We start from the raw sequence: 908,948 nt of genomic DNA on the forward strand, positions 1-908,948 counted from the left end.
AGGGAGGCAGCAACCCTCTGGGTTTTGGTGAGGAGCACAAGTGCGCTGCTCCTCCTGTTGAACAAGTCACCGCCATGGCTTACCAAAAAAGGCTGGAGTTAGGAAAACTCCACAGCAAATGAAACTCCTATCTTTTGGGGTAAATATCCCAATTTCCTTACATTCTTCTTGAATCGCCTCCCAACCTCTTCTGAACAGCACAAGGAATAGATTTTCATACACAAACCTGCATTTTCTGTTCAGTGATGAATTGTACCCTTAGCACCCGAACTTCCTCATGCTTTGATCTCATGCTGCATCCATGAACCCTAACCCCATGCTGCTTCTCTGCCTCCTCTGAAGTCCTGGGAAGAGCTTTTTTACAGCAGAAACTCCTGTTTCAGCTGGCCAAGTGGTAACATTGGGCCTGATTGTCAGCCTTTCTGGGCTGTTGAGTTTTTTATGAAATTAGACATATTTGTCTTGATGTTTAGTAGAGAGCATGAAATTCAAATCTGTGTGTTTGGCATTCCGCAGGCCAGCACTTTAATATTCAATGACATAACTTCATTGTGGTTTTGACAACACTATATAGGAGTTGTGCTTACCATTGAAAATTAAAGCCACTGAAAGAGTTGACAACAGCAAAATTGTGAATGCTTCCAGGCTCCTGAAGTGATTGTTATTCCAGTTTGTCTAGAAGTGCTTATTGTGTTTGTAATACCGTCAGTTCCACTTAAGGGCTACTTGAAGTCAATGCAATACAGGTAAGTATTACAGAAATCTTTCTTTCCTCCTGAACATTTATATCTCTGTGGTTCATTTGCATTTTCATTTGCCCATATGTTTATTGATTAGCTTATTGCTTGAAGTCTTATCCAGGGTTAGTATTTATATCTGTCTATCCTATCTACCAAGATTCTTATCCAGTCCTTGTCTCCCTCATATTTTCGCGCCTGAGAATCACTCACAGGCTTTTATCTTCAGCTCTGAGGGAGGGAAGTGCTGCCTGTGTTCCAGAAATTGGAGATTTGTATGCAAGCCCACGAATTATGAAAACTCTCTATCCTAATTTCCTGTACGTGATGGTTACACAGACTGATCTTGCTATGGTTTCTGCAGTGAAAAGGGATTGTGTATTGAGCATCCAAACTCTGGTCTAAAACTAATAGCAGTTGAAAACATTATAAAAATCAACCTCCAAATCATAATAAATTCAAAGTAATGTGACTATAGAGCTACAAAATTGAAATGCATAAAAGTCAGGGAATTAAGAATTTTGCTTTTCCCAGTGACTTGAACATGCACATCAAAAAGCAAAATTGTTTGCTTAGATCTACTCTGCTGATCTCATTTCTTCATATTGTATCATGAAAGATCTCTACACTGATATGTACTATCAAGCTTAAATTTATTCTTAACCAATCTGAGGCATGTGAAACACCCCACCTTATCTCTATCATACCTTGCAGTTCAATGCAAAGCTTTCCCAACAGAGCTTGTTTCTCAAGAATGGCATTAAGTCATAACCCATGAGTCATACAGGGCCAAAACTTTTTAGAAATGAATCTGCAACTTGATTTTCGTATTTTCATCAAATCTTCCCCCTGCAGGCCTTGAGACCGTCAAGGGCAATGGTCAGATGGCACAGAGTAGGAGAGTTACCCAGATCCTTGTATTAGGAAAGGTGGAGCTTTCAACTGGCTTGGCAGCCCCAATGGCTTGTACACACTGAGACTCCTCATTCTGAATGTTAAAGGTCTCACTAACTTAATTTAAACACTAAAATTGCAGTGAAAATTTTTACTTCAGTTAATGTAATATGGTACTCTGCCTGACTTTGTTACAGTTATATAAACATTTAAACAGTGAAATAAAAGCAATATATAATGAATATTCACACTAATGAAGAAAAAAAGAGGATTAATTCCCACAAGATGGGTGAAACACATTGCAATAAATTGATATGAATGAAATTCTGCTTGCACTATCAGTGCCACAGGAAAGTAGGGACTTTCTGGCCACAAAGTGCAGCTACTACCTCAGAAAATTGCTTTCATTATATATTGAATTAAAAGAGAATTAGGTTTCCTTTCCTTATTCTCGTATTACAAACCTGGAAGATCCATTTCTGAACATCAATTAAAACCAACTATCTTTTAGGTTAGGAATTTTCTTTCCTTCTCCATCCCAGATTCATTCATTGCCAATTTGCCTTCAGATACTCTTGTGTCCTTTAACCTAGTAATTTCTTCTTCCTCTCTGGTGCTTATTTCCCCTTCCTCTCACTCGAGGCATTCCAGAAAGCAGCTCAATTTCTTACCACCCTCCAAAACAAAGTCATTCTTGGTTATACACCTATGCAAGTTTTCAGGTGGATTTCATTTCACTAGTGATTTAGTCTGTGTTAATCACTTAAGCAGTGATGATATCAATGGAAGGAACAGGGAAAGAGCAACAAAGGATTCAACTTAGGCTGACACCAATGTCCAAGATTGAACCTGTAGATCACTGCCTATGTCCCTCTACTGACTACTGGCAGAACTAGGCGAGACATCTTAGAGATGGCATTTAAATGTGAACAGGCTAGGAGATCTGAATCCAACGCTGAAAATATGCCCTGTTCCACCTGCAGAGCACAGATGATTGTACGTGCTTTTCCATGCATTGGCTTTATTTGGATAGTCTATATGAACAAAAATAGATAATGTGTAATAGAGGAAGACAGGACTCATTCTGCTGGGTCAGAACAAGAGTTAATGGGTTCAGCATCCTGTCTTCCATATCAAGAAGCTTGCTGCCTCAAAGAAAAATAAGCATCAACATAAGACAGGGGGAAAAAAAAAAAAAAAAGTCTGTTTCAGGTTACTGAATAACCTGCCCCCAAGAAAATATTCTTTCTTAAACCCTCAAAGATAGTAGTTGGCAAACACTTATAATAAGTCTTGATATCCATCCTATCTGAGTATGTGTCTCATCCTTTGAGTCATGACATCCTCTAGGAGAAACAGGCTATCCAGCCCTGTGGCCTTTATATTTCAATTTTTTGTTATTTCTAGTTCTTTTATTCCTTTTTCCTTAAGAAGCTGGTCTCTTGCTCCTTGCTTCAGATGATCTCCATGCCAAGTTTTTGCTTTCCCAAACATTGAATTATTTGTGCACAAGCAAAGCGTCTGAAATGGTCTTCAGGCATGAAAAGTACTTGCAATTCCCCAGCCGCAGATAACTCAAACCTAGAGATTTTAAAGAATTTTGTGAACAAAAAAAATTTGTATTCATCTTGGAGAGCGAGATGCATTTCAGCCTAGAGAAAACTTCCCCATCCCAAAAAGATTTTTAACCTGCTAAAGGTGCTAAGGCTACCCTGTAAGGGTCTTATTCAGAGCTTAGCCAGACAATACTCTCATGAAAGGCACTAGACTCAATGATCAAGCAAATGATCAAGTTCAGAGCAGCTGAACTCAAGGCTTACTCCTCATCAACGTCCCTCTGGAGACTTCAAAAAACTGGAGGCCTCAGAAATCTTGTGTTTTCAATCAACTTCTTTCAGGAAACATATTAACAGGAAGTGGACACTATTTCCCCTTGTTGATGTAAGAGTTATTCACATGGCTTTCAATTTCCTTTTCACTGTCAATCTTTTCCCAGCAATTCTATTGAATTATTTTAAATCATCCTGATAAAAGCCTATGAAATCTTGCTCCACAGTTGTGAAGAGAAGAGAAGGTTGAGGGGGATCTTGTATCAATGTCTTGTATCAATGTCTATAAATACTTTAGGAGGGATAGTAAAGAGGGCCCTGTGACAGGACAAGAAGCAACGGGTACAAATGGAAACACAGGAAATTCTATTTAAACACAAGAAGAAACTTTTTAACTGTGAGGGTGGTCAAGCACTGCAAAAGTTGCCCAGAGAGGTTGTAGAGTATCTGTCCTTGAAGATGATCAAATCCCAAATGGACATGGTCCTGAGCAACCTGCTCAAGGTGACCCTGCTCTGAGCTGGGGGTTTGACTAGAGGAACTCCAGAGGTGCCTTCCAATCTCACCTATTCTGTGACTTTATGATTCTTCCTGGCTTTGAATCCCTAACAGAAAAGAAGAGAGGAAATAGATTTCAGTCTGTTTTTCTTTCCTGGCATCATAATATTATTGCTCCAGAATGGTTAATTCTGGCCTTGGACATTCATCCCTGTGCCCATACTGTTCAGAAATATGGTGGCCCCCAGCTGTCAAATCCCAACTAGTCAACTTTTTCCTATGTGGTTGTGCTGACAGTTTTTCTTGATCAGAATCATAGTGTCAACACACCTTTCCTGATGGTTGTTCTGTTTTATTTTTTATTTTTTTTTTTAATTCTTCTTTCAATCAACTTTAGATCCCACTAATATTGTCAGGATTTCAGTCTTAGTACTTGTGTAGGGCATGACCCTATCTGTTTCCTTTAATCCTGTGAGTCATTCTCACAGCACTAATGATTACTTCTTGTTAGTTCACACAAGGTATGCAGGATTGGGCTCAATTCAAAACTCAGAAATAAATCCTGAATTGTTCAGGAAAGAGTCCTATGAATTAACAGAATGTATTTCATGAGTAAAGGCTGAATAAATGCTTAGTGAATATATGAGAAGTCTTCCAGGAATATCTGAGCAGTCTTACTGGTTTCAGACTGTTCTCACAGGAGCTACTTGTCATGAATTCTAGTCAGCAAGATTGCGTTTGTATTTCATGTTGGTATATGCATGGTGCTTATGGAAAAAAAAAGATCCCTCTTCTGACACCAATCTCCAAGGCTTTGGCTTCCTGTCCAAACACTGACATGTTGACAGATATAAAGCTCCCCATTTCTCAGGCAATATTGTTCTGATCATGATGGTTTTGAAGAAATTCCAGCTTTATCCCCAATCCATTTTATTTTTTATCATGGCGATCGCTTCCTAGTTTCCCTCAGATTACTTAGTAGCTCAGCATCAATAGACAGTGGTACTAAAGGGAATACACTTTAGTGCTTGTACAAAGACCATCCATCATGGAGAGATGGATTCGGGTATTTTTATAGGATTCTCCTCCATGGTTGGCTGAGTGCTGTTCTGCTGCTGTCTAACATGGGGGGATTATAGGTGTCTCACTGTTGTACCTGCTGCTTTCATATTGCAAAGCAGGAGGGTTATTAATAGTGATTTTTTTTTTTCAGCTGGAGCTTTTAAAGCTTGTAATACCAAGACATAGGCTTGAAAGTTATTAAATGAACTGCCAGTTCTGCAGCAGAGATGACAGTGTCTAGCTCTGGGCACTTGTTTTGCCTCAGTTTCTTCTTTTTTCCTGGGTAAGCAGACTTTATGTTGAATGCTTTTTCACCATAGTGCTCTCCTTTAGCAGACTGCTTTCTAGACATATGATTCTAAACAAAGCTAATCTTTCTTTAATTCCTTTTTTAACCTTTCCCCATCTTTTATTCTCTGACAATTTATACCCTTGGCATCAGGCTCTTCATCATCTTTCAGCTCACTCAGCCTTTATTGTAGATAACAGCTTTCTATGAGGGTCTTCACCCCTGAACCTCTTGCTTAGGATTATTATCTGGAGGTATTACTATATCCTAGAACTTCTTGTCCTTTATTTTCCTTTTTCCTCACATAAAGATCTCAGTCCCAGGTTTCACTGATGAACGTGGGAACAGAAAACTTCATTTTATTTATGCCATGATGGTCTCAGAACTATTTAGAAATGAGGTCTTGGGATGATAAAAGACAGTGCTAAGAAAATACCAGCTCACCCGTAGTTAAATTTAGGAATGCAAGAGAGAGAAAAGCACTGCAAGTCTGCAGTGCCCCTGCACACAATGCTGTGTGCAGTTCTACTTTTCTTCATCTCTTAAAGCAAGTAAAAGAACGGAAGATGATTTAGGAAAAAAAGGCAACAAGAAAGATCACAGATATAAAATAGCATCCATGCATGAAACTCCAAAGCCTAAAAAAAGAGATGACTGAGAGATGATAAGATAAGGGTCTATGAAAACATTGTTCACTGAATCTTTCAAAACATGAACTAAGGCATGAAATGAAACTGGCAGATGGGAATGTATAAATGGACAAAATGAAGTACTTCTTGGAACTCCTTGCCACAGGATGTTGTGTATGCTAAGTTTCCTATGGGTTTAAAAAAGAGATGGAATAAGACAAAAATCCATTGAGAGTTATTATGTCCAAAGATACTGCCTTTGGACCAGGAACAGCCTGAAACTATAAATCCTTGGGGAATATCCTGGAGAAATAGCACCACATGCTTATCCTCTTCTCATGAAACATTTCTCACCCTCTAGGTCTTCAGTGGAATTGCTCAGAAAAAAATGTTTAAAACTGATTTCCATGAGAAACCTTATTTCAATAGAAATATAGTGTGTGTGTGCATGTGTGCACGCACACGTACGTGTACGTGCATTTGAAATATTGTTAAAAATTTTCACTTGAAGTACGTTAGGAGAAACTTTGAGGATTATGTGTTCTGTTTGAACATCTGAATAGAATATTTAAATTTAATATTTCAAAATACAGTTGCATGAAGAAAATTACTTCATTTCATATGAAATACATAAATACCCACATAAACAATTATATATATATATACACACACATATAAAATTGGACAAAATGTTTTGATAGATTTGGAGCAACTGTGTTTATGGATGTTTGGGGGGGGGCGGCATTCCTAAATGGTTTTTCAGGTCCCATATTGATATCACGTGGCAGTGCTTCTACTCCATGACATTTTGTACAGTAAAGACTTCGCACTTGTTTCTGCATCAAAAAATATTATTACCATATAATCTTAGCAAGCAGAGATCATAAGGACCTCACATTATTAAAATATTACATTTCTCTCCCAGGGTAGGATTATTATCCACACTTACATTGTCTAGTGATTTTCTTCTATCTCTAGTTTTAAAAATCCAAGCAAATGGGTTTACTGAAAAAAATAGTAAGACATACAACTGCTCAAACTATTTTTATATAACTTTTTTCTGCTTGAAAATGCCATTTAAGCAAAACCAAAATGTTTCTGGAATGTGCTAGTTTTGATAAAATTCTCCATGGAAATTTTTCTAAACAGTTCCAGGTGGTAGTGATATCTGTGTTTACTCTCCTTCTGACATTTCCTTCTGCAAATATTCTCTTTTGCATGAAATTCCAGACTACGTTTTGTTCTAAATTAAAACTAAAAAGAAAAAAAAAAAGACTTGGAATCTTTCTGAAAATTCCACTTTCTGGCCAGCTCTATTACTTAAAGAAAAAAGGTTGTTTTAAGGCTTTATTTTTCCTTGATTATAAAGCATGGTAACAAGATGAACTGCTCAACTGGTACAAATATGGGTGGCACCTCCACTTGATACCCACGAAAAATCCTTTCCAGAAGGTTTCATTCATTTGCTTATCATTATGAACTCTGTGTGGAAGCCAAATCTTTTCTTATTCATATTTATATTTTTGTTTTTGTTCTTCCTAAGTGAATCTATTCCACCCTTGCCACTCACGTAATTTACCATGCGGTGGACCAAGTTCGCTGGGATTGTGGAGCTGTGCTGAGCTGGACCAGAGCCCCAGCTTAGAGGTTCAATGAGGTTCCCAGACAACAGTCCAGCAACTCTTTGACCTCTAAGCCTTGCATAGAAATGTTCCTATACTCAACAGAGATCAGGAAGAAAATCAGGGTGGCAGAGATTGTATGAGTACAGACTATAGACAGTGCTAGGAGAGGGGATACAGTCCTAGACTGAGACCACAGAGAGCCTGGCTCAATACTGACTGTGCTGTCAGAGGCGGATACCTCCAGATGAACAGAGACCAAGAAAGCCTGTAATGTGAGATGTCTCTTCCTCTACTCCTCTGTGAAGCTCTGTAAAGGAAATTAAATCTGTTTCCTTTCAGAAAACAAAACAACAACAAACAAAAGGGGTGCTAAGAGGAGAAGTTAAAGCTTAAACAAAGACATAGTTGCAGCTACAGAATCACAGGACACAGATCTAGGTGCACCCAAGGGAGGATGAGCAATGCAGTCTGGTGCTAACACTGTCTAATCTCTTCTTTAAAAACTCCAGAGCAGCAAAGTTTCACAACATTACGTCTCCATCACAATAAGTAATGACCTGACACTCACTGAATGATTGCATCCCCATTCCCTTTCCCTTCCAATCCTTCATGTGAGGTGGGGAAATGCTGTTAGCCTTGCTTTAGAGGGGGCACTGAAAAAATAAATGTCTTCGTCAACATCACACAGGAAGGCAGAGCAGAAAGCTGAAGCCATTTTGCCTAAGGCCCACCCTCTGATCCTCTTGTCCCTTCACAGCTTGCTTTGCCCCTGAAAGACTATTATTATTACATTTTCTTTTTCCCTGCTGTTATCAGTTGCTGCCACAAAAGGAAGCATTTCCCTGTTTTTCATCTGGGCATCCTCACCATGTTGCAGCGCGAGTGCCCAACACCACGGCCCAGAGGGACCCAGCAGAGCTGGAGCTCAGTGCTGTGATCAGTTGGGACTCACCAGCCACATACGACGGCATCAGGTCTCAGGCAACAGCCTCAGAATTAACTCCAATTCCTCTCCAACCTTCAGCTGAGGAATTCAGAGAAAGATGAAGTATCAGGGTAAGGGGAGGGGAAAGGTGAGGCATTTTGTCATTAACAATATAGCCTCACTTATCACTTACAACTGGAAGTGCAGATAGCAGTTATTAAAAGATGTGCCATTAGTACAAAAGCTCATTACCGCGCTGTAATCCTTGTAAGCATTTGTGACTGATACCAATGGAGTTGGCAGTGTGTAGAGGTTTTTCTTTTTCTTTTTTTTCCCCCTTTCTATTTTTTATTAAATATATCTGGGATTGAAAAAGGAACCAGAGATTTAGGGATTGAAATATGCTTAAAGAAAATCCTGGTTTCAGCCTAATTAAAAAGAGTGTTTATGTGTCTATAATGGGGCTGAACAGTCATGTGTGAATATTTTTTCCCATCCTCAAAGAAATGGGACTGAATTGCCCTTTCTAATAAGAGGTAACCTCACCTAGAATGGTGCTTCTCAGATTTTTTTTGCTTGTATCTGACTTAATTTTTCCAACCACTTTTGCCTTTTCCTTAGGTCCAGAGTCTTTTCTCTTCCTAACTGTTAATATGACACTTTCCCTTCACCCATTGCCCCATATTCTTTCTTCTCATCTGAAACAGAGATTTCTGGCTTAAAGAACAATTCCTAATATGAAATGGCACACTTTTCCAGACATTTGACAAACTTACCCTGGAAACTGCTATTCTACCATGTTGACCATTGAACCATTCCTCATTTGACCTATGGTTTATTTCCAGCCATGCCACTAACCTCTATTTTAACTGTTGGTAAATTATTTAATTTTTGTGTTTCAGTGCCTCAGGAAAGTCAGGATAACAACATTTGCTTGGTTTATGAAGTTCTCTAAGAAATATACAAGAAAAAAAGCTATAAAAAGCTAAGTAGTACTACTGGTAATAATAATAGCAATCATAATGGAGCTAAAATGAGCCTGTGTTCCAAATTATGATGCTTTTTTTTCCCCTTGAAAATATAATTACAGAAATGGAAGGAGAAATAATGACAGAAAGAAAGACAGGAAACCAGTATGGAATTGTGTGTTTCCTTCTCCTAACCCAGAAAAATAGATCTCCATAAGATTGGCTACTCAAAGTAATATTTTGTTCAGTCTGAGAGTATAGTTTGCAGTTAGGCTCAGTATTTAGACACCTTTAGGTGTTAAAAAATGAACAGAAACATTTTATATGCAAGTTTTGTCTGCACATAAGTCACTTAAAATAGAGATCTCTTGGTTTCAAGGATTCCTCTGCACTGCAGTTTAAGATCAATGGGTCAATTGAGTAAAATCACCTTGATTTGGGATGAATAAAAATGCTGGTCTTTTTTCCATTCTGAATGCACATATAGGACCAAGAAGAGAGAGACGGCATGTCTGATACCCAGCTGTTTGCTGCTGCTTGTTTCTCCTGGCTTCAGGAAAAAAAGACATTTTCTTAGTTATATATGAGTAAACTCCAAGGGAATATTTAATTCATGTCAGCATAATGGGTAGAAAAACTCTTTACAAGTTTGAATTTCAAACAAATAGTGAAGAGCGCAAGACTGCCAATACCTGACTGAAAGGCTGAAAGGCCACCATGGGTGAATTTTGGACACAGATATAAATCTCATTAAATGTATTGATGTATTAAATTTAATGTTTTGGCCAAAAAATATCCTTCAGGCTCAGCAAAAAAAGGAAACAAGCTGTTCTTTGCAGTATAACAGCTGGATTGTGTCAAAGCCCTGAAATTAGAGTACTTGACAGGTTAGGAATATGTAAAATGGAGGCTTCCCTGTAAGTAAAAAGAGTACCAAGAGTTGCAATCTATAGTGCTCTTGAAACAGAAATAAATAAGCCAAGCGGAGGTGAAAGCGAGCCCAAGGAAAGGCAGAGAGACAGTGCTTCTTGCACAAAGAGCTTCTCAGAGTGCTGGACATAGAGTTTTCAGTAAGGCAATTGGCTTTTATTTATGGCCGTATACTGCTTTAGGAAAGCCTGTGGGTATTTCATGTAAGAAATCTACCCCAAGAGTTTACCTGGTTGTGATCCCTGAGGTCTCAGCTCAGTCCTGAAAAGCACTGCAAGGCCCCAAAGGCTGTTTAATCCCAGAGGCAAGGTATGAGAGGTGAGATGCATATGCTCTGCATGGGCCCCTGTCTGGCAGTAATGAGAGATTCACTGTGGAGAAGGACCCACCATGGGGAAAAGACTCCAGTTCTCCAACGACATCAGCAGTGGTCATTGCTGAAGGAAAATAAATGGCTTCAAAAGAGACACCGTTGGGCAGGGATTCAAATACCCCTTGACAGAGAGCAAAGCCCAGGGGCAAGCCACTGTATGCTCCTTGTCTCCTAGCCTAGTAGGTATGCTCACAGATCCCCAAGAGCTGTCACGTAGCATCCTACCTTCCTTACACAGATGGCCCAGCAGCTCTTTCTGCCTTATCATCAGATCCTGCAGCTTACACTTCTAATAATTCTTATGAGAGTCCTTCTCTTTCCCTCCCCTCAGTCTTTCCCCTCCTCCCCTCATTCCTCTGAATGATTCATGTTGAAGTTAGAAGGATTAAACAATATGTTATCTCAAATGCTGGTAATAGCTTCAGGTTAAAACCATGCAGTCTGCAAGAGGCACCTTGTTGCTTAAGTTATGCAGAGACCAGAGGCTGCAGAGCAATAGAATTTTTTTGCAGACTTTTATCATGCCCACTCCTATAATGTATTATAAATCATTACGTTCCCACTCAGCATCCTGGAGCCACCAATATTCAACAGCATGCTTTTCTTTTCCTAAAAATAAATTAATATATATTAAAAAAAAAAAAAAATCACCGAGTGAATTTACTGCTCAGAAAAGTGAATGTCTGAGAAATGGTGTGAATGGATGTTCTGTGAATTCACACATACAACTCTGCAGTCACCTTACAGCCCTCCCGCCTGCTACAGCCTAACTTCCTTGCTATTTCTTGCTATTGGACTCTACATCATCCACCCCAGTACTGCTTTATTCTTTATTATTCTGTTCTTTTTCATCCTTTCCCTGCAGCCCTGTCAAAGCATTTGAACTCAAAGCCTAATCTGAAGCCCACTGAAGTTAATAGCAGTTTTTCCATTGACTTTACTGGACTTTTGATGGGGTCTTCAGTGCTGATTCCCCTAACTATTTTGTCAGCACCTCCTATAACCTGTTTGCTTATACTTAAAGCTCTTTATCTCCTAGGAGCTACAACAGCTTTCAGAGTGGTAATGAAGTCTGTTCCCCATTGCTGTTTCCAGTTCTCACTTTTTTTAGTTCTTGATGAATCTACAACTCATGGAATCTGGGCAACATCTATTTATGGTTTTATTATTAACACAAATGTTTGTGCAAAAAGCAAAAACTACATAGATTTCTATTTTTAAACAAGAAAAAAAGAGTTGTCTGGTTGGTTGGTTTTTAATTCATTCTCATAATAATTTGCAGACTACTGCCTGGCATTCCAATATCATAGAATCATAGAATCATAGAATCACAGAATGGTTTGGGTTGGAAGGGACCTTACAGATCATCTAGTTCCAACCCCCCTGCTGCGGGCAGGGACACCCTCCACTAGACCACGTTGCCCAAAGCTCCATCCAACCTGGCCTTGAACACGTCCAGGGATGGGGCATCCACAACCTCTCTGGGCAACCTGTTCCAGTGCCTCACCACCCTCACAGTAAAGAATTTCTTTCTAACATCTAGTCTAAATCTACCCTCTTTTAGCTTAAACACATTACCTCTGGGTAATGTCACTACACTCCCTGATAAACAGTCCCTCTCCAGCTTTCCTATAGGCCCTCTTTAGTTACTGGTAAGCCGCAATTAGATCTCCCTGGAGCCTTCTCTTCTCCAGGCTGAACAATCCCAACTCTCTCAGCAATTCTAAATTAATTTTGAGATTTTTGGATGGTTCAAATATGTTACACCAACTTTTCATCTTTTTTTTTTTTTCTCCATGCCTCTTCTGTCAGAATTGAAAAGAGAAATAATGGTAACACTGTCGTGGTTTAACCCCAGCCAGCAGCTAAGCATCATGCAGCTGCTTGCTTACCCCTTACCCTCCCCCCAGTGGATTTCCCATGAGGAAAATAATTCATAGACCTTAGATTCCTAGAAAAACTTCAAAACTCTTGGAAATCTCATGAGGTAATGTCCTTAAACTGCCTAAATTCAGTCCAGGTAAAGACAGTTGAACAAGTTTGGCTATAGATTGCTTAATAAACCCAAGCTGAGAGACATCTTAAGCACACACACAAAATCTTCTATGTTTTGAAAATCTGACTAGCGTTTGGTGGTACACTGTCTTAGTCCGTGACCAGTTTTTCTACCTGCTATGGTCAGAGATGTAAGACATTAATAGTGGACACATTGAAAGTGCTGTGCTAAGTATTAGGACAGAGCAAGAAATTGGAGGGTTTCTGTCCTAGATTCACTGGTGTGCGGGCTATCACAAAAGTCTTTTGACTGCAGGGCAGATTAGAAGAGCCTCAGAGCTAGCCCTGTTAATTCAGCACATGAAGGCTGTTTAATGAGCCCCACACAGTGGAAGAAGCAGCACTTCTTAACCGTTCCTTAGTGAAAATAAATTGTCACCAGTATCTGAGACAAGTGTCTGTATAGGCATAAACCTAGCTCTACCTGTCTTAAACTGCTTCAAGATTCTTTTACACAAGGTGGCTTTCCAGTCACCTTGCTATCTCCCAAGATCCAGTTACATTACTGGGTTTTATTATTTCTCTGTTACAACACAAAAGAGAAGAAGGACAGGAGGAGGCAAACAGCTCTAACCAAAAAATGTATTATAGTCTACTCCAGAGACTGATAAACTCTGGCTAATTTGAGGGTTATCATAGTTTTTAATTTTAGGTTATGCCCTTGGGACTACCTCATTCTGTTTAATCTTCTTTAGATGATTAACTAGTCTATCTTCCCCCAAACCTAACAGAGAAGGAGAGAAACCTCTGAACATGGTCCAAATCTGGGCTGGACTCTCAAATCTCACCATTATCTCTAAAGAAAACCTAGCACAATCTCACTCCTCACATGGGCACATCCTCAGACAAAGTGAATGGAACCCACCCACTGCATTGCAGTGCCTCCACTCCCCTTTTGTGAAGGGGAGCGCTCAGCTCCTGCCTAGTGTGCAGACACCCTGACAGGGTGTCGTGGTTTAGGCCCAGCCGGTAGCTGGGTGCCACGCGGCCGCTCACTCACCCCTCCCCCAGCGGGATGGGGAGGAGAAGTATAACAAAAGGCTTGGGTCGAGATAAGGAGAGATCACTCACTAATTACTGTCACGAGCAAAACAGACTGAATGTAGTGAGGAGATTCATCTAATTTATTACTAAGCAAAACAGAGTAGAGCAATGAGAAAATACAATCAAGTCTTAAAACACCTCCCCCCACCCCTCCCTTCTTCTCGGGCTCAACTTCACTCCCGGCTTCAACCTCCTCCCCACTCAGCGGCACAAGGGGGCAGGGAATGGGGGTTGCGGTCAGGTCAGCACATGGTGTCTCTGCCGCTTCTTCCTCCTCAGGGGGAGGACTCCTCTCAACACTCCCCTGCTCCAACATGGAGTCTCTCCCACAGGCTACAGTCCTTCACGAACTGCTCCAGCGTGGTCTCTCCCACAGGGTGCAGACCTTCAGGAGCAAACTGCTCCAGCGTGGGGTCTCCCCCACGGGGTCATAAGTCCTGCCAGCAAACCTGCCTGGGCGTGAGTTCCCCTCTTCACGGGTCTACCGGTCCGGCCTGGAACTTGCTCCAACATGGGCTTCCCACGGGCCACAGCCTCCTTCAGGTGCCTCCACCTGCTCCAGCGTGGGGTGCTCCACGGGCTGCAGGTGGAATCTCTACACCCCCTCATCCTTCCTCCATGGGCTGCAGGGGGACAGCCTGCTTCACCATGGTCTTCACCACGGGCTGCAGGGGGATCTCTGCTCTGGTGTCTGGAGCACCTCCTCCCCCTCCATCTGCACTGACCTTGGTGTCTGCAGAGTTTCTTACATCTTCTCACTCCTCTCTCCGGTTGCAAAAGCTTTTTTTCCAACTGTTTTGTTTTCCTTCTTAAATATGTTATCACAGAGGCGCTGATTGGCTTGGCCTAGGCCAGGGGCAGGTCCATCTTGGAGCCGGCTGGCATTGGCTCTATCAGACACAGGGGGAGCTTCTAGCAGCTTCTCACAGAACCCACCCCTGTAGACCCCCACCGCTACCAAAACCTTCCACACAAAACCCAACACACAGGGGTAGGAGGATTTGGTGTTTCTGTAACACGATTCTGCGATCCCCCTGTGGTTCTGCCTTCCCCCAATGTTTTCTATAGTGTTTTGATTTTTTAAAAGTGCTGTTGCATGCAATGCTGAGAATGGATTATTCCTTGTTATGAATTTATACAGCGCCCTAAGGGTCCCTTGATTTGTACTGTAGAGCATCTCATGAATAGATCTCAGTTGGGACCTGAGAGCTATGAACTGAGGCTGAGCAGTTCACTCTCTTCTAGATGAACTGTGAACAGGGGACTCCAGTGATATACGGAGAGAAGGGCTTACTGCTGAGGGGATGACTTGCAGGTCTCTTCTTAAGAGACCAGCCAAGAAAGTGTTCAAAAAATAATGTGCATTTCTAGCCTTTTCCTTTGAGCAAATAACACTCCCCCAAAATACACAATTCTCTGCAAACTAGCCTATAAAGTCAAGGAAACAGAGACCCACTGCAGCCAGCTCAAATGACAGTCAGCCATTCCCATTCCATACATACATGCTCACCAGCATATAACCAAGGATTATGGCTGAGTGGGTGCCCTCCGAGATCAGAGAGAGCCTGTGGCTGGGAAAATGATACAACAGTTGATGTCAGAGACATCATCCTAGTTATGGATTTTGTTACTTTAGGAAAGCTGGGACTTAGATTGACATACTGTAATCACCACTCCTAAGTGCAAAAAGCTTTGCTAATAAAAGAACCAGGTTAACCAGGACAGAAAAGGACACAAACAGATAGTGGGATTTAGAGGTTTTTTATTTGTTTGTTTTGGTTTTGACTGTTTGTTTATGTAATTTTTAATTATAGTAGAGGTTTCTGCCAGCACTTGGAGGGAGCTTATATTTCATCATACTGGTAGTCTGCATAGCTCGTGTCGGCCAAATTCCCTTCTTCTTCAGGAGGAAAGGAATTCACAAAGCAGGTTGGAGAAAGAGCAAGAAACTGAATTCAAGTCTCTGATATTTCAAATGCTACTGGCCTATGCAAATACCAATCCCACTATATGGAAAGATAAAGTCTCTCACATCCTCCCCTCTAAAAGGTGGCAGAAGGGTAACCCAGGGTTTCTACTTCTGAAAGGGTTTTCGATGAATGCTGGGGAGCTTAAAAAGGGGGAAGAAAAAAATCTTCTTGGTGGTACATTAGAATAAGAGTGTCAGGCCCATGTGTGGAATATATGCTGGCACAACTATTATCCTCACTAATGATGTTTCCATGAAAACATAAAGATCAAGGAAAGGAAAAGGAATAACAACAACATCTTTCATTGTGTTGCTGTGTGTCTGATAAAGTCATTAGGGAAAACAAGAAAATGGCTTTTTGATGCTGATGCTGCATAAACATGTTTTCTGAAGGAAAATGTTTTCACATTATCCTAAGAGGTGAAAAAGAGGAGAGATTAAACTCCCAGGCCTCCCACACTGAGGGGTGATTTCCCTTAGCTCCATCGACAGAGGGGTGAATGGCTTAGATAAATGATGATAGAGGTGGGTAAAGGGGTAAAATAATCCTCTCCATCTGGAGTATGCACAGAACAGGGAGGGGAATGACTCATGAAGGTCACAGAAAAGCGGAGTTTGTGAAAAGATCTACAGAGAATCTAGACAGCTGAGCTTTTCACCTGGAGTGATTACCTGAACAAGAAAGATTGTCTTATCATCGTGAGGCTGGTACATCAGAGAACTTTATTCAGTTCCTCAGACTCACACAAAGGTATTTGTAGTCTTCTACTGGGAAAGGCTGGGTTCTAACCCAGACTTTTGATTTTACATATGGACCCCATGCAGGCACGGACTGAAGCCAAGGTCTGCAGTTCCCAAGTTAGGGAACATCCAAGAATGTTTTGCGATCTCAAACCACACTCTCAGAAGATACACTGGCTGAACAGAAAAGATGCAGTCAGGACCAAATGTCCTGCAACCCATCCTTTCCATGCATGTCCCAAGTTCAGACCTTTTCTGTGAGTTTATATGCTTTAAGCTCAAGCTACAGACACAAACTAGTAGTGGGAAGACCAACTTTCCCAGTGATCAGTGTGCTAAAGGACACTACTGAGATAGCAGCGCTACATGAGACCAATATTTAATATTATGTACACTTCTTCTAGCTTTATATGCTGATCTTTTGTCATTCTGTGACAGAGACTAGTATTGTGGCCTCTGGAATGTGGACTAGATTTGCTGAATAGTTACTTTGTACAGTTTTTCTGAGCAGAGACTACTGTATGTACTACAAAAGGGGTATGTTGGCATAGCTCCATGAAATGAAGTCATCTCCTTGTTTTTACTCCATAGCTTGCATGTTTCATGCATTGCGGATGTATTAGTTGAGTCCTCTAACACTGAAGCTATGTCTTTTATATAGAATCATAGAATCATAGAATGGTTTGGGTTGGAAGGGACGTCAAAGATCATCTAGTTCCAACCCCCCTGCTGCGGGCAGGGACACCCTCCACTAGACCATGTTGCCCAAAGCCCCATCCAACCTGGCCTTGAACACTTCCAGGGATGGGGCATCCACAGCTTCTCTGGGCAACCTGTTCCAGTGCCTCACCACCCTCACAGTGAAGAATTTCTTTCTAATATCTAATCTAAACCTACCTTCTTTTTTACATACATAAATTAGATCATACTATATCATGAAACAGAGGTATCACTTCTCATTCTCTGTCCACTTTGCTTAGAGCTGCCTTGGAAAATCTTTCAACCTCACTAGGAATGATAGGACTTCACACTGAGAAAGCTGACAGATTTAAAAGGTTTGTTATTTATGGAAATTTATTACCAAACCTAGATTTTCAATAGCGATTAAAATGCACACACACCCTCCAAACCAAAACACAAAGAAAATGGATGAAAATTTACATTCATGTTTCAACAAGTTGGCCTAATTCCGCTCCACTAAATAACCCCAAGGACAAGGAAAAAACCCCACCTATCAAAGGATTGGTTGGCCAATTAAACTCAACAAGACACTTTTTGTTTGGCTGCAAGAATGAGATGTGGATGGGGTGAGATTGAAGGAACTCTTTTAGGGGATCCTAAAAGAGTTGATCTCATTAACTTTTCCACAGGGGATAGAAGTTTTCTGTGTTACGCTATGTGATGCCCACAGTCCATGCCAGAAGTAACCTCTTTGCCACCTGCAGCTCGCAGGCTCTTTAGGTCTTTGAAGGCACAAATTAGCTCTGTCACATTATAGGGGGCTCTAGGAACAACTTTTCTTTAAAGGCATTTTACCTTTTACTTTTTTTTTTTCCCAAGTTGAGCCTTACTTTCCTTTCTTTTCTTTTTATTCTTCATCTTTAACCCCTTTCCTTTGCCTCTTCTTTTTTTTTTTCTTTTTTTCTTCTTTTTTTTACCTTTTTTTTTTTTCTTCAACCTCATTTCGAAGGTCTGGCAGCTCAGATCTGTAATGGGTTTTCCTGCTTGACAGCTTTATAATTGGGACTGCAGAGTTCTGAAAGCATGCCAGATGTGTCGTCATCAAACAGCAAAGCCCTCATTAGAGCCCAGGTTGTAAAAGCATGTGTATGTTTTCAGAGGAACTTTCCCATTAATGGCTAGTAGGTGTCCAGGAGCAAAGATCATTGTCTCTTTTGTAGATGGCCTTTAAATAAAGGATTTTACCTAGTGAAGTGAAATATTTTCCTTTGTCTCACTCTGTTTTCCATTGTAATAGAGACTTCTCTGTAACATTTGGCTTCTGAAGTGCTGCTTGATATGACACAAAACCAGTCTCCAAATGCTAATTGTCCTTGGGTTGCATTATTTATGTAGAAGCAAAAGTGGGATGTTCCACTATTTTTTTTTTCTCATAAGTGTTTCTTTGATTCTTCAACATGATAGAGCAAGCTCTCCCTTCATACTGCACATGGCTTAGTTGTAACATTTATCCACACACAAAAGATGAATTTTCTTTTATTTTATTTTTAAAAAAGAGAGGGAGGGGTGCCTAATGGTGTCTTATGTGACAATACCTCAATTTGGATTCTGTGTCAAGCTCATTTCATATTTGCAAATCATTTAAAAATCTCTACATCTTAGTATGTGAAAGAGAAAAGAAGAACAGATATATTAGACTACCCTTTGGAGCTGTTTTGAGAATAAAAGTTTGTATGTAAGTTAAAGATCCTTGAATGAACAAATATATGATTAGGTACAAAGTAATTAAATTTTTCTGTGGAAGAACCGTAAGTCTGTAGTGGGAATGCAAGTGAAGTGATTAGCTATTTTGTAGTGGGGTTGCTTTTTTTTTTTTTTTCCTTTTAATATAATATAGAGATTTTTAAATATAGCTAGCAGTATGTCCTCTTCCAACCTATTTTCTTTCTTTTTTTTTTAGAAAGTACTTGTCAAAACTGCATGCTAGTGTGAAAATCTATCAATTCTAATAAAATTTCATTATGAAGAAATCTGAGAAGATTGCTCTGATGAGCTTGTAATGGAACAGAATGTTCAGATGTTTCCATTTCAGTACAATCTTTTTTGTATCATTTTAAAGCTGCCTATCGTGTATAAAATCAAACATGAGCATTGCAATGAATCATTTCACTTTCTTTGAAAAAGCAAGTTTCAAATAAAAATCAGTATTATTTTATTTCAGACTCTATTCCCGAGTAAATTTCACATTTGTTTTATTATTATTATCCACTTAAAAAGAGCAAAAACTATGGAAATAATGTAATTTCCTATGAAACAGAAAATATATTTGCAGCCAGGCTCTACTTTTAAAAGTAGATTGGTCAAAACGTGAGTGGGTAATTTTGTAGATACATGAACTGGGGTTCATGTCATCTGCTCTTAGACATGAATAGTTCTAAGAAAGTATCTAGACTATCTCTGTGATCCATGGACAAAAACACGTGCACCCAGAGGATTCTTCTCATGAGTCGTAGAAAGGGATGAAGTTCTAATGAGAGGAAGCTCACAATCCTGCTACCAGATATATATTGTTTCTTCAGCACAGGAATGCAAAGAAAGGATAAAAGCCAGAAAGATTTTGTTTTAATAAGGCTATAGGACAGGAAGAGTTCTGGGCATTTTATTTTTGTTCTTTTCTTATAATTCTTCTTAAAACTCAACAAGTTTTACATTACTTGTGTTCCTGAGTCTCCAGTGCTGTTGTTCTGGACCAGACCCCACACTTGGTGCTGTGTAACAGAAATCAGACCGCTGTTACTGTGACACTAAAAGTGTACAATGCCAGATGACAACTGCATGAATTGCCAGGGAACAGTGTCAAATTCAGAAACCTCAGCTAGATTTAGTTCTGCCATTTAGTACATATTAAATACAAATCATAGACAATGTCACTCCTATCCTCAGCCAACAGAGCAGGCAGAACAAGAAAAAGTCTGTGTACAAGAGGACATGTGTCATTCGCTCTTCCCACATCATCCTAATTCTGACCTGTTGTAATAATACAAAACTGCTCTGTAATGATTTTAGATTTACACAACAGCAAATAGGACCAGAAATTAGTCTATATTTGTTAATAGAAGCATATGTATGATTCATAACAGTGAAAGATACAGTCCATTGTTTTTGGTGTCATTGTCCTTTCTCCTCTCTTTTGTCCTTTCTCTCTCCTCTTTCTCTTCCTCAATCCTGTTGTGATTTGCATCATTATAATTACATGTTGTCTCCTGGCTACTAATAAGTCCAATAACCTGTCCAGCAATACAACAAGAATTATTAGCTGTAAAATGCTGCTCAATACAAGGAGAAACATACATTCTAAATTTGTGTGTTTGGGGTTTTTTTGTTTTGTTTTGTTTTAAAAAGCTAGTTTTTGAAGGCTTTCTTGGTAATGACACCTTTGCCTCATCCCCTGAGGAAATGAAAAAAAAAAGAAAAAAAAAAGAAAAAGAAGAAAACAAATGCCTACACAAAGGAAGAGTGAAAGTACAAAGAGGAAATCCAATACTGTGTATTAACTCACAAAGAGAAACAGTGAGTAAAGTGCCGGGCTTATCATTGACTGGAATGAAAAAAGATTACCCAACAAATCTATCCCTTCTGTTGATGCAGAGCTTTTCATAGACTTGCACCAGAAATTAATCTGGACCTGCAAAATTACTTGTATAAAAGAAACACTAACAGGAAAAACAACAAATCACTTCAGAATGGGATTATTTATTTATTTTATACCTACATAAATGCCAAGATTAAACTTCTTGCACCATATTTACTCTTGGCACTTATTGTAAGAAGTAGCACTTTTTACCTTTCTATTCTGTTGAGAAGTTCAGATTTTAATGATGGGAGAGGTGTCCAAAAAGCACCCCAATTTTTTTTTTTTTTTTTTGAAAGAAAAAAGGTCCTTTTAGCAAGTGTGAATTGTTTTGCAAATTTGGCCCACAGTGTATTAATGGATTGATCCACAGGTCTTTGGTTTATAACGTCAAAGTATGACAGATTTCCTAAAATGAATTGGTGAAAGCTGAATCCCAACTCCATCGAAAAAAATGGCAAATCTCCCAGTCATTTCAGATATTTCGCCCCAAGCACCTTAGAAGCTTACATCAGGACTCTGTGTGACAATATTTTGGCATAGTGGAATCCACCAAACTGAGTATACTTTCTCTCATACTGACATTTGGTGAATGCCTAGGTAAGCTAAACATATAGTGGCATTTTGTCAGAATACTCCTTAAGTCTCCAATGCTAACTGCAATTTGCAATGCAGAGATTTCTAGGATAAGAAGTGGCCTTTTTACGCTTTAGCCTTGATGTTTTTTTCTTTTATGAAGGGCTTTTTATGATCCTGTATAGATATTTAATCTCCAAATGTTCCTGCAGCAAGGAGTTCAACAACTCATCAAGCTTTTAGTCTTTACAATCAGAAGAATACCCTTCATTTGTTAGATTTGCATTTGCCTTTTACTGATGTGTTGGGTTTGCGTGGCAAAGTATTGGTAGCGGGGAGGGGGGGCTACAGGGGTGGCTTCCATGAGAAGCTGCTAGAAGCTGCCCCTGTGTCTGATAGAGCCAATGCCAGCCGGCTCCAAGATGGACCCGCCGCTGGCCAAGGCCAAGCCAATCAGTGCCTCTGTGATAACATATTTAAGAAGAAGAAAAAACACTTAGAGAGAGAGCTTTTGCAGCCGGAGAGAGGAGTGAGAAGATGTAAGAAACTCTGCAGACACCAAGGTCAGTGCAGAAGGAGGGGGAGGAGGTGCTCCAGGTGCCGGAGCAGAGATCCCCCTGCAGCCCGTGGTGAAGGCCATGGTGAAGCAGGCTGTCCCCCTGCAGCCCATGGAGGAAGGATGAGGGGGTGTAGAGATTCCACCTGCAGCCCATGGAGGACCCCACGCCGGAGCAGGTGGAGGCACCTGAAGGAGGCTGTGGCCCGTGGGAAGCCCATGCTGGAGCAAGTTCCTGGCAGGACCTGTGGACCCGTGGAGAGAGCAGCCCACGCCAGGGCAGGTTTGCTGGCAGGACTTGTGACCCCGTGGGGGACCCACGCTGGAGCAGTCTGTTCCTGAAGGTCTGCACCCCGTGGAAGAGACCATGCTGGAGCAGTTTGTGAAGGACTGTAGCCCATGGGAAGGACTCACGCTGGAGCAGTTCGTGAAGGACTGTCTCCCATGAGAAGGACACCATGTTGGAGCGGGGGAACGATTAAGAGGAGTCCTTCCCCTGAGGATGAAGAAGCGGCAGAGACACCGTGTGATGAACTGACCGTAACCCCCATTCCCCGTCCCCCTGTGCCGCTGACAGGGGGGAGGTTGAAGCCGGGAGTGAAGTCGAGCGTGGGAAGAAGGGAGGGGTGGGGGGAAGTGTTTTAAGATTTGGTTTTATTTCTCATTCCTCTACTCTGTTTTGCTTAGTAATAAATTAGATGAATTCCCTCTCTAAGTTCAGTCTGTTTTGCTCGTGACGACAATTAGTGAGTGATCTCTCCCTGTCCTTATCTCGACCCATAAGCTTTTTGTTACACTTTTTCTCCCCTGTTTAGTGAATGAGGGGAGTGATAGAGCGGCTCTGGTGGGCACCTGGACTCCAGCCAGGGTCAACCCACCACAACTGATTAAATTTGATGTCCTCTATTTTTCATCTCAAAAAAATGGTCAACAAATGTAATCTGTAGAGCATGAAGTCTGAAAATCTTCTTGCCGAACACCATGTCCTTTGAATCAGGCTCATAACAATTTCTGCTATAGTATCCCAGAAGAGGTCCAGCATTAATATACAAGAAAAAGATCAGTACTTGTCATTCGTTGTTTCTAAGACTGACTCTTCAGAGAGAGGTATACACTCTCTGAGGAACAGTACTATACTTAAACAAGTGCAGATTGCCTTAAAGGCAGATTGACTGCAGTGACTATGAGATGGTGAAGTTCAGGACCATGCGAGGAGGTAACAAAGCAAAGAGCAGGATCACAAGCCTTGACTTCAGGTCAGCAGACTTTGACCTGTTCAGGGACCTGCTTGGAGGAATCCCATGGATACAGCCCTGAAGAGAAGATGGATCCAGGAGAGCTGGTTGATTTTCAAAGACCACCTCCTCCAAGCACTAGAATACTCCATCACAACTAGCAGGAGATCAAGTAAAGGCAGGAGACCTTCATGGATGGACAAGAACCTTCTGACAAAACTCAGATATGAAAAGCAAGTGTACAAGAGGCTGATGCAGTGTCAGATGACCTGGGAGGAATACAGACACTGAGTGTGTAGTGATGATGTTAGGAAAGCCCACTTGGAGTTGACTCTGGCAAAAGATGTGAAAGACAACAAGATGACCTTTTTCATCAACAAAAGGAAAATTTATACAAAATTTTGGCCTGCTTCTGAATGGGGCAGAGGACTTGCAACATTGTAAAGGCTGAGGTACTAAATGTTTTATTTGCCTGGGTCTTTACTGGTGAGATTTAACATCAGGAATCCCATGGGGCTTGAGGAATCCCCAGGAGCTGTCGGAAATTCTGGTCAAGGAAGCTTTACTCTGGTGGAAGAGCATCAGGTTAGAGAACATTTTAATAGACTGGACATAAACAAGAACACGGGACCTGATGGGACGCACATACAAATGTTGAGGGTCCTGGTCAATGTAATTGTGAGACCACTCCCAAATGATCTTTGAAAGCTCATAGCAATTGAGGGGGTGGGGGAGGGTCCTGAGGAAGCAAACATCACTCCTGTCTTCAAGAAGGACAATCAGGAGGATTTGGGAAACTGTAGGCTGGTTAACGTTATGTCTATCCTTGGGGAGATGCTGGAGCAAATAATCACAGAAACTAAACATGTAAAGGGTAAAAGGTGATTGGGAGTAGTCAGTATGGAATTACAAAGGGGAAATAATGCCTCGCAAATCTAATAGCCTTCTATGATGAAAAGACTAACTTGGTGGAAAAGGAAAGAGCTGTGAACTTTGGTTCTCTTGACTGTAGCAAGGCTTATGACATCACTTCCCACTGACAAGCTGATGAAATATGGGCTGGTTAAATAGACAGTAAGGTGGTCTGAAAACCGCCTAACTGCTGTTCTTAAAGGGTTTGTGATGAGCACAGTCCATGGAGGCTAGTTACTGGTGGTGCATCCCAAGGGTCTATAATGAGGATCAATACTGTTTAAAATTTGTATTAAATAAGTGACTAATGGGGCAATGCACCCTGAGCAAGTTTGCATGTGATAGGCAATGGGCACAAATGGAAATACAAGAAATTCCATTTAAACATACAAATAAAACTCTTTAACTGTGAGGGTGATCAAACACTGAAATAAGTTGCACAGAGAGGTTGCATAGTTTCCTCCATGCATATACTCAAAATCCCTCTGGACATGGTTCTAAGAAACTTGCTATAGGTGACCCTTATTTGATCAGGGATTTGGACTGGGTAATCTCTAGAGATCCCTTCCAACCTCAGCTCTTTTGTGATTCAGTTAAATTTCCCAGTGACTAGGGGCTTGTACTACCAATTTGTTTTCTACCTATCTCAGACATAGGTTAAGGGGCTGGGCAGGGGATAAACAGACGACGTAATACGCTCTAGAGTGTTATTAATCCCCAGTTCATAAATGTTAATGACTTTCCTGCTCATGGATAATCCAGACAGAGAAAAGTGGTTCTGAGATTAGGAGATAAATCCTTACCTTCATGGCAAGCCCAAAGGACTCTGAAGCATTTGGGAAAATGACATGTTAGCATCAACACCAATTCTGCATCGGGATGCACCAGCACAGATTTATGTTCCTGAGAGGCATCCCATTTATCACATGATCTGTGCTGCAAGATCCCACTTTGCATAGGCTTTTCCACAAAAGTTCAAGCCATGTTAAGGTTGAGAATGTAAAGAGAAAAAATAATCAAGAGAGACTCTGTAAAGTAAAATGACAGATACCTCGTGTACTTGTTCTCTCACCACCCATTTCACATCCTTTCGCTTGTTACTTTTGCCAATGTGTACTATGCTCTTGCAGCCCCTCAGACAGCCCTTCATGTGGACCAGGACAGTTTGGAAGAAACCCAGGTTTTATAGTCTTGCCTGAGCAATCTGAGAAGCAAAACTGATAAAAGTTATTTCAGGAAAAGAGATGTATGTCTACTCGTATGTGAATGTACGTTTAAATAATAAATAAATAAAGGTAATTTTAACCAAGAAAAGTTAAAATTTCCCAATAGTTCATGTGGAAGGAGGGAGAGCAGGGGAGAGGTATATTGATGCACATTCAATCTGTACTTATTTATATGCGTGTACATATTTTTCTGTATATACATACAAATACATGCAGATACATGTAAATATGCACATGTATGCACATAGGGAGAGAAGAAATATGCCACGCAAACATTTCAAGGAGTTATAATTAATACCTATTCAGAGTACTACTTATGCAGTTTTGTGCATGTTTGAGCATTAGTGATAAGGTTTTTCAGTACTTTCATATTTTATCTTCTCACATCTCTGTTAAAAAGATGAATGTTTTGTTGGGACAAAGAAAGAAGGATAAAAAATTACCACAGTAAAAACACCTTAAATGCCTAGGCCCAAGAACTGGTAACACAGAACAGGCTTTGGTTTGCTGCATTGCAATTTTAGGGAAAGATGTTGTGATAGTAATAATATGGCGGGTCAAATTCTTGTGCAAACGGCCATGTCTTCAATATGTTTATCAATACTATGTTCATGCAATGTTCAGAGCTGTTTCTGCTTTTGGGCTGCCAGCTAATGCCAATATTTCCTTTTTTAGGTTATTTATACATGACCCTCAAGGGAAGCAAGGATGATGAGGAGTCAGGATCATATATGGATCTGGAGATGTTTCCTGTTTAACCAAACTGACTTAGCATCTGGACAGAAACTGAGGCTGCCCTCTGCAAAACGCCATGAGTAGGTGAGTTATAGGTTTCCAGATAGCCTTAGAAATAGCTTTTTCCAGTAAATGTTAATTCCCTAAATCTTTTGTCTTTGTTGTTTTAAGTAGGAAAAAAAATTGCCAAATATAAGATGAAAGGTTGGTCAAAAATAGAACTAAAAAGAGGATTGCTAACCGTAAAATATCCATGTCATTTTTTTTAATTTTAGAACACGTTTTGCACTATAGAAACATCACAGTCAAAATCCCTACTGTTTTGCATGTTATAATATTTATTCAAATTGATATATTGGCAATTAAAATTCTTGAAAGCAGCGTATCTGGAATGGCTCAATCCTGGAGACATTCCCAGTGCTTGTAGGAAACTGAAGTTCGTCTGAACCAGGTACTGCCGACACTAACAGTATCTTAACTGAATATCCCAATTATGAGTATTCTGGTTTGTCTGGAATGGAAGCTAAAATGTAAAGAAAATTCATAAAGGCCTCAAGAAAACATTATGTTGCTTGCAGGGCTCAGAACAATAAAAAAAGATATTTTATTCAAGTGTAGTAGGAGTAAAAGAAATCCTAAGAGTAGAATATTTCCTTTACTAAATGGTAATAGACAAAATGATAATAAGGATGCACAAAAAGAGACATTTTCTATGAAAAGTTAGCTTTCATATTTGAAAGAAGCAATGTGAAGCACTTGTATCAGATGAGGTCAATGAAATACTTTTCTAGCATTCTAGAAACATAACATTATTGTTCCATTATTTAAAAAAAAAAAAAAAAAAAGAAAAGGAAAAAGAAAAAAGAAAACAGATGTCAATTCTGGGTAAGACAATGGAAAATTTTACAAGACACTCAACAAATATAAAGTTAATTTGGGATAATATAATCAATACCAATAATAATAATTAAAAAAGGGGGTTATGGAAAACAGGTCCCATAAAGCAAACCTGCTTTTATATTTGGAGGTGCTTACAAGTTGCTTGGTAAAAGCAATTCTACTACCATACTATACGTTGTAGTATTCCTTATTTCAGCACATCATTTTGATTAAAAATATGTACCTCAGAGTATCAATAAAACACACACAGTTCTCTCTGCTAGCCTCAGAGCTGCTTAACTGACAGCTGTGAAAAAAGATTGTTACCAATACAGAATCACCGGTGAATACTAGAAGTTTAGAGAAGGCTTAATGCTCATCAACATTTTAAACAGGAAGCTGGAAGGAAATATAAAATCATTACTGATAAAATTTGCAGATGACACAATATTTATGTTTCCATTAGCTGGTAGAGGGATAAATATTAACAGTATCCAAGCAGCCATACAAAGATATCCAGGTTGCTTGGTAAAGCAGTCTCTGCCACCAAACTCTTGTATTTGGTCCTCTAAATGCAATTATATATATGGGAACAACATATGCACCCCAGACAAAGAATGAAGCGCAGGAAACTGAAGACTTTGAAAAGGATAAGTGTAATGATGGTTTTAAGGGTGGCACTGACAGAAGAGAAGCTTGTGTGATCCTGGGCTGCATAAATAGGAAAGCAGGTGGAAGGAGTGAAGAAAATATTTTATTTCAGCATTCAGTGTTCATAGGACTGATAGTAGAATATAATTGTGAGCATCTGCATGAATAAAAATAAGGAGTTTATTAAAAAAAATGAGCTGGGTGCAGAAAAGAGCCATGGAAATGATTTCAGGTCCAGAGAAAATGCTTCACAGAGAGAGACTTAAAGAGCTCAATCTGTTGAGCCTATTAAAATGAAGACTGAGAGGTGACTGCAGTACAGCGTATCAGTACCTTCACAGGGGAAGAACGCTGGGTATTAATGGGCTCTTTAATCTAGCGGGGAAAGGCACATCAAGAACTAATGGCTGGGAGCTGAAGCCAGACAAATTCAAATTAGAAATTAGGCACAACAGAGGAGATGATTAACCAGCGGCACAAACTACTGGGGGAAACGGTGTTTTCTCCATCGCTTGATATCTTCAAAATCAGAAAAGACTTTTTTTCAGATGTGTTTTGAATGAAGCTTTATTTCCTAAGGAAAAGGCATAGCTCAACACAGGTTTGTGCATGGTTGAGGTGATACAGGTGAGTGGGACATCTCTCTTGACATGCATTGAGATGACCAAAAGCTGAGTGAACATAGTTAGCACAGTGACGACTCTGAGCTAATGAATCTGGCCCCTTTATTACTGCTTCAGTCTCAATAGCCTCATTTTTGTGCTTTCCAGTTGGCACAAGGAAATGCAGCTTGTCTTTTTTTCTGTGAAGCACCCTACAGAAATACCCTTTCTTGTAAATGAGGAGATGTTTAATACCCCTAAGGAGATACAATATTAACATAACTTTGTCCTGGTACAGCATCAGAAATTTTGTTTCAGGGCTTACAGTTAACAGAGCTCAGCCTGTCAATTTTAAGAACAAATATTCTACTTAAATATATACGTATGTGGCATTAAGTAAGTAATTGAGTTCTAGATCTATTTCCTGAGGTTTTTTGTTTGCTTTGTTTTGAGCTTTTTTTTGTTGTTGGGGTTTGGGTTTTTTGGGGTTTTTTTTGTAATGAAATTCAGGGAAAAATAGGAGACAAAACATAAAGGAACTAGAAAATGAAAGTATTACAGGTGATTATTTCTTAAAATTCATCAAGGACCATAACAAACAGAGCTGCCTCCTTTATGAAAATCTTGACCAAATGAATAAAATGTTAGCTGTCTTGCTAGACTTTTGGATTTGTGAAATCCAGCATCCTAAATAAGAGGACTTTGGCCGTTTTCTCAACCAGTTATTCTATAGGAAAAATATATAGTCCCATGAACACATGTGACATGAGTCTTAATATGCTACTAGACACCTGCTACATTTCTCTTTACAAGCAGACACTTCACAGAAGCTGAGACATGTATTCAGCATACCAGCCTGGAAGCTATCAGAGATGGTGGTTACCTACAGAATATGTTAGATGCAAGGTTAACCAGGAGTTGAGGAGAACTTCAATTCAACATAAATGACATAGTGAACTCATCAGTTACAGCTGTTCATTGTCAATAAATGAACCACAGCTGCAGTCCCTTCTTTTAAAACTGGTGGTCTATACAGACTGCAGCTGCTGAGGTTTTGTATTTGCTGCAGTAATGTATCCTCCTTCCATTATTTCCAGGTGGTCGTTACCTTTTTTTTTCTCAAAATAATGATGGTTATGAGGGTATTTACCATGCAGAATAAGAACCATAGTCCATATATATCAAGCATTGTAAATCTATCTTTTGGAAAAGGTCCCTTATTCCAGAGATCCTGCAACTGGTAATGAAAAACAACAGGTTACTGCAACAAAGAAGGGAAATGTGTAGAAGGAACTAATGGGATTATTTTGATTAATGCAATCAAATTTGGGAAAGATTTGTTTGGCTTTTGTTTAATCTCTTTCAAAATTTATTGATTAGTAATATTTTTTTTTCCTTTAAGCACAGCCTCCTTCTTACTATCTAGATTTGATATTTTCAGAGTTGATCAGTATACTGCATCTTTGAGCAGATCTGGGTTTTTGTGTTTCTTTTTTTTTTTCCAAAAAAGAACAATTTAAAGAAGTAGAAATAAACAAATATGTACTTCAAGTTTACATGTACAATGTTTTCTTTGTACAGATTTAAAGAAGAAATGCACTCCCATTCAAAAAGTTGCTTAAAAGTTCATTCAGTGTATTTGTGATTTAGTCCAGCTGTTTAATTAATTTTTCAGAAGTGTTCACTGTTTATGGTTACTATTACAATGATGTAGTTTTTATTGCATTTCAGATTTGTGGACGAGGAAAGCGCAAATGAATCTGACCTCTTTTTTTTTCCCTCTCACTGCTTTAGAAGGGATTCTGTTTGCAGAATGGCCTTTTAAGATAAAAAAAATGCTTTTTCCCCACTTTTTTCCAGTGTTCATGGTAAACCATTTGAAACAATTGATGTCAAGGTTGTAAAGAAGTGGTAAACATCAGATCATGAGGGGAATATGATTACATCTGGAGTCCCTAGTTTGGTCTCAGTCTTGTCTGAGCTATACCGAGACCAAACACACAGTGCAATGGTGGTACCAAAGAGTTTACAGCTGAAGTGCAATTTGCTATTGTTAGACCTTATCCAAAGGCCAGCAATTTCTACAGGAACAAATCTTTATTGAAATCTTGATCCAAACCCTTTTATATAAGAATTTACAATTACAAGCTTTACTTTTATGAAGAGTCTTCATGCCATGTGGAGCCTCAGGAATATATTTTCAAAGGACTAAAGCTTAGACTGAAGAGGGGAAAAAAATTAAAGGATGGTAAATGTTATCAACATTTTTTTTATTTGATTTTGCTTAAATGTCAGGATTTTCAGTAGCACTGGAAAACACTTGAATCAGTTTCTCCTTGTTTCTAGCCTGTTTCACTTTATAAGCCCTCAGGGGGTAAATCTTCCAAGGACTAAGGCACACTCAATGCATTCCTGAAAAAGGAACGACTGGTTTAAGTCTGAGAACTGCCTGAGATTACCTGTACTGCACCAATCTGATGTAAAACCGTTTGAATTGCCCCAAAGAGAAGGTGATGAAACTACATACACTTCAGTAAAAATTTCCCTAGAATGCCCAATTATACGTTTTCCAATCAAATAAGATGAAGTTTTGTAATAGTATTACTATTATTTATTTATTTTATTTAATTTAACACATCAGTCACTGTATACAATGCAAGAGCATCAAAGAACAGTCTGCATAGGGGATTGTGGAAATTTTTTAATTTGATTTTAAAAAATATTAGAAAATATTAACAAAATTAATTACAATAATTTGGCATTTTATTTTACAAATATGAAGATTTTTGGGCAGTAGTGGATATTATAGCAAGTAGAACAGCTGCAAGGTGCAGCTTGGGCAGTTCAGGCTAGACAATGGGAAAATGCTGCCTACCGGGGATTGTGCAGACATGGAGCAAATCACCCAGGCAGTTGAAGGAGCCTCCATCCTTGGATGCTTTCAAGATCAGGTGGTTAAAGCTGTGCCTGACCTAATACAATGCTGATAACTGTTCTACTTTGAATAGGCAGCTGTACTAGAGACCTCAAAAGATGTCTCCCAATGAATATTTTTATGATTCTATCAGTAGCTAAATAATTGCAACATGTAATGGATCACTTCTTGTTTCAAACTAAATCTGTTAATCAAGACCCACTAAGTGATCTGAAACATTACATAAGAACACCATAATTTGTATATTAAAGACCCTAAACCCTTTCAATTCCGTACTTCATTTCTTATATTGGTTCATAGAAAGCATTACATTTTTTTCTGCAAAATTACTAAATAATCTGGATTTACAAGGAACTTGTAAGACTGGGGCGGGGGGGGCACCAAAAAAACCCCAAACCAAACCAATCACAGAATCATTTCGGTTGGAAAAAACCTATAAGATCATTGAATCCAACCATAAACCTAACACTGCCAAGTCCATCACTAAACCACGTCCCTAAGCACCACATCTATATATCTTTTAAATACTTCCAGGGATGGTGACTCAATCGCTTCCCTGGGCAGAAGGTTCCAATGATTGACAACCCTTTTGGTGAACAAATTTTTCCTAATATCCAATCTAAACCTCCTCTGGCACATCTCGAGGCCATTTCCTCTCATCCTATTACTTGTTACTTTACATGTGTTTGTTTAATTTTATTTTGGTTTTACAAAAAAAAAAAAAGTCTGAATAAAAATAAAGTTTTAGTGTCAATTTTATTATGATACCATATTTTGACATATTTGAGAATGAAACATTATGGCTTTCCATTTCCAAAGTATCATTTTCTGTAATTCCCTCTGAAGATTAATCCTCTCCTTCCTGCTGCGTCTTCAAATGAAAGAAAAAGTTTAACTTTTTTATTTGAATATTTTCTTCAGTCTTCAGTTTTCAGTTCTTTCATTTTGTGTATGTATATGTGAATGAAAATAAATGAAAATAATGAAAACAATTTCACACTGATACTTTTTCCTCCTTTCCAACTCTGTAGTTTTGTATTTCAACCTTCAAGTAAAAACCCAAATAAAGAATAATGGGTATTCTTACTCTTTTACCAATCAGTTACTGATTGCATTAATCAAAAAATAATACTTATTGACCTAGATTTCACAAAGACTAATTTCTTTACTAGACTGACTGGGAATGTGACCTTAAGGCATCTGTATCTAGAGAAAAGAAAGAAAAGAAAAGAAAAGAAAAGAAAAGAAAAGAAAAGAAAAGAAAAGAAAAGAAAAGAAAAGAAAAGAAAAGAAAAGAAAAGAAAAGAAAAGAAAAGAAAAGAAAAGAAAAGAAAAGAAAAGAAAAGAAAAGAAAAGAAAAGAAAAGAAAAGAAAAGAAAAGAAAAGAAAACTTTCCAGCACAATCTTTCAAAATTTATACATATAGAATGCTTAATAATATATAGTTATTTCTAATTTACATCAGTAAGACCCTCCTAAATACAGTGCTTTACTGTGATTTACACCACTGTTGCTGAGCTCTGAATCACAACCATGTCTATATTTATGGTTTACACAGTCCCTGTGGGTGCATGTAATTTTTACAGCTGAATAAAAATAGCAGATCCCTACATAAAGGACCTTATCATCATAGATCCTTAATTACAGCTATGTTAAAGTAACCTCCATGGTGGCCCATGAGCCATAGTAACAATAAATAAAAGGGACTGTAAAGTGAGTAGCTTCTTCCAAAGGGAAATGTCAACCTGCACATGGAAATGTCACCGGTGCAATAACATTTCCTGCTGCAGCACAGGGCACTGAGCAGGAACCGAGCAGAAAGAAGAGCTGGTGTCTTTGTGAAGGGTGTGCATGGTGAGAAGCTGTGAACAGACAGAGCAGTCTGTCCTCTGGGCAAAGGAGAAGCTGCCAGGTGGGTGATCAGAGCTACCCATGGAGGAAGTGGACTTCCAGAGCGATTGGAACTGCAGACCCTGGGCTTGACCGTTGGAATAAGGCTATTGTGCTGTTTTGACATTGATGCCCCTTTTAGGAGCTATTCATTTTAATTTAGACCCTGTACAGTCTTCTCTGGAAGCAGGAGAGCTTTTCTTTCCCCAGATGAGTTGCTGTTTCTGCAGCATTTGCCTCAGTGCTGCCAATCAAAAGAGAGTGGACTTACAAGAACTTCACATCCCTTTGTCTTCTGGTTTAGGTGGTCTCAGACGGTTTTGTCTGGTAGGATTAGAACACAGTGGCAGAAACCAGGTATCCTGCAGTGGAACACTTGTACAGAAAAAAAGGAGCAGGAAACCTCATTTTCCTGCAGGCAGTGAGTATATCTGCAGGTCTTTTTTTCTTCTTAAAACCCTGGTTGCATCTCCTATAAACTCTAAACCATGGTTTTGATTTTTGCACTGGATGCAGTTTGATTTTGCCCAGTCTCCATCCATATGGGCTGTATACACAACCCTTTGTTCCTGGGTTCGCAGTAGCAGGACACCTTGGGCCAGTCAGCTTCCCCTTTTTGTCTCTCATGCATCTGCCTCTTGGTACTTAGATCTCTAATGCCTTGTTATTGTTATTGCAAAAAGAGGTCATCTTGTTTCATTTATTGAAGCTGAAATATCTTGCCTAACACAGTGTCTGGCTTTAATGAATTTGGTGATTATCTCTGATCTGAGAGGAGCTGTAAGATCTCTTGGTGTAGTAATACCAATGTATAGACCACTCCAGCCTCAAAGAAAAAGAAAATCTGCCGGTTCTAAGCATTCATTAAACTTAGTACCTGCAAAAAGCAGTAACAAGGTAGGTGAAATTTAGGGATCCATCTATGACATGGACTGAACCATGCTCAGCTGCGACCCTAGGGATGTCTGTTAGTTTAGCTAATATGGAGGAGTAGGACTTACATAAGGATTTCCAGGCTGAAGAAATGAATCTGTATAGTGAAACTTCAACAGTATTGCATTATACACTACATGTAAATGACAAATAATGCACCCCAACCTCTGATCAACTGCATAAGTCATATTATTCCCTCTGCAGTTGGCTTTAGCAGCAAGTGTGAAGAGGTGTGCTGGGCCTTTCTTCCATTTCCCTCCACTAGCCAAACTGATTCAAAAGTGCACTGAGAATAAAAGATGGTGCTTAAGGGGAAATCAAAGGGGAAATCAAATCCACCAAATGCCTCTGGCCCTACCCCTCCAGTCTGTACCACATCATATTTCCAAAGGATCCCACACTATATCTGAGACTAACCTTTCAATGTTGCTCACAGATGATATCTGCTACCAATGTCCTTTACCAATTTTAACTGCCAGACTCCTATTCCAGAAAAAAGGGCTTCTTTTCCCCAGCAGAGGTGAAACTTTTTTATTTTTTTTCTTTGTCCTCCTCCCCCCACCTCCAGCTCCTTTGCATCTTTTCAATTTACAAAATGCTTTGGGATCATTCTGGGAGGAAAGCTCCATGCAGTATAACCACATTAGCTTGTAAAGCAAACACAGAAAAAAATGTCCTGTTGGTCATAAACAAGCTGTCTGCAAATTTGTCATATACAATCTATGCACTGGATCTTATTCAGGACTGCAAGATGTGGTGGTTTGTTTTATACTGATGGGCGCTGTTGCCGGGGATTCTATCCCAATATAGATGTTTGTAATACACATCATGTGTCAGTCTCTTCAGTCAGTTGTTGGTAATAGAGTTTGAAAGGCATATAGTGACTGTATAAATGCATATGGTATATCTGAGTATTTTGTTAGAAGGCTGATGGGTCCCGGCTGCTTAGGATGCTACATGGACTCCCATGCAAACTGCTTTTTTACCAACTGTGTCTCCTAAACTGGAAACAGAGACTAGCCATACTGGTCTCCCTTTATTGTCAGCTGAGAGAAATCTGGAGGGCAATTCATCTGACCTGGCTTTGACCTGTATCTTAGAATGGGATGAACTTCCCTCTGTATTTCTCTCCACTGACTATGAAAACAAGCCTCAGGTGATTAGCTTGACACTTAGAACTCAATTCAATTGCTTAAACAATTCTATTGCTTGTCTATTCTGGCTGTCTTTGATTCTATGTGGTATCTACCAGCCCTTTTTAGCTGTCTCAGATAATCTAGAACATCTCAAGTGGCACTAGATACTTGTGCAAGGGCAGCTGAAAGTCCTAGGACTCATCTAGGCTAAGCTCAGCGGCTGGGGGACTTTTTCAGTAGACCACAAACAGGCAATTAGTGTCACTTGAATTGTGATAGGGCATGACATCTGGCCTCCAGTGGCTGATGCAAAAAAGCAGTCATCTATCTAAAGTCCTGTGCTACATGGGACAGCTCTGTGTTGCTGTCTCCAAAATGCAAGGACACTTCAAGTGTTGTCAGACATCTATTTTCAGGCAACTGACTCAAGCCACTATATGTCTAAATTTAGGTGTTTACATATGAGCTAGGTGTCTAAGCTTAGAGAGCTATTGGTTGACCAGATATAGACATTTGCTTCATCTCTTTCTAAACCACTAATTGTATTGACTAGACCTCTACTCTCTATAAAGGGAACTTGGGCATTTATCTCACATGCGGACATCTAAAATTAGATGTCTCAGTCCCTGAGCCAAATCCACCAGTAACTTTTAGTTTCCTAATTATGATAAATTAACTGAAAACTACAGGACCTTTGTACCATTTTTAAGACTTCTTATGCTTTCATCTGCCCTTAGTTGGAAAGGGTAGATGACCATATTGCTTTCTTCAGCCCAGAACTTTGATAAATTGCAGGAATAATTAAAAAAATCAGGCACTGTTCCTGGGCTTCCTTGAAAAAATAGCAGTTTCATGTACCTGGAGATTTGTTTGGACATTCTGAAGGGTCAAGATATACCAAAACTTCAAAACGTGGATTGCTCTGTTTCCTTGTCAGTGGAAAGCTGACTAAGTGGTTAAGTAACAGAACGATTAAGAGATAGCTACAAAATAAGTAGCAATGGTGGCTCATTTATTACACCTGGCTATCAGTACTAGCCAGACCTGGCTGAGGATTTAGGCAACCTGACTAACAGATGTTCATGCCAACACTTAGAAATCCTGCTAAGCTTGAGCAAAGGCATCTGAATCAGATCTGCTTTGGCTGATCTGGCGTGGAGGGTGAGCAAATGTAATTTTCAGCTCTTTGTAGTTGCCTATGTGGACTTTATCTTGTTGAAAATGTTTTCTAACGTTTTTTTGTTGTTAGGTTGTGGGTTTGGGTGGGGGTTTTTTGGGGGGTGGGAGTTTGGGGGGTTTTTGGGGGTTGTTTTTGTTTGGTTGGTTTTTTGTGGGTGGGGTTTTTGTTTGCTTTTTTTTTTTTTTTTTTAAAGAAATACCAGGAGACTATTTGTTTTCTTATTAGATAAAGGAGATGATACAAAGGATTGATTACCACTACAGATAAGTCTAGTGAAGTTGAAAGACTGTAACCAGCACGAGTACTTAAAACGTGCAAGAAGCAGAACATACATGGGACAAGATGAGATGAAAATGGCAAAAAGTTTTCAAACGATTGTATAAGAACTGAAAACTCTCATTCTTGCCTAATTTCAGGTAAATTTTGTCGTCCCCCCCCATTAAAAAGTCCTCTGAAAAATTGGTGCTGTCAAAACCAAACAGTGTTTATCTATGTAAGTTGCTTATATTCTCAGAAGTATTGGATTTGATTTCTTCAATGTGTCACATATTTTCCATTTCAACAGCTATGGAAAGTAGTGTAAGTATGTCTGCTTCCATTTTACATCAAAGAAACTGAGACAGAGAGGGCCAAACCTAAAAGGTATTTAATCTCCTACTTCCTTTTGAAATCATCATATAGCAATATCTTTGGAGATGTAGCTATAAAGTTTAAAAGCAAGGCTCAGAGTACTCACTTTCACATCATAATGGCCAAAAATCAATTTCATTGATTCTATTGTGGTCGTTGAGCTGGGAGAGCTCCTGATTCTCATGTCAGAGGCTCTGTGGGAACTGTTCAAGAGTCACCTACCACCTGTAGACTTTTTTGAGGATATGCCTGCATTGTAAAAATGGCTTACCCCTTGCATTGGGACCTAGGCCCCCCATTCATCACACTGAGTATATGGTAATTTGGTCCTAGCTGGAGGGAAATGAAAGGTCTGTCTCCAAGATATCAAAAAAGTTATTCAGATTACAGTCCATTCACAGGCCTCATTCTTAAATGCAGAATGATGCTGAACCCTCTAGGTTTCATTGCAACTGACAAATTCCACAGCCAAATGTAGTGGGATGGTTCGTATGACTGGGGTATTGGAATGGAAGGATACAGGTTCTTTAGGAAGGACAGGCAGGAGAGACGAGGAGAGGCTGTCACCCTCTATGTCAATGACAAGCTGGAGTGCATGGAGCTCTGCCTGGGGATGGATGAGGAGCTGACTGAGAACTTATGGGTCAGGATTAAAGGGATGGCAGGGACAGGGGACACTACAGTGGGAGTCTGCTGCAGGCCACCGACCTATAGATAGATAGGAGCAGCCTCACATTCACAAGCCCTAGTCCTCATGGGGGACTTCAGCCACCCCGAGATCTGTAGGCGGAACAACACAGTCAGAAAGTGCCTGAAATATGTTGATGATAACTCTCTTCTCCAAGTGACAGAGGAGCCAATGAGGAGAGGTGCCATGTTGGACCTTGTTCTCGCCAACAAATAGGGGCTGGTGGGGACCATGAAGCTCAAGGGCAACCTTGGCTGCATTGACCATGAAATGGTGGAGTTCAAGATCTTCAGGGCAGCGAGGAGGGCACACAGCAAGCTCGCTACCCTGGACTTCAGGAGAGCAGGCTTTGGCCTCTTCAGGGGCCTCCTTGGTAGAGTACCATGGAACAAAGCCCTGGAAGGAACACGAGCCCAAGAAAGCTGGTTAGTATTCAAGGATTACTTTCTCCAGGCTCAGAAGCGATGCATCCCACCAAGGAGGAAGTCAGGCAAAAACTCCAGGAGGCCCCCATGGATGAACAAGGAGCTCCTGGACAAACTCAAACATAAAAAGAAAGCCCACAGAGGGTGAAAGCAAGGGCAGGTAACCTAGGAAGAATACAGAGAAACTGTCTGAGCAGTTTAGGGATTAGGTTAGGAAAGCTAAAGCCCTGATAGAATTAAATCTGGCGAGGGACATCAAGGGACATCAAGGGCAACAAGAAAATCTTCTGTAAGTACATCAGTGATAAAAGGAAGACTAGGGAAAATGTGGGCCATTTCCAGAATGATACAGGACACTTGGTTACCTGGGATATGGAGAAGGCTGAAGTACTCAATGACTTTTTTGTCTCAGTCTCCATCAGCAAGTGCTCTAGCCAGACTGTCCAAGTTGCATATGGCGGACTCTTCATCAGGGAGTGTAGTGATAGGACAAGGGGTAATGGCTTTAAACTAAATGAGGATGGATTTAGATTACATATAATGAAAAAATCTTTACTGTGAGGGTGGTGAGGCACTGAAACAGGTTACCCAGAGAAGCTGTGGATGCCCCATCCCTGGAGGTGTTCAAGGCCAGGTTGGATGGGGCTTTGGGCAGCGTGGTCTAGTGGAGGGTGTCCCTGCCCATGGCAGGGGGGTTGGAACGAGGTGATCTTTGACGTCCCTTCCAACCCAAACCATTCTATGATTCTATGATTCTATGAAGCCTCTCCAGAAAATACAAGCACAAAACAATCTGTAACAATTAGCGGAGGGCTTGGTTTTGTTGTTGGGTTTTTTTTGTTTGTTTGGTTGGTTTGTTTGGTTTTTTTTCCTTGATATGTACAATAACTACATTTCAAATTGTACCTTGAATAATGAAGTATTGAGAGGCATTTCATGTTTAGAAAGTGTTAGATGAAGTCTGTGTACATGATGGGGCTGACTGCACTCTAGTGCCTCAGGCCAAGCAGCTCATGATTGTCCTGTACTTTCTGAGTTCAGGCATCATGGAAATTTGCAGTGAGATTTGTGTTGCTCTATGCCTAGACAATCCCTTGAAAACAGCTTCCTGGAATTTAAGGTTTTAAGTTCATTCAAAGCCCCATTTGGACACTGAAATAAACACTCTGGACCACATCTCAAGTGCTTTGCTCAAGGTCATCTGAGAAGAGTTCAATGGAGCTTGGAAATGAGCCCAGATTTCTGCTTAACTCTAGCCATAGATCCATCCATTTTCATTCCATAGCAGCATAATAGGGATTTGGAAAACTATTCTAAAACCTTGAGAACTGAACAGATATCAAAATCCTTCTGTATGTGTTTGGAACCATCCCACAGATTTCAGTGGAGGAATATATTATTTCTTATAACGAATTGTTAAAAACCTATAGAAATCCCTCATTACTTGTTAAAGTAAGTACAGCTTTCTCATAAATATTGTAGAGATACACGCAGAGGGTTAAAAGCGACAGCTCAGTGGTCTGGAATTAAATCTGTTGCAGGTATATAATTTAGTGTGACGTTAATTGGGTAGTGGGGAAGCATAAATGAGGAACTCAATGCGTATACATTAGAATTTTTTGTTAAAGAAGGAACACTGCAAATGTTAACCTCAGCAACCCAAAATCAAAGAGAGCGGGAAGGAGGGGGAGGAAGGGAAAAAAAAAAACCAAAACCCACAACCTTCCACAACAACACACAAAACAGAGGACAACCAAACAATTGTGTATTATTTCTTCAGGAAGAAGTTTAAATTAGTTACCAGGGATTAAGATTTTCAGCTGAAGGAGATCATTTTAGCTCTGAAGTTGTAGGTTTACCGCTAAAGATCAGCTCGTCTTTATAACTGCCTATGTGCTCTCCTGATCCAGGGCAAGTAGAAGGCAACTGAACTTTACATGCATCAGCTGTGCTCTTCTCAGCAGCTGGGGAGGATGACTATAGGAAAACACATGCAGACCAGTTGGTACATATATGACATGAGCAACAGAATCCATGCAGCCAGATACTCCAGCCTACCATGACACTTCAAAAGAGCAAACAGTAACACAGCGTGTCACAAGTCACTCAATGTGTGACTTTAATGTCAGTGTGACCTTATTAACAAAAACTGCATGACATGCTGAAATACAGACTCATAGAATCATTTAGGTTGGAAAAGACCTTTAAGATCATCAAGTCCAACCATTAACCCAGCACTGCCAAGTCCATCACTAAACCATGTCCCTAAGCACCACATCTACGCGTCTTTCAAATGCTTCCAGGAATGGTGACTCAACCACTTCCCTGGGTAGCCTGTTCCAGTGCTTGACAACTCTTTCAGTGAAGAAATTTTTCCTAACTTCCAATCTAAACCTCCCCTGGCACAACTTGAGGTCATTTCCTCTTGTCCTATCACTTCTTACTTGGGAGAGGAGACCAACCCCCACCTGGCTACACCCTCCTTTCAGGTAGTTGTAGAGAGCAATCAGGTCTCCCCTCAGGCTCCTCTTCTCCAGGCTGAACACCCCCAGTTCCCTCAGCCACTCCTCATCAGACTTGTGCTCCAGACCCTTCACCACTTCATTGCCCTTCTCTGGACACTCTCCAGCACCTCAATGTCTGTCTTGTAGTGAGGGGCCCAAAACTGAACACAGAACGTGAGATGCGGCCTCACCAGTGCAAGGTACAGGGGGACAATCACTTCCCTGGTCCTGCTGGCCACACTATGTCTGATACAAGCCAGGATGCTGTTGGCCTTCTTGGCCACCTGGGCACCCTGCTGGCTCATATCCAGCCAGCTGTCAACCAGCACCCCCAGGTCCTTTTCTGTCGGGCAGCTTTCCAGCCACTCTTCCCCAAGCCTGTAGCGTTGCATGGGGTGGTTGTGAGCCAAGTGCAGGACCCAGCACTGAGCCTTGTTGAACCTCATAGTTGGCTTTGGCCCATCGATCCAGCCTGTCCAGGTGCTTCTGTAGAGCCTTCCTACCCTTAAGCAGATCAACGCTCCTGCCCAACTTGGTGTCAGCTTCAAACTTATCGAGGGTGCACTTGATCCCCTCAATCAGATCATTGATAAAGATTCTAAAGAGAACTGGCCCCAGTACTGAGCCCTGGGGAGCACCACTTGTCACCAGCCACCAATTGGATTTGACTCTGTTCATCACAACTCTTTGGGCCCAGCCATTCAGCCAGTGTTTTACCCAGCGAAGCATGCACCCCTCCAAGCCATAAGCCGCCGGTTTCTCTAGGAGAATGCTGTGGGAAATGGTGTCAAAGGCTTTACTAAAGTCCAGGTAGACAGCATCTACAACCTTTCCATCATCCACTAAGTGGGTCACCTGGTCGTAGAAGGAGATCAGGTTAATCAAGCAGGACCTGCCTTTCATGAACCCATGCTGACTGGGCTTGATCCCCTGGTTGTCCTGTATGTGCCATGTGATGACATGCAAGATGATCTGCTCCATAAACTTCCCTGGCGCTGAGGTCAAACTGACAGGTCTGTGGTTGCCTGGATCCTCCTTACAGCCCTTCCTGTGGATGGGCATCACATTGGCTAACCTCCAGTCAACTGGGACTTCCCCAGTTAGTCAGGACTGATGATAAATGATGGAAAGTGGCTTGGTGAGCACTTCCACCAGCTCCCTCAGTTCCCTTGGATGGATCCCATCTGTCCCCATAGACCTGTGTGTGTGTCTAAGTGGTGTAGCAGGTCACTAACCATTTCTTCTTGGACTACGGGGGCTTCATGCTGCTCCCCATCCCTGTCTTCCAGCTCAGGGGGCTGGGTACCTGAAGAACAACTGGTTTTACTATTAAAGACTGAGACACAGAAGGTATTAAGTACCTCAGGCTTTTCCTCAACCTTTGGCACTATGTTCCCCCCCCCCAGACACATTCAGTAAAGGATGGAGATTCTCCTTAGCCTGCCTTTTGTTTCTCATGTAGGTATAGAAACATTTTTTTATTGTCTTTTACAGCAGTAGCTTGATTAAGTTCTATTTGGACTTTGGCTTTTCTAATTTTCTCCCTACTCACTTGTAGTCCTCATGAGTGGCCTGCCCCTTGTGCCAAATGTTAAAAACTCTCCTCTTTTTCCTGAGTTCCAGCCAAAGCTCTCTGTTCAACCAGGCCAGTCTTATTCCCTGCTGGCTCATCATTTGGCATATGGGGAGGGCCTGCTCCTGGGCCTTTAACATTTGCTTCTTGAAGAATGCCCAGCATTCCTGGGCTCCTTTACCCCTCAGGACTGCCTCCCAAGGGACTCTGTCAACCAGGCTCCTAAACAGACCAAAGTCTGCCCTCCAGAAGTCCCAAGGTGGCAGTTCTGCTGACCCTCCTCCTTACTTCTCCAAGAATCAAAAACTCATTTCAAGATTGCTGTGTCCAGGGTGGTCTCCAACCATCACATCACCCACAAGTCCTTCTCTGTTCGCAAACAACAGGTGCAGCAGCTGCCTTCCCTAGTTGGCTTGCCCACCATCTGTGTCAGGAAGTTATCTTCCACACACTCCAGGAACCTCCTGGACTGTTTCTTCTCTGCTGTATTGTATTTCCAGCAGACAGCTGGTAAGTTGAAGTCCCCTGTGAGAACAAGGGGTAGTGGTTGTGAGATTTCTCCCAGCTGCCTATAGAATATTTTGTCTGCCTCTTCATCCTGGATGGGTGGTCTGTAACAGACTCCCACCATGATACCTGCCTTCTTGGCCTTCCCTCTAATTCTAACCCATAAACACTCAACCATTTTCAAGCTCTAGACAATCAAAACACTCCCTGACATGCAGGGCTACCCCACCACATCTCTTTCCATGCTTGTCCCTCCTGAAGAATTTATAGCCATCCATTGCAGCACTTCAGTTTTGTGGGTCATCCCACCATGTTTCGTGATGGCAACTGTATCATAGTTTTCCCACTGCATAATGGCGTCCAGCTCCTCTTGCCTGTTGCCCATGCTGTATGCATTGGTGTAGATGCCCTTCAGCTGGGCTATTGATATTGCCACATTTTTAGGGGGAGAAACCCTAATTCCTACATGACCATTCTCAGTCACTTCGATGTTTTTTAACACATCAGTACCCTTGTGTCTTGGCTGCTGCACAGATCTCCATCCCCAACCTCCACTGAGATGGCAGACTGAAGGACCTCTCTAGAGGACCATCCCTCAAATATTGACATGCTGCCCCCAGACTTGTCTCCAGCAAGCCTAGTTTTATCCCTTTCCCCCTTCAAATCTAGTCTAAAGTTCTTTCAACAAGCCCTGCTAACTCCTGTGTAAAGATCCTTTTTCCTCTTTGACACAGGTGTATCCCATCTGTTGCCAGCAAGCCTGGTGTTGTGCAGACCAACACATGATCAAAACCCCCAAATTTCTGCTGGTGATACCAGACTGCCAGCCATGTATTGACTTGCTGGTTGCTATTTCTCCCCTCATCATTCACTGCTACTGGAGGGATAGAGGAGAACGCTACTTGTGCTCATGACCCCTTAACCAGTCATCCCAAGGCCCTGAAGTCTCTTTTGATTGCCCTCCGACTTCTTGTTGCAACTTTATTGCTGCATACCTGAAAAATCAATAATGAATAATAATCTGAGGGCCGTACCAGAGCAGGAAGGTTTCTCTTCACATCTTTAACTGGGGCCCCAGAGAGGCAGCAGACTTCCTTAAGAAGTGGGTCCCGTCTGCATATTGGGCTTCCTGTTCCCTTCAGAAGTGAGTCTCCTATGACACTGACCCATCTTTTTTTTTTTTTTTTTATGAAAGCAATTTTGATGCAGGGCATAGGCCGACTTAACCTCAGCAACACCTCCAAGCTAGATGAACCATCGTCCTCGTTAATGTTTGGTTCCTCTTGCAAAGCCTCCTACCTGTTATGCCAGGGCACTTGCGAAGGTGGGGTAGTCACAGAGGAGATGCACCTACTGCTCCAAGCAGGAACTTGTCGCCATTGTCCCCTATACCCTAAGTCACCGTGTTCAGTCAGGCAGAGAGAGGAAAGGGAATCCTCCCTATCATGCATCCTGTCTGCCTGTTGGGCCTGTACGAGGGAAGGATTCCAGTAGCCTTTATCTCTCTCACACACCCTGACACTCCTCAATATACTCACCTCCTCTCAGAGCTCTGCCATTAAGCATCTGCTACAAATAAGCAGTGATATAGATTGTGAACACTCAAGGTTTTCATGCCATGTCAGGGGAACCCAGGCCCTCCTGTCCTCTCTTGATAGTATGCTGTATGTTATTCTTTGATGATGTTAGGTCAGGGTCCTTTTTTTTTTTTTCTTTTCCACACCCCTACTCCCATCAGGTGTCCCTTATAGCCTATGGATGCTAACCGAGCTACTCCATTCCATCCAGTCACAGGCTTTATGAGCGTCACCACAGACAGAAAACCTTTATTTCATATTTCTTCCTGTTTGTTGCAGTCTTCAAGCTTCCATAATTTTGTTTTCACTACCAATAAATTAGTTAAAATGCAAGTAACCATTTTTTGTTACAAGATCAATTTCTTTTTGTTTGTTTGTTACCCATAAGCTCTTTGTTCCAGCTGTTTCGGGGCTTAGAAATGCCTTCAATTGGTTATGCAAGGTCCATTGCCACAAATTCTGTGCTGCAAAAGACCTTTGGGAAATTCTGTGTGCACAGTGGAGCTTAGGATTCTGTACAAGATTGCATCACTGATTCATACTTGCTTTTATTTACCATTGAGTAAGCTCATGTGGCGATAATCAATTACTGAAGTTTAAGCATCAAGTGGTTAAGTGTTAGTATTTTGAACATGAGGCTGAATCCACTGGTGATCAACATCAGTAACAGAGCTGGCTATGCCGATTCACAGTCAATAAGAGTCCAGATACAACTTATACGACTCAGGGAGGTGTTGCATGTGCACCAGGAACATCTCTTATGATACTCAGCAATCAGCACTCTTTAATTTTCCCATTCTCTGTTTCACATTCACTGACTAACCAATATCGACTTGCAGTAAATATGTGATGCAAAGATAAGTGTTAGCAGACTGGGTGAGATCTTATGGGAATTGCAGTGTCAACAGGAACATAATAACTGGGGAGCACAGGCCACATGAGGACCATGAGCAACATATACTTCAGTCTCCTCTTGTCTCAGGAAACCTTGTTCTAGCCACTTACATCACAAGAATTAACAAAACATCCACTTCAAATGGAAAAAAAGTACAAAAGTACAAAAATCTTCCCAGTGTTGCACAACATCTGGCTAACTGAATCCCTGCACCACAAGAACCCACAAGCTACAAACTGTGGAATTTGCCACTGGAGAAGAGATTAAGAATATTGCCAATGCCATAGGTCTCTTCTGTCTTAATTATATGTTATTCCTGCCTCAGGATAGGGCTTGCTGTGCTGTTTCTGCTTCAGTCTCTCTCTCTTTCTCTCTTACTCTGTTTTTTGTTAGAGGTAGAATGCTCTGGTTTGAGTATTCAATTGGGTGTTCAGCCACTGACCCGGAAGATTTAGTTATTTCGCCTATCTGCGATGCTTCTGGGTTCTTTCTTGACTGTTATGTTTGGGGTAGGGTCTGCCTCATTTGTAAGAGCTAATGGTCTGGGACCTTGGTCTCTGCTAGGGATATTAAATGCTGCTACAGTACAGGCAGTGTGCTTGCAGTTAGGTGTGGGTAATCTTACACTGAAAAGTAGGGAAAAGAATTAATTCAATGCCCTACCATATTAATTTGCACGGTCTCTGTTTTGGAGATTAGTCTTAAATTATTTTGAACTGCAAATCTAACTGTACTTTAATTATGATTATGACATCTACTATGTGGCACACAGTTCAATCTATACAACCAGAGCCTATGGTAAATTACTATAATGGTGCTGTAGAGGATGCACCATAAGACAGAGCCTTGCCTTAATCTGTAGACAAAGGCATGCATGCACATGCACATTTTGACTTGCAACAACCTCCTAATAACACAGATTTATTCTCCTTTGGCTTTTTTTTTTGGCTTCCTTTCTCTAGATAGGGTAGCAAGGACTCAGTGACTCGCTGGAAGAAATCTGTAGAGTATGTTAATTTCTGTGGAACTTAGGCGGCCTCATAAGTCTTAGAGATTAATAAGAATCTGGGAAGTATCTATCTTCTGGTGATGCTTTCATTTGTGCAGTAATAAAGCTCGCCTTTCTTGTTTAATAAAAACAATGAGGAAACAAATGGGTGTGCAGGCATTGGAACTTTTGAGGAATTAATTCAAAAGCACGGAGGAAAGTTTTTTATCATGCTGTAAGCACCAGAAAGGTGAAAATTACTCTTCCCTAGAGCTCTTACCCTCTGTGTGCCTTATCTCTAAGTTACACCAAACTTAAGGCAAAATCCTAAGAAGGTGCTAAGTGTCTCTTGGAAAGTGCTGATCATTATCCTGAAAGGTGATGGGCACGTTTCACTGAGACCATCAGGAGCTTGGGAGAGTTCTGCATGATTCATTTTCTTCCCGTGACCATTGGAACTATTTCCTGGTTGAACATGATCTCTTCATCCAAAATGAAAGTTATGTGGAAATTTTCAACTTCAGTGACAATTTTGTAGGGTTTTTTTTCTTTTTTTTTGTTTTGTTTTGTTGTTTTTGTTTTTGTTTTGGAGAGATGGCAGTAATTTTCCCTGGCTGTTTCCTTTATCCTCCTTCCCCTTCCCCCTGCCCCCCTCCCCGCCCCGTGGGTTCTTGTCAATTTAACTTTCGGTGCACAGACAGGCAATTGACAAAAGGCTTGCAGCAGGCAGGGGGCCAGGGGCTGAGCACCCAGCTCCCGCCCGGCTCCCAGCCTCTCTACATCTCCAGCTGCCAGGGAGGCACAAGCCCAAGCTGCTTAGCATCCCCACATCTCCTGCAACTCTGGCTGCCAGAGAGCTGGAGCAGAGTGAGAACTTGTAAAAACAATTTTCTTACCCCATAAAAAAAGATCTTTGGAAGTTAGCACAGTTTAATTTAATTTAGGCATTAGGATTTAGAAAAAACTGTTTCAAAACTTCATTTTCCCTAGATATACATTATTGGACTTATAATATTAAAAATGCTTTTGATTACTCAATCTACAGAGAAGAGGAATGTGACACAGATCTTCATTCAATACTAGACTGTGTTTATACCTAGCCATCTATAGGGTCTGTTGTCAATATTCTTGTCTTCCAATAGGTGTGTTCCTATGTCTTGTCATAAGGACCGTACCCCTCTGACCACTGGGGATATGCACTAACAGACAGTCCTTTGTCTGTGGTCAAGAACTGCTCAAGTCTCTCTCTGGCCACCAAGCTCAGTTTCAGGATGAACACAGCTGCCTGCAGCGGCCATGTGCAGCACCAGCAATGAAGGGATAGTGCAGAAGGTACCTGCTGGGGGTCCTGAGCCTCTCTTGTATTGCTGCGATGGCATTTGGTGATCTCAGGAAATGCACCTAGTCTGGGGTTTCTACAGGGGGAATTTCTCTTAGACAATTCTGATCCATTTGAACTCTACTCCAAGCAGTCCATTATTTTCACCACCTACAACCCACATAGATGGGACTGTAATATACAGAAAGTTGTTGCTTTATTTGTGCATGACATCATTGCTGTTTTTCTGGTTCAAGGATGGACTGGGTGTCTGGGTTCTGCATACCTCAGTGGCCTCAGTGGTCACCTAAGATCCCTGTCCCTGAACTGAAATTTATTTAAGTGGCACTAAAAATTCATGTTTATCTTGCTGTGAGTAACACCTCAACAACCTAAGAAATACATTGATCGGGATATTATTCTTTCCTGCAGCAGCTTCATTCAGCCTTGCTTATATATCTGCAGAAGATCATCTGATGGCCAGAACTGTCCTGTGAGTTGCTGAGGTTTGTTCTCATTTCTTTGTTTCTGCAGCTGGATCCCATTCTACCTGCAGTGTTTATCCTCTTGTCATGGCACCTTTAAGGATGCTCCAGCTCAGTCTGGGTGGGGAACATGCAGAAGTTTTTACACTTGTAGGAACACAGTTACAATCAGGAAGTGCTGTCTTTGCTTCTGTTTTGGAGTTGATACTATGGCACAGGTCTGGGTCAGGGTATTATGTTTGTAAGCATATTATAGTGGATCTGTTTTGGCCCTGGCTTTAACCTTCACTTAATAAAAATGTTTTCTAGCCACAGGCTATGAGTTCTCATGACTAGTAAAGGTAGAGACCTTTGCAATGCAATAAAACAGGGAGGAAATATTGTGATAGATAGCACAGCTTCTGCTCTCCCCCTCCCATCTACTTGCACCCTGAAGTGAAACCTGTATTTTAAGAAATAAACACTATGGAACTTAAATCAGTTTTTCTTTAATCAAGGCGACTTTTTAAATATTCTTAAATAAAATACTACTTAAACCGGGTAATTTTACATGAAGTGGGAGAGAGATAGTGCAAGAACCTACAGTATATCAGACTGAATTAGTTTTTCATGCTACGAGATGTAAACAAATCTATTTAATTAGAACACCTTGTTCTTATTGCATCCAGAGTCATTTTTTATAAAGGCAGAAAGGGAGAAAAAAAAAAGTTTTGGCATCAAATTTCTGTAATATTACAAAAAAAAGATCTAAACTGTTTGTTTCCCTCACTAAAGCAGACTTTTTTTCCCTTTTTTTTTCTATTTTCTTTTTTTTTTTTTTCTCATTCTTATTGTTGTTTGAATTGGGGTGTGAAAGTCGAGGCCCTCACTGCAAAGATGATCCCTGGGCCAGGTACACGCACTCCTAGAGATCAGCTTTGATTTTAAACCCTTCCTTTCTACTTCATGAGTGGAGACAACATGTGTAGTCATGCAGGTGGATGTTGTCCCTGCAGTAACTTGTTCAGGTCATGCATACCGAGGCCAGAACTCCACCCCTGGGTTCTCTTGCCTACACCAAGGCCATGAGATCCCCATGCTTGCTTACCTCTGGTGCAATCTGTCAAGATTTCACCATTATCCCATTTGTGTAACCCAGAGACATTAATGAATTTCACCTCTTTGCTGCTGTTTTCTCTCCTTTATAAAGTAAAATGAAATCTGGAGCAGCGACAGGAGGAAAAAAGTGAGGCTGTGTGCTCAAGGGCTCTATTCAACCCCATAAACTCTTAGATCACCTTTTTCTTTCCTCTCTAGTAGCCGTGCAAGGACCTCACTTGGCTATACAGGCTTATTAGTCACAACAGAAAGGCAGCACAAGGTCCCAGAGTGACAAGCTGCCACCTAAATCTAGGTAATGTGCCGTGCTAAAATGCTGTACGTTGGCTTGCAGCAAGATCTGAGTTCCTTGCTAAGGTGATGTTTCTATTTCTTTCTGAATTCTGGACCTGAATTTACCACCTTTGTGGTCCACCCTTCCTGGTTTCACATTTTAAAATGTATAGTTTCCTGGACACACACATCCAACGCCTCAAATAAGCAGTAGAGGCACACAAACAGTATCTGGGGACATTACCCGTAATGCCAGACCTGCAGATCTGGTCACCACATGGAAAGGCTCAGGCCAACATTCAGGTAGGCTGAGGTATTAACTACCAATGTGGATGTCTTTCCTCTCCTCTGTACATAGTAACCAGCTCTGTCTTCCCAGACTACTGTTAAGAGAAAGATTCCTTAACCATGTGGTGGTGGAAAGGTCTTTTGATGGGATCTGGGAAAAAAAAGGGGAGAGATTCATTTCCTGAACCATAAGAGCTCCAAACCAGTGTTCATCTGGGAGTGTCCCTGAGCTGCATGAATGGCAGCTGTACGTATGAATTTGGGCTATTCCTGAGACAATTTCATGTTTTCTATGACAATCCAGCTGCCCAAATAAAGACCCCAGATGCTGCACATTGTGGCTCTGGTTGTGGTGGGCAGCATTAACGTTTTTCCAAAAGGAAAAAGATAATTTTGAATTCAGACAAAAATTCATGAGGTGGCATCTCACTTTGGTAAAGTGCAACCATACCAGACCAGTGAAATAACCATTTTGATTGGAACTGTCCAGGGCTACAGGAACTATCTTGTCATTTTAATCAGATCCCTCAGGTCCTTCTTGTGCCCTATATTTTCATACGAAGCATGCAATTTTTCCCACTCCGTCCCTCTCACATGAAGACCATCCAAACTTACCTACTACCAGAAGAGCCCGAAGAAAATAAGTGATCTGACCAAATGTCTGTATGTGGATGCGCAATGCAGTTGAGGAAGTCCTTCTTCATCCCATAATACAGTCCTGATTTTTTCCTAGTACACTAGACAGTCGTGCTACAGCCCGTGCCAGAAGTCTGTGGAAGTAAATTAAATAGCAGTTTAGTAATCAGGAGATTTGAATATTGTTCCTCTCTTGGCCAGAGACCTGCTGTGCCTCCTGGAAAAAAATCTCTTCTCTGCATTTCTATTTTCTCCTCCCACCTTTCCTTTGCCCTGCCTATTTATATGACCAGCTCTTCAAGGCAGTCTGTTTTGCTCCATACTGATCACCAATGGACCCCAGTCTCATCTGAGCTGTCTAGACACAATCATTGCTGAAATAATAATAATCATGCTGAAAGCAAAATGCCAATATTTTTGTACTGATATGACTCCTGTTTTGTATTCCTCTGGTTTTGTCCCCTACATTAGCGGTGCTCAGAGGCAAAACAAAAAGCTGATCATCTTACCACCATTAAATGTTATTAACGACTTTTAAACAATTGTCAGTGAACTTAAGTGCTTGTGTAAGTGAAGGATTAATAGCGCCGACCTAATAAATATCTCAGAAATGCTGGCACACCACTTACGGGCATACTGTCAGTGACGCCTGGCCTCAAAAGTCTCCATCTGGAGAAGCAGCCAAGCAGCACAGAATGACACTCTTGTCTGAGCCATCCTCCCCACTCCCGCCCAGGACCCACAGCTCACTTTGTCAGTCCTCCAGTCTACTGTCTCTGATGCAGCCTTCTCTCCTCCCCCATTCCTACCCCACTAATGTTTTCCCCCTTGGTTGCCTAATATGCCTCCCAAAATATGCTGTCCACATCCTGCCTAACACCTGCCCCTTTTTTCCCTGTCTCGTCCATCAGATACATTTTCCAGAGAACACAACCACAACACTGTTCTCGTGCATCAAGGACAGAAGAGACTTACAGGATTAGTATGATATGGTCAAACAGCACATCATGCTCAACTGCAGTCCTTGTAGAAATAGAAACCGGTGTGAGCTTATGGCAAAATCTGGGACCTGAACACCACACTATATTATTAAAGTGACCTAGAATAATAAGACAATTATGTCAGTAGAAAAGCAATGTCCTTGTATTGGGTTCTTCCAGTTTGTGTGCGCTTTCCAAGCTCTGGAAAGGTAAATAAGTGTTGTTACATCTATTTCACAGGACTCTACCGGTGAAACTTTGGCGTAGAAAGGTTGAGTTATTTTTTCCAGTTTCATAAAAAAGATGCTTATGGCAGAACAGAGACGTTAATTCAGATTTTTTGCATGTTGATCATGGTTCTTTATTTCCTCTCTCTCTCTTTGATTGCTAGTCTCAAAATTTTCATTTATTCCCAGGAGCTAAGATTTTTTGTGAGCTTAAAGCTCAGTTTTTACTGGTTGCGTGAGGAACATTGCTTAATCAGATGATTCTGAAAACAAATCCCTAGTGTTTTCTTCTGACTTATTGCCTTCCCCATGGTCTTACTGCTCTTCTGAGTATTTGCCTCAGAAAATACACTCATTTGCTCTTCTCTCATGTATCTCCAATACTTTCCCCATGCTGCCCCTTCTGCTTGGATCACATCCCTGAAACCCTTTTATTGTCCCTTAACTATCTACCCATACAGTGAACTCACTTCTGCCTTACCCCCAAGGAAGAAAATTTCCTTTCTTATAAGCACAGCAAGAAATAAAACCCGAATCTGAACAAAAACAATGGCCTTTTCCTACTGCGATGTGCAAAATACTTTCCCGAGGCTTGTATCAGCTCCCTCCATTTAAGTGAAGCTCATTTGCAGGCATTTGTCTATTCATAGTGGATGGGCAGTGAGCAGAGCCAGGGCTGCCTGTCACCAAGATGAATAGACAGATGGCAGGGACAAAATTGGCCACATTTGGTCCGAGCCAGGGGTGCCATTTTTAAGGTCAGGCCTTCATCTTGTAGTGGCCAGGAGGAGGCCTGTGATGATGATGATGATGATGACAGTGCATTTGGAATGATACTGCTATTTGTTTATCATGGCTTTTGCACAGGAGGTACCAATTTTACCAAACACAGGAGGAAAGCAATTGAGTTAGCCCTGCAGCAGCATCTGAGGATCTTCTTATCTGCATGGATGATTCTCTTTTTACCCACTGCACATCAGAGTTTAGATACTGAAACGAAAGCTGTTTTCTTTCCTGGGGAAACAATGAGTACTTCTTAGGCGTCACTGAATTTCTTTCCATCTCTTGTTGGAAAGAAGAACTATCTGTAACTTCATCAGAGATTTACCTGCAAGTTTGGGCCATGCATTAATCAGAATGTCTGGATCCTTCCCTGGTGCTTATCCCAGTGTAACAGATCTTTCACAGAAGCGGATTTATTTGAAGTTTGGCAAGCATCACTATCCTCAGGTGACTGGACTTAAGTTTTCCCTGGTTAAACTGCACACATCACAAAAATGGCCTCCTCCCTCTTCTTCCCCATTTGCAGCCCTGTGCAGACTGATGCTAGGCTACTATCACATTCTTAAAGTGGTGAAAGTTGATGCAGGTTCTCAATACACAAACATGATATATTGGTTTACCTTGAATTGAGACTCTGAGTATGAAAAAGTTCTAAACATCTCCAGCAAGTGCAAAGACCAGAATATAATTAGATTTCACTTTATCAACAACCCTAGAACAGGGCATCGGTGTTAAATGTATTTTCCTCATTAATTGGAGACTAAAACTTGACTTGAACTGGAAAAAAATATTTATTTACAAGTTGGAGATATGGTTTAAATAGGAAATTAAAAGCAGATAGCTGTACAATCTTATAAGAATAAGTAAGGAGGAAAGTTGATTAAAAAAAAAAAAAAAGAAAAACCATTTTTCTCACAGTTCTGTTTCACATATGACCTCTTCAGAATGTGATTAAGAAATAAAAACAAACAAACCCCCCTTCCTTCTGGTATATGTAATGTACTTCTACTCATAAATAAAGTCTAATTTGGATCAGTGCTATGTTAGCCCATTGGAAAATATAATTCTGTGTGCATGTGTGTTTGGGTTTGAATATCAGAAGTTAAGTTCAGCAATGTGATGTCAGGAAAAGGGTCCCTTTCCAGAATGGGAACTAAATCAAGTTGTGGTTCTGACATGACCATGGTGCTATGGAAGCATAGAATTTGAGACTGGAAAGAACAAAAAGGTTGTGTGACCTCTTATACTTTATACCACAGGGTAAAGAAGGGACAATAGAACATACTGCCTCTACGTCGTGGTCTGCATATCCATCCCAATGACTTGTTTGACTGGACAGGTACATATGGTCTCTCTGTCTGTCATGACCAAAAGAGGAACCAGGAACACCAGCCTGCCCAGATCATGCTTAACCTCTTACTATTCCAGGGCTCATTTCTGGAGTTCATGGGAAGCGGAATAAAAGGAAGAACACACTTGTGATGCCTTACAGATGATCTGGGATTCATTTCCTAACTCTTCTGCAGACACAAAGTGCAAACAGGAGAGTGGACTGAGTCTATCTCTGTGTCCTCCATGTGGAGCAGGGAAATGCAGTTCCTTTCTTACAGCACAATTTTATTCCCTTTGGCTGTGAGCTGCTTCTCATGAGGACTCCCTGTGCCATCCTGTGTTTATCCCAATGGGCGGATACCGATGGAAACCTAAAGTGACAGGGAGCAGGTGCCCCTGCTCCCTCTTTAACCATTTACTTCCTGAATCGTGAGATGTTGCATTTCCTTCCCTTCATCCTTCCTCTCCAGTGAACGGCTTCTCTCAGTGATTTCCAGAATGGTTCTTCCTACATTTTTGGGCTGTGTAGGGCATCACAACAGCTTCTCCAAGGCAGAATAAGACCCTCTGGCTGCGTGTTGCCATGACAATGGGAAGAACACCTCGAGGAGTCCATTGCCTCAGCTCCAGTTGCTAAGGAAAAGATGGTGTCACCAGTGAGGTCAGCCTCACCAGACGCCTGGTGGCACCCATCCCCATGTGCATCTTGGCTACCACCTCCTGGTGGGAAAATGTTTTTATACGAAGCATAAACCGCTTCCTGGGGAGAGCATTATTGTCTCATTGGACAGAGTCCAGTACTGGAGGAGGCTGCAGTTTATCAGCTCTGTCCTCACCACTCCACTCAAAGTGTCTGTGCTGTCAGGGGGATTGATGGAGTTGGGAAAGCCCCCAAAACCATATAACTTGACATTAAAGAGAGGCTGTGAAGCTCTTGCAACCAAGAGTACCTTTCAGGGAGACACGCAGAGAAAACTGTGCTGTCTCTTTGGTGGATGACTTTTATCGTGAAGCTGCACAAAGCCATTACTGAAGAAAGGCACAAATTTGCTGGAGCTTGGAGGGGGGAGGAAAGGGGAAAGAACCAACAACAATAAAAATAAAACACAAGCTGCTCTCTTTTCTCTTCAGAGGCTTTTGTAGAATCTTCTGAGGACTGGAGGCAGCTGCAGAGGTGTTGTGAGGAGGGGAGAGTCTACAGGACCCACCTGTAAATTGAACCAGAGTGAGCACTACAATGGACGGTCCTCCTGGGGCAGGAGTATACACATCCACTCTGATCAATTCACCTGGATATGTCTTCCAAGAGTCCCTATATTATAAAGCAGTTTATTCTGTGATGCTTAGGGCAGACAGCAAGGAGTGGGGACAGCTGGGATCTCACGACAGCTTAGCTAGTAAGCTGCAGCAGGGACTCCTGTCTGGCCTCTGAAATTGTAAGCAGAGCAAGAACCAGCTCTCACTGCAGAGATGAATGGAGTAGTGTGGACAGAGCTGTACTGGAAGTCCAGGTTGTTGCACGACGAGCTTGGTACTGCTGTGGCTGGCTTGCTAACCGTGTAAGTGCTTGCACCCTGCTCAGATGTATGTACACGGGACTGCTGCAACTACGGCGGGTGGATCTTGTGGCTTTGTACAGCACCCTGCACCGTGGGCAGCCTCACATGGAAACAGTATTGTGGTGCAGCGGTGTAAGTGAGTCAGGGGAACTGAAGGATTTTTCTTTTTTTTTAATCCGCTGCATAAATAAAATCAAGGAAAATATAATGTAATATAAATAAAAACAAATGGCTCAGTCAACTCATCTTTAATGCTTTGCAGCGTGACATCTATTTTGTCTAATGGAATACGACTTTCAAACACCAACTGGAAATTTAACCTTGGCCAAAAGTTATGATGTACATTACAATACACTTTTATTATGTTACACTGTATTGTTGTTGTTTTTTTAATCTATTGCTAAGCCCCTAACAGTATGTCTGTGTCGATGAAACCCATCTGTCAAAAGCACAGTAGGGACATTATTATGTAAATGTATCTGGGTCTTCCTTTTGTGGAATTGGGGGCGGGAATTTAATATACTGTCCTAATATTCCAGCCAGAGGGAAAAAATGTTTATGAAAAATCTTTTTTTTTTTTAAGTAAGAAAAAAAAAATCTAGCTGAATTTGGCTTTAAAAAAGTCAGATATTTCTCCTTGCCCTTCCCAGTAAGATCTTTTAGAGCTAACGATGGCTTTTAAAAAGTCAGATCTTTCTCCTCAACCTTCCCAGTAAGATCTTTTAGAACTAATGATACAGTTTCTAATAAAAAATAAAATAAAATACATGAGAGACTTCTTTAAGTGCACCAGGAGACAGATAGGTCATTAATATCATCACTGCTATCTTTTCTATATTACACTCATATTTCAATAACCTACATTTTGGAGTTATACTTTTTTTTTAACAGGTGCCATTTTGGATTATTTCTTTATTAGGGTGTGTTATAAAATATGCACAAAGGTATGTAGATTTTTGGGAGAGGCGTGGGTGAGGAGGAGATTATTTATTACAGTTCTTAAACATCAGCCAAAATCTATCCATCTAAATTGTCTTGCCTTCTTAGACACATTCTGCTATTATTTGTAAAATTAAGACATTTGTCCCTGTGCAGGAAAGGGACTAAAATTGAAATAGTGACTGTGTGAAATGAAGTATCTACATAGCCCTCCCCTGGGCAAACTCCCAACCTGAGGAACAGGCACCAGGAGGTTTGTCCCAATGTGATGCATGAAATGAAGTGTGTGTAGCTCTCTAAATCCAGATCACCAGCTGATTTCCTCCCCTAAATTCTAAGTCACCATCTGTTGAAATCACGAAGGCCTCCACTATCAGTCTCTCTGAGATGGGAAAGTGTTGCCATCTCCATCTCTGCAGATGGGGTGCTGAGGAGCAGAACAGCTGAGGGTGTGTTTGCACCAAAAAAAAAAATTAAGGTATATTCACAGCATAAGGAAAGGTACACACATGCTGGCTACATTTCCTTAGCACAGGTAATGGCAACAAGAAACATATGACAGTGGAAGGTTTAGCATGAACAACAAATATTTATGACCTCCTCACAATCAGGATCATCCTTGGGATCCTGAGTCTTTCCTCCTGTTTCAGTGAGGTTTGGTGAAAGCTCCTCCTGTTTGAGAATCCTTTCTAATTTATTTTCAAGGGAAACCATGCAAATGGCGTGGTTTGGTTGAGAGACCTTACCAAAGCACATAGATATCATTGTGGGTCAGTATATTTCTAAAGAAGTAACAGCCAGCACCGATAACGGGTCTGGGCATGTCTTATAGGACCTACAAGGAATCTAGATGTCTAATTCCAAAACTGCAACCAAAAAAGCAAGACTCCACAGTATTTTTCTTGTGTGAGCTGTTTCCTTGTTTGATGAACAAGTTTTTCAGGTATGTGAGAAAACCCCTTTTGTTTGGTGCATTCATATGGGCAGTGGGAAAAGCCATCTTTTCTTCATTCAGAGTGGATTCAAGACCTTAGAGAAAAGCACCCTTAAGGTGCAAGGCAAGCTCAGTCAAGGAAGCATCCACCTCTGGTCCCAGATGGGTCACTGCCCAAAAAGGAGTGTAATAGACACAGGTGATGTTAGCACCTATTGTTATTTGGCAGAAAAGGGAAAACATTTACCTTTGGAAACTCTTCTCGCAGTCCTGGAGATTTTGGAGGTCTTGGAAGGATCCAGTTTGCTAATATAAAAGGTCGCTGGATGCTTATATGCATTCCTAGACCTGTCCCAAAATGTCTGGGTCCTGGGGATACTAAACAGCTGAGTGTCTGTTTCACATCTAAGTCACGTTCAATAGACATCCTCAAAGCATTTGACAAATTCTCATGGTAGAGAAAGGCGTCTTTTATCCAGAAGTTCAGAAAAGAAAGTGTTCACACAGGAATATAGTGACTAACTTTTCAATCCTCTGTCTTTTTGAAGTGATCTGAAGCAATTTCTTTTCGTTCCCTGAAGCCTCCACTAGCACAGGGTAATTGGAGACAGATGGGATGCCTGGTGTCCATGGTGGAAATATTCTGTACCCCAGGGACTGAGAAAATCATTGAGAAAAATGGAAACCTTACCTTGTAGCCCCTGTCTCCATTTATTAAGTTATTGTGTGGGCAGGGATTTTATCTCAGTATTTGCATATTATGGTACACAGAAATGATGAAATCATTATATTTGGTTGGTTATGTTCAGGTCTCGGGTCTTGAGTGTAAGTTCAGCCTTTCTCTCATTTAAAATGGGTTACGGTGAAACAGCCTTCAGGTGAGTGACAACTTACTCCTCGTTTTCCCCATGTTGACAGTGCTTACTAGCCTGACTGTTTCTGACAGTGAACATCAAGGTTCCGCTTTAGACTGATGAGATCATAGAATCATAGAATGGTTTGGTTTGGAAGGGATCTTTAAAGATCATATATAGTCCACAAGATACCAGCCAGGTGTTTCCTATGAAACAGGCTTTCAAAGCGTTACCAGCCAGCCCTCTCTGCTGCATGCTTCTGCTGCATGTCATACTCTCTGAGACAAAGGAAGGTGAAGCATAGTGCTGAATTAGGATAAACATAGTGACTGGGCTTAACTGGGCAGTGTACAGTGGAGACAAACATAGTGACTTTTTCTCATCCATAGCTAAGTCTTGCTGCACTAAGCCAGTAACATATTCGACTTGGTCTGTACATCAGCAGAGCTAATTTTCATTAGCTGATTGAGCAGACTTACAGCATCCTCCAGCTTCTGTTGGTCCCAGCTCCCTGCTGAAGGAGGTGCACTGCGCACATGTCCCATCTCAGAAGGTTCAGCTCAGAGGGGAGCTGTCTCAAGAGAACGGAAGATAACCTGTGCTGTTCCTTGTGCAAGCTTCTCTCTCCTGCTTTCCACAGACACCTGCTTCTGCAGCTATTTCTTAATTTAAAGTTTAATCAAGATTTCTTTTAACATGTAAGCCCTTATGTGACATTAATATCTCTAAAGACTAAAATCCAGATCTATAGATATCTCCAAGTCTAAAAATTCTTACCCGTTGTTAGTCCACAAAGTTAAGTAACTATTAATTCTCCTTCAGAATCAGGTATTCAACCAGGCTGTAGAGATGCATTGTGTGAAGGAGGATGTGAAACGCTGTCACATGCCACTCATGGCCATGGACAAGACAGAGAAGATAAAGCATACTACTTAGTAGTGGGAAGACTCTGAACACTGTCTTGTGAATCTTTTAAAACTCCCCGCTAGTCGACTCAGACCCATTTGACAGGTGACAGTGAAAGAAATGGCAGAGATGGCAGGATCCTTTCACTACTACGGAAGCTGGTAAGAAAAATAGATTATATGCTGGCATTTGTGGTTTTGCTTTATTAAGGGTTTGGTTGTTTTGTTGTGGTTTTTTTTCCTGCAAAAATTTTACAACTTTTTAAAAATAAAGATTTGAAATATCTTGATTTAGAATGTCCCTTCGGTGCTTCATGGGAGTCATAGATTTCACAGGTTTTATGGAATGCTTCATATGTCTGTTTTCCTTCATCAACTGAATTGTATGGTTGAACTACATTTCCTATTATATTTTAGAGGTTCTGCAGGCTATGAGAGGAGATGCTAAGGTAAAAGACTCTTTGAACACAGCTAACTGTGATAGACATAGTCCAAGAGAAAGATTTCTGAATTAAGATATTTATGTTTGTTGATATAATAGCAGGGGAGGGGGGAGGAGTTATTCCAGAAAATTATTCTTGGTGAATGAAAATTCAATATTTTCTTTGGAAAGAAGATTGCTTTTATAAAATATTATATTACAATACTCCATTAATTGATAGGTGGTGGTGGTTGTTGTTGTTGTTATTATTATTATTACTATTATTTAGAAGTAGTAGTAGTAGTAATTGTATATTATTTTTTTAACCACTGCCATGTAGTAACTTTACTGCTACTCCTGCACTTCACATGGGAAATAAAATCTAAAGCCTTGCGTATGGAAACCATTAGAGACCCATGGGTGAAAAAAATTACCCTGGTGCCCAGCCGAACTTTTCACTGGGCTGTTTCTCCAGCGAAGTGCCAGGTAAGTGCTTCCCATCCACAGGTCATAGTGTGGTGCCGTCCTGTGGCACCCCGTGATGCTTCCCCAGTGGTGATCAGTGGGGAGGGATGGCAGAGGGGATACATCCTACAGAGTGTGAAGGTATCTGGGCTTCAAAGGGTGCCTCAAGCACTTTCATGTTTGCACATGGGAGAGAAAGGATCGTGCTCTCAGTCTGGGGATAGGGGCAGCTGCTCTGGGCTGGCAGCGGAGAGGTGGCAGATTGAGAGGTGGGTCGGTCCGCGGTGGAAGGAGTGCCTCTCCAGTGGTCCTGCCTTTCGGGCCTTTGAAGATTTTTCCGTACCCGAGTGAGCTGCAGCAGCCAGCCGCTGCTGAGTGCCCCGGCAGCCCCCTGTCACAGCAGATCCTGATGACAGCATCCACACATCTTTTTAAGCACTTCTGAGGCACTTAGGCCGTAAGGAGGTGGTACAGGGACAGCGCTAGAAGCAGAGATCAGCTTTCATAAGGTCAGCTGTGCTCCGTGATTGGCAGGGCAGCAGTTTCTGATCAATAACTGCAAGAGGTTATTGATTCAGCCACCAATCTGAACTCTTAATTACTGATATTAAATGTCAGAAACTTTCAGAGTTTAAGTCATATGACTGTAATCTCTAATTCCAGAAGCTCTGCAGTGGCAAGCTCTCATCAAACTTCATATGACGAGGGTTTGCTCTCAGCTCGGCTGCAGTACACCAGGAGTGATGTGGCTGGCTTTGGTCTATCTGCTCAGATTTGCTTGGGGGAGAGGGAGATTGCGGTCTGGCTCATTGTATCTTTCTTCTGCGTGTCACTCAAAACTAAAGAAGAATAAAAAAGAGCCCTCTTCTCCCATTAGCAGAAGCTGGATTTCTCCGTCCAGTGAAATCCCTGCTTTAAGTACCTCAGAGGACTGCTGAAGTTAGGAGCTGAATCTTTCCTTGATAGCTCCAGTATAAATATAACCACATATAAACAGACACACCCATCATGTGTGCATTTCAATAGACAGATATTACTCTTATGTATGTATTACGAACATTTGTGCAGAAAAGGAAAATATGTCACCACCATACTTTACATGGACAGACAGATACATGTTTGTTTGCATGAATTATATGCACACGAGCGTTCTGTCGACACTGCTGTAGGCTTCAGTAACTACTTAACTAAGTTACATTTCTGATGTTTAGTAAAGGTTAGAATCTCTTTCTTGATTATATAATTTCTTGCCCTCTAGGTCCAGTACTCTCAGAAACACTGAAAACTCGTGCCCATTTTCCATTCTCCATGTCACAGTTTTACCCATCTGTACCATGACTGCCTTGTCAGAAGGCAGAAAAACAAAAGTTTTTCACAGCTGTTGCCATTTCTAGTTGCCCTTCTGTTTCCTTTTCCTATTTACTACATCCTTTCTTAGCCTGGAGTGGAGAGGAGACAGAAATGTATGCAGGACTTAGAACATAGATGCACTTTATATTGGTAATGGCATAATGATGTTTTCTCTTTTATTTACATTTTTCACCTCTGCTGAGCAATATGCTGATCTTCTGTTGGTACTTTCTGCTGTGCTTCCCACATTGTTTTCGTGAGAGATGACAGCCTAGCACAGTGTCTGTATAGTTACGGGTTTTCTCCCCACTTTTCATTACTTTGCATTTATTGGCATTGAATTTGCTCCTGGTTGTCAGATTTAATTTTATTACCCTGATTGCCTCAATGCCATCAACAGATTTTGTCTCCACTGCAGCAGAAAGGATCCCTGTGGGACTCCCATGGTCACCTCCCTCCAACAAGAAAACTGACCATTTATTCCTGCTCTTCACATCAAACTCTTTAAGCAGTTATTAATCCAAGAAAAGTCTTTCTTATTTCTTTCTGCAGTACCCTAGTTCCTTTACAAGCCTTTGGTAAGGGACTTTTCAAAAATCCAAGTATGCTTTTATCCATCTGCTTGCTGACTCTTTAAAAGCACTCTAATAAATTTTGTAAGGAATAACTACCTCCTATAAAAGTTGTGTTGCCTCTTTCACATTGCATTATATCCATCTACTTGTCTGCCAGTTCTGTTCTTGATTACAGTTCCTTTCAATTTGCTTGATATTGTGTCACGCACGCTGGTTTGCAGTTCCCCATTTCTCAAACTGAAAAGAAACCTGTGATAGAAAGAGCTACTGTTTAGCAAGAACTAATAATCAAATTAAAGATGACCATGAAATACTCTTGATTGCTAATAATACTGTGAGGCTAGAAGGAGTTATTTCATGTCACTAAGTGCCATTTCATTTTATTTAAAAACTTGCAGGCTATTTATAATCTGAAGAAATTATAAAAGGTAGAAGCTAAATCTTAATATCTGGCTCTCTGGATGGTGAATCAGGGTTGATTCCCTCCATTTAGTCTCTTGAACTGGGTTCTTTGTCATGTCATAATTAAAGGCAAAAAAGAATAAATGGATGATTCTTTGCTATGATCATTTTATTCTCAGAAAAAAGGACCTAAATTAAAAGCAAAACATTACACAAATAGTGATTACTTCAGTCTCCTGCATATTTCCCTATAAAGGGTTTTTGAAAGATATTACACCTTGGAGAGTCAGCTGACTCTTGAGGGAACCAAGTACTCTATTATCAAAATTAGTAGCAGGCAAGTAATGCTGTATCACAGGTAATTAAAATAATTTATAGATGGGCAAAATTCATTAAAGGGTTGGTGAATCCTATTTGCTATATCATGGATAACCTAAGCAATTTATAAGTGGGCAAATGTGACTAATCTTAAATAAATCCTATGAAACCAAAGAAAGCCTTTAAGTCAGTTAATCAAAAGAAGCCAGTCAAGCAGTTGTCTTGAGACAGGCAAATCAATGAATATCAAGAACCTTAAATCTGTATTAAATCCCATTACTTATCTTTGTTTACCAAATTTTAGCCTCAGTGTCCTCTTCAGGAATATATATTCTAAAAAAGCTGGAGTTCAAGAGTAGAAGCTCTCAGCCATTTACATGACAATAACATTTCAATATGCTGCTAAAATTGTTCAAAGAGAATTTAAATTAAGTTCTGTGGCAAAGCTTCCCAGCTGCACATCACCTCTTCTAATGTCTTCTAATGTCATCTCCGTGATGTCATCACATGGTAGGAATAATGCTGAGTTATTGAATACTGCTGTTTTATGTTGAGTTGTATTGTCTTTTGTTGTCAGTTCTTCTTTTCAGGCCTATGGTTGCTACAGGCTCCCAGGAGTGAACTGGAAGACCTGTTGGCCATACTATAAAGCTGAGCAGAAGGAGAGCTGCCTCTTTTTTTTTTTTTTTTTTTTTCAGAGGATTTTATAACCTTCTCTCTTACTTTAGGCAAGGAAAAATGTGCATCTCTTTCAGGCTTGGCTGGATTCAAAACTAGCTCTTCTCATCCACTCTTTAACACCTCCATGGCCTTAGAAACGTAGCTAAGGACTGCAGTCAATTTAATTCATATGTAGTACGCTTCTAACTGGCTTTTGTGTGTATGTGTGTCTTGTAAGAATGACCCAGAGTTCCTTTCAAGGCAAGGTTTTAACTTCTTGCATTTACTCAGGCCATATAGTATCGCAAGGCATAATACGAGGTGAAATTCAGCTTCAAGTAAATTGCAGTGAACTTCCCCTTTATAAAAGAGCAAGGAAACTTCTCAGAAGAGTCTTTTTAAGAGTTGGTCTTTAAGAGGGCTTTCCAAATTGAATGATTAAGAAAAAATATTGCTGTTTTCCTTAGTAAAACCTGTGTATACAAGCTTTAGCTTTTCCATTTTTTTTTTTTCCTTCAATTGGTAAGAAAACATGTATCTATAAGATAAGTTGGAAGCAAGCAGGATGGTTCAACTTTTCTGCTGAGTTAATCAGAACAGGTCAGAGTTTGGTTAAAAAACACTAAGCCTAAATGAATAAGCATTTCTGAGAAGGAATGTTAAATTTTGTTCAGCAGTGCAACTTTGCAACACACTTCTGCTATGCCTCAACAGTGGGCATAACAAGCTCTCATCAGCCTGATCTTCAGTATCAATATACCTTAATTAGTAAATCCAGCGATAAAAAACAAATATGCCATTTTACTGGTCTTAATTTGATAATGTATACGTTATATAGCAGTACACAGTCTTACATTTCAAAGGTTTCCTGTTAATAAGCAGTCAAACTCCACAGTTACAGGGCATTTTTATCCCTGAAGCCAGACAAGGCTTCTGCAAGATCTGTAAGTAAAGACGATGTAATTAAACTTTACGTGTCGTTAAACTTGTATGCCTCCTGAAGCAATACACTGAACAAAGTCTCTCATTCCTCTATTTAAGAGAAAGAAATAAACCTTTGAAGGCTGTCAAAGACAAATAATGTCTATGTAAATGTAGGTGTTTAAGCTAGCTGGACACAATCTCCACTTCAGAAAGAACCCTGTAAAGATACCAAACTTTTCTTATTAACTTGCTGGAAGGTTCATTTCACTTGTCTTCAGCTGTGTAAATTTTACATCTCATTTGAACTGGTCAGCTAACATGTCCCCTTTGTCAGATAGTTAGTTGCAGAACATTGTGCTTTGGTTGACTTTGTTTTATATGCCGCATATCTTAAATGAGAAGCATCACAAGGGATGAAAACATCAGTATTCCTGTGCTTGCTACAGGAGGAGCCTAAGAGGCTAGTTTAGATTAGATTCCTTTCTGCTAGGTAGTAAAATGTGGTAAAATGAATCACACTTTTATTTTACGACAACTGCCTCAGTTATTGCTACAGGTTAGGCTCATATCCTGTGCAAACTAAAATCTAATATTTACAGATAGATATCTCAAAAGAATTTTACTATTTCATGGTTTCCAGGACATCAAAACAAAATGCATCTATAAGATTAAGAGAAAACACAAGTAGTACAGAAGTAATCATCTTCTCCTCTAGAGCCTTTTTGAGCCATAAATATATGTTTCTTCAAGTTCAAAAGCTTAGAGCACTTTTAGAAGAAAATGCGTTCAATAAGAAATCATCAGGAAGTTTTGATCTGATTTCAACAAGAAGTTTTTTTAGAGTGTGGAATGAGAGCTGTTTATGATATATTCTGTTAACATACCCCTACATTCCTCTTTGCTCTTTACATTTTTGAAAGTCAGGATTCTTTCTAAAGCATATTTTATAAAATCTGTTTTTGTGAGATTATGATAATGTCTATACCAGCTGGATGTCTAGTACAAGGAGTCTTGTTCTTTGAGGAGACATTCATGTTAGTTGCTTGATTCTTGACCAAATGGTTCCTAGCTTTACAACTGCATTGCATTTACAACTTTCCAATTACAGGCTCTTATAAAATACTCTGTACGAAGCACAAAATGTAATACTTACATCATTTCTAGTTTAAGCTCTAGTTTAACTCTACTAAAAAGATGTTAATGATTTTCTTATTGAAAGTGTTTTCTTCCATAAGTGCTGTAAAATATTCAATGTTTATAAATATATTGCCAAGTATAGCTGAAGACAGTGAAAGCTGAAGAATGTTATAATTATAAAAGCTGATTTTTAGGCTTCATATAATACTAGCTGTTCTATAGCCTGTGGTATTATCTCCTTTAATATGTACAGCCGATTCTTGGATGAAAGAAATAGGACTAGTGTGGACTATTTTTAATTAGCTTGAATATTTGAATAGCCTGAATATTTTAGTAAAATACACACCCAGATACTTTTAAACCTATTTTAAACATAGGAGATTTAAAACAATTACAAAGCTATCTTAAAATTTCCCAGCAAACTACTAACCACCCAGAGTAAATTCTGCTAAGAATATGTTCCAATGTTATGTATAGGTATTCAAAGACCAGCAGTGATTGCACTACCCCCCCCCCCCCCAGCATTCTGCTGTAGGCTTGTATATCTTGATGACCTTTAGTACTGATTTCAAATTCATTAGGCATAGCTGGGAAAACAAAAACACAAAGAGAGAAATGACTTGCCTAGTGAAAACCAGAGGCAAACCCAGATATTTCCTCAAGACTACCCCCATGTCTTGATGACAAAGATAGATTAAACTGTTTGCATGGGATCACAAAAGAAGTCCTTGGTGGTCATAGAAGTTACAGTGCAGGTCCACAGAACCACAGAAGTAGTGGTTCAACAATGCAGCTGTTGGTTTCCCCACTGCTGGGTAAGAAATTGGAAGAGTCCTTCTGGGTGGTGCAATAGCAACAAAACAGTATCTCCCAGAGTGTAGGATCTAGACTTTTTACTTATTTAAAAACCTATTAAAAGTCAAGAAAAAGTTACATTTTATGTTTCCTAACAGTTCAAAATTTTCATGCATTCCTCCTCTTGGATGGAATTAAACATATACTGAAAGTGATAGAGTACCTTGGAGATCTAAAGGTGATGATTTTGTTTCTGGGGAGAAAGAAGAAATCATGGTAGCTAGTGAGGAGGAAGAATACTAAAAATGTGTTTCTTTGTTTAAAAAAGACTGCTATTTCAAAAAATCAAATGTATTTTTTGATGTTGTTAGTGTCTGCCTCAAAGAAAGAGCCACCAGTGCATATGGAAACTTAAACAGATATGCCACCAATAATGATATTCGTAGAAATACCTTTTCCTCTTGTATATATGTACCCGATATTATCTGAAGCATCCGAAAATGTGTTTGTGTACAGCAGCACTATAATAGGATTTTGTGAATTGTTCTTATCTAAGCGTTATATATGCATCCAGAGGGAAAACTTTACTTTAACCAGGTACATTATCAGAAAATAACAATCTGGGGCATAAACATCCCAAGTGTGCACCTTTTTTATGATGTCAAACAGAGCAAACAATACACATATTTTCCCATTATTTTATGTTTGATTTTTTTCATTATTATTATTATGTTAAGCTGCCTGTGTTGGATTTCTAAATGGGCTATGACTGTTACGTTATGGCATCTGCTTATCCAAACAAGTCTCTCCTGATAATGTTGCCCAGCACTGCAGGCCAGGCAGTGGCAATGGGAGATGAAACAAAGGGTATGTGTCTGCTAGTGGCCGCAGGTTTCAACTCCTTCTAATTTACATGAATGAAATGGGCAATTCAGCACAGAAGAGTTTTTTCAAAAAGCTATTTCCAATGGGAGAGCATGAATACAATCCCCCAAACTGTCCAAAATTAAGATCAGAGAGAATACTGAAGACTCGAAAGGCAATGGTTCCTTCTGTTAAAATTCACACTCCTGTGAGAGCAACGCACTGGAAAAGAGGGGAAACAGGAATCAGCAATGTGAGCAAAAGTAACAGTCTCCATATTCTCACTATGTTCAGGAAACTTTATTATTTTTGCTCTAATTTCAACATGTCTCCACTACACTGTTACATGTTTATTCCCAGGTGTAGAAGACAAGTAGTTGAGACGAGCTGAGAAAGTTTTCATTGAAAGAAAGTTTGCAGGCCTGCAGCTGCAAAGGACAGAAAAATGGATCTAACTACTAAGATGAGTGAAAGACACATTTTTTTCAGAGAATGTATGGATAAGCACTTATCATTTTCTTGGTGACAATGTCTGTGTTTATTTCCATCTGATCTTGGATTAGAGGCAGACTGGTCAATATTTTACCTAAAGAACCCTTTAAAACAGTGATTTCTGTGAATTCCAGTAACCTGATGTTAGAATCTGCTTAATCCAGATGGTGACAGAAAAGAGACAGAGGTGTGGATGGTCAAAACTGGAAAGAAGAGCCTCAAGATCATGATAAACATTGCTTTTCATTTGACACTCTAGCTCCAAAAACATTATGCTTGTCTTGAACCACAACTGGCAGAACCCTGCTGCTGCATTTATTTTCATTAGTTGTAGGGGCAAGGTCCCCACTTTTCAAACTCAGGGTAGGTTGAACCCTTCTGCAACTCCAAGGGGTGAATTTGGTGTAAGAAATAAAATAAAGATAAGATTTTCCATGTTTGAGAAAACATCCTTTTTTTTCAGCTAGCTGAAGCAAGGAATACAGTAGAATAAGAAGAAACTGCACGTAACAGCTTCAAAAAGTACGTATTTCACTGCATGATAAGAGTGTTTATAGAAATTCGCTCTTTAGACTCATGAAAATTAACAAGCATCACTGGAAAATTCTGCAGTCCAGTCTTTTCTGAATTTGCAGAAAACCACAGAGCATAAAGGTTTTCTACCCAGACTGATTTTTTTTTTTTTTTTTTTAAACCAAAGAATACTTCTGCATATAACTACCACTAGGTTAAGTGGTTAAGTACATGGACATTTGTAGTGTAATGCTACCTGGGAAATTACTTAGGCAGTGCCATCAGCTATGACATAATAACTTTATAATAGCCTGATGTTCAAAGGTGTTGAGCTACCTTCACTTTCATTGAAGTTGATTTTCATTATGGCAATCAAAATCCTTTCAAAATCAGTCTTCAGCTGCAGTAAGAGCAGTGAAGATACAAGCAGTAGACTATTTGCAGAAGTAAGTATTGGTAAAACAACCATGATAATTTAAAATCTAGCTGATGAATTTAACAATTGTTTTCTCTATTTTTTTCACTTTGCTGTTGGGTTTTTTTGTTTGTTTGTTTCTTTGTTTTGGGTTTTGTTTTTGGTTTTGTGGTTTGGTGTTTGGGGTTTTTTTGGGTTTTTTTGTTGGTTTTTTTTTTTTTTTTTTCTGAAATACTCTAATAATAAAGAATCAATTCTTTAAGGCAACTTGTAGTTTCTTGTCCACGTCACTGTACAACCTCAGCTGCAGCTGGTGTTTCCTTCAGAGTCCACTTGGCACAGCAAGTTCCTGGTCGCAGCAGTTCCCATGCTAGGAAGCATCACTTGGGAGAAGATGCTGAATATTTCTCCTTTCTCTTTGCAGTGAAACCTTTGGGAAGCACCATGAAGCAGCTGCACATGGACTGTTGAGCAGTAATTTGCCACCTTTGCACAATAACATGGAGCACTGCACAAATGCAAGGGTAGCTGGGGCCTGATTCTTCAAGCCCCTGTGAATGTTCAGTCCTGAGGCTGAGGAAAAACATGAAGGTAATTTATTGCTTCTCATCACTTGCTTTTTCCTGAAGGGGAACTTTTGCTCCCACACGCTGGTTTTAGGTACCTATCACTTCTGCCTGTCCAAAAGAGGAGTTAAAACTTATCATGTGGTGCTATCGAGAAATGAAATTTGTTGCATCTGATGAGATGGACTGCAGTTGAACAGCTCTCGAAGCATGGTGATAATACCTGGCATGAATCATTAGCTCTGGAGAGTAGAACCACCTTGAGAGCTTCCACTGCATGTTAATAAGTCCTCTGGAGTCAGTAAAGTAGTTTGGCTACCACAGGTTTTGCTTCCACTACCCACATTCATGGCACAGTAGCATCAATGCCTCTGTCCATTGACTTCAGTAACGCTACTTTCCCAAGTAATTGTTATCCAAGCTGGATAAAATCTGCAGAATGTGATCAGTGGTTAGTGAAGCTACTAAGCACTTTGCAGTGGAGTTTTAATATAGCTAAGACAAATGATGTAACAAAGATATCTATTTATATTTTAAAGTGATAGTGTAAATAGTTAGAATTCCATTTAATGCATCGCAAAGTTAGGTAACATGGAAAACAACCTGATGACAGGCAGGCTTTCAAATCCATTAAGTGTGTTTGAATATTGCATCCTAAATGTCCATCTCTGTTATAGGATTTTATGTGAGACTATACATATATAAGACTTAAAAAACCCCAAATATACTGAATGAAAAGACAGTAATAAAATGGAAGCTTACTGAGTTTCTTCTTTGACTACTGTTTCTCCTTCCTTTTAATCTTTATTTGACACTTTATTAAAAGTCCAGAGTTCAGAATTTCAACCCCTGGTTAATCACCACTTAATCACTTGGCATACGTTAAATACACATCTCTGCTGCATTGGTTTTCCCCCTATAATACTCTCCTGATTAAGCATCAGGCATTACTGTTCATTAACATTGGCTAAATCGCTTCTTTGAGAGCTGTCCCAATAAGGCATCTATCTTAACTTTAACATGTCTCAGTTAAGAGAACAACAGTCCATAACAAAACCTGCTTTAAAAAGAAGCCATAGTAAACTTGTTTGGGGGACAATGATTACTCCACAGTCCAGATACTGAAAAGGCACTGTTTTATTTGTCATGAACAACAACACTTTTTGTTTTTAAGTTCCCAGATCCTTTAAAGTAAATCAACATCTTGTTTACTTGGTATCTCTGCTGCTGCTCTGTCTTTTCCCAATCATGTCTCTAATGCAGATGTGGTCAAACTACCTTCTAAAATAATGCCAGGCACAGATGCAAAAAAAAAAGGACATGGAAACATGGGCCATCCTTGAAACAGAAGTCACCCTAAATTGTTTTGTGAGCTCCAGAGCAAGCATAGGAATGGACCAAGGAATAGAATACCATGGGACAAAGCCCTGGAGGGAAGAGGAGCCCAGGAAAGCTGGTTAGTATTCAAGGATCACCTCCTCAAAGCTCAGGAGCGATGCATCCCAACAAAGAGGAAGTCAAGCAAAACCACCAAGAGGCCCCCATGGATGAATAAGGAGCTCCTGGGCAAAGTCAAACAAAAAAAGGAAGCCTACGGAGGGTGGAAGCAAGGGCAGGCAGCCTGGGAAGAATACAGAGAAACTGTCCGAGCAGCCAGGGAGCAGGTTAGGAAAGCTAAAGCCCTGAGAGAATTAAATCTGGCCAGGGATGTTAAGGACAACAAGAAAAGCTTCTATAGGTATGTCAGTGATAAAAGGAGGACGAGGGAAGATGTGGGTCCCCTCTGGAATGTAACAGGTGACCTCATTACTCAGAATATGGAGAAGGCTGAGGTACTCAACGACTTCTTTGCCTCAGTCTTCACTGGCACATCCTTGAGCCACACTGCCCAGGTCACAGAAGGCAGGGACTGGGAGAATGCAGAACCGCCCACTGTAGGAGAAGATCAGGTTCGAGAATATCTAAGGAACCTGAAGGTGCACAAGTCCATGGGACCTGATAAGTTGCATCCACGGGTCTTGAGGGAACTGGCGGATGAAGTGGCCAGGCCACTTGCCATCATATTTGAGAAGTCCTGGCAGTCCGGCGAAGTTCCCACCGACTGGAAGAGGGGGAACATAACCCCCATTTTTAAGAAGGGTAAAAAGGAAGACCCAGGGAACTACGGGCCAGTCAGTCTCACCTCCGTGCCTGGCAAGATTATGGAGCAGACCCTCCTGAAGACTATGCTCAGGCACATGGAAAATATGGAGGTGATTGGTAACAGGCAACACGGCTACACTAGGAGCAAATTGTGCCTGACAAACTTGGTGGCCTTCTATGATGGGGTTACAGCATCAGTGGATAAGGGAAGGGCAACTGGTATCATCTACCTGGACTTGTGCAAGGCATTTAACACTGTCCCACATGACATCCTTGTCTCTAAATTGGAGAGAGATGGATTTGATGTATGGACCACTTGGTGGATAAGGAATTGGCTGGATGGTCGCACTCGAAGAGTTGTGGTCAATGGCTCAATGTCCAAGTAGAGAACGGTGATGAGTGGTGTTCCTCAGGGGTCGGTACTGGGACTGGCACTGTTTAACATCTTTGTCAGCGACATGGACAGTGGGATCAGATGCACCCTCAGCAAGTTTGCCGATGACACCAAGCTGTGTGGTGTGGTCGACATGCTGGAGGGAAGGGATGCCATCCAGAGGGACCTTGACAGGCTGGAGAGGTGGGCCCATGCGAACCTCATGAAGTTCAACAAAGCCAAGTGCAAGGTCCTGCACGTGGGTGAGCGCAATCCCAAGCACGACTATAGTCTGGGTGAGGAATGGAATAAAAGCAGCCCTGAGGAGAAGGACTTGGGGGTATTGATTGATGAAAAGCTCAACATGAGCCAGCAGTGTGCGCTTGCAGCCCAGAAAGCCAGCCGTGTCCTGGGCTGCATCAAAAGAGGTGTGACCAGCAGGTCGAGGGAGGTGATCCTGCCGCTCTACTCCCCTCTTGTGAGACCCTACCTGGAATACTGCATCCAGCTCTGGGATCCCTAACATAAGAAGGACATTGAGCTTTTGAAGTGAGTCCAGAGTAGGGCCACAAAGCTGATCAGAGGTCTGGAGCACCTCTCCTATGAGGACAGGCTGAGAGAGTTGGGCTTGTTCAGCCTGGAGAAGACAAGGCTCTGAGAACGCCTTATAGCAGCCTTCCAGCACCTAAAGGGGCCTACAGGAAAGATGGAGAGAGACTGTTTACAAGGGCATGGAGTGATGGGACATGGGGTAATAGTTTTAAGCTGAAGGAGGGTCGATTTAGATTAGATGTTAGAAAGAAATTCTTCCCTGTGAGGGTGGTGAGGCACTGGAACAGGTTGCCCAGAGAGGTTGTGGATGCCCCTGGATCTGTGGAAGTGTTCAAGGCCAGGCTGGATGAGGCTTTGGGCAACGTGGTCTAGTGGAGGGTGTCCCTGCCCATGGCAGGGGGGTTGGAACTAGATGATCTTTGAGGTCCCTTCCAGCTCAAACCATTCTATGATTCTATGATTCTATAATGGAGCATGGATAACTCAGTGTCAAATCTTGTTCACAGCATCGCTACATGAATAAAAGGCTAAACTTTGAGGAGGTGCTTTGTACCATGATCCACCCAGTGAATGAGCTGGAGAAATTGAGAAGCTGTGCGAGACTGTGTGGTGTTTCAAAACCACACAATTACATCCTGGAGTAATTGTTCCGAGATATATATTTGGTGCTGACTGCAATTTATAGATGGATATAAAGAATCATGTTTTCCCACAGCACTGCAGAAGTAGTGCTGGAACCAGTTTTCCCTCCATCTAACTTTTATTGCCTTGTCTACACAGCACTTCCTCCTCCTGTGAATTACAGAACTAATCAGAGCAGCGATATGCAGGCAGGCATGTACGTAATCTTTGAGCCAAGTAGCATGCTTCACATAACGAGTGGTACAGCGACACCATGGAACCTGTCAACTGTGATCATCGCCTGGGCGCTGAGAGCAGCCTGAGAGTTTGGGATATTTTCTGTAAACACACACATCTTTATTTTTCCATGTGTTTTGCAAACCCGTATGGTAGAAGGCTTTTCACACTTTTAGCCTGCAGACTTATTGAGTGTGGAAGCAGAATTTATAAATAAGCCTTCTTCTCTTTTTTTCTTTTAATGCCATTTAAAACTCATTTTAGCAGAATTTATAAACAAGCTACATTTGTTCTTTTTATTGGCTCAAGAGGACAGCTGTCTATCAAGTGTTCCTATTTACACGAACTTCTGTGGTAAGCCATGCTTCGAGACCTTCTGTGGGTTATCAGTAGTTGTTATATAAATAACAGTGTATTGGATGAAATCTGCGATATTATTTCATGAGCATTTTCTTCCCCTGCAATGAAGTTCTCTTGTAGGCAGTGGTCCAGAACAACATTCATTCACCTCTAAAATGTCTCCAAAGTCCTCTTTGAAGGCCCTGTGTTAGATCCCGGCAGACAGTGCCCTAGGGTTGCACGGATCATGCTGGCAATCTGTAGAGGACTACATTTCAGCCATAATGAATTAAGTGATTTATTTCTTCAGAAAGCAGGAGACAGTTGACAGAAAAGCTAAGAAACACAGTGCCAAAGAGGGAGGTCTGTGCTGTCAAGAAGTGTCAAACTGACAGAGCTGGAGACCTAAACCTGCTGTTCCCCAACAGGGAAAAACAGATTTCAAACCACGTCACACACTAGAAGCACTGGCAGTGGAAGCATTCATGTATGTTAGCCATGATATAGAGGCACCAGATGTAGAGATGTGAGGAAATTTTAGCTGCCATCCCAGTTCCAGCCTCAACTTACAGAGGTCTTGAAATTAGTTCCCCAGAACTTTGTCCAAGATTGCACCATTTATTTCTGTAACACTCCACAACACTCATCCCCAGTGCACAATTAAAATAAAAGATTTTAGTTCCAAAGTAGTTGAAGATTCACCTTTCCTTTGCCCAATCATCCCCCAGTTACACAAATGAAGGAAAACTTTCAGCACATGTTTAACTCCATCTTTTAGAAGTAATAAATGCTCAAATTCTTATGGGCACAGTCCAAGTTAAGCATATGTTTAACCAATGTCCTGACTCAGTTGTTGCCCTGCATGTGGGGGCTCAATGAAAAATGAAAAAAAGAAATCCTGATTGTAATCCTGACTTTGGGCCAGGATTTTATTGCAATATTTATAAATAAAGATGTGATGGCATTTAATTATTTAAGAAACAAACTGGTTGTGGAAATTTCAGAGAGATGTAAGGTCCTTGGCCCACTTTTCTGTGACTAATATATAGTACAGAAAAAGAGAAGGGTGAAGGAATAGCCATTTTCTTTCATAACAGGAACATGCAATATTAAGGAAACTGAAAACTACATTTCAAAAATTGTTTCCATTTCAGAGTCCTTCTGCCTATGGAGAATCAATATGCCAGAAGAGCATAGCCTTAAACGTTAATATTACAGAATAACATAGGTTTTTGATGGATTGATGGGCACATTTTCTTAAGGCCAAGAAATAATGAATACAAACTTTTTTTCCTGATAGTCTATCTTTCCGCTTTCCCTGCACAGAGGATGTAGAGAATAATAGGATACCACTTGCCTGTATATAGAAACATCCATTATTAGGCACCAAGAGGTTTCACTAGGACACGTGTCCTTACCCCCACATATCCATTTGTAACAGCAAGGGGAAAACAGAATACAGGAAAATGCTGTTGTTCGCTCTGCTGCAGCCTCAGAAACCCAGTCAATCAAGAAAAGGTTGGCTAATGTGATGCTGGCTAATAATTCCCAGGGATTTTACTCTGCCCTAACTACACAGTCCCTAAGCATGCTGCGCTTAAAAGCAAATCCATGTACACCCTAATTTCAACATGCAGTTTTACATCATGTCACACTTGCTTTGCTTTCTGAATCAGCAATAACTAGCAAGTACTTCCCTAGTAATTCTGATCTTAGATATGGACTGAGTTTGAAAAATAATAATTTGTTTATTGTCCAGACATTCAGTGATTCTTTGCAGGGAGGCAGCATGGCCCCATTTTTCTGGGGCATCTCTAAATTTCTATGGCTCTAAGAGATGCTTCCAAGATCACCGGGTAAGTATTGAAGATTAATTTCAAATTGAGTATGTTTCACTGTGAGGTTCACCTTTTTATTCCCATACAGAGGGGTAATTCTGATTCCGCAAAGTCCCCCTTTTCCTTCCTGGTCTCTTTCCCACTTATCAATGACATATTTGGTACCTGGAGTCAAATCCCACTATCCTTTAGAGGGAGAAGACCCCACTGGACCCACGTGAAAAGTTTGCTTTAAGGTGGTTTTCCTATTCAAAAATATTTGTGCAGAGGATCTTGACTATGTTGAAAAACAGTTGTGGTCTATTTTGGATATGCAAAAGATGCAATGTTTGTACGCTTGATCATATCTACTTTCTACTCTGTCACACCACAGTTTATGCAGAACTTAGAGAAAAGATTGACCTTTCATTGAATTTCACATCGTCACAACTCACAGTTCAGCCTAATCAGATTTTTAAATGAAGAGTGGGGAAGGGTATTGTCAGTCTGGCTCAGTAGAAAAATAAGGAGACTCTGCCTCAACTCATCCAGCACCCTTAGTTTCACACAGCCACTCTGACAGAGTCAAAATCAGTGGAAGAAAAAAAATGTAAGAAAAAACCCTTCTAAAATCAAAGGTTAAAGTCAGTGTAAGAGTTCAGTTAGAAATCTAAATTGTATAAAGTCCAGAGCAACTTTGCCATCCCCTGAGATTCTTGGCAGCTTATCTAGCATCTCCCAGGACTCATGCTCACAAGTAAAGAGCAGAATATTATAATAGTTGATTGCATTTTATTATTATATTCTGAGTGCTGGCTGAGGGACTGCATTAGTCCAGCAGACAATGAAACCTGACTTATCCAAAACTTATAATTGTCTTGGATGGAGTTAAAGATATCACCACAAAACTGGTTATGTTACGCTACTGCTGAAAAGCCCCAGGCCTTTGGCAAACTCCAGTGCGCTGGCTTGTGCATACAGCAGAGAAGGAACGTACCCCTAAGTCCCAAAGAGCTTACAACTTAAAGCTTCCTTAAGGAGCCTACAAGCTAAAACTTAATGCTACAGTATTACATGTTGATTTGCAATAATATCAGTGTTTGCACATTGTAATATGACTTAGGGATATGTTATTGATTTTCTTTCCTAACCATCCAGTGATCAACATTTCTACTAAGGCTCCTCCATCTTCCATATGTTGTATGGCAAGTCATTGTGCCTCTACAGAACTGATCCTTTCTTATTTCTTTTTTAGGTTATTGCAGCCCCCAGACTGTGCCAGGTGCTTCCTAAAGAACAAAGCTTAGGAAATAGCTTTGAGATCTATATAAAAGCTCATTATCATTATAATTTTTTTCATTCTTCTTTATATTGAACTGTGTCTTTCAACTAGTGTAAATCAGTGAAGTTAGCAACTTACACCAAAGACTGGTTCTTTGTTAAACTTTTTCAAGCTTTCTTTTCTGCCTGTTTTGAGTGGAGGGGAATAGAGGTTCACTGGTTGATTGGTTAATGAAATTCTCCTCATTCTTTTTTTTTTTTTTTTTTTTTTCCTCTCAAGAAGAAACAGATGTCTTTGTAGCTAAAAATATAGTGTAACATACCTCTGGTCAAAGTCTTCTGAAACATATTTCTTCTTATTTATTTTTTCTGTACAACCATAAAGATCCCAAATACTTTACAGGAATCATAGTTGACTTACACCTGGAAAAAGGGAATAAAATTTAACTGGATGTCTTTGTAGGTCTTTCTATTTCTACTTATTTTGACTTTGAAGTTTGGAAACTCAAAACTAAAGTGTCTCCTACTTTCTATGAGCTCCTTCCTTTGGGTCCTTTGTTCCCAGATCTTTTAGCTAAATGATTATTTCTGTTCATGAAAGAATAATTTTCACTTTCAATCTGTCTTAGACAAAACAGTTTATTTATTGTTAGCAATTGCTCATTTTCAATTCTGCTCATCATCCATTTCTTGCACTCCATAAAACCATCACACACTAAAATGCAGGTAACAATCAAGGTGGAGTTTCTTATGACCTTGAAAATTATTTGAAAAGTAAATTATTACCTTTTTCTTTCTTACCAACAAACACATAGGGTTAGAGTACATCAATCAAAATGTTTTTCAGCCAAGTACATTCCCACTGTTAGCCAATTGCTTGGATGGAGTTAAAGCAGTAGAGAAATTTCTACCTTGGAAACCCCAGGATCTCATATATCCACACATATAGTTAGTTATTTATTTACTTATCACTATATTTCTAACAATCTTTGTATGCACATAAATTTCTTATGATAGGAAATCTGAATCTTATGTTTAAAGAAAAGGGCCAGAAATAATTTCAGCTAGCTTCTGCAACCAGGATTTACTCTATGACTTTTAATAAATTACCTTGATGGCTCAGTTACCCCATCTGTGAAATTTTGATTAATAATGACCCTTAATAATGTTTGTAGTTCAGAGCAGAGTGCTGAAAGTGAGGGCACAGTCCCGATCACTTGTACTTCAGTATGTAGCACTTACTCTTGAGAGTAATTTTATCAGCCTCAGTAGAATTACTCAGCTGAGAAGTTTACGTGATTAAGGATGACTTGTTTACTATTTGTTAAGCTTTCCAGTTCTTGAGGTTTAAGTTAGCATTTAAATGAAAATTGTTTTTTCTTTAGCAAAGTCTCATTTTAGACTGCTTCTTGCCCATCCAAATAATTAAGCACTGTCTATGAAGATGAAAGAGCTCTGAAAGTTTGATGTCATTTGGCTATGGTTTAGGTATTTTTTTTATTTAGAGGTGGGGTGATCAAGTACTTTTATATGTCATTTTTGCCAACAAGGGTTTACACCTTCAGGCAAAGACTCACGTTGACTGATGACATTCTCAGCTAAGGCAGACAGCAAAAGTCTTTCCAAAATCTAGCTCCTATAGAGTCAGATACATGCAATATGACTCATTCTTTATCGTAGTGGTGTGCAATAATGTTACAAGGGCTATGACATTGTCCCAAACAAAGGATGCATTCCAAATTAATTTCTCAGTGACTGCAAAACACCATTATGGTGAAAATTAAGAGCTCTGAGAAACATTCTTACAATCTCCTGGTTGTTTTCAGGACTTAAAATCTCTCTTTTCATACCAGCAACCCAAGATATTTTTCTTTAGTATCTGAACAATGACACACCTCAGAAATTGTGATACATGTTTTTGTTTTGAAAAATGCATGTTCAGCTACTTTATCAGAATACACAGCAGAAGAATTTTGATCCCACAGCTTCAGGACACTTCCTGTGGATGACTCTATAGGTAATTCAGAGAAAACTCTTGACTTACTAGTTGCACAAATCTGGTTTTCTCTACCTTCGCGTAGATACTGAAAGCTGTATTAGGTGCAATGCAGTGAGGACCCAAGTTATAAGTCTCTCCACTACTTTCCTTTGATAAGCCCGCAGTGCTTACTGTGCTCATAAAATTATCTAGACATTTCCTAATTATTATTTTGTAGTTCTTGATCCATTATTTCAGTGCAGTTTTCAGCTGGATATAGGAAGTGATAACTACCATGATCATTCTTTTTTCTTTTTTCTTTTAAAAAAATCAATATTATACTCATTTTCCTCCATTTCTGTTACCTCCCCAGATTTTCAATTACTTTTCCAAAGTATTTTTCTTGGGAAAAATTAAACCAATTACTGCTCATCTTGACAAGTAATGACACATGCCCTGTGAACTGGTGGTTCTTTTTGTTCTCTGAAAGCAGTCCGTCATGGAGCAACTGTGTTTATTTCTTCTTTTGATACTTCTTTCTCCAAGAAACAGGAAACTTAACTACCATGCCTTTTAATATACCAGAAAACTCTTCTTCTGCTGAGCTTTCGGTATGACTTTGTATCAGATTGTGCTTATTACTGTTAGGTTATACGACCAGATTTTTTTAATTCCACAAAAATTGTTTGCCTAAATTTTTTACCCAGCAAAGATCTTAAGCGCTTCCTTAAATCATGTAAGTACTAGAGCTAGTAATACTATCTCACAGACTTTGTATTATACACATACGTAAATGTTTTCTGAAGTTGAATTCGGAATCTTTGCCATGTTGCAATCAGTTAACCCAATGTATATCATTGTAAAATCACATAATAGGTCTTTTTCTTTTTTTCAGTATGATCTGTCTGGTCCATAGCTATGGGGTTACACTGAGCTCATGGGGGAAGGATCAGGCTCACAGTGAGTAGCGAGCGTCAGACACAGCCCCAGGATGGCAGGGCAGGACCTTGGGGCCAGGATGGGATGTCAGCCCATGGGCTAAGATGCTGTGGTATAAGAACTATTTGCACACTGAACGATAATGAACAAAAAAGAATTTCATGCCTGCAGAACAGGCAAAGTCACATCCTTTCCTTCAGTAATTTCAAACAAGTTGAGATATGAAAACAAACTGGTCTTTGGTTTGTTTTGGTTTTTTTTTCCAGTGAGGAAAAGAAAAATGTTTTTAGGTCTACCAGCCAAGTGAAAAATCAATTAGTTACACAGATCTGTCTATGTGTTAGGATTAGCTATCAAACAATGCATGCATTTAGGTAGTTATTTTTTCCTCATAACAGGACATACCATGGACTATAATATCATTGGATTGTTGTTTACACCTCTCCACTCAAGGTAGAATTTTTAGCACAATTCTTCAAGATGTAAAAAAAAAATAAATTAAAAAAAAAAAATAGAAGAGAAGAAAAAGGAGAAGCAAGTCCATCTACATTTAAAGAATATACATATAGCTTAAAAAAAAAAAAAAAGTGATTTGAAGATAATCCAACAAAATCCAGGACTCAAGAGTTCTTTTTACATGAAACCTCAAAGTGAAACTCCATTTGACCCCAGCATTTAGTGGAATTCTGTTTGGTCACTATCAAATTCAACTGCTCACATCTAAGTTGAACTGGATTATTTCTTTTTCCCTGACAAGAAGCTAATTAGAGGGTAAAGAATATCATATTGTCTCCAGACAGGGCTTGGCTAAGTATTATATATGATCTTTCTCTGTCCCTCTTTTTTCTAACAGTTACAAATCCCTTCTCAACTGCCTTTTTTTTTTTTTTTTTTCTAGGACACTTCTAAGCTGCAGTCTATTAAGCATTTTAGTGTCAATACATTCAAGTAAGCACTAAATAAGGAATTAGTCCTAGTTACACACGTGTTTGATAGGTGAAGAACTAATAACATGCAGCCAAAACATCAGCTGCTATGAAGTAGTCCAGCTCCTCTGAATCCAGCATCAGTTTCTGCTTGTAACAGAGAAGACCCCAATGCAAAATCTTCTCTCTTAGGAGGCATTCAAGAAAAGAAACTGGAGAAAAAAATGCATATTCAAGAGTACCCTAAGGAAGGACTCTTCACTTACAGGTAAACGATCAGATAAAAAAAATCTGCTACCACCTGAGCTGTTCATTATGGAAAAATAAGAACTGATGCACATGACAGTTGCCAAGGAAGACAGGGAAGCACAGCTTTTTATGATCATTGCCGTGGACTAGTTAATAATTATCAGAAAAGGTCAAGGCCTTAAATAGAAAGCGTATTTCAGGAAACTGTATGGAATACTGAGAATAAGAATAGCCCAGGATTGCTGAAATTAGAATTCAAGGGCCAAGGTTTCTAACATCTGAAATTTCACATGTGAATGGATGTTCAGGTGTTAGATGGTTTTCAAATTGCTCTAAATTTTCCAGTTTTTTATCTTGTGCACATAATCCTAAGAAGTTGCTTGCCTGAAACGCATAATTATTAATTACCAGGAATCCAATATATTACTAATTCATTTAATGCTGATGGACTGAGTTGTGTGATGGGTAAAGACAGTCAAGTAGCAGTGACTGGCAGGAATAAACCAGCTTCCCTGACCAGGGATAGGAAGGATTTTACTCAAGGAAGTGGCAGTGAAACTCATCCTAATAAATAACTGAGCTGAGTTGACTTAAGCACTTATAATACCAGTGTCTGTGATAAGCAATGGAAACATTAATATAAAATGCTTCACCATAAACGAATACAGTAGAGTTCAGAATGATATATTGCAGCACAGCCATCCCTAGCATGGCATGCTTTTAAAGTGATGTTTATAATCATTATTTTTTTGGTAACAACGGGGGGAAGGGGGGGGGGGCGGGGAGAAGAACAGAACAGCAGAAAATTGTTATCTGCTAAAGAGGAACTGAAATAGCAAAGTTTCCTGATAAGAACCTACATAAGGATTTAGCCACAGTGAGAGAACAACTGCGCTCGGATACAAATGCAGTAACTAAGAACGTGGTTGTAGCTTGTTCATTTCTAATTCTAGCTGTATGTTACAGTCAGATGGTGAAAGCAGTCATTTCATGAAATAACTGAAATTTTCAGACATTTCATGAAATGACCGGCATTATGGCTGTTCTATTACATTCTTTGACTGTTTCACTCCGTCATTAAGTTAAATGACTGGTGTTATTGTGTGAGTCACATTGGTATGATTTTTATCACTTACATTTAGGCATCTGAACTTAGATGTACAGGTCAGTTTAGTCTCACAGTCATTGAAGGAAAAGTGGCATGTCCAGATGGCAATCCATCTGATCTACCTTAGCTACCTGTTTTTGGATGAGATGAACCATCCTTTGCACATACCCATCTCTCTTTCCCTTAATTATAAAAGGAGCCTAAGGTGATAGGTTCTGAGAGATGCTTACCCATTGATTAATTCTTGTTACTCCTATTTACTGTGTTGCTTAGCACTATTGATGCTCACAACTGAAGTTATAAGTGTTTCTATTAATCCATACTCTTGGAGACAGTCACCTTCTACTCTCTGGGCTCTTTGCCACAGGATACCTAAATGCATTGGAGTCATTTGCTCCCTCCTTTTAGCTTACATTTCCCTTTTCCAGTGTGCTATGTGACCGACAGGGAAGAATTAGTATTATATTCATTTTTTTGTTTTGATCAGAACTAATAACTTGACACATTTTTCTTTACCCAGTCTGGGACATTTATTAAACCTCTCCACAGTCAGGGCTTTCCTAAAATCCCTAGACTTAAAAATTTGCCCCTGTTGTGACAGTCAAATTCTAGTGACAGATGAGCATGTTAAATGCCTTTACTGCCTTCAAGAAATTCTGTCTCATATTCCTAGTAAATGCAGCATTTGTTGGTCCTTCTCCTTCCAGGCCAGAAAAGACTAAGAGCCTGTCTTTATAACTGCCTCCCTGGGAAGTAAAAAGTTCTATCTTCAGACAGCCATGATAAAGTGGTATCATTCACAGGGAAGACAATATTAGTTGAAGTATGGATGTGGTGAATGTCCATGAAGCTATATGACAAGTTCACTCTTTCCTAACGAGAATCTGAGAGGTGCCAAGGGATTCTGCACATCAGATTAGGAAAGTCCAATACGGTTCTGATAGAACTCAGAGGCTGGAAACTACCTCTTGAAATAAGTTCCCTGGCTTTGAGTACATATGATAGCAGGGGAGGTGCAGTTATGGATTTTTCTGGGTCCTAGGAGGAAGGCAAAGCAGGCACCTGCAACACAAAGGAGAGCCTGTATCTCCAAAAGACTTACCATACACCCTGAAACTGTAAAAAAAACCAAACCAACAAACAAAAAAAAAAAAAAAAACAAACAAAAAAACCCCACCCTGTCCTCATCCCAGGGAAAAGCATCATCTGAATGGATAGGGTTGGAGTTCTGCATGGGGTCAAGGATCATCTGCCAGTCTTAATCTTTCAGTCTTTCCAGGCTGCAATATATGAGTAGAGTAAATATTAGTTCCTACTTCATCTGCATATAAAACCCAGAAGACATTAGAAGGCACTGACCTCCACATCTGCTCATACAACTGGGTGCTCTGAATTTCTTAGGAACAGGATTTTCAGTATGTACTCTTGTCTGTTCTTTTGGCTCTGAGATATTACACACAAGAACAGTTGAGAAGATAAGCAGGACTCAGTCGTTGAGATCTATTGCCCTTCCTGTATAAAACCTTTCTGCAGAGTTATACTCCAGAGGGCAGTGGAGAAGAGCTGTGATGACATAATGAGAGCCCAAATGAGACTATTAGGGCATTTCACAACTTCTAATAGAAACTCTGGACACTCAGACCTAGGAAATACTGGTCAATGAGTGGCAATGTTTCTCATTCACCTTACTTCACACTGTGTTTTTCCAGCTGCAGGTTTTTATCATGAATATGTGCAGATATCACAGTACATTTTTGAACTGCTGGAATATCTGTCCATGTCAACAAACATTATACAAGCAGTAGAACTTAGCAACCAAATAGTCTCACTGAACACACTGCCCCCTAGAAGGTACAGAAACAATTCAAAGTCACCTGACAGAAATCATATAATTCTGAGGTAAAACATAACCCCTTTGTGTTTTTTCGTGGTCCTGGTCACATAAAACCCCAGAGGTTCCCCCTTTCCATAGTCAAAGAAATGTAAAAAAGAAATTTCTTTCTGATTTGGGTCCTTTTTTCTGCCTTGAGAGATAAATGATTAGCTGAAAAATGCTTTACAGGCTGCATGGCTATGAAGCAGCAAAGAGACTTACCCTGAACTCCTGCAAAATTAGACATTGGAGAGAAGTTGAATTGCTGGAGAGGAAATAGGAATGTAGTCTCAGACTAGAAACACAAATTCTCTTCCTTGATTTGCTCCTAAGGAGGTGAGAAATGTTAGTTATCTGGGCTTGGTTTTATTGTTGGTTTTATTTTCAGATGTCATCCAGAGTTAATTTCAAAAAATATTTGCCTTCTAAGTCTTCTTTTTCACTTGATTTTTCTAGGATTTTTAAAGGCCAAAATACATTATTTACAAATCAGCTCATTTAAGGATTAAACTGTAGATTGCATATGTTATTTTTTATTTATTTAATGTAATATTTAAAATCTTCTTCCAACAGGTTTTTTTGTTGGTTTTGGTTTGGTTTGGTTTGGGTTTTTTTAATGAAAAGTTATCTCATTATTTATTTGTTCCTTCATGTTATGTATTTTATTATTGCTTTAATTCCTCTTCTCGTACGGACAGAACTTAACCATATGGGGTTTATGATTATTTTTATGGTTATTATGGTTTTCAGTAGAGCATCTACAATCAGACCTTCGTGTCACTACCTCTGAGGCTACATAATCTGGTTTCTGAACTGCAGCTTCCCACATTCAAGATCAGAGAATCACAGAGTAACCTCAGTTGTGAGGGAGCCCTGGAAGGTCAGCATGGCTCAAAGCTGGGCCAATTTAAAAGTTAGATCGTTTGGTTTAGGCCCTTGTTCAGCCAAGCTTTGAGTATCTCTAGGAAGGGAAATTTCACTTGCGGTCTGGGACCTTGCTTTAATGTTTGACCACCCTGACTGTGAGATTTTTTTCCCCTAATTTCTAATCAGAATTTCACTTCCTGTAACCTGTGTGCATTGCCTCTTGTCCTTTCTGTGTCTATCTCCAAGAGTCTTGCTACACTGTCTCTTTAACTACCTAATAAGTATTTAATGACATTTACTTATTCTGTTTTTCTTAAGACTGAATTAATTCAGTTTGCTCAGTTTCTCCTTGTATGTCTTATGCTCTGGGCACTCATACATCTTGGTAGCTCTCTGCTGGACAAGCCTGAGTTTTTCGATATCTTTCTCATACAGGGGAGATGCAGTACTCCCGATTTAGTTTCACTAGTGTTCCCTCAGCCTGCTGCTACTGGACTTGCTAATGTAGCCCGCTATGTGGTTAGCCATCATCTCCACAAGGGTGCATTTCTGACTCATGTTCAACTTAGTGTCTACCAGGGAGCCTCAAGACCTTTTCTGCAAAGCTGTCCTGCAGTGCCCCACTGGTGGGATAATGCAGAAGTGCCTCCACTTTCATTGTTAACAGTCACCAGGATCAGAAAGCTCTTGACCAGCACAAAACCACTCCAGTCTTGACAGCATTCAGTGTCCTCACACAACAAAGTCCAGATACACCTTGTAAATAGAAATGGCTACATCTTTTGCAGCCTAATGAGCAATGCACATCCACCGGATCAGGTTCCAAGACAAGGCAGTAGAAGTTGCTTTCCTTCAAGGTACAGCTGCCTCAGGATGAGATGACTTGAGGATGATAATATTCTTCATAAGAATATAAAGCTTTAATATTGAGCTTCACTCATAATGGGAGAGAGAGATTCAGTGAACTGGGATCAGAATGATTTACCTAAAAATAAACTGAAAGTGTGACAAAATAGTTGTACATTTCCAGATGGTAATGAAATGCAATTATATATTTGAACTGAACAGATGTATTGTATAGAAAATGTTTTAAAACTACTAGAAATTGTTCAAGTAGTAAGAGCACCTTAAGCCCCAGCATGTTTTGCCCAAGTGCTCAACAGCAACAGCACCAAAAACCTTAGCTATACTTGGATAACCTCAATGGCTGGAAAAATAAACATTCACTATCAGGTAGTTAAATTATGTTGGATAATAATTCCAAAGGCAGGATATATCCATTTTATGAATGTTGCTAACTTCCAGGTAACCCAGGAAATCCATGATAACACTCTCTGCAACTAAATTGAGGACCTTCAATACCTATTCAAAATCAAAATAAATCACTGGAAATCTTTGAAACATGAGATAAGGATCTCACATTCTTCTTATCAAAGCTTGAAACCTAAACAAGCTTTTAAGATAGGAGAGTAGATGGTCTAAGTTCCACCTAAAGTCAACAAGAGAGATCTGACCCTCTCCAGAGGGTGATCATTGTATCATATTAATTGCTGAATGATGGTCTCAATCTGTCCAGTAAGAGAGCAAGCATGGGTGACAGAGCCTCTAACTGAGACATGTCATTTGCATACAGTAATGTCAGATGGAGTAAAACTTTACCTTCTGTAGCTGGTAGAGAGGGGACTTACTGAGTATGTGCTATGATGGCATCTGGTCAGAAATAAGTTGATAAATTGTATGAAGTGAGGTTATAGGGTTCCACTGAAATTGAAAAGCTTTAGGAAATAAATTATATATTTAAGAAATAAATATCTAGGTGATCCTGATTTAGCAAGGGAGTTGGACTAAATGATCTCCAGAGGTTCCTTCCAACCCCTACCAATCTGTGATTCTATGATTCTGTAATAAGACTGATTTAATTTACTGTTCAATTTAAAGTAATATGTGAAGGATTCTGATGGTGTTATAAAGTTTCTTTTCAGTATTTTTGGAACAAAAACTTGACATTTGCATTGTAATATGATTTTTATGTTGGTATAACATTTTGTCTTTGATTCTAATGTATAAGCCAGTTTCTAATGGCTTGAATAAAGATTGAACTTCATTATTTTGCAAAAGGAAAGTATTTTGAGATGAAAAATTTTTGTTACATTTTATCCAGTCCAGGAAAAAGCCAAACTTTTTCATCTCAGAAATTGCTGATGAAATAGAATTTGCTTCCCCCCCCAACCACTTTTAGGTTAATATTATCCATTCATCGCACTATTTTTCATTCAGCATCTGATACTCATTTTCCGTTGAAATTTTCGTTGTTGTGATGGTTGATTAGTCATACCAATTACTGCTGTTCTTCTGGTTGTACTCCATTTGAAGGAATACGCACAGTAAACAAATGCATTATTACCTATTACAACATTTATTATGATTATTTATATGTGTAGGAAATATATGCAGATCATTATTCATATCTAGTTAGATGGTTCCAGAATCCTGAAATTTGCTATCTTTGATATCAGGCTACACCAGTTTCCTCATTTCAGGTATTAGAGATGGAAGGAAATAATGATTAAAAATCTTGCCCAAGGTTAGGGACAGAAAATGAGTTGGAGCAGGGACACAAGGTTTTCTGGCTCTAATTGTTTCTAAAGCAATGTGTTTCTTTGGATTGAAACTAAACAGAACTAAGAGTGATAGAAGGGAAAAAGTCCCAATGGTAGAAATTTGGCTTACTCCTGCAACCATGTCACCAAAATAGATTGTTTTCCAGATCACGAGAGTCAGTCCAGGCAATATTTGTCTGAAATCCAGAAAGCTTGAATACAGCACTAAATACAGAATAAGGCAATTCTTAGGGAAGTCCACAGGAGCTTTCCAGACAATTTTGGGGGGTTGGAGGGTTGGTGGTTTTACTTTCTATTCAATTAAGTTAAAATTGTTGAATCTGAGGGCAATGAAAGAGACTTGCCAATATTGAAGACGAGAGACAAAGACTGTGTAAACTGTAGCACTGTTTTTCAGGAAAACTTCTTGTATTTTCGTAATAGCCTGGGATCCATATTACCCCACTGAAAGCACAGAAGATTGATGTCATGCTGTTATATGTTAAACATTGCACTGAAATAAGGAGTATAAGCTCCCTCTGCACCTTGTGCCAAAAGGAGTTATAACTCTCAGAAAGTAAGACAGACAAGAGCCTCCAGTATGTAATCTAATCCATAAGGTTTAGGCTACTTTTTGGTCCTTTGGAAGTGCTTGTCCATCTCTCTCTTTCCCTCTCACTCTCCTCAGTCAAAGACTGGGTTTAACTTTTAATAGATTAAGTTAGGAGAAATGGATCCTGCTCTACAGTCTAGTTCTGGACCCCAAGGCTATAAACAGGTTAGTAATGGTGAAAGAAAAGAAGACTTGCAGCTGGGCAAAATCAGGTTTAGGGGTAACAAAGAGAGCAAAGACCAAATATCTAACATATGTAGAACACATTATGTATAGTAAACTGGGATGTAGCATGAAGCTGCAAACAAGGAAGAAAGAGCAAAGTGTATAAGGTTGTTAGAAAATACAAAAATAGTCCATGTCAATCCCTCCCAAAAAAAAAGGAGGAAGAAAGAAGAGTTCACATAAACATCACCCTTTTCCCATTGGAGAACTTGGGACACTGATGACCTCATCCAAATGTTCCTTTGCTTGAGGAAGAATGATTCTGTAGGATCCAGAGGGGCAGTAGGAGGGTGAGATAGTGCTCATAAAAGGGTTAGGTACTACTGTGTGTATAATGATAATAACTGCTTTGTTATATTCTGGAGATTTTTTTCTTGGCAGTAGTATTCTTTATTTTCTTTTTCTGTAATAAATAAATCTGGATTAATAATATTTGTCTAGTTATACTGTAAAGATTTCAATTATATTAATAATAAATTATTGACTTCACATATTTGCTACATTTCCCTTTAGCCCATAACAAGATTTTAAGCATAATGAAAGGCTTAAAGTTTTAACAGAAAAAACATTCCCATTTGACTAGCATTCACACAACAGCTTCAAGAAGCAGCTAGAACAACCAATAATATTTGCTTTGTCACATTTTTATTTCTTAGTGGAATTTACTGCTAGCTAGCAAGAAGAATTTCTGACGATAGCCAGTTTCTCTGGAAAATATGTTTTATTACTTTCAAAAAAACCCCACTTAAATGAAGGGAATTATAAAATCATTTTTACAGTAGTCTTTGGATAATAAATTTTCAAGTCTTAAATATCAGCAGATTCTTTTATCTGAGTTTATCTTGTTGAGATGGATCAGAATGCTGCAATCAATCACTCAGCTTAACAATAAAATGGCTTCATCATACATGTGTATTCTCTTCAAAATCAAGTTGTAACATTTGCACATAATAACTTATTGGGTTGCAAGGTTAGTCCAAGCCTGTGTTCAATATTATCTGACATTTTATTGGCTACTACACAAACTTTTGCCTAATACAGTCATTTTACTTAGAAAAGTTAATTGAAAGGTTGTCTGTAATACAGCTTTTTTTTTTTTTTTTTAATATAGGCAGAGTAAAGTAAAAAAAACTTGATACATGGGAGGAAGAGGGGAGACAGCAAAATATGAGAGAAAATTAAGGAGAAAAAAGAAGCGCTCATTCTAATGGGAAATGGAATTGGAAGAGGAAGTTTCATGAAGTGAATTAATTCCCTAAGGGAGCTTAGTCTGCATTGGGTGCCTGGATGAATACATCTTCCTAGGGAAAAGGTGTAAGTCACCCAGATATGTGACGGATGTTTATTAAGAATAAGGCTTGTTAAAGAAGTGCATAGCAGGAAATAGGCATCTTTTCTTTTTTCAGTGAATGAGGTCTTGATGTAGGCATTTAGACTATAGAAGGGAAGACAGGAAGTCTTGGGCTGGTAGAGGAAAACCTCAGCAGAGAAGAAAAAAGGGCCATCCTCAATTCATGAGTATATGGGCTTTGCCAGAGGGATACAAAAGCTATAGAGAGGTTCCAGGGAGGGGAAGGATCTAGTTTACATGTGGAACTTATATTGACCTGTTTCATTTCAAAGAAATGAGGCTTTCCAAAAAGTAAAATAAAAATCTTATTCTGCCTGGGGCTGCTTAAAAATCTAATTGATGTGTTGGCTGATGAACATGCAAGAGGAAACAATCTAAACAGAAAAATAATAACAACTAAACCCCATATTTCCTCATGTAGGTGTATTGTTTCTTTCTTTTTTTTCTTCCTATGTATTAGACGTCTATCGCTTTGTTGAAGAAACTTTTATAAAGCTTCATTTTTAGAAAGCTTTTTCTCACTATTCCCAGTTACACACCCAGCATAGACAGGAGCCACACTCCCTTCCCAGATCTGAAAAAAACTCCAAACAAACCACCATTGTCTGAATCTATTTCTTATTTGTCATTGATCGTATATGCTAATGCATGTATACACTAGTAAAATATTGTGAAAAACAAACTAAAGAAGGAATAAGCATGGAAAGTATTGTTAAAGTTTGCTCTCTGTACCTCAGGTGGCTCCTAAATTTATGTTTAGGCAGCTAACATAAAATAGCAATATTTTTTACTTTTTAAAAAAAAAAAACACCTAACCTGTAGAAGTGCTGTGTACTCATTATTGAGCATTGGAAACACCCCGAGGAATGTTATTCCCTCAGGACGTGATGATTCATAGAAATATAAATGTTTTATGATAGCTGGTGAATATTGAGAGAGTTGTGTTGGAATCTATAACTGGGTTCCATTAAAAATGTTGTATTCTCTTCAGTCAGTGCCTCTCTCCTTTTTCTCCATCAGTCAGCTATGGTGATTGCTGGGCTCCCACTGTGCCTGTCTACATGGAAGGAGAGATGAAAACTTGGAAGCTATTGGAGGTTCAGTTCCTAAACACATTGGCCCCTCCTCATCTCGCTACTCATCAAAGTGGCTTCCCATTTTAATGTGTAGGATAACAGAAACAGAAAACTTGTGGAACCTCTGTACAGTGACCCTCCCAAGAGCTTCCAGTATTCAAACCTTCAGGATGGCTCTTCTGGTGGGTTTCCTGAGGACCATGACATTTTTTCCTTTACATAAAGAGTTCGAAATGTGAGGTTCTCCTTCAGTTCATAACAAAGTCAGCTATTCTGAAATATCAAAGCCCTTTGTGAATTGGAATGACCTTTCCCTGGTTAGCTCCTGCCCTTTAGCAATGGGTGTTGCTGGTTGCTCGAAATTCACACACATGGCTACTTTTTGCAAAAAAGGCTATGAGAGGGCAAACTTTTTCCAAAAGGTCTTTAACTTAAAAAAGTCAACCCCAGGCATGAAAAAAAAGAGAACAAGTTCTGCAGGCTATTCACCTCTTGGCCTCTTTACTGAAATTGCCAACAAGAAGAGGAGCTGCAATGAGGACTATTCATTTATCTCTGAAAATAATGTTGAATATCTGTCACTGCTTTGGGAAATGATTGACCTGATAATGATAGGTTTTATATCAGCAGGTCCTTGAGTGCCATTCTCAGAGTCACTATATGGGGTTTGAAAATTGACTTCTTAATGGTGACAATCCTGTGGAACGGAAAGGAATTGCATTGCAGATGAATTTTCTAATGCAAGTGTATTGTCTTTCCTCTACTCAGACTGATGTCCATGTGCTACATATGTTGCCAAAAGCAAAACTTAAGGGAATTACAGTGCTACGACATTACATTGAGTCATATACCTTTCATGTCATGCAATAATTTACTCTTAAACTTTCTCTTATGATGGTGAATGCAGTTCCCACTGAAAAAAAACGTACTTACAGGGGCATTATATTTAAACTTATGACTATATAGCTTGGCCTTAAGAAAAAAAAAAAAAAAATCTTAATTTGCCTCTTGTTTTCAAGTTTCATTACAGTCAAAGTTTCTTTCCAGAGAAGCTTCTCACAAAGGTCAATAGAAATTATTGGAGATTAAGGATGGAATTTTCAAAAGTGATTACTGCTGGCCTAAGTCTGATCTCACTGGCTTCAATGAACTACCATTGACTTTAGTGTGAATAGAGCTAGTCAAATGTCAAGAGCTTTTTGGAAATCCAGTATGAGTGATGTGGTTATTTAGCTGACAGTGAGACAAGAAAAGAGTACAGGGCCCTCAAAGTGGGTTATTTCCCTCTCCTGTCCTCTTTCTTTTCTATGAAGTGTGGATAGCCATTTCTTGGAAACATAAATACAAACATACTGAAGAAATAAGGAAATATAAGAAGAGGTAAAAAAAACCAAAATAAATTAAATTGAATGTCCAGGAAAAAAGGGGTTAACGAGGACAAATATGGATAAAAGTAAACAAATACAAATCCAATGAGATATTGCCTTGGAAAATTGCTACCTAATTTATTTCCTCATTAACATTTTTGAAACTTAACTAGGCCCAATTTCATAGTAAACAAGAAAAATGAATTGCAGATCCCAACTCTGTTTATGTTCAATTTCTATGCCATGTTTTGTTCCCCTTGAATTAAAGAAAAAAATCTATCTTGTTTGTTCTTGAATTAATATTATAATCAATGCAACTTTCCATAGTGTTTGCAGTTTGTCACTATTATTTATTAGATACAGTATGATAACACCTAAAGAACAACCAAGAGAGGTATTCCATTATGATAGGCAAGACTGAGACACTACCCATTCCCAGTTTTGCCTATTTAAATAGTTCATTTCTGATGAGCAAAGCAGGCTATAGATTTAGGGGGCAGGGGAGAAGAATACAAATAACACAAGTTAAGAAATCAATGCCATGACTTGTAGACTTCAAACTATTACATTTTTGGGCAACTTTGAGGGACAGCTGCAGTTTTTGAGCAATTTTCTAAGGAAATTCAATGCTTATGATCACAAAACGTGTCAGATTTTCAATCTCCATTTCAGTAGTTTTTGAATCTATTAGCCAGTTTCTACCAATTTTGCCAGAGGGATAGAAGTAACAGAAAATACTAAGCTTATATGCATTTAAATAAACTGTTGGCCCAAATACAAGAAGGAGGCACTGCAAATGAAAACTTATTACCACCTCTCATTAAACACCAGGAAATCCACACCAGGGAAGACATAGAGCAGCAGCCTTTACCAGACCTACTCCTCTTGAAACAGCTTTAGTTGTCTAATGTATTTATTCAAAGATGGTAATTAAACAAATATAAACGTCTTCAGTCAATGACTTTATCACTTATCATATATTACATTGAGATTTAATAGAAATGAAAGTCAGACTAACCCATGGACAGATAGATACCTCCATCTCTGTAGGTCATAGGACCTCACTCCACTATCAGTGTGCAGATATAGGCACCTATAGGATGTTCCTAACATCTAGAATATGACACAGCAATCACACCCTCAGCATACTGCACTCTATTGACTGCACTGCCTGTCTAGATGAGTAATTCAGTTGGAGAAGCCCATATTGTAGGCACTAGAACTTCAGTGAAATAAATCCCACTTGCTTATTCTTTTTTGTCCTATAAGGCAGGGTTAGTATATGAGCTTAGAGTGACTGGTTATAATAATACATGGTGCTGTACAAAAGAAAAAAAAAAAAAAGGTATTATTTAGTTTTAGCAACTATATATTATGTTGGCAGTACGTGCAGTTGTCTTTGTATAGTGAGCGAGGTAGAGGAATGGCTGCACCTTTACGCAGCAGGATCTCCCTGTAAGAGACAACCAGCTCAGCAATCCAAACTGGAAAAGTCAGGCTTTGCTTTATATATATCCCAAATCTCTTTTGTTCCCGCATCAGCCATAAACATCTTTCATTTAGCTGGATACTTCATGTATGGACTATAGGATACAAACTGAAGTTTGTATAGTACAGATGATCCTACAGCAGTTGGACTTTTATGTTCTAGTTAGGAGAGCATGTAAATATGATCCTGTTCTTAAACAGGTGCTTGAGACTATTATGCTTACTTGTGTTGTGGCTTTATGTCACAATCCTGCATAGGTCAGTACATATGTGTCCACGTAAATTAGTAAATTACATTATATTGTCCAACTAAATCAGCTACATCAGCTCTTAATGCAGAAATTCAAGCACTTATCTAGTCTTTTCAGTATCAAATCTTTCAGCTCAGATTCACCCCAGCTATGCTGCAAAAAATTCTCAATAGGCGACTTTTTCTCTGATAGCGGAGGATGTTGTCTAGGATAACTGCACTGCTAGCATGGGTGCCTTTGTACCTAACGCATGACAGCATGACACTGTGCTAGAGAGAAGGCTGTGTGTTAAATTAGTGTAGACTTCTCTGTATGTTTAGTTTGTTTGTTTTACTCTAACATATATTCCCCTTCCCCCATAGCTAATCTTTTTCTCCTGTCACAGTATACTTTTTCTCCAATCAAATCCACTAGACCAAACTTAATATAAGCACTGCAAAAATAAGTTTCATTTTTAAAAAATCAAAATAGGTTCATAATCTTTTTGCTGAACTGTTGCACATTAAATGTAAAGTAATTCATTTCCATAACAATGACTTTTACTAAATATAAATGGAATTCTGTTCCAAAGATTTTAAAGCAAATGTGTTTGGGGGAAGTGGGGGGGTGATGTTGGCATAACACAAACATTTATTCTCCCAAGTATAGCAAGTCTTCTTACAAGCACTCATCCCTTATATGATTCACTTACACTGGCATTAGCCTGTCTAGAGACTGTCATCCAAATATGTTAAAGCACTGAAAAATATCAGGTAATGACTTATAATTGCTACTGCTGACTGGTTATGGATTTTGTATAATTAATTTTGTTCCTCCTCACCAACCTCACCTCTTTATTAGAACACTTTCTTTACATGCTTTCTTTCAGGCTAAGAATTCTGTAGAATAGATGTGGTACCATTTGATTTATTTTTACAGCATCTAACATAATGTGATTCTAAATATGTTTATATATAATCAGTGCTATATTCATGTTAATAACAAATAATAAAATCCTGTGAGATTATTATCCACTACTCAGGTAAAGAAACATTGAAATAAGTAAGTAGGCAACTACACTAGGATCATGTACAAATCAAGGCCAGAGACAACCTTCCAAATCAAAGTAGATTAAGATTCGTTTTCAAGGCATGACAGAAGTCTTTAAATGCACTATTAAGAGGTTAACATCATCCCACATATGCAGCCAAGGGTGGGTTTCATAGCAGTCCACTTCAGTTGTCTTAAAAGTTAGTAATTTTCCTTTAGAGCAAAGAGTGATACCCACCTCCCAAAGACAATTCCTCCCAGGTCTCTCTCCCTGCTGACAGCGGAGGGAACCAAGACAGCTCAGAAATTTCTGGGCATTTAGGGCTCATCTGAGTCACATGCATGGACAGCTGGCTATCCAAGGCATCCACGCTGGGCTCACAGATAGGATACAGGACTTCCTTCTGCCTTCTGTCCTTCGATATGAGCTTAGCGCTTAAGATCCTTTTCCAGGTATAGCCAATGTATTCTGGAGAACAATCAGGCTCTGCCTGAAGTAAGCACAGCATTTGACCAGAGGAATCCTTCTGTGGAGTCCCACAATCTTAGCAACTAGAGCTCAGGAAACCAGCTCGTGTGTAGACACTCACCCTGCAGATAACTAAAATTAGGTGAAATGAATCCCAAATTAATAATTTTTAAATAGCTATAGTTATATTAAGTGCAAATGAGCCACGAGCTGGAATCTGTAGTAATTTCTTATCAAAGATTCCAGAGTTGGACTGGAAGATGATGGCTGCTACAGTTCAGGAACAGGCTATAAGAGGAGACTGGGGACCTCACACAGGACTTAAAATGGAACAAGGAGACACTTACAATAGATGTCCTTCAAATCTATGTGAAGGAAGGTATTTGGAGAGTATAAAAACTTTATGCTAGCACCAGGATTACGCAAACAGGACTGGTTGGTATTTTGCATATTGTCGGCTTTTTTGAGAACTGTGTATCAGATTTCCACCCTTGAAAATGCTTTTACTAATTGTAGAAAGGAACTCTTTGTACTTAAAAATCAGATATGTTCCTTGCTCTAAAGAGCATAAGGCAGAGATCTGGATCAAGACATACTTAAAGAGATTATTTTTAAAGAAGACTGAGAAAGACTGTCAGGCTGACAGGCCTTTGCATGTGTTCCATCTGTATGGAACAAAGTATTGAGCAGCAAAAAATATAATACGCATACATGAGCAAAAAACCATATACATAATAAAAAGACATAATGAGGAACATTAGAAAGAGCCATGGTGCCATTCAGGATGTTAGTCTGATGCAGTCAAATGAAGAAGAGAGAAAGACAGCATTTGGATGTGCCTCACGGAAGAAAGATTTTGCTTTAAGCCAGTTGCCTGTCAGCAAAACTATTTTTTTTTCAATTAAATCTGGATTAAAAATGAGTAAACACTGTTCACAAGCAATTTAAAATGTTGGGGCTTTTTTGTTTTCTATTTTTTGCCCTTAAGCATAATTAAGGTAAAAATTTTGAGCGTACATTGGCAGGTAATAGGTTTCAGCAAATTAAAAAAAAAAAAAAAGACCACCAACAAACAAAACCATAGACATTTCTGAAAAAAAATGTGGAGGTAATTTTCATCCCAAAACATTTGTGGTTTTTTTTTTCCTTTTTTCCAAATAAAATTTGTCTTGAATTGCTAAGCACAAGAAATGATGACTACCTGTAAATGACCTACATTTGTGATTTCAACAGAAACTATGAGAACTCCTGACTTCCTCCTGTGTTGTTAACTCTAACCCTGAATACCTTGAAAAGGCACAACCACTTTCAACAAAGCCATAAAAGCTACAGATCTAGTTTTCTTACTTATGAAAATCACTGTGACACTTACTGACTTTAGTGGAATTATGATGATCAACATCAGCTGAAAATTTGGCTAAATTGAATCTACCATATATCTGCTTGGTAATCTAAAGATGTGAGTACCTTTCTGTACATGTAAAGTTAAATAGCTTTGTGCTAAAAAAGATAGCAAAAGGCTCTGAAACCTAGTCCAAACCTGGATAACTAAATATTTGAATGGCTACTCTACTGGACACATCTGCTCTTGCTGTTCAATGTAAACCAGTTGCCTGTAACTGCAAAACTAATGTCACACCTTGGGGTTACAGAGAAAATACACCTATAGGTGAGCTTCTACAGGTATGTTGAAGATGCAGATGGTAGGAAACTGCACTACACACAATAACTACTACACTTGGCCCCATGTACTGCTGTGACTGCTGCTATACATGTTGAAAAAAGGCAAATGAGAAATGAGATGAATTCATAAGAACAGATGTAGCCAAAAAAAGAGACATTTCACAAGTCTTAATTACAGTTAAAAATATTTCTATCATCCCCAAGTGAAGAATTTCTGCATCAGTAAGATATAATTTTAGTCATCTTATACCTACACTAACAGAACAGCAGTTCCTGACTATCTGAAGGTAGCAGAAGTCGTGTTTTCCTAATCCTGGGGTTGTTTTTTTCCCCCAACAAATACAGTTGAAATAATAACAAAGCAGCCTCATTCCACCCCTGCAACCCAGCAGCAAATATAAATCCATCAGGGTGACAATAGGATTAAATTGTGGGCACTGTTTGCTTGTTAGTCTTCTCCCTTAAATAACTTCCACGTGAGATGGGAAATTAATGTTGCAATAAGTTGGTTCCTGTTTTGGGCCCAACAATAGAGCCGGCAATCCTCTTACTGTGGAGCATTACTTTTGCCTGTATGTCAGCTGGCTAAACTGTTCAGTCACCTTTTGTCTCCAGAGGAATACAATGTGCTTGTTGATTTGCCAAGTCCCAAATCCTATATTTAATACAATACATTGATGTCATGTGAAAAAGAAAAAGTATGACTCTCCCTGAATACCATTAAGAAAATTCAAGGGGAGGAGGGAGAAATAGGCGCTGAAGCTAGAGATTTCCTCTTCCAAATTCCAGACAAAGACCCAAGCTATGTCTCTAGGAGGAAGGAGACATGAACAAAAGGTAATATATTAATTGCACCATCTCAGGAGTAGGTCTTAAGTTATCATGATTTGCCATTTATTTGCTGCTTGAGCTACATCAGCTCTGAAGGCCAGTGGAGAAAGAGGACAGGGCCAAGACCACATCTTTTCCTAACTAAACAGATATTCCTATACCTAAACCCAATTGTATTGGGTTTTACTCGTTCCTAGCTATTTCATAGAATCATAGAATGGTTTGGATTGAAAGGAATCTTAAAGGTCATCTTGTTCCACCCCCCTGCCATGGGCAGGGACACCCTCCACTAGACCACGTTGCCCAAAGGCCCATCCAACCTGACCTTGAACACTTCCAGGGATGGGGCATCCACAGCTTCTCTGGGCAACCTGTGCTAGTGCCTCACCACCCTCTGTTTAGTCCAAGCCTGAGTACATCCAACATATTTAAGTTCATGACTGAGGACTCTCTATCCTAAGTCTTCATGAAGCAAAAGGCCATACTGAGAGAGTAGTCTAGAGTCTTCACTGCGACTTGAGCAACCGTACTTTTGTTGGTCTTTGCCTGGCTGACCAAAACACAGTGGTACTTCTGGAGTTCATATGGGCTCTATGTGTCTACCAGATCTGATAGATGCATGGGTGGTAACTGAAGCTTGTGTTACTATAGCTTCACTTCTGCCAGTGTGACCACAGGAAACTGGAGTCAGATCTGAAGGTCCTCAATTGCTTTTTGGAGGTGTGTCTTTCTCTCCCTCTCTCTGTTGACAACAGAAGTCCACAATAACCGCATTCCTAGTTTAGGTGCCATAAATTGGGCAGAGTGTTTCCGAGCCAGAGTCACTGCCATTTAAAGCTGTTCAAAGTAATGTTGTCAGAACGCCCGCATGGTGATGAAAATGACATTTTTTAAAATGCCTAAAAATGTATTGTTTTCAAGCAAATTTCCTGTGATGAGGAAAACAAATGAAACACAATGATGATGACAAAGTGTTCTGCAGCAATACTTTCCACATGGGATACCTTTAAATTTTCAAGATAGCTTAAAAAATAATTGGTTTTGTGCATTAAAAAAGTCATATGTATTTTTACTCTGAAATGCTCTGAATTTATCACAGCAAAATATTTGGACTGACCTTCACCTCCCTCAATTTTTTTTTTTTCCCTCCAGGGAATTTCACTTTCCAGCAAGAGGTTTATTTGTTTGTTCTCAAGGTTTGTTTGTATTTTACAAATGGACAAAGAAAAATTACAGTTTTAAGCTTCCCTATCGCACAGGAAAATCAGTGTGTCCTCTCTCCCCAGGTCTATCACCATCTCACAGCTTTTCTGCAGGAAATTAATCTGGTGTCCTCAGTTTGGTTCCTATGGGGCAAAAGTAATGCTCAGAACTGACCCAGCATGCAACAAAGAGGAAAGATGGCACTTTCAGTTGTATAATTGTGAGGTTTAGCTGTATTCCAATAAACTCCTTGAAATCCCTGTACCCAGAATGGGGCTCCATGAGTATGTTGCTGCCCACAGAAGTTATAAAAATTCCTCTGAATTTACAGTCTAGATTCCAAAGACAAAAGAGCAGGGAAGGTGGGCAAGACAGGAGCAAGGGTATGAGAGAAAAAGATCACACTTCAGCTGGAAAACAGTGAGGTTTTATTGTGATTGCATGACCAGTAGAATTACAGATACTGCGTCCTCAGCTGAGGCCATCCCTTCAAGTTAGAGCTCATGGGACAGGACGGAATCTTGGGCTGTCACTGCCCCATGCTGGAGATAAATACATGAGTTCAATTACCTGGGCTGTCAATCTGCTGCATCTCATCAACATTAAATTTATTTTAAAGAGAGAGAAAAAAAATTTCATGTAATTTATTGCACAGAGGGGTTGAGGAATGCAAGTAGCATGAGTCTCTGCCCAAAGTGCAGGAGATAATTCCCAATGTGAATAAACAGAAGGTTTCTGGAGTGAAGGTGCATTCTCAAAGTGACTTTATAAAAGCTTTCTCCTTACTCCAGCCTTCTCCCCTGCGCAGCAGCCTCCTTGAGATCTCATGTATCATTGTTTTGTGCACACCGCTTTCCATGAGATGAGTTTAATAGCATTATAAAAGTCACATTGTGCACAAATTGGGAACTTCAGCGGCTCGGTAACTGCTCTGATGCATACACACTTGCAAAGTTTTCAAAGCAGAAATGTTGAAGGCACTTCAAGGCACAAAAACATCCTTGGGTAAATTACTTCCTATTAGTATGTCACATATATCTTATATATGACTCTGGTTTCATGAAGTGACAGCCGCGCTTGACAATAAAACTTTGCACTCTTTTTTATTTATATTTTTCCTGATTTTTTTTATTTCTTCCAAGTATATAATGTCTGATGCTAAACCACTCATCTTCCTGCTACCAGTGAGACCAGTGTTGCCTACTTTGCTTACCAATAAGCTTATTTCCACCATACACCTCTGCCTGAAATATTAAGCAATTCTAATCACTGCTGGTTCTCTCAGGCAGCAGAAGGAAGCAGGGATAGTTTTAAAAGGTGGGAAGGTTGTAAGTCCTGTGACCCATTTAACATTAAAGGGGAAGAACATGAAAGTAAAGCTAAGTATCTAAAAAGGAGATGTTTCCTTGTCTGTATAAATTCCACTTTAGATCACAGAATCTCACCCTTTTTCCAATATCATGAAGCTATACAGCAAGAACAAAAAATACCAAGCCTTCTCTCTCACCTATAAAAAGGAGAAGATAAGCATAGCCTCTCCCTGTATGAATTCCCCAAGTTGTCTACAACCTTCCCCATTTCCAGATAGTGACTCCAGGGTGAGTAATTTGGTTCTCAATTTTTTTAATGAAGAATCTGATCTTTTTTTTGTTGTGTTTTATGTTTCTGCATAATGGGACACTGAAATTGGAAAATCAGTTTCAGTTCAGGTTTACAATCTATTTCACTTTCTCATTTCCAATTACAATTTTGGAATATTTCGTTGTTTGCATTTAAGACATCATATGGAGATATTTAACACTTCAGATCTAGTAGGTTAAATGACACTTTTAATGTACTGTTAGGAAAGTTTAGAAATACATAAAAACTAAGAAAAGAAAAATCTGGTTTTTTCCAATTTTCTGCCCCACACCCCATTTATACATCACTTTGAAACAGAGAAATCACATCTCCTTAACAAGGTTTGATCATTTTGATAGCCCCTGTTTAATTTCCACTACAGTTTATTTCTCAAATTTTATGGCTCAGAGAAAGATGGATTAGATATAGCTAAATTACAGAAAATAGCAACTGTATCAAACCTCCATATTAATCCTGAATTAAATTTACAGTGTCCATATAACTGAGCTACAAACACTTTTACAACTATGGGAAAGGTTTTCTAAATGGATCTGTTTCCAGTTTAACATCTAAAAATGGTCACATCTGGGCAGAGGAGATTATGGGAGGGGAAGCTCAGTACTTAGCAATTTTTTTGAAAATGTAGCTGCAAAATCTTATCTTTCAGACTTTCAAAAAACCACTCAAATTTGAAACTAGGACTGAATATCATGATTATGTTTCACTTCCAAATGTACCTTTTCCATAAAACCCCCTTTCATTTGGACCCCACTCAAAACCTCATACTAATTCATATTAATTCTAAAAAGAATATTTCACCACCTTCAATACCATCATAAATGGAAATTGCAATGAGATTTATCTTAGGCACACAGTGCTCCATGTTTATCCTGAGTAAAGAATAAGTACAGTATATTACTTATATACACTTTATATTTTGACTGGACAGTTTTAATATTTTAAAATACAAAGAAAATTAAGAATCAACAGTTTTAATATTTTAAAATACCAGCAAAATTAAAGACCATTAGTACTTGTTAAAATAGAGTTCAATTTAGAATTAATGAGTTATAATGGTTTGTATTATCATCATCATCATCATCATCATCATCTTCGGGGGGGGGGAGGTAGACAGCCATTCAATCCTGACCTGTTGGAATTTTATTTTTTCAAGATTAGATGACATCATAAATCATATATAAACCAAATATCTGAAGCATAAATCTCCTGTTAGTGAGCAATATAACTTCCTTCATTTAAGCTTCAAAGATTTAATTGTGCCTTTTTTACCACAATTTTAGTTCTAATTTAGATAGTAGCTGCCTAAATAAATTTTTAATAAATTGTGGGAAAAAAGCTTGGTTTGAAGGAAGGTAGGAAGGCAGATGGGAAAAAAATAGACAAAGAGAGAAAGAGAGGAAGAGAGGAACAGAGAGAGAGAGGAAGAGAGGAAGAGAGAAAAAGAGAAAGAGAGAGAGGAAGAGAGGAAGAGAGGAAGAGAGAAAGAGAGAGAGAAGGAGAGAGAGAGAAAGAGAGAGAGAAAGAGAGAGAGAAAGAAAGAGAGAAACAGAGAAAGAGAAAGAGAGAAAGAAAGAGAAAGAGAGAAAGAGAGAAAGAGAGAGAGAGAGAAAGAGAGAGAGAAGGAGAGAGAGAGAAAGAGAGAGAGAAAGAGAGAGAAAGAAAGAGAGAGAGAGAGAGAAAGAGAAAGAAAGAGAGAAAGAGAGAAAGAGAAAGAGAGAAAGAAAGAGAAAGAGAGAAAGAGAGAAAGAGAGAAAGAGAGAAAGAGAGAAAGAGAGAGAGAAAGAGAAAGAGAGAAAGAGAGAAAGAGAGAGAAAGGAAAGAAAGGAAGAAAGGAAGAAAGGAAGGAAAGGAAGGAAGGAAGGAAGGAAGGAAGGAAGGAAGGAAGGAAAGGAAGGAAGGAAGGAAGGAAGGAAGGAAGGAAGGAAGGAAGGAAGGAAGGAAGGAAGGAAGAAAGGAAGAAAGAAAGGAAGGAAGGAAGAAAGGAAGAAAGAAAGGAAGGAAGGAAGGAAGGAAGGAGAGAAAGAAAGAGAGTAAGAGAGTAAGAAAGAGAGTAAGAGAGTAAGAGAGTAAGAAAGAGAGAGAGAGAGAGAAAGAGAGAAAGAAAGAAAGAAAGAGACAGAAAGACAGAAAGACAGAAAGACAGAAAGACAGAAAGACAGAAAGAAAGAAAGAAGGAAAGAAAGAGAAAGAGAAAGAGAGAAAGAGAGAAAGAGAGAGAGAGAGAAAGAGAGAGAGAAAGAAAGAAAGAAAGAAAGAAAGAAAGAAAGAAAGAAAGAAAGAAAGAAAGAAAGAAAGAAAGAAATAAAGAAAGAAAGAAAGAAAAAGAAAGAAAGAAAGAAAGAAAGAAAGAAAGAAAGAAAGAAAGAAAGAAAGAAAGAAAGAAAGAAAGAGAAAACCTACCTCAGAGGCAAGACTGAATCCAGAGCAATTGTAGCGGACTGGAAGGCTAAACCTCATCAGAGCAAGCTTTATTCCCGATGGGACTTGTATTGAAAGGGAATAATTGACTACAGAATAGAAAGAACCAATTCATATTCTTTGAAGTCAAATCAAATTCCTCATCCTCAAAACTTCCTTTCAGAGATTAAGGACCAAGTTTTCTTCTGCATATTACCCCTATATGAATGAGAGGAAAACCTGTCTACAGGCATTTGATTCTTAAATCAAGGAAGCAGAATCTTTCTATATGCATTGATTATTCTGCTCATCATTTCACTGTGGTAAACCTCTATGTGGCAATTCCTAATCTTTATTTTTCAGTGTATTTATACTTGTATTCCCCCAAAAACATTTTTGCTCATTCCAGTAGCACCTCAAGGAATGTGGCCACCAGGCTTAGTTATGTCTGGGTCTTTATTACTCTCTCTTCTGGTAAGAAAATTCTATTTTAACTGACCATCTTATATCAAGGCAGTGTGAGGTTTTTGTCAGAACAGCAGAAGGAATCCAGAAGTACACTTGACACCCAGAGTGGAAAGTGTTATGGTTTATACACTGGTTATTTGTTCTTACAGAAATTTGTTCCACAGTCATAGTTTGGTTTCTAAAAAAAAAAATACAATAAACACCTTGCAGTACGAGGTGTCTCTCTTCATTGAGTACTGTTCCTTCTTTCACAAGAAGAGAATTTTTTTCACTCAGGGTGCTCATTAGTCCCCAGTTTACCTTTCCAGAATTTATGAAGTAAGGTTCAAGACTCTGAACTTGACCTGATGTGTGTAAGAAGAGAGGATGGAACAGATTTCCTTCCAGCAGCAAAGGGATAGGTGGAGCGGCAGTACCAATCCTTCTCTATGAGTGTAGGCAGTAACTATCAAAAAGGAGTTTCTTATATATTCTTGAAACAAGGCAGGGTCTTACCCACTTTAACCTGGCACAATTTCCTGCACCGACTTCAACTGGGCATCCTGTGGTATGGGACATTGCTCTGCGCAAGCATGTCAAAATCTGGGCCAACACATCACAAGGAAAGAAAAGGGAGACAGCTGTCTTGAGTAAAGCCAGAACAACATTACCAAGCTCTGGTCTTTGGGAAATTCAGTCCTTTTCCTACTGTTTGTGTGGCCTTTGATGATACAGGCTCACCTTTGCAAAAGACATTTTGAGGCAGACACTTCAGATCGCTGTCCTTTAAATCCAGACATTACAACCAGCTGGAAGTCTGCAGTGACCTCTTCCATGGCAGAGCAGAATAAATCAGTGACAAAGTGCTAGAATCATTGCAACAGAAGAGATCCCTCCCTCCTGGAGCCTGTGAGTATTTTAAACTCTTTAGATGGAATTCTTGTTTCCTTACGTGGTCCTCTAAAAGTTAGACATCTAAGTCTAAGATAGCCATTTAGGATTCCTTAAGAGTCAACACAAAGAAACACACACCCCCAAAAGGGCAGTTCACCTCGTCCTAAAACAGTCTTTGGGAATGAGTCAGCAGTATTGCCCTCTGAATTACCCATATCTGTCCTTTGACTACAATGTATGGTTAAGGCACCTCGTACCTGTGAAATTTAGGCACTGAATTTATATATGAGAACTCCCACTTTCTTTATGGCATTCCAGTTTGCATTCCTGCAGAATTATGCATCAAAGCGAGGCAACGATGAAGGCCACGTATTTAAGTCTTACCTCTTAGAAGTATTTGGCTAGGTAACAAAATCACAATATGAGTTGAGGACTGATTTGAATGGAAAAAAGACTTATGTTGGTCACCTTAGTTATTATGGAAAAAATGTACCATAACCATAAAGCAATAATATCAATCTCACTTTTATGTTCACACACACACACACACACATACAAAGAAAAGGAAACAAGGTAAATTTGGTCTCGATTTACGTAGATGGATAATAAGACTTTCAATTATTGTTGCATTATTTGTTAGTATGTGGATGAAAGATTAGGTGACAATATGCAAAATATATTTTCTGCATATTATAATATTTAGTAATGTCATTTGATTTTTTATATGTTTCATTAAATTGTTTTGTGGCTTTATTATCTACCCAGATGCACAGCTCAGAAATACAATTATTCAGATTTAGAAGCAATAAAATTTGGCATGCATTTACTTGTATTCAGAATTCCTGCATGTTAAAGAGAAATTACTGCATTCTCCCCACATAGCTCTGTTCTCATGCCTTCACCGAACCATTCATTAGACGGAGCACATTATAGAAAATACACCATTTATGTTAAGGAACCTTCTGATAACAGATGTATTTGTACAAAGCAAATATTTCAATATATCATAGCCTTTTGATCATGACTATAATAGAAGCAAACCTATACACATTTTCTGTAATGCATATCTCTGTTATATGGTTATTGAAAAGGGGGAAAATGAGTGCTATAGAATATATGTTGTAAGAAAAGGTACCTGCAGACAGAGGTTGACAATCTTTTGAAAACATTATTGAATACAATACAAATTGTTCCATTTTATAATAAATGTTCTGAGGTTGCGTTTAAAGGCATGTCTCCTAGCTGAAGCACAGGGAGTTTTCCTATGGACAAGTTGTTCCAGCTTTGGTTTGCCTTTGCTATGTTTCATAAATCAAGCACTCAAATATACGACACAATGTCCCGAAGTCGTCCCCTGTCCCCTGTAGTTGTGAATGAGCCTGTTGCTGATGGATAGCAGGGCAGAGAGTAAGTCAGCGGTCATGTCCTAACAGGAGAGGTTTCAGCAATGGTGCCTGCTGTGGTCTGTGAGGCCACTCATAGGACCTTGGGTCCCTGTTTGGATCTCAAGCAATGACCTTGGGCAAAAGCACCCCACATTGTGTGGTATAGACCTGCTGGGTGGAACTGAGCCCTAAATACTTATGAATGCACAAGTAAATAGACTAAGGGGACGGCGTTATTGCTCCATGCTTTCCTTTCACTCCACCTTCCACAGGAACTGCAACATCACCTTTGAGTAAGTGCTTTCCTTCACGAATGCATTGCCCCTCACAACACCCCCACAACCTGACAGAGAGCATTAATGATCTCCCATTTGCTCCCCAGGAGTTAGGTCTTGGGATGCCTTACCACTGCCACAGTTCCTGACCATTAGCTCCATACTGGATCACTTTATGCTGCCTGTTCTCCGCTCACTCGCAGTGGTCAGCTCTGCTCTGAGGGGAAAAATCAACATTTTGCATGTTAGGGAGTCCCCAAAGGCACTCTCATGGGTTACGCTGAGGAGCCCCAGGTCTTCAGTCTTTCTCTTATGCTAGCAGGACTGTAACATGAGTGGTTTTACTGTAGGTGGATGCCTTGAAGTAACATCTCTCTTGGACTTAACTGTCTCTCATGTCACTTACTCATCGCATACATAGGCAAACTGTGCCTTGTAAGTGTATATAAGAGTAGAGACAAGGACAATCTGTGCAAGTGTAATTTAGACTTCAGGTAACCAAGGCACAACATGGCCATGCCCAAGAGACTATTACTATGGATGTGAGATGTCTACAGAGCATCAGCAACTGAGGATGCAGGAACTGTTCATTTTTTCTACTATTTCCTCCTAAAAGAAGAGGGGCCTGCAAACAACATAATTGATCTGAATTTTATACTTTGCAAAAGCTACAGAGCTGGTCTTTTTTTTATTTTTTTTTTCCTGTTGGAATTATTAAAATGTAGAATAGCAATTTTTTTCCTAAATGCGTAACTTCTACTTCAAGGTTTCTGATTAGGGTATAAGAGCTTTATTACATGAATGAAATCAGTATAATAATTTTATCTAAATTTACACACATAATACAGATCACTTTACTTCCTCTTTCTGCAGAGGTATGGAATTTTTATTCCTTTATCCTAATGGATAGAATTTCAGGCAATTATGTTGTTTATATTTCATAGGCCAAACTCTATTTATTTTTTTATGTTAATTTTGAATAACTCTATTGACTTCAACACAGTTACACTGGATTTACATTACTATAAATGGCAGTACATGTTGGTCCTTAAATGACTATGGGGATTTTGGATTACCCAATGGATATGGAAAACCACACTCAATAATTCTGCTAAAAATGCCTTTATTCCTGAGGCCATTTAATATTTATGCACTTGTTTCAAGCTTGTTTCTACAGAGTACAATGATTTATTATGAACCAACACTTGCACAATAAACTATAATAAACCAGCTATTTAGGTTTGCTCATGTTTACCACAGAATCAGTTCAAGGCATCTGAGAATCTTCCTTGTTTAAAATCAAATATGTCCAATACAATGGAGAAATCTGACTTGATATTACCCAGCAGCTTGCAGTGTTGCAGGACTGACAAGCTGCCCTGGGTTGACAGATGCCAGTGGATATTCTTTGCCCATCATATTTTCCCTCCTTAGAACCTCCCCTTTATCTTTTGAAACTGCAGAAGTCTTACCAACAGTGAAGAGGAAGTGATCTCTCTCTGTCTTTCTTGACACACAGCTGAGTTATTTTACTCAAGGGGGAACGTTCTGGGTGTTTCTAAATTGTAAGAGAAACAGATGCCTGTCATTTTAATAAGCTTTTCAGTTTCTACATTAAATTATTTTCATTATTAGTTGGAAAAACAAAACAAAACAAAACAAAACCACCCTGAATATCTCTCAACTTCTTCAAACCATGAATCACCTCTTTCAATGACTGCAGCTTTCATTGGTCAAGTACATTGTCTCAAGGGAGAAGAAGCCTTGCTCTTCACATATGCATCGACCCTCCATTTACGTCATGGAACATTGTCCCATTTACACCGGATAACTGAGTGAAGGTTGAATAAGACCCTTGATACAAGGACTAGAAAGTTTTAGATATCTTTTTGTTTTCTTTTTTTTCTTTTCTTTTAATGAAGACTCTGAACCTAAATTCTATAAATTCAGAAAAATACCATATTGATGCTTGACATTTAAAAGGAAGGCACAAAAAGGCAAGAGCTCCCAGATTCCATATTTGTTTTCCTACTGATGAATGCTGTCTTTCAGTAACCACAGATGCCTTTGATTTAATTTTTCACTATGTTTTATCCACCCTATTTTGTTCTCCATTAAGAAAAAAACGTTAATCATCACTCTATCAACAACAGAAAAAACTGGCTAAAATAAATAGAGGCCTTGATATATATCAGCTGGTGTTATTCTTGTTGCAAGTCTAAAGAATACCATTTCCACAAGTTTGCTCAGACTCATAACATCTCATGCACGGAGACACAGCTGGGGTTTTCAAAGCCACATCATGGCATAAGCCCTGTCACCGCCATGAGAAGAGAAACATGGCACGAATCACCAACACCTGCATCATGTATACTCACTTCCCTCCCTTTGATGGCAGTAACAACCAACAGGACTTGTGAGGGTCTTGTTTCCTTTTATTGATACATACCTGTGTGAACTACACTTTTTGGTTTTCACCATGTAAGGATTTACAACAATCAAGCAGGAAAAAAAAACAACTCCTTACTTCAAAATTTTCTGCTTTCCGTGAAATCACACAAGCAAAAGATTTATCATTTAGCAGAAATCCTTGATATATGGCAATTGTCATATCTCCAGGAAAGAGGGGAAACAAACAAACAAACAAACAGACAAACAAACAAACAAACAAACCCACTTATTATTGGGCTTAAAATTCAAGATTTTAAAGTCATCAAGAAAGTATGTGCAGCACAGAAGTAGGGGACTGAAACAACTTTGGAAATGCATGAAGGAAGAGAGAAGGTCTCAGGACACAGCTGAACTTCATGGCCACTACAGACCTCAGGAAACAGACCTTTTTGTTAAAGAAGAGGTAAAAGAAAAGCTGAGGGAATCTTATTGCCATGAGACTGCTCGAGTGAGTAAAAGGCCAAATGGTGATACTGGGTAGAATTAAATATTTCCTGTTTATAGGTGCTTCCAAACTGAGATGCAATAAGAAAATGTCTCCTACTATCCTTAAAGAGAAAAATAACAGAGGTCAGGGTCAATGATAAATATTTTCTGCTTGAGAAGTCAGAACTTTGGCGTGTGCCTCTACAAGAAATGGCATACATCTCTGCGCATTCAGGGTATGTTTTTGGAGGCATCATTCCCACACTCTGACATTTAGATTGGTTCCAACACCTGACCCAGACCACTACAAATAAGCCACACTGTGTACAACAGAGAGGTCTGCATAGCTGACAGTGGTAGCTCTGGGATGGGACATTAGAACAGCATTACTGAAGGCTTCGGGCAACCTCAAAGATTGTGAACACGAAAACAAATATATGATTTGATTAAACATGGTGTTTAAGTCAATCACATAAGTCATCACTAGTCATCCTGCAAAAGAAAGCGAAAATGCACAGATGAGCAATATAGAAAAGTAAGCACCAGTCTAACTATCCAAACCAGTGACAGGCAGAGATGCCCCCTGGATGCAAATCCCGGTAAAGAACTGCACACACAACACGTTCATTTAAAAGGGCCCAGCCAATAGGTGCTATTATAGTAAGTGTAAAATGCAGTTGCTCAGGCAGGGCACCACTAATGATCTTTTACTGTAGCATGGTGAATACCAAAGGTTAGCAGTACAGAGTTCATCGCACTGATGCACTTAAGTGGAGAATAAGGCTTTAGGCTTTGCATATAGATGTAGTAAATAACATGTATAAGAGGCAATTACTCTCCATCTTGACCATAAACTACATGCAACCATCTCGTGGCCTCCCACTACTGTGTTGAAAACACTTTTTTTTTTTTTTTTTATATGATGTGCAAGCTAAAACTAAACTTCACAGACAGATAAATCTTCAGTCTCTCTCTCTGGAACATCTGCTGGAAGTCCAAAGGAACACAGTGCAGAGCTTTTCTCTGAGCTTATTCTTTGAATTAGCACAAGAAATGCGTGACAAAATTCATATTCTACTTGCTAAATCAACAGCTCAGAAAGAGAACCCACAGATGTGAGAAGGAGCAACATAACATCCCAGTCCTCAGGGTGACCAAGGTGGCTGAGATGCCTGGTGATGAGTATGTAGGATAAGAGAAACTAGCCCAGACCACTTTCCATTTGTTCCAGTTCATGGCTGCACCCAGACATTGCAACTAATTCTGGGGATTTACTAGGGCTGGTTAAGAACTGAAAAATCTAAGAAAAAGCCTAAAAAAGGTATATATAAAGAAAATCTAGACAAATATAAATTGACATTTAAGAAATTTTCAAGACTTGCTATACATGCCAGAAATGTAAGCCCAGTCCAAGTCAAAAAAAATCCAATGTCAGTGACACCGGAAAAAAAAAAAAAAAAAAAAGGCTCTCTGGAGCAAAGCCGACATAGGTCTGATTATGCTGACAGGAAAAAAAATGTACTTGTTCTAGAATATTATTCTCACTTCCCTGAGAGCTTACTAGGAGACACTATGGCTAAACAGGTAATCAGGCATGCCAAATCTATTTTTGCTAAATATAGTACACCTGCCATCATAAAGTCTGACAGTGGGCTACAGTTTAGTAATTTACTGATGGGAATTAGTTGTCTCAAACAGTAAAGATGCCCCAAGCGTCCATCCTGTGGTTTAATGAAGCTGCCACCTTGGGAAGACTGAGCAGGAGACATTTGCAGATGAAGGGGACAGGGGCCGGAGGGGAAATAAAAGGGACATTTAGCCAAAGAAGCCATCACATGAGCACCAAGCAGCAAAGCAAGGTGAACCCAAAAAGGCAGCTCTCCCAGGGCAGCTGGATCAGGTATCTCACAGCAGAAACGGCACATGTTAAGCGAGTCAGTCCTGGACATGACGGAAGACTGGCAAAAATAGCACTACTGAACAAACACACTTTCTAACTCCTGATGAAAGTCCCAGTAGCACTGATATCTCAGGAGAAACTCAGTAACTTAAGTAACTAGAGAGGAATCAATTAATTTAAAATTGTTAATAAACTGAATATGATGGTTACAGATATTTGTGACTGCATGTCATGTGCGTAATTTTATAAAGTTATTCTTATTTTTTGTCTTGGATGGGAAAGCAGAATGAGTGTTGGGAACTGTGCCTTTCAATAGCATTCACAGGGATTGATTTATACCACCTTAGTCACTTAAAATTAGGGCCAGACTCTAAGCTAGTCAAACAAGATCCATTTCCGGTTAGTAGAGAGAAAGAGCCGCCTTCACAGGCTGCTTTGTCACACCTCAAGTTAGGAACCTGAGTCTGGGCAAAGCTTTTTCTCTCTCCCGAGGTCTCTGTCTCCCCACGAGCTATGCAGGGAACACAGATGGGAAGTCAGGCTTAGGTGTCTGACATTTAAAGTCAGGGGCATTGAATCCTGTCCTCACCTTCAAGGGTGATGCTCGACTAACAGTATCCATGGTAGAGGGCTGTTTTCAGTGACCTTAGGCCAGGCCTTCAATAAGAAAGCTTTTTATCACTTCACCAAGGACTCCTACATGCTACAGGAGTCCGCTCTATCACCCTTCTGTGACATTGGATCGATTTCCCTGAGAGTCTCTACTACAGTTAGTTTCAAGGTCCCAAGTTAATTTTCTCGCTGCTTTTATTTCTGCACCCCTTAGAGTCCTTCTTTGCAGCAAACCAAAGCCTAGAGAACAAAACCAGGGACAGGAGATCTGCATTTCCCTTGGGTTTCATCTGTTCCCTCATGCATGTGGCTATTGGCTACAACTCTGTGCATATAAGATCGGCTTGCTTTACATAGTGTCTACCTCAGCATTAACACTCAGATCGCAGCTTTCGCGTCCTCCGAAATGCTAACATCAGGGCACTTTCAAAAGGCGACCGGGTAGCTGCAGGGACTGGCGATTGTGGCCTTCATTTCTGCATCCCACTTCGAATCTAGTCCACGGTAGATAGCAAACAAGCATTGCTACCATCTGATGGTTGCTTGGGGAAGTGAGTTTAGATGCTGCAAATGTTCATCTCAGAAAAAACACCACTCCCGTTGCATCAAGAAGCACCACGCTGGCAGCTTTCTGGCTTGTAACAGAAAAGCTTCACAGACAGGTTTTATTTCTAGCTTCTCTCACATGACTCTAAGGAAAACAGGCAGCATATACGAGTAGAACTGAAAACTGGAGTCTTTTACATAATTGAATACTTGTATGAAGGACAGAGATGTATTTTTAACTTAGATATTTTTTCTGAGGGATTTTTTTAAAAAAAATTATATTAAAGAATTATTTTAATAACAAAGTTAAAAGGTCATTATTTTCGTAAAACATCTTAATTGGAAAAAAATAAAACAAACAAACCCCCCTTTTCTTTCTTTTCTTTTCTTTTTTTTTTTTTTATTTGCCTTCCTTTTCAGTGCATGGGTAGAACAGGATTTACTTTACAACTCCTCAGTGATTTGATTGCATGTCCTACGTAGTGAGAAACTGAGGCACTGAGACATTAGAGTTTAAAATCACAGGTACTGTGTGGAGATGGGCAGTACCTGACCTTTCAGTGCAGATCACTTCATGCTGTGGTTTTTGTGTTCAAAATTAATCTGTCACTAAAGACTCAGCATTTTCATCAATGAAAATAATTGCCCTCCTTGCATGTATTCTCTGCTCAAAATGATTTCTGTCCCCAGCATAGCATCCATCCTCAGACCCTTCTTGTCTTCTTGTGCCATACCTTTTTTTTTAATTAGATCCATCTTCCTATTTCCTTCAACTGTCCAGTCCATCTTCAGTTTCCCCCCTTTCCCTCCCATCAGTATCTAATTGCAGTTTCTTTTTTGTTTTTTCACTTTCTCCTCATCTCTTCTTCTTTTCTTAAAAATTCCTTGTCCACAGCTGCTTCCACCATGCTCAAGCCAAATCTTCTCTTTCCCACATTTGCACCAAGCAATTTTCTCATCTTCTCCAGAAACATGCACCTGAGGAGAGAAAAAATACCAGAGAAAGCACCGAAGAGACATTGCATTCAGGTACTGAAATGATGAAAGTATCTCAATTGGAGCTGAAATTGAATTTAGCAGTTGAAATTTAAGATATCTCTAAGACCATTGAGCTTCTGAATTTGAGTGGCCTGTACATCAGTCAAGTCCTGGTCACTGCAAGGGGCACATCTCCAAACTAAAGCCCATCATCTGAGTTCTTGAATCTTTACTGCAGTTCATGTGAGTTTTAGAGCTTAATTAACAAAATATTACCAGAAATTTGTAGGTAGGACAAGCGATGTATTTTTCTCTAGTCTTGTTCTCTAGAAAAGCTAATGGTTCAGGTTTTTGGGGGTTTTGTGTTGGTTGGTTGTTTCGTCGTGTTTTTTTTTTTTTTTTTCCTACAAAGACAAGCAAGCGCCCAAGATGTCAAAGCTGTAAGAAACTGGATTCAATGCCTTATAATGGGAAGTGTCATGAACCTTGGGAGGAAACAGAGAAACCAGGGCTGCTTATCTGGGAGGAAATTATCTACTTTTTAGAGGTGACAAGATTCCACAATATCTAATGAATCTATTATCTGGGACTATTATGTGCTTTAAAAAATGCCAAAATCTCCACTTAAGGAACATTTAAAGTCACAAATTGCCATCTTCTGCATAGTTTACAAACGGTATAGTTTAAAAATCCTACCTATTGAAAGCACTAAGACTTCCACATTGCCCACAAAATAGACAAATGTATGAGTAGTTATCAAGAAATGGACATCTAAAATGGTGTTATAATAAGAACCCAATTTTTAAAATTTATTTCTCATCCTGATTTTGATACCTAAATATACTCTTTACAAAATAAGAATTGTGTACAGTATAAATTCATCGTAAAATTTATATATATGTGAAATCTCCTTTAAAATATACTGGCATGTATTTTGTATACATATAATGATTTGTTCCTGGAACAAATGCATTTGTTTATGATTTAAACAGTAAAAGGGATAGTCACTGCAATGCATTCCTTTGCTTTTTTTCTATCTGGATCTTTGTGTATAATCTGAAAGGTGTCACTGCTTCACAGCTTGTTACGGAGTGGTTGTTCTTACTGTAATGGTACTTATGCATCTTATAATTTCTTTAGTACTGTTATGCAGTTTTAAATTCTTTTCTCCTTATGAGGTGAAGAAACCTTTTTTTCCATGTTCCAGAGACAGGAAATTTAGACAAGAGAAAACTTAATGACTTACCTGCAGTCATAGGGGTTGCACAGAAGCTAACTGAACAGGGTTTTCCGTGTAATCTGTCCATGGCAACATGGATAATAACTGTTCTCTGCTCCGTAAGTCCTAGAAATAAAGTGAAGTGTTTGCCCACTGGAAGGGCTCAACACTTTTCAGGGATGAAGCGATGTCCTCACTTACTGGGTGCCATAGTTTGGGGTCTTAGACTGCATTTATGCTGTGGAAAAGCTACAGTCACTGTGCTGAAACCTACAGTTATTACACACAGATCAAAGCACAGCTCCTGAAGTCCTCACATCTGCTAGTACTGGAGTTACAGAAAGAGCTTTCACTACAGATGTCATATGCTGTAGTGTCTTCTCTAAACCACAGTCAGATGGCAGAGGGTGACATACAAAGTTGTAGGCAATCAAGGCCAAAAATAAAATTGTTCCTATTTACATTGAGATATAAAACAGGAATTAACAAAAATATGATCCTAATGAGAAAAGAACAATCCTGAGTGTGGACCTAGAATGGAAGATCAAAATCAGGGCCATGGGCATAAATACTTTGCTACATGGTTAAGCTATACCTGTCCTATTTGTCTCCAAAAGAAAGACTGAAGGAATTGATGCAGTTTGTCTAGAAAAGAGAAGACTAGTGGGAGGCAAGGTAATGGTTCTTCAATTCAAGAGCTGACAAGAAAAGTGTGATGAATTATTCTTCAGAGTCACTGTAGATAGGAAAAGAAGGCATGGACTTAAATTACAGTGAAGAAGATTTAAATGGGACACCAGGAATATGTTCTCCTGATGGAGAATAGTTAAGCAGCTGAGTAAATTGTTTGGAAAGTGTGTAACATCTTGAATGCTGGAGGTTCTTTAAAATGCAGTGAACAACTATCAGGCTGCACAGGAACAAATCTGCTTTAGAAGGACAAAGGAATAGATTATTTCATGATTCTATGTTCACCGCAGTCTAACCCTGAGTTTACTCCCATGTGTTACTATCTAAAGTCAACTTTTTGATTCTTCTTAAACAGAAACTCTCCATAACATACAGAAGCACGAGATAAGTGTATTCCAGTAACCAGAAATGTTATGGCTCTTCATCAAACAGTAGCTAGTGGTTTGATGTTCTGGCTCTAAGCTATTGTTCTCCAAAGTAAGGAACAGGGGGGGAAAAAACAAAACAAAACAAAACAAAACAAAACAAAACAAAAAAATCCCAACAGCCAGTTACTAGTAAAATAATAATCTAATAAACTGAAGACCTACTTTGGAAAATATTAATAAAATTTCAAGACTAGGTTATTTGAGGCAAAAATAGAACCATTCTCTTCAATGATGTATAAGATTGCTTTAGAGAGACGGGGTAGAGCACACACACAGTGCTGTACTGAGTGAAAACGTAAGTAATTGTTGACATGTTGCATTTTAAAGAGTAGCGGCACCATTTGCCCTCCTGAATTTTGTATCAGTACTTCCATGAGCACTTCTGATCAGCACAGATGTGACTTTGGTGGGCATGGGAAAGGCATGACCTCAGTTCTTCCCTTGACCTAGAAATGTCAGGGTTAATCTGATCTTCCACTTAATATCTAGGTTGCCTGCCCTCCTTCCTGGGAGAACAGCTTTGAAGACAAACACGAAGCAACCGTGATCTAACCACTAAGCTTTCAATTCAAAACTCTCAGCTGCTGTCTTACCCTCTATTTGCCAAACTCATGAGTTTTTTATGAATGCAAGTCTTACTTTGATTTTTGCCTACTGCATCAAGCCCCTCAAATTAAGGGTTACTATTTCATGAGACTAAAATAGCCCCATAGGAAATAGGTCTCCAGTAGCACAGCACAATCAAAATGGCAACTCTCTTCCGCGTGCCCAATAGAAGAAATAGAGTTGCCTGTGTACATTACTGTAAGATGATTATGAACTACCAGGTAATAAAATTAGATGATGCTTCACGCTACCTAAAGCAGTTTAAAAAGTTTGGAGATTTTTATTTTAAACAAATGGTGTTAACTTTCACCTAAGTTGCTCCTTTATCATTTGAACAATAGCTTGGTATTATCCCAAGTGAGAACACAAGTGTTACTGGAAGTCAATAGCTTTGTGTTTTGAAAGCAATTGGAACGATCTGAATATTCGAACAACTAGTAATTAAATTTCCTCATTGTAGATGCACAGAGGAGACCTCTGAGATTTCTGAAACTCTTTGCTAAAGGGCCTTCAGCTTTTTGGAAGGACTTTAGGCCAGCCATAACTGTGTGGGAACATTTCTTCCATAGCTCTCAGCAACCTTAAAAGAAGCAATACAATCCCTGTTTCAAGTTTGGGATTGAAATAGGTCTTCTGTGAAATGTTTCCTCTGGTTTGAAAAGCAAGATGGGAAGAAAATAGTGTCTGCTGGTTCTACCCCCCAACATTTCACATGTTTCTTGTTGAGCCTATTTACTCTACGAATATCTATGATTTTCTAAGACTCAGAATAGGCCTGTTTCTAAATGGATGTTTGAAAGAATTGTTGGTGAGGAGTAGAAAGGAGAGGAACATCGGGGTATGTTTGGTTACTTTATATGAAAGTTAAGTCTCGGTGCCAGTTGGGACCCTGTGGCACTCAGAGTATCACATCTTTTCCCACTTTTCTTCAGCAGTCGGATAGCTGTGTTGTCCCTCCACCCTTCCTTATCTTTCCCTGAATTTTCTCACTTGCTCTACATGAGCCCTACAGGAGTATCCAGCACCCCAGATGGCTCAATAACTTTGGAAACCCTGTCTCATGCTCCCCCACAGCTCTCAGACATCTGTCTTTGGTCAGCAGTTCTCCACCATAAAGTTCCACCTTCTCTCATCTTCTACAACCTTGTAATTCATCAAATATTATTCATTCCTTTCACTGTTGTGGCAGACTTGAACCAAAAGAAGAACTTCACTGGGCTGTATGAACAGTGTAGGAGAGTTTCTGTTGCTGAAAAAGGTTATAGTCGACAAGAGACAAATAGTGAGAGAAACTCGGTAATTTTGATATATTTAACTGAGGTTGAGTGGGAACATCAAACTATTGCCTTCTGTTCACACAAGAAAGCTCTGATGTATTTAAAATACTCTAAGTCCCTGCCTAGTCTCTAAAATCACCTTCCATTTCATCAAGGTTTTGTATTATGCAAATTACATATATTTAGAAGACGCTCATATTTTAGAAGTTCCATTTCATTCCCAACCTTTAACTTTAAACAGATTTAAATTTGGGGTGGTTTTTTTTTCCACTTTCCAAAATGCTTTGCTTTGATTTCATGTTGTCAAAAAAAAAAAAAATCCATGATCACCTTTGCATAAAAATTGGTGTGTGCTCTTAATTTGGCTGTATTCTTTGTGCTTTGGCCACTAGAGGGTAGCACAAACAGCCTCCTGGAGAGAAGGTGCAAGTACCCCCAGGAAGCCTGTGGGGGCTAGATGAGGCACAGCAGAGCGGTGAAGCAGCAGTGTAGGTCTGTGAACAAAAGATCAAAGTTCACTCCTTGCCTCTGCTCAACTCAGCAGTGAAGCCACCTCTGAACTGGCTGGATCTAGGCATGGATTATCATGCCCATTAACCAAGCATAAGTGTGGTTTGGGGAGGCTAAGGAAGGGTACATATACATTTATATTAATGATTTGCAGCAGAAGTTGGTTTTGTTTAAATGATCAGCTGAGTATGTTTAACTCTTTGAGCAGCATACATGTGGACCAGCATGAGCGTGCACAGAACACAGATTCTGATGTTTACAGGAAGAGACTCTGGAAAAAAATCAAAGATGGTAGAATTAATCAGTGATATATTGGGGTGGGAGAACCAAACAACAAAAACCCCAACAAACCAACAAAACAAACTCAAATGAAAGAAGTAGGTGTAACAACAATGTGTCTCTGTAAATTCACATGTATAATAGCCTGGATCCTGTGAATAGTTTAGAAATCTTGTTCCCACCAATAACCCTTTGGCTTATAAGTCATAGAATCATAGAATCTTAGATTCATAGAATGGTTTGAGCTGGAAGGGACCTCAAAGATCATCTAGTTCCAACCCCCCTGCTACGGGCAAGGACACCCTCCACTAGACCACATTGCCCAAAGCCCCATCCAACCTGGCCTTGAACACTTCCAGGGATGGGGCATCCACAACCTCTCTGGGCAACCTGTTCCAGTGCCTCACCACTCTAACAGTAAAGAATTTCTTTCTAACATCTAAGCTAAATTAACCCTCCTTCAGCTTAAACCCATTACCCCTTGTCCTGTCACTACACTCCCTGACAAACAGTCCCTCTCCAGCTTTCCTGTAGGCCCCTTCAGGTACTGGAAGGCTGCAATTAGATCTCCCCGGAACCTTTTCTTCTCCAGGCTGAACAAGCCCAACTCTCTCAGCCTGTCCTCATGGGAGAGGTGCTCCAGCCCTCTGATCAGCTTCGTGGCCTCCGCTGGACTTGCTCCAACAGCTCAATGTCTCTCCTGTACTGGGGCACCCAGAGCTGGACGCAGTACTCCAGGTGGGGTCTCACAAGAGCGGAGTAGAGGGGCAGGATCACCTCCCTCGACCTGCTGGTCACACTGCTTTTGATGCAGCCCAGGACATGGTTGGCTTCCTGGGCTGCAAGCGCACACTGCTGGCTCATGTTGAGCTTCTCATCAATCAATACCCCCAAGTCCTTCTCCTCAGGGCTGCTTTCAATCCATTCTCTGCTCAGCCTGTAGCTGTGCTTGGGATTGCGCTGACCCACGTGCAGGACCTTGCACTTGGCCTTGCTGAACTTCACGTGGTTTACATGATCCCACCTCTCAAGCCTCAAGTCAAGGTCCTTTTGGATGGCATCCCTTCCCTCCAGCATGTCAACCGCACCACACAGCTTGGTGTTGTCGACAGACTTGCTGAGAGTGCACTTAATCCCACTCTCCATGTCACTGATGAAGATGCTAAACAGCACTGGTCCCAGTACTGACCCCTGAGGAATGCCACTCATCACTGTCTCCACTTGGACATTGAGTCATTAACCACAACTCTTTGAGTGCGACCATATAAAGTCATATAACTGCCACTTGACTTTGCCATGAGAAATTCATCACATTACAATCCAAGAGTTTCACTGGATGAAAGGTTTACTAGCCTACCCAAACCAGGCCTGAAGCATAACCCAAGACCAAGAAGAAAGACAGAAGATAGATGCTCTGTATATAGAGCAAATTTCATGTCCAGATGCTAAGAATAGGTCAGATCTGGTGTAATAATTTCCTACTTCCTAATGAAAATGAAAGGCAATAAACTGTAATATCTAAGCTAGGATTCTAGCTACCTTGACTGTCCAGAGCAGAAAAGAGGGTGGAGGCAAATTCAAAGAGGGTGAAAATGCAGCAGAGCTGTTGTGCACACTGGCCTTCAAGTAACATGTGAACTGTAACTGCTGTACAGAAGTACAGAAGGCAGCAGCAAAATGCTTAAGGAGTGATCCATTACAGAACAGGATGCAACAGCTGAGGAAGGCCTATTATAAAGCAATTTTCTTAAAGTCTCTACAGTAGGCCAAGGAACTGGAAAAAAAAAGATAAGAACGACAGACGGGAAAATTATATAACAGGTTGTAGATCATCAGTGATTTTTTTTCTTTCTTCTCAGCAGTAATGAATCTGGTAGTAAAATCAGCAGAAAAGCAGTGTACAGGTCCACTGATGGTAGGAATAAAACAGACCCAGGGGAAAACCTAAATGGACAATAATTGCAGGTTATTATATACAGTGCTACAGTACAGTGGAAAGCTAGTCAGCTATTAGCAAGGTTGGAAGGAATAATCAAGAGGACAGACAAGAAAGTTTATAATCTTTCACATACAGCAAAGCATAAGCAAGGCTCTGGGGCTGAGAGATGGAGAAAAATAGCCAATGATATGGAGAGGGAATGACATCATACAACAAGGTTTAATCTTCACTGATGAGGAAGGAATTTGTTGGAGTTTTTAAATATATATATTTTTAAGCCACTGTGGTATGCACAGCTGTAACTGAGCTGGAGTACTTAGATTGGATGCAGAGGTGTTCTAGGTTGATGGAGACAGCACCTCAGGACAGGAATTCAGCCCACCTTAGATCCGAATCACTGACTGGGGCTTTCTGTCATTCTTCATTGACTTGACAGGAAGCTTACAGCAACTAACCTATTAATTTAAATTTCTTAAGACCTGCAACCATCTGAGATGAGGGGGACGTTCAGAGACTAGAGCAATGAGGGCCATAGCTACACCCACAGGGAAACTAAGATGATGAATCCCACTCAGTCCTGGAAGTCCTGTGTCATATCTATCTGCCCCAAGCACATGTCTTAGGTGCTGCAGGGCATTTGAGAGATCACTAGATACCTGTGTTCAGACAGCTACATCCCATCCCTAGGTACATAGCTGCTACGGGTTGAACGGAAAACGATAAACAGTTCCTGAAGGTGACTCATATTTCCAGCAGGCTGAATCACCTTCTGCAGATGTCCATCCTTCTGCCTCAACTTTATATATCCTTGAATAACTAAACTTCTTCTTGGTTTCATCAGACAGGTGTCAGAGTTAACTAGGATAAGTCTGGACCCGAGTGCCTCCCAGTCCTCAATGTATTTATCCTACCAACATTCCTGTGAAGGAAAGAGATGCTATAATTCTTCACTGACATATGGGCAACAGAAACAGTCACGCAGAAAGTTTGTGCTTGAGGAGGAAATTTACTTTCCATCTCCTAGATTGTAGCTGTTGGATTGTCCCCTCTCATGTTGTTAGAATTGGTTGCCTCCTCAACAGCCAAAGGTTTGAAAACAATATTACTCTTAATTTGATTCTGTTGCATTCATTTAGTTTAACACTGTAGTTTATTTGTACCTTTTTTTTAATGTCTCTTTCTCAAGTCTCTTGTTATTCCTCTGCGGATTTTGTTTCAGTTAAGACGCTAGGGGGAAGAAAGAAAAAAAAAAAAAAAAAGAGAGACATAGAGCCCAACTTTTCTGCTGATTATTTCAACTCTCACTACACAGCAGATGACTGAGAAATCCTAAAGATGAGTCAGAGGGTGGAATAGGAAGTATGGAGAGATTGTCTTAAATTAATGGAGGCATGGAAAAAATATCTGGAAAAAAAAAAAATTACATTTTTACATGAGTTGTTTTTAAATGTTTTCTCAGTGAAAGCATCAGTATATTTTACTTTGGAAGAGAAAAAATAGATTAGAAAATGTATTTTTCTTTTGATGACTTTGAGCCAAAATTGAAGAAAGAATTCAATCATTAAAATGTAATGCAGGAGAAATTTACGTTATAAAGTATCACGACTCAGTTTTAATTATGGCATTGCCAGTAACACAACCTTAGAATATTGTTTAGTTGGAGACCTGCAAGGGAAACCCGAGTGACTCCCGAGTGACTCAGGAAATGGGAATGAGTCAGTAAAGACCCTTTTCCTTTTCCACTTCATGCCGGTTACCAGGCAGGGCTCTGCTGAGGTCACAAAGTACGTTGTGATCCTTCAGATGCCTTCCTTCAAACAAGATACCAAATCCAGTCCTGTGTACTGACAGTTCTTGAAGAACCCACAGCCTGTCCTACCAGAAGTCTGAACAGAATAATCACATTGGCAGTCTGTGTATTGATGCTGTATTATCAGTGAAGGAGAAATTTTCCCTTCACTTCCAGATCTAAAACCTTGCCTGGTTGCTAGCTGTTGTTAAACAGGCACCGTTCTCAACAATCTCTTAGGACCACAATATTACGTCTCATCTGAGAAAGGCATGTCTAACGTTGCACTGCCATCTAACACATTTCTGGGCTATTGATTCAACACAGAGAGCTGCTGAGGAGATTTTCCAAAGAGACTGGCATGTTAAAGGTGGTGTTTTGCATACAAAATTCAAACATTTCAAGATGTTCCTTTTAGATTATCAGAAGAAATAGTTTAATGCAAAATTTTAGTCCAGCTCAGATATACATAACAGTGGATGAGGGTGGATGAGAAATATTATATTATTCATGGTAAATAGGGATACAGCATGTAGTTTGCCAAAATGCTTTCTGCCAAGAGAGTGTTTTTCATCAGTGAATACCTGGAAGAGTCTGGGAGAGGCTGGGAAGTAAGCAAGTATAGAAATACACTTCTGCCGCTTGTGGGAGGAGTGGATTTTGTTGGCTATGTAGTGTGATGTTATGGAGCAAAGTCTCGGAGATCTTACTCCCAGGTGATTGCTTATTGCATGGTTTGGGTGGAATCATTTAGCCTGCCTGGCTTCTGAGGAGAATCACTAACCTGAGCTATTTTGTATGGATGTTTTCAAAGTCTTCTTTCAGAACTGCCTTGTCACACACTTTCAGTTTTTGAATTATCCACTCCAAAGAGGACAGAAGCACCTTTGCCTTTGCCGGCTCCTGGATTCAAAGGAGTTTTTCTTGGGTGGGGCTGGTAAAATAAGTTGATAAAAAGACTAGATATCTAGATTAGGGCAAACAGGATATAGTCGATAATGACAGTGAGTGAGAAGGCTGGCAACTGGGCATGAATAACAGGATTTACTGGGGAAGTAAAATATGAGTTGAAATTATTTTTGGCTACCAAACAAGCTAAAACAAAAGAAGGGACACCAAACTAGGCCTTCAGACAATAGAACTCCTGTGCCCAAGGTTACAGAAGAGAGGAGAAAGAGAAGAAGGGATCATTGTAAACAGACTTAAGAAAACAGAAGAAAAAAATAAAAAAGAATAAAAAATCATACAAAAACAACCTACATCTCAGCAGGGGAGCAGGAAGATGAGATGAAATGATTAATGCCGGTGGAGCAAATCCTTTTGCTTGGGTTTGAGGCCAGGCTGTGGGAAAGAGGTAAATATCGCACTGCTTACACTTGAACTGGCCATGCTTCATTATCTGCATTTTTTCTTGACCATGGTTATGCTGAAAGTAAGGGACATGTATGAGAATACTATTCATGTATTCATTTAAAGGAAACCCAAAGAATAAAATCTAGCTTTCTTCTTTGGCTTTGCACAAGCGGTTCTTCTTGCGGGTTACCTGAGTCCACTGGTTCTGGAGCAAGAACAGCTCATGTTAACTTCCTTACCACAGAGAGAAGGTGGCAGGATGCAACATGTTTTTTGTATGTGTTTGTTGTTTTGTAGGTTGAGAAAGAAGAAGTTCATTTTCTTATAGACTGTTTTACAGAGATAAGTATTGCTTGTTTCTTCTTCCAGAAGTGCAATACATTATGGTGGTACTGTTTTTGTAATGAGGATGATTTGATCAAAGATTCATAGAATGGTTTGAGCTGGAAGGGATCTTAAAGACCATCTAGTTCTAACCCCCCTGCTGTGGGCAGGGACACCCTCCACTAGACCACGTTGCCCAAAGCCCCATCCAACCTGGCCTTGAACGCTTCCAGGGATGGGGCATCCACAACCTCTCTGGGCAACCTGTTCCAGTGCCTCACAACCCTCACAGTAAAGAATTTCTTTCTAACATCTAATCTAAATCTACCTTCCTTCAGCTTAAACCCATTCCCTCTTGTCCTGTCACTACACTCCCTGATAAACAGTCCCTCTCCAGCTTTCCTGTAGGCCCCTTCAGGTACTGGAAGGCTGCAATTAGATCTCCCCGGAACCTTTTCTTCTCCAGGCTGAACAAGCCCAACTCTCTCAGCCTGTCCTCATGGGAGAGGTGCTCCAGCCCTCTGATCAGCTTCGTGGCCTCCACTGGACTTGCTCCAACAGCTCAATGTCTCTCCTGTACTGGGGCACCCAGAGCTGGACGCAGTACTCCAGGTGGGGTCTCACAAGAGCGGAGTAGAGGGGCAGGATCACCTCCCTCGACCTGCTGGTCACACTGCTTTTGATGCAGCCCAGGACATGGTTGGCTTCCTGGGCTGCAAGTGCACACTGCTGGCTCATGTTGAGCTTCTCATCAATCAATACCCCCAAGTCCTTCTCCTCAGGGCTGCTTTCAATCTGTTCTCTGCTCAGCCTGTAGCTGTGCTTGGGATTGCGCTGACCCACGTGCAGGACCTTGCACTTGGCCTTGCTGAACTTCATGTGGTTTACATGATCCCACCTCTCAAGCCTCAAGTCAAGGTCCTTTTGGATGGCATCCCTTCCCTCCAGCATGTCAACCGCACCACACAGCTTGGTGTTGTCGGCAAACTTGTTGAGGGCACACTCAATCCCTCTGTCCATGTTGCCAATGAGGATGTTGAAGAGTGCCCTGAGGAATGCCACTCATCACTGTCTCCACTTGGACATTGAGCCATTGACCACAACTCTTTGAGTGCGACCATATAAAGCCAATTCCTTATCCACCAAATGGTCCATCCATCAAATCCATGTCTCTCCAATTTAAAGACAAGGATGTCATGCAGAACAGTGTCAAATGCTTTGCACAAGTTTTGCATTTGGATTTTGGTAGTTGGTTTGTGCATTGTTTTGGTTTTTGTGGTTTTTGGGTTTTGGTTTGTTTTTTTTTTTTTTTTTTTTCAGCTGCATCTATCAGTCTAATATAACTTCCTCTGGTTCTAATGTCATATGGAAGACCACAAAACTGGAATCCAAAATGAGCCATGACATCCAGTGGGAAGTTTTTCATAAATGGGGGTGGGGTGCATAGGATCAGAGTCTGGAGACAATCAATGATTTTCCATAGGCAAGTATTTGGCCTTGAAAAAGACAATAGTTTTCTGTTAAGCTTCCTTGAAAGACTGTGTGTGGGAGCAAGGTAAGGGGGAAGTAATGCTATTCCCATTTTAGAGCTCATGAAACACAAATCAAAGTGGCCCATAACCACGACAGTTATCAGAACCAAGGAGTCAGTCCAAATCGTCAGACTGTAGGTGTGAGACAACAGGCTGCATTGCCTTGTCCTTTTACTGAGACTGTTTCTCTGGCATCTCTCACCAGTGCTAAATGTATAAGGAGAAGGATAATAAAGAGCCTAAGTGCAGGGAAATAATGAAGAGTTGTGAGGTTTTATTCAGTTGTAACAATCTCACAAGTTTATTAATAGAAGGTAGCTATGTATAAATATATAATTTTAGCTGGATATGGGCAGCATCTCTTTAATTATCTGAAGAAAGAGGGTACTCATTATGCAGATAGTACAGGAACATCATTCAGCAGAAAAGCAATAGAAAATTTCAGGCAAAGAAAGGCCTGAACTGATATTTTTCCCCCCCTGTCTCTTGCTTTTTGTTATGAGTCATTTCTACAGAGTGTCTCTGTGTGTGTATGTGTAAGTGTGTGCATATTTTTACATGTAAAAACATAATATCTGGATGACATATAAAATCATGTGTGTGCTTCCTCAGTAACTCTGAAGGCAGGCAGGAACTGTAAATTCTGAAAAAAAGAAGTGAAATTAATGCAGAGCTGACCCAGCTCAGTGTGCAGTGACTGAGGGTAGAATAGAATTTGGTTTCACAAATTGAACTTCCTTTCATAGCCAATGTGTCCCAAAGTGCTTTACATACAGTACAATGAGAGTGATGCCGGGAGTGGAGGCAAACACAGCAGTCATTGTAGGCACAAAAATAGCTCGCATGTAGCCTTCTATATTAGAATCTGTTTCAGCAGGAGAATGTTGGCCTTGGGAACGTTATTAACTCTATATTCATCTGTTTCCTTGTTGCCATGGGATGCTGAATTTCCCCCTGGACAGCTTCTGAGAAGACGGTTTCAACAGCATCATATCTTCCATCCTCTTTAAAAAACTCTGCTATTATGCCCAAGCCTTCATTTTGCATATCACATTTCTGACTCTATTGGTCTTTTCTTTCTTTTCCTCCATCTTGGAGCTTGGCTGATTGATTATGTACTGGATTCCAGACTGTTCTTCAATCAGAAAACTGGATAAGGGCCAACAACAGCATTACATTCAGCCCTTTGCATTCATTGTATCTACAAGCATTGAGTCGTATTGCAGAAGAGTGTTTAATTGTTGCTAAGATTCCCAGACACCTCAGTCTATCATTATGCAAATTATCTCCCAGGAAATTATTGTGTCCAGGGAAACTGCTGTGTGTCATATGGTATTTACACATCACAGTGACCTTCCTCTGTGCACTCATGGACCGCTTATGTACTTAGGACTGATGCTTTCCCACCTAGTTTTAGAAGTTCACTTGAGTTACTGACTAGTTGTGAGTCTTGCCATGTTACACTCTGTGTTTGTTGAATAGACAAAAGCATCTCCACCAACTAATTTTGACTGGTCAGGAATGAAAATGTGCTGGAGGTTGATCTCCTGTTTTCTGGGGTCTTGTATAAACTAAAATCTACATTCATCAATAGTAAAAACACAGAATGACTCTTCATTACTGAGTCCATTACTTAGTAAAAATGGGAAACTGGAGGTCAGCGTAGATACAGGATGTCCCTACTGAAAGTAGTGTTAGACTCAGGAATGAAACTCAGTTTTTATCATTCACATCCCTCCCTTCCAGCACAATGCAAATGTGGGGAACCTTGGAAATTCTACTCTGTGCTTTAGAGTTCAGATTAGGCCAACATATATAAAGACTGTGTCCAAACTGACCGGCAAATACTTTTTGTTTTGTTTTGTTTTGTTTTTGTTAAATCAGCATTGTTCTAATCTCATGACTGCCCACATCAGAGGGATCTGAAAAAAGCACACAATAGTCCCCATCCAGACTGCATGTCTCACTTTTCTTACCATGGAAACAATGGCACAGGAGCCGTGATACAGACCTGAATCTCATCCTGATATGAGCTCAGGGACACAGAAACACTGTTGGGTATGCAAACCGTTCTGTACTTAGTTAAGTTTGGGAACCAGTATTATTCAGCGTGACCCCAACTCACATGTAAATCCATTGATAGCTGAGTGTCTTTCAGTTTACACAAGCTTAAATACAAGAGGAATATGACCCTACTAATGTTACAATAGAAATTAATTCTGTTGAAAGCTGTATGTGGCAGAAATATCCCAGAATATTAAGGTCAATATTAGGGTGCATGTTGAGATTGTTCAGCTGATGAATTGGTTTATCAGAAGGCACATTGCCCTCCCAAGCTCACTTGACATTATTGAGTTCTGATTTTCAAACCTTCAATATGCTCTATGGCAAATATAGCAAAATCAATGAGATATGATAACTGGAGATGATTTGGTGTATAATCTGCTGCTGACCAAGATGAATGCTTTGAAAAAAGGGAAAAGGGATATGACAGCTGACAGAGTTCTTTAAAAATGTATACTTATATATTTGAAGTGGATATTTGAGAGGAAATAATAAAGAATTCCTTGCAACTTTCAGTGCTTAGGAACACTTGAGATGAATCTTAGTTTTTTGAAACTGAGGTGCGTGCTGTGGGGTATGGTGGATGGTAGCTTTGAGTCTTATGTGCTTAGGCTGAGGTTTCCCTTTCACACAGTTCTTATTTTCATAAAAAATAGAATAGAGGGATTGAATAACAGAAAGGTTTCTTATTGAATTGTTTGTTATGACAGAGAAGATCCTTACCCAATATAGACAAAGATATTTTATACCAATCATTGAGATAGAATTCACATTTGCTTGAAAGAGCTCTTGCTTTCAGATATAAAAACTGAGGTTTTCTGGGATGGGCTGTGAAACCTGATCTAGGTTTTCTGTAAAGAAAAAAAGGAGAGGCAAAGATAGAAGGAAATGATGGCCTTTGGACAGGAGCACTTGCTCCTTTGGGAAACAATTTCCCTGCAGACTAGAGTCATCAAAAATTGTACCTATGTCTTCAGTTAAGCACAAACTCCTACGTATTCTGAAACCCAGATGAGTCCGCTTTCTGTAAAGGAAACTCACAAGTCACCAGCAAGGCTCTTGCCTTAATCTGACCTCTTGAGATGACTGTGGAAGAGAACCAAGCTTTCAGGCTCTTACAGCTTGTTTGGACCATGTGTTGGTAGGACAAGCTTCCTCAGGCATGAGGCTTACAGGCCATATGGAGTTACAGAAGTTCAACTGATTCACCTGTGTGGATGGAAGAAAAGATCACGAAGAGGTAGATAAGTCTTTGCTAAAAATGTTCCATTTCATAACAACTGAACCCCAAAGATACTGAATATGTTGTGTGAGGCTGTAATCTCCTTACATAATCTTTTTCAGCCATGTAAAATCTTTAAGTTAGCTGATTTCCCCATGGCCTGACCCTGGTTCTTCAAGGGAGCAGAACTGTCTCTCAGGTGCACTGCTAAGGAAGCCTCTCTCCCCATTGATTTCATAGACAATAGTAATAACACACATGGCTGCCATTTGCTATGCATTTCTCTTTCTGACAAAAGAATGATATAGCCTCACATTCATGTCCCACTCTGTGGGGTCTTGGTTCTGTTCAAGTTGCATTGCAAGGAAAGAAACACCATGCACCCCTTTGATTAGTCAGTTGGACATTTCCTGAAGTTAAAACCAATAAGAATAATAATATTTCCTTTCCTCTGCACAGACTGTGAAGAAGACCAGGCCTTTTCTCTTCAAAATCAATTGCCCCTGGAAAGCAAGGTCTGTTTCTGTCAATCTGGAACTTAGCAGGTCTCTCCTAAGTCTCTTCTTAGTGCCTCTCTGGCTGTGCACCAGCAGAAGCACAGCATGAGCCAACACATTGAAACAGAACTACAGGACAAGATCTCTCCCATTTTGACTCTGAGTCTTCAACTGATCCTTCTTTGGATACCAGTATTTCATTCCATTTCTTCCATGTGCTTGAAATGACTTGTTGCTTATACTAATGGGAGATCTGCCAGTCAATCCAAGAGGGAGGAAGTTTAAACTCATATTTAAATTTGGCCCATGATTTCACACAAAAAAGCTAACTTTCAACTGTATGTGCAAATAATGCTGGCATATCTTAAGTTTCGATGTTAAAATTTGTGTGTAAATGCATATACGAATGTCTCTGTTCATCTTATATACTTTTTTTTGGTGTGGATAAATTCACAAAGGTCATGACATGTTTAGACTCATCACATTATTTCCTGTCACAACATGATAGCTGATAGTGATAGAAGGTTTCCATGAGGAGCCACTGTTGATGGACCTGGAACATTTTGTCAGTCTCCTAGATGAATTTGAAGACTGTGGCAGTTTGGCAAGATGCAGACACCTCTTATTCAGTTATGGACTCTGGAAGAGACTACACCTTTTTCGCCATTTCTCCCCATGCTTGACCTCTTTGACTTTATACTTTTATTCCTCCAAGCTGTTGCACCTAATTTCCTTAAGTGCCTGTCCAGAGCTTCCTCAGAAAGGCCTCAGTTTCCTTACCTACACAGTTCTTGTCCGATAACCTCTAGATTTATTATCTCAACCCATTTCCCACCTAGACTTCTGGTTCTTTCAGGAAACTGTAGCTCTTTTGCTTTTTCCTGCTTTCCCTGTGATTTAGTTTTCTCTGCATTCCCTCCCAATTTCTCTCTCTCCCCCTTTTCCAGTCCCTCTTTTAACCACCTCTAAGCATTTTTCTCATCTGCTGCCTCCTAGAGATCTGGCACTTCTGCTTTCTGAATTCAAATCTACCATGTCCTCTTCAGCTAAAGGTCTGGAGGGATGAACAGCCCTCAATAACACCTATCTTTCAGCATCAGCTACAGAGGTAACTGGGGCTCCTAAATTAAATGGATACATGCAGAAAGCACAAAGGATGAAAAATTGTCTGTTCTAATTTCAGTCCCAGCACAACCCACCAGCTGGAAATACAGGAAAAGACCTCTTCACCCTCCTATTGCAGTCAACGGAACAAATGGAGTCTGAATCTTTGTATTATGCTGTCACTTGTACTATAACTATTACTTTAAGATCACTGGGAGGTGCATGCAATGCACAGTTTTCCTGAGATGCTGGAAGGGTGTCTGAAATGAAAACAGCTCCCAGGTGGAAATGTAATTTTGAAGTGACCAAGACCCTACACTTACCTAGAGAATACACACTTGTGTGCACACACAGCAGCCAGATGATCTCTTATACTCTTTCGACAAGCTTATTAATGTTGGATTGGCTAAACAGTTAGAACCATCAGTAGTCTCTCCCTTTGCTGTTGAAGACCTGTACAATTTGTATATCCTTGCTTATTTCCTTTACAGCCTCCATCTGCATGTCTGGCCTTTAGAAGGCAGCCAACAGTATAAGTGATTTACTATCCTGGGGAGAAACAGACAAAAATAATAAGAAATAGAAGTTTAAAATGCATAAGACTGGACCTGAAGAAAATTGACCATTAAGGAAACTGAACATACTTGCAACACCAGTAACAAATAATGCAGGTAGAGATACCATCTGTCGGACAGCAAAGAACTGATGGATTTGTAGATATACAGACAGATAGAGAGATACTGAAATAAGCAGAGAGACAGACAGACAGAGAGAGGTAATGCAAAATAAGAGAAGAAAAAATTCTTTAAAGATGCTATGAAATTCTAACAGAAAGCTGATGAGGCATGTTTTTTGCGCATTTGGCTGTAGAGCACCCTCCTCTGTCTACAATTTTTGCATACATATGTATGTGTGGATGCACACATACATATGTGCACACACATCCCCCCACACATATGCTGTCAACACTTGGTCATCTGCCATGCATCTGCATTAGAATGAGGTACATGAAATCAGCAGCATTGATGCTGGACCCTGACTAGCATTCCCTCTGGCTACTTGGAGAATAAATAGCAGCAAGAACGGGGTTTGTAAAACAAGTATTCATTCATGCAAACAAATCCAATACTGAGACTGTGCCTACAACATACATCGTTCAAAGTGAGACTGGGCATAGCTTCAGAAGTAAAACATGCCACGGGATATCAGAGTGCTCTGAATCTGAGCACTGACTTTGTCATCGTTTCCCCTGAGGCTGTAAACCTCCACCTGAAAAGTGACCACCGACTTGGGATGCTAACGTCACACACATAATCTCCACGCTCGGTTCTCTCTAACGTTCAGCAAGCAGCTGGGTGCCCAAATATTAATTAGTTGCTTAAAGTCCTTTTCGGATTGAGGCTTCATTCTCAAGAATATGCACTGACTGTGACTACAGTTGTGGGAGGACAAGACTCCCAAAAAGATGGCTTAAAATCCATCTTTAACCTAAATTCAGTTAAATTCCCCTAATCCCAAACTAGAGAGACTGGAGAGACAAAAAAAAAAAAAAAAAGAATTACTTTTTTTCGTCACAGCTCTTTGCCTCATGTTCATCACCTTAATTAATAAATATAATTGTGAACACATATATGCACACACATATAAGCAAGCATGCATGCACATGCACACACACACAAACACGCACACAAGCCCTAATTAAAAGGAAATTATTCTGGTTGCAAAGACAAGCACTTAAATATTAAGCACCCCCAGAATTGAGGTTACGTGCACAACCTGAATTTTCCTTTGTTTTACAGATGCATTCTAATTCAGCCTTTAATTACATGATCACTCACAGAGTAGATGGCATGTGCAGTGCCGTTTGTTGACTGCAGAGGACTGAAGGATTCTGCCTCCCATTTCAAACACACAGGAGAGTGGGTTTTGCAGGGCAAATATTCTCCTCCAGGCACAACCTCTTATTCTTTTAACTCATCCCTCTCTCAGATCCATCCCTTTTTGCTCTGTATTTTCCCTTCCAGTTCCAGTCCTGTATCCAGTTTCACTTTTTGGGTCTCTCTCAATCTGTCTCTTTTTCCTGCCTTAGCTTTCCAGTGCCCTGTCCCTGAGTTTGCCAACCCCATGATCTCTCAGATCCACTACATTTTCCATAGTTTATTTTCCAATGTTTTCTTACATTCCTTATATGAATCCCTCCCTTTTCCCTATTATTCTACCACAGAGAGGTCCCCATTAGATTTATCTCCCCTTCCATTTCTCAGTATTTTCCCAGATTCCTCCTACTGAGAAGCAGACTGTTGCATCTCAACACAACCTTTCCTCCCCAGCTCTCCATGGCTAACTGGGTCAATGTAAATAAATACCTGGAGAATTCTTTAACCCTAGGTCCAAATGGCATGACACCACAAACTTATATGGCTAAAATCTCTTTTCCCAAAAAACACACTATCATTGTCTCTAGTCCCTATTAGAAACACCCTGTGGGTCTGTGATGACTTCCAAACTGCACCTAGAAGGTGCCTAGGAGGGTGATACAGGCCAAACCCATGCCAAAGACTGTGCTAAGATGAAGGCAATTAATACATTTCTTAACCCTATGCTCTGGACCTCGTTCATTTGATAGTACAGATACCACCCTTGAGTCTGAACCACAGTCTGTTCCCCATTCATGTCCCTTCTCAACCCATCCCAGTGTGCTCCAACCTCCTTTGTCTTTCCAGCTCTTCTGAGTTCCCCCCCAGGTGTTTCTTTTCAGTTTCTGCTCTAGCTTCACTGTTGGATCTCCATATCAGTCCCCAAAAGCTCAAAGACAGACTCCCTGTTTTTGTCTCAGGTATTCAGACTCCAATTTTTTTCCAGTCTGTCCCAGGCCAGCACTGCAACAGCAATAACTCTCGTCTCTGCTGGAGCATACCTGGTGAGAGCCGAGTCACTGGGGAATCTGGTTTTGGAAATCTGCATCTCTAGTGAGTATGTGAGAACTGCCATTTTCCCAAGGCTTTTAATTGGTCACTTTGGGGCAGATTTTCCCCGAGGTAGCAAAAAGACTTCAGAAAGAGCTTCACCTCCTGTCAGCTCTTAGTATCATGCTGTAAAGCATGGGGACAGAAGAGCTTTACAAAGCATCTCATTTGACTCAGTTCAAACCAGCCCAATTCTCCTCTGGGTCATTCTCAGGGACAGACAAATAGCTCAGGCTGAAATTTTCCAGAAATAATTAAAGAATTTGAACTGAACACGAACACCCAACTTAGAGAATTTCAGCCAAAACAGTTTAGCAAAGCTGAAGAGGATTTGTAATTGGTGGTGTTACCAGATCCTATTAAACTGAAATCTCCCTTCCTCACAGGGGCGCTGTGAGCATTAATTTGTTAATGATAGCACAATGATTTGATGATGAAAAGGACCATATTAACATGAAGCATTATTGTCCCTACAATACAAGCTTGCCTACTTTCATTACTCATTACTTATAGGGACATACATATTATGGAAAAGGGATGGTGAGATAATAAACTTGATATTCTTTTCAAAGGACTAATACAAAATGTTTACAGAGTTCACAGCATGGGTAATAGGAATATTCTGGAGAGCTCTGTTTAAATAGCAGAATCCATTGGGTGGAGTGTAATGATGTGTATGTATGTGTCTGCACAAATCCTGTGTCTAAATATACATGCGAACAGATGCAAACACACTCTCTTCTATTTTTCTGTCCTCTATTAACCCCCAGTTTCTATGCTGCCTTCACTTTACCACCTGAAACTCACCAGTGTGACTTTAATAACAAAAGGTCTCCATAAACAAAGCTCCCTTTTATTACTATGGTACCTTTTGTTGCCTACATTGACTACAATCCTGTACTAAGCTCCTTTGGATGCAAATAGTTTTTCATTTCTCTCCTCAATCAACCTTCTTGATTCTAACTAAGGCAAAGAAAAAAAAAAAGAAAGAAAAAAAAAAACAAACCAAAAAACCCCCACACTGATTCATGCATTAATTCAGGGACCAATCTTGCAAATGTTCACATGAGTAATCCTTACTCAGATGAATAATCCCTCTGACCACAGCAGACTGATTAACAATAACGCAGATTAAGGTTTTCAGGATCGGGCCCACCCCCTGATGCCTGGGTTCTCACCCGAAGTTTAGTGGATAATAGTCCCTCTCCTTTTGTTAGATGTGTTAGAAGCTCATGTGCAGCTCTCAATTATTTTATTTGATTACCTAACTAATAGGCCCTGATCCTGTCAGCGCTCCCTAGAAAGCCTAACAAGCTGAAATAAACAATCCCTGCTGAGTTAGAAGACTTGGCAGGATTGGGCCCTTCAATAGTAGCTGAGAGCTGTATCTTTGAACTGTGATCAGAACGTGTATTTTTGTTATTAACGGTCTCATGTTTTATTTGGAAAATCTCAGTGAAATGACCTAGCAGAGAATCTAGGAATATATGGGCTGATTTAGCTACCTAGGTCTAAAGAAGGATAAATTACTATCTAAAAGCAAAATTCACACATACAGTTTATTTATTTGGAACAAACCTTGCCTGCAATTTACTGTATATCATTCAATGAATGATGTCTCTGCATGCTATGGGTCTAGGGTTTTGAAGTTCAGCAGAAGAATCCCCCTCCAGCAACCTTTCGGCTTGCTCGAACCTTCTTTACTTGCTCGTTTCCTGGAGAATGAAGATATTCAGGACTGCTGTACCACTACGCACCCCTTCCCTGCACCAAACAGTGTTCATTAAAAACTTGCTGCTAGCAAGGGCCTGATCCAGCCCTCCTGGAAGTCATTGGAAAGCTGTCTATTGACGTCATGGGGACGAGGAGCATACTAATGCATGCAAGTACCTTTACTAATGCGGGCAGTCCTGTTAACAACACCGAAGTTGTTCACAGGATTAACAGCAATCAATCAAGCCCTTTGAAAGGCAAATTAAAAACCAAAGCTTGGTGCTGCAAACCCTTTCTCACACGAGGTCTGTGTATACCTGTGGCTGGTCCCTGTGCTTGTCTCTGCTCCTGACCTAGCAATGTCAGTGCATTTTTCTAGCTGTGCTGATTTGGGGTAGTATTTCTTCTGAGGAGGTAAGAACTGCTGGTTATCTACCCTGAAATAACTAGTGTTTGTGGTCCCAAAAAAGACACTAACCAGAGTGAGGACCGGGAGCAAATGGGGCTGTAAAAGGGCTTGGAAGGGGGGTGCTTTTTTACTGAAGTAGACACTAGAGAGAAAAAAAAAAGGTGGAAAAATTTAAAGTGTTTTAATTTGGTTCCAAGCAGATAAATAATTTTTACTCTCTGGGAGAAACTGGAGCCTGTTACAAAAGACCTTATTCTTATAAAATTCCCATGGCCTCCCCTGCTTATGGATTGCTGAACTGGACCCACTGTGATTACACTGGGAACATTTCTCACTTGGGAACTGTTCGGCAAAGGCTGGTTTATAGATAACAATTTCACTCCTCCTTTGCCTGTATCTGTTTAAAATCCCGTACAGCCCCTTGTACATGTGTAAAGGTGCTTGTGGGGTATAGCTTATTTCCACCCGCAGCAGCAGCTGTGTTCATCTCAGAGCCCTGGTAGCAATATTTGTGTCCATATTATTTCATCCTGCCACCCCTCACAGCTGTGCCTGTGCACCAGGGGGCTGTACTTGAACAGCGTCCATTTCTAAATGACTATACTTACGGCTCTGTGAAAATGGGGTGTGGACCAGCTCAAAGTTTTAAAAAATATATATTGCTATAAAAGGGACACCCTTGCTGAACAGCAAAACAACTCTTTTCACTGCCCTGTTCTTTTAATTTGCTTTCATTTGGGATAAGCCGTGACTGCAGGCAGAGCGGCCCGCTCACGGACAAGGTGTTAACAGAGCTATCCCTGGGATGGATCAGTGCCGGATGCTGTTTCACTTTTCACTACAGTGGATATTCCTTCTTTAAAAAAGGTTTAACAAGTCTTCTTTCAGTGAGCCTTCCTAGCTCTACCATGAGTGCAGTTTTAAGGTTCAGAAAGAGTGGATATTAAGATTTTTAATGTCCTGGTTCAGGGTAGGGGGTGCCAGAAGATTTTGTTTCATGCGAGTTTTGTAGTTGTCATTCTTTTATCACAGTCCAAGGCACAAGGCAGGATTTGAAAGCAGGTGAGTCACAGGGCTGGGAATTTGGAAGAGGGGCTGTCTGAGGGTTTCACCCTTCCCGCAGCTCCTCGACTATCACATCTCCGTGTCTTTAGCCTTTAAACGTTGTAAGTGCGTGCCCGGGAAAGGAAGACAGACAGATTCCCCCCTTAGACCCCAATAAATAGGATGCCTGGTCAGGCAGCAGACAATGCGCGGTGCCTGCCACCAGCCCGGCATTAGGCGTCTGACAGCAGCTGCCTCCCCATTAGCGGCGGAAAGATATTTAAAGAGCCGTAAAAGGCAGCGAGGGCTGCCGGGGGCTCTGCTCGGGTGTCGCCCCCAGGTGTGGGTCCCGGGTAAAGGAAAAGGGGCGGGGGGGATCCGGCGGCGGGGCGGCTCCGCGGAGCCGGGCCCGTCCCCGCCCCACCGCCTGCCGCGCTCCCCCCCCACGGGGGCCGTCGGTCGCCCAGGGGAGGGGCGCAGTCCTGCCGCACTCCCCTCCCGCCCCGGACCCCCCCCCCCCGCCCCGAATCGGGCCCCTCCGCGCTAGTCTCCTGGCAGGGGCGCTCGTTTAAGGCACGGGAGGACTCGCAGTCACAGGAGTAGTTGTAATAGCTGAGCCACCTGCATTGGGCTGATTTTTTTCTTTTATTATTTTTATTTTTTAAGAGGGAGGGGGGCAGGACACTGCCTCGCTGCTCTATTATTAAAGCAAAACCCAAATAAAGTGAACACTGTTACAAAGGTGTTGTGGTTTTGTTCCTTTTTTGTTTGTTTGTTTTTTAAAACAGAAATAAAAATAAATTCCGCTCAATAAAACATGCACGATCGCTGCAAATTTAAACTAATAACCTCCCTTCTCCACGGCTGCCCCTTCCCTTTACAGTCACATGTGTTACCGACTCCCTGCCCGGCGCTCCCGGGGGACGGGCGGCCGGGGGGGTCCCGCTCCCAGCCCGCCCCCCGGGGCCACCGCCTCCGCCGCGGGGAGCAGCCGGCGGCGTCGGGAACAATGTCTGGGAGCCCCCGCGGTGCCTGGGGGCGGCCCGGGCCAGGCAGGAGGGCCGGCGGGAGGGCTGCGAGCACCCCCGGGGTAGGGGAGATAACCGGGCGCCGTGTGGCTGCAGCCTGACCGGGCGTGTGTGGGGGGGGTTCTGGCCAGGTAACTCGCTGGCTGCTCCCAGCTCGCCTGCTGGTGTTTCGCCGAGCTTCATCCCCGCACAGCTTGCACGGGAACCGGGGGAAAGGGAAAAAAAAGAAAAAAAGAAAAAAAAAAAAGAAAAGAAAAGAAAAGAAAAAAGAAAAATTGCTCTGAGCACACGCAGAGCCTTGTTTTGTTACTGTCCGGATTACTGTTTTTATTATTTGGGGGACAAGGGGGAGTTGTGTCCTTAATCCGAGCCTCCCTGCCCTCCCCACCCCCAGATGCTATGAAAGGAGAGCTGATTTCATTTCCACCATACAGTACACTTTGTCTACAGAGCATTGTTCGGACAAGCAACTCCCGATCCCTGATGACTACAAAATACGATTTATGTTTCCATCAGAGAGAGACAGAATATCCTGATGGCTTGAAAGTCGGGCAAGAAAATCTTATCTAATCAATCCTTTCCAATACACACACACACACACACACGCACACACACACCACACGCAGCTAGTATAGGAGATAACGCCCGCACCGATTGTACGTAAAATAAATATCGGCAGCATGAAAATTAACAATAGTCATCCCGGTATATTTCGTCTCCCTCCAAAGAGCTACAATAACACAATTTGCACCTTTTCTAGCTTGTTGTCATCATCACCAGCATAATTTTAAAGAGAGCTTAAAGAGCATGCATTTTTTTTTTAGATGCAACAAGAACAGATATAGTAGAGAGCTTGTAATATCACAACCACAACAACAACAGCAAAAGCAACCTCTGAGCCCGAGGATTCGTCCGTATCTGAACTGCTTTTATTATCAATTGCGAAATCATAATAAGAGTAAATAATAAATAAGAGATATCATCATAATAGCAAGAAGTCAGAACACCTTGGGTTTGGGGTTTTTTTCCCTCTCAAATAAAAAGGCAGATTTCCCGATGATCACTAAAATTATAACGACAGCGATTGATCGGAGGGCTTGCAAAGGAAAAGGAAAAAAAAATCATCATCATTGGTCCTAAAAACGCAACCGTTCCCCTTTGCTCACTTGGCACAATAGAAATTGACTGTCTCTCAAAGAGCCATGCGCCTAGTGCTATTTATAGCCAGGGGCTGTGTTGGAAGATACCATTAAGCTTCTCCCGGGCAGGCAGACAGGGGGGTGGTTGGATGGGAGGAGGGGGTTTAGCCAGAGTAGAGGCAAAAGCAATCCCCCACCCCCAGCCTCCCTTCCCCGCACACACACACATCCACACACTCACACCCCACCCCCTAGTCTGGCTGGGAATTTGAACCGCTCCAGCCTGTTTAAACGGAAAGGACACAGATCTTCAATGTAAAAAAAAAATCAGATCAGACCCAGAGAGAGAGAGAGAGACGGAGAGGGAGGAGTGTGTGTGAGAGAGAGAGAGAGTGTGTGTGTGAAAGAGGGAGAGGGAGCGAGAGAGCAAGAGAGGGAGAGAGAGAGAGAGGGAGAGAGGGAGGGAGAGAGGAAAGAAGAGGGGGAAAAAAAGGAAAGAAGATTTTCTCTATGTATATAAAGATGGCCACGTTAGCAAACGGACAACCAGACAATACCAGCCTGAGTAGCAATCACAGCAACCCCAGCACCAACGGGCATATGAACGGATTAAACCATAGTCCCGGAAACCCATCCACCATCCCAATGAAGGACCACGATGCCATTAAGCTCTTTATTGGGCAGATCCCCCGTAACCTGGACGAGAAAGACCTCAAACCGCTCTTCGAGGAGTTCGGGAAGATCTATGAACTGACGGTGCTGAAGGACAGGTTCACTGGCATGCACAAAGGTGAGTTACCTCCTGAACTTTCCCGGGAGAGATCGGGAGAGGAAGGCAGGCTCCCGCTCCTTCTCTAGGTCTCTCTTTCTCTCTTTCCTTTCGATTTCATTTCATTTTATTTCATTTTTGGTTGGCCCGGGGGCGGAGGCGGCAGGCTGGGGGGGCAGGGAAAGAAATAATAGACCCTCCTGGAAAGAGAAGAGAGTAAAGGCAGGGAAGGGAGTCAGCTCCGTTTAGGTTTATTTATTAGTATTTTTATTTCTTTCCCCGCTTTTTTGGGGGTGAGAAGCAGCCACTTGGGAAAGCCGGGGCGTGCAGGCGAGCGCCGGAGCGGGCGGCCGGGCTGGCAGGCAGCTGTCCGCACGCTGTGGTGCTGAACAGAGGGACAGCGGCTCTTTATTTATCTTTGGGAACCGCACATTTTCCACCCAGGGGTGTGTGTGTCCGTGTGTCTGTCCGTGTGCTTGCGCGGAGCTGGGAAGCCCTCATTTTACAACTGTTCTGTATCCGGCACCGGCACCTTTTCTTTTCTCTTTCTTTCTTTCTTTCTTTCTTTCTTTCTTTCTTTTTTTTTAATTATTATTTTCTTTTTACTGCTGTTACAATTATTATTTGCAGTCCACTCCAAACACCGAGGTGGAGAAGAGTGAATTTCTCCAGGGGGATTATTTCATTTTGGTTTTGTTCAGCGTGGGAACAAGGATATAAACAACAATAAAAAAACCTATCTATCTCAAGCGGGGCGGGTAGGGGGTGTACAAAATCACGACATGTGTGTGTGTTGGAGAGGCTGAGCCAGGAGACATGGGTTGCAGTTTAGTTCCAGAGGGGAGAAGTCTCCAAGCAGGCGTATTCTAAGTACTACTTTAATGTGCCCAAAGTCCATCCTGGGAACTTTTTAGGTTTTCTTTAAAGGCAGTGGAGACGTACTCTCCAAGCGATGTCTCGCTCGCTCCATCTCTGCCCGCTCCTTTCCCTCCTTAGCTTAGGCTCTCCGGAGGTGCATTTCAGATTAGATGATGTTACGTTTTGGGAGTGGGGGAGGGTGTGTGTAGTGGGGGAGAGATGCTCAGATCCTCGGGTAAGAAAGTAGGACTCACAGGGAGGAAGTTGAAGATAATTTACATGGTAGCCCTGCTTAGGAGCAGGAGAGACCCAGGAGCAAAACAAGCCACTTTATTAACTCAGGTTCTGTATATGTGTGTGTGTGTGTGTTTATTTCACTAGATATGTAGTTATTAAAAAAAAAAATAAGAAAAAAGACAAAAAGCAAAAAGAAAAAGAAAAAGATCAGAAGTGATTGGGGTGTGACTCTGGATTTAGTGCAGAAGGAGAAATGGGTTTGCAGGGGACTACGCGGGGAGTGGAAGTTGCATCTGTTACAGGAGAGATTCAGTAGCAGTGTCTACTCCAGCCGGGCGGACTCCTGGCAGGGAGAGTCACTGGTAATGGCATTACTGGCTTCCCAGCTTTCCAGATGCCTTGACGAGTTGTAAATCTTAAACTTAACGGCATGTTCAGGAGGCATCTCTTCCCCCTTCCCACTCACTGCCCTCCTCTCTTTCACCCTCAGGAAATGCGAATGAAAATATATCCTGACAGTGCAAAGTACCAGTTTCACACAGGCTAGAGAAAATGTTCAGACTCGGGGACCGGGGACTCAGTCCAAGTTATAGGGTATTTCTTCCTTCCTTTCTTGCTGGTCGCTCCGAACACCCTTCTCATATTTACAATGATCAGTGTAGCCCTTTCGAACCTTGCTTTCTTTTCAGACTAGCTTCCTAGAAGCCACATCAAGATCTGATGGGCATCATTTAAGCATGATATCCGTACTACAATAATTATTAATAATAACAATAAAAATAATAGTAAGAAACACAGGGGAAGAAAGGTCCTGGGAGCTTTTGTCTAATAGATGAGGCATAGTGAGAGTAGCCACTGAGCTCGCGTGTGCGCGCATGTGTTTGCAAAAATTATCTAAGGTTTCCATAAAATAAAAATAACAACAGTAAAAGCTACACTGAAGAGAATCAATCAACATAGTATAGAGGAAACCTTTGAGCTAACACCTCGATAAAGGATTTTTGTGGTGGAGGGAGGTAATTTTGATTTGTTGATGAGATTTTATTCTTTTGTTATGTTCTATCTTAAACCTGTAATTAATCAATCTATATGCTAACTTTAGTTTCTGTTTCATAGATGTGAATTATTCTTCTTTCAGTTCAGTTTTGCTTTTACTGTATGCCTGTATTCACAGAGACCAACTCAGGAACAGGGGGAGGGATGGGGAGAGAGAGAGAGAGAGGGATCATTTATCTTGCTTGGATGTGTTTAACACATATTCCTGAATTAAGCAAGATACTAACTTCATTTCCCTTCATTTCGTTTCTGTTCTAAAGCTGCAACCTAGGAAAAAAGCCAGGTGGGAAATCTTGTCACCTCATCAAACCAAATTGCATGAGTTCATCTTGAAAGAAACAGTCATTTTTAACCTCCTAGAAGTTTTGGACTTTGGAAGGAAAAAATATTATGATGATTGTTTTTTCGCAGGCTAGGGTTTGAGTGAAGCTTCAATAGACACTGAGTTACAAGCGTTTCAGAGATCGGTTTTATTTAGTACATCTGAGAAGAGTTTGAACTCCTTTGTAGCGATGCCGCTGATTTATTAGCTAATCCTGATAAAAATGTGCCTCTGGCTACCTGGAAAAAAATTACTTTCTTGCCAGTAGTGATTAATTACTATTAAGTCAAAAAGCATGATGGGGCTTTGAAGGATGAGGATGGTGTTTGGCTTATTTTTATTATTTTATTTAATTTTATTTAATTTTTTATCTTTTTTTTTTTTTTTTTTTTTGCTTTTCCCTTCTCTAAATGCAGTCATGTGAAACATAGTATTCACTCAGATCTCCTCCTGCTTTGCTTTGCAGGCATAGATGAAGAATTGCATAAAGATAGTCCAAGTTGGCTCTCTGGGGTAGGATGGCAATATGAAACCCCAATATGCTTTCCATAAGTGATGCATAATGCTTATACATTAATTGATCCATCATTCTCAGTTGATTTTATTCCTAATCCAGGGGACAAGGCTGTGGAAGTAGTACACCCTGAAGGGTTAATAGCAGGTTGTAGTTTATTTAAGTGTATGGAGAGCAAACCTTGGGTGTGGAAGGGGAGAAGGTGGGTTTGTGTTGGGAGGAGGGAAGAGAGAAGAATTAACTTAAAGTAAAAATGTAGCAGGCAGAGTAATTTAAGGTGTAAATCCATTGAAACGAGAGTGCAGGTTGTGCATTCTTAAAAATATTATGGAGAGATCCTATTGTGGTGCTCCTGCATAGCAGGAGGAAATTGAAAATTAAGAACCTGAAGATAAAGTACATGACTATGTCCCCCTCCCCAGAAAAAAACCTGTTACCAAAGGAGAGTGAAGTCCCAGGTTCTCCCACCAGCAGCCCTGGCTGATACCAGGCCAGATACCAGGGAAGAGGCAGGGGAGCAAGATTCTCTTGCAGACACGCAAAGAGAGAAAAGGGTACGGGGGAAGCAGCATGTGAGGGAAGGTGGGAAAGGCTTGCCAGATCCCTGAGAAAACAAGCTTTCATGGCACGAGCGTAGCTGCTGCATCTTTCCCCCATCCTCGCTTCTCTCCACATGGGGCAGGAACAGACTCCTGCTGTGGTACTTTGCTCTAGGGTGGGGAAGAGGCTGTGTGCTGAGATCTGCGGGTAGAAATCTACCAGGGCTGAGCTGACCCACCCACACACTCACACACATACACACACGCACACACACACACACGAACACACATACACACACGGAGTTAACTAATCACACCTGAACAATTTAGCAAGCCATTCATTCATAACTTCCCCCCTTCTTAGCTAGCAGTGGAGTATGCTTAAAGGCTGAGTTACTGGGAGACATAAAGGTTAGTGCTCTCAGGACAGCCATATTATAATGCATTATCTTTGAAGTCATTTAAGGCCAATTTAAGTGGTATTTAGTATAATATTTATGAATTAATGTAATCTAAATATAGGACTGTCCCCATAGGTTTAAACAGCCTTTTCTATCAAAGCTTGCTTGTACCCAACGCCTGGAATGTGTTTTAATTTAAAACACACAGGTCTCCATAATATTCTATTTAGGAAGTCAAAAGAAATCAGCATTCCACACTTAACTGAGATTTACTGAAACACACGCGGGTGAGTGCACTTAAAGAGTGGAGATAGTGTTCAGTGGGAAAGCAAGTCTTCCATAGACCTGAGAGCTATAACATTCTTTCAACCCTTATTTAGGGGGGAGGAAAGCACAAAACCCCTGAAACCTCCTTGAAATCCACTATTGCAGTCCCGTGCTTAGGATGGTGTACCTACCTGACCCGAACCTCACTCGATAAGCATTCAGCTCAGCTAGAAAAATGCAGTATGAAAAGCACAGTTTAGTTCTTTTGCTGTTTTACCTTCTCAAAAGTATAAATAATTTTGAAATTTAAGACACCTCGGGGGTAAGTAAACACGGCTTCCATTCATTGTGTTCTGTTTTGTTTGATTACAAAGGTAGATGACAGAAAAATTAAAACCTTCTTAAGTCCAAGGATGTTTATAAAGGTTTTGGATATCTCAGAAATTCAGAGGTGCAATGAAAATGAGCATTCAATTAAGAAGATATATTTGTATATATGTATAAATGTATAGATTTGTGTGTGTGTATACATAAAGAAAAAAAAGAGACGTATACACATTCATGCATATAGCCTTTGGGAAATGGAAATTTAGTTGAAAAGAAGCACAACGCAATACAGGTGCTGAATAAACTCCTCCATAATTGAAACATAAGGCTTGCCTGGCTGAAAGCAACACATACAGCATTTAGTATGGTAGTAAACCAAACAAGTTTTAGGGAGGTAAACGCACAAATAAACTGGAATAAAACAGAGGAGGCTTTATGCCTTAGGTCTAAAGAACAAGCCCTTAAAACAATCAAAATGCATTTGGATAGCTTCATGGTAGAAAGAGGAAAAATGCAACCCCCTGTACATTACCATCTCCCGTACATATGAGCATGCATGTGTATTTGATAATGTCAAACAGATAGCCCAGAATCCTTCATAAATTAGACAACTATATGTTAACTCTTTTTTCAGGGTTCTGGACATGGATTCGTGTTTCTAAAAGCAGCTGCAGCCAGTTATGATGCTGTTGTTACGGTTGTGTCAGCATTTCCAATACAAACTCCAATTTTCTGGGATCTCTCGCTTGGCTGTTAAGTTTTGCACTGAAAGCTGTTCTTCAGCTAGCCCCACTACCATGTCAACTAATCTTCCTTACAGAAATGGATTTGTTTTAAAGTTACATAATGTGGAGGAAAGAAAGAAATTAAAGTTCGCGTTTCCAGAGCTTTTGTTTCTTCTCTTACCTTTCTCCAGGTTAGACGTATATTTCCTACACATTTATAGATTAGGATTGGTTTTGTCCCTCGATATCTACATATACTGGTTCCTTTGGGCATTTTAGGGAAGGAAAAAAAGGTATTTCTTTTTTTCTTAAGAAAAAAAAATAAAATAAAATAGCAATGGCAACAACCAAATTTCATAGTATTTACTTGGCCAAAACAAGGTTTTAATTAAAGGGTGAATCAGGAACTTACTAATTTCCGAAGTATAACAACAGAAACAGGGGACAGTTTTATTTTGTTTTATTCTATTTTTTTTTTTTCCTGTATTCAGCCAGAAGAGATCGTGAATGTCAGCACTGAAGTAGGGGGAAAAATTGAGGATCCTTGTCACCTTGGATGAAAAGAGTGGTTCATCTGGTCCCGTATCCTGCATCGGCCAGTGGCCAGTGCCACAGACAAGGCTTTCTTTAGCAGAGGATTCAAATTGCATAGTATAATAAAAGCCAGGCAGCTGATGGAATAGTCTTTTGAAGGAAGTTGTCAGAGAGTATCTGGAAATTTTACCTGGGTAAAGAGTGAATGAGATTGCAGAAAGTGTCTTGTGCTCAATCGAAAAGTGGATTGTACCTGTCAAAGAGGGCGGGCAGAGGACTGTCTGTGCACGGTGGTAAGAGCAAGGGGCAGAAGGGGCTGGATGACCGAGGAGGGCCTCCCCTAGCCTTAAAAGCTGGAAATACGCAGCCACATTTTTCAGAAAGACGTCAGGGTGTTTTTTATCATGCATACCCTGTGCGCATGCATACCATCCGCACTGACCCGACAGACCATAACGACACTAAAGGAGCTGTTACCGTCCCTCCCGTCAATCAAGTGTGAACCGAGGCGGGTTTATGCGACAGGCAGTAATGGTTCCAAGGGAGAAAAAGTGGGGGAGACGATCTAGGCTGTGGGCTGGTTACCTGCATTTAAAAGAGAGAAAAAACATCAGATGCCCAAAAACTTGCGTAGGTGTTGGGTGTAGCCTTACAATAATATTCCATAACAGCAGGAGTCTGCAGAGCTCAGAATGACCTGTCCACCAAGCACTGTCTGGTTTCTGCCCCGTAAGAGTTTGCGCTAAGCAGGTGAGGTGTTGCGTGAGCTAAGCTGAATCCCAGCCTTTGCAAACAGGCTGGTGTTTCATTAATCCCAGCATCATCATTACTTAGGGAGTGAAGGCGTGTTGCCTGCTTGCTGCGTAGCAGACACTGAGATTTTTCCATCACTTTGGTGGGTTCACTTTTGGAAATCCTGGTGCAGGTTTGTACTTACTCGGTGTTTCACATTCCCTTTAAAATTCCGAATTGTGGATTTACATAGCAAACCACAATACTTGCAGTTAATGCTACTGGCTTCTAGGATCGCTGGCTTGTCCCTTAACTTAGCCTTCCTTCTGTAAGTGAAACTTAAACTAAAACAAAGCTGAGGAACTGACAGAAGTCAGACCCTCGCCACATTTCTCACTCACTTAACTGCTCCACCGATGCCCGCATGACTGTCGCTGGGGTTTGTCATGGCGGACTGACCCTTATGTATTAAAATCTGCAGTGGAAAAAGGGAAAAAAATATAACCATGGTGAGTTAAAGTTATGGCTTTTTTTCCACTGTCACTTCACTGACAGAGCTGGGGTATATATTACAGGGGCCTCTCTCTCCATAACTCCTCAAGATACATTGTCGCATTTCGGGGATCGCAGGATCTATTGAATCACTTTGTCTGTGCTGCATCACTTGGTGTGGGCTGGAGTCAGGATGTCACCACAGATATTGCATTTGTTTGCTTTTGTCACCGTGAGCCACAGCCTGAATGCACACACAGGTGAATGCAGCTTTTAATGTGCATTCATTATATCCAACTGACATCCCCTTGAAGGAAGAGAAAGCTTATTATTGTCGCTCCTTAAAATAAAGATGGATGAGAGCTCTAAACCTCTCAAATAAAGTGCCTGACCATACGTAGTAACTAAAAATAAATCATATACGGCCATCTATTCCATGTAAATGAATAGCAAGACATATAGATATAGACATTGTGTTAAGTTTGTCAAGCAGAAGCAGCCAAAAATATTGATCAAGGCAAGGGGGAAAAATTGATAATGAACTGGACTCCAAGAGGACTTTAATTGACAGTGACTTCTGTGAACCAGCTTTGGACAGTATATATAAACTGGCCACGATGTAACTTTATTGCAATGCACTCTCCTTTAATTAATTGTCACCTTTGTTAAGACTGGCTACAGATCAAAGGTTTAAAGATACTTAACAGGTTGTTAGTAACAAACCCTTCAGATGCATTAGAAATATCCGACAGCTCAGCCAATGAGGCATGCAGATTTCGATCTACCTCACCCTTATCTGTTTATTTCTCCCTCCATTGTTGAACATGGACAATCATTGTTTAACATTAACTGTTTCATAGATGGCTTTGTTGGCAACCTTGATGTCTCCAGGGATATATAGTTGCCGGTAAGAGGGGTCTTCACTGTTATGTGTCTCAAAGTATTTTGCCTCCGGAAAGTTGCTTACGGCTTGATAAACCAAGGTGCAGTGCAGACACAGTTTGTAACACAGGTTATTCTTTCCCATTTACATGGTTGAGGTCTGTAATTTCCTTATTTAAATCTGGAAAACATAAAAAGACACAGTTTGCATGAAAGGTGCAGCCGAGAATGAACTTTTATGTGAAAGGTGCACATGCAGAGAGATAGAAGTGTGCCTGCCATGTTTACATATCACACACACATGCAACCATTTATTTTATGTGCATATCAATGAAAACATGCTTTCAGTACAGATAGGTTGATATATGTCTCTAAATAATTCCTTTCTAAAAGACAGTACAGAGATCATGCTCTTGCGTGAAAGTGGCAGGTGACTTAACAGGCTATTCCTGGAATTATATGCAGTGTTTAATATGATACATAGCTGTTTGTTCATTATACTAATTTAACGATACAGTCACACTTAATTAATCCATCTCTGGTTTATTTGTTCATCGTGCCTGAGTCTCCAAAATATTTTAGAGGCAGCCCGGCTGACTTTCCAGTGCACTGGGGCAGATAACTCTGGACATGAAGCTTCTTCAAACAGAATAAAAATGGAGCTTTGCAGACAGAGTTGGTCTGATGAGGTCTGACTACATATTTGGCGTTTCTACCTCAAATGCCTGTGCATATAATACACAGAGACGATGTATGCACGCATGCATTGAAAGGGCAGACTTACATTTGCACATAGTTCCTCTCCTTTTCAGTCCCTAAGGATAGATTCGCATCACATAATACGCATCACTCACTGCAAACGCACACAAATATCTTTGTCGGATTCGGTAGCTTTTTGCAGGTAGATGTATAAAACAGCATCAGCCTAATAATATCCCTATAAAACAGTGCTTCCTTCCTAGGATCCAGAGGGATGAAGGTTGTCAGAAGATCAAAAGATATATCACAGTGTGCTTGTAGAAATCCCCTGATTATGTTTCCTCTCTATAATGCTCTAATTCACTATTTGATCAATTGTAAAAGGGCCAATGCTTTAGGAGGGGAAAAAAAAAGTATTAGGTTACTAGACGCTTGAGGGTGAGTGAAAATCACACCTAAAATTATATGTAGCAATACAGTAATGAGCTTATCAATACTTCTTTAAGGAATCTGACAGCCCTATAGGAGAGATTCAGTTCTGTGAGCAAAGGTCACAATACAGATATTGCTTATTAAGACTATCGATAGCCTGGTTGGCCAATCTAACCAGAGACTGTATAATGTACCTGCTGTTAACAGGCAGGGAGGAGAACTATGGAGAATTTACAGAATTGCCCACATGTAATATTAATAATATTGATTGATTCTAATAATATAATAAGGTAAAGATGCACTTCTTTGAAATGGTGCATAGGGAGGTGGGGGGGGAGAGGGAGATACCTTTGTGGAGTAGATTGAACTGGCTTGCACCTCTTTGAAAGCTCACCCAGAGAAAACTCAGTTTTCTTGCCTCTTACAGGCAGGGCTTTGTTTCTTGCCCGTTATTTCACCCGACCCAGACAAAAATGAGATACCTCTTTCTCTAGCATCAGGTCTTTGCCGGGCAGCGGCAGAGAAGCCAGGGACCTGAGAAACTCAGAGCAGCCACAACCATTTTGGTCAACCAGTTCAGCCCCCGTCAGAACAAGATTAATCCCAGAGAGTTCTTTTTCAACACAGTAATGCAATGAAAGTGCTTGATTTATTTTATTTTTTCACACCTTTAGCAACATTTAAGAAATGGGAGAAAAAGAGGATGGAAGTAACGTATATGCTATGATATGCATATATAATTGACAGGGAAGGACTTTGCAGAGCAGCTACAGACCTTCTCCAAAGCCTGCTGAATTGTTCAGGAAAACTCTACCTTGCCTGCAGCAGTGTTTGGATTGGGCCCTAAGTTACGGGCAGTTCTGCAAGATGCCGCTTGTTGAGGCAGGAACAACCGATAAAATGCAACGTGACTGCCTTAAGGTTGTTACTCATCTAAATCCAGATACAGACCTGCTTGCTTCTGAATTTCTTAACTACTCTTCAGCAAAAGGTTGCCTTACCTAGGTATGGTAGTTCACTCCTTTTGCTACACCGTGCAGCTTGAAGTGTCTCGCTCCAGTTTCCGTATGGTAGTTTCAAGATGGTTTGCATTTCATTATGCCTTTTTTCAGTGTACAGGGCAAGTGTTTTTCTTTTGTGAGCATTTAATTGCTTTTAAAAGCGATTTATTTGATCGTATTCCATCTTCAATAATACGTGGATGAGAATGCAATTTTTCACCCTCTTTTATAAAGATATATTGTTATTCAGTTATGCTATTCTGCGAGTTTTGTTCTGTTTTGTGCATTCGGAGGGAGTCTGGTGATTTTTTCCTTTGTTTTCCTCTCTCGTATCTTTTTTTTTTTTTTTTTTTTGGACAGTGGATTTTTTTTTTCTTTTAAGAAAAAGAAATCTCATTGAAGATACTGACAATAAATGAGAAAAGTAGGAGTGGAAGTGAGGAACGGGCAAGACAACCAACAAAAATCCTTTGGCAAAGTCTTTAAAAGCATATCATTGCTGCATGTTTATTTGCAAGAGTCTGGATACAGCCAATTTTGATTAAAAAAAAAAAATAGAGTAGCTTCCAAATGATTTAACTCCAAGTTTAGTCACTGACAGAGAAGGGAAAAAAAAAAAAAAGGCAAGCCGACCCACAGAAACACTAGAATGAAACACACAAAAATCTTGCAGGTGATAAGGGTGATGAGAGTGCTAATAGGTTTTGCATTCTACTAGTGGGTTAGTAAAAGTTAACATCAAATTAAACAAACAAATAAACAAACCATAAAAGCAAGCATCGCCGTTCCTTCTGGATTATTTGCTAGTGGCTAATACATCTCAGAGCTCCCCCCGCCCCCCCGCCCCCCAAATTGCCGCCGGTGCCTGCGGCTTCATTCAAAGGAAGGGCATTATCTGGTGAGTAAGGGCGGGTGGTGAGGACGCCTGGGTTCTAATCACAGCGTGGATAATTACTCACCAACACTCTCTGATGGAGTCACTTAAGCTCGGTGCCTTCAGGCCTGATCTGAAACCTGTTGAATCAATGGAAAGATTCCCATTGGCTCCAGCGAGCTATTGATCTTTCATTTCCCCATCTGCAATATTAGGCCAGTTGCACTTTTTTATATTATTATTTTATTTTATTAATTTTATTATCTTAATTTATTTTTTTTTGTAAGGAGGACTGAATCGCATAAATTTGACATTTTTTTCTCAGTAAAGGCTGTGGTGCGTCTCTAATGACAAATGTGTTACATCAGAGACCCTTTCAGTGCAGATCAAGAAAAAATGCTTTCAAAAAACACACAGTGGGGAGGTGGAAAATTAGCTTTGCTCGTTTCACTTGTAAATATCTGTTTGTCCCTGCTTTGCCAAGAAAGGGTCAATGGCAATTTTGCCAGTTTTCTTTGTGTAAGTAGGATTCAGCTTTTGTAATTTCTCTGTCTACAGGAATATCATTCACTGATTCAGGATCTTGATTTTTTTTTTTTTTTCTTCTTTTAGTGAATCACATATATACTCTTCATTGTTATGGCAACTGAGGGAGATGCAAAGCTCAAGGATTTGATGAAGGGCTGCATCCCACCTTTCTTCTCTCAGGGCCTGATCCAAACCTATTGTTTGCAATACGATTTGGACCAAGCCAAAGTTATCTGCCTTCACCAGGTCAGTAAAAAGAGCAAGTTCCCTCAAGACAAGTGTACTCCTGCCCTTAGTACGGGCAGATGGAATTGGCAGTCGTCATCCATTTGCTGAGGACTGACCCAACACTCTCTGAAGTCAATAGTTAGACTCTGACCCAGCCTCACAAACAACAGACAGACACTGTATGAATCTTTAAGCAGCGATGTGAATGTCCCTGACTTTGGTAGAACAAGGTAGTCCGGAGAGGAGTTTTCACAGCTGCTACTCAGGAAGTAGCTTATTGTGGGGAATAAACAAGATTCCCATGACCTCAAGTATCCAGCCACAAAGAAATTATTTTAGAAAACTTTTCACTTAGAAAGAGGGGTTTAGGTGGTCTCCTACAGTGAAGATCTGATGAGCAAATGAATCAGGCTCCCCATTTTACTTATTTTATTATTTCAGTTGCAGTTTAGTTAGTTCATCAATAGCAATGTATGTAGGTTTGGTTTTTTGTTTGTTTGTTTCCATCCTATCATTGCTTATGTCTTTCATGAAATAAATGGAGAAGCTGGAGTGTGCAGATGTGTACGTGTGTGTGTAGAGTCGATTATCTAACCCCTAGTCGATTTGAAATCATCACAGTACACTCAAGTCAATGATATTCTGTCAAAGGTGGAGAGGAAGCGTGCGTGCAGTGTGAGTGTGCAAACGTGATGCTGTTTGATTGCCTGAAATCCAACTAAGTCGCAGTTTCAAAAGCCCGGGGGCAGCAGGGAAAGTATTTGTTTGTTTAATTATTTATATATTTACTCAGCTTTACTGACAGTGTTTGCAGATGGGGAAAAAAAAATTGAAGAAGGAATGTTGGGTTCTTGTTTGGAGGGGAACGTGTGTTGTATTAGCCTCAATCTGTTCTCCCATATAACGGCTGCTTTGTGCTGTTAAATGATCATTTGTTACTGACCGGCTCACTGAAAAAGGCCAGAGACATGCTGGTAGAATTAGATTTTACGAGTTTATTTATAAAAGGAGTTGCACAATAGGTGTGTCATTCCCCTGCCTTCTCCCCTACACCGATCCAGAGACAGGACTTCTGGCAGTGGCTTCTTAATCCAAAAAGAAATAGCCGAGCCACCAGCAAGCCCAGTGACCCTGCTCCGTGCTCCCCGGCAAAAAGACATCAGTCCAACAGCCGGGCTAGCGGCTCACTCCCCAGGTTCAGTTCTTCATCCCTGGCCCCTGCATCTGCTTTCTAAGTGCCACATCTGGGTTCTTGCTGTCTGGGTTTGCATCCAAGACCAGCCCTCATCCTCCCATCCCACGCTTCCTCCCCTGGTTGCAGGGGCAAGCGTGGGTGCGTGGACCACAATCTCAGACCTGTCCCCAGGGTCAGGTCCCATCCCCAGGTGCTGCTGCAGGCTCACTGCCCATTCTACACAACGTCCTTCTCAGCCTACCTGTGCTCATGAGCTATTTATTTTCCAGAACCAACCTCTGCTACTGCAGACCTGTTTCCCCGTCTCTCGCCATCGCTGTTCACACTCCTCTTCCCTCGGTTCAGCTCTGCACCGACATTTTGCCCTTGTGCTGTCGCTGGCTGTCACCCCTGTAGTGAGCACTTCACCGGTTCATGTCGCAAGTCACCACTCTGATTCTTTCAGACCACATTAACTATCTCTCCTCTCCTTTCTCATCTTTCCCTGAACAGGGTTTGGGAAAAGGAAGCCATACTGACCAAGTATTTTCAAAAAGAATAAAACCCATAGGTAGCAGCAGAAAGACCCACAACCACAAAGTGTACACACACACAGGTACACAAACTTACATAGTTCTGTACGTAAACGACTGAAAGAGTAGACAGAGAAGGTGTGTTTATTTTCTTTTCTTTTGAGGTTCAAAGCTCAATGTCCTCTTTCAACAATTAAAAAAAAAAACAAACCACCAAACAGTGCTGTAAGTCTATAATTTCACCAAGGCAATCGCACCTTTTTTTTTTCCTTAACTTTTCTTGTTTCATTAAATCAGCAGCAGATTTCTCACACCTGAACAAAAATCCTGCATACATTTTCCTTTGAATTCTTAAAATCGTGATCTTATTCTTAACTATTCCTGGCAGCCCCTTCTGGGACTACAGTTCAGCTTCTTGCAAAAATATTTTTCCCTGCTGTTTTGAAACATAACTGCCCCTCAGATCCAGGACCCTTCTCTACCAGCCCCAAATTAAAGTAAAAAAACCAAAATGAGCCTTTGATGTAGTGCTGCCTCAGAGTCTTATTCATTCAGAGGTAGGTAGGAAGGGATTAGGACCCTATTTCTAGCCCAGCCCCCTTACTAACCTTCAGTGTCCTGACAGATCCTGTTCCTAGACCTCTCTCTTCCTCAGTTTGCTATGTGTAAAGAGGAATTTATGATATCCAGCTTTGCAAAGAGCTTCATGTGTATTTAAGGTATAAGTCGTGCTGTAGCTTTAGCGGTGATGGTCTAAGGTTATAAATGAGACAATGTTTGTAAGGAGAGGTAATATCTTTTATTAGTCCAGCTGATATAGCTGGGAAAAAAACGATAGACTTCCTTGTGTGCCTGAAAGCTTGTCTATTTTTTTCCAACTATATCAGTTGGTCTAATAAAAGATATTACCTCTCCCGGCAAGCCTTGTCTCATTTGACGTGTAAAGCATGTAGGCTGATTATTTAGGCCTGGTTTTTGTCTGTGTTGAGGGATTAGACATTTCCTCACCTAGGTGGCCAGGGAAAAAACAGCCCAGGTTGGTGTCCCCTTCTCTCACCTTCTGTGATCAGCAGCAGTGGCCATCTCACAGGCGTTAAGAGGTGTGGAGAAACTCTGACAGCCCCTATTTTCTGATGCTGGAGATGTCCTTTCTTTTTTTGCTGTTCTGCTCCCGTACGATGTTCTGCTCCCACATGCCCTCTCCTCACCCCTGTGACTGTGATTTATTTATAAAATTGCTGCGTGTCTGTGTGTGTGCGCGTGTGTGTGGACAACCACACAAACATCCCCAAGCTGCCCAGCAATCTGATGAGCATTTTCTAACGTATTTAGCAAGTAATAATGCAAACCATAGGCGAAAAGTACAACGAAAAGAACAGGTAAAATAAAATACTTAGGCCAGGGAAGAGTTTGGAAGTAAGGGATTTTTCCCTCAGTTACAAATAAATTGCAGCCCCTGCCATGTCTGGGAGAAGGATTTGGGGTGGGTTTTTTTGTTTGTTTGATTTCATAAAACACATCTGAAAATACCGAGTAACTGAAAAGAATCCAGACGCAGGTAGCAGGTTTTCAGATGCGGCAAAATCCTACTCGTATGCATAAGGCAGCCGTAGTCAGAGGACAGCTATTACTTATGCTTGGCTTTACTACCAGAGAAAGCATCGGATCATCTATTCAGATCAGGATAGTCAGCTATGCCAAAGGTCTAATCAAATATTAAACATGGTCAGTAAACTTAAACCAACGTTGGATGTGCAGGAGTTCTGCTGCTTTGCAAGCAAGCACTCTAAGAGGAGAAAGTTTTCCTCCATCTCTCTCGGATTGTGGCTGGAAGAATGCTTTTGTCAGACAGGTACCCGCACTGGTGTGTGTCAGGGTAAATACACGTGCATGTGGGGTTTGCGTGTCTGTCTCTTACCCTATCAAGTAGAGACCGAGTTGTTTTTTTCCTGCAAGTTCACATCTTTCTCGCTCAGATCATTTCCCATACGCTTCTAATCGTTCACCCCATACGCTTTTCTGTGTCCATCTGTCCCTCTCCAAACACAATTCTTTCTCTCTCACGCTCCTTCTCATCATCTGTTCAACAGAGTTCGAAAGGTGAGTGCATGCAGATGTATGTGTCTGTGTATTTGTAAACCCATGCAGGTAGATACGCATATCTGACTGCTTATTGATAAACAATACACGTACAAAGCCACATCTACCTCCTTCCTACATACATTTGGGCTGTATTTACACCCTCCAGCCCTTATTTATTCTGACCAGGGGCACTCTGAGGTAGAACATTTTGCAGAGAGTTATGGTTTACGATGTTACCTCTCCCTTCTATTATTCATTCTCTCTGATTTTTATCTAATCTCTCTTTGATTGTCCTGGTGCAGCTTAAGAGACAAAGTGAATTTTTATTACATCATCAATATAATCTCCAGCTAATCAGCATCTGTGTACATTACCATGCCCCCTTTGGCTTTTCATCTGTGTCCATAAATAATAAGAATAATAATCAGGGCCGGTTTTGTGTGCGTGCGTGCGTTTGTGTGTGTGTGTGTTGGTATCAGGCGGAGACTCACAGCTGCACTTTTTCATTTCAGCCAGCTTGTTTTAGCAACATTGGACCCAGTTTTCTGCAGATTGTCTTGACTATAGCCCAGATTAATTTCCTGGTGCCTAACGCTTAAATCATGGAAACAATTAAAGTGGACGCATCCATACACATCTTCTCGCAGTGACTGAACTTTGCTGGTAACTTGTACACACATTTCCATGGAGTTACAGGCAACACACCCAGTGCCAGTGGAGTGTGGAGCAGTTAACATATACCTCTATAGAGATGTTTAACCTCTACATTTTTAGTGCATACTTGCTACTCTTTCTTGGGTAGGAGGATAGTACATCACATGTCTTTGAACAGGAAGCTCGGAGACCAGGTTTTTGGCTTTTGATTGCTGATATTTTTCCACAGCTCGCTGTGTAGCACTTAGCCTGCCACTCAGGTCCACAAATTTTGCAGAGTTGAGCTCCTATACATTTTTTCCTCCTCCCTTTCCAGGTCTGGAAGAACAATGACAATAATACTTCCCTATAAAGCAAGACTTGTGCCGTACTTTGAAATTCTCATCCTCTCTACTGATGTCTTGTGCATTTTAAACAGATCGCTCTGCTTTCTCTTTAAAATACCCTGATCTGGCAAAGCAAGGCAATGGCAGTGCCTCTCTGCTAAGCAGGCAGATTTCAGATTGGCTTTCCAGTGGCTTAGGGTGAGGCTCGCATCCGATATGCAAACTATAACGCTCGCGTCCCGTCCTGCAGTGCCAGGATTAGCCCTTTCCGAGTCGCACAAGACTGATCACAAACACCGTGCCAGAGTTCAATCAGATATGACAAAGTCTTCAATAAAAAACGCACATACGTTCGCGGACAAATTTTAGACCGATGTACTAAACAGCAGTGAACCCCTTGGGAAACGACCTGTATCTCTTCCAGATGAAATGTAGTTATGGTATAGAGCCGTCCATCCAGAAAAGTGTGTGCTTAATTCATATTGTGGAAAGCCTCCCAGAAAGCAATAGGTTCTTAAAGTTGAGCAGGTGCTTAAATGCTTTACTGGATCCATGGAAATCTGCAGTTCAGATGAAATAATTAAGCGTAGGGGTGTTACAGAAGCCAAGTGAAAAGCATAATTCTGTGACTCAGAAATAACACTCCTTCATAGCTGTGGCAGAACACCGAAATCATGAAAGAAACACCGTGTACCTTGAACACCTTGCAGCGTCGATTGGGCTCAGACCCTTCCTATATATCAAAATATTTCCTTTCTGATCTTTTTTTATGGACAGATTCTGATTAGATTTGGCCTGGGAATGGGATTTGCTCTGAGCAAAGAGAAACACAGAATATTTTCAGTTATCATCTTCAATTTTCTTTTTTTTATACCAAAACCTTTTCCCTGGCCCCTCCAGCTCCGCTCCCTGTTTCGACAAACCAGATCATTTATCAGATGGGAAAAAAGGAAGGGGGGGAATGAGAATATTTTTGGTTTCTTCTGTTTTGCATGATATAATCCTCCTCTCTGCTTAGCACATCCGTAAATAGGAGCTCCAATCTGAAATTGGTCACAGTTTATCGCACTCAGGACTAGACCAGATTGGGTCCTGAGCCTCTGTCAACCATGTAATAAAGAGACCAGAGTTTTACACTTCACAAAGATAAAGTTGACACTTTGTGTAACATCTCTTGATTTTCCTGGATCCATTATTGTTTTGCATTTTAATTTTGGAAGTTTATTTGTATGTGTATTGCTAGATCTCTCTTTATCGTTTCATTATTTATTTATGCCCTCTCGCCCATCCTTACACCCCTTCTTGCCCAGCTTGCCCAAACCCCACGGCTAAATCCCCTGGGCATGTATGAAACCAACATCTTTCCCAGATAAAAATCTACCTTGAAGGATGAAAAGCATCCCCCGTTTGTAACTGGAAGGCATGAAAAAGAACACATCACTTATCTGAATTTGCTGTTCATCCAAGCACTGTTTATGGAGATTTACAGTACCTTGGCTGTGCAAAGAGCTCTATTGCATGGTGACTGCTGGAGGATTTTAGGTGGCAGTATTAGCTGTGGTATTAAAAATGCATCGGAAGGCATGGGGTGGGAGATTAGTTGGATAGAAAGACCCATGAATGAAGGGTTAATTACATTCAAAGAGGCCATCGTATGGAGCAGAAGAGGCAATAGGTTTCTTTTCTTCAAAATTTACTAAATAGCTGGAAACACGGTTTAATGAATTTTAATGGGATCTTTCTGAATCCTATGCATATTGCATCTGCTGACTGTAGGAAGTCAAAGTATTGTTGAAAGGGAGGGTATTGCCCTACTTTAGGTTTCACAGTTCAGTATTTAAAAAAATATTCTGCAACAAGCACTTTATTCAATATATATTTTTCTCCTTATTTAATTCCCCCCCCACCTCCTTGCAAGCGGAAAAGACTTTCAGTATCTGTGAGCCCTCAATACCATAGATTATTCTACTGTTATATAACACGTGCTTTACATTTATTGAGCCATCTTGTGCCGTCAAGATAAAGGAAGCCTTAGTATTTTTCCCTGCTTAGGAGCCATCTATGAAGACATGGTGATGAATTCTGCTCTCAGTTATACCCATGTAAATCTAGAGAACTGACTCCTGTGAATTTCTTCCAGGATTATTGCTATATAAATGAGACCAGGATTTGGCCCAGCCTGGTGGGAGGAAGAAAGGAGAGCAAGAGTTAGAGTTCTCTTTTTTCTTTGCAGTGTGCATGGGCTGGGATGGGATTGTACGCCGCACAACTCATTTCCTTGAGGGGTCCAGCGGGGGCAGCAGAAAAGCCAATCTGTTTGACTCTGTTGCAACATAAACAAGTTATTAGCACTTTCAAGAGAGCGGGTCATTTAGCAGCACATCAGAAATCTTGACGGTAACATCTTCGTCATGCTGATTTACAGTGAGCCAGCATCATCTTCCACCTCAAAATCAAGGGGAAACTGAGGCAGGGCATACAGTGAGCCTGTCTCAGAGCAGCTATGTCTGGCTCCTGCCTGTATTTCTACATCTATCTTCACTGTGCTGAGGTTGCCCATTGCCTTGGTAACTTAAATTTTTTCTGTCACTCTTTCTCAAAATGCCAGGCACCCTCCCAGACACCTGACAGTATAAGGGTGTCCTACTTTTCATTAACCTGGGGCCCAGTTCTCCTTCGGGGTGCAGAGAGAGTTGCTGAGACCTTCTCAAAAGAAGCTTTAAGGTTCCCCTGAAGCCAGCAGGAACTGACAGGGATTAACACAGCAGGACTATGTTCAGGTCTGTTGAAAGAGGAAAACGGCACTGTTTTAGCTGCAGTAGCATCATTAAGATGACCAAACTTCTCTATTAGAGGCATTACGATGTCTGTATAGAAATGATTACACTAACATGTAAATACACACATGCACACACTAATAGCAGAAGGAAAGTAAAATCTTGCTGGCATCAGGCATTTTTACACCAGTACGGCTGTGCGTACCCTCTGTGGTCTACTGGGATAATGTTTTCTCTAACGAGGTGGTGTGACACTGGCTCAGGGCTGCGGACCCAGAGGGTACCCCAGTGCAGGAGCCAGAGTTTCCTAAGAGCAGAGACAACCGCAGATCTGGATCTGGAGTGAGACTTTCCAGACAGAATAGCAGAAGGACTTTGCACCTGGACTTTTGCAAAGAAGGAAGCCAAGTATTTAAATGCACTTCTGCAGGACACTCACCGGTATGGAGTTTTTGTTGCTTTTCCCTCTTGTCTCCGTATCCCTCCCTCATGTGTTTCAGATCTTTCTCTCCTTACAAGCAATGTGATGCCTGCTTGAATGGCACAGATAAGTTAGCCATGCAGCTCGGAGCACCAGCCCTAAACCACCTAGCCTCCCTTTGATCTGAAATCAAAACAAAAGACGTCGGCATCAAAACGATCCTTTGCCAGGTAACAGTTACTTTGTGCGCGTTGCCTTAATTCAGCTGCAAGGAGCTCTCATCTCTTTGTATCGTGCCCACATCTGCGCTCGTCTTAATACTTTATCAATGTGCTAGCAGGCTGCTTCTATCGTGGATACAGCTGTGCAGAAGCTGTTAAACAGTACTTCAGGTGACAGCAAATTGTTATTTCTTTACCCTCCCCTCCAATTCTTCCCTCTTCCCCTCCCTCCCCAAGCCCAGACACTGAAGCCCTTATTTTTATGTCAAATTATACAACCCAAATGCGTTTTCCTTTTTTTCCTTTTTTTTTTCCTTTTTTTTCTTTTTTTTTTTTTTTCCTGATGGGAGCCGTTCTCTCTCTAAGAGGTGGAAAAAGAGAAGCACAAAAATCCTTCCAAGGAGCTGCAGACAAAATGAATTTCACGAGCAAGTGGCCTGTCTTGGTGGCTCATTCCCTCTCAGTTTCAGGTGAGCTTCTGGGAGTTGCCCAGAAAAGCCACCCACCTCGCCCAGGTCCTGCCACAAGGACAGTCTTTGATTCGCAAGCCCTATCTGTACTTTTAACACACCATTAGGGTGTTGTTGAGAGCTGGAAGTTAAGAGAGATGGCTTTTTTTTTCCTAGCTCAGCTGTTGGTTTACTCTGTAGACGCTGAGCAAGTAATTTCTAGAGAAAAATTAAAACTGGCTGTCACTTTTTTTAGTGCCTACTTGTTTTGTATGCTTGTTGTGTACATGCTTTGGGGAGGAGGGTCCCTACTGCAATAACCGTTTCAAGCTGGACACTGTAAATTCAGGATTAATTTAAAAAAAAAAGATTTTTAACTTGTCTGAATTATGTTTTGGATCCTTGCTCTACAAAACTGGATAAATAAAACTTCCCCATGAAGAACTTTGAGATCTTCCAGAAAGTTAACAAACTGACATTCACTTGAAGTATCAGGGATCAGACCTTGTTGGACTTGCACATACTGTGTTAACAGATATTTCCTAACAGGCAGAGCTTTGCCAGACTCTTGCTCAAGGGAATCCAGCCTATTTTGGTGAATAATAATCAAGCCACCCAATTTTTTTCTCCTTTTTTCCTCTTCTCCACAGAGGGATAGTTACTGAAACACCAGTACCTAAGAACAAACTTTACTCCTCATATGTCTCCTTCAGCACTGACCCTCTCCTAATAAATCAGCTCGGATTTGATATAGGCAGGACCAAGGTCAGCCTAGCTTGACTCTCGCTGTCTCTTCAACACACCAGATACAATGCTGCCACGTTGTGGCTCGTTCCTATCTGTTCTGCTGCGCACGCTCGCCCGGCTCTCGGATCTTGCAGGAGAGCAGCCTGGCTTTCTCTCCAGGGAGGGCTCATGGCACTCCAACTCACAGGCTGTGCCGTCAGGGATGCCACCCAGCCCCACTTGCCTCCGCAATGGGCAGACATCAGAAAAGTCCCCTTTGCCAGTGGCCATAAATTACAAGCGCCTTGCACACTTCCGTAGTTTGTCTTGCGTGGCTGCTGGTGCTTCATACAAAGACGCTCCGAGTTGGAAGGGAGGATGTAGGAATACCAAACTTCATTCCTCTGATAAACACCACCTGCTTTATGTTTTACCCCCCTCTCCAGATCCTTATAGAGGTGTCTGAGCCTTTTGGTGCAAGGAAAATATACTCATGGAAATGCAGGCAGGATCAGGCTGCTCTTTTCCTAAACATCCCTTCTCTTTATTGGATGTCAAGTTCTTGATTGTCTTTATTTTTTTCTCCCATTGCTTTTTTCTTTATTTCCTTACATCCTTTGGGGAAAAGAAAAAACACACACACAAACACACACACACAAAACTACAGCAGGGCAGGAAATTAAACTTTTTCACAAAGATGCTTCGGTAAGATACCAGCTTTTCACTCATTTATTTTGCACTGATTATTTTTTATAGGGGAGAAAGGAAGGAGTGAGAACGAAGGATGTGACAGAGACGGCTGCTGAGTAGAGGAAAGAAAGTCCTTTAATTTATTTGAAGATCTCTGTCACTGGTTGTTGTTTTTTCCCCATACACATGAGAAAACCAGAAGAGCTTTAAACCCATCAGCAACACTCACATGAATTAAACGCCAGGTGGAACTGCTCCCATTTTCCTGGATACGATAAGGATAATGGCTTCCTCCTGGCATGATTCAACCTATTTTGTCCTGGTTAGGCAAGTCCTAGGTGTACTGCAACACTAGGCATTCGACGGCTCCTTTTAATTCAGGAAATGAATTAGTTGCTTTATACTGAAAAGTTGTTTCAGAGTAAGGCCATAACATCCCCTCGAAAACCTCTTGCTCTTTTAAGATGACATGAACCACTTCAGCCAGGAAGCACTGGATGTCTCTGGTTCCCCGTTCATCCCCTGTGCTCCCCAGACGGCATGGTTTGCCTCTCTGCAGTGAATCTTCAGAGAGGATCTGGCCCCTGTGGATACTGAAACCCAAACAGCAGGAGAGCAGTGCTGCAAGTTTAGGAACTTACACTTTAAAACAATGCATGAGTATCAAGGTTAGTCACTATTTCTGGGGAAAATGTACCCCAGAGAAGAAGAATCCAGTGCTTGTCCACGGAAGCTTCTTACCCTTCCTGGAAGGAGGCTTAGATTTTGAGGTTGGATTTTCATGTTCAACTGTGATAACACACAGCTATGCCGAAGCCCCTGTAAACCCTAGCTGACAGGTGCAGGCAGGGAATTTCCCCACATGCAACGTGCAGTGTGGGATAGCATGAAGGAATGAGAATGGAGAAAATTCTCCGTCCTTTCTCTATCTCTCCCTGGTGGCTATTCGCAGAGGATACATCTGCAGTCCTCGTGCTGTGCAAACGCTGCCAGACACCTGATGGTGTATCTGGTAGAAGGTTTAAACAGTTTCTTATTCTGAGAGACTCCACAACCCTGAAAAGTTTTTATGTTCCTATTGGCATAAAATTACATGAAAGACCACACATTGCCCACTTTTACTGGGGAAGAGGGACAATCTTAGAGTGAAGAACGCTGTTATTAGAAGAGCAAACCTAGCGAGGAGCAGGAAGAGGTGGCAGAAAAGTGGCTTAGTAACCAGAGGAGTGGAACTGGGACATCCATCCCCACAGACCTGGTTAAAGTCAGGGTACTTGTAACTCTGGCTGAAACAAGGGGACTGTGGGTCTGTTCCAGGGTAACATTTACTGGGATGTTTTGCTGTTTCAAGACCTAAGTGCTAATTTATGTATCAGGGTGTGTGTGTGGGGGGGGAGCAAATTTCTGTGACTCAGTTTCCTGAACTGCAAATTAAGAAAGTTAATAACCTCATGTCTGGAATGATAGGATGCAAATCCTAATTCACACTTGTAAAATATTTGAGATGTTTTAAGGAAGGGTTGCTAGAAGGGCTGAATAATTTAACAGGCCACAGGAGATCAAGGCACAGCAAAAGACATGGGGTTTGCTAATAATTTTTAAAGCACGAGAGAATGTTCAAAAAGATACTGTAATATTAAAGTTCTTAGATTATTTTCTTGCAGTTTTTGGGTTTGTGGTGGGTGGCGGTTTTTGTGGATTTGGTTTTGGTTTGGTTGGTTGGTTGGTTGATTTTGGGGGTTTTTTTTGGGGGGGTGGTAATTATGATCACATTTGTATTATATTTTTCCAGCAACAGCTGAGATCAGGACCTTACTGTGCTAGATGCTGCACAGGCATGTACAGACCTACCATATACCACATGGACACAAACAAGCACACATCGGTAGGAGAAAAGAAGTACAAGATCATTATCTAATAGGTTTGGTTCCTACCCTGAATTGCACGGAGATTAAGACTCAGATCCTTAAAGGCACTTACAGCCCAATTCCCATTGAAATCAATGGGTGTTAGATACCTAAATAGCTTTATGGATCTGAACATAAGTGACTTATCCAAGGGCAGAGTAGCAATCTACAGCTGGGCTGGGAACTAAACACAGATTATACAAGTCCCAGTCTGATTTCTTAATCACAAAATCATCTTTCCTCTCCATATTTTGTGCAATAAATCCCTGGCATTCACATCACAACATGGATACATAATGCCCATCCCATAAAATCACTGGAAACCTGCAGTGACAAAAATGGTTTTCCTCAAACTAAGTCCAGCTACAGACACACCAGTACACTTTGTCTGCACTTATGGTTGGCTTCTGCTCTCCCTTACACCATGGAAACTGCTATGGCCTTCAGAGTTCCCTCTCTAGGTTTACATCCAGGTGACAAGACAGCAGAATCCAACCCCAGCACTACAAGTTCAAACATTTTTCACCCGGCTCTAGGGAGGGGACGGATTAGACAAACTGAACTTTCTGAAAAGATCAATATGGAACATCTCTTTCAATTACTCTCCAAGGTACTAAGCCTGTGAAGTCGGTTATGGTGCATTTATAAATCTTTCCAGGAGGGGCTGTCTGACATCCTCTTCTTCCACCTTTACTCCTTGCAAGCAATCCCTTATTGCCTGGGACAGTCTGGCAGGGCAGAGTTACTCGCAGCAACTGGCAGGGAAGGATCAGGCCCGAGTCTCTCAGTATCAGGACAGATGGGGAGCTCTTTGATCTCCCTTCCCCAGACACTAACATTCACATAGTCAGAGATGCAGCTACAGAACAACAGGAAGGGCCGGATCCAAACCTTGTGAAAGCCACTGCAAAGTCACCAGATCCAGAAGATATTTCAGAAGCTGAACATGTATGTTATACACCCCAAAATGATCACAGCCCCAACAGATAACTAGTTTCGATGCAGTTATATAGGGGGATGGGGTGGGAGAGCCCTTATGCTGATATAGCTTCTGCGATTCATGGAGCGGATTTAAAGCCTACCCAAAAAATTATGTTGAAGATGTTAAGTTCAGTCATCTCCTACAAGCCTGCTGGATCCTCTGTGATACTGCAGGGTTGAAGCAAGGATTTAGAGCATGCAGGGAGAGTTTTCTAGAGGAGCATGAGTCACTATACCACAGCTATGGTTTTCTGTGCATTTACCTGCCAGGACGATAGGAAATCTTCCTTTTAAAAGAGCATCAGGGCCGCTTGAGTTGTAATCTGTGCCCCTAACTCTCTCCCTCCAAACACCCCTGCTTAAGATCAGGCTGTCTAAAGTTTTATTTTGTTTTCTCTGTTGGTGTCTGGTTAGGACCTTCTCTAGAGCTGTCAGCTGAAAGGCAGTGACAGGCTCGGGCAGCAAAGGCTGTGAGCGTTTAATACATATAAGATATTTAGACATTGCTTCAACAAGGCAGCAGGATTAATGCATGTTAATTCCTGTTTTCCAAATCCTACTGCAGACCAGGCCTAAAGACACCACTGCTGGGGGGACTGGCTCCATTTCTGCAAGGCTGTTTCTTTCCCATAGGGTATGGTGAGCCAGCTTTTGGGGTGCACCCCAATACCCAGGATGCACACATGGCTTCTCTTAGGGTGAAAGAAAATCCACACGATGGTGTAAGGAAAACAAAACAGAGGCAGGGCAGTTCAGCCTCCTCTCTGCTTTTAATGCACCCTCCTGCTTCGCACAGCGTGGTTGCATCCTGTGGTTGCCTCAGCTCTGGGCTACAGCTGTCCCCTGTGTCACCTCTGATGGGGCTGGGAGCCCCCCTGTGCTGGGTGATGCACAGATGGGGGACAAAAAGACACCTCCTGCCTCAAGGCGCTGGGATGCCAAGCAGGGGACGAGAGACAGCAGATGGATACCAGCAGACGGGGGAAGTGTGAGGAGACACTGAGATGTTATTCGGCAACATGGCTGGCAGCCATCTCAGTGGCCCAACTGCTCCAGGTGCCCAGGCAAGAGCCAGAGGTGAGGAGGGGCTCGGTGGCAGCTGGGGGGGGATGGCTTTCGGTCTTAGCTAATTAACCAGTAAAGGTAACAGCCACCCTGGGATGTCTTCCAGCAGGTTCCTTGCCCTTCCAGCTCTTCTTTACCCCAACATGAGAAAGGGCAGGAGTGGGGGGATGTCCTTGGGTCTTGGCCACTCCAACAGGAGCACTGAGGAGATCCCTGACCTAGGAGGGTCTGCTTTACCTGCGTATCCTCACACAGCGGACACCCCTGCAGCCCTTTGCCCTTGCTTTTAAAGAATCAGGAGTTGCAGATGTTCAAGAGGATGGGGCGGGGAAGAATGGGGAGCGGGCAGTGCATGGGAAAGGCTGCAAATACAGCTGGGGAAAGCATTTTCCTCCATTTCTTTGCTTCAAGATGACCAAAGCCTCAGCAGGTAGAAGGGTGAAGCTCCCAATTTTTCACCCACTGAGGATAGCCAGACGGGACATTTAGGCATGGATATGATGTCCTTTCCCCACGAAGCCTGGAAGCTGTGGCAGCCCAGAAGACCTCCTCACTGCCGCCGGGTGGAAATAAGGCTGCGGGGCGGCAGTGGGGAAGGCACTTCAGGAGCAGCTGCTGATTACAGCACGTAAAACTGTCCATAACCTGATCCTAACTGCAGAACCAGGCTGCAGTGAGGTTGAAAAAGATCTGGCATCCCTGGTGACAGCATTCGGTGTAACTGCCAGCCTTATTTTAACCCAATTGGTGCTGTTAATAAGGGGATGTATAGGCACTGTGGAATATTTGCATGCAGTGACTGTGTAAGGATTGAATCTTTCGGAGTGAAATTCCAAGTGTGAGACAGCCTTGGTATATGTTATGAAGAATTAATATTTATAGACGGTCTTAGCTGGGAATTTCTATACGGAGGTATATTTGCATTTTTGGGAAAGAAGTTTTTAAGAACTTTTTTTTTTCTCTTTCTCACTAAGTAGAAATAACTTGTTGGTATACAGCATATAATATGAAAGGGTGATTACTGTCACATTTACAGATATTTGAGCAAAGTGCACATAATAGATGTATTTTTACATCGTAGTGGTTACATTATCTAGAAAAAAAAGACACACACATGACTACATTAAAGATTTAGGGCTCTATCCTGCACCATTTAAGTCAATGTGAGTTTGTCACTGATTTTAATGGAAGCCAGATAGGGGCTTATATGCCAATGTAATGCGTCTGCTAAGGAATAAATATCGACACAAATGGGTCAATATATTGGTGTCTTTTAAGTGCTAAAACTGTACTTTATGATACTTAGTGCAATTTTTTGCATGTTCATTGTAACTGCAGTGCAGCCATCCTGCTGCTAAAGAACAGGACATGGAGGGTATCAGTATTCATTATGTAGTAGTGACACCTTCAGGTCGCTACCAAAACCGGTCCCCTCTGTGCAAGGTGCTGCACATGCATGGGTGGAGAAAGAAATCTTTAGTGAGAGATTTGATGATTTGACCAAGGAGACAAGGCACATCAGTGACAGAGGTGGCAGTGAAAACCAGGGACTGAAGCTCCAGCGAAATCAGAACTACAGACCTGCAAACAGTTAATGAAGTCTGGCTTGGGAGGCTTGGGATATTTTTTACCAGTGGGGGAAGAAAAAAAGAAAAAAAGAAGTCGTTTAGGTTAAGCTCAAAAATTAATTTATTTTCTAAGTTTTTTTTTAAAAAAACAAACAAACAACAACAAAAAAACCCCCCAAAACTCAAAAAAAAACCCTCAAGGTATTTTGCTTTTGAGCACTTTCACGTTGGGGCATCTTGTATCTATACTTTTCTTAAGAAATAATAACAAAATCAAGCCCTGTTTATTTAAGAAAATACATTATTCCCACAGATAAACTTTTTATTTTTTTAGATAATCAAAGAAAATATTTTGACTTTATCCTTTTTATGTCCTGCTTGAAACAACTTGCCAAATTTCCTCCAAATCTGCGAACAGCTTTCCTTCCTGCTAAGCTATTTTTCCTCTACAAATATCAGCTGACAAAAAAATCATGCAAGTCTAGTCATCAAGCTAATGGTCTGCTCTCAGTCTCTCCAAACTAAGCAAAAAGTAGAAAAAATAGAAAATAAATTAGGAAAGAGTCAACGAGGCCAGAACAAAAGCAAAAAGGATTTCTTCTTCTCTTAAAGCGACAGCCTGGAGTACAGGCATATTACTCCAAGATGCACAAGAACCACTAGAAACAGCCACCTCCATATGAACAGAGAGAGTGCTGTACTCTGCCTCCATCTAATACGTGAGATTTATAAGTGCTTCAGCTCCCCAGAGGCACTCAGGCATATTGCTATATATAGGACTGTTCCCAGATTACAGAATGCCTTCCCTTGACTGTAGCATTATCAGACCACAGAGATTTTTTTCTTAGTTTATTTAAAAAAAACAAAACAAAACAAAACAAAAAAAAAACCCCAACCCCGATCAACAGCTCACTCCAAGCCATACCCTTTTGTTTGCTCCGCCACCAGTGTTAATCATTGCATGGAAATGGGTTCAATGTCCAGTTCAAAAGCAATCCTAGGCAAATATAGATAAATAGCTCCTCCTGGGAAGCGACAATATTTGTGCAACACATAACGCAGACAACAGATTTGTTTTCTGAACGAGTTAGCTGGAAAATCAGTTAGGGCCCTGCCTTGCATTGAGCTGTGCCTCCAGTGGGGCTGGGCAGCAGCGGGGGCTGCAGATGCTGAGCTTGCAGCTGGTGGAGGTCCCCGTGGGTGGACGGCATTACCCACGGCTTGGGGTATGCTGCTTGTGTCTTGTCCACACCAGATCCAAGGAGGACATGAGTCTGTCCCAGCTCCCGCTCAGGCTGTTTAGCTCAGGAAGTCGTCGTTTGAATCCGAAGCACTCACGGGGACAGCAACAATTGCCCCTGCAGGAACAGTGAAGAGAAAAACTGGGCATGGTCTGCTATCACTCCCAGTTAGCATGTGGTTTTATACCTTTGGGGAAGGCAAGGACAGACCCTGCAAGGGTGCTGAGTCCCCTCTGTGCAGAGCTGGTTTCCCTTTCCCATTGACCTGTAGGGAAATTAGGCTCTTTGCCCTCTAGCACGCTTAGACCAGTGACCGATTGTACATGCCTCTGCTTCTACCATCACTGTCCCCTCCTCCATTTCTTACATTTTTTTCATGCTTTCCTTCCCTGTCATTATTTTTGTCCAACAGCTATTTGTTCAGTAATCTCCCCCAAGAGATTAGCACACTAATAGGCAGTCAACAAAACAAGAAAGAAAGAAAGACACAGTACTTAAAGGATGAATACTTGGGAGAGAGCATCAGTCTTTTGATGTCCTGATTCCAGTCGGGTTTATTTGCTATATATATGTCTATAATAACTATACATCTTCGTACAGCTGTCTTACCGCTCAAACGGAGATTTCCGACTGCTTTGCAAGCCTTATACCTCTCCTTTGCTTGCAGGGAGGAGGAAAGCAGCAGCACTCCCAGTACCCAAAGGGGTACCCCGGGGCACAGAGCGACCCAGGTATTTTGGGCAGTAGGATGGCTTAGCTGCAGAGTCAGTCCACCTATTACACATGTTTTCCCGCTCTCTACGACAGCAGCCCCCATCCTGAAAATGTCTCCACACCTTCCACTTTAACCCCATGGTTGTTCTCATTCAAGGCAACAGGAGTCCGTGTCTCCTGATGGTTGGATAAATAGCACGGTGCAGAACTGGGGCCCCATCTCCGAACACAGATGCTGTATTTCGCTCAGTCATGGATGGCTAAAAGAATATCATCTGATCTTTAGTGACCCTACTGCGCTGAGTGGATAACAGCCAGGCATTTAATACACACGTAGAAAAAGGCAGGGGAATTCAAGGGGGGGAAAGATGGCTGTAACTGCGTCACATTTTGCAGTGTGGTCTGGCAATGGCTGCAAGTACGCTTTTTGAAGAAAGTTTGGGTTTGCTGGCATACTTCTTCTTTGGTGGCTGCTTTTGCTTTGTTTTTCCTCAGACAAATTATTCTTTTAAACTGGCAGTGAAGACTTACTTAGGACTGCATTAGGGGCTGTTGAAAACACCCTTTTTTTTCTTCCCTGGAAATTGATACCACACACTTGGGCGATTTTATTTTTTTTAACAGATTGGTAGGCATTCTTTTCATTTCCCCCTTGTGATTTTATACAGAACACTTTTTCAGGCAGATCTTTTCGCACCCCTCCAAAGCAGTCAATGAAACCATTCGCGTGCATACAATTAAACACAAAGGGGAGGAAAAAAAAAAAAAAGAAAAAAGAAAAAGCTACAACAGCTTAATAATTTCATCTGAAAAATCCTCCAGATATTGTTAATATTCTGAAGTAACAAATCCTTTTGAAAAGAATTTCAAAAAGTCATGCATGCCTCTAACATTCTTTTTAAATACCCATAAATTTAGGAACATACAGAAGCTAATAATTTTGAAATTATAATAAGATCATACATTCTGCCCCCAGTTCAGCCCTGATCCTGCACAGTTGAAACTGGTAGGAGCTTTATTATTTACTTTGTGGAGCATATGATGAAGTACTTAATGGGGTACAGCTTCACTCAAATCAAATGAATTGCATGGGTGTAGCAGAATTTTCCCCCACATTTTTGATAATTTGTACCACAAAAAAATACCTAGCAGACTCCAATATCCAGAATTCATAGAGGGACAACAGGGGGAATCTGTACTTGGGGACTGAAAATGCAGGAGTGTGGATCAGTAGGAGCAAACCTCAAATCTTTACAGTAATATAGACGTCTTAGGTATCCAATACCCTAGGACTCCTCCCAAAAGATCAGGGAAGCATAGTAATACCCTGTGATTCCCAGTGTACACAGAAGAGGGAGTTGCTATTCGAGTTTGGAAGGCCATGAAGTTGCCACTTTTGATTTCAAGGAAAACAAGAAATTGGAGTTTAAAGGTTAATAGAGCTTTACTCCCAGCTCTGATGCATTTATAAAAATGGAAGAGATCATCCAAATTCTAATGTTGGATTAAAAATCTTGAGACAAAGACATTCAATCATTTTATCTCAAAACAGTACATTATGAGATTTCTAATTGTTGTTTTGCAATATTTCAATCTTTAAGATTCATATTTTCTCAGTTAACACACAGGCCAGAAAATGCACCTAAAAAAAAAAGGGGGGGGGGGGGTTGAAATTCTCATACATTCTCACACATTCTGGAGCTGGTTGTGAGGAAGCACAGCAAAGCACACCAGGCTTGCAGAAACTGGAAGAGATAGCAATACCAAAAAAAGAATGACAAATTGGTTCTTTGCATATGCACATGGTGCATTTAGTTATTTTGAGGTTCAGGTCTCAAAATTATCCTTTAAATTTTGCTTTACTTGCTATTCATTCCCATTCACCTTCTCCTGGAGTCCAGTGAACACAGGTACCAGCTTTGGAAACAAAACTTACATCTTTGAGGGTTGCTTAGAAGAGCTTTTAAACATTAAAGATGAAAAGATAAGAAATAAAGGAAAAGGAAGGAAAAAAATGTTCTTAAGAATATAAGCATAGCCATACTGATTCAGAGGTGCGGAGTACACAATGCCACTCTGCACCCAGCAGTGGCCATGAGCAGATGCCTGGAGAACAGTAAGAACAGGGCAAGTATATACAATACCTCCCCCAAACATTCTTCCAGCATCTCACCATTTTCAGCCCAAGGGATTTCCAAAGCCTGATGTGGTTCATTATATTTTATTACATGAAGAAACAAGCAATTTCATCATTGTGGTGATCCGATCCCCAATTCCTGAAAACTTAGTATCATAATCACACTGCATCTTCCATCTAAGTCCTTACATCTGGCCAACAGAGAGGAGAAAAGTTATTCAAAGGGCACAATAAAGCCTTGAGCAGAGTCTTTTGGAAGCACCCAAAAGGAAACACCAGTCCAGAGACCTAGCTGGAGCATGCAAGGTTTGAATATGTCTTTTAGGACTGGCTGTAAGGATATATATCCCTAGTATAAGAAAAAGAACTATCGCATAATTCTTTGGAGAAAAGGTACATCTGGAACCAGATCAAATGCCTGCAATAAAAGCTGAATCCATGTAAAATTCACCCCCGTTTAACATTTCACTCTAAGCTTCAGGCTCAGCTAGATTAGATTTAAAGCCCATCCAACCTTTCAGATGAGTCTGGAGTTTGAGAGAAACAGGGAGGACTTTTCCTTTTGCAACGTTATCTTGTGGATGAAACACTGGTGAGTCTTTCACTTGGAAACAGCTATCAGTGCTCAAAACAAAACATGAGTAAGTGTGACTGGAGAGAGAGGAAAAAGATTTCTTTTGTTCATATTTTTATCATGCCTGTACAACATTTCCAAATGAAAGGTTGGGGTACTAAAAGTAGTGACCAAATTTGCCAGCATTCTGTAACAAGATCTTTACACCATCCAGCATCCTACAAGGAAAGATTAATTTCTATCATTACCTTCCACAAATTGCTTGTTTAAAAGTTTAATTCCCACTTTGTGCCTGTGAACAATGCAATAATGTCCTCTTGCTATTTGTGTTTTCTGGCCCAGGCCAAAATCGAAGGCAGCAGTATGAAATTAAGAAGGGCTTTGGATTTCTATTCAAACCACTCTGTATTCCAAACCCAAGCCCCTGCCTCCCCTCATCCCAGGTAGACATTTGCATCCTTTAAATGATCTTGTTTATTCTATGTGTCGGAATATAGTTATCTGAATATTAATTATGGTTTTAGTGAAGTTCATCGGTTGAGTGCAGGAATTGAGAATTCTTCCTTCAGTCGCAGCCACCTGCTTAGATTTCTGTGTTTATCTGCTTCACTGAGTTTAAATCAGTTTCTGTAAGTGAAAGTCTGTTGCTTTGAGCAGATGTTAGTGCTCAGAAATAGTGTACAGTCTGCCATTAGCATATGTAGCATAATGCTAATAAATAGAGGCATGTACCACCCTTGAAGGTGATTCTGATTTAGATGGAAAATCTCCCCCCCATCCTGCCAGCCCCTTTCCTTAGGGAAGCCTCTGGCGTATACAGCTGTTATAAGTGAGGGATCTTCCTCCCACCCCCGGCAAGACCTTAGCAAATGGTCCATTCTGTTTATGCTACATTTGGATGATTAATGATATTGTATATTGTAACTAAATTGTACTGCTATTATCATCAGGTCACTGCTGACAACTAGATATATCATCTCTGGGGTTCATATACAGATAACAATTTTAACTATGTGGATAAGCAAAGGCTTGATGGTGTGCTAATGCTAATGTAAATATTACCGCATATTGGAAGTTGGTAATGCACCGTATGCGGGGACTGCATTACACAACAGCAGCCATCGGGTAGCTGAAGCTGGTGTGATTATTGCAACAGTGGTTTTCTACTTTATTCTCCTTGTTAATTTTTTTCCTCTCCCTAAGGACTTCGAATAATCCGTCTGTAAAATATGACAACCATTTAGGCTCAAAGGGACCCAGCAACTTTCAAGCAAAACTGTAATCAAACTGATTTAGGATGTCTTGGGTGTTGGGTGGAGGAAATTCGGGTTGCCTCCATGCCCTCCTGACTCCCTGCTCAATGTGGTGCTCAGAGCTCCAGGACTGAAGTATTGTCACTGGATGAAAAGTTGTTGTTAGAGTATGGACAGCTTAGCCAAGAGCGGGAAAACTGGAAATATGAGAAAGCCAGATTGTGAAAGTGTGTCCATGTTTTGTCTAGAGACCAGACTAGCACTCCTAATCCTGACAGCTGCAGGTAACCATTTGAGAGAGATCATATTGAGTCAAGATAAAAAATTTGAGAACGGACTTATTGCAGAAATGCAACATTACAGTTCCTGGCTAAAGTTGAGAGTATATCGAAAAGGTTTGCGGGAGCAAGAATTCAAACTGAGCAAAGGCTCTGCCCCTTTTACTGTTCATCCATCAATAACTGGCACATGTCATGTTAGGGCTCAGACTAGAAATTAATTATTCTCGCTAATATTGAGGAACCTTATTGCACTAACCCTTATCTTCATAAATCCCGATATATACCAGGAGCAAAGAACGCAGAAGTCATTGCAATAATACCAGCAGAAAACTGGAGCATGATAAGAATCAGCTTTACAGGCCTTGCATTTCCATAAGTCTAATTCCCATTTCATAGGGAGGAAAACATAGCAATCTGCACTCAAAAAGAGAAGAGAATAGCTGGATCAGAGCCCCCAGCTGATTTATACTCACAATTTCCTTCTGAGATAGCAGCAGCGGATGTGAAAAGCAAAGTCTACCAATAATTCTGTTCTCCCACCAGTGTGCAAATGGGAAGATTTTCCTAAAACCAAGACTAGAGTCAGATTTCATTGGACAGTGGTTATTTTTAAGTGGTTTGAACTCCCCAATTCCATTATTTCAGGTGGGTGATATTTCCCATTTTTGACAGAGGAAGGCATTAAAAAAAGGAGAAAGTTTTTGCACAGAAATAAAGGTACAAGCCTGAGTTCCCATCTCAGTACTTATGGCAGACCTTGTCCATTGATTAGATGATATTTTTGAAAAAAACCCAAAACAAAACAAGAAACGATAAAAAATGCAAGGCAATGATAGTTCGTCTTTTTAGAGAGCTGAGTTCATGCTGCAGGAACAGATCTCTTGGTAGATTTTTACAGATACCCAGAACCTGGGGGGGAACAAAACAAAAACAAACAAACAAAAACCCAACAACAACCAAAAAAAAAAACCCCAAAACCCACAATCCCCAAAAACCCACCAAAAACCAAAGCAGATTCTGAAGTACCCAGAACTGCGCTATATGAACAGAGAGGTAGTGACAAATCCCTTGTGATATTAGCTCCCTCCTAATCATCATGGACCAGTGCATCATTTCACTCAATAGCCTGCACCTCCTTGGCAAGGGATTCATCTTCAAGACAGTGTTTGGGTCCCTGAGCAGGAGCACCCAATATCTGCAGGCCTCAGAGCAAAAAAGCACACCTCTGCTGTAAAATCAGACCATCCAACAATTTAAGAGACATAAAATAGGGACTGAGCTGTGTCAATTCATTTTTATTCCACTGATGTTCCCTAGCCTACTGTTTGCAATTATTGATCTACAACTAAGGGAGAAGGCCAGAAACAGGAAAGAATAAAGGTAAGCCCAAAAAGTGCTGCTGTTCTAGAGCAACATAAAACACAACTTGAAGCTGGAGGGCAGAGGAGGGACAAGGAGGCAGAGCAGCAAGAGAAAAGGAGAATAGAGAAAGGGAGAGAGAATTAGAGACAGAGCAAACAAGATTAAGTTTCATCTGACTTATTGGATGTACACTCAGAAAGCAAAAGGAAGGGAGAGGAAGGGCAAAGGGAGAGAACATGAACTGCAGCAAGTTCTGTCCTCAGGCTCCATGCAACGGTTTTGTCAGAGACTCTCTGAGGCTGGTGCCACTTCGTATGATGTGCAGCTTTAATGAAAGAAGGAGGGGGGCAGGAGCAAAGGGAAAAAGAAAAAGTGGCTGAGACTCTCTGTCTCTTCCTTGGTCTCCCTTTGCAGAGACCTATTGGTCATAACTCTTGCAGGGCAAATAACAAGCGTTCCCCATCCAAATGTAAGCACATTGGCACTTAATCCTATTTTATAAAGGTTATAGTTTTACATAAATCACTCGCTCTAAATGCACTTTAGTCATCCTCCTTGTGTTAAGTTTCCCTTTAAGCCTAACTAGGCAAGGAGGATTTCTCCCACTGGCCCTCTGGACATGACGCCACCAAGATTGAACTATGCTCTCCATCTTTAATATCCCTGGAGGGATTCGTCTATAATGATGTCAGGGGCTAAGCATATTCCCTTGCCAGAGAGGGGGAATTAAATCCGTCCTACCCCTGTCTCACTCAGGTCCAGCAGAGCTAAAAACAAGTTGTTCAGAGAGCACAGAAAACTGGTGATGCTTCACTTTTGATGTCTCGCTCTCCATGCAGATTCCCTAATGTCTACTAAAGGGTGAGCTTAGTAGCCTTTTCTTCAGTGATTTCACTATCAGTCATCCCGTTAATGAAGTTTATAATAGTCTCTGAGACCTCTCCTCTCTATCATATTGTGCTGAATTTGCCCAGTGAGTTTCAGGGTTACACAGGAAGGACAGACTGACAGACAGAACAACCCCTATGTAGGTGGACAACATAGGTGCTCAAAAAACCACATTTCCTTAAGAAATTAGCTTAAAAGGTACCCATTATCATAATTGGTGCAAGGCATCTTTTGTCTGTTTTCACACAGATGTATGTCTGATGAGGAAGCTATGTTCCAGCTCCTGCACATTTTCGTAACGAGTTCAGTGTTTGTTTCCTAGCAGGGTATGCAAGGTATTGAATTATCAAGCAATCAAGGAACTTCATGAGCTTGGACCAAGTTAGATACAATGATTTTAGGAACTTCGGAGCAAAGGCACGCTACTCCAGCTGCTGCCTTTGCTTTTTCAGAGTCCACCAGGACAAACTGCCCTGCCACAGACACTGGAGCTTCATGTAGTAACGTGGAGTCAGAATTTAAAACAATAGTCATGAGAAGGTGAAGGAAATTAGAGCAGGGCTTGTGTTACACAGGGGGTAATAGTGAAACATTCACACACTCAGGAGGAGAATGCAGGCCATAGGGTGTTTTTCTGTTTCCGAAGATGAAATCCATGCCAGTCTTTCCTAGCTCACATACCACCTCATCTGGCCACCAGCCCAGCCATGCCCAGAAACGCCCAAGTTAAGAATGACACCATGGCTTACTGTGTTTGGAGGTACTTGAAACAGAATGAGTTGATGCCCTGTGAGAGCACATAACAGACTATAATGTAGACAATCCCTACCGATGCTTAGTCTGACCGCCAAAGGGGATTAAGTTGAGCCTTAAGGATGCAGTATGGACAGCCAGGGGCCTGGCAGAAAGCAGGGCTGGCTGCACTGACTTGTCACTGGAGTCAACCAAGAGCATCAAACCGACTCCTTTCTTATTCCTTGGTGGTCTTGGTATGAAATGCCTCACTAAGAGCATTCCTTCAACACATGCTATCTAAGACAGCTAAATGAGCTGGGAAACATAGAAAACCTGAAAGTTTTTTTGACCAATAGAACTTGAGTTCTTTCAGCTAATATGATTGAGCCATCCCTGTGGTCTCTCTCTCTAGGGTATCTTTAATTTAAATGTCTCTTCTCTACCCAGACACTCATTTTCATAAAATTTCTTCCAGTTTAGTCACTCGGATTTTTGACCTAGTCAAGTTATCTGAGATTGAATAATAGGTTCAGAAATCATTGGAGTGGAGAAGTGGACAGTCAGAGACAGTGACATCACCATCACATAGGCCTTGTCTTCTGAAAACTAGGCTAAAAATACACCCTCCTTCCATGGAGAGAAGGTAAGCAAGTAACACCAGCTGGTGGGCAGGTTGCCCCTCTCAAGCTGTCTTAATCCCACCCCACAGAACAGTTTCAGTCGTCTGCAAGGTTACATAGTACCCTGAATTTCCTGTGAGCAATCCAGAAATCTTTTCAAGTTTCACACTAGCACAGAGTTAATCTAGTCTTTGGGTTTAAGATATGATGAGTGAGGTCTGGGTCTAAAGGAGTGCCTCTGCCTAGCATTGGAAGAGAAGCTGATATGTAAACAGGAGCAGGTTTTTTGGTCTTTCTGGCCTTACAGCAGGCAGGAAACAGTATGTGACTTCCAGTCAACCAATGCAAAACCAAGAGTCTTTGAACTAAATTCCCAATGCTTGATTCAGGACACTGCTGATTTCGGTGGAGCATCATCTGTTTACAATGTTGCTTAACTCTTCACACCAACTCTGATTCTAGCTCCAAACTCCAGATGATCATAGAATCATAGAATCACAGAATGGTTTGGGTTGGAAGGGACCTCAAAGACCATCTAGTTCCAACCCCCTGCCATGGGCAGAGAGACCCTCCACTACACTGATTTGAAGAGACTTCCAACATCACCAACTCATACCACATCTTAAAGGAGAGCTAAGAGCAAATAGGAGATTGAAAGCTTGAACTCCTCTGTAGAGAGCAATCGCACACCTATGCAATCCTTAAGCCCTCTACGTCAGCCTCAGCTTAAATAGCTATATAAGCCTGAGCAGAGAGGAATGAATTTCACCCACAAGCAAGCATGAAGGAAAATTCTACTTGCCAGTCAGTGACAATTCATGCATTAGCAAATTCACGGGAAGTTCAAAGCTCCCTGGTTCTGTCACCAGCTTTGCACAGCTGGGAGAAACTCCATTTCCTTGCAATAGTAATGACATTCTACTACAAGAGTAAGAATAAATTTGTTTTCTATCAGACAACCAATAGAAATAATTCATAAGTTTGCCTTATGCAATATGGTTGTGTTTGGAAAGCTCAGCTGCAATCAGTGCCCCACAGTGCAAGGTGCTGTTCATACTTTATCAAAAATGCAAGCCAAAAGAAACAGAAGAGAGGAAGTCATACACTTAAGGCCATGCAGCAACTCAGCAGCCAAGGGAAAAAATGAACTTAAGTTTTTTGACCACCAGCCCAGCGCTCCTTATGGTGCACCATGAACTGTGCCATCAGTGAGGTCAGCAAGAGTTTTATATACTTATACACTTTCCATCATCATGCAAGAGCACCTCACAACCTATATTCTTATCTTGCCCCTAGAAAGTAAAAAGTGCTTCTATTCCCAGTTACATAAGAGGAATTGAGATATAGGAAAAAGCTGGAGCTACAGCCACAAATAAATAAATAAAAATGTCTAGACCATAATTTGTGGTGCTTATGTCCCAACCTCAAATGCCCTGCTCAGTTTCTACTCAACCCCAAAAGTACCTATTCCATCAGCATAAATACTCCTCTAACAAATCCATATTTTGGAACAGGACCCAGATCTGAGGTCTCCTCTGAGTCGCATAAATGCCCTTACCAGAGCATCATTCTCTCAAACTCTCTCTGGTCCAGAATTAAGATACAAGAGGCAGCAAAACATCTTTATCCTCTCCTAATGCAGCATCCAAAGCACCATCTTGATTCTTTCTGGTGCACACCGTTTGCTTTGGGAACAGTAGTAGCTGTCACATCAAATCATTGTCACGTACTTGGTGGAGTACTTACTCACCTGTATCGGTCCAGAGAGCCATCTCCAGCACCAGCATCCCCCAGCTATGCTTAGCACACCCAAGTCAGCTGCCTGTTCTCCTCTGTGCCTGACATCCCCAGTCAAAACCACTATCTCTCCACATACATACATGAGACAAATGTTCACCTGAAACATTTAGGGCATTCAGGTTTTTGAGGATTTTCTGTTAAAATCTCCTTGGCACTAAAAACCAGGCTAGGTCATGGAAACACAAAGCTTGTAGTTTCTCTAACAGTTGACAGAAAAAACATTGCTTCTTTGCAGAGAAAAACAGGCTGAGGTCAAGGACAGAGAATCAAGGTGCTGTTTTCTAAAACATTGATTTGAACTCGCCTTACACTTAAAGCAAACAAGAAAGACAATAAATCCTCAGAAGGAATCAGCAAAAAAACACACCCATCATCTTAAAACTTATGGAGGTTTACAGTAAATCTAAACTGCTTACTTTAAGGTCCTCCTGCTGAACCAGCCTAGGAGGACTTTTTCCTCAAGGGGATGCCAGAGTCACTGAGGTTAGTTTATCCCCCTCATGCAAACATCTCTGGAAAGCATTACAGCTGGAAGGTTGGCTTAGATTTGAGACAGACACATGCGCTGGACTGCTCATGCAAGAGACCCCACACAGTTATAGTGACATGTCACACCTGCTCCACCTTTGCATGTACAAGTCCCAGACTGCATCTGAGCCACACAGAGCCACTCACATGTTCTGCTACCCTGCTTGGCGGTGCAGCCACAGCTCAGAGCCACAAGGCAGAGCAGTACATATGCTGCTTGGAAAAGGAAGCAACAAAAACACAACATCATCAGTGAAAAGCAAGAGATTCTTCAACACTACAGAAAGGTGAGTGACAAGAAAGTCTTCTCCCTTCCCTCTGTGCCAAAACAGCATTGGTACTCTTTATTGCCACCACAGCATTCCCAAGAACAGGGAATATCAATTTTATGCAATCACAGAATAAACACTAGGTTTAGAAGACATCATCTACCTGCTGTCAACAGGCATTTCATGTCCATGCTCCTTAACACTAAACACCTGCACAGGCCTCTCCCATCAGATATGTCCACCAAGACAGATGTACTTAATATTTAAAGTCAACTTTTTTTTTTTTTTTTTTAATCTCCTGGTAACCTCTTCTCACTTCTGGGAAGGTATCAGCCAGGTAATCATTGTTTTTGCTACCCAAGCACTTTCTACTGTTTCCCCTAAAAACCACCAATTTATTTCTTGAAAATTGCTCTTCTCCCTATCAGGATAACCTGAAGAAGAGACAGTACAGGGTTAGGAAAAGGGAGTTTCTTGCACATAGTCAGGAGAGGGAATATACCTGTTTTGCTCAGAAATGAAGGTGGACCTTGCCAGTCTCCTTTGCAAAGCTCTGTTCCTGTCCCTGATGTAGTTCCACCTGGGGGCAGGAGCTGTTGCAAGATCAGACCTGGTTTCCACTCACTGCATTTGCCACACAGGTTCCCAGCTGGTGTAAATTAGCATGGCTTCACCAAAGTCAATAAAGCTACAGAGATGCCCTACAGCTGGGGGGTTGGTTGCAAGGTCATTTTCTTTTTCCTGGGCTTTTCTAAATGAATAGATGATCTATGCACAATAAGAATGATGTAGTGTTGTATCTATAAAGTTATATAGATGGTAGATGTACCATGGAGAGATATATATATATGCACCTGACTCTAGTTTTGGATTTAGCTCTCAGTCACTAAGAAGTGTACTTTCTATTTCTTTGTTTATGAATGTAAGTTTTTATTTTAAAAGTGCTATCTGGAATGTAGTATTCTAACTTCTTTCTTTCAGGAAGAATAGGAGCTTCCCTTGGAAAGTTAGAGTTATCAGGTACTAATTCTTTTAATTGCTACAGAATGCATAAGCTTTGAAATTCATTTTCAACAGAAACAAGCAAGGTGTCAGAAAACTTAGTGAGTGGAAAACATATTTCCTGTTTTACTGGCAGTACTGTTTAAACAGCCTGGTTCCTAGAGTAGCCCCTATCTGCTTACAACCATTTAACTCTATGTAAGGTGTTAGCAAAAGTTTTAGAAAACCATACCAAATAAGCTACTGCAGTAAGCCTGAATTATAAGCTTAATGGACTTGCTTGTTCTTTGAGTCTTTTTTAGCTTTGTCACTACTGAAGTATCTATTTGTATTTCATTGAAAAAAGTATATTTTTTTTTAGCAAAGCCCAATTAAGAGAAAAAAAAACCCCTCAAACCTTTCCCCTTCATGTATTTTATTAAAAATAATAGCAATCATAGCAAATGCCTACTGACAACACTTAAAACCATCTTTCCAATACTTATTAATTGTTTATATTTCATTTCTCCTAAAGACACTTAGAAAAACAATTTGCTCAAGAGGCAGGAGCACACAAGTTCAGGACATCCCCAGAAGCATCACAAAATAGCATCTAAACAAGCCCCAATGTCTTTTTTTTTTTTACCTTTTCTTTACCCCCAATCTGTATCTTGTTAAAGTTTCTCTTCAATGAGAGCACATTCTAGTCTGTTTTTTGGGGGCATGACCCTTTAAAATGAGGGTCAGAAGTACAGCAGAAGCCCTAAAGGGTCCATTTTGCGGTAGGCAGTAGACTGCTAAATCTCTTTGTTCCAGATGGTGAGTATCCTTTATTCTTGTTTGTGAGCTTTGAGTCGGATTGTGTGTTCTCAAAGCTAGTTATGACTTTTTTTTTTTCCTTCTTTAAAGCTTAGAAGTCCTGTTTTTCTTTCCTAGCTGAATTTTTTTTTTCCTGAAAATTGTTCCAACCCACCTCCCTAACAAATCGTCTCTGAACAGACTTCAAACATGGAGGTTTTTTGTTTTCTGAAAGCTATAGATAGACCTGTTCTTGCACAGTCACTTGAAAGTAATTCTCATTAATACAATATGTTAAATCCTGATCTTGAGAAGACTTTGATGTATGGGCTTAAGGAGCTCTTCAGGATGGGATCTACCCATTAAGAAGGGCTTGCTTGGGACAATGAGCTTGTGTATTAAGGCCTAGAGCTGTTAGTTTAAACACAAGTAATAAGATGAGGTTATTCCCGAATGTAAGTCTATTTATAGGACCACACTTCTAGGCTTATGCTTTTACCTATGCAACTGTTTTACTCCTAAATCCCTATACCCCATTCCTGCACAGTGCTGGGGCACTGTTTTATCCCTCTAGGATGTTAATAAGCCTCACTGGCAAGGAACAGAGCATTAGTCTTTGATGGGTAGGTAGATTAAATATGCACGCATAATAGTAAATATTTATTTAGGTACCTGAGCTATTCTGATTAATGGCTGCATTTTTCTTTTAAACGATTTGAGTACTTTTTAATGGCAATTAATTAGTATTTATGGCATGATTATTTAATTTATTTCACTCTTCTGCTGCTAGTACTGTCAGAGAAGCTGGAAACTCCAGGTTTTTACAGTTTTTTCAGGTTGGTAAATATTAGAGTTTGCTTCTGTCTTCCATGTGCCTGGGGATGCACAAACCAGCATGTCTCTGCTCTATTTCCTGGCACTTATTTACCAGCAGCAGAACTACCATCCAGGGAAATAGGACTCTGATCCTGCAAGCACTTCATGAAGGTTTTTTAACTTTAAGTACACAAATAAACTTGTTGTGGTCAGCAGTGGCATAAGGTTTACATGCATAAGTTTCCAGAATTGGGACCTCTAGGTCTCTCCAGTGACCTGCTTAGCTTGCAGTAATAACAGGGCAGCTCTCAATGGGCTGTGCATAGAGATACCTAATGCCATAATCTGGCTTTGTAGGCCCTATGTAAATAGTGGCAACACAATTTATTTTTTTATGCCAATTGTTGAAGTGCAGGAAAAATAAACAGGAATTTCATGAAAAAGGAAACAAAAAACCCCTCCATATCAGAGGTGGTAGGTGGATCCACTGCAGAAACTATGAGCAAAGAGAACATAGCAATATGTATCTCCTTTCTTTGGCCTGAAAGTTCAGCTGTGATGACTGCAGGCATCCATCTCTTGGTCCTGTCATCATTTTGCAGGGACCTTGTCTTGACTGTTGAGCCTGGAAAGAATCTCCAGTGCTGTCATCCTCACAAAAACCTACAGAGTTCAAAAACCATTATCATTTCTACTTTGGGTGAGGATCTGGAAGTCAGATGGGATTTGCTGTTGCTCACATAAGCAGTTTGAGTTCTCCCTCAGCTGGAGGCATGCTGTGGCAGTTCAATTTCTCTTTTTTTTTTTTTTTTTTGGTGGGGGGGGGCATGTAGGTTTAAATGAGACCAATACAGTAGGAAGTCAAAACTTTGGAGGCCCCAGTCCTATTCTAGATTTGGCTGAGAGAGTTTCAGAGATGTAGGGCTCCTGAGCTGATCTGATTACAGATACTGCTAGCAGCCATGAAAACTTTGCCTCCCTACAAACAGTAAGGAGGGGCTCAACACCGTGTGCCTGGATCGGGCAGAGTTGGAGGCTATCAGCCAGGAACAAGTTGATGGGAGACGTCCTAATGAAGGAGCGGGTGAGACAATTAGTGCCAAGGGATAAATCTTACACAGACAGATCTCTTATTCTCTCATCCCTGACACCCCCCTCCCTCAACAGCCCCGAGTCAAAGCAAAGCAAACAGATGGGGAAAAATACGATTAGTTGCAGAGCCACCAGAAATCCAAACAATATTCCATCACGGGTTCTAGGCCGGCACACTAATTTATCAAGTGCACGGTGCTATTGGAAGTGGCCCGGTGTGCTAACTCGGCAATAGATCATGATAAAAAATGTAAGTGATCCGTTATCGCCAGGTTAATGCGCTTTACTATGCAATTCTGCCAGCTCGACAGAAACATCATTACATAATGATAATGATGCTCCGCAAACAGAAGCCAGAGGAGGGAACAAGACCTCAGGCTCCAGGATACTGCAGAAATTCCTGGGTAAAAAGGGCTAGGTTTTCAATTCATTTAAAAATAAAAATAGGAAACTGAAGCGAGTCAAGTCTCAAAAAGCAAAGATGTTAAGGAATCATTAGTTCAAAGTAATGAATGCTTTTTTTTCCAGTTCATCTGCCTGATTAGGAGTGTTGATAACCATGAAATTCACCAGATACTTGCTATTGTTTCATTTCTCAAGAGCTGACAGGGCTGTTCAGATCTGGATGCACTTTGCTGATAATGTGGATGAATCAAAAAACGTCTTCCTGCCTGGCACATGGGCTCCTGCAAGCTTGGAAGAGAGACTGATGTCGGTAGGCAGGAGGAAGGGAGAGGAAACGCAAACTGTATGCAGCACTGGGGACATGGATGCAGGGTGAGCACATCAGCGTGCACAAGTGCAAGAGGCAGAGTCGGGCAGGGCGTTGGACACTGAGATGGTGACGCAAATGGGGAGAGAAGCAAAAATAGAGTATGGGAGCGTGGTACTGATGGAGCCTGTGTGAGCTGAGGGTGAGGGAGTACGCACAGGCAGTGCCCTGCGTAAGAAAAAACGCTTCTCTGCGGAGTCCCCGCGAGTGAGGAGGAATACGTGCATGATGGCAAACAAACACACTGCCTGCTCTGAGGGACTGCGCAGGCATGGTGTAGCACAGGACGTAGGTGATGTTCACGTGAGAGGTGGCACAACCATAGTGCCCAGGGACAGGAGCGTGAACAATTGTTGCATGAGCAGAGACCAAGAGCAAAGTTCTCCGGCTTCTGCCTTCTCCTTCATTAGGCCCTGGGTGCAGGATAGAGACCCTGGTCTCTCATAAGCTGCATTGCTTTACCGCCGTCTTGCTTTGCATCTTCTGGGTGTGACATGTTTGTCTCCGGCACTGTGGAAAGCTCTTGCAGTTGGTATGTTCGCCTGGGTATTTTTAGCAGGTGCTTTGCATTATAAATCCTGCTGGCTTTAACATTGCTGGGTAGACTTGGTATAATTTACCTTTGGTTTAACAAGAAATAGGAGCTGACTCAGGGATTAAGGCGTGTCAAGTCAACACAAATAAAAAATAAAGCAGGGGAGGATTAGTCTGAGATGAATGCAACACAAGAGCTGAGTTTTAATTGTGAGAATGGTGCAGGGGAAGAGGAAATAAAGCTTCCTTTATTTGCCCCCTCCTTTTCTGAAGACACAGCCTGTCTTGGGGTCAGCATCGGCAATGTGTTCTGTTGATACGTGTCTCTGTAGTTTGTGGAGATTGCAGCCCTTCCTGCACAGCTCACTTTATTTATAGTTCATGTTTTGGAGTTGCATCTCTTAGCTGCTTTGGTTCCTAGATGGCAGGCAAGGTGGCAGCCCTCAACCACATCTCATGGTGTGCAGCTGCTGTGTGGTACGGCTGCGAGCAGAGGCTGGCTGCTGACAGGATAAATTGGGAGATGCCTTATTTGACACAGATTTCCTTCTCTGGCAGCAGGATTTCCCTTACAAGCTCCAAAAACTTAGCCATACTGGGAAGTGGAGTTTCTGAAGGACTAAAACTCCCCATGCAAGACTGTCATGGGAGGGAGGGTGCTGTTGAGTAAACCTAGATGCTTTTTAAATATAGGTTCCTGTGACTTAGTGAAAGGCGAGTAGTGGTAGCTGCAAGTCAAGAGTGACATGGCAGCACTGAAAAATCTATGGAAAAAGGGGCTGGTCTTCCTAATTCAATCCCTACTTCTTTTGGGGGGGGAATAAAAGACCCTGTAGATTTCAACACCTGAACAAACTATAAATCTTCTGTCTTCCCTGAGGATGAAGGGGATTATTCTGTTTAAACTGTTGGGGTTCATGCTTTTGCTATAAAGTAAAGGCACAGTGTTTAATCTTTCACTGAGTGTAGGGTAAGCTACCTTGCATTATTATCTCCTGTTCAGCACAACTGTCCAGAATCAAATAAGGACTCTGTGGTGAAGCCCCTATCGCACACTTCAGGCTTTCATGTTGCCCTGTTTGTATCCCACATTTTATGGCCAGTGTCAGGCTTTGGCCAGAAGATAACAGAAGTAAAGATGGCTCAGTGTTTTTTGATCTTTTTGTTCCTGTTCTACCTGTGCCCTGCCCTTGTCAGGAATAAACATTTATAACAGACCTTGAAACAATAAATTGCATAGCCTTGGGTTGGTTTCCTATGAATTATTGTCCTCATTGAAAATCTTTTTATATTTCCTTTCAATTCTTTTTCTACTGACAAGAAGATGTAAGGACTAATTTAGAAGGAGATAATGAGAGCAATTGTATGTGCACATGGACATGTATACATTCTCTCTCAAGGTAGTGTAAAAGTTGTGATTAGTTGTTTAGATTAGTTATGCTTCAAATTCCCAATCAAAATTAGATGTTTGTTGTGCTAGTCACAGCAATTTCACATAACAAAACACTGTTCCTGCCACTGTTGTCTGGCAGCAGCCTCTGATAAGGAATATGGAGGTAGGAAAGGGCTGAGGGCTGCAAAATGCATTAAAGTCAGCACAGGACAGTTGGGTTGGATCTCTTCACTGCAAGTGTTATGTTGCAGCCCAGGAGTGGCATTGCCTCACATCCACATGCAGAGTCCTAGCAAGCCACAGGGTGGAAATGAAGAAAGATCGTATTTAAGTACTTCTGAACTTCTGTGAATACAGAGGCATGAGATGCTGTGTACCAGGTTACATGATGGAGTGGGTATCTGTGGGGATTGTGTGACTATTGGGCATGAGCAGACAGAGTACTTCTCTGAAATATTGCTTCCATCAGGCCTGGCTTCTATCTTCCCTATGCCGTGTATCTCAGTGGGGTGGCACAGCACAGGTCTGAGGTGCCCTGACAGGGTTAAGGACAGCTGGCAGCCTGTCTATTAACTCATTTAATTCCTCTCCTGGGTAAACCCAACCGTACCGTATTGAACCATCTCCTCTGGTAATATATGTGAGCCTAAGGGAAAGTGTTGCTAAGATGCTTTCAGAGACTATGTTTGTTTTAAAATTAATTTGCTGCAAGAAGAGCAAAGAAAGAGTGGAAACACTTGAAATTTTTTTTTTTTTCCCCACCATGGTGTCATGAAGAGGAGACAGGAGGAGGGGTGAAGCTGGTGCCAATGGAATATGAAGCCCCTATTGTTGTGCTTGAAGACTAAACCAATGAAAATCTCAGTCATACAAAATGCTTTATATCTGATCTTTCACTGTAAATGTCATATAAAGAAAGGATCTCTCTGATATTTCAAGGAGCAGCAAAGTCTGTGATGACATGATGGTATCAAGATTTGCATATTTATTATAGATAAGCTGTCAAAATGTATGTTGTCAATTTCACCTTATACTCGGAATTTAATGATGCACATAAAGGACAGAAAATCTTTAATATTAATATTAATATGATTTTAGATTATAAGACTTCATTGTGGATATCAATCACCTAACCCTTAAGGACATGTCACTCAAGTTGACATAGTTTATAGAAAATTAATGTAATCCATTCTGTATGATCTATTGCAGGATCGGGGGGCTCGGGAGGTGGTACGTGGGGCAGGCAGGGGGGGTAGCCATTATTAGTTTGCAATAGTTAGATGTGTTAAATTTCTGGAGTAGATTAACTCTCCCTGACCTGGGTCTCGCTTGCTGTCTTTCACATAACTGCTAAGGCGTTGTGCAACCTCTAACCTGAACGAAAGCTTGCAGCTTTGCTGATGGCCCTGTGTTGTGTCAGTGTTTGCATAAGCAGATTGTACTCTATCAACAAGATGTACTCTTGGAGAAATATTTTTCTTTCACTTAATAGCTACTTAATTTCTACTTAATAGCTTTAAAGGGGATGGATGTTACAGGTTCCAAGTGTCTAAAGGGGAAGAGAACACAGGAAAGTAGTTTCAAAGTATAAGTAACTCCTGTGATTGATGTGGCTGGAGGTAGCAGCAAGGATGGGAGCTGGAAAAAAGAGTGCTGAAGCAATCAAGTTTCTTAAACTTGATTGTTGCTCTATTACGGAAAAATCACCCTGATTTTTGGAGAAAAGCTGTAAAAAACAGTTATAGGCCTTGTCTTTTTTTCATATCTTCCTCCTCATGTTAAAAAAAGCTCATTCATTCAAAGCCATACCAAATCAACCTTCTTACCCCTCCTTTGCATGGGCAGAAGTTGTTAGATAGTATTCAGAGAGGATGATCAAGGTTTAGATCTCTTACTAGTATGTGGGGTATTTGCTGCAGTCCATTACCTACTGCCACTGACACTAGCAGCTCCAGTAGAGTTCACATTCAGGACCCTTAGGAAAAGAAAATAGCTTGGACCAGGCTATGACAACTAAATCTATTTTCCTTAGAACAGGGAGACTGAACAAGATCATTGCAAGCTCTCCCTTGCAGCTCTTCTATTACTAGAATAATTTATTTGTGGGCGAACAGATCTAGGACCAGTTTCAAGCTCTGTCACAGATGGGGTAGAAGTTAAATACCCTAACAATGCTGTTCCTCCTTGCGTGCAGCTCTGTCATACTGCCCTTTCTTTGCAACCTTTATGTTTAGACTGCAATGGTGCCGGGACACGGCTATCTTTCATTGCAAGTATACATAACACCTAGGTGTAGTGACTTGATCTTATTTTAACTTGCTAGTGATTGTGAAGCATGTCTGATCATCTCCCTGACCTTCACCTCCCCTCATATCAGTTCACTGGGAGGAGAAATGATGATTAAACCATGTCTTGTTTTAGAGTTGCCGGGTCTGTTTTTCTGTGGGCCAAGAAGAAGCCGTCCCACATTAGAAACGATCTTTTGTTTGGATCCCTGTTTTGAATTAAGTAGCTGATGCTAACTTGGTTTGGAACTTCAGGAAGAAAAATACCTACCACCCACCTTTTGCATTACCTTGTAATATGTGAGTTCTCTGAGGGACACCTACATTTGTAGAGGGCATCTGGGCTCTGACACCATGGTGGGATGGGGGAGAAGGAAATAGAAACTACCACGCTAATATTCCCACTAGCGGAGAATCGTAATGTGAAAGTTCAAGCATGAAATGAAGATGCGATGAATCTCTTTCCTTTTTCCACTTCATAATACCTGCAGCAGACAGGTAGGGGAGCTCTTATATATAGCACGTGAAAGTACCAGGAAACCCTGGCAATGAGGACTGGATCGATGTAGTTAGTTACTGCTGGAATTTATACCCATACATGCTCCTCTTATCTGTGAAAAAGACAGTATGCACAGGATCAGTAAAAAACAAACAAAAAAAAGGGCAGGTGGGAATGAGGAGGGAGACAAGGATGGCCAGAAAGAACTGTAGCATCAGTGCTTTAAAAACACCTACCTGTCATCACGGCTTTTAATGGAGCTGAATTTCCATAGATCTTGTGTTAGCGGCTTGGTTTCTGTCAGATATTGGGGTGGGGATGGAGGGATTGCATTTTGTTTGTATAAATTAGTTGATGGATGAACACCCTGAGCATGTTTCCTTCTTTTAAATAGTACCAGAGCTTCACCAGTACAACTTTCTCTGCACGTTGGAAAAATGCTGAATAGGGAGATCTTTCTCAACATGTTCATGCCTCTAGAGCAACTGTGAAAGCAATAAATTCCAAATTCTGTCCTATTTTGACTGCTGTTTACCTCTTTTTTTTTTTTTTTTCTTTTTTCTTTTTCTCCCTTCCCCCTCCCTACCTCTTTTCTCCTGCTTGCGTATTTAGGACACTTACTCATCTGTGTAACTGTCTCATCTATTTCCTGTAGGCCTCCTGCATAGTAGTATAAGCAATGAAATAGCCTAATCAGCCAAACACGTGTGCTCTTCCTTGCCTCGTGCATTTTCTCCTAGTTGTATCTGTTTATCTCCTTGTCTCCAATATCTGCTTTTATCTATTAGTATGTCTTCTTTCCCATGTTTTATCCGTTAATACCTCTTGTTCAGCTGAGGATAAACTCAGTAATAATTGCACTATAAAATGAAGAGTACACTACATGTCTCTTATTGCTCAGGGGTCTGTTAATTGGAATTTATAAAGTTCAATAAACAGTAATCCAATAAGACCTAAACTCTTATTCATTTATCTTAGAGGTAATATCCAGGCTGCCAGCAGCAAGCTGGAAGTGGCTGAGCCACAAGCCTCGGTCGCACATGCAGAACGGATTTGTCTGTTTACGTCTCTGTAGTAGGTATCTGCAACTGTGAGTCTCCCAGCAACCATGTCACCTTACTAGAGCCTGATGGTGTGAGATGTTTTTCCCTGTTTGGGAGGCTTTGAAGGAACATGGTAATAAGCAACTCATGCAAAGCAGAAGATAGTATTGTTTTCCCTCGTGTCTTGGCCTAGCTAGCAGATCTATGCAGAGGTAGTCAGTTCTGGGAGAGCAGGCTTTTTCCCTTTTTTCAGTTGGACACTGCTAACTTAGAGCTAATTTAAAATACTGGGTGTTTGTTCCCCCTCTGAATTCTGCCTTTTGAACGTTAGCCATCTACTAGGGGTACCTGGTCTCTTCCTTCACTCCAGCCTAAAGCGCTCTTTATGAGTCACACTGGGCATCACTGGCTGATTTTCAACTCAGGCAATGTTTCAGTAGAGGGTGAGGACATCGAGCAGCTCTGTGATATTTTTTCAATACTGTGCTGTGAACTCTGTATGTACACATACTAAGTCTTCTGCAGTCCACTGCGGTTGCAGCCAGTACTGGAGTCCAGAAGACACCGATCAGGTACTGGACCTAAAGCTGACTGGGAAAGCAATGCAGATACGGGGCGAGATAGCGTCATGTTTCAAGACCTCTTGTTGACTAGCATGGGGCAAATTGAATAGCCCTGCGTTTTGGTAGCAAACAATTAAGTGTTCTGTAATACAATCCCTGCGGATGTTGTACCAAATATATCTCGGCGATAATGCAACTTAAATAACAATGTATTGACTGCACAGGCTAAACAGATAACATGATACCTGATTATTGAATCAGTGTATTAGTTTGGGAGCAAAAAGCGGTAGGACCTAAAAGTGTTTTACATGGGACACTGGGAATTGTAGGTAGCACACAGGAGGAATACAGCTGGCTAGCTAAAAGCCTTTTGAAGAGTGGTACAACCATGTGTTTGCTGCTAGCTGAAAGATACAGTGTGGAAAAATGATTTGTCAAAAATCTTTTCTTGAAAGTCTTCTGTGTGGGTGTTTTTTTTAACTCTGTAATAATTTTAGGCCTTTAAACTCAGTTTATAAAGCTAAATATATTGCTTAGAAAACCTGTTTGAAAACAACATTTCAATAGCTCAAAAGTGTTTCCCATGAAGCCCCACAGAAACTTTTCCAGCATACAGCAGTATCTTTGCTCCTCATAAATAGTTGCTGTAGATCTGATAGCAGATGCCTGGACTGGCAATTACACAGCTGAGCTGAGGACCAGGAGTCTCACTGTTTACTAACTCTTCTGCAACTTGAAGTAAGACACCCTTGTCTGACACAAGTCAGCCACTCACTAGCAAAATGAGACTAATGCTGATTTCTTCTCTTATCATAGAATCATAGAATGGTTTGGATTGAAAGGAATCTTAAAGGTCATCTTGTTCCACCCCCCTGCCGCGGGCAGGGACACCCTCCACTAGACCACATTGCCCAAAGCCCCATCCAACCTGGCCTTGAACACTTCCAGGGATGGGGCATCCACAGCTTCTCTGGGCAACCTGTGCCAGTGCCTCAACAGCCTCATGGTGAAGAATTTTTTCTTTATATCAAATCTAAATCTACCCTCCTTCAGTTTAAACCCATTACCCCTTGTCCTGTCACTACACTCCCTGATAAACAGTCCCTCTCCAGCTTTCCTGTAGGCCCATTCAGGTACTGGTAAGCCGCAATTAGATCTCCCCGGAGCCTTCTCTTCTCCAGGCTGAACAACCCCAACTCTCTCAGCCTGTCCTCATAGGAGAGGTGCTCCAGCCCTCTGATCAGCTTTGTGGCCTCCTCTGGACTTGCTCCAACAGCTCCATGTCTCTCCTGTACTGGGGTCCCCAGAGCTGGATGCAGTACTCCAGGTGGGGTCTCACAAGAGCAGAGTAGAGGGACAGGATCACCTCCCTCGACCTGCTGGTCACACCTCTTTTGATGCAGCCCAGGACAAGGTTGGCTTTCTGGGCTGCAAGCGCACACTGCTGGCTCACGTTGAGCTTTTCATCAACCAACACCCCCAAGTCCTTCTCCTCAGGGCTGCTCTCAATCCATTCTCTGCCCAGCCTGTAGCTGTGCTTGGGATTTTGCTGACCCATGTGCAGGACTTTGCACTTGACCTTGAACTTCATGAGGTTCACACAAGCCCATCTCCAGCCTGTCAAGGTCCCTCTGGATGGCATCCCTTCCCTCCAGCATGTCGACCGCACCACACAGCTTGGTGTCATCAGCAAACTTGCTGAGGATGCACTCGATACACACTGTCCATGTCACCGACAAAGATGTTAAACAGTGCCGGTCCCAGTACCGACCCCTGAGGAACACCACCCATCACCGTTCTCCACTTGGACATTGAATCATTGACCACAACTCTTCGAGTGCGACCATCCAGCCAATTCCTTACCCACCGAGTGGCCCATCTATTAAATCCATTTCTCTCCAATTTAGAGACAAAGATGTAATGCTGGACAGTGTCCAGTACTTGGCACAAGTCCAGGTAGAGGACATCAGTTTCTCTTCCCTTATCCACCAATGCTGTAACCCCATCATAGAAGGCCACCAGATTTGTCAGGCATGATTTGCCCTTAGTGAAGCCGTGTTGCCTGTCACCAATCACCTCCTTATTTTCCATGTGCCTTAGCATAGTTTCCAGGAGGATCTGCTCCATAATCTTGCCAGGCACGGAGGTGAGACTGACTGGCCTGTAGTTCCCTGGGTCTTCCTTTTTCCCTTCTTAAAAATGGGGGTTATGTTCCCCCTTTTCCAGTCAGAGGGAACTTCAATGGACTGCCAGGACTTCTCAAATATGATGGAGAGTGGCTTGGCCACTACATCTGTCAGCTCCCTCAGGACCTGCAGATGCATCTCATCAGGTCCCATGGACTTGTGCACCTTCAGGTTCCTGAGATGGTCTCAAACCTGATCTTCTCCTACATCGGGTGGTTCTGCATTCTCCCAGCCCTTGCATTTGCCTTCTGCAACTTGGATGGTGTGGCTAGAGTACTTGCTGGTGAAGACTGAGGCAAAAACATCATTGAGTACCTCAGCCTTCTCCATACCCCAGGTAACCAGGTCTCCTGTTTCCTTCCAGAGAGGGCCCACATTTTCCCTAGTCTTCCTTTTATCACTGACATGCCTATAGAAGCTTTTCTTGTTGCCTTTGATGTCCCTGGCCAGATTTATTTCTATCAGGGCTTTAGCTTTCCTAACCTGATCCCTGGATGCTTGGACAATTTCTCTGTATTCCTCCCAGGCTACCTGCCCTTGCTTCCACCCTCTGTAGGCTTTCTTCTTGTGTTTGAGTTTGCCCAGGAGCTCCTTGTTCATCCATGGGGGTCTCCTGGAGTTTTTGTTTGACTTCCTCTTTGTTGGGATGCATCGCTCCTGAGCTTGGAGGAGGTGATCCTTGAATACTAACCAGCTTTCCTGGGCTCCTCTTCCTTCCAGGGCTTTGTCGCATGGTACTCTACCAAGCAGGTCCCTGAAGAGGCCAAAGCCTGCTCTCCTGGAGTCCAGGGTAGTGAGCTTGCTGTGTGCCCTCCTTGCTGCCCTGAGGATCTTGAACTCCACCATTTCATGGTCAATGCAGCCAAGGCTGCCCTTGAGCTTCAGATTCCCCACCATCCCTTCTCCCAGATGAGAACAAAGTCTAGCATGGCACCTCTCTTCATGGGCTCCTCTGCCACTTGGAGAAGGAAGTTATCATCAACACATTGCAGGAACCTCCTGGATTGCTTATGCCCTGCTGTGTTGTCCCTCCAGCAGATGTTGTGGTAGTTGAAGTCCTCCATGAAGACCAGGGCTTGTTGAACATGAGGCTGCTCCGATCTGTCTATAGAGGGCCTCATTCGCTCTCTCTTCCTGGTCAGTGGCCTGTAGCAGACCCCCACTATAGTGTCCCCTGTCCCTGCTCTCACTTTAATCCTGACTCATAAGCTCTTGGTTGGCTCCTCATCCATCCCCAGGCAGAGCTCCATGCATTCCAACTGGTCATTGACATAGAGGGCAACACCCTCTCCTCGTCTTTCCTGCCTGTCCTTCCCAAAGAGCCTGTATCCTTCCACTAGAAGTGCCCATAGCGCTTCTGCATTATTGGGTTACTTGGATGTTCAAAAAGTAGTTTGATCTGGGTTCTCTGGCATATCTACCTCTGCTTCCAGAGGATGGAGTTTCCCTGGATGTTTTTACTGATGCCTATGTGTATCTTGCAATGTTATAAGAGCACTCTCCTATGATTTTGAAGCATTGATGTTATGGCAAGTGTTCCTACATCATTGCCTATGCACTGATGAACTCTTTGCAGCATGATGGGGTTCTCAGAAGTTCCCCAACTCAAAGTGACTAAGAAAATGTTTACATAACTCCACTCAAGGGTTTTTTTAGTCTAAAGTTGCTATCTTGGGGTCAGCAAGTCTTTGAGATGCAGATAGCAGAGATTAAAAGGCTATACTAGGGAGAGAGCATACATATTTGTCCTGTTCTTGTGCTTTTTCACTTAACAGCCATTACTGACCACTGCCAGAGACAGGATACTGGGATATATGGACATTGGGCCTGACCCAGCAGGCTGTGGTTATAAACAGCCCTCCTGAGACCCCTCTCTCTGCATTCACGGGCTGCATAAATAACTTTGGGCCATCACACTCTGTTCTGAGAGCTTCAGCCATGTATCTGAAGTGAGGTGAGAGGAATCTCTCTCTCTGGGTCTATCGTAGTCAAGAGAAAACTAAAACCACAATGGTGAATGGCAAATGCTCTCCAAAACCCAGAAGTGATGTTGGGCAAGGCAATATATTTGGTACTTTTTCTTTGCCCCTTTTTGGTAATGATAAAGCATTTACTGAAGAGAACTGGATTTTTATAAACCCTTAGTTCATCAGTGTGGCAACTGCAGCAATACATTAGATCCTTTCATATTTCAGTGTTGTAACAGCTTAATATTAGGTGTTAGAACAACATATGTCCCTGATTTAAGAGTATTCACTTTTTTTAGGGTTGTGGAAAAAATGCAGGGTCTGTGTTGAGGAGAGAAAAGGGACCTTGATTTTAGCAGCTTTAGTGCAGAAATGGACACAAATCCTACCCTTGATTCAAAGCTTCAAAGGTGTAAAGTGAAGGCTTGTTATGACCTGTTCTGTCAAATGAAGCACGGTAGTTGTTCAGAGGTAATATCCTCATATATTATCATGCTTAAAAACAGGCAATGTCATAAACTTTTAGAAGCACCTAACATACTACAGAAGCTGTGCAGGCTGGTAAAGTCACTAGTTAACCTCTCTAAATCATGTAAAGCTGCCAGTGCTATATTCTTTTCTGATGTTTTCAAGGTGACCTGCAATTCTCACTACAAACTGGATTTTTAATGTTTGGGGTTTTTTTAAGAAGGGAAATGCATCTGCACTGGGGTGGTGCATAACAGCTTTTTAACCATGTTGGGGCAGTGTTCCTTAGCTAGTAGCTAAGGACATGGGGCCTGACCAGAATAAAGTACTGAAGAATTTGTTGTTGACCATCATGACAATATTGACGTCTTTTTTCAGTAATCTGGGCAGGGGTCCTTGTTTCTACATTCCTTCGTAACTATGAAGCATTGGTTCAACCTGAACACAGGTAGGTCCGTGGTATCTTCATGCAGACTTTTCACAGCCACAACAACAGGTTGAACGCTGGTCTCATGGGGAGGGCAATAGGATCTGAAACGCCAGGGGCAATGCTTGGCCCTCTGTGGGCTTCACTTCTTTTCTCGAAGATAGTACTTCCAGGAATAGAGGTTGAGATTTCTGTAACTTATTTTTAAATAGGTGTATAAAGTTAGACTTTTAAGGCTATATATAGGCACCTAAGTGTGTGGCCTAGCTTTCAGAGGTAGCAAATACACAGCAGATCCCACTGAAATCAATGGGGGCATCTCTGTGCTCAGCAGTTCTGAAAAGTCATGCCAGTGTTTTAGCGGGAGCATTGATTTCTAGTTCCCATAATGTGTCATGGTAAGCTATACCAAGGCGAGGGCTGTGTGGAGCTCAGTGTTTTGAATAGGAGCTTCTCTCCTGCTTGTTTTACTCTGAGCACATTGTGGTTCGCACCAATCCATCCCTCAAACCTACTTCCCTCCCTCCCTGCAGTACTGCTTCACTGGCCATGTCAAAGGTTCACTTTGTTCCTGTAGAAGTCTTTTACAGCCTGGTTAATGTCACTTAGTGTTTGGCCACAGTGTTTGTTTTGAATCAGATTAATTAGGTTTTCCATGACTGGTGTTTTAAGAGCTTCTTGATACATGTGTTCTGAATATTGTCTCTGGATGTGTTTTGTGGACAGTCTTTAGAAATGTTTGTGCTGTGGTGGTGTTTGCTGCTAATTGCTGTGATTTGTTGAGGCATAGGACAGCTGACTGATTTCACTGTGAGCTAGGGCAGGCAGGAAAATAGTAAATTTTATTCCGAGGGTGGGGGGACGGGGTGTGGGGGAAGTAGGAAACAAATGCATTGCACATTCTAATGAGTTTTTCTTGTTTTGTAACAAATAATTATTTTGAAAGGCAACTAAACAAAATGAACTTTTTGAAAACCAAACAAAAATCATGTCATGGTTTAGAAATAATAAAGGAACTTAACAAAGAAACATAGCTGTTCTTTGCAGCTATGTTAAGGGTGAAGGGTGCCTTTACAGGGAACTTGGAATGTTTAAATGGGGGTCTCCAATATTTGACAATGCTATTGTCTTCCAAAATCCCTTAAAAAAAATCGTATTGACAATTCATTTTTACTAAGTACAACATCATTTCTAAACACCCTAATGACTTGGTACATAGTAAACATAGTTTTAGAAGTACATAAAAATGTAGATCATGGCAGCCCTGTTGCTCTCTGCTAAACTTAAATGAATCTGTAAGAAGTTGCCTATTCCTTCTCCTACTGAGAATGCCTTCCCTTAAAGATCCTACATGTATTTAGTGATGACTTTTCCTTGCACTGATCAGACTGTCAAAACTGTGCCTGAAGCTGAGGTTTATCTCAAAAAATATGTTTATTTCCATCAGTGAGAGGGATCTCGTTCTCTGACATGTTTTCTCTCAATGGATCATATTCTCCTTAATATCTGAAAGCTGATGGTTTCTGACTGAAGGTTTGGGATATAATCTGGATTATAGTGCAGAGAAATTGGCGGGAAAAGTGCTATTTATGGAGCACTGAGATAAAGAGTGAGGCTTTCTTCCAAATACTGAGGAAAGCAAACCTTGTATGTTCCAGCTGCTGATAGTCATAGAGATTATGTTCATAATATAAAAGATACAGACATGGAATTGGATATCCAAAGAGTCCAGAATTTCAATTTGGCAGATTGCTATATATTAGTAGCTTTATAATTTGGTCATATTGTTGTCTGCTTGATGTATGTAAATTTGATAACGTACATCTTTCTCACTCTCTGCTAGCTCAGGGCTGCTGCCAGTGTGGTCAGGGTGATATACTGCAATGAAGTTCTGGGATAGATGTTATTGTGGAGTAGGTGCTTTTTTTTAGCCTGTCAGCAATTCTTGGGGTTCCTGGTCTTGGCATCTTGCCTAGGCACTGTCTTTTTGACTGCTGAAGTACCAACTTTGTTCAGAGATGTGTTCATACACCAGCCATTGTCTGGAGAGTGTTTTGTCTGAATTGTGTTGCATAAGTGCTGCTCAATTTTGAGCAAGCCTAAACTGTTTCATGGATGTCCCCTCTCACCCATAGGTGAGAAGGCCTTTCTCTTTCCTTTGGTAGCAAGAACAGAAGATGCTTAATGGTTAGGGACTTTCACACCAGCTAATACATGTCAAGAGAAGGAATGGAAAACAGGAATACTGTCCTTTACTTGAATGTGCTTTTTGCCATATTATAAAAGTTACACTAGCTTACAAATTTACCACTTTCAACAAAAATGTAACTGCTCTTCCTCCTCTTCTACACGCTCCCTCTAGTGTTATCAGGTATGTATGGCATATACTGTCCACTGCTCAGGTAAGGCTTGTTACACTGGAACAAGCAGTAAATGTCACCGGTGCTTTGTGGGGGTTTGTCTCTGGAAGAAATTCCAATGGTAGGATTTGCAAGTGTGCTGGGAATATGGTGCCAGCCTCCTTTCCTTTGCCTTTGCTGCACACCTGCATGAAACTCACCCTACCCATACCCAGATAATCTGCAACTCAAATCTCTTTTGTGTATCTGGAACAAATTGTGCTGGCCGTTTGCCATGCAGTGAAATCACACAGTTTTTCATTACACTCTCAGAAGCCTTAATTAGTGAATAAGGCAGCTGTATGCTCTCAAAAATACATCTATCAGTACAAACTGCTGCCTGATGGTCCAAAATAAAACATGCCAAAATTTCTTTCATGTTTTCCATTCTCTTAGCTCATGGGCAGGTAATTGGGGGGAGGGGGAGCACTGAGGGTTTTGTTACCTTTGTGATTTATGTTCATTACCAATAAAGAAGAAAAGACAAAATACAACTTTAAATTGTCTGTCTGATTAGAATGATCTGTCTCTATGAAATTATATTCCTTTCTCTCTCCTCTAGTTATTCACCTGGTGCCTTGTAACTCCTGTTTTGATGGGTCTTGTCAGTTTAGAGGGAAAGTTTTCCAATCTTCACTCAATAGTTCCACAGTGCTGTGTGTCAGCAGAGTGGAAAAAGAATGCTGGTATCGAGATATCTCTAAAGAGAATGGGGCTCTAGGGTGGCCCTCACCTGTCTTAGACAATTGACCAGAATGTACTGTTATTATAAAAAGGGACAAGTTTTGTTGGTTTTTTGTTTTTTTTTTTTAAGTGCTGGTATGTGTCTCTTCAAATGGCTCTTGGGCTTTTTTTGTGGAAAAAAATTGCCCTGGGGCGGGGATGGGACAAGAGACACTGTTTCTTTGCCGGGAACTTTTACTGGGATTTTTCCTTCTTTTTTACAGCAACTTTAGAAATGAGCATGTGGAGGTTTTTTTACTACTTCAGAGGGCAAAATAGCTCCTCTCCCTCAATTCCAAAGTATTCATAATAGAAAATTTCTGCCAGCTTTGAATCTGAGCTGCTGAAACATCAGTGGGGTTTTATCCTCCCAAATTCTTGGTGGGATAAGGAAGTGCAATGCTTGTTTTACAGACAGGGGAAATAAAACTCACTTGTTACCTAGGAAGCTCGTAGTAAAGATGAGAATTGAACCCTCATCTTCCACATCAGCTGGCAGTATGGCGTTGATCTTCTCATGCAGTGTTTGTCTGGCACGACTTCAAGGAGGGGGTTGGTTTAAGATGGCATCAAGGGGATGTAAATTTACATCAATTCCTCTCATCTCCCTTTGCCAGGAAACTACCAAATGATGCGAACTCACAGAAAGTGACAGAAAGTGTCCTATGAAGACAGGCTGAGACAGTTGGGGTTGTTCAGCCTGGAGAAGAGAAGGGTCTGGGGAGGCCTTATAGCAGCCTTCCAGTACCTGAGGGGGCCTACAGGAAAGCTGGAGAGGGACTGTTTATCAGGGAGTGTAGTGACAGGACAAGGGGTAATGGGTTTAAGCTGAAGGAGGGTTGATTTAGATTTGATATAAAGAAAACATTCTTCACCATGAGGGTGGTGAGGTACTGGAACAGGTTGCCCAGAGAAGCTGTGGATGCCCCATCCCTGGAAGTGTTCAAGACCAGGTTGGATGGGGCTTTGGGCAACGTGGTCTAGTGGAGGGTGTCTCTGCCCGCAGCAGGGGGTTGGAACTAGATGATCTTTGAGGTCCCCTCCAATCCAAACCATTCTGTGATTCTATGATTCTATGAAAGCCCAAGGGAGAAGTCTATTGGTAGAAATATTGGTAGAAATATTTAGAAGTTTTATGTAAAGTACAGTAGGGTGGGGAGACATCAGTCATATCATGAGCATTTTGTCTTGTTTGTACTGCTTTCTACAGCAGAGGCTGAAACAACTTGCTTGAGAGAGAAGGGGAGAATGTTATTTCTTTGGGAGGCATGGGGTGATGTGTGGTGGAATGATGGAGTCTGACCTTTCTGCCTGTCTGCATCTAACATGCACTTGTTCAGTGTCTTTCCTTCTCCCCTATACACCCTCAGAAGATCCATGTACCTCTGCTTCCTTGCTCATCCAGATCACTTCTGATCCATCGTCAACGAAGTTCTAGTACAAATCTTGGCCTCCTGTGAAGTCTCAATGTAAGATTCAAGGGTGAGGCAGAGATCATCTGGACACTGTCTGGGTCGTCTGGAGAAGACTCAAGGTTCAGCCTGTGAGTCTTGCTAGCCTGAGCTGGTGCTATGTCTCTTAGCTAGTCTATACCTCAGATTTCCTATTCCTTTTTGGGGACCTGTACTTGGAAAAATGTTCATAGAGTGCTAATAACAAAAGAAGATTCAGTCTTTTTTCTTTCCTTCCACCCTAATCAAGTGTACATTTCTAGCAACTCTCAGTTGCAAATCCTGAGAAATCTAATGTTCTTTTGTAGTACAGTGTGGGCAGAAAGACATCAAGTATCTTCAGGTGAACAAAACATCCCAGACAAGACTAGACCTTGACTTTCCCCACCCCCATCCCATTTCTCATCTTTCTGCTTTCTAGCCAGTACTGTGAGGTTTGAGCTGCGGTTATATGATATGAACAAAGAGCTTTGGTAGTCAACAGGGCTGATAAATAGAGGACACTGCTAATTGTAATGTTCTTGCTATTGAATTGAATATGAAATTTAATTCAGCTCATCTGAACTTCTCAATGTGAAAGAAATACAGCCTTCTGCTCTGGTTTTCTGTCCCTTGGCAGACTGGTAGCAACTCTCAGGTGTTATGTTCCTGTTCAGAGGTCTTCAGTGGTGCTGGGAGGAGATATGCAATTAGGCTTTTCAGACTTCTATTTTGTCTACAAATTTGATCTCATGCCTGAATAAGCAGCAACGTATAAAATCAGGGTTATTCATGATGGCAGTAATACTATTAACTGCTGCCTTAATAGCCTATGAGAAATGAGTAGGAGTATGTATCTTACTATTTATGGTGAGCAGAGGAACACCATGAAGAAGCCTTTGGCAGCTCCAGTGGTATCTGGTTTGTGTTGTCCATGGTGTGTTCAGCTGATGTCAAAATGCACTTTGGCTGGGGTAAGAGCTGAAAGAAATATGTTGCCTTGCATGACGGAGGGTGTGGGTGGATGAGTTGGACAGAGGACTGACCCTGAGGGAGGTGGATTGCGTACACAGCTTTGCCTCTCTTGGTTGACTCTGGGTAAGTCACTTAGCATTCCTCAAAGCCTCATCTTCTTATTGGCAAATGGAGTAAAAACACTGACCTCCTTAAGTGCTTTGAGATTTATCCATGAAAAACCCTTTCTAAGAGCACGGAAAGATTAACGTGATAGGTAGAGAGCTGTGGCTTCCTGTACCCCTTTTCGGGATAAATAGGATGTCATTCTCTCAGGTTGTCAATCCAGTAGCTGTCACTTGTCAGAAGCACTAAATTCAGATGCAAAATGTATAATTGTAGAAAAAAATTAAATGTACCAGGGTCAAAAGAAGGGGGTGGTGAGAAAATGAGAGAAGTTGTTTATGTGGAGAGGGAAGGGGGGTATGTGTAGGGGGTAAGTGTTTGGTGAACTTCATAGACCACTCCTTCCCTATTTCTGAGGGCTGGAATTGCTTTGTATGAAGATTTCAACTGCTAACTCCAAGCAAAAAGCATTAGCTACAAGAGAAGCAAAAACATACATTATGGAGCAGCACTTTCTGTAATTTTTTTGGAGGCACACATTTGTAAACACATTTAAAATTAGAGTTCAGCATCAGAACAATGAGTACTAGCTCTTCATATTCTCTGCTCTCAGAGATTTTGATGTTTTTTCCCTTCTCCGGATCATAATATAAGTGTATGTGTATATAATTTATTTATATTTTTAAAAGGAACCTTCTATATTTCCATCTGTTCCAATTAAACTGAATGGAACAGCTTTTGTAAGTAAATGGAGGGAGGGGAGGAAGAGAAAGGAGTAAAGAGGAGAAAATGACTTAAAACACAAACCTTGAATGGAAGAGGAAGAAACTTTTGTTGCTTAGCACCGAGATGAAAAATATTATCTTCTCTGTACTAAAATCAGGAAGCAAAATTCTTGTTCCTCCCCATCTGCCATCCTTTCTCCTTCAAAGCACTTCCAGCCATTAGCAAGGAATTTGGGTTAAGAGATTCAAGTCCACAGTGTCACATAAGACCTGACCATAGCATTGCTTCTGTGGCAGACAGCATTTTCCTAAGTGGAGAATGTCTTTGGAGTTAGAGGAGACCCACATCACCTCTCCATGTTTTGAGTGAGCTGATACAGACCAAAGAGAGGAAGATCTTGGTCATCTTGGACAAGATGACCTCCAGACGTCCCTTCCAACCTCAGTCATTCTGTGATTCTGTGAAGATGGTCGTCAGTGAGTGCACTTCTTTGGTTTTGACATGATTAAGTTTTGCTTCCTGTCTTGGCGACTTGCTGAATCCCCTGTGCCCTGTGGAAATTCCTGACCAGAAACTAATTTTATGGTGAAACATCTCAAAATCAGTTAGTCCAGTTGGCTTGTTAAGTGATCATGAGAGCAGGCAAACAGTACTCTGAAAGGAAGTCTGTTTTTTCTATCTTTTTCTTCTGTGTGGTTTTTTGTTGTTTGGGGTTTTTTTTGGTTTTTTGTTTTTTTTTTTTTTTTTCTTCTCTAAATAGAATGCTTTTGAGTAGTTCTTATTAAAAACTTGCACTTCTTTGTCTTCAGGCTTTTTGACTGCTTTGTATCTCCACTTGCAGGTGACCTGAGGTTTCTAGAGCTGGTAGCATCTTCTCTGCATTTGTCCCCCTTTATCCTTTGTTTGAAGGCCTCAGCAGAAAGCTGAGCAATGAGCAGGGGTGGACACTGCTCTCATCCTATTTTTCTCCTAGAGTCCTGCCTTGCAGTGTGGTACTCTGAAGGTGCACCCACACTAGATCCACCATTCAGCCAAGGGAGAAGCCCATCTGGGCTGTCCAAGCCCTTATCACTCCAGGAAAGTGACCTGGGCCTCCTTAATGGCTAGAGTATGTAGGTGGGAACCTCTGTGCTTTTTAGGTCTGTAACCCACTCCTTCCTTTTCCCCTCCTCTTCCCATGTCAGTGTTTTGTTGCCATGGAGACAGTAATTACTCCAGGAGGTTTCTAGACTCTGCTGAAGCTCCCATCAGTCTCGCCTCCCACCTGGGGAGCTTCTGACATTGAGTTAAAGGTCAAGTCCTCATGTAAATGTTTTCCTTTCCGAAATGAAATATTTTACCTATTTTGGGTGACTGTGGTGGCAGCACAGAAAACAATTTGTCAAATCACTTACAAAGCCAGAGCTGGGACACTTAAATTCTATTCCCTTCAGGTATGTGGGAGTAGGGGTGGAAATGAACAGACTCGTAAGTCATATTTTAGTCCAAGTTGAACACTTGCTTTCCCCGCACCAAACATTGCACGTGTGCTTTGTCGTTGCCTTCCACCCCCCTTCCTCCAGCTTCTCAGAGCTTCTTGTTCTCATTAATTTGTTGTTTGCTCTCCTGCCTACATGTAAAAGCTGGGATGAAATAATTTTTATTGATGTTAGTCATAGGCTGACACAGCCTTAGAAAAGACCCCCTGTGTCACTGAGTCTGCCCCCCTGCTATTGCAGGCAACAATGTCATTTAATTCCTTTCATAAACTACCTATTAAGAGCCAGAACAATCTTTTTTAAAGTTATTGTGAAGAAGGAGGGGGAGGGAAAAAAAAGCCTCTCAACCCCTGGTGTTTCTTATACAGAGTGTAAAGAAAAGGAGATGTGTTGTTAGATCATTTAGAATAAGAAGATGGAATATGTGGCTCTCTTAGTTTCCTTTCCTCAATTAAGCCATGCAGTCACCTACTTGGAGGTGTTATCCGTGTGTGTCAGGCTAGGTAGGATCAAATAAAGAACATCTGGTGCTGAAATACCATGCTTTCTCAAAAGAAGGCCAGTGTATAGTCTACGATGGTGCACTGAGATTCACGTGACCAAGTGCTGCTTCTGGCTTTGTCCTGGACTCTTCCCAAGTAACCCCACACAAATCATTTTCTTGTCAAGGTCTACACTGTCAGACTATCCATGCTGCAGATTACCTGCAGCTTTTCAGGGAGAGAAAGGCAGAAAGAAGTGAGTTTGTGATGACTCCTTTGGAAGGAAAAGCTCTGCTGAACAGTCCTCCATCCAAGCTGCTCTGCTGCCTGCGCTCCGCACCGCTGGCAGGAGTGACACTGAGGTCGACTGCGCTCTCGTCAGAGGCAGACTGGAAAGCAGCAAGTGTAATTTATGAAGGCTTGGCATGCAGTTAAGTGTAAAGTGATGGAAAGTGTGGTGGATCACTGCACTGGTGCACTTGACTTGTGCATCAGGCACATATCTATGCAAGTTCACATCTAGTTCAAAGCCAGTCCTGAAAGCATAAAAAATGGCAGCACTCCCGGCTACAGCATTGTCAGTGTCAGATGGTGCCATGGGGTTTTGCTCTTGATACCTTTCAGAGCTTCTCAGCAAAGCACACAACTGTAATTAGTTGACAAGCTGGCTGGGAGGAAACTCTGGGCTTTTATAATACTCTTGCCTTTCACTGGCACCTTTGATCTTGAAATGCTTTACAAAACTGTGCGTACACACAGAGGAAACCTTTAGCCTTGGCCCTGACATTCAGCCACTGCTGGGGTGGTGTGCTGGAGGTGGGTAAACAAGCAGCAGTGCTGCCCAGCAGCTGCAGCGGGTGCTGGAGAAAAAAGCAGCAATGCATTGAAGTGGTAGAGGAGTTCTGGGTAGGCAACTCAGGTGAGTTTGAGTAGCATGCCTGAGTGAATGCCTTTCACTCGGAAAAATTGGAAGGGGCTTTCAAAGTATGTTAGTACGTTGTTTCTAAACCAGTATGTTGAACTAGGAAGCTTACAACCAAGAGAGGTAGTTCTCGAGGATCAAGTGTACTTGGCTAGCTTCTTTGAGACAAGCGACTCAAAGAACAGAGGGCTTTTTTTACAGCTAAACCTCAGGATACAGTGTAAGCTCAGCCAGTGGGGTTGAGCTGCAGGAGAAAACAACAGCCTGCAAGCAGATCTGGGCTGGGCTGTATAGACAGTCAGCCAATTTAGCATTGGCATTAAAAGGCATAGGATGGGACCCCTAAAAAGGTAGCTCTTTAAGTTGATGTTTTTGTGAGACTAGTGCCCCCATTGCTGCCTCTTTTAGAATAAGGCCAAACTGTGTTTTATAGGATTTGGTGGTTGTGTGTGTTGTGTTTTTTTAAATTTTGTTTGGTTGCATCTCACCTCTCTAAACAGAGCCTGCTCATGGGGAATGTTTACCCTGGAACATAGCAGCTTCCAGAATGGTTGTGATCATTTCAGACCCCTTTCCACATGTGCAAATATACATCTTGTATTCGTTGTGGGTAAAAATAGACATGGTACAAAACAATGTTAAAGAGAGTGCAAATGTGTGTCTGGAAGTCAAAACGTGATCTGGTCTACAGATGACCGGCTGTCAAGAAGAGCTTATATTGCCAGAGGTCAGGGTTTGCTGGTCCAGTCAAGCAGGCTTCATGCTTAGCAGTCAGGGACACACTATCTGTCCTCAGGCTTCTGACTTTCTTCCTGATTTTTGAAGATCTTTGAGGTAGGACATAGATGCAGTAGTTACGGATTCACTTCCTCACAACCTCAGCCTCTTGTGTGGTCTTCAGTGAGCTTTCCAATTAACACCATAACTCAGTTTCCCCATTTAGCAAGTTAAGATAACCTCTTGTCTTGCCAGCATGCTCTCAGGAAAGAAAAAGGACCTTAAGTATGAGGAAAAAAAAAATGTTTCCATTGGCTTGTATTGCTGATGGAGAGCACCCTTTAACTCAGTTGAGTAGGCATGCATTTTGAAGCAGAAAGATGCGTTTAATCCCTGAAAGTTGAGCCACAGCATTAAAGGCCAGAGCAGAGGTGCTGCGGAATAATGCCACTTATTGGCACACGGATCTAACACTCTGGGGAGGTGGGCACTGAGATAGATTGTGACTTGCCTGGATCCAGAGGAGGTAATCAGCAGCACTGCTGGGTTGGAGATTTTTGGTTTCCCAAAGCTGCACTCTGAAACCTTGGTCTCTCCCTAAACACAGTGTAAAGTCATTGGACTGGACACAATATTAAACTCGGCTGCTTCACAAACCGTGATCTTCTCTGTGGTGTGGAGCCACAGTGCACCACAGCAGCAGGCTGCTGTGTAGTAAATTCATTGTGTATTGTGCAAGGGACCATTAGTTAGCTTATTATTAATACATGTGTGGGCTTTAATATACCGGTACTGTATCTGTCAGCATCTCTACCAGGTTTGCTTTTGTCCTTTGTGTTTTCCCCAAACAAGCTTATACAATTAGTTTCTTCTTGTTTCCTAAATTATTTTTGCTGCTCCTAATTATTTCACACTCCATATAAAAGAATTATTGGGGTGGGTAATGGGAGGCAAGGGATCACCTCACCATTGCACTGCAGGCAGTGTGACGTTAAGGCAATTTGGATTTGTTTTTGTACTTGTTTATATTTGGTTGGCTGCTTAAGAAATACGAGATATTTGGGATCTGATTTTGGAGGTCAGGGTGTGGGTTTTTCAGTAGAAAACTAGAGTCCTACCAGGTTCCTATTGGTCTTTATGCTCAAGGAGGACATTTGTTGAGATAAGCTTAGACTAAATCGTTGACAATTCATTCAGAGATTAAGGTTATTGCCTGAGAATGTGGAGTTATTGGTTATTTCCCTAATTTCTATTCCTGTGGAGACCATCTTACTCTCTTCCCATCTTTAGATATGTGTAAGTAGCATCTCCAAACTTCCATGGCTATTTTCATCATGGACAGCAGAAAAGACAGGCTTCTGTTGAAAATCGTCTTCTCAGCCTCATGCAGACAGTGGAGAAGAAATGTGTGAGGAAGGTGTGGGTAGGATGAAGTTTACAGCTGGGCAGTTAAAACACATCTATGTTCCTGATTGCTGAGAAGACAGTCAGCCCCTCAAGTACTGGTTGGCAGAGCTTGTATGGGCCAAATATGTCTTATTTCTCAGATTCTGATGCACCCATCAGCTATTCTGGTTAGGATTAGGTGTGCAGATCAGCGATGGAGAGTGTCTGGAGAGCTTGTGTACAGAGTGCACTGCTGAACCTGAGAGAGTACCTCTTGGTACATCTAGGGCAAGATCCATCCCCCTCACCAAGCATACCTGTACTTGAAAATTTCTACCAGAACTGGCATAGCAGCTGCACTGTCCAAAGCTCTAGGGTAAACAAGGCCTCTAGTATATTCATTGCCAAGTCATGCTTGGATTGCGGTGGTTAAATGCTCAAACACCATCTGCTTATATACTCTTACTGCCTTCCACAGAGCAGCACCCTTGCTAACGTTTGCTTTCTGGTAGAGATAAAGCAATGAAGTGCAGCATGTTTGTCTGTTCTTCCCAGGTTGAACTGGATCAAATACATTAATTTCTTTTCCAACAGCCATTGGCATGACAAAAATCCCTGCTTAAAATTTGAGAGGTAGTTCTTCCCACAATGGACCTTCCCTTCCAGTGATCACATCCTGTCTTTCTGTCTACTTTTTGCAGCAAGACCTTTGAAAAAATCTAGTTACTGGAAGGTGGGTTCTGAATTGGGGTTCATAAAGAATTGGGGATGAAACTAAACAGAGGAAAACCTATGATGAACATTATAGAGGTCAGGGAGAACTTACTAATTAAATCTGATAAATGTATTTCTCTTAGGAAAAAAAGCATGGCAAGATTTTTTTGTGGTGGGTGTGGAGGTCTTGAAAAAGGGGGCTGTAGTTTACCTGGCTACTCATACCACAATTGAGGGTTGTGGAGGACAGTTCCCCACTAGCAGGGGGGTGGTTTGTGCTGGCTGGCAGGGCCCTTCCTTAGCAAATAAACTCTTGTGTCCCCAATGTGAATGAGCCATTGCGGCAGGGGAAGGGAATACCACAGGAAAAACAAGGACATAAGCAGCCAAAATCTCTCTAAATAGAATATTTTTCAGTTTTCCATGAGGCACTGGTGGGTTTTTAAGCTCTTCCAAGGTTTGAACAAATGAAGACTGAGTGTAAAGTGTAGATATATTTATATTTGTTCCATCTCTTTTGGGTAAGTTGAGGGGCTAGAGGAAGACTCATCAATTCAATGCATGTTCCATTAGAAACTTCTTGGGATTAGATCAGGTTAATGAAAGGAATAAATAGGGCTTTGACATGTTGTTTGGTTTTACAGGACTGTATTGTTTTATGATGTTTTATGAGAAGTACTTATACTACTCTTCAGGCAAGAGATTATTGTGCCTTTTATAAAAACTAAAAGAAAACTCACTTCTCTTTCTTTTTCTTTCTGTTGCTAAGTAGACACTACGTTTGTTTGCAGTCATTGTTTCCCAGTAGAAATGCTATGGGAGCACTGCCTAGAAAGAAGTGGCTTCAGAGCACAGATTTCAGAAACAAAAGTGGTGGTGAGGTGGGAGGTACCTAAATCATGAATACCCAACAAAGTCTTGGAGTAGGTAAGTTGTCTTGGAGAGATGATGAATGAGCAGAGTCCCAGAGGAATACACCCAATCCCCAAAAAAGCCCCCTCAGGCCCCATTCTGATATATTGCTCTGATAATACTTTCTGCTTCTTTAGAACTCTAGTATCTCAACAAACAATTGAAAACATTATTCTAGCACCAAACCTCTGGCCTTGCAGAGAACATCTGTAGTGTTCAATTTGAATAGGTTAAGCTTAAGCACTGAAAGGTTGTAATGTCCACTTTCAGAGCCGGTCCTTTAGTCTTTCAGTATCCTGGTTAAAATGGGACAGTTGATCTTTTGATTTGTTTTAAGGGTTTGGAGATCGTCATCCCAAATCAACAGGGAGTACTTGTTAAGCTGCTTTGCCTCTGACATCATACTGTTCTTTTAGGATTTTAATCTCTTCTGTTAGGCTTTTAAATGAAAACACAGTAAAAGTGTAAAACTGCATCCTAAGCTCCATCCTCTCTTGCTACTTTACTCTCCTGCTCAGCTGCTACATCCCAGTTTTCATACACAGTGACATCAGTATTTTAGATAGTGTCATTTCCACTTGTAATATCCTCTCCCTTCCCCCATAATGACAGTCCCTAAGCATTTGGTTTAACTTGCTAATCCTTCCAGCACTATGGAGATGCACAGGAGTTACTACTCCCTTGCAGATGGAAGGAAACAAAGCAATGTGCTCAGTACGACACACAGCTCGGGGGATGCAGAGAATTGAACAGGGTCCTCTCATAACCTCAGCTTTATCTGAGGCTCGAGGTTGTTCCTGCAGACTGTCACTGTTTTTTTTGATCTGGACAAATGTCTGTTAGGCCTGTGTGACCCACTTATGCTTGTAACCTAATGAAGCTTTGAGTACAGACCTTTCCTCAGAGGCAAAAGGCCAATGCACTCGCCCATGAAGTCTCTTCTTATTCTCCCATTCACCTTTAATATTTTGTTGTTAATGGATCATGCTAAAAAGGATTAGCCATTTCAATTTACATTCTGCTGCTTTCTGCATTTAACATTCTCACTGTAAGTGATGAATTATTGACTATTTAAATGTGACTACAAACAGCCTGAAAGAGAAGGTCTGCTTTGCCATTTGCAATACTGAACTCGTACAGCATAGGTCAAGGTTTTCCTTTCTCATTTTAGTTACCCATTGATGGGCTGCCTTCCCAGCTTTCACCCACTGTCCCAGTACCCCGGGCTGGTGTACTGTCTGGTGTTTAACGGCCCAAAAAGAGGCCCCAGGGTTAAATATTGTTAAGCATGTGAAATTTAACCTATATTATTGATATTGGGTTCAAACCAAAGTGTCTGCAAAGTGGCTTAAAAGGAAGAGTTCATTATAGAATAAAGCACATTGGCAGAAGACCAGGTCCACATGCACTTAAAATTGCTCTTGATTCCTCCTTCATATTTAAAAATACATAGTTATGGAATATGCCACTGTTCAGAAACTAAGATCTGTCCTTTGAAAATAAGTCAGAAGGGATCTAGGTGCAAGACGGGGTACCATTATTTAGGACTTGACACACTGTTTTCTGAGCAGCTGTAGCAGCGCATTGGGGCTCAGAAACAGCTGTTTCTCTGGGGCTGGAGTAGTGTTGTAGTGACACAGGCGGTACCCATGAAAGCAATGGTGAGCGCACAGGCTTCAGGCAACGGTTTCTATAGACTGTAGAGAGCTCCTGTATTTCCCCTGGAGAAGTGAAGGAGTCATCCTTACTTTGCTGTCTGCAAATCTCCTGTATGAGACACAAGAAGTCAACTCTCCACGGCCACCTCGAGGTTAGAGGTAAATCATGCAATTCCAAGGCAGAAACCAGGACACTTGTTTCTGCTTGTGTGTTGGATTTTTTTGGGGTGGGCAGGGAATTGGGAGACCTGGATTTGGTTTCCAGGTTACCAGATCTGGGGAACAGTAAAACTTCCTCTTAACTGTCCATTTCTTACCAGTAGATGATAATGTTGGAGGAGCTGGGCAACCTCCCCTTTCTGTGGATACGTACTGTCTCTAACATGTGATAATCAGTTTTTATAACTTTGATGTGGGTAACTTTTATAGCATGTTTCTTCAGCTGGAGATGGGGAGCAAAGAGGGACAATCTTTCAAGCAATCAAAGTGAGAAAGCTTTAAACTCTCTTCTATTAAGCCACTTGAAATTAAATTTTTGCCTTCCCCAGTTCTGCTGCCGTAATTGTCCTCTAGGCTCTGCACCATGGGAGACCGCCCATATCTGGAAAGCAGCCACCGAGAGGAAGTCCCAACTCAGGCAGGCAAAAAACTGAAACATTTTTATAAAATAAACTGCAAAAGCCCCAAGATAACAGTAAGAGGCAGGCATGTGTTGGTGGTGTAGGCAAGCTTTTACCCTCCAATGTATTCAGCCATTTAAAAATAAAACAACTTTCCCAGAGCAAATCCCCATGTCGCATTATGGCACTTGTGCATCTGCTGCTTTTGGAAGATCTGTGTAAAGGGTTGCAGGAGCACAGAGAGAAGGCACACGTCAGTATGTCAAATAAACTTGTTTTTTGACTTCTTCATGGCCTCAGAAAAGGAGTAGTGCATAAATGCATGCTTCAGTTTTTAGACTGGTTTTATAAGACCTCTTCCAAGTTAATTGGGCAGGCTGGGGATGTCAGAATAAAGGGAGGGAAGGAGGAAGAAGATACTCATATTGGTCAGAGGAACATGACCGTTGTATTGGGTGAACTCTTTAAGCACTCACCCTTGTATGTTCTCATCCTCACACATGTACCTCAGAAACAAAAACCCCTGGTTAGATAAGAAGGTGGCTGGTGGACTGCTGTGGACACGACCATACCCATCAGAGGTTGAGTATGACCTGACAGTTAGCACTGAGCATGGGACTTTTGGGTCCTCTATATATCTGTGATATTTATGCCCTGATGCTTCGTTTAACTTCGGAGAGTTTTTCAAATTTTTTTTTTTTTTTTTTTTTTTACTACAAGGCACTACGCAAGTGCTAAGCATTAATGGTTTTGCACAATATTACATATCTGTGTTTCTGCATGCATTCATATGCCTGGAGTGTCGTGCATATAAATTCACATGTACACCAAATTACACAGTACTGTTAATAATAATCATGCAGATTCATGCAGGGTCTTTGTCTAAGGAAATCAAAACACTTAAAGATGCTCTCACACACATAGAAACCTGACATAGAAAGTTAGAAAAGTGTTGGCAGATTTGAAATAACTGGATTCCATCTCTGGCAAGGTTTATTTTAAATTAAAGAAATTATCTCCAGAGAAAGCTAATAATGTTTCTTGGAAGCCAGTGCAATCAGGTGTTCTAAATACAACAAAACGTAGGGAAGGATTTGAGAAAGTGTGCTTTTGTCTCTGGATTTTTTTAAATTTTTTAACTTATCACTTGATGTACTAATGCACCATCTGAAATCAGCAGGCCCATTGTAGTAGCTACTATACAAAATTCATTTTAAAATAGCTTTGTAAATAGAAGAGACAAAGAAAGCCTGGTCAGATACATTGCTCAAAATGTAAAGTGTTGTGTGAGTGCTTATTGTCATAGATTAGTGCCAGAAACTGCTTTTGCTGCTGCATGTTTGTGTTTAGTCCCAACTGTAACAAGCAATAGTTAAAAATGAAGGTGAGAATTATCTACATGGATATACTTTTTTTTTTTTTTTTTTTTTGGTGGAAGAGGAAGTGGATCTGCTGGAGGAGGGAGATCATTACTTTCAAGAAACATGCTGGCAGAAATGACTCAGTTCTGAAAATTTCCCTTTATTGCTTGTTTTTGAAAAATCTAAGCTCTTTTGGTAACGGGGAACTTATTTTAAGAATTTTTACAGTTGTGAGAAAGGAAAAATGACAGACCTTCAAATCGTTTCAGGCCTTTCAGACTATGAAGCGTGATTTTTTAGCATATGGCTACAGGAAGAGGGTCTGGATGTGCTCTGGAAAATAATTTTCTACAAGCGATTGCCAACTCTGCAGAAGGACTTCCTGAACAGAGACTTAAAAGATGCCTCTGATTCCACTCAGTGTGTTCTCTTTAATGGAAATGTCTAACTTGCCGCAGTAAACCTTGAAGTCCCCATGAAAAATTCATGGAGGAGAGAAAGAAAGCCTAAGGACTTGTGTAGTGCTGGAGGAAGAGACTGGCACTGAGGCAAGGTGACATGAGAAGTCCTGCGGTTCTGCCAGGTGGTGCCCTGGAAATAGCGAGGAGTCCAACTCCCATCATGCTCTCAAGCACTGCTGCGTTGGGAGCGAAGTATTGCAGATGAGCCCAACCAGGCCTTGTAATTTAACTGCCTTCCCTTTCTTTCAGCCTTGCTTTCTGTCCTGAGGAAGTCTAACAATGAGTAGACTATTGATGTGAATAGTTTCTTCTCATTTTGGAAGGGAGACGGACAAAAGTAGTTCTTAGCTTCTAACCACAGACAATCCCTGTTCCCCTAAAGAAAGTTGTCTTCCCTCTCTTCTGGGCAAAATCTCGTTTCTGGGTGGGCATTCAGTTGAATTTACTCCTGATGGAGGTGAATGAGAGAGAGACCTTTCTATTGGAGGATAAGACAGGTGGTAGTTGAATTTACCTGTTCTTTTTCTTATGCAGAGTGACTATATCTTCCTCTTTTTCTTAGAGACAGAGTCTTGAAAACAAAGTAATGATGCTGCAAGGCCTACTGGGTAATGATATGCAAACGGCAACAAGGCAATAAAATTGCTGGAGTAGCAATTTGAGCAGTATGACCCTTATGTTAAGGAATTTGCCTTTAAAACTCACCTAAAGAGAATAAATCTAATTGTCAGAGGAGGAGTGGAGTGAGTTTTGAAAATAAGTTTAAAATAAATAAAATATTTGCCTTCCATCTTCATTTATTGGCAGTTGTGGGGGCTATGTAGGGCTTGCTTAGCAATAACACAGTTAGTGTGGACACTGGCATCCAGAAGCAGAAGGAGACAGGTTTTGTTTGTAGTGTTCTGGCATGTGAGAAGTTAAGAATATCCCTGAGGTCCAGTGATTGACATCATCAAATGCACTTGCTGTTCCTAAGCTCTTGTCTGTCTCAGGCCTGTTTGACAGCAGAGCCAAAGGTCAGAGAGAAATTAATCTGCTGTAAATGAAACTAAATGGATTGCAGGGTGCTGTTTGTGACAAGAGTAAGTGGTGGAATACTTCAGCATGCAAAGGGCTGCAATTTAGACCTTGCCAGTGGACTGGGTCATTCATCTTTCCCATGTAAAATGAGATGAACCTAATCCTTCCAACAAAATAAGGATAACAAGCAAAAAGGGTGTTTTTAGCAATTTAACCCTGGGGGCAGCTACTATCTAAATAACTAACTATTAATGTGCCTCTCCTGCCCCCTACCAAAATGAAGAATAATAATGCTCATATGAAAAAAAAAAGAGAAAAAAAAAAAAAGAAGGAAAGTTAATTGTTGTCTTTCTAGATATCTCAGTTCTAACTGACCCCCTGGTAATCTGTTCTTAATTCTTCAAAAAGATTGATGCTTGAGTGGCAATAATAGCTGAGGGGTGGTGAGTGTCAGTGCTGGGTGACAGAAAATTCAGGTGCTGTTCCCTGATGGGTGACTTTGGGTGAGGCATCCTGTTTCTCTCATGGCATTACAGGAGCTGGTGCAGCCATCCCTGAACTCTTTGGCCATGTTCTGAGATCACATACTGGTTGATTCAATCCTTCTGGAGTCCCAAATGCTTCTTATTCATCATCTCCCTCTTCAGCATTTTATTTCATCCTCTGAAAGACGATTGAGACACACATAGATATAGGAAAAAGCTTTGTGTTCAGCCTATCTGAATGCAGTACCAGGTATCCATATGCCTCTTAACATGAAGAAAGCACTGATTCTGGTTGGGATTTCTAGGTATTAGAAAGTATAAATAAGATCCTCTTTCAATGAAGTGAAATAAATGGGTGTACTTGTAGGGGAGCTAGCTTTCTATTGAGAAACATATAATGATCCCAGCTTCTGTGGCAGCTGAGCCAAAATGTGTGTGTATATAAATGAATGTATATCTCAGTGCTTAGATACTTGTGTGATGGATGCTCCGGGAGAAGGTAAACTAGCCAGAAGGGTATGAATAAATGTCTTGCCGGTGCCTATCAATAGGCAGCGACTGCTGCTGACATGCTGTGTCTCAGTGGGCAAACTGTAAGGGCTTTAAGTAAAAACAATTATTGAATGTATGATGTCTAAGTCTATTAGTTGTATACTATTATTGACTGACGTTAGATTAAAAAGCATGTCCTTATTACTCTCTCCTGTCATTAACTTGCCAGGAAAGGTCAGTCAAGAAGTATATTATTACTAAATTGTAGACTCACACATTTGTAGCTGCAGCAGGAATAAAGCCATGGAGGAGTAGAGCCAAACTTTGGGCAGGCCCAGAGCCTAGTTTTGTTCTCAGTCCCCACACTTTGTAACAAGGCCAACTGCTCCCCATCCAGATCTGCTGTCGCTTTGTCTATATTCTGTGCTGGAAGCAAGAGGATTTATCTTACTGTAGCTTTTTCTCAAATGCCTCAGGGTACCTCTGCACTGTGTAAGGAAGCTGGATCTAAGCCTGCATTCGAGTCCCAACCTGCTGGCCATCAATGCAAGGCATATGCAAGCCCATGGTGTGCTTGATCTAAGGGACAGAGGGAAAAGAGAGGGAATAAAGGCTTTGTGCTCAAAGTGCGTATTTACCTGTGTCATGGAGGGGACCGGTCTGCTGTGTCTGGCCTGTCTCCTTCAGTTATTTAATGCTTCCTGCAGCCATGCTGGTTGATCAACACCAAACAGTGGAGAAGATGCTGCCAAATCCTTCCTGAAAGAGCCTGACATCTGCTGCTGCAAAGCAGATGGGATCTGTAATCAACCTGTCCTAAAGAAAATCTCTGTCTGTGGACATCAGGAGTCAAAGCCCCAAGCAAGAACATGGAAGGGTAGAGAGTGGGCAGGGAAGGAATTGGCCATGAACTCTTTTGCTGACCCAGACATCAGAAAGGCAAAACCATAGTTTCCGTGACAGGGGATCCTTGTATCTTCACTGACTTCAGTGGGAAATGCCTAAATTTAAGAACTCCTTTCACAGAAACAGTATTGAACTACATAGAATGTCACTGTGCAATGACTTAAGTATTTTGGAAGTCTTTACTGTTTCATGTAATTGGCATAAAATCATAAGATTGGGGATGGGTTGGACTCCACTTATTCCTTTGCCAGAGCTTTCTTGGAATGGTCTTTCAGCTGCTCTAAACACTAAGATTTTAGAGATGAAAATGGGAATTATTGTGGACTTGCAGATGCAAAAGTAGGTTACTGACAGAAACAGAAAAACAATTCACACTAAAATGAAGCTTTGTTTAAAGTTTTTTGGTCCCTCTGTCTCCTGCCTTGGACAAAAAAAGATTCATCAGTCTTTTGATTCAGAACAAAGTTTCTTATAAACTTCAAATCTGGGACTTTTCTTTCAGGACTAATGTAATTGTTTTGGCCTTGCACCTTCTTCCGCATCTTTCCCCACTCCCAAATGACCTTCTTTGACCCTTGCATGTCTAAGGAAATTGAGTCACAAATGGCTTGTGTTCACAAAATCCGTGGAATAAAGCCCAAACTTTAAAGATGCAGCTTGGCAGCTTTTAAAAAGGCATAAGTAAAGGAATAAAACATTGGGTGAAGTTTCTAGAGTCATTTGAGAAAGTGATTCCTAAGTGAGTTAGGAGAATTTAAAGAAGATTCTGACATTCATTGTTCGTCTCTTAAAGATACAGAGTGATAAGCCATTACACATACATTTAAGCATCTTTGTAAGTGTGCTTCAGAATATATGTTATTCTGTTCCTGCAAGAAAGGGGGGGAGGGGGGGGCGGGGGGAGGTGGTGTCTGATTTCAGAACAGGCTCATCTTTAAAGTAAATCTCAGGAGTATTGTGTGGCAGAAGTAAGAGGGAGCTAGGAAGATACTTTGATATTGCAGTGGGAGGGAAGGAAGGAGCTGTTTGCCCTTCATGAAGGGGTTTAAATGTTCAAGAACCATTTAGGTATTGGGAAGTATCAACCCTGTTCCACAGGACAAAGTCAGAAAGACTTGGTTGATCTGCTAAATGAGGGCTGGTCAAGCATCCTGAAAGTGAGCTGGAGGAGAGGTTTTACGGAGGAACCCATTACTCTTTCTTAATGTGTAAAACCGAACAGGGGAGACAAGGTGAGAAGATATTGGTGTCTGCCACTAGATCATTCTGTCTGCCTTACATCCTTCCTACTGTCTGTGTTTCTCTCCAACACATCTGTATTTCTTTTGGTCTCAAACAACTTCGGAAAAGTTAAGTTTTTGAAGCTACTTTTAAGGATTTTTATCTCTTTTAAATATCCTATCTCTAGTCTGCTGTGTTTCAGAAGTGTCGCACCAAATCCTGAAGCGAAGAGCAAGAACACCAAGCTCTGCATTATGCAGGTGCCCAGGAGAGCAGTAGGCAGGCTGGTTGCTATAACAGCTTGTAGCTGTAGAACATCTTCCATTCCAGAAAAGATCCCAAATCTCTTTATGGACTAAGTTGAGAGAAGGTAAAATGCACTATGGACAAGTTGGGAAAAGCTGAAAGAGGCAAAATACTGGTTTTAACTTGGTATCTAGGATAAACAGCCCTGACCTACTAAACACTCTGTATGCTTAGATGGGAAAGATAGTCAGAGTTTTTCTGCTTTTTTAAAATGTTCTTTCAACATCTGTGAAGTAAGGATAGGAATTTCTCCCTTTTCTGTAGCACTGGTTCAGAAGAGGAATCAAAATTGCAAAAAACCCCTTGCAACATGACTAGAAAATCCTATGGTTTAGGAAGTCTAATCACCAGCTAGTGCAGTTCTATATGGAGGACCGTTATGTTATGTGAAGGCTGAGATGAGAACTGACACCCTGGACTGTACCTGTGCAGCCTGGCTTCCTTCTGGTAATAATAGAAATGGGGAGGCCCGTCCCTATAGCTTTAATAGCCACAATTGCAGTGATCTAATTCAGGAAACATTTAAGTGTTGGAGTGGTCAGGCAAAATCCCCCTGTGAATTGTTTGATGAATCTAAGACACCCTTAGGATCTCTCGAGTCCAGAGGTACTTGCTCTATATTCTTATCAGAAGATAATTTCCCTTGCAGTGTGAGACTGCTTTGCGTATCAAAACTGATCTTTTCTGGGAACTTTATTGGTTATCTTAAGGAAAAAATAATGGTTAATATCAAGACTACTGTTGAGGTAATCCTGGGACAGATTTAACTTTGCAGAAATACAGCATAAGGTTTTTTATTGAAAAAAGGAGGAATGTTTATATTCTAAATCTCCTTCACCTGCCACCTTAATGCTCAATTGGATTCAGACTGAGGCAATGTATATTGCATTATGATTCCAAAATATAGGGGGGGGGGGGGGGTATTATTTCTGAAGGTTTCTAGGAATGGATCAGACAAAAAATGTTAAATGGTTTACATATGCCATGAGTTTTGGTAGCTGGTTGGATGAGCTGACCTCCCAAGCTCCATTTCATAGTAATTGGTGTGAATTGACAGTTCTGTTATTCACCTACTACTGCTATGCAGCCAAGAGTGCTGCTCTCAATTTGTAGAGTTGAACAGAAAATATGGTTTGCATGACTAATATGCTTATCTCGATATGCTATCTCTTGCAACAAAAATTACAAATATACGGACTGATTTTTATTAAATATCAAAATGGTTTTCTGCTTATATGATTATTTTCTTGAAATAATGGAGCAGTTTACCCAAGTTTCCAATAGAAATACTTCCCCCTCTTCCCCCACTTTAATTGCAAAGACAAATTTCTAAGCCTCTCGTTTCACACCTTCTGTAAAACTTTCAAGGGGCTTTCCTCACACACCCCTCCTTTCTTCTTGTATTTTCAGCCTAGTAGGAAATGTTTCCTTTCAATATAAGTTGAAACCTATGCTTTTTGGAAAACAGAAGCCAGTCCTGTTTCAGAATAGTCTCTGTGATGCTTGTTAAACCACTGCACTGCAGCTGAAAATTTAAGTTGACAGGATGAAGCCTGGAACACAGGACTGGGGGGAAATCCTGGATCATCAGGATCTGTTCTCTAGTATTGCAGACAAGCATATCGCATAATCCCTTCCATAAGTTTATCGAGACTCATCTTTAAACTAATTAGGTCGTTTGCTCTCACTATCCTTGTTGGAAAGCAGTTCCAGAGCATCACTCCTCTGATGGTTAGAAACCTTTTCTAATTCCCAAATCAAATTTATTCATGGTCAATTTATACTTATTTGTCCTTGTGCAACATTGTCCTTTATTTAAAATGCTTCTTCTTTTCTCCTTGATACTTACTATGGTGATGTAGCTAGCAATGCTATCTGTGCTGAGCTTTTTTTCCATTTTGCTAGACAGACAGAGCGAACTCTTATTTCTTGCATAAAACACCAACTTGGTAATATCTCTCTGTCTTGAGATTTTGTATTCCACCTCTTGCAACACAGATGTGGGGAATGGTACCTCCTGTTCATGCCGAGGCCTCACAACAGCCTTGTTAATGGCAATAGTACTCGTCTCCCTTATCTTGAACGTTCCTCTTGGCACAGGCTTTGGTTTAACTGCTGTATGCAATATTAGAGCAACACACTGAGATGAAGCCACTGTCCTTTCTTTTTTGCACTTGAAGGAAAGAATGTTATGAGATCTTAAATGACTAGTTTGAAATAGTGACACTCCTAGATGTGCATTTCAATGTCGTGTCACTGGATGACCACTGACTTGCTACATTTCCAGGCAGTCTCTGACCTTGCAAAGACCTACATGGATCTTGAATGCTGACCAAAACCAGAAGAAAGAGTAGCTGCAAGTTGCTCTTGCTTGTCCTCTCATTCACAAAGTACCACAGTGCAAAACCATGTGTGAGGGAAAAGACGTGGCATGTAGTCCTTCCTGGTGTGGGATGTAAACTGCGAGTAAAGCCTTTACAAGTGGAGTTCTTCTGCGGACACAAAGTTTCATGAGTTCTGTGGGAACTGTAGCCAAAGAGGTGGTGATATGGCTGCAGGGCATTCACTCAAGAACTGTGAAAGTCTTAGACATGGTAATACAGAGCAGATGAGAGACTTTGTGGATACCTGGCTGTATTCCATGGAGGGCAAAGACAAGAGGTAGAGTAACGCAGTCATTATCTACAAAGATCTGCCCCCAGTCCAGTGCATCAGTGGGCTGTCACTGAAGAATGCTTTTCAGTTGGACAGACCTGAGCATGAATTGTCAAATGTCATGTTATCACATTGCCATGTTACATCATAATATAGGGATATCAAAGCAATATATTGATATTGCATGAGCTATAGATGCTAAATTTTGTCCCTTTAGCTGTTAAATTTAGTAAGACACTAAAAACTGAAGCAAGCATCTGCAAATCATGTCCTTATCATCTTTATGTATGGAATTCTGACAGGATGCATCCTTGATAATGCATCTGTTAAATCTCTTTGAAGAGAGAGGAAAGGGAAAAAAACCCTACTGCATGAGTGGAGTCTGAGTGGTGTGAAGAAGTGTTATGTGTATGTCAGGGGCTGGGAGGAAGAGGTGGGTGTTTCAGAGACATCCAGTATTGAGGTTGTTTAGTAATAGCTTGGACAAGAGATTTCTGCTTTTCACTCTTTTGCTCTTTCCAAAGGTAAGGAATCCTGCCTTCTTAGCTATAGCATAACATTAGCGAGGTGAGTATTGGTCTCTTCTCCCAAGTAACAAGCAATAGGACAAGAGGAAATGGCCTCAGGTTGTGCCAGGGGAGGTTTAGATTGGATGTTAGGGAAAATGTCTTCACCAAAAGGGTTGTCAAACGCTGGAACAGGCTGCCCAGGGAAGTGGTGCAGTCACCATCCCTGGAGGTATTTAAAAGACGTGTAGATGTGGTGCTTAGGGACATGGTTTAGTGGTGGGCTTGACAGTGCTGGGTTAACGGTCACACTCGATGATCTTAAAGTTCTTTTCCAACCGAAACAATTCTATGGTTCCGCATATACCGATAAACCTAACTTGTTACAATTAAATCGTATGGTGATCATATCACATGTTTCAATTCAGGTGAATTACTTCAGTTATACTGGAGAAAGTGGCTCCATGCATTTATTTTGATGAAGGTGCTGATCTGCTAGGATCTGTACAAGTACATAACAAAGACAGTCCAGTGACAGAAGCTAGAGTATAGAGAATGGAAAAATAGCGTGTAATCATACAATTGGCAACTCCTATGAAGCACACATAACTTAATGTAGTTTTACTATAGGGGAAATTTAAATTCTAATGTTTCCTGACTTCTGATTTACATTTAAAAACAAAACAAAACAAAACAAAACAAACCCACAAACACAAACAAAACACAAAACAAGTCAGAAAATCCTGTATTTTCACTCAAAAATGTAAGGACCATGCAGAGATTTTATAGCCTTTGAGGGGGGGATATATATATAGAAAATCTTTTTTTTTTTTTTTTTCCCCTGGGGTTGGGGGGAATATTATTTAGTATTCCTGTGGATATTTTCTTATTATCATGCATAAGGTATTATCATGAGAAATTTGGTTTATCAGCAGAGGTAGAACTAGAGAAGAAATCCTGTGATAAATTAGTTCCATATTGAGCAATGTTGATTTACTGGAACCAAAATATTTAACAAATACTTCAACTCAAAGCTTCTGCCAGCTGATCTACTTGGATCTTGAAAGGTTCCCTGGCTGTCTGTAAATGAGTTGGTAAGATGCTGGGAGCTCTGTGGGTCACATCTCTAAAGCTGTAACCTCTTAATTCACCTTTTAGACTGCTCATGAAATCAGATTATATGTGGTCCTGGAAGCAGTCTTTTACGGTGCATGTTTTTAAGACTGCAGCTTGCTAGGCAGGGGTCTACTATCTTTCCTGGAAAATTTATTCACTATAAATCATAAAAAAACCCCAACCCACAAAACAAACAAAGAAACCCCCTTAAATCTGTTTGCAGGGAAAACAACAACTGAAATGTTAAAATGCAATAAATGGCTATGGAAAATGAGAGATTCAGTTTCATCAAGTGATTACTGTATACACAGAGATCGCATTTGGCCCAGAAGTCCCTGAGCCACAAGGCTGGAGACTGAGAAGAATACCCAGAGGAGGCATTATGCACATCCTCTCCTTATACTCTTGTCAGGGCATCTGCTTCTGGCCACCGTTGGAGACAGGATATTGTACAAGATGGACTTTGTCTGACCTAGTACCATCATCCTTATATAATGGTCTAATCCACTCCTTTTGAAGACAACAGTATTTGTTGTTTGTTTTTTTTTTAAACTCATTAAACTCTACTCTCCTACTTTCTGACATCAGCAGGGATTCTCTAGTGAGTTTCAGCCTCCCAGAGATGCTCAGCAGCTGGCTCACTATTTTTAGCTTTCCTGATGGAAAAAATAATAAAGTGAAACCACATCATTAATGTGTGTTTCCAGGCATCCACTAGCCAGTGATTCATAGACTGGTAACAGGGAAAGTTTTGGTAGGCCAATGTATTCAGGAGGGATCACAGAAAGTTTCTTTATCCATCTTTTAATGTCTTGGGCAAAATGGCTTCCACCAGTGTCTTCTGAGGAGACCGCTCTGCAGTCTGAATACTTTCCCAGTGGGAACTGTTTTCAGGTACTGTATTGGTACAGACATTGTGTTCATTATTGGTTTAGAGCTTCTCCCATCTATATTAAATCAGTGGAGAAATAAATATCAAGCAAGATGTCATATTAAACCTTTTTTTAAAAAAAAACTACTAGAAATATAATTGCTTTTTTTATAATTGACTCAATTTTTTTCCCTGAAATTGATCTTTATAAAATAAAAAAAAATACACCACTCAGAAAGACTTGGTGGGTGGCTGGCTGCTCAGCTCTTTCCAACTGTTTAAAAGCTGTATGCAATTGCCCAGCTCACCATGGATGGATTGCATTTTAATACAACTTTCCATCCCAGTCAGTTGACATTCTGATTTGTTTTCACCAGGAAAGGTTATTGAAACTGATTTCTCAAAAGACTGGACTTTATCTTGGGTTAGACAATGTGTTAAACTGTTGGATAGAATGGTAAAAGTTAGAAATTGTGAGAAGGGGGGACGTGGAGTCCCTCTGAATGCATTTGCACTTGGATCAATATTAACTTTTGTTTATCGTTTCAAGTGACTTGAGTAATAAAAGTTCCATGAAGGACTGATTTGCTCTAATGGCTGTGAGAGACAGTTAGTAATGTTTACTTTTACCTTCTGTAGGGTCATAAAGTTCCATCTTATAACTTGCAATTGTCCTAAATCACATAAGAATCTGTGGTCATGATTCTGTTCTGCAAGCATTTCTCTCTCCTTATGACTCACAGTAGAACAGGGAGACAAAAAGCTTACAGAAATGTCATACGGAACAGTGACATGAAAGATATTGGAAAATTGCTGAGTTAAAAGTTTGTGCTGAGGGACCCTCTATGTTGATTTAATTCTTCTTTCTGCCTTTTCCCTCCCTGTCTTTTCTATGCCCCCGCCTTCAACACATACGTACATAGACACCCCTCAAATATGTTTAAGGGATTATTCCAGTATTGTCTCTGAGCTTGTAGGCTCTGGAAAACCTTCAGCTATGTGGTCACTCATTACGCTCGTGCATGTAAATGTAAATAAAAAAAAAATTAAATATATTCTTGACTAGCAGATCAGTTAGATACAAAAGCCACCTTGTGGGCTGAGCGGGGGGCAGCAAACACTGGTATTCCCAACAGTTGGGAAGCATTCCTGATGCTCAGCCTAAATGTTCTGTTGTTGAATTTTGTGTTGTTATTCCTGGTTATTATTCTCTGGTATCACCCTGAACAACCTTTCTCCATACTTTGTGTTTACACCTTCAAGGCTTGTAGCTGGTTATCATCTATCCCCCTGAGTCATCATTTACTTAAGTTATACATATTTAGTTCTCTTAATCTTCCCTTATAAGTCAGTCCTCCAAACCCATTAAGAATTTCTATTACTTATCTCTGAATTCCATCTTTTTTTTCCTTTTTTTTTTTTTTCCTTCCACGTGTTTCTGAACACTTCCAGGCAATGATAGCTGACAGGGTCATTTTAGATGTGGATTTTCTATTGACACCAAAGGAAGGAAGTGTCTTTGATCTGGAAGTGACATACACACTATTGTATGTGATATTGTCCACTATCATTTGAAAGTGTCTTGACATTACTGCCTTTCAGCTTCATATGTCCTATTGAACATTCAGACATTTGCGTCTGTGGCTATTCTCTACCCGTATTTTAAGAGCTGAATCATGCAAGGTGCTGGGCATGGCTAATCCTCCCCAGCAAGGATTCAGGTGACTGGGCAAATTATTAAGGGGCTCAGCACGCCCTAGGACCTGTTGTGATTTATTCTCTATTCCTCTTCATGTGTGAAATCTTTGTTCCTGCGCTGTTTAAGATCAGATCTTCTACTTTGCTAGATAGCTCTTCCATCTTGATGCAACTGACATTTATCATGGACATTCCTCCTGCAAGTCCTCAGTGCTTCGGGGGATACACAGTGCATCCAATCTAATATCAATTCAATTGTCAAAGCAAAAATTTCTGCTAGAAGCTGTATCAAATGTTTAACTGAAACAATCTACTATATACTCATTGTTCACTAATTTTTAAGTTGACCAACAAAAAAAAAAAAAAAAAAGGTGATCAAATATCTCTCCAGTAGTGATTACTACACACTTTACCTTGTGTTCTCTGTTCATCAAGAAATTGTACTTCCTTCACTGCACACTGACAAGAACCTTTTTAAACCCAGTGCACTGAAGCATTGTAAATTACACAGATCTTGCTGTAATTAATTTCACTGTTTTTTGGGTTGTTTTTTTTTTTCACCTCAAAGATTACATCCTTATACCTTTTGTAAAAATTGGAAGTTTTAGACTTAAATTCACATGCTGTTTGTTTTTAACTTCTTACCCAGGAAATTGGTCCCACAATAGTGGATGGGAAAATGCACCTGTATGCAAGTGACAATAGTGTTTCTGGTTTACTTGTTTGAGAGAATCTACTTAGGACATAATGTATTTGTGAGTCTATACAGGAATTTGTCCATGTTTAAGAAAAGCAGACTGGTAGGTGTTTGTAGCCCTGGGTAGAGTCTTGGGAGGTTTTGGTTCAAGGCTGACCTTTACTACAAACTATTTGTGTGGCTTTGGACAGGCAGTTAAATCTTTTTCCAGCCTTTGCATGCCTTGCCTTGTTCCTAAATAATTTATATTCAAGCCAGGCCCTTAAAACATGCTTGTATAATGCAACGGTAGCTCAACTTAGAGTTTTTTGCCAGACAAGCAGTGGAGGCCCATGTTCTTGGCACCTACCTCTCTTCCTTTGTGCTATAACAGATAGGACCTTTGAGAAGCCTTTGCCATCTTTCTCATGCCATATTCCCAGAACACCTCATTTCACCTTGCTTTCTGCTCATGCACACAGAGTATGTGTCTTGTGGTTCTCAACCCTAAGTAGATAAAGGTCTGTTAATTAAGAAGATTACTTCATCTCTGGCCGCTTGCAGAAGAACTGGATCCTACTTCATGCTATTCCACTGCCTATAGTTAATGAACAAGTCAAATTGAGAAAGAAGGGTAAGGAGAAAGAAATAGGAGATAAGAGACAATACTTGTTTGCTCCTAACGTCACTTAGAGGATAGAAGAAACTATTCAAAGTCAAAACATATGGAAAACAGCATCTGGTTATGGGAGCCTGGATGTTAATTGTTCTGACAGCTGAAATTTGTCTCCAGAAATCTCATGAAGCCAGCTGGTATTGTAGAGTTTTCTCTGGCTCATATTGTGACTCTTACAAGTTTCTGGAGACTTCCAGTCTCAGGATGATCATCTTGCAGGAGCAGCTGCTGCTTAAAGATTTTCATTTCTATATCAGCTGGAATCAGGAAATACATTCTTTGTGGGTTTGGATTTGATTTGTAATATAAAAGTCCTAAGGTGGCTTCAGATGCACTTACCTGAATTTAAACTTAACAAAACCCAATGGAACTTAGCAAAGAGAATCTAATGTAGTCTTGTTTACAATTCTTGCATGCAATGTGAGGAGAAAAACTTGATCATAAGTCACAGAAAGGTATTGAGGTTGATTTTGAGAGGTGTCTTAAAGGTTCCACTCTGAACTTCTTGAATTGAAAAAATGTGGGCTAGCAAACTAGGTAAGAACAATAACTCTGGAGAAGATAATTACAATAGTCTGGTTCTGAATGGGCTAGAAGCTGACTAATAATAGCTCTTTCCAACATTTATTTGAGTGCCTTTTGCTTTCAACTTTGAGCTGGAAAAGTCAGAAGTCTCTATTGACACATGTGCCCTGTCTCAGAGAAGAAAGAATATGAGGCTGTTTGGAGTGCATACAAGTTTGCCTTTAGAACAAGCTACTTGCATGTTCCTGAGACAAAGCATAAATAACTAATCATTTAATGGTGCTATCAACAAGATGTTCACTGCATGGCCCTGGCATTTTTTTAATGGTGAAAAAAACAACTTTTCTTATGTTTTAAAATACAAATATATTTTCTGCACGCAGAGTTGATGTTATTTTTCCAGGAAATGTCTGTTCCTCACCCTGGTTAAAGATAATGAGCAGTACAAAAACCCCCAAAACAACCTTATGTGGATGCAGAAAGGCAAGGTTTGGAAGAAGTTTTATGTGGCAGAACAGTCTAATTTGTTTAGAGATGGCTTTGCTTTAGGTTTATTTTGATAAGATTCAAGGCATTCAAAGTGAATGTAGTTTAACAATAGCATAACCTCTGAATACTAATTGAGAATTCTTGAAGAAGTGTCTCCAAAAGAAGTGGATCCAAAAATCAAAATAAAATGTAGAGAAGGACAAGTTACTGAAACAGCTAAGTATTTTAGAGAATCCACTGAGTTATTCATATGCTGCTAACAATAGAAAGAACTCCAAAGGCAGGACCCAGAACAGCAGGTACAGAGTCTAATTAATGCACACACTCTAAGGAGTTTTAACCCATAACTGAATGCAAGCAGTAGTGTTTCAACAGCAGGATTGTTTCTAGTTATATTCCTGACTTTCACTAGTAAATCACAAGGCAAGAAAACCACCTTCTATGTTTCCTTTACTTATAACCACACTGGAAACAAGAAATCTTGAAAAAGTCATTATTATTATTATTATTATTATATATATAATGGATAACAGAAATATGTTGGACTTTTCTTTGAAGTAATACGTAGGATGAAGTGAGCCAAGCTGAGAGGTGATCAGGATTTTAACTTGAACTTGATGTTTCCTTACTGAGTAGAAGCTGGAACCCGCTATTCTCATCCTCACTTGAGTCATCCCTAGAGTCTGGCCATGACTTTCTCATAAGTGACTGATTTCTGAAATACTGGGATCAGTGTTGCTTGGTCCAGAAAACCACTTGATCAAGCATTTCACTTTAAAGTCAGCTTTTTATACTTTAAAATCAAAAGTATGCCCTAATTGTTTGATGGATAGGGCCTGAGGGCATGCATCTCTCCTTACAACATGGAGTCCACAGTTATTAGGCCACAAATAAGAATCTAAAGTGAGGCTGGTCTATTTAAAAATAAGTTTTCTACTGTAATTCAAAGCATCAAATATTTGCAGGCTCTATTAGGCATATCAGCAATCTCTTTGGTAGACAACCACCTTAACCAGTAATCTATATTCTTATTTCTCTAATGGGGAGTCTATTCATTGGCAGTTTGCTGTGTGTATGGAAATTAGACACACGATCTGGGAAATAAAATGTTCTGCATGGATAGACTTGCAGAAACTTGAGCAGTGAATTTTGAGTTGACTTGGTCTCAGATGATCAAAAGTATCTCAGAAGTTTCAGGATGAAATTTAAAGCTAAAATGTTGCAGTTATGGGAAAACAGGACCCAGTATACGCTATGTCAAATCAATGGTTCATTCTGTACCTTATCTTAAGTGTACCAGTCAGCAAAGGATGGTTCAAAGCAACTTGCAAGGAACTTTCAAGACCCCAGGAGAAACTTATCTTTGTGTGAATCGAAGCCAGAAACTGTTCCCTCATCCTGGGGAAAAAAGTTTGAGAGATCAAAAGCTTTCCAGTTCTGCAGTGGGATGGAGGCAAGGTAGCTGTGGAGTTACTGAAGAAGAAATAGAGATGCACCCTCAGGGGTCTGCCAGTGACAATGCACTCTGCTCTGATGTGTAGACGCCCTGGGCTCGAGACTCTGTTTGCCTGGTTCAGATTACAGTCTGGACTACTGGCTGTCCTGGAATAAGTTTCGCTTGCTGTAGGCTTTGATCAGAAATTGTATGATGGGGCTGAAAAACACTTCTTGGTGAAATATTTCATTGAAATTTCCTATGAGAAATTTAGGTTTTTTAAAGCAAGTGTTTTGTTTAAAAACGTACTTGTTATGAAAAATCAAGATGAAACCATTGTCTGTGTTTTGTTGAAATGCTTACATACACTAACAATTACTCAAGTCTCTCTGCTGTCTTCCTGGGCACTGCTAAATGTAATTAAGCACTGCTTAGTCTGAGGAAGGACTCTGATTTGGATTGTGCATATCCATGTCTCATTTTGAAATACCATAAATGCATTTTAAGTGAGGTAATATTCTGTAAATATGGTTAACTTCTGTGTTTCCAGATTTGGACTCTTAATTTGTTTTTTAATACTGGTTCATGGATATAGATGAGTGTGCCTTATGTATGCTTTTACATACAGACCCCTATCAAGTTATCTATAGTAGGAAAATGACAGCATTATAACAGTTAATGGAAAATAACATGAGAGGAAAAAGAAAATTAGCATTCCACACAGCAGGGCATTTCGGATGTTAATCTGCCTTGCAATATAATTGACAGGGAAGCTGATATCTGGGAAGATTTTTATTCCTATCTTTTTCTCTAAGCAGTTAGTGTTCAGTAGTTGTGCAGCAGGGGAGATGGAGAAAAAGAAAGTTCTAGCCAAGTGAATGTTCTTTACCAGCAAAGATGTTAACTTTCGTCAGAAGGTAGTTAATCACTGAGAGAGAAACAGATGAAGAAATTGGATAAAACATTTCCAGTTCCAAAAGTCTTTATTGATTGTGTCCCCCTCAAGAAAATTCAGCTCAATCTCTGAAACCCTCAAGTGATTAAACCTTGGGCAGTCCGCTGTAGACAGAGCAAATGAGAATTGTTTCAAAACCAGACATGTAGAGCTAGGATAGTTAAAGTGAAAAAGATTTCTTTTTCACTTTGAAATCCTAGCCGGGAGACGTAATCTGAGATGTTGATTTTAAGGCAAAAGTTTTCTTAAGTGTTACAATCTTTCTCTGTGTAACAAATCCCTGAATCTTGAAGCAAGGAACTGTTTTATTTTCAGAGGAAGAGCTCTCTTAAACACAAACCTAGAGCTCTGAATATGGGGGTCACCTCTCTAGTCGACCACAGACAACTTGTATACCTTGCTCTAAAAGTTTTAAAGGTAGTTAGGGCACAGAGACTGAATGACATGCTCAGACTTGTGACCAGTTAAGAGTTCTTATTTCCTAGAGATGCAGTTTGAGAGTTCTTATTTCCTTTTTGCTCTTAAAGCAGCTCCTCTACAAGACTTTAGCTATTAAGTTGGAGTGTGACTGCTACTAGCATGTGGACTGAGGTATGCAAAAGTATTACTCTCCTGCATTTTCTGTATACAGCATGAAGGTCTTGGATAGTTTACAGAATCTCAGAATGGTAGGGGTTGGAAGGGACCTCTGGAGATCATCTAGTCCAACTCCCCTGCTAAAGCAGGATCACCTAGAGCAGGTTGCACAGGATCATGTCCAGGAGGGTTTGAATCTCTCCAGAGAAGGAGACTCCACAGCCATTCTGGGCAGCCTGTTCCCCAGTACTCAGTCACCCTCAGAGTGAAGAAGTTTTTCCTCACGTTCAGATGGAACGTCCTGTGTTCTAGTTTGTGCCCATTTCCCCTCGTCCTGTCACTGGGCACCATTGAATTGCAGTTTACTTTGTTGAACTCCATAGTGTGCTGCTGGAGCAAAGCCCTTGGCTTCTCTGTCTGGGGGTTTGGGAAGTTAGGTACATTAAAGGTGGTAGGGGAAAAGGTTCTACAGTAGTAGACACTATGAATTGATTTCCTTGTTCTTTCTTAACAGTCAACAGAAGGGTATGTTGTTCACCAGTTGATGCGCTGTACAGGAGTCTAACATAAAACAACGTGGGAAGGCCAATTTAGGAAAACTCACTGTTAAAGTCCATGAATATTATTGCAACTAAAAGCATGAAGCTAATTGACTTAAAGAATTAAAAACAGCAAAAAACTGACAGCTTTGTGATAGTTTTAACTTTTCTTGGGCAATGATTCTGATTTTAGTTACACTTAGAAGTATCAGAAGGGTTGTAGTTTCAGAAATTATCACTTGTCAGCTGAGCTATGATAACTGGTTGAGTGCATACTCTACAATCACAAATGTCTGAAAATCAAAAACTAGCTTAGTCCACTGGAGCCAACCTTCTCAAAACTTAGAGTTAGTGTAGCTGTTCTGGATTATCACCAATTTAGTTGAGGTCAGTGTCTAAATTAAGGATTCTTCTGAGAGAGGCAATAGATTATGGGTCAAATCATGAACCTAATTTTATGTTGGTGTAATTGCATAGTTTTGCTGAGTTACATGCAAGCTCTCCCTGTGACTGGATTTACACTCTTGAGTTCAGAATATGCTTTAGATCTTGGCTTTCACCCAAGAGTGTTAAAGAAGCTAACAAACTTTTTAAATTTCCCTCATAATGCCAAAGAGTAAACATAGACCCAGAAAGATTAAGGACCCCTTTCACAAAGCCTGTTGAAGTGTATAAGCATTTTTTCATTGGATTTAGATGGGACCTTTAATGCCTTGTTTGGACAGACAGCAAATACCTGGAAATGATCATGGTTATAGTCTAACTTTTAGACAATGCCTCTGGATCTAGATGTATAGAAAAGCTAAAGGCATACTTTGAGTGAGGTTATGTAGTTCTAATAAAATCATAAGATGTCACCAAAACACGACACAAAGAAAGGGTCATAAGTTACTAAGTCTGCCAGAATGAAACAAGAAAAGAGGGGAAAAAACCCCTTAATTACAGCTACCAATAGATCTCCAGCATGCATCATCTTCATCTCCCACCATATATAACAGGGATTAATTAAGGTAAAGATAATGCATATACTTGTGGTAACTGGGGGGTTAGTGGTGGCAGGTGGAATCTGATGCTGTGAACATGCAATCTTGAAGCTAAAAGCCTGCACCTGAGATGGTTGTGCATAGTTCTTACACCCCATGTAGAGGATAGGCCTCTCCAGAGGTTAATTCCTCTTCTGTATGCTAGGTCAGATGAATGTCTTGTTGTTGATGGTAGACCCTAAGATAACTAATTTTAAGTAGCTACATTTGGGTTAGGTCACCGGTGCTTTTTAGCTGGTCAGAACTACTTATCTGGTTTAAAGTGACTGATTCCCTGAAGTGATAAGCACTGAGATATCAAGTGAAAAGACTCTGTTTTCACTTGTCCCAGGATGAACTGAGTACTGGTGGGGTGAAATAGTTCTTCGTTTCCAGAATTATTCTGTTGAGCTCAGAATGTGTCCCCTGATTGTTTTGCCTCCCAGGCTTGTGCAAAATCTTCAGGAGACTTACTGTGGGGTTGAAGTTGCCGTAAGTGTGATCATTATCCATCTGCATTCCATGCAATTATTATTTACGTTATTGAATTCCCTGGAGGTAAAATTAAAACAGAGCTTTTATTTATTTTTTTTCTTTTCCCCCATCTCAAGCTCTTGTTTTTCTTTCCCCCTTCTCTTTAACAATCTCATTTCCCAGGAGGCCACTTGATACATCCTCATGTTTCCAAGAGACTGCAGTTCAATAAGTTGAGAGTTAATTGCCAGCTGGGAGTTTCCAGATGTTTATGCACTAGCCCAAAGAGCTGTCCACTGGTAGAAACTGAACAGCTGGAAAGATACAATCCAAACAAAGTATCTTTTAGCTGATTGACATACGTCTGGAAAACTTGGCATGTTTCAGAAAAATGGAATTGAAATTAGGAACAGCTATGAGAAAGTCCTTCATTATCAATAATTAGTCAATTAGATTTTTTTTATTAAAATTCAGATATAATTCTCAAGCAGTGTACTCAGTCATTATCACCCATACAAGCTGATCACAGAAATAATGCATAACTTCACTCTATCTTTCCTTAATGAATATTTCTGAATATATCTCTTATACTGTTGAACATAGGCTGTTGCAGGGGGCTGGATGGTGCAAATGATTTGTAATGGAATATGAAGTCAGATTCACATCCAGCCCAAACAGCTGATGCCAAGTGGGCTGTTAAGTTGAGCTACTTAAGAGTTTACTATCAAAATAGTGGGGTTTTTTTCAGTGAAATAAGTGGTTCTGTACATAATCAAAAGTTTCAGTGGGGAAAATTGATTGTTCTAAAATTGTTTTCCAACTGGGAAATCAAAATTTAAAAAAGTAACTTTTTTCACCAGTTTGACTTTTTTCTGACCCAATATAGCTGCTTCATAGGACACTATTTCAAGACTCAATTTTTTAGGATGTTTTATCCTGTAGTGTTAACCTGAGTGTTCAGTGCTCTGTTCTTTAAGCAATCTTCTCCAGGAAGGAAGAATTCTTTGGAGGGGTCGTATGGATGTGCACTGAAACAGGTAGCCTAGGAAAAGTAACACTTGAAAGAGGTGCTACAGTTGTAATTACATTAAGGATCACAATATAAAGCATAGATCAAGTATTTTGATATAAAGCATAGATCAAGTATTTTGATGTTGCAGTGGCAGGGGAGGGGGACGACATGACAAAAAATTTTATTGCCTTTCGTCCTAATGCAGAAGGAGCTGAAATAAGGAAACTCTTGCAGGATGGAATAACAAATATGTATTGTTTTATCACAAGCCTCTACTACTCTAGCTGATGGCTGATGCTGGGTTTGTGCTTTGTAGGACAATCTTGTGATAAGTAAAGGGAAGACAAATATTCCCATGAACTGGCTCATGTTTGAGGCCTATTATGAACATTAAGCTCTACGTTATTCCAGCTGGCCATTGCAGGGATGGAACTTCTTACTGTCTCTAAACAGTCAGGATGTACTTAAAGTAAATGAAGTATTCTTTTTCCTAAATAAATTACATTTTGCCTAACAAGAGTAGGATAGAGTGTAATTTATGTACATGACATATTTTTAAGGAGCAAGGGAAAAATAAATACCTCCACAAAACATTTTTTTGTCCCTGAAAAACATGTTTTTCCTTCGCCTGACTATATGAGAGATTAGATTTCTTCTTTTTTCATTTCAAATCTTTCTTGTTTGGGAAATCAGTGATGTTTGCATGCTTTCTACTAAATACTGTTTGTGGGAGTTTGGTACTTCTACTACTTTCACAGACATGTTTGGAGAGGACTTAATGGAGATTTACCCCTGATGAGAACTTGCCCCCACACACACTTTATGTGGATCTTGGAAAGAAACTTTGCTCCTTCAGAGACTAGTCATCTTCTGTCTACTCAGTCTGAATTATAGTCATGATATAGTAGGAGTTGCAGGACATTGTTACCCTGAACTGTCATCATGGCCATCACAATGAGGAGAAAAATATAGCTATCATTATGGGAGCTTTACACTGCATAGTTTATCTCTATAACAGTGCACTATGATGTGCCTAATTAGACTGTATCAGCTGCTCCACGTCTGCTACTAAAGGGAGACTGTCTTATTGTGTCTAGTCAACAGAGAGCTCTCAGCCTGTGATTTAGCACTGAAATTAAATTTAAGCATAGTTTCCCATTTGATTATCAAGCTATGGGTGACTTTTAAGGATCTTTTTCAATCCATTACTTCTACTAGCTGTAAACTCTCTGCCACAGTTCCTTCCTTTTCTCTGGTAGATGCAGACTAACTGAAAATTCATCCATTTAAAGCTAGAGGGGAAAAAACCAAATAATTCCAATTACAGCATGCAAACTTTTTCTGTTGTTCAGTCTCCTTCCTTGATTGTCAACTTCTGTTTCTGAGTTTCAATTATTGAGACATAATAAATGTGATTGTTTGAATGAACTGAAAGGAACAAGACCTTTAGGAAACAATACAGGGGAAAAAATAGGGGAAAAAAATAGGGATTTTTCCATGCCAAATTGGAACATTCATTCAGCTTGTAGCTTCATTGTGAGAAGAGTTGGGTGACTTCCACAAGGCAATCTTTAAGAAAATATATATATAACTTTATAGAAAAAAAAAATCTCCTGAGTCTCTCGTGCATACTAATCTATTAAAAACATTGTAAAGAAGAAAAGAACAAGTGTGTATTTCTTCAGTAATGCTGTCTAAGGAACCAACTTGGATAAAACAGTGAACATTGTGTGGACAAAAAAAGTCAGAGTGGTGATCAGAGCTGAAAAAATGTTCATAGTCTACTGTTTACTCACCTATTGCATACTTTTTTTTATATGCATGGGAGGAAGGTGGATGGGTCAAGATGAGGTTATAGGAGACATTTGTTTCTTTGACAGTCTCTATGTACTTGGTCTGGTCTTGGAAGATGCCCATAGTTTGATGGACATGCTGCCTGAACCTTGAAAGATATGATACCTCCATTTCAAGGAGCTGGCGAGGTTGCAGACATTCTGTAGTAACTTCAGAGAAAATGTCCTCTGCATAACAAGCACTTCTTTTGCTGCAGGAACTGGCAGGTTTTCAGTATACTGCAGTAAGAAGGAATAGTCTGATCACATCAGACACGCACACAACTGGTGTAAGACTTTGCAACGTTGACCAGTTTTACCAGAAGACAAGCATGGAGGTGGGGAGAGAAGGCAGAGGAAGGTTTTTGCTCTGCCCTACCATGAAAGGGCTTTAACCTCTGTAGTTAAGACAACTTTTTGGAAGAATCAAAGACATGATTCATTGGAGCATCTCTGAAGTTCTAATGATCTGTAAAACAACATGGATGTTTTGGATTGATTGTTTGGTCTTTACTGTGATTGTCTTTGTATCCATGGCTGGAAGCCAATGAGGCCTTGCAGCAGCAAGTGCAGGGTGATGGCTTTCCGGTGTGATGCAAACAGGGAGACTACTTGTGGATGCAAGTCAGGCTAAACAATAGGCATAGCCCTCTGCAGTAGGAAGTCCCAAGTCCTTGTATGCCCTTTACTTGAAGCGCTTGGTACAAAAGAAGGGCATGAGACCTTCAGCATAATATGGCAGGAAGGGGCTTGTTCCCAGTGCTGCTGGTAGAGCAGGAGTGGGATCTCATGCCCCACCTTTCCACCATGTGGGTTCTTTGAGGTCCCTAATTCCATACAACCCTCTGTATCTGACATTTAAACATGTATTCAAACAAAAATAAGGGTTCATACCCACACTGTTGCTCACTTTTCATCAAGGTTTAGGGGAAGTGATAGCGTCATTTCTTGACTCTACTACTAATCTACTAAGGAGAGATTTTTATGATTGATTTACTGGAAATGGGGTGATGATGGGAAAATGGTTTGCTGTATGTCTCAATTTTAAACAGATCCCCTCTGAAGCACTGCTCTTACTGAGGTTTTGCCTTTTGTTTACAGGCTGTGCCTTCCTAACATACTGCGAAAGGGAGTCTGCTCTTAAGGCCCAGAGTGCACTGCATGAGCAGAAGACACTGCCAGGGGTGAGTCCAGATTGATAACTCTCTCTTTTTTTTTTTTTTTTTTTTTTTAATGGAAAATGGGTTACATATGGAGTTCTCATCTTGGGTTTCGAAGCATAATGTCTCCAGTTTCTTGGTTGATTCACTACTTGCATTGTGCTAATAAAACCAAGATACCACCAACCCACTCAAATGGTTTCCATGCACAAAACAAAAAGCTTTTTGCCCTTATTGGGAGTGAGGAAAACAGTAATTAACTGGTTATGGGCTGGATTCTACCAGCCTTACTCAGGTGAGGAAAGGCTTTAAGATTCTAACCACTACAATGAAATATTAGAAGTGCTCACCAGGTGCTACCTCTTAATATTTTTTTTCTCTGAAGCAAGGTGTGGCAGCAAGAAATCAAGAAACAGATCACATTATTGAGTTATCACAGAATGAAAATATATTCCTGATGACAAAGTGGTTTGACTCAGTTACTTTAGTATTCAAGCAGCTGTAGCAGATTGGAAAGGCGGTGAGACAAGGAGAAAAGAGAGAGAGGAGAGACGAACACAACATAATGAGGAAAATTATTCACATGAGCAAGATCTAAGGTTCAGACAACACAAGCAGAACTAAAAATAGAATCAGTATTATGTGGGGAAGACCTGCCCTGCTGGGATAGGTTTCCAGTTTAGCAGTAACCAGGAGGAGGATGAGAGAGAGACTATTTAGATTCAGCCGGGGTACATGGATTGGAAACAGCTGAGTGCAGTACTCCTGTGGCTAGAATTGGGCTAGTTTCACAATGACACCAAAGTCAGTGATCAAGTAATTAAGAGCAGGATCCTGAGGGTTCCAGGTTGCATATAAACTGAGAGGAAAATCATCCAAAAGTCTGCCTTTATTAGCTGGCGTTAAATGACTGAGTCCTGCGTACCCATAACCTACCTTTCCACAAAACCTAAGACACATCAGTTTCTCTATGCTGCTGAAGAAAGTGTTGACTCTACTCTGCTTGTTTCCATCACCCTGGGTCTATTTACCTATCCCTATGCTACCTTGCCAATATGGAGATGCCCACGCACTTGCTCATCTACATCTATCTTTGCTTTAAAGGCCATACCTTATGTAAATATATACATACTTCATTCCCTAAAAATACATTTCTGTCAGCTGACAACTCCCTCTGAATTATTTTTTTTTTTCCTAGAAACTTGTTAGCCATGGATTGAAAATAACTTGAGTCTTTTGGGGGGTTAGTTTTTCTTTTTTTCTTTTTTCTTTTTTCACTTTTCTTTTTTCTTTTTTCACTTTTTTCTTTTTTCCTTTTTTCTTCTTTCTTTTTTTTTCTTTTTTCCTTTTTCTTTTTTTTCTTCTTTTTTTCCCCACCTTTTTTCTTTTTTTCCTCTTTTTGGAGGTTAAAATCTCATCCTGAAGTTGTATGATGGGAATATCTTCAAGAAGACAGTGGGTCAGTAAGATTGAGGGCTCAGAGTTGGGGAGGGAGGGCAAGTGATGATGTAGGATTTTTTTTTTTTTAAATAACTTCTTTATACATCCACAGTTCTGAATTTTACTCTGCATTTTAGAGATTTCAAATCATGAAACTCTTAAAGTCAAAACTGTTGTGTTGGACAGTGGCAAAATTCAACCAGCTTTTGTATTAAGATCAAGACTTCCTTCAGAGGTTATACTGACTGATTCTAGACTACAGGCAAAACATTTCTTCTTTGGTTTATGTCATTTCTATCATATATAGACCATACTGACCATGATGACTTTACAAAGCTTTTTTATTTTGTTTTACACTTTGAGGTGACACATCAGGATCTGATTGAATTGGGAATTGGGAATCCTCTGTCTAAAATAACAAACAGGTTTTTGAGAGTTCTGAGCACTGACTTATCCCATCCCTTTCATTTCCAGTACTGTTTGTCTCAGCATAAAGGTTTACTTTCCACCAGCAAACCCTCTGCATACAGCTTTCTGCCAAGTTTCTGAACTCATCTTCTGAATGATGTCACTGTAGTTTATTTAAGGAAACCAGCCTTGTCTCTTGATAAACTATCATGCTTGGATACTGTTTCATGGTTTCTGTGTGAGTAGCAGAGAATTATTTATGACTTACCTGGCTGTTCTTGATAACATGCACCAACAATATCAAGCATAGTTCATCACCATAAAATAAAAAGCACTCGTAAGGTCAGGGGTCTAAGTCCTCATTCACATGAGTTCACAAATGACACATATATAACAATGTCTCTTGACCCTCTACTGTCTGTGACAAAAACAGCACTACTGAGGAGGTACCAAAATAATTAACAAGCCTGATATACGAAAAAAGAAAATAGTACTACAATGAGCCTTTGCATCAAGACACTTTTTTCCCAGTAAATTGTGCATTTGCCTGCTCTTGCCTTATTGCTGTTTGTGTTCTTTGTGTTATAACACAGAATTGAGTCATTTTTAATAATATGCACATGAATGCTAATGTATGGAAATGTTGAGGCATGAGGAGTTTGTGTCCAGCTTCAGATGCCTTGCCTCTTAGCTATGTATCACTTTGTTTTTAGTGGAGTGGTTACATGCACATATTTTACAGTAATTACTTTCTGGATGTGCTTTGTAAGATGACAGAAATATGTTTCACATATTTCTATGTTATATGTGGGACATAAAGTCATCTTGTGGTATAATCAAAAGACTTCCAAGCAGGTATGTGTTGATTAATAAAGTCTTTACGGCACTTTGTTTTTGGGCGGGTAGGAATCATGATAGCTATTTTGAAGCAACTAGAACGGAAAGTAAAACATAAAATTATCAGTTGAATCCTCTTCATCTAAATCAATTAGGCTGTTTTGGACAGTTTGTAATTGTCTTGCCTAAAACAGGAGGTTGACATAGCAGGGTGTTCACATGTGTGTAAAGAGCACTTTGTCGGACAATTCAAATTCTAGCGTTTACTTGTGATTGTTTATTTTACATATAATAGAGTAGCTGGATGATGAAGTATATTAGTTCTTTAATAATTTATAGAAATGCTTTGATGTTGCAGTAATTACATTAAAGGTCACATATCAAAGGTAATTTGGTTGAGCAGCTGTGATGGTTTCTCAGAAGCAATCAATATTGCTGTCCGTGGTGCTGATTTCACCAAGGGGACTGCCAGATTAAAGGAGGCTTATTACCAGCCAGACAGACACGGGGGAAATCAAGAACAGATTGGAGAGATGCACTATTCTCTTTCCCCACCTATAATTAACACTGTTCACCATAATCTGCACTAATCCTTCAGAGTGGGAAACCACTTTTTTTTTTTTTTCCTTCCCTCCTCCAACATTATAAAAAGCAAATTGGGCAAGGAAGAGTAATTTGGGGGGAGCAAGAGACAGAAAGTAGAGAAAGTAAAAGTTGTTTCACCCTTGGGATTTTTGATGCTGATGTATCTCTCAATAATAATGAAATATCAAAAACACAGCCCATGGTCTTGGGGAAAGTGATCTAGACAATGACAATGCAGGGGATGTGAGAATTATCTGCCTGCAGATTTGGTATAATATTATCTATTTGCCCCACAAAGCTCCACAGGAAATGAAATCAGGGAAATATAATTTTGTTTTAAGTGTTGTCATTTTGATTACAAATTATAGTGAAGCCAACTTTTTCTCCCCTTTCTTTTTCCCTTCTGAAGTGAATGGCAGAGGATAATGCTGAGAAATGTAATTACGCTATCAAGATCTACTTTTATTTATAGCACAAATAAACTGAGCTCATGTATGATAAGCACAGCAGCATTTTTTTTCTCTAGTTCTTTGTGGCTCTCTCAGGCAATGGCAGTGAATAGTCTATGTATACTTGGTTGGAGGCACTGCCTCTTTGCATAATGTTAAAACCTCCCTGTAAGACTTGCAAAGAATAACTATGAAATTAAGTAGCTAAGAAATTGTTAACCTCAGCAATCTGCAGGGATTATTCAGGCTGGGAAATAGACTGGGTTTTCTTGCTGTATCTATTCCTCTTGAAAGGGAGAGTGGCACTACTGGTATGCTAAATTTCTCAGTCCATAACATAATTAGTTTTCTTCCTAACTGTTCTGATATCCTTTGTCTTTTCTGTCATCTAGAAAAAATACATTCTGCTTTATTCATCATATGCAAAAATATGCATATTTAACATTAGGAGACAGGTGAGCTCATAAAACTCATATTTAACACAGTTTTAAACAAACAAAAACCAAGCCTCTCTAATGAAACAAAAGTTGTGCTTAGTTTAAAAAAAAAAAAAAAAAGTTTTTTAATGTTATTGGTCTTATCTGGCCCAAATTCTTATGTGTATGTTAGGAAAGACACCTAAGCGGGAGGTGTAGCGGGGGGGAGGGTGTCTTGCAAAATCTAGCCCTTCTTGAATCCATGTAACAAGGCTTAAATGAGACATAAGTGTCATGTGGACTTCAGAAGCTCTGCACATATAGCATGGATTTCACTGTTCAGGCAGACCTTGCTGTAATTTTACAGTCTTATTGTCTTTTCTTAATGTTTCAATGCTTTTTCCAAAAGCTTGTTAGAAAACCATTAAACCACATATCACCCTGCACACTCTGTTATGCCAAAAATGGTATTATATTCCCACACCTTCCCATTTCAAAAGTTTTCTCTACCAATGTAAATTGCAATTTGGTCAGCAGTGGCAGGTTGGATGGGTTCCATTGATTAAAGTAGCCTGCTGAACACACAGCCTGCTCACCATGCCCTTTAGATTTTGAAAGAAAACACATTTAATTGTTCCCTTGGGAGAAACATGTCTGTTTTCTGAAGTTAAAAATGAAGATGAAAAGGAATAAAAACAGATTTGAGGTAACAGACTTGCAAAAAACAGTCCTGTAGAAATTCTCCAGTGCTTTAAGATCTTTGGGTGTCAATGTCATGGTTAAAAGGATTTTTTAATTATTTTTTTTTTTACCCCTTGTTTCTTCCTTCTGACTGACCAGCCAGTAAAAGGACTTTTGGATCTTGCTTTGGTGAAAGGAAGGAAGAAAAGAGGGAAAGGAAACCATATGCACTTTCCATTTGCTAAAAACCCCTGTAGTTTGACTGTGCTGTTCTGTTCACCAGATGAGATGAAACACCTGGGTCCTATCTGCTTGGTAAACATTAAAGTTCCATTTCACTAGTTAAAGATTGGCTTCTGTATCCCTACACAGCAGCCTCTAGAATACAAAGTAAACTCTCTCTCTGCCACCCAGTCCAAAGAGCTTTGGAGGAAAAGGATACAGCGCAAACATTCTGACAGAACCAGTGTGTTGGATGCATGCTGTTATCTCGGCTGAGACCGGTGTATTCATCACATTTGTGGTGGCTAACCAAGCTTGGCTTGATATGCAAAATGGGAACAAGGCTTCTCAGTTGTGTTTGAGATTTGGTGGCAATTGAAAAATGGTGTGCAAAAAATAAATTATAAAGGTAGCCATGTCTTGTCTTTCTAATTTGACACCTTTTGGCTCTCAAAGGACAATTTCCAAGTTACTCAACAAAAGCTTTTGCTGGACCTTCATTTGCTTTATGTGTTATTCAATGACAACTTTTCTCTCTGATGTGTCTGCCATAGGAGGATCAATCTAATTTTATGTACAACTGTAAAGATGAATGATAAGTAGAAAGGATTCAGGCAAGTACAAGCTGAATAAATTATAAAGGGCAAATGATGACAGGACTGGGGGTCCCAAGAGACAGTGATATGATAACAGAAACTAAAGACGAATTTATGATGGATGTAGTTAGCATGTACTGAGGCTGTTAATTCTTCAGGGTAGTTTTACAACTTCTTGTGATTGGAGCAATCAAAGTATTTCATTTTAAAGAGATGCTGTATATTTTCACTTGTCTCTTCTGCATATTTGTATGTATGGCCTCATTTATATGCATAGCAGTAAACTCCCATAGGCTAGTCAAGCTTACCTCCCATCAAAGGGCCCCTATTCTCCAAACCATAATGCCACTGTTTATGCATAAATAAATAGATAATGTGTAACAATTTGAGGGCAAACCTGGATCTCAAAAAAAAAAAAAAAAATTCCATTTTCATAGAACATAGCAATCAAATCTTCTCAGATCCTGCAAGTAGCTCAGCACTTTCAGCTACCTTCAAAGCCAAGCCTAGGGATTGAGTTAGCTCACAGATCCCTGATGAAAAATTACATATAACAAGTTTCAGGTAGGTCAAATTTTGACTTAAGCTACTTTAAGAGCAGCTGATGCAGCATCATAAAGTTAGAAGCAAATCTGATCTCAGAACAGTTCTTGATTGCATTTCATTCATACTCTTATTTCTATCTCTTGTTCCTCATTATTAAGGATATTTGCATGAAAATGATCTTTTTTTCCTTCCTCTGAAGGGTTGTCTCTTGTCTGTGAGTAATGCTTACTCTGGCCTACATCTGTGAATGCCATGGGTTTGATTCTGACTTCGTTTACACAAGTGTAAATCAGCAGTGATCAGATCGAGGTCAGGGGATTTATATGGCGCAGGAAAGAGCAGACTCAGCTATATTTGTCACTGCTGAAATGATGTCATCCTGAACAGTACCACAGCTCTAAATGAGGAAACATATTTCTACCAAGAATCTTTGCATCCAAATATCTGATCTCACAAAATGCTGAGCATCCCTGACACCTGCTGGGTCGTTCAGTAGTTCCCATGGGCTTTTTACTAGAGAGAGGTACCAGCTCCAGACTGTAGGAATTAATGATTGGTGTCTTGGTGTTTCAACAGTGTCAGCCACTAGATACTAATGAACCCTAAACACTGGGGTTTCCAGTTGCGTCACCCCAGTGATTCAAGAGATGATGGGATACACCCAGGAATAATTTCCAAGCAGTAAACCTCCACTTCTCATCCTGTGTTCTCAGTCACAGAGAGAGAGAGGAAGAGAAGAACAGGCACCCTTTAACGGTCAATTTACTTTTCATCTCTTCAATCATATGGATGGTATTGTGTGACACTACCTAGTCCAGGGGGTCACTGTTCATAGGCTAACCTTTCCATAAACACCCACTTCCCGTATTTGCACTATATAGTAAAGGAGAAGCATGTGCAGATTTTTATCTGTAATGCAAGGCCAATGTAAGCTTTCAATAAAGCACTTAGATGAAGGTGCTGTATAATTATGTGATTTGGACTTTCACCTGTGGCAATATGCCCACCTATACTATAGGTTTACTGGTGGCAGCTGTAGTACTCAGAGCTTACATGGCTGTAAGCGCTCTGCCCTATTTCTTCATGCAGTGTATACATGTCTTTAGATAGTGAGACAAATTTTTTTTTTTTTTTTTTTAAAGTACAAAGGTTGAAGACCATACACAAGAGTGATGGATCAAGAATGTATTTCCACCACCAAAATTATTGTAATTGAAACCCATAGAGGTGTGTCTAGTCTAGTTTAATTTAAATAGCAGGTATAATAGCAATGAAAACACAAAAATCACAGACTTGAATGCTGTATAGCAACTGCATTCCATGACTGTAATTCCTAGGGGTTGACTGTACAGTAAGGACTTGAATCTTGCCTGAAACATTATTTCTGTCAGTGCTACTTATGCTATGTAGGTTAGAAACATCTACACATGCTGAAAACAGACTTTCAGTTGCAGTGTAGACAGACTGCAAGCCTTATCATGTGAAATCCAGCCACTGACTGATCTTTTAGAAAGTTGTGTATCCTGCATTACATAGTCTAAAAGCATGATTCATGCATTAAGTTTAAAACTGTGCCTAAAGTTAAGAACACCTTTTAAAGAACTAGCTGAGCTGGAATGCTTTGGGGAGTGGCAAAACCTGTCCCATCTCTCCACTTATGCATAACTTTTGATAGGACTTGACATGATGTAACCCATTTAGCTTCTGTGCTTCACTTCTGCTGCACTCTTACTTTGGCAGGGAGAAAGTGATGGGGAATGACTGACCATGAGATTGCACTATCAGTTCAGGCAAGTAGATATCTGAAGTGACTTTGCTCTGTTGAGTAGCTGCAGTGAGAGACTTACAGTGGCACTACATGTACGAGTTGCTGCACTTGGCAGGTTCCCAGCAATGTCAAATCTCTCTGATTAGTTTCTGTAAGTACAAGGACAAAATTAAGCCTAACCTATTTTTCAAAGAAGAAATGTGCATTTCCCATTTTTCTCTTTAATGGGAACTTCTTATATCTTATTTCCCATACTTTTTCCCCTCTCCCCTTCCCAGCATGTCAACTCTTTAAAAAAATCATCTTTTAAAAATACAATTCCTTTTAAAAACATGTATCTTCCAAATTTCTTTGAGTTCTGTATCATATTTTTGACCTTCATATGCATACATTTTCAGCACCAAATGAATCCTATGGTGCTAGAATGAAGCTGTTCTCTTCCTTTCCCCTTAGGTATGGTAAACTACAATCCTGAAAGCCTCTGCTACTTTCTAGTACATATTTTCTTTGGCATGTTGAAAAAAAATGACTGTTTTGATCACTGGCTTTGTAGGCAGGTTTTGGCAGAGCAGGTCTTGTCCAGCTATAACTAATCCATTCCAAGCTCAGGTTGCTCCTTCAAACAGATGGAGTGAATTTATTTTTCTCTTGTTCTGTGAATGGCTCAGTCATTTCTATGCTACTATAGTGACTTTGCATGGTAAATATGTAACTTATAAGACATGCTGGCCTAAGTTTCTGATTTCATTTATAGCTTTCATCAATGGAATAACATTTTGTTTCCAGGGTGGTAACACTGGAATCAGATTTTCTGGGTCTTTTTATTTATGGCTGACTTACTCTCAGAATCTTCCCTGGTAAAAATCTGAGATGTTGCTTCTGTCTTTTGCATCACTTTGTGGTATCCTTTCTCAATAAAGTCACACTAGTGCCTCATGTCTGGCTGAACAGCATTTTCTCCTTCTTTTCTGTTCTGTCCCATCACACTCTGCATGTCTGTCCTTGCCATCTCTTATCTCCTTTTTAGATTTGCTGGAAACATTACCCAGTGTTCCCATAACGCCTGCCTGGTGAAATGAGAATACAGCTGCTGAGGAGGAACACCGTGCTTCCCAACTACTTCTGCCTGGGAGATCACATACTTTTTTCCAAAGAAAGGGAGAGACTTAGGTTACTAATCCTTTTCACATTATGTGATGCTACACCTATGTAGATAGCAGAGTTGGCTTGTTGTAAATCTGATGTTTCTTGAAATTATGACGCTAAGTGTATGTGAGCTTTTCAGTGTACATTCATGTTTCCCAAGAGAAACAAGGAGGGGGTTGTTCATGTGGTGTTCTCTTGCCTGTTCTTCGTTAGAGCAACTGGGGAGTGACCAGGGATTGATTTCTGTGCCCGTGCTTATCCTGCGGGGGGGAAGGGCGGGGGGGGAGATGGTGGGGGGGATGTGGGTGAGCCTGGCAGGCTTACTGTTTTGGTGGTAGCAGACTGCTGCTCCCAGCTTGTTATTTTTTCTACCACTGCACCTTCACTTTGCTTGGTATTACATAAATTTGCACCTGGGAGGGGAGAAGCTAAAGCACTCCTGGAGAAGCCGGACACAACATGTTGCTAGCAGCCAACAAGCAGACTGCTGCTGAGGGGATCCTTAGAAAATGTGTATATTTGTGGGCTCAGTAGGGCTCTTCGAAACTATAGTACAGGCTCTACAAATGCGGATACTCTACAAAGAGTAAGATAGAGATGTGACACCCTTCAAAGACAGTGTCTCATGTTCCAGTGGAGGTCCCGAATTTATCTATATCGCTATGTGTTTCTCTTTTATTTTTATTCTATTAAGTCTTAAACCTTTTCTATCAGCACTCTGAACCCAAGCTGCCATAGCACAGTGGTAATGCCTCTAAAGTGAGCCTGTCCAAACTAATTTCATTGTCCTTGTTGAGTGAAGTGCAACAATTAAGCAGACAGCACAAATGGGTCCAGATAAATTGGGTATTTACAATTATTTCAGTTTGGATAATCTAATGTGATGTTCATCGTGCAGCTAAGAAGTATGCTTCCCAGAGAGGGGGGCTCTAATTCTGTACTCTTGTCTGCTGGGTGTAAATTCAGAGTAACTCCATAGACTCTTGCAGTGTTTAAGCTTCTTTACATCAGTGCAGCTCAAGTGAGAATCTTATCCTCTTTCTTTAGATGCCCTGTAAAGCTGCCTCCCTTCAGCTGTGGTTGCACTTTAGAGACACAGCCAGGGGAGCTGGAAGGTCATTTCTTGGGGTTTTTTTGTTGGGGTTTTTTTTTTTTTTTTTTCTGGGCCAGGGTTGTGTTGTTGAACTCATTCACTGTGGGGAATCCAGCTTTCTTTGAGCGCCTCTTTGCTCTCCAACACTGAAACTCTGACTGACAATTCGAGTTACTCTCCAGATCTGGCATTGCTGCTGACTGTCTGGATAGCATTGCAATCAGATCCCCTCATTATCCATGCCTCTCTTTCTTGGTATTAGCACCTTGGGGCTGTATTCTGGCTTTCCACCAATTTCAGATGAAAACTCATAGCAATCCCAGTAGAAAGGCAGGGGATTTATACCAGCAGATTGACAGTAAATGCAGATCACTGCTGCTTTCAGCTTCATTTCTTTGCAGGATACATTGCTTCTCCTTTGCTCCTCCTTGTCCCCCCCTGCTCAAGCAACACACTGTGTTGCTGGGCAATCTTCACCAACTTAATCACATTTGGACCCAGTGTTTTTCCTGCAGACCCTGGAGTGTGCAGTGCTTAGGCCTTGGTTATTAGTTTACACAATAAATGAAGCCCATTAGAAGAGGATAATCAGGGCTCGGAGAAGACCACCTCACTTGTTATCTGAGGAGGTTATGTTAAGCCTCTGTAGTTATTAATCATACTTTCCCATGCAGATAGCTGAAGATTAAGAGTCACATTTATCCTCTTTGCTCCTCATTCTTTCGCACCGATGTGCAAATGCTCTTTATAATCATTGTTATTATGGTTATTCATAGCCCTTCCAGTCAGCCAGGACTGCTCCTGAGATGTTGCTTGAAGTCTTGCACCTATCTGTGGTGTCTTGATGATACAGATCAGAGCCACTGGAGGTCTCTCCATTTATATCTTGGAAAACATCCTTGAGAGTCCTAGAAAGTCTCTGCTAGCTGTTATTGAATTCCAGTATCTTGTCCAGAGGCCAAGAGAGTTCTTAACAGACACCGACTCTATTATAAGAGCCAAGTTTAACAGCAACTCTCTTGATTTCACTTGCTTTGCCCTTTAATACCAGCTCTAACCTTGAACTTAGACTAAGATGATACGCTACTCTGTGGCTTTTTGTAATCTAGCCCAATGTCCTTTTAATCAAAGTGCATGACCATTTTTTCTTTACTTCATTTTTCAAGCACTTAAATCAACTGGGATAAAATCAGATCTATACCAGGTGGAGTCAACAGTGTTTGGAAGCATTTATTCTTGAGTAAATTATAATTTAAAAATATTTTCCCTAGAAATATTTCTGGTTTATATCATTCTTTTTCTGGTAGCCTGTGCATGCACGCACACACACACACACATGAAACCACTCCCCAGAAAACTTTCATCAAAACCGAGGTGCTTGGAAAGGCAGTTGGAGTCTTTTCTCCCCAGAAAGACTTCAGTCATGGAGCATTTGGCTCAATAAAGTTGCGGTTAAAGCAACGATTAGCAACTAGTTTTATTCAGCATATAGTGACTACACAATCATCCAGTTGCAGATTGTGTTGATGTACAACTTTCTTCTGCTTGCACACCCATTCCTTTTCTTTGTATCCACTGTCAGCCTTATAGAAGTTGCACTCCAATTTTCTTCTTGTTCTGCTTAAAGAAAACCGCTTTTCTGTAAGTGGGTTTAGCTTCTGAAGCAGGGGCCAGGTCAGTGATATACAGAAATCCTAAACCTGTAAGCCCATAGCATCTATCATGCAAACTTAAATCACCAGTTCTTCCAGCTGCTAAAACCTGGATTCACTCTTTTGAACCTGGAGTGTGAGTTATCACATGTGTTAGTTTGTTCATCTTAAAATTACTTTTTAGCCTGTGAGGAAAGGCACATTTACAGAATGAACAGTTCTTATCATTTTTCCTTTGACTGAAGCAAGTAAAACTCCTAACCCTGACTTCTCCTTAAGCTTGTCTACGTGTGAGTCTCTTTCCTTCACACTTGCAATGATAACACTAATATGCAATGCTTATGCTTCCCAAATGCTGTAGTTAGATACTGATTCTGCACATCCAGAGGAAATCAGCATTGCTGTCTTGACTCTGAGATCTACTGGTCTCTGTCACTTCATGATCTGGCTCCTCCTTTTTTTTTTTTTTTTTGTTTGGTTTTTTTTTGGTCCTAATCTAGACAGTGTGCTTGATAATGCATAAGATTCTTGTTAAGGTCTTATGTTTGATTTTTTTTTTCTTTTTTAATGAAAGTATTTTCTCTAGAAAATGTCAATTCAAGACCTTTCCATTTGAGGGATCATGGTGGTTTGGGTCATGAGTTTATCTGACACTGATTTTCTGGATCTGTTAGAAAATTTTTGTTCAAGTGGAAGGACCATCAAAGCAGAAATCAACCCAGACAAGCAGGCATGATATTTGCTTGACATATGGAGCTTTCCTGGTACAAACCCCTGCCTTTTCTAATTCAAAGTAAGTGAACAGACACTGGCTCTCCACAGCCCACTCCAATTAAGTTTCCTAGTCACCTGATTCTTGGCTATCTGAAGACAAATTTTGCACGTGCGCTTCCTTTATTTTCTCCTTCCTTCTATTTTTACAGAGATTACTAACTAATTTACCTTAAATCTAAGAATTTTTTTGAGTGGATGAAGATTTTTGAAGATCATTGAGGCACAATACCAGACCTGGCTGATTTTAGGAAGTGTCTTGACATGCTGTAATGAGAGGGGACTAGGCATACAGACTCAGAGTTTACTGTAGCTGACCTCAGATTTCATTAAGATGTTGACAGCTCCTCAGTTGTCTATCTCAAAACTGGTCTCCTTTGTCTTCCTTTAGGTGGGAAAGTGAGGCTGTGAGAAAGTGTAGAGAGAGAATCCCTATGATAAAGTGTGGTTTTGAGGACTGAAATAGAACCAGGATTTAAGAAATTTAGATTCAATACTTGCCTATGCGACAGAAGTCAATGAACCCACCTTTGCCTTGATATCCTACCTACAAAATGGAGCTAATTAACCTTCCCTCACTGTTACGCCTTTGATTAACAGACATTTAGAGTTCTCCAGAGTAGGATTTTTCTTTTCATATGCATCTGTGTTTGTGTACAGTGCTTAGCAGTGACAGCTCCTGCTTTTGACTACAGTGTCCTAGACGTTCCTGTGATGCTGACAAAGGATGATAACTGTTGGGAGGGAAAAGCTTTCTTCCAATATAAGGTGATGGCTCAGGATGATTCTTGCCTTTCAGAAAAGGGCTGTCTTTCCTCTTTCTCATGATTGACCTGAAAGTAAATAAGGGAAGAGTGACATTCTTACTATTGCCTTTTTTTTTTTTTTTTTTTTTTAAGAAAGGAGAATTTCTCTTAGACTCATGCTGTACTTGTCCATACTGTATTTGACATCTGTAATAAAATTTGGGTAAGATATACTTTTCAATAAAAAGAAGCATCCTAGAAACAGCCTCATGCATGTATTAGGGTCATGTCAAGAATAATAGAGACTATTGTCACTGCACTGAACCTCTGCATTGTATTAAGTATTCCTCACTTCTCTCTTCTCTGCTTCTTTCCAAGACACAATAAAAGATGCCCGTCATGTTCCACCACATCTCAGCAAAGGACACAGAAAAGGAAACTGGTTAGCAGGGAGCAAGGATCCTAAAAGTTACTCTAGCATCAATGAGCAGAGGGAAAAGCTGGAACATTTGAATTGTCTTGCTTGATCATATGTGTCCTCTCCTCCTATCTGGGTGAGAATTGCAGGACAGAAGGAGGTCTTTTGTCAAGGGGAATTTTAGGTTTTTTCCTGCTATTACTTCATGGGGAGGTTGCATGTTAGGTTTTTGTGAATGAACAGCATCCTGGGGAGACACGAGGGAGTGTCACACTGGCATATGAAAGAGATGGTCCTAGGTAATTTCTTTCAGTGTTGTCTGCTCAAAGCCTCCTATGTTGCTTACAGGTGCACAAACTTTAGGCACCTGTCTGTATGCAGAATAGATCCTATATGTACTGTCTTAGAAATGAGATTCCCTGCCATAGCTGTACATTGTCCACCCATACCAGAAAAGTTCATGTGCTACGACATGACCTGTGCCCACCTCTGATTTGTTCACATCTAGGGATGGCTCTTGGCCTTGATTGCCTCATACATCTTGCCCTACCAGTTCTAGATCAGCACCCACAGAAGTGCGGTGGCCCAGGAGTCCTGATCTGCCTTTTATGTATCACTATCTGTTTCTAGTCCTCAACAACTGCTTTCAGCACTGAGCCTCAGTCAAGCCTCATTCACTTCTGGTGAGACAACTGGAAACAAGGAGGAGAGACCACTGAATTTCATTTTACTCATGTCTCACAAAAAGCTTTGAAGTCAGGACATGTAGGTAATAAAATTATTTGCTTCAAATTCCGTGCCCAGAGCTCATCTGAGATGCTTTCACTGAATCTTTTCTGTTTCTGAATGGTATTTTCTGGGGTAGATGGTGAAATCTACCTCCCTCCAGAGGTGTGACACTTGCTCTCCTCTGTCCAAAGCCCAGTTTCACTTGAGCAATGCATAAAGAATTCAGTGTCATCTGCTTGGCGCTGCACACCTGCACTTCCCTTTCCTTCTCTCCTCTCCCTTCTTTTTCCAAAGCCTAGTGACATCCTTTGCTATATTTGAGGTGCTAGCATAGATCAAAGTCCTCCCAGGATCAAACAACGTGCTGCATGCAATCCTTACGGTTACAAACAAGGTCTTCCACTGACAGAAACACATTTCTGTGCTGCATTTTCAGCAGCCTATCAGACTTGCTTCATTCAAGGGTAGCTTTTGATTTCACAAGGAAACTTTCTTCTGCCCTTCCCCCCCCTCCACCCCCCCCCAATTCTTCAGAAGGAGGGGGAGGAGAAAAAAGCTCATTTTTGCTGAAAGAAAAGGGGAACAGCTTTCTTGAAACTTTGGAGAGAGATTTAATATACTCATGCTGCACATTTTGTTTGTTGTGTAAAGCAGAAGATAGAGAACTGTAATAGAGAATAAATGTATCTAGTGTAAAAAGCAAGAAAGAGAAGACTGAGAAACTTGCCTGAGTGTTTGTTACATCATTCTGATGGCTTTTTTTTTAATATCTTGTGGTAAGATTCTTGCTGTTTAAATAGGCCTTCAATATAACCTTTTTTTGTGTGAAGCAATAGGTGGGCCCAGGATACGTTTTGAAAGTTAAATAAATGGTTTTCAGTACAGGATATGAATTACTATGAGCAACTATTTCCTATGAGTCTTTTCTACGTACAGTTTCAAGCCAACCTTCAAAGAAGATGCACTGAAAATATAAGTATTAATGTACAGTTTTCTGACTAGCTTGGATCTTTTGTATTCTATCTCTTGGGGCTTATGAAAAGCTTTTTGAAAATTTAAGTGACATAGACACTGAAAATTGAATGCAAATAATAATTTTGCAAATCCCATTAGTAGAAGTTCACATTATTTTCCAGTACTCTGAAAACACTATTTTCTGCACAACTTGGGGTTTTGTTGTATTTTATTTTTTTGGAACATTTCATAAAAATCCTTTTTAAATTAATTTCATAAGACAATTCTGCTTAGACCTTGGAAGGAAAAAAAAAAAAAAACCACAACACTTTTTCTTTACCACTTCCTATGCAGTCATGAAAATGCAAAAGTAAGGAATGTAAACAATAAGTAATAACCCTCTCTACATTAATGCAAGAAAAATCCATATTTTTGCTAGGGAAAATAATTGCTGATTAATATTTCTGAACAAATAATCCTCATACCCCATAATTTGCAGACCATTATTAAAAATCAATCAATAAAAAGCTCTTTTTAATAATTAAGTTCAGGGATGTTACTGTTTACTCATAGTGTTACTGGGTTTGGTACTGTTCTGGTTCATCCTGATACATAGTGATGGAAAGAAGCACTTACTTATAAGTGGCATACAGATGAAACATATTGCTTTCAAGAAGAAAATTAGAAATCCTCCCTTGATGCCCACTTCATCAGGGTCTGTTTATTTGTCAGAAGAGTCTCAGTTTCATTCCTAGATGATGTTTCTTCTCTAATTTTGAGCATCCACTCTTCTTAGGGTACAAGTAGTTGGCACACAGGTCCTCAGAAGATAAGAAAAAATGCAGATGATATACTCTGAAAAACTGTTTCTCAGGAAGTAAAAGACACGAACCCATTTCAGTCTATGATTACTTGTCATGGAATCACACACTTGCTGGCTTGCCTCAATGGCCTCTCTTCTAGAGTGCATGCAGGGTAAATAACTGTTAATTTCCCTGCTGCATAAAGTGTATTTTCTATCTTGTCTGAAGTGAGGAGGTGCTAGTCCCCCTCTGAAGAGTTGTTTTGTTTATTGGTTTGGATGAGACATTCAGGAGACAAAGTTCTCTAATCAGCACATACTCAAAGTGAGAGGGCAGTGTGCCTTTCTCTCGCACACTTAAGTCCTTCAAATTCTTTTCTCATGCGCCTTGCAAAGTAAACTATGCTAGGGTCTAAGTTTCTTTCACAAGAAAAATCCCCGCTGGTCATTACAAATAGCTGATGTGGTAACTCAGATGTGCAGCAGCACAGGATAAAACTTTTTAAAATAATTATGAATTCATATTCTTGACTGCAAGTCCAAATTTCCACAAGGCATGAAATGGTTGCACAAAACAAACAGTAGTGTGTACATATGCACTTTAAGATGAGGAAACGTGTGTAATACTTTGGAGGCGTAGAGGGATGTGGTGTGAACTCCAATACGTTTATCTAAATTTTAACAAACTTTCAAATCCATTCAATGGATGACTATCCATCTCTGGGTCATAATCTCACCTTCTTGCCTACCCACAAATAAATACATTCAACAGGAAATCTAGGAAAACAGTTTTATGGGAAATCTGAAAGCTGTTATGGTTAAATGGAGTTAAAATTTTACTTTTTTGAAAGAAATTCATCCATACTTTTTCAGATTCTCTATGAAAATGAGCATTATAGAAATCTTCAAAAGTACACTGAAGCAATTTCATGTAAACAGCTTTATTTAAATTAAAATACTGCTTGTAATTCTGATTAAGATTTAGATTTATGAAAACTAAGGAAAAGAATGATTTAAAAGTGGTTTAAAAGAAAAGGAGGACCCTCACTAAACTGGAATACATCAAGAAGTGCTGAAACATCTTTCAGTGGGGAACAGGAAGACTAACAGGAAGAGATTAGTAAAATCCTGTTATATTAAGCTCTCTAGATGATGACCCAGACTGTGTGGACCAGCTTAGCATAGTCCTCAAAGAGCTGGCACAGGAAGCACTGACAACTTTTACTGACAACTTTCCACCACGTACTTATTCATCACCACAGGCAAATATTTCCACCGGTCAGACCTAAAACTGTTCTGCACAACTGAGGTTGCTGAGGCATCTGTCTCACTAGCTGCCAATTTCTTTGCTGAAGCTCAGGACGCTGGTCTGGGTGAATTGTTTCATAATGCTTGGCAATCGTCCCTCGGCATTCGCCGCAGGTTTCGGGTGATTCAGGGCTGAGATCACTCTGCTTGGTCTGGTAGTGAAACCAGCCTTGGGTACGGCTGTAATGATGTGAGGGACCACTTCTCTCTGGGGTAGGCGGGGAGCTCCATGAACATGTTGGAGCCTGTGGCATCTATAACAGAAAGACGATACATCCAGTAGCATACGGCCTGTGTGTACACATAGTATATCTGCTCGCTGCTGACTCACTGATGCCTCCACCACCAACACTCACATGTCTAGGAGAGGTTGCCTCTCCATGTGGTAAAGTCCCACTGGTGTCTGTTTGATGTCATCTTGGGAGTCCACAGGATTAAGCAGTTGTGTGGAAAAACTAAAGGCTTTCTGAAATTGGAATTAAAGCACAGTTTTACTTTTCCAGAGGGAAGACAATGAGGAGGCTCCTCAGGCTTTGTCTGTGGCTGGTTTTGATATCTCTCTGTGGATTATTCAATTACAAATGACTCACTTCTGTGCAGAGAACCCAACTTAGTACTGGGGGGGAGGGATGAAATAGATTGGATTTTCTGGCAATAGGTGGGTAGATTTTTCTTAAATATATATTCAGTGGCTGTTTTGTTCTGCTCCCATTGGAACCAGTGAAAAAACTTCATCTGGATTCCCTGGAAGTAGATCTAAGCCAATGCCATGATAAACCCCTTTTTTGTGTGAGCTATCCATAGTGTCCATTGTCAATACATGTGGGATGAAATAGTACAGGGCTTAGTGGGCTTTTCCAAGTCTCACTAATGACAGAGCTCTTTTATTTCCAAGGAAGCTGTTTTTCTTATACTGGGAAGCTAGTGGGAGTTGTGCAGTGAGTAGGTGAATACAATTCTCAGAAGCTGGCTTAGTGGTGGCAGACACGCAAGTTAGTTAAACTGCAAAATGCAGTCATGTGATTTGACTTTCAGATTAAGCTAAAGTGGGTGTGATATTCTTGCACTGCAGTGTTTTTGTGTGAGCTCACTCATCTCAGTGTCTTTATCCAACTATTACCCTTCCCTCTCTCAGAACCTCTCTCCCTGGGATTTAGTACTTTAACTCTAGGCTAGCTGGTTTGGCTGTCAAAGGCCAGAGAGAGTGCAAAGTAAATTATAGGCATACTTATAGATACCAAGGCCGTCCTACAGTTTCCTGGGTGTACTCAGCATCAGCTTTTTCCCGTGGTTTGCTGACTCTTTTGTGATGTAGAGAGCCCTGATGTGTGATCCTACAGTTGTCCTCTGTTGGACTTGAGTGGAAAGGGTGAATGAGATTATTGCGATCTCACCTGAATGTTCCCAAACTGCCTTTGTGCACAATCAGCTGGGTGGTTGAAGCTATTTGACTTTCTGATCTGTACAAACCTGATTAATCTGAACCTGAAAGCAAGAACCGTGCTTCCCTGTATTGTAGGGAGATGCACAGGTGACTGTGGCATTGCTGCCATAAACTGGGTATGGCTTTGTAGTTTAGTTGCTCACCTGTAGCTAGGCTGGATGGATGCTGCTCACCTCAGGTACTGCAGACATCTGGGTAGGCTTTTATTATTCCTTACATCTGCAGAGCAGGTATTAACACTTTGAACTCCTGTTCTCACACCTAATAATCCACCTTGACAGATGACAGTGTTTCTTTTGTCAATGCTTGCCTGTATTTCCCAGGTGGCCTTCTGCGGGAAGGGGAAAGCGGGGACCAATGTGGACGTAGTATCCATTTCAAGCACCTGTACGCAGGCTGCTGTATGCTATCTGGAAATGAAAGATTCAGGCCAGACTTTCAGGCAAGCACTCTATGGGAGATGGAAATAAAACACTGGGACTTCAGCGTTTCTCGCCTGGCAACTTAAAACTCCGACCGTTCCTGTTCTGCAGTAAATAGAAGCAGTAAAGCCATCCACTAATTTAGTTCCCAGTAATCCTGGAAGGAAATAAAACCCCATCCTGGGATGTGAGGTTTTGAATTTGTTCCTAGGTTAACTATTAAAAATATAAATGATATTGGGCAAATCACTTTGCATCTCTTAGCCTTGTGTTTCCACCTGTAAAAGGAAGGCAAAGCTCTTAAACGCTTTTGTAAAGCAGCATAGAAAGATCGAGTATTTATTCCCAGATCCACTGCCCTCCCCCCCAGCACACACACAGAGGAAAAATCATGTGTTTTTTCTTAGCTATTTCACTATTATCAGATGCTGGCAAGAATTGTTAAAACACCATTTTCCCACCTCTTGGCTTTTAAAAACTGTAAGCTCTTAAAATAAATTTGAAAAACACCAACCAAGCAAAAACCTGAATTTATCATCACCTGGTAGGTCTGGATAGGGCTATTCATGAGAACAATCCAAAGGCCTTCACCTTGACTCCCCAACATAGTTTGATGTGATTTTAATCTGATTATTAGACTCTCGGTACATCTTGCAAGCTTGTAAAAGATACGCTGCTGGCAGAAACATTTTCGTTACTGGGGAAACTTTTTGTTGTTGTTGATGTATGTGTTGCCTGCCATAAATACTCATCTGAGAGGCAAAGGTCATTTGGTAGCTGCTTAGCAGCTTTACCTTCTGAAATGAAACTTGAGTGTGTTGGATCTCCAGGAGAAAGCATGGGGTGTAAAATAAATGAGGGAAGATCTCTTCCTTAGCATTGCAGCAGTCAGATTATTTTCTGGCTTTTTTTTTTTTTTAATCTTGGTGTTGTGTTTTGTTGTTTTTCACTTTGTTGTTTTTTTTTTGTTTTGTTTTGTTTTGTTTTGTTTTGTTTTGTTTTGTTTTACCCCTCTTAATATTCAAGTTCCAATAAGAGGTACAGAAGGGATAGCCTTGGTAACTAAGACCCCTGTGTTTATTTACAGGGCTGCATAATACAGCCTGTGGCATTAAGGGATGCACTCCCAATGCCATGACCTTCTCCTGTGCCAACCCAGGGGATTTATCTGCAGAGCAGCACATGCAAATTTGGGCTTGTGTGCTAGGCTAACCAGAACAATTTGGTAACCAAGGGCAGTGGGTAATCAAGCCTTGACTTAGGAATTTCATTATGTGTACAGAAACAAGCATGAAGATCAAACTGAGATTCTGGCATATGCTTGATGTGCAACCTAAATGCACCCTAAACAAACAAAAAAAAAAATCAGTTCATCCCCTGTGATCTGTTCAGTTTTCAGACTATTCCTGTGAATTCTACTTATGTAGGTACCAATTTCTGCTAGGGTTTGTATTATCTTTGCAAATCTCAGTGGCCCATGTGACGTGGTAAGTCAGATTAGGTGATATAGCAGCAAATGCTCACTCTAAACTTCTTTGCTGGGTTTTTAAAATTATTATTATTTTATTTGGGGCACCAGCTTATTTCTTTGTAGATCTCTTAACTAGCCTCATTATAGGATCATCTTGTTTCTGAATCTTCCACAAATTTATTTTGGAGTCAATATTGAGGCAAAAAAGTTGCCGCTGTTGTAGCCAACAGACCTGTTTTGTCCTTGGTGCTTGAATGGCATTCACTTCAACTGTGTATTCATACGTGTGTATATATACACACACCCCCAAACAAATAAACAACAACAGCAACAAAACCCAGAAGAACCGTAAATCTGTCATTTAGAGCAGCTTTTCACAAGACATTTTTGAGAAGTTAGCACTTTTGGTCATGAAAACAGGTGCCATCAGCAGCAGTGACAGAACTGCCAGAGTAATAGCAGCTCCTGGCTGCAGGACGAACCAGTGACCACCTTCCAGCAGTGAGCAGCAAGCTGTCGGTGACATGTGATTGTAGGAGCTACCTGTGTGCAGGATCAGTAGTGTGGTCCAGTTCACTGCTAAAATTGTGACTATTTCCTTTTCTGTTTAAAACATAAGGTGCTGCCAAATCTTGCAAGCAGTGATGATGGAAAAGTAAGCAAACAAAACTTTTTCTTCTCCTTGAAAGCACTGAAATGTTTTCTGAATAATATTGCTTTCAGCATATTTCTTATTGTGATACTATCTCAGATCCAGGACAGTATTTTGACCAAGATGTTCTGTTTATCCTGTTTTGATGACATCTGGGATTAAAAACCAATAAGTAAACCTGCTCTGAAACTGCTAGAAAACTCTCTTCTCTAAAACCACATCTAAGTACTGGATATATGCAGTGATATTTATTCTTTTAAAATGTTGGTCTCTTCAGAGGAGACAAATCCACTTCAAAGCCTTGAAATGTTTGTTAAATGGAGTGGTGTTTTCTGGCCAGCCCTGGTGATGGGTGGTCACATAGGTATCTCTAGCAGACTGACACTGGTAGGTAATTGTAGGTGCAGCTTGTCTGTTGCACACTTAAGCTGCTGACCACAAGGAAAACTGCGTGTAAGTGACCTACTATGACCCAAGCTGGCAGACTGATGCTGATGGACAATTGTTGTCACCCAGCTGCTAGAGCAACTCTCAATCTGGATTTTTTTTCTCTGTAGCATAACTAATGAGCTGTGCCTAGCTTTCTAATTGTGTAAGGAAGTTTACCCCAATTGCAATTATTACTTTTCAAAAAGAAAGTGGATGCCTGGGTCATAAAGTGGCGTTTTGTGGCCTTGGGTATGATTCATTTGCCCTAACTTCAGCCTAATGAAGGTTAAATGTCTGGCTTTCTTCTACAGCCATTGGAGAGCAGTAGTTGAATATAGCCAGTCATCTCACCTATTCTTTTCCGTTGAATAGACACTGACCCAAGACCAATGGCTTAGGCTGCCTGAGTGATGTTAGGTGAAACTGCTCTGAACGTGACTTGTTAACTAAATCTGATCCTCTGGTCCTGTGCAAACCAGTAGCCAGTTCTCCAAAATGAAGCTAGTCAGAAAGTGGGTTTTCATCCTATTAACCCACATGCTTAGATTTAGCATTATGTCGCTTGTATAAGCTCTTCACTGTCTTTATTAAACTATTTATCTGAGGCAACTTCATATTTTCTTTTAGGATAAACTGGAGATAATGCAATGTGCTTGTTTTAATTTGCAAGGTTAACTGATCTAATTATCTGTGTGTGTTTATTTAAATCCTTTTGAGCACTAGGCGATTGCAGGTGGCTGCTTTGTATTCCACCAACAGGAAATCTCTTAAAATGAGATGATATAGCTCAGTGGGTCTTCTTGTATAAAGGATTTTCTAATAATGTATGAATTTATTAAAGACAAAGATAAATAGAGGGTTTATTTACATTAAACAAATTCACAAGGAACTATTTTTTCCTTAAACTGAGAAGGCCAAATGACATCTACTTTTACTATGTTAAAGGATTATCCATATTCTACACAGATGTTAAACATCAGCATGTTGGGTCAGAGCTTTTGACAGACATTTCCATTCTTGTGTCAGGCAAATTTTTTAGTGTTTGTGAGTCAATATTTTAGCAAAGCCTCTGAATTGTGAAAACGTGGAGGCTTCAGTGGTGCAAGAAGCAGCATTACAGTACTAAACTTCTGCTTCCAGCTGAATGAGTGCAACCTTTGTGCTATTCTATTGCTATATGTGTAGCAATTTGAAGAAAAGAAACATGTACTCCTATAGATGTCTAGATAACATTTAAGCCAAATTGAAAGGGGGATAATTTTTTCTCCTCCATTCCTTACTCACATAACGATGACAATATCCTCATCTAGCTTTTACCATGGTCTAATGAAACCACAAGGCTGAAGAGACTCCTACAATAGTTGACCTAGACATTCCACTTACAAAAGCTGTTTTACTATCTGGTATTCACACCAGGTGGTTGCAAAACAGAATATGATACAGAGATCCAGCTATCTAGCTGATGGACTTAAGCTGCATGGAGTGCTATATGGGGAGAAGGGGGGCTTGTTAGCTCAGGTGCTGTGTGAATGTGGCCAGACTGCCTCCAGATCAGAGCGGGCTCACATCCACGCTTCTGCCCCGGGAGCCCTTGATCTTTCAGCTCTGGGATTATCTTGAACAGAGCTAGCTTGTGCCTGTCTGCTCCTGACATTGCAGAGTAACCCAGGTGCCCAGATTTTGAAGGGCCAGTAAATTTCTTTTGTTTGTGTTGCAGAAGGCTTTCTCCTACTAAATGTATACTGACTCTTAATACTCACCATATTAATGAATCACCATGTTCCTCGTATCAGCTCACAAAGCAACCAGCTAAACAGACCAAGACTCATTTGCTCTGTTTCCTGAGCAAGCGTTAGCTCAGTGGCCCAGCACATCCATCTTATCTTTTTGGAGCTTTGTTCACTTTAGCAGAGCCGATATCTTGCTTCACTTAAGCACCTGCCAGTGATAAACAGAAGAGAGACAGGTGCTAATCTCCCTGGGTCTGCCACTCCCCAGGGAAAGAGCCGATTTGATCATAGAGATGAATTGCTGATGGATCACTCTATTGATGCCACATCTCACTGTAAAGGGAATTGGCAGAAGCCCTTCCCCAGTTTGGGATGTTTTTAAAGCTTGGCTGGCTGGGGCACTGCAGAATGTGCTGCAGTGAACAGTCATGTTTTGGCTAGCTTGTGAAACAGCACCGGTTTCAGAGTTGTGTATATGGAAGGGCTTACTTTTGCTGATCCTGCTTACGCTCCAGCTGATCTTTTATAGGCTGTCAAAACACAGAGCCAAACTCTGAGGTCTTTCCTTGGATTATATGTGGTCTTTACTTGAGCAGAGCCTGCACTAAGTGAGCAAAATCTAAATAAGGCTGTCAAGGCTTTGACCTAGAGTATTTACTCACACAAGTCCCGGTGAGAATTGCAGACTTAATACTACGTTGCAAATGTAAGCGTTTCAGCACATTCTCCTGTGCTCTGACAAAGTTAATTGTCTAATCTTGACACCAAGTGCCCTGTACTTTTTTAAGAGGTTTATGCATGAGACTAATTATCTGCTGTTAATTTGGTTGCTAGCAGCTTTCTGCTTTTAACATCCATTGGATTCAGGATACAGGGTGGCATTTTCATGTAACTAGTGCAAGGGCTGTGAACTGGATGCTAAAAGACAAAGACAGCAAATACCAGTGGAATACTCTGAAAGAGGAAGAAAGTGTTGATTCCCTCAACCCTTGTCCTGGTGACCAGAAATACGAGGATGCATGATCCACAAGTGCACTGCATAGAGAAATTTTGCCAGCGTGTAGATGTTCTCTTCATGTAGATAGAGTAGAAGTGAAGATTATGATTTCTGGTAGCAATGTGCAAGAAGAGAGTATCTGGGTGTGAGGGAGGTGTAGGTTGGGACAGGCTAGTCCCATCAGCATACTGGAAATTTCAGTTGTGTCTAATGCATTAGAGACACCTTTAAAATTACTGATATCTTGGCATTTAAGGTTTGAAATGAGGCAGACTTGTGAGCTACCTAAATTCTTGAGTATGTACTAGTCTATCATAGGTAAGGCGCTTCAAAATCTGAGCAAAGCCCTTGCACAGCGTCTGGAGATGCTCAGCTGTATCATTCCCCCTCCCAGTTTTCATCATATCTTCCAGTGCCTGCAACTGGAAGGGAGGAAAGGGGCTTTGCACAGACTGTGCTTTTGTTCTCCCACTAGAAAGTGCAGCGGAAAGCTGGTCAACTTTGTACCAGAGGACTTTTACTGCACTGTTTCCCCAAAGTAGCAGTTTCTCAATGATACAATGAACAGATGACTGGACCCTTACCTAAATTTCCTAAATTAAGAAAAAGGGGGGGAGATATGGACACAAACTATGGTGGGAACCAGGTTAATATGAAAGCAATTTGTACATGTTTGGGGGTTGGGATTGTCAGAGGTCCTACTGTGTTAAGATCATGTTTATCATGTCATTCCTATCTTATGTCAAAGATTTTAAGATGACATTGAACTAATAGGATGCTTTGCAAGCAGAGGAAGGTGGCTGTCCAGATGCTTTTATTTCAAAAGTGTTTAAGTAGATCAGAGCATCTGTAATTATTTTTGATTAGTAGCCGCACAAATATACATTAGCATTTTGCTAGGACAGTCTCTGATTTGTAGTTTGAGAACTGGCAGACCATGGGCTGTCCTATCTCATAACACCAATGGGATTTTTAATTCTGAGTTTGGGAATGACGAACCCTGATCTTGGATTTCCCGCTGAAATTCCCTGGGACTCAAAGTCCAACTTTGAAACCAGCATTAATCTCAGCGTGATGTGGTTCTGAGGCAGTGGGTCTTTGTTATCAACCTCAGACCTTCAGAGAGCAGGCCAAGACCTTTCTGACACCCAAAGCAACCAAAAGAAAGTAGAGTCCTCTGCAAAGAAAAGTATAAAACAAATTTCTTAGGAGCTCCTCTGATACTATACGCTTGATCGTTAAGAGGATCTGTGACTGTGGAGTCTCTGAAATGACTGCTCTTTATATGGCAATTTCCCAGCTGGCATAGAAATCAGGCTGTCAACAGACCTGTTTTGATTAGAAGAAAAAAAAAAAAAAAAAAAAAAGAAAGAAATCCAGGTGCCATTAGTAAGGTATTAGGATCCCAGATTTTTATTAAAATCCAGGGTCTGACGTGAAGATTTTTCTTCCTCCTCTGAGACACTGTGGTGTCTGAAGTCTGACGAGTTATCACCAAGCACCTGTGAGCTCTTCAGAGGCTGTAGGTGCAGCTTTACCTGAGCAGGGAGGTAAAATAGATGCATGTGTTGATGGATGCATAGCCAGTGAGGTTTTTCAAAGGAGCAGGTGCTGCATGAAGTTGGAAAGCCACAAAATGAGAAGGCTTGGTTTCTGAAGATGGCTCTGCTGGGCAGGCAAGAAGAGTGAGCGTGGGGGTGGCTGGTACCCCATGCTGCGAGGAAGAACATAGAGGAGCCTCCGATGAGGACAGGGGAGTAAGTGAGCCTGCTTGAGCCAAGCGGGAGACAGCAGGAGGAGGAAAGTTCGCTGCCTGCTTAATTGCAGGGGGTGCCACAGTCCCACTGTGTACACAAAACCCTGTCAATAGCACTGAGGCGCCAGCGTGTTAATTAATGATTTACTTACACTGACCCTTGACCCTGAGGCAAATAAAGGGGATTTGTTTTGCTTCTATTAACTCCTCGGCTTGCTGAGCAGAGGCCCTGTAGTCCCCAGGATCACGTGGCCACACACGAGCTACGCGTGTCCTTTATTGTCTGAGGGTCCAGCTTGTGACTGAGGGGAATTGAATCTCTCCCATTGGCTTCTGCTCCATCTCCTCATCCCTTTTCCCCTGGAGCGGCGACTCCACATGTTTGGCGGGAATTGCTCCTGGGTTACACCACAAGAAGGGCGTCAGGCTTGTTCATAAGTTATGATTGCAGGGCAGATGGTTCCCTTGCTCCACAATTGCATATCCCTATGGGCTCCCATCAGTTCATGTGTCTCCCTGCCTGTTTGATCTGTGTGAGATCAAAATCTGGCTCTTTGTTTCCATGCGCCCCTGGTCGTCTCTTGAATCTCTTCTGCGTACTGAATCCAAACTGCCCAGTACTATCCCAAAAAGTAAGCCTGAATGGATACGTGTGCCTGCTGTTCTGGTCCTTGCTTTGAAATGGTCCCAGTGAGCATAAAGACTGGGCTGCAGAGTGTGAGGAGGATGGGGGATGGAACAGGATCACCAAGGTTCCTCCCCAGGCACCTTTTGGAGGTAGAGATTCCTAGGTCTAAGCCTAAACGCTGGAAGAGCAGGAAAATGACAGGATAAGCAACTTCTCACGGGGTTCAGCATGAGAACAGGGGGCTCTGGGCTTCCTTTTCCCCATGTTTAGCCTACAAGCGCACGCTGGTGCAGCAGTGTGGATGGTGGTAAGGGAGATGTGTACAGCAGTGTCCGCGGAGAGCCGGATGTCATTTCCTAGCAGTAGAAATGGAGATAGAAATCCTGATATATCCTCAGGGACACCTGCTGTAATTATCACACCCGGTTTGACCAAATGGTTTCCAGCAGAGGCTGGAGTCCGACCTGTGACTGGTGTCAAAGCCAGCTCTCAGCCGTAGCAATGTCTTCCTGCATGACCACGACCAAGCCTCAAGCTCACACCGAGATTCAGTTCTCCAGCTCCCATGCAATAGAAAATGAAGATCTAAGTAAGCATTGGGAAAGCAAGAGGTGCAGCACTGACCTCTTGTTCCCCTGGGTAGTAGTAGGATAAATACATTACAGAATGTAAAGAGCTTGATACTATGGAAATAGGAACTCTATAAGTTACTTAGTTCACACACATGCAACTCCCAGAGGGCGTAACTAGGGTTGTTCTGGTTTTTTAGTATTATTGCTTCAGGCATTACACCTGAAAATGCCAGATGTACTTAAATCAAGTGTGGTAGTGTCACTGCATAGTAATAGTGTTTTATCAGGGGGATGGACTGGTCTGCTTTCTCTCTCAAGAGTGTTTGGAAGAGTATGATGCAGAGTGGATTGGAAGGCAGATGGGTTCCTCTCTACTGGAGGATTACATTTTTATTAAAGTAGCTGGTTGTTGCTTCACTGGAGGGCCAGTGGCGGCTGCTGTGATCAATAGAACCGTGCTTTTTATGTAAGATTTACTCTTGCTCGTCCCAGTTTTGCCGAGAATGTTCAGCTTGCAATCGATAACGAGCCGTGATGACAAAGTAGCTTGTTTCAATTGGATTTGATATCATTAAAAATGTTAAAAAAACCCATTGTCTCTTCTATCTTTTTATAGAGAAAAGCTTTTTGATGAGAAAATTTGGTGCTACCCTAGCAACCCAGCAGGGTGAGAACGACCGTCTGTCTCCCTCCTGCCAATGCTGGTCTAGGGTTAGCATGACTGACTTCAGCACCTAGTAGCACTGTGTCTAGGCTGGTCACCAGGCTGGGACGTGGGTGTAATTTCCCAGGACCTGGTACATCCCAAGCACTGACCTGTGCAGCAGCCTCCCTGTATTGCTCAAATTTCCCTCCCAGAAGAAAACAGCATTTTATTTTCAAAGGAAAAATATTTCTGGAGGGGAGGGGAAAAAAAAACAAAACAAAACAAAACAAAAATCTCTCCTTGATTTCAGATGTTCTTCCTCTGTCTACACAGATTTTGTAATTTAAAATTATTTCCTCTAAGTTTTAAAACATGAAAAAATACTTTATACTTTGAAAGAGGAGCCTGATGGCGAGGAGACAGGATTCCTGATGGTGGGCTGGGATGTGATACCAGGCAGCTGCCAAGGTAAGCTTACATGATACACACTGCTCTTACCTCTGGAATTTGGCTCCTTTTGGCCTTTGCTCTTAAGAGTCTGATTTGTAATTAGAAGAATGGCATCATGATAACTTTAAGCTGTGGAGGGTAACTGCTGCCATATATCTCACTATTTTCCATTTTCTGGTGCCTGAAATGGGTGATTATCTTTCATTCTGATTTGAAGCAACCCTGATGCAGGGGCTAACTTGCTTCAACTTTTGGAGACTGGCCAGCCATTCTGATGCTGACTAGAGCACAATTGCGTTTACTGGGCTTGTCTTGTGCATTTCAGCTTGTTTAATTTCATAATAAGTTCCTTTCTTGGGCGAGGGGGTGAAATGACTTCTTGCTATTCCAGGAAGCAGTATCATTCCCAGCCCGTTGTGGTTCAGGTCAGAGTGACACAGCGTGGCGGGATCCCGGCAGTAACTTTCAGCATCAAAATAAATGACTGCAGAATTTAATTTAACTGGGAAGTGTTCCGAGTTGTAGATTTGACTTTTCCTCTCCAATCTGCAGAATTGTTTCTGCATTTACAGCGCCTGATATATACCAGGGAGTCCTTAGAAATTAGCTTACAACAGTCTCTTTTTTTTTTTTCTTCTGTGCATTGTCCCACATGCTGCTTTAAAAACATCCTTGCACCCAGAATTTGTTTTCATCAGCAGAAACAGACATTTTAACATCACAGACAGGCAGAAAGAGACATGTGTGCTTGCAGGAGTGTCTGGCACTGCCTCCTAGGTGAATCCATTGGGTTAAGTATCTTCTCAAAGCAAGTGGTCTCTCCTCCAAGAGCTTCCCAATGAGGGTCTGCAAAAGCAGAATAAGATGAAGGGGGACAGGATGAACTACCCAAAGGTGCAAACGATCACGCTACCTGCAGTCGGTACGGGAGCAGCATGTTCTTCGGATGGTCTTAGGGGTGGATGGAGCTGAAGTCTGACAAACGAGCTCGGAGACCCTGCACCACGCGTGGAGAAGGGGGTAAGGCAGGATGAAGCAACTGTAGGCCAAGCTGACAGACGGACTTTGTGCCGGTTGCTAGGCAAAGGCAACTCATGCCTGAGCCAGCAATCCCCAGCCTCTCCTGAGGAGCACGAGGGCTGGAGATGAAGGTTGCTGCTATTCCAGTGTCAAGGAGCAACACTTTCTTTTGTTAAGAGCATGGTCCCGCTTTATTTGTTTCCCCTCCAGCTGCTGTGCATCGATGGCAAGGTTAACTCCACCATGCGTGGAGAAAATTCCTCGCCGTGCCCTGTTTCACATCTTTTGTTTTCTTCTGTTATAATTTCATAACCTCAGCAGCAAACTTCTCCCCCTCCTCCCTCCTTATTCCACCTCTCTCCTCCTCCCCTTACTCTGGTGGTTTATGAGTTTTGTGCTCTGTGGCCTATTAAGGTTCAGTTCCCAGCCAGTAAAAATGAGGAATTGGTTCCTGCCACTCCACGCAAGGAGTTTTAATGCACTCGGTCGCCTGGAAGCCTAAACGCAATAGTTTTGTATCGGTGATAGTTGTGTAACATAAAGCCTTAATAAAGGTTTATAAGGGAAGGGATATGAAATGGAGCATACGGAGTTCAGCTCCGTGTGCAGCTCTGTTGGGGAGTTAAAGAAGGGAGAATCTGTTTCCAGAGGAGCCTGGGGAGCTGCGATGTGCAGGAGCACCCACTGCTGTGGCACCCCATCCCAGCTGTATCGCAAAAAACCTCCTTATCCTCTGGACCCTGCACAAGGGAACTGCAAAGCACTGGCCCGAAGAGCGACAGTTGTGCTAGTCAGGTGGGTTTCCAGGGAGGATGCCTGTGTGTCTCTTCCTGAAGCTGGAGAACAGTCCTCTTCTGTTCATGTCTCCAGAGTACCCGGGGCAGCACTTCCCTCTGTGGGTTCTTCCCCGACCTGTCTGTGCAGGGAAGGTGCCTATGTGTAGAGTCAGCAGCTAGAGAGGCACCATCTCAAGGACTCCCTTGTGCTGAAAAGTTGGCTTTTGCTTCCACTTCATCTTTTGCTTGACCTTTCAGCTGTGATCCTTGAAAAGCCGCTTCCTGTCACCTCCTTTTTGCTGTCTTATGTCTTTGGGTTGTAAGCTCTTAAAGCTGCTGTCTACCTCTGTGCAGCACCTAGCACAATCTTTCTTCAGAGGTCAGTGAGGCATTTAACACACGTATCTAATAGTCTTGCGGGACTTAGATGGGAAATACAGACCCAGCCCCATACCTACTCCTTGTCCTTTCTCCTGCTTCAGGGATGGTGGCACATGCAGTTATAACTGGCCTGCCTCTATCAGCTGATACCGTACAACCTTTTTATGAGTTTTTCCATCAAAAGTCTTGAAAGTAGGTGCATGGGAATGCATATAATCGGGTTTGAGGGGTGACCTTTAGCTTCCTTATGGTATGCATACCTGAAGGGACTTTTTGTGGTTTTGTTCTTCAGTAAAGTACCAAATCTTTTCCTCTTGGTTTTACTGAAATGCCTCATAAACATGAGCTTTTAAAGGGATAGAGATGACAGGTTTGTTTTTGACATATAGGGGGTTTGTTCCCCCTCCCCCGATTGTTAAACAAATGGAAACAAAGCCATGAGAATGTATTTCCTTCTCAGTCAGACTTCTCTTCTTAATATTTTAAAGTTTAGTTTTCCAGAAGATTTCAGGGCGGGGGGCCTGCGGGGAGGAAGGCACAAAGATTTATTTTTACTGTTTTTTTTGTTTTCTATCTTTTGACCTCTAGACCCAGTCTCTGTCCCAATCAACCCCAAATTCAAATCTTGGTACGGTTTCAGTTTTTCTGAAAAGGAAGAGACACAGGTAGCTTACTTGAAAGACAGACAGAAAAGTATTGATGATTTTGGAAAATGTTTATTGTCTGATCCTAGGTTTGGTTTCTTTTTTCCTAAATATTGTTTTTGCAAACACTTCACAACTTCAGAAATTTAAATTCAGATCTAATTACAACGGCTTTTATTGTGAAATTTTAATATACACATTTTCAGGCTTAGACTGCGAAACCAATAACATTTAAATATATGTATGGTGATTTTATTGTATTTTTTTTTTTTAGCAGGGTGGGTGAAATAAATATCTGAAAACTGTTCATAAGGAATCTTCACTATCTCCAGTCTAGTTCTTAATATTGCAAGAAAAATGCAGGAAGAGTTTAACAAAGAAAGACAGTGAACTGTCTTAAGTGATTAGAAATGGTGCTTCTGCAAGGTGTGAATTCCCCCTAAATGTATTAAAGGATATTAACCATAAAGCCTAAAAATGATGAATGAATATTGCAATGAACTTTTTCATTGCTGATCAGGTTAATAGATGGGGTGAAGAGGAAGGCTAGTATGAGGCCTTCTAAAGGTCCTCAGGAGTTATTGCAGAGGACAAAAAGTAGAGAGATGAAATAGAGAAAATAGATATGGATAATAACTGTGCTTCAGAACAGGTGCAGTTTTCTCTGTGCTACAGAGGTGACAGAGTAATAGCAAGTGATAACTAAATCGGTGTTTCAGTAATTGCAAAGTCTTGGTCCATGTGTTAGCATCCTGCTGCTGTCCTTGGATTATCTGATAAGAGGACGAAGTAGCCTTAAATGAGTATGCTTGTCTAATGATCAAACCCACGAAAAGAACCTGGGGTTTTTGTGAATGTTGGTAGGCTGCCTCATGTGCTGTCCACCTGCAACCCGCACAGGACAGTTTTACCTCATCTAATTTCATCTCCAGAGCTGTATTAAAATATGCCACTTGTCTTACTATGCATCTCGATATTGAGGTCAATATCCAAAAAGATTTCAACTGTGCTTTGATCAGTTTTCTCTGATGGACGTGTTTCTTTGGCTTACCAGAAACAATGCCTCCAGGGACACCATACCATAGATTGGGATGTATCTTCGTAAAAAGGATGGTGACTTAAATACCGTGCCCAAGTTCACTTCCATTCCTTCAGCAAACTTCCTGTTTGACCTTGAGTAAATTACTTAAGGTTACGTTCAGGAGAGTATTTTAGATGCATAGTTCATACTGAAATCAATACGGATCAATTGTAGATATGAGCTCTAGTTCCCTCTGCTTCATTTCCGTGTATGTAAAATTGTGAGAATAGCAACCTCTCCATCACAGAGCAGGAGGACAAAATACATTAAATACTGAAAGGAGCTCAAATGCCATGGTGATGGGAAGGCACATAAGTACCAAGTTGCAAATGGTTCAGACACAAATGACAGCAGAAAGAACAACTTCAGCATTGGAAGTAAGTCATCAGGGTATCTGCAAAGGGGAAAAAAAAAAAAAGTGCTTGAAAGAATCCCCTGAACAAATTAAATCTTCAGGCCTAAAGACAAAGGGAGAGAGAATTAATTTTTCTACAGATATGAAATGTTCAGAATCAGATAAGTCTTGTCATTAGAAAAGGCACTAAGCAGCAAACGTCTGGATAATACCACCAGCTCCGAGCTTCTCTTGGAACCTCTAAATACATTAAATCCATAAAACTAAATGAAAGCAGCTGCAGTTTTATAGAAATAAAAGGCTCTCATATTAAAAAGCTGAGAGCTTATGAAATGAAAGAAAAAATAATAATAAAATTAAAGGGGGGGAGGGAGGAGGAGAGAGAGGAGAGGAAGTTAGAAACATAGGTTCCTAGGAAAGGATGATGCAAAAAGCTCTTAGTTAATATGTGAGAAGCCTTCAGAGACAAAACAACACACGTTCAGTGCTCAGTAAAAAAGAATAATAATATTTTCTCAAAATATTTTTGGTTTTAAAGAGAGGTTTTAATGTAAAATTTTCATCTTATAATAAGACCTTTTACACCATTGTGCCCTCTGAAATTTTAGGGGAAGCCCAGAGGGATTATCCCTTTTCTCATTTCTGCTTCAGTTTTCTGAAATGAAAATTTCAACTTTCCACTTCGAAACACTATTCTTTGCTTTTTTTAAGTTACAGAAAAAGATAATTATTTTTGTCCCTCTTTTACTTAAATGCATCAATGCATAGAAATAGTCAAGTATCTTTTGTGAGAAATTTTGCTGTTTCTTCTCTTTGTGGGAAATGGTAACAAGGTTTCTGTCCAGCAGTAATTCCTCGTGTCTTATGCATCCTTGAGGTTCTGAGAAGAGAATGAAACTGGAGGTGGGGGAATAGCACATACAAAAATAACATTCATTTGTATGCAAATTTGCTTTCATTAGGATTTTCAGTTCTTCTTTCTTAGATGTATTATAGTGGTGTTTGGAGGCCTGCTGTACAAACACATGAATTCTGCATTGCTTACATCCTTTTGTGCAAGAGCGAAGTAAGGCTGTTGAGCCACATCTGCATGATTTAAGCAGAGCTGCCACTGACATGCCCGCTTGTTGTACGTTTGTTGGCTTTTGCAGAGCTGTTAGAGGAGATTCGTCTTGCCCAATCTCTAATGTCTGAAAGTCAACTGTCTATGCCTGAATGGGCTGTCCTGGGCCCATTTTATAACCAGGAAAGGGACAGACACCTTCAGAGACATGTTCCCCTGTTCCTGTTGGTCTGCATTGCCTATTAAAGAAGTCTAGGTTGACTAACTCAAACCTGAAGTCACTTTATCTTTAGAAGCTGAAGTTCAGATCATTGATTCCCACTCTGTGCTTCCTGAATGTGTTGAAACCACCCTCACCAGCTGGACGCTTAACGCTGAAGTAGAGCACCATGGTGCTGCTTTTTTGCCAGCTATTTGGGAAAATGTTCACGTGAGCCAGACGAATTAAAACAGTCTTGATGTGTGGTGCTTAGATATGTGATAGTTTCTCCTGTTTGGTTTGTTGGTTTTTTTTTAATTTTTAAGACATTAGAATGAAGCGGGGGGAGGGGAGGAAGCTTGTTGAACATCTGATTCATAGGAATAAATACTTTTCCAATCATTTGAAGGGAAAACAATTAATTGATTCTCGCAGAAGGAAAGGTAAGAGTTTTGCTTTGCCACTTCCTTTCCAGGTCTCTGCTCCAATCAAAGGCAGAATTTGTTCAGAAGTGCTGTGAGACATCAATGAATGCATCTTAAAGCAGCTGCCCTTAAGCAGAGAGTATGGACCTGTAGTTAGAACAGACCTAAGTCACTTTCCTGGCTGTGTCATTGGTTTGGTACAAGATGATGGGTGAAACAGGTAACACCCTTCTCCCATCAGTCTCCTTACCTAGCAATAAAAGCTCAGATATTACCACTGATGACTTCATGTACCATACTTAATGACATTAATGATGCCTTATATATATGTTAAAAAATAATGATGATAATGCTTTGAGAACTTAGGCGGGATGCTAGTTCTCGGCAAAACAAAGTATTTCAAGCGCCAACATCCTTTAAATTCCTGTACCATTTTACTCTTGCCTTGTTCTGATGTGTCAGGCCTGTGCAGCAATACTGTTTCCCAGTCCTTTTGCCTCGGCAGGAAGACACAAGGGCCAGGGAAAGTTTTGTGATTTATTCTAATTTTCCTTAGAACCTCTCTCTTGGTGTGCTGAAACTCCAAGAGGGCAAACTTTCCCATCCAGGAAGGCAAAGCTTGTCAGATGTTACCATGACAACCTGAGTGTAATTAAGGCCCGCTTCAGCTGCTAACAGCTGTGTGCATTTTATCTGTCTTGAAGATTTTATATATACATAGATAAATATATATCTATATGCAAGCATACTGTGAGGATATCTGTGTCTATCTAGCCGCACAAAAACCCATACCTAAATTGCTGCCCTTATGTATGTCCATATTAATTGAGTTCAATATGGCATTTTGCAAAGCCCTTGCTGTTCTGAAGGATGCTGAAGCACCGGAGCTTCTCTACTGCCTTTCCTTTCACAACCACCCGTTCTAATGAAGTGTGGAAAAAAACATCCATAGTCAGAAACGATTTCCAGCATCTTTTCAGGTTACTGTTAGAGACTGTAATTTTCCTTCCTATTAAGGAGGAAATAGGAGCTGTTTCCAAGTGTTAAATGTCTCTTGCAAATGCATCAAGTTCTGAAATAAGCAACTTAGCCTTTAGGTAACTCTTCCTGTCATCCTGCACACAGCCGTCCTCGCGCACACATACTGCTCCTGGACTCAGAATAGTAAGTGTGTACTGTGGGGGGTCTTGACACAGTGCTCCTTGGAGTGTCACCTCTTCAGGCTGGATGTGGGCCTTCTGCATCTCGGAGCAAAGTCAGTGCTGCTCTGCCCCATAAAGAGCCAGGGTCCTTGGTGCGGTGGAGAGGAGCGCTCATAAGGTGGTGCAGATAGCTCACTGGAGAGGGAATGGGAGCTGGGTGAATGGATGGTCAGACCACTGAAATATGAGTGCCAGTCTGTGGTTGATGTCCTTTGGTAGTCAACAGGGACAGGACTCTCCTGACAGTTATTCAGAGTGGGTATTTTCACTGTCAGCTTTGAAATCACTGATGAGCTAACTGGTTTTCTCTGCCTGTGCAAGAAGTTGCATTGGGTCTACTTGGATGGTGTGAAGACTTTTCATTGTATGTGTGTCGGTTACAGAATTATCACTTAATAAATAAAGCTTTGGTTTAGTTGGTTGTGCTGAAAGTAAACGTTTGCTGCAAGTTTCACTCTTAAGGAATGTGAGTTTTTTTGACATACCACACGTAACTTGTCTGAAGCTGTGAATATACCAGACTCCCACACAAGTTTAGCTACACATTATTTCTAGCAAAGGAGCCTGTAGTAATGCAGTGAAGCATGGAAAACATCATCATTAATATGGTTCTTATCTGATTTCTGTATAAAGTGCCACAGATGACACTTGTTTTGGAGGGAACCAATGCTCAAGGGCTCAAGCCTCCCATTTGTGGAAAAAGAAGAATGATGAGGAGGAAAAAAGGAAGAACAGCTCTTGGGAAAGACGATTCACAAAGTAAATGCAGTGTAACGAAGGTGAGGAAGTTATTCAAAAGACACTAAGCTGTGGACATGTCTTAGAAAAGCTAGACTTTTTTTTTAATGGCCTCTAGGTTTGCACCTGCCATAAACCATACAAACGTGGATGTCCAGACACTGCTTGGCTGGCCTTTTGGGGTTTTTTTTATTTGAAATTATAATAATCTGTGCTGGTGAAAACAGCTGTGTTCTCCTGCTCTTTCACTTTGCATGTGTAAAATTATAGGTGCCAAGGGACCCTGGGAAATTTCTGTTTTGGGAGCATTGCGATCTGCATTTTTGGGAATGCAAAATTTCCCTTGAGTAAGTGAATGGGGTAAGCTTTTTGCTGAGGGACAGGGTAGATGGAGGCTCCAGGCGGAGAAACCAGCATTATGTGATTATGTCCTTAAGGTCCATGTCTAATGTCAGGTTCTCAGAGGTCAGATAACTCTCTGCAGCTCTGTTTCTGACTGCTTGGCTGCTGAAAGGCATTACTTTGCCTGAAATTCATTATTTCAATCCTGAGCTCTCTACTGGTCTCCTTGGTCATAGTGTTCCTGTTTCCACTATAAGTAGCTCTTTCTATAGAAAGGTATTTTGAAGTGATGATAAGACTGCATAGAATAAGTTCGGGACTTTGATTGAAAGATGCTTAATAGTCTACTGAGAATGCGTTTCATGTGTGTGTGTACATGTGCATATGCCCGCGGGCATACGTAACTTCGTATGTGTTCAGGGTTGTATACAATACTGCGTGCATCCTGGGTGCAGGTATCCTACACTGAGCACTGATAGGAGTCTAGCTAAAGCTACAAGGTAAATTTGAGAATAGCATGCCACGACTTAGCCTGACTCCAGAGAAACTAATACCACCCAAATGCCATGCTGTACCTTTAGCAGTTTTCTGAAGGATTCCTTGGAGAAAAATATGTTCAGCACTTTGTGGTATTTATGTGAGGGAAGTACTGCTCAGGGAGACGGGTGAGATGAAGGTTTTGAAAAAAATAAATGGAATTTCCTGGAGTCATTTAAGAAAAAAAAAAAAAAAAGCAGAATAGTGGGAAGATTGGGGTGACTGGGAATGGGAAATCTTTGGAGAGGGTGTAGCTCGCTCTTAAGGGGGTTTATTTAGTTTGTGTTTTAAAGAGCCCTGTGAGTGATCAAAACATATCCCCTGCCCTCACCACCACCAGCTCCCAAAAAACCCAAAAAATTGCAAAAAAATTATTATGAAAACTCCATTCATTTTGTTGAAATAATTCTAAACTCAAGATATCAAAGAATAATTGTTAGGTCTAGCTTTTACATGTGACTAGCCCCAATTCTTAATTTCAAATTGGCATATGCTTTATCAGACTGGAAAATCCACTCTCAGTTGAAGCCAAAGAAATAATAAAATGGTAATTGGGATGATATGATACCAAGATTAGCTTCCCACATAGCTGCAATGCCTTGAGTCGTTTACTTGGGACTGTGATATACCCAGTTATATCCAAGTTTATTTTGTCTTGATATATATATATGATGCACTTAAATCCCTCACTGATGTTTTTTATCTCTGGGTAGCCATTTTGTGAACTGTAAAGTGAATACCATCAGAGGAAAACATCAGCACTGCTACTTTTTGTGAGAAATTTTTGGTTTTGTGTTGCCCTTCTCCTACCCCATGAGAGATCACACCATCAGGAAGGGATTTCACTGGCAGTGTGTGTGGGGAAATGGAGGAAGGTGAGGATGGGATGTGCAAGGGATAGGGAGGTCAAATATTTACAGAACTAGGTCACATTTTCTAAGCTCAACTTCTGGATAGCAATCACAAAGAAAAAACTCATTCCTTCAGAAACTGGGATGTGCCCTGAATAAGGAGGAGTTCATAAGAAAATGAAAAACATGCTCATCAAACAGTCACGGGATCTACTTGGGACTGGGAGATTCAGCAGTTTAAATGTGCCTTTGGACTGTAAATAGAGCCAAAACTCTATCTCCCCGTCAAACAGACTCCAGTCCTTTTTAACATAAGATTGGCTTTAATTAAGAAACCATATTATCATTTATCGTGGCACTCTAATCCCTAACCATACACCTCTTTAGCCTTTCTTATCCGCTAACTTTACTTAGCCTATCTTAACTGATATAAATCTACATCTACATATCAAACACATTCACGAACGTCTGTCAAAAAAAAAAAAAAAAGCAAACACCCCTACCCTGCTCAAGTGCAGGCTTAAGCTAGCAGCCCTGTGTCTGTGCTTTTAATGCTCAGCCTTACTTCTGCTGCTGCAGGCATAGCTCACCAAAGGTGCCTCTGTCCCACAATAAGGGACAGTCTCACTGCCAGTCTTGCACACTAGCTCATAAATCTCTTCTTCCAGTGTGTAGGTGTTTGGTGTCACGGTGCTTTACGCATCTCCTCAGTTGCTGCTGAAGCTGCCTGAGGTCTGCCGTGATGGATCAGGGTTTTGATGTTGGTTTGCCTGTCTGTACACTTTGCTAATTAGAATAACAAAACTGGTAGCAAATCTTCAGGCATCAGCCATGCATTGCATCAATTAAAAACATCAAAAACAAAGTCTCTCCTGGTTCCTCTCCTTTCCACTTGATCTCTTACTCCATGGGATGGTGTAACTGTTTCCCTAAGTCCTTCTCCTAATTACTGTGTTCCTTCTTTCCTCTGTGAGCTTTCTTGCAGCCCCAGTTCTCTCCTGACATTTTATTTGCTTGCCCTTTCCTTCACTGCTAGGGGACACCGCTACTCTAATAGGGGAAAACAAGCATTTGCTGAGCTTACATACTCTGACAGAAATGTAAGCATATGATTTTTAATTAAATTTGTCTTCTTTTTAAATTTGATGCTGACTTTTTAAATTTTCTTTAAAGTACCATTTTTTGCCACATTTGTTCCAAAAGACAGATAAGTATTTTTATCTTAGTTACATGTGGGGTAATTGAGACATACAGTTTGAGTTAGATGAGTTCATATGTTCTCTTGGATAAACCCTAAGCCACTGAGTAAGTAAGCTTACGTCTTAGGTCATTGACAAAACATGATTGTATGGAATTTGGATAAAAAACCCTGAATATGGATTTTGACAGAACTTGGATTCAGTTCTGAGCTGTGTGCATCTAAACTCACTTCTCATGTCTAACTGATGCAGAAATATAAAATACTTGGAGGAAGACAGAAGCACTGCCCTAAATTTCTTCTTAGGCAGTTTAGTATGTGCAAAACAGAAAGCAGAGGGAGACATCTCATTCTAAAGATAATTCTGTGTGCAGAGTCTGAAAAATGAGATCATGATATAAAGAGGCTACTTCCATACTGATGTAATTTCCTTATGCCCTTCTAATACGATTGTTTATTTTGCTTAGATTAATGCAAAAATAAAAAGAGTCCACTGAATATTTCAGATGATCCATAATACGCACCATGGGTATTTCGGTCTTGTCCAGCTTGAATTATATTGTGACACACAGTGGGGTAAAAAAAAAAAAAAAAAAAAAAAAAACCACAACAAAAAATAAAATCAACAAACCCTCACTGGGATTCAATACCCAGTGTGCAGGCATGAATATAATCCCCCACAAACTCCGATATGTGATGACTCAAAATTCAGACCATCAATATTTTGTCTTTTTCCTCATCATTTAATCTCTCTTTTGTTTTTATTTTGTGCATGAGTTTATGCTCTTGCCACTGCAAAGTGGGATGGAAAATCTCATGATAGAGGCCTTTGCCTCCCCATCATCATCTCCTTTTTGCTGACTCAGGCAGTTCAGAGAAACATCTCAAACACGGGGATGTTGCTGAACCTGAACTCTCAGCCTCTTGTGCCTCCCTTTTCAGTCTCCTTGCTCTGCTTTCACAATGTTTGTTTGCTTGGCATCACCTTAAAACCTACCTTCAGTGGGATTTCTTTTTTAAATCTTCCTGTCCAATGATACTGATGCACCTATTTTCCTTTCCTTCTTCCTCTCCCTGCCTTTATTTGTGAATACTCTGAGCTGCTGTTGGCGGAGTGACTCGTACCAGGGCAAACTGCATTTAATTCAAGTCACTCCTTACACCTACAGAGCTGCCTTCCCGCTGTTCAGCATATGTTATGCATCCCCTCTCCGTGCCTGGTCCGTCCGCCTTGGCAATTTAATTCAAGTTGCGCGGCGTCATGCTTAGAGTCTCCAGTTTAGTCTCAAGAGTCAGCCAAGATGGCTGCTGTCATATTCACTTAAACATCCCATGTAGATGAGCCCTTCCTATGACAGAAGGGATTTGGTGGGTCAAAACCAGCACAGACCAGGAGACGCAGCATTTCCTATTTCTAACTGAGCTATCCTGACATTTCTGACCGGGCTTCACGTGCTGCAAAGCACCGACTGCAACATGTGCTTTCGTGATGTGTGTCTCTTTATAACGAATTATTTCTCTTAAAAGAAGTTGTGGGATTTAGAAGTTGCATTCAGCCCAAAGTAGAGTTCCATCCTGAAAATTTTTGGAGAATGCATCATTCAAAATATCTGGAAGTAAAGCAAAAGCCCCAAAAGGTTGCAGGCCCTATAAACAAAGTACTAGGAACCAGAAAAGGTAACATTTGTGCAGTCTTAGTGCATTTGACAATATGTGGCCGGATGCCTGTTTGTGCACTCCTTTGGTTAAATCCACCCAAACTTCCTGTCTAGTAGGAGGAGAAAAGAAGGGGAAAAAAATAATAAAAATAAAAAAGAAGATAGAGGATGAAGGTGGATGGGGAACAGGGGGAAAGAAAGAAAAAGAAAAATCAATCGAAGCTGAGTGAGATTTTGTTTGCCAAGTTTCCAGCTGCTGCTCAGAGTGAATTTTTATGGCCAAGTTATAAACCTTTGAAAATAGGAGTTTCTAATGGAAATGCTGCCAGACCCTTTATATGGTGACATTAACACTGGCCGCTCTGCGATTGTCCTTGCCTGCTTTTATTTATTTATTTTCCTCTCTTTGTCCTGAAGGTCCTATCATACTTACTGTGATCCTGGTGAGGACGCAAAGTGAGTGAGGTCAAAATCCCTTAGAAATAAGCCCTTTCTAAGCCCTTTTGAAGCAGATTGGGGGAGGGTGGTTTGACTGTGGGGGTACAGAAATGCTGAAAGTTAATGTACCCTCCCACCCCCAAGCCTCTTCTGATACAAAACTGTGTTAAAGCTCTCAATATATATTGCTTTAACTTTTTTCTTTTTTTTTTTTTTTTTCCTAACCCTGGTAGCTAAATGTCTTGTGAATGGTGTTCCTCTTTGCAGCCAATTAATGAAGTAATTTTTTAAGCTAATAAGAAAAGTTAGCTTGAGAGGAGGAAACAGAAAAAGTGGTTTGCACACTGAGTTTTCCTTTTGGTATTTTGTGTGTAATTCAAATATTCAAGTCTCTTTCTCAGCTGAAATGAAAGTGGTCTTGTAGGGGAAAAACGATCTTTCCTGCTTGTTTATTGAGACACCTGAATACATTCCTACAGGCTTTGGATTTACATGGGAATATTAAATTTCTTTGTGCCTGAAAGGCCTTAAAATGAGTCTCAAGCTGTATTACTGAAGGAGGCAGTCACCCCTGGGTGGCTAAAATCGGAGTGGTCAGGAATATGACCTTGCCCATATTTGCTGCCACAAATTTTTTGTGTGCAGGTTGGGACACGGAGAATCCAGTCACCTGCGGACAACACAGTCAGCTCTGTGTGGAGCCAGCAAAGGGGTTAACAGCACTGGGGCACTTGGGGACTCTGCAAAAGATGTGAAACTCCCCCACAGGAAAGGGAGGAAGGGTTATGCAAAAAGGAAATGGGAGAGTCAGTCCTGGCCCTCTCATTACCTCTTTCTGCCCCTGTGACTTGCTGGACAAAAAGAAAAGTTTCTGCATTACCTGAGATTTAACCTGGTCTTATCATTCTGTGCTGGTTTTGGCTGAGATGGAGTTAATTTTCATCATAGTAGCCAGTGCAGGGCTATGTTTTGGATTTGTGCTGACAACAGTGCTGATAACACAGAGATGTTCTCGTTCCTGCTGAGCAGTGCTCACACAGAGCCAAGGCCTTTTCTGCTCCTCACCCCACCCCACCAGCGAGGAGGCTGGGGGTGCACAAGGAGTTGGGAGGGGACACAGCTGGGACAGCTGACCCCAACTGACCAAAGGGATATTCCATAGCATATGATGCTCAGTCTACCAAGCTGGGGGACGAAGAAGGAAGGGGGGAATGTTCAGAGTGATGGTGTTTGTCTCCCCAAGTCACCGTTACGTGTGACAGAGCCCTGCTTTCCTGGGGATGGCTGAACACCTGCCTGCCCATGGGAAGTGGTGAATGAATTCCTTGTCTTGCCTTGCTTGTGTGCGTGACTTTTGCTTTACCTGTCAAACTGTCTTTATCTCAACCCACGAGTTTTCTCATTTCTACCCTTCCGATTCTCCTCCCCATCCCAGTGCAGGGTGAGTGAGTGCGCAGCTGTGTGGGGCTTCATTGCTGGCTGGCACAAAACCATGACACATTCCTGGAGAAGTTAAGCACAAAAGAGATCTTTAATCAAAGAGGAGAAAAAGCATCTCTATTCTTACCTTTTGAATCCTGATAGTCAGTTTTTCTGGGTCTTGCTGATTACACCTTTCCATCAGCAAGCTGCTGTATACACCAGTGCATTAGAGGCTATGAAGAACTGGTATGTCACATTTGTGAGGAGAGGTTTCTTACAAACTTCAGGTGTTATGCAACTTAATATTAAGCATGCAAAGGCATCTCTCTGCTGTGGTGGATGGGACCTAGGCTGGTCCCAGAGTGAGAGACACAAAAGTATCTGGTTGAAGGATGAGGACATGTAACATCTTTAAGCATCCTCGCTGAGAAATGTTATGACACTTTCTCCCAAGAGATGACGGATACTTCTCTCTAGGGGAAAGAGAGACAGCATGTTTGCCTGGTGGGGTGACCCTTCAAACTCAGCGTGTCTGAACTTCAGGGGTTGTGCCCTGTCTGGAGCTGTACGCACCTGTGGAGCATTCGGCCACCACTGGATTTAACAGATCTCAGTCATGCCTCCCTGCACTCCCCAGAAGGTGGAAATCAAATACATGCCGCATGCTTCAGTGCTTCTCAAACACATGTTTAGCATCTTAACTTTATTTCTTGGTTTCCATTTTGATGGTACACAAAGGGTTTGATGTTTTCATTGTTATACACAGTAGCTTAATTCTTTTCCTTGTAGCCTCTGGGCTGTTGCACCACTGTTACCAGATCCCTCACAGGAACAGCAGGGCAGAAATATTCTTTATTATGTGCTTCAATTTAACTTTTTTTTTTTCTCCTCTCTCTCCACTCCCCCCACAGTTTCATTTGCTTCTCTGGTTTTAATTAGCCTTGCTTTTCCAATTAGCATCCTGGTCTTCTGCAGTGAGGCCAAAGGAGGGAACCAGAAAGGCATGGCAAGAACCCCCTTTTCTGAGAAAGACTCGTGGCTGAGGCTTGGAGACTGATTTTTCCCAAAGTGGAGCTGCACTGACTGATTCTTAATAAAAGGAGAATTTGGGGCCCAGAGGCACTGTGGGTTTGTAACGGGCATTGTTCCTTGAAAATATTAAGCTTGGTAGGAAGTACGTTCCCCCTTGGCCTCTCCAAGTCTCAGGTAGTAATATGGAAACTATCATCACGTTTGGACCCCTTGCAACCTGTCCCTAGGTGGTAGTGCTTTATCAATAGCACTGAGCAAGCAAAAAGAAGAAAGGGGGAAGGGAAAAAAAAAAGAAAAAAAAAAATAAAATCAAAACCTTTTGGCTTGTCCCCCAGCACAATCACCTTGACATTTTCAATAAAATAATAATTTGGAGTGAACAAATTCCTTAATTGGGACTTAAATATTTTTTCAGGTATTTGCTAAAAGCATCAGACTGCTGTTTAGTGTGTCATCTAACGTGACATCTTAATCCCCTCTTGTCCGGCACTGGTTTTGGTTGAAGGGAATCTGAATTCATCTCCCTGGTGGCCCCTCTCTTGCACATTTCCAGGAAATGGTGGGGCACAGGCGTTGCTGCAGTGTGGCCCCCTTGCTCAGCAGGCTTCCCAAACAACTGGTTCTATTGGTCCCGGACCTTCCATAATGCATTGTCCCTTCCTTCCATAATGGGCCACAGCAGGTCACGGGGAGGGGAAAGGGGCCTGGATCAGGCTTGTTCCCTGGAGTGCAGAGGAGGGAAAGACAGGGAGTGTGACTTCCAGCAAGTGATCCTCTGTCCAGCTTTGCTTTCTCTGTCCAGCGTACACTCCCTGGTTGTAGCAGTACAGCTTTCTCTGGAAGAAGGAGAACTGGGGGCAGATCTGCAGTCACAAAGTCTTTGATCCTAGTGCAACTTAGCAGGAATCAAAGCAGCTGGTGGTTGCTTCTCAGAAAAGAATTGCAGGCAGAAATTTTATATGTGCGTGTTTGTATTCAGACTGGGTGTGTTTTGTGTGTGTGCGCTAATTCTAGATCAATACCATCTTGAAAAAGTATCCCTTTCTAGAAAATATTTTTGGTCTCATACAACCAATATATCTACTCATTGGCACAACCAAAGTGGTGAAAAATAGTTTTGATCAGGATAGAAAATCTACCTAAACAAGAACAAATTAACATTGTAGAGAATATTCTTCCACTGGTGTTCTTGGGCTATCTAAACTGTCAGAGCTTTAATTCTTTCTCTCTGTCCTTCTCCCTGTCTCTGCTCATTTTGCTAGCTGTGATCATGCATCCTTAATTCCATTCAGATTTCTTTCCTCTGAGAAGATGAGACATTAAATAGCTTTGCTGGAAATAAAAAAAAAAAAAAAAAAAAAAAAGTAGCCAATAGGTAAAGTACCTGGAGATTTAACACTTTACTGAAGAAATTAATAATTACAACAATATGAATCTCATTGCTTTGCCCAGCCCACCAAGAAATTAACAAGTCTTTTCCCCTGTAGAGAGAAAAATCTTATTTTGATCTGTCAGGAATATACTTTTGTTGCTCTTGCAATATCAGTTTCAATGCAGGGGGAGGGGGGAAAGATTCTACTTAATGTAATGGATTTTGTATCTAAATCTTTGATCACATCATTCTCTGCTGGGATTTTTTTTTTTTTTCCTTTTTGTTACTTCTAACAGTTTATTTTTCCCTCTTCCCACTAGGATGGCATAGGTCTAGTCATACTTCCAGACCAGCTCTGCGTTAGACCCTGGATTTAGCTCTGGAAGCGTTATTATTAATAGTGATGTTTCTCAGTAAACTTGCCTCCCAAGGTTGCTCTAGCCAAGATTGTTTAGAAAACTCCACTGGGATACTTGTAAGGGACACCTTGGGTCTAATGTACTAGCGTTTAATGGACAAATCTATTTAGGTCCCTCTGTTAATATAAAACTGTTTTGTTAGTTGTGAAGCAGGCACAAAGCACTACTAACAACAGCTGTGAAACAGAGCTAATTTGGGCATCAGTGGCCACCTGAATACTGGAAATTCAGGGCACTCTTAAAGCTTCTCTGTTCTTGATGAGCAAAATTGAATTGATGTACATTTCATTATTAAAACAGAAATGCCAGCTTCCCAAGAAATTTCTTTTTTGCTTCTTTGAAAGCAAAAATTACATTTTGCTTGAGAGAAGAGCACAATTTGACAGCTAGAGAGAAGTATATTCCCTGCTTTTCCATTACTTGTTTGAGAAGGCTGATCCCAGGCTGGTCTTGTAATTCAAAAGGATTTGGAGCCTGTGCTAATGTGATAATAGCAATATTGGTGCTATTAATTTTGTGTTTCACTCTGCCTTGTCTCGCCTTGTCCTGGTTGTAGGACTGTGCAGACTTGGTCCTGCTCTGTGGGGAGAAAGAGATGTCAGTGAGATGCTCTCCCCAGCTCATGGTGGTACTCGTTTTCCCTAGCAAAGTGCTGCAGTGAGCAGAACTGCAACAGAAGTGGGAGCCAATGGAGATTTCTGAGTTGAGAGATGAATTTTGTACCTTCAGTGCTGCAGGTCCCAAAGTGGGATGAAATTGTCTCAGAGCACAGCCAGGTCCCCAGCTTACCTCGGTGTGACAGAGAGAATGGGAGTTACAGAGAGCAGGGAGGAAAAGAAGAGAGAGAACCCCCCAGCCCATGGCACAGCCACTTCCTTCCCATTCCCAGTCTCCTGACTTTGTTTCCATCTATCCTACTCCTTTTAAAATCACATTTCTCACAACAGGTCACAAAGGTGGTCTTTGTGTCTACATTGTTCTTCTCACTTTGAACAGTGTAACAGTTCCAGATTTCCTACTTGCAGGACTAAAACCTCAAATTCTGTATTTGGTTCTGGCTCAGGATCTGGCCCAAGAGTTTGTTTCTGTTCACTATGGGAGAGGAAGTAATCACCCTATTTGGAGAGAAAGTGGGGGAAAAAAAAAATAGGGACTTTTTCTGAAGTTTCTAAAAAAAAAACTTTTAGGAGGGTAGCAAATTTCAGAAGGTTTAGTATTTTTCTCTGGGATAACTGTGTGTGGGAATGTTTTTTGGGTAACAGGGAGCTAGAGACTATTAGGTTGTTGATGGTACATAGGTGTTGGATGGCAATAGAGCAAGAAACAACAAAAAAGAAACAAGCAAAAAGTCAGTTGACCAGTGCTTCTCCTGTTTCTGCACTGCTGTGCTTTTAAATGATGTATTGCTTTGGGGTTTCTTTCTGGGGTCTGTGGTGGATAATACCTATTGGTTGCACGCTGCCCCGGTAACACGTGCGTGTCAGTGAAGCTCGCTCTCATCATGACCCTGTGAATATCACTTTCAGTGGCACGGATCCGTCCTGTTGCTTTTGCCTCTGCAGTGCCATGTAGGCTCTCCTGTAACTGACAGGTGCATTTCTCCAGGGACCTATTTGTCAACCTGGAATTCCCTTTCCTCTGCTTTAGCAAAATCTGTCGACGCAATTAGCATGGGGACTGCTGATTCACCAAGTGGGAAACAAGAGGAGATTGTCTATTTGCTAATGTCAGACATCAGTTCAAGGTAATTGCTGACCCTTGGTCAGGTCTCAGGAAAAGAAGCTAAGTGATACCTTGGCCAGTTTACTTTGACTGAAGAAGCAAAAAATAATTATAAACTATATAGAGGTTTAAAAAAAAATAATATGGAAAATCCTCCCACCTAGGGACAATTGGTAGCAAGGAACGTCCAGTGTATTATCTCCTTGAAAGTATCTTCATCCATCTTTGTGACTTTTCGCTTAAAACACTAACCTAATCCTAACCTAATCCCTTTCAATTTTCAAGGAGAATTGGAAGAGGATATATATATAAAAAAACCAAACCAAACCAAAACAAAACAAAACAAAACCCACCAAAAAACACCCCTCCACCAAAATAACAGAAAGCTTTAATGCTAACAGATGGGTAAAAAGTAAGTATAAATTACACTGCCAAAAGACTCTACTGATGGCAAGCTGATATTTCCCTGACAAAATAATATGAAAGGTGTTTCATTTATGGGACAAATTAATTGTTGGCAGCATGAAAAATGTATACAGTATCCACCAACCCTTTCCTCTGTTGGATTTGATATCACATATTGCTAATGAACAAAAGTGTTGTGGGCTTTTAACAGTGGCTAATACTAAGCTTTTACTGAGCTGATTACATTTTTCATGATGTCTGCTCTTTACATAAACTGGATGAGACTGGATATAGTCTAAAGTCTGAGCCAGAAGATGACTGAAGTATCTCTTTAAAACCTTCTGACTTTTGTGGATACATTAAATTGTTTCCTAACATAGGGTCCTAATAAGTTGTTGGTGCAAATGCCTGGTGAGCAGCTGCCAGCCTGATCCAAACCTTGCCGAGGTTAGCAGGAACCTTTCTATTACCACCAGTGGGTTTGGAACCAGATCCCACTTTTGTTCCTCCCCAACATGTTTCTGGAAGATCTGATCAGCTCACTTCATGGTTTGATGACAATCTCCCAGAGAAAAATCTATTTGGCCCCAGTAGGTTTTACTTCTTAAACTTTTTGAAATGTTGGTAGTCTTGTGAGTTGTATTTTGCCTTCTGCTTCCACTCTTGTCTCCCTGGATACCTGGCACCTACAAACAGTTACAGCGGAGACTTCAAACAACTGTGAATGGCTCACAAAAGTAAGTTGCCTGGGATTTTCCTTCCCCACCTGAAACCCACACAAAGGGGCTAGTGACAAAGATCTCAGAGTGAGTTTCCAACTGAGGACAGTGTTCCTCTCTTAGAGAATATTACTCCCATCTCTTTTTTTGTGTCTCTGGTCACCCATGTATACTCCCGTCTTGTTGCCTTCCTATGCTACCCACGAATGTGCAGCTCCTAATGGAACATTGGTCATGGCGCTCTCAGAGCAGAATCTCACACCATAGCAGGTGGTAATACAAAAGGTCTTGGGTAGAAATACAGTAGCAGAATTTGAGATAAATGAATCCTTGTCTGCTACAGTTCCCTCCTAAATTTCCTTACTAAGCATCCTGACGAAATGAGTCTCCATTTCTGGTCTGATGATAGAAACAGATGACCTTTTAATAGTTCCAGTGGTGGGAATGCTGTTCCCTTGCCTTCCAATAAGAAGTTTAGAAACCGACAGGTAATTAGCAGGAGCAGCTGTTCATATGAATACGCCTATGTCCAGGTTTCCCCTCTTTAACTGTTATGCTCTGTGGAAACAGGGAAAAACAATATATTGGTGCAAGGGCAACTTAATTTCATGTTCTTTTTCCTCTCCCCCATCATTTACAGTAGTCCCTATTCCAATGATATTTCTATAGTGGCCCTACCATTTAAAGCCAAAACCTGCAAAAGAATGAGACCTTTGACATTTGTGTCAATGGGTGCAGAATTTGCCCTTTTGTTGTACTATATAGCACTTAAATGTTTTTTGATCTATTACTTGAAATCTAGAATTATAAAATTTTAGTTTGCAATGGTGTTTTAGTTCAGAAAGTGCAACTAAACAGGTTAAAACAATCTGTTGCATATACAGCTCCAAAAAAAACAAAGGTGAAAACAATCCTTTAAGAGTTTTTTGGGGGATTTTCTGCTTTGGTGTCTTCTATGTCGACGTTTTGTGAGGCGGGTGGAAAAGGAAAGAAATACACTAGAGGCTTCAGTGTAAATTAAGACGTGCTTTCCAAATCATTAAGGGGAACTGTTAATATTCACAGACACTTCCAGGGGTCAATTCAGCCTACCTAGGATCTGAATTGCCATCTGGCTATGCCAATCTCTCTTCATTCGATATATAGAGAACTTAGGGACTAGGCTTCTAATACTAAGGTGCTGTTTCCAATTCTACATTAATATTCTACTCAGATGTAGAAGATTGTACTTCCATTAGAATCATCTAATTCAGAGGGTGTTTTTTTAACATGTACTGTTGCCTTGTCAAAATGAGTTCTGATGATGATGTAGTAATTCAGATTGTAAAGTTATGAGTCAATAATTGCTGCAGGCCCCAGTGAGGGTCTGGACCCTACAGGGTTTATTGTCTCACAAGTGTGCAGAGGTGTCCTTTGCCTTTGGGAACTTTCCAGTCTAGGGAAAGAGCAGAGGGAGATGGCAGAGAAGTGGGATAAAGGAAGGCTTGTTCACAAGTAGCAATCAGTGCAGCTGTGGAGAGAACCAGTGATTCAGTCTTGTGTCTTTGACTGCTGATTCACTCCAGCTGAGGTGTCAAGTTAGGATCTAATCCCCTTCAGTTCACTCTGCAGTCAATGAAATCTCTTGAAGCGTTTCTGAAGGACAGGTTACTTAAGAGTCTGGAGTTAATGAGATAAATTGAACAGTTGGTGCCCCTCTAAGTTGCTGTCAGTTTTGCCCATTGAAATCTCCATCATGTATTTGATGTGCCCACATGACAGATCCTAAGCAATGGTCATGATGACTTTAGTCTCTCCAATACCAATTAGCCAATTTAATATAAATGTGTTAGGAGTACGGGTTGTATTTTAGGTTAGATATACTATTTCTCTAGCTAGGTGAAATGCTCCATGCAGAGCCCCATCAATAGCTCTGGAAACTCTATTCAATGTTGCTAATTGAATCCTCTGTATTTTCTAAATTGAGGGAGAAATGCTGGAGCTGAGGAAGAGGCTGGAGCACCTCTTTTACCTATTCACCCTGCAGTACTTCTGCAGCTGCACACTGTTGTTTTTCCAAGTAATTTCCAGAAACCCAGACAAATGAGATTACCTGAGCACTACAGTGGCCTCTCTGAAGAGACAGTGTGATTAAATGTGTTGATTAGAAATTTGCTGCTCACCTCTGATAGCAGTTGCATGGACACACACACACACACATTAAAAAAAAAAAAAAAAAGGCATAGAAAGGTGAAAAAAGCTACCTTTTAAGTAGAACTGTAAGTACCTTTCTGTCAAGTGTTTACAAGGATATAGCGTAACTAACAAGTAAAGCAATGAGTTAATGTTGTCTAGAGAAGTTATTTGACGTCAAAAAAACCCCCAGTGTATTAATTTACATGTTCTGTGTCTATTTTGTGCCTGGGCATTGTGGTGGCCACTGCTTACTGCGCTGCTGGCTACAGATGCTTAGGTACATGAGCCGTCCTAGCCCTGAGCAAATATTTGACCTTCATCTGTTCTGCCACACCTAGCAATATGGTCATTCTGGCAAAGTGTAAAGTAGCTTAGTTTTGCCTCAAAGAGGAATGTATTTTTTACACTAGAGTGAATATTTAGGGTTTAGTATTGTCTTGTGCAGGAACATGGCTTAGGTGTGACAGAGAACTGAGATGAAGAACTAAAGGTTCCTGCAGCATCTGCAGAACACAATAATTAGATGGCCAACACAGAAGGGCTACTATCTTTGCAGCATATAAGAGACAGTGAAATAAGAAGACTGGCCAGTGTGTTTAAAGCTTTTACCTTTCCTCTTATGATGCACAATACTTTGTGTGTTTTCCAGAATTTGCAAAATCTAGAAACAGATACATATTTTCAAAGGCCTCATTGGTAAAAATTGAAAGTATTTGTATTGTTTACATGTTGTGCTTGTGGCTCTGCAAGCACTCAGGAAGAGATAATGTCTGCTCTGAAGGCTTTTCTCTTTTTCTTTTTCTTTTTCTTTTTCTTTTTCTTTTTCTTTTTCTTTTTCTTTTTCTTTTTCTTTTTCTTTTTCTTTTTCTTTTTCTTTTTTCTTTTTTCTTTTTTCTTTTTCTTTCTTCTTTTTCTTCTTCTTTCTTCTTTTTCTTCTTTTTCTTCTTCTTTTTCTTCTTCTTTTTCTTCTTTTTTTCTTTTTCTTCTTCTTTTTCTTCTTTTTTTCTTTTTCTTCTTCTTTTTCTTCTTTTTCTTCTTTTTCTTCTTTTTCTTCTTCTTTTTCTTCTTCTTCTTCTTCTTCTTCTTCTTCTTCTTCTTCTTCTTTCTCTTCTCCTTCTTCTCCTTCTTCTTTTTTATACAAAATCTACAGCAGCATGGGAACGGAAATGTTTTATACATAATGTGCTCTTCTGGAATTGTCTCATTGTTTTTCCTTGTTTATCTTCTCCTGGTTTTGTGTCTTGGATTCAAATTGTAAACTGTTCAGCAATTGGGAGTGTATTTGCATAATGGGGTTCCAGAATGAGACAGAGGGCTGGAGAAACTAACATATGAGGAACAATAAATTTCCTCATGTTATTTACAGAAAACTTGTGATAAAACCAAGATTTTTGAACCTTATTTTCCCATGTCCTAGTGATTTAAGGACAGAGTTGAACATTTTTGTTAAATCTTAAGATCAAAAAGAAGTATGTGGAGGCTTAACTAATTTGGGTCAAATTTGTGGTCAAGATGTGAAATGTGATAAAAGGCTGAACTCAGAGTTTGATAAAATGATTGTTTTCTCCCTTTTTAAAAAGTTAAGTTTATAATTTTCTTTTCAGAAAGGTTCTTTTTTGATTTTTTTAAAAGGGTTAAAAATGAAAAGATAACCTGAAAACAAGTAAGTAAGTACTTTAGCTTTCCGGCTGAATCAAACTGAGTAATTTTGTTTCAACAGAAGGGTCTAAAATAATCTTTTTTTTTTTTTTTTTTTTTTTTATTGTCAGCTGCTCTTCTTCCCACACTGGGAGATGTCAGCCTGGTACTAGGGTGTCCATCTTGCAGAATATCATACGTTTTTGGCACTAGGTGGCCTCTGTCTCAATAGAAACTTTGCTGTCACTCTTACCTGTGACAAAAAAGTCTTCTCTAGATCAGCAGCTCAGACCATGAGCTTTTGAACAAGACCAGACTCAGCTTGGTCCCTGGGGCCAGTGAATAATTAAGCAAACAGGAGATGTCACAAAATGAGACAAAACACAACTTTCAAGGCAGCTGTCATTTTAGTTACACTGTACAGGAAAACCATGTTTTACTTGAAGAGTTTTACTGAGAGAAGACAGGTATAGATAATTTTTATTTTTCCATGTGCTGTGTTAGAAACAGTGGGTTTGCTTCCAATTTTGTGTGAAACACCTATTAGCTCAATCCTTCCCCAATGTGTGCCTACCAAAACTGGAAATTAAGCTGCCCTCCGCAAGCTAAACCCCGTTTGGTGTGGCAGGTCCGTACATAGCACTTTGAACTCACTGTGTATGGCCAGAGGCTCTTCTGTCTTGAAAGGACTTGGAGTCCCATCTTAGGCATACAGTCTTTTTCATCCTAGGCAGGACTCAGACCTCCTTGCTTCAGTGATGCCTTGACTTTTCCCGTTGCTCCGTGTCTGCACTCCTGATTCTGTTTCCTAGTGTTTCGCAATCAAGGGCAGGAATAGCCGTGTTTACCTGTAATATCGCCAGTGGTTGCAAGCAAGACTCAAGAGCTACAAAAGTGTTTAGAAAGTATGCCAGACCTAGAAAAATCAATGTGTACCATAACGAAAGACATAGACAAATACACAAGAGAAGGTACAGGAGAGAGAAGACTTCAGTGTCAGGATTCGGGAGCTGGGAATGCATGCAGTTTAACCAATCAACCAGTATAACCAGATTTTTTGTTTAAACTTGTAATCCATCTTTCCTGCCCATGGTTTTAATCTATTTGTTTTCTCTATTGTTTATTTTTTTAAATCAAGTGAATAAAATGAGACCCAATATTATTAGTACTAAGTAGGTCAAGAAGCTACATCTTTGAAATCACCAGAATACTTTTTAATTCTTTCTTAAGCCTGGATTTCTAACACTACAAGTTCTAAACTTTTGTATTGTAGCATTATTTTCCATTCTTGCCTTTTTTTCAAACTTTTGAACTGAGTAGCCAAGTTTCAATCTCTCTTTTTTTTTTTTTTTTTTTTGGAATAAGCCCTCTCAAATGTATTAAGTTCCTACAAATTTAATGAAAATAGGACTGTGAATAGAGGAGGGAAAGCCTGATTCCTACTGAGTGAAAAGCCCCAGTTAAGCTTAAGTATAGTATTTTGATACCAAAGAATCCAAACTGGGAGGAAGACTGGGAAAATTAACTTTCATTAGTTCCACCATTTGTCCACCTACTTGTAGAATTCCTAGCAATCTGTTCCTTCAGAGAGGTTATATTATTTAAATAAACAATAAATTAAAAAAAAAAAAAAGAATGCCAAGAAGAGAGATGAGTAAAAGAACTGTATATTGATTATAGACAGAATCTCACACTTTTCACCTGGATGACCAGCTTGGCCTAACAGACATCACAAAGCGGTTTTAAACCAGGACTTTATGTAAGCATTTCTACCAGGGTAAGTCCCTGCACCTCTCCTTAAAACTCTCTGGGGCTCCATGAGACGGAGAACAGGGAGGAGCAATTTACCAGTACAGAAAAATACTACTAGAGCTTCATATGAAGTGCTTTCCTCCTTTTTAAACAAATGGGGACTGTGTTGCTGACTTGGGAGTGGCTGCAAGAGTGTCTCCCACTGGAGCTGACGCTGCAGTGGAGTGTGGCAGCTGTGAGACCAGCACCCAGTAATTTTGCACACAGGTGTAGGACAGGGAACCAGGAGCCCACCCAAAGCCGTGGGTGGGGGAAGTTGTGGAGATGCAATGCACCTACCCATAAAGGGGACAAACTTGTATATACAACATGAACAGAGTCCAGTGAGGTCCCATGCACCCCATGTGCCCTTCTCAAGCAATCCCCATTGGAAAAAAAAAAAAAAAAATAGCCATTCTGTTGGAGTTTCTTAGCCCAAATCTTCACAGATAGCCGATCTGCTGATCCAACCTGAGAACAAGATACCCTTCACTGCTGCTGCAGCAGGGCTGCCAGGATATAGCTGCTTTCAACTAAGCCATCTATCCAATCCTTACTGGTAAATTGGAGCGTGGATCACATTTTTTCAGGCTAATGATGATATAAGGGAGTACGATCCATGGGTTGCCACTGCAGCAGCTCCAGGCAAGCACAGCCTCTGCTATTCAAACAAGAGGGAGGAGGAAAGCTTCCAAAGCTCACCTAGTCTTTGCCCTTCACAAGTGATCTGTCTCCTCCGGTGGCCCCATATGTAATATCAGAGCCAGGTACTGCTGCCACTGAGACTTGGTAAACCTGCTGTAGCACGGCTCAGCTTTCATTTCGTTACTTGGGACTCTCACTGGTATAACAAAAGGTGGGAAACTGTCTCTCATTAGTCTGGATGTCTCTGTCCCTCAGCCCTCTGTCCAAGCAATGTAGCATCAGCCTGTCTGGACAGGTGGTGCAGGATTTTATGACTGGTTGAGAGAGAGAGTACATCATGGATTTGAGTCCCTCTTGTGCTGAAGAGGATAAGAGTTTTGCCCTTAATTTCATGAAGAGAAGAATCAGGGCCCTGGCTGATAGAAAATCAGCCTTTTAAACAAAAAAGAGTAAAAAGTGAAGATGGATTTCTTTTATCAATGTTCTTACAACTTGGAGGAAAAGTATTTGTCTGAATTATGGAACTGAAAGTCACCTTTTCAAAGAGTTCTCGAAAGAGAATTGTGCTTTCCTTCCAAAAGATCATTGTTGAAAGTTAAGAAATCCCCAATAAACATTAAAATTTATTTACTAAGTTATAGGTGTTAATGTGAAGCATAAAATGAATATTTAATATACGAGAGCCCTTGCTTAATATATGTGCAATTGATTCTTCTTTATTATTCTTGTCATACTGATCATTGTTTGTTTCTCACTGAAATGTGTTTCTGATTATTAGTTCTAAACAGACACTTTTTCTGCAATTAGCATCATTGGACATCTCATTACAGGCAATCAAAGATTTTGATCTTAAATACATTTTGATAATTAATTTGATGTTTTATTGAGTGTTATTGGCAATGTGATAGATGCAGGAGACAAATTTTGCATTGTATGACACCAGGGAAAACTTGGACTAAATGACATAGTACAAAGAATATTTACCATTCAGAAAAAAACAGCTATCTTTAGAGGAAAAGTCTCTCTAACTAAAGGTTTTTCTGTAATGTGCAATTTAGGATTGACATGCCATCTAATCTATAACAGTGGATTACACCACCTTCCTTACTGCTGCATTCAAATATTGAACCTAGTTTGAAATATTGATTCAGCTGCCTTCAGTCACTAGAATTATGGCAGTTTATACCAGCTATCTGGTTAGTAATATCTCCATAAAGTGATACATTTAAAAAATACACACTTAAAAATAGTACTTTAATTTTTGCTTGCTGCTTAAAAAGACCATCATAGTTGTCATTAAATGAAAATAAAGTGCTCTAGTTCTGAAGGACAATATTTATAATTTTTTCCACTGCAGTAGATTGGGTCAGATGTAGAGTCCTTGTGCAGCTGATATTCTTGTTACAACAAGCATTGTGGACATCATTTTATTCTGATTTTTAAACAATTTTGCTCAAGGAAGCTTTGCATAATTGGACCTATATCCCATCACTGTGCCAGTTCAGATCTCGGCTCTCACATCCAAGGGGCTGATCTGTTTAAAAGCTCCTGTGTGTCAAAGCAGAGGAGAGAAATAGAACCATTAGGAATTATTCATACAGTGACAATGAGATTTCAAGGCAAAAAAAAATCTTATCTTAATTTTTGCATTGTGAGGTGGAGGCCAAGCTGACCTTCCCACCAACCGACTTGCTGCCTGCTCATGTCTTGTTTCTGCTGTAGTTCTTCTGGCATCATGTCTTGCTTCAAGCTTCGCTCTGTCCCACCCCAGAGAAGATAACCCGGAGGATATTCCATTGCTGAAGGGAAAATCTCCTGGGGGTGACACTATGCTAATACCAAATAAATAACAAAATCAAACCCAAACTTGTTAGTGGGTAGGTCACCCAGCCAACCCTTTTAAGATGACTTCTCAATGCTAGGGGGGAAAGAATATGAATCAACAGGCAGGACAGAGACCTTGCTGCTGCTGAATGACTCATCCTGGGAGTGAATTGTCTTCATTAGCATAGTGTCACCCATTTATTTTCCTCTGTGGAGGGAAAGGGCTCCAGTTTCCTCTCTTCTTCACATGACCTTCTTCAAAGTTATTGTAGAAAACCTTTTGGAGATCCAGCACCAGCTCTGTTGCTTGGCTGCTTTTTTCTTTTTTCTTTCCTTTTTTTTTTTTCCTTCTTCTTTTAAGGTGACAATAAATGTTATTTGAAAGCAAAAGCTTTTTAGGCTGCATACTCTATTTTATTTAGCTTCCTATATCAGGACTACATTATGACATTCTAATCAGGTTCCCACATCACACCCATCACTGCTGAATCCAAGTGATTTTTATTTATTGGGTTTTTTTTTTTTCCCTTCTCTCTTGTGCCCTCCTTTATAAGAAGGACGTAGGGGCTATCTGGGAAATGAAATGACTCACTCGGCAAGAAATCCATTTGTATCGTACAGGAAGGGCAAAACAGATTTGCTCAGTTCCTTGCAGAACGTGAGGGCAAACCTTCTTGGTGGCTTTCCACTGTCTGCTCCTGTGTTTCTAGCCTGGGAAACAAATAATCTCAGAAATTGCCTTTTCTAACTCTCTTTGGGTGTTTTCTCTCATGCCTGCTTCTAGGAGGTTACTTCCTAGTGAGGGAGCAGAGGGAAAGGGAGGAAGGCAAGGGAGAGATTATAGAAGAGTATAATGTAGCCTTGGACAGAACCTGGTGAGGTTATCCAGTCCATCCTTCCTATGCCAAAGAGGGATCAACTGTTCGTTTCTGACTAAAGAATTTGAACAGGAGGTTTTGTTGAATTCTTTGGAGCTGAATTCCTGGCCTGAATATTATCTAATCCCGACAAGTGAGATTAAAATTGATAGTTCTAAAGCTGAGAAATACATATGTGAGGAATGAAGCTTTTAGCTGTATTGATCAAACTACCAGTTTTATATGAGAATTAGTTGGTATTTAATCTATCTAGAGGTATATATCAAAATTACAACCTAAGGTTTGTAATACTTACAAAAAATTGGGAGGAGAGGCTTGGGGAGAAATAAATCAATGGGATAAACTGTAATTAGCTTTTTTTCTGATAGATTACAGTTCCTTTCCCGAATGAGAACTCTGTACACTCACTATATATATTTAAATTGCATTAACTATCCTAAGAGCTGTAAAATACCTGGAGCATGGGAGATGTCTAATATAATAAAGTAAATAGTAAGTAACAATATATAACTAGAAGCTAGTGTTGAATTTTTATGGGTCGGGTTGTTTATAGGTTTATAACAGTGGCACTTGGTTGGAGCATGCACTGAGCAATACCTAACTAACAATCAAGGAAAGTACTCTGTCAGAAGATTTGTATGAGTCCTTTTATAAACTCTATATATTAAGCATGTACTAATATGGTAGTCTGCTCATGGAATTATAGGTAAAAAAAAAAGAAAAGAAAAAAGTTTTGTCAAAATATAAATATATTTTGTGTTTGTTTTAATAGCTTTCATCACTACATTATACCAAGATTTGAGAGAATTGCTTCAATTAAAAAAAAAAATTAAACATTCCAGAAACTTTGAATTTTAATTTTTCATTAATATTCTGCAGAACATGCAAGTTCTCACAGCTTAACTTTGTTGTAACAGAATCTGTGGTTTGCTGGCAACAGAAGTTGTGGCCAAAGAGAACACACACGACTGGAGAATCAGGTTTTGAAGAAACTTCTTGGCATTAATCAAGCTGAGTCTTTTAGGATTTTTTCACACACCTTCTAACATTCATTTTCATACACTACTAACATTCTCAAGGCTGTGCTGAAGACACAGGATAGTTCAGTAAAACTGGTCGATAGCAATCACCTACAGTATACGCTGCACCATGCTTGGTAGTTTTATGGCTGGTGGTAGAATTACTAGGTTGTTCCTCCTCTTCATTGCCTTATTTGACTTCAGATCCTGAAATCCTTGTTCCCCAGTTCAAAGTGACTCTGCCAGAGTACTTATATGTGACTTGGTCTCACACCTGGACCTATCTGAGGTGCATTTAGTAACATCTCTTTAAATCCTGGTACAGTCATAAAACCTTCCAAGAAGACTGCAGTTAGCTCATCACCGTCTAATGGATGTCTTATCCTGCCCCTGAAGCAAAGAAAGTGCACATACTGTTCTAAAATACACCTTGGCTTTTCTGTGCTTCTAGACATCAAACATTAACACCAAACATTTGCAATTAGACTGCCTATTGTAGAAACTCAGGAGCTTTTTGAATATAGAGCAGCAAATTTCTCTGAGATGATGGTAGGCATTATCCTCCATAGGTGAGATCCTATTTTCAGTGATGTGCTAATTTAATTCTGTTTTACAGCTGCTATGTAGAAAGAAATTATGATAGGTTTCAGTGGAACTCTGGGCATTTGGCTTTTGGTCTGCACCACGTTAAAGTTTTCTTTTCCGCCATTACTGACTTCTTTTCTTATAATGATGCAACTAACAGGAGTCTTTAGCTAATTTAGGGATCTGTCTTGCATGTTTGTTATGAGTCTCAATCAAGCCATCAAGTCTGCTTCAACTGTAGAGAAAACCTGGAACTATTTAGGAGGTAATGAAAATAAGCAGCTTTGTGACCACAAAGGAGGAGGGAAGGGGTGGATGGCAGACAAGAATAGGCAGAAGGAAATTTACGTCTTTATATTTTCTTTGTGGTCCAATGGACAGAACTTTAATTTCACAAAGTCAACTCTCTTGAATTCCCTGGCTACAGTAGACATCCTGCCTGACTTTAGAAGTTACTTATATCTCTATGCCTCAGATCCCCTTCCTTACTTGCTTTTAGGTAGCACATTGCTGATAATAAGATACTCATCATTAATGTCATGGTGATGGAAATAGAGAGGAGTTGAACAGAGGATCTGAGGGTGGTGACCTACCTCAGGGCCATATGCCAAGCCCTGGCCAGTACAGAAATGGAATCCAAGTCCTGTGAGGGTTGGTGTCTTCCTAGAGAGCCTTTCTGCTTGCAGGTTGGCAGGAGAAAGGGGCCATATCAATTTTCATGCTTCTGAAACTTGCTTCAGGATTGGCTAGCATATATACATATACTCACCTCCACAAACAAATTAATTTTAAATATATCTTGTCATTTTTATCACTTCGGTCTTGACCCAGCAGTGGGTGAAGGCATTGACTAAAATATTGGATAAAGAGTGCTGGACCAGAATTTCTGATCTGAAAACTGACTTTGGTCTTGGAGGCTAATCCTGTTTGGTGCTGAGTGTGCTCATGTCCGCACCAACTTCACCAGAATCTAAGCAAGCTGTGTACCTTGAAGGATCAGTCTCCTCTAGTTCATATTTTAGCCTTTGGCAATGCATTAATTAAATGAGGATAATGCCTACTTTCCCCTTGAGGATAGTACAAAACTTGATGTAGAGAGATATTTTGAGCCCTTCTAATGAAAGATGCTACACAGAGTAAATGCCAAGTGTTATACTCCTCTTGAGAATCAAAAGGTCACCCATTGAAGACCAGGCTAAATTCCCTTTGATTTTGATGGAAAGATAGGGAGGAGCCCAGAAAGACAATCCCAAGGGCATGGACTGATCCTTCTGGCCTAGGAAATGTTGGGCTCGTGTAAACTTTGATACTTTCTGGAATCAGATAATTCACTTTTTCATTAGTTTCATCATCATTAATTAGCCTATCCTGAAGAGAAGTGGTACGTCAGTTGGATAAGGGGTGAGGAAGCCACATGGAACAGGCGAGGAGGAATTAATTAGGTATGCTGCTGGCAATATGCTGCTACCCTCTGTGGAAACCACAATGCTTAGAGCTATGGAACGATCAGGCAATGAAAAATAAAATAAAATAAAAGGCTTTAGATTTACGATTCCCGCTCTTATGTGTTCTTGCCGTTGTTCATACAGATTAGGAGTTAAGTTCGAACATTCCCTGTGGAAACTAGGGCTTGCTGACTTAGAACAAACAACATTAGAAATACAGGTTAGGCAAACCCAGAAATATTCAGGTTCAACTTAAGTTTCAGCTGAAGCTGGGCTGAAGTGTTATGTTTAATTTTTTACTCTGGTGCAGCAATATTTGTAGGATAAACAGAAACTGTGTTATCTGTATCAGTCAGTGTTTTTCAATGCTATACCGGGTGAGAAATTTAAACTAGTCATAAGACTTTGAATATTTTTATAATCCCTCTTCCTTGCCTGTTTCTGTTTCTACTTTATTCCAAGATCTTTCCTTTTTACTGTCTCCTTTTGGTGTTGACCATCTCCAGGTTAGTTCACGATCACCCACTGGACAGTATTAACACTGAGAAACCCAGGTGTACCAGACTGACAAATTCCTTCTTGAACATTCACTTGATGTAGATGATAAAATTGGTATCTTGGTAGGCAACACTGAGACAGTGTACAGAAGTCAAGAATCAGGGCATCGCCATACAAATTAGACTTTATATAAACACAGAATGTTACAGTAGAAATTGTATGAGTTACCTTAGTCAGATGAGGGAAGATGGAATCATTAGATATAAGGATAGAGTTAAGAATTAGAAAAAAATGAGAACGACAGAGAAAAGGACTGTTGGCTTCTGTAGCATAGAAGTCAGGCAGATGAGCTTCTAAGGAACTGGTTAACTTCTGAGTTTGGACAGTTTACAGCTGCCACTGGGAACAGTTTCAATATATAGAAAAAGAGCTGCAGAAGGCGATCATGATGTGGAACTGGGAAGCAAAGATCTAAGCACAAGTGTGTTGTTTAGGGTTGTTGTGCTGTCTCAGTCCGTAGAGGCTGTGAAGATGATATTAGACAAGCATCTGTGAACAATGATTGGAAGTTGATCTTTCTTTTTGGGTCAGCTGATCTTTTGGAGTTCCTCTCCGCTTTGTTTTCTAGCTTTAGAAACAGCAACACTGATTTGAGATCTGAACTTTGACGAAAAGAAGAGGGAGAAGGAAATCTTCCATACCTACTAACAGCATTATGCTTTTTGAGCTGGGCTGGAATGAAAGTCCACACCTAAAATCCTGCAACAGCTGTCAAACTTGACTTTTAGCCTAGGTACAGAGTTCAAATCTGTTTCTTGTCTGAGGCTGAGATCGTCCCCAGGGCTGTTTGATTTTGTTCTGTTTGATCCTGACAACCTCTTCCACATTTTCCATAAATCCAGAAGGCAGAAGAAAAGATTGTAATGAAAGTGAGTCCCATGTTCCAGAAAGCCAAAGGGGCACAAGAGACCATAAATTGTAAACCCACTCTCTGGTTGTCCCACTGCTTAAGTGGTGGCTCCTTTCCCCTTCTCTCTTGCACTTGTTCTGACCATAAATTTTGGGCCAGTCCCAGCCTGTGTTGATACCAAGTCAGCAGGAGCCAATTTCTTTGTCTCCACATCAGGCAAAACATTCACTGGTGTCATTAAACAGGGAGCCTCTTTCTACAGCTTTGCTCCTCTGGAAAGAGCCTTCTGATTTCTGCTTTGGGGAATGCATTAATGATGCCGATAGGGAACTCACTTGCAGGTTGTTTCTGGCAGCTTATCAGCATTTTACTCTATCAAAGGGTTTCTGGCTGTCTCTTAGAGCCCAGACAGCATTGCTGCTTTAATTCCTGGGCCTGGTTTTCATCTAGTTTCATACTACTTCTACCCTGGTGTGTCTCCACTTACCTGCAGAGTCTTTCCTCTGATTCGCACTGGTGTAGCAGATTGTAGTTAACTCAGGGGTCCAGAATTCACTCTTTCCCACCCATCCTCTGTCTTTCAGTCATAATGGCCAGATGCTGCTCTTAGTTTCATCAACACCAGTCTGAAATAACTCTGTTCATGTGCACCTGTCGAATATACTTGGGGAGAAGCCACATTGGAGCCTGTCTGTGTGAAGGGTCTGAAACGTCACCATTGAGCAGGTCTGGTTGGAAAGGCTCACACATTAATTTTCAGATGTATTCTGTTTTCAGTTTCACCACCTCAGCTGCAAAACCTTTTCTCCAGGGTCCTGGTTTAAAAGTTTCTACTACAAAGAAGTTAAAAGAGTAATTTTGTGCATATGTGCACCAGGTTTTGGGTGAGAATTTTGGTAACAGGAACATCACTTTAAACCAATTCCTCTTTTGTACAAGACTTCTAATCCCTATCCTACCTGACACAATACAGCCAAACTTTTTCTTCTAGCACATGTTTTTTGGTGTAAGGAACTCCATCCCTAGCACTTACTTGCTCAGACACTGATTTAGAAGTTGCGAGACCTGGCACATAAACCCACCTTCAAAATGCTGTCACCTGAATCAGATTATTGGAAGTCTGTGCCTCAGTTTCTCCTGTTATAAAAGGGAAATAGTTACCATTTTCCTATGTAAAATACATTGAGGATTAGGCAAATTACATAAAACAAACAAACAAAAAACCCCTGAAACCCAAATGCTCTTAATAAGAACTTATTCTGTGCATTGCTTCAAATTCTCAGACGCTGAAGTAATAGGTGTATTTTTTGGTTGTGTGTGCTAAGTAAGTAAGTAGTAAGAACATTTATGAAAAAGATGAGCAGGCTTAAGGTGACTTTACTTTAAAGGCTGTGGTAAGCATAAGGGGTGGCTTGAATTGAATGACAGACCTGTAAGTATGTTTATTTGTAGAAGTAAATGTAAAACATCTGTTGGGCCCGTGTATTTAATCCTCCTGGGAGCAGCTTTGAAGCTATATCCCTCTGTGTCTACATATTTCTTTTTTCCAGGTTGGTGACTAAAGATGAAAAGAAATCAAAATATGCCTAAAACAATCTCACATGCCGATCAGACTGTGGTGTTTCAGGCTTGTACAGATTGTAAGACTTATTTATGGTTTATGTTGTCACCAGTGATCTCCAATAAAAACCCTGGCCTTTTATCGTACATTTGGTTCTTGTTATATCCTTGGTAATTAGACAGCAGATTCAGGTATTGAACACACATTCCTTCACTAGCTATCTAAAATTAAAGGTAATCATAAAGACATTACGGAACACATCGAGATTTCCTTTATTACGACATTAATGTGACATTATGCATCGCACCCCATTTGATTAGCATATGGTGCCTCAGAGCAAATCAGTTAACACTGATGCATCTATTAAAGTGTCCAAGCAATATTCTGCATCTCCTAAGTGATGCACGATAAATATTCTGCTGTGCGGCTGCCCTTACCCAGCTTCCTTTAGTCTGACACAGCTGTAAATCTCTTGTGATGAGCTGGGTGTGTTGCTGATGCAACACCATGATGCCATCACAGGGGTTGGAGGTCCTTTGCCAGAAAGAGGGGACAGAAACTTGGGGGCAGATTCAAAGCCTGTGTTTCCTAGCTAAGCTCTACTGGTTTTCAGAGGAAGGTTCTTTTAAACTGTGTTACGAAGTGATGAAAGCCTTAGCCTCCCACTGCTGTTAAATTGCCTGATTCTGCTGCATCCCATAACCATGTAAGTATAGTTCTCTCATGAAGTTAGCGATGTAGCTCGGTAGCACCATACAAGTGAACCAGTTCCTAACCATTCTTCACATCTTTTGTTAGGGAAAGATGGAAGACTTAGAAGTGCACATTTTGTCCTGACCTTTGTTGCAGGCTATACAGGTTGGAATAAATATATTCATTTTATGTTTTAATAAACTTGAGTTTGGCTTTGTGGCTCAGTGGTCAGGTTTCCATCTGAGATTTGGACTCACTGTTTCTCCTGTGCTTGGAGTAGAATTACTATTGCCTAATTCATTTTTAATTATGCCTTTATTTAGAATTTATTTGTGTTTTGCAATTCAGAATGTCTATTATTAATTCTGTGCAACATTGGAGACCTATGCAGGAAGTACTACATAAAATTCAATTTCCTTTAAAAATGTACATTATTGTGGTGATAAAAGAAGCAAGAAGACTAATCTTTTTTGTAGAGTTCAACACACTTAAAGATATTGAAGAATCAGAATAAAGGCTAGGGGGGTTTTGTGTTGGCTTTTGTTTGTTTGTTTTCCAGAAATTCAACCACAATTCTCAGCAAATTCTGGTAGATTGTGTCCACATAACACTACTGTGAGATTAAAACAAAAATAAATATATTAGCCCTGTTTCCAGGATGGGAAAACTGCATCACAGGATAAGTTATATGACATAATAGAATAAGAGTTATAGCCTGGATATTAAATACATAGTCTTGTTTGCCCTGGATAAGATCTCTGTACATCTCTTTTTAGAGATTATCTTTTACTGAGCAACTCCTATTGTTCACATGGATAGTATGCCTTCAAGATTTCAACATCTTGTCACTTACTCTATAAAGTGAAAGCTAAGCACTTAAAACATTTGCTCTTTTACTGTATGGGTTGGGCACTTTGTGAACCTAAAGGACCATTTATAAGTGTGGCACATCCTATTTCTTCACGAGAACAAACAAAAATCTCTTGTGCTCTTTAACTTTTCCAAACTTCTCACTGCACTTTCTTTACTTGATGATTCCTAGGGGGAAGGTTTCCTGAGGAGTCAGCAAAACTATTCATTAGGTAGTCTATGGAGAGACATCACCCAAATAGGAGAGTGTTAGTTCTGTGTGACCACTGGGCTACTCTGTTCTGAGTTGACAACTGCCCATCTTCCTCAAAATCAGGTTGTACAGATTGATTGATTGATTCATTGATTTTTAAGCAATAATAACCCTTCCTGCAGTGTTAACATGAATTTTTATTTATTTATTTATTTTTTTAAATGAAATCCCTATTGGCAAGCAAGAAGGGTTATCTGGGAAAAGTCCAGTAAGCTGTGAATGCTGCAAATACTAGAGATACCTGTGAGTGTGGAGGCCAAAACCAGATGGGGAAGAAAGAGAAAGGTGAGAGTGGAGAACAGAGGAAGAAAAAGTAGGTACTTCAGTTTGATGAGAAAGATCTCTTGATGTCCCTGCAGTTCTGCCTTCCACTGGTGTCTTTCATCTGTGAAGCTCCAAGTTGTGCCTCTCGTGCACTCCTTGAATTGCAGGCATGTACCAAAGTGCTTAGAGCAGGGAAAGTCTCGGTATGTGGCACATGCTGTACACGCATTTTTCTTAAATCCAGTCTAAAATGAACGTATTCAGACATATATACAGGCAGCACATTCTCAGGCTTATCAAACTCCTTGTTGTTTTACAACACAAAGCTTTTGTGCAGCTTGAAGAAAGATGGAGAAAAGAAAATATCTTTTTTTATAGAAAGCTGTAAACTGCAAAGTATTTATTCAAGAGAGCTGTTCCCAAGAGCTATTCCAGTTGCTTTTAGAGCTCTATCTTTTTATTTGCGTGGAAACATTTTAATATTTGTCCCCTTCTTTTTATTTTTAAATATAATGCAAGTGATCTGTAGACAGTTTGAACTCTCTGCTTACATTTTCCCTAATTGAAAGGGTTGCAGGAAGATGGGATAAAATTTAGAGGCATGGGTAATGGTTTTGATAAACACACTTCAAGAACTGCTGCTACAGGAATGTTATATGCTACAGCTGAGATTTTCACAGCTAGTAAAATTTCAGCTCAAATGTTTCCGCTTGCTTTGCCCAATATGAAATTCATCAAAATGGGGTGACATCTTAATTTAAAAACAAGAAAAAAAAATGATTGTCAGAAGTGGGTACAAGATAGGGTGAGTTATTTCCTGCCCCACACACTCTCCCGTAACATCTTTAATGTGAGACCAGGTGTGGAATCTCAGTTACCTACTCCTCTCCCCTCCTGGTGCTGTTACCACATCACAGCCCTTGGTAAAGCTGTGTATTAATTCACTTGGGCTCTTAAAGAATTTTATTCCTCTGCAGGTTGCAAACCTTCAGGTCTAAAACTGTTTGCAACCCATTTGCACCTATTAGGTTTTTTTCAGATGGTACTATGCATGACCAGCCCCGTGAACAGCAGCACCTACCTGCTTTACTCTTTAAACAGCCAGACTCTCTTCTGATGAGTCTATTTAATGTTTGTGTGTAACTACTCCAGCTACAGAGGTTTTGCTGCCATCAAGATTGCAAAATGCACACTAAGGGTGGGGAATAATGCTCTAATGGTGGGGAATAGTAGCCAAGACTTTAGCTGCAGGGTGGTTTATTATACAGGATGAGAGCTTGGACCTCTGATTCTTTGCTCTGGCACTGATTTCTCTGAAACTATAAGCAATTTGTTTTACCTCTGAATCCTTCTTCCTCTGAATCACAGTGCTTACCTGCTTTGAGGTTTAATCAAGGAAGCTGTATGAGTGCCAGATATTGTATAAAAGCAAGAGGCAATTATTAAAAGCGGGCTTTGACTTTTTAAAGGTAGGATAACAGATGTTGGGTAATAAATCTCATTAATGATGATAAGGAAATTATCTTATTTTTTAACTCAGACAGTATGTTTTTCCTAACTTTGTTACTGTTTAATAGTTATTCTGGTTCCATTGTTTGTTTTCCAAAAGTGCTGGAAACAATTAGATGATACAATGGGCTACTGTTTTTTCCCTAGGGTGTCCCACCATTTTAATATCTGTGTTTATGTTTAGAAATTATTGAAACATATTGTTTTGATATGGTTTTAAGTGAAATGTTTGGCTTTCAAGTTCTAAACATTGAGATTTAAAATCTGCTAAGTGAATGAAACTGCAGGGGTTTTAACACAATTTTACATTTTTAAATGTATATGAGAGATTTCACTGACCTGGCATTTTTGCTATTATAGGTGTGTGTGCATGGCTACCGACATACAAACTATTGACTTAATAGATTCTGATTTCTCTCTCTCAATTTGGGATGGGGAAAAAATGTCTCCCATTCGCTCATGATGGGAAATCTGCTTCCTGTCCACTTATATCAACAGCTCTGAACACAGAGCTGCAAATCCAGTCTGAACTTGATTGCTGTCAGAAGTGTTTCTGCAGTTAAGAAGCTGTGGTGTAGCACTCAGTTCCACATGAGGAGAATCAGATGTGCTTTAGGATTTACTTTGCTCTGCTGTTGAATGCAGCTCAATTCTGCAAGCTCAAAACGATGATACATTTAAAGTTAGCTGCTGCATTTTACTCACCTGCTGTTCTTGGATGAAATCTGTCTTGCAACAAGTAAAGTCACAGAAAATAATGATCTAAGTTTGGGCCATTATTTGTCTTGGGATGATGGATAAAGTATTCACACTGAGGGTTTCACAAAAGCAGAGAACAAAACTGTTGGTTGAGTAGGATGAACCAAAAGTCTAAAAAACTCTACCTCAGTTTCCCTTTCCTACACAATTATAAGCATTTCATTGAAATGCCTTTATGACATGCTTGAAAGAAAGAAGACAGCTCTGTACAAAAGGGAAATATCCTTACTAAGGCTCATAAGAAATACTCATCATGAGAAATACTAAAAGTCCAGTGAAACGGAGGTTTGAGAGCATCTTTTTTTTTGCAAAACCAGTGTTGCCATTTCTTGCAGAGGGAAAACTGTGATAAATATACATGCAGGTGCTGTACTCGTGTAGTCCTGGGCTTGCTGGAGATGCTGACCCACCCAGATATGGGCACATCTATCTATCAGGCAGCTCCTCTCTGAGAAACGTCCTGTGCTGATTCCCTGACTCATATTGTAAAGAGAGAGAGAGACCAGCCTCGTGCTTAGGATTTTATGATGGAGCGTAAATCAGGTCTGCCTGTACTTGACCAAGGTTGAAACCCACAGTGCTGCATGGTAATTAGATTTTTAAAAGATTTTTTTTTCCTCTGGTTTATTTATATAGCAGTAATTACCTCCAGCACACAGTCGGAGTGACTGCTTGTCTTTCATGACCATACTTTTACCCTTTCATTTGACTGTCCTGTGCTTCTGTGGCTAATATAGAGCTTCATTCATTATCCCCGAGCCCCTTCCCCTGCCAGCCCTTGCGCAGTGGCACAGCGGGGAGCACAAGGTTATTCTGTGGCAGCTTAAGTGGGAGTGGACGTGAAGAGCTGAGCAGGAGACATACCCCTCAGCACTGAGCCAGCAAGATTGCTCCTACACCTTCCTCAGACTCATGGCATACGTGGGGAGGAAGATGGCTTGCCTGGGGACTTTGAGATAGTATTTCCTCTTCTTACTGAGGTTTTCATTTTCTGGTGATTCTTCTAGCCCTGGCTCTTTCTGGGGTAACTTAGCAGTTGTGCAGAAATGCTCCTCAATAAACATTTCATTTCCTAGCACTCTTTATCTCTCTCTTTGCCTCTCATCTCCTTCTATCTCTTCCCAGCTTCCCTTCCCATGCAATAGCTTTTGAAGTTGTTGCTGGGTTTGAAAAGAATTTGACATTTGCTTAATTGGTTTAAAAGATGTTTGGCTCCTACATATTTCATCTTGGTGTGAGAAAAGGACCACCAGTTAGCTTTCTGCAGAAAACCCAAGATCCCACTTGGCCTCATTGTTTCAGACATGTAGGAAAGCAAGTGTTTACATTGTCCAACTCCTGGAGCTTTGGTCACTGCTTTATCTTTGATAGACAGTGAGAAAACAAAATATTAAATACTCAGGTACCAGAAATAGGGATTTGTTAGTTAGTTGTACCTTGAGGCCATCACGCAAAGACCAACCGTGCATTTGGGCCATGGACAGTCCAAGCTGTGCTGCACGCACCAGTGAGAACCATGCACTGGTCAGAGTGGTTAGCGGCCAATGGAAATGAGGCCAGGTTTTGGGCCTAGAAGTTTGAGTGTGAATAGTTAGCGAGTTTTGTTCAGATGAAGTTGTGGCAGCAATGAAGAGAAGCCCAAGATCTTTGCCACGTTGTCCTTCAGCCTCACATAGATGTTGAGGAGTTGGAAGAGAGAACTGGGTGTGGTGGCCAGAGGCTTTGTATTAAGTCATCCTTCACATTACTCCTATTTGTCCGCAGGCAGCTTTACAAGGTGTTGAGGGTGTTTTGATCATATTCTTTCCTTTAGCTCTACCAGTAATTTTTGTATGTGCCATAGACACCTATCCACCTTTATTTCCAGACCTCTAAGGATCTCAGTCTCAGGGCTATATTTTCACTACATTACCTGACCTGAAGCAAGAGTGTGGGAATAAGAGCTCTCTGAGTGGGGAAGTGAGGCAGAGAGACTAGGGCTGCAGGATTCACCTCCTTGAGCTCTAACTCCCTAAAAGCTGGAATGTTATCTAGTCTAAGTTAGTCATCTAGACTGCTCTGTTGTCTATGGGGAGAAACAGTTGGAGTACAGTCCACCTTATCCAGAAGTGGGGCAAAACATCTCTTGAGGTTGCTGTCTGTTTCTATTAACTTCTGAAAACAGCTAGATGACTGCCTTAGAGCAGAGCCTAACTTCTAGCTGGCTGCAGCTAAGGAAAGTGATTCCCGAGTGAGTCAGTCTGCCTGGGGTCATACAAGGATCTTAAACCCGGAGTCACTCCGCTAGACCAGTGTTTGAGGTGGGAAGAACTTAAGTGGATGCCTGCTGCAGCTCTCTGTGGCCATGCTCAGCAGAACAGGCTGCAGAGGGACACTGTCTACTGTCTGGAGCTCTGGGTGTTCCCAGTTATTATTGCTCAATGTACAACAGCCTGCTGCTGGACCAGCAGAAGCATGGGGTTTCCAGGAGTTGTCTTTATAGGGGATGTCAGAAGGCTTTGAAGTAAAGCAGCTGTGAAAGGGAACATTTTCAGTACCCAGACACGGGAGAAGGAGCATGCTTAGCCACAAGAGGTAGTGACACTGGCTACATCAGGCCAGTGCAGCCAGCCAAACGAATGCAACTCCCATTACAATGTGAAGAAAAATAGGTTTTAAAAGCATCGCCAGCCTCCCCAAAAGCAAACAAAGTTGGTGAGTCAATAAATGATGGAGTTCATAAAGCGCCATTTACTTCCCCCTCCGTCTGCAGCAGTAAAATCAGATCAGAGTGTCAGTAGATGTCTAGGCTCACAAAGGTCTTGATTTCTTTTTGAAACCCATGGGTGACAGTCACTTCTGTTCCCCAGGTTATCAAGAAAGAGTTGATATGACTGTCAGAGGCACAGTGCACCTGATGTAAGCAGCGGTTCTGTTTCCACCTCACAATCATAGATGTAGTTGCTAATGTTTAAATTCAACTCATTTCTAATGATTACAATAACATTGAGCTGGCGTTCTCTTTTTATGGAAAGTGCTGGTTATATTCATTATTTACAGAGTTTCCTACAGGATCTTAAGTGAACAGGATCTGTCTGTAGAGATTACACAAGTCCCAGCTTCTGCTGGAGAAGACCAATGAGAAGGAGGAAAGATACTGGTGTTCTACATCTAGGGGTAGGAGGCAGAGAAAGCACTGCCACAGGGTGTTGGTGTCAGCATCTAGACCTGTAATCTTCAAACATACTGCCCAGCTGCTGACAAATCTTGATGTCACTGGTTTGACCCATGAGCTTGGCTGCTTCAAAAGCATCGCAGTGACCCACCTGGACCTTTCGAGGCTTGTGGCTGTTGTGTCTCTGCTGGCTGAGTTACAGGACTGGGAGCTCAGGAGGAACCAGGTCTAGTTCCTTCTCCATCTTACTCATACCTCTTTCTTTCACCACCTTGCTGTGGGCCTGACCACCACACTGCATGTGCAAGGTATGTAAGAGATCAATTTGGGTATGAATAGTGATATATAACTTCTAATCATGATGTCGCTGTCAGGTTTTCTGAGGAGCAGACGCATGGCGCTCAGCACACCGCAGAACTGTGCCAGTACTACCTTCTGATAGTGATTACAGGCTGTGCTGGGGGTTTTATTGTTTTGTTTTGTTTTGCTTTGTTTTGTTTTCTTTTTCAAGGTGGTAAATGTATGTGCAATTTGAGTTCCCAGTGTTATTTTTTTACCCTCTGTAAGACAGTGCTTCACATTACCATTCATTTGCAAAAAGCCATTTTTAACAACTGCAGGTCAGGAGTCTGTTTTTCCTTCCCAGCTTCAGCCCACAGGGATTTTCATGATAACATTTTGTTTCAGAGCTGCGTGCTCTATGGAGAAATGTGATTCAACAGCTGCCCTTCCTGAACTGTGTCCTTAAAGTAGAAGCAAACCTTTTATAAAGCCAGGAGTGGAGGGGAATGGATTTGAATGTATACGGATGGGTTTATGTGTACATATAGGTGTCACACATACGAACAACATTTTGCTCTGTTTCCTCAGCCAGTTTCTGATTTCCAAGTACCGTACAAATCTTGGTCTCTGGTCGTTTTTTTCCGCAGAACCAAGGTGTAAGCAGCGAGGGGAAACAATGACACTTCGGCAGCTGGAAACATTGAGGGTCAGGGTGTGGGTGAGCAGGGGGTGAAGCACATCCAATTCTGCATGAGACTGGAGGTCATTTCACATTCCCACACCCCAGTGGACTTCTGTCTGTTTAATGCCAGGGTCCCTGCCCTGGCAAGGCTAAGCCGGTGTGAAGGGACTGAGGATGGAAAGCAGGTGGCTCCTAGATACACGGAGGTACTGCCCGAGTCATGCAACATGGGCTGTTATTCAGCCAGTTTTCTTTGTCTCTTTGCTCTCTCAGTCCAAATGTGTGCTGTCCCTCTTCTGTTTGATTTTCATAGTGGGTTTTTTTTTTGCTAGCCTCCTCCTTTCCATAGATTTTCCTTGTATGTGTTTTGTTTTTTTTTTTTTTTTTAAAAAAAGCTAATTTGTTTCCTGTGCATCCTCCATTTGCCCCCCTAGGGAGGAGTTGGACCTATTCCCTCTTCACCCACATACTGCACTTCCCCTCATCGTTCGGTGTGTGAGTACGTTTTAGGGTTCTTTTTAATTATCATTACCGTCCTGAAACGACCTACACACAAAAGCTGCTTTGCATTCCTGAAGGCTGGCGTGCAGTAATGCCTGGTCGGCTCATCTCAGGCTGGGTGGGAGCTCCATGGCTGATCACAGCTCGGCTCCTCGCCTCCCTCGCTGCCCTGCACCCACCTGCCTGCATCCCGTCCCAGGGAGCCCTCACAGAGCCGCCTTCCCCTGTGCCCCCCACAGCTGATTGAAAACCTCGCTCCATGGATTAAGACAGAAAGATTCTAAGTGAATTAAATTGCTCGGTCTCAGCTCTTTCTTTTGACAAGAGATTCGAGAGGACAAAAACATCTGTAGGTTTGGGGTTTTTTTTTTTTTCATGTGGTTCAGCATAATCGGGGCATCTTGCTCTGAACAAAAGAGGTGTGAGGCTGAAGGGAAATTGCAGGGTTGGTTGTTGAACCCAGTCCTCCACCCTCCCCTCTCTGCTCCCCACCAAGTGCAAGAGGCTGAGGAGATACTCCAATAGTAGAAATGGCATGGACCTGTGTGGGACTCTTTTTTCCTGCACCTTGGCCTGAATGTACAGAGGGGACAGAGCTGCCCTGGCCCCACGTGTGTATTCCCTGTCCCTACTGTCACTTGCATTAAAGACGGATGATTTTCACATCATTCCTGCCCTGGCAATGTTAATCTGATGTGGCTTTCACAGCTTTAGTTGCAAATCCAATCGTGTGATGGATGGGAATGTTTACCCACCCCAAATTTCAACTTTCCTGCCTTCCCCGCCTCCTAGCTAGTGTCAGCCAAGTCAGCAAGATCTCTGTCTATAAAATATACCGAGCAAGCTGCAACTTTGCAGTCTTACTGAGATTTATGAGCAGGCTTAAATGATAGAGGATATTTTTTTTCTCATTTTTGTCCTTTTAGGCTTTTATAAACAAATGTTTTCCATGAGTAGCTTTGTTTTCCTGAGGTCCATGTCAAGCCAGCTCAGCTGATGCAGAGACCTTGCCTGTCTTTCACAGTCACTTTAATTATAATGAAAATTGTGGAAAACTGAGAGGTGAATTTCAGTTTCTGAAGCATGGAATAAAACTCTTGCAAACGACTTTCAAGACTTTTATCTCCTTTTCTTTGTCAAAAAGAGAGAGAAATGGAATTTTGGAGAATATTGAGGCAAGCGTGGGGAGACCAAGTATGAGACAAAACTTTGACAAAAAATTGACAAAACGAGGACCCAGATCTTGATCAGTTTTGGCTGGAATAGGAGTGTAGAAGGTTGAGCATTATTTCTTTTACCATTGACTTCCTCATGTGACTGTAGCAAACTCTTTCTCTGAGCGAAGCAGGCAGTGCAATGTGTATTTGTGTTTCATGTGAATGTTAATCTGCGTACCATCTTGTGTTTCTGCAGGATATGTGGGGCAGAAGTCATTGGTTGTGACTGCATGAGAAAATTAATGCCACACAAAGTAATTAATCAAGGCCCTTTTTAACCTCTCTTGGTAGACAGAATGGATTATATTGTCATGACTGGTCCCTTTCTCCAACAACTACAGTGACTTGGTGGCATCCTCTCTATGCTACCTAACCGTTAACCATAAACCATTTGCTTTTCAATACGTTAGTATCCCTGTTATAATCTCTGTCTGTTCCCCTCTCTGACTTTCCTTGAAAGGACAATGTCAAGATAAAAATCAAATATTTACTCTTGCACATGTAGACAAATCCTTTCTGTGTTACTTATAATGCTTTAGATTATGAAATCGGACATGATTTCAATCCTCTAATTGACCTGTCATCATTTAGGCTATTTACTTTAGTTCTTGTGGTGCTCCCAGCTTGGACGGTGAGGTTGGAAAGAGGATGGGAGTCGAGAGACTTCGTTCATAACTTAGATGTCTTTAGTAGAAACCATTGATAGTACTGAAAGGAACAACCTGACACCATCAGGTACCAGCTGTGAGTAAGCATGATGTTGAATCACCTCCTTAAAAATGTTATCTTGTTTCTCTAGTCTCTCATTAAAGAACTACAAAGCATAATTCGAGAAATTTTTTCATTTAAGTACTATCCTTGCAAACCTGGCTGGTAAGGTTTTGTATTGACCCTTGATGTGCATTGTACTGTGAGAGAAATGCTGCTTGGTAGTAAGGATGTGAGTCACGTGCCCTGAAAGCTTCATTTGTCGTAGCAGTAAAGTTAATTGGAGGATCTCTGTTGATTTCAAAGTTATCTTTCTAGGATTATACTGATCTATGTTACCAGGTAATTCTGCTAATTCAAATGATGCCATGATGTTACTAATCAGCAACTGCGTCCCTCTATGACAGATATTGGAAGGCCTTCCATTTTCAGCCATCATTTCTGGAGGATGGCCTTATGTTGATGTGCTTCAAAGGTGTGATATGGAAACTACCATTTTTCTACCTTCTGAAAACCAGGTTCCAGAAAACATACCCAAGTCCCTTTGAGAGATCTTGGCTTAAGCTTTAAGACCAAATCATTTTTACTTATCTTGAAACTTATTTACTCCTGCTGAAACTTTTGGGGAAGAGACTGAGAAGGGCAGAGTAAAGACAAAAATAAAACTCTTCATCCTTTCCAAAGGATTGGGAGGTGAAAGCCACTTTCCTATCAAACAAAACCAGCAAGTTCCAGCAGGCATGTTGGTATGGGGCCCAGTATGCTTGGTGACTATGCACATCATTTATAGCACTAGCTGCAGATTGCACTGTTGAATGATGAGCATGCACTCAAGCCTTCTGGGACATCCAAGAAGAAGACTCTTGGGATGCTGCAACCTTTTCCTTTCCTTAGGGCTGGATATTGCTACTTGTTATAACTGACAGGTGGCTACATTTGCATTGCTCATACATATGACAGTCATTGCTTTGTTCAACACTAAGGACTGGCTGATTGCCACCCTGTGCTGACAGAGTCTGATCTGGAAGACCAGTAATGCAGCTAGGGGTGCACCTCACCTGCATCACGCAGAGATGAGCTGCTTACAGCTTGCTCCAGTGGACTATAGGAGAAATTCAGAGAACAACTAATCCTGGCCTGGAGCTACATAGCTTGCATTCTTCTGTCACCTTATACATAGACTTTAAGCACAGCTTAGAGCTTAATCACAATATATTTCATTGACAGTAGTTACTGTTAACATGATTGGTTTTACCTTCTGCCTAATGACCATTGATAGGTAGGCTGTGCTTTGAACATGACAAGGAGGAAGTAATGACTATCATTTCAGTTGCTTGTAATAGATATTGTGAAGATTTTAGTATGTTCCCTTTTCTTTCCAGTGGTTTTTTTCAAAGGTAATGGCGTGACAAAATTCAGATGTGACCGTCACTGCCCATGGCAGTAAATCAGTGATGGAGCCTTGATTACAATCCAGCTCTTCAAATTTCTTCCCTGGTTCTCTAACTATCTGGCAGACAGAGGTGTATCAGCTGCAAGTGTGAGATTGGATGGTGTGGGTATTACTTGTATTTTTGCTTCTGCCTTGGTTGATGACCTTGATTGAGTCCATAAGCTCATCTGTTCCTGTACCTCACCATTGGAGAATAAAACCTGCCATCTGCATGATTTGTTGCAGCATGCTTTATATCTTGGTCACCAAAACCCTCAAACCATTTAGAAATCTTGCTTTGCAACTTCAGTGGTGGGAACCTAAGAAGCTTTTGAGGGAAGATGTCTTCATTTGACTGATCTGTTTAAGCAGTTTCTTTCACAGATCAAGTCTTACCCAACCAGTTTCTGAGACTGCCTCCTTGGCCATTTGGGCACAAACTTGGTATGTCAAAAAAGGAGCTTTGCAGGGGAGAGACTCACAATTAAAAGGAAAACAAGTAGCTTTTGTCAAATGGATTTCTCAAATGGAAATCATCAGTTTGTTTCACTATGGAAGTGCAGAGAGGATAAAGATAAGGAGGATGATTGAAGGGGAGAGAAAATAGTTAAAAATTGCAATCAGTATATAACGGGCACGGCCAGCTGAAGAGTTAAGTGACAGAGCCTTATTCACTCATATGAATTAATAATTGATTCAGTAACAAATCACTAATGTTGCAGTAGTCATGGTGAATAAGATAATAAATGTGTCCTGTCCAGGGAATGCAATGTTGTTAGAATTCAGCTGAAATTATTCATAAATGTGCTACTTTTCCTCATCTCCAACTACTGCTAGTTTAGCTTTTCTTTTTAATCTTCCTAAGCTGTCACATTAGATGGTGGAGCTAGTCACATTCTATATACAGTGGAATATTAAGGGGAACTGTGGAGACATTATGTCAAATTTCAATAGATAATAGACACAAATTGAGAAACAAAGTACTTCCATCTCTTTTTGCACTCCTCGTCTAGTTTAATAAATAAATAAATAAACTAGAAGCCCAAAGGCTATTTAATAGCATTCACATGTGACCCCTGCAGATTTTCTGCCCCTTCCCTCTCTTTCTGCTTGCACATGAGGTCTCAGAGTTGGGTGGGATAAAGAAGGAGCTCCATGGACTTCTGTAGCCTTTTGTTAAGATATGCTGGCTCCGGTCTGAAGGGGCTCCGAGGTATCTGGTGTCTGGCCAGCAGAGAGGACTCACAGGCCCTACATGCCAGTCTGAAAGGCCATCTTATGTCCTTATGTATGTAAACCACACTTCACCAGCACACCTGGGTGATGTGGGAGAGCAAGTGAGGGCTTTTGGTGGTACCTGGGACATCAGGAAAAAGGTGTTAGGGATGGAGAATCACTCAGTGAGCCATACAGAAGAAGGTGAGGCAGATGGAGCAGGCCTGTAGAAAATAAAAAATTCTTCAGAGTGTCATAACTTAGATGATGTGAACAACAAAATTCCTCTAGCTTATCAGGGAAAGTGACACTAGGAACTAACACCTGTGACAGGAAAACAGACAAAAATGATAAGTAAGGTATGCTTTTCTGGTAATCAGTGAGCATAATTAAACTTTGTCATAACTTCAAATTGGTGAATTTTTCATTGCTTGAACTTTTCAAATAAACATTTGGATGCTTTCCTAGAAAAGATGCTTTAGCCAACAGCAAGGTGTTCAGTGAGTGAGTGGAAATGGTCGTGTGTGATGTCAAGGAGGTGAGATGGAGAAATCTGGCCTTAAACTCTTTGAACACAGTCTTTGAATACATCTGGAAAATGACAACAGTACGAAACAAAAAACATCTGTCAGAATGAAAAATGCTGCGGAAATTATCAAAGTAGTCAAAGACTGCAAAGAAGGAAGATAGGAAGGGCAGTGCAGAACTGCGGGCTGATGGAAAGCAGTCTAGAAGAAAGGATAGGAGGATAATTTGCAGGACAACAGAGGGATAAGCTGTAGACCATAGGGGATCTCATGTTAAAATGAGGAAAACCTGAGGAATTCACAGGCCTACAATGTTTGGAGCTTAGTTTGAATTTCAGTGGACATCTTTAAACAGGAAAGTAGGTCAGGACGTCTTCGTTCTTGGTACACAGACAAGCATGTCCCTCTAAGCCAGACAGATGACTGGGGCTGAGCTATGGACCAGAGATATCACCAAAGGACTGCTCAGTACTCTAGGAATACTGTGCTGAGAAAGTGAAGGCAGCACAGGAGAAACAACTGGGCTCTTTTGAAACTGATTTAATTTCTCCCTTGTTAGACAGGCACATTTTGCTCATCTGTAACAATTCCATCCAAAGATCTCAAAACTTGTTGCAAATTTGTCTTCCCATGTTCCCCCCCAAAATGAATAGTCTTGACTTTCACCTCCTGTTGAGATGTAGTTTGCCCTAGGAGACTCTTGCTACTGTGCAGCATCACAGCGACCCATCTCCATCTGGAGACGCAGCAGCCAGCACGGGTTTATCAGCGCAGCGTGTGATTTCACAAGCTGGATGCCAGCCAAGATGACGTTGTCAGATTGCTTGCTTTCAAAAAACACTGCCATGGGGTCCAGAATGATCACACAATAGGAGGACCTCCCATCTTCTCCTCCCCTTCCCCAGCTCCCTGGGTGCTAGCAGAGAACACTGAAGCCCAGCAGAATGAGCATCACTTCTCCTGTAATCACAGAGCAAAAGACATGCTGTCTCTGCCTCCCCCCCAGGTTACCTAACCAGCGTGGTGGAAGGAGTGAGGGAGCTGTACATGCCTCTCTGACTGGGAATGACATCAGAGCGAGGCGTAGGGGGCTGGGGTTGGTGCCACATGGCAAGTCACATGCAGCATGACTATCTTCACGTCCTCCTCCAAAAGGCTCTGTGTTTACTCACGCTCTGCAGCACGCTACTTCTCTGTACAAGTAAAACACATCTCGCTGGGATGCCTGGGGACCAGGGTTCACACGTGTGAGTGCATGTGCCTGTGGATGAGTATGCATGTATGTATACGTACAGGCTGCGTTAGACAATGTACTTCTCTCTCCCTCATTTTAGTGTCAGATTATGGACAAGCTCTGCTGCTGAGGCTATGAGGTCCCTTTAAGTGAAGCCTGAGCTCTTTTCCATGCAGCAAGAGGGACAAATAAAGTGAGAATGGAGCTGGAGGGAAGTGGAGAGGACCAGAGCCCTTGGCTGGCTATTCACCCTATTCACTCATCCTCCCTCCACTTCTATGTTCCCTCTTTCTCCTGCCACCCAGCCCTCCCCCTTCCTCCATACACATACACTCCTTTTATTCTCAGTAAGTTATTAAAAATGTAGACATCACTGGCTCCCAGGGTCAATATGTTGTTTTTAAATTTAAACATGAATTTCCATTTCATTGAGCCTTCAGGCCTAATGAGATGTGCTTTGACAGGAGCAGCTAGCTGGAAAAGGCATGATTGAGGGGCGAGCCAATAATATTAACTCACAGCAGAGTGTGCACACACAGCGTTGGAGCCACGAGCCTTGATTCGCTACTATCCGGGGCTCCAGCTACAGCAGGCAAAGATTTCTGCTGCAGGCCCTGCAGTGAAATGTCAAATGCATTTAACCATCTGTGAGCTCTGCTTGCTCGGGCTGGCCCAAGTTGGACAGCCTGAATGGAGTTTCTTTCAGCTGGGATGACAGACGGGGCCAGGAGGACTCTGGAAGTTGGGCTTGTCAGTTTAGAGGGCATCAGCTGAAACGAAGGGAAGAGCATAAAGCTGTGGAGAAGGTACTGTGATGGGACTTGGAAGACGTTACCTTCCACTGACTTACTGCGTGACCTAGGCAGATTGTTTCACTTTTCAAGGAGGATCAGGAAGGGGTGTTTGCATAGCCTCATGTTGGAGATCCCTCATTTCCCTGTATGGTCAGAGGAGAGCAAAGTTGTCCTAGGGAAAAGCTTTCAGCGCACAAACTTGGTGATGCCTCCTGCAGAGAACATCATTTTCCAACTGAGTTTGTATAAAGTGTGTGTGGGAGTATTTGTCTGGATAGCATACTGGGAAGAGCCAGTAACCCCAACTGCTTGTCCACAGGGAAGACCTACTCCTTATCGATTATAAGATGGCCCATCTCACCAGCACATTCTGAGTGCTGACAAAGAACCACAGGATCCTCAGCCTGGGTGTGGCACCAGAAAATTTTGTCACTGGAAATGACATTTTCCCATATTTCTAAAAGAAGGCTCATTTGAGACTATGCATTTCAGACAGTACCCCTTGCCCCCCAAAAACCTGTGTTCTGCTACATACTCCTAAGCTGACCATAGATCAGCTGTGGCAGAGCAACAAGTCATGCTTGAGAAAATGGTGAGCAATGTGAGGTAAGTCTGATTTTTCCCGCTTCCTACCAGAAAAAGCATCAACTGGAAAGAGGGAGAAGACAACCTCAAAAAGGAAGCACAGAGTTATTTGTAAGTTGCATCCAAATAAGGATTATTAAAAATGTTCTATCAATCAGAGCTGTGCTTGGGAGTAAGTAGGTATTTGAACTAGCTAGGTTTTTATGAAAAGCCCTTTTTTTACCCCGAAAATAGTGATTTAGCATTGATAAATTAAAAGGGGAAAGAGGAGAAGAAAATAAAGTTTTGGCCAAAAAATTATTTTGATTTTCATCGAAAAAATGATGTTTCCCAGAGACTAAATCCCATTAAAATGATTTTTTTTTTTTCAATCTTTCTTTTTCTTTGTCCAAGTATATAAGAAAATCTATTTCCCAACCAGACCTAATCTAGACCCCTGGTGACTAAAAATCACTCAGAAGGTCTCAGGTGTGATTTGTAGGGCTTTCTGGGTTTTGTTGATCCAAAATTAAAATCAAGATGAGTCTTTTTTTGTGATAGTTTATTGGGTTTGCTCCTGCTGAAATCCACAACGGCAGATGCTGATCTCTGTGTGCGTGTTTATAAAATACAAAGAAGAAATGCAGCATGATATTAAATGAAAAGTAAATCAGAGTGATAATTAATAATAAAGGCTGCTGAATATTCTGAATCTTTGAAAAGGGTTGCTTTTTTCCCCCCTGGATCCAGTGAGCACTCACTCGTATGAATAACATCACACGCATGAGTAATCCCTTTGAACTCAATGAAACCCAAGTTAAGTATGTGCAGGAGGCCCATGCAGGATTGGGACCAGGAGCTTCAGCACTGAGTTACAGGAAGCTGCAGTATGATGTTTGTACTGTTGCTTAATTGTAAAGTAGGTGTAAATATTAAGTCTTCCCAGTTCCAGTCTGTCTGGACCTGGCTGGAAGAGATGCCCTCTTGGTGCCTAAACCCTTCCAGATTCATGCCTTACTGGCCTTTAAAACGTGATATTTAGCTTTCAGAAAGCAAATAACAACCATTGTACACTTTTTTACACCTTTCTCCTGAGATTCTTCCAAAGCACTTTTGACAACATTAACTGTTGACACCTGACAACTCCTCTGTTGAGGACAGGCTTTCAGATTTGCCATTTCTCCTTCTCCCCCATCTCTGATTCTGTATATATTTTTCACCTGCATGATGATATTTGGACCTTCCATGAAGCTTCACCTGCTAGAAATGTGATTATATAAGAAGCTGAGTTTCCATTTCATATCTTTTCTAGAAATAAATTTGTAACCCGTACAGTCTTAAAGTTAAGGAAAAATATAATTTATAAAAGTCTTATTTTATAAATTATGAATTTATAATTTTTTGAGAGAAGCAGTTCAGTATGTCTTAATGTTTGTTTTTGAGAGTACTGGGTGCTCAATTCTCATTTTATAGACAACTGGGTAGATAAAGGCAAAGTCTAATTTAGAGTATTGTGCCCAATATCACATAAATCATCGATGTTAGAAACAAGAATAAGAAAACAGGAGTACCAAATCCCTTGCTTTATGTCCTGGCTGACACTTGTAGTAGGAGAGACACAAACCGCAGCAGCAGAGAGGGTGTGAGGATTTGCTGCCTTAACATATAGAACATTTTCCATAAGCTGAGTTTCATGAGTCAGCATTTCTGAGGGCAATAACTTACAGTAATAAACAGGGAAAGAACACCAAGTTTGTGTGGGTAAATTTGGTTCTAAAGTGAGTGATGTACTTCGTGGTAATCAGGTACAGTTGTGATTTGAGTCCTTTAAATCCTGTGAAATATGTTCCCTGTTGGATGATTCCAGCTTTTTTTCCCCCTATCTTTTATTTTCAGGTTGTGGTGTGTTTTTTTTTCTTTCACCCACCCCTTTCCTCTATCTTTAGCTGTCTTTAAGGACAGGTACCTCAGTGGGGTATTTTGCATTACCACTACAGAAAAAAGAGGATAGGGAGTGCAGCGTGGAGAGGAAGAATACGAATTTCCTCATTCACTATTGATTTTTGTGAGTTGCAGAGGGAAGATGCTGTGGCCTCTACTTGGAGGCTGTAGGTGGGGAAGAGGGGGAAAATGATAAAGCAGATTCAGGAACAGCAGTTCCATGTAAATTTTTTCCCATCTCTGTGTCTTTCTGCTCAGTGGAGTCTTGGAGAGGATTCAGGCTTTTCATGTTCACAGAGAATTGGAAGCTTAGATCTCTGACCTTTTTAAAATCCATTTTGAGTCCCATCTTTCAGAGATTTAAACAAAAGATTTTGACCTAAAGGGCCATTGTTTTACACTTTCTGATAGAGGGGATAAGAAAGACTGAGAGGAAGGAGGGCAGAAACAGAGATTGTCTGAAATGGCACCTGCTGATTCTGGTGGTAATTTTGCAAGTGGGAGAGGGAGAGAGAGACCTGTGAAGGATGCAAGCTTCTGCTTTAAATGTGTAGCAGGAAATGAGGCAAGAAGATTTGGGGTACAAACAGAACCACTGTTGGGATAATACTGCTTTCCTTACTGTAGTCAAGCTCAGTGTTAGAGGAAAAGCATCCTCCTGATTCATCATTGCCACTATAATCAACTGCTTTTATTGATTTCATACTTAGACCCTGAAGAAATTGTCTTAAATAGCAGAACCTCAGAGAAGGACAAGTCATGTCATCTTACCATTGGGCATGGTGGGAGCTGAGACCACTCCATATCTTAGCTTGAAATCTTTGTTCTTTACAGTGATTATTTTTTTGTCTTGCAGACCTTTCAACTTGAACATTAGTAGTAACTATGAAAAAGATCTTTCCCCCACCACCACCCCACCCCCCACCCCCCTCCAAAGCCTTCTTTACTTTCCTTCTATCTCATTTTTCTTTCAAATATGTCTGTTTCTGTTTGGAGCAGACTTTGTGTTGCTTTTTGGCAAACAGACAGAATTAAATTCTTCACACCCCTTCTTTTCCCTACTGACCCACCCAAATATCGACCCACTCAAAGAATTAAAAATGGAAATACACTGATAGGGAATCCTCCGTAGCTGGGAACATTGGAAGGGGATGTGTCCTTTCCCTGCCCACTCTAGACGGACCTTCGTGATAAGGAAATATGCTATCGCTGGAGTTTCATCTCTTCTCTTCCTCCTCAGTAGGAAACATCAGTGGGTGTAGAGAGAGGAGACATCTGACACACCAGACGCATAAGGGGGAGGAAGGATTTGCTCCTTAGCGAGGCCGTGTGTGAGGAGCTCACCCCAGACTGCAGAAAAGGCTATAGTTCTGCTGTCTTGCTCTCGCCTGCCCAACTGCAGTAGCACATGCGAGTGCATTCAGTAAACACTCAGACTGGCTCCAGTTGGAGTGGTCTGGTGGGAAGAATGGAGTGAGGCAAACCTTCATTTTGCTTGGATTTAAGCAATGTTTTTGGTCTTTTTTCCAAAGAAAACAGCTTATTCACTCACACAGTCCACCCACATGTTTGTTCACCTGCTTCCGTACTATCCCTGTTTCTGTCTATGCTCCCCAGTAGTATATTTGAACCTATCAATTGGTTTCAACCACATTTAAAAAAACCCTGTATGTTTTTATGATAATTGCCATTCCACTAGTTGCACAAAAATTGGCAAAGAAATGGGATAGAAATGCATTTCCCTGCTGAGGCGATGGTGGGCAAAGTTCAGCCAGGGTAGCAGCTGTCCAATCTGCACCCACGTACCAGCCAATGCAACTGGCATGCACAGTACCTTGCGATAGCTACAGAGCTCACAGTCTTTTGAACACAGCGGAACTTATGGACGAGGCTGGATTACTGAGATGGGAGAGCATGGGAGGCCTAAGATACAAATCTCTAGCAAGCCAAGCTTCATTAGTTTGGCTTCCTACTTTGAGAAAGCAATTATTATTTCCAGAGCTTTCACAGTATATGGAGGATGTGCCACTTAGCTTAGAAAAATGCCATGTCCCTGAAAAATACCAGTATCATTGAAAGACCCAGGATACGTTACAGTCAGTCCTGAGAGCGTTGAGGCAAACAGAGGAAAAGTTAGCTAGGCTCCAGCAAAGCAGCAACTTTGGGATAGTTTGGAATAGAGACATTAAGATCTAAATATGAGGCAGAAGTTGCTCTATTGAAAAGAGGAAATCTTCCCCAAGCAATCAAAATGTGGAACCAGTTGTTGCAGGACATTGTGAAGATCAAAAAGTATTCCTAGAGTGGGAAGTTTAAATTAATAAATAAATGAATGAATGAAAGAATAAATAAATAAATAAATAAATAAAAGAACTCGGCAAATACATACTAGGTAAATTTCCAGAGAAGGAGCCTATGGTGACTCTCAGATACAATTACCCACATAACCTATTTCTGAGAAATTTCCATAATTGCCAATATCCAGAGGATAAGAGGCTCTGGCTAGGAGGGATTGACTTGTGCTCTTTCTTATCCTTCATCCATAAACATCTCCTGATTACTGTCTGAAATAGGTGCTGGGCTTGAGGAATCATTATTTGGGTCTAGCACTGCTGTTTCTGTTCTGAGTGCTACTAAGGCAAGGAGTGAAGCTTGAACCAGGATTCATTGGGAAGGAGCCATGGACAGATTGACAAAGCTGCTGTGGGATGAGAAACTGATAATTGTAGCAGATTCACGATGACCTTTATAAACGGGCATTGGAACCTTGAATTCAAGGGACAAGCCATTAACCCTTCTGCAGAGATTAAAAATAATGTCACAGAGCATTTTGAAGTATGCAAAAATTTTCCTCCTGGTGACATACTTTCCTTTGGGTCTGATCTGAAAAGCTGTGCATTCTCCCAGGGGCTAAGTTTCAAATAATAAAGAAGCGTGCAGGGAAAGAAGCTACTTTCACACTTCATAAAAGCAGGACAACTTTCCACCAGGGAGCCAGCAAGCAGGGTCCCTGCAGGACCTGCGAAGGTGTGTTTAAAACACAAGCGAGGCAGGTTAAGAGAAAACTACAGTGATTAGGTCCAAGGGGCCAAGTGTTCCCTGTGTATAATAATCTTATTATTGCAACAGTGACATCAGCAGAGAGTCACTGATTTATTCTGTCTGTGGTTCCACCCAGCCTTTTCTTTGTGAAACAAAAAAAGCTTGGTAGTAAAGTATTCTCACATCATAAAATATTTCAGTACTGCAATGCTATCTGAAAATCTCAAAGTATTTGGAAAATATGGAGTATTTTGCTTAAGAAAGGCAAAATATCCAACTTCATGAGAACAGCAGCAGATTTCCTTAGGGTTTGATGTGAATTATAGTCTTCAACGTACTGAGGCTGCTAAAATTTTGGGGAGAGAGCAGAAATGGTTACTTCCCTAGTTTGCGAGTGGGGAAACTAAGGCAAGGAATTTTTAAAGGACCTCGTGGAAGAGCTCTATGGTGAACTTCTGAGCTTGCCTTTGGGAAAGGAAAAAAAAAAAAAGGGCAAAAAAGTTTTTTTCTGTGTTTAGAGTCTCCTCTATCAGTGTTGTGTCTAAATACAAGAACTCAATGGGAGTGACTTACCACTTGCTGCACCCAGTGATGAGGAACTACCAAGTAACTGATCAGTGGTATCCTGAGAGGCTTTGCATTACTCAGAGGAAAAGTTCTGCCCATTGTGTCGCCTTTGTGCAGGACAGTGGTCACAACTACCTATAACTTTGAACTGATGCCTCCCTTGAAATCCAATGTTCCTAGCCCACAGCTTTTCCATGTACTGCTTATAGTCAGGATGACTTGTGTTCCTATGGTACAGCACATTCCATCCCACTGTTCAGAGCACAGTGCTGGTGTGAAAAGTGCAGATTTTGCCTGGACAAGATGAAGGAAGGACGGTAAACCCTCTACCGGACAGCAAGACCTAATATGAACAGTTTTTCCTTCTTTCCAGGATAGGTAGATATACCTGCTATGAGGGTTTGTGTCGGTCAGATGTCTGATAAGAAGAATGGAGGCTGGCTCACCTCTGTTGCTCTCCTGAGCAACAACTTCTGCTTGACTGCAATGGACCTAGCGTTCTCTCTAGTTTCAGCATTCAGGGCACTAAAATGCACTCTGCCCGTGTAGGCGGGAGCAAGAGAGATGATTTTCCCCATTAAGGTTCTGGAATCTGGATAACTGCTCTACCCTGGGGTGGCCCATCAGTCAGTAGGATATCTTTTCTTCCACAGCTGCCCATGGAGGTGGTGGGGCAAAAGGAGAGAACAGTAGAGAGTAAGCCTCTTCCAGCTCCCTGTCCTTTCCGTGCTTTCCCCAGACACCAGCCGAGGCACCTCGCTGTAGCTGCTGGGACATGTGCAGAGGGACAGTGAGGGGTCAAGGCACAGAGGGGGCTGCCAAGAGCTCCCCAGCGCATGTCAAAGGACCCATGTCTTTTCCTGCCCCAGTCTTAGCTTCAAACACAGCTTGTCCAGGGCCAGTGGGACGTTCCAGCAAGGCTGTGGTGCTGGGGCAGAAGGGATTTTGACAACAGTACTTTTTCTGGGGTGAAAGTGGAAAACAAGCTGGTAGTGTGAGACACTGGAGTTTGAAACAGGAGCTTATCATGAACACAAAATGAAAGCAGATGACAGTTACTTTTATCTATTTGTCTTCATTTCAGTGGATTCCCCCTTCACCAACTCCCACCCTCCTCCCATCTCTTTCTTTTGGGTGAATAGCAGTTTCTGAACAATCTGTTAGTAGTTGCCAGCTCAGCTCCTTTGCTTTTGAGCCATATTTATCACTTGTTTCCTGATTTCTTACAGAAGAGTTCTGCTGCCTTTGGGTTTTACAGAGGGGTCTCTCTTTCCTGCAAGAAAAGGAAGAAGAAACACAGGGAAGCTGTTTGCTCAATATCTGGAAAAGGAACGACCTTCCCCTCACCTTGTTGCTCTCACTGACCTTTTCCCAGCTCTCACTCAAACTGAACTATTTTTTTTCTGTCTGCCCATCCCTTCTTGCTCTATATATCAGCTTTACATCACAGATAATCATTATTGAGAAAATCCTAGTACAGTGCACTAGTTGGAAGGGATCTTGAAAAGGTGTCTGTTCAGCTGCAAGGCAGGACCAGACGTATCTAATTGATGGATAATTAGAATCCAGCAGTCTATGAGTGAATCCATCAGAAGATTTGGATTTCCAAACTGCTGCTGATGATGTTGAGTTATCCTTAAGAAGGACTGGCTTCAGCTACCACAGCTGCCACCTCAGGAATGCCTTGCCCAGACCCACAGTCTCTCTGGCTCAGGCTAATAGATGCTAACCCAATTGCTCTGGGTTTTATTTCCAAATCAGACCACATATTTGTTTTTGACAGTTGACCGGGCAGTGCCCATTAGTGGAGCGAGCCTTGGGACTCGAGAGAGGACAGTGCACAGTGAGCTGTGGTAGTATGGAGGCTTTTATCCACCCCAACACAAATACTGGAGCAGCGGTTCCCAAAGAACAGTTTTTGGAACTGCAGCTAAGGAGGGCAGCAGTGGAAATGTGTGGGAACTTCTCATCTAAAGAGTAGCATAAACTCTAGGCGTAAGCCCACAGTGACACCCTGGGAGGAAGCAGAAACATGCAGACCCCAAAAAGGACCTGGCCATCCCTATCAGTAGGAAATTTAACCTAGCTGCAGAAATAAAACCTCTCCTTGTGTTGTGGCATGTGTTTCTGAATGCATCCGAACCCCTCTAAGCGCCCCATTCAGACCGAGGAGGAAGAGAGAGAGGCAGTGAAACACCAGTCTCTCATTTTCCTTTCAGCCAACCCTCTCTAATATATGTGATTTACCTCCCAAAATTTCTATGGAGGGAAGATCTGGCTTTTTCGGTGCAGAAAAGCTGAATCCCAAAGATGATAAATGGCCTAATATTATCACACAGTGACTGAGAGATGAAAAGAACCCAGGTGTCCTGACTTACCCCAACTTTTCATGCTTTTTACCCTATTCTCCTCATTTTTGCAAAGTGGTTGTGCACTAAAGCGCATGGGAACTGCTACGCTTTATACTCACTGAATCCAGCTTTTAAATTTGGGCCTGGATGGTAGACCTTCCTCTTGAGTCCCTGCAATTTACAGTCCCTCCTCTCCACATTTAACTGTGTTTGTAAATAAATGGTATATCTTTTGGTGGAAAAATAAAAGTGCAAAGGATCTGTTACAGGACAGATTTGTAAACTAAATCTTTCTTCTGCAAGAAAGGGATAGAGGGGAGGAGTCCTTTGGTGTTTTATTTCCTGCACAATTAAAAAGCTCTCATACTGCTGTAAATAAAACTCCAGTAGCCATAGTCAGCTGCCATCATGTGGAAATCACTGATTTTCAGGCTGACCAAAACCGTCCTTTTGCACACCTCTGCCATTTATTGGCACTAAGCTGAAACAGAGTTTGAGTGTGTGTGGGGTGGCAGCTGGCTGTTTGCTCTGTGCCTTGCCGGTACAGCTCCCAGCACAGAGATTTTCTGATTCAAATAGAATACTTTGAGGACGTAGCAATGGTAAAAGGATATAATTATGTGTTGGGTGGTAGGTCATTACTGTGCTGACTGCATTTGTTCTTTAAGCAGCCGGAGAGAAGCCAGTATATCCCAACGGCTAAGAAAGGATTTGCATGCCTGGCTGGAGATCTCAGTGCTTTATCTGCTCTAGTGAACCAAGCCTCCGACTCCCTAAAATGCAGAGAAATGCAGTCACTCAGGACCTTTTCCTTTGTCACTGAGTTGCATGGTCCTGGACCATAAGGGAATTTAAGGGGAGAAGAGAGGAACGGATCCTAGATCCAGTTATTCCCTAAGATGGCATGCTCATTAGTTCCTGTTGCTAACACTAGATCACCTTTTTTGATTGAGTCAGATATTGATGAAAATATTATGTTCTTAGTTACATTAATATTTTCAGATTTCAAATATAAACATAGAAAACACTTTTTTTACAGCCACTTTTTTTTGTGGCTGAAAACAGAAGAAAAGTAATGTGAGGGGAAAAAAAAAATATTCATGACTGGTATGAGGCTAGCATATCTTTATTTTCACATGAAGTTTCAGAGTGCCATTTCCTGTCAGCTGAATATCATGATGAAGAAACTAGCCTCCAGGATATCTGTCCCATGGGCTATGGAGGGATCCTTGCACGATGTCAGTAGCAAGTTTGTGACACATATAGCAGAAAGTGGCTCGTCCCATTTTTTCCATTTTGGTATCTTCTCACCAGTAAGATGTGGGCAAATCAGAGGGAGTTCAGACAAGAGCCACAAAAATGATGAAGGGCCTGTGGAGAGTTGACTTATGAGGAGAGATTAAAAGAACCAAATATGTGAAGCTTGGCTAAGGGATGACTGAGGGAAGGGGGAGGAAGGGAAGGTGATATTTATCTCCATATATTTGCAAGGATGTAAATTCCAAGGCAGGAGATGAACTGCTTATGATGGTACAAAGGGAGATTTACTAGAAGTTGTAGTAGGAAATTAAGCAAAGGAAATCTTCAGCTGAATGTCAGGAGAATTTTGTTAAAGGTAAGATAACGATGATAAATATTTATATAGCATTTTGATAGTGAGAAGGGGCAAATGGTGGCAAGCTGACTCCTGCATCCAATGCTTCTAGGCAATAGGGAAGGGTTGCTTTCTACCCTATCTTGCTATTTGAGAAAAAGTTTAGTGCAGAGAAGGGAAACTTCTCCCCCCAATATTTGAAGCAGTGATGGATAAAAATCCTTGTCTGAGCATAACTGGCTTTGGTACTGTAGCAGGAGCTTGGCTAGACCTTGACCATGTTGGCTGATCAAGTGCTGCATATTGAATGCACCCTCAGCAAGTTTGCCAATGACACCAAACTGTGTGGTGTGGTTGACATGCTGGAGGGAAGGGATGCCATCCAAAGGGACCTTGACTTGAGGCTCGAGAGGTGGGCCCGTGCGAACTGCATGAAGTTCTGCAAGGCCAAGTGCAAGGTCCTGCACATGGGTCGGCGCAATCCCAAGCACAACTACAGGCTGAGCAGAGAATGGATTGAGAGCAGCCCTGAGGAGAAGGTCTAGGGGATGTTGGGAGACAAGAAGCTCAATATGACCCTGCAATGTAAGCTTTGAACCCAGAAAGCCAACCATATCCTGGGCTGCATCAAAAGAGGTGTGACCAGCAGGTCGAGGGAGGGGATTCTCACCCTCTACTCCGCTCTCATGAGATCCCACCTGGAGTACTGCGTCCAGCTCTGGGGTCCCCAGTGCAAGACAGACATTGACCTGTTGAAGCGAGTACGGAGGAGGCCACAAAAATGATCAGAGAGATGGAACACCTCTCCTATGAGGACAGGCTGAGACAGCTGGGATTGTTCAGCCTGGAGAAGAGGAGGATCCAGGGAGACCTTATTGCGGCCTTCCAGTACCTAAAGGGGCTACAGGAAAGCTGGAGAGAGACTGTTTACAAGGGCATGGAGTAATAGGACAAGGGGTAATGGCTTTAAACTGAAGGCGGGTAGATTTAGATTGGATATTAGGAAGAAGTTTGTCAGCATGAGGGTGGTGAGGCACTGGAACAGGTTGCCCAGAGAAGCTGTGGATGTCCCCTCCCTGGCAGTGTTCAAGGCCAGGCTGGATGGAACTTTGGGCAACCTGGTCTAGTGGAGGGTGTCCCTGCCCATGGCAGGGGTTTGGAACTAGATGATCTTTGAGGTTCCTTTCAACCCAAACCATTCTATGATTCTATGATTCTATGATAAATTGGTTGTTGGTCATATATTGCTGACATTTCTAAAGACAAACAGATTGGTAGAACTTTTTCCTAGGCAGTTCAAGCATAGGATGTGGCTGTCTTCTCATCTCATGGGTTTATACTCAGCATAACATCGGAAAACTTGCCATTTAATTGGTGAATTAATTGAAGCCAGCATCTCTGCTTTCCATCCTGGGATCAATTCCCTACATAACTCTGTATTAGTGGTCACTGAACTTAACAGGAATTTTCCAACACCAACCCAAGGAAAGACATCTTCTTAATAGGGTGGTGGAAAGCCTGTAGTTGAGGACCTGGGGTCCTGAGGCGAGAATGCCATTATTCTGGTGAGAATATCAGAAGTGCTTTGCAAGGGGCAATCTCATACAAGTCTGCCAGGAGTATGTAGGACAGGAAGCACTGGTGTTTTCTGTCTCTCATATCAATTACAGTCACCCTCATGTGATGCCCACCAAAGCCACACTGGAGTCTTTCACTTGACTTTGTCAAGTAATGGGGACTGCCAAAAGTCTCCTAATCTTTATGCACTCTGCCAGAGAAATATTTCACACGACTCAAGAGGAAAGCAGGGTGGGTTTCTCTTTATCTTTTTATCTTTTTTTTTTTTTTTTTTTTTAATGCAGTGTTCAGTGTCTGGGACAGAAAAAAAAAGTATTGTCAGATGTGTAAATGCAAATTTAATGAGCGCTTAAAAAACCCCCTTCAAATCAATGCAAAAATATTCCACCGTGGAGTCATTTTGATTAAAAAAAAAAAAGAGGGGGGGAGGAGGAGGTTGCCTGAAATAAGCAAAATTTCAAGCTAATGGGAATCTCATTCATTATTTAATCCACTCCTTATCTGAAATGTACAAAAAATGGAATCTAATATGGCGTATGTATGTTGTTGTCTTAGCAAAAAGACAGGGGCAAAGGCCTGCAATTTCACTTAATATATTAAATCCTACTGCAGGCTTTGAGCCAGATTAATAACTCTAGCGAGCTAGAAAATCCCAATATATATTTTTTCTAGCTCCATGCATGATGCGGCTTGATTCATAAGCAGCTCTACCGCTGGGCTTTATTAAATACAAATAAAATATCTCTTCTATTGCAAGAGCCCACAAGGTGACAGAAAGAGGAGAAGCTACTGTCCTTGCTAGTTAAAATGTATTTTCTTTGGCTTCCTCCTCCTCACCTCAGCCCCCAAGTCCCAGGTCCCTAGAATATTTATACAGACATAACCCTGTGCGTAGAAACCAGGGGGATAGATTGAAAGGAAAGAATTTGTTACTGATCACTGGGGCATGTTTGTGAAAAAGACCCTGCAGTACTCCTACCCTCAAGTGGACACGACTCAATTTTATGCCCGCTCAGGAGAAGAGTTTCAGCAGCCCAGCATGCTCCCTTACAGTCTGGGACAGCTGGTTTGTGGCTGATTTAAGTGTGCTACCAAACAACTCGCTGGCAGCTCCTCCACAAAACCTGGGCTGGTGCTTTGTTTGCCAGGCAGCATGTTCGAACCCCAGGCTTGGAAAGCAAGAATAGTGTCAGGGAACTCAAAATCACCAGGCTGGTTTAAAAATCATGAGATTGAAACTGGAAAGTACAGGAGAGAGACTCAGTATATTTTTAAGGTTCCTTTACAAGCCTTTCCTTGTACACATGGTGACAGTAAAACAAAGGATTTAGGAGAAAAAAGAAATTCAAAATTACACTGGCAGCATAGGTTCTGCCTAAAAATTGCAGCGCTAGTTTGGGAAACCAACCCTGTTTTGGACAACACTGAAACAAGTGCTGTGCATCTAGCTAAGGATGTGCTTAAACGCTGTCCTGAAGAGGGATTTGCTCATGCGGTTACCACCTTTCCCTAAGTCTGGGCCTCTGTGTGCACAATATTCAAGGCCAAGGTCTTGGGGTGCATAAAGCAGTGAGTGGACAGGGCTTCCCAGACAGTCAAATTAAATCCTGTTGCAACCTATTGCTTCAGTATCTTCCAATGCCATAAAAAAACATGATTATGCCTTAACAGTGGTAAATCCCTGCATGGGACACCAGTAAAGATTTGGGAACACCAAACTTTTTCATGGAGGTAGATCTGCTGACATAGATACACTACAAATATGTAGGAGAGGGTGGCCGCTCTGGAGAGGTGAGGATCAAAGTAGGCAAGTGAAATAATGGAGAAAAGTATTATCTGTTCTGTGGTGGGCAAAGAGAGCTAACCTGATGAAGAGCAGGGGAGAGGATACGAGTTAAAGCACTTTGGGGGAAGATGGTGCCCTCTTAAGGTCTAATTCAATCCATCACTTGATCTTTCTAAAGCAAACAGAAGAACTGTATTTTATTTAATTTATTCCTCTGGAGAAAATGGAGGTTTAAGTGTACTGGAACAGGATAAAATAACCTCCCGAATGCAATTTCCCAACTTAAAAAAAAAAAACAACAAAAACAACCCCCCCAAAAAAACCCAAAAAACCCCAAAAAACCCAAAACCCAAAACACCATGAATGACCAAAGAGGGTTGTTTTGTTTTAATTAAAGGAAGAAGGAAAATGGGGACTTAAGTTAGTGCTGCAGGTTACCAGATATTTGGCAGTGAAATAAGAAAGTAGTGGGCTTTATTGCTGCTAGGTTGTTGGGCTTTTTTTGCGGGGGGAGAAATATGTGCAGATATTTTTAAATAGACATTAGTAACTTGATGGATTTTTCCACTCACTCCTGGCGCAGACCCAAGAATTCCAGTCCCGACTGCGCTGAGCTGATGGAAGCAGCATCCAAAGGGAACAAGGATGAGGACATGGCGCAGAAGGAGGGACGGTTTTCCGTCTGTGTCTGCAAGGCGTGTGTCGTGCTTCTGGTTGTGGGCTGCCCGTGAAACTGCTCTGGTGTCACTGCAGCATCTCTGCTCTGCGGTGAGCGACAAGTGAGGAGTGGATAACCTGAAGGGCTTTAAGGCTGACATGGGATACTCCAGTTCTACTCCATAGTTAGGCCAGTCCTTGGGAGTGTTGGTGGTGGTGATTTATTATAGCGTGCATTGCCATGAGAGGGGGAGGTACTATTTGAAGGTAAAGTACTTAGTGCTTACCACATGCAAAATGAAAAGATGGTCCTTGACCCAAACTGCTCAGAGATGTAAACGCCTGAGAGAGGACACAGCAAACAGATGGAGGGGGAGCAAGGTAATATAGAGCAGATTATGATTTGGTTGGGAAGTTGCAGTGATAGCACACTAGCTGCCTCGTGGGTGTTGAGTGGTTTGGAAGTGTCACTGCAAAGGTGAGTTTCAAGGAGGGATGGCGAGGTGGACTCTGTATTAGATGCCTCTGATATTGGCAGGACTTTCACATCCGTGGTACACAAAGGTCTCTGGACAGTAGAAACAGCTGACATAGCTTTGGGGTTAAGCCAACACTATCATGCTGTTAGGATGTTTATCTGAACCAACCATCGCAAAAGGCTTTCCCATGCCTACCTCAATATTAAGGACTCAGAGGCTTTTGAGGACAGAAGGCATCATTTCTCCTGACCTTCTGGATATAATAGAGGCCATGGGATTACAGTGATTCCTGCACCAGATCCCCATCACTTGGGCTGAATTGCATACAGCAGCTCTCTCAGAAAGGCATGCAAGCCTAATAAAGAGCCTTCAAGGGAGCTGGTGTCCAACTTTTACAGGGCCTGTGTACGTGGTTGCACAGCATGTGAAATATAGTAAGTATATATTCTTGCATTGTTTTTTGATTGTTAAACAGGTATAAGGGCCTTTCTGAAAAGCTCAGGGTTTTTGAGCACAATCATGTGTACTGCAGAGGCAGCAACTGAAGGCTAATTTGAAAAATTCACGCTGGACACTGGGCTGAGATGTGCCCTTTAAATGATGGTCAGTGACCCGGGAAGAATTTCCTGAGTACAGGAGGACCTCGGCGGAATTGTTTCATGTCTGCAAGTGTGTGGCTAAGCAGTTTAAATGGAAATAGGCTTTCCTTTGGCTTGCATTTAAAGTGCTTACCCTGTGCTTCAAACACTCATGATTTTACACAAACTTAAGTTCAGCAGAAGCATTTCCGAACTTTAAAAACAAAAAGTCAGTAAAATTCCAAATCCTTACTTTAATGTATGTTTTTGTCCCCTTTGTGCCCAAATACCACGTTACCTCTTTCTCTTACATTTCCCTTCTATAGTCCATTACATTCAAAGGGTCCACAGATGTTAAAGTTGACTGGGAATATGCACAATGAGATTTTAGCTAAAGTAATAGGATTCAGGAGCTGGGTTTTGTCTGTGCCACACAGTTGCTTTAGGAGCCTTGAGTGGTACATGAGAGTTAGAGAGAGAGGTGGTATTTGGTTTCACAAAGTCATTAGCTATCTTTTCTAGCTGTATGCTACACTCTAAATGGAACTAGAAAATAATAACTAAATTATAGGAAAGTTTAAATTATCCCCGGAAATTAAGGAATTAACTGAGTCTGATGTTTTTCTCAATATTCTTCTAAACTGCCCCCATCCATTATAACCTCTTTTTTCTGTTGAGATCATGTCTGTCTAGCTTGTAAGCTCTGAATATACAGTCCACAACCACACTATTTCAGGCACTGCTAAGAAATTGTGCTAGGACTAGGACAGAAAATTGATTAGTCCGTTTTCTCTGTTCCAACTTAAGAGAAGAGTGAAGCAGTAAATAGCGTTAATGCTGAAAAGCGAATTAGATTTCTAACACTGTTTCTGCTTTAATAGTTTTTACCATTTGCTAATAGCCCAGATAATAGCAGCTGCCCTTCAATAACATGTGTTGTTTTGTTTGTATCTTTCTTCTGACAGCATCTTTTTAAAACAACATGTTACAGCTCATTCATGAAATAGTTATCAATTCTGTGCTTGTTTGTTTCTTCAGGCAAGCTAAGTACATCCTTGTTAACACTGGCTGTCAGGCATTATGTACCTGCAGGCTGTGCTTAGCTCCCTCCTTTTAAGGGTGTCTCAGTCAATTAAAATCGCAGATACAAATTTCAGGTGCTTTGGAATGGGGCTTTCAAATCCAAATGCTGATTTCACACTTTATTGGAAATCAGAGCTGCACGGGACCACCGGTGATGGCTGCTCTTTCCATGCACTGGCTGAGCTGTAGACAGGAGCAGGAGTGTCCCTTGAACGCAGAGGATGCTGAGCCAGAACCAAGTCTGAGCTCTACAAGCAGGATTATTTTGGTATCACCTTTTCCAAAGCTGCTATCTTATTCATCTCACAGATTCCTCCTTAAGTGTACTTTTACCCTCCACGCTGTTCTTGTCAATTCTGGTTTTCTTATCTCCTCGTTGCTGTATGTGAACACTTTCCAACAGTGTCCTAACCAGCTGGGCTATTATGTCACCTGTAGTTAATTTTCTTTATCATCATCTCCCCAGCAGTGTGAATGGGGTAGTGTTTTGATAGGGTTTCTTTTGTTTCGGCCTTTGCAATCCATGTGCTGTTCTGTGTGAGCATTGGAGGCAGGAGCTTAAATTGGCAACAAGAAATTGGTGTGTCCAGAATGCTCCTTTGTTCCTGTGTTTGTTCAGAAATACCATATTTGTCTCGAAAATTACGGTTCCCAGTTAACTTATCCATATGGAGAAAAAGTCTGTTGAGTTTTCAGAGCTTGTCAAATGCAGACTGTAAGGTACAGCATTAGGTCTCCTCCACATGCATGGTCCATGCCTTTGAGGTGTTTCCCATGTGTCCTTTGATGATTAAGTGACAACCTGTGATTTGGGATTGCCTAGCAAATTCCTTTACTTTCACTGTACCAGTCTTCCCAGCCCACCCCATCAGTCTTTTTTACTCAAACATTCAATGCCTAAATTATTAGCAAACTAGGGCAGAGATCATTTACTTTGGGGTGTCTATCCAGTACTTTTCTGAAGTATTTAATCTCAGATTGGTGACTGTAAAGCTACAGTAATTTTTAATTGCAATTACTGAGCGGTGACAGTTAAATGGTATGTAAAAGAGCCTTTTAGCTACATACTGAGTTTTATCCTAGTTTATTACTGACATTTCATTCAAAAAATAATTCTCATAAAGTTTTACTTTTGTAGATATAGTCAGCTAGACCAGAAATGTTTGCAGAGGAGTGCTACTCAGTTGTTTCTGATATGGTATCCTTGACAAAAGACATGTTTAATGATAATATGTTCTTTCAATGTATTTGGGTAGTTCAAAGACCTATGAACGCTTTTTTTAACTGTTCTAATTCATTTAAGATATGTGAATGTAACTTGGCATTGTTACTTATTTGGATCTCAGAATATCTATTTACCTTTTTTGCTAAATGAAATATCCTAGTTTGAATTTGTATCTTTAAAAAAGAAACTGATTAAATTGACATGGAATAATTATTTGCTAAGTGTGTCCTCAAATCCATTTGAATAACCAAATTCCTTGTTCTGCAACCGTGTGCAAAGCCTGTATCTAATCCCTGGGTGACAGAACTCACAATTATCTAGGTAGAAAAGATCCCTTGCCACACATCCCTGGGAAGCACTCCTCTCCCCTTCACTGTAAGGACAGTTGTGATTGTTCAGCATTTTGTAAGACTGGCTTACGCTCCCAGTGCACACAATTCTCATTTAACAGATGCTTTGACTTGCTGGTACTTTTACCCTTTTCAGGTCTGCATCTCTTCCTTTGATTGAAACTTTTCTGAGTTGGGAAGCAGGCTGCTGCAGCAGGGATGCCTGCTTCCCCCATCCCCAGGCAAGCCATCCCTTCCATGTTCTGCAGGGAAGTGAATAGAGCTTGGCAAGGATATGAGCATGGGAAAAACTTGCTGAAGTGCAAGTGGGATGTTTGATAAATTACTAGCGAGAGTATTATTTGTTCTACTGTGATTGTGATTAGTCCAGACATCACCCTGTTTTTTTTCCTGAGGTTATTTCCTTGAGATTAAGCAAAGCATAATAGTGTGATGGAGTTGAAGTTTATAGGGAAAGAGGTTAGAACATTCATTAAACTTTTCTGTATTTATCTCACTCTTCTTGCAAGACAATTTCTTTTAAAGCCAAAGCCAGATACTTGAATGAAAAATGACCCCTCTCCTTAGCTCTCCTATCCACCACATCTCACGAAAATTGACCTCTCCATTAGATCAACAGATCAGTGGAGCATAACCCAGGTTTAATGGCCGTCAAAGAGAAAACCAATTTAGTTTCAGCTGCTTTGACAGGAGTGCATCTGCAGGACTTTGAGCAGTCTGATCAGATGATTTTTTTTTCTGGTTGTTGTGCCAAGTGTTTGCTAAACTTCAAGTAATGATCTTTCACAACTGTCCCTTTACCACTGGTTCTTTGTGCTAAAAAGAAATTACTGGGTGTTTCACAGGAGGTGCTGTCAAAGCCTGGACTTATGTGTATGCATGAGGACTATCATACACTTTTGTGGTACAGATAAGGGATCTATCCTTTCTTCAACCTGCTGAAAGTCTTGCATTTCTTTTCAAGTGTCAAAGAGGCATCACTGAGCTGAAACAGAACAATTTTCTCAAACTATTGTCTTCAGGATATACAATTCCTTTCCATCACAGAGTGAGTTCTAGAGTTAAATAAGATATTTCCCATGCAGTAATTTTTTTCAGCTACCTCCATGTGCTCCTGCTTCTCTCTGAAATTGATCTTTGCTAAAGGGATCCAGTCTTGACTACTGCAGGAGGTGCAGTAGTATATTAGGGAGGTTGGTTGGTTGGTTTCTTTTTTGGTAGAATAGAGTTAAATACTTAGATGTGGATCCACAAAGAAGGTTTGGGAACCTCCAGACTAGTATAATATGGATATATCAAGCTGATAAGGATTGCATTTTCCTGTGAGGTTTTGATCAGCATTCCTCATGAGTAATCTGAATATATCCTAACCTAGATCTCCATGCCAGTGTAAGGTTTCAGTACAAAGTACTGGTTAATTCACATTGGTCTCAATTCACAGGAGCTCCTGGTTGGTTGTTTGGTTGTTTTTTTCTCTTTCTTTCCCTCTACTGCTGCACCTCTTTCAAATGTCCAGATGTAGTCTGCAAGGTCTGTTGTTATAATTCATTTGGGACCTAGCATAAATATTCCCCATTCTTGTTCCAGGGATATTTGTGTCTCTCCAGACTCTGAACTAGTGGAACTCATTGCTGTACGAGTACAGGCAATGACAATAATTTGTATAGACTTTAAACACAGAAAAGAAGAAAAGAATGCATAGAGAAACTAGTAAATAAAAGAAGGAAACATTTTAAGACAGAGTAATGCAAAGCTTTCAAATGCATGACTTAAACCAACCTTTTAATGATTAGGGGTTAGGAGAAGAGTTTCCATGGGAACATATTATCTCATCAGTCTCTACTTCAGTGTTCCTTGTGTCCTCAATTGAAACAGCTGGAACTAGCTAAATTATGCCATTTCATTTGTTTTTCATTGTATGAAACTTTTTTCTGTGTTTCAACTGCAACACCAAAAAGTCTGTCTCTTTTTCTCTCCTCCTCCTTCTTTCTTGGCCCAATGAATGTTTAATTATTTATACAAGTGGAATATATCCAAGAGAGGAGAGGGAGAGAAAGAGGGAGGGAGTAAAATGGAGAGAAATTGTTTTAGCTTTGCTGGTGTGGAGTTCATTCCAGTCTTGAAATAAATATCAGCCTTTTTGTACTTGATTATTTACCAGTTAGAAAAAGAAAAAAAGAAAAAAAAAAAGAACAAAAAAAAAGAAAAAAAAAAGAAAAATCATGAACCTCTGATAAATAATTCAGGCTCCTCCATCTGTGAAAATGTTGGATTTGGCCTAATTTTCCTTATAAACAAAGACCATCATCTGCTCCAGAAAATAAAATCCGCAGAATTTAGGTTCTGAAGGGGCATTTTTTCTCTGCCAAGATCTGATATATTTTTCCCCACACGCATGCAATTAAAAAGCCAAAACAGGAAATTATAACAGAAAATCAGGCAAGCTACCTTTCATCCCTGTTTCTGGTAAAATGTCAGCCACCTACGGCTATGTTGTTGAAACACAGGTTGACAAGAAAGGAGTTGTTGAGCTTTGCCAAGTTCTGCTATTCAGTGCCTAAATCCCTTTGGCAGAAAATGGTAGGTACTTGATACTGATACCCAAGAAGGAGACTCCATTATCAGAGGTTGTGATGGAGCTTGAAGACAGACGAGGAGTAACTCCACTTCAGTCTGTATCCTGTGTTGCACAGAATGGACATCTGTTTCAAATTTGGCAATTCCAGCCGTCACTGGGGATTTTGTCTTGAGAACCATAGAGAGGTGCCTGGGTGCAAGTACATGTTATTATTTGCAGGTCACCTGAAATTAATTACTTCATAGAGACTAGCAGCAGCCCTGAGTAGTATATGGGACAGAGATTTCAGGTGGTAAAGGGCTAGGGATTAGGATGGCCTCAGGTGAAATAAGACCTCATCATCTGTCAGTTTATGACCATGAAATGGCTAAAGTCTCATTTTCTGTCTACGTCTGAAGAAGTGGGAGCATAATGGCATGCAGTTGACTTCTCAAGGTTTTAAGAGATTTATATCATAGAATCATAGAATGATTTGGGCTGGAAAGGACCTTAAAGATCATCTAGTTCCAAACCCCTGCCATGGGCAGGGACACCCTCCACTAGACCACGTTGCCCAAAGACCCATCCAGCCTGGCCTTGAACACTGCCAGGGATGGGGCATCCACAGCTTCTCTGGGCAACCTGTTCCAGTGCCTCACCACCCTCATGCTGACAAACTTCTTCCTAATATCTAATTTAATCTACCCGCCTTCAGTTTAAAGCCATTACCCCTTGTCCTATTACTCCATGCCCTTGTAAACAGTCTCTCTCCAGCTTTCCTGTAGCCCCTTTAGGTACTGGAAGGCCGCAATAAGGTCTCCCTGGATCCTCCTCTTCTCCAGGCTGAACAATCCCAGCTGTCTCAGCCTGTCCTCATAGGAGAGGTGTTCCATCTCTCTGATCATTTTTGTGGCCTCCTCCGTACTCGCTTCAACAGGTCAATGTCTGTCTTGCACTGGGGACCCCAGAGCTGGACGCAGTACTCCAGGTGGGATCTCATGAGAGCGGAGTAGAGGGTGAGAATCCCCTCCCTCGACCTGCTGGTCACACCTCTTTTGATGCAGCCCAGGATATGGTTGGCTTTCTGGGTTCAAAGCTTACATTGCAGGGTCATATTGAGCTTCTTGTCTCCCAACATCCCCTAGACCTTCTCCTCAGGGCTGCTCTCAATCCATTCTCTGCTCAGCCTGTAGTTGTGCTTGGGATTGCCCTGACCCATGTGCAGGACCTTGCACTTGGCCTTGCAGAACTTCATGCAGTTCGCACGGGCCCACCTCTCGAGCCTCAAGTCAAGGTCCCTTTGGATGGCATCCCTTCCCTCCAGCATGTCAACCACACCACACAGTTTGGTGTCATTGGCAAACTTGCTGAGGGTGCACTTAATCCCACTGTCCATGCTCCTGACGAAGATGTTAAACAGTGCCAGTCCCAGTACCAACCGCTGAGGAATACGACTCGTCACTGGTCTCCATTTTAGCTGTTGACCACAACTCTTCGAGTGCGACTATCCAGCTAATTCCTTATCCACCAAGTGGTCCATCCATCAAATCCATGCCTTTCCAATTTAGAGGCAAAGATGTCATGTAAGACAGTGTCAAATGTTTTGCACAAGTTCAGATAGATGATGTCGGTTACCTGTCCCTTACCCACCAACACTGTAACCCTGTCATAGAAGGCCCCAGATTTGTCAGGTACAACTTTTCCTTAGTGAAGCCATGTTGGCCATCACCAATCACCTCCTTATTTTCCATGTGCCAAACTTGATCCAAAAAGCAGCAAAATACAGCAAGAAGAAATGATTGAGGGAACTCTGAGAGACCTTGAGTAGAAGATGTAGTGCAATGCTGGTAAGCACATCAGACCCACAGCAGATGCTTCTTTGCATTTGGCTTGTTTCTTTGATTTCACAGAGATTCAGGGGAAAAATGAAGCCAAATTTGATCACATTTTGTTTGGCAATTATTGTATTCATGTACGCGTGAAATTTCTGATGGGAATGTCTGAGAGAGAGTTTGTGACTAAATTATCATAATTTCTCTCCTAAAACTCTAAAAAAATTAATGAAGGTTGGTGCAAAAACTTGTTTTCATGCAACTCTAAAATTAGATTAGTCCTGTGGAAATTTTCTGAAAGTGAGGTCCTTCTCAAAAACAAACCAAAAATCTCATGAGAGCAGAGTGGCAGTTTTCCTTCAGTAGTTACAGTGGTGAACTCAGCTTTGCAACATCAGAATCAAATCCAGCTATCTAGCTCTGTCAGACAGGTGAGATATCTATCCAGCTGTCACACATACACATGTTTCTATTCAACAGTAAACACAAAATATGTAGAGAAAGAATTCATCATAAAGTGTTTAGGACAAAAAACCCCAAACAAACAAAAACCAATACCAAAGCAACAGGACTTAGTGTTTCTCTTCTGGATTCAAACCCAAGAAATAGCCACATTGTAAAATGAAATAGATGTGGACTCTTGGAATATATCCAGCTTGCTGAACACTGTGCACAAGACTGTACTGAGCTATGACATTACTTTGGAGAAAAAAAAATAAAAATAGAAAAAAATAAAATCCATGTTACCATTTCTGGTATGCTTTTGATGCCTTTATGAAGTGGCCTTTCCGGTACAGCGTGAACACAAGCTGTGATGTCCAAAGGCCAGGAAGTGTTTCCAAGGCTGCTGTGGTTAGATGGAGTAAAATGGTTGTAACTGAGCACCTGGGTGCTGGAAGGCATGCAGGTGTCGTGAGGCTCACCCAGAGCAGCAACGTCAGGACTGAGGTGGATGTAGTGAAACCAAGAAGTGGAGATAGGGAAGGACAAGCAGCATTTTTTCGTTGAGTTCAGCCAGGCCTGCAGTTCCGACAGCTCTCCCTAGCTGCAGGTTAGCCTCTGCACTCCCATCCTGCTCCGTAGAGGTGCAATGAGCACAGTCTGGAGCTGTTGTACCATGATAGGAAAGTGTTTGTATCGTGTGGGTTAGAGCAACAAGCCTGACTGAATTCCCCAAAGGGAACTGTGCTTTCTGAGGCTTTCAACATTCTGTTTGGAAGATTTTTACATTTTTTTTTTCTTTCCTTCCAATGTTCCTCACAATCTGAACACCATTTTAAAGAGCATTGCACAGACTGCAGAGAAAAGAGGAGAGGCTTTCCTTGGGGTGCCCCTTCCACCAGAGCAGAGCAGCTGCCATGCTCATTTCTTCGATGGGGCGAGAGGAGCGGATGGAGACCTGCCTTTCCCCTTCCCTCACCGAGTCAGACCCAGTCTTGCAGGGAAGAAAGAAAGAAAATGAAACTCGCTTTTCGGATCAGGGGAGCGAGATGGGAATAACTCCTCTTCGCAGTTATTTCCAGCCCGAGATTAGCTAATTTATGAGCGATGACGCTCTGTTAGGCATTGGGGAATCAGGCTGTCCAGCCCTGCGCTGCCAGCAAATCAGCCCTTGCACAAGGTTCAACCTATTTTTATTTCATCAGCAGCCAAATCCTGGGGAACAGCTCTGTGTGTGCATATATATGTATGTGCAAGATAGTTAGGAAAGCCCTGTCTTTGACCTCCCTACTTTCAGCAGAAGGTTGTTGTCTTAAATAGCACATCCAGCTCGCAATTCCCTTTGATCCTCTGAAACTTCAGCTCAGCCACCTGATATAATTTTCATCCCCCTCTCCAACTCCTTGATATCCCTCCTCCCCATCCGCCTCCCCCCCCCAAACATTCGAAGACATTATAGCAGGAACTAATTTTGTCTGGACTACTATTAGATCATGAGATCAGGGCAACATAGAGGTCGTAAAATGTTTCATTCTCTCTGAATGGCCATCGTGCCCCTATCAGGTACCATAACGTTAGGTTTGCTTATTGTGCAGATTGCTTGAGTTGCAAATTGCACATTATCCAGCTTAAACACCTGGCATTTACATTCATTATAACCCTGACACCCCCCCTTTATGGCCTCCCGCGAGGGCCTTCCAATTGGTCAGAAGCGCAAATGAATGTTTTATGATTATGATGAATAATGTGAGGGGCTGTGGAGGGGGAAAAAAAAAAAAAGAGAGAAAGGAAAAAAACAAGAAAGAGATGGAGACAGAGGGAGGACTTTATAGAATGATTTGACATTGCAAAGCTTTTTGCTGGAGGATTGCAGTGATCTCTGTGGCTCAGTGTAGCTGAATGGAGCTAAACTGGGAAAAATAGCTTTCAGGAAGGGATAAAGATGTGTCCTGGTTGAAGGGGAGGGTGCTGGCGTCCAGGCACTGAACGCAGAGCTGGAGAGAGGGTTTAGGTTCCTGGTGGTGTTTCTTGTCTCTTGGTGATTTCAGGCCAACAGCTGCACATATTTCCATGCCTCGGTTTCCCCATGAGAACACATGAGAAGTGGATTCAGCCCCCGCTACTCCTCTTCTTCCCTCCACAGTTCAGGGCCTTTGCACTGAAACAGTCTCTCCCCCAGCCCTTCCAGACCTCGTGCTTTCCCAGAGATAAGGGACTTGGAGACCTGGTGGTAGCTTGAGGTAGAGCTCAATGCACATCCAGATCAAGACCTATTCTTTCAGTGTTTTCCTGCCTGGTTTGCTGGCATGGAGTAGGGTCATAGCTTTGAATTAGGAAGCTCCAAACTAAATGTATGAAGCCATTTACTGCACTACTTCTTGGGTCTTTGGCTTTTTATTGGCTCCTTCGTTTCTGCTGTCAGTGGCTGCTGGGCCAACTCTATCTCAAGAAGTCACGCTGTATGTTGAACCTGGGTGTAATATTTTCTATTTTATTTCTCAGCCAAGACCCAGTTCCACTACCCTAATGCTGTTATGCTTCAAGACTGTTTTTCAAGGGACAACAGAAGGTGGACAGAGTTTATCTCTTGCCTCTCAGACCATCTTCAAAGCTGAGGATCCCTGACTATTATTTTGTTTTCAGGGAAGCTGTAGTTATTTTGCTATTGGCTTCAGCAGAGCCAGAACTTCAGGGCTTATTTCATAGGCTGTGGTCAAACAGAAAACTTGAATAGAACAGGATCTCTCTTGTGAATCCTTCATGGCCTAACAAGAGCCTGAAAATTGCCTCTGGCTTTGCTAGTGCCACGTCTCCCCTCAGGAGGCATGCAGAGATCATTCCAGGATGCTCCAAGCAGTTGGTGAGGAAAAAAAGAAAAAAAAAAAAAAAGTCTAAATGAGACTCCGTGTCTCCAGAGATTGTTTCCGTGGCTTAAATGATTTTAATTAATAAATAAATAAATGAGATTGAAAGTTGCCTGGGAGAGAGGCTCAGTTTCTGAGATATTTTTAACCCCCCACTCCTCCCTCCCCTGATTTTGTTTTGCTTTATCTCTGAGCGGTATCTGCTGGTTGCTGGGTGCTGTTGTCCACATCTTGGTCTGGACTAATGAGACTTTACTGTGATGGAAAGCTGCTGGTGAGGGCAGAGATGGATTTGGTTGTTGTGTTCAGGACTTGTGTGCATCATGGCGTACCATCTGGGCAAAGGAATGTGATATTAAAAGCCAGCTTTGTTATACCATCACAATTTAGAAATAGTCAAGTAACATACTGATAATGACAGTTGTTAAACACAGTCTTGCGGGCTGCGCAAAACCGAGCTGGTCAAATGGCAAACTGCTCTGTGTTGCTTTCTCTCACTTCATCTGCTATGGTTCACTTATTTACGATGCGCACTGACCTCAGGGAAGCCACATTCCCACAATGCTGGGACCTACCTAAATCCATAAAGAAAAAGCAAGTCAGTATTAGAAGACCCAAGCAGAAATATACACCAGACAGGAATATATGCCAAAGACTAGCATGACATTCAGTATGGATAGAACAGACATTGCTGAGGAGTCTTCTGCCTGAGTTCTTTAAAGCAACATAGCAGAGACCAACACTTAGGAGGACAATGGGACAGATGTGGTCTATTGTCCCATACAAAGGACACGTATTTGTCAGTAGTCTTGTCATCTATTGGTATGTAACCTAGGATCTCCCTGCCTAAAAGCATAAATCTTGCTTGATTGCAGTGGAGGATTTATCTCATTAACAGAACCAGAAATGGATTTTTCTAAGATCATATTCAATTCAACCCTATAGAAACTTCCATCCAAGTTTCCTCTCTCATATAGCTGTAGACAGTATGGATATGTGTTATACAAAAGATAGCTATTTAAGTAAAAAAGATTACTCTGTATGAGGAGGGGACCTTGTGTGTTCATCAGTGACTTGAAAATTATACTTGTATAATTGAATCTTGCTAGAGCTGCTTGACTGAGCCAATAGTCTGTTTCTACCTCCAGATAATGCTCAGCTTTGGGGGTTACAAACCACGTGCTACAATCCACATATGGGGTAAGTACAGAATAAACTGGGTTTCCTCTCAACTTTGTTCTTATGCTGTTGACTTATGCCTAGAAGCATTAGGATAATTTCCCCAGCATTTCTTATCCAAGACAGTACAACTGTGGATGTTCTCATTATGCATATAAATGTCTAATCCTATTTGGAATTACAGTAAAGTCTTGGCTTTCGTGGAACTTTGTGGCAATTTGTTGCACAGGGTAATTATGCAGTGTAGCTAAAAAATAAATAAAAGTTTTTTGTCTGTTTCAAATGCGTTCTCCCTTTCAGTTTACTGAGACTCTTCCTCAAACTGGTAATATATGCATATATATTTTATGCAGAAATTTCACAGAAAGCCTGCTGATCAGGGTAATGGTTTCTTGGAACAAGGACTGTTCTTTCTGATCTCAGGACTTTATTTCTGGGCACCTGTTTTTACAAATTTTGAGCATATGTGTTTGCCTGAGTATTGCTACCACATGAAAAAAATAGATTTAGGTACACATTCAGTTTATGTAACATGATTCTGGAGTCGCAGCTTGTGATTAGACCAAAAAAAGGATTTGAAAGAATACGCAAAAAGGGATGATGCTGGGCAGTGTATCTGGGAACACAATGGATCTTCCATCAGCAGGCGATCTTCACATGAAAATTGGATTGGTTTTTAAGATGTGCTGTATACTAAACAAAATAGAAGGATCTGATGCAGAAACTGCTGTGTGAGATTCTGTGAAAATGTTTTGTAGACGAGGTCAGACTAATAATCACAGTGTCTCCTTGTATTCCTAGAGTCTGTGAATCTAGAAGAAATGGTAAAATATTTTTTGTTACTGTTGTTAATTAATTTTGTTAGACCAGTTTTATGTTTATCTCTTCTTCCAAGTTGGTGGGTTGTTTTGTCCCAATTGTTATGGCTTAGAAATTTATTGGTTGGTTTGTTTGGGTCATATAACTGTATTTTAAATAAAAGTGTTGCAGAAGTTGTTCAGAATAAATTCCCTTTGAACTGAGTAGGATGTTATCAAATTTTAAGCGTTCTATAGAAAATGAGTCAATAAACCTGATGCCATAAAATAGAAAGTAAGATCTTTTCAGGGGGAGTTTTCACTATTCTTATAAAACATGAGAAACTGGGTGTGAATCTCTCTTGAATTTTACTATGTGGTTCAAAATATTTAGAGATGGCTGATAGTTTCCTGTTAAATTCCAACGGGCTGAGAAATGAGACAAGGATGGGGCCAGTGGAAGGAAGTGGAGGTCTATTGCCTTTAGTGATTTATGCTAGCTGATGTTTTGGCCTAGAGTCTTTAATTATAATTCAAATTTTCAATTTCCTCTTAATTGTTTTATAGAATCATTAACTTCAGAGTACCTCTTGCATGGCTAAGTATGGGGCAGTCCTCTGACTCAAATTCTCTTTTTTAAAGTTTGCTGTTCCTTAGTTATATTTTTCCCCTACTTTATCCAATTTCCCCTTGATATCTGCAAGGGGCTAACATTGTGTGCATCTACAGGAACAGCACAAAATAGCCACTCATAAAATGATTTTCAAACATGAGAAACAGAGCATTCAATTTCCCTGTCCACAATTGCATCCTTAAGTTGGCATTGATAAATCTGCTCTTTATTTGGTGTCACAAAATCAAAGTCCGGAAAGATTTCCCAGTGCTGCTGGATCTCTCCCTTTCCATCTGCATAGTGACCAGATCCCTTCCAGCTGTGAGCCACAAAAGGGCTGTGCCACAGATGCTGGGGACTAGTGCACTGCTGGTGGTGTAAAACAGATCAAGTTGGTGGAGCCATGCCACTTTATGCCAGTTGAGGGTTACAGAATCACAGAATCGCAGAATCCCAGAACAGTAGGGGTTGGAAGGGACCTCTAGAGATCATCTAGTCCAACCCCCTGCTAAAGCAGGATCACCTAGAGCAGGCTGCACAGGATCATGTCCAGGAGGGTTTTGAATCTCTCCAGAGAAGGAGATGCCACAGCCTCTCTGGGCAGCCTGTTCCAGTGCTCTGTCACCCTCAGAGTGAAGAAGTTTTTCCTCATGTTCAGATGGAACGTCCTGTGTTCCACTTTGTGCCCATTGCCCCTTGTCCTGTCACTGGGCACCACTGAGAAGAGTCTGGCCCCATCCTCTTGACACCCACCCTCTAGGTATTTATAAGCGTTTATCAGATCCCCTCTCAGTCTTCTCTTCTCCAGGCTAAACAGCCCCAGGTCTCTCAGCCTTTCCTCATACAGGAGATGCTCCAGTCCCCTCATCACCTCTGTACCCCTCCACTGGACTCTCTCCAGTAGTTCCCTGTCTGTGTTGAACTGGGGAGCCCAGAGCTGGACACAGCACTCCAGATGTGGCCTCACCAGGGCAGAGTAGAGGGGGAGGAGAACCTCCCTTGACCTTCTGGCCATGCTCTTCTTAATGCCCCCCAGGATGTCATTGGCTTTCTTGCCCACACAGGCACATTGCGGGCTCATGGATAACTTGGCGTCTACCAGGACTTCCAGGTCCTTCTCAACAGTGCTGTGTCCCAATAGGTCAACCCCTAACCTGTACTGGGTCAGCAGGAAATAGTGGGACTTGCACTTTGGATAGGCTCAGCTCTTTTCTTCCAGAATTTCTTGGCATCCTCTTATTTCCTTCTCTCTTCCAAAAAAAAAGAAATCTCAAACTACCAGAGTGATGGTCCGTCTCACCCCGTCCTCCTCCTCCTTTCCCAACTAGATCATGCTGTGAGTCTGCAAAAGTTTAGCAATAATTAGTGCTGACCTCTAGCTGCTCACTGCTTGCTAGGAATCCGGGTTGTCAGCTCCACCTGTCAGAGGGCTGCGAGGAAATGAAGCATTCGGAGGCACAGAGACGTGGGAAGGAGGAGGAGAGATGTCCCCGCGCTACAAAGCACATTGCTATTAAAGTGTCAGTTTTTTGGTTTACTGTTGCAGTTTGTGTGAAGAGTTTATGGATCAGCAGATAACAGTAATTATCACAGAGACTTTTCTGCTAAAGTCTAATCTAACCTTTTATAGTTTTGTACCACAGGTCTTCCTTCTCCTCCCCACCCCCCCTTATTTTTTAAGAGCTTATTGGGTGATTTTATTATTTTATTTTTATTTTTTATGAGCACTAAATCATCAAAGTTGACATCAGACACCTTCACACAAAACATAGGATGCATAGATTAATTGAATGAAGGGGTGGATGGTAGGGTTTTATTAATAATAATAATCCAGAGAGTTTATTGTAGCAAAACCCAGGAACAGATTAACTGTATTAAAGGGAAAGGGAGGGGGGGAATGAGGGAAAAGTCAAAAAACTCAGAAATGTTAGCCAAGGTGAGATGTTGTCCTCAAATTTAAAGCACTTGAAAATTTATTGAATCACATTCAGGCCTTGCAAATACTGGTCCCAATCCAGAGTCGTTCTGTCAAAGGCAATGCCTTTACTCTCCATTGGGGAACAGAATGGGAGGGCTTATCCAGAAAGTGGTAGAGTGAAAAAAATTTTAAAAAACCCAACAAAATCATCACCATCACTGCTAGAAAGGATTGAAAAAGTGCCATAAGGCAACTTTTTAACAGTTTTTGGTTTTGTTTTCTGTTTGGTTGTGGTTTGGTTTTTTTTTTTTTTAAACAGGAGAGTGTTTGGGATGGAAATGTTGTGAACCTTGTTGAGGTGTCTTTTGTTTTTCTTTTGTTGAAATACAATTTTTCAATGAAAATGTTCAAAATGCTTATAAAACATGGTGTGTCATTTCAACAGAGAGACAAAGCCTTTCATTATTTTTATTGCTGCTGCCACAGAGTTTGCTGTGCAAGCATTATAAAGAGGTCCTGATGGGGTTAAACTCTCACTTTATAATACTTTTTTTTCCCCCTCTCTCTCCCCCCTCCCACTCCTCCAGTAGAAAAAAAAAAAAGGAAAGGAGAAGTAGCTCTAGAAACTAATAATGTAAGAGAGCATGGGTGCATTTTTCTTCCCCTGCCCCTTGTGTTTTCCTTGTAAACATTTTAGAACTGTCATCATGGGATTTTATTTTCTTTGTTCACAATTTCATAATACGGTAAAAATCATCTCAGGAAGGAGTATTTATTTCTGTTTGTTTTAAATATATGTATATTTTTTTGACAACTTCTTGATTCACAATTTTAATGTGGTGGTTTGCAGAGAACATGCCAATAACCAGAGCCCCAATACATCTAGGATGAGCTGGGAACTGCTCTAAGGAGCTTTTAAATTCAATGGGGAAGGCTGGAAAAGCTTTTTTTCCAGGTGGAAAGTTGAGGCACAATTAGTGAAACATCTGATCAAGTGTCAATGCTTGCAGCAGGGATGGCACTGCCCGTCCTAAAGATGGTCAATGCACAGCATGGTTGTAACTATCTGAAGCTCTTCAGATGTCAGTGCAAACCACAGCCCAGCTCTGCCAATTCTTTGGGACCCCTGAGTCTCTGGACTTTTGGAAAACCATCTCACTCATTTTCATTTCTGATCACATTTCTAAACAGGCAGTTGATGGCCCTAAGGAGGAATGGGGTAGGAATTTGAGTAGTATCTTTTGCATGTAGGGTTTTAAGCTCTTCTAGTCATGTGTAAGTTTTATTGCTGTGACGCTGCCAACGTAGCCTACCTGGGGCTGGAGGCAATTGCTTGCTGTTTCAGTGGGGAAAAGGAAATATAACCCAATGTGAGCTACACAGTTATCATCCCCCTGTAAGAAGCTGTAGTTAATATACAGAGGGAACTAAGAGCACAAGGGAGCTTGGTGTAAAAGTAAAGAAGTATTTGTTAGCTAACGCTTTCCACATGCAACAGAAAGAAATAAATCTCAGCCATCCCCATCCACCAGCACAAATACTGGGAGTGAGCTTGGTTAGAAGAGAAACTAAAGCCAAACCAAAGTGTTATTAAGACATCTGTGCATCTAATGAAAAGTTACTAGGCAGGAGAGAGGCACAAATCATTATGAATCAATTTAACCTCAGCCAAAAATATGCAGTGTAATTCATACCAGAGTTTGAGTTAAACATGAGCATTTTAAACATAGCGGAGTGTCAGGGCTGTCTCCTGACTGGGCTAGCCTTTAAGGAGTTACAGTATTTCATCTGCCAGCCCGAGAAGCGTTCAAAGCAGAGGATCCATGCAGTCTCTAGCTCTATATATTCAGATTTACCATGGATGACTGAGGCAGTGGTGAGATACATAATTATTTTTTTTGTCTTCTCCTGAATCTGTATTTCTGCTAGTGATGGAGGACATGGTTGGGTGAGCTCCTGTCTCTGATGTGCCATGTGTTTGAATCACAGCTCACTTAATTTAGGGTTTTACTATTCTAAATCAAGTTCCAAGAGCTTTTCTCTCTATATAATATATATATATATATATATGCCAAAACTCCCATGAGGTTTGGATTGTTTTGCGGTTAAGGTACCAACATGAGATTTGGGAGATCTGGTCCCACTTTGCATTTGTGCTTGGTTCTTGTTTATGAAATGAGGGGATGTTTCACCACAGACATATTTTGATGTTAAAAAACTAAAAAGCAAGATTTTCTTGGACACGGAAAGTTCATACAGTCAATTCAGGCAGCTTCTCTATTTTATGTTTTGTCTTGTCTCCATGCTGGGCAAGTAGGATTTCAGGTCTCCACAGCTATAGAGGTACAAAGTACCATCTGAAGTGGAATTGCCTGCAGGGACATCAAGAAACATTCATGAAAGAAAAAATGTGGTTAAGCAATACTGAGACAAACTATAGCCTCTAGAAAACCACATGGGGAAAACCATTTCTTTATTTTTGAAGAAATATAATGGCATTGGACAGCAGTCACTTTTCAGGGTATAAAACATGGCAGGGGGACGCAGTGAGTGTTATTGTTCCTGCCTGAGCAGCAGTGTGGGTAAATACAGCCTTGGTGCAGAAACCCACCGCTGGTGCAATCCACCTGCCATGCCCTGCTCTGCACCTAACTGATGGAAAATGTTCTCAACGTGCAGAAGCAGGCCTGCTTCCTGGGCTCAGCACAGACATGAACTCACCTTGGAGGAATATTAGATACCTAAGTGTAGTATCTTCCTGGATGTCAGGCATATCACTTCTTTACTTGCTTTTACCCTGTCATCCACAAAGTTCTAGTTCAGCAAAAATGAAAAAACAAAAAACAAAAAACAAAACAAAACAAAAAAACCCAACCAAAACCCAGAGACAGCAAAAATTCCCTCAAACTTTAGCCTTCCTCCTTAAAGTATATGAGTCCAGCCCTCTTCAGCCTAAAATGACAGAGGAAGGGCACAGACAGTGAACATGAAATGTAACAGTTCACTTAGCAGGAGAGCAGACTCCTGGTGTTCGAGGTCTTTGAGAAGCCTGTGTCAAATGGCAGATGTGGCACTGGTGATCAGGCTTTGCTCTTGCTGGATTTAGCACAGTTAGAGGATTCGGACTGTTCTAGTCAACTGTGAAAACAAAGTTTTGATTTTTTTGTTTGTTTGTTTCATTGTTTTGTTCTGAATCTGAGAGAGAGAGGAAAATAAAATGTCCATCTTCCATATACACCAAAGGCCAGTTTTATTTATGTCATAATAGGAAATATTTTTCATCTTGCAGAACAAAATAAAAAAAGGTTTTCTCCTCTTCCCCAAACACTTAAAATTACTTCTCTCTTCCCTTCTCTGAGTGCCTCAAATTTGACATTGTTTTTATAATCTCTGTCCCCTTTCTTTGTCCCTCAGCGATATTCACTAGTGTTTATCTAAGGCCTTCCTCACTCACCTGAATATATGTTTTAAAGATTGAATTTCTTCCCCAGAAGTAGCCCTATTTTATTTTCTCCAAAAAACTGGAAGGAAATTGTTTCCAAGAGGGTATATGGCAGTTTGGATTGCAAAGGCTACCGGCATCTTCTTTCCCGAGCTCCACACTATGTAGCCGGCGATGCTGTTATTGCTACTGGTCTTTTCATTTCTGAAATTAACCATGTAACCAAAGGCAGCAGCTCATTTCATGGCTTTGCGGGAAAATGAAGGAGCCAGGGACGGATATACAGGCCTTTTTACTTTGGCTGCAAATTGATTTCAGCTCTTGCTGTGGAGTTTGCAGCTGGCCTTTGGCATCTGGAATAGCATTTGCTGAGGAGTATCCAGCACAAATTAAGGCCTGTAAAAACTTTGCTTTGGACACTCTCTTGGTAGGAATGAATTTTACTCCCAGAGAGTGCAAAGGAAGGGAGGGAGGTTCACTTTTCAGACCTCTTGGCACTTCCTCCAGAGCCCCTTGCAAGCATCTGAGCTCTGTGCGTAGTCCTTTGGGGGTATGTACTTTTAGCCTCCTTTTAGAACTGGGGAAGACAAAGCTGCCTAGAGGTGGTATCAGAGAGATGGCATAAATGCTTTTATTCATGGTTTGACACTCACAGGGCACCTAAAGCCCTTATGTTTGATGATTTCAGACCTCAGAAGACCCATGGAGGTGTCTGAGTTTAAGAACTCTGTTTTGTAATGTTTTGTCCTAAGAGATTTGACAAAAGTGGTGTTGCCATGTTGGTGATGGAAGCAGAGACAAAACCTAGGACCCTGGTTCTCCAGATGCCTCCCTTAAACATCAGTCACATCCCTTTCTTCTCCTATAGCACAATAGAGTATGGCAGCCTTCAGGGCTATTGAAAAGTGCAGGGATTTCTGCTGACTTTGGCTAAGAGGAATTACATCTTGGGAAATCCAGGAGATTAAGTAGGTCTTTTTTTTTCCCATTTTAAAGATCATCATATCTGCCAACATCAAAGAAATTAAAAAATCACTATTTTTTCCAAGGAAAGTGATTTCTTTGAATATGGAGGTGGGATGGTAGAAAATGAATGGGGGGGGGGAAACAACAACAACAACAAAAAAACCCCAAACAAACAAACAAAAAAACCCCAAAACCCAACAACAGACCAAACAAAAAACCTGAAAGCCTTTGCTCCAGAAATATTTTTAAATAGGAAAATCCATGACCAAAAGATCTACATCAGCTCTGTTTCCCACTGCTCTCGGGAATCCATGAAGTGAGCTCAGCTAGGTAAAGTTAAAGGCAGGGACATGTCAGCCTTATAGCATGCTTCTCCCCTCTCTTCGCCAATATTCTTCTCTTGCAAAAGCAGAAAGCCATGCAGCACCTTTCTGGGGAGGAGGGAATATCGTTTTCTATATGTAAACATAATGGTTCAGGAACCTCCCTCTGCAGTGGCACTTATTAGCTGGAAGCCCCTTTAAATACCAGTGCCTCTGCGGAGCATTCCGTCTGCAAGCAGCAGACAAAACAGCTAACTCTTTGCTTTGTATTCACAGGCGCCCCATTTAACACCCTCCTTTGCACCTCCAGCAGGGAAAGCACTGAGGAATAGTTACCTTCACCCTGCTTTTTCTGCCATTGCTCACACACGCATCATCCCTCCTAAATCTGGCATGAACCATAACTTACAGTATCCAAAAGCTCATAGTGTTCTCCAAGACTGGTCATCTCTGATCCTAGAGCAAATTCATTCTGGCATTGTTGCCTCATAAGGGTGCGGATTTGATGCTTCCCACCTGACTACACCTTACAGGTTTTATCTGAGGTCACCCTTCTGCCACCATCTCCACTAGTTCCCCCTGCAAGTTTCCACTGAGAAACAGAGAATTCTTGCTGTTAGTGTTATTTACTGTTGAGGCCAATAGGCTGGTTAATTAACTTCTGGCTGCAGGTACCCTATTTCAGTTTGAAGATCACTGGAAAATACTTTAGAATCTGGGAAAGTCCTGGAAAAGAACAGGACTGTTCCAGATTGATTAGATAAACAAAGATCTTTGAATCTTTTTCTGTCAACGCTAAAATTTTCTGAGCACAAATTTCATTCAACAAAATAAAAAAGAGGAAAATTGTTTGATTCTTTCAAAAGTGTCTTTTGCAACAATAGTACACTGAGGGAAAAGGCTTTTCCGTCTCTCCACACCTCTTGATTAGTTCGGATTATCAATACATCCTGATTATCTACATGGAATTGCTTCAAGAATTATCAGAGGTGACATTAAATTGATTAATCTAGTAAAGCTTTTCTTGCAATTAGATTCATCTCTTTTCCAATTACCTAAGCACTTGCCCACTCTTTTCTGTGGTGGAAGAGGAATCACTGAGATGTTCTCATGTGCTGGGGGTACTTTTTCCCCCTTTGCAGAGGAGTTTATTTCAGAAATAGAAAATCAAAATTCAGTGCTGTGTCTCCAGCAGTGAGAGGTCACTACTTCCAGACCTTTCAATTAGAGAGGCAGAGAGTTGAAAAAAAGTACCAACTCGGAGTCAAAGTTGTGGAACACAGTCAAAGTTATCTTTTGACAAATCTGATTAAGTTACCTTGGTACAGCTAGTCCTTTTCTTATCTTGGGTGAGTTTACTATGCAGTTTGAAGACAGTTTTTGCGGTGAAATTTCCCTGTGGTCTTTTTGGTAATTTCCTCTTGGAAAATGGACAAGGCTCTGGCCTTTCCGGAGCACTGTTTGTAAGAGGGTCACTGCTGCTTCGTACGAGAGAGGGTCTGTGTTTGAATCACTAGTATATGATGCAGGAGATTTCTACCTGCTCCCAGGACAGGAGAGTGATTCCATGCGAATCACCTTTTTCTGACTCTGCTGTGCCGTCTATAAAATATGGATAAACAATTTTTCCAATGTTTGCATGCTTTAATGTAGTCCCTCTTGACTGTAAGTTCTTTGACTTCAGAGGAGCTGTACTAACTCACACCAACAGAAAGTCTGCCTTGGATATGTTATTGACTCTGTGGGTGAAGAACATGCTAAGTTTCCTGAAGTTAGAGACGAGGGTGACTAGTTGGCTTGGTGGGAGCAGACTTCTCGTGAGATGCCCATTTCTAAAGAAGAAGAGCAAGCTGTTTGGCCACAACCCCATGCTTTGTGTCTCGTGTATAAACCAGGACCTGATAGAGGGAGATGCTTATCAGCTGCAGTGAAAGAAGAGGAAGAGCAGTGGAAGCAGTAGGAGGGAATCTTCACAACAGCTTTAAAAGAAACATGTTTGAAATATAATGAAAGGTCTCATCGGGCTGCAAAAAAAAAAAAAAAAAAAAGAGAGAGAGGGAAAGAAAACAGCAACCAACCCTGGCTGTTGTATTGTCTTGTTAACAGTGTGTCACTGAATTTAGCAGAAGGAAGCTTCTCCCACACATCTCCCCTCACACAAACGCAACTGTCACAACCTCCTGAGCTCTGAAGCACAGCTTTGATCCTGTGCAGCTCTGCCCCAGTTCTGCAAGGAACATGAAGGAGAGGAAAGGGGAATTACCTAGCAGATTTTCTGGGGGAACGAAGGACACTGTTGCCAAGGCAGGGTTAATTGCCATGACAGCACTTCCCCAGCATCATTCCTTTCTCTGTAAGAAGGCCTCCCCCCTCCTCCTGTCCTCCTCCCCTCACTGCATGTGTTGTGTTAATCTAATTTGTTCAGCTCAGTGGCTAAACAAATAACTGCAAACCCAGTGCTTATTCAGATGCATGGCAAAAGGGGGCAGCTCTCCGAAATGATATTTACTTGGTTATCTGATGATACACAAGTTGTGTAAGAAAGGACAAGGTCTGGGAAGAGAGCAGACAGAGAGCAAGGTGAGATAAAAGAGAAGTGACTCCCTAAGTGCTGACTGATTTTTGACTGTGTCCTGCTGCAGTTGGGCAGATTGGACTGAGCGAAGCTGGTCGTTGGAGCGTGATGTGGAAAGGCTGTAGAGGAAATCTACTTCCAAGGATTTCCACCAAAGTCCCAGCAGTGACTGGCAAAATTGCTACAGAAAAGGAGAAAGGTTTCCCAGGACCATTGGGTCCCAGAACAATATCTTATAACAAAATATGCTCCAGGCGAGACTTGGGCTTCTGAGCAACTTTGTGAGATATCTGACCCAATGAGGTGTTTGGCCTTTTCAGTTTATTTCCTGACTTAGTAACTCCACTTGTGCACATGAATCCTGTTCTCCTCTTTTTATGTGATTTTTGAGTACTGAGAAATCCTCAGGGATACTCAGTCTTTCACAGCTAGGTCATTTGTTTGGCCTAAAATTTGACAAGTGCCAATGAAAGGAAAAGATAATTTCTTCCCATAAAGGGTTCTTTCCTTTGATTTCCAGAGAACATACTCTCTTAGACTTAGCTCAGAAAATCAGAAGTAAGCTGTTGGAGCCCAGCCTACACATGGTCCAAACAGTCTGTGGCCATCAGCCTTCACCTAAAGTGTTAATGTCACCTTTTGAATAGAGCAGATTCCTCCCGGGAAGTGAGGCAGAGAGCACACGGGGGAAGTGCTGGGCATGGAATGGGGCACCTGCATGCAAAAGTCAAATTACTGACATCCTTGAGCATCTGTTGCCAGTGTGGAGTGTGCAGGTAGCTCCTCATCCCTCACAGTCACTTCTTTGTGTTTATTTGATACAAAGATTTTCCTAACGAGCATGAGTTTCCTCATAGATTCAATAGCATCAGTTCTATTTCCAACCAGACAGACCAGCCATAATTGCAACCAATTCATCCTCAGCGTTCAAGTAAGTCTCCCAGTATGTTTGTGCTCCCTGGATGCAGTGTAACCTGAGGGCACAAAACCCTGTGAGTGATCTACTCTAGAACCTCAGCCTCCCCGACCGGCATTTTCTGTACTTCTGTTCTTCCTGCTAGCACCGCGTGGCTGTTATGCTCAGGATAGGCACCCACTGGGGTCCCAGCAGGTGTTACAGCACAGCGTTACTATATTACTCGCAATAAGTAGCAGATCACTGCTTCGAAATGCTAAATAAGCTTTGTTTCCCTTAGCTTCACTGAACAGAAGGAACACCTATCAGCTCAGGACTGTTCAGATCTGTAAGCAAGGACTTTCTTAATTTTATGTTAATGTGAAGTCTCCAGTTAAAAATGGTGGCTTGCTAGAAACACTGCACATGCAAGTAAGATTCAATGCCTCTCCAAGGACTAGCGTGTCCACACAGTTGCACCAGTCTTACATTTTAACAACAAGATCATCCATTCTGTGTCATTTTTAAGGGAAATTAATAAGCTGCAAAGCTTTGGCCTTGGATTGGTTGGGTTTTTTAAGTGTTTGTGGGGTTTTTTTTTTCCTGCCAGAACTGCAGCTGTGCTCTCTGAGACCTTGCTTTTTTCTGGAGCTGGGTCTCTAGCTAGGGGGAAGAACCCTGAGATGGTACTTCAGCAGTCCTCCTTTCTTCCTTTCAGCTCTGTTTCACATCGTGTTTTCATTCTCTCCTCTTCCAGTGTTTCTCCAATGACAACAGATTTTGGGAACGTATAAAAACTTCCTCTCCAAACCTCCTGCTCCCCTTCCTCCTTTGCAGCATTGGATTCTGCCATCTCTGTCTTCCTACAGAGAGTGATGACCAAAACATAAACACGCTAATCTCATAGCCCCAGGCCATTTTTCTTACTGTCGCTAAAGAACACAGCCCCACTGGCTGTGCCCTGAAGCTCTTATAGCAAGGAACTGAATTCTGATGCTCTCTTTCCCTCTCTTGCCCTTTTTTTTTTCCTGCTTTATTTTATAATTATATTTATTTGAAATTGAATTTTAAAGGTTCAGTCCCTAAAGGCAGTGAGATGTAATTTCTGGTGGATATTAAAACTGTATAAAACTGCTCATATATCCCCCCATGAAGAACAGCTGGTACTCAGAATGGAGGAGAGAGAAAGAGACTGACTCCAACCTTCTTGCCAGCTATGCAAAAAACCCAATAATAGTAAATAAAAAGTTATTCTTTTCCCTTGAAAAAATAAAGCTGAAGTTACATGAAGCATAAATATTTGCTGTGTAGATTATAAACAGGTATTCAACCTTATAATTTAAAGTAGTGCCATTTACTTCAGTGTCATGACACTGCCTTGTGCTGGTAAAAGGTCTGGCATGGAACAGCTCAAGCTTCTGTCATTGGAGTGTCCAGGCTAAGGGATAGCCATGAAAATTGGTTCTTACTGTATTTTGCACATACGTGGAATCAAAGACCACATTTCTATCCAAGGTTCAGATTCTGATGCCTGTATTTTTAGTGCATCTTCTTTCTCAAAGAAGTACCAAAACAAAATAATGCAGATAAAACTGTATTGTGTTAACCTGCATGGATGTGGCAGTAAGGCCACAGAGGTGTGGCATAGAGCCACAGGGACACAATAAACAAGAACATAAAAGACTGGGTACTAATTGCAGCTGGAGAACTGGGGGACAGATCGATCAGTGGTGGTATTCATTTGATCTACCTTTAGGTCCATACAGTGTAGGCTGCCACTTCTGAGCTCCTTTCATAGTTAATGGAGATGTAGGAGAAACAGAAGGTGCATTTTAGGGCATGACTCACATTGGCCTTGAGCAGATGCCTATGTTTTGCTGGATGAATTGAACTCTAGACTGGTGGGGCTCTTGGTCCCATCCATAAGGGCTGTCGAAGAGAGCCATGGATGAGACCTGCACAGACTGTACACTCTCATTGCTGACAGTTAATTACATTGACTAATACAATCAGTGACCTGTTCAGTGTTTCAGTGGCAGAGACAAGAAAGGAGATCAGATCTCCTGAATTTGAGTCTTGTGTTTATCCTTCACCCACTTCAACAATGGGGACAGTATTTTTTTGGGTTTGGAGCAGTGGATATAGCATTTATCCTATACAGATGCATAGCTGTCGTGGTTTAATCCCCTCCAGCCAGCAGCTAAACCCCATGCAGCCACTCACTCACTCCCCCTGCATTGGGATGGAGGAGAAAAGTGGAAGAGTATAAGTGAGAAAACTCATGCGTTGAGATAAAGACAGTTTAACAGGTAAAGCAAAAGTCACACACACAAGCAAAGCAAAACAAGGAATTCATTCACCACTTCCCATGGGCAGGCAGGTGTTCAGCCATCCCCAGGAAAGCAGGGCTCCATCACGTGTAATGGTGACTTGGGAAGACAAACACCATCACTCTGAATGTCCTTCTTTTCCTTTTTCTTCCCCCAGCTTTATAAGCTGATCATGACGTCATATGGCACGGAATATCCCTTTGGTCAGTTGGGGTCAGCTGTCCCAGCTGTGTCCCCTCCCAACTCCTTGTGCACCCCCAGCCTCCTCGCTGGTGGGGTGGGGTGAGGAGCAGAAAAGGCCTTGGCTCTGTGTAAGCACTGCTCAGCAGGAACGAGAACATCTCTGTGTTCTCAGCACTGTTTTCAGCACAAATCCAAAACATAAACTCTTAATAGCTGCTATGAAGAAAATTAACTCTATCCCAGCCAAAATCAGCACAATAGCTTTAGCTTTTTTCCCCATTTCTATTGCTTTCCACCTAAATTAATGAGGTTTAATTTGCAGGCAGGCACTGAGAAAGCAACAGAAAAACAACAGTGGCCTCTGCAGCCAGGTACCCCATCAGTCTAAGGGCTGAAACATCTCCACTGGCCCTACTGGGCCAGGGGGCCATGGACGTGACTTGGAAAGGATGAATTCCTAGGGGACTGTGCAGAGGGCTACTCATCTGATCTATAATTCATTAGGTAGAATTTGTAAATAACTGAGTGAAAAATATACTTTCTTTTCTTGTAATCATTTCAACTAATCTGCTGATCCAAAGAACAGACAGCTTGCCAGGGAATGTTATCTTACACTTCTCATGTGCAGGAGGAAGAGGTCAGGCTTCTTTTTCAAGTCTCACCTCCCAGACTTTGCATGGATTTTGGTTCAGGAGGTATTGCCTGAGCCAGTCATTTGTCTCCAACCACAGACCTGATCTCTTTGACAAACTGCTCCCAAATCACTGTCCTGAGCATCATGCACCTTTCTGTATAACTCAGCTCTTAACTTTTGTATAGAGCCCTGTAGAAACATCATATTTGACCCAATTCAACTGTGGGTGAGGTATTAACAGATGGAAAATTCAAATATGATGAAGGAAGAATCTGCTTAGTGTAGTAGATGAGGGTGTACTCTGCTGCCTATCCACTCTATGGCCATAACCACATCTCTTAGCTCTGCTGTTTCACCTTTCCCTTGACTCATCTATTTCAGCTATATGTTCTTGCACAGCGCAACTCAGCTACCACTACTGGCATGATACTGAAAACACAATCTGCCCCATATTATCGAGAAATAGTATGAGTCCCTTCCTCCTCCAGAAATGTATGCATTTCCTGCTTAAAATGTCAATATTCTGAAGAAACCCATCTGTTTTCAGACCAATCTTGTAGGATTTCATTACTGTAGGACAAAAGAGGGGAGAAAAAAGGAACCATTTGACTCTCCAGCCAACAAGCTCTAGAAGGAAGGTATGGATGGGGATTTTGTAGCTCAGTGATGAAGATAACTGCTAAGCTTTTGGTCATGAAGGTGATAGTCTCACCTTAGACCACAGGAGAGCAATAGGATCTTCTGGGGCAGATGTCTTTTCTGACATTTACGTGGTCACTTTTTCCCACAAAAGCTCTGTAACATAGTACGACCCATTTTTTGGCATGTCAGTGCTTGTGGCCCACCAGTGTTACTTCTTGCCCTCCCTTATAAGGAGTGAGATGATTTACATTTATGTGTGTGTTAGTGCCTGAATTTGAGGCACTCTAACCTGATATGGCCATAAACAGCAGTATGTGACATCCTTCGCCCCTTCCAAGTCTCCTGGGAGAGCTGGTTTCCTCCTTCATCACTGAGGTCAGACTGGGAGATGCAAGGCCATGTGAAATCTCATCTCTCATCCTCTCCTACCAAACAGTAAGGCTGAACAGAACATAATGTACTTCTGTTTAAATATCTGCATGTATTTCTATACACATGAACAAGCGTATAGATGAGGCACAGTTTGCGCTTTGGATTCTGGTCTCCTGACCCTTTTTTCCATTTAATTGACCTATAAACACATAATATTATTTAATTAGAAATACACAGGGAGAAGACCATTTTCAGCATCAACAAGAATACTAACAATATCAACTTGCTTCTTTATTGCCTTTGTTTTCTTGGAATAGTTAAACTGTAAATTAAGTCTGATTTAGCTTTTTCTGAGAAATCTTGCCACAATGCAGATCCCGCAGTGACCTAAGCAGCTCACATTGGTTTGAACTCTGCAGACCTCGGTAGAAAATGTTTAATTACCTTTATTTTGCCAAAAGCTGATCTGTTTATCCTGCAGTTCTTGGGGGTCTCTTGGACTCCCTCTGGTGGCCAATCTACCATAACGTGAAAGGAAGGGAAAAAAGAAGTTTACTTGGTGCATTACATCTGGGTGCTGTTTGTGCTGCCGCTGTGGTTTACATTAATCTCTCTTACTATTTCCTAGGGTTGTGTCATCCTCTCTCAGCCTAGTGCCTTTCAGTTGAAACTCAGTAAGGGCGTGATCAGCTCAAGGTATTTTAATGCCTGGTTAGTGGAAATATCAAACTTAATCCTCAATTCCCCATGACATTAAAAAATAAAGAAATAAATGTCAACGTGCACACAAACACCCAGATGTTTGCATCAGTGCCTGGGGAAATCAGCTGGGTAGTAAAGCTCCAAGGTGGGACTCCAGGTTAGCCCTGCACTACGCAATGTCTCACTCATTGCCATTGTGCACAGCAAGATGCTCTTGTGGCTCTAAGGTTTAAACCCCAAATGGAGAGTGTTATCCAGATATTCAGAGAAACTGGGAATTCTTCTTGAATAAGGATACACACAAACGCATTTGTTTTCTTGTTTTCTTGTTTTTATTTTATTTTGCTGAAAGAAACTTTCTGCATGATAATGAAAAACACTATGGGTTATTTGCAGCACAGCTGTTTTTCTTTGTTTGATATTTTTCCTTCCTAGTTTTTAAGTCAGCTTTTTTTTTTTTCCCATTTGTTTCCTTGGTTCGTTGTTTTTGTGATTTTTTTTTTCTTCTGGCTGGTTTCACACAAAACTGGATGCAGTTTTCTGTCAAAGCCATCCTGTGTTGTGTGGCTGAGCTCAGATGCTGGAGAACCTGGCTTGAACCTGGACTCCAAGCCAGTGTATTCAGAGAAAGATTAAAATATTCTGGTGATAACTTCTTTTCTTCAGATCTATGAATGCCAGTTCGGTCTCATCCATGATAGGAGCCTTTACACATCTCAGAAACTAGGATAAGTTTTCCTGGCACAGACACAGATGCAACAGTAAAACTGTTAGCAGTACAGGGACAGCCAAAGACTCCTTCCATGAGCACGGCGAGCTCTCAGGCTGGCTGGAGTAGCTTCATCTGCATCACGGTAAGGATCAGGGATCTTCCACTGGTAGCCTCATCCACAGAAGTCTGCAGCACAAATCAAGCCTTTTCCACTTGCAGTATATGGGTTCCCCCCACTCTAGCTGAGTTTTGGGTATGGGATTTATTTAAATATCTAAAAGATAGATGTTTAAATCTGAGCTGATTATTTCCATCCCTTCTGTGGACCCAGAGGGGTCCACTGCTCATATTTAGGAAAAAAAAAAAAAGTAACTTTTCCTTTTTGGTTCAGGATCAAGTGGAAAGTGTAAAATACATTTTTCACAAAATCTGCTCTATATTGACAGAATTTGGCATTACATGATCCATACTTGCTTGACAGTATGAGCTGGTAATATAGCACGTGTTCCTGCATCACAGTGTGGAGAAAGGGACCTGCTGGGAATGTAGCTTCCTTGATGGTCCATTTGGCAAGTCTGTGACAACATCTTAAGTGCTGAGGAAGGATAGAAACTTGATACAAAGGACCGTCATACCCCACAGGGGACCCTACAGGGGACTTGGGTCTAGGCCCCAGAGTAACTCACCCAGTAACCGACACTTGCAGCACCTTAAATCAGCGCTATAAAAGAGGTCAGACTAGGCAGCTAATTGTATGTATATTTCCTTAAAAAAAATGTTTAGAGGTGTGGCTTTTGCACATTGACATCTGTATACAAGTCCATCTGACAAGCAATCTGTAACACATTTTGTTACATTAGTGCAAAAATGGCTTGGTTTTTTTTCTTTTTTTTTTTTTCTTTTCCAAAAGCCATAAGCTTTTCCATAAGCACTCTGCAAGTGAAGTTCACATCTATTTTAAGTGATCCTTTTTGAGATCAAGGCTGCACAAAGAACTTCCTGGAACGTATTGGGAGATATGGCAATGGCTCAACAGAACTTGCAGTCCAGGGGCTGCAGCTTTGTTGCGTTGTTACAGGAAATGCAGTTTTCCTCTATTAGCAGAGTTCCTGAAATAGGTCTCCATTCATGTTCTTTGGCCTCACTTCGTGGAAGTCAGGGCTGTTGCACTAATTCATACCATCTAATGATCCAGTCTACTGTCTGTGCTGAAGATGGCTCCTTATAGGCCTGATCCAAAGCTCCTGAAGATGGAGGGAGCCTCTCTATTGGCTTCAGTGGTCTTTGAATCAGGCCCTCGTTAAGGTGCAGCTCGTGATAATCAAAGCTGGAAATACCCAGCCAGGATCAGCTCTCACTATGTGAGCAGGAGCTTGGGCAAGATGAGAGGTTGGGATGAGGGTTGAGGTTTGTGCCCTCGATTACTATCACTGATGATCTGGTGTCCCTTTCTGCTATCACAGCAAACTCTACAACAGAGTGTCTCCTCTTGGAGGGAATAACCTCCTCCAGGTCAAGGAAAAAATGCTGCAGGGAGGGCGGAGAGGCTAGCCTCACGTTCATAATCTCTAGACAGAGAAATGCATTTCTGTTTAACACGGAGTGAACAATTAAAGCGTTGGAGTCAGCTGGAAATGCTGCTTGCAGCGGTTCCTGGTCGCTGGCCAGTCGGAGGATTACTAATAGCCGTGCTGTTTACCACGCGCAAGGCTCCCTCCCTCGCAGAGGGAGGGCTGAGGAGGGCCAGGGAACAGACCCAGCTCCCCATACCAAAGATCTGCATAACAATCGTCCAGATATATGGAAATGCCAAAATTGCACATGCAGATGCGATCCCTGGGAGCAGGCCTGGGGAGCAGAGGAAGCCGTACAGAGCAGCCACCCTCTCCGCCCCACTGTCTGCTACACAGCAGACCTTGTCTGGTGAATTTTAAAGCATCTGTTGCCTTCGGAGAGTGGGACGTGAGGGGATTATTTTTCCCCATTTTCATTTGCTTTTTGGTTTCTCTTGAAGGCTCTGAAAAAGGTTTGCCTTGATACTCACTGTCGAGGCGTTCCCAGCGGATTTCCCCATGGCACGTGGCAGCATGTGAGGTGACTTTACATACCTCCCTATTAGCACAATGCAGGGCATCTCTTTGGTGGCTGGGGCTCTATCAGGGATAAGGACCCCAGTCTTTTCCTGCATAGTTGTCAGAATAAAAGATGAAGGGCGAAATACCTTTATTTGCAGAGGCATTGGGTGACGCTTGGCCTATTCTGCTGAGTGAGGGATACAGAGGACACTTATTCAATTTGGGAATTACTGACTTAAATTCTGCTATCAGGGGGTCAAAATAATAATCAAAATGGTACGTTCTGGCTTGAAACACAATACCCAGGACCCATAGCTTGTAGACATTAGAGATATAAGATCACAGCATACTATCTATGCAAGACTATTAAGATCAATCTTTATCAGATTTCTTTGTGCAGTTTTGCATCCTTACTCCAACTGAGGTTGAAATGATCCCAGTATCCCTTCTCTGTTCAGTCACCAAAAGGCTTACATCTTCCCCAGTCTGGTCAGATCTCACTGGAAATACTTGTCAGTCTTTTAACAGATGTGACTTAATTACAAATCTTTAAGAAACCCCGCCTAAAGTGAGATGGCCATGGCCTTAAGCTATCTTGCACGCATCTCATTGTACCTCCTATTATAGAGAGAATTGCAAGGGTTTTTAGATACATTTAGGATGAGCATCGGTACTGATTCAGGCATGCAATTAATGTGGGATACTTAGAGGTATTTAATCGCATCTTTGGAGAACTGTTTATGTGTATCCCATATACTCCCAGCCAAAGCAGGATTCACCAGCTCCTGCCAACCTTCTTGTCCCTCTGAGACTTGTTTGTGTGCCAAGAGCTGCAAGCCACCCAGCACCTCAAATAGTTCAGATGAATGGAAACTACAGGTGTGATTCAACCACTGGAGATGGAAGAGTCAGGATCTTTCCAGGGATCCCTGTACATCGGTAAATTAGGGGCACAGGCTTGAGCACTGACAAGTAGGGTCTGTCCTTACTACTTTGTTGTTAGCACACTCCCTGGAGTGTTTTGGGCCCATGTTATTTAGCACTGCCACAGTCCCCAGATACAGTCAAGGGAATACCAGACTGTTTCAGGCAAGTGGGACTCAGCCCACCCAGTTTTGGGGAGAAAGTAGAGAATTTAACTACACATGTGCAGGGCTTTCATGCCAGGCCATGCCCTGGTTTAGTTTATTAGCTTAGGTATATGATAGCGCAGAAAAGTAGGTTTGAATGGTTTCTGCTTGCTCATTTCTTCCTAAAGCCAGGAATTCAGATTGCAAAGAGGTACAGGTGGGGGCACAGCCTCGTGGTCAGGAGCATGAAGTCACAGAACGTGGCCCTTGACTTGCATGTGGGCTGTGTCACCTCGAGGGGTGCGGAGAAAGCGCATCTCAAGGCAGACAGTTTTTCACCATTGTTAAAGCCCATTTGAGGGGATCTGAGGAAGAAATTGTCCTGTAACATACCGTGCAAAGGCAGTGGGAAGCTGGAGACCTCCTGAGTGCCTCTGCACAGAGGAGGGCAAAGGAGGGGCTTATGAGGAGCTTGGATTTCCGCTCCTGATGCATGTCTCCGTAACTCGGTTCCTGTCCCCTGTGCAACTCTGTCCCTCTATACATGGAGGCAGAAGCCTGTTTATCCACTGTGTGCCCTTCTCTCCCTCTTTCTGGGGCAAACATATGTGCATTTTCATGCTCTGCTTTCCTGCATCCTCCTCACAGCCCCTGCCCTCTCTCACACCCACACACTATAAAAATCTGCCTCAGATCCAGTTAGTAAAAGGTGACTTTTTCCTGCCATCTGGGTGTTTCATGGCACAGATTCTCTTGGCCTGCCTACACACACTCGCGGGTGTGTTACGCCCTCCTCTTTCCCCTTCCTCCTTCTCTCCCCCTCCCACGAGCTGGCAGCAAAAACAAAAGGGAAATCTTCAAAACCACAATGTCAGCTGCCTGTGTCAGTGTGGGTTGAGAGGACGGATCACAGCGCACACATCTCCCAGTAGGCAAAGGGGACTGTATTTCAATAAATTTACATACTACAGAAGACTGTGTAAGAGATTGCTTTGGGGAGCTCTCTGCCAAGTTGCTTTGCGGACGCCGAGCCCTTGACTTGCTCGGGAAGGGTTTGATGCCACCTGCTCTAAAACTCTTATGTACTCCATATCCTTTTCATTTCAATACTGATGTCCGTCGTTTGCTTTGCAGCATGGTTTTGTTTTCTCCCAGTTTGCACGACAGGCTGTTGATTAATAGATCTGGAAAGGTTGGCTGTGGGCTTGGTCTCAGGGAAGAGCAATGCTAGCTTTTCTCCGTGTAGCTCCTGTACACACCTTGCTCCTGACCTGCTTGGGTCTCACTTATAAACTGTGACCTGTCTTGAGTGGATCACTGAACTTCTCTGCCTTTCTTTAATCTTTTGCTTCTCTTCTGATTAATTCTAGTGGAAATATTCTAAGTTAGGAAAACAATCTCTGAAAAATATGAGGTTTCACTGAAAACAACATTTATGTGTTCATTTCACTTTTCTTGAACATTATGTATAATTTTTTCCTATGGAAAGATAATTTTGAAACACTTTTTGCAACTGGCTGTTCAGTACAGATTACATCTTTTTGTTCAGAAGAGATGTAGAAATTTTTCTCAGACATATCTGCATTTAAACATGTCTGAATTGCGTATTTCCACAAGACATTAGTTGTTGTTGGTTTGGTTTGGGGTTTTTTGGGGGGTTGGGGTTTTTTGGGGGTTTTTTTGCTTCAGGAGAAGGGGCAGCTGTAGAAAGAAGCTGTGTTCTTTGTATCCTAGTACCCCTCATGAAAGGTTGCTTCCACTAGGAACTTAGCTGAGCCTAAATCCCAGCCCAGAGCAGTGCAAAGCATAGGGTCTGCCTTCCAGATGGATGCTGCTATGGCTTACTGGGGGGGTCGGTGTGGTTCCCAGAGCTATTGCAGTTAACACCTCTAGGTAGCTCAGAAAAGACCGTGACTACGCAGTCTGCTGAAGTGTAAGTCACCTCTAGCCATAAGATAGTCCTTCTCAGGGTTGCTATGATCTCAGGCTGATGTCATGGAAAAACCATCCTGCCATACTTTTCAAGCAGATGAGATGTTTTTCACCTAGTGACTGTCTTGGAATTTAGAGCTGGGAGAAGAAGGTCAGTTTGAGGAACATAAGGAGAGAGGAGCTAGTCAACATTTCATACTCCCGCTGTTGACATGAAAGAAGTGGCTTCAAACTCCCTCTTATTCATGAGCTTTCTGTGTGACAAGTCAATTAGCCTCCCCATGGCTCCGTTCCCAGTCTATACAATGAGGATATAGCACACACAGCAGAGTGGTGAAGCAAAAGTGAACTAATGCTGGTGTCTCATGCCATGGGAAAGGGGATGGATGCCTTGCTAAGAGCAGGTAAGACAGGGGTGAGTGGCAAAGAACCATGTGAAATCCACCTCCAAACAGAAGTAAAGACCTGCAGCTTTGACATTTACGTGGCTCTGGAAGTGCATTGTGTGCCCAATCCATGGGAGGGCAAGGCCTGGAGCAGGAGGCTCTGAACCGGGTCATTTTAACACTTCCTGACTGATGAACATTCATTTAATGCAGAGAGGGAACAGCTGAGCAGCCGCATTCAGAGAGAAACACTGTAATCTATTACGGGGCTTGGGCCACCATTGATCAATATGGCAAAGTCAATAATAGCTTTTGATTCCAGCATATTAGGCTGACTGTCAGATTCATGTTTATTGGAAGTTTTTACAAATAAGTCAGGCATATGACTTGAAGGAAAGAGAATATGAGTCAAAACTCCAGGTGGAGGGCTGATTTTTTTTCTCAGGGTTGTGTTTAAACAACTGCACAGCTTTTTAAGGAGAGAAAACCCACACACACCTTTCCAGAATATACATATACATATATAGAATGAAATGCAAAAAAATCCATTAAATTTGGGGTTTTTTCAGTTAAGTAGAATGAGGATTATCTGAGGGTCAAACTTGTAAGGACCAAAGCCTCATAATATATCTAATTTCTTTTTCCCCTGAAACTTCCATATCTGTAAATCAGCCAATTCCATTAGTATCTCAAACTTCTTGAAAAGAAAGAGATACAAACCCAAAATACTGTAGGCATTCCACATAACATCAAAGAAATCTTGTCACTTTGACATGAATTTATTTTAAATTTCCAGAAAACATGAGGATTGTTATATAAATAATAATCCAACTAAAAGACTAAAATATGTTTTAAAAAAAGAAATTTGGAATCCTTTTTTAGATCCATCATATAAGTTCCTATCTCTTAGTTTTAAAACAGTGAAGTTAGAATATTTGGACTGAAAAAAAATATTGTTAAAATACTAAATATATAAATACTTCAGTTATTACAGATATTATACTGTCAGGGGAAAGTGGAAGTACCAAGATAAAAATACAGAACTACTTGAATGTAATCTCCTCTATCTTTTTTTAATCAAGCATGTCCCAAAATACTTCCTGAGAGTTAAGTGACACCAGTACAGAGCCAGTGAATTAAAGAGAAAGGGGAATTAAAAGGTATAAGGTAAGCAAAGAAAAAAGCTACAATGGAAACTAATTGGAGTAGACAAGAAAAAAGGGAGGGTTTTCCTGATGTCAGGAAATATAGAATATAGAAACAAGGTCTGAACATAGCAATGGCAAGATTGTTTTGGAAACACGCAAAAAGTCTGTCGTAGATGAAACTAGAGTGATAAGAGGGAGCAGAGGCAAGTGAGATTTGTACAATTGTGGAGAAATGTGCACAGCAGCATTTGGATTTTTAGTTCTTATTTTTTAATAATCGGTGGAGCTCAGCAAAATTAAATCTCTCCATTAGAAGAGAAAGGCTCTTGAATGAACAAAGAGGTGAGCAGACCTGTTGGAGGACTGGTGAGGCTGTGCATCAAAGTTTAGCCTCAAAGGAATATGTAAGAAGAGTTACTTGTGTCCTTATCTGAGTCTCCTCTGAGATGTTAGTGCATCCAATGCATTTTAAAATTTGATGGATTTCTGTGGGCCTTATCTACTTTGTTCTGCTGGCGCTTTGCCCTTCTGCTTTCCTTTGATCACTGCTTAGGATCAGTTTTGTGTAACGCTAGTAGGGCAGAGAGCATTGGCTGCCTTGCTAGTCGATGACCCAGCGAGAGTGGTACAAGGACAATTACATGGACAAAAGTTTTTCAGGAGCTGCTGCATGAACAGGTTTATCATAATTTATGAACTTTCAGAGAGCCTCAAAATCTTCCCGTTCCAGTACCGTATCCAGCCTTTCAGCATGTAAGCCATTAGGTTCACACATTTTGGTATGATCTGATGTGCGTGGAGCTTGAATGGTATCCCAGAGAACAATGACATGCTCTCTCTCTATGACGAAGGTGGTTTTAGACAAGAATTTAAGCCTGTTTGGGAGTAATATTATCAAGCTGTCCACCCTTCATTCATTCTTATGACAGAGAATGTTTTTCACCAGTACACATCAGCAGGCTTGACTTTACTGATGAATTTTGTAACTTTTTGTATGCAAACCTTCTGAAAGCTTCAGAAACAAAAACCTGGGAAGTTTCTAAACTGCTGATTGCAGACACGGGAGCACAGCCAGGGGAAAGATCATTCTGTAATTGCCATGTTTTTTATCCACTTTCCCCAAACATCTGTTACAGGTCATTGTCAGAAACAAGTTATTTTGTTACAGACTTTTAGTCTGACCCAGGATGACAGTTTTTACGTTCTGATTAATAGCATTAATCCAACATCACCCATACAATGCCTATAAATCCTCTCACCTGTTCTTCAGCTCTTACCTACCAGAACTCCAAGTGCAGGGATACTACAAAGAAATTCTCCTTTCATTTGCAGGGAGTATCTTCAAATCCAACCCAGTCTACCAGGTTTATCATTCATTCTCCTTTAAGCCTAGCCCTGTCTGTTGCCATTCCTGGTCTCTGATCCAGAGAGTTTTGCTGAAAGAATAGCAGGTTGAAACCTAGAGTGAGGACCAAGATGGTTGCTGTTCCATCAACAGAGGAGTACAGAGAGGCTTGCATAGCATCGCAGCACACAGTGTTTTCATTCCCATGTTGTCATCATAGCACTGTTTGGCAGAGGATAATTTTTTTTTTTTTAAAGAAAACAGAGAAATATGTTATTTTTTAGCCTGCCAAACACATCTACCGAAGACAGGAAAGAGAACACATTTGTAACCTTACAATGTTTACGAGGGTACAACACGTATTTTCATACTGGAATAAAAGTTAAGTTTGCATCCAAGGCTTAATGCTGAATCTCTGTCAGGATGTTTTGAAGCACGTGTCTTGTGGGCATAAAACTGTATTCTGTAACATTGGTGAGGCAAAGTGGTTTAGTGCATTTTTGTCTCTTGTGACTCAAACAAAATTGTTCTCTACAATTGATGTATAAGCATGAACTTGAAGCCAAATCCTTCCTGTGTTAGTCTTTCAAAATGATTAACAGGAATAGCCTAGGTGTCACACTGTGCTGCAAACACAAGATCTGGGCTTCTCTTGTTGGTTTTACTTGCAATTCTTTTCTATCTAATATTTTAGTACAAAGAAGGAATATGAAGGTTTTGATGGTTTTCTTCATTATGTTGGTAAGTTTGATTGGTATATGTTCATATGCCTTTTCTTCTTTTCTGCAAATTCTATAACCATCTACATGCTGAATGGCTTTTTCAGGGCATTTTTTGTGTATTTACCATGACCAAATCTCTGCTTAAGGTCCCCAACTACTAGTCTACAGGCAAGAATGAGAGAGAGAGAGTCCTTCTTTGTGGTAACTAACCCTCTATATAATAAGCCCCTTGCAAATTCTCCTTGCATACTTACCGACACCCCTGCAGTTACTTAAATGGGCATTATTGGTCACTGGGTCCCAAGGTCATCCAACAGAATGGGGTTGTTAAAAATAGGAATGAGGGTTCAAGGCATAGGGTCAAGAGAGATTAATTGAAAAATCTTCTGCAGGCGTGACATCATCTGTGGAATGGCAGTGCCCAGACACCTCCAGCTGCTGTTGGGTTCTTTGCGAATGTAAATGAGTGGCTTCCTTTGTGGCAGTGGGGTGGTTTCCAGGCTGGGTTGTTGATTTTCTTTATGTTCTGTTCCTTTTATTATTTTTTTTTTTCCTCTCTAGTTCATCTTCTTAAGAAATCTTTCTCTCAGTATCTGTTAGTCTTCCTTTCTGCCTTGTTCCCAGCTGTAACCTTTGAACTTGTTGGACAGTTTCAATTAAATGTAAAGTTCTGACCAGCTTTGTGAAACCAGGCTCCTGAGTATAGGAAATGGTGTTTCTTTTACTACCCCACTTTGTGAAAGGGATGCTTTAGTCGACCGTGGAGAATGCCCACCGTCACTCACACTTGAAATAAGATTTCACAAGCAGTCAAAGTGCATTGCTTCCCTTGCAGACAGAATTACTCATATTTGGATGTGGGAGGGTGTTGCTTTTCTTTATCCTATGGAAGAAATTAGAAGTTGTTGCCTGAAAGGGTCTGTAAATCTAATCCTTATTTCTTCAGAGCTCATCTTATTCCTATTCTAACCCTCAGAGCTCTAGCAGATCATGACAAAAACTGGGCTCTCAGGGGAGTCTCCATAGGTCAGTATGGATCCCACAGTTGAGAACTAACCACACGTCCAGTTGTGGAAAGTCTAGATGCTTTGAGGAGGATGTCTTCTGCAGGGGGTGACAACTTGGGATTCATTGATAAATGCGTATGATGAATACGCATCTGACCTAATTGCCTAGACTCTATACACAGTCAGTGAGAGAAATAGGCAATTCCAGAGAGTGATTCTCCTGACATCTACATTTGAATTAAATGGATCGTGTTCTAGAATTGACTACTTCTCGTGGGTTGTGAAGGTGACCTAGATGACTATCTCAGATGTAAAAGCCAATACTGTAGATGACTAAATATGTAGAATCTGCTCCCAGTGTTTTGATGAAGATATGCCAGTACTGGATTGCTTCTGGTTACTTATGCTTTAGAAGAGCCTGACATCATGGACTCACATGTCAGGAGAGCCCCCCTTCCCAAAGTTCTCTTTGTCTGAAGAAACAAGATAAGCAAAAGAGCATGCCCTTTCAAAAAATGTGGCTTAAGTTATGCACCTTGCCCAGTGTGACTTTGAAACTTTGGTACAGAATTGGTAATAAGACCAAAGTGTGCTGAATCTTATTCCAGTACCTTACCCTTACAATTAGCTGTTTTCTATAGTTCAGAGCACGTTATTTTAGGAGTTTGAAGTCAGAATCATTTGAATTTGAGGTTGCTCACAGAGCTGGACAGATTTTAGACCATGATGGCTTTAGGAGGTGCTGAATTTGTTCCCTCCTTTAATCAGAAGAGAGGTTTACCAGGGCAAAAGTCATACTGCAAATGCCAATTCCTATCTAATTAGGGTATGGTGCTGAATCTGCCAGTCACAACTTTTATCAGTCACCTCCTCCTGCTCCGATCTGCTGTGGAGGATCATTCTGTCTCTCTTTCTTCTTAAAAGGAAAAAATATTATTAGGCTTTGAGGGCCTAAAACTGTTGCTGCCTGCACATCGCTAAAAATAATATAAATCAGTGCCGAGGGACCACTTGTGTTTTGGCTGCATGAGGGAGTTTAACAGCAAAAGAAAAAGGGGAAAACTCATCAGTACATAGATCTCAAAAACTAGGATGCTGTGTCTGCAGCCTCTCAGAAAGTTCAGAAACCCATTAAAAACTTTATTTTTTTATTTTCTTTCACTTTTTCTCTCTGGTAAATTATTCTGCCTTAACACAGTTCCCATTCACACTTTTCACCAGGCTTGTTATATAGCATTAAGGACCATCTCATTCTGACTGCTCCTCTAGAAATAGGTATGAGGCAATTGTAAGAACAGAGTTACAGGATTTTAATTCTTCTTTGAACTCTGATTTCACACTCATATCTTACAATCTTAGGTATGGCGGGCAGTGGCACACCAGCCAGCAATAGGTGTGTGAGGGATAAGTTGTGGTTATCAACACATAAAGAGGAATACCAGAGAGGCATGTTGAGGAGTGGGGGAGAGGCAGCAGGAAGTCAGCCAGCATCACCAGGACATGAAGAGTTAAGCACAGGTCCATTAATTTCAAACTTCACCTCTTCAACCTTCTGTATTTTATCCATAGCTTATGTGGCCATTGAAATTCACCTGGAAGAGCTGAAAGGCTCTTCCAGGCACCTTCTTTACAGAATCATTTGTAAACACACATTTAAAAATTTCACGCTATTAATGACTCCTTTGATGAGCTGCTTGCTAGGGCAGCAGAGGATATTTAATGAATTAGAAATATCCCTCTATCCAACTCCATCCTCATCCTCCAATTACTGGCTTTCAGGATCAAATCTGACCCATGATCAGGGTCTATCAGAGCCAACTGTTGAACCAAGTTCTCCACTGCTGCCATACCAACTGAATCCAAGGAATGAATATGTTTAGCATGTACACATTCATCTACCCATTAAAGCACAGAAGACGCTCTCTCACATGCAAGCTGGAGATGCAGAAACAGTGATACTGAAAAGCTAAACAACCCCTGAAGGTCAGATAGCCAAAAAATGGAAGGAGCAAGAACAATACTCAGGTTGTTACAACTCCCTCCCTGTGTCTTACCTACAAGACAGACTTATGACTTGATTTAGAGAGCAAAGCTACTCGCAGAGCTTCTTAGAGTTGTCTTAACCACACTTCTTGAATATCTTTTCTCATGGCTCCTTGAATATCCCCCCTTCGTCCTTTTTTTATTCAAACGCACAGACCGTAAATCTGTTTAAGTAACATGATAATGACCAACAGAATGGTTATGATGTCACTAAAATGAGCTATATATAACCAACCTAGTGTATTAGTGGGAGCAGACAAGACAAGGAGATGGGAGAAAAGAGAGGGAAGAAAAGTGCTTGGAGTTAAATACAGATGTTTATTAGCTACCTGCTCAGAGGCACTACTTGAAAGATAGCTGATATGTTCCCTCACAGTTCTGCTGCCCCTTCACCTTCTGTTGTTGATGTATTAGAAGTTTAATTTTGATAGCAGAAGTATTCCCCCCCCCCTCCTTTTTGGTTTACACTAGAGACCTACACTGTCTGATCTGTTTCACTGACATAGCACAATGGAGATGCTGCTAAGAGATATTAAAGTCAGGTATTATCAGCTCAGTAGTGTAATATTATTTCCATCTCATCCTCAATAGATTGTCCGTGTAGTGACATGCTGCCAAAGTGAAATGAATAAATGAACCTGGAGAGATTCATTGCACACTGAGCACAGGAAATGAAATAAATAAAGGGGAGAGAGATCCAATGTCAGGTAGGAACAGGGACATGGGATTTGGAAGGGTTGCCTTCTCTCTTCTGCTGGAAATTGACCTAGTGATGGCATGGGGTTGGGTTTGTGTCTGGAGAGCACAGGGCAGGAGTTGAAATTTTTCTCATATGGTGGAAGTGGTCCTGTTATGTGGGTGAATTAATGAGAGAAAAGTAATAGCTCTGCTCCGGGTGAAAACCATAACTTGAAAGATCCTAATTTGGTTCAAGGTAAACAAAACCATACCAAACCCTAGCCTCAACCCTCCAAGTACTGCAGGATTGTACCAAATACTAAATCACCAACATTTAAAAGATGGGATATCATTGAAAGTACTAAGCTGATATCTGGCACATAAAGGTAATTTTATGCTACAGCTTTTCTTCATTCCTTGAACAATTCTAACAACCCGTTTTTCCCTTTTCCCTCATTTTGCCATCTGCCAATTTGAGTTAAAACCCAATTCCTTCCCTGATGAGACTGTGAAATTTATTAACGTTTGCCAGACTCTTCCCAACATTATAGGGGACTACTCTCTTATATACATGGGCAGGGTCTGACTGTGTGGTGGGATCAGACCCCCAGAGAGGGGCAGTTGTTGGTGAGGCACAGTCTAATCAGCTCAGCTGAGGAGTGGCCGTGATGATTTTGTTATCTCAATCTGCTCACTGGACAAATAGTATCGTACTGCCATGGAGATCCCTAAGCAGCTCTAATTTAATCTAAAATTATAAATCTGGCTTCAAGGGGAAGGAGGAATGTATGATCACAGTCTGTGTCTGGCCTTCAACTTTCAAACTCTGCGCTGATTTCGGATAAATTAAGCAATGGGGGTAAAAATGCTCAAATACATTCTGTTCTAACATGAATTTTGGAAACAGATAGAATGGTGGGGAAAAGACACTATCACTGCTTTCATTGAAGGAACAGGTAATTGATGTTGTCCTTTATTAGGCATCAGAGAATCTAATCATGAGCAAGACATTTGCAAATAGGCCTCATCAATTTCACAAAGTCTGAAATTACTTGTCCCTGTTTAGGAACTAGGTTAAAATATTGAGGAAGGAGCTTCCAGCTCTGTCTGTCATATCAGTAAACAGAAGTACACCACAGAAAATTAACAGTATTAACAGTCAACCTTTCGGTAATGACCAGCACTGTAGACAACTGATTTTATGGGCCTCTAGGCAGCACCACAAGACCAGCTTCGCATATGTACTTGATTATGCATTGTGATGGATTTAGGCTGAAGACTCACTTCAAAGCAGTTCCAACCTGTCCTCTGCCTGCCCACCTCTTCATCAGGCTCAGTACAACTCCCACAGCCCATTAGCAAGAGTTGTCCCTGGTTCAGATTGCTGCATTCAGCCAGGATCAATGCAAGCCAGTCCCATTTCCTTCTTGTTTTCACAGTCCAGTCTGTGCACCTGCTGTCCTCAGTTGGAAAAACTCATCTATCTGCAGATCCTAGACTTGCTGCCTCAAGTGAAACCTGGCAGCAGTAACCCATTAAAGATGCATCTGCACCCAGAGAGGTGCCAACTGGTGCTTCATGCCTTGCCTACAGGTCTTGAACTCCATCAGCCAGGCAGGGAAACCAGCAGAGAAAGGATCCACTTATCAAGTCTTCATGAGCTGCTCTACAAGTTTCAAACAAGAAAGCCTTGCTCTTGTAACCCATCCAAAACAAAGTAAACAAACCACAAAGTGTTCAACTCCACATACACATTTGTGTCCTGGGTTCCATTGAGATAATTCAGGTTCATATTTTTATTTTGTCACAGATGTGGAACCAGTGAATATCTCAGACTGCTCCCCAGGTCCCACGAGAAACTGGTCTCTATTTCGTTTTCATTTGATTGTTAGAGGTGAAGGAGATACAGAAGGAAAGCTGCCTGTGCTTCACAGCATGAATATGATGGTCCTGGGTTGCAGACATCTGAGCATCTTATAGAAGCAGTTAGACATAAAATTTTCTTTTCTCTTATAGTGACCTCCTACAGTCACTTTCAAATGAAGTGTGTTTAGAGAGTAAAATAAGACTTTTAAACAGGAGTCTGCAGATAGCTAGAGGATCAATTAACAGTCCCATATATGTGGTTATTCTTCTCCAGGTCAGCTAATCCTCTATTCCTACAGCAGTTCAGGGTTGTTTCTTAGACCCTAATTTTGACCGCAAAGAAAGAATTCTACCCAATGAAACATTTTTGAGGATTCAACATGTTTTAGCTATCATTTAGAATAATGCTAAGATCTCTCATATTTACTGGCCACAAGGGTGGGGGGATAAATCCACCCACATGAGAGAGATTGAATGCAGCCCAGTGGCTTACTGCATTTGTCTAGGTGATAGGAAAGCCTCTTACCTGCTCTTTTCTTTGTTCTTTGAAGAAGGATTTGAATTTGTGCCTTCAGTCTTCCTAAATGAGTCCCCCAATGACAGAGATTTCATGCCTGCACCCTCTTTTCCTGCAAATGTTTCATTATTTATACGAGATGAAACTCTTCCAGCTGTAAGGACTGACAGGTTAAGGTACATTGGATGTTAAAGCCTGAGGCAAAAGTTCCTGTTTTGTCTGCTATTGAGGCTTGAACCCAGGTATCTCGTGTAAGTACCTTAACAGTTTATCTATTCAAGGTCTCTCTGACTGCCATCCATTTATTCCGGAATGAATAAAAGCAAACTAGACATGAGACACCAAATACAAAAATCCCCAGGGATTTAGAAACAAAACAATACCTGACTGATTTTAGACATTTGTGTTTTTCTTCTCTACGTTATTGAGGGGGGTGGAAGGAGGAGATGTTTGCTTTTTAATCAATCCTATTGACCATGACAGAAAATTAAAACTGCTGCTGAATTCTGTAACAGAGTTTAAAATACATGCACACATCTTGCTTTATAGAATATACAGACTTTAATAATTTAGATTCTAGAATTGTTTTTTATTTGTGTTAGACTTTTCAAACTCTGAATGGACTTTTTCTTAAATCAAATGGTTGAAACTCTGTTAAATTTTATAGATATTTTCCATAAGGTTAAAGGACAGATTTCAGGGGCTTAAACTTCTCAAGTCTATGGAGATTTACCAATGGGAGCTATTTTTGCGCTACTAGAGCTTGTCCTAGAATGAGAAGGACTAGTATAAGACTCTGTGACTTTGTGCGTTTTTGTTGCCTGCTGCATTATTGATGCAGGGATGGGGAATAGTAAGAAAGAAGTGGGGAGTTAAATAGGGAAGTATCAATTGGTCCTGGTCTCTTACAGCCTGTCTTTCTGTCTAGGACTTTCAGCATCAGTCACATTCTTTCAAAGAGTTTCAGAGCTTTTTCAAGGACACCCTACCACTAGATAATTAAAAAAAAAAAAAAAATACTACCACTATTCAGCACTTTTAGTAGACATCTGGAGTCACAGTACTTCTAGGAAGTCATTGGATAAATTGAATTATGTTTCGTCTTGCAGACGAAGCAAATACATATTTTCATGCTGACAAAACCAGTTACAATTGGTGATCTGCTGGTGCCCAGAGAAGTGCCTCTTTCTCCAGAGCGAGAACTCTTCTAGGGCTTGGGAACCTCAGAGGAGGTCGTGATTGCAAATACTTTGTCCTTGATCCCAGTAAGGTGAGATGTCGAGATTGGGACAAATTGAGGATCATTACTTGGGGCCACGCTGTACAGAAACAGGAGAGATTCCTACTTTTCACAAGGCCTGAAGAATTCAAATTCAGTGCAACTCTGCAAGAGAACACCAGAGAAACAAAATAATAATTTAAAACAAAATAAAACCGAAAAAACCAGAACCCTCTCAAAAATCATTTTTCCAAAAAGACTTTGTTTGACAAGGTGAGTTGGACGTTAGTAGGCTGGATGAGTGTGGTTTGAAGAAGAGTCTGCTGCCAGTTGTTGATCATCTGATGGAGTTGATGGGAACATTGGCTGAGCCTCTGCCCTCATTGTGTTCATTAGCATTCACACCATTCACTGGCCACCCCCTTGCACCAAAGACATTTTCTGAGCTTGCTAATTTTCATGAAAGCAAGTGGGGTCACTTTCCACCTTTTTTCCTCATCTCGACAAGGCTCGTCCCCTAGAGAGCTGAGAAGAAAGGCGCTTTCTTGTTGTCATCTGTGCAATTATCAGCTTTGAACACGATGGCAATTTGTTGTTGTTGTTGATTTCCTTTGTTATGCAAATGTACCAGCTCATTCTCTGAGTGCTTTTTTCCCACACACAGCATAAAAAGGAATATTACACATTTAATTTCATGTTATCATTTGTTTCCCTCTGAGATTTCCTCCAGCCATTTTTTGGTCTTCTTCAGGCTAGTGGGAGCTAAGCAGTGGCATTTTGAATTCTGACTTTGTCACTTCTATTTACTTTTTATCATAAAGGGGTATTGTCAATAGGTCTTATGTGGCTCCTATAAAACCCATTTAGGAATTTAAATCTCTACTAAAACACAGAATTTATGCTTCCTTTTATGATTTATGAGTCCAGAAGCCTAAATTCTGCTTTTAATACTCTAGCCATTTATATTCAAAGCAATCAGCTTATGTGCTGCACGAGCCTTAAAGTTGTTAGTGCACAACTAAAGAGAATAAAAGCAGGAGGATGTAGGCTGAGGCCTAAGCCAGGAAGTTCAGAACAGAATTCAAATGAAGACTTCTCCAGGGCTTTAAGATACCGTATCTCTCTGGCTCTTGTTATGGTCCACCTCCTGTATGCATCCTACATTTCATCCTTTGGGAAGAAAAGCAATATTTGAAATCAAGAAGAAGGAATTTCTTTTTTTGATCGCATAATCAAACCTCAACTGGTTCACTCACAAGTCTAAATCACTCAGGAAGTCAAACACTTCTCTGACTGAATTATTCAAAACTTACCAGTCTGTACAGCTGAGTTGGAAACTGCTCAAAACCAGACTTGTTTATGATTTCTGTCCTTATCCATAAAAATTTCAGCCAAATTTAATGGTTGAAACATCTATTTTTAAATTTCTTTCTTTTTTTTTAATGAAAATGAACAATAACACTGGTAAGACTTGTCTGTAATAATGTTTAGAATAAATGAAGGAGACTGATGAGTACTTAGGTGTTTCCTGGTTTTTTGATTCATTGCATTTCTTTCCTCCGATTTTTGAGAAAGAGTAAGCGGAACAGGAAAAGACTCTTACCTCGTCTGGCCAATTACTGGTAATTTGTACCTATCAATAACTGCAGATTCATATCTCTTGATTTACATATTTGGAAGGCTATTTGTTGGATGTCAGTTTAATTTGTCTTCCTTTTGATCTCACCGGAATAAATCTTAAAGTCTTCAGATAAATGAATGACTCTGGAGTCACACTATCATAACAAAAATTAGACTGTGCATAAGACATGCATAAAATAACTCATACCCCTAAAAGGTTAAAGTATTAACCCAATTTTTTCCCTCAACCTGACATCTTTTGCTGTGATGCTATCATCACTGCATGCAGAGGCAATCTCACAGATTGTACATCAAAAACGGGACCCAGAAGTTATCTATTTATTACAGAATACTTTTTGCTGACAAACTCTATTGCAAATGATTTTATGCCTGGTGGGTTTTAAAGGAGTTCTCACAGATCATTATTGAGGTTCTGAGGAATGAATATGAGAGAGGATGCATCAGAACGTGGCCAGTTTTAAAATATCTTCTACTATAAGTATTAGTACTGTCTATTGATGAGCATTGTAATGTGTATAGCAAGCTTTGTCCTCGCTATAGATTTAGCAACATGTTGTGCTGCAGTTGAAATAGGTTTCTTGGTGCCACCGTGGTGTATTCAGCTGGCACACATAATAGTCTGGTTTGTCTCCTAATCTTAAATATGTAGAGTAGAACTATGCAGCAAGCTAGCTCTGTAAGTTCCCCCTAAGCTCTCTGTATTTCAGGCCCTTCTGAGAAACTATTCAAAAACTACACATGCAACTATCATGTGGGCAGTCAGGTACCCTTGTGCTATTTACTGCTAATTGCACCATCCTATTTGTGTTTTATTCTTAGGAGTGAGCAACAAAGTCTATAGGGAAATGAATGTATTATTTCATTCACAGTCTTTAATGCCTTTGTTTGAAGTGGGGGGGTTTTGACTATCTGCTTGGGAAGAGATGATAGAATTCAGAGGTTTACCTGTATCTTTCCATACAAAATGGCCAGTGCTCTAAATGCGGACCACAAGGAGCTTTGAGGTACTCTCATTCCTTGGGCATAGTAATGGTGCATCAACCAGGTGAAAAGTTTGTACTTCTGGAGAGACAAATGCAAGGCACGTGGGAGCACAGTGACAGTCAAAATCCTTGAGGGGAGCTCACAATTAAGTTGTCTCCTAAGAAGAGGGTAATGGGGAGCCCAGCTAAGGTTTGGCTAACACAAGCTCAGAGCAGTTTTTGTTTTCAGTGAATTGCAAGACTGCAGCTGTGGACAAGCTTCTACCTGAGGGACAGGTGTCTTGGACCACTCAATGTTTCATTAGCAGTAACAGATGGCAGAGTCTGATCCCTTTCTGGATTTAAAAGGGAAGCAGAGTTACTACATACACCCAAATGGGATGAATGTGTAATTCTGTTGTCTGCTGAATGTCTTTCACTGGGATCATGCCAAGGATGACTTTCACCCAAGTGCAAAGCTTGAAAAGATCCTAACTTACTGTGATCATAGCTCCACAGACCTAAGCCATGCCCTTCCCCACACCTGCAATGGAACAAGGATGGGGCTCACTATTTTCAGGACTTAGGAAGGAGTAGATGAGGTCAGGATTTTACCCATTCCTCATTCCCAGTCATGTGCTGGTTCCCAAAAATAGGTCATAGCTGCTCCCCTATTTTTAGAAAGAGGATTTTTCTAACACCACAACCAGGACTTCCCTGGTGAATCCCTGCTTTGGATCTATACAGTCACTCTTCCAATTATGAGTGCTATGATAAAACGCCTTCACAAAGGACAAACTATTTCCATAGCATCAGTCAGTATCATTTAGACTCCAGTGCCCTTGCTGACTAGGTTTATAAAAATGACAGCTACAGGTCATCCCAAACTCTTGGATCAGAAGAAGCAGCTGCCTCTGAGAAGGGCCATTTTTTTCTTATATTATGTTCAGAGTGATAAACAAAACCTCTTTTGAAATATTCATGCCACTGGCCCACCTGGGGTATAAAAGAACCAGAAGATAAATAATGAGCTAATGTTTCACAGAATATATCCTCAGTCGGAAGCCAGTATGGATCATACTGATTTCTTACAAAGTCCCAGAAAAATGACTGCCTTAAACTTCCTCCTGCCATGGATAACAAGGTGTTTGCAGGAGCAGAGGATTTGGCTCAGTGTCCCAGGAGATAGTTGGTAGACCTTTGACCCTGGAAATATCAGATTTTAATGAGATATACCTGTGAAATATGTTCCAAATAGACCTTAGTTAGCTCTCACACAGCTTTAAGCTGGACAAATGAAGTCATCTCTAGGATGGGTCATGCAGTTGCATTAGCATGGTACTGAGTTTGGCCTTGTATTCCCTAATTTTCAGTAAAGCTATTTAGTTTGGAGGAAATGCCTGATCAAACATTGCTACATGGCTTTTGATTCAGAACTGGCGTGTAGGTCTTGCCTTAGAATATAGGCATAGAAAACATGTCTGCATCAAAGTAGCATAGATATAAGAAAATAAGAAATGCCCATTGAATCAGACCAGTTGTTCACCTATCCCAGTGTCCAGTCTGCAGCAGAAGCAGTAAGAGATGCTATTCAGGGAAAACATGCAAAATCAGCCACTTTCTGCAGACTATTCCTTTTGAACTCCCATTCCTCAGCCTATTGGTCTCCATTTTACAGACACATTGTCCATGAATGTCTAGTCCCTTTATAATATACCAGCTGATATTGTCTTTCCACACAATGTCCCATGGTAACAGGTTCCAGAGGTTCACCACTTACTATATAGAGAAGCTTTTTCTTTTGTCTTTTGAAACCAACCTACTGCTACTTTCGTCATTCAATTACTTCCTTTATTACATGATGTGTTGAACATTTGCCCATTCAGTTCATCCAGTGCTTTCACCTTTTGTATATCCCAGTGATATCTCACTTTGGATTCCTGAATTGTCCCAATCTTTCAATTTCCCCTCAGGAGGCAGCTGCCCCATTACCTTGATCATTATATTTTCCCTTCATTGTACCTTCCCTAACTTCAGTACGTCTACCTTGAGGTGTGGAAGACAGAAAAGCACACAGTGCTCAAGATGTGGGTCCACCACACCTTTTAGGGAGAGGGAAAATGATGTATCCTGTCTCATTATCAACACCTTCATGATGTTACCCAGTATCTCATTGGCTTTTTCAGCTACCACTGCACATTGAGCCACAAATTTCAGACACCTGCCAGACAAAGTTTCTTACCTGAACTGTAACTGCCAGTTTTGTGTTCAGCATTATGAACCATCAGTGATGGTTTAGGTAATTTTTTTTTTTCTTAATTACATTAGCTTAGGTTTATGCACATTGGAGTTCATTTGCCAACCGTTTGTACAGTTTTATGAGATCTGTCTTCAATTCCTTGACAACAGAAAAACATTTTGACTGTCTATAAGTGATTATTATATCTACAAAGTCAGATATTCCTCTGCTTATTTCTTCTCCAGGTCATGGACAAAGACATTGAACAGAATTGCTTCCAGGACCAACTCCTATTGATTTTCTCTTGAAAAATCTCTTCTCTTGAAACTTGTTTGCCTTTTACCTAAGTGTTTACTGTCACCCTGCTAGAACTGCAGCAGGTTACTGAGGTAGGACTTCCCTTTGCAGGACCCATGCTGACTATTTCCCAACAGAAAATAAAATTCATGTAGTCTATGATTTTACTGTTTATTATAGACTCTGTCATCTTACCAGGGATGGAAGTGAGACTCACCAGTGTGTAGTTCCCCAGATTCTCTCTAGAGTCCTATACAATCTGAGTGAGGTCAATCTTTGATTACAAGTTATAGTCTGTCAGTATTGGTTTTGATGGCTGGGTTAGGAATCTCCTCCCATGGACTTTCTTGCACACTTAGCAGCAGAAGTAGAGAGAGAAATGTGCTTACATTTGGAGAAAACTGACATTTCACTTTTCCCCAATTTTTTTGAATGAGTGAAATAATATACTAGCAGTGATTTTATCACTAAAATAGAGTGAAAAAACCATAGCTTTATGCTATGTAAAAGGCATAGGGAGGACACCACAAAAAATGTGCAAAAAGTCCCCTCTCTTGCTACAATAGAATATCATGCAGGAATTTACTCCCGGGTCTTTTTTTGCTTTGTAGAATAAGTGTGTCATTCCTTATTCTGTTTCTGCTTTAGAAATAGCATATCTAGGACTTTCAGATTCTTAACACAAAAACCATCTCTGTAATAAGCAGATGTGAAATATGAATGAGTCTTTTCAATTGATTTCTACTACAGGGATGAAGAGTTAGGACAGTCCAGCAAGACTGAGATGTACCAGTCCCTTGCTAAGTATCTCATTTTGCTAATTCAAATGTCTCTGTAGTCAGGGTTGTTTGAACAGAATCAAATTTACTTGTAATGAGCCATATAGTGATTCTCTTGTCTTTTTTTTTCCTTTCTTTTCCTCTTGTCTTCACATTAATTTCTGCAAAAAAGCACATCTGATTTTGTAATGAGCTAAGCAACTGTTTCTCAATTACACCAAATTTTACTGTTCCTCAGCTGAAGTTTAAAGGCATGGCAACTTCAATACTATCAAAGATTCTCCTCACAATAAAATTTTCAGTAATTCTTCACCAGTTTCATAAAACTTTCAGTACCAAATTTTTCAAGGAATACTTGAGTATGGAATTCTTTCTACCAAATTCTTACAGTTGTTTCTAGAACATCATAGGTCTATGGTGATGAAATCCAGATTGCACACAATGGTAAGCTGCTGATTTCTGCATACATGTAAGTTCTGTTTTATAAGTTTGCTTTCTGATACGTCTTTGTTAACTTATGCCTTGGAAAGTGTGAATGTATCTTTGGGCTTAACTAGGTCAATAGTAGAATATGGGAGGTCCAAGGAGAGGAATTCTGAAATAGGAACTACTTTATTTCCAAATGTTAAAGAAAAAAAAAAAGTTACATTTGTTCTTTCTTTTGGTTTTCCTATAGCCTATGTCCTTTCTAAAGCAGCTGGTTTGGATCTCTCCTTTTCTTAGCCCCTCTCTTCTGTCCATCACTCAGTATGTGTCTTTTCCAGCCAGCTCATTCCAGTTTCTAAATCTCTCTCTGTCCTGCACTCAACCCCCTGCTGTGATATTTCCATATGTATGAAGGACACAACTTTATTCCTATGGTTTCTCTCTTTCTTGTGCTTTTTGAGAATCTGGACTGGGAACTTTTTTCCTTGCTGAGGGACAAAGAAGCCTTTAAAGCACCGTGAGATGTTTATATATGAGCCAACACTTTTGTGCTCAAATACTCAAGAAATCTCTGTGTGAAGGAAGATGGGAGGAAATCCCATATGGTCACACACCAGAAAGAGAATGTCATCATATGTGAAAAGATCTCAACATGTCCTTGATTCATGGCAAGGTCAGTAGAGAAAACTGATATTATCTAGCTAGATTTCTGTGCATGAGAGGCTATAGAGATTGAGTTCCTGGTTCCTGCAGCAGGTGGGTAATCCACATGGAGCAGTTTGTGTATTTAGGAACTGTTTCATCATTGTACTGATGACCATCAATGGTAACAGTCACATACGACTTTCTCCTCCGCTCTCCAGAAGGTATCTCTATCCTGAGTAAAACGAATTTTCTTCTCGAAGCCAAAGTGTGAGATGTGTTACTTACAGACAGGGTTGTCTTGCACCTTTGAATTTCCTGTTTAAGCTGGAAGGAAACGTTGCCAGCAACCCTGGCACCTTATGCTTGTAATTTTTCATAGCCACCCACCTTCAAACCTTACACTTTCCTTCCCTTCTGCTTTTCCTAATATTAAACCTCTTTTTGCTGTGATAAAAAGAAGAGGTATTAAGAACCAGGAATTCCCATTATTGCTAGCAGTATGTGGACCTGTTCTCTGACATTCAAGATCAAGCTGGTATGCTCTGGCCTCCAGCATCTTCCCAAACACCACCAGCCATTCATCATCTGTCCTGTGGCAGAAGCACTGGCATGAATCTCCACAGCTGGCCGAATGTGGTGCCGTATTCAGTTATGCGGGGTCTTAAACTGGTTTTCAGCACATCTCTGTGAATCATGGGTAGCTGGAGAATCAAAAGTTTCTGTTGGAAACAGGAAGGCCAAGAAAGCTGAGTTTCACATCATTTTTGTTTATTTATTGGAGGACTAAATTCAGAAAAGACCCAAGTTCTCTAAATTACAACCTGAGACATGTTTGGAAATAGTTTACCTCCCTCATGGCCTCTTCCCTTACTGGAACTAGAGGGGACTTGGTGACCATCATCAGTACCTTTTTTCCTTCTAGGCGGAAATTAAAATCCTGTGAAGCTGCCAAAGTGGGAGACATTTGTCAGTGGAAATACAGTATAAGAATACACCATTTTGCTGTTCATGGACACATAGCCCCACTTAGCTGTCATAGGACTAACCAGTGCAATGAGGTAAAATTTGTATCTCTCAGTATAAGATGAATAATGAGAGAGCATATTCTTGTGAGTTCTTTATACTAGGAGTTAGGTATGACCTGTCAGAGCTCAGATGGTACTTCCACTACATCTGAGTTCACCTGGCTTTTCAGTGCTGAGATACTTTCTAGAATATGACAGGAACCTTAACCATCACAGCCTGGCTTCAGAGCTTCCCCGTGGATGCCTGTCAACTCCCTCTATGGCCACACAGGCTCTATTTAAGACCTTTGCAGTCATGACAGTGTTGATGACCCTTTTGACCTTTCTTAAGTTATTTGTTCTTCCTTTCAGAGTTCCTTTTTTTCCAGTTTTGCTGGAGTGGTTGCTCTTTTGGTTTAATTATATTCATGTTGTGAAGTGCATCAATTGCCTAGAGATGGGTCCTTTTGAGAACAATACAAGAACAAGAGTTTGCAACAAATCCTTCATTGTAGAAATAGGCACAAAATTCCAAACTTTTCCCAGAGGAACTGTCAATGTGACAACTTTCACTTCCCCCACAACTCCTGAAGAAGGTGTCTTCTTGATGCAGTTGATGGCTAGAGGAGCCGTGAACTTTGTGTGCATTTATTCTGCCAAACACATGGCAGAGAGACAGTCCTTAGAGCAGAAAAGACAGTGTGGTTTATAAACAGTGCCACAAGGGAGGTGATTGGGAAGTGACTTTCTTAAGTTCCTATGTGACTTGTCAAAATATGAGAGAAGAAATGAGATGCAATTGTGACTGAGCCTTGACTAACATATGAGAAGATGGTAGCACCTCCCAGCATTTTTAATTGTTTGGATTTTTCCAGCTGGGATGGACACACAGTTAGGACAAAGTTTCTGAGATTTTCAGCATTTTAAACTCTTTATCAAGATCAAAGCAATCTGAAAGCAGTGAATTCCCTTGGTGGTCTGGTGCTTGGATACAAAGAATAGTCAGGAGAGGCAAAGTTGATCCCCAAAAATAACATATAATGAAAGACAAGAGGAGAGGTTGGGAAGTCAGCACTAGTAAAGAGGCCCCAGTGCAGAGTGTGAAAGTGCTTGTTGTGAGTATGAAGTGAAGGTCTTTGCTGATGTTCTTTAGTTTAAGACTTCTTTTTTCAACTAACTCTAGATCTTCCTAGTCTGCTCCTCTATTTACTGCTTGAAATTTCTCATGGGAAACTACTTCCTTGGTTGCGGTGATGCTATACCAGCATACCTGGGTGAGAAAGGATGGAAGGACAGGAATAGCGAAGGCAGTCATTTCTATCTTCTTTCCTTCCTCACCTCTATATTCCTGTATTTGTTATGCTGGGGCTTGTATAGGACAGCCTTTTAAAAGTCAAAAGGACTGCCCATTTACAGCAGTGCAAACACAATGAATGTTCACTCCCACACATGCAGTTTTTCTAGGAGTTCAGGTTTTCTCTTCAGCTATTAACTTTTCAAGAGAAATGCAGAACTATATAGAAAGCACCTTCAAGGGGGACGTGTCACTGAGTCTCAGACTTCTCTGCCTCATATCATACTCCTGTGCAAAGCAGAGGGTAAATAATAAAAGGATAATGATGATAAACTTGGATTGGGATGAATGAGATGAGGAGTGGAACTGAAACTTCTGTTAATTTGAGGAAAAATTGCAAGGCCTCACCTAGAAAAGTTCCTATTTACTTCACTGATTACAGCAGATACCTCCCTACATTTGAATCTTAGATCTTCTGAGCAGACCAGACACCTTTCCAGCCTTAAAACAATCTTCTTCATGTAGCAAAAAATTGTATCGCAACTTAAAGCATTCGCATGCACCCTGAGAGTGGCCCAATGTTTTCTGACAGCTGACAAACTAAAAAGAACGAGGCTGTCAAATGCAAAGAATGGGTCCACTCCTTCTGGCCGCTGTCCCTCTGGTCTATTCAATTAGGATTGATCAAGCTGTGTCAAAGGTCCCTCCTCTGTTTCAGTGGTCACCGAGAGCTTTCATGATGACTAATGATAGGCTATCCTCAAAAAGAAAGAGGGAAGAAATAGAAAGGATAATACAAGGGTTTCTTTTTCCTTTCTTTCTTCTATCCTTATGTTCCAATTAGGCACATTAACTTTATGACCTACTAAATGAAATTCATTTAATTGTCATTGTTCAATGATACATCAGCCCCCTCTGCCTTCCAACATCTGCCCCTCCAACAAAAAAACACCACTTACTCGAGCAAAAAAGATTTAATTGTGTTTTGGGAAAAAAAAAGAAAAGAAAAGAAAAGAAAAGAAAAGAAAAGAAAAGAAAAAAGAAAAGAAAAGAAAAGAAAAGAAAAGAAAAGAAAAGAAAAGAAAAGAAAAGAAAAGAAAAGAAAAGAAAAGAAAAGAAAAGAAAAGAAAAGAAAAGAAAAGAAAAGAAAAGAAAAGAAAAGAAAAGAAAAGAAAAGAAAAGAAAAGAAAGAGAAAAGAAAAGAGAAAAGAAAAGAAAAGAAAAGAAAAGAAAAGAAAAGAAAAGAAAAGAAAAGAAAAGAAAAGAAAAGAAAAAAAGAAAAGAAAAGAAAAGAAAAGAAAAGAAAAGAAAAGAAAAGAAAAGAAAAGAAAAGAAAAGAAAAGAAAAGAAAAGAAAAGAAAAGAAAAGAAAAGAAAAGAAAAGAAAAGAAAAGAAAAAGAAAAGAAAAGAAAAGAAAAGAAAAGAAAGAAAAGAAAAGAAAAGAAAAGAAAAGAAAAGAAAAGAAAAGAAAAGAAAAGAAAAGAAAAGAAAAGAAAAGAAAAGAAAAGAAAAGAAAAGAAAAGAAAAGAAAAGAAAAGAAAAGAAAAGAAAAGAAAAGAAAAGAAAAGAAAAGAAAAGAAAAGAAAAGAAAAGAAAAGAAAAGAAAAGAAAAGAAAAGAAAAGAAAAGAAAAGAAAAGAAAAGAAAAGAAAAGAAAAGAAAAGAAAAGAAAAGAAAAGAAAAGAAAAGAAAAGAAAAGAAAAGAAAAGAAAAGAAAAGAAAAGAAAAGAAAAGAAAAGAAAAGAAAAAGACTAGATGGAGGAGAAATGTTTTTCTTCTTCTGGAAAATATCTAAACTATTTTAATTCAAATACGGATAGTAAAGGAAAACTGGGTAGCAATGCTGATAGGAAACATATACATTTCTTGGTTATCATCTTGCATAAATTTAAAAACTGCTGGACTGCTCCATCTCTGGCACTAGAACTGAGCTAGTAGTAGTAGATGACCAAATAATTTTCTAGCAGTTCCCAGACCTGTTCAGATCTATCTTAAAGACAATATTTCTGCCTTGTTTGGCTGTTTAATACTAGTGTTCAGGTATCATTTACACTTGAAGATATATGCCATAATTTTCTTTGGGAGTATAAGTCAAGTTTTTGGAATATGGCAGCCATTTCCAGATTTTTGTCAATTGTCAGTCCTAAAGTTGGGTGTCAGTTGTGACAGGTATTTCACAGATGTTAAATTAGACCAGCACCAGAAAGACAGAATGATCTGTGCCAAACAGTTTAGATAAGGTAATAGGATGACACCATGAGCAGAATATAAATTTATGAAGATTATTATTATTATTTCAATAGCAATATAAAAATTGTATCTATCTCATTATCCTAGAAACTAGGCAAGGGCTGCCAAAGGCTTCAAGCAAACATCAGTTACATGCAGAATTTAGGCCTCTCTCTAGTTATAAATCCTTTATTTATTTTTAAGGGTTAATTTTCTCCTAAGGCCAAAATATATGAAAGAAAGGAATGGGGAGATCTTGAGAGATTTAAAAGCAAATAAAGCCTGTGAGCCAGAATCTGTTAAAGTAACACAGGTTCAGGGATTTTCCTTTCAAGATCACACAGGACTTCCTGATTTTCCCAACCCCAACTCCTATGTAAAATAGATTCTTGGCAATTTATGCTTGGTTTTAAGAATGAATTATTAGCCTGGGCATCTGAGTGAGTTTCAGTCAAAACATGCCTGAAGTTAATCAGGAATGAGTGTTGCTGCTCCGAGGATGCCTGAGCCAGTGTTTGCATCCTGCCACTTAGATCATTCCTTAGGACTGGATAAACCAGTGAATTTCTTAGTACGGTCATGTTTAAAAGGTAGTGACAGAAATTTTGTGAAATTCAAATGTTTCATTTCACAGAGGGTTATGACACTTGGTGTTAGGATTTTGTCCCTTCTCTGACCTGAAAGAAGCATCATTTATTTGTTCCCAGAAAGTTTTATCTGATTTACCAGTCCTTTAGTAATAATTAATAGCATTCCAAAAGGTGAATGACTTCCCATCTTCCAGTGAAACTCACTGGCAACTCCCTCTCTGCCTTTCCTTGGAGCCATTAAAAATATGCTTCTAGGTGCAAAAAATCCACTAATATTGGAAACATAAATGAAATTAAAATAATGAGGTTGTGTAGTATTCTGATTCTGTAGCAGTACAACACTGCATTTATTCTGAGGCTTTGTACTGAAGGATGCTAAAGTATGATGCAAACGCTACAGCTTTGGTCCTCATAGCCTTGAAGCATGAACTATTATAATTGTTCAGCCCATGAGAAACTGAGGCAGACACACACTGAATTAATCCAAGTTCATAGACAGTCAGGAGCAGTCCTGACAATTTTGATAATCAAAGACTACAGGGATCATTTGCAGACAGGTCCTAGGAAGGTGAGGGTGGAGAGACAGCCACCTAATTACTTACACAGATTATCACTTAAATCACTTATTATAGTTGTTACTAGGCCCCTAGAAGTCATAAGAACCATCATCAGTGAGAAGATGTTATTACTGTGCATAACCAGAGTAAAGACCCTGTCTCACAGAGCTTGCAGTCTAAATCACTGGCTCCTGATGTTGAAATGTAGCTCACTGGCATTAAAATGAAGTTACAGAATCCGAGCTAATGACATTTTTCTGCCATTATTAACATTGACTCCTCAAGGAAACAGAACTGCCAGCCCCACCGGCAGGAGCTGAGGAGGTGGTGTTGCAAGGCAAGCAGGTTTTGGGAGCAGAGAGAAGTCAGGGAGTAAGGGAAAGGAGGAGGAGGAGAAGACAGTGTCAGGGAGGTCCAACTTAGAAAGAAAAAAGTGGGGAACAACATGTCCAAATGCAAAAACAGATGAGGAGTGGGAGGGAAAGCAGAAACAGAGGGGAAGGAGTTGAGCACAATTACATGATCACAAACAATATTTTTGCCACTGAAGAAGTCACTACCACACTGTTGAGACACAGCAGCCAGCCAGTCATGCTATTATTGCACAGCAGTCACCAAGTAAAAGACCTGAGCTGAAGGCACGTGCACAACCCAGTGAGGACTTGATACATAACACACCGATTTGTTAGCTCATGACCATGTGGCCAGGCCTCAGAAGGAAGAAAATACCAAGTAATAAAAGACTTTTCAATCTAAGGGAGCAAACGCTGCAAGAAACAAAGATCAGAAGTTAAATATAGACAAATGGACTTTTTTTAAAGCAGTGAGTATGACTGGCTATGGAAAAACAAGTCGTGTATTTTCTATTAGTTTCTACAAAAAGAGTAGAGGGCTCTTTTGGAAGTTAAATTTCAACTTAAAAAAGTCATTGTACTTAATAAATATCTAATGGGAAAATTCAGTGCCCTGGGCAATGTAGAGGGTCAGACAAAAGCAGTGATGAACTGTTGGCATTGACGCTATATCTGGCACTGTTTGAGACCTGGGCTGACACCAACTGGTCTGCACTGCCATGTTGTAAGTAAATTTGGCAAGAGGCACCTGAAAGATTTGCAGTAACAGCTGACGGATCTAGAGGTCTTCAGAATTTCTGAATGAATGCACTTACTTTCTGGAAACATAACTATGGTGTTTTTGTCAGGGTTCTTTTGTAAGGGTGTGGGAAAAGCAGCAGGCCTTAATGACAGTCCAACATCTTGTAGACCAGATATCCAAACTGAATTCATTTGCAATGATAGTGGAGACATCCCATCTGAAGGTTGAAGTTAAATGTATGTGTCTCTTGCATGACTGTCTAGAAAGATTCATTACTGGCTACAGCCAGTGTTGTGGGGTAACTGCAGGGTTCACCTTCCCTAAATAAATAAATAAAGAGCACTTACTAGCTTTTGTGGCAGCTAAGACTTTTTGGCTAGGCTTAGCTTTCCATTTCTGTGTGTCATGGAATTGCACTCTGAATAACGTCAAATGCCTCTAAAATATACATCAGAAAACTGCAGATCTGTTAAGATTTCTAATCTTTACTGGTGAGAATCAACTTTTCATCGCACACAGAGAAACCAATTCCCATCTCCTCTCCCTCTAGAAATTAGACTGTACAGTGGAAAGGCTCCAAGTCTCTGCTGTTTAATGGCAAATTGGCTTGGGGCACCGGCAGTACTAGTTCTAAAATCATTAAGTGAGCTGCCACCAATACATCTTTCACAGTCAAGCTGTAGATAAATGGATGGTGAAACTGTCAGAGATGGGATTCACAGTTACCAATGAGTCCTACCCTCATCTTCTTATTTTTTTTGAAAATAATATTATTTCCTTCAAGTACCACGTATATTTTCCAGGTGTAGAGCAAAGGGCTGTGATGGAAGAAAACAGAGAATAATTTTCCTCTCTAAAACAATCAACTTCTCTCCCTACTTTCCCTTCTCCAACACCAAACTCCATTAGGAGTTTGCATTGATGGGGAGGAGTAAGATTTGTAAAAGCTTCTGGGATGAGCAGGAAGGAGATCTGAAAGGAAGAAAAATGATGTGTGTTTTTGTTGAGGGGAGGGCAGGATGGCAGAGACATTTGTGGCACCAGCAATATTGATCCTGAGGCAAAGGTACCCCTCAGAATTCCCAGGTTACAAATGAATGTGTCTTTCCCCATACTCATACTCCATTAATCGAAATAAGCTCTCTCCTTGAATCACAGGCTTGCTTCTGCTGCAGGTCAGTAAAAAACATTGACAGAGGGTTGGAATAAAACCCTTCCAAGGGAGGTGTGTCATGCACTCACCTCTCTGCAGCTGCTGTGAATCACAGTCCGAGTGAGAAACAAGAGCAGATTTTGTGAATGGTGGCACATGAACTGATGAATCTCCATTTCTGTGATGGCATGGTTTGACAGTAATAGCTCTTAGAGGGTTCTCATGCAAATTGTGAGCTTGACGTTGTGCAAATCACATGAAAAGGTATCTCCTGCCTGAAGATGTTGTTTCCTACAAGACAGTGGAATGAAAAAGAGACATTTGGGCAAAGCATTGGTGTAGGTGCTTTTCTGTTTCGATATGGGAACTAACCTAGGTTTTCTCCTTAACTAAAGAGGCCAAGATGATAATTTTAGGATAGAATGAGTGTCCATGGAGGTACAGATCTCTCTTTATTGATTACACTGTTGTCTTAAATGACTATCTTAGAGGCTAGGCTTGAAATCAGGATAGCTTAGACGAGACACTCTTCCCTGTCTTCTCTGAATCTTGTAAGAGAAAAAAACCTGCTCAGTTTGCTTCCCCCCAGGGAGTTTCATAGCAAGAGAGTCATTGGTGATTATATGTGAAAAATAACTGTACCTATCGCATTTTGTTACTCAATGAGGGAATTTCATAGCCAAACATATGGGTGAAATTGCCACTATGCATGAGTCACATGCCTAGAAGATAAATATCTGAGACTGTCAACAGAGTGGTCATTTCATGTCCTTACAGATATTAACTCCCACCATAGTTAAAGTCATTGCCTGTATAGAAATGCTGTTTATTGGCAGGAAGTATGTGGAAAGTCTGAGTCATTGTACAGACTCTTGACATATGTAGGGTCCATGAGGGATGGCAGAGAGACATGATGCACCTCCAACACATTTTTTATACCATGCATTGCATATCACAGGTTCTCAGCACCATCCAGAAGTCTTTGATGGTGATTTGTGACTTGTTTGAAAGAGTTTCGTATTGACTGCAGCAAAAGATTTTTCACCCTTCTCTAAATTCTGATACATTTCTGATCTAAGATGTTTCAAAGAGGTATCCAGCTTTTCAGGAGTATGTCATGAAACTGTTACGTGGATTTTTGCACAATCTTTTTTTATAAGCCCTTGGGGTATTTAATATTTACTCCATGTGGTTCCATTTTGTTTTATTTTATTGTAACTGTTGGACTCAATGATCTTAACGGTCTTTTCCAACCTAAATGATTCTATCATTCTACGATTTTATTTTAATACTGCCCTTATGTTTAATTGCAAAAGATGTTGTTAGAGTCCAGATTCACCCCTTACTTCTTTCATCAACTCTACCTATGTCAGGGAAACAAGTGACTTTTCTTTTATAAGAAGATAAAATTATGATGGATTAAATATAAGGAATAAATGAATTAGTGTCATAACAGCCATGTAAATTTCAATTAGAAAAAAAATATTTCCATTGTAATAAAGTTCTGGCCATAAATTTCAGAAATCATACATTTTTGTAGCCTTATATTTCTTTGCTCATGGAATATCTGTCACTGAGACCCTGAGTATAACTGTAGAAATGACTAGTCTCTGTTCATAGAAGAACAAAGGGAGGCAAAAAACCTGTCCCATAAATGGGATACCATTTTTAGCAATCAAGTTAAAAGGTAAATGATACCTTGCTTCCCAAGCATCTGACTATTAAGTCAAGGTGGTTAGTTTGCTATGACAAAGAACAAAGCATGATTTTATAGGTCTGTCCTACCTGCAGTGCATCCATGTCATCCTAACTAGATTGAAGCATTTTCTCCCATAATCCAAAAAGGGGCAAGAGTCTAGAGATTAACAAATTTTGAAGGTACCAGCTAGTGTAAGATCTGCACTTGTTCAGATCATTGCTTAAAATGTAATGAAGCAGTGGGTACTGGTTTCTGCTGAAGGTTATCATTTCCACATACTACACTTTTGAGCAAGGTCCCCATTTTTACCTAGCTTTATCTGTCTGTGAAATAAAAAGGGGAATGAGGTTTTCTGATGGCAACGTGGTGTTCTACACATAATCTGAAGTCCAGGAGAGATTGGTGCAGGAGTGAACTAAGCTGCAGTGAACCAGAGTTCTGTTCAAAACTTTTGCAAGTGTGTATGTGCACATACATGTGTATTTTGAGACCAGATAGTCCCATTGGTTAATTAGAGTGTCAGCTCATCATGGAAAATTAATTGTAAAGATGGCTGACCTGAGTGGCAAGAAAAAGGAATAAAACATTTTCACTCTGTTAGTGTTTCTCTTTCTTGTACATACTAAAGTGCATTTACAAACAGGAGAACAGCTTACATTTCTTCAGGCAGCAGCCAAGTCCATAGCTGTTGGAACAGGCTGGTGTATTTCACAAAATTTCTCAACAGCATTATTCCCCTTGTCTTTCATGTTCCTTTCTCAAATTCTTTCATTGTAAAAAAAAAAAATATATATATATATTTGCACATTTGTGAAGTTTCAGTCCTGTTTCATCATCTGCGATAGCAATTATTTATAGAGTGTTGTCACTTTCAGCTGGCAGACATGGAACTGATACTCTGGGTAGTACTGAGAGGACCTGGAAGGACTGTGCCCCCTTTTTCTCACACAGTTGCCACTGTACGAGCACACTGTACAGCCCTGGCATTGCTAGGAATAAGTGTCACTAGTACCTCTTATTAGTGTTTATTATCATAACTGCTCATTGTATTGCCCATTATGTTAATGAATTAGAACAACAGACCTAAATGTTTGTTGTTGTATAAAGCTCATTAGTCTCTGAGAGGAACTCAATGCAACATGAAGGTTGAGAAGCTGGGTTGCAGGAATATTACCAATTAAGTCCTATATGAACATGCAATTAGGTAGGATGACATGCTTGATTTACGTTGCTTTATGGCTAAGCTGGATAAACAGCGTATCGCTGAAGACTAGCAACCTGCTCCCCCTTTGCTCATCCCCACCCTGCTGGAACCTATTCTAATGTTCCCAGTGGGAGCGCAGCACACAAGAACGGCTGGGCAAGGTTATTGGTGCCATCCTGACGCAAATTTAACTCTCCGCTGAGCTAAAAGGATAGGGCCAGCATGTGTTCATCTTATGGCACTTGTTAGTTTAGTTTGCTTATCCCTTTCTTACTGATTTTTGGTCTTCATGGGACATCTTTTTTCTGTACCTCATGCAAGTGTACAGTGATGGTCAGTTTACAAAAGGCTTTACGTCATGCTTCTTCAAATAGAGAATTGGACTTAATTTAGATTTATCCATCAGTACTTTTTATCTCTGAGAACACATGCAATTATTTCATTCTATTATACTGCAGATAATACAGCATACACTATTGTACATCAGCATGCATCATTAGTTGTGATTGTTGTGGAACATCACTCTTCCTTAACTTTTTTTTTTTTTCCCTAAATACGTGTTTACATCATTACATACATTTATCACAACTGAGGGGAGATGCAATTGAAAGGCACTTTCAGAAGTTGTCACCTGCAGCTTCTCAGCCATAAATTGCTACCTCCCAACTGAGACTTGGTAACTGATCATATGAGCACTCCTAATTGTTTCAGAGCAAGGTGAAACTTCAATAATGAATTAAAATATGGAATCAGCAACCATTAAATAGCGACATGTTGACTTTTTTCTTTTTTTTTTTTTTTCTCAGTGTAAGGCATTTTATTTCCAAAATTAGAGGTTACGTGTACGGGGAGAAACCCAACGGGAGTCAGGAGATTGCCACTGAAAGACACACGGAGCTGATCAGCAGTATCCTGCTTCTGTGTGAGGCACCTGTCTCTCACAAATGTGTCTTTCAAAAAGCCACATCTCCCCACTCTTCTGGCTTACTCCATGCCATCTTTGGCACCTGCACAATCAGTTGTTGACCTCTGTTTTCAATGACGCTGGCTTGGCACTGAAATAAAGCAGAAGAGATGGTGAAGTACAACTGAGAGACCATTTAAGATGCTGTCTCTTCCTGCCTGAAATGCTGCACACGTAAAGCTTAAATAGCACGGCTATACAGAGGACTTGAGTTTGCAGCACTTTTTTCTAGCTGATCTAAGCAAATAAGGTCTACAATTGCTACATACTGGGGTGGTTTTGTATGGCTATCTAGTGCCTCAGAAATCAGGTTTGCTCTTGGCATTGTATTGACCAAAACAATACAAACATGTCATAAGGTAGCTTTGGATATGAGAACACGTGACTACACACTTTTTGCCCCTACCTGTTCCTATGTACCCAGTAGTAATGCACCATTTGTTCTTTCAGCTGCATGGTGGGCTTTTCCATCCTATCTTTTTGTTAAAGTTAGGATAGAGGAGTCAAAGTCCTGTCCTGTTCTAAATTGTTGATGATTACAGTTCTCTCATAGTCTTTTCCCCTGTTCAGCACAGAGAAACGTGCAGCTTCCCCCATTGTATTGTTTTAAAGTGCAAAGTTTTGACATTTCTGCTGAAAAAATACATTAAATAGCAACAACAAACTTGGATTCATAAAGGAAGAAAAGAGTCTACTTTAGAAACAAAGGTAGCAATCAGCTTGTAAATGGAGTGAATACTTAAAAAGAAACCTGAGAGGCACAATATGTCAATTTTGAATGGAAGGGAGAAGTGAGTGTTAAGGGGAACTCAGAGGTATGTTTCATTTGGGGGGGGGAGGAGGGGAACAAAAAAACACACACACAAAAACAAACAAACAAACAAACAAAAAACAAATAAACAAAAACAAAACCCCCAAAAACCCCCAAATAAACCTAACACCCTAAAGACAGAAGAGGGGGAAGGGCAGGGGAGCAGGCCTGCAGGTGGAGTAAAGAGATGAAAAGGAGAAAATGACAGGTAGCCCTGATGTGATGGCCTGTTTAGAGAGTCCTTTCCAGCATCTTTCATGGCACCAGCCTGGAGGCAGGGAAGGAGGGCCACACAGGAGCCAGCTGTACAGACTTCACCTGCATTTGACACCAAGAGTATTGCTGGAGGAATTCCTAAAGAAGATTTTGTTACTGTCCCACCTTTTGCTTTCCCAGATATCCTACCTGAGCATGTGCTTGTTGATGAAAGGTTTGGGATCATCAGGTTTTGGAGACTGGTGTTCTCACCAGGCTGGATTTCTCCAGCCAACCTCATTCATGACATCTCAGCCCCATCCTGAAGAACCTATCTTTAACATTATGATTATTAATTGTCCTCTCCCACGGTCCTCATGTAGCTGTAACAAGACTGCAAAGTGATGTGAATTGTTAGTACTCCAGGTAGGTCACCTCAGCATTCCTCTAGGCTCTGTTGGTCACTTTAAGCTGAATTCAAACAAGTAATATATGATTGTAAGTTTCCTAACAAGTGTGAACTACTCCAAGATCCCCTGCACTTTTCCTCCATTTTACAAAGAAGTTTTCTAATGCAAGAAGACAGCAATAGAGACGGTGTTCTCTGATACTTCTTGGAAAGGATGTGATGAAAGGTGAGAGGGAGGGTTATTAGTGGGGATGAAGAAAGACCTCTTTTTTCTTATTTATTTTATTTTCCATCTCCACTGAGGCTCTGCTGGAAGGATTGTTCCAATCTGACTCTGTAGATGCTAGATCAGCTGTCCTATTCCATCTGCCTGCACTGTTTTCCCTTGATTGAATGGACTGAGGGTGAGAAACCTCTAATGTGGGCTGATGAAAGTGGAGCTGGCACTCCACAGCAATGGGATAAAGCCAGCAGGTCTGATTTTTGAAACTTGTCTGAGAACATCATTCCCCTTTGTCTCATTTTTAACCATCAGTTTCAAAGATGGGGAAAAGGCAAAAAGGAAGGGGTAAAGATGCTTAAAGGCTAATTCTGCAATAGTGATCTTCACAAGTATTCACAAGCTTGTGATCTTCACAAGCCAGTCATTTACTCTCTTAGGCAGGTTTAAAAATCAAAATTTGTCTTCTATACTGTTGCGTGCAAGTAAAGAAAGAGGAAATTATTGTCCTCCACCTCTGGTGCTTCTGAAAGACACATCATGGCTCTGTAAAGGGATGGGTATTTACCTGTTCCAGCTCATCTGGGTTTGGGATCAGCATATCTGTCGTGCATCTTTGATTTCAGACATCATTCATGGGAGCTTGCTGTGAAATGTTGTGAACCTGGCTTTTGTCAGCTGTAAATTTTTGTCATCTTTTCTTTGAGGTTGTCAGTTGCTTGACGCTTTTGCAAAGTTTAGGTCTTACTTTTTTGTCATGCTAAAGATCCTAAATCAATAGCTGATGCACAAGGATGTCCCTGTTGAGGGACCTGTCCCCAGTTTTCTAGCACAAGGGCTCTAAGGAAGGTATGAGTAAAACCAATTTGGACTGGAGTCAAGCTATTTGCAAAGTCTGGTTAATTATCATGGGAAGGAGGAGCAAGGTAATCATTGCCATGTGCTTCCTAGCAAATTTGATGTGAAAGAGGAGTGAATGAACAGGAGTGTCAAGACAGTCCTGAATATTAAAACTGATGCTGCAGCCTTTGAACTCTAGGAGTTCCTATTTACTGTAGATCAGGATCGTTTGAGCTAAAGATGGATCCCAGATGGACTTGTGGCTTAGATTCAACCCACCTAGCTTTAAACAATCACCTGAGAAACTTATACTGGTTGTCTAATAACCATAGTCTGCTAAAGATGGGAGGGAGTAATTTCCAGAGGGAATACAACCACTTAATATTTGAATTGCTTATTTTTTTCTCCACTGACTACAGTGAGAGCTTAGTATGGCTGAACTCCAAGCTTTAGTATCTTAGTTAAATACCTGAAGTTACATGGAAGGATCTGGGCCACTGTGTCCAATTAAATCACTCTTGAACCTAGATGGATTTTACCCTGATTTGTAATTCAGAACCAAGACCATTTCCAAATCACAAATCTGTATGAACTGCATGGCAAAGCACAGGGTGTTATTTCTGAGCTGAGCTGAACAGCAGGATCTTCTGTGATATCTACCAGTGAGGTGAGAATACCTTTTAGTCACGGGACAAATACACTGGTGGTGAAGTAGAACAGCTTAGAAAGGAAAGGTCGTCTTCTTCAAAACCAAACTAACGGTGAACAAACTCACTGCCTTAATGCATACCGATTAAAAGGAAATCAGGATGGGTAATTAACTCCTCTCTCAAGTGTTTGTACAATTCACTTTCCCTCTGCTACATTTCCTGAACACTCCTGGTGCTAAGCTCTGAAGATGTTGAATAATGACTTAGACCACTGAGTTAAAAGTTTATTTTCTTAAAAGATCTATTATCCCATTCAATCCATTTCACACACTGCCCTGCACCAAGCAGTACAATAAAATGAACTATAACCATAAATCCATGGGTGTTTTGAGGTACCCCATTCATAGTTTCTCAGACTAACGATATGAGTCAGCCTGCAGCACCAGGGGAGATGTTAAATTTATGTTGTTAAATTTTCAGTCTTACCTCTATGGCTTCTCTGAATCCTCTATTCTCTATATAATACAGCCTGCTAATCTGTTTTCTGTTTATTTTTCAAACATGGGCCTTCTGCCTCCTACACCATTCAGCATACCACCCACCTCCCCTCCCCCCTCTGACTTTCCCAAAGCAAACAGCGCATTCAGATCGAACCAGATTGACAGGTGTGTGACAGATGGATGGACAGAAAACTGGATCGGTCCAAACTCCTTGGCACTTGAAAAATTGACAACACAACCAAAGCAGCGTAACAGGGAGAGATAGATTGGCAAATGGAATAAATGGTCCCCAGAAAGTTTGCGATTAATCTTTGCCCTGTCAAGTAATGGCCTGATAATGCAGGAATTTAATGGGAATGACTTCTGCTAGTTCAGAGGCATCCATTAGTGTGGAGTAAAGCAGGAGATGGTAATAGGCATTGTTCCTTTTCTTAGCCTTTGCAAATGAGAGGAGACTATTAAAGTTGTGCCATCTGCGCCCCAGCTCCATCCTCCCAAATGACAAGTTCACACCTTTCTACTCTTCTGTTCATAACACTCATGAGTTTGCAGCTCCCCTCCCAGAAATATGCAGTTTTGTTTGATCCGTTACACACTTCACTCTGACATGAACTCCAAGCTACCTAATGAAGTTGGCACTGGAAGAGAAAGATTGTGTTAACTAAAAGGCGTACACCTTTCAGAAAGTGATGTGCTCTCACACCTGCCATGAAAAAGTAGGTTTTCCTATCTTTGCGCATCATTTAGCTCTGTCTCAGTTTCCCTGTGCATAGTAAGGCTCTTCTCCAGCAACAGGGTACGGTGGAGGATTCTGCTAGCAAGCCCAGAAGGAACACTTTGGGGCAGAACAAATGCTGGTGTCATCTCAGGTATAAATTGTGGCTTGCATGCTATGGGTGTTGGTTAGTAGCATGCTAGCTTAAGAGCAGGTCTGATTTGGGTGAGTTCACCGGTAGTGAACTATCCTAGTATTCCATTTTTAAAAACAATTAGTTGCAGGTGACTGGGGACATAATATAAGAATAGGCAATGATTTTTCCTCTAAAATTAATGCTGTAAGGACTTCCTGCTCTGAAGTCATTGTGCTCAGTAGATACCGACAGACTTGTATATTTGTTTAGCCTGTCTTTCTGAAGTTTGTTTCTTTTGTTGATTGCATCAGCATCTCCTGCAACAAGTGATTTACTTCTGTACCACTTGAGGGGAGGAAAAAAAAAAAAAAAAGGCCTTACTTTCAACATGCTCCTCTGCTCACTTCATTAGCTTCAAGTATTCAGAGCAGGTGGTGGCACTTTTGTCTCCAGCCCTCCAATTCCAGCCAGGGGCTCATTGCACAAGATGTCAAGGGGGGAGGAAAAGGAGCTGTTGGGCAAAGCAGCCCAAGGAAAGAGCAGGCAGATGTGTTGCATCGGTGGGATGGTGTTTACTCTCCAAGCAGCCTGGTACAGACTGAGCTACCCCAGGCCTAACTGACGTGAATAACTGAGTCACCTTCAGGTTGGCAAGGAGGGGACTGACTGGGGAGTGGAAAGGGGAGCCCAAGTGCTCAGTCACATCAGTGCAGCTGCAGCACTGGGGGAGGGAGGATGCAGGGGGGTGGAAGAAGCTCATTATGACTGATAAATAGAGGGCTCCCTTTGTCAGCAGTGTCATTGTATTCACCTTTTTTTACAGTCCCCTCTTTCCAGCTGTGTAATTAATTAATGGATTGGAAGTGTTTAGTTTCCAGTGATCTACAGGTTGACCTTGCACCTTCCCCTGCCTGTCTGGGATTGTTGTCAGTGTGTCCAGCTTTCACCAAAGGCAGCATCTCCCTCTCTAACTGTCTCTGCATTAGCCCCCATGATAGCAAAGGTGGATCCTGTACTTTTCATAGTGCTAGGTTAAAGCAAGCACCATCTCTTCTTTTTTTCCTAGCATTTTTACACTGACTTTGCACTAGGACAGGTGTTGGCACAAGGTACAGGTCCACATAAACGTGGGCCCAGTATGGGTCAAAGGCTAGAATTAAGGTCACAGCCATTTTATCTCACAGGAGGAAGGATGATCATATCATCAGATTACAGACTGCTTAAAATTGTGCATATATTCCAAACTAGCTGTTCTGGTTCTTCTGCAGGCAATCATAGAAAGGTGCACTCGCTCTCACACCCACTGCAGGTAACTGTCTCAGAATAGGATAAATCTCCAGGAGACATGTCTCTCCTTATTTAAGGTAGAAGGAGTGTGAACACATAGGTTAAAGTAGGTATTTCATGTTCAGGGTAACTAAAAGAATAAGATGTGTTTCATCCTTATTAACTCTCCTTTGCACTTATAAATGAGATGAGTAGATCCATTTTTCTTTGTCTCATTTATATCTTTATGCATATGTGTAGAAAAAAGGCAGATAATGTTGCATCAGTTAACCAGAAAATTACAATTGGTTATAGGGACTGAAGAAACTGTACCAATAAGGACTTTATGGCTTGAGCCCATAACAGAACTCTTTCTTTTTGCAGCGTGATAATAAAACATCATTAGCTTTACAATCAACATCATGAGTGAAAGTCTGAGTAAGGACACTTGGTGACCTGGCTGGTAAATCTGCCTGACAATTTTGCAAAACAGACTTAGGCTATTGATCAAGTTGGCTGGAAATGATCCTTTCACCTCAGGGTTGCTGGACTCCATTTGACTTAGGGCAGTCAGGAGCAAAAGTGGCTGTTATCAAATGATAAGAGCAAGTTGAAGGTCTCAACCTAGTCTCTAGAGAAAGAAGTCCAGGGTATGGAGATCTCAATCAATTTAAGTTATACTAAGGATAGCTGACTAGGTTCACATCACAAAACCACTCTTCTCTTGGGTTTAGGGCTGAATATCTAAGAATACAATTTTTTTGTCTCCCTTTCTGACATAAGATCAGAAGGAAAAATTCTGAAAGACCGTTTGAGAATCAGCCATATCTTGCTTCAATGTTTCAGAGTCCTTGTAAAAAGCTTTTTTAACTAAACGTTCCCCAGCCCTGTCAGTCTAAAGCATGTCCCTGCCTTAATAAAGTATAGAACCCAATTCAAGTCTCTATTCCCTAGCCTCACTTTCTCCAAGAAGAAATACACCTTACATAGGAGCAGAATTTATCTAAGCAAGTTGTGGGAATGTGACCATAGTTACAAGGTTAGCCACTTTATTACTCTAGTGTTCAGCTCTCATGATTACTTCCAGTTTTGTTTCTTATTTAGTTACCTAAGCAAAAGCCCAACTTTTTTGTAAGAAGATCTTTGCTGGCTCGGACCAAAAATCCATCTCGTCCAGCAGTCTCTTCTCCAAAAGTGGCTGTAAGTGGATGCTCAGATAAAGGTATAAGACAAAGGCAAAAACATTTTTGTAGATCCTGGCAGCACTCTTTCAGCAAATTCAGGCTCAGGCATTTCCTGAGGTGAGCTCTTTGCACTTAGGAGCACTGGGTAGACTTTTCTCTTGAATCCCCGAATAGCTTTTGGACTTAAACAGATCTTTTGTACTTGTATCTGGAAGCAAGGTATTTGATATACCCTTTCATCGTCTTGAACCCACTACATGCTAATTTCACATGATAGTCCCTGATTTCCATGCTTGAAGGACATCAACCAGTCACTCACTGATCATCTGCCCCACATCATTCAGTTTCTTCATGCTACTGAGCGTTTTATATACCTCTGTTACCTTCTGCCTCAGTTATGTCTCTTCCAGGCTGAAGAGGGGATTGTTCTGCTATAAACAGATTTTAAAAGGAAAGATAATTTTTTTAAGGAACCTCTCCTCTTCCTTCTTTCTTTCTTTCTTTCTTTCTTTCTTTCTTTCTTTCTTTCTTTCTTTCTCTCTCTCTCTCTCTCTCTTTCTCTCTTTCTCTCTTTCTCTCTTTCTCTCTTTCTCTCTTTCTTTCTCTCTTTCTCTCTTTCTCTCTCTCTTTCTCTCTCTCTTTCTCTCTTTCTCTTTCTCTCTTTCTCTCTCTCCTTCTCTCTCTCTTTCTTTCTTTCCCTCTTTCCCTCTTTCTTTCCCTCTTTCCCTCTTTCCCTCTTTCCCTCTTTCCCTCTTTCCCTCTTTCTTTCTCTCTTTCCCTCTCTCTTTCCCTCTTTCCCTCTCTCTTTCCCTCTTTCCCTCTTTCTCTCTTTCTCTCTTTCTCTCTTTCTTTTCCTCCCTCCCTCTTCCTTACACAACCCCCCCCACACACACATACACATCTGTGAGCTACAGTCTGTAGGGAAATTTGGCCCAGGAGGCAACCAGGCCAGAGAAAACACAGATCAGTCCACAAGAGAAAACAATCAGATCTCCAAAGCCAGTTTCTGAGACCAATTTCATTATGGTGCTGCCGCCTTTGCAGCCTGCAATTATGGTGCAATTATGGGATTTGGGGGGAAAGCATCTGGCAGTGGTTTCTCTCATACCCGCTCCATTCTCTCTCTCTGCCCTGTCCTCTGCATCTGAGTTAGATGCTGTTTGAATTTCTCCACTTCAAATGTGCATCAGCATTTCAAATGAAACTTTGGACCACCGCCATGGCAGCCTTGTAAAAGGATATAGCACGAGATTCCTCTGTCTCCTCTCCTCCGTTGGAGAGCAAAGGCAAACCAGAAGAGGGATATTAATGTGCAAATTAGCGCAACCTGACTGGCTCCAGATTGCTACTTAGAATTTGCATATTAATAAATGTTTTTGTGACAGCATTTAGCAGATCAAGAAGGGCAGAGATTAAAAAAAGTCAACAAGATTTTTAAGCTTTTCCCTTATATTTCCTTCTCCTCACACTCCCAGCCTCCCGTATATGTCTAGTTTTCCTTATACCATATCCATATGTGCTTAGGTTGCATATCTATAGGTCAATGCATGTAAATCTGCCCAGCTCTTGACAGATGTGAGATTTGCGGAACTGCCCTGCGTGAAGATAGACAAACAGTTCTGTGCTGGTAGGAGTGCAGACAGCTTTGCTTGTGTGTATATTTGAATGAGTGTGTTTTATACACACACACATGAACACAGAGTTAGAAAGATAGATAGATGTAGGAACTGGACAGTCTCCCTCCCCCACCACCCCCTTTCAAATCTTTTTCCAACAGGCACTTTTATCCCATTCAGCTGAATAAATTGGGACTCTTGAAACTGTGATCTTGACAGATGTGAGCTTTTTTTCCGAGCTGCATTGGAAAAAGATAGATAGTGAAAACCTCCAGGGCATTTGGGCTTAGTGGAGCCAGTGAAAAGGGTTATTTCCAAGAGTGCTGAATAATGCATCCCTCTGAATTCCTTAGTTCTCTCTTTCTGTCCTCCTTTCTGTCTTTCTCTCTCTCTTCCTTTAAATGCTTTGAGGATGAAATGCTGAATGCCCTCCCAGAGTTCTTCCACCACCGCAGGAAAGTTGCGATCAAAATCTTCCCAAGCAATGAGCTTTCAAAGGGTCTCATCCAAGTAGTCTGGTGGTCAGAAACAGAGGGGGGAGAAAAGGAACAGATACAGAAACAGAGCAACTTATACATAACCGGTGCATTAAAGATATATTCCCCATCACAGTTAATTACTTGTCACATCAGTCTTAAGCAAAGAAACTGGCTGGTAGCCAGACTATTTTATTTCAGAAATCCCTGTGTCAAGAATGTATGTTCAAAGAGACTCTCACCCCTATTAGATTTGTCTTCCTGGCTTACTTTTGTGTATGTATGATTGAAAAAAACAACTGCAAAACAAGAAGCAACTTGAAATTATCTTATTGTCAACTCTTTCCTTTGTTGTCCTCAATTTCCTTTATACATTCCCAGTAAGAGCTTGAATTTCCTGTTGGATGGCCAAAGCAGAATTACAGTTTAGAGTGGGGGGAAACCAGCTTTCACTCTTAGTTGAATCAAAATGTACAATTTTTGTATGAAACAAAGAAAAAAATGTAGTGTCTTTCAGGGGAAGCCTGAAGTCCTTTGTTCTTGCATTGCTTCATATGGGGCAGATGATGGAAAGTTATGTAATTATTGGGTTTTTTTCTAAATGCCCCATTTTTGCTTCCCATTTCAAAGGTTGGGTTTTTTAAACAAAGGCATTTTGAAAAGAAAAGCCCAATTTCTAAACACAAAGATTTTGTTTTGGTTTTGTTTTTCCTTCAGCATTTCCACCATGAAACACTTTGTCTCTGACTGTGCTGAAATACAGTGTTTTGACATTTTCCTATGTGGATGTAGGGGTAAGTGTCTTGCCTGCAACCACAGAGGGAATTAAAACCACATCTCTTGAGACTTCGGTTAGCCCTTAACCACTGGACCATCTTTCCTCCTAGCAACCTTTAGGAGTTTTTGAGCAAAAGTGAACCCATGAACAACAACATGGAGAGGGACATGTCCTTTTATCAGACTCCCATGAGCAGAGAGGACCCCAAGTGAGTTGCAGAGGGGAAGGCAGCTACCCCCTGTGCCGGAGTTGGCACTGTCTGTCTTTTCACTGTGCCTCTGCTGAAAAAACAAAGATTTAAGAGAAGCAAAACAGTGGCACACACACCCTTGGGCCACACATCAGTGAGTTTGCTGGCGAGAGCAAAGCCGCCGTGTCTACGCAATGTTTGTGTCAGGATTATCTGACTCCCAGTCAAGGCGCAAACAAACCTGAGGTCTTCTGTCAATAGCAGAGAGTGAGCTGAGAATCTCAATGTCTTCTGAAAGAAAGTTTGGGAGCTCTTCCAAAAAAATGGAAAGGGGAAAAGGAAGCTGGGTTACTACACCAACAGGTAGAAAGTTACTGGGACAGACAGAAGTGAGGACAATGTGAGACTATCTCCTGATGTATATTTTCTATTGTTTTATTTGGCTTGGGTTTTAACGTCAAGTAAAGTAGCCTTCAGAGCTTCCCTCAGGAATCTACTGCATTCCCTCACTGCCATGAGTCTTTCTCTAGGTATTCAGCCTGCATTTTTCCCTTTTTTAATGCCACCTCATTTCTCCTTGCAGTAATCAATCACTGGCGTAAATTGTTTCAGAGCACCTTGGTTCTAGGTCCCTTTCTGAGCACATTTGTGTGGCTGGGCTCTGCCATCCCAGTGCTCCTCTTCTCCAGTCCAAAATTGCTCTCCACTTATCTGAGAGATAGTTACATGTTGTTTCCATGTCCCCAGCCCCTGAGTGATGAGGAAATTGGACACCACATGTCCATACTAAGCCTGTGACAGAACTGCAGGTTCAGATGTCCTAATGCCAGCCCTGATCTCACTGATGCTGAAGGCCATTTATTTGAACCAAAAATAATTCCCTTATCAACCTTGCCACCTCATCCCTTCCTTATTCCCTATCTCTTGCTTCACTGCAGTTTCTACCTCCCTTGATCCTTCTCCTCTTTCTAGAGTATCCTGGAGTGTTGTTCCAGCAAGCCACAAAAAAACATTTATCATAAAATCTTCAGAGCAAAGTCTTTGCTCTCAGCACATGCTTCTCCCTCAGGTGCAGGGGTAGAACAGAGAGGACACAAAATAATTTTTGAGAGACATCAGTTATGTCACCTTATTTATGGTTGGAAGACACTTAAGTGCTGGTGACAAAAATAACTTATCTTTGTGCAGTAGAAGGAATGGAACTCAGTTTCCAGTGTTATTCAATCTCCCTCCTTTCTCTCATCACATCCTTTTTGTGGATTCTCCAAAGTCTAATATAAAGAGGTGAACATACTTCAGCTCTCTCTCAAAAGAGGTTTACAAAGCTTTCCTTCACTCAGCTGTCTAGTCTTATAAGTGTCTATGGAAAGTAATGTCTTTTTTTGTCTCGGAGAATTTTCTTTCTCTCACTCTGTCAAATTTGGTTAAAAATGCCCAGTTTTCTCATTGACAGAGAAAGAATGGGACAAGGAGATAGGTAATAAACATAGCATGGCTCTGTAAGCCCTATTTCCTTAGGAAAACTTGGTAGAATAGGATGTTCAGGATTCATTGCGGTCCTGTGGTGGGCTTGTTCACTGTGTCTGCGGATCTTGTGTGTGCAGGGTAGAGGTTGCCCTTGGAAGTGATCGTGGTGGTTGTGTGTCCTGGACAGGTTCATTCTGTCTGGATGTGTTGAGGGCAACAGCACAAAGCATTGTAGCCTGTGTCTTCAGGCCCATTTTTAAAGTCATAGCATTCTGTTGTCCTGTCTAGAGTAAGGTCTTGCTGAGGAATAGCATTGCACTCATTTTATTCCTTTGCTATCATATAGTGCATTAATATAGCAGGCGGGAGACCAGTCAGGGCCATCTATAAAAGGAACAGTTGTATAATCTTTGCATTCCCACTTTTTCAAACACACTTTCACCTCTTTTTGTCTCCTTCCATCCCCAGTCAGCCTCTCTTTCTCGCCTCTTTCTGGTGTTCATCAATAAATATTCAATTAATGTTTTCCTATGATAAAGATCTATGGGTGTCAGATAAGAACATCTTCACAGGATGAATGGTGCTGCTAAGTCTTGCGGCTAATTCTATGCAGACGCAGAAAGTCTGCTTGAAGTGACTTTACAAAATGGAGTGCTCAAGCATCCCTGTTTTATTTTTTAATGCAGATGAGAATTTAAAAGCCTGTGTTTTCTACAATTAATTTTATGTACTATTCTTTTCAATTATTTATGTTCCCTGAATGATAAATGGCCGGGTGGAGAGGAAAAGGAGGCTGAAGGTAGTGTGAATCTGAAGAAAGAATCCTTTTTCCTCATTAGTTATTTATTTATTTTAGACTAGAATATAAGCTGAGCTGATAATTAAGAGAATGTGGGCCCTAGATCAACTGGTGGTAGGCGATCAGTTTATCACCTAGCAAGGCTCAGAGGAGAAAGACAATAATAGAGGATGGAGGTTGAGTCTTAATTCTGCCATGGATTTATTTAATGTACTTTGGCAAATCCCTTAACTTCCCTACTTGCAAATAGGAGGATGTAGCTGCTTTTTGCAAAATAGCGGTGCAAGTAAGCACAAATTCTGTACCTGATGTAAAAGCAAAACTTTATTGGATTCAGCTAAACTTTTCTCACATTTATCAATGTTGATTCAGGCCCAGGTGAAAAACGCATTCATTAGAGTCACGTTCATCCAAAGGCAGAAAAGTAACCCATTTTTTAGGGTTGGAGGCAGGACAGAACTGTATTTTATGCCTTTGTGCAACTTCTTGGGGCAGCACTTAAGCAGAAATACGAATGTGCTGAGGAGAACAGCCTTCCTCAATAAAGCAATGCCTGTTTGAATCAGTGGGCATTTGAAACCTCTGGAGAGAGAGCCTGACCCTCTCTGGTTTCCAGTCCATTTCCGAGGGTTTTGGAAAAGCAACAGGATGGCATTTGGGGCCTTTGAGAAATTGATTCTAAAGATGTAAGGGGATTATTTTAGAGCAAAAGGGAGGAGACCCCATTAAAATAGCACTGAAATGGAAAGGAAGCTGAACAAATGGAGATGTGTTAGGCTGAGCATTGTTTGAAGTGAAACATTTTCCTTGAGATATTGATTGTTCTTTATACCGTACTTAACCTAAATCAGATCCTTAAAAACAAACAAAATCAACCCCTCAAATAATAAAAAATATATAAAGGGCTATTTTCAGACTGAGAATAACAGCCAGGATTTTCCTTCCACACATTCTAGTTCCCCAAAATAGTAGTGCTTGCTTGTAAGAGAGACATCTTGGCAGTAATGGATATTATTTTCTCTCAAGTTCATTTATAAGGTTAAAATCAGTAAGTTTGTGAGTTTTGGACGGTTGGGGTTTTTTTCCTACTTTCTAAATTTGTTTTAGCACAAAAGAGATGTGTTGGAAAGAAAATAATGGAGGTAAAAATTACTTGTTGGAAAGGTTTAGGGATTAAGCCACTTGAAAAATTACCAACTTTCAGAGACAAATGCATACCCATTTTAGAAATTTCAAACACATGCATAAAAATATTTTTAAACACAGTCATCCCATTGTACTTTCGTGATCTTCAAGGAAGCAGGGCAGAGGGGTGGGAGGGTGGTGGATCAGAGATCTTCTCTTACTGGAGAAAAATAAGGTAATCAATATGGTCATTTTTACAGAGATTAGAGTTTATTAAACTCACAATTAGAAAAATCAGTCATCAGTTGAGAACTATACTGTAAATATCAACCAGCTAGTCCTTTCCAGGGTGTAGCCACAAAAGCTATTTCTAAAGGGACATCTGGAGCAATCCCTTCCACTCCTCCAGAGGTGCAGGGCCTCAACCATGATGTTCAGAGCTGACTGAAATTATGGCATATGATATATCAGAACAGTTCCTTCAGGAAAAAGAGATGGGAGAGACTAACAAAAACAAACAAACCAAACCAAGCCAAAACAAAACAAAAAAGTGATCCATCAGACTCAAAGAATAAATGTCTTTGTCATAGAGGCTGTTAGATTAGTTCAGCTTCCATAATCTATTTAATTATTGTGTTTAATGGGACAGCCATTAAGCAAACCAGTTACTTTCTGTAAACACAATGAGAAGGATCTGCATTGTTTGCACCAGCATGCCACCTTCTAACCAAAATCATGTACCTATCTCAGTGACATGCCTCTCTTTGCAGAAGAGATGTTGCTATAAGGTGGACGATGGGAATGATTCCATCACTAATGTCTATTCCATAACTGTGCTCCATTATCAATGGGAGATAACAGCTGAAAAGAAACCAGTCTTTGCCCCATTTTTCCCTCTTTTTGAGCCTACTGGCACCACTGTCAGTGAAAAGTGTGAGTTTTGTGTTGAGGAACACTTGGAAGGTTGGGATCAAGCTGAAACTGTAGGTTCATTTTTATAATGGCAAAACAGATGTGTTAACAAATTGCTGTTTTCCTGCTTGTCTCTGTGGCTGAAGAGGGACCTGTTCCACTGAACCACCCAAAGAGCTCACGCTGTTTGGAGGTGCTGTCACTTTCTAGTGAAATAATAATTTGGCAGGGTAAAATATTACCAAAAGGGAACTGGGAAATGTAACCAACTTCTGAATCAAGACCCAAATCCATAAAGCTCCTTTGAAACACTTTTTGTTCAGAATTGCTTTTTCAATAAATATTTTAATCTTTAAGGAAAGGAAGACTTTAGATCTCAACAGAACCTGGGCCTGACCTAAATCCCAGTACACCACTCAAATGACTTAAGAATTTTGGCACTTGTGTTTTGCCTCTCTCCATGTTCTTTCTCCTTGTTTGTGTTCTTTTTCCTTTCCTTTCCTTTCCTTTCCTTTCCTTTCCTTTCCTTTCCTTTCCTTTCCTTTCCTTTCTGTTCTTTTCCTTTCTTCTCTTCTCCTTCTCTTCTCCTTCTCTTCTCCTTCTCTTTTCTCTTCTTTTCTCTTCTTTTCTCTTCTTTTCTCTTCTTTTCTCTTCTTTTTAGAATTGGAAGGGATGAGAAAATATTCAATGCCTAGAAAGAGTTTTGACCCAGAGGTTGTTAGATGATTGGATAATTAGAATAGCAAAGCAGTATCCAAAATACAGCACAAGCAGGTGTGAAAATATGTGGGTGATAAGCCTCTAATTTTATTCTCTTCATCTTTCCACATGAGGTTGTGAGTTTACAGCTTGCATGGATACTAACTAGATGTCTGTTGTATGAGGATGAGAGATGCTGGAAAAACAAAAGACTGTCTTCAAAAAATAATTCCTTAAATTCCCCTTAGCTACCAGTTACAGCAAGAAACCAGCCATTAGAGCTCCTAATGAGGGTGGCAAAAATTGGAGAAAATGAGCTTTCTGAAAGGATGCCCCATGCCCCAAAGTAGTTTGAAACATGCTGGAAGGCAACAACTTTCCAGAAATCTCTCTCTTGTTTTTTCCACGCGTGATTTGTTCATCCTTAATTCACCACTTAGGAGGCAGGAAGCCATGAGGCAGAAGAAACACTACAACACAAGTCTGCTATTTCCTGCTGAGTAGCAACAGGCTGTGGAGTGGACATACAGCTTTTCTGGATGTGGCAAAAGGTTTCTTTCAGCCCCTAATTTGCAGTGTCAGAGTAACCCATTATCAAGACGATTAAATTTAAAGAGACTGCAGTAAATGCTAGCATACAGAAGACATCAAGCATCATTAAAATGTAATTGGAAGCAAAGCTTAATGAGGTAAAAGGAAAAAAAATACCCAGAATCCTTTTGGGCTTTCGCTCCCCCCCACCCCCCCTTACTTGCTTTGCCTGAGCCAGCAACTACTATATTGAAAATTATAATTTGCAAGCTGCATTATTATTTGGTGTTCCTTGCAGCAGCTAAAAAGACATGATGCTTTAGCATAGCTTTGCAATGAGTGCATAAAGATATATTTGCTGTAATTTTAGACTAAAGGCAGGAATGCTTTTGCTTTCTCAAGGTCTAAAGTTTCTGGTAGGAGTAAAGCTAATCTGGGTTTGTTCATCCAGAGCAGACAATGAGGTCCAAATGGAAACCTGTGTCTACAGCTTTGTGCTGATCAGTAGACAGCAGTGGGCTTTGAAGCAGCAATGTCCTGGATTCCCTCTCTCCTGAAGACAGCAAGGACAATGAAGCAGGGAAGAACAAAAAAGGAGAAAGGCTGAGAGGAGAGCAGCAGCCATTGTGCCTAACAAGCCAGGATGAAACCGCAATGCCTCTGGTAGGGATGTGGATAGTAAATGTAATGTTTGTATAGGAGGTAATAGCTCAATAAGGCAGTGGGCTGGCTTCCCAGGTCCTTAAAGGCTACCTGCTACAAAGCATCTGCGGTTCAGCTGGTACCATTGTGATATGCGCTGGTAGAGCCCCCTGGAGAGGGAGCTGCTCTGTTCATCTCTGTCTTGCGGTGAGGTTGAGGCCAAGCCTGGATTTTGCAAAGGCTGAGCTGGTCTGGGTCCAGCTGCCTTTTACTTGTTTTTTTCTTTTTTTTTTTTTTTTTTCCCCTCCTCCCCGAGTCATCAAGTCAACACATCTTTTCTGGAGGAGAAAATGGACCACTTCAGTTCATTACATATCATCATATCAAGCCACCCTGGGCTTGAGTTACTGTTTCCTCCCCTTGCACACAGCTGCAGCATTTCTGGAAGCATCATCATTCCAACTCAAGTCCCACATGGAGTACGCAAGCAACACAAATATTTTCCCAAGCCATCTGATTCACTTAAGGTGCCAGGACCTGGCCCTTAAACTAACCAAATATATTCGCCTCAGTCAGATCCATGATTGATTTTTGTTTTGGTTTTGTCCTGTACAATCAAATGTCTCCAACGGTGACTCCAGATGCAAATTCTGTACCTTTGCTAGAGGACAGAAAAACTTGACCCCTGGAGAAGGCTGTCCGAGCTACAAATATTGCTCCAAACCTGCAATGCAGGTTGCAGTTCAGCCCTACCTAACTCCATTCACTTTCCATAGTTTTAGTGACAAAAATCACAATTTAAATAACACAGTGATTTTAGAAGGGATTTCCCCCTTATCTCTCCTCTGATGTGGACCTTGGCCTACCGCGTTGGAAACCTCCATTCTGATCCCAGTTCTGGTGGGATTTTGATAGTCAGTCTTGTGTATCAGTTTTGAATAAAGCTTTCCAAAACAAGAAAGTGACCTCAGAGCTTCAGAGTGATTTCCAAGCAGTGTCTCAACCAGAGGGAAACTCTGAGGTACAAATGCCTGAGCTCATTTGGAGCCAGGAGATAAGTCCACACAGCAGCAAACCCAGCTGTCCTGTCCCCTCATCCAGAATTGATGTTTGCTGCAGACTCCACTGTGCTCTGCCCAACAATGAAAAGAACTGGGCTTTGAAAGCTCCTAGTATCTGAGCCTTCTCTGAAAATGATGCCCTTCAACTTTTGTCTTTGCTTTTATTACTGTTCCTATTCTCTGTCATGTCTGTTTTAATTTAAGTCCTCTAGGGGCAGGCACTCTTCCTTATTAGGAGCTTGTACAAAGTATAAAACAGCAGGGCTCTGATCTTGTGCATCTAGGATCAAGCAAACAACCTGAAGAAAAGAATTTTGTCAAAACACGTCAACAGAAGCTTGACTGAGTAGCATAGCACCACTCACTGTAAAGGTAGTGTGCCTGATATATGAGATTATAGATGAATCTTTGGTAGTTTTTGTCAAGTAGGTTCCTCTTGTTTCCCTGGTTTCTTCCATTTATTTTTAATTGCAGACACAGTGTTAATTTAACTCAATATGGGGAAGGATTAGTAGAGTATAACCTGCAACAACTGGACAGGTACAGCACTCTTCTTTAGCTGGGCTGCAGTTAAAGGGAGGCCAAGAATTTGAATAAGCTTCAAATTTAATTTTCCTTTCACCTTTGTAGTTGTTCTCATTGGCAAACTATGCTACACTGTCTAAAAATGTAAATCTTCAGGTCTCCAGCTGCTCAAACAAGACCTTTCACTGACACAGAGTTGTCTTTAGATTGAGAAAAATGTAAAGTTGCAGGCTGCTGGCCATTGAATTTTTCATTTTCCTGGGTTTACCAGATTTGCCTTAAAATATAGAACTACAGGAAAAAAAAGTAAAAAAATCTACATTGCTACATGGTTGTGTTGTAACAGTGAATATAATTTTTCTTGTCTCCCAAAAGCTTTTGAGTAAGATCTCCAAACTTTTCTTCAGTGAACATAGGTGAAATGTCATTGCCCTTTTTAGACCCAACATATCCATGACAGACTGAGTCAAGTTTTCTGTTATCTGACCCTTCTGTGACAATATCATCTAAATAATTACTGGAGGGTGGAGGGACGGCAGAGCAATCTGTTTTATGGCACAGTGGAGAACAAAAGGCAACAACTTGAATTTTCACTGTGTTTCAGCCACACCCTTTGCCAAGGTTGAGATTATGATGCCAACGTTTAAACAGTTTGTAGTTTGGATTATTTGGTTTTGGACAACATTAAAAAGTAAAAGAGGAAGAGTTGAGTTCTTTACTGCTTCTTCATTGCCTGCACAGGTCTCTCTGGTTTTAAAAGGGTTTTAAGGAAAATATTGTGTGCTACAGTCTTCAGAATGAATGTGCTTTTGATGTGTATCACTGAAGATTTTTATACAAATGAGATCCAAAGTATCCCTACAGATAATACAGCAAAGTTCTGTGTCTTGATGTGCTGATTATTTTTACACATCATGCTTAGCTTTGTAAGGCAATCTTCACTCTACTACACTTCTTGCTAAAAATAGGAATATCGCGTACTAGAAAACTGTAGCTAATGTATACTTTTTTTTCCTATCAAAAATGTTTGGCCTTTTAAAGGGGAAAATTGGGAGGGTTGAAGCTGGGGTTTTGTTGTCTTTTGAGAGACATCTGAGACATTTTGGAAGATTTCAACTTCTTGTTTCATGTTAATTTTAAAAACTTTCATCAGAAAAAGGAACAGAGTGAAAAAGAAAACATACCTTTGTGACCAACCTGTGTGGCAGGGAAATGAGCACTAAATTTAACTATGTAGATATCAATTGTAATAGGTTTCCATGTGGTACTGCAACACATAGATGCCTCAAACACAGATGCTGGCAGTTTTGGATGGAGTCTGAAAAATGATTTGGTTTCATATTGTAACATTTTACAATTTTATAGGGTGAAACTCCAGATTTCAATTTCAATCACTGTGTATCCGTGGGAATTCTTGGAGGGTGAAACCATTTTACTCCTGGAATTCAGAAACAGAGGTTTTGCTGCAGTTTGAAAGCACTTTGGGATAGCCTGGGATTTTCATTTTACCAGCTTAGTTTTTTATAGAGATTAACTATTGTACACTCATGATTTTGCAGTGGCAACAACTCAGATATAGATAAAATCTCAGCCCCTAACAGTGGCCTATCAAAATTGAAGTTGTATAGTAACACCTGGGGCTCTGTGTCGACCCTCTGGAAATGTTTAGGAGAAAGATCAGAGGTGAAGGAGAGGAACCGGGATATCAGTTAAGCATCACTCTCCTCTTCCCTTCCCCGGCCACCCCCCTTCCCCCCCCCAAAAAAAAAAAAAAAAAAAAAAAGATAAAAGCTCTGTATACACATTATCATAGAAATAGGTTGCCCTGCAGCTGCTCCACTCCAGATATATTAACAGCTCTGGGATTCAAGAAACCATTGGACAAGCATAAGCTTAAAGCCAGCAGAGTGACCGCAATGGACTTTTTCATTAACAACAGGATCACAGAGGAAGGATTTACTCAGGCGGAACAATTAAAAAGCATGGGGCTGCAATAAAACGGAATGAGACTTCAACTCTGTCTCTGTCTTTAGAAGGACTCTTTCTCCCTTTCTGTCTCTCTCTTTTTTGCTCCTTCTCTCTTTTGTGGTGTTGTGCTAATCCAGGGCTCCCAAGAGACTAGCATTACATCTTCCCTTGAATTAGCATTCCCATTCCCCAGGGAGGGCTGCTGTGGTGATGACTAAGGGAAGGGGTGATAAATGTTAACAGAAACACTTTTGCAGAGTGCTGATTTTTCTGTTTGTAAAGCATGCACCTGCACAAAAGATGCCGAGTGAGAGAAAATAGCTCCATCTCAATGGGAGACAAGCGCACCCGGAGACACACACTTACTTAACATACATTACAGGGATGCCCTGTAGTAGTGTCACACTGGGAGTTGTATGGCAGAGCAGGAAGAGGGAGAGGGGAGGAGCCGTGCAGGGTAGATAGGATGTTTGATTAGGGGTTAAGGGTATAGATCATGTTTTGGAGCACTGGGACACAGCTCCATTACCACATTTTTTTCACGACCTTGTGCATCTCTCACTTCCTTGCTTTGTGCCTCAGTTTGCCAGCATCAGTGTGATTCATCAAGTGGGGATAGGCAGCTGAGGCAAAAGGGAGTTTGAGTCTCTGAATATCAGTCACACTCCAATGGTATATTCATGTTTACAGAGCAGTTCAGCTCATTTCTGAATCCCCAGATTGTTACACGTTGGATTTAAGGAGATGTAGGGTGCCCATAGGTGATAAATTGGAAACTGGAGTGCTGCCAGTGCTGTGGGTTCTATATATGGAGATTAATACGAGCAAACTAGAGCCATCCGAATCTCCACGGGATGTTCCTGCCCCACACTGTGAACTCTAACACAGAAATGTATCCAGACATATGTATCCCCATCACACAACTTGAGTAAGGAAGGCAAGGAGAGTGAGATGTTGGCCTCACACTGAGGTGTGCTCATCTCCAGAGAACTACTTTGCTGCAGGGACTGTTACTTTTTTAATAAATACAGGAGATTCTGCTTTGGTATTGGAATAAAAATGATAAATATGAGCAATGCATCCACATTTGATGAATTGCAGGGCTAAATGTTCTCATGCATATGTCTGAACCACTTCCTGAGTCACCCATTCTTGGCAACATCAGCTTTCGGACTCTCTATTATTCATGGCCATACTGTATTTGCAGCATTTTTAGCTGAATGAACAAAGTAAAGCCATGGACATTTTCTGGGAGAAAGGTCAGTGCACTCCCCATATTGTAAATTCAGAAAAGAGTAACAAACATTTTCATGCCAATGATGGACGTGCAGAAACTTGGGAGAGGTCTACTTTGCTTATGATTATAACTGTGCTAAGGATTTGATCTACAGATATTACATTACAAGAGTGTACCAGGATGCCACAAACTTTGGATTAGTTTGACAGCCTGTGACTGATTTTTTTATGATACTACTGAATTTTGGTCTTTTCCTGGATTTACTATTGTAAACCAAAATATTATGTATTGGGAAAATATTGATTTTTTTTTTTCTATGTATGAGTCATTCTCAGAAAGAACAAACCATGGAAGAAAACAACGGATTTACCAATTAAAATATTGCAAAAGTAGAAAAAAATGAAAAGGCTAGATCTTCCTTTCTTTAGTAGGATGTCCTCTGGCTTTCCTTCTTCACCGCACTCAGGCAGGGTTGGAGAGGGCAGGTATGACCTGGTTCTGGTCTCCTTTCATGAGGCAGAGACTCAGCTCCTCAACATCATTGTACATGCCTGGAGAAGGAAGGAAAATATTTTTTAATCGCTCCCATCTCCTCAGGCAGTCGGACAGGCTGATCCTTCACCAGTGATGGACGTGGAGTAACAAGGAGAGGATAGGACAACAAAGAGCCAATATCCTGCTACCTAATAGGACAAGCTCATCGCTCAGTTTGGGCTGTAGAATCACAGAATCACAGAATGGTTTGAGTTGGAAGGGACCTCAAAGATCATCTAGTTCCAAACCCCTGCCATGGGCAGGGACACCCTGCACTAGACCACGTTGCCCAAAGCCCCATCCAACCTGGCCTTGAACACTTCCAGGGATGGGGCATCCACAACCTCTCTGGACAACCTGTTCCAGTGCCTCACCACCCTCACAGTAAAGAATTTCTTCCTAATATCTAATCTAATCTACCCCCTTTTAGTTTAAACCCATTACCCCTTGTCGTGTCACTACACTTCCCAGTAAAGAGTACAGTCCAAAGTTATGGCTGGTGTTCTGACTCTTCTTTAAGTGAAAAGTTGGGGTGAAAGAATGTATTCATTGCAATGTTCCAGCCAGCAAATTTGCTTTAGGATCCTTAACAGCTATACATAGCACATTTCTTCAGAGGTTCTTGGACAACTTTGCATATGCAGGTGTTTGAAAGGATATGTCTGAGAATCAGACAGTCCTTTGGCTTTCAAAGTGTCCTGAAAAAGGAAGTCAGGGTGCCAGTCTCGGGGCTTCAAGCTGTAGATCATGCTGTTGTGAGATGCTGGAAAAGTCATCTAAACACCCTGCTCTGAAGGAGTTTCAACCCTTGACAAATAGCAAGCACTCAGAGCCAGCAAAGCCACTGACTTCATCCAGAGAGGGGAGGGGAAGAGAGGCAAAGGCAATGTTTAATTAGGAAGCTAATTTCATGACATCATGCCTCCTGGCCTTTATTCCATTAATGAAGCTGAAAGTAGGCCACAAACTGCAGGGATTTATTCTTCCCTGTTGGGACCATGTTATATCTGTCTGTCTGCTTGCATGGAAAACGCAACATCATTCCCAGTTGCTAACTTATTCCATAAACATTCACCATCTACTCTGCTTTTGCTGTAGCCTCATTTACACTGCATGCCTAATGCCCTGTATAAATTGCCTGTCTCTGCATACTAATGTGGTCATCTTTTTATTATATTTTTTTTTTAAAGTAATGGGCATAGAAAGAGTAGGTACAGCCACCTCTGAGGATTCACCTGGGGGCTAAACTCAGAGTATAAGGGCTGAACCCCAAGGTACCAAAAGCTACTGAAATAGAAATGGTGAGATGGGAGAGCAAAGAATTAATGTTGGTTCTACCTGTACTGTGGGACGAATACTGAGGTCCTGATAACTCAGTCCTTATGTGGATGGAGAGGAGGGAGGAGAGGACCCTGAAAATCAGCTGGACCTGTGCTCAGAAGAGTGCGGATTGAAACGCCTTGAGACCTGGCCCTTGCTCTGACTCAGGGCTCCTGGTGTTTTATGATAAGGAATCTGTAGCGGTGCCTGTCTCCCCCTCTCCCCAGCGTCTGCTGCTCCCCACAGACAAGGCGGCAGAGCAGAAGGCACGTCTGCTCCATGCTGCTACAGCTCACAGCCCGGGGTCCTAACGCAACATGCAACAGATGCCAGCTCTGGTTCCTGCCGGAGCCGTCCTCTGCCGAGACGCTGGGAAAGGAGGCGGCTCCGGTTCTTCTGCCGTCGCTATTGAGGCACTTAGCTGAGTTAGAGGGGAGTGATGTCTGAACTTAGCTCCACATAAATCACCAGAGCTCCTAAGTCAGGACAGCAAAGGACGTGTTTTGATGGTATAAGTAAATAGCTCCAATGGCAGGCTGCCACAAAAGGGGCAGTGTCGTCTCCTGCCCTTAGCTGCGTGTTCGTGCTCTCCCTGCTGCACCAGCGTAGCGCTCATCGGGCTTGAGGTGAACCAGCTCGTGCAGCTGGTCTGGCCAGGCCTGGGTTAGGACCCATGTGGAGTGAGACAAGCACCAGTGCCGTGCTGAGAAAAGGGTAGGAAAAGAGATTTTAACTCCTGCTGCCAGCAGAAGCCGTCCTGTGCATGTGGAGTGGCAGCTGAAGTCCCCTATCCCTTTCCCAGACTGCACAGAAATCAAAGTGAGGGCTGGGAAAGTGAGTGAATTGGGATGTGAATCTGGCTTCTTAGCACTGAAAATCATGAGTTGTAACTTAAAAATACAGTCCTCTTAGGTATGCACCCATCCTCTGAGTCTGAACAGTATCAGCACACATTACATCGAGCCACTCCAAAGGCCTGCTCAGCAATCAGCTGGGTATATTCATAGATGTTAAAGCCCTGAGGACTACTGCGATAATCTGCTTTGACCTACATAACATGGGCTGGAGAAATTCACCCAGTAATTCCTGGAGTGAAAGGAATTGTTCTTCCCAGAGTAATTCCATTCAAAGTAGGACTGAGTTGATTGTGAGTGTGTGTTTGTGTACGCTCGTGTTCAGCTATGCATTATGTTGTGGCTCCTTTTAATTCTTTCTCCATCTCCCATTAGTGGCCTTTTCCCTTCTTCTGAATGCTTAAGCCCTTGAGGATTTAACAGTATTCAGAGAACACAAAATTCAAATCTGTGAGCATGACAACTTGAAATATCACCGCAAAAATGTATTTTGTTCACCCTGGAAGACATAACCATAATGGCATGTCATACTCTGACCAACCACAGTGAAAAGCTGTGGTTCAAATTTCAGATCTGCACCTTCAAAACTGCCTGAATAAACATCACTGTTGTTTGGCGCTTGTCTGCTTAGAAACACTAGCTAACACTGGCAAAGTCAGCCCTGATGCTCCCTGGCGTGGGTTCCCTTTATGCAATGAAAAGGTACAGTCCCAGCTAGCTTCTGAACACAGTGCAATCAGTTTTTGTCATGAGGTTCCTTTGTGGTTGGCATCTATGTATGCAAAGCAAGGCACTTTTCTCCATCAGTCCTACTCTGACTGTGGGATCAGCTGTCCCATGTCTGCACGCAGGATGCAATCCAGCAGCCCCAGGTTTGGGAAACCTCTGTGTCTTCTGAGCCGGCAGGCACCAAGGGTATGTATTTAGGCTGTGATGAAAAATGTATCAGTTTGTTCAGGCTCTGACCACAGAGATTGTGTGAGGGATGTTTACAAATTGTACTCGGTGTTCATGTGGAGAAGGCTCCCTCCTTTGCAGGGATGTATCTTGTTTTGAGAGATGATGAGCTAGATGGGGCTATCACTTGCTGCAGGCCACAGATAAAACCCCAATGGGATGGAAACCTCTAGGTAGAAGGATTAGCTCCTCAGTGCCACGGCATCTCCTTGCATTGTCTATTTTGGGGGAAAGTCCCTTTCCTCTTTAATCTGTAGCATAGGACCCTGTTGTTCTTTCTTTCACAAGGTCTAAGCTGCCTTTTGGTTTATGCTTACAAACAGTCCTTCATGTAGATAGTGCCCTGCCACTTCCTGGACTGAGTATATCCACAGGACAGTGCTGTTGCTTTTCCCTTGTCCCTTGACTTTCTCTGCCAGATGGACATGTCTGACGAACACCTGAGGCAGCAACTAAAGTCCCAGAGCAGGAAAGATGATGTGGTGTTGTGTAGGGTTTCCAGTGAACGCTCTTGAACTGAAGAATGCTTTTTATGTGGTCCCTACCTCACACCAGCCCTGAGTAGGAGGTCCTTCCTCTTGTGTGACCCCAGGGATGCCCTCTGCCCATGACCTGGTGCAGAATTCAAATGGAAACATGCATGAATCTCTATCCACTCTCCTTATAGACCTTCATCGCACAGTACATCCCCAACACCGAGTGTCTGCCCCCTTCCCATCCCTGCCTGACTCCAAGCTCTGCAGCAGCCTCCTCCTGCCCGCTCCCATCTTTGGGCGAGAGCTGTGAGAACCAGGAATCCAGCACGGGCTCTTCTGCTCAGCAATGCAGAGTGTTACGATGGGGTCAACCAGCCTGGCCCTTGTGTGTTGTTTTATAAATACATCCTCCAGTCACCGGGTCAACCGCATAAAGACTTCTTTCTGAAATATGGGAGCCTGACAAGTGCTTAGCAGACGGCCCGACATCCTGAATCCGGTCTCTGTGAGATTCTCCTCTCAGCAGCGCCGGCACACGCTGTTCTGATGGTGCAGTGCCAAGTGACTTCTGGGTCAGTGCTGATCTTTGGAAATAAGTCACAGTGGGGGATTGATGACAGAGTTCTTCTGACCTGAGGGAAATCGGTGGGAGGAAGGCACCAGACGTGGATTTGGTCTGCAAGGCGAGGGGGGGGGTGGGGGTGGGTGGAGAAGAAAGGGGAAGGGGAAGTAGGGGAAGATGGAAGACAGGCGACTTGAATATTAAATCCTCTTGAGCCAGGGCGCACGGTGAGGCAGCCGAGCCTTTAGCTCTTCCTCACAGGCTGTTTTCCAGGGAAGGAAAACAGCTTTAATCTGCTAGAAGAATCCCAATTTGTGTTTGAAAGCATATGTTTGCACTGGGAATCCAGCAAACGGCACTGCAGTGCTTAACTAGTAGGTCAATGCTGTGGACTGGGAATTCAGCTCCGCCTTCAGTGTGGAGAGTTTATCTACACAGATTTATGCTGTCGTGGCAGTAACGAGGAGCAGCATTTGCACGGAGAAGGCCTGGAGGACACTGGCTCTCCATGAGGCTTACCCAGACCTGCACCTCGCTCTGAGAGCTGACGGGGTTTGCAGCAACCGCTCTGCCTTTTGCTGCTTTTACTGGTGAACTGCTCTTGCCCAAAACAAGGGACTTCCCACCTCCCTGGCCTGAGGACACTGGCTAGATTCAGCTCTAACATTAAAGAGCTGTTGGTTGAACAGGTGAAAGGGAAGCAGCCCAATGGCAATATTAGCAGCTGTACCCTCAGGCAGGACCTTACACTCCCTCTTCCCAAAACTACTGAGGGTATGTAAATTAAAGTCTCAGGGGTCTTTTTTGTTATGACAGATCTGGATCTTGCACAGTTTGTTGCTGAAGACCCGTGGTGTCCTCAGGAGGGAAAAGGACACAACGGCTTCTGGAATGGGACCCTGTGTGTGTGTGCTATAGGTAAACAAATGTTGTAATCATGGTGCACAGAGCAAATTCATCCTTCATCTCCCCTGCCCCTCATGTGATCTCTGAAGAATTGCCTTCTTTCTTACAAACCAAAGCAATTCTTTACCCCAGTTTCTCATTTGGATCAGAATAGCTCTACAAACAATTTCTCCAAATGGAGAAATGAGAAACGGAAGAGTTTATTTTAAGGTGTGAATTATGTTAGGCCAACCAACGACACAACCCCCATGCTGACCTTATTGTTTATTTTCAATTAGGCTCATTTTGGTTTAGTCACTTAGGGTCAGCATCATTTATGGTGATAAGCAAATGTTTGCATAGGCTATTTTTAACAAGCAGGCAAAAACTAGTTTAAAAAAGCAAACAAACAAACAAACAACAAAAAACCCGAAACAACAAGGAATATGAATTATATCATTGTATCTTTACTCTTGAAAGAAAAAGCTGAAATTATGCTTCCCCCACATCCTATGTGAGAGCACAGTACAGCACCACATGCAGAAGCACTGTGAAGCAGTAACTCTTTATTACTCCTCTACTCTCCAAATTATCCCTAACTTTGTCCCATAATACCATCCTTCATATTTAAAAGTGTGGGTATGGGAACAGATTCTCAGTATTTCCATAAAAATTGTATAGACAGGTACAATCTGCTGCAGGCAAGACAAGGAACAGGTTGTTCTCTCATTCTTTATCTGATTTGCCCAGCTACTTCTCTGCATAAGTTGAGACAAGGCAGGATTTTCCTTCACCTCTCATAACATAGAGCAAGCGTGCATCAGCTAAAGAAGAGTTTGTGGCCATCTCCAGCTTTTCTTTTCTTGAACACTCCCTGAGTGTGTTCTGGGGAAGACCTCTGGAGGAAACATCATCCTCTGGCAGCAGAGAGATTTGCACTGTTGCTTGGTCGCTTCAGCATAGGCGGAAAGCAGAACATCAGAGATGGAGTAAGATGTTATGTCTGAAATATAAAGTGATGCTACTGCATCTCTCTTGGCAAGACCTCTCTGCAGAGGTCAGGGCAGTTGTGTTACTTTGAAATACTTGGAAGCCAAAATCGTAGCTTAGGCTTCAAGTAACCGATGAGTTCACCTCTAGCATACTAAATCTCCTTAACTGCATGGTGGGTTTTAAGGAGTGCAGTCCAAGTCCCATGATATCAAGGGAATACATTAGTTGACAGCTAGGGAGAGAGGATTAATCCCAAGGCTTGAAGGCCTAGTGGTGTCTACTCCCAAACTTATTAATCAGACTTGGAGTCACTTGTGTTTGGCATTAAAAGGTGCACGGAGACCTAATCGGCTTCTTCTCGCTCCATCCTATAATGGGAGAACAAGGAGTGATTTGGTGAAATTAATGGCTGGTAAATTTAGAATAAATAAAAAGAACCACTATGCCATGTGCCAGTCCCCTGTGGGATTTACAGCCACAGGAGGTCATCGAGACAAATACTGTGGCTGTATTATTAAAACAGGCTAGATAATTTTATTACCATTAATAACGTTTACAGTTATGTAAGCTGAGATAATGAGGCTAATCAAATCTCATGCTTCAGGGCGTAAACTGATTGCCTGCAGGGGTCAGGAAGAAGTTTCTTTTTCCCCACATGCAGCAGTGCACAATTGGCTAAGTGCTGTGCGCAGGGGGGTTGCCTTTGCTGGGACATTGGCGCATCAGCTACCCCTGGAGTGGGTGACTAAGCCCAGCGTGATGGCCGTCTCCCGATCTATGCCTTGCTGCCGTCTCCTCTTCCTCCATGTGCTCTTGCTGCCTTGGCTGCAGACATCGTCTCTCTCACTCCTTCCCTGAGCATCCTCTGTGTCCTCACCCTGTGCCCCAGGTTCCTGCCACTGCCTCCACCTCCTTCTTTCCAGGATATCTGCACTTTCCCACCTCCTGCATCACTCACACCGTGCACCCAAGCTCCTCTTCTGAGCCCTGCAAACTACTAAACAGTGGCTGGGAGCCCAGGCTAATAAGCCTGGCTGAATTTGTCTGAGTCTGTCCAAAGCCGACCCTTCATGTAGCAAGAAAATGTGTTTGTGTGGGGTCTGGGGTTCATGGCACAGGTTGTGAACCCATGATATTTCCTGCAGTTTCTTTGCAGCTTTATCTTAATGACTTAGTGCATTCCCTGGTAACATTCAGAATCCTCTGCTGAAAAGCTTTTTGTAAGCAACTTCACAAAAGTGAGGGCATATTTACTGAATGTCCAGCAAACAATGTTTCTTGGTGCATAGAGGACTGAGGAGACAAGAGAGGTGATGAGTAGACAAGGAACTGCTTTTGGATGTCTCTTCTGGGGAACAGGTGAAAATAATGGTCGTGTTGTTATTTTGGGCAAGATGGGGAAAGGAGAAGCAAGGAAGAAAGTGGCATCTAAGTCACATGCAGCATTTTGGATGCGCAGTGATTACTCATGTAGATATCAGGGATGGCGTCTGACAGGCAGATCAACGGGCTTTGGGCTTGCAGAACTGCAAGTAGATAAGATCAAACTCCAGGTGAAGAGGTTTGAGGTCTTCACAGTTCTGTTATCAATTTTGCCAAAGCAGCTCGGTGCCTAATAGCCCCAGGGACAGCTCTTCCTCCCCTGTTGCATGCAGAGAGGGGTGTGATGGACTCGAGGGATGGGACTGGCTGTGGCCAGGGCTGCCCCTGCGGCACAATGGTCCAAAGTCTTCAGCTGCCCAATACCACGAGTAGTTATCAGGCCCATCTTCTCACAAATTCAGTGGCAGTCACTTGATCCTCTGATATCTACTTTAAATGTATAAACAGGCAAGATGAGAGTTTGAAAGACTGCTAGGAAAGGACTTTTATAAAGTATATTTTCTCCTGTTGCCTGAGTTGAGATAACTCCAGGGCATACACAGAGCTGTGAGCAGAGCTGATGCACACTCGCTCTCCTCAGCCAGAACCACAATGATATGTTTTTTCTTCCTTAAACATCCTTCCCAGTTAACTCAATTTGGCGGGGAAAACACCCAATGCTAAATCCCTCACTCAGATTTTCCCCCTAAAAGTGCACGAGAGATGATAGTGAAAAGCACGTTTTCCTCCTCAGCACACCCCCCTCGCCTCCCGGATTCGTATGCACCTCAAACAAATTGGGAAGCTGCCAGGCTTTGTCGAACCCTGTCCTTGACGTAGCAGAACAACCTGTCGTGTGCACTTTGAAAGGGTCTCTAATATAGGCACAACATGGGGGTGACCTCGTCACTGAGAAAGTCTCTTACTGAACTGCTATTTATTAATGTAGACAGACGCAGAATGCACCTTCCAATACCCCTTTCTAGCTGAATGCACTGAAAATTACTAGTTCTTTATGTAACTCCGTTGGGGGCCACTGAGATTTCAGTTTTGCAATTAGCTGCTGTAATATATATGAATAAAAATATATTATGGAGATAGATTTTTTTTCCCTCCTCCTCTTTAATTAATCCTTTTTCCCTTAGATTTCTCTTGCTCACTTGCCTCCACCGCTTCCATAGCACATTGCCCTCGTGTCTGGGCTCACCTGAATTGTGCACCTCCCTGGAGTGGTACTGCCAGTTCCCAAAAATGTGAACTCCCAGAATCATTCGCTGGGACTGAAGATGTGAGACACCTTCTTCTGAAAGTGGGTGATGGTCCTAGGTATTATTATCACTCACCTGATAGCATGCTTTTCTTCTTCCTGTCTATCCTTGGGATAGAGACTGTTCTGACAACTGGTATAACTTGGAGGATTTTGTGGAAGATCACCCTGTGAGAAACAGCTATTTCATTTTGTATCTAAAGTTTTCCAATGAACAGAGATGTGAGGTTTAATTTTGATGCAGTGGGGCTTATTCTTAAATATTGTAAAACTAAGTTTGGTTGGAAGAGGCTTTGTTTTAAGTTTATGGTCCCCTTTCACACGTAAAATGGTGGATATGGGATTTTGTACAGTAAAAATCAGGCTGAAAAGCAGCAGGGCTTGCTTTAGAATTAGGAACTGAGAGCGAGCTGGAGGGGAAGGTTATCCTCTCTTAATAAAAAAGAAAAAAAGTTGCTTCCTACAGCCAGGGTAGACTAGAGACTTACCACAAGCAACAGTAGGGTGTAATTGCCCCACTGCAACCCCTAGGTAGGCAGGCTAACCTTCTCTTCACAACAATGGTGTTTAGCCCAATTTTAAGCTCCACTGGTGCAAATACTCTAGAGACTGCACTGTTACAGCTATCCTGGTGGCTGCTGAACAGAAAACCTTCCTCCCCCCGGTCCTCCCCACGACAGAAAATAGTCTTCACTTCCAACCATAGCGAAGGCTCTTTTTCTCACTTCTTTTGAGAAGTTCACTGGAAGATTAAGTACCTTCTTCTGCTCCTGCCCTCCCCTCTTTATATTTTAATCGCTCTGGATGGCCCAACCTTTCCCTCTTAAAGCTGTGCTCGATGGTAATATAAAACCCAGACGAAAGCACAGAAGCACCGAAGACAGCAGCCAAGTTAGAATTTAGGTTGCGTCCTCTGAGCTCTTTCTCAGAATACTGCAGGCTTAATTTGTTGTTTGAGCATCTCCCATATTTATAATAATACCCTCTATTAAACAACATGCCGTTAGCCATAATTTCCTGTGTGATTTACATATTTTTTATTTTTATTTTTATATATATACAGAGGGTGATTTTGTCTCTCAGAATCTACCGCTCTCAGACGGTTATGGTTGTTGCATTATTATTTTTTTACATCCTTTACCAAGTGATTAGAGACAGATTGTGATTTTTTTCATTGCTACTTTTTTTAATAGGGTGGCCTGGCTAAAGATGGGTAGAGTGAAAATGGGTGCAATGCAGTAAACCTGGAATCGACACAAGGAACCCAGAAGGTCTGCTAGGTTCTTACCTCATTAAGAACTCCATATCTGCTCACTGACTAACCTTGCAAATGAGTTCACGCTCAGTAAAGGAAATTGATTACTTTCCATTGCAATTAACATCTGGTCCTGGGTCAGATCATTAGGATAATTTGTTATAGAAAAAACCAAAGAAGCTAGCTACAGGGTAATAAAGTTTCTTCTGGACCCAATTAAAGATGCATTCTCTGGTTATTTTGCAGGACATCAGCCATCTCTTGGGGGTATTACCAGGGAGAAGGAAGCATACAGAGTGGACAATAGGTGGTGGAATGCCATCTATGAGAAAGAGATGTCAGGGGAATCATTTACTCCTGCCTCTAGGAAATGCACATTCTTAGCTCCCATTTGCAGTCCGAGTTTCAGAAATGATGTATGACATCTATTTGGCAAGGAATGCAGGGCTGAAGGGTTAGCAGGGACTGTGAATCTCTAGGGATTCTGTAAAGAGAAGGCTATGTTCCAATTTCGGACAGGTTCGCAGATTAAAAAAAAAAAATTAAAAATCTCTCTTTGAATTTCACATCCCTGTTTACTCTGAGACTCATAAAGGTGTTAGGTTTCAATGGCAGAACTTTCCCAATTTGAGATGAAACTTTGAATCGTGCCCAGGAACTAATAAATGTTTTGCTTGGATCTGAGACCAACTTTTCTTATCAAACTCAGAAGGCTCTAAAAATACAGGACAAAAATTTCAGCCCCATGTGTGGATTTGGGTGGGGGAACAAAAACAAAAACCAAAAAAAAAACCCCTCACCACCTAAGAAACCTAGTTTCCATTCATTTTCTTGCAACAACAGGTTTGCATGACTCTAGGGAAAACATTTTAGGAACTGTGCTGTAGTTAGAAATAGAAACAATGCTGTTCATATTCCTAGCAGCAAATGCTTTTGTAACAGATCCGTTGGTGCCTATGACTTCGTGGTGTTTCTTACACTTCTTTCTGCGGCCACTTAGAATTTCATAGTGACAGGGAAGCTTGAAAAATAGGTCTTCCTGTGGCACAGACACTACCCCCTACCACTGAGTGCAAGGATAATCTTCATTAGTAGAGGAATGCCTAAGTGATGTTATTCTAATTATATATCCAAAACTGGGCAGTGGTACATCAGAGCTGGCAGGAATTGTTTCTTCCCATTGAAGATGACATTTTGATATTGCTTTTTATATAATATTGTTTGTTCCAGTTGTGATGGAAAGTAAAATTGGGAAAAATGTGGCAAATAAAGATTTTGGACAATCAGATTAGATCAGGTCAATCTATTTTAAGATCATGGTTTTAAACTGTTTAGTTTGCTTTTTATCTTACTATGTTTATTAGTCATTTAGGTACTGCAGTTTCAAAGCAAAAAGTAATTTTCTAGTGGTGTTTACCCAATACTTCCTGTCTTGAAACTATTGAATCATGATTATTTTGAAATTGTAAAAGTGTGGGGGTTTTATTATTTTGTTGTTGGTTTGATTTTTTCCCTTCCAGTTTTCTCTGCACAGATAGGCAGATTTTCTTTTTTAGCAGAATTTTCTTGCAAATATTTTCAGTTCTTTCTGAGCAACAAAACCCCAAAAAAGTGGTGGGAGGAAAAATCATATCATCAGTCTAATAATTACCTAATGAGAGAATTTAATGTTGAAGCATAATACTCTGTTATATGCCAGTCTTTATATTTACTTAGTTATCATAAGAAATAAGCAAACGCTCAACCATAAAATAACCAATCTTCAACTTCTTCCTGAAAATTTGAGCCAGATGTCGCTGATGGTTGCAATAGTTTGGGTTGATCTCATTGCAGCACAGGATATGAGAGAGCAGAGCCCAGCTGAGTGCTTAGGTAGGACTGAAGTGATGCATAGACTTCATGATGGCTCTATGCAGGAGATGTAAACATTGGACTCCAGTGGTTTCGAAGCATCTTGCTGATAATTCATATGGCTACAGATCTACAAACCTGCTGGTTCTCATGCACCTTTGCCACAGCTATCCATGTTAATGGGAATGGGAAATGAAGCATATATTTTTCTAGTAATGGATAAACATCAGGTGGTCCAGGGAGTTTGAATTCTTATTAGAGAAGACTACTTGTGAAAAGCCCTTCCAACTCTCGAGAAGTTTAGATCTGGATTCACCAAACTCTTTACTGCTGGTACCTGTTTTTCTGATGGGATGGATCTCAGATTATAAAGCCTCTGAAAGCTGGAAGAGGCTTGCATTTTTAAAATCTGGCTCTGGGACTCAATATTGCAGTCTGACATCAGCTACTATCGTGATTGCCTTATATTTCATATACTGTGCTAAGATCAGCCTAAGCCTGTGGTCATTCATAATGAAAGCTCAGTCTCACAATGGTGAAATACTCTGACAGACGTAGTTTTCAAGCACATCAGAAGTCCAATCTATTCCTTTAAAGAAAGTGTGTCATTGGGGCAGATGGTAGCCAGACTATCTAGACTGGGATTCATCTGAGCAAACATAGACCACCATATAGAGATATAAACACTTATATCTCTAAACAACCTCTGTGGTCCATGAAGAAGAGTTAGCACCTGCAAGATGATTCTCATACTAAAGCAGACATCTAAAGTGTGGCACCCTTCCCATCCTGAAAGGTGCCTGTTTTCCTCTATTGCCTCTAAAGGAAGTCTAATGCCACCAGCACGGCAGAAAAAGTTTAGATATGGTAAAAGGGTCAAGTTGAATGCTATCCAAAGGGGAGATCTGCCTAGAATATGTATGCCTTCACCTGAACAAGCGACCCAAGGTTGCTTTCCAAGTCAGGGGGCAGGTAGACAGGACAGTTACTGAAGCTTAGGCCACAGCTCATCTCACCCCAAAGTGGACACTTGCATTTCATCATGTGAATAGACTGAAGAGATTTCCGTGCATTACAGGAGGAGCCTAGACATCTACCTTCCAGCTACCTAAACTTAAGCAACAGGAATCCTACCCAAGATAATTAAAAAGCTTGGCTAATTTTAGTGGAAAGTGAGCTAGGTTGCATTTAAATCACGCACTGGAAGGAGGGGAGTGTGAAGTTTCTCTTTCAGTGGGATTTGAACATGGGTGGGCTAGGGAGGCTTGTAAATGAGCTTAGAACATTTTTATCACTATCTTGGTAATTCCTCAATAAATAAAATTAATGAGTTCCACAGCCCCATTGAAGAGGATTCAGACAATTCTCCTATCTCTAGAACCACTCGAGGAGTCTTGCTCCTCATCTGCTTTCTGATGATATTTTCTTTTAAAGAAAGGTCCATTTAATATGTTCTTCCCCAAAAAGTATTTGCAATTAATTCTTATCAAGGGCAACAGCTGATTTGTAAGATTACTTCTAAATTGGTAATTAATTAACCTATTACCAAAGGAGGGAGGGGTGCCCTGATTGTCAAGAGGTTAGAGCTGATAAGTGATGAATGGTTGGGTTATATCAGGACCTTGGCTCCCCTCTCTGATCAGTTTGGATGTTACCTAACCATGCATTATATTTGAACATGAATCACAGCTCCTCAGTCTTTATATTTCCTAAGCCAAAGCCTGACACACAGAACTATGGGTAGATCTCATTTATTATTGCTTAATTAAAGGCTCAATGCACAAAGAGACGCCTCTCGCTTCGCTTTAGCTAGCCAGCAAGACTGTAATTGTACTGACGTCGAGGCCAGCTTTCTAAGTAGTTATTGGAAGTCGCAGTGAGGAAGATCTGAGCTATTCTGTAGGGGATTCTACACAACAAAAGTTACATTCATAATTTTTAATTAAGAAATTACTTTTTTTTTTTTTCCATTGGGCTGCACCATTGATTCCTTCTTATTCCTCACATGTTTCCAAAGTGGAGCAGTACATGTAGCAAGGAACAGTTAGTTATTTTTTTCTTGGTTTTATTTTTTCTGATTACAGAAAAATATATTTAAAAACATTTGGATTAACCCAAATGATGTCTCTTAGCCCTGCTGCCACAACAGCTATATATTTCTTTAGCACAATAAAATAAATATTTCAGTTTACCTGTGACATATCCTTTCAATTTTCAGATCTAAATATTTTTAGTTACTGTGTTAGAGAGCTGTTCATAATAAAAAATTTCAAAATGGCAGGTTTATGTGACTCAACCATAACACATCTGCAAAAAACATTCCAATTCTTCTGTTTCATTGTCTGCCTTTTTAGTTGAAATCATTTTTCCCAGGTGAAGTAGGTTCAAAGGAGTATTGGTGTATTTAGGCCTCCCGTTGCTCTCTGAAAGAAATTCCACGGGTTTGCAAGGTGACAGACAAGGTGTAAGGATGAAAACAATCAAACTGCATTTTTTTGGCAGAACCTTTCTGCTGTAAGATGGTGTAAGAGCAGGTAATACATAACCCATCCTTAGGTGAGTGTGCCAGAGCTGAGAGTTGGAAGCGAAAAAAAATTATTTTTTGCTTAACAAACTGAACCTGGAAATGTTGTGAGAGAGAGAGAGAGAGAAAATAAAATATGGAAAACCCAGATGGCATTTTATACAGAGTCACTTTCCTGACTGTGAGTGTATTTTAAGGAATTGTCCTGCACTCTGGGATGTCACGAATCCAGCTTGATATAGTGCTGCACTGCTTGGTTGCTGTCTGAAAACTTGCATCCTTGGCTTTTGTTTGTTTGTGGCTTGGGGTTTGGCTTTGTTTTTCCACCATAAAGAAATAGGAGCATTTTGTGTGCGGGACGGGAAGAGTGCAGGCAGAAAGCGTCCTCTCCTTGCTTCCCTGACTCTGCTACGCTCCCCAATAAGCGAGATATCTCCGTAATGTGCTAATAATGAGAGGCCAATTATGCCCGAGGAAGGAGGGCAAGGGATAGGGGTCTGATGAATAGTAAGCAAGACTGACATACACGGAAATTGAGCCGAAAGCTGCCTTCAGCTTTAGAAGTTATTCGCTAGCGCTGCCAAGTGTGGCCAGCCGTCCCCGTGCGAGGCATCGCACAGCAGTGCCGTGGGAGGCAGGCTCTGCTCAGCCAGGCAGACCAAGCGGGGAGGAAAGGTGCTTGTTCCCTGCCAGCACAAGTGCAGAGCAGCATCACGATCCCAGAGGCTTCTGACATTCCCCTGCTGTCTGTCCCTGATGGCTGTGTTTTGGTTTAGAAGATACCGCGGGCAAACTTACTGCCTGGGGTGCAAGCCTGTCCACAACTCAGGAAACTGCTGGGAAAAAAAGGTGGAGATTTCCCATGTCCTTGAGCTTATCAGGTTTTTATTCTGCTCCCTTTCACTAGCTAAAAACAATCCTCTAACCCACCAAAGCCTTTTCCTCAGATTTAAAATTGTAGAAATGTTCTTCTTTCTGTGTGGCGGTGTGGACATATATGAGTGGATGAATATGGATATACAGTTACAGCTCCATACATCTGTACATAAAATATGTATAAATATATTGAGAGATAACAACTTTCAGTTTCATGATTTCTTTTTTGCTACCCAAGGACAAGACGTTAAGAAGAGTGTGTACTTAAAAATAAATAAATTGATGTAGTGCTTGAAAGAAAAGGTGGAAGCTGTCTGTTAGACACTGCAGTGCTTAGTCTTAAGCTGAGACATGAAACAGGAGACCTAGTGAATGCCTAATAAAAGTAGTAATAATAATAATAGAAGGGAAATTAATTAACTGCATGGAAATGAAAGGTTGCCTGCTATATTTAAATATTATGACAGCTGTATCCACAGCATTGCAGAGGTCTCCCCAAGACGCAGAAGTATCTCTGGAGAGGTGAGTCCCTGCACTGTTTCTCGGTGTGCAAATGGTCCTAGCCTTGCACAGCCCTGTGCTAATTTGCAAATCCTAGAGGATATGCTCCAAATTTTTACCACCCCCTCTACTATCCAAACAGGGCCTGTGGCTCTGTGTGCTTGCTGTTGAACCAAGTGCCATAAAACAACCCAACAGCAGCTGTGTTGGCAGATTTTAAAGGCATGCTTCTTGGGATAGTGCACTGGAAGTGTGAGCACATCTTTTATTTTTTTCTTTATTTCTTTTAAAAATTCACCTATCTTATTTCCCCCCACAGAATGCACAAGGATTTTTATTATTATTATTTATCAAGTTAGTAATGAGTGGAAGACTAAGCCTTATTAGCACTCCCACATTTAAGAAACTACTGTGCATCCCCAAAGTAATTAACCACATATCTTGTAACTCTGTGCTTTCAAAGCACTACCAGAGATAACCGGTGTATCTTGGAGGTAGCAGCAGCTGGTGGTATGAAACCAGAGCTTGGATCTCTGCATCTTTGATCAAATCCAGTGGCAAACAGGTATGCCAAACTTGTAACACAAGCTCAGCCTACAATAACAAACTACCTTGTGTACGGACATGGCAGAAGGGTTTGTCTGCCCTGGGAAGGCAGGGGAAGCTGGACTGGGAGTTAGAGGGAATGCTGGTGTGTTCAAAAATTTACAGTTATTTTCTGAATTGCTTTTTATGTGAGTCAGCAGAGGCCAGTGGGCCACAGGTGAAAATGTACTGCCCAGCTTACTCTGGAAAGACTTCCCTGTGTAGACAAACCCTAAGGAAAAGCTGTTTTCAGTTTCTGATAACATCTCTGCAATATCAAACCACTGCACTTCTTCCTTTAACTAAAACTTAGCAAAGCTAACTGCATAAGCGAGTGCCCTAAATAACTGCATAATGACAAAAGATTAGTTGCCTATATACAAGTGAAGTTTCAATTAAAAAAGCATTTCTGTTCGACGGGGTTTTTTTAAGTTGCCACACATTCAAAAACCACCTGAAAATCCTGTTGGCTTTTCCAAAAGCAACCTAGTGTCATGCAGGAGGACAGAGCCTTTGGTTTCCAGGTGTGACTGCCCAGGGTTCCCCAGCAGTACACAACACACTGACCTAGTACCTTGCTTTAGTTTTAGTCAAAATATTAAGCTTTTAGCAAATGTGGTGTGCTTAAACTGTGTCTGTGGTCACCATCATGCTGTCTCTTTCATTTTCTGAAACATGGGATAACTAACTTTATGATAGTGATGTTGAGTAGCCATTAATTCTCATTTCTTTCAGCTATTCCTCAACTCCAGCTTATGAGTTCTTCAATAAAAATCTCCCAAAGTTACCTTGGCGACTCATACGTTTGCCAAGCTGACAGATTTATGACAGTTACATATATAAATATTTATATGCTGCGGCAATGCAATTTTTAAAGGCAGATATACACACTCTCACAGAGACTTTCAAACAAGGCAGAACGCACTCACACAATGTGACATAACCATATACAAGTCAGCGTGTATCAATACGTGCCTGAATACACGGATACGCACACTAATGATCATACAGGCTTTCTGACAAGCAGGTAGCCTTCATACTCACAGGCAGCACTCAAAGACTTTTCAGCAAGTCAGGACATGTTAACATATGTGTAGCTGTAGTACACATCCATGTGTTCTTCAGACAGCAGAATAAAACCTCCTACCCGCTGCACATTGGTGGACAAGGCTGCATGGGAGCACACCTCCCACAGGAACAGGCACGGTGCTTTACACATGCAGTTTATATACTTAAATTAGACTTTGACATGCAGTCATGTTCATTATTTTACAAGAAAGTTGGATATAGGACATCAAAGAATGTCCTACTCAATAAACCCAAACTCAGCTGTATATACATGACCATACACATACACAGCTGTATATCTTGTAATGATTATAGAAGAATTATCATTCGAAATAATAATCTTTATTTTTTCGCTGTCATATGCTCATGTACACATGCTACTCCCTTCTCTTTAGACCTGACTGAACCTCTTTGTGTTGCATTGCCCTAAGCTGGTGACCACAGCAAATTCTTAGCCTATAAATTCTGGTGATGAGTTCAGCTGTTTTATTGTCTGGCAGAATAGATGGAGATGATACAAAGTCCAAAGGAAAAAAAGAGGAGGGGGCTCAATACAGGGGAGTCATTTATATGTAAACGACACAGCAATTTATAGGAGAAGCCAGGGATCTTTTATTTTTGTAAGGCTGAGGGCTTGCGTAATCAGCATCCCATTAACCCAAAACATAATCTGAAGGTACCATTTTACTAGCTCCATCTTTCCTTTCTTTGTCTGAAAGTCTAAATATAAAAATCACTTTCCCCCCCTCCTTCTCTTGCTTTAAAAATAGAACTGAGATGAAGTCTTCCTCCTCCTCTGCTTTTGATGGGGAAATCTCAGTGGCTGTTTAGATTTTGCTTATACATTAATAAAACATTACAGGGAAGTAGTAGGAGAGAGACCAAAAATCTTTCCTGTGACAACAAAATGCCTTTCCGTTCTGCTGTTTCCCCTTGAATTTGCTGCTGCTACTTCTAATATCCAAAACTTTGGCTTAGTGTGGAATGTGCAACAAAGGGAGAGGTCAGATATGTGCATATATCTATATATATATATAGGGCATGTGTTGTGTCTCCCAGTTCCTTCCATGCACTATGGGTGAGGTGATGTGACAAAGGATTCAGGAGAGCCTGTCCTTGTATCACGTCTCATCTTGCCACATCTGTCATGTCTAGGTAGCTGTGGACAATAGAGCGTCAAAAGTTGGCAGGTTCCTAATTCAAATCCCAGCCCTGGAGATTTTTCCCTGTGTTTATGGCAGACTCGAGACTTTGAGCAATATCTGTCAGGGTGGGCTCTGATTTTGTGTGCTTTGAAGTGGGATGCTTGAGGTGAGGGGAACAGAACATGTTCAATAGAACATACACCTGCATGTATCTTTCCAGATATTACAGCACTTCCAAATGTCATGGGCAAAACTATTGTCACCAGATAATAACAACTTTTTTAATATTTTTAGTTTGCTTTTTCTTTTTTTTTTTTTTTTTTAGCATGCAGGCTTTCATGTATGCAAAGTCAAGTCCTCACTCTCAGTCTTTTGAAGGTCTGAGGTTCATTCATCAGCCTTCAAACATGTTTCCCAGTTTGGCAGCCACAGCTTTCCTTAGGATCTGGTCCAAAACCCTTTAATCCCAAGGAAGAGCTTCAACAGACATGGTCTGCATACTGTGTCCAGACATCTAAGTAAGCTCTCCAGTTTTCCTTCTTTATCTGTATAACATTAGGAAGTATAACACTGTATCTATTCTTTCATTTTCTCCCTCTCTCTTTTATTTAAGGGATACCATATCCATCACTTGTCTTTTCCATCGCTGCAGTATCATACAGCATGTGTGTGTGTATGTATATATATATATTGTGTGTGTATATATATATGAATGCATATATATGGTCACAGATTTAAAGTTCAGCTGCTAACTTTTCCTTACTTCATGGCAAAGAATAGTTTTAAAAGTTTAATCCTACTTCATATTAAATACGAAGCATCAATAAGGCTGCAAGCCTTACCAGAGTGTTCAAATCTAGGAACAGGGCCATGTTTGAGTGTTTTGTTGGAAGTTATCTTTAGGAATGTTCCCATCTTAAATCACTTTCTAGGAATTAAAAATGATCAGGTACTGCAAGTGCCCATTGTGCTTTTGAGGTTTGGAAATTAAGGAAGTACAATAAATTTGCTGAATGGGGTCTACTGTTTCTTGTCTTATTTTCTTCAGGGTAGTGAATCTTAAAATATACTGCCATGTTTGCTGAATCTGTTTGTGTGTGTGCGCGCGTGTATAGCCATTTTGAAGTACGAACAGAAGTACAGAGAATCCTTTAGGAATTTACTGTAAGTCAGTAATGGATTTTGCTTGTTTTCAGGCCTGGTTTTAAAACGTCTTGTAAAAAAATAATATCCCCAATGCATATTGCACAGGAATTAATGTGGAACTAGAGCAAAATTACTCTGCCTCTTATGCATTAAAAAATCCCAGTGACACTAGGTTCAAAACATTGCAAAAATGTGTTTCTCCCTCCTTCCCTCTCTCTAATATTTTAGCAGCTCAGTATAATTCTTCATTATTGTGTTGTTTGATATATAGGAAAGGGGACCTTGAACATAGAGCAAGTGCTTCTAGTATAGCTGTAAGATATGTGATCTGCAAAGCATAATATTACGTAAGTCTGATAAAGCAGAATGTTTTTAAGCTATTAGCCAAAGCAGGTTTTGTAACGACAGGGATTTAACTCAGTGGTGTACCACGAGTTTATACTGGTTTAGCACCATCACCCATATAAGGAAAAGCTGTAGATAAACCTCATCTTTGTAGCTAGACAAGATTTTTACCTTTAAAGGCTTTAAATTTTCCCCTTTTGTCATGGCACAGTTGCATTAAGAAAATACGCATTCCGCACTTACAGAAAACACATTTATCAAAGAATTGAAACTATATAAAAACCATCTTTAAATTATATAAATATTATAAATGTTAAGGAAGGAACCCTAATCTAAGCTGGCACTGCTTCAATTTGAGCCTGAATGAGATGAACCCCTTCCATTCTAAATGCCTCTGTGATTTTGCAACGCTGAACAATGAATTATACTATTTTAAGGACTTCACTGAATTCAGAGATGAGTCCACTGCTTCTGAACACAGCCTAAGCTTGCAGTGACCTGCCAGGATAGATCCAGTTGAAGATCCAGGGTTTTGGATATGATTTTTTGGAAAATCCTTCCATTAACTGGATTTTGTTGCTGGATTTGGTCTCAGGACATCTAGACTTTATCCTTCCTTGGTTACTGATTTACAATGAGACCTCACGGAAGATGCACCCTTTTCTCTGCTTTACTTCCTCCATCCATAGAAAAGGGCTTACCTGAGCCGGGCTTTGAGGTGAACTGAGGAAAAGCGTAGTCTATTATTGTACAAAGTCTAGTACGTACCACTCAAGGTTTACTTTTACTACAATGGGACACTGTGAAGACTTGTCAAAATAGGGTTTTTGTCACCAACAAGACCCATAGAAGAGAATCCCCCTTCCACATCCATTGATCTGTTTTCTTCATACAGACATCATTCATTTCCTAGAAATAATGTAACTCAGTTACGCAAACACAGCAGCCACTTTATGACTCTGTGGGAGATAGTATTTAGAGTAGGAGGATGACTAGAGGAAATCAGATTAAGTTAAGTGAGGAAAAATTTAGACTGAACGTCAGGAGAAATGTTTATCCCATGTTAATGTTTGATAGGCTGTGATTGCAATTTCATAATCCAAGGGAAGTAGGGGGGGTTCCTGGTGTCTTTGAACAGCAAACACAGAAAATATGTTTTTGTTTCTCTTTACTGGACTTCCAAGTATATTGAGATCTGGTCTGGCTTGAATTACATAGTCTAATTAAAACAGACCCTGATTTAATGGGCTAGATACACAGAACATTTAGGTACACAAATGCTGGTGTAAGCTTTGCATGCAGTTGCATTAATTTGCATGCCCAGTTACAAGAGTTCTGCGTAAAAATTGGTTAATTGCACCAATTGAATCGCTGATTGGGCATAATACCCTGCACAATAGCCTGATTTGCATACGCATTGATGCAGACTCGCATGTATAGTTATGTGTGCAACGGTGCTCATATTTTGTATATATAAGAGTGCATGTAAATTGCTTGAAAATCTGTCCCGGTAGATCTCTTCCATCTCTGCTTTAGATCATTCTGTTTGCTAAGTAATAGATCATCCCACTCTGATACTAAAATGCGTCAGCTTGGAGAGTGAATATCAATTAAACGAGTAAATAAAATGCTGCCAAAGGTGTATTTTTGTCTTTTACCTAAAAAACTCCTTTTTTGTAGCTATCATAACTAAAATTCTGGATTGTTTTAGGGCCTTTTTCTTGCTGTGAAAGGCAGCTTGTTCTTTCAGTAATTTTCTTATTTATTAGCCCCTTTTCACCCAGATTTGTTTGTTAAACTATAAGCCTGATTGAATTCCATATAAGGCACACCCATGCTATTCCCACTAAATTCCATAGGATATGGGTTTAATTGAGGTCAAGACCTTATAGTATTGGGAGCTATCGAACTGATGATATACACCTCAAGACTAGGATCTGGTTTGAGGCGGCTATATTGTCCAGTAAGCAAGTTCCAAACTGCAGGCTCCAAAGGAAGTCAATATTATTTTTCTTGAAGCAGCAAAATGAAATCAGTTTATCTTTGCTTTGATTTTTTTTTTTTTTACATGGGGCAACTGAGTCACAAAATGCAAAGGCCACATAGAATACTATTAACTAAACCAGATCTCCTCCTGGTGAACTAGATCTTGGTTCACTAGTGAGTCTCTTAGCTCTCCTTGCCCTCTCCTGTCTCCAAACAACAGACAAGTGGTCTGCTTGATCTCTTCTAGAATTTCAGCACTTTGCTGGGAGTATAAAGCAATGTGCCCTCCTGTGGCTTTCTGTTCTTGTGTCTCATTCTTTGGCAAAGTAAAACATGGCGTTCAATAAAAAGGTATGAGAACAGTTATCCAAAACTTTTTACTTAACACAGTAGGTGTACAGGATGATCTAAGAGAGTATATTGGAGTGTTCACCCATTCATTCTTCTTTTGTAATTAGGATTACAGGGCTTTGGAAGAATCTTGAGGAAAACAGAGTTGAAGCTTTTGGACAAGGGATTCCAAAAGGTGTGGCTTTAGTCTGAGCACACAAATTGAAAGCCCTGGTTCTTGTTTTTTTCCCTATTCCCATGTTGAGAAGAGAAACCATAGAGAAGGAGGAGTATAGGATAAAAGCTATATATCTTTGTGTGTCCAGCTGCTTGGGAGTAGGCTGGAGCATGCCTGGACAAGTCTAGAGAAACATCCTGTTGCTTGTAACTTGGGTTCTGCTTCCCATACCTCCATCAGGAGCTGCATGAAGAAGAGTTGCATGGCCACGCTACATTCCTCCTCCTATCAGGGGGCTGAGGGATGTCTCCAGCAGGGATTTCCACCCATTATAAAGTAATTTCAGGCTGCCAGAGTGGATCGATAGGATCAGCAGGAGTTGAACCCAATGGACTTACTGCAGTAAAACGAGACTGCAGTCCTCACAAGTAGCATGATCTCATTGAAGGGCCCCAATGCTTTTAGAAGAGAAACATTAATCTACACTTTGAAATACAAAACGCTTTGCAGAACAGCTTCCAAGCAATGAGTGTCCCAGAATAGCTAAAAATTGTCACACTTCAAGTGAATGAAATATCAGCTCCCTCAAGATGGGGGCAGTGAGAAAATGGAGCATCATTAACAGATTAAGTATAAATTGAGTCTCAGGACCTCCAGGTGCAGTCCCATTATTGTAGGGAAAAACACAAATTCCCGTGCAATTTGAAGGGAATCCATGAGGCAGAAAGTAAGAGAAACTCTACTGTTCAGAGAACAAGAGCCAAAGTAAGAAAAGCTCCTTGACTGGTAGAGAAAGCCAGTTAATGTTTGGTAAATAGACAAATGATAAAGAAGAGGGAGTAAACTGGGGCCCAGACCTTGGCACATACTTGAAGCAAGCAAAGCTCTTTAAATGGAAAACTGAGATCCAGGGACTGTGGGGAAAGAGCATCTGGGTAAGCACTGGTAACACCGAAAAAGGAAAGGAGATGCCACCATTTTCTTTTCATTGGAGTTGATGTTTCTAAGGCAGGAAACACAGTTTCCCACTAGAGTTTGTTATGCTCCCTGTCATGAAAAACAAATCTACTCCAGCACTGGCCCTCTGTCCTATAAAAAGTCAACTCCTGCCATCCAAGCACATGTCTTTGAATAATGAATCCTGAGAGCAGACGAGAAAGAAATCATAGCAAAGCCTGCTTGGCTTTCCCAGATGCCTGGCTGCCAAGTTCAGATTTAGTCAAGAGTTTTGAGAAGCTCAGGTAAAGAAATAAGAAGTGGAAAGCTTCATTATTATTGCTTATTGTGGCTGGAGGTACAGAGAACCAGTCAGCTAGCAGCAGCGAATTGACAGCTTTTCAAATCCTCTCAAAAAAACTGAAGGTGCTTTGCAGGATTTTTTTGTTCATTCCAGTGTTGTCCTCTCTGTTTCTCTGTGTGTTTTGCTATTTCTACTTTGGCTGGTGCTGTAGTAATAGGAACTGTTATTCTTGAAGGCCAAACTTTCAAATAATAGCAAAGTAGTGGAAAGAATATTTCCATCAAGAAAACAGGGAAGAAGGAAATACCTTCATCTCCCAAGATAATGCCATACATGACAAATGCATCTCTTGATCACATTTAAGTGTTTGATTCATGTAAAATTAGAAAGGCATGATAATGAGCAGGATTCCTTTTTGAAGTCAAGACAGTTGACATCATCTTGGTGGTCATTTCTCAGGGAGGCAATTCTGGGCTTATTAATAATGAAACTGAGAACTAGGAGGGAGGGTGCTTTGGTATTTTTGTGGTTTCTTTTTCATTTCTTAGGAGAAACAGCCTAAGTCACCTGGAGTATGGAGGACTCTGGCATCTAGAAACACTGACATCCTTTGAAATAACCCTAGAATTCCTATCTACTCAAAGAAACTCTTGTCTCAGTCATGTGCTGTAATCACCAGGAAAATTTCCTTTCAGCCTATAACACTCTTGAATTTCAGGTGATCAGGCAGGAGGTTATAACCATGTCCCTGCTATGATCCAGGAGTTTCCAATTAGCCTTTACCCCCTGCCAGCAGCAGCAGTGGTATATACCACTAAAAGTTTGGGTACCTCTTGTAGACTATTCAATGCTTTTGGGTCCTTTCTGAGACAGTATTGTGGCAATAGTAGGATGTGAGCATCTGAGACACCAGACAGCCCATGGGATTTCGGTCTGTGCTCTGCATGGCTGCAGGAAGGTTTGAGGTCAGTGTAGGACAGCTCAGCTTGGCACAAGTGGTGTCCAGGTGAGATTTACATTAAGAGAGATGACTGTATACAGTATGAGAGATAGCAGTATATAGTATGCTGTTTAAAGACATGAAAAGTAAATGGGTAGATGTATTCATTCACTGAAAAGAGGACTCAAATATAGTTTGCTTGGAACTTGGACATCTGTTCTCACCTTGCTTTGCTCAAGGAATGTATGTCATATCAACTGTAGTTCAACAAATATAAAATACTATCCAATGTATGGTTTAAAGGATGTTCTTGCATAGGACCATATACCTTAGACTCAATTTCCCCATCAATATATAGAGACCTGAGCAGCAGCAGTCCAGTGGTTAAATTTACAAAGCTTTCTCTCTGGAAGTTTTCAGTGGCACTCAGCAGACCCCCACTGGTAAAGCAGGAAATTCAGGGGTATATTTAGAAATAACTCAATAATTTCAATGTCTAAGTTGAGTGAATGAGATTCCACACCATTCTAATAAGTTTACAGAAGACCACTCCAGAGCTTCTTTAGAGAACTAGGAAGAAATTGCAGGACTCCTTGGTCCCATGCTCTACTTCTTCCCCTGTATTAAAGATCTATAATCTTTCCCTACTAAAGAAAAAATATAACCTGGGGTGAGATCCATCTGTCCTAACCTTGAAGGCCAAAAGACAGACATCTATGTCAGGACTAGTTATGCTAGAGTCCCTTTACGGTCAGTGGAGAGAAATAGTCCTGTCCCAAGAATGATTCATCACATCCTGAGATACACATCTTAGATAATTCAACTGCGGTTTCCAGGGCTTGCTTGTTCCTTTCCATTGACTACAAATAAAAAGCCCTCACAGTCTTTCTAAGTACAGGTGAGATTCTCATTATCTTGCACCTGCCTGAGAAGAGCCAAAACTTGCCCCCTTCAGATACTGTATCTCTATAGTCATTTTAGTCTTCTCCACCAACCACCCATACAAAATAGTACTAGCATTTATAATTGGGAAGAGCATTTCAGTGAGTTAACCTATATATAAGCTGAATCTTATTTAAAAAAAATGTTTCACCCACTAACACAGCACTTCTGAGGAGTCTGAGCAGCAGATGTCCTTAGATGGAAGTTCACACTGGACGTTTAGGTGAGACTAATTCTAATTTGTGTGTGTGTGTGTGTGTGTGCACATGTGACAGCACATATGACACTGTAGTGTGTATGGGAAGAATAGGTGAACTTTACCATTTCATCCAAGCATTGTATGCTACAGTAAATATCAGAGATAATGATATTGACTTTAAGGTATTGCAGCTTCAAATGTCAGTTCTACTCTATCTAACACTCTGTTGGATCTGATTTACATCTTGTCCTCCCACTTCAAAAGCTGCAAAAGGAGGATGTTGGCAAGAGGTACTCAACACAGATACACTTTGTCTCTGTTTTCTGCCTCCTCTTTTGACAATTTTTGTGTTGCAGACTTTTGGCCAGAGCTGTTCAGCTCTTGTCCTGTGCTTTAATTCTGATTGTAAATAAATGTTCTTCATACTCAGGGGTAAATCAAATGGATGAAATACCAGCAGCCTTGAAAGGGAGTTCTCTTGCCAAACGTGCTGCAGCTGAATCAAAAGGTCAAGGAAGTATTAGTGTCAGTTTCAACAGAAATGAAACCAGCTCCAAAAACCAAAGAGCTCATAAGAATAACATTTAAACAGCACTTCCTAGCCCTTTACAGATATTAGCTAGGTAATCCTCCTTGTACCCTGATGATATAAGGAGAAGTATGATGGTGGTATTGATACTGAAGGCCAGCGCTAACATGCACTTTGCAACCAAATCTGCATCCTGTAATTGAATTGAAATCCTGTATTTCAGAGCCTTAGAAATTGCAAAATATAGACTTAAAACTCAAAGTGGGTGGGAAACAGATTTTTCATCCAGGAAGACCTTTGCTTCTTTCTGAATCTGTGTAAGAGAAGTTTAGGAACTGCTAATTTGCAGGATGGGGACAGCACAGAAAGAGCTAAACTACTTGATTCAGACCAGATATTTTGATTTCATACTTCTAAAATGCTGCATTTTCTTTTCAGGTCTATGGTTTTATTTTATCTTTTAGAGGACTGTTGGAGTATATCATTCACCACACAGGCTAAAATAAAGGTTACTAAGGAGGCCAATTCAATGTGGATCACTTTTCCTAATACCCCAGAAGGAAACAGTACCAGAGGACTCCCTCAGTTATGGTTTTAAGATTACTAGATGGATTTGGTCACTTCAGTGTAAATCCTTTTCTTTCAGCTTTTTCTTCTAACACTCTTACCCTTCCACTATATGGTAAAGCTTATCCGTTATCTCTTAGCTATTCTTTGTGTGTACAGGCAGAGGAAATTAACTAGATAACTCTGTGATTTTCAGAACAGGAAGAATGACCTTAACTGGTGGAGGTAGAGATGTCTCCTCTGTATCTCAAGGATGAAGGTGCTGAAAAATTATGTTTTTCTTAAAGGGTGATTAACAGGACAAGAAATAAATACACAAACTTGAAGGGGAAAGATGCCAATGACGGAAAGAATTATTTGAGATGGTCCATGGGGATATAACTAAGAGTAATGGGATACAATTAAGCAAAGAAAAACTCACAATAAATATCAGAAATAAAACACTTACTGGCAGTGAAGTATATCAAGCCAGGGTCTCCCAAAGGAAAGAGTGGAAAATACATTGCTGAGGACACTCAGAGGCACATTGGGCAAAACAGAGGAACATATGCAGGAAGGAATATTCAGACACTGGCAAGGGAAATGGCTGGATGACCTACAAAAAACAGGTCTTTTTCTGTTTCTTGCTTCTGGTCCTGGCAATTACCATCCTATAAATCTAACTTCTCTCCCCATTAAAATAATGGAATGTAAAGACGGAGAAAATATCATGAAACTTCTAGAGGACAATGGGATCGTGAGCCGTGAGCAAGATGGGGTTGAGAATTATTAACATCAGAGTGTAAAGGGAAAAGCAGAGGGAAGGTTGTGTGATAAGATTTTAGTAATAAGTTTGATACAGTGCATCTGAAAATCTTGAACCCAAAAGGTCATTTAGATGCCTAAGATACTGCCACTTCCTTGTTAGGAATGTCTGTGAAGGAAGGTGATGAAAAACAGCAGAGTTTCTAATGATGGAGACTGGTCTGAAGGTATATTGCGGTGCCTTTTCCCTTGTGGTGTCTTCATTCCTAATGCAGAAAAGAACCAGCATGATAATGATGTTTTTGACTAACAAGAAGTTAATCTTAGTCCTAAATGCCTGTCATGGCAGAGAAATGTTTCCAAGGCATGTACCCAGATTTGCAGCATCATTTGCTTGAAGGAATGTTGTTTCAAAATTGTTCATTTTCAGGCTTCTCACACTTTCTATTATTCTAGACGGTGCTAGTCATAGCTGGTGGTAATACAGTACTGTAATTTAGAGGAACTTATTTTTTCATATTATTGTTACAGTGTCTTCTTTTTTTTATTAGAAAAAAAGAAGCACAAAAAGGTCATTTCACTTGAATATACTGAGGTTGATATAGCTGGAAACACACAGTCTGACTTTCAGGGCCTTAAAGGACCTTCAAGATCCCCTTGTATCACCGCAACGGTGCTCACTGGTCAGTGTGTAAATGAGGAAGTTGGGATGGGATTTCTCGAACTGATCTTTATAAATCTAAATGGCTGAAACTTCTACCCAGCCTAGCTGTCCAGGCTGGTCAGATTTGGAGATTTTTCAGTTTCTCTCCTTTGACTATAAAGTAAAACTAGAAGACTAGTTCAAATGTAGATATAAATGAATGAAGATAGGTGAGTTAATTCTGAGTCTTGTAACCAAGTCCTGTGCAACAGCTACCAGCTCTTGTAGTGCTTCCAGAACGGTATCTGCAACCTCCAAAGAATGCCTTTAGATGCTCATTATTGCCATATAATATTTTATTTCAAAGCACCTGTATTTCTAAACATATCCTTTATCACACCATATCATTGTATTTTCCCATAGCTTCCTACAAGCAGAAGTCCTGTTTTTCAGGTGAACTCCTGTGAGGAGATCCTATGATTAGAGGAGGTTCTTGTAGTTAATTCTTAGATTCTTAATCTGGCCATTCCCCATCTTCTCCCACCTTCATGGCCCAGAGTTATTATGCTGTCTGATAGATGACTAGATCAGCCCAAGCCAGCAACCACAAGTGTAACCTTGTGAGGGCCCTACTGTGAAGATCCTTCATCTTTCCAAAGAAGATGGTTGTTCAGATGAGGAACTCTTTAGAGAAGGACATGGTTTTCCCACATACTTAGTGTTTTGACCATTGGATTCTCATCATTGCTGAGACCTGGAGGTATCTAGTGCCCAAAGGGTAGCTGAAGCATCACCGAGGAGCAACGCTGCCTTCCTACTCTTCTGTCATGACGCCTGCTCCTAATTCCAGACAGAGCATGCAGAGCAATGCAGGTTCTGCTGGCCCAAGTGCAGGCGGAAGCTGGGACCGTGTTTTAATCTGAGCAGGCATGCCTTCCTTTATTGTGTCGCACTCCGATACTAGCCATTTCCTGGCCTTGGTGGTCTCTGCTGGATTCAATCTGAAAGGTCAGCTGGAGAGGGGAGGCCAGGCGGCCACAGAGACCCGGCGTGTCGGAACACTATGTTTAATTACATACAAATTTACTGCAGCATGTCAGGAGGGAGGCAGGGAGCTTGTCCCATGGAAAGGTCAGGCATTGTGTGGTGGCTTTACCTAAATTACACTAGGAGGAAAGGAAGTGAGACCCTGACCTTGTATAATGAATATACAGCCAGACCCCAGCAGGCACAGTGCATTCATGTGTTCGGTTCATCTTAACTTTAACTCTTTCTCTTGCTTCTCTAGACAAAGCATAAGTAATTTTTTTTTTTTTTTTCCACACTTACTGAAATGTCCTAGGTTTTTTGGGGGGGGAGGGTTGCCTAGTATCACAAGAAGTGATAATATTTGAGGCTACAAGACATTACATAGATTAGGATGCTCAAAAAAAAAAAAAAAAAAAAAGGCAGTTTTTGTCCACACAAAGGAATCTCTCTATGTGTACAAAATGGGCATCTGAAAGAAGTCAGGAGGCCAAGTCCAGAGAACTTAAACAATCAGGATGCAGAATTTCTTCTTTCAGGGTAATTTGATGGGTTTTGTCTCTCTTTGATTTTTATATTCTCCAACCTTATTATCTGAAGAGCTCCCATAACAGTTTTCTTGATTCTTTTCTTGGTATAATAGTCTGAACAAGGAATGAATTTTCTTTTTTTATTATTATTTATGCATTATTGTAGCCTGGTTTTGTTTTGTTTGTTTGTTTGCTACTGCTGAAGGGGAAGGTGGAATGAGGGTGGGAGGACAGTTGTTTTGACTGTTGCAATTGATCTGTATTTCAGTAGCAACCAATGGTCACCACCCAGATCAAGATCCCATTGTGCCAAGTGCTGTCCATGTGCTCATTCAAGTATAGTCCCCCTTGCAAAATCTGTCGAATTGCAAGTAAAACTAAACAGGAGTAAGATAGGTAATAAAAGCAGAAGCTGGGAGATATTAAATTGGTTTCCCAAGATTACAGCTAATTACTGACAAACTGGATGGGAACTTAGTTCTCTGATTTCCAGTCTAGTTCTGAGTCTAGTCATAGTCTTGACAAAGACTTATTCAAAGACATGATAATGATGTGAACACCTATCTGGGGAAGGTGTCAATTTGAAATTCTTGAAGGTAACTCACAGTGGTTAGGATGCAGATTACATTAATAGCTTGACATGACTTAACCGCTACTGTAACTAACCAAATCTGATGGAGCCTATAGATTTCCTTTTCCTTGGAATGGAAAATCATAGACTGATCTCATTTTATTCAAAGCAGTTGTTCTACTACTGCCTTAAACAATGAGTTTTATATTATTGTTTGGCAGCTTGGGCTCCTGGGATATTCTTTTAGTTTCCTTAAATAAGTAATGAAAAAAAGATAGCACTAGTGACACTAGTGCCATATTTCTGTATCCTACCATCATACTGGTATTTACTCTGCAGAAAAAGTAAGTGACTTGTCACTTATAAATGCAAGTATTCAGAACCAGTAAGGAATTTATTTCTGTGTGTTTGAACTTACTTATTCCATGAACAAATGCAAAGATAACTCATTTCATCAATCTCTTTCCTGATTAACTATAAGAATTTAGGTAACTCCATAAAGAGAAGTGATGGCATAAGAAGGGAAAATTACACAAGGAGGTCAGAATGAATTACACAGTGAGGAAAAATAAAACAAATAGTAATAAATAAATAAATAAATTCCAATAATTGGGGACTATATATCCACAGAAAACACCATCACATACGCCAAGAATTGTCAAAGCTGAGACTCAAAGCTTTTTGGTTGCTTTGAAATAATAGCAAATTAAGTAGTATATTTTTGGGGAACAGTACTACATTAGCTGAAGGTTGGACTACGTGACTTCTTAAGGTGGATCTGTTTCTTTTTCCTGAGATTACTTCTGACTCAATTTTGTTTAGTGTTATGGAGTTTTAGCATTCTGCCCTGCAGATTTTAAGAGACCTGGGAGATTGTCAGCAACACAGTTCAATGCAATTGCACGCCAATTCAGTAAGATAAAGTACATTTTCCAGTGCAATCACAAAGAGGGCATGTGCCTATGGTGATCGCATAAGAATGAGCCAGCCATGTGTGTTATAGGATTGTGAAATGGACGCTACAGTTATCGAAACATGTAGAGGTCAAGACTACAGTTCAGAGGCCTCTTTGTTGAGAACTCTATATTTATATAATGGACAGATAATTCCAGCACTATAACATTTTTTAATGTCCAGATTCATTGCACCTAACTAAGAAGTCTTGACACTCTTGGAGTTGATTCAGACCCTGGACTGAATAGCAACTTGAAGAGGCCTAACTCTCACCCTTTTCTCTCCATTTTCTGTAAAGTCAAATAGTGGAGACTTGTCCTCTTTAATTAAGTGGGGCAAAACCAGTCAAAACCCTTCACTCTTCAAATACGGCCTATCTCAAACAATTGTGTCATTGATTAACCTGAGCATCTCGACATCACTAAATGTTCTGGTGGGTCACAGAAATGCTATTCATCTATTTTATCAGTGTGTGGGAGGCAAATGAAACCAATGAGGCTGATCCACAAAGGCTCAGGCAGCACTAAGTATCTGGATCCATGAGTTCTGCACCTACGTAGCCATACACCAACAATGTATGTTCCAGCAGAGCAGATGTGACGCTCTAGTCTAACCACAGGAAAGGGTAGAAGTTTGTTTCATTGATCTAAGAAGAGATCAAGGTAAATTCCTTCCCGCTGTTCCTGTGAATAGTTAGTGTGGAGTTCGCTTCAGCTAACTTGGCAGTCTGTGTGTCTGAGTTAGTTATATGGAAGACCTTGTCAACAGAGTGAAATAAGTCATTTTGAGTGACATGCATATGGACACTTTCATTTAAGAGATCCATGTGTCCTCCCTCATCTACCACTGCATGCACTGTACCCCAGAAACACTTTTTCTCTCCTGAATACAGAGTTTAACTTAACCTCCTTTTTATAGGGCATCTGCAAAACTTTTGGTATCTCAGTGATTGCCCTGATCACTCACAGCCCTTCTCAGTCCCTTCCAATCTCACTTCTCTCAGCAAGGAAATCATGAGAAGTAATATGTGTATCTTTTTACCTAGCTCAGGTCACAAGTTTGAGTTAGTGGCAATCTGAATCCCTCTCCCCCTGCAAGGCTGGCTGGGGAATATGACTGTCCTGTACCTGTGCAGTGGTGGTGAGAACTGCTTGAGAGGGATGTGAGCCCTAGCCCCAGCTTGCAACAGCCAGGGGTAAATACAGCAAAGCCCTCTAGTTCTTACTGGGGACTGACACATTCGGAAACAAAAAGCAGGAAGAGATCACAGGTTCCTTACACTATTTAAAAGTAACACTCTGAAGGTTAAAACCAAATAAAACCAAAAAAAACCCCAAACCTATCAAAGAATGTAAAGCACAGAAACAACAAAACCAAACATGTGCACAGACATGCACACAAAATGTTCCTCCAGCACAGAGTCAAAGCTGAATTTAATATTGAGAACTTTTTCTTTTCCTTTTAAACTGAAATCTCCAATAATTGCCTAGTGTTCGTAGGAATGTAAATTACTCTTTTTGGTCTCTATGTGGGGAGCAAAGAGATGAATGGGAGTCTAAATTGGTTTTGCTTCCTGTTCCCTGTAGTGGATGCAGGATTAGTCCACTGTGCCTCTTTGCCCTTCCATTTCCTTGAAGACATGCGGAAACCTTCATTTTGCCAGGAGTTACTTACTCATTAAAATGAATCAAACAAGCCAGATTGTAGCAGGCATTTGAAAACCTGCTATCTGTCAAGAATTTTAAATTTAAAATTAACATTGAGTCCTCCTTTAAGACAAAAACCTTGACCTTAAGTTGCGTAGTGATTGGCAAGCACTCCCCATCCCCTGACTCGATTAACATTTAAATGCCATTTTGTGTGAATATGAGTGGCGCCTTTGGAACAAACAAATTACTAATGTCTTCCTGCAGGAATGGAGCATCAGAAGTGCCTTATTAATTTGATGTCTAATTGAAAATTCCTTCCTTATTCCGGAGAGGTCTATGGGGCCTAGGGAAAGTAGCCAAGGGGTACCTCTTGGACACTACAGGTGATATCCCCGTTAGCCTATTCTTCCTTTAATTGTGTTTCTGGGCATAGTCGGCTGTGGGAGACAGGAACACAAGGGAGAACTTGTCTTAGATAAGGAAACGTATACGTTTTATGTTTGATTCTTCTGGGAATGAGCAATAAGGAACAATTTATGACTATTAAGCTTTACGGCTTGTAGTACAGTACACAACTGCCGTACCAGTGAGTAAACAGAGCTATTGAGAAATTCAGGTCTTTCATGTAAATTAACAGAAGAGGTCAAAGCTGGAAGCAGAACTCAGAAGTTCTAACTGAGCAGTTGAGTTGTTGATGGTTTAGGAGATGAACACTTCACAGCCCTAACCACTATCCATACCACATGTTCAGCTCATCCTAGTGTTTTCTGGACATCACACATCTCTTTGCAGCTCATGCAGGTTATAACCTATATGTCCACCCTGTTGGCGAGTACACATTAGAGGTCCTCCCACTCTGCATGACCCACAGAGAAGAGTTTCACACTGGATTAGGATCCAAAGTTTGCAGATTAGCCTATCAGTGCTTTGCGTTTCAACAAGATATCTGAGGGCCTGTGCACTTGGCAGGGGAGAGGATAGAAGGGAATGCTTCATCAGCCAGCACATTTATCTGCCAGCACTAATTGTGCAAATGGGGAGAAATTTGTAAGATGCAAAGGTGCTGCTCAGAGAACAGCAGAATTTGCTGCTATATCGAATAAATAAATATGCATATGCAAATTACAAATGGGCTGCTTTTTTTTTTTTTCCTAGGATAATGCCCGTCATCTCCTTCAAATTATGTCAATTTGACATTGTAAATTTGCAAGGTACACACAGGAATCCTGATACACCAAAACTGGCACTCATTCTGTTTGGAGTGTTTTTCCCCCTATCTCATTAACTCTGTCAGTTAATTGTTGTTCAGCCACTTTACCATATTCTATATTTAAATTTTGAATAAGAAAAGATGAGATTTTATTTAATTACTCCCTTGTCCCACCTTTTCTTACTAGAACTCCCATTACACTCTGTCTATACAGATATGCTACACATCATCTGTAGCTGCAGAGATTTTTGGGTATATACATTTGAGTTAATCAGCATGGGCTTCTGTTATGGTCAGCAGAGAGAAGTGCACCCTGTTATGATGTGATTCCTCTCATCCTAATGTTGAAATCTAAAATCAGTCAAATGAATTGTGTCCCAAAAGCACACATTTCTCTTTGCTGATTATAGAGAAAATCAAAAGTGACTAGCTTAGATGGAGTCATCCATGTTCAATGACCACATCTGTCTGGATAAACTTAAACTCACTCTGGCCTACTGGAGGAGAAATGTCCTAGAGGCACCAAATCCAAACTATTATCTCCTACTCCTCAGCAGGTCTCCTTAACTCATTGCAGCACTGTGATATCCATGGCGTTAAAGGTTTCTGTGTGCTTAGAAGTTAGTGAACGTGCGCTTGCATCTGCACATGAAAAATCATGTAGACTTGTCCTAGGTACTTCTCTGTCTTCACCTTTACCACAAGGGGTTGGAGATGTTTTGGTTTAGTGTGTGCTCCTCTTGGAAAGATATAAATCAGACTGTGTGTTGACAGGGTGATTGTCATTTCAGTGTTCAAGCCCCCCGCCCCTTTACCAAGTCAAGGATGCTTGTTCCAAAGAATATTAAATCTCCAGCTATCCTCTTCATACCTTTAAGTAGTAGTGTGATGAAAAGCTCCTCCTGACCTGAGGGTTATGCAAAAGACTTAGGGCAAACATGTTCTTATGATATTTCTAGCTCAGTCAGACCGAAACATTTATTTTTGTATAAAGTAAACATCCCAACTTTACAAGTGTTCAGTCTTTCAAGCTGTCTCAGATTTTCACGCATGTTAAAAAAAAAAGATAAAAATGTATGAACTGTAACGTGTGTAGTGTGTTGATCTGTGTCCAACTGGACCATGTAATGTTAAAGTGCAGGAAGAGTTCACCTGCCTGACTTCAGCATATGACTCTTATTTGCAAGTGCTGAAGAAAATACTAGTATCTGAGCACTTTGGGGGTTGACCTGTCAGCAGTTCTACTGTTTTCTTGAAATCCTGGGTTTGGTTTTCTCGCACAGAGGTGATAAATCAGTGTACAGAGTGCAGGTGACCTGGTCAAAGGTGTGTGGTTAATGCAGTTAATCACCTGTTCTGCTCTTCATCATGTGGTTGTGTAATTTATAAGATCACTGCTGTAAATCTGTTGACAAACATGCATGCCATTGGTGCTAAAGACCCACTAAGTGTGGGTAACAGAAACCTAAAAAAGTGTTCCTATAAAGTTGGCTTTTTATAGGCTAGGTATACATTATATAGCTTATCATGCTAAGAGATGTTGACTTAACCTTTTAAGTAAAATATAAACATAAAGGGATTCCTTTGTCTCTAAGCAGGATAATCTGGAATAAAGGAGGACTTGTGTAGAGAGGATCACCATGAGTAAATGTCCAATAACATGGCTGTGGACAGCCACATTCCGGAGATAACAGCAATCTCAGCTTTCCTGAACAGAGAACTAGGAGGACAGATTAGATGATGTAGGATGAGATTTTGCCAATTGTTTTCTCTTATGTATTTCCTCGTGATCTGTCTGATTGAGTATTCAAGATTCCAAATAAAAGGGCTTTATTTCCCATGTTGGTTACAACCTAATATACTTTTCATTCAAGAAAATTCTTCTTGGTATTCATCTATGTCTTTCATTTTTCTTTCTATATTTGTGTGTAACTCTATCAGCAGATGTTCTGTTCAAAAGCAATGGCATTTTGGAACCTGGGGCGGCATTTTCCTCTTGCAGCACTGTCAGCCAGTAGTAAAAAGCTCTTGAACAGATCACTGGCTTCCTTTAAGATTTTATCTTTCATCAGTTTCCAAAGGAAACTGAGAGTAGGCCAGAAGTCTGAATGGGAAACATCTTTATAGACTTGGATGCTGTGACTTCATCTGTCTGTGGAATAGCCCATTTTGAAGGATTGCCAGTATATGGGGAACAGCACAGGAAAATACAAAGTAAATCAGAAAACAGCACAGACTGTTCTTCCATTCTCTTTTCAAGAAAAAAGTATTTTTCCTACACAAAAAAAATTTATAATGATATTAAGGATTCCTTTTTTAAAAAAAAAGGAGAAAGAATGATCTCAATATTATCTTCTTTAAAATTGAAGTTTCAAAAAAAAAAAATTAAGTGATATTTAGCTTTATTTTTTATGAAACTTCTTGCACAAAGAGAAACCTGATGGGAAGAAAGAATCCTAAACTTTTAGGAAAATAAGGATGCTCCTCTGTTTCTGAAGGTTTACTTCAAAATAAATAAACTTAATGCAGTTTCTATCACATCTATTAGCATTCTGATGCTGGTTGTTCTTAGAAACAGCACAAATTGTTTAGGTTTTCATCAAAACCGAAAATAAAAGAAAGTAGTGGTGTGCACTATGAAGTAGAAGGCAGAAGTCTGGGTTTGCACATATCTGCAGGGGGAAGACGCAGAAAGATCAGGGAGGGGTTTTAAAATGGGTTTGCTTTTATTCAATCACTTGCCCAGCATCTCTCCTAGTGCTTCAGAAAGCTTTCAATAAAAAACAAATAAAATGCATAACAAAATATGGACTCACAACAAAAATTCAAATGACCATCCCAGTACAAACCCATAAATAAAAGATTCAGCTAGTGAGACACCCACAAAATACATTTTCAAAAGGCTTTTAAACTGATTAAGGAAGTTGACTTCATGTATATTGATAGTGGAGAGTACATTTTCCTACAAAGAGCAGGCAGGCAAGGAATGGTATACCAAGGGTAACCCAGACTGCAGTTTTGTGAGGCTATAAAACCAGCCCTTCTAACAGGTTGTTCTTAGAAGTAGACTGTCATTAAATCTTAAAGAAAGATTTAGGTATGTGTTCTTTTTCTTCCTTCCTCCTCTATCTATTTTAATTCCAAAAAGTTTTACAATCCTCAGTGTAATAGCTCATCTATCTGCAAAATAAAATAGAATTTATTTTGTAAGCCATGCACGTGTGAACCTGGAATTCCTCTGACTTTGTGTCTGATGATTAGATTTTAAGATGTCTAAAAAGGGGCATGCAGTGGCTGAATCTTTGTTTGTGGCCAAGACGTTCATGATGACTCTTGCTATTGTGGATTCACTGGTGCCTAATAAAAGTGACCTACTAACATAACCTTTCCCCTTGTGTTTTGTTGTTTGAGGGTTTGGGGTTTTTTTTCCTGTCCTACTGTACATTCAGCTGAACTATGCAATCATGTAATCAGGAAAGATTGTAGACTAACACAAACACAATTTGATCACACCAGCTTCATTTCTTTAGAAAACCAAACTTTACTTACTAAAAAAGGACTCTAGCACTCATTTCAAACTACAGTTGTGTCCAAGAACCGAAGATTTTATTCTGTCTTGGCTTTAAATCTGTCACATGTTTTAGGGAAGATTGATTAGACATTTTAAAATCCTTTAAAATGAAAATGTTGCATTTTTAATGAAGAATAAGAATAGCATTAGAGTATTTCTTGACACTGTTATCAAAAACTGTCGCAATACCAGCAAACATAATATATTCATATCACTAGTACAAATGTATTACTTGTATACAGAGGTGGGGAGGGATTAGGTAAGTTGTTGGTCTCTGACTTTATCCCCCTTGTTAAATTCTTGCTCCCATCCTGTCTGACCTTGCTGTGGCAACAAGTGTAGGCTCCATACTACTGAAAATGATATGTTTGGCAATCTCATGGCTATAGCATAAGGTGGGGTTGGTTCTCTTTCCTTGTTTTTCATGGGTCCAGCATGCAGGATGGATATAGGAATGCAGTGAAGGTTGCTGACTATACAGACACTACATCTCAAGCATCTCCTGAACTGAAAATGACTGGAGTTAAGGAGAGTATTCAGGGTAAATATAATCTTTGTTACCTGCATTTGCCCTAAGCATCAACTGTTGGAGAGGACTGATGAGAGGAACTTTAGCTGAATGGACCTATTCTCTGATCTGGTAAAGCTGGTCTTATTCCTTAGAAATGTATAATAACATTTTGTATTATGAGTCTCCTGTGATAGGAGAGTGGCATCCATCACCATAGGAAATGAGCTGAAGGGGTACATCAGGATACTTCATGCCAAACACACACATGCAGTAGAGTTGCATGCAGTGGGTATGTCCAGGACTGTTGAATGCCCCGAAATAAATGGCCAAAATCTTCTAATCTAATGTGTCTACAATAATGTGATAGAAACAGATGTATGCTGGAGATGTGATAGCCCTTCAAAAACTCTTATCTAGATCATCATTTACTTACTGGCTTTTGCTTATTCGACGGGAGAGTATGGGTTTGTGTTGTGATGTAGCAAGGTCCAGTTCTTATCCCACCGTACTGTAGCACACAACACACTTGCACCCCAAAGCACTCAGAATATGAAATTAGACAGGCACAGAATGGAGAATTTAAGCACAGGAAGATTAAGTGACTTGCCCACAAGCATCCCAGGAGTCTGTAGCAGAGCCATGGACTAAGCCCTGCTTTCTAGCCCTACCACTTGCTTCAGTCCATCACTTGCTTAGTTTTCATGTTTTTATCTGGCCCTTCTTTCCCTGAGGGCAGAGAAATTTCCCAAGTCACTGGATCACTTTGTCAAGGGAGATAGATAACTTTCCAGTTCCTCCTTCTCCCCACCCTCTTCCCCCATTAGCCAATCCAATTATAGAAAATCAAATATCTTGCTAGAGCCGGCCAAATTCAATTACACAGGCACTTCTGGGTAAATTTTGGCAGTGAATAGTTTGCTGGCTTTACCCAGGCTTTTCTCTTTAATAAAATGCTCCCAGTTAGTCAATACATCTTGTTATAAAACAAAACAAAAAAAAAACAAACCCAAAACATATATACATGCAAGCATAGATAAGCAGAGATGTATTCTTCAGACACTTTCTGGGTATAGATTTTTCAGCTGTCTCCCAGGACCTCTATACCACTTTGGATTTGGACTGCTAAATCTTGTCCACCTCCTGATGACGGGATGGCAGGATGGGAAATCCTACCTTTCAAAGTTGGGACTCAGTGGGAAAACACTAAGATTGCATCTGCTCAAAATATGTTCCCATTTCACCTGGAAAAATATAACATTTCATGTACAAGTACATTTTAAAAATAAGGTATTTCATCTGAAAGCTGCATTTTTTTATTAAAGAATGTCGAAGCAACACCTGGTGGGAGTTGAATGACTCATATTCTCGTTTACCTCTGTAGGCTCAACTCTGTCTTTCGGTTGCATTTCTTGTCTCCTCTGCTTTAAAAGGAGCAGTTCAGCACCAGGCATGAAGTCTGTCTTGAGATCACTACCCACAGAGGAGAAAGGAGACCTCTGGCCATTGCTCATTAGCTCATGGGGCCACATGGGAACAGACTTTTATCACAATATTTGGGCTGTTCTGTAAAACTCTGGGGTGCAAAACAATATTTTCCTTAGGGGGCAAATTGTTGTTTATAAGGTTTTATAGATAGATAAATTAATGGCTGGACAAGTTAAAGGACATACTACAATAATAAAGAGAACCAACCAAAAATGTAGTACCTCATGCAATTGCTTTAGAGATCCCTGCCCCAGTAATCAAACCTCCACACACATTTCACAGATTTTGGGAAATGCAAACAGGCAATATTGGCCAAACTAGCAAAAGATATTGCCAAAAAGATGATTTGGTGTGTCTTTGAACCTTTTTGAAGCTTAATGCAGAAAAATACTACCAGTATCCCCTCTCCCTGAGCCCTGTGGTTGTATTCGTGACCTTACACAACTCACTCAGTAAAATGAGACACTGGGCTGGCATTTGAAATGAGGCAGAGGTGGTATCTCTCTTACTGTCTTGGACAATACTTCTTCTTCTCCCTCTCAGTAAAATCTTGTATTATTCAAATGGGGTGTGAAGACAGTGGCCCAGCCAAGAAACATGCACTTAAGATGTCTAAAATACAGGATGCTAACCATGTCCCCTGGATCATTTCCAAGCTGGTTTAGGTACTAGACTTGTTTCATAAAGGAAATGTGAAAAATGAAAATATATGGAAGGGCATTTTTCAGGCTGCTTTAATGATTACAGCCAGATAACACAAAATCAGTCATTTCTGATTTCAGTGACTGAAGTCATTCTTCTCCCTTGTTTCTTCAAGGCTGGGCAGAGCTGCTGCAAGCTTTAACATAGGTTTCTCAGTCCTGCCCAAACAAAAGCTGCAATTCAGGTTTTTTAAATAAATGTTGTTCCTAGTCTATGATACCAAAATTTTGACAGTTTAGGAGGAGGAAGGTAAGGGTGAGAATGGGATTAGACTTCTGTTAGGTGGCAAAAATACCCAGATTTACAATGGTGAGGATTTAAAAAAAAAAAAAAAATCCCAGAGCTTCAGAGTGGATAAAAGCTTTCTTGCTTCAGTGCTTAAACCAGCTTCTAATTAATGGGGTTTAGGAAGACATTGTCCTTATGAGTATGTTATCCCCATAGCTGCCCACTGAAGGGTGCCCTGCCTGTTGCAGAGGAGCAGATAGTATTGACCACTGTCTGAGACAGGCTATTGAACTAAGACTGACTGTTGATCAGGTCCACTATGTCTGTGCTTTATTAATCTAATCTCATTTCATCTAGTATAATCCTAATGCATTTTTCTTGTGTGCCTCAAAAACTCCCAGGTATATACATAAAATCTTTTTTAATAAACTCTTCAATCCCATTTGAAAGTGGCCTTCTGGTTTGAGACACCCTCCCACTTTATCAATCCAGCTATGAAATCTTCAGCCCAAACAGTGATGTCATCTGTTATAGGCATCACATTCCTATTGCGAAAAGTTGGCTGTCCAATATAGGGATCAATTACAAACACTTCAATTTGGGAGGAAACCCTTCAATGGAGTGGGGGCCAAAAGGGGGTGGTTTGTCCAGGAAAGGTGCAGCGTGACACACAAGCATGTTTAAATGTTATAAAGTCAAGATGAGCCATCTGTGACGAGCTGTTTGAGGACACTGCAGACTGTAGATAAGCGATCATTCCTTGGACACAAGATATAGAGGAGAGTCTGTGACTCGTACAGCCGGGTATAAATCATGCCATGATTTTTTTTTTCTTTTTCCCCACCAGTCAAACAGTCAGTGTTTTAAAGAAGACTTTGTCATATTTAATAGTGCTGTCAACCTTGCAGTTTTGCTGGCCTGTTAATAAGAAATTCCAAAATGACACTATTAACCACTCTTCTCCCAGAGCTGAGCAAAGCCAGCTAGTTCGGACCCTTACCTGAGCTGGGATGAAAACCTTCATGGTGCAAAAATGACAGGCTAAAGTCACCCCCAGGGTAACTGCAAGAGAATTGGGAAGCCACTTTACCACCTACCTTGACAGCAGCACTTACAGGGGAGTGAATTTTAACCCTTGTGAGCTGATATGGATGTTGAGGCAAACACAGGTTGAAGTCCTTCTCAAAGTAAATAATTTATATTCTATATATTGCTGCTTTTTTTTTTTTTTTTCCTCTGGGTGCCATCACTGTGTGAAGAAACACAGAGTCGGCAGGAAATATCCTCTCAAAACAGAGCAAGAAAAGCCTTGAGGAACTTGATAGATAAAATTGTACATATTTTTCCCCACTCTGCTGAGAGGTTTACTCTGCAATAAAAGGTATGGCAGGAGCTCAGACAGACAAGTCCAAACTAATGTCATGTTCCTGCCAGAGCAACTAAGTGATCTACATAGTCAGAATCTACTTCCCATTTTGTGAGAAATTACTGCCCTAATAGATAACTTAGCTTTAATATTTTCTTTTAAGAAGCTATAGCAATGAGCTGGTGGATGTTTGCCCTGTGCATGCAGTTTCTACTGGGTTTGCACATGCACTTTCACCCTGTTCACTGCACCACTTTGCAACAGAGAAATAAGGAAAAATAAAAAATACGTCTCTGTCCAGATGGTCCAAAAAACAACTCACAGCTGGTTGGAGTCAAATGGGTTTGGGGTTGCTTTTTTTGTTAAACCATTCATTCTCAAACATAGATTCTTCTCCTTCAAACTCTTCTTCTTGACACAGGTGATTCAATTCGATGTAGGCGGGGGGAAAAGTGTCTCTTGAGAGATAAGGATGTTTTGGGAGTCACAAGTACCTACACAACTGATTTCAACTTCCATGGGGTCCTCCCAGTTATCGGCTTTATTTTTTATTCATCACGGTGTTGACCTGGTTAATTGTGCATTGAAAACAGCACCCTTTGCACCATTAACATTGGGCTCATCTGTTCTATCAACAGAGGAACATAGCTCAAATGGATGTAAAACGCCTTTCAGCAGGAAACTTGCCATGTGAAATCTGGTTCCAAAATAGATTGTCCTTCCCATAGTTTGAAGAATAAAGGAGTGAAAGAGATAAGAATGGTTTCCCCTTTGCGAAAACATAGAGCGGCTCACAATATCAATAATAGGTACATGAAAAGAAAGAGTGAAATTTTGCTACTCTTCGGATAATTCAACAAATGTTTGATCCAGCATTCACTGAAGTCAGCAGGATTCTTTCCATTCCCTCCCTTGTCCAATTGCAGCACCATTAGCCACATTACTTCTAACTGTTGGGCATCTACATCTAGTATTGCCCTCTCAATTGCAGCAAATAAAAATAGAAAATTAGAGAACTGAGCTTTCCACATCAGCACCTGAGGTAGGGGACTGAGTGAAATTTCCACCTCACTTACCCAATTACCTTCATGCCCAGATGCACAAGGTTTTGAGCACCTTTCCTTCAGTTCGGGAACTATTATTTGCTGCATAGCATTTGCCAGATGATGTTGTGAATGGTAGCCCTTCACAGGCAAGATGCACTGCATGTTGTTCCTAAATCTGTAACCTTTGCATTTTCTGTCTTTTTGCTGCTTCGCATTTGCAACATTAACATTGCATTAACATAGGGATGGGGTGTTTAATATGGGTATGCGGTCGTTTGCAAATCAGTTTGCAAAGCACTTTGGGATCCTTCTGGATGAAAGGTACTATATAAATGTCAGTCATTATTACTATCATTATTATCATTATTATCATTATAAGTTCACAAGGAGATAAACAGCTGCATTAGAATAACACTGGGGTTAGATTTTTTCAAAGCCACAATGGAGATCTGAGCTGCATATGAGTGCCATGAATACACAGCTAGTGGCAATCCTAATGGATTACTCAGCATGGAGAGCTTTGGCCTCGTGCAAAGGAAGGGTAATTTCAGAACTACAACTCCAGCCCTTAAACCAGCATATTTAAGTACTGCCAGATAATTTCAGCATCTTCTTTTCCTACTGTGAAGGATGATTCATATCAGGGCATGTAGTGGGGAATGCTGGGGGAAGTGATGGGAGGAAGATTTGTGGAAGCCCTGGGAGGCTGCAGCTGCATCAGAATTTGCAGCAGGTTTTGACTCTGTTGCATGGCATGCATATTCCAGGATAGTACTGGAGATGCTCACCTTCTCCATAATTCTGTGCAAATTCATAACAGGGCAAAACCTTTCATCTGGGTAGGAGAGAAAAGGAAATTCAAGAAGGAGTGTCTCTGGCATTTTGAGAGATGGAGTGTGTGTCAGAATAGACAATCATTTGCTCGCCCCACAGAAAGAGGTTATATACATTACCATTACACATTACCAATCTTATGTGTTAGAGCCTCCTGTCCTCACCACTGTTGTACAAGGGGTTACTGCATTTCTCATCTGTACCAACACTATCGCTTGTTTAGATGAACTTTAAATCAAATCCATTGCTAGTGACATTCCTATTTAGGAATGGGTGTTCTGGAGGTGTGGTTTTTTTGTTGTGTTTTTTTGTTTTGGGGTTTTTTTAATACTTATTGTTTTGCCAGTGGATCATTTTGCAAGCAGTTAAGTTGAAACCTGTTCTCAGGGCTCTGTGATAGAAGGATATCTGTTGTGGATCCATGCCCCAAGTTATGTATAGAAATATAGCCCTGAATTGTGAGTACCTCTATAAATGGCACAGGTTTTGCTTTTAATATTGCAATTTCATGTCGCAGTCTTTCTTTCTCTTGGCAAGGCTAAAAGCCAAGTGTTTGGCCCAAATGAGACACGACATTTTAAAACATAATTATAAAGTAATTGACTGAAACCAGAAGTTATTGTTAGGAGGATGCATGGCTGAAGTGGACATGACTGTAAAACTTACCTATGTACCTGGATATACATGGGTCTAGGGCTCATTTTATGACATAACAGTCTGTAATGATATACCAGAACTGAATTTGATATATCAGAACTTGGTTTTGACAACAGTAACAGAAACAGCTACTGTCCTTGCCATATGTGTATAGCATTCATGCACCTACTTCCAAACAAAATTAACCCTCGATCTGGATTTTAAAACGCCTAATTCTAGTCTACTCTCTTAAGAAACAGGATTTATGCAATCAACCTCTTTGTGTTCCTGTCCATCTGTTCCTCCTCCTCAGGAACCGTGGAACCGCTGAAATTTGACTGATCTGTGACATATTTGGGGTCTCCAGTTAGGTCCTGGATTTTGAAGTCAGTGGAGCTAAACCCGTGTAAAATTTGGCCCTTCTGAGTGACTTGGCTTGCTTCTTAATTTAAAGGAGAGACAGATCATGTTATATTCCTCATGTTAATGGAAAGGCAGCTGCTAGCAAGATTCTGCTGCTTTGCTGGGCACGAGCATCCCAGACTACGTTCCTTATAGCCTACTCTAAAGAAAGATAATTTGGGGTGAGTGGTGCCCATGGCAGTAGCGACATTGAAGTAAATCAAGGATAAACTGAGGTCATACACCCATCTCCTCAGTTTACCAGGAAATTCCTGCTCTTTTCACTAAATCAGGAAAGACCAAGACCCACATGGATGCCATACAGTCAAAAGAAGGGGAAGGAATAAAGTAACTTTTATTCTTGTTATTTTTTGTGATAATCCACCTGTCTATACTCTCTTGTCTTAGTATTAGGGTGAAAGCCACGTGAGACACGAATTCTCTTTTCTTCATTTTCTTTACACTGCTGATTATAAAGGGGTTTGGTTCATGTCTGGAGCAATATGTGTTCTTTTGATACAAATAATTTAGTTGTTTTTTTTTTTCTTTTTAACTAGGCTCAATTAACCCTCTGTCCCTTAGTTTTCCAATCTGTAAGATAGAGCTAATAAATATCTCCCACTTACAGAACTGCTATTCAAAATTAGTATTTGTACCACTACTTTGCAAAGAGAAAAGCTCTTTGCAAGTGCAAAGCAATTATTGAAGATACATTTACAGATGTATGATGATAGACAACTCTACACGAAAATCCAGCTGCAAATCCTAAACACAACTATGTAGCAATAGCATACTTCTTTAGTAAGATTTATGGATTAAGGGACGAAAAGAGATTTGGATTTGGAATGGATAAAGCCCCTCCAAGGTTCCTGTTGGCCATGTATTTCCAATATAATCCCACTATCATTACTGCATTTTCATGTTCAGCTTGAAAAACAACATTTGTTTTCCCATCTCTTCAAAGATTCCTGGACTGCAAAGTCATTGATTACAATTCAGATGTTGATTGAGGAACTGGAGGATGTGTGTGGGTTTTTTGCAGTGGAATTTTTTGCTGGGGAGAAGAAGTGGCAAAGGATGTTTTTGACAAATAGTTGCCAATTTAATGCTGCTACGTACACTGTTCCTACTGTCCCCTGCAGGGGCTTCCTTTTACAGTCCCACAATGTGTTGGTTTCCAGAGGCTATGCCTCTGATTATCTCAAAGTTGACAGCATTTCAAACAGTCAGCAACCCTGTATTAAACTAAACTGTGGTGATTGGCTGAAAAAAGACAGCCTGAAGGCCTCCTGATCCAGAAAGCCACTTACACGTATGACATCTTCCCCATACCCTCACTTCTTCAGATCCACTCAATACCAGTTTCTACCATGATAGTGCCCTCGGGAAATCAAACAATTAATAATGGCTGAGAAAAATGCGAAGTTAATTGATACTTGTTTTATTATTCAATGAAAACTCTAGTTGCCCATGATAGATACGCAATAGCATTTCTCTTCCTGTGTCTTCCCTTTTGACACTGCAAAATCTTTGGTTCAGAAAAAGTGATTCTCATATGTATTTGGTACGTCTCTGGTCTAAAATAACACTTCTGTTCAGAAAACAAAAGCTTTCCCCCTAACACGTAATTCTTTTTTTGCTTCATATTTTAAACATGCCTGGTAGAAAACAAAATTGATCTGAAGATCTTAAGATTTAGAAAGTTGACTCACAGTTGAAATAAACTGTACTGTAATTTTAGACTTAGTTTGTGTAGTGTGATATTTTATGGTGTCTTTACCTCCTAAACTAAAATGCCCTCTGCCATCGGGATATTTTTCTTCTAATAGGTAATAATAAAGGGCAACAGACTTTTCCTAACCTTCTTTTGTAGAAGCTACATAGGTAGAATCTCTAAATCCATTCCTGAAATAAGGATTTCAAGTCCCAAACTAATTTTTTTTTAACTCTTCTAGATCCATCATATTTTATCATATTCATTTTGGAAACTGGGCAGTAGGAAAAAGTACGTTTTTGAAGTAACACCTTCAGTAAAACCATAGGGATAAATCACATTTGTTGCTTTTTCCTCATTAAGCCTTCACTTCTGCAACTCACAATCCTGTTGGTCCAGGGAATCACAGAGGAAATTTGCCTACTGGAAGTACAATTTGAATTCTTTGGGTGTGTTGCTGCTGTTGTATTCTGGATATATAGTCTTGCTTTCTTTCTGTTATACTTGTAAGACTGCACTTGAGGAAGGGAGGAAAGGACCTTCAGGAAGAAAGGAGCATTTGAAGGAGCAGAACGTGGAGACAGGATGTTCCAAGCATAACAGGGACATAAAAAGGAATGAAACATCATTTTGGACAAGCAGAAAGGGGGAGAGAAGACAAAAATGTTGAGTCGTTGGCAAGCACTAAATCAAGGAAGGGGGCCTTGAAGTCAAGGGCAATGCCTTCCATTATATCAATACAATTAATGGCATCCTTATGTTCAGTTATTTGCATTAACAGCAAAGTTAATGCCGGCAGAGATCAATGCTGAGATTAGTGATGTCCAAATCAACATGCTTTTAAGCAAATTATTTCCACTGTCTGGGTCCCTCCCCTAGTTAGTAGCATGAATCTTTGGTGGTGTCTGCAGCTCCATCAGCAGATGCCTCTTAAGGGCTGCTGTCTCTTAAATATAGTCATCCTAACATTAGTAACACTTGCACAGTAAGCAGGAATATCAGGTCAATAGATCCACTCACTGTGTGCGTCCTGTACATCAGCAATGACGGCCAGAAACAACATCTTCCTTTTGCATTAGTTATTAATATTACTATTATGATTGAGAATATTTTCATTTCCTTTTCTCTTCTTTTTTCTGTCACACAATCTGATCTGCTTATTCCTTCTACCAAAATGACACTGCTGTCTTGGAGCATCAAACCTAAATAAATAAATCACTCAAAATCCCATGAGCCACCCCTATCATGTGGCAAAGGCAAAGATATCAGGCAGTTGTGGTCAGTAGTAGCTCCATAATATGATGACAACATGCTTCAGATGGCAACGTGCTTCCTGCCAACAGGAGGCCTGGGACCTTAAGACCTTCAGAAGTAACTTTGAAAACATGCTTTTGGTGGGAAGCTGGTGAGAATAAAGCTAAATTTGTTTGTCTCAAACTTCTTAAGGAAAATATCCTTGACAGCAGTGACCCAAAGTGTTCTGCATCCAGCCCACAGTGAAAATTATTACTTAGCCCTGTGTACCTGGCTGGGTATTGATCTACATTCAGCTACTCCTATATATTCTTCTGTGACTTTGAGCCCTCTTATAGAATCTAGAAATTCTCAGATTTGCTTCTGCTCCTACAGACATTTGGACTTGACAGACATTGAGTGCCTTTTGGCATTTCAAACATGTGCAGCCACCAGCGATGGTGTTTTCTGCAGCTCCATGGAGACCACAACCAGATTCCTCGATGAAGCTGCTGGCAACTCTGGGCTGGAAAGATGTTGGCAAGAGCTGATCAAAGTAATTTTGACAACATTTTTCTACTGAAAAATCATGTTTGCAAAAAAATGCATCATTTTTCAGAAAGAAATCATCAGGCAAGTCTCTTGGATTCAGGCTTGAATTTCTTTTGAAAACTAGTGACAGTGGGAGAGAGAGAACTCTGGAATATCAGGCTTTCAAGAAAGTATCCAAACAATTTCCTTTTTGCTGATCAATCGGTTATTGTCTAGCATTTCCTTTTCCCTTTTTTAATTATTACAATAAATCTGTATACTTTGTGAACAGAATTTTCAGTTTACTAACAACCTTCAAGTTAGAAAATTGGAGAGGATTCTTTAAAAAAATACCTTCTTAAATACCGTTCTGTTGGAAGACATGAAAACAAATTAATCTGAAGCGCACATCATTGGCAAGATAGTTTTGCTGGAAATAATAGAATAAAGTTTCAGTGATAAAGCAAAGATACCAAACAAATGTCCAGAGCCCTGGGCTAGCATACAAATGGGGCAGCAGTGATATCAGTACACTTTCTGATGGCTGGATAGGCAGGTGGACCATGACGTGTAATTTTCTTGGGCATCAGGTAGCACTGGTTAAGCATTTCACAATGAAATCTCTGTATTTAATTAAATACTGTGGCTTTGGCATCTTGAGGAACTGTATAACCCACTTGGATTCCAGTTTCTCTAATTTCTAGAGACCCTGTCACCTGCCTCAAAACACAGCAACCTTTTCCTCACTACAGATGATATTTCATGATGCCAAGACTTAGTGTGAGATAAGCAGACTGCTTTCTTGCAACCCTTTTCTTTCCTAATAGCCCCCCAATCCTTGCCAGACTATTAAGGAAAGCCAGAGGAAGGTGAAGAGAAAGTCTTTGGGTTCTGGTTTAATTCAGAGCACCTGCTGTCTTCCTGGGTGCCAGAATTGTATAGCCTTGTTGAGAGCCAGGATGTAATAGCCTTGTGTCTGATAAATAGCAGCACTAAACGTGCTACAGCAAAGGTTTTCTGTGCTATAATAATTGTAGGTGCTGACTTGGTGCAATATATCTTTGCCAACACGTAGTGATAGAATAAATAGCTGTTTTTAACTATAGGATCAGGACAAGCTAATGCAGTGATTGAGGGAAAGTATCCAGCTAAATGTAGTCTGTCTTTGATGTGCCGTCCTTCCAGCCCAGTTCTACCTGTGCTGGGGCAATGAATGATGGACTCTAGAGACGTTAGCATCCAGTTCTCCTCCTGCACCCTGATGGGGCAGGTTTGTCACAGGGGTGCCTTGTCAGAGCTGTATCTGCCCCCATGATGGCTCCTGGCAAAGAGGAGGAGGCAGAGAGGAGGCTGAGAAACCAAACATTCCGGAGAGCTTTTGGAGGGGAAAAAATCAAGGTCGTGAGTTCACAGTCTTTGCAATCTGGTCAGTCTTTGTTGGCCAAGAGAAAATTAATGTGCATCCAGACCAGCACTTGGCAGGATTTCTTTCCCATAGAAGAGTGCCAGAATGGTTGGTCACCATGTTGACAGTCCTGCAGGGGACAGGATTGAAAGGGGTCTGGTATCTAAGCTAATGTCAACCATTTTTTTCCTGCCCACATCTTGGATGTTTTATCTTGCTCAGGCAGTTGTAGGATATTTCACACAGTCATTTTCTTCCCTACTGTATTTTTTTCTGGAAATAAAATCAGTACAACCCCAGAAAAGAGCTCACATTGATAACATGCTTCAAGGGACAGCCATCAGGAAAAAATCAGGCATTGCAAAGTGGTGTCAGGAAAGAGGATCCCATTTGGAGCATCTTCCTGGGATATAAGAGAGAAAGGTTTTTCTTCTTGGGCTCTGGAGTTTTACATAACTCAGTTTCTTACAAAAGTCTTAGGTACATTAAGAGTAACTCCAGCAAGGGACCTTTGGATCATGGGAAGCATACAAGAGCAGAGTCCTTTCTTCAGCTTGACTGCTGCTGCAGCTAGGTAGAGTGAAAAGGGACCCAAGGACGGTAAAGTCTTTTGCTCCCAGCCACGTTGCCAGCCAGGTGCTGACCCAGGATGAGGGTTCCCTCCCACCACCCCCAAAATCATATTGCGTTTCGTCTGCCCTGCTTTGCAGACTATTTTTCCTTCCACCTCTCTCTTTTCTATGTCTTTGTCGGCTCTTGCTGCTTGTACTGAGAGTACACTTTGCATAATTTATCTCTTTCCTAATGAGGAGATAAAGGCCTGACTGCAGCTAATGGCACCGAATTAGCTCACCTGCAGTCTGAGCACTGGCTCTCATTTACCAAATCTGCACGGAGTGCGTGGGAGCTCCTGCCAGCCTTTGAGGTACACACATTGGAGATGTGGCTGGGTGGTCAGGAGAGTATTCAGATGTGAGTACAGGGAGGGAAGAGTCTTCACTTGGCTAAGAGTGAATTTAAGTTGATTCCTTTACTACAGTGAATGCCATACTCTTCTGATTCTGCCTCAGGTGGAGTTAAAAACAAGCTACCCTCCTCCAGGACTAGTAGAGCTAGGGAGAAAAGGTCTGCTTGAACAGCAGATCTGGTAATCACTGTGCATGTGCCCTTTTCATGCACACAAGCAGTGTGTTTCAGGCAGGCTAAGTCAACCAGTACTTTGCTAGAGCTTTAATTGATTTTAGTGGCTTGTAAATGTGTTTATCATGTGGCTAGGAAAAAGAGGTAACCCCTGAGGAGAGGTGGGGTTTTGGAATTTTCATGAGAAAACAATAAAAACAACCCCCCAAAAAAACACAAAACAAAACCTGAAATGCAACCGAATCCTTCCAAGAGAGCTTCCTCTGTAAAGTATCAAAGCATATGGATGATCCTAGGAACATTTTAAAAGGTAGGAAATTACTCTGTGTCAGACTTTGGCACTGTCACTTTACCCAAGATGTCAAACTTTTCATGAGTTTGATTAAAAGAGTACAGGAATTGCAGGAATTTGCAGGATATTTAAAATGTGGCTGTTAATACTCAGATGTGCATTCTATCCTTGCATACTGTCTGTGGGGTGAGGGATCTCAAATGAGATAAAGTTTCATGTTCATCCCGTGCACATCGGTCCAAAGTAAATTCAGTGGTATTCTGGTAGGGCTTTTTATGTAAGAACATATGTACTGTCCGCTGGAGTCAGATTAAAGATTCGCAGACTAGTGTCCTACCTAACTAGCAAATGGCACATACTCAGGGAAAAGGCATCAAAAAGAAAGTGCAGCCTGTCAGTGATGGCCCTGATTCATGTAACATCTGTATTTCGGACAGTGCTGTCGCACCTGGAAAAGGTTCTTATCATCACACACAAAAATTAGGCATGTTGGCTAGGCTTGCACCACAGGCAAGGGAGAGGAAATGACATCTCAAGAAGATAGGAGCTATCTTACCCTAAGATATGTAACTATTCCAGGCAAAAAGCATATCATACTTTAATTCAAACTTCTTCATAACTGCTTTCTGAGCTAAGTGCTTTACATATTCAAAGACTATTTTCATATCCGTACTCATTATTTTCTTCTGCGCTCTAAGCAGGCACAATTCTTTTGACTGTTTCTCATGGCTGGTGTTTTCTCAGCCTCTAACCCTCCCTCCTCTGAATTCATTGATGAATCCTCATATTTCTTTGAGTACAGTACCCAAACCTCAGTTCAGCTGAGGCTTTTTCAGTGCAAAAGGACTGCAAAATCTGTTGTCCACTTTTTGTCTCCCATAGCCAAGTTTTAGCCACGTGAGTTAAGAGACATGGTGAACAGCATTAATGCACTGCCCTGTGCTTAGAGACTGTGTCAGCACCACTAGAGGATATTAAATATTTCATTGTTTGTTCCTGTGGCTTTCTCATCATACTGTACGATTTCAGCATGTTCTGTAGCTTATCAGAGCTTGCTTTAGATAATAAAGACTGGCTAATGCAAGGCAGAAAACCTCTTGGATTATTCCAGTGGTCTTAGATTTTTTTGAATCTTTTAATGTATTTGTTTGCCTTTCTGACCCACAGATGTGTGTCCACATGTAGATGATGCATGTTAATGTACACACCTACCTGTACATTTATCCTTATAATAATCATTACAGATGTTTATGTGATTACATTTACACAGAAATCCATGTGTGTCTGGGTATATGAAAAACATCTGTTGAGATAACGCTTGGCAGCATCCAATTGTTTTCCACTCCAAGGATGAGGGGCTGGGTTTGGCCCAAGCTGCTTCTGTCACAGGAGGGAAGGAGTGGAGCTAGGCACAGAGCCCTGAAGAATCTGATCTTTCTCTCTACCTTTGGAGTCAGCAGACAGAGAGTGGTGGCTGCAGGATGAGTGTAACATGCCCCAACACACCCAGCACCTCGCTAGATGAGAGCAGGCAACCTGAGGGGCAGAGCCACTTCGCTGCCCCTAGCAAAGTGCTGCTCTGGGCAAGTGACAAGGCTTGTGGCTACAGACATCCCTACATATACCTGTGAGTGTTTAGACATGAATTTCACCACATCATATCAGTGAGAACAATCCTCCAGGACAAACATGGCCAGGAGAGCAGCAGTCCCAAAAGTAGTCTAAATAGCAGGAAAATGGCCAGAGCCTGCTGCATACCAGCCATATGCTGAAAGCCTCTCTAGCCCGTGATGAGATTCATGAATCCCTGGGCTTCATTTACTTCCATGCCCCCTGTTCATATTCATGAGTTCAATGGCTTTCAGCATAGGTCTAGTTCTCCCTCTTCTGTTCTCCTTTCCAAGGCTAGCTGGAAATCATACTGGAAATCAGCAACTGGGCACTTTCTCTCTGAATTTCACATGCTGATGCAGTTCTGTGTTAGCCAAAAATAGCAACAAAAACAACAACAACAACAAAAGAAAAAAATTAATGCAAATCACTTGCCACTGATTCTTTTCCAAAGCAGTAGCATTTACTCCATGGTGTAGTGCAGCTGGCTGCTGGTCCCCTGTGGAGATCTCTGACTAAGGTACCATTTAGAAACAATTTGGCTGATCCATCGTATATATTTTTGGCAGATCTTTTCCCTCATTTCTTCTTTACTAAGAAATTATGACAGATGAGCCTCAGATACAGAGATCTGCTGCCGGTAATCATCTCTTAGAGGATTACTTGAAGCCTAGACCACCTGTAGATGTCCTATTCATCCTTTGGATGTCCCAGTCTCAGACAAGCTGTGGCAGTCCTATCTGTAAACTGAGCTCCTCCTCTGCGCTTCTGCAATATGGGTAAAATCCAGGCTCTGTTGAAATCAGTGGTAAATCTCTGGCAACACTTTATACCCAATGTCAAACTCTGCCCATCCACAGAACAATTCTCAAATTATCCAGATCTACATGACACAATTTGTTCATCCATTCATCTGATCTTTCTTCCCATCAAACTTGAGACGCTGTGTTTCTAAGTGGGGTCAATATTAGGTTTCCCTACAGTCGATGCATAGAAAGGGTGCTCCAGGTTGCAATTCAGTCCTTTGACAATTTGATTTATTCTCAAGAGGTGCCATTATTTTTTTCCAAGGGAACCTGATACAACTAACTTATATGTTTTGCTTAATGAAAACTGGGATTGAATTCCAATCCTCAGGGAAACACAAGGCTGTGTCCAACAGTCTCCCTTTCTTCTCCAGCTAGCCATTGCTGTACTGTCTCTATCTACCTTCATAGTACTAAGGTGCAAAAACTGCTTATCTGAAGTTGTGAACATGTGTTGCTGAGTTAGGAGCTGATGCTCTTCCCATTTGAGGAGCTTTCCTTGTTCTGATTTCACTTTCAGGCTTGTGGGTTCACTGTGGGTCTCAGCTGCAATCTGATTTATTTTTTTTAGGCTCTTGATCATGCTCACAAGTGTTTCAATTCCACTCTGGTTCATAATTCATACGTGAGGAAGTGTCATTCTGCCTTAAGTAGTTCAGCACATTTTTGAGAGGGAAGAAGAGTTTTGCAGTTAGGCCCCTGAACTGAGTTTCAAGAAATCCAGCTCCAGTTCCTATCTTTTCCTTAGAAAAGATAGCTGTTATGACCTTCAGGAAGTCACTTACTTTCAGTGCTAGAGTTCTTGTAACTTTTCATCCTTTCCTATCCATCATCTCTGCTTACACTATGAAGTCTTCAGGCAGCTTAAGCTTCCTGGTAGCACTAAAATGCAAATTATAATCAGGTCATCTATGTTATCCAATATTGCATTTAAACAAAAACATCTACAGGTTTTCAGCTGCTTTTCAACCACTGTTATCTTCACCACTTCAGGCTAAAATGAGAAATCTTACTTACACACACAACTTTTAGATGTCTGGAAGTCAGATCCTGAGGCTAATCTGGTCATCTAGAACTTTTCTATAGTCAATAGAGAAAGAGGACTATTGCAAAAGAAAGTTTGTCTTCTATATCCTTGAGCTATGCCTAAGAACAAAAGAAATATGTCTTTGGAGGTTTGTGCTTCTCTTTATTTGATTATGGAAGGAGCTGGAATGATTAAGTCAAAGTAAATGCAATACTGTTAAAGTTAGAATTGACTGAGATTAAATTAATCATATGCTAAATACATATACTTTTTACTGTGTATATTGTGTATACATTTACTTTTTATGTAATGTCCTGGATAAGCATGATACTGTTGCTCTTTTGCTGATTCAGGAGGATGTATTTTTCTTATTGATCATCTTCACTTTCCCATACATGCACAGCACAGCAGTGTTGGAAGCATCATTTTTTAAACAAGACTCTCTGAACAGGTGTTGTCATAACAGACCCTAAGATACCACGTGCAGCAGTAAAGATGTCATGTAAGGGTGGAACTACCTGTGATTGTGCATTCATGAAACATTTCTTCTCATCCTGAGCCTACCATACATTTCAGGTGTGGTGAGAGCCCCAAATGCCTTTGTGCTAACTTTCCTATTAAATGAAAACAGCCCACCTGTACGTGTCTGTTTCGCCCTCTGAGATATTTTTGTTGATGTGTTTGAAACTTTAAGATTACATTGATCTTTCTGAAGGTTGAGAAATTAGCACTGCTGTACCAAAGTCAATCTAAGGATATCTGCTATTTTTGCTTCATTTCACACATCATGTGGTGATTCTTGAAGGTGTAGTCTATGAAATATAGTGACATGATTATGAAGAGATTGCAGAATATGTTTTAGACAATGATTCATTAAGAATAAGCTTGAATAGCCTTCCATGATAGAAAGTGAAATCAATTATTTCTAAGATTTTTATTTAAAATAATTATATTTTAAAGGTGGCTACATATATATATGTGCATATACACACACAGCATTTTATACACAGTTCTTTAAATGAACTCAGAAAGAACAAGAAAGGTATTGGCCAAACCCCACTGACATTAAAGAGAAGCCATCTTACTTGAAACCTACCTCCCTCGATGAGAATGAACTCAAATTTGCCAATTTAACATTTTGCTGTTCTGTTTTCTTTCTTTTTTTCTCACATGTGCTCTTTCTCTCTCATATTCTAGTTAAAAACAGTACAATCTTACAAGATTTACAATGATGGGTTTTTTTCTTCTTCTGTTAACTTATTGGCTGGCTATAAACTTGTGATAAATTCGAGACATAAAATGTGCCAAAGTCTACAAACCTGTGGATCACCACATGGGACAAATAAAAAGCAGAGCTGCTATTTATCTGTCCTTGGAAATAATTAGTAACTGCAGCTCATGGCTCCCTTGTACTCCGGATAGTGAGGCGCAATCAGAAGCCAGTTACATTTCAGGGTGTCTATTTAGGTCTCACTTATTATTTATTTCTTTCTTAAAAGCTTCTCTTTGCTCCAAATTGTAGATTAAAGTGATTCAGATGTTACCTGGATCCTCCCAAGTTGCAGGTAGCTAATATGGGAAGGGTTAACTGCATACCCATAAAACATACAGAACAGCAGAGAAAATGTGCATCTTTACCAGCTCAGCTGGAGTTGAACCTGCCTTGCAGTGGGGGAAACTGACCTTTGGAGTTCCCTTCCAGCCCTGTTCTCTCTGATTTCCTTCAGGGAAAAGGAAGCTATCCAAAGCAATTTAGGGTGGGGTCTCTGGAGAATGCAGTATACTTTCTGCAAAGGGCAAAGCAAAGAAGAACTCATTCTGCTAAAGTTATTCAATGCTATCCCCTGCCAACATTTACTTAATTATCTTTCTGTTCTATAATGGCAATTGAGTTATGGCTTTTTCCTGGAACTTCTATATCCCTCCCTAGTGAATGTGTTTGTGTGTGTGCGTTTTAAAGAAGAACAAATTGAGTCCAATCAGTTCTACTTTGCTCAAGGCAGAATTTATGATGGCCTTATTGGAAAAAGAAGCCATGAGGCAGGACAGGACAGTTCTGCTGCTATATTTTAGCTGTTAAATATGCATCATAAACTGAAGATTCTTCTCTCCATACTCTTCAAAAACCTGTCTCAGTAATATTGTTGCCACTTGTCAGGATCATGCGCTGCCTAAATGTTTTGTTTCTCTGTAGTTGCTCAGCTTTTTCAGATTACCTTATTACTTATGGATTGCATTCAGCCGGACCTCAGGTGCACAGATCTGATGTTTCAACCCCATCCCCTGACTGCAGAGATGGTTCGATGGCCCTCTAAAAGGAAGGGTGATCCCCTGCACAGCATGTATGCCTGGTGAACTGAAGGCATAATTTACTCTGCTATCTTTTGTTACTTTGGAGAAGATGGGAATCTTCTCAGCTAATTTTAGCTCTGTGAAAAGGAAAGTATTCAGTCTAAGCTGCTATTCTTAGCTCTCTCCACAGTCAATAGGGAAAGACAGGCACCTTTGCAAGGCAATGGATGCCACATCTTGCAGCACAGGATGATTCACTGCATGGGGCACCTGACTCCCTGTTGATGATACAGCAAGTGGCGATGCCTGGAGTGAACTTGATGTCCAATTTTGGATGGTTAAATTTAAGTGAGATGGATTTATCTCTCAGCTTCAGTTATTTACCTGGCAAATAAGAATAAGCTGACGTCTGCAGAGGTGTTTCAAGGATGGGTACACTCAAAGTTGTTGCTCAGTTGCTATTTCAAGAGGGCCATCGTAGATGCTGAGGAATCATACCTTTTTTACCTCCAAGAGCTTTTCCCAAGGGCTCCTAGTTAGTACAAGTTGCCATCAAAGTCAGTTTACTCCTCATTTTCATAACCCACACTGATATAATTACAGAAACACTGCTCCTGCATCAGCCCCAGGAAGGCCATCAGCCATCAGCTGAATGTACGAGTAACAGCATAGGAGAGCAAAAATTATAGGGTCTTTCTTTGCAAGATTTTTGACACATCGTGTGATCAGGAAAGAAACTACCATTTAAAGAAACACTCGACAACCTTCCCTCCAGCTCCCTAGTAGTGAATAGTTCCCAGCTCCAAGCAAGAAGAGATGGGACAGAGTGTGACTGAGTGGAGGCCCAAGGTGCCTTTGCACTAATCCTCATGTCCTAGGGTTATTTGACTTTAGTTTTATTTAGTGTCAACTTTTACTTCTATAAGGAGAAAGAAGAAAAAGAAAAAGGAAAAGGAAAAGGAAAAGAAAAAGAAAAAGAAAAAGAAAAAGAAAGAGAAAAAGAAAAAGAAAAAGAAAAAGAAAAAGAAAAAGAAAAAGAAAAAGAAAAAGAAAAAGAAAAAGAAAAAGAAAAAGAAAAAGAAAAAGAAAAAGAAAAAGAAAAAGAAAAAGAAAAAGAAAAAGAAAAAGAAAAAGAAAAAAGAAAAAGAAGAGGAAAAGAAAAAGAAAAAGAAAAAGAAAAAAGAAAAAGAAAAAGAAAAAGAAAAAGAAAAAGAAAAAGAAAAAGAAAAAGCAAAAGAAAAAGAAAAAGAAAAAGCAAAAGAAAAAGAAAAAGAAAGAAAAAGAACAAGAAAAAGAAAAAGAAACAGGACAAAGAAGAGGAAAAGAAAAAGGAAAAGAAAAAGAAAAAGAAAAAGAAAAAATAAAAAGAAGAGGAAAATAAAAAGGAAAAGAAAAGAAAAAAGAAGAAAAGAAGAAAAGAAGAAAAGAAAAGAAAAGAAAAGAAAAGAAAAGAAAAGAAAAGAAAAGAAAAGAAAAGAAAAGAAAAGAAAAGAAAAGAAAAGAAAAGAAAAGAAAAGAACAGAAAAGAAAAGAAAAGAAAAGAAAAGAAAAGAAAAGAAAAGAAAAGAAAAGAAAAGAAAAGAAAAGAAAAGAAAAAAGAAAAGAAAAGAAAAGAAAAAGGAGCTGATGAATTTTGCTCTTCCTATGGAATGAAATGCCAGCACTTGTTGAGTTGCATCTTCATCACTGCCTTGGGGGTATTTGATTTCATGAATCTGATTAAATTATTCTGCTCTCAGTATTTCTTTAATATTACTTTATAAAATATACTTCTCGTGGCTTCAGTAGTGAAAGAACTTCCTGTACTTTCTTTAAAGCGTGCACGGTCCCTCCTGGGGCTGGGGGAAAGAGCCCTTATTAAAGAGTTCAGTGATAAAAGCTTTTTCCTCTAGGAGAATTACTTTGAAACAACTGAAACCCACACACATTTTTCAATAATGATTACAGAGGCACCCATACTAATGCCTTTCAGTGTAAGGTATGGCCATCTCTGATTTCATTGGCAGAAAACCTCTATCTGCAGAAATTTCAGAACACTGTCATCTGATCAGAGATACTATCTGATGGCAGATGGTAATAAGCCCATTTTCCCCCACAGTGGTGAATATACGGAATTTGCTCCGTGGTAAAAAGTTGTGGTTTTATATAATGGGGGTTTCTGAGGCCCTAACCTTAGGTAGGGTGAAGCACTGCGTAAACATTCAGGGTGGAACTGTCCTTGTGGCAAGGACTGCACAGATCTCATGAGCAGCGTGAAAATCAAAGTAGACAGAAAGAAGCGGAGAGGAGGTTAAGTAAGGCCATGCCAAAGGTGAGTGGCAGAGCTGAGGGAGACAGTCCAGAGGAGGCCACGAAGCTGATCAGAGGGCTGGAGCACCTCTCCTATGAGAACAGGCTGAGAGAGTTGGGGTTGTCCAGCCTGGAGAAGAGAAGGCTCCGGGGAGATCTAATTGCGTCTTTCCAGTACCTGAAGGGGCCTACAGGAAAGCTGGAGAGGGACTGTTTATCAGGGAGTGTAGTGATAGGACAAGGGGGAATGGGTTTAAGCTGAAGGAGGGTCGGTTTAGATGAGATGTTAGAAAGAAATTCTTCACTGTGAGAGGGTGGTGAGGCACTGGAACAGGTTGCCCAGAGAAGCTGTGGATGCCCCATCCCTGGAAGTGTTCAAGGCCAGGTTGGATGAGGCTTTGGGCAACCTGGTCTAGTGGAGGGTGTCCCTGCCCATGGCAGGGGGGGTTGGAACTAGATGGTCTTTAAGGTCCCTTCCAAATCAAACCATTCTATGATTCTATGATTCCACGAAAAAAACCCCTCATCCCCCCACTCCTTGCCCAATAGTGCTGCACTGCCACTTGTCAAGGGTCCTGTGTTAATAGGAAATTAGCTGCCCTGCTGCTGTACCGTGCCCCTTGGTCTGCTATCAGCTCTGGCCACGGGGGCTTATGACACTGGATTTTCAAAATCACATAAGATTTTTAGGAGTATAAATGCCAAGGCAAGACTTTGAACCTGACCCTGAAAGGCCCAGCCATTTTTTTGCTGTGCATTACCCACAGAGCACATAAAGCATGAGCAAAGGTACTATATACCAGGTCAATATTCCGAAAGGCATATGCAGACTGTAGGGAAAAGTCAAAAAGGCAGACTCTAAAGCTCTGAGGCTCTTTACTCCTCAGTTTGATCACATGTTCTTAGAAATTTCTGTCCATTATATTGCTTGGAGTTATGCAGGGTGATGTGCAAAGAAACTTGGCCTCATCCTCTACCTGGTTCCTTATGAGGAAATTGTCCATTGTGTTGCAGCTGAGTTGCATTGCTTCTCTGAGAGTAACACACAATGTATAGAAACGTATATAATAATTGTTAGGGGCAATTCAGCCTTCTACTGCTGGTTTGCAAGATAAATGACATTAATCAACAGGATGCCTACAGAACTTTTGGTGAGTCATTTGTTATGCTAATTGAGCCACTTAAAGTAAACTGTCAATGAATAGAGATTTTTGACAGCTGAGATGAGACGTGGGGCTAATTAGTCAGCTGCCATAAAAACCACTGCCCGATTTTAATAATGTAATATTTAAGAGAGAAGATAATGTTAATCATCTGACCAGACCTTTCTCCCAGAGGATATAGTAGCAAAAGGCATAGCCCATCATGAAAATCAAGTTTCTCTAGGAAGAAAGCAAAACAAATGGCTGGCTGCACAGAGATGACAACCTTTGCAAGAGAGTTGATGTGTCCCATAGGTTACAGCAAACTTTTTAATTAATACACAAAAGCCCAACTTTTTCTCTAAATTACCTGTGTCCTTTTAGATCAATCCCCTTGTTTTCACTCAAAGTATTTTGCATTCATGCTAGCAGCAATGAGATCATTGGGTCTGACTGTAAGACTTAGTCCTAACCTACAAATCAAATGGATTGATTGGATACACACGCAGAGTGTCTAGAAGGCACGAGCAGCATTTTGGCAAGCCCTTTGGAGCAGGGTTGATGAAGGTGTAATGGTACAAAGTTATGACTGACATCACAGCAGAAACTTCAGGATGTTACGCCTCTCTCTTCATAATAGTTTAAAGAGCTTGTAATTACTTCCATTGTTTCATGGTGCTGCCACTTTCATTCTCGAAATTGTGCCAGCCAGGGAGAGTGAGCTTGGTCTTGGGACTGTCCAACATAGCAAAAAAAGATGTTTGGAGTGGAAGCCTTTTGGTCTTAGAGCGTATCAGGAGCTTCCTAAGTCTAACAGACTTAGAAATACTTTAAAAGAAATTACTGTTCCTCCTGTATTCAGCTGATGTATAAGTGACTAATACTGATTCCACTAAGGACATGCTGAAGCTTCTGTTGTCTTAAACAACAGGAATGGGGCTTACAGCTGCTAGTGCATTCCACCCCAAGGTGGCTGCGATTCTGTGGCAGACGAGCAATGACTACAGTACTATAGCAAGTGTCGGTAGCAATCACCAGTTATTAACTTCCCTCTGAAATTTTCACTTTTATGCTTGCCGAAAACTTCCTCAAAACAATTTCTCTTTTATTGCAAATTTCCATTCTTAATGTCAGCCAAAAGGATTGTGTGAAATCAGACCTGCCTCATTTGCTCAGTACAAGCTTTGGAAGGAAAATTAATTGAACAAACCAGCCACGCTTCTTAAAGTTTGCCATCCAAATTTTGCTCAAAACAATAGGATGAAATAAGGTCAGATTCTTGAATATGGTAACAAAAAGCATTTTCCTTGCTATTGGTGCTAATTTCTATCAACAGCAAATGTGATCCAGAAAACTTTAACTTTTAACCTTTTTTTTCCTTGGGTTTTTTTCTTTTTTTTTTTTTTTTTGGAACTTACTAGACTTAACTAAGCTCATTTGGAAGCAGATTGATTTTTGTAATTTAAAATTTTCAAGCTTTTAAAGGTAGCAGCGTGGTACACATACCTGAAGTTAATACTTATCACTAACGTAGGGAAAAATGTTCAAAGCAGCCTTTCAAGGTGCTAAAAAACAAGAAAGGTGTCAGTTAATATATCGCTCAAAAATGTCAGCACTACTGGTCAATGGCCACATATTTTTATCTGTCTTTTTCTTAGTCTATAAGTGTATATGCACCTACATCTCTACCATGATAATACCTATATTTTCATGAGCCATAACAATATCAAAAACTTCAAACATTTATTTCTGTGGGTGACTTTTACCTTTCTTTTTTCTGTCACTCTGACATCCCCCTTTGACACATTCACACACAAAGTCATGCGCATGCATGCTATTCGATAGACTTTGAATAAAATCTCTACAATGAACTGCATTTCCAGGACCACCAGAAACATCAACACCCATTCTTAGCATCTATCCAGGTTAACCTGAAAGTCTGTTACATGAATGTCACAAATGTCACAAATCAGGAGCTGGTATTGTCACAAGCCCAAAGTGCTGAGACATTTTTTGCTGCTGCTTATAGAAGGAGCTAGGGTGACACAGACTTCACCATGAGGGAAAGCCAAGCATGGTAAGGACAGAAACAGAAGCAGGCTTTCCCTTTGGTAAAAGTCTGTCTCAGTGAGCCTGGATCTGGCTTGTTCCACACCAAGTAGCAAAGGGATATCTCCATCGGCAAGCTAGCTCAAGGCAGACCAGTCTTGTTCCTGGGGCTGGGCTGGAAAACTCTCTTGCATGACTTGTAAACATTACTGATAGTTGGGGTGAGAGGAAGGATTCAGAAAGGCTGACCTAACCTGGTCCCATCAAATTCCTTCCATCAACCATGGAGAAAGCTCGGCTTTCTCCAAGGCAATTCAGCCTAAGCAAGCATGAAGCACACGTGCCATCACCCAAAACTCCAGATCTGCTTAATCTGGCTCTTTTCTTCCTCTCTGTTTTCTGTTGTCCTGCCACTTAGTAACTTGCCCTGTCTGGAGCAGCATCTGTGTTGGAGTGGGTGCTGTCCTGTAAATTGAAGGGTTAGTGAGGGCTAGGAAAGGTGAAGTGGACATGGCAAGTCTTTAGATTGAGTTAAACTGAATGATCTGTGAGGCAAGGAAAACCAAAAAAGTGATAGTTTCAGAAGCACTGAAGCCTCTGCCTCAAGTTGTAAGAAGCTAGCAAGCCTATTTCCCCTGTGTCCAAGCTAAAGAGATGAGAAACCACCGTTCGATGTGGCTCAGACCGACACTCAGACATAGGCTCAAAATCTGTCCTGGGTCCAGCCAGTTTGACAAGTATGTCCTATGCTGGGGCTCGCTCAGAGCTCAGACATGGGCCTTGATTGCTTAGGACAGGTTTCTTGCCCAGAACCCAGGTGATTTCTCAAGGACCTTTCAAATCCAATTTTACGTGATTCTATGCAGAAGATTTATGTCAGTCAGTGGTCAGTGATTCTCGTATGTTCCCTTTTAATAAACAGAAGATACAAATCTTTCAAGGCCTCCTCTGGCCATTTGTCTCTGGTTTTAGGAACATATATTTTCAGCTTTTGACATCTGCATTGTGCTTTTCCAAATGATACCTATTGGAAGAACAAAGATGAAATATTTCTGGTTTAAGCTCTCCTTAAAGACATGCTTCCTTTATGCTACAGCAACTTCATGCAATATTGGCTTTTGAGCAATTTGTTGTTTTAACGAGAGACCAAATTTTGCACTTGTTCTTTTCTATCTAAAGAAAAGAAAAAACACACATTTTTGGTGCAGAATTTTGATTCAGAAATCTACTAATTTCTGTTAAAAAAATGACCGTTTTGGCTGATCTTTATTCAAAACTGCAAACCGTAACTCTCGTCTACAATTTCAGTTTTCTTACTTTTCCACTAATTCAGAGCAACTTTGAAAGACATTCCTGAATAGAGAGTGCTAGGAGATAGGAAACCTAGGGCAGAAGGCAGGGATGTTCATGTGTGGAGTAGGAAATGAGATTTTCTTCACCTTTACCAAGTACAAGGATTTTAAATCCAGAGGTTGGCATTTGTATGTGTTGGGAGGATCCTGCCTAAGAATATTCTTCTAGAAAACTTCAAATACTTCTTTAACTGGACCCCAGACTGATAATGCATGCATCAGAAGTGAGCCTATGCCTTGAATTCTGGGTGGGGTTGAAATCTAAACTCACATTTTGCCACTATCCTTAATCTACATAATGACCTAAACTCTCCCAAATTTGCTGAGAAAAAAAAAAAAAAAGGGTGTGAAGAAAAGATCCAACTTTACAGCCTTGACCTATTTCTAATCCTGTTCTGATTGCTAGTTACTGGGCTCCCTTCCAAACATACTGTTTACTTTAGGGCTGATTTTTCTCCATCCAGATTAACATTCCAGTGAGTTTCTTTCATTCCTTTAGACTGTAACCCCAAATGGGCCATGGTATTTTATTCAGAATATAGTAGCTGGATAATGATGCTCTCAGCAACCAACAGAAACCAGGCAGTTTGTATATGAGGAGCTCGTATGCACACAGAAACACGCAGGAGCTCATGCATACTATTCTGCACATTACCGCCTATACACACATACAGATAAACGTGCTCCATGAACATGCTCGTGGCTACCTCTATGCTATGCACATATGCACTAAACAATTACACTCACCTAAGAGCCTGTCATAAGGCAACAGAAATGCCAGCTGCCTTTGAAGTTTCCTGAAGAGCAGGAAAATGAGTCAACAGTGCTGGCCAACATCACATCATTAATCATCTATTAGCTGAGGTTGTGTGCTCCTGTCACCTGTCACTTTGTAACGCATGCAAATCACTCCAAGAGTAACATTTTCAGCCTGACATTTCCAGGGACAGAGCTGGGATCAACCTGCTCTTTGTATTCAAGATGAAAAGGAAGTAAAGAAACAAGTGGTGAGATTGTTGGAAGGAGACAGGGAAGACTAAAGAAATTAGAAAAGTAATGAAAAATTGGTCAGGAGAGTAAGTTAAATTTGTGAGGGTTTTTTCCTATTACCAGGAAATATTCAGTTTAAAATCATATCTCTGCTCTATCGTTCTTAAAGAGAGGGAACTGTAGAGATGATGCTGTTTTCCTGCTAAACTCTCTAGAAAGGGAGAATACTGTCTATATTTCATTTTTTTTTTATTTGGAATTTACAAATTATAAATCACATCCACCTTTAGCAATCTGCATCTGAACAGGTTACTGTAAGTTCCCATTATGGTCAATGGATGGAAATGAGAGATATATATATATATTTATACAATCCTCTGATCTCTGGTTTAGATATGTAGCTTAGGAGGAAATGAATGGCTGAAGAACATGGAATTGTCTGATTCTCTCTTTTGATTAACAAGGGGCTTGAGGGTGACTAGCTCAGATGCACACAGCTACTGTAGGTATATATGTTTAGTGACTTAAATCACACTCCTATTAATTTTTAACTCAGTTTGTATTCTGATGATTCAGAAGAGACAGAAAGTGTGATACCAAACTAATTTCCTCTATTATTGTTGTCATGACTATTGAAAGGCTAGGCTGATATAAACTCCTCATAGCCTAGATCTGGCCAGCCTAAAAATGCAAGTCTTTAATATCTTTATTATGCATTGTGTTCATTAACCAGGCACCTTTCAGTAAATTAGTGTTGCATGGCCAGCTTCTACAAGAAGACCCAACTCTTCTACTTACAAGCCTTCCCTGCCATAGTGACAGCTCAGCTTAAACTCTATTTGGGTAGGTTATATCTGACTGAATATCAGTACTAGAGAGATCTCCATTCGAGTTAATCCACATTTGGCTGTGAAGAGAAAAAGATGACTTCAGGGTTAAATGTATCTCACTGTTAAATAAATACCTTGAATAAATCAGATGGAGATGTCCAGTAGTTCAGGTGGAGGTGTTCACAATTGTATCTTTTCAGATAGGTAAGAGGTTCCCATCCCTCATATCTGTCTTTCATAAGATATTCATCTTAGATATCTGTCCAAACCCCTCCTTCATTGTCATCTTTCCTTTTCACTGTTTTCACTTCTCTTCCCTTTGGCCCACTTTGGCAAAATATGTCTGCCCTTTTCTGTGTTCATCATTACATAGATGAACATTGGTTCGGTGTGAGCAAAGGACACTGACTGAAAAGAGGAGGGGTGATGGGCTTCTCTCCCGTGGCTCCCCTCTGGCAGGGATGGTAGTGCTCTGTGCCACACCACATCTCATCACCCCAGGAAGGCAGCCACAAATTAATCTTGCTCATACTGGAGGGGAGGCAGTATTGGGAAACCAGAATATGCCATCAGCAGCCATCACCAAGATTCAGTTCCCTCTCTCTGTCTTCAGGGGAAGCTGAGTATAGAAATTTTCTTTCCCATTTCGAGGCTGAATTTCCTTTCTTTTCTCTACTGAGATAAATCAGCTTTATTCTTTAATTCCTTTGCTATTAGAGGATGTGAAAAGGACTGTATTTCTGCAGGGATCAGCAGGGAGACGTCCCCTCTGTGGAGTCTAAACTAGGGTGCAGCACTCCAGGAACAGAGGGCAATATCCTCAGGCAGCCCACAGGATATGTATTTGCAGGAGATTTTGAGGCTTATTTCTTTGGATAGATAAACTGCAGATCATGAAGGCAATTAATCATGGACTCATGGATGAGTACATCTGGAAGGAACCTCACGAGGTCATCTTGTCCATCCCCCAGCACAGAGGCAGGATAAATGTACACAGACCATCCCTGACAGATGTGTGTCTGCTTGTCTCTGCTTCCACTCTGGATGCTCTCACACCATTATCCATCCAGTGAGGAAGCTGAGTTGAAGTTATGAGGAGAAGCAGAAAATATCACTTTTTAAGCCTGAAGATTTCCCCTTTACTGCCTCTTGGGGCCTGCATCCAGTTTTTGGCAAGTGAAAGATCTGATCCTCACTGTAAAATCTTATGAAAGGAATGCGGTGTGAGCAATTTGTTCATTTTGTAGCCCAGGTTCTGCTCTGAGATGTAAGACCTTTTTTATTGCTTGTTCAGTAGTAAAGCTCAGAATTAAATCTTATCTGGATGTATGCATATGTAAAAAATGAGAGAAAAAAGAGGAGGAGGAAAAATTAAGTAAAAGAAGAGTGAAGAGAAAAAACAGAGAAGGGACAGAGAGGAAGATAAAATGCATAAGATGAAGGGGAAAAGGCAGAGAGAGGCAGGGACTGACTTGAAAGGAGGAATGGAGAAACAGGAGGAACAGAAGGAAGACATACAGGCTGAAGTGAGAACGTGAAGAGCTGCTGTTTAAGCCAGCCATTTGTAACAAAGAGATCAGAAAGACTTTTTGTTGTTGTTGTCCTTAAGTGACTTCTCCCACTGGCTAACATCTCATTTTATGGCAGGTAAATAAGCCTGTCTAATTGGTCCCTTGTTCAAGAATGGGAATATCGAGCTGAGCCTGCTCCTTCTGAAGTGGGATCTTGTCCAATTTATGGTTTTAGCAGATGTGATCTCTTCAGGGTTCCACTGTAATGATAAATTGAAACATTTGAATACTGCATTCCCAGGTCTGGACATCCAGCTTTGTGAGTGGGGAGAGAGGATCTGATCAAGTTTCCTTCTGAAATGACAAATTGTGATTTCCAGAAACATGATTTAGTCCCACTTGCAAGCCTAACATTGTGGAGGTCTAGAGTGGGTTGGGCAAAGAAGGATGTACCAAGGTCACTTGAGTCTGAAGGGCTCAAGTCTGGGAGTCAAGATCTCCTTCAAGAATGAAAGTCTGGAAGTGCACCTTGAGTCAGAAGCACTTTAAATTAAGGTGACACTTACAAACACTTTATTAATAATTAATAAGTGATTAATGAAAATTACTTTTTAGCTGATAAATTGCTCGAAGACACATTAGAGCATGTTTCACGAAAGACATGGATAAATATTTTTATGCATTCCCGTTTATAAATGCTTAGTAATGGGCTCTCAACTTTCAGGTACTTCAGCATCATTTATCCCCATCATCCTGGTGGCATGCTATAGAGACATCTTATAATCATTTATTTTCAGAATTTGTTCCTATTAATCATGTATTAATTATTATTAAGAAAACATTTGTGCACATTCCTCTTAATCTGAATTCTTGCTTGACTGGTTTTCCTAGCAGTGTGGAGGAGCACCCAGCTTACGCAGCTCAAGATGTCACTCCAGAGCCAGGCAGGTGGCATTCTGGCTGGTGCAAAATGATCCTTCACTGGACTACCTCAGTTTACTATAGCTGAGGACTGAGCCTAGCCTGCTCTGTCCTTGCTGAATTTTGTCCTATGGAGCAGAGGGAGGATTTACAAGGATGCGTGTGCACTGTTACCAGTACTAGGTAGCACTGCCATTTCTATCATATCTGGGCATTACGGGATGGGAACTCATTGCTGTAATCTGCCCTCCTCTGAAACAGACCAGTGGGGTTTTCTCCTATCTGGTAGGTGGCAAATCAAGGCACAGATGTACAGAAGTCCGGATCTTTGAAATTTTTTAGGGACCTATGGAAATTAATGAACTTGCAGCTGAAAATGCCTAATGACTTGCCTGCAGCTCAGTCCCATGCTGGTTCTTTACCCACTGGGTCTTTCTGCTGCAAGGTCAGGCTTCATCTGTCAATGAAGAGTATATAGAGACAGGGAGAAGATGGGCTGTGTAGATCCTTTACACTGGGCTTTAGCTGAATCTATTCCTCCATAAAAGTCAGAACAGCATGAAGGCTATTGTTATTTATATTAGCCTGAAGGACTGACAAGACATAGGGAAGCCTAAGGAAGTCATGAGGATCGCTTCAAAACTGGCCCTAAATCATAGAACGAATTTCTGGAGCCAGACTGATTTTTTTTGACTGACCGGCAATAGAGCAGTAGACATGACTTCCTGACTGGTGATTTTCAGATCAGTTTAGGCCAGCGGTTTCTAAGCCTAAGCTCAGACTGTTGCCATTAAAACTCCTTAGCATTAGTCTGAGCAATGGGAGGTTAAAGGAGTAACCTGTTAAGACCAAGTACTGGCGACAACACTTGCTTGATACTTTGGTCTTCTGATCAGCAAAGGACTGGATGATCTCTGCTCTGTGCTTTATAAACAAGATGTATCACGGATAACAGCTGTCTCAGCCTAGAAATTACTTCAAATAAAGATCTCAATTTATTCACTACATCTTTAATGTTGAGAGAGGACAATAATCCAAAACACGTCCACTTCCCTGGGAAAGTTTTTCAAAAACTTGCATTCCTTGGAGAGTGAAAAAGTAACAGAGCCTATTTCCCTACAGCATTTCATCTTGTGATTACTTTCTCTCATATCTATCAAGCTGCAAATGAAACCTCCTGTGCCAATTGGTTCAAAGTTATTGAGGGGAGAGGAAAAGAGAGAGAGATATGTAAATAGACATTAAGATGCAGAATAATCACAAAATCCCTCATTTATTTAGGAAACCAAATGAAAAATAATCTGAAAATTGAGTCAAAGTTTCCTATATCTGCCCCTGGATCCTATACAGAGCTCTGTGACAACAGACCGTTGTGCAGGACACAATAGCCCTGTGACTCCCGAATTGAATTTGTTCTGCCTGTTCATGGCCAGTTTGCGCTCAATTTTTATGCCTGTTGCAGCACACACATTAACCAGAAGCATTTCTCACAGACAATGATTTCTCCATGAGCAGCTGTGGAATATGCACAGTGCAGTGACTTGCTGAATTCATAATTATGAATGCTCCTACTGGAAACACACAACTGCAAAAGTTATGCTCTTCCAGGCAGAGAACAGAAACAATTTATCTGCCTGCCTAGGTGCTTGTACTCCCTGTGTCAGACTGCAGAGTGCCTCTCGATCATTATTTGACTTACTGCCTCAAAAACTTTGGAAATGCAGGGAAATACTAACTCAGTGGCCTAGATGTGGGGAATTAGAGACAGGACAAGCAACCTGGCTGAGCTGGGAGTTGAACTAAGGTCTAAAATCAAGTATCCATCCTTCCAGCTAAACTCCTTGTCTGACCAAAACTATCCACTACAACTGGGTATTGACGAATGGCTGCAATCCAGCTGTAGTGCAAGGAACGTCTAACACATGGACTTTCGTGAATAGCTCTTAAAAAATTAGTCAGTAGCTACTTAAAAATAATTTGTCAAGAGTATATGTATCAGACAAAAAAATAAATCTCAAAATGCAGCTCCATCCTTTTCTCAACCCCACAGTTGTGACTGATTTTTAAAATGATACTAGCGTTATAGGACATGGTGTTGCCTAGATAGGAGCAGAAAAAATCTAAGAAAAAAGAAAAGTGGATTCTGTTCCCATCTTTTCTTCCATTGGGCGTGCTGCATTACTTGGGTTATTAATTTTCCCTCTGCCTACCTGTAAAATTAAGGCAATTTGGGGAAATTTGCTGAAAACTACTTCCCACAGAAGGTGTGCAAGGCCTATGTGTTGTTAATCACACCCATCTGGAGCTGTTATGAAAGGATAAGGAAAGGGCGGGCGTGCAAAAATAAAGAAATGCACATGGTGCATACATGTGGGGAGCTTGGAAGGCACATGAGACTGGAGTTTGTCTCAGTGCAGGAACTGCAAGGAGCAAGTGTAGATCATGAGACCAGAGCTGGATTTTTAGAGGTCTCTTACTCTCACACAGCTGAGTCAGACCAGGGCTGCTGACACCATGGTCCCTCCGGTAAAGCAGCCATCGCATGTTCCCTCTCCGGGCAAACGCTGCAAGCTCCTGGTCTGAACAGATCTCTTCCCTCCTGCCTTATCAGGGCTGATGTGTGCTCCTGTCCAACATCAGCTGAATACCAGATGCTGGAAAACCCTTGCATTCTTTATAAGATGCTCCAGGGGTAGCTAGCAGTATGTCATGTCTCTGCAGGTATTATGAGAAAAGAACCAGAGACACAGGTGATTACAAATAGATTCAGAGATATAACTTTCCATCCATTTCCATCAGCCCTGGCCCTCTTTAATATTTAGCTATTTCTCAATAAACTAAAATGACAGCAGAGTCTCTCTGCTGAGTCTTTAAAATATGTGTGTACATTATATACAGTTCACTCCTTATTTCTTTCCCTCCTTATATCATTAAACTGGTGTTGTGTCTACTGCTCTGTAAATGTGTAAATGGCAGCTTCTCTTACCGATAGTGGAAAAGTTTGAATAGTGTGGTTTTGCTCCAGATGAAGGAAGGGAGAGGGAAGAGGAGGACTGTCTGCATGTCTACTGGGTGATGAATGCGTGGTTGGGGGTGTTAAAGCAGAAATTATTTCCTCAGAGTCTTGGAGGTATGTTCCTTGACAGACTCCTACACCCATGAAAATGCTTATGTGTTTAAATTCTTCTTTAGGACCTTAATCTTCCTTCCTTATATTGGGCATAAAATATCTAAATATGAGTTAGGTACCTTGATGCCTTTGCAGAGCACTCAAGTTTCTCCATTCCCAGTGCGTTAATTTTTATACATGGAGTCTTATCATGGGTCAGGGGTGCAGAAGTGCCTGAGGAGCACACAAATGTACAGAGGGATGTGTGATTGTTCTGCTAAGGCACGTCACAAGAGCAATAGCCTGTGCACAGCATTGTATCTGGGCAATATGCCTATCACAGGAGCTCCTCCAAGCAAGGAGTCAGGCTAGGAGGCACACCACTTTGTAGTGGTTCTGTGGCACATCACGCAGACACAGACACACACCCCAGGATCCACAGTAGGTCAGTCTACCACAGAGCACATGGGCACACCGAGCAGAAAAGGGTTTGTGGCACTTCTTCTGTGCAACAGGAGAGGACCCATTGCAAGTGATATGGATGAGTTACTTGGGTAGTGATTGAGAATAGATTTGTCTACCCGTTGGGAGAATGGGTATGGCTCTACTTCATAAAGACTGCAGGACCCTCCTAAATCAAGGGGATATTGCCTGTATACCTGGAATCCAGTAATTCCATATGTGTAGATATGTATATCTAATGGAGAGAAAACAGCATACAGATAAAAGCGTCCCAAATAATTAAATCCACAATGAGGTATCAGTCAATATGGAAAACCATACCTGTTCAGCCTCCTTGGAAGAGACATACCCAAGACCCATCTGTTCAATGATCTGAAAAAGACTGCTTAGAAGAAGCATTTAAGAAACAAATGTAGCATGGAGTGACGCTTGCCTGCATTAATCCACTCCAAGACTCTGACAGTCACTAAACCTTCCAAAACCTTTCCTGTCTAAGGTGTCCCAAAATGCAATACGCTTCTTGTGAGATCATCAAGAAACACTGCTTACATATTTTAAGCTTTGTAGCACTTATTTTTTATCTTTTGAGCATGGACTAAAGCTTGCATTTAAAATTGGACCTGAAGTAGGCTTGATTTGTCCATACAAGTATACACTCAGGGTCATGACAGGGCTTCTCTGCTTCTACTAAAAGCCTGTGGTGGGCAAAGAAAGTGAAGTGCATTCAGGTGGTAGAGACAGGCTTTGCAGAGGAGGGTGCTTTAAAAAGAAGATGGAAGAAGTCAGTCTGTCCTGGGGCCAAATTCTGAGGCCAGAGGGACTCTTGCTTCATCTGCACTCCAATGGTGCATTTCTGCTTTCAGGAGTTTTTCCTAATATTCCACCTTTACCTGTTGATTATGGTAGCTCTGGTTATAATTAAACTCTCCCTTTAACAAGATACCAAATCCAGCCTGCAGGAAGTGTTCATCAAGGATTTCCATCTGTGTCAGGGGACATTTCCATTCACTTTGACTCCTGCCTCACCCCATCCCCTCTGGACAAGAGGTGTCTTTCAGTAGACTTCAGTATATTCCAGGGAGACTTCATATGGCTAGATGTACGTTTAGCCTCATGGCAGCTGGCAACCATGAAGATTAAAGGGGCTTGGGTGGTTTCAGGGACTGGTATTGAGGCAGAAGCCTGACGTTGGCCAGAGAAGAGCCGCATGCAAGGTGATCTCAAGGTTTAACCCTTTCACATGCTCAGTCATGAAGTGCTTGCAAATCCTTTCAGACTAAGCAGTCTCTGGCACTGCTTTTCCAAAATCTATTTTTTTTCTGCTACGGGCAAAGCTGAGGGACAGCCTTACTGACAGTATTTATCTAGGCATGGACTGTCTTGTTGCAGTTGAGAAGGTGTCCAGGGATGCTGAGGGAGTGCAAATAAGATGACTATTAGCCCCTCCCCATGGAGGCCAAATATGCTCATCCTTGTGTTAGTCTTCTCCATCATGTATTTGGCAGTAATGATCCCAAAGGCTTGCATTCAAAACACCTGATCCTCAGCTGGGGACAAAAAACAAACAACATAATAACTCCACTGACTTCAACAGAGCTGTGCCATTTTACGCCAAACAAGCATCTACATTAAGGTATCTTGGGGTAGCTTAATCACAAACTCTAATTCTGTCTGAGTGGTTCACTGGCCTAAGAGAGGCTGAATGTCATTGTTTTCATAGTCAGGATATTTACCTGTTTCCAAGGATAAGCTGTGCTGTTTGTATCAGGACAAATGCATCACTCTGTGGTGGTGTCATCCATCGTAAGAGACGTGGGTCTTACGGCTTTGACCAGGGTGGGTTAGACAGTAGGCTATGTGTTAGTGTCCCAGGCTATACGATGGGAGTTATACTCAATGCCCAGATGGCCTATACGTGCATGCCCCTGTTCCTGTGTGTGTGGAGGCTTTCTCTCTGGAAAGGGAGTGTTCCTCATACCCGGTGGAGAGGAGCAGTAATAAGGAGAGAGAGAAACAAAGGTCCATGTAAGTAAATTGGGCTTCTAACTCCACTGCCAAATGGCTATAGGACAGGTGTAATCTGCCTCTCTTTCTCTAGAAATCTGTGATTCTTTGCTCTTGTGTCATTGCCCTTAAAAGCACTTTTTCACTGTTTTAATAAATTTCTTAAGGTTTTCTTGGATCTATTTATACTTTTGACCCCCACAAGACTCTGCGGCAAAGAGTTCTTCCAGTAAAATATATGTTGCATAAATAAACAAACAAGAATTCCTATGTTGATTTCAAATTTATTCCCAGATAGGGTTTTTTGGGGTTTTTTTTAATGCAATAAAAGAGTGTTAACTGTCCATTTAAAAATCCCTTTAACATTTCATTCGTGTTTTTCATATACATCAATTTGATTTTCACTCAATAGAGTACTGTCTCCTTTCAGCTGGGGTATCTAGACCATTTCATCTTCCCCATCCTATGGAAACTATTCTTTCCTTCTGATCTTTACAGTCATCCTTTTCTCTGCCCTTTCTAGTTCTACTTTATTCTTTCTCCAGCTTTCTGGTGAATTCCAAGCACCATCATAGGAGGCAGAGCCAAACTCATTTAAGGATAGGAACTTTGGAATATAATTTTGTTGCCTTTTTAATTCTGTTAAAGGACTCTGTGCTCATAGTTCACCTTCTAGAAGGAGCAAAAAAAATAACAAAAAGATTTGGGGTGGGTGGGGTTTTTTTGTTGTTGTTTTTAATTAATTATTAAAAGACGGGGGAAAAAGAAGGAAAAAAACCAACAACACCCAAAAAACCTAAGCCCAACCTCTGCCTTGGATGGATGGGTGTTTTCACTGTCAGGCTAAAGCTGAATGCACAGCTCCAGGGCATCACTCCAATATTTCAGTTCTTCAGCTAGGTGATACTTCTCAAGTGTTTGCACAAGAGATGCATCACGGAGTGGGGAAAGGAGGGGTGGAGAGGGACGAGTCTGTCAGCAAGAGGCCCCATGCTAATCTTCTCCTTCAAGACGGGGCCCTTTTGGAAACCTGTTTTAATATTCATGGTCTTTAGGTAAATAGTCTCTGAGTCAGGCTGTCAGTTTCTGCAAATGTGGCTGTCTTGCTGAAGCTACTGCACATTTATCAGTGAGTAAACAGTGACAGGAGTAGGGGGATTAGAGAATTAAATTAGTGTGTAACCACTCTCCTTCTCAAGTTTTTGGCATTGCCTCGTGTGTGTTTTGTTCCAAGAAGTTTTTTGTGGTGTTTTTTTTTTTTTAAATCTCTCTCTTTTCCTCTCTTTCTTGCTCTCACACACATCCATGTCACATACTTATTTGAAATCTCTGAGATTTTCCTCATTTTCATTTTTTTTTAAATTGTGGTAGGTTTAAATTTAATTTCCTATTGAAATGAGATCTTTACGATAGCAATGAAGCAGGCTGTAGGAAAGGATCAAGAGATGCTTCCTGACACTGACCAGCTCTGCTCTTTCCTTCCTGGTCCTTTGAAGTTTCTCTGGCTGGGTTTCCCAATTGAACAGCTCTGTTCCAGTGAGAAGAGCTGGCACTTCCCATCTGCACCAGTCTTATTTTTTCCTCCTTTCTTTCCCTTCCCTCCCCACTCCCCACAGGGCATGACATAGACTCTGCCACCTGCCTTGCACTCATCAGGTTATAAGCCAAATATGCAAGTGCCTTGGCAGCACCATGTTCTTGACGTCCTTTGTTGCCATCCCTTGACACCGACACACAGACACGCGGTGGTCACCCCTTCCCCCAACCCATCTGTGAAAGGAGGAGACGATTTACTCTCTTCTGGCAGCCGAAGCCAGACCAATTGCAGAGGATGCCAATAAGGCCTTGGAGACGCTAAGCAGGTCATGTCCAGTGAATTTCCCACTGGCCATTGCAGGGGTGTTGGTCCTGGTGTGGGTGCTGGGAGCTCCTGGGAGCACTCCTGCTGTTTAAACAGCAAGAACCTCATTAATCAGTGTCTTAAGGCACGGTGAACAATTTGGGGTGTCAGCATCTCAGGTAGTGCTTACATCGGTCCCACAACGTGTGCCCCTGTTTCGTAACACAAACAGAGCACATGTTGAGCATCCTTTTCGTTTGCTGTATCAAAGCCAGTCGATTGGGAGCACCACGGACATGGCACAAACTTCCAGGCTCCTTTCCTAGCTCAGAGCAGAAAAATAGTGGGAAGGAAGGAGAAAAGCAACCACTTCCCCGTGTAGCTCCTTGCCTTGTGTTAGGCTGATATCCACTGGCATGTACACTGCTACAGATGGGACAACACTATCTTGTTGTGTATCCAACCTACAGAGTTCGACTTGTGTTTGCGTCTGCTAGGTTCTGCCGGGTTTGCTGAGGTGGGTGGTGGGGAGTCAGCGCTGTAACTCTTCGGATTTATTATTAACACCCAGCCAACATCGATGCAGGCTCCTCTTACAAACCTCATAGTAAGCTTTGTCAGGCAAAGATTTCTTTACAAAGCAGAAACTCTTCCCCGTTCTTTGGCAGCTCTTACTTCGAATTTGGGGACTGCCCATGCTAGGACCATTCTTGCATGCCCGTCATTTGGGTTAAACCCTGTAAAAACCACAGCATATGGTAGTTTGTGTATGATCTGTCCTTTAGCTGTAATAGCTGGCCTGGTTTATGTTCTGTTGGAGGGCTGGGGTGGCAGACGGGGCAGTTAAATTTGCTGCTGATGGGCAGAGGAGAGAGGCTGCTGCAGGTTTCCATGGGGCCCTTGAAGGCCTTTACAAGGGGTAGGACAGGGTGAACTTCTCCATCTTCCCCCACTTACTCTATAAATGTCAGCCTTTTAAAATTACTGGTGGACATTTCCTCAGGGAAAGGGCATAGATGGAATAAGGAGAACACAGGGCAAGTAAATAGGGTTGCTTTGGCATTTCCATCCCTGTGAACACCTACCAAAGTGTTAAGGGCTGTGTAACAATCCTCTGAACTAGACAGAAATCCCATTTTGGCAAATTTGCTATTGACCATGTGGAAAATCCCTGTGACATTTCCTACACCCCCTCTCCATCTCCATCAATCTCCTGCAGGGCAGGTCATCGGTGAGGGGGAGGAAAAGATGGTCCCACAAATGGCCTGAGTTCAGACGGTCTGTAGGAGTGAGATGACTCTCATTTCCAGATGTCAGTGGAAGAAATAAAATAAAGTAAAATAAAATAAGATAAACTGGAAGTCACCCATGAAGCTGTCTCCCTCCGTACTCTCGCTTGCACACACATTACCCTGATAATGACATCCACCCTTGGGGGCTGTACCATTTGGAAATTCCACAGTAGATGGAGAATGCAGCTGCTGCCCCCAAGCAAGTGCCCAGGCCAAACAAATGGACCTGCTGCCATGGTGTAAAGGCCTCTGAGCCGTGCGTGTGCTCCCTGCCCAGGATACGCTCCTCCTCGTGACACATGGCACATCTCGCTAAGAGCAAACACGCAGAGATGCCATCCAGCTGGGATGGGAACAAGAGCAGATGCTCCTATTAAAAAGGCTGTAAGACTCAGTGCCCCTGTGTCCTGTTCAAAGGGAAAGTCCAAAGTGGCTTGTACAAACAGAGGCTCTTCTTCTGTCACCTCCTCCTCCCTGGGGTTGAGTGTAATCATCAGCCATCCCCAAAGACATTTCTGCTTAGTTTCATGCTGTGTGGGACATCGTATATTGTCATGGGTCTTGTCTATGTGTTTGTAATGGTTGAAGCTGCTGCCAGGATTTCCCATGCTAATTGCTTTTTTTTTTTTTTTTTAATTTGGTTGTTGAATATCTGAAAATGTCCTAGCTGGGGATGGGCAGGATTTTTTAAATGTGGGGGTTTTCCTGCTTTTACAGGTCAGTCCTGGGTGAAAATCTGAACCTCAGCTATGGGCTAAAACACAGAACAAGAACTTTCCATTGGTATCAGAAGGAAATCCTTTATTTCTTGGCACAGGAAAGTATCTCTCCACAGGTGTGTTGGGAGAGAGAATTGAGATCAGGTGCATGGGGTGTCATCCCAGAAGATGTCTGCATTTCTGACATGGTCCCGTGGGCTTCCTAGAGAGGGACTGTGTCGACAAGACAGTGCGGTTTTTTTCCCTATCCACTCCCATAACGGCCCTAGGGAGGAATTACAGACTCCCAAGGCTCCAGATCTCCCAAGTGAGTATGGTCACAGCAAGTCTGTTTTTCTCTTGTTAATGACCAGCCTTGATACACTGGGAAGGAATGAGGTTGGGAGGATGCGCTGTCAGCTAGCACACACCTGATCAGGATTGAACTGTGCCCTCACAAAAGGATGAAGGTGCAGACAGCAGTCCTCCCTGTGAAATTCTTATCTTTTTTCAGGTGAGGGTGAAGGAGGAAGGTAGAGGAGGAGAGAGACAGGGCACCACTTCCCATCCTGCCTATGGCATTAGTTGTTCCACCCCCCTGCTTTTGGAGCAAGCAGCAAAGGGAAATTAAGAGCAAGGTTCTTCTTTGCAAATCCATATTTTTCTTGGACTTGGGAGGTGACAAAATCCCGTCTTCCTCTCCTCTCAAAAACTTCCTCAGTGCTCATAGTTATCTGGAGGTTAACCACAGCCCAGATAGTCAGCCACTGAAACAAAACCAGAACAAAAAAGCCTGTATTGCTGCAACCTGAAAAATAGCCTGGGACGGTGCTGTAGCCCAGGGATGGCTCTTAATGTGATGCTCTTGAGAGAAAACAGACCTCTGGCATAACCAGCAATATGATTAAGGGGTTTCTTTGTTTCCAGTAATGCAATATTCCAGCCTAACACATGCAGGATTAATCAGCCTCTTCCTGTAGACTGGGAGTGGGACATGTGTGAGAAGTTACAGCCCTCATTTAAACCAAACTGCAGAGGATTTTGTGCGTTTTTTGCTCGTTCTTCTCATCTGCTAAATGCCACTTTGGTGTTTATATCAGTCGTAACAGCATCACATAATGTTTTCTGAGCCCAACTGACCCTTATTTAGAGATCAGGAGGTAATGAAGGCACAGTGGAATGATATCGATGCAGCTGCTGAAAAATTTCAGCACTGGATTGCAATTTGCTGGAGTGGGGGCCCTAGAGAGGGGATAACAGTGAATTAACCCTTTCTTTCTCCTCCTCATCCCAGCCAGCCTCCCGTCCCTGGCACTCAGAGTGAGCTGCTAAGAAGCTTGTTTGCGATATTGCAAAAACACTGTAAGAGGTGCCTTGACTTTTGTCTTGTCGCTGTTTTGCCATGTGGATCCAAGGCCAGTTTGCAGGTGATGCACCTGGCGCCTGGGCTGAACCTGCTGGGTGCACTGGGCAAGCTCGACTTGCCTTTACGCCTCACTTAACTTCTCAGGATATTTGAGAGAGCAAAATGACCACCCTTGCAAAGCAACGACTCCAGCTACTCAGGCTGATTGGATTAGCAGGAGCGATTGGATTAGCTGCTAATGAGTAGTTGTCACTTGAGCTGTTGCATACCTCGCTGCATTACTAAACCAACATCAACTGCCCTCTTGCACACCTTCCCCTGCTTAAGCCGCATTTACACCCTAAAGCACAGTTCAGCCAAAGCTAGTGATTTTCAGGGTGCAGGTGGGATGAATGTGGGTGCAAAACTCTGTGAAATTTCAGGGAGGGTGCAGACAACCAAACAGGACCACAGGCTGAATGAAAGCCTTAGTAAGAAAAGGTAAAGCAGAGCATGCCATTGCATATTGCTGTGTATTGGACATTAATATGTTAGGAAGGAAACAATGTAATACACAGGAACTAGCACATTTCCTGGAGTTCTGGGGTTTGGGGAATCCTTTGGATTTTTTTATTGGATTTCTCAAAAGCTACATGAGCTGCCTAACCTCATCTTTCCTGTAATTCAGCTCATTCTGACGGTGATTCAATTGGAAGAAAAAAAAAATATACCACCAACAAAAAAAACCCCTTTTCCTCTGGCTAAAGGGGGAAATCAGCAGGTTGTATGTGTGGATTGTCAGAAGCCAGGCGCATGTGCTCACACACACCCTCATCTTTGCATAACATACAAACACCTAAATCTGATAATTAGTATGACAGATAAGATTAGGGGGAACTGTTAGGTAGATACAGTGGGTAGCTTTTTTTCTTCTGTAACATTTTTTCTCTTTCCACGGCTTTTTTTTTTTTTAACAGTTTCAATATACTTTTCACTCTGCCTCATTTTTCACAGTGCTAGTTTTTACTTTTACCTCATTCCCCCCACACACACTCTGCTCTTTTGTTCACTGCCTCTCTTAATCAGAAAATGAACTCAGTATCTTTAGAGATTGAACTGAAATGTTCAAACCCATGATGTTTTAGTGGCTTTGAAATTAAGCAAAAAAGTAATTGCCTCCACCTCCCCAGCTCATGAGCAGGTCTGCTAGATTTTGTAGTACAACACGCCCAAAAGCTCTTTTCCCAGTATTGTTTTGAGTCAGTATTTATTAGGAAAAAAGGTTGCTTTTGTTTTATTGTTTCTGCGCTGGCTCCACCCATAGAACTGAAATTCCACTATCCTCTCCTTTTCCTCATGGCAAAAGTGGTACATAGAAATCTCTTGGATTTGTAGGTGTCCAGACGCCAAGTGATCAGGAGAAATACTCAGATAAGCAAAGGGAGAGAGATTCAGTCAGCTTCCAGAAAAAAATCCTGTCCTCTCATCTCCTTTCTGAAATGGAGGACTACAGCTACAGCAAAGCATCTCCCAAGGCAAACAGGTGGCCAATGTGTTGGCTGGACCAAAAAGGAGCGTAGGAAGTGTTGCAAGCCTGCTTATAATTATTTCCTTGCTCTTTCCTGCTTAGTCTGTTCCACTTGTGCATGGTTAGTTTTCCAGTCCTCCCTCTACCTGCTCAGCCTTGCATATTTATTTGGAACTAAGATGCAGAGCGTGATAACGCAATCCTACTTACAAACATGCAACCCCTAGAAAGTGTGGGAACTACTCCGTGGGGACCTGGGTGCTCAGGTTCTTTGTCATCCTGCGCCACTAATCTCTCCCACTACTTGCTAAACTAAAGGAACAAAGTCACATTTCAGTCATCTCTTTTCCTTATCAGATTCATGCACAAATTCCAGGTTTGCATGATTGCTGTGTTGAGGAAGAAACCTTTGGTGCAAACTGATAAGGGTTTGGCCCATATTGAGGGGAGCAAGGGAGGCAAGATAAGGTCAGGAGGGGCAACTGAGCATAAACACCACAGTTACTGTTTCTGAAGCACTATTTGCCCAGATTAATACAATTTGTGAAATGACAATCCCTGAGGTGGTTTTGTCCCTGCAAACGTTTGCTTTTCGGATTAAGCCTAATTTGATTTTATTTTCTATTTCCTTCCCTGAGAGCCCTGTGCCCGTCTCCAAGTCCTGCTGACGGACACGGGGACTCTTTGTGCTGCTTCCTCCTCACTGAGGTGGAACAGGGAGAATTGCATTTCTTTGCTTTTCCTCTTGCTGTCCTGGAAGAGAAGAGCAGATAGAGGGGGCTGGGGACAGGTCTTTTCTCACACAGATAGCAGCAGCCTTTACTGTCCTTTCTAGGTTGTGGGAATTTGAAGAAAAGACCGTTATACCTATTGATTCTCTTTTTTTCCTGTATACATATACACTACATATATGTATTTAAATGAAGCACCTCTGTGAAAGATAACTATATAAATACTTTTTAATCTCAGTCTGATAAAGTGAGACGTGGGAATTTGCTCTTACAAAGCAGCAGCCCAAATGAGTTCTTTGAAACTGTAAAAATATTCCTATGCATATCACTGTCCTTGTAAGATCTCTCTTCACTTCTCCCTTCCCTGTACAAATTTCCAGCCTAGACATAGGGAATCTTGTGAAATGAGATGTATGCCTCCCATCCATCCCTATGCATTTTCTTCTGCTTCATCTTTTGGGTGTCCCAAGTCTGACACACCATTTAAGACCAGTCCTTATCCCATTATTCCTATTTTATTCCCCTGGCTAGCTAGATGCATCGTAGCTCAAGTGTCTTTCCATCAGGCTACCTTGCTTTCAGGCTGGAAGCCCTACAGTAGCAGACAGGCAGAGAATCACAGAGGGTGATGGGGAAAGAAAAGGGGTGTTGCAACCCTAGCAAGGCTGTGCTGCTTGGTACGAATCAGAGGGAAGAGATATGTAATAATAATTCTGATCCTTCCCCGAGTAGATCTTTTCCCTCTAGAAAGGACTTCAGGGACACTCATTCCTCTCGCCTTGGCTTTACCCACGCCTGCAGGCTGCTGCCACTTACTTCCCTGCAGCCAGCACTGTTTCTCGGAGCTGTGTCAGGGACAGCATCGTGCTGCTGTGCCAGCGGGGCTGCCTTCCCCAAACCGGCCGGGGCACAGGGCTTGGAGCCAGGGAGGAGAGAGCTGGGCAGTGATTTCTGCCCCATTAACTCCCCCCTCCCTGCAGCGAGGGTTTACGTAAGAGGGGATGGTGTGTGCCCGCACAGGGCACAGGATGGGGAGGACATCTGGATAGCTCTGCCTCTCCAGCGGTATTGTTTTGAACAATGTAACCAGGTAAATGCCTTGATAGACTAGACCACATCGCCAAGATAGCATTACTAATTTGATTATGTCGCTCTGACATTATTAACCCACTCAACCATCCTTTGGATGCTTCGCTGCATCCTGAACTTGTGCTACTTTTCCTTCCCAATGACAGGCTAAGGGTTCTTTCTCCCTAATCTATTGTTCTACACAACTACTGCTTTACACAATAATTTCTCATAATACTCAGCTTTCCTAACAGCTAGCTAGCTCTCTGGCTTTTTCTTTTATATTTCTGCCTGTCTGCCTCATTCTGGCTTTCTCTACCTGTCTAATCATACTATCTTCTGTAATAATTGCATAAAACATTTCTTTCTTATTATTGTAACCATATGCATAGTGTATGTTCTTGAAGAATAGTCCAACCTCTCCTTAACTCATTTTTTAAAAAATAAATCTTTGAATGTATTTTACATGAAATCAGCAGTGGCTAAAAGGCAAATGCATTAACTTTACCACTCAAAGGTATGCTCTCTAATCTCTAAGCTGTGGAGATATACACCTGTCACTCCCCTTTCTTCTGCTCCATATATTCTTTCTGTCTTTTCTCACCAATTTCACAGTGTTAGGAGATAGACGGTGCAACTCTCCCTTCTCTTATAATGTAGCTTATAGCCTGGTGGAAAGGAACTTTTCCCAAGAGTAGGGTCTGAGACCCTTTGAGCCAAGAAAGCGACTCAGAAAAACATCTCCCATCCAAGGGTGATCATCTCATCCTCGTAATGGCTAAGCTGTTTCAGCCTGAAGCAGCCTGAAGCAGATGATACCCTACCAGGAAGGTCTTCCCATGTCATTTGTAGCAAAGAGCCACTAAAGAGAAGTCTTTCCAGCAGCCTGAATCTGCAGTCTCAGTAATTGTGTTGTGCCTACGTCTGCTTTCTCTTTGGGTGTAAGCTGTTTTGTGCCCTGGTGCAGTTTTTGAAAGCCATGGTGTACACACAGAAGTAAGCGTCACTCGAGATAGTGAGACTCAAATGCATTTTTAAGTCTGTGCTAAATCAGGACCTCAGAGTGTTCCTGGGAGGGGATTTCTTCTCTAAGGCATTGTGCAGAGCTGTCTCTTCGTATCACATGAATAACCGTGATATTGGGCTCTTAGTGTTAGAGATGCCTTCCTCTTTTAGTTATGCTGAGGAATCATTTTACTGGGATCTCAGCTTTTGCTCTGTTTCTCTACTTCACATCTATGCTTTGCAGCAGCAATAGCAATACTGTAGCAACAGCTGTAGTATCCCAGGGGCTGGGATTCCACATACAGACATGGATCCTCCTGCATTTGGGTGTGGGGGGGGTTGCAGACTAAATGAATCACTCCATCTGCAGTAGTTCCCTATAGCTTTTTGCATTGCAGCTTGGTCTTCTTGTGTCCTGCTAGGTTTTCCCTGTTTTTGAGTATTTCTCTTCTCTTGCCCATCCCGTGTTGACTCTCTAGTGCCCTCATGCTGATGGCATGAGATCTCAGGGCTGTTCCCTTCACAGGTCCCCCTGCTCAACCTCAGCCACTTGTTCTCATGATCCACTTCAGAAACCCATCTCATGGAATCTGGTGCTGCTTTGCTGCGTCTGGTTGGAGTTGGTCAGGAGTTTGAAGGCAGGCGGAGGGGAAGGGGAGAGAGCAGGGCACGCTTGCACACAGAGCAGATGGGCAGATCATGCTGCTTTTCTGTATGGGCTCCCGCTTAAAAGGCTAACCTCACCCTGAAGTGTTTACAGCTTTCCTGTAAGGGCAAAACTGTGTTCCTGCTTCCGTGTAACAGCTTACTGCCATTGAAAGCTGGCAGAGGCTGGGTCCTCTCTGGGGACACATGCTGTGTCCTCTCCATGGCATTATCTCTGCTGCTCATCTGGGCAAAATCAGCTCACTGAATTGATGGAAATTAACATAGATTGGGGGGAGGGGGAAGATGGAATAGCTTTTTACAGGACAAACAAGTTGAACCATCTCTGTGTCTTACAAACATCAAATTTGGTGTAAGGGGAGGGTGGCAGGACCTCATGGCCAAGGAGAGTGTGGTAAGGAACGGGGACTGGGCTTGCCTGGTGGCAGCAGGGAGCTGTTACAGAGGCTGAGCCCCTGTGCACAGCTGCACTCTAAAACAGAGGGATTCAGGTATGAGAAGGAAAGAAAAGCCGCGAAAAATAGCACCTCAGTACACAGAGAGCCTCACCCTTGAACTTTTTTCTGCCTGTAAGCTTTTGGGAGCTTTGTATTTAAGAAAACACAGCATTGACATGATCACCGACTGAAGCACAATGCAAATATGAGACGATGACTAATATGAAAATGAAGCCGGACAAAGCATTGAGAAAGTAATCCAAGAGGGAATAATCTCGCATAAATTCCTTGGAGCCCCAATGCGGCAACTTATTAGCACTTTCATAGCTGGAAAGAAAAAAAAAAGACAAGAAAAGGAAAAAAAATCAAAGATTCCCTTAGCCAATTTGACTAAGAAATATTTTAATAATAGTAACAATTATAAACATAGTGGTAGAGGTAATAAAAATAACAATACTAAGATGACTTCTAATATAAAGGGAAATAGTTTCTTTTCACGCTCCTTCAAACAGCACCACATATAAACCAGCAACATTTGTACCTTTGCATCTCTTTGTTCAATAGCAGCCACCAAGAAAAGTGCCTGCCCTTGCTGACCATAAGAAAGAGAAAAGAGACGCTGGAGAGATCTGGTGATCCCAGCCTTTTTTTCGAATTGCTGATTTCTGAAGCATGTTCAGCCTGAGCTCTGCCCTGTTTGCAGGATGCTCTGACAAATCAGCCCTAATGCATTCTGCATTCCTTGGCCTGGCCCGTAACAATGCACGATGTGAAATAAAGGAGACTTTATAATATTTACAAAAATGAATGAGTCTGTGCCAGGTATCGGTGAGCAGCTCGGTTGTTTCTGCAAGTGCTGCCTTCTCTGCTGAGCTGCAGGGAAAGTCAGCAATGGGGTTGGATTTTTTTCACCCTGATTTTTCCCCCTCAATGCTGACAAGTGCTACAGGGTCAGGCTGGATGTGACTGGTTCCCCCTCCCCACTCTCGCTCCTGCAGCGGGCTGTGACTGTCCAAAACCAGCTGTAAGTACCGCCCACAATGTTCATGCACATGTAAATCACACGCCCCACAAAAACATGAAACATGGGAGTGCTGCTGCATGCACCATGCTTGCTGCACCGCAGAGCCCAGCCAGCAGGGCTGTGGCCAGGATGGCCACGTAGGCACCGTTCTCCATAATAATTCACACCCCACCACAGCACACACTCCTGCTTTGTGCCATGCAGCTCGCAAACCACGAGAGATACCTGTGCCCTCGCAACACACTTTGATATCTATGTAGCTTGCCATGGCACAACAAAAATAATACATACAACACCTACAACCATTTCCCTAGACAACTTTCCACTGAAAATGTTTGCTGTTTCAGACAGGCAGCCACAGTAGAGACATACCACCATACCATGTGCACATGTACTTCACCACGTAACCTTGAGACGTTCATGTAATCTATGTGTGTGCACACCATTCACACAGCATGCACAAGTGTGCACATCCTACATGCTCCTTCGCTTACCATTTCCTTTGGTCCTTCAGGTCCCATGCTAATCCACAACATGCCTGCACATACTTACATCTGCAGCACATACTGTGGTCAAACAGGCACTTTATATCATCTCTACACCCTCAAGGGACAACAGAATGATGTACCACCCCAAACCAACCCAAGCACAAGCACATACACCTATGAATAAGGAAAGAAAAAAAAAAAAAGCAAACAAAAAAAACGGTGCATGAAGAGGAAAATAACACCAACAAAGGCTAGATGAAGAGGCATGTGCTCTCCTCCGCTTCCTGAAGGGCTTTCATCTGAAATCTTGGAAATGTTAATAAGAGTTAACCAGGTGAGACCGTCAACAGAAGGGACAGTGGCTGTGTTGGAAGCTGCTCTGAAACACCTGTCCCCTCTTACAGCGAGCGCTGTTCGGCTGCTCGTAATTCCTCCTCCACCGGAGAGGGGAAAAGCAGATTCCAGCACAGATTTTCCGTTTAATTGCTCTATAATGCCATCTTGTGGCTTTTTCACTCATGAAGTCGGTTGCTTGTTACACTAATCCCCAAATGAGGTGATTACCCTGAAAAGACAGAGATGGAGAGGGAAAGAGGGAAAGGGAAAAGGAAGAGGAGCAAGTTATGAGCATCTACCCCTGTGTCAGGGGCCAGGATGGCTGTGGGTGGTGTTTTTCTCCACACACAGTAACTTAAATTGTGAAGGGACCCAAGTAATGCCCAAAACCCACCTGCATCCGGATAACCTCAGCAGACTTCTCTGAAACAGTTTTCAGATCACTTGGAGTACGAGGTGATATGTTAAAATAGCTATTATTATTATTATTATTATTATTATTATTATTATTATTATTTAGCAGAAGATCAAGCTCAGATAACTCAGTTCATTAGTGAGATGGGATTATAGAGAGATCCTGTTTCTGAAGAAGAAATGGAAACAGTGGCATTTGATTTTGTCTCATACATGACAGGACCAGTGCTATTGTAGGGATTTCAAAACAGGCAGCAGTTGGAGAGCAACCATGCTCAGAGCATGCTGGCTGCCATTGCAAGATGAAAGAGTTGAGGGGGAGCCTGCAGGAGATCTGAAACTCTGGACAAACCAGACAGCTCACACAGATTTCTTTGTTAATGCTAGATATGCAGAGAAGTGAGGAAAAACATATGAGTAAGGAAACAAACATGGCAAGAAATCACATCAGTCCAGTCACTGGCTTCAGGATCTGTTCACCCGAGTGATGAGGCCAAACTCTGAACTAGAGCACTCAGCTATAGGTGTCCCAGGCAGGTTTATGTCAGGGGTCTGCTACGTGTGATTGTGGTGTGTTTTGTGAATCAAGGTAAAGGAACCTCAGAATTACATTTCTCATCCTCTTTCAAAAAGTTGCCCCTCACTTCCAAAATAAAAGCAAGAGCCATAGTCCATTGCTGTCAGATTCAACACAAGGACACCAAGAGGGGAATACACTTGCCAGATCTGAGATGCTTCCTTACCCTAAAAAAATCCCACTAGTGTGAGAAGTGTGATTTAATCCTGCTAACTCCTAGCAAAAGCAGGAAGGCAGGACTTCAACCTGAATTGGACAAGGTACCAATACCTTTGGGATGATGTGTGCTGGCTGCCCTTTATGGCTCAGTTAACTTGTGCGTGTACTGGGATGCGCTGCTGGGATCCACCACTGTCTTCACCACTGATCCAACCTGTACCAAAGGCACACAGGGGTATTTTGTAAAAACAGTCACTGTGCTTTTGCTAAAGAGAGGTACCCAGAACACAAAATCTTCTCCACCTTTCCTCTCCAACGCCTACCACTATTTCCCGCTAGTTTTGGCAGGTGAAACCTCACGTAAGCAATGTTTTTTTATGAGAATTGAGACAGCAATGGCAGCAGAAATAACCATGTGGAAAGTTACCTTTATTCAAGGGGAAAGGAGTCTTGAAAGGTGGCATTTGAGACAAATCTGAGGAAAAGAGTATTAGAAGAAACCTCACTCCTGTATAAGTCTCCATTTCTTCTTTATTTAAATCAACACCTTGATTCATCTCTGTTAATTACAGGAATATTGGATGAAAATAGATTAATTAAAGAGAGAAGAGAAACCCTTTACACCTAAAATTCAAATTAACAGGGAAGACACAGTTCCTCACTATCCCAACATAAACCAGTAAGAGCTGCATTAGTTTCAAAGGAAAGTATCTGGATTTTTATAGCAGTGGTTGTGAGCAGTTTCCATGAATGTATTTTTTTATTAACTGATTGTTGCAAGAATTGTCCCATTTGACGTGCAGTGGACTCCTTGCATCATCTCATTCAGTCATATCCATATTTGTCAGATAACTTTCATACAAGTGTCCTGTTGCACCTAAAAACAGTTAGGGTTTTGTTATTGATTATTTTTTTTATTTATATATTTTTTAATTCATCTCACATAACTTTAACCATCTGCAGTGTAAATATCTCTGTCTCAGATAGTTACCTTGGGCTTTTACAGTGAGGGAAGAAAAATAGGTGTTTCTAGACTGTGATTCATCTGGTCTATTTTGGATGCCTTGTGAGTGAGATGATTCATAAGCAATGCTTAATTGTCTCCATTGGGTAGAAGAGGCCTGGCTCAGTCATAGGCATCTGGTTTGTTCAGATCACTCCCATTCTTTGTTCTGTTTTGGAAGACTTTTCCACATCTCCATCTCTTCTTTGTTCCTAGCCTAAATTTAATCATGGCCAGTCTGCACTCATTAGTTTAAATTGAGACACTCTCACTCATTTTGGGCAACCAAGGAGCTCCATCCAGGCTACAGTCAGCCTGTGTCAGCTTCAAGACAGGCAGGTCGAGAGAGAAAACAAGTGCCTGGGAGAGGCAATGGCAAAGGATAGGGGAGTTTCCCTGTGTGCTACACATCAATATGACGTGATGCAATACTTTATCGCCCAGGTTAGGTGCTTTGCTGTAAAAAGACCATGAGGTGGAGGAGATCATCCACTGTGTCTAAATAGGAAAAAAATATGATGATCCTCATACTGAAGCATTAACCTCAGGACACGGGTTTTTTTGAAACAGTTCTGTTGTCTTGTTGGGTGCAAACCTGGCTTTCCCTAGCAAACTACCTGTGAATTACCTATGAACCAGGCAAAAAGCCTGTTTACCACCTGTGCCTAAACATGTGGCATGGAGTTTGGCACCTCTCCAGTGAGAACAAACATCAAGGACAAAATCATTTATAGGGTAGCTCTAGTCAGACCTGTCTTGCTCTCTTGTTTGCACCTGAGAGATTATACGGTGTTGAAACCAAACACAGGCTGGGAAGTAATAGGCCTTGTTATCAGCAGCAGCAGCAAAAGAAAGGATTTTGTTGTTGTTGTTGTTGGGTTGGGGTTTTTTAAAATGTATTTCTCGTGTAGATCTTACTATGGGATTTATTGGGAAACTGCTCAATCCTTCAAATTAAATGCAAGATAAACCAAAACACTGTTCAAACACAATAAAATAAAATACCATCCATGAAATAGTCCAAATCTAGTTTAGTATTTCTTTTCATTCAAAACCAGGCCTAGCATCACAGACCAGCAGACTGAAGCTGTCTAGTACAGCCACAGTAACTGTAAATGCTCCATTGCACTAGGTTATAAATGCTCCTTTACAAGGTGGAAGATGGGGTTGTTCTCTGTGCTTTATCTAATCCTCGTGTGTGTGCCTGCCAGCAGCAATACGGGTTGTTAGTATATGTGAGAGTGACTTTGTCCGCTTAGGTACCTTGTCTGCAAGGTCCTCAGAATGGTGATCAAACTCCTGCCTTTGCTACTGCAGAGTTATCAAGCAAGGCAAAAATGATGCCTTTATTTTTGGTCAATTTGTGGAGGCAGAGGAGGGAGAACTGTGCAGAAACCCTTTTTGGGACATGAAGCTTCTGGACACTTGGCTCCAGGCTCTTCTTGACTGCCTTGCGGTGGTCGTTCATGGTATCTGCAGGTGCATAGCTTTGTGGCCTGAAGCCTAAGTGCTGCTTGCCTTTATGGCTGCTTCAGTTTGCACATCTACGGCATCAGCTGTCATGCAGTTCCCCGACTGCATTGTCCACCTTGCTGATCTCCTGTGCGGTCAATCCTTTCACTGAAAGGACTCCTGCATTGTAAATTGTGCATTACTGCACTTAAATTTCACATTTCAGTTGTGGTTGCTCCTTCCCTGCAATGAGCATGGTGAAAAAGGAGGCACTTCACAGGTGAAAGGACACACATAAAGCCTTTGCTGATTTTTTAAACTGTAGGATAGAAAGGGATAGAGGAAAATGTATCACTTAGCCCTGCCCTATGTGTTGGCATCCTGACACATTCTCAGAGTTTTGGACTTGGTACTAGGAATATAGCTTCAAAGTGGAGGTCTAATTTGGTTAGTCGGCACCACCAGGAAGTAGTTAGCCTTGAGGAATGATGGAGGACAGCACAGATTCCTGATGGGTCTGGCTGCAGCAGCAAGGTATCAGGTAGGTTTTTATTGTAGGGTGATGGTAGGACTGCCAGATAGTCTGACTGAGTCAGACTGATCCCAGTTTGATTCATCCAGGTGAGCAAGTAAAATGGTTAAGCCAATTTTAAGAGCATATCACCAGGCACACTTAGCCCAGGACACACTGTCTGTGCCAACTCAGCCTTGCAGCAGGGATATGGTGGGGCTGCTGGCTTTCCTGGATGACTCACGTCCTCAGAGAGAGCACCTCTTTGGGGGCTGGTACGAATAATAAAGACATGGACCCTGCAAAGGCAGCATGCTGAAGGTGTTTTCCTTGTTTGAGACTGCTCTGGAAGTGCAGGATGTTCCCTTCATACCCTGAAGACCACTGACTGCTTCACCCCCTCCTTCTTCCCCCTTGAATTTGTTCTCCCCACTTACTGCATTTAGCATCCCGTGAAGTAGGCACTCCAGTACTGCCAATGAAATAAACTGCCTGCCACCTGCCTACCTATCTGCAGGTCCATTTTTTTTCCCTTCTCACTGCACTGCTGTAAATATGTTGGCCAGAATCAGAGCTGGCCCCTACCATCTGCATGAGGTTGTATTTCAGCGTTGCCCAGGCTTGTTGCAGCGAGGGCTTCTGGCTTAGGGCTGAGATGAACAATAACTGAGCTCCAGAGGAACAAATGTGAATCAGGATATCAGATATTCCTCTGCTTTTCTGGAAACTGGGGTATGAAAAAAAAAAGTTTGCAGGAAGTAGCTGGCTTAACTGGACAGTATTAGTAAAGCAGCAGCTAAATGGCTAAATCAAAGAGACCAGGACCCGTTCTGTGGACCCAAGGGCAAGCAGCACAGAACAAAGCTCATCCATGTGGCTAAACTCTCTGCCTCCCAAAACAGAGCAGCCTCATCCAGACTTTATCTGGAACCATTCCCAGTCTGAGCTATCCCCCACATCAAAGCATTGTGTGGGAGAGCGCTAGCTGGCATCAACTAGAATCATGCCAAAGATCCTACTAACAACAAAACTGGTTGGGTGCTCTTTGTGCATTGCCTAAACCCTGGTCCAGACCTATTTAGTCTCCTGCCAGAGCTGTGGCATCAGATACTAGATACCTCGAGAGAGGCTTTGTCTGAGAGCCAACATCACCAGCTTTGCTTCTGTTCTACTGAGAGTAAAGTCCATACTCCTCAAATGTCTGTGCAGACCCAGAATGCACCAACAAAAATCTTGTGAGACTAACTTTTCCCTTTAACTCATTAGATTGTTTTGAAATGTGTGTGTGGGTTCAGAGCAAAGGGCTATTTGGGTAAAGTTTGAACTTGTCCAGGACTGAGAGGCAAAGTCTGCTGGGAGATGTGACTCCACACCTCTCTGGAGTTTAAAACCATGGGGTCTACTCTGTCCTTTTCAGGTTAATTTAGTCCAGCAGCTTGCTATACTAAGTCAGCTTTTGTCTGTGAGATCATGCCTCCTATTAGAGAACAACAAGAAATATCTTTGGCAAGCCATGTTGGAATTACTTTTTCTCCACCTTTATTTCATATTCCAGCACAGTGATTAAATTAATTTTCCTATGATAGACACCTCTTTGCTTCTTCTGTGCAGTATACCTATTCCATTGTGCAGCATTATTATTTGCCGGCTCAGATCACACTGGGGATGCTTATGTAAGCCACACAAATACAGCACAACTCAGTTGTCTCTTTGTAAGCAGCTGGACCAGTAAGAAGTAAGGTACAGCTACATGCAACTCATCTAATCTCAGATATAAGCTGATATATCTAAGCAAGTCACGCAGACTCCCTTTAGAGCTAGTGGGGGATTCATCTGACTTACTTAGATGTCCACCATAAGATAAGACAAATTGCAGGCTAGGACTGCATGTTTGCCTCCATTGACTCTAAAGGGAGTCTGGGGTTGCTCTCTCTGAGGGAGTTGTCTGTGTCACAGGTACCTTCTTTTATTCAGATGAATCCCACTGTCACAGTGTAAGATAATGAGATCCAATTTTACAGCTCAAGATGAACCAAGTATCTGAAACTATTCTTCCTCTGCATGAACAAATGGTGGCAGATGCTAAGCAGCTTCCTCAGCAAGTTTCACCTAGCAGGTCAAACCATGAGAAAAATAGAGTAGGAATCAAGGTGTGCTTTTTTCCATGGGAGTATCTGTGTGCGTAGATAATTTCCCTAACCAGAGCTCCTTCAGAACTCCTGTGTTGCTCTGAGCCAGCCTGATTTCCAAGGGCTGCCTGCTGCTGGAGCAGACATCTTTGCCTGTGTTCCCCCATGGGGGGGACACTCATTCGGTAGAGTAACAAGCAAAGAAACCACTCAAGCAGTTATGGTCTGGTGAATGTGAGGAGCAGAGCAGAGAGCGACTTAGGTGCTTAGAAGCTACACAGGGAGCATGGGATTTTTAAGCCATGCTCTAAGTCAGGGATGGAGCACCAGTGGGGGATACAGGGTTCTACAGCGCTACCCCTGTAAGATGCCACCATGACATGGTGAACTGCCTGCCTTTATAGTGGCTGATGAGGAAGTAATGGATTCGGCCTCCCTCAGCTGCGGTACCAAAGGTCACCATGTCCAGAGTCTGAATTCTGCTGAGCATGGGACACTGTCCTTCAGGCCTGATTACACAGACTGAATTCCCCTCAGACAAAAACTAGAAGATGGCCTGCTTTGCAGTAGCTTCAGAAAAATGAGAATAACCTTAGACCAGTAAGACACCACCTGAGAGAGAGACCATAGTATGGATACTAATATTGGGTTAGGCTTAGCTCAGTTTCATCCTAGTCCATTGTGGGGACAGATGAGATTTTGCAGGAATATTGCATTAGTCTGTCCAAGGCCTTTCTGAGATGAGATGCCAAGGAATGCTCTTTTAAGAAGGCAGGGGCGAAACCTGAAATACATAGCCATGGATCTGCATGCTTGTGTGGCACTCGTGCTTCCCTGCAGGGCCAGCTTTGCTCCTTCCCAGAGATGCACACGGCTAGCAGCAGGCTTGCTAGTACTTTACTGTGTGCTTTATATAATTTTTCTCCTTACTTGCTTTTCCCCAAATTCTTCTAGTTCTTCTTTCCTTTATTTTTATCTTCTTTTTTTCTCCTTTTTTCCCCTGTTCCTTCTCTCCCTTTTCTCCTCCTGGTTGATTCTCCCTCTCCATTCCTTCATTCATTCTTTCCTCTCTTCTATCATTTATTTGTTTAGAGCAAATTTTCAAATCTATAAACCCATTACAGCAAAGAGACTGTGTTGAGGCAGCCTCTGAGCCTGCAGATGTGGTGGGTCCTGGATTCCAATAACAGAACTTATTTGGAAAAAAACATTATCTATAATGTGGAAATGGTTTGGCTTGAGGGTAAAATTTATCATCATTACCCTAATATCATCTCAAGCCTCAGCTCTGGCAGCAGCTAAAGAAAACACCAAGGCTTAATTCAGTCAGTGCAAGGAAAGAGAGACAGAGGATGGAAAATATGATTTATGATGGAAATCAATGCAATCATAATACTTTATGCTTGTAAAATTGGGCTGTTCCAACAGTGCGCACGGATTGCATAGGCAGCTTTCCACCAAAAAAATCATGGCAAGATAGAATGCAGCAGTATGATGGTGCAGCTGGCACAAAGGAACCATATTCATCGTTTGGGGTGTGAATGGGAGCAAGTTTTGTTTTGCTGGGGTTTTGTTTTCCTTCCTTCTCCAGGGATCAGGCAACATCACTTACCCAAGATCTGTCTCCATAAGACAATAGAAAGATGCTGTCGTGCAGCTCCTGGAGGGTGGAGGAAGGGGGGAAGGGAAGGGAAAAACGACAATCTGGAATACGAAGGGAGCGCTGACTAGTTCTCCAAGTAAATGGCAAGATCCTGGCAGGAGCAGTATCCCCAGTGTAAAAGTGAAAGCAACAACGTGACTCATTCCTCTGCAGTGCGGAGTACCTCTCACAGACCAACTGAAGTATATTTACAAAAATTTGAATCAGGCTATTCACCTCAGCGAAAGACAGGCAAAAGTGATAAGGCCTGGGAGGATTGTTTCTAATGCAGAAAACTAAAAAGCTTCTGAACTTTCAACTTTGACCAAATCCTTACTCTTTTCATCCAATAAATAAAATAGAAATTGCAGAGATCATGAACAAACTGCTGATGTAAAGTTGAGTTAGTTCATCTGTAGTGTAAAGAACATGCCTCGTCAAAATGCTATATGCAATTTCTCTGAGTAATGCTTGAAGGATGTTTTGCACTTTGGTTGTATGGGTGGGAATATACCCTTGCAGCATTGCCTCTCTCTGGAGAAGCAGGACAGCTTAGCATCCCCAGCAGCCAGGATGAGGAAATAAAGTTATTTTTAGGGAATGCAAAGAAAACCACTTCTTTAGTCATATCATTCAATCAAAGGTGAAGTACTTGATATCCAGGATTTGCAATTCAATGTAAGCTATGTCCAAAAGATGGTCAAAAGTGAGCATTTGCAATATTCTTTTTTTAATGGAAAGTATCTTTCCAAACAAACCTACCTTTAGTAAGATGCTTTTGAAATTCTTTTGATATTTCTTGATTTCTGAAGAAAGCTGTGTGCCTAAAGCTGGAAAAAATATTTTTTTGTGGATTCCTCCTTAAAAATAATCAAATTTTCCAGGTATAAACTTCCAATTTCTCCCCTCTTCCTCTCCCTCGTCTCATGAAGAGTAGATGCATACAGTGATTTAGATCTATAGCCCATGCAGATTACGAACCTGCAACATGACAGATTTTGACCCTGGTAGTCCTGGTCTGGAGAATTGTATCTCACGATGCCAATGTCCCTCAAGATGTGAGCAGAAAAGTGAGCTCTTTCTTCCTCTTAGCCCAGCTACCCTGTTTCAAAGAAGATGCTGTTGAGGGCTGACACAGAGAAATATGTTGTAATGTGCAATTCTAAGTACCACACATACAGAAAGAGGGGGCACATTGGAGCACACCCCTCACTAGACACCATGGTACAAACCCTTAGGAAGCCAGGCTTCATTGTCTTCCCAGCTCACAGAAAGTTTTTTCTGTAAATGCTGTGCCTGGCTGGACAAGCAGAGTCTCCCTGTCCCTTTCCAGCTCTGAGTACTTCCACAAGGGTTACGTGGTGCCCACCAATAATTGCTACCTAGAACCAGCCAAGATGAAATGTCGCTTTTGGATGACTCTGTTCCTGAACTTTGATCAGGCAAGCTGAAGTGTAGCTGTTGTCACAGAAATACTCAGCTGCAGGCAGGTTTGCGTTCTTAGAAAGACCATTGCAATAAAAAGTGAGCGGTGCACAAAAGTAATACAGTGCATCTTCCACTGCCAGGGCCAGACCTAGGCTTACCAAGGACTTTGCTTTGTGCTGGCAGGGACATCCCTATTTGTAATTTTAAATGCTTAAAGCTTCCAAGCACTGAACCCTTGGAGAAGGGAGCCTTTACTCTTCTTCGTCTCATCCCAGTGGTACCTACAGGGACATTGACAGATGAGGCTCTGGGGTGCCAGGGAACTTGTGTTCCTCTCTGAGCTGAGGTTTTCAAATGAAACCAATAGGAGGGTGGTTTATGGCAGACATTCTGTCTTACTCTTTTGGACACCATGTTATATCCTGTCAGGATCTGGTTGTCGTTTTCCTCACCTCCTACCCTACAGTTTGCTAGCTAGTCCTCCTCTATGTCCCCTCCCCTGCATCCACATCTTTCCACCACTACCCCACACGTACACACACCCCCAGTACATACACCTGTTTCCCAGAGACCGGGTTTGTGAAGCAGGGTGTTGCCTGATAGACTAATTTCCCTGATGGGTTAACAAATGGCTCTACCACCTCCTGTAATTCTATCACATTGTCCCCATACTCTTTCTTGCTTCTGGAAAAGTTTGACAGCGGTAGCAAGGGACTGGGGAGCAAAAGGTCCACTGAATGAAACTGAATTAAAAGCCTTGGCCACCTGCAGTGTCAGTGTTGGACAGCCATCTGTCCCTCATTTGAAAGTGCCCTTACTGTCTGCCATACATAATGTTGCTTGTCCCAGGCAAATGTGAGGACGCTGCATGGACCAGGTTGATGTACAGGGCCTTGCTTTGCAAACCTGTCCTTTAGTTGAAAAACAGAGGGAAAGATACTCCGTGGTTTATCTTCCAGTACATTACTGAGATCAGAAGAGTTACACTTTATATTAACTCCTTTTGCTGTCTAGGACCGTTACCACAATATAAACCTTCTTCTTTAACGCACACCATTCCCTATCTGCACACTGCCTAAGGTACGCAAATATCCAGACCAGATATGACAGTACTCCCTCTTCACACATGCATGTCGTCTCCACAAATATGTATATATATACATAAGCATATAAAATTACTTAAAATATGCTAGACTGATACATATGCATACCCTCACACATGCACACATATCCTTCACACGCATAAGTGATGAAATTTTTCATGAGACCAATGTGCTGGTAACAAAAAAGAACAAGAAAAAGCATGTTTGAAGCTAAATTTCTAAGCATACTAACCACCCAAGAGTAGAAGAAACAGGTCTTTTAGGACCTGATAGGTCAGAAAATTTCCTCCACTAACAATGAAATATCAGCTTAGCAAGACAAAATCTTCAAGGGCTTGTAAAGGAAGCACAAAGGGATTACATTTAGGTTCTCTAATACCTTCCTTGTTTAAAAAAAATCTGATTATTCATCTCCTCCCAGACTTATTTTTTCTGTATGATAGTTTTGAGTCAAATTGGCAGAAGAACCACAGTTTTTGTGTAGGTGACACAGAAAAGCAGATTCTCTTTGCTGTGTGCTTGAGAACTGTCTTCTGCTACTCAAACCAATGATGTTTCTTGGTCTATGACAATATTGAAACCAAAAGATATCAAAAGCTAGGAGAAATGGTTGTAATCGACCCAGCTGGAAATACTGTAGGGCCTGTACTGGAAACTGGAAAATTCATTGAGTCAAACCACATTCTTTCTTGGTAAATAACTGTCCACATCATATCACCATCACCATATTCAGCCATCAGTCTTGTTTACTTATAAGCACAATGGTTAAGACTGAATGTTCAGGGAAGCTTTTTGTATTTACATCCTTGGAGGTTAGTGTTCAGTTACGCTAGAAAGGGGAGAAACATGAAGATCTCATTGGTCAATAGAAGACCACAGATGTTGTCAGTCTAACACCTTTCTCTACTAAAGTCATGAAAATGGAGCTGATTGGAGTGGTTAATATTTCATTTTATATCACCATATGGCTTTAAACTTCAGTTTTTAAAATTATTTTGCAGCAGCTCAGGAACGGTTATCAGTAAAACCAGAGATAAGGTGCCTCTTGCTACCACAACTGCTCTTGCAGGGACCTCTTGGAAAGGAAGCAGCGGCGGCAACATGGCTGAGCAAAGTGGGGAGTGACAATGTTTGGAGGAGATTTTCTCAGGAGGGGGTGTTTGTTTTTTTGTTGGTATAGACAGGAAGCTTAAGATGTTATCTGCAGGCTACATTCTGTGCCATTTTAAACACAGTGCTCTTAATAAATACAGACAGCAAATCAGGACAAGAACAGACGCAAGTTGTTTCAGGCGACTTCTGTCAAGTGAACAGTAATGCGCCAGGATTAGTGGCAATCCTCTCCATATTGCAGAGAGCAAGTTGCCTGCAGATTAAGTGCTCCAGGCATTGCAGTGGGTTTATCAAGGGGTCCTTGATATTCTGGAGCAGATGTGCAGGCTGCAACATTATCAGTAGCTTTTCAATTCAGCCATCTCCTGCTGAAAATTGGGTGGCAGCAGTGGTGAGAGTGGGAGGCAGTTGATTTTAATTCCAGAAGCATCCTAAGGAATCCACAGCTTAGTGGTTCCCAGACTGCTCCCTTTACCCCTGTGATGTTACTAACGCAACTGGACTTGCTCTTAATAACCAAAATGTTAATAGCACAGTATTGGCAGGGCAACAGTTTAAGCCAGTGAACCATTAACTTCCATTCCATCGGGTGCAATCAAAGTCAAAGTTCAGTGGGGCTCAAAAAGGCAATGGCAACTATCTGCAGTGTCAACATCCTCCCTTATACTGAGTGTTCCTTGAAAATGCTACCTCAGAGGAGAACCCTTTCCAGCACCATTTTGTTAAATGAGTGCTAACATCTTAAGGTACGCTATTCTTCTCTCCATCCTGGGAAAGGGAACAGGTGCGTTACTGGGCGTGTGTTGGCTCTTTATATGTAAAGGAGAAACGTCTTACGTATTCCCAAATAAGCATCTCTCTGTACTGGCAATGCTGAAGTGCTACCAGACCCATCCTTCCTTTATTTTCAGCAGCTTTATGCCATCCCACTAGCTTAAGACTGTCTAAAAGCTAGGATCAACAAATATTATTGAGTTACCAAGTTCAGGAAACCCTCATAACAAAGCCAGCTGTACTTTTTTTCTAATAGCACCATCAAGGCTGATTGCCAGAAGAACCTATCTGGTCACTGGTATCTGGTTTGAATTACTTTGCACATTAGCACTGAGAGCTGATTCGGTCCCTGGGCACCTCAAAGATTCCTTTCAGGCACAGATTGGATTGCTTGCTAGATCCTTGTCCATAACTGAGCATCTAAATTTGTATTTCCAATTCAATTTAAAGGAAACATCCTGAGCAAAGTCTGTCCCTGTAAGACCTGTAGACTGAGAAATACTGAAAAGCCAGGAAATTAAGTTAAAAGCAGCATCTCACCTTCCATGGAAGCCGTTTCTAAAAGAACTGTTACTACTTCTTCTGGGATTTAGCTGTGCAGCACTTCTTGCTAAGACTTTTAAAAGAGGTAATTAACAAAATACATATTACAGTCTCTTCGAAGCTGCATGGTGGGGTCTCGCTCTGATAACTTTGGCTGTGGAGATGCTCTCTTGCCCCACCTACGTCTTGAGCTCAGGAAACATAAGTAGGAGGAAGCCAGTTTGGAAGTCCTCCCTAAGTGAACTTGTAGGACAGCAAGAGGACTCATATGGACTTGTAAGTTTTTCCCCTGCTCATTCTGAATTTATACCTTACAGGAACTTTTCTTTATTTGTTTATCCCATTTTTGGCCTCGTTAGCTTTCCAGCAAAAATGCTGCATTACACATGATTCTGAAACAGTCTCTATTCTCCATGCAGTTTTTATGTGGTATATAATATAGCTTAATCAGACACATACCGAAAGAGGCATACACAAACAGAGTGAGAGACAGCAGGCACACCCGAGACTGAAGTGCATCCTGTTCATAAAGGGAGATATAGTGCTGATGGCATTTCACACTGAGGTATCCAGGGACCATCACATGGCTTGATAAGACCAAGGAAGCTCAATAGACTTTCCAAACCTAATTAGTACTTAATGATCTGGAGAGACACGGATGTCCATCACCTCTGCTTCAGCCCCTCTGTTCTTCCTCAAATTCTTAATTAACCTTTAAAGAGATGATGTGCTGATGAGTTTCCTAGGATATTGCATTGATTTTTTTCACACACACACACACACACACACACACACACACACATATACACGCTTGTGCACACGCTCACCCACACCACACACTCCAGCACACATATTAAAGAAACTCTGGTACAAATTCTCAGCTCCAATGCACTCCACACAAGGGCTGTGCTGATCAATGTTTATTAATGAAGCACTGCCTCGAAAATTGTTAATTGATGGCAACGTACAGAACGTTGCCTGGAATTTAACCTTATTCATCATTTAAGTATGTTGGAAACTAGAACGTGGTGTTAATTAATAGCATAAGAACAAAGTTGGATCGTTCTGCTGTGGATTTGAAAAACAAAATCATATGCGTAAAGAGAGGGAAAAAAAAGCTGTGATTAAATATAAAACCAGAGCAAAAAAGTGAGAGAAAATGGAGCCAAAGCCAGTGTCATATTCAAGATGACTCACTTTGTGCTGATAATGAAATAAAAATTTTCTCGTGCACTTATGTAATATTTTACTGTTGTGTCATATTTAATCAACTCTGAGTTTTAACAAGCTAAGTAGAAGGTGGGGGGAAGCTGCTACCAATGGAGTGAAAACAGATTAATAAATTTTGAAAAGTTAATAGCCAAGTTTTCAGATTAAAAGAAAAAAAAAAAGAAATCAATGTTGGTAGCTGAATTCACGGTGGGGAAATGACAAATGGAGAATGCCTTACTTAAAGTTCACTTAATAACAATCTAAATATGTGGTGATAATATAGTATGCAATGCTAACAGCTGCACTCTTCCAGGCTTGTCTAGATGTTTTCAATGGCTGTTTGTTCTCCAACTCATATGCTTGATTAACGGAAACCTATCATCTACCCAGAGATTCATTTGACTGACTTATTACCGGGGGTCATGCACTGCGGTTTGAGTGCATGCAGCCCCTTAGTGACATTGACTGCTGCAGGACTGTTGCCCTTGCTCAGCAGGGGCACTTGAACCGCTTGACTTGGGTCTCAACTCTCTTGAGTGTGAGAGCCATGGTGCTGTGCCCTTACAGACTTAAAGTTTCTGTCTGTGATCACACAAAAAATCTACCTAGAGCAGGGACTGAAGCTGTGCATCTCATTGGACCTGCCTTCTTGTGCAATTTCTGTGTTTACACCAATGTGGGGTCTTATCCCTAAATAGATATTTCAGTGACTCCTAGGTTTGAAAATGCTGAGGATGGTGTGAACATGCAATGTGCTCCCCACTCCAGAAATCCTGTCATCTAAAGAGACATGATGGTCTGGGAAAACAGAAGAAATGAAAGAAAAAGATTTATTTTTATTTAAAAAACAAACAAACAAACAAAACCAACAACAACCACCAAACAACCATACCAAGGGAGAATCAGAGGCAGAATTACTGCCAGGTTTTCCTGAATTTCAGTGAAATGCTCTTCAGGGGTTAGTGCAGTCTTCTCCTTTCAGTGTAAAAGAAAAAAACATGCCATTTTGAAACAAGGAAAAATTCAATCCATTTTCTCTATTTCAAAAGCCCTTTTCTCCCTTATTTTCACAGAAAGTATTCTGGATGTTGACCAAATTTCTGACTTATTCAGATCCCCGTAAAACTTAGTTTTCAGTTGACTTTTCTGTTTACTGGGAACATCTCCCTTAATTTGTGTTTGGGAGGATAAGGCATGAAATGTTAAAACATGGAGCCACCCAGAGGTTGACTAACCTATCTTCAGGCCCCGAGGCAGGATTAGTTCTGCCTGTGTCATTCCTTGAGCCTGTAACCCTTGAGTCACTCAGCCATTGTTGTGATGGGGCTGGATAAACACATAAAGCCCAGAGGAGAATGAGGAATGGACAGCGTGGAAGGTACAGCACAAGAGACGATGATTCAGAGCATAGCATCAGGGACCGCAGAGGATGTCAGTGACTACCAGATGCCATGAGAAGGCAGAGATACTGTGCCTAGATCTCTGAAGACGAGAAGGGCCTGTCATTGCATGTGCAATTTGAATTAAGATCAGACTTCCTCTGATGCAATTAGTGACTGCTCATGCGCAGCACACCCGAATGGTTGGCTGTGGGAAGGTATCCAAAGGGCACAGAAAGTTTCTGAGGTATCTGGACTATGTCAGCAGCAGGATGGTGTTTTGCAGAAAGCACAAGAGAAAATTTCCTGTTCTGTACTTCATGATCTCTAGCTGAGGTCTGGTTTTCCTGATATCCCTCTGCTGTGCAGTTTCCCTGTGAAAGCTGATTCATGCTTTATCCCCTCTTCTTCCATCACATGCTTGGGTGAGAAAGGGGGGTGTAAAGGAACCCCCACTAATCATGAAAGGTGACATGTAAATCAAGTCATATAAGAGCAAATAACCGAGCTCTCAGTCAGGAAAGGTCTGGTGTGGGTTGCAAGAATGCTCTCTTTTAGTGGCTATTAAGTGAACCATTTATTATTTCAAAGTCATGTCACTTAATTGTTCTTCTGAGAGCAAAAAGCAAACAAATGTCCAAGAGACTGAGCTTCTTTCATTTCCCATCTTATAGGAAACCCTGACTACAGAACCTGGCAGCATCTGGGCAAGCAGAGGAGAGATATTTTCTCCATCTCTCTCAATTACCTTTCTTCTACTTCTTATTGAGAAGAAAGTTGGTTTTGTTTTGTTTTGTTTTGTTTTGTTTTTCCCAGGACTGTGAAAATTTGTTTAGATGAGCAACAAAAGGGAAAATATATTGCCTAAATCTGGGACAATGTGACTAATTAAAAAGAACAATGGTCTTATATTTAGGAAGACAGCTCAGTGGCAGACCAGAGCAGCTTTTAGGTCTGGAAAATCAAATAAATAAACAAACAAACAAATAAATATATAAAATAAAAGGAAAGAAACCCACCTTCCCACTGTCCAAAAGCTTAGGGTTATTAGAGTCAGGGGTGGCCATCTAGATCACCAAAGGCAACCCAAAGCTGGCAGCTTAGTGACTGTGTTCTTAGCAATGCTTACATCCAGCCATGAACATTAGAATCTGTTTAACTGAGCAAAATAAACATGTTAATCATGATCCCAGGGATTAGCTTGTAGTCTGCTTGAAAATCGCTGCAGCAGTTTTGGCCACCAGAGTTACTCTTTATCAGAGCTGGTTTCACGCAGAGATTAGGCATCAGCAGGGCTCTCCGAAGTGTACCCAGCATACTCCCAAGGGCTTTTGGGGTCAGTGGTGAAGTACCTTGCAAACAAGCTCCTGGCATGGGTCTCTCAACAAGGCCCATCCTGATCTAGAAGAGAGAGTGTTAAATTGCAGATCACTGTCCTTGGTTCAATTCCTTTCTTCATCCAGTTGAGTGATATGACTGTGAACGGGTCTGTTGTATTCCCCATGCTTCTCCTTCTCCCACCTGTTGTCTATGTAGGCTATAGACTCAAATGTCTGGAGACATTCACATACTAGTTTGAGTAGCTCACTTGTTGCTAGCAGATACTTGTTGGGCAATGGGGCTTATTCCACAGATTTCAGTTAGGTTTGACAGAAGACTGTCATGCACATAAGACATTCACTTCATCCTTCCTGTTCCTTGGTGTCTTCCTCCAGAGACTAAACTTCTGCGTGCCTATTAGCAAACAGCCTGAGCATCCCATTGTGCTACTTGAATGACACCCCGTAAAAAAAAAAAAAAACACACCACCACCACCACCACCACCACCAACAACAACAACCAAAAAAAAAAAACCCCAACTCACCCAAACCTGACTGGGAAATCTGTCTCTTTATGGAACTTTTCTCAGTCCTTCTGCCTTGGTATGTAATGTGTTGATTTCATGCCTTTTCTCATGCCCTTTCCATGCCTGCTTCCCTCTTTCTCCCTCCCGCCTTCTCCCCCCGCCCCCTCCCCGCCCCCCCCCCCAATCCCTACAGGTATAAATAATGAAAAAAAACATGTAGCTAACCATGCTGTGTCAGTCCCTGCTGTGCCAATTTCCCGTCTGCTGCCTCCCTGCCCCATGCTGCAGGTTGAACACACACTCCTGTCATGCTGAGTTGAATAGGTTGTATGCCTGTGTTTGAAATTAAGCATGTGTTGAAGCCTGCTGCTGAATCTGGGACCTAGGTTGTGACGTTGATGGTGTACAGGCAATTGCCCCTTTACAAGTGGGGACCAGAATCCATTTCACAGTGCAAATGCTGAGTATTAATAAGACTAATAGACACAGGTGTGAAAGTCATTGAAATAGCAATGTCAAGAGCTGGCTAGTGACAGTGTGGAAAGGGGTCTCTGCTTGATCTTCCTATGACCAAGCTAAAGGCTGCTGACTTGTATGAGCCCAAAATGCATGTTGATTGAATTCCCCATCTTTATCCTGGGGCTCCTTTGGAAATGGAGTATTTGGTGAAATGAAATAAAGCAGTCATTACAAATGCTAGTCATTAACAGTGTGAACCTTCATATTCACCTGCCAAGGCATCGGTAGCGACTCAGCAATGTCATTCCCTGAGCACTGACTGTTGAGTTTTAATGACATTGTTCTATTAGCGCCGTTCAAATCAACCATTTGAGAGCTGTCTGGCTGCTGTAGTCAAAATAATAATAATAATTTGACCTTGACATCCCCTTCTATTTCTTTCTCCTAGTCCTCTTTGGAGGCAATTGTTAATAACGTATATATCCTGTATATACTCTGTCACTCTTTCTCCTGCCGTTCTTGTAGGATCAAAGTAACTTTCCTAGGTGTACAAACTCCTTTATACTGACTAGTAACTTTACTCAGCACCCAAATACTACTGTTATTATGGGTGCTTTGTAAATGTTTACATGATGGTGTGGCTCTACACCTGTGAGCATTGGGCCATCCTGTGTGTTACCTCCTTCATGCTTTATTACCTTGACTATATATGCCTTTGGTAGCATGCAACTAATAACACTTAAAAACTGTCTGCTCACCCATCTACATGCTTGTAATCCAGTCTTCTAGTTGTCAAATGTGCAGACCTTCAGAAATGTCAGGATTAGTCCAATAGCACTCTGTAGCTTCGCTATTAACAGAATAGGTCTAGTTTTCCCCTTTCCATCCCTAATTCATGGTTAATGAAAGGCAAATGGACAACTTTTTAGATGTCAAAAGACAAGGTCATGCAAGTCTGTTATGGCAGACGTCCCTGAAAAGTTACCATTTTCATTTTGGTTGACCATCATCTTGACAGTTAATAGTTGTGTCAAAGTTTTGAAAACAGAATGAAGATTTGAGTGGACTGATCCTCAAGTCCAAAAAGATGGGTTTATATCTAGAGGCCAGTTCTATCATCAGTCTTCCAGTCTACTGCAACTGGAAATTAATTTCAAGCAAGGAAAGAGCTTATTTCCACATTATCTCTTAACAAGGGTTTAAATACTACATCAGTAGCAACACAGAAATTACATCTGTGATAAAAATATAAAAAATTCTATTTAAGACTGACTTGAAAATGCTGTCTTTCATTGTAAAAAGTGTCAACAAAAACAATTACATGAGGTCCTTAAAATTGTCCACAGAATATTTTGACTCTATGGACAAATAATAAGTGAATGAGTAAATAAATATTTATCTTTGAAAAGGCCACCGTGCTGTGAATAGCAATTTTGGTAATTCATGCTTACATCTTCTTCAAAAAAACCATAATCTTAAATTAGACTACATGGGTATGGTATGTATAATAGTCTCTAGTCTTAGTGGAAAAAGATAGCTCATCATGGGAACTTTTGTCTACAAAGTATCCTGAGAGGTTTGGTATGTCTGGGGAAGCCATCTCACAGCAGAGAATGATGTCAGCATAGGAAATTAAAACACACTTCCTCTGGCAGCATCTCCAGACTGAAATCCTTGGGGTGTTTAGGATTTGAAGGGGAAGAAGAAAAAAAATAAAAATTCTCTACAGACACCACATTTGTTTCATGAAAAAAAACCCCATAGAGCTCAAACCTTAAATTTCTCTGAAAATACTGCTTGATTTCACACTAAGTGGTGATTAAGACCCAAGAGGACAAGCTTCCTCCAGAGTGCAGCCACCCACCCCTCCCCCAGATTTCTTTAGCCAAAGAAGTGCTATGAGCAATAAAATTGTCCCCACCTTGTGGAAGAGTCTCAATGAGATCCTCAGGATCTTTCTGTTTGTCTCCAAATCATATCCAGGAGCTGTATCATACAGTTTCTTCCCCAGCCATACTCCTAAGAACTGTCAGGGACACCACAGGGAAAATGAGCATTTTGTACAACTTCTGCTGATGTCCAACATTCACACATGGCATCCCCTTGTCACCGAAAAGGTGATGTATTTTTTCAATCATTACCAACTTGGATTTAATTCTGGGCAGTGCCCCTAAGGGGAGAAAAAAAATCAACCCAACAAAAAACTCTATGCCTCTCCTATCACTGTCGCTTTAGTTATCCTGTCCCCTACTGCAGCAAGAGACCTGCCACTAGCAAATTCCCAAACCACTCATTTGTTTCCAGGGCTGTGCTGTGAAGCCTCATTGTTCAAACATAACAAATCCAGCAACTTCATGAGTTGAGCTATTGCGGAGTTTTCCCTGTGACTGCAAATGGGAAAGGTTTGTACAAATGAAAGGCCAGATCTCTGCTATCGCAAGTAAAAGAGTCTGGGTGAAATATCTACTGAGGAATATATTTTATGTGTTTTCTTTAACTGTCCATCCAAAAAGTGCTGAGTGATAGTCGGGTGCTGTTAGGAAGCACTGATAACAGCCTCACATTTATAAAGTACCGTCCGTCCAGATGGACCCCCAAAGTACTTTATAAACTTTACTAACTGGTTGCTCCAGCTCCACACATCACCTTATATCTATCCATCTGTTTACAGCTATAGCCATATAGAGAGCATTTCTCTCACCACTAAAGGGTGGCTATTTCAGATTTGGGATGTAACAGATGTTTAAGAGCTCACATCAATGTGGAGCAACAACTTCATGGCTTAGCCCTGCTTTTCTTCCATATCTCTGTTTACTTCGGCATGAATTAAAACTAGGGAGCATCGAATTAAGCTGTTAAGGAGCCAGGTCAAAAAAAGACAAGGAGATGATTTTCATGTAGCAGAACAGAGTTAGGCATCTTATTGCCACCAGCTGCTGTAGATGTTAGAAGTTTACATAGATATATGGGGAAGTTCACAAGTTCCTGGAAAATCTTGGTTGCACACCCAACTCTGCAATGGAGATTTGCAACAGCTCTGAGGAGCTTACTTTCAGCAGACCTAGTCCCCCTCACGTCACAGCTGGATTTTGCGTGTCTGTAGAAGTTTTCCTATTGCAATGTCCACACAGAGGACCTAGCAGAAGGGCGTCATGGTTGGGCAGTGGCACACAACTGTACATCAGGGGATGTTGGTTCAGTAATCTCTCACTGGGTTTTTACAAGGCTAATTTGCCCAGTTTTTAATGCTTCTTTACTACCTGTACTGCTGTAATGTCCTGAGTTGAAGCTACCGTCGAACTGGCACAGAATCAGGAGATGGCAGCTGGGCCAACAAGTTTGCTGTTAAAACACCTAACCAGGGACTAGTGAAGATAAAGAAATGCCGAAGGGAGAAGGAGGTGGTGAGGAAATTTTTTAAGCAAGAAGCACATGTGTCACTTTATGCAGTCATTTGGCAGTTTGGTTCACATTTGGTTTAGGTTTAGATCAAAATTAGATTATGTTAAGTTCCGGTTTGTATTTCACTGTAGGAGGCATTTAGATTAGACAACCCCTGGTCTCCTGAAATATACTCAAAGATCTACCATGATTGTGCATGGTCAGACTATGATTGTTTTTTTTTCTTTTTTTTGTCCAGAGGATATGGCCAGACAGCAATCTATATTTGTGTGAAATTATGATCCATTCAGCACCCTGTAAAAAATCTAAACTAAAAGATTAATTGTTAGCCATGATTACCATATTATTTATTATTATTGTGAGATGTTGAGACTATGTTTGGAACAGATGGGAATCCAATTAGCTTAGTTCTGCCTTTGTCCGTTGGATGAGACATTAATTTCAGGGCCACTCTCCACCTTGTCTGCATAGCTACAAGAAAAGAAATATGCTCATGGAACTTCATGTTTTTGAGATGGTTTGTCACATATATTTTGTTTTCTCATGAAAGGACACTACTGGCTGCTAAGCAACAGAGTATCTGTGTTTACGTGTACATTTATCTATATATATGCACATATATATACATACGCAGGCACACTGAGTATTTATTCAAGGACAAGAGTCCTCATCAGACTGGCTTTCAACTGAGAGTAATTCTATTAATTAGGGCTGCAGTTACCGTCCCCCTTCAGCTTCCCCCACCTTACCCCTCCTCTTTCTTCTGTTGCAGCTATTACTATTTTTAATTAACGTGCCAAAATGTTCGCTCCTAACTGTAACAAGAAAAGAGAAAGACAAAAGGGCAGAAGCGAGGAGAGGAGCTCTGGCAAGAAAGACAATTTGTTTGGCTAACCCTTCTAGAAAAAGGCGGACTTGTCAATGATTTCTCTTCAGGATGGTGTCCCATAACCAGGGGAGGGAGCAGAAATGCTTTTTAATGGGGCTTTTCTCCCAGCCAGGAATAATCATGCCTACAGAGAAGTCTTAGAGCAGCCTTCTGCTTGGAGGCAGTTCTGTTGCACATCTCAGTGGTATTTCTTTTTTTTCCTTTTTAATGTCTCCTCTTTTTTTTTTTCTTTTCTTTCTCTTTTTTTTTTTTTTTTAAGTGTTATGAATTCTTAGACTAGGAATTATCTCTCAATCTATCTATATTTTTTTGTACTGTATTGATCATTAGGTAATTTATCCACCACAAATCTCTATCCCTGTATTTTAAATGTTACCCACAATGTTGGATGTAATCCTCACACTTGAAAACTGAGGTCCAGACCCCAAAGTTAATAGATATAAATATGCAGGGTTCAAGACTGCCTCTCTGTTCTTCATCTTTGAAGCAGTTTAAAATGATTACTTGAGTACCTGTGAAGAGGGAAGGTGATTAAGATGTTCGTTCTAGGGAAACTGGGGTATAAAAGACAATACTGGGGCTGAGATTCACACACAGGAGCAGCACTGGCAAAAGTGTTGATTGAAATTGTGCATGTGTGGGTATGAAAACTGGCTTTTCAGCCAAAGTAAACACTATGAAATGCATGTCTTTGTTGCTGTTTTATTTAACTTGAAGTTGTCTGGGTGTTGATGAAATACCAGAGGAGGGGAGTTCAGGAAAGAAAATCAGCTTTCAGCTAAAAGAATAATGGCTTTGCATTTTCAAATATTTTCGTTCTTTATGGATAATAATAATTTAAATGTTTGCCAGAAACTGGAAAAAAATAATTTTCAAGTTTTAGGTTTTTGTTGAATCCTTCTCCTCCTCAGCATCCTCCCTGGCCCTTCCCAAAATCTGTGTGAGAAATTAAAAGCACCAGAAACTCGTGTGTTATGAGCCCCGTCCTTTCTGGCTCTGAGAAGATATGAGTTTTTAAAGCCTCCAGCTGGCATCTGCCAGCTTTTCAAGACAAGCTGTGGAGCTCGAGCCCACGGCTCCAGAGGTCCCTGTTTCAAACCAAGTGGCTTTGTCAAGAGGGTGGTGACTACTTTTGCACACACACAAACTGGCAGTTTTCTGAACCACTCTGTGCAGAAATCCTTGACTCCCATTCACATGCGTCAGGCAGTGTCTCTCATTTCAAATGACATTGGCTTATTTGACTTTCAAATGAGAAAACTAAGTATCGTGAACAGATGAAGAGATAATCAAAACATCTTTGTCCAGGTTTTTGGAAACGGGTTTTGAAAATTGAAACTCCTGAGCCGTTCTGCCTGTTCTCACAATATTTTTATCATTAAAAAACAACAACAACAACATTTGTGAATCTGTTGCCTAAATCTCTTGCATTTGGAGGCACGTGAATTGGCCTGACTGACCTTAATAATAATTAAATATAACTTAATTTTCTATCTACCAGTGTTTGTAGAAAAGCTTAAACAACTTTTACTTTCAAATGAAGAAAAATTCAAAATCTGAACATTTTCTAAGCCAAGCCTGAGAGCTGATAAAAGTATTGCAGAAGCACCCTTGCTTTGATAGCACTGGCATAAAATCAAAAGTAAAATAAAAAGGGCAAAACATATGATAGTGAAAGACATTTGTGGATCAGCAAGTTTGATCCCTTGCTGCTGCACGAACTTGACAAGGTCCATCTTGAGCTTGTTCTTTTACCTTGCTCCCCGACTTTTCCTGATGGGCTACTGGTCCAGGACTTCACACCGTTGATGGGACATAATTGTTTTCCTAATCTCCAGGCTAAATATATTCATAGCTGGTCAGTGCAGTTCCTTATCCCAAAGAGTTTATATTAATGACTGGCTAATTGTTAATTCACTCTTTGTAATTATTCTTAACTATAAGTTGCATTTTCTCTTGTTTTTTGCATATTTGGATTGTTATTTGTGCATATTCACTTCTCAGGCTCTGTTGGTGAGTTGTGATTGATCAGCAAAATCATATGGTGTTGTTTCGTATTCCTGACTGAATAAGCAGACACATATATGTGTGAAAATGGAGCACTCAGCTTCATTTAATATTTGTATATATGTCTTGGAAATTCATTGCTATACAACGCAAGTGTTTGAATGTTCATAGAAAGTGCACAAAATAGGTAAAGAAAAAATTATAAGCAATTTGCTCCTGTCCTTTGAAGAGGGAATTTACCTTTTCCCATATCTTTTACTGTCTTGAACAATTGAGTGGTACATGATTACACAGTATCTTTGCTACCTCCTAGAAATGGCTGCATTTCACCAGAGTCATGCAGGAATTTCTGCATGAATGCAGTGTACTGTAAAGTACAATTTTGGGATGCGGCTGTGGGTGTAGTTTGGTTGTGTCTGGATAGGTATTTTTTAAATGGACACTAGGGAAGAGAATATAGAATGGTTCATAGAATGGTTTGGGCACGGTACAGCAGCAGGGCAGCTAATTTCCTATCAACACAGGACCCTTGACAAGTGGCAGTGCAGCACTATTGGGCAAGGAGTGGGGGGATGAGGGGTTTTTTTTGTGGAATCATAGAATCATAGAATGGTTTGATTTGGAAGGGACCTTAAAGACCATCTAGTTCCAACCCCCCTGCTACGGGCAGGGACACCCTCCACTAGACCAAAAGCCCCATCCAACCTGGCCTTGAACACTTCCAGGGATGGGGCATCCACAACCTCTCTGGGCAACCTGTTCCAGTGCCTCACCACCCTCACAGTAAAGAATTTCTTTCTAACATCTCATCTAAACCGACCCTCCTTCAGCTTAAACCCATTCCCCCTTGTCCTGTCACTACACTCCCTGATAAACAGTCCCTCTCCAGCTTTCCTGTAGGCCCCTTCAGGTACTGGAAAGCCACAATTAGATCTCCCCGGAGCCTTCTCTTCTCCAGGCTGAACAATCCCAACTCTCTCAGCCTGTCCTCATGGGAGAGGTGCTCCAGCCCTCTGATCAGCTTCGTGGCCTCCTCTGGACTCCCTCCAACAATATCTCCCCAACAATATCCCCAAGATAATGGTATTTCATAAGGATGGGTGGATGCTGTCAAGATGAGAGCGCCTTACAGCATTTCTTAAGGGCTTTCAGGGACTTTGCCAGGTAATTCCAGAACTTCAGGGCTTGTTTGCTTATGGTTTTGGTTTAATTATCTGAAGTGAAGGGACATCTTTACTTTATATTTGAACAGCGACTCGTCACCTGCCCTCTCTCACCTCAGCTAACAGCATTATCTCCTCAGGTCAAGTGAGAAAGGCCAGTGCTCTTGCTGCTGTAGGTGACAGGTTCAAACCCTTATAATCATCCATGACAGCACTTGTTATACTTCTTTTTTATGAGACTTTTTCAACCTCTCACTTCCAGCTCCTTTATACCGCAGATCTTTGGTTTCCACTCTTCATCACTTCCAGATTTTACATCACTTCCCTCGTCCTCCATCAGCATTGCATTTAAATTTGTTTCTCTGCCTTGGACAGTTTTCCCTAAGTATGTAACTCACATGTTCACGGTCAGACTTTTGAATCCATGGTGTTAATCTGGATTTGAAGTAAAGCCAGAAGCATGTGACAGTCTAATGCAAGCACACAGAGATATCTCCTGCTTGGACTCTTTTTCTCCAGTCTGGGAGCTGGAGAAACACACACAAACACAAATACGCACCCATACAGTTCAATAGGTATCTCCAGCACTATCAAAATTAACAAGAAGCCACCTTAATCCTGCTCCCTCATCACAAATCCCTCTTCTTTCCTGTGGCTTGGCAGTTACTGTCCTCTTATCTTAGAGGGGAAGTAAATAAAGGAAAAAGAAAAAGAGACATCCTCTTGCATAAGCTGCACACCAACATTCTTGTTACTGATATGTGGCTTAAAGTGCTGTCCGGCAATGAAAAAGTCACAGCGATAATAAGATAACCTCTGGCTTTGGCAATTCCTGGCAAATTATTGTGCACCTCTGGCTGGGCACAGCTTCTCTCGCTTCTTGCTTAGACTGGGGCATGCTGAAACCCTGGATCACAGGGTAAGGTACCCCAGGGTAATCCTTTTCCCTCACTAGTAGTGTTTTACAAATTAATACTGGGCCTTCTGCCCCAGTTTCTCTCCTGCCATCACCTCTGCTTTGACTGGGGTTTGCCGTGCAAGGAGCGGAAGGAGGCATAAGCAAGAATAGTCATAAACTTTGAGACTGGACATTTTCTAGCCAGAAAAGGGAGGCTATCATCAGGAGCTGCCCTGGCTGGCAGACAGGTCTACTTGCTGGTACCTGATCTGAGCTCCTGGGTGGAAGCACATTGAGGAGGACAGCAGTGCAGAACAGACCAGTGATACTGGAGGGGAGGAGAGCAGTGGAGAGGTGGCAGGCTTTGGTGGAGGCAGGCTTTCCTTCGTTTGCATACACTCACATACTCATTACTGTTCCGACTCTACATCAGTAGAGTGCTTGTACACTCAACTGTGTTTGGTCTCTTTGAGCAAACCCAAACCCTTGTTCCTGTGGGGTGGATTGGGAAGAGATAAGGACAAGTGAGCAGCAGCCCAAAGCACCAGGAGATATGTATGGTGAATCACAACACTCAGCATGCATCCACCTATGCTGGAGCCTTGCTTTTATCACACAGAAGTGCAGCCACTGCTTCTGTGTTCTGTCCCAAGCCACCTAGATCTTGAGAAAAACTCTGATGTCATTTGATAAAGTAATATATATTAGCTCTTCCCTGATTGGGGTGACAGGGCTGGTCTTCTTGGGGATGAATGATCCAACCTTAGAAGTGTGAATTGAGTTAAGTCTGCCACTTTGCAGTGGGTGATGAGGTTTTGTTGCCTGTGCCACCACTTTGTTGTTTTTCTCAGGAGGTAGTTTGTTGCATTATTGTTGTTCCTGATGCTGTTTTAATCTTTCATGGGAGATTATATAAAACAGCCTCTCCATGAACCAGAACACATCTCTGGGGAATATGATGACAGCATCCATATCTTAAAAAGCCATAAAGTAAAGACGCACTGTAGAAAGTAGTCGTTCCCAGTAATAAGTGCACTATGACATCCAGGAAAGATACCCTATTGTGACAAGCTTGCATGCTAGTGCAAATCTGAAGAAAAGTACATTTAAAATCACAGATTTTGCCATGCTTGTTATTTTAAAGTATTTTCCTTCCCTAAATTACTTCTGCAGTGAGAACAAAGCTACTTAACCCTTGGCAGAATATAGCCAGTTCCTGATGCTGCCCAGCTGTGAATCTTAAAGTGATTTCTCTTGAAGTCTCCATCACAAAGAAGCTCCCCTAAAATAGCAGCCCCCCTGCATTTTGCAGGATTCGTACCTTGGTGTATTCCAGCCCATGTGGACCGTGACCTTGACGGGTTAACAAGCTGTTAGGGGTTTCTTCCTCCCTGATCTCATGCAGAGATTACTTTCTGGACTATATATAGTAGATGGGAGGACTGACAACAGGCTGCTTTCAGGTCTGGCAGGAGCTGAGGCAGGAAGGGAGGCTAACCAGAGCTCTGTGGCTGCTCAGTCACACAGGGACAGAAGCAATCTCCAACTGTGCATTTGCAAAGCGTGTTACACCACGGGGCAGGACACTCATTAGAAATTTGTACCTGGAGCAAAGAGTGCTGAGGACCATCCTGCTGCATCATCCATACTGTAGCCCAGGAGCTGGAGTGGAAAAGAGTTTCCTTCCTCTGCTCCTCCACTAATCGGGTAGGAGAATTCAGGCCACTGAGCTGTAACTACCTTGGGCAACACTGAGAGAGCTGAAACGTCACCTACATCCCTGCAGCTAGTTAGTAAAAGAACAAGAGACTCCCAAGTGTGATTGAGAGTGCCTAAGCAAGGTGACGTACAAGGTCCTGTTTAGAGCCAGTGAAGGGAAAGCCCCGGGCACAGTACAGGTCAGCCTTGCCAAATACGGCCCCATGTGCCTCAGTTTCCCCACTCTGATCAGTGGGCAAGTGATACCAGCAGCCACTGCCCTCAGTTAGGTTTTTATTAATGAACTCCAGGACCATTAAGTCAATAGATCCTGGAGAAGTGTCACTATTACAACCATCCACAGCAAAGGAAAGCACATTCCCAAGCAGGGAGAGTGTGGAAAGCCTAATGAACATTGAGCAGAGCACTTGGTCCGCACTCGCTTTGTCACTGCTGGGCAGCCTTGCCCTGACAGAGCTCCTGTCCAACCAGGGACGTACATCCATTCATCATTAGTCCTAATGCAAGCTTGGGAGTTTTAAAGCCAGGGCTAAATCAGACCATCTTAATTTGCAGGCTTAATGCATTGCATATTATCCATATCCTTCCTATGGGATTTATCTTGATTAAGTGCTAATTTGTAACTGGTGGTATACCCAGTGAAGTGACTGATGAGAAGGGTGCCTGGGCAGAGTCTGTGTTTTGGCAGCGGTGCAGACTGGGAATGGGAAAGTACTGTTCCCACTGCAGACACGCAGACAGGCAACACATTTTATGCACATCCCCATCAGCCTAATAGGTGAACTATCCAGAAAGGTTTAGCTTGTGTTATTCTTCAGCTGTGACAGAAGTCATAGGTCTGCTGTGAGAGAGAGGACCAGACTTATAAAGGCTTTTTGGCCATACTTAAAAAGTCTACCCCTGGGCTATTGTAAAACCCTGTGTGTGCAGTAAAGCACAGGTCAAAAAAGGTGTAGCTGCTTCAGTTAACCAAATGTAGGCAGCTGTTTACACATCCCAGCTCGCACATCTTCAGTTGTGTATTGAATCCCTCCTGCACGTGCCCTTGGCTGAGCTGCCTGCCCCATCCCCTGCAGTGACACCAGCCCAGACCCTCCCTCCGTCCTGCTGCTTCCACTCTGTGACCACCAAGAACCAGATGGGGTAAATGTTGAGTGGATGGGACTATTTTGGACATGATCACAACCTCAATTTGACCACAAAAAGGCTGGGAGAACCTATCAGCAATATCAAAAAGCCTCTTTGAGAGGGGCAGGGCTTTTCCAAGGTGCTAGGAAGTTGTATTTCAGAATATTTTCACTCCACTGACCTTCACTTAGGAATGAGAAACAAACCTTTCACCTCCACCAGACACACCAAATCTTGGATCAATCTACATCGGCATGTAGATTTTACAGGGTTTGAGAAGCGACCTTTACGCAGAAATGGGTTCTCAACTTTTGCTATCACAGCATTTCACTAAAATAAAAGCCTTTATTTCAGCTGCTGCTTTGGTATCTGAAACTGTGTCTGGTTCTGTAACCACCTGTCCCCCACAATTCATAAAAGCACACTGAATATATGCATTAAACAAGTTTTACACCCAGAAACACACACACACAGAAGTCAGGTCAAGCTATTTCATAGTTCTATTTTACAGAAGGGTAAAATAAAACTTTACTCAACTTTCTCTGGCATGGTAATAGTAAACCCAAGGAAGGCATCCTGAAGTCTTAATTTCTGTCTTATGCTGTACAGAGGTGTTCTGCATTAGTAGCATTTCTCCTTTTGGCTGTTTTTCCTGCCACTGAAAATAGTGGACAGTTTCTCAGCTGATGGGTACTGCTTCCTTTTACTTGGGTAGCTAATGACAGCAGTTGAGGAGGAACGGGGGTGTTGGGTAGAAGGAAGTTAATTAATTTCAGGGGTTTTAATCTCTTCTTTTGTACCAAACCATAAAACAAAAATTCTTCGGGAGCCAGAACATGTACCTCCAGTAATCGAAAGAGAGGCAAGGATCTGACTAATAGATATTACGTTCCATTATATGGTCTTGAAGTCAATAAACATTAGGTTACCTTCATGCAGTGAAAAAAGACCAGATTTATTAAAAAATCTTATCTGGAGGGTTTGCATTTCAATAGGATGTGAATTTGCATATTTTAACAATAACCTCCCATCATTCTGTCTGATCTGTGCTCAGTTGGCCATACAGATCACTTTATCTTGAATAGATTATCACCGGTTTAATAAACCCTTCATAATATGCAGGTATAACAATGGTACTTCATTGGATAAAGGAGGTATTAAAGTTCTTTTTCTGGAAATAGGGGTGGCCCAGCTAGTGATTAACTTTATACCTCTGTACATCCCTGTGCTGAATACGCGATTGAAGGAGAGTATTCCCATTATTCACATTCAAAACGGACCAGCTCTTCAGAGCTCCTGTTAACTCCTCATTGCCCATGGCAGCTGTGCAGATGTGGGAGTCAACAAAGCCCAGGCTACCAAGAATGTTATCTCCAGCAGTGACCACTAGCTGAGACGTCAGGAAAAGGTGACACTTTTCCTCCAAGCAGAGTCCAGCTCCACGTACAGTGTGATCAGTGCCAAGTTGTTTCACAGACGAGGCACCTTTTCAGTGCTAGATGGAAGTAGGGTCAACGCACTGCTCAGTAAAGAGCCAAAAAGGCTTCTAGGCAGATAGCTTAGATACCCCGTTTTCAATGAAAAAGCAGAATTATTCTTCCTTGTCTCCTGTCCCAGGCTTTGACTTAACCTCTGCTTTCATTTTCCACACAGAAGCTGATTTTCCACTGGTTGCCCTTTACAAGAGCTGAGTCCATCCCACAATTCTTGCGTCCTGTCTTGCCCTCTCAAAATGTTTGGTTGGGAGAAGCACGCTGAGACCCTCTGCAGGAGCAGAATGATTCGCTGCCAAATCACAGGGCTGGCTTTTGCCTCCTGCAGCCTCCACGGGGACAGACTATTATTTACACATGCCTGCTGTTTGAGGCTTCTGACCACTTTTCTCATAAGACACAGGGCACAGCATTAGTGCCAGTGCACTAGCAACAGGGGCAAATATAATTTTCATGTTGTCCTGCAATTTTTGATTTCTTCATTTTTGTTCCTTTATTGATATTTGCACCCTGACTTGAAAACAAAAATTATACTCTTCTTCTCTTGGGTACCCAGTACAGAGCAGGCAGCTGTGAGCATTAACTGTCCACACACAAAGCTTAGACCACCCGCAGGCTATTGTGGCATTAAGCCCAAGCTTGTAGACCTTAATGAGAGATAATATTTGCTTAGGACCAGCTCTGTGGTCACGCAGCCCTGGGATCTGGACTGCCTCACATCTGACCAGCTGGGAGCACAAGAATAATGAATTTTGAGGCTGAGTGTGCATGCATGTGTGAGAAAGAGAGAGGTTGTCACACACAAGTTCCCCCAAGATACTCCTGAGAGCAACTAGAACTTTTCACACTCTCTCCCTCCTCAGTTTTCTTTTTCTCTGCTCAAGCTGTGTTCGTGCTTGCTTTTGCAAAGCTCCCATCATGAGCTTTTTGCTTCTCGAGAGCCGACATGCCGGTGTGCTGCCTGACAGTGGGAGCACAGCAAGGCTAGTGAATAATTGAAAGTTATTGACCTATAATAACCTGGCATTATTGACCATAAATGATTTAGTTAAAGCACACACACACACACGCACACACCATCTCACGTGAAGGAGCTGAATTTTTAATTCCCTTTGTCCAACACTTGCTCAGTGGAACTTGTCGCAGGGGGGAGAGGGGCATTTTGGCCCGGCATGAAATTAATGTCGATCGAAACAACATTTCTGATGATGCTCTAGTAAGATTCTTGCAGGGAATAATCACAGTACCTGGAGCCAAAAGCAAATTGTCCTGAGTCTTTACTCAAAGCCCCGTGAGGGCATAAACCTTTCCTGAACTTCAGCAAAGTTCACAGATTTTAAGGCTGAGGAGGACAATTTTCATCAAGCAGCCATAAGGTAGGCTAGAGACTAATGAATACCAGGACCAATAACTTGTCATTGAACCAGAGCACATTTAGGGAGAAGGAAAAACATCCAGTTTTTATGTCAGACTTCCCGCTCCTATTATTTTTTTTTGTTTCTGCTGAGCCAGCTCTTCCTCTCTGAAGTGGAAGCACTGACATCAGCTCCTTTGGAGCCACAAAATGCTGGTTGCCCTGCCAGAAAGCCTGATCAGAGCTCATGCCTGGCCTCAGGTCCCCATCATCTGGTTGGATCTGCAGGGTCAGGCATACCCATCTACGATGAAAGCCCAACAGCTTCCCGTGTCTGAATGCAGCCCTGTAGAAGTGCAGATGTCTGGGCTGGTGAGCTTGGCTGGGTCAGATAGAGATGTGAGCGATTAACTGTTTAATTGAGCCAGATTTCTGAATGAGATATAATCCCAGCCACTAGCACAACAGCCATATGCCCTCCTAAGCTGGCTGTGTTTGTGTCAGGATCTGAATTTTGTGGCTGGCCCCTGTTATGGAAAGTTTCTGCCCAGCTTTTGACAGATGAAACTTTGCAGCTTGGACCTGTTGTTGATTATCTATCAGTGCTCAACAAACATCTGTAAAAGCTTCTCATTAGCTTTCTGGGTGCTGCTCTTTACACACATAATAGTCTTGCTAGCTGTGCCTGGTTTACTTTGTTCTTCAGAGTCAGGTGGACGAAGGAAAGGATCGCTTTGGTTTCAGATTTGCCTGACTTGGAGATCTTGAGAGATGATGCAAGAACAAAATTTTAACTCTTAGTGGTGCTGACCCATGGTACAGAAGCAGCTATGAATTGGCATTTACAGCACAGAAAAGTGTCAAGATGGAGGGATTCATTCCCTTGCTTTTCCAAATTCAGGGAAGATTTTTCCTACTGAGTCCAGCAGGCAGTGAAAGCTCCTGGAGCTGCTCCCGCAGTCCAAAGTCACTGCAGACAGGCAATCACTGGAGTCAAAGGTGCGATCCAGTCTGTGTACTGAAATAACTACTTTTGAGTACATTTTAAGTACTTAATGAAGCAAGCTTCCCGGAGTAAATCCTTAATTTCTCCATCTAGGAAATTGGGTCTGCATAATTTAATTGTCTAAATTTAGGCAGCCAAGAGCTCCCTCTGGAGGTCTCCAAGCAGCCCATTTCTCTGCATGGGCAAGGCCAGGCACTTACTTCAGAAAGACAATTTCGTGAGATATCTGTGATTTTAGTACAAGCTATGTCTTTTTGTTAAGCAAACAGGATTCTTCCAAAAATTTCCAATTTTCCTTCTAGTATTAGAGTTAAGCTAGGGGGCAAGGCCAGCTGGAAAGAAACAACTGAGTTTCTCTGTAAAGTAAGGTACGGGGCATGATAAGCTAGGATATAGCCTCCTTGTCTCTAAACAATCACTGGGAGCAGCGGGAGAAGCGCAGTGTCTCATCTGTATGTGCACACCATCGCTTAATTGTGCATACTCCTGAGACCAGCCCAAAATATCTGACTACAGCGGTACATGACACCGATGTCCAAGATGGCTTCCAGCTCTGTCCTTCCTTCCTCACTGTATAATTGACTATTATACTGGCATTATCTGTGCCTTGATACCTTGGATTTATGGAGCTTCCAACAAATATAAATTCCCCTTTGCACACACCCCATTTAATCAAAACCTTGCTGGTTTAAGCAGTCTGTTTTATTAAATTACTAATCTATGAAGCCATTAACTCAATTAGAAGCAGCGGTTCTGTAGTCTTGAACAACCAAGGGGTAATATTGCAACGGTATACGTTATGCAGAGTATGGCACGTTATAATAACACTGAGAGCTTATATAGCATTTTAGAACTTTACAATTTCATAGGAATAATATCTAATTAATCCTCACAATGGGCCCTGAAGGTAAAGATTACTGTCTAACCCCTTTTTCCATGGAGGAAACTAGGTGGGGAAGAAGATGATAGGTAATAGACTTTGAAAAAGAGTTCAAGGCCGTATCTTTCCACACTCTGCATTCACATTAAGTAGACTTCAGACTTTTCAAACTGCTCCTTTCCTTCTGAGAAAATCAACACTGAGTGACCTTTATCTCCCTTTCTTGTCTCCATATTGACATGTGTAATGGGCTGAGTTTATTTTAAAACATCTATTCCCTATTGGGGGGTGCGGGAGACAGGAAGGCAGACCCCAAATGGACACAGAAATCTTACAGGAGTAGGTTACACCCATTACAGATAAGCACCTTTGGTAACTGCCTTTAGTGCTTGCTGTGGTTGTCTTGTGCTTCTGGGTGCTTTCAGGAGTCAAACAGGCATGGTTTCAAAAGTCAGCGCCAATTCATGACCATCATTTCCCACAACTGTGTTAACCCAAGAAATTTTACTTTTCACTGTCTGGGTAGGAACACCCACAAGTTCACCTGTGTCACCTCAGCTATGTGATCTGACAGCAAATAACGAGGGTGGTCACCGGAGCTCATCTAACTCAGCCTGGGTACCTGTGATCTTTCATGCAGAGACTGCAAAGACAAAAGGGTTCTGATGGGAAAAGTTGTATATAGGGCACAAGAATTACATTTAGAAGTATTATGGCAACAAAGTAAATGGCAAAGACCTTACTGGAGTGCAATATCTAACGCTAAAAACAGACCTGTTGATCTCAAATAATTGTTACCATGAGATATTTTGTTTCCTTGCTAAGTAAACTAGACAGTGCCAGGTCCATCGCACAGAAGTAACAATGAGTTGCTGATAATAAAAGCAGATCCTAAATGTGAGGATTTTGTCTAAAGATTTTTGCATGTACCTTTTTGTTCCATAAAATTCAGTAAAAGAATTTTTATTTTCTTTAGTTTTCAGCAGAAAAAGGGTTTTTTTGGGGGGAGAGCTTTATATATTTTTACTAGGTTTTGAAAAGTAAATAATGTAGAAGTACAGACTATGAATAGGAACAGAAACTGGACTTCATTTGAATCTGAAAAAGAAAGTGACAGATTTAGGATTAGTATCTGCTTTAGGCAAAGTATAGAGAGGAAAGAAAAAGCTTAAAACAGTGAAAAGAAAATAATGTTTCTAATAATTAACATTGCCTACTGTAAAAATGCATCATCATAAATTGTCTCAAGAAATCACATATGATATGATAATATAAATAACAGATTTTATTTTCACCTATTAATTTTCCTCGAGCTGTATTTTGAACACTTAGGCATCTTGAGAAAAAGAATTTTCTTTTAGTCTGGAATTAAAATTCTTGTTAAAAAGTTGCTTGGGTCCAGAAGCTGAGGATTTAAGGAAAGCACCGTATGTCAGGAGACTGATGGTAAAGTCCCAAAAGCTAGAAACACTGGCAGCGCTTGTAAGCAGGGCTGGATCAGGGTTACCTTTAAATAGAGAGAGGTTTGCACTATACCCTAATTCAAAGAATTAATGAGTAGTTTATTTAAAGTAGATGATCTAAGAAAGAAACCCCATGATTGTTCTCAGTGGTCATGGCTCCAATTTATCTCATTTCATATTTACACCATGTAGCACCCAATTCACACTGCAGAGAGAGAAAGTACAATCTGGCCCAAATTTTCAAATATGCTCAGCACCCAATAGACCAAAATCTTTTAATTATCTGTCTGTGTATTTGAGAACATCCTGCGTTTGAAACAGAAGGTTCCTTAAGTACTGTGATTTCTTGCTCAGTTTCCCTCTCTGTGGTGGTTTTTTTTTTTTTTTTTTTTTTACTCTCAGCATCACATCTTGAGAATATTTCTCTGCTGTGATTTTGGAAGCCTTGCTCTCCTCTGCACTGGTTCAAACATGTCAATGCTGCTTAGGCTTGCTACCTATCCACACAGAAGAATCAGACCCTGGGAGTTCAGACACATATTGTAAAAAGGTTAATGGCTAATACCGCGAGAAAGTTTATAGCTGAACTTCTAGTGGCTCTGATCAACGCTCCGTCTTTAATCAAATGCCACAGCACAAGAAGGGGAAGGAGGAAAATGCAGTTGGATGAGTAGTCTCTTCTCGATGAGGCCTCTCTGGCCTTTTCCAACTTTATCCATGCTGAACATGCTATGCAAGCAAGCGAGGGGATGAAGCTCACAAGAAAGTGAAAAGCAAATGGGGGTGAGGAGGAGGGGAGTAAATAACTTGGAGCTATCGGCTGTGATGCCAGAGGTGGCATGCTGCTTCCGGCCACTAACAGATGTGGACAGGTGAACCTTTACACCAAATCAATCATCATATTTATTCTAATTGTATCGTAATAGTCCCCCAGGAGCTCAGTTCAAATGAGCTTGACATTATTAAAATTTTAATGCCCAGTTTTCATAGCTGAATGAATATTTAAAGGGTATGTCCCAGGCTTAAGTTATGATGATGAAGAAATTAATGGAATGTCTTGTTTAATGCTTTGGTACATGTTGATGCAAAAAAAAAAAAAAAAAAAAAGTGGTTGTTCAGGGCGGAAAAGAAAGAAAGGCAATGTTTAGGCATAATTAGAGGAGGAAAGAATCAGCGATGCATTAGTATCAGACATCATTCTTGTTGGATAGCTCTCAGTGGAGAGGAAATATTTATCATTTGGGAGGGGGGAAACCGGGGTGTGGTCAGGGACCAGAAGAGAAGCAGTTCCGCATGAATAACAGATCAGAAACGAATCCCTGGGTGTCTCCAACTACATCCCTACATGGCGGAATGAGATTGCTAGCCTTTGCTGGCTGTAACAGACACAGAAAATCACCTTTGTTACCCAACCAGGGTGTTTGTTTATTGTAAGTACCCAGATCAACTTTGAAGGATGGCATAATTAATCAGCGATACTCATCAGTCTGGTAATTATGTTATAGATAATTGTCAAAACATAGGACCAGATGATACCAGTTATACATAGATGGGGGTGAGGGTTGCTCCTTTTGCATTGCAGAGCCTGATTCTGTATGGGCGGAAACCAGCACATGGAATTGCATTGTCTCTGAGGATCTGGAATCTGGAAAGATTGAGGGTTTTTTTTTTTTTTAGTTTTTTAATCCTTCCATGCTTTCGTCAATTCAGGAAATGTTTGGGAAGCTAAGGATTTTTGTTTTCTCGTCTTTTTGAAGGCAATACTAATATTTGTAAGGTTCTTGCTTGTGTTTATTCATTTGGTGTTAGGAATAGAGGACTAACTTGGGCAGCTGGATGCTTAAAATCTACCCTGATATGCATTTCCTAGCTGTGAAAGAGGACTGAAGAAAAAGTTAATGCTCTAAGCCCTTTCACAGAAGATTTTCTTTAAAGGGGCACTGTCAAGATTAAGATAATCTTATTCTTTCTCTGAGTCTTTCCTTGTTTGTTTGGTGTTTTTTTAAAAACTCCTTTTTGTTATTTTCCTTTTGCCAGCTCCTCCAGGAACTGCAGCCCTGATCCAGTGCACAGCTAAGGGGTTTATCTTTAGGCAAGGTTTTCACACATCTAATATGAGGTGTGATTTCAAATGAGTTTAGACAAACCAGTGGAGAAGCTGACATGGCTGCTGGGTTTTTTCTGCTCAAAAAGGTTATCTTAAAATAATTAGATTATATTTGTTCATTAATAAAACTGAAGGAGAGCACAACCATACCCCCTGTATAATGATAAGGATATGCCTTGAGAAGGAAGCCCCTGTGCTTCAGAAATGCCACAGCGTCCTACTTGGAATAGGTTTAGGTCTGGTCCTCCTGGGGTGCAGGACTGAGGTAATGGACTGCTATCTGTTATACTGCAGCAAGCTTACCCACAGATGACCTTAACTCTTGGGAGAAGGGAAATTAGAGTGGGAGGAAGAGAGTGAACACATGTCACCCTTGAAATCAGGACCAGTGTTGGGGGAAAATTACTTTCTGGCTCAGAGTGGATCTAGTACGGTGCTAAGGAAAACCCTGCTTGCAACCTTAACCCTGTGATAGTCTCTTCCAGTTTCTGGGGAGGCTATGCTTTAATTCAGGCCCTGAGGCTACCTGCACATTTATATCAGTGAGAGAGCCTTTATTTCATGATTCTGGCAGTGGGTGAAAGCAGCTAGTTAATTTACACTGCTTACTCAGTTGTTTGTTAAATGGCAGTGCTGTGGAAAGCATTTCTCCATGGGCAAAAGGGCTGGCTGTGGTTCTTATCTTTGTGGCCAGGCATACAAAGCCACAAGCACAGAAGGTCTAATCTTCTTGGATGGATGGTGGCCAAGCTACTTTTGCACTCAAAGCACTGAAGTCAATGGGAGCTTGGCCTTGCCTAAAGTCTGCAGAGTCAAGCCAAGCAACCATTAGTGGCAAAGGCGGCATTTGGGTCTTGCTTCAGCAGAAGAGATAAAGCCTAGAGAATGAAGAGCACTGCAGGCAAGCGCCAACAGCCAGAGGTCATGGGCTCAGGATAAGGAAAAGATGAGAACAGATGTTCATCTCTAAGTGAGGGGGCAGGGGTTATGTCTATAATGCCTTGAGTAATACATCTGTCTCTCTTGCCTGCTTGCCTGCCCTGCTCACGTCCATGCTGCAGAGGCCTCTGGCCTCTCTGCAGTGTGCCAACACGCACAAAACCATGGCATGCCCCATATGCAGAGAACACCCTACCTTTCCCCTTATCTGCACTTGCTCACCATGGCAGCTCCTGAGCGTACTCCAAACCATGCCTCTGCCTGGGTGGGCACCAGCTGCAGGCAGGGCTGGGCAACCTCAGAGCAGACCAACACAGAGAGATCTGTAAGACCACTCAGATACAAGGGCCGAGAGCAAGCTTTCAACTAGGCCGTGCAGGCACAGATAAACTTACAACCGTAAATATTGCAAAAGTGATATAGGACCCTTGGCACATACTCGGATCACTCATTTAAGTTCTATGTTGCCACCTAGATACAGTAATTCATTAGCCATGATGAGTAGTTTAAGGCTATTTTGGTTGTATCTGTAAAGACTACCTTCATATGTGTGGATTATGCCACCGCTCTGCCCTGAAAGGGTTTGGGATCACAGTATCTAGGCTAAAAGAGAATATGGTTATTTTCTACTAAATGCATGCAGAGTCGGATAGTCGAAAATGCCAGGGATAGAGAAGAATTATTTTAGGTAAAAGGTGGTTTGGGCACATTTTAAAATTGGATGTAAATTATCTTGAAATAAACTCAAGTGGGAAATTAGAAGAGAGGTGAGATTGTGGAAAATCTTATCTCTAGTGATATTAGGGAAGAAGGGAGGAAAGGACAGCAAAAGACTTACTTAGTTTTATATTAGAGTTTGATGTGTTTATGAACAGAGTTTCACATTGTGATTGCTCATGGTAGCAGCAGGGAACTAGATTTAATGAGCAGGGTGTCCATTCCAAACTTATACCTCTGCTACCAGGATACACAGACAAATAGACCCTTCTATATAGCTTAGCATCACCAGTGGGCCAATCCTTGGATTCTTTACATACTTGAGTATACTCACTAAATATCCAGAGACTTCTCACATATGCAAATGGTCTGGGACTGCAGACACATTCCTCAAGCTAAAGTCAGCATCCACCAGGCCCCCTTCTTATCCAGGAAAGAAAAATGCACAAGCTGGGCAAGATCCATGAGTGCAGATAAATATGCATTTGGATGACCAGGGCACCAGGACCTTAGGACACCCTCTGTGTGTGGTGGCACAGTCTAGCAGGTGAAAGTAGACCTACTGAACATCATTTTGACTGTGTGACTGCCCAAAGCTTTAAGGGGATCTCCTGCTGTCTCTTTCACATGCAGATTTGCATATGAAAGAGTACTTATAAGATAGAAATACTAAAAAAAAAAAAAAAAAATAGTGCTATCTCTCTTGTTTTGGAAAATAAGGCTTTGTTGTTCCAAGCATCTTGTGTTTTGTTCCTCTTACTGTCCTCAAACCTGCCAGGATTGAGTTCCCCCTTTACCCCTCCCTACTTCATTTAAAACCAGAGTTGAGCACTACATGCTCAGCTTCCCCAAGTACAAACCAAAGGATTTGTTGTATTGGAAAGGTTTTATTTTGTTATTAACGAGATCAGCAGTTTTTTCAGACTCAAGCCCAAACTGTTCTGCAGGGAGAAAGTTTTGTATTTGAAGGCTTCTGCACATAAGCCTGAACCGAAGCCCCCTCCAGGTTCATCTATATACACAAGACAAGTGGAAAGATGAATCGATAGTTAGACAGATGGATTATAATGTGTTTTATATGATATATAGAAAATACTCTCAGAGTGCAGGGATGGCCGGTAGCAATCATTCTCAGGGGTAGGCACCGGAGCATTGACTGATTTGTAAAGGTCAGACCCTTCAAGATTTTTTTTTTTTTCATATTTCATACATTCCCATTTCAGGTCTTCTCATCTATTTGTGTACATGTCTATGACACACATATCATCAGGCAGGGAAGAGGGTGGTAAGAAGGAATTGAGTCCACTGCCCAGATAAGGTTTGGGACAGAGTCATTTCAGATGCAATGCATTACTGGTGAGTGCTTCCCACAAGGCAAGCCAATGTGATTTTTTTTTCACCAAACTTTCAATAACATTTCCTCTCCCTACTCTTTCATTAATCCAACATTGTATCAGTTTGCACTGCCCACTCAAAAGTATGCTTAATGTGTAATCACACAGCAATTCATGCAACCACAGCAGTTACCTCTTTTCCCATGGGGGCAGTTTTTGCTCCATGCCGTACAGCTGTAATACACAAATGTAGAAGGCTGGTTGTGTCACTAACCTATGTTAAAGCAGCTTTCTTGATTCTGTAACATTCACAGAATTTTCTTCTGAGCTGAGGACCTGGGCCCTGACTTTTTTTTTTTGTTCAGAGAGAAGAGATTGCTTTGGATTCATTCTTATGGCTATCTAGTTTAGATCACTGTAATTCAATTATGTCACTCAGAATCAGATACAGAGTGATTTACTTGAACTTTGCAATTACACACACAATTCAATTGCAGGTGATTTTCTTGGCCTTTCCAACTTTGACACTAATATACTTTGCATTTCCTTAGGGCCTTCAATCACAGTAGATTTTGCTCAATGCTTTAAAAGTTATGACCCACTCCTACAAACACATTTCTGCCAGTACCTTTAATCACATAAACAGCTGTGTTGACTTCAGAGAAATTACTCTTGTGTAGATGGCAGACCCCCAAAAAGTTGGCAGAAGTGGTAAAATGAAATTTCTCCTAGTGTTTTGAGGGGAGATTTAGAACGGAAAAACCTTTCCCACTGAAGAAATGAGGAGTAACCATATTTTCTGGAAATTTCAGGGCAGTTATTAAACTATTCATACCTCCAGTTAACATCTGAGGTATGTCATGATATCACCAAGAACTGCATGGCACCTTTAGGAAGCAAGTTGTTCTGGCATGTGATTTTCTTCCATGATGCTAGCCAGGTTCTACAGAGATACTGCAGTGCCCGATAAGCATTTGCTAAGACCTACTAGCAGACATTAGCATCCTATCCTTTGTGATTAGGTCACAGCAGTGTTTCATCATGGATTTAGAGGCATGATGCCTGAACAATGCCAAACACAACAGAACATGACCAAGCAAGAAGAGTTTGTTATTTGCCATTATGTCTGTACACATAATTCAGGCATAGAAATGACTGGGCAATTGTTTGTTTGTTTGTTTGTTTGTTTGTTTGTTTGTTTGTTTAACACCACTATTTAGACACATTTTTTTCATCAACCACCTTCATGGTACATTAAGGTACCTTTATTTTCAGTGTATAGAAGAGAAAGCTGAGAAAGAGGCAGATGAGAAAGCTGAGAAAGAGATAGATGTAATGATATGTCCAAATCCATCCAGAAGGCCAGTGTAGAGCTGGAAAACAGGCCTTGTCAGAGGTTAACACCCCTATTTTCTACAGTGTACCTGACTGGCTCGTTGGGAACTTCAGGAAACATGGACAATAGAATACCTTTCCTCACCATTTTTGATACAAAGCCTTAGCAAACTCCGCAGTCTGTTCTCGGAGTGTATTCAAATTTCTTAAGCCTTCTAAGGAGAGGTGGAAAGAATATCATAAGATAATCATTGTGGCCATCTTCCATGGTCTTATAGATCATACAAGTTCTGGAATCACTGTCTGTCTCCTGAAGTGACTTACTCCTTAAGCACAGCCAGCTGATTATGTCCATCACAACTCTCTTCTGCCTTGGACATGATTTTCCTAACCGTTAGTGGCATTTGAGCGATCTTCAGTAGTCTCCTCCTCTTCTCACTTTTCCTTCCTGTCTCAGACCACATTTGAAGCTATTCAGGATGTCCTGATCCTTTTTAATTTTTTTCCCTTTCTTCTTTTTATCTCTGCATTTATCCATTCTCAAGCCTGTTAGAGCCTTAGTCCTGGATAGAAACACCAGGTATATTAATGACTAATGAAAAAGTGAGTGAGTCAGGAAAGGAAAGGGTAGTGGAACAGGGAGAGGAAGAAAGATGGAGACAGTGAGAAATCCGCCATCTCTGCTTCCTACTCTTCTTTCCTAGGTGATCCTTCTACCTGCTCTAAATTAATATCAAAGCCAGAGGGAGCAGAAAAAGGTTGGTGGGGGAGAAAACGACAACCTTAGGAAAAAAAAATCATGATGCAGAAAAGCGTCTGTCCCCTGTCTAATTCCTGCAGTGGCCTGTAGCTGATGGTGCTGAGAAAAATACAACAGCAAGCTCTGACATTTCATTTCTGTGGAGAATTGAAAAAGGGCTTGCTGTAATTCATCGCTTCTTGTAACTCAAACCCTTTTTGACAGGAGTACCTGCGCTGTCTTTTAACAGTGGCACCACGGTGGCTGTAATTGGACATGAAAAATGATGTCGTGTTTCTACTTGCAGGGAGGATTGGGGTGGGGGTAGGTGGGGCAAGTGGCAAGTTGGTCTGAGAAGATGACATATGGCATTATTTGAATGGGTTGGTTTTAGGCAACAGGAAGGAAAAGCCAAAATGAAGGGTTTAAAGTGTAACAAGTACGAGCATCTTGTCCAAGGTGTGCAAAGGTGATAGTAATGGTGGTTTTCAGCAGAGAGAAATGTGCAAAGGATTAAAGGAAAATGAGAAGCATGATGCACTTGAAGTTCTAACTCCTCCATCAACTCAAGTGCTTTTGGCATTTGTGTAAAAAGGACGTGCAACCTCTCTTCCTGAAATGGGGTCAATTCACAGCCATAGTGGTACCCAGTGCCCATTGTTCCCACTACAGACAGGGAATCTGAGACACAGGCTTTGCCTGAGGCCACACTGGGAACACAGTTGTGAATAAAACTCTGGTTTGCCATCTGCTTGCCACCCTTTTGAAAACTGGGTCTGTCATGTAGTGAGGCACTGGAACAGGTTGCCCAGAGAGGTTGTGGATGCCCCATCCCTGGACGTGTTCAAGGCCAGGTTGGATGAGGCTTTGGGCAATGTGGTCTAGTGGAGGGTGTCCCTGCCCATGGCAGGGGTTTGGAACTAGATGATCTTTGAGGTCCCTTCCAACCCAAACCATTCTATGGTTCTATGATTCTATATATAAACAGAAACCCAAATTAAATATTTTGGCTCTTGCCTAAATCCCATTGTGCCTCAGTGATACTCAGCACACCTCTGTTATGACATTTCTGTTGAGTGAGGCACTTAAAGTAAATTTGTGGCCAAATTGGACTCTGAATCATGAATGTGGATAAACATATTTTGCTTATTTCTAATGGGTTTATGACTATTAGACTTTCTGTTACCATAATGTCAGGAATCTTCACAGTTTATACAGAGAATAAAAATTTTTAGTCAGGTCCTAAAGGATAGGAAGGAGGCTGAAGAGCAGGTAAACTGTTTCTGAGTTAACTGATGGGAAAAGAGCATACTTCTTTCACTGTGGCAGCCCACGGGGGTAAGATAAAATAAGGAACCATGATCATATTTCAAAGGAGAGCACAAAGAACATCCATGGGCAGAGGAAAGAAGGACCATTACAATGGACAGGAGTGTAGCACATCCTAGAGGAGAGCCTAACAGAGTTCATCCAGTCCATCTATCAGTTCAGATATTGGATCAACCTACCTATGTCTTCTCCTATGTTGCCCAATCTCTTTCGAAGACCTCTAGTGATAGGGATCAATAAAACCTCAGAGCCACATCTGTTGTTCCTATGATCCCATGTGGATACCCATGGAATTAATCAGATTTGCTGACTGGACAATCTTCTTTCTCCCATCACACTCTCAGCGTCCAACAAGACAGGACAGATATTAAAGATATATGTATCAATATTTCCCCCAGTTACTATTCAGAAGACTGCAGTTTGGAGTATAAACTTCAGTTTCTTTACGTTAAACTCATGACAATTCCCAGCTGAAGAATAAGCAGAGAGCTTGAACTTCTGAATTCCCTTCTCCCCATGAAGGCATTTCCCCAGACTGGGGAAGGTACATCTTTCTGCCATATTATTTCCCCATTTAGCCCTTTTCTGCTCCCCATGCCAGACCCTTGTTCCCAGAGTGCCTGTGTAAAAAGAAAAAAAAGTTCCATAGATGGAGAGAGGAAACTTAATTATTTTCCTCTCAGTGTTTCTCCCTATAATTGGTGTCTTTCATGTCAAGATGATCTCAATTTGTATTATGGGCTCCGTGCAGGCAGCACTTTCTCTTTGGTCTATAAAGAAATTGTCAAGTGTATAAATCATAGTGTACATTAAATTACACTAGCCTTTTACTTATTAATTTCCCTGGTTTTTTCATCCTCTGTTGGATGCTCATTCCCTCCCTGTTTTTTTCCCTTTCTTGGGGATAGCCTTCTTTTTCTCAAGCCCTAATCTCAAAAAAAAAAAAAAAAAAAAAAAAAGTAGTCTCCTCTCATTTTTGCTGAAGGATCTGACGATCTCTGCCTTTTGCAAACTGCCCACATCCAGCTCAACAACAAGAGGTCTGTCTGTCTAGTTTTCCTAAAGGCTGGACACAAAGCTTACTCAAGTTCAGTGGGGTTTTTCATGGCCTTTATCCGGCTTCAGATCAGTACCTACATTGTTAGATTTATGGAATGTTCTGCATTGCAAGGCTGTGTCCATTTTGGACTCCAGACATTGCCTCTCAGGGCTGTAGACAACACACCTCCTATAAATTCCTGGCTACTGTGACTATTTCTTTTACTGACTGCCTGGGATGCGGGTTCTGGCTGTCTTGGAGTGAGCACCAGAGACTTCTGACCACCCTCCTCTGACCATAGGAGTTAGATTAGCCACATTAGGAACCCATAAGGTATAGCGTGAGTGCAGCTGCTAAAAGTTCACATCTCCCAAGTCAGACGTTGGTTCGTGGATGGTGTCAACACCAACCTGCTGTAAATACAAACCAATCACAGTGATTGAGCAGCTGGGGGAAGTTAAATACAGTATTTGGGTAGTTTGGCGTCTTTATCCTGTGTATGAGAACTTCGATGGGTTCATCTCACCTAACTCTAACTGCATAGACTACCTTTATGATCAGTGGAGAGGAACAGGCACTGCAGAAGACCATTTATCCTTTTCACCTCAGACATCAATCTTAACAGCGGCTTAAAATCACACTTTTAAGACATGTGGAGTTACATGACGTAAATTACCCTCCTCACTTGTGTGATGTGAGATCTTTAAGTGCCTGTAGCATCTAGCTGCTCACATGTGGTTACAGGACCCCAGTGGCAGAATGTCCACCGTGCTGCTGCTAAGTATATCACCTCCAGCCCTGCTAATATCTTGTGATAGGTGTGTGAGTGACAGGTCTTTACAGTTGCAGAAGAAGGGGCTGATACAAGGTTTACCCAGTACCAGATTCCTTGTTGGTTTTAGCACTTCAGCTGTCTGGAGTTCATTGGATGATACAGGCATAGAGGAGAGCAGAAATTGCTCAGCAGGGTCTGGAACCATTGATCCTTCTCTTCCTGAGTGTAAGTCTAACTGTAGTCAGTTTATGGCTAAGTATATTTTCCTCCTGAGACAACAATGCAGCAGGATCTGCTAGGCTCTCCATCATCTTAACCTACTTGTCAGCCAGCTTGATAACTTTTTATTACTAAATATGTGTGCAAAGCAATTAGAATAAATCTAAATGATTATGAACTACTTTCAACAAAAAAAAAAAAAAGAAAAAGAAAAAAGGGAATTAGGAAAAAAGAAAAAAGAAAACTAACAGCCTTGCTGCCCAACTGTGATTAGCCACAAACAAGGAAGGGACAGTATCACCTGAAGGCACCCTGTGACACTCATCAGCTGATTTGTGGTCTGACTTTACGGGGAAGCAATATGTTGGGAGATTCCCATTGCCTTCTGACTTCCTGCTCCCTGTGAAGCCTGTTTGAACTTGCACTTTCTGTGGTTGCCAAATCTAAAGTACAATTTCATTCCTCTCTGGGGTGGTCCACATAGAAGAATATTTGCAAAAGTCCATCTGCATAGTGTATGGATTGCTTTAAGTGATGTGGAGGAAGAGGCAGGGAAGGGTTTTCAGATTAAAATCTCATCTGGTTCTGATCCAATCTGCATCTCCAGCTATTAACAGGAGGGGTATATCCTCACCCTTGTTCATCAGACACCCACACCATGTTAGGCACTACCAGCAAAGATGATTGTGGACATCTGCTGCCCTCTCTCCTGGCACTTGGCAGCTCTGGGGATAACGATGGTCCCCAATGCTTTTGTTGAGAGACAGAGCGATAAGCTGGAGAACAGAAATCCTATTCACAGCACGATGGCAAGGGTTTTATACTTGCTTATGTTCTGATGTGAGAAAGGAAAGAGATATTTGAAAAAGTGACAGAAAGAGATGTTTTGACTCATATCCTACCCTTTTCTCCCAAAACAAAATCTCAATAGCTAGCACTCCTGCACCATGTGGACAAACCAGATCCAAATCCCATTCTCCAAGTACGAAATGGAGTCTGCTATGTTACAGATGACTATCCTACTGAGCTAACAGTGGAGGTGGAATTCACTTTTCCATTTTCTTTTCATCAATCTTGCCAATCTCAAGAAATATTTGCAATTAAAGTTTCACTGATCCCGATGTTCTGACAAAGCATTTCTGCTCTGACACAGTAGTGTTTTCAGAGGAAACTATTAGAAATTTTAAAAGTTATGTTTAAAATTTCATGACCTGTGTGAAATGAGTCAGATCCCTCTCCCAGTGTGATTCAACAGAGCCCCTGTCAAGTAAATGGGGTGACACTGATTTACCTCAGATCAAGAAGCAGCCTGTAGTCTGTGGTTAATTCTTTGCTTACTAATTGCTTTTTTTCCCCCTCATGGAGTAAAATCTAGTGCTAACTATGATACATGGTAAAAAAAACCAAAACAAACCTCTGTATATGAATGTTTGATTCCACCATTAATTATGTGTCTCTCTTTGCTCTTTCTTACAGATGAACAGGCCAATCCAGGTGAAACCAGCGGACAGCGAAAGCCGAGGAGGTAGTTGACTGCATTGCTTTCAGCCACAGTGCTAAGTATAATTGTTGTCTCTGGCTTCTCTCAGGCAATGTGCTGATCAATTAGTAACGTAATCACTGCCAAAGAAATTCCCTCTGCAGCAAAGATTCTCTTTATTAAATCTCCTTTACTTCGTCTCGCTTTCCTCATATTCAATTATTATTTGATTTTAAAAGGCAGGCAGGTGCCAGAGATTGCCTGGGAAACAAATAACTGCCTCGTTAAGAAGTGAAGCATCAGGCGCTGACTTAACAAAGTTTAACAGTGGTGATGGCAATGTAGGTTTTTCAGACCTATGTTGGGCTGAGCTGCAGAGGTGTTTAATTTGGTTAGGAAAAAGCAGACATTTTATGGTTTCTCTGACCATGTTGTTTCTGCTTGGACTGAAGCAGCTCTACTTTTGGGAAAAGCAAATTCTGAGGTAGCAGAGTTTTCTGCACCTGTATCAGCTTATCTGGATAAACCTGTTGTGGAAACTGAAGACTTGTTTCAGTCCCAGGGAGTTATTCAGGATTTGCACAGGTGTAGCTGAAATCAGGAGCTGGTCTTTTGCTTTTCCACCCTGCACAGTGGATTTAGAAGGCTTTGCTAAGTGACTGTTCAATAGATCACCAGTGATAAGGTGTTTCCTGTAAAGGGTTTTCTACGAGAACTGATGTGGTGATACCTCTCCGTACTCCTCTAATAGGGGCCTGTTTGTCAGATCAAACACAGAGCGCTCTGAGAAAGTGTGAGATGGTCCGTTACGCTGGATAAGTTACCAGTCTGCTTTTTTTTTCTTATATCTGTACATTTATATATATACATGCATATATATATAATGACATGGTGCTTCCTTCCTCTCTATCCCTATATCTTTGGGAAAAAATAGATAGGCTTTTGCCCGTGTATGCAGTAAAAACACTAGTATCATAAATGTGGGAGTAGATTTTGTCATTTAGTAATGACGTGGCCCTTAGAAGTGTGAAAACTCTTTAATTTCCCCCAATAGACATAAACTCTTCCTCATTTATGGGGCTACTACCTTTGTGCTGGCATTAGTGGCAATCTCCAGCAACAACTACTTAAAAGGAGTGAAGTGCCTCACAGACAAAAGGCACTGAAATTGTGTTCCTTTTTTCAGTTGAAAGCTTTGGATTCCAGAGGCTTTGACTGTGTCAGTGTGAGGCTGAAACTCTCCAGTGACTCAAGTCATTGGAAGACTTTGTACGTAGCTTGTACTTAAAGGGCTGGTGTGGTAAAACCGGCAGGTTGACAGAAGCTCTGTAAGGAAGGGCTGTGGTGCTGTGTAATTGCAGAGCAGGAGAAGAGCTGAATGCTGGAAAAACTCCAGAAAGCTCAGGGATAAATATTGCACTTTTAGAGTCCCTGTAAAGTAAATTCGAGGGAATTTGGCCAGCACTGGGCAGAAAGTATTTGATGGGCTCTGCCAAGGCAAGTTCTGCTATTAAGGACCACGGCACATTTCTAACCTGCAACAAAGGCATGTCACATCATACAGCATTGTCCGGTGTTTTTTAACAGAACCAGGTCAATTTACCCCTTTTCCTTTCCCATCTGACGATTTGGCTCTGTATCTCAGTAGGAGTGGGTAAGCCATGGGCAGTTGTCAACGCCAGTCTCCTAGGGGAAAAGGAAAAGGCTCAGCTGCCTGGGCAAATGAGGGGACATTATGCACATTCCAGTGGAGCTCGTGCTGACAGCAAGAGTGAAGGGAGGGCCTTTTGTCTATTTAATTAGACATACCAAAAAATAATAATTAGGCTGGCCAATTTGCTTAGTGCGCCTACAGGGTATGTAGCTCCCAATCACTCTTTTTTTTTTTTTTTTCTCCTAATGCAAATCACTAATAGAGAACACATGCCTGGCTTTCTGGGAAGGGTTTTCAAACTCTTTTTGCTAAAAGCAGCTGCTTTCAGGAGGGGTGATTTGAACTGCAAAGGGCTCCGTTAGTGGTTTGATTCCACATTATCCGTCACACCAGTGGTTCCCTCCCCATTGTATTTTAGATAATTATCTCCCAAACACACACAAACCTCATCTTTTCTCACTTGCTCCACTCCCATATTGCTCCTATCGGTGGTGATCATAATGCAGGGGCCAAGCGGGTGCACTCATCATTGGCGTGAAAGACACGTTGTCCTAATTCCCCACTGACAAGCTGCTCCTGGGCTGATGATGTTTTAGGACGGCATGACTCAAGGGCAACTATGGGAGAAAAGAACAATTGGCACCCAAGGGAGGCATTGTATGAAAACTTACATTCTTCACAAGCCCACCGGTTAAAGCAGGCACAGCAAACAGAATGCTAAAAAGGAGGCCGTGTATCTTAGGTGCACATCAAAAGACTTCATTAGGGCTGCGAGATAAAGGTCAACTTCAACAACAAAGAAACTTAAGTTGTAGCTTATTATACCCTGTCCATGTATCAGGATGGGACGTGAGGGAAGAAGGGGGCTTGGAAGGTGAAGCCGCTCTTCTGCACAGCAGAAGGCCTCAGTCTGCCCAAAGCCCACACTCTGAATATACCTCTGTCATATGGCTTATGGGGAATTTTGGTGCCAGGACAAGGTATTAAGGAAAGAATGTAGTGCTCTTTGAAACTATAGCTTCCAAGGAGGCTTTTACTGGAAATAGTGAGCAGTATTCTTGAGGAAGTGCGATTGTGTTCCATATAGGGAAAAATATCTGCATTTTGCTAAAACATGAATCCTTGACTTTTCCAGTAAGTTCTCCTACAACCCAAAGCTGGTAGGAGTCCAAAATTTACTCTCCCCCCCGCAACCAGATTCTGCTCAGCACGTTTTGCTGTTCTGGAATCTGGATTTTGTTGATCTTTAACCCTTCCTGTGTCTTGATTCTCACTTGAACCAAAAGTGGGTATGTTAGCATTTACTGTGCGTGAGCAGGAATGTAGACTATCAGACTATCTAGGTTTGGGAAAGAATTCAGAATGTTGCTTGGCACAAATTACATTCAACCCAACAAAATGGAAATGTTGAGCGCCCCTTATTAGTTTTGCTGGTTTTATTATTTTGTTTGTTAATCCCCATATTGGACTAGGAGTAAGACAAAGAATGCAATCCTTTTCAATAAAAACTGGCATTATTTACATTTGCCTAATCTCACAGGAACTAGAAATGAATGTATTCTCAGTACATTTCTCTTGGGAAACAGTCTAAATAAATGGGAAAATTTTGCATCTTGCTCTCCTGCTTGTTTGTGCATGTATGCATAGTCAAGCTGCAAAATGTTACATAGGGGTATGCCTTCTATGAAACACTTCATGAAGCTTCAAATACCTGATCACATCAGAGTCCTTTGACATTTTATAGAGACTTTAGCAGTGATGGAATTGATAGAATGTGATAAAAAGCAGCACTTCTGTATTTCATTCTGAAAAATCAGAGTGTAACTCCAGCTCTGTTAAGGATATCTTAAAAACTTTCATTGGTTTTTGTGTTGTCCAAATTTGAGCTTGACTATACAGAAACTAGTCTACCATAGATAAGGTGATCCAATATATTTTTAGGAATGTAAGCTATAACTCCACATTAAATTCTGAACATGACAAATCCCAGTTAAACTCATAGAATTTTCTATTATTTTCATCTTGTTGCTGATGATTTTTCTTGGTGTCTTGTCTCATATTCAGCTCTAAAAATAATCTGTAGATATGAGTGACAAAGTTTTGCAAACTTAGGGAAAGATATCAAGTTTGTTTTGTGGTTTGGGGCAAAAGTTTGGAGACATTTCTTATTTTATCCACAATATCTCTACCTCTCACTAGACAACTCTTGCTGCAGCTGGCAGGGTTAACCTATGATAAACGCAGCCCTGAGGTCCCACTAGGTTGTAGTGGGAGCAACATTTGTTAAAAAGGAAAGGACTCTCCTGCTACTCTAGTTGCACTCCGTTAGTGATGTTTAGATGCGTCATTGCTCCCGTGTTCCTCTCAAAGGACAGAGGAAGGTCCATAAAGAAAGACATGCAAAGATGCGCACAAAGTGCTACCCAGGCCCGGTGTTAATATCTCTACTGAGAAACACTTCACAGCGGCTTCTGTGTCCTCTTGCATTTTACGGAAGAGATACAGAAGGTTTCTCGACTAAAGAAAATAAAAAGGCACAATCCAAAGTGGTTTAGAGTTGAAAGGCTGCAATGTCCTGCAGAGACGGTGTTGAGAGATTTACAGAAGAGTCTGCAGTTCATCATATTGCAGTGTTTTCTGCATGCAAGACTTCACAAATCTACTAAAGCTTCTGTCTGTTTTTGTGCTTTCAAGCAAATTTGTTTGTGTATGTTTGGGGGAGGAATGTGCAGTGTGTCTTTTTTTTTGTCTGCTGTTTGGTGGACGTGATAGCAGCAGCTGGAAGGTTTGGACTCCATATTTCAACTGACTTGCATCATTTCTCTACCCGTTACTCAAAGTGCAGGCTCTGAAATTATCTGCTTGGTTATGGTTTATTCCAGCTTCAGAGCAAAATGTCCAAGCACTCATTTACAGTAAACAGCAAAATAGTGGTGCCTTGCTCATACTCTATGATCTGTTTCTTTTTATTCTGATCCATCAGCTCAGCAATGATGATGGGGCCAGAATGGCATTTCCACGCTTTCTAAGCCCTATTTTCCTTTGGGACAAAAGTCTGGATCTGTTTCTTATTTCATTCAGGCCATTTCTAACTTTAGCTAGCTCTCTGCTGCAGCTGGCAGGGTTTATCTGTAGCGAACACAGCCCAAGGTCCCAGTAACTATTTGGCATTTAGCTCTTTTTCCATTTAACAAATCAGAATTCTGTGGCTTGTGCTGATGGCCAAAACCTCTCAGGAAGCTTCCCGTCCAGGTACTAGCCAGATCCAGGCCTGTTTAGGTGCCAAAGTCAAGCAAGACTGGTTGCCTTCAGCTTGATTTGGCTTCACACTGGTATACAATGTCACACGGATTTACTTCTTTCTTGGAAGTATTTTGCAAAGAATAGGTTTGGTTGCTCAGACCTTAAGACTGGAAAGATTTGAAGAAGAAAGTTGAAGATAAGTAAGGAGGTGGAAATCTTGACAGAGCTCAGCATCTCCAGTCCTGCACTACTGGAGGTTAGGCTGTGTGCAAGATGTCCTGAAGTCTGGGACTATGCACACACCAGTGTTGTACCTTTGTAATTCTCATCTCTTCCTCATCTCTGAGCCATATGTTGTTGTTTGGCACATCAAAGTCTGTGGAAGCCACTTTACCAGCAATTCCCTATCTTGTATCTTTTGTGGGCTTCTTTAAAAGACTTTGCACTGCAGAAGCTGGTGAGCAGGCTGAAGCACCTGTTTCCAGGTGGTGATCCATAGAACCTACCTTTACATGGCATGCCACAGCTTTTTCTTCAACTGTTGATCTCTTCTTTTATGGTCCACACACACATTCAGCAGGAGCTGGCAGATGGCACTGGCAAACACCCCAGGGAGACAGATAATGCTCTCCCTTCTCACAGTTGGGGGGAAAGATCCAAGCTTATTTCTCCATGAACACATCCCCATTAACTCTTTCAGCATCGCCATGAGCCCAGAATGACTCACCTTAATCTTTTATAGCTCAAGTAGAGAAAGGTACAGACAGGGACTTGCAAAGGTTACATATCACACGTGTGCCCACCTTTACTGCAACCATTGCACTTGCAAGGCTAAGACTACTAGTTGGACAGTAACAGCTCCTGTCTTCTCTCTGGGCTCAAGACCTCTGGACAAATCATTTACGGTACCTTGGGCCTGAAATTCTGCTTTCTTTTCCTCAGTGCCCACAACAGTTTAAACAACATCTCTCTCCCTCTTTATCTTCCCTTGCAGTTTGAAAGGAGATTTCCAACGCCATGCCAAATCCTCCTCCTAAGTCTCATACATCTCGTCCTCGTGATATTTGTCCCAAATGTGATTAATCAGCTGTTTTTTGCTTTTCTTGCAGGAGGAATTAAAAAAAAAAAAAAAGACAACAAAAAATATCCCCACATCCAAATCTAAATATCTTTTCTCTATTAATTACACATCTAATATTAAACAGCACACTGGTGCTGAGTTGCACTATCTCTGTGTGAAGGGTAAAGAGAAGGAATGACTGTTTAAAAATAATCTCATATTCTGTTCAAAAATCCACTGGGAGAGGAGATGAGCTCATGAGTCAAAGGAAAAAAAAAAAAGAAAAATAACATAACCAAAATATCTTGATATTAAACTGGGAGGCAGCTTTCTTGCCTCAGAGGCTGGGGAAGTGTCAGGACCAACAGAAAACCTTGGTGTCATTGATAGAGTGGGATCCTGAGGAATGGCTGTCGAAGATGCTCTGGTATCGAGAGGGAGAGTTGTCAGTGCCTTGAAGTGCATTCGCCTCTCTGTCTATCTAGCCAAGGGGTGGGAAGGAGGTATAGGACCACAGAGGCCACCTTGGATATCCCCCAGTCTTGAGCATTGGTCTAGCCCCTTCTGGCCTATATATCCTGGTTTTCTCCCCACGTGAACAGGGATGCATTGAGTCCAGGGCAGAATCAAGAAACTCACACAGATTTGGACCTTCTGCCTTTGTCTCAGTTCAGGTGAAGCCACAGTCTTGGAAAGGCAGAGCCAAGCTCTAGACACCATTGTGTGTGATGGAGCCTTCGACAGCAATGCTGAAAGACACTGTGTTCAAAGGGAACCTGTCAATTGGATTTTATTCCAGGTGTGAATATTTGTTAAAATCTGTGGTGTTTCCCTATAGCCCTAGGATGAACCTGATCTAGAAAGAGCATTTTAGTACTCATGGACATCTGTTTCCAGCTGTGTCTTGTGGGACTGATTACACTCAATGGGAAATCAAAATTTCCTGGTTTGTTGTGGAAATCTAGGATTGCATGACTCTACTTACAGTTAACACCCTGCTGTCCTCACAGGGCTGTATATTCAAGCAAAGGGAACATACCAGCATGCAAATGGATTAGTTAATTCAAAGTGGCCCTGAATGACCCCATTCATGCTCTCTACTGTCTGGTAAAACTTAATTCTGGGGGAGAAAAAAGGCTCCAGCAGATCCTCGTGTGTAGTGTTTTATATTCGATGACACTGCTGAAGGCTCATGTGTTCCATTCCACACTCACCTGCTGAAAGAATATAAGGGACATCAAAGTTTTGTTCACGTCTGCCCTTTCCGTCGTGATTGAAATCGATGGAAGAGTGCCCATCAATAGGAACTGGAAAAGATCCACAGGACATTGTGTTCTAGCACATGTCCTAAGGACAACCGTTTAAAATCAAGTATTAAGGGAATAAAAGGGGAAAAAAACCAAAACTGTATTGCACATTTTTCATAAAGCATCTGTAACCTAATAGTTTACTGACAAGAAGGAGAAGAGTCTAGAGCAGAGCCTGGAGAGAGGCTGGAGATCTCATCACCTTGAGGTTTTGATATCGTTTTTTTTCTCTGATACCACACGACTTTTGATCAATTATGTAACTTCGATTCCCTTCTCCTTCTCACCCTTCCTGCATTGCCTGCTTAGGTTTTGATATGATTTTATTTGTTCATTTCTTGCAGTCAGTGCCTTTAGCATTCATGCATGTCGGATCGTCAGTGTCATAGGGTTAAGACACCAGTAAAAGCCTGTAGCTCTGCCCAAAATGGTGTGTACAGGACCAAAACTCAAGTATGGTGGATGATCAAGGGCCCTCACACTGCAGAGAAATATTTGGAGGTTTTTCAACAACAGGGCAAAAATTAAAGAAGTGGTGGGAGGAGGAGAGTGGAGCAAATAAAAAAATGTAATCTTTTAAAAAATTCTGCCTTTATAAATACAGCTAAACCTCCTAGGTGAACTCAGGGACACATTACAATCCTAGTATCTTTTTTTAATGTAAAGGTTGCTTGTCAATGGGGTTTTATACAGCATTAATAATACATTTATAGATACGCTCCACAATTAATTGCAAAGCATTTATGGCACTGAACAGTTAGAATGCATTATGATAATCACTCCTTGTGCATTGACTTTATTGTAAAGGTTTTGCTGATCATTATAATTGGCTTGTTATTACACAGGGATATAATAACACCTCTCTGTATAGTAGTTTATAGCACATCAATAGCAAATGCGTTCCCTTTATTGGAAGCAATGTGCATTTTATTAGAATATAGCTGAATAAGTGCAATCCATGTAGACAAATGAAGTTTCTAATGAACTGTCTCACAAAAGAGTCGAAATATCAAGCCATTTATTATGTATTTTTCTATTGATAAACTTGTAGTTATGGTTACACAGGCATTTCTTTAAAAAATGGACGACATGTTCTGCTGTTCTTTCGGAGAAGCATTTGAGGCCAAGGGAACGTATAGGCCATTTTTCTGCCTGATGTTGAATAAACTAAGGGTGACTGATGGTCACACCTTAGAGATTTCATTTGCTTGTTGAGATTTTCCAAGCTTCTTGCTTGTGCATTTGGTCTGACATTCACAAAGGATCAAAATATTCTTACAGTCTAAGCCCAGCTGCTGGAGTGGTGATGCACCAACATCCCCTATACAGTCAGCAATGAGTTAGGTATGAGGCATTTGGTGTTGTCCTTGCTCCTGTTGTGTGGGTTCTTTTTCTGTATTTTACTAAGTGATACCTTCATGAAAATGCACAAGTAATCCCTGGGCAAGACCTGTAATATATAATATCCAGTCTCTCTGCCTATGTTAAAATGCTGTTATTGCTGATTGCTGTACCAGGAAGGCAGAGGTCTTAGAAGAGGTTTGGTGCAAAATGTGATGTAAGGAGGAATGACAGAAGAATTAGTACAAAAGAAACTGAGCCATGTGGCAGAAAACTCACTGGTTGAAGGTCACCTAGAATTGGGATAAAAAGAAGCATGTTTTATAGTTAACAACAAAAAAAGTACTATAAGGTATCCAAAGTTATTCCCCTTTCTGCCATCATTACTGTAGGTCTGAATTTCAGTTCTTTCTGGCAACTTACAGTGGCGTGCATCTGACAAACACATGTAATTAATGTGTATTTGTTTATTCATTTAACCCCAACTGTAATCAATGTCAATCAAGTACCTAAACACTTTTAAAACCCTGGATCTAGATAAGTTTGTTGTTTGCAGATCTGGTACAGTTCTTACAGTTATACTGCTGCCTCAAGTATTGCTAGCGTATAAACTCGGTCCAGGGTCCAGCAAATAACGTTGTGTGCCTGTTTCTTCATGACTGTCGCTTGCTTATTGCATGCTTGTACAGACCTTTGACTCCCAGAGTAATCCAGGGTCTTTCTGGAAAGTGAATTTTAGATTGATGTAGGAGCTAGGAAATGTCTGGACTCTAGTCAGTACCCCCAGCTGTTGGCACGCAGAGGTTACAATTGAGCAATTTTAAGTAAGACTGGTTCAACTCTGCAGACTGAACTTTCTCTTCTCTGAGTGGGAATTTCAGTGAAAAGCGTTTTGCCCCTTGCCTGCTGAGATCCTAGATTATAGTATCACAGCTTTCAAGAAGTTTTGAGACTCAGGAGATACTGGAGGTCAAGAAAACTTTTCTCCGTGGCATACACAGCATTTTCCAATTGCTATATATAGTTTGCTGTATGTACATGAAATCAGTTTGCGAGGTAGAAAATCCCTATGTAAATAATTTAGTTCTCTGAGTAAACTGTATCTAGTGCTTTTACCCAGAAACTGGGCCTCTTAGGAACCTTGGACTTAGGGACAGAAGAAATTTTAAATAGGGCTTCTGTGTCACTGTCCTTAAAATGTTATTTCAGGCAGGATTCACTTTGCCTAGCTTTAGCGCCTAAGTATTAAGCATATAGTCTAAGTTAGTAATCTAGGCTCTTCCTATGGACAGTGGAGGGAAAGAGGTGCTTTCAAATTGTGATTCACCCCATACTAAAACAGATGGGATAGATGGTGCTCGGAAGTTTCCCTTCTCTCTTTCCACTGAATCTGGAATGAACCTATGGCAAATAACTCAGATTTAGATATCTCACTTTTAGACACCTGAAGAGAGGTAAGATGAATCACAACTTTCACCTTTGCTTACCACAGTTTTCCATCTGTATCATATGAATGATGATAATTTACTTTTCTCAAACCCTAGTTAAGATGTATGAATAAAAATTGCTATAAAACCCCTATGGATTGTAGGAGATGCTGGGGTTTCATCCTAAAAAGGGAAGACATCTTTCTCCATTAATGTGTTTGTTTCATAATGTCAGGGGAAGAATAGAAGGGGTTGCATCCCAATCAGCCTCAGCAATAGAAATAATCTGATCAATTTTAATTCCTCTTAAAAGTCAATTTCCATTTTTGTATTTGGGTTTGCTACCATTCCCATTCTCATGGCAGAAAGTGAACTCAAAAAAAAAAAAAAAAAAGCTTCAAATTAAAAGCAGTGCATAACATCAGTGTCTTTAAAATGTGTTTTCATAATTAAGAAAAATATTTTTATCTTTGAAACCAGCTTGTTTTGGAATCTGTGATGGAAAATGAATATGGCCCCTTGTAATATCATTTGTAGAGAGGTAATTTTCAAGGCAGCTCTGCACTGAAACATTTTCCCCCAGGGAGGACAAACAGTTGGCTTCAATTAGTGAGGGACTGTTTCCTTTCTTTTCAATTTTAAGGGCAGTCTTGCAGCCAGATCCTGCACAGAGGAAGAGAAAGCTCTACACAGGGCAATAGACTGCAGCTTGGAAGACTGAGGCTTAACTTCTTGCCTTGCCACAGATTTTCTCTTTGACCTTGATGAGGTTACTTAGGGTCAGGCTATTATTCTCACTCCATTTCTATCTGGTGGCTATTATTATCTTTGACTGTCTGAATATATACATAAAATTAGCTGAACATCTTGCTCTGATTCCAGTTTCTTTCTATAAAACAGCATTGGTACTGCAAGGATACATAGAATCATAGAATCATTTTGGTTGGAAAAAAACTTTAAGATCACCAAGTCCAACCGTTAACCTAGCACTGCCAAGCCCACCACTAAACTATGTCCCTAAGCACCACATCTACACATCTTTTAAATACCTCCAGGGATGGTGACTCAACCACTTCCCTGGGCAGCCTGTTCCAGTGATTGACAACCCTTTCAGTGAAGAAATTTTTCCCAATACCCAATCTAAACCTCCCCTGACACAACTTGAAGCCATTTCCTCTTGTCCTATCACTTGTTCCTTGGGAGAAGAGACTGACACCTACCTCACTACAACCTCCTTTCAGGTAGCTGTACATCTTTAAAGATTATTAGGTGCTCAGGTTCTCTAATCATTAGTTCCAAAGAAGTAACTTGGTTAGATAAATAGAGGTGTTCAAAAGTGTCAAATGTGTTTCACTGCTCAAATCTCATATAAAGTCAATGGGCCTTGGGTGTCAAAATATTCCCTTTGAAAATCTCCCCAAATAATAATGTTCTTCCAAATAGCTGGAGCCAACTTTGTGGGGCTGATTGATTCCTCTCACTTTTACCGTGGAGTCAAATTAGACTCCTTCCTGCAGATGCTGCCTGCTCATGCTTGTGGGAACTGCAGTGAGATGTAGAATCCTAGAATGGTTTGGGTTGGTTAGGACCTCAAAGATCATCTAGTCCCAACCCCCCCTGCCATGGGCAGGGACACCCTCCACTAGACCACGTTGCCCAAAGCCCCATCCAACCTGGCCTCAAACACTTCCACATCTACAACTTCTCTGGACAACCTGTTCCAGTGTCACACCAGACTCACAGTATGTCCCATGCCAGGGCAGGTTTGTTTCATAACACAAGTTGAGATTGCCCAATGAACAGGACCAGAAGAGTGTTAAAAATAAGGGATAAGTAACTCAAATGTATTAGGACTGGCTTTAGTGGAGGGATGCTTTCTTGTAGTATCAAACCTAGTATGCAACAATTCATAGCTAGTAAAATACTTCCTGCCCATGAACTGCCATATGAATGGTAATTAATTCCCCCAAATCTTTACTTTATCCATCTCTTGAGTCACTGATGAATGGCCAGATGCATTGATTATAAACCACAAAATAACGACACTTCCAAGCAGCCATCCAATTAACATGAAATTATGTTGCCACAATGTAAGGTACATTGGATGAGTTGCTTTGTTGGATTTTTTTTTTTTTTTTCCAAAATGACTATGACTATTATTACTATGAATAGTTAATGAAGAAGTGATATGGGAGAATGGGCCAGAACCTCAGGCAAGGGGGAATGAAGATAGTATGAATTTAATGACTTTAGAGATTGGACTGAACTAAAGCAGCCTCTCCACTCCCTAGATCAGAAATCTAATTATTTACTATCTATCTTGCAGCAGTGCCTAGGAGACCAGTTATGAACCATGACACCAGGTTCATTGCACAATACAGAACAGACAGAGGCCCTCTTTTCTTTAAGAGCTTACTCTCTAAAGGTAATACCAGATACAGTGTCTGGATGCAGATCTGTCATATAGCATCTTCCCAGATGTGAGAAAAAAGGATAGTGCTGGGTTGCACAGCTGGGAGTGAAACTAATACATCAGGACAGGGGCTGAGGAGTTAGGGTCTACCTGGGGAAAGAAAGCTTTAAGCACAGCCTTCAAGCAAAGCTCCTTTTGGGGACACATCCTTTGAGACAAAGCAAGCGACTTACTGAATAACATATGCAATACCTTAAGCTAGTAGCATGGCCTCCTTCTTGATAAGGACCTTCCTCCTGCACACTCATACCAAACGGTCCTGGTTGGTGTATTTGGTCCCAGTTATCACCAAGCAGCTGTTTTTGCTAGTGCAAAAAGAAACGGAGGTTCAGCAGATGCCTGAGGGACACACCGTGCGGACAGGGGGCCTGTTGTGCCGTGGTGCCACTTGCGATTGGGGAGGCAGGTCCGTGGGTACTGTGGGAGAAACAAGGGTGCAGGAGGAAACTGGGATGTAGTGGTCCTTGAATACCAACTGCCTCTTTACAGGGAACTCTTGAAAGGGACCAGAGCCACCTAGAACAAAACACGGGTCAAACATCATGTCTCACAACAGAAATTCAAATCCTGATGCGAGTATATTCTCCAGTGTTTGCAATGAGCTGAATTTATCCCTCTGCCTCCTTGATCTCAGTGTGTGATCCAGCACACTTCCCTGGCATTACAGGCAATGTGGTTTTTATTAGAGCCTGTAATGTTCCCTTATTGAAGTCTGGACTTTGAGAGGAAAGGCCAAAACTCTGGAGCACTAGCCATTCTTCTGGTGCTTCTGGCTAGATTAAAGGGAAATGAATAGGGTTTAGATCTAGAAGGAATCGTTAGATCTCATTTAACCTCTTGCATATACTGACTGTAAAATTTCACCCAGACATTCTATGCTGAGACTTCTGACTTGCATTTGACTGAAGAATAAAGAAATTTAGCCAGAGAATGACTCTTTTGAGGCTTCAGCACAACTTTGATATCAAACAGGTTGGAATTGCAGAGATGAACTTTCTGAAAAGCTTTTAATCATTTTGAAAATCAGTTCAATTAGTAAGGATACACTTTTGCAGCCAATTATGTGTTACAACTAGAGATAGTAGGATATATTTTCCAGTCAAAATAATTTGGATGGAAACTTCCTTTTTTGACCTAAATACACATGCCCCCTCCCCCTTGCCTCCCACACACAAAAACCATGAGGGGCAATTTTTTCCTGGGGCATAGTTTTCCAGGTTTTTCTGAAGAGACCCTAGAAAAGGCTCAGCAGGGTGATAATCCTGAAGCTGAACAGGTGGAAATCTTCATTGTGTCTATGGACACAATGGAGTTCATTCAGAGCACTGAGACAGAAGCTTCCTGGAAAGTGGATATTCACATGCAAAGGAAGTAATTTGCATGAGTCTTTCTATATGGTCCCAGATGTGCAGTGCTGTCATTTCCCCCATACCACATTTCCATTCCAACACATATGTTTCTTCTCCTTGAATTTCTAGCTTTCTAGTCTCACCTTGTGCCAAACAGGTGAGATATTTCCAGTGCTTTTCAGAAAGTTATGCTGTCCCCATCTCAACAGGAATGTCTCACCTGCCTTAGCCAGTGCCCAGAGAAATGAGTCTTATTGCATGTCGACAGACATTGTAGAGTTACAGAATTTCCATGGGCAAATAATCAGGGAAAAAACCCTCCATTTTGCAGACGTTAGTAACATGCTGACCTTTAACAACATCGCAAGCCTTCACTCTCTCTTAAAAGTATTATGTCCGTCCTTAGGGGAAAAAACTTGTAGCTAAGGATTGAAATCAGCAGTGGATCATAATGCTAGCTGTGCTATTCAATTGCCCTTCTGTATTTAGGATCCATTTATTTCTAGCTATTTTTTTTCTGTCTTGAATCTAAAAAAAGAAGTGACCAGCCTGGCAGTGACATGTGATTAATAGATTGCACCTTTAGGAAAGAGTTAGCAGAAGGAGATTAGCATTGCAGCCTATTATTTATTAATTAAATGCAGACACCCTATTTATACCAATGCTGATGACATTAGTTCATGTCCATGCTTTGGGACTGCATTATCCATCCGGTCTCCTAGCATAGTAATGATTGTTATTAAGACGGTGGATGTTGCTGGGCTCCTTCTGTCACTTGCTTCCGTTATGAGCAGAAAAGGACAGCCCAGAAGTTAAAGGGCCAGCCTGAACTTTTTTTTTCAAGTGTCTGCTCTGTCACTGACAGCCTGGGTTACCTTGGCTGTATCTCTTTGCTTCTTTGGGACATCACTGCTTGCTTTGGAGCAAGGGAGATCTCCCTGTTGCTCAGGATGTAGTAAAGATGAAGTTTGCAAGGCTGTATGCTGTGTGAGACCTTTTCCATTGCTTATAGGTGCAAGGATTACATTAATGAGCATATATATGTAGCTGCTGCTGCTATTTCAATTAGCAGAATGGGAAAAAGCTATCACAAATGTTGTCATTTAGCAGTACCAGGGTAGAATATTATACTTCACATGACTCTTGCTTTGATAAGCTGGTTGTCCTGCCTGCAAAATGTTCAAAGGAAAGTCCTGAGGCCAATCTGACCCTGAGGTTTCTATTATTCCTAGTAGCTGTTTTCAAGATCCTGACATTGCATGCGGGAAAATCAGCAAATAGATTGCAGGACTCTGATCCCACCTCACAGTGCCTTAGGGAAAAAACATGGGCTGATCCACCAGACATGAAGCTTGGGACAAGTTTGGGACTGTCCCCTCCTGCACCCTTGAAAAAGAGAAATACATATTGGTCCAGAACATGAATCTGCTGGTTTTATATCAAGGAGTAGTTCTTCACCAGCTCCAAGCAGATCATAAACAAATACATGGCCCTTGATTGAACCTACTGTGATCACATGAGCCAGCAGAGCTCATAGATCACATACATTTTGCCTTCAGAGTAAAGATGGAAAACCAGGGAAATCCTCACATTCATCAGCTGACATCCTTGAAAAATTGCAGCTTGGGTATCCACAACACAAATGCTCAATTACCCCTGCAGAAGCATGTCATATATGCTTAGATTTGGTAGGGCTTCTTGACAAGGTGTAATGTGCACTCCTTCTGTGATTGTGTCTGGCCTTTTTCCCACCCATTAAAGGACAGGTAAAATGCATAAGCTAGTCTCTTAACAACATATTTTCCATCTAAGCAACTGCTTTCACTGTCAGCAGGACTTTCTGCAGCCAGGGCAGGCAGTCTGGTCCTGAATGTGGGTAAGGTTTTCTGTCCGTGAAAACTTCTAAGTCTACAGAGGTACAGAGATGAGGTCTGAAACCAATGTGTACTCACAAAACTACTGAGGATTTGGTCCAAAGCCTACTCAGACTCCAAGGCCTCCATGGAAGGCTTCCTCAGGAACATTCCAAGTACCTAAGCCTTAAACATCCTCTTACTATCAAGTTGGTGTTTGCTTATTTGGATTTTCTTCAGCAATCACATTGTCTCTCTGAAAGTGGAACATTGTAACAGCCAACAATTAAAAGCAAATATTGAAGAGTCTTTCAGCATTATCTGCACCATGATGCAATCTGAACACATGCAAAAGACATTCAAAAGATGAATGAAGAGAGTGAATGGGCTGATTTATCCTGGACTGTTTCTCACGGTGTGAAGTCTGCCTTTCACAGCCTGATGAAGTGCAGAGACAGTTAGTGGATTTGATACCAAGAAGGGCACACATTTGTTTCCCCTCCTGCAAATTTATTTAGCACTGAGATGTGAGCATTGGAAAAATTACAGCCAAAAAAGCAACCACTGAAATGCAAACTATAGTTTATTTTGGCAAGTTGGTGTTAAAAAGAATAGGTTGAGGGTTGCAGAAACTGGCATCGAAATTTTGCAGAAGGGTTTCTCCCTGTCTGTGTATGCTTCTGACTGCTGGGGTTTGGTTTTTTTTTTCTTTTCCTTTTTCTTTATCTGCCCTTCAGTTCTCGTAGCTTTCCACAGTTAGACATTGCTTCCTCCAGCCATACCTCACATACTACGCAGTTGTGAACACATCCATTCCTGACTATAGAAAAGAACAGAGTGAGGTGCAAAATGGAACTGCAGTTCCTTCCTGTCCCCATTGCTGTACCAGCAATGTAAAGCTCCTCACCTTTACCCGCAGAGTGAGGAAGGGCAGAAAGACAACTTTAAAATGGATGCTGCTCTGCTGGGTGGTGTAGCCCTTCTGCAGCTGTGCCAGTGGCTCTCAAAATGTCTTTCAGACGAAATCAGCCTCTTTGCCTTGCTCAGTGTATAGGCAAGGAAACTGAGGAACAATGAGTCATTGTGCTTTGGGAGTAGCACCTCATTACACAGCTTGGAGCAGAAGTCATGTCTTCTAAATCCTATTCAACACCTTACTTAAATTTGGCTGCCTTCTCTATTCATTTTGTCTTCTTTCCCCACCTCAGCTTCACATGGCTTTTCTCCAGGCTTTTGGAATTGCGTTAGAAAGTGAATGAGAGGGCATAAGGATGCATATGAGGGGAGTTTGGAGGGGAGCCCCCTCTGGGCCCAGCCTGTCTGGACCTTAACACCCACCCATGTGCATCTTCCCTGTGGATGGGGAACACCTCGTTGCTGACATTTCAGGAAAAAATGGAAAAGATGGTGCTGGCACAATGGAGAGGAGTAGCCCCATTCCTGACCTCCCTGCATTGTATGTGCTGTAGAAATCCATCATCACTAGCTTGTCAGTTATATTATCTCCTGCGTGCAGCTGTGCAAACATGCAGTAAAACACGTAAAAATGTCTGGTCACAAACCAGCTCTGTCCAAATAAAATCCCCCAAACAGACAGTGGGTTGGGATATTGTCCTTTTAAAACTCCTTTGAAGGTTTGATTTTTCCCTCTTTTTATATAAATCTGTTCTACCTACACTACCCAAATGCCAGGAAATCTTAGAACAGTAAATACCCCTGCAGCACAAACAAAATCATGCTTCAGAGAAATTGTTTGGCTTCTCCAAGCCACGGCTTTGCCCTTTAAAATGAAGGGCATGCTTCTGAAAAGCTCTCCTTCTCTTCCAGACCTTTGCTTTCAGCAGCACACTTGCAATTGTACCACCTTCACCAGTGATGGTATCATAGCTTCTCAAGATCAGCAAGGACACTTAGCCCAGAGAGGCTTTAAAGTGATGTCTTCAAAATCCAGAAGGTGCTTTGCCATTGAATTGTCATTAAAGCAACATCTTAAGAAGGCAACAGGAGGCAATTTGCTCTAAGTTATCCCATCTATTGACTTGGACCAATAAAAACCCTGCTCCTTCTTTCCAAAGGAAATCAAACTTGTACAATCAAGCTGTTGGTAAGTGTGTGCCTGGGCCCATCTATCAGTCAATCTGTCAAGGGCTCCTCCTTTGAGCTTTGAACCCACTGAGTAATTTAACCTATCGTTGATGGGGTGGAAGAGGTCCCAAAGCTATTGTGCTCCTATAAATTTCATGAAAATAGGCAGCCAGGCAGAGCAGAGAGTTCTCATTAGTGCTCATAAGCCCATCTTATTAGACATCAATGAACTCATGGGGGTAAGGACATTGGAAGAGGGTTTACACATTTGGCTGCCCATGAAGCAACTTGTTTCAGTGTGTGCACTCTGATACCCTGTCAAGAGGCCTCCTGTAGTAACAGCTTCTTGGTTTTAACAGGATGTCAGACAGATTTCTTAGCTCCTTTCTGCTGATTTCAACAGTGCTTCACACAGCAGAAAAGTCAGCCTGCTTGTTGCATTTCCCTTCTCTCCCCAGCCAAAGCCACCGGGGAGAGTTCCTGTGCATTGTTTAACAACTAACACAACATCAGAGGTGGCTGGTTTTCAGAGAAGAGTACCTGAAGGTAAGAGGGAAAACAGCACAGGCTTCCAAAATGATTCTGATATATCAGCATAAAAAGTACTGTTCAAACATAAGCTGGTATCTGCTATTCAATCACATCTTCAGGTCGTCTAGACGGACTTCAGGGTTAAGAAAGGTATATGAACAAACCTTATTTTCTTTTTCACATGGTTCATCCTGTAGCAGTTCTTCCAAACCCTTTTGCATTAGTAGTGTTGAATTTTGTCTGTTTGTCACATGGAATAAACACAAATCTGGGCTGTTATTCAAAACATCTCTGTTCATCACGTGCAGGAAATCACACTCTGAAGTAGACCTCCAAAGCCCCAGATGTATGGCAGTATATCCAGCTGCTGGAGGGACGGTGCTTCAGCTTTAGTTCTGAAATCGCTGTGCTTTCTGGATGGAAGTAAAATCTCTGGGCATTACCCAAGTGTACCTCAGGACATAGTTATGCAGATGGAGGTGTTCACAGTATACGGCGTAACGTACTGCAGGCAACCTATAAGTGAAACTCTCTAGCAAAGATTTTTGATGTAGCGTTGATATACCATGGCTACAAAGTGCAAGGAATCAGTGGAATTAAAAACTTTTATTTTTGTAACTTTAATTGCAAGGATAGCATTGAATGACAATTGGAATATATCCCTAGCTGGTACTAGTCATATGGGAACCTGTATTTCAAAGAAAGGCTACTTGAAATCAACATCGTGCCAGAGTTACTGCTTTTCATGAGCATCAGAAAATGCTCCCTCCCCTTACTTCTTTAGATCAAGATTTTTTTATTTGTTCTCATTGTAACATTCTGGGTAAAAGAAAAGTCAGTTTAATTCCTCTTTTCAAAGAAAATAACACTAATTGAATCTGTGGATTTCAAATAACTAGGTAGTATGTGGGCTATATGTGCACATGCATTGTTCAGGTCCTATGTCTTTTTAGAGGTGTTAAAGTCAGTGGCAATTTTACAGAAAAAAATATTGGTTTTATTTTCAATTTGTCAAAGTATATTTTTTTTAGAAGTCATACCTATAGTCTTTTTACTGGAAGTAGGAATGTCTTATTTTCTTTCCCACCTTTTTTATTTCTTTTTTTTTTTTCTTTCCTTTCTTCCTTCCTTTCTTCTGCCTGCCTGACTCTCTCTTAGGTAATATCACCATAATTTCTAGAAGCTATAACAAGCAGGTGAAAGAATAGGACCAGGTTTTCTTCTTTTTAAACGGTGGTGACTAAGCAGCAACTCCACAAAAGTTCTTAAAAGTCACTTTGATTTACTATGGGGTACATTAGAGCAGGCTTTGGTATACATTATCCTGCCAGAGAAGTTGTTTGTATGTATGGAAGGCGAACAGGATAAAACCACAAAACCAGCTGGTTTCTGTCCCTTCTCAATGAATGGAAAAAGGTAACGGAAGAAGAGAGGAGACAGGGGGAGGGAGAGTCAACTTCATCAGATGTCAGGAAGGCCATTTTTGGCGGCAAGGATTCTGCAGAGTGCTCTTGCACACCATGGACCACCCTCTTTATAGTTGGGTGTGAGAAGAGTGATGGACCAGACAGGAGCAGGCAGCTTGTCATCAGGAGGTGTTTTGCTGAAGGTAGGCCACTTTCCATGGCCATCACTCACCCCAACCCTCAGAACTAGATTAGTTGGTCCAAATAATCTCATTTTCTTCACTTGAAACTTCAAGCTAGGAATTAGGTGAGGAATGTCTGTCTCAAATATCTCTAGTGCTGCCTGACTGTGTGAAGAAACAAGTCAGGAGGACAGAGGTTTGCAGAGTTATTTCTAGTTACCTAAACCTTATGATTATCCCTTTTAGCTTAGCCTCACTGGTGGGAGAATGACCTCAGAGCAATATCCCAGCCAAGCAGAACTGGACTATAGCCTTTGTCATCTAGCAGCACAGCCGACACAAGGGAAAATCACCTTTGCACTCAGCTGATGTTAAAACAGTAATACTGCTTGTCCTGTTCTTTGGTATCCTGCAAGGATAATGTCCACCAACCCCTGTGAGATGTTCTGTGGTAAAGGGACAGAACCATAAAGGCACCTGAGTCTATACACGAGATGAAATCTCTATGTCATCCAGTACTTGGCAGAGCTCTCTGAAATAACAGGGGAAAAAATCACCAGGGGCTTGGAAGGGTTTTGCAGAGCCTCTTTACACATTTCATGAAAGTCCCTCTTCCCGGTTCCCAATCTTAGAGTGAGCCTTTGAACACACTGCTGAGCTGCAAAACAAGGGGCAATACTCCAGTGACCAGATTCCCTCAGGCCATGCTTAGGTATACCTGTTCTGATGACGGCTTGAGCATACCATTTTTTCATAAGAATATGTATTTCCCAAGACTAATTGACCCTTACAGTAATTGAGACTAGATTTTTACAGGTCAGACTTTAACTCAAACTGTGCATGGTCTTAGTCTCCAAGAAATATTATTCAGATTGCTTGAACAACTCCTCATAGTTATTATTTTTCTCTCCTGGCAGTAGCCCTGCAGAAGTACTTTGTTCTTTAACTTGAGTGGTGGAAGTCCTGGCTTGCAGTCCCAGAGCCTCTGTACTCCTCCATGCTCATCTGTAGCAGGCATCTTTGCACTTGAAGGTTATGCCCATCTCTGGGTCTCTTACTTTGTTAAGGACGAAATTCAGCTGGGACCTGGAAGCAATTCTTCTTCTCACTCAGCTTTTCTTTGGTTTGCTCAGACTCACTAGTAAGATCTGGAACCAGTGAGCACTTTCAGTCTGGGATGGGCAACATTTCTTGATTTGGATAGCTCATTTGCTTTTTATCTTCTGGAAATGTAAGGCATGAGTTAAACAGACACAGAAATTTCTGGAGTGATCTATCCTTGTGACAATCTTTATTTCCTTATTTTTGAATGTAAAAAGCATAGTTCCCTCCCCCAAATAGTGCAATTTCTATAATTCACTAAAAAAAGATTCCATCCGTGGGCTGAAGATTTTTCCCACTTGCCAGAATCAGGCTTCAACATTTAATATTCTTTTTTCTTTTTTTTTTTTTTTTCATGAACAAGGATGGAAAACACACCTGAAGACCTCATCTGACACCCAGAACAGTTCATGTTAACACCACTGCGGATATCAGTTAGCCCTGTATCAAGCCTGAAAAGTTTTACAAAATGTCTGGGTGCACACATGCCTGTTGGAGTTGAAGGGATACTCCTGAGCAATTTTGATCTTGTTATTGATAAAATGCAGTAAATTTTTTTTACTGAAGTGGAACCCTCTCAACTGTCAGAGAAGTTGTTAGTAAAGAGGTTGCTAAGGATTAATGTCTATGTGTGTGTGTGAGTGTGTATCAAGGTGAATAATAATAACCACTTTAGTCAGCTGCTCTTTTCAGTTCTTTTCTTTATGTCAGCTGTTCTGTAGGTTTTAATATTTTTTTCCCTTCAGGGGATATTTAAGTATGAGACACTGTTAGCTAAAAAGAAGGAAAACAGATGCAGAAACAAATATAACTTGAAAATGGCATTCATTCCCAGTGGGTTGTGATGCCTGGAATTTACCTAGCTTTTCTGTGTGTCTTCAATTATTATTATTTTGTAAAATTTAAACAGGGGCATTTACTCCAAGAAAAAAATAATAACAAAGATGATCCTCTGATTCAGCTGTTCACAGGAAATATCTTAATCCTCATTTCCTGCAAGGAGGAAATAAGGGTCTGAGAGCCACTGAGTTTGGATGATCTGGATCAACGTATTGAGTCATTTCTCCTTCCATTCTCATCTGCTCCTTTCCCTTCTTCCCTCCTCACACGCTCAACTACTGCAATCCATCAAAAAAAAAAAACCCACATTGAAAGTGTGACTCTGGGTTTTGAGCCACACTCGGCTCTGAACCCAGCTTCATCTTGCTGAGGGAACATCATCAGGACTGTGTATTTCCATCCTCTGCAGATTTGTGCCCCCAAGACCAATTTATTTTTGTTTTAAACAAAACAACTACAAGCGAACTGTTTTCCAACAATGTGCGTTCCAGTTTTGTCTCTGTGGTTCACCAAAAGTTGCATCCCAGATCTGGAAGTGTTGACTGGACACCAAACATACCCCGCAGGCAAAATAGAGACTGCTGGTCAGTATATGATTGCTGGCCAGAGGGGTAACATATGCCCAAAGGAGCAGTCTGGTGAACACTCTACAAGGGGAATGCTTCAGTTTCACCTCTTCCCCAAATAAATTTTATTCTTTCGTGTATGGGAGCTAATCAGTTCGAGAGACATTAGTCCACGAACAGCTTTCTGAAGGAATCTTCATTCTAAGAGGTGTTTAAAAATTGGCTGGACAATGAACTGCATGAGTATAGGGATTCATTTCACTCTGTCCAAGGAGAGGAGTGAGTGTGTGGGATAGATGAGCTAATATGTCTTTTCTGTTGCTAATTGCTGTAATTCTGAGAAAGAAAATGGGATGAGACCACTTCAGCAGGAGAGCCGGGAGACCCCCGGACCGGAGGGGTTAACACTTGTCATTCTTAATCATACAGCTAGGGTCTTGTGACAAGAGGACTGCACAGGGTACGAACTCAGACAGCTCACGCAGCTCCTTTTTCCCCACTGGCACCGTCTCTTTATGACTTATTGTGTTAATTAGCTCGCCTGCTCCGTTCCATGGTGGAGCTAAATGCGCAGTGATTGTCACTGAAGGAAGAAAGAGGGGACTTTGTGCCCAGCTCCAGGAACTTTGCTGTTCTGCAGCAGAGTGGCTTTCAAGGAGGCAGCTTTCTACTCATCCCCAGGGGAGCATGGCTGGCAAACAGGAGGGTCCCCCCTCTTCCATCCGGCTTTCTGAGACTATCCCTGGGGCTTGCTGGGCTCCACTGAAATCTGGGGAGCGGCAGACCAGTCTGGGAACTTGTCCCTGCAACCACCTGGGCTCTGGTTCCCCAGAGATACTGTCATGAGCTTCAAACTGATGTGCTACAGGCCTGGAGGGTAGGGATCGTTTCTTTATTTAGCTTTAAAATAAAGCTAATTTCATGAAAATCAGTGTTTCCTCATTATTTTTTTTTCCCTGCTTTTCCAAAAAAAAGCATCTCAGATTCAACCAAACTGAGTCGTGTCCTAAGGAGAGAGGATGTGTCAGTCTAGTATAGGAATAAGTGTGGCTCAGGGGAAGGAGTGTCCCAGCCAGAGGATTGAAGGTTGTTATACAAATTAATGCGGTAATTACAGTATGATCTGGAGAAAGCAACTGTGACTGTGTCCCTGTTCTGCTAAGTACTGTACACACTTTATTAAAAGAGAAGTCGGGGCATGGCTATAATCTCAGCAGATAATTCAGAGAATAGGGTCCATTATTACTGTGTTATAGATAAGGAGCCAAGTCCCAGAGACATTTTAAAGGTGCAATGGTCACCATCACCTCCGTTTGGACATACTGTGTGCAAGAGTTAATTGAAATGTTTGACAGAGGAAAGGGATATCTGAAAATGCTCTTGATCAAAGCCATAGAATTTTAAAAATGCAAATTTTTTTGAAATGCCTTTTCTTTTTAAAAAAAATTCTAATAATCAATGAAAAGTCAAAGGGGAAAAAAAAAAAACCAAAACTCTATCTTCTTCATTTCTGCTTTGTTTCAGAGAGGAGGCATTTTATCTTGACTTTCAGGAGAGAGTGAGAATGGATAGGAAGGATTATTTCTAAAGACAAACACAAATCACAATGAAAAAATAATCAGGGCTAAGAAAATATCAAAAAAGATTCATTATTTTTTGTTAATGAGCTATATGTGTTGGTCAGATCCAAACATGCCCCTCTAAAACATCTGCCTAAAAGTAACTGGCAGAAGGTCACAGAAAGAGGCTTTGGCAGAGTAGTCTTGTTTAAGTTCTGTTTTAATAAAGGAAGTAATGTTAATAAGATATCAGACGAGCAGCCATAAAAAAGTATAAGAAGGGAAACAAAAAGTGTAGGTATGTGAGGAAGGGGAGGATCAAAATTTCCGCCCGTTCCAAAACAACCCTATCACAAGCAAAAAGGACGTTAGGCAGAGGTTATTAAAAAATAATCCATTGTTCAATAATGGTAAACATTTCACACCTCACATGGCAGAAGCAATAAATCCCATTGATTCCTCCTAGGCAATTTACAATTAAACACTGATTTGCAAATAAATAAATAAATAAATAAATAAAGGCAGAATTCATTGTGGCACCTTACGCCGCCAAATCAAAGCAATTGGAGTGGAATTGAGAATAATTACCAGATGTGTTGCTTTGTGCTCAAAACGGCATCCGTTATTTACAACTACCAATGATGCTCCTTATTTATTCCTCCTGCTGGTCTAATGACTATTGCCATTCAGCGTTCTTTTATTTAATCATCAACATCTAAAAAAAGAAGTATCTTTTTTCTCTTTTTTTTTTTTTTTTTTCCTTTCTCCTTTTGGCAGCAGCAGGGAGGGAGAAGTTTCCTAAGCCCCAACAATACCAAATTGCTCCAGAGGAATGCATCATTTTTTCAGCCTGGCCTGCAATGTAATTATGAGCATTGCCTTCAATTTATTGGCCTTTTACAGATGTGCAGTCCAAATGGATGCTACTTTAACTCCTACAGTAATGAATATTTGTTTTCTCCTTGCCTATTTCACTTCTTTTCTGTGGAGGATATTTCTGGATGGTAATTGACTGGTGGTCATAAGCATTAGGAGAGTTTGAAGGTCCCCAGGGGAACCCAGCTCAGTCATAAAGTTGCAGTACATATAGCCATGCACACAGAGAAAGAATAGTGTTTATAGGTGAAGATACTCCAGGGACGAGGAGTTTATTTTTTTATTTTTTTTTGTAAATTCTTCTGTTTGTATCAATCCCATACGCAGACAGGGTGCTCTCCAGGCTTCTTCTAGTTAAGGACAAAGGGAAAAAAATCCTCAAGAAATGAAGAAATGAGAAGGTAGATAATAGCAGGTGTTTATATAATCTGGCCTGAATTGGCCATTTCATGGGTGTTCCCACACCTTTTACTAGGATGTATTTACATAGACTTCTCTGTTGATGTAGAGAAGGAATTCTGAAGGAATATGTGAAGCTGTGCTGAACTGTCCCAACCACAGGCTGTCCTGTAAAATGTCCCTCTTCTATTGTCATCTCTGCATTTCTAGAAGTAAAACTATGGGGACACTTCCCTCCCACCCCACGGTTTACTGATTGAACATTATTTCTTCATGTATAGTTTTTCCTCTCTTTTTGACTATTCAGAATGGACTCTAGTTATTATATAGGGGTTGGCACATTTGCTGACCCTTATACACATTTAGATCAAATCACATCTGAAATGAAAGTGTGGAGCAGAGACAGTAAGGGAGCTTTTATCATTGTTGGTCATCTCGAGGGAGCTCACCAGGAGAAGCGAGTTCAGGCAAGTCTGACTCGACAGGGAGAGCGAATGGATACATGGTACAAAGGGACACAAGGAAAACCTTTTGTCCTTCATTTCAGGTGGAATCTGTTAGGTTCTCCTCACTCCATCCACCTCTGGGATCAGACGCTGCACTTCCACTGTAATGCAGTTATTACCACAATACACCTGCAAAGGCTTGCACCCACTACTGCAGTAAAAGGGTTACCATAGTATAGGGTAAACTGGAAGCCAGACAATACTGGGGAAAGAAACCAATGGTAGAAATTAGTAGAAATTAATGGTATGTCTACCACTTCCAGTTTTCTGCCAGAAACACCAAAAGTGGAAAGAGCATGAAAGGCATTTTGTAGGTACTAGGGATTACAAGGCATCACAGAAGGACCACAGAGAAGCACACACTTGAGCAACACTGATACATCCCCGTTAGTGCCCAAATTCTGCATGATGGGTTCACTGAAGAGCTAAGGGTGCAGACCATAAGATCTGTGCCCTTTCATGGTCTACTATACATGTAAAAGGTGATGGAAGCAGGGCAGCTGTTGTCTGAGAAATGTTCAGCAAATTTCAGCATACACACACACAAATTCCTGAATGGCTCGAAATTCTCTGACAGTTGGGTAGTCTCAGTGAAGACAGACATCACTGCTCCTTGTTCTATGCCTTTAATCTTCTGTTTTGCTCATTCTGCTCTTTAATCATCAGGCGACTCATGACAGTAATTGTGGATGTCCCTGGATATCTCAGTAATAAATGTATCCTGAACAAACATGCCTGTCAGACTCTATTTAGCCTAAAGCATCAAGTTTATGACCTCATGAAAGAGAAGCTTTCTTAAGTTCTCTAAACAACTCTCGAAGTTAATCTCTACTTGTTATAAACATTAACTGGTTTTTCGCTATTTTCCTCAAGAATTCAGGATAAGACCCTGAAAATTAGGTAGGTGCCAAACTTTCTAGGTTTACATAGGATTTTGGACCCCAAACACCTGTGGGTCCAGGTCTTAATGTCTGGACTATTCCATTCTGCCTCTACAAATCCTCCTTTTGGGCAGAGCAATTGCAGCAGAAAAAATATCGCAGGATATTGTTAATAAAAGTATACTTCTCTCCCAAAGATTGCTGCAGTGGCATGGAGGACAAGCTCTATTTCTCTATTCAGCTTTGAGCACGTACATTTGCTGTGAAAGTTTCCTGGAGTAAAGAAGTGGAGTGGGAGAGGGGTTTCGTTCATTGTTAATTATTTGTGCTTCTGGTCTAGTGACCCAAACTATATTTAGTTCCCCATCAAAACCAAAACCTGAAAATTAAATGGACTGGAATGGAAAGGTGGTCTCTGTGTCACTCTCTGGATTCTGTTTCACAAGATGCAATCTTCCTCGATTTCCAAAACCAATTTTCTCCCATCATCTTATGAAAGTAGAGGTCATCCTGTGAAATGTGATATCTCACCAGTTTTTATAAAGGAGTGTGCCCTTCCCCATGAAAGGAGGGTTCATTAAATCATGCAGCTGATCAGATTGCTGGAGCCTTGATTGGCTGACAGCCAGAGTGAAGAAATCCATGGGGAAGAGGCACATGGCACCATCCAAACAGGCTGGACCTGAACTGGGTATTTTAATCACACTATTATAGGGAGGAAAGGGTAATCTCAGAGAAGAGCAGTATGGGAGCTTTATTGACTTTTAAGGTCAACAGAAGATGGGAAATAAACAGCCAGCCACATCTGAGTTCCAAATTCCACAGTTTAGCATTTATTCCCAGGCACCACTTTGCTGCTAATCAGAGTTCAAAAATAATTCATGACCCACCTCTGCCCTTGTTGCATGCCCTCTCTCCACAGCGTCCTTATAGAAGTTGGCAGACTGCTGTTTGTAGCCAGTACCAAAAGGCAGCTACTTCTGGAGTAGGTCACAGCAATGATGCGAAACGTTTGCTGCAGGACAGAAAACCTAGTAAGTTCTGAGAGCATGTCCATGGTCTGAGACAAACTTCAGGCAAAATGATGCCTTGGACTAGCAGACGAGACAAAAAACCCTGTGTCTACTAGGTAGAACATGAAGAAGTGTGGAGGAACAAGTGCAATTAGGAAGGTATAGCTTATGTTCAAGCTGGACATCAGCTGTTTTTAAAGACTTGGAGCGGGTGTTGTCTTGAGTTATGGGGTTCATTTGTTCCTCTAACTCCATGCAGAATGTAAATGGACAGGATTTAGGCAATACCCGATTTTCCTTTGAAAGGTGGCCAAACTCTTCTGACAGTCATGCTTTAAAGGATCACAAGGCTCCAGGTTCTGCAAACATAGACAGCAATTTACTGGGGACAGGCAAGTAAACTGGTGCAGCGCAAGCACAAACTACTTCAGATGCAGCAGACTCCCTGGGAGGGCTATAACCTTCCTTACCTAGCTGGGACTTTCTGATGAGCCTTACACTGCAGATCTTACAACAAGAAATGGCTAGATTAGTTTATACCTCCCTTAACATTAATGCACGTGTCTACCCCAGGCCTTACAGGAAGAATGTGGTTGCAGAATTGAAGCTAACATATCTCCAGTGGCAAAGATCTCCACCACAAGGTGACAAAAGCTCACTTTCGTATTTTATCTCAAAGTTGGTGAGAGGGATCTGAAGGACCAGGTCTTACGGACCACATCTGGTAAAACCTTGCAGGCAGAGCCCTTGTTTTTTTGTATTTGGGGAAGTCAGCACTTGTGTCTGTCTGACATCTAGTTAGGTGGATGTACGCTTGGACAACAGTCCTTCCATATAAAGTGGCAGCAAAATGCAGAGACATAGCTGGTGACTCAAAGAGTAGTCAGATTTGAATCAAAAGCAAAGAGTCTACCTGGTTTGGATTTGAAAGGCATAGATAACCTGCATCTAGGAAAGGATAAGGAGAGCATAAGAAAGTGTCCTGTCAAAAATGTCATCACAGCTGCCCAGGGCTTTGAGGCAAAATATGCTGGGGACTTTACATCAGGCAAGAAGAGGAGAGTTGACAGGGTATCCTCGATTCAGACACCTGTTCCTCAGGCTTGAGGGTTTTGCATAGTTCAGATGAGCAACCTCACTTTTGGCTTTTGATCTGAGTCAAATCTTTTGATCTGAACGAATTCCCCTCTGGCCAGGCTGGCCTGCCCACTTTTCCTTTCCAGACTGTTGTTAGAAACAGCCCCAGGCTGTTGTTAGAAACAGTCCCAGGCTGAGTGAGCTTGCAGGTCCCTTCCAGCTTCCACTACCAGGAGTGGAGAGGGGGATAGCCCCCTTAACCTAACCAGTCTGGGGGGGCATGCTTTACTGGTGTTTGGAGATAGAGAAGTGCTTGTCATCTCAGCCACATTAAACCTCTCAGGAGAAAAACAGTCTTTCCTGGGGAACTGTCTCTCTCTTCAGTGATTCCTAGATGAGCTGACCACCTTAAACTGACCCCAAAAGAGAGTAGCAAAAGTTTCCACTGATGGTGGTTTCACATCAGATAAATGTCTACTGCTGCAACGCAGTGGGTAAGTCCCCTGGCTGAAGGGGTGCTCTGGTTCTGAAGGGTCCAACCCCAACACTATGTTTTGTAGGGAAGCTAGTACATACACTTTTACTGCTTTGGGGTTTTACCATTGCTAGAAGACACTTCCCTTTGATGCCTTGGGAAAAGTGGTTGTGCAGGTCCTCTGAAAATCAAACCTTTCATTCAGAAACTTAAAATTTGAAAATATATATGGTTTTATCAACTAAAATCTATAACCAACCAATGCATTATTTTACATCCATCCTGCTTTACAAGTGGGAAACTGAGGCACAGAAAGGCATAGGACTTGGCCTAAGATATCCAGCCATAGCAGGACTGAAAAATAACACTATCAGAATTGACAAAGGTTTTCTTCTCATGTTGCTGCAAGGCACCAAGCTCTGTCAAGGAGGGGATAAATGATTTACCTCTTCCCAAAGGCAGCACTGAGTGATATTGCGTGCTTGCTCTTGCTTTCTCAGCTGCTCCCAGGATCAGAGGTATCAGTCAACAGCAACAGGGTGACCAGAAAGTTGTGGTAGAAGCCCAGAAGAGTCTGAATTTGCAGAGGGAAGGGCACACTTGGCCTCCTTCACAAGAGTATTTTATGACTTCCCAATTACTCCCTGTTATCTGGTAAAACCTATTTCTGCCAAATGGTCCCATTCAACTAAGCAAGCTGAGAATTGTAAATTCAGTGCATGAGTAGCTGACCCTTCATAAGCGGGAATCAGTACACCTCTACCCTAGAGTGAGGCATTCAAAAGCCGTGTGCATTGCTCACCAGCTGTTGTTTGAGCAGTTTTTCAGCTCTTTGGAGACTATTGATATTGATTCTGGAAAACAAGAGTTAATCTAGAGAGACAGACAAACACCCAAATAAAGTGCATTTGAGTTTAAAGAAAAAAGTTAGCATCATGCCATTGAACTATTGACAAGGCTGTCACAAATATCATCTTGTCTCAGTGTAAATAAACAAGCTTAGTGCTGTTATTTTAGAATAAAAGGCCGGAATAGGTTTTGTATTGACTTTCTAATACCCACTCAAGAGTTGGAAGAAGAAAATTAAAGATAATAAAGTAAAAGTGCAAACCATAAAAGCGGAGACAGCCAGTGCATAGTAAACTGTGAATCTGAGTCCTCTTCAGTGCAGGAAACCAATTGTGTAACTCAGTAAAGGTCAGCAGCAAAGATAAGAAGTTGAGGTTGTTAGTGACTCCCCTTCTATATTTGGAAGGATGACAGCTGCAGGATGATACGATCTTGGTCTGCAGTGATTCAAAGGCTGGTGCTCATGTCCTACCCTTTCTGCATGCACTTGAGAGCTGGGTGGTGTTTCTTGGCCCTGTCACGTTTGTTTGAAGTTGACCTGTTCCTGGGTAGCTTATCCAATCCACTGGGCAACGGTGGTAATGTAAATTGGTAATCCCATCTTAACTCTGTTCGGTGACAGGGACATTTATAACTCCCTGCAATCGATTCAGGTGTGATCCCAAGCTCTCTGCATTTGCCTTTCTTACAAAAAACATACACTGATGCTACAGAAACTACTTGGTGGCTTTTCTGGTGCTCGTCCCTTTGTGTCTTGGGCAAATTCAGCCCTTACTTTGGGTGGTTTCCTAGGCTAATCCCATCATCTTTACCAGTTTCTTCTTAGAGCTCCTTTCCCTGGGATCTTTCCAAGCCTTTCTGATACTTTTGTGCACTTTCTCACTTCCTTTTGTCATATTAAGTGGAAGAGGATAGAAGGATTAAAGATGGGAAAGGACTGGCAAGGGAAATCTGTTTCCCTTGGACCAGCAGCCCCCTCAGCAAGGACAACTGGTTTATCCTTTGTCCCTTCTCAGCATGCTTTGCACAAACTATGAATGAGGTGTTAGATCTGCAAGCACAAGATGTATCCCTTAAGGACAGCAAATTATGGAGCCCACACATCCCATTTGGCAAGTAATGTGCTGCTAAATGAGCTGAGGTGCTTATAGAGTGGGTGCCTTCAGATGCATGTGCTGGTTCAGAACCTCTTGTAAAAAAAATAACAACATGTATGTGCTCTGGAGTAAACCTTGAACAGATGCAGATAAGAGAAAAAAATGCCTCATATGAAAAGACTGAGGGAGATTTTGAGGTCTGTGGAAAAACATGGACAGAGATGAGGCGCTAAAGGAAGGTTTCAAGCTGAGAGAGAGCACGTTGCTAGTGAAGTTAAAGAAAAGGAAGGGATGCTAGTTGGAGGGGAAAAAAGACTGCATGAGGGACTGACAAGATGATGAGGGTTTGGGGCATGGGGTCCAAAGATGGAGCAGGGGAGAGAATCAGTGGAAGATTTGTTCTGACCCCTTACGACCAGCAGATGTGGAAGACATTAGCTGGAATCAAACAGCACTAGTGACTGTAGACTCCTGCTGAAGGGCGTAAAAGCCATCTCTGCCTGAATATGCCCTCATCCACATGACCAAGGGATGAACAAGGATTTCCCTGGACATGACAGGTATGCATGAATTTGAATCAAAGCAAAGCACGCTCTAGATCTGAAGTATTTCAGACCTCAGGTTCTGCCTTGTTCAGCTCCATGAGTTTTCGATGATGTTGCCTCATAACATCCAGCATGCCAAACTCATACAATTAGAGGGTGTAATGGCCCATGAGTTGTTGGATACATGCAAAGTGTTCATGCAATCATTTAATTTTAATCAGATTGGTTACCGTGTCCAAATAATGTCATACGTTTGTTTGACATTCCTTTGCAAATGTCTTTCAGGTGGAGAGTCAAATGTGAGGCAAGCAGAGAGGAGTTATTTATTTTGTTTTCTATTTTAAGGGAGAAATTTTGGATTAAAAAATCAGAAATTCCAGATCTATGCAGAAGTTGCAACTCCTTATATAGAGAAGACATGGAGCTGCAATTGTATGGATAATTTCTGGACTCGTGTTGAGTGTGCAAAGCAAAGGGCTGGTACAAACAAAATGACTGCACTTCCAACAGTTGCACTTCTTTAGTGGAGGTCTGAAGACCAGAAGTTACCTTTGCCACTTCTGCCTGGCCTCACGCACAGTGCAGAATTTCAGTTAGTGACTCTTGCATCTGTCCCACAGCCTCTGGCTCAGCCAGAGAGATCCAATTGCCTTGAAATGTCTCAAAGCAATGGAGAGGTTGCCGCATCCCTAGTCTCAACAGTTAAATACCCTCACTGGTTAATTATGCTCACTAATTCCCTTCAGTTACAACAAGAAGGCTATGGGGTTTTTTTCCTACTGAATTTAGTTTCTCTGAGCCTCGGTTTTACCTTTGTTAAAATGGAAGTAATAAACAAAGAGCCAGATCGTCTACTGATGTAAATTAACACTACTGAGCACAAAAACTCCTTTCTGACCTGCTTCCAAACAGCCTTTGCACAGTGAATTTAATTTCCTTCCTGGGCTTTCCAACTCCTGCTTATATCTATTTGATTTGGGGTTATGTTCCTTTGAAAACCCTTCCTATGTTCCTCCATACTTTTGGTGGACAGGATACAGAAGTCCTGAACATGACATTGCCTGTGAAATGATGTAAGCCCACCATCTCTGTAGCGTTGTTCTTACAATCATGTATCATATCAATAAAAGATTACCCAAGTGCAGGAATGAAAAAATAAAAATGAAGGAGAAAAGGATTGGGAATCATTCACAGCAGGTCATTTTGGTTGGGCTGCAATCAACATGCCAGGCTTGATAAGACAGGTATTTGAGAGAGTATTGATCTCAGATCTTTTTTCTTTTTAATTTCATTTTTGTATTTATTTATACTTAACGCTTAATAAGCTCCTCACATCTTGCTTGCTGGTTACATGCAGCCTCTGGCCTATGTATTTGCTGCTCCTTGAAAGCTGTGTAAAATTTCTGCAGCTACTGGGTCAACCTTGATTTTCACACGGCAGGTAAGGGCTCAGCTCTTCTAAGTTCCTCATCCTCCCTCTCTCCAGTTTGTTTTGGCTTGATTAAGTAAATCCTGGTGTTCATAAGATCAGTGTAATTAATTCCCTCACTGCATTGTAATTCTGAAATATTTTTGCAATGGAAACATGCCCTGGCACTACTACTCTGGCAATTTGGGGGGGAGGGGGGTGGGGGCGGGGAGCTCAGCATGGCCATTTGCTTTCTGGTAGCAACTCCGGGTGCCCTCTGCGAGTGGTTTGAGAGTCTCAGGTGACCTATTTATACCTAATAACATGAGGTAGTTATTGATCCGTGGATTTTGCCAGGCCATACAGAAAAGATAAGAGGGGAAACAAAGGCATAGAGGTGAAAATGACTTTTCCAAGGTCATATAGCTGACCGTGTCAGAGCCTGTGAGACCCCAGCTCTCTCAGTCTCTCTCTAGTGAGTTATCCCCTGCACCAGAAAACCTCTCCAGGGTGATTTAGAAGGGTGTGATTTTAACCAAGCTCAAGGCCCAGTGGTCTAATGAATCTTCTCCCAACAACTGGCATGCACATAATTCATCTCGTTCTTAAGGCTTTTGTGACTAATACAAGAGCTGTTCACCCTAACCTGCCTGTATGATTCATCTGTGTTTTGTACAGCCTTTGTTACTCAAACTGTAACTCTCAAGTGCAAGGGGTAAAAACAAAATTAGAGTGATATCTGACAGCAGATGGAGATTTAATAATATGAAGAGTAAAGGTTGTACCGGGATCACGTTCCAAGCTGTGCCACTGTTTAAGATGGTGAGACTTGGACTAAAAATAGCAAAACAATTGCAATGAGAACTCAAACCTGAACCTTTTTGCTGGGTTTGTATCCAGGGCCAGTCTCTGTTAGGGTGGTATTCTGCTAAGATAGGAGGCAAATGGATCATCTACACAGAGTTAAACTTCCTTTCATTTTCAGATTTGGTGTCTGTTCACAATAATGAGCTACAGGTGAGCTGGGAACCACGTAGTCCAAAGGAAAGACTCTCTTAGAGCTGTACCTCCTTCTCTACCTGACTTCTGGTTTGGCATCACATCCAATCCTCTAATGCATTCAGTTTCCCAGTCACCTTCTTTCCTCAGTCAAATAAATCTCCACTTTCTATGTTTACTTAATCAGCCTGATAGGATGATTAAAAGTTAAAATATATAGCAAGTTCTGCTTAAATGTTTTGTGGGTTTTTTTTTTTTTACTTTTTTCATTTATAGCCTGCTTCATAAGGTGTTGGCTTAAGAGAATGTAATAGCTCCTGCTTGAAACTGAGTGCTTCCTTTCACTAAGGAGATGCCCATGAATGCTATTTCTTTTTTTCATTGTTTTTACTATTAACTAAAGAAGGTCTGTTTGGTTTTGAATCAGCTGCTTCACTCTAGAGGAGAGTCAAACTCTGATCTGGCTGCATGCTAAAGGATGTAGGAAAACAGAATTTAAACACTCGGTGACTTTTTTATTATTATTAAGTACAAAGCTGTCTGTTCCAAATACCAGCATTGAGCTCAGCTTTGCTATCCTCCAACAGCTGCCCTGTAATGACTCCATGACTAGTAGTTAGCAGGAGGAATTTTATTTAGAACTCATGTTTTGATAAGATTTAAGACTATTAAAAAAACCCCAAATTCCCAAATGACAAGCACTGCTAAGTAGGTGGTTAACCGATTACAAAGCACAGATCTAAAGCAATACACATTTTCAGAGAAACAGCACAACGTAAGCCCTTGGGGGACAGGCTCGAGTAAAAGAAAATGGGGTTTGCAAATTCATTGAAATTAGGTGAAGCATTCGAGAGCCATCACCATTTAAAGAAATTGATGAGCCCCTGTCTGTATGTGCAAGGCCATAGCATTAATCATTCACACAGACAGGAATGGACTATAGTTTTCAAACAGGATTTGCTGAGGGGTGTTGGGTGGTTTGGAAGATCAGTTGTTACAGCTGGTGTTGCATGTAGTTAGGTGAAGGTATGTGTATACAGCTCTTGCAGCTCTCCTTACAACTAATTACTACAATGCATCCATCTCATCCCATAGGCAGTCCTGTTTTCAGCTGACACTGACCAGCTCTTGAGACTCCAGTCAGCTCATCTGGCTTCTTCCTGAGCCAGTTAAGATGTCAGTCTGAATCCAAACTATCCAGAGCAAGTCACGTCCCTCTCTTCCCTGCGCATGCCTCAGTTTCCTGATCTATGCAAAGTACAAGAGATATGTATAGATCTGTCTTGTAGACTTGTCACAAGAGAGAGAAGAAAAGAAACGTTTGCAAGATGAAATGAATGAAAAATCCCATTGGATTTCACTTACTATTGGATTTGGGGAAAGACCAGACTAGTTGCTATTTTTGTAGCTTTCAACTCCGGCATGCATTTCTTGGCTCCTTTCTCTCCCACCATTAAGGTCTGATCCTGCCACCTTTTACTGGCAGGAGTAAACACTACCCTTGGAAACTGAGTCATTGATTGCCATGTAAAAACCCCACATTACAAAGGGTATTGGGAGTGAATAAAGATTTCAGGCTCAGATTTACAAAGGCTGCTGTTGATATGGCTCACTGAGTGGTGTCTGTTCCCATTCCTCAACCCTTGGCTGCCCTGGCGTGCAGATCTGCATGCTCAGGACTGGTGTCCTTCAGATAAGCCGTTCACCGGAGCTCCCTTGTCCTGCCCCTCTCTAGTGGCTGCTGTCCAAAAAGAGCTTAAAAAGATCCCAGTGTAACTTTCCCAGAAGAGATGTTACCTCAATGTCTTTGCCAATGTTTCCCTCTCCCTGTGACACAAAGCCCGTGTGTGAGCTGAGTGCATGATGATTTCCAGGGTTTAACTATGCAGGGCCAGATTGTGTCCTTGGTTTATGGGCTCTGCAGAGATAATCCTCCTCACTGCCACCGCTGTCATCAAACAGCACTCCATGCAGTGTCTGGGTGGTGATGCATGGGATGAAGCTCACTCCCAAAGCCAGGCTTCTCTGACACTCATTTGCAGATCCTCTGCACTGAGTCTGCATTAAGACATTGCCTGATCCCAAAGTCCAGACTCCTTCCTGTCCACCAAAAAAAAAAAAAAAATGGCATGCTAGGGGTAATTGATAACTCAGCGTTGGCCTACATCCTCACCTCTGTGGCTGCTGTTGTGTGGCACTTACTCCATCCCACGCTTCTCACTCATCCAGCTCTTCCTCAGCATGGACTAGGTCTGCAGCAGAAAGCAAAGATATGGGAGATTCCGTGCTCGAGTCTCTCCTTCACCATACAACATTGGTATAGCCTGTCAGTACTGGAGGTAGGCTATTGAATTTGCAGGTCTATAGGCCTGCTTTGGTGTAGCAGCTCTTTAGTAGTGGCGAAAGGCAGGAGGGCATCTTAGAGACAGTCACCAATTCCCCTCTTCCACAAATCATAAGACCCTCTCCCCCCTCCTCCTCCCTCAGTCAAGGGGGACATTGTCTGTCTCCACAACCTCAGCAGCTGGCTGTTCATTCACAGCCTAACTGCTCCACTCTCTGCCTTATTGCTATTCAGATTCTTTTCCCCATACCATCAGGCACTAATCCAGCAAAAGTTGTCGGCTGGTTAGCAGAATCATCTGGGAAAAGTTGGGAGACCCTTAACAGACTTCCCCTTTCCATTGCCAGCCCCCTGCTACTAGTTCAGATAGTCCCTGAAGTGCTGGGGGCTTATTTTAGTTTCCTTTCTCTTTGTCCGTTTCCTGGTTTTGTGTTGGTTTTTTGGTTTGTTTGTTGTTTGTCTTTTTTTTTTTCTCCTGGACCCAGCTGGATCTCTGCAAATTCGATCTCCAAAATGGAAGCTTGGCTGAGCTGGAAGCTGCCAGCACCGATGGTTAGTAGCTGGCTGCAGCCACTTGCCAGGCAAGGGGGAAGATGAGTCCCTAGACATTGAGGCAGCATGAAAAGTGACTACATCTAAATACTTGAGCACATGATTTCTTTCCCATTACTTTGATTCAAATCTCCCTTAATCCTCAGCTGCATTAATGCAGTTAGAAGGCTATGAGTGCCGCATGTGGATGCCACTGGATTTGATTCCTTCACACAATTGGTTGGTAAATAATTTAGTACCAGTTTTGCCTGGAACGGGACCTGAAAATAGCCAGACTGCTTATAGCTTCCCGCGTTTTTCCCCCTCATAAGCACCAGGGGGTTATTTGTGCAAGCACAACCTGGCAGAGACTCCCATTTTATATGTCACAGCTTCCTCCTGTCCCTGCTCATCAGAATTTCTCTTAATTTATTTTCTAGAAGAGAGGGGAGGGTAGGGGTGGGGTCAGGCCAGAGAGCTGGAGCTACAGACAAGAAAGCACCTGAAGACTCCTGACTCAGAGGCTGCCAACAGTAAGAATTTGCCCCACATTCTGCCACCAAACCCAGATTTTCCTTTACATCTGGTGCTTTTGAAATAGTGGTATATTCATTTATTTGATATACCTGCACTTCTTAAACTCAGTCTGAAGTAGACAAGGCAAAGGCAAACAAAATAGAAATAACAAGGAAGGAATTTCCAAGTTTAGGAAAAAGTCCTGGATGAGCAAGGAAAAAAGAATTCCACTTAAATGGCCAGGACTGTCTGGGGTGGACCAAATTCCAAGTGTTGTGATTTTTCTTTGGACACTGCCATAATAGTATTCCTAATAGTGTCCCTCATCCCTTTAATTTCTTGTCACAAAGCTTTCTCTTCTCACCTGCCACTGGCCATGGTGCACCACACTGACTGCTGTTTGCCACCCTACCACTTCATGCCAGACACCACCCTCCTCATCCACGCAGGACTGAGTCTCACCCACCAGAGATGTGCTGTGGAGCAGGTTATGAATTGCTCCTGCTTCTGCTGAGGTTCCACCTGATCTGAACCATGGGACATTTTCCCTCTCTGAACCCTATGAAATGCTTATAAAGACAGGAGATGACCTCATAGGTGTTTTTGTGAGACTCACTTGACTAATATCTATGAAAGCAGTGTAGGGGACAGAAGAAAGCACGGAGAAAATTTGCTGTTGAATGTTCTTCTAAAGAGAGGTTTTGGTTCAAACAAGTTGCACACAGAAGCTGATGGGTGCAATATTTCAGTTTGGGGTATTCATATTAGGCTAGATGAAAGTTGCCCAGATTCTTGATTTTCTGGTGACTGTTAAAGTAAATATTGTTGGGACCTCTCTCAATCACTAAGGCCAACCAACATGGAGCACCTTGTGTTATCAAAGTCTCTTAGCTTCTAAAACAGGGTGTTCATTTCCATACCAGACATTGAGGATGGTCTTTAGCTTATCTTAATTCCCTAACCATCCAGGGGATTGTTTAGGAGACTACTAGGTAGTATAGACAAAAATAGACCCCATGGACCACTGTTACAGTATAGGAATATGAATTACAAAGCTTCAGTGGCAGGGATAATTTCTGGTCACTATTTAATATACTGCAATAGTGTAGGACCACTCTTATCCAGAGTCAGGTATTCAGGGTGCCAGACCAATGCATTCATGTTTGCACAGCCCCCAACTTGACCTGGTACATCACACAGGAGCAGGCATGGGGCCATGCTCCCCTCCTCAGATGCAACCCATGCTAGCACATTGCATTTTATTCGGTCTGCCAGCCAGTCTGCCTGCCCAGCTGCAAATAAACCTGACTGTTAGCCAGACCCCAGGACCAGGCTGTCCATCCAGATGTTTTTTGGAATCTCTTTGAACTTCATAACGGCTTGCAAGCCCCCATCTCCTCACCCCAGCCCCCATGCATGGCTTTCCAAATACCTATTGTAGGACTCTGCATGGGCATATGAAGTTAGCAGGGCTTCGTCTGCGAGGTGTCATTTATTAATATGAGGATTTAATTATACAGCACAGCCACAGAAAAATGAAAGCTGCTTATGCCTGCACCACCCCAATGCTTTTCACTTGCTTTTATCTGCTCTGCCTCTCTGCTTTGCCCCTTTCTTGCTTGAAATTTCTTCCGCCCAAGCGATCTGAGATGTTTTGCGGGCACGCTGCAGGAGAGATCCCCAAGCTCAGTGAGGTACAATAACCATTTCATAGAAGGGAACACTGAGGCACGAAGAAATTAAGGTCAGAAAGTTCATCCTCAGGTGCTTAAATGCAGCAACCTTCTTCAGCATTTAGGAACCAGAGGAGTGACCTGCTTGTTGGAGATGGTACCGCTGTGTGTTTGCAGATCCCATTGGCTCTTGCACGAGCAATGGTTGCTTAGCAACTTTGTGACGAAGGCCAACTATTTTGATGTGTGAATAAGGATTCAGGCATTTAATTTCAGGGACCCACGTTTGAAAACACTGGTGTAGGGGAGCAAATGAAGGTTGCATACAGAGACGGTGACTGAGTGGTAGGGGCAGAACCAAGTTTGCTCCTCAACATCCATGCAAACCAGAGGCACCCGCTCGCTCCCTCTCTAGAGAAGTTTTGGACCTTTGGTGTTAGCAAACACCCTTTCTGTCCTGGCATGGCTAAAGCTGGTTCCTGGGAACACAGTATTTGTGGAAACAGGTCAGGTGCTTTCAAAAGTGAGTATTTGAAATGGCTGTCCACCCAAAGTGCTTGCAGTCAAAACTGTTTTCTCTACCAATGTCTTTGGTGACATGGGCAGCAGAGAGGTCATTGGGCTGGTGGTGGGGCACTGAGCTGCTCTTTAGGAGTCTCCGGCCTGACTCCCAGACCCTTCTTGAGGGGTCTGCTTTTGCCAAGTCTGCAGAATGGGGATAGCGATGCTTCAACCGCCTTTGCCAAGAGCTTTGAAAGGCTTGTTTCACTCCTACAAATGCTACGCAAGATCTAAATAGCAGTGTTATTTCTAGCGTGTTATCCTGATAGCGTGAGAGGCATAAACAAGATCCGCATTTGCTGATGGTGACTCACTGTGAGCCTTTGAGGGCTGTGTGGAAGGGCTTGCTCTGATTTTTTTGCTGCTCTGAGATAGATTATTGATTCTCTTTATCTGGTGTTCGTCTTACAAACCCAAGGTGATGAGCATCCTGTTAGTTTCAAGAGCACTGGTGCTATTTTTCTGCTGCTTCAAGGGACACAGAATATGATCCAAGTACCCTCAAATGAGCAAAAAACAGGTCAACCTGTTCATATCAATTAAATTGCAAACTCCAGGGGAAGGCTAAAAAGTAAGATTGGATAACAAAAGCAGACCTTGTCCAATGAGAGGGTCGGGAATTTTCCACTAAATTGTATTTTGCTTGGCTTAGATGGCTTCTTTTGTTGCTAAGTTTATTAGGAAATGCCAGATCATTGAAAACAGTGTCTTGCACCTGGAAAAAAAAAAAAAATCCAGAGAGAAATTTCAGAAAATTGTTAAATGTGGTATTTTGACATTGCTGCCAAGAAAAAAAAAATCTGATCTTTCCAGTTACAAAAGAATTTGTTATTTTAGAAATGTAAGCTTATTCTTAGGTAATTAATGTAAGAAAATATTTGGAATCTACCAGATCTATATATATACAGCTATCAAGGTAGAAAAATAAAGATTTGGCTTTAACACAATAGGGATTTCACCATTCTTCTCAATCCATAGCAGGAAAAGGTCTCTCAAGCAGCAGCTGCAAACATCAACATTCTTTTCTTTGTAGCAAATCCTCCAGCCAAAAAATGGTAGACGTGAAATTTACCACACCTCTTTACAAAAAAGTCTGGCTCAGCTCTCCCCCTCACCCCACCTTCTGCCTGTCTTGAAAGCCATAAATATGAAGAGGCCAGCTGAAGTTAACTGCAAAATACTCACTTGCAAACAGGTGTAACAAAAGAGCGAGTCTGAAATGAGCGCTCTGCAGAAGGGGGTGGGGGAGTTGGGAAGATAGTAAAGGGAAAAAAATACCCACATGATTGAAGGCCTTATAAATGTAAATGGTTTGGCAGAAAGGGTTTAGCAGCCCTGGGTAGAAGATTGCACTTGGTGTTCCAAGGCCCTTATTTTCAAAATCGCAGCACTGGAACCCTTTCGAAACTGGTCCTTGTGTTTGCTTTTCAATCAGTGAATATCAGGTTGTCTTTTTTTTTTTTTTTTTTTTTTATCTCTGCACTCGGATGTGCCAGGCTTAAATAAAACCTCAGAGAGGGAGAATGTGAGCTGTGCTCCGGACCTTTGGAAGAGCTCATCCCCACTGCCTTTATCGCTATTTATTTATGAATATCCCCTGCTGACCCCCCTTCCTCACCAAGCCCCATCTCTTGTTTTCCCGCAGCAAATCCTACCTTCCTTTTGGATTTTTTTTATTATTTTTTTTCCTCTATATTTATCTGTATATTTTACACCCAGTAAGTCAATCAGTTTCAAATTATTGGTCCCTGAGACAGATGTTTGGTGAGTCATTCAGATGCGCGAAGTTCTTCAGACAGTTTGCTCTTCCACCTCCTGTTCATTTAAAGCATCTTTTGAGGCTGATTTTTCCTTTTCAAAATGTCTTTAACTGCCGAACGTTTGCTCCCACCGGGCAGTCTAATGATGTTGGACACAATATGTGTGAACATCTCTTTAGAGGCCATCTCCCCTAGGCTACATTCTTGCCTATAAAATCATTGTTTATTTAGTCCTTAGGCCTAGGAACCATCTGCAGTCCCCATGGCTCCTGTTGTTTTTAAAGTCCTATTAAGTTTCTGCACTTCTCCTCAGAGCATTATTTTATTTCTAAACAACCACAGACAACTTCCTGTCAACGCGGCTTCTGCCAGGCAAATTAGAGATGACAGTTTCATTCTTCTGACTATGGCGAGCTCTCATCTGATGTTATTTAATGTGAAAAACAACTGTTATATAGAGAGTGATTTAAAAACAATGAGGAGAAAAATAATAATAATAATAATAATAATAATAATAATAATAATAATAATAATATAAAAAGAGAAGATGGGAGACGGTGGCCCAGAGACTCTGGGTTATGGTGCTCACACAGTGTTTGCCAGTCAAGAAAACATAAGGGATTGGAAAGCTCTATATAATGGTCATAACAAAAGAGAATCAATGAGTGTTGACTTGATGTCATTTTCAATCTTTCTTTTCCTGGCAGGAACTGAAAACATTTTTGTTTGGTTTGGTAGGGTTTATTTTTGTTTTCCTTCCTCTCTGTCTTTCCCCGCCTTCCATTCCCCCGCTTTGCTGAGTAAGCACTCAGAGCCGGGGAGAGTGGCTGAACTCTGTCCCCTGACGGAGAGCCCCTCCTGCTCAGCTGTTCTTGGCCACAGCACCCAGGAGCTGTGAGCTGCCATCGGGAACACCAAAATCGACCCTTAGTTGACCAGCATCTCAAAATGTTCTCAGCATCAAAAGGCACCTCCCCCTTGCAAAGCACTCTGTCTAGGACTTTGTCCCTGTGTCTTAGTTGAGGTGCCTCAGTTAAGCAGCTCTGGGTAGAAAAAGGTGAAGTTGCTGAGCCAATGTTAGTGCCAGGAGAGGGATATCTGAGCAGCTACCTCTGCTCTAGACCCAGACTTCCTCTTGCTCTGCAGGCAAGTGAACTAGTGCAACTCATGCCCACATACCTACAAATACTCTTCTCCCTAAAACCAGTTGGCATCATCCATTCTTCCTACTGGTGAACGCTCCTGGCTTGCGGTACCCCCCCAAATCATGCCCAGATATCACCTGTGAGAGTGCTAGCTATCCAGGGCTAGCACCGTGCTAGTCTGTACACTAGTAACAAAACACTAGGGATGACCAGAGCATAACACCTGAGCCCAAGCTCCCTCCTTGGACAATGAGACAAAGATGGCGTTTTGACCTCCTCCACTTTCTATAACTACCCCTAGGAACAATAAGCTGATGGCTATGGCTTCATGCTGACTGCTGCTGATAAAAGTGTAATCAGGGAGAAAGTGAAAAATCAGTATGAAAAAGGTAACCTGTGTGACCCCTGTGAACCAGCCAACATCTCACAGCATCAGTTTTGCCACCTGCAGATCAGCTGTGATAGTTGGGTAGGGAAGCTGTGTTTGGTGGCATTCATAAGACATGCAGGGAAAGGACTGTAAATAGGACTGTAAATGGAAGTGGTTAGAAGGGGCTGATGTGTTTTAGGAGGAAACCACACTGCAGTAATGCTATGGCTCTGCAGTCGAGCACTCAGATGTGAGGAAAGGAGGTTAATGTTGCTTCTGTAATCTTAACTCTGCCTTCTTCTGAATGTGCATCATAATAAGGCTGTCAACTAAACCCTCACTTGGTGGAAGTCTGTGTAACTCCATTGAAGTTTAAAAAAGTGTGAAATTATATTGCATTATATTAGCAAAGAAACACACTACTGAGAAAAGAGGCTGACATCAATGGAGCTATGCTGATTGACACCAGATGAATAGCTGCCTTTTACAGCAATCACAGGTTGTTTTTTCAGATAGTATGATATCACTTCAGGTGAGTGTTTCTGCAACCTTAGCTGTAACATTGCCATATTTCCACAACCTGTTTGTCTCCTTAAATGTTCACACTATTTTTGCTCAGTCGGAGCAGTCCATGCTCTCCTTATCAACTTAGATGGTTTATCTTCTCACTATGGCTTGTATTCTGATCACCTGGGCTCCTACCATCCAGTCTGAATTTGCTTTCGAAACAGCAGGGTAGCCTTACTGAGGTACAATTCAGGGGGATATGGCAATTCCATTACTATGAAGCTCATTTAGCTGCACACTTGGGTGGTCTATAAACTCCAGTAAATTTTCACTGTTTATGCTGCGGCTGTGAATAATCTCTTGAGTGCTGTTCTTTTCCAGACATTTTTTCATCTCACCCTCAACACTAGTGTAGTAGAGTGCCTTCCAGTCATGCATTAAGTGATATGACCAGTTTCTCTCCAGTGCAGTCTCTTCTGTCATTTTCTTCTCAGGGGGGCAAATTTAGGTACATGATCACTTTGGTTTTGTTGGTTTTGTTTTTGAAGTCTGTCTCAATGTCTACACTTGAGGTGGGCAGTAGAGAAGGCAAGCCGAGGAAGCATCCTTAGTTCCAGATGGCTGCAGTCTGTGATGGCCACAGTTTTTGTGGGAGCCGCTTCTACAGAGACCTTCAGAAACCTTTGACTGTGCCACAAGCCTTCGGTGTTTCAGAGCTGACACTGTCATTCAGAACCTCTTACTCCAGCGGGAAGTTTTTGTATGGCTCCAGATGAATATGCAGGATATTTAGAGAGGCCAAATCCATACCAGCTGAGGAATTCAATAATGGGGCTCTTCTCCAGCGTTCCTTAGAAGCATTGGGGACTTCTGGCCCAAGGGGAGAAGCTCAGAAAAAGTTAGTCATTCCACAAGAAGAGATAGTGGAGAGGAGCGGAATTGCAGAACTGACTCTCTGTCTCCACTCCTTGTTCCTCCATCTTAAAGGTGCAGGAACCCTCACAGACACAGAGTGGGCTCAGTTACATTGGTTTCTCTCCCTGAGGTGTACTCACATTCAGTCCTTCTCTCTGCAACAGGCTCATCAAATGACCCTGGCACCCTTAGGGTAGGCTTCAGCTGGTTTAGATTAGATATCGTGCAAGTTTATTTGTAACTGAGCTAGTCACCTATGGCTCTCTTTAGAGTTAGCAGAGAGGAGAAGGTAATTCCAGGTGGCAGTTCATCTTCTCCTAAAAAAACAGACAGGGCAATTGAGTTCTGGAGCAGCCTGTTTCACTCCACAGAGCCGTGGGACTCCAGCCGTGACTTGGTGACGAAGGGCTGAATCTGAGCCATGGCCTCTCTTGTGGGACCTACAACATGGAGAACAGATCAGAGAGTCCTACTTCACACTGGGTTAAGGAGGAAAAACCCTTTAGAGAGAGAAGGGGTGCATTCCCATCCTGGGAAGGAGCTGTGGAGGGGATGAATTAGTGTGTCAGTATCCAAGAGAGATGGGATATGTTGTGAGGATGGGGTGGGAATGCTGTTAGTCGCGTGGATCTGTTCTGCTGCACAGCCAAATGATGGGTGCATCCTCAAACAAGCTTCTCCAGATATCAGTGATGTCTCCACATATGACATCCAGTTGTTGCCTTTATACAGGGGAGGAGGGAGGAGGAAAGCAGAGGAGAAATGGGGAGGGAAGAAAATTAGTTTGAGCCATTACAATTGAACCCAGACAGTATTTGGATGTGACTGCAATTAAAATGGAAGGTCTTTCAGATGCAGGAAAGAAATCCTGGCTCACAGAGTCCGTGGAGAATGCAGTATTCAGTAACCACCGAGGCAGGCATACATTATAAATACATCTGTAACTACTGGGATAGGTGTGAAAATGTAATTAACTGGAAACCTACTGAGTTTAAATGGACTTTTAGTTGTTTCAGGTTTTTTTTTCTCCTCCTTTAGCCCTCCCCCTCCCAATCTTAAGTTAAGTTTAGACTTGTGGGTCCTCTAACTCCCACTGGCACAGTGTAATTTAGCAAAGGTTGTTCCAGCCGAATTTGAAATTAATAATTTCAAATAGGCAAATCAATGATATTTAAAAGCTCCCTCCTGTGTGTTTGTACAATCTGCACAGGTATAAAAGCTAATCACATCTTGCTGGGGAAGAACATTTGTTATCGGTTTTAAGTAGAGCTTGGCAGTTTGTGGGGATCAAACACCATGTTTCTTTCCAAAGTGTGCATATGCCTCTGTAATTTAATATTTCTCATTAACTTAGTGGTGGGGAAAGGTGTCAGTGCCAACAGGGAGGAGCCAGCCAGCCTCCTGAGAGACCACCCATTTTTTATCACTGTGAGATTTGCAGATAGAAGAAAGGGGGCCTAGAGGGGATCCTGCAGGATCAGAAACAGGCAGTTAAAAATAAGTTTTCTGAGGATATTTCTTGGTTGGACAGTGAAGGGCTAGGTTTGGGTCACCCAGCAGCCATCCAGGAGGACGCCAAAACACAGTCTTCCTTCAAATATCCCTGTAAATGCCGTGTTAGAGCAGCTCCAGCAGTCCTTGTTGTCCTTTGTTGTGATCATAGCACTTGGAAATATCATGTACCTCATGAAAAAGCATCAGAAAAATTGTGGACTCTACATTTTTCATAAGTGCGTTTCTTTCTAACGTCATTAATTTATTTTTAGCATTCACCTGGAACTAAGATATTGTAAAACCACTACCCACATTTGTTCTGCTTTGAATGGTATTACTATCTGCAAATACTGTCCCCTTTCTAAGTCCTTGAAGATCTTCAGCTGCAATAATTTCTTGCAGCAAGGAGTTCCATAGGTCAACTCTGCAGGAGGCAAAATATATTCTATTTCTATGCCAACTCCTATGTATAATTTATTTTCTGGATTAGTATTTTGCCTGTGCTTCTACATGAAAAATCTCATTCAGCCCAGTGCTGTCTCATATGGAGAAGAAAAGCCAGCTGGCTGTGCTGAAATACTCTTTCAAAAAGTTCCAAGAAGGAGGAAGACTCTCACATTTGTATTCTCCTTGCAACATCTCTTAATAATTTAATTCCCATTAGAAGTGCCTGTGTTGGGGGGGGGGGGGGAAGATTTATAGAGAGATTTCACTCCAGGTTGGGTTTTTGTCTTTCTGTGTTTTCTTGGCATTTATCATGCATGTTTTAATTTGGATCTGAGTCTTGCTACCATCTGGTCATTATTGCAAAGAAATATTCATTTTCTCTGAGTGACATGGGCTTCATTCATCATGGAACTAGCTGATTGCCCCTCAGTTTTTTTTCCCATTACTTGGAATGAAGTCTGAAGATACTTAGCACCAGACATAGCAGCAGTCAATAAAGTTTGCGAAGTTAGTGGCAGCTGGTAACTGGGAACAGGAAAAATTAATAGACAGTTTTTAGGCCCTGATCCTTCCACTCTTTTCCACATCATGCATGGGAAGTGCAGCATATGAGGCCAAGGCAGCATTGCAAAGGATGGGAAGTGGGCTAACAAATCCATTCCCTTTCTACTGTCCAGCTGTGAAGTGCTGTCACTGCTAGAGTGAAACTTAGAGTTTTTTGCTCTCGCCTAAACACAGAGAAGACAAAAGGGAGACAATTTGCCCCAGAGGAATGTTGCAAGAGCTATTCTCTGTTTCTGCCACCAAGGGAACAGACCTCCAAGCGAGACAGCTGCAGAAGCAGTGGGAATTCTTCATGAAGAGGTCTCAAAAGCTGTACTTCAAACTTTGGGGGAAAACCAGAAACAATTACTTTTAGTCTCCTACCATGCAAGAGCCTTCCCTGGATGCCTGTCATCATGGACAGTGGGCACAGGGCAGTGAGGAGCAGAGGGACTCTTTAACCAGCCTTAGGATTATTCAGCGTGTGCAGTGACCCACAGCTACATCTGCACACCCTTTGCAAATAAATTGCCTGTGACTGCTCTTTCCCTTCCCTGGTACTTCCCATATCCTATTGTGTAGTTCCCTGGTCTAATCCATCTTTGGTTCCCTTTGTTTGCAAACAACCCTTTGTATCCCTTACTGCAAAGGGGAAGCCTTCGTGTGTGAGTGGCGGGGGTGTGGGGGTCAGGAGGGTGTCACTCGGGCTCTGCACGCTGTGATAGCCGGGTGTCAGTCAGAGGCTTGGACTAGACAGTCTGAAGGACTGATACCCCCGAGCACCATCTTTTATGTACCTCTCCAAATGGGGTATAGCTAAAAAAGGCTGGCCAGGGGCAGATGGCAACTTGGGATCAGTCAGGAACAGAGACAGATGGCAATGTGCGACTGGTTGGAAGATAAGTTATTGCATGCAATTAGCTCAAAATGGATGGGAATTGTAAAATGGGACTGGTTGGAAATGTAAGTCAGTACAGTCATTTGTAAAGTGCTGAAAATTAGACCACCATCCTAGCTCCCTTGGCAGTCTTGAACCTACCTACCTTTCCAAGCAGTGCAGAGCTACACAGATCCGTAGAAAGCAAAATGACCTCCCAGGGATAAGATTTGGCCAACATGATCTCACTATGACCACTAGACCTGGTCTTAGAGGTTGGCTTCTTTTTGAAGAGAACAGGACCACTGGTAGCAAGCGTTGGAGTTCGGTGTTCATCAATAGTTGTCACTGTGCCCAAGGAAATGTTTAACAGTTTTTTGGACACACAGCATATTCTGTTGCACCATGTCTAGGATGGTTTCAAATGGAGCAGCCAACAACTGGAGAAGATGATAGAACAGGTTGCTTCAATTTGGAGCATCTGTGCGGTGAGATTTTGGGGTTATGAATACCCAGTCTTCCTCCAGCCTAGCAAGGCAGAGAGAGAGAGAGAGAAAAGAGAACATCTGTGAACTTGCTGGAGGGTAAAACTAAGCCCCGTATTGGGAAGAGCAGCCTCAAAACATTGAAGTGACTGAAGGAATTTGTTCTGGATCAAGACTAATTTCTACTCTTCCTAATAGGTGTCTTGTTTGGAGACTTTGGTCCTGCTCAAAGTGATTCAAAGTTGGTCAGGTCCCATCACTCCTAGTGAAACCAGTCATGATATATTCTGACACAAGCAGGAGACTAAACAGAGTATTTATTTATTTATTTGACTTCGAATAAGAAGAGCAACAGAATCATCCAGTGGTAAGGGTGCATGGGTAGGAGAGAACCAGGGGTGAATGAGAGGCAATAAAAATAGAAGGCAGTCCAGATGTTGACTGCACACTAAAATACTGCCTTTCCCCTCTACTGATAGCACCGAATGTTATTTTGTTTCTTTGGAATTCATTTTCTGAAAGTGTCTGCATGAAGAACATCTGCTCCCTCAAATCCAGAGCTACAATTTGAATAAATTATCAATATCTGGCAGCAGCCTGTTATTAATGGCTGGAGTTTTATAAGATTCTCCAGTATTATAATAGCAAAGCTAGCGGCTGGCGTTCCTCCCAGAGAGACTCGTATTTGTCCCATTTTAGTCTGTTTTCTTTCTTTTTTCTTTTCTTCTTTTCTCTTTTCTTTTCTCTTTTCTTTTTTCTTTTCTTTTCTTTTCTTTTCTTTTCTTTTCTTTTCTTTTCTTTTCTTTTCTTTTCTTTTCTTTTCTTTTCTTTTCTTTTCTTTTCTTTTCTTTTCTTTTCTTTTCCTTTCTTTTCCTTTCTTTTCCTTTCTTTTCCTTTCTTTTCCTTTCTTTTCCTTTCTTTTCCTTTCTTTTCCTTTCCTTTCTTTTCCTTTCCTTTCCTTTCCTTTCTTTTCCTTTCTTTTCCTTTCCTTTCTTTTCCTTTCCTTTCTTTTCCTTTCCTTTCTTTTCTTTTCTTTTCTTTTCTTTTCTTTTCTTTTCTTTTCTTTTCTTTTCTTTTCTTTTCTTTTCTTTTCTTTTCTTTTCTTTTCTTTTCTTTTCTTTTCTTTTCTTTTCTTTTCTTTTCTTTTCTTTTCTTTTCTTTTCTTTTCTTTTCTTTTCTTTTCTTTTTTCTTTTCTTTTCTTTTCTTTTCTTTTCTTTTCTTTTCTTTTCTTTTCTTTTCTTTTCTTTTCTTTTCTTTTCTTTTGTTTTTCTCTCTGAATCTGACAGTCATCCGTTGATTTTTATCATGGCTCTTGGCTAAAAAAAAAAAAGAGAAAAGCCATTAGTATCCTATAAATCAAAAAGAAAAATGACATCCTCAAACATAAAAGACTCCCCTGAGTGTTTTGCTATTATTACCTGTACAAGATTGCACATGTGGCATCAGAAACATCTTCTTCCATCAGGAATCATCAGGTAGTAAGATTTCTCACTTCTATGCAAGAAACAAGTTTTATTAACTTCCTCTTCAGCATATACCCTGGTAATTAATGATGCAGTGCACCTTTGAGGTGTCCTAATGTAGGCCGTTTATCAAAAACTGCAACTGCGTAGAAAGAGGACTATGTTCTTTCAATATGATAAATCCAAGCGTGCGCTGGGATGTTCTACATCTCGCTTTTAAGTACAGCCGCTCCCTTTAATTGCAGGGTTTGACTTTCATTGCAAGTTCTGACAAATCACCTCCTGGCAGAGAGCCCCTCCCATGCATGTGCGAATGGCCACGCACCAAGAAAAAAGCTAATTGCTTCCCACATTCAGCAGAGCACATGCCTAAACACGCGGGAAGATCATGCAGCCTAATTTTTGGTGCCACACTAGGGATCCTGTGATAAAAATCGTTTCTCTCTGAGCTTTCTACATCGATGGGGAAGAAGGAGAAAGCAGCAGAGTGCCTGCATGGGCTTTCTTCCCGGTGATGTCCCCTCACACTAGCTTCTACTGGTTTGCTCTGTTTATTCCCCAGAGCTTGGCACTGGCAGATGCCTGTTATGATCTCTAGAGCAGGGTCAGGACCTGTGCCACTGAAGTCATCATTGCATGTCAGGGCTTTTGGCAGGATCAAAACAGTTCTCCCAAGCTTTTTGCAGAGAGAGTGGAGGTATCTGTATTTCGTCCATAGATATGACCAGACCGTTGATAAAAGGGTGAAAAAGCAGACTTCAAGGTGCTTTGGATTGGGTCTTGAGGCAAAAGTTCCATCATCCCATAGGGAAAAAAAATATAGAAGAAAATAATATAATCATGTCAGCAAATATAGTTGCTGAGCAAGGAGTCTTCAGCCAAGTCCTCAGGGTGCCCTCTGTCACTGCTGTGATTTGCTTAGAAATTCTGGTGCTGATCTAAACGTGAGGAAAGGCAGATTTCACGGGACACTTCCTCGCATGTGGATTCTGCCAAAAGACCTGGACCAAGCAGCACCCTCTGTCCACAGGCTCCCGCTGAAGGCAGAGGATGGCTCTGAATGGATACGTAGGTCCTATAGGTGAGGAGACACTTATGAGACAGGCATCTCATCCCCAGTGCCCTCCAAGTACCCAGAGGGCCAAGGAGTCACCAGGACGCAGGGACAGCCCTGGAGAGGGGAGTCACTAGGACAGGCTCTGCACAGCATCCCTCTCCGCACAGGTACACGGAGCTTTGGGGCGAGTATTGAGGAACCGCATGCCAACATTCTCAAAGCAAATACTCCTTTAGCACATATCCATGCACAATGTCCTAAGGCAGCCCTGTCCTTAGGACAGGTCAGCAGTTTTTCTCCCAAAAGCGGTCCCATCTGGGTAGCCTGATTGCTCTACAAACAGTGTCAGTCCTGAATGCATGAGCTCCTGTGCTGCCTCAGTGAAAAGCTCCATCTCATGCAGGGATGGTGAAGATGAATTAGTTAATTATGTAAAGTGCTTTGGAGATGAAAAGTGACATCTGAGTGCCAAGTATTACTATTAATAACAAAACATATACCACCTACCAGGTATTATTTCTTCTTTTTTCCCCCTAAATAACATAGTTCTGAAGTTCAGGTAACACCAGCACAAGTCAGTAGGAAAGCATGAGACTTCCAGCAAAGAAGACGCATTTTAATCTAAGCAATCCAAAATTTCAGAGGATCCCATTTTCTCCATATCTGCCTGTATTTTACCTCCTCTATACCACAGTGTCCTGATACCTATATCAAATCGTAATAGGTTGCAGGTCTTGCATAAAAATCCCCCCTTCCTTCTTCTGGTCTTTTGTGTAAACACCTGAAGCATCTCTGCTCAAAGTCAGAAAAGACATCTTTGTAAGGTTAACAATATGCTTGATTCCTCTTCAGCAAATCACTTATGTACATACTAAAATTAAAGCACACGCTTTAGAGAAACCTGGGTGCCAAATTCTCAATGGAGCCCTAGTTTTACTGAAAGCTAGTGGGGATGGGAAGGAGAGGGAGAGGAGAAATTTTCTCCAAAAATTCAAGCTCACATGAAATGCTGGATTGTGGCATATGAAATGAGAGGACAAGGCTGCAAAATAGGAAATTTTGTACTGTACTGAGCAGGGTATAATCTACATTCAGACCCATGTTGATATTTAAACCCATTTGGTATGTTCTTGCTGGGTCACTTCAAAGCTGGACCTCAGTGGCAAAAGCAGCTGGTCCTTACTGATTTTGGTCTACTATAATATTTCGACAGAAAGACTCCAAAAGTGGTTTGTGAGACAACAGATATGTTACAAACTCTGCTGTACCAATGTATCTTATTAAAAAAGGGTGCAGATAATCCAGTCATATATGACAATCAAGGTCACCATTAATTAAACAACTCCAAACAATACCATGTATTTCTGGAAGGAGGGAGGAGTTTACTCTGTATGCTCCATACAACAAACCAAATGTAATATATTTTGAGAATGAAGCAATTTGTTGAATACACATCTTTGTCCTATTCTTTTCCCTGTCCCCCCCTTCCTCTCTTTCCTTGCACAAAATTTGAAGGCATTCATGTAAAATGGCTCTTAGGAATATCACACACATTTTTATTTATGGTAAATTTATTATAATAAGGATGTTCTCTGTCATTGTCTGAGAGATTTATTTATTGTATCACACTTTTGAAACTGCTGATATTGATTGTTTCAAGAGGTTGCCTTAAAGGAAGAGGGGGAGAAAAACAACAACAAAAAAAGCCTCACAAATGAAAAGAATTGGCCATGTTGCTATCAATTATTTCATAATGAGATATGAGGGGAGAATTTTAAACATTATCTCTAGCATTACAGTTGAACAAACAATATATTTACTGGAAATTATACTGCAATGATGAATGGCTTGTTTTAAAATAGAGAGTTCTCTAATGGGGGCCTTTCTGAACAGCAGTGACACACAGTCCAACTCACAATTATTATTGCATTTTAATCGAAACTGAATTCCTTATTTCTGCCAGAAAGTGAGAAGAGTGAATCCCATTTACAAATATCTCTATCTTGATGATCCCCAAACAATAACAAATTCGGAGCTGTCCAGAAATATTCTAGTGGTAATGCCATTTGCTAGTAATTCATTCTTTTCCTCCTGCTAAAACCCCTCTTTCGCTTTCCTTCTTGGTGTCCAGGTACATTTTCAATTGCAAGGATTCAATAAAAAGGAATGTAACATTAGCTTTTCCCACCACCACTAAACCCGTGCGCCTTCCCCCCACACGCACCTCATCTTATGTAGAATAGGGAATTGGATATTAGTCACTGCAGTTTCTAGCTATGACAGACAGTAATTTACCATTTTATTGTGATTCAGTGCCTTGGACAGAGGCACACATTGCCTGTCATGCTGTGTTCATCACCGACTGTAGAGACAAGCGTTGCTTGTCAAATAGTAGAGCCCTTATAATGAGGACACCTAGGTGTAACATAAAAGATTCACAGGCAAAAGGACTTCTTGTGGAGGGCTTAAAACCTCTAAAGCAGTGTGAGCTAGTTAGATAATACACAAACTTTAGAAGTGACACAGACAGATATTTCCCCCTTACATCTATTAGGCACCAAAAATGTTATCAACAGAACAATATGTAAACCTTTGTGCAAAGTAAGCAGAGCAATTTATTTGCGTTATCTCACTGCCCCATAGAAGGGATGAAGGAGAAAGGGGGAAGGGGGAAGGATTTGGGGAGGGTGTATGACACACACGCCAAAACCCAACAACCTAAAACAGGTGTGTGCAAGGGAAAGCAAAAAACCTTCTACCTTTCAGCGAAGCTGTTGGATGGTCACTAATGAGATTTCCAATGATTTTCATTTGTCTTCATTTCTAGTGAGCTTGACTCTGCGTGGCATTTTTTCATAAAGGGAAAGGTAAGGTGGGCCAGCAGGTTACAGCACGCACGTCATGCCATAAGCAGCTGTCAAGGGGCAGAAAACTGACACTTGAGATTGGATTAATCCTCCATCAAACCTAATTGGAAATAATGGACTGGATCCTTAGCTGGGGTAAATGGACACAAAACCAGAGTTTTCAGTGAGGCTGTCCCCTTTTCCCTCCATCGAGGAGCTGCCCGACCCACGCTTTGGTGATGTTGTAGCCTGCGTGTCATTGCCCATGTGCCTCCCAGGGTTGGAGCTGGTCATCTGAAGATGCATCGCTTTGGGGTGTCAGCATCCTCTTCATCAGTTAGGAGAGGGTCTGGACAAAACACAAGGGAAGGTTTGCAGAGCATGCAGGCAATACCTTAGCTCACCTGCCAGGTGCTGTTCAGGCCCAGTGCTTTTGCTCGAGGAAGCAGGCAGCTCTGCCAATAGGAAGGAGCTGAGAACCCGCAAGGTGCCTGAGAAGGTGAGTGTAAAGCCAGAGCAATGCTTGGCTTCAGGCACTCAGTGCAACCTCTGAAGTGCAGCATGTGCTTGACAGGCTGGGGCTCTCTGGGTACAGATCCCTCCCTCCCACCCCAGCCTAAGTGGGCTTTGTCAGTGTGCAACGCGTCCTTTGTATACTTCCAAGGGTGAGCAGACTCATATGTGCATAAGCGGTCCCTGTGTGCAGACCGTACACTTGCCTGTGGGGGAGAAGACAGGGGAGAGGAACATGAACCATCTTTTTGAGCTGGGATTTCCCTAGGGTAGCCCACAAATGGAAACCATGGGAGTAAACGTATGCCAGATTTTCACCGGCCAAAGGGACAACAGCATCCTTCCTCAGCACTCCTTCCCCAGGATGCCCCAAACCTGGGCAGGGACACACTGTGGCAGTGGAGACTTCCTGCGGGAGATGGGATTTTCCTACCCTCTCCTCCAGGTCTTCTGCCCTCCCTTTCCTGGGGGTAGGAAGATGGAAGGAACAAAGCTGGATGCAAATGCTGCTGGATGAAAGTTGTACCACGTGCTTTTATACTTTCTTATTTGCACAATAATGTGAGCATCCACAAGTTCATCTGTGCATTGTAATATGCACATTTTCAGTCTTAGATGCTGTGTTACAGAAATCTGCCTCCACACACAGTTCAGCGTCTCATTTGCAGGCAAGGTTAGGTTTTCCTTTAAGGATAGTTAGAAACACAACCAATTTTAGGTACTAATACAAATTTAGGAAAGTGCATGTTCTAATAGAGGTAGTTTAAATGTATTTAGAGGCTGAGGAGTACTTGAACTTTTATATTGCCAGTATCAGATATACATTTGAATATTAGTGAAGCTAAACTGATTGAATTACTTTAGGGAAGGGTGAGACACAAATGCAACATTTTAGTTAGTCTTATTACATTTTCATTTACCTTAAGGGAAATAGTAACTGCTTGAAAACTGGATATTAAAAAAGCCCAGGTAAATTTTTGCAACATTTTTTTTTATCACTACATGCATATGTTACATGCTGACATTCATTTGCTAATGCTCTTTCCCATCTTTTGTCCCACCTCTCCTAAAAAATAAAACAATATGTGAAATTGAAAAATGGTGCTCACTGAGGGGTTTAAAGACATTTGAAATTTGGAATATATTTTAAAGGTCAATTTCAGCAGTAATTATGTTATAATGGTGAAGCTTTTAGAGAACGTGAAACACAAGATTAATATGTTGCCAGATAGAAAGTGGCAGAAGACTCTATCTTTTGCGTGTGTGTATGTGTGCGTGCGTGCGTGTGAGTACATGTGCGCACACACACATTGCATATGTTGAAGCTTACAGGCTCCAGCAACATATCAGAACAGCTTTCACAAATAGAAGGAACACTGACACACTTTGTACCTGTATTAAACTTCCACTGATATCCAGGACACTTGCACAGAACACAGGCTCATACTTGGAAAGTCCTGGAAAGGGATTCCTTATTACAAATTTGCTGTTCCAGTTAATGGCAACAACAGTAGCACCAGTTGATCCTCACTGGAACTGAAAGTCCAGTGTGCAGGGTGGTGTACGGTCAGAGAATAAAACCCATAAAACTTCTCATGCATATTTACTTAGTCAAGACAAAGTGAGCCTTTTCATGCATTTTGAGCGGAACTAGAGATGAGATTAGGTCAAATGAAATATTCCATTTTATAAGGGGTCTGTGTAAAAACCAAAGGTACTTAATTCTTTCTTTAATTCTTAGATGGGTCCTTTAACCACAGGATCTATGTAACTTTAAATTTTGTCAGATGAGTTATTGGCTCATTGTGCACTCCTTGTTGCCTGATAATTCAATGTGCCTCAATTTACTCAATCAAAAAAAGAAAACCTCAAATCATGACAATGTCAAAAAATATGAGTTTTGAGCTCTTCTAGAGTAAGTTGTGTAAGATGTTTCAGATTCTTTGGAAATCACTGTATAAGGCATGTTGAGAACTTACTCAAAGTAACCAACAAACTTTTTTCTTCCAAAAAATGCCCTGTTGGAGACAATCCTACCACTCCATGAATGGCATTATTCTGAAAACTCAGTCTAGGCTTTTCATGGGGGCCTGGTACGGATAGGCACTTTCATCACATCAGAGTTTCTCAATCCTCTGGCTTCTTTTTGGAAATCCAAGCCTGACAGCACATTTCTAAGACAGAAACAGCCACAGGGATGGATCAGAGCCTGAACACAGAGGGGAGTGTTGATACTATGTAGCTGTAGCTGTCTGAAGAAAATCCTGCAAAATCTGGAGGCCCCTGTGTGTTTCTATTCATTATATAGGGGTGGGATTCATCTCCTTTATTTTTAGCATTTAGAAGTCAGAGGAAGTAGTCTGAGATGATTTTATTTTAGGGTCAGTAGAGAAAAATGGGCAGGGAAAGAGAGTGGATCACCCAGCCGATCGTAGGCAGGTATCCAGGTTGTTGTTTCTCTCCTCTGACTACACAGGGAGGCTAAGCAACAAGCTCAGGGTAGGCATCTAACTCTTAGACACTTAATCCTAAAATGAATCTCATCTGTATGCTACTCACTCCAGATGCTCCCATTTGCATTTAAGTTAGATGCCTAAAGACTCCAAGAAGATGGCAAGTTCCCCTCTGCCCAGCGAAGGAGTGAATATGAAGGCAGACCCCCCCATAGCACAGGCTGTGATTGCTCCAGAACCTGCAAGGCACCTGGCCACTGCAGCAAGGCAAAGTAAAACTATAAACCAAACCATGATGTAATACTGAGAGAACTAGTCATTTCCCAAAGCACATCATAAATAGTATATTTATAACATTAATTAAATGTCTGCAACTAAAATTATTTATAATAGAGATGTGAGAACTCAATAGACTATTAGTGAAGTCAGCTTATTTTATTCCAGAAGCACTGAACAAAGACTTATCACACTGTATATGAAAGTCTTAAAGAGCTGCTGGCTTAGGAAAGTTTCTTTCCAAAATGTCTACATAACACTAATGAATATGTTACAGAGTACAGCTTATGAGACAAAACCTGGTTTGTCTTGACTCCTCTCTGGTATATTTCCCATATAAACAAGAAGAAAAATATTTATTTGTATCCTAATGAAATAATAACATACAATGTTAGACATCTGGAAAACTTACATCCTAGTATCTTTTGGGATTGGGTTTCTCAACAGAGCGTAAAGCAAAGAGCAACTGCAGAACTGAAGGCCAACAAGTTGCTGTCCTTATGGGCAACACTGCCTACATCTCTACCTGTAAATAAAACAGTCCAGGACGTTGGCATGAGCCCTGCCCTACAGTTTCCCACACTACTGAACTGGTAGCACATCCCTCGGCAGTTCTGGCCTGTGTCCAAACTGCTCACCAGTCCCTACATGAGAGCATACGTGATGCCAAGGACCATTCCTAAAGGTAGTGTGAATGAATTTCTACCAAATTTGTCTTTTTCCACCTTACTCTGTTCTCCACTGTGTTTCCAGCAGGCTTTGCATGCTCACAGGTGCTGATACATCCTTACGCCACACCTCATGGCGTTAGCACATCCCCTCATTTTCAGGCTTTGAAAACCCTGGTCTGTTACATGGGGCTTCTCTCCCATTAGTCTGAGTAGAGTCCACAAAAAATAACAGACCTGTCTACTGTGAGTATGCTCAGACTATGTCAGTTTGCCTTGGTTCTAGAGAACAGTCCCTAACCCTCTTATATTTAGCCATGCAGATGTACCCAGTGCCTCTGCTGGCTTTAGGAGGGAAGGGCTATTTTCCAGCAGCAGAAAATCATGATCTTTGAGTATGAGGAAGCTTTTCTGTTCCTTCTCCAACTGTGATCAAGAGGAGGCTCAAGATCTGGATACCCAGAGCTGGTTTTCTTTTCATACAGCAACCATTTACTCACAGGCCACTCAGCTGGCCCAGCCAACAAATGACCGGGGAGAGAAAGAGGTGGTAAGAGCAGTTACTACTACCTGTTGCTTTTGTGATTTAGATCCCATTTTAAGAGGCTATGAACACTCACCAGCCAGCCAAAATTAATAACATAGGAGGTTACCGCCAAACTCCATTGTTATTATGTTTAATTTTGATTTTCTGTTCCTTTTCTTTTACCCTCCTTTTCGAGATTTCTTTGAGATGACCATGCCCACCCTTTGTTGCGTCTTTGTCCTCAAGGTCATGCATCATGAAGATTTCTTTTCACCCAATAGATTGAAGGGTAAATAAATCAGGAGAAATCAAGTCCCTTCTTTCCCCATGAGTAAGCAATTTGCCCCCTGCAACTTCTCCTGGTCCTCTTAGTAGCTGTTGTCCTTTTAATAAACATCATAGCAAGGCAGTGTCTCTTTATCATCTCCCTTCAGATTTCAAGACTCGGTGTTGTGCATTAAAGGTTTGGAGCCACAGGGTGTGCCAAAAGCTGGGTCATATGTTTTGCTATGATGTTCCTACTATTTCAGCTTTGTCTATAATGGGCAAATGGTAAATCATCTTCCTGAGAGTTAATGGAGCATTTCTTCAGCAGGAGGAGTAAGTGAAAAAGTTTCAAAAGAGTGGCTTCTTATCTCAGTCAGCCAAAATTCTCCTTTACCATCACCTGCCTGGGAGTCTTCATTTTCCTTTCTTTATTCTTCAAGTTATTTTTTTCCTTAGTTTTCATTCACTTTATAAGCTTTTCTGTAATTCTGTTGCTTCAGTTTCAGATCCACACCCCTTTTCAACTCTCCAATTATATTATTTTGATCTTTAACATTAAAACCAGGGTACCTGTCTAGCGTCTTTTCTGTGAAGGTTTCTGAGCTCTTTGCAGACAGTAATTAACGGAACCTGACAACAATCCTGGAAGTTTAGGTTAGAGGAGGTACAGAGTGCCTCAATGGTCACATACTTAATTAGTGGCAGAGCTCGAAAGAGAGCCCAGGAGTCCTGACTCCTCATACCTTGATTTGACCATCTGGTGTGGTCTCACACAAAGCACAGGAAAATATGGATCAGGCTATCCCTTTCCCCATCCTTCCTCATCTTATTGTAATTATCCATTCATATTTAATCTACTTTATCAATGCTAGATACCCCATCATTCTTTTCTCGTTAATGCTCTGTGATACCCTGATTACTCTGTAATACTCTGTCGTCTGGTCCTACCCTTTCCCTTGTGATATACACCCCTGCCTGCTGTAATGTGATGGAAAACAGAAGTGGGTTATTAATGATTCTTAAAGGCTCAACTTCATCTACCCCAACCAGTGGGTCCAGCCAAGTAACTCAATACTTTTTCTTTCCCCTATTTGAAGTTATTCATCAGCAGGGACATCTTTGCCTGGGAGGTGGCTTGTTGAGCATTGCAAGACTCCTTGCTTGTGGTGAGGTTTACAAGCACATCTGAGCTGATTTTCCCTCCAACACGTGACCAAATTAGAATGTCCCCAAGTCACTGCTAAACACACTCATTTCTCAGACATCCTGACAATTTTAAATTTATCTCTGACTTCAGGTAAGGACAATACTTTATGACAGGGAACATGTACATCCCTTCCCCATCTACCCTAAGTACTTGTGTGGCTCTTGATGTGATGCTTTCTAGATTAAGCTCTTGTACCCTCTTTTGTGTGCTTGGGATGGACTGGGGGCCAGATGGAGGGATGGGGAGATGGAGCTGCAGTGATGGGAAGAGCATAGGGCTGTGGGCTCAGAACATTTGCTCATGTTCTTCACATCTTCACAAAGACACATTTCAAATTACTTTGCCCACAGTTGTAAAGGATGCTGTGGCAGAGCTCATGACTGTTTCCCTGCTACTGCTTCACAAGGTGTCTCCTTACTGGTGGGGCCAACCTTCACCAGCCACATGCAGGTATCTTGACACAGGTGGGGGCAACCAACCCTCGAGATAAGCTTGTCTCAGCTTCTGCACTGTTTCTAGTGTTCATCATCCCTCCCCATGCTGCCATCTCCCTGACTAATTAATAAATGAGTCATCTTCTCCTGTGGCCTCAAAATGCATTCAAACTGTCAGTGGGACTTTTATTTATTTATTTTGTTGTGGTTAAAGGCCTACTCTCCTAAACAATGAAAGGATAAATAAAATCAACTCAGACAAGGTTATTTCACATTCCTAATTTCCAACACCTTTTTTTTTTTTTGCTAAAGCCCCATGATGCTTGTTCGTGTTCTCCCCCCTTCCCTCTCCCACCCGCTAACAAAAAACAAAATACATTTTCGAATCAAGATAAAGCCATCAAAGAACTAACTAAACATGATTAGAAAGGACCTCTCCTTAATGGGAAAAAAATCATGATTTAGACCTGGCTGCTTTCCAAATATCCCTGTGCAATCAACCAAAGAAACACATTTTAGAAAACAGAATTGTAAAAGTAACTTTGAAGAATCGGTTGCCATGGAAACAGATCTGTAAATACTTAACTGCAAACATTAAGTGACACAGTGATATTCCAGAGCGCAGGATGCCTTAAAAGGATGGCAAATTTCACCCAGCTCTTTAAATAATCAACTTGGCTGTGCTTTGATTTTTCTTCTTTTTTTTTCCCCTCTTTCCTTTCTTTTTGTCTCACTATTCAGTGCAATTGCATCCCTGTTCTCAGGCATGTGTGATAATAGAAATGCCAGAACTATTTTATAAAAGAGAATCCTGATCTTTTATAACATAGAGGCAGAGAGGGAGAAGGGGGCACCAAATACAGAGTCAGAGCAACCTGTGGAGTCTCAAAATATAGCCCAGAGTCATTCTGTTTCCCTGTAACTGCAGGGTCAGAAGAAAGCATGATTGATTGTGGCTTTTCACTGCAAGAAAAAACTGCAAACGACCAGCAATTTCTTGTCATCTGCCAGGGAAGAATCAGATGCAAGGAAATAAAAGGGTTATGGGTAATTTTAATTTAAACAAGTGGGTGCATTTATGTTGTGCCCTAGCCTTAAATCTTTGCCCTCAGTTAACTCACTCCTGGGTTCCCCAATACATTTCAGGACCCACTCCTATTGCCTTCAGTGGAGTAAGAGTGCCCTTCTCTCTTGGGGAGTTGGGGCCCTCTTCTTTCTTGTCATGGAGCATCCATGCCCCACGGGCTTATCCAGTTCAGTCAAGAGTGTGACTTCTTCTGAAAGCCTCAGGTGTTTGAGGGGCAAAACCTCTCTCCCCATGCTAAGATCAGAAAAGTCAACAGCACTGGTGTTTCCTCCTGGGAGAACAGTGAGGGGTGGCTGCTGGCTGCAGGCAATGATTACGGGAACACTTTTGCAAGCCTGCTTTTCCGCGATTATGAATGTGTTGAATTTTCAGATGTACTTCAAAAGTTCTACGTGTTCTCCCTGGCCTAAAGGGAGGTGAGACGGTTCATCAGTACCGTAGTGTGAAGGGTGACTTAAGGGATGGCCGTGACCCAGTGCGTGAGAACACAGTGGACTGTGGTTAAATACCTTGTCCCATCAGATGCCTCTTAATAGCCTTGCTCATCTGTTTGAAGTTTTGGCAATATAGGTTTTACTGCAGTTTTGAACATAACACAGGCAGAAGCTGACTGCAGGTTAATTTAACTTGTAGAAATCTTTTGGGCAAGGTGATTCCTCTTGGCTTCTGACAGATTATGTTCAGAGCCTATGAGCATCCCCATACTGCTAAAATAGCATATGGCTTTTCCAGAGTAAGGGGCTAGGAGAGAAAAGAGGATTTTTTTCCCACTACAACCCTGCTGTCGGCAAGTACTTGGATTTGAACCAGAGATCCTCACTGCTGAGCAACAGCCTGTGAGTATCTGCAAACACGAGTTTAGCTGTCGCTTTAGGAGGACCTTTAATAACCCACTTGTTTTCATCATTCTGGTTGGGTTTGAGGTTTTCTCTTCCCTGTGGGCTGGCTATGTTATCCTACTGAAAGCTGAGCAGTATTATCCTTTAAGCTGATTTTTCTGCCCAGCTTAGGAAAAGAAGGGATGGGGAGAGGAAGGGAAAAAAACATAGAGGCCAAGGATGCAAGAAAAAAACAGGAGTGGACAAAGAAATGCAGTTTGAAAGGAGCCCTGATATCTCGAGTCATCACCTTTTACTTACACATTATATTTGCTGGAAGTCTGTACAGCTGTAAGAGATTCATTTCTCCTCTGTCTAGTCTTGGGGGTTACTGAAATGAACAGCAAAACACAGATAGGGGGATAAACCTAGATATAGATAAGTTATCAATCAATTTATATATATTTATATATATATATATTTTTTTTTTAAAGAGGTGTCTTTATCTCAGATAGCTGAAAAGTTCCCACCTGGATCTCTCCTCTGCCCAGCCTGCCTATCTCTGTCTCTTTCGTACATGCCATCTGTCTGGGAACCTCTGAGAGAAACCTGTGTGATCTTTGCGGAAGGAAAGCAAGGAAAAGCACATTTTCCTTTGCCTTCCTTCACTCCCTCCTGCCCCCTCCTCTGGGTCCATGCTTCAAGGAGATGTGTGCGTGGCAGGCAGAGCCCAGCACAGGGCAGGGAGAGGAGAGGTGGCTCTCATTTGCAAAATCCACGGTGTTTTCATCCTTGGCATGGTGGTGATGGGGTGGGGAAGAGGAAGGGGGTATGGCATGTCACTTCACTTTATCACTGCCTGGGCTCTCGCCTTGTCATTCGGCACTTGCCATGAATCTAAAGAGAGTTTGGCCTTAATAACTTCACACAAGTACTGCATTGCCAGTGACTTTAGAGACGGGTGACAGCAAGCAAGGAATTATAATGAATTGCTGCAAATGCCTTCTTCACACAAATTACAGTTATTTTCCTCTGAGCCTGCATGCCTTCCAACATCAGGATTTTGGTTCAGAAGATAGGGTTTGGTGTTTATGTGTCTAGGGAGAAAGACACACATTTTACCATCACACTTGGACCCCTTTACCCCTTTCTTTCCCCACGGCCTCCCTGGGGTTTTTTTGTTTGTTTATTTCGGATTTTTTTTTTTCTCATATGCGGTCAGAACCATGATTTTCCTACTGAAAGCAATACACTGCTCACAAGCCATCCCGCACTTTGACAGGGAGTGGAAGGAAGTTTGGCCCTTGCTGTAGTTGCAGCAATTTAATTTGGGGTTAACATCTTCCTCTGTCAGCATGGCTATCCAGACTGGGCTGTGAAGGTCCCCTTCTCCACTGAGGACCATGCCACGTGGCTGTTTAGCCATCCTGAAGGTGTGCTCTGATGAAGGTGCTCTCGAACATCATGCCTGCCTTCATCAGGGCAGCTGTTTTGGTCTCAATAGAGTGGGCAGCTCTTCCTGCAGGCATAGCGTGGCTGCTCAGCACCCAGAATGCCCGTGAGTGGGGCCCCAGGACAGAGGTTCAGGTCCGACTGTCACAGTTGCCTGTAGGTAGAATTAGCCTAGTCAGTCTGTGTTGCATTTGGATTCTGATTATTGCAAGAAAGAGGGTAAAGGCCTCCCAAATACAGCATGAGTTCCTTTAAACAGGTGCTCATGGACAGTACATGGCGAGTATATGGCTCATGGCCATTTCTCATTTCACCATTATAGCCTTTGTTTTCTTTAACAGATATTTTGAGAGGCAGGTAAGCTAAGTAGTCATTTGCATTTCTAAGAAGGAATTGGCCAAAGTCTCCACAGATAGGTAAACTGTGCTAAAATCTCCTCAGTGCTAACACATAGCCAAACTCTCCATCTTAAGGTTCATCCTGGATCACAAGAGATCTCTTTACTAGGGTTCAGGGCATAGCTATCCTTGGGTTGAGGGCAGGAGAATGCATTGCTGTGTCTCTCCCCATGCTGAACAGAAAACTGGAGGTGTCACTGCCTAGATGTCTTTTTCTCGGTGCATAGGTTCAGGCAATTTCAGTGGTGGTCTGCAGAGAGCAGAGGATACATGCCACACAAAATTGAGAATTACCTTCAGTGAGGTGTGGAAGGAGAACTGTTAGGCATTCACTTTGTGCACTTCTGCAAAGATCACTTCCGTTCTTGCTGAGCATCTTCCAAAAGCACTGGAGTAAATGAGATTTATTTTGACTGCCCTGGTTTTTGTTGCAATTTGGGAACACAAGTTAATTTCTCCATGTCAGTCAGAAGTATAACTCTAAGTGCATGCTAACCTCATCAACTTTAGGTATTTAAATAAATCACTAAAGAGTTTTGATTGAGACCACAGGTCAGCTGAGATTTTGGACAGTTCAAGCAGCTCCTACCTGATTCACTCTGCCCCAGTGTAATCATCCATACAATGAGGCCTTGCTTCAACTCTTCAATTCCTAGATTGGTTTTAAAAGACATTATTTGTGTTACTGCCCGTGTTACTTGTTTAGTTAACAGCTGTCAAATGTCAGGATCAACTAAGCCATGATAATGCATGATATTTAAATTATACATGGGGTTATTCTTAAGTGGTTAAAAAAAAAAAAAAAAAAAAGTGTCTGTCATTCAAGCCCATGTTATCCCGGAGGTGTACGCCTGCTGCTGCTGGGTCTCAGGTGCATTCAGGACAGGCATTTGATCTCCTCCTGCTTTCATTCCTCCTCATGGAAATGGTTTCGTCGTTGTGAGGGCTGTGGTGAGACCAGATAAAGTCCAGTTACAAAATGCCCTGAGAAACAGGGGACTGAAAAGGAATATTATTAAATAATGAACTATTTCAGTATAGGCACTGCAAGCTGCATTCTTGCAGTTGCTGTAGTCTGGTGTGTCTTTGAATCACCACCAACTTGGTTACTGGCAGGGAGAATCTGTTGCTGTTGCCGGCTCTGCGGTGTCAATGCAGTTAAAGGGACACTGCCAACATGCACTACCTCCTCAGGAACAAAATGTGAATTACAAGTAGTTTCAGGTGCTATGTTTGCCCTTGAGTATCCCTTGCTGATTTCTGTTGTCTCACAAACATGTTTTGAAATGCCTTTTCTTCCCTTGCTGCAATGTGAAAGCAGCAAGGGAACACGACTGACTGTCAGTCACCAAATGAGTGGTGCAAAGTCCACCGCTGGTAGAAGGGTGACAGTTTCGCTTCGGCAGTCTCCTGTAGGAAAGTGCACGGCGATGGTATTCTGCATTATGCACCTTGTCAACAAATTTATCAATTAAGTTTTGAGGCAAGGAAGTCGTCCTCAGGCAGTATCAGTACCTGCTCTTACAGATCTTTCCCGCACATCCACTGCTGGCCTTCGTCAGAGATGGGATGTGCTAGCATGCATCCGCGGTCTGTCCTTGTGCAGCCATTCGCAGGTTATGAAGTATGGCATCTTTATTTCTTTACAGTTATATCAAAGGCTGAGCCAGGTACTTTAGTGTTCTGATCACAATTGGACAGGGCAGTGTTAGCAGTTAAGAAAATCTATATTTAACTTGGAGGTGACTAAACATTACTGGTGCTGTCTCACAGGTATATGATATTGTAGTTACTTTTTTTTTGTGGTTCTGAAATCAGGAATGAACCTCAATTTTCATCTGCAATAGGCTTGTACTATTGGTATCAAACTGGATTGAAGTGTGGTCACATGCTCTAAAGTTATTGAGATACCCATGCTTACAAGTTACCATATACCTTTTGGGCTTCTCATGGGGGATTTTGGATGCAGGGGTGGCAGAGCTGTAGCAGGTTGGCTGTCAGAGGGCAACTGATCTTGTATGGCACCAAATTCTCTAATACAGGAGTTATGCACTAAGCATTGCGGTGTTAATTTATCTGTATCAGGTGTGAGCACACAATCAAATTAATATCAGTGAGCTAGCTAGCATTGCTACAAACCTCAAGTTTTAAGATTTTTTGTAGGAGAATAGAAAATAGATTTTCTACAACTGGGCATTAATCCTAGATTCCATCTGAACCTTAGGTTCAATCTGAAAATTTTTGAAACACAGTTAAAGCATCAAAAACATGAAAGACACTTGAACCATCAGTATATAAGATCAGCACTTTGTTTCATGTGCCAAAACACTTTAGTAATCCTTTAGCTGGTGCCATATGCCTGATTTACTGTACCATTTAACCAGGGGCTTACTTAAACTAGTTAAACCAAACACTATTATTCCTTTAAGAGGGCAACTGATTCCACCTTGTTTTAAAACTTTCTAAATGAACTAAGAAGAAGTAGAAATGTCCTCACAGTCTTCTGCCTTGGTCTAACAAAATGAACCTAAATAGGAAAGCTGACTTAAGCAATTACAGTTTTGTCAACATTTGGGTTTGTCCTGAATTGGAATGAAAAGACGGAATATAAAACCCTGTGTTGGCACAAGGAGTTCCAGAAATGCTGAAACTTTTTAGTCTGACATCTTTGATTGAAGAAGAACATTTAGACTTTTCTCAAATTGAAATTCAATTTCCAGGCGGCCAGACCTGAGCTGTCGCAGTGCCTCAGGCAAATGCTGTGGATGGGGGGCACCATGGGATTTGTAGCCTGGCAGGGGAGCCCAGCCCTGTGAAGGATGGGGACGTGAGACAGCTAAACTATTGCTCTCACAAGAAATGGCTCTCAGCACTGTTATTTGAATTGTGGGAAGATTCCACCTACATTAGAAGTCCTTCAATTATCTTTTTTCAAAAAATAGAAAATCATCCTCATTTAAAGGAGAAAATGATCTGTGGGTTTAGCAGAGAAAAGGAGACATTTGACCTAAAACACATCCATGAAAGGTAGAATTAATTGTTTTGTGCTTAATTTTGAAGAAAATGAAGAAAAGAGAAAAAAAAAAGAAAAAAGAGGGAAAAAAGAAAAAAGAGAAACAAACAAACAAACACAAAAAACCCACACCTGTTTGCTGTATTTGATGTGGTGTTTGTGTTTTCAATCAGTTCGACCAGTGCTCTTCCATGAAGCATCTTGTCTACTAGATTTTGAGACAGTAATGGCTGGGAACACAGCTTATTTTCTGTTGCATAATTTATGATGATGTGTTATTACTAATTAAATACAATAATAACAATGAATGAAGTCCTCAGGCTTGAGCAAACTCAGTGATTTGAGCAATTCAGGTTGCTTCATTTAGACTCCCCATGTAAGTCTTTGTCTTCAACAGAAAAAAAAAATACCCTGATGTTTCACAGATTTTTTTTTCCAAAGTGTTTAGAGTTTCATCTCACCAGTAAGGTGGGCAGGAGTAGTCCAGAAAAGGGAAATGATGAATAATCTTTACAAAGTGAGGAGCTTCACAGTTGTAGATGTACATCATAGACAATTACAGGCCCTGAATGCATTAGTTTGGGGCAGGGGAAGGAGCTATATTTCATGTCTGTGAGGTTCTGGAATCTAGCAAACAAGCAGTAATTGGAAGTGGATTACACCAGCTGCCTAGCTAAAAGCCTGTCTTCTTTATAGGGGACCCTTTCTTTATGTCTTCTTTTAATTCTTTCTCTATTTCTTTTTCATTTGCTATTCCCAAGACTAGGCAGAAGTGGTAAAAAAAAGTAGCTCCACATCTGCTGCCATGGTGACATTGAGATGTGCATTGGCCTCTTCTAGCTTCTCCATGCTGGCTTAGCCAAGATTTTAACATCAAGGAGCCAGATCGGTAGTGATAGTGGTACTAGCAGTGGTGGTAAATATGGAAAGAAGGAAGAAAAAGGAGTAAACATGTAATTTGGTGAATTCAACCTCATTCCTCTAGTCCCTCAGAGTGAGGGGTAAAAAAAGACTTTGTAAAGGAATTTTAAGAAAATGGGAAAGGCAAGAAGGGAAAAGGCTGGGTGCGTCAGAAAACATTTTTAGGATGTGTGGAAACATGCATTTGCAAAAGAAAGAGAGGCATATTCTGTGGTGCCATGTGGATTTTCAAGAGAGACAGATGCATATGAGCAGCTTGCCCTCCATCTTCTCTTCCCACTGTTTTGCTGAAGCCCCATCATCAGTGAGGGATGGGGAAAGATGAGCCTGGTTTTGGGACCACAGAGCAGGGATGCTCCGTCCTAGATGGAAATCAGGCAGAGGGAATGCTTGGTCAGCCTTGCTTTGAATGAGAAAGAAAGAAGCAAGGAGGCTGGGAGAGAGGAGGAGAGAGACTCTTGAATGCTTTGTTAATTTAAAAGTGCAGTAGCAGAGCAGATCCTGTACTTGATGTCACTGATATAAATTTCAGGCCTTTCCTTCTCAGAGAGCAACAGGGAAGGAAACAAGAAAGGCAGAGGTGACGTTTAACCTTTCCGTCCCTAAAGAGCAGAGGGAAAGGGCTGTCAGATGCAAGGAGGTCAAAGGAGCTCTGACCGTTACCACCCACCACTGGGAGAAAGGCTCATCCCTGCTTGTGTTTTGAACAAGACAAAGAGATCATGATGGAAAGAAAACCTATTACATATCTTGCTATAATGGATTTTAAACCTTTACCAGCAACGGCAATAACTTCCTGTTGGTATCAAGGTATCGCCAGCTAAAGATAAAAGAATCGCTCAGCTGACAGTGCATGGGGTCAGGAAATGATTCTCCTCCTCTCTGTCTAGCTTTGCATAACTGACCCACTGAATTATGGGGGTGAAATGGGGACATCACCATCTTCCAAGGCAGCAAGCACCATCTGGGCAGAAGACAAGGACCAACACTGTACAGCTCGGTACAGCAAATTCTGTTGTCTCTTTTAATACCCACAATATTTCAGCTGCAGAGACATCAACCAAAACCCAAAAAACACTAATGTAGACAAGTCTACTGTTCTTTGCCAGCCTTTATCTCATCCTTGGCTAAGCTAAATTCTGATCAATAGTGTAAATCCAGACTTTCGATGTTGAAAATGCTTGCTGACAAATTGAAAAAATTAACTCAATTGGATAAGTTTTCTTTCTAGCCACCTTTACACGCTGAAATGCTATGAAACATATGTAACATGACCCATCTCTGATTGTCCTCCCTCTCCCCTCTTAGTTTCTAAAGATAGTTCAACTAAGTTCAGTATATCACTGGATAGTTGTGGTTGGAAGTGATGTCTGGATATCTAGTTCAGCACCAGGAGCGGTTGGAGCAATTTTTGATGTATAAGGTGGACTACTAGAACTAAGGACATGGGAGCCAGCTACACTTTGCTGGTTTTCCCTGTGGTTAGTAAAGAGTAGGTTTTCTTGTCACATATCCCACACTTGGTTTAGAAAAGAAAAATGCTGCCTGCACTAAAACAAAATTTCTGCCTTCCTATTCCTGTTAAATGTGGGATTCTAAAACGCAGTGGCAGACAGTGGAATGATGGCTTCGGATACTGAAGTACATGTTTTCAAGCAAAGGGTAGGAGGTTTGGTGATAAAGATTAGGTGTGGAATGTGGGTTAGTCACCTCTGGTTAATTTTGCTTTGCTTAAGCCAGGTATTGACTGAGTTACAAGAAGACGCACATCTTGGCAGTTAGCCAAACTTGGTCCCAAGATGATGACCCAACTTTCCAAAACCTTTCCTACTTTTAGAAATGCAATTAGGTCCTTCACCTGAAGTAACTATTTTCACAACCATGTCTTCTGTACTTGTATGACCTTTCACAAGTGCACGTGTGGGGCACAAAGACAGCCTGGGCTCCCTTTGTCTTCCCTGGCAATCGAGGGAGGAGGGTAACCTCTGGACTTCCTCATCCTAAACTTTTGTCTTTGACCCCCTTGGGATCCTGGAAACCCCTGAAATAAGTTCTGTGTTCCACCATCAGTATTTTTTTCACTGGGTATGTGAATTCCCTATTATACAACTGACAAGGGGAAAAGACACAAATCTTGGCATTTTACAAGAAAAAGCTCCAAAGCCTTTCACGGTTTCACAACTGTGCCAACCTGCAGATGTTCAAAAGAGATGAATAAGACCCGCCTGAAAATCATAACACTCATCAGCTCAAAATTCATTACTTTTTTTCTTTTTCAGTGGTTAAATTTGTGGCTTCTTTTCACTTCTTTTGTGGTTTTCAAGTCTTCAGGGCTCAGGAATTGGTTCACATTTTCAATGTTTTTTTCTTCACAGCAGTTCATGCCTGGAAAGATATTTGTTTTTTAACTGAAAGCTGTGATTTGCACACATAACAGCAGAACTCTGGAAGGAGTCATGGATCAACACAAAATATCCTGACACTCAAAGCAATTGCTGGAGTTCGTAATATGGATTCATTACTGCTGTTTTAGTGGCTTCTTAGAAGCCAGTAAGTATGTTTTTAAGGATGTTAGAAATTCAAACAGGGGAAAAAATCTTGATAAAAAAGCCAGTAGCAAATAACTGGTCTACTATGACAAAGATGGTTCTTAAATTGTTTAAGGATTTGTGTGAAATTATTTTTCATGAGATATGTGCTAGCGATCTCTTTGGTGATTGTATCCCTGAGGAGGATATGTACATCCTCTAAAGCGTTCCTGGAGATATTCACTGTGAATTCATGCAAGAATTCACAAAGTTTAGCATCAATTTTCTTTAGCTCTAAGGAACCTCTCAGATGTATTTCACTTGCATTGTAAGCGCAAAAGGCAGTGGCCACTCAATGAACCTGCAGGGTGGGGAGTTGGATTTTTTTTTTTTTCCCCACTGCTAAAGAGAAGGGCTTCCTCATGTAAAATGGCCAAATATCAGCTGAAGAAGAAAAGACAAAGCCTAAGGGACATACTGCAAAGAGACCTCTGAGAGGACCCAGTGGCTTAAGAAAGACCCTTTGAATGATCAATTCCCTGATGTTGTTCATTGATTTTCTCCTGGTTTTCCCTTATCTTTTCTTTCCTGTTGATATCTCTTTAATTGATTCCTGATTACAGATTACACCAGTTACAAACTGTTATTTGTCAAACAATGGAGCCAGGCTTCTCTCTGTGGCTTGGGGAAACACATGCAGCTCTTGATAATTTCAGGAGGTTCAAACTGAACAAGCTGTAGAGAACGTAAGATGATCTGGTGGTAATTGGTAAAGAAGGAGTCTGTACAGGCTCTTCAAGCAACTACCTTGTTTACACTCCCCAGCCTTTATACTGCTAGGAAATGGTGTATCCTGCAAGAATTACAATGCAGTAGAATCTGCAACTGAGTTCAAAATGTGCTTCTTGGACTCATTATCAACTCCAGCTCTGTTTGCAATGCTTAGCATATAAATTATTTAAATTAAACTAACTACATAAATTATTCAAGTCCCCCCCCCCACCCCCCCTTATCTTTAACAGACACTGCAGAAAGTTCTGTGCTAGTGGTGTTACACTTCACTGCCAATCAGATAGGAGTGCTAAAGGTATCTATCTCACAACATTGCCAGTGTCCAAATGACCATGAGACTCTTAGGAAGCAGCTACCAAAAGCTGAATGATAGTGACACTGGAACAGATCACCAATGATGGGCTGCATTCTGCTCACCAGAGTAAATAAAGAAGGGGTTACAAAGGGAATTAGAGAAGGGATGATTGTTCTGGAATTGGTACAAGCTAATCCTGTTAAATGCTTTCTGGTTTGCCTTTGGATGCACCCAGGGCTTGTTGTTCCTGCTATATGGTCAACAGCCACACTGTGAGCCAGCGTAGTGCAGGGCCAAGGGACTCTCCCCTTATGAGGCATCATCCTGACCTGGGTCCCTTATTCCCTGGCGAAGTACTTACAAGGATGAACAGGACTGTGGTCTTGATCTCTACTGTCTTCTCCTTTCCTGTCATCTGCTGTGTCAGCTTCATAGTCAAAGTCCACGGTGGCTAGAATGAAGCTCTGACTTGAAGGCTTGTGCAAGCAGATGTTGCTTTTGGGCCTCAGCCAGACGTCTGGTTTAGGTGCCTGGAGTAGGTGGGTATGGCTCCTGACTCCAAGAGGGCGATAAACTAGAGAGCCTGCTTTAGAGTGAGGGCTGTCAAAGGCTGGTTCCTAGGCAGCCACCTCACAGAGGTAGCAAGGAAGTGTAATTATAATAGGAAACCTGAACAGAGCCTGAAGTTTCAGTGGAACTTGTCTGACTTATTCTTTATACACAGATCTTTTCTTTCATGTTTTATTTTTGCTATTCTCTTAATTTCACATTTCAAACATGATTTAAGAAAGCAGCCTCCACCAGGTCTCCTGATTTTGCTCTAATTGATTTGTAAATCTGCGAGGACATGGTTGAGTTAGATTTCTGATTATGCCCAGACATTGTGATACATCACAGCTGTGGGATTTTTGGGGCCATATTTCAGCTGTAGGGAAACAAATAAACTCTTTTATCGTCACAGTCCCTATGGGCCATCCATGTGATGGTTCGATACTGATCTAAACAATACAAGTCAAAATGCGAGGTATTGATGGCTACCTGTTTAGTCTTGAGTTAGTGTAGCTATCAAGGACTGATACCAATCCAGGGTGCAAGGGAGTAAGATAGAGAAATATATGATGAATATATTAACTCATTTGAAGAATATATGGATGGCCATGGCATGATCCTTGTTGAAGGGAGTGGGAAGTACAGATCTTATAGCAGGATGACATGATGTTAAGCAATACCTCCTGAGACATGTTGTGAAGTATCAGAGCAGCATCCCCTTCATTGTGTGGCTTGAAGCATCCTACAGACCAGACGGCAGTACAATGGGGGAAAGGATGTGGCCTGTTTTGCCACTTCAGGGAATTTGAACCTGCTAGAAAGGCAAGCCCAAGGCTCAAATGACTTGAGTGTGATGGAGGGATCAGACTGCCACCTTTGTGATTTCAGTGAGTCTCATGATACATGGTGTTTACCAACTACCTGCAGCCTTTACAAGCATTTGTGCATGTAACAGCCTGATTTTCTTTCATTTAAAAAGAGTAGAAGATTACATCTTGATAAAGAATTGTGGAGAACGGCTGGCAAACCTGAACCTGTAAAGCACAGAAGAGCAGAAAGAAAACAAAATTACCCAAACTAATCCTTAAAAAACAAAGCGGAATGAAAATAATTTTAATCCATTCTCATGATTCAGGGCAAACAGGGAGAACAGACTTTCCTATCTCATTTTTCAGCGGTTTGGGGTTGCTGAAATACAAGCGGGTGAGAGATATGTCATATTCATTAAAGATGGATGTGGCATGCTTCTTTCTTTTTAGGCCACCAAGAGATGACATTCTGTGTGTGGTGATAACTAAGAGGATAAGACGGTGTTTCTATTGGTTTCATGCTTGCCTGTATTGGACTAGATAGACGTAATCACCCTGGAGATACTGTATTTACTTCTCCTTCCTTATTTACTTTGTTTCTTTTATTTCACTTTAGGGGACTAGGCTGGAATTGACATTTCTTTCTCTTCAGCAGCCGCCTCCTCTCTCAATGCCGGGTCTCTGGGCACTGAGTTAAGCCAGACAGTGGAATGGACCTGCTGTAAATAGTCTTGATAAATTGGGTAGATAACACAGTGTGGCCTGGTTTACCCCAGTGCACAGAGTAATAAAAAGGAGCTTCTGCCTCTGAAAGGTCATCGTATCGACAAGGGGAACGATTGTGGGAATGGCAGTTGTGAGACGCTTGTCGCTAAAGCCACTTTTCTACAGGAGAAGCTGAAGGGATTATGCCTACCAGGCCTTTTCCTCCCTGCCCTCACCCCTGAGGTCATCTGATTTAATGGTGCTGAGCATGACCACAGAGCTGAGGATCCCTGGTGCAAAACATGTCTGAGCAGCAAGGCTCCCAAAAACTCTCCTGAAGTAACTAAGCCCAAAATGGCCAACTACATGGGAGATTTTCCATCTTGGCCAAATGGGGTAGACCCCAGAGGACTACCTCAATGGTCCTTAAATGCTTCATCACCTGTGTAGCCAGGAGGCCTTAGTGAGAGGGATGGGGTGGGGCTCCCAATAAGCCACAATTCTCCCTAAGAGTTCAGTGGTTTCATGTGGTAATTCAAAAATGATCCCTTTTATTCTGTTTATTCTGAGTGTAACAGCCAACAGACAATCCACCCAACAGACATCACAGAAACATCATTGTGGAGGTGCCAGATCACTTGTGGGTCACGAATGTTGAGAAGAACTTGTGTCACGTGCATCCATCACGCAACAGGCACAACAGAGGTCAGCCAAAGGAATAGTTCCAATGGATAATTAGGAGTCTCAGACCACATTGAGAAAACCTACACCCAAAAAGCTGGTCCTGAGAAACCATGTCTTCCCCTTTGAGCAGTCAGAGCAAATGTTGTGTATTCAAAAGCACTAAATCAGAGATGATAGAACAGAGAGCACAGTGAGGTTGACATGTGTCCACAAATAACAGTAAATGAAATAATCTCTGAGGCCTCATCTCAACTTGCAGTCCTCTTCAGGGCACAACATTTTTAAACAGCTTTCCAGTTAACACACCTAATATGAGGACTGGAAACTCAAGTCTAATAATGTCTCATCGAAAACCAAGGCATCCAGCCTACAAACTGAATGCAATCGCCCATGCCAATTGGCACCAGGATGTGATATGATTATATAATAACTGCCATTCTGAGTCATATCAAAGGTTCATGTAGACCAACAGCCTTCCCTGACGTTGGCCAGTAGAGCATGCTTAGGAAAAGCTATCAGAACAAAGTGCCTGTACAATGATTTTTGCCCCAGCTGCTCTTCCAGCCTCCAGCACTCCAGAGCTTATGGGATTCCTAAACCAAACTTGTACATAAAGTACTTTGTACATCAATGGGAAAGTATCCCTAAAGTGAAGACATTGCTATTTGGTGGGGAAAAACTTTTGTTCTCCCCAAAAAGCTAAACAAGGATGGTGAAGTATTGATTCTGTCATTTTATTTCAAGAGTGATGTCCATGGTGTATTAGGAAAGGGAGCATTTCTACAGTAGAGTTTCTTAGCCCTGTAATGTATTGTACTGCCCTAATATTACACCAGAGATGGTTTTCGGAATGGGGGTAGCAATGGATTTTGCCATTTTCTCTGTCTTTTGACTGTTTACTTGGCTACAATATTGGCTTAATAGTAGATTCCTGCAGCACTTAGGGCATGCTCCCAGCTAAATGTTGAACTCTCTGCTGAGTTTTTTATAAATGAGAATAAGGTTCTGGGGACATTCCTATTTTGCATTGAGAACTGGTACATACAGAAGACTGGAGTTTGATGGAGCATCAATTTATGTAATTTACTACCATTCCAAATGCAAAGTGACATGGATTTGGAAACTTCAGCTAGATGGGGAACTGTAGGGAAAAGGTCAGGTTTGGCCAGAGTGGGAAATGGTAATGCCTTGGGAAGATGACAGCAAACTGGCTCAGGAGATGTCTAAGTAAGACCCAAATGATGCCCTTTGAAGAGGTGATCTACTGATCTAATACCCCTATTCCTGGATAGTGGTGTCATGAAGCCCAAAATGGCAATCCTTGCTTTGGCCACACAGCAGAGTCTTCCAGGGAGCCAAGGCCAGCTCATTAGATGGCAAGAGTTGCACTCCTTGCAAGAAGCTGGTCCCCATCCAGTTCTGACAGTCTCAGCCAGCCTGTGCCATCTGGCTGGGATAGCTCCTGAAACACACAGCAAAGCCTCTCTCAGAGCCCCAGCCGCATGGAGGGCATATTTCAGAGGGCTGGAAACAGTGGTGACGGTAAAGTGTAGTAGCTTCTGACTCCAGTGGCTACTTCATCACAAATGTTGCTGAGGTCAGTTGTGATTCCCTGGCACTTCTGGAAGGCAAAAAATGATTCAGTAATCACAAAAATAAGAGCAGAAGCAGAAAACTAGAATTGGTAACCACCCCCTAGTGATTAATGTTCTCCCCTTCCCCTGCCCCTGAATGCAAAACACTCCTCCATATCAGCAGGATGACCTGGACCTGAGTTCCTCTGTAGTGAAGTTAGTTCGATTCAGTCTTGCAGAAGGCTCTGGGCTCTGACTGACGATGGGAAGTGGGATAATAAGTCCCTCAGCAGCTCACCCTCACCTTAGCTTCATCCACTGGGCAGGTATGGGCTAATGCATTCGGCTCCTATTGCTAAGCAAGTTGGGGTTATAAACATGATTTTCATAATTAGGTTTTAACATACGTAGAAACCACCCAGCAGCGATAATAGCTTTGTACCAGAAGAGCCTTAAGACAGGAGAGAACAGCTTCTCTGAAGTGTTAAGAATCCCAGCACATTTATCTTAATAAGTTTTATTGCAGCCTGCCAGTTTAAACCTAATGACTAATTTATTGTATAAAATACCAGCAATATATTTTTTGATTTTGCTAATTAATTATCTCAAACAAAGGTGATATTTATAAAACTGTCCAGAAATGGTATGTGCATTAAAATTGCCTTGCAGCAGGAGATGAAATTATTACTAATATGGGATCAAATTATTACTGTATTGACTTAGTTACTTTATTACCTCATAATGGATTTCTTCATTATTTTCCCCGGGATTGTAGCATTCATGATTGCATTAAAGTCTGTTAATCTATGCAAATATCATTAGGAGCTACTAATAACCACGGCAACTTTCTTCAATTTCAAGGAATGTGGTAAGTACTCTCAACACATTGTTATGTTCTGTTAGTGTGATGGGATTAACTCAGCCCCTGTGTCCTTGGACAGTGGGTGGGCAGCAGATCCCTTTGAGCCTTTTCTTCCTTAAGGACGGATGAGGTGGAAGGTGGGATGAGGGGCACTGTTCTCAGCTCCACCACTCTAACCCTGCCTGATGTCAACCGAGTTGCCAGTTAGTTTGCAAAAGGCCCATGTCATATACCTTGCTTTTTTTTTTTCCAGTACTGCTATTTATTCTCAAAAACAATAGCCCACACATGGGCACATGTGTTTTCAGACTACAGTGGGAACCGTGTATTTTCTAAAGATCAGGTGATGGGGCGGTGGCTTTTCTACATGCAGGACAAGGCAGAAGCAAATGGGGTAGGTCAATTTTCTACACTGGGCACAGCTTTTAAGTATCCCATGTGTGGTCTAATGCCTTCACACTGATGTTTCAGAGGCGCTCAATGAACCATTTTCAAGAGGGATGAGTTTGCTGCAGAGCTGTGGGTGTGTGTGTCTGTGCTTGTATTGACCACTTAAAAAAAAAATGCAGACAAATATTAAGCCTTGAATGTTTCCCTTTCCAGCAGCACTAAAAACTGAAAGATGCATGCATAAGTAGAATAGGTAAGGGGAGTTAGGTACGTAGTTATAAGTACACATCTGTTGAATTGTATAACTATTTATCTCTATTACCGATTAGTCCAATTTCACATTTCCCATGCTTAGATAATGAGGTTACAGACACCTTTGTAGTGAGGCACACAAAATTAAGTAAAAGAAAATCAGGTTAAATTGGATTGCTGAGTGACAAGGACAGAATTTCACCACCTTACCCATATCTGTCTATCTGTCTGTCTAAATGATCTAGATCCACAGCTTATGTGCAAGCAAGACAATCCCAACAGCAACTTTCCAGCAATGATTCCTAACTAATCAGTGCTATATTATTCCTGCAATATTAGGGCTTACATCGCACTCTCCTGTCATTTCTGAATGGCACCTGAAGCCTCCTCTTCAAATTGACCTTAGACTGAAATCAGTTTAGGTCCAATTATAAGAGCTACTGAACTCTGGATGCCCTTGTTTTGCTCCATCAGCATGTGCACCACAGCTGAGAGGAAGACAGGCTTTGAAAATGTTAAATGCTTCAGTTTTTGACACAAAAGGTGCATTCTGAACTATAAACAAGCAAAACAGGTTTGAGATGGTGGTGAGCAATCCCACAGCCCCAGGGGTTCCTAGAAACCCTGTCTTCTCCCTTAAACAGCAACAAGAGTCTCCTTCCCAAAATCTCTGTGGTTTTGTTTTGGTTTTGGTTTTGTTGTGTTTTGTTATGTGGGTTTGTTTTTTTTTTTAAAAAAAAAAAAAAACACAAAAAAGAGAAAACCCCAAAGCTGCTGTGGTGTCAGAGCAAACCGGTGCTGCACCAGTCATTTGCACCTCTGTAAACGGATTAATAAAATGTGATTGTTCGGAGTTCGGCTGTCAATCTGCATTTGGCTCAGAGGGGATAATTTTAACTCAAATGTGTTAAAAAGTAATTCCATAGATGGAAGCAGTCTTGGACCCCATGAAACTTTGGGCTTTTGTGCTGATGAACTGACCTTGTTTTGTTAAATAAAAGAGTCCGCAAATGGTGTTCAGGAAGAGAAAAAGCAGGGTGAATCCAGAAAAAAACCACGTTAACTCTTGTGTATTCTTTCCTTTTTTTTTTTTTTTTAAAGATGAGTGGCTATCCTTCATGGAGAGAGGAAAAAATAAAGGGGGAAGCAAGCCCAGGAGAAATGCCGGCAGTAAATTAGATGGATTGGTTGAAGCTGTTAGGCATTAATTGCATTTCAGGATCACCTGGGCCCCCTCTCCACCAGGCAGCAGAGTCCCTGTCTGCTGGGCACTATACAAGCGCTGAACAAAGGATGGTAACAAAGCAGCATTAACAGTTGTATCAAGGGTCTCTCCAGCTAGTTTCCTTTCCCAGCCCATTGCAGGATACAAACTCATTAATTCTCTGAGTTTAGACAGGTTCTGTCAGTCAAGACTCTTCACAAAACCACTGAGCAAACCTCCCAACTTGAACTGGTTGGGGGTTCTGAGACTAGAAACAAAGGGGCTTTGTTTGCCTGTTTTTTCACTGGACAAGGGTCTTAATCCAGCAAAAAACTTAGGTCAGCCCTGCTAAGGGGTTACAGTAGATTCAGACGTGAGGAGCCAGATGTGGTAGAGGGAGTAAATATCTACCAATTGCTACCTGAAGCATTAATTTGGGAGGGCGTGGGTCCCACCAGAGAGTAGTTTGGCTCTCCTTTGCTCTACATCCCTTCTGTGCTGGGCAGAGAGTGCAGTGACTTAACGCGAAATGGGATATAACATCATCCGGCTTGGACGGATGGAAAAGATGGAGGCAGGGCTTTCTCATTATTTAAAGTGGGCTTATTTGGAGTGGCTGACGTTGGTTTTGAATAGCTTGATACCAGCTAAGAAAAGGCTTGCTTGGGTTTCTAGCTCTCAGTCTAACTGGATGACTTTAATGTAATTTGGAACTTAGAAAAAGTCTGTATTCTAGTGATGATCCCAATGCTGTCAGCTTGAGCCCATCTCAGACAGCAGTGGGGAGACATAATTATCCGGTGTAAATCAGAGCAGTTCCATTGACAGTGCTGATTTACACCGACTGAGGACCTGGCTTAGCTGTGTTACGGCAGTGATCTGCACTGTCTAACCTCCCTGAATCTCTTGCATGGATTGTACACATCAGTTAACTTCAGGCAAGACTTTCTCACAGTGCGTGAATGCTAATTGAGCTTCTGTGCTGCAGCTTATATTAAAATTAATATATAATTCAAAAAAAATAGAGATAATTGAACTGACCCAAAATATAACCCCTTTCCTTATTTCTTAAGCACTTGAGTTTTAGCACAAATCTCTTTTACTGCAGGGGCTTATGTTGTGCCATCAGCAAATGCAAAGAGCAATTAAACATTTAACATGATCACAAGGAGAAGAGAAAAGCTGCTGTTTAAATGCATCAAGAAAAAAAAAAACAAAAAACAAAAAACAAACCAGGAAAACAGCCCATTGGCTCTAATGTAAGGCTAATGTAAGAAAAATTTGCACTACAGTCAGTTCAATTCAACAGCTTTCTTTATTGGGAATCTAGTATATTATTTTTAAAAGCAAAATACCTACTTTGCTGAGCTCCTTAGAAGGAATTTCAAACAATCCTGATGCCACAGAGATGCCAGGTAGATGCAAATGCTTTCTAGAGAGTAAGCATTATGATTTTTGCCTTCTCTTTGTTGTCCTTAGTTGGGAGGGTTACCTGGAGCTTGGAGAATATCTGCTTCTGGAAAGAACTGCACTGCATTTCCTCAAAAGGAAAGAAGAAACAACAAACTTCAAAACTCAGCATCCCTACTGACATTCTTCATTTTTCTGTTCTACACATTTTCTTATTCTGCTAAAAGCACGTAATCCAACCTATGAGTCATCTCAGTTAGCGTTGCTGCCTATATTCAAGGTATTAATAAGAGGAATTAGTCCTGTTTGTCAGTCTGTCTGTGAATGAGAGACGTGGGATTAAGTCGCTAGATGATATTTGTTTTCCGTAGCTTATAGAGAATGTTTATTCAGTTGCCATAAGGACATCAGGGTCATGCAGCCCAGTATGCAGCTTGAACAGACAACTACGTTATACAGTCCCATTCATGGGGGTGTTGAGTCCTTATCATAAAACAAAGATCCTGTTTTGACATTATGGTTGTCCTAGGAGCCTGCATTAAAAATGTCCTCGAAGTCTGTTCAACCAGTACAAAGGCATGGATAGCAACAGAAGCTTAAAGAGGCTTCACTCCCTGATAAGGGATGGATGGGGACAACAGGATTGACTCTTTCCTCCAGGACTGATGTCAAAATCACAGTCTTAACAAAGATACAGAGGAATTTGGGGGGCCTTCATTTAATAGGATTTTTCAGATCTTTTTCAAGCGACCCTACCATTTCCAATTTAAGCTTTTATCAGGACAGTCTTTTCAGTTCTGGTGGGAGGTATAGGAAGCAGACGATTGCCAGAGAATCAGATAAACAGGTAGTCAGATAGTTTGTCCACATTGTGGGGTATTGGGGTACAAGCTGCTGTGATGATGTATTTGGTAGTGTCAGACACAAGTGAGCTCTGCAAGGAGGTGCTGGTCGCCAGGGAGGCTGCCAGATTCCCAGAGAAGGTGCTCCCCAGGATGTGAAACAGCGGGAGAGCAAGGATCCAGACTCAATTCCCTACATTTCAGGAGGGCATCTGAGTGCAGGAAAAAGGACTCTGTTTCCCACTGCCCTGAGTTTCTTGAGGGTTTAGAGTTCAGAGTGCTTCACATTTTAATGGCAAAAAGCTTGAAAAGTTTTTAGGTTGAATTTAGAGAAAGTGGGAAAACTGCTCAAATATCAACCACTTTCTACCTGCAAAACCATTTTCTCTTCAGCTCTTGAAGTAACACCTAGACTCAGGCATGCCTGTGACACAGAGAGGCTCTCTATTTGCCATCTCAATTTTTTCTTGTATTGCACTATCAGACACAAAGCAACATTTTCTCTAGTAGATTGTGCCACTAATACAATAAGGGTCTAATATATTAATGAATAAGGATCTGTAATATGCTAATATTTCCACATCACATTAATATTCTATTAGACTAATGCATTATTATGCTAATAAGTCTATTAAAAATGCAAAATATAATTATACGTTCTGTATGGCTCCACTGTTGAAATTTGATTCCTGCCCTAGACACATTTGTGTGTGTATTTCTAGAAATTATATTACCTGCTGTGAAAAGTTAACTTGATCTCTACACCTGATGTATTTCATCATACACACCAAGCAGCCCAGCCAGGATTTCCATATCTCCAATACCATCACCACGTGAAACACATTAAGTGTTTTAGCAGACCTGCATTTCAGCTGTGGGAGACACAGGCTTACAGCTAAGCTTTACGCACACCTTTCTCTCTTGCTTTACAGCCTGGTATTTACCTTTCCTTTTGCAGAGCAGCTGGTTGAGAGAGGGCCCTCCTCTAGGTGAGCATGTTGGGCAAGAAAGGTCTCATACACCTAAATCCCGGCAAGTCGATCCCCTAATGAAGAGTGGATCTGAGACCTGTTGAGGGTTGGGTTTTAAGAGATCTCTTTCCCTGTAGTGCTTCATTTTGGCAAGTGTAGTCAGTTCCCTACTCAGTGTGCTGTTTGTACAGTTTATTCTTTAATGTCTAATTTCCCCTGACACCATACAGGCATAGCTGGCTGTGACTTCACCCAGAAACAGTCCCTGATGCTGGGACACTGCGATGCCTACATCCCCCCACGGACCCATGCCTGGGTATCCTCCTGCTCCTCTGTCACTGCTGAGAGAGAATTTGCAGAGTGCCTCCCACTCTCCATAATGTATCCACAGTCCTCTGCACTCCTGAATAATGGCATTTGGAGGAGAGGTCTCCTGCAGCTCTTTCTACCACAGCTAAATGTTCACTTGATTGCTTTTAGATGGGCCAATTAAGAATGAAAGGGGAAAGTGAACAGCATGGTTTTGTTTTGTTTTAAAAATGTCACGTTTGCCAAGTTTATTAAGCGGGAGCTTAGAATGAATATTGAATTTTCAAAGACTGGCTCTGATAGTTTGGGAAAAGAAAGTGCAAGGACATGTCCTTCCCTTGTCCCCATCAGGGTAACTTGCTGCCCTGTATCAATGTCTGCATCTCGTGGTACCTGTCATTTAACGAATGTTACAAGGGGCATCTTAAATGAGAGGACAGGGGGTTTGTTTGTCTGAAGCTCTATTCACTTCCTTATTGCCACTGGAAAGAGGCAGGAAATTGCATGGAGAAAGATTCCGACTAAAAGCACTCCTTTTTAATGGTGAGAAAAGAGAAAATGTAGAACTGGATATCTAGGGAGGCTGAGGCTCTCCATCACTAGTGGTAGATTAAAAATGACAGAAATGCAAATGTCAGTAATAGTACAGTCGAAGCTGGTCCTGCATTGTGCTAGATGAGTTAGCTTCTCCAGGCTCCTGTCAACTCTTTGCTATGGTTCTCACCCTTCTTTCATAGGCAACAGACCCAAGATTTCGTGAAGAGTTTCTTAACCTCATAGCCCCTCAGGGTTTGTTTGGTATCTAAAGAGAAAAGGGTTTGGGATGGCATGAAATTGCCCTTAAAGGAAGTGAAGAAGAGGAGGAACAATTTACAAGTGCTTTGTAAGACTGAGGTGTGTGCTCAATTCCACAGGATTTAAGGCTGCCATAACCTTCTACATGTTTCATGCAACTGCCTTGTATTGCATGACCTTGTGTGTGAATAACCTTGTTCTGTGGTGGCTGTTCTTCCTTTGCAGTAAAGAACTTGCTATCACTGTCAGCAAAGGCATTTCCATTTTAGGGGAAGGGGAAGAAATCCAAATCTGGAGAAGTGAAAATCCAACCATTTAAGCATAGTTTTCTATGGGTATTCATTCTGATATATATGCATGAGTCATATTTTACATATGTGACTCCTCAACATGTAGCAGACTACATGGTGAATGAGTTTGGGACTCAATTACACAAGATTTGAAATAATTTCATTTTTATTGTATCATCTAACTCATCTTAATTCCAAATTTCACTGTTTTCAAAACAGCATTGGAATGATTATTTACTCAGTGAAGATACAGAAAGAATGGAATTCCCAAGTTTGATCTAGAGTACAGGAAGCTCATATTCAAACATTTATACTGTCCATATTTTCCAATGCTGCCAGTGTTCCAATGGCCCCATAGCAAATTTAGATTATGTCATTGTCTTTATTACTATTATTATTATTTTAATGCACAGCCTATGCACCAACATCTCCTGTGGATTCTCCAAGATGAACATCTGGTGGCTTCAAGCTTCTTCATCAACTTGAGGTTCAGTGGAGCTACACTGATTTACATCAGCTGAGAATTTAGCCCAAAGTCCCTACTGAAAGTGACAGAAAGCTTTTTGCTGGGCTGTCTCTCCCTTGGAAAGATAACGCTTTTCACAGCAAAGCTGTTATTTGCTATGTTCCCTTATGTAACAGCGCTGTTAGCAAAGTAGAGAGACCAGAAAAGATGAGGATGCTAATACACATGGAAAAGTTCAGGGTGCTGAAGTGAGCAACCTCTTCCCAGCATGATGTTGTGCTGTTATTGGACAAATCTACACAAATAATGCGGTTTTAGAGAAATACATTCTTCCATTTCTGCAGGTATCTTCAATCTCAATTTGTATGGAATGAAGGTTTAAATGTAAATTATCATTCCTTTTAAGAGCCTTTTGACTCTCCCAGTGTTAATCTGCCTAACAAAAATCTCCCTGTCCTGCCACCCACCCATATTTCTGTTTCAATACTTATCTCAAGAATTCCTTTTTCTTCTGTAATCACAATCAGGCTAGGAGTTAGTCAAATTGATTTTCTTCCTGTTAAAGTGCCATGTTGTAAATTTCATACCTTTCCTTGACCTCTAGTTGTTCCATCCACAAACTAGCATTTTGACTTTTCCAGTATTTCGGAAAATAACTCCACTGGCATGTTCATGACTGGAAACCTAGAGCTCATCTCACTCTTGGAGATTAAGGCACATGAAATCTAAACTGTAATTGTGCTTCATATCCCCAGCGATCGAAGGAACTCCTGTCTAGACAGTTCAATGGAAGCAGTGGCTCCCCTTTTTCTAATTTGCAATGATGTGCCACTTCTGCACTGCCACTACCCTGTGAAATATCTTGACCCTCCTGCTACCTTAGGACCTCTGATGACATTCTGGGTATTCTCTCATGCTGTCTTGTCACAAGATGTGAGCACAGATGTACAAAAGTACCCTTCTGTGCTTCAGATATAACCATAGATCTATTGGATTAGTTCACAGCTGTTTCAGTGCTGGTATTTGTTGAACCATCACCACCTTCAAGAAGTATGTGGGCTAAAGAGCAAGAAAAGCCTTTGCAGGGTGGGTGTGTGTGGGGTGGGGTGTGGGGTGGGTGTGTTCCACACCTCTGTCTTAAAGCCCAGCCCAGATATTTCTGTGCAAGCCCCTGAAGTGAGAGTTTCTGCAGGAATCCAGAGCTGTAGCTCACTATCAATCTGTGAGTGGTTTTGTCCTCTTGAGCTTGCTTCACACCAGGATTAATAAGCAAAGATTGGCCTGTGAAGCTTACATGGACTGCAATTCCCTCTCCTTATAAAGCTCTTCCTTTTGACAGAGAAGCATTTTTTTCCCCTCTAACTTTCTCAGTTTTTCTCTCTCTAGGTCTAACTTTTCTGCAGTCTGAATGCAGGCATGTGTAAAAAATCAGGGTGAGAGGATTTGCTCTCTAGGCAAAGAAAACACCGGAGGTTAATTAAAAACAAAAGGAAGCATAACAAACAACCCCCACTCTCTCATCCTCTCTACCCACATGGACCCTTCAAACCCAGGGGTTCAGGCAGGAGTAGAGTTAGCCAGGACCAGGATGGAGGCAAAGAGCCCTTGAGGAGAAAAAGGGTTTGTAATCTTTGAACGAAAGAAAGGCGGGGGGAGACCATCCCATCAGTGTAATCCCAGTGGCAATTTCATCTAGGCCTGTTGTTTCTTAATGAGTTTTTATCCATCTTTAATTTGACGGGTCTTCTTTCCCAAATGAGGGCTAAGATGGCAGGGGGGAGGGGAAACAGAATAGTAGGGCAGAGAGCCAGCCCTCTGGCAATATTTCTTTTTTTTCTTTCTTTCTTTCTCCCTTAACTGATTGCTAAAAATCTCTTTCTTGCACTTTTCTCCATCCTTTTACTATTAGGCTTTTGTTTCAAAATACATGCTCTACATGAACATAGGGAAATAATAACAGCTGCATCAAGCCAGGCTATCTAGCCCTGTACCATCTATCCACAGGAGCCAACAGCAGTTAGGAGTGTAAGAATGAGAAAGACATACAGCCTACTTTTCATGTGATGTAGGTTCAGAATTTCCTTGCAGTTAGTTTCCCAGGGCAGATTTTTCACCTAGGAATTTCTCTAGTTATTATTTTGTACCCATGTAATTTTTTAGCATTTGCAATTCCCTACAGCAGGGAGTTCCAGGGATCAATTACACTTTGGGTGAACAGTGTTTTCCACGTGTTCATTAGTATGCCCACATGCTGTCAGCCATTTAATTAATTTAGAAGTGTCTACAGTTAGTAGGCAATAAGCAATCATAGATGTATTTTGAGCATGGGCAGGTGAATTAGTAACTATTTTTATGTCACATTGTCACTTTCTCTTCTTTCATCTTTTTTTTTTTCCTGTTTGTTGCTCAGACATGGAAGTAGCAGATGAAAATCAGAAGGAACTATTTAGCAAAAGTCTCCAAATACCAAATGAAATTAAGTAAGCAGATTACAAACATTTGATATGATGCCCAAAGTCATATTCTGTCTAACCCAGGGAGCAAGCAACTTCAAACCACTTGTTTAAATAAAAAGATTAGAAGAAAAAAGAAAAAAAAATTCCTTTTTTTTTCTTTTGTTAAATTTCTGGGAGCTAGGAAGCTCAGCAAGAACAGAAAGCTATCTTCTTGTTCTGGCTTACATCTCTTGGATCACATCTAACCAGTTATATCAAGACATAATAGTATTTAAAGGGAAAAGTCACAGAGCTGTTAGGCTGAGGAACAGGTCCATCAGGGGCAGCATGAGCTTGGGGGATATCCAGTCTTAGTGGCATGGTATATCTGTGCTTAGACATGATTTACTCCTTATGATAAAGAATGGGTGCATCTCTCTACCAAGTGTTCATCACATTTAATTCTAGGCCAAGCTGAAGAGTAGCTGGCCATTTGGTTGCTGGGGCTTCACACCTCTCCTCCGCTCCCTCTTTCAACCGTACACATGCCTCCCATTAGAGGAATAAACTTTGAATGAAATATTTTGCACATCTCTACCACTGCATTACATCCCCCTGGCCATGTCTTGACAGGCTGCATCAGTCAATAACAATGCAGTATTAAAGGGTAATGACACAGCCATGCAGAGTAATGAGAGAAAGCAATTTCTCTCACTATTTAGCCATTTACCAATCGATTGAATTCAAAACCATCAACTCAAAAACACAGGGAGTGGGCTAAGTCCAAAAGGAGCCACACATGTCCCTGTAATGTGGTGGTTCTGCTCAGCTGGCTGACAAAAAATGTCTAAGCAAACACATGGAGTTAAATTCTGCTCAGGGTATGAAGACAGAGCAGAGCAAAGGAAACAGACATGGACTTATACAGTAACAAAATTATGAGTAAGGAGATGGAAGAAGGTAAGAGAGTACTGTTTGGGTCTATACAGTTGAGGTATGCGTGTTGTTTCAGCAGAGTAATTAGTATAAGTACATCTATTTCTATAGACTGTCTCAAGAGTGCAACTCCACTTTGCAATCCTTCCTCTGAGAATCTCTACAGGCTCAGAAAACATCTGTGCTTCTCATGAGCTGCCCCCAGAGAAGATTAGGATGGACAAACTTCACTTATTATCAGGCAGAAAGTGAAACCCAGATAAATCCTTAGATTAAGCAGCAGAATGAGAACAGGAGCCTACCTGTATTCCTTCCTTGTGAAACAGAGGAAGGGCTTAGATCCTCCACAAGCAAAGCCTGAAGACCAGATGTGGCCAGGAAAATGACATTTACAAAAAGTGGGAGACAGATTTTATCCATTCTTTTTAAAATTGGGAATGGGGGTGAAATGTCCAAATTGCTGCTCAAAAGCAGGGGCACAAAGTTGGTGAGGACTTCTCAAGCTGAGAAGCAGAGAGGCTCCTAGCAGTGGGGTTGATATTTTGGCTTCTATTAAGCAACTTCAGGCTGATGTGACATGATTCTTCTGAACCTTCATTGCTTCTTATTTCCAATGGAGGTATCGATACTCCCCCCTCTAAAAAGCAATGATGATGTCCTTTTCTAAAACAGCTCCTAGGATCTTGCAATCTTGCAAAGATATTTATAAAATGGACCCTGAAAAAGGTATATAGACCTTGGAGCAGCCTATCACAAAGGTGGCAAACTCTGTATCTGGCTGATTATCACATGGTGAGGTGTTTAGCTTTACTAAACCACAGACATCCTGCACGAGCCACATCCATTTTCTTTTCTTAGAGCTGTTTATAGGTGTAATCCTACAACTGCAAAGTGTAAATCCTGCACAAGCCATAGCAATTATTGCAGCTGGTGGGCTCTGGGAGGTTTTGTAGCCTCTCAGCTCTGCTTCAGCTGCTGAAAACCTGGAGGGGAGGGAAAGGAAGGAAAGGGGGGAGAGCTGGCCTCTAGCAAAAATCTTGATCCAACAGACCAAAGATTTTCCCAGTATTTGGTGCCTCATGAAGGGGAAGGATGCACTGGCTTTCTCCAAAACCACTGTCTTCTCATGATGTCCTCCTATAATGGGTGTCTGTAGGGGAATGAGGTGTGCTGAGATCCAGCAGCCAAAGCTGGTGTAACAGCCCAGGGTGCAGTTAAAAGCTGGCTACGGCTTTTAACTCCAGCCGTCCTAGCTCACAAGCAGGTCCACCTGGCACGCAGCAGCATGTTTGCCTGCAGCTCGGCAGCTACAGGGCAAGGGTGGGACCAGCCTGTGCCTACCCATGCAGCCCTAAATACTTTGGTAAACTGTCTAAGAGCTCACATGAGGAGTTTGCCCGGGGAGATTGACCAGTCTGTCAGATACAGGAGGCCGCATTCAAGGGTCAAATGGTCCTTTCAGATCTGAGAGTTCAAACCTCAGTAAAACCCCAAACTATCACATGTATGTTGAAAAATATTTTATTTCCATTTTTCCTTTTTTCTTTTTTCCTTTTTTTTCTTTTTTTCCTTTTTTCTCCACTGAGGCCAATTAATGATGGAAGAGACTGGCAATCTGTCCTTTCATTTTGGGGTTTGGGACTTGCTCATAGAGTGTCCCTCCTGATTGCACCAGGGCACCTCTGCTGCTCTCTCCAGCTTCTTTGGTGGAGCTTCCAAAGGAAGACACAGGATGTGAGTAGAGGGAGGGCATATTTTAGCTGGCGGAGTGTGATGATTTCTTCAAGTGATGCAAATAAAGAACGCAGAAGCAGTTTTCTGCCAGCATTGCTGCATGCGGGGCATGGTTTTGCCCGTGGAGTGGTGCCAGCTCAGAGAGGAGGGGACATGAGTGCATCCCTGCAGTCTCCTTAGCTAAACGGGCTGCTCATGCCTTGGGATGCATCTGTGCAGCACCTAACCCAATGGGGCTTCTAACTGCGACCGTAATAGAAATAACATATAGTAATAAAGTAAATAGATAGTAAAACTGTCTTCTATAATGTTATTCTGCAGGCTAAATGAGATGCCAAAAATGAACAAACAGCCTCCAAGTGATATTAAAATGTCTTTCACTTTTAATAATTTAAGGGACATACTAGTGAGAAAGATAAGGAAAGTTTAAAATATATTATTTTTCAGCCTGATGGCCTCTTCCTCAGACTCTCTCCTGTCTGATCCACTGAGGACTCATTGATATATCCTAGGCTGAAGCAGAGCATTTTAATAAGTTATTGGGCCCAAAGTTGTCCTCTTTATTTTATTTTATTTAGTAAGTTTGCCTTTAGAAAAACTGGTTTGGTTTGGGGGCTTTTGCTTCTGTAAATAAATTTCCTCCCTCCCTCCCTCCTTCCTTCCTTTCTTCATCCCTCCCTCTCATCCCTTCCTGCGATCTCTTTCCTCCCCCCTCTCCCTCCCCCCGCTCCCTCCCTCCTTCCATCTCTCTTTCTCCCTCTCTTTCTTTCTTTCTCTCATTCTTTTTCCTGGTTCGAAAAGCCCTAGACTGTCTCCTTGAGTGTTAAGGACAAACTGGCAATAATTTATGTTATAGCATGATATGAAAAAAATTACATTACACTATAAATTATAATATGAAGGGTGAAATGCCAGGAAGGATGCCAAATGCCGGTAGAAGTCCCATTAGACAACAGAGTTCTATTGCCTACCGCTCCCCACAGAAATCTTAGAAGGTTTGCATGAAACTGTTTGCTGTGAAGGGGCAGACGCTGGGCAGGGGGGAAGAGGGGGGAGAAGAAATATAATATAACAGATAAAATGTATAATCAGTCAACTGGAGATAGGAAATGTTTACTAATGCCTAAAAAGAAAGGTGACTTCTGTATAGAGCTATAGCAATTTCAAATTTGGCCACCTGGGATATTGTAATGCTGCCTCAAGCTGCAACAGGGGCTGCGGGGAGGAGGATGAGTTGTGTGCATGTTGTGCTGTTATTTGAGGGGCTCTTGGATTTTATCCTCCCAGAGAGGGCCCTGTGGGAGTCACAGAGCTTCTCAGGATTTCAGGTAGCCTTTCTGATTGCTGTAGACCCAGGGGGTTGTTGAGGGGCTCTCTGAAGCCATGCCATGCTCTGGTGGTTCTTTTCTGGGAACAGGACTAATCAGAGATGGAAATTAAGAAGGACTCTCAGAGTAAGATGGCACCAAAGGACAGATGGGAGTCTGGATCCCATCTCTGACCTTGTGGTGTGGACTGCTGTTGATGAAGTCAGATGGCTGGAGAGGCACAGGAGAAGGGTCGTTTCATATTTGCTGCCCCTCACTTCTCTAAACAGCCACCACTAGCCAGCACCTGAGAAGATCCCAGGAGCTCTTGGGCCATGAGGCAGACCTGTGCAGTCATCCTCATCTACCAGTGGAGGGTCTCATACATTTGTGTTATCTTTCCCCTGACTGTTATTTAGTTCAGGCTGTCTAAATTCTTCACATGTGGTCCCTTCTGCCTGATCTCAGTCTATGAGTCCACCTATTCCTTAGACACAATGACACCAAAAATAGAAGTTGGACAAATAGACTATTTTGTGCAATAGGCTATAGACTGTCAATACAGAGAGGGTCAATTTACCCTGGGGTGGAATGGCTGGTGAAGCTGCTGTTTCATTCCTATCTCATATCTGGTGAAATAACTGTTTGAATCCAAAATTATGACCCAAATTTTTTAACATTGCAATGTTAAAAAGAGAAGCTAGAGTCCGTTTTGGACATCAAGAAATGGAATGGTATGAGTTCCTTGTAAGAAAGAGAGTATTTTTATGATGGGCCAAGAATGCGATTATGTTTGTTTTCCTTTAAAAGATAAAAGAAATAAAAGACAGAAAAACAGATTATTATTTTACTTTAAAAAAAAAAAAAAAGAAAACCCAAAACCATACCCAACATCCCAATCAATGAGGAGAAAAGCAGCTTTGAGTGCCTTATTGAACTGACCTACAGAAAAAGCCTCAGAGCTTCAAGCCCAAACAAGTCCCTGATAAGATGTGAAATGCAATGGAAAAATCATTTAGAGAGAACAACAGAGAAGCTGATTTTGCTCTAGTTTTACAGGTTGGTTCAATAAAGGTTCCTGAACTCTCTTTTCTGTGTAATTCTAAAGAAGGGTCATTTAATTAATATATTTATCTGGAGGAAGAAAAAAGAAGAGCAAGGGGAGATGAAAACAAACTTAAAACAAAGATTGTATTTCACATTGAGTGTTGCAGGTCTTAGTTGAGTCTGTCTAGCACATCAGCCCTATGGGTACCCACAACCCTTCCTTCTACAGAGCTACTCTATTAGCTTCAGCCTTTAATTTCGTGTATAAATTCTCACAAAAATGATGGAATCCAGAGAGGAAAAACACATTCAAGCACATTTCTTACTCATGTTTTCCTTCTTTAGCTCTTTGTGATTCATATACTGCATTTTCAACCAGCCCTCTTGGTTTTATGAGAAGTTGAAAGACAGCGCAAACATTTTATTATCTCGCTGCCAGCTTCCAGAAGAGTATCTGGCAGTGTTCAGGATACCCCCTGCTGTGGGACTTGCGGATGTAAAACTGTGGGGCTCGGTCCTCAGCTCTGCAACATCATTCATCCTCAGCCCCTGTTCCTGTCTTTGCTGCACATCCCCCCCGGGCACGGCACAGCTGTGCAAACCTCAGCGCATCGCAGCCGCCCAGAGTCCGGGGCATCTCCACAGCCTCCGGTGGAGGGACCTCAGGCCGAAGCTGTCTCTCCATCTCTTGACAGGGCGATTTCTCATGCAGGCAGGACTGCTAAGGGGACATGCATGAAAACAGTTCATCTGCCCCTAAGTTTGGGCAGGGGAGACTATGCCCGTCTCTCAGTGCCCAGCCTGGGACACTGAGTGGGTGAGTTTGGCGATAAAGACCTGGTGTCTCTGCAAGACTCTGCTTAACCTGGGCACCAAAGCCTTTTCACACCATGGTAGGTCTAGTCCTGCCTCAAAGAGACAAAAGCTTTCTGCAGCCCCAAGTAACCTGTGCAGTACCCTGTGAGCTATTACACTACACTTAATCTTAGCCAAAAGGCCAAGAAGCTATCTAGACCGCTGTTTAGGAACTGCAGTGATAACCATAATATTAAGGTTTTGTGGGCAAGAATAGGGTAAAACCAGTGGGGGCCCTCTGGTGCTGTTCCCCATTTTAAAACCGTGCTGGTGAAGGCAGCAGTTCGTCTGGAGCTGGGCCTGGCATGTTTGCGCGTGTGTTATAAATGGAGTTATTGGTGCCATCTGCATTCCTGCATCTTTTCCATGTTATTTTTGTATCACTGGAGAGCATTTCCCTCCCCTTCCTAACAACACGTTTATAAAAAGGGTGTTCTGCGTAGAGGGAGGAGAAGGGTTAACAGAAAAACTTTTCAAAGTGAGAGGGAGAGCTAAGCCTTCATGCTCTTGGGGAAATTGAATTTTGGAGAAGTGGGGGGAAAAGGCTTTCTTCCCCTGCCCTGCCACAATGCGGTCTGTCACAAAAAAAGGGAAAGATTTTTTTTTTTCATGTTCTTCCAAATATCACTTCTGCTTGTCACAATATTTATAAAAACCCTCCTGCTATCTCAAGCTGCACAGCCTTTGGCTCAGGTTCCTGCTTATGCAAAACAGGGTCATAAACATGTCACTGTGTATTTGATAAATCCATCTTCCTCTTGTCATTGTCACCAAGAAGCTGAGATGACGGGAGATTACTCCGTCAAATCGCCGTGGAAACGCCTGCAGAGTTTATGAATTTTCATAGGATGTAAGTCCTCTTTAATGGGAAGTGGGGCCCAGTGAAAGCTTACTATTTTTAAGGAAAAGCACATGCATCTGTGTGTCTACATCTGTGTGTGGGACTATACTGTACGGCCGAATCTTTACCTACCATACATTAGGAGTTACACCAATGCATCCCAGTTTACAGCATAGCTGTGAGTTTGTGCCCATTTCCTTGTATCTATTTCTCTCTCTTTGACCCCAATTCACATTTATATTAAGGCTCCCTTAAGCCATAGTCAATGTGTAAAAGGGATGTTAAATAAGTGCAAATGCCATTAGAGTGTATTTACTGATCTAACACATTTCCTATGAGCATTTTCATTACCATGTTTTGAAATGCTTGTCTCGGCACCCCCCTCCTCCTTTTTGTGCAATCTAGTGAAGATACTAACCCATCTTCAGTGAGAATTGCCTCTATGTCAGGGTTCAAAGGCCAGCTGGCTTTCTCTTTCTGTAGCAAAGCTTAAAAGCAAACAAGTTTCACAGTTTTTGAAATAGGAAAACTGTCCTTTTCTCGCTCCTCACTAGAGTAAAAATTGGCTGAAGGGATTATGCTCAAACTTTAGCAAAATAGGAGAAAACAGACAAATATGGATGTTGACTTTCAGATATGAAACTCAGTTGTGCCAGGTGCTGAACACTGCTGAGAAACTGAGAGGTGCTTTGGTGTGTCAGCATGATGCCCAGTGCAGCACCGAGCTCCTCTCGGGAGGATGTCAGTGCATTGTGGTGTATGGCCAGCTCATGGAGACAAACCAGAGCAGATCTGGCCTCTGCTTTGCCGGACAAGGAGATGTCAGCTAAAATACCGTAGGGAAATCACTGGCGTGTTGGTGGGAAGAGACCTCCAAAGGTGTCTGGTCCAGCCTCTCCTTCAAAGCAGGGCTGTCACCCACACATGGTCAGGTTAGCAGTGCCTTGGTCTAGCTGTATCTCAAGAGCTCATGGATGGCAATTACAGAGTTCCTGAGTGTCTCACAGAAATACAGCAAAGTCAGGTACCTGACATTTCCTCCTGCCTCCTTGGCAAGATGGAGATGGGGAGAGTGTCTATTGCCAGGGCCCAGGGGATCTCAAGCCTTAGGGTCATGCAGTGCAGCCATGCCCAAAGCACCACGCAGGGTAGGCGCAGGCTGAAGCACTGCCTGCAGTGCAGGGGTGCAGCCTGCATGAACACACCCGAGCTATCCCTCCACCACCTCGCACAGGTACTGCTGGCAGCTGAGCCCTGCAGCAGCAATGAGCTCAGGACAGACTAACGGCTGTTCAGTGGGGGTTTTTTGGCAACTTTTCACTGCCATCCATGCTGCTGCAATTGTACAGCTTTCACCTGAGCTGGGGAGCTCAGAGCCAGCTCTGCTATGTAGACTCATCTTTTGGAATTTAGCTTTTATTTATGGTGTGTGGTAATGCGTCCTATGACCCCAGAGCCTTCTCTTCACATTAAAGTTGTTTTCCCTTCACTTTCCAGCACGTTCAAGTAGTGCAACCTCCTGCTGGGGCAAGAGTACAAAAGGCTTTTAAGCCAGTTCCTCTGCGTTACACTGCTATTACTGAAGTGCTAACAAAATCAGAACCCTCCCCAAATAGCCGTGTAAGTACAAAACTGCAAAAAGGGGAGGACATAGCTCTTTCTTAGCATCCCAGGGCTTAAAGGGAGCTAACCATACACCTTTGACCCTCATTGCAGCGGTTACTGCAGTATGTACAGCATGTACTCGGCTGCACATGTTGCAGCATCCCTTCCCTGGTATTTTAAGATAGTGCCGTGCATTTCAGCAGTCCTCAAAGTGTTTTTGAGATTGTGCACACTGAACTGCATTAACAAGCCATTAGGAAGTGGAGCAAGACTAAGAGGAAAAAGAGAACTCTGGCAAGCCATTACCTAATATCACAATTCCATATATTTCCTAGAAGCTGCTGACAGCCTTATATTTTTCATTTGGGGTTAGGGCATACGGCAAAAGGAAGTCTAATAAAAGCAGGAATGTATTCTTGATTTGGTACTTTAAAAAAATCTGCTTTGCAGTGAAGGCTGGCATCCTATCTCTTTGTTTTGCAAGCAAACAGCAGCTTATCCTTCTCAAACTGAGTGTTCTTATTTTTGGAGGATGGAAGTAATTTTCTGAGTTTACAAGAGAAATCTATTCATTAGCTTATAAGTTAAAATTAATTAAAATTTTAATTCTTTAAGAAATATAACATCTGTGCTCACATTCTCTTCATCCAAATGATGTGAATAACAGAATAGCTCAGACTTCAAACTTTTTGTGTAGTTGCAGTTAATTGAATTCTTATGCTTGGGGTACTCTTGAAGAAATTAGGAAGTAATTAGATTATGCTATTAACAATTGTATCTAATTGATCTGATGGTACAGCCAACAAACAGGCCGGGGTCAACAGCTTATTCAGCTCTTAAGCTTGATGTGATCTCAGAGAATGCAATGGACCTTTTCCCTTCCTCTGTCGTGAACTGGCTTGCTGGAGTTCTGATGGCTGTACTGGGGGTTACGTCACTTTCTTTGGGCCAAATCTACCTTCTGCCATACAAAGTCCACCACTGTGTGCCAGGTTGGGCATCTGTCCTTGGGAGACTTTGTACAGCCTCGCACCTCTGTTAGGCAGCACTGCGGCAGCTTCTCACCTCTCCCCGCAGCAGGGTGTCCACAGCCCCTTCGGGTGGCTCTGAACCAGGTCTAAACCAAGTGGGCAACTCTCAATGCACAAACCAACTCTATGAGTGGAAAGACCTGTCCCAGACCTTTGCCCGCCACTAACCCACATCACCCAGTCACTAAAAAGGCAGTCAAAAACCAAAGGCTAAATTCGGGGATACGGTTTATCTGCTCGTGTGGCTGTAGCTCTGAGCAGCAGTTACAAATCCGGTTTAACAGGCCAGCGCTCTGACTCTTTGCATTGATCCAGCACACCAGTGGATTTGTTCTTAAAGAATGAAGTCAAAACTCCCTTTGGCTTTGCCAGGGTCTGGCTTTCACCCTGCAGAGCTACAAATCAATAGAAGCATTGGAAGGCAGAACTCACTGTAAATGCCTCTGAAGGGGGAGGTATGGAAAATGCAATTATCCAGAGAAGGAAATAACAAGACAAGCTTTCCCCCCCCCCCCCCCCCCCCCCCCCCCCGGTGGAGAGTAGTATCCCAGGCATAGACAAGAAAAAGCATTTGAAGCATTTGGAGCATTTTATAATTCTTCCAAACTGAAGTACTAAGAATGCAGAAATTTTCTTACAGACAGAATTACAAAGATGCAGATGTGTGACACCTTAGTATTTTTCAGTCTGTTCAGCAATGCCATCATTAGGAAAAATACATATCTGTAAAAGCTGTCATAATGTGGGATTAGAAGAACATGACTCAGTTACTTGGTGGAGTCATTGATCATCAGTGTTAGTAATGTTAGTAGTGTGTATGGCACAATAGTTCTCTTCAGGTGCCTTAAAAATGAATTGCTATTAGGATTTTAATGGAACTCCTTTAAGAATATTAACATTCAGTTTCTGATATATATTCTTAACCTTTAACATAATTTTAATAGGGAGCTTGGTTTCTTCAATGCAGTTCTATTTTGCCTTTGTACTGCACATTGCAGTGAGCTGCTTTGATGCTGTTGTTCTTCATCCAGAGGTAGCTCCACTTTGGTCCCTCTGGAAAAGGAAAGAGGATGGGACGTGGTTTTCTGTACATACATAGCTCAGTTCCTGTGTTTAAATGCAGCTACCTCTGGGGTTAAACATGACAGCTTTTTAACAACTTTCAGTAGTGAAGGATAGCTCCAGCAAGTCAAACTGATTGAGGGCTATCTGACAAGGGGAAGGGGGAGGCAAACACCATGAATTATAGATGGCAATCTGTCTATTTTACCATCACATATCCACAGTTGGAGCAGATTCATTCCTCTTGCACCTCCCATTGTGCAGTTGTCCCCATCGTACATTCATTTCCATTGTTTCTCCTTCCATGTATTGTACGGTCAGACCCTGTCTGAACTGTACAGTCAGGTTCTGTTTGCAGGAGATCCATCCATGGGCTCAGCTGTTTCACAAACAGATCTAATAGCTGTAGTGTGCTCAGATGAGCATGATGGGTAATAGCAGAGCAGATTGAACTATATTGTCCCAGGAGTTCATATATTTTTATACACTCATAGGGTACACATCATCTTGCTATGACAATGAGGCTAAGTCAAGCATCTCGGGAATGCAATAAAGCAGATTACAATACCGTTCTTTCACTCATTTTCAGTACACTTCCCCTCCCACTTTCTTTTAACGACGTTGATCAATGCCAGGCTACTTTACACCCAATTCCCAAATGGTGGCTTGCTCTACGTTCTCCCCCCACCACCCCCTCCACGCAGACATTTAGCTCTTATCCCTCCTGAAACAGGCTTCCATGGAGATAAAACTAGGAATTTGTTAAATATCAAAGAAAGTTAAGGACATGAATTTCAGCAGAAAATCTTCAGCAATTTAGGCTTAAAAATGGCAAGGTTAATCATTTTTTTCCCTCCCCAAGCCATGTCACATTATTAAGTGAAATAAAGCTGACAAAGGATGTCATATTCAAATAGCCAGCTTTCTCATTTACTGCATTATTATTACCATACACCTTTCTCATGCAGCCATGCTAGGCAATTAAGAGCCCAATGCTCCCCTCAGACACAGATGAGGGGCTCCCCAGCTTCTCAATATAAGCTATGGATGTTCATCCAGAGAGTGAAGACGTGACCCCAGATGGGTGAATCACAAACTTAGCCAAAAGCAGGATGAGAGAACTTGTGTCCTCTCTCCAGTCTGTGCCTGCTTGATCAAGTGACAGCTGCATTCGTCCTTGTCATCTGATGCTTTGTGCAGCTTGTCCGCTTCCAGTTTGCGCACAGTAATACTCAGTTCTCATGGGCATCAAGCAGGTAAATTGGCCCATGCTTTTGTTTGCTGGTTCCCACTATAGTATTCCCGATCCCAAACATTTAAACCCGGGAGTCAAGCTTTTCAGAACCACAAAAGCTGCCCAAAATCTTGAGGTGTTTTTTTAACAGACACATATGACATTCTATGAGTTTGCATCATGTCTTGCCCTATCTTTTCATTTTTTTAATTCTTCCAAGAGCTGAGGAATGGGGGGAGAGGGAGGTCCAGTGATTACGATGCTTTGAAACATACTGTAAAAATAAGTGTATGATGCTCACTTCATTACAGGACTGCAGGTGCTAGTTTTAAAAAAATTCAGTAAAAGTGATAAAATTTATGACAAGGTAAAACTTACTACTGCAAACGACACACTGTACAATGGCAAAGTCAATGAAAAGCTGAAATCCTTTGTTCACAAAGGGTACAGCCTCTCCAGGACTACAGACCTGCAAGAGCAGGATAGACAAACTTTTGTCCAGAACAACAAAGATATAGCTGATCCCATCTTCTCACAAGAAAAATGAGCTCTTTCTAGGTGCCTTCTAGCCCAACAGTTGTGACAGTCTGTGCACTCAATTCCACTTTGCATTCAGATAGTCTTTCCTACCTTGAAAGATCCCACTGAGTGCAGCAAACCATATATAAGGAAACACATCTTCCCAACACTGACATCCGCCCGTCCCGAGGTAGCCACAAGCATCTATCTTAATGACCCGCAACACCACCAGACAACAAATATCACAGAAAGCCTGAGATGATGGGCTGGTGTAAAATGAGCCGGAGCAGGCTCTGTATAGATTTACACCAGTGGAAAGTCGGGACCAGGGACAGAAAATCGTTACTACGTGCGATGGAAAGTAAATGTGTACCTTGGAAGGCCAAATACTGGATTGGAATTGGAGATTAATTGTAACATAGATGGAGCTTTAGAAAATGTATCGTAACGTACAATCATCCTTAATGATATTGACTCCTCTCACAAGGGTGCTGTGAAGCTTTGTGCGGTTGTATCAGTGAGGCATTCAGAGATGCTCTGCAAGCAGGGGCCATAGAGTGCAACTCAGAAAGGACACTGCCTTCATCTTAACGTCCCTAGTAATAAAGAAAAAGAGAGAAAAAGATAAATCTGGGAATGATGAACAAATAGGCTAGTGATTTCCTCTCTTTCTTTTCTACCCTTTCTCTACTCTACCACTCATCTTTTCTGGACCCAACAGGGCAAACGCAGAAGTATCAATTCCCCTGTTGCATCTGTCTTTTCCTCCCTTTATTAAAAGGAGGTGGTTGCGTTCAGGGTAAAACATATGTAAAATAGACACCAGCTAGGAATTAAACCATATCCAGATTCAGGAGGACTCAGGGTCGAAGCTGAACCTGAACTTAACAAATATACTACTGAGAAGGACACCACATTGCCAAAATCTTAGACATCAGGCTCCAGACAGAAACTTCCCAACATCATGATGACAATCAGATGAGTTTAACATTTTTTGTGAGATTTTTACCTGATATGGGGCACATGGACACAAATCAATAGGCCATTGCTCCTTTGCCCTTCTCTGATTCAGGCCACATATTTTTAACACTCACAATGGATTTGGAGGGCTTCTTTATCCCAGCCACCAGGGTGAGTCACATATAAATGCAAATACTTTTCAGTCTCATTTCAGTCTCCTTCCCCTCCTTTTAGTCAACACTCCCTACATGTTGGAGGCAATAAGAGATGCATCGGATTAGCAACTAGAGATTAGCAATAAGAGATACATGTGAGTTCTGGAAAAAAAGATCTTGATTAATTTAGTGGTAAATTCAGTGTATGTTCAAGAAGACCTGCATTTCCTAATCCCTTGTGCCTCACTCAGCTAAGCCAGTCCTGAATCCCAGCCCCTGGTCAGAGCTGCCTTCATCACACTCTACACACCAGATTTATGATCCCAGTTCTTTACCTCACCAGCTTCCCTGTAATCAGGCTGAGTCTATCTTACTGACACAGAGGTATTTAGACTTCTTGTATCTATTGGTCATGGATTTCCATGTGGTCTGATGTGCCTAAGATGGATGTGCTAGCTGCACTGCTTCTATACTGTCCTGTGATTGTTAATGTTTCACTTCCAACACAGAAGGAATGGTTATGCTTATTTTTCTCTTTTTTTTCTTGTAAGACCATCTGACTTTGTTTGCTAAATCAAATGTGACAGGCAGGGATTGCATCATGGTTTTACAACCACTCGTTTACTCACTCACTGTACTGCTGAACATTTAGTTAGGCTAGAGCACAGGCAGCACTGAATATATCTAAGTCCCACAGTTCATCTAAGCAAAGAACCTGGCTCTTTTCAAATCCATTTCGAGGCATCCAGTAAGAAATTACATAGTGCATGTTGGCTGGGTTTTGGGAAGGGAGGAAGATAGAGGAAAGAAATAAGAAAATGAACTGTAAGATACAGAAGAGTCACAGTGAGCTGTTAGCAGGACTGAGGCAGATACTGTTATCTTTAAACTTTCATGTCTCTCTGTCCTGTTATCATTACCACATGATGCAATCTTAAAACATATATCTACAGTAGTAAATTAAACCAGCCAAGGCTCATCTTCTGACCCAAGGAACAAGTGACACAGTACAGCTTTTATCCACCTACCCAAAATCTCTTCCACCCAGAACAGAGTGAGTGAATCTAAATTTCTTCCTGGAAAGGATGCATGGCCCATAACAATCTGTATGGCCACAGCACAGTGACTGGGTCCACATCTTGACTTGGTTTAGCTGATAGACATATACAAAGCCACAGTGTCCCCATTTTTGTCCCCATGTTTGTCCCCATTTTACTCATTCAGCTCTGGGGCCCCCAACATAAGAAGGACATTGACCTGTTAAGTGAGTCCAGAGGAGCTTCACGAAGGTGAAGAGAGCCAGAGAGGGCTGGAGCGCCTCTCCTATGAGGACAGGCTGAGTTGAAGTTGTTTAGCCTGGAGAAGAGAAGGATCCAGGGAGACCTTATAGCAGCCTTCCAGTACCTAAAGGGGCTACAGGAAAGCTGCAGAGGGACTGTTTAAAAGGGCATGGAGTGACAGGACAAGGGGGAATGGGTTTAAGCTGAAGGAGGGTCGATTTAGATGAGATGTTAGAAAGAAATTCTTTACTGTGAGAGTGGTGAGGCCCTGGCACAGGTTGCCCAGAGAAGCTGTGGATGCCCCATCCCTGGAAGTGTTCAAGGCCAGGTTGGATGGGTCTTTGGGCAACCTGGTCTAGTGGAGGGTGTCCCTGCCCATGGCAGGGGGGTTGGAACTAGAAGATCTTTAAGGTCCTTCCCAAATCAAACCATTCCATGATTTCAAAATTTGGCGAAGGTGGAAAACCCATCCAACTACCTGTGAACTCCCCTGGAACTTATACTCCAGTATCTAGTTATAAATTCAAGAAAAACCCAAACTTCATAAGAAGACGGTTCCAAGAGGATGAGATTGTCATGGAAGGAAAGGATTCATGTTGTGTTTGAATCCTGATTATTAAAATTAGAGCAGAGCCTAAGTTGTATCCAGGTAGAGATTTGAAGTCCCTACATATGGGTATCCTGGGCTTTATGTTTTTTCCTGTAATAAAGAACTGAGAACGGAATGGGACTGCAGCACAGAAATATGCATATCCAGTGAAGATCAGAGATGTTTGAGCCTGAAAAATGGCTCCAGATTCATCTCTTGTTGAAATCACCCTGTATAAAAAACCACTGTATGTGAATATCAGGCTACGTCTCGCCCCTGGGCAGCGGAGTGTTAGAAAAAGGGCAGATACCCGCAAATCTGTCAATGGGCAGAAAAGAATGAATGGTAGTGAGGGGCTGTGGTAACTGTAAGTTCAGAACAAGCAAAAACATTATTATGGTAAAAGCAATTCAGGCAACAGAGTGAAGTGCATGGGAATTGGGGAACCTCTTGTCAGCGGTGCTGCTCAAGGCTGGACAAGACTCTACTTTATCAGCAGGGGCTGGTGATGTCAACGTAAATCCTGCCACTGCAGAGAAGTGAGGTGCTCTGCTACCGCCTAGCCCTGCAAACCCCAAACTTTGCCTAAGTCCCTCCTAGGTGCCAGATCTTTGCATCTTTGTGAAGCTGTCCATTTCCAAAAAAGTGCAGAATTTACTACAGGGAGAAAAAAATGGAGCCCGAGTGCCATTAATAGGATCTATGGCAGCATTCTGTAATACATCAGTCCTACTTATAACATAATAGCCATATAACTCATACAAGACTCTAGCTCATGTGAGGCATGGAGGTCTACATTACACTGGGGAGGAATAAGCAACACAGTCACATATCCTGTAGCTGGGTAGGATTGCAACACAAGCAGCAAGCTTTCCAGGCCTTAAATGCTGGAGGAAAGGACAAGGCATAGGAACAGTTCAATCTCTAATTTTTATGAAAGCTAAAGCATTTTCTTTGCAGGAGTACTGCAGCAATTCTCTGCAAACCTTTATGTGTATGTGTGTGTGATCAGCAATAATTGCTAGTTGCCTTAGCAGTGAAAGCAAGGAATGGATCGGTGATGGGAATTAAATTTGCCTGTTTTCTTCTCTCAAGAGGTGATGCCATGAGTGAATGGAGAGGTGAAATAAGACACATTTTCAGATGTGGTAAATTGCTACAGCTCGGCTGAAGTTAAGGGAGCTCTGTTCCTTTATACCAGCTGAGGTTATATTAAAGAATAAAAATATGATGAAAACTTTATTGTTACAGACCAGGTTTCTTTAAGGAAGTAGAGAGCTCCGAACTTGCAGTATGACAGCTTTTTTCCAGCCCTCAATTCACGTGGTTAGGCATAGCAGGGTGACCAACTTCAGATCAGCCACAAAACACATACAGTCTGAATCCAGTCCTTGATTTCTTTTTCTTTAAGACCTGAATTCAAAGCTTTGGGCTTCCACTACAGCAGGTGATGAACATTACAAGTAGCTACAAGTGAACCTTTAAAGGCTTGAGCCTTTCAGAGAAAGCAACCTTTGCTGAGGAGACTCAGTATCAGACCTCAATAATTCATGCATTTTAAGCCCAGAAGAGACTGATGTGACAATCTAAGCTAGCCTGTTACATAAAATAGGTCTTCAGACTTCTCAGATTTATTTCCAATTTCAAGCCCAAGAGCTATTGTCAAAGTAAAATATATATTTTAGAAAAACATCTGATCCCATTTTAAGGTAGCTAGTGACAGGTTATCTTCTACAGTCCTTGGTAAAAACTTCTAATAGTTAATTACTCTTAAAAAGGGGCACCTTATTTCCTCTTTGCATGTCAGGCTTTGTCTTCTAGGATTTGGTTCTTTCTACATCTCCATCTGCTAAAATGAAGAGCTCTGTATTCTCACATTTCTGTTCCACAGAAAGTGATTAAATCAACTCTTAATTTTCTCTTTGAGGATCTAACTGATGCCTTTACTCTCTCGTGATAAAACTGGCCTATGACAGATGTATGTAAAACTGAGTGTCCCAGGGAAAATGAACAGAGAATAGCTGTTCACTGCTTCTCCCAGAGTAACAACTGGGGGCCATCGAACAAAAATGTCAGGCAGCACACATAAAATGGACCCAGGGAAGTTCATTTTTAATGGGGCCCAGTCAGGTCGTGGAACTCCTTTCTGCCGAATATAGAAATAGGCCCAAAAAAGTAATTAGATGTGTTGTCCTTGCACTGTTTTCTCTCATTTACCCAAATATCTGTTCCTGCAAGTCCCATGGCAGTGTCGCATGTCTCTCCATTTATCTGTAGGTTTAGATGTTTTGTGGGTCAGGTCCAAGCTTCAAATTGGGAAATGCTTCAATAACAGATAATGAAGAAGAGTATGTGTCTTTAACAGGATTAGTTCTAGTATTTGCCAAATATTCAAAGTAGCACAAATAGCAATGTGGAGGCTCCTTTCCATGCTCAAAATTTCATGGCTCAGGTCCAACCCCCAAGAACTGAGTAAAGGCTACAGCTTCAGTGGGAAGTTTGAGGTCCTGAGTAGGAGGTGAGAATTATGTGCTTTCATGGACACGAGCTGCAGAGCCTATCCAAAAACATAGTGCTCATGGATTGTCTTCTGCAGCATGGGGCTTCCCCTGAGTATCGTCACTGGCAGCCTGGATCTGTGCATGTGAAAGCAGGTGTGAATACCTCTGCATTGCAGCTGGCCAGAGTGAATATGCGCAAAAGGAGAAGAATTAGTCTTGTAGTTCTCCATCTCCAGCATGGGTCACAGGAAGGGTGGTTTAGAGCAATAGAGGTTAAAAACTAGAAAGCCTGCCCTGGAATTAAGCCATTAGGTCTGGATGGACATGAAGAAGAAGAGGGGGGCTGTGGATAATTGCACCCATAGGGCAATTAGAGTTACAAGGAGCAGTGGAGCTCCTCTTCAGTCCCAAGAGTGTGATTAATTGGCAATAACAACTCCCCTGGAGTTGTCTTATTGCTATTATGAAGCCAAGTCTTTATTTTTTATTTTATTATTTTTTATTTATAAATGAAATATTTAAGTGCATTACTTTGATCGCCAGGATCTGCTAGTTAGTGCTGGCTTCAGCCACAAGGTGCCAAGATTAAAGATTCATCAAAAGCAAAGGATTAACCCACCCTGCTGGAATGCCAAGTAGCTGTTCAGGGAGGGGATGCTGCACTAAAGGCTTGAGCAAGTCCCTCTTTGCTTAGCTTGTTCTCTAGGGCTGTGGATTTGGTGTCTCCCCCTTCATTCCACCACTGCTTAGCTCATTTACCTTCTGTACCTGTAACTTGCCTAGGAGGAAGAGGCCGAGACCAACATTAAAAAATACAAATACTCTGCAAGCATGGGGTGTTCTCCTCTTAAAGAGAGATGATTGCAAAGATGACAAATTCAATGTCTAGGGTTGGGGATGTAACCTCCTCTGTCTCATTGTGTTTTATGGGGAATAGGCTCAGATGCCACTTCATGCACAGATCACACAGGCCAGGTTTCCAAAGGGAGTTAGGCTCCTAATGAGGAGCATAGATGTCTGGTGTTTTTTTCAAAAGCAGCCAAAAAGGAGAAAGCAGAAACCTCATCATCCCTCTTTAGGCAAGATCACCATACATCCACATTTTCCCTTAGATATCTCCTTTGTTTCTCTGTGTGGAAATAGAATTTGAGGCTGCTGGAAATTTGTCTGAGATTTCTGCGTACTTGGTAGTATGGACAAGTTCAGTTATATGGTCACACCAATTGCCTTTGTGTGGATCAACACTGAGGTTAATGCTCAAGCTCCATGGTTGTCCAGAAATCCATGACAGGGGAACGGTCATCTCTTCAGCAGTCTAAATTTCTTTGAAACCCTTCTTCCTAACTTAGGACTGATGGTTTACAGAATACACATTCACATGCCAAGATTTACAAAAGTGGTCAGTAGCTTTTTAGTCCTTCTTTTTATTCTCAGACATATTAAAGTGGCATCAGTGTTAGGCAAGTATGTTCTGTGGGTTTTGGAAGTCCAAAAACATCCCCAGAGTCTTAAACTGCAAATCTGAAATTGTTCTGCCTCCTTTAAATCTCCACCTGCTAAGTCCTTGCAAACACTAAATTCTTTCAACAACTTCCCCTGCCCCGAAAGGGACAGCGGGAAAGCTGAGCTGTGTAGGCATCCACTCCCTTGCAATAGCCCACAGGGCTCTGCAAACCAGTTAGCTCACTGTTCAGCTTAATGGGATCTGTCAAGAGATGGAACAAATGGGGCAGGAGAAGAGCTCGCTTGGACGTACACAAGTTCATTCCAATAAGTTCTGTTTGTCTGACTACTGCCTGCCTGTCCCCCCGCACTGCTGGGGCTCATTCCAGAAGGACAAAAACATCTACTCCTTGCTTCTGACATGACAGTTCTTTTCCTTTTTTCTGTTCTTTTTTCTCCTTTTCTTTTCTTTTCTTTTCTTTTCTTTTCTTTTCTTTTCTTTTCTTTTCTTTTCTTTTCTTTTCTTTTCTTTTCTTTTCTTTTCTTTTCTTTTCTTTTCTTTTCTTTTCTTTTCTTTTCTTTTCTTTTCTTTTCTTTTCTTTTCTTTTCTTTTCTTTTCTTTTCTTTTCTTTTCTTTTTTCTTTTCTTTTCTTTTCTTTTCTTTTCTTTTCTTTTCTTTTCTTTTCTTTTCTTTTCTTTTCTTTTCTTTTCTTTTCTTTTCTTTTCTTTTCTTTTCTTTTCTTTTCTTTTCTTTTCTTTTCTTTTTTTTCTTTTCTTTTCTTTTCTTTTCTTTTCTTTTCTTTTCTTTTCTTTTTCCCTTCCCTTCCCTTCCCTTCCCTTCCCTTCCCTTCCCTTCCCTTCCCTTCCCTTCCCTTCCCCTTTCCCTTTCCCTTCCCTTTCCCTTCCCTTTCCCTTCTCTTCTCTTCTCTTCTCTTCTCTTCTCTTCTCTTCTCTTCTCTTCTCTTCTCTTCTCTTCTCTTCTCTTCTCTTCTCTTCTCCTCTCCTCTCCTCTCCTCTCCTCTCCTCTCCTCTCCTCTCCTCTCCTCTCTTCTCCTCTCTTCTCCTCTCTTCTCCTCTCTTCTCCTCTCTTCTCTTCCTCTTTGTTGCTGCCAAAATAAAATAACAGGCAGCAGGTTGGGAGGACTTGAAATTTTGCTGACATCTGGTTATATAAGTTTTCCTTCTCCTCTGTCTTCTATGATGTAGCTAAGGAGCCCAACAATCTGCCTTCCCTGCCAGATACCAGAATGCAATTGGAAATACTATTGTTTTCTTTAGGCAGATGGTGATTCTCATCCTTTGATCCTTTCACTAAACTCATTAGAAAACCTGGCCTCAGATCAAACCTTAAAAACAAGAAAAAATCAGGGAGAAATAAATACCACAGTGATGAAGGTAGTATGTAAGATGTTGGGTAGAAGAGAGTAGAAGTACCTATTTTTTCTCTGCTTTGTAGCAGGGATTTTTAGTCTCTGAGGTGTGCAATTTTTTCTAACACTAATCAGATCTCACTGGTCTTTGTACACACACACACACACAGAGGTAGACATATATATGTGTATATATGTGTGTGTGTGTGTTCGTGTGTGTAAAAATAATCAAAGGCATCTCCACTTACTTCAGCCCATGCATGGAGTATCAGAGCCTGGTATGGGACTTGCTATACTGTTCTCCTCTGGCACAGTTTGCTGTATGTTGATAAGGGCTCCACAGTATTTCTCATTTTGAAAATAAAGGGTATTGTGGTTTGGGCCATAAGAAGTAGGATGAATCGCAGCAAAGTGATGGCTGACATGGCCTCTGTCCTTATCAACCTGAGTCCAACTCCTCTACACCTGGTAATGTAAAGTGAGCACAAACAGTGTGCCCAGCCGTGAATTATCAGCATAGCCCAATGCCCCTCCCTTGTGTAGAGGCAGATTTATTGTGTTGTGCAGGGAAAGGTCCCAGGTGTGTGTTTGAGACAGGAGGATGGAGAGAGGGGGAAGTCAAGTAGCACACTGCTGCTCTCCATTTTGTCTGCTGGAACAAACCCAAGGATCCACCTATAAAATAGGACCACTGCAAGGTGGCAGCAATGAACAACAGTCTTCCTCTAGTGTTCAAATTGAAGTGGCATGAGGGGCCACAGATATGTCCAAGCAGGAGGTGTTGGAACACAGCCCACTTTGAACAGACCCCATTGGCACAAAGCTGAAGTGCATTTGTGTGACTTAAAATATTTGAGATATGTGAGAGCGGTGGTTTCCACACCCTCTCTTTTCTGCTGGGGTAGGGGGAGAAATGTGGAGGAATATCCTCAGATCCTCTAAGAACAAACGAAACCATCCCTCCAGAGGCAGTCAGTGGCTACCTGTACATCACTCCATCTCTCAGGCTGAATTAGGAGGTGCTGGATACCCCCAGATCCCATTGGGGGGGCACAAGTGTGTCACTCATCCCAAAGGCCAACCTAGTGGGGTTTTCTCTGTAGCACAGGGCTGAAGTCAAATACTGTGACTGGACTTTTTTTTTAATGGATTGTATAATTTTATGACTGTCAAGATGAACAAATAATTTGCAATGAATAATTTATCCAACAGATTTTGATTCTTTTGCAGCTTACTGAATATCCATGAGCAGACCTCGATTTCAGCTGGCTTATTTATTGTTTGAATTTATTTGACGTGTTCCCCCCTTCTTTTTTTTTAAACACTATCAACTGATCAGAGACAGCTCCTGAAAAAGTTTGATAGTCTGCAGTTGAAATTAGTTGTATCAGCCATGAATCAGGGAGTGGACAGTCCAATGCGTAGGAATTTCACTTGAGCAATTTGGAATTAATTCTCAGACCTTTTACAGATTTCCAGTGTGACCTTGGTCAAGGAAGTTGGGCACAATGTCACCACTAGAAAGCTGTCCCTAAGTGACTAATCCAGTCTGAGGTAGGGAAGAACACAAGAATGACAAGGATGGGGCAGCACAAACATCTGCTTTGCCTGGTATCCTGTCTTTGATTATGCCAAAAAACATATGCCTAAGAAAAAATATAATATCAGGGCAAGCAGGCAGTAATTCTTCCCTAAAATATTCCTCCCATCTCCCATGATTTGTAGTTCAAAAGATCTCTGAGCCAAAGGTGGTGTTTTTCTATTTGGTAGCCCTTGATGTATTTTTATTTCACATTAGGGGCATGAACCTAAGGCTGGGGAGGACATTGGCCTCTGGTGTAAATTCTGTGTTTTATTCTATCACAGACTACGTGGGTTACCTTGACCTAGTCAATTAAGATGAGATCTGTTTACCTGACCTAACATTATCTATTTAAAAGACAGAGCTCAGTGTAAGCTAGCTGGCTAGCTAAAGATGGGGAGGTGTTCAGCTGCTGTGGTTAGGGGACCACCAAGAACTCGTGAGCCAGATGAGACTGATGACTACCTAGGAGCATCAGGGTATAGACAGAGCTCCGCTTGTTACAGCAGGGAGGGTGCTCCCCTCCTCCAGAGATTTTGATTATCCTCATGTCAGGGGTACACAACAAGTAAGTGGAACAAACAAACAAGGTGAGATAACAAACTGAACAGCACTGAGAGGGAACACTGAATCCAGGATTATGTCTGGCTTTACCCATGAGAGGCAACAGTGTTTTGAAGGCACCAAAGCAAAAGGTGGATTTTAATTCAGGTTATTTCCATACGCAGGCTCTCTGCCGAGATGAAGGAGGTATTTTAATCCCCTGGGAGCAGAGTTATCAAATTGGCTGGATGGCTCCCTCTGTCACAAACAGCATATTTTATGCAATGTACCCACACTCTGATCTGTTATGGTAAATCAGCTTTTCCTTCTCTTATGTTGTGTGCAGTTTTGCATAGTTGGGTGGAGGAAAGGAGAGAGGAATGACCCAGGTGGACACAGATGTAAAATGCTTTCTCTTCCAAAAGAGGGGGAGAACTGCTTGTGAACAGGTGGGATTGAATAACGCTTGATGTTAGATGTCTACACTGGCTGTAATGTTAGCCCTGAGAGCTCAAGACCAGGAAATCACCCTCTGTGCAGATAATGAGCCTGCAAGAATGGCTTAAGGTGTGTCGAGTATATTCAGCTTGCACTGCACAAGACCTCGCATGCCCAGGGATACCTGGAGGGTTAGTGTGCTACCAGGCAGGCCCAGACAAACTCTCCACAGGCAGGCAGTCTGCAGGAGGTGTAGTATGCCATGTTTCCTGCTGCTCCAGATGGTGCCCTTTCAGAGTAATGTAGATGTAGCCACTGAGGTCCTGCCGAGAGACAGCCCTCTCCTGCTGGGCATCTGCACATAAGATCGGCAGTGCTTTCCAAAGAGCTTGCGTGCTGGCCAGGCTGTCCTCGCTCCAGTCAGGAGGGATTGTTATCAGCCTGGGAGCAGGATCAGGCCAGCACGAGGTGCTTTTGGGAAAGAAAATGGCCCTAGAGATCTCAAAGCATGAGATCCTCTCCTTCAGAGATCTCTTTTCACAAAGTCACTCCTCCCTTTCTGCAGAAGGAGGAGGGAAATAGCAGATTGTATTGTTGTCTTGGGCAGAAGGGTTGGGGGGTGGTGGTTGAGGAGTAAATGCAGGGGTGGAAATACCAGCCATTGCTCTTTCTGTCCTTTGATAGAAAGGGAAACCATCTGCGCCAGAGTCGCAGCTAGAGATCTCGAGCCTGAGGTCATTTTCAGACTCACTGCAGGCTGAGATGAGATCAGAGATGCCAAACTCACTGCATTTTCTGCTCTCTTCCCTCATCTTTCTGGACCCCCGTTTAGTTTTCATTTAAGATCTCAACAGGCTAGAAGAACTCAAGTGTGCTCCGCACTTCCCTCTACACCCTTCTTCTCCCTAGACCACATAAGATCTCCCTTGTTATCCTTCCTCTTATGTTTTTCTATCTGTAATCAGTACTGCTAAGCTCAGTGACCCAATCATCCCTCCACTACGAGAAGGACTTTTTTCTTCCAGGTTGGTGTATTTGTCTTGGAGGTTGTCTTGATTTCGGTGAAAGTGTTTGTGGCCTGAATCTATCAGCTACTCAATGTTGCTCAAATTACTTTCAAAAAGTAATTTGTTGCTGATTCCCACATCCAAAAACTTATTGTCAATCTCGTGTTCTTGGTGACTGTCTCAGTAAAAGATAGTCACGTATCCAAAATTAGAACCCGGCTGTTGCAAACTCTGGGGAAATAAACTTGAGGTGTAAATGAAAAAGAGGTTTTTAGAGACAAATATAGTCTGTTTCCAGTGTTCTCATTGATGACTTGGTAGAAAGCAGTCTCCAAACTTTCTGGCCCAGCAGCACTTCTAAGCCAATTATGCACTTCAGTTGACATCCTGTGGTTTTCTCCCCACTGCTCTCAGATATAAAGACATGGTCCAATTTGCTCATGAGCAATGTCCAGGAGTCAGCAGATACCAGGGGATCTGACACAGGGATGATCATAGGTATGCCAATAACAGGGCTTGGGGGCATTTTCTGCCAATCCACTTGGGGCGAGGTTCATCGACCCTGATTTAGGTGTCTTAAAAGCCAGATGTCTAATCTGGTTAGTCATGCCAGGCTTTCCTTATAATCAATACAGAAGAACAGGGACCTCCAGAGGTTGTTTCATTGCAGCCAAAGATAAGTGTATAAGAAAAGCCAGATGAATTGCCCTCAGGAGGTATTTAATTGCCCTCAGGAGGTGTTTATAGATATAAAAAAAAAAAAAAAAATTGAAAAAACCACACAAAAAAAACCAATAAAAGAACTCTAGGATGAACAGCTTAGACATCTAGCTTTTAAACATCCTCAGTTGGAGAAGATGGATCCGATACTTCATTGGAAAAGCTAATGGTCAAAACCAAAGCAGTTCAAGGCAAAATGTTGCTTTCAACACATCTCCCAGTGCAAGAGACACCACGTGGAAATGATGCAAATGTCTTGTTTCAGTATTAAAAAATACATATATTTATATTCGAATTGGCTTTAGTTGTTGAAGAAAGCATAGGCTATTGCACTAGAAATGTACTAGAAATGTGTGAAATTCAAGCAAAGCTACAGGGAAGAAAGGGTTACTGTAAAAATGATAATGTAAAAAGTTAAAATCATAGCATTCTAGTATCCGCATAATTATGGAGGTGGAAAGTCTCAGTAAGCCTAAAATGAGAAAGTTCTTTCTTGTTCTTCAGTTTTGTTCTTAGAGGAGCAGTTTAGCAAAAATATTACATCTTTGACCCCAATTCAGAAAAGGGAAAAATTTTTGAAATTTCTAGAATTTACCCCATTCCTAATTTTCCTGGTTGTCTTTGAAAGTTACTGATATTCACGCAGGGTAGCAGACTCACTGCCTTATAGAACATTTCTGGATAGATAGCTTAGGTGGGCATTACAGATAGAGGATGAGTATTACACTTTCCATTCATGATACAAGTTTTCAATTAAATCAAGGACTTTTTGACAGCACAAAATTAAGGAGTTTTTTTTGAAAATCATACTTATATTCTGGAGAAAGGGAAAAGTCTCTTCAACAACATTTAGGGACTTTGCTGGAAAAACTTGCTAATTGAAAGGCTGGGCTTCAACTGAAAAAAACATGAGTGAAAATGGCAAAAACATGTACATGGAGTCTGAGCTGAGGGAATTGCAACAGCGAACTGTAGAGCTGAAGAAACATTGACCCAAGGTCCATCACTTACACTTAGCTTGTGATGCATGGCATGCTGGAGATATTTAAATTTATCACAAGAGCCTATATGGAGCAGGGGCAGAAATGACTTCCCTTCTTCTTTCATATTAAAACCCAACAGGTCATTATTGCTCCTGTTGACACCAGTGCTGGGAGGAGGCAGAATGAAAACCCCACTCAGAGGGCACTGCTCAGCTCTCTCTGCCACACCCAAAGTCCATGTCTGTCTGTCCTCCCAGCGATCATCCTCCTCGTCATTTAAAAATCACAAGTATTAAAGTGTACCCGTGGCATTTAGACTGCCGTATCTGTCCATCGCAAGGAGTCAGGGACCATTGATAGTACTGATTGCCTTAATATCTCTGATAGTGCAGAGCAGAGCTGTGAGCCGGTACCAACAATACGGATGGTTCTCATTTACAGACAAGCAGTTAAATTTGCAGGGTGAAAAGTGTATCGGGTGAAAAGCAGAGCAGACTTCTACATTAAGTAATTGTCCAGTTTGTTGTCAGCTATGCCCACTCTTTGGCAGATGAAGGAGGTGCTGAGATTGATGGAGGTCCCCGTTAGCAGCTGCACACCTGCAGCTCCCGTAAACGTCAGTGCACCTTGCAGAAAACAACCACAGGATTGGGCCCTCCAGGAGGGATATCAACGGATCTCCTTGCCCCAGATTTTAAGATACTGAATATAGACAGAATATGCAATGGGTTTTTTGGCCTGATCAAATATACTGACCCAAACTTACTGTTGCTATTTTCATTTGCTGTAGGCTTCTTACCCAGAAGAAGCCCCACTCCCTGCAGCCCTAGGTCTGTGGTTGGACATTGCTGCTGCCAGCCTATGTTCAACAGGCAAGCAAGGAGGTATAACATTTGGGTTGGAACTAAAGTAACTTTGAGGCTAAATAGGATTTATGTCAGCCAAATTAAAGAGTTGCAGCAAACTGTGCCACCCCTTGACCCCTTACAAACACTTCTATAGCAAAAACTGCCCTTGGTTTTCTTCTTACTGATCAGAAAAGGTGATACCTTTCTCAGACAGCGCAGTTTTGTCAGCCTCACAAGAAAACCACTCTTCCTCTGAATTGTGCTTTACTTGCACACCTAAGGAAACATGCTATTTATGTTTCAAAAAAGGTGGAAGTATGTACATATATGTACCTTGCGCAGTGTCTTCTCCCCTGTATAGGAAGAAGCATAAGATTGGCCTTGTTCCAAATCATGTTGAACACGCCACCTGGAAGGAACAGAGACATCTGGAAAATCATTCCACAATCTCTGAGGAAATTACAGGAGAAATACCGGATGATTGGAAGAACAACCCTTTGTGGGATTCTTACTTTATCAGCCAATTTCACTTAGATTTTTTTTTCCTAAGTAGCATATGTTCAGAACTTTAATAAGAAATCTTTGGGTTCTAGGGGTTTATTTATTTGTTTATTTAATTTTTCTCGTAAATGAAAAAAGTTTTAGAAATATCACAGGTGGCAGGGCAGGGGGTGGGCAAAAGAAGAGGAAAGAAATATCCAATAATTCAGACGTTACGGTGCAATGGTGGGAAGGATTGCTCCCTCACCTGGTGCGTGGAGGAGATTCACTGAGCCCACAACAAGGCTCAACGTGCCTGGACTGCAGCAGATATTGCTGCAGAAAGAAGATTCCTCTGTCAGTGCTTCCCAAAGTCCTCCTGTAGACAAGCAGGGTTGTTTCAAAAAGCAAGCAAACATACCTCTGGTAGGAATGAAGGTGTGGGTAAAGATGAGTCCCTGTGTGCCCATGCAGAGCATTGACTGCAGTGTCCTCTGGATATGGGGGAATGAGGGGAAAAGAGCATCACTACATGAACTGTACTTCTAGTTTCTGTGTGCAGTGCCTCTGATGCAGAGCTGCTCTATCCTCTTCTGCTGTGTTGCAGTTCTTATACTTTGGGCTATAACCCCAGCATTGGACTTCTGTACTCCTGCTGGCTCAATTTCCCCTCTAAATCACCTTCTAAAACTTAAAAAGTGTCATGAAATACACAAGGACAGCACAGGAGGAAACCCCAGGCTATGTCAGCCCAAACTGCTGTCTCCTATCACTAGATTTGATAGCAGAGCAGGAAGCAAGAAGGGACAAATCCAGATCCTCCCCACCCCCAGCTTCATCTGAATGCACTTGCCATGAAGTGTTTCATTTTTTTTTGTAATTAGAGGTGTGCAGGAGTGTGGAGGATGGAGGATGACAAGAGATAGATCCCAGTTCGTAAACATCTTGAGCATTTGGAAGCTTTTAAGCAGCTGCTATGCTGGCAAAGTATTTCTGAACCAGCCACCTGCATGTTTTCTGTTTTTATTAAACTAAGCTCCAAAGATGAGAAGATACAGGTGGAAGCTTTGAGCTCCATCTTTTTCCCCACCTCCCCTTGTGTTTTTTAATCCTAATCTGTATCAACAAACATGAGTCGCTTCTTTAACACATGCAGAAATTACATTGAGGCCCATTGAGGACAGACGACGAGCTTTGATTCCATAATCAATCGCTAAGAAATTCATTAGCGCTGGCACAGATCCTTCATACGGGAGGAGCTCTCCCAGTGGACCTGCCTGCATCAGAAGAGCTCGTGAGCAGCCGTTCTCTTCCGTGACGCTGGGCTCATTCCTGTGCTGGGGAATAGCCCCTTCCCCGCCTTCATCTCAAGGAAGGAAAGCTCAGGAGCTTGAAGACTGAAAACTTGTCTTCACTACTGACTGCCCTTCACAGCCCCTCTCTCTTGCTGTCTTTCAGCTCAAACATGAACAGATATCCTGACTGCTCTGGGGTCATTAGAGACCTGTAAAACAAGTATAAGGATGATGGTCAGGAATAAGTGCCCTTACAAAGTTTTCAAAAAGAAGAACCTGCTTTTCTCTATTTGTGTTTAGAGCCAAAAGAAATCACCAAATTTGCAGTGTGTGGTAAGCACCCATGAGTTTCCAGGGATTTCTTTGAAAGTAGATGGGGATGCAGCACTGTTAAAAATCAGGGACAAACCTTTCAGAAATACTTCTGATTTAAATATATGCACCCTAGGTTCATCTGTAAGGTTTATGTTACTTATTTTGTTTGCAATCCCCCTTTGGTTATGTGGATTTTATACTAAAGAGAAACCGAACAAACCAAAAACAGAGAGAGTGAGCGCAGATCCCACCAAACCTCACTCGATACTTATCTACTTAAATCACTTAAGCACTTCATCCTAAATATCTCTAATGGAATTAGGTACACCCTCTGTTAAAAATATTGGTAAAGATAGATGTGTTATCCCTCCTCAGCCGCTTAGTTAAATATAGGGAATTGCACGGTATTTACCTTAAATGCCCCCTGACAATAACGGTTAACTCTACTCTTCCCATTGCGGTCGTGGGGTGAATAGCAGAGGAAACGTTAGCTGGGGTCATGGAGACATCTGTGGAAGCCAAGCCACATAAAAATGTATGAAATTCACAAGGATCTCCACCTGAGAGGCCTTACTTTTAGATTTCATTCTGCACTTAACAGTAATACTTACAATTTAGCAGACTTCCTGCATTATGTTTATTCAGCTCACCTCAAGATTTACCTGAATAGTCTGGTATCTGCTGATGCTGTTTCTCATAGACTCACGCTGATGTTCTGGTTTGTGTCTGGCATGAAGTTCGTGTTATACCTCCATATCCGGGGCAGGACTCACCCTCTGGAGTGAGGAGTCTAGATCTTTCCATTGGTAACAGAGAGAGCTTGTGTGGTTCAATTTTCCTTTACTCCAAGTTTTCAGATATTTGGTGCCAGGTGAAATGAGTTGCAGAGACTGTCACCTAAAGAGTCTGGAGATTCTTTTAAAGCCCAATGAGGATGAGGGAAAGATTCTATTAACTATATCAGACTTTGATCTAAGCCCTCAGCAAATTCAAACTTCAGTTTCCTTCTCCAAGTTGTCCACCACTCTCACAAACACCTCCTCAAACCTGAACCATGTTCATGGCACAGCAAAGCAACCAGGTGCCATACCCACCCCGTGTTTTCAGGGGACACATTTGTACCAGCCGCAAGCACAGACACCTACTCCAAGAGAAGGCAGGATCCCTTGGTTTGGGACTCTGCTCACTGGCGTGCTCATGTGCTCCTTGTAGACTCTGAAACCTAGAAGAGCACTGTGTAGATTGGGACAAACGCCCGTCTCTGTGTGTCATATAGCTGCCCACACACAGCCTCCGTGAGGAGATTCTGCTGTGCAGAGCTAGGGAATGACGGCACAGCAGTAGGATTAAGTCCTTTGGACAATGAAAAAGCACTCGGAATCTTTGTCCTCTGTCAGGAAAGCCAAGAGAAGCAAGAGAAAGGGTGGTAGCTGAACAGCTCCTCCAAAGGACAGGTGTTCTCCGTGCACAGGGACTCCCCCAGTGCCTTAGGTGTGAGCCCATTTAAGATAATCCTGGCCACTGAGGTACATACTCCTTTTGACAAAGCTCTTTTCTTGCCTTTCTCTTAGTTGACCTTGTCGTTCAGTTCCTTATGAAGTAACGTGAAAGCATCTGTTGTCTCTTTCATTTAATTTGTAAATACACTCCCGAAGGGCTGGCGGAGCACATGCAAGCCTGAGAGGCTACCCTGGTGTCAGTCATCACTACCAAAAGCAGGAATGCAGCCTCCTGTCCTCTGGGAGACACCCTCCATCCTCACAGGAGCATGCCCACTGTATGTGTGCCAGAAAGACATTTGAAAAGGGGCCTGGGAGATTTCTCCACGTACCTGGTGTGCAGACGTGGCCGAGGGGCAGTGGGGAGCTGTGCGCATGCCTCAGATACCCCTTGCATAGCTGGACACAATGGTTAAAACGGATCTCTACTGTGCTCAAAGGCATTACGTCAGAGATGTATTTGGCCCAACAAGTCTTTATGTTTTCTATAAAGCACGGTCATATCTGTGGTTTAGACAGTCAGTAAGCAAAAAAAACCCTACCCATCTGTTCTTATTAGACTGCATGCTAAAGATTGCTGCATGCGGAGGGAGGAGAGAAGACAAAATTTGAGTGTACAAAAGCCCTTGCTTAGGTGTATTAGCTAAAGCAAGGAGGGTCTTTGCATTCTCTTGGCTGTATTATTACTGAGATAGTCCTTGGACTGCAGTTCAGTCATTTACTGAGTCCTTGAGACAGCAAACTTGTCACCAGCTTATGTGGTCGTTCTGCCCCACAAAAGACTGTTAAAGGCCTCAAGGTTTCACCCGTGATTGTTATGATTACTATAAATTATCTTTTTATTGCACATTGAAATCCTCAGACACCCAGCACCTAGAAAATCATGTTTCTTTCAGCAGCAGGTGCAGGCTTTCAGTTCCTGAACTGTCTCTTACGGCTGCGGAGACAGCTGAGACAGCCATCCAGAGATGCGGGAAGGAGCGTACCTGATTCCCCAGCTCCTCTGCTCTCTCACTGTCTTCACGCCTGACAGAAACAAGTCTTTCCTCTGCCTGGCAGAACACAGACTTCGTGGGTGACGTGGCTTGTTCTGCTGGGTGCAACCCCCACCAGAAATCCAGAGGCAGCATCTTTCCTGCAAGCACTGAACTGACCAAAAACAGGGCCAGAAGTCTGGTTTCCCAGTCTTAGCTGACAAGTGGGTAACACTAATTAGCAAACGCTTGGAAAATGTGCCTCTTTCTTTGGAAGTGGAGGAAATATTAAATCTGTATAGACTCTGTCAGTTAGCTCTTGATCATTTTTCCTGGCTATAATTACATTAAATTGAGAGTATGTAGTGCTGATGGGGCATTTTAAAAGAACCACGTTCATCCCCTATGTGACAATGTTGTAACATGTTTCATGTCATCTTGATGTGTTTGGTCAGCTCTGGGATTAATCTTCATTCCGCAGTCCTAGCACTGCCTTCTCCTCCCAGTCGTACACAGGGGGAAACTGAGATGCAGAAGCATGGGGCAGCTTGCCCGAGCTGAGCCAGCAGGAAGGTGGCAGATTCTGTTTTAAAAGTCAGGATTCCAAATCCCTCAACTCTGTCAAGCAGTTTGGTCCCCCCAGCTCTCGCTTTGCGGTGTTCATTTTAGTCTCTCTCCACAGACAACCTGCCTGCCAGTCCCACCAAAGCCAGAAGCCCAATGTGGGTAGGAGGAAACTCTCACAGGCAGCAGCATATTCGCTGCCCCCTCCATCCTTGCACCCACCAAACATACTGTAATAAATGCATGGAGACAGTTAACACCTTCATAGACAGGCCTCCATACCAAGAGGGATTTCATCCTTGCCTGCAGCTCTAGATTGGGCTGATGATTGGCAAAGGCACGTAAATCCGTACCCTTGGTTTAAAAAGATGGGACAATTATGTGGAAAGCAAGAAACGCCCACAGCCCTCCCAGGTACGAATGTTCAGGCTGTTTCCAGCCCTTTCAAGTGGTTTTGCCTCCAGCAATTTGCACTTTCCTGCCTCCCAGCCCTTCCCCACATTCGCGTTCCTGCCCCCAACTCCGTCTTGCCAAGTCCTTCCACCGCTGTTATTATTTGTGAAGCGTGAGGAGAGTTATGACAAGGGAGGGATGTCATTAAACCACGCCGGGAGGAGATGTCAGCCGCCATGCAAACATCTTCCTGACACTCCACTTTCAAACGATTTCAGAAACTGCACTCAGATGATTTCAGGTTGGGTAGGCCTGTCAACTCGGATGGACGCCACGCGTTGCTTTGGTGCCGGAGACAGCTCCGGAATGTCTCAGCCGGCTGTTGCGCACATGCGTACGCAGCCCCGTCCCCACACACACAACTGCACATCATTATTTTTATGCCACTCCAAGACAGATATCCTTGAATGCCGTTGGAAGCGTCAAACTTTCACTGCAAGTGAAAGCTTTAACATTTAGAGGGTTCTTGTGTAATGCAAATGATCCGGAAAGGTAGGAAGGCATCCCAAATGCCACTCAATGCATTTATAAAAAGATAAGGTGACTGTGTCCTACCCTGCCATATCACTTCATTACTGAGTGTCAGCGGACAGCCTGGCAGCTCGATTGGTTGATGAAATCACATGACCTAAGTGTTATCTTGCAAAAACACATGAAATTACTAAGCTTGAACAGCAAAGAAGTATAAATATCCCCACAGTTTATTCTCATCAGCCAATCAAAAACTATGTATCTTTATTTCCTTTTATTTTTTCCTCCCAGTGAGGAAAAAAAAGAATTTCCCCATCTAATTTATAATTCAAGATATTTTGCTATCTAATATATTTATATTATTTTCTTCAATATCTAATTGAAGTGCTTTGTTTATGCATTATTCATTTGATCTTTGTTTTCTGTCCTCATTGTTAACTTCCAATGCAATTTTAATAGGCTCATGGTCAGAGATCAGGGTGGCAGACACTTTGATGCTGTGTTAATTCACTGACGAAAGGGCAGGAGGAAAGCGTGGGTAAGGAAGCCTTTAAAGCCAGTTTCTGATCCCGATACGTGCCGTCCCACGTTTGTATGTGCCTAATTTTTACAGGGGCAGACTTTCTGGTTTTGCTGTGGTAGCCAGTTAGGTGCTTGGGTGTCATGCTAACAGCAAGCAAGAAGAAAAATGCAACTGCCTGAGCTTCTGCAGATGTGGGACATTAGCCAGTGCCTGCTGAGGTCTGTGGAAAAAACACACTCTGCTGCTCTTTGTCCTTTCAACATCTCTGCTGAACGGCTCGCACAAGTAAACAGAGGCGAAGGTGATGGATGTGGCATGTAAGACAGGAAAATGGGTTGGTTTTCAAAATTTTCTAGTATGTGGAGCAGCACTGCACAACCAGGAGTGTATACTAGGCTTGAGTAACACACTACTCCATAGGCTGTGACTCAGCCGCTAGACAACACAGTCTGCTGTGTGCCTAACCAGTCCTTTAACTAAAGGCAATGGGGTCTCAACTGGGTCTCCAACTCTTGAATGTCTCATAGGCATGAATTTTGTTATGCAGTCACTCATGGACTCACTGTTAAGCTGTCTTCCATAAGCAAAAATCCAGAACTTGTCTTTTAGCGGAAATACTGCAGCCCCACCCAGCTGAGATATGAAAGATGCAGGTTCAGTGCTCATTCCAGCCAAAAGCTTACTTTCAGTTTTATTCTTTTCTTCCCAGCTGATCTCAACAAAGACATTCTGCAGTAGCCAAAGAGTTAATAACAGTGTAGGAACTATAATTCAGCCTAGGAAAATCATTTATGGATATTCTTGGCATTTCTGGATATCAGCACAGCTGTAGCTCTGTCTTACCAATGAACAAATATTCTTGGCCAAGACACCAGCTCACACAGCCCATTAAAGGCAGCTTATGTAGGAAGGAGTGCACGCAGCAAGCAATACTAACTTGAGTTTACAACTGCTGCCCACTGAAAGTTGGCATGGACAGGTAGTGGAAGTATTAAGTGATAAAAGGCATAAAGCATTGAAAGTGACAGGCAGCAGATGTAAATAGAGGTAATTTTGTGCAATAACCCACTAAATTCCATTTTAATGAACTTAGCTCTCCAGTCTCCATGAGACAAGACATTGCTAGACAAGAGAGAGTGAGAGGGAGGTCCAAAAATAGTGTCATGAAGACAGAGGCTGCTAAGAAGTTGCAGCAGCAATCCCGCAGAGTGCACACTCATATAAGTAAACCCACCAGCCAGTTTCAGTTTGCACCAGTGACAGGAACGGCAGTAACACCAAGGATGCTTATGGAAGAATCTGTACTCACAGGATGATGAAAGAAAAGACATGAGGAGTAAATTATGCATTGCACATTCTAACAAGAAACCTGGCAGTGGATGGTGGAAATAAGGGAGATTTGTAGGAGCAGTGTTTGTCTGGTACCAGTGCGCCTTTGCGTTCCTTCTTTCCTTTGTTTTCCATGTTTATTCCCCTTGAATTAACTCATGAAGGAGAAACAGATGCTGTCAGGATTTAAAACATTTTCAGTAGCTTGAAACTAGTGCTTGAATGGAGGATGTCAGCATTTCCTCTGAATTGTACAAATCAGTGGCATTGTAACAGGACTATTGTTTATAGATGACGCTTTTTTATTAGCGATTCTTCAGGTCAGTTGCTTTAAAATATTTTTCAGAAAAATCTGGAACCAGTTTTAGGAATTCTCTCTGCCTAATGATACAACATTTTCAAAAGTTGGAAATAAGATATTTCAGGTGTTCTGGAGCTTCTCACTGAAATAAAGCTCTATATTTTCTGGAGCACAAATTCCTGACTTTAATTCCCTTTTCCTCATGTTTGACTGACAGCCATTGACACACAGTTGTGAATGAAGATTCACTGTCTATCTGAACGCAATGGCCTCAGATTTTCCCCTAGATGAAAATGCAAATGATCAGAAATCTATAAAACTAAGAATGGAAAAGTGTAGAAGTGGTATCTTCATTATTCTTCTGGTTCTTTTTTCTCATCAAAGATGTGTCAGATATTCCTATGTAGTTGCTGTTTCAGACTCAGCATTCTCATCCTGAGTGTTTGAAATTATGTCACTTTAGTCTTTGCATGTGGTTAGAAGAGATAACCATGAAATCTCTTTCAGAAACTATTTTTGTACAAAATACATCAAATGCACACAAAATATTCTCATATAAGCTATTGCTAGCTACTTCAAAACCATGTTGGCAAGTCTGGTTCTGAACACACGAAGGAAGCACAGTATAGCTGACGGGCTTACCATGGGGAAAAAAAAGGAAAGAAAATGAAAACATCAATGAAAATATTACCGTTCTCTGTGGAAAATGTAATTTTTACTCAACTCCCCTTATCTTCTATCTGTTGTAAAATCAACTGCTTTAATAAAGGCACGTCCTTCCAAAACCTAGACAGCACTGGAAATTTAACTTTCTATTTCAAAAAAGTTTTGATGGGAAATTTTCAACCTGCCCTGAAACAGCAAGTGTGTTGCAACAGCTGTCTTAGTCAAGCCCCTGTTTGTGCTGGGTTGTTCTTAAATGTTCTTAATGCTATTAGTAGGAATCCAAAACAGTCAATGCTTGACATGTAGAAATCATCAGAGACTTCATATGTGAACAGAAAAGGGATTGTCTCCCTTTCCCCATGGATCTGGCCCTTTCGAAGGGTTCGAAAGGATTTGACTGCATGGCAGGGAACTATCTTTCTAGCATGAGAGACGGAGTAAAATGGGGAATAAAAAGAGAAAGAAAAGGAAAAGAAAATTCCACTTGATTAGCTTCTTAGCATCAGTTGGATGTGACAACTCTTTGAATATGGATGAAGCCTACAAGAGGAATCATCTGCCAGCAGTTGTTGTTACCAAGGAAGTAAGTGATGCTGGAGGTCGGAGGGCACCTGTCTCGCCAGCTAATGAAACAATTGTGGGAGACAGAGCTTTTCTATCTGATTAATATAAGGGCTGTAATTCCTGCCCTTCCCATCCCCACACCTTCTCTGCTGTCTCTTTTAAAATTATACCAAGGCTATTGTTATTGTAAGTGGGATGTGAAAGAGACTGTCCTAGGAAGAGCTTTGCCACTCATAAGTGATATTTTGGCCAATAACTTGTGCCAATCTCATCCTCCCACACAGATTCTGGAAGGGAAAAGCAACTCTTTGCTTTATTCTCTGCCAGATTTTTTTTTTTTTTCCAATCATGCTGGGAGCTGAAAGTCACCCTTGATTTTCAAGGGGGAGAAATGCAGTGGTTGGAATGGGCTGATTAAGTGGGAACATATATATGGGGGTGGGAGAGTTAGAAGAAGTAACTCAGGAATGCTTTATCCTTAAAGGCAACAAAGACATTTTAGGATATAAATATTGTTATAGTGCCTCTGATCAGCGAAAAAGGTAATCCAGCACTCCTTCTCAAGCAGTGGCCATCAGTAGATATTTAGCAAAACCATATAAAAAGCAGGGAAAATGTAGTGAATGTTCTGAGGTATGTCTTCTCTGTTTAGGGAGTTTTTAATATTGATAGTGCATCCATACAACAGGGAAAGTTTGAGTACCCAGCTAATACATATCAATGTAGGCAAGAACTACATCCATAGCACTGTAGGTGCATTTCCTGTACATAAGGACAAATAGTTGCATGCTCACACTTACAGTGCTAAACTGACAACTGTGTTGTCACAAAAAAAGGTGCCATACCCATGCTGCAGACTGAGGACAGCTCCTGGCCTGTGCTATCTCCTGAACCGTACCTAGATGAGGTTCAGAAGAGAGGCCAACACTATTCTAACAACAGATTTTTTACAATCATAAGACATTGTCTCAGCCCATTTGCTGGCCCAATTTACAGCAGAGGTAACATAAATAATCATTTAGGTAGTCCTCTTAGTTGCCCAGAGGACTCCATCCTCATCCCCACAAAATCCACGCAGGCACAAGCAGACCTTCAGGCAGCACCATGGACACAGGCCAAGAACTGGCAATTTGAGGGTAAAGTCTCTGAAAGTCTGACTCAAAAGCAGATTTAGGCATGTAGCATTGTGCACCATCCAGTACAAGGTAAACACTGCCACGGGAAGGCAGAACACAAATGGACCTAGGACTCATAGGGATCAGTCCATGTTTTCCAAAGTAAGTGTGGTGGGTTGACCCTGGCTGGGGGCCAGGTGCCCACCAGAGCCGCTCTCTCACTCCCCTCATTCACTAAACAGGGGAGAAAAGGCATAACGAAATGCTTGTGGGTCGAGATAAGGATGGGGAGAGATCACTCACTAATTATCGTCACGAGCAAAACAGACCGAACTTAGAGAGGGAATTCATCTGATTTATTACTAGGATAAACAGAGTAGAAGAATGAGAAATGAAATCAACTCTTAAAACACTTCCCCCCACCCCTCCCATCTTCCCGGGCTCGACTTCACTCCCGGCTTCAACCTTCCCCACTCAGCGGCACAGGGGGACGGGGAATGGGGGTTACGGTCAGTTCATCTCACGGTGTTTCTGCCGCTTCTTCATCCTCAGGGGGAGGACTCCTCTCATCGTTCCCCTGCTCCAGCATGGAGTCCCTCTCACGGGGTGCAGACCTTCAGGAGCAAAATGCTCCAGCGTGGGGTCCCCCACAGGGTCACAAGTCCTGCCAGCAAACCTGCCCTGGCATGGGCTCCCCTCTTCACGGGTCCACCGGTCCGGCCAGGAACTTGCTCCAGCATGGGCTTCCCACGGGCCGCAGCCTCCTTCAGGTGCCTCCACCTGCTCCGGCGTGGGGTCCTCCATGGGCTGCAGGTGGAATCTCTACACCCCCTCATCCTTCCTCCATGGGCTGCAGGGGGACAGCCTGCTTCACCATGGTCTTCACCACGGGCTGCAGGGGGATCTCCGCTCCGGCGCCTGGAGCACCTCCTCCCCCTCCATCTGCACTGACCTTAGTGCCTGCAGAGTTTCTTACATCTTCTCACTCCTCTCTGCGGCTGCAAAAGCTCTCTCTCTAAGTGTTTTTCTTCTTCTTAAATATGTTATCACAGAGGCGCTGATTGGCTTGGCCTTGGCCAGCGGCGGGTCCATCTTGGAGCCGGCTGGCATTGGCTCTATCAGACACAGGGGCAGCTTCTAGCAGCTTCTCACAGAAGCCACCCCTGTAGTCCCCCCGCTACCAAAACCTTGCCATGCAAACCCAACACAGTAAGGTACAAACAAGAGCCTTCTGGTCCCCAGGCAGAAGGTCCATCTGGGTACCTTGATAGTAGTCACTCATTGGCTCAGGCTTTCTCTCAGCTGCAAATCCTTTACAGGAGCTCATCTTTTCATGGTGTAAATCAATAAGCTTCAGTACAGCTCTGGTGTTTTTCAAGAGCAGATGACTTGGCCCATGTATTTCACAGACAGACCAAAGATTTTGCTTGACCTCTCTGTAGTAGTGCTGGCTTGATCCTCTTATTTATTTACCTGATAAATGCCAGTCAGTGAATTTAAGATGTCAGAGAGTCTGAATCTACACGCAGGTCTTCCATAGCAGGATCAAGTTTCACAGAGTTTAATTAATGCTGAGGATAAGACAATTTCCCCTCCACTGACAGAGGAAGAGAGAGAGGGAGTCTGGAACTTCTCCATTGTTGAGCTATCACTCAAAAACTTTGTTACACCATCAATCGATACCATGCAATCGAGAAAAGATGCATATAGCAAGGCAGCTACTCCCATGATAACACCCAAACATGGATAGTTATAAGAGACTGCAGTGAAAGATCCATCTATCCCAAGGTGCTGTGAATAAAGTGTCCTTCTTCAGCTCCATCTGAAAGGTACAGAGAGATGCTTAAAAACCCTTTACCCTAGCCCAGGTCCACCAGAAAGATGTCACTGCTGTTCTACTGAGGCTGGATATAATTTAATCTCCAGGTATAACATTTTATTGGCTCACACTTTTTAAGATATTGTAGCAGAATTTATTAACAGAATTTACACTCCGCTGGTGTGAAAGTCTGTACTTGCCACCTGATAAAGGCAAAAGCTTGAACAAGGTTACCGATTGCATTTTTAAGTGGATTTTCTCTTTTTCACATATATATATGTATATAAATAATTTACCTCTTTTGAATGTGTGTGCTTATGTAAGTGTGGGTGGTGGGGGAAGGGGAGCTGTTTATATCTTACTTCTAATCTTTCTGTGCATTTTAAGATCTTGATAATATTAAGAAAAAGAAGAAGGGTTCAGTAGAAAACGGAAACATCTAATAGTGTTTCCTCTAGAGAGTGAATGTTTGCACCTGCAAATAACAAATTGTGCACTATTGTGCACATTTGGTGCCTCAGCCCGTAAGCATTCAATCCGAAATTAGAAGCATTTATTTCCATGTGCTGTTGCACAGCTAGCTTTAGGGAAACCATAGCCCTGTTAGGTTCTGCATAATCCTGTTAGTGTCCTGGACAGCTTTAAAGAAGGAACTCACTTTTAAACTAGTTGGGCAGGTTTAATATTCCCTAAATTTACCCACATCTAAGGCATCTAATTAAAATGTAGATCCTTCCATGTGAGCAAGTCAGTCAAGACTTGCAATATAGAACATGGAGAGAAATGTGCTTTTTTATAGGAAGTGTGATCTGATTGAAAGTAGATGTCTATCTTAGGATGAGAGTTGTGCCCTCGACTTTGTATTCCAGATCCCTGTTGACAACAAAAGAAAGCTGAAGGTGATTATCTCAGATGGAGGCATGTCTTGCTGTAAACACGAAAGTTTCTCCAAATGGATCCCACCCTTTCAAAATCTGCAGATTCTCAAAGTCAATATTAATTTTCTTTGTAGATGTAATGGAAGATGATATTCCAGATTACAAGTGAGGAAGGATTTTGGTCAAATATTTTATTCATTGGAGAAAGAAAAAAAAAAAAGGTATTTAAGCATTGAATGGAAATATATGCATGTTACTATCAAATAATAAGATACCATGATCAATTCACTTGAGTGAAAATGTGGAAATTCTATTTTGCTGATGAAGCATTTTTTAAACAAAGCCTTTTCTTTTCCTTTTTCTCAATTTCCTTTATTAATCTGCTTGCTTTTAATGAAAAGGGGACAAAACATAACAAAATGAAAAAAAGAGTTCCATTTTGGGTCAGGAGAGTCACTCTTGCAAACTGGAAAATATTTTTTTAAAATTATTTTGTTGATGTACATTTTGGCCAGGGAAGTAAAGAGTTAGGTATTCAGGCACATCTGTCACTCCATGTGTACAGCTGCCAGCACCTACCCACAGACATGGGGAAGAGCTGCATGCCCAGGGCAGCCTTTAGGATCAGTGAAGGTCACAGGTGTGTAGAGACTGGGACATCAGGCTCAAACAGATAGATGGATGCTACATGGATACCTATAAGATGAAAAGAAAAAGCACTCCCTGGGCAGGTTTAACTATCAGTTTCCTTCCACATGCACGTGTATAGTTTGCCAGAGCAGATGGGACCAGCGATCCATCCAGTCAGGTACCGTGCCTCCAGCAGTGGTCTGTGCTTGGTGTGCAGAGGTGTGTGAAGCCCTCCCTCTCGGCAGCACCTGGCCCATGGCTCGGTGAGGGTCAGAAAGGACAATTTTCTCCTGAGGCCCTGCAGCACTGACCTTATGTCCTATTGACACATATAAAAATAAATACTCCGGCCAAATCTTGGGTTTATGCAGGTCACCTTTGCGCCTGGAGAGTCAAGAGAGCCCCTTAGGTTATGTCTAGGCATAACCCATGAATGCAGGCAGGGAGTCCCATAGGCAAAAGGCATCTGTGGAGACTGAAATACAACCCTCAGGAAGGACCTGCAGCAGAGAACAGCCCAGGACCAGAACATGTCCCTCCATCATGGCCTGATCATAGCTCATAGCAAGAGCTCTTGAAATGGAGGATGAACCTATCCTTGATTTAGATTCTTTGAGGCTTCATCTCTTGCTTTAGATTTTGTGGTGATTAAAACAGCAAGGTACTGCCAGTTGTTTTCAGTGAATAAATGCCCTCCTCTATGCACCTGCCTGAATCTTGAGCAAAAGACCAGAGACCCTTGTAGATATCATGCAGGGCACCAGTGAGAGAGAGGAGATGGACCATGTGTTTGGTCTTGCCTGGCCTCAAAAAGTTCAGTGTTAGGTACAACTGTGGCACGCTTGGAGCAAACATGTTTATCTTGGACATTCGTTATGAAAGCCTTGTTGGGAACCCTTTGATCTTATGTCTAATGGGAGCCATTGAGGGAGGGTTTGAAGCACATACGGAAGAAACTGGAGATTTAAATCTGCCAGGTGAATGCTTTAGAGTTAGCTTTCTTGATCATTTTATCAGAGTCCTAAATTGGCATTTCCTTCAGGGGAAGGGGGAAAAAAAAAGAGGCATTTAAGAAAAAGGAAAGAAAAGCCAGTCATTCAGCAGTCCAGCTCCAGATGTCCATAACTTTCAAATGAAGGCATTTCCACAGAACACATTTTATTCCCAAAGACACTCTTCAGCTTGAGCAGAGGGGATTTGCATCTGTAAAAAGGACGGAGAGAAGGAGACAGAAAGGCTTAGCCTTCGAATCCATCGCCAGAGCAGGAGGAAGGGAAAGCCGAAGGAAGGGGGTGTTTGACCCTCACCCGGGTAGCAAAGAGACTGGACACAAAACAAAAGCATTTTCCTCCGACAGTCCCACCTCCCTCCAGTTCCCCCAAGTCTAGCGTGGAAATCAGAACTACAGTCTCCGGTTGTCAGGGGCTAATAAATAAATAAATAAAGGCCCAGATTAGATAACAACAGCCACAACAACTACAAAACATGTAGCAGCATCAGGGGCAGGAAGGATCAGCATTTGCTTTAATTAAAAAATCTGCCTCCATTGATTTTTTTTTAAAGGAACACATTTGTAGGGAGATGAAGAAAATGTTTCCTCCCCACATCATCTTAGTTCAATGAATGGTGCATGTCCGCTGTTAGCTACAAATAAGCCTTTGATCACTTTATTGCTGTGTGTAAAACTAAAATAATTTTGCTGTGTATTTTCCTTTTTTTTTTTTTCCTTTAAATTGGGAGTGTTAGGAGGGGAGTGGCAATAGACAGATCTACTAGGGAAACATCCGAATGAGGGTGGGGGAGAGACCAGGGAGAGAAGAAATGAGAATAAATACACAGTACTGCAGCTGGTGAGGAGGGATCAGACTGCCAGCACCCTGTGGCTGAAACAACCAAGTGTACCAACCCCAGCTAAGAAAACCCAAAACACCATATCTACTGCTCCCAGCCGCCTACACTCCTCTCCAAACTTTTATAACAATTAGAAGCATGTTGGTGTATTAATATTGCAGGAAAGCATGTGTTTGAGCTCAGGTTCAGCTGGAGTGCTTCATCGTGCTCATGCTCACAGGAGGACTGGGGGATGAGGAAGGTGGTGTGGAAATCGCGGGTCCCTGAGGAGGAGGGACAGGGAGGACATTTTCCTTGCATGAGCTGCCACCACAAAGCCAAACACAGAGAGATGGAGGTGGGCGGCAGAGAGCTGCCCTCCTGCCCAGAGCAAGAGCCTAGGTAGATTCAGTGCAGGTCCCACCTCTACTTCCAACTTGCTCAGTATTTGTATGGAAATCACTTGTGTTTCCTGCTGTAAAACGAGCTTAACACCACTTTGACTGCCTCACAGGGCCTCCTCAGGGTAAGGAGATTAAAGGTTTGGAAGCCTGTGGGCAGCACGGCAGTGGTGACCAGAGGCCAGCACGGCACAGCCTGGGCTTGGGGGACATGGAGCTTATTGCAGCCACGTGGGGCTGGGTCCTGCTGCCTCCAAAGTGGCCACCTCTCACGGCAGCGTGAGAAGTGCTTTGCAGGTGGTGGCACTGAAGCAAAGTAGTCTTGTTGCCTAGCCAAGGAAGGGATTTTAATGCAAACTGCATCCACCTCCCTCCTCCCACCCCAGCAACAGCAGCTGGCTTGGCACACTGGGGCTGTCTCTACTTCTCTGTGCAAAATCCTTCCCCATCCTCCTTGATAGCATCAGTGATCCATCCCAGGGCTGGGACTGCTCCCTTACCTTGAGGGAAGGGCAGAAAAAATCAGTTTGTCCTACAGTGATGAGGAGTCAGAAGGTGGCCTGGGAAGGCATGGGGGGCAATAGGGAGGTGGGAGAGTCCCAAGAGGGACATCTCTGCTGGGGACTGTGTTATGGTGCAAGCTACTCCAAGATCCCCGGGAGTAGATGTCTTGTGCCTCTTTGGCTGTGGGTGTTTTTTGAACAACCTCTGAGAGATAATGCTGTTTTCCACGGACATACATCATCATGACTGTCAGTCCACAACTTCCCATGTGCATGGGAGGTGCACAGAGTAAGTCCTGGTGTGCCAACAAACAATTGTAGCTTCCTAACTCAAAACATCCACCAACACCACGCTTAATCTGTGCATCTCATAGCACAGATTTTCCTAGTGGTTCCTGCCCAGGAAAAGAGCAGGGAGGCTTTTCTTTACCCAGGGACACCAGAGCATGGGACACACAACACAGGGCCAGAGCACCAGAGCTTGCTCCTAAGTGGCCTCATCTCCACTGGCTCCGCATCTCCCATTCATAGACAGCAAGGACAGCAAGAGAGGGTGCATGTGGGTGCATGTGTACCCACTATATTAATACATATGTATGTGTATTTTTACATATCAGTTCTATAGGGCTCAGCAACATCAAAAGGAACCTGGATAATCAGAGCAGAAGATATAAAAGATCAAACAGAATATCTTTTAAACAGATCTGAGAAGCTTAATTTTCATCCAATGTTACTGCAGGAGCTTTTCCTTCTTTTTTTTTTTCCTCTCTCTGTTTTTTTTCCCACTTCCATGAGTTTCTTTGATCTGTTTTGATGTCTTTTTCAGCTCCTCTTTCAAAAAAATTCTTTTAAAACCTTTTTTTTTTCTTGCTTTTCCTTTCCCCCAAAGTCATGAAGGCTTCTAAGAGTAAGAAACTAGCTACATGCAGCATCTCCCCACACACTTTCCTCCCCACAATGCACATGCACTACACAGTCCCCGTTCTGCTCAGAAACCTCTGACTCCAGGGCAGAGGGATGAAATTAAAACTGCACTGAGTGAAATGTTATTTCCTTCATGTCAAGGGTTTTCAACTCGGTCACTTTTGAGTCCTGTTCAGGGTTTGAATTGGACTACATTTGTGGAAAAAGCTGTTCCCTCAGTTGTATGTCTAGCAAAAGGCCAACTTCACAGAGAGAAACCCGGCAGGCTTCATTTCAGACCTGTGCTATCAGTTCTCATTGACAAGGATGTGAGCATAGGGTCAGGTCACCTGGGTTTTTCCTTTGATTTCCTTAAGGCCTGGACAAAGTTACTTAACTTCCCAGCCTAACTGCTGAAGAACTTACTAACTTCTGCAGATCTGCTATGCCTATAGGCAACAAGGAAAAATTAAATTTCATCCATGGATAAAGGTTACTGGAGAGGAAATGCTCTTTTTTACAGCTCCATGGCACATTTTCTGCTCTGGTTGGGGCACCCCAGAAGTACCCCCTGGTTTGAGGTCCAGGGTCCCTCTTATCTCACATGCCCCCAACACCCTGCAGTACCAAGCTCCCACACACGCCATCATCCTGTGCCATGCTCAGATGTACAGCTTCAACCTTGACACCCCAGCTTCACCTTCTAGCATTTCCCTACGTGTCCCCCAACAACATGTGGGGGAGTTGTCACTCCCCCCATACTCCCGACAGCCTTCCCAATCCTGGCTGCCTTTCCCATTACTGCTTTTGCTCCCCTCGCTGTAGCAGACACGCTTGTAAAAAGCCCTTCTCCGGTGAAGGGAGCGCTCACCAGCACTTCAGAGCAGTCTCTCCGCAGCAGGCACCAAGCACAGGCAAGAGCTAAAGAATATCATTTGAGTGAAGCCAGGTTGAATTCATGTGGCAGGGCACTGTAGGGGATGGCCGTCTGCTGGGGACAGGGCAGATAAAGCCAAAACCCTTTTACACTGGCCCATAGCAGGCTGCAAGCAAAGTCTCCTGGATGCCAAGGCTCGTGCTTCCTGCATTAAGGCTCTCCCTCCCTCAGCAGAGTGCCAGAGCAGTAGGAGTGCTGGTCCTGTGCTTCTAATTAATATGATTTCAGTCTCCCAGAGTGTCCTCAGAGCCCAGATAAAATGTGGAAAGTGTAAATACTGTACACAGACACACAGACTTACCAGACTGCCTCGTCTTTCAAGCAGAGTTAGTCTTTCTTGCAGCAAGCAGATGAGCTCAGAGGAACTGGAAAAGAAGACTGAGCTATTATAGCACGAGTTTTGTGTGAAACCAAAACTGCCCTGCAGATTGGAAATCTATTTTCAGTCATTCCAGTTCCTTCCAAAATACTAATAATAATAATTGAAATTCTGAGGCTTTTCAAGTAATTTTTATCCACCAGCCTCCTCTGAAGTACAGAGCCAGCTCATGCCTGTCAGGCCAGCTGGGCTGAGCTCAATCTGAGACACGGGGTGCCAGAAATTTAATCCTGAATTTCCCAAATCTAATCGAAACGGCACAAGCCGTGATTAATAATTCACTACTTTATTACTGATACGATGCCTCGGACTATCACAGCATCTGAATAATTGATTTGCCAAGAGGGGCGACATGTCCTTTCCTAAAGCAGAGAAAGTTTGACCGAAGAGTTGCTGTATAAAGCTGGCTAAATGCTTTTAAATAGTTTGAGTCTAGATCTCTGACATTCACTTGGTATCTAAGGACAAGCTGAGAAGAGGCAGCCAAGGAAGTTTTATACCATCCTCTACGGTACAGGTCATACGTCTAGGAACATGGTCAAAGAGATAGTGTATAAAGCACTGCTTTATGCATGGGGAAAAAAAGATGAGAAAAGACTAGAAGAGAAGGAAATGAAGTTACCGGAAGGAAAAAAATCTTACCTTTACACCTATGCATAGCAGGAATATTAAGTACCTTTAGACTTGATTGATCAGGTCTATCTCCCCTTCCTTCCACCCTGATCCCTGCTTTAACTCACTCTGGCTCAGATCTGCTGAATCTAATGGATGGTAAATGCCAGTAGAAGAGCTGAGCACAACTTGGTTTAACACAGCCAGACTTTGTATTTTCTCAGCCTGGAAAGTTGACAAAAATCTGGGTGACAGTCCTACTGTGCCTTAGGATTAAAGGCAAATTTGGGCTAGAAATGGTGTTTCAAAACTCTCCAGAACTGACAGCCCCAAATCTGAGCCTTGAGAAACCCTAGACATAAACAGTCAGTATTTCAGCTTGAACAGTGAGCATCTGCCATCAAAACCAGACTTCAGTTTGACTGGTTTCCCCATTTGTAAAACAGAGATATTGAGAGCTGGTGCACTGACTTTTCACCCATTCCTCTGGATGGAGAAGACCTCAGAGTACTTTAAACCACTGCTATCATCTCAATTGATGTGGGATGATGACAAAACCATGGAGGCAGATTTCTGAAGCATCACAGGGACCCTGGTGAGGGCCTCATCAGGGCACACCATGGCCCTGTGTTTAGAAAAGGAGGATTTTAACTGTTTATCCCCTGCCAAATATGCAAGGTGATAGCTCTACTGGGAACCAGTACCACCTCCATGCAGTTTTACTGAAATTTTCTGAGCAAAATGGCAGCCTCCGGCACTTTCAGGGAGCAAAACACAACAATATAAAGCATTTTAACTGCTAGCTGAAAAAGCACTCCTCTGCCTTTCTTCTCAGTTTATTTTAACATGGAAGTTTGTACCTATAAAGCAAGTCACCTACTGAGCTAGTAGTGAAGGGGTTAACATAATTGGGGCTGTTTTCTCCCCCTCTCCACTTTGCTTTTGGTAGTTAAATCGAAAGCAAGTGGTACTGCCTTATTACTATCATTGTGCTGAGATATTGCATTAAAGGAGTTTAAGGTTTCAAATTGAATGTCAAATATAATATCACAGTGGAAACTTGAAGTGCGCAGCTGAGCTGCTCAGCTCCAGAGGGTTAACGCTGCCAGCCTATCTGCCCAATAACACTCCGAGCAAGTCATCTCCATTTCAGCCCACTGAGCTCTCTTCAGACGCTCACCAGGACTTGCAGGCAGGAGAAGGGGGCCCTGATGGATGTCAAGCAGCTGCAGGTGGAGGGAAGAGAGTTCGGTGTAACGAATTGATTGCTGAGGAATTGATTGGAGTTCTGTATCGCCTCAGCTGTAGCAGCCGATCATAACTAATCAACCCTTTGTCACTTCAAACTGGAGCAGAGTCATGCGTGGACCAGGGACAGAGAGAATGTCTTTCATTTTCCTTGGTAGAAAAGTTCCTTGTTGGAAAAGAACTGTGGCTGTCGCCTTACTATTTTTCTACCTCAGTGTTCAGAAGCTGGATTATTTAAGTTTGGAGACATTTTCTAGGGGCATAGAACCCAATATTGTCAATGCCTACCCCCCAGTTCTTCTTTTTTTTTTTTTCCTTTCTTGGTCTGCAGGGAACATTAATGCCAATAGATGATGGAAAAAGTGCATAGTACCACATAGAGGCTTAATACAGCATACACGTTTTTATCCTCTTGTAAATGTGAACTAAAGTGTACAAAAGTAAATCACTGAGAAAAGCAGGTTAGGCCTATTCAAAGTTTGGAGGAATCTATATGTAGCTCAGAGAACAAAAACCTGTTGAAACTAATTTTCGTTCAGTGCAACGAGTTGTCACAGTGAAGAGTTTCTGGTGTAAATTCTTTATTCTGGTACCTTTTCTTGAGTGGTTGGAGGATTTCCATTGTCGTTCATTGTCTCCAGCCTCACCGACATCAGTGCAGTTGTCTCCTCCTTTTACCAAAACTAGAGTTGTTTAGAAAACTCACCTGACACAGCAAAACTGCCCTTCAAGTGCTGTGATAATCCTAGGCTTAGCCTATGCTTTTAGTCTGCTGAAATCATTTGAAAGTGCCCTAAAAATGTTGTTCATAATCTCTGGGTATGATCAATTTGAGGATCAAGCAAACTCTCTTCTCACCTCCTTCTCTCCCTTCTTTTCTCACAAATCCTCCCTGAATATAGCCCACATAGGATTAAAAGGTGCCTCTCCTTCTCCATTCCCTGAAGGACTGTGTCCTGGTCTGTCAATCAGTCTCAGGCTGCCATCTCAGACTGCCCAGAGGGACTGGACTACCATGGAGTGTCAGGAGGAGCTACCTTGTCCTAGCTGAGACAACTAACACAGGACATACCCCACAAAGCACATCCATCCACCATACAATTCTGGTGTATGAAAATTGCATAAGTGCCTGCTGTGCCTGGCCACTAATTTGCAGACAGGACAGGGGAGACTTCATTTCTCCAAATTCACTGTTCAGCAAAGAAGTTGCACATGTCCCTAAAACCATCTCTGCTCAACAGAGAACTTTAACGCATGCTCGACATAAAGCATATGCAACTTCACACTCAACTTTAAGTTATGCTTCAAGTGACCCATGTGTCTCAGTGCTTTGCTTAAGAGGAATGGACCAAGTCAAACTCCCCCTGGGACAAAAAACACTGTTAATTGCTAAAGCGTACTTCTGCACTTGGCATCATCATTTGATTGTAGAAAGATCTATAACAAGCAATAATAAAGTCCACTCATCACATGAATTGTGGTATACACAGTTAACCAATTGCAAATTAAAAGAAAATGTTATTAATCCAAAATTCTGAAAGAGATATACCATACTCAGAGCAGGTGGGAGTATAGATATAGCTATAGCACAAGTCTACTGAGAGTGAGAGGAACTCATGTAGGAAAGTCTTGGATCAATTCCACAAGTCTGTTACCATTTTTTCCTTTTACTATTCCGTGTCCTTGGAGTACAATGAAGAAAGATGGTAACTTTAGTTGATGCTGTGTCTTTGTGTTTGTTTACTGTGTTGCACATTATATTGTAAAAGATTAAAAACAAAAGAAACCTAAAAACCTGCAGGGTTAAGTTAGAATTTTATAGCCCTGTTGGGAAATAGCATGGCAGGAGCAGCAGGCTCATCCTACAGATGCATTATATTTTGTGACAAACTCTGGTGCGTGCAGAACATCCATCAATCATCGAGATAATTTTCCATCTCATCAATTATGCAAATTAAACCACAAAAACTATGTTCAAATAACGCTAAGGGCCTGACATAAACCCAGGAAAGCGAGGCAACTTGGAGCGAAGGTTGAAATCCTACCCTCCCTTCACCCTGCCATGCACTGGCTTTTCAGGAGACATGCTGCGCATGACTGCCATGGCAAAGCAGTCTTTTTGTTCCTGCCAGCAGCTCAAGTATCAGCAAGCCATGGTACGGCTGCTAACAGGAGCCTGAGGGACAGAGCTAGGGATGTCTTTGACTGATATTCAACGTCCACTCTTTCCAGTCCAGTTGAAGCCAGGACCTACCTCACATGTTTGTGAGGGTGCACCATGTCCTTTAGCACCATGGCACTAAATACTCTGATGCAGATGGACAGAGTAAGCTATGACCCACTCACTGGGTGTGTGGGGTCAGAGAGTGGGAGGAGAAGCCTCAGATCTCAGTGGCTGAATTTATCACCCAGGTAAGCCCCACTACAATAAAACTCTTCCTGGTATGGTGTTCCCCCACCTCTCATATGACTTACTCCAACTTTTCTTCTTTTCCTCTACCATTACATGACTAAATGAATGGAGTCACATCTGGGGAGAGGAAATTAATCCATTTTGAAGCAGTGGTGCAGGTCTCTCACAGGTGGCAGCCATTGCCCATGTGAAGATATTGTCATTCTTCTAGCAATTCTTCTGCAAAGGCAGAACAGCATAGTGGGAGTTAAATATCTCAGAGCTCAAAGCTCAAAGTGACACGAATGACAGTGGATAAGACGTTTGTTAGCTTTTCAGGGCTTTGGAGCAATCTTGCAATCAAAGCTGCTGTCTTCTTACTGATGTCATGTTGTCACCATGAGGCCTAGAGAAACTACAAACACCAATGCGGAGAGTGTAAAGTAACTGCTAAGTCATGGAATAAGGAAGGCTCCCCAGTATTCTGGTTATTGAAAAATAACAATAATAACCTCATAGTAAGGCTGCATCTTCCTCGATTCATTTACCTCAAGATCATGATGGTGATTCATTTGACCGAATATGTGTGTCTGCAATGTCTGCACCTGTATGTAAGCAAATCTCTCTTGGCTGCCTCTGTAGTCAACCGTGAGTTAGGCAATGTGGTTAGTGGAGTTTGATCAATATTCAGTTCATCCCAAAATAGATTCCACCATTTGGGCACCAGAATTGTATTCAAAATAACAGTGACTGTATTGATGAGATCTCAGTTTCCTATCAGGGCATCTGGACACTTGGCTCAAACATTGACACCTACGTTGTAAAATCTACTGGTAGGTGGGGTCCATTTCATGATTGCCCCACATCCGAAGCATCTAGCACTCTCAGAGTTATTTCAATCTACAGAGACAGCAAGTCAGTGAATATAGGAGTCATGTGGTTGTGCAGCATTCTGCTCTAGGAAATTTGAAATTTCTTCCAGTTTCCAGAGAACTTACCAGTTTTCATCAATAGCAGAATGATACCATCTCAGTGAGTGCATAGAACAGTTTCACTGCAACAGTAATCCAAAGAAAATGTAAAGAGAACGGGATGTTACCCAGTCAGAAAGAAGATTTGCAGACAGAAGGAAAAAACAGTGTACTTTTCTTGCCAAAGGACAAGGTGGTTTTTAATTCCATATGCAAGCATCATAAGACAAAAATCCCATTAAAAAAAAAATCTATCTATCCATCTATTTCTCTATCTGTCTATCTATCTATAAATGCACCAGAAAGTTTGGGAAAAAATATAGACATTCAGAAAAATTGCTTTTATCAGTATACACACAACACAAAACTGATTTTCCCCTCCAAATCATTACTAGTGAAGATGTTTTGTTGTTTTTTAACTTCTCCCCCTCTAGTTCTGATCACAAATGCATTGCTTGTACTCCCTGTTGGTCAAACTCCACATTTGGTATGCGACCACCAGCTCTTAAATGTAAGTGAAGAACTATAGTCCACTGATTTGTGTCAGTGAATCTGTATTTGGGAGATAATTGTTCACTGGGTTTATTTATTACAGTCACTCTCACAGGATCTGCATCACAGTATGGTCACAGCATGTCTCTGGAAATAAAGCAAAATGAATTGTATAAATAAATCGGGTACATTAACTCAACATGAGCTTTGCAAGCAGCAATATAGTCAATAGAACATACTAGTGAAAGTGACAGGACATTATATATTCAATGACACATGCTAACGAAGGTAACAAGAAGCATTTATTCCATAAAGCATACAAATGTCATGTAGAGACAGAGGAAGTTTGAGTCACATCCAACTAAAATGGCTTATTTCTGGCTGGTGAACTGCACTTGACAGATGTCCTCATATACAGCAGCACCTTGCAATGATCTTTGTACACAGCCCAACTCATCTCTCATTAGCAAGACATTTTATTACCAGTCTGTGGAACCATCCTCTCAGCATTGCTGATTTCTGTCTGCCCAGCAGAAATACTGTCTTAGCCAAGAGCTTCCTGTAGGTGACTGTCTAGCCAGAGAGGGAACTTGGCACTCAGTAAAACCCACCAACTCAGGAGGCACCTGAGGCACTTGCAGTCACGTTTCCTGAATGTTACTCACTGCTCTCTTTTCTGAGAAGGTAACTCTACAGCTTGTAGGAGAAGAATTTTTCTTATCTATTCTTCACCTTTTATGCCTCCTTCTCCTCCTCGTCACCACAGGGAAACCTCCTAGTGACAATGACATCTCTTTCTCCTTGTGGAGAATATCCACTGAGAGTGAGATCTTCTGGGCTGAGTGGAGAGCATGGGAACAGTGAGGGGAAGATATTAGACTTCTTCTCCTCTTGCTGGGAAACAGTCCCTCTCCTACTCTGTACAGTTATGTAAGGACTTACCACAGGAAGAAGGGGAACTTCTCAGGTGTTTGTCTGCCAGGTAGAAGTGAACATTACCTCTGCAATGACTTGTGACTATGTTCAAAAATACAGGCAGTTCCATATTGCATCTTGCCTTTAATCTGAGTATTTTGACCTTTAGTCCATTGCTGGTCTGTCATACTTCACACTGTGTTGGTATCTGGGTAAACTCGGTCATGCCATTTGACTTGGCTTTTCAGCTCAATCTCTTTGAGACAACCATCTTCAAGACAACTTGCCAGAGTATCTCTTGCATTGGATAAATATCTTCCGTTTCTCTTCTCCAGCTCCACAGTGTATGATGCAAAGTCCATCAAAATTAATGGGCATTGTCCCACAGACCCATCCTAGACATAGATGATGCCTCACTTGCATAAAATCTTGACCTGTCTTCTTAACCCACAGCCTGGACTCCAACATTAGCACAAGCTGGTTGGAAGTGTCCTTATCAGGACACTGCAGCAAGCAGAACAGATCTCCTTGTGAAATGAGTTTGAAGAGGTTCAGGCAAGGGAAGAGTTAAGTGAGGTCCACAACTTAGAGAACATCATGCACTGATGCTTGTTCCTGTCTCAGGAAAGAGATTAATATCTAAATGGTCATGGAGAAAGATGACATTCATTTCTTCATAGTCATGTTCTTACATGCCAAGAACAGAACACCTCTCTGACTTCTCTCCTTGATCCCTGCCTCTAGTTTATGTTCCTGCACTAAGCCTAACACTGTGGCATATTGAGGTAGTTCTCTGTCTCTACAGGACTTATTCAAAGAACTTAGTCCTGGAAGAGCTGCCAGTGACCACAATAGCACCCCCACATGCACCAGTAAGTTAAATAAGAAAAGTGCTGATTTGTGCATTGATTTTGCCAGAGTGCTGGAGGGACAGTGTGATTTAGCTAGTAGACCATAAAAGGTACTTTACAATTTTTTCATTCTCTTTCTTCATACTCAGCTTGTTTCTCTCAGTCACAGGTTTTAATTAGACAAAAACTTTGTTTTGGCTGTTTTTAGGCCATGAAAATCTTGCAGAAGTAGAACAGAAGTGATTATGGACTCAGTGAATGAATGGGTGGTTGTACAAAAAGGAAATATGTTTGTGCATGCACATGTGTATTAATGTAGTGGACATAACTGAGATGGAAATAAAAGTATCAGAAACATCCTGCTGCAGCTCCAACCTAATAGGAAAAACCATAATTTTATGTCATTGAGAAAACATACAAATTATATACAGCATGGTTTAATAGCACTAATCTCCCTTCTCTTTTCTTATACCTATTACTGTCTTTAAGAAATGGTTTACCTTTGAACTTTTTTCTCTTCAGGATCCACAAAGTGATGAACAGAGACGTGAGTTCAGTGATTACATTTCCATTGTTACTTAACGTAAACCCTAGAATTAAGCCCAGGGAAATCTGTATCCCATCAATTATCAAATGGCTCAGGCAATTTTTAGATAGATTACCATGACTGCGCTAGAGGCAGTTCAGTTCATTCTGGTCAAAACATTCTGAAATCCACACATTCAAAGCTCCCAAAATCAAAGGCAGTTCCTAACCCTTCTATTACAACTTGTCTTCATCCTGTTCGCTCCCATGTCCCTGCTACCCTTGCTCCTCAGGTCAGCACACTCCCCATTCAGCATCACCATTATCTCCATCCCTCCTCCATCACCCACTCACTCCAGCTAAGACCAGAGGCACACCATGAAGGGAGAAGGTTGATTCCTGTTTCTGTGTTCTCTGAATTAAATGATACCAAAAGCACAACACATCCCTTTAGCTAATGAAAACCCTCCCAGAGCCACTACAGTTGACCAAATGGCCCTGTGATTTATGTTCATTAACATCATGAACATTACAGTGAAATTTTTCATGCTGGCACTGTCTTCTTCAAGCAATAAAAAGTGAATGACTTCCACCAAAAACTCTTTTGTCACAGCAACAGGAAAGCCATTTTCTGAAAATGTGGTTACTCTGCCTCATCTTGGAGCAGAAGTCAATGGGTGCAGCTCTCTAGATTTATAAACATTTCTTAGAATTAATTTATCTGTGAAGTCTAACATCATCCATGTAGTTGTACCTGTCAGATACAAATGATTCAGCTATGCAAGATGAAATCCCAATATATCGATATGATCTACTGTGGAAAAAGGTTATTTTTCTTTCCCTTTTTTCCTATATTAGACAACTAAGTCTCCATCCAGAAACAAGCAAATAAAAGAAACCACACAATATACCAAATAGCGTTCAAATGCAATGTTTAATAGTAACCTAACCAATGGGATGAGAAATTCTTGATGAAAGCACTGCTGGTTTACAGCATCTCAGCTCTGCATGTTTTTCCAGACACCCATACATTTATTTCTTTCTGCCACGTTTTTGGGTTTGGTTTTGGTTTTCTTTTGTTTTTTCTCTCCAGAGATTATTGTCCTGGTGACATTTATATCTCTTTGGTCCAAACCAAGGTAAGTTCATCCGGGGGTTCTGTTCCTTTGTCATGCTTTTTTTTTTTTTTTTCTTTTGTGCAGCACAGCTGTGGTTACTGGAGGATTATAACAGATATGCCTTGATCTTACAGGGCTTTTTTATCAATTTCCAGCACCAAAGTTAAGATCTCATATTCCGATTTGTAGGAGGTAATCTTCAGAAATGAAATTTGTTGAACCTTCATTTTGTATCGCTCTTATGTCAGATGCAAGAAGGAGATGAAGCACCTTGTTTCCATGTCTGTAAGAGTCTAAGATTAGAAGGAAAACATAATGCTCATATTTCATTTTCATGTGGTCCACCCTTTGAGGTCAGTTTGTCTTCTGTCATTCCAGAAACACATCAGCTGTGAACCATGGAGCAATGATATGGTTTTGAAAATGCTGCCTTCAGATTTTAACATCTCCATAGTAAATATGTGGCATACGCAGAATAAAGGTCCAGTTATGTGTAGTTGTGATATTACTTAGTATGAAGAAGACCATCCTCTTTTGGGGGCCAAAAAACCAAAGTGTAACTGAACAGACAAGAAAGGCATAGCAAAAATATTGAAGGAGAGGTACTTACCACTTCAAGCAGTGAAGACATGATAACTTTGTATGAATGTGAGGGCGTAAATTGAAGCTGTGGTATTCTTGTGAGGTCCAAACTAATTGCAATTAGGAGAAGGCTGAAAATGGAGAAAACCTCAGAGAGAGTATGAGAATGATGAGATTGTTTTGATGGTGGAAGTGTGGTCCTTCCAGTGAAGTGGCAGAGGCTCTTCTGATTATGTTGTCTAATTTGAAATTGAATTGGACAAAGTAGCTAATTTTCAGTAACAACAAGCTGTGCTGAAATTTGAGGTGAGTTAAATTATTCTAATGGGCTTTGGGAACAGAGAGAGGGAAGAGTCTACTGTGATGATCAAAGAGTTTTAGTTTGGGCATCACTGTGCAACAAATTGTTCATTAAAACAGTAATAACTTCTGTCTAAAGATTCTACTTAAACATTTCTAAGCACCAACAAGTAAAAGTCCTGTTAGCAGCACTAGCCTACCTCTGTCCTTTGCATTTTACACCATGACCACCTGCAATGGAGGGTGAACTCTGATCTCAATAGCTACATTATCCATCTCAAAATCAGCCCTTACTGCTCACTCTCAGTATTTACACAATCATACCCTGTCTGAGGAAAGTCTGATGCCATCACCAGCCCGTCACTTACTGTGTAAATAATTAGGAAAGTGAGGGAAAAACACATGGTTAATGGAGTTGAAGCTATGATAATAAGTCAATTGCCTTGCACTTTTTTTTTTTTTAAGATCAAAAAGTACTTTACAAACATTCAACTATTAAAGTCTGCACAGGCTTTGATAACATGTGTTCCCAGGATTTGCATTCTGTACTGCTTATTACTAACACTATTAATAATACTGTTTTGCATTAGAGCAAATAGAGATCTTAATCAGGGCCTCGAGGCCTCTTTCACTAGATCCCACAAACCTACATAATTAAAACAATGACCAGTTTCAGACCTACCGCTTTACAGGGTTTGGGTGGGATTTATCTCACCTAACTTTCACTATCTGAAAGCAGGAATCACAAGGTTGTAAAATGAGCATGACTGGCATAGTTAGCAGCGGACAAGCTGTGTTTCAGCCAGCTGCAACTTACTGGGGTTCTGCAAGGACATGCACATGTAGTTTGGGATATCCAGGGAGTGAGATAACATGCTCTTACGGGTCTGTGGATTTTAAATGTTGTAAATCCTTGAAATGCAGTGGTCTGATTTGTGTGTGTGTGTGTACTTGAAATGGTTTGTGTGTCCATCTGCACACAGATATATATTTATATATAGAGATAGATGAATATTTTTATATGACTCATTCCTATATTGCCATTCCTTAATGGATGCTATTTGCTTCTTTTGAAACCATCCCTGACTAGTGTATCAATCCATATTATGTAGACATCATTGAGAGAGGCATAACAAGGAGCAATGGCTTGAATCCTAAAAAGAAAACATTTAGCTTAGACATTAGTTAAAAAAAAATCTTAATGATAAGGCCAATTAGGCACCAGAATGAGGCACTAGAGGTGTTTTCAGAGGAGGTTAAAAAAGGACTTGCATCAGGGGTAAGGAAGAAAATTATGCTTGTAATGTAAGTGTTCCAGGGAAATAGATAGATAGATAGATAGATAGATAGATAGATAGATAGACAGACAGACAGACAGACCAACCGACCGACCGACCGACCGACCGACCGACCGACCGACTGACCGACTGACGTGTGAATGTGCATATATATATCTAACAAGCATAAACATATTCTGTACTTGGTATATACGTTTACATACAGCTGTGCATATATGATAGGCTCTGTGTGTGTGTGTATTTATAAAGGCAAAAATACATCTATAAGTAGGCATCACAGACATTAATTAGCTCACTAAATATTTATAAAATTAAACCTACAAAATCAAGTAAAGTAGAAGGTTTTATTTGTTTTCTAATCTGACTGTTCCAGAACTTTTTTATACTCGATGAAAAGCAAAGTGTATGGAGTTTGAATGAAGTATGGTGAAGCAGAACCTGTACCTCTCAGCTCCCAGACAATGATTTCTTCAGTGGTTAAAGTTGTCTGTAAGGCCACTCATAGTCCATATCTACCAAGCAACTATGCTAGCAATCCTTCAGCTTGACCTTCAGCAGTTGTCCACATCGATGCTGTAAGCCCCGCTTGGTTGCCATCTCAGACATGGCCCTCTGTTACTTGACTTCCTAGTCCAGATCCTCTCTGTGTTTGCCCTCTTCAGGAACTCGGTCTTCAAAAACTGGGTTCTCTCTTTTGTCTGCCTCTTTCCTTTATCTAGGAAAGAGACAAGTATAGACAGAAAAAAATATTTTATCTGCAATTCAGAAGCATTTATTGGATGACTAGCTCAGGAAGTATAATGAAACACACCGTACTGCTTGACTTTAGAGTAGAAAGCAACTTTTATATAGATTTTATATATCTGTGAAGACAATCACCCTTTGGGTCTAAGTTTCACTGTGGCCTTTAGGAAACAATTTTGTTAATCTTGGCATGTTTAGTGATACCAATATGGGGAAGAAAGGCGGTGAAAGGTATGAAGGAGATGCTTTTGTGCACCCACTTCAGCACAACTTCCATCTGAAACAGTTGCACTCCAATGGGACCTACTCGAAAATCATCTACTTCTAGCTCAGCTTCAAGGCTACAGGATGCTGAAGAATCTCCCCTGGCCTAGCCAAGCATGTATGCACATGCTTCACTTCAGGGCTGGAGTAAATCCTGTTGATTTCAAAGGAAAAGTAAGCAAAGCTGGTCACAACAATTTTATTGTTGAACTAAAAAGGGGCTTACCCGAGGCCACAGAGCAGAGCCAGAGACCAGCAGACCTCCCAAATCCCAGAATATTGCTGTTACTTCTGGAAAGCACAAATCATGCAACAGGAAAGGGCCATGATGTTTGACTGTGACCAACACTAACTGTGTCAAAAAGTCCCAGTCTGGCATAGCAGAGGGGGAAGGTGGAGGAAGAAAGTTATGTTCTACTCACTCTAAATCAACCCCTTTCACTGGATACGAGATGAGCTGTATAGATGCTCATGGCATTCCTAGACATCTTTCCCAAGCAGCCAGCCCTTCCGTGCCAGGGGAATCTGACGCCCACTCTGGTTTTCCTGGAAAGGGAGAGCCAAAAGAAATCTCTGGATTGCAGCCTCTGGCACTCAGCTCTTCATATTTCCCTCACTTACTCTTCCCATCTCTCTTTTCTCTTTTTTATTTCTTTTCAACTGTAAGTTTCATTCCAGCTGGAAAGGACCAAAATATAACTGTCAGATACGCACAGAAAAAGCCACCATTGTGGAGAAAAAAAAAAACCAACCTCATACAGAAATAGAGACACACCTTTGGTCTCTGCCAAGGAAAACACTGGGGGTGTTTCTGCATGCATTTCCGTACAGAACATGCATACACACGTGCATGTGTGTACATATTACACTTAATTTTCCAAAGCAGAAACAAACAGGCTTCAAATTGCCCTTCCCTGTTGTGAGGAATAGCCAGGCTGTGAAAACCTAGCCCCAGTGCACTAGTGTCCTCCATCAATACACTGAAAGAGCCGTGACAGAGTGGCTCCTTTACAATATTTCCCACCAATTTACCTGAACTTCTTGGTGGTGCAGAAGAGACATGGAAAAAGCCAAATCTTAGCTCTTGGCCCCTTTGCAGGGACTGACAGAAAGGATGCTAATATGGTGGGTTAGTTTTGGGAGTACTATTCCTCTGAAAGTTAAATGCTTGCAGCTATAGGTGTGCAAGCCTAGTGCCATCTTTGGGTTAACACAAGTTCTCCATCAGGCCAGTACTTTGTGCCACCTGGTCCAAGCAGTGGGTGCTCTACCAGAGAACAGAGCTGTGCAGTCTTGGTCCTTGAGCTTTCCCACATCAAGGCAGCCCAAGAACCTGGCAGATCCCTCTACCCAGAAGAGTTATAACTCTCATCTAACTGATTAGGCAACATGATGGAAAATACGCTTTTAGATAGCATAAAAGTGTCTCTGAAAGTTACATTTTTCCTTGAACACTTCGTTTAGGCTGGTATAGATCCAGCCTAGCTATCCTGAAACCAGCAGTGTTGTTTCAGATTTACACCAGCATAACTTCCAGCAGTAACTAATTACAACCCACTGCCCAGCACTGCAGTCCTTCTGTTGCAGGTCTATTTTCCATAAGTGGAGATTAATAGGCAAACCCTGTCTCAGTTGGGCTTTGTACTTTGGCTTCCTTTCCTTCTGTCTTAAATGTTATTTTTTGTAATAGATATTCTAAATGATTTGGGGACTTGGTAAATTAGCTTCATTTCTAGTGCCATTTAAAATAACTAAATAAATGTGCTTAAGATTGCTTAAGAAAGAGCTAGACCGTGTCTTCCCAAACTCTGACAGTGCTAAGCTGTGTGAAATTCTGATGAGCTCATGTTTTAGTTAATGGCAGAGCTGGGGTTTCTAGATACAGATTTTTTCAAATAACAGTTATGATACTCTACATTTGTCTAGTCCTTTTGACTCCAGCATTCCCCATAGCACATCTCAAATGTCTTGTCAACCTCCAAAGCACAGATTCTTTATTCCTATCTAGCTAAACCTTTCTTCTCTGTCAGGGGTTTTGCTTGAGTTAGGACTTCAAGCCATGTTTCTATGTATACTCTGGTTTTGCCTTATAAGTTACTCAAAGGCAATTTCCTCTGGGATGAAATACATCAGCTGTTTCAGCAAGGGAAAGCCATATATCCGCCCAGGGGTCTCCAACTCTCCAGCTGCTATAAGTCAATGGAGATGCTCCACTGGGCAGAAGAGGAATCCCTTAAACATGACATGAAGAGCAAAGCAGGGAAACCTTTGCAGCCTGCATAGTAAGGGCATTTTCATGGTTTGTTTGTTTGGTTTTTTTTCCCCCTGGCCAACAAGCCACCTGCATAGCATACCAGCCAAAAGGCCTGAGGGGATTTATGTGATTCAATTTGGACAGTATCTTCCGCCTTGGCTAGAGCTGGCAGGAAAACTTTCACAATTTTGATTAATTTTTTCCCCTCTCAGAAGCTTGTGTTCCAATTAGAAATAGTAGAAACATTCTCACAGAAGTTCTTACAAGCGTAAACTTGGCTCATTTTTTGATCTCCCTGCTGGCAGCCTGAGAAACAGCATCAGTCTTTCCTTCTCCCCAGCCAGCTTAAGACCCATTGTTTAAGGGCAAGTGTCCTCCAAGGAGAGAGTTGAAAACCCAAGACGACTGATGAGCAGTTTTTGGCTCTTTGCAGAGCAGCATTGGGCATCAATAGGATCTACAAGGGGGAACAGGGAAGAGCGGTGCCAAAAGAAGTCTGCTCTGTGTCTCTCCAATGTCTCACTCCTCATCTTCTAGCTTTCACCCATCTCTCAGTAAAACTTTTTTTTAACACAAACTAATTGCAACTGCAGAAAGAACTGATCGAGCCAGTTGACCCCAGTGTGCAAATCAGCCTCACTGGGATGGAAAGGAATTAAAAAAGTAAAAGCTTTCGAAGGGTGGTCTTAGGGTAATTTTACATGGTGTCTGCCAGCATGTCCCTGGGACAGTAGCTGTTTGGCACATCCCTGTTGCACCAAGGGCCTGCCCCAATTTGGAGAGGAGGGCAGGCTGTGCTGTATCCACATTTGCACCGTGAGCTCTTGAGGATGTGATACTGTGGATGGAAGAACACAATAAAATTCTGTTTCTTGTCTTCCTCTCACTGTCCTCACTCTCACAGACAAGGAAATCCTGTGACAGGTCCAATAGAAAAGCTTCCCAGCATCTTTTTCAAGTGTTAGGATGGGCATCCTCTTCTGGAAATATCCCCCCGAATGGCTCTGTCCATTGGCCCGATAGGAGATGTCACATTGCCTGTCCTGTCCCTAGTTTCCTAAGGGCCAATACGGCTACAAACATTTCCTGCTGTCATGTCACCTCAAATTGTCACCCTGCTCAGCTCAGAAATGCAAATCACTGCAAACCCAAGTGCTGACCTGTCATTCCCCTGATATACTGGGGAGCAAATGACACGGACATCTGCATTCTTGTCTGCTGCCGCCTCTGCCACAGTTTGCTGCAGAGGGAAAAAAAATAGATATATATCTTGTTTATAGCCCTCCTTCTAACCCTCCTTTCATCTTGCAGCTTGGGTGAATCTGGAGTGTCTCGGAAGCTTTCTGGTTACTAACTGAACTGAGCAAACTTCAGAGGGAATAAAAAGGGGTCATGCAGGATTTCAAGAGTTTCTCCACACTTTTACTGAACCAAAGTTCACCCCTCCCACTATACCTTCAATCCTGGGTTTTGATGAAGCTTTGCACAGACAGCCAAACAATTTAGTCTCAGATTCAAAGTTTAGGGAATTTCTGAGGATATAAGAAACGAGTAGAGGAACTTGAATACACAGACAGATAGACCCTTGTGCAAATAAAACTAGCTTACTGCTAGTGAAATAATACCTCTGACTGCCTGTGCTTCCCTTAGGTTTCCTTTGTGCTGCTGGGAATATGTAACATATTAGTTATGTTCTCATTAGTGTAGCTCGGAGATGTGTTTGTGTTCTCCATTTAGCTCAGTCCTTTTTATCTGCTCCTCTGTAGCTCCACACTCACTTTGAGCAGCCTCAAACCCTTCATTGTTGGGCAGGAATGGGGGAGAGGAATAACAACTGCCTTTTGTAGGAGCTTGGCTGTCCTTATCAGGAATCCCCATGTTGGGGAAGCGAATGAAAGGACTGGGTATACACTCCACTTGAATATGTCTTTGCCCTCATTTGCCCTTTCCCATGTGCTGATGTGGTACTGTCTCAATGGGCTTTGGAAACAGGAGTCAGGGGACAAGTGATGCAAGCAGATGACCAGTATGCTGAAAGCTAAGGAATCCATTTGTTTCATTACTACTTTCTTTTTTTTTTTGAAATGAAAGTTGGGTTGAGAATCCAGCAGTACTTGTTTCTAATTCAGTGCCCGACAGAAGCGCCCGAGTCTAGTTTCTCCAAGACATAGCTTGACACTTCTGATCTGTTCACATCTCATCAGCAAAGCAGAGTTAAATCTGGCCAAGACAGGACTGGGAGAGCTCCAGGGGGAGAATCAGAACTGCCGAATGACTGTACACCACTTCCCTGGCAATGCTGGGAACATTGTTAAGGTGTAAAACAGAAGTCCTGGGCAGTTCTTCAAAGGCTTCTCTTCTCCCATGTAAAGGATATTCTTTATGATCTGAGCTATATTCCAGCCTGGGCTATCATGTTTTGCCAATCATAGGTACAATGGGATTGAATATTTTTCTTTACTTTCCTGCAAAACCATACAGAACTCAATACTGTTTAGTGCATCCCCTGGTGCCCTGTCATAGAAGCAGCCGCAGTTTGCAGCGGGTAGTAAAACAGCTCCTCTGAGTGAGGGGCTACAGTCTGAAGGAAAGAAAAAGTTCAGGGACCGCTTTGACTCATGTAATACACGAATGCAGCCACAAGGAACTCTTGCACCTCAGAAACTCTGCAAGCCATGCCAGGACTGTGTGCATCTGTCTCCGCTAGCAAACATTTTGAGGTTTGGGGGTTTATTTCTGCTCACAGTTCCATGTGGGCACACCACCCAGGCCATAACACCATGCTACAAGCACAAGGAAAGAGAGAAGCCAACACTGGAGGTCAGTAGGACAAATTGGCCCATTTCCTTCCCTTCTCCGAGCACTTGGCGGCCTCATATGTCATCCAAAGTTTGCCCATTGTTTTCCTGAGACCAGCCTCTGTGGGTGCTCCAGTTTTTCCTGTGAAGTGAAGAAAACAATGGGAAGTAATGTCCAAAAGTAAGTCCCTCTTCTTAATGCAGGAGTGGCAGGAGGACTCTCCCAGCCTTACTCTTTCTGAGCCCTGTGAAAAAAACCCCACACTATGAAGTGTAAACTTCTTTCTCTCCAACATCAAGGTGGCAACTGCAAGGTCTAAGCATTTATTTATCAAAATCACTGTAGATATTTTCTTCACTGGGAGGCTTAGTACTTTATGCTGAAATCATCCATCACAACTGGGGAAAGAGAAAAAAAGGTTCTTCACCTTCATGGATTTTCCCCCTCCCTTCCTCTCACTTTATTCTTGTTTAAATGGGTAGAAATTCATCTTTTTCTCCAAAGATCCAGCTGGCTGCAACACACTCTGTGCTTAAACAAGCCACCTGCATTGGAAGCATTTTTCAGGCTCTTTGTTTCACCCTCCCCGTCCCTGTGGGCCCCAATTGACATCTCATCTCATTTTTATGTTTGACACCTCAAAAAACAGCTTAAATGAATAGCCCCTATTTGTAAAAGAAAAGCAACTTTTCTCAAAGACAAAATGGTCTTCTCACTAGGAGGTATGCAAACTCCTCGGAAAATGGTCTTTGCTACCAGTGTCAGCAAGGCGGACTGTGTGCATGTATGTGTGCGTGTAGCTATTTTTACATGCAATGCGTATATATTTGAGCATACCTCCATGTTTACAACTTGTGTAATGTTTACTTTTGCTTTTCCTTAAAGCTGATAAAGAAAAGCAATCATGCAGGAAAGTTGCACAACAGACTGCTCTGCAGCTCAGACAGTCGGATATCTCTTTTACGGTAAAAGCTTTGATATAGCTGCCAGCAGCTTCTCCTGTAGTAGCCATGAAGACTCATGTGTGCTCCAAGCAGGACGCTTTGGTTTCCGGACAGGTCATCCCAAATATGCTCAGACTGTCTGGCAAAACCACTAGGAGCTGGGAAACGTGAGTTTTTCTCAGCTGACTTCAGTTATAGAATGAGCAGAAACCACTGAGGGATGTGGTTTTATGCTGACAAGTGATGGGACCACCGAGGCTTTAGCTGCCTCTGTGGGGAGAGTGAGGCACAGCAATGCCACTGTTTTTACTTCAGCCACCATGAAATAGAGCCTGTAGACTTGATCAGTTATGAAAGGTGATTGCATCCACATTTATTGCACTAGGAGGGAAATTATCACTTGGCAAGGGAGAAGGAGAAGGAGAAGGAGAAGAAAAGGGTTGACATCCTTCTCCCAGGGAACATGGGTTGTGCAGTCAGAAATGATGATGCAAAGCATCTCTGTTCACACCTTTCCCCATGCCTGCTTCTGTTTCTTGAAGGGTTAGTCAGTTTGGGGTGAGATTGTTTGTATAGGTCCTGGGGAAAAGAGTACTGAGAGGCTCACAGCTTCTCCCAGCAAACAAGTTCTTCCTCCTTCCATCTCCCACTACCTATGAGAGAGGTGCTGGGGCTGGAAAAGTGATATTCAGACATGCTGGGCTTTCTAATCCTGACAGAAGTTCTCCGTATCACCCCTACATTCATTTACACAGTGTAGTACCGGTTTTGATGAGCTGTTTACACATCACCAGAGAGACAAATCAGCCTATCTGAATAAAATGCCAGGACTCTCCAAGACACCAAAAGGCAACCACAAACCCACCTTTTCTATCTTCCATCTCAGACGATTACAAGCAATGAAGCTTCCAACTTTGTAGAAAGCTGTTTTCACAGCTCCAGTGAAACAGCTCAGTGCCTATTTCCTTGGCACAGCCTACAGCCTATAAACATAAGTATATGGCCATTATAGATAACATGGCACTTTGGGGAAGGCTGCAATAGTTAACACCTTTTCCAGAGCCAAATTCCAATTTGAAGGGTCCGTTATTCCTATCTACATATCCATTCGGCACCACACAACCACAGCAACTGGCTACAAAATCACCCTTTCCTTCCTACCTTAAACGCATGGTTATGGTGGTGTGAAGCATTGCGACAGTTCCCCAAGAAGGAACTGAGTTTTTAGGCAGGAGCAATTAATCCTGAAAGAAGAATAGGCCATCCACTGTGTAGATAGCAAAGCGACCTACAGTTTTTTGGGGTATAGATGTCTTCTCTGCTTTCCTCCAGTGCAATTCTGCACGTTTATGTGATCCCAGCAGTCCGTATGGGGAACATCACATTAGATGGAGCTAATAACGAGGAGAAGAGGTGGAACCTCAGACTTCCATATACTAATTGCTATCAAATGTATAGTCTTTAATGGGGCATTTCAGGGGATTTTACACTTTTCTTTGAGGCATTGATCTCTGCTGGATACATAATAATGCTAGATCAGAAGGCCTGAAGTCTTTGTGGTTTACGTCTCTCTGCTTATTTCTGCTAAAATGGTATGAATCCCCTGAACATTAGAAAGTGCTCTCTAGAGTGATAGTCTTCTTTTTTTCTTTTTTTTTTTTTTTAATTTTGGGTCAACTCAAAATGTATTTTTTGTATGAAATACACTTTTGTTTTTAATGTGGGGGTCATTTAACTCATTTATGCCCTTTTAGAAATTAGATCAAGTTTTAGAAAAAAATTTACATATTACTTTGAAACAAGAATTCACAAACTATTGTGCTTTGACCCAGGAACAAACATTTACCCCAAGAAGGGCAATATTTCTAGCTAAGACTAGTCAGTGTTCCTTGCTCTAAAATCACACATAACTTAAATTTTCACACAAAGTTCTCCTATACATTGAATGTAACAACTGGAAATAAAGAAAAAATCCCACAAGCTGTCAGCCAGCTGTGTGCCATGTGTCCTTGGGTATGCTTATCTTATTGTATGTACAAAAGTGCTCTTATTGTACAATGACTACTGAGAGGCAATCCAGTCCAACTTCACAATGTTCTCAGAACAAAGTTTTCTCCCATATTTGAATGTTCTGGGAAACCATGTGCACTGAGGTGTGCTGGCTATTTTGCACGAGGATCTAAGGATATATGCAGCAATCATAGTGATTGCTTCACAGTAACTCAGTTTAATAACCTAATATTAGGGTGTAATTTTCTGTTAGTATAATTCTTTGTGCAACCTTTAAGTGTGCAAGATTTCCACCCATTCAAATCAGCTGAGGATCTTGACTCTCAATCTGGTTTAAATGCTTGGTCATTAAATTAGGAGCTTTCCAACCTGGATGCAACTTGTATATGCAGTACTAATCCCTAGTCATTCATATAGGCCATCTGAGCTCTCTGACTTCAAAAGGATGCTCATGCGAATAGCACTGTGAAATGCCCAAATTGCACTATGTAAATTCTGTAAACTGAGAGCAAATGTCTTTGTTAAGTCCATGAGGAAGTGCAAGAAAATCCTATTTGCTGACGTGCAAAGGCTTTGTAAGGCAGAGCCCCTAGCCTGAAATCGCTTGATTTGTGGATCCTTGCGATTAAGTTGAACTGAATGACATGCAAAGCTGGCAATTGAGATAAAAAATCACTCCAGGCCAGGGAATGGAGGCAGCTAAGATCTGAAAACAAAGGCTGTTAATCTCACGCTCATCATCTTTAAACAGCACACGTTAAAAGTGCAGGTAAAACTCAGCTGATGCCTTCAGATTACTGGACGGGATGTTGTCTTTTGTCTTCACAAAACTCATTTTGATTCAGATGCTGACAACTCCCCCCCCTCCCCTCCTTTCCTCCCCCACTTCCATCCCCTCAGGCGGAACATCTCATCCCAGCGGAGCCTCTGCCTCAGCCCCGCTCGCCGGCTCGTAGGCAGGAGAGAAATCCTATCCACATCACGGAAAGTTTTCTCCCAGTTCCCAGCCGCTCCCAGGAGTGCTGCTGCTTTGTCTTTCTGCCCCTTCCCTTTGCCACCGCATCGTCTGCCTGGGCTCAGGGGGTCCTGTCCAGACAGTAGTTTGCAGACAAACATGACACCTTGCTGTAGGACATGTGGCTAATCTGTCTGTCAAAACCTGGAGACAGCCGCATAAAAACAAAGACATTTGTCCAAAGTAGATGTGCACAGGCTGGAGCTGAATCCCATTCCCAGAGTTAGGCGAGACGAATCATATTTCTGAGAGTCGAAGACCTGAAATTGTGTTGCAGGCTCGTACTTTGGCATCCTTATCAAACACCCGGGATCTCAGGGTCCAGCACTTAGCATAGGTCGGCACAGGTGGTCCCACAGTCTGTGGAAACAAGTATTGTCCTTGTGCACATTAACGCTGTAGTAGGCTTTGGCAGCATCCAGCCACAGCAGGGTAATCAGCAAAGGGAGATGCATTTAAGTAGTATTGGAAAATTAGAAACATTCCAGTGCTGCAGGTTAAAAACTGCTCCAGGATTGCAAGTTCGGCATTTTAGGGATCAGTGGGAGATTTCTCTGGAGATTAAGAGCAATTGAAAAGATCGACTTCCTCTCTATAGAGAAGTTTTAATAAGGCTGAAAATAAAATGCTGGCTTCCTCAGCTTTCCTGGCAGAAGAGATCCAAAGCACCCCCCTGTTGTTTCAATAATTCAAACTTCAGCTTTAGCCAGCCAAATAGGCCTGAAATTCACCTGCAAAAGTTCACGAGGCTAAATGGGATTCAGAACAAACTCCTCTTGTTTCCAAACTCATGTATAATGCAGTGAGGAACTTTGCTTAAAAGCAGCTCCAACTTGCTGTTATATTTACGATGCTCCAAAAGAAAGAACAGGAGGCAAACTGATAACACCACATCACAGGTAGCAGAGTGGGAGGGGAAGGAAAAAGCAGAGCCACCAACTTAGTATAAATTGACATTCCTCTGTAGCCTGGCAGGACTAAATCTGCCTTTTCTCCCTCCTCAAATTGAGATCACGGCACTGCCCAAATACAGAGAAGATGTCTGTGTCCTCTAGGAAAGAATAAAATAAATAGATAGGGCAAGCACCAGAGGAAGAAGCAACACAGTAAGGAGGGTTCTTTCATTAGCCAGTTGGAAGGGAAAACTGAAGCTGAACAGGAGCATTGCAAGCCTATCATTTTTGTCTGAAACATTTTTGTTTACACAGATGTAGACTCAAAGGTGTGTGGAAGTCAAGCTCTCCATCTGTCAGTGCTGTCGGTCTGCTGCAGAGACCCGGGGCTGGCTCTGGGGTGACCCAGTTACCCCTGGCAGAAGGCAATTGCTGAACGTGCCCGTAGAGCACCACTGGCAGATGGTGCTGGGCTGGCAAGGCCACTGGACGCCCAGACAAGGTAGAAATTTCAGCTTCAGCAAACTCTGTTGTTTTGTTTCACAAAGAGCTATTCAGATAGTCCAACATGTACCTCACTGCTTTTTTCTGCCACAAACCCCATGCAGTAGACCAGGAGCAGGAGCTCTGCCAATTCTCAAGACCAACCAGTTGGCCACTGTGGTTTAGGGATCACCCAAGTTCACTGGAGACTTTGAAAGCTTTTCTGTTGAGATCAGCAGCCATGCATTCAGGGCTGTCACATTTTAAAATGTTCACAGCAGGTTGCCGCAGTTACCTGCCTTAGAAAAGCAGCTTTCTTACAACATTAGCTATGCTTTGCATCTTTGCACAAAAAGGTCACTTCTAAATTCACTTGGCTAGCGTGGATGGCTCACCCTATTTGTTTTAAAACCTTATTCTCAGATTGTAAATAGATTTCTGGAAACCTACAGCTATTGCTTATAGACAGAATAGACATGTAAGTTTTAGGTAGCTGGTGTTAAATGAACTAAATCCATGACAGGGTGTTAGGAATCTGATACTTACATCTATTTGGGTTATCATTGTTTCACTGGGGAAATATATACAATGGTTATGTCTAATTATGAATTCCAGTGCTGATCTCAGATCTTTCTTTATCATTCCTTCCCTTCTCTCTTTAATTACCTCACTAACATGTTAAGATGTTTGTTGTTGTTTTCTTTCAAGTATATGATTTTTGCAGTTTTCTGGGACTGGAGTAACTGAAGTGCAGTGAGTGATTCATTTGAAATAGTAAATATTTAACAACTAAATGACAACCTTTTTTTTCCAGATCCCTAGGTTCTTTCTAGCTCTATTCATACTAAGTATAATATCATACTCTGTCTATGTATATACTACAAGTTATATAATCTGGACAGTGTATTTATTTCTATTTGTCTTAGAAGTACAAAATGACATTAAAAGAAGGTAAATAGTACAAAGTTGTCTCTGAAGACATTTGACAATGCCAATATTAGGCTGACCAAGGCAAATTCAATTCTGCTCAATTGTATTTCTGTTTCATGATTTCTTTACTCACTTTTTAATTGCATAACCACAGGGGGTTTTTTTTGAGGGCTACTAAACTTAGGAGTACAAAAGCCAAAGCTGGAGTGAATCAACTTGTTGTGCTTATTTTGAATAGCACAGGCATCTCAGGTTGTGCTGGACATCCTCTCCCAAATAAAAACAGCAATCAGTTCTCAAAATTACACTATTATTGGTGCCTTGTAGGCTGCAGTACGTCAGCGTAACAACCTCTGCAGGTCTAGGGATCATGATCAGCTGAATAGGCTTGGGGATATGTTTGCCTCCTTGGCACCAGGCTGTTTGCTGCTACTTAAGGATTTGGCTGGGTGTTTTGAATGTTGATCATATTCACAGGTTTGTTAAGTGTATCAAAGAAAGGGAGTGAAAAACTATACTTCATAATATATAGGACCTAAAAGTGGAGGACATACTGCAGAATTAGTTTTGGTGTAAACCGGTGAGAAGTAGGAATGTTGCATTTATGTTTCTTGATGAAATTCTGTTTCCTGCAACATTTGCTGCATTACAGTTAATGGAATTTATGAGAATGGCTTGTAATTCTCCAAAACTGCCTGGTGCGGTCATTTCAGCCGGCGCAATGTGAATTATGCAATAAGCCATCGCCTTAATTAAAACAAATTGCATTTACTGTATCAGTCCATACTATAAATCACTCCCTAGGGCCCCTCTTCAAGGTTCGTGCTTGGTCTATTCTTGAGAAATGTTGACAGCAGCCTCCATTACAAAAAAACATTTTTGAGCAGTTTCTTCTAATATCCTTCCTTCTCCAGATTCCAGCCTTTGAGCTCACTGCCCTAATATACAAAACAAATCTTACACAAAAAGCAAGACAGAAATCACGTCAAAAAGACAGAATATCTCATTTCCCTTTTCTCTTATGGTTTTGCAGTGTGCACCACAGTAGACTGGCAGTGGAAGATGAAGTTTATTAATTGCAATAATGATCATAATAAAAGCCAAAAAAGGAAACCTGCAGACTAATTGTTTTCATCCAAACTTAGGAGGCACATGGGATTCCTCACACTCCCTACTATAATTAGACTGAACAACAAGACAACCAGATTATTAGTCCTTTGTGTAGCTCCAGTTTAATAAAGAGAATGACCATTGGGTATTTATATTCATTTGAGCTCAAAGCAGCTTAAAATGAAGTGTTAAATACAGCATCTCATACTGCAGGATGAAGTAACTCACCTTTTAAAGAGAAACCATCATCTTATTTGTGACCTCTGATGTGCAGGGAAAGGTTTTCCCCTCATTTCTACTTGGATCAGGCTGCTGAGACCATTCAGCTCTACCTAATACCTAAGCGAGTGTGTTTGCTTGGTTTCCTTGCACTGAAAATTAAAATAAGGTAGTTAAGTACCTTGTTTAAAAGCAGTATTATTAAGAATACTCTGAATTAGAATATTAGATGCAAAATGGTGATTTCTAGTTTTAGTCATATTAGAGAGATACTATTGCAAGACTGTAGGAGATGCTGTTTAAGACGGTCCTGCACAGGTTAAAATGCACAGGGGAATCCTAACAGAAGGCTAACACAAATTTGAAAAGCTCAAGCAAGTCTTCATAGCCCCTTTTGCAGGAGTTGCTTAACTCCCTCTAATTTTGAGCATCCTGTAGGTGGAGCTGCTTTTATAAAATTTATGAGGGAAGTGAACCATTTATATCTAAAACTGTTTGGCCACTCCAGTTACTTTGAAATTGCTGAAACCTCGTCATGAACAACTGGGTCATTGAACATAAAATCAGACCCTAGAGCCTGATTGGAAAGCTATTAAAGCCAATGAAAAGGGACCCACTGGCTGGAACCAACATTGGAGCAGATCCGCGGAGAATAATCTAAACTGAATCTGTCTCCATATTTATTTTCCTCTTGATATATACCTAAAAGAAGCCCAGGTAGATTTGTGGTGGCCCTAACAATATCTACCTGTTTGTTGTGAAAATTATTTCAATTTACATGAAAGCAGGTGTCCATCTCACCCAGCAGCTTCACTCTGATGGTGTTTAGGTCTTCAGATGAAAGCCTCTGTCACACAAACAAGCAAATATATCCAAAAAACAGGTTTAAACACTGAGAAGGACACAAGACAATATACATTTTCTTTCCCTGAAAAGGAAAGTAGACACAATTGGAAACAGCATATGTCCAGATTGTGACTACTATTCTTCAGCCAAAATAAAGTCTGAAAATAATTGGCATCCACAAGTATTATCAAGGACCAGCTGAAAAGCACAGATACTGAAAAGTGGGCGAATACCTTCAGAGCAGTGGATAAATACCTTAGTTGCATTTGCCTGTATATTTGTTGAGTGGCTATGACTGTTTGGCTTATGAATTCAAAAGGCATTTGTTGATGCTGTAGTAAGAGCCCCCTGCACAAAGCTCAGGAAACTCAAAAAGCTGAAGCCAGCAGAATAGGTCCTTCAACCTCCAATAGCCGTAAGTACATTTTCCATCTCTTACTATGAGGTTCTCATTGTGTTTAATTTTCTTCTTTGCCCAAATTTAATCACAATAAACAGGTGTCTCATGGAGCCAGCATTCATTGTAGATTTTTGTGTTACAGGAGAGTGAAAGTACATGCCTACTTTTTCTTTTTAATGATCAAAAATAGGGGTTCTTTTCTTTTCTTTTTTTTTTCCTCTAAGTTTTGATAACTCCAAAATAGCTGCAGAGATTATCTTCCAACTTTCCAAATAATTCACTGCTGGCCTGTGAATAAGAAAGCGTGAGAAAATTTCAACCCCCAAAGGTAATTTTGGGGGAAAGTTATAAACCACTGAAAACAGCAGCTTATAATGAAAGTGTCATCTCAACCATAAAAGGTACCTCAATGCACTGAACAGGCACCGTAAAACATGATTGAAAGGGAGTTTAGAGATATTGCTAATGGCTCCAACATAAGGAGTGTAGCTATAAAAGATGAAAAGATGCATGGCTAAAACTGCCCACTGCAAATCTTTGAAGAGCGTCTAACTACCCAGGCGTGCCAAAGATGCGCGATTGCTAACAGAACTGGTCATGCAAATCTGCTCAGACAGAGAGACCTTAAAACACTTCATGCTTTTACTTCCTCTGAAAGTAATGCAATTGTTCAGTGGAGAGACAGCTTGTGTCCCCAGACTCGTGTTGGGGGCACTGTCTGGTGTATGAACGATGGCGTTGGCCGACAGTGAGCCAGGACTACGGCACTCAGCCTCCAGCTCTGGAGGAATAACGCGCCCTGTGGGTAGAAACTTCCAGTGTCTCTTTCTGTCTCTGCAACCAACTTTCCAGGTTACTATAGTTTTGTGCTATTTTCATGAAATTGTGTAGTTTTGGTTGGAATGGACCTCTGGAGGACATGCGGTCCAGCCTTCTGCTCACAGCAGGCAAACTTCAAAGTTAGTTTTGAAGTAGTTCTGCTATTCTGATTTAAGCCAGGTGATCTAAAGTTTAATTAATATGTGTAAAATACTTCAACAAGCTGAAAGTCATTTCATGGACTTTCAGAGTTTGCATTTGGCCATGATTACTTTATAACATGGTCCTGATGATATCTGTAGTGAAATGGGTGTTGGCCTGTGTTGTGATTCGGTCAGGAGGACTGCTTGGTTGAATTTATCCTACCCTTTAGGGAGAAAATTCTGACTAGGAGCTATATTTTAAATATCTGTAGGTCAAGGTCACATATGATCATGACTATGCATTTTATTTAGGCCATTTCAAAAAATGGATTGCAAGGTAAAGCAGCGTTGAAGACTGTGAGGAAGAAATTTTTTTTTAATCATTGGTCAACAGCTTAAATAATAAGGTGAGCTGTGTTTTGGGGAAAAGCTACTCTCCCACAAACTTTCCACCTAAGACTCCTCTGTTTCTCTTTCTGACTGACTCCATGTTAGATATGAAAAGCAATACATGCATCTAAGCTTGTGCGTTGGGTTGACCCAGGCTGGATGCCAGGTACCCACCAAGCCACTCTATCACTCTTCCTCCTCAGCTGGACAAGGGGGAAGAAAAAATATGATGAAAAGCTCATGGGTCGAGACAAAGACAGGGAAAGATCACTCACCAGTTACCATCACAGGCAAAACAGACTCGACTGGGGGAAATGTATTTAATTTATTACCAGTCAAATCAGAGTAGGGCAATGAGAGATAAAACCAAATCTTAAAAAACACCTCCCCACACCCCTCCCTTCTTCCCAGGCGCAACTTCATTCCCCATTTCTCTCCCCCCTCCCCTGCAGCGACACAGGGGGACGGCGAATGGGGGTTGTGGTCAGTTCATCACACGGTGTCTCTGCTGCTTCTTCCTCTTCAGGGGGAGGACTCCTCACACTCTGCCCCTGCTCCAGCCTGGAGTCCCTCTCACAGGAGACAGTCCTTCACCAACTTCTCCAACATGAGTCCTTCCCACGGGCTGCAGTCCTTCATGAACTGCACCAGCGTGGGTCCCTCCCACGGGGTGCAGACCTTCAGGAGCAGACTGCTCCAGCATGGGTCCCCCATGGGGTCACAAGTCCTGTCAGCAAACCTGCTCTGGCGTGGGCTCCTCTATCCAGGGGGCCAAAGGTCCTGCCAGGAGCCTGCTCCAGCATGGGCTTCCCACAAGGTCACAGCGTTCTTCAGGTGCCTCCACCTGCTCCAGCGTGGGGTCCTCCATGGGCTGCAGGTGGATATCTGCTCCACCATCATCCTCCATGGGCTGCAGGGGGACAGCTTGCCTCTCCATGGTCTTCTCCAGGGGCTGCAGGGGAACCTCTGCCTCAATGCCTGGAACACCTTCTCCCTCTCCTTCTTCACTGACCTTGGTGTCTGCAGAGTTGTTCCTCTCACATATTCTCATTCCTCTCCTCCAGTTGCTGTTGTACAGCAGTTTTTTCCCCGTGCTTAAGGATGTTATCACAGAGACACTACCACCGTCGCTGATGGGCACGGCCTTGGCCAGCGGCGTGTCCATCTTAGAGCCGGCTGGCATTGGCTCTGTCAGACATGGGGGAAGCTTCTAGCAGCTTCTCACAGAAGCCACCCTTGTAGCCCCCCCACTACCAAAACCTTGCCATGCAAACTCGATATAGTCTGACTTTGCAAAACCCTTCCTGTATACAAGCTTGCCCAAACTTTAAAAATGTGGAGAAATTTCCAAAGTCTCCAAATGTTGATGAGTATATTTCTGAATATTTTTCCCAAGTATTCTCAGAGCTGAGGATTAAAGCTCCAGCTATTTGCTTGCTGTTTATTAGCAACTTCAAGGACTCAGAAAATGTAAGTCAGACTTAAAGATGTCATGAGGTTTTACTTATTTAATAATAGATTTGTGGTTCCTTTATTTGTCTCCTGCTGAGCCTTTAGCTTGAACTTGGGTCACTTTCAAACTTTGGTACACTCCTGAGGTCTAGAAAACCGGGGATTTATTGAACAAGAAAGAAAAAATATCTCAAGTGTGCACATGACAGCAGAGGGCAAGGCCTCAAACAGCTTGAGATTGCTGTGAAAATCCTGATTGGTTTCTAAGCCCTATCATTGCTGCAACCCTCTAGCAGGCACTACCCTCTCATAGCCGGTTACATTCCTCACGGGAGGCTGCAGAACACGCAGCCTTTCCCCAAGGCCAAGTGGTGAGTGTCTGAGGGAAGATGCTAGCTTGACTTTTTTTAAATTAGTTTCACATAAATTCTTTAAAGACACAAAGAAATAAAGAAGATATTGACTAAATACAAAACTAATTTTCTCTCTCTACTTTTCAAACAATTTCTGAGTTTACCCTAGCTCTCCATCTTTGCAGTTAGCATCTCTTCGGCTCCCTCTTGGGTGAGGTTGGTACTTATTGTGGAAAGTGATCTACCATATCTCCCCTCAGCCTAGTGAGGGAGATGGAGGAGAAGGCAGGGAGATTCTTGCTTCAGTAACAAGAGCACCTATGAATAACTGTGGAAATGGTTTCATTTTTTAGGTGATGGTGTGCTTCTCATGTTGTGCTGTGTGCTTTGGAGACACCTTCCAGGATATCCTAAGGCTGAGTATGCCTTGGCATACTCATGCCCATCAAGAGGTGCTCAGCTGTTAGGCGTCACCTACTGTACTCCCAGCTATTTCCCATCTCCTCTGCAGCAGAAGGTGCTGAGGGGCCAAATTGTCTTCTGCCCAGCTCCACACCAGGAGCCTGATGAACTTGGACTGGGCAAGTGTTGCCTAGGGGCTGGAGCAGGATAACTGGGAGATGCTACTTTCTTGCAGACTGTGGCAGAAGGCTCTTCACTGTTGTAGGGTCACGTCCTCCCCAGTCCCAGGGTTGAGCTATTCACAGAGGTGACTTTGTCATTGCTCCAGCCTGCATTGAGCTATCCACAGTTACTAGGGTGGGGTGACATGGAGGTGAGAAACACTTTGCCTTTCCAACATTGCTTCCTCTCAATGATGCCCTTCACCCCTTAGTGCTATCCCCAAGTCCTTCTGCTGGCAGAACTCACTGCAAAGGTGTGGGGATGGATTTTATGAGCATGCAACCATTTTGTGTCAATATGATCAGCGTGAAGGGGTAGTGATGCACTTTGAGTGCACTCTGTGCTCCCCCATCAGGCAAGGGAGGGTAGCACTGACTCCTTGCCAGGTGCTTGGAGATGTTGAGGAGAAATGAGCAGCTCAGTGCAACTCTTTTTTTCTACGTGTTAAGACTCAAAAGGAAACCCACGCATCCTCCTTGAAAGCCTCCTCCGCAAACCTATGTGTGTCTCTAATTGAAACAGGGCAGGGTCTGAAACCATAGGAGTCCACAGCTGCTATTTCTATTGTGCATGTCTGAGTCAAGGTGAAGAGAAAAGTCAGCAAAGTATCCCACAGGGTGAATCCTCCATGTGCCAAGAAAGCTGACTCCACATTAAAGGTGAGAGCCAGAGCTCGCAAAGCGGTGATGGCCTGGGAAGACAGAGGCCTTGATTCCCTCCAGCAGCCTCCAAGTGTAATTCCCATTAACATTGGCACTAACCATCGCCCTGAATACCCCATGCACCAAAGGACGAGTGAGAAAGAGCAGGAGGGAGGTGATAAAGTTGTCAGGCTGTAGGCAAGGCGACGGCCGCTGAGGACTGGCAGGGACTGCATTGTTTAGAGATGCATCCTGGGACGTATTTTAAGGGCAGATCTGAGACACTGAGGATAGGGCGGGTTTGCTGATCTTGCAGAGACTTCATCTTGGGTCAGTCTTCACTTTACAGTGCCAGATAACTAGGGCTCTGCCTTTCTCTTCTACTTTGTCTGCATTGCCAGGGGAAGAAAAGCTCTATGTAGCACAAAAATTTTGAGATGGCAAAGCCACTTACATTTACTTCCCAAAGAGAGAAATTTCAGCACTCCTCAGTGATTGCTGCCAACCCTGCAGCTGATGTCTGGTTCATAAGACATCTGCCCTGCATGCCACCATGGGTCAAAAACATTTTCAGGCCCCCTCCAGCAAACAAAATCTGTTCTTAAAGAGCACAGCTTCCAGTTAGACCGTGCCGTGGGGAGACAGAGAGGAATATCGCTTTTGCACTGGACCTCTGCTTTGGCATTGAAAGAGCAGCACTTAAATAAACCCCAAAGTAGCAGACAGGACTGTGCGTTTCTCCCACAAACAAGTCTGCAAGCCATGCAGAAATCAAAGGATCCTTGTTACAAAAGACAAGATCCAACCTCTTTTAAGAGCAGTGTGGCCTTTCTGCACAAAATTTAGCAACCGATGCAGAATTGACAAGTGAGTTGTTCCTCCTTTCCTCCTTTTTCTCCTCTTCCTTCTGCCTTGGCACCAAAGTGTGTTAAGAATGTGAGACGTCTGGAAGACGTCTCCTGGATCACTGCTGCTCCTGCAGCACCTTGTCTGCCTTCAGGCTCTGGCGTCAAGTAGTGATCATCCTCCTTCCTCCAGCCCTCTGCACTGGAGTAGCAGCTTTCAGACATGACCTTCCACCTCTTCACGGCTCCCTGTGTCTCTGAAATGTCCAGAGGTTAGCCCCTCGCCGCCTCCACAAGGAGACCTGTTATGGAGATTCCTGCCTCGCATCAGCCTCGTCTCATGTCCCTGTCATCCCCCATCATGTTACCAAACCGAAGGGGATACCAAGAGTTTAGATGGTGTCCTCCGCCGTGACATGGACTCATCATTTCACTATTTGTTGGGGAATGGCAGCTGTGCACTGTTTGTGGAAAGGTGGCCTTGACTGACTAGCTAAAAATCGGAGGTGACCTATCTGTACAACTTACTGCTCAGGAACAATGTGACAAACTTCATCTTTCTTCACTGCCAGCCTCTGAGGTTAGAGAGGGCCATTACCTGTCATGGTGGGGAGAAGAGAGACAGGTCTATGGATGTGTCTGTGCGTGTGGCGGGGGGGAGGGGGCGGGGAGATGAGTGGTACGCTCTTATTCTTTCTTTCCTACTTTGTTATATTGATTTTCAGTAGCTTGCACTCTTGGAATGCAGTAAGGGAGCAATTCCCTTCTATGCTGGCTAGTAAACATTGCCTGTAACTTTATTCTGGGTCAGGAAAGTCAGCACTTAAAATTAAAAGTGGTTTCAGAGCAGGAAAGCCATATTTTAGGAAATTCCAGCTGGGGGTTCCTTGCTACTGTACTTAATTTTAGAATCCAGTGTGTCGTGTCATGTCATGTCATATACGCCTTTAAAAAAGCATTTAACTGATATATATTCTCATCTGCTCTTTACTTGCAATATTTCAAGCAGAAAGTATTTTTTAAAAATCAGTTCCCTGCTCTCTGAATTTACAGCAGAGGCCACAGACTATAAAGCGGAAGGAGTTGAAATTAAGCCCAGGGGAGAGAGAAGTGCACTAGAGAGAAAGACTCGTATGCCAGGTGCTTAAGCACTTGCATAGTTTAAATCCTGTGCCGTCTCCCCAAAGCTAATGGAGCTGCTCTTGTATTTAAAACTGGCACACCTGGCTTAAGTGCTGGGACCTTAATCTCTAAAAGAAGGTGTATAATGCTGGGGTACAGACTGTGATGCCCATAAGCTGCCCCAGGTCCAAGGTATAATCTGCTATGGCAGTTCCTTTCCTCTGTGCAGAGCTCCTGTGCTCAGGACTTGGAAAGCCAAAAGGGTTCCCTGAGACAGGAAAACATCTGTCCCAGGCAGCCATCATGGGGAATGAGTGCCCTTGCTAACATGTGGCTTCCAGATGTGGATCCAAGCTGGTATCTGGGTGCTCGCGATAAGCCTTTTGCTGATGAAGTTTCACCCAGCAAAGGCTCATTTCTTAGGCTCTGGGAATTTTAGGTTGAATGTTTCCTTCTTGTGAAAGCAGGCACTCACATGTAGTTAGGCATCAGCACTAAATACACAGTGCATTACTTTTTAGATATATAGACAGATATTTTACAGAGCTCTGTTCCTGGCACTGTCAAAGAAAAGTGTTGTTGGGAAATACCCAGCGTAGGAAGCAGGACCAGTGGCATGGGGTGCTACTGCACGGGGTGCCACCTGCTTTGCCAAAGCCCATACCAGCACCCCCAGTCTCGTATTTCCACCCTGTCCTGCTGCAAAAACATTCCTGCAAATCCCCTCTCCACTCTGCTGTGTATCCACCCGCCCTGCAGCAGGGCTGTCACCGCTTTGTCAGGTCTCGGGGATGTCTGTGGCTGGAAACCCTGCTGGGGAGATGAAGGAAGCCTGGACAGTTTACGAGACGGCAGGAGGCAAAGTACATCTACCTGGCCCTGAACTCTGACGCGTGGCCTCCCTGCTCCCCGCTCGACATTTACAAACGGTGACAAGCCCTGTCACCTGCCACCCGATGCGACCACCCTGAAACTGGGAAAGCCGGATGTGCTATTAGCGACTCCAGCTTCCCAAAAGAAAGCCCCAGAGACTTACGACAAGGAACTGCCGTAACTCAGGCCAAGTGCATTCATGTTAGGAAACCTCCACGGCTGGCCCCCTGGGTGAAACTGCCTGGTGAAAGGAAAGCAAAAAGGCACACAGACAGACAAAGGGAATGACAGACAGTGCCGGGGTCTTGTCCCAGCTCTCCTACTTTTCCATCCTCTTCCTGTGAGAGGACAAACCCCTGGCTGAGGGACCCTTAACTGCAGGAACAGCACGAGCTGCTGCAACTCCTTGCCCCATCCCTGGCCGTGGCTCCCTGCATGCTGCTTTTCCTGCTTTCCCCTGGCTTGTCTCTTCTAACCACAATGAGGACCCATGGAAGCACAGATGTCAGCACAAGCGGATCATCTGAGCACCTCCCTGGGGTCCCAGCGTGCTGGGTTTTCATTGCTCTCCGTACTCAAATTGCTATTTCCGCTGAAAAAATCACCACCTGGAATTTAGGGGCTAGAGAAGGTTGGGTGTTGCCTTCCCTAGAAAAGCAAATCTGGTATTTGCAAATCTTTGCCATCAGCAAAAGACCTCCTACATCTCCTAGATTTCATGATTTCCAAACAATTCTCAAAGAGTAGCTACTTGCAGGGCACATTTTTCAGGCTGCTGCTGTTACTCAAGTCTCCATCTAAGCAGTCATGCAACAAGCAACGCTTTCAAACAATGGTCTATTGATTACTTGCTTCGTTAACAATGATGCAATTCCCCCCGAGAGGTTTATTACTCTTGTTTTGTATTATTTTGTGCCCTATGATTTGGTCATTAATGGGTACACTTGAAATTTCATTTCATTGTGACTAACTTTTCTGGGAGGAATTCTCGATGCAGTCAAAAAATGTTCATGAATAAATGTTTACTGGCAGGAGGTATGAGAGTGTTGCAGGGCTGTATGGATGTTTTCATCCTGATGGTTCAGCAGTAAATCAATTAAAAACATGATTGATTGTAAAATTGGGGCAAATTTCCTTTTGTCTCTGGATTTCACATTACCTAAGTTAGGCTGCGTATATCTGATGATACATTACTCATGCAATGATTGTCTAAGGCAAGAGCAAGGGCTAAACCAGGCCCAGCGTATCCTGCAGCTCTGCTTCCACACAGAGCACAGAGCCCATGTCCCGCTGGTGATTTAACTCCTTTTGGCAACATATGACTAAAATTCCCTTTACCAGAGGATAAAATAAATCGAAAGGGCTCTCTACACAGATACGTTTGTTCAGATTAAGGTATAGTGTACATTTAACATCGAATAGCTTTTCTTAATTAATTCCCTGTCTGGGTGCTCTTTTTTTTTTTCAGTCAGACTGCTGTAGCCCAAATTAGATTAATCGACTTTGGATATTCTTGCAAGCTATTACTTTATCTTATTATTAAGCATTATTAATATTAGTTATTAGAAATTAATGATTCCAGAATAACTCCCAACATTTAGTTATATCCCAAAGTCTCCAGTGGCATACGATAACCAGTGTGCTCTGACTTTAGTGAAAGCCCCCGCGCCCCCAGTTTAAAGAGGTCTCCAATAGCACTGGGTTGTGTCTGCTGAGCAGAGGTAATAATTTCAGTTTTAAAATCAGTTAAAAAATCTTCCTATCTTAATCTTCTATCAGTTTAAAAATCTTCTGTATTTAAACTAAACCTCTTTGTGATAAGACCGTACACAGAAGCCACTGCTCAGCACACAGCGGTGCAGGGCAAATGTGGTGCAAAGAATCAGAGAGCCTGAACAGACACGAGCTAAGGAGAAAAGACTGCATCTCCATCTCCCACATACCCAGCCATGGCATTGTCTAAAACCCAGAAATGTTGATGTAAGTCCTTCTGTAGTGCAGACCAGGAGAACTGCACTGTGCCATCTCAAGGATGCTGCCGCATCTCCATGTGTGCAAGTCTGCAGATACAGGCAGAAAAACAATGTACATGACTGTGTGCTTGAATACAGATTTACAGAGACAGTGTGCGTAAATCTAGATAATCTATACAGTGCCATAAATACAAACAACAACTGCCACCACTCTCCCTTCACAAACTCATATATACAAATGCACCTCAAGTATGAATAATGCAATGACAAAGTGAGCTGCATTTGTATGGACATCATTGGTATCATCAGTTAGGAATAATAGTTGTCTAATTGTAGTCTTTCATTGTATGCTATGTCAAAGCGTGGGCGAGTAATTGCAATCATCAAAACCCTTTCAGAGTGTGTGCAAAGCCCCGACCCCCATCACCTGCCGTCAAGCCTATCTGATCCACCACACACATGCACTTACTGGGCAGATGAATTAGCTAAATGGGCTGTTCTCTTTTTTTTTTATTATTATTTTCTCTTTTGTTTTGTATTTTCCTTCCCTCAAGGTTGTGTCTGGGTTGTGAGGGGCTGTTAGACTTTTTTATTATTGTTGTTATTCTTATTTTTCGACATGTGTGATCGCTTCTTGGGTGAGATAATTTAGATGACAGACATCAACAATTATACAAAATAATATGGTAACCAGCAACTGAAAAAAAAAAATAATTGATTCTCATGGGCTGCTGAGTGTTACAATTTGAATGTCTTTCTATTAAAATCCTTGTAATAGACACAGGGAGAAAGCAAGGAGGAGGAGGAGAGGGAGAAAGAGGGAGAGGGAAACCAGTTCTTTTTCAATATTACTCATAAGATGGAAGAGAAGATATTTTCAGAATGCAAGTGGGACTGATTTCCATTAACATAATCCCATTTCTAGTATTATTTTATTAATATAAACATCTTGGCTCTGGGAATGCCTCCTGGATCATATATACCTACTGTATTTTGCATTGGGTTTAGGGGAAAATCAAGGAGAGCGCTAAAAAAAAAAATTGAACCTATTTGTTTTATTCATTCTGAGTTTCCAGCTGTACAGTACCTGAATGGAGCAGCAGATTTGATTATCAAATACAATTAAGGCCCGTTTTTGTCGATGTGGAGTAGCATGTAAGTGCACATTGTAAATATCTGTCTAGAAGACAGCAACAGCACAATCATGTGGGCTAAGTACTCTGTCTTGCTGCCGGAAACGACTTGCAGTGATTTTCTCTGGTTCAGCCTCCCACAGTAAGGCAACCATCTCAGTGCTGTAACAACAACTATTACAGAGATCACATCTTGTTCAAGGAGCACATAGGTTCACGGGTAGATACCTGCTTTAAACTTTTGAAGGGTCTCAGCTCTGAGCTTTCTTGTGTCTGTCTGTGTGTGATAGATTATATCTATTGATGAGTAGTATATAGTACCTTCGGACACTCAGCAGGGTGTGTCCTTTTTGCTGCAAGCATCTCATATTGCTTAAGGACATACATTTCCTTGGCTGGCAAACGCAGGATTGCAAGGGATGTGTTTGTGCACTCAAACTTCTGCAATAAGACAGTTTAGAGATCTGTAATTAAACTCTCCCAGGAAGTAGTAGAAGCCCTATTTTACACGCAAAATTCAATAAAAGGTAATTTCATGGAATAATTTAGGTTGGAAAAGACCTTTAAGATCATTGAGTCCAACCATATTTATACCATTTATACAAGGTTAAAGGAAGAAAGTTCTCATTGTGAATTTTCTTAGATTGTGGATGAGGGCACCAAAGGGAGGAGATGGAGGAGATATAACTTGCTATTTGGATTACTTAAAATGAGGGTAAGCAAAATGGTTTTGAATGTTCAGTGGGAGATGTCCCATGTTGTCAGAGGGCCACATAAACTAAGAAGCATCATCATTTCTGATTACTGTTATCTTCATTGTGTTGTCTGACACTACTGTCCTCACCCTGCTCACTTCCAACTTGCTTCTGTCTCTGGACAAAACAAATTCAGATGTACCAAAATACACATATTTTATAAGACCTCAAAACAATCAGAAATTATGATGATATTGAAGAGAAGATGCTGCAAAATATATAGACTATGGGGTTTTTCTCGGGGAAAAGTATTGCCACTGCAGAGGTCACTGCTGGTCAGACAGCAGAACACAGGTCTGGAAATAAGAGAGCAGAATCCTAGTCTTAATTTTGCTATATTGTTTGGGGCAAGTTATTTCTGGGGTAGTGTGTTCATCTCTGATAATTTCTGTCTTATGAAGGTTAGGTGGTTATTAGCTGTTCATCTGAGATGCTTCAACAATCAATACAGAAGGAAAGAGGTACTCCCACAGGGTCATTCGTTCACTCCTAAGACAGGTCAGGATGGATCACTTTATGGAAGTTCACCTGTATCTCTCCACATTTCCTGTGGAGTCTAGCCAGCTAGTTTTAAGTAAATTCCTAGACAGCAAAACTTAGAGGAGAAGAATACCTCCCTTAATATCTATTTCTAGTTCATATTGAAGAAATGCAGAAATTCCTTTTAACAGAAATGTTGGATTTGAAGACCTATAACTAGCTTTTTCTCATCTGTAAATATTTAGAATTACGCTTCATGTCAGAAGTGGATTCACCTTTTCCGATGGAGTTTCGTAATGACCTTACTGTTCTTTCCTTATTCTAATCCGTCTTAAGAGTTAACTGGACTATACTTTCCTCTTAACAAAGTCAGAAAAGCTTTTTTTCTTAATCAGAAAGAGCAGTTACTGATTTCCAGTTCCATTGCCCACTGTTCTCTGCGAGCAAAATTTTGTGTGTATTGAAAAACCCTACTTGAAAGCTACATTCTTAAAAGTAGCTTATTATCCATACTAAAAATACTTATTATCCACATGATAGTTAGTCCTGAGGGAGATAATTTTTCAGGTGAAAATGTTAATTTATCATGATTCAGATTTTGGGGGCAAAAAGAATGGATTTGATAAAGCTTTTATTGGACAGATTTCTGAGATCCACGATGGATTTTTTCGCAGTAGCAAGTGCTCCAAAGTGTAAGCCATACTCTGATGGCATGGGAGACACCTGCACTGCTGAGTTATTCTAATGTCTGTTCTTATGGGTGTACGGGGGGGGGGAACGGTGATGATGTCAGCCCAAGCATTTTTTAAAGGTCATGGTCCAGGACAAAAATTATATATGAAAACTTGACATTTTCTGCTAAATGAAATTCTTGTTTTCCACCTCACCCTAATTAAGATAGTGCTGAGAAATGCTTGTCGTGGGGAAGGACTGTGCCTTCCTTGTGCCTTTACAGACACCCGGAAAAAGCACACCCAGCTCCAAACTTTCTATAACACAAGGATATTAAAAGAGAAGACAGAGACAAAAGCAGAAAATAGAGTAGAGAAAACAATGAGACAAGTTTCATAGCAAGATGAGAACTGGTTTCAAAACACTCATGGTCTCAGCATTGTCAAAGTCATACCTGAGCATCATAGCAAGGGGGACAGGTTTTGGAGAAATTTCCAAGAACATCTTGAGATCAAATTGCAGCTCTCTTTAAGGAGCTCCTACCATGCATGAAGGAGCAGCATGGGAGAAAACAATGAGATGCTTGTCTAAAAAATTCAATTACTGAGTGATAGAGGATATTATCACAGGGTAACCAAAGATGGGAGCTGGCATTTCAATAGCAAATGAGAGATGTTAGGTAGGGGGGAGATAGGCTGTGAAGAGCCTTTCAGAGGTCCCTGTATGGACATTGAACCATAATAGCCACTCATCAGTGTTATAAAACTACCAGGAGCAGTATCCCGAGGCTGGGAAAGACTCTTCTTGGCAAGCTTGTGTACCACACCATGCCGTCAGATAGAGCCTGTCCTATTGAAAACTTAATCCCTTCGAGTTCCCTGGAACAGCAGCAGCTGGAGGGGAAATAACAGTAAAATTCTATGGCCATAATAAAACGCATTAGCCATCTGAACACTCATTTCAATCAAATAATGCAGCCTATTCATATTTAAACAGGAAATATTGTTTAATGTTTATGGTAATGATCAAATCAAATTTTAAAAATTAAACATGAAATTAAACATTAAAGTGAGGTTCCAACATTTGGCACTTGGGACACTGCTTCCAACCCACAGCTGATGGCTGCAATCAGCAGGGTCTACCCTCTTACATTCGCTTAGTACAACTTCTTGAGGAGGATGCTAGAAGGAGGCTTTGGTGTCACATGAATGACCACAGCTGGTGTAGGGTAGCTGATTTGGAGTTGATTGTTCCAGCCTCTCCTTCCATCCATTCAGCTTTCCATGCTAATGAGACGTAATTGCTGTTGAGGGGGAGGTGGAAACCCAAAGGAAAAGTACTTTTATCTGGAAGAAGCTAAATGGGAGTTGTTTCTCATCCAAGTGGAAAGCAGTCATGTGTTCCCATTGAAGTATTTTGGAGTCTAACTTTTTCCCAAAAAGAGCAGGGAGAAGAAAAATTACAGAGGTTTTTCCAAAGCACCATTGAAACGGGAGTAGAAACTGCTACTGTCAAAGAGCAAGTCCTCAGATGTATGTAATGGTCATAGGATATAAAAATGCAAAATAACACCTAGTCGCTCTTTAAATACTGTCCTTTTGTGGTGGAGCACAGCAACTGCTACACACCAGTAATGTGCAGCCATTTCTGTAGTGGTAGTAACTGGTGTAAAGCTCCTGATTTGGGAAAAAAAAAAAAAAAAAAAATGCTACTTTACACCAGTAGAGGCATGAGCTCAGGTGATTAATTTAAGGTTTTGACAGAGGTGATCAAGTTTGTGTTTAATGAAGACCTTGGAGTGATGGCTAGCAGTTAGAGTATTGCTGTTAGACCATATCTTGTGTTACAGTAAACTTGGAGCCAGGAAACAGCTTTCTCCCGCACCAAATCTGGAGTAATTTTATTGATACTAAGTCTAGCATTCTTTCCCAACTGTCTCCGCTTGAAGTCAGCAGAAAAGCAAAGTTTGAAACAAGAAAGGTTTGAAACAACCCCATTGTCTCTAATAACCTTATGCATTTTGGCCATGGACCTTATCTGTGCTGTGAGCCTGTGCTTCGGTTTCTTGAGCTGTGCAGCGAGGTTAACCTTTTGCTCTAACAGTTGCATCTTTCAAGGGAGTATATCCTCAGTCTAAATTAATATCAAATTAGTATAAATTAATATCAAATTAGCAATGCTTTGGACTATCAGCAAATTGCATGTTGTTCCTTAGAGCAAAAAAAGCTCACCACAAAAGGCAGAATCAATCTGTCAATCCCCATTCTTATGTCAACTACTTACCCAAATTTATTATTTAAGGACCATGCACAGAAATTTCCATAGTATGAAAAAATAAATAAAAAAGACTGAATAAATTATCTGGGAAGGTACAGTAAAATGGCAAGATTTATCTTAACCTGTGTCTACTGCTCTCATCCCTGTACCATGCACTTTAAATTGGATTGGTATCCTATAAGAGACTGTCAAGGATTTCATTTGTTCTGCTTGACATACAGATGTACAATTGGTAAAACTGCATCTTATCTTAGTAATTGTCTACAGTGTTAAGTCTGTACCTAGTTATTGACTTCAAAAGTCAGGTTTCATCTATGCAGTTCCCTCATCCAACAGCAGTCCAGCCACCTCCAGCTCTATCTGTCCATCTTTCAGCCCACCTTCCTGAGTTAAACCACCTTCCTCTTTGCAAATGCTGGGTTTTGTCTTTTTGTAATCAATCAAGACTGGGTTTGCAGGGGCAGAGGAGTGAAGAGGCCAGTTCCCTGTTTCTGGTAGCATCCTTGTATCCAGTGTGTATAAAAAAATCCATTGAGAGATTCAGTTGGTGAATATTGTGAGGGCTTTTAATTCAAGAAGGGCTTTTCTAGGGTTTGGAGGGGAGTGTTAACTAGCTCTAATAACATTTCTATTTACTAACAGAACAGTAGAGTTTAGTGATCACATAGAGAAATTTCTGTCTGTCTGATGGTCTTTGAGCACATTCTGGTACAAATTCCGATTAGTATGCTGACACTCTAATGATTCAACAAAGTGCTTTCCCAAACTTGCAGCAACCCTTCCTGTTCACAGACCCATGCTGCAAATAGACCTGCTTGTAAAACAGGATATTTTTTTCCTGTGCACTCAAAGAATTCCTGTAAAACTGGTTATTCATTTTCTATTTCCAGCTGAAAATAGCTTTGGCTTTTGAGTTTTCATTGTTTAAAACTGAATAAACCTCCAGATTTTTTTCTGGGAAGCAGACACTTCTGTGACATATAGTGTGGTGCTTTTTCTGCAAATATTCTTCATGGAAACCTTTTGAGCAACTGTTGAGAGGAGAAGGTCAGAAAGAAAAAGCTGTTTTCTTCCACTTCTTCCTTCACTGCCTCCCCCAACACACACTGGTGCCATCCTGGGGACCAGCCTTGTCTTGCATCTGACTTGTCCAACAAGTGGATGGCTCATTCCCATTCCCTGTTCCTGGCAATGTGAGATATGACAATTATAGGAGGCGGCTACAAATTTGCCATGGTGAAATACTCTGCTGGGGACAGTTCGCTGTGGGGTGCTGCAGTAATGCCCCATTCCCACCAGTGCAGATTCACTTTTCCCAGGGAACACAGGAATATAGTATAAGAACATAAGAACAATTATAATCATTCAGGTCAACAGTCATTCTCACACATACCCCATCTCCTAGAGTAGTCAATCATAAAGCAGAGAGAAAATTACAAGAGCAATACTTTTCTGGCTTCCTGCAATTGGCAGCTCAGGGATTTCCTGGGCCAGAGGTACTTTCTTTGTATCAGTAGTTTTCAATGATTTTTCTTCCCTGAGTCGTCCTGTTGTTTTTGAGTACATGGGGATGTTTTAGATGCCGGTTTTGCATCACTGGCATTTCTCATTGTTTAAGCAGGACCATTTGTCCCTGGAGAAGGCAGAAGTTAGTCAAAGAACCTCAAGACTGACAACTTGCACAATCGTAAAATAATGCATTGAAGTCTCTTTTCAGTTTCCAAAATGCTGCCAGCTAAAGAGTAGGCATATAGCATGGCAGTTTCAGAGGGAAGAGCCATGGGTCCTGGCCACACAGGGTGATGGTGCTTGCCAGATGTCATTACCCAAGTTGGAATCCCAAATCAGTGGCAGTCTGAACTTTGTAGGAGAGCTGTAAGCTGCAGAACTTCAGCAGCTGTCGTATGAACAACCATAATAGCACTGCAGCAGGGGGGAACCTCCAAGGAAAGGTTGGGTTGATGTACGGGTGAACCGGTTTCATCTTTCAGAGTTAAAGGCACCTCCAGTCACAAGTGAGACCCACAAGACAAAGAGCACAAGGTTTTCAGAAGGTCCTGTGGCACCTTTGCTATATGCAAGCAATCCAGAAGCAGCGATTTCTAACAGCTGGCGAGCAATGCTGGTTGTATGGATGGTAGGCTGTGCCCATGCCTCCTGAACAGCGTGCCAGCTCAAAGAAAGGAAATTGTTCTGCTCTTAAGAAGGGGCGGATAGTTGTCATGTTTTTTGGGGAGATGAGGTGTTTTTTTTTCCCTATTTCTCTTCCCTTGTTCAGTTTTCAAGCTGCTTTAGAAGATTGGTATTTGCACTAAAATGAAATGATGCTAAGGTAGTTGGAAGGATCCGCACAAGCAGATACACTTGTAAACAAATAAGGTGATTAGAATAGGATGCAGGTCTGGGGTTGTCTGTTACGTCAAGAGCTATGTTTGTGTGTCAGCTTTACTCCTGTGCCTCCTCTCTGAGGCATCCTTTATTTCAGAGCTTCCCGGGAAACGCAATATGGCTTTTGTTGTTTGCAATTTTTTTACTTTTTTTATTATTATTATTCCTTGCTATTCTTTGCGGACTCCCCAGGTGCCCATAACAATGTGGCAATCAACAGGGATATATGCAGTAGCAGAATTTTCCCTTTACAAGTAAATCTATGCAAATATGGCAACCTACCTCAGGACATCTTTCAAACCTGGTGAAGAAATGGCAGGGAAGGAATCACATGATGTTTCAGATGAAGTTTGCAGACATCCCTCACCTGACTTTGGATGCTTCTCTTGCTTTTTCTCTCTCTCTTCTCTCTTACTTTCTCCCTTAAATATACTTTCAGAAAGGTAAGTGAGTAAAAATGGCATGTGCTGTCTTCAGGGAGCCTGCGTGATGCCCAACAGTTGAGGTCCACTCCCAGAGGGATGTTGTACAGGAGGGAGCTCAGGGACATGTCCTTCTTACAGATGTGCCACACATCTGCTACTGGCCTCAGCTGAGAACTCCCTGCAGGCGCAGCTGAGAGGTGGATTTGAAACTAAATCTATATTAAAATAAAAAAGGAAGCATGGCATCTTTGGAAGAATAGAGAGCCCAGGACTGCACATGTTCAAGAGGGCACCATGGTGCAGAGCCCAAGGCAGGATTTGGCTTTGAGTGGCTCTTCACAACTTTCTGTCCTCAGGGCTTGCCACCCACACAACCAATTTCCTCAGTCAAGAATTTGCAAGGAAGGAGGACATATCCTAACCTTCACAGCAAAACTGTCTCTTCAGTTAGACTTAGATGTCCAGGAGGAAACACAGGCAGACAGGTTCTGCCCCACTGACTTCCACATTAAGGGTCAAGTGTCTGCATGGGGGCGAGGGCAAGGGCGAGGGGATCATCACAGACCCCCCCAGAAATGGCCTTGGGGAACATCTGTCATCCGACTGTTTCTGAGCTGCAGGGAGATGCTCTGCTGAAGTGAAGTGGGAACTAGCTGTGGCCTTTGACATCAGCCCAAAATGTCCCTGTGATGACCCTTACAAGACCCAATTACCTTCTTAGTGGCTCAGGTGGCACTTTTTTATCTTATTCTCTGCCACATCAGAAAGAACAATATTAAAACATTCTTATGGAGGTTGAGCTACCATGTCCTGAGGTAAATGGGTGAAGTCTAGTACCATTTGACATGAATATACTGGGAATAGTCTGAAAGAGTATGGACCTTCAGGATTCCCAGACAGATACCCAGATCCAGCACAGCTCTGCAGAGACACAGCTGGGATCTTACTGGCTGAAAATACCTTTCCAAATTCCAGCCCAGTAAAACATAATATTATAATACATAACTATAGATAATTTTCATCAAAAATAAAAATCAAGACACACTGTTGGAGCACAGATTTCCCATGGAGATGGGCCCCATGTAAGGAACAGAGCAGAATAGAACAGAACTGAATGGAGTAATCTGAAGGAATTTAGATTAGATGAAAAGAGTAAAGCAGTTCCTCTTTAAATGCTTTTAAAATGCACCACCCACCCTAGGAAATACCTTCACTATTTCAGGGAGAAAGGAGACCACCAGGCACCCATTCAGTAGCCCCTCGGCTCTGACAGCCCAAGTGCTTCCACCATACACAAGCGTTACCACTGACTACCGCCTGTGTTTGCCATATGTTATCCTTATTTTTTCACTGCCATTTACATGCTGGCAGGTTGACTTTTTATTAAGGTAAGAGTAGGTTGAAGATTTCAGATGTGGGTGCTTGAGAGACCCTCTCCTTCATGGCAAGCTCAGCTTTCTCAGTTTCAGCTCAGGATGACATTATATCAAACTGTGTTTCTCCCAAGTGGGAACAACCACAGATTACTTACAAGATACAACAAGAATGTCACACAAAATGAAGACGAAAGATGTGCAGGAAGTGTGATTGCTGTCTGAGCCTTCTTAAAAACTGCTTATTAAGTAAATCATCCTTTTTAAGCAGCAAACAGCCACCAGAATTGGCCATGTTTGATGCTGGGGAAAGGATTTGACCTGCTACCCAACACTGTCTATTGATAATGTTCCTCCAGTGGTAATGATGCAGATGCTAATGAGCATATTAATAATAAATAACACTGTGTGCATTTATCATGTCCCCTATTCAAAGGGTAGAAAATGCTTTACCAACAAGAAAGTGTGAAGTCCCTGAGCAGCTCTTTTCTCCATGTGCAGTCTATTGTTACTGCAAGCAAAGGGACTTTTGTCATCTGGGTTAGCAAAGAGAAGTGGCAGCGGAACCGCTGGATTCCAGTCACTACGGTGCTGCTGATTCATGGTGTGAACTTGGGGGAGTTATTTCAGCGCTCTGAGTCTCAAGTTCACCATCTGTAAAATCAAGATAATTATATTTACAGTGCTTACCTCATAGAGCTGCTGTGAAGATTAATTAACGCATATATATTTACAAAGTGCTTTGAGATCTTCAGGTGAAACCTGCTGCATATGTGCAAAATATTATTTCTCTAAAATATCTTGAAACCTCAGGAGCTGCAGTCTTGCCGGCTGTCGCCACATTTTTGAATGTTTTTGTTCTTTGTCTAAGGAAGTTGTTTTGCAGGTAGCAGTTATATATTATGTTAGTGGTAGAATATTTTGCAAATAATAGTTTTTAACAATTCCTTTTGACTTTTTTTTCTCCTCATACACTATGTGCAACCAGATTATGGGTTCATCAAACAGTAATTTTAGGTTGTTATTAAGACACATATTGTAGCATTTCTTTTACCTCTGTAGATTTTATCACAAAGAAAATCTCTATGTTTATTTTATATTGGCTATTCCAGCTGCATTGGTTAGTTGTGATTGTCAGATCGGTACCACTTCCAGCAGGAACGTACCCGGAGGTACACATAGGGACCAAAGATTACATGTGATTAATTTATGTGCTATGGGCAGGATTGATCTTGCCTAAATTTAGCCATCTGAATATTAACCCTTAAGTCTAAAGTAGTTGTTTGAACCTACTTCATACTTAGTTGAAAGAGATGGGCACTCACCCAGAGCAGTTTGCCCAACTTCTCTAAGATAATGGTGTTGATAGGATGAATCAGCCTTTGGAGGCACAAATACCTCTGTTGACTGTGAAGGGACGTGGGAGTGATGTACTCAGATTTAGATGCCTGATGTGATATTAAAAGGCTGAATCCTGTTCTGCAGACCCTAGCAACACTCCTTGCCCTGGCAGGAGAAGCAGTTACACTGAATAGAAAACGATTTGTTTGAGCAATAACACAGCTCCAGATTGAGAGACCTAACCGGCTGGACTGTAGATATGGGTGTCTACATGAGGGTGAGGAGCCAAAGTTCCCATTGCAGTCAATGGAGATCTTGACAGTGCAGCATGAGGTCTAGACATCTATACAGCTGACCAAGTATAGGTGTCTACCATGGGTAGGTGGAATAGCGTGCTGAGGTCCCCTAACTGCACTACTCTCTCTCACCTGGCTATGGCAATCTAAATGGCCAGTCTATCTGTCAATACAAAATGTGGGTATTTTAACCTGCAATTTAGATTTCACTCCAGAAGTATGGCTTCATTAAGAGGATGAATACTGAGTTATTTGATGCAGGCAGATATGCTGAGGGTGCCACACTTCTAACAGCTGAACAACGATGGTTTCTGCAATACTCAGTAGTCCGTAAGCATCTCAGTGTTTGTAAATCGAGTTCAAAGAACAGCAGGATTTCATAATATGAAACGCATATACATTTACCAGTTCTTATCTCTGCCTATTTCAGCTATTCCATAATTGTGCACATAAGTTGTATTGTGTCTAAAGTTCTCAGACTGTGGTATTTCCATCTCTTTTCTTTTAAGACAATTCTTCAGATTTAGGAAGTCAGTGCCAAGAAGACATTCAGTGGAAGTTTTCTTCCTTAATTTCTCTTTCTTACATGCAGTCAAAGCCCTATGAATCACATCATTCAATTCTTCCATCTCTTGATGTTTATAGATACGTCTCCAGATAGCTGCCACATCCATACACACAAGCTTTCTTCCTAAACTTTGCACATTCTAGTCACCTTTGAAAGATATCTGTATCCAAGATCTATGAGAGAGTACAAAGGATATTTACACATGCATGCACCTATATACACAAATAACTTGTAGTCAATGTATTCAACTCATACGTGCAGGAAGTAAATGGGTAATGAATGTTCAAGCATCTTTATATAACTTCCCTACTTCACTGGACCTTTGCCATTGAGTACCAGCTGACAATCTGTCTTTATACGCACATGTACACACAGAGGTACATATGTATGTTTATAAATATATATATATTTACATTGGAGTCTTTGGGAGAAGAATTCTTTTGATTTTCCTCTGGACATCTGATGTTCCTTAAGGCAGTTGTCATCCTACATTAATTTGTCTTGTTCTGCCTCAGCTCACTCTTTTTTGTCTTAAATGCCATATTAAAAAATGTTACAAGCCCCCTGCCTCCTTTGGCATACCCACAATTCACCTGGGCAAGTAGGGAAGCATGCCATGATCCTTCCTGACACATGTCAGCAAACATCTCATCAGGGGCTCAGCTGTGTCACCCCCAATGATACTGCATGGCAAGATCAGTCCTTGGCTACATTACACCCTATCCTGGCCTCAGGGGAGGTAGGAGGGACTATGCTAATTGGTTCTGACCCTCCAAGATCGAGGGGGGAAATTGTCCTCATCCGGTGCAACGTGCCAGATCTGTTCAATAGAAACCAGGGTGCTGCAACACACATAAACCCTTCCAGTGCCTTAGCAAGTTGGCAGAAGATCATGTCTCTGTGTGTGTGGTGAGATGATACGGTACCAGAGTTACATGAGCAACTCACCTGAATTTATTCCTAATAAATACAAGGGCATCTTCCCACTCACAGCACTGGACCATTTCTCAGCCTGGCTGTGGGGTTATAAAAACATGTGCTGGGACCCTGCTGCGTAGCTGTTGCCTCTGTGCTCTTCAAGGTTCCCCCAAAAGGTCTGGCTTCTCTGTAGACTCCTACTCCCCAGGGACCCCAGGAGTCAATGGGTCTGACTATGAAATTGAGGAAAAACATAGAAAATCAGTATGTTTCAAAATACCCTGCCTGTTCTTTATTTTTTGAAAGAAGGAAGGTTTTCTAGTTTGCTAGAAGGTATCACCTATTCTGCACAGCCAGCAGAATACGAAACGTAGAGGGACCCAGGAGTTCCTGCTCTTGCCCTCAGCCTCCACAGAGCCTGACCCTGAATCAGTGGACCAGCAGACCAGCAAGGGGATCAAAGAACCAGTTGTTCCCTGACCTGGCTCTATGTGTCCACTTTATCAGACACAGATATCTTCATGCCACTTGTCACTGTACTAAAAGAGAAATGCAGGACTGAGCTCTGCAAGGCTTCCCCCATCACATTCCTTTTTTTTTTTTTTCCCCTCTCTTGCTTTCTTTCCACTACTCCTTTTCCTGCTTTAATCACACCTCACTAAACTCTGTGTTCTTGTGCATCTGATGCCAGATGATGCACACAGGTTTGTGGCTTTATGTTTCTGTAGCATGCACATATTGCTGCCTTGTCCTTTGCTGGGCTGGAACCCCAGACATCATCTCCAACAGAACCAGACCCCTTTTCAGATCATATGTGCTTAGTTAGGTTGCAGAAACATCTTGGAGGAGAAATGAAGGTGGGCACATTATGGGAAATAGTTAAAGCAACACTCAATAAAGAAGATGATAGAAATTGAATCTAGTAGCCTGTTTTCAATCAAGATTTCAGAAGTACCAGGTGCTCCAGAAGAAGCAGAAGGCAGTTTTAAGATAGCCTTACACCAAACCAGTTCGTTGCCAGTTTTCCTGAATTAGATATTGGCTTTCATCCTGTGTGATAGATATTTTGTCTCTTCCCAAGTCTCAGAAACAGCTAGTCCTTGTGGAACAAAATCTAGCAGAGAAAACTCCTTTGCACTGCATGCCAAGGCAAATAACTTGTTCTGCAATGCAGGGAGGGGAAGTAGGGGGTTGGTAGGACCTTAATACAAGTTCCAGGGAGGTGCTGGGGGTTTTTGTGTATTTTTTTAATTTAGTTATCAAAGGGATGCTGAGTAGGTGGTGCCAGATTTTGCTTGAACTGCTTGGGTTTAAATGCACACACACACACAAACACATGCAATCGGGTGCTTCAATGCTGGGGGAGTGTGGAGCTGTCAGGAGTATGTCATGGCAAAGGCATCCCATCAGCTAGAGGGGAGGTTTTCTGGGCCTTGGTTTGAGAAGCAGACACATGACTGACGGGGGTTAAAAGCTTCCCGCTTTCTTTTCCACGTTGTCTCCTTGATGGTGAAGAGTTCCCTGTCCCTCACACAGAAGGTGCTCTATGATTTCAAAACATTTTGCTGGAAATACTGTACAGACTATAATAAGCTATTGTAGCCCTTGGCAGAGATGCCCAGCTGAGCCTAATTCCCCATATCCTTAACTCATCAGCCTCTGATCATAATGCAGGTTCAGTATCCTAGAGGACCATTAAATAAAAAAATACACACACAAAAACCCAATTAGTACATTTCATGATGGTGAGAGATGTCAGACGGAGAGCCCTGGGCATAGCAGTCCTCTGCCTTAGGCACAAGACAGCCACTGTAGTCTAGGCCCCAGTCTCCTGTGGGCCTGACCGAGAGGACCTGGAACCAAAGGATAAAAAGAAGCTCAGGTTCCTTCACTTTTTCACTTTTCAGCTGCTTGGCTGAGGCTGTCACAGACAAACATGGTCAGTTGTGACACTCCAGGTGTCATCATGCACTCTCGCATACAAGGAGCTGAGCACAGCCATCATGACCTCAAATGTTGGCAACAAGAAGGGAAAACATGCTAATGGTGCAGGTTACCAAGAGAAATTAGGAGAAGGATATCCAAACAGAAAGCGAAATGTGATTCTAAGTGACTGCAGTGTTCCTGAAGATCATCATCGGAGCCAGTGAAAAAAATGGTGGCACTTGGCTCTGAGACTGTGATCAACATTACACGAGAACAATAATTAAAAAAGCATCTGAGACTTCCTGCACAGCCCAAGAAAGTTTGATACTCAACTATTCCTGAAATAGCCCACATTCCCTGTAGGCTGCTCAGCAAATCCCCTATGGGGAAATTAATTATTTGCCTCACATTTAACCAGTTCCCTCTCAAGAAGAGGTGTGGGCTTTCTCCATCCATGCCTCTTTTCAGCACGGACCTGTAACATCTAATGAGCAGAAGATGAGACCTGTCGTCCTATTGTCCAGCACCACTTTTCTTAGAAGAAACTGCATCAAACTTTCTAGAAAAAGATGCAGGAAAACTCACAGATTTCACAGACATGGGAGAATATGACCTCTTAAAGATCTCATTGGTTCATTGAGCCTGAAGCTGAGACATCATCACGACACATGTGCTGTAAACACCTAAATAGATGAGATCTCAGCTCTAAAATCACGCCTTCTGAGCTTCATTATTTAAATGGTTCTATGCCTGAAAATAATTATGCCAGACAACTATCATGAAAACAACTTCCCCTTAGCCACGAGGCAGTCTAATGGGCAGCAGTAAATTAGCGGCCATGACTTCTTAGCTCCCAAGTCTAGTTGTGAGGTTCCTGCCTAGTTGTTGCTTTAACTGTTGCTGTTTCCAAGTGAGGGAGGGGTGGTTCACACATGCTGCTCTGTCTTCAGCAACATCAGGATGAGCTTTGCCAGCTAATGATGCCTTTGCCAGGGGAATACAGGTGCAGTTCAACAGTGCACGGCTTAATGTAGACGCTGACCCATTGAGTGTGATTAAATAGGTCTCGCTTGGCTACAGCATAATATTAGACCTATTTTTTTGCACTTTGCAAAGCAAAACATTCAATTAAGAAAACAGAAACAGGAAATGAATAAACATTATATTTCTGTGGTTTTCTTCTATCAGTTCATTCAGTTGGCTTTTCCTAATAAACAAGATCCAACCAGGATCAACAGGTCTTGGGACTGATTTTCTCTTATTAACATCAAGGGGAGTCAGCTTTGTTGTTAACCTTTCCATTTACTTAAAATGCCCTGGATTTCATATTCCATTTTTATGCTCCCTGTTTCTGATTGTTTCCTTGAAATGGGAACTTCAAGGACTTTGATAAATGGATTGAAAGGTTGCCTTATTTCTCTGTCACTTCTGCCTTCGCGTCCTCTGCAAAATGCTGGTTTGCAAATCATAAAGCTGGGGATTGCAGTAAGTATTCATCAGAGTAAGGCACAGAGGGCTGTAGGGGCATAATAGATCAGATAGTCCCACTGAGGGGCCAGGAGCAAGAGCTGATGGGATATAGTTGTGAGCTGAAATTAAGACAAAAGGACATGGGGTGGATATAAGTGTGGTCTTTTTGGCAGTGCTATCTGTTAGCTGAAGGAAGTTTTTCCCTGCTGTGGTCTGTGGTGGTCTGTAAGCCATGGAAAAGGGTCTTCAGTGGGTTTGTAAAACTGCTGAAGAGTTCATTTACTTATTTGGAACTAATTTACACTTTTTTCTACTAACTCCAATTGAAATACTGCAGATACAGGTACCTGTGAGGCTGTGAGAGAGGCTGATAGTTATCCATGCTGCACAAATTGTCATCTACAATGCAAATGACAACACTCTGTCACTCACCCCCCACCCCCTAGGACAGGATCACCATTGCTGGGGTATTCAGTACTCCTTTGAATGATGCATAGCAAATAAGTGTCTTCCTCAGAACAGGTTTTCATGAAATGAGTCACAGCTAATAGATTTAAGCACCTAGTCCTGATACTTTCCCCATTCAAGAGGCCAGCATACCCAAACGGCACTTCCCTCTAAACGGTCAAACTCAGGGCTTGGGTAACTGCAGAATGAGAAGCCTTAAGCACTAAATAGGTTATTTCCCTCCTGGATGAGCTGAAATTGGGTTTCCGTCCCTCCTGCGTCATTGCAGTCATTGACCAGACACCATATCGGGAGCACCCGGAGATCTTGTCAGACGCCACATTGGCTGGCCGTTTCATAGTGGAGCCGATCAATGAGAAACATCCTTGTGTCATGACCACGCAGGAGACCTCCCTGCAGGGCAAAACCTGGGCCTTGCTGGCTCTCCTGCCGTTCCCGTGCTCAGCTTGAGCAAGACCCCCAGAGCCCCTCGCTCCCCTTTCTACCTTCTGAGCTCGGCCAGCCCCACCACGAAGGGCATCTCACAGGGAGTGCTGAGCCGAGAGCCCACGGAGCTTCACGAGGAGCTGGTTCTCAGAGGGACGTGACCACCCTGCAGCGCCAGCGCTAACGCAGCCGGTAGGGAGAGCGCAAAGATCTTTCAGATGATTCAAATGTGTGATTATCGCACTCGTCCCTTCACACACCTCCTTGAGGGCAGCTGGGACCCGTGTTCCTTCTGGCTCTGCGCTTTTTGCTCCTTTTCACTGTGTTACTATGGCAAATGGGGGAAATGTTCAGCTCCCAGCTCTGACTCACTGCCAGCCTCCCAAAAACAAATATGTCCTGGACTGCTCTTTAACAGGAGCTGTTGAGCACACAGCCCAGTACTCACCCCAGCTTCTTAGGCAGCTACAGACTACAACTTGTAGCAGGAACCATTAATACTGCTAATAAACCCTTTTTACATGAGACCTTTTCAAACTGCAGGACCCAAAAGCACTTGACGCATTTTATTACCTATGTGTTGCAAATCCACATCCTCCTAGGAATTTCACAGCCGTCACTGGTGCAGGCTGATCTTCTCGTAACTGCAGAGCAACAGCACAGACAGACCTCAGGTTGTCCTGCCCCAAACTCACAAATGCAGCACCACACAAAAGAACGACAGGTCTTCTCCAGGACTCCAGCTAACTACCATGCTTTGATGCACCACCAAACAACTCCAGACCTGTGCAGACAGGGCAGTCCTGAGCATTCCTGTTCACCAGAGCATTGCAAGTGGTGTGCAGACTTCCATCTTCCCTGCTCATTTCTCCTAGCAGCAGAATGCTGGTAGCTGTTCAGCTGAGACCAGCAGACTTACCATGCAGGCTAACGTTGCATCCAATGGAAGGATCTGCAAGGGATTTTGCAGTTTAATGCCTTTAAGAACACAAGTACCTTCTGGAGCTATGATCTCCTGTCTAGTCTGTTTGCTGTTATATGCAACTGTCTGTCTATCCATCTATCCATCCATTCATTCACATAGTCACCTTTATTCTCACTATAGGTGAGCACCTACAGTTTGGTGGGAAGGGCAATGCACGTTTGTTCATTGATGGCCATCTCATCTCATTTTGACTTATTTAGAAGGCAGGGCTATTCTTTTTGCTTGCTTTCACTTCGGATGCCACTGCCATCACTGACTTACCTGAGTATCTTTGACCTTTACTGCCTACGACCATTTTCTGCCAAATACCTCCTCTGAAAGGAGGTAATTGATTTTATAAAGACACTGTTTCCTATAGGGAACAGTGAATTTCTTTGCCTTTGCTTTTGCCACTTGTGTGCTGGGGAGAGGCGGTGTCAGGACTACTGCTCTGCCACACCTGGGGTTTGAGAGCAAGTTGAGCTGATCTGCATCAAGGCAAGACTGCTAGTAAGGGAGGGAGGGAAGGGGGAGACGGAGACGTGAAAAACTGCGTCACTTCCACAACTGCTACTGCTCAGGAGAAAGGAGCAAAAGAAATATATATCTGCCTGCCTATTAATTTAAATCTAGACCCAGGAAGAAGTCAACGAACTGTAATTTATGAGCTGTCAAAGCCTGAAAAATTCCTTTTGACACTGTATTTTCAGTTATTACATGCTTTCCTGCAAGACGACAGCGTAATTCTGTAGGGAGCCTTCTAGTGAACAGCACAATGGCAGAGGGCAGTGGGGGCTTTCTTATTATCTTTTCTTCCCCTTTTCTTCTTCTCTCCCCACTCCTTTCAATCATCCCCTCTTTCCTACATTGCCGCTCGCCCAAACAGTAGCGAGGAAGTAAATCAGCAGCAGTCCCCATCCTGCCAGCCCTTCAGCACCTCCAAGGCAGTGCTCAGTGCTGGGCCGGATCCGGCACGGTGCAGAGATTTCTGAGGACTCACAGGGTGATAGGAATGGAGAAGAGACAGTCACCTTAACTCCACCAAAAACAAGGCAAAAATACTCTCTCACACTCTCTCTGGCATTGTATATACTTCAGTTGTTTTCCCTCTGCCCGTGCTAGGCACCCACCACTCTTGCCAGTGCAGCTTTTCGGTTGGGTCTCTCTCACTGGTATTAGCATTGATTGACAACTGTCAGCCACCTCAGATCCCCAGAAGCTGGCACCACTGTCTGCCTGGCTCCCTGCTCCTCCATAAAGTGAACCAGAGCAGTGGAGAGTCCTAGCAGGGTCCTGGGTCACACGTGCTCTCCTGGAGGGGAGCAGGTTCTCCTCTTTCCCAGGCACTCCTGCAGGTTTGCTCCCTGGAAAGCAGTGCCAGGCTGTTGGGATGGATGTGCCATCACACACCTGGATCTCACATAAAGCAGAGGGTGGGGTGGCATTTTGGTTGTCGTGTTTGCTGAGGGGAAAGCATGAAAGGGCTGCCTTCCCACGGGCACCTGTCCGCATCTCCACCAAGTTGTGGGGACATGCGGGGTTGGAGAGTGAGACAGCAGCACCATTGCCCAATGCCAGTTAATTGGGGAACTCAAGCTAACATCAAATGAAGCTTGACCTGAAAATGTTTCTGTTGCCTGAATCCAACCTGAAGTTCCCCTGGCATGCAGCTCACTTCCTTATCACTTGGGGACAGGAGTGGGGGTGGCATTTCACAACAAATGTCATTTATCCTTGTATTTCCAAAGCTTTCTTTTTCTTACACACACAATTGCTTTTTAATTTGAGTTGCTGGTGGTGGTGGGAAGTTTGCCTTTTTGCTTTATTTTTTCTTCCCAGCTTTAGTTTCTCACTTACAGCTCAGAAACCTCTTTTAATGTCTATTCTCTGTGATAGGCACTTCGCCTCATATTTAGGGAATCACACCCACACGCTGCACGCATCCATATGCAAACACACAGACATACACATTTTCTGAGTGAACTGAACTCCAAATCTTGTGCTTTAATATAATTTAAGCAGCCTGTGCAGAGCTCTCTGGAGTCAGGATTATGGACTAGCGCTCTGACAGCACTGTAGAAAAGTCCAGACCGAGAGAAAAGGACCGTGCAATCTGCTGGGTTATTCTGCAAGGCAAATGGTCACAACTCCCAGAGTCTATTCCAGGGTATGTTCCTCTTTAACTTCACCGTGCCTCAGTTTTCCCAAACCTGAATTGAGGCCAACACCACCACCTATTATTACTTGGGCAATATTTGCATGAATGTGTTAGAGCAGCATTATGGCTGTGCTATCGTTACTGTGATAACACGTTCTTTCAGAATTGGTATCAAAACAGCCAAGGCCAAAATTCCCTGGGATGATGACGGAGAGCTGAAAAAATGAAAACAAAGAGGTTTGCCCAGAACTGCTCTCACATTTAATGTCATGAACAGTGAGATAAAGACCATCTCTTGAATGAAAGACCACTACCTAGGGAGCTGGGGCAAACTGTTGTATCTTACTCGTGAGTGGGTTACTGATGGGCAAACTTTCAGTGTTTTTGTTAAAATTCAGGAAAGCCTGCACCAAATCCTTCAAGCCTCTGTTCTCTGGGTCCTAGCTTCTACTCAGACAAGGTGCATGCTGCTACCTGAAAGAAAGACAGGGCCAGTAGCTGCCTGTAAGACCAAGGACCACCATATCACCCAAGGCTAGACCTTACTCAGTGTGGGACAAAAATGAGCCAAGGCAAGCCAATAGTTAAACAGTGGGAGAGTCAAAGCAGGGTTCAGTGCATGTTCCCTGACTTTCTTTTGGTTAACATTACATATGCTAAATAAATGTCATCCCAACTGGGACCTGGGCTTTGTTTCTAGCTCAGAGAAATGTTCAGGGAAGCTGAATGATAAGAATCCTATTGCCTTAGATTGCTTCACTGTGCAGGGAAATCTCTGAGTGCATTCAATACAATTACTTCTGCTCCCAGGAAAAAGATGTTGAGGTGGGGAAAGGAAAAAACTGTCCTGCATTTTCCCTTGCAGGAAACACTCCTCAGAATTGTGACTTTGTTTTCCTTTAGTTGCTGGTCTCTCCAGCGCTCACACTCTCTGTGGGACTAGCTTGTAGAGGCTGTTTCATCTCAGGGTCCTGCAGACGTAATAATGGCAAGGGCATGACAAAGAAGAACAGGGTCCTTTTTATGGTAGTTGGGTCACTGTATTTGCAAAGCAAACACAACCTGTGAGTGAACCAGCCATTAGCAATAAACCTTAATAGCCAAGAGCGAAGAACGGAAATAACAAAGGTCTACACCCAACTCTTGTGGCAATATCTGGAGAACATGGCCCATACTTAGGAAAATACAATATTCCTTAAATGTTAGTGTTTGAGAACTGTGCTGCAACAGAGGTGAAGGCCTGCTGTTCAAGCTGGCGAGAAGGAACAATGCCAGAGGCAAGGGAAGGGAGAAGAGGGGCTATGTGTCTTTGAGATCCTATCTTCCCCTTGGCAAAACTGACTGATTGAGTTTTCCTTATCAGTAGAAGCTATCATGAGCTGCAAAGGTTGGATGTCTAGAATTGGAACTTCCTTGTGGTTCCTGCTGAGTACAGCGTTCAAGAGGGCAGACATTAAATGGATTAAGAAGTGGGTAATGGACAAATCTCAAAATGCATTTGTCAAAGAGAAGGCATGATAGAGTGAAGGTATTTGTAGCAGGGTTCTGCACAGATCAGTACCAGCTCTGATGCTAGTCAGCATTGTCATGAATGATGTGGAATTAAATATCCCGGCTGATAAAATCTGTGGATAACACAAAATGGAAAATTGTAAGGACAGGACTCTGATACAGAGCCATGTGAGTCACTTAGGTCACTCTGAGCGAGCTTTGGCTGGCTGAGGCATCACGTGTCTGTTTCTGCAGAACCAAATCTAAGCGGACTCATGGAGGAATAAGGCTGATAACCAGGCCTAGAGAATGAGGGGTTATATTTCATAAGACAGCGACCTAGAAAAGTACCTAGGCAATGACCTAGAAAAGTGGTTAGCATGGCTGACAAAGTCAACACTGTCTCCCAGCGCGGTGGTGGGCAAAACCATCTAATGGGACCTCTTGCCATATAAACAAGGAAAATGGAGGACAGAAATGATTTTTTAGTAGGTAGTATTGGCAGGGGGAGTACCCTGGCAAATTGATCCCAGCCTGGCATTCACCTTTTAAAAACTGTAAAAGATTTTAAAAAGATCTGTATAAATGAAACAGATGCCTCCAAGTGTCAGGCTTAAAGAGTTGTGCTCATCCTTGCCTGAGAGACCTCCAAGAGACTTGGGTCTTTATGGAAGTATCTTCTCCAGGAAAAAAGCCTGTATACTAGAGAGCATTTTAATCAGCTGGAGAGAGGCTGAACTTTTCTCTGAAACTTTTCTAATTTGAATACATATATGAATGCCAAACACATTAAAGTAAGAAGTCAGAGACAGGCTCTGGTCACAAAAGAATGCGCACCAAAGCAAACTATGATGCTGACAGTTGTTCTGGCTGTTGTCCTTGTAGTAAGACTTGACCCCTCTCCAGGACGCACAGTTTACGCAAAACACAACCTATGAGGATAGCTACAGGGCAGCAGCAGACTGCTGAGGCATGGCAGTTCAGCCATGGGATGGGATGTTCCTGGGGGCATCTCTGTGGGCACCTCCAGTACAGGGAGGGAGAGACCAGATCACTGAAAATCCCTTTTTGACTATAAGCCATGTGAGCCTCTGACTAGCCTGTGGTTAAGGGGGTTTTGGGAGGAAGAAGGGGTCATCGCTCCTGTATTTTTCCCTGTACGATGCCCATCGTTGCTTCCTGACTGATACTGCAGATCACTGGAGAGGGTCTTTAGCACGGGGAGCATGCCGAGACCACGCACTGGCTCTCTGTGTCAATGTTATCGCTCGCTGTCACATTTCGAAAGAGGAAGCGAGGCTGTGCCACGCACACAGAGAACAAAGCCCTCACAGAGCCGAGCGAGAGTTACAACTTGTCAGCACGTCTCTCAGCCTGCCGAAGGCCAAACATGAAACACAAAAAAGGCCTGGAATAAGGGAAAAAGAGGGAAATAATAGCACAGTGAGCTCTCAAGCTCAGAGAAGGCTTGCTATAAAACAGCACCTTCGCTCTCTGTCTCTCTCTGTGTCTCTGAGTCCTGGCGACTGATGAAGGGAAGAGATGACTCCCCTTAGCACAGTTACAGTACTGTTGCAGTAATAGGGACCAGAGCCAGGTTCAGATCTGGCTTGCACACCCCTGCTTTCTCCACACACCCCAAAAAGCATTGTTAGCCAAAAAAGCATTATTAGTGGTGATGAAATCTGAGGTGGAAAGAGCCTGCTGAGGGTTATGTTTTCCCACATGGACCATGAAGCTCTAGTAGCTGGAAATTAGCCTTTCTGAGACTCAGATTTTACCCTGATTCAGGGAATTAATTTCTCCAGGTGGTAACTTTCGGTAGGAGTGGAATAACTGCTTTTTTACATTTTCTGATCTGGCCATAGCTGTGTTGGTGGGAGAAATAATTCTATCATTGCATGGTATATGTCTGTATTGTTGATTTATACCTACTAAAGACCTTGTTTCAGGAAGCTTTGTAGATTTATACTTACTGATCATTTGGTCCAGGTGTATAATTTTCTGTTTCAAGTACTTTGGGCATGGATAATATACCATGGCAAGAGAAAGACAATAGTATGGTCAGCACTGTGTGAGGGTAAGACAAAGGACCAATTTCAGTCCACTTCTGTAAAAACAGAGATGTATCTATATAAAGTGACTGAAAACGCAAGACCAACATCCCCACTTCATACAGACTCAGCCTTATACTGCCAGTTGTTGTTAATGTAGTTGGTAGTATACGCATCCTTCGGGCTCTCTCATCTAATTAAAATTAGATGAAACAGAGCACTGACAAGAGAAAATTACTTAACAAATATTTGTCTTGTTCCCGTCATGGCATTGTGCTACATCTTCTTCTGGTACCCAAACTGGTAAGGTATTGAGCTCCCTCCCGTAAGACTCACTTGCTGTTAATCTTCTGCGTCCACTGAGATATGCCCCTCATCGTGCAGTTGTTGTATGGAAGTGCATGGTCTCTGGTCCCCAGGTCTTCCCATTCACTCTTCTTCATGAGGTATGAGCTTGGGAATGGCACATGTAGGATCGAGTTGTGGTTTAAAGCCAAGATTTTATCTAACACTTAGATGAGTGAGGAGAAAAATTCATTAAGCCTGAAGGAAAACAAGAGGACAATAATGGTTCTTCAAAGAGTGCAGGACCACCCAATAGTACCACTTTACAGAAGCAGAGCCCTAAGTCAGTCAGAGTTAATAGGTAGTGTTGGGCTGAGCTGTGAAGGATTTAAAAAAACCAGTGGAAAGAAGAAACTCAGCAAGGAGACAGGCAAGGCAGGATTTGGCCCTGAGCACTCCCATATCCCTGAATGCTAAGGAAGAAAATAGTGGAGAAAAGCTCTGCTGTTACAAACCACCTATGTGTCATACAGCCAACACACGTTTGCTGTGAGTTCAGACAACAGCAGCCAAGATCAGAGTCAGCCTGTCAGGCAAGGGCTGACTAAACTGTGTGAGCGGAGAGGTCCCATGCCTTCTCCTGGCCAAGCTCACCCCTGAAACCCACCGTCAAATGAAACTACCACCAACACCAGCGCCTGGAGTAAACTGTCTCAGCAGCAGGAGGCTGTTTATGAACTATTCTTTACTGCTGGCATAGCACCCAGCTCGTTTTCACCTTTCTTAAAGGTTAACCTCATTTCCCTCTATTAGTTGGTTTTAGCGAATGCCATTCTGCACGGCAGTTAAAGAGCTCTGTCAGCAGATGGAAATGACAGTGGCATTTAAAGCCAGTCGGAGTTGAGAATTGAGGGGGTGGAGGGGGCGAGTGGAAGAAATAATATTCAATAAAATGTTTGCAGGAGGATGTTAAGTGATATCAAAGGAGTCTCACTTTCTCCAGCAAGAGGAGAGATCTTCAGCTCAATGCACTGAGTGGGATGGGTCTCCCCTGAGTTTGAAACCAGCCCAAATCCAGGGAGATGAAGTGCCTGGGGGGTTCCAGACTGGGGCACAGGATATCTCATGTCTATCGGTAACTTCTTGCTGGGTCCAGCAGGCCTTGCTTGCAGCCGAGTTTGTGCTGAATATGGCTTTCACTAAAGGAAGGTTCCTCTGTGAGTGTGTTGGTCACAAATTTTATTGCAACCCCTGTGCCATGCACTGCCAGTGCTGCCTGGCATTTCAGGCCACACCGTCGGGTCATAGTTTTCCTGCATTCCCTCACTGCTCTATGCTTCTGTTTTAAAACGTGGACTCAGGCTTGCAGGAAAGTCTGCCACTGAGAGGAAGGATGAGTTTTGCCTGTACTGAACATTTCACAGGTTTTTTTCTTTTCCTTACAACAGAGTGTTGAAAGGAGGCTAAGAAAACAGTCCAAATCAGGGAAATGCACACAGACCCCCAAACCCTAGCACACAAAAGGTGTGATACGCTTCGTTCAGACTCTGCTGCCCTTCTACTCCATCCTCACCAGACCTCCCCTGGCATGGGTGTAATATGTCGTTCTGCATCAGGGAGAATCTGCAATACCCAGCAGCAGTAGGGACATACTGAGCAGCGGTTCAGCAAATCGAGGGTCTGATTCAAAGCCTGCAAGGCTCCGTGGCACTCTTTTTCATTAACTTCAATAAGCTTCAGCTCTAACCCTGAATCCCCAATGTTTATTTCAAGCACTGGTGCAGCATCACTGGAATATAATGTTCCTTCGCATACACACCTTAGGGTAACAGTCTAAATGAGTATGTGGATAAGTCAAGCCAGACCCTGCCAGGTGGCATCCCGAAGCAGACCCATTCATTTCCTGGGTCATTTGTTGAGCTGGCCAAAGCATTTCAAAGGAACGGTTATCTAGCCGAACATGTAGTTTTGTAAAAGGCAAAGCGTTCCCCTGGAACAGGTCCATTTCAATGAGATTTTTGCCAGGGGACTTTTTTTTTAAATTAATGCATCGAGTTCTCATTTCAGGAGGTACAAACCTGCCATTTTATCAGGATCTTTTTGATTAATTTTGTTTCAAGTCTGTATTGTATTAAACCACTAAGAACACAAGAGCTTCCGTTTTGGGTTAGACCAAAGGTTTGTCTAGTCCAGCATCCTCTGCTCCAGCAGTGCCCATTAGAAAGAGTAAGAACAGGACTTTTATAAAGACTGACCCTTCCCTTAATATCCTCCGGCTTCCAGCAGACAGAGGTTCAGTGACTAAGATAGATTTTGCATCTGGTTCTTCATGCTTAATAGCAGTGAGTGGACACAACCACCACTAATCTGCCTCATTCCCCTTGCAGCTAATTTATGACTTTTGTGTTCAGCAACATCCCATGGCAGAAACGTCTTTCATTTATTCATACAATGTGTGAAAATGTACTCTCTTTTGTCTGGCTGAAAACCACAGCCATTCTGCTTTATATATTTTACGTTTTGAGGTTATTAAGACAAAGTCTTTTTATTCTGCTGAGACAATACCCTGTAACATTTCACAACTGAAGAATTTTCATTTCACAAGAACTTTGGCCTCTCCACTTCAAAGTGGAAGTACATTTTTTGAGACATCAATATTTCCCATATAAAGAAAATCCTGTTTTTCATCCAGTTTCAGTCTTTTCATTACATCAGTGTAACTGAGGGTGACAGCAGCAAAAATAATAATTAACCCCCCCAAAAAAACCAAAACCTACTTAGGCAGCCTAGGAAGACCTGGAGAGAATGGATGAAAGTTTCACAACAGCAGCTTGTTCCTCCCAGCTGGGCTAGGAGAGTCACAAGGACAGGTTAGGGGGATCAGTCACCCCAAGCTGATCGCACTGGCACTACGTCATGCCCCCTCCCCACAGTTCCAATGCCCGTAAGGCAGATGGCATCCCGCACAGGAGAGGAGCCAAATTCTCACCTTCATTTTTACCTACAAAATCCCCAGGCTGGAACTTCCACCTACATAAATTGGGACTGGCTTAAGTAAAGATGCACCTTCTTTTTAGGTGATCTGCCTTGTGGGGAAAAAAATGTCACTTTTAAGGCCTCCTTGCAGTCAGCAGGATGTCTGAAGGACTAAACGCACGGATCCCTACGCACGTTCAGATCTTGAACTTATTACCTGCAGCTGGGCACATGCACTGCACGCCCAGCTCTGCTGCTCACATCCTTAGGCAAATCCTTATGGAATTTCAGTTCTTGCTCTGTAAAGCAGGGTAAAATTTTATTTCTATTTCCAACCTCCTTATTTTTCTGCTTATAGTTACAGGCAGGACTGTCTCTTTCCACGCTTACATACACAGCCTGGCACACTCCACTTTTGATTTTAGCTGTGGATTCTGGGTACAAGCGTCAAACAAATAATACACAAAACTTCTGTGTGAAATACGGCTTCATAACTGAAGTGAGCATTAGGCCCGGAGCTGTATGATGTAGGAAAGGTGTTATTGAGACCTATGAGACATGCTGCTTGGATTCCTTTATTATTATTGTATTCTTTTGCTTCCCCTTCATTTTCTTTGTTTGTAGACGAGGGGATAGAGAGGAAAAAAGCCAGCAAGTTTATAAAAGCAAGAGAGAAAGGAGTTGAGGCATTTTGTGGAGATCTTTAATGATATTCTGTATAATTTGAAAGTGGGGAGGGAAGGGGGGAGAGAAAAAGGGAATTAGCAAAAAAACTGGCAAAAGAAAAGTGGAATGTGGAGAGAAGCGTGTGGATGAATTTTAATGCAATCAGAAAGCTGTAATAATGGTAATAAAGGAATATATTCAGACGTCAAGAGAGGGAGAAGGGAACAGGACCCGCGACGCCAGAATTTAAATTAGACATAGGCGTATAATTCTCTTTTCTCTCCCCCCCCCCCCCTTCTTCAAATGAAGGAAATGGAATTTTTAAGCACAGTGAAAGAGGGATTAACAATTGGCAGGTTTTCAGCCCTTTGTCTTTTGGCGAATCCCATTTAATCACCGTCTTTAATATTAAGGAGGCTGTGGCCATGCAGGGCTGTCTCAGGCTTGGGGGAAAAGGGATGATATACAGAGGAAAAGAGAGATAACACTTAGGTTCAGGCAATTGTGAGGAAGTGTTTCAATTACCTCCACTGAAGTCTTTAAAAACTGAAGTTTAATTTGATCTGAAATGTCGTCACAGCTCCTGCAAGAGAAAATATGTCCTTCCCACCCCCCTTCCTGCCCATGTCTTTGCTGTTCCAACATTCCTCAGTGCTCAAGGCTGTAATGCTACCACAGATTAGTGTCCTGGCCTCCTAGGCTTCTGGAAAGGGTTTCAAAGCCCTGATGGGTCACCAGTGAGATGAGTTTAGGAACTGAAACTTATTTTCCTGACATACCAGGCTTGACACCACTGACCCTGCAGAGTTTGTCAGGAAGCTTCTAAGCTTTGCTCTGAATGAGTGTGAAAACCAAACAGCCCTTCAGGCTCAGCCTTGTGTGGCCACAGAGTGAAAAGGGGATGTTACACGTAAGAATTAAGATGTGTTAAATTCCCCAGAACCAGAGGCTGTAGGAGTTATATTCAAATCTGAGCTGCTTCTGAAAGATGATTGTAAAAGCGTGATTCAGTGTTCGTTTGAGGTGTCATTTGATAGTACAAGACTGTCTTCTCCTTCACCCCCTTCTTCTTTGGGAAACCTATCAAGCTGGGCCAGGGAGACATCTGTAGATTTGCAGGAGGAAGAAGACCAAATAGTCATGGAAAATCCGGCAAAGTTTAGTTACAGCACAGCTGCACGCCTCTGCACTTCAATGCTGGGTCTCCTTGGGTGCTTTTCTCCCATGAATATTTCCAAGGGTGTTCCCAGGAAATGGGAACTGTTAGCACAGGCTGCTAATACCTAGGGAAAGAGGCATATTTTTTTTTTTTTTCATGATTGGAAGACTGATGTGAATTCAAATATTCTTCCTATTGTGGAGTGATGGTGAAGAGAAAGTGAGTGTTTTTGCTATACATTAAATTTAGAAAGGTCAGATTTTGACTCCTGAGTCTTTTCCTAAAAAGCATCGCCTCATGAATCGTTCTCAGAAATATTCCAGTTGAGTGTTTCAGATAATGAATAAACTTGGAAGAATTATGATCTGCCACGCACAAATCATACAGGGTCTTTGTGTTTTGCATGACACCAGGTTTTAGACTGCTTTCACCACCAGCTTTCCTAAGCAAGGGTTACTAATAAAGTGGATTGTTGCAAGTTGTTTTCCCAGCTCAATATCAAACACCATAAAACCTGTCATTTAAGATCTGCACAGGGAATAGCATCTCTTGGCAATGGACAGTTGTGACGGCGCTGTTCAGCAAGTCAGAACTACTGATATTTGTCTTGGGGTTATAATATTCTCAGCTGTACAAGAAGAGTCTGCTGTTAAAAGAATCGTTTAGGCTATGTCTTCATGGCAGGGTTTGCTTGGCCTGGTGCCCAAGTTTTGTCCATAACCTATCTGCACAGAGGGAGCCTGAGTGCTTTCATCTGTACTGTCCAGATGAGGCTATAGGTTTAAGGTTGGATTTCGTTTCAGTGCAGGTAGACAGCAGGTCTTGCCACAGAAGCACAGGCCATCCAAGCCCAAACAGCATTCATCCTCCTGGTCTGAATAGTCTTCTCCATCTCCTTCCATTTTTTTGTCCTAGCTCTGCACTTTATCCATCCTGTTCATATGCTTGCTTTCCCAATTTCTGGACATGGTTTAGCAGCTGATGCAGACTGAGGACCTCTTCCAGTTGTCTGCTAAGCAGGTATCTCTGCTCAGGAGGATAGGACTGTAGTATAGATGAGGACCCCAAAAGTAGCAAAAAGGCCCAGACACATTTAATTAAAACCTTAGAGTCTGGATTCACCAGTTGGCAACATGGGCAATTTCTTTCCAGTTGCTCATAGGGCCAACAGCAGCCAACATCAGTGTTCTCTTGGACACTCGCACCTAGATCATTGTGGCACTGTCTTTAGAGATCACACCACCGCAGGACATGAAAATCTCTCCCTGGAGGATGACTCCAAGATCCACAGTCATTGTAATTTGCTAAAGCAAGGCTTTCTATTCAGAATTAAACCCTTCCTTGGCAGAAGTGTATTGTAAGTGTTTAGTAACAGTAACTACATTGTCATCCATGTCTCTGGTACCAGGAATAGCTAATTACTCTAAGGAAAAATTGGTATTTGCCTTCCACGATACCCAGAGCACAGCTTGAGATGGGACCCAGGAGTCCCAAATACCAGTCTGAAATGTGCAGACAAGAACTTTGGCCAAGTTCTTGCGTATCCTCATGGGTCAACTCTTCCATAACTGGATCAGGAGTGATTTCCACTCTTTTCCAAAATAAGATCTAGGGCCTGTCTATTGAAAATAGTTTGTGGCATGTTCAAAATAAATAAAAGGAAGAGGTTCCTAACACAATGTATGATTAAGCTGCAGAACATCTTGCTGCCCAATGAATAATTACATCAAAGAAAGACACTTCAAAAACTTTTACATATGAAAAAAAAGCACTGCAGACTCCAGAAGTCCCTAAACTGTAGAGCACTGGAATCTAGGAGAATATTTGCGGTGATTAATAAAATACCTTCCTCTGTTCTTGTTCTCTTTCCTAGATATCCACAACTGGCCATTACCAGAGGCAGCACACTGAGTCAAACAGACCTGCTGCCTCTTGTACAGCTGTTCTTTCACTCTGTATACAGGATCCATGTCCAAGTCAAGGCTCAGAGTGCAGCCAAGCAATTAAATAAGAGAAATCCCTCAAACTAATTTTTTCAGATGCAACAGTGGAGAGTAACCCACCTGTGGGATGAAGCTTCCTTCTTTGTGCAGGAGAATTATGTTCCCACACCTGGGCTTATATTCATTTGCGCTTGTCCCCATCACACAGCTGTTCAGATTAGCTGTTATTCTCTCAAGCCTGGGTGTCTCAAAGCCTCTGTCTCCAGCAGTCGGAGACCAGCAGCTGTGCAATCATATCTGCTAACGTATGGGATATAAAGAATCTGTTAAGTAAAACCAAACCAGGGAGGGAGGAGGGGAAGAGATGAGCACAAAGAAATCACTCCTGCTAAGATGTGATTAGGGATGCCCCACAACACCCAGCTGCAAGGAACAGGTGAACTCAGCAAACATTTTAAAGCCTGCAGCAGAATTAGCCCCTTGTGGGTGTTGTTTGATATGGGGAGGGGGAGCGAAAAGCGGGGAAACAGGAGCCCATGCAGGTGGAAGGAGGATTAGGCTGCTATTGTCTGGAGTTAGGTAGCAGTAGGTTTCCGTGGTTTCCAGAGTAGATTGGGTTTTTGGTGGTTGTTGTTGTTTTTTCCCTCCGTCCTAATTTTTGAAACGCCTCCATTTTACAAGGTTCATGTATTTTCCAGCAAGGTACCACGGAGAAGATAATTAGCTAATTTACAATTAGCTACAACAGAATTCGTAATCGCTTCCCCTGTGGAAAGGGCTGTAATTATCATCACGGAGCTGTAGGACTGCTGTGAAAATGGCAAGAGGAGTGTGCAGCCCAGGCCCCAGGAAATGCCCTGCTTTTAGCCTGTTGATCCGCCTGATTAGCATGGGTTGAGGGGAGCGGCAGGGCACTCCAGCTCAAGAGGGGAGCCGGTTTGAGCTTGCAGATTTAAGTTTAGAGCTCAACCCAAACTTTCCTAATGTTCGGAGCACCTGCTCTATAGGTCCTCCTTTCTTCTTTGGCCTGAGGAGGATACCTTGTCCACGACTGTCCAAAAAACCCAGGTTTATAGCTCTTGTTCACCACTGTGGCTTTGGCAGATTCCTGAACCCACTGCCTGGACTTGTGGGTACTGGTGGATAAAAAGCTGGACATGAGTCAGCAATGTGCACGCACAGCCCAGAAAGCTAACTGTATCCTAGGCTGCATAAAAAGAAGTGTAACCAGCAGGTCGAGGGAGGTGATGAATGACAAGTGGCATTCCTCAGGGGTCGGTACTGGGACCGGCGCTGTTTAACATCTTTGCCAGCGACATGGACAGTGGGATTGAGTGCACCCTCAGCAAGTTTGCCAACGACACCAAGCTGTGTGGTGTGGTCAACACGCTGGAGGGAAGGGATGCCATCCAGAGGGACCTTGACAGGCTGGAGAGGTGGGCCCGTGTGAACTGCATGAAGTTCAACAAGGCCAAGTGCAAGGTCCAGCACATGAGTCAGGGCAATCCCAAGCATGACTACAGGCTGGGCAAGGAATGGATTGAGAGCAGCCCTGAGGAGAAGGACTTGGGGGTGTTGATTGACGAAGAGCTCAACATGAGCCGGCAGTGTGCGCTTGCAGCCCAGAAAGCCAACCGTGTCCTGGGCTGCATCAAAAGAGGTGTGACCAGCAGGTCGAGGGAGGTGATCCTGCCCCTCTACTCCTCTCTCATGAAACTCCACCTGCTGAGGACCAGTCAGGAGACCGGACAAGGAAGATCCAGTCTGCCTCTTGCATCCTCTCTGGTAGATGTGCCACTTGGTCCTATGCAGCAGCATTTTCTTCTTACCCACACCTGCAGCAGAAAACTTGTCTAGGCTGCTCATTTGTTCTGTCATAATGCCAAGGAGATAAGCTTAAAGGCCTTCCTGGTGCCTGGACTGAGGCTCTGCAGCTGGTCCCTCACTGTGTGTGCAAGCAATGTTTCGGGAGGAGGGGAATAGCAGCAGGGACAAATAATTATTAGCTATATAAATAATGGAATTAATTAGCATCTGGTTTCTGAAACGAAGCCATAAAGCAACCTGGCCCTGATGCTTAGAAAGCCAAAGGCATCGAGTTACATCAGAGAGCTGCTCTGGTGAATACCATGTGCATACAGAAGATGCTTGTTCCCATACAGAAATACGCAAACGCCAGTTTTGTTCTTGCACAAAGAAGCACACACACTATCTGTGTGTGATGCCCTGGCAATGAACTCAGGATGAAATAGGGAGGCTCACAGGTTTTCGAATAAGGGGGTTTGTGGCTAGAAGGGACCATGGTGATCTTCTGGTTCACCCTCCTGATTAGCCTGGGCCACAAAGGTGGTAGATCTGTCCCTCTTTATTTTCAAGACCTTGTATGCAGTGTTCTTCATGGTAAAGCTGGCTTACGCTTTCCTAGTACAAGGATTCAACCTCTTTGTTTTGCATGAGGAATATAAGAACACAAGTGTATTTATATACTCTTATCTAAATGTACCCCCAAGCACACACATACATTAGTGAGAGCTATCTGGATAAACACAAACCTGTGTCATGTCTCTCTGTGAGTGACCCTAATTTTCCCCCAGTCCCTCCACAATTGCTGTGATTCTTGTTCTTGTCCTCTTGCTCCGCAGAGGGTCAAACATCCTGCGTCTCATTGTCCCTTCTGTCTCTTTAATTAGTGCCCGTCCTCCCCCTTCTCCCCCTCGTTCCTGTGTCCCCCCTTCCCATCTCCTCTCTGCACTTGGATTGCAACACTCTATTATTTCACCTTTCACGCGTGCCGTCTCCTTCGCCCAGGCCTGTCTGACACCTCTGCCTTATGCTTATCATAGAAACATAACATTTAAATACAAATAGAACAGGGAATAATTTAACCCCTATTTGCACTGAGGAAGGTGCCGAGGCTTCGTATAAACACAGTCGGGGAGATTTATAGATGCTGCATATTTATCTGACAAGTTACATTTCTTCACCACTGTGCCTTGCAGCCAGGTTTTCCTGACGGGCACAAGCCTCCATCGGTGGCAGAGTGGTCAAGGAGAGGGCAGCCTGGTTTCATGGGGATATTGGAATGTCACCAAGGGGACATCTCTGGGAACTCTGTTTGCCGTTGCTGTGGCCTTTCTTTCCCTACTTGTCCTCCTGGGAGGAACGGGGTGTGTTGGCTCCTGCTGTTGCTGTGGTTTGTTTATGGCAAAATGGTGTAGACTTGGGATGGACTTAATTTTCAATATTATGGGAGTGCCTCAGGTTGCTTATGGTGAGGGCATCACAGTGCACCAGCAAAAGCCTCCTCAGCTCTTCTGGGTGCCACAACACAGAGAAATAGCCATCCATGGTTATTTCCATGGGCCAAGCAGGCATTAAGGACACAGGTTGTGGGGAAAGACTGATAATGGGGTCTAATGAGGGAAAAGTAAAAGCACAAAGAAGAGGCTCACATGGACACCACACTCAGCCCCCATGGTTCAGGGCAGTGTCACTGCTTAGACTGCTGCTGTTAAGAGCTGCCTCCACAGCAAGGCTAGCAAGGTTTCTTCACTAACATGTGAAAAGTGGGCATGAGATAAAAACTGAAATTGTTGCATTGATGTGTGTAATACACAGAAATTTGAACAGGGCCTTCCTGACAAAAGCAGAGGGGAGATGCTTAGATGTGCATCATTACCACACATGTGGCCATATGTGTCCTTGAGGAAGCTACATAGAAGAGGTTTTCATCATACCTGTCCTTAGACATGCCAAGTAAGCTCATTGTTACAATTTCCCTCATAGGGAGGAAATAGTGGCTGCTCCTCGTGGCTGCCCACCTCTGTTGTGTAAGACAGGATGGTACTGTGAGGTCCCACTCCCTTCCCGTTGTCCATGGATCAGCTTAAGCTGGAACACATGGTCATGTCCACAGCTGATGTTGGGGACATCCCAGACCATGGGCTCATCCCCAGCCTCTTTTTGTCTCTTCTGCCCCCGGACAAGGGTATTTCTGTTCTCCTTGACAGTGTGTTCATAGCCCTGGCTATCAGATCTTCGAGAGCCTAGTCTGAAGGTTTTTTACACAATCTGATATGAGGATGGTAGCACTGAGCTTGGCCATGGAGGAAGGACATGGGGCCTGAGTCTGCCTAGTGCTCCGAAATTCACATGTGGGACCTGAGACACATAGATTTGGGATGGTCCCTCACTAAAAAAAGAGAAAGCACAGGAGTCAGCAAGGTGGTATGGGTGGACCATGGGTGGTAAGGGGGGCACCCTACACCCTGCAGATGAACAGAGTTCAGGGACAGCTTGATCCAGGGACTGCTCAAGGCAGCCTAAACCTCTGGTTTCTCTAGGATGTAGAGCGACCTGAGTGATGGTACAGCAAGGTACTGCCCTTCATTCTCATTCAAGGACACTGGAAAAGTCTGGTGGGGAACATCTGTTGTGGGCACACATGCTCAGACACATCCCACTGACACCAGCACATCCTGTCTTCATTTTATTCTGGCAGACTCATGGTCATGTGCAGACATACAAAGGAGTTGCCCCGGTGCATGGCATTTTGGCTTTTTGCTTGGGACCTAGAAGAGCAGCATATGGGGGCACTCACAGTGTGAGAGGTGCATACGAGCCCATTATAGGATAAACTTATTAGCCAAGACTGGGAATGTTTTGAATGGCCCCAGCTGCTTGGTCTCTCCCTCTTTCTTCCCACCTGAGATGTGTGAAGGGCGTTGTTAAAACACGCTGCTGAGCTCCCTGACAGGGCTAGAATGTGAAAGGTGAATGCAGCACTTTGTTAGAAGAACCTCTCAGAGAAAAAACCTTGTTAAACTGACTCATTTTTTATCAGCCGAGTATGTGACTTGTGCAGATTTCTGAGACGGCAAATGTGACAAATGATTCCCCTGACAACCCAAGGCACAGTTTTTCAGGAGGGAGAGAAGGTGCTGACATAGAGTTGGGGCTAGAGGTGATGTCCAGGAAGTGCTGGACCCTGGCTGGCCATGGGGGACCCCTTCATGCCACCTGCCCTGGAGTAGCTGGACCAGCACACCCTGGGGAAGGTGGTTCTCACCCTTGGCAGAACCTGTTCCTGGTGGTCTGATGGCCGCCTTTTAGGCAGCTCACGAAAGCACCATATCTTCTGCCAGCCAGCTCTGGCCTTCACCACTCCTGGTGTCCTGCAGAGATGGGGAAAAGGGGGATAAAATAAAATAAAATAAAATAAAATAAAATAAATATCAAATTAAGTCATTCCTAAAACACCTGGTTTAAGCTTTGCATAAACTAAACCAGACAAGGCATTTTCAGGCCAGTTCCACACTAGAGAGTTTTGCTGACAGAGGAGGGATGTGATTTTTTTTAATGATACATTTATATTAGCAAAAAGCCTGGTGAAAATACAGTTACACAGCTATAGGAGTGCTTCTGCTGATGCAGCTTATTTGAAACAGGGGAAACTGTATAAAGTACAATATAACAGACGCTCCCTCTGTGCTGGAAGTATTTACTAGACACAAACTTTGTAGGCAAAGCCTTTTGCCGGTGGTGTTCCCAGTTCATTCCCTCTGCTCTGCCCCCTTCCTAAAATATCTCTTCTTCCAGGACAGCTGGTCTCATATTCACTGGGTGGGTTTTCCTCCAATATCTGCATAACTGTTGGAGTTTGGACTGGACTCTTTCCCTGAGGCTTTTTCTAGTCCTAGACTGAAAGAAACCCCACAGAGCACACACTCAAGTTCAGTAGCTGCCTCTCTAAGGCTTATACCCCACCTTTGAGAGTCTCATTTGCACACCAGTTGGCCGTCAAGAAAACAAACCTTCCAGATGTCCAAAGCAGCTACTTTTGAGGTGGGGACAACCCGCCCAGTGTTACTTAGGGTTTTGTGCATCATTAAGCCTGAACTTCATGTTGCCAGCAAAGACCTTGAAAAGCCCCTTTGTTTAATCAATTCCAACATAAAGTAGGCATATTTCTTCCTTTTAGTTTGTCTATCAGAAGGCTATCCCTGTTTTGTCTCCCTTATCAGAAATTAACATGTACCCTCCTCAACCTATTTTTCCTGCCATTTCAGCTGCCTAGCTGAAGGCAACATAACTCTTCGTTTTCTGTACACTTTTCGTTCACATGTGTAACTCCATTGCAGGATTGAAAGCTCCTAATATCCTCATTGATATCCACTGAATGAAAAATTATCCTCATCCAAGGCTGTAAAGCAATTTGCCAATTTGCAGGTACATCTTTGCTGTGGTTTAACCCCAGCTGGCATCTGAGCAACACACAGCCGCTCACTCACCCCCGCACCCCCGGTGGGATGGGGAGGAGAATCAAAGAAAAAAACAGTAAAACTCATGGGTTGAAATAAAGACAGTTTAATAGAACAGCAAAGGAAGAAATAATAATAATAATAATAATAATAATAATAATAATGATAATAGAAGTGATGCACAGTGCAATTGCTCACCACCCGCCAACCAGCTCATCCCCAAGCAGTGATCTCTGAGCAGTGATCCTGCTCCCAGCCAACTCCCTCAGTTTATATCCTGAGCACAACATCATATGGTATGGAATATTCCTTTGGCCAGTTTGGGTCAGCTGTCGCGGCTGTTCTTCCTCCTCTTCAATCTGTAGAGCATGGGAATCTGAAAAGTCCTTGACTTAGGATAAATATTATTTAGCAACAACTGAAAACATCAGTGTATTATCAACATTATTCTCATACTAAATCAAAACTACAGCACTGTACCAGCTACTAGGAAGAAAATTAACTCTATCCCAGACAAAACTGGGACAATCTTGGAGAAGGGAATTTTGATCTGCTTGAAGCAGAACAGATTGCCTACACCGATGATTTCTCGGTGAACAAAAGCGACATAAATCACCCAGCTAGGCAGCCAGAAAAGGGTTGTTGCAAACCAATGTTTTGTTCAGCTTTAGGTTAACATGTGCATTAAGAATAAATAAATCTAAAAAATCAAACTATTTATTTATTTATTTACATATATTTATTCAAATTGGCTACATCTGCTCTGTAAACTGCTCTGAAAAAAACCCCTCTTGGTTCACACATTTACATAGTGTTTAATGAATGATAAATAAGACATTTATGAATCATGTGCAAATGGCCTGTTTACATACACGATGTAAACTATGTAAATTTCTTTTTTTTTTTTTCCTTGGTGTAATGGCTCTAGTCTCTGAACATATAACTGATTTAGAGGCATCGCTTGGTGCTCTCTGATGTCTTTCTACTAACTCAGCAAGCATTAGTTTGGTCTGTTTTCACCAACATTGTCTGAAAGTGTTTCACTCTCGACTGAAGATCTCCATACTTGGTATAAGTCCAAGTATAAGTAGTCTTCCTCATCCAAAATACAACTAACAGACCATGTCCTACTTTGATATGAAATACCAGCTTCTTGACCTCTCTCAGATATTAGTAATCATAGAAGTTAACTGCCTGTTTCAGAAAAACAATATATGTTTCAAAAATTTTGGCTTTATTTAACATGAACTTTAAAAATATATTAAAAAACTCATGCAAACTTGTAGGTATGTGTCTGTGAGTGGGCATAGATCACAAATCTCCATTTACAGGCTATGGCTCCCATTATATCCTGATTTAAAACACCTTATGTTAAACATTGTTTTCCTGCAAGTTATTTAGTATTGCAAGGGTTACTAGCTTATGTTATTTTTCACTTGGACTTTATTTCTATATGCTATCTTTATCCACATTCCTCTTGGATCACAGTCTGAGCAATGTTGTCATTTCAGTTACTGCAAGCTGACTGCAAAATTTGATCAGAAAAAGCTGATTTGGAAGACTTCAGTGCCTAGATTTTGAGAAGCAGTTAAAGATTTTGTATATTTTTGGCATTTTGGACCTTTTGGGTTTGTTGGTTTGGTTTGGGGTTTTTTTAAATTGCCAAATTATTTTCAAGTACTCCTTGAAAGTCAGGTGCTATTAAGGTTTTTCGAGCCAGCCACCTGAAATGACTAGCAGCTTCTGAAATATGTCACCTCAGTGAAATCACCATTTGTTTTGCATGTGATACTGAGCCACCTTGACTTTCACATACCTCTTGAAATATGGTAAGCATCTCTTTATTTTGTTCCAGAAGACAGAAAACTCTTTGTGGGCATGCTCAATAAGCAGCAGTCAGAAGATGATGTGCGCAGGCTATTCGAAGCATTTGGCAACATCGAGGAGTGCACAATCCTTCGGGGACCCGATGGCAACAGCAAAGGTAAGGTGATGGCTTGTGTCAAGCTAGACCTGGTCTCAGTGTATATATCATTTTCTGATATATGGTAGCCACCAGGACAGCACCAGGCAACAGGTTGCCCAGAGAGGTTGTGGATGCCCCATCCCTGGAAGTGTTCAAGGCCAGGTTGGATGAGGCTTTTGGAAACCTGGTCTAGTGGAGGGTGTCCCATGGCAGGGGGGTTGGAACTAGGTGATCTTTGAGGTCTCTTCCAACCCAAAGCATTCTGTGATTCTATGATCTCTCCCATTAGGATGATTCACATTTGCCAAGGGAAGTCAGGGTGCTGTCTGCATGTGTATGAGAGGAAAAATCTGATTATACTTAAAAACCCATGCCCTTAATGAGCTGTGTCTCATCACGTGCAAACTGATGCCTATAACTGTTTGATCGCAGGGCAGAGCCTCCCCTTGGAACACAAGGTCTTTAAGTTCACTCAAGACGTGCTCTCCCCACTCTGTTGAACAGGCCAATTCTTTCTTTAAACAAAGCCAAGGTTGTTACTTTACATCTTGCCTCACCAGCTCCACTATCATCTCCGCTTATTTCTCACCCACTAGTCTCAGATCTTCCCCTTCTTCACTCACTCTTTGCATAGATACACACCGGCCAGTGATCACAATTGCAAGGGTACAGGTGCTGATTTAAATATTACGCTCTGTAGAACTTTCCTGTTTGAAATATGCAAATGCTTCATTGCAAAACTAGGTGTCTTACCTCCTTCTGCCACTTTTTGGCATCACTTGTTATCTGAATAGGACAAAGGATCCTGTGCTACAGCCCAAGTGTAAGAATGAGACTTCTCTCTTGAATAGGAGGGTCATTTTTTTCCCCCCGTCAGTCTCTAGACAAAGTAACTTCAATTTGATTAGGAAGCCCTCTTCTCTTGACAGTATAATGTGTCCATTAAATATTGATCTGCGTATAATATATCATAAACTGTGCTGGAATGTGCAGCACCAGGGAAGAGACCAGTCCTGCTGACACAGTTCATATCTCACTGGATATTTTGACATGTGACAACATCAAACAGCATATTTTTGCAACAGGGAGGCAAAAAATCCAAATTGCAGTGATACACTGGAGAAAGATACTGCTATTCCATAAAAGCACTGGCAGCCAAAAAAAGACTTCACACCAGCATTATAGGGCAGCTGTTTGATATAAGTCAGCAAAGCTCAGCCTTCCTGATAAAAATGGCTGAAAATAAACTGTGGGTACCTTCCTTCAATTTTATGGCTAGTTTAGTTTCATGATACTCAAAGACAGGGGCAGCCTCACTGGAATGCGGTAGGCTAGGTTGGCCTAGAACAGCTCCAACCGTCATAAGAGTAGGCAGTTAAGCACTCCATTCACTGAACAAATCAGTAAATTGGGGAAAAGAAAAAAAAAAAAGTCTACCTCCACCTGGAATTGCACAGAACAAAATCTAATGACAAAGTAGTTAAATAGAGTAATAATAAAGGCAATAATGTCTGAGATCTGTAAGAAACAGGTTCCAAAGGAGATCCAGCCCACAGACTTGTATTCATACTTGCTCTATTTTTTTTCTTCTCTTCTTAAACAATTTCATTATAAGTCTGAATCTGAGTGGCAGCTCCATATTGCTAACCAGTTTAATTATTAGTGCTAGCAGGCTGCAGTCTCAGGCTTGCATTTCACTGAGCTGTTAAGGATCAATACTGAGCCTTGACAGAGTTAGTATTACCAGCTTCCATTTGCTGGTGCTATTTACTGAGAATGTGAAGCTCCTAATTTACACACACACAGTTACATACACGCACACACGCACACAGAGCAGTCAATCCAACAGAAAACTTAAGGCTAGTGCCCTTATCTTAGGAGACAGTCAGGCAAGCCACAACTCCCACAAAGTTATTCCCAGTCTGTAATGTTTTCCATCTGCTAGAAACCAATATGTGACACACATTGCTTGTGAGCTACTTATTTTGGGTAAAACCCATAAGGCTTAAATTCCACCTAAATTGAGTTATAAGCAGATTGTCTAAGTGCCAGATAGCAATCAGATCCCATAGACTTCAATCCTACTCAACCCATTCTGTGAGGCCCCACCAGGCATCCCCGTGATGAGCTTCTAAGTCCTTCAGGTATCTTGATGCAAGCAATGCTCTCAGAAGGTAGGTCTCAGCTTCCCACTTTAATGCCACCACAGTCCAGTCACAGCCAGAAAGCTGCCTGAACCTTGCCTGAAGCCATGAGTGATGTCCAGAGCCATGAGGCATACCATTCACGGGGCAGCAGAAATACCTTCTGCCTGAAGGGGTAGGCACAGTGGCTGGAGCACGCAACCAGGTAGCAGATGAGCTGGGACTGAGGCATTTCTCTGCCTGAAGGGGAATGCAGAGCCTGCCTCTCCAGGGAGAGGTAGGAGCCTTCCTGTACCTGTCTGGGTAAAAATCACCAGTGTGCAGCCAGGAGTCCTCAGGTGAGGAAGCTGAAGTGGGTCCAGTTCAACAAGTCAGCAGGACCCACAGAGTCTGCACTGCTGGTCTCTGGACAGCCTTACTTTTCCCCCCTTCTTTTGTTTCTCTATTCAGCAGTTGTCTACTTCAGTAACTCAGAAAGTAAAGATTTCCCACAGCACCAGAAGTTCCACAAGAGGAGCCTTAACACCCTCTACAATTATAACCTTAGGCCCTGACTCTGCAGTCTCCTCTAAGCTGACAAGACAGTCAGAGCAGCCCTTTCAGCTCTATAGTCTGGAAATAAGGGAAAAAAACCACATTTAAGAACATGTATCTCCCTGTTCAGCACAGGTTATCTATCTCTCTGTTTGTCAAAATCCCTTCAAACTCCAGATTTGCCCTGTCAAAGGGACATCATTGGTCTGAGGAGGATGGCATGATTCACATTCACAGATTGCAAGGTCCTGGAGTCAGTTCTGGTGAAAATGGGAGGGAAGATTATGTGCACATTTGGTATTGTGTACAGAAGCCATCCTATTGACCACACAAACAGAAGGGCCAAAATGTTGGGATCTCTGCTATTGCCTTACCACCATATACTGGTAAAAACTGAGTTTTCATTTGTCACAGCACCTCAAAAACCTACTGGAAGCAGTAGGAGGGATCCTATTAGCATCTTAGGCATTAAACAATATATATGCCTGCTGCTCCCTTCACTCCCACCTTTATCCAGCTCCAATGATCCGTCAGGTTCCTCATCACAGGGGTGAATTTCACCTGAAGAGAGTGAAGCCTTCAACATGACAGCAACACTGCAGCCAAAAATCCTGCTCTAAATGCAATGGGTGACTGGAGCTGGAAAGCTTTTGTGTATTTGCTAATCAGCATCTTCTTTTTTAGAGGCAGAAAGTACAAAAGAATCTCTGCAAATAATTAAACACCCTAATTCTGGATTATCTCTGATTAATGAAGAGGAAGGCGCAGTATCTCAGGAGCCCGGGAATGCTGGGCTGCGATTATGTCATAATTGATCCCTATTGTTTCCAGCTGAAGTTTATCTATCTCATTTTCTCATGATTGTCTCCTCTCAGCTCCTTATAAATTAGATCCAACTATTAGCCATAATTGTTGTGCTTTTCCTGAAACACAGTCTGAGCATAGTGCTGGGGGGGGGGGGGGGGGGGGCGGGCAGGTGGGCGTTATGTAAAGTGACAGGGCTCCTAACAGCAAGATAATTTCATATATGTGTATTATTTTTAGAAAGGCCTATCACTGCTTTCTTCAATCTCACTTCTGCCAGTCTGCAGTGATGATTTTGGGGACATTTGAGGCTCATTCTTCTAGTTTGCAAGTGGGTTGTCCTAATGCTGCTGTTTTCAGCCTGTGCTGTATGGATCCATAAGAGTGTGTGGACCTTCTAAAGATTCTGCAAAGGGAATAAAGGAGAGCTGGTCCATTGTTGGGACTGGCATCCCCTGCGCAGTGATCTGCACCCCTTCAGGGAAACAGCTAGGACTTTGCAAATTGATTAAAAGCTCAAAAGTCTTCGGTAGTAGTAGAAGGGGATGGAAGCCAGAACTTCTCAGATCTCTCCCAATCTGTTCCAAAAACTGCCTTAGCATATGGAAATTACTCTTCCTCTCTCTGAGTCAGTTTGCTTGTAGCTAAGAGTGTTAGCAATACCTTCCCCCACTCTAATGGTGCATGTGACCCTTTGAAGTGTTGATAATTTCTGCACTCTAGTGCATATTCATAAATGCACCTTTCTGCCCTAAAACCTTATGTAAGGGTTCAGTGTGAGACTTCTCACATGGCAATGCAGGCTGGAGAAGCACTGCCTAGATAGCACTAATGTCCAGAGGAGAACACCTATACAAGCACTGGCTCTGCAGCTATGAAAGACCAAGATTCAGATTTTGGTGATGGCAAGGTGCCAGTCATCATGTGTGCATCTCTCTCATCCCAGCTTCTTCATCAGAAGCTATCTTACGCTTTCTCAGACCAAGGCTACTTGGAGCTAAGGCAAACTCTGAGCAATCTGTCATGGGGCTTTACCAGACAGTGATATGATAAGGTACCTTGTGGGTTTGGAGCAACCTGAATGCCTTCTGTACAGTTGGGCTGTGGTTGCTTGTAACAAGTATGTGAGGCTTTCTTAAAAATTTTACAGACTTCCTTACTGTTTCTTATATCACCAAAGGGAGGATATTTCAGCATTAAGTTTAATACATGTAAGAGGAAAATAATTTTCACCCAGTAAGTTGCAAAATTGTGCAACTTTCTGCCATGAGAAGCTGTGGAGGTCAAAACGTAAGCAGATTCAAAATGTATTTGCTAAGTTTGGGTCTATCAGTGCCAATTACAAATAGTGTGTGAATTCTGCATGCAGCTTTGCCTGAAGAGGTCCTCAGGCTGCTGATGACTGGACTTTGGGAAGGAATAACCTGGTGCATGTTTGCTTGTTATACTTTCTCCACAAGCATCTTTACTGGCCAATTCTGAGGACATGATACTCAACTAGATGGACTTTCATGGTACCTGTGCAACCCTTCTCATGTTCTTCTTTTTCCTCTTCCAGGCTGTGCATTTGTGAAATACTCTTCACATGCGGAGGCCCAAGCAGCCATCAATGCTTTGCATGGCAGCCAGACAATGCCGGTGAGTAGCTCTGTAACACAGGCAAGTCAGGATCAGTCCAGACTTTGCTGCCCTGTGGTCTGATTGAGGAGGAGGGATGATTTATCTATGCTCTGCAACTCATCTTCTAGGAAGGATGGATAATGGCTCAGGCATGCAGGGCCTTGGGTGTGCTTAACTCATCACTGGAAAGGCCAGGATGACACTGTCACTTCACACAGGCGCAAAACCCCAAGGGGTGCTGTGTTCTGTCACCAGCAGTTTTGATGAACTGAAAAAAAGACATATGGTTCACAGATGCCAAAAACATTGGGTCAAACTCACCATGAGTGTAATCTTTCAAGTTTCAGAGGGATGAATAAAGCAGAAACTTGTGTCTAAGGGCTTCTTTGTTTTCCCTCCCCAAAGAGTCCCTGCATCTAGGTGAAGGATAAAGAACTTTTTGCTGCATTCAGCAGAGAGCAGCATGTTCACATGATCACGCTAGAAGCCAGAGACAAATCACACAGTGATGGGCACCTCTGTCTGCTACTACAAAAGTGCCTACCTGGGCATAAATGTGGTCCTCTACGTCCAACTTTTGAAAGACAGTCAGACCAACTACTGAATCTTCCAGGAAACAATTGAGGGATTGTTCCACTTGGACAAATCCAGTAATAGGGGGTTTTGAGCCTGATAGTTCAGGAAAGTAGAAATGGAATGTATTTTCTATGCAAAATGAAATATGTACATCATCACACAGACCCAGAGGAATGAAGGCATTCCACTGTCAGCAAAGGAAAGATAGTCTGGTCCAACATGTTTTGGTTTAGTATAATAGTATATTATTTTTATTACTAATTATTCGCAGTGTGAATCATGAAAGGCCAAGAAGCATGCCCACAACTTGGAAAGGATACAGGAAAGCTCAATAAAAATTGTTTAAGTGTGTAAAATCCCCCTTTAAGTAACTCTAATGTAAATTCATGAATTTATCCATGTAACTGTAAAGTGGGCCAGCAGATTGTCTCTAGGTCTTTGCAGGGATGAAAATGGAAAATTCTTTACAAGGGGAAAGGTTTCTAAAAGTAGCAAATCATCAAGATCTCATTTTTTCGAATGCCATCTTAGACAAATCAGATTTAAAATAGTACATATTTATCAGTGATGTTACTGAAAAAAAATCTCCTTACACATGAGGGTCTCAATATTTTGAAGTATTACAATACTTTTTGGATTCTCTTCCTGAAAGATTCCTTCTAACAAAACCAGATACTGGGCTTGATGCTGACATCCCATAGTAAAATATTATGGTCATTTTTCCTGAGACAGGTCAAAGAGGTACTTTTAATGATTTTCTTTCAAACTTTGACCCAAAGTGACAATGTGTATAAACTGACATCAGGAATTGCAGTTCCACGGGGTTTGGTACCACAAAAAGGTGTAATAAAAAGATATTTCCTGTCCAAAAAATCTTGCAAACTCAGGTGACAGAGGTGAGAGGAAGATGGGAGAAAACAGACAAAAGCCAAGGAGAGCTGAAGATTTTATCTAGAACTACTGTACCCAAAATATCCTTATCCTTCCCCAACCCTTATCCTTCCTATTTTCAGCACACTTTAGATAAGAAAAAATACTCATGTTTTGACCACTTGGGAGCAAATTTCTGCTACATCTTGCTGACATCAACTGAATTTAGGATGTGCAAAACAACGAATAATTTGGCCATTTAATTTATGGGACCATATTTCCTGTGGACTTATTTGACTCAAATACCTGTTCTAGAAATTTGCTTTAATAACCGAATCTGGGCATCTGAAAAAGCATCAGAGTTTAACCTTTATGAGATGCACATCCCAGATTCACAATCAAGTTTCCATGGCTTGACAAGTTTCCATGAATTGGCTGAACCTCAGCAGCAGTCTATGTACCTACTCTTAGTTCACAGGAAAAGCAAGAAGAAAATTAAGAACTTCATCCTCTTCATTCTAAGCTAAATTATGCGGCATTGCCTTGTATCTCCCATAAGCTACGAACAGACACATGGTCAGTAACCACTGCTCAGCAGACTAGTGAGGACCTGTTGAGCAGCTTCCACTTGAACAAGACATGGAGCACACACTGTTTTTCCCACGGGGCCTCAAAATGCTTAAGGCGCTTTGAATTAGATGGGCCAAATCCTGCAAGCGATCTCTGTTCCCATTCTCATTTTCATGGTGCTTCAGGGTGTGCAGCTTTTTTCAGGGCTTGGATGTTCACAGAGAAATGCAGCCACCTCGTGGTGAGATGGCGATGTAGCCCTCGTCCTTGGAAAGGAGGAGTGCATTGCTGCCATCTTCCTTCAGTCCCCCCTCCCATTTCTCTCACCATTAGGACTGGCCTCATTTGTCCGGCTGCGATGCCAACTCAAAGTTGTTCCTGTGGTTCAGCCAATTTAAACGTCTCTTGCCTTGTCCTCGTGTACTACCAACGGGGCATCCATCATCATTCTTGTCAGGTCTCGAGCCGTTCGTTCCTGCGGCAGACTCCTGTTTCTCCACAGCTGTCAGGATTATTGCTCTACTGTGACTTCCTGTTCACACAACATATGTTGCCTAATAGTTTCAAAAGGCAACTTTCTTTTATGAAAGTTTTTTCCTTTTCTTTTTTTTAATTTTTTTATTAACCTTTCCTTGGACAGGTGCCTGACCATCATCCATCACAAGCCCACTTCTCTATGCAAGGCACTTGTTTCTCCTAAGGGCCCACCAAACAGATCTCCAACTTTCCAATTTTCACACAATCAATTGCTTTGAGAAATAAATTTCCCCATATCCCTTACTTTTGAGCAGGCCAAAAGTTCCTTCTGTATCTACTTGCCAAGAGAGCTTTTTTGGGTCTTTTAAAATCACATTTCTTATCAACTCATCAGCTTTAGGATAGTATTTTACTTGACCTCCCTGTCCTTCTTTAAGAGAGATCATAATTTCCATGTACTTTTACTTGTATTTATAACAATGATATGCCCTGCATCTTCAGCTTGATTACTCTGTCTTCTCCCGTCTCTCTTCCCCATCCATTTAGGGACATAAACAGGTCTCCCTTGCTTTCTTCATCCAAGCCTTGTCCCTAGCAGCCTTATCCACCAACACAAATTCGGCTACTATTTTTATAGTGACAGCTTGCATATCTAACTTCTTTACTGCAGGACTGACTCCTGTTCAAACTAAAATCTTGGCCTGCCTTTCCAGCATCTCCTAGTGGATGTCTAGCTGTCAGATCAAGCTCATTATGTATAGAACAGAACTCTTGAATTTTTCTTCCCAAACCCTCTCTCATCTCTCCTCCGCCTCCATTCTCAATCGCTGTGGACAACATTATCATCCTACCTGTCAGTCATCTCCTACCTAGGCATCATCTTCAGCTTGGTTTTCTCCTTCTCTCCATGTCTTCATATCTGCATGACAACAAAATGTTGAAGAGTCATCCTGCACAACACATCTAGGATACAGCCTTGTCCATCCACCCACACAGAATAAACTCTCCTCCATGCTTCATCGTGCATACCTTAATCTTAACTGCCTTTATCCTACCGGGAAAGTACACAGGGTTAAAAACTGTGTTGCTCTTGCACCTTTTTTACCATCTCGCCCACTGTGGTACCTCAGAATTTCTTTTGTTATAAATTAACTCCTGGAAGGGGTAAAACAGTACTGTTATCTACATTTTTTGCATAGAGGTGAAAGGAAGTGAAGAGTGTCATTAATTTCATTCAGCTTTAACAGTCTAAAATTTTGTAATTGATTCTAAACATTTTCTAGGATACCTACAGAAAGGAGAGAGAGAGAGAGAGATTTCTAGAGATTTGTGCATTCTTCCTTTTATCTATCTGTGCTAGGATGGGCCAAATCACCTTCTGGGCATGCCTGTCCCATTCATTAATTATAAAGGAGATCTTCATAATGGCATTAGACTGAATACCTGAGGTGGGACTCATCTCACCTAATTTGAGACATCCAGAAGCTAAGCAACTGTGTCTGAGGTTGTCATTTAAGTGTTTGTCATCTAAGTTTCTATTATAATCAATAGAGAGAAATAGATACCTCTGGAGGAATTTTATTTTACAGAAATAGATTTTGAAACCTGTCAAACCAAAACCCAAATAGAAGTGTGCTTTTTAGTTAATTTTAGATGTCGGATTCCTATGGTCTGACAGATCAAAATAGTGGTCCATCACCTGAAGTGCAACTTAGAATGAAAAAGGACCCATACTGCTTAAAAACAAAAGCTGAAAACACTTGCTTCCCTCAGATGTCTCAGAGTCTGCAATTGCCTTTGCTCACCAGTGATGCATCCTTGCTGCACTGAAATCCTTCTGCTGTACTTGTCATTGCCACAGTAATCTTACTGAAGCTAAAGATCTAGGATGACTCTATCCCAGCTGACATTAGCCACCTACCAGCCAGATATTAAAGCTGTTCACTTGGCCTCTTCTCTGATGGTGATTGCTCCCACATAGCTCAGACATGTACTTTAAGATTGCCTGACTAAGCCATGGAGGCATTTGCCTCCCCACTGAGTGTGCAAGGAGCTGTACTGAGTGCGCAGCCTAGAGCTGAACACCTAACTCCACATCCAGTGCAAGCGGAGCTGAATTGTGTTCTGTGTATTTGCTGCCCAGCTAAAGAAATTTGAGATTCAGAAACCAGGCATCCCATATCTGTGTCCTCTGACACCTGATCCATTAGGTGCACTGTGAACTAATTGGCAGCACTGTGTTCATTCTATAATTTCTTTAATTAATGAAATTTAAGGCCATTAAGACCTCCAGAACCCTGTAAGGTGGCTTCTTCCCCTACCACACAGGCCAAATCCTCTTTTGTTTTACTATAGAAGTCTGCATCAGCTTGGTCAAACCACAGCATCCCTTCTGCATCCAGGCAATAGAATCCCAAGTCTATCTATGCCTGGCTGAACATCTTCCGTGAAAGTTATTTTTCGGATGGAATCCTTGGTTTTGTGAAAAGAAAGGAAAATGTGAGACTTGGATACAAGCACTGAACAGATGTCTGCCTTCAGAGAAAGATTCAACTTAGTTAACTTTAAAAAAAAAAAAAGTACTGCAATCCAAAACTTTGTTAACTTTGGGGCTTTCATTTCAACATTTTTCTGTGCAACTCTTATCGACACAAATGACAATAACAACTTCATATCTCTGGTCTGGAACCACCTATAGCAAATTATGCAATTATTGCTCAGTGTTGTTAAGTGACAGACTGATTAGATCTCTAATTGTTGTAGTTAATATTTTTTTATTAATCAAGAAAATATTAACGACACAACACCTTGAACAAGGTTGATTTTCAGCCTCTGCCCACCATGTTCTTTGGAAGTTTGCCCATAGCACTGGAATTCCTAGCCAAACATGATTAATAGTCAGATGATGAATAGTCAGATGGGGCCTACAGGAAAGCTGGAGAGGGACTGTTTATCAGGGAGTGTAGTGACAGGACAAGGGGGAATGGGTTTAAGCTGAAGCAGGGTCGATTTAGATTAGATATTAGGAAGAAATTCTTCCCTGTAAGATTGGCGAGGCACTGGAACAGGTTGCCCAGAGAAGCTGTGGATGCCCCATCCCTGGCAATGTTCAAGGCCAGGCTGGATGGGGCTTTGGGCAACCTGGTCTAGTGGAGGGTGTCCCTGCCCATGGAACTAGATGATCTTTGAGGTCTCTTCCAACCCAAACTATTGTGTGATTCTATGAAGGGATTCTCTTCTCACCTTATACAATGTATTGTCTACACTCTCATACCATAAGAGATTTTTGCCATTGATTAAGCTGGAGGGATTTTTCATCTGTTTAGTTTAGAGAGTGACCTAAATATATTATAAAAAATCGCCCCAAAAAACAAGTGTCATTGTTAGTACATCATGTACAGTGGCCCTTTTTCAAACTCATGGCAAATGAGCACCGGTTCCCATCTTCCTGGCTTTGGATGTTAAGGCACCCCATCAAAGAAACCAACCCTAGCTCGTGTTTATGACTGCTATTATTATTGCGGTGCATACCTACGGTGCAGTTACGACTTTTGCAAAGCACCGTGAAGTTGCCTTCAGACACAGTCCCATTACAGAAACTGGCTGAGCAGCTGTTCTCACCCCCTGTCAACACAGCAGAGGAATATTTAGGTGAATTAGCGATGGAAGGGAAAGCAGTGAGAGTCTGCAGAAGGAGCTCCGAGCAGGTGGAGGAAAGAAGGAAAATAGGCCTTTGTGGGCGTGATGAAGTTGTAGCCCAGGCACCTCGTTTGCAGAGCGGCGGGGAAGTGGCTGTTATTATGCGTGCGCGCTGGCACCAAAGCGCTGAGTCGGCAGAATCTCCCTGGGAGGAGCAGCGTGGCGGCTCCGGTGAGTGGGGGGCCACAATGCCGTAGATCAGCTGAGGTATTTTTAACAATTATTTTGATATAAACAGCTCTGAACTTGAGGAGCTCCATGTAAATGGGAAGCAGTGGGGCTTGTAATTAGATTTGTGTACACTTTCATAAATTGCTGGGAAACATCAAAGCCGTGATAGAAGGCTGTGGTGCACTTTATTTCCTTCTTCTGTTCTTCTGTTAATTGAATGGTTGATGTGTGGATAGGAAGTGTTGGCTTCGCAGAGTACTATTTACAGACCCGCTGACAGCTGCACTGTGAAAATTAACAGGAACAGAGCAGCCTCTGTCACAGCTCTTCCCATGAGGGACATGCTTCAAATTGGATCATTTCTTTCATAGAAGAAACTTTCCTTGTCTCTCTTCCCTTCTTCGCAAATGCACACACATCCAGCTGCACACTCCCCTTCTCCCTTCAGGCTCATGGCAGCCTTTAGTGCTCAGAAGGAGGGTTTGTCATTTCCACAAAGTTGGGGGAGTTCGACTGCAGTTCAAAACTTCTAGCATATTCCACTTCCAGCAAGACACACCTTCAGGAAGTCAACCAAATCTGTGAGCTGGGTGTGTGGAGCTACAGCTTCACGTCTGCAGGTATCACCGCAACAGGAACATGCTCTTCATCCTCTTAGAAACTCTAGCAGATGTCCTCTCAGACTGTTGCAAGTGTGGTTATTGTTGATATTGCATGGAATTTCTGTGTGCTAAGCACCATACAAACCTCTTACAGAAAAGTTCCCACACTCAGCAGCTTACCAACTAAAGGCCAGGATTGACCCAGCTGAATTACATCAAAGTAAGGGTCAAAGTATAAAACTTTAGGGTCATCTGTAATCTTATCTTCTACACTTCTCTTACAGCTAGGCCTTCAGAGAGACATCTGTCTGTCTTAAGTAATTGATGGTTTATAATAGATTCCCAAAATGGATGCAATTAGGTCATCCAAATGTTCCTCTAAAGGACAAGACACAAGAGATAAGCAAAAGAATCAACAATACAATGTCTGGGAATTAACTGCTCTTACAAACCATTAATCAGTGTATTTAGCCAGTCCCTAGCCAAAGTCACAGCAATTCTTGTTCCTAGTCCCAGTAGAGAAGTAATAACCAATGGATACTTGAGCATCTAAATCTTAGTATTTACTTAAATCTGGAGAACATAGAATTAAGAAGGTCAAACTTGAAGCCATCAGTCCACCACCCCACTTCCCAAGGGTGTCTTCAAAATATGCTGGTAACATAAACAGAGCCTTAGACAAACTCGTAATACAGATAGATAACAATTAAACAGAACATGATTCAGAGCATCAATTAACCAACAAAAATTAGTCTCATCTAGATTTCAGCAGGGGCTCAAGTCCTCAGTTAATAAAAGCCACCTTGTGACAGTCAGTAGAGAGTCACTGACCGCTCAGGCTGTCAGGGTAAATAGGAAATGGGAAAGTCATTAAACTTTAGTTTTACACGAACACAGAAACATAAAGGGGGGATTTTTCAAACGTAATTCTGGGTGAAAGTTGATGAGAGACAAGCATCTAAGTGCCCTTCATGCCTTGCAGCTGCATTTGCCCTAAAGTTATTTGCTTAAAGTCACAGACTCCAGGGCAGAGTGGGGTATCATCAACACAAGTCCATCTGTGCCAATTGATGCAGAAGGCTGAAGCCTCATTTTACACTGCTGATGTTGGAGAATCTGATAGAAGAGAATGAAGATGCCAACTCAGACCCATTTTTTTCTCTTCACTGTTGATCTTCTGCTCTCTAAAGAACATGCAGTCCATGCAATGTAACACACGGACTAGCTTGTTTAACTCTGGGCAAGACACAGCACACCCATTCCTTCTATTAAAAAATAATTATACATGAGGAACCCATTCATAACTCACCAGCAGCAGGCCTGGCCCTCCTTCCAGTAATGAATGATTTTTCTGAATATGCTACCTAAACACCATTTATAGAGTCATGTGTTGTCCTTTGGGATGAGAGAAGCAATGGATGTGTAATACCTAGATGTTAATTTGTAGTCATTTCTTCCAACAAAAGCCTCGCTTTCTTTTGGGCAGTGGGTTCTGGCAGGAGGGGGACTATGGTCCATAGACCATCCCACCCCACTGCTGCCACCAAGACAGCTGATTCTACAGCCTTTGGGCCAGCAGTTTCCCAGTGTTACCATAATTTCCTTTAATTCTTTCTATAAAAAATAAAATCATAGGACTGTTTTCCCTGCTTCCCCTCCCTGTTCCATAAATGAACGAATAAATCACATGTTTCTGAGTCCCAGAATAGAAATCCAGGCAGCCCGGTTGCCTGACAGGGGGTATGAATCATACTGGCACCAAAGATGGCCTTTACTTCTCTAGTCACACCTCCATAGCCGTGCAGGCATCTGACAGGACAGCAAAGAGACCTGTGGGACATGACAGCCCTCAGTCGCCATCTTCCCCGGGCTTCCTCACTCCCTCCAAACTGCAGTGTTCTTTGCCTCCAAACAGGATAAGAGGGATAACTGCCCGTGAGCTGCACGGCCTCGCTCTAGACAAAAGGATTTAACTGGCACCATAACATCTCTTTATGGGTCCAAGGGGAGTTGGAAACCAACTCAACAGCCATGGAGGCAGCCTGGGGAAGGTGGGAGCGGGACCATGCCACCAACGAATGCTGCCCAAGTCCTGGTGCTGCAGCAGCCCCTGTGAGGCTCGTTGCATCAACACTTGTCTCATCTGGGTGAGATTAGGACCTGGCGGGTCTAAAATAGTTCATAAGCGCTGACCTTTCTGGGAGATCAGAGACTTTAATAAGTCTCCAGTCTGTGAGGCATAAAACGCTCCCTGCCTAGCAGGGGTGTTCCCAGTCCTGCCCGAGGGAGCTCCACCGGGAATCACCACCTTCCTCTAATGAGGATGTGTTCTTCCTACTGTGGAGAGGAATGAAGATGTCAGCATCAGAGGTCTTTACCTCTCTGCTTGCTTTGGGGGGGTTTCTTTCTTCCCTCCTCTTCCCTTCCTTTTTCTTTTGCTCCAAATCTCATTTATATCAATGGGATCTTCCCTCTGATTTTACTGGGCTCCAGATCAACATTAAATCATTCTGGATGCTTCTGCTTTTTTCCCTTTAATCCAGTCCTTCCCAGCCCTACTCAGGTGTGTGGTCTGGGTTGATAACACACATTCTTGTAACAAAAAACAGAAAGACCTTAGTAATTGGTAGATTGCTATCCCTATCCAAAACATAGCCAGCATTAAGTGATTCAGTAGCTGTTACCCAAATTGGTTTTGCAAAGATGAAAATTAATTTTAAAAGGGCAAAGATGTATTTAGATCAAAACAGTAACTTTCAGATAAGACCCTCAGTTGAAGTCTGCACAAAATCACAAACGTGAAGTACCCTATGAGGCACCAATGACTTCACCTCAGACATCCCCTGGCAAGTGAAATCAGGTAGGGGAATGTGTTTGTCTTCCCATCCCAAAGGTCTGTGTGGTGCTCCAGGAATAAAGGTTGTCAAGTCTCATCCAGCAGCAAGGAGACATATTTCAGTCTTGGTGGAGTGGAATGCAGTAAGGGTAGATCCTTCAGCATAAACAAACTTCTTGTTCCACCATCACCAGCAGAGCTTCACCGAGTTTACACCATCTCATAGCTTCAGTTGACCACCCATTTCACGTTACTAAAGCATGGGCGATACTTCCCCTGAAAGCAGAATTATTTATCAATTAATGACCCTACATTTGTACAGCACTTGGAGATCTTCAGTTTAAGCAAATAGGTCTTACTATCCCAGTCAAGCACATGCTTTACGCCATGATAGTCTGGAGTCATACAGCATGACAGTAATCTGGGATGCCCAGCCATGTGCAGCATGTTTGCAACTCAGTGCCACGGAAATACTCTTTTATGTCACATGCACAATTGAAATGTATCTGCCCTGTTCGCCAGCCCTTCCTCAACATCTGTTGCTTTCCACGTCATCTTAGACTATTCGTGTCCTCATCCAGAACTGCCAAGGGAAATGGAGCTCTTGTGAGCAGAGTTGAGAAACATCAGGGACTCCATATCTGGTTGTGATGTTGCTTTGCTGTGACAATAGACAATTTATTTTATGGCTCTGGAATTATTTCACTTATTTTCATCCTTGCCTATTTACACTGAAGGAGGGAGCATTCGGATACTAGCTTTCATGGGACTCAATGCTGCAGCTACCAAACATTTTCTTAATAGTAATGATTTATAAAAAAACTTATGGCAAGTCAGCATTTGTTGCTCTAAGGATATTTTCAGGGATAGTCTATTTTTAGTAAATACAGAAAACTAAACTTACCTTGTCTTCCAAACCATGTTACTCTTATCGGGAAAGGGAAATCTATAACATATTCTTATGAATTCTGGATTTTAAGTTTTTCTTCAAATAGACAAAAAAAGAATTATTTATTGGTTTCATATTCCTAAATAGCAGGTAAGAATTTTTAGTCTACCAGTATAACAACACTTTCCACTTCATAATGCATTAAGAAAGGCGAATGATTCTGAGAGGACTTTTATCATTCATAGAATGAGCTGAAAAATGCAGAGCTGCTTGAAGAACTGTGCTTTGAAGTTTAGGTTGTTTGGATATCTGGCTTTGATTTGAGGGGCATACTAATACCCGGGTTATATATGGAGTTCTTTCTAATTAGAATTGGGTACAGTGCCACCAGGAGTCAATGATTCTGTTGCCCTGCGGAGAGCAGTAACTTTAGCTCAGAGAGACACCTGCTAAGTAGTATATGGGCAAGTAAAACCTAAATCAAGCTTCCACTCCAAATAAATTACAGCTCTGGAGACCTGTGAAGGGAAGTACCTGCAGCAACTCTCTCTGCTTAGACGTTGCATGAAGAATCCCCTCTACCGAGGGAGCAGCATTATCAAAGGGTCTGTCACTCCAGCCCTGGATGAATGCCTCCTTTCCCCACTCCATCTCTGTCACTGCCATCTCAAGTGTGTCTAAACCAGCTCTCAGGACTGTACAGTGGAAATCGCTCCTAGTCATTGCTGTTCTACTCATCTTTCAGATGAGACACGAAATTGAAGCCCTGAGCACAGAAAAACATAGCATATTTCACAAGAGGGGAGGGATGTTAGTCCTGGTCTACTGGCCATCTTTCAGACTGGGTAATTACATTTCAACCTATCTAAAATTCCCTTTGCTCTACAGTTTTAATTGGACAGTAGCTTCTTGCTTGCTTGTCTAAAATCCCAGGCTGGGTTCAAGCCCCCACCGGCCAATTCAGCAGCCCTATTTTCAGTAGAGCTACACAGGCCTTTAAAAAAATAATCTGATTTTGTTTTCAAACTTTGGAGGAATCATTCCAAATGGCCTGATCTGAGAGAGCCCTCAGCAAAGAAATCCTTTGGCTTTTAAGCCCTAACGTCAAGGATCCTTGTATGGAAATACTACCCTGAATTATAGAATAGTTGTGGTTGGAAAAGACCTTTAAGATGATCAAATCCACCCATTAACCCAGCACTGCCAAGCCCACCACTAAACCATGTCCATAAGCACCACATCTACACGTCTTTTAATAATCTCCAGGAATGGTGACTCAACCACTTCCCTGGGCAGCCTGTTCCAGTGCTTCACAACTCTTTTGGTGAAGAAGCTTTTACTAACATCCAATCTAAACCTCCCCTGGCACAACTTGAGGCCATTTCCTCTTGTCCCATCACTTGTTCCTTAGGAGAAGAGACTGACACCTGCCTCACTACAACCTCCTTTCACGTAGCTGTAGAGAGTGATAAGGTCTCCCCTCAGCATCCTTTTCTGCAGGCTAAACAATCCCAGTTCCCTCAGCCGCTCCTCATCAGACTTGTGCTCCAGACCCTTCACCAGCTTTGTTGCCCTTCTCTGGACACGCTCCAGCACCTCAATGTCTGTCTTGTAGTGAGGGGCCCAAAACTGAACACAGTACTCGAGGTGCGGCCTCACCAGTGCAGGGTACAGGGGGACGATCACTTCCCTGGTCCTGCTGGCCACACTATGTCTGATACAAGCCAGGATGCTGTTGGCCTTCTTGGCCACCTGGGCACCCTGCCAGATCATGTTCATCCAGCTGTTGACTAACACCCCCAGGTCTTCTTCCACCAGGCAGCTTTCCGGCCACTCCTGCCCAAGCCTGTAGCGTTGCATGGAGTGGTTGTGAGCCAAGTGCAGGACCCAGCACTGACCCTTGTTGAACCTCATACAGTTGGCCTTGGCCCACTGATCCAGCCTGTCCAGGCGCCTCTGTAGAGCCTTCCTACCCTCAAGCAGATCAATACTCCCACATCTGCAAACTTACTGAGGGTGCTCTTGATCCCCTTGTCCAGATCATTGATAAAGATATTAAAGAGAACCGGCCCCAGTACTGAGCCCTGGGGAACACCACTTGTGACTGGCCACCAGCTGGATTTAACTCCATTCACCACCATTCTTTGGGCCCAGCCATCCAGCCAGTTTTTTACCTAGTGGCTTGCTGAAGGTCAGCAACCTCTCAACTCCACTTTGCAGTTGCAAAATTTCCAACACAAGCAACCCCATTCACATGGTGACACTTAACAAAGTTAGTCTGATTGCCCAAATGAGAAGCATCCAGCAGCACCTGTTCATTTAAGCATCTTGGCTGGTGTGCACGGCTGACACTTTGGAAGGAAGTTAACAGGATCTGCACATTCAGATCTCGTATTCTCAAGAGCTTTAGTCACTGAAGCTTTAATGCAACAAACCTTTTTTGGCCCGGAACTTTTAACTTGTTCCATTTGAACTAACCAAGATATAAAAGTCCACTTGTATGAGAGAGACACCCTTGCAGTAAAGTGCTTAAGTGTGTGCTTACCTCCGTTAAGCCTAAAGTAAAACATGATTTAATGGCTTTGGCAAATTAGGCCCAAATTCATCAGTTTTGCAGGAAAAAGAGGTCTAACTATCTGTAGAGAACAGTAACCTACTGAGTCAGAGGAGACTTATAGGGCTGACAAGATAAGAAAATTCAGGCATATATTCTGCAAGGAAACATCTTCACAAAATTCCTATGAATATTGTTCTAGGGAGAAGCAGCTCTCCCTGATGCTGTGCAGCATTATCTGGTCTCCTGAAAAGCTTTTGCTTAATCTGTGCATACACTTCATTTGGAAGGCCATAAGTAATGGGAAACAGTCCCAGCAACCAGACAAAAGATTTGTTTTCCTTTGCCTTTAAATGAAATATCAATGGATGTATATTTTATTTTTAGTTGAATATGAAATTTCACAAGCAACCTGTCAAGCTCCCGTTTTCAAGAATGATTTTATTTCACACATCAAGACAGGCTGGGAAATTAGTTTTTCCCACAGAGGACTCTGATTAGGGATTACAAAGTGAGTGAGGAACAGGGTGATTTTTCCTCCATCTTTTCCCTTGTCCCGCCAGCCTAGGGAGCATCTGACTCTGCTGACTAAGGGGAGCAATTCATTACCGTGCACGGGAGGGGGACAGGAAGCAAGATAGTCATATTAAGTAGACTTGCTGGCCCAAGAGAGAATAGGGAAAGCATAATAATACTTAGTCCTTATATTATTCTTTTCATCAGTAGATATCAAAGCACTTGAAAAAGGAGGTTGATTTGATGGGAAAGGAGATAAATGCCAATTCCAAGTAGCCTATTGTAGAGGCACCACCAGGAATGCTCGCTTTCATGATAGTCTCTTTTGACTGTGGATCTGCAAGGTAGAGAAATAAACAGGTCCTTCCCTCAGTAAAATGCAGAATCAACACACAGATCTCAAAGTCACTATTGACTTACCCACTGTAACTCTCTTGGGGGTTGGGGAAATATAAGGTCCAGTCCAACAACCGGAGAGAGCAAGAAGGAGATTATGTATTACTAATAAATGACCCAGCAGACAGGACCTATTGCCTTTGTCAGCAGACAATGGCTGATTTACACCATGGTTTAACTGCTTGCGGAAGCAATAAATAGTGCAGATGAAGGGCTCTGCAGTTTTTACCTCATGTAAAATCTGGCCCATTCTGGGTCATTTCTAATGTTATCTAGTGGATTAGTAGGAGTCACTGGAGTAGAAAGTAGTCTTGTTCTGCTGTAGATGAACAGCACTGTTTGGCTTCTCTGGTAAAAATCCTGGACTGGGTGATCTGATAGAGTTTACTGCCTGATTTCCTTTGGGCCACGTGAAAGGGCTGCACATGAGGAACCACATACAGAAAGCATCAATCCCAAGGTCAATCTTCATATTCAAGAGCAATGCAGCATCTCTATTAGCTACATATCTTTAACCTCTTACATGAGCATCTCATTGCGGAGCACTCTTAAAAACACCTCCTTTTTCTCCTCTTTCTTTGTAGTGTGTGCTCTAACTTGCTTCTATTTGCCAATGGCCTTTCTGCCCTGTGTGATAGTGATGTTCAAAGATGCCTGAAGTCCTGCTGCGACAGGCAACCCAGAAAAACATCTCGTAAGAGGCAGTCTTAGATCCCATTGGGTCAAATGGTTTCTGTGCAGTCACTATGACTCACATCAGGAGGGAAAAACACTCCAGGGGCAAGAACTTCATGTGGAGCTTACCCATATTTGCATGATGCTATCTACAATAAAAGCTTGGTTTTCAACAGCGTGAGGCATCAGCAATTTCCCAAAGCAGTTCTCTGGACCTAAGACTTCAAGGGAAAATAGAGATAGAAAGAAAAGGGGAAGGAAGAAGACACCAACTTATTTACAGTTCTCTGTCCTCCTAGCTAGAGCAGGTCATATTTTCAAAACCCATTTGCAGAGAGGAATACTCATTCACCTTTTTCAGTTTCAAAATCCTCCATGCTGTATTGTGCCCACCATGCTGCAGCCTCTGCTCTGCAAATCGTGACAGCAGCTCTGAACAGCCCAATCTGCTGTGGACCACTGCCTCCCTCCAATACAGCTGCAAATAGGTTTAAATCATTAGATTCAGGTTACCAAACAGTCTCTTGGATCAGGGTTAATTAAATGAGTGTTGAAATCTAATTAAGGACTGGTCCAGGTGATAATTAGCAGGAAATGTATGCATTAAAATATTCATTTGTCGATGAGCTGCAATTAAGAGTGTGATTCGGGGAAGGATCAATAACTACACCATGTGATTTTAAAAAATGAAAAGTCACCCAGCCTTGAGCAGAAATCCAAGGGAATTTTGACTAGATTTTTTTTCTTCCCCCTGACTCCCCCTCCCCCCCACACCGCTTTCTGTTTTGCTCCTATAATGGCTTCTGAGGACTGCTCTCCACCCTTGAATGGAGCATTCATTCCTCCATCCTTTTGTTTTCCTGAAGCACTTCTTGCAACCCCTTGCTCTTCACCACATTGTTTGAGCAGTTTATAGATTTATTAGAGAGAGACTAACAGGTCAAAAAGAAAGATTCTTTGCCAATGAAAATCACTTCCTCCCAGAGCAGGCTGCTAATCCAGGGGAACATCGCTCATTGTGTGGCCTTAGATTTTTTGTGGTTTTTTCCTTAGCAAGTTAATTCCTCATGTCTTTATTCATAACTGAGAATCTGCAGAGGCTATTGAATATGCATAGCTTGGACTTATATATATGTACATCCATAGTTGTGGTTTACTGTGCTACTCCCAGTTTGTAGCAAAGCAACTCTGCTTTCACCAAGACTATTTTTTTCTGGTTACAGGTACGTAGAGGTGTATGTAATTCAGTTAATAACATTCCCCCTGTGCAATCCCAGGCAATTCCACCTCTGCTAGAAAAACGAAGGTCCCGCAACAGCCCAGCTCCTCCAACATGGAGCTGGTCTTCCTCTACTGCCGCAGCCAGAGGCTGAGCCGGCAATTTCCCCACTGACTGTATTTCCCTCAGTGAATACCAGTGTGTCAAAAGGGAAGCGTACCATGGGAGTGTGATGATTTCAGCTGCTCTTTGTCAGTCTCCTGACAGTTCACCTGCCCATCTCCCCAGGCTCAGTGGCAGCCCAGCTCCCCAGGCAACTCTCTGCCTGCTGTCAGGGCTGCCGCCGGATCCCCCCTCCCCTGCACCCCTCTACCCCCGGGGAATCTGCGCTGTGGGGAATCAACCCATGAAGTTAGGATGCCCTTGGAGCCAGCCAAAAAAATATCAGTGCCTTCCTTCCTAAGCAGATCTATTTCTTCCTATCTCTGCCTCCTATCACAATTACTGACCTTTCATCTCATTTTGGGGAGGAGAGGGGTTTCTTTCATTCCCAAAAGCTCTACATTTTTCACAGACTTCTGCAGCCAGCTCTGATGATCGCCTGTAGTTCTGCACCAGTGTTGACTGCAGACATAACCCAAACACTGTAAAATTTGCCCAGAAAGGTGTAATATTAAATCTTTATGGAGAGGAAACTCAGGTCCATCAGGTACTATTTCTGTTCCCCTAATTTAACAGTCCTGAAGAGATGCTGTTTGGTGATGAGACATACACCCTGCCCAGCATACTGAATCCTGTCTCCAAGGCTGGGCACGGATTTCTCAGTGGACATGGGGGTTACAAGACACAGCAGTGTGAAAGGGTGATCCAGATCAGGGTGTCTGGCATGCACAGAGCTAACACATTCCATCAAAATAAATCAGTTCACAAATCCCACCACATTCATTCCACAAAAGCTTCTACATATTGCTGCACCAAGTCCAGATCTTTGTCCTCTGCCAAGAACAACCTAGTGGGCCAGAAGGTTTTCTGTATGTTGAAGGAATAAGTCAACAACTTCTGCAGAGAGAACATTAATGACAGCCTGGAAGTTTGAGTTTTGGAGGAAACTAGGAACTGGACTGCTGGCCTCAGCTGTTTACCCTTCAGGGTCCTTCCCTTCCTTCCCAATGCTCTCAGCCTCTTGCAAAGGTCCAATTCAAATGGCCTGAGCAGTTGCGTGGGAAAAATCAGCATCAGGTGGATCACACACTCCCAAATCTGTGTTAGTTGTATGGATTGCATGAGCCAGTGTGTATCTAGCTAATTAACTTGTGTGTCTCCTTTTGTCTCCTGTCCTGCAGGGAGCCTCTTCAAGCCTGGTGGTGAAGTTTGCAGATACAGACAAGGAGCGTACAATGAGGCGCATGCAGCAAATGGCGGGACAAATGGGCATGTTCAACCCTATGGCCATCCAATTTGGAGCGTATGGCGCCTATGCACAGGCAGTAAGTATAGACACTGGTTCTATGCATGTTCACGGGAACAAGGGTAGCACTCAGAATGGCACAAAGCACAGGTGAGCAGAAGAACAACCGAGCAGAGGAGGAACCAGTGATTTCTCCTTTAAATCACTTAAACAATGGGAGTAAACTGAGCCATGCCATCTGAGGTAGGAGAGGACATCTCCCTCAGAGGTGCAATACCTGCTTCTAGCAGTAATCAAACCGTGGTCATGTGTGTACCCATGCAAGACACTTCCTATGGGGTCTAAGCCATTGCTGTCAAATCCAAACACAAATATCATTTGAGTTTTGGATAAAATAGGCCCTGAATTCAGGTCATGCTAGCTCTCTGTCCCATGTCAGCACCACCTGGTGCTAGAGGAGGTTTGTGAGAGCACAAATACCTTTCTGGCTCTCCTCTGCCAGAATTCACAGGACTAAGCTGAACACGGGAGATGGCCAGGCGCCTGCTGCCCCATGCATTGTTAGTGGTTTTGGAGTGGTCACTGGATCAAATGGCAGCTGTTGACAGAAATGCTTTTAGGTTCATGAAAGCTTGCTGGATAATACTAAAATGGACAATCAAACTTATGCAGACATAGAATCCTGGCTCCCCAAAACAGTATGATTTAAGCACACTGGGAAAACGCATCATCTATTGAAAGTAATGTTGCACTGCCTAACTTCAGGAATCCTACTTGCATATCTAACTTGGACCTGGGCTCTGGAGAAAATGTGACTGTACAGGGAACTGGGCTCCTGATGAAGCGCTGAAATGGATGCCTCTGGCATAACTACCTTAACTTAGGCTGCAATTAACAAGGACCTGCAAGACAAGATCAGGGTCAGGTAACTTGGTCTCTCTGCCAGATATTTCAGAGGAAGGTGGAGGTGAACCCTGCAGCAGGCAGATACGATACTGCCGGGTGACTCTGTGTGCTTTCTCTAGAGTGGATGAAACAGGAACATTTGCAGGCAGTGACAGTGCATCTAGGCGTTTCATCCATTTGGTGGGAAAATGTGGCCCTCTTGTACTCTGTGCTGGATTTGTGTGCAGGAGGGAAGTACCATTAATCCCATTTTCCAGACTAACATCTTCTGAATGAAACAGACCAAATGACTTGCATAAGGTATTACTGGGACAACTCGGGAACCACATTCCAGTGTACCCATACTCCTTCCAGCACACCGGCCACAAGGCTCTGCTTTATTCCCTACCTATTTCCCTCTCATATGTTGGCATCACGAACTTCCCATCACGTCCACATGATCTTTTTCTAACTTGAGGACCTAGAAACTTCTGTCCTCCACTGAGTGTCAAGTGCCTCACCGGACACTCAGTACAACCCAGCCTGCCCTTTGCGTGGGCCAGGTAGAGTCAAGATGTAGCCCCTGGTGCTGTTCTGAACTTCTTTTATTCCTTTCCCACTAGACAAATTCCATTTTTCCTTCCATTTTCCCCTATTCATTTTTATTGCCAGTCAAAGAGAATCTTTGCCTCTTCCTTTGTCCCCTGCTCCCCTCCTCGCACAACAGAAGAGCTGTCCCTTCCCCAGCGTGGCTGTGTTTAACTCTTCTCCTGGCTGGGGAAAGCTGCAGGAAGGGGAAAAGAGACAGTAAGTCACAGCCAAGCCCAGGCCAGTGGCCAGCAGCCTGGCAGGGGGACGCAGCATCCGTGCCCCCATGTACCAGAGGAATTAACAGGAGGCAGCCCGTAGGCAGCTGGGGACAAACATCTGCAGAGGTTGTCAGGCACAAGATGTGGTTTCAGAGTTATGCATCGATCAGGCAGCTGGAGAGGTAGTAAACACATCACTGTCCTAATGCTCTGGACCAAAACCTCTTCTCTCATCATTTTTAATCTAGAGTAATTCTTCTAATTGCCATGATAATAGGGTCAGCCCAGGTTTATACTGGTACAAAAGAGGATGAGGTCTTCTCACCTTTACACCACAAAAGTTTGTTCCATCTATTTCTCACCAGATAATACAGGACATTGTGAGGGTAAGTGCTTGAGTGAGGATTTATGTCTGAAGAAAGAGTGAAAATAATTCCTAGGTGTGCTCCCACTCCACTTGAAATTAATGAATATTTTTGCTGTTGATTCCTGTGAAAACAGGATTGGACCCATCCTCTTTTTTTTCTTTTTGTCCGTTCTTTTCCTTTTTTTCTTTTTCCTTTTTTTCTTTTTTTTTTTTTCTTTTTTTCTTCTTTTTTTTCTGGTAAATACACTAATAAAAGGGAAAAGAATAAGTTTTAGATTTTGACCCATTGGATATGACAAGCTGGTGACACCATTTACCCTGGGGACTTGAGAGCTGTCTAAACGATGGGATCACATTTCTGTGTGGCGCCTGTACACCCAGAGCGTGCTCAGATGCTGTCTCTCAATCAGCCTCCCTATCTGTGTCTTTCCCTATCTGCTTCATCTCACGGTCTCACACAAAAGGGAAGGAAGGGAGCACTGAGGCTCTGTGATGTTCCCTCAGTCTCGATTAATCCACCTTGGACTGCTGGTTCTTAGATATCAGGGTGATTGGCACCTCGTAAATGCCAGCGGGAGATGGAGGGATCGATAGGGGGAGAGGGAAAGGGGAGGGGGCAGTTTTATTCAGCCCGAACTGAAGTTGAAGAGCTAAGGCAAGTCAAGAGGAGGGAAGGTGAAACAGTGAAAATGCAAGACCAGGACAGCAGTGACAGCTGATGCCACTGCCACCAGCAACTCGTGTGACCTTGGGTGAATCGTTTGACCCCCTGGTCTCATTTCCCCATGTACAAAGAAAGCTGATGATCAGACTTATTTATTTTCCCTTCTCCCTCAGGGACACGGCTCTCTCTTATGCTGTCACTCCATGGGTTTTCACACAGGGTTATGATGGTAACACAAGTTTAACAACTGCCTCAGTGTTTAGTAGTAAGGCCAGGACTAGCATGAGACACTAGGCTCTCTGATTTGTACTCGTAACCTGTCCTCCCAGCTATCCCACTGCAGTCCAAGCTTGACTGTTGTCTTCATATAAGAGTTCCCAAGCAATCCCACGAGAGCTGGTTAATCGATAGCTTCTAATGGTCCATCCCCATGGACGAGGTTTCCAAGTCCCCTAGGTAGCGGTTTCTTGCTGAATCTCCCCCAGAGAGGCACCATGCACATCACCGGGACTGGATTAGCTTCTGCAAAAAGGTGTGCATGCATCAAGGTGGCCACTGCAGCACAAACCCACAGTGCAGCTGTTTGAGGGATTAGTGGGCAGCTATGGATGTGCAAACCCAGCAGCACCACTGAGGAGAGGCGGCTGAGGGTCTCGGTCCATCAGTGTTTGACTGATAGTCATTTGTGTTGTGACCAGGACTGCTTTGGGACCCAGCTCCTCTTTGAGTTACCTTCTTTGCTGCTCAGCAAAAGGCCACGTCACAGTTCACTCCCTACTGCTGCTTGCTGCCAAGCCAATCAAGCTCAGCTTAAGCAACTTTAACCTTGATAGCAGCAACAGCCTCACCTCAGCTAAGCAACTAGGCCTTGGGTTCAGCAGCCATATGGCCTCAGATCCAGAGGCAAAAAAATCAGGAAGCAAAGGGGGTTCTCCTCTGTGTGCGGTTTTTGCCTCCCCTCCTCATGTGCCACCTGCACGCAGACCAGACAATGCTTGGCACTAACTCTGTGTGCTGTTTCAGTGGCACAGAAAGTCACATCAGAGCCACCTCACTCACCTCTTTGGTGTGCAGCTCAAAGGCAAGTCAGGTTTCATGGCTCCCTCAAGCTCCCAGAAACACTATACTAATTTGTTTCAGGGGTTTTTTGATTGGTTTAGGTTTTTTTCTTTTCAGCAATATCTTCCCATGCTCATTTAACTTCCCCTTTTATGGGGTAATTATTTATTTTAGTTCACACATGTATAGGGCACCAGCCCTTTCTGTTGTCAAGTTACTGTGGATCTACATCAGCTGGGTATTGATAGCTGTTTCTGCAAACTCAGTTAAGGCCAGCTTGAGGTATAGATCTGAGCTCAGGCTAGAGAGGAGGAGACTGATGGTAGGTGGTACCACCTTTGATTTGCTGCAAGTCAAGAATGAACCTACAGGCACATGCTCCAGCTCAGATCAGCACAGCACAGCTTTTTAGTCCTTGGTAAGTGATGGGGTGGCCAGGTCTAAAATCATAAGCAGCAAAGATCAAACCAGAGTATGAATGGTGGTAGAATAGTCCTGGTCCAAATAAGCAACAGTGGCAGAAGTTTCTGCAGGTCTTTCTATGAAGAAAGTGGCAAGTAGTTAGCAGCTGTCTCATGTCACTGCTGACCCACCATGCAGAAAAGGAAACGTGCACAGACCAAAAAGGGTTTGGAAGATGAGAAAAGGCAGAAGAGCAAAGCAAGAACAAAGGAAGGAGCCTTGGAAAGTGACAGATACTGTATAAATTATTTATTTTTTAAATTATTTAAAATAAGATCAAAGTCATAAATCAAGTTTGCATAAAAAATGGGGTGGGAGTGTTAGCCACCATCTCCTGGCCAAATTCCAGCCATGGGACTGATGGCATCCTGCAGCAGGAGACAGGCATAGAGTCAGTGAGTAAAAACAGACAGATGGGGACAGGGGCAACAGGCAACGGTAAAATTTGCTCTCTGGCCTGGAGCAAGTCCTTTCCAGTCAGTAAATCACAGCTCTCTTCACTCTGAAAAAGTACAAATGGCTGCAGCTCCTGAGCTGCAAGCAAAAACTGCAACAAATATGGGAACATCCAGCACTGTAGAGCACTCAGCCATCGTCATGAGTTGTCACCTTGGGAAGTTAGGGCAGCAGTGACTACCACGCTGACCATAAAAGCCTAGGTGCCCCCCTCTGCCTTCCTGTCCCAGCTCCGGTGGAGATGAAAGGATATTTCTGCTAAATGATCTGAGGTAGTGCTGAAGGGAAGAATCAGTTCTTCCAATATTTATTCAATTCATAGTGTGAAATTATTTTGAAAAGATACTTAAAAAAATTCAGATATCCCTATGAAATCAGAGCAAATTTACTGAATATAGACTGTCTTCTGCATATAATAGTTATTATATTTAAATGACCAAAATGGGACAGTATATTTGGTAAATACTACCTGTTATGCAAATTACTTGTTCCGATTTATTCCAGAAAAGAAACCTATTTTGAAGCCATAATACTTTGTAGCAGGGCTAATACCATATTTCTGATCATCAGCTCCCTGGTAATTCAGAAATAACGAACACTCAGATTTGGGCTCTATATACATATTTTGGTTTTTAGGTTTTGTGGTTTTTCCACAGTTCTCAGGAAGTTAGAAATCCAAACTATTGTGTATCAGGCTTCAGAAAGACACGAAAACACATGAATCCAGGCGTTTCACATTTGTTTAGGTTTTTTAAAATCTTAATTAAATTTAAATTTTATGTTCAAAGCAGAAATTTCTGTTTCCAAGAAGATGTTAAAAAAGTCTGAAGGACCATTCTAATTTTTTTACAGAATATCTTCTGTTTGTTTGAAGGCTTACGAGATATTTTTATTTCCCAATGGCCAGTTAGGTAAAACAGATGTGAATTTGTCAATTCTGTGATTTCACCAAATATGAGTCCTCTTACTGCTTGATTGATCACTTTACTTACCTCTTTCTATCACAGGGATACCATGAGGATTAATTAGCTAAGTGTTGGTATAGATCGTTAGAGGTGGGAAGCGTGGGATGCTGTTATTACTTTTATTATTATTACTGAATGAATGAATATGAAAAGTCAAGCAAAACATCATGTGGTTCAGAGAAGAAGATAGAAAATAACACTGAAAAAAATGAGAAGGTCATCAGATCATTCAGAGTAAGCCTTCTCCAAGGGCAATGATCATGCTATTTCAAAAAGAGCTCATCAGAAATAATCCTTTGCTCTCCTCTTCCCCTTCTTTGGTTTCACACGGATTTCCTTCGGGGATGAGGAAGGCAGGCTGAAGCAGCCTTGTCCTGTTTCTAGCAGGAGATTTTGGCCTTGAGTAAGTCACTTCATCTCTCCATGAAGATGTTCCTCCTGTAAGAAAAAGATAATATTTCCTTTTGCTGAGTGCAGCTGCACGACCCTGGTGTCTAACAGTCACTCGATGCCAAGAGACGGCCATCCCATTCCCAACCCCACCTCTGGCTGCGCGTCCTCACCCCACGCCACTAGGCTGACAGTGACCACACAAAGAACCACTTTTGGGAGGAAAACCAATAATAAGCACTGTGGTTTTATGCTGTGTGGTTAACGCTCTACCAGTGTTTCTCCTGAGCTGGTGCTCAGCAGCATCGGGCGTGCATCTGTCCTGGTGCAAAAGGAGCAGCAAGACGTGGAGAGGGAGCTGCGCATCAGCAAGCTCTTGCTTTGATGCAGCTGTGCTTCAAAACTGCATGCTTTCCTGGTTTTTATCTTAATCTCCTGTGCTAGGGTAGGATAGATAATCTTGCAGAGGTGCCTATCTATCTGCTGATGACAGAGCTGGCTGAAGTTTAGCCTCTTCAACTTGAGGTAGCAGAAAGCGGTGTGAGATAAGTCTCTCTCTGTTGACCAGCCATCAGTATCACCCTTTCCCATGCTTTGGATGGCCTTACCAGTGCCTGTCCAGCTGCCCCATCAGTTCTCAAGCATTAGGATGGGGACTGCAGGCTCTTAGCTCTTGAGGTGCTGTCTATGGGCATGAACCAGTTTGGTAGCATCTCCTGGTCTCCTCAGAAGATAAACATTTGAGTAATAGTAAAGACTACATTGGAGGAAAGAGAGAAAAAATATTTAAAATTGAATGGGGAAAAGCTCTAAATGCTGAGGCAAAGATCATGCCAAGGAAGTAAGGGAAGCAAAAGGAAATACGGCCTTTGAGCTGAGGAAGGGAAAAGCTCCTTTCCATCCCCTTGGATCAGTCTGAGATAATAAGGCTGCTGCCTTTCTGATTAGTACTCTGTGGCCCCATCCCAGGCAGGGAAAAATCTGCATTTCAAATGGCATATTTTAAAGTACACAATACCCAGGGGCCCTGCCGCTATTGATTTGCCTCTGGTGGGGTCACTGCCTCACTTTCTACAGCTTTATTAACTGGGACCATACACTGGGACTCTTTCAAAGTGAAAGGAGAGTGGATGGGACATTTGTCTTCAGGGGGAGCTGAGGAAGGAGTGGCGTGACTTTTACTGGGAATGCCCTGGAGGTTTTATAAGGGAGGTAGGACTTGTCCTCCTTTTGTAAATTTCCCTGGAGCAGCCCTGGGGGAAAGGAGGTAGGTGTATGCTGTCAGCTTCTTTCAAGGTGACCGAGTTCCCATCCTCCAACTCCCACCATGCCGCTGCACTCGGCCAGGCTGTGACCACCAGCCACTGGGCTGGGAAGGACTCTCTTCCCCTTCCCCTTTAACCTTTTCCCCTGAGCACCTCCTACCAGAGAGGGAAAGGCATGAACGGGAAGTGTGACTGCAGAAGGGTGGCAGGAGTGTTGCCAAGAGTTGCGATGTCCAGACATGTTTGGGACATGGTTGGGGTCCCCCTCTCTAGCCAAGGAATACAGTTAGCTGGTGTACGTGGCTGTGTTCAGGTGTGGGATGCTATACTCCTTCCAGCTCTGGAGGAGACGCTGGTTTACCCCATGGGCTGGCTCTGACGGCTGCAGCAAGGTGTACGTCCTCTGGGTTGTGAGGTACAGGGACCCTGCTCGTTTCACCATGGCAGGGGGGTTTCCAGGTCTGCAGGGCATCTTGGGTACCGCCGTAGCACTGAGCATGACAGAAACGGGGTGGCCGCTCCCTGCAGGATGCCTGCTGTGGCAGAGGCAACTGAACCTAGTTTCCAAAATCTAAGGTTAGGGCCTTAATTACTACCTTATTTTTACTGCATTAGCCTTTTAACCCTAAGCTAAATTTAACGTCCTCATTCCTGAAGCTCCTAATTCAATCTCTGTGGGAGTATGGCCAGTTTTAAGTGATCATTTCACTGAAACCCACCAGTCTTTAGGCTGCAGACCCCACACCTTCAGCACTAATCGGCAGATTAGAATCATTATTTTCTTCTCATAAGGTGAGAGAAAATACTTTCTTCTTTCTGAAGGTATGTGACAGAAATGCATGAATGATGTTGCACTGCAAAAAGGAGTGTGCATGTAGCCAAGGTATATTCTACAAATATGCATTTTCCAGTGCAAATTTATAAGCCCTCTGAATACACAAGAAGCTGCACACTCAGGTTACCCAGTTTGCAAACCAGGAGGAGCACCGGCCATTGTGGAGTTAACTCTGCACAGCTTAGAGACATCCATAAGCAGGAAAAGAAGTTGCATAAGCCATAAATACTGTCGTAAGTGATTGCCTAGCTCTGCTGAGTGCAAAATGGAGATTGTCTTTGGAGCAGCACAATCATCTGTGCTACCATTGGCAACACGGTATCTTTTAGATAGAGCCATGTTTCTCCTGCGGCACAGGTGAACCACAAACGAAAAAGGTATTAACGCTTTTCCTGTAAATGGTTGGGAACCAAGGTCCAAAAATATGCGCTGAGGGCCAAGTCAGGGGTGGGAATGATTTCACCTGACTGCGTTAGTACGTACAGCTGAACCCACCACCTGGGGCTCCACATGTAATCAATAGGGAGAAACAAAGCTGCAATTCATCTGCCCAGAGGTATCTGGGTACAGAAGGGAGAGATGAATCTTGGCCTAGACTCCTCTGCCTGTTATCACATCAACCATAATAGGTGACCAGCTCAGAAGAAATACCATCTGTATTTAGTTTACTGAATCTGACAATGGGAAATGCCAAAACCATAGTCCCCTGCCTGCCGTAGGATGTCTCTGGTGCAAATAGGAGGCTGTTCTCTGCCAGCCAACCTGCCCACGGCACACGCGTGACCAGCCACATGTCACTCCGTGTTTTGAGGTGGTTTTGTTCATGCAGCTCTGGTCAGCTTTGGAGAAACACAGACAAAAGTCAGCAAAGGCCAGACTGGGACTGTCCCTAGCCCTTGCAACTGTGTCCGTCTCAGAGAGCCGCTAGTTTCAGCAGCAGCGCTGAACAGATCCTATAGGTACAGATCTTGGCCATCATTTCTGCAACCGGCCAGTTATACCCTCAGCTGTCCCCAGGTGACAGTACCCAGCACAGAAAATGAGATATGGGTCAGCACACCCCAGTGCTGGAGTCAATCCAGTGTTAAAGATGGATGGATTCCCCCTTCCTCATTCACTTCATGGGCATACTTACTAAAATCACCTGCTCAGTGCCTCCTCTGGAGAACAAACTCAAACGATGCCTAGAAACAAATGTACTCCTTAAAGGGGAATCAGCATTGTGCTATAATAGAAAAGATTGTCTAATCACTCCATCAGTAATTACAAAGAACAGGATATCACTAATTAAAATGTGAAAGTGTCTTATGCAGGGTATAATAAAAAAGGGTAATTAACAATCAAAGGGAAAGCCACCACCTTGCCACCAATCTGCATTAGGCTACAAAAAATAATAGTACTCAACTCCAGTACATCTGTAGATCTGAAGACACTCCTGCGTGGGGAGGCAGGTATCCTGCGTCCCATTTTATCGCTGAAGAAACCAAGGCAAGTTTACACAACTTGTCCACAGTTATACTGCAGGTCAGTGGCAGAGCATCCTTTACTTTGGTCTTTTCACAGATGGTGACAAGGAAAATTTCAGCATTTGAATGAGCACAGTGATTTCAAGGATTTGTTTTAGTGTGTATATGTATAAATGGCTAATTTAGCCGATATTTCAATATTAAACCAAAGAGTAAGGAACAGTTTGTTCCTTGTCATGGCTTTTGAGGTCTGTTTAATGCCGAGAAGCGTGTCCCGTGTGCTTAAACAACAGCATCAGAGGGTGATTTCCTGATAGGAGAGAGAGTGAGATCAGAGAGAGCAACAAAACAGAGGTACTCTAGTTCTGGAGACAGCAAAGACATGAATCACTTCTAAAATCACTACAGAAAAACAGCTTCCTTCTCCACTTTTGTCATCAAGCCATGCATTAGCAGAGGCTGAGGAATGAACAGAGTGAGGTTTCGCTCTCTGCCCAACTTCTTTCCCCCACACTTTCTCAAAGCAGCAACCACTGGTCAGAAGTGGGGGTTGGATGCACACTCAGACATACCTCATCTGGCTCTTCCTACAGCTCTAGGGAGGAGGAGAAGAGGCAGCTACATCCAAGCTGCCTTCTGCTTCACACCAGGAGCATTTTACAAGCCCACTGAAGCCATACAGTGCACATGAACTGCAACGACTATGTGCTAGGTTCAGAGTGCAAAATAATGATAGCAAAGTCTGATGATAGCAAAGTCCGTTTTTAATGTAAGAAGCATTTCCAGCATGCATAACCATTCACCACCCTTCTGCTTCAAAATTTTTACTCCCAAATGTTTGGAAATATAGCCCAGGTTCTCCATTTCTGCCTTTTGTAGGTGCCCTAAAAGAAGCAGCATTTTGATCATTTTCTGGGAAAAAAAAATAAAATTAAGGAAGTCATCCCAGATCAAAACCACAGGAAAGGGTTTTTCCCACTACACAGTATTAATCTTGCTAAAGTAGGGGAGGTCCCTTCTCTTGCATAGCTCTTCTGGGAGTCTCTGCTTGGTTGTGTTGGAAATAGGTGCTGTAATCTGGTTAGAAGGTTTTGTCATGGTTTTGCTCAGTGCCCACTGGAGGCCTCCCAGCAGCATAAGAAAAACTGATTTTCATCACTGACGGATTAAAACAAATCAGGTTATCGCCAGAGAATTAGCTAAGCTTGCTGCTCTGGAGAGGGGATCCCCTTTCCCCACCACTCCACGTACAGTGGTCTCCCATCAGCAGGCACCAGTGCTTTCACAGAGCTTTGCTATAAGCAACATAAGCCATGAAACCTCTCTGCTCAGGAATGTATAAAGTCTTTTATAAAGGGCCAGGAAGTCGGAGGGCTGAGTCCAACTCATGGGAAACCCCCACATTAGGGAACACATCGTGGGGGTGGGGACCATAAAGACCCCAAGATGCAAAGATGCACTTTGCCTCCAGCTCCTGTAGCGAGAAGGAAGGCCAGGGCTGGGGGGTACGGCAGGCATGGTGAGCTGACATTGCAAAGCAGAGGGATGCATCACACCCTCACCAAGTCCCCATCCTCGTGCTGGTGCTGTGGGCTGCCCTGCTAGTGACTGCGTGATATTTTTTCCCTGCTTTCTTTGTTCCAGCTGATGCAGCAGCAAGCCGCGATCATGGCGTCAGTGGCACAGGGCGGCTACCTGAACCCCATGGCAGCCTTTGCCGCAGCCCAGATGCAGCAGATGGCGGCTCTGAACATGAACGGACTGGCTGCTGCCCCCATGACACCAACCTCAGGTAAGGACCCGGGTGGGTAGAGACAGTGAAAAGCAGGAAAATCTGTCCACATCCCAGAGGACACCTGGCAGGACATGTTAGCTGCCAGGTTCAACCCCAGTGGGTGTTGACTGAAATGTTGGTCTTGCTGGTGAAGACCACCAGAAGTGAGGAGTGGAGTCAACCAGATCTTCTTCTGGTCTGGGAGAGGGGAAAAGGGGCAGAGAAAAGGGGCTGTTACCACCTCTGCCAGGGCTGGATCCAGCTGGGGGTCAGCTTCCACATGGTGAAACAGTTGTAAGGACAAAGTAGAAGGTCTGGCCAGCAGTGAGCTGTTGGGCTAGCTGTGCCCCACACTGAGTGGCACTCACTGGTGGGTGAGAAGAGCAAAAGGATTGAGACCCACCAGAGCTGGGATGCAAGGGGCTTCTTGGAGAGGAGGACGGGTGCTGGCAGGTAAGGCTCTCAGCCATGACCCTTCCTTCTCAGCTACACAGCTTTCCTTTAGCTCTGAGCATCCTCCAAATGGCACAAAACTTCTCCAAGGAACCTACACTGGTTTGTTGGTGATGCATATAGATGTCCAAGGGGTCAGTGCTGGTGCTGTCACAGCCAGGCCAGTCCAAAGACAAACAAAATAAGTTTTGTGGTGAGATGCAATATCATTAACAAGATGAGCTATGTGTTTGGAACACATAAGCCTGTCCTTACTGTGAAATAGGACAGGAGGTACCACCTCTGGTGCTACCTGGAATGCAAGTGTTTGGTGAGAGGGGTTTCTGGCTTCTGGAGCAGAGGCAGGTAGTGAATGTCTTCCAGGATCTGGCCAGGCTGTGAGGTGTCATGAGAAGGCCATGCTAGGAGCTGCAGTATATGCTTCAGTGGGCAGAGAACTAAGCTGAGGTGGAAGCAGCTCTGGCTTTCCTGGGGCTTGAAGCACAAGGAAATCATTTGGGCAGGAACAGGTCAAGGAACCAACAGGGCTGGTAGTCATGGAGTGGCATGCAGCCTAACATGGGGAAGTAGAGCAGCAGGAAAAGTGGGGCCAAACCATGAAAGGAAAGAAGTGAGAATTTGGAGAGCTTTGCAACATACCTCTGAGACTGATAGGGCAGCAGAGGCCTCAAAGGTACATCTTCAGAGGACCATTTCTAAGGGACAAGTTGGGATAAAAGGGTCCCTTGGGTGGTGCAGGTTGTTCCTGTGAGAGGCACTGGGGATGGGACTGTGTTCAGAAAGACATAGCATACCAATGCCTGGTGTGAACCTCAAAGCATCAAGCCAGGCTGGAGGAGACCAACTTGACAAAGGTTTGGGGTGAGACATGGGAGGAGTGAGCTATGCCTGAGCCAGCTGTGGTGCAGGCAGCGCCAGGCACAGCAGGATCTGGGACTCCAGAGCAGAGCAGTAAGACAGGAAAGGGACAGCTTCATTGCCGAACACGGAGAGGTCTGCACCAGCCCTGGAGCAGGAAAGGGCCGTTTGACAAAGCAGCCAGGAAAGATGCCTCATGGCTGAATGACACTGGATGGCAGGGAGATAAGCCACCGCAGCAGTGCAGGCTTGGGGGCTGTTCCTAATGACTGAGTTCTGCTAACCTGTCTGCCAAAGAAAACCTCCCCGTTCACCCACAGCTTAGCATCTCTTTGCAATCTGTAGCCGGGAACAGTGTCAGCAGCTACTGGATCAGATATGTATCTTTTCCCTTGCTTGTATCAGAATATGAGGGAGGAAAAAAAAGGGAAAGAAAGACAGATCTCATTCCACGTGAACTCATGGAGAGCCAAGGAAAAGTGCTTGACTCAAAAATCTTATTCCACGCATTTCAAAATATATGTGTACACAACGATAAATGTATAAACAACAAGTCAATGGAGCTACTGCAAATCCAAATAGAAAAGTGGCTTAATTATATGTGCAGCCTTTAAACTCGCTGCTGGAAAGATTATCATATTTGCATTAGCCAGATTTGTTTTGTGTTGGTGGGAGCAGAGAGAGTCAAACAAAGACTGCCTGGAATTCAAATGCTCTCAGGGCCTGGAAAGCTGAATCCAGGCAGTAGTTTCTGATGGCCACACCACAAAAGAGCACAAGCTCTTTTGCATATAAATAAGTTCTGTGACATAGGTGTGTAAATACCAGTACAACAGCCAAATTCTGTGCCTACCATGATATTCAGAACATGAAAAATATCTCAGGCCTTCTTTGTTGTAAGGTCTGCTCCTCTTCTGATGCGCCTCGTGCCTTTATGGGACTGTTAAACTCTTATTGTCAGAATATAGGAGAGGAGAGCTCATGTTTTTTACATGCTTTCCACAGTACCCATGACTGGTCATTATTGAAAATAAGATGCTGGTTTAGATGATCCCTTGATCTCTTTCACTCTTCTTATGACATATTTTCAATCTTGGAGCCTATGCACTTTGACATTACTGCAGATTTACTTTGAATGGGTAGCTTTCCTCGTGAAAAACCTCTGTAATGGGTTGTGGAAATGTCCATTGACAATTATTCCTTGGGTGAAACGTTTAGACTTTGAAATGACTCCTTGTATTACTACAATGCTCACAAACCTTGTGATAAGACACACAGAAAATGTTTCACATAACGTCTGAGTAAGCAAGCCCACAACACTAGCAGCAATTTCTGAGTAGCCAGGACATATCTGAAGCCTCACATGAATTCTCCTGCTGGCTTTTGTTAGCATTCAGAAAGCCAAATGGAAAATGTTCATTCTGCTTCATAGCAGGATTTCCAGTCATTGAAGTATATCTTTGTTCTGACTTGGAATGAAAATGAAACATTTCAAAGTTCTCTGAAAAACAGGCATTAGAAAAAGTGTTTGGAAGATTGGGAAAAAAAAGAAAAAAGAAAAAAAAAAAAAGTGGTTTGATCTTTTCTAAGCAAAGGAAAAATTGTGCTAGAAAAAGGACACTGGTAACCCAAAAGTCCTAGAGGCTTTAGAGGTATTGGCTGAGCACAGTGCCTCTGCGCTGGTATCTTCAGGCCTCCTAAACCAGTTGATTTTCTATGCATCCCTCCTCTGGGGAAGTGGGTTCCTTGGGACACAGCCATGAGTTCTTTCAGGGTCACAAGTTCCCATGGGATCTGGGAACTTAAAGAGTTTTGGATCCAGGCAAATCTAACAGTCTAGAGACAGGATCCATCTCACCTGGCTTTAACCATACAAAAATTAGACAAATAGTTTAAACTAGTCACCTGGCTTGCCTGCAGTCAGGCAGTCCCAGGGTGTAATTCAGACCCTAGAAACTTTATGCTGTCTGCTGGCATTTTGACAGTTCCTCATCAAGAGTCAGTTTTATCTCACACGACAGTCCGTAACTGCAAGGCAATTAAATTGACATCTCTGAAAGTGTGGTTCAAGTTTTACATTTCTCCCATCATTGGTATAATCAGGGTGAAAAGTGGGTCTGCAGTGGGTCTGCCACTGTGTTAACTGCACAGGAGGGCTAGAAATGAAATTTCATTTAGGATTCCTTCCTTCTCTTCTCCCTCCCTCCATGTTGTAAATCTGCAACTGGTGTAGCTGCAGCAAGAGATCTCAAACCAGGGATGAAATCCACAACTGGCATGCATCATGCTATTTGTTCTCTGCAGTGGCATTATGCCAGTTTTACTCCAACTACAGATCTGACCTCTCCAGGGGAGGGTTCTTTATAAGAAGAAAATTAAAGAGTTGCAATAAATATGCCTAAACTCCTTAGACATGCACAAAATAGCAAGCACAAATCCCTTGCTGCAATTTTAGAAAAAATTACTTACATTGTCTATGCAAATAAAGGAGAGATCCAGAAAAGCAACTGAAATTTTAAGTAGCCTTTGTGATTTGCAAACTGATGGCATATGCTAAGAGCATTGCCTTTGGACTTCACTTGCCACCGTTGGCTCCCTGTACCTCCACAGAGGACATTTTTAAAGGCCAACACCATTTAAATAAGCAAAGGGGAAGCAGCAGCTTCTCTGCCCAGGGTATAAGAAAAGAGTTGAAATAGTACCTGCTTTTGGGGCTACTCAAATCAGAACATATTAAAACATCTCATGCATTTGTACTGGCTTTCTTAAAGCACCAACACAGATTTAAGCAGTTGTTAAAGTGTGTCATTGGACTGACATGGAATGCTGCTATGGTGAAGAAAATTTCTGCAATTAGTTTAAAAAAACAGGTTATTGCAAAAATGGTGCTTTCAATCAGTAGTATACCCTGACACAGAAAGATCCACAGCTGGCAAAAGAAAAATATGATTTCATACTTATTAAAATTCATTTTTGGCACCCCAAAACATCCTGAATAAGTTGCAAAAAGCACAGACTGCCCAGACTTTTTAAACATACATAGGAGAACACAATGATGTAGCAGAGGGATTTAATTCTCCCTTCAGAAATTTAAGAATTCTCTACCAGTGGGTAACAGGATCCCACCCAAAATATAAAGACTAAATTCTTCTGAAATAGAAGCATTACAGGATGCATCTGGGAAGAAGGGGAAGAGTATGATTCCATGAAACAAATCTAGCCAAAATTTGGCCCCTGTTGAGTGGGAGGTCTCTACTAAAACTCTACAAAGTCAAGTTTGGGCCAAACAGTGACACTAAAAAAAATTATCACTGTCCATCTTTAGGCAAACCTTTTAAGCCTCTCTGGTGCTGAGAAAGTTCAGAATGAGTTGTACCTGAAATGTGTATTCATGAGAGAGTGCAGACAGAGTAGTCCTGGAAATTGGTATAACCACAAAGCTGACATCTCCAAAGAGAAATTGAGAAGAACTGCTGTAGAAAGGTGGGTCTGAGAGTTTGCTTCTGGTGCTAAATGATATCTAGGAAAGAAATATCTGCTTATTTACCAATTTAAACAGGTAATACTCCAGGGAGAAAGTTCAGGAGGAAAGGTGATATTTCTACAGTCTTCTGTTGTTTGCTGTTAGCCATGGATCTAGTCTAGAGACCATGGTCACCAGGCAAAAGCTTCATTCTGTTGAAGAAAGTTTTGCAAGCCCTTCTTAAGTGCTTTCCAAATAGAGAGGCAATGGCAAGCAATCCTTTTCTTTTCATGGCAGCTTGAGAGATTTTTCATTTCTTGGATTATCAGAAGGCTTCTGTGTGGTGGTCACAGCTGTTGCATCAGTAGTTTTCGCCATGTAGTTATTGCTTCCAGTACTCACCAGCTCTGATTTTGTGTCCTTCCCACTTGCAGGTGGAAGCACGCCTCCTGGTATAACTGCACCAGCTGTGCCTAGCATCCCGTCTCCAATTGGGGTGAATGGTTTCACTGGCCTTCCACCGCAGGCTAATGGGCAGCCCGCTGCAGAAGCTGTGTTTGCTAATGGCATCCACCCTTATCCAGGTAAGCCAGACCAATGCTGTGCCCACAACCGGCTCCTTCTGTCTTAGGGAGATTGTCCACATCCACAGACTTTGTCTAGCATGAGTCACCTCAGAAGGATCATACCTCACACCATCAAGGCATCTAGCATTGGTGCAGTTAGGTCCTATCCAGCTCCAGTTGTTACACACTTAAATCTAGATGATACATGTGAAGGGCATATTGGAGGTAGAAAATTTTTATGCTGAAGGACTGAGTGCTCATCTGCTGAATGACTTGTCTGGTGAATAGAAACAGGACATGCAGCATGTTTCGCTTTAGCTAAAATTTAATCTAAGGGCTGACCAGTTCATTCTGGCAAATCTCCTAGCGTTACTCCCAAGGGTCTTGCTCCTGGCTAGCCTTGAAGGAGCTGTGCTAAGCCTGTTTGCATCTCCTTGCACCCACTGTTGGTATCTCCTGCTGGGATTCCCTTACAGCCGATGGCTCTGAGAAGATGAGTCCTGAGGGTTCACGTGGCTGCTGACCCAAACTGATCCATGTCTCAGACCACGTGCACAGGCAGTGGGTGCTGGTCTCTGAAACACTCACTGAACCCAAATCCTGTTGCCTTTCCAGGCCTGGAGACTGCAGCTCCTTTAAAATAGCCACAGAATGGGCTTAGCTTCACCGTTTTGTGGCACACCACCAGAGAACTGCTGCTGAGATTCATAGACTGTGACTAGCTTAAAAGATGCCAGTACTGAAGGGGTGATTTTGCAAGCCCTAGCAGTCAGGTATGAATGAGGGAAGTTAAAGGATGCATACCTACCTCTATACCTGTACTTGCAAACGTATGGACACTCTGAGGCTGTATTCACCAAGAACTCAGGAGTTTACAAGTCCTTAATATGCACCTACATTTTTTCAGTATCCTCAGCATTTGAGATAGCCCTCTCCTCCAAGCTGTACTTCTGCTAGGAAGACATTCCTTACCAATGCTGTACACATACTAATAATAACGATTATAACAATAAAAATTTAAGTAAATGTTACTAACTGATCATAGCCACCAGCTGGCAAAGGAGTATTTTACCCTGTGGCACTCATAGATTGATCTAGTCTGCTAGGAAATCAAACACTGAGTCAGGTGCTCCAGCCAAAAAGCCTACAGAATCCCAAAGAAAGTAATTCTTTCGATCTCAGCAAGTCCTGAAAACCCAGAAGATTCAACATCACAGGGGACCTTATGAGCTACAAGAAAAAATACCCCATAATGTAGAAATACAAAAGTCTTACCTGAGTTACTGCTTAGACAATGTCACTGAAAAAACCCCTGTGAATGTAGCAATGGAAAGACCAGAAATGTCAAAAGTATTGAGAAAATAATTTTCCTTTCCCACTTCCCCACCTTGTAAACATTTAGCCATGAGTTCAACTTTAACCAGAATTGAAATCAAGAGGCTTACTGTGTTAAAAGTTAGACATGCGTATTCATGTTCATAGGAGCTTAGAGGGATGGGGAGCTCTTGGAGACTTGCAGAGGCATCAGAAGATTGGAGGGAGCCCTTAGTGTGCTCAGTGAGCAGCGAGAAAGCCCCCCCATCTTTAAGGTTATATAAATATAGCCATCTGTTCAGCTATCCATCTATCTAAGTATCTACTTGTTTGCCAGTCTATCATCTCTCTGTTTATTCATCCATTTCTATGTCTATCTTTTTTCTGGTTTATCTAGCTCCTTTTAGCTAATCTTCCATGATCCATTACTGCAGATATCAGAGAAAAGATGAACTTACTAGATGAATCTTAATGACTTGAGCTTTTGTTACTATCTCCATATACCCTCATAATTAAAGAAAGTTTTCAGTTAGATATTTCATCCATGATTATATAAAAGTCAATGGTTTTAATCTGATTCTCTCTGAGTTTTGGAGAGACTTGCTCAGCCAGCAATTCACCGTTAAGTCCCTGCACAAACACCAGCAGCCTAACAGACTGAAAGGTGACAGGCATCCTTGCTCCACTTCTCTGCAGGCAGAGAGGCTCCTTTCTGCTGGTAAAGCTGACATCCAAATAGCCTGCTTTGTGTAGAGTTTGGATTTATCTTGGTGTGTCTTCAGCAATACATTTGTTTTTCTCAGTGCTCAGCTTCCCCATAACTTGGTGATACCTTAAGTTATAGCTGACATGTAAAGGGAACAGTGCCAGGCCAAACCCTCATTTTATTTCTCCCTATCCCCACTAGCAAGGAAACCCTGAAAGCAAGTTCCTTTGTAGTAGTTTGGGAGTAGGACACATCGTGTGTTTGCTCCATCTTCTTCTCTTCCTTCTCATGATCACTTATGCACTCTCCAAAACTCTACTCCTTGCCACAGGCTTTATTGAGGCCTGGAGCTTAGCAGCATTAAAAAAGAAAAAAAAAAAAGAATTAGACATTTATATGGGTAATGAGAACATCCACAGTCACATTAGACTGCATAAAAACGTAGAAAGGACACAAACCTTCATGCTTTATGATATAAGCTAGCCACTAATTGCTTGGGGTTAGAAAGAAATTTTCATCACTGCGCAGCTTATTCCATCATTGTTCATTATGGGATTTTTCGCACTTTCCTCTGTAGCATCTGTTACTGGCACTGCCCTGTCTTTGTTTCTAAATGCAAGGGTAGAAAAAAAATATTAAAGCTGAGCATGCAATTGCACTAACATCACAGAGAAGAAAAGAACATGCCAGTCCCCATCCAAAGTCAGTATCTTCCAAACAACTTTCTTTTATGGTATGTGTCTCATACTGAAAGTGGCCAAGAGTGCTGCAGTATTATGTACATAACCATAGTCTTGCTATGATTATGACTTGCTATATATTGTTTAAAGCCTAAATTTTGCTCTCAGATACTCTTTCATACTCCACAAAAAAACTCAAATGTGGGTTCACACCATCATATCCTGTAGCAGAATGTTCTCTGTTGCCTGAAAATAGAAAAACAGAACAATCAAAATCTGTAGAGGCATGACATCCACATCATTCAGACCCAAATAAATCCCATTAATTATGCAGTTTGTCTACATGTCCACCTTTGTGTCTAGCTATAATATTTTTCATGCTGCATCTGAAGTACTCCAGAACTCCAAAGTAAAAACTGTAAACTCCACTGTAAAAACAGGTCCAGGTAATGTAATGGTATTTACTCTGTAGTTTCACTCTTCCCCCCCGCCCCGTGCTCTTTTTTTAAGATTCCCTTTGTCTGGAGCAAGGACACACACAGTATCATTTGAGTCAGACTACTGAACCATCCATGGCTTTGGGGCAAAGGCAAGAGCAGGACGAACATCCCCACTCACCAGTCTCTGATCACAGCCCCAGTGCCTGCAGGAATTCACTTTTTCTGTGGCTCTGGCCAGGCTATGGATCCATGCAGTAGCACTAGAAAACCATTCCTTGCAGGCATACTCTTTGTGAGCCTTGCTCTCACCTTCTCCCAGCTGAGCCAGTACATAATAACTCACAGGGCATTTTGGCATGGACGGAATCACATGGGAGTAAATATTTCCCCTTGCACTAGTCCGAACCCCTTTGGAGATTTGGCCTTTTTTTGTATTAATGCTTGCCCTTTAGTCTTTCAGCTTGCAGAGCTATTGAACATGGCAATGTGTCACAACATATAGTGGGGACAAAGAGCATAATTTGTTGTGCTATGATCTGGTGAGTCACTTTGCAGCAGTGCAAGAGCATTTGCCATTTCCACATTAGCCATAGTAACAGGGATTGTGCTTTTCTGCCAAAGCTTTTCAGCCACCCAGAGCCCTGTGCCTCTCTTGTTAACAGAGTGTGATGTACAGTATCAGTGGAGAACATCTGCACTGCTTTCTGCTGTGTCTCGCACCATCAGCACTCTGCTCTCCAGTAACAGGTCCCTGCATTGTGAGGGACTGGATAAAATGCTCACTCCAAAAATAAAGCTTTCTTGGGAAGAGAAGGAGAGGGACAGGTGAGAAAATGGGGAGAGCGAAGGGCATCAACCAAGAGAGAGAAGGGATTGAGTATCAAAGGATCAGTGAAATGAGGAAACTTGAAGGAGGTACAGAGTAGAGCCCGCAGAAAAGAGTGAGCACTGTTCTGTGGTCTTCAGTCCAGTGATGTGCCCAGGAAGCAGTAGAAATGCACCCTATAGCATCCAACAGCTCCCAAACAAAATTATTTCTCTTGGGCCAAGGGACATCCAGCTTGACCAGATCCAGAGATGGATCCAGTGGTATGACAGCTTTGTGGAGCTACAGATGGGACATGCTTTCCAGGATGCTGAGTTCTTCAGTGCATTTGTTTTGGGCTTAGGTTGCTGAAGAAAACAAAAGCAAAGTTCCCTCGGTTGCTCATAATACCATTATAAACACGTCGCCCCATCTGCTGTTCTCAGGCACACAGTGGCTCTGACTGCCCACCGCTGCCAGGACCAGCTCTATCTCTCCTCTTTGCAGACACAGCAGAGGTCCCCCACTCTCCTTTGGTTATCCTCTGGGCACGTCTGGGCTAGCAAGACAGCAAGCTCCACTTCATACCCTATTTGGGGTCCAGCCCTCTCTGGTGAGGACTAGCTGTCAGTACGAATGGGCAGCCAAGCCTTTATGCCCACATGTTTCCAAGCCGCTGCTGAGATTGGCAGTAAAGGTGTCCCCCACGGGTGAATTCCTGTGCTGTAGAATCTCATGTCTTAGGAACTGAACCAAAACCATCAATTCATTTTCCTTGGCTCAACAAAGAGCTATCAGGCAGTAACCAATTTCACCCATTGCCAGCAGAGACACGATTCAAACTCCATCTGTAATTATTATCATTATCCAAGCTAATTTTGTAGGGGAGGAGTTGCCGGCATGCTAATATGACAGCCTTATCTATTAGCTTGTCAATTAGCTAGCAGCGCTGCTGATGGGCAGGCTGCTGCTCTGGGCCAGTCAGTCCCAGGATCAGTCCCGATCACAACAACCACCATCCAGCGGCCTTGGGCAAGAGCAGGGCTTCACTGCAGGCAGAGAAAGGGACTGATTTCCCCCACCCCAGCACATGACTTGACATTTCAGTCCTGAAAGATGTCAGACAAGAAGAGTTTAGAGAGGAGATGGATCAAGAGAACAGAAAAAGAGTGACTTGCCTGCACCTGTAGAAGGTCCAGGATGAAATCCAAGCCCCACAGCATTTTGTCCAGACGTACACCATGCCCTGGAAATGTACCTGGCTCAGTGGCCCTGAGGCTAAGTTACTTACTGTGGGAAATCTCTGGCTGTGTTGTGTTTGTCCACCCTAAATCTCCAGGTGAGAGCTTTCCTGTTCGTATTTTGTATCAGCAGTTCCAAAACTGCAACAGTGAGCACCTGAAACATCATTATGACTAGGAAGCATTTATTTGACCCATTTGTAACAATCTGCCACGTGCCATAAACCACACTTTACTGGTAAAATAAATAAGTGAAGGAATGCACTCATTAAAAATATAATAAGTTGCCATCTTCAATTGTAGTCTAAGCTACTTTAATGATGCCATGTACTTCCAACGATCTTGCTGCAGCCATAATGAATGAGGTTGTTTAAGGCAGTGGTGGGAGCCTTTCTAGAGCCAAAGTATTTTCTGTTCTGATCTGGAAGAAGGTGTAAATACAAATCAGGCTCTGTGCTGATGTTCTCAGAGACACCTAAGTGAGTTAAGACCTTGAGCTTTATTTTTAAAGGTGACTTAAGCTAAGCTCCCCCAAAATATGGAGTTAAGTGCCTTAATAGCTTTTAAAACCTGACCCCAACTTATGTATTTATGGCCTTAGGCAAAGGGAGGGGAATCTGGTCCTGACTCTGCTGTTGAATTAGTTTGTCACCTTGCCAGCCACCACTACCTGCTTGCATTTCCAAGTCTTCTGTGTCTTTCTTGCTTTGTCCACTGGAAGCTCTTCATAGCCAGACATATCTCCGATTGCATATTTGCATAGCACCCATCTCAGCAGGGCCTTGATTAGTGATAGGGCTTGGAGGTGGACTGCTGAGAAAATAATAAAGATAATCTTGATTTTCAGGGATGAGCTATATGAATTTCATAGCAGGTCCATTTGTTGTCTCAAACAAGCATCTACAATACCTGTGGGTGCTACCAAAAGGGCTTTTCCAACCAACAGGATGAAGCAGAGAGCACAAATGCCCTGGATTTCATGGCTCCTTTGACACGTAGGGGAAGAGACATTGGGACAACATGTCTTTGACTGAGTGGTGTCCAGCCCCTAAATGGTGAAACGAGACTATAAAACACAGGATCAGTCTCTGTTTTCTGCCGGATCAGCACATTCTTTCTGTTATTGCAGTTATTGTTGTGTCTGAATACCTAATTAATTACAACAGTAAACGCTGGCTTCTTTAATCACAGCATCAGCTGTCCTAATCAATCTTAATAATATGGAATCTGTACTATGGCACCCATGAATTTTAATCTACATAAATTTCTTAAGACCTCTCTCAAGCTTGTTGTACGAAATGATATAATTATGGATATAGATTAGGGCTGTAGAGAGTGATTTAAATTGGATTTAAGGAGAAGGTGAATAGAGCCCTCCCACTCAGTTATTTATTTATTTTAATCCTGCCTTCACACAGATTTTTTTTTTCCCCCTGCTATCATTATTTTATTTCCCTCCCACCAAATGGAAAGTGCTGCCTCTCTTTGACTGCCCTCCTCCCCCATGCACCCTCCCAGAGGTGACAGTGACCAAGCTGCAGCTCCTGGGAGAGGTGTAAAATACCTCTGGCACTAGAGGCTTTTTCTTGTCCTGAGCTGGGACAGGGACACTGTAGACAGAGTCTCAATCCATCCTCCACCAATGGAAATGTGTTTTGATTCCTTTTGACGTCTCAGGCAGTAACCTTCATCCTTTTTCCTCACCATCTTCACTGTCTTCAGTGCAGTTCCTTGTGATTTACACCCCTGACCATCACAGCAGACTCCATCTCTCTCTTCCCTGTAACTATTTTCACCTGAGGCACCCATATAACAGCTTGTCTTGGTCAGACACTGTAGCCAGGTTACTGGCATCTCAGGAGGGATTCTTTACAGAACAACACTTAAATTAATTTTATTTATTTTTAAGAATATGCTTAATTCTGCCACCTCCATCCTTTCATTCTCTGAAAAAAGCTAAATGTCAGGCCTAACACTAGCTGAATGCCCCTTTTAAAAGTTGGATTTCAATCTAGAGATATATCAGTAGTAAGAAAGCTTCCTGCTGTTAATTTTAAAGCACTGGTGTTTCATGCTGACTTGGGAAATCATTCTTGGTTTTTGGCATCAGGCAGAGGATTTGGAAAGTGACATTAACGGATCTACTTTCTTTGAAGGACTTAAGAGTCATTTCTTGACTTCTGCCTAATGAATAAGTGCTGCCTTCGTTAAATTTATATTTATGGCCATATAGTAGGTCATTGGCTTGTTTTATGTCTCCAGGTTTATGGAAGGTTATCTGCCATGGTCACCTTGTGGCATCTTGGCCAGGATCATCTTGCAAAGAGACAATTGTATCTGAGCAGGACTTTTCCCATGGAGATACGGAAATTATCAAATTAATACAGAGACGATGTCCAGGGATAAGGCTCTTGCCCTGAGCTGCCAGATGAAGTTACTATTAGCATCTGTTTTTGCAGTACACCTTTAGTTTGCTCTGGCAAGGCCAGATCCTCAGGTTCTGTAAAGCAGGAAGGCTACATGGACTTCAGCAGGACTGACATGATTGAGAGTTGTCCTCCAGGCCTCTCGGGAGCCTCTCTGCTTCTTTCACTTCATCAGCTGATCCTCAGTGTTTACATTACATCACATTTAATCTCTTAAGTGTCTGTACATTGGACGTAAGGTCTCCATGACTGACCACAAGGAAAGCTATTTCAAATGTTATCTATGGGCACATTTGCACAGATAGTCACCAGCACATTATAGGTCCTTTGATGATGTTACAACTTAGAGATGTGCTAGTTCTGGTCCAAAAGCCCCATTAAAGTGCTTTGTGATATCCACATCCCTCATCCAGTGTTTCCTATATCCCTATAGCTCTCACCAGCCCTTACCCAGCTATTTAGCTTCTGGGCCACAGTGGCCTTACACCCTGGAACAGACAGCACGCAGAGGAGCCAAGGTCTGTTCCCAGCCCTGCATGCCTGTATTCAACTGATATTTGCAGTAACAGAAAACTGGCTAGCTGGATGGGGGGAAGGGGTGGATGAGACAGGGTAATTCTCATACCTTAGCAGACGGTGATCTATGTGGAGGTCACAGGGGTCCACACCCTATTAAGATATGTGTATCTTATGGAGGAATAAAGCAATTCCCTCACAGTCTCCTTGTGCTGGGACACAGAAATGATTCATGTCTCCCCATCACTTTGAATTTTAGCACGTGGTGTGCTCCAGCCTACAGTCACGTGTAACCCCTAGGGCAGGTTGGCTTTGGACCATGAACCCCTTGTACATCTGAGCCCTTGCTGAACTTCTCATGGGTCATTAGTATGTAGGAGGGCTGTCACTTTACTGAACACTGAATAGCTACAATTTCCTCAAGTGTCTAATCTGTGTCTTGAGATTTCTGGATCGATACCAGCCATTGGCTTCATCCACACTACAGCTGGAAGCGCAAGCAGTTATGCCCTTCACTAGGTTTAATTCATCTGACAGAGTAAGCAGCAGCATGAAGATATGCTCATGGCTGCCCAAGCTACCTTGGCTTCGTGCCGGGGTAACCAGCCAGCCCTGGAGTCTGTGTCCCTGCATTTTCATAGGCCGTGTTGGCCAGCATGGACACATGCACTGTACTGAAGTCACATCTTCATTTACTGAATAAACACACTCTTCGAGCAAAGGAAGGCGAGTTCTTCAGTGAGGTAAAGTCATCACTTTTGTTTTTAAGAGCTGCCAAGTTAAATTCCTGCAGGTGGTGGCTTACCACGACTGCTGTTCCTAAACAGCCAAGGTAGGGTATGAGACTACGAATCAAACAGAGACCCCCCAAGCCAGGGGCTGCTGCCTCCCCATGCTGCCCAGTCCTACAGCCTGGGGATGCTTTCGAATTGTTCCTTTTCAAGAGCGTCCAGGGATAGTTGGGTCAGTGTTACAGTGCTGTGTATTAGACCAGCCACCTTGCCTCTCTTTATCTATGAGTAAGTGATTCCCAGCTTGGAGCAAAGCTGATTGAAACCAGCGGAGAGTCTTCCCACTGGCTTGCACGTGCTGTGGGCCAGGAGGAAATTCCCTGTGTGATCTGGGGCACAAGGCATCCTCCTGAGAAAGAAACACCCCATTAGATACTACCCTTGCTGACAAGTCGTAAAGACCCAGGAAAATAATGAACTCTAAAAGCTTTGTGTGGGAGCGAAAAAGGCTGCACTGAAAGGCTTGTTGTCCCAAACTCTTTAAATAAAACATTTGCCTAGTTATAATATTTAATCTTAAAGGTGAACTGTGACTTTCAGTGTATATTTCCTAAGCAGAACGGCTTAGTTACAATAGGGAGAGCATGGCTCCAAAGGCAGGCAAGATATCCACAGCTGGGGTAAGGAGAGCAGCTCAGCAGTGAGCCACGTGGTCCTGTTCAGGACATAGACGCAGCTACAGCTGGGAGAGTGGGCAGTTCCACGTGTGCCCAGCTAAGAGAAGGAATAAAGGAAAGGACCACAGTCAGACAGGTACTGCTTAATGACTTCTCCTGTATCAATGAAAAGGCAGTCATTGCTGATGTCAGAATGTCAGAGAGAGAACAAGCATGCCTGAGTCCATCCTCAGCTGGAGAGGAAGGAAATGCTGTGAGTGTGTCTCCTGAGCAGTGGAGACAATTTCTTCTCCTAGTTCTATAAACAGATGAGTGCAACCGAGGAAGGGCAGTTGCCTTTGGGGCAGACACAGTAGATCATCTCCTTTACTGCGGACTGCAAAACCATAGTTGCCTTATAAAGATTTGCTCCATTTACCACATGTCCCCTCACCTTCCTCAGGACATATCTCCTACCTCACAGGACATGGTCATTTTGGGGGGTCCAGGTTATTATGATCCATTCAACCAAAGGAGTGCAGGAACCAGTATATCACTCAATCTTTCACAGCCATTCAGTTTTCTTCTGGAACAATATGCTCAGCATTCTGTTTTTAGAGGAAAACAGTTTTGAGCAGAGGTTAAATAGAATAGACTTTAGTTGCTTCCTTCTTCAAGAAGGCAGGAATACGTGGAAGCAATTTTTATATTTGTCAAGCACTTCCTGCAGTTGCCCAGAGAATCTAATCTTTACAAGTATAGCTTTGCAACTCTACCATTTATGTCCTACAAGTTTTAATGTATTCTCCTCACACCCATTTTCAAGGGGTGAAAATCCTTACAGCAGGGCAGTGCTTTCCCATTTCTCATACACACACATTGAGGGACCTGGCAAAAGTCAGCTAGGAAATCAATGAAACATATTCCAATCTAAGACTGCAATCCCACTTATTTCTTCCTGTGACTACCCCATCCTCAAAGTCCTTGTGATCCAGTAATGCCCATAATGACCAGGAGCCCCAAGCCTCAGCCAGCTAATTAGGTTTGTTTCCTCTATGTTCGGTCTTCTCACCATTCCTCCTTGTATTTTGGGAGAAAAGTGCAAGGCCTTGCAAGCTTCCATCATGATCAATGGTGATCTTTAAAGTTAAAGTTCAAGCCGGTATTTGCATCTGTAAGAAAACACTTTGTCTGTGTTCCTTGAGTCCGTAACACCCACGTTTGCCAACCTCCCCCACGCTTTGGCATACAGTCAGTGTCTCTCCTTGGGTAGGTCAACGGCACTAGATTTCCTTGTAAGAGGCCCACACCCCCAAGTCCTTTCCTCCAGCCACATCTCTGTGCTTGTAGGAAGGAAGAAGGTGGGATGGAGGGGGGAAAGTGGCAGCTCCCTAAGGGATCATCCTGCAAGTACAAAGCCACAGGGACTGTGTAAATGTAGAACTGTGCAGCACCAATAAATACAAATTAAACTCATAACAAGAAGTGAAATATTAGGGTCAAGGTGACATTTGGACTGGAGGTTCAGCCAAGCTTTGCTTTAAATATTTTATTGCTGCAGATAAAGAAAGAGCTTATCCAACACGTTTCTCTCTCTCTCTCTTTTTTTTTCTCTCGCTATCAACCAAAGGGGAAAAGGAAAAAAAAAATAAATCTTAACTATCTTTGGTTGTATTTGAGCTAGACTTCAAAGTTTCACAAAAATAAACAGTTTTAGGCGGGGAGGAATGCACACTTGTAAAGAGAGAAAATGCACTTTGAAGCCATCAAGGGACTGCATGCCTTATGCAGAGATTCACAGCATCCTCCCTGGAGCGGACAAGTGGTGTCCCCCTCCCCTCCAAGCAGCATCTCCTCTCTCACAGGGGGCTGCCTGGCAGCAATGCGGTCCTTTGAAGGGATGGCAGGACGGCAGGAGCCACTGCTTGTTCTCTTCTCCTTCCTCCTGCTACGCCCCTGTTGTTTTCTGCTCTGATTGAAAGTTTCATGCGACTGTAGCTGTCACTGAGATCTGAGTTTGCACAGCACGTAGAACAGTGTCTGTCCTGGCCTAAGATGAGGACTCTTTGGGGTTGATTACTGCAATGCCAAAAATCCATATGTTCAGAGGTGGGCTCCTTAATGTAAGCTTGGGAAAGGTTGGTTTGAGCTCTGCTCCAAAGTCTCGTAGTGTGACAGCTGGGGGACAGAGCCCTCCCGGCCATCATGAGGGGCTCTGTGCAGTCATTTCCATAGGGCGAGCGAGCTCCTCCTCTTCTGGGACCTTGAGCCCCTGGGTCTGTCTGTCTCACACCACATATTGATGAGGGAAGAGAAATGAGAGTGTCTGACATGTTTTAACCCCTTAATTCCTTGTCTGTCTTGTGTCTCCACAGCACAGAGCCCCACTGCAGCAGATCCCTTGCAGCAAGCCTACGCTGGAGTGCAGCAGTACGCAGGTCGTTAGTATTAACACTTTCTCCCAATAAACCTTTCTCTTCTCTAAAGCTTTTAATCTTTGAACACACCTGAGGGGGGTGGAGGAAGAGAGCTGTTTAGTGATACAGGGGTGAGCTGAGGGCCACAGACTCTCAGATTAAATTGGCACTTCTTGTGAAAACAAGCATAAAGCCTGAGGTATTCTCTCCCTAAGGACACAACCTCCTCCCTTTCCCTGGGAAAAGCTTCCACTGACCTCTGCCTTGGTGCAGCTTCACTGGCAGGACCAGGTCCAGTCTGCTTAACACAGTGCACAAGTGCAAAATCAGGCCACTGATTTGGTGGCCACTTTCTATAACAGGTCTCCTGAATGCTGCAGCAAGGAGGAGAAACGGGCAACTAGACCCTGCAGAACCTGGCAGGGTATGCTATGTCTGCACATATCCATATTTTAGGATATGTCTACACTGGCCATACCCCAGCTAGTTTGTCTGAGGCTTGCTTAGGAGCTACTGGCTTCCCAGCAGCTTTCTCCACAGCTCCCAGTGGGTCAGCCTCCACTCCCGTCGCCCTGTACGCCAAGCAGCTCCTTTGTAGTTGATGGACTGGCACCAGCCAAAGTGACCTGGTGCAGACCATGACCCTGCCATGTTCAGCCTCCCTTCGCGAGGTGTCCGTGGCCAACATTGCAAGGAAGCTGCCACCCCAAAGTCATTATTTCCTGTGGTAACTGCAGCAATCATGGGCTCCCACTGAGGAATGGCTATTATCTCATGTCAGCACTGTATCTGGGAACTTAATTTAATTCTCCATGTAGGGCTTCATTTGCCGGTGTTTTAGTTATTGTCATTTATTGCTTGTGAGGTTTGATAGATGGGAAGCAGCTCAACCCTTTGAGCTGTTAATTAACCCCTCTGCACACACATGGCCCCTATCCCACTCTCTCTGGGCTCGCAGGCGACCCGTACTCTGTATTTTTAGCATCAAGGCACATCATCTACCATCTGTGGTACTGAATGGCTCCCCTTGTCTGCTTGGTGGGGGAGCTGAGGTGGGGAAGATTGTTTAATTGCTGCACACTGTTTCCACTGTGTTTGTGTGAGAGAGAGGAACTCTCTACAGACACAAAAGAAAACGTATATCCAACAGTGTATGTGCAACTATGTCTATACAGATTGTGGTCATACAAAGGTTAGAGTAAGAGAGGAAACACATGTGAACTGTTTTTGAGCATGTGAATTAGTCAGGGTGCAAGAGAGATTATACAGAGAAATGTGTGCATGCGCCCTGTGCGTGGCTGTCAGCATGGGCATCAACATGCTGAGCTCATGAACTAGTGTGCTTGTGGTGCCATCTGGGATGGTTACGCACCTCTGCTGGGAGAGATCTCAGTGGAGACCCCCATTTACACCGCGTGGCTGTCCCTGGCGTTACTGCCGACAAAGCTGAAGGGAGGGTGGGTGCTCAGGGCCATGTGGCACTGCCTGGAGCACACAGCTGTGGTGCCTGTGCCACATCTCAGGCTGCATGAGATGACCCTTCCCGGAGCAAAAATGCAGGGGGAAAGCCCACCTCTAGCTTGGTATAATGGTTTGGAGTGAAAGCTCCTTGCTTCCCGGCACTGAAATCTGTCCCTCTTTCTTCTCTCCCTTTGTCTCCCCTATAGCTGCTTATCCTGCTGCTTATGGCCAGATTAGCCAAGCGTTCCCACAGCCACCTCCCATGATACCACAGCAACAGAGAGAAGGTGAGTGAATGGGCTGTCCTCCTTTCTGGCCCCAGCATGCCATCCCCACTGCATTGGTTCCCCTAACACCATCCCCACCACATTGGTCCTTCTCCTCATACACCTAGAGAGTATCCATTAGGTGCCTGATTGCTTTGAATTCCCAGTCCACTGAGTCTTTTCTCAGTTTCCATATGTGGCATGGTATCATTGGCACTAACAGTAATATCTGGGAACATCCTCACGGGGGGTTGCTGCCGAGATCTCCTCAGTCCCCAGAGAAAGGAGCACGCTGATGTGCATGGGCCATGGAAAGACCTCCTATCAATGTAGGCAATAATGTTCAGGGTTAAAGACAAGCAACAAGAATGCAGATAAAAACGCAATTGCATTGGAATAAAGAGTTTAATAGGACACAAAGCACTGGTGGCCCCTGAATAGAAGCCAGTAACATGACTTCAAACACTTGCTATTTAGAGAACAAAGACCTGTTATGCAGAGGAGATGGTCTAGTCCTTTCAGACTCCATTGATAATCTGGAAACAGAAATAAGCCCCTTTAGAGCACAATCTCTATATTAGGATGAGATTAATCATATAGTAAAATTACCTATTTCTTTACATTGACTATGAGAGGTGCCTCGGTTATCTAGTCTGCAGGACAGGATGGTTGCACTGGAGACATGAAAAGTAAGGAGAAGTGAATGTCTCATTATTGCATGTAAATGTTTTGGGAGGCAACCATGCCATGCAATGTTCCCTTTGCAGTTGGTGGGGAGCAGGGGGATCCTCACAGGTAACACACTCAGGTAGTCCCAATTGCCCTCCAGGGATTCCACTGCTCCCTTTTGACAAGAAGAGGAGACTGCTCACCTAAATGAAGCATTTAAGTGAGGTGCTTCAACTTAGTGTAGAGAACCTCATTTTAAATAATTACATTTCAATTTTTATCCTCTATTAGATCACTAATTCAGATATATTCTATGTTATACATGTTATTATATATATATAATGACATTTAATATTTTAATATAGTGTAACAGTCAGAATGAAATGAATCAAGATTACACTATCAAACTAAAACATTCTGATGGCCTAGAACTACTTTGAGGGAGAAATCTCATTTTGCAAGAAAATTAGAAATGTCGGCATTTCGATCTAATTTGGAATTAATTTTTTTCCGATGTCAGAATTTCCTGGGGAACACAACTTCCAGCTCCTGATTAGCTCTAGTACACGTCCCTGCTGTGAGAACAGATGCACAGACCTAACGTATCATTACAGAGATGTTTCCCCCATGCTGAAGGACTTTGCTTTTTATTACTTACTGGGGCTAGATTAAGCACAGGACAAAATGGCGAGCAGATCATTGCTCAGCATAGCGTTGTGCCAGGAACCATCAGAAGCAAGGTATAGCTGTTGTGCAAGCTTTGAAGACCCACTGCCCGAAGACCCACTGCCCAAATACCCCTGGTTTTTGTGAAGCACAGTGTGTGTCTGTGGGTTGAGGGTGAGTGTCACCCAGTGGACAAGTTATCTCATAACTTCTTGCTCCTTGTAAGCAGTTGGTATGGAGGATGGTTGGGGGTCAGATATATGCAATGAACCACCAGTTTGATGTAGGTTGCTGTTCTCAGTGTCCTCCATTTTCCTGAGGCGCTGAGATGCTGTGGCTTTCTCTGCTGCTTGCTAGAGAGAGAAACTCCAAGACACAACTCTCCTCTTAAGCAGAGGGTCAAGACCTTAAAGCATCTCTAACCTTTAACAGGAAAACACAGCAAGAGGGAACTCTAATAATAAATGCTCAGTGCTGAGAAGAGTACTTTATGTTTGCAAGGATGTGCACAAACATTGATTCGTTAATGAACTAGCCCTATCACAACAATAACATCAATGATCACATTGTTAATAACAATGCTAACTCTCTGCTCCCGGATCCCAGTTGGATAACAAGCCCAGAGCAGCTTGGCTGCTGCAACGTTCCTGTAGAGATTAGTCATTACTTCCACATGAGCACTGAGGCTGCCAGCAGCTGACGAGGTGCATAGGGTGGAACAGATCCAAAAGCTAGAGATGAAGTCTTCATTCAGGCTATGTCAACCAGGCAAAACTTGGGAGTCATTTTAAATTTGTATGTTATTACTCATCTTGACATAGATTCTGAAACTCAGAAGTACACTTAGATATTAAAATAATCTGGTGCAGGTTTGTGACTCTCCTCTGCCCTATGCTCAAGCATGCTGGGGACTGAATAGCAAGCAGGTGCAGAAGAGACAATGAAATTCCAGCTTCTGAGTATTTTCTGTGAAGGTGAGGTGTGCAGCTGACCAAAGGGCTGCAGGCTAACTTCATACAACCTTACAGGACAGCCCATTTTTAATTACTGTTGGAAAAGCAGTCTAGTCGTAGCCTTTCCTTATGACACTGACTCATAGTACTGGGAATGCAATGATAGATAGCTCATGTCAGGTCAGGTATGTGGATTTTACTCATGTTGATAGTGGACACCCAGGGACAGGTTGGGTCTGCTGCTGTCCCCACTCTAAGTAACTAACAATGAGCTGAAGGGTGAGGAGCATGGGCAGAGCCAGCTCAGGTCCAACCAAGCCAAACCAACATAGACTCAGCACAGAATTCTCTAGGATGCACCCTCAATCACCTGTTTTCCATCAGCCAGCATGGTTTGCCTGTAATTTACAAACCATTCATAAACTGTGAGTTCCTTAAAACTTTTCTTTCCTTTTTGCCCAAATCAAGGCTATCTGTGTTTCTTGTGTATTAATGAACATAAATATCTATAACTTAAAGCCATAAAACCAAGAGCCACAGTAGACGTCAGGGTAGAAATGAACCTTGATTCTCGTCTCATAATGTGTCATGAGGGTTCGTTAGATTTCGAGCTGACTTACAACCCATTTGAAAACCAAAGTAAAGTGTGTAGTACATAGTTTTAGTACTGTATTCAGCCCTGAACTGCCAAGTATACTGATCTCCCATAATCTGTTAACTCAGTCCAAAACAAGACCTTTCTCTCCAACAAGATAGTTGGAGTCTTCACTAAGGTTTTGCCATACCAGCTGTGATCTTCCTCTTGCTCCAGTCCTTTAAAACTCATTGCATGTGTGCACTGAGAACTAACTTAGCTCTTTATAGCATTCTGAGCTGAACAACTCATGCCTTTGGTTTCTTAAAAATATACATACATATATACAAAGAAGTGGCCATAACATAAACACATAGTCTTCCATGGCGTGCCCAGATTAACTTGACTCAGGCAAAAACCACCACAATAAGGTAGAAGGGCTGACAGCTTGTTTGTGAATTCTTTACCAGGGAGTCTAACTGTGATAGGTAACTTATGGGTGGATGGATTTAACAAGAAATTGCTTGTTAAATTCTAATGGCAGAATTTTCATATGTGAGGATGGTAAAAAAAATCAAACTACTCCAGGTTGTTTCTCAGTAGCAGGTGGAGTTTTCAGCATTGGAAACTAGCAAAAACCCTCTGTAGCTGGGAACAGAGTGAGTTTGGCCTTGAATGTCTGAGTTGGTATGGGAAGCCACAGCATGGGTTTCCCAGCCACATTTCAGAGCTGAACTGTGCTTTGAGGATGGTCTCTGCTTTTTCACATCCTCCCTGGTCCCTTCCTCTTGGTCGCTGAGCAGTGTGAGGCAAAGCTGATTTCAAGGTGAACTAAGGGTTGCTCTCTCCTTGAGCCCAACCTCTAAACCTGCTGCAGATGAAGTTGTGTGCCTCCTGATCTGCCTTATGCCTTAGTAGGTGTTTCTTAGCACACGCAGGCAGAATCCCTACTCGTGCACAACACATCCAAGACCCTAGGAAATGCAGCTGGCATTTTTGAAAGAATTTGCCAGTTTTACAGAGCAAACTGCTGGCTCTGGTTATGTCGGTGGGAATTTTGCCACTAATTGCAGCAAAGCCAAGATTTTACCCATTCTACTATAATGTGGATCTCAAATCCCACAGCAGAAGTGCTCTGGGGCACGTTCAGATGAAGGAATGAATTTTTCCCTGCTATTCTGGACCGTGGTCTTCTCCTGGGCAGAATTTTCTCAATTCTAACAGACACCTAAGGGGGTCAGTGTTTGTTTAACACTTTCAGACTGTTTCATATCTAGTTTATCATGCCAATAACTCCACATTGTGTGGAAATGAACTGCAGCAAGTACTGGAGAAGGGATAGTTGCTCAGTGAGGAGACTAAGGAAGAGGCAGACAGAAGGTGGGGGGAAGATGGAAAAGCTTGGCATGAAATAGGGGAGCCTGATTGTGGGCCACTGAGGTTCAAAAGTAATTTAGCTAAGCAGATGACCGGGTGCCTAATTAGTTAATTATCCCATCGTACCACTATCCCCCCTATTTGGAAGAAACCCTGTTACCATCCTTATGACCTCTAGGAAATGCACAAGATGCAAAGGATCAGCTGTTCCTTCGTGACAGTCCTTTTAGCAAATTAGTGGGGAAAATTGTGCTTAGCAAATATTCATTAGGGCTTCATTTTCCATTAATCCAAAAGGAAATGTGGAGAGCCTGTGACTTCAATCACGCTGAGGCCCAGGAATTTTAATGAGCTTTAAATGGGCATCTGTCAGAATCCTGACTTCGCTGTACTTCTCCTGCCAGCCAGGGGGATGAGTAATGGCTAATAAAAGGTGGGAGCATCTACGCGAACTCCTCTCCCTAACAGGAAAGGCAAAGTTGTAATTTGCTGTGTTATGACACTGTAATTATGCCCTGATGAAGAAAACGAGAGTATTAAAAACCCTTTCCTTCCCCACACTGTGCCCCAGACGTAAATGGGGGAAGCTGGCTGAGTCAGGTCACAGGGCTGTAGGCACATGGGCTGGGGGCAAGGAGGAAACGCTCCTTCCCTCTCTCCTTTTTCGCTCATGGCAAGGAGCACACACTGTATCCCCTTCGTCTCCACCCCCCAGAGCTGGAGTTACCTGTCTAAGTCAGTGTAGAGCTAGGCAGCAGCTGCAAGTACTGTTGAAAATAAGACCATGAAAAAAACAGTCCCTGGCTCCTCAAACTATACAGTTTTCTGCTAGTGAACACTGCAAGGGGTTTAAATATTTATGTTTTTCAACAAAACCACTTGGACACACCTGTTCTCTTTTGACTTTTGCTCAAGTACACCATGCTTAAAAATAAAAGTCACATTGAAAAGTTTCATTCTAGGCTGTTTGACCAGAGTCAGATTCTCCCTCTTCTGCCCCAAAATACAATTTCAACAGAACATTTTCTGAAGGTCTCTACTTTAACAAAACTGCATATTCCAACTAAAGACTTCTCTATGGATATTGTTCCAAGCACCCTCTGAAGTCTGTAAGAGTGTGTTAAAGCACTGAGGCAAAAAAGTCAATTCCTCTTGATTAGTAATTTGGTTTTAAATCCATCTGTAATCTCTCTTGAAGAACCCTCTAGAATGGGGGACATGACCAAACTGTCCAGATTTGGGGGAGTCAAGCTGGGGGATTGAATGTGAAATTCTACAAAAGAAAATAAGCCTGTGGGTTTGTGCATATCTTTCTACTTGTTATCACAGTCCTCACACAGACACAAGAAGGATAATGAAACTTCCACATGCAGACACTGAGAAGAGGCAAAGGTTACTGTGGGTCACCCAAAACTCTACAGATGAAATGAGATGATGAGGAGCAAAGAAAAACTATGAACCGCATTCTTTCACTCTTTTTGTTCTTATTCCTCCATTCTGTCTTTCCACGGCCACATGTGCTGCTGCATTCTTCTGCCTCTAGATTTTATCCTGGTGTCTGTCCTGGAAGGCTAATGAAGCTAGCATAGCCTCTAGGTGACTTTCTGTGTTCCTGGTCTTCTGCTTTGTCTGTTCCTCTGAGAGTCTACAGACAGCTTCCTAGAGGTGACCCCTCACCAGTCAGAGAGAGGGGATGCCAAAGTAAATCTCCACCATGTGCTTTCTCATATCCTATTTCTCTCCATTCATGGGTCTTCTTTTTCTCTTGATAGGACCAGAGGGCTGTAACCTGTTTATCTACCATCTGCCCCAGGAGTTTGGGGATGCTGAGCTGATGCAGATGTTCCTGCCTTTCGGTAATGTCATCTCCTCGAAAGTGTTTGTGGATCGGGCGACAAACCAAAGTAAATGCTTTGGTGGGTAAAGATAACAAAACAATTAGATTCATCCAGGAAAGGGTTTTCTCTGAATACTTTACCTTTCAAACTGCTTTCTTTCTGCTTAAGCTTTATGATTTCTCTCAATTTATTCCTGTCAATACTTTCCCCTTTCCCTCTTTCTCTCCTAATTGTCTCATGCTCAGAGTTGTGTGCGCTGCTCAGAGGTGAAGGTTTGGCATCTCACCAGCGGCAGGGTGCTGCGGCTGCTGGTGGTGGGGTGGAAAATATCCCCCCTTGGAAGGGGAGGTTGGGAGGGTACAGCAAAGACTAAACCACCTGGAGCAAAATGGAGGGGGATGGTGGGGTAGGTGAAATGCTGATGGGATCAGCAATGGGAGCAGCAATGGGAGCATGTGGCAGAAGGGGAATTTATGTACCTAAGGAAAAGGAGAAACAGGTCATGGGGTTGAAGGGAAGACAGAGCTGTGGGGGCAGCTTTCCAGCAGCTGTGATGCATTATACTGCAATGGGACAAAGGCTGAACATCAGCTGAAAGCCTGGTCTTCTGGGGGGACGGCTGCTCGGCAGACTGCAGGCAGCCGTGATCCGAGCCTGTTGCACCCGAGCCAGCACCACAGTAGATACAGATAGACCGAACTAACCCTGTGCCTCAGCTGACAGGCTATGTTGAGATGCTGGTTTGAAAGCTGCACTGTGCTTACACAGCTCTGGCCTCACAGCTGGCTCAACCCCACCAGCTGGAGCATGGAAACAGCACAGCCTCAGCTGCCTGCGAGCCACCAGCTAGGGACACCCTGATCTGCACCTACAAATGGAGGACTCGGCCAGCCAACAGCCATGTGGTGATGTGTGCATGGTGTCCAAGTGGGATCCCGCTGTTTGCGAAGGTGTTGTTATGCAGGGTCCCTTCTGGCAGTGCGGTAGCATGGGGACCCTGGCACATTTGATCCCATCCCAGCTGGTGGACAGGGGGTCTTGCCCATCCATGTGCCCACTACTGGGATGTGCAATTTCTGGTTCTTCACCATCCTGCACTCTTTGCAGACCTTCCCTGAGAAGTGCAACGGGACAAACTATTGCTTTTCTTTTCCTGTTACTTGCAGCTGATCTGGACTCTGTCTCTCAGGCAAACTTCCAGAGTTAAGACTTATCGGAGTTTCATTTGATTTTAAAGCCACTCTCAGTCTCCACACTATGCTTCCCTTCCATGCTGCCTTCCCCTTTCCCCTCCTGGACAGCCCACCTCCCAAAACTCTTACCTCATGCTTTGCTAGCTATTGTGCATGTCAGACAGTACTTCCAAGAGTTTTGTGCCCCTTTTCCACGCACAGTTCCTCCTGCCCATTCACAGAACAGGATATTTCCCCCTTTGATTGAAGGAGCCCTGGCTCCCGATGCAAGGGGACACAGGTTTCCCCTTCAGCAGTAGTCATTGGGTTGCTGCACTCTCAAGCTCTAGAGGAATAAAGTACAAAGTATTGGTGTGAAGAGGCAGTTGGGAAATTCAAATGAGAAATTATGAATTAGCCCCATTCTCTCCAGAGCCCACCTGCTTTTTAGAGCTTTAACGATATAAAAGCTCATAATAAGATGAGCAGACCAGCACAGCTCTAGGTGACATTGAAAACTAACACTCCAAGGATACCCACGGGTTAGAAATGGTTCTTTGTCAATGAAATTGCCATTTCTATCATAAATATTTAGGGGACTACTGAGCCTGGTTCTCCACATATTGACAACTGGGAAGAACAAAGGTAAATGGGGAAATGAGGGGAGAGCCAAGGCCAGTAAGGAAGAGTATCTTCTGGACAGGTATTCACCTTATCTACTCTTAGCTCAAAGGCTTGCTGGCTACAAGTCTTAAGGAGGACAGCAACACATACCTAGCTTGTGGGGCAGGGTTGCGAGGCTGGCTTTATTGCTGCTTCCAATGTACTTTGAGTTCACAGCCGAGCAGGAATTGAGGGATCTTAGCAGAATTTTTTCTTAACTTTAAGTCTTACTGGGAGAACCTAAACACCAGCTTGTTTGATAAAGTAACCTCCAAAACTAATGGTGAGTTATTCCAGTCCAAAAGCAGGATGGTGCCCTTTGGATATGTAGACTCAAGTGCACAGGCAAGCAAAAGTGGGAATTAGAGATTGCTAGTGGACCTTAGTCATTTAATATTAGCTTCTGAAACATAAATATCCAAGTCCAGTCAGTTTTGAGTTCCAGGCATCAAGCCCCATTTTTCTCTGGCTTTAACTTATTTTCCCATAGAGCTGAGTGCCTGCTGTGACTGTTGGTCTCAGATAAACATGTTGACTATGATGCCATGTCCACCACCTCCAGAAGGACAGAAATAGCAGAAGTAAGGGTAGCTAATTATCACAAGTATGTCACACTACTCTTCAAAACCTCCCACCCTGCTGACCTTCAACTTTAGAACAATGTAAAAATATGGAGGGTATTACAGAAAATTAGGCTTTTCATTTGTTTTGCTAAGTCCACTGAAGCTGGCACTGATTATCATTTTTTGTTCAGTAAGTTGATTTAAAAAAGAATAAAATTACTTTTTGCTAAAGGAAAAAAAGGATTTCATTAAGTTTGAAAGTAAGAAAACTCTTTCCTTTTCTGCCTAAACATTTCCCAAATCTCAACATGTAAAAACATAGCATTTGCATTCTGTTTCACTTTTTTTAAAACCCAGCTAGAGCTCTCCAACTGGTAGCCTGGGGGGACAATTCTGTCTGGCCCCAGAAAGATATTCCACCATTATATGACCTTTTAAAATGTATCTGCTATGCAGATCCCAAGTAAATTGCTGTAACAGAGTCTAGCCCCAGGTTGTCAAGAAATTGTCAAGAAGTCCTGCTTTAGACAAACTTAAAAAAATTCTATGGAGAAAAATGTCACCACAGTTTTTTTTCCATGGGAACAGAAAATACTTCATTTGCTGCTCTTGTTGAACTACCTGTAAGCAGCTGGCCCAAAGTGAGTGAGTCAGTAGAGCAGCATCTCAAAATAGGCCTTTTATTCCTTTCTGTTCTGCTCTAAATTCTCCCCTGCATTTCCACCAGAAAGTTATATCCTTTGACAACTATTGGCGGGATGGTATAGGGACAGTCATGGGAGCATTAGGAAGAAAGCAAGATGAGCCACAAGCCTTTCTCCTGGTTTCTGGATTCCATGACCTGCAGAGAACCTCTAGCACCTGCCTGCGCTGAAGACACCATGCTGTGGTCATGAAGCCTTTGACTTTCCCAATTCAGAGGCCACTGCCTCCTGGCTGACAAAGAGCAGCGAGGAATGCAAGCTACAGCAAACACCAATCATCTCATGTATAAAATGTGAAAGTGCTCAAAATATGTCTATTGTTTTCCATAGCAGGCCTGCGTGCTGTAGTGTGTAAGACTGCCTGAGAAACAACCGTGACTTCTCACTGAAGAAAGTCATTTAAATTGGGAGGCTTCTTTGCCTTCAACTTTTCTTCTGCTGCACACATCCAGGCTAGACCCAAATCCTTCATTTTCTCTTACAATTTTTCAAACCTCTTGCTATTATTTCCACTCCCCTCCCCTCCCCACCCCGCTGTCCCGTGACATGGCCAAATGCAGACCACATTTCTCCCTCCCACTCACCAGTTCTCTGTCTATTCCCCATGGCCTGAGCCTCCATCACACCAATCATATCAGAATCTCCTTGGGTTTCTCCTCGGGCGGTGCCTTGTCCACCCTCTCGTATTCAGACTTACTGATTTCACCTTCACAACTCTTCACCATTCTTCCCTTCTCTCTTCTCTCTCACTAGTCCTTCACTCAATGCCCAGTTGACACCTGCAGCCTCTTCCCATGCACTTCTTTTAAAGCCAGCATGTTTCTCCTAGTGGGTCATACCATCCGTTCCCAGTGGAATGGCAGGGACACAGGAAGAATCATTGTCTCACTCAGGGAAAAATTACACTTAGCCAAACGCTCCTTGGAGAGAGTGACTCCCATTTTCACAGCAAGCTGATCTAGGAAGCCTTGCATAGAGGCACAGTATGCCACAGACTGAATGTCAACTTAAGCAGGACCCTGGAGCTTGTCTCTGTGCAAGGCAGAGACTGCACTGGGTCTCTTCACCTTCCCACTGCGTGTGTCTAAGTTCTTCTGTGTGTAGGTATGCTAAATGTCAGAGGACATGAAATACATCTATATGCTGGTCTCAATAGTTCTGGTGATAATTCCCCTCTCAATTATGCAGATAATTTAAATGTGACTAGTTTGTGTACCAGGCAAAAAGAAAACTCCAGTAAAATGACACCATCAAGGCTGCTAAAGCAAGTAGTCAATGTGAAAAGAGCTGTTCTTCACACTGCCCACACATGGCTACTCTATCTTTGTCATAGGGTGATGCTACAATACAGTCCTAATTTCAGGAGTACTCACTGTTGTTGCACAAGACATGTTTTAAGAAACCATTTGAAGATGTTTAGTGAAATACAGAGACAGACATATTCTAGGAAAATGTTTTAACAGAGAAGAGAGAGAAAAAGATAGGTTTGGGCAATATTAATTAGGAAGACATGACAGAAATTAGAAAAACGAGGACGTGGATGGAGCAGCAAAGGCCAAATGATTACCCCAAGGTGTCAAATAAGATGTAGATAAATTAAAGCTGGAGGAATTGCTTTACTAGTGCACTTGGAAATTCATTCCTCCAGTCACCTCTTTCTGAGAGCAGTGAGCATCTAATCTGCCAGATCTTTGCACGCCATCAAGCAGCAAACACTGTCAGGCCAGTTCTGCTCCATGGCCCTCCCTTGTCCCCCACATGTTCTCCTTGGCATGTTCCCGTTCCCCATACGCGCTGGTGTGGCAGCATCAGTTTCTCCCCATGAGACAATGACTCCTGGATACTGTGAAAAACCTCTCCTATGTCCACAGAGACACCGTGGTTTCTCTCCACTCAGCTCGACATGGTCTGACACCCCGGGTGTGAGCAACCACGACTGCTGGATGCTTTTCTCCTTTACTATGCATTCCAGATGGATTTTCACACTGGCAGTAGGGATGTCCCACCCCTTTTTGAAATGTCCCACATACATGTAGCAAGGAGCATTCTAGCTTTGACTACAAACTGAGAAGGCTTCTTAGGACGATAGGTTTATACGGCCTAAAGGAACATCTAATTTGATACTTGGTACAACATGAACATCGAATTTCATTCCAGATTCCTGCAGAGTCCACTCAAAAGTTGCTATGAGCCACCCCATTTGGAAAAACATCCAATCTTCTCTGAAGATGCCAAAAGAGAGAAGATAACACCATTTGATGAGGGTCATAGTAGTTAATTACCTTCACTGATAAATATTTCTATTCTCTACTAAACTTCTTCCGGCTTCTAGCTCGTGAAAAGAAACAGGGGAGCCAAAGGAGAGAGATTAAAGGTGAGAAAAGCAGTGAGGAATGAGGACTGGACACAGGAGGGGGTGAAGCCCAGGAGAAGAGCTGAGGGTTGGATAGAGCTTGTATCATGTTATTAAAAACACATTTTGGCAGTTCAAGACTGCAGTGTGGTGGCAAAAAGGTGGGGTGGGAGGTGCAAGGCAGCAGCAGGTCGTGATAGCTTCAGAGTTTCAACCTGGAAGCTGAAATAGAAAGAAAGAAGCATCAAGAGACTAGGACACCAGCAAAGCCATCCAGGGCCCTGGGACCAGGAGCATTGCAGATCAGGTCTAAAGTGCATTGGCAGCACTCCATAAGACATAGAAGTGGGAACAACAGACCCTGAGGTACATCAGAAAAATATTGTTCAGCACTTGCTCACAATGTGCCTCCAACACACTCTGCCAAATCTGGCAGTTTCTCATTTAATAAAAGAAAAAAAAAAAAAAAAAAAGGAAAAAAAATCCCCAAGTCTCCTTAAGTTCACCAGGGAAATGAGCAGGTCCAGGAGTAATGTGGTGTAAAGGTTAGAAATTCCAGCCCTATGTTCCTGCCCCATATGGGAAACAATGGTTCAACCTAGCTGTGTCCCTTGGATTCCCTTTCTTGTAGCAGGACGTTTTTGCACAGGGCTTTTGGATCAATGGATGAGGACAGTTACTTATCACCTCCAGGTTTTTTTCAGGTTTCTTTTCTGATTCTTCTTTTGGTAAATAGGAAGATTCTCACCAGATAGAGGAATTATTAGAAAACATTTTGGAGAAAGGTGAAGCTCTGCTTGCTGCTGTTACCAGTACTATAATTAATTTTTTTATTTTTATTTTTAACCTGATTTCAAATTTCCTAAGAAAAGTCCCTACCCGAGCCTTTGTCCCCATAGCCCATGGAATTAGACTATGTCCTTTACTTTGTGTGATCTAGTGGCAACACATTTTGTTTCAGGTCCCTGGACAATATCAGATTGTCATTCCCATGTAGCTGCGGGCTACGGACCAAAACTCAGAGTGTAATGGAGGAAGCCACTAATTTGAGTGCCTGAATTGAGACAATATGGGAGCAATTTTCCAGGCATGTTAAGCATGCCTGACCCCTGGGATGTTTCAGTTCAGATGAGGACAAGTTTTTTGTGGTCCTCTGCACTCTGAAGGACCTGGCACAGAGAGACAGCCAAGGAGAAATTCATGATGTGTCCAACTTAGTTGGAAAGTAAGCCAAGGGGAGGAGGACACTGTTAAAAGGATGCTTAGGGCTCCCAGAGGAAAGGGAAATGAGGCACAAAAGTTTATTTGCTAGCTACTCTCTGTTATACTCCAAAGCAGCCGGGCTCTGAGACTTCAGGTTCACAGAGTAAGAATGGGACTCTTCTCCAGCAGATAAGGAAAGAGTAATGTGAGTAAGAAAGAGAAGGAGCTGTTCATCAAACTCACTGCACAGCACCTCCAGCCATTGCAGTTGGTTGGGGGAGGCTTTAGGGGGAGGAGGAGGAGCGGGAGAAGTATTAGGGCTGTAAGCCACTATTCATTTACAAACTATAATTAATTTGATGTTTAGATTAATTTCTGATGCACTCTCAAAGGTGCACTGAAAGCATTTTTCCTTTATTATAATGTTGATTGCTTATTGGGGAGATAAATCTAACTGTCAGTTAATGCACTGACTTACCAAAACTTTCAGACCAAGCAAGCATGTATGCATAAGGAACAGCTGTTTGCAGCTCTCCAGTTAAAGGGACAGCTCTTTCTTTTCCCAATAACTCACATTAAAGAAAATCTATACATTGTACACAGGGACTTCTGCTTTCTTTTGTAGCTTAACAATTTATTAGACAAGAATATGTCAGCAGAATCTGTCTTCTATTTATCTGTCTGTCCATGCATCTTTCACTGTTCTATCCACCTCTCCACGCAAGTGATAGACAGAGTCCATCCAGCATAATTTTCAGTTATGGATATGCTTGTACACAGCTACTCACATGCACACTTACACAATCATTTTAAATGTTTTTACTCATGGGGTAATTAGATGGAGGAACTCATTACTGCAGGGTCTTTGTGGCTACTCACTTAATGACTTTCAAAGGGGGAATGGCCATTTACGTGACTAATAGAAATGACCGATGTTAAGAGTTAACACCAGAAGAAAGAAAAGAGAGGGGGGGAAAAAAAAGACTTTCTAAAGAGATTAAAAACTTAATGCTCTGGGCTTCAAATCAATCCATCAGCACTGGGACCTAAGAAAAGTACCTGAATGGGCTCTCACATGGCTGCACAACGTGCTGTCTGCTGCCACCTCCTCTAAAAACCCTTCGACATGAGATAGAATAGATGAACCTGCATTGTATACAGCTGGTCCTACATGTGCTCCAGGGACATTATAGTTTCAAATCAGAACACCCCCATCTGTATAAATGCCAGAGGACGGTCTCTAGTGCTACTTTTATTCAGGCCAGAAGATTCAGTTCAGAAGTCAGAAATAATGACGCCTCCAATGGGCAGGCCCATTTCTGAACTCAAGGTGATTGATCCACAGAGTGCAGACTTACCACATCCTGCTCTTGTGAGACTGCAGACCCACTACAGCATTTTGGCTACCCATTACGTCTGGTTTTATTTTTGTTTTCCCAAGATCTCTCTGATGCAAGGAAAATTCAAACTGTAGAATGGATGAGTCTCTATCAATCCCCCCAACCATCCATCCATGCCCTTATATATCTAACTTCAACATCTTTATATCTGTCTATCCTGTCTCGTTCACTGCACAGGATTGCTCTTCAGCATTTTGAAGTCTGTCAGCTAGCTCGTGACTGAGCAGCTGCTCAATAGATCCTCACAGCTCTGTGCTTGGCCTCAGGCCTTCCTTCCTGCACAATATTCAAACCCCGCTATGAATATGAATTTATTATTATTTCCTCATCTGTTTTCCTAAGGTCCTTCCCAGCAGAGCATTTAAGAGGTTCATAGAGCTAAGTAACAACATTTTCACAGTGCTCATGGTGTCCTCATTTTACCAAGGGGATGATGAAGCAAGGAAAGATATTCAAAACTATTTATTAATCTTGGATACCTAATGTGAGATGTCATGAGCCTGATCAGTCTGTTTGCTTGTTTTCTCAAAGTATTTAGCACAATGCAGGGCATGCTATGCTTATGTTCACTTCGGATGCAGGAGCCGGTAGCAGCCTTTCTGACAGTGAAATCTCAGGTCACGCACCAAGCACCAAGAAAAGAGGAACACGCAGTAAAACTTGATCTTCACTAACAAATTAAAGAGGCCTCACATATCTGCTGCAACCCTGTGCCATTACTACCCATATCTTTTTAATGTTCGTGTGCTATTGGCTCTATTTTGGCCATGGCAATTAACTCATGCCTGGACATTGCTTGGGCATGGCTCAGCAGTGACAAGGGCCAGGGACTGTCCCTAGGCAGCGTAGACAAGGCTGTCTTTCGAGGAATAAGAGAGTTTAGTCATGTAGATACAAGCCATGACATACCATCTGCACCTAGAGCCTGCCCTGTTTTATTTACTAGCAAAAAAAGTAGCTGAGGAGATCTTATTAAAAGAATTTTGTGATATATGATATACCCAGCATAACTGGGGTGTCATGGCAGAAATAGGGATCAATTCCAGTCCTCCAAGGCAGCATTTGGTTGTACAACTACAAAACCATCTTTTCCCTGCCTTATTTACTGTCTACATTCCAACACTTGCAATAATAAGTCTGATACATTGCCATTTTCCTCACCCTGTTATGTTATTCATTCTCTACAGTAATTAAAACAAGGATGCCATGAAAAAGAAAAATACAGAAATGTGTGGTTAGAAGCAATGCCTTAATGCATATACAAAACAATACAGAATTAAAATTTTATAGGTAACATCATTTCTTGCATTTCTAACTTGAGTGCTTCATTTTGCTATCTTATCATTGTTTTAATGTATTGGTGCATGTGTTATCCTCCCTTTTCAAGTAAGCAAACCAAAATAAAAAAATCCCCAGATGAGATTAACATCTTCAAATAGTACATATTGACATCTTCAAAGGCTGTCATCAGGGTAACAACTTGCAGATCCCCATAAAAATAGGTATACCTTTCTTAACCATTTCTGGTTTCATCTATCTCAAATCCCCAATGAAATTCAACATTATCTACACTCTCCCTGGTCTTGATCTGCAATATATCACATACATATAGGTATGTACATTATATATGTACTATATATATATATTCAGCAATAGCAAACATGTCTGCAAGTTATTAAAAACAATGAAAACCACTGAACAAGTGGTTTAAATTTGGGTAATCTGCTCCAATGCTTGCTGGCCTTCAGGGTGAAGAAGCTTTTCCTTACATCCAGTCTGGACCTCTCTTTTTCCAATTTACATCCCTTGTCTCTCATTCTCCCACCATGCACCACTGTGAATCAGAATCACAGAATATCTCAGTTTGGAAGGGACCCATAAGGATCATCGAGTCCAACTCCCTGCTCCTTGCAGGACTACCTAAAACTAATCCATATGACTAAGAGCATCATCCAGACGCTCCTTGAATTCTGAGAGTCTTGGTGCCGTGACTGCTTTCCCTGGGCAGTTTGTTCCGTGGATCGACCACCCTCTCAGTGAGGAATATTTTCCTAATGTTCAATTTGAACTTCCCCTGATGCAATGAGACTATTTCTTTCCTCTTGCTCTCACGGAGCAAGTGCACCAGCCCTTGTCCATCCTGATGGCCATATGATGAACTCATTCCACTTTGTCACTGTCTTTTCCATTCTGGTGTGCCCAGAACTAGATGTCCAGGTGTGATCTAATGAGTACTGAGTAGAGAAGGGTAATCACTTCCCTAATTGACTAGCTGTGCTCTTTTTAATAGAGCTCAGGATGCTGTTGGTCTTTCTTGCAGGCCAGGGCACATCTCTAACGAGATCCTCAGTGATGTAGCCCATTAAAATTCCTAGAGACAGTGTGACTGTGCCCCTTTCACCAGCTGAGCTTCAGACCCCTTGGTATTTACCTAGGCATGTGTAGAGTTATAAAAGGGAGAAGGTGCATCTAACATCTAAGAGCAGCTGCTGTCTTTGGCTACTTCACAGGCAACAAGTTTTCTACCTTTTTGTCAATATGACCTGCAAATCTGATTGTGTTCTGACCATTTAAAGGTGAAATTATATGATTATTCTAAAGATAGGTCTCTAATGATCTTTAAAATCCTTCTCTAGAAGGGTTTCCAGAAATTGTGAAGTATTTACCCTACTCATTGTGCATATCCTGACATGGCTGAACAGGATCCAGAAGGTTTATCGTGTTATTTGGCTTTTAAAATTGCTTATGAGAGAATATTTTTTTCTACATGATATTAGGAGTCAATGCAAGAGCCATTTTTTGGGGACGTGACTCATATTTTTACCCCATCCTTTCAAATTAAGATCCCTGCCCAAATTATTAATAGCCATCCTGTCTTTCTCAGGTCTTCATTTTTTTCTAATCAAAGGCATTTTCATAAATGTGTTTTCCAGAAATGTTTCTACTCCCTTTATTTCAGTAATTAAAACACATGCTTATTTTCCCATCTTCCACCCAAGGTTGGATCAAGACTTCAGACAGGTCATTGGGCAGGGGTCTTAGAATCCACAATTAGCTCAGTTTTCAGTCAATCTATGACATGATTCAAGTCCCACAGACTGAATGTAACTCTTCTGAGGGACTGCAGAAGGCTCTTCACAGAGATCTCCAGCATTCGGGATACTCTTTTGAAGGCCATTAATGATGAAAGCTCTGCTGGCAGACCCACAGGAATTTATCAGCATCTACACTATAATATGAAGGTGTTTCATTCCCGTTGACATTTGATGACTGAATAAGTCAGCTGGTAATTTCCCTGTCCACTGTGGGCAGTTGAAAACACAGAGATCTTACGTTGATACCGAAAGGACAACAGATGTAACAACAGCTGGGTGGATCTGAAACAGGATGTTATCTTACAGCTTAAAATGTACTTCAAAGTAAAGTATTGGTTCGAAAAGCATGGCCAAAAGCTATTCATCATTACTTCTCGCTTCTGAACAGAAACTTCCAGACTGTCCCACAAACTTCAAGTCTTTCTATATTTATTGGGTTGCCCCAACCTACCCGTAATGAGGTATCAGGTGTGCAACAACATAAAGAAGAGAGACAGTTAGTTGTCCATCTAAGTAATGATCAGCAGAGGCATGGTGAGGGGAATCTGTACATTGCTACACCAAGAATGGATCAGAGACTCCCTGTGACACTAGCCACTAGTACAATTCACAGTGCACCGTCCTGATTGGTTTTCCTGAGGTTTTTTTGTTGTTTTCATGGCTTTTTCTTGATTAGACCAGAAAGGAATTTATTTTCCCACTATGAAATATAATCAAAAAGAAAGTCACCTTCTATGATGCCTATCTCTTATAGACCGAGAAGGATGACTAGTGATTTCAGCATCTGAGGTGTTGTTACATGGCTTCTTTATCAAGAACCCACAAATTGAGTGGGCTGCAAGACAGAACCTGGAAGCAAAGAAATTAAGATTAAGATAAGAAATGGATTGTGACATAGCTGATGGGAGCTTCAGTAGTTATTCTCATCTCGTTTATATTGTACAAGTCCAACAAAACAAATGTAAAAATAGTCTTCATCTTGATTCAGCAACACTCTCATGCATCCTTAATTGAGTTAATTGAGCACATACTTAGATCCCACTCATAACTTGTGTAGAGCCTACACTAAGCTCATTCTTTGTTTCTGTTTTCACACTGGCAGAATTTATCTCCTCAAAAGTTGACCTGCTCTTTCCAACCATGTACTTTCCCCATAAACCTTATATTGACATGTCATGACATCAACCACTTACAAGGAAGTCAGAAAATAAGTCAAGAAGTGTTCCTTCCATTTCTGAAAGCAGTTAGGAAATTTCTTCAGTTCTAATCATCATTCAAAAAAGCCACAACCCAAATACCATTCACTTAGCTATGGGTGATTCTTCCCTGGCTAGTTTGTTCCTTGTGAGGAAGATCATCATCATCATCATCATCATCTAGGTTAGAACATTATGTTTCTTTAGAAGAATCACAATACTTCTTGTTCGCAGCAGCCATGTATGTGTACTGGTCCGATATTTGATTCATGGGATACCAAAGAATGGCTGAAGCCTGAATCCTTCACTTTTTCCATCCATTCATTGGATGACTTCAGCTTCTGCTTAGCAGAATGGGTAGAACCACAGTCCACAGCATCAAACAAATAGTTGCTTATCCTTCAGACAACCTCTCTTTACAGGAAAAAGAGAAGTTTTTATTGTTAGCTCTATTCATAGGATAAGAAATCTGTTGTGGTTTTCTACACCAGATTTTCACTACTTTTTCTCTTTTTAGAAAAAGTTGGTCCTGATCAGGTGCCCTGGTTCCAGATGTATGTAAGAGTCAAGGCCCTAGATATGATTGTGCAGGAATTTAAACTGTCCAAATTCTAGTCTAATCTTAACCTTATGCTTTCAATGTGAGCTGTGACAATGATTTCTGTATGAAAAAAAACCAAACAAACAAAAAAAAAAAAACCCCAGATTGTGAAAGAGAAGACTCATAGGAAGAAAAGTCCTTCTTGGTTTGAACCACCATATTCAGGGTCAGCATCTACACCCCTCAACCCCTCAACCTTCTTCAGAGAAGATACTTCTTCTCTGAGGCACTATCTGGAGAGCATCCAACTGACAATGTACAAGAACAACTTCTCAGCACATTCCAGCTCACACTGCCTCAATGTATAGAAGTAGTTTCATGCACAGGAAGACGGGAAGGTGACATCAGGAAGATGCTTGTATATTTCAAGCTACCTTCTGCACTGGATGTTCTGACCTTTAGAGAAAGTTAATCACGCCACCTACTTTCACTCTTCATTTAATCTCCCCTTCCCATCTGTTCAGTTTCTCTCAGCTGGAAGCAAGATGAAGAACGAGTACCAGTCAGTTGTCTCAGTGGTCCGCAGCCCACACTTCGGGGCCATTTATTATAAGGCATTAACATCAATTGTCACCTCTATCATGACGGTTACCGCAGTCCATGCCAGATTAGTAGGCAAAAACTGATTTTCTAAATATCTGAAATATGAAATCCACAACAGACAGACAGACAGACATATGCAGTATCAGAAGGGACCATTCTGATCCTTTGGACTGAACTCTAAAATAACATATGCCAGATACCTCAGCTCATGTGACAGGTTCAAACCTTCTGCTTGAGTCATACCATCCCTTTTAGAAAATCTCTTAATCAAGATTTCATGTGATAGGTGCTCCACCCCTATTGCTAAACAAGATGTTCCAAAATAGTTAATTACCTTCACTATTTAAAAAATGCAGACTCAGTGTCTTATTTCCATTTTAAATTTGTCAGACGTCTGCTTCCATCCACAAGAAATCACCAAGTTCTTTTTTTTTTTCTATATTAAAAAAAAGTTCTATTAGAAATTATTTATAGTCTATGGTCAGAAGGCTATTTAACCTTCTCTTTGATAAACTGTGGCAACTCTCACTACTTTTTCAGACTTAGAATTATTCTTGTAGTTCTGAATAATTCTTAAAACTTATGTTTTTAGATAAATCACCAGAACTAGATGCAGAATTCCAGTAAAGATATTTCCGGAGCCATATGCAGAGGTATCATCATGTTGCTACTTCTAGAGGATATTCCCCAGAGACTGGCTTCAGCCCAAGACTTTACTGAATCTTGGGACTTTGAGTATCTCAACATAATCTTGAGAGATCATGTATTTGACTGTTATCACAACACTCACATTCTTCTTAGAAGCGCTGTCTTCTAGTGAAGATTTCCCTTTTTTATAGGTGGCTCGCTTTTTCCTCTGGATACTTGACTTGGTATTTGGTCAGATTAAAATGAAAACTCTTTAACTGAATCCAGCCTACACAGTGACCCAGGTCAACACGACTGACTTCTGTCATTATTTACCACTTCACCATTTTTGTATGAAAGGCAAATTTTACCAATAATTACTTTAGATGTCTTCCAGGTAATGTTAGAGAAACTGAACAGCACAGAGCTTTCAGCATGCTCCTGGAGGAGCCTACTAAAAACTCCTTAATATTGTAAGTCACAATTTACATTTTTTTGGTGGTCTATCTATTATCCAATTTTTAAGAAATTTGATATGGGCTGCTTTCATTTTCTATAAAGACAGGCTCTCTCAAATATTCTAGAAAAGTGTAAGTATATTCTATAAAAAAAAATACTTTATTAACCAAACTTGCAATTTCATGCAATCAGGTTCATTTGATAGATGCTATTTTCCATGAAACCATGATGACTGGTATTGATTGTATACCTTTTAACTCTTTGCCATATCATCTCAGATAGAAAAGTTCATAATTTTACTTAAGCTTATGAAAGATTAACTAAGTTTACCAGGTCATCTGGTTTACAACCTTAAAGATTAATGATAGTTGGGGGTTTTGTTGTTGGTTTGTTGCTTTTTTGGGTTTGGTTTTTTTTTTTTCTGGAACACTTTGAAGGTTTTCTAATATTCCCATAAATTTCTAAAATGGCCCTTAATAGTTCATTAAATTTCTGAGCCAATTCTTTGAATATTCTGAAGTTCCAGTTATCTCATCACGCAGATGCGAAATATTTAATGGTCGTGGTTTAGCATAGTCGTCAGTTACTGACTGTTAATACATTACAAAATAGGTGGATAGATGAATGGATAGATGGATGGATGGATGGGATGGATAACTGGATAGACAAATATCACTTGGACATGATTAAACATCAGTGGAAGGTTAAACATTCCAAAAAGTCATCCAACGCTATTAGACACCGGAAAACAGCTGAAGTGCTATGCCCTTGATCTGCAGACATACTCCTTTATTGAGTATTCCAGTGCCCATAAATCACCTTGCAATACAATACCTTCCAATGCACACATACATTATAGAGCTACTTACATACAGATTGTATCCTGGAATTCTTTGCAGCACTAAAAAATTACAAGACAGCAGCTAGCACATAGTGTAAAGAACATAACAAGGTAAAGACCTTGCAAGGCAATTAAAGTAAAACCTCCATTCTCTGATGAGACTACTAAACATGGAGAAAAAGAAACTAAGCCATCTTAGAAATGAAATGAAATGAAATGAAATATGAAATGAAATGAAATATGAAATGAAATGAAATGAAATGAAATGAAATGAAGTAGCAGGGAAATGCTGAGGTGTAGGTGGACAGGTCCTGATGAGGGAAGAAGAGCAGGAGCTCCTTCCCAGCACCCTTCCCGCAAAGGAGAAGACTCCTGTGATTTGAACGCCTTATCGTTGCTTTCCCAGCAGAAAATGCCTCCCTGACGTTCCTAGATCTCACCCTTCATTGGTTTGTAAAAAAAGAAAGGACGCCATGCACTAAGTGGACAGTTACATTAATAACCAATTATATTAATAACCAATTCCTTAACTACTAACTCAAATGCTTGGGGGAAGGAAAGGAGCAGGGCCTCTGGTCTAACCAATGGCCAATGCTTTCTGAAGCTTCCTCCATCTTAGCATTCTGGCCGAGGCCCTCTCTTACATCCTGTGTAGCAGCACTTTGGGCACAAGGGAAGCAAGGGGCTTGGACTTCTCCTGCGTGACTACCCAGTCCACGTGCACGACATTTCTTGTCTTTCACTACATGGGAATTTACCTTCAGGCTGAGGCAGATCCTTGCTCTTCTGTTATTCTCATTTCCCTCTAGTGAGATGAACATGGATTGAATGCCAAGAGGGAAAAGTTCAGAAGAATGAGATCCTCCCCTTAGCTAGTGACTTTCATAACTGGAGGAACAAGAACTGCCAAGAAAGATCCCTCATGGAAGTCAGACAAATACACTGGCAGCCAGAACCAGAAAAATGTATCTCTGGACTAAAAAAAGCTAATAAGCACCAATGTCAATTTTTTTTGTTGCAATCTCTTGCAAAGTGCTTCTCTGAGATGGTAGTTTTGTGCAGCAAGCATCTCGAACATAGATCAATTAACTCTTCTTAGTTTAAAGTTAAATATTTGTTTCTTTGAGGTTCTTCTTTTCCTTTCCATTGCCAGAGACCACCCTAATTACATGAGTGGACGTGCTGTAGGACCATCTGCCCCCAGTTCAGGAGTCTGGATCAAAAGCTTGCGTCTAGACTTGTCATTCACCGTGGTCTTGACTTCTGATTTAGGGGATGCTCAGTGTAGTTACCAAGCATTGGGCTCCATCCAGAGGAAAGCTTCTGCTGAAGAGAGGCAGCATGTTATTCCAACCTGGTAGCAGATCATTAAAAGGCTGTTTTGTACATTAACCGCTAATTCTCCTTGCAGCATGCAAACAGCAACAGAAAACTCAAAAAGACCAATTAGGAATCCATGGGAACCTAACGATGTGCTCATTCAGGATTGCACTTAGTGCACAAACTGATTCATGGCAATGCAGAAACACTACTCACTGTGAATGAAAAGTTTACAGTTGCAAAACAGTCTTCAAATGCACTCTGAGATAGATTGCTAATTCCCTTCTTTATCGTCTCAGCTGATTAAAATAGAGAAACAGCCCTTGAGTAATATGAGTTACATAAAGTCATTGGTGATCATGCTGGCATCATGAGAAGGGCATAAAGCTCCCTCAGCATGCCCCACTACCGAGGTTTCCTGTGGAAGAAATGGGGATAAACCAACAGGCAAAGAGCAGGTCAGAAGTCATGGAGTCCAACATCAGTACCTTCCTGGAAGATGCTGTGCAGAAGCAGGAAGATTAGATGCCATGAGCCGCAGTCCTAGCAGATTTCTTCATTCTTTGCTGCTTTGATAAATCATTTATTAGAACAGCCTTTTTACATAATCCCTGGGGGAAAAGAAAAAAAAAAAGAAAAAGAAAAAAACCACCACATCTCCCCCATAAAATAGATTTATCACAAAATCCTGTCCTCCTACCAACCATCTTCAGACCAGAACATATATTTCTCTGATTATTAATTAACTGATGCACAGAAACAGCTTCAAGCTTTTTAACCTCTCCCTTTCTCTTTTGTCCTTCAAGAGTGTAGATGACAATGCAGGGGTGGTGTTCAACACGCAGATAGCTTCTTGAGCAACTGTAGTACTATCATCATGCTTTGAGCCCTATAGTCACGGGCCTAAACATTAAAGCCATTCAGAAAGCAAGTATTCAAGCTATTTTCCCAGTACATACATTCTGTTCCTAGTCATACATGTTTAAATCTGGCATAGCACCATTAACACTGCTGACATTGACATAGAGAAACAAAGAGGGTTAACTGCCAAGAGTGCACATAACAAGAACAACAAATAATCTGCCAGTGGGTATTTAACCTGAAAAGAGAAAGGAATATGATATTGTTAGCACAGCTTGTCTGTCTGTCTGTCTGGCTACCCCTTACCACTGTGACATCTCAACTCTCAGGATAAGCCATAGCTTTTAATTTTTTTTTTTTTTTTTCTGGAGTCCATCCAAATACCCTCAACAATATGAATTACAACTCCACATGAATAACAGGAAGGGGGAGAGCCAAATACACCAGAAACTTCTGGGCATATCGAGTCCCCTGAAACTCAAACATTCAAAGCTAGAGGAATTAGCTGCTCTGTCCCTAGAATGTGGTCATATGTAAAATACACAATTATTGGCATTTGCCCTCCTCCTTCTCTCTCTCCATCCCTCCCACCCAGCCCCTCCACCCTCAGCAGCCAGCCAGTGGAGGTTTTCATATTACAGCAGTGGATACCAGAATAACTAAGGACAGAAAAATAAACAATCCAAATCTGGTCTAAATCTGTAGGCAACTAATACCAATAGCAACAGAGTGCAACTCCCAGCTTCATTATCTGGTCTAAATGAAAGATAGTGAGCAAATGTACTTCTGATCTCTCTTATTAGTCCCATTTGTTAAAATGCTGTATTATTTACAACTTTGCACAGAATGAGGAAATGGCCTGAGAAATCCATCTCAAAAGCAAAGTGATGATAAAAACTAGCGTAGCTTTGTGAGCTTATCTAAAGGCAAGGTTCTTGCAGAGGTATAACTGTATCAGCATCCCAGCACCACGGCTTATCAGCCAACTAAAGGTCTAGTTTTGGCAAAAGTAGACAAATAGTAGACTTGCAGCACGTCTGGTGGGATTTGCTTGCATTAGGAGTTTGATTCAGCAATTAACGTCACTGCAGAATCAGGTAAATCCCACAATAGAGGTACCTCGATTTAAGTTAGGTGCCTGCCTTCATTGCAGTCAGCACTGGTCCCTAATACCAGCCAGTGGGACTTGATTCACTTGAGCGCAGCTAGGAGTGTCCTGAAAAAAGAGAGAAATCATGTCCTACACTCCACTAACTATATTGGCTAGACCTCCACTGATTATTTTAGGATCCCAAGGTGATTTGATTACAAATGGATGCATGTGTAGACACACTCTAGATGCGTATGCTTAGTTAGTAGGAGGTACATTGCAACAGGACCAGTTACAAGAGCGGAAATCAAAGTTCACAAGCAAGCTAGGTTCCCTAAAGATGCGATATAAGCAATTATCCAGCTGCAGCCAACTCAGCTTTGATATTTGGTAGCTGTGTATATATTAGTAAAGTAAACATACCTGGCACTTTCCCCTAGCACTGCGGCCAGCTGGCACAGAATGGCCCACACCCAAACTATTACATTCTCTTACTTTCCAGAATATCATGGCCATATCCAAGCTAACTACTGAAAACAGCCTCTGTTCTGTGCTAATACGCTGACTTTGTCCAGGAATTGTTTGGAGTTAGGCACAAGCCAAAACTATGTCAAGCACCTTTCTAAAAATTCAGTACAGATGATTGGCTTCTGCTTTCTCTGAACTTGCCTGGCACAGTTTTAGTTTGCTGTAGCTCATGGGTCTTGGACAGGAGTATTAGCAGTCCAGAGGTGATTTTAAAAAGAACTGGCTTTTACTACAGTCTATATTCAAAGATGTGAGGTAGCTAGACAGAAAATTTCAAGTGGAAGATCAAGGAAAACATTTCGAAGGGATCTTCCAGCAGTATTTAAAGACTGAATCAGCTCAGGTGAAATCAGGAGGTGTTTACTTTGTTTCTTTGCTGAGATCAAATCATAGGACCTTGTTGACTGATAGATTATTTAACTAGTCAAATGTAAACTGGGAACATTACCAGGTTCTCACTGGCTAATAAGTGATTGCAGAAGCAGATACATTACCATTGAATAATACCCCAGCTTATTACTCATCATAACTCTCCACTTTCTGTCTAAAGATTGATGACTGCTGTGAGGCTGGAGCAACACTTTTGCTCACATCTTCAGAGCTGCAGTGTTGGTACCTCCTCATGCAGGTGGTTGGCAGGAAAACTGCATGGACAGCCAGTTACTTGGAGCCACGGCTTCAAGAGGAGAGGACAAAGAGGGATGCCTGTTTATTCCATGGGCCCCCCTCTTAAAACCACATCTGCCATTCTCAGTAAACCTGTTGTCTCACTTTGAGGCCAAGACCATAGCTTTTATGACTTCTCATAAACTTACATTGTTAGCCAAAGGCAGGGAGTACAGTTTCAATGCAAGAGTGAGAATGTGTGCTTGCATATATGTGCATGTGTACGTATGCCTTTTTCAAATGCAAGCCACCCTGTGTCATCTGTGAGACTTGCTTTCGAGAAGGAACTAGACCAGGGAGGTGGCGCTGCTGAATGCATTCCCAGTACGGCCCAAAGCTGTAAGCCATGCCTGGTGCTGCTGTCAGGAGCAGGTGTATACCTGGCAGCAAATGTTCAGCATTAGGTTTTTGAGGGGCTCTCAAACTGTCTCTTCATTTCAGCCTGTCTATTGAGAGACACTGGTTTCCTAGGGTTGATTTGTGCTGCCAGAGCTTTGCAGGGGTGGGAAAACAGATGGCTTTGTCTGGACTGCAGGCTGGTCCAGGCTAGTCTTACCCAGGGTTTGTGCTCAGAAATGTTGGCACACAGGGACATTTTTGGCAAAGGTATCAGAGGCAATTCTTATACAATGTGATGGCCCCCCGACTCACTAATATCTCGGACCCATGGTCACTCCAGCTAAAGTCATATACAGTCTGGGTAACTGAGGCCTTTTCCTGAAGCTCACGTAAAAAGAAGATGAAGAAAAAAAAAATAAACCCACATGGAAAATCCTCCCCAAAGTTGAATGTGTTAGATGCATTGCATTCTGCATGGTTCTGACCTATCTTGGCTCTTCAGATCCCCAGAAAGTGAGTCTTCCATTGAGACAAAGAATGTCATTTTAGGTGGCCTGTAAATACAATATTCAGTCACTATAGGTGTTTCTGCTGCTGGATGCACCTCATGGCTGTTTGGATGATTTGCTACTTGTGGAAACTGTGTTAGGAAAGCACTAGTGTTCATTTTTCTCAACCTCAGAGTCAACAGAAAGGCTGCAGTAATTGCCAGTTAATAAAGCTCCTCATATTGCTTAAGTGGCCAACAATCAAACTATTCATGCCAATGAATACCATAATGGAGAACTTATTAAATTCACATTTTACTTATATTGCCATAATAAGGAAGTAGCAGTAGGTATATCAGGTTCTTTTCATTGTGAATATCAGAAGGCAAAGGAAAGGTTATGTTGGTGAGTGAAGGAGAGCCTAGAGATTTACCCCAGTCATGATGGAGAGAAAGAGAGCCAGACAGAGTGCCTTGAGACCATGCATCACATCTGCTGACACCCTGCTCAAAGGTGACCCAAACCTTGTGTGTGCTGGTACTGTGGCACCAGCATTTGAATCCCTGTGCTTCACACAGTCTTGTGTCCAAACTGGCACTCAGACCAGGTGCTGCGTCCTGGGACACTAATCTGTAACAACCCCTCCTACCCTTTGTCCCCCATTGGCAACCATCCTCTCCTCACTCACCTGCCCACCCGCCCAGCCTTCTACCTGCTTGCTCCCTCCCTCCCGCCGCCCTCACCCCTCTCCCCATGTTCATTCTCAGTGGTCGTTGCATGTACGTGCCTTGGCTCCCTTCTGCTCATTAAGCTTCCTGCCTTGCCTCATGTTTTGACAGGTTTTGTGAGTTTTGACAATCCTGCCAGTGCCCAAGCTGCTATCCAGGCTATGAATGGCTTCCAGATTGGCATGAAGAGGCTGAAGGTGCAGCTGAAGAGGCCAAAGGATGCTAATCGTCCCTACTGAAGAGTTGTGGGAACCACTGGATACAAAGCACTAGCACAGGTAACTGCATGGGAAAGAGGGTGTCAGCTGTGGTTGTAGCCTCTCTTTGTGTTGTAGACCCTCAAAAAGATTCAGCTCCGTGACTCTCTAGCTTCTGCCTCTTTCACTTAGGCCTCTGTCTAGAGCCACACTGCACAGATACGCACCCACACATAAACCAGGAACTGTTTGTGTGTGCGTCTCTTTAGAAAAAGAGGTGGAAGGATGCTTAACGAGGGACAAGCCAAGTTCCCCAACCCAGAGGCATCCTGCATGTCTAGAAAGTCTTCCTGGTCACTAGAGGAGAGCCAGCAGCTGTCCTGATTCCCCTTGCTCAGCCAAAGAGAGCATTTCTGGTGGCTGAAGAAAATCTGCAATTAAGAGATGGGACTGGGCTGCAGTATAATCCCAGGTGACTGGACTGGGACAGTGTCTGTCTCAATAGCTCTGTGTTGCAAACGTTTCAAAGCATTCTTCATTCTTCATGCGGTATAGTCTGTATCCAATTTCATCCCAGCATAATAACTTTATGTAAATATGTCTCCCTGACAACTAAATAACCCCTAATTTCTTTCTTCCTAAGCCCAAGAAATTAATAGAAGGATCGAAGCTCGCTTCTTGCTCAGTTACTGTTAACTTCTGCGTGTAGATAAACCCCAACCAAAGCCAAGGAAGCTTTGCTTGAGTGAGGACTTAGACAAATATGAACGAGGGTCTCATTGTTAGACTCATGTACCTTTTGTTGTTGGAAAGGAGCCAGCTTGGTGCTCCAAGGGAACTTCTAATACATGTAACAGTGTCAAAAATATCAAAAGCAGCAGCTTGTTTTGTTGGAATCCCAGCCTATCAGCAATAACAAAAATGGAGATGTTTCCAAAAATGGAAATATTTTCCACTGCTGGCTGGCTTTTCCATTAGATAATTCTTCGAGAAACAGAAATATAAACCCATATGTGTTACAGAGATAGGAACTCTTCCTGCTGTTAAAATTGTTCCACACCAGAGTTTCCCCAACAAACCCAGTACTCAGGGTAGCCTTAAGCTGCAACAAGCAGTTTGAACTCCCAAATTAGTGACAGAGAGAAGAGTTAGGTGAACTTTCAAGGCCATTATATCTATGTCTATAATTCAGTGATTTTGATTCAGGTCTCTTTTGACGCATCTAAGGTACAGGCAGGAAATCCCTATCTTCAACCTTCCCAAAGAACTACAAACTGTTCTAATTTTTCACTGATATCTCTAATATCTTTGGAAAATGTATTGTTCCAGTCTTCAGAGCAGTATCCTTTCCACTGAGAATTAAGGAATGGGATCAAAATGTCTTTGAAAGTGGTGCTGCACTGAAGACAACATAAAGCAGATTAAGAAATCTTTCAATAAACATACTAGGTGCATGTGCAAGATACAGCCTCCGTAGTTTAGATTCTCCTTTATACATGACTAGATGAAGATAACTGTCAATGCATTTTCCCTCTTCAAAAACCTCTTTTCTTTTCCTTGCTTATGACAAGGCCTCTTGGAAGCTTGAAACCAAAATGTGTTTCCATATCCAAATGCTTTTTGCTTCATCACACTGGCTTTTTACTGCAGGTTTTGCTGTGGGAGAGCGGGAGATGCATGCATGCAATTTTGTTAAAGCAGGAACTGTCTTTGTTGGGGAGATTTTCAATAACAACTGCAAAGGGGTTGAGGAACACAAGCGTCTCCCTAGTTTGACACCAAGCAATAGCTTTATATCGTAGCATAGCAGCGATCACTGAGGATATGCTTGTTTCTTATGGTCATGTAGGAAAGTGCAAGGCTGTAAACACCTGTGCTGTTAAAGGTTCACTGGTATGAGTCTATGGTGTTTTCACTATCATGGATCATGATGAAGTGTTCTGCCTCTACCTTTTCATGATCAGACTGATGCTGAGGTCTCAGCTTGTTTCCTATAAAAAGATTACTTAGTAGTAGGACTAAGATATGTTGTTTGTTTTGGGTTTTATTTCCCCCAATAAATTATATAAAAAGAAATCAGCTGGTAAAATGGCAATAAAATTCCATATCTCTCAGAGCATTTTTTCTCTTTCCTGCAAAGCAGTAGAATGGTCTTGAGTTGTTACCTGTAAACAGGAAGTCCTTTAGCCTTCCTGGCTTTTACTTTGATTTTAATGCTCTATTGTCCAGCAAAATCAGTTCAGTTGTTACCACCAGATCACTTCCATCCTCTGCTCACTGGAGCCTTTATTAGATGTACAGACAGTCCCTATCATAACGAGGTAGATGCAGCTCAGAGATCCTTATTCTCTTGTAGACTCCCACCTTGGTGGGAAGAGCTGAAGAAGTTGAGGGAGATGAACATGTACCTGTATTTTAGCAGAAGAGAGGTCTCCAGGAAAAAAGTTTTGTGTGGGTTTTTTTGCACCTAACAAAAGGGATTGGCCAAATGCTTGTGGCCCCAGAAGGACACAGAAGGAGCATATCCCAGGGAAGGATCTGATTTAGCACAGGGACTACCATGCCGGATTAGACTGGAGAGGACACTTGGTGACAGCAAGGATACTCAGAAGCTCAGAAGGTCTTAGATCCAGCTCTTTCTTCAGCTCATCTGTTTTCCAGTGCGCAGAAACATCCATACCAGCACTCTAGCGGCAGACAGAGGATTTTTAGTAGTGATGGCCACAAGTCAGCAGAGGGCTAAGCCCTCTGTAATAAGCCTTACTTAGAGATAGGTCAGTTCTTCTTGGCTCAGCACGGTGTCATTGTACCCCCACGGCAGGCTTGATGTGCAACTTCCAGTCAGCCTCTGAAATACTACTGGATTTCTCTGACTTGCCCACTCAGTAGACAGCGTCATTACTGCAACAAGAAGTTTCCTAAAAACACTAGGACAGAAGCCAGCTAGGCCCATGGGTACAGCACAGACAGCTATTACAAAGCGTGAGAGCAGGCAGCTCCCTTAACTAGCAGAAACACAGTAACTCCTGTATGTTTTTTATCTAGTTTTACTTTAGTTGCAGCTCTTCAGGGTCCTTAATTCCAGTTTGAAGCATGTGCATAACCATACTGACATCAGGGCAATTACTCATGTACTTCAAGAGGATGCTCAAGAAACTTTTTAATTAGGATTTTTCTAAAGAAGAGCTTTGTTTTATTGAACTCCTTTCCAAAAATAAGAAGCTGCCAACAAAAACACAAGCAGCACCCAGTTTGATGTAAGCCACCAGAGTGCTTTTTCCTAACCAAGAAAGAAAGATCTTCACTCAATTTTAATTCTGGATGCACTTTTGCTTTTTTTAACTTATAAATCTCCCTTTCGGGACACATGCAGCCTTGGCCACAGTGATTTGAAGTTCTTTGTTTTCTTTGCGAGTGCTCTAAAGTTGCTGTCAAACACTGAAAGGGTCTCTGTGATGTGGCAGATAAGCCCACAAGCTGCTGCAAGCAAACCCCTGAAGAATTCAGATGGCAAAATGTTTCCAAAATGGCTGCCTCTGTTCTTTTTTTTCATTATAATTAAAGAGGTGGTTGTAGGAAAGAAAAAAGGGGGAGGGGGGGGAGAGAAAGCAAAAGTAGGAGAGTGGGATAATTTGAGGCAACTCTGCCAAAATCAATATATTCTATTACAAATCCCCCCTCAGGACTAGGAAGCAAGGATTCGGAGGCACTTCATGTGTCTTTCAGATAGTAAATGCACAAAATAATGAAGAAAAACCCACCCTGAAATCCATAGCTCCCTTGGGCAGCCATTCCTAGGAGGTCTTAAGTACCCTGTGATATGGCAAAGTTGTGGGTACAACCTGCAGTGCCTGGGGGTGTGTGCGAGCCCTCTGCATGGCCAGCACCACGGAGGACTGCTAGGATGGGCAGGAAGACAAGCTCCTCTGATCCTCCCCATGGGAGCAGAACCGATCAGTGTGATTCCAACCTTCTGCACTGGGTCTCGAAGCTAGTTCCTCAGTGCCCCATCCATTCTAAGTCAGTTGTAGCCATGATAGGACAATATTGCCTAGAAAACCCATAATTCACAGCTCTTCCAGTATTAAGGACTTAAGAGAGCAGCACAGAAGCATCCAACTGATAGATCAATAAAAAACATTGCACAGAAGAGCAGTGAAAATCCTGTCCATTCCCCCTTCTGTGGCTTCATTGCGGTCACTGATCATTAGCAATGTGTTATTTACCACCTCAGATGTTCTGCTGTTGAAGGGTTTTTTTAAAGCTAAAGATGGAGAGATGTTTGGGGTGGGACTAACCTGGAGCACTGACTGGCATGAAACTGAGTGAGACAAAGTGAGTGTGAGTGAGACAAACTGAGTGAAGCAAAAGTGAAGCAGAAGAGTGGGGAAAAAAAAAAGGTGACAGTAAGATGGGGAGGGGGGGGTCAGCTGTGCTCCTAAGAGTAGTGGCAAAATATTAAAAGCATTCATTGTCCAGGCAATCAGCTTCTCCAAAATGCCAGGTGAAATAATATAGGCTAAACCTCGAATACAAAAAAAAAGATGTTCAGGTCCTCCTTCACAGTTTCTTTAACATGCATTGATGTGTGGTTTATTGCAGAAGATGCGAGATGCTCGTTTTTGCAGCTAGCTGGAATAGGTGACATTTTTTCCCAGAGAAAATTTTTTTTTTTCCCCATATGTGTTTTCCTTTTTCTGTGCTCTGATAAGAGACAAAACCAAAAACCACCTCATTTTAAAGCAGACATTATCAGCCAAAAATAAAACAAACAACCAAAATTTCAAATTCTCATAAACAAAAAGATGTAGATTGAAAATTTCTGGCTGTCTCTTGTCATTTCAGGTTGCTTCAATGCAAAGTCTAATGAAAGTGTATTTTTTACTGAATTTTGGGTTGATGATCCCTCTCAGATAGGCTTGTATTACCTCCAGTGAGAGGGTATTCTGCAGTTGCATTGATCTCACTGTTGACTATTAAGTTGTTCATCTTGAGACTCAGACTAAATATCCTTTATCAGGACCTAATTCCATTTCTTGTAGTTATGCCTCCTACAATCATGCTAACCAATTCCTCTTCCTCCTGCACAGATTATTGTCATTTCCCTTCACTTAGATCATTTAGGACTTGCTTACATTATGGAAATTTGCAGTAGTATAATTACATCAAAACAGTACTCCAGCACAAGCTTTAATATGAGTGAATAGGGTGAGAACAAAATCAGCACAGCTTCATTTGGGAAAGTCTGTTTAGGTACTAGAAAAACATCAGCTCAGCCAATTTTTTTTTTTCTTTGAATTACTTTTGCTTTTAATTTCCACTCACAAGCGTGATTAAATTAAATGTCCCTCACTGTGTTTGTAACCCAAACTTTGAGCTGTTGTGCTCGTACATGAGAGAATGGAAGTGAATGTTACTGGGGAGGCTGAAACAGAACTACTGAAGGTGTTTTCAAACCTGACAAGGAAACCTTTTTCTGTCTGATCATTTTTAACCTGTCTGCCCATTTAAATTACTAATAACTTTATTATGGTAAAATTCTCATGTCTGTTCCATAAACCACAGTTTCAATACCAGAGCATGCAAAATCCCATTTGCTAATTATTGTAGTTATTCTAAGATTGGCACACAATATAACGCACTGATGGAAAACGACAATAATTAATTACTGCATTTACTCCAAAATTACAATCAGTAATTACTGCTCTGAGACTGAATTCCATTCAGCAATATTTGGAACTTGTTCTTCCTCAAAGCAGGGCAGCTTTTCAGGAGTATTGCTGTGTTTGCATCTAAATGAGTCCATATAGGTCATTAACAGATCCGCACTATATGTCATGGGACTGATAGAGCAGCACAATGCAATACCATAACACTTTCCTTCAGTTCAGAGCATGAATTCTTCATCAAAACCCATGCCCCCATTTTTTTTAAATGTTAGATAATGCAATTATTTCAGAATTAAATAATAGATACGAAAGTAGCCTCCCATTTCTCATCCCACTGTGATGTAGTAGATACTGATGCCCTAAAGAAAACTTTTGGAGGCTTGTGAGAACTTTTCCCAATGACTCAGCCAGGAAAGAGTCTGCTGAGTTGTCCCTACTGTGAAAAGACCAGGAACTGGGTATGGCTGTGCCACCTTCAAAGGCTTCCAACAGCAAAAACCCCCCAAAACCCCAGGGTTTACTGGAGGGTGGTAGTGTTGTATTCAGCCACTTGACAAATAAGATTACTATGGGATTTCATATGGATGATGTCATGCGAATTACCTGACTAGGTCAGATTTAGAGCATTTCTGAGCCAAATGGTGTGAGGTTTGATTGCATCAGTTAATAGGCAGCTGCAGTAACCTGAAGGCACTAGCATTCAAAGGAAATTTTTTGTTAGGTTTATCCAGCACAGAGATCTGCTGGGACAGTGCATGAGGAACTGCAACTTCAAGAAAAACTGGAAAATATAGACAAAGGAAATAGATGTTTTAAGCAGCAGTGATTTGAAACAAGAGCCAAAGAGATGGAAAAACACAGGAGACACCCATAGCCAAAATGTTTGTTCCAGCAGCAGCAAACATTGACAGAATGCAATCCTCTGCTAAATAAAAGAGGTGCAAAGAGAATGGGAGAGGGGAAAGACCCACAATGAAAGAGGCTTGTGACAATCCAGGATGAAGTTTAAAAAGTGTGGTCATTTTCCTAGAGGACCTTCAACGAAGTGACAAGTCAGCAAAATTTTTTGATACTAGTGCACTGGGGAGAGCAGTACCCACTAATAAGTGGACAGGAAAGAAGCATGTTATCAATTGGCAAATGCCAGTACTTGGGGAGAGAGCAAAGGGCAAGTCATTTAGAGCTCAGTGTATGAGACCACAAAGTATGGACAGTATAGACCAAAGGAAGGGAAGAGTCCTCTGGCCCTAAGGAAAGGTGAATTAGTGGAGAAGGTTAACGTGGGAAACTGCAAATTCCCAATAAAGTCAAAGTTGCAAGTCAGCTCCAACACATGCTTCACACGACTCAGGTCACTTGTGTAGCATTGATCAGTAAGCTGAAAATAATCTGGTCTTTTTGCCACTGACCTTTGAGAGCAACTGCAGGACCATGAATTGAAGCTGTATGGGGTACTGTTTGTCACTTACACTGTAGGTATAAAGAAAAGGGAGGCTAAAAACTCCATGAAATTTACTCTGCAGGGGAAAACTGCTACAGGAGTTGGCAAGAATATTAATAAGGGGTTGCAGAGTGCTCCATCAATGTGAGCACCTTAAATTGATGTCCTTATGGTTTGGAAGGCATATACAATCAGCTGCACTAGAACACTGTTTCTCATTCCCACAGTTATACCCAGTGATATATCAAATGCAATAATTGCATATTTGAATAATTCATGGGTACGGTAACTTTGGCCGGATACAAATGAATATCAAAACTCTGGTTTCTGAAGTGTTTGATTCAGCTGTAGCAGAGAATTGAAGGTTTACGGTACAAACCCAGTTTCTCAGGTGTCTTTCGTCCTGCCCTGTGACTGCAGTTAGAGAAAAGGCAGCTTTTATTTCAAATGGGTCATTTTTCCACTTAGTTGAGCTTCATCCAACCTTTTTGAAATATTGGGTAGAAGGCTGAGCTGGAGGGGAAAGGAGAACAGCAGTCAAGTCATTTCCCAACCAAGAAGCATAGTGAATGAAAACTCAATGCTCTGCCTGGAAAGGTACTAACCACAACCATGATCAGGTGCAGTTCTCGGGCAGCGTCAGTCACCAGCTCCTCTGAAGTCAGTGAAGTGACACTGATTTATGGCAGCCAAGGATTCAGGCCCACTATTACTTATTTAACTCTAAATGTTCTCCTGGCAGAGATGCTTCAATTATTTGCAATTCTAGAGGGAGACACACTGTCACCATTCTGGCCATTTTAGTCTTTTTAGAGGAGACACTAGGGAATGAACATGCCTTTCTCCAAACACATCCCCATGGCTTATTTTAAAAATCCCTTTATACAACAATGACTTACAAACAGAAGAAATTCTCTTGCATCCCTGGAAAGCTGCAGTTGAACACTCAAGTGATCCTCTTTAGAAAGCAGATTTCTCCAATTATCAGGAGAAATATTCTCTTTCCCTGCCTCTTCAGATGTCTCCTTTTTCCTGCGTAGGACAGATCCAGCAGCTTGTCTGTCTGAAGCATCCATACTATGCAGAGCAGGATAACTCTTTAAAATCCTCACAGCAATGAGATGTCTACCTTTGAGATTTCTGGCTATATGAGATTCAATGCTTGAAGCCAACGGACATGTTTTGGTTTATTTGAGTGTGTTGTAGACGAGGGCCCTGGTTGTCATAGTAGAGTGGTGTAATATAATATCTGTCTTAAAAAGCAGATTGTTCCAAAAGAAAATAGGTTGTCATTACCTGGATTTCTAAGGATTTGGAAATGATTGGGCCATGAAACCCATAGGCTGTGCAGTCAGATACAAATTTGTTTTTGCTGGATAAGATTCTTTTTTTCTCCCATCCTGAAGCATCTTCACTCATCAGCAGAGGATACATCCCATCTCCCGTGAGATACAACAAGTGAATGCTTTCCATGCTCTTTATTTTCCCCCGTGCATTCTCTTTGCATGGCACACATTGCTCCACCACGGCAGACTGGGTGCTGGGAAAGGGAACCAGGCAAGCAGCCCAACAACTGCTCTAGGAAACTGGGCTCTTACATGTAAATTCCTAAGAGATTTGGTGCACTCAGAAGGGGGTGCTGTGTATTTGGGGGTTTTCTGTCTTCTGCTCTTAGCTTACAAGGGCATAATTTGGTACAGACCATACAGAACTTATTAGACAAAATCCCATCAAGGAATTCATATAGGTCTTTTTCCTGTTCCCTGTAAAGACCAGTATAATGCAATTTAGAGAAAGGTGCACAGATCCTGATTTGGAGTAAAGGAATACCTTGGTCCCAAAGAACCATCCCTAAACTTAAACCTGAATGTAGGAATTAACCCTCAGCAGGTGGCTTTGTTGAGGACCGTGCTCAAGGGCTGTTAGTAAAGGCAAATGGACTGGCACCATGGCTGGCCTTGAGGTCTTTTCTCTTTCACCACAGCCCCACTTCCTGACAGTCTGGCTTCTGGTTCAGTGTACTGCTCAGGATTAAACTGAAAATAATTTCTTCCTTGAGAAATGTTCTAGAATGAGTCGTCCGGAGGATCACAGGTAGCTGGAGAAGTGCTGGGCATGCCCTTCACCTGAGATAAAAACAGGCTTTAACAGGGCGATGATGATTTGTGCCACCTAAAGACCTGTTGTGGGATTTGGCCACTTATGCTCAGGGAGCAGAAATCTTCTGCTTTTTCTCTTCTGATCTTTCAAATTGCCTCTGTAATTTTTCCCCAAGTTATGTGTGCTCAGTGTGTTCTGTCGATGTGAGAAGTGGTAATGTCACTCTGCTAGGAGTTTTATGGTTCACAGAAGGTAGGATTTGTATTGAGATAGACAGATAGATGGATGTCTGGTGCCTGAACACAACGTATTACAGAGATTGACCCAAAATTTTCAACACTAAAATCCCAAATGATAGACTGAGGGGATCTCTGTCTGGGAGATTTCAGATGGATTTTATCTCTTTTCTCTGATTAATACAAGCCTTTAAAAGCATATCATCCCTGTCCCTTTGCCCAAATAATTGGAGAAGATCAGAGTAAAGAAGGATCAATAGCAAATAAGTAGTCTACATTTTCTCAGGTGTCAATGTAACGGAGGTCAGACATGGCACACTGGGAAGGGAAGAATACACAGTCAGGAGGGTCTGGTTTGCATTCAGATAAGGACTGTTCGTCCTGACGGAGAAGGTGAATCCTGTTGCCCACACAGCTAGTAAAGACAGGAAAGGTAGCAGTGATGCTCATGTCCCACCGACAAGCCAGGCTCAGGGACACACTGAGATCTGGGCTCTCTCTGTACGTGAGGGGGGAATGGAAAGGAGCAGAAGCGCCGGCTGACGGGAGCAGTAGGGACACCACCCTGCCAAGCTGCCTGTGGAGCCCGGAGCTGCCTCCTAATGAAGGCGAGCGGCTGGTCACAACTGGAGGCGAGCTGTTCCCCATTTGTTTGTGCTCCTCGGAGTGGCAGGGATCCGCTCTCCATCAGAATAATCCAATTGAACAAAATGATTCATATTAGCAGGCACATCTGTCTGAGGCCAGAGCAGAACCCTGGTGTTAGTTTAATAAATGGCGTTCATTAAACTCAGCTGAAAATATAATCTGGAGAGACTGATGGGGTGAACAGAGCAAAGAATAAGCAAAAGGAGTTAGCAATTATCAGATGTCATTTGTTCTACTGGTTCCACGGAATTGGGGCTTGTTTGCTGAAATCTTAATTTCATTTTGCTGAGGCAGAATCCATCAGCGAAGCTTGTGCTGCAGCTATGATTCCTGTTTGTCAGGCCTTGGTAGGGAACGGGACATTTTTCTTTTCCCTTTTTCTACCAAAAAGAGCAACCGTATGCATTGAAGGAGGACAGAGCACAACAGAGAGCCCAAGGACACGAAACATGGAGGGAACAGTCTTGCCTTTGCCACAAAAAGTCTGCTGCATAAAGTTCCCTGTGCTGCAGTGCAGAGAGCATGGGCAGTGCCTTAGGACAGGCAGCCTCACCATTTCCAGTGCCATACCAGTTGTGGCTGTTCCCAGATCCTCTGACATTTTCCCTCCATACGAAGGGGGTTTATAAACACTCCTCATTTGGCTTCAGGAGCATTTTACACCCTACAGATGCCAGTGGGAAGGACTCTACAAAGGCTGGCATCTTCTTGGTGGCCAGGTCAGGGAAACTCCTAGCAGCTGTGCACCGATGGCTGCCCAAGACAGCTCAGCAGCATTTCATGGAGCACGTTGGGGAGGCACAGGCACTGCGGATCTCCAGGCAGCCCACATGTTCAGAGCTCAACCCCCATCATCCCGAGCTGCCTCCTTCAGGCACAGCTCACACCCTGCCGCCAGTTCTGCCAGTTGCCTGGCATTAGCATTCCCGGCCATAAGTCTTCACATGAAACACTGAATCCAGAGGGCCTGCTCTTAGGAGGGAGATCTGCCTTTCCCATTTCACGCTGAGCAGAGACAAGCTTCTTGTGCCTGACTTACAGTAATTTATGGTCAGCGCTTGAAGATTGGCTGGACAAGTTGGGTTTTGCAAGTTGCTTTGGTTTGGTTTTGTTTTAATTTCTCCCCACAGGTATTCAAATAGTCTTTGGTGTGCTCCAGAGGAAGGCAAGAAAGGCTTTTATATTTATAGACTTGCTAGGGCAGCACTCAAGTCCCAGCCAGTCAGAAAAAATCAAAAGAATAATGGAGGAGAAGGGAAACCTTGACCTCATAAGCTTTCAGCGTTGATTAGTTTGTTGGTGTCAGGAACCTTTTCTTGTTCGGGGCAGACTAGCTGTGAAATGATTATTTTTTTTTCCCCTTCTCTTTAATCTGTCTCCTGTATTCCCATGGGGAAGGAGGAGCCAGTACCTGCCTTCCTGGAGTTCTGCTTCAGAGGAAGCAACTGAATGGACTTGCACACCAGCAGTGAGGTGCTGGGCTTTTTTTTTTTTTTTACAGAGACTCATCTTCTCAGTATGCCCTTTGGCAAGAGGCTGAGCACCTTCAATTTCCCTTGAAATTGTGTAAGAATCAGTTGCAGACATAAACTGCTCTGGAGATGGTCAGAGGTTGTTCTTGCCCTGGAGAGTACGGGCGAGAGAGGGGCTGCAGAGATGGGCAACATCTTTCTGACACTTGCCATTGCCTCCACCATCACTAGCAGGCTTCATTCACAGCCATGGAAGTGGGTGAGACATGCGTTGAATCCCACCTCTACCCCCACCATCGTTCCTCACTCAGGTAAATCCCTGAGGCACCAGGAGGAGCATAAAGGCTTAGGCCAACATGAGCCTGTCATTTGTATGAGACTGGTGAGAAGCTTGCTGAATTCATTGCACCAGAGAAAGCCTCATCTGACATCTCACGGCCTGTGGGAAATGAGCTCTTGGGTCTCATCTTGGTTCCTCCTAAACGTATCTCTGTAACATGTAAGCCCTGATTGCTACCCAAGTTGGCAAGTGCATTTGAGAGCTGAGGACTACAGGAGGGAAGAGAGCTAAGAACCTGTTGCACCCCTGGGAAGAGCCTCTCTAGGCACATTGGCCGGTGAAAGCTGTCACTGCCAAAGTCTGTTCATGGTCACCTTTCACAATGTCTTTGTCATGTTGGTACTAAAAATGTAAAACAAAACAAAACAAAAAATCAAATTTAGTTATATAGATTATTGTCTTAGAAATAATGAGTATAGGTATTAATCCTTTCTGCAATTCTTCTGAGGTCCTTTGAGAAAATTTCAGGACCTCAGATGACTACAGTATTTTTCTAAATCTCAAACCAATAAGACCATTAATATTAGCGTTAGAGAATGAAATTACAGGGCTAGATATGAGGTTGGAATAACAGACACCCCTCTACAGCTTATGGTCTAGCCATACTTCACACTTGTGTCTGCAGCAAGATCAGCTGGTAGGGTTTCCATTTCCAGATGCTCAGTGTCTCCCCCATCACCTCACTTCCGTCAGCTGAACGGCTCATGTGGTAGCTTCCTGACATGTCTGAAGTCAGCTGGACCAGCAGTGACCCGCTGTCTCAGTTGCTGAAGGTGCACAGGTTGATTTAGAATAAAAAGGGTTACAAAGCAAGGCCCAGCGGCAGAGCTAAAGGGGTCCAACGTCGGGTTCAGCTCTGTGGGATCAGGGGGTGATAGCCCCCCCAGGCAGCACAGCTGCAGGCACAGGGGAACAGGCTTCATAAGCACAGGCTGTCTGAGGTGACAATAAACCAAAAACCCAAAGGACTGGGACTGATAGACTCCTCACTGGATGCAAATAGAATTTGGGGGTTATTTTCGATACTTTTTTTCAAAGTACGTTGAAGTAATCTTATGAACCAGCCAGCACGGGAATGAAGGAATCAGCCCATTGGTTTTCAGGGCTTTCAGAAAAATTCGTTTTGTTTTGGATTTCTTTTTAAATTCTCAGACAAAAAGTTTTGATTATTTTTTAAGCAATCATAATGTTTGACTGATCACCTGTATTTTCCACCAAGAAAAGCTTTGAACAAAAATGTGATCCAGCTCTAAATTAGAACCATATAAATACCTCAGCTATAGCAGTGAAATGAGTCACATACATAAGTCATATACATGAGTGTTTTCAGAATCAAATTCTAAGATACTAAATTTTGCCAAGAGCTGTGAGTTCTTCAGATGGAAACTGCTCCAACTATATGGAGGAATTCTGGTCTTATCTTTCTCAAACTTAGAAAGAGTTATCATCTCCTTAGTGCAAGTATCTTGTTTCAGAAACATCATACAGGAAGGTTGTGGGGTTTTTTAAAACAAAAAATTAATAACATTTAATAATTAATAGAAATATGTAAGCTTATTGACTCATCCTGGGCTTTAATCAATTTGAAATATTCGGGGCACCAATTTCCACCTTACTGCTCCTCGCTGGAGGTACATTAGAGTTTTACTGCAATTAAAACGAAGCAGGAAATATTTTTAGCTAATTGCACTGTGCACCTTGAAGGTAATTTGAAGCTGCAGGCAAAAAAAATAAAATATCAGAAGGAGTAATTGAGTGTTGCAAGCTGGGAGTGTGTGCTCCTGGCTGCATTCTGATTTAGAGGGGTACAGAGAGTAGGTGAGGTGCCGAACAGACTGGCAGGAGAAGGGTGAAGTCTCACCCCTGGGGAACGGTGCTATTATATATCACAGGGAAGCAGACCCACGAGTGTGAGGCTGCACGTGGGAGATGCTGTAAGGTACAAGTCCTGGCATGCAAGGCAGGAATGCGCTTGGATGAGTATTTGCTGCACCTGGGACACAGCGTGCCTCCACCACCCCAAGTATGGGCAGGCCAGGTAGCTCCTGAGTCCAGCCCTGCCTCCTGCCACTGGCGCACGAGAGTCACTGTGGATCCCTGCCAGGGATTTCAGCTGGGAGGAGAGCTGGGGTCTCCTCCTTTCCTGGATGCAACCCCACAGAAGCACGACACCAACAACTCCTTCCTGCTCCCAGTGAGAAATTACAGACCAAATTTCTTATCCGCAGGCTGGCAGACAGCTGTGGGCTATCGTGTCTCATGGCAGGCACGTGAGCCCCAGGTAGGATGTAACAGGCAACCTATTTGGAGGTCACAGGGAGCATAACCCTGCCTGCTGAGATTCATGAGCTGGGCTTGATTAGGGGTCTTGAGATTAACCTAGGAGGTACCGTTGTCTGGTAGGGAAAATGAAGGGAGGAATGGGCGTAGCATCTCTATCTAATCCTCAGCAACAAGAACAGGAGAGTGAAGCACTGGGTTCATCGGCGTTTTGATAAGCTCTAGTCACTCTACAGAGGGAAAAAAGCAGAACCAGCGAAGTCTGGACACAGAGGCTCGCTCACAGCTTCCCAATTAGACTTGGTTCTCAACTATGTACACTTTTTTAATTAAACTGTTGATACAATGCTCAGGAGATAGCAAACTCCTCGAGGCCCCGTTGTAATAAAGAACCTTTCATTATGTGCAGAAAGGTAGCTACCACACAGCTTAATTGCCTCTCCCACCTAATGTTCACCAGCAGCAAAAGCAGAAGTGAGCACTCTGTGAGGCAGGAAAAATGCTCCTTGGGGCACAGGACCCACTGAGATGGCCAACAGGAGTGGAAGAGGCTACAGGCTTTCCTGGAAAAGTAGCGACACAACATACATTTGACCTTTACCATCACTACCACCCTGCTTCCCAAAATTGTTTATTGCACTGACCTTTGCCTGCAAAGCTCTTGGTTGGTAAAAAAACAGATGAGGGAGGAATAGGGACCCATGGCTATGTTTGCATGAGCAAGCAAATGCTGGATGTTGCTGAAGAGGGTGACCAGGGCTGTGACTGCTCAACCCTCACCCATTGCTCCCTACTGCAACCTCAGTCTGGGCAGACCAGAGCTCCCTCCTGCACCAGCCCCCCCTCCATGCCCACTCTGTCCCACCCCAGCCCCATTCATCCTCCCACCACACACCTCCACACCTCCTTCAGGGTGTCTCCACCACCCTGTGATCCCTCTCATGCCGTACCCTTCGACATGTCACTGATCGGGGACAGGAGGTGTCACCTTTTGGCGACAGGGTGAGAAAAGGCAACACCATGCAGGGAATCAGTGACATTTTGTGACCATCCAGGCTGGCTTCTCCAGGAGCGGCCACTCCATCGTGGTGCTTTTTCATCCGCTGCTTGAGACTAATGGCTCTAGAAAAATAGATAAATCAGAGGTGACACAGCTATTGCTGCCTGACATTTTTTCATCAAACCAGCTGGGGGAGGAGGGGGTGACCAAAAAGTGACATTTTGACCAAACTGGATGTTTCCACAGCAAATTTTCATTCTAGTAGATTAAAAAAGAAATGCCAACAGCACAAAAAACAAAACTGTCTTGATTAAAAATGTTGGCCTTCACAACACTAAATTCCTGTTAAAAATGGACTGTTTTTCAGATTGATTTAAAAAAGACAAAAATTAATCTATTCCTCTGGCCACCTCCCCCCCCCCCCCAGATTTGTTTTTTTTTTTAACTAAAATATTCACAGGAAAGAAATCCAAAATAATGACAATTTTCCTGTGGAAAATAATTGTCATTTTTCAACCAGCTCTTAATGTAACATAGTTAAATGAGAACAATCCTAGTAACAACACTGCACAGCAAGTAAGTCATACGATTATGTGAAAGAAGGGCATTACAATTTAAGAGCTAATTTTTATCGTCACCTTTAATTTATAAATGGGAAAAATAAGGCAGGGCCATCAAACATCTTAGAAAAAAAAAAACACAGAAAACATTAGCATTCAAAATGCTGGACTCCCATCTCCCTGTTAGATCACATTAGCTTCTCTGTCTGTATACGTGTAGTTGTCTCTGTTGATATGTATGTATATATAGTACCTGTGTACGTATACATATGTATGATATGTATGTGTGCATATTCATGTATATAAAGATTCATATATACTATCTGTCTCCTTTTTAACCTTCGGATGTTAGAACTGAAGCATCTGAAAAAAACAATCTTTTTTTTTTCTTTTTTTTTTTTCCTTCCTAAAAATAGCACCCCAAGAGTCCAGGTAAATGCATTGATTTCTAGCGTAAATGACCAGGCTTCATTTAATCCCAGCATGGATGCAAAGTCCCCTTCACCGCACTGCCCCTCCTGCTCTAAGATATTTGGGTTCCTAATCTTGGTCTCCCCACAACAGCCTTAGCAGCAGTTATCACAGGGATGGAGCTCATTTCGGAGAGCCCTGCCTCCTTCCTCCACCTCTGCCAGGCAGTCTGGGCAGGAGCCAGAGAAGGGGAGATCTGTGCAGGTTGGTATCAGGGTATGGTGAAGAGGAGGACTGAGGCAGAAGGAAAGCCAAGCTATCCAGCATTGGAAGAAAGTTGGTGCAGAGGCATAAAATAGAGAGAGAAATTGCTATAGAAACAAGAAAAAAGGCAAGGGAGAAAAACATGGGTTGGAATTTTAATAATATTGATCAGCCTCAGAGGCAATCGCTGTAAAGATCTGTCACCCGTAGGAAAAATATCTCCACTGCCTTGCTATAGGTGTGCTTGGGCAGGGGCTCCAGAAGATGGAAGGACAGGATCCTGACTGCAGTTTTGGATGGTCTTGCAAACACACATACGTGAGAGACTAGTGTGTATTGCACAAAGGTAAAGAAGTCTACATATGTGGTGGGCACATGAGCAATGTTCAGCCATGATCAGAGGCTTAGGTGTGAGCACAGGAGGTTGCCAATTTGGTGCTGGAAGAAGTGATTGCCTTTGAGGTTTTTTGGGGAGAGGTCCCTTGCCTCCAAGACAGCACAGAAAAAGGGGTAGAGAAGATGATCCACGGAGATTTGGCTAGGAAGGGCTAGGGGAAAGGACATAGTAGGAATTATGAGGAATAGGAGGCAGTAAATTTATGCAGTGGAAGAACTTCAACCTGGTAGCCCATCATGATGCAGGCAGAGCTAGGCCAATTTTGTGGTCCACAGAGCAATCTTGCACCTGTAGCTTGGTTGCTTTTGCAAGCTTTGCAGATACATTCATAGCTTGACAGGAGGCAGATGACCTGAAAGGTGTGTGCAAGATGCTGCACGAGCCTAGAAGTCCCTAGACTATATGGTGAATGTCACAGGGCATAGGAGCTGTGTACTTTTAAAGAAGATCATTTGCATTTTCTTAGTTTGTAAAGTCTTTGGGAAAGGCTTGTGCTTCTCTTGCTTTCAAGAGTTTGTTGTACCTATGGACACAAATGTTGCTCCACATAACAGTTTGACTCTGTCGCACTAGCAATAGTAGTGATCCTTCTCCCATTGAAGCAGGGGCGGTTTGCCGTTAGCATCAGCAAGATACAGGGCAGAATCCTTCCCGCTGTGCACAGACCTGGATTCAGGCCATAACTAGCCACCAGGCTGGTGGTGTAAATGGGACCAAAGCTGCTTCAGCATCATCTTCTTGGTCCTCTAGTAAATCCATCCTTGGAAAATGATCCAGCGGTCTTGGCAGTACAGCCTAGTCTACCTCCAGAGCCCCACCTTTATGGCTGTCAGTTCTCAGCAATGTCTCAGCCCCATGTGGAGCAAAAGAAATATAGATTAAGAGCTGAAAAATTAGAATCAGTTGCAAGGGACATCATTGCTCTTTAGCAGGGCCATGTGTGTAGAAAATAGGGATGGAACACATAAAGAGATCACCATTAAATGTCTCTTTTGGGGTAACCATGCATGCAGTTGCTCACATGGAAATTGTGAAAGAAAGCAGCCACAGAGAAGCTTTCCAGGAGTTACTCACTTGGCCTAAATGATTTACTGAGTGGCCTTAGATTTCCTTTCTAGTCTTTGGAGAGTAACAGAGACACCTTCAAGTCCCATTCATATCTTAGCTAAGGAGGATCAGTGCTCCTTGTCACCTTCATGGGCTTTGGGTGTCATGGTGTCACCTTTGCCTAGGGTGAATGGGCTCCCAAGTTGAGTGTTTACATCTGGATGGGATGGGTCCAAGCCAAAGACTTCTGGGGGAAGTAAATCTTGTTCTGGCTTAAACATGGGCAATGAATATCTCCCATAAGGCAGAGCTGTTCCTTACAGTCTGGTTAGAAGCTGCTGTTAAAAGCTTTCCTGTGACAGAGGTGTTTGTAGTATTAGGACTGCTGTCCTGACAGCACAGGTTACAAGGACATTTCTAAAGTTACGTTTGCTCAAGGATTTGAGATTAATTTCCCCTGATGTTATAGACCTACAGTGTAACTATCTCATTCACAGCTAGTCATTCAGGGTCCTCATTATAACCACAAGAGAGATATAGGCTCCTTTTGGCCATGCTTCACAGTTTCATCCGGAATGGTCCCCTAGCACAAGTGAGTTGGGACCTACAAGCCCTGTCTGTCTCCACTAAAACCAGCCTAGAGTGATTTGCTCAGATGGAGATGTCTGCATCCTGAATCCCATCATTAGGACTTACGCCATTATCTCTATCCAATGTTGAAGGAGAACAGTCTCACACCCCACGTAGGTGCTTCAAAGAAGAAGTTGGGTTGGACGGATATTGTCATTTAATAGATGTATTTGGCTGTGGTTTGCTCAGTGCAGCAAGTTCTTGATCAGTGTTATCTGTAGCAAAGCTACTTTGTATAATCTGTCCTTGTGCACAGACCCTAGTTGTTCAGGAAGTATGCTCCTTTTATATCTCCAAAGCACCACTTTTGAACTAAGGTGTCTGTGCTTGTCTTCATAACCTTAACACTTTTACTCACAAATTTCTTCAGCAAAACCCAAAGTTTATACCTATTCCCAGGAAAGTGAATTGCTTTTCTTAAACAGATGAGTTTGGCTGGTGTCCAGCCGATCTAACACAGATGCCTAACTTGCTTCTCGATTTCAGGCCGCTGATGAAGCAGTCCCATAAGATCGGTATCTAACTCCTCTGCCTAGTCAAAAGAGAAAGGCATTTGACTCTGTAGCCCTCCAGAAGGAAAGTCTGTCTGCCCAAGTTTAAGACCTGAAAAAGGGATTGTGCACTTGAAAGTCTGTTTCATCTAACTCAATCAATCAACCTAAATAGATTACTGTTTATTACAAACCTTGCCTAAACTCATGTGCATCAGCTATGTGGGCAGGATATGTGCCTAGAGACTGGCAAAGGGTCTTCTCCACTGACTTGGTAGGTGCTGTAGACCCCTGCTTTAGAAGGACAGCTTCATTTGGTGCTTGAAATACAGACCCAAGTTAGGCAGACAGGATGACCACATGTGACTTTTATGTGAAAGTGCGTTTTCTGGGGTTTTTGTTGTTGTTGTTCTTTTAGCCTCAGCAAGTCTAATCCTTCACCTGTACATATATATGTCTGTGTGTGTATGTTGTATCCACAGTGTGGAGGACAGGCAGAGGGATGGTAGTACCCACTCCAAAGCCAGTAGTGACTGGCAGACCAGCCTGGTCCTTCCTGCTCCACCTAAAAAGGAAAATGTTTTCCACAGTCAAGGTTATGTCAAAGAAGAACCTCTCCTGAGCTTGAGAGCGGCCTGGGGCTAGCATCCACATGTACACGCATTGTCCACAGTGCTGCCACCCCTGAAGCTGCAGCCAGGGCCATCCCATACTCCAACTCCAGACAGGAGATGTGTGTTGCTGACACTTCCCAGGGATAAGGCAGGAAATTATTTGTTCTACCAGATCTCTCCCATTCTTGTTGCCTACTTGCTCCATTCATGGGAGCAAAGCCTGTTAGCCCTTTTCCTCATAAAGCCTAACCCATGCTGATGGCATGACTGAGGTAAGCAAAGAGCCTGGTCTTGCTATGATGGTGCTGCCAGCTGCCCTTCCTCCCTTACCTGCTCTTTTTCTTGTGGTGTGACACAGCCAGAAAGCCCTGAGGGGTAAGAGGGATGCTAGGGTCCTTTTCCTCTTCCTCATGCACAGCCTGGACCTGTACAGCTGATGCTACTTGTCCAGGGACACAAGTGACAACAGCTCTAACCTGGGCCATCTTCAAAAAGACAGTTCTCTCCCTCTTGGCTTGTGAAACAACTGTAGACCCAGATCTTGCATCTTCCTTGGGGGTACTGGTCTATTGCCTTCACTCAAACTCTAGCAAGCCCAGGTTGACACTCCCAGCTCATCAACGGGCAAGGCACTGGGGCCAGGCCATCAAGGAGTCAGCTCCAACCAAGACAGCAGCCAGCTGTGGGAAAAGTGTGGAGCTGAAGCCAGTGCTCAGATCAGGGGCTTAGCTCAGCATCATCTCTTGTCAGCTGAGCGTAACTGCTGTAGCCAGAAACAGTGTTTCAGCCTAGAAAAAAATATAGAAACAGTAAAAAAAAAAGAAAAATAATAAGAATTTTTCTTTAGCCAGCATGCATGACTTTAGGATGAGAACTGCCAGTAATGTTCTTGTGACACCCAAAACCAAGGTGAAATTTCAGTTGTGTGCAGTGACTTTTCAGAAATAGGCTGGGAGGAGAGATATGAGCCCTGCCAAGGGGATAGAAAGGCAATACCTGAAGAACGAAGTGCAGAGCTGGTGACTGAGACAAGTGTATCATTGTGTGCAGTGATTTTTGGTGTTTACCGAGGCAAAACTCCCTGGGCCAGTAAAGGGACATTTTCCTTTGTAGGAAAGGAACAGAGTGTTTCTGGAGATTGTAGCAACCAGCCCCTGGCAATTTCTTTTTTTCTTTTTTCCTTTTTCTTTCTTTTTTTCCTTTTTCTTTTTCTTTCTTTGTTATCTTTTCCTTTTTTCTTTTTCTTTTTCTTTTTTCCTTTTTCTTTTTCCTTCTCTTTTTTCTTTTTCTTTTTCTTTTTCCTTCTCCTTTTTTCTTTTTCTTTTTCTTTTCCTTTTCCTTTTCCTTTTTCCTTTTTCATTTCATTTTTCTTTGCGTTTTTCTTTTTTCTCCTTCCTCTTCCTCTTCCTCTTCCCCTTGTCTCCTTTTTTCCCACTATTTTTAAAATTTGGGCCAGAGCTAAACACCAAAGGAGTAAATGCCCTTCTTTTAACAATGCTGATTTAGGGACCATCGTATCATCCGAGTCTTCTGACAAGTCTGCTTCCCACACCATACCAGTATTGCTGTGTTTCAGAGCTCACCGTCCTGTGAACTGCTAAACGGATATGCAGCAACCAGAGTAGTTGCTTTTCTTTTTCTTCTTCTTCTTCTTCTTTTTTTTTTGTTTGTTTTGTTTTGTTTTGTTTTATTCTCAGTAGCCAAAGCAGCTCTTGGTCTATTACTACCCCATGATTTTAAACTTGGGATGTAATTGAATTAGAGCAGCACCTGCTCCGGAGTCCATCTGAGGAAATGGAAAGGCTCCCGGAGGACTTTGGCGAGCTGTCCAGTGAAGCCCAGGATGCTGGGGGTGGTGCGGGAAAGGCCAGTGCTAACGAAAGCATTCTGGTTAGCAGTGAATGTATTTATTTTCCAGACTTTGCAAACCGACCTGTGTCTGCGCTCATTCATTCAGTGCATGCTCTCCTCAACAGCCGCTGCATAACGTTCTGTTACTGTTCACTGTTGACCGTGTGTCTACATTTAAGTGTGTGTTTTACGTGTGTGTCTCTGGCTAGGCCTCCTCCATCCTTTTTTTTTTCTTCCTTTCTTTCTTTTCTTCTTCCTTTCTTTCTTTTCTTTCAGTTCAGTTTGTTTGTTTTGCTCTCCTTGTTTCATTTTCTATAGTTTAATGGCAAGTATTTCCATTAGATCTTTTTGACTGATGCTGTGTTTGTAACTTTTTTTTAAAATTATTATTTTTATATATATCTTCTTTCCCCACCTTTCCCTTTTTCCACACTATATATAAATATATATATATAAAAAAAATCTTTTCTTCTTTTGTCATTCAATCAAATTCCAACAAAACCAACCAAGAGCCAGTCAAATCCACCACAGTCTCGCGCTGAGCTAGGAAAAAAGTTCACGTAATGACATGAAAGTGGAGAATACAGTCCCCCAGGCCGTAAGTTCAAATCAACTCGAAGTTGAAAGTGTGACATGATGGCGTCATGTAACAAGCTAAGAATTGGTTGCATGACATGCCGTCAAGTTTCGTGCAGGTGCCGTGATTGAAGCATTTTTCTTGGATGTTGTATCAGTTGATGATTGGCCAGTCATGATCACATGTGCCTTTTTTGACTTTGTGCTGCCACAATTTTTTGCTGTGCTCATTTTCGTTTCGTTTTTGGTGCTTGCAGTGGTTTCTTTATTTGTCGTTTGATTTCTCGTCAGCGTTTTATGCTTCTTTAGATGTCACATAGAAGGAAAAAAAAAAGATGGATTCCTAATTCTTTAGAACAAGTGGGATTGTTATAACTACTGATAATTTGGAAAAAAAAAAAAAAAGAGAGAAAAAAATGCGTGGTTAATTTTTTTGCACTGAAAATCTTGTGATTTTATTTTTTTTCTGGAGAATTGGGGCCTTTTTCAATTGACACCTTTTTTTCCCCTTAGGATATTTCAAATCACTCTCTAAAAATTTAAAAAAAAAAAAAAGAGTAATGATAGTAACAGTAGTTTGAAAACTATAGCAATCCAAAAAAAAGCAACCCCAAGAAAAGCCTCATTGTATGTCTTTTCAAGAATTCCTAATTTTAAGGTTCTGCATTACAGCATCTCCAGGCAAAATTAATTGCTCAGGGGGAGGGAGGGATTGTTTTGAGTGGGAAAAAACCACATCAAGATCAAAAAGCAAAATGCATCTTTTTGTTTACAACTGAAAAAGGGTCCTTGACGAGTGTTTTTTATTTTTTTATTCTATTATTATTTTTGGTGTTGTAATTGTTTAGACTGCTGTGTACGGTTTGCTGTTTGTTGAACCAACAGTGTGAAAACCTGCCAGCATGGATTGATATTCCGCATGACACTTTTCCACCAGAGTGGACCTTTTGCAGTTTCTAAGTTTCTTGATGTAATAAATCACCGAGTGTATAAGAAGAACCTGCTTGCTAGAAAGAGATAAGAGCTAATCCTTAATGATTAAGCATCCTACTTAAATGTCAAGCCTAGTCGGATCATGATTACATTTTTTTTAAATAACTTTTTATTTAAGAAATGTTAGCTTTACATTTTTTTGAAAAAAAAAAGTTTATTCCAACAGCCTTTTTTTTATTTAACCTCCTATAAATTGCCTGTTCAAAGTCCTACTTTCTGACACTTACAAAGGAGTAGATCTTATTGGCAGCTATGTCTCCACAGAAAGCTTATACACTGTCATAGATGGCACCCCATTAAAATGTAGAACAATTCTTTCTTGATGCCTTTCACACTATAAAAGCCCACCAAGCAAGACTGTGATCTGGCATTGTAAATGGCACTTAAAAATAATCAAAATGCAGCTATCTGCACATACAGATTTAAGTAGATATGCCCTACTATTATTATTATTATTATTATTACTACTACTACTACTACTACTACTACTACTACTACTACTACTACTAGGAACAATTGTATTTTTCTCTATCATGATCGTGACTACCTTGCTCACTTTGGGTTTGATCCAGTTCTCACTGAAGTCAAGGGGAATCTTTCTGTTGACATTGAGTGGGAGCAGAATCAGAGCCAATACCTCCAAAAGCAAAACACCAAACCAGAAGCCCCATCCTGTCCCAATTGAAGGGAGAAGAAAACACCCATTACTTTCAACAGGAGCAGGATTGGGCCCAAAAGAACAGGCTTGTTTTTAATTTCATTTTCATTTTTTAGGTCTTTTTTCTCCCTGTTCCAAATACCCCTACCACCTTCCCCACTTCTCCCTCCCCTTTTTAATTTAATTTCCAATGATCTTCTTCATTTTTTTAGGGCAGCAGCTGAATGGGCCACATTTAGAAAAAAAAAAAAAAAAGTATATATATATTAAAAAAAACGGGAACTGTTGGATTACACCTTTGACATATCAGCAAATATCAATCAAGCTGAAGACTTCAGATTTATTCTCTCTTTGATTGTTTAGACTGTAACATTTCTCCAAGAAAAGTATCACATCTGCTGACTTCGAAGGACATGCGCTTGAAAACAAACAAAAAAACAAACAAAAAAACAAACAAACAAACAAACACATAAGTAAAAATCAGAACAGGAACAAGATCAACCAGGATTTCTGAAGAGACACTGATATCACCACAGCGGCTTTTCTTCAAACAGGAGATGCAAACCTGGATACTGACAAAGGAGTGCCTGTTTGTCACCAAGGATGCGGTTACCATGCGTGACCCATGGTAACAGTCACTGAGCATCTTTATCTGTCATTCCTTAGCTATATAGGGACCAAAGGACAAAACTTTTTACCGCAGACTTGTAGCTGTATGTAAAATATGGAAGTTCTTTCCTTTTCTCTGAGCTGTTCCTAAAACAGTTTTTGAGAGCGATTATATGAAATATGTAAAAATTAAAAAAAAAAAAAAATGCTTAAATGCTTTTAAAACAGCAAGATAATAGTTCTTTGATACTTCGGGAGGTTCTTTGGTTATACATTAATTAGAGTCTATGAAGCTTTCGTATGGTTTTCTGTATAATACGTAAGGATTGCGCTGTTAAAGGCAGGTAAGATGGATATCTATGAAAAGCAAAAAAGTAAATAAATAAATAAATACATAAATAGATACATAAAAAGGCATAGAGAAGAGAAAGGAAAGATGGTTGATATTAAATGGAAAACAAAAAAGGTTTGTAAATGCTTCTAACTCTCCCCATTTAAAATCTTAATAGTTGTACAGAATTTAAAAAAGAAAGTTTAAAATACCTATATAATAGAAAAAAATTAGACAACATAAAAAAAATAAAAAAATAAAAAAGCAAAAAAAAAATACTACATAGAAGTTAGCGTTAATGCTAAAAACAAAGATGTTGTAGAACTGTAATTTTTGTAGAGTTTAGATTGAGCATAAATTCCTACTCTCTGCCAATTGCTGTTGGATGCTGTTATTTATTCAAGGAGTAAAGGAGATAAATGGCTACTTTGGCAGCTTTTTTAACTGCAAGCATTCCAGCTATTAAGAAAATAAACAAAACAAACTCATTTCTGTAGACAATGCAAATGGGAAACAAAACAGCTGTCTTTTTATCAGACGTTTGTTCTAACTTGAACAACAATACACAGCTAAACGCTTCATGTCTTCATGATCTGCTGTCCGCAAAATTCCCATCATCCTATGCTTAAGTAGCTTCCATATTTGCTCTAGAAACCTTCAGGGCAAGGGGTTAGCCTAGAACCTTAATCTTAAAAAAGAAAAAAAAAAAAAAAAAACCCAAAAAAAACCAAAAAAACCTATAAAAAAACCACAAAAAAATAAAGAAGAAACAAAGAAACAATCTCTTTGAAGAATTTCTGAAACTGTTTACAAGGAATTTTGAAAAACAGGGGGATGTTTAAAAAAAATAAAAGATGCTGGCTCCGTTTTCTGTAAATAAATTTGCATATTTTGTAGGACTTTTAATTGTAATGATAGAGAAAAAACAAGGAAAACTATTTAATGAAAGCACGATATTTATCTTTGGTAAATGACTTTAGAGCAGTTAAAAATAAGACATTGCTTTAAAAAATCTGACTCAGAAAAAACAATGAATTATTTAAGAACACATATATTTTAAAGTATATCATATGTATTATAATTTATTTTCACAGTCTTAAAGCTTGATTTACATCATTCACACTTGTTTATACTGATTGAGCAGTGTGATAATTGTTTCTGGTTCTTTATTTGGTTTTACTCTGGTTTAATGTTCTTGTTTGTTTTTCTCAGTGTTTTTTATCTCGACCTCAAACTTTCTTCCTTTCTCTTTCTTTAAAAAAAAAAAAAAAATATTTTAATTGTAATTCCCTATTGGGCCTGATCTTATAGTCCTTACTCTGCCAGAACTCCCACTGGGATGTAGCGGGTATTTTGCCCGGGTAAGGACAGACAGACTGAGCCCACAGCTAGGAAGTACAGATGTGTAACGCAGCTGCAGTTCCATACAACTGCTCTTTCACTCTCAATTCCCTAAAACTCCTTGTAATCTTCTGTAATTATTGAATGACGCTTTCCAGCTTAGCCCTAAATAAAGCACAGTTTAAAAAAAAAAAAAAGCTATGTTCTTTACTTCTTGATGGCTTTCCTTAATGTGTTTGCTTTGAGAACAAAATGAATCTATTTCGACTCTTTCATTAATATACATTGTTTGAGTATCAGAACAAATCCCTTTGTTATATAAAACATATCTCATTGGATTGAATTAATGACACTGTTGCATTTAATGTCTGCTTGATATTCCACTGTGGTTTACCTTAAACCTAGTAGGTTAGAAGATCAAATAATGGTACATACAAATTAGAGTCACTGTAGCTCCCACTTGAAGCCTGTTGTTTGATTTCACACTCATGGTTTTTTCATGCTGATAAGTATAGAGGCCAAAGCTCGGGAACTTGCTCCTTTTGCTGCTTTGGGAAAACCTTGTGAAGTTCAGCAGTCTCCAGAGATGAGGTTCAATTTCTTCCTGAGCAGCCCTCACATCTTGTCTTTTGAATGATTATATTTTTTCCCAAAAAAATGGCTGTACCAGATCAACTGAGCTGAGGCTGGGACTGAAATCAGGAGCTTTTGCATTTTCTTCCTGATTCTTGCAGCCGCATCTGCATTTGGACAAGTTGCACCAGCTAAATCCATCTCTAAATGGGACTAATGGTGCTTGTCCATAATTTGAACTCCACAGACGGAAGGAGTTCTATTAGTAGAAACTCCTATTATTACCATTATGAGTTACTAATGTCTGTTCAGGGCTATAGAAATAAATGAAATGTAAATCAGGTGATAAATACACTGAGCGAAAATGGTCAGTATTTTGTTTTCATCTAGAGGTAAAGGCAAATACAGAAGAGCACATACACCAACCCCATCTCTGCCTTTTGGCAGAGAATATGTTCTGTAGAGGGCTGAGTAGGCTAAAGATGTGAGAACTGGCCTCAAATGTCACTGAGAAATGAGGAGTAGATCTCCAGTAAGAAGAGGTTTCTGCTCCAAAGGCCATTCAGTGTCCTGCCCTGAGCTGTGGGGATAAAGAGAATAAACAGAAACACATCCTCTGACCTGGGCTGACTTTCAGAATAAGGGGGAGCTGGAGAAGATCACCCTTTGAAGAAGGAAAATCCCACAGCAATAGGGATGGCTCAGTTTCCCACAGTGGCACAGCAAAGGTAGCACTAAAAGGTGTTGCCTGAATCTCTCCCAATTTCTCTGGCTGCCTTCCCTACTCTCCCTTGTGACCTTCAAGATCCCCAGAGCCCTCTCCTAACCCCCTTGAGGTAGATGCTATGTCTCTGCAGTGGATTTGGGACTGTGAGGTATGTCCTGATGTATCCACAAGGACACGGCCATATGGTCTGAGTAGGATGGGCTGTCTCCCTGGGCCATCCAGCTGGGGACACCTCTGGATGCTGAGATGCCATTGGGGGCTCTTGGCTGATGGTTGTGATACAAGATTTCAGAGTCTTGTTTCAGGTACCCTGCAATACGCAGAAGATAAAATATCCAGTGCTGGGGAGCAAACACCTCCCAAGGGGAGCCCAGAAAAAAATATTAAAGCTGCCTCTATGGCTGAGGTCAGTACTCCTAAAAATAATTGACTTTGCAGAGCCACCACTGTGGTTTCTGAATTGGGGAAATCTGGCTATGAGGACTAGCAGGGACAACCAGTGAAACAGGAGGGACCATGCACAGTCCTCGCCCTTCTCTCAGCACTTCCCCATGCATGATATTGCAAGCTCAAAGAGAGGGCAAATCTCCAAGCCCCATCCCAAAAAAGGAGGGAGGCACTACAACGCTGTCAGCCCACTGGAGGTTCACTTACACTGCTGTGCTGGGGGATAAAGCACTGCTGTGACCACACTGCTGCCTGAACTAAGTGATGTTTACTTGCCACGCTCAACTCTCTGGTTATGGTAAAGGCACTGACTAAAACAGGATGGGCTAAAGCACAAATGTAGATATGGTCTTATGGTTGATTTAAACACCCTTCTCTGGGCTCTCCATGCCAGCCCTGTTTTAAGATTTAACTGCTTGTCATAGACTCCATGCTTCTTTCCAAAGGAAGTTCAACCCTTTACACTGTAGGTGCTATAAAGCTGAATCATAGAATGGTTTGGCTTCGAAGGGACCTCAAAGATCATCTAGTTCCAAACCCCCCTGCCATGGGCAGGGACACCCTCCACTAGACCACGTTGCCCAAAGACCCATCCAACCTGGCCTTGAACTCTTCCAGGGATGGGCCATCCACAACTTCCCTGGGCAACCTCTTCCAGTGCCTCACCACCCTCAGAGTGAAGAATTTCTTCCTAATATCTAATCTAAATCTACCCTTCTTCAGCTTAAACCCATTACCCCGTGTCCTATCACTATTTGCCCTTGTAAACAGTCCCTCTCCATCTTTCCTGTAGGCCCCTTCAGGTACTGAAAGGCTGTTATAAAGTCTCCCTGGAGCCTTCTCTTCTCCAGGCTGAACAATCCCAACTCTCTCAGCCTGTCCTCATAGGAGAGGTGCTCCAGCCCTCTGATCAGCTTTGTGGCCCTCCTCTGGACTCCCTCCAACAGCTCCATGTCTTTCTTGCACTGGGGAACCCAGAGCTGGATGAGGTACTCCAGGTGGGGTCTCACAAGAGCGGAGTAGAGGGGCAGGATCACGTCCCTTGCCCTGCTGGTCACGCTGCTTTTGATGCAGCCCAGGACACGGTTGGCTTTCTGGGCTGCAAGCACACACTGCCAGCTTGTGCTGAGCTTTTCATCGATCAACACCCCCAAGTCCTTGTCCTCAGGGCTGCTCTCAATCCATTCCCTGCCCAGCCTGTAGTTGTGCTTGGGATTGCCCCCACCCATGTGCAGGACCTTGCACTTGGCCTTGTTGAACTTCATGTGGTTCACATGGTCCCACCTCTCCAGCCTGTCAAGGTCCCTCTGGATGGCATCCTTTCCCTCCAGCGTGTCGACCACACCACACAGCTTGGTGTCGTTGGCAAGCTTGCTGAGGATGCACTCAATCCCACTGTCCATGTTGCCGACAAAGATGTTAAATAGTGCCAGACCCAGTACCGACCCCTGAGGAACATGACTCATCTCAGACATTGAGCCATTGACCACAACTCTTTGAGTGCGACCATCCAGCCAATTCCTTATCCACCAAGTGGTCCATCCATCGAATCCATGTCTCTCCAATTTAGAGACAAGGATGTCATGTGGGACAGTGTCAAATGTCAAAGTCCAGGTAGATAATGTCAGTTGCTCTTCCCTTGTCCGCCAACGCTGTAACCCCATCACAGAAGGACACCAAATTTGTCAGGCATGATTTGCCCTTAGTGAAGCCATGTTGGCTGTCACCAATCACCTCCTTATTTTCCATGTGCCTGAGCATAGTTTCCAGGAAGATCTGCTCCATGATCTTGCCAGGCACAGAGGTGAGACTGACCGGCCTGTAGTTCCCTGGGTCTTCCTTTTTTCCCTTCTTAAAAATGCGGGTTATGTTTCCCCTTTTAAATAAAGCTTTGCAGTGTGTGTGCCTGTTTTGGCATGGGACTGTGTTCTTGGGGCTGGCAAACAGCAAAAGAAAAAACCCAATATGAATCAATGAAAATGGAGAGGCCAAGCCAACCTGAAAGCCTGTAGCTGCCTGCCCACCTGCACCAAGATACAGCAGTTTGGGAACACTATTACAGAGGTTCAAAAGCCACTGGCTGTTTGATGCTGAATCCTCTCTCTTATTTGTAGTTGCTAAATCACATTACATGAAACTAAAGGTTTATTAAAGGTCAAACATCCATCTTTCGCCAAGGTGCTCCGTGGCACCAGTGTGATTACAGCGAACTGCAATCCCATCCCCATGAATAGCCAGGGGCAACCTTTGGTACAAGTACAAGGCATGGTTTGCAGTCATTCTTTCTGGAGTGCCATGGAGACACCTCAGCCACTAATCACATTTCTGTGTCTCTAAGAAAACAGTAAATCCTGTCCTGGAGTCACTTTCCCATATCAGCATTTCCTGGCGTAGCCACAGAGCCACTTTTCCTCTGCACACATAAGAGGAAATGATTCCTCTCTTCGCTTCCACCCCATCCCCACTCCAATTGTCCATTAGGCAACTTTCTTTTATTAAGAGATGGTGTGGGCTTTGAATGAGGCTACAGAGCTCTGCCTGTTTTCCCCTCATCGCAACTAACATTGTGATACCATTTGGAAATACCCTTGGGAAGCAAGGTGAGGACTTTTCCACCTTGAATATTCCAGTTTCCAACAGCACATTTCCCCCGGTCCTGAATACACCAGGGCAGCAATCATCCCATGGGTGTAGAAGCATGTGAGGTGTTCACATTTGTGGTCCCAGGAAGAACTCACACAGGGGTTTGGCAGGTGGGGAAACACATATCACTGCGTGCTTCAGTGCAATGTGCAAATGCCGCCCAAGCAGCTTGTGCAAGTTTGTGCACAGCATCAGTTGGAGAAGGAAGCTCCTGATGATGCTGCCTAGGAAAGTCCCTTAGCAAACTTCTTTTGAAACCACATGGCTTGTCCTACCACTCCAGAGACAATGAAATAGGAATAGGCCACAGTCTCAAGTTAGCCAGCTGTGGAGTCTGAAAATGCCTTTTGGAATGGCACTGCTGTCCTACTTATTGAGGAAATCAGCCCTTAAAACAGGTTTCAATCCCATAGCTTCCCTCTCACTACAGTAAGCACTCACAATAGAGCAAACACATCCAAAAAAACATTTGAATGAACCAAATCAGAGCCCTTACGCTCTGTTTATTAAGGGAATGAGGCCACTCTGGTGTCTCATAGAATCACAGACTGGGTTGGGAGGGACCTTTAAAGGCCATCTAGTCCACCCCCCTGCCGTAAGCAGGGACATTTTCGACTAGATCAGGTTGCTCGGAGCCCAGGCTCTTTGCACACTTGCACTCACCACTGGTATTGCATGAGCTTTTGTCAGTGCCTACCCAACTTTAAACATTCCCACGCTGCTGCTGAGAAACCTGTCTAGTACTATTACACACCAGGGGTTCTGGTGGCAAGAAACTCCTTGGTAGCAAACTTCCTCTCGCCATGGCATTCATAAACCATGCTGAATTCTGGGTCTCAGTCTGGTAAGTTCTGAACTTGCCATGGACTACCTCAAGCAAGCACAGACTGGGGAAGGAGGTTCCTTGCACACATACAGGTAAGCATGCCCTTTTCCTCTAAGCTGCAACCTCACGGTGTGTGGTGCGTTCACATGAGATATCATAAGCACAGGTTCAGCACAGGTCTCCTCTGAGATTCCCATGACGCAGAAAATGGCCCTGATTATACAATCAGGGAGCAGTCCAGGCGGGTATTTACAACTCGTCTCATTGATCTGCCTCATTTTGTTTAAAAGGTGGAAATAGATATGGAAATGGGGAACGAATGACTCCATAACCTCTCCTAGGAGAGCCAGGCTCCTAACACTGCTCCCATGAATGTGAAGTACATTGTACAGGACACAGGACTCCTCACTGGGAGAAAGGGACACAGACCTGCCCCTTGGTACACCTTAGCCTGCTGCTCAGGGCACTCTCCTGGGGTGTATTCTTTGCTGGGTTGCAGCTATTGCTTTCAGCTCTTAAGAAGAATTGATACGCACATGCAAGTTTGCAGGCAGCTGGTGAGTGGGTGGGTTAACTCTCCCCAGTGGGGAGCCACAGCATGACATCCCAAAAATGGGCACTTCTCCTCCTCAGAGAGACAGAGGCCCTAAACTTCTCCTCACCCTTTAAAGCAGATTGGATCACATGTTTTACTGTTTCCACACAAAGCGCAGAGAATGCAATCTCCCAATCCAGTGTTGTGAGTCCTACCAGACAGCTAAGCACCCACAAATCAGGCATCATGACTGTGATGCCTCCTTTGTGAGTCCTTCCTCCGGAGGGTAAGGGAAACGGCTCCACTTCAGTGAGCTACAGAACAGACTCCAAAACTGGAAGGGTTGTCAGAAAGCACATTGTACACAGATCCTCCTACCAACTCCTACAAGAGAAGATTACCTTCTTTCAGCTAGAACAAAGAGCTATTAAGCAAGACAATGGGCCTAGCAGTATTGGTGAGCCATCTGTCATCAAGTGTTAGACATTAGCAATATCTTTTTTAAGCCGAGCCAATAGAAGCCCCCAGCCTCTGTTACAATGGCATATAAGCACAGATGAAAAGTGTCAACCCGATTTTTCCTTGTTTTAACTCCTTCCACTAGGTCTGTTCTGTTATTGATGCTTTCTGGAGCAACCCCAGAGCGTGCTGTAGCACACAAATTTCACACAATAATCATCAAAGTAACACTTTGCATCACATTTCACACAAGTTCACTAGAATCAGTGCTGGGGAACAGACTGATTTGGTTTGAGGGCAGGCAACCAGGAGACTGATGACAAAGAGAATCTTGCCCCTCTGGACCCAACTTTTCCAACCCCAAGGGACAGCTATCCAGAACATCTGCATCAGTGTTCCACAGCCCAAATGCCAAAGACAAAGCAGGTCTGACCCCCTGTGCATACCTCTGCTAGCTGATGAGTAGCAAGCAGCCATGTTTAGGATATGAGAAGAAATGTGAGATTAGACTGAGATACACCGCAACCTGAGAAGAGCAGGCTGGCCCTACATGTGGCACCAGTTATTAGCCTCCTCTGCCCAGTCCGAGCACCCCCCTCAAGAGACGGTTTGGTGGGTGCATGCCAAAACTCCTGTTCTGAATATTGGGTTGTGCAGATCAGTCCAAGCCAAAACAGGATAAAGAACTAGAGAGCTACCTGGCTCTGCAGATTAAGCTCTGCAGTTTAAGCAGGAGTTGTCCTATATCTCGCTTATTTATATCTTTCAGTTTCCAGCCCAAAAGCCTGATCTTAAAGCTTTACTAAGTAAATATTTTCTTTCCTTGACTACAAGCTTTTGCAGTGCTGGGAGAGAGCTGAGTTTGGGTGAAATACTGGACATTTAAGGTGTTTTATTTTACTGAGGTAGGGAATCCACGTAAAGCAACAGACTTGTCTGAAAGACTTACTGCCAGATCCAGTTTAATCGGAGACTGGGGAATTTTTCCTTCCATGAAGGGGCTGATACCACCAAATACCGAATTTTAGGAAGGGTTTTCATCCATCAGATTTAAAGGAGCACTGCCTCCTCAGTAACCACAAACGGTGAAGAAAAAGTGGATAGAGGTCTGTGCAGCTGGGGACAGCTGGGGTTAGAGGACAAACTTTGCCTGGCTGGACCTTGCTTTACCTCTATACCAGAGCACTAGCAATAGATGCTTGCCATCCAGCTGGTCAGTAAGCCTTCCATCTTTTGATGGTCCTACATCAGAAGGGTCTATACCACTGCTCATTAGTCCATGTGGTGCTTTTGTTGCATTTTTAGCAGAGAAGCCAAGAAAAGAGATCTCACTTCTCAGGTATTAGTCCTCCAGGGCTCGTGCACACAGATTGACCTTGTCTGTCCCACAGGTGATGGATGGGTGGAGCAAGCATTACACCTGGCTGAATTAGGAAACACTTTGTGAAGATGGAAACCACTGAATCTCAGCTGGGAGGCAGTAACTGAGAGAAGCCAAGTGCAGTGGGAAGTAAAACAGATAAGCTACGGTTTGTACTTACCATTTGAAATAGCCTCAGAGAGTGAATGCATGGTCAGGTTCTGCATACCGAAGAGAAGTGCTGGACTTTCTGTGCACCTCTTTCCTGAGCTGAACAGTAGCAAATTCCAGCCAAGAGGCTTGATGTGCGTTAAGACAAAGAGACCATAAGTTCACAAAAAACAAGTTTCAGGGCTGTCAGTCTGGCTTCTCTCCCTGTCCAGAAAAGTTATTTCAAAGACAGAGACAAATATAGGGCAGTTCAATAAAACAAAACTCACAAAAATATGAGCCAGAGGGGTAGTTATTGCTCGTTCTCACCTGGCAGGAACGGAAATGACATGGAACAGGGACTTTGAGAACTTCAGCCATTTGATTGTATGACTAAACTGTACAAAGAGACTATTGTGGAGAGTCAGTAGGTGTGACAGTGGCATGGATAATTGTGTGTGTAGAATAGATAACGAAGCTCTTATATGGCCTGCCCTGTGAAGTTGCACAATTTTCATGGTAACTAGAAATGCAAATGGAGAAGGCACTCTGCTCCTCAAATTTTTCCAGTGGCTGGTTCTTTGTGAAGCTCCTGCTGGACTTTTGCAAGTGTTATTGTCAAAAACATTCAGCAGTGGCCTCTTTCTGCAGCAAAAAAGTGAATAGGAACATTTACAACTGCTTTCAATGCACACCTTACAAAAGTCAACAAGAAACTGCAATTTCTTTCCAATGTAAAGGTCATTTAGCATTGGATACAGGCATTTTGGTGTGTCAAAGAGCAGAATATCCTGTCCCAACGTGCTCATCTTTTACCCAAGAAAAGCCATTATTGGTGTGACAAGTTGTAATAGACAAACAGCTATGCTCTGCCATTCTTCTGTGTGAAAAAACCCTTTAGCCCCTTACTTTATCAGGCCTAAAGTCATTCCTTTGGCAATAAGATCAACAGAAACCTCTGCATTTTTCTTCCAACAGTTAAATTATTTATGAGCTTTGAAAATAATCCCACTTTGTCTTCTAACCCTAGTTTTCCATATATGCATGTCTTTTTCCATGTCGACCCCTGTGAATTCTTCAGCTAAAATATGCATTCATTAGAAAAACATTTCAGGGTATTTTTTTCTCTCCTCTTTATCTACTTGTTTGAATATGTTGTAAACTTGATTAATGTTGCCTTCTAATCTCTTTTTTTCTAGAGAGAACACCTGGAGCTCTTTTAACCTGCCTCAAATAAAAAACAAAACTCAAAAGCCAAACAACCCAAGTGGCAATATCACACCTTCACAACCCTTTCCTTTCCCTGGCCATCCATTGCTCCTTTTCTAAGAGGGTGGACGCATGGGCAAAACTTGTGTCAATGAACCTGCAGAGTCATGGGTTTCTTCTAAAGCCCCCTTCCTTATGCTCCCAGTAACCTGCCTAGTTTTTAGCCTCTCTCTGACTAGAATAGTTTGGGGAGATTTATGACAGCAATTCTTCTGGTTCCCTTCACAATGTGTTTTCCGCTATTCTCATCTATCGCTCTGCCAACATGCATCATTTATTTAATACCAGTCAGTAGCCACATTAAACCTTTTTTTTTTTTTTTTGAGGACATTTCCTTCTGTACCTGGGGAAATTGTGAAGGTAAATAAAGTCTGAGCCAAAATTCTTGGACCTGCCTTTTCTGCCTCCATCCAAAGCTTTCCATGGGCATCAATCATCCTTGAACTAGGATTCTTCTCATTTTAATTATGCTAATACCACCATAATTTCATTCTCGTTAACAGCAATTGAGTTTCAGTCTCTGCAGATGGTGGAGCTGGACAGTTACCAAGCCACATGCCACCTTGAGGGAAGTCTATGGACCAGTGCTTAGGCTATGGCAGTATTACTCATCACCATTTCTGGGTTGCATCACTTCACTTTACCCATTTGTGAAATGACATATGCCTTTGCCTCATATGGTTTGAGGTTTACAAAGGAGGTTTTTAAAAATACAAAAGAGAGCCCATTGCCCAACTATCTCATTCTTGTTAAAATACTACCTTGCCTGCTTTGATAGCTTCAAGTGAAGGCTGTGTAGGAAATACATTATCAATTTAAAGTGTGGCTACAAAGAGGATGGAGGCTCTCTCTTCACAAGGAGCCACATGGAGAAGACAAAGGACAACGGCTAGAAGTTGCACCAGGAGAGGTTTCATCTCAATATAAAAAAAAATTTTTTTACAGTGAGAACAATCAATCACTGGAAAAACCTCTTCAGGGACACAATAGAGTCCCCATCACTGGAGGCTTTCAAGATGCAATTAGACAGGGTGCTAGATAATCTCATCTAGGTTCCCTTTCCCATGAAAGGTTGGAACAGGTGATCATTCGAGGTCCCTTTCACTCTGGGACTCTCCATGATCCTATGATTCTACGATTGCTACAGATGTGCATATGTTACTACTATAGACACCACCCCTCTGAACTTCCCCAACAGAGCAGGTATAGAACCCAAATCACAGCAATGCTGATGCGAAGGGACCTCTTGTGGTTCTCTCATCCAACCTCCTACTCAAAGCATGTCTGTCTTCTGGCCATAGCCCTTGTTAGTCTCATGAAATAAAACTATCAAAGGTTGTACAAGTAGATTTGCACAATCTCAATTATACCTACATTGTGAGACAGGCCCCCAATGCAACCCTCCCTCATTATTGTCCAATCTGATAGAAGAAAGCCAAGTGCAAGGTCCTGCACAAGGGTCAAGGCAATCCCAAGCACAACTATAGGCTGGGCAGAGAATGGATTGAGAGCAGCCCTGAGGAGAAGGACTTGGGGGTATTGATTGATGAGAAGCTCAACATGAGCTGGCAGTGTGCGCTTGCAGCCCAGAAAGCCAACTGTGTCCTGGGCTGCATCAAAAGCAGCTTGACCAGCAGGTCAAGGGAGGTGATCCTGCCCCTCTACTTGTGAGACCCCACCTGGAGTACCTCATCCAGCTCTGGGTTCCCCAGTACAAGAAAGACATGGACCCATTGAAGTGGGTTCAGAGGAGGGTCACAAAGATGATCGGGGGCTAGAGCCCCCTGAAGACAGGCTGAGAGAGCTGGGGTTGTTCAGCATGGAAGAAGAGAAGGCTCCAGGGAGACTTTATAGCAGCCTTTCAGTACCTGAAGGGGCCTACAGGAAAGATGGAGAGGGACTGTTTACAAGGACAAATAGTGATAGGACACAGGGTAATGGGTTTAAGCTGAAGAAGGGTAGATTTAGATTAGATGTTAGGAAGAAGTTCTTCTTTATGAGGGTGGTGAGGCACTGGAACCTCGTTTAGTGGAGGGTGTCCTTGCCCAAGGCAGGGGGTTGGAACTAGATGATCTTTGAGGTCCTTTCCAACCCAAACCATTCTATGATTCTATGATTTACCAGGGTTTACTGCATCTCCTTTTTGGACTGGGTTTCTTTCAGAGAAACCCATGAGTGCAGGGAGGGTGCTAAGCACAAAAGCATTAACCCAAAGAAGTGTTGGGATGTACAGAGGGACAAGGAGTTCAGTGCACACTGTGGGGAACTACTCTGCACCACACAGTAGTTCCAGTTCCACCCAGTGGAGAAGAGGTAGCTTCCCACATGCACAGAAGATAGCCTATCACCAGCTGCCCTCATCAGGCCAAGTCCAGCCTTACTACCTGTGAATCAAAGCCAGGATATGATGCATGCACAACCCTGATACTAGAACTCATCTCTAAGCAGCAAGAAGGGTGATTTGAGGAACAGTTGCTACCCCTTGGCAGATATGCAAGAGGAAGCTTCAACTTAGACCTGGCTACAGGTCAAAAATCAGTACAGTGTAGACCAAACCACACCAGTCCTGCAGAAAGAGCTTGACATTGTGACTGCAAGTGTGAAAAATGATATTACATGGATTTGATGGGTTTTTTTATGCTGAGTACAAAGTCTGGTACAGCTGATAGAAATTATGATGGACTATTGCAGCCTTCTAGGCTGGAGAACACATTAAAATCTTTTCAGGAGATGAAATCTGACCAGCTTCTGATGCAACTTTTGCCTCTTCCTACTCCGTTTGACAGCTGACCTCCCTGATACTCTGGTAAGACACAGATGGTAGCTGCACAGCCAAGGTAAACACAAAATGGTCTCTGACAGCCCAGAAGAGTCATTGTTTTCCCGTCCCTCTATGCTTTGAACACCCTAAATCAGATGGCAGTCTAGGATCCCAGCCAGACCTATCTCCCCCAGGCATTCAAAGAATGCAAGGAATGAAAAGGCACTATAGTTGGAAGGGTGGGAAAGTTTCACACATATTTTGTGTTGCAGCAGGTCTTCTGCAGACATCTTTAGGATATATTTTTAACCCATGCCAAGGACTTTGATTTTCTTTAATAATTTCATAGATTTTGTAAATGGAAAGAACTAATTCCGGTACAACAATATGCAATGATAGTGAATAAATGATCTAGTAGTGGTCAAAGGCTGGGGAAGAAGTGGCATGAGCGGCACAAAACCAACCATCATTGTCTGAGGTATAAACCAGTGGAATGTGTGTCTGCACTTTGGGGTAGCTAATTTGGTGGAAAATGAATTAAAACATGAGAGAGAGTCACCTTTTAAGGGCAAAAGGTCTTGAATTCTGCTTGCTGATCAGGATGACACCAGTATTTATGCTGATGGCCAATAAGGGCTTTTCTGACTCCAATTTTGTTTCCAGAAAATATTGTTACCTCATGGTGCATTATTTGAATCAGCGCACGTCACCAGAGGTTGAATAAGATGGTTTCTCCACACTCTGCGACGGAGTACCGACACTTACTAAATTATGCTGTTAAATACTGTAGTATGGCTATAAAATACAATGAAGGCCCGTGGAAAGATGCCAGCCCTTTTCTGAGAAAGAGAGCACTTTTTGGAACCCTGCCTGTGGCCCGTAATTTTCACTTCCTCCCACTACAGTGTGAAGTGACATGAAAGGACTTGTAAAGTCAAGTCCAGGAGACTTGTGGGGATTTGAAGGAGTAAAGCTAAAGTTAGATCATCGATGGTAGCATTTGACCTACTTGAACTTTGTGAGGAAAGAAGGATGGAGCCAAATCTCCCACACACCTCCCTAGCAGACCGCACTGGAATAAAATGGAAATCCTGCCTGCAAAACATACATTTTTCAACCCAGATGGGGCCAAAATGTTCAAAATATAGAAGCTTTTAATGGAGAAAACTGTGGATTCACAAGCAGTAAAACTTTCCAGAAAAGTTGTCAACTAGCAAGGTATTTCAGTATTTCATGGGAAATAACGTTCAGTGAGGGAGGAGGACCAGTGGCAGAAGATGGAAGCATGGCTTACACAAACTGAGGCTTCTGTCAGGTACTGCAGCAATTTATGTGGACCCTGAAACATGCAACCAATTAAGTCCTTTAAGACCAGCAGGCTCAAAACGAATTTTTTTTCCTTATTGGTAATTACCAAGGAGGTGAAGGATGGAGGAGGAGTCAAGATTGACCTTAATTTGTGGAAAATATTTCAGCAGGAAAGATTTTTCCTTCTCCAGTGTCCATGATCTGACTTTTCACACTGTATGGATGCCTAAAGCCCTTCATTGCAGGAACACAGACTAAATCATGTTGCCTGACCCACAAAACTTAAAATCTAACTGAGGAACAACAACGACAACAAAAACAATAAGTGCCAACTATTCAGGTCAACAGAGAAAAACCCTATGATAGTGCCTTACAAACAACAGATACAGTATGCTGCCCGTCTGTTTGCTACCACATTTCTACAGAGGATGGCTAGTTTATTAGAGGAAGGATGAATCAGAGATACAGAATTATGAGGTGGATATGGGTGAGAAAATTCCATGGGACTTGTCTTCCTAGGTCCATTCGTTACCTTCATGTATTTCTTGTATTCCTACACCTATACGTTTATACACAAATCCAGCATCCAGTCAATCTCTGGAAACAGAAAAACCACTCAGCTTAAAATGGGTGTTCTTAGTTGTCTTTGGTGTAGCCTTCTAGTCAAAACTGGAGAGCAGCAGAATTTTCTAATGATAATGTTTAAACAGAGGAGATGTACCTATATTCATTTGCTGGGCCTGGTGTTAGCTGGAGTTGACTCTTCATTAAACACTGTCTCTAGAGCAGACTGAGCTTGAGGCAAGATTTTCAAATTAATTACAAATTTAGAAAAGCTCTGATGGCTGCAGAAATTCTTCACAGAGTTCCTAGGGACAACCGTCAGCAAAGCTCAGAGCTACCTTATTCCAGCCAACCTACTTCTTAAAACTCCGTCCTGTCCAGGCACATGTGGACAGTGATTGCGAGAAGTACTTCTTAGGAAAAGGATTTGAAAGGAGTTATTAAGGTTACTGAGACAGGGCAGCATGAGGAGCTCATGCCCAGCCCCTCCTGCCATTACAGTGGGGGAAAATAGAAAGTGCTTTGCCTTAGTGCCAGGATCCCTGACACATTCACAAAACATGCACGTACCATGCAGTGAAGCACCAGCATCTTCCAGAGAGCTCAGGCTCTCATGGGTAGACCTGAAATGCGGCAAATGGCATTGAGGAAGATGTTAAGCCTTGTCATCCAAAATAAAGGTTATACCAAACAAAATCCCCCATGCTAGCAGTCTAGGAGTCACTTTCCTTCCCTCTCTATAGCTTTTTCCTCATCTCCACTGCACTGGTGGAGTAAAATTCTCAGTGCAATTGGTCACAGCAGTTCAGTTGGGGACAGAGATGAGAATCAGGAGAGGCACAAAGTATGCAGCAGGGTCTCTTTTACATTTTCAGAGACACAGACTGTATTTTCCCATTTCCCTCAGGCTCTGTCACTTCAGTTTCGACTCCTACAAATACCACTTGGAGAGCAAAGAAAGTGGGGGCGAGGTGTGAGAAAGCTGAGCCGTATGCCTGGAGGAGATCAGGGATTTGGGGCACTGGCAGACGAGCTCTGCAAACATTGCCATGGTGTCCTCAGGTCCTGTCACGTGCTCCTGCATCCTCAGCCCCTGTCTCAGGCACCCTCACACATCAAGGGTAGTGGAGGAGGGTCCTGGGGTGCTGACCACAGCGAATCAATAAGATGCCAGACTGCCAGAAACAGGCAGAGGTTTCCCTCTCTGCCACAGGAATGAAGGGTTGGTAATAAAACGTTGGGGATAAATGGCAGCACCTTCCATCACCACTGCTGTCTACTCCATGAGCAGCTGTTGGACCGTGACAGCAAGGACAGAGAGAGGGATTTAGTGAACAGCTATGACCTCCCTGACAGCATGCATCAAAAATACTCCCCTACACCAGCCATCTGCAGACAGGACTGGTCTTGGTCCCTGGGTTGTCTGGTTGTAGGATGTCATTTATTTCTCTACTTCATACTTCCCAGCTCGACAATTTCCTTTTAACATGAATCTCTTTCCTCTCCCTCCTTCTCCCCATTACAAATATATGAGTATGTGTGTTTCTTATTTTTTATGTGATGTCTCATAACCACCAAAAAAAAAAAAATCTCTTGACATAAATCCTTTTGGCTCAGGTTTCTTGACAAATATGTGCTAGTTCTTTATCCCTTACACCTCTCCACAAATTCTTAGCAAGAGTTTCTGCAAACTCTCAGCTCTCAAGTCCTCTTCACGAAGCACCTCAGGAGAAGTCACTGTGCAGAAGCTAAGGCAGAGAACAGTTCCTCTGCCTGTGGAGAAAGCATAGGACAGGGAGTGGGCATTCTGCAGCATACTCTGTAGGTATTTTGGTTTCACGCATTGCACACATGCCTCCAAGCACAGCTATGGTGAAAATGGTCTCATCTAACTTCCAGTGCCTCCATCTGAGTTTGAGGTCTACACCAGCATTTCGGTCAGCAGATCTCTCTAGTCAATGGACCTAGCTGCCTCATGTGATGGCACACACAAAACCTACAGCAAAGAGCGGGCTCAAACCCCAAACTTTCGCATGCCTCTTGTGTCCTGCAGCCATGAGGCTGCTCCCTTCTGCTCCTCTTGGCTGCAGGTTGAGATGCAACACTGAAATGTCCATCTGAACTGACATTTGTGTGGAGGACTCAGCACCAAGCCGGCCCATGCAGTGCAAGTCTGCATCCAAGCACTTCCCTCCCACATGCTGGAGTTGGCAGTAAAGCAGAAGGGAGGCAGAACAAGCACAGCGTACCAAGAGAGAAAAGGAGGTCTTCGCCCCTGGCATCAAGGGCTTAATGGAATTGCTCTGGGTCCAAGTGGATCCAGTCAACAATTTTGAATCCCCTACAGAAATTCAGACTGAACTTATGGACCTCACCGGTGCAGAGGAAGGAAGCAGAGAAAGGGTTTTTCTGGGACTCACCTGTACCTAAATGCAGGCCAGTGAATGAAGGAAATGCCCACATTTCCTGTCTAGTCAATGTGGAGGGACAGGTGTTTTTCAAGGCTTCAAAGAGACTTCTGGTACTTAAACTGGCAGTCAGGATCTTGAAAAAACACCCTCTCAGGTGGCTGGCTAGCAAATGTCAATGCCTCCATGAGTGCAATGGCTTCACTAGCTACCTAAAATACAGATGCAAGCCTGGTGCCTAGGCTAGGCAGACCTGTTAATACTCAGCTTTTGTATTTTAACCTCACCAGAAGCTCCAGCTACAGTGAAATATATGGGGCAGCAGAGCACAGCAGCAGAGCTAAAGCCCATAGATCATGGAGTTAAATATCCTACTGTGGGCTAAAAGTGAGCGCGCACAGTTTCAGCCCACGTGTTGGTTGAAGTTATGAGCATGCGAGAAAAGGGGATTTATAATGAGAATGGCAATTCAACCTCAATTATAGTGCGCGACTTTCTGCACACTATAAACTGGAGGTTTAATAATGAGGCAAGTAGACTGAAGGAGAGAATTTCATTGTGTCTGTTTCACAGCCTGGAATTCTTACTAAATTCATCAGATCACTTGAGTTCTCCTGACAACTGTAGCAGTATAACTAATTTTAAAGGGGTTTATTGTACATTAAGACTGCAACAAAAGATACAGGCAGAGAAAAGCTCATAGCAAAAGAGAACTCCAGATTGAGGGCTATAATGTATATGAGATTTGAAAGAAGTAAGTGCTAAAAGATGTAGACAGCAGTTTTTCAGGGTCCTTAACCTTGATGAATAAATGAATAAAATCCCTTAAAAAATTGCAGTGTTTCTTTCAAGTGATTTCCAGCATGTTAATGATCAAGAGAAGCTGAGAAAATTGCTGGGAAAGGAGATGACTTTCCTCAATATGCTCTTACCACAGAGACTATGAGACAGACCTGAATTGTAAGCAAATAATATGCATTGCAAAATATGACAGAGGAAGCAAAGAACAGAGACTCTTTAGCTGTCCATAATGCATTTGCATACAGGTGTATTAACTGCAGAACTTCGTGATGTTGCCAAATCAAAGCTTTAATGGAGACTGAGCCTTCCAGTTCTTCCATATCCAGCTACTTAGGGCTCTTCTGTATCATATTTGCTTACCTTACTACCCCAGAAGAGAGAGAGAGAGTAGGACTCAAATTGAAAAAGGGCACAGAGAAAACACAAAAACCTTTATCTACCTCCATAAGCATTCCACCCACTGTGTACAATCCCCATCAGCAAATACTGAATGCCAAAGAGACCTGAGTTGCCCACCTCCCTCATTTGTATCAGCAAAGTCTCCTAGGTATGCTGGAAAAGTTAAAGACATACCAATAGAAAGCACAGCATCTCACCCCTCAATGCAGCCCACAAAGGAGGTATCTCACCACCTTCTGCAAGAGAGGAAGGGAACATCTTGTTGGTGTCCTGGCATGGCCTTGCCTCAGGAGGCACTGAGGACTGGAGGAAGGTGCAGCTGAGACAGGGAGCATCAGGCACTGATGGGCAACTTGGCCACTGAAAATATGGGTGCTCCCAGATTAAACAAGCTGTCAAAGGAAATGCTAAATAAGAAAAGGGTGCTGAAGACTGAAATTTTGAAGGCATCATCTCCAGCAATGTTTTCACCTCTCAGTTTTACTGGCTGACAGTGATTGCAGACAATGCTCTTGTCTCTCCCTGTCTTTGAACACTCCCCAGCACCCACATCACCCACACACCCCTTTTCTCTCCTGGCCCCACCAACCTCTAGCTAATAATGTAGCTGATTAGATCTTTCATCATTTTTATTGTTATCCACCCGCAGATTAATAAAACAGCTCTCTGGCTGTTTCTGGCTGACCACATTCCCTAATTTATCATAAAGGCTTCGCTTGAAATACTTCCATGTGACATGTGGGGAGAGCTGCAGTCCCTCCCAGCAAAGCATATCTGTGAGAGAGCGCAGCACAATGGTCCTCAGTGATATAGCCCGTATTCTCACCACACAGAGCAGAAGTTAACGCTCCGCAACCAAGCCGCTAAAGCAAAATTACCAGAGATTGGTACCAGAGGCACGGAGGTGGAAAAATGGAGAGTTAACTCCAGCTCACTGGAGCACACTGCTTCATACCTGTACTGTCTCGTAATACAAGGGAATCTGCTTTTAAAGCACTCCAAATTTTCTTTTTAAAGACAGTAATTACAAGGGTGACTTAACATGGCCTCAGGGACTATCCTGCAAGAATTGGAAGACTTGATCCCTTAAAAGTCAAAAAGCTGGAGGAATCATGAGACCGGCAATGGTTATTTTTTTCCTAACTTTCTTCTTCTTCTTCCCTCCCCTCCTTTCCCCTTGCTTTGCCCTTCCCTTCCCTCTTCTCCTCTCCCTTCCCCCTTCCCTGTCTTCTTCCCCTTCCCTTCCCACTTTTCAGGGTACTGATTTAAAGAAATGCAAAGCTCAAATATCTTGCAGTCCAAAGGAGGATTTGAGCCCACAGATTCAAAAACAATGCCCTCAAAATCACAGAGGGCTCTATTGAACTAATGGTGTCATCCATTTACTTTGAACACATGACATTCACTAGATGAAGATGAGTTCATCTTTGCATGGCCAGTCTTATTCTAGGGGCAACTAAGACCTATTCACTATTTTCCAATCCAAAGTAAGAAAAAAGTGAAAAACTTCTGTCAGCTAGATATTTTTGTAGGATTTTTCCTGTTTTAAACTGAACAACATAACCACTTTTCAAAATACTGGCAGAGGAAACAAAATGAAAAAGGTAAACAACTCTTTATTAAATAAAAAATAGAAAATTCCCTTGGCTGACTCCATGCAGGTAACTTCAAAGATGCCTGGCACAGTCTTCAGTGGGATCTTAAGAAAAGATCAAACTGAGAAAGGGTCTGTGACCTTTCAAGGCAGTGCAGTGGCAGTGATGTACGGAAGGATGTGCAATGAGGATGGAGCAAGAACTGAAAGACCCTGGAGCCCTGTTAGCAGTCATTGGATTTGCACAGTGGGCAGACAGAGGAGATGTGAGCCTCCTCCGAGACACACATCCAGCTGATTTGCATTACTCCTTGGTTAAGCCAAGCATCCTTATCCCCCGTAACACAAGGCCATGGAGAACTGCCATGATTGCTGATCTCATTAGGAAAAGGTGAACGTACTGCTGTGCGAGCTGAGAACAAGCAGAAAAAGCACAGACCTGTCAGACCTTTCCAAGGAAAAATATTTTTCCTACTTCTCTGATATCCAAAATATGGATCTCACTTGGATCAGCTTCTGGTGCAATTATACATTCCTCCTTTCTTTCCTTCATTTTTCCCTATTCCTGTGTCTCCATCTCATTTTCATCTGAACGATCCAAAATGAGATTTTCTGTGAACTGAACAACCAAGACTGATTTCCCATGATTTCATGGCTGAAGGCAAAGTCCTTGTGTGCATGTGTATGTGTGTCCTTCATTGTCTTACAAGAATTCTGTTCTTACCTTGACCCACCCATGAGCAGGAGGAGACAGAGGGGATAATACTTGTGAACATCCTCTATGGAGATGCCTAACTTCACAAAACATGCAGGAGCTTAGTAACTTTCAGATTTCTTTCTACTCTAGCTAAAACTTCTTCAAGGGGATTAAACATTAAAATGAGAGAGGCACCAAGCAGCAGACTGGCACATGCAGTACAATTGCATTAACCCTTACAACTTCAAGAAGCCAGATCTTGGTGACACACATCCCCTTCTCCATCTGCCTGATAGTCAGTTCATGCATTCTGCCTGCCTGCCTCCAGACCTGGGTTATCTTATATCTTCTGTCAGCCTCACCTCTTCCTCCCTTACCCTTTAACCCTCCAAATGCCACCTGAGACAGAAAACAGCAGCTAAAAAGATTATCTGTAGATGGTTTCTGGAGCAAACACCTAAGCAACAAGTCCCTCATGAACAAGTGATACTCTGCCCAACTAAGACCAAAGGAAACCCTGACAAAATCAGACTGCAATGAACAAAATGCAGCTTTGCTTTGCTTCCCCAGGCCAGGGAGGACATGCGACTAATTTGCAGCTCACAGCCCAACTCTGCAATGACAGAGACTGCCTGGAACTGAAGGAGAAATGATGATGCAGAGCTGTTTCTGTCAAGACGCTGTTCTGTCACCATGGAGGCAGCCAGTGCGCTCTCAACAAGTTTATCTGCAAAGTAACATGAAAATTCCTCACAGCAGGAGAGATTTGACTGGACATGCCTAGCACAGCTTCATAAAAAAGGTTTCTTCAAATGCTTCCAAATCCCATGCATCTTTTTCTTACTTTATCATCTTTTTCAACTTCCTTCTTTCTCTCCCTTTTTCTTTTTTCTAATGCCTCCACAAGGCACGTTTATAACATCAAAGCAAATTCTCATACAGCTCTGTTTTTTCCTCTGAACCCACTCTTGCAAAGTCCAAACCTACTAGTACTCTCCACATCCAGTGACTTCGCCAGTAGCAAAACTTGTCTCTGTGCATGAAATCTCCTTAAAAGTCTGGGCAGTACCGATGTCCTAATGTAGGGATGAAGATCCTTTACACCTAGGTGAATTCCTCTGAGAGAGAGCATTTGCTTTTGATACTCCTGCAGACTCTGCTGTGCCTGGGCTAAATTTTGATGACTGTCCCCTCCATGCATTTTTCCTTCCTCCCCAACAAAACCAGAGGTGCACACCAGATTATATTTGTAGGCTGCATTAAGGATCCTCAGCCCAGACAGACAAGTGCTCTAGCTCTGTGCTGTTCATAGAATCATAGAATCACAGAATGGTTTGGGTTGGAAGCGACATCAAAGATCACCTCGTTCCAACCCCCCTGCCATGGGCAGAGGGACACCCTCCACTAGACCAGGTTGCCCAAAGCCCCATCCAACCTGGCCTTGAACACTTCCAGGGAGGGGGCAGCCACAGCTTCTCTGGGCAACCTGTTCCAGTGCCTCACCACTCTCACAGTAAAGAATTTCTTTCTAACATCTAATCTAAATCTACCCTTTTTTAGTTTAAACCCATTACACCTTGTCCTATCACTACATGCCCTTATAAAAAGTCTGTTATCACCAGAGATATGACTAAGGCTTGGTCCTATGGCCACCACAGTGCCCTACGGATCGCCTGAGCTCAGGTAACTTGCAGGTCCCTTCTGCCATAATGGCAAGCAATGGTCAAGTCCTTCCTGACCAGCTTCATGACCAAGCACAGCAAACCCAGCCTACCCACACACCAGGGCATGGCTACAGGTGTTGCAACCATGTGCTTCCTTCTCATGTGGTCCTTGGGTTTTACTGGGTGTTACTCTAGGAATATGTGTCTACACAGCTAATGTGAAGACAAACTTGGACCCAAGGACAGGTCTAAGCCTCTATTCCCGTGCCCTCAAAGCTGAGTACCTGCTATTAAAACTGCTCTTCTTCTCCCTGATTTCTTCCATTTTTAAGGAAGAGCTCATCCATGCTCCATCAAGCTCTACAGGCATGAGTGTGTTTGGATGGCATAGGTAGGAAGATTTTTGAAGCCCAGTGCTGATCTGCAACTGTATTCCAGACAAAACTGCTTCATACAGGTCTGCTTTCCTAGTGTGTTCTTATTAAAAACACCAAGGCAAGACCTACAGGATCTTTTCACTGTCTTTAAAATCCAAACCTGGATCCCAAATGGATGTAAGAGAGCCTTCATCTCTGTGTGATTCATCCCCAAACCCTTCTCTGTCCTGCTTACAGCACATGACTTGGCTTTGTCACTCTAGTGTCTTCACACCAGGAAAATAGGTTTCTCTTCCCACCATCCTCACCTAGCAGAGCCTTACATCTCCTCTCCTGGGCACTGGCACTGCTGTGGGGACAGGCTGGGCACAGGAGCAGCCTCAATGCAGCTCCCTCCAGCTTTTGGCAAATTCCAATTGGTAATTGGCCATGGGAAAATGGAAAATGAGCTAAAGGATATATATTCACTTTCCTCAGTGTGTAAAAGGCTCTGTGTGTTGGGGTGTCGATGGGAGGAGAGAAGGTGAAAGGGGAGTTGGAACTGTGAAGTTTGAAGGTGAAAAAAGTCTTTATATCTGGATTAGTGGAGTCCTGGGGCCTTCAAAAATAGTTAAAATTCCCTTTTTTGAGTAATGGAGAAGTAGTTTGCATTGATCTTAAGAATTTGCTTATAGTTTTCCCTGGAGTTCAATGTACTGGGGAGTGCAAAACTGACACAGCTCAAAAGTTTTATGAACCTCAGGTAACAGCGTGAAAGGAAATTTTAATAAATATTACATTTATTTAAATTTAATTTTTTTTCCTTGTTAATAATAAAAGCCAACCTTGGTCTTCTGGGCTTTTCTCATATGCCTGCTTAATACAGCAGCCGAATCGTGGAATTATTTATATTTTAACTTCGTTTTCAGTAAATCGTCAATCATTCACCTTTCAAAAGCATTAAATTCAGAGACGAACAGCAGGGGAGAGGGAGCTTGAAAAATAAATATTGACTTTCAGGAGTTTGTTTTGTTTTTTTTTAAACACAGGGTTAGAAATAGAAGCTGTTGTGGGTGATGAGTAAAAGCATAGAAAAAGGAAAAGACATTTGTGCCTATGGATTTCTTTCCATCATAGATCTGCAGCTCTATTTCTGCTTCATTTGCAGGAAGCCACAGCAGTACCAATGGGTAGTGGCCTTTGCTGGCTTAAAGAGGCACTTGGGTGAAAATCTGGGGTCTGGTCATCATTGTGTGAATGGTTTTCCTTACAGAGGATGCCTGCTACTAGCCATGGATACTGGTATTGTAAGCAATAGCTGAGATACCAAGGAAAAACCAAGTAAAACAGTCACGGTAGAGTTGAGAAATCCACCAGGATGACCCTTATGCTACGTGAAGACTCCAAAGATTCTTCCTTTTAGTTCAGCAGCCCAATCAATGCCTAAAGAGAATGATGGACTCCTGCTACTGGACTCTTCTTTCCCCTGGGATGAAAGGACTACAGCCAGCCAGCCATCCCTCGGTGCTATGGAAGCCTTCTGTAAGGTTCTTACCTTCCTGTGTATGAAGGTACCTCTTCAATGCCCAAGTAACATAGAATCATAGAATCATAGAATAGTTTGGGTTCGAAGGAACCTCAAAGATCATCTAGTTCCAAACCCTCTGCCATAGGCAGGGACACCCTCCACTGACCACACTGCCCAAAGACCCATCCAGCCTGGCCTTGAACACTTCCAGGGATGGGGCATGCACAACCTCTTTGGGCAACCTGTTCCAGTGTCTCACCACCCTCAGAGTGAAGAATTTCTTCCTAATCACTAATCTAAATCGACCCTCCTTCAGCTTAAACCCATTCCCCCTTGTCCTGTCACTACACTCCCTGATAAACACTCCCTCTCCATCTTTCCTGTAGGCCCCTTCAGGTACTGGTAAGCTGCAATTAGATCTCCCCAGAGCCTTCTTTTCTCCAGCCTGAACAATCCCAACTCTCTCAGCCTGTCCTCATAGGAGAGGTGCTCCAGCCCTCTGATCAGCTTCGTGGCCTCCTCTGGACTCGCTCCAACAGCTCCATGTCTCTCCTGTACTGGGGCACCCAGAGCTGGACGCAGTACTCCAGGTGGGGTGTCATGAGAGTAGAGTAGAGGGGCAGGATCACCTCCCTCGACCTGCTGGTCACACTTCTTCTGCAGCAGCCCAGGACACAGTTGGCTTTCTGGGCTGCAAGCGCACACTGCCAGCTCATGTTGAGCTTTTCATCAATCAATACCCCCAAGTCCTTCTCCTCGGGGTTGCTTTCAATCCATTGCAACACCCATCCTCTTCACCACTCCATGACACTCCACCCTCTGATCTACCTGAAATCCTAGCCCATGCAGGCTAAAACACAGCAAGAGAGGCTACCCACAGCCTGTCAGCTATGTGGAGAGCAGGTAAATGCCGTACATCATGTGTTGTGCCCATGACCACTTCAGGGACCACTCTAGTCAGAGCTAAAGACTACAGCAAGAAGAGCCCAGCCTGCAATCTTGGACATCACAGGTCACAACACTCCAGTGAGTCACTTGACAAGTTGGGTTCAACTGCAGTCACACAGTCTTGGTTTAACGACATCAGGAGATGAAATCTCTACCAAGATCTTTGGCAATTTGTTCCCAGAGATAATGACCAACAAAACAGGCACCTGGATTCCTGCTCACATCTATTTGTGTTCAGCTTGCAGTCACTGGTCTGTCTTGTGCCTTTCTTTCTCTTTTAGATTAAAGAGTCCTTTCATAGCAGGTGCATACACACAGCAAGCTGCCACTTGAGCTTGTTGATGAGCTGAACAAATTGCTCTCTTGGAAGCATTTTGTCTGGCCCAGATTTGTGGGGGCTTCTGCATCCTCTTCGATTTCTCATTGTCCTGGACAAAAGCACATGTCCCTGAACTTGAGATTTTTTTTTTTGGTTATCTGTCCCCTTGTGATTTACACTGAGCTAAAATTAGTACTGTCTTTTCACCAGTCTCCTTCAAAGTGGCATTAGTTGGTTCCACCACCATACTGAGAATACAGATCCAGATGAAGGACTTTCCTTTAGGACCACTCAATCTTCTTCAGAGTTATTGCCTTCCAGACAGACTCCCGCACAACACTGCACACTGGGGGCTGGCCACCTGGAAACCAGCTCTGTAGAACCCAAGGGTGGTCGACACCAGGTTTACCATGAGCCAGTAATGTGCACTTGTTGCAAACAAGGCCAACAGCCTCCTGGGCTGCATTAGGCAGATCATTGCCAGGAGGTGGAGGGAGGTGATCTGTCTCCTCTGCTCAGCACTGGTGAGACACATCTGGAGTGCTATGTCCTGTTCTGGGCTTCCTAGTACAAGACAGTACAAGACATACTGGAGTAAGTCCAGCAAAGGGCCACAAAGACAATGAATGAACTCGTTCCAGCTGGGGGTTGTAACTAGGTGATCTTTAAGGTCCCTTCCAACCCAAACCATTCTGTGATTCTATGATCTGACATGTGAGGAAAGACTGAGAGCTGTGAATGGCCAGCGTGTTGAAGGGAAGGCTCAAGGGAGTCTTATCAATATGTATAAATATCTGGTGGGGGTGAGTAAAGAAGACAGATCCAGACTCTTCTCAGTGGTGCCAGTGAAAGGACAAGAGGCACAAACTAAAGTACAGGAAACTGAATTTAAATGTAAGAAAAAGCTTTTTTACTGTGAGGATGCTAAAACACTGCAACAAGTTGCCCAGAGAGGTTGTGAAGTCTCCATCCTTGGAAATATTCAAAACACAACTGGACATGGTCGTGAGCAACCTGCTCTGGTTGACGCTATTCTGAGCAGAAAGGGTTGGAGTAGATGATCTCCAGAGATGCCTTCCAACTTCAACTGTTCTGTGATTCTGATGTTCACCACTCCATAGCTTCAACCTGTCTTCCTGGTTCCTATTCTGTCTCCCAGTTTGATGCTGTGAAAATGTATGTTCTATATGCCTCAGCTACCGAGGGACCCAGAGTCCTTTCCACACATTCTCAAGCCATATTAAGCACTCCTCAAAACTTCAGGTGATCTGTACATTTTAGCCAGCAGCACTGTTTTTATTTATTTCCAGACCATTGACAGAAACATTAAATTGTATCTAAGCTATGACTGCCTTCTCAGGAATGCCATAGAAAAGTGCTCGTTAAACAGATTTGCTGCTCATGATTTCTGTCCAAGATCTGTCAACTACCCATTGCTTAATCTCTTGAATATTAGCACATGAAAGCCCCATAGATTTCCAGTCCATATAGTCTCTATGTCCTTTTTCTATCAATTAACAGCAACATGACTGCAAGAACTGTGACACATTCACACACCCCCCACATACCCTCCCAGCTTCTGACAGCTGGAGGTTTAGGAGTTCTTGTAGCAGTGGTAGCAACCAAACCATTGTGTCCTATGGCCAACAGTGGACCTGAATTAATCTACTTCTTTTTAACTTGTTTGCATTTCAGTTGTTCACTGTCATGATGAATTCTCTAACAGGACTGTATGCCCTGAGGCATCTTTTATTTTAAACTTGCATGATATTTTTGCTGGATGTCCTCTTCTGTGGTTTAGGAAGCAGTGAATCATCTTGCCTTCTTCATGTAATCTCTAGCACTCAAGATTTCATAGCTTTCCATTCAGGCCACCTTGCTGAGACTTGTCAATTGCCTTGTGATAGATTTGTTCCCAGGGAAAACAGCCTGTCCTTCCCACTGCTTCCTCAGAGCTGGCATTAGACCTCTGCAGGTAGACAAGCAGGGATTTGTCCTTTGCAGACAGGGCTGCCACCCCACCCCACTGCCTTTCCAGCTCCAGGTGGCCTGAAACCACCTCTCTCTGGGTTGCATGCAGCTGGGACAACACATTTCCTTTGGAAGCAGGACAGGGAACCTCTCTGTTCCCTGAGGGCAAGAGGCAACAGAGCACTTACAAGCTTCTGCCCTTCGCAAAAAAGCATTCTGCTTCCCTGCTGCCGTCCCCAGGCAGGCAGGCAGGCAGGCAGGAAGGCAGCAGCTCACCATGTGAGCAAGCAGGCGAAAGGGGAAACAAAAGTTAGACAGAGGTTAAAAGAATAGGAGAAGAAAAACAGATGACCCCCCGGAGTCTGGGGCCAAGTGGCACGAACAGTAGGAGCCCCTGGAAGCCAGCTCGTCCATGCGCACTGCCTTTGCTGCCTTCCAGTTCCCAGGAGGGGGCCTAATAAATTTTACAAAAGAGCAAACAGCTGAAAAATGCTCGTATTTAAAAATATATTGAGAGAATTTGCATGTTGTTCCCTTTTGTGTGGGGATGGCATTTATACACCCGGCATTTCAGCAGCACCGCATCTCAGAGCACTTTACATAGCAATTAATTACACACTGGTAGTGGAGTGACTGTCTACAGGCAACCTCATCAGCCATTATCCACTCAGCAACATCCAGCATACAGCTGTGAACATTTGCATTAGCAGAAAGTCGTCACGGCTGCCATTAGCAGGGTGCAGGAATGTCAGGGAGGATGCTAGGGGTCAGCTCACCCCCCGCTCCTTCCCAAAAAGTCTTTAACAGCTACCGTCACAGCTTTCATAGCCAAGTTTGTGACCCTTCCCTCGTTTCACCCCAGCTTTGGACCAGGGGTATGTCATCAACTTACAGCACACTGCAGTCCAGATCCTGCACCATAATGCTGTCTTTTCCTATAACACAGGAAACATTCTTGGATAGGGGACCTCTGAGATAGCACATAAAACTGCAAATATCAATTCTGTAGAATGGATAGTGTTATGGCACGAACTTTGTCTACAGCTTGTGCAAGTTTCTGTTTCATATCGCTCATGTAGCTAGCCACAATGCAGCGCCTGTGCCCCAGGATTACCTTCAGCACTCCTCAGGTCTCTCCATAAATCAGTCTGGAAAGACACCGAACACGTGAATGACCAACTTCTGACAACTTCCATGGCCTCAGTGCTATTGTGAAGTAATTTATAGAATCACAGAATCACAGAATAGTTTGGGTTGGAAGGAACCTCAAAGATCATCTAGTTCCAAACCCCCCTGCCATAGGCAGGGACACCCTCCACCAGACCACGTTGCCCAAAGCCCCATCCAACCTGGCCTTGAACACTTCCAGGGAGGGGGCAGCCACAGCTTCTCTGGGCAACCTGTTCCAGTGTCTCACCACCCTCAGAGTGAAGAATTTCTTCCTAATAACTAATCTATATCTACCCTCTTTTAGTTTAAACCCATTACCCCTTGTCCTGTCACTATTTGCCCTTGTAAACAGTCCCTCTCCAGCTTTCCTGTAGGCCCCTTCAGGTACTGGAAGGCTGTTATAAAGTCTCCCTGGAGCCTTCTCTTCTCCAGGCTGAACATCCCCAACTCTCTCAGTCTGCCCTCATAGCAGAGGTGCTCCCACCCTCTGATCATCCTTGTGACTCTCCTCTGGACTCTCTCCAACAGCTCCATGTCTTTCTTGTACTGGGAACCCCAGAGCTGGATGCAGTACTTGAGGTACTTCGCAATGCCAGATTCTCTCCTGAGTCTCTTTTTCCCTCTGCTTTGCCCATGGAACAGAAAAACCATACACATGACTGCCATCGGGAGGTTAGAGGAAGCCTGTTGGTGATGGGCAATGGAAAGAATCCCAGCAGTACACTGACCTTCAGAGGGGACCTGAGGACAAGAGACTGATCAGCAGTACTCACAGAGGACCTGGAGATATTCTTGCTAGAGCTATAACATGAACTCCCAGACTGTATCTTTACCACCAGAATGAACAGTTGCAAAAATATCCCTGGACATTAGAACTTGATCTTCTGTACTGTAAGTTGTTAAAACACTACCTGGCATGTTTTTGGCACAATCTAACTAGCATTTTCCCAAATGATGCCTAGACACAGCCTGGGAATTAGCACAAACTAGTGCCCATTCTCAGTAGGCAATTTGAATGCAACCCCCCTTTATTGGAGGGTGAGAGAATTTAATAGTACAGATGCAGGATATCCTGTGCCAGCTGGCCTCTGCGCAAGAGAGCAGACCCAGCTACAGTTAATTTACAGGTATAGATGCAGCCTCAGAGTTCTGGACAACATCCAGCTGATGATTGCATCCTCTTTTCAATTCCACCAACCTGAAATGCAAAACAAAGCCACAGTGCTTCTAATCTTTAATTGCTGCTGTGTACCACTGGAATGTTTCTGTTGTTTGATCCTGGATCAGCTGATCTTTGAACTTCTGCAAGTCAAGGAGTGTATGAAGTCATTGGGGTTCCTTTGAAGGGTCACAGGAGATATGATTGCAGCACAAACCACTTGGGCCTCCTTTCTTTCTATCTTGTTTTTGTTTCATATGTGCTAAAATATTCAAAAGAATACTTCATTTTGCAAGATTGGCTTGTCTTTCTTGCTGAGCCCACCAAGCCAGCTCTAGTCACCAGAAGACCGCAGAGAACCAGCAATCAGAATCACTAATGTCATTTAGCAGATAACAAATCTTATCCAAGCTGGAGAGACAAGAACGACCTTCAAACCTGTGTGATGGTAGCACAGATCTCTTTCCAGTTTATGCTTGATAAGAACACAGGTTGGATGGATGGGGGGGGGGGGAGGACTTGTGAGAGTAAATATGGCCTTCTTACACATGCTGTCTTCAGTGCGCAAACTCAGCTCTCCAGCTTTGGGCTTCCTGTCACTGAAAGCCCAATAAACCAGGGTGCTGGCTGCATGGGACCAGTGCCTGAACGCAGAACAGGTCTCCTGGCTCAACCCTCCTGTCTACCCACTCCACAGCCTGCACTTGCTGTCCAGGGCTGCAGGATCTGTGGCACTAAAGGTGAGCAGACACAAACTCATCCCAGACCCTTTTGCAAAGAGGAGAAGGGAATCAATGTATCAGTGACTGGAGAGGGAGGAAATTCTTCCAAGTAGCTGGTTTACTGCAAAAGCACACAGTTTTTGGAAACAGAATAAGATAATGTCTCTGGTGTTTCCTTTATCTTGTCTTTGCTGCCAGAGGTAATTTCCTGATTTCTAACCCCTCCTTGAGATATGCACAGACATTTTAATGAACTTTTGGGAGATCACGTGCTTATCCCACTCTTTAGGGCAGGCTAGATCCCATTCTGCGCTTGCCTGCTATAAAGTTCATCTGTCTTTAATTACTCACTGGCTTCCTGTGTGACTTCCCAACTTCTTCCTTAAATGCACCTCAAACCCTAAACTCCTTCAAAACCCTGGAAAAACACAGAAATTACTAACTGACATTTGAGGCTTCACTGCTGTGTCACTGTTCAGGGACTTCAATACAGGCAGTGAAACAAGTCAGGAAAACAAAAAGGATATTCCTGAAGAGACAGAGGAAAAGAGACCAGTAAAGCCCACAGCTATCTGTCCTCAAATGAGATGTCCAAGCAGACTTCCCCTGAACAACCAGCCACCAAAGGTTGGTTTGGCAGGACTCGCCTTGCCTTGGCGGGGGGTTCATTTCCTGTGGGCTCTGAGAACAGTTTCCACAGCCAAAGCAATGTTTTTTGTGTTAGAATTATAGAATCACAGAATGGGCTGGGTTGGAAGGGACCTCAAAGATCATCTAGTTCCAACCCCCCTGCCATGGGCAGGGACACCCTCCACTAGACCACGTTGCCCAAAGCCCCATCCAACCTGGCCTTGAACACTTCCAGGGATGGGGCATCCACAGCTTCTCTGGGCAACCTATTCCAGTGTCTCACCACCCTCCCAATAAAGAATTTGTTCTTAATATCTAATCTAAATCTACCCTCCTTCACCTTAAACCCATTACTCCTCATCCTGTCACTACTTGCCCTTGTAAACAGTCCCTCTCCAGCTTTCCTGTAGGCCCCTGGAGCCTTCTCTTCTCCAGCCTGAACAATCCCAACTTTCTCAGCCTGTCCTCATAGGAGAGGTGCTCCAGCCCTCTGATCAGCTTTGTGGCCTCCTCTGGACTCACTCCAACAGCTCCATGTCTCTCCTGTACTGGGGCCCCCAGAGCTGGACGCAGTACTCCAGGTGGGGTCTCACAAGAGCAGAGTATAGGGGCAGGATCACCTCCCTCGACCTGCTGGTCAAGCTGCTTTTGATGCAGCCCAGGACACAGTTGGCTTCCTGGGCTGCAAGCGCACACTGCCGGCTCATGTTGAGCTTCTCATCAATCAATACCCCCAAGTCCTTCTCCTCAGGGCTGCTCTCAATCCATTCCCTGCCCAGCCTGCAGTTGTGCTGAGGATTGCACCAACCCATGTGCAGGACCTTATCTTTGACTTGTGTATTTTCCTGCCCAAGTATTTATATGAGAACAAGCCTGGATGCTACAGCTGTAGGGAAGGGTGGCTGATTCCCTGGCCCTTGCCTGCTGGTGGTAGCCCTCTCCACAGTTGTCTTGTGGACAGAAGAAGAGAGCTGAAGCTGCATATTCTGTGATGCACAGCCATGTACTGAGAAGCGGAGCTGCAAACCACCAGGCAATCTCACAGATTCCACTAGAGACCATTTCAGACAAGTCACTGGGCTTGAAAATGCTGATTTACATAGCAGTAAAGCTTCCCCACTGCAGGAATTGCCGGGTGCTGTTCTCTGGCCTGCGCGATGCTGGAGGTCAGTCTGCTGATCAGAACGGTTCCATCTGGCCTGAAAATCTATAAATTCAGATCTCGATGAAATTGGGCAATTTTGGATTTGGATAAGCATTCATGAATTTAAATGAATAAATAATAATATAATAATAAATCATTCATCTCACTGTCTAGCATGCGAGTCCCCTCAAAGACCTGCAGTTCAGATGCAGCCAAAGTTTGACTACCTCTGCAATTAGAGCCAATGAATTTGAAATGAGGGGGAGGGAGATGGAAAAAAACAAGAGAAATGAAATGTTTTGGGGGAACATTTATCCAAACTGACTTCCTCCTCCCTGCAAACTGTACAAGGACTGGATGCTAACAAACTCGTCACACTGCTGGCTCAGGGTAGTGGCACCAGTGAGAGCTTCCATCTCCCACTACACATACTCAAGACAAGCAGGACCCATAAACCCAGCTCGTCCTAGATCCACCATGCTGACAGAAAGCTTTCTTCACAATTGGCTTCACTGGGCTGGACTCAAGAATCCCTGATTCAATCCCAGGCTACAATTTTGGGAAAGTGTATTTGCTTTTGGTTAGTTATTGTTGAAAAGAGCTTTGGGAGGTGATTTATGCTGCTGCAGAAGCTGTAACAAACGGCTGTCCTCACCAGGCCAGAGCAATGCTATGCGCTGCTCAAATTCAGGCTCTTTCGCATAAGCCAGAGGTAAATTTATGGTCAGTCACCACAACTGAAAGGCGAGGAGAGACCAGGCTGGGCTACACTTATCACAATCAACCTCCACACCTGATCTCTCTCCACCAAGAGCTGTCTCTTCATTCCATTCTTCACCAGCCACTCACTGTAGTCCGAACGCCTGGCACTTTTTTATCCTCCCCCTCCCCCTCCTGACTGTTATATCCCCTTGAACCTTCCTGAATGAATGCTGTCCTGACTCTCCCTGGTATTTCTCTGCCCTCACCAAACCTTTGCATTTTATTTTCTCTCTAAACCAGCTCGTGCAGCTTTCCCCAGTTTAGCCTCTTCCACTCATTTCATTAACATGCTGTTTACTTCTGCTTGTAGATCATTAGCAACAATATTAAACAACTGGCAATTTGCCCAGGAGGCTGCTATGTCTGGGTTTGATGACTTAGTTTATTTTCCCTCCCTAAGAGAGCAGCAAAAGTGGCAGAGATGGGTGGACATGGAAAGGCCTGAGCCATGAACAGAGATGAAAGAGGCAACTTGCTTGCCTTTAGTAGTAAATGTCCTGCTCTGCTTTGTCTGTAAACTCCTCACTTGGGTCCTACTCTCATAAGCGTGCTTCTGATACGTTTATGTGGACCTTTTTCTTGAAATTACCTCCTGCCACTCATTCAGGCCCCTAAAATCTCTTGGTTTGGAATCAATGAGTCCATATCTAGGACTGGATTTTAGGACAATCTCTTTCCAGGCTCCTTATATCAGAAATCCCTTCTGCTTTCCAGCTGAAAGCTGAGACAACAAACTTATTGACTAATTTAAGCCTGTCGTGTAACCTGCTCTGGCTCAAGGATTTAACTCCTTGCATGAAACCCCACTTCCACAACAGATTCTTGAGGTTTTCATATTCTTCCCTTGGGCAAAGTCCTCCAAGAACTTTGCAGAGATGCAGGAAAAGTTTAGGTTCAACTCAGGAACTCAGAAAATCTTTTTAGTAACCCAGATTGAGTATGAAATGAGCCCAAGGCAATCTGTGGAGTGGGCATGAAGCTCAGACATGGGCGAGGGGGCCAGCCATTACCACAAAAGGGTTGGAAAACTCCATCTAGGTTCATCACTCAACTCAAGACCAGTTTACACCAGTTTGTTTCCGCTCTAGCATTGCCATAAACCTTTTCTCCTCCCCTCTGCCCACAGGGGTACTTATGGGGAAACACTGGATCCCCTCTTGGTCCCCCCATTAGCCAGGTTAAGCAAGTCAAACTCTTTAGACCCTCTCTACTTGAAGTGCCATGACTCTCCTTGTAATCTACTGTTCAGCAGACCCTGCCATTAGGAACTGGCATGGTGCATTTGAGTGAAATGCCTCCTTTCCCAGTTTTGTGCAGCTGCTATGTAAACGTCCCCGTTCTGTTCAAGTAACACTCCCCCTGATGCGCTGCAATTTCAGACAAGTTTGGCAGTGTTTTTCACTCAAGGCCTTCCATCAAAAGCTACTCATGTGGGGCACAGACCTTTTTTGCAGTGTTTTTGGCATTACTTACAATTTTTCTTCTCTACCTTGCTGCTAGATTTCCCAACACCATCCTGGTCCAAGGCATCCCACACTATTCCAGCTGTATGCTCCTGTGTCCATGCGGTGGTTTAACCTTGGCTGGACACCAAATGCCCACCAAACTGTTCTATCACTCCCCTCTTCAGCAGGACAGGGAGGGGAGAAAAATAAGATGGAAAAAAAAAAAAAAACAAACTCATGGGTCAAAATAAAGGCAATTTAATACAGCAAAAGACCACACATGGAAGCAAAGCAAAACCAAAAGATTATTCTCTACTTCCCATCAGCAGGCAACGTCCAGCCACTTTGTGGGAAGCAGGGCTTCAGTATGCATAGCAGTTGCTCCAGAAGACAAATGTTGCAAAAATGAGTGCCCCCACACACACACACATACACACCTCCTTTCTCTCATTTTCTTACTGCTGAGCAGACATTGTATGGTATGGAATATCGCTTTGGTCAGTTTGGGTCAGCTGTCCTGGCTGTGTCCTCTCCCAGGATCTTGCCCATCCCCAGCATAGTGGTGATGGTGGGGAGAAATGTTGAAGAGACAGCCTTGATGCTGTGCCAGCCCTGCTCAGCAGCAGCCAAAACACCGGCATGTTACCAACACCTTGCTAGCTACCGATGCACAGCACAGCACTGTGAGGATGCTGTGGGGAAAATTAACTCCATCTCAGCCAGACCCAATACAGCCCATCACCCTGTGGTCACTGACTGCTGCATCCCAACTTTCAGCAGTTTATGGCTGAGCTGTATGACAGATAGAAGTTGAATTTGCTCTTCATGACCGCCTTCAGGCACCGTGTGTCCTAACATAGCTATTTATCCCTGCTCCCCTGCCCACTTGTATTCCTTCAAATCATTTCCAAGCCAAAGAGCAAGCTGTAATTCCCTGGTTGTCTTTCCAACCTCCCCAAATCCTTTTGTTATATTTCCTCTGTCCAAACCAGCCCCTCTAGCTCCTCCCAGTTTAGCTTCACCCACACATTTCATTAACATGCTGTTTACTTCCACTTCTAGATGATTAGCGAAGATATTAAATGACTGGCAACCTGCCCAGAGAGGCCATTACCTTTGGGGTTGATGAGTTGTTTTACGCATCTTCTCTCAGAGTGGTGAGAGCAGCAGAGATCAGCAGGTCTGGAAGCTCCTGAGTTGGTGGAGGGGAAGATCCACATCTCTACTTGTTCACATTATCAGTGCACCAGTGGGTTGGTGCTCTTACCCCACCATCATGCAAAGCCGTCGTGTGCCCTAGGAAAGCCCCAAGCAGTAGCCTCTCACCTGGGCGCAAGCAGACATGAAGAAGAGAGATGGAAGACAGTGCTACCGTTTCTCATGGAGTTCTCTGCTCCCCAAAATAGAGGGAAAGAAGGGTGGCAGCTAAACAAAAGCATTCAGGACATCCTCTGGTGCTGGCACACAGTGCTCTTAGAACCTGTAACAGGTGGGGAATGATGAGACAGCATGATGTTTGTAAAACCAGGAAAACTCTACATTTCCTGCTGGCCGCACATAAGGGTGGCAGGATCCTGCAGGCTGTAAGCAACGCGTGTTTTAACTCTGTGTCATGGTTTAACCCCAGCCACTAACTCAGCCCCATGCAGCTGCTTGCTTGCTCCCCACGGCGGGATGGGGGAGAGAACCAGAAGAGTGAAAGTGAGAAAACTCATGGGTTGAGATAAAGACAGTTTAACAGGTAAAGAAAAAGCCACACACACAAGCAAAGCAAAACGAGGAATTCATTCACCGCTTCCCATGGCAGGCAGGTGTTCAGCCATCTCCAGGAAAGCAGGGCTCCATCACATGTAACAGTGACTTGGGAAGACAAACGCCATCACTCTGAATGTCCTTCTTTTCCTTTTTCTTCCCCCAGCTTTATAAGCTGATCATGACATCATACAGCACGGAATATCCCTTTGGTCAGTCGGGGTCAGCTGTCCCGGCTGTGCCCCCTCCCAACTCCTTGTGCACCCCCAGCCTCCTCGCTGGTGGGGTGGGGTGAGGAGCAGAAAAGGCCTTGGCTCTGTGTAAGCACTGCTCAGCAGGAACGAGAATATCCCTGTGTTATCAGCACTGTTTTCAGCACAAACCCAAAACACAGCCCCAAACTAGCTACTATGAAGAAAATTAACTCTATCCCAGCCAAAACCAGCACATTGTGAGCTGAAATTGGTTCTTTTAACTGGGGCACCAATGTTTACCCGAGAACCAGGGAGTTGGTTAAAATCCTTTCTTAGAGCCTCTCAGCCTTCACGAGTCCCAATTTCAGCAGGACCAAGAGCTGTCACTTATGTATTGTGGAGGGGATGGTTTTACCAAGCACCTTGATGGGTCCTAGGGCAAATATGGGAGCTGACACCTTGATCCTTCCAAGCTGCAACCTGGCATCTCTGCTTCCAGGCCGCTCCTCTTCCAGAGGGAAAGACACTTTCCTCTGCAAAAGCTCATCTTCTCCAAGCATTGCCCAGCACAACTCTCCAGAAGGCAACTTAGAGCTGTGAAACCTGTTTTCTGATGGTCACCTCACTTGATTCAGCCTTTCAGGTCTTTGGAGACTCTCAGCCTGCAAGATTAGTCTGGATTGTCACCGGGGTGTCTCAAAGCAATGATTTTGATCAGCAGCTCTTGAGTACAACAGTGGTTCCAAGCCACACATGAGGATCCACATTTCCACTGGCCAGGCTGTTTCACTGCTAGGAAGATGCTCGTTGCCCTTCCAGAAAAGCACTCTCTTCAGGGGCTTTTAGAAATACAGATCTCACCTGCCTTTTACACTCCTTTAAAGAACGAGATGCAAAGCGATCTCTTCCCCGATGAATAAAATCACTGAATTGAGAAAGGAAATGTACCAGGTGGCTCCCACTGTTTCCCACCTTTAAAAAGAAAAAAAAAAAAAAGAAAAAAAAAGAAAAAAAAAGAAAAAGAAAAAAGGCTTTGAGCTGTTCTTCAAAGGCTGTCTGATTTGCTTTGAATAATATAAAAAATTATGATGGAGGGAAAAAAGAGAATATTAAACTCAAGGCTGTAAAAGCTCTGCACTCAGTTTCAGCCACTGAAAAAGATCCATGTACACATTTCATAAAATAAACACAATGATCCCTTCTTTTCTCCATAACAGCTGTGGGATCAGTGGCAATGCAGAGCTGGGTCCAAACAAGGCATGAAAAACAAAAACCAGAGTGTTTCTTCCCAGGAGATGTTTCCTCTCCCAGTTACATCCAAGTGCCCCACACCTCACTGCGGGTTTCTGCACCAGCGTCCCCAACATGGACCCTTGCTGGGGCAGAGCTCACAGAGATGGGGGGCCAGACATGCAGAAGAGGGAAAGGAGAGATGCACAGAAAGAAGGGAAAAATGAATGAAAAAGTATTTTCTTCTGAGCTCCTCCGAGAAAATTAGTGCGAAGCAGGAATGAGCTGATTGCTGTCAAGGCCTGCCAGAGCCCAGATAGCTGGCTGCAGTCCCCAGGCACAAATGTGATAATAGCCAACAAGCTAAAATCATTAACAGTAACGATTGCCTCTGAAAAGACCCCAACACCTAGGAGGAAAAACCAGTGACAGGAGAGGAAGCAAAAAAAAATTAAAGAGGGAAGAGAACAACTGTAATTTCCTCTTAGCATTTCTGCACTCTGTTTTCCATAACCCTCTGATCCCAATAAATACTGCCTCACCCAGTTATGTCTCAGTCCAGCTTTCCCCAGCTGGACCCCTTTGAGCATTTCTTCTTCTTTCATTTGCTGGTGGGACAGCAGAGGGAATGAGGGTGAGGGAGGAGATGGAAATATTTTGTGAGAGTAGCCATCACCTTTAGCTGGCTCTTAAGGATGCTAACTGACTAAAAAAAAGTTCTTGCCTGGATGAGCCCAGCCCACATGAGAAACATCTGTGTCGTCCCCCCCAGCCCATGGCATGTGATACAGAGGGAGGGGAAAAACTAGCTTCTCCAGCAGATCTCTAAGATTGCTTTGGAGGCCTTGTAGGTGGTCCCGCACAAGCTCAGATCTGCCTATCTAGAAAGCTGATGAGCTCAAAAGTCAGCGAATCTCCCCTTATCAACACTGAGCTCCACCAGCCAGAGAGCAGTAGTTGCAATTTACATCAATATTCTTGGATCCAAGCTATGACATACACTTTGGATGGGTGCACGGACAGATAAAAAGATGGTTGAAAGGCTGGGCTTAGAATGTCGCAGTGAAAGGGTCATGCTCTACATGGAAGCCGGCGATAAATGGAATACTGCAGTGGTCTATTCTGTGACCTGTCCTGTTTCAGTTCTTCGGAAATGACTTGGAGGAGGCAACAGACTTTGCAGATGATGTCAGACTAAGGGGACCATTCTGAGCTAAGCTGAGACAAGAGAGGTTCAGGCTAGATATAAGGAAAAACTTCTTCCTGTGAGGACAGTCAAGTATTGGAGAAGGCTTCCCAGACAGCCCATCCATCCCAGAATGTAAGTCTTCTCCATCCCTGGAGGTTTACACGAACCAACTGGATAAAGCCCTGAGCAACCTGGTTCATTCTCACAGCAGACCCTGCTTTTAGCAGGAGGCTGGACTTGACACCTCCAGAGGTCCCTCCCAGCCTGAATTATCCTGTGATCTGGATCAGCCTTTCCTCTTGGGTAGCCCCCTGGGTCACACAGCCAGCTTCACCACCCTTGCTCAGCCAGGGCATTTCTGTCCACTCCAATATCCTGATGCTCTGAGGAATGGCTTTTTCCTACTTAGGAATTCTGTGACAACCAAAATTGGGAAGGAGGCCATAATTAGTTTGAATTAGTTTGAGGTGGGTTGAGAACTGGCTGAATGGCAGAGCCCAGAGAGTTGTGATAAGCAGCGCAGAGTCTAGTTGGAGGCCTGTAGCTACTGGTGTGCCCCAGGGGTCAGTACTGGGTCCGGTCTTGTTCAACATATTCATCAATGACCTGGATGAGGGGACAGAGTGTACCCACAGCAAATTTGCTGACGATACAAAACTGGGAGGAGTGGCTGACACACCAGAAGGCTGCGCTGCCATTCAGCAAGGTCTGGACAGGCTGGAGCGTTGGGCAGAGAGGAACCATATGAAATTCAACAGGGGCAAGTCTAGGGTCCTGCACCTAGGGAGGAATAACCCCATGCACTAGTACAGGTTAGTGGTTGACCTGCTGGGAAGCAGCTTTGAGAAAGACCTGGGAGTCCTGGTGGACAGCAAGTCAACCATGAGTCATGAATACGACATTGTGGCCAAGGCCAATGGTACCTGGGGTGCATTAAGAAGAGTGTGGCCAGCAGGTCCAGGGAGGTTCTTCTCCCCCTCTACTCTGCCCTGGTGAGGCCACATCTGGAATATTGTGTCCAGTTCTGGGCTCCCCAGTTCAAGACAGACAGGGAACTACTGGAGAGAGTCCAGTGGAGGGCTACAAAGTTGATGAGGGGACTGGAGCATCTCTCATATGAGGAAAGGCTGAGAGCGCTGGGGCTGTTTAGTCTGGAGAAGAGAAGACTGAGAGGGGATCTGATCAACACTTATAAATACCTAAAGGGTGGGTGTCAAGAGAAAGGGGCTAGACTCTTCTCTGTGGTGCCCAGTGACAGGACAAGGGGCAACAGGCACAAACTGGAACACAGGAAGTTCCATCTGAACATGAGGAAAAACCTCTTCACTCTGAGGGTGATGGAGCACTGGGACAGGCTGCCCAGAGAGGTTGTGGCGTCTCCTTCTCTGGAGAGATTCAAAACCAGATCCTGTGCAACCTGCTCTAGGTGGTCTTGCTTTAATGGAGGGGTTGGACTAGATGATCTCCAGAGATCCCTTGCAACCCCTACCATTCTCTGCTTCTGTGATTCTGTGAATGCTCCTCTTGTTCTGTGTCTAAAATGAGATGTCCTCAGATTAACCCCTCATTTGCATAGTCTCCTTAAATCTTTATCAATTAATGTACCACTTTATGAAAGCTCAGAGAATTTCCTCTTGCTTCTCAACTCATTACCCTGTCCAGGTCTTCTCTTTTTTCACCCTTCTCTCAAAGAAAACTCCATGTGAGCAGCCTTTGGTCAATCAACTGCTTCTACAAGGAAGAAAAAAAAGAACATTAGCTTTTAAAAGCAAAACCAACAGACTTTGGCTCCAGTTTAATCTGTGAGAACATTTGTCTGGCACCGAGGTATGGGATTTCATGCTTTATCTTGGTACAGACCCATGTACCAAGTGGCTGTGTCCCATGCAGGGGTGGATGTGCCTGGGATGGGAAGAGAGAAAATTATGAGGCTGCTCCTAACGCATATGGCCCAGAGCACATTGTGCACTAGGCAGTGCTAGTATTAGGGGGAGGAGAGTACATTCACCCTAAAAATCCCCACTGTAACGCAAGGCTACATTTACTATGTTCTCTTGGGACTCATTTGCCTTTTTGCAAACAACAGTTGTCCACAAAGCCGTGGCCGACATTCAGGAAAGAGCAACGAAGTGGAGAACTGGGAGCATTTTGCACCAGCCAGTGAGCCCACTGCTAAGCTGTTTTGTGCAGAAGTTGTAGAAATCGCATCCCACGCTGACGCTCACCTTCTGGGAGAGCTGGCGGGGAGGACTGGGTTCCCTTCCAAAGATTGACAGGGCTCAGAAAAGCATTTAGCAAAGCCACACAGAACCTGTTTGGATGCAGCTGGATTTTGCAAAGTGGGGAACCCTTCTTCCAAAATTAATTCCTGGCTTTGGATGTGCCTGATGTAAAGAGTTTAATTTTCCAGCTCAGAACACTCTGGGCTGTTCTTCTAGTGAAGGAATAGGAAAGGTCCACAGTTTCCCTGCCCAGGACCAGCAAAACTGGTTCCCAGGCTGTTCCCGGGAGGGTTCCTCCTGCAGCTCATCTGCCCCTTAGATCATTTCCAAGCCCCCTTCAATACCAAGTCCCAGGCTCAGTCTTGTGCTAGGAGAACTTTTCTGCAAAGATGAGAGGGAAATTTAGCAGGAATAATTTTACCAGCAGCCACAGGAATGACCAAGTGAGAGGCCACATGATCTGGTAACAGGGAAAACAGGCAATGACCTGTTTCGGGCAACTTGGTCTAGTGGAGGGTGTCCCTGCCCATGGCAAGGGGGTTGGAACTAGATGATGTTTAAAGTCCCTTCTAACTCTAACCATTCTATGATTTTATGACCTGTGGGATTTGTCCTAGCTCCTCTATGACCTGTTAAATGACTTTAGTGCATCATGCAGGATGACCTCTGCCCTTAGAAGCCCCAGCCCCTCACAGGACTTGTCAGTGCAGCACACCCTACTCAGGGCTTTCAGAGACCCTGCCAGCCCCCACACTCCACATGGCTCCCTGCTCGCCTTGGTGCAGCCCACCTCAGGTGCTCCCCAAAGGACCACAAAGGCTGGCCGGGACCTGCTCTTGTCATTTTCCAGGGGCTCCACAAGGGGCTTGGACAGGTCTTCCACAAGGCACCCCGCCTGGTGTCTTGCACTGGCTTCTTGACTATTGATCAGAGACGTGCAAGTGGTTTTTGGGGTGGCATGGTACTTTGTGGAATCTGGCCTTCCTCAGCTGGACTTTACATTGAGATCTCAAAGACCTGCTGGCAGGTTCATGACGTAGGTGGAGCTTGAGCTCCAAGCCACAGGATGTTCCTCAGATGTTCCACATGCACTCAAACTCATGAACTTATTAGCTTTGCTGGAAATCACGAAAATTTTATATGAATATGCATTGGCACAAGTCTTGAAGGAACATTCTCATGAGTTTCCCCTACTCTGAATCCCTCTGCCCCAGAATGGCATGTTGGCAAGTTTTCATCTTAAAAAGAAGTGTCCTTGGATACTTTACAGATAGTCTCCAAGACATTGAATCACTCATGTCATATCCCCAGTTTGAGGGGATCTGATGTCCAGACGAAAACAGAAAGGAGCAAGTAAAAAGATAAAAGTAAACAGAAAACTTGTATCTTGAAATGAGAACCAAAAGGTGGAGAAATCCCACATCAACGACTCCATTCAGAAATCTTGGCAAGGGTTGAGACAGACTTCACAGCCAAGTAACTGATAGCAGGGATAAGAATAAGAATCTGTCAGAAGTGTAGACGGTGCACACATCACCTTGGTATCTAATTAGCTGAATGAATCTGAGTCTTCACTCAAAAGTAAACTTTTCCCAATGTTCAAAAAAGCTGATAAAACTAAAAAAAACACAAACAAATAAACAAACAAACATACAAAACTGACAAACAAGAGATCCCAGTCAAGGTGATATGGGACAAAACTTGGTCACAACAGCAAACATTTTAGGGCTATTATCTTCAGTTTACCTTCTCTGTTGAGATTTCCCATCCCAGATAAAAGACCTACAATTCTGATTTTCTGAGAGTATGTTTGGGCACTTGCTCAACCTGTGAAAGCTCCATGGCATCGCTGTGTCTCTGTATAGATCAAGATCAACTATCTCATTTTATAGTGCATCCTGCTTCTTACACACCTTCTACTGCCTCACAAAACAGCTGGGAAGGCAGATATTCCCAGGACAATCACACCCAGTCTCAAAATCTCAAGGCTTGTCTACATTAGGCCATTCAGTCTGAATTAAATAATGTATAACGTAAAACGGATTAGTCAAACCACACTAGCTCCTTGGACACCTTCATTTGATGTCAAAGAGGTCTCTCATCTCTTTCAGATCATTCCCTAAAATGTAAATTAAAGGGGTCTTACTTCAACTTATCTTAATTCTGAGTGCTGAAACAGGGTCCTGATGCAGTTTAATTAATCCCCTTTAAAAGTGAATTTGAGTTAATTCTCCCATGGGTCTCAAAGTAGACAAGTGCCCAGATATCACTACATGGCTTAATGTTTAGCATGAGATTAAACACTTTCAAGGTGAGCTACTAAACCCTACCTAAAGATTTCATTTTCCTTATTGCTGGATGTTGGAGGAAATGTTTTAATTCAGAGAGCAATTACAGGCAGTAGCCATGCTCATGGTTTGATTGTAAGCTTGATGATGAAGTTGAAAGGTCACAGATCTTGGAGTCAAGTGGTAGGATGATACTCCCACCTGCCCCATAGGTTTAGAGCTCTAACAAACATCGAAAAAAAAAAAGCCTTGAAGTGTGATCATAAAAGCAAAAACAAGACCTCAAATGTATTAGTATTTTTCTAAATCACACTGTTTTCCATACTTGTGGTTGGCAACATAACACACAATAGCATCTGCAAAACACTAAGTACTAGTTGAATAGACCAAATGCTTAGGAAAGGAGCCAGAAAAATGTTCATAGCAAAATTTACCAGCCCTTAAATTTAATTATGAATCCAGAACTAAAACTGTGTTCAATGAAAATTTCACTGTGGTGGGTAGAGTAGAGATGGGCCTGAGCCAAAAGGTAGCAAAGCAGCAAATCCAGACCGCAGAGATGTGTCTCAGGCCGGGAGCCCAGAGGTTGCTCAGAACTTCACAATTGTGCAACAAGACTAAAAAACTCAGACCTGAGCACCTCTTAGTTCGGGGAACTCAAAATCTGTGTCAGACCTGAAGCTCCTCCGCTGAACAAACCTAACCTGCTTTTGCATGAAGTGGGGCCAGACTGTGAGAAAGTCAGATAAGACTCATCAGCTTTGGCTGCATTTCACATCACCTCTCTGCTTTCCAGAAGAATCAGTTAAATAGCAAAAACTACTCTCAGCCAAATTCACGATACACCACATCCATTAGTCACGTTGACTGACATGGGTCCGTACCATAATATATTGACTCACCTCTAACTTTGATAGGAAAAGTGTTATTTTTTGTAAGCCTGGTGGAAGCAAACAGGTGTTCCAGTTTTGCCTGTGTTTGGTCACCAAGGGTGGCCAAAGAGCATTTTCAGAGCTGAGGGACCCACTTCAAACCCAGGCGCATTGCCTGCACCCCCCTCCCTCCCATCGGTGCCACCACTAGCTCCGATGGGGATTGCCAGGACCACTGCAAACCTGAAATTCGGCAGCACCACACACATAGAATAGGCAGACAAGTGAGATCTGGCACGTACCAACAAATCCACAGACAAACATTTTTGAACCAGTCCTTGCCAACAAAAATCTGATTTTTCCCATCTCTCTTTTTCCGTCTCTCCAATACCTGCCCACCTCCCACCCAGTGGCCAAATCCACAACACCTTCAGTGACTTTAAGAAGACGACTCTTTTTCTTTTTTTTTTTTTTTTTTATTTTTTTATTTCTCCCTCTACCAGATCTCATGGGAGTTTGCCTGCCCAGTATCTCTGTTCAGGGAAATTAAAACAAAAAAATGAAAACACAGAGGCAGGCCCCCTCGCCCATGGCAGCCTGTGAGCCTCACCTGTAGATAAGACTGGGTGCTGGGTCACGTGCAGTCCTGTTGTGCAGGAATTGTCTAGCAGAATAGATGGCATGTAGCTCCGCAAGACTGTCTACATTTATTAACTGAAATCACTGCCTGTTTTCTGCAGCATTAAAATTGAGCTGGAGTACAATATATTTATTGATCGCTACTAAATAGACCCTGGACCCTCCTCCAGCTGCCCCTCTTCTGTTTATTCAAGCAGAGCCCAGAGCACACACAGACACCTGCATCCCTGGGATGGGCTCTCCCCTGTTCATGGAGCTGGGGATGCAAAACTGCTGCCCAAACCTTTGTGGTTCATCTCCCAGCAGTGGTGGACTTCCGCAGACAGGGACCAGGAAGATGGAGTGACAAGGCAGGAGAGGGAGAGATGAGCTGGTGATAGGACTGCTGGGCAGGCAGGACACATCCACTGCAACTGCCAAGGAGGAGGCAATGGGTATTAGACCTGTGGGATTAAAAGGGGAAGCACAAACGAGGAGGAACCAGTGGAGAGGCTGATGGAGGTATCTCCACAGCTTTCCCCAGGATGAGTATCAGGAGCAAGAACAGGGCTGGACTGAGCCAGCAGCAGAAACAGATGCCAGAAAGGACACCCAACATTGCACAGGGTGGAGGGGACAAAACCAAGAAGCCCAGGTCCAGGCACAGCTCACGAGCCCTGGTTAGCCCAGCAGTGACTCCTGCTTTGTCTCTGCTCCCTGACACCCTGGGGACCCACAGCAGAGAAATGAGCCCCTGGATTTATCCCCTTTTTCAAATTAGCCTCATTCCCCCTCCTCCTCTCCCTCCGCCCTGCTGGAATCAATCCTTGTCCTGGCATTTTAAAGGGCAATGCGCACGTTTTATGGCCGTCCCCTATAAAACCATTCTACATGATAACACATCCAGCCCTTTATTAGGGACGTTTGGCAAGTTTATTGGCCAGACATTTTTCTGCGCTGACAGATGAGGTCCTGCCATCACTTCTGTGAGCACGCGGGGCCCTCTCCCATCCCCTCCTCCCCTCTCCTGAGACGTCCAGCCTCGCAGCGCAGGCAGCCCACAGCCATCCTCCATGTACATCCCTGGGTAGCTGAACTCCTCGGGTGTCCTACATCTCACCTGCAGCCAGGCAAAGGGCAACAGCAGGGCCACCCCCTCACTGGAGAACCATCAGCACTTAATTACCCCCTGCTGCAGCCACATCCACCAAAGACCCATTAAGCCAGGGAAATGCTCTCGTCTCCATGCACGAGCATCCTGGAGGACAGATTTTTTGCCTCCGTCCCCATCACGACAGGATGGCTCTGCACAACCCCTCATTTCTTCACAGCAAGGCTGTGTACTGGGGAGTTGGAAGGCTTTTAGGTGTCTTGGAGGGTAACCGCCCCCATTACATACTAGGGAACCAGTTGGCCTTTGCTGTTTCAGGCACTGCGGTGCTTTGCCCCACTCAGCCCTGATCCCAAGATCACCACAAACACAAGACCCCATTCCTGCAGCGCTCTGTGAAGAGATGAAGCAGGCTGGGACACAAGCGCTCAGCAGACATTTACACGGCGCAGAGGGGCTCCACTTCCCAAGAAAGCTTCAACTATGCTGCCGAAGCAATTTGTCTCAGACCTTAGACGCTGGCATCACCAAGGCTGTCTCTGACGAGGACCCCTGTGAAGCCAGGAGGACATGATGTAAAGCCAGATGCGGGTTTTATCATCTTGCATTCTTTGCAACGACCCACATGCATAACGGTGAGTGGCAGGGCCAGCACAGTTTTAATGAGGGGTCACAGATTAACCACAGTGATCGAAATTTATCCAAGAGCTTATTACCTGGTACCTCCTTGCCGCACTTCAGGGGCACTAGTGGCCACCGAGGGATCTGCTCCCTGCACACCATTGTAGCCAGGATGGACAAGGTCCCTGGGAAAAGGCTGCGGCAGGCGCCCGAGGTCAGGAAGGGGAGAGTGACCCTGGGCTGAGAAGCAAACCTCTGGTCGGGTCCCGCTCTGGCGAGGCAGCAGCAAGGCAGCCGCCCTCCCAGTTCATGGCAGTCGGTCCGCGTCATCTTTTGGGTGTTTCAATCGCGCGTTGCACCGTAAAAGGGAGACCAATATAAGGCTGCATGGCGATTCCCACCCTGCAGGGAGCTTTCTGCCCAGCCATCGATTTCGCTTGCTGATCTTGACCCGTTGTCACTCGTTTAACTCGGCCGTGCCACCGGGAGCGGCGGTGGGCTCCCCGCACTTGCCAGCCCCTTGCCCGGTGTTGGTTCACGTGTCACATTCCCAAGCTGTGTTATTCTTAAGTACTGTAAATCTCGTCACTATTATTCTCCCTCTTGATATAGTGAGCTGTGTCATTTTGAAAGGAAATACATAACAGTATATTAAAGAAATCATGGATCTCCTCATTCATGTTTAAAACAAATTTATTACAATGTAAGAAACCCTGAATAGCATGAATTTATTATAATGATTTAAGGCTCCTGGCACTTGAGTTAAAAATGTCTCTCAATAAATAACTTTCCCTTGAAAACACAGCAAATTAATACAGTTTACCATTTCCAAAGTTATATAAATCCAAGAGGCTTAAATCAACAGTATGCTGTATAAGATTACTGTTTCTCAGACAGAGCCTGGTATCACAGCTCAGAAGGATGGAAAAAGTAGTAAAAAACGGATGGCTTTTTTTTTTTTTTGGTCACCTTTCTCTCCCTTCCACCACCCTAGGCTACGTCTGTTCTGTGAAAGTCAGACTAATGTGAAATGGATGAAAGCAGCTGCGGCCTTTGCATGCAGGTATCATTAAAACGGAGCGGCTACTCTGCCATCGGACTCAACAAATGCCTCTCTGGTATTTCCCCAAAGTACCTCTAACGCGCGCGGCCCCGCTGCTTTCGGTAGCGGTGTTTTAATTTGACTGCAAACCCAAGAACCGAGATGTCTCCAGCTTGACTGCCTCCAACTTTGCCATGGTCTCTCAAGTCCAGAGCAAACCCAGGGCTCTCTCCTCTGCAGCACTGGGGAGCGTGCGAGACAGCCGTGGTCTCAGTCAAGGTTTTAAATAACCCTCACCGTAAGGCTGCTGCATAATTATTGAGATGGACCAGCACGCCATCTTCCCTCTTCTCAGGGGTCTCCAACTCGGGAAAACCAGAGTGCAATGACAGCTTATGTTTGGTAGTATTTGTATAAAAATACACATTTAGTGGGTTTGTGCAAAACTATAGGGGAACTAAATGCACAAAAAACCTATATGCACGAACACCCACCACCCCTCGGTGCAGGAATCCCCACAGGTGAGGTAGCGGGTCAGGCTATGTCAAGGGGACAGACTACTTGTCCCCCAGGGCTGGATCCCACTGCGCAGGGGCAGTAGGAGGGGAAGTGAAACCCCACACGTGGCTGCAACCATCGGTGGGACCGGCAGGGTTTTAGCTGGCACAGAGCTTGCCCAAGAGCCATCTGTGGAGCTCAGCAGCTCTCAAGGGACAGCAGCCTGTGCACATCCGTGTGTACTAGGAAGCAGCGGGGTTGCACAGCTGGGTGTCACCAGCACCTACCTTGCACAGAAAAAGGCTCACACTTGCTCACTCTGCGTGGACCTTCCCACCAGACAGGTCACGGTGCGGGCAGCAAGAAGGGCTCAGCATCACCGGCTGAACAACCTGGGAGCCCTTCCCAATCAGCCCTGCTCTCAGCAAGGTCTTCAATGGCTTTTTGTTTTATGAAGGTCTCATTTTTTTTCTCTTTACTGTCAGTGTGTCAATTTTTTTTTTCACAACATGGCTAATGACTATTTTTTTAAAAAGGTACAGTACCAGTGACATTCTGACAGTGCCAATACAGCCAGAGTACACCCACCTGAGCTTTTCAACATGGGAAGTTAGCGCTGTTAAGACTCAGACTGACAGCCTTGGTAAATTCAAGTCCTCTGTGCAGCAGACGACAAGAAGTTATTAGATACAGACAAGGCTTTCAGGTCACCCAGTCCATCTCCCACCCCACCTTTTAATTGTGTCTCTCACCCAAGCTATAAATATCTGACTCTTCTCATCTTGTTTCCTCATTATGTCAATTCTAGCAGTCCCTGATCATTTTTATTACTTCTCACTGAAATCCCTCCAATCTGCCAGTAAACGCTCTGGTAATGAGATCTCTGTGCTGAAGGCACTAGTGCAAATAGAGGGGCAACAGACCTACTGACGAGGAGCCATTTCCTCTGCAATTTGGAGATGTCATCGCCTCCTCACCTGCAGCTTGAAAGTCTTCTCGTCTGTTTTTGTTGCTATCAGATATCATCGCTTCATGCTTTGTTCACTCTTCTCCTTCTGAGGGTTTCTGCCGACTGGGCCTCCCCCATCCCATCAAACGTGTCTTTCAGATTGTTTTCAAGGTGGCTGAGTTCACAGATGCTGCACCCCCAGGTTCATGCTCCATCCAAAATTGAATCCTGCAATCTTTTTTTTTTTTCTGCTCAGTATTTCTATTTCACATTATTTCTCGCTCCTCGACTCGTCTAAATTTAGCAGGGTCTCTTGGTTTCACTCACAGACTTTCTGCTTCCAAGAAATAGAGCCATGATCCGAAGTGCAATGAGAACAGTCCAACACCTCCGAACAAGGCTCCTCCTGAACGTATCAAAAGGGAAATACTGTGCAGAAAAGGCCACGCTGCCATCGTTCACAGCAACAGCACCTGCTCTAGTGTAAACCCTTCAAGATGCATAAATGCTGCAGAAAGTTCTAAAGCAGGCTCCCCAAATCACCCAGGGGCTGGAAAACAGCCATTAGGACACAAGGTGTAAAGGACCCCATCTCATCAAAGAGAAGGCTGAACCAGGAGTTTATCACTGCGGGGGAACTTTGCAATCTTGCTTCTGAACGCACAGCTAAGTCCGGCAGCTGGAAATTAAAGTTAGACAAACTCAACCTCAAAATAAGGCAGTTTCGTAGCAGCAAGGGTTATTAAACACTGGCAGATTTGGACAAGGTGCTTTTAAAATTTCAATGCAACTTCCTCGCAGTCAGCTCTACCTTGAGAAAGAGCCAGCTTTTCTGTCTGTAAATTCATCTTGTCCTTTCCTTCCTTTCCAGGTCTAGCAGCAGAGAGGAGTTCCTGCATTCTCCCTAACGCTCAGGACACTCGACACTTTGCATTTGGACAATGGCTTTAATAAAATCCACACTTCAAGGATTTAAGACAGTTGCCAGTAAACAACCAGGAAAAATAACTTTTTCCAATTTTTCACCTTCCTCCTGCCTGCAGACAGGAGACCAGGAAGAATGAACTTACAGTCTAAGACTAGTTATTGAATGCTATGATTGAATAAAAGGAGGTTTTTTTCACATACTCAGAAGGACTCCTGAATTAAGGACACTAGGAGTGTATGGCTCTCACTGCAGCTTGTGGATTGCTCTGTCTGCTGGGACCATTTGGGCATCTCTCACCTCATGTGTGTTCGGGCCCTCACCTGTCAACAATATATGAGTTTCTCCAGTTTAGTTTCCCAATGCCTGAAATGACCCCTTTGAGCCTAAAAATATATGAAGTCTGAGATCTTTGTCTTCTGTTAGATCGGAATGACTGTCCAATATGCTTCTGCTCTAGCAGCTTACAGTTCACAGACAAATTGGTGGTGGATACGTCCAGCACCTTCTGCTGCAGGCACTGCCCTGCAGAGAGGGGGTAGTAAACACTCTTCACCAGTAGAACCCAAAGCATGCTGTGGGGGAAGGCAAAGTGGCTTCCCCAGAGCGGGGAATCAAATCCAGTACCCCACGTCCCCATCCTCTTGCTGCAGTTGGGATGCAGTAGCATCCCCTGTGAACAACGGTGGGAGTCATCAAGCACTAACAATGACCACACTAAGTTGGGTTTCTCCCTCTTTTTTAGCTGACTTCTGCTTCCAAACACCCTCCCCAAGGATCACAGTGAAGGTTCTGCTACACAACCGTGCCAAAAATGCTCGAGGTTGCCTGTTCTCTCACAGCTGCATGGAGTCACAATATTGTACGTTTATTGCCACTGTGAGCAGACAAGCCTTCAGGAGATGCAGGAAGAAGCTATGGATTGGGAGAGGCTTTTTCCAGAGGAGACCCACCCAGTCAGAGCAGACTTCTCTGCTTCTGCTGGTTTAAATCACCTCATTCAATATTCTATGTTGTCTTATGTAGCATGCAGTTATGTAAATTTATAAATCATACACTAATTAGCACACAATTTCATAAATTTAGTAACAGTGAAAAAGGAGGTTTCTAACTAACCAGGCTGTGCTGTCTCCCCCTCAGATGGTACAAATTCAAACACTGACTGGAGGTCGTATTTCAGAAAATCTGTGCTGCAACTTTTAGAGTTTAACCCCAGGCTCATGTGTGCTTTCAAGGGATATCTTTAAGATATCTCAGGCTCAATCTTTCTCAAGCATAGCTAAGCCCATTCCTCTCCTTCCTTAACACCAAACCTCCACAGCTCATTGGATCACTGCAAATGTTGTTTTGCTTGTTTCTCCTTTATTCAGATTCTTGCTATATCCAATCTCACATTCTTCTGTCGTCTAAGTCCACACCATCCCTTGCTGGCAATTAAACTCAGTTCATGCCTGAGTTATAGCTGGGCTCTCCACTATTACCCTCCTTGTGCTCCAGCCTCCCTGTCTAGCTGCTGTAAAGGGGAGCAGCTCATTTAGGTCATTTCCTTCTTTCCCTAATTTACCAGGGTTCCTTCGGACAGTAGCTCCCCAAATGCAGCAACATGGTTTGAAAAAG

At 42.1% G+C, this 908,948-nt stretch overlaps 1 protein-coding gene and 1 long non-coding RNA gene across 13 annotated transcripts; one reads left to right on the forward strand and one right to left on the reverse strand.

The window, feature by feature from the left end:
* The first annotated feature begins 137,470 nt into the window (after positions 1-137,470).
* On the forward strand, positions 137,471-867,479 carry CELF4 (CUGBP Elav-like family member 4). 12 transcript variants are annotated; one of them, XR_008574695.1, is made up of 14 exons: positions 137,472-137,983; positions 233,068-233,150; positions 546,310-546,358; positions 751,742-751,870; positions 756,893-756,972; positions 774,348-774,491; positions 785,680-785,827; positions 791,018-791,167; positions 803,040-803,105; positions 804,749-804,829; positions 810,820-810,963; positions 832,437-832,603; positions 854,484-854,571; positions 856,413-858,636. XR_008574695.1 is itself a non-coding variant. In XM_054810355.1 (13 exons), exons 1-12 carry the CDS (start codon positions 137,704-137,706, stop codon positions 832,562-832,564), a joined length of 1,479 nt encoding a protein of 492 aa, XP_054666330.1. In that variant the 5' UTR covers positions 137,471-137,703; the 3' UTR covers positions 832,565-832,603; positions 856,413-858,636. The 12 variants fall into 12 exon arrangements, 11 of the variants coding, with proteins under 11 accessions (XP_054666330.1, XP_054666334.1, XP_054666326.1 ...); XM_054810355.1 differs by lacking the exon at positions 854,484-854,571 and having other exon boundaries at positions 137,471-137,983; positions 785,683-785,827; XM_054810359.1 differs by lacking the exon at positions 854,484-854,571 and having other exon boundaries at positions 137,471-137,983; positions 751,745-751,870; positions 810,820-810,903.
* On the reverse strand, positions 244,935-249,634 carry LOC129199609 (uncharacterized). Its single transcript, XR_008574696.1, has 2 exons — positions 249,220-249,634; positions 244,935-246,569 (listed from the first exon to the last, which is right to left on the reverse strand). It is a non-coding gene; the product is annotated as an uncharacterized LOC129199609 (long non-coding RNA).
* Positions 867,480-908,948: the final 41,469 nt, after the last annotated feature.

This window comes from Grus americana, chromosome Z (assembly GCF_028858705.1).
Source record: "Grus americana isolate bGruAme1 chromosome Z, bGruAme1.mat, whole genome shotgun sequence".
NCBI lineage: Eukaryota > Metazoa > Chordata > Aves > Gruiformes > Gruidae > Grus > Grus americana.

Excerpts from the sequence above, each read along its gene's own strand:
- CELF4 (XM_054810351.1), top strand. The coding sequence starts at position 137,704 with ATGTATATAAAGATGGCCACGTTAGCAAACGGACAACCAGACAATACC. Across the intron at positions 137,984-233,067 it reads GTTCACTGGCATGCACAAAG|GCTGTGCCTTCCTAACATAC; the intron begins GTGAGTTACCTC and ends TTTTGTTTACAG. Across the intron at positions 804,830-810,819 it reads ACCACAGCAACAGAGAGAAG|GACCAGAGGGCTGTAACCTG; the intron begins GTGAGTGAATGG and ends TTCTCTTGATAG.